Below are 964,304 nucleotides of genomic sequence, written 5' to 3'. Positions count from 1 at the left end.
CATAGGAGTGTAAGATTCTTGGAAGAAAAATATGTTGACTCTCGTGTCATTTAAGGGTTGAGGCATTTCCAGCTTTGCAATAATTGCCTAGCACTTTGCATTTGTGAGAAAATAGAATGAGATGCCTTAAAAGTGGGTTCTGTATATTGTAAAAGTTCAACTGTGACTCGGAGAAGCACCCATGAGACATTACTACCATTATAAGCTTAGAGTAATGTACACATATTTTTCTTTTTAGACCATGAGCACTTTATCCAACCCTCAGATGGAAATATATATATATATATATATAATATTGGGGTGTTTTTTTTCTTTCATTTCAATCTTCTTGGGTCAGACATGCCCCTTTGTGTCATCAGGTCAGCATAGCTGAAGGTGAAGGCTCCTGCTGCTGGTGGTGAGTCCCAGTCACCACACCACATGGCATCATGCACCACGGTGCCTTGGCCAAAGGCCCCAGTTTCACTGCTGGGGCTGGGATTTCCCAGCCAGCTTCCCGGCAGTAGGAAGGCTTTGCTCTGTCACAGGGAGGGGAGGGATCAAGGGCCCAAAGTAGCAGCTGCATGGGGGTGGTGGTGAGGGAAGAGATTTCATTCAAGCTGTAAAATTGGAAGCCTGGTGTCAGGATTTCCTGTGGGTTACCAGCACCTGGCCCAACAAATCTCCAGTCCTCACTGGGGCACTGTCAGTTTTGGCAATACAAAATAGTGAGCAGTGGTAGGATGCTTTATTAATGTAAATGCTCATAATTTGAAGCCCCTGAGATTTCATTCTCTTTATATGTTGGTTATTGTGCCTTGGCTTCAGAGGCAAACTAAGATAGTAGCACAGTCTTTGCTAAACACCTCAACAGCTTTGGTTCTCATTGTTTATTCATGGTATTTTGAACATCTTGGACCTACTTACTTTTTAATTTAAGTGGATATTGTTTGCCTTCTGTTCAAACTTCTTAACATGCCTCAGGTCAGACTTATAGGGAAGGCGCAAGTGTTTCCATTAAATCATAGCGAACAGGAAGACAAATACAGTGATGGCTGTAGCCGCTGAATAATTCAGAGGTTTTCACTTGCACACTAACTACTCTACAAAATCAGCAGCAAAAGCAGTTATGAAGCCTCTGTCAGTAAAGTCTTTCAAGGAGGTGATAGAATGGGATGTCACAGAAATCATTTGGTGTAACAGAGGCATGGCCAGAGGCAGAAATCTTCTCAGGGTCTTTACAGCTTCAGACTGGCCGATTCGACCCATAGTTATACTGCAGTTCGCACCCAAACTCTTGAAAAGTCCTTGGAATAAAAGACAAATATCATCCTTCCCATTTTCCTGGTATGCTGGGCACAGACAGACAGTAAGACCTGTTGAAAGTATCTCATATGGTCATTAATGTTGATGTCTGAATCATGGCTGATTCCCACCCAGTCTGATCCCTCTGCCACTGGGCTGTTCTGCCTTGCAAGGTTATTATTACAACATACTGACAAAGTATTGGAGTCGCAAAGTGGGGAAAAAGCAAAATTGCACATTGCTCTCCTGCTGCTCATCAATCCGTAGCTTTTCTCTCACTTTCTCTCAGTCCTCCACCCTCACAATTTTAGTAACGAGAGAACAACCTGTGCAATCTGTTCAGCAAGAGAACAACTCATTTGAGCACAATTTCCTCTTCCCTGTTGTTGAATATAACTTCCCTTGGGTAGGTGAAAATTTTGGCAGTCTGTACAAAGACTAGCAAAGACTGAAGCAGAAGCTGTAATAGAGCTGTTACAACTTGACAGCCCTGTTTTGTAATGCACAGGGGGATTTTATTACAAGTCAATTGTAGCTTCAAGAAATTTAGGAGTATGGCATCTGCTTGTATGTGTTTTTTTTTTTTTTAATGTTTAATAAATGAAATTACAATGGATTTTAAATGAAGACTATTGTTGGATGACAATATAAACTAAAATCAATCAAATGACTTGATTTTGTTGGCAAGTTTTTGCTCTGTAAGCGCAAATGAATTTGTTTGCAGCTCTAAAAATTTCACACACATTTCTTCAGGTACTGGCAAAGCACTGTATTTTCATACTGTTTGCTGAGTGCATTGCTTTTTGCTGACTTTCTGTTTAAAGAACATCCTGTTAAAGATTATTTAATGTAGCTTCATGAGGACCTGTGTCATTACAATGTGTATCGATGATAACCAGGAACTTGAAGGAGGACTCCCGCGGCTTGCAGAAAGACTCTCCACCTCCCCAGAGCCTTTCTTTTTCTTGAATTAACTAAGAGAGATGATAGGAGTTAGAGCTTCAAATCACTCTCTAATCTAGCTTATTTTTATTATAAAGTTCACAGTGGTGACAGGAAAAGGGACAATGTTTAAAAAAGGGGGGGGGACGGGGGGCGTAGGAGGAGGAGGCAGGGGCAGGAACAGGGACAGGTTCTGTGCTACCAGTATTTTCCAAATCTTAGGTCTCACTGTAGGTGAAATATAGGTTCTGGCATTCTGGCTCTGAAACCTTCTTTAGGCAGGACTGCTTTTGCCACCAGTACTGCGGTGATGTGGCATGAGCCAGACGAAGGGCAGAGAACACAACAAACCCTTGAGGCCCACGGTACCATTGCAGCACAAGCAAGGCCGGTACCAAGCCCATCAGCAGGGAGGCTGTGGGAGAGAAGTTGGGGGGGTGAGGGCCTGCAGCCAGGGCAAGGAAGGATCACCCTATGCCCCCACAAGAAAACTGGAAGATGGTGGGGAGCCTGCAGCTGGGAGTGTGACCGGAAGCCCTAGTGGTGGCTGCGCCCTCAGCTAGTCTAGGCCTGGGCCTGTTTGCTGTATTTTCAGCTGGAGGCCTATGGAAAGGTGCACGCTAGTGTAACTCAGCTTTCTGTGGGAAGTCCCCATTTAACATCACAGGAAGCATGGAGTTGAATAAAATTATACAAATTATATAAAATTACAAGCTTAAGTGTTTGCTCCTTGGCAGAGTGATGGAAGATAGCCCATGGCCTATCTTTGGAAAAGCGGTCGGCTTGTATCTACTCATAGCCCTTCACAGGCTGAGACATCACCTTTCACATGGGTACTTATAATCCCTGTTATCCTCTCGTTACAGCTCTGTAATGCTGGGACCTTCCCCTAGCACTTTGCCAAGTCCCTTAGTCCGGCTTAACACATATCTCTTCACAGGGTAACTCCTCTGACCTGTGCCAGAGACCCTACCCTTTTCTCTGAACGTTTGACATTTGCATGTAAAAAAAAGTTCTGAAGAAAAACAGACACACACGCACACACAGATATATATGTATTCATACACGTGTGTGTGTGTGTATATATATATATATACACACATACTGAAAACAACAGAAAAACATTGAGTCAGTCTGGTTGTCCCATCTTAATAGAAATGCTGCTGCCTGCATCTGGGAACTCAAAATAGATTTTATTGATAATTTAGACATCATAATGGCAATCCAGGGAGTACAAAATACATGATGTATTGGTTTTGTTTTGCCACTGATAGAACCAGAATCTCTATAGTGAATACAGCCTTAGAAAGTCTGTAATACCCTCTCTTGCAGTTATCAGTAGAGAAAATCTGATACATGGAATACCATCAATATACATCACTCAGGTACACGTGAATATTCTTAACATATGATTATTTACCACAATTTTAAGTAGCTCACGTTAAAGCAGCAGTTCAAAACCCATGAGGATTAGTGCTGACAGCATCTTCACAGCCTGAAACTTGCCATTCAGAAACATTTTAAGTGGTTGTTTTTTCAGAAGGGGGCCACACATCTCTCAGCTGTGAGTAGAAAGCAGAAGTCCTTCAGGGCAGGGCAGAGACAAGATAGGATTAGGGCACTGCAGGAAGCATGGCTGGAGGGCTCATATTCCCTGAGGCTGCTGCTAAAGCCAAAGGGCAAGGCACCACCACCCTCAAAGGAGTGAAAAGTCCAGCTGGGGGCCTGCCTACCACATCTCCAACAGCTAGGGGTCCACAGGTGCCAGCACCCTAATGTGATGTCTCTGCTAGCAGGTTAATAGGTTCATTGCAAACCCAAGACCTCAGTGGAAGTGGATGGGTTGTAAAGGAACAGCAATGAGAAAGCTGCTAGAAATGAACATGCATGCCAGAAAATAAAGTTTGGGGTTCATCACAGAGGAGCTTTACTTCCAGGCCATTGACTCCGTGAGTGCTGCCCACTCAGGTCCATCACTGGGTCTCAGAGAGGGATGACAGGCAAACATCTCATCTGGCTTGGACAGATCTCAGAGCCTGAAGAGTCAGAACAAACTGATCTCTGGAAAAACCTTTTATTCCAGACCAGAAAATAAATATGAATTAATGTCCATTTCCTGCAGAGGGGTGATGTTAAACATGGAAAATTGTCAGATTTATTCTCTGTTCAGTTTGTATGGAGTTTTTAAAAACATTTATCTCCATCTATCTCCCTCTCTTTCTTGTTGTTTGAACAAAAGAGCACATCTGCCTGTGGATTCCACAGCATTTTCCAGATCAACTCTGGAGGATTTGGGGGCAATACTGATTCTCAAGACCACAGGGAATTTCTGGTCCATGGGCAGAAAATAGTAAGAAGGCCAGAAAAATGGGATTTCCAGACCTGCTGAGGACTTGAAAAGCCCTGCTGACATGCTTGCCACTGTGCAGGACCCCCAGATGCTCAAAGGAGGAGAGCACAGGCATCCATGCCCACCTGCCAGGAAATTGGGATTTTCCAGGGGCCCAGGCTCAAGCCAGCTGCGTAGCTGGAGTTCATACAGCTTCCCGTGTTTCTTCAAATCCCTGGCTTTTAGCTCTGAGGAAGTCCTCATCGTGTAGAAGCTCTGAGGTGGGAACATCTGTAAACATTAGCTGCTTATCAGGTTACTGTTGGGAGAAACATTTTTATGTTTTACGTAGAATATTTGAATTTCTGCAAATTGGCATTTTCTAATGAAAAGGTGTTTTGTCAAGAGCATTGCAAGTGATCCTGCTGAAAACCATGCATCTGCAAGGTGGTGGGACAGGAAAATACAGACAGCACCAGCTATCCGAGTTCTATCCAGCGAAATACACTATGCTGAATCTTCATCTGTACCCATGTGAACATTTATGCCCTGCAATGTGGGAGCTGAAGAAAATGAGTAGATCTGTACTAGCGAGTCAGGAGTTCCGGCATTTTCTTCTTTGCTCATTGGGCCCTATGCATTGAGCAGTGCAGGTGCAGCCAGCAGAGGGATGACATGTTTAGAGAGGTTATTATTATGCCAGCTAACAAACACAGAAGAAGCAATCAGTATTTTTAGCTAGGTGTCATATGGAGCAGTCAAAAGCGAACCTCATGAGCTGCAAGCAGTATAAGATCTAACCAAAGGCAAAACTTTCCCCATATAGCCTTGAGCTCCTTTGTTCTTCAGGATTTTGCAGATAATGGGGATATGACTCCTTTATGACATGGTGGATCTAGGGTGGAAAGTGGCCTCTGAAACAGAGAGGTGAAAGCACATCAAAGACACTGCTGCATCAATCTAAACATGCACATATTTGCAGAGGTGTCTTCGAAGATGTCATGAAATCATTATTTTCAATCTCTGCTCTCTTGAGCTCCAATTCTACATTAGCTGCAGTTTTTCAGAAAAAGAAAAGAACAAAAAGAAAAAAAAAAGCGTCCTATTTCTTGCGTGTTCAGAGCTCGTGCACTACATTGCCTTTCAGGACACTGCATAGTGACAGGGATGGTGAAAGCATGAGCTTCTATTTATTAACTGAGTGATACCACATGTAGATTCACTGGATGTTTACAAAACTGCGTGGGTGGGTTGATCAAATGCACGGGACCTTCCCTATGGTTTAATTCCTGTTAACTGATGAGACTGGAAAAAAAACAACACCACCCAAATCATATCAAATAAAAACTAGTTGGGCTGTAGCCAAACAAAAATAAAAATGAAAGATGATCAGACAGTATTGTGTTTGTATCTTGCTTCTTCAGGCTTAGGTAAAAAGATGTCTGTCCATTTTCTTGCTTAGCCAAGCCTGGATGGAGCGCTGCCTTCCATCCTGGCACAGCTGGAGCCCCGTGTCCCCTTGAGATGCCTAATGTCTTGCAGATTTATTCCAAGGCAGTTAAGGGATTTACCTCCTTCCAGAAAATGCTTAGGAAATGATCATCTGATACAGAAGGGCTGATTTCATGTACTGACAAGTGAGAGAAAAATACGTCATATGCCCAGGGGCCCAAAACACATCTCCAAGACATCTAAATGGATATTCCCTAGTGCACAAACTGCTTAGGAGTCACTTGTCAGGGACTGTGTGGTAATAAGGGAGCAACTCTGGAGACCCAAGTAACCAGAAATTTGCCCTACTGTCACAGGAACCTCTGTTTTTGTTGTTATGAGATATGAGCTTAACATTTAACCTGTACAACTTCAACATTTTCCTTTTAGCATCTGCCTATATTTAGGGAAAGTTACGTAGCTGGGCTTTTAAATGGTATCAGTAGCCACTACCTACACCTGCATCCATCTGCAGTGAATAATAGAGAGCTTTCCCTTAGATATAAAAGCATACATTTTCCCATGCTGTAACATGATTGTCTTCCACAGTATTACACAAGGGAGAGATTTGTATAAAAGTAAAGCCAGTCCAAACTTTTACTCAGGGAAAAGCTTATATTGGAATTAATAGGTTACTCTGGCTTTCTATCCTGCAGAACAAAAACAGTTTAAAATAAAAAAATAATAATAATAATAATAAAAAGGAAAGAAAGAAAAAAGAACACCTAGTGTTAATGGGCCCCTTTTTTTACAACCTTTTATCATGTATAGTTTTCAGCACCTGTTTAAAATACTACATAATCTGAAGGCAGCTTCTTTGCAGGGGTGTAAATGGCAGTTCCTTGGTCACAACCGTGCACATTTAAAGCAAGGTTGTAGCAAGCACCCTAGTAGTCACCATGACTTCCTAAAGCCTGATCTGAGCTGGTTGGCAGCAGGTAAGATAACCTTTAATACCGTCCTAGTTTGTGCCCCCCAAATGTGGGGTGAGCCAGCTGGTGGCAGAGGGTGTGGGTTGGCATGTTGGCTATTACAGGTTAAAAGTTTGTGATGTGGTAGCTGAGAGGAGGGTTTACTGACATGGCTGCTGTGCTGTGAGTGATTTCGGAGCCCCTCTGAAATGGAGGGAATAGGGGGGTGAATAGGGGTTCCTGGCCCAGTAAGGCTGGATCTGGGAGTTGGGCTGCACCTGCCTTTGTTTTGGGGATGATATAGAGGCTGTGCAGAGGCTTCTTTGCAGCTTGAGAAGAATTTAGAAGCTGCTGAATTCAAACCAGGAGTGGTGGGAGCTGTCCTTTGTGCACTGCCCTTGTAGGTCCGGTCCCCTCCTGTCCCCTCCTGGGAGGGCAGCAGGCTTGTTAACAGATCCCCATGGCTTTGGTTTGTCCAGGTCTCTGCTTGCTGTATGTCTATATATGCAAAAAAATAAAAAATCATAGCTTATGTTTTAGTAGCATCTAGTGTTGGAGATTGAAAGGCTTGTTGCTGTGTTTGGCATGCTTATTTGAAGGAAGAAGTCTAGGGAGATACCTTTTAAAGCTTGGGATGACTGAGCCTCCTTAGGTGGTCTAATGCCCAGTATGTGCTATGGCTGCTGGAAACTGCAGCTTTGATGGATGGACCTAAAAACGTTGAGGATTTTCCCTGTGTTACCTTGCCTAGGCTCTTGTCACGGTAGTTGGAGACCTCTTGTGCTCCTGGTGTAAATCTTGTGCGCACCGGTGCTATGGGAGTGCTGATAAAATCATAATTTGGGTTTGCGGTGGTGGCTCCATGTTTGGCTTAAATGTGAAGCAGTGCAGGGGGCAGACTCTCCCTTCTGTTTCCTCCATTCTTTTACTGACTGTGAGCTCTCTCTGCCCTTCTTACCCTTCTGTCCTCAGCTTCTTTAGTGTCCCTGCCCTGTCCAGAGTTTGGTGAGCTTCTGGTGACCGACTTGCCATCCCCATGACTTTGGGAAGGTGGCCAAGAAAACCACTGCTTAATCTGGCTCTCTCCTTTGTCTCACTGTCACTCATTTAGTCCTTGCAGTGTTTCTCTTCCTGTACTGTTGGAGGGATTTAAACTTGCTTGCATTAGATCTGCTGTGCTTCTGTGAGCCCTCAACCTAGGGCTGGATATCTTAGTTTTAGCTAGATCTGATGGTTTCTGCATTAATGAAATACATTTTAATCCTGAAGGTTTACAGATATGATGGCTATGTCATTTTATCATACGAGTCCTTTTTAAGAGGTGATAAAATCCCCTGTGCTACATATTACTTGCTTTGTTGGAAATCGAGCTATATTTCCTCCTCCTCCAGGCTTCCTCTTCACACCCTTTCCTGGGCAGGTAGGTGCTGGACTAACATAATATGAAGGTGTTTCCCAAATCAAAGATGTATTTGGGGGTGAGGGGTGGTTTATGCTTAGGGACAGGTGGGGGATTAGAGTCACTGAAGTACTACCTTCAGCGTGGAGAGTGATTGTCTCAGCCTGCTTAGCAGCTACCTAGCAGTTGGAAATCCTTTGCTGAATTACAAGTTCTTTTTGTGTATTGTTAGAGGCAGTGTTTTGGTGTGTGTGTGTTTTCACTCTTTGAGCAGGGGAGAAGATGGCTAGTGGAAAAGCAATGACTCACGTTCTTTTAAAGCAACACCTTGCCCAAATCCCGCCTGTAAGCAGGGAGTGTTTTATGTTTTGTGCTGAATGCTCTGTATGTGACAGAGCTATGGATGCCAGACAGTGAAAAGTAAAAATAATAATAATAAATAAATATAAAAATCACACAACTAATTATCTTAGCAAAAAAGAAAGAGCAGCTTTGTGGTGCTGAGGCACAGAAGGCGCTCTGTGTTGAGGATGTGTGGGATAATAGCATTGCTGGCTTGGTGCACGCTTTAGAGTATTGCTTACCCAGCGTGCGGAAGGCACTAAAGCTGCCTCTTGTCGGGACACTGAATTGAATTACATCCCAGGCTTGAAGCTCAACCTCCCACCTTGACAAATTGTTTGCTAGCTGATCATGATTTGAGCCACTCCAGTGCAGTTTCATTTAGTGTCACCCCTTGGTACCCTATTAATAGAATGTGTTAGCATCAGACAGCTTGGCAAAATGGTAAATATTACAGAGCACATGGCTGTATTGTCTCCTTGACTGTAAATAGATTGTGAATAATTGAATAATGCTATAATAGTGAAGAGGATCTGCCTAACATAAGGCACGAATTATGCCTCTCTCTGCTCCAGCTCAAACATTTCAGACTCCTTTTCTTGTCCATAATTGGACATAATCAGTAACACAGTCAGCAACTAAAGATTGTCTGGTATCAATTCCCAAATACAGGAACCACAACATCTAGATTTCTGAGAGTTAATGCTCTCTATTAGCTGATTAGTTCAGTTAATTTGTTGTGTCCCATGGTGATTGTAAAGTAAATAAGAAAGAGTACTTTGTTTCAAATATCTTCCTGTAGGTCTGTGTGTGTTTTGTATATATGATCCACACGTGTACATCTACAAGTTTGCCTGGTAGTTCAAGGTGTTGAGAAACTGCAGTTTTCCTTGGCTTCAGAGGAAGCTGTTGGCTCAGGATCTCAAAGAAAAGCTGTCCAGGAGTATTTAGTCTGCTCCAAAATGAATGGCTTGTTCCAGAGAGTAATACACAAAGAGAAGTATGCATGACTTTAAGGGGGGGGGGGGGGGAGGGAAGAAAAAAACTTCAATTAATTTCTAGGTATTGTTTGTCTGCCTTGCTGGCTGATAGAAATGCTTTGGGTGGGCCTACTCTTCTGTTGGAGTGTGACCTTGCCTGCAACTAAATAATAAAATAAAGATAATACCAATCTTTTTATATCCTCCGTCCCTGGTTATGCTTACTGTGAATGTGCTAGTTTGCAATACCTAGATTTCAAAATGCATAGCTGCTATGGTGGAGGAAAAGGTAGCCTTTTTTTTAAGTATAGACCACCAAGGGATGGATTAGGCACATATTTTCTTGTGGCTTAGTTCATTAGTTATGGCTTTCTTAATTACCATTTTCTGCCTCCACCCATGAAAGACAGTGTGTGTTATTGGGCACATGTTTTTGCTATGCTTGGCTAATTGGAGATGCTGAAAACACCAGAACAAGTTTGTTTGCTCAACTCTGTGGATGTGGGATGGAGAGAGGTATCTTGTTGACAGATGACTTCCTGAAGTTGAACTTTGAGTCAAACCAAGCTTTGTCACAACTGGAAATATTACTTATGGCATATGTATTTGGGGTTTAACTCCCTAATCCGATTCTACTGATCCCTTAGCAGGGCTTTTCCACCTTCCAAGCTGAAACCTGCTGTGGGGAGATGCTCATGCTCCGGTTTTGTATGTCTGGGCTCCAGGGCTGTTTGCCTCCTCCATCATCCTGGTAGACACCAGCAACTTCCATTGACTTCTGTATTAATCTTTATGCTTGCAAACAGACAGCGACAGCATTTCCAGAGATGGCATTTTTCACTTGGTGACAGCTGCGGGGTGGCTGGTGACGATGGGCCAGAGCACAGGAGGTGCTCGCAGCCTGGTGGGGAACAGGGGCGTGTAGTGGTGCCGTGATTAAAGTGTCAAGTTACTGCTCTTCTGCCTTGTGTGTGGACTGTAAAAGATTAATGTAGGGTGATTTATCTTTGGCTGGATTCGCTTGACAGTGAATGCAACTGTGACCAATTTGCTGGGAGCAGGGGAGCTAAGAATAGGCCCTAGAGGTGTGGAGGGTGAGGCCTGCGGTGGCAAAAGCACCCTCGTGAGGGGGGTGGGCGGACAAATGGATGCCTTCATTAGGGTGCCCTGGGCAAGGCACTTCTGGAAATAGTAACAGACCATTTCATGGTCATCTTTAACTGTTGAACCTTAGTGCTTTGAAGCCTCAAATAACCTGCTCTATGAGGCTGACAGACAATGCTGTCTCGGACCAACAAGTCTGGCCAGACCAGGTAGCAATACTTGAGTTTGTCCAATTCAGCTCCCAAGCAGCCCGTGTCTTTTTTCCACTGAAAGCTTTCTAGATGAAAACTACCTGGGCTATGTTCTCTTTTGTTTCTCTGGTTGTTTTGTTTTCTTCTGTTTGTTCCTGATCTAAAACTTGCCTTTAACCCTATGAGGTGTAGGGCATCATGAAGTTTTATTTGCTTGTAATGCCAGTCCCTAGGAGCAGTAGGGAAGCATCCCGTGCCCTGATGGCAGCCACACTGTGTGTACTGCTGGCTGCCTGCTGTGAGCACCACGTGCCTGGTTTGTACTCCTGGTCGTTCAATGGAATATATAAACTCAGCAGCTGAGTAGGGAAACGCCACTGATTGGCAAGCAGCATTAGCCAAAGGTCAGTGCTAATTACTCTGCCTCATTTGCATGAAGGGTTTTGAAAGATGGAGAAGAAAGTGTCTGTGGCATTTTCTGCCAACAAATTACTTGGCTGACAGGAGGATGTCACAGCTCATCAGTGCTGATAGAGTGTAAGTTGGTACTTGTGCAATTAAGCGGGATAGAAATATTGCCTCAGAGAGTTAACTTTCTGGGAGTAATTACTGTAGGTGTCAACACATGGTGATGAAAAGGAAGAGGATATATTTACTATATATGTGAATCAAGGTTATGAATGATTAGACAGTTGTTCAAGATGATCACCTCTGTCCCTAGCCCATCCTTTCTTCCTCTTGTTTTAGCACATTTTACTGCTGATTATGCCAGGAAGAGAGAAAGGGCCACATTTCTGCTAATTAAGCTCTAATGATCAGTCTTGAATGTTTCTCACTTAATTGAAACTTGCGAGCTTCAGTGAAAGATCTGGGCTTTATTTTTCAGTCTTGCCATATATAGCTTCTTGTAAAGGTGTTGTAGAGCTCAAGTTGAAGCAACTGAAATGGTAAAAGGGAGGTCTGGAGCAGTTAGAGGAAAAACTGAGTTTTGGAAGAAGTCTGAAGGCAGGAGGCCTTTAATTAAGGCTAGTGGCTGTGAATGTTTCAGTTTCTGCACATCAATTTTCCATTACTGGAATTGCAGCGGGGGCTGGGAAACAGGGCTCTAGAAACAAAACCCCTTAGGAGTGTTTGCTGATTACCTAAAGGTGGAGATGATCAAGGCCATGTTTTGACAATGTGAAACCTGACTTCCAATGAGACCTTTTGTTCAGTAGCCCTGATGGGGGGGGCTTGGCTCCAGTGATTAACATATTCCTAGAGATGCACCCTGTGCAGTGCTAGGTCTGGTATCTGTGTCACCTTTGTGTACCCATGACTTATGGATAAACCTTCTCTGCTGAGCCTTTGACATTGAGGAGCTGAGTTTTCCTTTTGTGCAAATTGAGCAAATTTAGTTGTGTAAATCTGAACTTTTTTTTCCTGAATAAATCCAAGTAGAAGATAGCAGAAACTACTTGAATTTGTCAGTTGAGATGAAAAGTGAATTTTTCAACTGTCCCTTGCTTTTCTCTGTTATGTAGTTAAACTAGGTGCATGAGATTGCAAGCAGACTACTTATTTATTAAGTTACAGCTACTAAGGTGGAGCGGTGTCCAAGCTCTGCTGTCAGTGAATGACAGCTGAGTGCAAGTCCTCCATGCTCCTCTCAATGTCACCACCTTTGTGCTTGTCCTGTGCACAGGGAGTCTAAAATATACACTGAAACCCCACTCACTAAGCAAAGCAGTGGCTGTAGCCTCATATAAATCAGAGCTTTGACTTACCCTTTCCATAACAGAAAAAGCATATGAAATGCTTGGAAACTGTACCTGGAGACAAAGGGCTGCATGTCTTCCTCTGAGACAGTGCAATTTATCATACATATAGGATTGTGTGTGTGGCAAAAGGCACTGCTTACTGGAGGAGGGTGATGAATACTTCTCTTTTACTGCAGCATCCATACCCCTGTGTATTGGGAACTGGCCAGTGTCATCCTCCTCCTCCTGGATGTGGTGGGTCATGTCTGGCACATCCTTAAGCTGGGGGTGCTTTGGGATCCTACTCCAAGTCTCTGCCTGAGATCTAGGGAGAAAGGTAGAAGGAAAAGAGGAGGCTGAGGACAAATCTCATGGGGATTCAGCAAGCAGTAAGAAGCACTGAGGAAATCAAATGTCACAAAGAGCAGTGGGACTAGAGGTGGCCACCTTGACAGAGATGAGGAACTTCTTTATATCCAGAGTTTACATAGCATTTTTGGCTTTGACTGTGCTATATCTTGTTAAAGACTTCCAAAGTCCCCTGTTTATGCTTTGATCTCTGGTGTTCTGATAAAAAGAAAGGAGGGAGAGAAATTTACAGCAAATGATAATTTCCAGATGGAAAACCTTTCATTAATTTCTAACTCAACTGTATCAGAGCTGTGAGCATGTATGTGAGATTCTTATTTCAAGTCCCTTCATAAACTAAAAGGTGCTGCTGATGGCATGCTTATTTTCATATTTGATTAGTAAGCACACTAAAACCTCACTAAAGAGCAAGACACTGCAGGGGAGGGCATTCTTCTCTACCTCATGCTATCATTTGTCACTCAGTGCTGTTAGATTAAAAGCAGCATGGCTGCAGCTCAGCTATTATCTACAACCACTTAAAGGCCAGCAGTTTCAATTTTAAAACCTTTTACATTACTGTGCATTTCAGTAACACATCTTCATCCATGGCTGTGCATCTTTTTATTCACTCTGGACGAAGGAGAAATAGGAAAACGTCTTTACTCTGCCTTTGAACAGTTCTCAGCAAGAGAGGATAGTTGTGTGTTGCTTTGTGTGTATTGTTGATTTTTTTGATTACTTTTTTTTTTCCTTTGGAGTGAAAGTTGGACAAAAGCAGTGGTCTGGGACCCTCTGGTCACTGAGGGGCACATGGTGATGGAAGCAGTCTTAAATATCTATAGTACAAGTACTTGTATTATTATGAAACTACTTTCATTCCTTTACCTCTGCCTCTGTAAATGTGGTAGTAACTTTTATCAACCCAGTCAGTAGAAGTTGGAGTGGGGGGAGCCCTCTGGTGAAGGTAGACCTTTAGGAAGCTGATACCACTGTTTAGCTCAGCTTATCTTCTCAGGTTTTGGAGTAAATATCAGTTCATCTTAGATAGTAACAGCACAGGCATAGCTGATGGGGGGTCTAATGATATGGCTCTGTCTCCCCACGGTTTTGGGCCTCTGTATTTGAGAGGCCCTGGAGAGGGGGAAGAAGGATGTCAATCAGCTGAGTTAGGTTTTCCTGTAGTTCCCCATGTCCTTAGACAATGACAGCTCCCACTGAATGATGGCACCAACTCTTTCCCAAGAGCAAATATTTTGCTTCCCCACAGCACAGTTGGTGAATATCGATTGTACACGAGCTGCAGTTGGGCTTTCTCTAGCACTTCCTTTACCCACTGGGAAGGACCTCATCAGTCACAGAGCAAAGCTCAGTGAAGACAGAGGTCTCTGAAGGTGTTATGGGCATGTCCTTACCATTCCCTCACCTTAGGTTTCAGAGAGTGGATAAGCATTGTTTAAGATTGAAAACCAGTGAACACCAGACCAGGAGTGATAGTGCTGCTGAACAGGGAATTATTTAGTATGGGGCACCTTTTTTCTGCCACAGCTGGTGTCAAGCCCTGTAGATGTGATTTCTCAGCTGAAAAAGAAAGCAGTAGTGTATGTCACTTGGTTGCTGGATGTGTTGAGCAAAGACACAAGTGCTGAGTACAGTTACCCAGTAGAAACTGATAAAATAACTATTATTTCACCAGAGAGAAAAGAAATATTTTCCGTATAAAACCTCAGAGTGAAGTAAGCTGTCCCTGTTAACAGGCCCAGAATCATGATGGGGAGTTACAGAGCAAGTCTCCTCAAGTTCATTGTTTTAAAAAGAAAAACAAAAACCTGCATTGATAGTCACTCCGTTTTCCCTTCTGAGTGCAGAGTCCTGATGTCAGACTTGATGCCTTGGAGTGTGAGACATCAGATGACAGTGCTGAGCTGCTAGCAAGCCTGCCAGCACCAGGCTGGTCTTTTGGCAGAGAGCAGTGTGGGTTCCTCGGTGCTGGCTCTGCCTCCACCTTGTGCTGAAGAAGAGCTGGAGACTGGTCCAGCTTCACCTGGGTCTTCGGTGAGGGACTTGCTGAGTTCATGTGGAGGAGCTGTGGAGCACGTGCATGTGGATTTAGTCAAAATAGTGACTCTCTGAGGGCAGAGAGATGGAAGATGTGGGTTAAGTCGAGGGCTAAGTGGTTCATGTACTCAGGGAGAGAAAAGAAGAACAATAATTAACAAATAGTGACAAGGGCAGATGACTTCCTAAATCAATGACAAATCTGTGTGCTTGGCTATTGTGATGACTGGGAAATATACTTGTTAAAATAAGCTTGACTAATGGGGCCTTTACAGTGTTTGCTATTTCTACCTTGCATCAAGCTTTTCCTTCTAGAAAAAGCTCTGTGGCAGTGGTGTTAAGTTTCAGAAGAGGAGTGTTCTCAGTTTGGAAAATGAGATAAAGGACTTGCTACATCAGACTTGCAGAAGATTTGTGAATTGGGTTCTCTGTCTGCTGTGAGACTAATTTTTAATGAGCAGAAACAATTGCGAAGAATGTGGTGATTTGGATTTTAAACTCCAGAATCTCATGGTATGGACTGTTTTACTATGCTGCACAGAAACTCACAAAAAGTTCACTACATTGAGAGTTGAATGGTCCTAAAGAGGAAATACCTACCTATTGTTTTGCCTGGAACCCCACTGCCTGCCCTCCCTTCCAGCACCAATCCTACTTGTTAAACAGATTTTTCTCCTTAATGGAGTATTAGGAGAAAAGTATGCATCCTGAGCGGGAGAAAGGAGCTTTCTTTATGCTTTGGTAACTTTCTTTATGCTTTAGCAAATGGTCAGACTAAAATGAATGTTAATGTATTAAGACACATTAACTATGATAAAAGAAAAGGCCTACCTAGATGGTAGAGCTGTATTTGCAGAGGAAATGGAGTGGCTGAACTTATCAGAGATTTCTTTTGAAAATCCTTTGATTCATTTGAACTGCATTAGTATGTGTTCACTGGCTGCAAAGACGCCGAGCCTGCTAGGGAGATTTCTGCAGAATAGTGACATCTTCTGGAGTAACCGCAGCTCCTTGTTGGTACTGACTCCAGAGTCTGGAGTCACTCACTTAAACAGGGAGCGAAAATGTTAATTGGGAAAACACTCATTTGTATTTGAATGGTGAGGGAGGAAAGCTCAATATAGCTTGGATGCTGGTTCAGCATAACCTTAGCCATATTCCTATAAGTTAAATACATACTGCAAAATGTTAGAAATTAAGCTTTCAATCAAAAGCTGCTTGTTTGGAGAAAACGGAAGATGAGTGAAATCGAAACAAGGTAGTGAAAATGAAGCTTGGGGTACTATCTTATTTTCCTTTCTTCCCTTTATCCTCCTCTGAGGAAATGTTTGTTTGCCTTAGGTCCCTGGTATTGTTATTCTGAGTAGGTGTGCTGAGCTCTGTTTCTCCTGCCAGTCCTCACAGGAGGAGGTGAGGATGTTGCTATGAAATCCTGGCAAAATTGTTCTGCTGCTTGGGCTCTCTTTGCCAGGGAAGGGCTGTCCCTATTGTAGGAATGGGGGCTTTCCCTAACCTGAGGCAAGTCCTATCAGAAGTGATACATGGCATTGAATTTCCCCTAAAAAGTCATTCCAGGGCTGCATGGTCTAAAGTGGGGGGTGAGGGGGAAATGATCCCTGCTTGGGTTGGAGTTTCTTTTTTTCATGAAACCACTAGGATAACTACTTGGAAATGATTGCACTGAATCTTGAATTGCCTTTAAATTGGAATTTAATGTCAGTGCATTCAAAACAAACAACTCCCCATTTTTTTAGCCTCAGAATTTGATTTTCTGTATGGCTTTTGTATCAGCTTGAGCTGTTGTGCTTTTTAGCTTCATTGCTTCTGTGGCTACAGTAATCTTGTTTGCTGTGGGGGACATAAAGCCCTCACTATTGGGATGGGAGATAGCTCCCCTTCTGCTACCTCAACTGCCTTGGACTTGATGAGCCAAAAAAAAAAAAAATCTCTCTGGTGCTATAGGTAAATTCTGCAAACCAACATCCAAGCAATTCAGAAGCTGAAGTTAGCGAAGTGTTGGAGATGGCTATGGAGGGAGCCCATGTGAGTCAGACAGCTGTGTGCTGTTTGCTCCTGCCACCCCAGCCCCAAAGGACCCACAGCAACAGCCACCTCCTCAGCACTTCATCCTTTTGCGAGGTTTCTTTTTACTCACATAGACTTTACTGCAATATTCAGGCTAAAACTATGCCAGTCACTGTTTGAAAGTGCATTCAAGATTGTATCTGAAATGCAAGAGAGATCTAGCTCATTATCCTGTTTTAAAAATCACATGGAGTTGCACTGAAGCTATTGTGATATTTTTCTTTTTGTTAATATAGAACATGTAAATTTCAGATGTCAAAAATGTAATGTCTCCCTTTGCAGGGCAACAATCTGATGTTAACGTTTTAAATGTAGTAACTATAGGCACAAGTCGATTCTGCTGCTCTGCAGTGATGCAAGTGTTTTTAAGTACTTCCTTTCAGTTGTGTACCATATAAAACCCACAACATTTAGGAAAAAATCCTACCTACATCATTTAAAAAAAATAGTGATTGTACTTAAAAGCTAACTTTAGATATGGGGTTCTTCAGTGTCTCTCTATTCTATCCAAGCTCTTGGCATCTGTGGCCACAGCAAGAATCCCTGTGTGGTTTCACAGTGCAGGATACTGAGAGCAGCTTGTGTGGCACAAACCAGGAGTACTTGTGTTTGTCATTCTTGGAGGCTTCAGTCAAGGAGCCCCCTCCAGAAAAACCTCTGTGCACGCAGATAAGGACATGTGGTTCATGTTCAGAAGTAGCTAAACTCCAGATGAAAGTAATGAAATTTGGGATGGGGGGCAAGAGGGAGCATTTCTTAGTTGCATTTTTTTTGTAGATGTACTCTGAGCACAGGGACAGGGAGTCTAAATTTTATGTATGTGTACTTGCAACTATGTGAAGAAATTAAAGGCTGGTGTTAAATGTCTTTCTTGCAAGGCCTATTAGGACAATCCCCTTACAATAAATCTTACAATAAATGTACCTCTGACTTCCCTGGGGTTAAGCAAAAACCTGCTGATAAACTGTGGTGGCACAATGATGCTCCACAGAGGGGCTTGAAGACCCTCCTGCCTTCTTAGTTGGCCTTTGGTATAGACACCTGTAACATTGTACTTGTGTATTTATAGTGGATGAATTATGTGACACAGTCTTCTCAACTTCTGCTGAACAATAGACATGCATCATTCTACCCTATTTTTTCATATACTGAGTAAGGGTGGAATTTGAGATAGAAGTATGCTAGTGCTGTTATGAAAGCAGGTATGATGGGAATGTACGTGCTTCATCTTAGAGGAGTTGGGGGCCTTTTCTGAGGCAGCGACTCTCAGAATTACTTCACTAAAATTGTGCTTCTGTGTAATGGCAAGATTTTGAGTTATGTGAGAATGGTAACCAAAGATTAATAATAGTGGATGTTTATAATACTGCTGTCCTCAGCATAGCTACGGGAGGTTAATAAACATCAGATCTTATTGCTCAAAAATTGGATTTTTCATCTGTGTGATAGTACTGTAAGTAATGGATTGTTATCCTACACGACTTCAGTGTTTAATGTAACATTTTCATTAAGTTTAATAAAATGTGTTTGTGTGCTGTGTGACTGACAGCATCTAGTAGGCTGCAGTGAGATAAAAACAAAGGAATTTCACATTCAGGTGGGGATGTCAGAGGGCTCTTAATAACTAGATCCAACACCAGAGGGTCCAATTCACCTTGAAAGTATATCAGAGCCACCTATGAATTCTGTGTACTGCAGTCAAACTTGTCTTCTCTGGATAGAGAGTGGGAAGCATTTTAACAGTGTGTAAAGCAAAAACCAACAAACTTTGAAATGATATCATATATTTACAGTGCCTTCTTCAAAGCATCATTTTGTATTGGTGTCATACACCTGGAAAAGCTTTTGCTAGTATTCATTCAGTCTTTCCCAAGCACAAGGTCTTGATCCAAACCCTGCCAAGCAGGTATCTCACAGACCAGATCAAGCAACAAGCAGCAACCTCTTCCTCGTGAGCTCACAGTCACTTCAATTATGCTTCTTAGAGGCATGTGTTCAATAGGTATAGAACTCCATCAAATAGTTTAGCTTTTCAATCAGGTTGCAGATCTGAATAATTAGGATACTAGCCTCAAAACAGTAACATTTAAACATTTCATTTTTGAAGGATGACAGTGTGTAAGTGCCCTCCCTGAAGATTTTTTTTCCCCATGATTAATTTGCTTGCATTTGCTTTAATCCATTGCCATGTGCTGCAAAAAGACAAATTGTGTTTATGTTCCCCTGGTCCCTCCCTTCATTTCCAAAACAACTGCTTTTATGCACTTCAGGCAGCTTGAATCAGGCCTAATTACCAAGTCCTACATCTGCTTTCAATCTATGGGCTAGCACACAAGGTTGCTCTTGTATTTAGGCTTACACTGTGGTTTCACTTGTTGATGTTTTGCTTTAAAAATGTATACGTATAAACATCCACAAGGACAACAGTGTCCTAACATCTGACATCTGTCACACAACAGCTAGGAAGGATTTCCACTTCCATGCTTTTCTCCATCTTCCATGCTCCTCAGGACACATGAGCTCTGACAGAACAAGCTCAAAGCTCTAGCCTTAACCAAACTTGCTGAAGCCATACTGGGGCACGTGAATGCTCTGTTTGCTTCAATTTGCATCAGCTGTGCTTGGCTAACAAGGAGGAACCCAACTGCTTAAACACTTGAATAAAAGCTTCCCTTTCCAACTTTGGGGTTAATTTCCTTCATGCTGGGAAGAAAAAAAAGTTTAGCTGAAACAAAGCAAAATGCTATATAATGGACATGGGGAGGAATGGTATCAGTCTGCTGGTGTAAGCTTATGTCATGTATCAGGTGTGAAATAGTCATGCATCATTGAAGTTCCTGTCCCTTCTGCAGTTAGGAAGATGAAAGGCATCATGGTAAGAGCACTGGACGCACTTGACTGAAAGGGGTGACTAGAAAACTTAGGGGAGAAAAGGGGGAAAAAAAGATTTATTTCTGAGGAAGAAAAACATAAGATCGGGTATAAGAATACTGACGCAAGAGAATCTCACAAAGCTCTGGTTGCTTATTCTTTCTGCCCACCACCTGGTAACATCTTTATTCTGCTGAGCACTGCTCAGTCCTGCAGGTCAGCATTGAACTCTCTGCTTGGTGCCCTGTCCATCTGGCTCTGCTCATCTGCTGGTGGCCAACCAGACACCAAGGTGTGTGCCATGGCCTTGCAGCACTTTGGGAATTCAACAGGGAGGTGAGGGGGAGAGCTGGAGGAAATGAGAGCTTCACTTCCAAAAGTTGGTCTTACCTTTTAAGCCATGAGGGATAGTAACTTCCATGAATCAGTGCGGAGTTGTAAGATATGACTTCCTCGTTGTGTATTACACTTTTTCAGTTAATAGAGCTTGATTATCAATAAAGCAGCCTTCTTAAGCATGTGCTGAATCTCTTTATCCCATTCTATCAGTTCTTTATTCTTTTCTCATAAGCAGGGGGAATATATATTGATGAATGAGAGCATATAAAATGCATACACATTTAAGGACAGGATTACTTTGTGTCTTACAATAGCTCATAAAACTATTTTTTGGCTATGATGCTTGACAATGAAGATAATTCTTTACTGAGGCATAGAAAACATTAATAGACAGCTGTTCTTACAGACATTTGGTTTTCTTCAGCTATCATGGAATAATTCATGGAAGCATTGAGAACTTCCTCAGAATTTTTGTATTTAAGACACAACAGACGAATGGCAAAATTATCCTTAAAAAGAGAAACAGTTACTCAGCGGGACGTTCTTACTACAAGCAACATCATGTGGATCAGTGATAAGTCAGCTATGCATGAAGGAAAAATCTAAAACGTGTTTCTTAGAAAACTAAGATCATATGATATGCCTTGTAGAGTAGATGGTGGTGGGTGGTGGGGGAAGTCCAGGGGAAAGTGTTTTCTTTCAGGAAAATAGCAAAAATGAGAACCAACGCAATCTCCAGTTTCACATCTGGTCCAGATCAAGATGCAGAGCTATTGTTTATTTTTTAATACAAATATTACACCACAGATTCATCCTACCTAATTTCAGGGGCCAGAGTTGGCAAATAGTGCATCTGTCTCCATCTATGGCCAAAGGAGTAAGGGGTGTGTCTAAGGTGGGATTTCAGTCACAAAATGCTGCAAGCTTTCTGGGTGCTGCTGTTATTCAAACTAATTGTAGGATTAATGAAATGTGTATATATACTGTGTACAGGTGTGATATCAAGCTCCGAATAAAACACCGCTCTTTTCAGATGTTTTAATCTCTTTGTCTCTTCATTGTTGAAGGTGTACAGCCTTGTTTGAATGCTAGTCTTGTTCTTGTCTGGTTCCTTGATGGGTTTGTGAGTATTAGTGTTCCTTTGACTTTTTGAGCCATTTGTGGTTTTATGCATACAATTATTGCCATTATTAATATGTCAGAGTACATCTGCTATAGAATAGGTCTACTATACCTGTTTTGTGTGTGGGGGGGTATCCTTTACTGTGTAATAAGATTGCATAAAAATGAGAGGTCTCCTTTGCTACATTTAAATTACATTCTGTCTTAACATTGCATTTTTCATTTCCTTCATTTCCTCAGTGACTTAATAAGTACTTACATTAAACAACAAAAGTGTTCTAACACAGAAGTGAGGAAATCTAGAGTTAAAGCTGCTACTCTACTCTTAATTCACCCGGTGGTGCATAGGTACTCTATTAAGAAAGCCACAGAACAGCAGGTGAGCTTTTATCTTGTGTTTCTGCAATGTATATACCATATGTGCTACACAGTTCACTGCATATGCTATGTACGATCACCCACTGCTTTGGACCCCTGCTGTACCAAGGTACAACCAGGTGATGTAAGAGGATGAGGAATGACTGCCTGATTAATATATTCTTATTTTGCTTGATGATCTCTATGCTTGCAGCACATTCTTTTAATGGAATGGGACCTGAAATCAGCTTGTTCATTCTTTTTCTTCCCCCTCCTCTCCTTCCTCTGAAAAGCACTTCTGTTTTTTCATTTTTTTTTTCCCCTCTGTAATGTGTGGAATCTCTTGTTCTGGTCTTCTCCTCATTAGAAACGGAGGTCCTCTCCTTAAGCAGCAAAAATGCCCAAGCCTTTCAGGTTTCCCAAATTACTCTTACGGTTGGAAGGGAAAAAAAAAATAGTTTGGGGATATACCAGCTCTTGTGCTGCACAATGCCACTGTAGTGATTAAATGGGGAATTTCACTAACTGCCTTTCTTTGCATTTGGCGTAAAAGGAATATCAGTAACACTTTGCGTTATGCACTTGTGTGTGACCCTAATTGTTTTAATGCAATAGATCTATTAGCCATCTAATAGTTGATTAAAGTAGTTGTCTCTGAGGTGGCTTTCCAGGGTATAGGGTCTTACTCTCTAGTAATTCTTTCCTTAGAGTACTATTTAGACCACAGTAAATGTATGCAAGGCTGTTTTAGACAGATCTTCCAGCCTTGGCTCCCCATCAGCCTGGACCCTTTAAAAGAAATTGACCAAGTGTTTTTCCTTTTTTTTTTTTAATCCTGTTTGTTTGTTTTGTTTCCACTCTCCCCTGCTGTCCCATCCCCAAGGCTGCTAAATGCTATGAGGCACACAAGTGAAAGCTGCTTCCCTGCCACGTTCAGGGGACCAGCAAAGCTATTAAACATCAGTGGCGCTCAGTGCTGCTAATTCCTGAGTCTCTTTGACTCAGATTTTTATGCTAGCAAAAGAAAAGGAGAGCAGAGGGTGAAGTCCGAGTAATTCCTCTGGCTGTGCGCTTTGGGAGTTGGCTGTGAAATGTGTGCAGGCGTACTGTAAACTGCAGTTACCCTCATTTTGGAAATGCATTGATCAAAGGGACCCTGTCAGTATCTGATTAAGGGCCATGTAAGAGTACTGAAGACATTTCCTTCTGGTTAACAGCTCTGATTACAGGGGACTCCTGGAGTGAATTTCCCTGCAAGCAGACAGGCTTGTCTCTGGGCTCCACCTGACGCTATAGGGTTTCTCAATGGCATGGCTTCCTGTTGTTGAAGGCTACTATTCATTCACAGCTTGTAAATCAGTAGCTTGTAAATCAATGGATGAAAAAACTACTGTTAGAGAAATGTTCCTCAGCAAATTCCTCTCCCTCCCCCAGATGTTTGTTTTCCCAGGGCATATAGTCAATGATCATGGAAAAATATTTATAAAATTCAACATGTGTAACTAATGATAGAAGTGGAAATGAAGGACCATGCTTTCTTCTTTATCTGGGGGAAACTTGCTGTAACTACTTTAATGGAACTTTTTCTTTGGTTAGGCATGGGTTTGTTCTACAATGGAGCCAAATTAACATTTTCAATGCTAAAAAGCCATTGACTTGCATAGCATAAAACCAGAATGTCTGAAGGCTTAATTTAAGCAAGAAGAACTAGAGAGATTTGAGTTTGCTTAGTACTGATTTTTCCAGTGTGAATGATTGAAATGGTGTTAAAAAGCCCTGCCCTGATGTACGCATCCAGGTGACTATCAGCAGCTGCTACCACTGCAACGAGCCCAATATATCTAGCAAAAATATCTCAAAGGGACTAGAGAATGCTAGGAAGCTTTGATAATTAGAGCACAACATTTGCTATCCAAACACCAAGAAACACACCCATTTAGAAATATAACAAGCTCAAACTGAATTACTGCCAGACATGCTGCTTATCTTGCCTGACACTGAGAAATGTGCTATGCATGTCACTTGTATTATTAACTCTCTTTTTTGTGTGTAAGAAATCAGGAAGAACTGCATGCTATCTTGTGTGGTTCATGATGGGCTTGCAATATCCACTTGGAATAAGTTTTAAGTCATCTTGATAATTTAAGCCATTGACCTGAATGCAACCTACAGTGGCATGCATGGGCACCTCAGGGGAGCTCCCACCCTGCCAAAGGATACAGCAAGGTGCAACCGTAGCTCCCTGCCCCTCAGTCCAGATGTGTTCCTTCCCTTACACCAACAAAAGCTGGAGCTGCCATCTCCTGCTAACCTGTAGGAGATGCCTCATGTCAAAGGAAGTGAAACTGCATTACTCTTGCTTCAGTCAGTGATGCAAATGTGATCCTCTGTGGGATTTTAAACAAAATCTACCATTGGTGTTCACTTTCTTTGCACTTTTATGGCTAGAAGAGTCTGGTATAGTTTAAAATGATATTCTCGGTATCAATGTTGATTTAGTGTTCACCGTTGGTGTGATTCCTGTTGATTCTTTTAGTACTGAGACATGCTCCAGAGCAAGTGAATGACTGGAGAAAGGCCATTAGGCAGGGTTATGAGATACCACTAACCAAAGCTCTGAAGGACTTCATGTGACTTTGTAGGGGAAAGGAACAGACAAAAGGAGGCAGAGAGAGCTAATGAATAAGCTGAGGCGAGAGTTGAATGAGCAGATGAATGATGGTGAGGTTTTGTGTAAGTAGGAGAGAAAGGAGAAAAGTGTGAAAGTTCTTCATTCACTTAAAAGCCAAAATATATGTTTGTTGCTTAACTGTTCCTAAAGGAGGAGAGTGTGGTTGGGGCAAGGAAGAGTAAGTTCTATCACTTCTATTCTTCTCTTGGTTGCCAAAGTGTCTTGTAGAGGTATATTTGAAAACTCGGCGCCTCTGACAAAGGGAAAAAAATGTTTTGAAAATTAAATAAAACAAAACCTTCAGTGAGAAGTAGGTTACATCTTGAAAATAAGTTGATTTAGTTGAAATCACGTTGTCTGACAGACATCTACAGTTCCAGTATCCCACCCATTCTCAGCTATATGTGAATTTGTAGAGTTGTGGAAGGGTAACTTGAGACCGATTCCAATGGAATAACTTCTTTTAATTAAAGAAAAAACCTCAATGGTGTTAACAAGTGGAAAAGGTGGCCTGAGCATAAAATGGAAAGGTGTAATTACGTATAACGCTCTTCGCACAACTTCACTGGGAGTAGTTGCTGCTTGTGTAATGAATTTGAGCACCTTACTGCTCTCATTTTTCCACTAAGAAGGATATTGTTTTCACTCTTTTTGGTAAGCTGTACAAATGGAAAGAAACACATTGTTATTAATCATAAACGTTCCTCTCCTGCTGTGTCAAAAGAGGAGGTGATGTTTGCTTTCCTGTAAAAGGTAGTAGGTATGTTTGCATTATGGAATTGCAAGCAAGCTTTGTACAAACCAGGGTGATGATGCAGCCAAAGAAAAATATGACAAAGCAAAGGGCTGGAGTAAACTATGGAAGGGTAAAAAAATAAATTTGGGGGGGGGCTGACTGTAATTATGAAGCTATTAATTTTGAACTTAAAAATACTTGCTATATTATTAGTGTTGATTATTGAGTTACTTATATTGAGAGCTTTTTCCTCTATTACTTGTTCCCCTAAGAAAAATCTGTAAGTGTACTTTAAAGTAAGATATTCTGAGATGTGAGAAAATATGCTCCCTAAAATATATCGGCAGCTTTCAATAGAGACTTGAGCAGGAAGAAAGCCTTAATTTTGGGAAGACTAATGTGCTTAATTTTATTGTTCTTAGCTGTGTTGTCTCCAAAAACGCACTCTGTACACATGCATAATATATATAGTGAATGCATAAGTCTTTGGATTTGTATTCCTAATAAAAACAAGTCCAAATCTTTTTCTCAAGTGAAATCAAAATTTAACTTGACATATAAAATATTTGGAGGATATTTCTCTTTTCTTCATAACTTCTAATTTTCATGCTCCTCTCCATTTCTTGGTTGTAATAGATAATAAATATAAATATGCTGAAATGCCATGATGAAGGGGTGTATTTGCAATATTCCCATCAGTAAAGACTACAAATTTGGTGAAATCTCATCCAGTTTTGCATACTAAACAAGCTCAGGAGGGCACCTCAGCTTCTGGGTGTTCAGATAAACCAAAATCTCAGTTAGAGGTTTCCCAATAACTACAAATTGAGAGAAATTACTTGTCTAGGTTTCTCTCCTTAACCTCTCAAAACTTCTGAAAATTATTTTGACTGCTTTTATATTTTGGAGTAAAATTTCTCAAAGTTAGGTGTTTCAGGATACCTTCTTCTCATACAAATGTGTTAAGCACAAAGCCTGTGGAAAACCACTCAAGACCTGTGAATATCAGTCCTTCAAAATTTGATCATCCAACTGCAAATGCTGACCTGGAACCGTATCTCCCCCCCAACTCAGCTGTGTCCCACTGAAATCCAGTGTACTTTGTTCAACTTGGGAATACGAAGACCTACTGATTTCTGAAACTTCTCCTATTACTTCTCAAAATTGGACCTCTGGACATAAATTCATGTAAAAGTAATTTATTTCTAAGCCATTTTAATAGGCTTAGGTACTAATTAGTTTCGATTTCTTGATTACTGTCTTTAATCTTTTTGTGGCTGGTCACTTGACCCTAATGACTCAATCTTTCTAATTTGATTAGGAAGCTATGGGCACTGGTAAGACTAGTTGCCTGGATATAAACTGTTTCTGGAAGAACCTTTAACATAAATGTCAAAAGAATAGTTCCTTAGATCCATCATTTTCCTCTTATTTGTACTTAGTGCTTTCCCAATTTAGTAACTGGGGACTTTTTGGAGACCTGATGGGCACCCAATCCTTTTTGATGTTGTGCTAGACATACACCAAACTGAGTCTGGGCAAGGCTGGTACTTCATCACTGAGAAGAGGAAAGACCTGTATGCAATTACCGCATCCGTTCTCATGTTGAAACTGTTTTCCCTAGAAAGAGTCCTTAATATCAGTAAGTGACTCTAGTACGTCCGTGTTATTGCAAGGGTCATGTTACAAACTTCATTTCACTATATGTCATTGGATAGGAGTTGGGCATTTAATTTTCTCTTGGTTACTACTGCATCTAGTTTTCATGTAAACAAAAGTTCTATGAAAATACATTGCATAAAATATTTTGCATGAAGTGTTCCTGTTTTCTGCTTACTTTTCTCAGTAAGTGTATTTCTTACTGTATTCTCTTGTGTATTTTCCTTTTTTTACTTTTTTTGTCTCTACTTTTGCCTATTTGTCTTCTTTTCCCATTTGTGAAAGGGAGGGCATGACAAAGCTAAAAAGACCCTGTTATTTCAATCTGGAAGACTGGCATAAGAGAAGATCTGTAATATTAATGGAAAAAAAGTCATGGAACTTTATTGTGCTTTCACTTTCTTGAACTTCTGGAGGTTTTTACATGCAAGAAGGCATTTTGCCAAGAACGTCTTACTGACCTTGCAGGAATTTTATGGACTTCAATGTAGCATGAGTTGTGTATCGAGAAAACTGCTGAAGATACATGCCATCGGCACAAAGAATGCTACAGATTCAAAGCCTTTCAGACTTTCAGAAGTTGCATCTTGTTCTTATAATGCCTCTGGAATGTGGCTGCTTATGATCTCAATGATTATTTAACTAGTTGTTGGTTTTTTTTTTTTCCTGTCTTAAGTGGATGTGGTTGGTTTTCTGTTTTCAGGAAACATTGGCTGGCCCCGTTTTTGCAATAAGCTGTATTTAGAATGTTACCGAAGAATGGCAAAGCTACAAATAAAGAAGATTGCTTTGTGCTTCTAGCTGGTGTAGAGGACAATCTCTGACATTACAGAATTATTCAACAGTACAACTAAGTTTGATAACATCTCCAAGTTTTATCCCAGAAACGGTTACACCCATTAGCTGGCGAGTGATCTTCACTGTGAATTAATATTATGAGCAACTGGGAGGTGTAAAATATACCAGTTTTGTTGTTTTTTCTGTGAAGTAGACAAGGATGTTTGTTCAAGATGCATTTTCCCCACCCCCTTTTTTCCTCCCTGTCTAGAGCTAAAACAGAAATGGTGATAAGAAAATGAAAGAGGAAAATTGATCTTTTTTCATGGAATTGAGCTCACATGATTGAGATTCTGGCATGAGGTTTTGGTTATACGCAGCACCCAATAAAATAGACCTTTGGATGCTGTATGAAGCTTTAAGGAAAACTATCACAGAGCAATGTTTACTAAATGTACATTATCATAGCCCAATTATTATCTCCAAGAATCTCTGCTGCATGCTGAAAGTACAGGGACACTTTCACACATCTTAAATGTGTGAAATATCAATGCATGGAATATAAGAGCACTATAAATGTTGATAAGAATTCATGGAAGTAATAAGTTTTCCTTTTCTATCATAGTATCTCTAGAAAAAAAAAATTGTTAGACTGAAAACAGCATTTCCTATATAGCTTCTTCATATTCTTTTTGGCGCATAACATTTATCTTTGCGGTTGCTTGAGCAACAATCTCTTGGATGCATCATGCAGGGTTTTCCTCTCTCTGGAGTCTGCAAGTCAGTGCAGAGAAATATATGTTCTTCAGGTGCACCCTTTCACGCCACTCTTTCCTGTCTCCAAGGGTTTTTTGGTCTTCTTTTTTTCCTGACACCCTCCCCAGTATCCCCTCATGAGCCATATACCTCCCAATAATTAAGATTGATTTCTTTTTTCCTCTTTTTTTTTTTTTTTTAAGAGAGAACAGAAGTTCTATTCAACATATTTCTAATGATAGAACTAAATAAGATTCTCAGGGGGAGGTGAGGGGGATAATCTTGTATAGTTGTTTTGGACTTCCAGCTGGAACATACTGCACCAGCTACCTTTTCCAAGGTGAGTTTTTTGTTGTTGTTTTGTTTTCCCAAAGTTAAGTATTTTTCTGTAGGGGATTGCAGGAAATCTATTGTAAGATGGAAGCACTGCCTCTTGGGTTTAAAGCAAAGATTTAAAGTATGCTCTATCTATCACTTTGTTTCCCACAACTTGTTTTTATTCTGCTTTTTATTAATAAGTTGAAGCTCTTATGAAGAGACAGGGACTCAGTGGAGCAGGTCTTGGGAGCGTGGAATTTATTGGCCTAGCCATAGTCTCTTGCATGGCTTTTCACAAGACTGCGGCCCTGTGTACAATATCATTTCACAGTCCTTTGAGACTCCTTTCTCAAAGTGCTATAGGACAGCTACATATTGTTGTAAGAGAAAGGAAGGGATGACAAAGCTACAAAAGACCCTAAAATATCTACATCCCTCTGTAGAGGGATTCTCTTTGCAATTAGAATTCCTAAGCCCTCAAAATAATCACTATGGAATTGATGTCTTAAAATTATTTAATTAAAAATCCCAAAGTCCAAACTACCTACTAAAAGCTTTCCAGGTCAGACCATGGAACAGCTGAGTATTCTTGGCTGTCTCTATATTATCTAGGAGGAGGCTGTCCTAGCCCCCGCCCCCCCCCCCCCCCCCCCCCCCCAAAAAAAAAAAATGTGAAAGATAACAGAGAATCCCTTTATATAATTTCTAACAAGAGTTCATCATTCCTGGCCTGGTCCCTTTGGGTGAAAGAGAGCTGATCGGGATGAAGGAGAGTGACAGCGAGGTGGCCTCTCTGGTGGGAGCCCTGAGGTGCCTAGGTACGACTGCTTTCCTTTAGTGTTTCACTGTTTCTGACAGGATGCTGATGGGTGCACTGGGAGGGGGCAAGACTGGTAACCACCACCAGGAGCAGGGAGGTGAAAGAAATGTCTTCAGGCTGGGTACTACTAACCTGCACAGCCTTGGTTCTTAGGGATGACCAAAGTCTGTAGCTGGTGTGAGACAGACAGGCAGAAAGCAAAGGCTTGACTGGAAAAGGCAGGAGTTCCTCTTTCCCACACAGGCTTTAGAGATAAACTTCCATTTTCATTATTTTTTTTTTTAATTGTAAGGCTCATTTGTGATGTTGCTCTCCAGTTGGCTTCAGAGTGCTGAAAGTTTGCATGTGGTGTTCCACTACTGACTTTGTTGCAGGCTGTGTCTGGGCTTGCTTTTTTTTTTTTTTTTTTTCAATGGATACTTTAACAGAAGGTAAGGACCATGGGGACCATAAATGATGTCTGTTATGTAACCTTATAGTTGGGGATGAGAAACCTTCTGAGATGGGGGGAAGGCAGATCAACTTTTTTTTTTCCACAGAAGGCCAAGGCAGCTATTGCATATTTTTTTCCATTTTTCCTATGTGTATGTATGTATATATATTGCCCATTACATATTGTCAAATTTAAAATATAACTTCAGTGCTGCTTCTGAGTACATTGATAGCAGTGCTTTCTGTTGTGGTTTGTTTGTTTGACTTGTGGGTGAAACAACGGGGAACCCACAGATGGGAACCCACAGATGGCATCTAATATTTAGGCAGGAAGAAGTCAGCATCAATATCGCAGAGGAAAGTGTTATAAATAGAAAATGTGCCTGTGGAAGAGCTAATTAATTTACAGTGAAAACACTGAGCAAGACAACTGGTGCCAAATTCTCACAGGAATATTTTAAACTGACATTTTCTCAGTCTTTGGAATAGCTTCCATTCTGCTTGAGCGCAAGGAAAAGTAAAGAAGCCATGGAAAGTCTGATAGCGTTTCAGGCCTTTCTGAAAGTTGTTCTGCCAACTTCAACTCTGTCTTGGCTGTATGCTGTGTGCCGGAAAGGAGAAAATGCAATTGGTTATGTAGCCGCTTCTAGTTGCGTAAAGCTTTCCCCCTTACCTCTCCAGGAAGCTCAGGGATGCAGTCGGATCCACCCTGGTGAAAAGCTGCTTACAGCTGTGCAACACGCTGGAATTTTTCCCACCGTGAGGTGGGTCTTTATTTGAGTTACTCAACAACAACAGATGGGCTCGTTCACTTGTTTATTCCCTTGGCACATTTTAAGATTGGGATTTAACATTTCTTGTTAAAGGACGTTTCACCTTACCTCCTGCATCTGGCTCTTTCGTTTGAGCGCTGGATGCAAATGAAGAGTGTGTCTGCTGTACGCGCTCTGCCTTTCACTTGAGATCTGTGGCATAATTTGCTCCCAGCTTGATAAGATGTAGACAAGTATTCAATCTGCTGTAACGAAGTCTAGCCACTTATAAATATCTTTGCTGACATTTTAAACTATTTTTTTCCTTTCTGTGATGTATGAGATAGATCTGGTGTGAATGCCAGCTGATCCGCAGTATCGCATCTTGGGTTGTGTGCTTGGGGCACTGACCTGTGTGCTCACACCATCCCCCGTGTTTTTTGTATTGGTCTTCTGGCAAACTGGAAGCAATGTGAGGTACTAGCTCTGAGTGCTGAACAGTTTCTGCAGAAGTGGGTGATGGAGTCCATGGTGATATGGGTTAAAGTCTTCTTACCACCTTTCTTCTCTTTTTCCTTATCCTTCATGGCTAACAAGGAACAGATATTGCTTGCTGAGTTCTTTTGCATACCACCTATAGATATCTTTTTCATATTTAAGTTGAATAGACACAAATTTGTCTCTCATTTGGTGAACAAATTTTGTTTTTTAAGTAATTAGGTAATGATCCATCCCTGGATGTGTTCAAGGCTAGGTTGGATGAAGCTCTGAGCAACCTGGTCTGGTGGAAGGTGTCCCTGCCCATGGCAGGGGGTTGGAATTAAGTGGTCTTTAAGGTCTCTTCCAACCCAAACCATTCTATGATTCTGTGAATTAAACAGTTCTTTTTAATGACCATTTAAAGTTGACTTTAAATACCCAGAATTTTAAGTGTAATTTTTTGCAGTGGGAGGCTCTCAGCACTTGTTCAGGGTATGGACTACCTGAGATTGGAATAACTGGAAAAATCTTTGAGGGCGATAAAGCTCTTCCTTCTTTCATTAAGTTTACTTAGTGCTTTTTTCTGGGTTTTGCAGCACTACAATATTTAGTAGCTCATGAAGAACAGTGTGAAACATATACACAATGAGACTTTCAGGATTTCTTTATAGTTCAATTCACACTCTCATTTGATTTCTCCAGCCACTCTTGTGAGCATGGTAAATGCAGTACCAGATGTGTTCAAGTCCTACTCTCTCCATTCAGAGTGTTTGACAAACGTGCTGTCTGTGGGACTTATCTCTGGAAATAGCATTCAGGCCTCCCGAAGCAGTGCTCTCATTTGAATGTTCAGCAGCTCTCATAGCTTTTGGCCTCACTGAAACTTTCCCCTTTTCCCCCTTCCTTGGCCTCTCCCCCCTCCACCTCCAGTCTAAAGCCATATGGACTCCTTCACTCTGAGCACTAACCTTTGATGAATATGCCCTTTATTGCTGTTCACTCCCAGGGTCCACAAGAAGCGAGACTGATTTTGCAACTGGTTTATTTCATATCATAAAATCATCCTGGGTAAGTAAGGATCACAGAAGTTCTGCATCTGAAAGTTGTTTTTTACCCAATGAGCAAGTTCACCAAAGTTAATCTCTTTGCATAGCCCAAATCATTCCTTCTTAATATGAACCATGTGTACATCAAATAACCCAAGATTGGCTAAAATATTTTGATGCTACAAATACAGAACATCTTCGGGTTAAACAAGCCAGTGGACCCCAAAAATGAGTTGCTTGGTCCATTTGGCCCACGATGGGCTGTGGGCTGGATCCTTCACAGCGTCAGCTATCCTGCTGGTGTCTGCCCATGCTCTGTCAGCTCACAGCAGAGGCAGCTCGACGCTGGTGGGACACCCACCTTGCACAGCAGTCATGAATCCCTGCAGCACACCGGGGAGAGCTGGGAAGCATCCCCCTTGCTTTAAAAGTAGCTCCTTTGTGAAGGGTGGGAGAAAGTGGAGGTGCAGGAAGGAAATGGGATTCTGAAGGTGAACGTCAGCATCTTGTGTTGGGAGAAAGGAGCAGGTGGCAGGTTGGCTCGCAGTGTTTCAGTCCCCTTGCGTAGAGGGATTATGTCATGAACAGCTTCAAGCTATCGCTGGAGCTAAGATCGCCAGAGATCTCTTTCTCAAGTGCGTCATGTGCAGTTTATCTTTTCTAGCTAATACGTAGCAATCGGAGGCCGGGAAAGATGCTGTTGGTTTGGGAAATTGCTGAAGAAATGTTCAATACATAATCTAAATCTGAGTCTGTGTTAACTCTGATGTCATTGCTGCAGCATCACTCGGCTCTGTTTCCAGTGCGGAGCGTAAAGCAGAAACAAACTTGCTGTCAGGCTGGAATGATTGCTTGAGAGGGTTCGACCATCTATCTGTGTTTTATGGGAACTGGCTGGGGGAAAGATGGAGCAAAATCTGCCTAGACTGGGAGCATGGGGGAGGAGATCAGGACTGCAAACAGACCATATGCTGGGGCTGGCAGGTAAATGCGTGGGCTCTTTGTGCATTTATAACAAAGATTAATTATACCAGCATTATTACTTTCTGTGGTATTGCAACAAGCACACAGTTTTACAACAAGTTCACTGCTCATTCATTTTGGTGATTATGTGAAATGTTCTGACTTTATATCTTGGGCTAATTATTCTTTCACAGCTAAGCACAGCTCTGATGCTTATCTCTATGTAAAAAGACGCAGCCCAATTTTTTATCACTTCTAATAGTTAGACACAATAGTAAGTCTATACCAAATAGGTCCCTGAAAACTCATCTGTAGTTTCCTTGGCATTGCAGGGAATCACTTCTGAAGCTCCTTTTCTCAGACATCGGAGGCTAAAATAACTGTGTGGGTGAAAATGAAGGGTTGAATCCCCAGATGTGTTGTAGCAGAAGATGCGTTGAGGATTTTCAAGGTGTTTTTTGTGCTCAATAATTGAGAAGCCCTTAGCCTGTGCCTAAATTTCACTGATTGTTTTCTCTGCACTGCCACCCTAATGTCTCTTCCCATCAGACCAGCATTAATAGCACACAGTGCATTTGGCTCTGTTCACGTGCTCCGTGCTGCAAGGGGGTGGGTGCATGGGGGAGGAAGGGTGCAGCGCTGGATTTATACAAAATATGTTCAACTTAGAGTCACTTTTGCTGCTAAAAGTTCTATCCAGCCTCTCCCTTTCTCCCTGCTTCCTGCCACCTTCAGACCATCTAAAGTGAAGCAACCTGTCAGCTATGGGATCGTAACCAGGATCTGCACCCCTGCTGCATCACAGTTTTAGTTGTAATTATACCGTGTGCCTCTGTAGCTTTATTTTTATTTATTGTATTTTAAGTCCAAAAAAGAGCCATATTGTTCTCCCATGCTCCCTTGCCACGTGTGTTCTCCAGGGACTGGTGCAATCCGGCAGCTCTGCGAGCTTCACCTGGAAGCCATTCTGCCTCTGATCCCCCTGCCTGCTCTGCAGGGAGTAATAGCCTAATAGTTTACACGTGTATTTCAATTATCTCTTCCCAGCCTTCAAGCCACATTACCTACCATGCATCTATCATTATGCAATAGCAGATTCGGGTATAACATTGAGACTAGATTAAAGCCCTGCTTGATTGATTTCTTATAAAGACTAAGGTTGCCGACATTTTCCACCCTAACTCAAAAAGTGCATGCTGGCTTTGATTATTCTCTATTCCACACCAGTCTAAATCTGAAGTCACTGGACTTGTGCAGATGCAAGGAGAAAATCAGATGTGCCGGCGAGGCCTTTTGATGTCACCAGCTGCCTGCTCCGATTTGCATGTATTGCTGCAGAAGGAAAACAGGAGTTCTCTTTGTAACTAATCACTCCAATTCAATAATTAATCTAAGAGTGCACAATCTATGTCATAGCTGGAATTATTGTGCCAGGTTTCATCACTCTGCTTTCATTTGTATCTCCCTGGTAACTGGCTCCGACAGGCAAAACAATTGGTGGGTTTGCTTAACCTAAATGTTAGGATGGAAAACACATTTAACTTTAGGTGCTAGAAACTTTTTTTTTCTTTTTTTTGGGGGGGGGGGAGGGAAGGAAAGGAAGGGACATATGCAAACTTCGAACCAACGATGCTCACTTTGACCCCAGTATTTTTGTGTTAGCAAGCAAAGGCCTTCCAAGCTCATTCCAGTTTTTATTTTGATGGTAAGCAAGCAAAGCATGTCTTATTGAGTATCTTGGTTGAATCCCTCAGCAGCACTGTGCCACGAGTCTCATTTTCTTTCAACACCACACAGCCGTGTGGGTGTGCAGGCACCCCAGCTGCTGGGAAGAAGGGGAAGAGACAGCAGGCATTGATATTCACTCACACAGGAGCTTTAATGTGAGGTGTAATTATTAAATGAGGTGTTTTAATTATCTCTGATAGCTGATACAGGTAAGGGAGGTATTAAATCTCAGTGAAACTCTGCTTGTCCTATATTGTTACTACTATTTTATCAGTATTCTTCTATCACCATTTTTCTTCCTCTTTCAAGCTAGGGCTGATAAAGGAGATCATATTCCTTTTCTGGCACACAGGTGGTGTGGAGGAGCCAAAGATGGTGAGGATTCAAGGCACTGAACAGCTCTGGTGCTGCACCATCGACGCTCCTGGTGTAAGGTTTAGGGTGGCTGTGCAGCCCCTTGCAGGTGACAGTGCTGTGTGTCTCGGGGACTGGCAGAGCTAGGTGAAGCCTAGAGGAGTCTCGGGTCACCCTGTGAGGGATTTTGTCTGTAGGTTAACTGATTTTGTGAATGGGTGGCTAGATAGGCCCCCAAGGTCCCTGTTTAGCAACCTGCCCCCACCTACCCCCAGGGACAAATGTCTTTAATGAAACATCTTAATAGGGATGGTACTGTGAAGGGTTGGAGAGAAGATGTGGAGCTTAATGTTTCAGTGCCTACTAACTGGTAGGTCCTTCTCTGGGAGCCAGTATTTCTTGTGTTTGTTTTCTTTCTCTGGATTAAAACGCTTCACTCCACCTCTATAGGTTGTACTGAAGATTGCTATCCTGTCTGGCCTGGACAATAGTATCTCCATATTGCTTGTTGAACTTGAGGCTGAGAACCAAAGGGTAATTCCGCCAGAGGAAGTCAATCAGAGGAAATGCCCCTTCCAGAACCTCCTTCACACAAACTATAAACACAGACCACAGGAAAGTCTCTGGTGCTCAAACCTGGCTTGCTGCAGTTTGGCCTAGTGGAGGCATTTTATGTCCTAAGCAGAAATGGCAACTGGCAGCACGTCCTGAGCAGAGCCAACTTGCAGACTTGTGTCAGAGGCTTTCAAAGACTGCCTACTGAACTACTTCCCCATTTTATCCTTTTTTTCTTTCCAGGAGATTAAATGGAAAATATACATAATTTCTATATCCTGATTGCTTCTAAGAAAGGAGCAAGGGACCACCCTGTCAAGACTGGAGGCAACTCTGTACGTGTCCAACGGTATAGCCATAAGCCTTTGTTGGCCTTTTCACTCCAAAGATAAAACTAGAACAGCCCAAGAAGCTGGAATGTTTGCAGCTTGGACCATGGGTGGCCTACAGTTTTCAGACCCATGACTCAAGATTTGAGCTGCAGGTATCCAGAAGAAGACTTACTTTGAAACCTGGGCACTGAGGGTTGCACAAATGTATGATAAGGGGACTGATTTGCTGCTAGACTGGTCTGATTGCCTGCACAGTTCTTCTCCTAGCACACACCTTTCCTCCTTGTTTTTGTTTTCAGATTCGTATTTAAAACCACAAATCATACAGAAAGAGGCCCTCTAGAGGTCACTTTATGCAGTGGTGATTCACTGTCAAATGCTGCACGAAGTACTTTTCTCATTGTGTGTGGACTGTGCCTTACATCTTGTCCAGGCTGGAGCTGTGAGCCTGCAGCCTGTCCGTATCCCACAACAGGCAAGTCTGTGGGCTGTGATTATAAACCTGCATTACCATATTCAGTGTAATAGTTATTTTTCATTATCGTTTTGCAATTTTCTTGCCCTCTTCCCACCAAGAGAAAAATCAGGTCTTCATAAATTGTGAATAAGCTCCTGTCACTTGTGATCCATGGGCTTGTAGAAAACCATTAATTGTGATTCTTCCTCATTAAGTCTGACTATGAAGATCATGCAGAGACTAGTACTGCATTAAGTTTTTTTTTTGTTGTTGAGAGACAGCAGTAAGCCGTGACCTTATAAAACACAGCAGCCAGTATTTTTATTAGTGTGTAAGATATGATGCATTATACCTGCCAATTCTGTTATGTTCATGGATGGTGCATAGCTCTTAGAAACTTGGTACTTGACATTTAAGATTGATACAGCACCAATTAATGTAAAAATACAACCTAGTACAAAATTCCTAGTTAATCCAGTTATTGAATTAGCACAGTATTGTGAATTCCTTACGTCCTCTGTGTGAGAAACAATTCATAAGCCAGTCATCAGTGTTAATGCTATCTTAACCTTTTCTGGTTTGCTTAAGGATATAACATTTGTTGAGATGCTCGCATCTCCTGAAAAAGCTGCTAATTTCAGCGTAGTAAATTGACCTGAATATTGGTATCATCATGGGGAAAATATGCTTAGGATGTAGGTTGCAACCTAGACATTCTGGTCTTCCAACTCATTTAGAGAAAGCAGCCACATGGGTGGCAAGGCTGGTGTCAGTGGTAATGGGAAGACTGGGGTCACTGTAAATAAGGCATCTGGTATCAGCTATTTGTTCTTAAGAAAATTATTCTGCTGCTTATAGGCCGTCTTATATAGTATAGTGAAACCCTTCAACAGACCTGGCATGGCTCAGGTTTGCTAGTGCAGTCATCTTGACTAATTTTAATCTCTTTTTACCAATTTTGCTAAAATCTCTATAGGAGTCTGTTGGTGTTTCTACTCATGTCTAGCCATGCATGTGCAACAAAGGAAGCTCTTGGTGTTGTGTTATCCTCCATCAATAAGGAGAAGCAGCTGTACAAGATAGCAAGCAGCCAAGAATTTTTACCTTGAATGCTTTGTTTACGCTGCAAGAGGAAACAAACAAACAAACAAAAAAACAGTTTTGGCATACCAGAGATGAGAGGTGGGGGTTATTTTAATACCTGTATTTATCTGTGAGCCTGTAAGAGTGAAGATGGACTCGTAAAGATTAACTTTGTTCTGACTCTATCTGCAGTCCATGGAAAGTTAGCTCTGTGTTCTCATAGTGTGTCTTGCAGCTGCAAGCTTCATCTATGAAAGTGTTGTAGCTTTTTCCTTCTGTTTCTGCTGCTTGCTTATTTATTTTTTAAATTTCCATGGAAATGTATGTGGCCATTGGAGGGGATGCTGGGGCAGCATTCAGCAAACAGACCTCAACGGGTGCCCTCTGAGCCAAGTAGGTGTCTGGAATTAGAGTAACAGGGAAGTTTTCAAACCTGTAATTTGGCTGCATTTACTTGGCAGGATCCCTATCAGGAGTGGGACCCTTAAGAATGTTTCTCCTTTACCATTCTTTAAGATGACGCTTTCAGGGTCCGTGGTTTGAATACTCAGATGGAATAGTTGAAATTTGGATTACAAGAGCGCTAACTACCATGACAATTGCATTGCATATGCTGGTCAGAATACATCCACTCCTTAAAAAACTCAGTAAAGGTTAATAAAATGTAAAGCCTCTGAGCAGAAAGAACAATCGAAAACTGGTATTCAAATAGCTGATGTGCTGGAGAAACTGCTAATTGCATCCCCTGGGTAAACATGATGGGCTTTGGGCATAGGCAAAATAAGGTAGTTGCCTTAGGCCACAGAACTGCAGCCTTAAGCCAGATGAAGAAAGACCTTCAGGACTCCTCAGCAGCTGCTGTGTCTCTGGACGCAGAAGTGGTGGAAAAGTGACTTCCTTGGGCATCCTCTTCCTCAGCGGCTTGGGGCTGCACCCCTCAGGGCACTTTGCCAGCCGTGGATCAGCAATTCCTGCTCTCTGCACCTGCCCTGAGGTGGTGTGAAGGTAGAAGTCATCCCCTAAACAAGGAACAGGAGAAAAGCCGGGAGTTTTGCTGGGTGTCTCCTCATGGCCTCCTTTTACCCCTTCCCATGCATGTGGGTGCTGAGGGTGAACGTAGGGAGGTGAACATAGGTGCCCCAAAGAGAAGCAGTGTTGAAGACTTCTTGGAGGAGACAAACTGAGTTGTGCTGAGTTGCTAGGCCTGTCCTCATTAATGGTACCTGTGCTCGTGCTTCAGTACAGACCTGATATTCTGCAAGTCACAACCTAGGAACTCATTTGGTAGATATTAGCAAAAGCAATGGCCCAGACTAAATGGAATAAAATGCTAGCAGCTCTTTTTTGATCTGTTCTTTGCTGGATTGAAGTAACGAAGGGGGAAGACAAAATTCTAAGGGGTGTCAGGTTGGTTTTGTTATTAATCATCAGCAGCCAGCTGAGAAGGCCTTTTTGGGTCTGGCAGGGTGGTGCTGGCTGCATCCCTTTATGCTGGGTCAGTGAAAGCCCCACAAATGAGTTGGTACCATGTTCCCTCATTAGTTGAGAGTCATAAAGGGCCAATTTCCATGTCCTTAAATGAGAAACAGCTCAAGGGATCCTGCTCTTTGTTGGCAGATAGTTCCTTAAACTTGTCCAAAAAAAAAAAAAAAGGATTTAATCAGGCTAAAATGTAAGCTTTCTGTCATCTTCCATATCTCCAAAACATTTTCACTTTAAGTTAAAAGTAAACAAGGCAGGGGGAACGATGAACTTTTTAAGAAGACTGGCACCATCTGCTCTAATGAGCAATGTAATAATGTAACCTTATTAATACACCTTATTCTTATTTGCCTGGGTTTGTCTGATCTGTTATGTCAAGGCTGAACCATTTGGCCTGTTATATCTCTGCTTGCCTTTGAATTCAGCCTAGTCTGGAGTGATGTATTCCCTACCTCCCATATGAAAAATGAAGAATTTCTCTCTTTAGAGAGGCTTCACTCCTAAGCCAAAAGATCCATAAAGTGGTAGCTACTGTTTATTCACTTGCACAAAAACATCTATGATGTTTTACAATCTTTGGATTCAGTTGCAAAAAGTGCTATGAGCGCAATAACAAATCTTATTCCCAGAGATCTGCCTACATTATTGATGGTGCCTTTAGCAAACCGGAATACAAGTGAGAGGGCGGCAGTCTAGCCTCTGCTTTGATCTCCACATGCGGTGGGGAATGGTGTCTGCCAAACAGAGAAGGTATGCGTCAAAACAGAGGAATAAGGGAGGACATTGGCAGGACAGCTTCTAACCTCGTGTCCAAAGACTGCCAAGATTTCACAGTTTTTGTTGATAGATGGAAATAGCTTTTTAATACGCTGCTATTTCCATTCATTCCTCTTAGTGTTACTCCACACCAGACTCACAGTAGCTCGCAGGTGATTTCTGTCAAGCACAGAAGTGGAACTGTCCACTGACAGGGAAATCTCTGATTCATTCATTGTAATATTCAGTTGCATACCCTTCTGGTCCTCAGGATTTAAAAGGACACAGCTATCTCTACTGGCTCTTCTGCAGTAGGTTGTTGTGCTAATTTGTCTATCTAATTAGTTCCTTGGCTGTCTGCTGGAGATCAGCCTTGTTTAGGAAGGGGGAATGGAGCTGAGAAGTGATCTTGGGGTCAGGCACACCGGGAGCTCTTCCCGATGGCAGGAAACGAGCTTGGCTGCCTACATGTTATCATCAAGCCCTGTAAGCTGTATGTAAGGGACGTGGCTCATTTCAAGCAACTGAGCAGTTTTGGCTTTGAGAGCAGCAGGCACAATGGTTGTTACTTCTGGAAAATATTTCACAATCTAGAACCCTGATTGTATATACAAAGTAAAATCACAATAAAATCACTTCATCAAAAGTCTAGACATCAGGAAGCACTTCTTCATTGTACAGGTGATGGAGTGCTGGCACAGGTTGCCCAGAGAGGTTCTGGAGTCCTCCTTCTTGGATGTCTTCAAAAGATGCCTGGAGATGGTCCTGGACAGCCTGTTCTGGGTGGCTCAGCTTGAGCAGGGGAGTTGGACCAGGTGGCCCCAGAGGTCTCCGCCAACATAAACTGTTCTGAGAAACTATGCACATAGGTCTTGACGGTGGAATAATATCATGGTTTGCTTCCAGGTGCTGGGCTCCAGGATGATGGTGACTTTCTGTCTGTTTATTAAGCTTTAGATCTCACAGTGGCCTCTGTTATCAGGATTAAACCAAAACTTCCCGTTAAGTGTCCCCTAAACAAAAGGCTATGTCACAGCTTGGAGGTGGCCATTCAACAGGGAAAGGAGAAGGGGCTGCTGTTCTGCCTGTAGTACTGGGAAGGAGAACAAAACTGAAGCAATTGAAAACTCTGTTAGTCTTATAGCATCCAAGAAGCTAATGCCTGAGCTCCTGCGGGTTAATCAGTGGGTCAGTCTTCTTCAGGAGTTCCTTCACTGTAATGGCCTGGGTCTGTTTTGGTGCTGTGCTGTTACTGTCTTGGACCATTTGTGTGTGATATTTCTTGAAGCTTTTGATCTGGGAAGCATTGCGAAAGCTATAAACATATATAGTGCCTATAACAAGCTTCTGATTTCCTTCTTCTGTTCCAGTCAGTGCCAGCTCTGTGGTGCTTACCCAGAAATATTTGGATAGAAATGAACTGTATCTTCTATTTGTTGCAGCAATACAAATTTGAAAGGCTAAAATAAATGTAATATTCTCAAAATAAATCTGGGGAAAATCAACAGCCTATACTCAGCATTTTGGCAGCTAGTATTTATTTTTCTTTTCTCTGACTCAAACGGCGATGTTTTTCTTCTCTCAGCAGGAGAAAGCCAAAAGCATATTTTGGGGTGGTTCTGTGAATGGCTGGAACATTTATGGCATTGCAAGAAGTGCGTTTTACCCAGCTGTTTAGGAGAATATGCTGCGTAATTGGTGTAGCATAAACAAAGTGACTATTGGCGAGCACAGCTGTCATTTTTATAGTCAGGCTTTGATGGAGAATCTGGGAGTAACTTTTTATGGAAATCTGGTGGGTTTGTTTTCTCATTCCTAATTCAGAAGCTTCTAGAAGAATCTAGAAGACTTTTCAAACAAACATAACATGTTTGTCTCTGGCAGGGAGGGGAGCCATAATCACTTGACTCATTGAGATACAACGCTATTTCCTCCAGGCTTTATTTCCAATGTCGAAAATTCATTTCTAACGAATCTGCTGTCAGAATTCTGTGTGTAAAGGGAAGCAATGAAACCAAACTTAATCAGGGCTTTTGAGTGTGTTTTTTTTTTTTTTTCCAATTTAGCATAGAGGATGATTTCTAAAACAAGCATCTAACTTTTGTTTAAAAACCAGCTGTATTCAGTAATCAAATCCTAAAAGCGTAATGTGCTGAAAAGACCAGTAAATAACTTCTTGGATCACATCATCGCCAGATCTTCACAGTTTCAGGAAACTCGCTCAGAAATCATAAACTAGTTCAGAGCAGGAATCTCTCCAGTTGCACTAGTTCCCTAAATAGATACACTCCAGAAACTGCAAGTGTCTGCTTCCCTTGGTGTGATGATTTTCCAGCTAGGGAAAATGAGCATTTTGATAGACCTCTTCCACACCAAGGAAGGGGTAGGGAGGGACTCAGCGCCCTCATTACTGGTATGAGGGACCTTCTGAGTTCAACAAAGACAACATTAAGTCATGTGCCACTAAAACTTCTGGGCAGTGGGATTTCGGGTACTACAGCCACCTCTCCCCCTGTCTTACTTGCCAATTAACTGGATCACACAGGAGAATACAGGGCTGGAGTCAGATGACAGTGATGGAGAGGAGGAAAAGCGCTTTCCAGAAGGCTCTGCACCTTAAAGGAAGCCCTTTAGGAACCGGTATTGGATAGAAGCAGCTTGTCTTTCACATTTTCAATAGGCTTTCCAAATGAAGACTGCTATGGACTCAAAGTTAGCGTAATCTTGATTTTGTGGCCTCTTCAGGAGTTTTTGCATGCAAGTGTGATGGGACTCAAGGTATATTAGATGGTTGTGCCTGGATGCTCTCCTACTGCTAGCTCCACAAGGGAAGTGAAAGGCTTTGAAAACAGAAACGGAAAAGGTGGGGCTTAACACTTACTAGAAAACTCTAAAGTGAAGAAGTAAGCCAGAACATAAGTAAAAGGGGTTGTGCATCACTTTCCCACTCTATCTTTACAGATAAGTTCTCTTCTCTAGGTTTGATAGCGGATGCTCAGTGACTGAATTGCAGGAAATGCTCCATCCTAGGGAGTTTTTCTGGTGTCCTCTGAGGCTTATCTACCCGCTCACTGCTCCTTACTGTCATCTCTTTGCCTCTCTAGCTCTCACCTGTGATTGCTGGCACCAGAGGTCCCACTAAGTGCCCAGGGGAAAGATCCCTGTGTTTCTGTGACAAGGAGGTTGTAACACAAACGTGAGCAGAAGAACTTAAAACAAGCACCTTCCATCACATTAGGAAGTCCAGGGTGAGGATTAGCTTCAGCTTGGGAAGGTGGCTGTATTTTATTGTATCAAGATGAGAAGAATTTACAATATGAAGCCTAACTATAACATACTGTTATAAAAACAATAATAATAATAAAAAAAAAAAACTTTACAATTGGGAGGAATGGAACTGAGAGGTTTCTTTTGTGTACTACTGTCTTCCCTTAAAAGTCCATAGGCAGAATCCCAGGTAGCTATGGAAGAGACCTGATGAGAAACACGTGAGGTTAACCTTTTTGAATAATAATGCCATCTGCAGGAGTTTCCCAGCCATCAGCCCTTGTCCCAGAAGACCATTTGTACTTCACAGCATTAATATTCATTAGGTGTAACACCATATGTTGCACAGCAGGATGCATTGCCAGCAGACTGTTTGTCATAAAGCCAGATTTAATAAAGCATTGTAAAACAAACATTATGATGATAAATACAAAATGACAGGCTAATTAAGAGAATCTTAATTGCCATTTTTCCATAATAACATTTGTTTAGTATGTATCTGTCTTGTGCTAGTACCTTTCTTGTACAGCTTTTCACTTTGTATTGGCTCCATAAGGGAATCTGTGCCTTGTATGATTTAAGGCACTTAATGTTCTGTTGCAAGAAATATATTCAAGATTAATGAATTGTCGCTGTACTATGGATATGCATACTCATTGATCCCTAATCTTGATGAATACAGAAAAACCTGAAATACAGATTTGAGAGGGGTGTGAATTGGTTGGGGACAGCTTACTATGCTCTCTTGAGGGAATCTATTTGAAAATGCAGTGGTTGCAGTCCTTTGGACAGGTACTGTGCAAATCTTTTATAGCAGGAACACTTTTCAGTGAACAACTTAAATATAAATTGCAGTTTTCACATAGCAGTGCACAGACTGAAAGGCCTCTTTGTTCCTTCTTCACTAGAACAGAATTTCATTACTGCTCCATTCCCCTACACTGATGATTTCATGGGAGAGGAAGGGATTTAAAGAATGTGAAACAATATTGCAAATTAATGCAGAGAAGTGACACCTATTTTTCTTCTTGCTGTTACCTTTTTATCATAGTAGTTGCAGCTAGTGTCAGGAAAATAATGCATCTTTCTTTAAACCTGTCAAGGTGGTGAGCTACAAAACTTTCAGAAACTTTCATAGTATTTCTCTACGTTCCTTCTACATTACGTGAGATCTTTATTCTGATGGTTGCTTGACTCTCTATTTAAATGAGGAAGACACAGAAAAAATCATGACCTGAGAGAGGCCACAGCAAAAATTGAATGGGAGGTTTGCCCTCTTAACTAAGGTTTTAATCAGATATTAATCCTCATCTTGATGAGGTTTCCACTTCTGCAGGTACCAGTTGCTCCTGTAATCCATATTGTTTGGGTTTCGGTATCTGATTGCATTGTTTTTTAGAGATTGAGTGGTGACCATAACTAAAAGCAGGTAGGGAACTGGAAGATGGGAGGAAAAAACAATTTCCCTGGGCATTGTGACATGCTTTGAATTTTTCTACAGTGTCTTTCCATGTGGATACCCGATATCTGTTGTATGTTTCAGGAGAAAAAATATCCTTAGGGACAAAGCAGAGTGAAAAGAGGCCAAAAGATCATAATTCATGTTAAATATTTCTTCTGCTGTGGTACCTCAGTTGGGAGAGTATTATGGTACTTGCACTGTAAATTTTGAAATGGCAGTGTTTCAGAAAGTGGTGGGTTTTTTTCTAAATTGTAGCTCCATGCTTACACAGTAAATCCTAACAAATGCATTAAGTTTTCTGTGTTAAAATGAAGATACTGATTGCTTAAGGAATTAAACCTAAGGTCTCTGTTTTATTCACCTCTCACCCTGTCTCTGTCATCAGATTACTAATTGTGTGTGTGTGTGTGTGTATATCTATAAAATTTGTATATTCCAGTCTATTGTATGCCTCTCCCCATTATTTTATATGGCTTTTGGTAAAACTGCAGGTGAAACAGAATAAGCATGAGAAACCTCGAGTTGTAAAGGAGACTGCTGTAAGGTATAAGGATTATTGTTGTTATTATTTTTGATGGAAGTAAAGGTGAAAGACTTTTTTTTTCTTCTTTGAACATTTTCTGAACATAAATTTATAGTCCTTCCCAATCTCCCACCTGGATCATCTCCCCCTGATACCTTGCCTAGCATTTTGTTCTTGTTTCTCTCTCTGAATACTAGTTCTTTCTGTGCTCTTGGTTTTTGACCGTACTTCTCAGGTTTCAAGGTTCTCTTCTTAGCACACATAAATTACCAGTGCAGGATTTTCTAGCTTTATTCTGTTCTCTTTTATTTACTACTTTCACTCTAGGTTTTAGCCATATTACAACCATTATTCATTCTCTTTGCTTGCTGTGCTACCTCCAGATGACCATCAGGTGTTTGATGTTGCAGGTGATAATCAATTCCCTTAACATCATACAGAGCATGATGTGAGCAAAGTATCCATCTCTATCCCATCCAGTCTGAGCAGATGTCACCCCTCCAAAAAAAAAGAAGGTACCTCAAAACATTCACCATGGGTGGGAGGGAAATAAAAAAATAATTGTATTCCTTGATTAAAAAGCCCAAGGAAAAATGATTGAATGTTCCAGAAAAGGTACCTGAATTACTGAACCACCTATAACCTCAACTTGAGGTGAGACCTCAGTTTGAAAAGGCATTCTAGTTCTCCAACAGCACGGTGACTTTATCTGAAATCTCTGCTAGCACTTCATTGTCCTGGACAGAGTAATGGACCTGCCTTTGCCCAGAGAAGCTGTAGTTTACCTGATTGCCTGAACCCCAAAACACCTTCTGGGCACTCCCGGCATGTGACAGAGCATGTACGTAGAGCTAAAGGCTGTATTTGAAACTCCTGCAAGTGGCATTGAAAGTCATTGACAAGAATGGTGGTCTTGGTGGTATAATCAGTTGGGACTGAGAAGAGACATGAGATGATAGAGATGAATTGTGAACTAATGTGTATTTTGCCTGGATCGGTCATACTCTTGAGCAGGAAAGATGATGTATTTGTAGTAAGATATTGAAGTAGTTTTTTTTTTTTTTTTCTGGAAAGAAAGGAGATGTAATCTGAGGGAATTTAACAAGCCATCTGATTTGCTTGGGAATAGTCAATGCTATCTTTAAAATCAGTGTCTTCACCTAAGAACTACAAAAATTAAAATATTTCTTAGTTTTTTTTAACCATATACCTTTTCATTTTTTCAGACATAGGGAAATTTCCATGCCCTGAGTTTTGAGCTTGATCATTTAGTTAAAATTGAATAAACTTTTATCCTGTCTAATATTTCTTCCTCTTCCCCTTTTCCCATTGGTGTGAAAGGAGAATTTAGCTGCTTCTCCTTGTTTTATGTATCATATAGGAAATAGGTAAATGTGATGGGTCCTCATGGCTAGAATTTTGTCCTGGTCTTGCTGAAGTGACCACCCCTGTGAAACTACTGGGAATTGCTGTCATCCTGAGCAGAAACTAACTGCAAGCCTTTGACACCTGATCTACGTGTTACTTTAATGCAGTCTCTGCTGGCAGAATATATTCTTTGCTAGGTAGTAATATATAGCACGTTTAAGATGATTCTAATAGATAAAAATCATTTTGTCTGTCTGAGAAATAGAGCTTGGTGGGCTGAGCTGCTGTAGCTGATGTCAGACCAAGGGCCAGCACGGTGCTGCGGTGCCCTGTGCTGCCAGAAACCCATTGTTTTACGGTGACATGGAAAACAGAGATTTGGCTTTTTTAGTTAACGTGTGATCCCATAGCATGCTTCCTTCCCTTCCCACCTCCTTCAAGGTGGAGCTGCCAGGTGTCAGTAACAAATAGTTGAGGTAGTAATTGCGCCTGCCTTCTCCCTGCTCTTTCAGCAGGGCAAGGCAATACCTTGCTGATATCAGATGTGCCACCGTGCTGCTTTGCACTGGTAATGGCTGCTGTATAGCTCCCTGGAGGCAGCCTCGCCACAGGGCAGGCGGTGATTGATTCAGCAAACCTGGCTCGAGAAGGTATCGTGGGAGTGAACAAATCCACCCAGTTCCTCATGTGATTTATGCAGCTATGCTACTCTGATTTATTTCAAATAGCAACTATTTTCTTTGTCTTCACCCTTTCCTTCAGTGCTGTGATTAAAAACTGATAGGCAGATGTTGAGTTTAAGGGACTCTTCTGTCCCTATTGATATCAATGGGACTCTTTGTTTGGAAAAGGGAGTGTGAACTCAAACTTATCTGCGTTTGCAGTGCATTTGTGTTCTGCATGGTTTTTGTGTTTTCTCAGCATGAAACTACTGTGTGAAGTTCATCTACGTAGAAGGCTGTCTGTGACTGGTAACTCATCAGAAACACTATGAAGTCTGTCTTATTCTTAACAATTGCTGGTACTACATTACACACTAAGAAGAGGTCTACAGTATACACTAAGAAGGGATTTTTAGGAGCCCTTGTAAATGAAATATTTTCAATGCTCAGTGTTCCTTGAAATCTGCATTTGTTTTGACAGTTTTGTTTTCTTAATCACTTGAATGAGCAACAGCAAGTAGAACTGAATTTTTCAGACTTAAATGTACCAAAGCTTTCAAAACAGTAGAGACAAAAGAAAAAATGTATTTTTGTCTTTTCATAATAGGCAAGTAAATTTGTTTTCTGTTACTGAATACACCATTGAGAAATAGTTCTTTTGACAGACTTTTCAATAAGAGTCTGAGGGGAGTTTAAAAAAATTAAGCATTGAATGCTTGCAGTCTTATAGAGCCAAGGCAATAAATAACAATAAAGAAATCACAGAGTATCTTTGCAGCAGTGATTCTGTTCTTTGATTTGTGGCCTCTAGGTTAAATACATGGGATTTAAATAACAAATGAATAAAAACCTAGATAAAGATCAGAGCTGAATATTGCTGAGGCGCTGCACATCTTTCAAAAACAACTAACCTTATTTACTGCTTAATACTAATGCGTGTTTTCATTTGGGAAGCTCTGAAGATCATGAGAACTTCACCTGTCCATGCTGTTGTGATGCTCACAACATCCAGTCTTGACTTCAGCACAGTCTGCATTTAAAGATGCTGTACGAGCTAAATATCTGCATTTGTCAAAGTAAATAAAATAACTGATATCAAGCACAGTGTTATCAAGTCAGGCTCAGAAAGTTGGAGTCATAAATAACTGGAAGTTACAGGAATGTTTTGGGAGCTGGACCCTTATTCTGACTTGGTGTGGTGTTGACAAAAAGGTTAGTGTTTGAGAGCTGTTAGATGGCTGTGGCTGTCTGAGTTGGTGGTTCTCATGATAGAAGCTCGTTTGCCTCTTAATTTCACGTGGAGCGAACAGGGGAAGAGGGGTCCTTCCTGAGCAAGTCCTCAGCGATTAGCAAGGAGCTGTGCCCTGACCACTGCTCCTGGTGGATGTGCCTTGTTGGCCAAAGGGGGTAGCATTCATCTTTTATCACCAGTTTTCAATTCAGCACAGCCTCTAAAGCAAATGAATACACAGGTAAGCAGCTAGGTAGGGCAGTGAACCGTACACCAGCCTGTTATTTTCAAGGGCTCACAATATAAATCATTACAAAATGAGATCGAAATGAAACATGACAAAAGAGAAAAGGTATCTGAAGAGATTTTAAGGTGCTTTGGGTTATTTATTGTCAAGCCAGTTGAGGAGGCTAAGAGAATAAAACATCCTGAAGTCAGACTTAAGGTTCATAAACATTTTCTGCTGTAATGGCTTTAATCTATTTAAAAAAAAAAAAAAAAAAAAAAGGTGGAGTTATCTCGCAGTCCTCTTTCATGCTGCTCTTCAGTATGTTCCTAAAAATGGTCACTGTGAAGTCAGAAGGGAAGCTTTATTTAAACAGCATCTCCTAGTAAACAAAATAATGCAACAATGGCTTCTAAATCTTTCAGCTTCATTTACAGAATCACAGAATTGTAGGGGTTGGAAGGGACCTCAAGAGAGTATCGGGTCCAACCCCCCTGCCAAAGCAAGTTTGCTAGAGCAGGTTGCCCAGGTAGGTGTCCAGACAGGCCTTGAATATCTCCAGAGAAGGAGACTCCACAACCTCCCTGGGCAGCCTGTTCCAGTGCTCCATCACCCTCACCATGAAGAAGTTCTTTCGCATGTTAGTGCGGAACTTCCTGTGCTCCATGTTGTGGCCTTTGCCCCTTGTCCTGTCCCCATAAACTACTGAAAAGAGGCTGGCCAAATCCCTCTGTCTCCCACACTTAAGGAATTTGTAAACATTAATAAGATCCTCTTTCAGTCTTCTCAAGGCTGAACAAGTCTTCTCAAAGCTTCCTTCCCATACTGCCCTGATTGTGCATCCCTAGCTCAAAACAGATAGCAAAATGGTGAAAATATGTAACCTTATTGAATAACCTTTTATGCAGAGCTAAAGCAAGTATGAACAAGATGAGGTGGGACATAGGGGAAAGCTCAACTAACTGAGTATTATAGTTTGTGGTAACCATTTGCGGATAACCATTACTAAATGATGTGTCTATCTTACATTGGAGTCAAGATTTTCTTCTCTCTTTTTTATTTATTTTTTCCCTAGGATTAATAGTAAGAGAAGCTTTATGCTCTAACACCTAATAATGCATGTGCACTTTCAGTGGCAGGGATGTTGTTTTGTTACTTGGCATGTTTGCTGACTTACTATTTTTCATAATTCAAGCATGAGTGACAGTGCTGCATCCTAAAAAGAGGTAGTGCTGTTAAGACTAACAGGTATTAAAGGTCATAGTACTCAATGGAAAATTATTGGTATTGTATTTTAGAGAAGAAACAATGTAATTGACTGGAAGTTGTCTGTGCTGTTGAAACATACCTTTCAAATGTGTGTGTGGCACGTGTTGTATTTCTGTGTGCAATGTGGCCACTGAGCTATACTACAAAGCTTGTTAATACGGTAAAAAAAGGCCAGCAGTATGTGACTAGCTTTAAATTATTCAAGAACAGTCATGCTGATTTGGATTAAGGTTTATGCACAATGACATTATTGTGGTAAATTTCAGACTTGGAGGAACATGTTAAAACCACGTGCTGGGTTGGATGACTATAGGAAATGAAGGTACGTGATAGGAAATGAATGAGAACTACAAAGAATACAATTGTGACTAACTTTAGGAAATGCTGCAAGCTTCAACATCTGGATGCTGTGGAAGGACAAGGGAAAGTGCATAGGGTAGAGTAAAACTGTTCATAAGCAATTATAATTTGACACTAAATGAAAACAGGATCTGAAGTCATATCAGTAAGATCCACATTATCCTATTTCCTGAATCTGACATTACTTAGATTTTACACATTTAGACACTTGCATTTTTAAATCTTATCTGGTGTTTTTCTGCAGCAAGAAAGCAGTGTCTGCATTCTAATCAGATCAGCAAACAATAATCCATTACAATAAAAAAGTAAACTTAGAATAAAATAGCCTAAATGGATGTTATTCTTGAATTTAGCTGGGACTACTTGTGCTCTCAGCATCCTCTTGTGCATTTGCTGGAACATATCTGGCTAGGTGTTTTCACATCTGCCAGTAAAGCCCAACCCCTAAATGCAAAGTGCAGCACTTGGGAACACTTTGTGATAATCCCCAGAGGGCTTTGGGCCTGTGAAAAGCAGAAAAAGGATTAGAAATACCCAGGAATGTATTACTGTATGTTCATCTGCAAGAAGAACAATGTTGCTCCAGCTTGGTCCCACAGGTTACATCACTTTGGACAATGATCTTGCCAGACTGTAACTACTGCTGTGTTCAAGAGGTAAAAGTGTTAACTTTGGAAATCTTCAAGGCAAAATCAGGACTTGAGGAAATATTGTGAATTATTTTAGTAAATACCTATTTCCTTTGCTTTAATAAATGACAAAACAAATCCTCTGATGACTGACTTGCAAAAACTTGAAAGGAAACCCATAGAGCATGAGAAAATGAAAGTGACTGGTGGAAACTAGCAGAGACATGAGTCTTTGGAAGCTGAAATTCCCCAGATCTTCCAGCCATAGACCAAATGGCAGCAAGAGAAACCTATCTAGATCTTGAAAAAGACATGTTGTCTTCAAGAATATGTAATACCTCCTTACAGATTTTTTCAGGAAATACATAGTTGCACTGCAGGAGAGAGGCATGTTAGCATGGATGATGCTTCAGGTGGTGGAGAGATCCCTAACAGGACTGGAAAGTCAAGCCTTTAGGCCTCTAGGATATAAAACCCCAAAATAATTGTGGTGTGAATCAATACAGGGGAATTTACAGGAGTTATTTCTAATAATTTTGTCATTACCTATAGCTGATTGGGTGTTGCGTGAGAGAAGAGAACCTTACGCTGGAACTGTTTTCGTTGTTAAAATGTCAGGTGGCTTAGATTAGAATCGGATCCTCAGTAGGATATTGTATGTTTTGAGTTGAAAAACACCTATGTAATAAAGACAAAGAAGTCTTCAGACTTCACTTTGAGATTGATTCTCCCTTTTTGCTTTTCTTGATGACTCGAGACAGACAGACAAAAAAAAACAACCAACCAAACAAAAAAAAACACTAGTGTCCTGACTAGAGATTTTTTAAATTATGCTAATGATGAGGCTTTTTGAACGCTGCATGTCTGCTTGACTTATGTTAAAAATATGACGTGATTGTGTGATTTTTTTTTTTTTTAAACAGTTTGAAAGGAAAGCCTGGCAAAAATGTCATTAATGTGATGGTAGTAGCTGTGGTAAGCTTTTAACGTGCTGACCTTACAGTACTTATTTTTTATTTATTAATTTGTAGAAATATTGTATGTAAAGGCTATCACAGACTCTTCTTTGAAAACACTGGGTTAATTTGAAAAGAAATCAAAACACTTCCAAGCTCAGTGCACTTCATCCATGACCAATAGAATAGGAATTTATGCTTTCCTCAATTTATGATCGCTTGAAGAGGAACACCTCCGGACTAGGAAGCTATGCAGTCATTTGCCCTTGGGGGAATCCTCAGCAAGCTCACCCATCCCCTCCATACCTGAATTGTTGGCACTCAGTATGCAAAAGGAGAGTCCAACTGATTATCAGTTTTCTGTAAACACAGGACTGCCTAATTACTCTTATTTGATGTGATGTTGTGGATTCTTCATCTACTCACTTCCTCCAAAGCCAGCTGTGTCTTTTTATGAAGGCGTGAGAGCATCCCTTCAGCTAAAGGGAATTCTGGACTAGCTGTAGTAAGCACTTTCCTTTTTTTTTGAGGGAACAGAGCTATACTACTGAAAGATTATACTACTTAGAAGCACCCATGGTAATTATAAATTTCAGCCTTTTCCTCCCAGTTTCTGGCAAGAGTGAAATGGCAGTACATGGGTAATAAAAACTTGCCAATAGCTTATCAGTGCAGAACACTTAAATGGCTTTCACAGAATCACAGAACATTCACTTTCATTGCATATAAATTTTTTCAGTGGCTTGTAAACAATGACAAACATAATGGCTGAATAAATTCACCACTTCTGGGATGTATTGACTTGATTAGATAATTAGTTAGTTTCTCCTGTGTTAAACAGCATTTCACCTTCAGTCTTTAGCTACTTGTATCTGGGGAGAAATAAATGTCTGAACTTCTCCACCTGTGATTTTCTCCAAGTATTCATTGTGGTCCCTGACAAATTTTCTGGACCCCCTGTTTTTCCTACACATCCCTCTTTTCCCTCCACAAAAATCACCAAAGCAATTTTCTTGTGTAAAAGGAAAGGGAGAGGCAGGATGAGCAGCAAAAACATCGTTCATGGCCAAGGTGTTTCTGCATCATTTGAAGCTGAGATTTATTGCTCTTAGGGAGGTCTTTGGTATAACCAGTCATGAATTACCAGGGACAATGCTTGGAGGGATGCTTATCTAGAAATACTATTTGATGCCTGGGGAATAATGGAGGAAAGGAGGCAAGTTAGTTTCCACCCCCCCCCCACCCCCCCCCCCCCAAACATGCCCCTTTTGACCACAGCGTCCCATCTAAAGGGATTTTTAGCCCTTATATCTTGCCTTCAGACATTTGAAAGTCTGCCAGAGAAAAGAGGCAATTTTTTTTTTTGTGATAGCCATCTGGGAAACAGTCCTGTTCTCCAATTCCACTCTGCACCCCTCTGGGCAAAGCAAATCAGCATGGTATTAGGAGAGGAAGGGACTGCTCTGTGGATCAAAGCCTTCCTACTCACAGCTCATCCTGGAGCTGATTTTTTTTTTTTTCTCTTCCTTGGAAGAGGGCCAGAGAGTTTATTCCAATGTTTGAATTGGGAGCAGTGGATTGTGGCCCCTTTACATGTGCTGCTGGGGCTGGCTGCCATAGTGGGCCTAGGAAGATGGTGGTTTCCAAAAGATAGTAGGCTGGGAGGGGTGGGACAAGAGGGTCTGAAGGGAATGAGTCCCTCTGATGCCAGGGACTTGTAATTTTGGAGGCCTTTTGGACAGGGGAGGCTGAGAGAAGAGTGCAGGAGGTTGTGGGCTGCAAGACCTGGGCAAGGAGCGTGGGCAGCTTTGTGCCTGGCTTCCCCAGGGCAGCCATGTCATCTGCTTCCATCCGTGTGGGCTCCCTGTTGTCATGTTATTTAAATTACTTTTGCAGTTGAAATTGTGATTCCCCTGGGTTTGTTCTTTGGGATCACCTGCCCATGAAAACCTTTTCCCTAAAAATCCCCCAGCTGTTGGCTGAGACTCATCTGTCCCTTCTTCTGTCTGCAATGAGTTTGGCAAATAAATTCTATGCCTCCAGTACTACCTGATGTGGCGATAAATAATGATTTGTCCCTGAAGCCAGTTAAAATAAATACATCTTAAAATGTTTAATTAAAAATCAATCAAACAGCTCATATCTACATTTCTTTCCTTCAGAAATACCCAGGTTTAATTTCAAGAGCATAAATAATCTTTTCACTGATAACATTAGTGGAAGGTCATTATATATCTTTTTCCATGTAGGAATAAAAATAGCACATGAGTCCCCCTACCCCCCACAAATAAACAATGTGTGCTTGCATGATCAGTCAAGATAGCAGTATGTGAAGTTTCTATATTTAAAGAAATTAAGAAAAAACATTCAACTTTAATTCAGATAACTGAATATTACCAAAATGATTGGGTAATAGCTTCTGACAAATGGACACTGTTTTGCCATTAGTGTTTGGCTTCCATGGAGGCTCCCATGAACTTTCAAATGAAGTCAGTCTCTTGATTTCAGGTTTTGCAGGTGGAGAATCTGGGACCCAGTATGGGGAGGTGACTAGCCTAGGATTTCTCAAAAGCTGTTGAAACTAAAGCAGAGTCCCTGAGTTCCCACCTTGTCCATTTATTTTAGGCAGCTGTCTAATAGTGTATCCTTATTTGTGTTACCATAGCACTTAGCAACCTCAGCGAGGGTCAGGGCCAGGGTGTGTAACCGACAGTCAGCATCCATCCCCTGACTTGTGTGTCTTGCAGTTTAAACCAGCTCAGCGAGAAGAGGGTGGAGAAGTGTTGAAGTGGCATACATAACACCAGACCTCAGGGGAGCGAGCAACTTGTCTAGGAAACTCTTGAATTTCAGCCACTGGACAATGGCTTCTACTGTGGCATTACTGAGATGTGTAACCACCGCCGTGGGGTAAACCTGCAGCCCGCTGGCAGGAGGCTGGTGGAGGGAGAGCAGCCCATCAGCCAAACGCATTACATGCTGCCGGCAAGAGCATGCTTGGTCTGCTAACAAATGTACCACGTGCACCTCTGAAACCTGTGGTCATGTGGCAGTTTAACACAACACTTGGGTGGGTGGTGTGTGTGGGTTGCTCGTGCTTTCTTTTAATGACCATATTTATTGTTAATGCAAAGCCAAAAATGGTACCTTAGTTGTAGAAATGCAGCAATGGTTCGGCTATGTAACAGTTAACTGAAGATATCTGCTAGTAGGAAAAGAGGGAGTTCCTCTCTCTTGGTATTTCTAGCACCTCTTGTTTTCTTACAGCTGTTGCAAGACAATAACTTGAAAATGTATCTCTGCTCAGTGGTTACAATTCTGTTCTTGTAATTTTTAAACAGTAACTGTTCATTTGATAAAAGATCTCCATGTTCTAATTAGTTGAAAACAACAGTCCTCAACAGAGGTATTTTAGATAGCTCTAGTCACGAGCAACTTGGTTAGCTGCCTAGCTGCTAATTTAAACAAATAGAGTCATGCTCATTCAACATCAAAAATGCAGCAAGTCACTAAAAAGAAGAGGAAAAAAATCTGTTCTGAAAGCTTTGCAGTAAAAATAAAATAATGTGTCAGATTCTTCCCTTCTCTCATGGAGTCAGATGGCAAGAATCCCCTGCTCCACCATTCGATTTTTTTTTTTCCATTTTTTGTTTCATTTGTATCCATTTCCCTGAAATCAGCTGTAGTTGTGCTCTCTGCCAAACCAGAGATAACTAGCTGAAGTTCATTTAACATGAAAATCAATGTGTTCTGTAAGTTAGCTGTGCTAACTTGTGTCTATATTTGCAGTGTGTCGATATTTGCAGGGGTGGGTTTTATATGGTATCTCTGCTCAGGCATCTTTCCGTCACTTGATAGGAGTCTTTGCTTTATAGCTTTTAGGGGAAGGTAGGCTGCTTTAAAGGAGCAAAGAGGATTTAGCAGGAGAAGACTGATTCTAGGTGAAGAGCAAGCTGTACACATCTGCTCTGATGTGGTGTTTATGCAGTGATTACACATATATAACTAGGTGAGACTTGTTCCAACCACAAGTACTGCTTGGGCAGTAACAGTTGTCAGTCTCCCTGACGAGGAGGAAAGGGGGTGCTTTCAGCCTGTGTTTTCTAGGTCTGAGGACAGCCTGTCCTTTCCAGGCTTAACTCTCACCACCTGCATTCCCCTACAGCACTCAATTATCCATTAAGTTTTTTTTTTAAGAGAAACAGAACAGCAATTAAGCCTGGTACAGCAGTGCAAAAGCAGTGGAAGCCCTGGGCTTGCTGAGAAATCTATCCATAAATGAATTAACTACACAAATAATAAAATGTATACATTCCCCAAATAACTTGATTTTCTCATTTACTTAATTGAGTTGATGGTTGCTCTGGGATGGAATAGTAAGTCATTCAGTGGCTGTTAGAGTAAATATCACTTTGACTAAATATTTTCAAACTGTCTGTATTTTTTTTTTAAACTTGGAATTTACCACAGAATTAAAATAGTTTATTTATGTTTTTTTTTTTTTCCCTCAATATTTTAGGAGATGAAGGTAAACTAAATTTCTTTTACAATTCCCAAGTTCAGCTGAAATATAGGGGCTATAAATAAGTACTGTTGAGCAGTGAAGTAGGGTCCTTATTTCACACTTCAGAGAAATGCTGACAGGGTTGACAACTTTCAAAATGATGACACACATAAAACTGCTGTGCTTGGATAACAAACCCAGGTATTGCTCATGGTCTAAACACACTTGTTTTGAGTCTACGTGAGTTTAGGGCCCTAATATAGGGGAAAATTGAAGAGAACAAGCAAGCATTGCTGAGATGATTTCTCCCTAAATGATGTGAGAAAGTTAAAGACCTGAAGCAGCCTCTTTTTCTTTTTTTTTTTTTTCCTCCAGCTTATTTGAGCTTCTCCCTTCCTCCCTCTTTTTTTGTCACGTCATTCTTTTCTCCTCTTCCTCACTGTTTTCCAACAAGTTCTTCATGATAGAAACCCACACATACCAAATTGCTGGGCTGTTTTGTAACCTTCAGTCTTAAAAGTCTAACTTACCCTCACTTTAGGACAGAAAATTGACCCCTCAGTCAGTGTCCAACTTTGTTTCACATTCTAGTGACTCATGGACAGTTTCACACCAGCCACTGAGCACCAATAAAATATCTATCTTTCCCACTGCTGTATTTTCTTGTACTAAAGATGGATAAGTACAGTATTCTTATACTACTCAAGCATCTCTTTTTAAGAAGGCTAGATTCCTTTTTGTGTTAGGCCCAAGTGAGAGGAGATTTGACAAAGATTTCAGTTCTACTCCAGTCTCTAGAAGTTAGGTAATGCTTGATGATCAAAAATTTCCACATTGGGATTTAACAACTACAGACACTATTAAATGCTTTAAAAATAAATCAATAAATAATAAGTCATAGAAAGAAAAACAGGAGAGTAGCAAGGTTAAAAAACAGGTGGTAGATGCCTTTTTCTTTGAGAGAAATAAAATTAGAAAGGTGCTCTTGCTCTTTGTTTACTTGGAATCATTAATTGAACTGGTCCTTTCGTTAAGGAAATATTTCAAGCAAAAGGTAATAGCTGCAGTGCTGTTTGTCATTAGCTTGTACCTGCCAATAAACAAGAAAATCCATCTGTTATGTGGTCACTTTCCTCATGGACTCTCGAAGACATGTTCCACATGTCAGCATTCATAGGGAAAATCAGGAGACTGCCAGGCCACCCAAGTCCTTTGCAAATAGAAGATTTGTTTGAAGAAACCAAGAGCAGGTCCAAGCCAACAGTCCTATGCACAGCAGCACTTTTCAATTTCTTTCTGTTGTGTTATTAATTTACCAGCAGAACTTTTTCTCTGCTGTTTCCATTCTCACCCTTTCCTCGTATTACTTGGCACCCTTATAGAAATTCCATTTCTGCTCAGTCCTGTACTTACTTTTTTACCCCTTGTTGTTCTGCTGTTTGTTTTTCTTTTCACTGTTATATTTCCTATTGGCACTAGTGATGCAAATTAGTGGATGTGTTTGGAGCAGGACCATTTCAGATGCTTATGGACATGGGAACATTTGTCTTCAAGCGAAAGGGCAGGCTCCCTTATTTTGTGCGTTGTTGAGGCTTTAGTTATTTTTTTAATCTTTTTTTTATTGGATTTGATCTTCAGCAGATTCAGCAGATGTTGCAAAGCAAATAAACCATATGCAGTGGTTGTTAGACATTACTCATGGTGTAATCCCTTTATCCAAATGTAGAAGTTAAAACATATGAAACCATATCCTTAAATAACTGGAGAAGTTCAGTACATATTCAGAGAGCCACTGTGACTAATCCACTTCATTATCTGGTGTAGTCCACCGTCTCTTAAGGAAGGTAGGCAGACAGAAAGAAGATGGATTCATGACTACGCTTTTAAATAAATGTAAACTAACCACAAAGGGTCAAATTCACTGCTGATGTAACACTGCTGACTTCAGTGGATTTACACTAGGGATTTATGTAGTCCTTTCTCTGATATGTATTTTCAGGAGGGAGGAAGATGTTTTTTTATATAGATTCAGCACAAGGTCTGCTGGCACGTAAACAAACCAAACAAAGAATTGTTCCCTTCTCAAACATCTGTTAGCATGACTGTCCAAGTCTTGTGTATCTGCCATAGGTTGTTATAATATAGCTGTGTTACATTAACAAAAATGCAATAACCATTTGGTTTCTACTTTAAACAAGAACTTAAGAAAATGACTTTCAGGTGAAGGGAGTGGTGATTTGGCAGGGCTCTCTTGGCAGAGCTGTGGATTACACATGAGGGAAAGTTGTTTGGTGGTGGAGTAGACAAATTGCTTAACAATTAATAAAAACAAGGCCTTGTGTTTCTATATGACAAGGTGCTGTGTGGGAATCATCTTCTACCCAGCTGCTCTCCACCAATAAACTCTGATCAGTTCTGTAGGTTTTTTAATTACATGCAGTAAAGTAGAACGGAGCTTTAAAACGAGGGTAACATCTTGCTTGTTTGCACAAAGAAAATGATACTGCATTTACAAGGGTTACAAACTTGACTGGTTTACCTGGACTGCACAACCTTGCCTTTAAAAGCCTTGCAGTCTTTAGGGTCCAACATCAGTCTGAGCTGAGTTTTTGCTGAAGTAAAACTGGGTAAGCCATTTTAAACTATGTCAAGTCCTGCTCTAGGAAATTGCCTTGACTAAATCTGAAACCAAAACAAGAAAAAATGATGAGAAGAAAGGAAAAAACAAATGTAAAATAAATACTTGGGGGGGGGGGGGGGGGCGGACGACACGACACGGACTATGGTTTTTGCTTCATGCTCTCAAGTCTTAGAAGTTTCTTTAAAAAAAAAAGTTTATTTGGGGATGCTGATAACATTTCTACATCTACATAAGCTAGATGGAAGGCTCATTTTGTTTTGCAAGTCTGCGTGTGTGTAATTGAACTGTAATTACCATTTTTAATTTGTGTTTTTATGTAGTTCTTCAGTGGTTCCATTCACCTATCCACTGCCATGCTTCTTTACACTTACTGACTCTGTCAGAGTTGCTTCCTGCATAAGCTTGGTTTATGGCTAATAATTTCTCTATTTTCTTTTTTCTCTAAGTGCTTTTAATGTTTAACGTAGAAATCTATTATAAGATCAGCTGCATCTGTTTAGGACATGTATAGGGTCAATTTTCATCAGAATCAGAGCAGATTTAACATCTTGTTAATGTAAACAATTCTTGTTTTACAAAGTGACTGACACGCTACAGGCCAAAGTGTGATGTAAAGTAATAGAAGACTCAAGTAATTTCTTCAAGTCAGAGGTGTGTTTTGGTGTTTTGTTTTTTTTAACACGTTTTTCTTCTGATGAGCATATATGGGAACATAGTTCTGCAGCATGCTTCTTGCATAAGAGACCAACTTTGTCTTTGCAGCCAATCACTCAAGTGGGGAAAAATTTGTCTTGTTGCCCGTAAAACAGTGTATGGGTTTATTCTGCTGATAGTTGTGCAACCCAGCTTCCTTCTGCGAGAGTGTCGTATCATCTGCTCTGGTGCTGTTTGCTCTTTGTGTTATCAGTTACATTGTGCCTCTGAGATGTCCCTCCTGAAGTATAACCAACCAGTTTTGCTCTCTTCCTAAGAATGCTTTGGATGTCTCATTGAGTTCTGCAACTATTCCTTCCTGAAAGCAATTTTTCTAGCAAGGTTTGACAGTACGGACTGTTTCCCTTGGGTGGGGGAGGAATTTTCTTGGAATAGCTGTACTGTCAGCAGATGTCAGCTTTTTGAAAAAGAAATCGAGGTTCCTGGATGCATTTTTACTTCTTTATATAGCATATGCGATTCTCACAACATTGACAATGTTTTATCAGTGGCAATTGGAAGTAAGACACTGTAAGTATTTCCTTTTCTTGGAAAATATAATTGAATATATGCCCTAAAAAGCCAGCATTTCCCCTAAATTAATCCCTAGTTGTTTTGTGCTTGAGATCATGCTGTTCCTCTGTGAACAGCTACTTTCTACTTGAAATTTAAAGACGCAGGTTTGGGGCAAGACTTTAGCACTCTGAGAAAAATGGTACAGCTCTACAAATGAAAGTTCTGGAAACCTTGTGAAAGTTTTAGAGATTGGATTTGGCACAGAGCTGGAAGCTGATGTGATATTTACTTTGACCAAGGATGTTGTTTCTTCTGTAGCAGTCGGAATCAATAGGACTGGAATAAATACTCCCTGTTCTGCATCATCATAAAATAACCATTTTCAATTTACCTTCCCCATATTACTCTAGAATTATTATTTTAAAAAGGTTTCTCTTGGGCTTGATAAATTAACCGTTTTCTTAATGTTAAAAGCTGCTAAATTTGCACCTAAATTAGAGAAGACTGAACGCTTGTGTGTCACGTTTGGAGTTTACAGAACCTCCTAACTGTAGAGTTCTGTCTCATTATAGAGAAAATGTAGCAAGGCAGGTCTCGGCTGATGATCTACCTTAGTAAATCTCACATAAAAAAAAAAAACTGCTGAGAAAGGTTGAAGGAAAGTAAATAAAGAAAATCACTTCTGGGATGTAGATTAACGTAGGGATTGATATGTCTCCATTTAGTTAACACATTTGTATACAGAAAGGAATGACTTGTGCTGTGTTACAGTGATTTATTGCACTGATTTCAGGTAAGTTTATGCATTGGCTGTATGGATGTGTAGGAGGCCATGAGGCAGTGCAGCACCCTGCAGTATCCTGGCTCCAGATCTGGAAGGAGAAGGGTTGCTTAACCTAGCTCTGTAAGAGCTCTGCCACAGGAGAAGCCAGGACACACCAGTGAGTGTAACTAGCACCCTCCCAGATTGGTGTCCCGATGTCCAGGGTCCATGACAGTGTGGGTCCTCCTGGGGTGTGCCAATTCTTTGCAATTACAGCCTCTAAACAGGATCCCAAAGAAGGTTTTGCTGTTAATTAAATAGATGTTAAGCTGTTGAAGGCTTGTCTATAACCATCTGCTCTGCTTGCCTGCAGCAATAATGTCAAAAGTTTCCTTATTTTATGCGAACGCTTTCTTATCTTTCTAAGATGAACTTGATTTTTCTAATCAGCTTATTGTAATACAAATGGTTTTGAGATGAAAAGAAACAAACTACTCTTAACTGATACAAACCTTTAGGTTGTCTTTAAGTTAAATATATATGACTAAACACTACCTTTTGTTTTGTTGACTGTTCTGAATTATAGTAAGGTATATCAACTTTCATAAGACATTGAGATTTCAACCATAGACCTGAGAAGGTGGGAAGTTAGGCTGCTCCATCAGGATTTCAGATATCTCCTGGACTGTTGAATCCAGGTACTTACTCTCATATTTTTGATAAAACATCAAGCTGTCTCTTACAGGCAATTAAGTTTCTTCTTTCTTGTGCTCCTAGAATACTCCTAGGACTCCAGCCCCAAATTTTGTATATTAAACTTACTCAGAGTAAGTTGGCGCCCGTTTGCTCTCAAGTAAATGTTTTCTTTATCTCCTACCTACATACCTACCAGCAGGTTGGCTGGGGCTGATTTACACTGTCAAACTTCATGGTGAGTTGCTGGGCTGTCACTGCCGCATTTCTGTGCTGCTGCATTCCACCCTGGTGTGTCACCAAGATGAGACTCAAATAGATCCTCACAGGCACAGAACTTAATTACAAGTGGTATTTTACTTGAATTTATATGCCTGTATGTCCACCGAGACACTGAAGAAAGCAGTATACTACATATACTACATACTACTATATACTACAAGTAGTATAGCAATAAAAGTAGTTGGTGATAAGGATGTCTGTAGTAAGAAATAGTCAGTGTGGTCCTGATTCTCCCCTCCTAGGTTTAACCTGTTGTGTTCAGGTGGCTTGTAAAATATCTGGTTTGATTTGTTTTTTAAATTCTCCATGAAGTCTGGGTCTGCTATTAGCAAAATTTTTTTTTCTCGGATGCTTGCTTTCTTAGTTAAATTCTTGTAAATAAGAACATTTAGGAGTCTACTAATCACCAGCAGCAGCTAGTATATTTTTTCAATCAAATAAATCCGTTTAGATGTATTTGAAGGATGACTTTACGAGAATTTTCATTGATGCCTCTGCAAGCTTTCTGCAGTAAATTTTACTTGAACCCTTGTCAGTTCTCTTGGGCAAACAAGGCTTTCCTCCTCTGACTAATAACATATTGTATTGAGATATGTACATCACTCAGAAGCAGTGAACCTGCTAAATTTATTGTGTTCTGCTGAGTACAGGATTTGTGCCTTTACAGGGGAAGTTATGGGCCAATGCAGACTTCTCTAAACATTTTTTTTTCTTTAATGTAGATTGATCATGTGATATCAGCCCATGCCAATGTACTATAGAGCTAAGAACTTGCAATGCTACAGATTAAACTGGTGAAATGTGGTGGGAACAAAAGTTCATGACAAGTTCTGATTGCCTACTAACTTAGAAATAAATAATGCAGGGATTGCAATTCACAGAAACAGAGGAAAAAAATGTGGAATGACTGGAGAGAGTTGTCTGTATAATAATAATAATAATAAAGTATTTGTAAATCACTTTATGTGTTACAGGTGCACACTTCTCTGTTGTCATCTGATTTTGCAGAATGGATTTTACATCTCTGCATCAGTGTCTCCTAATTGTTAAGAGGGAAAAGACAAGAGGTTATGCAGGAGCACTACAAATCCAAATTCCTAAAAATATGAGGAGATACCCAAATCAAAAGCAGTATGCAAGGTACGTCAGTTATTCTCTAAATCAGTCCTTAACCAAAACAATGAAGTTGCTGAGCAGAGGCTTAACTAAAATACACCAAGTCTGTAGTCCCACTTTTTTTTTTTCTCTTAGAGAAAAAATTCTCTTGCATCCTTTCAAAAAAACACACCAATGAAATACACAACTGGAAACACAAGAAAACTTGGAAACAGTAGAAGACACTTCATGCATTTAAGAGGTGCCAAAGCAGCTCAGTTCTCAGAGGCTTCAGGCAGTTCTTGACTCAGACTTCCAAAGGCGACTTCTGCCCTGCCAGAATGGCAGGGGAAAGTCTCTCCTCATCCTGAATGTCTTCTTATTGTCCCAGGACTTAGAAATCTATATCGCTAAATCTTATGCTGATAGCCATCTTGGGAGTCTTCTTCCTCTTGTGCCAGTTCATGGCTCCTTGTCTGATCACCAAGAAATAAGTTGAATATAAGAGTTAGCTGAGTATCAAGAGGCAATCTGTAGACTTCGAACAGCCAAAAAGCAATTGTCCCCATATGTTTCAACTTTTATGCTGGGAGCACCACGCTGTTAATCTGTCACGGAGACATTTTGAATGATTTCTGCTGCTTTCTATCTCTGCATTTACACTGTGGTGGTGCTGTGAATGTTTTTGCTGTTCAGAAGTGCTGTGTTAATTCAGATTGCTTCAACAAGGATTTTGTGCGTTTGCTGGCTCTCTTCTGTTGCACTGAATATCTCTGATGTTTTATTCAGCAAAAAGTAATCTTCTCTTATGTCACTCCTTTGTTGAATTTGTAATAAGGGTCTATAGATGTAAGCAACTCTGAACTGAAAAATCTCTATAACAAAGTGAAAAATGCAGGATTACTATAAAAGGGAGGAATTTCCCACATCTTTCTGTCATGGGTATTCCCATAAGATGCTCCCTGTGCAATCTATATGTACTTTCTTCAGGCTATAAATCCTCAGAAGTATTTTTATGGTGATGTATTAGCTCTGACTTCTGGAGAGGACCTAAGTTTCATTTGCCTGGAAGCTTTTATTACAGGTGCCTTTGGAAGGGTGATGGCTGAAGATACAAATCAAAAATAGAGGTGGAAAAGAATTACTACTTGTCAGAGACCCTTATCTTTCCTGCCAGTCTACAGGAATCTGTAAAATGGCCTAGATTACAGATCAATAATAGAATGCTTGCACTCAGTTAAGAAAGACTAAAAACCCATAAACTTTAAAACAGTATTGATAGTGAACTGGTCAATTCCTGAGACCTGAGCTTTACTGCTCTGGTATTCCAGCTGAGATCTGTGGAATATTTACTTTCTTATAAATCTTCAGTAGATGGTGAGCTAGCTGGTCTGGTAGTCTTACCAACCTTCTACACTGGTATCTGTTAAAATGTTCTAAAAGACTCTGCAAATGCAGTACTTTCCTAATATATTTTATTGGTGACATCCATTGTTAGAGAGCTGCTAATGGACTGTGGAGCTATACGTGGGAGGATATTAATGGTGTCTTGAAAGGGAATAAATACTAGCACATCTGAGAATGTCTTTTTTTGATAACATTTGACTTGACTTTTAGATTGAGAGATGAGTCTATGTTATGTTGGTGAGATTAGCACAGTGCTTGGACAACTTTACACATTTGTTTTTAAAATTCTGCTTTGACTGAATTGAGTAGTTGTAAGTGTGGTGGAAGTTTCCAGTTCTGAGGCATGGCTGGATGTACAGGTTCAGAGGAGTTCATGTATGATATTTCTGCTAAAGGTGGAATGTTATTTTACTTTTTTGCAGCTCTTTGAGCTGTTTTGGATAATCTTTAGAAGGAATTTTACATAAAAGGTTGCTCAAAGAGGGGGGAAAAAACACATTTCTCAGCTTAGATAAACATGTTGTGTTCCTACACTTCTACGCTGGCCCATTGATGTTATTGCAGAAAGTTAAGTAAATTTAACAGATCTACTATTACGTGTTTTGAAAATATAGTCTGGTGTGATCATGGTGCCATAACTAAAGGTCTTAAGAGCTTTCAAAACATCATCCTCTGTTCCTTGATAATCGGTGCAGGAGAACCAAGTACCTTCAAATGTCAGGACTGTGCTCACTATGCTAGATGCTTTCTGACAACCAGTCCTGGCACTGGGAATGAGCTAGGGCTTGCCACATTTATTTATATTTACTGCCTAGAAAATCACAGTGGAAATTATAGGTGACTAGATGCTTCAGCTTCAGAAAAGCTGAAAAAAAAATCGTGTGGAATATTCAGGAAATCTGCATCCTAAAGGACACAGGAGTCGGACTGGCCTGTGACATGGGCCAAGCCAGAAGCTGGGGTGACCCAGCACAACCTGCGCTTACCCACCTAGCATGAGTGCCAAGTGGGCAGAGTAGGGTGGTGACGAAGTGGTCCAGAGGCAGCCCCAGACACTGCTGGGGATGAGGCAGGGCCAGGCTCCCTCGGGGAGCTGGAGACAAAGCTACAGCATGGGTCTGGTCTGAGATGAAATGGGCTCAGGGTGGGGGTGCCTGTGCATGGGTCCTGGCAAAGCCCAGTTGGGTAAACTAAGGCTTGCAGGTGCCCCAGAGGCCCAAGTGCTACATCAAATAGAAAGCATGCCTTAGGCAAAGTCTTCTGTAATATTTATTCTTTTCTGCATTGTCATTCATGGTACTGTGGATGTTGTATTTTCTGTGTGTTTACTAAGCATGAGTGAACATGACTAGATGAAGACTTACTGTTGTCTTATCTTTTTAAGTGCTTGCTTGTTCGTTTCTTTGATTATCCCTGCAGGCATATTAATACAGGACTTGTACCTTTATACTTTATCACTGTAAGGTGTATGTGAAACTCTTACAAGATAGCTGGTGATCTATTTTGCATAGCTACGTAGTGACAGCAGGACTTCAGAATTATAGGAGAAGCAGCAAGATTCTACTGTAATATTTATAATGCCCCTGTAAGAGCTCTGCAACATCTGGAAAAGTCACGAGAGGAATGTTTGTGGGGCAAACAGGTTTTTCATAAGCATTATAGGGAAATTCAGGTTGTAAGGGATCTCAGGAGGCCTCTAGTACAACTTCTTGCTCAAAGCAGGGTCAGCCACGGGATCAGACCAGGTTGCTCAGGACTTGTTCTAGCCATGTTTTGAAACCCTCAGGTGCTGGAGATTGCACTGAGCAACTGCTTCACTGCCCTATGGGGAAAAATTTCTCCTTAGTTCCAGTGTGAACTGCTGCTGTTTCTTCTCCCTACTGCCTCTCATACTCCCACCATGTGCCATTCTGAAGAGCTTGGCTCCATCTCCGTGACCTCCCTGTAGGCAGTGGAAGAAGCTGTTGGGTCCCCTCAAAGCCATCCCTTCTCCAGGTGGAAGAAGCCCCAGTCCCTCATCCTTTCCTCCCAGGATATATGCCGCAGCCCTTGATCATTCTGGAAGCTCAGGGTGCTGTTGGCTCTTTCATGTTTCACGTTTCCTTCCAAGCTTCAAAGTGCCTAGGAGGTGGCACACTCCTCTGTGTTTGTTGAAAAAGTGTCACCTCTACTTAGGTGCAATTTTCCCTCACACCAGATTAAAAACTGCCTGAGAGTTTTTGTTAGCTTTCACTAATAAGCACTAATAGCATCATACAGCATCTGGAACATAAATCCATTTAGGATCTGGGTAAAGTCAAAAGAAGAAAAAATAATACTGAAGATAAAAAATCAACAAAATTTCTAACATAACACCTGTGCAAAGTCTTAAATGGAGTAGAGCTAAAAGGGTTTATTATGCCAAAATAATTGCAGAATTGGTAGATAAAGTCCTAACTTTTTGACATGATGTTCATCAGTTCTAGTCTGAAAAAGACCACTAGAAAGAAGTCCTAAGACAGAGTAATGCAGACTCCCAAGTGAGAGCTAAAGCTGCAGATGATGTTTCAAGGGTTATAAATTAGATGGTTTCAGTTCATTCAGTTAAGGACATGATGTGTACACTGCAGATGAACTTTGGTAAGAAGACGTGAGCCAGCCAGAAACGGATTGAATTACTTGTAGTCTCACAGGAGGATCTTGTCTTTTCGTGGAGACTCCAGGCACTTGGGGGTCAGTGTGGAACAGTTTATGCAATGTCCTCTTGGCTGTGCACCAAACCATCAAACACTTTCCACTGATTTTCATTGCCATTGCTTGCTTAACCTTCACCAGCCCCAAGATGAGCAAAGCAAAATAAAAAAAGAGAGAGAAACAGCCCAGATGTAGAAAAGTGGCCAGATGTTTTGGTGAGACTGAGATGTTCTCAATAATAATGCTCTTTTGTTGCCACAAACATAAAAACTACTCTCGTGCATTGAAGTTTTCCTTGTCTCAGACCTTTGTTGTTCCCTTTCAGACATATATACACTTCTGAAATTGCATGCCACATTTCTTTGTCGTGGGCTTCTGCACCCAACTGTAGCAAAATAGTTTCTAAACAGTGAGCAGCAAGCCTTGTGAGTTACTGATGGCCTCTCTGGTTCAGATATTTTAGAGCTGCTCACAAGTTTTCAGAACTGCAGTTCTCACAGAACTTCATACGTATTCACAGATTCTCAGCAAATATTCATGTAAGCTGTTGTTTGTATTTATTAAAATAAAAACTACTTTAGCTAGATGATCTGTAGCCTCTGAACATTATTTTTTTTTAATCAATTTAGTGCCGTTAATGGGAGATATAGATCTCATTAATAAAAATGGGCATTTCAGGCTATGCAAATATGTATAGCCAAAGAACCTCCTGAAATAAGTTATTCCTTAGATGTCTTATAACCCTTGACTTCCTGCCTGTTAACAAATAACTCAATCTCACATCAGAAAAAAAAAATGCAATTTAGATAGACACTTATCCCTAATTGGCAAGCCTGCAAAGTACAAAGTTAAAAGTGTAACAAATAATTCAAGAACAACAGGCAGAATACACTTACATCCAGAGTATCCAATTTGATGTCAAAGAGCAAACTTGACACCAAAAAGCTTAAGTTAATTACAAATTAACTCCAAGTAAAAAGATCATTTGGTGAAATAAAATAATTTGGCTGCCTTGGGATTATTGTCTGGTTCCACTGATGTGGTTTGGTACCTTTCCCAATGTTGTAGAGATTGTACCTATTTAGCAATCATGTGAGAAAAGGCTAGTTCTTGAAATAGATGACCGACTGCAACTGTACCTTGGCTTTGCCATTCACCCCACACAGTATGTGTTGTGGGGTGAAACTTGCATGTGCTTAATGTATGTTTCTTGAACGGTGTGTTGGCTGTGGATCTTCTTTTCCTTTGGTAGGATTTGGCATGTACTGGACCTGGAGACTTCTCAGGTTCTTGAGAGTCACGTACCAAGCTGCAGTGTAAGGGTAGCAAAGTCATATCTTAATCTACCAACAACTAAAAGGCAGAGAGGTAAGTGTACAAGGGAAAGAATTGTGCTGAGCTGGGCTGGAGGTGATATTGCAGGTAGCCACATGGGTGGAAAGTTAAGTTTCGTCCTCAGAATCAGGACTGGAAGATAAAAGCAGGAGACAATGTCAGTACACCATGTCTTTCAAGGCAAAGCAGACTGCTCCTGACTGCCTCTTAGATCAGCTTCTATCCTCATAGCCCATGCAGATTTTACTGCTTTGAGTTCCTTCATAGAGAAGCATAGAGGGAAGAGGTGTAAGTTGCATCTCAGGGTATACAGGTGAATATAGAACAGTTTGTCAGGATGCAGTTTATATTTCAGCCTTTTCAGTTGATGAGCAACACCAGTTCAGCATCTCACATTTTTTGGCGCTCAGCTTGATCATTCTCTTGGTATTTGTCCCTCAAGTGAGTGTTTGTATAAGTTCACACAATTGGAATTTACTTCCTTTTCGTTACGTTTTAAATCTAAGCTGTATTGTTAAGTCTTTAGTTTTGCATTTTACCAAAAGCAGCTTTGCTTATCTTGACCTTTCCATGAATTTGTGGCTATTCTGTGCTATGAATCTCCAGCAAAAGCTCAGGTTAAATACGTTTGTACTTGTTTGAACAGGTTCACTGGCTTGTGTGAATCTGTGTGCGCGATTGCAGCTTACTTTTGTGCAGTTATCAGCTTACACGATGTTACAGTGTCTTGATGTACTGGTTCTTCTTCAAAGCTAAATGGCTGGAGCGTACTATGTGCTTTCAATCTGCTCTTGCTGAAGGTAAAACTGCCTTTGCTAAAGACAGCAGTCCTTTCCACGTATATTTGGAGGATGCCATAAGGCTACTCGTACCAGAAACAGTCTCTCTTCTGCATTGTCTTCTAAAGGAGCAGAAGATTCTCTTCTTCACAGAGAGAGCCATTCCTGTGTTCTCTAGCTATTTGGTGGGATGTTGCCCCTGGGACAGCTGTTAATTAGAATAGTAATAAATTATGATAATGAAGAGGGGCAGAACAGAATAGAAGAGCTGAAGTCCTGTGGGAAGAAACAGAATTACTGGGATAAGGGGTCAGGGAGATCCTGAGGAACAAAAATCTTCATAAGTGACAGACACAGAGATGGGAGAATAGGTAATATGAGTGGGTAGCAAGTATTTGCTGGTTAGAGAAGGCTCTAGGCAGGTGAAGAAATAGGTGAATAAGAGTGAGGGGATATGAAGATTTAAAAAATAAATAAAAAATCTTCCGTGCTTTGAGTTTAATAAGAGGAAGTGAAATATTTTATATTTGCCACACTCGTATTTAAGGTTACTCTGAACAGGAGCCTAGTGGCTTATTGATGCATCCACGTACAGCCAAAAAACCACCATCCTTCAGGGTGTAACAGATGCATTCAGTTTTTTGCCTTCAAGGATTGTTCTTGGAGTGCTTATGGTAGTTAATTTCAAATTGAATACATCAGTTGCTCACTGAAATAATTGCTCAGATGAATGTGTCTCTACTAAGCTAGCCCTGCAGAGGTCTACAAGGAGGGTTCCTGCAGAAACATAAATGAACAAGTTTTTAAAATACTGAACTGGTAAAAATTACAAAACTGTTGATTGTTGTAGCTTCTAAAAAACAGTAGTTATTTCCACCAGAAAACATATCTGTGCATCATCAAGACAGCAAAAACTGCAAACAGCAAATTAAACAGATAAAATACTTCCCCTTCCCTTGGGATTTTTTTTTAGATGTGCTTTAACATAATTTGATTTTCAAAAACTAAGTGAAATTTTGTTCTGATAGCAGGCTTGCAATAGTTCATTTTAAAGTCTAATTTAAACAAAGAATTGGCTGACTAAGAAGCTTAGACCGCATGTGTTTTGAAGACAACTAAGACACTATTATTATGATAAGATAAAGTGCCAGATGTGTGCAGAAAGATGTTCCTTGTTCCATTTCATTTTTTTTTAAATTGCTATTATATCATTGTCTGAAAGAAGTTTTTGAATAATTATATGTTATCTCTTGAAACAGAGAGAAGAGCTTTTCCCCCTTTATGCAGTCAGGGGTGTTTGAGTTGCACAGGTGCAATTCCCATTTTTTTTCAGTGATAGACTTCGGCCCTGTACATGCTTTCAACCAATCCAAATATAGCATTTCCCTCCTGGTTTTGAGATGTGAGTAACGTTATACATTTCCCATTTCTTGACTGCTTTGGCATCCCTCCCCGAAAGGGAGGAAAAGCTTTATAAAGTTTCCTGTGGCCCCCCAAAAGCAGAAACATCTGCTGCAGCCTTGAGCAGCTTGCTGGCCGTGCTCCATGGTGGGAAGCTGCATCTCGCTACCTGGGGAGCAATGTGGTCCCTGGGGTGGGTGCCAGTGTGTGTGATCCCTCGGGAGACAAGGAGGGAGAGGTTGGACAGAAGGCGCTTGTTGCTGGCCCCAAATTGTCTTGCTGACAATTTGCAGCTCTGTGGCTGGGTGTGACACTGCCTTATGGTTGGGAGGCACTGAAGTATTGTGGCCTCTGAGCCTACAGTCCCCTCCTACCTTTAAAAATGATGAAATGATGTGAATTTATTCTGACTCCAGCCTTATTGTCTTTTTTCCTTTTTTTTTTTTTTTGGTCTTGTCTTTTTTTCTTTAAGTTGCCTTCTTTAAGTTAAGACAACTAAAAGGCCTCCAAATGTTTTTAAGGCTCATGGAAACATATGAGAAAGCTACCTTTTCCAAAAAAAGCAAATATTGCATTACTGTATTCAAATTACAATGAAAATGAAACAGTGAAATGCTCGTGCGTGCTTTCTCTCTGTCTTGTCTCTGACTCCCAAACTAGTTATGGCAGCTCTGCAAATTACTGCATTTCAGTGTTCCCACCAACTGTCCGCGTGCATAGTTTCAGCTCATGGCCGATCCAAACAACGCATGCTCTTTTAACCTTCAAAGAAAAAGGATTAAGCATTAGCTTATGTTTGCTGAGAGCAAGCACGCAGACACCGAGGGTTCGTTTGACTTGTGGTAATTTGCTAAGCTACAAATGAATTAAGCTTAATTGAGAACCTGGATCCTCAGTCACACAGACACAGAGTACCATTTGCCTGCAAATCTGGAGGTAATGAAATGACATCTGTGACGAGAGGAAGATGCTCTGAAAGCACAAGGCTGTTTAGGGGCTGATAGGCTTAGTGTCTCCTCCTCTGCTGCAGGCTCTTTCCTGGTGGAGGGCATGAGACTGGTTGTCTTTGTCTCCATTCCACATCACGTAAAAGTGAGGATGATAAATGACAGTTTTGTGTTTCGCTTGGAGTGTTTGGGGGATAAATGCATTGAGGTCTGGAAATGCCTCGATGACTATAAACAGTAAGAATAAGCTGTCAAAGCCAGGTAACTTAAATAGTGTAAGCCTAGTCAAGCCTCCACTAATGAGTATCAAACCAGATTTAGACCAGATATTTATGTTCTTAGGGCAAGAAAAGGACAAAACAAAACCTCAACTTTCCTGAGATCACGAAGCCTGGACATTGTTCCTTTGCATGCACACAATATCATCTTATGTGTTCCCTCACAGAGATGACATGAGTATTAGGAAGAAAATATGAGCATTGTATATCTAGCATGTGAATATTGCCAATATGCGATGCATTAAGCTTCATCAAAGTGTTTGGGGTCCAAGAGACCATACTGATATGGAAGCCACATTAGATTTGATTACTAGGTGACTTGAAAGATAGATGTAGGTATTAACGTAGCACACCTGCAGTTCTTCTCTGTGCACTTTGATCTACCAGATGATAATTTGTAATGGCATCACCTTGACCCCGGTCCACCTGCAGTTTGTTAGGCCGGCAGCCAACGTGCATCACATCTCAGTTGCTGGCAACCAAGATGTCGGTCAACCAAGAAAAAAAGTCAATTGTTATTTATCAGCAACCCTTCATCCAGGAAGTGCTGCTTGTGAGGTACTGGTGCTGCCCACTTCCACATCTGCCTTGTAAATGTCTCCGATGCTTTCTTCCCTGTCCCCCCTCCCTGGCAGTTCCCATGTGTTTGGCTCTAACAATGCCAAGATTTGGCAGTGCTGCTAATGGCAGCGGATGCAGGAAGAGCTTCTCGCCTGGACGGGACAGGTGCCTGCTGTTCAGGAGTGGTACTCCACCGTGCTGCAGCTGCCAGGAGCTGCACTGTGGGACAGGTAGGAGGGCCACTTGTGTGTCCTGTCACCTGGCAGCCCAGCAGGAGGAGCAGCCGTAGTCATGCCAGCAAGGCAGCAATTTTAATTGAGAGAGAAGCCACTGCAGATCATTAAGCTGGTCTTAATTCATAGCTTAAAGGTAGCAGGCTTCCATTAGACTCAGAAATATTTCTATACTCCCAGTTTGACCTGCTAGGTACCTTGGGATTTTCTTTCCATCACAGACCTTCGTGAGGGCTGACCGTCCTCCCAAGGGAGCAGGCAAGGAGGGAGGGAAAATGAGAGTTAAACACTGCAGAATTTTCAGCAGACCACTTGATTTGGGCAAAGATTTTGCTTCCCTTCCCTTGGGAAAAGACAAAGCTCTGATGCCCCAGAGCCCTTCAGCTCCAAGACTTTCAGTGAAAGACTGCTGGTGAGCCCCTGGTCTCCTCCCTGCCCTCCTGTTGTTCTTTTGTTGCCAACATGTTGTTTTGAGAATATTTTCCCTCCTTTCTTTCTTATTGGTTTCTTGAGGCTGAAGATATTTGTTACCACAGTAGGAGCAAACAGGGCTTTCCGTCCTAGTCCCGGTACTGGGAGGAGAACTTTTTATACATCTGAATCCATCTGGCAACTTATCTAAGCTAAGGCAGAGGATACCGAGGTGAGCACTGTGCTGCCAGGTGTTTGGCAGAGCATGCTTCTTGCTGTGGATGAGATTTTATTGGCAGTGCCTGCTTCTTTTTAACATCTTCATTCTTGCTTTCTGGTAAAGAGACAGCATTACATACACAATTTCCAAATCACCATGTTACAAATCCCTCTCTTGGTAAAGGTCAGCATTTCTGTTTCTTCTCCATTTGCACAGATGATTTTTTGGGTGTGTTATTCAGATGTAAAACACAGGTGAGATCTTTCAGGCAGTGTCAGATACAGGCCATAAACATGCAAAGAATGGAAAAATGGTCCTCAAGTCAGCTGTTTATGTCATGTGCAATGCACCCACAGTATATGGTAGAAGAGAGTTTTATGTATTTGTGATGCATGTGGTATTATATGCTATAATAAATACACCTGCTACTACCCATAATGAATACACCTGCTTCTACACAGATAAAAGTACTGGTCTTTGTGCACTCCCCTCATCCTTGCCTTGCTTTCACCTTCCTTTTGTCTGTGCCCAGGGATTATCTCTGGTCAAGAAAACTGTCTGCAGACCAGGTAATTGACACCCTTAAAAGGTAAAATAGAGACTTAGCTGAAGGATAGGTTAACTAAGGTTGCAAAAGCAAGTGTTACATCAATGCAGTAGATCTTATGGGAAGTCCTGGAGGAAGTAATTTCCTGTATGTATAGCTAGAGTGCAGAGTAAATTCAAATTCAGGAAAGAGAGAGAGAAATGCCAGGCATATGATATCATGAAGGCATAAACAGATCCATATTCTAGGATGATGTCCAAACTTGTTTGAAGGTTCAGCCTTTCCAAATTGTTCCTCAGCTGGCTAAGATGTTGTTATGCTTCAAATCTGAGAAATAAGCTTAAAGACTCTTCTCTTTAGATGCATTACTAACATTGCATTAATATTGGTATGTATAGCTGCTGTTATATTAATAGGATGACAAGCTTAATGGCAAACACTTAACTTGGGGAAATGTTTTCAAATTTTCCTCCTTTCAGAATCAAGCTCTTCAGCACTCCTATGGTGCTGACTTGTTCCTGAGTGGAGCTTACATGGGAAAGACCTTGTTCTATTCCTCTGTTAAGATCTCTAAAATCCCACAGCTAATAAAAGAACAGTTTTAGAAATTTCAAACTAGAAATCCTGTAGCACAAAGACTTAGTTCCACACAGGCTCTGAGAAACTTCTGTGAAAGGTACAGCCTTTTCTCCTGTGAGGCACAGGGGCAGATCCACTAAACTTATTCATAAGCTACCAGCTATACTCCTGGTAGAGCACAGCAGAGCAGGAGTGGTAGGAGGGTATGGACTTAGGGGTAAGACCCTGACAGCTGTCAGCAACTTGAGTGTAAACACACATTTACTGGCAATTTTTATAGCATCTGAAGAACTAACTGTAGGAGGGATGAAACTACAAGGGCCTAGACCCACTGGTACCTCCCACAGCTGAGTGGGGCTGGGAAGATTTGCTTGCTACAGCAATGAGCAGAGCAACACTCATTGCAAATACTTTCCTTAGGAAACTTAATACTTGTTCTTGGAACAAGTACTGGTCTCACATAGCAAAATATAATCAGAGTGAAAGAACTTTCTTCACTGTTCTTTAAGCTGTTTACTATTCTTTCCAAGACTGTCCAAGCTGACAGTTGTAAACATATCTTAATAAGTTGCTCTTTAAAACAGTTGTAATTCTGTTTTGTGCAGTTAGGAGTGTAATTTTGTAATTTACTGCTCGTTTCAGAGACTAGTATTCAGAAAAAGAAGATATTTGTTCAATGATATTTAATAAGTTTATTTTAAAATAATAATAATAAAAAGAGTTTAAGGATCACTGGATTTGTAATTTCCCAGGTTTTGGAGCAACGTAGGTAAGAAATAGTAGGTACAGAATCTAAAACTTGCATAGACTTACAGTCAGGGAAACTGTAGCCAAATATTATGAGGACATCTCTGTCCTTCGGTCAGCATGTCTTAAAATAACAACAGTTGATAACGTCCTTCAGGAAGGACATCTCCATTCCCTGAAGCAATAAGATATATGACACCACTAGTGATGAATTCCTGGGGATGTGGAAGAACAGAATGCCCTTGGTTCCCCTGTTCTCCAACGTCCTCAGGCTCCCTGTGCATGTCATTATTGAGGCAAGCCTGAGGTTACCTCCTGGTTTTCTTTTCTTTAAGAATGTAAATGACAAAAAGAATCTAAAGCAATTCCCCAGCTTCAGACATGGATCTATATTTGACAGTGCAGAAGGTAATGAACTTAACTTGTGTAGGGCTGCATCCAGAACCGCATAGCCCCATAGCATAGTGGTGCCCGTTATCAAGAAATGCTGTTCAATCAAATAAAAATCTTAACTGATTCTGACAGCCACCTGGTGGTGTGGATGCCATTGCCAAAAATAACAAAATATCAAGTGAAAGTGCTGAGCACAGGCTGAGTCCTGCACAGAATTATGAGCTGATTATATCCCTTTGTAAAGTAAATGGTTTACTATTTACTGCTAAGCTGTAGTTTTCCAGGCCTTCTGCTACAATTAAAGCTGAGCAGATATCACCTGCCTGGCTTCATGTTTGCAGCATTCCTGAAGCATCTCCCATGCATGAAACTTCTCAGATAACCTCTCAAAATAGAAATAGCTTTTTCTCGGAGTTTTGGTGGGAATGAAGGATTCTGTGAAGTGATTTCATTTTAGCAGAATGTTTGGGCTACATCCGATGTACTTGTGGTTAAGTTTAAAGCAAATACAGTGGAGTGGCTGGGAGTCCCTGAAAGGCCACGTGCATCTGGGGTCACATCAACACCACTGCCAATAGCAGTGATAAAACAAGCACACAACTTTCAGTGAATGCTCCTGGAAATGGCAAGCCCAATCCAAATTCCTCTGTTCTAAAAAATAAGTAGAAACCTAGGGTTAAAAAAAATTTAAGAAGACTTTCTTAACATAGTTCCAGCAATTAGCAAGGTGTGCTAAAGGAGTTAAAACATTCAATTTCTAAGTCACAATTTTAACTGGAGAGATATTCAGTTCTTTGTGCATTTAATTTTATGGATTGCCTGCACCATTTTATTTGCAATGGCTTATCTGGCTTTAAGTAGTTTAATTACAGGTTGTTTCAATGTTATTTTATATATTCCTTATATGGCATTTTTAAGTACCTTCCATAGAGATGTTCAAGGCCTCTCAGATTGTATATTTATTCACATACAGCACAGCTATTTCATGTAGGAGACCAATTGAAAATGTACTTTTATTTCTAAGTGTACATTTATGACCTGTCTTATTTGACTAAATCACTTGTGATTTGTCAGGAGTGTGTGAGGGATATGTATCATAAGCAATTTTCTGACTTATCCTCCTTCAAAGACACAAAGCAGGAGCAAGTCCCATCTTAGATCTGTATTGAAAAGCAATCAAACTCTGCCTGCTAAAGAAGTTTAAAATGAAAATTCCTCTTTCAGTTTATAAGCAGCTTTATCTTATACCCAGTGAACTCAGTGCAAATGATTGAGTGTTTGCAGAAATGTCTGGGCTGAGGCCCAGATATCTAAGTCCTTTTGAAACATCAACCTGTCTTCTCTCATGCTTCAGCTCTGCAGCCCTGAATTAGGTGCATGGGGTCTTGATGTAATATGGGAGATTTTGGCATCTGGGGGAGAGGTCCTCTGGAAATTAAGCAGCAGCTGCCTCTGCTAGCCTGGAGTGAAGCCCTGGTCTTTTTTCTCTTCTCTGTTGAAGTCTGTAGGCATTCAGCTGTCCAAAAGCAGCAGGCTCCTCTTTCTGCTCACTCTTCTTTTTGTGGGGAAAGATGAGGCAGGGAAAGTTGGAGAGGTACCATACATGGCTGTTCACGCATTTGGGGATAAAGCACTGAAATCCATCCATCCTCATTCTTCAGGTGCACCTTCATATTCAGGATAAAGCTCTTCCAGCGTGGGTCCCTTTTCTTTAAAGCTAATTTGCTATGCAGCCAGAGATAGTTTTAATCTATAATCAGCTGACTGAAAGGCTCACCTAGGATGTGAGAGAAAGAGCTTGGGTCCCAGTGCTCTGACAAGGATGCTTGCACAAAACCTCTCTGCAGGCTCCCCTCTTCAGTCATCACTGTTATTTGAGGAGGGCTGGGGGAAGGGAAGTGGTGGGCAGCAAGTCAGTGCGGGATTCCTGCCTTTGGCATCTCTGAATTTTTAATTTGGGCTATGAAGGGCACTGAGGATGTGTGTCTGACAGCTCTGTAGAGGCTACATAGCAGCTACAGAGCAGTTTGTCCTAAGGATGGCAGTGAGTCTCAGAGGAGAAGCCCACTGTAAGCTTAAGCCTCACTAATTCACTTTTGACATTTCCAAAAACAAGAAAAATCATTAATTCAGTTTTTGAATGTTAGGTCTTTCTTCAGAAGAACGCAGTAAAGCAGCCTGTGCTATCTTCAATTTCCACAGACTTTCAAAGGTCATTGAGAAGTATTGAAGAGAGCTGTGTTGTTGGATTTATCTGGCAGGAAAAATAAACTAGTGGGAATTTAAAAATGGGCATGTTTATGGTAAAACAAAAGAAACAAAGAACAACAAACAGATCTTAGCAGACACAGGATCATTATTTGAAAACTAACTAGATCTTAATGAGTGTTTTCAACTGTGAACTGTTATGACAGACCTTTAATGGTATTACAAAGACGGTCTTTTTTCTTTGTCTGTATTTCTGCGTAGATCATGTGAGCTTGTTATCACCCATAACCCTGAAGTATAGCTGTGAGTTATCAGACAGTTCTTTGACATCTCGTAGATTATTGCTTCAATTTCAAAATCTCGTTGTAGAAGACAGTTGCAAAAGCTATGCTTCATGACTTCTCAGGTATCTGTAAATATTCTCCAAGATCTATAAGGTCTAAAATGTAATGTAAAATGTAATATATTCCTGGGGATATTTCTGCTGAATGGTAGAAGTATGCATATGGTAGAGGGAAGAATGTGTTGTCTGAGAAAGGGAAAAACACTGTATTTTTCTCCATCTGTGGATTGCAAAGTGTTGTAACAGTTACTCTGGCATTGTTCTCTTTTGGTGGCTCACATTGTGGCTCTGTCCTAGGGCTGAAATAAATGCCGTAAAATAGTGAAAGTGAGATGCTCATGCTTAAGGACACACAAATTATCAAAGCATGCAGATGTGTGTTTGAAGAGAAAATGATATGCTAGCTAGTGGGAAAAATGTCCTGAGCGATGAGGCGTGCTAGACCAGTGGTCCTGATATTGTGGCTTGGGGAAAATATGTCACTTGCAGATAGCTGATACTAACTTAGTTCAATTTTGCAGAGAAAAAAGTGAATATGGGCAGGGACACTGAACTCTTCTATGTGACTGCTACCAATTATGTCATTTCTTGAATAGCTTGAATAAAATTCCAGAAAATGCACTGTCAGGAACCCCTTTGACCAGGAGTAGCTGAAACCATTAATCAGTAAGAATCTCAGCCAGAAACCTCCATCTCATTTTATTTGATCATTTCAATGATTTAACATTTCCTTGATTGACATTTATGGCAACTTTGTCTTGGGTGTTAAATTTTTTCTAATTTAGGTTTTTAAATAATTTTACAAGTGTCAGTTACTATTTCCCTTTCAAAGGGAATCTGAATATGGGCTGCTTTTCCAAATGGTTGCTTCATCAAATCGGGAGAAGGTTTTTCATCAAGAGGTTTGTAACACACTGGAACAGGCTCCCCAGGGACATGGTCATGGCACCAAGCATGTCAGAGTTTAAGAAGGGTTTGGACTGTGCTGTTAGTCATATGGTCTGAATTTTTGGGTAGACCTGTGTGGTGCTAGGAGTTGGACTCGATGATTCTTGTGGGTCCCTTCCAACTCGGGATATTCTGTGATTCTATGAATCAACCAACACAACTGAACTAGGAGCTTCCTTCGGTAATTTATAATCATAGGATTATCTTCCTCCTGAGGAAGCCAATAGAAGAATGCTTATTGTTACTCGTTTCAACTCATGGGCATTGTTGAAAGTCACAGAGATGGCAAACGGTAGTAGCAAAGTGGCACCTGGGCTTTCTGGTTGGCCTTCTTTACCTGCCCCAGACTTCTAGGGGGCCCTACTATTCGCTTGCATTGTTCTTTGTCTTTTAACATTAACATTTTGATAACTAGTATATATTAGAATCTCTCTGTAGGTTTTGGGGGATTGGTTGTGTGTAAATAATATTGAGGATTTATTAGGAAAATTGTTATGTACCACAAAAGCAAAAGTTTACAAGTTCAGTGTTGCACATTGTCAGTAAAACTACAAAAACTAAAACATGGTTTTGGAAAATAATTGCATTAGATTTAAGGTTAAAAAGCAACTACTTATTGTCATCCAGCTTTGCATTTGGGAACTACAGAGACTGTTTTCTTATTTTTTTTTTTTTTGTCTGAATATTTCAAGATTATTTGAGCTGGGAGAAATAAAAGAAAGCTCACACTTTTCACACAGGTGTGGAGTCTATACTTTTGGAAGATCAAACTTCTTCAAGACTAAGCGATTGTTTTAAGCAACTCTTTAAAATTTTGGTTTATTAAATTTATATCCAGTAATTCAGGTTATGGGGCAGGAGGGGAAGCACGGTGACAAATTACTCTGGTAGTTTTGGTCACTGTGAGGGAGAAACCAGTGAAGGTTAGCGATGAATTGGGTCCTAAGGAAGGAGGAGTTCAAGACAGCATTCTGAGTATGGGGACAGGACAGGCAGCAAAACAGACTCCCCAGAAAACAAATGCAAAGGTGGATGAAAGACAGAAGACTTTGTACGGCAATGTGAAAGGTTTGAATTTTTTCCTACTCATAAAAAAATGCTGACTGCAATGTAGGAGCAGAGGCTGGAAAGAACAGGTGCAAAACTGAAATCTAGCTAGTGTGGGTACTCTTAGCAGAGGGCTTAGTCCCAATTTGCTTTCACAACCTTTCTGGCATGATGAGACAGTCAGACTTTGCCTTGATAATGCAGTATCTGTGCCTGGAGGGGTTAGGACCATGTGTCCATTTTGTATCACTGTTCATTTCATGTGTTGACAGGTTGCCATATGCCCTGAGGCTTTTTCTCCCATCTTTTCTCTCCCAGTTGAAGAATTTTCTTTCCCCATCTCTGTGTGAGAAATCACTTGTGCTCACCAAAATAAATAGTTTCAGTGAATTAAGGAAAATGGTTGGCAAATTTCTAAAGAGACCTTTCAGTTCCTGGTGTTGCATTAAATATTAAGATATCTTTTCTGCCCATAACTAAACTACTCTGTGTCTTTATTATTGGGTCCCATCTGATCAGTTATTCATATGATAAAATCTTGGTGGTGCTTGTCTATTTGCTTTGTAGCAACAGCTTACTCATGAAGGACCTTTTTGTGTGTCTAGTGTGTTAATATTTTTTTCCTTTTAATCTGACCTCTCAGTAGAGTCTAGGCTAGTTAACTCTGAAGGGGTGAATGAAATTGGAGGAACAAGACAGAGATGGAGAAGCAAAAGGAGGACAGGGAGAACTAGAGAAAACTAGAGAAAAAGCTATGAGTCTTAAGCCACACCAGGAACAGATTTTGTTCCAACTGTTAAGGAGGCAAATGCAGAAATCTGTGCAGCTGCTGAGCCTGTAAAGCAAAGAATTTCTGAGGAGGAAATTGATTATTCCTCTCAGCAGGACTATTTGGATGTTAATTTGTTTAGTGATGAATTTGACTATACAGCTGATGCCCAAGAAGGTATATGCGCTTCTGTTTCCTCAGAAACTGTTATGTCAACCGTTAGCTTATCCCTGGGAATTTATATCTGCATTGACCAAAAAGCAAAGCATCTTACAATAAAAAATTCAAGTATCCCTTAAAGGGGAGTCACTTACAGAAAGATAATAGATGTACTAAAACTATAAGAGTTTCTAGCAACAGAAGTCTTTATTAACTAGTTGAATTACCAGTCTGAAGTAATTCAGGTGGCTTGACAAATGTGATTTCTTTTAGCAGTTAAATAGTGGTTAAATACTACAACCCCCTAAATGCTACATGAAAATTTATTTCCTTGGCAAGTAAAGGACATTTTCATTGCTGACTCTGTTTCACTTTACAAAATTAACACTTCAGAAAGAGGTCGGGAAATTTTATTCTCACTGAGAGAGATAAAGAATGACTCAGTTTACTACTCTGACCTTTGTACAAGTGATAGCCCAAACTAAAGTTGATCCTAAGTCATAGAAACTACTGATTGTCATTGTCATATGAAAAAAAAAATATTACATGGAACACTTCATTGTTTATTAAATGATTATCAGCACAATAGACAGAAAATTTGAACATTTTGTCAGGATTTTATGTATCAAGGTACATTGATTCAAAACAAATTATCAGCCTTCTTCAAAACTAAGTCAGAAACTGCACTGGAAGGTGAAATACAGTTATTGCTGCAATGTATTTCCGAGTGTGATGCTTGATGATACAATTTCAGTGACACTTCTAATGTCAGGGATATGGGATTTCCTGCAGTCCCAGAACAGTGTTGAATTTGCTCTAAGATAACTGGAAGGGTGCCTGGAGCTAGATTGTCCTCAAGCTCAGGGCTCCTGAGCTGATTGCCTTTAGCAAGTAAAAATGTCCATGTAACTACATACAGCTTCGATCCTGAAACCAAATGACTGCCTTTGCAGGTCCCTAAGTGGCCTCAGAAAATGTAATTGGTACCAAATTGCATTGTATGTAATTTAGCTGACTTTTTGTGGTTTCTTCTTTTTCTTCTCTTTGTAATCTATTGCTGGACACCTGGCTTTCTTCTCTTGGAGTTTTTTTTTTTTTCTTTTCTGAAGTCTTGCAATATTCTAGATTAGACCAGGATGAATGATGCTTGTTTACCATATCAAGTCAGATCCTTTGCTTGCAAAATCAGTCATTTTCAAATCCAGAGCAATTTACACAAAATTTTACAGCTTTATTGGTCTCCAATGGCAAGATATAATTTCAGAAACAGAGAAGCCCTCAAGTAAATGAGAATTCTCTTATGTAGCTATCCCTAGGACTAAATAGTCAGTTGGGGAAGGGGGAAGGAAAGGAGGAAGTAAGCAGTTGATATTTATCTAAGTAGATGGTTTTGCCAAAACTACCCATGAGACATCAGCAACTCTTTCTTGAGAGTTGAAGCAATCTTTCACTGTGATATTTCAATGACTTCTTTTTCCCCCCCAAAGGAAATACGTTTCAGAATATAGAGTAGTTGGTGCCTTGAAAATAACATTTCACAACTCCTAAACAATAGGAAAATAGAGTAGAGAGATTGGGAAAAGCCAGTGTTTGTGTCCTTTTTAAGCAAGAGCTCAGAGCCATTAATTCTAAAAAAAATTTCCAAGACAAAGTCCAAATACAAAGAAACAGTGTCACATGCACCACCCTCTTGTTTTAGACAATCTTGTTGGAGAAACATACTGGAAAACAAGTTTTAAAAATACAAAACCTGTACAAACATAATAAGTGATCTATCTTTCTTTGTACCTTGAGTTAATGAAAGACATTTTAATTAGAAATAAGCAGGGAGCGTATCAGTTTGGTACAAACTGAAGCAGCAAGGGCATTGGAAAAAGAAAGATAATTTGTTACAGTGAGAAAGCAAGAACAGGAATGAACGATCTCACTGCACACAAAGGGGATATTTAGCTTTGTTAAAAAGTGTGAGGTGGCAATAGCTGGGAGTTGGATTAATCTGAAGAGACATTATGTAATGTGTTCAGTAGAAAGGAGTGAATAAGGGCCTCCAGCAACAGAAAGGGCAGAGTGGACACCTTTTGGCCCATTTAGAGGTAAGAGAGGAGATGATGTCTGAAATCTTTTGTTGTTGTTGTTGTTTTGTTTTGTTTTAAAAAAAAAAAGGGGGGGGGGGGAAGTAGTGGAGAAGCTGTGTTGAGAATCATCACCTAGAGACAGTGAAAAAAACCGGAACGGTAAGATTCAGTCACCCAAGGTGGTGTAAACAGCAGGGGGATTAACAAAAATAAATAAATAAATATGGGAACCTTCTTTGCTAGAGGATGAGGAAACGGAAAAACACCAAAACACATGATGCAAGGGCGTACCAAGGGGAAAATAAATGTGAATCAGCAATAAATTTGGTTGAGAGTTTTCTGACAAGACCATTTTAAGTCTCATGCTTTTAATGGAACCTGTCAGTATGGACAAACTGCTATCACAAAAATATCCTTTGCATTAAAACTAGAGAAACCTCAGAGACAAATCCCAAAATATCTTGCGTTGCTCCAGAGGACATGCAGACTTAAGATGTGGGAGGATAACAGAACAGGAAATCAGTATGATATTGGCTGTTCCAGTGTGTGAACCTCAAGTTCATTGTGAAAGCTTGTAAAAGTCTACAGAATTAGTAGTTCTGAAAGAACAAAAATGTTCAATAAGGGAATACTTCTGTCTAGTTGCATCCCCATTTGGGGCTCAGGAGTACCTCTCATTTGTGTGAGGAGCATCAAAAACTTTGCCTTAACCAAGTGGGTTTTGTTTCATTTCTATAGGTTGATTCACAGAGAATTGCATAGTATTTACTAGAGGATGCAAGATTTATGCTTATTCATCTTACCAAAAAATAAAAATAAAAAAAAATCATAATGTCCTATTCTTAATCAAAAAATAAATGTATTACTGAACATAAGTTAACTGCTGTTCATAGCATGGATAGTTGTATTCTGGAAAAAAAGCAATGGAATACAAAACCTTGATCAGTAATTTTAGTCTTTGGAATCAACATTTAGCACTTTTGTTTTGTTTTTGTAATATCTACCAAATGACTTGTCTGACACAATTTATCAATTCCACGTGTCGAGAATACTAAGAATTATAGTTGAAGCACATAACATTGTGGGGTTTTTAATTCTAAGTATGTCTTGCTGTCTCTATACTTGTATGTCTGTGCTGCCTGTGTATAGATGCTGGGACTGCTAGGGGAGTTTACTGTTATTATAAAAGAGGTCAATTTTTGATGTCAAGAAGTCTCACCTGAATCCTAAAGTTCAAACTCAACCTCGCTAAACAAATTCAATGGAAGTAGCTGAAAGAGGAGGATAGAAGATTAGGCTGGAGTGCCTAATCTCACTAAGATGGTCTGAGGGCCTAGTAGGTATAAAAAATACACTTGGATTTTATTATGAAACCTTGAAAAAATGAGGAGGCTACACCTTAAGAATATGAATTTGGTCAGATACCTCATTTTCTTCCTTCTTCCTTCTTTTTTCTTTTCTGCTTTATCTCCTATTGCTTGATGTAACTTGAAAGTCTTGCTCAGATAGGTGTAATGAAGGTAAAAAATTGTAATGCATTCAAATATTCTTTGCCTTTCTTCCATCCCAATAATTGTTTGGCATTGGTTCTTAAAGTCAATAGTGGAAGGGGAAAAAGTGTGGTAAATTTAATGATTTGCAGCATTTTTAGGTCTTTGAACGTAACTTGGATGTATAGAACAATTGTGCACATTTAAGTTGAAATCATGTATTCCATGCCAGAAGTACTCATGCCAGGCAGATAAAAGTAGAAAAACTAACTGGAATTACTTTTAGGAAGATCTCTTCTGTGGAGCTGTCCAGACACTCAATGAAAAAACTCTTATTTTGACATATCTTCAAAATCATCAGTGGACTGTTGCTACCTCCTTGAATTGAAAGAAGTTAATATCAGAAAGATCATGTTAGAATCTTAGAATCACCATATTTCAACAGGCTTGTTTTGTTTTGTTTTATTTTATTTTGTTTTATTTATTTTTTCTTGTTTTGTAATTGTGTACTGGGAAAAGAAGTAACGTAAGTTTGAAATATTTCTGCAAGTCATTTTAACATTCATATCATGACATGTTTAGAAACTTTAGCCTTACAAAAGGCTGTTATATCCCAAACATAATTGTTCATGACTCTGAACTAGTTCTGTAAATAAATAGCTTAAAATGTAAAATTCTTGGAATAAGTAAACTGAAAGAATGGAGTACTTTTGGAAACACAAGCTTGCAAATTTTTAATCCTTCTCTCTTTTCCCCTTCTGCAAATCTTTTAACAAAACTACATTAGATTTAGCTGCATCAAATATATTGAACATCCTTAATCTGAGGTATTATATTACATGGAAATAAAAATAAAATAAAATAAAAAACTGCATTTGAAGCAAAAGAGAAATAGAAGATCATTTTTATCAATTCCACTTTTGTTGTATAAATTAGAATTATTTTGCTGAAATCAGCAATTACTTTCAAATGTATAGCAGGGCACAGAAAATTCTATGCTTATTTTTTCCAGTGATGCACTTATGTGTTTTCATTCCCTTTCCTTTAATTGATAGTGCTGATGGTCTTTGTTATGGGTCACTGTAGAAGATAAGATGCATAGGGCATTTTTTTTCCCCTTCTGGTATCTGTTCAAATTTGATTGCCAGTCACAATTGCTTCATGATCTCATCATCCTTTTAGATGATTTCCTGTTTTTTTCCTGGTACATTTTCAGTATCTGGAACAGCAGGAAATAATGAACTGGTACAGGGAATTAAACTTAGTTTATTCTACTGGTCATACACTGCATCACGTCCTACTTTAGCAAGCTGATTGTGCAGTTACGTTTTCTGAATTGTGAACCTATATTTCTGCTCCTTAAAAATAATTCAAGATGAATTTTCTTTCTGTTAAATATTTTAGCAAGACCAATACCTGTACTCTTTTTAATCATTCCACCTACTCTACCACCCCTTTCACTTCATTCAGCTCTTGGATTTCCCAGGTTGTCTCACATCAGTTTGCTCAGTAGCTGGATTTTGTAATGACATATGCTGCTTTGTTGTGCCCAGGTTTGATGAGTACAACTCCAATAGCCTTGTTTTCTGAAATTCAGTAAGTGGTCTCACTTTCCTATTCTCATGACCGTAGCCAGTTTGCCCTTCCAGAGGTAAATAATAAAAGAAGGAAAGACAGCAGCTGGTACTAGGAAACAGACATTGTTGAACTTAAGCTATGTGAACTCCAGAAGCAGATCAGTCTTGTCTGAAAATACATTGTCATGCTCTAAATGTTACATAAATAATTGAATATTAGTTTAGCATCAGCAAGGTAGATAGTAACTATGAGAGAGAAACTCCTTAAATGGATGGTCTACTCTAAGCCGCAAATTAGAAATGGACATAGACATAAGTAAAAAAAAAAAAAAAAAAAGGATTCAGAGGTAGTTGCAGTGCCTGTATGAGCTTCCCTGATAACAAAAAAAAAAAAAAAAAAAAAGTAATATTCCGTTCCTCTTCCATCCCAAACTAATTTGCAGTGGTAGATAATTGTTTGTTGATATAATCACCAATTTCAGGCAGCATTTAGCACATCAGTACTCTCAGACCATAGACTCAATTCTTCCCCTTGTTCCTTTCAGCCAGTGTGTGAACATCAAATCCTTGGTATCACGTTAGGTACCTGAGATTGTTTGCTTTTAGTTCTCTGGGATCACAGTTACATTGCATGCACTGCTGACATTTAAATATCAGCCAGATGTTGTTGTGATTTTATTTTCAACTCTGCTAGCCAAACTGTATGTCACCCCTTGCTGATCAGGATCATGCAACTTGCTGGAAGAACCTTTCAGGCAAAAATTATCATCCTATTATGATCTTCTTCCTACCTCTCCCCAGTGGTTCCATTTTAATGCATTCTGCTTTACAAAGGAAATCAACTCTAACTCTGATTAATTGCAGTCCAAATTCTGCAATAAACTGCAGCAAGCTTAGATATATTGAAGCAAGAATCCATTCTCTAGTCTTGTAAATGCTAAAAATCTCAAATGAGCCTGTTACCATTCATTTTGATTTTTTTTCTCACAGCATTCAGAATCCCTGCTCTGAGGATGTCTTGTCATACTGGTTGCCATCTATGCTTCTTATCATGTCTGTGTTGAACTTGCCACAAGGTCTCTGTAACAGTTTTGCCACGCTAAGTTCTAAAAAAAAATAAATAAATAAATAAAAAATAATAATAAAAAAATCTATTGTATTCCCAGTTTGTAGGACTAGAAGAAAAGAGAAAATTATTTGCAGTCGCTGAAGGTGAAGTGCAAAACACTTGGTGTCTTCCCAGACACCCAAGAGCACAGAGTTGTGGAGCTGTTGAAGAGTGCTATTGAAGTAATGATTCTTGCCTGAATCCACAGTCCCAATGACCTTTTCTAGACCCCTTACTCTACTTAGAGCCCCCTGAACTGTGGTTAATCCCACCAGTCCATGCTGAGCGTTCTAGAGCTGCCCCTAGGCTGCCTCCTGTTGTCATGCTAGAATCCAGCTGAGCCAGTGTCACCTGTTCAGCTGTTAGGAAATCTGATTTTCTTTCCACCCACCTGGGTATCCTCAGTTTGGGCTCTGAAAAGCACCTGATGAAGTGCTGAACATGCTGACCCCAACTAGATTGATGTCAGAATGCCAAATAATTTGTGCGGAGCCAAGGTTTTACCCCTGCTGTGAAATGAATAGGATTTGGAGATTAAGTAAATGAGGAAGGGAAATTTTGTAGTTCTCTCCATCACTCATAAATGGTTTCACACCAAATGTAAGGCTTTGAATGAAATCGCTCTTCATCAATTCTTAGTTTGAAGTGATCAGACTGATACAAGTGCTCAAAGGGTATTATTTTTTTGAGGTGAGACAACTAGCAGCCTTTTGGAAAATAGGCCATATTTACACCTTTAAAAAAAATAATCATAATTTTACTGTGATTTCTATTTTACAGCATATTCTAATTTCACTCTGCTCTGATTTAGAGACATTTCATTGATATTTTGTGTATGCAGTTTAAAAATATTTCTGGTACTGAACAGTATGCCTTGAGGTCTTCATCTGTTAGTGAATGTTAGTGTCTATGCAGATTAGAAGAAATATAACTGTATAGGGTGACCAGTAAGTGACTCTTGCCTATTCTGGGCAGGTCAAAACCTCTATACCTCTACCTTACAGCACTGAGTTAACTGAGGTACTTTTTTACCTTACCCTTTTCCTGCTGCAGGTGAACAAAGAACTTGTATGCACATTTCTGAAATATGGAAACTCCTTTTTTTAATATACATTTTTATTTTTTCAATGAGCACTCAGCCAAAATGAGTTGAAAACCTTCAACCTTAATGAATCATATGTATTTTTCTGGATGTTATTGGGGAACTTTCTGAAGTGGGAGTATCTAAGCATAAAGGAAAAAAACAGTACCTTGATATACCTCAGTCTTCAAGACCTAATAACGAGAATCTTGGACCTTTATGCTTTCTGTGTGAGAGAGGGAGTCTTGGGCCAAACGAGTCTTCTCCTGTACCTATCACCATATGGAAGTGCTTTTCGAGAAACTGTTCCTTGAGGGTTTAGAAAGCAGAGGAAATGATTTTCATGATTGTTTTAGGACTTCATAAGGAAGGGGATAAATTCTTTGCTTCACCCACAACTGACAGCTATTGCAAGAGACCATGCCGACCGGAAATTCAAATTTTCTGCTGGATGTCAACGTCATCCCTGCTTAATTCTGGAAAGTGGGGTTAAAGGACAGGCTGTGGTTAAAGTCTGTGGCAACTAAAAGTGTTATTGCCCAAGATGCTATTGTGAAGAGCTGAGGGTTTCTAGGCACATAGCCAGTGTTTCTTCCCCCTTATTTAATAAACTGGACTCCAGAGATGTTAATAATTTCAAGTGGCAGATTATAGTACACAATGGTGGCGAGGATATTAGGTGGGTCTATTTTAAGTAGTCTGGGAGGGTGTTTTTTTCTTGCTAACATTTTTCAGGCCAGATTTAAATTCCCAGTGTTTTAATCCAAATGGGACTATTATATCAATTTGATTGAACTCCTGTTTGCCACGGGCCATTACACTTAACACAGTTAACTGCATGTTGAGTCTAGTAACTTGTGTTGGCCTAAAGCATAATTTCCAGAAAGGTATAAGCTTATGACTTGGGGTTATCATACTGTTTCACTTGGTGACGTATTCTAATGACTAACATGGTGTACTTTCAAATACATGGATCTGGTTGCTTCAAATTTGTTTTAATTGATAGCTATTGTCTCTATTATATTGTTGTTAACTGGATTAAGTAATTCTTAATGTTAAATTTCTTTATTTCCTTTAAAGCCTTTTGTTTATTCTCAAAGGACTTTATCAAGAATGCAGATCACCACACATTGTATCATCTGCAAATTTTATCAGCAGTAATCGAATTTAAGCCAATCCATTGAATAGGCAGTTGAATAGATTCAGCGTAAAAGCAATGCGTAAAAAATTTGTAATAAACTGTTCAGGAGTGATTCATTGCTGCAACTCTTTTTGAGACTTGAGAAGTAGTCAGATCTGAATTCATTTACCGTGTGCTTTGCTGTTATGCACTGCTAATTGGGAGCTCCGCAGAGCAAAGTCAAAAATATCACAAAAGCCTAATTTTCACAGATCACTTACTTTTAGTGACCTAACGTGTTATCTTACTACAGATGACATTGTGATTATCGGACACTACTTGTTTTTCATAGGATGTCATTCCTTAAAAACATGACTTTTTCCTCTGCTCAAATCCCTATTACGTTTTTCATTGTTTTGTCTTGAATTATCTGGCTTAGTGTTATCTGTATGATCTTGTGAGCCTTTCTTAGAAGCAGCTTATAGGCACTACTCTCCTTTCCTTTGAAATATCCCTGTTTTTTCAATTTTTAGAAATAAGTGAGACAGATCTCAAAAAAAAAAAAATGCTTCTAGGATTTTGAGTAAAAGTTAACATCACTCCTGGAGTTAAACTTTTTTAATGTCGAATTCCTTAGTGCATATTGTCTAATGACATCGTTGTCAATTACTAATGGACTGGAAAGTACTTCATCGCCTTCGAAGGATATGATTATGTCATCCCAGTTCCTTCTAAATAGAGAACTATAATATCCGTTAAATGTCTCTGCCCTAGTACTTATTGGAACTAAATAGATGTCGTGCAAGATGGAGCTGATCTGCCAGTTCTGAGCTAATTCTGCACTTAACTAATTTTAGGTGCCTAACAGTCTAGGATTCCCATTAATGAGTAGTTTTACAAGAGCAGTTTGACCTGTGTTGCATTTACTTGTTTTAAGCATGTATTGCTCCCATTGCAGCTTTCTTCTTCCACTTTTTTTTTTTTTAATAAGTAAAACAACCATTTTTCCCACCACCAAAATTACAGACATATTCTTCATAGACAGGCTCTTTTTTCTAAAAATTTTCAATGCTGCTAAAACATCATGTTGAAGAAGCAAATTCACAGCAGTTTTACTTAGTCACTGAAAACGTGACATAATTTCTTTGCAGTCTTCTCTGTGTTCCTTCAGCAGCACATCCCTGCTTGCAGGTTTGTACAGCAGCACATCACTGTCTGTGGATTTAGAGGAGCTGAAGGCAGATAAGCAGTGTTTCCTGTCTCAGAGGAATGGTTTGTTAGCGTGTGAGATGAGTCTGCAATTTGTACAAGTTGGGAACGATTCCGCCACTGCCAAGTCAAGGAGACTCATTTGCCTCTTATTTTCAGTCCATAGCAGATAGCTGAGATTGCTCAATAATTATCTAAGCTGTTTTCTTACCTACTTGTTTCAAAATGAAAATGGCAGCTGAAATTCTGGGGTCTGTAGCTTTCATTGTAAGTGTCCAAGGAGTGCAATTGGTTTGGGGTCTGCTGCCACTGGCACTTGCTCCATGCAGACCGCCTGTGAGTGGCCGAGCATGGTGGCACCTGCGTAGCTGAATCCACCTCCATGGGCAGAAGTGCCAGGGAGGGACTTGCAGTTACTGCATCTCTGTGAAAATTAGCTGGGCTCTTCTCTGTGAAGCATCTGCTTTGAGTGATGCTGCTGCAGCTGTGATGATCTAATAGCAAACGAAGCACTTTAGAATTCAATTGTACAAAAGGGGCTTTGAGGAGAATGATAGATGACCTAAATTAAGCCACAGTTTTCAAGTACCTAATTTGAGCCTTGCCCATAATGAATACTTTCCTCAAGCTTTCTTGCACCTGTCACTGTTGGAAAACAACTAGTATTTGACTGTCTGTTGTTTAAGGTTGTGTTCTCAACACATTATTTGTCAAATACCACCTGAAGTATTGGCAAAAGAAATCAGTACGTTGGCTTTTCAGTTCCCTTTTGGCCTGTCATGTCCTTGTATGCACCTGGCAGTAGCTCAGAGAATAACTTGTGTTTGGGTGAAAAAAAAGCTACCTTGGCTTAGAGTTCCTTTGATAAAAGAGATTTCCTTATTAATGTCTCTAAAATTATTTGGGGTTCTCTGTATCTCAAATTAGCAAGCAATGTTTTACCACTTTGCTGACATTATGAGTTTGGAAGATAGTAGATTGTTTATGAATTATATGGATACACTTTCCTCGGTTTCAGCATTTTTGCTGCTGGATTGGTCTAGCACGTTTTCTGTTTGAGAAAGGAGTAGGGGTCTAAGGGATGATGCACTGCACTGTCGTATTCCTAAATGTGCTTTTAAGAGGGACGGGACTCTGATAGGTGTTTGCTACAGTGTTCCTGCATGGGGGGGAAGCAATTAAAACAAATTATTTTCCAAATTCTTTGTGCACTGTGAAAAACCATCTGTAGTGTGACATTTAGAGGCTTAGAGAGGCAGATAGTAGCAATTAATAACAGAGCCTGGGAACTCTTAGATGGGTTTTGTCAGGTAACTCAAAGGATTTTTTTCATTACCGTCAATCTGGTCAAAGAGATTTCTCCAATGTATTTCTCCAGTGCTAGTACGATGATGACAAATCACATGGCACGGAGGAGAACTTGCTTAATTTGTCACTCTGTATACGTGCTTCACACCTTGAAATCAGTAAATACTGTACAATGCCACAAGACAGGGTTGAGAGGCACCTTGGTGTATGTGTGAAAGATCATCCCCCTGTAAAAAGGGCAAAATTTCTGCCAGAGGCTTTCTTACGGGAAAATTCTTTATTTTGCTGGTTTCCAGCTGAAAAATAATCCTGTGTTGAAATAATTTTTAGGACATTTTGACACTTCCTGTAATGCTGATAAGACGGCTTAGTTTTCCAATGCACTTAACCATGTCTTGAAACCAACTGAGGCTTACGCTCAGAGACAAGGCTGTGCTTCAACTGCCAGAGTCGTTAGGAATTGGCGATTCCCACTTGTATGGGTTTTGGGATGAAAATTTCCTATTTTACACATAGGACAGCAGGATCCAATCTGCTGCCTTGATGATGTTAATGACTGTTTAGTCGGTGTGGAGGCAAGGTACCAAATTCTCAGGCTTGAGCACACACAGCAGCACCGGTGTTTGACTCACATGGCATTTTCCATCTCAAAATCTCAGGGTTCTCTCAGTAGTACTATCTTACCATCTTCCTACAATATAAGAAGATAAGCAGGGAGGAAGTGAAATGGCTTGCCCACAGACATCCAGAAACCAGTGGTAAAGCAAACACGTGGGAAGTGGGCTGATGTCTGTCCTTAATCTCGGCATAAGAGTTTGCACTCACTGGGAGTAATTATGTGCAGTGTTTATGGCTGGTTTGGCTGCTTTGTGAGGTCTTACTCAGTGCAGTGGAGCAATTCCCGTATTGTGCAAGTAGGATAATCATTTACACATTTTTGGCAACCTTGAGAAAGAATTGCCTGTTTCCCACCCCATCACAACTGTGTACCATTGGCAAGACCAGTCTGGGGGTCTTCTGCTGCCACCCCACTCCCTGCCCAGTGCATGGCAGAGGATTTCAGCATGTAGGGCTGCTGCTTTAGCAACTCTCGTGGGGATGCAGCTGCCTGGGCAATGCTCTACTTCATTAGGTCAGGATCAGGTAGAGCCCAAGAAGGAAGCTCTCTTGCATCCCAGAGGAAAGCTTAATCTTGTCTTCACAGCTGTCAGTTGCAGCTCTTTTGAGACTCAGAGGAAAAGGCCAGCCTTGACCAGGCCAGGGAACAGGACTAGGATTAAAACCGAGCTGGCAGAAAACTGGATAATTTTAATTTGCCTCAGGTGATTGTTCCATTCTGCCAGGTGTTTACGGAAACATGTCACCATGAATCCTTCTCAGGCCTTTAACAGCTCTGGTTTGCAGCCACCAGGTTTGAAAATTGGCAGTGCTCTGGACTCTAGAGCTGTGTTATTACTCGATAGTTCATTTTGGGGGGTTGGGGTGGTTTTTTGTTTGTTTGTTTGTTTTTGGTTAAGTGTACGTTGGTCAAGTTCTAGTCCATAGGTTGTTTTCAAAGAGACAAAACTATAACTTTGGAAAATCAATTTCATTAGAATTATTTTTAAGTAATTTCTTCTATTACCTCATTAATACCTGTATCTTCCCCTACTCTTTTTCCTGCATACCATTTCAGTGAATTTAAAGATTAAGGTTGTTGGCAATAAAAGAAAAATGTGGGGTTATTAAATGAATTTCATCTTTCCCTCTCTAAATGATTTTCCATTTCTCTCTTTACTGAGTGACAGTGTGAGGACCCACTGGCACACCACTCTGAGTATGTCATGCTCCCTAAGCACTGGGGTTGCTTGTGGACATCCCACTGCTGTGGCAGTGAGATTGACAGGTCTATTAAAAAAAAAAAAAAAAAACAAAAAACAAAAAACTGAAAGATGAAGTTTAAAATCAAGTGCTGGACTACTTTTCCCTTTCTCCTATGGCTCTAAATCTCATAGAGGTTTCAGTGGCTCTTAAATTCCATCTTGAAACGGGGGGGGGGGGGGGGGGGTGGGGGAAGGAAACAATTTCTGTAAAATAGAAGTTAAAATTTCCACTTGCCATTCTGATTGAGGAGGTAAAATGCCAAATGTTGTAAGCTCACCACACTGACTTTGATTCTTACCAGAGGTCCAACAAAATTGTGCCATTTTGAAAATCAAAGTGGTTGGGAGCGTGATGTATGTTTGTGCAAACCAAATGTCAAATTTGTATGCTTGAGTATTCATGATCCACATTTCTGGATTTATAAACAAGTTTTTGAGCCAACAGTCCATAAGTATCAGTCTGATGGAGAACAGAAACACTGCTATTTACTTATCCAACTAATGTGAACTAATCAATACACCTCAAAAAGTGAGTATATGAAGAAAGAATTCACGCTTCGTCTGCAAAGTTGAAGGAATTAATTGAGCAATTTTTGATAATGAAAGCATTATAGGAAATTGCAGTCTGATTATGGAACAGGAAAAGAAACAAAATGTACTGGTTACCTTTCTCTTCATGAATTAGTTTCTCTGTTGCAATAAAGTCTGTTGTGAGTGGTCTAGCACATATAATGTATAGCAATTATCACTAACCTTCATGCACAACACCTATATAATACCACCTGCTGTTAAAGAGGTGTTTAGAGGGCTTGAATCGATTGTCAGTGGGTAAAATTCTTTAATTCATCAAATTCTTTCATTTTAATGCTCTAAATGTGCCATTTTCCAATCTGAATAGCTCCAAATTTCTAGAGCTTTGATTTGCATATTGGAATGCTCCCTTTGTCCTTCTCCCTTACCTCTCCTTCGAGCCCATGCTTGCTTTTTAAATCCGTGTTAACCATTGAAATCAGTCCATATAAATCATCATAACTGCTTGAAGAGTTTTCTCAAGACTTTCCAGCAGGGCAAGCGCAATTGGAACCTTGTGGCACCAAGGACAAGGACAATATTTCTGAGGAATAGGAACTGCAGCCAGCATGGGAATGTGTGGCTGCAGTCTTCCTTCTTGCCTCTGCAGTGGTTCTCTCTGTAGAAATCATCACCAACTCAACTCTTCCTTCAGTTTTCATAGAACCTCTTAATTTTCTTTGGTTCCGAATAAAAGTTGGAAGTATTGGTAAAGTGCTGAATGTAGTTCTGTGTTTGTGTTGCTATGCAGTCCTACACATGGAAAAGACCTGCTAAATTTCTAACAAACTCCTACCATGTTTCAAAAGTCTTACAAAAAGAAATAGCTTAAGGTGTTGGTTTACTTAAGCACTTTAATACCTTGGAAAAATTAGCTGGATAGCTCCAGGTTTGATTTTACATTCGATTTTATTTTGTGCTGTTTGTTAAAATTGTTGGTGCTTGTTTATGCACGTTGTTTATTAAAGACGAATTGATGTGATGCATTTTTTAGTTCACAGAAAAATGGCATGGCAAAAGCTTCAGGAAACAACTTCTTTTGGGAGACTCTCTCATTGTCACCATGTAATCATGTGGCACAAAGGTTTCTCCTTTACAGTAATTGCCATAAACTCTGTTCTCATTCCCTGGCATGTGGCATTCCTGAAAAAATCTCTGTAGTTTCCCTGGTTCCAAGCCATGAACTTCTTGTCACCTTTTTTTTAAGGTGGAAGCTGTCCCAGAAGTATGAATGGAAAAGTATAGGCAAGTTGTGTTAATATATAGTACTACTAGTTATAAGCCTTCAAAGCTCATAAATCAACATTAGCAGTCAATAGTTTTTAAATGAGAGTTTGATTGTAGTTCTTATCTTGATCGGAGTGATTCACGTTACCATTTTTTGAGTTTTTCTCAAGGAACAGCAGGGCTGGAAACCCCCAGCAAGAGCTGGTGCCAGGGATGCTCCCGTGGGCTCTGGCCTTGTGGGAACCTCTTCCATGGCCGGAGGAGCTGGAGGTCTGTGAGCTATCCTGGGATCTGCATTTCAAATTAAAGCACTGGAAATCCTATAAATAAACCAGAACATCTCTACAGAGGCAGAGGCATTTTCTGTCCTCAGCCTGTAACCCAGACACAGCTTCCACTGTTTTCTTTTTTTTTTTTCCACAGCTTTTTGGAAGGGATACTGAAAAGAAAGGGAAGGTGATGCCATGAATGTATCTACATGTTCCCTTTTACAGTACAGTTGAGAGCCCTTGCAGATGGGGACTATATCCAGATCCCCATAACATACATAATTACAACATCTCTGAAAGTTTATTTCATATGGTTAATTTCAACGGTAAATGCCCAAAGTGATCACATTACTGTTCCAGGCCTTGTTGGATAGGCAAAAAACACTGTGTCTTTGTCTTACTTTTGTTGATGACTTTGCAGAGAGCAGAATCCAGTAGTTCTACTGTTATTACTTTTTTTTTTCTTTCTGATTTCTATGCACCCTCTAAGGATGTTGATATTGTTCTTACAGTAATATATTAAACACAGTTTCTGTAGAAATAGGATTTCTCTATAATTTGTACAATATGAAATTTTATTAGTTTACATTATAAAAATAATGTGACTCTATTTCTACTGCCCTGGTTTTGCATATTCTTATTTCATTCACCATATATAAAAATTATTATTTTGCTATAAACCTCACATTATAATGCTAACTTTAATGATGCTCATTCCCTTCAATTGTATTTTAAGTATGTTGTTTGTTTCACTGATAAAAATGACTAAAAGATTTTCAAAAAAGAAAGCTAGGTGCAGACATTATTTTTTCTGTTTTCTATTTTGCAGTAATTTTTCAAAACCTGCCAGAAACTGAAATCCAGGAGGAACCTGATACCAGACCGCCATTACAGAACTCAGTGAAATTGTATTGTTCTAGAGAAGAAAACGTCATCACGTGCATTTTGAAGTGAATGTTATATCCTCATCTTAAAGGTAAAGTAACTCTTCTGCTGTCATTTCAACTAGCTGTAGTATATGGGTAGAAAATATATGCATCAATTTTGTAAGCAGGAGTGTTTCTGTATTATTGCTGGCCTACTTGCATACCACGTAAGGTCAAGACTTTTATCGTATTTCACGTCTGCCTTGCTATTGGAGTGATGTGCAAATTGTGGCTGAAGTGCTGAACTACACATGATGGCAATGGCTGCTCAGGCTCAGTGTACGTTGTTGCGTAAAGAAAGTGTTGTTGGGATAGACATTTTCCACCAGTTCTGGGTAAAAGATAGTAGGTTACATAGAGCCATCCTGGAGGTCACATTCTAGTTCGGTTTGTTCATTATAAATGCTAAGGTTAATAAAATCTCTTTTTATTCTAAAAATAAAGCAGAGAAATCAGCTAATGGCATTCCACTTCTTGGTGCCAACTGGGTGGTGCCAGAATGCACACAGTGACAGCAGAGAACTGAGCACAGACAGTGATTCAAAACAAAGAAAATTAGTCTTGTGTTTCAAAGGAATTCAAGCTGCTTATACGTTCAAAGAAATGAACCAACCAAAATCCTGCTGTAAGATCTGGGCACTAGTGTGTGAATGACGTCTTCGGCAGACCAATGCGTGTGGTATGACCAACAGTACCTCTCTGATGCCTTTTAACCTGTTCTCAATGTATATGTGGTTGCCAGATGAATGATCTGCAATATTAATTTTTATAAATGTATATAAAATGTACTTTTGTATATAGAAATATTTCCCTGTAACTACTTCCCATAAGAATATGCTTAGCTCAGGCTAATTTGTTTATGCCAAATGTCTAAGTTAAAATGGTTACTACCAATTAAGCCCTTTTACTCAGAACACATCTGTATCCTATAACGCCACAGACCAGGGTGCTGGCCCATATTAAAAGGGATTTACTCCTGGTAGCTTTCCCAAGCAGACTTGGAGTTTGAAAAAGCTATTTAAGAGATGAAGACACAAGAACTGGTTTACTTTAATGTTTACTTCCAGTGAATTTATATACAGGAGATTATTGTAGGAGGAAAAGCCTCCTACAGTAGGCTAATTGGAAAACATAGAAGCATCAGAATATTTTTCCAGTGCTGAGGAAAATATTTCCCTCTGCAGATGTTCACCTAGAAATAATACAATTTCAGGTCAGTTTGCCATTACCTCCAGTCTTTTTATGTCATTGTAGTGCTACCTCCCTACGTGCAAAAAAAAAAATCAATGTGAAATTGCCTCACTTCTGTGCTCAGAGGTCTCCAGAGATGAGCAGCTATGTTCGCCTAGCCACAGGTAGATGGCTGGCAATTGCAACTGGACATTTCTTTCTCTCGCTCCTGTTCTTTGCATGTTCAGATGTCTGGCTTGGCCTGGTGCATCAGGATAGCTCTGGTAGGCAGCTCTTCCAGTCACATTAGTATGCTTGGGTGGAGGAGAAAGAGCACCAAAGTACCCTAATTGAGGGAATATGGCACATCAAGCCTATAGTCAAGAGTAAGTCTTGAGGAAAGGCACTTTTTAAGATATTGTAGTCAGCCAGTCATGTAGTCAGACAGTCATCAAGTGCAAGCCTGTACAAGGGCAGCCTGCCTGGGGCTCCGGGGATTGCTAACTTCAGAAGCTACCAAATCTTTAGTATGGAAAACCTGCATGTATAAGGAAGAAAGGTGCTTTTGAGTGGCTTTCCTATACAAAGCAAACAAAAAAAAAATGCCAAAACCTGCTACTTCCACTCCTTCTAAATGGAGATGTCAGCTCTGTGACATCTCACTTATCCAGCCATAAAGGGGTTCCTAGATGAGGCATAGAAGTTCTAATGTATTGTTGCTTTTTATATATATATACTATACATATACATAAACAAACACACATTTGTACTGATTGGGTATGATATCTGGCACCATAATGTCAGGCTATTGAAAGGAGAGTAAAGTGTTTCATGTCCTCTGAAGCTTGAGTTTCTCACCTTGCTCTGCCAGGTAAGTGAGTAGATGTTTCCTAACAATAACTGAAGCTGCTCTTGACTCTTAGAAAAGGTTCGAAAATAAGTTATCCAGAATCTAAAATATTCATGAAAAGGGATTTAAAATACCATCCACTTCATATTATTTTAGCAGTAAATTAAAGCTGGTCACATCTAACAAAATTATGAAGATGGTTAGATTAGCAGGGAAAGAATTCAGCCCTATTTCAGCCTGCTGAAGCTACAAAATAGTTCTCTCTGGCCCCATTAAGAGGTTCAAGAATTGTAACAGGGCTCTCTAGATTTCTATTAAAATAGCATATACAGCATGATTACAATACATTATATCTTTATATAATATTTATTCATTTCCCTCTAGTCTTTTGAACTTCATGATCCTTTGGTCAATTATTTTCAGAAAAGGAAATTGAAATTTCTTCAGTGGCAACTTTGACAAATGTGCAGCATATATATTGTATAGTATTCTCATGGGAGAACTTCAGAAATAAAATTAGTTCCGTCAACATGCCATGAGTTCATCAGCTTGGGCCTTCCTGAACCTTTTGTCATGGCAAACATGCAAAGGACTCTTTCATCTTCATCCCTGCTTAGAAACATTGTCTAAGACGACTCTTATTACTCTTTCTAATTACCTTTTCCATCACCTACCCTTCCTCTCTGAACATGTATTTAATAAAAAGGTACAATTTCCCCATGGAAAAATAAGTAAGAAAATCTATATGCATGTATGTGTATAAATGTATACATATGCATGTGTGTACACACACACACACAATTTAGAGGAAGAATTACTATCTCGCCAGTTAATAGATGTCTTCCATTTAGCAGCAGGCCAAAGATGATGATAAAATCATTAATTCTGTCAATATAAATGCTAAATAGAAAGGGAAATTGGATCTCTGCCTTGTGTCACATTTTCTCTGGTAGGAAATTATAGCAGAGAAATTGAATCTGACGCACCTTTTGCTTTTATAGCCCCTCATCAAAGGTACGACACACAGTATACAATAAATAGCGTGACACCTCTTAATTAAACAGTGCTATTGTTTAGCCCAGAATAAATGCCTTTTTTTGCTTGGCCAGCGAGCAAGCTACAAGCTCCCACAGGGATCATAAAGTAAAGAATAAAATAAAAAGGCTATAAAGTTAACCAAAATCAAATTGACAAGCCTGCACTAATTATCTCTGGTACTATAGCACAGCAAAGGTGGCTATAGTTGACAGATAATAGAAGTGAGCTCATTAGTAAAACACCGAATGTTTTAATGTTTGGAAAGAGAGCATTTATTGCCTTTAGTCTAGCTATCATATACATTGCACAATTTTCCAAATTAGCGTATCAGGTTTGTAAGTTGAATTCATTACTAATAGAAAATGACTACATCATAACCAGGAAAGTCAATTTTAGACATACGTATGCTGTTTGAATTTCACACTGGATGATTGCAGGGGCTTGCAGAAAGAAAGGCGAGGAGAAGTAGAGGGATGGTGTGCGTGAAATAAATGAGTCTGATATTACAGTGGGAGCTCAGTCACAACAAGTATATTCAAAATCTTCCTTGTATACCTGTGATTTAAAAGTACTGCTTTTCTAAACACACAGAATACTTCTTGTTAGTCATGGATGTGATTCAGCTTTGACTAAAGACTGTACAAGTGAAACACCTTTTCAGCTGCTTCTCTGTCCTCTTTAATTAGTTTAAGAGATTTCTCCTCCTAGCAGGAAGAATGCTAAGCCCCCCACCTCATAGAAGGCCAGGGCATTAATAAGGATCTCTAAGCATAATCAGTTGTGTTTTTTTATTGTTGTTGGTTGGTTTTTTTTTGTTTTGTTTTTTTTTTTAAACGAAACTAATAAATCTTTCTGATAAACTGGATTCTTTTGTTCATGCACTCTTTGTAAATTATCTCCCTAAAAGCTCAGTCAAGAACCATTTGAGAAAGAGAAGTGCACTACTTTCTGGCATATGAGGTAGTTGGCACAAGCAGGACTTTGTTTTATTTAGATCTAATCACTGTGGTTCACAATGAACAACTCTGTAATGTGAATTACTCTCTTCACTATCACCAGTGGAGACTGAAGAAAAATGAAACTCTGTGTAGAGGGGGAGGGAACTTGAGAGCACCTCACTGTTGGGTTACAGAGGGGAAATCAAAGGTCCTTCCACAGCTGCCCGAAGAATTAGTCTCAACTAGAAGCTTCTGCAGAGAGCTCCTACCACAAGGCAGTGAGCTGCCCCTGCTTGTCCCTGGTATCTTCTGTCTGCCAGGCGGCAGGTCCCCTGAGACATGGCCAAACACATGTGTGCGTTACCTCTTTCTCTGCACTACTAAAATCCTAAAAATCCTTCCTAGCATGAGCTTCTAGGAAGCTCCAAGGAGCTGGAGGGCCTCTGGCTAACACAGAATTGGCTGGTGCCAGGTGCAGGGAAGAAAACTCCCCTGGGACAAGGGATGTTTGTGACCTGCAGGAACAATTATTGCCAGTCAAGCCAAGGTCACCATTCTTCAGCTTCTAGAGTTGCACAAACATGGCAGGTAGCGGGGATTTTGAATTTCTTTTCCCTTCATTTCAAGCACTGAAAAGAATCTGTATAGAGGACCACAGACACTCTTTCCATTTTGATGCTGATGAACGTAATTTGGTATTTTACTTAACTTTGAACAAATATGTATGCTCTTATTTCATGTCCAAGTTGCCTTCCAAGTCTTCATAAGAAAAGACAGCCAAATTGGTACGAATTGGCTTTGCAAGGAAAAGGTCTGGACTAAAAATCATCCTAAAAGCAGTTGTTTCTTATAACTCCTAAGTAACACTAAAAGATATTGTTGAACTCCCAGATGCACAGAGGCGTTTTAAATGATGCATGTTTCTTTTACTAGCTAACCTTTACTGATCTTTCGAGTCATGTTATCTTTAGAAATCAATAAACTACCAGCAAAAGAAACTAAAAAAACATGGAAGTCGCTCAAAGACCTTTCTGTGACTGAGTGCAAATGATGGAAAACTCTCAACTCAAGTTACTGTTTGAAATATCATTATTCATAAGGGCAAACAACCCTTTTACTATGCCCATTAGCCTGAATATGGACAACATTAAAAAAGCAGCACAGCTGAACTATGAAACCCATTGAAGATGAAGTGTATGTTATAACTGTGTTCACATGCAGTATTCTTGAGTGCGCTGTAGCGATGTGGCTGGAATACAGAGCAAGGCCGATTACTATCTGAAAAACAGAACTGGTAACTGACTTAGTGTCACAGATATTTGATGTGCTTTCAAAACTGAGGGATTGTTCAAAAATTCAATGTGCTGCATGGAATGTGAATGTGATTTTGGCTGTTTCATTTGACTAAGGTTTTGAATTGATAATATTTTTTACCGCATGTAGCATAATAAAACCTGTATCAAAAAGACAAAATAGTATGCATGTGGTAAATTTAGATGTGAAGTTAGTCTTTGGGGAGAAAACAAAAAGCAATGAGAGTGAGTAAACACAAAGAATTTTTTCAAAGCCTGTGTCAAATTCTCCACCTCTCAAAAGCCTTAATTCAAGCTTGGTGTTTTTGGAGGACATGTAAAATTAAAACTAATGTGAAGAAGGACAACTAGTAAAAGATTTAGTCAGCAGTAGGAAAATCTGATAAATTTCCAGTTCTGCGTTTGCTTCAGAAATTCTGGGCTAATGTGAGGATTGTCCCAGCTGCCAGCCCACCAAGGTTTTCTCAAGGATCTTCATGAGCATTGTAGGCACAGCCCTTCCTGGCAACCTGACATTATCAATTGACAGATTTTATTGGTTCTGGATTTACTTTTATGTTTGTGTCAGTAAGTTCTACAGTAACCCTTAGAAGCCATTATTTTTCATCTATACTGGTATTTTTTCCAGCCAGCTCTCTGAGATAACTGATAACTCCAGCAGTGTTTCCTAACCTACCACGCTCTCGGTGTCATCATCTAAAAGTAAGTCTGAAAATGATGTCTATCAGCAAAAAGGCTCAGGGATAGTACGCTTCACTATATATCATGCTGATTTTTATACCAGTTTAAACCTGCTGACTTCAGTATTTCTGTCTGTCTTTACTATGAACTTAGAAAATGGATTTCAATTGCCATTGAACAATTGAGTTGCTGTTGAGTTTTGGGAATCTGCAGTTTTCCTTCAGAGGCTAGGACTGGACTCCGAGCATTCATGAATCCATCAGAACTCCTTTTGGGTGCTTGACCTAGTAGTGGTATTGGGGTTGAAGGGATATTTGCATCGCTGTTTTGCGATTTTATGTGTACAAAGGATTATCAGTCTTTATTACACACACTAACATTCTCTGGAGTACAATTTCCTCAGGGGGAGGTGTTAGAAGTAAACCTTTTGAACTTCTTATCAGAGATGTGGAAATCTTCAGACATGATTTTCTTTTGGTTTACCTTCTAACCTCTTAGTTGGGAGTGCTAGTTTGCATTTTCTGGTGTGGTTTCACTGAGTTGAATATCTTGTAGGGCCTCTGTACTTTGAGATACCTGTTTCAGAGTTTGTGACTGTGGCAAGTTATTGGCTTTAAAAGTTCAGAGTATGTTGGACAGCAAGATCCCTGTGTTCTAGGTTCACCAGCTCTTGAGTAGTATTAGGTGTTCCTGCTCAGAGGGTGCAGGACACAGGATAAATATCCTAAGTTAGTAAACCACCCTAGATTAAGAAAGTTGAGCTTACTTTTATAACACCTTATGTCATGATTTCTGTATTTATTTTCAGTTGTTAATCAGTTTAAACTAAGTCTGTAGAAATCTAATGTTTTGTGAATTTATACAAAATACATAAATTAATGTAGAATAGGAAAGTAATGTCATATGGTGCCAGATACTAGAGACTGGTATTATAAACAAAGTTTTGTATTTTTATTTGTTTGATTTTTTGTTTTGTTTTGTTTTTCTTTGAAACTAGCTATTATGTTATGAAAATTGATTCATATATATATATATTTTTTTGCATTTCAGCCGAGTAGAAGAGTTTGTGCATACTGGTAGTATTTTCCTTTTGCATTCCTATTTAGCAGACCCATAAATTTTACCCTCTGTGCTCCCTTTTTCCATCCTTTTGGGGTTTAAGCTTCTGGGCATGTGTATGTCCAAGACTTATCCTGCAAAATACAGGCGCAAAAAGGAAGCTAAGTGTTCTTAAAGTAGTAGGACCTCAGGAAAAATACCAAATATTCCCACTAAAAGTATCAGTGTGTTTGCATTGCTCTTTGATTCTTCTGAAATGTCCCAAACTATTTTGCTGCTTGTAGATATTTAAAATGAAAAATACTGTGTGAGAAATCATCCATATTACAAATGTAAAGCAAGTCTGGAAATTTAGTAAGAGAGTGCCCATTAAGAGTATCATCTTGTGTGGGAGGCATTTTGCCCAGTCATTTTCTTTTTGTGTATCAAAAATACCTTAGGATTCTGCTCACTGGTGCCAAATATAAAACACAAAGAAATCCAGGCTCACTAGGAGACCACCTCTAGACTGAGAAGAAACATATGCTCCAGAAGCAGTGTTCTTTTTCATTTGTTCAGCCTAACATAATCCTCACATTCCCAGACTGACTCTTGTCAGGATTTAAAAATGTATGTGGGGGCAGCTGGAGTAGTTTCCATTCCACTTTATTTAAGCTGTGCCTCTTAGCCTGCCACAGACTTGGCAGACAGATGCCAACCTTCTTCAGCTCTGGTAGGGATGAGTGAACCAGAACACTTATATTGATTTTAGGATGATTTAGTACCCCTGTGTCAGGAAGAGGTCCATGGATTCTTTTATTCATGTCTCTACAGTAACAGTTTAAATTGGCAAAAATTCACAGTTCAGACTTCTATTGATATGGATTAGAGAAGATCATTGCTTTTCATTAGCTTTAGAGCTGTTAATGAATGATTTGGTATGGGTTATGTGCTTTGTAGATGACCTCAGACCACCTGGTCCTGTATTAATGGCATACCTTCTTTTCTCTATAGGTGAGACTTTCTTGACTTGTTTGCTCTGAAGCATTTAACTTACCTGAGCACTGAGTTTCATTATCAGTAGCGTAATTGTATTTCCAGGGTGCTCCCTTCAGGAACAAATTTACACAGACCTCTGGAAACATATCTGCAGTTGCCTAAAGGAAAAGGAAACGGCAAGAACTAGGCAGACAAAGCGATCCTGAGATCATGCAAGTAAGAACTAACAGTTCAAATCAGCCTTAATGCGGATAATCTGTGCATAATGTTTGGGGTTTCTTTTTCACTTAGGGGGAAGTTCGTGTGTGCAAAGAAGGCAGGACAGAAAATGCTCATCAGAATCCTAACTTACATGCGACGGCATTTCAGTTTAAAGGGAATGCTGCAAGACAATAGCCAACATAAATACCTGCATCATAGCAGCATTCAGAAATGACATTGCTATCTATGACTGTGTGGGACATAATGGAACAGATTTGTTTATGTGAGGAAATGTAGCCCTCAGGTTCCTGCCAGGTTGGAATGCAAGGAACAAGACAATTGTAAAACCAAATTTCATTTCCATTTGATCCTATTTGTGTTTGTGGACTGTAAGTACATTTAAGATCGCATGCATACAGTTGTAAATCCATCAGCCAGTGAACCTAAAACTAAATAATATTAAGTACAGTGAAAAATGTGATAACAAAATTGCACGTTGAAACATATTTTGAGAATGCTGTGATTCCAATAACAGCATTCACCTACCCTCGATGCCTAGGGCATGTGTACGTATGAATTTGCTGGTAGAGACAAATACTCCAATATGTGTAGAGTCAAAGGGTTATCTTTCTTTGGGAACTCCTGTATGCCACATCTTCTGACCTGACTGTAAACCTTAAGATAGTAAACACATTTCCTTGGTTTCTGGAAACAAGAAATAAGTGAGGTTTCTTTATTAGCTTTGTTTCTTCTCATTTTCCCCTGACTTTCTAATATTCAAGACTGAGAAAAACTTTGTCCCTTTATATATTCAGAAATTCATTCCTTCTGTCAATATTTCAGGTTTTTGGGGATGGATGTACTAATTTTGACTATTTTGAGTTTTTACTCTTGAAATCCTAACTCGTTATACTTCTATTGTTAACGTGTTATATTTCTACACATAAGGCATGTTTTCTGTTCAAAATGAGTGAAGGGTTCTGAATGTAGCCTGTTCCTTTTAAAACAAAATCAAGTAATAAAAAAGTGAAGATGGTGACCTTGTCTTCATATATGCAGTCTAAATGCATGCGTTTTCTAGCATTAATGTTTGGAACTTATAGCTCAGCAAGAAAAACTCTATTTGAGGAAATATAGGTCATAAGCACAGACTCTGCTGGAGTTTAGGATGCAGAGAATTGACACAGAGCCTTCCAGTTTCTAACAGTTAGTCAGCTTGTGTGTGTCAAATTTCTATATCGTTTGTGATAATAACCAATGCCGTGAAATACAGTTTAAGCATATGCCAAACAAAAAAAAGGTTGGTTAAACCTTAATATATTTTTATACTAGGCGAAACATTCAAGAGGGAAACCCAATTGCCTCTACATTTTTCACCACCAGTTCCTTGTGTTCTTTTCTTCATATCGTATCTGTTGAATTGCTCTATAAAGATATAATGACTGGTTTCATCTTTCCAGCTAATGCTTAAAATAGACAGCCAGCGCTAGATAGAAAACTGGTGGAAAAATAAATATATATATATATATCAACGGAATAAGAATCCTTAGAAAATAAAAAGAAGACACATTTACCCTTTTGTCTTCCCTCAGGTAAAATACTCAGGTCTCCCTGGTTGAGGATTCATGATGATGAGTAGATCGCATGTGTCTTATTTATCTCCACGTACATCTATGGTTAAAAATATAAATTCAAAGCAAAATATATTTCTATCACAGTAGGACTACAAAGTCAACAATTCATCTATCTCACCTTTTAGGAATCTTTAAATATACTCAAGTGTTTGTTCTACCTCACAAGACTGATGCACGGTAATGGTTATACTGGCAGGTGAACCGATGGGATTTTAGGGGCCATAACTTGTGTTGAGAGTTTTGTGTTTCTATTGTAAAATCTGACCACAGCAGCAGTAACAGTAAAAGCAAAGCTAGGAAAGGTTTTGCTCATTGAGCTGCAGGCACTCACAGTGTTATTAACTGTTGCGAGAGAAACACAATACCTGAACTTTTTCCAGGCACGGTAGAGAAGGAAATGACTTTCACAGTTAAGCTGGAAAAGGTGTCTGCTGGTGCTTTGAGTTTGAGGCATACCATGTAGAGACTGTTCTTGGGGGTGGTGGGCTGTGCCCAATGACTGGTGCAACAAGAGAGGGGTAGCCTAACCTTGCTTTCACCTATCACACCTAGATAGATGATTTTCTCCCCATGGAAGAAAGAGCTGAATCTGCTGTGCTTTTGTTAATTACAGACACTCTCTTGTCTTGTGCAAGGGTTGCCTTTCCATATACTTCCTCCCTGTAAGCCCCACACCTGCTGAATTTCAATTTAAGCAAGTTGGTTTTATTTCTCTGAATACTGAATCTTTAAAATCATTTTAGTAATGGCAAAAAATTAGTATGACATGTTGCCAGCAAAAATATATTAATCAATTTCAGAATAATAAAAAGTAATTCAATTCACAGAGAATACTGGTTTGGAAAACTGAAAGGGTGCACGTTTTCCAGCTCCACTTCTGTTCCGGATGCTATCAGTGAGTCATGTTAATGTTTGACTGTACCAAAGAATTTATTGGTCTGGGTTTCAAAAATAATTAGTGAGTACAGTTCCCTTAATCATACACAAAAAAAACAAGTCTTGAGGCCAGTTTGTAGTATTACAAGTATATCTGGACAGTTTTTTTTGTTTGTTTGTTGGTTGAAATTAAAAAAAAAAAAAGGAAATGTATTAATTCACTTAAAACCTAAACAAAAATAATTTTGGATGATGAGGGAAAGAGAGAGTTTTATGAAACAACATATGTAATTTTGTTTTCAATTTAGCCTAAAACTTTCCCGTTAGCTCAAAATAATTTCTTGGTTTTGTTCTGTTTTTCCAATTAGGGTTAGTTTCTAGATGTGAAATGATACTTCAAAATGCTTTTAATACTCCTCCCCTTCTCAAAAGTTTAAAAGGAAATACTTTAGCATTTTCAAATGTTTCCCACCTATTTCTTTCAACCAATACTATTTGCTGAATCCACATTTGGTTTCTTGATGGTTTTGGCTTTGGCACAGTTCAATTTCCTCTGATGTCTCCAGTCTGCTCAAAAAAGTACCCAACTGATCATGTCCCCTAGTAGAGAGTAGGTGCATCCATCTGGCAACAGCTAATACAGAAAATGAGAGATGTGTTACTGCAAGTAGTTAAATGAAATTCTTAGGGAATCAGGGTGCTAAGGAGAGAAGGAGGGAGCTGAGCTCAGGTTGAGACTCTAGTTTTATGTTCCTGTGATTTCTGAAATTATCCGGAGATGTGATCCTGACAGATTGTATCACAGGTAGTATTACCTTCTGTGATACTTATGGTGGAGAGAGTTTATATTGTCACGAATATTGAACCATTCTTTTATTTATTTATTATGTGTGATTTCTACAGATAATACGTAGAGAGTATTGAAGTCTGCTTCCCTGTACTAGAGCCCTGTAGGCTTTAAAGGTCTTTAAAGCAAGATTTTCTGGAGTGACTTGCAAAGCTAGGTACAAACTGATACCTTCAGAGGTTTAATACCTGCCTTTACATCATCCTCATCTCCTCGCTTCTTATTTCTTGAATTCAGCCATTAGAAAGGTTAATCATAAACATTTTGCAATAAGAAAAAAATGTGAATGAGCACTTAAAAATCCTCAGCATAATAGAAAGCCATGGAAAAGTAAGTGAGAAGAAAACTAAATAGCTGTTCTCATAATCACTCATCATTATTAATATTGTGTTTCACAACACCATATTGTATTTCAAATGGTGATTTAGCATAAAAATAGCAATACTGTGGATATTACTTCTGAAGAATCTTTCTTGTAGAGCAAGGATAAGATTATTTCATTTATTTCACAGGGTTCACGTTATTTCACAGGGTGCTTTTTTTATAGGCCCAGCAATGAGAACTGTAATTTTAACAGTGAAAAACCATGATAGGTTAATCGTACCTGAAAATCCTGCTATGAGATAACAGCTGGAGGAATTAATTGCTTATGTAGGCAGGTGGGGGCAATTGTCTCTGTGTACATTTGAAAGAGTATTGATTTTTCAGTTGTGTTAAGGATGTAGTGCTCTTTATTGGGCAATTTATTGTTTTGTGGTGTTGTTGTTGTTTTGTTTTGTCTTGTTTTTGCTGTTTTATATTTTAGTAAGAAAGGTTCCCATTTATCGAAGCTTCTACAGCAGTAATGAGATTGTCATTTAAACTAATGCTGTTTGTTCAACTGATAGAAATGTTGTAATACTGCCATATTGATTTTGTTTAAAGTAAAATTCTGCTTGTAACATCTCTGGCAGCTGCAAGAATGGGAGCTTATTTTCAGCCTAAGAAAAAAAATACTTATAAACTTGCTATTTTTCAGATCTAAAGTGGTGGAACAAAAACATAGGAGAGAAGCGAGCGCTTAGTTGTTTTAAGGGTGAGTGACTCTGGAGAAAAGAGTGGTGTTGAAATGGTGGGAGGGAAGAGGAGAAGTGTGTTTGATATCTGAGTGTTTCATGACATTTCTTTCTGTAAGTTTCCTTATTGTAGATGAAGCACAGTGGGAGGATAGCAAACTCCAGGTCTGTAGACTCTAAAAACTCAGCAAAGGTGATAGCTGACTGACTATTCTTTGTTGACAGCTGTCTCTATAGCCTCCTTGGCAAGTTCCTCCTTGGAAGCCTTTCACCAGAGACTGCAAGCTCTCTCCATTGAACAGCTAGCTAGCTTTCATGTTTTGTGAACTGCAAAATTTGAACTTTCTTCAGAGTATCTAAGAACAGAGCTTGTGTCTCAGAAAATTATTTCAAAAGTTCTGTCTCTCCTAACCATTAGATATATTTTGATTAAATCATGCCAAGTTTATTTGCCCAATGGAATATCTTGGTCCCTGACATATAAGATAATGAATATTGAACTGCTATTAAAATAATATCCAGGAACAGTATACTCTGTATGATCTAGTTAAACTTAATATTATTTGACATTAGAGAAGAATGTGTTACAGATAAAGGATGTCACCTGAGGTGCCTATAAAAGGGAAGGAAATGGGAATCTTTCAAGAAAATAAGTCACACTGACAGAAGAACAGCCTTCTTGAAAGTTTGCTGCATTGCGGTGTGCTCAGAAAAAGTTGACTTTGGCATACTATTCAAGAAAAGCATGTGCTTTCTACTGCCGGAGTCTCTCTTCTCCTGCAGGGCCGTACTGTTTTCTCAAGTATTGACACATGTTCTTCTCTGGCAGCCGGGGTGAAAATGGTGATATAGTCCAGGCAGTACTTGAATTTCTATATGAAAATATTTCAACTTGAATTATTCATACAGGACATATGAACCAGAGGCTTTATCTGCTCCAGTTGCAGCTGTTTGTCCCAGAGAAAGGACTATATTGTCCAAGTCTGTGTCTTCCGAAGTGCAAGAAGAGAAATACATCTCTTGTCTGGTCCAAGAAAATGTCTTCTAGAGAAAGAGAGGTGGGAGGGGGAGACAGGGGAAAGTCATTACAGATGTACCTTGTGCCTGAAGCAAACCTCGGAGTAGGATTTTGTCATTGATTTCTAAAAGGAAATTAAATTTAGTTAATAAACTATATTAGAAATTAACTGGGCTTTGACCAACTTTGTAGGAGTTGGTATTTGAAAGTATGATGGGGGTAAAATTTCCAGGTCCTCTAAGCACTTGATTGTGAAACAGCTACTATTGTCCTGTTGTCACGTATTGGTTGGCATTTGCAACACTTTGCCAAATCTGACCAACTCCTGTTGGAGCCAGCTCCTTCCTGGTTTCACCTGGGGCCCCAAAAACACCAGGTGGCTCTCCCACTCTTCCTCTGCTCCTTTAGGAGCCGAGCTGCCTGTGCTTGAGGCCAGCTTTGACAGAGACAGCGTTTGCCTTCCTCCTGCCGTGTATCTTGCTGAGGCAGACCTTAGTCAGCCTTGGTGACATGATATCCTGGCGTGACTCAAACGTGGTGATCACTGCTGACCAGCCCAGGGTGCTCTCAACAAAGCTGCCCTGCTCTCCTCACTGGGGTGCCAGGATGGGGCCCCAGCTGATGAGGGCTCCCCTTCCTGGCTGAGCACCTGGCCCTTGCCACACACTGACGTTTTAAGTGTAAGTTAGATACTTTGCTGAAAGATCTAGGAGCACCGCCCAAGTACATTTTTATTTTGGGAAGCTGAAGCTTCTTTCCACTTAATCTTTTAATGACCTTGTCAAGGCAAGAGCTTTAAAAACAGTCTTTCTCTGTAGACAGTCTCATTCTTTGTAAGTGTGTGTGCATGCACACATATATTAGACTCTGCTACCAAGTGAAGAGACTCACGGCATCAGAGGGTCAAGGTGGCTAGCACAGTGATGAGAAGAACGGGATATGAAGCCATGGGGGAAAAGAAATGGTTAGAAATTACTCAGGTAGTCTGGATACTTTCAAGTTGCCTAGGACTGACTGTAATCTGTGGACTGAAACAATCACAGAAACATTAGCAAAAATCTTTGTAAAAGCTAATGGAAGCTGCAAAATGCTAGCAAAGGACAAGCATTGGGACCAGCTACTTAAAAAGGGGAAAAGAGAAAGGGTCAAGTAATCACAGGCTGACCAACTTTATTTCAAATCCTGGAAAAAAAAATGATTTTGGGTACCTGGATGACAACAAGGAGAAATACATAACAATACATAACTATTTTTCTCAACCGCTAATAACAAATCAATTTCCTGCTATAACTTGAGAAAAAGAGGTGGCATTTAATAAAATTTTTGAAATTGCATCACAGCTTATAGGAAAGCTAGGGAAATAACAGACTAGCTGGTACTCTCATAAAAGAAAACATGACAAAAAAAAAAACAGTCCTCAGCTCTCTGTTTCATTCCTGCACTGACGGGCATAGACCAGCTGAACAACCACAACATCCAGTACTTTCTCCTTCACTTTTACCTGGGACAGAAGAAATCATCTGTCTTTTTCTATCAGCAATTAGGATTACTGTGTATCATTCTTCCCTTCAGTGTTCAAGGATCAATTCCTTGAACACTATAAACTGGTTGAAACTGAAATTGTGGTTAAGTTGTTAGAAGAGATGGTCACATATTTCCTTTTGCTATCTTTCACTCTGTTTTTCTCTCATTGTCCATCCTATCAGTTAATTTAAAAGGTTCAATTTAACCTGGATTAATTCCCAGATTAAGTTGACTGCATGGCTGCAAAAATGCTTGTTGTCAGCATGACGGCAGAGGGTGGTGAACAGGTAAAGATATAACATTGTCTTATATTACAGTTTATGTGAAACTGGGTTTAGCGTAACAAGTTTCCTGCCTGACGTGTCAGCTAAACACAACTAAATGATACGGTACTACAAGCGACTTTCTTATTGTCATTATCTCCCATCCCCTCTCCCCATATCACATATAATTAGTTTAAGCTCCCCATGCCTAATACATTTTTCCTGTTCTATATTTAACCACAATATCCTGTTTCTGCAGGTGCGCATCCTTCTTTGCAGCCATTGTTGTGGTGATGATAGGGAATATTTTCCAAAAGCCGTGGATGCACTCACTGTAACTTTTCTTCTGTGCCTACAATGACTGTTCAGTAGTGCTGCATGCATTTCTTTTCCATATCTATATAGGCTCTTTCCAGCATGTTAAGACTTAATTTTTCTTCCTGGCAAAATGACTGGTGCCTACTCTGATAGAATATTTCTCACTGAGCAATTCCTCAGCTCGGTACTTTTATCAGAACAACACGCCCTGTATATGCTAAAAAGAATCATACACAAGTGAAACCTAGAGCAGTGAAGTATGAAGTAACAGAGCAAGTCGACAGTTTGCAAAGAATTTCTTTCGTATGTTAGAATTTTGATGCTTGAGAAGTTCTTTCAGCTCTTGCTGTTTGTTATTTCCAGAAGGTGATATTAAAAGTTGAAAAGCTGAGTCATTAAAAAAAAAAAAGTCAAGTCCTGTTTCAGTGGTCTAAAAATGAATGGGTTGATGAACCTTCCAGACATGCATTCAGCCTTCAGGTATGCAGGAAATTGTACTGTTTTGATTCTTAATCTTCTGTTTGAATATGTGATTGATTTGGGCTGTTTTTTGTTTGTTTGTTTATTTTTTAAACTTGCTTGAGAAAAGTTTACCATGTTTCTTGTGTTTTGCCTCAGTCCTGATGAAATAACACTCAGAATCAATTGTGCTTGCCAGCTACTAACAGAAATTGTTCCCTCTTAAAAAGGGTAAACAGGTTTTGAATCAGCCTTCATATACCTAACTTCCAGATAAAACAGTCACTGGCAGGTATAAGGCCAGGAGAAATGTAGAAAAACTTATAGAACAGAATTATTTTAGTTAAGGTAACAATATCAGTCAAGAGGACTCAGAAAGTAAAAGAGAAAGATTTAGGGATTGAAGATGTCTGATGAGCACTAGCTAAGACAAAACCCTTCAGAAAGAAATATATTTTTGCTGCAGGCTTTTTACACTGTGTTTTTGCCAACATGGACTTTCCTTTGAGGATATATTGGAATGAATGTAAAGTACTGCGGGAATGCCATTTTCAGTACCAGAATCCATGTCTGAGATTTACAGCAAGCAACAATACCCACCACGGGGTTTTCCTTTCTTTTTCCTTTCCACTTTGAGGTTCCAAAGGAAAACCAAGTTATTTAGCTTTTATATGAGGGAAATACTATTTTTTTTAATTCATAGTTTTGGAAAAAATTTTGCTGAAAGCACCAGTGAAAGAAGTAGCAGAATGTCCATTTCTATCGCAGGTAGCAATTCATTATTGTCCCTGTCTATGGTGTGATTTAATCATACTTACGTTATTTAAGCTAGTTTATTCAAATGAAATATTAAATCCAGGCTGAGAGTTTTTGTCTCAAGTTTGTATATACTTGTTTAAAAACAAAGACATCGTGTATAGAAAAGACAATTGGCTTTTGAAGCACTGAGCTTAAATACAAACAAGTAAGAAAGCCACACCAGAGAAATGTTTATAGCCTAATGAAAAGAGCATAGACAACAAAACAGAGAAACTTGAATTACTAGTGCAGAATAGTGTCTATAGGGATAACATGCAACAATCTCAATCATGACTGATGGACATCTGTTAGTAGGGTATGTACTGATATAATTATATGAACAAAAGTACATTTGGCATCACGAGCTGGGCAGGAGGCAACATTCTACACTACTGATAGGAAAACCCTAAAAGAAATGAGTAAGAGATAAAGGAAAAACTTCATCAGGATAGGGTAATGAAAATTATTATTTCTTCTATTCTGATGAAACTGAAGTATTTTGAGAAACCATGTTTGATTTTGGCTAAAATTGTAAGCAGAGTCCCTGTAACCTCATTATCAAGCTAGATGTACTCAGCAGGGGTCATCACCACAGAAGACATAAGTTAGGTTCAGAAGTGTTGCACAAATGTTTCTAAATTAAGGTTATCTAGTTATTCCTGGATATGATAGCTGACCAATTACTTCAACAAATAATTCCATAATCAATTTGAGGTAAAACTACTTTGTACTTGGCCTCTGAAACAACAAGTATAGCATAGGAGGGTTAGTCATTTCAGGTAACCTTGGATAAAGTAACCCAGTTTAATAGAAAGATGAGAAAAGTCTGTGATATAGAGCCCTCTTTCAAAAGAAAAGAAAAAGTCTAGCTGATTTTATTATGGGGCAAATTGTTCACGCAGGGAATTTTGGAGGAGGTTTGGAGATATGGGTTTTGTTTTTTTCCATCTAAGATGATATAACTGCATAGAACTCCTTTGCAGAAAAAAAGAAGATAAAAATTTTAAAGGGCCTTAGCACTTAGCTAGATGAATGATCACCTCTGGAAGAATATTAATGGATAAACAAAGCTGAAAAATGAAAGACAGTAATAATAAATAACAATAATAAAGTAGTGGTATGTAGTAGAGATTAGTTGTTCATGAGCAAAATAGAATTCCAGAAAATAAAGCTGAGCTAGACATCAGAAAAGCTTTTAGATAGGGAAAACGATTCTTTGGCCTTGTAAAAAAAGATAAAGAAAAGAGAACAAGGAAAACAGTGAAATAACCATGTAATGAGAACCGTGAAGAGAAGAAAGATAATCTAAATGCAGCCCCAAAATTATATGAGCGTGTTACTTCAGTTTTCGTTGGAAATAGCGAATATGGGAACAAAAGCAGGAAGGCTAGCAGAGTCTGAGGGAATAGAGGCAATCATAGCTGAAACTGAAGTAAATTTTAAAGATATTGAGTCACTTAGTTTGAGGGAACCTGCTAATTTCCATTCAAGACTCCTTAAAGATCTAGCACATAACATTTTAAACTGAGTGTTTTATACCCTGAGGACACCAGTAGGCCATCATGGCTGTGAGTGGTCTTGCCTAGGACCTTCTCCCAGGAGCTCCCTTGCCCATGGGCCCAGGAGCTCCATTTCAGTTCAGGCCTTCAGGCCTTGTCTAAGCTACGTTATAAGTGTGCACATCTCTTGCCTTGCCTCCTGGATGGACCTTGCACCTATGCTAGCAGTAGCTTGTCCCCTGGATGAACCCCTCCTATGTTTATTGTAGGCCTGTCTTTAGTCCTGTATCTGACCCTATCTCCATTGTTCCTTCCTGAGCCTGTTTCACTGCTTGCTGTGCCTGTGGCTGCCGATAGACTGTGTTACCAGCACCCAGCTCTTCTTGCCACATTCAGACCTCATGGGCAGTGCCATGCCAGTGAGAGCACTGACTGGGCCAGGGTCACCCTTGCCTCTTGGCTTGCCTGCAGTTTGAGAGCTGCTGTTCTTTCCCGCTCCCTGACAGTACCAAGAGTTTCTGGCTTTATCAAGGTGGACATTGAAAGATGTTAGAATAGCTTTTCAACCTCATGCTGAAGATTCTTGACGTTATGGAGAATATCCTGATTCTTGTGGAAATAAGAAAGAAGAAAAAATGGGGAATGCAATCAGGAGAAACTAGGTTTTGCTTAGTTAGGATGAAGAGAATAGCCAAAGACATGTAATTGTATTAGGACTCTCTGATTTGCATTCCCATTTCTGATATCTGCTACTTTTTTAGCAAAGCAAGAAAACTTTATTTTGAAGATGCTGTTTTGATCAATGCAGATTTGGTCTTTAGTAGACATCTATGAGTCTTGCAACTGGCTGACATCACAGCCTGGTATCCAAAGAGACATAACCTAGAGTGGTGTTATAAAGTGGTCAAAGTTTAACTCAAAAGGGGAATGGAAATGTAGACTTGCCAGTTGAGAAGTTTATTTATGAGGCAATGGGACTATGATAGCATAAACTTTATTTTTGTTTTAAAAAGTGTTGTAAAGTAAAAGACCGTTTTCCAAATTTGCATCAATTGAATAATTCTGAAACACAAAATGTGGAATAGTGTTTCCTGAGCCTTTGGAAGATGAAACATGCTCGAGAAAGATGTAAGATGTCAGATATTCTGGAATGACTGGGAGTCTCTTACTAATCATTGTAAGACGAATGCAGCCTTCTTTATGCTTCTACAGTATAACACAGTCTCCACTTTTGCAGTCACATTACCTTTACCAGTTCAGTAGGCCTGAGTAATGGTTAAAGTGAAATGGATTTTTCATAGGGATAGATCTAACACTGATAATTGAGTTCAAGTAACACTTTAAATTAACTGTATAGATATATTGTATTTTTCTTCTCTTTCACTTCCAAATCTGTGGGTTTATGGAGGTCATTCGTATTGACCCTGACCACCCTTATGGAAGGGATTAACTCCACTGTGTATTGGGTGTCTCAAGGAATTCAGTTTCATTACTTTTTAAAAGGGATACATCAGGGCAGCTTGGATTATTGTGTTAAGGATTTCTGGGAGAGATTACACGGTATCTTCTTGCCCTGTGACTTAGGAATTCTCTGAAGGGTAGGTATACTGGTTTGGTCAGTATAAATGATTTCTTAATCACTGTTGATACTGTATTGCAGTACTCAAGCAATTTGTTAGGTAATATTGTCATTCAGGTTTAGTTTGCTTCAATCTCTGTCGCCTTTTGAGAAAGAGAAATAGGATTTTCTTTCTTTGAAACCAGTTTTCAGACAATGGAAGTATATTTTATTTCACATCATAGTAGGTGGGCTGCATCTCTAAATGGAGTTATCAGTTTGTAAATAGAATTTGGAAGGAAGAATGGAGGTTCAGTTAGAAAACGGAAGACACCAGGAAACATTTTTAGCACACATTATTAGACTGCAGCCCATTTCAGTATCTAGTTAACTCAGTTTGTAGAGATGGTCTTCATTTAGAGAAAAGTACCTCCCCAGGTGGGGCTGTCAGGTTGGTAAGACACAGAAGCGGTAAATCAGCAGTAGGACTGCATCATGTAAGCAGACAAACTGGAAAAGAAGAGGCAGGATGGGGTCAATGTGGTGTCTTGACCAGACTGTTTTAATGATTCCAGAAGAGTCAGCTTCCCTGGGGTCTACCTTATCATCAGTCAAATGTGAAGATCTGACCTCTTTTAGAACAAGCTTATCATTTCAGAAACCCATGGAATCTCCTGATTCCTCTGGTGCTATTAACCATTTCCCTCAAAATGACAGATCAGGTTCTCAAGAAATTAATTCCTAGAGCAACATTACTCAACATGAAACTAAGTTGTAAAAGATTTCCCTGAGGCTCAGAGTAGTTATTGTGTGTCCAGACTATGGTCTTTTAAAGGCATATATTGTTTTTAAAAGGTAGAGACAGGAAAAAAAAAGCAACATTATCTAAAAGTGGTTTGATACACCTACGATAAACTAAAAACTACTGTTTTATTCACCCATGTCTGACGATGTGGAGAGCATATATGCCAAAATGGTCTTGATATGATACATTAACTATAATGAAATTTAGGCTCTGTGATGAACGCTGTGCCCTTTTGAAGCTCAGGTGCCAGTAAAGGCATAATGTCATCACGCGGCACTTGCAGGGTAACCAGGCGATCAGGCCCAGTCAGCATGGGTTTATGAAGGGCAGGTCCTGCTTGACGAACCTGATCTCCTTCTATGACAAAGTGATGCGCTTACTGGATGAGGGAAAGGCTGTGGATGTGGTCTACCTTGACTTCAGTAAGGCTTTTGACACGTTTCCCACAACATTCTCCTCAAGAAACTGGCTGCTCGTGGCTTGGACTGGTGTACGCTTTGTTGGGTTAAAAACTGGCTGGATGGCCGGGCCCAAAGAGTTGTGGTGAATGGAGTCAAATCCAGTTGGAGGCCGGTTACTAGTGGCGTCCCCCAGGGCTCGGTACTGGGGCCGGTCCTCTTTAATATCTTTATCGATGATCTGGATGAGGGGATCGAGTGCACCCTCAGTAAGTTTGCAGACGACACCAAATTAGGTGCGTGTGTCGATCTGCTTGAGGGAAGGAAGGCTCTGCAGGAGGATCTGGATAGGCTGGACCGATGGGCTGAGGTCAACTGCATGAAGTTCAACAAGGCCAAGTGCCGGGTCCTGCACCTGGGGCGCAACAACCCCAAGCAGAGCTACATGCTGGGAGAGGAGTGGCTGGAAAGCTGCCTGGCCAAGAAGGACCTGGGAGTACTGGCTGATAGTCGGCTGAACATGAGCCAGCAGTGTGCTCAGGTGGCCAAGAAGGCCAACAGCATCCTGGCTGGCATAAGAAGCAGTGTGGCCAGCAGGTCTAGGGAGGTGATTGTCCCCCTGTACTCGGCTCTGGTGAGGCCACACCTCGAGTACTGTGTTCACTTTTGGGCCCCTCACTACAAGAAGGACATGGAGGTGCTCGAGAGAGTCCAGAGAAGGGCAACGAAGCTGGTGAGGGGTCTGGAGAGCAAGTCTTACGAGGAGCGGCTGAGAGAGCTGGGATTGTTCAGCCTGGAGAAGAGGAGGCTCAGGGGTGACCTTATCGCTCTCTACAGTTACCTTAAAGGAGGCTGTAGCGATGTGGGGGTTGGTCTATTCTCCCACATGCCTGGTGACAGGATGAGGGGGAATGGGCTAAAGTTGCGCCAGGGGAGGTTTAGGTTGGATATTAGGAGGAACTTCTTTACCGAAAGGGTTGTTAGGCATTGGAATAGGCTGGAAGTGGTTGAGTCACCATCCCTGGAGGTCTTTAAGAGACGTTTAGATGTTGAGCTTAGTGATATGGTTTAGTGGAGGACTTGTTAGTGTTAGGTCAGAGGTTGGACTGGGTGATCTTGGAGGTCTCTTCCAACCTAGACGATTCTGTGATTCTGTGATAATTGTACGGGAGTTTCTAGCAGTAAGGTCTGAGAACAGGTGGTAAGGTTTTAGGCTGTGTTTTTGTGTCCTGCCCTTACCCTAAGATGAACCAAAAGTCTCGCTGGCTTGCAATGGGGCTGCTGAGTGCTCCAGAGTTTTGTTTTCTCTTTAAAACTATTATACCAGCTCAGGGCATACCATCAGTACAGCTGACGGATTAAAATTGCCTCCTACCAGCTGATTTATTTCCTTTCTTAAATTGCTATACTTGGCAGAACCGGCAGGGCCCCGAGGGCACTACCAGGGCCTGACCCCCCTCCCTGGGCCTCCCGTCACTCCAGGACCCCATCTCAGCCCCCAGGGCCGTCAGCCCCTGCCCCAGCGAGGCCGCAGCAGGGACATGCCCCAGCTCCCCCAGCCCTGCCCGCCATAGGCCCTGCTATGCTGGGCCTGCCTGCAGGCCCACGTCCCAGCCAGGCCTCAGCCTGACCCCATCCACAGCAAGGTGAATGGTGTCCCCCCCACAAGGCAGAACCGAGTTACATCTTGGAGATTTTTGATTCTGTGGTGGTATTTTGGCTTATTCCTGGTCACAGTATTCACAAAGGCGTAGTTGTTGAAAAAATTATAAGCAAAAGACTCACCAGTCGAGTATTCAGATTGACAGCATTTGCAGTCTACATTTGGATGTAGATGAGAGGCCCAAAGTTTAGCTTGGGAAGATTTTTTTCTGCTGAAGCTGGTGATTGTATGTAAGCAGTGACTGAAAATCATCCCCCAGAAAGCCCCCCCCTGCCTCGGTATATCTGAAATCCAGATTAGGATCTGAATTTTAGCACGTTCAATGGCGGTGCTTTAGGACACACAAAAAAAAAACCAAAAAAAACACAACTGACACCTAACAGTTGATGTTGGTCTGGAAGCATTTTTAGATTCCTCCAGTTCTCTGTTGCTGTTTTTAAACTTTCGCAACAGGGGCATCATTTGTTTGGGTCTGAGAGTGCTCCTTCCCCAGATCAGATGTTGCTGATAAAGGCAAGAATTTGCTAATCTTCACCACAGTTGTTTGTTTAAAAAGGAAAGCCTTGAAAACAAATGATGTCATGACTGCCATTTGCTCCCTGCTGCTATTTGCTCATTTGTTTTCAGTGTGGAAAAAGTATCTAACTGTCTTCCTAATGAATGTAACTCATTCTTTCCATTCTGCAGGAGCTGTTAATTAAAGAGTATCTGCTGCATACAGAGGAAGACATCTGACAGACTTTCTACGTAAGTGGGCAAATTCTTTCATCGCCTCTTAGATTCTTTTTTTAGGTTCAGAGTGATTTTTTTATTATTTTTTCTTTTTTTTTTTTTTTAATAACTCCTCAGTTGCTTGAATGGTCTCTCCCTACTGCCTACTCAGTTTCACACAAGTAGATCAACACGCAATTCCCTCAGTGTTAGAACAATTCAACCATGTGTTAATATGGTTGGATATTAAAAGTTCATACGGCAGATTAATGTAATTAACATAAATACAGTTACAGTCCACAAGTACATGGAAACAGTGCATCAATCAAAACTAATGAAAGTAGCCATAAATGTAAATGGACCAGTGCTTGAGATGACCTAATGTTACACATGCATGTGCTTTCTAACAGAGCATGTCCAGCTTCTTTCACTGGTATTGACTTCAAATAATTTTAGCAATTTTGAAAGATGTTCATTTAAGTTCCTTCGACAGATGAATAATTACCATAGTATTCTGAGGTTAAGTGAGCATAGGGAACCTGATTTTTTTTAACTGAAAAAAGCAATATTTTCCATTAAGAGAAGGAGAAAAAGAGTTTAAGAAGATCTTAATGTTTTCTGTATCTATTCACATCATGAATGTTCTTGCTTTGGACCAATTGAAAATGACTAAATTTGGAGGAAAAATTGCAGAATATGTTCTCATATAAGATGAGAATTTTACCGTAAGGCCAAGTCTTCACTTGTGATGGTATACAAGGTTTTTCTCATCTTGTGAAACCAAAGATTTATGAAATGACTAGCAAAATCAGGGATAATAGGTTGGCATTATATTACATTTTCAAATCCCTAGTTTTGAAAAAGATGTGCAATGTTCTATTTTGTGTTCTTTTCAATAACCACACAGGAGTAACTGTCTTTTCTTTATAGCAGTCTGTTCTTTATGGAGATCTATTGTAAATTTGCATATTCATACAGTCTGGGATGAATATTGTAACAATTAGAGTTAGGAGACTTTTTCTCTTAATAGTTCCCTACAGGAATGTACTTAATCCACCTTTACTTATCGTTCCATGTAGAAGTCCTGTACAAAACTCTGTACACTTGATTTTTCTTTCAGATGTAGAAATACGTTCTCATACACAATTTCAAAGTGGGAGAGGAAAATGATAGCTTGTGAATGGGAAGAACCATCAGATAAGCAAAACGGTAGGATTATTGTTTCTCATACAGCATCACAATCATCTCTGTGGTGATGTGGCAGTTGGAAATTAGCTTATTGGTGACAGATACCTAAAATTAAGACATTCTTTAGATTTGTGATAAATGATACTTGGGCATCCACTGAACTCACCTTAATTACAGATGATGCTCTGTGGCTCTTGTCCCATACTAGATTATCCTGGCAGATTATGCTCTGATCAGAGTCTCTGGTGAGATGTCTGGGACTATTGATCATTCAGCTAATGATACTGGGAAATAAGGAAAGCATACAAAATAGCTTTACTTTGTGTAAGTAAAAATACAGGGTGTTTTTGACATGCAGTGGTTAAAACAGTGCCTCAGCTCTGTAGGTGTAAGGGTATGAGAAGAACGTTGGCAAGGTGATCATTTTGCTGAGGCAGAAGTGTATCTCAGGGTTATGCAGAATGTATGGGCAAGATAACTTTTACCAACAAAAAAAATTTGTGGATTTTTCCCAACCTTTCACTACTAGAAAGACCACCATTATTTAAAAGAACTAAAATAATAAGGGGGGGGGGGGGGGGGGCAGGAGGTTGCATTGAGTTATTGTGGAACATCCCGTGTTCTTCATGATTCAGTGGTTGAAATTCTGAAGATTAGAAAGAAGGTAACTGTCTTTACCAACAGCTGATCCTGGAAATGATAAGACACAGATTATATTGATTCCTAAGGTGCTTCCCACTAACTCTCCTTTCTTCTACTCTCTCTCTACCACCCCTCACCCTACCCCAACCAGTTACAGTGTTCACAAGATTAATACATTAGAGTGCTTGAACTTTCATTTTTCACATTCTGGCCTGGGTAGTAATGCCAGCTGTTTGAAAAAAGTTGTAACTCTTAGGAAATCACAGAGCAACCAAGTGAAACACCTAAACAGTGTAAAAGAAGTCAGAACATTTTACTCGTTTCACAAGTGGCTGGTTCTACAACAGGATGTTGTATGCAATTAAATCAGTATAATAATTGACTCCACTGAAGCTAATGGAACAATGAGTATAAATACAATGCAGGAACACAATCCAGCTAAGCAGTTATACTTACAGAAGGAATGATGTTGTCTCTAAAGTGAGTATCAGATACTTCTGCAATTTACAATAGGATGCTTGCTCTTTTAGTGATTGCTGCAGTTCTGAAAAATGCCTATACCTTACGTTGCTTCAGTTCTGCTCTTAGTGGACTGTTATTACTGTGTGCTCCCTATTATAAATGGGGTTTCCCTCCTGAGGATGAACTCTGTCCCCTGTGAGCAACTGAAGTGGAGCAGAGGCTGGAGCCAGGACTGGGTGAGGGACAAGTGCAAAGCTGTGGCTCACTAATGATGACCTTGTCATTAGGAATCTGTTGTGTTGTGAATTTATGAAGAGATCCTTTCAAAGCAGCCGTGCTAATTTCTTAGAACAAACAAAATGGATATTCCAGTAAGTTATTTACATTAGTGTGCTTCAAAGCAGATGGAGAGCTTTATATTCCATTATGAAAGGCATGCAAGTTACAGCGACATGTCTCCTAATTATGAACAACTTAAACTACACCATCTGCATTTAACAAAGCTCCATATGTATGGATGTGATCTAGTTTGGCTGCCTGTATTGTTAACAACACGTGCAAAATAGATACCAACATGCAGAATCTAAAGATATTTTGGCAGGCTTTGTGGGAGGAACTGGAAATGCTTGCAGTGCCCCTTACATCTTCACTGTCCAAATGCAAAAATAGGGGCAACAATCACCCCAGGACATAATTGTTGCCTCCTATTGAGAGGGGCATTGATACATACATTTGCCAAATTCAGCATATTGCTTACCCAGTTGTAGCCAATGCAAGTTCTCTCTCTCTCTCTCTCTCTCTCTTTTTTTTTTTTTTGGCAGAACACATCTTCTTCCCCTAGGCAATCTGGACAGACAGTATGTAATTTTAGAAGTCCATATTCAAAGCCCAATCCTTTTGCCATTGACACAATGCTCTGCTATGCAAATTTCAGCATAAAGGGTCTGTGGACTTCAGTTTAATGAAGAATAAGAAAATTAATCTTTTAGAAAATGAAGGTTCATTGAGCTAAACAGCCTTGGTTACCCGGGACACAAACCAACGTCCAAATGTTTAAGTCATAAGGGGGTTCTTCTATGCTCTGCAGTGGGAGGAATTGCTTAGCTGTTTCCTCAAAGAACATTAAACAGTGTGTAACTGAGAAGGGATTTAGCAAGGGAGTGCTTATTTTTCATCTGGTCTTAGCCGTTACTTCCGCTGGAGTAAACTCCAGGCCATGACATTCCCCAGGACCTGAGCTATGCTTAGTTGGTTCTTCCCTGAATTGTGAGTGCTTGAAATACTTGGGATTTCTTGATGGTGTGTGGAACTTCTTTGTTGAAAAAAGGGAAATTCTAGGTGATCAAAAAAAAAAAAAATTCTCTGTATTTGCATGCAGCAAAAGGTGGAGGTAGTCAGATAGATACATGGCTTTGGTTGTTACAGGTGACCTGCACAGAGTGGCTCTTCTGACTTTATCTCTTAATAGCTCTGGAAGGGCAGCACAGGACTAGCAGTCTCCTAGATCTAGCCCTCCCATGGTCAGACCCTCACCCCCACTTTCCCCATTCCACCCAACAAGTCTTTGATCTCAAGCAGAGTGAATTGCTGGTGAACTCTGAGGGTGACAGACATCTTGTGTTAGGAGGATTTTGTAATTCATCTTTATATGAGATATGACAGCTACAAAGCTAACTATTCTACTGGATTTATTTCATCTTCAGCCTAGACTGTGTATCATTACAAGATAAAAACAAAACACTCAATTAGGAAAGACAAAAATCAAGTAAGTGAAGTCTGTTTAAAAAAAAAAAGGCAGTAAATGGAGAACACAGCATGATTGAAAAGTGAGAGGGGATCATGTCTGTTTTCACAGAAATCTGGATGTGAGGGATTGGACTGACTGTAATAGATTCCCCCCACCCCTTTCTCTTCTTTCCATTCTGCTGTTTCTGATATGGAGATTTACACTGACCTTTGGGCTTTTACATTTTGTAATTTGCCAGCCCTTTGATAGAAAGCACATTCTCACAAGCGACTTAATTCCTTTCTGATCAGTATTACGTGACACCAGCAATCAGAGGGCCTTTGATTCATCAGGACAAAAGGGAGAATGGAAGTGTACTCCCTCCCCAACACAGCATTGCCATAGTCCCATAAGCTGAGTGTAATCCTGGTTTCATTTTTCCATTCTTGTTCTTTGGTGATGTTATAAATCCAGCTTTAAGGCTAAACAAGAACAAGATAAGGCAAGTTCTTTTACCATTTGAATACTGAGGGAATAAATCTTTTTATCTCTCTCTAACTTCAGGTGGAGGTAGTAAAAAAAAAAACCCTTTCTGTATTACCATTGAATGCAACTGGTTCATTCCGCTTTGCCTGAAGCATTAGTTTCGTTTCTAAAAGGACATGTATTTAACCATATAAAGCAGTAAGAAATGTAAGGGAGCAAATGTGCCTATTTTCAATAAGATGCTTAAGAGAAGAGACAGGAAGCACATTGAACATTTGATGCTGACGTCTCTAATGGCCTCCTTTATCAAACCAAGTCCTGAGGAACTGTGAGGGGTGAGTGGTAGAAGTCTCAGCATTCAGCTCTCTGTAGAGGAATTTAATTGAAGGCCCAGAGATAGGGCAGAGGCAGGCAGTGAAACTACCCATGATTAAAGTTGTGACTGGAGGACTCTGGAGAAACTCTGTTAAGTACTAGTTCATGATTCTGGGGCCTTTTTTGTTTTTTCTAGTGCAACTACTTTAGTATTTAATATGTAAACAATGAGGATTAAAAAAAAAAAAAGAAGGAGGGGGGTGGAATTTAGAAGTAAGGATGTCATGTAATATCATCTTTCATTTTACTGCGATACACCTAGTTTCTGCTAGGTGCTACTGAAGCATCAAAGGACTGCTCTTCTTTGTGTATCTATGTAATATACATACTCCTTTCCTGAGGACATCCCATAGTTTGGAGTTGGTGTTTAATCAGGTTTTGTACTATTGCTTTCACCTTGTTTACCAAATGATGGTACATAGTAAAAAGAAAATCCATCTCCTGTTCTTAATCAAAATGACATTGTAGATGGCTTAATTCAGCTTTATAAAAGTGATACATTAAAGTGTTTTAAAATCTGATATAAGACAACCTAAATGTTTTGGGACAGAGGGCTGAAATAGCTGGGAGAGTATGCAGCCACTATTAACATGAGATTTCTCAAGGAAAAGAATCAGCAGCAGCTACTGATGCTGGGAAACTTTAGGCAGATTTGGAAGATGCCCAGAACACTATCAAAGAGAGAAACTTTAGTCGCGTTGTACTATTTAATCATATTTCAAATCTTTCTTGGGTTGTTTGATCAAAGCTGCTATCAGCTTTGTATTTTTTGAAGTGAATGATTCAATCTAATTTTTATATAAGAGACATAAGAAAAATAAATAGAAATGAACTGATTGAAAGCATGGGATTTAAAATCTGATAAAAGTTGTTTTGACAAAATACACGTGAAGAAAACGTTCAGGACTTTTGGGTTTATATAGAAAAAAAATATTCTGATCTCAAAAAAGAAAAGTGTATTTAATCTAAAAGTATTTATCAGAAATGTACACGGTTTATTTAAATTTCTGTTTTCACCAGTTAACTTATGCAACTAACCAGAACGGTCTCTGTGTATGCTGCTTGTAAAAATCATCTGAACTAGAAAAAGCCTTGTCTAGCTGTGGACATGGTGGTTCAGGTGTGAAGTCATTGAACTCTTTATCAAAGGTCTTTTTTTTTAAAGGAGCTATGGGGTTCAGCTGTGATCCAAGTTGAACAGAATTAGGAATTTAAGGAATCATTATTTCTGCTACACTTGCATCTCCAGCTGCAATTAGATGTACTGGCGGTCTGCCCAAACATAGAGAGTGTTCCTTCCCAAGCATGGGAGAAGAAAACCCTGTATGCCTGGGGGAAGCTGAAGGAAGTAATAGGGGAATATTTTCTGGAAATCTTTAGTTATGAAGTGGAAAAAAAAAATCAAGATCGTAGTAACGGAAGTTATATATAAAGAAAAGGAAGTAATTAACTGAACACTTGAAGTGGTGTTAATTATTTATTTAGCCCTTCTGTTTAATGTAAACATACACTCTCATTACATGTTCTGCTCTGCCTTTGTGAAATGTGGTGCATCTGTGAACAAGTGCCTGAAGAGTGTGAGACTCGGTGAACGTTGCCTCACACTTCATTCCCAAGTTCACATCCTGATTGTCCAGTAGCGGAAAGAAAAATGCCCCAGAATGATGTGGAAGGTTGTCTTTGAGTTTCTGACCTGAGTAACCAGATACTTTCTTCTTCTGAGTGATATTGAGGCATTGGCTTTAAGATTCTTGATATCCCGGAATGAGAATTTGCCATGTCTAAAACCATTAAAATGTTATGAGCTTTCTCTCTCTCATTTTCTAACTTTTAAGGCAGTAAGTCCTACGGGACTCTGTTTTGACTTTTTAGTCATTTAGTTGGAAAGAATGTGATCCTCAGTCATTTTTTGTTTGGTTGGTTTTTCATGTTCTCCAATAGAGAAGAATGAAAACAAGCTGTCAGATGGTGTTTTTTTGCCGCTATACTGCCCAAAATTGGTGCTCATTTTGAATAACTCTTTTTTTTTTTTTTTTTTTTCATGCCCAGGCTGAGAAGCTCTATTTTGGGTATCCATTTGGGTGCAACAGCTAGAGATCATGTTGGAAATTTTGCATTGCAGGCATAGTGTTCAAGTTTGCATTCACTTAACTTAGGTGCTGTTCAGGAAGTTGGCTGAAGACTCCCTGTCAGACAACCTCCATTACAGATAGACTGAAAAAAAGTTAAATTAATTTTGAAATTTACAACTGACTATTGTCCATAAATGGTTATTTGATATAGATCAACATGTATTGGCCAATTTCTGTACTTTTCCATTCACTTTCCATGGTAATAAATAGAGAGAAAACCTATTTCAGCTTAGTTAATGGAATGTGTTAGTAAGTGTTGCTGAGTTTAGAAGGATTTTAGAAATATTTTAAATTTATGAATATAACAATATGAATACATACAACCGAGAAAAAGTTATGTTCTAGGTTGTTAAGAAGATATGAATCAAAATACTAGGAAAAGGAGAAACAGCTTGATTCACCTGTCTTTATTTTATTCATTCCAGGCTGGGTGCTAAATTAAATTTCTGCATATTATTAGTGAGAGTAAAAACCTTTATTGTTTTTAAGATTGTGCTAGTTTATGAAACGAATTCTATAACACAGGTCTGCATAATCAGGATCTAGCTGCAGTGACCCAGAAGACCATTTACAGTTCTGTGTCTGTAGAGCTAATATTTAAAAGGCAGAACCATAATGGAGACGAATGAATTTTTTTCAGACATCTAGAAAAAAATAGCTATACTTTGTAATCTGAATGCCCTTGCTAACTCTTTTGAAATGTGCTGAGGGTATTTACTCACAGTGGAAGATCCTTAACCTGGCACTGAATCCTCCATCCCTGAATACTCAATCTGATTAGAGAAGTCAAGATGATTTTCTCGGTGTCATCTAAGTAGGCAAGACTTAAGCATCTTGGATTTGACATACAATTCTCAACCACTCCCATGACCTTGTCTATGAACTTCTGGTCAATCAGATGAAGTTCCTCATATTTCCTACATGAAAAGCAGGGAAGAAAAATTGTTCTGTGAGTTTTGAAAGCGTTCATTTCCTATTATTGTGTTGCAACTGGGAGAATTTTGAACAAAAGTTGAATACTTGATGTACTCTGGAGATCACTCTGTATGGTCAATGAGAGGAACAGCACTAGGTATAGCTGTAAGGCTGAGAAAAGACATGTCGTTCTGGATTTTCTGCTGCACTTATCTTGGGTACAAAGATGAGGCAAACAGTCCAGCATACAAATAATTCATTGTCCTACAAGTGAGGACCAGAATCTTAAAGCATCACTGTTCATTTAACATAGAAGGCTGTGTTACTGTTGTTTTTTTTTTAATATGGTCTTATATGCTTTTTATCTTACCATTAGAGTCCATGGTCTGGTCATTACCAACAGATCAAACTTAAGAGATTTTCAGTTCACAGGAAATGCACTCTTACAGCTTGGGTTTTTATTCTGAATTTAAACTAAAACTCCTGTTTTTCATAAAATATTTCAGAAAATCATTTTTGGATAAATCGAATTACTGTACTCAAAGTAAACATTTTGTCTTTTGATTTTGAATTATGAGATATACATTAAACATTTCATGAGAGTTGAAAAACAAACTACAAACAAAAAACATTTAATTTGAAATTAACAACTGTCACAGGAAGTTGTGATTTTAAACAAATTAACATTTTCTTAGAAACATACCCTGCTAGACACTGTCTGACTGTTTCAGTTGTTATTAAGTAGAGTAAAACTGTTTTGATGAATGGTTGGATGTTGACAGAGGTATTTCGATCTCACTTCAAGGACTCAGGTACTGTGTTGCAAAGCAGTAGTTATGAAAACAAATCAAATTGCAGAGTCTGTGTAAAATAAAAAGAGCTATTTATTTTTTCTACCTTTTGGTTTGTATTTCTTCTGTTCTTTCCATATTTTATATGAAATCATGATGCAAATAGGAAATCTCTCAGAACAGTTATTTGTTTGCATACAGATATTGTGAAATAAATATAAACAAATCCCATTAATTAGAAAAGATTAAATTACATCCTTTTAACTATCCTTTGATTCATGAGCAGTGCTTAAATTAATCATAGATGTAGTTTATAAAAGGAATTGAGCCTAAAGCTGTTCTACCTGGTTCATTTCAGAACCAATTTGATGTGCTGTTCTTCCTGTGATCATTTGCTTTATGATTTGAGAAGTGTCTATGGCAGAAACAACAGACGTTGTCTGCAGTGGAAGCAGATCGCTGATGTCTTCCAGCTCAACATGCAGCTCCACCGGTGTGCCAGAGCATCCTTGCTAAGCAATGCTCCTGGAAAGGCTGTTAGGTGCTCCTGGGATGTGAGGTCTGGACCAGTTCCTACATAAAAGTTTGATTTCAGGCGTTATTCAGCATGTAGGAGCAGGCAGCCCCAGACCCTACCCTCCTTGAGACTTGCAGTGCAAACCATCTGTAGTGCTTCTCTTTGATGAGAGCCTAGGTGCAAATCCTCTTCCCTCCAAGCAGTCCTCCCACATGGGTGCCACATGGCAACCTCCCTCAAGGAAAGTAAATGGCTCCCAGTATCATTACTAGGGGGAAGAGGAGGCTGGGTGAAGCAGAGGACCTTCTTTTTGCGGGGGGCACTGGTGGATTTCCATACATTGTTCAGAGGTTAAAGCCTCAGATGGGAAAAGTCAGTATAAGGAATCATTTTTCTGGTTCTGGAAAGATAAGACAACTAAAATATCACATGAAGGCCCAGAGATCTTCAGCTGGTTGAAACTCTTCCTGCTAAGCTGTTGTCTAAGGAGCAGCACTAACTTACAGCAGCTGAGGCCCGGGGATAGGACAGGTAGGGACAGAGGGATAGAAAGTACAACTGAGCTCTAGGAATACAAACCGTAGTTTGCACTGATGTAGAACTCTATTTAATTTGTCAGTTTGGACTGAAAGTAGCTATCAGGTTTGTTTATAATGGTAAGGACAGAAATTCATCAAAGTGAGCTTTTCTCACAGTCTCTGCTTTATATCTGTAGCAGAAGTGAAAAATAACCAGTGTAAGTAAAATAAGTTGCTTGATGTGGCAGTAGCTTTATGTTAGTATATTCTATATAAACAACTTATAGGTTTCATTTTTGAGGGGGGTTATTAGTATCATATGTCACCTATAAAATTTATAATTGATTAATTAGCAAACAAAAGAGCAGCATGTTCTTTAGCAGCTGTTTCCTAGCCCACAGGAAGCAAACAGCCTGAGCTGCTAATACAGTATTCATCTGTGTTGAAATTAGAAAACTGGTGTCCCAGGTTTACTGAGAGTCAATTAGCCATTTCATATTGTAGCTGGAGATGATATATTTACCACTGCAGTATGACTGACAGGGATTTCTTGACATATTTCTTGTGGTGGCCTTCGAGCTGAGCTAAGTGCGCTGCCTCAGGACCACCTGCCTACACCTTGGGTGCCCCCATCCAACAGGCTGCCTGTCCTGAGTCCTTTAAAGCTGTGAGTATCTTCATCTTTTTATAGGGTATTACTCAATGGTTGCTCAGTTTGAGAGGAATCTCTAGGCATGTAACTCAGTTTCACATAGAAATGTGAGATCTTTCTTCAAGAATGATTTTTCAGGGGTATTTCTGATCAAATGGGAGAAGCCCATGTGCTGTTCATTGATGACATACCAGGTGACTAGGAGTACCGCACAAGAGTAGGCCAGCTGGGACCAAGCTACCCCTACCCTGCCCTAGATGCAGGAGGGCAACCAGACCAAGGTGTTCTGTGTCTCATCTGTGTGCCTGACCCAATTCTGTGCTTCTCGGAGAACTCAGCAGGTGTTACCCTGGCTCCTGAGGAGACTGATTATAGAGGTACCACCCAAAATGCTCTGAGGAAGATCTTTTAAATATGGGCATACGTACCAAACGCTTCCCAGCTCAGCATTGTGCAAGCAGCAAGCTCTTCGAGACCGTGGTTCTTCCTGCGCTGGTGGGGTTGTAAGTGATCCTTCATTTGTTTTCCTGTGTCAATGTGGTGTGTTTTGCTATGTTCAACCTAGCCGTATGGGATCTTGCTGAAAATCAGCATTTGGAATCGTGTAGGAGAAAGATGATTTGAAGCTAGGCAGTGTTCTTACATTTCCCCTTTGGGGATTTTTGGCAGCAACAAAGAAACTGGTTGTCCTAACTTCATCTAGATGCTGTAAAAGTTATCTAAATTGTCTCAGTGTAAGAATATAAAATACGTAACTTGTGAAATTTCAAAAATATTCTTAGGACAAGAAAAAAATCTCTGTGTGACTTTACTAACAATAATTTTATCTGTTGATGCTCTTTCATAGTTTTTCCTCTATTTACATGTGCATATATATATATATATACACAAACTTTGATAATAGAAAGATGATGGACTGAGGGTTACTTGTAAAATGTTTTTTGTCTTTCGTTGCTTGTAACAGTCATCAATTGTAATTGTGCAAATATAGGAAAATAGAGTAGATCTCTAAGGTGATTAAGATGGTCTTTAAAGCAGTATTAGGAAGACCTACCTTGTGAACAGTTGTATTTTTCTTGGATATTGTTTAGTGCAATTGTTTTAGTTTTACTCCTTAGGGTATGGGTTTATTTTTTTGTTTGTTTTTACAAATAGTAGAGAACTTGTCATGTATTTTAGGAGTAAAATGCAATTGTTTCAACCTGCTAAGATTTGACATTATCTTTTAAATAACCTCTTCTTCAACCTACTTCTTTTGACAGTTTGGCTTTCCTACTTTCACTAATAGGAGAAAAAAAATGTATTTATTTACAAAATGTAACACCACACAACTTTTGAAAATTCTACTGCACTTTGTCTTTATTGCTCTCTTTAAGGAGTGCTACTACAAAAGCAATATGTGCTTGCAGCTGTTAGGCTGCAAAATGTGCCTCTTGAATTAAAAACTTCAGACTTGCACAAAATAAAGTTAAAAGTTAATACTATGCTCAGTTGTGCATAGTGCGTATAAACTGAATGAGGGTGTTCATTTGCATTTTTTCATATAAATATTTTCTTTGTTGTGGATAGTGTTCAGTCAAAGCTTTTTGGTATTGGAGTATCATTGCTGTTTGAACAGTGGTTTATTTTTTTCCTTTTATATTTCTCTACTCTTCATGTTATTCATCTCAGAAGGTGATTGTTATATATGTTGTATTTTCAGTGAGGTTTGTTAATCTAGGATCCTAATGCTTCACAAACATTAATGAATTTGTTTTCATATCATTCATTTTCCCTGTATGTATAAAAAAAAAAGTGATAAAACAGTAAGCTAAAATTACTATCAAAATCTGTGGCTGAGGAGAAAGTGCTATTGGATTACAATTCTCTGGGCAAACTTACATATAAAATACTTGATTAGTATTTTCATCTGTTTTAATTACACTGGATTAGAGAAATATTAGTAGAAGTAACACATCCTCTTAGGGTAGATGTATTTATATGGCAGCAAGGTACTTGTAGTGTACAGTTTGCTCTGATACATTCACAACAAAAGGCTATGCTTCTAAAAGAACAATCATGCTAACATCACTATATCCTCCTTAGGATTATAACTGTATGTTTAATGCAATTTTATATTAGTACGGTTGTTTGTAATTTGATTTCCAGTGTTGAATCCTCACCTCCAACTAGTGATGTGGCTTCCCTTGGGGCTATATTTTCTCTGTCTTGTTTAAATTCTGGATTTAGTATGTGTATACTGTATTATTTTCATGTTTTTCAGCGGGATCGTTTCTGTTACTTGATCACTTCTTTTTAATCCTCGTGCTTTTCTCTCTCTAATCCTTGTGTTTTGCCATAAAACATAATGCTGTCATAGATGACTTTGTCCCTTATTATATGATGTGACTTTCCAAGTAAAATGGTGAATTTTTCTCGTGTGTTTTTTGTGATATTTTTGGCTGGTTTTGTCGTTTTGTTTTATCAAAATTGATATACGCTCTGACACTGTTAACCACTGACTGTTGGTATCACTTGTAAGATCTAGTAACAACTGATGTGGGCCTATCATTGATCACTGAAAACTATATTTTGTTTGCAGGCAGTGTTTCTCCAAAGTATTTGTGTGGTTCCATTAACTGGTGTAAGTGTAGCATATTTAGGGCAGTAATGCTATGGAAATACAAGTTTTTTGATGAAGCTGAAAAGTGAAGTTTTTTTCAGCTAGTGTGGCTGTGTATGAGGTTGTGCAGTTAGTGTTTTTTCTAAACTGGCCAGATTGGATCTAGCTCAGAAATGTTTGCGTTGCAACAGAAAGATAGTTGGCTCCATTTGCATGCATGTGGAGAGGAGCAGCTGCAGAGGAAGAAAATCTATTGCAGTTCAGAGAGTCTGAAGGAAAATGTGGGTGTTCCTTAATTAGAATAATACCATGATTTAAGGATAAAATGTATTCAGCTCTGGCAGCTCTTGGTCCCCCCTTGTTTTAGAGAGTGCTGGCACAAATCTCCGTATGACTACTGTAAACTGGATTCAGGTTTGTTTTTTTTTTTCCATCTCCTTTGTTTAGACTGTTTTTACGTATATATGATGAGATTCCCAGAATGCAAATGTAGAAGAATGACTTGGCTTGGAAAGTGTCAGCAGACCAGAAGGCAGCAACTTTGTGCATGCTCTTGGCAAATGCTTTGTGTTGCCAGTTTGCACGCTAAAGCGCATAAGCAGATCCTTTGTAAACCTGTGGATGCTGTCAAGCCTGAGGCACGTAATATTTTGGAAGTGATGAAGTTTAAAACAAGTACTTCAACTGAGCCTGAGCAGCGTTTGGCCTGTGCTGATGTTGTTGGATGGTTGGATTTTAGTGGCTGGAGTGGTGAGGGAGGGTGGCAGCCACTCAGCAGCAATTTCCTCAAAGGGGAACAGAGTTTTGTGCCATCCCTGTTTCTCCTTCCTGCAAGTACTTTCCAGTATCCAAATTGGACTCCAAAGCCCGCATTGGTGGTATTTTTGGTTTTGTTTTTTAATCGTATTGCTCCAGAAGCTAGGTAAAGGGATCAGTAAGATCTGTATACCCCAATACCAGGTACCAAGGGAATCCTGTTCTCTTATTTTTCTTTCTAAGCTACTTGTGGTACCTGCTGTTGAGGCTTGCCCTTTTGAAGAACTTATTCTGTCCTGCTTGTCATTTTCACAGGAAGGTCATAGCTTTCAAATTAGACTAGCATAGAAGTCTTTTGTGATGAGAAATCTTGTTATTTCCCTAAACAAGTTCATACTTCCAGAGCAGATCCTTCACTTTCCGTTTGGGGTTATTTTTAAGTGAAGATATATGATATTGAATCCCCATCATATTTCTTCCTGCTTTTGCCTTGCTTGACACTGAATTGGCCTTCTTCTAGGCTAAGGAAGCAAAATATTTTTAATTACTTTGAGCCTATTTTTCTCCCCAAGGTTTTGGTATTTCTGATGAGCTTTGAGGTTCCTGTCTGAATTGTTATTTGAAACTTTATGGATGTTTGGGAATATTTGCTGGATTAATTTTACTATGGCGTAGTTACATGGAATAACTGTGAATCAAGGCTTGTGCACTTAGCAGCCTGTCTTAGACCTGCACAAAGCAGCTCTGACACTGCTCTCAGCTCTCAGTTTCACAGTGAGGTAAGCATCCTTAGTGGAAGACCCAGTATGTAAATGGGTGGCAATCAGAGACTATCCTGAGCTGGAAAGGACCCACAAGTATCACTGAGCCCAACTCCTGGCTCTGCACAGGACCACCCCAAAATCATGCCGTGTGTCTGAGAGTGTTGTCCAAAGGCTTCTTGAGCTCCAGCAGGCTCGGTGCTGTGACCACTGCCCTGGGGAGCCTGTCCCAGTGCCCGACCACCCTCTTGGTGAACAACCTTTTCCTCACACCCAGCCTGACCTTCCCCTGTCCCAGCTCCATGCCGTTCCCTCGGGTCCTGTCGCTGTCCCCAGGGAGCAGAGCTCAGCGCCTGCCCCTCCGCTCCCCTCGTGAGGGAGCTGCAGGCCGCCATGAGGCCTCCCCTCAGCCTGCTCTGCTCTGGGCTGAACAAACCAAGGGACCTCCAATTCTCCTCATATATCTTGCCCTCCAGACCTTTGACCATCTTTGTAGCCTTCCTTTGGATGCTCTATAATAGCCTTATGGCCTTCTTATAATGTGGTGCCCCAAATTGCATACAGCACTTGAGGTGAGGCCACACCAGCGCAGAACAGAGTGTGACAATCCCTTCCCTCACCAGCTAGCAGTACTGTGCCTGATGCACCCCAGGGTAGGATAGGCCCTCCTGGCTGACAGGACACACTGCTGGCTCATATTTGACTTGCCACCAACCAGAACCCCCAGATCCCTTTTTGTGCGGCTGCTCTCCAGCCTCTCGTCCCCCAGTCTGTACCTATAGCCACCCTGAGTGCAGAGTCTGTCACTTGGCCTTGGTAAACTTGATGTTGTAGGTGATTGCCCAGCACTCTGATTTGCTAAGATTTCTCTGCAAGACGTCTCCACCCTTGAAGGAGTCAGCAGCTTCTCACAATTTAGTGTTGTCTACAAACTTAGTATACTTTCAAGTATACTTCCTTTCCTGCATCCAAATCATTTATGAAAATATTAAGGAGAACTGACCCTAAAATGGAGCTCTGCAGAACAACACTAGTGACTGGCCACCCACCTGTAAGTAAACTAAGCTGCAAGTCAGTTTAGAGTTAATATCTTCTAGTCTTTTGAGGGTAAAATTAATTCATGTAACCATATTCTAAAACTGTTCTTTCTGAAAATTTATGACTAATGCTTTTTTCAAGTTTTTTAGTTTGTATGTAACACAGTAAGCTTTACTACGTTGCTAGTCTGTTTCTTCTCCTTTGCAAATATCCTTTTTATTGTTAGCAGACTGTTCCGATGCTACACAATCCCCTTTGGATTGTGCTGAGCAGTATTAAATATCACAGCAGCATACTTTCTTGACTTTGCTGATGTTAAAATAGCAAATGTTTGTTCTAGCTTTTTTTCCCTCTATTTATTTCTGTGAGTGTTCTGCTTTAAGCATACCTCATATGTTTTCTGCCTGGAGCCTGCCAAGAACCAAAGCAGGTATTTCAGAGGTCAGCTGTGAACTGCTTGGTTACAAAGACAGTTCTGAAGTAAACTCCAGTAAATAAGCGAGGAAGGAAATGGCCTCTTGACAATGTGTATAACAACACTGAGGAATGCATTTTCCCAAAAGAAAATTCTGTGGGGAACTGTGGTCAGATGCTGAAAATGTTTTCCAAATTACAGTGTTACTCTCCTGCAGGGGGTGAGGAGGGAGCAACGCCAAATCTTAACTTTATTGCTTCCTTATTCTTCTGATATGATTTCCCTAATGTGAGACTCTGACACTTGCTTTTTCTTTGAAATACTAGTTCATTGCAATAGTACTGATGAAGACCAGTCATGAGCTGGGTCATAGTGGCACCACTAGGACTGTACAGATACAGCATAAAACCTGTCCTGGAGGGTTTATTCAGTAAGCAAGCACTTTTATCGTTCTCGTCTTCTCTTAGCTTTTGGGGCCATTGTCTTACATCTTGTCAAACATGCAGTTCTCTGAAGTAGTTTTCAGTCATTCCTCTTTGAAATACAGATTTATTTATTTTTTCAGGTGAAACTATAGTATAAATATGTAGAATTGAGCTTTAATATATATATAACAGGATAAAATCTCAGTATAGCTTTAATAAGTCTTCACTTGCAACACAGATTGAAATGGGGTCATGAATTGGAACAGCAGTAATCCATTTGTAAAACGAAAATGAGAAATGGTCTGTTTGTGACATTCTCATAACACAAGTGAAGATTATTATCTCACTTGGCTTGCGTTGATAGCAGGAGGGGAGGAGGTGTAATCTACCAGCTGAATAAGGATGACCTTGGTCTGCAAAAAGGCACTTTTGTTAATGAATTTGTAAGTGCTCCCAGTTTCCATTTTCATGCTTTCTCATTCCCATTCCTTTCCTCCAAATTGATCAACATGTTGTGTTAGGCAGACTGTGAACCTTGTCTGCAGTATGTCTCATCTCCTCAGGTGAGTCCTGCAGAGGGCCATTTTCCCAGACACCCCTCCCAGCCCACATGAAATTAAGTAGGCAATGTCTCTCTTTCTCTGGATGGTATAATCAGCTGCCCTGGTGTTCTTGTAACTTAGCGCTTATTTAAAAATCTTTAAACACAATACTGTATTTTTATTTTACAGGCACAGGAAGGTTGACTATGGGGTGGGGAGAAGCTGCTTAAAAATTAAATGATCATTGTATCATTGCTGAAATCAGTAGTATTATGTCAGCTTGCAGAATGTATCAGTCTCACGGTTTAAAAAAAGGTAGTGAGTAAATCATTCGAAAATAATTCAGTATCCGTTTGCCTTTATTTAAAGTCCATCTAAAAAAGGTTGTACTGCTCTAAACTGTCTACAGTGCTAGAATTCAAATATTAATTTGAATATTGTTGTTAAAACCACTTCCATCTGTATCTCATTATCATTCTGACTGCTAAAATGTCTTCATTTTTGAATGAATTGCTGTCTACATACTAATTTACAGCAAAATATTCCTTATTTTTAGCAATTATTAAGACAAAGGAGTACATTTGTGACATTATTAAAGCATCATCAACCTACAAATTAGTTACCTTATCTGTTCTCTATCTGCATAATCCTCATACCCCCGTCACCATGTTTACAAATCCAAATGAATATTATGCAGCCCAGATCTAATTAATTTTGGATTAGCCTTCCAGACACATGTAGTTCTGATCAAAACAATCTGTATTCTCTCTTTTCTGATTAGGATGAAGCCTGACCCCTGGAGTATTCTGTTTGTCAGGGGATGTGCTGGAACATGAATATCAACAAGCAGGTTAATCCTTAGGCTGTCACTTTCTCCCATGTACACAGCAGCATGTTTTTTGCTGCTAGAAACCTTGGGGATCTACGTAATGTCAGAGAGCAAATCAGTACCATGCAGGGCTCAGGTGAGATTGATATCTGACTAGACATTTAAGCAATCTAACGTGATGTATAATGAAAATAATCCACTGAAATGACTTTTCAGAAAGATCTGGCATTCTATTGTGCTCTTTTTGAAGTGAAAGAGCCAACTTGAAGATGCATTTGCAAAGAAAGCTGAGCTGCTATAAATTTAAACTAGGTAATGAGAAATTTAGATTGACTAATTTATTTGTTTATGTGCATCCTCTGATAGGGTAGCTATTGGCGACTTGTGTGCAATGTTCATAAAGCAATTTTTTTGATTGTCACAACATAATATAAACCTTAAGCACAGAATCCTATAGTCTTTGGGGTGTGTATTTATACTTTAAAGCAATTCAGTGGTTTGTTAGTGTATGATATTCGGCAGAGAGCATTGACAAGAGATCACAAGTGTCACTAGAGCATTTGGATGAAGATTTTGCCTGTGCAAAGCACATGTATAATTCACTATATACTGCTTGAATTTCAATTTATATCATGCTTCCTTTCCAGAAATGCACATTATTCCACATATAAGTACATTAGTAAGTAGTGCAACTCAGTAGAAGCAGTACTGAAGAGCAAAACAGTTGGTGCTGTGGACCTGAGGTCTATCATCTACCAGTTTCAGGAAGCTACCTCAGACAAGCTAGTCTGGCCTGATTGCCCATTTAAGTTGGATGACATTAGACAGGGTATTAAAATATACCTTCCGTTTTAATTTGCTCTGAAATGGATCCTGTTTATGGGCTCTGTTAATCAGAACTTGGTAAGTCCAGATGAATGGGAGATTTGGTTTGAAAGTGTATTCCTAAATCAACTAAAATGTTAAGGCAGACAGATGCAGCCTATAAAGATAGCTGTTTAGAAAAATAAACTTAATACATAATGGTCAGAGGCATGTAACTATAAAATTAAATGAATGAAAAACTAAAACCAGCTAAGCACTGTTAACTTGGAATTACTAAATTTTCACAGAAACAAGTAAATTTAAATAATCTACTATCTTTAACAGCAGAAACTAAGTCCTTAGCAACTAGTCAGGAATGTTCTGGAATAGGAAAAAATCAGGATGGGTAATATTTTAAAGCTTCTCTTCCTTCCAAGTTTGGAAGGTGCCTGGGAAATCAACAGTATTTGAAAAGTAAAAATACTGTGAATAGAAATATTCAGTAAATACGATAATGAATTTACGTTAGCATAAAGTTATCTTCCAATATCGTTGCTCTGCAAACAACTTTCCTTAAAAGGCTGTTATTCCAAACAGAATCTCAATTATTTTTTTCTCAACAGAAATGTTTGAAACAACAAGGTGGAATAGAATGGGTAGAGAATGAATGTTTCTGCATTTGAATGCAGGCTAAATCTTGCTGGTTTTCCTTTCCCATTTTCCATCAAACCAGTTTGATTATCAGTCAGCCATGCTCCCTCAGGTGCAGAGCTCATCCACTTTGACTTAGGGTCACAGCTACGGGCATGAGCTTCCTCCCAGATCACGGAGACAGTCAGTGTCAGTGATTAAATGGCTTTTCCCCTTTCTATGCCCTGAGGTACCACAGTTCTAGATCAATGTCAGGTTTTATACCATTTTCCCCGTTACACAGAATTTACCATGACAGGGCAGCTTTATTTATGTATCATTGAAAACACTATTGAGCTGCCTTCTCTTTTGTGCTTCTCTTTAATGAGTTATTCTCCAAGGTTGGAGACTAACTGATTAAGCTGGTGTTACAGATAGCTTTGATTGGCGATACATCAGTACATGTGTCAAGTGAGATACTGCAGATCTCTCTATACTTCAGTCAAGCTTAGCTTTTGTTAAATACACAAAGGCATTTGGTAGCTGAGGTGCTTTGTAATTCTGAAAAATCAGATACCTTTTCTGCAAGTATAGTTACAGTAGCTGCAGGCTGCAGTATGCTTTTGGTAAATGTATGCAAATCTGCATCTACTTGTATGCTGCCGAAAGTGATTAAGGAACAGAGATGCCTAAATACCTTTGGGGAAAGAATAGGCTCTAAGGCCCAGCTGCTGCAAATACTTAAGCATGGGCTTAATTCTGTGTGTGTGATCAGCATTGCTCTGAGTTTAATAGACGGGAATTGGTGAAAGTATTAATGTTGCTGAGATGGATGTGTACATGTGAACATCCTTGTAAATCTGATAAGCCTGGCAATATATAAAAGAATATGACCCTCAGAATTATTAGATGGTGGAAGTGGTTTTGGTTTCGTTGTGTTTTCCCCCTCTTCCTTCAAGTGGAATCTGGAATCTCTTGGAATAGTGGACATTGGAAGGGAGGGGGGAAGCAGATGTTTCAAAAAAAGTCTAAACATCAGAAGCTGCCAAAAATAAACCCACCCTAAACTGATCCATCGTGTTCATTTCTTACTTTCCTTTTGTTGTTGTCTGGGTTATCACTGGACAGAGCAGTTGAAAAATAGGACAGAACTGTTTGAGACTAGCATTGCAATAGGCATTGTCATAGTTGAAAAACGTCTTATAACAAGTGATTTCTTGTGATCTTTGCCTAAAAGCAAGGTCTGCAAATATTTGTATGGGCATGATTATATTTGGATATTTTCAGTGTTCAGCCTATCATTGTGGTCTTTAAGAACTCAACAAGAATTGATTCACTTGTGCTAGACACCGTGTAGTTGCTGTGTGATCATCAATTCCTTAGTTCAAAAAAAAACCACAATACCACGCGTGTATCTTTAACCCCTCTAAATTGACTGTCTTAATATGAGTATTTCCATTTGAAGGCTAACTTTAGACAGCAGACTAACGAGAGAATGAAATAAATTGAGAGGAATGAATACTAAGTGTAAACTATCAAATATGTAAAAAAGGACAGGAAGAAGAAAAATCAGCAACAGAAATTGATGCTGTAACAACTCTTTTATTTCAGGGTGGGGAGAGGAGGTGGTGTGTGGAACAAACAATAGAAAAGATTAATTACATCATTAAGCAGAGCAACTTCTAGTAGCTATAAAACCCAGAGGGGTTAATTTATCTTTGTATTTTGTCTTTAGAAGTGAGTGTTAAGTGATGATGCAAGATATGAAACACTGATGGATGGCCTTGAGTCCTATGTCTGAATGATTACAATGCAGTAAATCTGTACAGTTGTAATGACCTTCGTGTAATATCAGTTTATGGCAGCTGAGAATTTGGCCCCTTACTGAAGCTGAGGTTGTGTAATTTTTCTCATGAGAACAATCAACATTACTCTTTGTAGAAGGCTGAATCAAAAAAACTTGGATCCAAACTGGGAGGTTTTGTGGTGTGAATTAAACCTCTTGTATACAGAATGCTAAGGTAAACTAGTGTGTCGTGATGGACAGAAACATGTGCAACATGTACAAAAGAAGGGTCACGTTCCAGCTATTTACAGTTGACGGAATACATATTAACCCTACTTTAGGCTAAGGCTAACAGTAGAATTTATCCCAACAGTTTGATTTTACAGGAATGCACGTAAATCGGGTCCCAGTGACTTGGGTGATATTTGACCTGGGGTGGTGGTGATGTGGTGACCATTGTCCAGCTTAATTGCTGAATGGGATTGAGGCCTTAGATGTCAGAAAGAAGCACTTTGTAAGCATATAAAAAGCTTGTGCAGCCCCAAACAGGAGATGGAGCATAATTAGTTGTAGTGTAATCATAACTAAAGATTCAACTCACTCCTACTATCACTAGAAGCTGTACAACAATAAGAATTTAGTTTCAACAAGATGATAAATGCTATATTTTCTGTGAAGAACAAGAGCTTTTTTTTTTTTTTTTGGACTCCTGCTGTCTGGAGTCGTGGAGAAAATAAACAGCAAAAGTCAGCAAAAGTTTTCTTATAGATTGAATGTAGGCCTTAAACAGAGGTGTTATTCTCTGGATCCAGCCTCAAAATGAGCGAGGGTCGTGTGATGTGGTGGATATGAGAACCACTTCTGCTTTGGGGTTACTTGCAGGGCTTGTGTGCCTGGGGCACACTGCAGCAGAAGAAATAAGTGCCATGAGTGACAGCCCTGTGTCCTGTTAGCAAGAAAGCTGAAGCGTTTGCTACAGGTGTAGCACAAGGCTAGCAAGCCCTGAAAAGTGCGGAAGAGAGTCAAGATATTTAAGCCCCCATTCTTCTTTCCCTTCTGTACGTGATACAGTAGAGCATAGACAGGATCTAATTTCCTGTATTGATTTTGTCTTTTATACCTTTTTTTATTAAGTCAGCCATTTGAACAAGGAGTGAAGACTGTACGTGCCTTTGTCTTTGCGAGGCATAGTGATGTCACTGAGGCAGGATGCAGAGGAAGATGACAAGTCAAGATGAGTTGCAATAGAGAAGAACATCCAAATCAGAGGAAGAGGGCTGTTTGGGAGTGGGTTTATTTCATATTCTTACGTTAAATTTAAACTTAAATAACACCTTCTAATATTACAGGGAGTTCAACTAGTGATTCCCCATGGGGAAAGGCAAGTCTTTTTGAACAGTCCCATGAGAACATAGCTTGTTCTTGCAGTCTAACAAGAGAAGGATGAAACGACAGTAGCATCAAAATCTCCCAGTCCCCGATGGCTCTCTGTCATTCTAGTTATACCAGACAGACATTGACTTTTTTTCACTTTGTGCAGTCATAATAAAATGTGCTGGGATTGCAGAAGGCTTACAGCTGCTTTCTCATGAACAACTTTGTTAAATGTTCATTTGAAGCTGTTCATCATTGCACCAGAGGAGTTTCCTCCTCCCCTGCCATGCTGCGTTGCTATCACAATACTCTACAAAGACTGTTTCTCTCTCCTTCTTCTAAACTGTACAAGGACATTAGCATGAAAACGAGGACTTTGTTTCTTAAGTGTTCATCCATTCCTATAGCTTATCCTCCCACCTGAAGTTCTCATCTGTGGCATCAATGAGTTGCAGTGGAAATTGGTTTGATGAGGCTCTTTAAGTGCAACCCACTTATATATTATATGCAATAATCTCTCTATAATTATAGACCTCCCCTTATTATTATTATAACATCTTTTAACACTTTTGAAGTTCCCTCAGTCTCATAATTCAGCTTCATTGACCAGAGGACAAAGAAATCCACCAGCTGCAGAGTTAAAATCGTGATGCTGTTGGCTTTAATCTCTCTTTAATCATTAAAATATAAATTAGTGCTTGTATTCGTTACTTCTCAAACAGCTTTCTCTTTTGGGTGTCTCTCATCGTCTGTTCACAACTGCCACCTGCTTCTTCTGGTGGCCCGCGTTGCACCAGGGAGGAGATTCCTTCCCAGCGTTTGTCAAGAACAAGGGTGCAAGGCCTAAGCAGCAAGAAATCATAGTAGAAAAGAAGGTGTGAGTAAGTATGACTGAGCAGGTCAGAGAGTGAGGACAAACATCAAAGGGTGCTCTTGGTACATCAGCTTTTAACAGGGGTATCCTTTTAGGTAAGAACAAAGCGAAACCTCTTTAGAGCACGGCTGAAGATTCTAGCCAAAAGTGGATGCACCTTGCAAATATTTTATTTTCTTGCAGGAAGGGTAGCGTACACCTCTGGCAGTCCCTGAAAAGGACAGTTTTACCTCTGAGTCAGAGTCTCCTGTACATTATTGCAGCTATTTTTAGTTACTCTGTCAATGGCTTGGGTGATGTGCATATGTCCAGACTGATGGACATATGTTTCTTTGTTAACAGTTTTTTTTTGCATATCGTATTCTCAAGTGAAAACTGGCTCCGTTCCCAGAGTAGTAAAATATATGGATGCATATTGTTTGCCCATAGCTAGGTGCTGCCTGGGCTCCTGTGTCAGGGCTAGATCTGTTTACAGCTGCATTTGCAAGCCCAGCAAAGAACAGCTTTGAAGGGAAGAATTTATATCTTTTAATGGGATGGAGTATTTCAAACATCAGGATTTGGTACATGGTTCTTAAGGCTCACGTCTCTGTGAACTAAAGCCTACACAAGTCCATGGATCTAATGCTGTTTAGTGCCTTAGCACCTCTGAATGTAGAGAATACACCAGATAGGAAATTCCAAGTGCAGAGACTTAAGGTCGTACAAAACTGAAACTGGTGCTGGAGTCCAACAAAGCAAGCGTATGCTTAAGTAAATGCTTAACTTTAAGCACTTGAGGAGTCACAGTGAATCAACGGGACTTGTCACATACTTACGTATTGCTGCTAGATCAGGGTTTTAAAATTTTACTCCTGACAGTTTTGGCAACAGGAGAAAATAAATGTGTTCATAGTTCAGCTGTGTGAAGCAGAGAGGAAAACTCAGGGACTCAGGGCGATTGACACCTCTAGTAATGAAGAACAATGTGTGGAAGAGCTGCGGTGCTACGTACACAGCTAAAGAGAATGCTAGCAAGCAGTGAGAAAGGCTGAACTCATGGAAAAATTATGCAGCATGGTCATCTTAATTGTATCCCTTATGGAGCACCTAAATGATGTGGAAAGGGATGATCCTAATTAAGAAAAGCACAACCTGTTGGCTAAAAGCTTAGAAAACTGCTGTTCATAGGCTTGTTATCTGAGCTTTTCTCCACATTTCCTAAACACACAGGACAAATTTAAAGTTTAAATCAATGAAAGATATTCTGTCTGGATTGTGTGCATTTGATTTTTTTTTTTTCATACAAACTATGAACATGATACGGTTTGGTTCATGGTCAGGTCTTCAAACAAAGCTTTTTTATTATTAATAATAATTAAAAAAAAAAACCAACACAAGGGACAAACAGTGCTTACCTTCAATGATATTGCTCAGGCTACATGAATTAGATGTGAGGCTGTGGGTCCACTGAAAACAGATTTTTGTTCAAATAAATGCTGAGGAAGCAATTTTGTTCTCTGCCAGAATGAGTTAGTTATAACATTTTTAGAAATACTTTTCCTAATTTTGACAATATTAAAAAAAAAAAAAAAAGAGTCACTTTTCTGTGAAGGGAAGGAGAAGTATTGTCTCTGAAGGATATCCAGAACTTCCAGAGCTCTTTTTTTATTATTATTCTCCCTCCTTCTTTCAATAAGTACTGAATTGAAAAGGAACAATGGAAAGAAGAAATAGGAGGCACACTTGCGTACTTGAATGTAAGTAACTCCTGTGAGGAAGACTCTATGTACTCTGCTATGGTGGCTTATCAGATTTTGAGTTCTGTAAAGCAAAGCACCTGTGATTTTATAGGGAATCCAAAATATTTACTCTGATACAGCAGAACATCATACAAAGTGGCACCACAGTGTGTGCGTGGCAGCAAAGTAATTAAAACTTTTGCCAAAGGCAAGACAAAACATCAGGGAGTAGACGGAGGCAGAATGCCCTGGGCAAAGACTTGGCCTGGCTGTAGCATTGCACTTCTGAACAGTTGCTTTCTGACCACCCAGCACATTGCCCTGGCTCTGCTTGCTGCACGAAGTAGGTCAGCAGTGTCCCAACCACTCGTGTAGGCCCAGTGTTGCCCCCATCATCTGATTGTAGGTCTCCAACAACAGCTCTTTGCCACCAGGGCATGTCTTACCTGAGTCACCTGTGCAAAAGGTACATCAAAGAAGATGACAAAGAAGTTCATCTCAATTCTTATTTAAGGATAAGGCTTTGTTTATGATACTCCCTGTAAATGAAGTTTTGAGATGCTGCAGTATATATTCGAAAAGGGAGAGTACGACACTGTCTTCTGGAAGTGGGGGATGGGAACCACAAATCTGAGGAAAATTCAGTCCAAGCTTTGCATCCCCATGACCACTGGAGTCTCTCTCTGTGGAAGCCATATGAGTATCTGTGAGCTGATTGGGGCCACCAAAGGATGTGATATGGTATTGTGTCCTACATTCAACAGATGCCTATTTGGGCAAGTCTCCTTCTCCTGTATAATGGCAAGTTACCCCAAAACAAAGGATACTTCGTCGTTGCTGCATCCGTTCAATTATTGAGCTTTCTCTCCTCCCCACGGGGGCCCTGGCTTAGTTGTTAGAACATGGGGTTGGAAAGTGCTCTCTGTGCAGATGGGAATTTTAGCAACCAGTGATAAGGAGAAGTTCCTAATAGCACGTGCATGAAAAGGACATCAGAGTGGAAAGAACGTGCGAAAGAAGAAACTAGTGATCTGGGACAGCCCCAAACGAACATGTGTTTGAGAGGGTGGGCTGACTCCTTATAAAAGAAGAAGAAACTAATCTAGAAACTTTAGGATTACTGAGCTATGTGAAGGTACAATTTGTATGCATAGTCAGTCTTGGACGAATAGTATGAGGGAAGAGCTGCAAGTGTTTTCATAGTTAAGCTTTTCTTCAAGATTCCTCATGTGATCCAAAATTTTTACTGGATGGGTTTTAAGATTTAATAAATTGAAAAACATGTTAGTTCTTATAGCCCCTAGGATTTTTTATTTTGATAACTCTGCTTTTTTCCTGTTCCCGTTTTCCAGCTGAAGTGCAGCTCTTATGGAATTTCAGTAAGAGTAAGCAGAAATGTGCTTCATAATGAAGCGAGCTGGCAGCCCCAGCTTGGCAGGGTTGTGCCTGGAGTGGACAGAACTGTGCTGTGCAAGGTGTTTACTTCCAGAGTGGGAACAGTAATTTTTAAGATTGAATAAAATTTCAATTTTAAAATTTGGCTTTAGATTGTCATGAGAATTTTAACTGTTGTTGCCTTTTATTCCCATATTCCCTTCTCTGTTTTTCCCAGAGGTAATCCTTAATTTTTATTTTTTTTTGGACAAGTAAAAATTGGCTTGAAGAGAGAATGGATAGGGGAGGGAGATAAGAGTTTGTAGAAGGGAAGAAAAGGAGAAGAAAAAGCACAAAGACATTGAAAAATGGTAGTTTTAAAAACATCAGCGAAGCAATTTATCGAAGTACTATCATGCTTTTTGAGCCTTTTTTCACTGGACCATGCAAGGTTTCAGGACATCCAAGTGGGTATCGTCATTAACATACAAGAGAAGCTTCTTGCCTCTGCAGTGGAAGACTGCGTGAGAGCATTTTACTATTGAAGCAGATCCCCTCCCTCCCCCCCCCCCCCAAAAAAAAGTACCTGTAATGATTGTCTTCATTTTTTTACGTAATAAAAAAGGTGCTCTTGATTTTTTTTTTTTCCCCAAGCAGACCTTTTCTACAACAATCACCTTTTTTGCATGTTTGCACTTTAAATACTGTGGCATCATAAATATACCACCATAAATGGGTAATGGGTTTTTGTTTGTCAGTGCAGCACTAGGAGATGTCAGGCTGATTCTTTCAGTGAACGAAACTGTGACTTATACGTGGGGCAGATACAGCAGGATTAGTAATGGGAGAATATTTCAAATGCATTTCTGTCTAAGGTATTTTACAGAATCACAAATTAGTGGGGGCAGGAAAAGATCTCTGGAGGATGCTGAGCTCAGTGTCCTGCTCAAAGTAAGGTCAGATGCACTAGGTTTCTCAGGACCATGCTCAGTCAGATTTTGAAAATTTCCAAAGATTGAGACTACACAGTCCATCAGGGTAACCTGTGACACTGTCCAATCACCCTCAGGAAAAAAAAAATCTTAAATGATTTCTTTTCTCAGGGTGCCTGTTGCACAAATTTCACTGGGCACCACTGTGAAAAGCCTGGGGGTGTTTTATCTGCACCATCCTGTCAGACACTTATACACATTGATAAGGTCCCTGAGTCTTCCCAGAGCTAAACATTTCTAGGTGCCTTAGCCTCTCCTCATATGTCACATGCTTCTGTCCCTTAATCATCTTCAATGCCCTCTACTTGTCTCACTCCAGTAAGTCCATTTCACTTCCACTTTCCATTATGCAATCTCCCCCTATAATTGAAAGTTTAGCCCTGAAACTGCAAGTAAGGTTGCCGTTATCAGCCCTGGTGGCATCCCTATTATCAGTCCCCCATGCCTCCAAGGGAGCTACTGCCATTCAGCAGACCAATACCTTGGCATTATGAAAAGAAACATTCTTCTCCAAGAACAACACACCTGCTAGCCCTACTTGGAGGAAGATTTCTTCTTAAGGCGTTGCAGGCATTGCTTCATGCTCTAGGATGTTGGAATTCCTCCCAGTAACATCTAAAAATATTGAATGGCAAAAACTATACTTGTGCCTTTATTAGAAACAGGTGGGAATGGATTTGACTATTGCTAAGCAGTTAATTGATGCTTGATCAGGTGCTGGAAGGGTGTGGAATCCTATGCTCCAGGCATCTTTTGTGTTGATATATTAAGTAGCCTTAAGCAAAACAACAAAAATCAAGCTGAAGAGCAAATGCAATGAACTTGTATGCAGTCTCATATTTTATTTAAGCGTATTTTTATTCTTCCTTCCTTTTTAAGTGTCAGTTTTTCTTTGTCCTCAAAACAGTTTGTCTAGATATGTCAAATAAGAGGGATGCTGCCAGGTGTGGTAGTGTGACAGCTGCTTGAGTCAAATACAGTATTCTTGTACTGCATATATTGAGAGTAAATTAGGTGTCACCATGTTTTGTGTTCTTTGCATTTAACAAGAGCTGCATAATGCGAATTGGGAAGTCTTCATAAAATGGTAAAGATATAGGATGTTATTATTTGAAAATATCATTAGGGTATGTCTTGCATTTGCAGCTTAATACCACATTGAAAACCACTAAAGATAAATTGCTGGTTACATGTGGGGTGTTGAATTAACCTCACTATTTGTGAAGCTTTTCACCAGTCACTCACGATTCATTTAATAACTTGCTTATGTGTTCAGTCAGTTCTCTGTATTAAAATGAGGATGCAACAGAACAAATGAAGCACCGACTGCAGGTGGGCGGATATACTTCTCTGAATACAACATTGACTCCTACATAAAGAGATGTTCCTACGTTAGTTAAAGACTTTAAATGCTTCTACAGGGTTCTGATCAGTTTTGACAAGTGTTCATAAACCCATTCACTTCCCCAGAAATATAGAGGGGGGAATTAAGCTCTCAGTTCTTTTACTGTGAGAGAATTTTCAAGAACAGACAATCTTTTGAATTCTGAAAGGAAATATGAAGCGGGTGTATATGTTGTGCATGAATGTGATTTATACCTAAAATACAAACCCACACATATAGGTGTTGGTAAAATGGAGGTAATCTTCAAAGCACTATCGATATATTTTTAAAAGAATTTCTTATACCACTCTGCACTACTTCTGGCTGTCTGTAGTATGGTAATTTATGAGAAAGGATTGTTAGAATTTGATTTAGAGTAAAGCTAGGCACTGAAGTACATTCACGGCATGACAGATCTTTCCTGTTATCTTTGTGAAGACCTCTGCAATAACGTGTTTCCATACCCTACTAGATCTGTTAGAACCCGCTTAATGGCTCTCAGGTGAAGTCCCAGGCTCTGATTTCCTTTTGTGTTCTGCCTTCTGGGCCACGTGGGAGGGAAAATTAGGTACATGAGGGAGCAGGTGGTGCGGAACCCAGCAGCAAATGAGCTATAAACTTGGGGACAACAATGTAGATAGAAGCAATTAATTTTATAGTGAAGTCCGCTATTCCTTCCACTAATCACAGCTGCTCAGGTCTCACTGTGAAGGAGAAAGGAAGGATGATGGGCAGATATTTGCAATACAATGAAAAATCTCCACCTAGCCTCTGATTTAAAGGGTCTTGTGTTAAAAGCTAAAGCCATTTAAATTTCAGCTTTAGGGGAACATTAACTTTTCCTCCTTAGAAAAATCTATGTTAATAGAGGACTCGAGCACTGACTGTGGATGTGTTTGTCAGCCTAATGCTTCATCAAACCCATGACCTTTTTTTTTCTCTGTTCAACTCTTTCAGCTTTGACTAAGTTCTGACTAAATAAGATTTCTTGCTACTATATTTTGCATGCATCACATATATGGCTGTGAATTATTAAATCAGAGATGGAAAAAGGTACATTATATGTCATAATTTTCTCTGTTACGTCAATTAGATGAGGACCAGTTCTGCTATACTTGCCTCATTCCAGTAGCAAAAAGGTGAAGTTTTTCATTGTGTGCAGGACTGGCAGACGCCCTGTCTACCTATATGACTGTAACACCCAAAAAGCCTACTTCTGGATACTGTTGTGCTGTATCTTCACCAGCACTTAACTCAGGTGTCTGAAGCGGGGCCGGAAACAAAGCTTATACTTGAAAGGAGTCTCCTTATAGCATTAAAAAACTCACTGTTGTAACTAATGAGCAAAGCAAGTGGTGAAATACATACTATCTGGAGTATCTAGACCAAAACTGGGTGTCTCAGGGGAGAGCTGGGATGGAGAATAACTTCTAATTCAATCATAAGTTTATGGACTGGAAGCGGAAACTGCTGTGTGAAATCGTATGTCTAGAACGGGTGGGATTACAGAGGGATCTTTTTCAGTCTTTTAGGCTCTTAAAAATCAATGGGAGTTGGAGGCCCTCTGTAACGAGGGAGAATTTCACCTTAGATCGAGTGAGAGAGGAATGAGGTCATTCAGAGTCATGGGGCTCACAAATAGGCCACAAGACGAAATTCCAGATTATTATGGAAAATAAGTGTGTGATTGCTATGACTGTGTTTGTGGGGAAATCCTTTGCCTTAGTTTAAATGTTTCTCTTGGAACCATTTGACCCCAAGAGGCAGTCTTCAAGAAAAATGCTTGGAAGAGATGTATATGTTCGGCCCGCTAAAGCTAGTTGAGTCAGATGTTTGGATTTGTCACTCCCCTTTCTTATATAAGAAGTCTGGACTCAGTTGCTCAGGAGGGTTTGCTAGCCAGACCAAGGAGACTGGTTATTGTGAGCTACATTTCCTGCCTTGTCTATTCTGCTGGAGATCTGATGTTGTAGCTGTTGTGGTCATTGTTGTAAACTGCTTGGGGGTAAGTACAGGAGGCTTCAAGTGTCTAGCGGCTGTTCACAGAATGAGTTTGAACCCAAGCGGCAGCTGAAAGACAAATGGATAATGTCTCCAAATTCCCTCAAGGAAGAAGGCATTGAAGTTGAAGAATTAAACATTCGTTAACTTTGTCGACCAAGCCCAACAGGGAAAAAAAAAAAAAAGAAAGAAATATTGTTAAAATTTGGTGGAAAGTAGAATGACCCAACAGTGTTATTTATTTATTTATTTTTAACTAGCTAGTATAGTGTGAAACAGTGAGGTTTTCCACCAAAAGCAATGTACCAATTTCAGCCCAACAGATACCCAGCTACTACCAAGCAAGCAATAACATAGAAATCCAGGAAAACTTGAAATTAGTAAATGAAATATGAATCAAAATGGAGTCTTTATCCTTTTTCTGTGTTATGCAGTGTATTTTTTTCCCCTCATATCTGATCTGCTTTCCTTTCTCTCCAGTTTCTTCATGGATCTTGCTGTGTTTAACCTGCCTCGAGGAGGGTATTTTCTAATTAAAAAGGTCTATATGGAATATTGAATTCAGAGTTAAAGATTTCTAATTTTTCCACAGGAGAAATGCACTAATCTGGCCCAACTTGACTGGAAGATAACTGATGTAGCTTCTATGAATGACCCAAGTGAATCCAGCATTGGCTAATGAAGCATTTTAAAATCATGAATGAAGTATAAAGACTGGATTATTTGGTGTCCAAGAAAATGTTGATACTTGCTTTCTTGCCTTCTAGTGTCTGAGTATTTTGGACTGCGTTTGGGTCATGTCCCTGTACTCAGAAACTGAAAACGTACTTTTATTAAAACCCTTTTAAAAATTTTTTGCACTCCAGAAATAGTAGCTCTCAAATAATAGCTGACATCAGATGTAGCAATATTGTTACCCAAGTCAATGTTTACATAGCAATTACCATGACTTCTGTAATTAGCAGGTGTTTCTTCTCCTGATATCTTTTGTGTCTGTAGTGCTCTGCTTATATCTACAGGTTTTAGCAGGACTGAATATTCAGTTCTGCTAAATCTGTCCCTACAAACATGCCAAGTGGAGTGGTGCCCAGGGCCTCTCAGAACTGAACACAGCAGCAGGAGTATGTCACAGTCAGTGCTAAACCCCTCCTATCCACAGCCATTACATCTGCACCTAAGGTTACATGTGCAGTGCAACTTACTTTGAGTTTCCTCTTCCAAGTATGTAGAGTTGTGGACATTTGCATGCTTGTCTTTCAAGCTCTAGCATTTACATGGGTGTCTTCCAGTGCTTGCTAAGGCAGCAGGCACTTATCTGAGCGGTACTCTCCATGCAGGTTGTGCCCCTACCCCACACAAGTGACAAGCACTCCAGGAGCTGTCATGCAAGTGGTTACCCAAGCAATTGAGACTGGGTGCTCTAGGAGGCCATGCTGATTTTATCAAGAGGAGGGATAATGTGCTACTAGCTAAGCCCATAGCAGTGAATGTGTATAGCCTGCCTTCTGTTCCACCTTCCTTCCTCTCTTATGCGTAGTAATAATATATTATTGCTGCATTGGGCATTAGCTGCTACTATCAAATGAATGCTCTTCAGCTGGAGATGGTGTGGATTGTGACTTAGTCTTCACCCCTGTTTTAAGGCTGTAAGACTTCAAGCTCACTAACAGCTGCCTGACTAATCAGGCCTGCAGATATGTCTTAGTCTGGTGCTTATTTTGCACATATCCAGGAGGGTGCTTCTGGAAGCCGTGTGCTCTGTGCAAGCTGCACAGCTTTCCTTTGCGCTGACGGGAACCACCCAGTTAGTCTGAGACAGTTGGGTCTCAGCATTTTAATAGATCTGTGCTGTTAGACTTCATCACATTGTTATACCCAGGAGAAGGCAATTTTAATTTTCATAGTGAATAGTAATGCTCTAAACTAAACATATTGCTTTGAATCAAAGTAGCCCAAACTTGAAAGCACTCATAAAGTGGAAACAGGTGTAGTCAGCTGTTTAAATACTTTGCAAGTTGTTTGACACATTACCACAGTAGTTTGATTCACATTTTGAAAGTTAGGCATTTGCATACGCAGAGTGAGATCATAAATCATTTTGGACAGCATATTATTGTGTTAGTTCCTGCAGACTGATGGAAACAAGTAGCTGCAACAAAGCCATGCAAGTCTGTCCGGAACATATATACATGCTTATGATGGCTAAAGCAAACAATGTAATAGAAAGTCATTTTCCATAAATAATAATAATAATAAAAAGTCAGATGAGGTTTTTCTCCAACTGGGTTATTTTTGCCCTTCCTTTTAGTAAGCTTTGAGTCGCTAAGTTGAAGTGGCTCACATGGTTATTTAAATAAGAAGTCAATAGGGCACCTAAATTCCATGTAAAAGAGAACCCAGCACTGCATTTGCAGAAGTGAATTCCAGCTGCTGTAGAGCATTCTGAATCTGGATTTTTCTTGTTGTCTTTTAAATAATTGCTCTATGTCATGACCCATGATCTTTGTTTCCCTGGAAGTAAGTACTACTCTATATTTTATGACATGCTGCAAAATGGATGAAAATATTAATCTTAAAAAAGTTAATTTAATAGAGGAAGAAGGGAGAGAGCCAAGCATTATGTTATAGTTTTTTGATGAATGCTCTATATTTCATCTTTATGCACTTGAGCCAAGAGAGTAACTCATCTCTTTACATAAACATATGGTGGCTTTGTTTTTAGGCAGATTTGTGACAGTAGTGAGTGAGTGACTTTCCAGGCTCTGACAGTTGTCATATTCATGGGCAGCAGGACTGCCAAAGAACATATTAATATGGATATTCGAATTCTCCACAACACCAGTGTGCTGGATTCAGAAACTGTTTCTAAGATGTTGAATATTACTAGGTTTGCTTGCTTAGGGGATTTCTGTTTGCGTGTTTGGTTTTGTTTTTAATTTTCAGAGGTCTGAAATATATATGCAATAGGATTAGATTGCTTCTGATCCAAAGTAGTCAAAGATACTGTATTTCAGTTGACTGCAGTCTATTTCTGGGGAATTAATCTGTTTTTGCCATTTAATGATGGGAGCCGATTACTATATTTTCCTCAATATAGAATAAATTTGAGAAACTGACGAGTAAAACAAGAGAAATATCACCCCTTTCTTTTGCTTGACAAAGAGTTTCTGACAGATCCACTTTTGCCTCCTAATAGACAAAATAGATAAGAAAGGGGAAATAATGAAGAAAACAGTCTTGAATAACAAATCAAAATGTTAACTGTGCTATGGAAAAAGAGAAAATCTAGATAAAGGACCAAAATTACCATATCATGCTGACCTGGGAAACCTTTACTTAAACACTTAAACACGACAATGAGGAAGAGAATACTCTTTTATTAGACGGTTAGTGTTTTACAGCCAATAAAACAGGATTAAGACATAAATATCAAATATATAGAAAGCCAACCCCACCCGTTTCTAGAAAACACTCTTAGATTTTTTTAAAGGAAAAGACCAGTGAGAGCAAAACAGCTCCATTATACCAAAATGGAAGAAAAAGGCATCCGATCTTATATAGCCATTCTGTCTTCTCCAGTTCCTTGCTTGCATATTGGCAGTGCTGACAGCAACCAGCGTATAGTCTTGCTATGCTCAAACTTGATTCATCCCAAACTTGCTAGTTAGATTTCAAACTATAGGGTTTTCCAGGAGAGTGATGAGTAGAACAAAGAAAGCTTGAGCTCAAACACTGGTTCCCGCATCATTTCATAGGCAGTATTTTGTGTACCTCACTTTAAACAAATTAAGTGTTTGTAACCGCTATTTGCTGAAAAATTGATGCTCTCTATTCCAAAACATGGAATTTTGCACAGGAGTTTACAATTGGATTTGTGGTGGGCGAGGAATTCTCTGCTTCTGGTCTCTATGCTTCAGAGCTTATTTAAATGCAAATACCAACCTTAAATACTTTCTCCCAATTTACTTTTGCAATCTGAGAACCCAAAAGGTCTAAGTGAACCAATAAGCAGTTTCACAATAGAGATTTTCTCTCAGTTCATGACATTTTTAGAACCAGGACCAATTAAAATCTGTGTAATCAATGTTAAATTATACATTTAATGATATAAATATCATGAAATATATAATCAAGTTAGCATACAAGACAAGTACAGTAAATGGCAAAGATATCCAGTTCTATTGCATCATTTTGTATCCAACACAATGACGTTTCTGTAACACAAGGGTGTCAGTGAAGCTGTCTGAAGAAAATGTGCAAAAAAATTTTGCATTATGTAAGTATAGAGCTGCTGATTCAAAGTGAAGAGGAGCAGTCAGAAGCAAACTTTATTTCTGGATATTTGGGAGCACTTCTACAAACTATTAAAATCCTATTTAGAAAGCAGGAGACCACTGATAACTAATCTCTGAAAGAACAGATACTAAGTACAGTACGGAAAACAAAGCAAGAATATTATTTTTATATAACAAACCACTTAGATGTGCTACTTTTTATAATCTAGGTAAGCATTGAGGCATTAACTTGAGTTCTCCCAAAATACTACTTAAAAATGATTTTGACAAGCTTCTGAGTAATCTTGCTTGATCCAGTAAAATGTTCAAGAATGTGCAAAGTAATATAGTAAACTCCTGGTGTCACCTTTACTCTGCTAGATCTGTTACGGATTTTTACTGCATAAGCCTAATGTCCTAATCCACTCTTATGCATAAATTTACTCTCCTTGGCATTAGGGGATGGATTTTCTTTTGTATTAATTGCAACCTTTGTCCTAAGATATAGAATTAGACAATCACAAAGATCCACAACAGAATGGATAAAAGCAGCAGAAGTGATGAAGTCTTCATATCGGGTGAAATTTGAACTGCAATGAAGAATACTTCATGCAACAACTGAACTGGATAAAACACCGTGTGAGAGTGAGATGAGATAAACTGCACATTTTGTAGTTCTCATCTTAATACTACCATGTGTATATCTGTGTGGAGGAAGATCAAGCTGTAGGATAAAAGTGAAGCATATGGTTCTTGTAGGGTTGCCAGATTCTCAAGTTCTTGCATCAGTTTTTTCAAGTGTGAAAGTTTATAGCATATTGTCTCAGTTTTTCTCATGAGGAGATTGGGTTGAATACAAAGGCATCCACTAGATGAGTGGAATAGAGTGGTTATGATAGCACCTCCAATTTTATTTCCGATAAACAGAAGCTTGCTGAATGCAAATTAACTTCACTACAACAGGATATTTTAGAGACCAAAAATGTAAATGACATCATAAAAGGGGTTACGTAAATTTATAATGGAGTCGTGAACTATTAAACAAAATGGTTCACTGCTTCATTGGGAGGAGTCCCTAATTGCTGTTTGATGTAAGGTAAAGAACACTATATTTGCTTTGATTCTTAAGTATTCTCCTGAAAGATCCACTGTTGGTCGACCTGAGACACACAATGTTGGGTTCTATTTTAGATGTCTTCACAGTCAAACCAGGTAGAGCTTACCAGTAGAAGGACAACTTATCATCTATCCCACATGTGATTGTTTAGAAATAATTTGCTAGGGTCAAGATGATTGAGAAGTTTTCTAGAAGAGGCTGTACCTGTCCTACTGCGCAGAATGTTTTGGGTCCTGGTGCTTTCTTCTTGCTTGTCATTTTGCCCAGAACATTTCACTGAAATATTTGCAACATCTTTTGGACATTATCAAGCAGTGTCAGTTATCCAAAGTGGATCCCTGCTCTAGTAGAGTAATACCTCTACAGGGGATACCTGAAAGGGGTGATGTGTATGCCAACCTGTTTGCTCCTTTGGAGAAAACCATCTTGGACTTATTTATAGGCAAATATAATGCTTATTTTAATTAAACAAAAAAAACAATTCAGGAAAAAAAATCAGAAATTGACCACTAAATATATATTGACTGCTATAACCAAAGGTCAATTCTCTATCAGAGTCAAATTAGTTCACAGATACATCCTAAGCACCGTTACTGATGACTGAATTTCATGTTGGAAACTAACTTCTACTAATTTGCCTTTTAACCAAAAGGAAAATACACATGGTCCTTCTTATGAAGACATAACCAGACAAATGCACTCATTTATTCTACTCTTATTTTGGCTATTTTAAAATGACTTTTTTTTTCTTTAAATATATCCATAGTAGCTATGGTATCTGAAAGCTTACAATTTTTCAGAATGTGTGATGTGAAATCACTATTTCATCACTCTTCCAAACAATGAACAAATCAAACCTGTAGTTTGATGAAGTTTTTTCCTGTGACTGCCTTCATCCTTTGAGGCACACAAAGTGGATCTCTGTACCTCAAGTTCATTGATAATCCATACGGTTTTAATGATTTTTCTGAGTTCATATTGTGTCAGGACAGGTTGTAACTGAGATCAACAACAAGATACTGATGCTTCTCAGAAACAGAAAACAGACCAAGAAGAAACAAACTTCAATAAGTTAATGGTTGAGTGTACAATGAACTTAAATCTCAAATCAATATCTAACTGAAATTGTCCTGCAACATTACAAGATATCATCTTCCAGTTCCGTGAATAAAAGGGCAGCTGGTGTAGCTGTCACTGTAGAAATTATTTTAAATTTGAAACACACAAATTTGAAAATAACCTAAAAATACATGATAGATGTATTTGAAATAGTAATGTATCTTAATTGGACCTACAAGCAATAACTCCAAACAAAAGACAGCTAGACACAATTAGAAAAGCAATGAATTTTTGCTAATAAATCCTTCTGAGAAGCTCTAGTTTACCAGACAATTCCTTTTAAAACAGAGTACGTATTTTGTAGTTCAGGTTCTGATTTGTCTCTGGTAGGAACAGTGGCTACCATGATGATGTCTTGCTGTGGAATGAGGCAAAGTAACCAGATATATTTTTGTACTTTGTGCTTCTTCAGTGTTTCCAGAAAAAAACAGCTATCAGGTGATGAGCATGAAGAGTAATGGTGATTTGAGAAGTTAGGTACTTAGGAACCTGATTGAAGAAACAGCTCTTCAAACAACTTAAATTTGATTGGGCTATTGTTGCCCCTGCCCATTAAGGACTTTCTATTGCAAGAGTTATCTGCAGTGCTTTGAGGGAGAGAGTAGGTCTCTCTAAATGAACTCTTATAATCATCTCTAGTTTGTGGGCAGAGTTTTCGCTGTTCCTTTGAGAAGTTCAATTATGTGAAGATTATAGAAGTAGCTGTAGGAGATGTTCTCTAGTGCCTTTGGTATTAATACAAAGAGGAATGAGTCAAAAAATAATTTGAAGCCTGACATTAATCTTTGAATTTGTAGAAGAGCAATTGTTAGAAAATTCCCTACTGGTTTATTTTCCCAGTTTGATTCAGAACAGTGTTGAACAGTAGGTTATTCAGCACAGAGCTGCTATTTCTGTTCTGTATAGCTAACATAAAATATTGCTGTCAAGAGTCAATTTGGATCGGTAAATATTTTTCTCCTGCATTCTTCCAGTGCTTTTTTTTTTTAAAAAAAAAAAGGGGGTGGGGACAGAGTAGAGAACTGGTCTTGGAAAAAGAACTATTCTAAGTTTGATTAACTTCAGTTGGTTGATGGATCAAAACCAGAATCTGAAATCAAACCCTTTTTTTTAATATAGTGAAGCTAAGAGTTTAGTCTGTTTATAATACATTTTCTTTGAATTTAAGTCTGAGAATCTTAAACTCCATCTGTGTGTGCTCAAAACCTTATAAATGAAGCTCAGTTTACAACTAGTTTATGCTGTTCAAGGTCCTCACAAATTCTGTCTATATGTTCTGATCTCATCGGAATCATCATATTTTAGGTCAAAAATCTCTACAATAGCATTCAGAATTGGTGCCTACAAATCTGACTCAAAACTAAACTATATCCTTAGGCAATCTTGGATCCTGAACATTAAATCATTTCTAACTGCAAATTATATTTCCTTCATTAATTTCTGGAATTCCCCAATTTAGCAATTACACAAAGCCAAATGTTCAATATTGAAAATGCCCTGAAGAATTGTATTTTAATTTCTCTGAGCTCTTTATCATTGTTCAGAGATAGTATATGTGATTTACACATGCTTAAGAATCCCATGAAAGTACAAAATTATCATCATATTGGGAATCAATCTCCAATAATTTGCATGAAAGGCAAGGTGGACAATTAACATAGACAAGACCGAAGCAAGTGTATGTTTTCCTCCGGCCAAGAGGAGCAATAACAGCTCAGTATTGTGTCAAGCTTTATTCTCTTTGGTTTCCTAGCTTAGATGAAGTCTGTATGTATGAGCTGGGACCAAAAGGTCCCTTTAGTTCATCTGTTCTTAATGTTATGCAACTGCCATAGCATGCTGCACAGCAATGGGGAAAAACAGACTTCCATTTCGAGTTACGAATACTAGGTAAAAGAGCAAGGATGTATAAAGCCTAGCTAGGACAGAGGACTTAATATCAAATTCCTTGTTATCAAACCCTTGTTCTCAACCTTGTTCTCAAAAGGTTTATGTGATGCATCAAGATTTTCTCTTCTGGTAAGACAAAATATGTATAAATCCAACAACATGTTCTCATCATTCCCATCAGAACCAAGATCTCTTTGAAGACTTGGAATATTTCCTGTTAAGTTTGATGAAAAACAGATCTTTGCATGAGTTATTTTCACAAGAAGGATGTAGGGCACGAGTCAAATTGTTAGGCTCCCCTGGGGATTCTCAGACAATTGCGTTGCTGGATTGACTGGGTGTCCTGCAGCATACATGGAGAGATCAGACTGTGTTTGCTGATGACGCTGTCATGTCCCCATGGAGTTTTTGGCTTTTCTATCTGAGGACAAGCCAAGGGGAGAACACACTAATAAAACACAGTGTATTTACTACTTGATGTTTCAGCATAAAAACTTCACCGGAAATGCAGAGATATAATTTCCTCTGTTTTGGTGAAAATTTTGAACTTCATTCAGGGGAGAGAGAGAGAGAAAGTAAAAGCAGGTGGTGTGGTGGTCCCTCTGTACTTTCCCTGAGCTTAGGACCTTGTTAAGGTGGTGGTTTTGGAATAACAGAGAAGGCACAACACAAGATGGTGCTTCATACCATCATGAATAAATTAAAACAAAGGCCACACCCTGCCTTCAGGATGTTGTCCCTTACAATTTTCCATTTACATTTCACAAGTAACTGGTTTCGATTATTCCTCCTTTAGGAACAATTGTAGTATGCTTACTTGGAAGCCTTTTTCTGTCAGAAGGCATTTTACCAGGACTGCCCAAAGAGGTACTTTTAATAACATAGAAGGGATCTTTGCCAAGAACCATGCATACTTTCAGTTCTGCTATAGCATCGTGACAAACAAATACAAGGAATCTAAATAAAAACTTTTGTCATACTTCTGGAAAAAAAAAAAAAAGGGATTTATTCTGGGGTCTCAAGGAAAGATTGAAAGTCTATTTGTATCATTTAGTTTGGGCAGAGGGGCTGGGTTTTGCTTTTTATGTAGTGCTTGCAATTAGTTAAATACAAGTAACTAACAATGCTTGCATATTTTTATTTATTTTTTTTCAAATGGGTAAAATAGTATAGAATAGCTTATGATGTACTCATGCTAACTAGCATTTCATTCAACAAATGGTCCTACTGAACTGGGAGACGGGAAGTAGATTCAGTGTCAGGTCTTGGAATCCAACCATAAATAAATGTGGACTTTTTTATTGTTTCGAATTCCTTATCTCTGAAGTTTCCTGGGGTGGATTCAAGATGTCCAAAATTAAGATCATTGCTCCTTAGTGTAAATTAAAAGAAAAATTAAATGTCTGAATTTATTTCCCACAAGTTTAATGCTTTCAAGATGGTGTGCTCCATCTCATCCTAAGCTTCACCAAAGTCAGTGGAATCAAGCCAGTGGTAAATATTGTCTAAAATTCCAAGAAGGAAACTTCTTTCACAGAAGATGAATATTGCAGTTTTTAATTTAAACTGTAGTTTTTCAAGATAGAGAGATTTAGAGAGTCAAAAGCACATCTGGGAATATTTTATAAACTGGAGTATTTTCCTGCTGAAAATGCAAAGCTTGTCTTATATCCAAAATTTCATCTTAATTAGGGTTTGTTTTCCCTATAAGCAACTATATTTTATGTTTGTTTTGACATCAGAGACATGCTGTTAATTAAATGTCAAGAAAAGCAAAGGTGGTGGAGAAAAGGAATGACATAAAATATGTACATATGAAAGCGTGTGTGTGAATCTAAGTAGTTTCTTTTGCTCTTGGGGTCCACGCTGGGCTCATCATTGAGCTTCTTTGTCTCCTGGACTTCACTGGGAAAATTTACCTTGGGAGTTTAGCGGAAGGGTAAAGGAACTGAAGGGAGTCTTTGTGTACTCAGTCTTCAGTAAGCAACCCTTTAGTTTTCATTCTGAAGGTAAACCCTGATCAGCCATTCTTCTTTGCTTTCTAATACAAGGTTTATTGTGATGTCTTAGGGCTTGTTTGACTTGTTCTTTTATTATTATTTGTTTGTTTATTAACTTCAGTTCTCCTTAACCCAGCTGTCAGAAATGCTCCACTTTATGAACAAGATACAGTAGCTGTGACTTAAGCTCTCGTTCTGTCTTAAGTGGTCTGAACTTAACAGGTGCAAATACTCGATTTGGTCAGCTATAACTAAATCTGAGTTAGACATCTGAAATAGGAGTGATCATTAAGTCTTTTTGACTGGCCACTGAAATGGTTCATAATACTGATAGGATGTGACAGGTCAACACACACACAGTAGTCAGTCCTGCAAATATTTATCATATGCTTAGAAATAAATTTACTTCCTTACACAAAATGTTCATTATGAACTGAAGCATGCATGGGAATTGTGTATGTTAGTATGAAGGTGCTTCTAGATAGCTGTTGTCCTATAAAGGGACTCTTGAACATAGCAAGGATCATACAGATGGAGCCAAATAAATTTGCTAGTACGGGGCCTGAAGAAGATCGCTCTGCTGGAGATTGTCGTACTTTTAATCTGTCGTCTTGTTTTTCTTTATGTTGCCAGTGACTATAGGGCCAAACAATGCTTCAGTATGTGAATAGTATTATTTTCCACGTACCCTGGCATTATACAGTCCTCTGACAGTAAATCTACCCTGCCTCCCTCCACATATGCGTAAAGATTGTTTTCTTATACCAGCTCTTAGAGTTAAGGAAGCAATATTCCCTCCTGGACAAGGGAAACAGTACCCCCCCTTGTCCCATCAAGTTATCATCTGTTGAGTCGGTTAATACTCCGCACATTTATTTTACGACATTCAGCACTGAATCTGAATGATACACAGATTTCTAAGGTGGAAAAAATTCCAGGCAGAGTCAAATGATATTCTTTTTATAAAAAAATATATTTTTTTTCTGTCTCTGTTTATCTTCTGAAAAGGGAGACAGTCAAATCACAGTAGCGTATCAAATAATATGAGATTTAGAATGCAAAAATCAGAACAAGACATCCTATTCAGTACCAGATAAAACCTGAGTGAAAAATTAAATTAAAGAATTAGGTTCTGCTCCAAACCCTTCTGGAAACTAAATACCAGATACCTGAGGAGCTGCCTCCCTCTACAGGAACATGCCTGCCCATGACATATATGGAATAACAGAAATACCAGCTGTATAGTAGAAACTAATAGGCAGCATGAACAGAGCCTTTTTTGCAGATGGTTTGAGTGGTATGTTTACTCCTGGAATGTATTAGGATGCCATCAGTTCCACTGCAAAAGATAATAGATTCCTTTAATTGACTTAACTTTCCCTTAAATAAATAAACTTCATAGAGAAGGGGAGAAATGGGCAGAGTAGATATGGTACATCAGCTGTTCTTGCAAACATTTTTTGCACAATGGTGTTGACAAAAAAAAAAAAAGGGCAGCAGAATCCAGAAATTTTTCGCCAAGAAAACGTGTGTACTCTTCTTGCTGCAATATGGATGGTGTCTTGTATGTTTTGTTGATGTGCATAGATTGTGGCACCAAAATGCTGTGCTGAGATGGGTTTTGCCACTGTTAGTCTGCCTGGTTGCATGCATCCTTTATGACTTGTCTCTGTTTTCTTGTCCTGCAGCTCTCTGACTTGCCTCGTTCAAGGTGAAGGCTTACTGGGAAGGGGAAATTACATATGTCTCACTGTGTGTTTATACGGAGTTCATCACAATGAAACACTCATTTAAATTACAACACCTAGGGCATATATAAAGATTATATAAATAACCTTGTATTTGGAGGAATGCATTGTATGCAGTTTATATTGGTATTTCACAATTCTCTCTTGTTCCTTAGACACTTACCACACTCTAAGTCTCTGCTATCACCTGTGTATAAAGACGTGTGATACTCTGTTGAAAAACCTCTCTGTAACTTTTATAACTTTCCAACTAGAAGAAAATTTGCTTAGCTACTCACATTACCTTGCCTCCTGGTGGAACTAAACTGTAAAAGCACAGCTTCTCTCTTATTAAGTAGAGGATATGAAGTACTCCTTGGAATAAAGAGTATCTTGAGTTTAAAAATGGGGATAATCTCTATTTCACTGTCTAGAGAAAAGTGGAATGTCTATAACCTTCAAAGGACTTTGCCAAACAGTGCTCAAGTCATTAAAAGAGTTAGATGTGGAAAATAAATTTGGGTTAAATTATTGATAGTTGACTTCTGTTTAATTTAAATGGAAAATGTAATAGCAGATCACTCTTTTGTGAAAGGCAATCTTTATTAGGTTAATATATTTTATGTTTAAGTATTTAATATTAAGTATTCTAATATTGGGTGGACCCAGAATATCTGTAATTACCCCAATGTGGTGGTCCACACAGGGTTATAAGGATATGGAGAGACTCATCTCCAAAACCTTTGTAGGTGATATCACAAAATTTAAAGGTGAAGAAAAAGTTGCCAAAATCTAACTCAGGTAAGAAAAGGCTTTTCAGCTATACAAATAAGTAAATAAATGGACCAACTTTCCCACGGTGCTGAAAACACTGTTGTAGAAGTTGGTTTAGAAGTGGTATTAAAAAAAAAAAAAGTTCTGCCTTGACTTTCCTCGTGCACAAAATTAAAAGAGGTAATGATTTATCCCAGCAGTGTGAAACAACTGGAAAAGGAGACTAGACAAGTGCTGGTAGCATGGACTACATTGAATGAGACAGCTACATACATCTGGAAAATAGCAAATATAATACCTATATTTAAAATAGGAAAAGAAAAAAGATGCATGCATCTACATACATTAATAGTATGAATGGATCAAAAATGAATAAAATATTGAATGAACAGTTAAACAGATTGAAATGCATAGAAAATGTCTTTAATTATAGCACTGGCTTTAAGGTGTAGATCAGACCAGATTCGTCACTCAGATAACTTCATAGAGGTACTATATATCCTTTGTGTAGCATAGTGCATCAACTTGGTGTTCATAAAATTATCAGTCACGGAAAAAATAATAAAAAAAAAATGGAAAAGGCATGCTTAATAGGAGAATTGTAAGATAAATTTTAAGGTAAATGAAGCACAAACAGATGATAAATATTGTTGAAAGGTAGATTACAGTGCAGATTAAAGGTGAAGCAAAGGATTAGTTTTGGGATTAGACTTGTTTACCATTTTGACAGGAGTTATTCTTGCTGTTTAAAACCTTATTGGCTTTAAATCCATGAGAGAGAGAAAAAAAAACAAAATAAACAAAAAACTCTTTATGGTGAAAGATCAGTGCACAAAAAAAGAATGAATATAAACTGTCTATAATTATATTTTGACTGAAAGTTAGAAGAGTGCTGAAACTGTGCACTACCTTCCAGTAGAAGTAATGAGACCAAAACGGAGACATATTAGTGCTCAAATAAATATATACTTGCAACAGTAGTGGGACTAGCCTTACCTATGTTTTAATTCCTCTCTAGTAATATTTTCTAATGAACCACAGAACGATAGATTGGTTTGGGTTGGAAGGGATCTTAAAGACCATCCAGTTCCAAACCTATCGGCAGGGACACATCCCACCAGACCAGGTTGCTCAAAGCCCCATCCCGCCTTGCCTTGAACACCTCCAGGGATGGGGCATCTGCAGCTTCTCTGGGAAATCTGTGCCTCACCACCCTCTGAGCAAAGAATTTCTTCCTTATATCTAATCTAAATCTTCCCTCTTTTAGTTTAAAGTCATTATTCCTTGTCATAAGTCACTACGCTCCCTGATAGAGTCCCTCCCCAGCTTTCCCGTAGGCCCCCTTTAGGCACTGGAAGGAATTGAACAATTTGTACAATGTACAAAGATTTTTGAAATATATATATGAGTAGACTGAAAGCAGACTTTAAACTGTGTGGGTGAAAGCAACACAGGGCCATGTTTCAAATAGCGAGTGCACAGGGATATGTCAAATAGTCAGTCCTCAATGACACCTCTATCCTGTGTAATGAACATGGGCAGTATTCTGTTAGGGGAGAAAATGGAGTATGTAATTACGGACTGTATCATAATGCAAATATTACCAGTGGGACTGAGTCAACATTGTAAAGGGCAACGGTAATTCAGATACTTCCCTTTTAGTGTTAATGCTGTAGTAGCAGGTGATGGATTTTGTTTGTGTTTGGTTTTGTTCTTTTACATCCACGTGTGCATATAATTCCTATTTGCACTAAGTGAGAGTACCAAGAATATGTTTTGATTAAACAGTAAGTCATCCCTACAGGTTGAAAGTCTTAATTCTAGGAATATGTATCCAAAGCAGTAAAAGCAATATAATTTTCACTTTTTTCTTCCTTATTCTCTTCCTGACTTGGCAAATATTAGCTTTCTGAATAAAAACTTACCAAATTTCCAAGCACCTCCCCATCTTTCCATACTCATCAAGTTCCAAAAAACGGAAAGGCTGATAAAGCTGCTAGTAGCATTTGAAAATGTTGAAATACCTTTTAGTAGCTCAGAAGGATCTTGGTCCATAAGTAATCCACAGCAAATATGCAATCAGTATAAAAGTTATAGTTCCCTTAAAGGCCAAACTGGCAGTAAAACTTTCTAAATCTTTAAGAATGTGGAAAACATTCAATTCTATATAAAACAAAAGTATATGTCGTTGTGGTATAGATTTTCAAGAATAACTGAACAATGAATGCTCTAAGAAAGGTTTAACGTTAATTTTTGTAGCTTAACCTAGGATAGATTTTGATGATCGTGGAGCCAGTCAATGGCAGGATCTGCACTGCAGCAAAATCATCTTCAGTAAATCTAAAATAGGATAAATGATCAGTAAGTACTTGTCCTTTATTAAGTCACACAAAATAAATTAGGAAATACAAGCTTCAGAATTCATAAACATAAGGCATCTATCATGTTTTCTTATGCACATAGTAACATTTGGTATGTTTTTTTCTTTTTCTCCCCCCCCCCCCCCCCCCAATTCTGCTTTCATAAAATTGCTTCTGCAAAGTATTTGGAGATTATAGCAACCAGTTGTCATTTTATCACCCTACTTTCAAGTTGAACTTTAAAATTTGTTCATAATCTGCTCTGATTGTAGCTCCCCAGAAAATCTTTTGTAATTGAAAACAGAAGAAAACTGCATCTTTCAGTTAAAAAGATTGAGTTTATGATATTTTGTTGTTGGAAAGCCAGCAAAACAAATCTCTGAAGGGAAATCTTCACATGTGCTGGAAACTGAAATCAGGGTATGGTATAACAGAACCAGAAGAAAGTTCTTTATTCATTGCAATGATGACTTCACAAAATCGTCAGCTTCTCAGTAACTGAAAGACATCACTCAGTGCTTAAAAACTGTAGAAAGGTTACAAATAAACTGTTGAGTGCCCCTTGATTTTTCTTTACCTAGGGTTTTATATCGTATAAATTAATTTAGCAATGCCTCTGCTGTGCACAGATTAATTTCTTTTTTATTGCACTGTGAGCTTGGCAACTTTTTTAATTAATGTTTGAAAAAGAATAAAATTTACATCCCTCAATTTTTCAGTTTTCCTCTGAACACAGCTCCGTTATCCTGGACCAAGAGAAAACAAATGCTTCCTATCAGAAGAGATGTTCTTCAAGATGAAACAGAAAATGCCTTGCTCTATCTAATGAAATTGTATAGGACAGTTAGTAGAAGCCATAGTTTCTGGGACAGGCCCTATAATTTTCATTTTTACTTTGCATGCTCTTAACTTACATAAGAAAATATCCTCTGTGTATCTACCAATTAGGCATATGGGAGCCTTGCTGGTTGTGTAGGATATGTGATTTATGTGCGCAATCAGGCATTCTTGTATACGTAGGCATATTCCAGTACATGCTATGAGATGTGTGCAAATATGGCAATCCTTTCAGGGCCATTTCAGGGCTTCTGTATTTAAGTCCCAAGATAGAAATTTTGTCTAGGTAAAGGTATTTTGCTATTTGCTCTGGCCCATTTGCTAGACAGCCAGAAATTGTAGATAGATGGTCTCTGAATATTTAGGTTTACTCTGCCAGAAGCAAGAGTCAAAAATGGGGCTCAGTGTAAAGTAGCTGAAAATAAGGTCCTTGAAAGAGTTGTAGTTGAAGTAGTAATAATTTAAAAAATGTTGTTGTACAAGTGCGTGACTGAGTTAAATATTATTTTATTTAGTTAGAGACTTTTAAAGAAAATCAAATGGAATGAAAAGGGTATCGTGAGAAGAATTATTTTCCATAAATGCTTTGAGACTGGTAAAAGAAAATGCTAGAGGTATCACAATATTTTATCTATTTCCATAACTTATGCATAGAACTAATTATTCCATGAAGGTCCTAAGCCCAGGAATGTAGAAGGATCAAACTGTAGCAGTTTTTAAAGGAATTAAAAGTGGAGTAATTCATACAAGCTGAGAATGCCTTAGGAAGGTAGACTTGTCACAGGATGTGGTTCCATGGAAATTTTCTTTAATAATGAAGCTGGCTTATGGATTTCAAGTCCCATGGTGCAGTTTGCTGATTCTTGAACTGTGTTAGGACTTGTGGTGTGCTCTTCTGTGACACTACAGGCTAGAATGCTGAAAATATTCCTCTTTAGAAAAAAACTCCAAAACCATACATGTGTTTTAGAATGTGGAGCTGGGATGGGAGACACGATTGCTTAAACTCGTGTGAGTACAGAAAACTAATTTCATGGAGTCATGCATTCAGATGCCCTGATGACAAGCTTGAAGGTAACACAGACATTATCTTTTTCCTCTTGTTTGTTTGTTTGTTTGTTTTTTCCTCTTCCCACCCCTACCCCCTCAATGCAGATTAAGGTTAATTAAGAATTTTGGGGGGACCTCTGGGTGACTGAATTGCTAACATGGTCTTCAATGAAGTCTTTGGTTTAAACTTATTCTGTGACTGAGTCATGATTAGGCTCCTCTGCTGCACTGTTTTAAGCTGTAGGCTATTGTTGCATCCTTTCTCTTACTGAGGATGCTAATAATGTTTCTTGTCTATCTCACTATTTCATGAAGCTCACAGCTATAATGCGCACCTCTGGCACTACCTTTAGTTTTCCACATCTTTGGCACAGCTTGATGAAACCATCTGGTGGCTGCTAAAAGCAACCTGGGGACTCCAAGTACTCAGACGCTGAGTCACATAAGCCTTATAACTGCAGGAATTTAAGTTACAAACCAGAAAGTTTAATAAATGTTATTCAACACCAAATGAAATGCCTAAGAACCTCTGAGTTCATTTGAAACATCAAAAACAAATAAATAAATAAATCAGAGCAAAAACATTAGCTGCAGAGGAGCTTATTTTATTTCTCCCCTTTTGGCTTTTCAGTGCAGCCAGGAGCAGCAGGGCGAAAAGAAGCATGCGGTTTCTGGGTAGTTTGCTGTTTTCAAATCCCTTCCTTCCTCCCTCCACCTCTGTTATCCTTACTTGCGGCTACTACTATTACTGGCTTTTTAGCTGCCCCTTTCCAATTATCCTGGTACCTCTGGTCACAGATTGCCAGGGTAAAGGTACAGGACTCGGGGGTTCTGGGTGACCATAACCCAAGGAAGAGGGGCAGGAGGTTGCTGTTTGGGATGGGGCCGTGCCTCCAGGCAGACTTTTAGGGGAAAGTGCAGTGGGCTTATATGTAAGGTGTAAATTAGGCTGTACGCTGTAGTGCATAGCAAGTAGCAGGGTGATGTGGGTGTAGGAGATGGAGAGAAAAGAAGTTCTTTTTTTGTGCAGTAGGAGGTGTAGGGGAAGGTTACGCCCCACAGAAGCTGCTGGTGGTACAGGATGCTGTGCTGAGCTTAAGGCAATGGGTTAAAAGAGGCAGCAAGAGCCCCCCTGTGACAACCTATAACGCTGTTAGCTAAGCACATTCATGACAGTATTCCTCAGTTTAGGCATTTGCAATAATGTTTGTTTTTGAAAAGCTGAGGGGAATGTGGGTGAATGAAAGCATAATTCCTGAGTGAGTTCTGTATCATTTTCCATGTATGGCTGGAAATGTAAACATGCTGGGGATGGGGATTAAGTTCAAGCGACTAAGATGCGGAGGCATGAGGGATGTGTTTTAGCCTATTTACAAATCTGAAACAGTAAAAATTAATGCTGAATAAACTAGATCTATGTATAGTTGTTTAGTTTGGGGTTTTTGCTCTCCTGGCTGCAGAAGTTGCTGGTACGACTCCCTCCTTCTGGAAGAACAAGAAAGAGCAGCAAACTTTTCATCAGGCCACAGATCAAGCAGCAGATGGCAACTTTGGATAGCCTCCGATCAGGCTGGCTTGAATTAGAGATGAGCCCCATCCCCTTCCAAGTGAGCACAATGCTAGGCTGAATTGGGAATTGGATCGTGTCTAAACATTGTGTCTGGATTCAAAATGCACCAGAGTTTTGCTGTACCTGATCCAAGGACTTGACTGGAGCCAAGTTCTAATTAGGGCTAGTAACTTGACAGAGACATGCTCTGTGTGTTGCCAGCAGTATCTCTGTGTTACCTATCTCCTGTGCTGATATTTTAGATAAGATAAACTGTCTCCAGGGTACAGCTGGTCTCTAAGGGCTGCCTATAGCTTACTGTTTTAACGCCTGAAAAAAACAAACAAACAAACAAACAAAAAAAAAAACCACGCACTTTGGTTTGGTAATACATTTTTTGTCTCCTTATAACCAGCTGGATGTAGGATGCATTTACTGTGAACAATCTCCTGATAAGTTAAAGCAAGATAATCTTTGAAGCAATCAGTAGCTTTTATGTAGGTGTTTGCAAATCACATGCAACTTGTTGTGCAATACATTTCCCAGTGTATTGCACAGATGAAAGGGGACAACAACTTGACCATGGACGTGCTAGTGACAGAAGGACAATAGTGGAAAAACAATTTCAGAGATATTTGTTAAAGTAGATGACAAAAAACAGAGAAGCCTCTCTGATTTTCTGAGTCCCTCATTTGCAGGTGAACTGCCTGGAGTTTTGCTGCCTGGTGTTACTGTCCACATTTCATAATCCCTTGCAGTACGGTGGAGGGGAAAGTGTTGTGGGACTGCAGAAAATGCAGCTCTGTTTCCTGCTCCCTGATTTTCCATGTGTTCCTGTGATGATAGCTGAGGTTTATTACATAGGCCTAGTGCCTTCATCTTGCTGTTGGCTATCCCACTTAATGTGCTTCTTCACTATTAAGCTGAGCTTGGCTGCAAAAGGATCTCAGCACCTCATTCCTTTTTGAGTTTGCACTCCCAAACCCCTGCCTCAGGAGAGGAGATGTTCTCTCTGGTTAGCAAAATGCAGATGGGCACAGAAAGCCCAAGCAGCATGCTCTCAGATACCTGTTCATTTGAGTGTACCCTTATGTTGATCTTTTTTTGCCCCTCCCTAGAAACTGTTGTTTTATAGAAACATTGCTGTATTCTGCGCACATGCTCTTAATTTATACCACAGAAATATACCAAGCCCAGAGAACATGTACTTCTGAAGCTGCATATTGGCTTTTGCTTCGTGCTGTTGAATCTGCTTTGTGCAGAGGGCAGATCTCAGCCGTGCCGTATCGCAGAGCTGGCTTTCCTGCCCACCCTCAGAGGGGGAAGCAGTCCGCAGCCTCTCCCTGCTGCTTCCTCTTCCCTGCTGCTCACATTGCTCTGGGTGAAGCTAAAGGAGAGAAAAAAACTTCCCACTGGATATGGCGGGACAGAAGTTACCCCATGAGGGCTGTGGCCTTGATCGCTCTCCCCATGGGGGTGAAAGAACAATCTCCTCTCAGAGATCTCATCCTGTAGGCAATATAGGAGTCTGTGGGGTAAGGTATTGAAAGTCTGAGCTTAAGCGGAAGCAAACGCTGTGCAATACTTTAGGCTGTTTTCACATGCGTGGTGTCGGCATCTTGTTAACATGCCAACCTAATTCCACTCTTTTGCTTCACAGACAAGTACCACTTTATTAACCATGAATCTATTATCTTCCCGTTTGAAGGGCTCTGAATGGCCTTGCAGCAACATTCTGCTTTTGTAATCCAACAAGTCTTTTCACATTGATAAAAATACTTTAAGAAATGAAAAGTAAGGTTCAACAGTGACAAAAATTCCAGTCGCTCCTTTCATCCTCCCAGTGTGAGCCAGCAGGTGCAACTTGACATTATTTAAACAAACCTTCCCCCTGCTTTGTGGCAGAAGAAAGGCTTTGGCAAATGCTTATCCTTTGATATGATGTGTACTTGACAAAATTCACAGGGAGATCTGAACTGCTGCTTTGAAGCGAATGCTTATTAGAACACTGGAGCGCTAAAGTGCACTGTGATTTGGCTCAGTTGCAAGTAAGACATCAAGTAAAATGTGCCCATTATGTCAATTCAAAGTCGAGTCTAAACACGTTGACTTCTGAGACATCTGAAGAGAATCTGTGGCTGTGCAGCTCTGCTGCTTTGTTGCTCATCTAATTTGCATTTCCTTCTCTCTCTGTCCATTCCCCTCTGCATTGGCATAAGAGTGGTTGGTGAATCATCTGGATTTCATCAAATATTTTCCATTACTGTATGCTAATTCCCACTTTGAAACCTTCCTTGCTCCCCTTCTCCCCCAAAACGTGCTGCACTTCTAGCTGAACAGGAAAGGGGCTGGGGACCCATCTCTCTTTCTTAGTTTCGGTCTTTTTCCAGCATTGTGCTTGGTCTGTGCAGGTATTCACTGGGGAATATTTGATCTGGAATATTTGGAAAGATACCATGAAGAGTGAGCCAGCAGTGAGGGGGAGAGGTCTCACATTGTGGTCTGGAAAAGGCTTAGAGGTGAAATAAAGCAATATATTTCTTTTACCCTAAAAAGTCTGCCAGAATGCCTTTCATCTTTTGTCTCACATTGCATCTTGAACTTTCCCGTGAAACATTACAGTTCGGTGCAATGTCTTCTTTCTCTCCTGCACGTGAGCAGCCCCTTAGCCTGACGATTGTTTGCTTGTGCATGTCCAGCTGCTTCAGACACGATTCCCAGGGTCTGGAGGGTGATGGTAAGATGCCTGGCTGGCCTCATCCCCAGAAAGGGGGCAACGCCATGCTGTTTGTGGAGGATCTCTCTGATGCTACAGTGCTAAGCGAGCGGAGGCATTTCCACGTACAGCTTCTGGAAGCTGAAGAAATGTAAGTTCATATTTGAAACTTGGTATGAGTTTTTAATGCTGAATACCAGTAATTACCAGAACAATCTCCGTGGATCTTTCTTTTATTCACTTTCACTTGACGTCTTTAAATCAAGAGTTGATAACTTCCTAAAAGATTTGCTATAGTTTAATAAGAAATCATTGTCTTGAAAGAAAACTTTCTGGGGTGGTTGTTAGGGCCTAAGGTGGTATTCACAGGATTAGAGGAAACAACTGTAACAATCCATCCTGGCCTTAAAACGGGCGAGGCATTTTTCCATCCAGAAGTTCTCAACAGATGAAGAACTGCCTCTAGCTGGAGGTGGTGGCAGTTCTTCATTGGTGTGAATGGAGAGGTCATGCTGCTGGCCCAGCCTTGTGCTGCTGGTGCTCAGCAGGAGTGGGTGCATTCAGCCCCTGGCAGGCTCCAGTGCTGCAGGGGATTTCCTAACATGCCCTATCTACCACCTGCAAGCTGGAAGGCTTTCTCCCAGTGCAGTCTGAGTAAGTGAATACAGGGAATGTCATTGCATCAAACATCAGAAGCAAGCAAGTAACGAGAAAGGTGCTCTGAGTTCTTGTTTTCCTTGCTGTTGCAGGAAGCAAATTGCTTGGAAATGTTGATTGTTAAAATGCTCCGGAGAGAAATGACACTTGTTCCTGTTTCTGAAAACTAGCATACATAGCAAATGTTGCATTCTGCTTTGAACATGCAAGCTGCATCTTAAATATTACACCTTACAGCATGTGTAAAGGCACAGTTCTGGATGAAAGGCAGTCTGCTGTGAAGTTAGGAGCAGTCTCACACACAGTGGGGAAATAATATCCACCTGCAAGGCTAGCTGCCCTGGTGAGTGGGTTGGAAGGGCACTTGCAAGTACCTGTGCCCTGTGTGAGGAGGGTGGAGGGCTTTACATGTCTAGATTTGGTGGGTTGGGGCTGTTCAGATGTGGTATTGGACATGCCTCCAGTAGGCAGAGGTCCATCTGCTCCATCTCAAGTGGTATAAAGTCGCAGTTTGAGAAACTGTTTTAGGAGAGCCTTGTAGCTTTCAGGTAATCCTGCTGCCAGATGATCTAATCGCCTCACAGAGTGCACGGTTACAGGTTGCAGTTCATACTCAGGCTGTGTTTCAGACCAGGCTATTTTAAGAGCTAAATCCCTTAGAAGCAGAGCAGGTTACTTGCTTGAAAGCAAATCTGTTGTCAGTAACTCCTGCCCTCAGATGCTAAAGAAGGCATGCCAGTTGTGTCCGTGGACTTGTCAGGCTCCAGGAAGGGCTGGCTGAGCTGTCGAGGTTTGTTAACCTCTTGGCATCAAAACAGTAAACTACACGTGTTCAGCAAGAAACCGCAAGCACTTTGCCTTAACTCAGCGGGATGAGTGTGCTGAGCAAGGAGCCTGGGTATGATGCGTACGTGGACCTTATCTCAGCAAGCAGAAGTGCTGAGCCAATAACGACACGATGGCTTTGGCATCAGACTAATGAGCCAGACTTGCTGATGCTAGTGCTCTCGGGCTTCGGCTCCTGGACGCGGGGCCAGCGCACTGGAGACGCCGAGCCTGTAATAGCGCCGCACCTAATGATTTGGCATCACCTCCGCGAGCTAGAGCCGCCGTGCTAATAACCACAGGGGCTCAGCCTGCCACTTAGCCGAAGACCTGTTAATTAGTGGTGCTAAGCCAGGAGCAGCAGAGAGTCCTGCAAAATTCATATCCGTGACAGCCCTGAAAGATCTTTGCCTCTATTAAAGAGATTAATAGTCTTAGCGCAGAAAGTGAAAACCTGCTGTTACGTCTCTCAGTTTGGCTGTGCCTTGCACCCCTCAGTCTCCCATTTGATAGTGTTGGGTCTGTCATCCCATTTTCAGGAGCTGAAGGAGCCTGGTTTGCCCTTTTTTATATACCTTTTTGCCAGACAGTCTTTTCTTGCATCTAAAATTAGATGCAGCTTCTGAATTCACATCAGACAGAGGCAGAGCAGAGCAGCCGGGGAGGGAAAGTGTGTGTGAGGCTGAATCTAGAAGCCCTTAGAGAAATTCACTGTCAGAGTGGAGCAAAGAAAAACAGTTCTCGTTTCTGAGTTTGAGGCTTTTTTTTTTTTTTTTTTTAATCTACGTACACGAGGCTTCTCTAAGTGGGAAAAGCTGGAAAAAGTTGGGGGGGGGGAGGGGAACAAACAAACTCAAACCTGAATATACTTCTCAAACTAGTTCTTTGTAAAGTAAAATATATTTCATTTCCTCCAATAGAAACCAGGGGAGTAGGAAAGGCGATTTCTCTTTTCCTTATTTTCTACAAGTTTCAGTCTCTTCCGGTTCCTAGCAAATGTTTCTGTGAGTCTGTAAAAAGACGTCTGGGAGGCTCCCAGGCTATCAATATTCAATTAGCATTTAATACTACAGTCTTCTCTTTGCAAATTAAAAACTGTGCAGTTTCCATAGTGACCTAAACAAGATGAAAATCTGCATGAAGAGAAGCTGACATAAGTGAAGATAGCAATGTAGATATCTGTAATGTCTCTTTCTTTTTTTGTTTTTTGTCCCATGTCGTGTCGTTGTCTCCTTCCCCCCACCCCCAAGGTGCATTTTGAGGAACAAACTGTAATCCTGACTTGAAAGGTGTCAGACAATGCCTGGACAGATAGATCCTGGTGTGAAACTCCTTGGGGTGCTCTTCAGCGTTTTCTGCTAATGCTCTAGAGCAGTAAATAGCCAGGGAAAGGCACTTCTCATTTTCAGCTATCCATGTAGTTTCAACAACTTTTTCCTTCTGGCGTTGCTGCTTAAAATGAGGCACATCTATGCTCTACATCTTTCTCTGAAATTTCAGTGACAAATGAGGCTCCCTGCAATGCAGAAGGGGACTCGGTTACACAGCCCTCCATCCCACAGTGGTGCCACTGTCCCGTTAACTGGATGAGCTCATAGCAGAGACCCTGATTTGGGGCTGCATGTCATTTCTGTAGTAGAATCATGTTCTTTCACAAAATTTCTTGAATTCTGCTTTTAAACCAAATGCAGTTTAGACAGCGATAAGCGAATCTAGCCATCTTTATTTTTCCTTTTTTTTTTTTTTTTTTTAAATAATGTTCTTGGAGAGTGTGCCCAGAGATTTGGGGTGAGCGAAGAGTGCTTTGCTTTGGTAGGTGAGCAGATGTTTTCATGCAATGTGACATTTAAATCGCATAGTTTATAAGATGTTTGTGCAGTGCCCAGATCAATGGATATCCCTTTAGAAATAGGAAAATCCTGATTAACATTTGGTTGTTTGTGCAGATGGAGCATCAATGATGCAAAAGCACACGTTCTGTCTTGTGCAAGTCAGCCGTACTCTTCTCTGAGCGGTTCTTCCTGTGCACCTCCAAAATCTCAGTGAGGGGAGAAGTCTTGCCTAGTATTTCCCCTAAAGCACTGGTGCTGTGCTTTAAGCATTAGGCTGGCTGGGACACTGCAGCAGGGACATATCTGTAAGAGATGAATCTCTGCCCTGCAGCAGATGATAGCATGGGGCATTTTTTCCCTGTGACAACAAAGAAAGGCAGGCAAAATCTACTGGAATAGCTTCTGTACCTTTCTGTTGCTCTGATACACTCTTAATTGCATTCTGCATGAGATTCTGCATGGTGTGGATGGTAAAACAAATTAGATATTCCAGCTGCAAAAACACAGCGTACAGAGAACAGCGCACAGTTCAGCTGCGCAAATACAGCGTTGGTGTGACATTATGTTCAACCCGCCTCCCCCAAGGGGTCTCCCTTCTGGGCCAGTGTGGAAAAGGCAGCCGTTGCCAGCAAGGTGCAGTCTGCCGGCTTGGGAAGCAGGACGCTTGCCTTGCGATGGTGTCCAGTTGGGTGCACTTAGTGAATATCAAAATGAAATTAAAAGGAAAAATTAAAGCTGTCAAAATCCAAAAGAAAGTAATACAGAGAAATACAGCTTGATTTGCTTTTGTTGTGCGGGTTTGGTTTTTGGTTTTGAGTAAAAATAGATATCCTTTTCAAACTCATTTAGTTTCCATCAAAGGGGTACTTTCACAGCACAGAACAGCTAACGGGTCTTTCCGTTTTGATCCATTTCAAATTTCACCATATATTTTATTTGGCTTTGTGTATTTCTGTAATTATCATCGCCATCTTTATCTTTTGTCATGGTAGATCCACTGAATAACGCAGCTCCCTGTAAGAGAAGTTCATTTCTTCAACCATAGTTTGGCGTATGTATGTATATATACAACTGTGATGACATATTTGTATCATTCAGAGGTGAGCAGAGAATTAAAACTTCCTGCAAGAAGCGCCTTGGTGATTTCCTTTCCTTCTTATCACCACTGTTGGTAGATGGCTGTTTATAAAATCCTGACTCTGTGGTTTCCAACCCTGGCACTGCATATTGCTGAAGTTCTGGAGAATGCTTTAACCACTGCTTAAAAAGGTGTGTTCGTAAGTGACAGGAAAGTACCTAGGTCTGTGTTCAATCAAAGTTTATGAGATTTTTATTCTTATTATATAATAATAAAAAACAGCGTGAAGGACACAGAGAGTCTCAGTTGTTTGTATTAGAAAAAAAGAAAAGGTCCTCTTGCAGCAAATAGCTGAAAAAAAACCAGCTGAGATGATGTGTAATCCAAATTTTCCTTAATCCAATACATCCTGCATTCTAATCAAAGTGTGCCTTCACAGGATGATTCTCAGCTAGTGTGCATAATTAATTCACTAATGCAAATTGAACAGTCCAGGTGACAACTCCTGAAATAAATAAAAATACCCCTGCAGATAAACTCAGTTTGTTTGCTGTTTAGTTAAATGGTTGAAAGTTCACTCAGTTTCTGTGTGCACATCAAGTTATTGTCTGCTCCGAGGCAGGCCCCATCAGTTGTATTATCCCACAAAGTGGCAACCCACTTATGGTTCATGTTCTGACCATCGGGCTTGATTGATGTCGCTTGATCTTTTCTTTTCCTTTTTTTTTTTAAGCTATTATGCACTCACAGGTCCCATTTACCTCAGCTGCAGAGTAGCCAGGAAATTGCAAAACACAGTTATTAAAACTCTGAAATTAATATCCCATTGACAATACTAATGGAGGAGCCAGGGCCAGAATGGCTGTATAGACCGAACTGTGGTCTGATTTACTGCATCCAGAGAAGACGACTCTCACAGGTCGAAGGTAAGCTGCCTTTGAAGGAGAGTATGAGAGAAGTATGCGCTGTTGTGCTGCCTTTGTCCGCAGTGATCAGAGTTGTTTTATGACCCAAGGTCTAGGGGATTAGGGAAAATTTGAAACCAGATGAGAAGGAAACCAGATATGTTAACAGGTCCGTCAAGAGCATCATCTGATTTTGATTATGTAAAGTGTGCCAGTGGGGCAAGCGGAGTGCAGAAGGCTGTGGGCCATCCTGAAGTCTAAATTTTCAAGAAAACCAATTCACACTGATGGATTTGATACTGAAACTTGGAGAGATGAGAGAAGGTGGTGTCTTGCAGAATCTGATGTGGCTGTTAACTGGAAATGCCAGGGTGAAAACTGTGGTTTTAAGAGGCTTGAAAATGGCATGAAGATCTGTGCTCTCCTTAGGGATGGATGTGACAACTGGTGCAGTATCGGTGATGTCTGCTGTGTAAATAAACACGTTTCAGATAGCTTTGGGCTTATAGGACAGTATCTGCACCTCCCAATATTTCAAAAGAAAGCTCCGAGTGCTGCTTAGACCTCTAAGGGAGGTTACCCAGTGTCCCCTACTTGTGTGTGAGTACAGCCATCCCTGCTGACTGCGTGGCCAGGAGGGTCTCCTGCACCACTGAAGCCAGCACTAGGGGCTGAGCCCTGCATGGATCTACGCTTGCCTCGCTCCCCTGTGTCCCCAAGAGCTCTTTCACAGGGAAAGTGGAGAAGGGAGAGAAGAGCCACTGACTAAACCACCTCATAAAGCCTATAGTTCAGTTTGGGGGATTTTTTTTTTATTATTATTCCTTTCCCCCCGCTTAGTGATTCTGCTGCAGCTGCAATAGTTAATGACGTGCTGAAAATGGAGCTGTTATTCAGCATAGGGGGAAAAAAGCCTTCCCTCTCCTGGCTCCCCACTGGCTCCACGAGTCACTCGGAAGGGTTCGGGTGGGGAGGATATTTGGCTGTTAGCTCAAGCAGCCTGATGAGCAAAGCTTGGGAGTTTCATAAACAAATAGCTAGGCAGCTGCATCCCACCCAGGTTGGTGATGGGAGGACAAACTGTTAGCTCTGCGAGATGTGGCTGGATATCTCCTTAGTCGCTGTGCTCCTGGCTTTCCTCTGCAGTAAGTGGAACTGCAAGCATTCTCCTACATGCAAGCAGGGACTTTCTGTTTAGGATAAAGCCATTTGCTTTGCTTTGCATTTGGCAACCAAGGTGTTGACATTTGTCTTGTTTTGTTTTATTGCACTTCAGTCACAGCTGTAGACATTCTCCAAACCAGTTATTGCTCACAAATAAACATAGATGTGTAAGACATTTGCTAGCATATTTACTTTTCCAGTGTGAAACTAATACTAATGAGTGACATCATTCCTTAGCAGCTGTCTTGGTTGTGCAGCCCTTTCCTGCAAGGATCATGTCCCAAGACTGAAAAAGAACAGATCAAAAACCCATAGAATGATAGCAAACATATACATTTAGCTGAACAATTAATTGAAATAATAAATGACTCATTTCTGCAAGATCATGAGTAAATCTGAAGCCTGGACTTCCTGTCCTATGCAAAGAGCCCTGGGAATGTTTGTTTAAGTGGGAAACATGCTCTGCAAGGAAATGGGTAACCGGGGACCTCAGGAGTTCAAAGCTAAGGTCCTGCAGAAGAAATACCAAAGCCCAAGGGCCATGCCCTTAATTTGTGTACACCATCAGTTACAATTTATATACATCAAAGATCTGTCTCTCGATGCTTGTTCAAATTATTTGATCTTTTTGAGCTTGCAAAAATTGATCTTACTTGATTTTAATCTGTAAGAACTTCTGTCTCTTCAAGCTCCAATGGCAGGTAAAATAATGCGACAACAGTGGCCAGCTGCTTTTAGTTGTCTTGAAACAAAAAAGGTAGAGAGATGTCTAGACAGAGAAGAAATTATCAGAACATATTTAAATATATACATATTTAAGAATAAATCAAAATTGCTTGCCTCATATCACCAGAGGCTCTGGAGAAACAACCCTCCAGTGGTATTTTGTAGAAGCAGCAATCAGTGGAGGCTAACTCTGATCTGCCAATAACTTCAGCAGTGTTTTGGGGAATTAAGTAATAATTTTCTTCAACATGTGTGCTTCCTGAATATGAGAGATATAATCTGACCAAAAAATGACACAAGAAGGTATCTCCAGAATCCACTCATGCAGTATCACATCCCACAGCATGCTCCAGGGGCAACTTGTCGATGGAATCACTTCTTTCAGCAATGTCTAGTGGAGCTGCAGACAGAAAATCCCAAAGAAATGTCAGCGATGCCTGAAATAACAAGAAAAAAGTCATTTTTGAGCTATTTTTGAAGGAGATATCTACTTCTCCAATTGTACGACAATAAAGCTGTCACAGACTTGAGGAGCCAGTTAGCCCCAGGACGCAATGCTTCTGACCTGCATGTTTGCATGTCAGATGTCCAAGTTGTAGCACAATGATCTCCAAGAACACGAGAGCTGAGATGGTCAGCTGTGTTCATCAAAGATGGAGCAAATCTTTGTTTGTATCTACGTTTCTTGTAATTTATGGGAAGTACTAAATGCAGCAGGAAATACAACTTCCAAATTGTTCATGGTTGGGACCAACCTTTGTGGGGTTATCAGTCCTGACAGCACTCTGGGGTACAGCTAGAGGTTTTGGGAAAGCTGGGGGGATAACAGGGTCTATGCTTAAAGGCTATCTGCTGAAAAGGCTTGGCTTTAAACTCTGCAACAATATAGATAACTTCCAAGGACTTTTGGTTATTCATTTGTTGCAGCAGGAGCAGAATGAGCCCTTGAACAGCCCTTGGACCTGAGTGCATCTCAATTCCTCTCTTGGGTGCTCATGCTCGGCACCGCTGGTTAGCTGCCCTTCAAAATTATGTGCTCCCAAAACAGGGTAGAAAAAGTCATTGTTTGTTTGCACTTTTAACAGGGGAAGCCTTTTGTTCATCCATTTATGTGGAAGGATCTATGGTGGGAACGAGCCACCACGGAGACACCTTGAAATGCCTTCAACTTAATGAAAATTTGGTGTACCAGATTCTGTCTGGTCGTAATGGCTCCCAGGAAGATTTTCAACTGTAGTTTCTGTGGTTTAAATCCAATGCCCAATAACAATGTCCACAAAAGATTGCCTATCAGGAGGCTTGCATAAAATGATTTGGTGTTACAGTACAGTTTCTGGTAGACCTCATCACACAGGGGATGTGAACAGCATTTGTGTCCCAAAAGCCTTTTCACTTGTGTGGAGGGCTGACTCTATCTGGTCAACTGCTGTTAATTTCCTTGCTGTAAATGACCTCGTGTACAGCTACTCAAAATTACTGTGCATTTAGCGTGCTTAGTTGCCTATTCTCTGATGGGGCAAAATACCTATTTAAAAAAGAGAAGGGAAAAGCCTGTACTAGCAGTCTGATTCTTACACCAATATGAAAGTTATTTGCATGTTTCAGCAGTGCTCCATTCTGCAGTTTTGCAGCACTGGAACAATTGAAGCCCTCAATGAATTTACAGCTTTATAAGGAATACAGCCAATGTTAACCAAACTGGTTTTCCCCATGACTCCAGGATATTGATTTGAAACACAAGCTCTGCTAGGTTTTGGTTTTTCATTTTTAACCAGGAAGTTTATAATAAAGGAAAAAATACATGCTGCAGGAAAAGAGAGGGCTCTGGTACTTTCCAAGTCAGCATTTACGTGACTCGGGTTCATTTTGAGAAGAATAATTTATAGTGGTGTGAATAAATAATAGCAGTGAGTTCTAACTCTCCAAACACGATACATAATACCCTGGGAAAATTTCCTCTGCTGCGTGCTAATGACTGATTGTTGGCTTTTATGTTGTGAGCCACTGTAACAAGTAAATCATCTGAAAAAAACTGATGTGCTCAGGTTTGTTTAGGCAGCACGTGTCAAACTGCATCTTCAAGTCAGTGTGAGATATGAGTTCAGTTTGCTACAGTGTGGTCTCTTTGCCTGCCTTTGGAAGCAACCACACGAGATGAGCTGCTGAACTTAAAAAAATCAATGGTTTGGTGTGATTTGAGTAGCACAAATTTGCCATTGTGTCAACATTGCTTCTTGTGGAAATAAATACGTATGGACATCAGTTAGGAGCCTAACTCATCTGGGAAGATCATCCACATTCATTTTAAGAGCAACGGTGAAAATATATTCCCTCATCTATTCAATTTGTGTGGAGAAACGTTTTCAAGCTGTCATTAGTCATGCCTTGTTGACTGCTCCTCTAGCTGGATCTGTGGAGGGTAAAGAGCTTTCTTATTTCTCTTCTTGCAGCTTTACTGAAATTACACTTTTTTTCCTCTTTTTTAATCATCCAGGAGGAGGGTGTTATATGCTTCCCTCCTTGCCTACCACTGCTTCTTAGCTATAAGAGAAAAAATTTAAACTTTTTAATAAAAGGAAACTATATAAATTGTTGCCTAGCTTTTCAATTGCATCTTTTCATTGTTGCTAGCAAGCCATCTTTTGAAAGGTAAAGCCGTCTTTCTCTGTCACTTGCAAGGGACCTAAAACGCTCGAGCAAAGTGATAATTGGGCATTGTAAACTTTTCCCTGCCCAGAGGGGCCTAAGTTACTTGTGCTGACTCTCTATGCAAGCAGATTCTGAGTTGTTTTCAGAGAAAAATGAAACAAATATAGTTCAAAGCATAGCCACACAATTTACAGGAACAATGAAAATTTCTCTCCATTCTGATAATGTTCTTATCCCACGTGGCAGATGACACATTCGTCTTGAATTTCTCTTTGGTTGTCCTCATTGTAATACCCAGGCACTGAGGTCTTACTGCTAAACAGGGAGATGCAGGAAGAAAATTGTGGCACTATCAATTTCTGACTTGACAAAAGAACGATTCCTTTCAGTGTCACAAATGAGATTTTGTTTTGAACTGCTTGATGTGAACATCTGCTCTTAACTGGATTAAGAACCCAATCCTATTTTATGGAGGCTACCAAAATCTTTCCCAGTTATGATAATGGCTATGGGTCAATGCAGACCTGAGCCAGTCTTGAAGTGGTGACATGGATTTCAAAGGTTTCATCTCTTATTTCCACTTCTTTGAACCAGACAGTTCCTTTGCTTATCAGTCGTCTTAGTAGAATTGGCTTTTTTCATTTTTGTGTTTTTCCCCCCTTTCTTTTGCCTGTCTTCACAGAAAGATCAGCCTGTCCAGTGAACCAAAGAGAGAAGCTACCCCACTGATGGTAGATAAGTGATAGTATCACTGAATATGTTTTTTGCCTGCTTTAACATCTCACAAAATATTAGCATCATTTTAAACTTGGTATTGTTCTGAGGGGTGGTTTCCTGTCTGCTTTTGAGCTCAACCCTGATCACTGGAGGAGCCAACGCACTCATCTGAATTCAGTATTCAGTGAGCAATTCTATATGGCGGTCATATGCATAACTTCTTACCATCTGTCATCTCTATGGCTTCTCCTGGCCCAATGCAGTTTCCATGGTAGTCAATGGAAATTTTTGAGGCTGATTGCACAAAGCAGTACATCCAGCAGAGGAGAGAAACGATCACTGAAGAACACATTTTCTTTGCCTTTCTCTGTGTTGTATGGAACATGTCGTAATCCCCACCTAGCAGATGGGCACTACCGTCCCCAGATTTGTTCCATATTTTCAAAGGAATGGAGAATTTTAAAACTGGGTCTTCCAAACACAAGTTACTGAAGTCTAACTGGTGCTATTCTTGAGAATAAAGCTGTGGGATAAAAGCAAGGACAAAGCAGGGGGGAAATCAACTAACACAGCAGCATGTTCACAGATTTAGAAACAAAGGTACCTCAGTACCTCCCTTGACAGCTCTCTGCCTCTTTTTCCCATCTCTGAAATGAGCAGGCACATCCATGACCCTTTGCCAGAGCAGTTCCAAATCTCAAATCTCAGTGTTCATAAATCATTTAATTTCCAAAAAGCAAAGAGGAATAGTCTCAAGTTGGATACACAAAACCTACTAATAGGAAATATATATATATGTGTGTGTATGTATGTATGTATGTATATGTATCCCTCTAAATGCTTATATGGTTATGTTTGTTTTAAGAAAGGTATGTGTGTGTTTGATGTGTGATTAATACAAGTCCTCCACTGTTGCTATAGCTTTTCCAGGAATCGAAAAGTTAAAAGATCATGTTGAGCAAGGTTCTCAAATTATTTGAGTGATTATAATCAAGGGCAGAATTTGGCCAGGTACCTTGACTGTGTTGTTATCGTCTGCTTCTTGTACCTCTAATACAAAAGTAATATGAGAGCTAGCGCTTTCAGTCCCTTTGACCCTCTTAAGATTGAGACCGAAACTTCACCAGGAGAAAGAGAGCTGCAGTATTTTGAAGTGATTTTCATAGACTTTTTGACTATTATCTTTTTCTCCTTTCTTAAATTTATTCTTTTTCTGTGACATAAAAATTGCTTTCCCTCCTCTGGAGAGATTTTTCCTATCCCATGCCCTCTCTACTCTCAGCTTCCCTGACCCTCCTTTTACCTTTCTTTTCACACGATACACAATTTGGGTTGTTTTCAAACAAATCTGAACTTTTACTTTGTTCTGATTTTATTTGTGGCCTGAAAAACAAAGCGCATTAACTTGAAACAGATACTGAGCTGCCTATAGGGGTAACTTGTAAAGTACTGGTGCTTGGAAAGTTCCCAAAAGAAAACAAAGCCCAGCAGTCTTGCCTTGTTTGTAAAGCTGATGGAGATCATTGACTCCAAAACCTTTGCCATCTCCTTCCAACCAGCCCCCTAAAATAACAAATACATGGGCTATGTCAAACAGTTATGGTCTTCTGAATCATGAGCCAGACAGAAGAGTGACATTTAGACTGTTCATGCACATAAACACTGGTAGCTCCATTTTGGGGCAGCTCTGTCACGTATAGCAAAGCTGGGCAGATTTACTTCCACTATGAATCTGGCCTGATGTCCTGTAGTGAACAATGGAAGTGATGGATCTGGAAAACAAAGTTGACACCCTGTGGCATTAAGTACCTCTATTTTTATTTATTTATTTATTTATTTATTTTGGCTATTGCTTCCTGATGATATGCTAGGCAATGGTACAAGCAGGAAAGTAATTTTCACGTGCCTGAAGTTTAATTTAGAAAGTAAAGTTGAAGGAACATGTAACAGGCAATGGGACCTGAGACCAGGCTAGGGCAAAAAGTGTGATTTTGTAGTTGTGATGTACTCACAACTCAGTGGCTCAGATCACTTGTGATTTGAATCAGCTTATGGAGCATATATGTGTCAATCATGACACTTTAGCAGTCATTCAGCTAACAAAGTGGAGTAACAGGCTGTAAGTTAATTTTTTTTTTTATGTTCTTGCGTGAAAATAATGGTATTAGCACAGGCAGATCCTGCAGGGTAAGTGTTTCTAATGATAGCCTGGAACAAAGCAATTGCTTGCTCAGAACTGGAAATTTGTCAGTGAAATTTCACTTCACCATTAAAGAAGCTGTGAAATGTCATAGAAAAATGTCACTCTTCAATGATATCGCGCTGTAGATACAGTTTCAAAGTTAAAGCAGAGAAAATTTTGCAGCCTTAATAGGGGTCCCGAGCTCTAACTTGTGCACAGAGCCAGCGAAAGGCAAGGACATCTCTAAATATAGTGCTATCCAATGTTGACAGACACGGACTTTTTTTCCTGCTCAAATAGAGTGATACATAGGAACACTAACAGAAATGCCATTTATTTCTAATTCACTTTCAGATGTAGCAGTAGTGTTTCTGATGTTTCTGCTGGTAAAATCTGGAGATGTGGCTTATGCCTTCATTGTGTTTCCTATTAAAAAAAAAAAAGGAGTGGGGGGAGATAGATTCTTTCTGCTTTCGGTTGTATTTGTCATAGTCTGAATGTCTGTTTGCTAACAATTAAATTCAGGCTTGATTGCCTTACCTCAATCTGTCAAGAGCGATGCTTATCACAAAACACTGGGCAGCTCAGTGCAAGCAGCGTCCTCTCTGCCAGCAGTGCCAAACCTTCAAACAGCAAAAGTTCTTCTGCAAGGATTGATATGCGTTTGAAGGGCTGCATGCCAAAGATACATTGCATATTAGATTTGACTTGGAGCCTGTCATACAAATTAGTGGGGATCTCAATCACAGAATACTTTTTGTTGATTTCCCCTTTGTGCTTACCTCAGATGTGTTTCTTCTTTTTTTGTTTGGCTTTCCCTATCTTTCCTTCTTCCCCCCTCCCTTTTACTTTCTTTTCCTTTGGATACAATAAGAAATGTAGTTCACCTATACAGACATGAATACTCAACTAAAGAAAACAACATGTAATAGGTAGTCATACTCAAAGAAGTGTTTTATTATCTCTCACCTGCTGTACACAATAGATGACTTTGATAAGAAAAGGGATGCCAAGCACCTCATTTCTCTCTTGCGGTAGCGTAGCTCTTTGGAGTGACTCCAAAGCAGGCAATGGCTTTACACTGTTGTAAACACTGACAGGCGAAGCGAGACACCAGCCCTGCAAATTTCCTATCGCAGCACCCTCTGTTCCACTGCATTATGCAAATGTCTTGTGCACGTTCACTGCTCTCAGCATTTCTTTTTCAGGCCCCATCTATATGGAATTACTGAAGTCATCTAGGTAATAACTTGAAAGAAAATAGACTCATTCAATGAAAGATTTTGAAATTGCAATCAGCTCTTGAAAGAGGGAGTGAAATCAGGGATGAGTAACAGATGGTGATGGTGGCTAATCTTTCAGCCTATTATTTTACCATATGGGGGTCTATGCCACAGACTTTCACGCTGAAAATAAAACAGAAATTAATCATTGTGTGACAATATAATATTTAAATAACTATTGCAGTGATATTTGCCTCCATCTAGAAACCATATGCAAGAGCACAGGCTCCAAAACAAGATACAGCTGCATGTAGGCTGTTTTTGTGGTGACAGGCATCATACGACTTCAGAGGAAAAAGAGCTATGCCATTGAGTTTACACAGAGAAAATTAATTTTCTGGCTATGCTAAGAAGTCTGTGAAAGGAAACCTACACAGAAACATTTGATGGACTCTAACAGGAAATGATAACTTCTCTGTGGAGTTAAATAGAATTACATCACATGCACAGGAGTCTATAAGGATGGTTAAGAAGAGAAATGACTTCATTCTGTACTATGTGGGCTGTCGCTCAGCTGGCCTATGTCCACTGGAGAAAAAAGTGCTCTGATAGCTCTTATCAGCTGAGAAGTCTTCTCTGTGGGCCTTTATAACTCACCTCCATTCCACTGTCATAAACATCTCCAAATTTACATATTAAATTCCTGTTAAACTTCATATGGCTCATCTACAAGAAAATTCTCCAAAAGCAGTTGTATCTTTTTTGTTTCTCCTGTAAATATTTCTTCAAAATGCGATCAAGGTAAGACCATTTCTCCATTGGCAAAGCAGAACTAACATGCTAGATTTCCAGTTTATTTTCCTGCTGGCTCTCTTGTCTGTGGTTGAATGTGGTAAGGAGAAAGACCAGTTCCAAAACACTCCTGTCTCTGTCTGACTTACCAGAGTGCATTCCAGAACTCACTCAGGCTTAACTCAGTTGTATTATGCATGGTAAAATCAAATTTAAAAACAAATATTGGGCAATACAAGTTCAGGTGCTGTATGGTCATGACTAGAGAGAAAATAGGCTAAGAATGGATCATATATTCTATACCAAGTCCCATGACCCAAGCATGCAGAAAAAAACTCTTAAGAAGAGGTCAGGAATCAGCGTATCCATCCACTAAATGATCTGATCATTTAGTTGACTGAAGTAGAGAAAACTGTCCTCAAGACAGAAGATGACTAATTGACCAAATCCTATTAATTATTTATAGCAGTTCGATGTGAATTGCAGCCATGAAGTCTTCACTTTGTTTTTTGCTCCAGGCTCACTTGGTCCCTTATCCAGCTCTGCCCCTTACCTAACAAGATGTCAATTCATCCCTACGGTGCTTCACTCTTGGCATCATCATCCCAACATACAGTGAACAAAAGGACATACATGAATAAGAGAAAGAAAAGGCATTCTTGTTCTCCAGACCCAATTGCTATAATTGCTGAGAAGCATAATCTCCTTTGTGGTTTATTTGTATTCAGGTTACATTGGTATTGCATGCAAAAAGGAGATAGCTTTTGTACTGTATTCTTAAAACAGTACAAAACAGTACACTGTAGCAGGAGCCAGAACCACGACTATGCTGCATAAGAGTTTGAGCTCTCATTTTCCACAGTTTGGGCTCAGCCTAACCATGGCTAATGTGCTGAAATACCATGGTCTGTTTGTGAGATGTTGCCAACAGCTGACTCACAACCACGCTATAAACATAAGTAATTGTCATTAGTGGTTTGGAGGTGTATCCTTTGTATATGAGGAATATGAGCAACAAGAAAGCTAGAGTTCAAAAATTAGCCAAGAAATTTAGAGAGGCCGAAGAAAAGCGAAAGTAAAGGTTGCATCTCTGAAAAATCTGTTTCCCTGTGTATCTATTTGGTTCCTTCTATGCAAAAAGGGCATTATCCTGTGTGTGCATGGTAGGAAGGAAATATGTACAATCTGACTGTGTATTTCATGCACAAAGTGCTGACAAAATTAACATGGGGATCCATCACAACTTACAGTGCTGCAACTGGCATCAGTGAACTGGTTTCCTCTGAACTTCTCCTGTGCTGCTTTTTACCCTTTCTCTGCAGCTAGCCAGAAGACACTTTTTAACCTAAAATCCTGTGAGAAGAAAATGTGGGAGAGATCCCAATGAACAAGTCATTGTGTACAAAAAAGAATCAATTGTTATCAATCGTTAAAACATCCATGGCCATACCCTCTTTTCATTTAACTTTCTTTTAATGCTGATCCTTGTGTGACCCAGCATGTTTGATTGTATTTTACATTACTATTCAAAGTGTAAATGAGGCCTCTTATACTATCTTTCAAATTAAAGAGTGAAAGTGAGTTGAACCACAAAATGGTTCCAAATAAAATAGTTGGGGTTAGAAACTCTAAGATGACTCTAAAGTTTGTGTTATTTTTTTCTTGCATTCCCCAGATTCTGCAATGTATTCTTCACTTGGCATTTCTTGAACTTTTGTGTTACCTCTAGCCTTCCTTTCAAACATCAGTTATCATTTTACTCCATGAATTCAAGTAGAGGTTTAAGTATTTGTAATGTAATAATAATAATGATATGATATTATTTTATAATACAAGCATATGTATAATATAATAATAATAAAATTATAAGACAATAAACTTGAAAAATAAGCATAAAATAAAGCCTTACTTTCAATTTAGGAAGGGGGGAAAATTTGGTGTAAAAGAAATCATCTGTTTAGTACTGAGAATGTTTCCTGGATGGCCATGTTGAACTACTTTACAGCAGGGTGCCACGCAGTACCAAATTTTAAATTAGTGTGAATTAATTAAGTGGTTTGGTACCACAGTGCCAAATTTTAAACTAATGTGAATCTTTTCTTTCCTTTTTTTTCCTGAAGACCTTGATCATACAAACACTACTACAGTAAGGGCCTGTAGTGCTACACTAAACCTTTCTGCTGGTTCCTAGAAAACAGTAAGGAAGAAAAAAGAAATGTTTTCAGTTAACAGAAGAGAACCATTTTACTCACTTTTCAGTATAATCCTGCCTATTGTGTTTGTGAAACATACTTGAAAAGGCATAAGCTGAAATTACAGTCTTATCATCAAAACAGACTGATTCATGGTTTATGTGCAGCTAATTGCCTACTATTTAACCCACTTCTAGCTGCATCCCCATATGCAGCCTGTTTCAGTCTTTAAATGTTTTTGAGTTATTTGAGGAATATTAATTTGTTCCTCAACCCAGAAGGGTGCCCAATTGTTCGGTCAGCTGTTAAAAAAGGGAAAATAGTCATTTGCACCAGGCAGCTTTCTTTCTTCCATTTGATCAGATTACAAATGATTAATCAAAACTAAAGACTTCTCATGCACAGGCAGTTCTCCATATTTGAGGAGTCCACATTATTTAACTCAATATATGCATTTTGTGAAGTGTCATTTGCTATTATTATGCATTATTTATGCAGTAGCAACCCCTGAATCAACTAACTCATACACTGCTTTAGCTCATACCATCAGAGCTTGTAGTCTAAGCAGGAACACGTAAACCCTATATTATTCAGGTAAGGAAAGTTTATTACCTTTATGTTTATGAAGTCTTGGTTCTCCTGTGCACTGTAATCACAGGTGTCTTTTACTACCAGGACCAGGAAGTGAACTTGCATCCTTTTCCAAAGGACTTCAGACTCTTGCAGCCTGAACATGAAATTCTTAAAGAGCTGCAGAAGCTGTAATATATTGTGACTTTCATTCTGTTATGTTACAGTGTATTTTAAAGCAATTCAGGACAGGTTGGCAGCTGCTAGAAATCAGTGTATTGCTCTTAAAGCCAAATGAGCTTCATTTGTTAGCAGAGCTTGCTAAGGACTTGGCCTCCACTGATTCCTGCTGAGGAAGACGCTCAGTGTGCTACACGATTTTGTAACACTTCAGCTGTTTCAAATGTGGGTTCTGTGTTGCTTAGGCCATTTGAACCTCTCAACCTCGGAATAAAAAATGAATGAAGCAAATATGCCAGGTTGTACTTAATTGCTTGTCAGGACCAACTTAGAAGAATCCTGCTGCCAATATTAGTAGTTCCTCTGAATGGGCAATAAAGACATTTAGAGAACAAGCCCATCACAGGTGGTGATTTGGCTGTTCTCTGAAGCTGTTTGCTCATAAAAGCAAACAGGTTGTGATTGTCCTCGTGGGGGAATAATGCTTCTGTGTTTCAGGAAGTCTCTTTCCCTTTGGTGTCTGTTTCCCTCCAGCTTGATAGTGGCACCTGATTATGTCTCTCTGTGAAACTTGGTGAGTTAAGGGTTCAAACACCTCTGAAGAATTTGATCTGAAGAAGTCTTTGCTTGTTTTCATCCTTCTACTCAAAGTTTGTGTGAGCACCATTAGCATTTGTTCTTAATGAATCTATAGCTGCCCTGGAGCGAGCAAGGAGGTATTCTGGGTGGAAAGCCCAGCATCAGCACTCAAACTGAGCACTGAGTCTGGCTTTGTACACCATGACCCTTCGAAGAGCAACTGAAACGCAGTTTGAAAGTCCACGGTCCCTCAGGGATTCTGACCCATATGGTGCGAAAATGAAAGATGGCTTTTCTAAGTACAGGTTCATTCTCAAAGGAGCACGAGGGTCAGCTTCACAGTGCTGTATGCAGCTACTTCAGTAAATCACAGTGGTTTCCAAGAGCCTCCAGCTGTGTTACAGCTCTTCTGTTGCTACTCCTGGAATATTACTGGAGAGAAAGGAAGCGTCTTACACAAGGGATGTGATCCTATAAATGTCACTGCTCTGAAATTGTCTACAGGGAAGCACTTTTTTTGGGTGGAGAACTTTGGTTTCTACATCGGTAACCAAAATTTCTCTGTCTTTCTGTGTTGGCTTGGCCTGATGCAGTAGCAAGGAACAATGTGGGAAAGAACTTTTTTTTTGCCAAAATACAAGATTTTTGTTGTTCCCTGTCTGAAAAGTAATAAATGAAAATAGTTGCAAGACAATTTAGAGGGCTAATTCACCAATATGTTTCTCTTTGCTTACTTCACTGAGCCCTATCAATAGTGCCTCAGACCTAAAACTTTTGTGCTTTAATAAACAGAAGTTGCAAAAAAAGTGACATAAGACAAAAAAAACAGGCAATTATTTTTTTAAAGACAGTAGATGCACATTAGCTATAGCTTCCATCTATCCGTCTCTTATGTTAATGTACAATCTAATTTTCTAACCTTAAATTCATTTTGAATCCTGCCTCTTTAATCTCTGCAAAATTTCTGATGGTGACCTCTACTTCTTGCATAATTACTGCTAACGAAAATCTTACAATGCCTCACTGAATTGAAAAGCTATTTAAATACCTTTCATCCAGCCCCAGGTTTGAATTCCCCATTGTCTTTGGTGTGCTTTTTCTTATAGTGACAAGCTATGAGTGTTAACGAACTGGCTGCACTGGAGAATCAATTAAGCTATGTACTACAGGTGGAGGCTGAGTGAAAAACTTCATCCTAAATGCTACCCATATTCCCTTCATTTGTTATAGTAATATGCTTGCAAAGGCAAGAATTTTTGGAAAAGGGGAAGAAAATTGGAATTGATGTTTTACCCTCTTTCTCCTCTTTGCACAATTAGCGTAGCCTTTTTGTGCTTTATGTGATTCAGTCTTACTTGGGTGAGGGCTACGTCTGGGAGAGAAAAGAAAATAAGATGTGTAGGCAACTTTTTGGTCAAGCTGCCTTGGTTTGAATGATTTTGTGCAGGGCTAAATCAGTGGGAGATACTGCCCAAAATGTTTTCTTTAGCTGTTACTGCCTGGAATTGGAGCAAACTTTTGTGGAGAATTAAGGCATGAGTGAGTCTTGGGTCTGTATCCAAAAGCTTTAGCTGGTTTTGTTTTTATTAAAAGAGTGTCCAGACATTATTTCCTGGCTCCAAACCTGACTGAAGAAGTGGTCTGGTGGTTTAGGCACTCGTGTGTGGCCTTTGAGAGCCTGATCTGCTACCCCACATATGTCCTTTTTGACCTTTGGTGTTGCTGCTGTCTTTCAGTGCCTCAGTTTTCCATTTATTTTAAAGTTGCTCTTTCCTGCTTCTGGGAATACTGTAGGGACAGATAAGGTTAGAAAATTCTGTAGTGTCTGAGCCTTTCTGAATGGGGCTATTAGAGAGGTGAGAGCTGGTTAGTTGGAAGAGGCTGTTGTGACACAAAAGAAAAACCCTTACCACAGTTTTTGCCCAGTGAAGCTTTTGACAACGATACAATACGTCTGGGTTTTCAGCACAGCTACTGCTATTGCTAAAACATCCTAGTCTTGGCTCTGATCTCCCAAATGAGAAGCTGGAGACAGTGACCAGCAAGCCTTACTGATCCCATATTTAGTTGGAAACATGGATGGAGGACAACAGATTGGCTGAAGCTATGAGAACAGATTCCTGTAGCTTCTCCAAGAAAGGAGCAGGTGAAAGTGTATTCCTCTTCCTCCTCAGATAACAGAAATGAAAAATCAGGAGTGACTGTAGAAGTAAGGTGTCCTGTTTTTGAAGAGAAAAGGTACCACGATTTGCTGACGGACTTATTTTCATTTAACTGCATGACTAGACAACATCAAAGGAAATTGGCTGGGACAGGGGAGCGACAGACAGACTGTCTGACTGGCTCCATGATTCAGGGAAAAATAATAAATGTTAAGAGAAGAATTGAGGGACGTCTCTGAGGACTGTGCCTAAAGCCCAAGGATGCTCCACTTTACTGGGGAAACAGAAAGAGATGTGCTCATTTTCTTGATCCATAGACTGATATCTCATAGGCATGTAAGAGTCCTTTGTTGATGACCCCTTCACTGAGGTAGTTTGGGCCCCTCAACTCTCATTCTGTTGTTTGTAAGGCCTGGGGCACACCGAGGCGCAAGGTCTGGCCTTGGGGTGTGTAGACCTCAGGCTTGGGATGAGTCGCCACTGGGTGTTTGGGGCCACACATGGTGACTCTGCTCCTATTCCCATGAAGGTGGAGCTACCTATGAGAGACCCTGCACCCCCTGGGTGGGTGAGGACTACAGACACAGAGGAAAGATCACATTGATCCAAATGAGGGGAGTACTGTGTGTTGCGGTAGGCTGAGGCATGCACTCAGGGTTTGATGGCAGCAGTGGCCCTCTGTGTGTGTGGCAGGATGAAGGGGCACCTCGGGTCACGTCGACTACACAACAAACCCCTTGGCTAAGTTCAGTTTTGCCTGGCCTTATAGAAGAATCAGCCCCCGCTAACCCTGGCTGGCCACCCACCTCATGCTTTCATCTGACTGGAGTCTGCCCTCACCACTGCTGCGTACTCCAGCTTCATGAGTTTCACTGTATGGACTGCAATCTGTTTTTCCCCTGAGAATCACAATTTTTATTGGAAAAGACATACATTTTTGGCCTCTGTGGCTTTTGAAAAATCTTAAATATGTAAACTTTCCATAATGTGAAAGTGGGTGGGCAAATAAAAAGAGACTAGCATTTATTATTTTTAGTTCTACTTTTAAGCATACCTCAGAATTTTTGAGACTTGACTTTTAATTTCTTTTTTTTTTTTTTTTTAACACTTAGAAGTGATAGTGACACATCGTCGGAGGTCTTGATACAGCACTGTGGAAAAACAAGTGAAGTGAAGAGGATAAATCCTGCCCTCCGCATGTGTATGTGTATCTGGAGTCATATCATGGAAGAGAAGGAGATTACTTCTGGTAAACAGAAGGTGTGCGTCTGGCCTCTGGATTTGGAGAAAGTTTCTAATCTCAAATTTCCTTTATGTCAGCTCATGTAACCATAATTACCAGACACTGATCCCTCTTATCCCAGTCTTCTGGTTGACATCTGCACAGGATTCTGAAATCCCAAACATATTCATGTGAACCTGTGCAAGTCCTCTGGTTGTGGGAATTTTCTTTTTATTTGGGGGATTTTTATATATATATATGTTTTTTTCTCATCAGGTGCACAGCAGAAGCCTGGTTCCCACAACTGAGAGGAAGCAGTTTCTCCGTGTTCATTCTCCTGGGCAGTAATTACAATTTGTCAGGAATGCAGTTTATTTTGTAATTCAACATTTCCCCATAGCACAATTTTGTAACACCTATACAAATATTTGTTCCTGTTAAACTCTTGGAAAAAAATAAAACATAGCGGAGATCAAAACAGTTGCAGCCTAAGGTACTTACAGGAACAAAACCTTTTCTTCCCCTGTCCTTGAATCTAGTCCAACTTTCATTAAAATTGTCACTATGATTCCCGTTGACTTGTAGGAATAATTCCAGACCCTAAATATTTGTAGTTCCTGGCGGGCGCTATATTGACAGCCCTAATCTCTTTATATAATCAGGTGGCATAGCAGAGGTAAAGCAGGACTGTCATCATTGCTTAAGTACAAATCTTAAGGGACAACAGCTGGGCATCAAATGGACTTCAGTTCCTGTGCTTCTGCAATCACTGTTTTTTCTGATTACAGTGCTGTTAAAGGAACCAAAGTATTTTTTTTCTGATTAATTTTGTACAGAAGCCACTTCTTGTAGTGTCAGGCTAGGAAAATTATCACCATCTTGTATATACTGTCAAACAACTGTAAGGTAAGAAGAGGTTAAGCTGACAAATCCAGCAGCAGTGGGTATTTCTTTCTGGGTCTCGTTGAAGTCTTTAAGAGTAAGCATTTAGACCAGAACAAAAGATGTGAAATATGTTACTTGCAACCCAGGGACCCTTTAGGCCAGACAGATGAGATGAGGGGTCTTTGAGTAGCTTCTTTCTCTTTAAATTTGTAAGTGGCTGATCTTTGACAAGAAATGTGGAAGTTTTGGCTCAGAAGTGCTATTATTAGTTTTTAGGACCTTCTGAAAAGTAATGAGGACAAAATGTCCCAGGGAAAAAAAGTGTTGTTTGTTTTTTAAGAAAAGCACAGATAGGATTTCATGTGATCATTGGACAGTTGTAGTATTATGAAAAACAAACAAAAAAAAAAGTTAGAAAATGGGAATGTAGAGCAAGCAGCTATGACTTTTTCCCCACTTTCTTTTTAATTTCATTTGGAGGGAAAAGAAGACCAGGGTAAGAAATGCTGTAGGAAATATCGTTATTGAATATTCATGGCCTGCTGGTGAAAAATGAGGTGGCTATTAAAAAATATATGCTGTTCTCATATGGAAATTAGGTGATCATATGTCTATCCCCATCAGGAAGCAATGCAGTTGAAATGACTGTCAAACTATTTACACAGCGATGGCTCTTATTTAAGCTGCCACCACTACAGTACTCTCTGCATTATTACACTCTTCTGCCTGCCACATGGTACCTAAACAAAACAGGTGGAAATGCACACTCAAAAAAAAAAAAAAAGTTCATGAAGACTGTGAGATTTGGGTCTGTGTTTTGGATGGACTGTATGAAATATTTGAAATGTCATATTTTTGTAAGTGATATTTCAATGTAATTTAGCTAGAAAAAAAAAATCATGGCTTTATTTTTCGCAGCACCTACTCATCTGCATAAAGTTTTTATTTTTTAAGAGTGGCTCCTCCTTTTTTTCCCCGTGTAGAATGGGAAGTTGCTTCAGCTTTCCAGATTAAGTGATAAAAATGTTTTGTCTTCTTGTGGCCCACACATTCTGTAGTGTCTTCTGAGAGCCTGTAGAAATCTGATGTGCATAGCTTTCATGCTTTACAGAACACAGTACTGTCTTAACATTTTTATTTGTTTATATGTTGTTTCATTTTATTTTGTATTTAAGGAACTGATGCTTTTTGCAAGCATAGCATCTTTTCATGTCAAACAGAATTCCTGCAGATATGTGAGATTTTACGTGATCCAAATCAGCATCAAACCAAAATAGAAAACACATCCAATGGTGGAGCAGCCAACGTTCTTGATGTTAGGAGAAAGCAGAAAATTTTCAAGGAACTGAGAGCCAGAAGGCTAAACCTGGGAAGAATGCTCCAGGGAAGCTTTGCCAGGTGGGAGACACCAGCAGTGCTCTGAAGCAACCACCTACTTCTTGAAGGATGGGGATGAACCAGTGAACCAAGTCAATGCTCCCCATTAGATTGCTCCATCTTCTCACTGGTTATGGGGATTACTGCAAGGCTGCAACCACTGTGACACTGCTGCTGTGATGTGATATAGTCTGCATGCCTGGGCCACACCTAAATTCTTGGTGAACCAGAAGAAGCTCAAGAGCCTTGAATTTGTGATCCCTCATCCAGTTGATTTCTGTACCAAAATTTGCCCTTTGAGTTCCAAGCAAAATAAAATATTCACTTTAGCTTTGTAATTTAACAACAGGGCTGGAACCTTATCTTTTTATGTCAAAAATACTTCTAAAGGTAATGACATTTCAATTGTTCCTCTGAAGCACTTTGGGTCCATAAGAGCCAGCTGAAGCTATGATATTCTGTGCATGTGCATGTACACGTGTATGCACACAGCTTACAGCAATGAGAAGAAATTAGATATAGAGAGTTAGGTTTGAGTTACCCTTGAATGGAGAATGGGAGATAAAAACAACAGCAATGCTGCCATTCTCAAGTGTTTGCTATTCAAAAGCTAGGAAATCAACCCCGAGTCAAAAGTTTAAATAAAAAAGAGATTCTATCTATTTGGATTCCAGTTTTAAACTATGGAGTTGTACATTTCCAAGTTTTTTTCAGCAACATTGAGAGTGGTATGGCAAATACATATTTTGTTTTAAAAATAATTTTATTTCTGTGAAAGAAATTTCTTCTAGGATATCTGATGAACCCTAGCCAGGTCCTTGGTGGCAAATCCCTTGTCTTTTTTCTACATTGCACTTCTGGGTCATCGACCAACTTGTTTCTATATAAAAAAAATGTGACTGGAATTTGCAGGTATGTTCATTATAGGTTATTTCTCACTTGCTGTGAAGACAGAATTTGCTTATACTCAAAAAGTGGAGTTGTTTTATCCTCTACTGGAATAGTAAAACTACAGTTTTCAAATAAATTATAAAACTTAATTTGGTTACACTCAGGGAAAAAATATTCACAATGAAACTATTCATACAGTTTCATTCCATAACAGTGTTTTCTATTTAGCTCAGTTATTTAAAGGGCTGCCTAGGGAGGTGGTGGAGACCCCATCCCTGGAGGTATTTGAAATATGTGTGGATGCCACACTAAGGTTTAGTGATGGGACTCAATCAAGTTAATAGTTGGACTTGACAATCCTGAATGTCTTTTCCAGCCTAAATAATTCTGTGATTCTGTGATTTAACTACACTTTACCTGGTGTAAATGTTCAACAGAAGTGAAGCTGGGGTGAGGGTGTTTGATAGGATTATTTATTAAGGATGACCTTCACCTGGAGTTGCAGGGCTAATTTCAGTGAGTCTGCAGACAAAGATTGTACTATCTCAGAAACATTATTTGTCCTTTAGAGGAAAAAAAGAGTCAGTCCATACAATATTTCATAACCTACAATGTTGTAACCTCTGAGTAGTATTGTCTTATAGTACTCTACATGACAGTCACAAATGAGCTTCTGAACTGAAACAGTTACCTGGACATAGCCAGTAATGCCTCAGTTAACTGTATTCTTAAATTAAACTCGACTATGTACAAAATAACAGAAAAATCTTTAAAAAGTTAAATAACTACTACCATCTAATGTTTATATGTTGTTATAGTGGTTAATAATGCTTTACAATAATGTATGCGTATCTCTATCTTTTCAATAATAACTAGATTGCAAGAATGACAGATGTAGAGACTTTCATAAACTGATGAGTCCATTATGGAATTATATCGTTAACTCACGTGCAAAACTAATTGTATGAAGAATGTTTATGCTGCAGTCGTTTGAGAAGAACAATGGTGAGTTAAAAGCTTTTTGTCTTTTTTTTTTTAATCCAGTGATGCTTTATGCTATATGAACTCATCACTAGAGACATCAAAAATCTTTAAAAATTGAGTTACACAGGTAACATGACCAGGATGTGCCCAGAAATCTAATGTTTGATTTATTTATTTTTAATTAGTAAGTGCTTTGTGTAGTGCAGAGAAACAAACCGTGCTTGTCAGTGTTTCTCCATTTAATGTAGTTTATGAGAAAAGTCCAGCTTTTGAAGCATTTAAATCAATGTAATTGTCTTTGACATGTCTGCTGCTTTTCATATTTTTCTCTCCAAAATGTATTTCTCTTTTTGCTGTCTGGTTCTTCTTGTATGTCTGTTCTCTTTCATCTTCATATTATCTTTCTTAGTCCTTTCAGCTTCCTCTTCTTGTCATCAGTGAAGTTTCAATAGACAATATTATTTGAATCAGAAATGTAACACCACTGCACCATGAAGGGCCAAACACCATAAGGTTATAGGGATGTCTACACTGTAGTCATAGGACAATGATGCAGATACCAATGATAGCTTTAAACTGAGTAGCCTGGTTAACAGTACAGGTCCAACCCCTATATGAATCAACCTGAGCTCATGTGGCGTACTAAGAAAAGTCTGCAGAGTAGATGTATGTTAAGTCCTGCACGACCTTCTCTGGTGGGAAGTTGTACAGTAATTTTGAGAACTCCTGTTCAGATCAGGTTCCTCAGATTTGGAAGGTCATTGTTGGCTGGAAAAGTTATATCTTTAACATTTCACATGCACAAATATTTATACATCTTTAGGTGTGAATTGTCTTTCCATTGTGTCTGGAACCATGATGGCTGTCCTTCTCTTCTAGTTAGTTGAGTTTTTTTTGTGCTAGAGGAGATTTTGGTTGTGCTCTGAGTTCACAATTCATGTAAGTGTGGAGATTAATTAAGTGAAGAATAGGTACCCAAGACACTTATAATTGATGCCTTAAGTCAGGTATAGACCAGGGATCCACAGATGAAAGCTCACTGCTTGAATGATTTACTAAATCACACATTCCCTTTCAGCCACTGTTTTCAGGGCATGGTCTTTGCCAGCTCCATACACATGCTTTTTGAGAATTATTCACTTCAGAGCTTCTTGCCCGGTCAATTTTGCAGTATTTTTTCCCAAGTACTGTGGTACATGCTCATGTTAAATCTTTCAACTTGCATCACTTTGTAAGATCTGATTAAACCTTTTAGATCTCAAGGTAGACATTTTGCATATATAAAACAATTTCAAATCTAAATCCTTCTGTCTTCTGGGGTTCCCCACGTGAAAGTTATTTTCCATAATCTTTTCAGATGCTGCTATTTTCATTCAGGAAATCTATAATTAATTTAGGGGGGACCAAAGATGAGGCGAGTTACTTTCAGCTTGAGTCTTCTACTGTAGAGTGGGCATGCTTTTCAGTTTCAAATGTAATTCAAAAAAAAAAAAAAAAAAGGCAACTTTCAAGATGTCTCCCCTCCCCTCCCTTCTATTCTCCTTTTTGGAGGGAGTATTTGAAATCTGTTCCAATACTCCCAAAGTCTAAAAGAACTAAGGATGAGAAGGGAAGCCTATATAGCCAAAGACAAGCCAAGGAGGTGATTAGAAATTAAAACATATTTTTCAGTAAGTGGAAACCCAAATAAAGAACATAGAAAAGAGGATTTAACTTCTGGCAAGCTATATGTGAAACCATAATAAAGCTGAACAAAAAAGATTCTGAGGAGCTAGGGTGCAAAAAGTGATGATAAAAACTTTTTTCAAGTACATCAGGAGCAGGAACTTGCCAGCATAATGATGGGGCCAATATATTACTGAAATATAACACGACCACCTTAGAAGTACAGGGCTATATCAGAAAAAATTGCAAATATTAGATCTGTAAATGTTCATGATGGAGGGGCTCAAAGAAGTTTCCCTGTTGGAACCACACTTTGTTGTGGCCTGCCATGAGGAACTAGATATTCTTTGAAGTTCTTTCCAACCCAAAACGTTCTATGGTTCTGTTCTATGTAGCCTCATAGTAAAGGAGATGAGAATAAATCAAAGCAATTACAGGGACAGGGGCCACACTGGAAGAGTGCAACTCACACAAAAGCTCTAAGGAATCTCAAAGAGTAGTCAAACTCTTCTTGTATCTCAGCACTTAAGTGATTCTTGTTTTAGAGGTATATTGACATTCTGTATATGATGCTGCTTCTAGAAAAGGCTTCAGGACAACCAGGGAACTAAATATTTGCACGTGACTTCCATACTTCCAAATTTGTATAAACATCCTTTATTAAAGTAAAAACAAAACAACAAACAACAAACAACAAAAAGAAACAAACCTAAGCTTATCAGAGAGCAAAAAAAGATGAAGTTTGATCGCTGTTTCTTTTACATGGGTAATATAAATAAGGCAAATAATAAGTGAGACCTGTGAGGCTATTTATTGATGGACTCTTATTGTGATGCTGGATCTATATCCGCTTAACATATAAGAACTTCATCTGAAGTTATATGAAAATATTCTGAATAGTTATTTAGATGCCATTGAACTTAAATGTTTATCATTCTTTTTAACATAAAATTGTGTGCTATGGTGCAGTTATATTTCCTGTATGCTTCAAGGCAGTTTACTTGCAAATTGCAGTAGGCTCTCAACATGGAATTTAAGGTCATGAGGGAGGCAAGACTCTTACAGAAGATAAACTAATAAAACAGTTCTCAATAATTCAGTCAAGTTAAAATGTACACACAGCCATCTCCTTCCAAATAGCAAAGGATGAAATAAAAATAGCAAAACACTAATTTGGTCTGTCGCAGAATAAGCTAGTATTGTGGCTAGATTTTTATAACAAAACAACTATTTCTATGTAATTGTTCCAAATTCAGTTGAAAATTAATACTGGTTTTTATCATTACTTGACTTTTGACAGGAAACTGCCTTCTATTCTTTCTTGACACCAGACACTCAGTCTAAATAAGACTCATGCAGTGCACAGTTGAGATAAAGAGTGGAAAGGAGGAAGTAATACTACCTAAGAATTGTACAGGGACTGTAAGATGCTTGGTGGTTCATATGTCTGGGAGAAAAGCTGGTGTTCCCACTTCCCTGTAGTATTACTGTGGCTGATTTGAAAGACGGGCCTCGGCTCTGTTCCCCATCCCTAGTACTCAAGGGAAAAATAAGAATAAAGTTTATTGTAAGTGATATTTTTGGTTAAGACATACAAGGGCCACCTGGTCCCTGCCTGATCACCAGCACAAGCCAGAGCAGCCAGTTTATATCCCATTCCCCCTGGTCCCTTTGGAGCTCTGGAAAGCAACAAAAAAGCGTAGAGCCGTGTGCTTCATCTCCTCTTTTCTTCAACCCCTCTTCCATTCCTTGGTGCAAAATCTGCCATCTACATGGGGGTCTGAAGCATAATTGAAGAAAAATACACTTTTCTGCCTATCTTGTGTCTCCTAAGAAGCTTATCGTAGGACATAATTTCATGTGGCCCTTTTTGCCTTCTTTTTTATAGCCAGTGACATAAACAGACTGTATGTAAACAATCCTATGACCTATAACTAGGTAAGGTCTGTGTTGGCGGGGCTGTGTTCAATAATAGCACAGTCAAAGCCCTGACTACTGTGCAATAAAATTCCTTTTATCTGCGCAGTACAGGGCTGCGGCTTTAGCAACATTTTGAATGTGAAGATGTTGCCCAAGATGCCTGTTGATATAAAGCAGATGTGTTCATTTCATCCCAGCACATGTTGTCTACACAGGGTCTTGATGATGATTTTATGTGGACTTACTACTTTAGTTTTGAGTGAGGTTTTGCTTTTCATGCCTTGGTTTTGGTGTAGTTTTCAGAAATAGGGCAGTTGCTTCTAGTGATAACACTGTGACAGATCTATCTGAATATATAGGAGACCTTCATTAGAAAGGGTGAGCTGGCATCCAGCTGTATGTAGCAGAGTCTTAAGCCAAGTAACTGTAAATACTTCTTTAGAGCATGTCTGAGGGGTTCAGGTAAGTGGTTGTTGCTTTTGTAACAACTTGAACACCTGATTTCAGTTTCCTTTACGGTCAGATACAAAACCTTAATCTGGGTGCTCTATGTGTTAGAATTGCCTGAAAAGCCTTCATAAATGACCAGACCACTGGGAGACATTTGAAAATATAACTGGAGAGAGGATCCCTTGCTTATCCAAGGTTGCCATCAGAGTATATTTCTGATGCTTTTTTTATGAAACATTTTGGCTTCTTTAAAATAAAAACAAAAATAAAAATAAATAGTCTCTGTTCCACACACTGCAAATACTTCTTTTCATTTATGCATTTATGCAGACCATAGCTATCCAGAATAGTGATCTTTGCTCTTATCCTTATTTGCAATTTACTGTTGCTGTTTTTTTTTTTCCTGATTTTAATGTAAAATATTTTAGTTAAAACTCTGAGATAGAACCATCTTAATTTCCTTTAATTCAAACATAACACTGCTAGTGGAAGGGATGATATATTTACCCTGACCACTTCAAATGTTCCCCCACAAAATCTTCAAACACTATTTGAAATGCTCAGGCAAACCAAATGCCCTCCTTCTAACACATCGAGGTAGAAACCCTGTTTGCCCATAAATACAGAAACCTGTCACTGTGGCTTTACAGGGCCTCGCAAGTCTGAACATGTCAGGAGGTTTTATCATTGCTGTTGTTATTACTATTATTATTATTATTAAAATTGCGCTATAACTCTTCCAGAAGCTAAAACGCGATCGTTTTCTCCCGAAACCGATCGGGCAGCGCCACCGCGTGGCTCCCAGGCGCGCAGCCACCGCCTGCGGCTGCCCCTGCTCGGTTGCAAGGGCTGCAGCCCGGCAGCCCCCGCAGCATTCCCGTGTTCAGCCTGCTGGAAGCTGAGGAAAGAAACCTTTAAAATGCGCAACGAGCCTCTGCAGGGTGTTTGAACCGGGTCTGATAAAACCTGAAAGGGCGCGTCCCCATCTGAACAGCATCGCAACGCTGTCCGGACCCCCTCCCCGTTTCTCACATTTGCTTCACCCTAACACTTGCCTCTTGGTTTTTTTTGACCTGGAGTTTGCTGGCCAGGGAGCTGAGCATGGCACATTAATTTAATTGCAGGTTAATAATTAAGAAGATGCTGCCAATGCCTTGGTGCCTCCCAGGAGCCCCAGCTGCCGTCCTCTGGCCTGGAAGCCCGAACGCTGCCCCGCGGGGAGCACGGCTACTCCCCTCCTAGGCTGCTCTCCACCCAGGAGAATCATTTTTAAACACAGCACGGCATTTCCTCCCAAACTGAATTTCATGAAGTTTCCACTCCTCTGTAATCCTTTGGCATTCCTGGATTCCATTTGCAACACAAACCAAGAAGTTTGGAGGAACATCAAAGGGTTTTTTTTCAGAGATAGCAATGCATGCAGATGCACTTGCTCTGCGGCAGATCTTGCGTAGCCTTTAGAAAGTGAGTTTATTTCTGGAAACCTGATTTATGGAACAGCAGAGGGATGGATAGCTGATCCCCAGGGAAAATGTAAATCAGCACTGACAAGCACCTTGAAAGACCACCAAGTTCCAACCTGATGCTGCCAGGCTGATAACTGTATTAGCAAATATTTTATATAAGCCTAGCATGTGTGCTCCCCGATAACCATGTGGCTTTTAACAGCTTACGTAATGTATATGAGCACTTCTTTAAGATCCGGTGTATCACGCTATATTGAAGTGTTGGATGAGGAACTGGCAATAGGTCATCCAAAATTATGCAGTTTGACATGAAAGGATTTTGCCCTTATATGGCAAAGGTAGAAACTCTCCGGGTGGTGGTGGTGCGTGTTTTGTTCTTAAAATATCCGATTCTCCACACACATGTGCTCTGCTGACAGCACAGCTGTAATTATCCATGTGAGAAACACCTGTTTCTGATTGTTTTTAGTGTCTTAATTAAGCATATTTGGCCAATGGGGCAGAGTGGTTGAATGGGCACATGGCTGCAGCTGATATATGCAGGCAGAAGTGATACGTGGCAGGCAGCGTATCTTAATATGGGCCATCACTTTTTGTAATGTTGTAAGCAGAGAGTCCCCTGCCCCACAATACAGAGTGCTTTGCACAGGAAATATTTGTGCTGTCTCAGTCCATTATGTGCTCCTCTTCAGTTGAACTTTAATGCTGACCCCTCTCAGGGTGTGTTGCTTGTTTTGGAAATACTTGCGATATCCCTCAAATGTTTATTTTCCACCCCGACATGCTGCTACATTCTTGCAAGCTTTCTCTGGCTGCAATGCAATGTTTGGCCAGGAAACAGAGAATACAAATGAAAAACAGTGCCCCGGTCTTAGAGAAATGTAGCGAATCTACAACAGAAATTGTTTGATTGGAAACAAGGCTAAGATTTCCAGAGAAATAACAAACAAACAGCTGGTCAGCATCCCTGTAAGATCATCGACTTCAAATGTGTATTTCCTGGGCAGATCAAAATATTTTGTTTAGTTCTCCTCCTCTGCTCTCAGCAGGTAGGAGAAGCAGAGGGCAGGTCCAGTGATAATGTACTAAAGCAGATAATGGGATGGTTAATAACTGTGGCAAGAATTTGTAGCTACAATTTGCATGGCCAGTTAACTGTCTTCACGTTGCTTCCAGTAATGGATTCAGGCTGCCAGCTTTCTCCACCTATTTGTTGAAGTTGTTGGGTTAAGCGCTTAAACCAACAGCACACCTAGAGGCAGGCTCAAAGGGCCAGCAGCAGGAAAACACTTCTCCTGTGCAGTGTTTTGCAGGAACCTAACGTCAATGGTGACATTGGGGTCACTTTTGCCAGGTAGAGTATTGGGAGCATCAAGATTTGTGTTTTCTGAAGCAAGGGCTCAACCACTCAGCAAAGCAACAGAAGTTCCCAACATCTGTGTCAGAGAACACGAAAGCAGACCTCGGTGTCCATGAAGTCACAGCACTGTAGAGTCTCTGCATGTGAGCTAGATGTGAACATGGATAAGGCAACTGCAGGTACAGAGGCAGACCCAAATATCACCGTAGAGGGCTAGACAGAAGCCTGGCAGTACTGTCACTACCCAGAACGTGCTCAAAATTCAGGATCTCTGTAACAGCTTACACCTCTCCCTTCAAACTACATTGCAGCATGACATGTTACCTCAGAGCCACCCTGGGACCAGACCATCCCTTCTCCTAGACAACAGGATCGTCCAGGGGGACAGCAGGGGATCGGGTTATCCACAAGTACAGCTTGCCAAGCTATATAATCTGGTACATTAAAACTAAAATATTGTTGGATGACACCAAACATTTTGAATCCCACTTTGTGATCAACAATGGAGTCAGGGAAATGTGTGACAGATCAGAAAAGGAAGCTTGGGTAGGCATTTAATCATCTAGAGGCATGAGGAGTCCCATATGAGGTGGTATAGGGGGCTGGCCACAGTGGTTAGGGACCAGGAGGAGACCAGTGCCTTGTTTACGTGTTTGTATCCCAGAAATGCAGGGGCTTTGGAGCATAATGACCTTCTCTTCTCTGTGCTTCTCCTGAGGGAAAACTTCTCCTTACCTACATGACAATACACTAAGGGGTGCATAGCAGCAAAACAGCTGTGAGGGCCAGACAGTAATAGACCGAGTCCTGCCCAGCTGAAGAATGGCCCTGAAGAAGATGCAGTACAGGAACTCTGAAAGCACATGGGAGAGTGGGGGGACTGTGCTTGAGAAATCTCTAGTTCTTAACCAAAAATTCAACTTTTCATTGCGCTCAGAATAGTATGTGTGTGTGTGTTGTTTTGCTCAATTGACAGGGTGACTGAAACTCTGGTAGCACAACAAAGTCCAAATTTGTCTGTAAATCCCCATTTCAAAAGGTTTCCCAGACTTTTGTGAAAAAACAAAACAAAACAAAACAGAAAAAAAAAACAACCCAGTTTTAAGAAAGTGAAACAGATTCTTTCCTGGTTTATGAAGCAGCGAGGGAATTGGTAACTAAATACCAGTGGCAGGCGCTGCAGTGCAGATGGTGCCTGAGCCTGAAAGACGGCGGCATGCCTGTTACACTCCAAGTGAAGCTGCTGAGCTGGCAGCCACCACAGCCATTATTTTATTGCTAAGCTAAGCAGATCAGACATGTAAGTTCACTGGGACCTAAAAATGGTTCATTTGTACTAAGATAAACTTCAGTGTGAACATTCAGTGACTAGCAGCACGTCTGCAGTTCACCCCTTGCAGATGATGGATGGGAAACCAAATACTTAGGAGGAGGAGACTAACGCAGAACAGATAATTTGTCCTCGGTGTAGTGTTTGGAAAAACTTTTTTCTATTTATAAAGACAAAATAGAAGGGGGGGAGGATTGGCTTCTGCCTTGTAAGGTAAGGTAGCAAATCTGGCATTGTAGTCTGGTGAAAAGTCAACCTTGTGACCGGCAGCACAAGGCTGAAGTCCTTGAGCAGAGATTGGCAATACGAACACGCAGAGTTGCTGTATGTTCATGAATCAACCCATGCATGTTGCACTGTCTGTGGAGACCACAGTCAGGCAGTGAGACCAGCTGCAGTGCTACCTGGGCCTTCTCTCTCCATTACGAAGCAACGCAAATGAGCCTGTACCATGTTCCATGTGGGTACCAAATCTAGTTTGTGAAGTGAGCTGGCTTATTGTAATGGATCACAGCTTCCTGGAATGAAAATGAATCATCTGTAGGTGAGGATCTACATGTCCTCTGCTTTCTGCACCACACAATAGTTGAGCATCCGACCGTACCTCTAGACATCAGGCTTGTACAGCATCAGTTAAGCATAAGCCCCAAACAACCCAACATGAGCCATCTGTTCCTTCTCCTTTGCTCACTTTGCACAGCCAGCTTCTCCTTTCTGCTATCAGGATTGAGTGACAGCCAGCGAGCTCTCCTCCGAGGCTCAGGCATAGCCACACCAAGTGACTGGACCTTCACTGGTGGAACTGGTGTGGAGATGACTTCTGCTAGCATGCCAGAGTCCCAAACACACTCACTGGGGCTGTGTGGTGTAAAGGTAGCTGCTAAAAGGTATCAGTGCCATTGCAACTTCCTTTGTTACTAGGAAATTAAAGTCTGGATAGAAAGTTATTAGCAGGAGTTTAAACTTGCATTGCCGCATAAGCCAGGAAGGGTTTATGTTAAGCACTAACGACTTAAAAACACATTAAGCTATGGATTTATATAGTAACATGTACAACAGACATGGGAAACCATTAGATTTCTGATTGTCTGGGGAATGACTTTCTCACTCTCTGCATACATTGTACTTAACAGAAACAGGCTACAATGAGTGCCCCAGCACAGTACAGTCACAAGCATGTATAATTTTTATTTGTCACAGAATCATTGGACCTGTGGTATTTCTCCTCTGACTGCAAGCATAACACTCTGCATTTGTACCTAAGTAGATTCTTGTTCTGGTAAAGACTAGCACACAATTTAAAGTTGGGCTCTGGGACACAGCTCAGGTCCCTCTGCCTGTGTAACAGTAAGTTTAGGACAGATTTTCAGAGGCATGAAGGGGAGTGGAGTGGCAGGTGGATGCCTGGTGTCCCTTTGCACCCCTGGAGAGCATTCCTTAGTGTATTGTTCTGCCATCTGCCTACACACATTCTCTCTGCACGTTCAGAGTTAAACCCAGTATTAGCAGCAGAAAAAACATAATGACATAATGTGCACATAATGACAAAAAATAAAAAATGGTTCTGGACAAAGCACTTTGGGGGGCTGTTTAACATTCACTGTGAATATTGCTGAGGAGCTAATGTCCACTTTTAAAGTTTCAGTGGTTGGAATTTTTTGGGGGTGGAGGGTGGATTTTTTTATGTCAAGACCTACAACAGGCTGTAAGGTAAGACTAATTAAATCAATTTCGTAATTTGTTAGTGACAGTTTCTTTAGGCTTCTGGTAGTAGCAGGACACTAGAAATACTGGCAAAGCTTGTTCTTAGTTTCTTATGGATGCATTAAACTACATTTTCAGCCCTTGAGATCATAGGTCATAGCTCTGCTTCGCCAGCATCGGCTGATGACATCACTGACACCCAAACCAGAGCAAGGAACTGCTGAATGCACCAGCTGCTAATATCATCAGCGGCGGGGAACCTGTGACTCCTGCTGTCTTCATTTCTTGATAAAAGCCCAAAGTCAATTCAGAAGAAATGTTGCTAAAGAGTGTGAACAGGTGAGAGGGTAACCATTTAAGTTGCTTACTTTAAAACTGTAGTAGAAGATATCATGTTTTCTGCAGGAAGAAAAGGTGAAACGAAATCACATAATTTAAATCAATGCCTAGGCTTTTCAGTTATAAAGAACTTAGCAACACATCTTGCCCCAAATTATTGTGATTACATTGTGTGTGTTAGAAAAACATTTAGCCCACATTTCTAAAGTTTGTCAGGTTATTTATTCAAAGTATTTCTCTTGCAAATAAAATTTGGAAAACAACAGTGCAAGGCTCGTCTTGCTTTAAAAAGACTTTCAGTAACTTTGCTCTTCTTACTCAAAATGTTTGTTCTTATCCATCATTTATTTAATGAGACAATCTTTTTTATACGGACCGTTCTTGGAACTATTGTTCATTTATCTTTGTCTAAAAAGCTAAGTGCCTACAAAAGCAGCCTTCACTCGTGCAGACGGGACGTCAGCATCTCTCTTGACTGCTTGACCTGGACTAATCTCATTTCCCACACGGGGTGGAGCACCCCAAGGAGGCCGTGTTCTTGGCCCACCCCAGCGTGAGGAAGGACAGTTTGGGGCAGATCCTGATGTCATTCTGGTTCACATCTGTGGAAAATGGCAAATGCAGGGTAATGGCTTCACTATGAGGATTTTGTGAGGCTGCCAATGAACTACTTATGTGTCGTCTGGAAGACTCTGAAAGCCTGTATAATCCTTTACCAAGATACAAACTTCAGTTTGTCTGTGCAGCTTGCTTAATGCCTCTATTGACCAGTGTTTCAATATAAAGACATGAGTTACAAGGTGATAGGATTTTCCTGTTCCAGGCAAACAGGTTTGTTAAATCTACATGACCTTCAGTTCCAGAAAAAAACCTTTTAAACAAAAGGCTGGCTTCTGCCTAGGTTTAAAAGAGAAGACTGCTTTTGAATTGACTGAGTTAGCAGGAGTCTGTGACCAGCTGGTGGCAATGATCATACAGCCTGTGACAGGCTACAAAAGAGAAAGTCTTGCTCAAAGGAAACCTTTTGTTTTCCTTTCTCTGTCTCTCTTCTTTTTTTATTCATTCACTTATTTATTTATTTATTTATATTTTTCTATACAGAGTTTTGTTTTATGAAAATCATACCAGAACTTGATGAAAAGAGAATTTTCCTGGAAAGGTAAGGCACTGCTGAGTGGCAATCAAAATATTTGCTATTTTATACATGAACTGCTTTTTTCTTTGGGTTTATTTTAAGCAAAGGCAGTTCTATTCTCTGTCTTCTGTACTACCCCAAACTTGCAAAAATTACTAGCATGTGTCTTCTTGCATCCTATTAATGAAGACCTTATCTTTAATAAACTCATATTTCTGATATCATGCCTAAAACCCCTAGTAAATTCCAGAAATATTGTTCCGCAGTTCTGTGGCCCTCAGCACCTCCTCAGTTCACTTGTGCAGGGCATCAGCACCACTGTTAGCGTGAGCTTCCCACACAGGGCTGTGGTGGGCCTCCAGCAGAGAAGGCTTGTCCAAGTCAGAGAAGCTGATTCTGGGTCTGTATCTAGAAAAGCAAAATATATGGCTTTTTGTAACCGCAGAATTGCGTGCTGTGAAGTTGGTTTTTGTTTTTCCTGTAAGTGCGTGATGAGAGGAAAGGGAAGTACAGTTTATAGTGACAAAGAACAAAAGCAATGTTTTGCGTGGAGCTGTTAAGACTTGAAAAAGCAAAGCAGGATATTAGGGACTACTTCAAGGACCTATTTTGCTCCTGAGAGTACGTGGTCGAGGGACTTGATCTATAGTAGGTCTGGCATCATAAGTCAGTCTGGCACTTTGAGTGTCTTCAGTTAGTTTTCTAACGGTGGATACTCATAAACAACCTGAAGTCCTTATTTGAGTTTATGTGCAAGAATTCTTGTACAAATACCAATATTTGTAAGGCTGGCCACTGTGGGAGGGATGTACCCAGGGATGACTGTTGAACAAACTGTTGGCAATTTTACATCACATTGTATGTCAAGTAAGGTTAAAATGTTTTTAAATGGTGTTCTTGTTGTTGTTGTTTTTTTTTTTTTTATATACAGTGTTTGTGTTTGGAGAGAAAGGGAAGTGAAACTCTGTCAGATCAAATGGCTTGTGTTTTTTTATTGTTGTCTGGGGAGGCAATCAAAAAAATCTAGAGACCGAGGCAGAAAAAAAGCAACGTGGAATACTTTAATGTTATGCTTGTATAGAAAGTGCTAACCTATGCCAACAGTATGTATTTAAATGTATTTTTTGCATGTTTGTCTTTCCTAAAATGCACTTAACCTTGTTTTCCTGCTACTTGTTTTTTCCATTTCCCTAATTTCTGGAGATGCTACAAATTATTATTTTCTTTTAAAAGAAAGCAATACAATTAACTCCTGAATTACATACAACTGTGTAGTTTCTTAGCCACTTGGTTGATTCAATAAAAATGTCTGTAAGAAACATGATAAGAGCTCCCCTACCAGATGATGATTTAGCTGCTTATTCCCATATTCCTATTGAAATCTAACTATTCCATGTATGACCAGTGTAACAGCGGGGGTATATTCATTTGTGTACAGGAAGCATTGTTTTTAAAGCATGAACAGTAAACCCTATTCCTGTGAAGTTTCTGTAGGTAGTTCGGATGAAGGCTGCTGTAGATGCTCCTTTCGATTTCCAATGATGGCACATGTGATATAATAGCATGTAGCACAGTGATAGTGCTTCTGTCTTGTTGGCACTTTTGCACCAATGCGACAGGTAATAAGCTGTCTAAAATGACAGCAGCCAAGGTCATTTAGCTCTAAAGTGCTGCTGCAGGACTGTGGTCAGGAAAAGAGTGTGGGAGAAAATCAGAATCTCAGTGTCTCGGTTCTTCTTTTATTTACTAAGTCATGCCTTATTTATCCCTTTGGTAATAGTTTTTACAATTTTCCTGTTATCTAATTTTTTAGCACACAACTGTTGTTTCTGGCAGACAAAATGTGAAATGCTGCCACATCTGTGTATTTTTTTTTATCATGAGGTTGCTGAGGCAGCAAAATATTAAGCATATGCATATGACTAATGACACTGAAGGACCAACATCAGTGCGTTGTTGAGTGATAAGCAGGAGTGGAATGTCTGAGAAAGCTTGGCCTCTCTTTCTTTGAAGATGACAACCCTAGAGCTAATTTTAAACAACAGTAGTGAAGGTGTTCTCACCCAGTCTAGCTAGTTATCTTCACCAGGAGACATGCAGGTATTAAAGCACGTAAGCTAACCTTAGATCAGGCATATATGCAGAAATCTGCTTCAGTATAAATAAGAACCAATTTTATGGCTACATTTCATTTTCAGGGAAATCAGGACATGTAGATTTGTTGTAATACTTGGTGCACAGGAGCTGAAGAAGCCCAGAGCAGGTACCAGCTGTTCCCGCTGTATGAACACTGAAGAGCCCTTCCTGAAATGATTATGCCTAAAAATGAAATTAAACACATTTGATAAAGGAGAAAAGATAGGAATTAATAACTTAATTTTTTTTTTTTCCCCATGTGTGCTTTTAAGCTGAGCTAAATTTCTTCAGGTGATATTAAAAAATTAGTAAATTCAAACATTTTTCTAGAGAACATGGATTCCTATTTGGATAGCACATTAATTTGAGCACTTTTCTTTGATACTGAAGATTATCACAATCTCTTAAGTCAGTCATTTGACCGCTAGAACCAGCCCTGCACAGTGAAAATGAACAAAGATAAACAAATACAACTTAAAATGAGAAGAAAATTGCAAATGCTGCTTTATTTAATTCTTACAATAGGGAGGCACTTTTACATTAAAAAAACAAAAACAAAATACAGTGCAGAGGTTTCATTACAACTACAGTATCCTAAAGTATTCCTGCATGAAAATAAAAAGAAATGGTGTCTGTGTGGGAAATTTAAGTGATTTTTGATTTCTTTAATTCCAAGTCTATACCAATTATCCCCTTTGAAAAGGATGTGTTTTTTGTTTTTCTTCTGTTCACACAGATTGATGTAAGTGTTCATAGTATTGCTGACACCTTACTCTGTTTCCCCTCAAACTACTTCTGTGCGTACTTGTACAAGGCAAAGAAGCTGACTGAGGGCTTTGCAAAATTCAGTGGGTGCTGCTGAGATACCATAGATTAAGTAGTTAAAGGTGTATTTTATGTCAAAATTCCCAATTTGGCTTCACCTTGAACAAAACCTGCTTATTTCAGTAGAGTTACTCTTTGCCTTAGGCTCAAATGACATGTGTTTGTGGGGATGGGAAGAGAACAAGGAGGGATGCTTTCCTGTGGTCATTTCCCCTCCATGGAGTCTGGGTAAATGAATGTGGGTGTTTTTTTTTTTTTGTTGTTGTTTTTTTTTTCATGCCATCCTAGGAAACTGAAGTAGTTTGTTGGCAATTAGCCCCTGGGTGTCAGCTGTGTGGAACTCCTGCTGATAAGCAGCTAAATACAAACCCACGCTGGACAGACTTGGAGACCATTCTGATGCTGGCTGATGTGAAAGTCAGAGCAAACTCTGTGTTATATTAAAGGGCACAAGTGGGAAGTGAAGTTAGCAATAACCTCACGGCAATAACGTTGAAAGGTGGCCTCAGATTCTGCGGTATTGATGTACTAATGTTAGTACTCAACCATGAAAGAAACCTCGCTAATGTCACTAGGAGTATCTCTGGAGAAAGGCAATCCTCAAAATGACTATTGTCACAATCCATCCTTCTGTACATACATTTCCACTTGATTGTCTCGAGCAAAGAAAGCAAACCTCAGGTTGAAAATTCTGACAGATAGTGTCTCGCTGGTTGATGGATGGGGGTATATATTCATTGCTTACAGCAATTCTCTTGCTATTTATTTGTTTGGGGGTTATCAAAAGCACTAGGTGAGCTGCACAGGGAGGCTCCTGGTTGTGTGAAAATGAGGTTGGAAGTGGAAAGAATGCTCTAAGAATGATAAAGAAATACTAGAAATGCTTGAAATGAACACCAGAGGAGAAAAATACTCTTCTAATCACCTGTGCTTTTAAACTTGGCTGAGCAGAATATGGCTTTACGTGCTGATGTTACTAGCAAAACTTAGGCTTTCAAGTAAGTCAGAAATAACTGCAACAGGGTTTGCAAATAAATCTCTGCTGGGGGCTCTGTGAATATGAGGTTAACCTAAGTAAAGGGAATACAATTGAACATTAGAGGGTGCTCCTATTGGGGAGTGCCAAATTTGTCATAAATGGAATAAAAGTTTGCTGCAAGTTCTCAGCTTTATTTAGCAAATTCCAGTTTGATCTGCTGTGATGAAGACCAGAGCTCCTTCTGTCATGCAATTTTCTGTTTCCTAAAATTGCCTTGGCTATATTTTAATCCACTTTGGAAGTAAATTACCTGATCTGATCCAGAACTCTGTTAACGGTCTAAAGCTGGGTTTCTATGACAGAAGAATTAAAGTTGGTACAATATAACAAGAGCTATTTTCAAAAGTTGAACTACTTAAAAATATTTTAGTTTGGAAGTTGCTTTATCAGCATTGGTACAATATGTAAACATGTCCACAGAGAGCTTGGGCTCCGGATTCCAGGGCACCTTCCCCTTTACTGAAAGCACGTACTACAAAACCTGTAGAGATTTCTCTTTGTATATTACGTTTGGAAAAGTTTAAAGAGAATGGCTTTGTTTAGATTCAGATAGTCTGCCAAAATTTGCAACTTGTAACTCTGTGCTGACATATGAAAATAAGATGTAAAACTTCTCTCTCCAAACTAAATATATCAAGGGCATATTCTGAGTGTGGAAGATAATTCTGGCTTTAAGATTTATCACTGACATGGATAAAAGAACACTTTGTGGAATTTTGATCTTGATTATGTCTCTTTTCAGCTGAAAAGAGAGGAGACTTTTTCACCCACATTCTATATAAAAGGGATGAAAAACACGCCGTTGATTATTTTCCTGGCACATCTTGAACAAAATAGTACAGGCTTCATTATGGCATGAGACTAATTATGCAAATTATATCTGAAAGGAAAAAAAGTTAAATTAAGAATTGAATGGCTACTCCATAATCAGTGGGCATGAGTGAGATCTAATGGAATTGTGTTTAAAATCAGCTTCATCCAGATCCAGCTGTCTGCTGTTGACCTTCACCTCCATGCAGCCGTTATAAAAAGCAGTTACTAACGTTGCACCCAGAGGAACATCTGCACAGAAACACATTCAATTTATTAGGCCAAGGCATGCAACATCTTATATATTTTTCAGATTAGCAAAATCATGGGGAACACTCCATTCCCCCTGCATTAGTCGTCCATGGGAAAAAAGAGCAATTTGGCAGGAAACTTTTAACTAAGTTCTTCTCCCTTCTGTTAAGATTCTTTGAGATAAAGTCAGCAAAGTTGAGAAAGGTCGATAACATTTGAAATATGTATTATAAGTCTTCTCCCATCCAGAAACCAAAAAACTATACATAAGTGTTTCTCAGCATTTCCTGCTTTAACTATAGTGAACTAATACTGTGTTTCCTGGAGTGCACTGTTCTTCTCCTGACTTACAAACAGATGTTTATGGGTTTAGAGGTCACCGAAAGAACCGTGTTACTTCTGCCAGAAAGCTACTCTGGATTCAAATCTGTAAGTTCTCAAAAAGGGCACCCCTGGGAACTGCACACATTTTATTGCTTCCTTACTGCTTCTTCCAAGTGAAATGTCTGTGAGAGACCCCCTTTATCTGTTGCTCATTTAGCTATTCTTTAGGTCATGGTAACATCATATCATTGATGTGCTTCCAGCACACAATATGTTAAGCACAGAACCAAGCAGGCTTTGCTGCGAGGCCTTAGGGCACAACCATATTACAAAGCAGACTGAAGGGGATCCGAGTACCTTCAGCAACCAGAATGAGGATACCTAGAAGCTGATATCAAGTGCATCATCTTTTTGTCAGGTGTTAATCATTCTGTCTCTCCTAAAGATTGCCGTGATGGTCTGGGGAACATGAAATATTGCTTCCTTGTGTTTTTTGCTGTTGTTGCAAGCTGAGGTACTGCACAAACTGTCCTCTAGAACTGTGTCCTTCTGCTCTTTTGGCTTCAGGGATAACGTGTTGCTGTCACAGAACTGTGCAACACTCATTTAGCCTGCGCTGTGTTGAATTAATTAGCAAAAAGGAATACTTCCAGCATTGTTACAAGTTTGAAGAAATGTGTGTCAAAAACAGGCAGTTCTGTTTTTCATGAAAAACACATATTTTTGTTAGGTGCCTCTTAACCATACAGTTCTGTGCACTTAGCTCAGTGTGGGAATCCTTACCTACATTTTTATACTGCTCAATAATCCCAAAGACTTTTCAGAGATGAGTTATAACAAATAAATGAGTTGATGTAGTCTTAAAGTCGCTTTCCTATGTTACTTTTTTTCTCTTTGGCAACTGAGATTGTTGCAGAAGAGGCTCCTGTGGATAAGGTGTGTGTGTGTTTGTTTTGTGGAGTGTGTTGTTGTTGTGGGGATTTTTTTTTTTTTTACTTCTAAGTAGATACTGGATTTATATAGAGATCTGTTTTGTGAATTTGCAATGTCTTAACTCTTAAGGCATCGGTGTTAGCAAGGTACTAGGAAGAATGACAAATACCACAATGGTAATGAGGGCTAAGAAATGACCAGAGTCATAGTCAAGTTACTATGGCTCAATTAACCTACTGACTCACCTCTACTAAGTAAACATAGCCTTCAACTCTCTTTTAAAAGTGACCAGGCATTACAAAAATTGATACTTACCTGTATCTGACAGTACTGTACCATTAGCATATTCTCATTCTACTTATTCAATTTGAATTGAACTTACCTGGTTAGTTGGTTTACAAGACATTGCACATCCAGTCAAAAACAAAATCATAGGAGAAATTGGCATATTTAGGGACTGAATCTTTATATTCTTGACTATCACTATTTAAAGACTTGTAGAGAAGTCAATCTCAACATACGTGCCTGGATGCAGAGGCAAGTACCACTTCAGACTGAAGCTGTGGTACCTACTGTGCCACCCTAAACATCTTGCTTTTATTCTGACAAGCAACTCTAGAGGGTGGAATCACAATTCCAGCTTCCCCAGTGGATGCTACCTCGGAAGAAATGCTTAAAGAGACCATCTCCAAGGGATACATAGTTTTTCATCTTTCTGCTCCTGTGTGCTCTTCTCCTGCAGACTAAAGAAGACTGGCTTTATCTGGGGCAGTGCTATGACAATGCAGCCTAAAAGTAAAATGGATGTCAGTTCAAGACTGTTTCTGAAAATTTTAAGGGTTTCCCTAGGAATTTTGACTTAAAAAGCTCCGCTAGTAGGAACTTCACCTTGTAACCATGGTGTATTTTCTCTACTGATTTTCAAGTTTGGGGATCTCAGGCTTTGAAAAATCTTTGTGGCAATGCTGTTTTTCTGCATGGTTCACACTGAAGTCAAACTATTTTACAGATAAGTGTGTGTACGCTTCCTGTACAAAATTCCTGTTTGTACTTGTCTTAAGACTGGGTATTCGCTTGCAGCTTATTTTAAACAAAATATTATTTGCTGTTTTAACATATTTTCTCTCTCATGAAGGGTGTCAGTCATCTATTGCCCACAGTGTAATTGTTAAAACCGTGTTTTGGACTTTTCCTTCTCCAAATCTGACACTTAATTTACTCATAAATGTCAGTTTTCTTACATACTTGATAGTTTCTAAACTGTGCCAGCTGGTGGCATTTCAGAAAACACAATGGTCACTTGTCCCTAGCTCAATAAAGCAAAATATATTGCAAATCCAAACCTGTTGAGAGAGACTCATGCCTCTTAATAGGCTTAATGATATTCCTATTGAAAAGTGGGCTCGCTCAAAAGCTGCGTAGACTGGATGAAACAAGGAGCATTTGGGGAAAAGGTGTTTCTTATACAGTTGTAGGTTTTGTCGAACTCATGTAAGGCTCAATGTAATCAGGCTTCTATAAATGAACAAAAAGAAATGTAATTCACCTGGCAGGCCACCCAAGTAGGTAACAACATCTGTCATCATCGCTTGATGCAGGATAGACAGCTGCTCAGAATTGCTTTGGTCTGTACGTGAATCAACAGATAGTTCAAGCTGCTGCTTGATTACTACAAGTCCAACCAACACTTTTCTGGGTGTACATAACTTCTTTGATTCCAGACGTGCAACAGTGATATTTCCAATGGTCACAATGATTTCCTAAACAGAAGAATGTGGAGTCAAAAAAGATGCCGCGTGTAACTTTAACACAAAATTATACTTAATTTTGATGCATTTTATACTTGAAAGTAGAAAGAAAAGAAATGTTAGAGCTGTGTTTTAAAAATTGTTACCTTAAGTTGGAAAAGATATTGAAGTTGATAGTTGCTGTATAACCATCACCTTTGTAAACAAAGCCATTCATTTATATTCTGAAACTTATAAGCGAGAATACTCTCTGTGGGGGGAAAAAAAGTCTTTTGGCTATGGTTCTGAGGTGAAATCCTATTTCTTTTAAAGGGAGTACTGCTACAACTTCAAAGGTAACCCAGTTTTCACTGTGTGTTCTTATTTCAGGCAGAGGCGTGGATTAGCTATGATGTGCTGTCATGATCTATCTTGTTACAACTGATGTAAACATGTAAATAAGAACTTCAGGACAAAAACATCTGTTTATAAATTGAAACTAATGTTGCCATTGCTATAATATCATGACTACTTCTGTCATACTCCCTTTTCTGCTTTGTGCATTTGGAAGGAAAGGCTAGAGAGCCAAGACATAATGGATACTACCTAATGTAAGAGTGCTCAGTGGTTGGTCCCTGACATAGCAATCATTAATAGTAATATATTTTCTGCACATCACCATATGATCGAAGTGCCATGCAAAATATTAATTCAGCCTTCCAGCTCCACTGCATGTAAGTGTAAGTAACTTCTTTTCAGTTTGACTTCTTTTCAAAAGCAGAGTAGCGAGTTAAGTGAGACAAAGATGAGAGGTGTGATTTATGAGATGATGCTCCAGCCCTGAGCTGCTATAATTGTAAGATCACCTGTGAGTCAGAAGAGTTAGAGTCCACTATGGACAAAGCAAGAGGCACTGTTTCATTAGAAACCAGGGCAAACAAAACACCAGTGTCTGTGGATGGGCGAATAGTCATAGTCACATTTACTAGCCAATCTTCAGCACTGTCAAGATTATCTGTTTTAAAAGAAAAGATTGAAATTAATAAATCTATCTGCTAATGAAAAATTAATATGGTGTTAAAAAATTAGTACTTCATCTGCTCCTATTGTGGAAAAAATAGTACTCATCTCCAGGGGAAAAAAAAAAAAAAAAACACAGATTTTGGAACTTTAAGATTAGACTTATAGTTCTTTCTAAAAACACAACAAAAAATACCACTTAAATCTTGCATCTTCTCTAATCTTCTTTTCTTACTGAATGCTTTTTTTTTTGTTGCTTTCTCTGATCCAATGTGGAACAGGTGCCACATTCGTGAAAGGTCAGTTTAAGATTAAACCTGGAAAGACTACTTTACTCATAAATTGCTGCCATTGAGTAGAAGATTGGCAGTTCTGACACATTTTTACATTCCAAAGCAGTTCTACTGTCAAAACAGGAATACGCAGATGGGTAAAACAAATATGCAGATGGTGCAAATATAACTTCAGATGATGCATTCATAGTCAAGCTAATACAAAAATTACTGTTTCAAGTGCTGTTTGTCATCTTTTTAAATCTTTTCTTCCAGCATCTGCCCTTCCCTTCCCCACTCTCATCTAAATTGAGTTCTAGTAGTTTTTTTCAGGAAGCGGAAATCCCAGCACAAGAATTGAGGTCATATTCAGATTTGGGGTGGAGGATGGGATGGGGATGGGAACAGAAAGACGCAGGGGTGATGAAAGCATAGCAGCAGCCCCAAAGAAATAGGTCAGGAGGAGACATGGCAGCATGGTGTTAGTGAATGAATGGGAGGAAAGATGAGTAAACGTCAGTGGCATAGAAACCTCTCATATGAGTTTGTTGGAAACATAGGATATAAAAAGCCATAGAAATCTTTTGAAGTGGACTAGGGAAATTAAAGAAAAGGCCTTGGAAAGAATAGCAAATCCTGGGATGAAAAGGATTGAGGATCAGACAGGAATAGAAGGGTAGGATAGCATCTGGGATATTAAAGTATGTAATGACAACAAGATTTGATGCTCTAGAGATGCCTCGCTTTGGGCTCTCAAGTGTACAGAGGGGGATCCTGGACTGCAAAACTTGAAATTAGGGCAGAAAGTTCTGGGTTCAGGAAGAAGCAAGATATACACCCAAAACATCTAGATATGATGTTCATTTAGAAACAAAACTACATATATAAAACTATCAGTGACCCTTTTCCCCATCCCCAATGTTGTTTTTCTGTCAATAATACTATAGCTTTCTTCACTGATAAGCAAGGAGGAGAATTAGATCTTTTCACAGTGAACATGTTCAGTAGTCCCCATCTTTTTTTTTTGCAATTGAAGAATACTCTTCCTAACCTAAAGCACTTCAGAAAGTAAATGGACAACACCAATGGGATCAAAAATCCTCATGCAAGCAAATTTCTCTCAGAAGTTACGCTAAGCACTGCTGGATGAATTGGCATATAGCTTAGTTTTTTTTGATTTTTCTTTTCTTGACAATTCAACAACTCCATCACCATTGCAGCAAAAGGTATAGAAATAGACAGAAAAATACTTACTATAGTTTATTTGAAACTTTGCCATTCCAGTGCCGGGGTAGAAGGATCCTCTCTCAACTGTTACTAAACAGTGTTTGCTTTGTTTTTCTTGAATAACTTCTTTTACACCTGAGTGTCCTTGATTCATTAGGTTCCAGGCACGAATGCACCCATCTAGGCGAGGGTTAATCTGTAGAAGAATTAGAGTACTAGGTGTTTGAAGTCAAATTTGTTTTAAAACATATTAGCAATGAGGCGTTACTTTACATATCAACTTATAGCCAATAAAATAGCCCTATCAATGCTATAGGTTACCACATTACAGAACTGAGGCTAGGAAAAAACAAATGTCATGCATTTAGAACCCCAGCCTTCAAAAGGCACTCCTGATTTAACATTATTTCCATTTTGAAGTTAAAGATCTGTACAAAATAAATTGCTTCAATTTTAAAGCTCATGCTGTCCTTTCGTTTAGATCACTACAGCTTTCCTATGCCTGTAGGACAATGATTATTAGCGCTGATCCTTGTTCAAGGTTTTTGTCTTCTATTTGTATGAAAGCATAAAGAAATTCCTCAAATTACTCTCTATTAGGTAAGGGGATGTTGTTGTATTGCTTCATACTTTTTCCCTCTGCTTCACTTTTGAGCAAAAATTGAGCTTTTTATTTTTTTAAAAAGCACAGTCTCTAGTGTACAGTTACTTTTTGCTTCTCTGTTTAGAGCATCAGTTAGTTTGAGGGTTCCTGGACTGAGAAGCAGGTAGTTGGTTGTACTCATCCTCATCAAAAGACAGAGCTGCCGAGAATGGAAGACTGAGTGAATCATTGGCCTTGACTCGTCTCAGCTATTGAAAAACCTAGTAAAAATGAAAGCTTATTGTGCTGCCTGCACAGTGATTTCCATACCCATTCAGGGCATAGCGAAAGCTAGCACCAGACACGTGAATAGCTCTGAAATGCTCTTGCAGCAGAAGTGGTGGTGATTTAGGGAATCTTAAAGCTACCTTAAGAAACAAGCAACAGAATCCTGAAAGATTAGTCCTTAAGAACTGTGGGTTTGTAGCTGAAACCTAACTGAGGATAGTGTACAGAGCTTTCTGCATATTTACTTTCAAAACAGTGGTTAATAATGCCGTTTTCATTTTCTAAATGGATTCTAAGTTGCTACTATGTCCTGTGTGACTGCTAAAGAAAGAATACAAAAATACTACGCCTTAATCAACATTACATTTTAGCTACCTGTTTAATTAGAGTGTCGCCCACTTTGCGAGGTAATCCTGCAATGTACACCTTAGTTTCCAAGAAACCATGTGACTGTTTGAAGAGCGTTCCCGGGCTGTTAATGTTCATCACTGCTTCTTTAGCTATTTTTACACTGATGCTGTGCTCTAGTTCTTCAACTGATATCTAGAATTAAATAGAAATGTTTAAGTATACACATACACAAACAATTAGGATACTCTTAAATGCTAATTTTATATATCTGTATGAAAATATTACTTATGTACCCTTAAATATTTGACTTGTAAAATATTTTAATGTATTCAGTACTTATAGCACATTTAAATTTGCATCATAGCAACTGTCCATTTCCATGGACATCGCATAGGAGGATGACCTGGGTGTTTTTATTCCCACCCTACCCTCAGGAAAACACATGCAGCTGATTAGTCAGTCTACTTTATGCTCTACTGAGCTTGCAAGAAGTTCATTTCTACAACTGTTCTACATCCCATCTATGTCTGGCCATTCATGTTGCTGTAACCTGCTGCACAGGATTGAATCTCCAGATGGGACAAGGACAAAGTAGATTTAACGCCTGTTCCTGCTATTGTGAGGCACAGAAGTAGATTTTTAATCTCATGCAAGTTGTACTAAACTGAAGCAGTTCTATGCAGAATTCTAGCTTCTCTTGGCCTCCTTTAAAAACAAACTTACTGGTGTTAATAATACGGTATCATTTATAGATGGTATAACTGAGCAAGGCCTTTCACCTTAGGTATGCAAGCTTGAAGAACAAGCTGGGCTTCTGGTCCACCAAAAGTAAATCTTGCTTCCTAGGCAAAGTGTCTTATTGTTCAGCTCACCCTGCAATCATACTTGCTAATGATCTGCTGCTTCCCGTTTCATGACTACAAAGAATAATTCTTACGCTGCCAGGTAGTGCTAATTCTCATTATCAATGATGAACAAATGCCATGATTTCCCAGATGTAAGGCATCCTCATACATTCCTTGATTGATATTTAAATCTGGAATTTGAGGGCATCACTTTAAGCCCTTGGAATTATTGCTTAGTTTCTGCATACAGTACAGAATGTTCCCATAGGGGATTAAAGGAAGGAGAGGAGAGAGGTAAACCCAGCTTACTATATGCCACAGGCCATCATTAATGGCTTTTCCTCCACTGGTGACTTTTGTTCCAAATTCATTCCTGAATTGAATTTCAATCTTTCCATCACGAAGAGCAAGTAAGATCCATGCTGTGTTGTCAAGGGATTCTGCATACAGTATAACTCCCTCTGTGTCATATGTCCGGAAATCAAATTCTGCTGAAAATCTGAGTTGTGAAGAAGGGATCTTATTAATAAAGACAGGAAACCTAAGTCCTGAAGAGCCTGTGAAAACCTATTAGTAAGGTTTTAGGAAAAAAAAAAAAAGTTCATAGATATTAACCTTTTGGTAGCTCTGTTTCTGAGCAGTTGTGATATTTGCATGCTATTAGTCGAATGCAGAATCTAATGTTGTTCATACCAATCCAGGGAGAAGTTTTGAGATTTATGCCTGCAGCTGGGATTTGAAAGAGCCTTGGTTCAGTTCCCAAATCTGCTATGAGCTTTGCCTGTGAAGGATATCACATCCACTTCAGTAAGGGGACAGAGATAATAACCCTACTGCATTGCATGGAGATGTGATGTGGGGAAAAATATATGATCTATGGCGTGCTTTAGCACAATGGGGCTGCCAAATGCTGTCCTACAACAATTATGACCTAGCAATTTGTTACAGTTACTGATGCCTTTGATACAGCACTCTAATTTGAGGATTTGTTGTCTGGACCTCAACAGTTGGTTGAACATATACATAATTGATTTATTTACAGTACAGGCTACAGTAGTAGAGAGAGAGTATAAGTACAGTGAGAAACAGCTCTCCTCTCCTGGAACTTCTGGGCTAGATAAAACAGATTTAGCATGAAAGGAAAAAGCAAAGCACGCAAAAGTAAGGATTTGCTGAAGACAACAAAAGAAACAAGTAAGGGGGCTGTAATTGAGAACTTGATTAACTCCCAGTCTTGGTCTTTGTCCACTAGATGTCAGTCTCTCACACAGACATACAGAAAATCATTCAGTATTTACACAGAGACTATTAAGATAGTGTCAAACATTTATCATCTTCGAAAGGTCTTTCAGGAGAGCATTAATGCTAGGTCAACTTGGAAAAATGGCAGAGGAAAAAGTTCTCACTATTTATGTCTTTCTGTAAGGTTCTGAGGCTCTGGGGATCACCAGCTCAATGGCTGTTGCTGCTGTTACTCTTGAAATTGTTCAGTCAGTATGTCAAGGAATGCTGCAATTTCAGCTGCCACTGTGAAGAAGTCCAAGAGTAATAAAGAGGTCACTACCTTTGTCAATTGTTCTGACAGCTGTAAAGGAAATCACACAGATGGCACTGTAGACAAGGTACTGCACTTTATCAGTGTCCTTGGAACGCTGTGTGAAAGGAAGAACAGGATGGGGGGAGCCTTGGCCTGTTTTTGTTTCTCAGCAGTGTGTGTGTAGGAGGAGGCAGCTTCTACCAAAAGCAGAAAGGAAGTAGCACCACTAACAAACCTAAAGCCATACCCATAGATCAGAATGGAAGCTATACATTAACTTTTTCTTCTACCATATCTGAATTTCATGCTGAGAATTCTAAGTGTCTTCCTGTATCTGCATCACTGACTCCCACCTTTCCTAACCCCTGCTCTTTCTTTCATGAGTAAGGTTCTATCACAAAGATGCACCAATTTTGCTCTCCACAAACCAATGGGATCTACTGCCTATTATACTTACTGTCCTCAAACCTTTCTTTTTTTCCTACTCAAGTCTGGATCTCTCTGAACTCTTTCTCGCAGTCCATATACCTCTTCCCTACCAACAGCATCCATAACCAGGTCTGTAATGGCTGGAAGACTCCAACTTGTTTATTCGTATATATGATCACACCACGTGCCAGTGGTGCATGTCTGCCCCAGCTGTGCGCTATTTCCTGGCTGGGACACAGCTGCTAGTGGCTCCTACCTGCTTCTGAGGTGTCTGGAAGAAATCTGCTGACCTTTTAGTTTTGCCACATAAGAAAGTTGCTGTCTACACTGATGAGGTGTCTCAAGGACACAGTACAATCAATAAGAGATGCTGTAAACCAACTCCAGACACATTACTCTTCCTGTCCGCTTTCAAACGACACTGCACTCCCTTAAGTGATGGTGTATGTAGGAACCTGAGTTAATTCATTCTCCATATAAAAGTATCTTAACCCATGGGGAGATGGTGGTATAATTTATGCATGGAATGTACTTTACAGCCTCAGAAAACTAAGGGAAACAAATGTCCATGATTTCCAGGCATACTTTTTTCAATAGCAAATGCTTACCTGGTGACATTTGGCAATTTAAACTTCAAGTTCACAACAGGAATCCCTGTAAACTGTTCTGCCAGGTAAAGCAGTTCGTTATTCTTTTCTAGGTTCAGTGGGATACACAGAGGAATAGACTGAAAATAATAGAGAAGAAAAAAGTTGTTAACGTTGCATTGCGATATTCCATGATGCAACTTCTGTTGTTGCCTGTTAGTCTTTTTTTGTTGTTGTTTCCTTAAGCAATGGATGGCTTGCCTCGTTTTTTTAAATTTATTTTAACTTGAATATCTATGTACAAATGAAGTAGTGTTTGTCTGTTTATTTAAGTTGTTGAAGGATAATTGAGGTTGAAACACAGTCCTGGTGGATTGTAACTATTTAAATATTCAGTTTTTGAATCAAGAATTCTAATCTTCTATCACGTCCTTTTCTGTCACCAGAGACCTATGACACCCATCTGCTAGGGTCCTGCCTGGTTCCATTATTAAAGCTGTGTGGAATCTAAACCTGATCAGGTCTTAGAAGGGAATGGGGCCAGAGCAGTGTCTTTTTAATTAATTTTGTTAATTTAAAAATTAACAAAAATCACCTTTTCTTTATCATTACTGATGTACAGCTATTCATATCTGTACAGCTTTTAGTACTACTAGAATCATTTACCCAGAATAAAAAGAAGCAATTTACAAGTAGATTCAGTAACAGATCAATACAAAATCTTTGTCTGGCTGTTCATTGAATGTACTTGTCTTTCTTGAGCTCTGGAAAGGGATGTTGACGCAATCAACACTCCTCCTGCTGGAATAGCATTGAATTAGTATTTCTGAGAACTGTTAGTGGGGATATGAAGCTCTTAAAGCAGTGTATATTCAGGAAAAGTGTGAAAGAGAAGTTCTAAGTATTTGTGGCAACTGAAAGTCCTAAAACAGTATGTGAAACTGGAATTAATCATAATACTTGATCCAAAGTCAAATGTGAATAATCACAGTCAGCCAGCTGCAGTAGGGGGGAGGGGAATGGGGACACAATGGCTCTTAGTCTTTCAGTTACTCAGCTACCTGAAGATTTAAACAGACCTTGTATACAGGAATAAAGTGCAAATTTAAACTAGTAAAATATTCGTTCCAGAAATGTCAACCATCCCTTCTAAGATGTTGTTGATTTCGTCTTCTGAAACTGATGTTATAATTAATATCTACAGTTTTGTCTTGAAAGTAAAGCACTCAGATTTGCTTTAGATACAGGTACTTACGCTCTGCATAAGGTAGGAAGACTTGCAAAATATGCTTTAGATTACCTGTGTCCTTGACTAGTTGGAGCCTAAGAACATCTTTGATCTGAAATTATCCCTCAAAAGACCTCTTGTTTAATTTTTATATGATGGCAGTATAGCAGTCCTACAGAACAGAACCGAGAAGAATAGGTGTGGGGAGGGCTCTTCTGTTCTCAAAATATGCTTATTGTTAGTTTGGTAAACAGTTAAATACAGTTCCCAAACTCTGACTTGTGTATTCATGATGAAGCAGTTTTGTTAAACGTACAGGTGCTCCTGAATTTTATGGCTACTCCATTTTATGTCTGCCAACATGACTAGTCTTTGGATTGCATATATTTTAAAATGATAAAACTACTTTTTCCAGTTTAAAGGCCTGTAGCTAGCTTCTAAAACTAGCTTCTAGATAGATAGTTAATCACTTTTGAATAACGATGTTGAAAAAAATATGTAATGAAGCTAGAAGATGCTTTTCTTCTTTCAGGAAGAAGGAAAAGGAAATGTAATGAATACCAGTGTTGTTCAGATATTAAAAGTACAGAAAAGAAAAAAAAAGAAAGTACAAACAAGTTCTAATACACACATGCTAGCACTTGTACCAGACCTTGTTCAGGCTGGGTTTAAGCCCAGTTTTATTATACTGTGTTAGAGATCTTTCTTTTGTTGGCAGTTATCTGAGCTTACCTCGTAAAACAAGTCTCAGCCTGCCTGAACCTTTCAGAGCATACAGAGAACCATTCACAAGAAAATCCCTGTACTGGGATTCTCCGGAGTTCTAAATTTTCTGCTACTAATAAACAGAGCTTTAACAGCCTATTTTGGCTGTGAGGTGCTGTTCTATTGGAAAGTTTTACTAAGTGCTTTTTCTTAAGCTATTGCAGATGAAAACTGCGGAAAACAGTCCAGCTCCGTTTTTTTTTTAATCCAAACAGGCAAAGAATAGAGTAATTCTGAAAGAGCGAGTGAAAACTTTTGTGCAGTCTATGGAAAACCTAGGAACATATGGGCAAATTGGAGTATTTTGGCTCTGAGTAAGCTGAACAGGAATTATTTGTTTGATAGGAGAAAGCTGGAGCTTATTTTGGAAGCAGCAGGAAATAGAAGCTTGCCTAAGCCAGTCTTTCTTGACAGAATTCCTGTAAATGAGCATGCATGAACTGAGTGGCATCCAAATCCCTACTGGGTCTGCTTTGTGAGCCAAACCACAGCTCAAAGTCCCCAGCACTTTCTCAGCAATTTTGAATCCATTCTCAACTAGCTTCCTATTTTCTTGAATCTAACTCATCCTGTCATCAAGAGATATCCACCTTTGATTTTCCATATGGAGTATTACATAGTGCAGTTTTACCTCGCAATTCTTCATGTCCTTAGAGAGCTTGAACCCTTTCTTGCCATCACAATAGCAGCTATAACTTCCTGGAGAGTTTACACAAAGTTGAGCACAAATATCTTCAGTGCATTCATCAATATCTAGGAGAAATAGAAGCATACAGAAAGATTTATTAAGATTATTCGTGGCACAGACTGAAAACAAACACTTTAATGGAATAACAGACAAGATAGGTTCTACAGCATAAAATGAATCCAACAGGTGACTGCTGCTAAGCTAAAGTAATGCTAACAGATGTCTCCTATGTAAAATTTACAATCCAGAATTACCTGCTGGGTGTATAAGCCCTAGTAATCTGATAAGGGCCTTGTGTGCAGAGCAGGGGAAAAATTGGTCTGATCTGTGAGGCAGTAAGAAGCTGAGCTGCAAGTTGGTTGCATTAGTGCAAGAGACCTCAATAAATCACTACCATTTATGGCAGAAATGTCATTCTGGGTCAGACCTTTTCCTTTCCCAATGGATATCAACATAATTTAGAGTTATTAAGAATTTATATGGCAACTGTGTGGAAAAAGGACATGATTTTTTCACATAAGATCAAAATAATTTCAGGGCAAAATATGTGTTTAAAAAAAAGTGTTAAAACAACACACAATAATCTTACAAATAACTAAGTTTCAGATAGCATCTATTTGTGCAGACCAATCTTGATTGAAGCTGTAAGGAATCTACAGCAACTTCATTTTCTATATTGCAGGCTGTATATAATAGTTTAGAAATGAAAGGCTATGTAAAAAGCTAATGTAACTGTTACATTTCTAATACAGAAACGAGCAAAATCTCTCCTGGATAAAGGCTCTGAGGGTGGTTTGGGTCCTCAGATTAAAGAAACTGCAAGACTTGTTTTGAAACGAGTGGGAATAAGCAATTTTGTAATACCGTGTGAATTTTAAAAGTGTTTCATATTATGCTAATTTTTTCAAGATTAAAATACATTTTTTTCCTGTTGCTTGAGGGGAGGAGGAAAAAATAAGGGAAAGAAAAAAAAATTACTGTAAAATCTGCTACTTTGCAGCAACCATGCATAACCTCCTTCCAAAACAGTATACCACGTTTTGCAGTCTGTGGATGCTACTCTGATTTCTACTGTTGCTGCAGTTAACTGTCACTTGCACACTGCTTAGCCTCCAAGTGCTTGCAGCTTCTACCTTATTTAAATGGGCAACAATTCATGAAAAGGCTGAGGAAACTGACCTTGTAATTGGATGAAGAGTTCTTTATTACTAAAATGTCTCATCTTCCTCACCTTTTCCTTAAATGATCACTGCAAGGGAACTGTGCTCAGGCTTACACTCCCTCCTGCACATTCGTCTCAAAAGAAAAAGCTGTACTGTCCCTTATTACAGGTAATACAGCTAGAACTAGAGTTCTGGATATTCCTACTGAAAGGCATAGGATGCAATAAAGAAATCTGTTATTGTCTTTGTAGTATGTTCGAGCTGTGCAGAACTCCACACCCAATTCCACCACTTGCCTTGCTTCCATTTCACTAAGACAGTGCTCTCTCCTGGAAGGAGATGAGAAAAGAAACAAAGTACTTGTTGGGAGTTCTCTGCATTATAATCATGGTACTTCTAAAAACAGAGAGGTCAAATCAGTTGCTCTGCACATGGTTCCACTGCCTGTTCTGGGACAGTTCACTGAGGATATACTGGATGTACATAAGACCTTAAATCTTTGACCAGCAAGTGTTGCCGATGGTGTTTTCCTGTTCTGGTAAAAGGTTTCATGCATATCGAAAGACAGTTCCTAACATATAATTGGAGAGCTGATGACTGCAGCTTTCTGGATTGTTCAAATTCTAACTGATCTTAGGTACACAGCTGCAGAAAAGGTTACAGGGGAGATTTTCCTGCTTCTCTCTGATCCTTCAAATGCCTCATGAATTCAATATCTCAGCTAAGGGAATAAAATAAGTTGTTAATATAGAAATATACGAATGGATGTTGTAACAAGTTGATCTGACAGCATTTTGCAGATGGCTTTTGTGTTGCAACACCATAATTTGAATTATTTTAAAGTAACAAATGTATAAATTCAATTGTGACTGTGCCTGAAACTGCAGTCTTCAGAGGTGAATGTCTGTCAATGTTAAGAGTTTTTCTTTGCTCAGATTTGAGAAAACTGTCCTATTAAAACGTGTTACTTTGTATGTATGCACAAGCAAACTCCTGCAACTGGAAATTACCAACGCTCTGCTCATGGCTTGATTCCTTCTTCATTCATTTTGGCTTTTGTCACCTGTAGTACTACTTAGGTGAGTAAGATAAAAGGATGGGTTGCAATATCTAAGTGCTTATTTTAGAGTTTGAATCATACTTCTTTCCATATGCCTCAGAGATAATGCTCACAAATTAGTCATGCAGCAGGATTTGGTCAGTTGTTAAGAAATGTTTTGCTGGTGCATAATTGCAGCTGACCCTTCTATTTCCTCTGTCTGCAATTAGATCACCTCTCTTTCATTTGGCATGTGTACTCCTTTCCATTTGGAAGTCATTAAACTGTTTATGGTCTTGATGGGCATTACCTAACCCAATAGATTGCAAGATCAACTTGGTACAAGGGGTTCCGCTGTGAAAGTCATTTTCTAATAACTTCTGGTGACTGGTGGTGTGATGTCCATTTAAAACTAAGACTATAAAATGATGTGTTACAAGGTCAAGCTGGTTCTGTCACTGTTTTTTTGGCTTGGTTGGTTGTTTTTTTGTATTTTATCAAACATGCAAATGAGCCAAATTCCAAAACACAGCCTAGGGATAGTATGCAATGGGTGAGAAGAATGCTTTCTCTGTCCTTTCCTGTTCTGCCTGTTTTTGGAAAAATAAATTTCATTCTCAGTATGATCATTTAGGGATCTGAATAGGCTAGGAAATCCACTTAGGCCTGAGCACACAGAGAAGGAAAAAAAAAAAAAACCCCTATAGCTTGCTTCACTGTGGAGATGTAACAGTAAACCACAAAATTCAATGTCTCCCGAGAGCAGTGGAAGTAGAGAGACTCTCTGAGAAGCAACTCTTTTCCCAAGCCCTTCCCAGTGGAGCCTGATTCTGTACAGACATTTCAGGAAGCATTGCTCCCTGTGGAAGATTCTTTACCGCTTCTGGCACATGAATACCCAGCTACAGGACAAAAGTAAAACTATAAGCACTAGCTAACCTGTAGCAAGAGTAAAACAGAGTATTGAATTCTCTGAAAGCAGTAGTTCATTTTGAGCACGTTGCTCAGGCTCAGAGCCTGCAGAAAAACAGAAGCTTATGAAGTTGTTATGAAAGCTTATCACACACTGCCTGACAGATGAATTTCTATTATTAAATCAATTACTTGGAGACTTGCACCAGTCTTGGGGGAGTGAGAGGTGTAATTTCCATTGCCAAAATGAACCTAATGTTCAAGAGTAAGGTTTCCCTCCAGAGCGTATGATAGCTGCAGAATAGGCAAGCTTCTTGAGTAGTTATGAAAGTCTCCTTCCTCAGCAGTTGTTCTGCAATCCCTGATCAGTCCAAATGAATCTTCCCATGCAGAGCTAATTGTCCTGTTATAGAAATATTGACTTGCACAGGCTGGAGGGGACTAAGGTGTTTTGTTTTTAATTACACTAAAAATATCCTACTTTTTTTTGTTCCAAGTTGTATTCAACATCTTTGAATGCTTGTTTGAGCAATTTCAAAGGCTTCCCTCATATCTGTCCAAATGTCAGTCCCAGATCATAAAACAGTCAGCTGAAGCTTCTCATGTAAACCCATGAATTTGAGCAGCATCTTGGGTTCATACAGCTGCTTTCAGTGGAAGACTGAAATAACGTGCTTTGGATAAGTTGCGAAAATATGATAAAACTGACCATAAAGGAGCTGCAAACCATGTCCTAGAGGGGAGGTGTTCTACGTGCTGCTAGGGAAACAGTAATTTCCCCAGAGCACGGATGTAGGTAAGCAGTGTCTTGTGTGTGTTAAACAGTTCATGAGGGAAAGTTTTATTCCTTGTCTCAAATTTTCATACCAGGAGCTAGGGAGGACTAATACCTGGAATGCAGATATGCTCTGTTCTGCTTGATTAACTGGTTCAGTCACCTCTTTAGGAGGAGTTCCCTATCCAGAGAAGGAAGAAGAATATGGGGAGAGGCCTCCCAAAAATTTAGGTAATTCTTTAAAATATGTTTTTAGCATGCTTTATCTCCTATACACTGACTGAAAACCAAGCCCAACTAACACAATAAGCATACTTCTTCCTTCATTTTTTTGGCTGAATGTTCAAAATTGCAAAAGGTATGAGAAGATAAATTTGTATCTAAAGTTGTATGACTTCTATGGAACAAAGACTTTTTCCACCGATAGTGTCTTGTAAAAGGTATGGATGAAGAACTGCAGCCAATTGTTCCCAGGAATTCTTGGGGGAAAAATCTTTTCCATGCTATTGTAACTGTCATCATAGAGATGTATACATAATTATACGCAAACCTGATTTTCCTAGTAAGAGTAATTGAATTTTGCCACCTACGTGTAACATGGAAATGAAAAACTAATGTCATTTAGTCTTTCTGGAAGGCTATGTTCCTGTCTGTCTATACAATCCTTAGATAGGATTTGATGACTCATTTAATATGGTTCCAACCAGATCTGAAAGCTTAGCAGCGTTATGCTCCATCCAGGAGGTAAAACTTGCTGGTTTAAATGTCTTCATCTTGCAATCTTTTGGGATCCCAGTTTCAAAATAAAAAATAATACTTAAATTCAATTTGATGCAGCCCACGTATCTGCAGAGAGTAGTGAGAATTAGATTAATTATGGTGAGGTCTTTCCCATTCCAGTGCATGTCGTTCAAAATGGGACACAAAATTGTCAGTAAAATTTTAATCCTGTAGTAACGGGACAAAGAGCAGATGTCTGAATATGTAATCATTACCATTATACAAAGCTTTGTCACAGGAATGCTGCATGAAAAGCCATGGAGGAAAAGATTCATAGCCAGCAAGAAGCTGCTTTTGTGTCTGTTTGAACAATAACATAGAAGTAGCATTTAAAATAAAAACTAGTCACTAATGTACTTTTCTTAAAGGCAACATCAAAAAATTCCGTTCATAGCAAAACTCTAAAAGCTCATTCTCTCTTTTATGACTGAAATTTGATTTCTGATTTGTGTACTAAACCAACTTTTAAAGGTATAGCGAAGTATAAAGTACCCTGCAGGACAGCTATACAAATACTTCCAGTACTTGAAAAGGTTATTTTGTGATGGTCTTCGTCAGAATGGCTTCTTGCTACTTTACCACAAGTTATCAGTACTTTTCAACTTTGCCATAATCGTTACAGAACTTTGTTTTTTTTTTTCTTCCAGATTTTCATTTAAGAAAAAAATACTCTTGAGAAAATATTCTTCTGATGTAGCTCCTTTTTTTTTTTCCTCAATAGCTCTTTTTCTGGATAGAGAAGATTTTTTTCACTTTAAATGTGAGGTCTTTGAAAAAAATATATATATTTTATGCAATTGTTATGCTTTTACTTCCAGCCTAGAATGAAGATCAACTCAATCTAATGTTATTAGTTCCCAGCATAACGAGAGACCCCAAGGAAGGCTTAGACAATTGAATGGTATTTAAAATTTCACTAAATACAGTGAAAAACTCTTTCCAGCATCTTAAATCTAAGGACATACAAAGGACAGAGAGACTGAGTTCCTGGCCGTGAGAGCTAAATAAGCACCTAAACAACCTAAACAGTGGATATAGAGAAGCTTTTTAAATTTTTGAGACCAATAGATTAAGTATGGCTTTAATTTTTGGTGATTGTCTCCTTATAAGTATTTTTTAAGTGTCTCAGCTGGTTTGGAATTACTAAATAAGTACTTTTAATTGCTTTTCCTATAACGTATCTTGAGTTATGGGTATATATTAAACTGGCTGATGTCAAATATTCCATCCTTATAACTGTAATGATGCTTAAAAACAGGGTGTAAGACTCTCTACTAATGTCCAGATGCTTAACACATTGCTTCAAGTTATCTGAAAGAAATGTGCTTGATGGTTTGATAGCTAGGACAAAGTCCTTTCTACAGTGGGACAGGTGACATTGCTCGTATGAACTGATGAAGTTGCTTAGCATGCAGCAAACATTGGAATACATGGTAACCCCCGACTACCTGGGAGCAAGTCATTGCAACTGCACATACTGCACAGTATCACCTACTTGGGCCCTTGAAAGAACAAACAATTGAGTCATATCACAATAAACAATATGAAGATTAATCAATACACCACTAGAAGAGATGCTGGAGTTTGCTATAGCAGTAGAGTCAAAAATGAAAAGAGGAGGAAGAAAAAAAAGATAAGGAGGGAGGGAAGCATGGGGGAAAGACCTACCTTCACAGTTTTTGGATGTTGAATTATAAGTGTAGCCTTCCGCACATTCACATTCATATTTTCCCAGGGTATTCTTACAGATGGCTGTCCCACAGATGTTTGGATGTAATGCACATTCATTTATATCTAGAAATACAAACAAGTTACTAAAAACAAGTGAATCTCTTGCATACTATTTTTTCCTAACCCTAACCAAAACTGTAAGAACTTAGTGAGGCTGGCAAACTGGTTTCCTTGCTAGGTTTGTCACGATTTTATAGCAGACTATAACTATAACAGTAAAGACTTCCAGAGGTCTGTGAAAGGCATTTCTGTATGCCCTCAGTGAAAATGAATTCTCTGCCTGCCTACCTTTAACATTTTCTCGTGTTCTGTGGATAACAGGAAAAGAGATGCATATCTAGGAAAGCAATAAGAGAAAAAGAGTGCAGATTTCCTAGAAACTAAACCACAGTGCATAATAAAATCTTATTTTATAAAAAGACATACAGAAAGACAAGAAATAATTCCATCAGTTTCTTGCATGCTACAATCAATTCATGTCACAATCTTCTTTGAATTGGCTACGTTGACAGGTGTTCAAGTCACTCACTGTTTCTCCATCCTTTCAACCATTTTAGTGTTGTTTCCAATTTTTCAATGTTGTTTTCAAAATGCAGATGTGACAAGTGGATATAACATATATCAAACTAAATATTTTGTAGACAAAAAAATAACAGATCCCTGGTAGTACTTCAATTCCCACTTGCACGTGCAAGGATCATTCTAGTCTTCTCCATGGTTTTGTAGTAGTTGTTGAAACAGCACTGCATGGGGAGAACAGATTCTGTTACCTGCTTGTGAGGATTCAAAGTGTTTTTGAAGTCAAAGCTGTCCAGAATACAGTCTACTTTTTGACATTTGTCTTGTGCACTTCAAATTTCTTGGTGTATAATTTTATAGTTGGATGTAAGGAGATATGTAAATCCAGTTTATCAAATCATACTGGTACTCAGGCTGTTTAGTTCTTACTGTTATTTGTCAGTCTGAGAGTCTTTGAATGATCAGTAGTCAGATTTGTACTTACATCACTACCGAAAATAGTGTAAAGCTCTACTTCTCGGTGAAGACTTTTTTTTGTGTGTGTTGGCTGGTTATTTCACTTTGTCTGTTACTCATTGATTCTAGTGTTAACTAACTGAAAAGAACTAGCGCTTTTTTAGCCAAGCATTATGCTAAAAATTCTGCAAAGAATCAGAGTTATTTCTAAACTTGTGTCTCATTGATCCAAGTTATTAAACTGTTAGTGTATTTTTCTTTGATTTTTTTTAGACAACTTTTCCAACATCTTTCCAAGAACTGCAGAGATTCTAACCAGCTTATCTGCTTGCCCTATTTCACGCAACAGCCATCTTACGTTCTTCTGGAATTTCTTTTGAAAGTATTCATTCACAAAAATATAGAGACTAAAGGTAGAGACAGTGGCAGATGGCCCTCAGGTCTGGCTTCCTGAGTTATTTGACATTACCCAAAACTGTTGGAACAGTTCAGGGGGAAAAAAAATGTTAAAATGAAATGAGGTTACTTTTTTTTTTTTTCCCTGAGTGGGAATTGCTAGCTATGAGTTAATAATTTATTTTTTTTTCTGGAGTAGAATGCAGCACGTAGGTCATGGTCAATAATAATAAACACATTTAGGTACGGGGAAAAATTTATGCTGTGTGAATGAAAGAGAAATCTTTCTCTCCATAAAGAGCATTTGCAGATTCATTAATAATTTATTCTCCAATGAACTTCCAAACTCTGAAAAGAAGGGCATCACATATTAGGAGTGACTAAGCCTAAATCAGTGTTTATCAGAGAGGATTTCAGTGGTAACATTGTTAGCTGGTTGCACCACTCTATATTCTTGTTTCAGCATGCCTAAAGGATAAGTGAAACTGGTTAGTGTTTAAAACAACCTTTACAATACTCTAATAAGGAATTGGTATCTAGTATCATGGTATCAAGCTTTTTTCAATCTTTTTCCGTTTTTTTTTTTTTTAAACCCAGTGTCGTTTTAACCACCTCAGTTCCTTCATCTTTTTCACTATACAGTTGCACAAATGTTTGCAGTAGTGTAAGATAGGAGGTGGGATGAGGAGCCAGGCTGAAGAAGGCCTGCTTCTGTCAGGGGCAACGCAAGCTTCTGCAGACTTAGAACATTTGTGGAACTACTAGGCTACTTTCCTCTATAGCTGATAGGCAGTGTATTGTTATGTAATGAAATTCTCCTTAAGACTCACTTCCTACCTTTGCAGTCCCGTTTATTTGAAAGCATGAAGTAGCCATCTTCACATAAACAACGGTAGCTTCCGGGTAAATTAGAACAGCGTTGGCTACAACCTCCATTGAAGTCTTCACATTCATTTATATCTTGAAGAAAAGCAAAATAATCTCTGCTCAGGGGAAAGCATTCATTCACACCTCTGTGACTGTAGGTATACTTAAAGATCTGATAGTGTTCAGTGTTTTATATGTAACTGTGTTCCTGAGAACTGATATTGTAAGGAGGTTAGAGACTATACCTTCTTCACAATTCTCTCCTTGCCATCCTGGTTTACAGATACATGTGTATTTGGCTTGTCCATCTATGCAATCCTTATATCCATCTACATAGCATGGCAGAGGGCTACACTGGTTTGAAATTTCTGTGGGAGGAAAACATTAGAAATACTTGTTATTAGGGGTTGTTTTCCCTCAAGGATAGCTTTAGTCCTTCTTTCTGTCTTCCCGCAGGTACATTTCATAAAATAGGAAGGCACTTGATGCATAAGATCAAATATCCATATAAAAATCTTGCTAAAAAGCCACCAGCACGCCTCCTTTGTCCTGCAGAAAACAACTAAAAACCAAATGACTCACTAAGCCATGTTAATCCCTGCAAACTGAGAAAAAAGGAAGACGATACTATTTCACTAAATTTGAAGGACTTATTCCACTTTTTAAAGAACAGTGCTCTGCCTCATCAAGTTACCACAAAATTTCAGTAGAAATACCAAAGTTTCAGCACCAAAAATTTGAGAATACAATTCAAGTGATGACTTTCCCCATTCAAGGAGGATCGTGTTTAAGAACCTTATACCTCAGGTTGCCTTTGCTACTCAGGTTCTTTGGGTAGACTGGATATGTTAGTATCTAACGCTGTCACCTTTCACAGCTACTAACTTAAATGACAAACCAAAATTTGGATTGGAAAGAGCAATTGAAGACTCTTTATGCATACTGGCAAGATTTCAGAAAAGAAAGCTCAAAATACACAGTTTGGGGCAGAGAACAGAATTCACTGTCGTCTTGCTCTACCCAAAATACGTAAGGTCTTTTAACTTTTCTCACTATTTTCATAAATTTACATCAGCATGCTACACAAGGCATCTTCACATTTACTTTTCTTGAATATGCTGGTAGCTTTATGGATTATTTTTCTGCAGACCCCTCATAATTACAAATATATTGTTTCTACTTCAAAATTATGTTCTTGTACAGTTCTGGGATGTCATTTTGAGGCACACTTTCTAAAAAACCAAACAACAACAACAAAAAACCAACCTAACAAAAAAAAAACACTAAAAGAACAAATAAGAATAAAAAGGAAGGATTTTGTGATGTTCAGATTCAAGAAAGCAGCAGGAGCAAGTGTTCCTGGAGACTGAAAGTTGCTGTGATTCTGTTACTAAGGCCTCACTGGATTTCTTAGATGTTTCTTACTTTACTGAAAAGAACTAAAGAACTGATATCCATAGAATTATATGTTTAGCCTTCTGTGAGAAAGAAAGCTTAACAAAATCTGTGTTAGTATATTTGCCAATTAAATCTACTTGTAATTAAATTCTGCTGTAAGTAAATCTCAAACCTCGCAAGCCAGCTAAACTCCAGAACTAAACAGTATCTTTCGAATAGCTACTGCATGTTATTTAATATTCATGCTGCAGACCAAATGACTCATTACGGGTGAAGACTGACAGAACAAATTGTGAAGAAGAAATAAAAGGAATAAGCTTGATGTATGATTCTTGTCAGAATAATTTCCAATTGTAAGTTCTAGAACTGTTTTTTTTCTCTTTCTTGCTTATTTGCTGCTTTTGTAGGTCAAGAAACAAGTGTGTGAACTAGGTTTGGTATAAGCAAAGTATTTCATAAGGAATAGATGTAGAAGATACCCTTAGAGTATGCAACTGCAGAACACAATTGAGCGTAAATGTTTCTGAGCCAAAAGCAGTGATGGTTCGTGACAGTCTGAACTGAGAGAAGATGGATTAGGTTGTCAGTGCAAAGTATGTATAGATGGAATAAGGTGAATAAAGTATGTAGAAGGGAAGAGAACTGGGGAAAATGAGTTTAAAAAGGAGAACTGGTAAAATATGCTAGAGGAGGAAGACGAGACAGGATGAATAGGACTGGACAAAGAGTCCATGTCTGTGGACATCCATGTCCAAATGTCCATGGATGACTGATTTAGATGCCACAGAAGGGACAGTAGCGTTGCATCTGCTTTTTCCAAAAGTGGGCTTGGTGTTCCTCTTTTCCCAATCTGAGGCACCTTCTAACCCACAACCCAGCAACGCTTCTTGAGAAACGTTTGTGACAACAATTAAATGTCAGAAGATCTACTTAGTTTCCCGTGAAAAGGGTAGGTGGCAAGAAATGTATGCTCGTACCTGTATCTTCTACCACTCAGAGTCTTTGGTATCCAGGAGATGTGTCAAGGTAAGCTGATAGATGTAAATGTTGTTTTTTTTTTTAAGTGCTTATTTTCAAAATATGTTAAGTATGCAATTATGCGATGAGATGTTCAGGAACTTAATGATACAGCTTAGATACTTGTTTGGATTAGAAATGTTTAAGAAAGGGTCTTCTATCTGAACATAGTAAAATTATTTTTCAGTTCTGTTTGCACTGTTACTTTTTTCCCTTGATTTTCCATCTTGAGATTCAAACTAGTCATTGTATTACAAGCTGTTTGTTATAATCACTTTTTTCTCATTAGGAAAATTGGATTTTTCATTTTGACAGTATCAAAACAACTTGGATAAATAAGTTCTGAAAGACAAAACTTTTAAAATGAAAAAATGTTTGATATTCACTATCACTAAACATTTGCCTCAATGAATATACATTAAAAAAAAAGTTAGACTTAATGGGAATTTTATATCCATGGGAATTTTATATCCTGCTTTCTCGGCAGTAGTTCTTTTCCAGAAATGCTCTGCATAAAGTCCTCTGAATGCTCAGGCAAAAACACTTGACAAATTTATTCATCCTCTCTTAACTTGTCCATTTTCCTGGTGACTGACCAATAGCAACAGACTTTTTTTCTTTGATTTTGTTACGTGAACCCAAATGGAGAAATAAAATGACTATCAAGTAAACTGGTTTTCACTGGCTAATATGGAAACACTGCACATTCACACAACTCTGCTAGATTCTTTCCTCCCAGGACCTTTAATGAGTGAGAAAGAGTGATGTGAATGGGAGTACATTTTAGTTTGTGACAGCACGCACGTTGGCCAAGTGATCTGGAAAATATGTTCATCCATGACCATGTGCAGTGTCATTAAGGATTGTTTTGCCTTCTGTTGTTTTCAGTGAGAAAAACAGGGTCAGATGCCTAAGGATAAGAAGCCGTCTTTGATGTATCTAAGCTGTAAAGGTTTAAGAGGTTTAGAGAGATGTTTCTCCTGTGACAAGTAGGGAATACGGTATAGATGCTTCCTGTGAATTCACTAGAAAAAACAGTTCACACTGAAATCATGTATTGGCATAAAAACTACATATATGAGCAACATTGCACATTTCTTGCTTTGTAACCTTCTTGCCTCTGAGGTAAGTCATTGTATCTTCTAGCTACTCTGGATTTTTCAGCTGGTTATGTTACCCACAATGTGAAGGGCTACAGGGTAACCATGGGCCAAAACAAAGTACAACGATGAAATTTACCTGGTGGTCTCTTCCCTTAGCTGACAAAACAAGACCTACTAGACTGAAAGAGTTGGGCATAATTACTAAAGACATGGCAGTGCACAGAGGACATACGGGGGAACACTGGTGAGCTGAGGCAGCACACTGTTCTGTGATTCTGGAAGAATTCTGCCTTCCATTTTGCAGTTAATTATGTTTCTTCTCCACTATGCTTTATAAAATTAAAACCAGTCACTTACCCCTCTTACTCTGAAAACGCTACCACCTAAATTTTTCGTCAGTTTCTGTTCCAGGTAATTGCGTTTGCCTGAGTTAATATGGAGATTTGTCTCTCTTTCTACCAGCGAGAACTACTTTCTCACCAGGCACGTGTGTTTTTAGACGCGAGTGCGTTAGGTAAAGTATCTAGCAGCAGCGCTTACCATTGACGCAAGCCCTCAGGTCAGCTGGAGAATCTGGAGTAACTGCAGTAACCCTGAAAACCCCTGCTCGATGGGAGGCAAGGCAGCCTGCGAACGTAAACCCACACACGTGATACAAATGCTCACTTAGTCTGAAATTATAACAGCTTTGCATGGCATCTTCAAAGAGTCTGTTCTCACAGCTTGAATCAGAAAACTTGTCTGGGCATATTAAGGACAGCTGATCACAGACCAACCTTCTGAGTGCCTCTGCTGGGATCTAAGCACAGTAAACTGCCAAAGAGCTACCATGCATTATCATCAGCATGGAAATCATTCAAATGGTATGGGCAGAACAACAAAACTAGTATTATCCAAATAAGAAGGCCAGTGGAATGACATACTAGAGTTGTTCAGGTTTCTTGTACTTACTTAAATATTTGGGATAAAAATACTCCTGCACAAAGAAAAGAAAAACAACGAGTAAGAAAAAACAAAGGTAGATAGAATTAACAGCAAAATACACCAGATATGTTCTAAAATAAATTTGTATTATAACTATAAAAGAAGCAAGAAAGAAGATCACTTCGATTCTTAGAATACATACCAAGTTTTCTGTATCACTATTGGTTAGTTTAAAATAGCAGATTATTTCCTAATTCAGGACTCAGTGGAGAGAAGATTCTGCACTGAATTGGACACTTTCAAAGTATCAATGAAAAGTGGCAGTGAAAATGAATTGTAAGTCAAAATGACTTGAAACCTGTCTCTTAGAATGGAAGGATCTTGCCCAATATTACTACAGGATAGAGAGCAGTCTCCTTTATTTCAATTTTTAAACTCCCAAACAAACAAACAAATGGAGTAGATTGAATTTCACAAGCAATTCATTCCAAATGAAGTGAAAAGTGTTACTAAAACAAATTTTTTTTTTTAAAGACTGATTACTGAGATTACTTAATTTTTGTACTTAAATGTTAATAAACAGGATATCCAAATACATGCAACATTATCATGGACAGAAGACAGACCTGTTGCATAGTTTGCAAAACAAGAATTAATTTTAATCACATATATTTTGTATGTAATAACCCCTTTACAGTACAAAGCTATATAAAATATACTTAATGCTAAATAACGTCCAGTGGGAATGAACCATGGAACAGCGTCTTCCCCACTAGGAAAAAAGCTCCCAGTAATATGTTCCATTCCTTCATTAAAAGGGCTGCACTGCTATGCCTTCTCTGTGTAAAATTTTAATTGAAGCCAACAGAGTTTCCCCACATGGAATGCTTGAAGACAACTGTGGCCTAAAACTGGTGATCCGTAGTTGAATTTAAAATAATATCTACTCAAGTATTCTCTTTGCTCATACGGTCTTTGTTATTAATTGTGCAGGTTCTATAGACAAAAGACTTTCAAGACAGTTCTCGGTCTGCAAGTTCTTTTTCTTGCTGCTGTTAGCTTTACAGTGTGAATTCTATGTAATTCTAGCTTTCCCACTGCAAAGTACTACTATCTACCTCATAGATATTTATGAGGTACTTACAGTTTCAGGATTATTTTCAAAGATTTCCCTTGCTTCTTCTTTATTGCATAATTCTTCAATACACTCTCTTTCTAAATTTCCCTTCTTACTTTCTTCCATAAAAGAATTTGCTCGACGTTTCCTCACCAGGAACTCGGAGGCATACCGCTGGGACAAAACTTGGTAGAAACAAAGGAGCTTTGTTATTTATTTTTTAACTGCTGAAAGAAATGCTGTAAACAGGACTCTTATGGGGCTCTAATACAAATAAATAAATAAATAAATGCTTACTAATGAAGTGGCAGTTTCCTATGATATTGGAAAACATGAGAAAGAGCATTCCAGGACTCTGATTTTGGTATATATGCTAGCTGTTTCTGACCCCCCAAAAATGCCAAGTCACCATAACAAGTTCGTACAGTGCTATGCCTGAAGCACAGTTTAAATGTCTCATGCAGGACAATACATTTTTAACTACAGATATTGCGAAGAGAGAGATGTGACTGACTAATGGGAAAAATGCCCTTAAGCTTTTTATGTTACCTCTTTCAGTGACCTAGAAGTAAATTTTCTGATCCTGTTTAACTTATGTGAGACCAAAAATGTGTCCTATAAAATCAGGCTACCTGTTATATGTAATTAACATAACACCATTTTATTTTTCAGAACCATAAAGAACATGGCAAGTTAAAAGGTGAGAATGATATTCTGAGAAATATCAAGGCAGAGAACCTGCAAATACATTCACGTTTTACACCGGTAAAATAGAATCCTAGTTAACTTCTGTATTTCAGATCCATTGTGTTATGTGTCATTCCTAATTTTCACGTATCTTGTTATTGCTATTGTATTGATTCTTACACAACTGGTGAAGAAATGAGTTGGGAAATTGTATGAAATAGAAAGATGGGCAGAGGAGTCCAGGAAGGCTGGGCACTCCTCAAAAAGGAAATCTTAATGGCTCGGGAGCGGTCTGTCCCCACGTGCCCAAAGACAAGCCGACGCGGAACTAGACCGGCCTGGCTGAGCAGAGAGTTGTGGCTCGAGCTTAGGAGAAAAAGGAGGGTTTATAATCTTTGGAAAAGAGGGGGGGCTACTCAGGAGGACTATAAGGATGTTGCGAGACTGTGCAGGGACAAAATTAGAAAGGCCAAAGCTCATCTGGAGCTCAGTCTGGCTACTGCCGTTAAAGATAACAAAAAACGTTTTTACAAATACATCAACGCAAAAAGGAGGACTAAGGAGAATCTCCATCCTTTACTGGATGCGGGGGGAAACTTAGTTACAAAAGATGAGGAAAAGGCTGAGGTGCTCAATGCTTTCTTTGCCTCAGTCTTTAGCAGCAAGACCGGTTGTTCTCTGGATACCTGGTACCCTGAGCTGGTGGAAGGGGATGGGGAGCAGGATGTGGCCCTCACTATCCATGAGAAAATGGTTGGCAACCTGCTACAGCACTTGGATGTACGCAAGTCGATGGGGCCGGATGGGATCCACCCGAGGGTACTGAGCGAACTGGCGGAGGAGCTGGCCAAGCCGCTTTCCATCATTTATCGGCAGTCCTGGCTATCAGGGGAGGTCCCAGTCGACTGGCGGCTAGCAAACATGACGCCCATCTACAAGAAGGGCCGGAGGGTAGACCTGGGGAACTATAGGCCTGTCAGTTTGACCTCAGTGCCAGGGAAGCTCATGGAGCAGATTATCTTGAGTGTCATCATGCGGCACTTGCAGGGCAACCAGGCGATCAGGCCCAGTCAGCATGGGTTTATGAAAGGTAGGTCCTGCTTGATGAACCTGATCTCCTTCTATGACCAAGTGACGCGCTTGGTAGATGAGGGGAAGGCTGTGGATGTGGTCTACCTTGACTTCAGTAAGGCTTTTGACACCATTTCCCACAACATTCTCCTCAAGAAACTGGCTGCTCGTGGCTTGGACTGGTGTACGCTTTGTTGGGTTAAAAACTGGCTGGATGGCCGGGTCCAAAGAGTTGTGGTGAATGGAGCCAAATCCAGTTGGAGGCCGGTTACTAGTGGAGTCCCCCAGGGCTCAGTGCTGGGGCTGGTCCTCTTTAATATCTTTATCGATGATCTGGATGAGGGGATCGAGTGCACCCTCAGTAAGTTTGCAGATGACACCAAGTTGGGTGCATGTGTCGATCTGCTCGAGGGAAGGAAGGCTCTGCAGGAGGATCTGGATAGGCTGGAGCGATGGGCTGAGGTCAACTGCATGAAGTTCAACAAGGCCAAGTGCCGGGTCCTGCACCTGGGGCGCAACAACCCCAAGCAGAGCTACAGGCTGGGAGAAGAGTAGTTGGAAAGCTGCCTGGCAGAGAAGGACCTGGGAGTACTGGTTGATAGGCAGCTGAATATGAGCCAGCAGTGTGCTCAGGTGGCCAAGAAGGCCAACAGCATCCTGGCTGGCATAAGAAGCAGTGTGGCCAGCAGGTCTAGGGAAGTGATTGTCCCCCTGTACTCGGCTCTGGTGAGGCCGCACCTTGAGTACTGTGTTCAGTTTTGGGCCCCTTGCTACAAGAAGGACATGGACGTGCTCGAGAGAGTCCAGAGAAGGGCAACGAAGCTGGTGAGGGGTCTGGAGAACAAGTCTTACGAGGAGCAGCTGAGGGAGCTGGGGTTGTTCAGCCTGGAGAAGAGGAGGCTCAGGGGAGACCTTATCGCTCTCTGTAGGTACCTTAAAGGAGGCTGTAGAGAGGTGGGGGTTGGTCTATTCTCCCACGTGCCTGGTGACAGGATGAGGGGGAATGGGCTAAAGTTGCACCAGGGGAGGTTTAGGTTGGATGTTAGGAAGAACTTCTTTACTGAAAGGGTTGTTAGGCATTGGAATGGGCTGCCCAGGGAAGTGGTTGAGTCACCGTCCCTGGAGGTCTTTAAAAGACGTTTAGATGTAGCCCTTAGTGATACGGTTTAGTGTAGGACTTGTTAGTGTTAGGGCTGAGGTTGGACTAGGTGATCTTGGAGGTCTCTTCCAACCTAGATGATTCTGTGATGTCTGTTAGCTTCAATGTTCTTTGCAGAGCACACAATATTACAGGAACAGCAACTAAATTAGACTGCCTCGTTGCTTTTATTTTTGGACTTGTGGTGCGATTAAGAGAAAAATGGATGAGCATAATTGGAAGAAGTCCAGCTTGTAGGGTTAAAGAGCATGGCTGACATATGTTAACTAGAGAGCTTAGCACTTCTGCACCTGCCCTCCTTTCACCAGCTTTCACACAACGTAACCTCTCAGACCAGGGTAACTGTGAGAGGGTCACAGCACCTGCAGTGCACACCAGACACGGTGTACTTGCATATTCATCACCAGTCTGTGGAGATCGATTTAAGCAGACATAGTCAACTGAGAATTGTTTATGTTCATGTAATGCCTCAGACCCAAAGCACCCTTATGAGATACGCCAGCACACAACTGTCAGGAAACAGCCTCCCAGTGCACTAACAGGAAAGAAAAACATAAAAGGTTTATTAGAAGGAGCAGCTAATGACGTCCAAAACTTGAAGGCAGAATAGTTTTCAGGTGACAGGTACAGCTCAAAACCAAAGCACCCTACACCCTTTACTAAAGCTCTCTATCAAGTGATGATAAGAACTCTGGAGCGTTTCAACACTGGATGATGACGACCTGAAGAAACCTTTCTGTTACAGCATCCTAAAGGTATTTGATGCAGGATAAGATTGTAGTTTCAAACTGATTTATTTGCTTGGTGCATTTGACAAGACTAATCTTTACGGTAAGGCAGTAGGTAAGACCTTCTGAGGATAAGGCAGACCTCCTACAGCATACCTCTGAAGCTCGGAAGCACACCTTTATCTCAGAAAGCAACCAGCAAGGTACTCAGAAATGCAAGGAGAAGAGGTCAGCTTGTGTCCTTCCCCACTCCTCAGTATTTCAGCAGGCATCAGTCTGGAATTGGAGGATTCGTTCCTCCTGACAGACATTGTTCGTGTATGTGGGAGTCTTACCGGAGAGCGGAAAGAACTGTTGGGGGAAGACTGAGCCACAAGAAAACTGCCCAGGGAAAGAAAAGGCTCACCTTACTTTCTAAGCCCCCAGTCCCAGAGGTAAATTCTTGATGCAAAAGAAAAGGCTCAAGCTTGCTGTCCTCATCTGCTGCTTCCCGCTCTCACAAATTTTAAGGTATGGCGTAAGTACATCTTACAGGCTACTAACATGTTTCAAGAGACAGAGTTGGATTTTCGAGTTGTTGCTCATCCTTTACACAGCAGTTAGGAGGGGCAATGACTTGAAAACTGCTGTAGCTGTGGATTTCCTGAAACTTTTCTTTTAACCCACGAGACCACCACTAACATTGCCTGCTGCGAGACTGGCAAAAAGCATGGCAAGATCACAGGACAAGAAGGGCCCTACTGAGAACTCTTCTAAGCCTGAAGCTGCATGGGAAAGCACACCCAGAAAAACAATTTGGTAATTTGTTTTTCACCAACCGTTGCTAGTAGCATCATTTTAATTAATTGGGGTAGGTGTCCATAGTTGTCGTTACATACAAGCAGACTAACGAGAAGGATGAAGTTAATCCATCTGTTCTAAGTAATAGGAATGACAAAAAAAAAAAGGAAAATTTTGTGTAACAGTAGTAAGGCCTGGACTGCAGTACAAAGCTCTCTTGGAAGGTCTTAAAATGCACAAGATTCAAGTAGATGTGATTATGCTGGCAGAAAAGCGCTTTCACCACTTTATGCTGTTGTGAAAGACAGAACAAGCGTGCAAGCAGAAAAACTCTCCTGCTGACTGTGTTTACATTAGAGGTTATGACCACTGCAAGCATGCTGATAGAGCTTTGGGGCAGAGGCTCGGAGCTGAAGATGAGTCCTAATTCACAGCTGACTTTAAGCAATCTTATTTTGACCTTTTTGGCGACATCATTTTCATTTTGACATGCCTTTTCAATAAATAACATGCAAGAAAATTCCAAGCATGATGTGCTTGGGGATGTTGTGCCAGCTCTAACGCTACCTACCTGGTTTGAATACAGTAGAGTAATGGAAGCAGGTCTGTTCCTCTACAACACAGCAGTTTTGCCTCCTCTTAAGCTGATTTCTTACAACTTTTGAATGTAAATAAGATATGTAACTCACTGCAAATGCCATATTTTTACTGCAAATGCTTCAATTCACATGCACAGATTTAGTCTATTTACTCAACTGGTCTTTCCTTACAAGGATAATGATAGAACTTTTATTAGGAAAAAAACAACAACAACTGTCCTCATGGCTACTGCTGCCAGGTTGATTACAGGAAACTCCAGTGAACTTCTGCCCCTGCCAAACCAGTGGTTAACCCTTAATGATCTCGGTGTATTTCATTTAAATATCACTGAAGCTTCATGGAAAACCTGACTACAGTTTCAGCTGGTGCTGTACAGTCACAGTGCAGTAATTCGTTATCAAACACCTTTAAAAGGAATACTCTTGATAAAGAAAAAAAAAATGGGGCAGAGGATGAGACAGAGGGGTTCCTTACAGCTGTTTTGTAGTGTACACACAGCCAGCCATAAACCTGCACAGCTCAGAGCTGCTATCCAACACCCAAAGGCATCGCAGCCTGCTAGTGCCCTCTCACAGAAACTCTGAAGACTGAGCGAACTGGATAAAAATTAAATGGGATGCCATTCTAGATAGCAGGGTCACCTGATTTGTACAGCAGGTGTACTGCAATCAGCTCTGCAATTCCAGCAACCAGAGTCTTCTGAAATGTTCCTCAGTGACATAAGGTTTAGGTAACCAACAAAACAAAGCCAACTGTCTGCTAATGTTTGCCTGTACTACATCTTATCCAAAGCTTGTCCTTCACGGGATGTTGGCCCAAATACAGCTGCACTAGGTTGTATACCTGACATCAGAAGCCAACATAGTAATGGAAGATTTCCTAGCTGCAGACAATCACAAAGAAAGCCCTCATTTTTCCAAATCAAGTTCTTCCAACAACGGGAGCAAAAGTGTGCTATTTATATGCACATAGATGCACGTATCCAGGCATGTGCATGTATTTAGACCATGTACTATTGAGATCTTCACTTCCAAACACTATGCAAAACATCTCCCTGGAGGAGCAGCTACGATTAGTTTCTAAACTAGTCAACTGTTTATCCTGCTTTCTAAACATTTATAATAATTAACCAAGATGGCTCTTGCTCTCGGATTCTTGCAGACTAATACTGTGATCCTGCCATAGGGTGTATAGCAGACATGGATTTCACACTGAGGTCTGGATATTGACCGATCTGTCCAGAGGGATCAGGCACCATTCCTGCAGATGATTACAGGGTACAGGGATCACAGGCAGATGGTGTGGATTACAAGAACATCATGATAACACATATGTTTAGGACAACTGGTTGAAGTTCGCAAGGTTTGTATTTGAGTCTTTGATATTGTAGACTTCTTTTTATAAAAGCTTTTTAAGGTAAAAGAAAACCAATAAGTAGCACCTGTAGGACCGTAAAGAATCCCTTATTTACTTCTTCCTAACATATTAAAAGACTTTTCGTAAACTTAAACACAATTAAGCTGGCCAACAGAAACATTTATTAAGCTTGTAACTCATTCTGCGCTGTTCGCTGTAGCAAGTTACTACTGAGATGAGTTTAGTTTAAAATTGATCAGCCATTTAGATGAACAAGAACAGCCCAAGTAGCTTTTTCAGATGCAATAAACCCCGAAGATTTTTGCCCCTCTTTGTCCTTCTGGGACAAAGATTTGTCCCAGATTGATTTCTGTCTGTTCATGATAGAAAACTGCAGACAGGCAACTTTCCTTTATGATTATTGTATGGCACAAGCTGCAGTATTAAGATTTTTTCCCCCCATCACAGAAATGCCTGGCATTGTTCAGAGCTGCAGATGGGAAACTGGAGTACACGAACCGCAGATATTTCACAAGGCTACGACGGCTTCTCATTTCCCACTGTTCAGAGAAAAGAAAGCGGGCAAGGTATGCAGCGGAGAAGGTAAACGGAACAGAAAGCGTTATGAAACCAGGAGAAAGGGACGTGACGAGAAAGGTTTCTTTTTAGGACCCATGGGAAGCTCCCTTATAAAATGACCTCTTATCTTTCCATGCTGCTCCCTTCGCAGTCCGCATCCCGAGCACTCAAACAAAAGTCTGAATAGCAAACATCAGCTGTTTCTCCTGCCTGATTAATGATTAGTGAGGCGCGGCAGGAAGGGGCTGCTTTGCGCTGCGGGTCCGGGTGCCCCAGATACGCGCTGCCTCGGTGCCCAGCCCAAAGGCTTGGGCGGGGAAGAGCAGCACCCTGCAGAGGACCACTAGGGTTGGCGGAGACCACCGAGACCGTCAGGTCCAACCACCCCCTGCCACCACTGTCACCCACCACACCACGTCCCTAAGCACCACGTCCAACCTCTCCTTGAACACCCCCAGGGACGGTGACGCCACCACCCCCCTGGGCAACCCGTCCCAACGCCTGACCGCTCTTCCTGAGCAGAAACGTCTCCGAATTTCCAACCCGAGCCCCCCCCCCGGCTACCTGGGGCTATTCCCTCTGCTCCTGTCACCGGTTACCGGCGAGCAGCGGCCGCCCCCCGCCCCCGGGCCCCCGCCCCACTCACAGGTCGCGGCCTCCGCCAGGGCGGCGAGCAGCGCCAGGCGGGCGAGCAGCGGCGGGCAGCGGCCGCCCCGCGGCCTCATGGCTGCGGCGGGGAGCGGGGGGCGCCGGCAGCTCCGCGGGGCCGCCCGCTGAGGGAGGGAGGGGCCGGGGGCGGGCCGCACCGTAGCCCGGACCGGCCGCTGATTGGCTGACGCTCCGAGGGCGGAGCCGCTATTGGCCGGCTCGCCCCTCCTCCCAGCACCGCACCCGGAGCCTTTTTGTCCCTCTCCCCGCGCCGTGCGCGGTAACCAGGGGTTACCGGGGCCTGCTTACGCGGGCCCGCGGCCCCCGAGGGGGGCGGCCCGGCCCGGCCCGGTGTGACGGCGGGCACGTGACCGCGGGGCAGCCAGGGCCCGGGACGCCGGTACGGGGTGGGGGGGGGCGGCTGAGGGGGGCCGGGCTGGGGTCCGTTGGGTCCGTTGGGTCGCCTAACGGGTGGGCTGCGAACAGCCGTTACTCGGCAGCGGAGGTCTAGAGGAGGTCTTACTCCAGAGCGCTAGCAGTTAGCGCGGTTATCTCATGATTTTCTTTATCTTTGTAGGGCTTCTGTACGCGTTCTTCCTTAAAAATTGGGTTCTTGGCGTTCTTTGTCCTGATAATTGTGCTCGGTTGCTACCTGGACGTTATTCCCGTTTACCTGCGGCTTTACGTGCTTCTGAGCTGGGGGGCTTGGTGGTGGTGCTTCACCTCAGCAAGCAGAAGGAGTTCAAGGTGGCAGCTTTTATACCTGAAATGGTACGCGTATGTTGTCAGTAAACACACGCGGATGTACTGTTTGCATTTAATTTTGGAGATCAATAGCCGTTTGCTGTTGCTAGTTCAAAAAGTGCATGGTCTATGCGAAATATTGTAACCTAGTATCATGCGTTTGCCCATTTCGTGCATAGCATTGAACACCCTTGTCTCTTCAATGTGCCGTGTTTTGGGGATTTTGTTTTTTCTTTGCCATCGTTCTTCCCTCTTCGGGTTTTGTATTTAAACGAGATTCTTCTTCTGTGACATAGTCTTTAGTTGCTCTTCTCTCTTTAGCAGGTTTTGTTCATGAATCCTGTGTGGACGTTATGGACCTGTCAGTGCTTTAGAGCTATTTAGTTACAGGCTGTCCAGCTTTGCAGGTTGTGAACGTGGGATGGGATTTGTTCAGTGGTGATGCTCAGGCATTGAAAATATTGTATTTTTGTCAGTTACTCATTCATGGAGCCGTTACGTTTTGCTTTTCAGCAGAATTAGCTAAAAAGTGGTATAGCTATGTTGTCAAGGTTAGCGTTGGTGCTTGCTTGGGGGTCTAGGCAGTGTACTCTACTGCGTGTGTTTTTTCTTGTGGCTTTTTGGATTCTTCAGAGCACAGTTTTAATGCTTGGAATCCTTGTAATTATCTTGGCCTTCTCCTCAGGAGCTTCTCTATTCTTCATGCCCTAGATCTTCTTGTGGAGAAGCTATTCTCAGGTGCCCTTATACAACACAGCATAAATTTTTAAAGAATATCTGTTGTCTCTGCTTTAGAAGAAATCTGATCTGTTTCTGATATTGAATGATGTAGATCTGCACAAAAGCATCCTTGAATACAGCAGCTTCATAAGATCAGGAGTCCTCTGTTACTGCTTGTATAAATTATTTAAACCGTCATTGCTCAATAGGGACAAAATAAGTTTGTTAGGGGTAGTTCCTCAATTTTTTCCATACTTCTTAAACCTAGATTAGGAAGATGATGACATCAGGAAGGTATCTTTAATTATTCACTTTTCTGCTTCATTTGAACTTTGCTTGGTTTGAGGCTAGTTATTTTAAATGATGAGAAAGAAATGTATTTGTTTAAAAAATGAATTTTGATAAACAAGCTTCACAAAACTTTCCATGGTAATTAAAAATGTTACTGCCTTCAGTTAATCTGCTCATGAAGGCAAGTTAGCAGCAGGGAATATCTGTCTACATCTTGGCTACTCAGATATAAAAACAGTTGTTTTTCAGCTGAAGCTGCTGATCAGATTCTGATCTACGATGGGATGAGCCAATGAATTGAGGTGATCGCACACCTTCCTTCTGCAAGGTTTGTGATAGCCTCTGGAGGAGGGTTTGGCGTGTCCTCAGTCACTGTCCCTTGACAAGCGCACAGATAAGATTCCCCTATCCTGTATGTGCGTCCACTCCCCCAGGCGTTGGTGAGAAGAGTCAATGAGCTGGGCTTAATCCATGAAGGACCAGTGAAGTGGCGTGTTGGGTGCTGAGCGCACTCACCTGGTTCCCTGCAAAAGGCTTGTCCTGCATTGGTTTGAGTGGTTCCTGTAACATACAACTCAAATCATGGGTTGTTTTCCCCCTGCTTTTATTCTCCTTTAGATACAGAGTGGACTTCCTCATCCTTCTGCAGTATTCATCAAGTGCACCCGGGTACTTAAGCAAAGACAATCCCCAAAGTGGGTTTGCCTTTTGCCAGGGGAGAAGCAACCACACTGCCCTTCCCAGCCGCTAACAAGCACTGTACTGTAACATACACTGAAGTAAGGAGGCTCCGTGACCAGTACAGGAGCCTGCTAATAACTGTAATGCTCTCAGATTAAAACAGTCCTTATTTTGAGCACAGTGTTGGGCACCAAGGACTGTGGTGGGTTGATCACAGCCAACAGCAAAACCCCTACCCAGCAGCTTGCTCGCTCCCCTCTTAACCTGGGATGGGGAGAAAGTGAGAAGACATAGATGGAGATAATTACAATTTAACAGAGAAAGCAAAAGCTGCATACTTAAGCAGAGCAAAAAAAAACCACAACACAATTCATTCACTGCTTCCCATCAGCAGCCATTCCCTGTAAGGTGGGGCCTCGGCATACTTCTGGCTGCTTGGGAAAACAAGCACAATGATGATGAACAACCCCCCGTCCTCCTCCTTGCCCTCAGCCTTCTTGCTGAGTACAACATTGCAGCGTACGTGATGTCCCTTCAGTCAGTTTGATTCAGCAGTCCTGGCTGTGTCCCCTCCTAGCTTCTCGTGCACCCGAGCCAACTCGGGGTTGGCAGAGCGAGAAAGAGAAAGCCTTGATGCTGAGCAATCACCAAAGCATTGGTGTGTTACCTGCAGTGTTTTAGCCAAAAATACAAAACGTAGCACCATACAGGCTGCTGTGAAGGAAACAAACTTCATCCCAGCCCGACCCAATAGAGCACCCTGTCAGGGATGTAGTGGCTTTGAAATCGTGCACTAGAATTGACTAAAGCTCAGTGAAGGCCTTTACTTGAGCACACTTCTTTTGCTGTTATTTGCAGTAATACTGTTGTAGCTAAAGTAACTGAGGGTGTTTTATAGCTTTTGACTCTATGCATTTCACTGCATGATTTGTTTAAGTCTTACTGTTTCATGCTTGTGTGCACATGTAAAGAAACAAACATGCGCATGGTCAAGGAGTCATTCCCCATAGTTTATTCCACAAAGCAGTATCAGAAAGAGGAATATGTTCCCTGCTTCTTTCTTTCTCATGCTCGAAGAGTAGAAAATGGGATTGTAGAATGACAGGTGCTTGATTCTTCTATTTAACTTAGTGAAAATTATTAGTCTTTAAGTTGCCTGTTCCTCCAAGTACTCTCCAGAGAGACTGGTTTCCTTGATGTGTAAAAGAAACTGACAGTGAAGGAATGTACTTAGCGGGTATGACATTCTTTGTTTGCTTTTAATGTCTTATCCTGTTATGTTCTTAGGCCTCACCTGTGCTTCAAATTGGTCCTTATTTTCTGTCAGTCAGCAGAGCTGCGCGATGCGATAACTAGGCAAGCACTGGGATTTATTTCGTAGCTTGCTGTTGTACTGCCCTAATTTGCAGGTTTCCTGACGTGCGCTGGTCTCGCACTCCTATGTTTTGTGAGTACTCTGATGTTGCTGCCTAGATGCATAAAATGGGGGCAAGTGAAGTGTGAAAGGATGGAAGAGTGAAAGACACAACAAGACTGTCATGGGGCTGGCTGAAGATGGAGACGCTCTGAACAGACAAGCTGCTGCTCGGGAAACGGGTTGTCTTTGTCATGCTTTGGGTCTAACTGTTTTTGGTTTTCTTGCTAGTGGTGACAAGACAAGGCCTGGGCCGCTGCCGTCTCTCCAGTCTCACTGAACTGTTCTGGCCTGCCCCCATTTTTCCTGTAGCTTCTGAGGCTCTGGATGGCTAGTGAAGAGGGATGTTCAGTCTAATGGCCAATTGTTGCAACTGGTTAAAACGGTGGCAGGAGCCTGTCAGGTAAGCGTGTGAAAGCATTCATTTTCTACTTCTGTGCTGACCTTCTTCCCAAACTGTATCTCATGTCATCTCACCAATGTTTCACTTTATTTTGTTCTAGTATATTTTTTTAAACTTGAAGATAAAATCTGTTGTTCTTTTTTTCTCCAAGGGAATATCAATACATGTTCTGAACTTGAAAATAAAATGTTAATCACTTTTAGTTTAGGTACTTTGTTTCTGACTGAAAGAAAGTATAAAGTTCAAAATACTGTCCTTCACGCACTGTTTTCTCAAGTAGGGCATCTGGGGTAATGCTAGACTGTCTATGTAAAATTCAACCCCTTCTGTCTTTTTTTGATTTAGCTTCTGCATTTTGAGATTATGAAGTGTAGCGCATTAAAACACTGCCAGGAGTATAGTGTACTCCAGTATAATTCTATTTTATTGTTATTATTTAATTACCCTAATGCTGCATTTTGTGGGCAACCTGATGATCCATTTTCACTTCCAGAATCTTACTGTCTTCATTTGTTTCTGTTACTTTTATTTTAACATCCTGCATCCTTTTCCCTCTGATTAGCAGAGATGAGCAGACTTGTGTAAGCTATACTTCACAGGTGATACTGTTATAGTTTTAAGACTGGAAATAACAATGTTTTTACTGTTCCTTCATTTAAAGGAGCATAAAGGTGAGCAAATTTCTTTGACTTGTCTGAGTATTCATGAATTGGAGGAATGATTGAGTTACATACACAGATATATTTTTCCTGTGTTATTCTAAAATCCTATTCTAGTACAAGTTCTAGCCTCTACACCACTTTGAATTTATAAAATAAATAGCACTGTTTTGTATGTTTGCAGCTTTCACTACTCCTGCTTGAAACAAAAGCAAGATGAGTACCAGTGCCACTTAATTTATAGTGTATTATGTTGTCTACCCAAGGTTCTTTTTATTCTGTGTAGTGTTGTTCAGCTGCGCTGGTTGAGACAGAAATAAATTGCTGGTGTAAGCAAGACCACAGATTTGATTGAGATAGAGAGTAAAATACAGGAGAATGGAAATGAAATTAAAGAAACTGCTAAAGAGATCATGACTATACCATAAAACGTATAAAATTTACAGTACTGTGAAATGAAGCTTCAGCAGGCAAATGCAAGTTAAGAGCAAAGTCATTATCACACGTGAAACATTTAGTGTGATGCTAGACTTCTCATTTAATAGCTTGTTCTGCTGTTCTGTCTAATCAGATGGTCTGACACACTGAATGCCAGATACACAAATGGAATAATGCCTGCCACTTGATATTTTGATACTTATTCTTTCTACTACTTAGTCATATATTTGCCATGCATGTATTTTAAAAAAAAAAAAAGCTTAAAATAGCTTATGTCTAGGTAGAAGAAAAAAGACTTGAAATATCTTTCTTTTTTTTTATTCCTTATGGAGGAAGGTGACACTAATAATGGTGGGTCTTGATAATGCTGGTAAAACGGCTACAGTCCGAGGAATTCAAGGAGGTAAGCAATTAATTTGGTGATTTAATTGAAGCATTGAAAGAGCATAATTACTCACTTTACATCATTTTTGTCTAAAACATTACTTCATCTCTTAATTTATCTCTTCTTCCCATGTCATTTAAAGAAAATTTTGGTGATTGTGTTTTTCTTAAAGAGTTTGGTGACAAAAGCGAGCATGTCACAGGCTCACTGTGTGGAGAACTGCAGGTAAGGGGGGAAAAAAAGGGTCTTAGATGGAAACATAAAGATCCTGATTTTTGATGTCTGGCAGGTCATACTAGGGTGACTTAAAAAGTATGTTCCCCCAGACCTGTGCTTTATGCTCAGGAAAAGTAGCAGAGCAAGCTCTGCTTGTTGGCCAGTGCAGGTAAGATCATGTTGAACTAATGCAGAGTAAATCAGTGCTACTTTAACACACCAGCAGTGTGACAAGCAGCGTTGTTACTGCTCTACTGCATGTTTTTCCACAGGTAGTAATATGGCTTAGTGGCAAGGTGGATAATACGCAGACAACTATCTCTTAAGACATTGCACCATGCAGCCTAGAGCCATTGGTCTGCTTGGACAGTTAGTCCACAGAGTTGTTTTCAGTTATTTCGGAAATACCAGGTCAAAGCATTCATAGTACTTTGGTGCTTGTGGCTTAAGTTGACCACTGTATTGTTAATGAGCAAAATATAAATTTACAGCAAAATCTGTTTTGGATAAGGGTTCTTGTTTTGATTTCATGAGCATAGCATATTTTTGGACTGGAGGAACTTTTTCAGTATTTCACTAAATAGCTGAAGGAACATTGTAACTACAAGCAAGCTGTCTGTCTCTGTTGGTTGCTTAATTTAAGTGAAAGCAAGTGTAGGAAAAAATCTCAGAACTCTGTAGGCGGTGTTCTAATTCACAATTAGTTTGAATCAATGCAAAGAATCAGAATATTCTGGTTAATGAAGCGTTTCACATGTCGGCATACACTAGAGAAATCGGAGGACCAAATCCTTTGCGTGTTCACAGAATGATTGAGGTTGGAAGGGACCTCTGGAGATCATCTAGTCCAACCTCTGGTCAATCAGGGTCACTTAGAGGATGTTGCACTGGATCACGTCCAGACAGGTTTTCAGTCTCCAGAGGAGACTCTGCAACCTGTTCCAGTGCTCTGTCACCCTCACAGTAAGGAAGTTTTTCCTCATATTCAGATGGAACTTCCCGTGTTTCACTTTGTGCCCATTGCTACTCATCCTATCGCGGGGCACCACCAAAAAGAGCCTGGCCCTGTCATCTTTAAGCCCTGAAGATATTTATATACATTGATAAGATCCCCCTCTTAGCCTTCTCTTCTCTAGGCTAAACAGGCCCAGCTCCCTCAGACTTTCCTCATAAGGGAGGCGCTCCAATCCCCAAATTGTCTTCGTAGCCCTCTGCTGGACTCTCTCCAGGAGCTCCAGGCTCGTACTGGGGAGCCCGGAACTGGACCCAGTACTCCAGGTGTGGCCTTGCCAGGGCTGAGTGGAGGGGGAGTATCGCCTCCCTTGACCTGCTGGCAACATTCCTTCTAACACACCCCCTGATCCCACTGGCCTTCTCAGCTACAAGGGCACCTTGCTGGCTCATGGTTAGCTTGTCGCCCACCAGGACTCCCAGGTCCTTCTCTGCAGAGCTGCTGTCCAGCAGGTCAGCCCCCAGCCTGTACTGGTGCTTGGGGTTATTCCTCCCTAGGTGCAGGACCCTGTGCTTGACTTTGTTGAACTTTTCGAGGTTCCCCTCAGCCCAACTGTCCAGGTCCCTCTGAATGGCAGCACAGCCTTCTGGTCTGTCAGCTACTCCTCCCAGTGTTGTATCATCAGCAAACTTGCTGAGGGTGCACTCTGTCTCTTCTTCCAGGTCATTGATGAGTAAGTTGAACAGGACCAGAGCCAGTACTGACCCCTGGGGATACCGCTAGCTACAGGCCTCCAACTAGACCACAGCCCTCTGAGCTCTGCCATCCATCCAGTTCTCCATCTACCTCACTGACCACTCACCTAACCCACACTTCCTGTTCTTACCTATCAGGATGTCATGGGAGATGGTATCAAAAGCCTTGCTGAAGTCAAGGTAGACAACATTCACTGCTCTCCCTTCCTCTATCCAGCCACTGCTCTCCCTTCCTCTATCCAGCCAGTAATTCCATTGTAGAAGGCTATCAGATTGGTTAAGCATGTTTTCCTCTTGGTGAATCCCTGCTGACTCCTCCTCATCACTTCCTTCTCCACCTCTCTGCTTAGAGATGACATCTAGAATGAGCAGTTCCATCACCTTTCCGGGGATGGAGGTGAGGCTGACTGCCTTGTAGTTTCGGGGGTCCTCCTTCCTGCCCTTTCTGAAGACTGACATGACATACACTTTCTTCCAGTCCTTGCATACCTTCCCTGTTCTCCATGACCTTCTGAAAATGATGGAGAGTAGCTTAGCAATAACATCCACTAGGTGCCCCAGCACTCATGGGTGTATCCCATCTGGGTCCATGGATTTGCATGTATCAAGTTTGCTTAAGTGATCTCTAATCCTATCCTCCTTAGGCAAGGGAAAGTCTTCCTTTCTGTTGTGTGTGCAGAAGTAGCTTTCTGGTGACTGCACAGCAAATGTGCACATATCAGTAAGCTTTATATAAAATCTATGTCATACGCATGTATAACTAGGAAAAGGTTCCAAAAAAGGAAATTGAGTGTGTATGTATAACATATAAGCAATGGCTCTCGTGATACGTTTTACATCGTTATTTATCTCTAGAATAGCACTAGCAGTTTTCTAGGGACCTATCTAGGTAAGAGACCACTTGATTTTGGAGGGTACTTTGTGTTGTCCAATAATACTTGCAAACAGGATATAATTTGAGATAAAACTTGTGCTTATGAGAACAAATATTCTCTAAGTTATTTTTCCTTTTGCGATCGGCTTTCTAAATAACTTTCATCTTGTTTACATAGGAGACTACCAAGTAGTGTTTTTGACAGACTCAGAGGCTCCATGTCGGTTTTCTGTTTATGCTTGTTATGCAAGCTCACTGACTTGCTAAAATGTGGGAAAAAAAAAAAGTTAGGAACATAAATGAGAGGTTATTTGTGAATCTTTGCTCTGAAAACATTCATGCTCATGAAAACTTCATTATTTCGTCTTCCATTCTGTTTCAAGATCAACTTTAATACCTTTATCAGAGAAAAGTGACTATTATTTCTGAAAGTAAATTTGTTTATTGGAAAAAAAAAAAAGATATGGATCCTTGTGAAGAGGAACTCTTGGAAAGGATACTTCTGACTTCTGTGCCTGTTTCCCAAGGCTTGAATACTATTTGCCTTAGAAAACAATTTTTTTGTCCTTAACAGGGTTTGCAGAAATTAGAACCTTCACTTAGTTTTCAGGGTTAATTTAAAACATATATACATGTTCTTTTTTTTTGCCTGTGCAAGTCATGCAGCATATGGGAGGAGGTGACAGTTGCAATTGGTGGGTTTTAGTAGAAGCCTGTTGCAGATGTATTTCTGTTCTTAGGACTCTTAAACCTGGGCAAATTAACATAACCTCCAAAGTTGTATTTGCCAAAATGGGTCTACAGCTTATACAGCAGATGCTGTTTTTTTACATGAAGACTTTATTACTGGAGACCTTGCAGTACAACAGGACTACATGTTTCAGTGATATTACCTTAATTTCAGTATCATCAGTAACATTCACCCTTAACAAGCTCTCATGCCTGTACAAGAGAACAATATAGCTGACTGTCCAAACTACTTCTCAAAACAGAGTTTGAGGTTTGGAGTTGGAATTTGTCACAAACAGGTGTCCCCCTTCTGTAGCTGGAGTCTTGGCTTATGCTGCTCTGGCAGGGGGCTGTTCTGGATTACCATCTTGGGTGTGACAAGGATTTCTCTCTCTCTCAGAAAAGGAATGTGGGAGCAGCAGGCTGGTAGTAATTTAGCTTCTGTGCTGCTCTTCAGGTTGCTCTGTGCTGTTAACCATGACTTTGCTTCTTCCTCTCAACAAGCTGAATTTTACATCTGTTTTTCCCACCTTCTGCTACCAAGCTACATAAGACAGTTGCAGAAATCCAATTAACTCACCCCTGCAGAGTCAGCTTAGCGGTGTGAGGCAAGTGCAGGCTTTCTTTGCCATTGAGGGAGACAGCAAGTAAAAGTGCTACATATAAAGCTATAGCTTTTTAGCATATTGCGTGGCAAAATCAAAAGACGTAAAATAACAAAAAAAGCCAAACTACCCTTGAATAAAGGGAATGAACTAATTGAAGGAGAACCTGGCTTCATGCTTTTTAAAGGCTGATCAGGCAGCTGCTTTATCTCAGCCCTTGATTTGAGCTTTTGAAGCCATTTTGGCAATCATGAGGGATAAAGAAGAAATCTGGCAGAACACAAGGCTTCCCAGTTCATAATACATTAACTGTTTTGTTTTGCTTCTCAAATTTGGATTAATACCATACAAATGCTATATAACTGTTCAGAAGGGAGCACCTAGGGTAAGGTTGTGTGTAAAAGTAAAAACTACAATTCATTTTAAGTGTGGTGTTAAATATTAAAAATTGCCCTTTTTGCTTTTTTTTTTCTGGTGCTAAATCAATGTAAAATAATTGGTTGAGAGTAATGTGTTAATTTGAAATTATCTTAGGAAAAGGAAAATATTAGTGTAAAATATGTGGTTAGCAACATGGTGTCACTTAACAGTGAGGATTTGCTCCATGTGTTCAGAATACAGATTTTGCTACAGAAATCGAAATGTAAAATCCTCTTTAAATAGCTAAGGCAACCGTTTACTAAAGGCTTTCTCCTTTGATCTCTAACAGAGTCTCCTGAAGATGTAGCACCAACGGTTGGGTTTTCCAAGATTGACCTGAAACAGGGACGCTTTGAAGTCACCATCTTTGATTTAGGAGGTGGAAAACGAATTAGGAACATTTGGAGAAATTACTATGCTGAGTCTTACGGTGTAATATTTGTCGTGGATTCCAGTGACATTGCAAGAATGGAAGAAACAAAGCAAGCCATGACAGAAGTTTTAAACAGCCCTAAGATATCAGGGAAACCCGTGTTAGTGTAAGTATTATCTACAACATCTCAAATTATCATTAGAATAATATTTATTAATTTTTGACCTTGGGTATACCTTCTAAAGAAGTATTTGTGTATAGTATCAACATAATGTACACTGATAGTACTGTTGTTTTAGCACTGACCAATGCTACAGTTAGTTTTATGATCTTATCACAGTGTGTGTTTATGCCATCTTAATATTATAGCAGTTAAAAAACCCTTTTCTTTCTTTCTTCTCCTCATTTTTGCCGTCCCTCTCAAGTTGTACATGGTGACATGCTAAATTGATTCACTGCATCTGACATTAGATTTTTTTTTTATTTAGCCTTTTATTAGATCTTTATATTTGTTTCTCATCTCCTTCAGTAGCAGTGGAAAAATCCATAAGATTTGTTTAAACTCTTTCAGATTTTAGTATTACTTCATATGATAGGGCAGGTTAAAGGCTGTGCAAGTCTGACATGGTGACTTCTTGGAAAAATGTTGTTACTGTTTAGGTCTAGATCAATTCCATAAATTGTAAATGATTGTTTATATTCTGCAATACCAGTAAACATAAAAATGTCTTGTTCACCTAACACACGGTGGTGCTGCTGATGCATGATCAGCAAAATCTTGTTAAAGGAAGCTTACCTCAGTAGTACTTGGCATTTGCTTTCGCTTCAGTGCATGTGTTTTTAAAAAAAACAAGTTTCAAAGGTCTGGAAATTCATACACAGAACAGATAAAAACTAATAAATTTCTCTACTTAAAAACTAAGTTTTGTAAAACACTCTAACAGTTTTGTTAAATTCAGCAGTGGGAAAAAAAAAGAGAACAAATGCCATTTTAAAGTTACAAAATAAGGTATGAAAGTTGAAAATGGTTTCTCAGGACAGTATCTTTGGTGGGTGTAAGAACTCCATAATTCAGTGATTGTACATCACCTCCACAGTATCATAAAGAATCTGTGCTTAAAGCTGAGAAGAGATGCCTTTTATTTTTAAGGCGTAGTGATTCTCTGGTGGTTTGAGAGTGAAGCTGGCTAATCTGTTTTGATGAAACAGTGTATAGTTCAGCAAGCTAATAGTGTACGTTTTGAAAAATAGATTAGACTTTAAATTCCATTTCTGTCTGAATGTTTGTGGTATAGGAAAGGCAATAAAACCATTTTAATGCAGCTAGTTTAACTCAAATATGTTCTTCTGAAAATGAACCTGTGACAGTTGACAACTGTGGAGTGTTTCAAAATAAATATAACTTTATTTTTTCCATATAAATCTTTGTCGTGATCCTGTAATAGAGCTGATGTGGGTGGTTGGCTGTATCCGCACAGAGCCCACATGCCTTCCTGGGACTTGATCCTGGTTTTTGATCCATGTCAGTAGCTAATCAGAAGGCAGAGTCTATTAACTGAGTCTAATAGTAACTAAACAAAGTTTGTTAATGTTATTGTCTTCTAACTGATTGACCCTCAAGCCTTTGAACAGAATTTGCTCTGGCAGTGTCCCAGCTCTATGAAGATAAATGGTAGTTCATTGTCTTATGATCCCTGTACACGCCTGCATCTTGAGTTGCAAATTCTTTTCTGTATTGTCTGTGTTTTCTGTTCAGTGTCTGCTGCATGGAATAGTGATGCTGCTCAGATAAGCAAATTTAGATGTTATGCAATGGGTAAAATGCATGCTGAATCATGAAGTTTATTTATGTAAATGTATCTCCTTTTTAACTTGAAAACTTTAAAAAGGAAATAATGTAACCTAATTTAGATAAAAGATTTTTTTTTAACCTCGTAAAAAGTATCTGTAACTGCAGGGTCTGGTTCATTAGAGTAAAAAGGTATCTGTTAACAACATTGCATAAAACTATTCTCCAGGCATTTTTAAGCTGCTGCTATGTGATAGTAGATTTTTCCATTGCTCTACATATTCACTCATAGCTCTGTATATTCATTTTCAAGATGTACTCATCTGCACTGTAGAATTATTAAAAAAAAAAAAAAGCAACAATAACAAAAAAGGATCAAAGTTTAGATAACTTCAAATGGAAAACATTTAATGGTCACCAGGAAAGGCTTGGGAGTGTTCAACGAAGTCCTTCAATAAAGTAGACTAATTAAACTTTCTTTTCCCCTTTTTGAACAGTGCAGTAATCATGTGGTTTGTCTACACAGAGATGTAGTTGTTCGCTCCTTCCCCTTTCCTCCCACCCTTCTCTCCCCCGACCTTTTGTTTCTTGGGTGCTGGCACTACAGTGAGCTGAGGGTGGTAGCTGACTTGCTCGTTCCTTCTCAGAGGGAAACAGCTGCATGTCTCCCCACTCCTGAGCAGGGATGTGTGTCGAACTCTAGTTTACCCGGCTAGTAAGGGTGCGGAGTACACCAGCTCCTACTAATCAAGACAGATCTCCAGTGCTGCATCACCATGCCCCAAGGCCAGAGGGATGTCACCTGCAGCCCATGAGAGATTGGGGTCAAGCACTGTGTAGCGTGGATGTGAACAGTCATCTCCAGAAAGGGATCCCCAAAGGCTTTTCGCTCCAAGCAGCACATGCAGGAGCCAGTCCATGCCATTCACTTTATCCAGGGGCCACAGCTGGTGCTGTCCCCAAAGACAGCATAGTTATAACTAAGCAGCTAGGTGAGCATCTAAGATGGTGGGTATTTGGAGAAGGGAGTGGGGGGGGGCGGGGGGAAGGTGGTAAAGGTGGTAGAAGAATTCTGAATATTTTGTCTAATCATTTTTGAATATTTTAGGACTGTGCTGCATGCAATGAAAATGTTTAAATCTTAATGTGCAGGGAGGTGTGCAACTGGGGCCCACATTTTTTTCTTGAAATACATGAAAAGTTGTATCCACAAAAAATACTTTAAAATCGAGTAGAAGAGTAGGACCTTGAAAAATACATGTTTTTATTCTAAAAAGTCAGTTTTTCCTAAAGCTAACTTTTTTCTTTTAGTGCTAGCTTTTTCCAGTAATTAACTTCTTACTTCATCTTTGAATATTGGAGCACTTTATCCTAATTTGTTTTATATCAGAACAAACAACCATCCTTTCTGACAAGTGCTGGGAATTTATGGCAAGTTATGGCACCATATGTAGTCTTAGATGTCTGTTTCTCTTAATGCGTGCTGTGAGTAGTGCTAGCAAGACACCACTATGAACCACTGTTGGGTAGAAGAGTCTTCTTGTTTGATGAAGAACAAGATCCACTATTAGAGAGTTTGGGGTGTGATCTTTGTTACAGAGTGAAGTAGAGTTGGAGTCATTGGCCTATTCCACCTCTTGCTGTGTTTCTCCCATCCCAACAAACTGCATTATGGCATGCCCTAATCCCTAACAGTACACCTGTGTAGGTGTCAGCGCTGCTCTTTGCCAGAAGACAACACACTGCTGGCAGAAGAAGGGTGAAGGAGGAGACAGCTCTTGCTCCTCATCCTCCCTGTTATAGGGATGCACAGCAATCCTGATGCAGGGAGAAGTGGAGGCCCAGGAAGAGAATGCACTAAATTGTGCAGTGTGGGCATAAAACTGGTACTTGGTGCTCTGTATTATAGTACTGTGGGGATGTAAGAGTTCTGATACTGTTCAGTGCGATACTTGCATCACATTGAACTGGGACAGTGGCATCTTATCATCTATCAGTGTGTCACAATGTAACTTTAAGACCATTTTCCTAAAATGCTGATGGCTGTTATTGACTAAAAAAGGCTGTTATTGACTGTTGGTACAAATTACTTGAAGACATTAAACTTGGTGTTTAGCTTTTTTTTTACTGTACAGTGTTACCACTTTAATTTGTTTGCTTATGTGGGGTTTTTAAAATATTCAGGTGCTTATGTAGTTAATCAGTCCGGTAAGTATGGGGAAATTGACTTGCAGAGAGTAAGACCTGGTGGTTCTTGAGCTCATGGGTCAGTTCTTCTGTCAGTGTCCTCAAGATTTATATAGGTATGCAAGATTTTCTTCTTTTAAAACTTTATCCTGCATTTTATCAGAAAGGATCACCTGTATTTAATATTATGAATACAAATACTGTTGAAGTATTTGAAATAAACATACGAGAGGCAATATTGAACTCCATGTGTGGATGTTCTTGTATTAGAGAGATCACTGGGCAGTTTTTTTTTTTTTTAAGTAGAAAGCTACTTTCTACCTTTTATTTAGGTGATGAGGGATTATAATCTTCAATATTTCACGTTTCTTATTGGAATTATAGCCTCTCTGCTTCAGTTTCTTTTTGTCAGTTACACATAACTGTGTAACTATTGGAGGAAAAAAAACCACTGGAAAGTTCATTTTAATGATTACTTCAGCCTACATAATTTCAGCTCTTAATCATTCTGGATATTCAATATCAATTTCTCATGATGTCAGTGTAATAATAGCACTTTGTGTTTTAAGAAAAAAACACAACAAACTGCTCAAGTCTTGATGTCTTTCTTCTTGAAGATTCTTCAGCATGTTACTTAGATTTGTTTTGCAGTTTTCTAACAATATAAAGCTGAAAACTACTTGAATTATTTACTTGCATGTGCATAGGCAGTTGTCTTCCTGAGTATTACTGAAGATTGAATTTTCTTTCAGGATTTAAAGTATGGCTTACATTTATTTGAAATAACTATTGTCTGTTTGTCTGGTTAGACATCTTTGTCATGTGAAAAGGAAGGGCTAGCCCAGAAACACATTTCTCTCACAGATAAGGATGCTTGCGTGGACACTTCTGCCGTGGGGGATGCTGTGTCAGCAGGTGGAGTTTGTTGTATTTTGGTCTTCGCTTCTGTCAACTGTGCGTGAGATAATCCTTCACAGAACTACAGTAATGCTATCTGTTTTAAGGGCTGGGTAGGGAAAGATGGCTGCTACGTACCTTGTTTTCTAAAAGTAAGAACGGGAATGGGAGATGGTGTGGTGTTTCTGTGTATGCATACACATATACATACGTGTGTTTGTATTTATGTGTATATATATACATATACGTGTGTGTGTGAAAGAGCATGTTGGCCATAGCAAATTTTTCCCTGTATTGATTATGGGCTTGATTCTACTCTGCCTTTGGAACAAAAATGTGGCTCCATAAATGCAGCAGTTAGGGGAGATTATTTAATGGAATAGTATCAGTGGTGTCATTACCAGGTTTTATTTTTTTCTACTGTGTAAATCATCTTTTTTCACTTTAAAGTTCAGACCTCTGGTTGCACTTTAACAGTTAATCTCAGCAGTGATATTAAGCTGGGATGGAACAAATCCACCTATTTCTAAATCTAGCAATGTGAAAATAAGTTGGTAGTCCCTTTTGATAGATTAATTGCATCTGGTGGGGAAAAAAGTCAAAGGCATCTAGCTCAGTTAGTGTATTGCAGAATTGCAGCGCAATTCGGTCTGAGTGTATCCAGATATAGTGGCATTGATTGTCTTTGCACAGCATAAAGAAATGTATTTAGAAATACATTCCTGTGGTGGTTTTTGTTTTTTGAAATAACTTTTCCATTTCAGTTGCACTGTTATTTTCCATTTAGAATTGCATTAGAGCACTATTTCTCATTCAGTTCCCAAAGGGGTTGTGTACAGGGCAGATGGCACTCACTGGGACAAGCAAAAATAATCTCCATCTACTTGTTTCTCTTCTCTGCAGAAATAACTGCTGCTATAAAATAAAGCAGTGGTGTGCTTCCTGTCTTGCTAATTCAGCCATTTCATAGGAACATCTAAGTTATCTTCAGGGACTGGTTGAGTCAATGTCTAGCTGTTCTTAGCTCTTTCCCACATTTTGTAGCTCATAATATTGAGGGACACGTGAATGTAACTCATCAGAAGTTGGAAAAAGAACAAAACGGGCAATGTGCGTAAAACAGAAGGATAAGTAGCTCTGTGAACTGCTGAACTATTAAATCTGAAAAGTAGGTCCTTAGGTACCTTATACTGTTCTTGTACTGAAGATTTGCATTCAGTTAAGATGTTAAAAGGAAACTGCTTATTAATTTTTGTGAAACAATGGGAATTTAACCCAATCTCACTGTAAAGTGTGATTTTAATTGTGATTTTAAAAAAATATATGCATTTCCATGCACTTACGTGGGTAGGGAGGCATGTATGCCCACATTCATGCATGGAAATGGCATCACTATGAATGAAAATTTGACAAGATGGAATTAAAAAAAAAAAAAGTACAAAGGAAATACAAAGTAAATAGAGATGGAAGGATGATACAAGTGCTGTTGATAGGCTGGTGCAATTGAAGCCTGGAGGATGTGTAGCCAACAGTCTGACCTGAATTAAGCTGATACAAAAAGAAATAGGAGTTTGCCTCTTATCTAATCCTTGCTAGCATCTTTGGACTGGATTCCATTGCAAGTCCTCCAGGCATGAAGTGTTAGCAGCTGACACACTCAGTTTAGCTATCTGTAGATGTAGAGTATCTGGCATCCATAATCTATAAGGATTAAACTAGGCTGCAATTTAAAGCTTTAAAAGGAGAATTAATTAAAATGATGGTAGGTCTAAATCTTTCAAGGATGTTTCAGTCAATACACACTGTATTGCCGCCTTCTGTGTGTCCTGTATCCATTTTAGGTACTAAGGTAAAGTATTCCTATTTCCCTTTACTTATAATACTAATTTAGGCATCAATCTTGCACTCTTAAATGAGGATCCTAGGTTTCTATAAATAGCAGAATTTCATAGGACCATTTAGTGTTCTGGAAACCCCCAGCTGGTTCTTCTGGCCACTCCTGTAGCAGTGCAAATAAAGGTCTGGCCTCGCTACAGAAAAGACAGTGAAGACAAATGTTGATTACAGTGAGTCCAGGCTAGTCAGGGGCTGGAGCATGTGACATAAGGAGAGGCAAGAGAGCTGCAGTTGTTTCAGACTTCAGAAGAAAACAAGGAGGGGAAATCTTACCGCTGCCTACCAGTACTTATTAGGGAGGTGTGGAGAAAACAGAACAGTGGCTCTTCTCAGAGAGGTGCTGATAGGCTGAGAAGTGGTGGATGAGAGGTTCCACCAGGGAAATGCTCGTTCTGATAAGACCAAGAGGCTGAGCAAGATGTTGGTCTGGATGTTACCCAGAAATTCCTTCTGACGTAATTCTTTGGTTCCAGGTTATACAATTTTTTTGTAAGGATTAATTTTTTTCATTTATTTTCTAATTAATGAAAGTGAGACTGCAGAAGTAACTGCATATTTGTATAGGCCAGGCAGCAGTAAAAACACGTCTTATCACGGAGTAACAGAAGTATGATTTTCCCCCACCATCGCCTGGTAGGTGTCTACCTAGGTAGTTGAATAACTTAAGTATCTCCGTGTCAGTTTGTTAATAATTGGCTTCTCTGCAGGATGCTGACAAATGCCCTGTAGGTTTATGTGGTCTTCTGCTGCTAATGAGCTTTGATGTGCTCAGAAAATATCAACTCAAAACCTATTTGTAAGAAATACAAAAAGATGCTATTAAATAAATAACCAGATATGTTTTGCGTGCCCCAAAATGGTGCATGCTGTCCTACTACAATTTGAAAATTATTTCGTGATATCAGCATGGCCTGTGAGTAACCTCCTGTAGAAGCAGCGCTCAAATAGTCCTGATAACCAAACACAAAGTCAGAAAACAGTTTAGGTATCAGGTTCTACATTATTGTTGAGGATGTCTACTTTGTGTAGATTTTATTTGTAGAACTCCAGATTCTTGGGGAAAAAAAAATAAAATGAGTGCTAAAAACAAACAAAAAACAGCAAGGCAATTAAATAAATACTGAATATTATTTTATAAAAGGTAATTCAACCAGTCTTATGAATCTTTTCTGAGATTAACAATCCTTTTGATGTTTCCCAAAAGCACGGGAGACGTTGCCACGTTGTTTTGGCTTCTTATGAGCAGAAGAACAAGAAAGTGTCACTTGTCTCCTTTGATCCTTCCTTCTAGTTCATGTGTTTCTGTGAAAATCATAAAATTCAGGGACAGATGAAGATCTCCTTGCATTCTTCTAACTCAGTTTGGAAAAAACAGATGCAGTTTTTCCTGAGAGGTGTGTGGAAGGAGAAATAGGAAGAAAAATGAATCAATAGAAGGATTTTGAGGCTGCCTAATAAGGAACTTTTACTAAACAGGAACAGTTGCTGCTTCAAATGTTGTTTTTTTCATTTGTCATTTGCAGCATGGACAACACCAGCAGCATATCGCTTTGCAAGGGTTTCTTTTCCGATACTTGACTGCAAGTCCAAATTTTTCTCTAGATATTTGAGTGTATTCTTGAGTGTTGTTCATACTGATTTCAATGTTGTTGATCATCTCCCCTTGCTCCTCCACCAGAAGCGATATCTGGATAAAAAGTTCCTTCAAGTCTTTGATTTGGTTCTCCAGACTGACTAGTTCTTTGTGTCTCTGTTCAATCTCTGAAAGTTGAGCTTTCGTTATTTTGACTTCAGTGAGTAGGTTTTCATTGAAAATATCCCATTTTCCTTGCTGAAGCATGTCATTGACTTCTTCCTCAGATACCTCCTTACCAGCTACTTCAAGCTGACGAACGATAAATCTTCTGCATTTCTCTTGCTTGACTGTTATAGCTTCGTTGTAGGAGAGCATAGCATTTAGGTAACACCGGGATAGGAAAGCATGCTGGGAAGCTAGAATTCTTACTATGGCAGATGATAACCCATGTTCGCTTTCAGCTTTTTTCACTGTTTTTGACAGCTCGTCCAAACCCTTTCGTACATGTTCTGCTTGAACTTTGATTTCTCTTGCTATGTTAGATTCCTTTTTAAGAACACTGAACCTTCTCATTGAAGATACTAGGCTCTTTTGTTGTTGACTAAATTTATGAACTTCGTCCAACAAATTGTTGATTTCATTCTGAAGCTTCTGGATTTCATGGAAATGCCTTTCAGTTATGGGCTCCCTTTCGTAAATAATGGCCTGCTGTTCAAACTCTTCCTGCTCTTCTTGTACAGGTGCGTGGTTGTTTTCTCCAACTATCTGTAGTTCCTTAGCTCTCAGTTTAAGCTCTTGGAGGCGGTCTCTCATGGTTTTTGTACTCAGTTTTTCTTAGCTTGTTCTTTTCCTCTCTTGCAAGACAGGGAGTTAACTCCAATATCCAATATTTTCTTAGTTCGCTGTAATCAAAGTATAACAAAAATCCGTGTTAGCAGTTGTCCATATGCATCAAAAGTAGCTTTGGAGATCAGAGCTATTTCCCTCTGTACAGAGGTAAAATACAAGCAGCAGCAAATCAAAAGTGATTAGGCGTTATGATTAAATGTACAAGATAGGTATTGTCAGGGTATTCTGCCCTTTAACCCAGTTTTTGTAGGGCTTATTCTCATAACCAAGCGTTTTTTATTTATCTTCAGATGGGTACAGCTAAGTTTTCTCTCAGCTTCTTTGTTATCTAGTGCTTTTCCCACATACAGTGATTTCAAGCCTGGTCCCATTTTTGTGATAAATTTATAGTGTAGGATCCAGAACCTAGCATATCCAGGAATTTGGTATGTGGAGAGGACTTTTATTTGGGGGAGGAAGAGAGGGGTAACTCAAATTCTTATTTTACCATAATTAATCATTTGAAAGAAAAGTAATGTTTTTTTTTTGGGGGGGGGGGCGGGATTGTAAGTGAGTTCTTTATTCTTGGTTTCTCAGTTGGAAATGTACACCTCAGCCATAGAAGCTGAGATAGTCTAGGGAGTCAGTTTTGGCTTGAGTAAACATTTCAGGCTTTTAGTTTAGCCATGCTGAATTTTTCTTCTTTTTCTTTGGCTTCACTTGCCTGTGGAGTTAAAGTGATGGTAACTGAAGTAGTAAACTCTACAGCAAAACAGAACAACAGAACTCTAACTATGAAAATACGTATTTTTTTAATGTCTGAGTTTTTGTAGAAGTGGACCCAGTATCATTTATGTTGGGACTTGAAGATTTTCTAAGCCGCTTTTAAATTTTTCTATTCTTACTTTGTCATTTGTGATCTTTAATAAATTTTATACAAATGTACTCTGTACACCATATTAAGATACAATTCAGTAATGTTTCTTGTTTAACAGAAAGTGGACTTAGTGATGTTTTCTACCTTAGCTGTTGTGTGAGCTTCAGTAGAGATAGTTAAACTCCAGTTATGTTAACAGAGATCTTAGTGTGATATTGAAGTTGTTTTTTTTTTTTATGGCAAGTGATTTTTATAGAAAATCTTAAAAAAAAAAAAAAAAAAAAAAAACAAAAAACAAAAAACATACCTTTCAAATGACTGTGGGTATAACGCTCAGCCTGGCCTCTGTGGTTATTCTAAATTTCCCTTTTTGCTTTCAAATAAAGAAAAAAGTCCTGTAAATATTTCAGAAGCTTGCTTGAAGACATTTTCCATGTTTGAAAACAATCAATCAATCAAAAAAAAAGAGAAATTGTCAGCTTGATGTAGCTGTTCTATAACTGTATGTCCACAATAAAAATTAAAAAATAAAAATTAGACTGTTGAATGGCTGCCTGTGTTATTGAACACAGCAATATCCATGGAGGTACATCTGTAACGTGTTATGCACCTGGATGGAACATTGACCAAGGAGCCCTGAAAAACAGAAGTGATAAAAATGAATATTTTGGAATGCAAATACTTCTTTAAGTTTGGAGAAAGAAAGAACACTTGAACACTTTTATATTACAAGGAGCAAGAGCTTGGGAAGGGCTGTTTGTGGGTGTTTAAGTGAGAACGCACGGTTCTGGGATTTAAAGTTAATTGTGCCATGTCCTAGGCTTTGGACCAAAAGACTTTTCAGTAATTTTGACACATAAATGTGAATGTTGTAGTCATTTTTTCCTATGACTGTCATAAAATTAAGTCTTTTTGAAGAGTATTAGGGTTTATTTGTTTGAATTTGTATGTAGCACCTTCACTCAATTTTTAAATATTTCTTTTCTTTGTGAGCTTTTATGTAGCTAACTGAGGTGCCTGGAATGTTACAGGTGGTAAGGGCCTGGACAGGAGTTTTGAAAAGGACTAAAACATTTTTTTTCATCAAATAACTTAGGCAAAGCACTACTTTTTCATTGAAATACTCTTTTAACTTGGCCTTTCAAAATTCACATACTGAAGGAAGGGCATTTGGTAGTAAGACGTTTTATGTTGTACATTTTCATTACGTGGAGCATAACCTCTAAACCCTAGCAGGCAGCTTCCAGAAGTCTTCAAGTATGAATCATATTAATGAACTTCAGTTTAAGGAACAAATACTAAACACACACACCCTGCACCCTTTTGTGCAGCAACTGCAAAGCTTATCTTTTATTAAAATGCTTTTTGTCATGGTTGTTTTAGAGCTGCTACTGTTGATTGCTTTTTTCATCCTTTGCTCTGTATACAAAGGGGCTGCTTCTTTCTGTACAAATCAAACATATTGGCCATTACTGCTTTGAAGTAGACTGGCATTGGGTTTTTCTCTTTAGTTTAAAGGTTTGTATAAATATAATAAAGAGTTAGTTTGTAGCTAGCAGTTAGCTTGTGACTAGCTTGCATTCAGTGCTGTCCAAGTGAAGTCACAGATCTCTGTTCAGCACAAAACCTCAGCCAAAGGGGCTAACTAGTAATTTTCTGTTACAAAATGACTGTGAAACCTTTGAAATCAGATACTGGCTCTACTGGGCCTGAGATAGAAAATACAAAGCTGTAAGCTGGATGCGCAGCAATAAAATGAGCAGTTTGCTCTTTCAGGGTTGCGTGCTTAAGCTGTAACTGCCTTTTTAAAAGATATAACAATTCAGAAATTCTTCAAGGGTTGACACGTTTGTGTTAATCCCAAACTGTTCAGTGCATCTCAGTTACTCAGAGCAAGAATTGCTTCCTTTAGATACGTCTGCCTGATATGACAGCTCACCATGGTACCGAGGGTGGATCACCTCTGTTAAGCATTTCTGTTGATTTCCTTAGGAAGACTCCGCACCTTTGATGCGTGTATGCTTATGTTTAGTATTATGTAACTCAGCACAAAGTCTTTTGTTTTAATTGAGAGAGTTTCCATTGCGTAGGCTTCATGAAATTCAACTATTATAAAGTTCAACTATTTTTAATTGTAGGAAAGACAGTATTTTTTTCAAACTTCCCATGGTTGTTTTCCTTGGACTAAGATCAAGAATGGAAAAATCTTGGTAACAAGTGAAGTGTTCAGGTCCGTGAGATTTCTATTTAGGGTCTTCTGGACAAGTCAAACATCAGACGTGTTTCTTCCATAGGGTTATTCAGCCATTAATGCTAGACAGTGCAGTAGTATCTTCTGGCAGTTTTTAGAGGTTTCAAGGTAGTCTTCTGAAATAGTACTGTTTTAAAACTGAAATCCCAATTCTAAGGATTCTTTTTAGTAAGCAAATGCAGATTTCCATCTTATCCAAAAGGATGCATTTTGTAATAGATATAAAGAATCAATCCAGTAACCTGTCAACATGCAAACAATTTTGTTACATTTGAATAGCTTCAAATGCCACTGCTGGGGTTTCTCTGATCCCTTATGCGTATTTAAAGTCCCTAAATAGGTTTTTGCATAATCTAAGTCATGGAGCTGAACACTGTCAACATGTTTTCCACAGATTTAAATCTGGCTGTCTGCAGGAGGATTAGCTGAAAAACAAAACTTTAAATACTACAGAAATTGATCGTGAGAGAGAATGTTGATATTGTACCGTAGTATGGATTTCCCTTACTGTTTCTTTTGTTGTTGATGTCTCCCTCTCCTTCCCCCCATGCTTTAATATCTGAATTTAACATTTGTTGATTTGCTGCAAGAGAATTCCAAAAGCCTGGTAGCTATTAGAAGTTAGGTAACTGTACTGAGACTTACGATCAAGCGAGCTTGCAAGTAATTTTTTGGAAAGTACTACTTTGGGGTGGACAAAAATAAAAGTTGTATTTATCTTATTACAGTAATTCCTCTGAATTGCTTAACTTGCCACGGTGTATCTCCCCACAGCAGAAGAGAGGCAATTTCTTCAAGGTAACATTCTTTTGAAATGTTTCAGAACTGCTTGGCACCACCAAGGCTGCTGCAGAGAAAGTTCAGTGTGGGGCATGCGAAAGGAACCAGGAGTGCTAAACAAGGCTTCACAGAAGTGACCTGACAATGTGTTTTAGTACAGCCTAACACATCTGCTGACCCGTGTTAATTTAACGTGCCTCAGCAATCCTGTGCTTAAAAGCAAGTTCTAATGGCACCATTTAATGCTTATGTGAGCTGGCAAGACTTCTTGTATCTAAGGAAATTCAAGTAATTACTGAAAAGCTCTAAAACATACATGCAGTCATGCAGTTACTCCAACAGAACACAGTTCAAGTTCTCCAAAAGACCATTTTTTCATGTGCTCAGTCTGCTGTGACTTGAAAGTGAGTGAACCACAGGACCATAAGAAGTGAGCTTCATGTTCAATTTGTATGTCTATTAACAACTAATGTCTACTTTTTGATGTATTGGGTTCATTGGTCTTGAAATATTTGAATTCCTTTGGAAAAAAAAAAAAAGCAATAGAATTGTGTGACTGTTAGGGGACTCTTTGAAAGGTGTGAATCATACCACCACCAGTTATCTGCAGATGGAACAGTTTCTTCTCAAATATCAAACTTGTAAAGAAGTGAGCAGAAAACACTTCGGGTAGTTAATTGTGTTTTTTTTTTTTCTTGTTTAAACATCAGGCTCACTAAGAAGTGGAATGTAAACAATCAAACCCTAGTTTCATATCTTACATCCTATCTGGCTTGCCTTCAAAACCTGCCTCTGAATTTGCTTGCCAGTAAATGTGGTTGATTATACTGGCAGCTGAAACACATGCTGGTTTCAAATAAATAAGGATGTCTTCATGATGAAGATAACCTTGGAAATTGTCCGCTTGACTTTTTGAATGTTTCCTAACAAACTTTGTTCATATAGTGAGTCCTTGTTGTTGTCCTTTGTGTTTGTGTATATGTGTAGGGGCACATCTTGTTCTTTCAGTTGAGATGAAAGACATATTGTTGAAGTTTTGGCCAATACAGAGAGAATATGCCTACTCCTTTAGAGTCGAGAAAGGAAATAAGTGGATGGAAAGCACCTGAGTGACTCTGTGTCCCCTTCATCTAAATAAATAAATAAAAATACTTCATTGGTGATTAAAATATCACAGCACATCCTCAATGGCCTTATCAGGCATTTTCTTCACTGATGGTTGGAAAAGGGGTTAGAACAGCTTAAAGCAGTAAAGGTGAAACAAATCAGTAGGTGGGAGAGCATTAGCTTGCTAAACTGCAGCTTCACGTTGTTGGCTAAGTTCAGAAACGGCTCTGAATGCTCTTACATATACAAACCTGAAGAGCATCAGCGAGGTCTGTCCATGTTTCTGGCCATTCCTCAGACATAGCTGCTGCTGCATTTTCTTCTATTTGAGTTAACCCATGCTGAAACCTTGTTCGGAACCAGGATCTCAAGCTGCAGGCCAGTCTTTAAAAAAGATACTTTGTAGATATGGAGTCCCTCTTATATGGCTGTAGTAACTCAGGCAGTCATGTGTTGCTGTGCACTTTCTGGGTACAGTTAAAAGCTGTGTGATATTGAAAACATAGCCAAAGATCATACTGGGCTACAGGATGGATAAAGGGAGAAGGATGTAGGGAGTAGGATGGGAGTAAGGAAGGGAACAAGACAGTCTGTAGGAGTGAGAGAATCAGGCCCAGTTTTGTCTAGCACTAAGCTGTTTTCAGAGTTTAAGGATTATTGACCTGCTTTCATAAGCATATTCTATTCGGGGGAGGGAGGGAGGGAGGGAGGAGGAGGAATGCACATGCTGCATTTCATTTTGGTCATGCTGGCATACCTTATCTCCTAGAAGGGCTTTTGCCAACACCCCACTATTTTTATCATGCAGATCCACTGGTGATTAGGTTTGTATTTGTTTTGGTAGGCATCTTTATAGCTGACAGGTTTAGGAACACAGTTTTCACATCCTTGTCAAGTGTTCTAAGGGTATTGCAAGAATCTTTGACTTTTTATAACTTTAATTTGTTACTCATCAGGGAATCTCTCCAAACTGATGACATGTGGCTAGGCAAGTCTTGATAAAGACAATTACCTCTGCCTAGGAGAATAACAGATCCTGATTAATAGACCACCATTGTTAATTTGTCATGATGATAAAGTTTGTCCTAAGTTCTTTTCAATTCTTTTCAAAATGTTCATTTACATCAAATTCACTATCTCCTTTGTTTAATATATATATATATATTTAAAGATTCTTGTGCTTAATTGTGAAGCAGCCATTTAGAATATTCTTTCATCTGTCTACTTAGTCTATAGACCCATTTATCAGGGAGTGTATGTACAAAAATGATATTTGGTCTGCATTAAGTAAAAAGACATATGTGAAGTAGTTAAGCTGATCTTATGGAACTCTTGTTACCTTATGGAACTCTTGTTACTGGTTGTCATTAGATTCAATGGCTTCTTTTGGGGGTGTGGTGTGTTGTTTTTTGTGCTTTTTGTTTGTTTTTGTCTTTTTCCTGATTTACCAAAAACTCCTGTTTAGGTTCCATAGTTTTATTTGCTGTTTCTAGATTAGTGAGCACCTTCATTAAAATGTCTGATACAAAAGAAGACTCTGTATTTGATCTTTGATTTAATTTGTATGCTGCCAATGTTTTAGTATGCTGAGGTCCACTAGAAGAGGAAGACTTGCATACAAGCAAAGGACAGAATTCTCTCTTTAAAGCTCTGAGGTGTGTAATCTCTGTTCTACATCACACTCTATTCATTACCTCTGCTGAAACAGCTTTTTTTTTTTTTTTGACTGCAGAAAAAATAAGGGTCAGCTTGTTTTTCTGCCCTGCCCCTTAGTTATGAAGGGCACAGGGTAGAAAATGCTTTGAGGCAATGTGTCCCAAAGGAATTTCAGGTTAGAAGTAAATATTTTTTTGATCAATTTCCAGGCTGCAATTGTCTTACAACTCTGTCATATGGTGTATAACTGGTTTTTGACGGCAGTGTCTTTGAGTAACTGTGGTTTTGAATTGAAATTTCAGTTGGCTAAAAAGCCTATGCTCTTATATATTCTCCCAAGAAAAGAAGGAACCTGTTTGGGTTTGGTGTTCTGGAATATTGCATTATTGCCCCAAGATATATTTTAAGGAACTAAGAAATCTTGCTACAGGTTATGTCTATTTTCTCCTTTGTTTATTTGAAAAAAAAAAAAGAGGAAGAAAAAAGTTCCCATTAACTTGTCTTGCAAACAGACATGCTTAAGCCAAGGATTATCAGGAAGCAAGGTGGTTGGATGAAATTATCCTCATAAATCATCTTTGTCTTAAGATGATAATTCCTTGGAAAAACATACTTAAGAACAGTTCTAAATTCAAGTTTCTGTTTGTGGGAAGTGTGGGAGTTGTTCAACAGGAAAATATCAAGGGCAGAGAGCTTGCCCTGGCTATAAACATGAAAAAAGATGCCATTTATATGTGGAAGGTAGCTGATTAGTATCAGAGTATAGTATATGATAGTGTAAAATAAATAACATTTTCAGTGCAGGGGACTTAAATGTTAACAGATGTCTCATTCTTAAGAAATATTAATACGTAAAGGTCGTTTGCTTTCTTCAGTCTTTGTCTCTGGGAAATAGGCTGTAGTGTGTGGGCTATGCCAGAGGCAACAATGTGACGCTGAGGAAATGCATTCTTGCTTCTTGTCCCCTTGAGAGAGTATCATCCAACATAACTGCCACAAAGCTACCGGGTAAACCCAAAATGACCAATATGGAGGAGAACAGGAACAGCGCGTTTGAAGCTAAGGAGTTGGGGAGTTCTCTACCTAGTGTGACATAAGTCATGGGAAGGGAAGAAACATCGAAACAGTATGAATGCGTGGTTCAAATAGAATAAAGCAGGTCTGAATATTCAAGGAGTACACGAGTCAGGTAAAAATGAGTCCAGGATTGATGGAAAAGTGTCACAAAACCCTGCTGCTGGAGTAAGCGCTCCAAGAGAGATGGGGTTGGGGCTATGGAGTAGACCTTAGTTATTTAAAATAATTTAGATGTTCTTTAGCTGTTGGCCAAGAATTCATAACGTGCTCATGTTGTTGGAAACGTAGTTGTCTTATGTCGATTTTTATGGTGTTGCATGATATAGGAAAAGAATCCTAGGAGAGAAAAGGATAAACGAGTAATAGAAGTTATAGATCTTAGCATTAGTAGGATGGGAAAATATAGTAGGTTGTGAATCATCTATATTAAAAGCTTTTATACTTTCAAAATCTAGTCCATTCCAATTAGAAAAACTTGGTGATGTTGCATTTTTTTTAATGAAACATTTGGTTCAGAGATGCACAGTGAATAAGAGGCAAAACTAGGATTGTGCCTTGGAATTTAATAACATGTTATGAATGTGTGGAAGACTTGAGGAAAGGGATATACCACTCTTTCTATGTATGCAGGCAATGATTCTCATGTTCTCTATAGAAACTTTAGATAATGAAAGGTGGTAATGTCATGCTTTTGTACTGACGTAAGTCACAGTTTCAAGTGCAGTATGTATCATCAAGTCCTCACTGACAAAACAATGATCTCACTCTGCAAATCAATTAGTCTATATTCTTTCTAATTGGTAAGGGATTGGAGTATCCCTTGATTTAAAGTAAAAATTAATTTATTTAATATTCTTATGATATTTCACCCATAAACTAAAGATATACTGTCAGTAGTGCTCTTTAAGAGAGTTCAAAAAAACAGCAGTAAAAAGAAGTAAATGTATCATTGGAGATACCTGTTTTTTTATTTTCAGACAAGAATAATCCTAGAAATCAACACCATCGTTGGTTTAGATGGTACAAATATGATGGCCACGTACAAGTCACAGCAATCCAGATAGAAAATCATCATCTCTTGTGCCAAAAATGACATAATGAAGGTCCATATATATACCATATATATTGGTGTATTTTAAGGCAGAATTTGAAAGTAAATTAGCAACAGGAGAAGGGGCTGCAGCTGGATGGAGAACGGATAAAATTGTTTCCGTTTAATAGGATGTATATTTGATCTTCTAGTTAGCAGCTTTCTCTAAAACTAGAATTGCTATACATCTGTTCTAAGATTTTTTCATCCTGGTAGTTGCAGGCACAAAATTTGTACTGTGCAAAATCCCACCTAGTTTTCATTCCCATTTCATCTGTCAGACTATATAGCTAAGTACTGCAGCCTTGGAACTCATCCTTAATAAATGTAAGGATTTCTAGGCAGTTTTAATTCTATATATATATATTATTTTTTTTACAGGTAACTTGACCAAACAACTTGAGTTTTTGCCTTGGTATTGATATATCAATATCAAATACAGTGTAAGAAAATAATTCGTATTTGCAGGTTTTCTACATCTTATATGAAAATAGGTGGCAGTATAACTTACTGTCATTGCTTTTGGAGTTACATACCTGGAACTTGAACATAGTATTGTGGTTGTGAGCTTAGATCTCACTGGGCAAACCTATTTGATTAATAGGTAGGATTAAACTGATGGCAGAGCGTTGTGTCAGAGAAATGCACTTTTAGTAAATAGGAATGTGATTCAGACATAAGGTGGGAATGTGGCCACTTACCCAGAGTGAAACAAATGATAATTGTCATTCTTTTGACCACTTCAAAAGGTAGTATGAGAATAAAGTTTCTCTAGAGTTGCCTAGAGATCCTGTAAACAGGATGAGTTTAGAATCCTACATTTAGATAAATGTGAATAGTTAAAAGTGACCTGGAGGAACTGGTTAGGGAAAGGTTGAATTAGAGAAATTTATCTTGCAACTACATACACACAAACTCTTAACTGATGTTTATAGGCAGATAATCCTGGAGCTCCTCGTTCACTAGATTTTGAGTACAGTTTACCCTAATATTCAAAGTATTTTTTTATATAAGAATTGAAGGCGTGAAAAGCAGACTAGGGAAATGAAATATTCAGTGTATTTGAGAAAAAGCCTAGTATCAGTAAAAAGTTACTGATGAGTTTGTAACTGTTGTCAACGATCCAGAAGGTGCCTAAAATTAGGGCAGCTACTTAGAGTGCCAAAGAATATAGCTTAAGATCTGTTAAGAGCCACTATTTCTGTAGTTAAAAGTTGTTAAAGGCAATTGCAGAAAAAGAAGGAAACTCAATCTTAGAGTGCCTTACAGTTTCCATGGGAGGCCTGAAACTGTTTTCTAGTTCTCCTGTGTGCTTGTTTGTTAAAAGTAGCAAGAACTTTGTTTTCTGTGACTTCCTCAAAAAGCCAGTAAACCGCCAATAACTAGAGAGGAAAGAACAGACAAAATCTGACAAACTCGCATCTTTCTGCCTGTTTGTGGATCGGTTCAAGTTGCATGGATGTGAATGTAAGCAAAACAATGGCTAACAAACCTTTTCCTGCTGTAACTTCTCTAGTGTGTATTGTCCTAGTGATTGCTGTCCACAGGATCGTCCAAGAAAAATAAATGGAAGAGAAATGAAATTCTGAAGGAAATAGGTAGAACAGTATTTCTAACAGGTCAACTACAGAAGAAAAAAGATAGCATTGTTCTTTCCTTGTGTCGATTGCTGTGAAGTTCAAAGGTTCTTCCTCTTGCCTTTGTGTTTCAAGGAATCCTGGTTCAGTCAGTCTCAAAGCGATGGCTCCTTGAAGCAGCCTTAAAGCCTAATATTTTTGAGCTCACATAAATCATTCTCATAATGATACATTTTCTTTAAGTTACTTTTACTCAAGACTGACAGTTCTGACACTAATATTTTGACCTCAGGGGTACTTTGCTCCTGCTTCCTCGTAGATGTTTATGGCCAGCGCATATGTTTGACTGAAAATTTTGGATTTGTGATAACTGACTGTGATTAAACCCTAAAGCAGCATCTGAGACACTTAGAGATTGCTTCCTACAGCATGTCTCTACAGTACTTAGTTTTGTGTTGCTGCTGTGGGGGAGTCCCATACAAAATGCACAAGTTGGTAAGCAAGTGTTTAAAAAACAAACAAACAAAACCTCCAAGCTAACAAAACAAGAAAGCAAGCACATATGGGCACACTCATGCAAAACGCTATCACCCTGAATAAAGAAACCACTGCCCTTTCTCTAATGCTTGGATTTTTGATGAAAGCTGAGATACAAATGCTTTTCATATTGGATTTTTTCAACAAATCTGTTGGATTGTGAAGTAAATTTTAACGCTGATTTGTTTACTACTTGCTCAGTAACGTTTTAGAAATAAGTCAAGGAGTGCACATAGTTCACGTTCAGATATTGTTTTTCACTGGCATGTCCTCAGGCTTCTGAGGGAAATATTGTTATTGAACTGTAGATGTCAGTTGTGCCAATGCACACATACACTCCCTTTCCACACTGTTTCCCATGACTCCAAAAATAAAGTTCAAAGCTCTCTAGTTGCTTACAAAAAACCCTACTTGATATAAAAGCAGTTGGTGCCTTCCTTTCTTTATGAAAGAAATGGAGAAAAGTTTGTTGTTACACTGTGAGGGTTCCAAATATACTTTGTGAAATTGAAATAAGCGAAGCATGATTTTATATATGAAAGCTTTTCACTCAGCCACCTTAATGTGATAAGCTAACAGACGTGCTCTCCAGAGCTTTCAAGTGTGTTTTTGATATATACTTCCTATAGTTCTTAAACACAAAAGATTGCTGTATATGAAGTTCTACTGACTTGGAAAATTAGAATCAAGCTCTATCTATCCTTTAAGATAATTCTGACATATGCACCAAAGGAGGAGGTTTTATGCATAAAACTTGCCTCAAAACCTAGCATTCCTGTGCACGAGCAGTAGTGCTCTGAGGCTATATTCACCCAAAGAAATACCGAATTATTTTCAGGGTAGACATCCACTATTTGTGTGTTTTGACGTTTAGACGCATTTCTTTTCTAAACTACACAGACTTTTTCTGATATTTGCGGCCTTATAAACATTAAGTAAAAAAAAATCTTTACCTTTTAATCCTGTGCTGGTGGCAGTCTTTCTGTGTTATCCTTTACAAACGAACTCCTGAGGGTAAGCTCCAGCATAGTCTGAAAAACGTTGTTTTGAATATTTGCCTGAGTAACGTGTCTTGAGTGGCATTCCAGTAAGTATTTTCTGCATGCCTTCTGCTCCTAGTTCTTAAATAATTGTCCAAGGGCTCATCTTTGAGTGCGGCGGTGCGAGAGAGAGAGAGAAGCTGACTTCTGCAACTCCAGTAGACAGGCAAATTGATTACTTTCTACTTGGGGAATCTGGTTCTGCCTGTTTGCAACCCAGCCTAGCTGCGAGGCGGATCACTCTCCTGGAGTTGGCCAATAGTAGGAAGTGTCCAGGACCGGCTCCCTAGATAGAGACCTGGTGAGCTGCAAGCATAGCGCTGCCTACCTCTGAAGCACAAGAGCTAAGTGCACTAATTGCTTTCTTCTACACTGAAGCATGAAGGAAAAAGAAAGCAAGGTTGTGGGTCTGTACATACGCTTACTTAAAAGGGGGAAAAATCCAGCATTATAGTACCCTCTATAGCAGTAAGTATCTCAATAATATTTTAATTACTTTCACAAGTTTGCCTTGAAAAAGACAAAGGCTGAAGTGGAACAGGGAGTACACCGGGAAACACATGACCTGTGCTAAATCAGTTCTTGGGGAGCATAAGGTGGAGACTGCTATTTGGATATTTTGCTTACCCAGATAGAGCACTTCAGCTCTAGCTGTTGAAAACAGCCAGCACTGCAACATAAGTTCTATGGAGAAAATCGAAGATAATTGACCCAAAACCAAATTGTATGCTATTCAAGTTATTCGAGGTTGAAAATCAGCAGGTACTGCAAGTTATAGGGCATTAGTGTCACACTTGAACTGAGCTATGCAGCTTACCAACATTTCATTCTGCTTCAGCTGTGGTTTGTAGAATGTGCAGTTCAGTAACACAGTAAACTGCAGTTATTTAATCTCGAGATGAGAAAGGAATAGGCTGTGGCAACGAAGTCTGCAATCAGAAATATTTTCTTCAATCAGGTCAAGACAGGAACTGACAGCACTACTAAGGAACGCTTTTTGAGACTAGGGAAAGTCCAACAGGATTTTCAGACTGTGACAAAGATAGGTTAAATGAAAAAATAAAGTGGAAATAATTGGATAATTATGTCCAGTCCTTTAATTACTCTTCATGTCTTTCTTGAATTCCATTTCAGTTTTTCCCTAGTTTAGCCGTGTTTAATAGCCACATGCTGGGATGACGTTACTTATTTTCGCTGTTTGTTGAGAAGGAACAGTGCCAGAGTATCATATTTAACATGTCATTGGTTCTGTATATGAATTGCAGAACCGTTAGGAAATCTCTGCACTAAATCGTACAGAGTACAGTAGAATTAGTCTTTTTGTCAAGAAGTCAGAATGGATTATTTAAATAGGGTGGGGGCGAGGAGGGCATTGTGCTTTTTCTAGTTCTGTATGCAAGTCAGCAAAGTTTTGATCATTGGTATGATGTAGGAGATTTTATCCCCAAGCTGATAAGTATGTGAATCTTTTGGACTGCAAATCATTCTGAAGACTGATGAAAATCATGAGAAAATTGTTGCATCTGGACATTTAAAAAAACTGTCTTTCCCTGGTCTCCTTTGTACACAATCCTTGAAAGGAAAGACTGTGAAATTAGTGGTGACAAGCAATGTTTTTTAGAGCTGCAGATGTAACACAGATTTTTCTTTTTATATTTCTTGGAGGTTAAAAACTCTTAAGAGTAAAATGATTAAGAACTGAGGTTCTCATACTGCTATTCTGGAAAATGGGAAGGAATAAGTTCTTGGATCAAACTGAGTTGCTGACAAGTTCTGCTTAACAATAGAGTGAATTCCTACCACTTGTTCCCTCCCTGCAAGAAGTATGATAAATCCGAAGTATTAGCCTTGGTTGAACAGTCCCTAAAAGCCATTTGAGTTGGTGACAATGACTTGAGATTTCAGAAGAAAAACTATGAGGTCTGGTTCTAAAACAATCTTCCATTGCATTTATGGAAACCAAATGATTTGTGATTTTATCCTGAAATTTGAATCAGAGTTCTTTTGCAATGGAACAGTTGCTTAATTTCTGAACATGAGCTTACTTGAATTGCTTTACTAGAGAGAAGTCAGTGCAATCTTTAGGTTCCCTAATGCTATGCAATACTTCTCTTCACAACTTTTGCACTTAATTTGGATTATGACTATTGTAGAAAGTATTACAACTATTGTAGAAAGCAAAATCAGATTGCATTTTGTGCTTATATTCCAAAGTGGTCTACATTTGTTCGACACAAACAGTACTAGTTTACATGATGGCAAATAATAACTTTGAACAGGAATAGTATATTGTTGATGAAATATTATTTAATGCCTTTTCACGGTTCCTGGAGATTTACCATACTAGCTTTTAATTAAAAGCAGTTAATGAGAAAGGAACGACTATATATCCTGTTGTCACCAACTGTTTTTCTGAAGGATGGGATCAACACCTGGACTTGACTCCTTGTGTGAAGTTTTGTTTATTTCTTATAAAACTCTTAGCCTCCTCATGAACATAAAATATTTCGTATGTGTTTGTCTCTTTTTTGTTGCCTTTGTTTGTATAAAAGTATTCTTTTGATTTCTATCTAAACTTGCTGATTTGTTATTAACATCTGCTTACACGTGAACTCAGAAAATCATTCACCAATTGTGAGTGCAAGTTTGCTTTTTAAAATTTGTTCGAGGGGAATATGTCTGCTTGGCTAACATGTTCCTATATGCTTAGGTGAAGTTAGTTATCTTGTTAACATTTTTCTACACATTTTTTCATGTAGACTTGTCTTTTGCTTCTAACAACTTTATCCTTTTCTGTTGAATTTGAAACCTACAGGTATAGAATACATTTATTAGGATGAATGCATGTTGCTGGAGAATGACTGAGGAGATTTTAGCCTCTTTATTTTTCCTAAAGAAATGAGGCATACACAATCCTAATGCCTATAGTCCTTCGTACCTTCTTGGATGTTTACCGATTTTAGGCTATTGTAATCAAGGAATTGATTTCTTAGGGACTGTTGAGTCCTCTGTGTTTCATGAAAATTATTACTTGGACAGCTGAGAGAAATCCCCATCGGGGCAAGATTTCACTGTTCTGCGAGACACGGTTCTATAGAGGTTTTGGCAGTTGTACTTTTCCTTACATGTAGTTTGTGATGCACCTATTAGGGCGTTAGATCAGAAGCTTTACCAGTTTGATATCATACAAAGGAGTTGCCAGTGAAACATTCAAAAATTAGACTTGAGGAAGCAACTCAAGTTTTTATGGTTGTACTATGGTATCACCACAAGTTTACTGAGGTGAAGAATTTAAATATTGGGATGTTTATTACTCCGGACAGCACTCTTTTTAATAGTTATGGATAACAGTGTTGAAAGGAACATAATATCCTCTGTTTTCAGATCTATGTACGTATTTGAGTGTGAAATGATGAATAACACTCGTTTGGGTGATGAGGCAGATTGGTTTTGTACCATCTACAAAACACACGTTACTGGCAATAGTGTTGGATACAGTTATGGAGTATGTGGAAGACAAGTGTTATCTAGAACAATAATCTCCCCAAAATTAAGGAGATGTTTATATTCTGGAGTCCTCATTGCTACCATATTTCTAAGAAGTAAGACAATAATGTCACTTTATCATACAGAAGACTTATTTTACAAGCTATGTTTTTCATATACCTACCTTTTCTTCTCTCCATGCAATAATAAAGAATGTCTTTTAGAGCCATTCCTGCAAGTTCTGAGTTTTACTTATGAAGGGCACATTCGATGAAGGGCAGATTTAAAACACTACATACCAAACTGGCAGCAGAGAAAGATTCTAGAGAGTACACAGACCTGAGATGATCATGGAGCAGTGTTATGTAGGGAAATGCACATGGTTTGGGAAGCTATGATGTTCTGAACTTTGATCCATATACTCCACCAGGTTGTACTGGGTAGCTTTGGGTGTAGAGCAGTACAATCTTTTACCTCTGTCTTCTTAGCTGTAAAATAAAATTGCTTTGTCTACGGGTGCATAATAATTACTTGATATTAGTATCTCTGATGAAAATGGTATATGGACTAGCATATTGTTTATTAAGTTGAAAGAAAAGCTAAGAAATAAGGCTGGAGCAAGGCGTTTTCTCTTTATTTTCTTCATTTTCCTACTTCTGTCAAAAATACAGTTTTGGAGATCTGATCTCTTTATGTGTCAGGGTGCTAAGTGTTTCTTTTGATTTTTTTTTTTCTTTAGGCTGGCAAATAAGCAGGACAGAGAAGGAGCTCTGTCTGAAGCAGATGTAATCGAGTCCTTATCTCTGGAAAAGCTTGTCAATGAACACAAGTGTCTATGTCAAATTGTAAGTATTTTGTAAGATGTTTCATTTTCTTATACATACGTAACGCTTGCCAAGAGGTAGAGGATTATGCCATATAGCATAAAACCAATCTGGAACACTGCAATTCCAGCAAAGATGCAGTAGGTGCGTATGTTTTGCAAGTAGATCTACTGTTCACCTTGACACTTGGTTTCTGGATCTGTTAAAGAAATCTATATAATGGCCCTCAGAGTATACTTCCTGGTCCACTCTGAAACCACATACAAATAATTACGTACCAATGTGGATTAAAACTTTTTCAGCTAATACAGCAAGTTTAATATTCCACCTTTTTAAAAAAAAGTAGGAAATGAAATTTGCTGATGTCGACATTCAGGAAGAACCACTGTTCAGATAGGATATTTGTCTCCTTTCTGTTGATAGCTAGAACCACCATTTAGTCTGAGCTACCATCTGACAAAGAGTAGGTATTTAATCTAATTCCTAGTCCAGTAGTCACAGTAAGATCAGGTTAACATCTGTCTTAAAATAACCACATTTCAGGTGTAGTGGTCAGTGTCATGTTTAAAAAAAAAAAAATCCTTAAAATATTTATTTAAAAAGACGCCAAAAGACTCCATAAAGGATACTTAATATAGGTCAGAATTTTGGATAACTTATCCAAATCAACAGTGCTTCAAGTTTTCTTTCAGCCTTTGTTTTAATCAACAAGTCTGCTAATTTAACTATTTGTGGGCTTGAGCTTCATCATCTTTTTCTAATTGAAACAATAAATATTTTAAAAGATGATCTGAATTATGCTGAGACTATTAAACACCATTTGAAGACAATTTTGCAAAACTATTCCATCTGGTATTTGAGTTTTGAAGTTAAAAAAAAAAAAAAAAAAAAGCCTCTTAATTCCCAAGGGAGGGTTAGAAAACTCATAGGAAAATACAGAAAACATTTTCTCTAGAAAGTTGGGTTATAGCAGGGCCAGAGCTATATTCATTATGTTATGACTCTTTGAGGGCTTTTCTTCAGTCAGTGGACTTTGCAATAGGCATATACAGCAATCATTAAAAAAAAAAAAAGAGCTCACTTTTTTTTCATGAGGGATTTCTGTGGCAAAAATATTTTCTTGCAAAGCACTATCAATAAAAAAAAAAGGCCTGAACGATTCTAATGTTTTTTCAATACTTTAGAATTATGTAATTTATGATATTTCATCACAGTGCTGTTCTCATTCTCCATTTTTATCTCAATGTAGTCAACAAAGAAACTAGATTGCGTACTCTGGCATCTTAGCTGAAAGCAGTTGTTGAGAGTCTTGCATACTTCTTTACAAAGTATGAAGGGGAGGGTTTTTTTTTTTTTTTTAAAGATAAACCTGATCCCATGGTCTTTCAATATGATGACTTATGGGATGAATTTAAAGAGGAATTTTTAAAAGATATAAATAAAATTAGGCCATATTTTTGTTTGATCTTACTATTTTAATTGGTTTTCTTCTGTTTTTTTAATTCCCTGCAAAAATATTAAAACAAGTGGAATCATTTTCTCACTGTCACACAGTGTTAGTCAGAATGACCTTTATCTTTTCCTTTTTTAAAAATATTTATATACTTTCTATATTTCTAAACTTCTATATTTTATATCTGAACTACAGCAACAATAACCTTTGTGCAAACCTAGAATAAAATTGCCCCAGTGCTGTCCATTATCTTAGTTTTCTCAGATAAACAAGTTTAGTTTTCTCAGAGAAACAAGGTATTATTGCCTATACATCTTCTCCCTGATTAGGTTCTGCTAGAGAATACTGTAGGGTTGTAAGGTGAATAACACTGATGCTTGAACCTTAATTTAGACAGTGTTGGAATGTATTAAAATGCAAGCAATGTTTGGCACTCTAGGGGGGACACAACAGGTCAAAATTACTTTTTTTCTGTTTCAAATTGTCCATACCTTATCTGGCTATGGTGTAATTTAAGTGCTTGTAACTGAAGATAGAATACAGGGAATTTTTAGGTGGTATGAGTTGAGAAGGAAGAAAAATTAAAAAAAATAAATAAATCATGAACATAAATCCCAAATCAATCAAATCATACAATCAGTATGAAACGTTTGTTCTTCTTTTCAAATAAACAGCTTGAAATATGCAATAGCTTTTAATTGAGTTCAAGACCCATACAGGGTTCCAGAAGATTCTGGAAAACAGTTCGGAAGAGATCTAGAAAGGTCTGCTAGTCCTTTTCCATGCTCTAAACTTGAATCAAGCCATGTCTCTTTGGTTCCAATTAGAGCCCATTATACTTGTATTCCTGACTATGAACACGAAGAACAAATTACTCTTTTCCTATTTGCAATTAATCCCATTTCTTGAGGGTTATTATTATAAGTTTGAAGTTTTTTCTTCTCGAGGGAGAAACCACTCCTGTTTCTTTAGTGTTTTCTTACCAGATGTGTTTTCATAACCAGATTTTTTATTTTTCTGTTCGTCTTGATACCTTCCAGTCAAGCTACGCCTTCCTTCAAGTGTTTCATCCAAGCTAGATTAAGTATTCCAAACTAATTTAGCAATGTTTTGCACCCATCTTCCAACAGATTTGCCTAATGGTGTTTCTCTTGCTTGCTGATGAGAATATCGTAAAAAAAAAAAAGTTTCATTCTAGATGAGATGCATAATATTGTTATTTGGCTGAGTTGTTGTTTTTGGTTAAGTAATGTGATCAGAACTGCAAATAATTTTCCCCATTTCTCTTCCTTGTATTTACAGGAACCTTGCTCGGCTGTCATGGGCTGTGGGAAAAAAATTGATAAATCAATAAAAAAGGGTTTGTATTGGCTTCTACATATCATAGCAAAAGATTTTGATGCCTTAAATGAGCGCATCCAAAGAGACACTACAGAACAAAAAGCATATGAAGAACAAAAGAAACAAGAACGAGCTGAGCGAGTGAGAAGGATACGTGAAGAAAGGTATTCTCTCTGTAATTTCTCTTACCTCACTTTCCTCCTTCCCTCTCTCGCTAAGATGCTTGATTCATTCTTGTACATAAAGCTTGTGGGAACCCTGCTACGATTGATTTGGCTTACAAGCCAAGAGCCTTCATATTAGAAGTGGTGACCTGAATGCTAACGCTTTTCTTTAAGACCTACAAGTTTTTGCTTGGTTCACTCCCTTTATTATTATTATTTTTTTTAACTGTGCTGAAGATACACTATGAGTTTGTGAGTGACAATTGTAAGACAGTTGTGGAATAAATTTAGTCTTGCTGGTATAACTTCATAGGAGGCTAACCTAAAAAAAAAAACTTGTCGTTTATTTTTAATATTCCTTCAAGTGTGTCCTAAAATAAACTTTTATTAACTTAAATAAGACTTTGTAATCCACACGTGAATATCGAAGAGTAAATGTGAAAATTTACTCAATAGAATGCTTGATAAACCAGGTTATCCAGCAGGTGAGGTATGGAGGGACGGACTTACTTTGATGCAGGGGAACCAGGGACTTGTGATTGATTTAGAGCCCTTGTGGCTCTGCAACCTACAAGGGTTCCTATTAGAGACTGTTGTGAATCATTTTACTGGAGCATTATTACGAAATCTTCCAAGCACCCCTTTTTCACTGTCTGCCCTATACATGCAGAGACCTGCAAGTCTCAGTTACTGAGAAGTGATTGTGAAGTTACTGGGGAGTATCTTGGCTTGTACTCTTATTGATTTGTTATACTCCAGTAAAGTAAATAACTTAGACACTGCAATTGAGATGAATATGTTTTAAACACCTGGAGTTTGTCACAGTCTTAATATATGTTTTACAAACATATAAAAATGCACATGCTGTTAGCTTGCCAGATGTCTGCATAGACAAAGCCCTCTGACCATGTTGGCTTTATGCCATGTTGGGAGATAGAGGAGGGCTGACTGTGGAAAATGTCTCAAAGGGAGTGTGATAACATGGGCATTTTCCATATATTCTGTTACTGATCAGAGTGATCTTGACAGTGTTTGTTCACTGGAGGAATGGTTGGATCTGGATTAAAGGTTTAAATTGTTGCCTAACTCGTTGTGTCTTAGAAGGAAGCTAACTAGTAATTTCTGATGTTTTATCGTGTAGCTGAGGGATTGGCTCAGGTTTAAGAGATGGCATTTTGCTGTTTATATCAAATCAATTTCTTACTGTAAGAAACAGGCTATTCTTGATTCAAGTAGAATTCTGTTTCATTCTATGTTCTAATAATTCCCCAGACTGCTCTATTTTGTTCAGATTTGCTTCCATGAATATTTTCTCAAAGTGCATTTCCTCCACAATGTCCTACAGTGTTAGTAGCAATCATCTTGTTCGAAATGGAAAATGAGACATAAGTAGTGCAAGTAAATTTTAAAATAGCATTGGCCTTTTCTTCCAAGCTGCATCGTTTCATGGGTAGATCAGCTCAGTTCCATTCGCATCTGTGCCTCTGAACAACAGCATTACTTTCTTTCTCAGCATTTGCAGTTGTAAAATTTGTGTAACAGTGACTTCCTGTGTGTAAGTAACATTAGATCTATTGATGAAAAGTGTTTCAACGTAGTATATTAATAATATATTATTTAATCCATGGTAATCGAATATTCATTGCATAGAGATCTAGTGCATACAAAATAGCTGGTGCTGTTGCAATAACAGTGTACTGAGCAGCATGCATCTTTCTGAACATTTCTGAGTCATTGGAACAAGTAAGATTCCCTAACTGTTCCTATATATACTGAATAGCTTGTCACCTGTTCTTCCTTCCATGTATTAAGATGTATCTAGAATTACGAGAAATGGAGGTGTATTAAAAATTGAAGGTGATGTTTCAGATAGTATGGTTTCTGACAGTGTAGTTTCTTTTTAAAGTTGAATACCTAGAAATAATTGTTACAAAAGATTACCAGTGAGAATATTTCAGCACGCTGTTGAACAATCAATACCTTCCAGTTACAGAAGCATTCTGTCACATATCTGGTCCTTAGAAACTGCTTCCACTTTCTGTAATCTTTTGCCATAAAGAAGCATGTGTTTCTACCACTGACGTAACGTGTACTTGTGCTTTATTGAGGTCAGCCTGTTGTTGTGGTATTCGACAAAAGTCTTTCAAAATACAGAAGCATACTGTAAAAATCAGCTGGCATAAATTAGAGGATGAGCTAGATGAACTAATGACTGTTCTCTATTAAGTAAAATTTATAGTGTGTCTTATTCATAATTCTTTGTTCATCTTCCTCCCTCCACTCGCAAAACACGCTAAACAACAAAACTGTAAAAAAGGGAAAGAGAAGAAGGAAGAAGTGTACCTGATGATGAGGATCCTGAGCCTGGGAACTCTGAAAATCCCTTCCAGCCTATAGCAGCCGTAATCTCTGAGGTATGAGAATATGTGGAAATCTGGATCATTTTAGACCTACTACTAACAAATGTCTGAGAGGTAATAAGAAAAATGGTTCCTTTGAAAGAATTGTTTTAAGTCTGTACATACAATACTTTTTTTTAATCTTCAGTCTTGTTTTGTGTGCATTGAATCAGTGCTTTCATGTTATGAAAATCACCTGTCGTTGATTCAGGGGAAAAAATTGTAGACAAAGTAAAATAAAGGTATTATAACCAAATGATTGAAAATATTTGCCAGTTAAACTATTGGATATTCAGGAGTGGAAAATATTCATGGTCTACCAATATCTTCTAAAGTATTTGAGATCTATAGTGGGTCACACAAAATCTTCCTGCCTACATCAACTGTTTAGATTTGTGAGCATAACTTGTTGTTTTCTTTTCTGTTGAAAACTAGGATAGTAGAAAAGGTTTTGCTTAGGACTGTTCATGTTGTTTATATATCCAGCATGATTTTTTTCCTCGTATACCCCCCCCTCCCCTCGCCCCCCCCCCCCCCCCAAAAAAAAAAGGCAAAAAAGCAAGACTGTAAAGCTCTGTCAATCATATGTAAGTGAATGTCAATATATAAATCCAAAGATATTTCTTCTGCTGTTAATCTCTATATCTTTTTTTTTTCTTGTGCCCCACTGGACGGTATATTGGAAATGTTAGTTTCTTCATGTGAAACATTTAAAGAAAAAAAAAAGGATAGTAGGCATATAGGCATATTCTGATTTTAAAATAGCCTTTTATTAAAAAAAATCCTTTTATTATTAGTTTACTCCATTAGAAGTTGTAAAAAAAAAAAATAAAAACAAGCAAACAAACATAAACATATATTATTATTCTCATTAGAATGAAAAACAAATGGAAAAGAAGCGGCTAAGGTTGGAGACTGAAAAGGCTACTGTTGTCTCAAAATCTCAAACAGAGCAGGAACAAATGGATGCGCAGCAACTATCCAGTAGCAGTAGCCAAAAAACAAATGACAGTAGACTAGAAACATGCAATTCTACAGCTACAGAGCATTTGCAGCATGAAGAAAACGAGCAGCAAGCCTCAGAAAGGCATGACTCAGGTAATGCTGCTTCCTATTAATGTTTCATTTAATGTTACTTCTCATGTAATTCTTCCCTGTGTCTGCATAACTTTTCAGGACACCACATGGCAATTAAATCTGTTGAAAACATACAAATGCACCATTAGGTTATTGTATTGAAAAAAACCACTATTTTTAAGAACTGTGAATTTGTTGGTTTAGCTGAAATTGGATTTTTTTTTATTATAATCAAATATGTGATCAAATTGCCATCAGTACCAAGTTAAGTTGAACTTACTAAAATGTAAAGTTTCCATATATTTTATGCTTACATTTTGTTCTCTATAGCAAAGCATGCTGTGAACATTGTACGTTTCACAAGCTTTTGTTGTATTGTGCAAGTCTAGAGTGAAAATGCTGATGCATCTCACCCTACCAATTGTATTAAAAGATGATTTAACATATTCTTTGAATATCATTGTATGGTATGTAATGCTTTATTTCTGCTTGATATAGATAACAATAAGAAGAAAAATAGAAAAACAAAATTAAAAAGGGGCCACAGAGTGGAACCCATTAATGCAGAAGATACTGTTCCCAAAAATCCTACACCACCACCATCTCTTCCACCAGGTAAGTGTACTAACAAACAAAATAATTGATGTCTCAATTTGCGTTTTTTAAACATTTAAAATATTAATTTGTGAATGGCGAAACTAAAATGCCTTTATGCAGAGGTATGCTACTGAACCTTCCTCTCTGAGAAATCTTTGATGCAGTTTCGCACTTCATGGTCTGAACTTTCAGGAGTATTGATTTGATCCATTCCATGGGGGGAAGTTATTATTTTCACACGCACAAAAATGTCAGACACTAATCAATTTTTCATCAGTGAGTAGTCAAAATACCAGTATTTTTAAGGGTAGATTGGTTTATTTGAATACTATTTCATCAATATTCATCATATATGTATAATACATTACATACTTTTCCATTTCTAAATGCTTTGAATTTTCCCAAAAGGATATGGCTTCCATACATTTTCTCAGAATCAAGTGCAGTAGTGATGTGTCTTGACTGTCTTTTTTTCCCTTTAGTTGGCTGGGGAACTCCCAAACTTAATAGACTTCGAAAACTTGAGCCTCTTGGTGAAACACATCATGCTGGTAATTTAAAATTTTGGGTTTTGACCTTTTTTAAAGCTTTCTCCATAATTCATTCACTTTTATATTCATTTCATTCTTCATTCTTTTTTTTAGTTCTTAATGCCAGTGTTCTTTGACCAAAAGCAACTCTTTTGCTTAGTAAAAAGCATCTTTTTGATTTTTCAAGTCTTTCCTTTTTTTAACCAAAAGAATAAGTTCCCTCAGATTCCTGTGCAAAGTTTAAAGTGACATGGGATATAGAAAGCTATTTATTTGCTCAGCAGCATGCAACTAAAGTTGCATATGACAAAGAGTAACAGGATCAGTTACTTTAAGTGTGCAAACACATACTTCTTCCAAAATAGAGATGTCAAGGTATTTTTCTGCTGTCCACGTGTAGACAGCTCCTCATTATCTGATGCACTGAGGACAGGGTTTGGGTTACCTAGATTAGATATTGGAAAATCCCTAAGGTGTTAAGCAGAAAGAATACTGCAGAAACACTTCTGCAGGACTGCAGAGATCCAGCGGGGCTTATTGATTTGGTTCTGCACTGAGCTGTGTGATTGTTTCCACACTGATCTTACGATCTGATCGGGAACTGCTAATTACTTCACAATGATAAACCCAAATGGGCCCTGTGTATTTCTGTGGTTTTGTGAACTGTAGTTTACCTCCAGCTGAATTTGTGGTGTGTAATCTGACAGCTTATGTTGCCTCTTGAGACAGTCTACACATTCTTCTACCTACTGCTTCCATTTACATACAGTTTAAAAAGCATAGACTATAAGCTTTTTGTCAAGGATTTGGAGGTGTTTGTCTGTTTGTTTGTTTGTTTTTTTGTGAGGAGAGCTAAGGACATGTGGGCACCCATGCATTAATTGCATTACGTTAGCAATTCCAAATGAGGTACTGCAGTCCCAGCTCTGATGAAAAGTCCAACATAAATTTGATTGCAGAATTGAGACTTCCAATTTAAAACTTGCTTATTGGTTTGCCAGGAGAGATGTCAGGGGGAAAGCTTGGGATCTGTCTGGTGCTTTACTTTTGAAGAGCCATGACCCTGAAAGTTCACAAACCGGTAGGAGAAATAGGTTTAGTAACTTGAAATGTCAAGGTTCAGTAGGTAGAATCTTGATTTTTCTCTTTATTGACGATTGACTTTATTTTTCAAGGACCACAGGTGATGTTTTTTTTTTTAATATCACAGAGGCTGGAAGGGACAGAGGTCATTTGGTCAACTCCTACTGCTCTAGCAGGGCTGCCTAGAGCAGATTGCCCAGGACCATGTCCAGGCGGCTTTTGAATATCTCCAAGGACTGGGCAACCTGTGCATTCTCAGTTTTAGATGAGAAAGTCTTCATTTCTCCTTACATCTTTATTTCTCAAATTTTGAAAAGTCAAGTGAATATGGAGACATTTGGAATAGCACGAGGGGAGGGTAACCAAACTAAAGCTGTGGGCACGCTTATGCAAACTGAACAAAGAGAACGTTAATTCAGGAGTTTATAGAGAAAGCTCAATGTTGCTCTAGTGATCCTTGAATTAATCAAGACAGGGTTAAGTTCATGTAGGACAGCACCATGTGGACATTGTTGCTTCAGAAGTTCAGCAGGTGAGCTTCTCAGCCAAAGGATAATCAACTCACAAATAATCAAAAGCTGACTAAAGAGGAATTAAAGTATCTGAAATTATATATTTATTTTTCACAGGAATGTAATTCATGTGCGTAAAATGTATTTTGTAGTATGTCTTTCAGAAAATTTTAATCATTAAACTATCTTGTTTTTTTTAAGGAGTATAGAGAAAAGAAGGCAAGAAAGAAAATCGAGATAAAGAGGTAGGGAGGGGAAGAAAGGGAGCGGGTTTTATATATAGAGAGAGAGATTTTTTTTTTTTAATCTGATCTGATTTTGTAGTAAGAGCCTGGGTAGAAAAAGGAGGACAAAAAATCTTAAGCTAGATTCCATACTCAGAGGTGCGTAAGCTAGTAACCTGAGATCTGTGCTTATTTAGTTTATTTGTGAAATAGAGATAATAATTCAAGTATTTTGAAATCTAAAGACAGAGTAAATGTTGGCAGGGGAACGATCTCATGGCCAGAACAATTTGTTAACCAGAGATGTAACCACTGAGGTCAGAAGAAATTTAGAGTGCTCAGAGCTTTGCAGATGAATTCAAAACATTGCCTGCACTTTTCTCAGAGATTTGCTTTCTCAGGAATTTTGTTAACTGACAGAAACAGCGTAGAGCAGTAAAATACACTTATTGAGGTATTTCCATATTTCTTGTCACACTTTTTTTTGTGATAAAAACTAAAGAAAATTTTCAACAACCTGCCCATGTGGAGTTTGAATGGATTCTCTGTCCTGATTCTCTTCCAAAGACGCTTCAATTTTTTAATTAATTTATTTTTAACAAATGCTGTGGAGAATTCTTTACTTTCTGCTTACGTTTTCTTTTAAACAAAGAAAAAAGAAAAGTTCTTCATTAACCTCTCTTCTTCATCTTTTTCGAATATTGCCATTTCTGGGGGCATCCCCCCTCCTCTCCTGCCCTGCCCATCCTTTGTGAAGAGCCTGTAACCATCCGTCGTTTTAACACCCTAGTCACTGGCCTCTTCCCATCAGGTTTTGCTTATGCCAATGATGTTGTAGATCTGGGACTGAGCCAAGGCTTCTAGCTTGGTTTCATGTTAATTAACATGAGTGTCTTGAAGGCACAATTTGCAGTTAAAGCTTACAAGTTTTTTTATTTCCTTTATCTGGAGCTTTGGTAAAGCTTTCTTCTCTGTGATTCTCAGATTCCTTAAGACGGAAAAAGAAGTGAACCGTTTCATCCAGCAATATTGAATTCTGTTGACCTCTCTAGCTTTGTCCAACAGTTAACGGCTAAGTGTCTGTAAAGTCTTTGTGTATGGGGCAAATAAGCACCTACCTTCTTATAGACCAGGCTGAAAAAATGTAATTCCAGTGGGTGCTTGTGTCAGGGTTCCAACTAAGGTTGTTTGCCTCCGTAGGAGCAAGGAAAGAAAAAAGCTATTTACCCTTTCCAAGTATTTAACTAAAAGTTTGCTTTTAAAATTTTAAGGAGCCTTGTTTATGCATAGAGGTTATTTTCAGGAGTACTCTGAGTCCATATCTAAGAGTGCATCACTTAATCATTTGATAGCTCCTCAATGTAAGTCAAGAAAAAACCCTTATGCTTTAAAACAAATATGCATTTTCCTAATGTTGATTTCTACTAGTTCATGAAAAAACACAGGAAGAGGTATTTCTCAGAATTTATGTGCATTCTAATGCAAGTCTTTGTTAGTTTAGGAGAGCAGTTATTCCTCTGATTTTGTATTAACTTTTTTTTTTTTTTTTGGAAGTAGCACAGAGAGGTTGTACTGACATTGCTGCTGAAATACATAAAATTAGTGTGGTGTGAGGTTAAAACAACATGCAAAGGTCTGGTTTTTAATGCTAGATGTTCCTAGAGTTGTAAATCTGTCTTAATGATTTAATGTGCAAACTGAAAAATGTGTTAGTGATAGGGCTATTTAGTACATATATTGAGTCATTTTTGTGTCATTCTTAGCAGAGAACATTACGTTGGATGTTTAGGCAGAGTTAACAGGCTGTCAATTCTATAAATCTTTAATTACACAATTATTTTCACTAAAGACTGCAATTTTTTCAGTCATGGTAATGATTCTAGCACAACACTTGCTAGTAAGTGCCTATTTATTGTCACTGGAGAATACATTTGCAAGAATGATTAACTTCTCTTATTATAGGAGCTAAAATTGTATGCCAGTTGTAAAGCTGTCTGCCAGACCTCAAGAAGCTGACTAATAAAGCATCCATTGTACAGGTTTTCATTTACCCTAAAATCATTTGCTGCACTGTTGCTTTTTGCATGCTGCTGTAACATTGACCTAGCTTCATTGAAGTCAAAGGATTACAACAGTATAAAATTATTACTATTTTACTGATTAAACATTAAACCGTGATCCTACATTAAACCGTGATCCTACATATGTGTACACATATTCTTATAAGAGCAATGACATCCAACTTGCTTGCTTTTGTTAACTTTAGCTCAGAAATGCGGTTTCAATGCAAGTTATTCTCGATGTAGAATGAGTGTAATATAGCTTTTCTTGGAAAAATAGGATTTATTAAATGTGAATTTTGATGGCACATCGTCAAAGCTTTGCTGAGGAGGAGACTGTCCATGTAACGGAAATTGAGATTTGAATGCTTCAAAAAGCTGCTTTTAATTTTTCTTGATTTCTCTTCTTCCACTTACCATTTTTCTTGATATTCTTTTTTTTTTTTTTTTTGGTCTGTGTGTGTGTGAAATGCATTATGTGTACCACTCTGCATGTTTGTTTTCTTTTTTCTTTCATATCACTAGCAAATGTTTGAGGATAATACTTACTCTCTTCTGGTATGTGTAATAACTTTTCCTTGAAAATTTTTCCTATTTTGAATTCCTTTATTAGCAACAAGAGATGCTATACCTGTATCTAAAACTTCATAAACTTCATAGTGTAGTTATTCTAGAAAGTTAGTATGGCTTTCAAGGTAGATGTCGTGCAAAAATAATACCAAAATTTCAGATGCTGCCTAGTGTTACTATCACTTAAAAGCTTATTGCAATGTATTATTTACTACAGCAACATTCAAATTTTTATACTTCATTTTCTTAATTGTTATTTGTAAACTTTGGATGTTTCATATATTTTGTATGTTTGTATGTTTGTAGGTTATTCTGGACTTGATCTTGCAAATGCTGATGCATGTCTAACAAAATGTAATTAAATGCTGGTTTGGCCAATGTACCTCCAGACGGTAGCACTATGCTTGAAGGTTCCTTTGTAGGAATTAGCTCTAAACTTGTAGGCTACCTAGCTTCTATTAAGAAAATGAGAATTTACTTTATTTAAGCAGCCTATTAAGCAAGGAAGATGGTAAATTACAGTTTAATGTGTTTTTGTTTCTGGCATTTCTTATACAGATTTCTATGGAAAGCCTCTGCCCCCACTGACTATACGCCAAAGACCCAACAGTGATACCCACGACATCATCGCTTAACTGGATCATAGATAACATCTAAAACACATGGTCAAGAAATTGTATCAGAAATGGGTTTTGCCCTTAAAGGAAGATTAAAAATAATAATAAAAAAAATTCTATCAGCTTCTTGCAAAATAATAACTTGGTAACGACTAAATGTGGAGTTCATTCTATTGTACATGGTTGATCCTTTTACTTTTCACATCACCAGCTCTTCTTCAGGATTTAGAGTGAGTGCAAGAAAGGTCTGTGTGTCCGTGGAAGCTCTTATGAACATGGTATGGAATATGTGTTAGGTTTACTTGCGAAAATACATGAACTGGTGTATTTCTTCAGCTGTAAACCTGAAGAAAAATACCTTCAAGACCACGATATGGGATTGTATGTACTCATCAAGACCTTTCACCAGGTGCTGTGCAGTGATTGGTATTTTTGCAGCTACTAAATAGTTCTAAAGCATTTTATAAGATTCATGTATGTTAGGGTTAATATAGGCAGGTTATGCAACAAATACTGAGTATATTTTTCTAACTTTTTATATAACTATTTGAAAATTTGAGGGGACATGCATACCTACTACCAATAAGATGATACCTAGAAAGCATTGGAAAGCTGATAGCCAAATACATGCAAGTAGAACATGTTTGACTTTCACATATGTCTTGCAGTAGCAATACCTCTTAGTAGGGATTACATTACCAGAAGCATATTTCATATTTCTATCAATCTGAAGCGGGGGGGGGGGGGGGGGGGGTGAAGGTAGAAAGGAATTTTAAGGTAAATACATTTTATACAAAATTATGCTATTTGAATTGTCTGAAAGTTTTCTTATGCATTGTTTTCTTAGTTTTGTTAACTGAGTTGGGTGTAGGTAATAAATTCAGTTTGAAAAAGAGCTGAATGTTGTATTGTCTACTATGGCATATAATAAAATTGCACATAGTGAAAGTTTTGCACTAATTCAGTCATCAGTTCTGATGGAAAACTGAATCATCCAATATGCATATAAACTCCAGCACTTTTTAATCTCGTCAATACTAAAATGCCATCTTGAAATCAAAACAAAACCAATAGAATTTTAAGGAGTTATATAATACTTCTATGTAGTGTTTTAATTTTACATTAAAAATAAAATACAAGGGATAGGTAAAACGGGTTAGAATTAGATATATTCTTATTTATATATTATGTATATGATGTTTTTCCTCTTACATTGGAGACAATCATTGGTATATTGTGTAAAGGTATGTAGTTATGCCACTTAATTACAGCAAGGATGAAACCCCCATTCAAAGGTTTTTTGAAGAAGCGCTATTTGATTTTCTATTACACTGTCTTCCATAATGTGATATTAGCAAATTATTTTAGTAGAAGTTAAATTAATGCCATGGATATATTCATCACTTTGACATTAGAAGTCTTTGCCACATAACCCTTAGGTCAATGAGTTACACAAACATATACATATCAATTGAACATATTAATTGAAATGACAAGATTAAGATTTTATAAAGTGTGAGTGGAAAACATGATCAGACTTAAGAATATTAAGTTTGAAGTGGGTAGAGAGAAATATTCCAAGCTTGCAAATTTAGTATAAAGATTAAACAATTGTAACTGTCAGCATGAGAATACTTCTCTTGTATTCTAGTAGTGCAACGTGATTTGGTTTGATTATTCTTGGGATTTAGTCATTTTCACTTAAAACAAACATGATGATTGGGGGGGTGGGGATTGCATGTAAGTTTACATGTGCAATCCCAGTCTTACTATTTTTGACTGCATTACCACCTAATTGTTTTGGCTTAAAGGCTTCACTTTTGACTTTTTTTTTTTTTTTTTACAGCTTCAGTTTCTAGAAATGTATTACCCTTTTACTTTAACACTAATCCAAAATAAATTAATTAAAGTCTATTATAAATAAAGCTAAATACTGCTGTGGAAACAAAATTTGAGGAACTGAAATGTAAAATGTTGTTACTTATGTGTGAAATCTGTATTAAGCGTGTTGTGTGTGGACACATGTATCAGTTTTGTTTCTGCTTTTAAAATAAATTTGTACCAATATATGACCTAAGTACTAAAAATTTTTTCATACAAGTTTGTTTATGAATATGCTTTGTAATTATTTACTACAGTAGCTTTTTTAGTACTTTATATTATCTTGACTTTTTATTTGCTCAAGTTTACATTTATGTATTGAATAAAACTAATGCACAGCATCAATGTTTCCCATATTATTATAAATTTCCCTTTTTTAGGCAATTATTATCATAAATGGTTAATGTCTGCAAGTCTCACATTGCTATCATGTACAAAATAGATACCTTATAGATGGAATCTTTGCATATTTTCACAAATGCAGTGTGGTCAAATTGAGAATATCATGATAGATTGACATTAGGATACATGTATTAGGATACATTTAACATTCTTTGATAGCATACCTAACATATGAGAAGATAAAAAATTGAAATTTCACTATATTTTAATTGTCAGTGACCTCATTTTCAAAATGCAACAGTGCATGCAGCTAAGAATATTTTTACTTAATGAATGGTAAGCATACAGAAATATTCTGTGTAAGCAGAACATATTGCATTGTGTCTGTGCAACAATTTAAGTACCTTTTGAAATATTTTGTTCAAAGGGTAAGTTACATGTATCTTCTGAGATAAGGAACAATAACTTTCCTAAGCTGAATTAGTCTAAAAAGTAATCAGTGCTTCCAAGTAAGCTGTTCTCACCGTCATCTTCCTATTTAGCCAAAACCTAGAATGCACAGAAAGATCAAAATTTCAAGTTTTGAAGAAGGACCCTACTTAAAGTCTTAAAATAGAGAATAGTAACTGTACCTGACTGAAAAGGTAGGTATGTTTGATATCCGTTAGATTTAGCTTCGCGTCTGTGACGTGGTCTCTCTATGTAAATAATTCACAGTAAGTAAGGGGACATGCCTACTGAGGTGGGGCAAAAGTGCTGTGATTTTATTGCTTAGATAATCTTGCAAGATTTGTATTTCAGTTCTACAGTTCTGAATGCTTTAAAGGAATTGCCTGCAATAGAAGGCTGATGCATGCTTTCTAATGGCCCTCTTGTGAGCCCTAGTTGTGAGGATCAAGATGGAAGGAACACTTCTGCTATTCACCAAAGTGCCGATGAGTCAAATGTAGCCAGCAAACCTTAGGCACATAAATAGTCTCACTGGCTATCAACACGCCTTGGAAGCCCATCCTGTAGTAGGGTCGAAGCCCCTGTTAGATCACTTTCTAGGCTGTGACTTTTGCATGGGTTTTATAAAGGACATGGTCATTATTTTTTCTTTGAAACTCAAAGAACTCTCCGGATCCTCTGAAGACCTATCTGTCACTTAAAAATGGATTTCTTAGTTTTGCTGTGGTAGCCAGTGTTTATCCTGAGAGCAGTTATTTTCAGATACAGTGATACCGTATTAGAAAAGGTTGATGGACAGTAACAAAGCAAGTAGCATGTCTCCTTTTGTAAAATAACGTTCAGCCAGTATTTCTTTTTTCACTCACATATTGCAAAATTTAATTAAAAGCATAGTACTGTAATTTCAGGATGCTACCCACTTAACATAGCAGCACTGCCCATTAGCTTTCTAGCTTCTGGAACTGATCCAACTTAGAGTGCTTCTATTACTTTGAATAGAACAAGTCCCATGGTATTTCAACAGATGCATCCTTTAATGAAGAAGGTACTAAATTTTAAAAGTAAATGAAGTTTGGAGACAAGTTTATCCTAGGACAGAGGAATTCCTCCCCTTCCCCCCACTATTCAGACACACTGTTATTTTCTTTCCCAGGATTACTCTGGCAACTGCTAGTTGTAACAAAAGTAACAAAACCCACGCTTTTCACAAAATTTTAGGAAACTGATTAGCAATGTTAGTAAGTAAGTGTATATTCCTCAGTGAATATGAATTTAACATCAAGTTCTCTTCATGTTGGGCTAGCGGAAGGATTGAGACAGTGGAAAAAGTGGAGTGAGTGTGTAATAAGAAGTGAAGTCCTTACATCAAGACAAGTACGTGGGTTAGACTGGTGAAGACCAACAAAGCCAAGGGAGACCTGGGTAGGGTAGCCATACTACTGAAACAATGATTCACTGGTAAGCAACAAGATAATAGACTGAAGGACTGGGGAAGAGCAGCAGACTCAGACTTTTTAATTGTTTACATAAACTTAAAATTTCTTCAGAATGGGGTAATTTTTGTCCTCTATATTTAAGCACGGGTGGCTCTTTCAGCATTCTTTTTTTGTTTATTTTGTTAGCAAAATAAAATTAAATTACCTTATGTGTTTTCTTGTATGTGTTGTAGGACTTGGAAGAATTATAACCGCAGAGAACTATACTTTTATACCAGTTTTGTCCCATATCTGGTTGTACAATTCCTTTATCTAAAACCCTTCTGGTTTCCTTTCACATTTGTTGTGCAGGTCTACGTTTCACCTACTGGCTCCTTCTCAGGATGCTGATTGAAACATTTCAAATAATCTTAAAAGTTTGATGACGATAATTTGCATGAGGCTTGCATGAATGTTTTTAGTCTTCATTAATCAGTGCCTGAAACTCAAATATTTATTTATATGACAGCACTCTTGCCTTTACCTTTGCACCCTTTTCCATTCTGGATTTTAAAGGCCAGCGTAAGCACCCAGAAGCTGCCCAGGCAGCCATTAATAGAAATGTTCCCTCTTGTCTGGGAACGGCAACCAGCAATCTCAAACCTTAAAAACCTTAAGACATTCTTGTGCGTAATTTTTAAGTTTCCAATGATTTATTAGCAGTAACAGCAGATGAAACTAGAACCGACCTCTGACGTGGTTTGCAGGAGGTAGCTGAGTAGCTGTGTGGTAGTCACAACGTCTGTAAGTTTGGGCCAGCCGGGAGCTAAGGGCTGCAGACAAGCTATTAGCAGAGAGGTCTGATGCAGGGCTTGGATGGGGGCTGGCAGGGGCAGCTGGAGCAGGTTTTTATAAACTGATTAACCCAGGCCCACCATCACCCTGCGTAACGCCTTCCACTGTAACACCCGGAGCCCCGCTCCCGGGGCGGAGGAGGAGGGCGGTGCGCTCCGTAACCCCGCGATTTAACCACACCGCCACCACCTGACAGGCCCAGGGCCGCCCTCTTGCCGCGCCCCGCCCGGCTCCGGCCCCGGCCATGCGGCTGCCGCCCGCCGCGGCCCGGCTGCTGCCAGCACCGCTCCACGCCGGGGCCGGCCTGTGGCCGCGGCGAGGGGCCGCCCGGCCGTCGGAGCAGGTGAGGCACCGGGCAAGCAGCAGGGGCAGCGGGCATCTGGCAGCGCCCGGCCCCTTCCTGGGCGGCCTTCCGCGGCCCCCGGGCCGGGCCGGGCTTGGGAGGCGGCTCCCGCAGCGCTGCTGTCCCCGCCTGCCCGCCGGGGGGCGGGCGCCATGAAGGGCTGCGGGGAGAGCAGTGGATAATAGGGCCAGGGGCTGCCTTGGGGGTTTGTGCCGTCCCTTTGCTGCCCTGTTCCTTCTGCGAAGGCTGCCCGTGGTTAGGTGTACCCCTTTCTTCCTCGCTAGCGTCTGTTGGGGAGGGCCTTTGGGAGTCTGAGTTTTCTGATGAGGGGTGAGCCGTGGACGGCATGTCTGGAAACCAGCAATAACGATGGTACGGGCTCGCAGCAGGGAGGTGCTGTATGTCCCTAAACACGGAACTCCAGCAAAATGGAGGGTTTGCATTTGGAGTTGTTCTGAGCTGCACAAGTTTATGTAGAAACCACAAGCTCTAACACACACACACACACCCTTGTCAAGTGAAACAGAAAAGAATCGTTTGGAGCTCTCCTTCTGAATAGTACAAGTTTGTTCAGGAAACACAAGTTCTTCCTACCCTTCCTTGTCAAATGAAACATATTTTTTATGGGTTGAAAAAAAAATAAAGTGTAGCTAAAGTAATTTTTTTTCTTATTCCTTATCTTACTTCTTGCAGTATTTTCTAACTATATTCTAGCTGACTCGCACAGTGATTCAGGTGAATTTCTTTCTTTTAGTTAAGCACTTTGATACACCTTGGCAGAGGTGATCATGGTTCTAAGGAACAATCTCCATAATCATGCATTGCTTATTTTGCTCCTGATGTATCACAGCCCCAGGACCTGCTGTGTTATCTCAGTTGATGTGGAGACAGAGTGTTATCATCAAGCTTTGATTGACCTCCTCACACATAGGGAGCAAGAGAGTACACTAGCTTAACTTCATTCTCTAAAATCTGTAAGGTTTTGATTGCATGTGTGATATGACCTTCATATCACAGCATCTGAATATCAGTGAGAAATTGGTTTAAGCTGGAAAAATGTTCTTTTAGTAGTTCTTGTGATAACTTTTTTTCTTTTTTTAACTTTTCTATTCCTTTCTCTGAAGGTGGAAAATAAAACAAAAGGGAAACTTCAAAAGCAAATTTGTCAAGTTGTTCTGGATCATTTTGAGCAGCAGTACACAGCGGAACTGGGAGATAAGTGGACCAGTGTCAGGTCTGTTGTTTTGGGGAAATGGGGGAGGGAGGAGAGAGGTTCTGTTAGTTTTTAAGTGCTTCATAAAATAACTTCAAAAAGTGTCATAGGCTGTGGCAGCTGTTTCAGTTTATTTGCAGTTTAGAACTATAATAAAAGTGTGGAATAACCGAAGACTAAGATTTGATATTTTTTTTTCCTTGATAAAAAGGAAATAGGTTTCTTTATATGGTGATTAAGTTTCTGTTTGCCTACATGTGTATACACTGTAAGGACACTGCCATCTTCTGTGTTTCAGTTTGCTGTTTTGTAAAAGCATGGTCCAAAGTAACCCTTCATACCCAACAGATGCTGTTAGTATTTTTTTCTCTATAGCTTTTTAGTAGAGACTGGAGAAGAAATTGACTGCTGTCTGTTTACGTGTACAGAAAAACAATATCAGTTAATTTGGGTCTTGATCACACAGTAGCTAAAGAACTGGCGCTGAGAGAAGACATCTCTCCTCTGCTAGGTGGTGCTTGTCACTCATAGGAAAGCCAGCAGAAGAGCCCTTCTGGAGAAGTTCATTGCTTAGCTTACATACTTTCCAGCAGGAATGTGAACAAAAGCAGTTGATTTCAAGCTGAAGTACATGAGGAATGCTGATGTGATCTGTGCCACATTACTTTGAACGGAAAAGCATCTCACGTCATCAGAATCTTAGTAACCATGTGATTACTGAGTACCCTCTTGAAATGTGTAAATAAAATTTAAAAAGAAGTTTTAAGCGTAGATACATAACGTTAGTTTAACTGAATCAACTTAGAAACTCCTAGGTTGGATCAATGCATATTTCTCTTTTAGTCAACAAATATTACTGAGGAGTATTTTATAGTGCTGAAGGAAAAAATACCGAGAAGAATTCAAGTAGAAAATGATGAAAATCCTTGAAGAAAAGTCTGAGAAAGCAAACTGAAATACAAGCAGGCATATTCCTAGATGTAAATGCTGCTTTTTGGTTACTTTCAAGGAACGTTTATTGGTGTATGTTTTTCTAGCCCAATGATTGTAGAATGTAAATGGAAATCTAGCAAAGAACACTTGTAAAGACTACGTTTTATAGATGTATCGGTGTGTGTGTGTATATATGTGTGTATACATAGATATATGTATAGATGTGTATATATATATATATACACACATGTGTATGTATGTATAGATGTACATTTTACAGTGGCGGCTGGAACGACCACTGCAAAACCACTGTGATTTCTGGTAGCTAATTTTGCAGTCATTCTTTGCCCCAGGGAAGTTCCTTATAGTCAGAAAAAGCATTGTGCTTCATATTGGAAAGTTAATTTTATTTGTCAAGTTATTAAATAGCTTTTCCTTTTTCCAATCTAGAGATGTACTCACATGCCCGTCGTGCTGGCAGTATGCCATCCTGCTTAACAAATTCAGCCAGTCCGCTGAACTGGAGAATACGTTGCGTGTGAAGGGATATCATCTTGCCTTTCGAGGAACTTTGCCTTATCTTCCAAGATCATTGAAGTGTTACATCAGTAGAACTCCTAGGAGATTCCCTGCGCAAAAACATCAAACTGGTAAACTGAAAGAATATTATCTGCTGAATGCTGCTTCAGTGTTACCAGTGCTGGCATTAGAGGTGAAGGATGGGGAAGACGTTTTGGATCTCTGTGCTGCACCAGGGGGTAAATCAGTAACTATCCTACAGTGTGCCTATCCAGGTACTGTACTGAGGTGCTGTTAGTTGATTCCTCACTGTGTTCCTGGGCTATTTTAGTTGTGTCTGTATTCTGTACAGATTTGGATTGGGGGTGGGAAGAAAAAAATATATATATTCTAATTAGTTCTGTGCCTTTTAGTAGGATTTTTATTAGGTTTGTTTACCTACAAGAGCATGAAAATTGCATTAGTTATTTAAATATCTGTTACTGCATACTGACAGACAAAAGTGTAGTAGCTTTATGTTTTACTTCACTGATTTTCTTATTGTTACTTCTGAAGAAGCTAATTTAACTCCTTTGTGGATTTGTTGGCCCAGGAAGTTAAGTAATTTGCAGTCCTTGAATATTTGTACCTTTTTTTCTTTTACTCTGCTACCTGCCTGGCCAGTGCTATGCAAATAGTATAAGTAAATCTAAGTGTACCAATATCAAATGGAACATAAATTAAAAGTGCTAGATCTAGGCAGGGGGGAAGAGCTTATGATGAGGAATTGGTCTAAATCAGCATTTTAAAAGTTCTGTGTCTTGATCTACCTGGATTTAGCAGAATAAAGCACCAAGATAATCACAGCATGTTAGAAGGCAACAATAAACATCTGTTCCCAAGTTTATATGTTAAGTTGAGCAGAAATTGTCTCAAAATGTTTATAGCACCTTAGGTTCTTAAGGATGAGAATATTAATTGTAGCCACCTGTAAATGTTGATTACAGCTTGTTCTCACTCCCTCTTCTAGAGGAACCAGGTGCTGCCAATGAAGTGAATTGAATGACTTGCCCTTTCAAAAGGTTTGGGGAAAAATAAAATTAAAAATAAAAATAAAACCTTTTATCCCACATCTTCTTCTGAAGATATTAGTTTGTTGCTGAGAAAGTAAGGTGCAAGAAAGTTGATTCTGACTATATCTCAGTGAATGCTAAAGTATTTCCTATTATGTATGGCAGACAAAAGGTATGGGACAAGCCACAGGTGGGTGTCCAGAGACTCAAAAAGAGAAACTTTTTGAAAATAGTAAACAGGAATTAAGAGGAAAGTGCATTGCTGGCCTGGGTTGAGTTACAAGCAACAGTTTCTTCAGAAGAAATAACTACTCAGGCGTTGTTTCAAGTGCAACAACAGGCTTTTGTTAAAACACAGCTTAAATTTCAACTCAGTCAGGAATTGGACTGCTCAGTATAGGGTGCAGAAAGCTGAGGCTTTATTTAGTTAAAAGGCAATTAACCTGTAAGAGACGTACTTCATTGTCTAACGACAGTGGTAGAAGGAACATAGAAAAATACTCAGCACTGATTTGGGATGTGGCTTATGTTTAAAGTTGGTTTTACTGTGGAAGTGTATTGCTACCATAAGTATTTGCTAGTAAATATTTATGGATTGCTCTGTAGGAACATGTTGAAATTTACTAGGGTTTATAAAAATCTAGCAGTGTCATAAAATGTGCAATAGCATAAAAACATAGGGTGTAAAGTCTATGGCTGTCATAGGAAAAAAAAACAATTTCTGAATTTGTTACTCTTTGTATTCACAGAAAATACAGAGGACTGATTTTAGGGTGTTTACTTCATTTTTTAATTTTTTAAGGTCAATTTCACTATTTACTTCATTTTTTAATTTTTTAAGGTCAATTTCACTGTAACGAGTATGATGATTTGAGATCAAGATGGTTGAAACAGACAATGGAATCCTTCATCCCGGATCCGTTGGTTAACTTAATAACTGTCTCTAAACAAGACGGTAGACAGATTGGAGATTTTAAACCTGAATCGTATGACAAGGTAACATTATTAGTTATTAGTAAATGATATTTCTTCCTTCTGATTCTTTTCCCATGCTGCTTTATTTTTCATGTTTTTCCAGACTCCAAAAAAATATTTCGCTTATCAAGGGGAACCAAGGTCATATACACGATTTTTAAGGCCTCAGGAATCACTTTATGAAGCTTATTGTGCATTTGTTCACATGTTAGATGATGTTACCCATTTAGTTTTGGTAATGAATTCTGAAGACCTTGTAGCTTCCATGCATGATGTGTACTTAAGAACAGGGGATCAAGTGAGAAAGCTCTGTTCTCCAGGTAGAGGGTAGTTTTGAGGCATTTTTTTTTCTTCTTCCTCCTTGATGACTCCTTATAAGCATCTCAAAAGAGTAATTAGATCGTTTCTTCTCCTAAAATGGAAAATAAAAATGGCGTTCCAGCTTCTTGCAAAAATCAGTTGAGTGGATTTTGGTACAGATAATCACTTTCTGAAAACTGTATTGTGAATTGTCTTATTTGCTCCTATTTGCTGTACAGGTACTGGTTGATGCTCCTTGTTCAAATGACAGAAGCTGGTTATTCTCTTCTGATACTCAGCAAGCTAAGCTTAGGCTAATACAAAGAAAAGAATTATCTTCTCTACAATTCCAGCTGCTAAGGTGAGAAGAGCAAAGAAAAGCTATTAAAGGAGCTTTTTGTAGTTAATGAAAATGTGTTGGGGGTGTGGGGTGTGGACAAGATTTGTCATATTTAATATCCGAACCTAGGTTTCACCACATGAAAAAAATTCAAGAATATGTTGTTGCAATTGCTGTTCAAATTAAAAAAAAAAAAAAGTGAATATGGAAATTTGCATGGTATAACATAAATGGTGAGGTCTAGATCCTCTACTAATGCACTGTTGTACAGTCCCATTAATTCACTTATTAACATTTATGTCCATTTACAGGTGATTCAGAGCAGTCTGGTACCATAGCGAAATGTTTTTGGTTGACATAGCTAAAATGATTTCAGAACTACTCAGTTGAAGCAAAAACATGCGTAGAATGTTTAATGTTTTTTTTTTTTTTAATCTGTGAAAGTGGTCTATAAACATGCCAAGCTGGGTACTCATTCCCCAACACATTTTGTTGTTGTTCTGTTGCAGAATTATCTGTTACGGGTTTTTACAGCCTACATGATAACCAAACTGTCAGTCAACACTGGTTACCAACCATCATTTAGTTCATTAGTTAATGCTGCTTCAGAATTTGTTCCTTGCACTGTTTTTATGAAAAGTTTGAGTCTACCGTGGCACATTCTTAACTGTTGCTTGAATTTAATATCCACTTAACTACGTATGGCACACTTACTGTTCATCGTAACTGATAGGGTAAAAAAAAGTAAAAGAATGTTGGTTTGGGGCAAGTTGGAGAGGACTGTGTGGTTTTAAGGAACATCCATCCAATAATCCAAATCAAGGTTGTCCTGTATTACGCTTTCTAATGATACCAGCCATAGGCTAGCTAGCATTTGTGAAGACTTTGAAAATCCTTTTTCCCCAATGAGAAAAACTCTAATGTGACTTCCCAATAATACCTTTTAGACCTGAGTGTTTTTAACTAAGTAACAATCATGCCTGAAGTCCATCTGTCAAAGCAAATTGAGGGAAAAATAACATACTACAAAACAACAAAAAAAAAGTTTTTATGGAAAGTTCCAATTTACAGCAGTTCCAGATAGTTCTGCATGAGTTCCAGTTGAAAAAGACCTAACAGAACGGTATGATTTATAGCAGAAATATGAGTATCTTATTGCAGTAATGCATCATGTCACCCATTTCCTTTGAAGAAATCAATCACATTTAAAACACTGACCTGTTCCGGTTTTCTCTTTTCAATATTTGACATATAAAATCCAATTTGTGGGCCCCAACCAAAAGAAAGCATATATCATGCAGTGAAATTTTGGGAATTTGCATAAATCTCTTCAGATTGTAATCCTGAAGTGGAGAACTCATGACAGCAGGAATCTTGTTTTTAAAAAAGGAGATGCTCCTGTCAGCCCAAATCAGATTTAATTGAGTTATTCCTAAGTCAAGAAGAGAACTTTGCTTCTGTTGAAAGTACACTTTACTATAGCAACAGCAAGCAGAATTGGATTTGTAAGGACAGAACACTTTTTACATGTAAGTTGAAGTAAAAGGATTGTAATTTCTGTTTTGTTGTTCAACATACATCTGAGTAGTTCTATAGATTGAACAATCTATTGTTACATGCACTGGATTTTTATTTATTTATTGTCTTGTAAAAGATTTTAGAGCACATAAAATACATGGTTAGATTCAAGATGTAGATATTACAACCTTTATTCAGTAAAATATTTGGTGTACACTTGGTAAATGCTATAGATGTCCAGAGGATTTTTATTGTTCCTTCCATCTGATCATTTTAAAATGGATTCCCAAATATCAGTGACATGTCAGATTTGGTGTGAAAGGGAAAAAAGAAATCATAAAATGAGACCAGGAAAGGTTAAATGATTCTTGCAAGTGCATTAGAAGTTTGCAGAACTAAAATTGTAGAATGCTACCCTATTCAAGTCTTTATTTTATGGTTAGGGTGCATAATCATAAGTCAAAAATTGACACTGAATTCTGTCTCTGATACCTTCCATTAATATTCAGGAAGGTTGAAACTACACTAATTCTGCTGTACTCCACCTTGTTTGAATCAGTTCGTGCAGCACTAGCTCTGGCTTACCTATTCAGGTTACCTGCTGTCTTATGCTCAGGGATTTTTCTCACCTCAGTTGTTGTATCTGTAGAACAAAAATAAGTATAAAGCTGGATCCCTGCAATTTTGCTGGGAGTAGTGAAAGAAATGCTTTGTGATTTGAAGATGAAATATAAGGGCCAAGCAGTACTTCAGTTTAGCAATAGTAGTGAAGTATAAGGAAGAGAATAGAAGAAGGAACCCACAAATGAGAATTCTGAAATGCGAGAGAATTATGAATTGCCACTTCTATGAAGTGACTTTTGGCACAAAATTTGGGATTCTTTAAATTATGGAAGTGCTTCACTTGTCATCTTTTTCTGGGTTTTGTCATCTTGTGGGTTCTTTTTTTGATTTTTTTTTTTTTTTAAGCAGATGAGCCTGTGGGAGTAGGGGAAGCTGGGGAAATCAGAGAGGAACTGAGGGAAGAAAAAGTATTGTTGCATTATGATATATACTACAAGTACTTGGAGGCTTCTGAGAATGAAGATCTGAAAGAAACTTTGATGGAATGATCTTCCTATGTCAGTCTGAATCAAGTTTGCAATCTAAATGAACAGCATAAAAGCTGAAGAGCAAATTTTATAAGCAGCGAGGGTACTACTGATTTAAAGGAAATTGAGATTGTAATGATTGTTAATACCAAAACCAAAGCGTCCCTGCAGAGTGCTATAATCCGAGAACACACTGCAAATCTAGTTATTATTTGGGGTGTTCATGCAGAAAACAAATTGCAAAATAAGTAAGGAAAGTTCATTTCCTGACACTGAATGCTAGTGCAAAAGGCAGTGATTCCCACATGTGAATTTACCATTGTTATCAATTCTTAGATGGAAGTTAAACCTGGGGTTAAGGTCGAGTGCATAATAACTTAATGGTGAAACTGCTACAGATGTTGTAATTATTCCTAGACCAGTAATTGCAGCTGAAAGAAACGGTGTTAGGATTCAGCTGAAAATAAATCCAAACAGGATACAAATTGGAAAATGCAGAAAAGGCGTTTAGACTACTGTAATTCTTCTGTACACAACATCTCACAGTAATTAAATGGCTCTAGTTGGTGTTTAATAGAGTTCTGGTCCAGAGGAGCTCAAACCAACTTTAAAAGATACATTGTGGTTGACTTTTTCTGTTTTCAACTCTTTTTCTCCTTAGTAGTTAACTAGAAGGGAGATTGAATACACAAGACAAGCACGCACAAAACCAGCAGGTTTGAGGGAATTCTGAGTACGCGAGAGGTCTGAAGGGTCTTGAATGTTCTGCCCTTTTGATTACTGGTGCCAAATTAGCCATACAAAATGCTCATTTTTCTCGTTGATCTTTAGAGTTGTACGGATTCTCCTTTTTCAGAACTCAGAATGAAGCACTAAATTTGGGTTGAGAAAGCAGGAAAACACTTTATTCTCCCTAGTTAATGAAATGCTTCAATCCCTGTTTGTCATTACAAACACTATGATTTTTAAGGAACTGTGACTGATTCTCTGCAACATAATGCATCTCCTGTTACAAACCTTATGCAACTGGAATGCAATAGTGAGATAAAAGGAATGTTTCCCTCTGAACAAAGACCTTTTTTTTTTTCTTTGGATGCCAGTCATAACATGGTATTTGAAGTTGCTGATCTTTTCCAAGAAAAGGTTACCAGAAGTTGTGAGATGTTTTTGTTTGCTTGCTTGCTTTATTATTTCCTGCTGAATAGTTTAGAAAGTGGGAGGGTTGCACACTTGCTTTTACTCAGAAGGAAAAAAAAAGAAAGCCTACACCTAAATATTCTGTACTTATTTTTCTGAATGAAAGGGACCATAATTAATGTCAAATGTAAGTAACCAGGTATTGTGCAAACGGTTTCGTCAAGCTTCCAATCTGTGTTTGCCTTGCTGCTGCAGTCCCAGGCTCCACTGGAGCAGAGACTGCTGATCGTGCAGCCAGTTTGTACAGTGGTTTACCAATCTATACACGTGGAAAGTCAAGTGAGATTGACATTTTCCCTTAAGTCATCAGATAGAATTGGCAACCCAAGTCTCTAAAGGCTAACCTACATACCAGCAGACTAGCCTTATTTTCTCATGCTCAGACCTTCGCAAATTTGTCTTACTTAGAAAAAAATATTAAAACTTTTGGTGAAAACTTAAGACACATGTAATAGAATTTAAGTTGCAAGTTGCTCAGTTGTCTCTGAATATGTCAAAATTAGTGACATGGCTTCATAGAATACATATGTATTTTCATCCTAGATTTTTTTTGAGAGAGCCTTTTTTTTTTGCCTAGTGTGTAGTAAAAATTGAACTACTCAAAAAATCCCAATGTTCTTTCTCTGGCATTGTGTCACTTGCGCATTTTCACTGAAATGTAGGGTTTTCCTCATGTACTTAGAAGAGGAATTACAATCCCTCTATTACACTTTTGATGTGTGTCTAAGCTGTTAATCGTTTATTTTGTTGTAAAGTGATGGTCTTTTTTTTATGTACCATTGTGTACTGCCCAATATTGTACCAGCATATGGATACCGCCATGAGATTTCTGCTTTGATTAAGACAAGAGCCTTTATGGCACATGGGCATGTAATGATGATATTAAAAAGAATATACTCGTAATTAGCTTGTTGTTCTGTCGAAGCAGTGATTTAGTTTAGTCTGTGATTTGCTACTGATGAAAAAAATACCAGCCATGAGTGTTCTTGGCAAAGGCAGGGAGAGCCAGTGACTTGTGCCTTGAAAAAGAAATTACTATTGTAGAAGCTGCCCGACTTTATTTAGTGTGAGTCCTTAGAAGGATGGCAAGGCTGAATGTCATCTGGTAGCAGAAATAGAGAAGAGACCCTTCAGAAACATGGCAGTCTTCTTGTATAGTGCTCAACTCCTACATCGGACCTCTGTGGGTAAAGTTATGGGGCATTTTGAAATGACCTGAGGGAATTCTGAATGGAGGTACCGGGGTGGGGAGGTGAATAAGGAAAGGGAAAGGAAAGGAAAGCCATGTCCTGTGCAGAAGGGAAGAGAAGGCACGTGGGAAAGCATGGAAAGTTGTGCTGAGGATTGCTTCTCTGCGTCGTTCTTTGGCTCGTTCTTGGACTAACAGATTTTCCATGGATTGCGTGGATGGTTCTGTCTTTCAACTTCTCCAAGATGGAAGACAGTTAATAGTTTATATAGACTGCTGACCCAAGGCTTCATACCAGGTGTGCTGTTCGGGGCAAACAGTGTTCTCTCTCTGTGCCTCCTTGCTCCTCTGGTTGGAAATGGTTAGATAGCTGCTGACTGGTCAGTGAACCTTTTTGGTCTAATTACATATACCTACATGTACAATGTTCTGTGCCGTTCCCCAAAACACTGCTGGTTATGTTGCTGGAGGTTAAAGTCATTCTTACTTCTTCCTCTCAAGGTGGTGCCACCAGACAGAAAAGAAATAGAGATGAATTAAGGGGAGAGAGCACAATGTCTGAGCTTAGGGGAAAGAGTGAGGAGTCTTAGATTCTGGTCTGGTATTCCAGGGGCTATTTATCTACTTTGCATAAATAGCAGTTAACTAAAACACTGGAATACTCCTTGCAACCTGAATCTGAAGACTCTTACTCTTCCAAGTAAGTACCTGAGCTACCTCACTTGTGAGACACAGCCTTTATGCATTTAAGTAGTAAGTAATTTAGCTAGGGAATGTCTTTATTTTGGAATAGGCTCAAGTTATTTTTTAGACTCATGGTTGGTTTTGAATTTCCTCGCAAAGAGTGAGTTCTGTGGCTGTTGTTGTGGACCCATCTCATCTTCCATTAGAGATATTAAATAGTTTCTGATTTTAAGTTCTGCCTAGTTCCTTGAGCCTTTCGTAGTGCCCAGTGCATAACTTACGCATCGAGTCCCTTGTGATAGGTTGCAAAACGAAGTTTCTGGAATTAATAAGTAAATTAACAAATAGGCTATCCAGCAGCTAAGTAGTTGCCTAGGTAGTTGGGATCACAGATTTAATTAAGACACTAATTTTGCTTTAATTCCACCTTCAGTCCTTCCTGTGTATATGCATGGTTAGTAAGCTGTAATGAAAAACTCTACTTCTAAAGCTGTGTGGTAAAGTCTGTAGTGAGCTTCAAAGGTCTTTTGTTCTCCCTTTCCTAGCTGAGATGGTTCTGCTTGGGCTGTGTATGTTTATCTTTTTTTTTTTAAATAACAAATTGAGGTTGGGAAGAGGAGTGGGTCTCCGTAAGTGTGTAAGATAGAAGTTAATTCTGGGTTAAATAAAATGACAGAAGGGTTGCAATTTGTTTGGAATGAACTGCCTCTGGCTGCTGCAGGCTGTCCAGCTAAAACCAGTCTTGCTGTTAGTGATGCTGACTGTGTGGAAGAGAGCTGAAGCAAAATTCTTGGGCATTGCATTGTCATTTGTGGTTCTTACATCTGGGAACAGAATTAAGCTGACTTGTTGCCCTTAAAGGGTCACAGCAGTTCTGGTGTTGCAAGGGATATCCTATATATCTGTGTTAACAGGATGATTATTCCAGGACTCACCAGGCACTGGAGAAGAAAGCTTAATAATGTTAAACTGAAGGTCCAGTCTTTTTGTGAGAAGAATATAAAATTATTTGCTGTAGAAAATCTCTCCTGTACACCTTTGTAACTGCTCTTCACAAATTATTAAAAGTGGGTATTTTGACACGGGAGGGACTTCCTTATCAATTTGGCTTTATATGGGGAAAAAACAAAGCAAAACCTTCAATATGCAGTCCATGTTACAATGATGCATCTGGACTCTTGTAAGAGCAAGAAGGAAATAAATGATATCTTTTGTCAATAAAAAGAATAGAACCGAGGATAAAAGCAAAGGTATCTTGAGATGCTCTACCTCTTGAAGAGCTTGTAAAAGCAGGTGTTATTCTGATCAGACATTATCTCACACACTGAGCAGAAATATATCCCAGTTGCCAAAAGATGGCAGTATTGAAGTGTTGTATTATTTTTAAATTACCCTAAAATGTACGTAATCTTTTTACTTTAATACTGGAAAAGGTTAAATGAGTAATGTAATTAATGCTGACACTTCCAATGGCACAAAATGTATACCCAAGCATAGGAGGAGTGGGCTGGACGTACAGGTGCTAGCTGTAGTTTGAAATGCACGTTTATTGTCTGCCTGTTTTTAAAAGGATGTTTGAGATGCCAAGACTTTTAGAACAACTGAAATGTCAGTCTATCATGTTTAATTTTCTTTAAGTGTGAAAAATCTTTTGGGGTTTTGTCTAACTACGTTTTAGTTGCACATAGAAGTGCTTTGCTTTAAGAGGTGTATGGCTCTAGAGTGGTCCTTTTTTTTTTCTGTGAGATATTAAATAATCATACTGCTCTGTTTTCCCTAACTTATTGTGTTTTATCCATTCTTAGACTTTAAGTCTTATGAAGTAAACTAAATAAAAGTGCTTTAAAATAGTATATTCCTTTCCAAAAAAATCTTATCCAGTACTCCTGTAATATGAAGGGTTAGAAGAGACTAGTGCATCTTTTCTACCTCTGACTTCCATAGCTCAGTACGTGCTTTTGAACTAAATAGACATCCTGCAAAAATATAAAGTGAAGTAAAAAAAATAATTTAGAATGAGGAGAAGAGCAATCTGTATGTCTTTAACTGTCTTAAAGTACTTCCTGAACGGACTGGATACCAACCACCCTCATGTTTGGATTGCAATTGTGCTTTAGGCTTATGTGCTGGAAAGATTTAAGCGTGGATTCAGTTACTATGAAGTGATAATGTCAGTAGGTCAAAGCAGATGTCGAGAAGCATCAAGCACATTTCTAGAGAATGATGTGCCAGTTAATATCAGTCTATCCTGCGGTTTTCCAGCTGCTGTAATTGCAAGTTACTAATGATTTGAAAACACCATTACATTTGGGACTATTTGATATCACAGTGACCCTCCTAAATTGTGATACGCTGTTATCTCCTAAAGTTACATTCAGTACCTCAGAAAACGTTGTGGTTTTTTTGTTTGTTTAGCATGTATATTTCTTTGTAACAACCATGCATTAGTGCTTGCAGTTCTATCATGTAATTATTTCATTTTGCATACTGTTTTGTATTATTTCCTGGCAGAGCTAAACTTGGAGGTCTTGTATTCAGGCCTTGCATGGTGAAAAGGACGTGTTAATGGATGGTCTTGCATTTTACCAATTTTTGTCTTTTTTGTTCTGCCATGACTATCTTAGAGGTATAATTGGTATAATATGACAATATGCAACACAAGCTGAGTTATGCATGCCACATGCTGACAGTGGTGCTTCTTCTTCAGGGTCTTGATTGCAAGTGCTAAGGGTTTGTCACATTAGTAAAACAAAATTGAATGTATGGAAAAGTGGACATACTGTGAACTCCAGGAAAATTTCCCTGTGCTTTTAGTATATGTTCTCATTTTTCTCCATGGGAAGCTTGAAACTTTGCAATATTAGTGCCTGTAACATGTGAAATTCAGCATGGCAAATATATATACTTAGATTTAAAATTATGAAATTAATTATAACTAGATTTATATTTAAACTGAAGTTTTACTGCTTTAATAAATACAATGGAGGACATCTGTACCACTAAGAGAAAAATAACTCCAAATTAATAACCTTCAATATATTTTATCTTTAAGCTACACATTTTAATAAAAGAAAGGTGAAAAATATTATAGTGTCTTCTGCACTAGCATCCTTTTTAATCATTCTAGATTTGAAGCTTATTTTCAGAAGCTACAAAGTGCCTTATAACAAGCATGAGATTCCTTACTTAAAGCTCAACTCTTAGCTGAAGCATTTGGGGGTAATGCCTAATGTAAGAGGAATCATACATGCTCAGATTGTATGGTCACAGCAGTGGTGGTGGGTTCTGCTAGATGTCTGTAAATTAAACTCCAGTTTTGACATACTCCTTGAATGAGCTTGTTCCCCTCCGTTGATTACAGAATATGACTAGTTTCTGAAATTTATTTGTACAAACTTTTAAGAATGAATTCTCCCTCATGCCAATGACAAGGGGATCAGACCGCCTGAACCTGCTTATCCAGCGCGGTATCACCCTGTGACTTTGAGCCCAACACTTCTTCACTTTGCATTTTGCAGCTCTGTGCTGAAGGTTTTTCAAAAGCCGAGCACAGCTTAATTGGGGATGGCGGTCGGTTGACATTGAACACAGCCACGGAAACAACTGTTGCTGAACTTGACAAGATGGATAGATACATTGATTAACCTTGCAGTGTAAAGTAATCCCTCTTAGGTTTTTCAATTTGACTTACGTTCAGAGTAAAGATAACTTCTCATTCTCCAGGCTTTTTGGGTCATGGGCTAGTGAAAATTCCCAAACTAAGGAGGCTTATGGTTAATTAGGGTTTTTTTTTGTTGTGAGATTTTTCAGGATTTTGTTCAGAAGACTGTGTTGCTCCTTCCTCTGAATCAGTGCACCAGAGATTCAGTTGCAGGAGCACACTGCCTTTGAAAGTACTGTCTTGAATGGTTTTTACTTTATATATGGTAAGAGAAAGACACTTAGCAAGCGTCTGTGCTTTTCACTTGAGCTACATCTACTTTTTTAGTATTTACCTTTTACCTTTTCTGCAGTAAAAATATTTTCTCACTTGTATATATTCTCATAGTCTTTGCATTATAAGAAAACAGTTGTCTTTATCAACTCTTCGAGTGAAGTTATCAGGGGTACTAAAAGAATATCTTGATTGTTGTGCAAAAAAAAATATTCACATTTCAGCTAGTTGCCCTTTGATGACTTGGCATTCCTATATAGTTGGAAAAGGTGTAAAGAGGGGAAATTCTATAAAAATGAGAAGATTAGGTTGTTTCTTAGAATACTGTGAAGATTAGCTCCACTTTGAGCTAGTCTTAGAAAATTTAGCTCTGTTTTCTTTGAGTTCGCATAGTTGTTTGCTTTATAAATTTTCTATTACACTGGGGGATAAAAAGCTTTTATGATTTCCAGAACTGGTATGAGGCTAAGGAGGCTTGATCAGTGTGTGGTTCTCTTGCTGGTTTGTTCATCTTTGGAACGAGAAGATTGTATTTGCCTCTTCGACTTTTTCTTTTATTTATGTATTTAGTTTTGGGTTATGCTTAAACACAGCGGACTCTTCAGGAATGGTGTCACAATGTTTCAGTACAGTACTTAGGTACCCTAGCATAAGTGAAGCCTTCAGATACTGCTGTAGCACAAGTAAACAAGTTAAACCTTCTTTAAAAAAATTAATCCAACTTGCGTCAATAGTTTTTCTTTTCCTTTCTTGTAGTAGCAGAAACAACTCTGCCTGTGGCAAAACCCCACATCTCAGTGGCCTCTTGAGTTAAGTCTTGGTTATAACGTTCCATACATACATACATATATATATATATATGTGTGTGTGTATATATATATGTGTGTATATATATATGTTTTTTTTTTCTTACATGCAAAATTCAGGTATATAATCTACTTGGTATGAATGAGGAACTGCTTACTCGTGAACTGCATTCCCAACTTTTATCAGTGCTTGCATTTGTCAAAGTAATGGATGTGTTGGCATGCTTTGGGACACTGACTGTGACACTTAATGATCTTTGTATTGTTTTGTTCACATGTTTAAAAGTACAAAGTTTCCATTGTGCCCTACCATTTCTCACTAGCAAATACAAGCAAGTGACACTTGCACTGGGCTATTCCCTCCCAGCATACAGTGCAGTGGCATTGAGCGTTAGCCCAGAATTCCTGAGATGCTTTACTGCAAAACGTCTCTAAATTATAAAATGGTGCTAAAAATTGAGCCGTAACAAAATGATTTTGGAAAGATAGGTGTCAAATGCTGGTGTGAAAGCAAACAGGCAGTCAACACAAAACATTTAGAAACCGCTTTTGTCTGCCATAAGACAGAATGGAATGTTACTTAACTTACTGAATTTCTTGCAAATATTTTGTCAGACATGCACGCTGTAGCTTCCTACTGTGCTTTACAATAGCTATCTTCCGTATATCTGGGCCCATTTTGGTTGCCAGACAGAAGCAGCATAAACCCACCCCTTTTAAATGGACAGCTGTCACCAGGGAAGAGCTGCACTGTTGGGATGACACCCGCTCTGTTTTACTGTCTCAAGGTGAAGTTGTAAATGTCATCTGTATCAACCAGCGTCTCAAATATTCTTAAACGCTTTCACAGACTCTCAAAAACCTACTTGAAGTCTGAGATAAGCTTCCTATTTTGTGATAGCTTTAGCTAATTTTGGAAGTCCATTAGACCCAGTTAAATTGAAAATATTCAGACCTCCAAAGTCCTTTGTAACCTGTTCTTTACCTTTAACAGGCTGAACTTGAACTGCTCTATCGCTTATGCGAAATGTGCTAGCCATCTGCTCACTCCATCTTTTTATTGATCTGATACAACAAAGGCATTAAACACTGATTTTTTTAACATCATCTGTTAAGAGAGATCTGTTGCCTTATGCTAAGTAAAACTGGAGTAGTGTAGACACCAGTAAATTATGTATTTGGCTTGTTGATTAACCTAGCCAAGACCAATAGAAGAAATGAGCAAGATTTGCATACTCTCCCCAGGGAAAGAGATTGGGTGTAACAGAGGAGTTTTCACCTGGGAAGGTGAACAGAGTTGTATCATCTCTGTAGGAAACACCCATTTGTCCTAGTGTTTCCTTATTATTTTGGACAGGACTTTCAGATTTGCTTTGATCCTGCTTGTGATAAGGCTCTCCTTTATTGATTCTTTTCCTGAAAAGGCACAATTCTGTCATAAAGGACTTGCTTTTTCCCTTTTTTTCCCCCTTTGCTTTCTCAGCTGTTTTCATTCTGATATCACGCTTAGCAGCTCCTCAGCTTGTCTCTGGAGGAACTGCTGTTTCAATAGCATTGCATTTATTCATCTGGGCTTGGAACCAGGCTCACTGCTTTTCGGGTCTGCTCACCTGATTCAGGAGCTGGGGTTTTTCTTTTCCATGTAGTAGGGTTGGGGGGGGGGGGGGGGGGGGGGATATGTGTAGTGGGTGTGGGGTTTTGGGGTTTTCTTTTTGGTCAGTAGAGTGGTCTAAATAATATCTACCCATCTGTGATTTGAAGAATACTCTTCTGTGATCCAAGTTTTTTTTTTTTTTTTTAACTCTTTTAATTTGCTAGAAGTGAATATGGATTGCTTATTTCCTTACTTCCTTACTCTCACAGGCTATATTTTCTCTCTCTGAAAAGGACCTTGGGGATCTGCTTTAATGGAAAGTAAACAGTCTGTTTAAACTCAGTTTCAGTGGGAAAGTAAAAACAAAAAAACAAAACCTACCTCTCTTCTGTCCGCCAGTAGTCAAGTAGTCTTGAAGCTTTCAAGGAAACCTGAAATCTTAAACCACTTTTTTCAAAATTTGTCAACGGCTTAATAAGTGAAGCGCACATAAATAGACAATATGATGCTAGAAATCATATTTCCTTAGGAAATCAGGTTGAAAAGTATTGACTCAGTGAAACCCCCAGTCCTGTTATACACTAAATAAGTTGCTGAAATTGCAAAAATGATTGTAAAATTAATTACAGCCAAGTAATTAGTCCAGGCTATTACTACAACTCTACGTTCTGCTGTTTGTTCACACAGGGAGCCAGCTGAGTATCTAACTATCTAACTAGTACTTCTGATGTGGTGTTTACCCATTTTGTATGCACAGTTGCACCATTTTCACAGTAGTGCTGTGCATATAAATGTTCCAAAGTATGTTCTGTGACTCTGAATGGATGCTGCTATCTACTTGTCATTCTCATATTTAAAAAAAAAATACCCTTAGTTAACTGAGAATACATTAATAAATGAGAAAGCAAAAATGTGTTGCGGGTTGTTTCTTGAACTGTCAGTTATATTCTGTTAAGACTGTTCCATTATGTTATTTTTTTATATTTATACCTATTTGTAAATCTAGATGTAAAACTCTTGCACCTTTCTCCCTTCACCCCCCAGCCCCTTCTTTGAGCATGTCAATTCATATGTTGAATTATGGTTTTTTTCATTATTTGCAGGTCTGCTATTAAAGCATTGCGTCCTGGTGGATCATTGGTCTATTCTACTTGCACTCTCTCGAAGGCAGAAAACGGCGATGTAATAAATCTCATTCTAAAATCCTGCGCTAATGTAATGCCTGTAGATATAAGTGAAATGGCCAAAGCTGTTTCCCAGGAATTCACTTTTCTCTGTGATACACAACAGCATGAACTTCTGGTTCTGCCGGAGAAAGGGAAAGCCTGGGGCCCAATGTATGTAGCTAAATTAAAGAAAATATAGTCCGTGTGATGCCTGTTAGTTTCATTTATAAGTGGATAAAATTATATTTATTCCTAATATACTCTGTGTATGTGAACACACGTCCAAGTCAACTGAATTTAGAGCCTTGCAGTTTTGTATGTGCTGCTCCCTAATAAAATGGAAGCTAAAAATTTAGCTTAGCTAGAAATACAGAGTGTCTTCTAACGTGGACTTGGGGACTTCTGTGAAGTCCTTTTGAAGTAAAGAAAGCTTTGTGTTATTTTCAAGGTGATGCTCTGAACGGGATTTACATTCCAGAGTAGAAGCCTGCGTGGTGTTTTTTTGCACTTTTTAAAAAATTACTTCTAATTGTTTGGTTTAAATACAGCATATTTTAAAATAAATATTTTGAATGGTGCCTCCTTCTGAAGTCTTGGAAATCCTGCATTCATTCTCAAACGCTTCTAGTAATCTGTGTGCCTGTAAGAGCTGATTTGTATGCAGAGTCTGTCACCTTAAGCTCTGACTATTCCAAGCACTGGCAAAATAGGTTTCACACTTGCTGGGTTGTTCACTGGTTAAAAACTGCCTTATGTTTACAGTTGCAAAGGTCAGCAGCTATATCAACACCAGCTTTTTTGGGTTCTGTATCTTTGAGCTTACAAAATATAATTTGAAAGAGTAAATTTTGTTTAAAGGTCCTTAAAAGAGTAGGTTTAGATGTGTTTAGTTTTGATATCAGTTTGTGGCATAATGCAGTACATACAGCAGGCTATAAAGCATATAGAACCAGAATGATTAATGATTACAATATTGGTACAGCATTCAAAGAGTTTTGTTACATAATTGCGGTCATAATGAGCAAAACGGACAATCTGAAGTGATTTATCCACCAAGTTGAGAAACGTTGTGTGAATTTGTGATGTCACATCTGTGGTGTGTAAGGAAAGAGAGTCCCAGTGTACTAATGTTGCTCTCGGGTTCCCTCAATCCTACAACACAGTACTATGGATAAATACAGCTGTATAGGCATATATATATAGGTAATAAATATATATATAGGTATATCTATTAGGTTGACTCCCTCTATTGAAGCAGAATGGAGAGTGCAAGTTTTTCAGACATGTGCCACTCATCTACCAGAAGGTGTGTATGACTGTGTACACTTAGATATTTAGTATATTTTGCATATGCATCTCTGTGTGTATATCTATTTAGTAAGGTTTTCACAATCAAAAACGTGACTTACTAATGCAGGTTTGATTATTTTTTTTTCAGAATACAAAAGGGCATCAACTTGTAAATATTGGTAAATAAGCAAGTAATTATTGATCCTGCACCTCATTAACAAAGGCATAAAAAAAATCAGGCACTGACTGTGCGAGGTCTTTTATCAGAAGCTCCATGTAAGCACATTGTAAATGCAGTATTTCTACATTAGTTTCTCTAGTAATTCTGTTGGTGTAAGCTCAAAAATACTTGTTACAACTGTGACTAAACTGCCTCTTGTCTGTGGAAAAATTCAATTGACTTTTCATTGCCTTTATTCTTTGCTCACTTTGTTATACTGATGGGCCTCCACTGTATTTGTACCAGTCCTCAGCACATCCATGGTCAAGGAGCACTGAACATTTGTCCCCCCTCTGAGCATGATGTTTGCTGGGAACTTCCTGGCCATAGCATCTACAGCAGGGAGATGGCAGTGTTCAAAAGCATGGCACCTGACCTGAAGAAAATCTTAGTTGCCTAAAACCAGATGTTGATCTTAAGCAGTAGCTTTGGTTCTTCAGGCCCCTGTGACAGAGAAGAGGATGGTTTGGGCAGCTTGCCCTCAGAATGGTATCTCACTGCTGCGCCTTCTGCTGAAGGAAATAAATTCATAAAGTACTCTGCTCCTTTGGGTACGTGAGCTGCCACAGTTATCCTCTCCCCTACTTTGTGATGAAAAATACTTGAGGTGTCCCTATAGTATTAAATCATCAGCAGTGTCTGAAAACTGGAAAGAATATAAAGCATATGCAACTTGAGGCACAGAAGTTACTAATGTATGCAGATGATACTGTGTTCCTATGAAAAGACCTAACAGCATCTGTCCCAGAAACATTAAATGTAATATCTGAATTTGGAGTCATCTCAGGCTACTGGATGAAATAACAATACCCTTGTCAAAATGCTTTCCATCAGTTTTATTTGCCCTGTGGAAATTGAAATGGAAAGCCAAGAATATAACTTATTCAGGAATAGAATTAAAAATATGTGGTTAAACTGAATGGTTGAGGAGAACGTGGGCTAGGTAATCACATAAAGAACAAAGGAATCCTTGAAAACTGAACTTTGCTCAATCTCAGCATATGGGCAAGTCCCTGTGAACTGCATTGCATTAGACCTAAATTATGCAGCAAGGCCTCCTGATTTATGTAAAAGCTGCGCTGGGTTCTGTATAACCCTTTGCTGTTCTCCTGGAGTTTCTTTTCAACTAGTCTAAAAAGGCAGGAAAAAAAGAGGCCAACTAAGAATTGATATATATTTTGTTTTGTAGCAGATGAATGCTAGTCCCAAGTGCTGCGGAGAATTATTTTTTATTGTTATATTCTATCACTTCTGGCTGCCGATAGGGATTTGGTAAGCGTTTCTGGAGGGAGAGGGGAAAGGAAGGGAAAAGGGGAAAGGAAGGAAGGCATGCCAATGGAGGCAAGGGGATAAGTTTGCACAGATGAGAAAGCACCTTCCAAGTAAGGGTACTTCTTGGAAAGCTTTATTAGTCTGTTCAGATACTTCTTCAGTACTTCTGATGCTATAGGGCTTTCTCTGCTCACCTTCAGGACAAGGCTGCAACATTTTCCCCTTTTACAGCTTTTTCTCAGGGAACCGTAGTCGAAGTCCTTACTACATCCTGCTTCCTCTCTCATAAGCAGCATAGTTGGAAATGAGGAAGCAGATTACCCAGCCTCTCCATCGTGATGGAAATGGCAGCCCCAGGAAAAAGGCAGGTAAGCAAGCTGAGGGCGAGAAAGTGCCACCTTCTGTTGTGTGGTGGAGTAGCCAGAGAAATCTGCCTAATTTTTAAGGCAGGCATTTAAGAGAGTGCTTGTGTAACTACTCACAATTGAGTTATACATAGTTATACATATCAGTGCCTTTATAATTCAGAGGCAGTAGAGATAACTGAAACTCAAATGCTATCATGCTGTTCTGCCATTCCTCTTTCAAACATACAAAAAATAATTTATTTCTTTAGTTGTTTTTTGTTTTTTAAAAATATATGTATGGTACAATAAGAAATTAAGATTGTATATAAAAGAAACTTCGCTATTTGCCAAAACTTATCCTTTATCAATGATATCTGACACAGTTCAATTATGGCTTGTCAAAAGTATTCTCCACAGTAGAATAGAGTGGAAAAACAGATTATACACAAATGTCACTGGACTGTTGCAGTCAACTAGAGCTAACAACCTCTTGGCTTTCTTACTAAGGTATTCAAAAAGAGAGGGAAATACACTGAGAGAGGAGTAAAACAGAAAGAGCAAGACTATAGCAATGGAAGAAAAATGTGAAATGGTGGAGGAGAGGTACAATGGCTTTCCGCAGTGCTGAATTGAATGGAACAGCAGCAGTGCTGAATCCTGTGCAGGAGAAGATTTGCAAATGGGTGGAGGGGGAGAGGAGAATCCCTTTGGGGAAGAAGGGGTACCCAAGTTGTTTGGAACCCCAGTTGTGTGTGGGGGGGTGGAGGGGATCTGATTAGTTTGTTTTTCTATCTTCGTAGGAAAATACCTTTTGAGAATGTTGCCAGGAAGGCTGTGGGGTTTTGCTTTAAGTTTTCAAAGTATTTAAATTGGTTAGGAGCATTGAAATAAAACCTAGCTAGCTGTTTCTAGTAAAATGGATGACAATTGGTGCAGTGTTCTTGTCAGAAAAATTGCTTTGGTGGGAGAAAATTCTGAGAATTGGAAACGGGTTAAGTAGTCTGTTCTGTCAAAGAATATAGCCTGCTGGGAAACCTATGCGATATTGGCTATAAATGAGGCCCCAGAGGAAACTTGCACAGCACATATTAATAGTCAACTTCCAGGTAAAAACTTAGGTAAAAGTGAAACTCTCTTAAGTTTTCAGTTATGGTTTGTCAAACTTGGATCGGAGCTCACAGGGTATATGCAGTGACTAATCTTAGCTTTTAGATAGTGTTGCTGTGTCCCCGCATGATTTTAGAATAAAGATAGGATTTTATAAGACAGATCATAGCAATCAAGAAATATTTGTCAGAAAATGTTTTCATTGGCTGATCTTACTTGCTGCCTCCTAAGATTTGAGGTCAAGGTCTAGTGGCCTTGGAAGGGGTTGGATTTTTCTTAGCAGGGTACACAGTTTTCAAGAGAGGCAAGCATAACAGAGCTCCCATGGCTTCATTTTTTAAATGTTTCGGGTAGTATGAAAATCAAATCCCCTGTTCAAAAACAACAACAACAACAACAACAAAAACAAACAACTACTCTTGAAAGGAAGGGGTAGAACATAAATCTGGGTTTCATACCAGTCTATATATTTCACTGAAGAATTTCCACTCTCTACAGCTGTGCTTAAGTTGGTCACTTACGTAAGTGTTTCCTTGCTGTTTCACTTAGTGATGGTCCTATGGACATGGAAATTGTGGTCGCTTGCCAGTGTGCTGTGGTGATGTAACACGTCAGAGTCACAGAAGAAAAAAGAAATATGTCCTATCCTAAAACTATAGGTAATATTGAAATCTATAATAAGAGGTTCTCCAAAAGTTTCTGCAGAGCTAAGTCTTTTGTCAAAGAAGATAAAGTACAAGAAGGTAGCACAGCTACCCAGATTGTAATGAGACTAGTACTTCAGCTGGTAAAAGTAGTGATATTCTTACCTTGTTTTTTTCTAAAGTGATGCTTCCCTAACATATGTCTTTCATCTTTAATGACCATTAGTTTAGCCTGACCTTACTTCTGACAATGCAAATCTATCTGGTTGGCAAAATAAGGACTGCCTATATCAAGGGGTTTGGCATTAAGTGTGTCTTACGAATATATATGAGTGAAAAGGATCTCCCATACCACCAGTTGTAGCTCTCTGCTTTGGCAAGTCTCAGATATGCCTGCCATAAAGTGCTAAAGCTTTATCTCAAAGATTTCAGGTTTCTCATCTCCACTGAGGGACAGTTTTCAAGTCACATTACTCAAAATTTAGAAAACCAAATGAGCAGTTCACATCCCTGCCTGCATCTTGTGGTCTCTGTCACACCAGGAACAAATGAGCTGCTACTGCTGTGCCTTCATTTGGGCGTGGTGGGCTGTGAAAGGCACAGAAATATAGAGTTCTCAAGAAATATTTTTCTAATTGTCCTTAAGTGAAATAGGGTTATAAGAGTTTGGAGCAGTACATCGTGTGTTTTAGAGTTTTGTGGGTTTTTTTTTTTTTGCTTTGTTGATATATTTTCTGGGAAAAAACGAGGTCGAGTGTGTGATTAAGTAGCTGATGGAGTAATTCCTTACAGGAAGGAGGAGAGACCAGAACATTTGAGTAGTTTAAAACTAGACTGCACGGAGGATTAGAAAAGGTACAGGGAGGAATAATTTTGTGTTGGCAGGAAATAGACTTAATAGTACTTTTTTATCTGTAATTTTTATGATTCTGTGGCTAACCAGGGAAAAGTTTAATGTTCCTGATATAGCAACTGAAGGTAGAAGAAGGAAGATTGACATACCCAGCGCTGTTATAATTCATTTCATTACTTCACACGGGGCTTTTATATTGTCATGCCCATAAAGCACCAGTGTGTGTGCTTATAGCCAATTCATCTTTATATACTGCTGCTGATCCCATTGAAGTGAATGGCAAAACTCCCATCAATTTTAATGGCGGTGGGATATGGCCCATTTTGTAGATATACAATGTGTATTTCCTACACATACTACTTTCTGTGTATAACGTGCCTCTCATTTGAGGCTCTGAGAATGTTTTATAAAGTGGTTAACTCACAGCCATTGATGTAGTCTCCAGCTGATAACATGATCTGTCTTCAAAAGGAGATTTAAAGGTTGATATTTATTTATTTATGTTAGGCATAATGTGCACGTAGAAGGTCTCCATGTGTAAAGGGCTGTCTTTGGAAAATTTCCCCAAATAAATTGCAGGAGGTAACTAGATTAGAAATACACGTTACAGTTGCAAGGTTACCATTATGCTTCAGAACTGAAAAATAGGAAGCATCAAAGAAAATAGAAGGCAGCATGGATCAGTGGGTTAGTACCTTACATGGCAGTCTGCAGCCCCAGAGGCTTAGGGAAGGTCCCTTTCAGGTATCATCTGTGTGGATAGAGACTCACTGAACTAACAGTGTATGAACCAAATACATACATATATATATATATATTTATTATTATTTTTTCCGTTATTGATTCTTTGGATATTTTGGCTAGCGTTCTTATTGAGGAACATATTAGACAATGGTAGGGTGTCTGCTCCCTCCAGAACCCATCATCCTTAAGCCTGTTTGTTTATACAACATATGAACCATGTTTCAGTAACGATAAACCATTGCTGGCTGTGCTTTGAAAGATCTGGATTCATAGCAGCATTCAGCATGTGCATTCTGGAAATGGGGTTATCTGACAGGCCTATGTCTTTACTTGATAAACTTACATCATTCACAGTAATGTATGTTGGGCTGCATTCACATTCCTGGCTTAATAAGAGAATAGGGTTTGTAGAGAACCCAAATGGGAAGTTTGCAGTTTAACTTAGTCTTGCAGTGCCGTTGTGAGTTATGTACCAGTAGAGACTAAATAATTCAGCAGACTGCACTGCAGCTGACTGATCACCTAGCATTATAGTACAACACACTTGTTCTCTTGGTGCTTGCTGCAGTCACACGTTCTGGAATTGGATTATGCAAAGAATTATGAACTCATTCCTTGACTTGGATGTATGCAAGAGTATATCCAGCTTGCTGAAGTACACTTGCCTTTACCGAGGGCTGTAACATTGAAGAGTGTGTCTTTATAAATGTGTTTCAGTAGTTGTGCTGGGGCGGGGAATAACACAGTAATTGAATAGACATGTACCACCGTTCTGAAGCACATTAACATCATCTAACCATACCAGCAGTCCACTTGCATGCAGTCCATTACAGCCCCTCTTGTAAAACAGTGGTTATCTAAGACAAGCTCCAATTAACTGGGTTTGGTTCATTGGTTTTCACCATCTCAGTGTTGTCTAGGTACAAAGTTGACTGGAACTGTTAGGCTGTAATTAATATTCCTACCCAGTTCTCAAGAAAATTCTGAGCTTCATTTCAAGTGCTGAAAACACACAGTAAGTGCTGTAAGTGGAGTTTCACATAGAGCTATATCCCACCACGTGCTGAACTGTACACTGTAATGCCATGCATTGTAAAGCAACAATGGCTTTGTGGAGGAGGATAGTCTTGTGGTTATAGCACTAACCTGAAGTTCAGAAGATCCGAGTTCAGTTCCTAGTTTTTCTGTTGATTTCCTTTGGGCAATTTGCTTCTGTTTTGATTTTTAGAAGCATGTAATATTGGTCTAACTCTGCTAATTAAATATTCTTATCGGTTTGTCTGAAAAAGAGTTAAGTCACATTGAAGTGCATGTGCGATTTTGTCCTCCAGCTCCTCAGGCCTCATTTCTCCATCTGTCAGCAAGATCCAAGCTTCTAAGCTTGGTCGAGTAGCATTTATTTGCTTTATAAATGTTTGACTACTTATTCCACCAATTTCTGCAAGTTGACTAACCTGGAACTTTTTTTTTTTTTTTTTTAATTATGAGGCTACTTTTTAATGAGAGGTTTCATTATTTTTTTCTGAGATTATACAAAGCTTTAGTAACAGAAGGTGGGGAAGAGAAATGCTTTTCACCACAGTCTTTCTTCCACTGTCCACTCTTAAAAGACAGTTTTTGCAACTCACAGGAGCTGTCAGTAGCCTGAAAATTATTTCCGCCCTCCCTAGCAGATGTCAGTGTGACGGTTGGCAGTATACCATGAACTCCAGAGATGTCCAACATTAAAATTAGTGAGAGTGAAAGTTTATATGAAAAGTTCTTTCTTATGGGAAAAAAATATACATTTCTGGGCTTTTGACAAAAAGCCCTTACGTTTTCTTCTCATATTCTTGCAGAATACAACATGCTGTAACTTCCAAACTCAGCTTTGCTTTAGTCTGAAATATGCTGCTGCTTTTTAAAATTATCGATGCTTGACCCAAGAAACACAAAGGACGTTTTTTTTTTTTTGAAGTTGCGTCATACAAATTGACTTCCAATGCAGAAAAGAAAGTGTTTTGGAAAAGCATTTATAGTTTTACTTGGGTTGCAGGTGCTGGAGATGTCAAAAGGGGACATTACTGAAGTTAACCCTCTAAAGACTAATCCACTGCTTAAAGGAACACAACGTTTTGTGGCTTTTGGAGTTTGTCTGCAACAGAAGGGTGGGGTGGTTTTGTTTGGTTGGTTTTGTTTTTGTTTCGGAAGGGGAGGAATAGATAAAATTTCTGATGAGAAGGAATGTCAGAGGAAGAATGGGAGAATAGCTGGGTTGCACTAAAGAGAAAAATAAAATTACCAAACTTTAACAATTTAAATGAAATCTAGCACGAAGAAGTACAAAGAGACAATGATTAGAATGAGTATTACGCATACAGATAAGCAGACAAATAAACATAAGATGGATTTTGTTCCCCACATTTCCCATGCTGGAACCTAAATTCTGTAGAGTGTATGAAGCATTTGGAAAAGTGGGTAAAAAGAAAATGAAGACAATTATTGTAATGACTACAGTACCACTTTGTCAATTATTTCCAGGTGTTCTCAAGTGACAAAAAACTTGAATCAGTGGCTTAAAGTGAAGAAAAGAGTCTCAGGAACAAAACAACTCTACACTTCTAGTTTTGTCCCCCTTCCACGGTCTGATTAGCATAAATTTATAGATATGGAACTTAGCATGCTATACAAGCAGCAAAATTTTTAACATTAAATCTTTGCAAATTCCAAGTTCCAGAAGTTGAAACGTAATGCCTGCTTGAACTGGAAGCTGCTTTCCACAAGATGTTTCTGAGAATGAGGGTGTAATAAGCTGTGACTGAGAACACACAGAACTATCATTAGTGGGGCCCAGTTTTGGGAGAGCTGTTTTACTCTTATTCATTGGACAGCCTCTTGGAGATCATGGCATGGCATGGGACATGATTTCTTGTTGCCAACTCAAATGCATGGATCCACGCTTACTTCTGAAATGCTGTCTCTGAAAAGATTCTTTACACAGATTCAAGACCAGGTTTTATAGACTTTCCTTGATGATGACTGATGGAAACGTCTGTGTTCCTATGGAAAAAAGGCCTGAATATTTTTATTTTTTTTTTTAACAAGACCCCCCCCCCACACACACACACACATATACACAGAGAGGATCTTTTAGTTTAGACTCTTCTGCCTGAAAGGTACTTGCAGATAGAGTGTGATTAGGTTCATGGGATCACAGATAAGTAAACGAAGGCTGATTAAATGTACTGGGGTGTGATTGGTTATTTAATTGAACCTGATGTATTATTGATGTATACATTTTTGAATAAGCAGAACATTTGGAAGGAAAACAGAGCTATGGTATGTTAGATAGAAATGTCTCAACCTAAAGTTTCCCAAAGTTTTTTTTACTGAAAAAAAAGGGGGATTGCTTTTTTTGAAGCTACAAAAGGCTTTCTAAAATAGCACATCCACTGTTGAACTCTACATTAAAAGGAAAATTAGAACTCTGTTTTTCACTCTTTACACGATACCTTTAATCTGTCTGAAATGGAGTAAGGTTGACAGTAGCTAAGTGACCTAGGTGTCAAAGTCATATTTACTTCCTTGGAGACTTGGGCTTTCAAAATCATTTCAGCACTTTGAAAATGCTAACATAAAGGTCAAAATGGACTAGGTTTCAGTTAGTTCTGTAAGACTGCTCTTCTCCCTAGTGGTATCTTGGTTACTTCAGGTACACAACTGCTATTGCAGATAGTGAATGGGAAAGTGCAATTGATCTTTCATAGGGGATTTTAATCAAAACATTGTGTAGACTTGTTTTGGAAAGAGCAAGATAAATTTTTGTTGGAGTACCTGCAACTGATTTACACTGTTTAACTAATTATTGTCGTGATGAGTAAAGTAGGCCAGGCATGTGAAATGCATTTCACATTCTTGCATGTGAAATTTTGCAATAGCAACTGTGGTCTGAGCTTACAAATGCCATCATACTGGGTCATCTCTAAAAATCTGCATGGCTGTGTTTAACTCAAGTTACGTGATGGCGCATTACAAAGAGGATACCTACAGGAAGAGAGGGCAGCATGCAGATGCCCGATCTTGGAATGACAGAGGTCATTTCAGACTGCAAATCTTTGCTTGGGTTAAGTCTGCTTCAAAGATTCTTTTTTTTTTTTTTTTTTTCTCCAAAGGAGAACCATTCTGGTTCTTTCTGCCAAAACTTTTAGGGGAGGTAAAAGGAAAAACCTTTAAGAACTGTAGGAGCAGCAAAAGTTCTGGAAAAGGGGATGAGCAGGTTGGTTGTGTGGCAGGTGGGAAGAGAATGAGTGTTTAAGGCATCTAAATTAGTGTCCAAAACAATTTCAATCAGAAGCACTGGTAAGGCTTATATATATAAGTTTAGGGAATATGCTGGAAAGTGTATTTATTGGTTCTCTTGCACCCTCTCTTCCAGCAGTCATTATTGGATATATGGGGAGTAAGGTGTTCAAGTAGCAATGCATCTGGCTTCGTAGTGTATGGCTGGTTTTAGGAATTCTCACGCTGGCTCACTTTAAAAGTTTCTCTCCTCAGAGAAGGCAGCATTTAAAGAAAACTAAGTGATCCTTCAAAAAACTAGTCATGTTCTTGAATGCATGGCAATAACATGATTTCAGGCTGCTTTTGTTTTTCAAAATAAATAAAGTAAGAAGTAAACATGAAGATTTTCCTTCAAAAATGAAAACAGTACTTCCTAATCAGCAGAAATCTATCTCATCTCTGCTCTTCTTTGGTGTATTCCCTCTTTAAAATAATTGTTTTTCAGAACATTAATAAATGTGAAAAAGTCCTAAGCACAGCCAGTTCGTAGTGGCCTATTCTGTAGGAAAAAGTTAGCAAATGTTAAAACGAGTATTAGATTATAATTGTATTAAAGCTTCCTTATGTTTTATGCAGCTTGTTTGTTCAGTGAACCTAATGTAGTGAGAGTGAGATATGCTTTCCCTGTTTTTTTTCTTCAATTTATTCTGTAATGACAGGTCTGTGATGATTTTTTTGAACTTTTGGTCTTTTACTCAGATCGGGACGTGCATACCCGATGTCTCTCAGGGGCTTCAGGTGGACATACTTCTCTATTCAAAAGAGAGCAGTATCTAAACATTATTCAGCTGGGTAACTGATTTTATCCCCTCTTCCCAAAGATATGATTATGCTTACACTTAAATGCAAAGCAGTGTCTACTATGAATGCCAACTTTGTAAGTTTACTGGAGAAGGAGGGAAAACAGTAAATGTTAAGTGGCTGTTTTCTGTCAAGAATGCATGCAAACTGGACTAAAAGTGAAGTTTGTCATCAGTTCATTGGCTTAATTTTTATTGGATTTGAGCTACTGCAACCTCTCTTGTAGCATAAGTGTCTCAACTGTTGTCACACTTGGATATAGCGTCAGTTCTAATCTCACTTAGTTTCAATTCTGTATTTCTAGGATGGATGAATCTGTTGTGCCTCGCATACAGACCTGCCAACTCACGACAACTCATAGCTATTTCCCAGGACCCATATTATAACACATTTATCTCACAAACCTAATCCATTAAAGGATGTCAATACATATGTTAGACTTAAGGACTTCCTAACTGCTCTTACCTTGCAGTAGTCCCTGTTGTTCTGAAGCTGCACGCTGGAAACATTTTCTCCTGTCTGTGTCAGGAGGTCCTTTGCTCTGTATTTTTTCCCTGCAGACCCATTGTACTTTGCATGCCATATTTCTACTATCAAGGTTGGCAGGTATGCTTGCAGGCTTATAAATGATTTGTTAAGAAATTATCTGGAGACCATTATGTCTGATGAAAACATAAACATGTCAGCTGCAGTTTTGCTTTTACAAAGGAGATGGCATAAAGGCAGTGCTCAAAAAAATGAGGAAAATACGTAATTCATTTAATGTTATGCAAGACAAGCCTTCCTGGGATTGCAGCCACTGGGACTGTGACAGCAGAACTGTGGAGCAAATCTTTTACAGGTATAAAGTCTCTGTGGGAGAACAGGCTCCACTGGAGTAAATTTTGATAGTTTCAGCGGAACAGTGGTAGCTGATGCAAGCCAGGGATCCTGGTGCATCCTTCGAGAGGGAAGGGTTTTCTCTAAGGTCTTGCTCACAATCTCCGGGCTTTCACATTGCCTTGGTTTAGCCTCTGGTTTAGGACTATATTCCCTAGATATCTGGGTGTACAAGCCGAACCAAATATAAGCAGTGTGTTTAGAGCAGAAGATTCTGGTGGCCAATTCCATCTCAGAGGAAAGGGAGTGGGGTTCCTTGGACTCCCCACAACCATTTACTTTACACAAAAAGTAAGGACTCAAACAAGGGAACGGAGACATAAGACTACAATTAGCAAGCTGCTGACTTGTTGAACATAGTTCTCTTTAACTTATACTGTAGGCAAAACCGGTCCTATCCTACCTAAATTTTTCTGGCTCTGTTTTCAGCATAGAAGTGACTCATACTTGCTTCCTGGTGAAAAAAAATGTACATAGTTTACACAGGGCTTGCAAACAAAAGTTTTTCGTCTAGCCCTCTTTGGATTTGTGGGGTTGCCAATACGAGTTACTAAACTTTTAGTGTCTAGAATGGTAGTAGGTGGCATCTACCTATCTATCTATATGTATGTGTGTATACTGGTATCTATATTCATAGGAAGAGTATATTAAAATGTAGTGACACAAAATTAATTTTCACTTCAATTTCAGTGAATAGAGTGAATCCATCTTCTATTGGTCATACTTCTCCCACAGTGTCTGCCTCAGAGAATAAGATTTGAATTGTTCAAGTGAAATTAGATGTCATGGCCTTGACCTGAATAGAAACAGGAATAATATATATATATATATATTTATATAGAAGATGGCCATGTAATCTGTGGGGCTTCTAGTGCAGTTAATTTGTGAGCACTGTTAATTCAGTAGCAATAACCTCCTATATTAGTGCAGCTGAGTGTCAATATTAACACAGAGTATTATATGCATTAAAAACGCTCAGTTTGCCTCTTTTCTCTTTTTTATAAACATGCATGATCAGTTTCAGGTAAAGCACTCTAAAATTTCTATTATATTCAGCCAATCCAGATCTCATTACATTAGACAAATACTGTACAGGAAGGAAGTGGATCACGTAAATGCCACTAATATTATTCATGAATTTTCCTACTACAGTAGGTTGAAAATCTGCTACAAATATTCTCTTATAAATGACTTTGTTTAAGCTCTGGTATTGTATTTCTGTATTTTTTTTCATTGCTATTTAAGAGGGTTTGATTCATTTCTGTGGATAATATTCAATGCTCTACCATTGCTATTTGTTCTCTAGCAGTGATGACTATGTTGATCTCTCTTACCTGCTTTTCTTTGGATTACAGTTTGTATCACAGATGGCAACTTTCCAATTGCTTTAGCTTTTCAGCTTTTCACAGGATAGGGGTTCCTTTTTTTTTTTTTTTAATTAATTATTTTCCCTTTCCTTCCCCTTCCCCCCCACCCTTTCTTAGATAATACTTTGAATCAGATAAAATTTGGGATTACTCAACACTGTTTCAGCAACTATAGGAAACAGTTTATTAAACAGTTTATTAACAGTTGTCTTCCAATGTAAACCAGTTTGCATGCTGGTAATTGCTGTTGGATATGGTGTTATAAAGCAGCCCCAAACACGGAAATATATATGTATGTTATTGAGTGTGTACCAGTAATATAAAATCCATACAGATATATATGTAAAACATAAACAGGTAAATCATAAGTAATAATAATATTGCATATGGCATGCAGAGATCTAAGACAACTGCAAGTTAGTCTTCTGGAGGATGCTTGTTAAGGGAAAAGCTCCAATCTTAAATTGGGCCATGCTAAAATAAAAAATATTGTCTGTGATACTAATATCCATAGGATAATTTAACACAATTTTAAAAAAGTGATTCCAACAAATTCCACAGGTTTTCATAATAATTTTTTTATAAATCCATGGCATTTCAATGGGTTTTTACTGTTTCAATTATTCTTTTTTTAGGTTGCACAAAACTTACCCATAACATAATACAGTATCTTGTAGTTATGGTTTGTTAAGGTCTCAGAGCAACTTGTGGTACAAAATATAAAAACAATATGCTCTTTACAAGACTAGGTCTCTGTTTAATGAGCATTATTTTTTACTTGTAAAGATCAACTCTTGCATATTAATTCAAGAAAGCTTTTCTGTTGACTACAGCATGTGTATATTGTTGAATGCCTTCTTGGTCTGCTGCTAAAACATCAAGAGGGTAGTCGTGCAGACTGCTAACAGGTCTGAGCTTCAGAAAAGAAAACAACGGTGAAATGGAGTGATGGGAAAATCACTGAGAATGGTGACTTCTTTTTAGCTAGACTCCTGATTCACAAATCTTTGTTCCTCTTCTCTCGCTCTCCTGTCTGTTTTTTGAGGTCTGGGGGCCAGCAAGACTGTTGGCAGATCTCAGGTCACTAGGATGTCTCTGCTTTTTTCACTCCACTTCTGTTCTCACTAGGCTGGTACCCTTCTGGTATCCTTTGTAAGTAATATGGCCACAAGGTATTGAGGGCTTTTTCAAAGGCGGTGACATCGCTCACCACATTATGACTGTGAACACTGGCTTTAGAAGTTCCTGGCAAGAGAGCAGTTTTTCTGAAGAGTTGACCTCTTGTTTGACCATAAAATTTCAATACTGTTTCTTGATACGTGTTTTTTTTTTTTTTTTCTTCCTCCCTTCCATCTGCCATGAAAGAGAAAGTGAGCAATGGACTCTAGAGGGGACAGGATATCAGTTGACTTGCTCCTGGCTGTCTTCTTTGTTGGCCACAAGGTTTATTTGTTGATCAGGTCCATTTTTATGTATTCATTTGTTTATTCCAAATAGCTGAAAAGATTCATGATTCTGATTCACTTAGACAAACCAGATCCCTGGGACTGACAGCATGCTTTTAATAGATTTCTCCAGTGAATGATTAGCCCAATGTAATATGAGCAGTTCATGAATTAGCATTTACACTCACATATGAATATTCAGTGCTGTAGTATTTTTGGTGGTACAGGTTATTTTCTGTAATTAGTAGGCCTGCTTGTCAGGTAATAGCAATATATTGATTGGTACGAAACAGCACAATTAGAGAAATCCAGGGGGTCAGAGATGAGCTCCTTATTGTTGGTGTTTATTTCTTTTGATTAGAGTGAGATATATGAACTGGATTTTTTCTAACTTGGTGGTTAAGGCATAGCAGTCTTCATTTTAGTACAAAATTGCCATAAGTGCTGAATTTCTGTATTATGTTTTCTATACTCTCATGTTTGTTACTTGTTTTCACTAAAGTTAATAACTCCTGTGTGTTCTGGATATGAATAAAAAATAAAAATCATTATTAGTACATCCAGTTGTCACTACCAGAAATCTACAATTCTTTTTTTCACAGCAGATTGCTGCACAAAATATTTTGAGTTATAGCCTTATTTACCTTCATCCAAGAATTTTATAGCAAAGGGATCATTAATAAATCTAAGCCAAAAGGCAAGCAACAACCAAAATATGGAAATATATTCAGCCTCAGTCCCAGGTAAGCTTGGGTCAGGTTTAATGCAGGTTCTCTGACCTATGAACACGTAGCAGAAACATGGAGGAGAACTGAAGGTGATGGTGTAGGGGAAAACCCAAGCATTAATACATGGCTCACTCACCTTATTTCCTGAGCTGTAATGGCCACCAACAAAATGGCTATAGATTTCCATCTTCCTTCCTGTCTCAGGATTATCAGACACAATCCAAGCAGGGTAGGGGAGATGCATTCTGTAGCCTAGATCATGGCATCAGAGACACAGGACAAAGCTACAGGGCACAAAGTGAGGCCAGTTAAGCCCAAAGGAGAGTTAAACCCATCTGGATGGAGTGCCCTGTTCAGTGCCCAGTTCATTCTGTTTTCCCCATGCAAAGGGATAACTGGCTTTACTCTCCCATGGGAGGCTGTAGCAGCTGAGAACCTTCATACCTAGTAAAATCGCATACTCTGGTTATAAGCAAGCTGTTTTTAAGGTCAAGCCAATTACTTTATTTAAACATAGGGACGTCTGGAGCAATAGGTGTCTTGCCCTCCTTTCTTTGTGATTCTGCAGGGTCTAGCATCAGGTTCTGGCCCATAGATACTCCTAAATATATACTTTGAAATACACATATAGTGAAATGCACACAGTAGATTCATGTTAACATGGAGCTAGCTGAACATTGCTGTAATCAGCTTCATTTTTTTCTTATATCTGCAACCAAATAATCACATTGCTCAAATAAACTTGTGTAGAAAAATTTCTTTATACCTGTAGTTAAGAATGCAACATATCAAATGTCTGATATCAAGCCATTTGAATCAGATTTCAGTTAGGCAAGGCAATTTTTCATACCATGACAACCACCAGCCTAATATAAGATTTCCCGTTCCTTTCAAAGGCAGTGCTATTATTTTTACTGAAGGAAAGGAGAGCCTTACAGGATTTTATAGTCTGTCAGTATATGAAATAGGTTTTGGATCTCAAAGCAAAGTGTGATTTCATCAAGTTATTCTTTTGATGTGGTGTAAAATCATGCTTTCTCCGAGGCATATCTCATTCAGTACAGCCAGGAATTCAGCATGTTTAACACCAGCCCTTCTATATGTATAAGCTACTGATTGATGCTCTGCCTCCTAATTACATGGGTGAGTAGGAACGAACCAAGAGGTTTTTGTTATATTCAAAGGCCAGAAAGAGACCAATTATGGTAATCTGATCTGACTTTCTGCACAACAAAGGCCATTTGCCAGCACTTAAGGTAACACATATTTTCATGAATATTGGATTTCTTGTTTCCATTTTAAATGTTTTGTTTATGTCAAGCAAGTGCAAAAGGTGTTAGAGAAAGGAGCTTCATTCAGAAAAGACTAAAAAAAAAAAAGCAGGATAATTCTGAGACCATCCATTAGTATTGAGAAGAGGAAGAGATGACCTTGCTACTCTGAAAGTAGCTACAAAGCTGCAGTGAGAGTTAGGGAAAAGTTTTGAGCAGCAAGAGGATAAACAATGAAAGATGAGGGCTTCCATCTAAAAGAGCAGAGAGGAAGCAGAATTTTAATTTTGCAAGACAGATTTAATACAGACTATGACTCCAGAAATGGAGAAATGCAAACTGAGGTGCGTAATTGTTGTGCTTAAGAAATACTTTTTCTGCCTTTTGTTTTGGAGTTTGCTTCTCCCATGTCCAGTTATGCCTGTTTCAGACTTTAAATATCCTTCTCCTTTTTACAATTGTTAGCCATAAGCCAGAGCTGTTGTATAAAAAATTGTCACATTGTCATTGGGTTTGTTGTTGATTATCTAGGGCTTAACAGAAAAAGGCAGGTTTCAAACTGGTATCTCCTGCTCATTCCTAGGAATATCTTATTTTCTCCATCTTACCTTATCTACCCTACCCATCATCCATCCCTGCCCTGATTTCATTCAAATAGCCTGTCATAAGTATCATAAGACAAGACCATAAGCTAAAACTTTTTTGGAAAGGGGATGCTGGTTTAGGTGAGACTCAGGCAAATGACTGTTCTCCATTCACTTGAGGTAGTACCATGTCTTAGGCTTTTATGGTGTAGTGCAAGACTCCTACAGATCATAGAATCACTGAATACCCTGAGTTGGAAGGGATTCACAGGGATCATCAGGTCCAACTTCTGGCTCCACACAGGACCACCCAAAAATCAGACCCTGTGTTTGAGAGTGTTGTCCAAACACTTCTTGAGCTCTGGCAGGCTCGGTGCTGTGACCACTGCCCTGGGCAGCCTGTCCCAGTGCCCGACCACCCTCTGCGTGCAGAACCTTTCCCTAACACCCAGCCTGACCCTCCCCTGTCCCAGCTCCATGCCGTTCCCTCGGGTCCTGTCGCTGTCCCCAGAGAGCAGAGCTCAGCGCCTGCCCCTCCGCTCCCCTCGTGAGGGAGCTGCAGGCCGCCATGAGGCCTCCCCTCAGCCTGCTCTGCTCGGGGCTGAGCAAACCAAGGGACCTCAGCTGCTCCTCAGACATCTTGCCCTCTAGACCTTTCATCATCTTTGTTGCCTTTTTATGAGAACAGTTTTATATGTGACATTGGATGTGCTTTGATGTGTTGAAACTGTTTGAGCTCTAAGTACCTGACTCATGTCAGTTTAGAATGAAACTTCATTAAAAAAAATTTCTTACAAATAGGAAATTCCCAGAAAAAAAAAACAAAAAAAAAAACCAGGAAAACTTCCCAAACCTCATGCAGACAATTGCACAAGTTAAACGTGCTCTTCAGTATCACAGCAGCAGTTGTACTTCTGCAAAATACTTGGATTCTGCAACAGGGCATTTTCTGAAAAAATTAGTTGAATTTAGCCTACAGATTATCCTTGAAGTGTTCACTGACAAACTCATTCTTTCCTTCCCACAGTTGTTGTTCTCCTCTGGCTTGTGTAAGCCACAGCTGCTTTCTGATATAATCTCCAAAACGGGTATTGTCATGGTAAAATAGACGATCAGGTACATTTTGACGTCCAACTCAAAACACTACATTCATTAAAATCAGACTTTTTTGATAATATAATTGCTGCGCTGCTAACGTAAATACTATTGAATTCTTTTAAATTTATGGCATCTACAGAGCTGTTTTCAACTATGTCTTGTTTGAGGGCTGAGGGAGATTTCCTGAAAGCAACATGAATCATGCAAAAATTTCTGCTTATGATGGTCTCATGCTATTACATGATGCCGTGCAGCACTTCTGTGTGTCAGGGAACAGAAAACTTGAAAGGTTCTGGAAAACTAGAGCTCTCTGCTAAGACACAGGCTTTGAACCTTTGGCCTCATAAACAAGGTTGGTTGGGTGGCTGGATTCCAATCACCACCTGAAGCACCTAGGTATCAGTGAAGCAGGCTTCATGACTATGTCTGTATTACCAAATAGTACTGTTTAACAGAAAATGTGTGTAGTAGGGGCTGAGGACTCGGCACTTTGTATTTCAACAGTTTACTTGAATATTGGTTTCTTGGTGGACTTTCAGATCTTCAAAGTTCATGTTTTCAAGCTTTACAGTGTACATGGCCTAATACAAATTCCACTAGCATTCTCTGTGGAACTCTGATCCTTCAGATTTAAGATGAAAGTAATTAGTTAAATAGTTGGTCTCTGCTTATAGGGAAGCCTTTTAAGTAAGGTCAGAGAAAGAATTAACCTTTTTCCCTCACCACACACCACCTAGAGATTTGAACAATTGATTTTGCATAGGTAACAAATTAAAGTTTAATAGCAAGATGATGAATACACTTCAGTTTTGCAGCTTATTTCACGTGTTCTTGAAAACTGATGCTTAGGCATGTTATCAATAAGGAGTGGGTGACATTTCTGGTAATTGGCGTAAACATGGAGAATGGTTTACTTCTTTACTTTTTAACTTTTACTCCTAGGTTTTATTTGCTAGTTCTACATCAAGGTAATCCAACAGTTTATAGTGAATTGTTCCTGATCCGTCCTGATGTGGGAAGACAAAAAAGCCTCTTTGCCTCTATTTCATAACAAAAACTGTAGGAAATGGTGTTGTGTGATCTCTTAGAATCTTAAAATGCTTAGAATCACTTTTCTCTGAGGCTTCAGTTTTGCAAACTGCCCTAACAAGCCTATGAATACAGATTTGAATATAGTGCCCCTGGCATGAAATGGAAAGAGCATGGATATACACAGATATTCCCTGCATCAAATCTGTTCTCATGTTTTTTTCTATGGTATGCTGAACTAACCATGGGGAAAAAAAAAAAAAAAAAAAAGGAAAAATTATATTTAGTTTTGATGAAGAGTTGCTTACAGGCTTTTAGGTATTTTAGATCTGTCTGCTGTACTCAAGTGTGATAATGGATAATTTATTTGCTTAACTAGAGTAAGGTTTTACTACTAGAACTTCTTATCAGAAAAAATTTTGAATGGAAGAAGCTAAGAGGTCAAAAGAATGAAAGCAGTCATGTATGTCTAACAAAAGGTATGGATGCATCTCCTGCTTTTAAAACTCACAAAAAGGAGTCATCTTTTTAACATAGGAATTTGCAATACAAGTGATAGAATCTGAATTTATGCATCTTTATAGGTAGTTATTGTGTATAATTAACTATATTTTGAATGACTTGCACAAGATATATAGACCCCAATCTGAGATATTGCTTCTGTCTGGGCTGAAGTTTTTCACCTCATTTTTTAGATACATCTGCATATGCTTTATGTACAGTCTGTGATAAAGAGTATGTGCTTTGCCTTTCAGTAAATCAAACACATAATGTGGGATCCAGAAATGCCTGAATCGAGGAAATAACTACGCTGGCTTTAGGCATCTATTTTTGATATTAAAATATAGGGGTTGGCACTTCTGAAAAATAAAAGCTTGTTCTTTTTTCTTTCGGTACTCTATGATTTTCATTCCCTTCATCAAACCAATGAGTCTCTGCTAATTTGCTCTGGTGAATGAAAAAATCTGTATATTAATGAATTTTTGTGCAGTACCAAGTAAACCATTTTACAAGGATGGCTACTGTTTTAGCAAACTTAATTTGTTTCTCTTTTTCATCAGTGTTATCATATCTTTAATTGTTTATGATGCTTCATAGTTGTGGTGGTTTTACTCGGGTGGGCAGCCGAGCTCCACCACAACTGCTCTCTCACTCCCCTTCCTCAAAGAGGAACAGGGAGAAAATACGATGAAAAGGGCTCAAGAGTTGAGGTAAGGACGAGGAGATTGCACAGTAATTATCGTGACGGGCAAAACAGACTCAGCATAGGGAGATAGTAAGATTTATTGCCTATTACTAACAAGCTAGAGAAGTGAGAAACAAAGGAAAGAAACCAAAAGCACCTTCCCCCCCATCCACCCTCTTCCACGTCCTCCCCCCGAGCGGCACAGGGGAACGGGGGTTATGGTCAGTCACAGTCAGCGCTTCTTTGCCGCCGCTCCTTCTCAGTCACTCTCGTCCCCTGTGCTGTGGGGTCCCTCCCACGGGATGCAGTCCTTGCTGAACTGATCCGGCGTGGGCTGCCCACAGGCAGCAACTCTTCGAGAACTGCTCCAGATATGGGTCCGTACCACGGGGTCCGTCCCTCAGGAGCAAACTGCTCCAACCTGGATCCCCCACGGGCAGCAGCTCCTGCCAGGTCACCTGCTCCTGCGTGGGCTCCTCTCCACAGGCTACAGGTCCGGCCCGGAATCTGCTCCAGCAGGGGTCTTCCACAGGCCGCAGCCTCCCTCGGTGCAGGTCCACCGTGCTCCACCATGGTCTCCTCCACGGGCTGCAGCGTGGAACCCTGCTCCACCGTGGTACTCCATGGGCTGCAGGGGGACAGAGCCTGCTTCACCATGGTCCTCACCACAGGCCGCAGGGGACTTCTGCTCCGGCGCCTGGAGCACCTCTCCCCCTCCTTCTTCACTGACCTTGGCGCCTGCAAGGCTGTTCCTCACTCCTCTCACTCTCCCTGCTGTGTGTGGCGCAGCGTTTTTTTCTTTCCCTGTCTTTAATATGCTCTCACAGAGGCGCAAAACAACATCTTTTATTGGCTCAGCTCTGGTCAGCAGTGGGGCCCTTACCAAACATGGGGCAGCTTCTAGATCCTTCTCACAGAAGCCACCCCTATGGCCCCTGCTACCAAAACCTTGCCACGTAAACCCACTACAATAGTTTACTAGTCAATGTTGTACCTATGTCCACAGAAATAATGAAACCATAATAACAAGAATCTTGGCTATGGCATGTGCCCTGTCATTGAAAGGTGATAACAGTCCACAAATGCTATTTTTTTTTTCTTCCAAAAAATAAGGAGCCCTATTTAGGCAAGTGCTTATAAACGAATGTCTTACAGGACTCTTTTGCAGCATCATTTTAAAGGTTCTGCTTTTGTTAGAGAATTAAGCTAAAAACCATCTGCTTTCTGTCTTAGAAATGTTGGACTAAATCCAAATCAGAAGATAGTAGCCTCGCCTGCACTGAAATAGACTTGCTTTAATTCTGATTGGAATACCAAGTACCTGTAACTGCCTTGCAGAGCCTGTGAGAAGGAAGCAACGTGATGTCCTCCGCTCTTCCCCTGCTGTCTACAACTCTTCTGTCTTCCTGGTCTTTCCAGTGCTCTTCCTCTTCTTGCATGTATTCCCCGCTGCCTGTGACCTTGTTTTGTCTCATGGTCACCTGTGGAAAATTTAGCCTCTTCTCCTTCCAGCTCACGTGGCTTTATCCTTCCCAACACTTAGTGTTCTTTTGCAAATTGCATATTGCTTCTCTCCTGAACCTCATGTTCCCTGTCACTCTTATTTAGCCATTTCTTCCCATTGACATCCACTGTTTTTCCATGCTCCCTTGCTTTCCCTGTACAAAGTCTTCTTGTCGTGTGAGACCGCACACAGCTGCACTTGTCTCAAGCCCACAGGACAAAGCCGTCACCCCAGTGCTGACATGAAATCCCCAAACTGTTTTCAAGGGCAGAATGGGGAAATTGCTCTAAAAGGAATGAAAGACAGATGGCTGTAAGTACAGCAAGTACTTACTTGCTGGAGGGAAATAAAACCTGTGCCTATTGCACTCTGACAGATTGGTTTGAAAGAGTTCTGTGTGGTTTTTAATCTCCAATGTGGTAAAAAGAAACTTATTTAGCATCAATGACTCCCCCCATTTAATCCTAGATCTTTCAGTGGGAATAGAAGGTATAAGATTATAAGTAGTAGCTTGGCAGCTATAAGCAATTGCTTTAAGCATCTTAGATCAATTTATCTGTAGGCTATGTGGAAGTCACAGGATAAGAAAGTACTGGATGTGAGAGACAGTTGTACTTTTCCATGATCAAAAAGGTCAGAAGAAAGAGCTTGACAGCCAGGTAGCCAATAAACATAAATTTTGCCTTGTATGGATCAATATAAGGTTGTGTTTTTGTATCTCGTTACCTTAGATGGATTAAGATACTGGATATTATTAAGATAATAAAAGTCAGTTTTGGCATCATGATAGTTGTACTTTGTCCTTGAAACTCTGTAGTTGGAAAGGTTCCTATTTGTAGATAACAAATATTTCTTGAAACCTGGTTGCTGAAATGCATGAAGTCGTCTGCCCTATCAGGTATTTTTCCCATTAGGTTTTGTATGAATTTTCTTTACTCGTGATTTTTTCTATCTTTCTTCTTTTGTGTTGCTTTTATTTTCTGTCTATACCTACTCCCTCTCTTCATGTTTTGTTAATGACAATTATTATCACAGTAGAAATAAAGCTTCCCTAGCTTGGTTCTGATTTTTTATTTTTAATCAGACAACACATCTGGGTATGCTCAGTAACTGATATTTTTGCAGTAATCTTTCTGGAATTGGGCATATAAAAGTTGGGAGACGGATTTTGCAGAATGTCAGCTAAAGCATCCTCCTCTTCCATTCAAATATCTGCTTAGTGGTAGTGAAAAAAGTCTCTAATTGTCTCTTTCTAATTTAAATTGGCCTGTAGTTTATTTTCCTACTCTTCTCCCACTTAGAGCAGCTGTGGTCCATTAGGCTCTCATCCGTCCCTGCCTTTGCACTGGATAGCTCTGTTATGATGGGGGGCTTCCAAGAAGTAGCACTGCCTCCTTTTCGCAGCACCTGAAAAGAAATCCTGTTCTACGGGGCTCAGGCTTTGCCTCCATTTACGTGATAGTAAATGCAGAACAACTGCAAAGGAGTCAGTCCTGTTGCTGTATTTATGCTGGGGTAGGAAGGTGGTCGAAAAAAGAAGCCCAAGTTTGCCATTTAATCTCTTTAATCTCTATATACCGTGTAAATTTCATTGTCAGGGTGATACTCTCCTTCAGGTTGATTTTAGCCAATAATCTGAGGCCATTGCTGTTACAATCATTCCTGTTCTGTGACTTTAGTTTTTTATGCCTTGTTTCATCATTGAATATTTTTGTGGAGAGGATGTCTTTAGGATAAATTATTTTCATTTAATATAAAGTATACCCAGATCTTTGCTTTTTCAGTCTATATGCAGTCTGTATTTTGAATACTTTTTTCTTTCTTTGCTTTTTTTTTTTTTTTGCTTTATATTGCATCAACTAATGTCTTATTATAGGAATAAAGTTGTGTAGTTTAGCTTTGTCCCCTTCTGATTGAACCCCTGCTGTAGTATCTAGTGGGTTTCATACATCTCTTCTCAGCACTAGGCCTACATTTGCATAAAAAATATTTACCATTAAAATGTTAATATTAAATATTGATTAAAACACACTGTTGTCTGAAGTGTGTGTGTCCTGGCACAGCAATTCTCTAGTGCCTGCATGTAAGTACTTCTATTTTTATTTCACAGTCTTCTGCAATGAAATCCTGATGGTCACTTATGATGAATTATTTTAATTGCATCATGATTGGTAACACGATGTTGCTTTAAATCCCACATCCAAATAGAGGTCTCTTGCTTTGCAGAGTCTCTAATAGAAATGCAGGCATTTGTTCAACTGAGTAATGGGGTAAGATCAAAACATCCAGCACAAATCAATATTAGAGACAGTCCAACATCACCTGGAGATATGCTCTTCACTGGAAAAGTCGACGTGAAATGAGTCACTCTTTCTGTGGCTTTCTTTTCCCTTGTTTATTGATGTGCTCTGACCTCAGAGCTGCTGTTGTTGTTTGTTCACTTGTTTGTCTAACTTTGGGGTTGTTTTATCTATGATTAGAAGATGAAGCTTATCGTCATAAGCCCTAAATGGCTAAAGGTGAGTTACCTCTCAGGGTAGAATTTAGCAGGTTACAGTGGCTGGAGACAAGGAAGTTTGTCTTTTCCACAAAGGCATGCATGCAACCAGAGCAACGTGATACAGCACTTTCATTTGGGCTCTGGCTAAGAAATGAGAAGTGGTCATATTAGTTAGACAAAATGGCTTGAATCAATTTTAATGTAGCTTTCATCTTGTTTTGCTGCAGGCAGACCCTATAAGAGTGTTTCAGTTCCCAGCACCAATGCAGAACATGCACCTGTCTCCTCTTCCTGGAAAGCAAGAGGTCAGGCTGGGCTGCAGACATAAAAACTCCTCTTCTCTGCACCACTGCTCTCCAGAAAGAAGTTTGTTTTTCTTCTCATTTTACACATCCACATGAAAGTTTAGTTTAGACGTGTTTTTTTTTTTTTTTCTTGATCACTGTGTGTGTGCTGGTTTTTGTTTTAATAGCCGTGTCTAGTGATTTTTGCCTGAATCTAATTAATGCATTTGTAAGGTGCTAGTTATTGTAATAAATAGATGGCAACCAGCAGTGTTGCTGTAAGAGAAGAGATGGGGCTTGCTATTTCCACAAGCAGCTCTTGTTTGTTACTTCAGGCTATAAATTGAGCATAGGAATTAACATACAAGATGAGATCAGCATTTGAGATGCTCCACTATTCTGTCTCCTTACACCCTTGTAACCCTGGACACTTCATAGTCAATCCAAAGTGCTTATGTTGATGATAAAGTGATGTGGGCTTTAGTGTTTTTGTTGCTGTTGTTGTTTTGTTCCAACTGCAGCGATCAAGGTTGACTAATTATCTGAAAAACATATGGTTTATGGCCCATCAAACTTATGGAGATTGTGTTTTTATTTTCTTATTTATTATACTTATTTTTAGCGTCCTTTTGGATGTTCTTGAGAACCACACACGGAAATCTACTTTTAATACCCTCACTGGGTATTAAAGGTGTGTTTGGTGGAAGAAGTATTTTGCTTCCAAAAGCCTGCATGCTGTTATTTGTAACTGGAATATTAAAAACAACAGGCTTAGAAATATTTCAAAGTTCTCTAGAGAACGGAGCCTGGTTCTGGAGGCTGATGGCCAGATTTTGCTACCAGGTATGATATAAATCAAGAGTAATTCCATTGATTGCAGGGCCATTACTCCAGCATAACCAGGAGCAGAATGTGACCCTCAGTTTAATTCCTGAAATGGTGTCTGGATTTATTGCAGCTATGCATCTCTGCAGGACCTTTCCTGCCTTTGCTGCAGCAGCAGCTTGATGTAAATCAGATTTCCTTGCAGCTGAGAAGAGTGCTGATTATATATGAAGCTCTAATAATGTTTGCTGGAGTTTTGTGTTCCTGGGACCAGCTTAGGCGTTCAAACACCTTATCCTTCTGCCTGTGACCCGAAGTAAGAGAGAAGTGTTTTACAGTAGTAATAAAGAGATTATGTTAGATGAAGTTATTTTCAGTAGCTATATCAGGAAGATTGAGAGTCAATTATCCTGGTCAGGTTCATCTTTAGGACACAAGCAAAGAAGAGAGTTGAGTCATTACACAGTACTAGACAAAGAGATTTAAAGATACTGTGTTTGCACTGACTACTTGGGCCTTATCAGAGGGAATAACTCCTAGTTAGGTCACTGCTCATATTTTGGGAGCTGGAGTCAGTCTTTTTTGGAGCACTCCTTGATCTCTTGGTATGTCTTACTCAGCAGAGAAAAAACAGGCTGTGTGGCTTTCATCACCTGTGGCAGCGAATATTTGGTAGGGAAAACAGCACTGAGGCTCCCGATAGTATTCCTGGGCTATGTTTTGTAAATTTCTTCTCTGTTGTGAACTCTGCTTTGGCTGATTTCAGAAAACTTTCCAATGTACTCTGCTGACCCTGAAGGCACTCTCGCAGATGCATATAAGTTGTATATATACAATTTCCACAAGGGAAGATTATAACACTTTTTTTTTTCTTTTTTTTTTTTTTAAATAATAAGTACAAGGCTTAGAAGACTACCTTTCCAGAAGTAACTTTTGCTATTTAAGAGCCCTGGCTTTTTTCAGTGGAGGACAAATGTACTGCTATATCTCTTATCACTGTTTTTTTTCTGCAGAGAGAAATGTTGCATGAAGGGAGGCCATATGCAATGGCATGTCCATCTGCTACCTATTTTTAAATATTCACATAACCCCCGCTTATTGGAAAGAAAGATGTCTATTCTGAGAAAGTGACAGCTGAATCAGTAACCTCTGCCTCTCACAATTACAAGAAGCTGGTGATCAGCTGGTGGATGGGACTGCGCAGTTGGAAGGTAAGACTTGTGAAGCTCTGCTGATGTAAACTTGCTGAAGAGCTTCTCAGTATGTGCCCCAGTTAGTCTATCCACGAGACTTTGTCTGTGTTTTGGCACCCTTTAGTTATCTTGTCAAGCAGCTGCTTCCTTCTCTGCGTTCCTCTGTGCTTTTACTGCATTTTTTTGTGTTAAAATTTTGCCCTCTTTGGAGTACTGAACTGTTTTCAATCAAAGTGATGTTGAGCGTTTGATTTCTATTTGACAGAATGATAGAAATACAAATCCTTCCAGGATGCAGTGGCGTCAGGGAAGCATTATTATGTTTTCAGCAGCTTATGATGTGCCTGGAAACATACATTATTTTTCTTTTCTACTCCTTTTCCTTCCTTACTGGGGACAGTAAGGCACTTACAAATTTGGTTGCTTATAATGAGATTTCAGTCAAGTTTTACTTCCTCTCTGCCTTGCGTTAATTGGCAGGTGACTGCCTTTATATACTCTCTTCTGGCACAACTTAAAATGGTCTGATTATCCAAAGCATGAACCTAACAAGTGTAACCATCACTTGATCTGCCATTCTGAAGTGAGCATGTCTAATTACAACTCAGTATTTTATTCTGGTAGCATTGATTCACCAGAATTGATTGCATTTCGGTAAGCAGTACCTCTCTCTTCAGTCTTTCTACTCAACAACCACTTCGTCTTAGCGGTAGCTGTTGAACTCCTAAGGTAGCTGCCCTTGAAAAGCAGGCAGACAAAAGGAACTTAAGGGGGGGGAGCAACAACCCTCTAAAACTGTCACTAACTTTACTTGGGAGCAGCTCACTGGCATTAGTGAGACTCAGTGAAATTCATCTACAACTACACCTGATGGGGTAAAGTCATGGAGCGGATCAGGGTGTTTTTCTGTTGAGGTCCAGAACCTGAATGTGATTTACCCCTGCTTAGTGTCCATCCAGCCAAGCTGCTCTGTTAGCTGCACTTAGCGGTCAGTGTGGCATCCTGTTAATACGTTTGCCTGGTTCTGTTCCTAGATGTTGTAAATCAGAAGCTTTTTCGCTGAACTTCTTACTTGAGCTGTGCGATAACGGTGCAGATGAGGAAAGGATTCTGCCTATTACATGGTCTCATTGGCTGTCAGCAACAAATTCCTGTTTCTGTCGTATAAGACATTCCCAGAATCAAGCTGCAACTTGAGTGAGAATTTCTTTAAATAGCTTTACTGATTAACAAACGATATCGAGAAAGAGTGAAGATTCCCCCAAAGTTTTGGAGCTTCTCTGAAGATATTGTGAGGGAACAGGGGACGGAAAATGGTTTCTCCTGCCTTTGAAAGGGCTTTGGTGTGCCTGGGACAACTGGCTGCCCATAACTGGATGGCAGACCCACTACACTCCCAGCTAGTCTGAAAAAGCTGGGTGTCTCTGCAAGCTCATTTCTGGCAAGAGTTAAAAAGGTCTCACTCTTTTAAGTACCTGTCCTGTTGTCTACCACTGATTCGCAAGGCTGCCCTCACTTCTGTCCATTTTCTTCCGCTACTGAACCGTGGAGCCTTGTCTAGGGAATTTTCTTCCCTTTCTTCACCACTGAGTTGTTTAGCTGGCTGTCAGAGCAGAGCTGTTCCTCTGCTCAAGACAAATTGAATAGAGGTAAAACAGCAAAATTAGGAGACTGCTGTCTGACATTTGGGTGGTGACAGGGTGCTTCAAATACCTGGCATGACTATGCAGGGTTAAAAGAGCTTAAAAACAATGAAATGTGCATGCTTCAGAGGCTTTCTATCTCCTTATCTTGTCTGTGAGGAATTAATAAGTTAGAAGCATTCAGCTCAGAGTGGTGGCTTGGTTGCATGCCTTACGTAGCTGAGGCATGAGGAGACTGTAGGTTGATGTATTTGCATAGACATTTGTATTTGCTTATGGACAGGAAGACTTTTCTTTTTATGCACTTTCTTTAATCCTCTGCACTCCAACTCATCCAGCAGGTGATAAACTGTACTTGTCTGTTGCACTAAAAATATTATGCTTTTATGTGCTGACTTACCACTGAGATCTCCAAATGTTTTGTAAACCTTTTGACTACAATGTTGTGAAGTAAATGTCTTTATCCTTACTTCCTACTTAAAACAAATGGAGGAAGAAATGGATGAATTGATTTAGCCAAGGTCAGTGTGTGAGTTACAAGGTCTAGATCTGGGTCTGGCACCCATTTATAATTATACATAGCAGTAACTTTTTCAAAATGTTTTTGTTTGTTTAAAGAGATTATCACCAACTTCATTTTAATGCCAGTATATTTTTTTATTATTTATATATATATATATTTAAGGAAAGCAACAGGGAGATTTTCAAAGAACTTCCATGCACCTAATTTCCCAATTTCTTTATTCCATTCTTATGTCTTCTGACTTCCCTCGTTTCTCCATCGTTTTCCCCCCAGCCCTGATTTTTCACTCCTACCATCCAACCCATGTCTCATTCCTCTGTAGCTTACAGAAAACAAAAGGAGCAGGATATGTAACTATAATGCTTTAGTGCTTGTCCTTTCCTGGCTGTCTTTGCTCTCCTCCTGAGACTTCCTAGTGCATGTGGAAAAGAGGCCGAGGCAGGGAAGTAGGGCAACCTGCAGGCACAGCTTCCTTGCCAGCCGAGCCCAGTGATTCTGGATGACTGGAAGCCAATTACTGTTTATTCTCTCTTGGTTTGCCAGAGAGCTTTGGCTGAGTTTGAATATCTGTGTCGACTTCTAGTCCCAAATGGGAAGCATAACAGATTTAGAGAATCTGCATATTAAAAAATAAATAAAAATTAGAAGATATACACAGATAATTCATGAAGGTAATTTTAAAGCGCCATTGGCTTCTGCATTTATTGCCGACAATTCTGTAGCTGATGTTTCATGAATTTTTAGTGTTGGTGTAACAGTTTTCAAACTTAGAAGCAACTTTAGGAGCAAAATAGTATCTTAAACTACTACCAGTATACACGTCCAGTAATAAAATAAACAAAATTTTCACCTACAGAAGAGGAAAGTACTTTGTTCTTCCAGTATGGAATAGCTACAGTTTTTGGTGGAAGATGTTTTGCTACTCCTGTCACAGGCAGAAACGTAAAAAGGCAGAAATGAGTAGCTCCCTCAAAATGAAGGTGGCCTGCACAACACTGGTTCGATAAACTGCCCAACTGGTAAGAAGGAATTGATAGGTGCAGGGTATTTTATGACAGCAATGTTCTGGTGTGCCTGTAGTGAGAAATGTAAGCATCTTATACTCGAAGGTAATGTTGCTTAAATAATTTGTGTGTTTCTGCATGTATGTGTTTGCACAGCAGCAGCCGTTATTGGAACTGATGCTAGATATTTCTGGTGTTTTCATTTGGTGTGGGGTTTTGCTACTTGTAATTTTGTGATATGATAGCATTAGACGTTTCTCAAGCATGTGCCAAAACAAGCAACCTGATAATTGTTTTTTTGCTTTTCCATTGTTCTGTGCTATGGTAACTGCTTTAATGCCTTATGTGTTTGCACTGACTCATTTTTATCTGTAGTGTTTTTTAAAAGCATAAAAGGTACAACCAGCTGATAGAGCACACTTGCATCATCCAGCAAAGCTTTGCACCAGTATTTCTTGCACAGCATTTCTGAATCAATATTTATATAGCTGTGATCATCTAAAATAGTCTGTACCTATGTAATTTTGCTCAAAAAGATGCTAGAAGAACACTATTACAGTCAAGAAAAACAAACAACTTGGCATTCCTGGAAGTAAAATATTTATAGAGAAAAAGCAGGTGTGAAGTCCACTGACAATTCTTAAAGCAATGAATGAAACACATAAAGCAGATGAGTTTCACCACTATCTTTGGATGCCGTTCAGGGGTGCTGCAGACAGCAGTAATACTCAAAGTGCTCGTGTCTGTGTTTTGCCAGAAGGTGGGAGCTACCCATGTTCTGCTTGGTGTGCGCTCCCAGGCTGTGCAAGGTCCTCAGATCAGTCCCCTGCCAGAGCCCTCATGTACAGCTGGGCAGTTCTTCGGGAACTGAGGCTTCTAGGTGCAGAGTTCAGTGCTGCTACTTCCTCTTTGTCTTCTGTGTTCCCGGACAGGGTGCTCCTTTGGTCACAGGTTAGCTGAGCGGCCATCTCTGCACACGGGGAATCGTGGAAGCCATGGAGGTGTTGGCACACTGTTGCACGTGTGAAGCACAACCATTGGGAGGTGTGGGGGGCTGGCCTGAGCATCAGTTTTCATTCTTGAAATAGCAGTCTGGAGAGAGCCTCGGCTCTATGTCCTGAGGCCAAATTTTGTTCTGGCTGAATTCATGCAGCTTCATTGGCGTTAAAAGAGGTATGCTGATAGGTGCCAGAAAGGGATGTGATATCTACAGCCATATCACGTTAATATTAGATACGCGTTGTCTATTACAGTATGCTCAGAAGTCATTTCCCATCTAATTGACACCTTAGAAGATGCCAGATTTTGAATATTCTGTGATGGACTTAATAACACTTTATCATCAAATGTCTTCTCTCAAATGCTAATCAAGGCAGAAGAAACAGTAAAGCAAACCTCTCTTCAAATTAATCTGTATGAAGACATCTGTTCAATTAATAAAACTGGAAAAGAATCTAGGAATGTGGGATGAGTCAAGAGGAATGACAAGTTTTCACCTCCTCGTCACTGGTTTATATGTTGTTAAGGTCACAGGGAAGGTGGTTATTAGGTGAGATGCATACTTTGCTGCAACTTTCCCTGATCTTTGTTCTATGGAGAGATTTGGATCAGATCATTAGAAGAGATTTGGATCAGATCTGCTTATGAGGGAAGGAAGTGAAAATGGCGAAAGTACTTCAGGCAGTCTGGGAGTGCAACAACCAACAGATCTTCATCACTTCTGTCCCCTGACAACCAAAGCTAGTTCACCTAAAATAGAGAAGAGCAGCAGCTTGTGAGTTCAGCTTGTTAGGTGGTGAGTGATGCTCACACAGGAGGGCTGGGGAGCACCTGCCAGGCCTCCAGCCTCTACAACAGTGAACTGAAAGGATCCCATCCTCAGATAGCTGGAAAGGTGAGGAGAAAAGGTCTGCCCCTCCGGTCTGTGTTCTTGGCACAGGGTCTTGTTGGATACAGGCTTTGCGTTTATTTGGGTCATTGGCAGATTTCCCCCAGAGAGAGCAGATCGATCTTAAAAATCCACTTGAGAACAGCAAATGCGCGGCACTGAGCTCCCATCTGCTCCCTTACACAGCAATGTTCAGCTCTACAGCAATGTTCTGCGCTGCTGTATTAACACAGCTGAAAACTGTAATGGATGGGCCAATGACTACAGGGTGGTGGTAGCTGTTTTTAACAGGCACTTATGTTCTTAACGTGATGTAATTATTAACATAAGATGTCTAAACAGAAATAAATCCACTTATTAAAGTGTCTGGGAGAACTGGCCAAAAAAAGAAATAGAGAGGATTTTCAACAAAGCTGTTTTTTTTGTTGTTGTTGTCGTTTTTGTTTTTCAGAAAGCAGATGATCTGCTGCTTAGCAGACTCAAACCTCCTCAAAGAATAACTTAAAATAGTAAATGCCCTCCCCGTATAGACAAAATATCTCTACTAGAAGTCATTGACTGAACTAGCACCCGAGGGACATAAATTTGATGTACATTTATTTCTTTGTCATTTAAGAGCGTCTCCTTCTATGTTAAACGGGGTAGCTGATACAGAAATTACTCTGATCTTGTTTTCCAGCTCCATCTATCACTTCAGACATGACAAGGAGCTCAGGCTAGCAGTGCTTGGAGGAAGGGAAGTACAAGATTTGAAGATCATAACCCTGTCACATTACAGTTCATGGTGAGGTTGGCCATTTATACAAATTCATTCAGATGCTCCTTTCAAGATATATTTACTGTATCATACAAAACTGGGCTACAAAGTGCTTGCTCAGAGCAAGATTAGAAGATTATGTATATTTTCCCCTGGTATACTTACAGAAAACAATCCTATGGGCAAACAGAAGACTTGTTTTATGACTTATTGCAATATAAACAAAAAAAGCTACATATAATAAGTAAAAAATAAAAATAAACAATATATATTTGATGTAAAATTTGAAATGGTGTTTGCTACTCCAACAGAAAATTTCACTACCGCTCGCTTCAGACTTAAGTTTTGTTTAGTGGTGACGAAAAAATGATGTATGAAAATGGACAGTGTTTACTATAAAATCAGCAATGCCTTGCAGAGCATTTAATCCTATGCAAAAATAAGACACTAGTGAACTTAGCAAAATACATGATGAAAAGCGATGCATATATATACATTAAAATGTGCTTTCCAGTTGCAGAACTGACATTATTCAATTTCTGCCTCTGAGCTTAGGATCAGACCTTTAATCTTAAGCCAGAATTTGAGCCATGCAATTTGAATGAAATGAGGAATTACATTTTACTGGTAGTCATCAGAATCATCCAGTTAAAGGTGCCAGTGGAAGGGATTAGTATCACGGTGATGAAAGGTAATGATGGTGCTGTGTCTGGGTCCAGGTGCCTTCAGAGAAAGTTTTTTTTTTTTAAAAAAAAAAAGCCAGAAAAAACCAAAACAACAACAACAAAATCCTGTTGTTTCATATAGGTGAAATGTTGGCTGAGTTGAGCAAATCAAACATTGATTCTAAAGGCAACAGAACGTTGTCAATAGTAAACATGCTGGGAAATCCAATTCCAAAAATTTCATTACCAATAAAAGGTTGACATGGGTATAGCAGCTCCTGCTAAAATGTGTTATTTATCTTCAGTGGTTCCTTGCACGCTGGAAGGAAGCTCCAGTTCTTCTCTCTTTCTTCTGGCATAACTGCATTATTGTGAGAATTAACCTGTCTAGGATTTTGTATTATTTATGTGAATCAATTCACTGTATTTCTTAAAACCAGAGAGTGCAGCAGAGCTGGTTATAAACCTTATTAAAATTCTGACCATTGTCATCACTTGGCAATTCATAAAATGATCTGTTAAAAAATCATAACCTGTTGTGTCAAGAATGTTCCCCTGTTAGATCCGTACAGTTTCAGTACAGCTTTCTCTTTTGTCTGTTCATATGCAGGCATAACAGTTAACGAGTGATAATTTGTAAACAAGAATATGTATTGTGCAGATAAATAGACTCCCACTGTTGAACAAGTCCTTAGCAGTTTGCATTAAAAATAAATACAGATTGGAAACTAGAATACAATATTTATTTTAACAGCAGGACTTTATCACTGGTAGCGTTCCCTGATGTTTTCAGGATTAAATAAGCGGTTTTTAAAATAGATTCAGTAGTCCAGAAGTTTGAAACAGTTTAAAACTTTTGTTTGTAACAAAGGGAAAGATGATAACAATCAACAGTTCTTCACTATATCAGGAAATAGCATCTGCACTAACTGACCGAGAATTGCCAGTTACATGCAGCCACAAGTCTGTTTACCAACTGACAATTGTAGTCATAACAAGTGAAAGAAAGAAGTCACAAAGATTTCCACTAATCTCAGTACATTGAATAATACTGGGGAAAAGGTCTGTCTTCAAGGCACAAAACAGATCTGGAGTCCATACTGTTGTGGTTTAACCCGGCTGGCAGCTAAACACCACACAGCCATTCGCTCACCCTCCCCCCTCCCTCTCTGGGATGGGGGAGAGAAACGGGAAAGTGAAGCCTGTGAGTTGAGATAAAGACAGTTTATTAAGACAGGAATATAACAACAACAATAATAATAATAGTGATAATGATAATAGTATTAATAATAATAATGTGTATGAAACAAGTGATGCACAATGCAGTTGCTCACCACCCGCTGACCGATGCCCAGCCTATCCCCGAGCAGCCGGCCCCCCACCCCGGCCAGCCACCCCTATATATTGTTTAGCATGACGCCAGATGGTATGGAATACCCCTTTGGCCAGTTTGGGTCAGCTGTCCTGGGTCTGTCCCCTCCCAGCTCCTGCTGCACCCCCAGCCTGCTCGCTGGCAGGACAGAGCGAGAAGCCGAAAAGTCCTTGGCCTGGTGTAAGCACTGCTCTGCAACAATTAAAACATCAGCATGTTATCAGCGCTCTTCTCATCCTAATCCAAAACATAGCACCCTACCAGCTACTATGAGGAAAATTAACTCTGTCCTAACTGGAACCAGGACACATACTCTATAAAAAAAAAAAAAAAACAAACAGAGGAAAGAAGCATAGCTATCATTACGACGTTAAATATTTCCAGTATGTACTTTTTGTTAATTCAGTAGGTGCTTAAAAAAGTTTGTCACAAGTTCCAAAAATGTTGAAGTTTCCTTTACTTTCTAGTGCAGTTTCCTTTACTTTCCTGAGAGTATCACATCATTAAACTTGCCTTCAACAGCTAGTCTCAAATTCTAGACTCAGTCCTGTTTCCCCCACTGTTGTTGATGTGCATTAGGTGAGAGGAGTACATACGATGTTCAAGGGATCATTACTGGTGAACAAAACAGTTAAACTCCAAGTTCTAGATTTGAGCCAAGCTTAGACCACTAAAAGTGGTCTTGTGAAGAGCTATCAAATAGTAATGAGAAAAGCAAGAGGAACGGAGTGAGAAACGTTCACAAATATTCTTTTGAATAAAATTATAGATTTACTTTCCTGTTTGATCCACTTTTGCATTTAAAACATTATAGCAAAAAAAAAAAAAAAGTGAGAAAAATGAAAGCACTGGAAGCTCTTGGACAAAAACAAGTTTGACTATGTCCTGAGTTCACAGTGATTGTACACTTTGTCAGCCCACCTATTTAAGCATGCTTTGTCTTGCTCAGTCATCTAGTTAAGTCATTCCATGATTTGGGCTACTTGTCATACAGCGAGAATATTAAAGTCTGCATACCTCAAATATTTTTGAGGGAGGTCATGTATTGCAAAGGGTTTTTGAAATAGGTATGATCTGTAGTGCTGAACAGAGACAAAATTCAGGGCAACTGACCAACAGCAACATCAAAGCAGTAAATCCACTAAGTTCCCCGTTGCTGCATCCACGCCTGCATTAAGGAGATTGAGTCCATTTCTTTGCAAAAAAAAGTTTATGAAATTGCAGGTATTTCTTTTAACTCATATTCTACACAACCCCCTGTAACTCAGATATGGGAGTACTTTTAACTTGCACTGTCTGACCTTGTGAGGGAATAGGGTATAGCTCCTGTACTCCTGTACCTTTTTATACTTATCAAAAAGGCACTGCAACCTTTTATACCAGTCTTTGTTCTCTGACCAAAATTTTTCATTCTGGAAAGAAAAAAATAAGGGAAGCAGTTTTTAACCAGCTCACTTTACTGCAGTGCAAAGTGATGAGATATGCAGCTTGGAGTCTTGGAAGTTGTAGGACTAATGGAATTTAGCAACATGAGAATTGTTCAAATTTTGGCCATTCTTATCTGAACACACCTAATTGCAAACGTATGTCTTAGAAACAGGAGACATAACTTACTACAGAAATGAAGATTTTTCCTTGGAAACCTCCTGAAGAAATCTCTGCTGCTTCCCAGTTGAGAGCTATTCTACAACACCAAAATCATTCTAGAAGGTTAGAGTTGTAATTTGTCAGACAGCAGTTGTCCAACAGAAAAGGAATGAGTCAAGGTAAGTCAGAGCAGCTGACTGGGATCCCACATGCTTTGACCTTTCTTACTGTAAGGTGACTTCTGGAAGTAATAACACTGGAATGGGACTTTTCACATCCTGTTTGTATATAATTTCTCTAATTATTAGTTTGTCATTTATACATGCTACTAAGGACATGCGTATGTTTTACACACCTGCCTATGGCTTACAAAATCTCAATTAAGGTGAAAGCAGACTTCCCAGGCATCTTTTTATCTCCAGTTCACACTGAACATTCAGGCTAAATTCAGGCTTAACAAAATTTTAAGAGGGGCACTGACGTTAAAGATCTGCCCAGAAAACTTTGTTCTGGAGTGTAGCTGAGCAGTGAGAGCATTGAGTTGCCAACTGACCATGGGGTTGACCAGAAGCTTGCAGGAGGATAGGACAGAGAAACTGAGAAGTTCACTGTGGAAGAGATGGATTTGGAAGGACACCAAGTCCTTTGCACGAAGTGTGGGGAACCTAAAAGAGGGAATTGTGTTGAATTGTTCTGGTAGTCCTACCTGACTGTGGCTATTTCCTGAATTTTCTGAAGGAAGTGTAATTGAGCTACACTCAGGTGCAGAGCGTTAGGAGAGAGCTAGGCAAGGCATCAAAAGGGGCCTCCTAGCTTGTGAGCTGCATGTACCTTGCCTGGGCTATGCTGGAGGTAGGCCTGAGTCCAGCTGGGTACTTTGCTGATCCCCACCTTGCCTTGCTGACTTAACAGCCTGACCTCGGGCCTGCCTTATCACAACAGACTTACCTGTTGACTGGGTTCAGCAGATGCTGATTACAGTCGTTGGACCCACTCTGCTTGTCTTGTTTGGCTGCTGTGGCTTTCAGTGCTTGCTGGTTAGATCTCAGCACCAAACTGTGCGTTCCTGGTAGAGCAGCGGCTTTCACCACAGCCTGGTGAAGTGAATCACAGTGAGTAGGAGATACGTGTTTGAGGAAGAATGAGATCAGATTTTGAGGGGCTAGAAGCAGTTGTATTACAAAGCTATTTTGTGGAGAAACAGATTTTCTCTGCCCAAGAAATTTGCCAGAAAGGATGATAAAAACAGTCATAATGTGAAGCCTCGTAGGCTAACAGAACTTTAGAAGACCGGGTATCCATGGAGGCTGAGCCATCGTAACTGGGTGGGCTTGGATGCAAGGTATTGACTTGGGTTGTGACAAGGCAGGGCTTCATCTAAAACCAGCGGAAATGTTTCCGCTGACATAAGCAAGGGGAGGATTTTACCCTCTAGAATTCAGCAGATGCGTATGTTTTCAGGAGGCTTAACTATAAGGCTTTCTCTTTTGTTCTTACTATTGCCATAGTAAAGTGCAACATATGGTTAAATTTTCTGTTGAGTTGTGATCTGTTAATGAAGCAGACACTTGTGATAATTATGCTTCTTTATCCAAACTCCCTGATTTGGCATCTTGATCTATCAGTATTCTGGAGGATTGCAAAGATTTATTTATTTATCTTTTTTCTTTAGTGCTCATTGTATATGAAAAGCAGCATATTTTGATTGGTTGGCAGTTGAGAGTGCAATTAAACATTTCAGAGTCTGGGAGAACTTTTGAAGACATTCCTTTCCTTTTTTGTTGTTGCAGTTCTTTTTTTTGAGGGCTGTGTGTGCTCTCTTTATTTTATTTATTTAATGATAACACAAACAAGTTTAATGCTTCATTTAGATGATGCCAGCTGTCCATTGTGAATGTAAATGATGAGCCAGTGGAACTGTGTGGTTGCCTTGAACAAACATGTGAAAAAGAAATGTGTTGTTGCACATTGTGCAGGTGCCTCTGTTGTGGGAATCTCTTCACTCAGAGGGTATTTAGTTGATATGTTGTACAGCTGGTCAAAGAATGCCTTTAGGCGATTTAAAAGTTTCCACAGGAAATGAAATGCTTTGATGGAGTTTGCTGCAAAACGTTATTTTGTAAAATCCAGATAATTTTGACAGTCATCGTCTTAGACTGATAATGAGATCTCTGCCTCTTGTATTCAGTTTCCTCTTCTTTTCTTCTTTTTATGACATTTATACGGTACACTTCGGAGTTTTTTTTTAAAACAGGGATAGATTATTTTTTCCCCACATGGAAGGATGAATCTAGACAGTGTCTTTTAGTCTGTAGCTGGAAACTATACAGAGGGATACTAGGGAAAAGGTTGTGTGGACTCTCTATGGTATGATAGAGATAGTGAAGGCAAAAAAAAAAAAAAAGTGTTGTCAATTCTGCTCAAATTTATGGTTTAGGTGGACTTGTGACTACCTTGCTGCAGTCCAGTAATCTTTCCAGTTTATTGCTGCTGGTTGTGGAAGGCTTGCTCTTTTTCTTCTCCCTGTTTGTGATTACTTTTCAGTCCAGTTATGATTTATCTTTATCGCTACAGGACTATGGTACTGCTTAATGCTATCTGTCTAAGGAGAAGACTGGCCTAGTCCACAGAGCATAGACTGTGGACTTGGTCAATCTACCTGCACTTCATCTGTGGATTTTTTGTCTTAACACCAGTGATTTAGTCATCCATTCATTAAAGAGACAAAGAAGCTCTGGGTTTTTGTTTGTTTGTTTTCTCTGAGTGATACTGTGACAACTAGCTGTCAGCTTTGAATTACACCATTCCAGGGGCTGGTAAGAACCCATGAAATGGACAAAATGTAGGCCTTTGATCTTCTTGGGATGTGCAGTTTTCTTCTGCTGCTGCCAGCTCCCCTCTTTCTCTGTCCGTATTATCAAAAAGGCTGGAAATAATTTTCTCAAACTTTATGGAAATGTCAGGTTTTCAGCACAACCTAGTCCTAGGAAGAAAACACAAATTTGCGATAAGTTGTAAGTGACCAAGGACATGCTTTTAATGCAAAATCACTTTGTGAAGCTTGACTATATAGTCATTGCCAGTACTTAAGTAATAATGAAAATTAATTGCTTGCACTCTTACCCATAGCGTCTTTACAAAGTGAATGCTACTTCTTTCCATAAAGCTTTGTACTCAACAAAATACATTTTTTTTCCTAAAAGCCATTTCTAGATTTCAATTCCAAGGATACTTCATATACCATGCCAGTTTAAAAGACGTATAATACCAAATAGTAAGGGGGCTCTGCAGAGTAGGGTTTCTGTTCCTCTGGTGGGAAATGTACACTTGACTAATTACAAATGCACTTGGAGGACTGCAGATTAAAGTAACAGTATGTTCTTTCCAGCTCCAATTTCATCAGAATAATTAAATGCACCTTCAAATCCTTTTGTATTCAGCAAACTACTGAGTACTAAGTATGTTCTTAAGAGCCATTGAGTTCCTAGCATCTTAAATGCATTCTTGAAGTTAAATGTATTTAATAGGAAGAAATTTGAATAGAAGGAAATCTGAAATAAATGCCTGAGTTCCTCACAGTCAAAGCTCTCAAGCAACTTAATTGAGAGCAAGTTGTTTAATGAGACGAGTGCAAAGCATGAAATCTTAGTGACTGAGATGAAGAATTCCCCAAACAAGTAGCACTGTCAAAACTTTAAATACTAAAAAAACCTCTCTGTCCTTCCGTAGTCTAACTCTAGTGGCAAAACATGAGACGTTTGAAGAAACTGGAAGAGGAGAGAATGCTGATGTAAGGAAGAGGCAGTGACTGTGTCAGATTGCTTAACTTCTGATGTAAGAAAGCACAGGACTGCACAGAGATGTTTTCTTTATCATCATCATTCATTGTGTAATTTAATGGCATATGTTCTATGTTGGTGCCTTTTGACTGAAACCCAATGATTCACATCAAAATAGAGCAGCATTCAAAAGCTCACAAAATTAATATTCAAATTAAATACAAAAAAAGGTGAGGCATCCAGTTGGATGATATAGTTGACTTCCCACATAACCTCAGGTTTGGAATGCAGTATTTTTCTGTGAGTGATGACTACATAGAAAAGGAAAATCCCTACATTTGTGTGAAACCTAGGGAACTTTGACTAGAAATAGTGAGGTAAGATGGGGAAATGGGGAGAGTTTTGGGGAGCTGCGCTTAATTCCCAGAGGTGTAAAGGAGGAGAGGAAACATCAATATTTTTCTCCAGAGTGGTTCCAGTTCAGTATGAAAGCCCAGGTTGACCTTGCCTCTTGTGGGGAGATAAGATGACATAGGCAGGATTTTCAGTGTATTATTAGGCACTCAAATACTTGTGGAAGAGAAAGGTTATGCAAATTTTTTTTTTTTCCCTAGAATGCTGACACAAAACACTGATGAGATTTGTTGGGGGGGGTGTTTTAAATTAGAAACTTAGGAAGAGTTGACAGTTGATGAAGGGTACTGAGGTCACCCAAAGACATCTGGCAGGACTGTCAGTCACTAACAGAAAGGCAATTTCGCCAAGGTTAGGTTAGGACAGAAAATAGAGCTGCATTGGAGAAGGAATAGCTGGGGGTCAGAGTTGAATTCTTGAAAAGTAGCAAGGTTGCAGATGTGAACTACATCAAATTAGGCACAGGGCTAAAAGTACATGGTATAAATTCTGGATGCTCAAATGCACATGCTTACAAGTCTGTATAATTTCTGAGTTTAAGCATACACAACAAAATTTACAGGGGAAAAAGGTAGCAGTGACACAATTTGAAGGGTATGTTGATTAGAGGCTTCCAGCAGACAGTGAATGTAACTACCTCTGTTTATTGGGACCTTTGGTTTTAGGGTACTGATTTCCTTTATCCCCCTGCCTATTTTCTACGTTCAGGAACACTAAGTCCATGTGCGTGATTTCTTTAATTTCTTGCTATTTGTTGCTATCACCTTTCCTGACTGCTAGCACAGGCTTTGCTGATAGCTTGCTGGTGAGGGTTGGTTATAGACATTGAGAAAATACACAGAGAGGGTAGATGCATTTAGAAGTATAGGCAGTATTCTTGATTTTTTCATTGCTACACTGACTTCAGTGGTACAGTAGAATTTCTTCATACCAGCTGAGGACCTACCTGTGTAGGAACAGCTGGTCTGAAAAATGAGGCGGAAAGCATCTCAAGAACAGACCTTTGTGAAGTGTTGTATGAACACAAATAAACCAACCCTTTCCCTAGTACAACCTGACACAGAAAATGACATTCAGGAAGGTAAGAAAAAAAGAAAGCTGTGATCTAAACATAGGAGTGTATTCTTTGAGCAAAACTACAGATGCTTTTTTTCTTTTCTTTTTTTTTTTCCTATCTTGGTTCTCAGACTCTGTTTGAAATAGTCTTTAAAACTAAAATGGCATGATATGAATTAATTAATGACTGAACTAATTCCTGACTAATTAATCTTAGCCTGGTGATATGGTCAGTTGTTTATAGTACTGCAATTCATCACTGGAGAACTGTATGCAGCTCGAGACGGGCCTGACCTAAAACACAGATCTGAGCACCTGCACATTTCGGGGAAGCGAGGCATCTGGCACAGCCTTTTCAGAACTGAATGCCATCTTTATTGTGAGCTCAGGTAAACTTCAGATTCAAATACCCCAGTGCACTGGGGAAGCAGAATCTGGACTTCAAAAGGCTTGTCCCTTCAAAGTGTAATACTACAAATGCTGGGCCATGGCAGCAGAGGATGAATTGGATAAGGAAACCATGCTGATAATAAAGCCCTTTGCTTTTATACACAAACATCTTGGAATTTGATCTAGCTAAAAACTTTGACATGGCTACATACAATATTTCTGCAAAAGAACCCTTGCTGGGTGATTGTGCCTTGCCACTTCTTAGGGAAGCAGAATTCTTAGCTACGTGACAAACCTTGATATTCACAAGGGTAGTCCAAAAAATGTAGACTACAGTGTGGGCGGGGAATAGCTATAAAAGATTGGAGTGAGATCATAAGTGAGATTTTGTGGAATGTTCTCATTATGTCAGGACTAGTTATTCACTTTCTGGAGGAAATGCTTACCTCTTGGTTATATTATAGCAAGGTTTTAGTGGGTATTAGCATGTTACTCTGGAGACGGCCATGCTAGCTTTGTGAAGAGTTTGTTGAAATTTTAAGTGCTAAATATTATAAATAATCTGTGAAAACTACATGTGAGTACTCTTATAGAATTTGATGATCCTCCAACTTTATAAACCAAGGACAAAAACATGGAATTTGTTAATGCACAAGTGACTCAAGGGCTTAGTTCTCGCTGTTTTGTCATCAGAATAGCTGGCTTGTTTTGGCCACCTGATTGCAAGTGCAATTTCAGTTACCTCTGAAAAGCCTACTGAAGACACAGAGGACTGGATGAACCAAGAGCGGCTCTTGACCGTTATCATTTAGAACTTAGCAAATCCACAGGAAGTAAGTACTTGGTGAAAGTTTCATACACGCAGACAGTTACCTGCCAACGCGCCCATTCTCCAGATCTTTACCCTCACCACTTTATTGGGCTGTAGTTCAGTGGCAGTGACATAACACGGTGTTGGCAGGTCTTGTTGCCCTCTCAGGGATCCTGTCATAGCCTGTTATGGAGTTCCTCTTGCCTGGTCCTTCAAGCCTGTCCTACTGCCAATTCCTCTTCTGTTTCTAATATGAGCAAGTTATTTAGTAACGGTTATATATACGTAAATAAGGTGGACTGTTTGCACTTTTGCCTTATACATGAATTGGGCCTGGGTTCCTCAGTGATTTGCCCCAATATGACTTGACAGAGGGTTGTAGTTTTCTTTGTCTTTGTTGTCGTTATTTCAGCATTGTTTCTGCTGAAGAGAAGCAAATAAATGTCTACAGCAAAAAACTCAACCCCAGGCCAATTGGAGCTCATCAGTTTGTTTCCCTTTAGTCTCATAAGGAAGTCCAGACTAGTTTTTAGAGCTATGTTGCTCTGGAACTGCTAGATTTAGGCCCTATTTGTATATATATTGAGGTACCTTGAGTTAGATTATTAGCATAGACTAAGGAAGTCCAGCATTATTGAAGAGTCTTTCACTTGTGCTAGCTGGAATATTACTGCAGGCTTATCTCCACATGCATACATTTCACAATTCTGCAGCCATTCAGCGCTACTCCTAAAAAGAAGGAGTCTCTGTTAGGTCTTTAATTTTAGGTGAAATAAAAGTATAGGTGAAGTAGCAAGGATAAATTGATCGTTAGCTCTCAAAACACACTGGAAGCTAAGCCATCAAATGTGCAGTAATTCATTCCTAGAAAATGAATTTAGAAGTAAGAAGTTTCTGTGTCTCTCAAGCTCAGCTGTTGGTACTCAGACTGGTAGATGAGTTTGTAAGAAGTGAAAATACGTGTCAGTATGTATGTATATAATATTTATATTTTGTGTATGTATATATATTTAGTTTTATGTGGCACTTTTAATTGTCATCATTGATTAAACAATAAGACTTCATGGATTAATTTGGGGATTAATTTAGTAGCAAACATAAGAGGTTTTTTGTTCCCATGAATAAGTGGTTGACTGGCATTTGAAAGCATTCTTTTAAAGGTTTTGATGTTTTTGGGGTGCTATTCACAAAACACAGTTTTATGTTCTGAGGCATTTGTGCTTGCCTTTTCACTATATTGTAAGTGAAGAGAAAAGGCTCAAAACAGAATTGATTAACAGGAAGCCTTTTCAAGGTACAGTGCAACTCTTGCAAGGGATTTAGGCACTTCCGTAATTCATGTGCCGTAGCAAAAGCACACGAATTAAGTATGCTTTGCTAAGACTGCCTTAGCACAGTCACATAGAAACTCTAGGAAAGTACCTGACAGTGAACTAGGAAGACTTGAGTCTCACAGTAGAACATCCCTGCTTGTGTTTCACTGTGCAGTGACTTGTAATTACAGCTCATGTTGAACAAAAGCGCACAAGCAGTAGGTAGAAGCTCTCGTATCTTCCTAAGTTAAGGTGAGGCAACCTAAGGACCTCATTTCAGAAAGAGTAGTCTGCTTGATGATAGCTTGCCTTCTTTTTAGGTGACATGCCATTGCCTATGACATATCGTTTATAAACCTGTAAAGAATACATCTTAGTAGTATGGCTGGGTGCATTTTGAGTTATAAACATGACTGTGTACTGTATGGGAAGCTGTTTAGGAACCTTATGTGTGTTATCCCTATACGTAATGTGGAAGTGAGTCCATGGAAGTAAGGTTATTGGAAGTGGACAGTTGAAAAATCATGAAGAGAGGAAGAAATCAAATTTCTCTTGAGGTAATAGCAACCCTCAGCTTGCCTTAGAATTGGCAGTGCTTGCACTTCTAGTCCTTAGTGCTGAGCTGGGCTGCAGTGCTGCCTAATAAAGAATTAAAAAAGAAAAAAAGTTTTTTCCTATGACTTCCAGAATGTCAGCGTGTGCCCACAACTGTGTGAATGTTAAACCTGATGGATTAGGAATGTGGGTATGTGCGCCACTAGCCATGCATTGTATGAATGTTAATACTCCTTGTTTCTGTTTTTGACTTATATTGCAAAGTGCGTAAAGGAAGGAGCACGGTGTTCTTCCAGGTGCTGCACTAAGGTGTTGTTTTGTACACTGTGCCTGGTTAAGGCATAATTGGAAAGAGTAACCGATACAAGTCACTTGGGATTTGGCATTTATCTGGTACCATAACATGTCAGTGCCATAATAGGTCTAAAGCCTTATGAGCTGTAGAAGTGTTGAGATTTGTGAGACCAGAGTTCATTAATACTCTTTTTCTGTTTTGTTCCCATAGTCCAGTGATTTGTGATTCCCCCAAGAAGGTGTACAGACCAAATAGCTCCACGTACAGGAAAAGTCTTGTAAAAAGAAAAACCTGGACCTGAAGCTGCAAGGCTGTACGGTTTTGGGAGGAAAAGGTGGGGGGAGGCTGGTCCTGTTGCTGTTTTGCTCAACACAAAGGTTCAATTTCCTTGACAAATGATGGACACAGCCTCCAGAATTGGAACTCTGATCCCAAAGGGGCCCTGTGTTATTATAACATAAAGAATGGTTATTAAACTGTCAGAGGGTTAATAGTTTCATCTTAATAATCTTGATAGATGGTGCACATTTCACCAGTGCTCCAAAAGCCCACAATGAGCTTTAAAATATTTTACTATTGGCTTGCCCTTCATTTCCCAATGAAGTCTAAGGAGAACTCTTCTTGCTAATAAATTCTTTATCATAACTTAGCTGGTTTTCCCCTTATAGAAGGGAAATATATCCTTTGCTGTGCTTCCTGATTAATCGTTCTAATTTTATCAGGAAAATTAAATTCTCTTCTTTATCTTGGAAGTTATTTAAAGAGGTCTGAGCAAAATCCCAGCCCATGAGCCTGATGACTACTCTGCATAAGCATCTCTATGCTTTATTAACTTATTACTTTTAAAGTGATTTCTGTCTGAAGGATTCCCTTCAACTTTGTGGGCCATTTGTCTTCTATTCTCAGGATTTCAGGATGACAAATGGGATGTCAGATATGACTTACTCTGAGACGTTAAAGGATTCATATAGGATAGCTCTTACCCATACCTCAAAATGTTCTGCAGGACGTAACCTCTGAAGCTGGCCAATTTTGTTGACCAAAATACCTGAATAGCTTTACAACGGGAGAAGTAGCTATACTCTAAACTAAAGTAGTTCTTAAAATACGCTGATCATTCAATGAAAAAAACACTAATAAGACGTGTATGTAAATATGCATGGGAGTTGATCCTAGTCATGGAAATTCTAGCATTAAAAAAAAAAAAAAAAAAAGGATTAAAGTAAAGGAGTGTCTCAGCAATTTGAAACAATACAAGCCAGGGCTTTGCTTCTCTTCTCTTAGGCTTGTATCATGCCTCCGAGTGTGCAGAGCTAATGAAGACAGACGAACATCTCCATTTGTATATACTTATTGTAGTTTCCAAAACTAATGCATGCTGAATCCAGCAATCAGGTGGATAGTCTCCGCTAATTGACTTACTCTATTCTATCCTCATCATTGATGAAAAGGATGACAGTTTGCAGTGAGGTAGAACTATAAAGGATATAAAATTTCATGCTTTAGGTCATAAGCCAATTTGCAATTGTGTGTGTTAAGGAAGACATTTCCCATATGGTTATATTACTGTGAAATTATGCTTTTTTTTTTTTATGGAAACCATTGTGCCTTTTGGGAATTACTATCTTCAGAGATGAGGTATGGGTCTGATACGGCAGTTTTGGTACTAGGAAATTACTTTTTTTCCTGACAATAACGCTTACACGCAGCTCCTGAACAAGATGGGAGATACTGGTGAGGTGAATCAAACATTGTGCTTCTGGGCTTAGCTGGAAATGTTCTTGTTGTTGTTTTTTTCCTTCAATCTCTAGGCTTGTGTTCTTATTATTTCTATTACAGTTTCAACATCCACAACCTGCTGATGATTTCAGGGCAGTTTCTAGAGCTAGCAGCTTTCTGACGTTTTACACAGAATTGCCATGGTATTCTGAATAATTCAGCAGTAAGAGAACATTAGCTTAGGATGGCTGATACTGGAAGGTACTGCTGGGATTCATCTTGTCCAACCCCCCTGCTCAGATAGGACCACCTGCAGCAGGCTGCCCAGGACTGTGTCCAGATGGCTTTTGAGCTTCCCCAAGGACGGAGACTCCACAACCTCTGTGGGTAAGCTGTGCCATTGCTCAGTTACCCAGTAAAGAAGTCAACACAGTACAGAAGTGTTTCCTTATGTTCAGAGGGAATTTCCTGTATTCTCCTTGTGCCCATTACCTCTTGTCCTGTCACTGGATGCCACTGAAAAGAGCTTGGCACCATCATCATTACACCCTACCTCCAGGTGTTAATATCCATTGATAAGATCCACCTGAGCCTTCTTTCCTCCATGTTGGGCAGTCCAAGCTCTCTCAGTTTTTCTTCATAATGCTCCAGGCACTTCAGTCACTGAATCATCTTAGTGGCTGTCTCCAGTATGCCCCCAGAGCTGCTTTCCAGCTGGTCAGCCCCTAGCATGTCCTGGTGCCTGGGACTATTCCTCCACAGGAGCAGGAAATTCCTCCATAGGTGCATGAGTGCTACTCACTGGTAGTTGACCAGTTTTTTCTACTCATTGTGCAATGTATTCAAGAAAAATTTGCTTTCTACTAAAGCAGATTAGGTTATGACAATAATGCAGGTAACAACACACTGTAAGGTAATTTAAGCTATAAAGTTTGAAATGAGATATTAAAACACCTGTGAAAACCTTTTATTGATTGCCTCAAAGGGATCTCAGGATAAAACATAGCTACAGAAAAGAAAAACAGGAAATATGAATGCTACAGAGCTCTCTTCTTAGAGGCTCCTCATACATGGTTCACTGCTTACTTTTAAGTTTTAATACTTCACAATCAATTAAACACTCAATGTTTGTACATAACCGTTTGAAATGTATGCATTTATCAGACTAAATTTGTACTAAAGCACTCTCCATCTTTTTTATGAATAAGTTTGAATTAGATTCAGTAGTCAGGCATAGCTAGATATGGTATTAAAGTTGAGGAGAATATGGTGTGGGAATGGCCATGGTGCTGCCACCCTTATCTTTAAATGCATTGAAATATCTGAAACCTCACAAAGTCTGGAGCAGCATCTTACGGTAAAAGAGGAAACAAAATAACATGTCTTTTGTCCTTCACTGTCAACATGATGACTCATAAGCATTCTTTTTCTTTGCATCCTCTTCCTATTAAAATCATTCTGTCTGAGCAAAATGACCTGTGACAGATGACAAATACAGTATAGTTCATGGACAAAAATCACACTGTAAATTGAATATATTGTGAGAGCATTGTAACCTGCTATGCTGAAGCTTAACTGAAATGCAAAAGACATTTTTCTTCGTTCTGGCACATATTCTCTACGGCATGACTTTCCATGTAGTTGATTTAATTAAGTGCAGGATGAGTCTTCCTTGTATTCGACTCTTCTGGTTGAAAGGTTGGTTTCTGTGACTTTGTATGGAAAATAACAGCAGCAGGAACTGACTGGTTAAATGTGTGACTGCAGATCAGACTCAATACTGCAATACACGTAATGTAAACTTCCTGGCTTTGTTGTTTCAGTCCCTGAGGTTTTGGAGATGCTTCAAGCTTCCATCTTCAGTGTGGTAACTGGTTGCTTGCCTCTGCAAAGCCCAGGCTGCAGCAGCTTATTGATCTAGGACACAACAGAAATGCTTGAATGCTATCCTGTTGTGGAATGATGATAAGTTTCTTTAACATTAAGAAAGGGTAGGGACACATTAAGTCTTCAAATGTATAAAAAGCCTCTGTGAAGAGGGAAGTGGTAAGTCTGTTCTTTGTACTCAAGTTGGATAGTTCAGGAAAAGATAGGATTTATGCTGCTTCAAAAAAGCTTGGTTTACACACTAGGCAAAAGCTACACACTAACCTCCAAAGGGTTTTGGAGATGGTGTTTTTTCTAACGGTAAGGTTTGTGGAGCAAATTGTGCAAGAAGCTTTTGATTTTGCCATCGCAGGAGATATATAAAGAACATGCTGGAAACCCTGTAATGAATGGTTTAAATACAGTGGTCCTGTGTTGGGACTGTGAGACATGGAGTCACAGATTTCTTAAGGTCCCTTCTTGCTGTATTGTGCTATAAACTTGTACTGTGTTCTGAGTTGGGCACATACTAAAATTGCTGCCATTTGCATTTTAATTCATGTAAAGCAATATTTTGCTCCTTCACTGAGTAGATACCAAGTCCTTCCTTGTGAAGCCACTTTTTATTCTTTTATAGTATGTTAATTTGATGCCAATCTGCCATTTTTTTTTTGGAGCACTTTGACAAACCTATTGTTTTATCACGTCCTGTGTTAGTTTGAATCCCTGACTTTTGTAGCACTTCTTCTGTAGTTGGAGTGTTATTTATGGTACCTTTTAGTTATGAATAGATGTCAGGCATTCAGGGGTGGGGCATATCTCTCTGTTAGTGAGTTCTTATTTTCATATGGTAAAGGTCTCCATCTTTGAAATTCATTTTCTCTGAATCTCACTTTCTTTTCACCAAGACTATATTTGATGGCCAGTGCTGTACGGCTCACCGCTCTGTTGGTTAGTGGTTTGTGTAAATTTTATTTTTTTGTGTGTGAGGAAAATGTTTTATGTCCTAGGGGAGATAAATTCTCTGTTATGTTGGCATGGTCTCTATCCTCCAGTGGTTATCTCCTGCTTCAGAGGTTTGAGGGAGCTGTAAAGGCTGTCTAACTGCCTGGCTCAAGGTTCTCTCAGAGGCAGGAAACTTCAGGCATTAGAGTCCATGCAGCTATTTTGTGTCACTTGATCTCAGGACAGCATGGGCAGCAGAAAGAGACAATATACAAGCATAATTTAGGGCAGCTTCAAAGGTCTGAATATTGGAGAGGGTGCATAAACCATGCTCTGTCTCCCTCCTGGGACTGACTGCAGCTCTGCTAAATGCAAAGTGTTTTTGATTGAGTACTTTGATATTTGTGAGGATATAATAGCCTTAGACCTTGATGAACAGTTCGTAATATCATGGTTGCCTCAAGATGTAGCACTCCTCGGGTTTGTCACTGTGCCTTTAGTTTATTGGGAACTTGTCAGTTGTGGAAGTAGCAGTCAGTGGGGAAGCCATTCCTGAAAACAGGAGTGGCACTTCTGATACATCTTAGTGGCCCATCCTGTGCCAATGGTATTCAGCATTTATGGCCATCATCTGGAAATAATGCACCCTGTGGCTGATTAAAAGCTTGTAGGGTGACTCAAAGGCCATTACAATGTTAAATTATATATATATTTTTTTGAGTACAAATGGCAATCTTTCAGATCCTGATTGCTGGCTAGCTAAGTCCCATTCATACAATTCATATCCAAAGGATAGGGATTAATATCTACCAAGAGGGAAGAAACAAATTTAGAAACAGTGGATGGCAGTGATAGCTTTGAAATGGGGAGCCATATCTTCACAAGTGGAAAGCGTTTAAGTGTTTTCATAGGTCATCTCAAGTCTTCAGTGCAAGATTGTGTCCAAAGGCCTGCTGAGATCTAGAGTTGTTGAAAAAGGTATTGAGGAGAATGAGAGAAAAAAAACAGGATTTTATCTCTGTAGGGCATTGGCAAAGCCTCTGTTGATTGAAGTACTTAGTTCTGATAACTTTATTTTATGATTTAATGTTAAAAACTATGGCCAGTGTAGAAAACAGGCTCCAAAGTCATCCACAAGACTCTTAGCAATGTGAAATGGAAAACCAGTTAATTCTGTGTGGGTATCAAAAAGATGACTGAGATGATTTGATTGCAAAATGTAAGTGCCTTCAAGGAGAGAAAATACTGAGTACTAAGGGGCTCTTCAGACCGGCATAGAAAGACGCAGAAATCAGTGGCTGGAGGCTGATGCTGGGCAAACTGATATAGTCATGAGGCAGTTTTAAGTGTGCGTGTGCTACCTCTGGTGCTGGCTCCCTGAGGAAGAGCTTTTAGGTGCTGTTTTTCAAATCAAGACTCAGTGCCTCTCTGGAAGATACCCTTGAGTTGTGCAAAAGTTGTTTGGCTTGATTCATGGGTAACTGGGTAAAATGTAGTGGCATGTGGTATATAGGAGGTCTTGCAAAATGACTGTGGTGGTCTTGTGTGCATTTAAGCCCTGTCAGTAAACGTTTAAGTTAAACTCAGGCTCTGAACCTTCATTCTGTAGATTGATAGGTTGTTGGTATTTCATTTTATTCTCTAGTACAAGCCTTGCTTTACGGGCTCCAATATTTGTATATATGAATTGAGGAGAGGTGCCTCTGCAGTTGCTCATCACCGAACCACGTTACGGTTTGCATTTGTGATCAGGACAGCCTGACCTGTGACCACTTGCTCAAGGACTGATGTGTCCTTGTCGGGTTTTGCTCATACCCAGTGCTGTGGCTGTAAGTGCCGCGCAGTCCAGCCCACCGTGTTTGGGGCGAGTCAGCTCTGCCAGCTTTAATCACTCACTTTACCCTCGTGAAGAGAAAGGAGCAGAAAATGCCACTCAGCAAGGCGGTGAGGCCATGAAATTGTGTTAAGCCACACTCCCGAAAACGGCTGGATTTGCTATTTTAGTGTAAGTGTCTAAATGTTTTTGAAATTGTAATTTTCGTGTGCTGCTGTGTGTAAAGGTGACCGCTCTGTGTTGGGCCCCCGGCGGCCAGCTCCAGACAGCTAATCAGCTTGATTCATTTGGCAGGGTGGTCGCTCAGCACCTCCTCTGCAGCCATACAGCAGGATGGAGCTCCTCACTGATGTGCGAGGATATAATGGCATCTACTAGAAATGCAGAACTTCCTGAAGACGCATTAGGGTTTAATTTCTGTGGCAACAATATATTTAGCGGGGGTACAAAGATTGTAACCCTTATTTGACTTGCCAGTAGCCATTCAGGAATAGAAAGCATGTTGTCACTTGAGGAATTCTGAATTGCTGCTGGAGAGACAGGCCCGAATGAATGCATTTGTGCAGCCAAGTCTCTTTCTATTTCACTTTCATCTTGGTTTAAAATTGCAGCACTGAATGAAGTAAGGTTTGCGATGTTTGGGTGTTGCTGAGTTTGGCCACATGATGGCACACATCAGTCAAATGAACATTACAGCATCATCGGAGGAACTCCTGCGAAGGGAGAGGCTCATACTCAGGACTGTAGTGCTCAGGTTTTTGGTCCCTAGCATCCCTAGCAGCTGTTTTAATCCACAATTCACCAAAATCAGTGAGGGGCAGTGGTGGTGTCTCAGCCACAAGCTGATGAAATACTGTGGGGGGAGAACTAAAAGGGTGGGAAGCACAAGCAAAAAGCTTATCTGGAGGAGGGGGAAAGAAAAAAGAATAAAAAGGCACCAGGTAGAAAGAAAACTTTTTTTTTTTTTCCTGGCTGTGCCGTTTTATTTTGCCTTGTTTTGGTCTTCACTTCAAAGGATTGGTATGAACACCTACGAATTGGGAAAGGTTTATTTTTCCAACATATAGATGAGAAATAATGTATTGTACTTGCTTTATGAGATGTTAGATGTTTTTCCTAAGTGGTCTTCCGCTAAATAATGTTCTTTGCCTCCCTGATGATAGCCATTGCTGTGGAGATGGCTGGTAAATACATCTAAGAATACTGTATGATTGAAGTGGTCTAGCATGTTAGCAGTAAGTCAGATAGTGTTTAATGATAATCAGTCTCAAAACATTACTATGAAATTCATACTTAGTTTATTACAGCTTCAGTGGTGTTAGTTCCTGAATAATGCATTCATTGCTACTCTCTCTGTTTCTACTCTCTGTTGAGAGAGAGTTGCTACTCTCTTTTGAGAGTAGCAACACAAAAATTAATAAAACAGCACAACCTTCTTGGTATCATAGCTTTCAAGTCAGTTACTATATATATATGATATATATATATGTATAAATAAAAGTGTAATTTTCTTAAAGGAGAACTCTCAGTTGAATAGAAAATGCGTAAGTGCATTTCAGGTTAATTCTAAAGGTAACAGCTAAAGACCAGTAGCCTGTGTAGCAATGCTGCATAAACATAACAAAAATCACAGTCACAGTTCCAAGAAGCTTGGAGTTAAAGACCAAACAGCCATGGGGTTGTAGGAAATACATTCAAGGGCTGTAGCAAGCTCTGTGGGCTCTTGCATTTTGCTGTGCTGCAAATATTAGAGGACAACAACAGTGAGGTGAATATAGAAAATAGTTATCAGGATATTTGCAGAGGTGACTCAAAGGAAGCCCTCCATTTTCCATTCAGTTTCCGCACAGTATGTGCTACCTGGCTTGACAAGGATAAGGAAGGGCACCTGAACCCGAAGGAAGAATCAGACTGGGATTTTCAAAGGTTAGGCTAATTGCTGGGAGCTGGCTATCTTAATACTGCTGTTCTCCACCTCTCACCATCACCCAATAGCTTTAAAACCCTCCTCACCAGAAGGATCGAATCACTTCGTTTCCAGTTCACCTCCTGTAGTGGCAAGGGAGGGGGATATCCCAGCCCCAGTGACCATCTTGTGGGGGCCAGCTCCCTGTGTTGCCATCCAAAACATGCAGAGGTTGTGCGTGGCCATTGGGAGAATTCCTTTAGGCCTTTTTGAACAATGTTGTGCTTTTATTAATCACAGTTTCATGCATGTACTTCTGTTGTTAAGCACATCAGCAAAACGAAGGACAACAAAACAAACAAAAAAAAACCACAAAAACCCCACGCCCTCAGCAAGTTCCTCACTTATGTGAGTCAGATCCCTGAAGTGAGTATGAAAATTCCCAAGCTTCAAAAAAGCACTTGACATCCTAGTTAGTAAACAAACCCTGCATTCCTTGTGACGCCGAGTTATGGTATGCCATGTTCTGCCTTGCTCCTGCTCCCTTTCCCGGTGCTTTTCTCTCTTCTCCTCCTCCAGCTCCGTAGCTGGCAAGTGGATTCAGAGGCTGACACAGCAACACCCATGCCTCTTTCAAGTTAAGTGCATTTGTTAGGCATCTGAGAGGGTTGCTTTCCTGCCCTTGGGTACCCAGTCACGCAACGTGAGAGATGCAGGAGTTCACGGCCTGCTGAGTGCTTAGCTGCTGCACTTTCCTAAGTGAAGGCAACCAGCGAGCAAGTACAGCAATTAGAAATAAAAGAAAATATTTTTCTGTGGGGAATGTTTGTTGACCCCACAGCTGTTACTTAAAATGGGAAAGGAAAAAAAATGCTTCTGTAGAGAGAGGAGATTTTTTTTTTTTAAGAAGCAAATATGCTTTCCACCATCAAATTCATTGTATCATACAGAGAAAACACCCTGGTTTGAATTCATGCTTTTAAGTATGCCTTTTCTAAGTTTATTTTTTACAGTTAACTGTCATTAAAGAAGAGTTTTGAAAATGACATCCTAATTCCTTGTAGGTATCTCAGTCTGTGTTTATCATGCTTTTCCTTGTAAAGAATTTTGTAAAAAAAAAAAATAAATAAAATAAAATCCACCAGCTTTTGCATATATATGTGTGTGTGTGTGTATTTATATATATATGGCCTGGATTGCAGTTAAAATAGTTTTCCAACTGAGACGTACAGTGCAAATCACATGCTCAGGATTTTATCTAATTTGGCATTTGGACAAAACACGGGCCAAATGCTCAATCTTGCAAAAATCGCTTGGGATTTTTACTGAACACAGATGGTCAAGACCTTGGTTTTACATCTTAACCAATTAAATTGCCTTGGGTCCCTGGCTGCCATACGAAGATACTCCCATTAATTTGTATCCAAAGAAAAGATATATTCCTAATATGCCCCTCTCTAGTACCACTTCTGAAATAGTCATGAACAGGAACTAAGTTTCATTGTGGTATTTGTCATCAGGTAATCCATGCTGAGGTATGCACTGTGTTGCTTGATGAATATATAGATGAGACCTTGAGTGAAATTGGAGCCAGATCAAGTTCTGTGCTCTTGCTTAAGAATATCTGGAATCTGTAATTAGGTTTCAGATCTGGTATTTGCATAGGAGCTTAATGCAGTTTGATGCATTTGAGTTTGATGGTTGACACGTCACTTCAGATAGAAGTATGATGACTGGGTAAAGTAGAAGGACTTCCAGAAACATTACTCAAGCCGGAAATGATGGAAGGATGAAAAAGAACAGCTTAGTTATATTCAAGCTTGCAGGGAAGGACACGTAGTGCTGAGATCGGGAGAGCCCAGATGCTTTACTGTGAGACTAGAAATGGTGTCCAAACAGCAAAGGAAGTCTTCAGTCTCAGGGAAGTGTTCTTTGAGCTCTTTCAGTCTCAATCTGCAAGGTGGCTGTGGAATCAGCCAGTCCACTACTGAGCTCAGTATTTTATGTCTGAACTAGTTATTGTCTCCTGGTGTCCTGTCTGGCAAGGCAATGCTTCAGCTGCTGTGTTGGGTCTGCTGGCTGTTGCTGGATTGCAAAGCAGGAGGGTCTCTGGAGCAGCCTATGAAGAAACCAAAACCCAGCACTCCGAGACCTACTCCAAGTGGCCTACGAAACCTCAGTGACCGCTGTGGCAAGTGGCACTTCATGTGTGCCTTTGGGAATGACTCTCATCTTGTCTCTCTGGCTCCACTCCAGTGGCATCATGACTTAGGCACGTGGCAGTGGGTCCAGGAGCGTGTGGGGAGCTCTGTCCCTAGTGTTTTCCTCCTGGGAATGCCAAGCACATGTCCAATGCCAGCTTGAGAAGGGTCCTGCAGACAAGTTCCGTGGAGACTCCAGTCAAGTCACAGATGAAGCCCATAAGGTACAGTAATACGAATCAAGTTGTTGAGCTCCAGTTTGGCTTCAGTTATTAAGTGAACTTCCTTTATTTCAGATTGTTCCCAAGACTCCTTTTCCCTTCATACCCTTAAAAAGTGATCACATTATTCTTGGGTTGTTGCTTATGGGCTCGAATGGAATTTAAACTGCCTGGCTGACAATGATGAATGAATCAACTCCAAATCCCTTGATGTGGATCAGCTATATAGCATAACAATAATATTGTTGTTTAACATTTATATTGAAGTAATACCGTAAGGAATCTCAGCCATTCAGGGACCTATTTTGTTAAACACTGAATAAAGCACATAGCAAAATAACAAGTCTTGTTCTGAAGACAAGACTGTCTAAAAGACAAGATGTACCAGTAGAAAGAGACAAACAAAAGAAGACAAGGAGTGGAATGATATAAATGACAGTTGCATCTTTACAGAGCTTTACAGACCGTGTGTGCTGCTTAATTTTCTTGCATGGTTGATCTGCCATGTTGACTCTGGATCTTGCTCAGCTCTTTCCCCCTTCATCTTTTTTTTTTTTTTTTTAACTGGAAAAAATAAGAAAATATTGAAAAAATGAAGGAAATTCCCCACTGAACTTTACTATTACCTTTGGGCCATACTCTTTTAGTTGGCTTTCTGTACCTCAAATCCATATTCAGGCTTACTTGAACTAGTTCTTTTATGTAAGATGTTTGTGAAGCACCCTGTCAAATTCATTAATGAGATCGAACTGTATTGAAACCGCCATGTTCCCTTCCTCGCACACTTGGTAATGTTTTCAAAATTGTAATTAGGCTTGTCTGGAAAGATTCCTTTTTTTTCTTTTTTTTTTTCCCTCTTTTTTTTTGCCACCTTTTCAACTAAATCATCCATGCTGATGTTCATCGTTCCCTGTGTCCTGCAGGGGGAGGGCTTTTAAATCACTCAGCTAATGGGCCTAACCATTTTCTGTGCTAACCATTCAGTGCCACCAATCTTAATAAGAGCAGATGTAGAACTTTTGTTTCAACAGTAGAGTACTGTTGACTGCTTTTGAATGTTCCACCTCCCACCCTGGTTGTACAGTGATACAAAAATGTCTTAAAAACAAATACCACTTTAAAATACTGTTAACACTTTTTTTTTTTCTCTCTCTCCACATAGACAAACTTCATGCATACACTCCCATGAGCATGAAGATACTACAAGCATGTAAGAGGACGCTGGAGCTCTAAGACCATAATCCTGGAAATTCCTACATCGAGGTCCTGTATACAGGATTACTTTCTTTCCCTGTACCCCCTGTATGTTGTGACACAAAGCTCAGTTGGGTGGTCCCATGATGGTGTGTGCTGCGGTATCTCTGACTTGGGAACCTTGGGTCCTGTAGGAGCTCCTGGAGCTGAATGAGCTCTACTGGCACGTGCACTGCTCCTGGATCGGACAGCGTCTGACCTGCCTGTCGTATCGCCTGCAAGTCCTTCATGTCCCAGTCCTGTCTGTCTTGGAAGATGCAATGAGAACGTGCAGCCTCCAGACACCGAGGAGAACCACATCAGAGTTGGAAATTAAAATGTCCACAGTGAAAACCATCCACCTATGTAATTAGCTTTTTTTAAGGAAACTTGACTGGACTAAAAAATGTGCACAAGATGACTGGAAGACACGGGGAAAACAAAATGCAACCTCCTCCTGACCTGGAAACAGAGAAGATTTCCATCACTGGTATGACCAGGCCTTTGTGTAGGTGCTTTCTCACGAAGCAGTTAGATATGGTCTAGTCACAGGATACAAATGTTAATTTTTGGAATGCATTCTTCTACCCTGTATGGCTTGTACAATATTATTTAACATTATTTCTGTTACGCTGTGAGCCTGTACTAAGCTGTAAGCATTACTCGACTATTGTCAAATAGAAACAGTTTCGGGTGCTAAATGCCCAAGAAAAGTGAGTGAAATATATATACCTAAAATACATGAATAATTCCAAACAATAAATGATTTCTTTTTCTTTTTGTGTGGGTGTGTGAGGAAGATATAAAAATACCATACCTTGCCCTGAAATGACACAGTAATTGGGGTTACTGATGGATTACTGTGTATGTTCTGACATGACATTACATTAAGATTATCTAGTATTACTTGAAAACAGGGTAATACCTTGTCAAAGGCCTCAGACTACCCTTCTTGCACTGCACTGCCGTCTGTTTAGCTGCAGAATAGGTACAGGTTTGACCATTTTAGCATCTTCCAGCACCGGGGCTGTACCCATTTAAATGTGCTTCGGTTATTGATAATTTTCTGGAGGCAGACGTATTTCTGGATTAGCTAGGGAGAGCAGTGTGTCTCTATAAAGTAATTACAGGATTGCTGCTCAGCCAATTGGATTCTGGGGCAATTCAAACAGAAGTTGTATACGCATGTAAAGAAGGCTATTATGGGGCTGGATTGCATTAAAGGGAAAGCAAATATCAGTGGATAAAACTGAGCAGAGAAACATGAAGGAATAGTGAGAAAAACAAATATATATGCCAGTAAATTGCGAAAACTGGTTGCTGTGATTACCTTAGCAGTATGTCAAAACACATTTTGAAAAATGATGATATGCCATTCTTGTGAAGACTGCAGTATTGAAGAAAAATGAAATAATGGGAGAGAGGGATAAACTCCAAACACAATCTCATTTCTTAAAGCATATATCGTGTCCTGCATGTCCAAGTCCGACAGTGTAGTCTTCTCAGAGATGCCTTTTGGCCGCCATAGGCCTTAGTCAGGAAAACATGCAGTAGCGTTTGACAAAATGTGCAGGAAGGGGAAATCTTGTTGTAGTTTATTGAATGATTGATGGTAATTTAAATCCAGTTCAGAAAAGCAGTTATGTTCTTGAATCATTTCTTGGCTAGCGTGCTAATAAAAATGCATTGTATAGCGCTATTGCTGAATTTCAACCAATTTAATAACAAAAAGTTGCTTACTGAGGAACAAAAGGGATTCTTCCATGAGATGGATATATGATAGAAATTATGATGGCAAAGGATTGGGTCTTGCTTGTATTTGCTAAGTAGAGGGAAACGTTACAAAAGCTTTACTGATTTAAGAGGTGAGTGAAAGATGTGGGAGGCATTACTTCTTGACTTAAAGTGAGATTTAGGTATGGGGGCAATTAAATGTATTACCAGTCCTAAACAGCAATTGAAAACTCTAAAATAAAATAAAATTTCAAGATTGTCTCCTCACTGGAATATTGTAATCAACAGAACCTAGGCTTCGTGGTGCCTAAATTGCATCTAAGGATGCAAATGTAACCTCCAGTGTCACTCAGACTAGACAACGTGGTGTCTTGGTTTATGGAAAGGATCTTCAAGGGTCATGCCTTTGAAGCAGAACAGTCCTCTGCTATGGGCAGAAGGTCATCATGAATGAACAGGGAACTCCTCACCGAGTTCAAAGGCACAAAGCAAGCCCACAGAAGGTATAAATGGGCATGGGCTGCCTCGGAGGAAGCCTGGGAGAGACGCTGTCTGAAAGTGCAGAGATAAAGCTAGCAAAGCCCAAATTTAGCAGCAGCTGAAACTAGTGTGAGACTGGAAGGGCTGCTACATCTGCAGTGGCAGCAAGAGTTAGGTGAAGGAAAGGACACATGAAGCCACTGCTCTGTGGGGCAGGAGACCTAATGATGAAGAAAAGGAGGAAAAGATGAGGTACTTGATGCTTTTTTATTTGGCCTCCATTTTTACTGTTTTGTCCTCTGCTTTTTAAGGTCACTGAGCCTACTAGCATGTCGGAATGAAGCATTACATCCAGCATCAGACAGAGCTAGGAAACACAAGCCAACTGCATGTACATAAGTCCATACGACCAGACAGGTTGCATCTTAGGTAGTCAAAAGACCTGGCCAACGTCATTGGGAGGATGCTGTCTACTATGGTGGAAAGGCCATGGTGATTAGGGAAGGTTCCTGCTTGCTGGATGAATGTAAAATTCACACCTGTTATCAAGGAGGGCAGGACAGAAGGATCTGAGGAGCTCTGGGCTGGTCAGCTTCACTTCAGGAACTGTGAAGATGATGGAGCAAATCCTCCTGGAAGCCATTTCCAGGCACGCAAAGAATGAGGTGACTGGAAACAGCCAGTGAAGACTTACCAAGGGCAAATCATATCTGGCCCAAATACCTCCTACAATGAGATGAGCAGTTGTGTTGTTTACCTTGACATTAGCAAGGCCTTTGCCACAATTGTAAACAAACCAGTGAGATAGACTTTCACAAGCGAGTGATAAGGTGGTTGAAAGCTGGGTTGGCTCAAAATGTTGTGATCAATTACACAAATTGATCAAAAAATGACAGTGCTGATTGCTGGTGGCATCTCTCAGGCATTGATAATGATGCCAGTGCTGTTTCACCTCTCTATTTACAAACTGGAGGATGAGATACTGTGCACTATTAGTAAATGTATGGTAGTAAGTTGGGGTGAGTGTTTGCTGTGCTGGAGGGCCCAGAAACCTTTCAGAGGGACTTCAGCAGGCTGCATAAATGGTCTGGTTGGTACCTCCAGCAGTTCAGCACAAGTCGTTCCCACACCCAGCTCCCAGGCTGGGGTGACTCCATGCCACAATACAGGCTGGACCTAGAGCAGAGAAAACACCTTCAGAGAAAAAGCCCTAGGGTCCCTACGGGTAGCAGGTCGAACACGTTAGCTTCCCCTGATTAGCTGTTTGGCACCAGTGAGACAGCACGTGGAGCATCATGCCTGGTTTGGGGCTCCCCGGCACCAGAGATGCTGAGGTACAGGAGTGAGCCCAGCAGTGGGTCGCTGCTGGTCAGGGGCTGGAGCACACGGGGGCAGGAGGAGAAGCTGTGAGAGCAGGGCTTGTCCATCCTGGAGAAGGGTGGGCTGAGGGGAGGGAGCCCTTAGTGCTGCCTGCGTTGGGATGAGAGGCAACAGGCAGAAGTGGGAGCATGGAAAATTCAAACTTGATATTAAGAAATATATATATTTTTTTCACCTTAGAAGAAACACTGGAATAGGTTGCCTGGAGAGGTTGTTTTCTTCATGTCATGATTACCATATACTCCACGGCTCGTTTTAATGTACCCTTTGTCCTTGCAGAATACTTCAGCTTTATCCTTCTGAAATTTCTACAGGGAAGAGAGCATTTTGTTGTCATTAGCAGCACTATGAGAATGATAGGGTTCTGAACAGAAAATGCAATAGAATGGACAGGCAGGGAATGAGGCTGAACACTTTAATATCAGGATTTTCTAATGGATTGCCTGAAATGCTTTGCAACTGTAGAAAGGCACGTCCCTAAATAAAGAAAGCCGCTCCTTGGGGAGTAGAATTCACCTGGAAAACAGTTTTCAAATATTTCTGTTGCACAGAAATTCCCGTCCCCACTCCTTCCTCCCACCCCCAGCTGGAAATAATTTTTCTTTCTATTCAGAATTAGCTATAAAGTGTGAAATCCTGACCTCGTCAAAGCCACTTTTGATATCAGTATAGTGAGAACTTCACTCTGCCTTTAGGAAGTCTTGAAATATTTTTGAAAATGAGATGAAGCTATAAGTAGTGAAAACATGTACAGCAATTCCTGTTAGTGACTTCATGGTATAAGGCCATTCAGGTTAAAGACTGATAAAAATGTACACCTGGTATGTGTACAAAGATATGTTCTCACCCATGTGCACATGTACATAAACATATGTGTTCAAAAGGGCTGACCTAATAGATGGGACTCCAGCTTTGGTGAACTCTGGTCAGGATACAGCCCTACACAGGAGGAAGTACAAGAGAAGAACCTAGAAACTCAGGTAATATCACTTGGTTTTGATGGATGTGTTTTTTAAGGGCACTGTTGTACATATGGTAATTGTTTTTTCTTATCCTCTGACAATGAGTTTCTGCAACACAAATCTGTCATCTCTTCTGTCTGCTTAATTTTGCAGATGTGTTGAAGTACCTCAAATAAATAAGAGTAATCAGAGAACGACAGGATTTGCAAGATAAAGTGGGTGCTTACCTGTTTGGTTTGCCATCTGCTTTACTTTGGACCAAATACCAGCGTATTCAGTCCAAAACAACAGTGTGTATTTCTTTTATTATCTGTGCTGCCTGCCTCATATTTAATCAGATTTTTGTTATTTTATTACAGCTCTTTACTGATATGAATTAGGTAATTAAAAGTCCTCTAGAAAAAATTTAACACCTGTTCTGTGCCTTAAATATTGCTCACAAAACTCAGAAAGCTGTGAAACTTTATTTTACTGAACAGATCATTATTATTGTAATGTGAAGTGTTACACTTTCTTTGCACTTCTGTTTTCTGAGGAAGCTGTTGAAGTCTGAGGGAAAGCTGGCTGCTGCTGGCTCTAATTGTTACAAATTATGTCAAAATTATTGCAGCAACAGAGAGGATTTTTTTCAATTTTTATCTATCTATCTATCTATCTATCTATCTATCTATCTATCTATCTATCTATCTATCTATCTATCTATCTATCTATCTATCTATCTATCTATCTATCTATTTTGTGTATGAAAGTGATGTTTCCATGTTGAAACAAAGAGTTGTTAGTGACTAGTTTTTAAACTGATAATTTCAATTGGCTTTACTCCATCAACCACAAGGAAAACACCTGGTGACTGTTTAATCCCAGCCAACTCTTGTTAACCTTTTGGCCTTCACGGCAACTATCAGCAGGGACCAAGTCAGTAGTACTAATAAACTGGCATTAAAACTTCCACCTGCTAATAACATCTTATTGCTTTTCAGTATTAAATAAAAGGAAATGATCTGTTTAATTACAGTCAAAGAAATTTTGTAATGCTGCACTGCTTTGGATGGTGGTAATAATGATGAAATGAATTGAGGGCCATAGCTACCTGAACTGATGGCTATAAAGGTAAGCTAGAATGACAGCAGCTATAACATGGTGGCTCTTTGTCTGTAGCAAATGTGAATTACTCTTAAGAAAACATAAACTAGGGATATTTTCAAAAATATCCATAGGCAGTTGTAAGCAAAATTGTATCTAGTGATTGATTTTATCACTGATGCTTCCCTTAATCGTTTTACTCTACTGATATTTCTTAGCTTGGTGGTTTTGTTGTTGTTGTGTTTGTTGTTTTTTTTACCCTGTTTGCAAAAAGGCTGAGTATGAATCACTTATTCCACCCTAAATGAAGTTGCAGCAGTGAAACTTGGTTAAACTTTACAAAACCAGGGTCGGTTCAGCTGAAGTTCTGCTTTCTTGGACTTGTCAGCTCGTTTTCAGTATTCCTTCGCCCTCTCCCTCTGGCTGTTCACGAGGTCCTTTGAAGCCCAGGTCCCCTGGAACTAGCACATGCACACCTTTCCTTACGTTTTGTAATCCTTCATTGCAGTTACGTGTTATAGGCTGAAGAGGGTGTAAGAGGGCCTGTTACTCTCCTGGTTTCTTCACAGAAGAAGACCCCTCTTGAGAAAGGCACTGATGAACCGAGACCTCGGGGCGGGGGGGGAGTAAAGGAAGCTCTTGAGCCAATTGTGCTATCTACTTCAATATTTATTTCTCACTCCCATAGCTCCCTCACAAGCCGTTATAGTATTGCTTTTTCTCATGTCTGTGCTGTACTTTTTTTTTTTGTTTCCAATGGGTACAGTACAGACACTACTGACTTTAACACCTGCCTAAAAACTGCTCGTCTGGAGTTTTCCTTATATTTAAGGAAGTCTCACGTGGGATGTAGGCCGAGTTAGCAATCTAGTCTTTCCAGATGTGCATGCTTCTTTGCTTCATCTTCTAATTCCTACCCAGATACCTTAAATATTCTAGGATAAAATTACCTGGATGTTGAGTCACCAATAACACAGCTCTTTTTCCCTGGAGATCTGGTCTGCATTTTGAAATGGGGAATACACATACCGTTTCCTTTATCATATTGTAAGTGAAAGATGCTATGCCCTACTGATGGGTAGTCTTCTTACCTGTTCCAAAGTGGCCAGCTTTGCAATGTTCTTTTCAGCAGGAAATTATTTCATTTTGATATTACAACCTGTCCAAATTCCAATAATTCTAAAGCCTTGAAATATACAGAGATCATCAAAATTAAGAATACCCTTTTAAAAAGAGGTGTAATGCAACAGTACTTCACTCTTAATTGTCTGGTGGGATGTTTAATATGTGGGAGTGTTTGGACCAATAAGCTCATGAATGGCTAAATAAACGGAACACGAAGCATATAATATCCATTGCACTGGCCACAGACCAGCAAATTAATGGGTTACACAACATGTTCCATCGTCTCATGACTTCCAGAGAAAGAAGGACCCAGGTGGAGGAACTATAAAGTCAAGGCAATCTTGGTTCATGTCAACCCTGTTTCACAAACTTAACTCTTGTATTTATTTCTGCTGTGAGCTTTGGCTGGGTTGTCAGCATTATGCAACATTACTGTGGCAGACTGTTGAGAGACAATAACTTCAAAGACAGTAAATCTTTAAAAGGACAGAGGAAAACACTAATGCTATACATGCTGTTTGAGTGTTTATAGCTTTGCTTTTTTTTTTTTTTTAATTCTGTTTTGCAGAAAAACTGTTGGGAATACTTACACAACTGCCATCCTGCTTTTAAAAAGAAAACGGATTTCTTAGCTTCTCCTTTCTTGTTTTTCCCCTTTCTTGATCAAGAGGTAGACAAGTTATGTTTCTGTCAGGGGCCTGTTTTAAAAGCATCTGGTGAACTGTGTGGACAGGGGAATAAAAGGCCATGATAAACTACTTAATACAAAATAAAATGTATAATTTGCATGGGGATGATTTCCAGCGAGCAGAGTCATTGCATGATGCACATCTTGTTGCTAAAGATCATCAGGTTATGACAGGTAAGTCAATCAAACATTATGATTTACCGACATCTGCAAGTGTTCTAAGTAAGTTGTCTCAAATTTGCAGGGTAGGCTGTGTGCCTGTGGCTTAATGAAGTTTTTAATTGTTTCAGTCAATATCAGTGAACTAAGATATACTACTCTGAACGGTGCTTTGGTGTGTGGTCTCTCAGCCTGCTGATTTCAGTAAAAAAAAAAACAACTTTGCAGCTACAAAACTGCAAGTCTGTGCATTTTTGTGTGACTCATTTTAGGAAATCAGTTATACAGTTGTTATTTTGCATGACACATCCTCTCATATTAATGTTTCATTTGTGAGAAAACTTCTAGTTTGCCTCTATGGCCACATGCCCTCCTTCCTAGTCCTGATATTATAGGGCATTTCCAGTAACACAGACAAAACTTGAAATCAGACTTCGTAAGATTGTATCTGCTGTGCTTGACTCCACCTTGCTTTCTGGGTCTTGTATAGCTTTATCCTACTTAAAATCTTTTCAGTGTAGGGGCAACTTGTTTATTCCCTTTGGGTGCTTTTGCCCTGATGTTACCAAAGGTAGGAAAGACTTTGGAGAAAGTAATATGGTACAAATCTAAGTGGAGATGAAGGGAAATTAAGTGGCTGTCTGTCATTGGTAGTGACAAAAAATTGTAGAGGTGTAACTTCGGAGCATCACTCTCCACTTACATGAAGTATATCACTCTCAGCTTACATGTACCCGAACCTACCTTCCCAGGAGATAAAACCTCCAGTATAAACTTTGCCTATGAGCTAATATAGTTTTTCTTAATAAAAATAATAGGTTTGAAAAAAGGTAACTACAGTGATGTTTATAGCCAAGAGACACAGAAAAGAAAAACATTTCAGTGCTGGTATGATGGCTTGATGTTAGAGGGTCACTGAAATCAGAGTAGGAGTCAAATCTCAGAAAAGGGCAATGTTTTTGAACCTGCTGTTTGAACTGATATTTAGCAATAAACTTTCCCAAAGGAGAACTGTCTGCTTTGAAAGACTTGATTGTTTGGGAGACAATTGTTCCAACAATGTGGTTATAGATGGTTGCTTTCCTTTCTGAAAAGGAGGGGGCAAAAGCAGCACACTCAATGGATCAGGAAATGGGAAAAAGCATTTTGAGGACTTATGGTTGTAGGGTTTGTTTTGTATTTTTTGTTTTGTATTGTTTTTGCTAAGACTTATGACAAGAAGGCAGAGAGAATGGATGCCTGGTCACTGAAAGTGAACATAACTCCCGAGCTGGAAATGCAAAATCCTGGGTCAAGCAGATGGTTTCTTTGATGGGACGGAATACAGAACTAGTCTTGCAAAAGATTTGTTTTTTGGAATCGCAGCCAAAGGCATGAATATATGAGGAAATAGCTGGTTATATAGCAATGTGTTGGGGCATAGCAACAGACTGTACATGGAATAATAATTGGGTTGGTCAAATGCCTTTCGTGCCTGAGGCATGTACTCCAAAGCACTCAAAGAGCAGCTAGTTAAATGCCTGTAGCATAGCATCCAGGCGGTCAAACAAAACCTCTCTACAGAAAATTGTACAAAACACAACTTTGAGCAGTCACGCTACTCAAACCATCAAGCTATTCAATCTATCCACTGCTTTTTTCCAGAGAGTGTTGTAGGATCTTCTTCTAGCTGATGTGATGTGGCTGTTGCTCCTCCAGGCCAACGTGACACAGAACTTAGCTCTAGCTGTTGTCTAGCTGGAACTGAAGGATGGGTGGGTCTTTAGTTTTGTTTTGGTTTTGGATTGGTTTTGATTCTGCTACTAATTGACCTGTTGAGAGGGTTCAGTAAGTGACATAAAATCCTCTCTCCTTTCTGTAAGACAAGGTGCCTCCTATTTTCTGCTCCGAAACTCGGAAAACCTAAGAGCTGCTTGCCTCACCAGTTTCTGTCACAGTGGCTGTGGGAAGCTTGTCCTCCTCAGCTTCACCAAAAGCAGGATCCAGGGAAACAAAATCTGCACTTTCTTGCTGCAGCTGACTCCCGTGTTCAGGGTTTCCTGTAAGAATGATGACAGTGCTGGTGGTGCATGGGAACTGTTGTCAAAAATGTTTTACGGAGGGAGTGTCATATATTTTACCAAGCTCACACTCAGGTCACCCAGATAAACCCCAAGAAATCTCTGAACACCAGGACACCCTCCCACAGGCTGGGGAGCCATCAGAGAGGAGCAGGGTCAGGGCCAGGCCAGGCTGTGGCCCTGTGAGTGGCCTGTCTCTGTGAGGCCCATGGTGGGCAGGGCTGTGGGAGCTGGAGCCTGGCCTTGCTGGGGCAGAGGCTGACAGCTCTGGGGGTAAGATGGGGTCCTGGGCCCTGGGCATGGCGGCGAAAGGGGACAGCCAGTGCTGTTAGGGCCATGACAGGCATTTGTTATCCTCTGGTACAAAGATAGATCTGGTTCAGGATCCTCTGTGTTACTCTGCCCAGGAGGCCTCTCTCTATAAAATCTCAGTGGAAACCTTTTCTTAAGCTCTTCTTTAACACATATTTTTCTCCTTATCTATGGGCACTGTTGGTCAAAGGAACTGTCTGTCTCTGAGCTTTGAACTGCAGCTCTATTACTACAGGGCAGTGTTGATGGTTTCTTCAGGGTTGTGTTCCTCTCTGTGTGATGGCAGTTGCAAATGGCCTGTCATGATACTGATCTTAATCTTTTCAGGAATCATAGAATGGCTTGGGTTGGAAGAGACCTTAAAGATCACCTAATTCTACCCCCCTGCCATGGTAAGGGGCACCTCCCACCAGACAAGGTTGCTCAAAACCCCATCCAGCCTGGCCTTCAACACCTCCAGGGATGAGGCATCCACAGCTTCTCTGGGCAGCCTGTGCCAGTGCCTCACCACCCTCTGAGTGGAGAATTTCCTCCTAAACTCTAATCTAAATCTCCCCTGTTTAGTTTAGAGACATTGCCCCTTGTCCTGTCATTGTCTGCCCAAGCAAAAAGTTGCTCACTATCTTTTTTATAAGCCCCCTTTAAGTATTGAAAATCTACAATAAGGTCACCCCTGAGCCTTCTCCAGGCTGAACAGCCCCAGCTCTCTGTCTTTCTTATGAAAATGGTTCCTGTGCTGAAATGGTGGGGTGAACATCCTTATTTCCTCAAGGGCTCGGTGGGATGCACTGAAGAGAGAAAGGGAATATTTCTCATTTTTGACAGGGAGCTTAGCCATAACCGCAATGCCGTTATGTGCTGTATATTTGCCCTGGACATTAAATATAAACATTTCTAATAAGCACAGGTCATTTAAGGAGCCAGCCTGCTCTCAGAGATGTCCTCAGTTCTTACTGGTGTCATTAGCCTCTGTGAACATCTTGCTTTCTGTTAGACTTTCCAGTATTAGTCTTTTGCCAAACTGATCTTGTTTTATGTTAGTTTATAGTCTCAAGTCTGTGGAATTCTCAGTGCTTGTCTAAAACTGGTTTTCCTACTGATTATCTATCCATCTATCTCAATGCATAGTTATCATAGTGGACCATGTAGAGCAGGGGTTCTTGTACAAGGAATTAAATTTAGAAGCTGTGGTACCTCGGACTAAAGAAATACTAAAGAGTGATCTTCATTGACAGTCTCTGGAAAGCAACTGCAGTTCTGCTTTCTGTATGTTCTTTTGTTTGCACTGGCAAAGATAGATAGACATCAAGGTAGGAAGGCTACCACGAATTTGAAGTGAACATGTGTGAGCATGCTAATGGATTAATATGTATGAAAGACACGTGGCTTCTCTTGCAAAAGGAAACACTCCCTTTGCAGAGTGTGATAAACTGTCATTTTTTTTTTCCTCCTGCAACATTGCCTATAATTGCTGTGGGGAGAGAGGGGAGGAAGGCTTATATATAAAGTTCCTAGAGCACTGTTCAGTATCCACAGTGTGGATTTTCAACACAATTTTTACGCTATTTCTTGCTGAGTTAGAATGTGGATAGCTATGTGCACTTTGAAGCTGCACAAGTCCATAAGGACAGCAAATAGTCACATTCCTAGGGGGGAAATTGTGCTGTCCCTCTGCCTCTCCTCACGGAAGAGTTTTAGAATTTTTTCTCTTCATTGCTGCCCCACATTCAATCTATTTGTTTTCAACAATATTTGAAGTCACAGCGGACATGGACTTTTGGCTACTGCTGACAATTTTATATTGATGCAGTTAGATGCTCTCCTTGTAAACATTGGCCCATCCAAAGCAGAACTAATGCAAGCAGTTCTTCTGCTTGCCAATGTACAGATTGTTCCTCAAGTAAAGATCAGTCTTGAGTAGTGGGACAGAAATGTCATGCTGTGTTATAATGGCTGGGGAGTAGATCTGAAAATGAAATGCTATCTGAAATTATTTATCCAAAACAGCTAATTTTTCTGTTAATAATCTTGAGGAGCTACATAATGAATTTGCAAAATGAAAAACATAGTTTAAAAACATCAACATTGTTCTTTAGCACTTTATGCTCATCAGTATAGTTTTAGCAACCTTCTGTACCATGCATAGCAAAATTCTGTACTGAAGAGAGAGAGAGAGGTAAGATATTGCTTACATTTTCATTATGAGAAGATTATGATAGACTCCATCTTTACATTCAGTCCATCTTGTATATTTTAAGAGGGTTGAGAAGGTATGGGAAGGTTGCCTTACAGCTGTTCAGTCGCATAATCCTTGGCTGAGTTCATATGTTTAAACAAAGCAGGGCACTTACAAAATGTCCTTTTGTGCTCCTGATTTGCCTCCTGCCACAGATATTCCTGCTAGACCTAGAACAATGCTATGACTGCTTGATCTTGCTCAGAACTTAGCTACACCAAAAGACTCATTTCTCACACATTTACTCTCAAATTTGCTACCCTTTTGCCTTTGTTATGGCCTCGTTATTGCAAACAAGCTCTTAAATTTTCCAGGCTGAAATTATTCTGGGGAGAACAACTGGGAGTCAATGAAATTTAGAGGTAGCAATAGGAGAGCCTATAAACACTCTGCTGAGGACCTTAAAAGAGAATGGTGAGGCCTTGAGATACAAATGAAGTGGCTGTATTACATCCTGTATGCTGAAGTGCATCTACACATGCATCTGCTTCTTGATTTTTAAACTTCCGTCCATTAACCATTTGCTTCAGTTCTGTCCGACCCATCTTGGGTGTATGTCCCAGTACAAACACAGTGGGAAAGATTCTGTCTCAAGGGAGCCCAGCTTTACCTCTGAGCGGATAAAGGAGTGTGCGAGGAGAGCAGTGGCAAAAATTTAGGGTGTGTCGCTGATTTTTGTGGAAGCCTATCAATGTGCTCCTGATCTGGTACTGAAACATGAATTGCTTGTCACTGTTTCTGCTGCAGTTTTCACTTCCTTTGCAAGTGACGTGTAAGCATCATCTGAGAAGAAAAAATTGCTGTTGTTGTTTTGTTTCAGTTGTAAGACAAGAGTCAATTTCTATAGGAAAATTCCAACTCTTTGAAATTTATCAGCAGAGTGAGTGACAAGTCAGTCTTTGGGAGGAAAAAAGAATTATGCCCTAAAATGTACAGTAGTGACTGTAGGACATCCTATCACAGATGACTAGTATTGTGCACTCTTTCATAGCCTTTAAAGCATTGCTCGGCTTTGCAATGTGCACATATTTTCTAGGAGTCTAATTTTAAATAATTTTGTTCGTTTTGGTGCTTTAAGATCCTGTGAGCTCACTCTTTAAATAATATCTCCTCACCAACATTCCTGTGTGCATTGTGGCCACTGTACATATTCAGGTAACAAAAGTCTTTTGAATACGATTTTCAAAGTTTCCTGATTGCACTTTAAGAAACCACCCACCTTTCAGAACCTTTGAACTACGTGAAAAGAACAAATCTTTGACAAGTCATAATAGTGAAGGTTAATTTTGAAGCAGTATGTATGTTTACTGCTTCTTAAGGGAGTATCTCACTGCTTTGCATGCTACTTAGTTGTTTCTGGAGCTCAAGAAACACTGCTTAAAAGGATTAATTTGGCAGGCACTCCTGAGACTTTGGAAGGTAAACAACTGTTTCTTTACTGTCAATACGGCAATTAAGGTCCAGAAGATTAAAAAAAAGAAAGTAAATGCAGTTTTGGCTCCTACAGTACACCGATGGCTTAGTGATGCTTTGCATATTTAATGAGGTGCCTTAATGATTTTGGAGCAGCAAAATCCAGATCAGAAGTGAAAACTTAAATATTAGTGGACTGCAGAGTATGAGTCATGTGATGCCCAGAGTTAGGCTGGCAGGGTTTCTTACTCTCAAGATTGGTGTCAGATTGTTTTGGCAAATGACATTTCCTTCAAATGCAAGGGATGTGCTGCAGCTGTCCACCTGTCTGAAGGTTTTCTCCTTTGACCTCTTCTAACAACATCCTTACCAAGATTTCCTTCCAGTTCTGGTTTTGTGTACAAAGAGAATGAGGAGTCTTCCAGTGAAGTTATTAAAACTGCGTAAAGCAGCATTACCACAATTTAAATTGTGAGTTTCAGAGATACTGAGGCAATCCAGAGTGACATTAAAGAAAAATATGTCAATCCCTTCACAGCCATTAAGACAGATGGGCCATCTTCATTCTTAGCTGCTTTGTTCACTGCATAATGCACAAAGTAGCCTTAAGTTAGGGTTTAACATCCCTGCTGTTTTTCTCCTAGTCTCTTCTTTTGGGCAGCACATTTATCCTTAAGGGGGTGACTATCATGTCTCTTCAAATATAACTTCAGAGGATTAATTACATTGTTTTTTTCAAGTGGGTGGGCACTTAGGGGAGGTTTAATTTGAATTTGGAGATTAAAAATGTCTGAAATTAATTCAGAATGCTGTATATGTGATACTATAATTGATGAAGCTGGCAGTGTTACCTGCACATAGTGGGAGGACAGCTCTACTTTCACAATTTTCTTCCCCACCTATTCCACCACCCCAGTGCCGTTTCTGCTGTTTCTAATCCCAAGCCTGTTTTGCTTCAAAGTTGGAGTAGGAAAGAGGTCTTCCTTTGAAGAAGAAGAGCAATGGAGAAGCAGGTTTTGAACAAGATCCTAATATACACCTTAGGGAGCTCTTCATACCTTTATTTTGGCACACCACCGTTTCTAAAGTGGCAGTGTTAGTTTCAAGTCCTCTGGATTTTCTTCATGATAGGAAGAAATAAATACAATCGCTCTACTAGCTAAGTGAGGAATTTAATCCGTTCTGCCTTGTCTTCATTTACCTGTCCTGCTCTATCAATTTTACCACGTTGAAGCGCAATTTAAAGAAATGCTGCCATAGTGCCAGGACAGCTCAGTTGTTTTCCAGAATGGCTGATGGAAAACTAGCTCACACTGCAGAGCCCTCTTCCTGTGGAGGTGCAATCTCCTGTCCTAATAGTGATACCACCGGGAAGAAAGTTGGATGTACACAAGTTTATGGACACAAATCGGATGCATCCAGGGTTGCTGAGGGATGCCATTTATTGTCTTGGAAAGATCACGGTGACTGGGGGAGGCTCCTGTTAGCTGGATGAAAGCGAACTTCATGTTAGTTGTGAAAGAGCAAGAAGGAGGAGGATTTGGTGGGCTACAGGCTTGTCAGCCTCACCTTAAACCCCATCAAGATGGTGGAGCAAATCCTTTGCTGGAATGAGCCTGGCAGGGGCCTCCTGCAGCTCAGCAAGGGCAACTTTCAGCAGGGCAACACCAGCCCCATCCTGGGCTGTGTTAGCAGGAGTGAGGGCAGCAATCCTTCCCCTCTCTTTGGCACCAGTGAGACTGCAGCTGGAGCACGGTGCCCAGCTGGGGGCATCCCTTCAGAGATGCTGAGGTACAGGGGTGAGTCCAGTGATGAGTCGCTGCCGGTTGGGGTGGTGGAGATGGAGTCAGGCTCTGGTGTTACTGGGGTAGCACGCGAGAAATAGCACGTGTTGTAACATGGGAATTTCAACTGGGTATTAGGAAACATCCTAGCTGTGGCAGGGCTACATGCTCATTGTGTATCCTGGCTCTTAGTTCCTCTTTCACATTTGATTCTGCTTGTCAGAGCCAGCAACTGCATTAGAAATGCATTCCTCTTTGTTTGGATACTACTGGATATTCTATATATGCAGATTTATCTGTGCATTTCTGACTTTGCTTTTGTGACTTTTCCAATAAGGTCGAATTACACATCTGTTTCCTCTTCCCTGCTGAAACCCTCTTCCACCCAAATGTATGATTTTTTGTTCTACATCCTTTTGTTCTCTAAAATCCTGCAGAAACTGTGCAGGACGTTCTTTGAACAGTGTGTTTTTTTGAAGAATTTTTTTTGGCTTTAATTTCATTTCCAAAATGTTCCCTGGGAGGAGTGTTTTGGTTTGGAGCTTTAATCTTTATTTGTGTATGTGATTTCTACTGGTATAATTGTGTGAGGAGGGTAATCCTCTTCCCTCTTACCCATTCAACTTTTATCCACACAGTTAAACTGTTTTCGTAATAATTCCTAGGGGATATATTCTGCCATTCCTTTGTGAGGAACCTTTTATATGCAGTTTTGCATATTCTAACTGCAGTCACCCTTTTATGGATCCACCTTTATATTTTAACCTTACTGAATTGCTTGTGCTCTTCGGCTGTCATTTGTTGACAAGATCAAAAATGCGATTACTTTTCCAAATAGTGAAATTGCTTTTGAAGCAGCAACGTACAGCAACTCTCAATATATAAGAACAAAATGGCCACCTATCATCTTCCTTATATTCATCCATAGACATCTATATTTTATTTTTTTCTTCTTGAAAGTAAAAGCTTTGAAGCCAAACATACACCTATATTGTAACTGTTGGCTATATAAAAACATATTTATCCTGGACAAATGCTCTTGAAACTGAGATTTTAGTGACCATTAGGACAGGTGACTGAGGTTTACAGCCTTGCTTTATTAAGGTGTCACTCTACTGTCTAAAAACTCACTTATCTAAAATGTAAAAGACAAGCAGTTAATGAAAGAGGCTGTACCAAGTATGTTATTTCTTTGTGAAGGCACTTATAGAAAAGAAGGCAATTGATATTCAAGTGAAGGCACTTACAGAAATATTGTTTGGACTGCTCCGAAAAGACACGGACTTTGTTATTAAAAAAAAAAGTTATTGTGAAGCTTGTGTGCGTGAAATCATTTTTTCCTCATCTGAAGTTTCCTGGTTCACTTATTCTGGGTTCTTTCGACTTAATTGCTCTTCCCAGTGTATAAAGTCACAGTTTGCAATTACTACTCAAGACCCACGCAGAAACACAACATTCCTCACTTCCCCCGTGTGATCCCTGCACTTGGCTGTGTAAAAGCCACTGTGTTGGTTCTCTGAAATAGTAATGCTGAAGTGGAAAAGACAATGCAGCAGAGAAAAAGACAAGTCCACATTTGCCTCCAGTGAAGTGTTCAGAGTGCTTCATCCTGCCTTCTCGGTGTTGATATGCTTTGCCTTAACTACCTTTTCCGCTAGTGTTTTCTGCATTCCCTACTGGGAAACTACAGCAAAGAGAATCTTTCACATGGTGTGTGAAGATCCAGAAACTCATTATGGTAGCAGCCCCGCAAGGCAGTGCTGGGAATCAAACTGTGAAATTGCAATTCCTGAAGGGCAGTATACAGGGCGACATGTTACTGTAGTTTTCCAATGGACTGAGCCGCCCAGTCATCACAACAAATGATGCTAAATCCCAGCAGCTATCCTGTATTTATTCTGTAATTTATGCTCCAGGGGATATAATCATGGACAAAAATTCCTTAAGAGAAGTTTGCCTGCAAAGTTCAGCCTTAACAGAGCAACAACCTTTCCTTCTATGAGCAGTTAATACGAAGACAGGGTTGTGGGTTGTTGTTTGCATACGGTTTTCTTGTCCCCTCCTTCTTTCCCCCATGTCCTTTCGAGTCTTCCAGACCAATAAAGAAAGGAATTTAACTACATTGCAGTTCAGGAAATTGTTACTTGACATCAATACCTACAGAAACAGATCCTGCAAATAAACGTAGAGAATTGAAGGAGCTCCACACCTATGTATTCGGTGGTAATCCATGCAGGGTCATATAAGACATTGCAGATGTGTGAAGATGCGTCATGAGCACAACATGTAATGCATATATTTTAAATTTATTATGTTAATTTGAAAAAATGTGAAAAATGTGTTTCGTATGGGGGTCTCCACCAAACATTAGAAATATTTATAGACTCAAAGAATTCATTATCGAGGAGCTATAAATGATGAGGGGTAAATGTAAAGGTTCAATATCCCTTTTCCTTACAGAGTTTAACTAACATATAGATACTGTTCTTGTGGGTAAGTCCAGCTTCTTCATGTGTCACACAGTTCTTGCATGTAGTTTTGGCATGGCCCATTTATTAAGCTTTATGGTTTTAATAGTTAAAAACACATTCTCCTGTACAAACATTCATACAGAGCTGGCAAGGGTACAGTCAGTTCCTCTCCTGTAATGATATGTTTGTGCTCCCGTTGTACTAGGGCAGTGCGGGTTTCAAATAAACTGAGTCTCTGAATATTTTAGCTGATAAATTCTAGTGCATCCTTACTGGGGATGAATGATCCTTGAAATGTTTATAGTTTGGCCTAAGTTTGAATTAGATACTCCTGCAAAATGGCAAGTCTCTCTTCCATTTCAATGGCTACCTGAACCTTTCAAAGTGTTTTAGTTTGTATGGATGCCTGAAGAACAAGATTCTCTATAAAAGAAATGCAAGTAAGTTTAATAACAGGGACACGATACTAACACAGGCAACTTTAATTACTTGCGGTAGTAAAATATATATGTATATATGTATATATGTTCAGAAAATGATGACCTGACTTCCAGTTCATCCCGTGTGGCTTAGTCTTGGATCTGCACCTTACTTATGGATGGGTCTGCTGATTTCAGTGGTGTTGCTACAGAAAGCAAAGCTCAGTGTGGGTTTCTGGCACTATGTGGAGACTGTTACTGTAATTCTCTCTTCAGAAATTTTCTTATTTAAAGCCCTTGAAAGTAGCCTCCTTTAGTTAGTGTCCTAGCTTTGCTTTACTCCAGAGCTAAATTTATTTCAAAAGGCTGAAAGAAGAAGTTTTTAGTTACTGGCTAAACTTGTTCATAGCTTTTGGTCCTTTTCCTAACAATAAAATGCCCCAAATTGCATCCCAGGGGAAAAATGCTGAGGAGTGGACATAGGATATGAATAACTGCTATGGAAGATACATGATTTTTTTCTATTACATAAAAATGGGTCCAAAGCTTCTTCCTTTTGTAGTTTATGCCACTACAAGAAAAATGGACATATTTTAATTTGTTAATTCCCAAACCTTTATTAAAACTGTTTTCAGGGAAGGAAGAGTAAACGAAGTTGGTAAGGCTATGAAAAAAAGGTTGCATTTCTCTGGAGGCCTCTTGGATGACAAAGGTGTTACAGAATTCTGGGAATGCAATTAGGACAGTTAGAAAAATCAAAATAAAGAATGGACTTTTAATTGTACATGTAATTAACCACTGGAGCTATCCGTCTAGGGACGTGACAAATCTGTCGTCGTTTTTTTGTCTTTGAATTCAGCCATCTTGTGCAGAAAGACTATAGACTGTAATGAACTCTTCTGATCTAGTAATCTGTAAAAGTCCTAGCTCGATACCATTGAAACATGCTGTGAAGGTGACAGAAGACACCTGACAGACTGTGGTCAAAACTGCATTTTAAATGGTGAAATTTTAATAGGGAAAAAGCTTGTAAATGGAATGCATATTAGAGTGTGTGTGGTGAAAAATAAAGCTGTGAAATCTTCTAATTTAATTTAAAGGTTACTCCTTCCACGTATTTGAATTTATCTTGCAGATAGTATTAATATGGAAATTGTGTAGTTATTAGTTTTAGTATCATAAAACGCAACTGAATGTACTGTATGTTTCACTTGTAATTGGAAAGCATTATTTAGGATGTGTTGCTAGGGAATTATGTATCAGCTATTATGCCAAAACTCAGAGGTTGCAGGAGGAGCAGTGACACTGACTAGTTTGGGGAAAGGCTGTTTCATGAATTAGCCTGTAAGATGCAGGTATTTTGCTGCTGCTGTTTTCCAGCTGGAAATGAAGCAAATTGAAAGATTAATTAGAATTGAAGAAGATAGGGGGTTCTCTGCAGGCAGCACATGGCAGGCTTCCTTTTGGATATCAGGTGCTTTTGCAGTTTTTGATCGGAAGTAGATTTAAGCTTGTAATTGCTCATCTTTTGAGGAGTTCGTTGGTTCAAGATTTCCTGCATTTGGAGTGTTGTGGTATGAAGATATTTTGCCTCAGCTATTAGCACAGTTAGACTCTGCTTAGCAGTGATTGTCAGAGGTCTTCGTCTTTCAGAATATGCGCTGCAAGTGCTGAATAGTTAGGTTGCCTATGGTGTATCATATAATTGTGCTCTTGTAGCACTGATGAAAGTTAAGATTGCGGAAATAGTGAGGTATAATTAAAAGTATGGTATATTTTGTTATTTAGTTTAATTCCTGTGAAACTTCTCTTTCATCCCAGGAAAAGTCTCTCATTATGCTTGAGAAAGCTTCCGAGATTCTCATATGTTTATATGGACGTTTAGGTAAAATGTGCACCACAGCAGAAGGAATTAAATCTTTCAGTAGTGTTTTTTGCCTTTTTCACCAATTTCTCCTCCCATACAACCAAGTTTAAAATGGCAGGGTCCCAGCCACCTCTGTTTCTGGCTGTGATGAAGAGCAGCGGCATGGCAAGCATGAGCCAGTCCCTGAAGAAAGGAGCAAAACAAGTGTTAAGGTGTGAAGCCAATCATTCTTCTCAGATATGCAACTGATCTGAGTTTCTGTTTAATTTTGTTTGTTTGTTTTCATATCCACTTTGGAGACCTGCATGTTGTAAGGAAACTGTTAAGGAATAGTTTTTGGTTTTGGTTATTTATTTATTTATTTTATTTATTTATTTTTGCAAAAGTGGCCCGGTGGCTGACTTTCACCAGCTGCCAGGCACCCACCTGGCCACACTCTCACTCTCCCCCTCCCTGGCAGGACAGGGGGAGAACACAAGATGAACCAGCCTGCAGGACAAGATAAAGTTAATTTATTGCCAATTTTAATAGGTTTGGATAGTGAGAAACAAATGCAAGCCTACTGCCCCCTCCACTTCTCCCCAGGCTCAACTTCACCCCTTTCATCCAGCCTCCTCCGCCTCCTCCCCGCAAAGCTGTGCACAGGGACGAGAGGTTGCAGTCAGTCTTTGACAGCTCCTCTTTGCTGCTCCTTCTTCCAAATGCTTTTCCGCTGTTCCAGTGTGGGTCCTCCACCTGGGCTGCAGTCCTTCAGGAAAAACCTGCTCCAGCAGGGGCCCTTCATGAGGCACAGCTCCTTCAGGGTGCATCCACCTTCTCCACCATGGTCTCCTCCATGGCCTGCAGGGGAACCTCTGCTCCAGCACCTGGGGCACCTCCTCCCCTCCTCATCTTCTTTTCCCCTTGGTGTCTGCGAGGCCATTTCTCACACTGTTCCCCTCACTTCTTGTTGCTATGTGGGGCTGGAGCCATCTGGAACTAGCCATGTCTGGCAACAGGCAGGCCCTGCCTTGCCTCATGCAGCGGCCCTGCAGGCCCCTGCCACCACCTGGGCACCACGACGCCCTAACCTGGTGTTGCTGCAGGGCCTTTCCTGACTGTAAAGCCAGTTGTTTTTGTTTTTAAATGAAAACAATAATGGATATAAGGCACAGATGCTTTATTTTTTGCATGTCAAAACCATGTACCGCCATTTCCTGTCAAGTGTTGCTGCCAAACCCCTCACTGGGGTGAATTTTAACACTCATGGTGCCAGATCTGGGATTGGTCTCAGTCTCTTCAGTGCTTGTTCTCTGCATCATCCTGAAGGTCAGTGACACATCCCACATGGATACATGCCTTCCATGGTAGCTGCTCAGTGGCCAAAAGGTATTTCCATGCCCTTATCCCCACCACTGTCCCCGAGGTAGGTGCCAACAGTGGTTTCAGAACAGGAGAGTGTGACCAGTCTGTTCTCTTCGAATATGCAGATACTGTACTGCAAATGTTATTTTAGCCTTGTATATGTGTATGCCACAGATTTGCGTCTCACTTCTTGTGAATGACAGTGTTCAATGCACGGAGCTGAGGCACTTCTCTGGGAAAGAGTGGCATGAACATGCAAAGTCACCCAAGCTCCAGGATATATCTGTAAAAAGGGATAGGGCACTGGGGAGCGCTCTATTCATCAGCACTGAATTCCTGAAGGTGAAAGAACCATCCTTTAAATAAAATGAAGGAGCCTCACAACTAAAGGAACCGAAGAAAACACGCTAGTTGCCTGACAGTCCTAAATGTGATGAAAATCGTCCACTGTAGTGGATACTACTGTAAATCTTTGTCTACCTGACAGATTTACATCTACTAGCTTCCATAAAATTCACTGTTAATGGCACAACACCTATTAAGCTGAGGTATTTCTAGATATACTATATCATTGTATTTTACTGTAGAGTTTACATTATTCCTAGCATTTCAGTGCTTATATTATGAGGTGATTCAGACTGAAAATACAGTAACTTTTTCTGGCTTCTCAAGGACAAGCTTTTATTTTTGAGAAGCCATTCAGAAATGACAGGCAAAATATTGGAAATAATAAGGCTGAAAAATAGCATACTCTGGAATGGCTGAGATTTATTGAGATATGCATTTGGCTACTTTACGGAGGTATTAATACGGTGCCAACCAGATTCTTGTGCTTTGTTAGCTGCATTTCTGCCTTCTTTTGTGTGTGTGTGTGTGTGTGTGTGTTTATTCCCCTCCCATTTTTTTTTTATGTCCAAATAACAATTGGAGGACTTCATTGAGAAGGTTGTAAATGAAGTATGTGATGAATATTGACATGAAACTAATGTTAACAGTTTAGAAAGATACTTGTTCTTCAAGAATCCCTCCCTGCCTCAGTGTAAAATATGAGTTGATATAACTGAAAGCATGTGCTACCAGCCAGTATCCTGTGCTGCAAATTTCTGAGTGGATACTGGAAGATCCCGAGAGAGTACGAGTTCCCTCCCCTTAACTTCAGGATGATCAAGGGCATCCACTCTATATGTGAAAAGGAGCTGTGGCATCTGTTACCTAAAGAATTAGTGGCTAGCTTGATTCAGCTTTCATCTGAGTTTAGCAGAGCAAGTACCAGAAATGAAAGGATAACATCTCAAAAAGTAAGCTTGGTGTGCTGGAGACTGTTTCCCTGGTACTTGGACAGCATCAGTGCTACTGAAAATGAGAAGAGCCAGTCTCGCCCTTCAGAAGTTTCTAAAACCTATATGCTATTGTGAGTTTTTGGAAAAGCTTTTCTGTTTCTTTAGTTCAGACTCTTGTAATGTGGTATTGCTTTCTAAGATTGCCAATATGCTCTTAGCTTTTCTTATGAAACTAATCTTGCATTCTGTGTGCCATATTGTCCTACATACTTTACTAGAAAACTGTATTACATGAGAATGGATCAAAGACTTGAGCTGAAGGGACAAAATATGACACCTCTCTCCATCCCCTGCCAACAAAAAAAACAAGCCTAAGTTCAGCTGTTTCGTTCATAACAAACAGATGGAATTTTAGAAATTTACTTCATGTTTCCATGTTATTCTCCTTTGTAAAAATCTGTGATTTCCAAACAAAGTAGAAACGGGGAACATTTTTACTGTAGTAAAATTTCCAACTCAAAAGCTACAGTGAACATTCTTGACAAGGCCCTGTTGTGTTGCCTTTGTTCTTGAAGTTAAGTCCGGACAGTGACTAGTCCGTGCCTCAGTGTGGGTGTTTCCTTTGTGGTCCATGCTGTTGGGGCCCATGGCTTGTTCTGTTGACTGATTGCTGAGCTTCCTTTTTCTCTATGCTAATCATGCTTGTTTATTTATTTCTATTAAATAGTGTTATTCTAAGAATTAGCTTAAGGTTAAATGTAACTACTCACTTTTTGTCTGGATTACTAATTGTAAAGCAAAAGATACTAATGTCTATCATAATTTTGATTAATAGAAATCAGATCAAAGCCAGTTATTATTACCTGCTATTATTATTTTTAATTCCTTTCCATTCTTTTCAGTCTTGGAAATAGAAGTTCTTTTGTACCATTTTAGCTGATCAGCTGTTTTTCTGACCAAGCATCATTTGCTATTGCACCCCCCCCCCCCTTTTTATTTTTTATTTTATTTTATTTTTTACAAACACTGTTCAGCTATCCTTCCAGCAGAATGTGGGAACTGGAAAGAAGTCCCATAAGAAAATGAATGTGTATTGCAGGGCAGCAACAGCAAAACAGCAATTTTGGGCAAATGGAGTCTCATATTTAAAGAGTGTGACGGCTGTTTCCCGAGTGCAATGCTCCAATAAAAAAGTAAACGTTATGCTTTCTTCTCACAAAAGCTGGCATACATAGGCAACCTCTATCATAAGGTTTCACCTCTTAATTCAAAAGGAAAGCTCACTGAGCATAAAGAGTATGCATACTATAACAAGAGAAGCTTAAAGGTTAGAACAAAAATGAATGTAATAACTGTAGTATTCTCACCTATGCACGGACAGGCTTTTGCATGACTTAAGATAAAAATCACATCCCAAAGTGCTATGCAACAGTGGGGGGGAGTCTCCTGCTGGCCTCAGAGGATAGTCTGTGGGCAAAAGCAATGAAGAACTGACACCAAGATGCCACGTCAGGGCTAAGATTTGCCAAATTTGGGTCTGAATCGCTCACCTGGCAAAGTTGCATAAATCTGCAGACAGTTTGAAAATTGGAGCATATGGAGACAGGGAGCACATTCCATGGTGCCAGCTAATGAAAATATGCAGTGTGAAATGAGCTAACATGGTTGTCCCATATACTAGAGAGATTTATATTCTTCCCTTGGGGAGTTCAATCACTCTAACAAATTACAAGTTTAATTTGCTTGTAGCAATGACCTTGGGAAAGATTATTTGCTCTGCCCTTCTGATAAAACTAATCTAGACATCGTGGAGGTGTGGTTTAGGATTTCTTAATCTTTAAGTCTGTTATTGGTGCATTCCTCAATCTGTGAGCTATTTCAAAGACATTTACAAAAGGGGTCTAAGAAAGCAAGCCTGTTAGCAAGAAGTTTAAATCCACTATTCTGGTTTCATACCTCCACTGGAGAACTTTTGGAAGTCCAAATATTGGACTATGGCCAATTCTTTGACCACTTGCTTTGCTGATTACAGTAGCCTCAAAGCACTAAGCAGTGGCAGCTGAAGTAGTCCTGAAGAGGCCATTCCTCAAAGCCAGCTGACTGAGTGAACTTGTATTGTGGCTGCAGCCTGGTCAGTTTATGCCTAGGATGGGCAGAAGCAGGATGTTGAGCTAGTCCTGCAGCTGCTCTGCCGTGGGGCAGTGCTCAGAAACTCCCTCCCAAGGGAGGTTTGGTATAAAACCAGCACCTGGTGCTGCCGTGAAGGGTCCCACTAAGGTCCTGGTGTGCAAGGAATGCTAGCGAGAAGGAGCACTAATTAGGAAGCGTTAAAGAGGGAGTTGCTGGCTTCTTTCATTTTTTTAACTTGTCTTTTTCTTTGCCGTTAGAGTGAAATTTAAGATACTTAGAGGTATTCCTTCATAAGTAAAAATATTTAGCTTTTTTTTTTCTGGCAGAAATCCAAGAGCGCCACTGCATGGAGCTCCACAGCCATGTCGTCATTATTATTGTGCAATTACACTGATAATAATTGTGCTGTATTTTACAAGTGGGGAATTTGGAAAAGTGGAAAGGGAACAATGTGTTCAAATAGCTTAATGGGCATTGGCAAATGAGAACACAGTCTGTATCTCCTGAATTCAAATTGATGCTTTATTCAGTAACACCTCCCCTTTGCCCCCCTTACTCCCTTTGCACCCAGTTTTGTACAAGTTGCCAGTTCTTTATGGCAGTTACTGTGTGGATTATTTACTTGGCGTTGTCCGTTTCTCCCCATATCTGCTCTCCTTGTGCTTGCAGTGGGAGAACACGAGTCTGATTCTGTTCTGACCTTTCAGTAAATTAACTTACTTCTGCCTGTGTTTGCCTTCCTTGAGACACATACCTGGTTACCTTTTCAATTACCTTCTTTGCTATTCACATGATTTCTCTTAAAATGTATAACTCTGGTATCTGCCAGCATCCTCCTTTGAATCCATACTACTTTGTGAACAGAGATCCTTCTGAAGATGGGCTAGCTCTGAGCAAGGTGCATCTCAGCAGCTTTAGAGCCAGACTTAACTATTTGAACATGAAATATTTTTTTAGTCTGAGCTGCATCATTCTTAGAGAAATAGTAAAAATACCTTTACTTGCAATTAACTGGAAAACAGGTGTCTCTAACTTTGCTTATCTGCCTTAATGAAAGGAAGAAGAAAAGCAAGGAGAGGGAAGATGAAATATGCGTAAAGAGAAAAAGGAAAAGGAGAAAATACTTTCTCTCCAGTATGTGAGGCATACTGTGTTTTATCTCTTTTTTTATGCTGCATTGCTGTCATTGGGAAGAATATATTTTTGAAACAAGAAAATCCTGCCCCTATGAAGTACAGAAGTGATTTTTTCTTTTTTTTTTTTTTTATTTAGAGTCCTATATAGAACATCTCTGAGGTCAAATTCTTTTTCCTAGTTTATTTTTGATTTGTCTCGTGTCTAATTTCTTTTGAGACTACAAAGGAATAGTTTAAGACAATTACAAGGCAAATACTGAGTACCAGTGAGGAGACAACATAGGCAGACAGTCCTATCAGGTTGTGCTGTCAAAGGACTCAGCAAATCTGGGATTTAGTGCTTTTGTTGAAACACTTCCCTATGACCTTGGATAGGTCATTCAGTTTCTGTGTGCTTCAGATCCCCGCTTGTCAAACCGATAATAGTGCTTTACCATTTGCAAGGCTGTTGTGAGTATAAATGCAGTTAAATAATGTGGGATGCCATCAAAGTAGTGACATTAAAGAAAGTAAATGGAATTAAGCTCAGGGTTAGTTCTTCTCACGATTATATATTTATAAATCAAGAGTTGCCTTGCTGGTTAATAATGTGTGGCAAAAATCAGCACTTCAAGACCTGTTTGCCCCCAAACCTAGGTAAACTGCCTTGTTTTACCCCTCCTTTGTTTATTTACAGATACGATGCTGTATGTCTTCACCCTTCTGGATCAGCAATGTATTTGCACTGTGCAATGGGGGAAAAACAGCCAAAGCAGAGTCAGCTTTGGGGCTCTTAAGCCAAAACATACAACGTAGGCAATTCCCAGTGCTTGTCCCAGTGGAGTACTGCTGTAAGTATACACAAAGCACATTGAATATGTTTTTTTTTTTGGTTTGATTTTGTTTGTTCTCCCCCACGCACTTCCCCCCATTTCCCTATTCTTTCCTCCTGCACTATGCTATGGCATCCAACTAATGGGAAGCTACACCTTGGCACTGTTCGGTGGGACTTGACCATTGCTAGCTGACAGACCACTGGTTTTGATAGCACAATTTCCTGATTTTGGAGAAAAGGATTCCGGAGTGGGGCAAATTATTTATTTCTACCGTAGTATGTTTATTTGCATAGCATAGAACATAACAAGATTTATGTGTTGAGTTGAATCCCTCAGGTATAGTATAAATATAATTACAGGAACATATAAATATATATATACTGTGCTATTGGGCCTTTGGCGCCACAAATCTTATTTCCCTGACTGTGAAAATAAATGTTTTGGAAGAGAAATACATCATTAATTTCTACTGTTGACTCAAAACAGTAGGGAAAGAAATGTGTAGGCTGTTGGCCCAGAGGATGATCGATCCACTGACCTGGGACATCCCAGTGCAATTGGTCTATCCCAAATGGTATTTGCAGACAATTTTAGTTCTCACAAAAGGGTGGAGATACGACTTTTGACATTGTAAATGCAAAGTATCCTAAATGAATACTTTGCTAAATTAGTTCTGCTTCTTAAAATATTGGACCTTGGGTTTTCCAAACTGAGACTTAAGAATTCTAGGGCTTTCTTAAAAGGTGTGAGTGTTTTGTTTTGTATTTCTAATTGTCCAGTGAGTTAAGTGGATGCATGTAGCTTTCTTCATCATTGTCATATAAATTCTTCTGGAAGAAGAATTTCATGTCTGAAAATGATAGCTGTTGCAGTGTGAGCACTTTGGAAACGCTTCATCTACTAGCATAGCAACCAGGAATCTGAGATGAAGGGAATTCTTTCCATGTGTGTGCTGTATGCGATGGTTTCTTTTTTCTTTGACGTATAGGTAAGGCTTTGATACAAAAGGGCCATTGAAGGTTCTGTTGTCCTTGCACAGCTTTGTGGTCGACTGAATCAACCTAAGGTTGTCTGATTAGTTCTGATAAAAGAAGAGTTAATATGACACCAGCGTTAACAGTGAGTTGGTCCATATTATGGAACAGACTGCATCTTGGGAAAGCTGGGACTAACCTTGGTCAAAGTTGTCTCACTTCTTTGCATATTTACCTCCCTACAACATGAAACATTTTTGGAGACTGTATGTTGTTTGAAGCAGGGACTTTCTTCACCAAATGTATGCAAATTACCTGGTGTGGCTTAGATCTTTCTTGGTTTAGACCATCATGAGAAGAAATATACAGCCTGTGGATTGGTTTGTTTGTAAATGTTAAGGCCCAAATGTCCTCCCCGAACCAGCAGGTCTGACTTTGTGTGTAGCTTAGTAACTGTGTTGCAGAAGTCTTGTGGCCTGCTTTTGAGCATAGTAACTTGGCTAAATTAGGTGACCTTTAAAACTAGGACGACAACAACAACAAAAAAAAAAGAACAACCCCATTCCCACCCCCCCCCACCCCCCCCAACCGAAAAAAAAGAAAGGAAAAACCTGATATTGATTCAAAGTTTTGCAAAGAAAGAGAAACTGCTTTAAACAGTAATTTGTTGTGATTGATTGTGCTTGCAGCTTGAGATTTGAGCCTTATTTCTCATCTATGCTTATCTAGTTTGAACTTGAAGCCTTGAACATTGTTCATCCTTTTGTCTTTTAGACTGAAGAGGACTGTGCCATCAGATTAGATAATAGTAACATAAAAGTTACCACATTCATCTGCTTTTAACTTTCTCATTGAAAAGCAAAATAAATTGTATTACTCTAATCTCGTCTTTTTAATATATGTTTCTTTTTATGGCTCTCAGAACCTCCTCCAAATTTTCATTACCTGCCTTGAAGTCTTGGAGCCAGTTGACCTACTATTTAATCCCAACTCTTTCAGAAGGCTTGTATATAGAAGATTATATAGCAAGCAGTGAATGAGAACCATCAAGTATAGAATGCAAACATGACTAACCGTTTTAGCCATATATGAGTAACAGGGAGCATAGTTCAGTTTAGCTTTAGGCAAGCTGAGCAGAAGTTACGGAGAAGGAAATTTTGGAGATCAGAGACAGATGAGTCAAGGTTTTCTGTAGCTAAAAGGTCAGAAGAAACAGCCTCACAGCTACATAGGCAATGAATATAACTTTTACCTTTAGTGCAATCCTATTTCAATATAAATAAACTATCTTACTGATCACCTTATATTAAGGTATTTTATATTATAAATGAAGATAGTAGAAGAGAGGCCTCTGTAGACGACAAGCACTCCTTAAAATATTGTTGCTGAACTTGGGTAAACCAGATGAGAATTTTTAGAAAAAACATAGCTTTCCTATAAGAGTTTCTTCATAATGGTCTTTCCACCTCACTTAATTATGCATGTTCTTATTTTCATTCTGCACACAGAGAATCATAATTTGGACAGCTCCTATCCATCATGGTAATATACGTGTTTACTATTTTATAGCACTTTTGTATGTACTCATTGCAGTACATGACTAAGCTGTTAAGCAAAACTGTTTGTTTGCTACCGTGAAAGCCCACTTTCTTTAGAGTGGATGCCTACCACTCTCATTACTTCCCAGCTGCCATGTTAAGGATTAACAGGCAGAGATGGATACAGATCTTCAGATGCACTATTGCTCTTGGAGTTTTCCAGACTCTCTTTGGTCTTTGCTCTCTTAGGAACTTAGGTACTTGGGAAAGCTGACACCAGCTTATCTCCCTATTCTTCCACTGTAAGAAAAAGGAAGAGGGAAACTGGGATTGTGCCAGAAGGAAAATGAAAACGTCTGAAGTTATTTTGAATCCTCTGTGGAAGCATCTTCCTCCACAAGCTGTAGAAGTGTAGTGTGCATGAGTCTTCTAAGCTATAGGCATTCTTGAAGTGCCTTCTCTTAATACCCTGATATTTAAACCTGACGTTCTGCTGTACAGACCCCTTGGTTGTGTCCCGGTTTACAAAGCTATCTCAGTTGCTGTGAATCACTGTCTTCACCTTCTCATTATCTATTCCCAATCTTTCTCCTTTGCCAACTTTTGTTATCTGTGATCTGGAAGAAAATAAAGTCACTGCTGATAAAGTTAATTAGCAGTAGAACACTCCTTGCAGGGGTTTCTCTGGAAATGCAGCTGTTCAGTGTTGTTTCTACACTTACATGAACAGTCCTATCAAATAACTGTCAGCATGTTTCAAAAGTGCTTTTTTCCTTTCTGAGCAGGACAATTTGTGCCAGAAGAGCACGCTGGAACCTATTGCGTTGCTTTCTTTTCATATGACCAGCCCTTTAGTAATCAAAAGGAGGGAAAACAACTTAATTACAGAAACATAAGTGTATTTTATCAAAGCCTTTCTTAAGAAAACAAACACTGGTACTGTAACAGCATCTAATTTGTCTGCACTCGGACTTTACCTTGCCAGGTCAGATGGCATTCCCTGGAGCACAGACAGGCTGGTCTGTCCCTGGAGGAGACACTGAGCATGGGAAGGGCAGGAGTTTCCTGAGAACATCATGGAAGTGGGATATTGTCTTTCATAAGCCACAATAAAAAAGCTAAATATTCTAGGTGATATTGTAAAGAAACCTAGCTTTTGTTTTTAAAATGGTGCAGTTTTCTCTGGGCAATTCACAGTATGAGACAGTTTCTGTGGCCTCAAAACTTGTGCTGTTTCAATGTCCCATCACAAGTGCTTTCAAGAGTCCCTACATAGTTTATTCTCTTTCTCTCTATCTTCTCCCAGTGCTGTAATCTTGACTTTTGTGAGTATTTTTAAGGCTGAAATTTGAACAGACAATTTTGAAAACAAGTGGCAGTATACCTGGCCAGTGAAACGGGTCTTTATATAATAGAGGCCTCCAAACCTCTAAAGGCCCAGAAAATGCTAATCAGATTTCCTGGATTCTTTGCATCCATTATGCATATAAGGTCTGGGGCTTTTTGTTTAAGTTATTTAATCGGTAACTGCTGTATTGAGTGGCATATTATCTTAACTTGATAGAGCACTGTCTTATTTATTCATCAAGGTTTGTACTTTCTTCTTTGTTTGCTGTGTGTACCACTGACGAATTTTAAATGCAGAGTTACAAAAGCAGAAAGAAACAGCTCTGTTGTAAATAGCTGCAGCTTTTAATTTTTTAAAATGTGAGATAGTTTTGGAAACAGTTTCTAAACAATTACAGCCTGACATTCATACATAGTTAACATAAGCTAATGCCAAACTTTGACGACTGATACCAGTTCAAGCAGAATTCTATCAATAACGCTTCTTAATTGGTATAAGCCCATTCAGGCAGAGAAATTACATAAGGACATATGGGTAATGTACTCAGAAGACACTAGTAATAAATGCATGTGGTCTATGAGTGGAGAACAACTCAACTTATTTTGGAGTGGATACTTGCTTGTGTGTGTGTAGTGACTGCATCCAAAGTGTTCAGAGGTTTCCACAGTTGGAAGCTGACACGCTAATGTTGTGGCTCCAGAGTTTGCCTCTTCGCAAGAGTGAATCTTGGTTGTTTGCAATATATTCTGATGTTTGTGCAGACTTTAGCTTTCAAATACACTTGTCCAAGTTTATTAATCCAGTTGTATCTAGGTGAAGTGAGAACTGATCTGTCTACTGCTAAGCTTTGTGGCAGTTGGGAAATGTTTGATCATAATTCAGTCGTTAAATGCATGTCCAGGTATTACAACCTAGCAACAGGATAGATATAAGAGTAGATGCTTGTTTAATTTTCAGGAGTATGATTTCTCATTGCCAAGCACAATTTATATTTATCTAGATATAACAACTGGAAATTAATTGGTTGATATCTCTGTTTCTTACTGGTGTAAGGCTCAAATGTTATTATTATTCTATGTATTTAACATCCTGTTTGGCAAAAGGTATCAATGAATTCCTTGTTGTTCAAAGGTTCGGTTGATTAAAGTAGGTGCTTAAACCTCATCAATTTCAGATATTTCAGTGGGTTCTCAACATTGTCAAAAGTTCTCAACAGGAACACTCCCAGAAATCAGTTTTAAGAGTGCATTTATGTCTTTTTGTGTATGCCACAGTCCAAAGTATCTGCTGTTATAAATGAGTGAAAATAGTTAGATTAAGCACACTCAGACCAGCAGGAAATCTGATCTTGAATTTGCAGTGATGAGCAAATAGGGGTATTTGCTCAAGTTCATTTGACAAGACTGGTCTAGTGTTGCTGCCCAAGGGTAGGAAAGCATAAATACCTCAACAGTGGTAGAGATGCAATATTATTTGACCATGCTTGATTTTTTTTCAAAACAAGCCTCAAGAGTAAAGAGAGCAATTTGAACAAGCCTGTGTATTTTCGTGTGATGTACTCATTTTAGCGGGCAAATTAATCATCTAAGTAATTTTGAGGCTTGAGTGTCAACTAGCAAATACCAGTACACGATACCTTCTGCATAGTCACAGGTAAGACTGTTTGCTTGACATTTTCTTCACGTAATACCAAGAACATTCCCAAATAATAGGGATAGTTTGTGAATATTTCACCACACAAAAGCACGCCCAAATTTACTAGAGTCAGTATTTGGAGATACTGTTTGACCAGCTCTAACAAAAGTAATCAATGATATTATTTGAACAGAAGTGTGTTTTTAAGAAAAGATATCCTGTGTCAATAAGGGAGGCATTTAGATTTTGTATGTGCTCAGAATTAGGTATATTGTGTAGTTTTCCATTTATGCAGCTCTGGCTGGAATATTCTTTATCATGTTGATTGCATCAAAATACAGGCCAGCAAGCATGTATTTTGGTTCTGGCTCATCTGCCTATAAGCTCATTGAACTATTTCCAAAATAAAGAATAAGGATAAACAACATCTCAGTGATAACCACAATTGTATTATCAGCTGCAAATACTCAAAAGCAAGAGTTTTGCTGGATGTCTTTTTAGGAGATCCCTGTGGCTATATTGTATTAGATTTTGGCCAGTTTCCTAGAACTTCATCACGTATGAATTTTAAACCTCAGTCGTTGTTGGATTTGTCTGGTGCGTGTGTGAAAGAGAAATGCTTATGTCTTCAGTAGCATTTAATTTTTTACTTATACATTGTAAAATTTTATGAACCAGAGCTGTAATACAACACTGCAGTGCACAGCCCATTGGTATTGCTGTAATCATTCAATTGAGAGACCTGTGTGGGCATGATTCAATAGGTAATGGACTGTATCAGTTCAGCCTGACTGTTGGGATTTTATTTCTCTACCCACCTTTGTGACAGCTGCTTATTAGTGTGCAGTGCTTTAGAGAAGTCAGAATAGGAAATGAGCTCTCCAGTATTTCCACATTATACTGTGTGGATTGGTATTTTGGTAGATAGGGGAGGTCTTCACCCACCCTCCTTCCCCCTCCCTGCACTGTGAATTTCCAATTCTCAGGTTTGGGCAGGTTCTATCTGCCAGACCAAACATGTTAGAAAGCCCATCATCTTACTTTGATTAACGCTAATAGGATTTGTGACCGTAAAGCACCATGCAGCGAGTTGAGAGTTTATGCCAATGGGATTTTTTTTCCTTTCTTCTATTGCTTTATGTATTATCTTTCATCAGCAGGCAACAGATTTCTTTCCACGTAGTTGAAGGAATCAACATCAGCAGGGGGTAAGAAGGTGTCTTCATCAAATTAAATTCATTTACTTTCACATGCGTGTATAACCATTTCTCTGCACTGACCGTGAAATATGGTAATGGGTGCAGAGCCTGTCAGCTCTAGGCCATCCGTTTAAATTGGGCCCAAGCTGGCAAGGATCATCAGTCTTTATTCTCTGTTGGTCGTACAGGACACGGTGCGGAATTGACTTGGCAAGTGCAGCCCACTGTCTCTGGGAGTGTGGTCCATGTCACTGAAATAAATATGTCAGACCAGCTTGCTTCCCACACGTGTTGTCTTAATGGAGATAAAGATTTAAAGCCTGATCCCAAGCCCACTGAAATCACTTGGAGGATAATTTCTTTCAGTGGACATTAAAACAGGTGCAAGAAATGCAAGTAGTCTGAGTAATCCTGCAAGCTGTATCCAGAGGATGACTAACGTGATATTAGCGTTGATGCCATCATTCATGTTTTTCTGTCAAAAACACTGAGGCAATTTGAGTAGAAGATGATACCATCCTCAAAGCTCTGCTTTTACTGAGAATAAATACACAGCTTTTGTGCAGTACTGTTTTTCTGTGTCTTCATTAATAACAAGGCCTGCCCTTAAAGTATTTCTTACAAATATTTAAAACACTTAATTTGCTCTAGGCACGTGCTCAATTAAAAATCATTTATTATTTATTGCTAGAAAATGAGAAATTTCCAACAAGGAAGTTCCAACAAATTATTAAGCATTTCAAAAGTTCCTATCTACATTGAACTAACCTTACATTGTCTTTACGTGCAGGAAGGGTAAGTGGAAGCTAACAAATATCCTGCAGCCTTATTTTCATTACAAAGACTGGTCTTCCATGTCATGTGTGATGTGCTGCCATTATTACAAGAGGCAGATTAGGCAGTCATCTTAATGAAATGGGAATAAGATGAATGCAGAAATATCAGATGCTGTGGGGGCATACTCCACTAAGAAAAGTATTTGCAGTACCCATTAGGCAGGATGTAAGTCAATAGAGTACCTGAACAGAAGGTGCTATATATTGTTGTTCTTAGAAAATTTGGTGTAATTGCCTTTATTATTAAAATGGATGACTTCTTTTATATCTGAGTGCTTGCTTCTCTTCTGCCTTTCTCGTTCCCAGTAGTAAATGCGATCTGATTTATAGTTGCATATAAAAACTGCAAATCACGTGGCTGTCCACGATACAGTTACTATGAAGAGGTGTAAATGGTAGTAAAAAGGAGGAAATCAGACCTGTGAGCTGTATCAATGTAGATATGGACACTTATTTTTTTCCAGATATACCAAGTAATTGGGCATACTGTAATAGAGTCAGGGGGGCTAGCAAGATTTCCAGTACCCCACATTTCACTATGATTTTGGAAGTAAGCACATTAAATCACTCTTCCACACCAACTTCACTCACAACTGTTAATGGCTGTTGTGGTGACGTGAGGCAGCCTTAAATCCAGCATCTGCAGCCCTCAGCAGGGACTGCGATACATGGCTTCTGGCCTGAAACTTTCTTGGAGTCCTCAAGCTGGAGGTAAAGGTCCAAAATCTTGTGGTTTCCTGTGTCTGGAGAGAGAGAGCAACTCTTTCTAAGCAAAATACAACATCTCCTCACACGTGCACAGTACCCTCGGGTTAGATCCTCTGCCACCTGGTTAACAGACATGGGAAGTAAGACAGCTGTGTATTTAAAATGGCTTCAAGAACAGTGTGTGTTTCATGGATGTCTGGCTGAAGCCCCAGTTCAGTGCAGCTACCAGCCAAACGGGGGCGTCTGTATCAGATCAACCCCCAAATAACAGCAGTCAGGCAGACAACTAACTGCTTCGTGGCTGTTTTCATTCAGAGATACTATTCTCTGAAGGAAAGCCAAGGATTTTTTTTTCTCCCTTTCTTTATTTCAAGTCAGTAGAAAATGGGTGTTAAAAGATGTGGTTGACTCTACTTTTCTGTTGGATTTCCTAAGATTTCTTTTAACTTTAGTAAAATTTCTAAAAATGAGTTCAGTGTGACTGTTGTTACTGAGAATCATTGCATTAGGATGGGTTAGGCATTTCAGCCTTAGCCTTCTTATTTCCCTGTGTTGCTGACTTCTTTCTACCTGCTGGGTGGTGCTCTGCTCTTGTCTAGACCTTTCCATTAGCCTCCTTTAATTCCACCTGGACTGATCATCAGCTATCTCGTTTGAGCTAACTGGTGACTCCTGCACAAACACAGTATTTATAGGAACTTTGATGGCAAGCTTTTGACCATGTAGAAGTTTGAATAGAGGGAGTTCCTGATGTTCTTTTGGAGAGCTGACATCTTATATCCTACGTGCACCAGACAAAAAAGCTTTAACCGTAAGAATGTAGTCATCTTTCCACACGATTGCTCTGAATTTAACATACACATAGAGTAAACTTCTTCAAACATTTAAGAAGTCTTCAAGCAGCTTTCTTCCCTTCAGTGTTATTATGAGATCCTGTGTTGGATCCTGTGTTGGAGATTTATATTTGTTTAGCGTAACATTTCTTACACTCTGAAGCTGACCTCGCATCCCATCCAGCCCCTCCAAGTGCAGACACAAGCACTTCTGGGTGAGAATAAAAATTGTGATGGGTGAAAAAGGCAGCAGGCAGAATTCCTACCCTTTGTTCTGTTTGTACCTATCAAAGCAGGAGCCTCTCCCTTCATCCTCTTATTTCCCTCTAATTGAGTAAGTCTACAAGCTATGTTTTTACTTAAGAAAAAAATATCATATGACAAAGTTTGGCTCAATCTTATCTGTGTTGCTTCAGGGCTTATATGGCTGAAACTCTAAGGGTATGTGCTTTGCTCAGAGTAGAGAGATTTATCAATGGTGATACTAATGTAACCCCACCATTGCACTACTGTTTTGCTTCTCTGTTGTCAAAAAGACATAGATAAAGCGGTAGGGTATTTACAAAGCATTACTGCATCTCCAGAAATTATAATTCCTTAAGGTGTTCTGCCTTTCACTGTTCAACTGCTTTTTACTTTTGTTTATGTTCCCTTTTGTATCTTCCTAAACCTTTCAGCCTTTAGCAATGTTAGGAGTTAAGGAGTGTCACAAGGGAGCCTGACTACCTTTTGTTCCTAGTGGCAAATGAGTTGATATCCAAGGCAGACAGACTCTTCTTTTCTTCCCATTAATTGCAGAGTTGTCTTCTAAAGGATGGAGACAAGTCTGTCCCTGGTGCATGCAGATATATAAAAACCATTTTTTTTTTAATTTGAGGGTGTGTTTTGGAGCATAGGAAAAAGGGTTCTGATTCCACTTGCACCATCTGAAAATCCAGGGATCTCTAGAGTTCTCAAATGTTTTTTTTTTTTTTTTTCCTTTAATGCCAATACAAAAATAATATCTAAAACTTACTGAGAAACTATGTATTCATCTTGCTCAAGGTGACATCAGATGTTTTATATTTTTATATCAGGTAAGGTACTGCAAATATGTACTAATTCTCTCCTCTGCTTGGTTTCAGATTTATGCAACATGAAGTATCTTACCAAAATTGATGGATCAGGTGTGCCTAAATGACAGCCGATTGATACCAGGTGCTGCACCACACTTTTTAAACAGGAAAAAAAAGGCTCACTGGAGTTGTGACTGGGAAGGAACATGTCTGGGAAGAGAGCTGAGTCCACCTCAGAAGCAGAGAGATACAGATAATGATTCTCCTTCCAGAACTGGAGAGAGACAGAACAGTGTGGGACCCAAGGTAAGAGCAAAGATGCATCTAACAGAGGGTCAGGTGTGTGCTCTGCTTGGGAAGGTTAATGAAGTATGTGTACTGCATGGGCTTTCACTGTTTATGTTGAGCACAAGGAAGCTGTTCCATGGCTGTGTGATATCAGTCTTGAGGGAACTGGTGTCTGGCTACAGGTATCTGGCGCGGAAGGAATATGGTGGTTGAGTCTTAAGGGTACCTGTTGGAATGGATTAGGATTACAGGCAGGTTACGTCAAGAATTTAGAGGAACACAAGAAAAGCAAATGGTTGTAGAGGTGCTCCAGACATGAACTCTCATCCAGCTTTTAGAGCAGGCTGTACATTTCAATTTACTGCTAAATTATGCCAGCTGAAGCCCTGTTCTTACCAGGTGAACTGAATGTTGGCTTCTGTTTGCTTATCTGTGATGGTGTGCTGTTTTTTGGCTGGGATGAAGTTAACTTTCTTTATAAAAACTTGTATGGTGCTATATTTTGGATTCGTGATGAAAACAGTGTTGATAACGCACCAGTGTTTTAATTGCTACTGAGCAGTGCTTACACAGCATTAAGGTCTTTCCTTACGCTGTTCTGCTACCAAGGAGAATGGGGTGGGTGCAGAAGAAGCTGGGAGGCAATGCCACCAGGACAGCTGCCTCCCACTGACCACAGGGGTGCTCCGTACCGTATGACCTTGTGCTCGACAATAAATACAGGGAGAAGGTTACTAGACCTGCTTTGGCCTGGGGACTGGTTGGGCATCAGTCAGCTGGTGGTGCACAACTGCATTGTATGTGACTTGTTTTTCTTTTTTCTTGTTTCCCACTTTTTTTAATTTATTAAACTGTTTTTATCTCAACGCATGAGTTTTCTAAAATTTGCCTTTTGATTGTCTTCACTTATCCCATTGGTTGGAGTGAGTGAGTGGCTGTGTGGGTCTTGGCTGCCTGCTGAGTTTAACCCATGACAGGTGTTCTCTAGAGAATGATGTCACTGTGGCTTATGCAAGTCATTAGCTTATTTTGCTCTTAAATGTCTGCATTTTCATTGCTTTGGGTCTAAATTATGTCTCTTGCTTTCTGATACCCCCTAAAAACCTTCATTTAAGTTCAAGTGCGGAAAATCCTAAATACCTGAATTGTGTACTAGACTTCAGAGGAGTTGGATGTACTTAATGGTTGCCCTTCACTCTTTCGACTTGTTTAAAGATCTCCAGTCGGAGCCATAGGTGGTTGCATGGTGCACTGAGTAGTCAACCACCCCCTTTGGGAACAGATGTGGAGGGGAAAACTTAAAGTTGCAGAGGATGTTGTTAGCATGCTGCACTGTCTCAGAAGTTGGTTGAGAACAAAACCACCTGGCAGCTCTGAGGGATGTTCTGGATTTAGCTGCTGAGAGTTTTAGGGGGCTGGCTCTGCTGAGAACTGTGTGTAGCTAGCAGACTCCATCTGTGCTGCACAACTGTCAGGAGTCTGTTCAGACAATGACTGTACATTAGGGTTACTGACGAATCTCGCTCTAAAAGCAGTAGGCTGGAACTGAGCCACATACGGCTTAAGAAAATCTGCAGAAGCTGTAGAAAGATGGTTTGAAAACTGATAAACATTTAAGTATTGAATGTGTTCTTGAACCTATAGTTGCAATCTTCTGTACGTATCCACTTTCTAGCTGTTCTGTATATGAGAACATACCTTGTTATGATAATACATCCATTCCTATAACAAGATCAGCAACTAGAACCCTGCTGTTAATACTCTAGACAGCATATGCATGCTATGTTTTGTGTTGCGCTTATGTGTTAAGATGGCGGTCATCTTATTATTTTCCGTATATACTTATAGAAATTTAAATGGGAGAATTAAATGTCAAATCTATTTATTTGCCTCTTTCACTAACAATTACATTTATTATGTTGATTTTTATTAGCATCACATTATTAAATATGAATTGCTGAATTCTTGTAGGTAAATCTGAGATTTTAAAGGTTGGTGCCTTGAAATACAGTTAAATTGACTTTATGGCTGTTGCTTTTTCTGAGTAGTCTGGTATTGTGTGTCTCCTGTATTTAAACAAATCTCTTACTGAACCATGAAATTTGTATTAGACATAAAAGGCATAGATATTGATATATGGTGGTAATGCTGTTCCACTTAGTTAATCCATGGTCCAATTTAATATTGACAGTTATCACATATGTTATAAAAGGAATATACAATAGCTATTTTTTCTTGTTGGTATACAACGAATAGAATCTAAATTATAAACTTGAAATCTTTGTAGGTGTGAAATTGAGATTTGAACCAAAAGCAAGGGGATTCCAAATCCAAAGTGATTTGAAAAAAAAAGTTTGTGACTAATGAAAGCCTGTCAGGCTTCCCCACTTCCTCAGCCCCCAGAAATGAACAATAAAGGGGGAAACCCAGTCAGTAGTCAAAATGCTGCTTCTTATGGGCTTCAGTGGGAAAGGATGTATAGTATCTCTAATTCTTGCGAATTTCCACAGCAGGGAATTAATGTCTGAAGGTATATACAGACTTCTCTTTAGGGTGTTCAGAGCAGTATTTTAGGATGCACACATCAGTGAGCTGGTTTTCTTTTGTTTTTTTTTTTCCCTGTCTTTCTGTTTGTAGTTTGAAGTGGGAGAATGGCATATGCAATGAGGTGCTCCTTGTGCAGTAGGTGTGTAAACAGACACAACTTAGAAGTTTAACGTGTGAGAAGCTCCTCAATCGTATTGTTTTGTTTCATTGACACTTCTGCACATTGGTATTCATTTCTTAACTTTCTGCAGTAAAAAAGAGGCAGTGGTAGGTAGACATCTCTGGAGGTTCAAACTCTTGTTCAAGTATGGAAGAACAGATCCTACAAATTGTCAAATCCCCTTTTTTATCGACTTTATGAAGTCTTGAAAATATTGCAGACATGTTGCATGCTGGGCAGTCAGAATGCTTCCGTGTTGTAGACCCAGTGATATATGTTTCAAAACATGGTTTCACTTTTAAGTGTAGAAGATGGGCTGTGTAATATCAGTGAATATGCTGTATAAAGCCCTAATGAAGGGGGAGAAGGGGAAGGAAGTGACCTGGCAGTAACTTTTTTTTTTTTAAGAGTATGCAGAGACCAAATGAGGGAATCATATCTCACCATAACTGCTCTGTTGTTTGTGACTTGCATGTAGCACCTGAGGGTGAATTTCAGGATCTGATTTCTCTCTTCAGGAAAATTTTCAGTGTAGCTCGATTGCATGTGCCCTGACTCCACTCTTTTCTCCTCATGCTGCTTAAATCTGCTTTGTAATTGACTTTCTCTGTCAGGTTGAACAGCACAAACACTGAAAGTTGTATGAAATAGATTCCAGTAGGAGATCTTGGCTGCACAGCCATGGTCGAAAAACCTGACTGAGCTGTAGAAGGAAAATCACATAATAAATCATCACTAAAGGAAGAGGCTGTGCTTCATTGAAGCTGTATGTACTTCATGGTGGATCACTGTTTGGAACCACAGAAAATCTTGTACATCCTGTGAAGGCAAGCAAACTCATCAGGGTGCTTGTGTGATAGGAGCTTCCATTTGTGATCTAACAAGTGGTTAACTTCTTGAAGATGGTAGCTGGGGGTACTTGAAAGCATCTAAGGTTACTGCTGCTGCAGATTAGCATCTCTGCTAGGGGTGCCCACAAGTAAAGTACTGAGCAACATCCACGTTCTTTATTGTTTGCTCCATGCAGAGCATGGCACTACAGAGTTTATTCTGGAACAGTTATCCTGTTTTCTGGAATGCATAGTGTGGCTTTCTGACTTCCATGAGATCCTTGTTATGGGCATGATGTAGAAGCACAGAAGTTAGGACATCAGCTGTGGAAAGTGCAGTCCTCCCTTTCCCCAAAGCAGTTTTCTCTTATTGGTGTTGCTGTTTGCCACAGCTGGTGGTATTTGGAAAAGTTGAGTTGAAGTCTTTAAGCCATTTTTGCATGGGAGTGAAAAAGGATTCTTCCTCTATCTTGTTAGAGAATTTGTACAACTATTGTAATTGCATGTCTGTTAAGACCCCTGTATCTTGAAGCACGATATTGGAAGGCTGTGGAAGAAGAAATTCCTTTCCTTTCTTCAGCAAGGGAAAGGTGTGTCGTGTGGCAAGACGTTCTGTTTGCTTATTACTTAGCTTGCTGAATTCTGGAAGTGGTTCTCCCCTCTGTGCTGGTGGAGACTTCCTGGCACAAGCATGCTCACTTGCTAGCAGCTTATGTACAAGTACGTGCTGTTTTTAATTGGTCCTTGGCTTGGAAGCATGAATGCGAAAAGCTGGAGCAGCAAGGAGAAGATGGAATTGTACCGAGTGCTGTGGAAGTCATTGTAGTTATGGTAATGGCTTCACAGCATCCATACACACAGCCGTTCCCTGAAGAAGCCCTTCTTAACATAAACTACTTAAAGCTGGATTACAAAACGCCCTGTCTCTTTTCTCTAGTTAAACTTAAATTAAAAATGATCTCTGAAAGTTTTAGCTGCCCTTCATTAAATCTGTCTTGATATTTTATGTGCATGTATACAGCTGTTTTTTTCCCTATGTATTTAACCTCAATAAGTTTGCCTTCTAGAACAAGTGATGATAATCTTCCCTTTGCATTATTTTTTTCCTGAGAAGAAACTGTATGCAGAAAGGGAAACCATCTACGTTCAGGCTTGCTCTATTCAAGAGAGCTATGAAGGAACATCCCATTGTGATCTGTGATTACTGTTATTTTGTCTACTATTTTTCTTCAGAAGGAGAAGCTTAAATGTTTTTGTTTTTGTCTATTTACTCTTCCCATTGCTCTCCCTAGTAGCCATTGCTGTTATGGTGGGGAGGAAGGGATCTTGATGCGATGTTTCAGCTGCTGAGGGGATTTTTTTGAGTCCTGCTTGTTGCTTGCTAAAGTATACATTTGATGCCTAGTGTGTTTACATGAAGGTACTGTGTCCATGCTAGATTCAGGTCATAATTTACCTATAGATAGCTGTGATGACTGACTCATCCAGCTTTGATGAGAAGGTTACCAAATAGATATGCCAGAAAAAACTGACTTATATTCCAAGAGGATATCTGATAAGTGGTCAGGAACTATGGATTGTTATAGTTAAGGATCCTCCCCTCTGTTTTTACCAATTCCATCACTCTTCAGATGAAATTTAGTCTTGTGTACTTAGGCAAAACTCTTATATTGAACAACTCCCTAATTCTTATGCAATATAGGATTTAGAAAAGGTTTAATTTGTTTCTCATTTATTTGGCTTTCATTTATCTGCAAAAATGCAGTGTTACTGAACTTTTTATTGTGAGGCTGGTGCTTCATTGACCAAAATAGAGATAGTATCCTTGTTTTGACCCCTGGCGCCTGAAATAGAGGGCTCCCTTGTTCCCTTCACCCCCTCCATGTTTATGGCAGATGGGTCAATCTTCTGTTAGATGCTCATCTTTAGGATTTTTCTTTCACTTTTTTTATTTTTTTGCGGGGGGGGGGGGGGGGGGAGGCAATAAATATGTTACCACCTATTTACTCTACAGCATGTGCATCTGAGACCAATGACTTGATAAATGCAGCTGCCTGTGCAACAGCAGTCAGCACACTTAAGTTTTTTTTTTCCTGGGTTTGGTGAGCACTTACAGGTCTTCCTAAGAAACATGAACACGAGGGTATACTTTAAGATAGTGGAAGAAATAGAAAGAAAAATGTTGAGAGCCCCCAGTAGGGCAGTGTGGTAGGTCATGGAGTATGATATTACTGCGCCATAGTCCAGTCATGAATCAATTTCAGATTTGTCCCTTTGCTGCAGTGCATCTTACTGATAGCACTTGCTTGCCTCCTTCCTGTGTGTCTTCCCTCCCTCCTACTATCCTTTCAACGCAGCTCTGGTGACTGTAGGGCTGACAATGAGCAATATATTACTATGTGTCTTTGGTATCTGACCATTGACTGTCTTAAACCACTTGCATAGAACAAGTGTGGAGGGTTGAAATTTCCTTGTGTGTGTTTTTCTTATTTTTTTTTTGTGGGGTGTCTGTTAAATCTCTGAAGCCTCATAATCTATCTAAAGTCAAGCATGTGTCTCACTTTGAAAACTCTTATTCGCAGCTTTGTGCATCACTGTAACGCAGCTCAGCTACTGAAATGAGCTCAGCAGAGAGCCCCCAAAATGTCTGAGGGCTGGAGCACTTGCCCTGTAGGAGAGGCTGAGGTAACCGGACTTGTTCAGCATGGGGGAGGGATGGCTTTAGAGGTGTATAATGGCAACCTTGGAGGTTGACTCTTCATAGCAGTGTGTGGTAGGAAGATGAGAGGCGATGGACACAACTTAAGAAGTTTGGGGAAAAAAAGAAAGTTGAAGCGGATCTTGGCTGTCAGCCTTGGTTAGAAGAATGAAATCAGGAATTAGTTGATAGATGTTAAATATGCGAGTTTTATTATTTACATTGCTTTTTCTGTTACTGTTTGGAGAGTTCACAACTGCAACTGGCCATTGTAATAATGGTGAAATAAAACCTTTTGTAGGAAGTGTTGGCTTGACAGACCATGGAAAGTCTTTCTTGTTCTGTAGTCCCTGTAAATGTTCCACATCGCTTATGGACTTTCCTCCAGTGTTTCTATTTTCACCTCCTGCACCTTGCTCTGTGCCTTTGACACTTGAAGAATGGTACTCGCTTATTTGAACTCGGTGCAGCCTAGCACCAATAACTCCTCTGCCATGTGCAAGTTATGAAGGGTTACAGAGGGGTAGCAAGGGTACAGTACAACAGTAGGTGGCACAACAGTTTGTCGAACTTCCAGCTTTTGAACTTTGGTCCTCAAGGATTTCTTTTTTTTTTAACTTGCTAGCAAGACTTGGTTAAAAATGCTATTAATGTGTAGGAGAAATATGTTAATCTCAAGCTATTCTCGTTCCATCTCTCCCACTGGAGATGGGGAGAGGAATGCTGGATGAACAAGAAATACTTTAGATTCAGTTATGCAGGGAGATGGTAGATTATGCTTCTTCAAAATGGGGAATGCTTAAAAAGTTGTGTGCATGCTTCACTTTGGAAAGCAGCTTTCCTCTGCTTAACTAACCAAGCTAAAGCAGAACAGTACTACTGAACTCAGTATTAAAATGTTATTGCTGAAATTAATTTTAACGATAAATCAATAGAGAGCATTTACTAGAGTATTTAATGAATTTCATATAAGTAAGTGCTACTAATGACTTCTAACACTTCAAAGGGAAAAATGCTGTGTACTAAATTACATCCAATGGTCAAAATAAATAAGAAAGGAACTACTGTTTAAGAGGAAAACCATGCGTTATCTTCCATGAGGCAATCGCTTGGCTCAAATCTACCAAGTTGCATGGCTTCTTCCTCGTGAAGGGGGTTGATCTTTGCTTTTATGTACAACTTCTGATTTGGGTTGCTAACATTGAAGAGGTTTTGGGTTTTGCTCTGTAATAACACAAAGTGGTGGGTTCAATTCAGATGACTGACGTGTGCAGGAGAAAGGAAAAATACCAAAGCTATGTTGTCTGTTAGGTGTGTTTAATGCAGTATATCAAGATATTTAACTTCTGTGAGCACTTTTAATAGAGGAATTTTTAACTTTCAACCTGAACAGATCTAAAACAGCATAATGGGAAGATTTGTTTCCACAAGATTGTTTTCTGAAGAATTTAACACAACTTGGTGCTCAACAGGAGTGAGTGGCATACTTTTATTCTCTTTGTTTAATGGCAGCCTTGTTCAAGCCTGAGGTTTTTAAGTGCTACCACATAACAAATGATAAATAACAGGACCAAAGAGAAGGCACTAATATCAGCAAGAATATAGGCTGTCTCTCCTTTTGCAGTAGAGATACGTGCCTGTTCTTTATTGTAGTCTTCTGGCTGATTTTACTTCCTGGCTTATTTCAGAACTGTTTTTTTCTGCGTATCAGTTACTGAGGAACTGTTTGCTATCCCGTTTTTACCACCCAGTTATAATTCTTCTGAAAGGAGATTTCATTGTCACAGGGAGTGGAATGATTCTTGTTGAAACTCTCCCTAAAGCAGCATTGAGACTTGTGGGAACAATGATTTCTGTTGCTTCTAATTATTGTTCCTGTGAGAATGTCTTAGGAAGTTTCTTTGCACAAAGACAACATGCATGATAGACACAGCAGCACACCTTTGAGTTGTGCTCTCACTGACTTCACACTAGGACAGCTTTACTTAAGCCTCACTTATGTTGTCTCATGGTAGGACAGATAAAATCAGAATTACTCACAGGTGGCAGACATGTCTGGGCTCAACCAGATAATCAGTAAAAACCCCAAACCCCAGTACACTGGATGCTAAGTTCCTCTCTGTGCCCAGTGTTCCCATTGATGGTAATGTCTTCCAGAGGCAAGCTGTTATGCCATGAATGTGCATAGCCAGGGCTGTAACAATGACCAGAGCTGAGGAAGAAATATTTTTTCCTGAACTTTTCCACTTCAAAGTCTAAGGAGACAGCTGGATCTGTCCTGGCCCTTTCTTCTGTGAAGAAGGGTTTGGGATAGAATCTAGTTGTAAGGAACTGAACCCAGAATTGAAATGCAGGCTCTACAAAGCCCATCTGTCCCTGCTGCCTGTTCTCCTAGATACCCTTGAGTCAGAAGTGATAACACTCTAGCTGTCTCAAATCTAGCTCTTTTGTGTCCTTAACAACAACAACAAAACAGCTAGTTTTGGGTTTGAGGACAGAAGAACAACTACAACCACAAATTGCTGTGTTCTATCATGGTATTGCTCTGGTGATGCTTGTTTCCTACTGCAGGAGAAAATGTAAGTAGAAGATCCTGCTCCGTATAGATATATTTAGATAAATTTAGATTCTAGTTTTCCATCTAAGCACAACTGTGGTGTATCTGCATAGATCTTTCTCTCGTGGACTCTGTTCTGCAAAGGGAGGGCTTGCGTAAGTTCACTGTGCTCTCTTGCTATACTGAAATTGAAGCTATTTTTCCCAGGCTGGCACTTTTTTTTTTTTGAAGGTTCTTAAGGGATTTGCAGCCAGAAGATAGTCATCATCTTCCAGACCAGGGGAACGTAATAGCCACCACTGGAAGGGTATCAGTAATGTTTTAACTTTCCCAACACCTATAAAACTTTGAAGCAGATGTTAATTGCTAAGCAGTATAGCACAAAAGTGGAAAATAACTTCATTGCTGCTTTAAGTTTTGCTGATTGCCTGTCAGTGATTTTGCTGCTGCTTTGATGTCTGAATATTAAAATTACCTTGAGGCACACTGTCTTATCTACCTAACTGTTCTTGAATGATGATCTGGTATTTGTAATGGCAAGAAGCCAAATATTTCAGACTTGATTTGGTCTCCGCTTTTACTGCTGCAAACAGTAAGCAGTTCTGATGAAGTGTCATGTTTCTGAACCTTGAGTAAGTAGCCGAAGAATCAGATCCCATGCCTGTTCTTCTGAATAGACACAAGTGAAGTTCAACTTGTCATCCTTGTAGGGTAGGTTCAACTGAGGCAACCTGAAGATGTGACTCGGAAAAGGAAGCTGTCATGAAGCCTAGCTATCTGCAGTCCAGTGTCTTTCATTTAGTACTGGCTATTTCTGCAGGCTTCTGGAAAAACTGTGAGCTTCCTGTTGCAGGCAAGAGCCAGATATACTGATAAAAGAAGCTTGTACATCTAAGCACCGGTAGGTTATCTGCATTTGAAAGAAGTGATGTTTGATATTCACTATTTCTTTTTCCTCTTCCTGCTGCTGCCCCCCATTCAAAATTCAAGATTTCTGACTTACATTGAGACCAGACTCATAATGTAAATAGGGCAAGATTTTTTTTCCTGTGGAATGCATTAAATATACTTATGCTGCAGAGATTTAAAACAGGAACAAAAAGCCTAAAGCTTTAATTTTTCAATATGGACCTGCACCTTCTAGAGCTAGTTTGTCAGATTTAGCTTGCATAGAAATCCTAAGTCAGCAGGAGAGGGGGAAAAAAACCAACAGTGTAATGTCTTTCTGCTGCTTAGTTTCTGCAAGTACTTAATCTTTTAGGCATCTGCATTTGTAGACGTGATATTTTAGAAGTATTTTGTCTTGTGTGATTTCTGTGCTTTAGCCCCTTACTCCCTGAAACCTGAGAGAAATGATATGTAACACTTCTGTAGCAATGCAGCTGAGGAGTGCTATGCTGCTCTGAGAGCATGTAGAGCTCTGTTATAAATTCTGGCAGTGGCTACATCAGCAAAATGTGTTTTAAAACACCTCATTAATAATAGCTGGTGTCTTTTAAACCTTAGGTTAGTCAATTATGCTTGACATAGTAGTTGAATATCATTAAGTGATTTTAGAGAACCAGTCACCTAAGGAGAGAGGAGAGAGAATCAGTTTAATTTTTTGTAAGCAATTACCCTGTTTAAAAAAAAAAAAAAAAATAAAAATTGAGGAGAGGTGGGATGGAATGAGAGCTCTCAATCCACTGCTGTAAATCAATGGTAACTTTAAAGAAGCTGGAGTTGCAGGTTTATAGCTAAAACTTGTGGGCTAAAAATTCTGCTCTCAAAATCTATTTCAGCACTGTGGCTAGCTCTATTTCCATCTAAGAATAAAACATTTCAGTCCCCTTCACATGAATTTAGCTGTCTGGTGGATCTGCTCGGTGTGTGTTTCTGTGGTGTCCCTCACCCCATGCATCCCCTTTGTGTTTTCTCCTGTAGAAGCAGGGCAAGCTTACTTGGCGACATCAGAAGTAAGAACCACCCTCCATTCCCCCAAAAGAGCAACAAATATTGCTTTTCTGGAGCCTAGTACCATTAAATAAAATAGGAAGCAATTATACATCTTGGGGGGCAGCTTGTCTCAGCAACAAAAACAATATTGCAGCACTTGGTGACCCCAAGCCTATAATTTACGTACTAATAAAGGTGGGTACAACAGATGGAAAGCCATTTCTGTCCTATGACACCCATCACACCTGTGATGGTGCTGACCCCTCTGGTCGCATGTTGATGGGCACCACGGGGCATTGCTCTGCTTGCCTGGCTGGCACACGAGGTCGTGTCTGCAGACCCAGCCCTGACACCTTCCACTGCAGCCCAGACTTTCATAGTGTCAGGCACCTCAGTGAGCAATCCCCTTCCATCTGGCTCCCTGTCCCAAATGTGTTACAGTAGGAGTATGTTTTGTAACAGGTGCATAAGTTCATTTATTGCTCCCTTGTTCCCCAGCATATACTGTATTATCAAGAGACAGGCAGATGCAATAAAGATCTCATTTATTTGGGTGGTGCTTTTGGGTAAGCTTACCACTATGACACTTATATCTACAAAAATTTGAATGCAAATTATGGCTTTTTTTCTTTCTACTTGCTGACATACCAGGCACAGTTTTTGGCAGAGGGTGCTGCAGGAAAGCTTTCAGAGCAGGCAGGCCATCTGTGGGGATGGGAATCAGCTGCTGAGACAAGAGTGGGCAGAGATTTTAATATGATGCTCATTTTCTCAGGACTAAATCAACAGCTGTCTCTCCTTTACTTTTGAAGATTGCCTGATGACATTGTGAATCTAGTTTTTTCTTCCCGCCCCGCCCCCCCCCCCCCCCCCTTCTGTGGGTGCTTTCTAAGATAGGCTAAACAGTTTGCCTGTGCACCCTTTGTCAGATGAATTTGTGTCTCTTTAAATGATGGCCTTCATTTTTGAGGGCCCAAGGATAAAACCATGGTGCAAGGATAGCAAGTTTCTCTAAAATAAATTGAAGTGATATAAAATTACTGATGGATGTGGTATTTGCTGGCAAGAGATACACGTGAGTTTATATTCCGGTTTATACTGAAACATGACTAATGTTTCCAAGAGCACTAAGAATAAGCACTGATGTTCAAAATTGTATTTCATAAGCACATCTTCTTGTTTCCACTTCAGATTTTGAAGTTTTCCAAGTTTTAGTGGACTGTTGTTTTCTGGGTGAGACTATTTTTCATTTTTCAGTTCAGCAAGTGATGCACACATTTTATTCAGCGTTTTGTTTGTTTGAGAACTTAATCCTCCATCCTCCCCCAGCAGTTGCTATTTTTTATTCTTAGCCTTGTACATTTGTTGCCTTGGAGTAGTTATTTGTCTTGTAGTGCTGAATATTTGTGCTGGAAACTGTGCTGGGGAAAGATGGTGTGCTGACACCATTCTGATGCGATCCCTGTAGTGCTATGTGGTAGAAGGGCAAGCGTGCAGCTTAGGCTGGAAGAGTGCCAGAAGCAGTGTCCTTTCTGCGTATTGATTAGCAAGGGGAATAGTCAGGATACCAAGCACTTGAAACAGGCCTGCTATTTTTTTTCCTTGAAATGGGATTTGTTTTACATAAAAGCTGAAATTATTTTTAAGTTCTACAAAAGTCATCAAATCTTATTACCTGTTAGCTTTATGGTGTACTCTTGCTTTGCGTGTATGAACTTTAAAACAGCTCGAGCTGATTCCTGACTCCTGGATCCTTGTTTTGTCTTATGCTAACAGACAGAGGTTAAGATCTTTGGTCTATAAAGCCTTCCTTGGCGAGAGGAGTTAACTGCATCCCTGTAAAGCCTTAAAAATTCACGTGGCAGTGCGTTTTCTGTCCAGGTCATTCAGAGGAGAGGAGACTATTTAAAATGTACTGCCACTCGCCCAGGGATTTCACTGGGATGCTAAGCATGCTTTACAGAGCTTGCCTTTGAACCACAGGTGTTTGGTATGTGGCCTGTGTTATGGCAGGTCAGAGCCACGGGGATTTCTGAGTCTTCTGTTGCTGAGAATTAATGACCTAATGCCTGATTTTTAAATGGGTGGAATTTATGGTCTTGTCCAGGCAGGGGACAGGGCAAGGCAACTGCCCATGTGAGAGCATGGTGTGCCAAGCGTGGGATAAAAGGGAACTTGTGAACCTGATGGAGCATTTTGCTTGCCGGTGAGACCTGGGAGTTTCACTCCTGGAGAGTACCAGGCCCTCGCTGCAAGAGAAGGTAGCATCCTCTCGTTTTAGAAGTAACTGTTGCTTTCCTTTACTATCTGTTTGCTCCACCAGTGCTTGTCAGCAACAGAGGACATGCCCAATGTTGTTATCACCAATGTCTGATTAGACTAGACAAAAATCACTAGAGTAAGGTTGCCTTTCTGTAACAACCTGCGAAAAGATCCTGCTCCTTGCTCGCTCTGCAGCTCCCTCCAGGGGGGTCAGGTACATTCCCCATACCTCCTCAGTGGCTTTGGGGAGTGTCAGTCTCAACGAGTATCTAAATACATGTGTTATTTAAATGTAGAATGGTATTGGAAGTGTCACATATTGAGATGGTAACTAGAGATCAGAGTGGGAGGTAACTTGCTGCCTAAAGCTCTAAGAGTCAGCCAACTTTTGTTGTGGTTGTTCAGTGGGAAGTGACTGTGCTATTTGTAAGGGTTGTTTGTTAGCTGTCAGGGGAAGCCCTCTATTTTGTAATCTTGCCGCTGCCTTTTTTTTTAAAAAAAAAACAAACTCTTCATCTGAGCCACTGTAAAGTCTATAGTTATTTCTGGTGGAGTCTTGCATAATGTCTGTCTTGCGTAATGTTTTTATCTCTAGGTAACCTGGGCAGCGATGGCTGCTTCCCTATCCCATGATGAACTACAGTCTTCAGTAGAGCAAAACATCCTGACAATTTGTTTTCTGGGCCACTGGCTTTGTGTTACTATTCATGTCCTAGAACTGTTTTTCAGGAGAATTGTGAAAGAAATATAATGAAAATGTGTCCTAGTGACTGTATCTGTGGTGGCAAACCAGACCAGGACTGGAAGGCTGGGCTTGTTCAGCACGGAAAAGGGATGGCCTTACCAAACAGCAGGCTGTCCGCACATACCAAGCAGATGGGTCCCAGTTCTTTGTGGTGGGAGGATGAGAGATGGGCAGAATCTGAAACGAGTGGTTCAGGTGGGATATAAGGAAAAACAGACCCTGCCGTGAGGACCCTGCAGCAGCTGCGCAAGCTCCAGACTTGGAGGGCTTCAAGACCTGACTGGATCAAACCCTGAGCAACCTGATCGGATACCATGACTGACCCTGCACTGAGCAGGAGTTACACTAGATACCTCCTGAGGTCCCTTATAAGATGACAAGGGAATTCAGCTTGTTAGTCACAGGCCTTCCTCTGAGGACAACATGAGGCACCTGGCTTGCTAGCCTGTGGGGTTCAGTTTCCATGGTTCGTGAGGGAGTCCATGTGGCCCCCTTTGGGAAATCACACTGCCTAGGCCGCGTAGTGTGGCCTCCCAGCGGGATGCTGCCCGTCGTACCACCAGTGTGGGGTCGGGCAGCAGCAGGGCGGCCATGTTGCTGCTGCGCCGCCTGAGGTGGCCTGGGGAGGTGAGCCCCTGTAAGTCAGCTGGGGACAGCTGGTTACCAAAGGGTGCTTAAAAATGTAGAGGTGTGTGGTGACATTTGTACCTATCTAGTTTTGTGGTCTCTGTCGTGTTGTTGATATCGACCCTGGAACATATATTTCTCTGTTTCCCGCTTAATTACATGTAACTAATAAACCAGTAAGCCCATTTGATCCTGCTTTGATTTAATCATGTGAGCTGAGCAGGTTTTATTTTTTTTTTCATGAGACAATCACTTTCTTCCTTATTGCTGTGTTTTGACCAGTTTGGTCGCATGACTGTCAGAGCATTTAGGTGGTTCTGCTCACATGGTTTTCTTCAGTGAGCATCCCCAAAACAGTAGAAGGATGACAAATTCCAGAGGATAAACTAGACTATTGATCTTTTAAAGAAGTGAACAATTCTGCTGTTTAGGAAGAGCAAGTATCTGCAAGCAAAAACCCCCTTTATTCTACGTTGTGTCCTTGTAGGAGAGGGTCTGTCCACTGATTTCTCTCTGTCCAATTACTTGGTAGTGGCTCTTCAGCACTGCAGATGTTACAGCATGAAGATGCAAGGGGACTGGACTTTGTCTGCTTCTTGCAGGACTCTTCCAGTCTAGATTAATACAGTAGTGTCCAAGTGAATGAGTCTGAGTTTCTCCCTTCTCTCCCTGTGTCATCTGTGCTCTGGGAAAGTTTAATGCATCTCTTTACCTGACCCAATTTGCAAGTAAAGAGGAGGCCTTCTTCTGTAGTGACCAGCTGCATCTTTTTAGGGGAGTATGACATGGAGTAAATTAAAAGTATAAATCATACGCCATCTGTCAGTGCTATTTCATTTTTCTGTCTGAAATATATTTTTCTCAAATCATTTTTTGCCTTGTAGAGAGAGGGGAGAAAAATCTTGACCTACTTTAGAGGAATTGTGGAATGAACAAACTTGTTTATGCAGATGTCCCCCTTCATAAACAAGCAAATGTTGAAAAGTTGATTTTGCTATTATTCTTCCTAAAATGAGATTTTTCTGAGCTATTTCTAACTCTTCCACTGTAATTTTTATGTGGCATTTTTTCTATTGATTAGCGCAATGTGGCTTTACAGCTTCCAAAGTAACCAGACTTTTGCTGCAATCTGAAATGACTGATTTGTAGATGAAGCATAAACTAAAATCTTTCTTTCTATCGCAAAGTCTTTACAGTGTTGCAGGAGGAGCATTTCACAGAATCACGGAATCGTCTAGGTTTGAAGAGACCTCCAAGATCACCTAGTCCAACCTCAGCCCTAACACTAACAAGTCCTCCACTAAACCATATCACCAAGCTCAACATCTAAACGTCTCTTAAAGACCTCCAGGGATGGTGACTCAACCACTTCCCTGGGCAGCCCACTCCAATGCCTAACAACCCTTTCAGTAAAGAAGTTCTTCCTAATATCCAACCTAAACCTCCCCTGGCACAACTTTAGCCCATTCCCCCTCGTCCTGTCACCAGGCATGTGGGAGAATAGACCAGCCCCCACCTCCCTACAGCCTCCTTTTAATGTACCTATAGAGAGCATTTTAATTTGTTCTTCTGTGAGCTGTGGTTTTATATGGATATGCTGTTCTACACTTTTACTCAGAGTAATTCTTCAGTGTGTCAGAATTAACCTCATCTTTGGAATGGTGTGCTGAGGCATATTCAATAGTTGCGACACTTGCAAAATACTCTGATTCCAACGAAATGAGTAATATAACTTCCAGTTAATCAAGTTACTCTTTAAGTTTTAGCCCCAGTTAAGAGGCTTGTGTAAATATCATCTACGTAAAGTATTGTATTGCTCTATTTTATGGTTTCTTATTCTTAGATGAAATCAAAGAAAAAAGACTTACTAATTTTTTTAATGGTTGTTGACTTAAAGGTTTGAAAATTATGACTCTGAGGCTCACTTTTTTTTTTTAGAACAGATTTGTTATTTTTGTGACTTCCAATTTCTGCACCCTTAGGGCTTTGATTTTCCAGCTGTCTATAACTGAGGGCTAAAACCATTTCCATACTGAAACAGATTCTCGCATAGCTATGTAAGTCAGCACCTGAGGATGAAGAGAAATGCCAAATTTTGCAAGTCTTTCAGTGAGAGTCTGAGCTGGTAGCCTTCTATTCAGTGTAGATCATTTGTGCCAGTCTATTTAGCCTGAGGGTTGAACATATTATTTCAAAAAGGACACAGGGCTTAAAATCAATACCTTGGGGCCAACCTGCTGCCCTGCTATGCTCTCTGGGCTTGATCCTCCTCCCATTCAAGCTGCTGAGAAAATTCCCAGTGACTTGAATAGTGTGAGATCAAACCTTTTATGTGCAGTTCTTTCTCATTCTTGTGTAGAATTTTGCTGAGACGGATTGGTGTATCTAGCCTTTTTGAAGTTTCAAAAAGTTAATTTCTTTTTTTTAGTTCTAGCAAGCATGGGTTAGCATGATTTCTTAGACTCAGATATGTCAAAAGAGATTAACTTCTCCTCTGAGAGTGGAATCCAAGAAGTCTATTCTGAATGCATGAAGGACTATCACTTGTCATAAGAGGGGTAAAACTACCCTCAAAGTTGCCTTTAGCATAGACCACAGCTTTAGTGTCAGAATATTTCATATCAGCTCCTGTAAAATGTCCTTGGAGAAACTATAGCATATAGTCCGTCCTGGTGTTGTTAGTACACAAATCTGTATGCCGGTGATGGCAGGAGTAATAAATTAGGGAATCATTTTGTGCTCTGTATTAGTCAATCGTAATTTAGTTTAATAGGAGGAGGAAAATATTTTATTACTGTGAAACGGCTTGCTCAGTACCTCTGTCTATTCATGTAAGAAGATGCAATCTGGATCATTGTACGCGTGTAGGTGGAACAGCATTTACCAAAACACCAGCACTTGTGAACAGTAGTTGACGTAGATTGCTCCGGAAGCTTGCTGCCCGCCAAACTGGCATGTATGTGCCGGATTTTGCTGAGCTGTTTTTGTTCTTTCTGTTTGAAACTCTTGTGAACTACATAAGGAATGAAGCTCAGCTCTTGATAGGTGGTGGAGTAGAAGATCCAATTCTGAAACTGCCTGTGTGATAAATGTTGGCATCCTCCACCTGTCTGGGTGAAGACTGCAGCAATTTTATTCATGCCTTTCAACTAACATTTGTGTTAAACAAGATGTTGTGCCCTTGATTTCCTCCACATTCATCCATTCCCTGGCAATATTTGTATTCCGATCTCTATCTTAGAGCATTTCTTTAATACCCTTCTGTAATGCTCATCTATTCTTTCAGAGTGAACAGAATAAAATTCCGTAATGCTTGAGTTAATTAAATCACTGGCCAATTTTCTGCATGATAATGAAGGAGTAGTCCTTACATCATAGCTTTCAAATGCCAGTGTCTGCTGCTGGGGCTTATATAGCCAAACCATTTCTTGATACATAAAAAGCCTTCTGGGATGCAGTGAACTTTGCATTTGTAAATTGAAAAGGTTTTGGATTTGCATAGGACATCTTGCAAATAGTCTTCTATTCAAAATTGTTTGGAGACTAAACAAACAATAAAAGGCATTTGTATTAAGGTAGCTCAAATAAACTGGACCAAATTCCTTCATCACCTTATTTAGGACTTCTATTAGTGAAAAGAAAAAAGTTCTTTGGTCTACACATACTATTCAGAAACCTCTCATCTATGAAAAGAGAGAGGCTAGGTTCAACTGACTTTCCAATACTAGCTCATGGGATGTTACCAGATAACCCTATGCTCCATTTCATTTGTCCATAAACAAAGTGGTGAAAATATCTCAAAAGACATTTAGGGGACATGTATCCCTTTCTGATAGAAGGTGATGAGGAAAAATATTAAAACAAAGTCAACAAGACATCTTGACTGAGAGGGGATCTTATCAAAGTTTACAAATATCTTAATTGTGTGGGCGACAGAAGGATTGGCCAACCTCTTTTCAGTGGTTTGAGGGGACAGGACAAGGGGCAATGGCCACAAAATGGATCACAGGAAGTTCTGCACCAACATGCGAAAGAACTTCTTCATGGTGAGGGTGATGGAGCACTGGAACAGGCTGCCCAGGGAGGTTGTGGAGTCTCCTTCTCTGGAGATATTTAAGGCCTGTCTGGATGCCTACCTGGGCAACCTGCTCTAGGGAACCTGCTTTGTCAGGGGGGTTGGACCCGATGATCTCTTGAGGTCCCTCCCAACCACTACAATTCTGTGATCTCCTTTGCACTGCTTTTGCTTTTGTTGTCTGGATGTTTAGTTATGGGTACACGTTCGGGCTGGTGTACCTGACCATACCATGCTGCCCTACACTAAGTCTTCTTCATTGTCTAAGGAGGAGCACTGTCTAAACATATAGTGCCTATTTTAATTCCTGAATTAAGCTGCTACTTGCTCTTGGCTGCAGAGCTTTTAGTACGGGGGTGCTATAGTTACAATTAACAGGAAGAGAGTTTTCCACTGTCAGTTTGGCAATTTCCCATGTCCCTGCATCCTGACATCTTTGCGCAATTACTCCTTCCTCCTCCGTACGTTCTGCTTAGAAGTGTTTTTATTATTTGTCTCAATCCTTCGCTTTTCTTGCATATTATTGCAGACTGCCAACATGTAGCATGCTGCCAAATGAGCTAGCTGCAAAGAGAAGCATATGGAAAGCCTTGTGAAAACAGAGGGAATAATCTCAAGACCACAGTTTTAACAACTGTACTAACAGTATGTACTGCTACGAAGCTTTTGTGAAGTAGCTGTCTTCACCGGGGAGAGATCAGCCTTGGCTCTAGTGCTAGGAATAAATGAAATTCTTTGAGCAGTGTGACCAGGGTCTTAGCATGCAGAAGGCCATGTCTTGCTCTGTTGTTTAGCTGAACTCAGCAAAATGCCTGCCTACAGCTCACACCCAGAAAACAGCTTGCTTTACACATGGAAGGAATTTGAAGAATTTCTTATCAGAGCTTTTAAAATTGCAGTCCTATCTAATTGCTGCTCTTTCTACTTAGCAATGTGTTTCAGAAAACGTCCTTGGAAAATTCAGGTGATCTATCTTGAGATAAAACCAAAGTGATCACAGTTAAACAGAGGAATAAGAAAATGTAAAGACCACTGCAAAGTACTGATAGCTTTTTTTTTTTTTTGGGGGGGGGGGAGGTGAATGTGGTTTGGTGAGGTAACAAGTACTGCAATCACTGCTTTAGAAAGTCATGCATTCTGTAGGGTGTAGTAGACTGTTTAAATCAACCTGTTAGTCAAACTTAATGAGTTCCAGTTTCTTTTTTCTCTTCAACTGCTGTGGTCATCTAGAGATACTCAGGAAGTGTTGAGAATGTGTCAGGTTTTGTTGATTCTGTTGTCACTTTTTCATTTCATTCTCAAATTGGAACTGCAATGACTGGGATGTGAATTTTCCATAGTAGCCTCAAAAATGTCTTTTCCATGACTTCATCAATATCTGCGCCTCAAATATTTGATTACATGTTGATAATGAAATGTTAGTTCTGTTTTTTCTCCAACTATATGGCTTGTTTGACAGTTAGTGTTTCCTATTGCTACATTTACCTATTACATATATTCTGTCTGCAAGCTCTGTGTATTGGAAACTGCCCAGGGCTGTTCAACAGTCATTGTTTTTCAAATAATATTTAAATTATAATTATTTTTTTTACTGTGAAGATTTAAAAAAAAGACACTGGAGCAGGTACCCAAATGGATTTGAAACATCAGTTCTTGGAGGTGTTCAAAACTTGACTGGACAAAGCCCTGAGCAACCTGCTATAATTAGACATGCCTTGAGCTGGGGCACTGGCCTGGGTGATCTCCAGAGGACCCTTCCCAAGCGAGTTTATCTGTGACAACTGAGGGTCAGGGTAAGACCTCATAAGCTGCAACAGAGAGGGTAGGAAGTCCTTCAAAGCAAAAGTGCTGTCGTTGCATGTAACTTGTTCTACCAGGCTGCTCTTGTCTGAATAGAACTTTATGCTTTTCTGGTATCCCCACTTTTCAATATCTCAATAATAAACCAATTCTCCTTCTAGCTGGCTTTGTTTGGTTTCTCTTCTTTTTCTTCTTTGAAACAAACAAATGTGGACAGTGATAATTTTGATTTTTTTCACAACCTGATGTTCTTGGCAGCTCAGGAGTGAGGCAGTTTTAGTTGGCAGGTTGCTGTTCAAAGCGTGTGAAGTTCAGACATTAGAGAGTGCTGATAAAAACGAGTAAAATCCAATTAAACAATAGAAAACAGAGCAGGCATGTTTGGCTGGCAGTGAGAGTTCGACGGAGGTCGGCGCTCTGACCTCTTCTATTTCCAGCCAACTTCAATGACCTAGATGTGGGAAATAAACTAATTGAATTTGCTGATGCCATAAAATCAAAAATTGAGGTCACTGCTGAACAGCAGGTAAAATTCAGAAAGGATTTAGATCTGCTATTTAAGTAGTCTCAGAGAGAGCAAATGAAATTGTATGTCTACAAGTGGAAAGTAATACACATTTGGCTTCAAAATAAATTCATGAATACGAATTAATGGGATTGAACTAGAGTGGGAGAAAATTGAAAGCGACTTTGAAGTAATAGCTTACATGCGGCGCTGTCAGGCCACGCGACAAGGTGGTGTAGTGCGCCTTCGAATGTCAAAGAGAAGATCCCTTAAACTTCTTTAGTATTTAAAAAAGAGCCTCAAGGGAGCAAGTAAGCCTCAGCAGTGCAGTGATGAGTGCAATGCCATGAATAATGTTTCCTTCTTTGCCTGCTAGGAAGGTTCTAGGTTGCTATCACCCAATGGGGTGTCTGTAAGAACACAAAAAACAAGGAAAAAAACTGTACGTATTACTGTGGAGAGAGGAAAATGTCATCGGGGAATTGTATTGAGGACAGTTTCTTCGTGAGACAGTGTTGGAGGTGCTTCTGGAGGGATGGAGCAATTCTTATTTAAAAAAAAAAAAATCTGTAACAGTGGAAACTGCTGTAATTTGGAGCCTTTGTCTTTCGGGTCAAAGATAAACCACAGATTGCCAGAAACTCACTGTAAATCATCATCTTTGCATCTCTGAAAAATACTCTGTTTCTTGGACACCTGAATGCTGTAGCTTACCTGTTTGTATGCACCTAATACCTCTTTTGTCTCTATTTTGTTGTACAATATCGAAGCAAAGCAGAGCACTCAAGGTAAGCTCTATTCCTAACAAGCAAAACAAATGTTATTCTCCTAGGAGTTCTACTCTTGCTGTGTGCGCTCTGACAGCAACCTGTTTCCATCAGGGCTTGGCACAACACTGGCACTTCGTAATGGGTTCCTGAAGCCCCAGTCAATGGTCAATAGCATGTTAAAAGCCTGGTGCTCCTGACGTGCTTCCAAAGTGTTCCTGTATGGTTGTTTCTTGGTTTGGTTGTTTTTTGTTTGTTTTTGGTTTTGAAGTAATGTGTTACAGCTTATAAAAATTAAGCTACTTCCTTGGTTCCTCAGCACTATCTAATGCTCTCTGGCCGCCATATCATTACAATTGCAACCTTTACATTTGAATGAAGTTTCACATTAAAGTGATTTAGGTTTTTGTCCCTTCTGTCTTGACTGGAAATTTGTACCAGAGTATCATTGTTCTAGTAAGTAGGAAATATCTTCAGGTACTAGCGTAATTTTTGTTTTTATTCTGTTGTTGTAGATGCCTCAACCTAATCTACTGAGGTTAAATAATTCTCTTATTTTTTGTTTGCTTCTGTAGTGATGTTTACCTAAGCAATTGGTTTGTAAGAACAGTTATCCCCCCTCTGTTATATTATGAAGTTAAGTAAATGAGAGATTAAATCTTTTCATTCCTTCTTTGCATCTTTCTGGTTTCTTCTGGGAATGTGGGCAGCTGTAACTCCATGCACTTCTCCAGGTGAGGCTCACCAGCACTTCGGGCAGTAGGTTATTTCCAAGAAAAATGAGATCTTGGCAGTGATTTTGTAGTCGTCTCTGTCACTGCAATACATAGATAATTACTAGAAAAATGCATGAAGCAGTTTTTTGGGGGGTCCTCAACCTCAGTTTGTTCCACTTAAGTGCTTGCTGTTTTGCTGAAGTTTGTGGTCACAGTCATGAGTTTGCATTTTGAGGTTTCATAAAAATTAATTCCATTCCAGTCTTTGTGGTCGTTCGTCTGTTGCGTGCAGTGTTCTGCCCATGTCTGTTCATTGATTCCAGCTTCACGTCAAAATATTTTTTGTTTTTGTGCCCAGGTCAAGTGCTGGTGGAAACATTAAGCGACCTGTCCTTTCTTTCCATTTGTTTTTGATGATCGCCACCTCTTCCTAGACTGGTGTTTCCATTCAGCACAGGGTTTCTGAGCCCAGTGTTTTTCTAGGGCACATACACTTTTGTGGATAGGTTTACTCAGGATTGCTGTTCCGTGCGGTTTGCCAGACCTGAGGTAAAGCTGTTGACCATCTTTTGCTATTGTGTTGGAGAGAAGGATGCAGGTAAAATTCAAATGCCTGTTGAGCTTCAAGAAAGCAGGAAATTGATATCCATCATATTCCTTAGTATTTGTTGCTATAATAACAGCCAGTAATACACTTTACAAGCTGTCAGGTACTTCATCAAAGATTGTGATGTTGTGGAAGCTAGCTGTAAATTTTCTGTAGTTTTTTTTTCCGTGCAGAGTTTCAGTAGCTTATGTTTTGATCGGAGCTTTTAGCAGTGGAAGCATTGCATGCCATGCATTGAATTCCTCACATGCCTAAATTCTTCACATCTGAACAGTTCAGGTTCAGATTGCACATGCAATATTCATCTCGTATCATGGTGAAGAGAACAAAATGTTTGTGTTGCTGATGAACAACTCAAGCGTGTCTGTTTTGAAATAAATGCTGCAAATCAAGGACACAGAATAAGTAATAGGCTCTTGAATTATGATACTTTGTTAGCCCTTTAGGATACGGTAGGCCTGTCAGCAATTACCTGTGGAAATCCCAGACGATTGCATCTGTTGTTCTGAAGTCAACAACTGGACCCAAGGTTCAATTATGGGACTTGAGGTCTTCGCATAATTTTATATGTGGTAGACTAATACATTAGGTTTCTGAAGCCTTTGCAGAATATCCTTTCCAGATATTAATTGCCTGTTCTATTTTAATCTCTGCCATGGAAAGAGTTTAATTCCTATTTCCTTCGGTTTCATCGCTGTTTATATGATAGTTTTAGCCTTTAATTGAATTTTAAATGTCAGGGGCTTCATCTGACCTGATCTCCGGTAGTGTTTCTCAATCTTTGAAGTGTAATCCAATCTCACAGAAGTGAGGCAAAATTCTGATTTAAAAACAGATGAGTGTCCTTTTTGTGTAGGAGAATGAAACTCAGTTATGTAGAAGAGGTAATTAAACTCAAGAGCATCTCAGGGCACAGTTACTTGCTCTCTGTCCAGTCGGTCAAAAAAAAATTCTCAGATGTTCATGTGGTACTTCTGCTCCATCTCCAGGTATTTGTTATTAGTGGAGCAAATCTAGAGGCTAACTAGCTTTCTGTCTTCACAGCAAACAGTACATCACCTATCCAATTTGATGCGTGTAACTTGATAAGAATAATTCACCCATTCTCTGATACGTAATTAGTTGACTTTTTACTTGTCAGTCATTTTTTTTATTAATATTTACTTTGGATATGTCATTTTTGTCATGTGGACTAGTATGCCAGAAAAACCTTGCTCCTTAAAGAGAAGAGAAAGAGTGTGTGTGTATGTATATATTCATTCATATGTGTGTATCTAGGTATTTAGGAGATGTGAAACAGGCTGAAAACTCTAGTGTCCTAGTTGCAGTTGAGGGATGAAGGGCTTTAAGCTGTTTCATGTTGAATTGATATGTGGCATAAAAATGTGGCTATATAACCATCATGATAATGTCACTTTGATCAGAAGTGGACTCTGTATGCAATTATTTTACATGTGCCTTTCAATTACTGCATCCTCCTAAGTGCATTTTGTTGACATAATCAATGGGACCAAGCAGCCAGCTCCTACTTGTGCAACCTCTGTGCCTCAGGGCATAGTATTGCACCAGAAGAACTAAGTGGATTTTCTGCTCGTGTTCTTCAGGGTCGTTTGTGAGTTGGAAATGTTCTGCTAGAACAACAAAGTATGAGCATGCAATATAGTTTCCAAGTAGAAGAGTATTAGCTTTTCCAGGAATGTAGGAGCCGGTCTTTTTTAATTGAAAATACTCAGTTTGCCCAGTCTACCCTTCAGTTGCTAGCACTTCTGTGTTTACTGTATCCGTTAAGTACAAGGGGCAGCTCTGTGACTCTTCTAATATAATAAAGGGAAATAATACAAATAGGCTGATCCTTCATCCCTTCTTCTGAGACCGATCCACAGAGCATAAGTTAAAGCGATTGTTTCTGTCTTCCAGGTAATTATGCTCTAAAGTACCAGTCATATGCATCTTGCTGTAGCTCTTTGGATTATTATTTCTTCTTCGTGAAGTGTGTTGTGCCCAGAGATATGGTGTATATACAGTTTGAGAACAAATTAATACTTAAACAGCACGTTAACATTAATGTTCCTCTTACATTATGAAGTACTTTTAAATTCCCCTTGGAATAGTTGTGAATGCAGATTGTACGCAAATGCGTTTGGTTTTGCTGTAGAGCAAATCAGTGTAATTTTATTCCAAATGTGCTTGGGCTACTGCTAAAGTATGTAGCTTCTAAAGAATAAAATAGATGAGAGGTGATGGTTTATATGGTGTTTGTGTGTATTCATTCAGATTTGGGGCAGAAAGTAAATGGATTCCTCACTAGCCTCATGAGTACTGCATATATTCCCCTTAAAAAACACTGGTGTTGCAAGATGAAAGGTGTAAGCTGCTATAATATTACTTCTGGAAGAAGGCTCAAACCTTTCTGTTAAAGAGTAGGGTTTCTCAGGACCATACTCAATTCTGACTTTCTAGTCTGATATTATCAGATATAAACCCTTTTTCATCTACATGAAGGATACAAAAAGAAATCAAGACTTGTTCTGCACTGTTTTCCTAATGCTATATCTGTGACCAAAAAGGAGGCTCTGCAAATGCAAAGCTAGTCTAAAATCGCAAATGCTACTCACCTTTTTTTCCCCCTTTCTTCCTCCCAGAATAACTGCTAATAAGCAGTCGAAATAGTTTTATGTACCCAGTTCATTGGGAGTTGTGGAGGAGGGGAAGCTACAAGCAAATTTATTTTATGCTTCCCTTTTGTTTTAAGAGTTCAGTCATTTCAATCTGCTTGGGTCATCTGGAGAATTTTGCAATGCATGTATCTTTCTAAATTCCTCCATTCTGCGGTTTTTTGGAAGATAAGGATGTTGACCCACCACACTCGGCAAATTCTTTTTAGTTTTGATTTCGCACTCTTTCCTTCCCGCATGCAACCTGGCTGGATCTAATGTTGTGGCTCTGGTTTAGACTTGATTCATTTCCCTTTGCTGTGCGCAAACTGTGGAAAGCTTTGAGCTGCTAATTCTTTTGGTATCCCTTTTGATACTATGAACGGATTTTTGCATTTGCAATAAAGCTATAGTTGAGGGCAAACTCTGTGTGTTCCATGGTATGCTTTCCTTAAAGCTACTGCAATAAATTTGGGTATCACAGCTCTTAAAAAAAAAAAAAAAAAAAAAAAAAAAAAAAAAAAAAAAACCCTGCACTCTCCTCTTGTTGAAGCCCACTGAAAGGTTTGTATTCCAGCAGGCACAGGTGATCTAACGCTGGGTCTATACATGAGTACAGCCCTTTCTCTTTTTTCCTACCCCCCCCCCGCACTTACTTCCACTTATATTGCACTGTGAACCAGCATCTATCTCGGTTTCTAAATGATGCACCCTTAAATGTGGGTACAGATGTTTCAACTTCAGTTACTACTTGCAAATGCACTGTCCTGGGAAGGAGTTGTCTTACTGCTTGTGTTTGCTGTTTAAAGAAGGTAATTACAGATGTGTGTGCAGGGGCTTGTAACATTAGGTTTCTGGCAGCCTTGGATCACTTCAGCAGCAGATGACAGTAGCAAACAAACAGTAACAGGTAGTGTATTTACAGGTCATGCTTTTGGATTTTAATTTTTGGGCGGCGGTTCAGAACGCTTCTTAATAAGATCCTGCACTAGTTCTTGGTTATAAATGTTATTGCAACAAATTTGAGGCATCTAAAAACATCCCATTGCAATTGTGGTGTAAACAAACCAAGCATTTCATAATGCACTTTTGCGAACACTCCTCTTTCTGTGAAATTTTCTTAGATCTGACATTAAGTTACGACTTCATTGATTGGTATTAAAAATTCTGGGGTTAAATATGAAGAAATGTATTTTAAATTGATAAAATGATACACCTTGCCTTTAACACTTATAAATGCAAACATTATCTCCTGAGAGGGTGTCATCTTTGATTCTCTCTGAATCCCTGGAAGTCAAAGAATGTTACAAGGGCCAAGTATCTCTTGATCTCAAGTGCGCTAGAAAGATAGAACTTGAAAGTTGTATTGCATTTATTTTTCTGACAGCACTGTGAAGGAGGAAGTGTCTTTTTCCCTTCTCTTCTATTTTATTCCTTATATCTTGAAAACCACTGTATAGAATGAATGATAATTGTTGTGGTTCATGACGGGTTGATTTGGAGAACGGTAAATCTGGAATTCCTCAAGTTTATTCAATTTGTGGGAAATGCTGCAAAATACTCTTCTGGAGATAGCTGTGTTTGTTATCCCATTTGACTCTTTCCTCTTTCTAATTCAGTTACCAGATATATTTGTGTTGGAACAGACTTGATGTACAGGTGGTGTTCAGCAGTTCTTCTCACTGGGTTGTTTCTTAATCTGTTTGGTCCCAGTCCAGTCATCAGGAATGATACCTATTTGAGCTTTAGCAGATTCGTTCCTCAATCTTCATTGTTTTTGCATGCTTGCACCTCACCTCCTACCCACAGCTAATCTGTTGGTTGCTTTTCTCCTCCTTTTTCTTCCCCCCATCTCACCTCTGGAGGAGCTGTGAGTTGCAGGGTTCTTGCCCTTGCTTTGAAGGGGAATCCCTAGGCTTTCAGGAGCTGCTTCAGCATAGAGACGGGCAATTTAGAAAAGCAAAACAAAACTAGCTATGAACAGTTAATGTGGAAATTGTCCTTCTAACATCTGAAACTGTCAGTATTAACATCTGGAATGGAATAATTGGAGCGTATGTTCAGCTGTCTTCTGTTTCCTTTCTGCCTTTTAAGTAGTTACTTTGCTCTTGCTTGTCTACTCAGCTTTTACACGGGATTCATAGAATGATACAGATATGTTGGAAAAGACCTTCAAGATCAAGTCATAAATACTTGTATACACTGCGTGTATATCTCCATATATACATGTATTATATTTCATGATATGTATTCACGTTGCAGCAGAGAAACAAGGGAAATAGAGAAAACGAAGTATTGCACCCTTTTTCAAAAGGAGAAAACTTCCCATGTGAAGTGCATTCTTGCTTTTGAGTGTGTGAGATTCAGGCATTCATCTTTAGCCTTCTCCATTTTTTTTATTTTTTTTTTCTGGCCTTATGTAAATAAAATAAGAAAAAAGGGGAGGAGAGGGAAGATGTTGAGGCAGGACAAAGGTGAAAAGGATGGTTTCAACCACTGGCAGTAAGTAGTGTAACTTCTATGGTATATTTTGTGATATCTAGGAATGTAAATTTATACATTACTTGCTTTCTGAGACCACCTTTCAGCTCATCTGAACAGAGAATTTGTTTTGTTTATTTACTGGTTAATCCTTATCTTATGATACCTTGTTCTATCCCCGCTTTATGCAATAAACTGTCAACAGATTTTACATTTTTCCCTAACTTGTGTAGGCAAATGCATCCTGTTGTTGTGCTCCTTAAACTATTCTGTATGAGGTAAAGAATTTGTACGAAAACTTATATTGATTTCAAGAACAACAGTCCCTGTCTACCCTCACCCTACAAAAGACAAAGATGTCGTAGATGCCATGTAGAAAGTAGTGATCTCTTTTTTCTTCCTTGCTTTTATCCATCAGATACAAGTCAATTTTGGCAGAAATCATATTTATAAATCCAAGCAGTTATGCTGAAATGGTGAAATAGAGCAGTGGTTGCTAGTGTTGTGCAATGGCTGTGCTGTGTCTTACAGCTTATTCCACATGAGCTGTGCTGTTGCTGATACTCAGGAGTTTTCTGTGGGTATCAAAGAAAGTTGTTATATTTTAATCCCTGCTATTTTTACCATTGATTACATAGTAGGCCACCACTGCCAGGTTTATGCTGGGTGGGTGTTTTTTCTTTTTTTTTTTTGTGGTTGTACTTTTTTTAAGCCTATTTTTTTTATCCACTAAAAAGACTATAGGTGATTCTTCCTGTTTCAAGCCCTGTGTGTATGTTTTATTTCAAATGCAGCTGAGCATGGTATTTTTTTCTGAATCTGGACTGAGAAAGAACTTAGTTTTCACAGCTTTAGCAAAGAAAATGATGAGGCATTCATTCAAGAAGCAGAACATAAAATAGACTTACTTCATCTCAAGCCATTCTTCTTTCAAGCCTAATGTCAAAGTTGAAACAGTAGTTTCTCCTACAGCAAACCATGTTTTCTTTGCAGTCATAAATACTAGTGGTTTGGAACCTTTTCAATTCTCCAACACCATAAAAATGATTAAATGAGACAAGAGAAGAATTTTCCATTTAAACTGGTGCAGTATTGGTAAAATAAACATGAGTTGTAATGCTCCTGGGTTATCTTCTCAGTGATGTTTCTACTTGACACATTACCGAGTACCAAAATCTTCTGACTATGTTCAGATAGATGTGAAAATGTTTTCAGATAAATATAAAGGCCAATGTCAGATGTTCTTCTACAGGTTGTAAATAAAGATGAGTGAAAAACAATACCAGCAATCACTTGTATGTAAATTTTTCTTTTCAGCCTGCTTGACACAGTACTGTTGGGCAAGGGCTGATGGAGCAGAGCAGACTGAGGCTGAGTGCAGTGCAGTCGTGCTCAATTCCCTGCATCAATGCATGTGAATAAGTTTCTGCCTCTGTTGTGAAATAATTATAAACATTTGCTCCAAAGTCTTTGATTGTTACAATTGGTTTATGTGCTTTTTTCTTTTTTTCCCCTCCACTTAGTCAAGCCAATCCTTTGATAGTGGCTTTTAAAAATCAAATGATATTTGATTACAAAGAATAGCCTTTCATGTGCAATAACTACATCAAGGTTGGGGGCAGGGTTACATGTGCTGTTAAAAGGGATTGTGTTTATGGAATAGCAGTCTGGATAGGGAGATGCTAAACATCCATCATTTCTACTTCACACCGGGAAAAAGCAAGGGTGAGGACAAATGACATCTAGTTGCATAAGTCATCATTCTAGAAGCTCAACACACAGTGATGTGAGGCACCCTATCACTTGTATGGTAGTACTGGGTGTGCTCTTTTAAAGAGAATCAGTACTCCGATTTTATGGAGGAGGAACTGGTGCAGAAGAGAAAGCCTAGAAACACAGATTTGGCCAAGATCATCCAGGGGGCTGCTGATTAAACTGGCAGCAGACTCCATGTTGCCAGAAGTGCAGCACAGTGCTCTTAAAGAAAATACCTCCCCCTGCCCCCCCCCCCCCCCCCCCCCCCCCCCCCAAAAAACAAACAAGAACAAAAAACGACACATGCCTACCAGAGAAAAGCTATTTGATGCAGCTGATACTACAAAAATGTCATGGAGGGGTTCCCATAACAATTATTCAAATAACTGTGAGATACATAGCTGAAGTGGAACAGGGAGAGGGCTCTGAAGAACAGTACTCTGTGTTCAAGGGAGTACTAGGTGCTAGAGTTATTGGCAATCCTAGTGAAAGGGAATCGGTCAGGCTAGAGATTACCAGTCCTATGTAGGCTTGGAGCTAACAATTTTGAGTATTTGGCAAGGAAAAATGGATGGCAGTATTACCTGCCACTTGTAGAATTTTCTGGTGTAACTAATACATAAAATTAGTGATGGATAGTGTTTGTAATACTAGGTTTCCTTTGCTCTCCAAGCAATGTGAACTTGATGAACAAAGCTGAGGTAGGGCAATATAGTGTCTGCTAAAGTCTTTGTGTAGTATTATGGGTAGAACTATCCAAATGAAATTTTATAATTGAATCATTTGTGCCAATTTTTAATTCAGTATTCTAAATCTAATTTTCTCTGCTACCCGAAGGCATTCTTTCCAATGTTCAAGCCAATCCAGAGCCCAAGTGTGAAGGTGAGAGGTGTGAATTTTATGTAAAATTTTACTTCAGAATTTTAAGAAGGTTTTATTAGTTTTTCCATCAAACAAAAAAAATCTAATACTGTTTTGTAATTACATAATTACATCTTTGGTTGGAAATTACCTGTAGCCATTCATAAAGAGGATTTTTTATTTTACAGAAGTTGCAGCTGTTTAATCAGTTTGCCTTGTTTTAAGACCTCCGGTGGCAGAGAGGTGAAAAAAATGGGGATAGTGAATTTCTCTTCCTTCATTTATTTATTTTAAAATCTTTAAATACAATTTCAGTATCAGTCTCAAGTCTTACTGAACAATGAACATGCTTAATGCTTTTTTTTTCATTTCATATCCATTTTAATTTACTCTCCATTGACTTCTGAAAAATCAGCATAATTAAAAAAGCTGGAAATGCACATGTTAGGTCACTAGCCCGTACTTAAATATCACCTGCTGTGCTTTGTTCCTTACTGGAATTATAGGAAGTTGCTGTTTAATTAGGATGCTGGCTAAACAGTGCATCATAAATTAAGCTAATTGATTTCAGCAATGGTTTAAATCTCATGGAATTTCAGGTTTTGCAAACCTTGCAGGCTATTTTCAGAACTGAGAATTCATTAAAGTAAACTAAACTTGTGTATTGAGTTTTCTTTTTTGTTTGCACGCCTACCTGCTGGGTGCTAGGGACTGTGTTGTGCTCTGGTGATCCTGTCCCATCCTGTCTGTATGAGGATATGTTATGAAATGCACCTCGACCTAAGCTGTGCTACCCAATGGTAGGTGAAGTTGAGGGCTAGTACCATACTGTATGCTGTTCAATGTTTTAGCCCTTCTCGATTACTAATCTATCAATAAATGGACTAAAAAACTAAAGCATGATATATGGTGTGCCTTACCTAATCCTCAAACAAATTCTGTCGTCGTCCCCCCCCCGATACTCATTGTTTGCCATCATGTACCATGCTCCCATGACAGTGACAAAGCTATTTTACACTGGAGAAACACTAAGGCATGACTACCTGTCCCTATCTAACAATACTTAATGAAAAGCTCTGTTTCTGGCTGGATTCACAACATATTTCTATTTCTTGGTTCACTCTACGATGGGGAAGAAAACTTGCATTTACAGCTGACTTTTTCATTCTGTTTTTACAAAACTGTAAAACCGTAGCAGTCACGAGATTTGGGAAGCATGGGAGTTAGGAAGCCTGTTTTGATTTTTGTGGAACCCTAAGGACATAGGCTAGGATAGCTGCAACTTTTGATTGCTCCAAAGCAGTACCCCTATGCCCCTGCCATGTGGGAGACTGCGCTGTTGTGTGTGGCTTTTACCCGCCGTTAAGAGCAGACAAAGCAACCACTGCAGAATGCTCAGGGTTTCCTGGCCATGTCCTCTCCTCTGTGAGGGGAGGAGGAGAGAGTAGGTAGCAAAAGACAATCTGTGGTGGACAGTATTTTTAGCCAAGTGCCTCAGAAGATGCTCGTGACCAGATCCGTGAATGCTGTTGTGTGTGTTCAGTTCTTGGTTTGGATCTGTTTGCCTTTATTTATAAAAATTACTTATTTTGTTTCATAGTGGCTAATGAAAATGTATTACCCTGAAGAAGTATCTTCTATTTCATAGTGCATAGTGGTAAGAAGAGTCAAAGGAGTGTTTAAAGCCAATCCTTTTCGTCTAATTGCTAATGGTAGAAAAGCACTGGGAAGCCTTTCAAATGTGAACAACTTAAAACTTTTTATTTTCTTTTTAAATAAAATCAGTAACTACAAAACCTGTACTCAACATCAAGAATGTTGGTACACAGCAGGCATACTCTTCTATATTTCATTTTCTTCTGGAGTCCATACAGAAATAACTGCCTGCTATCACTGTAAGCCAAATCAGAACTGAACTGAAGCTGAGCGAGAGTTACCCAATTGGCAGATAACTGTTATCGCACCCGAGCAGGCTAAAGATGTCCCAGGACAAGAAGAGCCCAGACAATTTCTGAGCCCTAGCATGGTCAGGTCAGAAAAGAGCCTGCAACCTTTCAGCAATGGCAAAATAATATCCACTGTGCTACAACTTTTATATTTGCTTGTTTAAAGAAAACAGAGGAAAACTACAAGCATTATCTATCTATCTATATAAACATAAATATATATATATAAAGCTCTGTGAGATCTCTGGAGACGTAGAATCATAGTATTATGTTTCGTAATTAGAAATTCTTCTAAAATCTTACAATTGTTTTAAGGGGTTGTAGCAATACATTTTTGTGTGTTTCTTCACTCAGTGCTTTTGGGGTGATAATAAATAACCAGATTAATACCAAGCTGTAGTTGTAAACCTCATCTTTCAGTGCACCCACCTCCAGCTGAATGTAATCTTCTTATCACTGTGTCCGGATAGCGACAGAATGTTAAATGGGAATTGGTGTTCAAGGTTGCATTTGCCATCAACTTTTAATTTGAAGGGTTCTTAAATCTGCAAAAGTGAGCAGTTTTTCAAATTAATATGGATGAACCAGCTCCAAGTTAATAGTTGGAAAATATTTATTTAATAGTTTGGGCATTTTACCATCACATGCAATTTCATTTCCTGTTCCATCTTGCTGTGTTTCAAGTGCCTGCTTCTCCAGTTCAATTGCTATTGAAGCATTCAGAAAACTGGGTTGACTTGGAGAATGGGTTTGGTGCTTTTTTTTTTTTTCCTGCGCTATATTAGTTTCAGATTGTATTCTGTTGCCCTTAATAATACTTTAAATATTTTTTCACTCTTTTATACTATATTGGAGAATTGTTTTTTCCCCTTCTGTTGTACAGTCACAGTCAAGTTTGAGATTATATTTTTAAACATAGCTGTTTTCAGGGCAGAATAGTTTGAAGTACTCCTTCCTGTCACAGAATGCAGCCTTGTTTAATGATAAAAAAAGGTTATGTCAGGAAGTTTAAGAAATGCATAGAGTATGAGGTAATAGAACTGTGGCTCCTGTTATCATGCTTATATTAAGAATGTCTTCAAAATAGGCACTTCTGCTTTCGTATCAAAAGTAAAAGTTTGCTATCATTTATTCACTGAAACATTTTAGTTCTGTGGGTTGTTTTTTAAAGGTCTTTGAAGTTTACAAAATTTAAAGAGGTTTGAACATTACATGAATATTAACATTTTAGATGGAAAGAATCCTAAGTAACTATAATTCACAGAAAGAAATTCAGAAAGTTTAATTCTTAATGCTTCTAAGCGTCTTCAGCATCTGAAAAAGTAAATTATGTAATTAGATGGCTACATATATATTTAGATAATTAACCTGAGGAAACAGCTGGGGAGGGGGGAGCTGTGTTCAAAATCAGCAGAAAACTATATCTCACAATGAAGAATAGACTTATCTCAATTCAAAACCTGTACGGAGGCTGCAAGATTAGCCTTTCTGCCTTTGCATATACTTTCTCTTCCTGCCTTGAGAACAAACGTCAGGACTCTAAAATGGGTAGATGAATGCATATATTATGGAAGGGGCTTTCTTCTTATTACAGTGTGAAAATGCATCTCATCAACTGTTTACATCTTTAATAGCTTGAATTGCATTGGGTAGTGTGATCTCATTACAAAGTACTGCTCTTTTATTGTCCTTAAGAATATGCAATTGCACTGATAACGGGCTTTTTCTTATATTGTAGGCTTCTTCTGGCAATCTTTTGCCAATGTAGACTTTGGTTACCAAAATATTGAAGTGGATTTCTTCCTGAAATGTTGTTGGATAAACTTATTTAGCTGTATATAGATGAAATTTTTTTTTTCTGTGATGCATATTGTATACAGAATTAAGGTACTTGTATGAAGGGTGAATTTTAATCTTCTCTTTTCTAACATCTGTCCACTGATTGCCATTGTGAATAGTACATTCACATGGATGTGAGCAGAGTTTTGTTCTCACTCTGCTCTGACAGGATGTACTTTCCAGAACAAACCAAGCCCCAGGTGTGTGGGTCACCTTGCAGACTTGGGGAGAACATTGGGAATTTCATGCAGTCAGTGGCTAAGTCACATTACGCGTTTTTGATTCTTCATTTTGTAGTTTCCACAAAATCTCTTCTTTTTGTGTTATGACACAAAATGGCATCTTGGCTACCATTGTAATACTTGTTTTTCTTCCCTGTTATTAATGTAGAATATCTTCTACAGTAATAACTACATTAATATTCTATATTAATAATTCTCACATGCCTCCTTTAGTTACTAAGTACATCTGTCTTTGCTATCACAATAATAAAGAACTTCACTAAGTTCGCTTTATAGTTTCAATGTGATGTACAAGAGGACAGGGTTGCTTTTCAGCTCCCAGCAGGTGACAACCTGCTTTCACTATTCTTTTCTAATTTTGATGCAATCAGAAATTCAAGCCTTTCTGTGAACAACAGAACAGACCTTGGTTTGCTGTGACTCTTCTCTGCATGTATTTTCTACTGCCTACTAAAGAGGTTGAGCTTACCACTGTAGCTTCTCTGAGCACTTATTTTAGTCTTTTGTCTACTTCCAGTCTATATTTACCCAAAAAATAAAAATAAAAAAAAATCACGGAAATCTTTGCAGCGTTTCTGCCAAGTTTAGTTGAAAATGTACAAGGATTTCCAAAATATTTTAAGATAAATGGATTAAATGAATAACAGAGGATGCGTTGATTATATGAACATCTTTTATATGTGATAATTGCCTGGAGAAAAGTACTCTTGAGTACTCTGGTTATACTTTGTTGTTTGCTTTGCTGAGCTTCAGTTACCTGCACAGGTGTATTGAAGACTTGTTTATTCTGCTGTTTTGAGAGATCACTGCCTGCTTGTAATGAAGGCTTGTAATCATTTCTAGTTTTCTTTAGATAAAGTGAGACAAATATTGTCTTTGTTTTGTCATCTTTAAAGGTAAATCCACTGGTATTAGAGTGTTTCAGATGTTTAGGTAAGCCATAATTTGAGAGATGGTGAACACTTTGAACTCTGTCCTTATTCGCTGTTTCACTGGTATCCATTGTACAGCAGATTGAAGAGCTTCTGTAGACGTGTTGTCCTATAAATACAGTAGTCTGGTACCGAAAGAAAAAGCAAAATAGACTGTAGCAAGAGCTACAAGCAGAGCTTACAAAAGCCTCTTTGCTTCATTATTTCCAAGTGTGATTTGGTCTTATTTTTCACCGAAGTGTAAACGACGGTCTGTGTTAAACTCCCTTCTTGTTGGTAGTCTAAAGATGAACTGATCTTAAATGAACACTTTGGTTAGCGAAACATCTTGAAGTAGATTTGGCATAGACCATGGAGGCATACACATTGCTGAATTCAAAAATATCTGAATGTATTTGAATATTTTAATTTTTAATGTGTATATGATGCAAGGAATTTCTGGAACAAAATAAAATGATATTCTACGTGATACTACTTTTTTTTTTTTTTTCCTTCCAAAATGTTCTCCTGTAGATTTCATGGCATGATCCTTTGTTTTGTGTGAGAGGGATTAGTGTGAGCTGTGGAAAACTCACTAAAGCAAATCAAACTCACATTTTGGTGGGAAGAAGATTGTGGAGATAAGTTTCTGGCAGGATGGTAAAACAGAACATGGCATTTTGGTCTAGCAAAGATATTGCTTCCTTTCTCTGTCAGCTTCTTGTTTTCTTTCAATTAATTTATTTTTCTTTGAGCAGCAAATAACTCATTTCTATTATCCACCTATAAGTGGCCCTTTGGAATATGGTTGAATTACTCTTGGCTTGTAAAGAACAAGCTGTGTTTTGTCACTTTTACCATAAGCACTGACTGTTTCCTTCAGCCTTATTTTCATTCTAGCCTTATTACTACTTACAAGCATTCATCTGCACAGCTGTCATTTAACGGAAATGAAGAACTGAGGACTTGTTTGCTAGGGGCACATAAAGAAGACTCAGTCATAATTGGTGCATGTGTCTAATACACTGCATACACTTTACCACTTTTCTTTCTCCTGTATTACTGTGTGGGTTCATTGAGATCAACAGGGAAGAAACTAATTTCAAAAAATCATTTCAAACTGGGTGACTTTTTGATCCCGTGGTAGATTTTGGTTGAGAAATTTCTTAAGTGCCTAGCAAAATATTTTTAGTTTTGTTTGAGAAACTACAGTAAATTGAAGAAAAAAAAAAGTGGGTACAATGCATAATCCTAATGAATACTTTTGCTAATTATGTCCAATTACTCAAAACTGAAACATGTTAGATCTAGATAATTACTTTAATCTTGTAATTTCAACTATTTCCAAGTTCTATTCAAACTTAAAAGGAAAGTTTTCTATCGCACTTCAGTGTTTTACCAATCCTTCTTTACTTGTTTGTTCATCATTTCTCTGTTTGATTTCCCCACCCCTTCAGGCTTAATACACATAATATTTGGAAAGGAGGTCTGAAGATCACCCAATCTAACCCCGTTGCTTTTGCAGGGTCAGGTAGAGCAGATTGCCATGGGCTGTATCCAGTCAGGCTTTTGGGTATTTCCGATGACAGAGACTCCGCAGCCTCACTAGGTAGTCTGTTCCAGTGTTTAACCACCATCACAATAAATAAAGCTTTCTCATGTTCTGATTAAATTTCGTGTGTTTCAGTTTGTGCTGTTGAATCTTGTTCTGTCACTGGGCACTGATGAGAAGAGTGCTGACTCTTCTTCATTCCCTTTCCTCAGGTATTTGTTGATAACATCCCCTTCTGCCTCCCAGACTCCTCTTTACAGGCTGAACATCCCAGTTTTCTCAGCCTTTCATGACACAAAAAATGCTCTGGACACTATATCTGGAAAACAAAAAAAATAATTTTGTGGAGCAAAACATGCAGTTAATTTAGATACTTGTGATTTAAATTTTAATTTATTTTTTAATTATGCCTTCATGGGTGACGCTTACTAGTTGGAGCAGTAAAATAGGTATGCCCATAAGGTCTGAGTGTTTGAATATCACCCAGTCAGTAGCTCTCTAATAAAAAGGATTTGTGTTGAGAAAAATAATCTTGTGCTTCCGTGAGTTTTTGCCCTTTGTAAGGGCAACAAAGTTGGACAAATTATGATGACCTTAACTTACAGAACTAATGTCTGGAATCCAAGGTTACCTTACTTGCCCAAAAGCTGTTGAGATGTAAGTGTTGGAAGTATGAAGAGAACTGCTTGCAAATATATGTATTCACATATGGCAGCAGGAATTGTCTGTACTCAAAAGTCCCTGAGCCAGTTGAAAAGGAACAACTTTAATTGTAAACTTTGAATCAGCTTGACTGTGTGGTTAAAAAAAAAGTTTGAGCTGTATTTATTAGGGAGTGTGCTGTTTCTCAAGCAATGAAATTAGAGAAAAATTATTGTACTTCTATGTATCAGGTAATCTAGTTACTTTTGAGAATGTAACCAGCTGATCACAGATGTTATCTTTAGCTCACATTAGGATCCAGTTAAGGAAAATTGTCTGTTCAGACCATATTTCAGCCTTGTGGCATTCACTCCCGCATGAGGTCACACACACAAGTGCTTGTGCTTTTAAGAGGGCTGATAATACTATGATCGCTAACATTTCTTTTTAAGTGAGATAAAATCAGATGTTATGCTTTGGGATGAACTGATAATGAGGTTGAAATTCAATCCAGATAAGCAGGGAGTGTTTACTGTGTGGGGTTAATTGCAGGAAGTTCCCAGGTACAATATTTTCCTCTGTTTATGGGGGGCCAAAAAAATTTGAATTTGGGGGGGGGGGGGGGGGGGGGGGGGGAATTACTTTTGAGACCAGCATTGCATTTTCTTCATCAGGACCAAAATGGGGCTTTTTAAGTCTCTATGGGAAACTGGAGGGGTGTGGAGGGAGGGGGGGGGAGGGTTGGACTAGCTCAGGAAGCCACCCGAAATTTATTTAGCTTCCCCAAAGTTGATGGCACCTTCCAACAATATTTAAGAACTCTAGATTAAATTTTCAGAAATTAAAAAAAAAAAAAAAAGAAAAAAAGGTCTGCCTGTTGAAAAATTGTGATTTGAAAGAACAGATTGTTTTAAACTTATTCCTTAAGGAATCTTACCAACAAAAAATTATTCCTTCCAGGTTGGTGTTTCATGTAATGAAATGTTCATTCTCTCTCCTTTTTTCCCTCTCCCCCACTTCTTTCCTCTCTCTCTGCTACCCACTGATATTGTGACAGAGCTATGTCAGTAAATTGCATCAAATCATGACAAGGTGATATCTGAATGCAGAATAGCCTTTGTCAGAATTATTTCAGGTGGCTCTTTTAATCTCTGACTGTTGGCAGCATTTTATGATTGATAGTTGTTGCTTTGAGGTTTGTTGATGAGTTGAGTCACCCGAAAAGTTTGGTCTGCTCCTTGACCAGGTGACTGCTCACGTACTTCTGGCACAAATACTGACCCAAGCGGCTTGGAAATGAACTTTTGAGAGATCTGTGCCAGCAGACAGACTTATCACGGGGACCAAAGGAGCTAATTTCTCCCATCACCACCTCTAAGAGTGACAGGCACTCTCATGGCTTTGCGATTCATGTTGCAACTTCCTCTACCCTTGGTCAGGAAAGCACAGTTACTGCAGTGCTGTCGTGAAGTGTGCAGAAACGCATGTTGAGATTCAGTATGATGACTTAGTGAAGATGGTTTTTAACAGCAAAGGCTGTTCCAGCTTTGCCAATGACTATAAATATGAAGCCTATTTCTCTTATTTACAACATGTTGGCTTCCACTTAGGTTTTTAGATGTAATTAAATACATTGACTTTGATTTGTAATGCTTTATGGACTTTAAGTTCTGGCTGCCTGAGATGTAGGTTGATTCCATAAGGCACTGTCTGTACAGATGTGATCAATGTGCAGTGTCTCATGGCAATCCTGAAAACATAACAGGTGACAGGAGAGCCAGAGCTGGGAGGTTTGTCAACTACAGATTTATATCTTGTCTTTTGTTGTTTTAAAAGATGCTTGAGACGTCATCTGTGTTCTCTTCCCCTTCAAAAATGTAGGCAAAATAAGGCTTAGAATAAAAGACTATTTATTAAATAAGGTTTGGTCCCTTTTGATCCAAGCAACTAGCAACCACTGGCTGTCCTTTTCTTTTGCAGAGAAACTGATTCATCCACAGAAGCTAACAAATGCCAGGCTCAGAATAAAAAGTCAACCACTAACAGTGCTTTTTCAGCATGTGGAATGCCTTGCTTCAGGATCTGGGCCCTAAATGTTTTCAGGAGTTTAAGGACAGACTAGACAAATCCATAACTCAGGCATCCGCTGAGGTCTGTGAAAACGCCTAACCGCAAATTGGTAGAGGTGGACGAGTACTTTGAGGAAATAATGATAGGTTTTGTGTCCTTTCTTGGTGTTTCTCTAACCATCAACTTCTGCCTATTGTCAGAGGCAGGCTATTAGGTTATAAAGGTCTTTGTTTAACACACCGGTGCTCTTGTAATCCATCAAGACTTCAGCCTGCTCATTTTGCAGGCTATGTTAAAAATAGTGTGGTCTTGTAACCAGAACCATCACTTAAGGGAAAAAAAAAATAAAATAATATAGGGATCCACTCTTCAAACATGCCTCTATTGTATTGTTTTTTGTTTCAGCTATCCTATTCCATAATAAACAGATTTTGATTTATATCATGTGCCTGGCATGATGATTCCTTCATGAAACGTCCATTTTCAGTTGTCTTCAAATATCCATAAAACAAAAGCACATTTTGTTTTTATCTGTCAGTTTTCCCCAGCATAATGGTAAATACAGGACAGTCCTTGCAGTGTTGTTTTCTATCTATGGCATACCAGAAACAGTATGAAAAGAATTTTGGATTTCTCTTTTGGATGGGGTAAGCTACATCTTTTTTTTTGTGGGAGGTTGAAATGGAGAAAATAAGCGTATAAATTCCCACTCAGTTTACATCTCCTGATCACCTATTTGATGTTGGCCATTGCAGGAAAGCCAGAACAAATTATGCATGATTTAAAAACTAAATTCTTAGCTGTCTGTGAGCAGTTGTCATGACCTATGCGTGATATGATTAGCCGGGACTTTTTGTATTTAAAAGCTTTCTGATAGGCATTATTCAGGAATCTAAATATAGAAGCAAATAAAAATGATTGTCTATTTCCACTAGGAACAGTTTTCTAAACAGAAACATACCATTAGTGAAGCCAACACGTAATGTTTAAGTAGCAGATCAATTATAGTGAAATCGGACTTTTAAAGCAGTGTATTTTCAGCTAAACCACAGTATTTCTGTGTAGCCTTATTGCAAAGGCGTAGTCCCTTCCAGCACCGCCCTTCCCCTGCCCTCCTTCCCTCTTTGTAATGGGAAGGCTGCACCGTGCGGGAGTGATGTTCCCCCTCTGCCCTGTGTCTAGCTGTAAGTATTAATCTCTTGTGGGCGAGACAGCTGCTTTTAGCTTTGGTAAACTTAAAATTAGGACTCTCTGCTGAAGATTGTGGAGGTTTTGGTAAGTGACAGCAATCTCTCTCCTGAGAAGGCTTACAGCCAGAGGGAAGGGAGAGAAACTGCAGTGCCGCCCTGCTCGCTTGTGCCCTGTTGAGTACCCATGCTCCTGGTCAAAAATGCTGTTTGCCAAGTGTCTGAGGACCAGCAAGTCATCCAGCTGAGAAAGGGCTGAGAGGAGATGGGGGATGATGCCTGTCTCAGGTTGTCTGGCCACCACTTGGGCGGTCTGGTGTGGGCTCCCTTCATCAGCCAAGTGTCTGCTGCTCGCCCTCGGTGCAAGACAAAAAAATCAAAAGAGGTCTGTAGGCCTCTGCAATCCCATGCAGGGTTACACCAGTCTGCTTGTTTCCAGAGTGGTCTCTGCCTGACAGAGTTTGTTTTTGCTATGTGCTTTCATACTGTTTCGCGCATGTTTAGTTGCTTTTCCCTCCTTACAGTCCCTAGCAATCACTTTGGTATGACCTACACCTGCTGGCCAGGAAGCTAAATGCTGTATTTTCTTTAAGCTTGTTGCAGTGACTTAAAGGTTTATCACATAAATAAAGCATTGGTTTAGCTCAATTATTTGCTAGAGTGGTGTCTGCATAGCTAAGAAGAGGGAATTTATGTATATATACACATGTACATATATACATTTTTTAAAAATGAGATATTTGGAAGCAGCCATTAAGTTTTAGCATTTACCCCCTAGTATGAATGCATAGGGAGTTCATATCAGAAACTGCAATTCACTTCTTTTAATAACTGACTTGGTAATCTTAGGGTATTTCTCCTTCCTGGGAGGTGCATAGTATAACATTTCTGCAGAAAATAGCAGAACCTACTTTAACTTAACAAAAGACACACAAATTTTATCCAAAAATGGTATTAGAAAATTTCTGATGTAGTGACGAGCCAAGCAACCACTATCAGGAGGGAAAATGTTGCAGTGCATGCTGTACATGAAATAAAAATAGTTTTTTCAACATCTTGCAAAAAGCAGCTATGAGTGAGTAGGAAGCAACGGCGTGACCCAAAATAGGTGTATGGAGGTTTGATGCCCCTGGCTGGTATAATCAGATGCCAGAAACCTTCTTTGAAAAATGCTAAATTCCTAGTGTTTGAGATCAGTTAGTGCACAGAGTCTGGTGAACAGGTTTGAAATATTTCTACATCCATCTCCACATGCTACAAAGATGTTACTGCTTAACCAATTAAACTTTCGGGTCCACAGAAACAAAGTAGTGGCTGAAACAACCCCTGAGGGGTACGGCTCCAGGTGTTCTGACATCCTGCTACGTATGGTGAGCCGTGCTTCTTGGAGGTGAGAAGAAAATGGGCATTTTTCTAGCAAAATTATTCATCAGCCCCTTTCTTCTAGTTCTAAGAGAAAATTGGACTGAATTTAGAATAACCTGAATATTTACAGCAAAGCATTGCCTTACAGTTTCAGATTCCTGTCCAAATTTTTTCCAGTCTGAGGAAGATTGTGGTATTTGTCACCCTCTTGCTTTACTTGTCGATGTAAAAAAAATAAAATAAATAAATAAATCAGCATGCTCTGTAAAGGCAAAAATAGAAAGTCTGTTTTGCAGTTGGAAGAGACTTCCAACCAACTTCAGAAGAGACTTCCTCCAACTTCATATATTTGTAGTTTCAAAAATGTTATACGTACATTTTGAAAAAAAATAAAAAATTCAACCTTCTTTGGGAAGCGTGGAGCTTTGTACGGGGCTTATCTTAGATATCTCTGTCACAGTTCTTCAGGTAAAGTAAAGGCAAACTAAAATTCAAGCATTACATCAATGTAAAGCTAGAGTTTGGTGTCAAAAACGTTTTTATTTTTATTCTTACAGTTACACATGCAATAACAAAACACAAATTGGGGTTGCTGAAAAAATCTTTTTTTTTTCAGATGTTAGGAAGTGAAGTGAGATTCCTACACCAAACTTCACACAGTTGCACTTTCCTTCAGTTCCAGTCTCCCATCCAAATTTGATAGTACAAAACAGAAGGGTTATAAAAAGTAATTTCATGTATTGTCCAAGTTACTCTTCTCTGAGGAATTAAAATATTCTCAAACCTTCCCCATCTATTTATATGATGCTATTTTAATTGCATGTCAGTGGCTTGGAAAAGGGAGGGTGACGAATTGCGCCCACAGGAGCCTTTGGCACATAATTTTTTGGACTTTCACTTTGATGCAGCTCACTCGAGGCAATAAACATGACATTCCTGGAAAAGGAGTGTATTACAGTCAACTTGATGTCACGATTATTAATCCCCAGTCAATCACAGGACTTTCTGTGACAAACTAATTTTTATTTTTTTTTTAAAAAAGCAAGCAAGCATTTAGCCTCCCCACTCTTCTCCCATCCAGCCCCAAATCTCAAAACAGTACAGTGTACTTGCAGGTGTTAAACAATTTGAGCACAGACATTACAGGTATAATTACAGTTTATTGATCTCTTAAGGAGAAAGTAATGTGCTGTAAAAGACAATATTTATCTTTTTTTTTTTTTTTTCCAACCAAGGGAGAGTGAAATATTATGACTTAACTGACAGGAATGATCTTGCTGAACACAGGAGAGAGTAATGGAATAGTTAAAGCAAAGGATAAGGAATCCAAGACTTTTTGATCTGTCCTTGCTCCTTTAACTAATCCATTCTATTTTACAAGTCTTTTCTAAATAGTTGCCTTGTTTACCTTATGTCATTCTAATGTGTTTTGTAGTGATGAGCACGCTCATCGCCTTCATGCTGAACTCCAGAAGCATGTGCAAATCAATTGCTTTGGGGCTTGTAACTGAAATCCTGTACTGCCTTTGTTCAGAGCGTTTGTGCATTTAGCTGGTGAACTTGTTCACACCTGTCCAATTAAACTACAAGCACCTATAGGTAACCGTAAGAAGAGACTCTTGTGCAGAGGGTTATTTTAACTCATCAGCTTTACTCAGTCAGATGCAGCTTCCAGGGATCATGTTCCTCTACAGGGGAGACCAGACAGCAATACAACCTTACCTTCTCTGCAGGTAGATAAAGGAAGTTTTGTCTAGTGCTTTCCTATTCTTGTCTCCCTGTGAAATTTCTCAGGCTAATTTATCTGAAGATTGAACAGGTCTCAACTTAAACTGAGCAAATCTTCACTGGCAGCTGCAGTTGATGAAACTTTCTTTTTATATGGATATCTGTAACTTTAGGCATTTTCTCATTTTTTTCTTTATTTTTTTTTCCACTAAAAACAGTGTGTGTGTATTGAACATTTTCTTCTAACATTGCTGATTTCCCCTGCGAATTTATTAGAGTTAAAAAAAAAGGGCAAACAAAAACAAACAAACACCCTGATAATTATCAGTTTTCTAAAAATTCAGCATTTCATATACACATCCCAAGTTCTGCTTGCTGATCTGTATCCGACTCCTTTTGATAGTTGGCCTTCCTTTGTACACCCCTCTTTAAAGAGGGGGAGAGCAAGACAGGAAACTTTCCCTTCTGGGATGTATGAAGCCTTGATCAGTCAGTTCTTGATGTCTCCCTCTTTAAGGCAGAAGCCTTGGGTCTTGGATTTCTTAGGCTTCATTTGAGCTCTGGACCTGTTGATAAGGTTGTGAGCCTGCTCATTGCACAAGTGCCACTGCGTGGCTCAGTACAGCTACCCAAGCAGTTTACTGTTTTCCTTGATGGGAAGGACCAACTGACATTTATAATAATTTTCCTGCGAGTGACCCACAGCAGTCAGCTTTGAAGTGCAATAAAATAAATCAAATGCCCTACTTCCCGCATCCTTGGGTAGCGGGAGGATGGGCCAGATGAATCTTCGTTTGTTTTCATGAAGAGTGATCTCAGGAAAGGTAATTGACCTTTCTGATACAATTATTAAATGTCTGGTCAAACCTCAGTCTGATAAACAGGCACTAGACATACGGAGTTCATTGTACAGAAATGTGCTGAAGTGGAAGCCTTTCGGTTAGGGTACAAGGGTACTGTACTGATCCATGACTGTGTGCTTAATTCTCTTTTATCCAAAACATTAGTTTTGGTTAAGGGGTAAAAGAGTCACATTGAGTGAGTTTCAAGGCAGAACACGACAGATAATCCTTGCCTTGCACTGAGGGGGTGCAATATGCAGAAAGTGCAAGAGGAAGGAGTACATTTAATTCCAGGTAACCCAAAAGAGGAAATTGTCCTTCTCTTTTCTGTGCTTTGGTGCTGATACGTAAATGCTCTGGTGTGTTCCGTTTTGTTTAGTTTTGTTCTAGTGCTGTGACCCTGCTAGGTTCTCGCATGAAGGGAAGCTGCTTAAATGATTCCCAGCAGCTGGGATGGTCCTTTGCTTATTGCTTTTGGAAATGAAAAATATGGTCTGACTTTTCTCTAACTGCTGCCAGATATTAAGCTGTCATCTTCCCAGTGTTTATTCAGCACACGTTTTCAGCGAAGTGCAGAATGTCACAACTAACTGATGATCGATCCAGAATGCCACAAATGCCTTGACTGAATAACACCCTTACCAGTAAATATGGAGGGTCTTAATCTGACCTTCCTTACATTGATTTTATAGCTCTATTGCCTTCTGTGAGGGTACTTCTCATTTATATTGGGAGATCAGAATGAAACCAGATGCTTCTGTTTAGAAGATAATGCTATCAGTTTGGCAACTCTTTTAAAAATCAAACTAGCAAATGAACTCTTTTATATTCCTTGTTCCCCTTTAGGTTAAATTCAGTCTTGAAAGGTAAATATACTTTATGGCTGTATTAAAGAGGTTGCAACTGATCGCTAATATAATTCTTACAGGTCAGTGTTTGGACCTTTTTGCTTCTACCTTTTAGCAAATTTGGGAAACAGATGCACACAGTAGCTTGCTCTGACACGACGTGTGGAATTTAAATGTATTTAACTTTTAATTATATGTGGCACCTGACCAAAGCCTGGTCATGGAAGATCTGGTGGGGATACAGCCTTAGAAGGTGGCTTCTGTTCCAAGCAGTTCATGTCCTGAAGCTTGCTTGTCCATGTGTATTGATCAGGGTAAATCTAGTTCAGAAACCAATCGAATACTGTATTCTGCAGATGCACAGCCTGGAAAAAGTGTAATTTAGGATAAAATTTGATCACTTGAATTTGGAAGCAGAAGGTGGGAAAATTTTTCATAAGGAAAAAGGCAAAGTAGCTCCTCATGAGGGAGGAAATTATGGGAGTCGAATCTTATCTGTTCACATGTATTTCTGTGAAAGAAACTATGGAGATAAACGGGGCCAATTTTTATGGCTTTCTATGCAGACGGCTATCTTGATCTTGCCAGCCCTCTGCATGCCCTACATTGGGAGTTTCATGCAATCCTCAATTTTCTCTTACAATCCAAATGCTGCCAGAGAATAGCTGATATATTACTCTTGCCCTATGCTGGTCTTAAAACAATTTTCTTCTCCCTATGTGAATCTCTTCTGGTAATGTTTTATTCCATAAAGGCTTTTACTTACAGGCACAAATTGGTTGTGTAATCTTCCCTCATACACACACACATTGTTTTTCTTCCTGCTGTTTTTCTTATGACAAATCCCTTATTTGTGTGTCCGCTTGTAAATTGATAGCTGAAATGTCTTCGTCTGGGAACAGTATCCAGAAGATTTTAATTTCCACTAAATATTCTTACTAATCCTGCTGAAAGGGTAATTTTTCTGGCATTAGAAAACACCTCTCTGATCTCCAGTGATCAAAATCATTGTCATCTAAATACTCTTCTAATTTAATCGTATTCTTTGTTGGGAGGGGATCCTTATTCGATTTTGCTCAACAAATTCTTCAAATGCTATGAACAATAAATTGTGACTTCTGAAATCCGTAGCCTTCACCTACTATGTAAATTGTGCTATCAGATTGGACAGAACTGGTTAATTATCCAGATAAATGTTTGGCTAGTATCAGTATCCAATAAAAAGAAACTACTGTTGCTGATAGTTCTCAAAATGCTCTCTCCTTAGCAGAAACAAATGTTTTAATAGAGACTAAGACAGACACACCACAAAAAATGGTGCAGCTCTGTTTTATTAGAAGAAAAAATCCCTAATCAAGACCAATCAAAGCAGATACTTCTAAAAAGCTAGGGAATTTTGAGTTCTGTGACTGGCATGTCTGTGATTAACAATGGATGATCCTTATTTTATGATTGCCAAAGTTACTTGAAAGAGTTAACAAGAAAAATCAAAATGTAGGCTCTGAAGTACTTTTTGTAATCATTTCTCGAGAGTGATTATTACAGTGTCTTAAAGCAGCACCCTAACCTCTTTAGAGTTTGAAGAAGGATGGGCTCTCTGGTCTGCTCGTGCACTTCTGTAGCACGTTTAACTCTACAATACCTTGAGGGAGTACGGTACAACTTAGCATTGATTATGCACTATTGAAAGTATTCCATGGACTGTGAAGGAGGTACAATTTCATCCACAAAATTTAATGGAAGTTATAAAGTACTTATTCTCTCTAAGACAGCGATCTCTTTTCACTTCAATGACAAAAGCCTTCATTAACACACAATAAAGGTTGACTTCCTTCTTCCAGTCCTTCTAGGACTTCAACTTCAGCAAAATTCAATTATCTGCCAAGTCTCCATCTGAATTCAGTTTTCAGCTGAACCGGTAGTGCAAAATATACCTAGCTGCATTGTATGAAAGAGAGATCAAGTCGACTAAAAGCTCAGTTGGGTAGAAGCTTGTAAGGTGTTTAGAAACGCTAGGTGGCAGACTGGAGTATGGTCGAAGGGCTCATGACTACCCTGAGAGTATGTCTTATTGTAGTATTCTGTTGGAAGATAAAGTTGGGATGTAATTAGGCATGGTTTGTCAGTAGCGAGGTCAGGGATATGTATATACATGTAATGGAAAACCAAAAATGTTATGTGATATTGTTGCCTTATTTGTGAAATTAAGTCTTTTGTAGAGATGGGATTTTAAGGCAGGCTAAGAGTAGGTAATTATTGATGAGTGAAGTTCTGGATAATGACCTGTATATAATCATACTTCTACTGGAAAAGTATTCAAAGTAATGCTGCATTTTGATCTGGGATGTGTGGATCAGATAGTTCAGAAATTGAGTATGACTGTTAGTTTTACCCTTCTGCGGAATAATTAAGTCCTTTGGTTGCACTTGGTCATCTTTACTGAGTTGTAATTGCAGACTTGAAGCTGGACTATTATGTACAAATGAACAATGTGGTGTGATTTCCTAGTGATTCCCCCAACCTATTCGTATTGTCAAAGTGGAATATAGAGATTATGGTTATTTACTGAGTTATGATTGTACAAGTAAGAAAACGTCAGATATACTGATGTAGATATAGAACATCTATATACACTGCATTCCAAAGCATTCTATACTTTGCATTCAAAAGCATAGCTACTTGAGTATCTGGTCATTTTGGTAATTGTAGGCATGAGAAAAATGCTTTTTCTCCCCTCACCATCAGCTTTACATCTCGCACAATGTTTTCAGCTTCAATCTTTTCCAGTTTACCTTCTTTGCCCTGTAAACTTAGTTTTCTAGGAGTGACTGTCATGTGGAAAGTCTCCTTGCTGTCTGAAAAGTGACTGTTGCTGAAAAGAGGCACAGACCTGAAGCTGGTATTTCCTAGTTCCCGGGCAAATCAAGCTCAGCTCCAGAAGGTGTTCATCAGTATGCTGAGTCAGTAATGGGCTAAATTTTAGATGTTCCTCTCTGGCTGAGGGAACTGGGGTTGTTTAGACTGGAGAAGAGGAGGCTCAGGGAAGACCTTATTGCTCTCTACAACTACCTGAAAGGAAAGTGTGGGGAGCTAGGAGTTGGCCTCTTCTTGCAGATAACTAGTGATAAGACTAGAGGGAATGGCCTCAAGTGGCACCAGGGGAGGTTTAGGTTGGAAATTAGGAGACGTTTCTTCTCAGAAAAAGCAGTCAGGAGTTGGAACAGATTTCCCAGGGAGGTGGTGGCGTCACTGTCCCTGGGGGTGTTCAAGGAAAGGTTGGACGTGGTGCCTGGGGACATGGTTTAGTGGGTGACATTGGTAGTAGGTTGATGGTTGGACCAGATGACCTTGGAGATCTTTTCCAACCTTAATGATTCTATGATTCTGTTCCTCAGGTTTCTGTCAAACTACACAAAAGGGGCTCAGTCCAAAATGCAATTCACTTTTAGAGCATTGGAGCAGAGAGCTCCGATGTTGGTTTTAGCCAACAGGTCTGTAAGTTGTGCAAGTACATTTCCCAAATGCTACACATACACTGTTAGCAGGCTTTTGTTTAGAAGATGTTACCTCTGTTGATTGACCCAGAATTTGCCTTCATCTTTTTATGCATCGTTTAAAAACTCCAATATCCATATAGTGTAGTTATTTCACTGTAAATTTTGGCAAAAAAATCAGCATTCTGAAATGTTTTTTCAAGCCATCCCCAACTCTACTGTGTGTTATCAAATCCATTTTAATTAAAGCTCAGTTTCAGTTGATAGCCTCAAGCCATAAACTCCATAACTCAATTCTTCTCTTGACCGTGTTGAACAGATTCCAGCCAAATGTTGAGCTTAGTATAAATCTGCAGAGATTTTTCTGAAGCTGTTCAGAGGCTGTTTCTGTGTACTATTACTACTTTCTGGAAAAATGTAAAAGAAGAAGGTGTAATCATGTGTTTTTACACAACTGAAACAAACTTTGCTAAAAGAAAATAAAAAATTACTCTGAGCTACTTAAAATATTTATGTCCACATCAATATTGTACTTTTTCATAGAGCGAAACAGATAGTCCTTTGTTGAGTGAATAGATGGGACTGAGTTACTACTTATTAGTTTTGGAGGTAGTGGTCAAGTTTACTTATAGGGCTAGGCATTTTATATAGAACTTAAGATGAAAAAAAAAATCTGTCTTGCTGGAAATCAGAAAGCTAAATATCAAAGATATTCTTATTTTTTGAGAATAGTGAAGAAGTAGTTGATAACCATTTCCAGGAACACGAAGGGCAAGGTATTTGGGAAAACCCAGCTTGGATTCATCAAGGCATATCATGCCTAACCAACCTTGTTGCCTTCTGTAATGAGATGAGTGGTGGTGTTGACAAGGGAAGAACAATGTATGTTGTTTACGTTTCCTCTAGCAAGGCCTCTGGCAAGGGTTTCTCACCTTACTAGTGTAGACAAATTGGTGAGATAGGGGCTTGATAAGTAGATGAGAAAGTGAAGGGAAACTGGTCAGACTGCTACACTTCGGAGGTTGTGATCCGTGACACAAATGGACGGCTAATTGCTAGTGATATTCCTTGGGGTGTTGGATATACTGATGCTAATACCATATAATTACTTCATTAACAACCTGACAACCTGGATGATGAGATAGAGGTGCTCTCACAGCAAATCCGTGGTAGTTACTGAACTGGGGGGGATGTGCTTGATGTGCTGGAGAGCAGGGCTGCTCTTCAGAGGGACTTGGCCAGGCTGGAGAAACAGGCTGGCGTGTAACGACAGGATTTTGGCACAGGCAAGCACCACGTTAGGTCCCTGGGCTGGGGCGACCCTGCGCAGCACGGTGGACTGGGCTTGCAACAGAGAAAGTGGCTTTGGAGGAAAGGAGCTAGGGGTTCTCGGGGGAGCAACCCAAGTCAGCAGTGTGCCCTCGGGCAATGACAGCAACAGCATGCTGGGCTGCATTACTCTTTTTACACTCCCTTTGGCACTTAAGAGACGGCATGCAGTCTGGTAGATCTGTGGTCGCTTGTTCCCAATTGTTTTCTAGTCCTTCAAATGTTTGGAAATGGCTTTGAGGAGGATTTGCTCCATTACCACGACAGGCACAGGAGCTGGGCTTACACGAGATCCTCCTTTGAATGATGTGGGATGGGGTCAGCAGCTGTTATATAGTGTGTACAGGAAATCAGTAAAAGGTGTGGGTGACTTTCATTTGGTTTATGATAGACTTAAAGTGGGTGACATCTTATTGTGACACGATGCTATGCTGATTTACCCATTAACAATCTGTTTCCTTTGTACAGGAACTGTAAAGGTAACTCTTGTTCAATATGAATGTTGCCAGTGTAGTTCCAAAAAAACCCACCTCAAAAGCAAACTGACAAAATCACCCAAGCAAAAATCTCACTTGGAAGGCGAACTGAAATATAGGGGAAAAAACAAAATATCAATACTTTAATTTATGACCAAATAGAAATTACTGTTTTGCAATAGCTGTTAAAGTTACTTATGAAATATATCCAATTTCTGAGTATTTTTGAGATTATTTTTTTTTTAAATGGGTTTATGTATGCAAGTAGGTATTTTACAAATGATCCTGGCATGGAAATGTACTGTACTGGGACATAGGATAAGGATGTAATTAAGATCTTGTCTTTAAAATTTGTGAATATCCCTGCTCATCAATCTTAGGAAGAGATCTACAAAATCGTCTTGCGAGTGTTTAAAGCATATGCCAGAAAATGAAGTGAGAGGCAAGATATGGAATTAGATTTGATGTTTTCTTTTCTAGTCTGTGTTTTCCACAGATCTTGAGTTCTATGCATTCCACTGTGATTATAACTGTTACTTTAAAGGCTAGTCATTCTTCTGATTGTAATCTTTTCTTCCAAATGGTTGTTGGCCCACCAGTACTTGTGCTACTCTAATTCCAGACAAGTTCAACTTTTTGTTGCGCTTCCAGCAAAAACGTTCAGCATCTTATATCATGTTGCTGTCTTTGACTTCCCTTTGCATAGACTCTAAGCTAGCATAAGTTTGTTTTTGTTTGTTTGTTTGTTCCTGGAATACCGTGAAGCAACATATAGCTTTCTACCCTCTAGTGCCTTCAGTACTAGCATAATGGTATGCTAATATATTTGGGTCTATCATCCTCTCTGTGTAGGGGAAAAAAATAAAATAAAACTAGGCAAAGAAGTGGCAAATTCTTCTGGAAAACTCCATTTGGTTCCTGGCACCCTTGCATCTTCAGAGTTTTGTTTTCACTGTTAACCTTTTCAAGCACAAGTGTAGAGATATTAACAGATAATCAAATACTAACCTCTGTCTAAATAAATGAATTATCAGGATGGCAACCAGTAAAATAACTGTAAAACAGTTATTTAGTTTCTGGACTGGGGCAAGTTTCATGCTGCGAATAACTGTATATACATAGCCTGTGTCTGCCCAGATTACTCGCACACCAGTTTGCTGATTTGTGCTATGGAATAATTTTCAGCATGCCAGAACTTCAAGAAAAATGCATCGTTTTTCTTCAGTAACCAATTCAGAAGCTGATGAAGTGCATTTTTAAGCTGTTTTTATGGAATACTTTCAGGGACTAATTCTGCTAAGCAACTAAAGAACCCCTCATCGATGCACTTGTGAGTGCTAAAATTCGATATGTGCTGGTTAATTTTGATTAAGTGGATTAAAAAAAAAAAAGTTGAGCTATTACCTTACTAGGTTACAAAATATCTTAAACTTCATTTTGATATAAAACATTTGCATTTGTCATTAAGCATGTACATTCTATCAATACTTTTTAATACTTCTGTTAAACTTGTTGAATTAATCTTTGTCAATTAATATTTATTTTCTCAGAATATATGGAAAATCATTACATGCAAAGCAGCTGAAATAAATTATGCCAGCTCACATTCAGTGACAATTTTAGAAATGTTTTGCCAGTTCTACTGGTTACCCTGTCTCGAAAGAGGATCCTGGCCCGATTCATTCCTTGTAGCACCTTCCTGATGTCAGAGGAGTTGCCAGAGCAAGGAGCTGCCTCACGCTTTTGTATTGCTGTTACTCAAAGACCTGGTTATGGTTAATTCAAGTTTCCAGCGCTAGTGATGCGAAGCTCCCTATTGACCTAGGGGAAGTCAATCCACAAATCCACAGTCCTGTTGTCTGTCCTAAGAACAACTGACCTCACCTGTACCTTTTCCTCTTGGCTCTCACCAGAATAGAAGTGCCGTGGCTTTCCCCCATGTGGTGTAAGCAGGCATGCCTTCATTGAACCCGAGACTGGAGACTGAATGGTGCCAGGGCACGTCTGTCTTGTAATGGGGAGGTCTGTGTTTGTTAACTCAGTAGCCACTACCAATTGAGGTACGTGGCAGAAGAGAGGAGCTGTGGTATGAAGCTTTCAAGGGTCTTAATAAAAGGGTATGTAGCTTGCCCTGTCTTAAAGCTAGACATCATTGCTTTACTACTCCAGAGTTCATGGTACAGGTGCAGGGAGGCACTGGAAGTAATCCTTTCTGACAAGGTTATCCTATCTGTTGCACATGGAAAGTGTTTCACCAAAAAATAGATAGAGTCTGAAATTTCCATTTGATTACATTTGATTGATTATGCTTTCACTTGGCAATATTAGTCAATAAGTGCTGCCTTGCTAGAAAAGCATCACGTGCTCCAAAACAAGCAACACAAGCAAGTTTGTCTCTTCAAGTAATGATTTTGTGCTCTGTGAAAATGAACAGCTGCTCTCTGGACACCTGATCAACCAGCCCTGCATTGCATCATGCTGGCAGAAAGTTTCTTTTTTACTTTTCTGTTCTCCTACCAGTTCTCTTATTGTTTGCCTTGATGATGAATATCTGTGCTAAACAGGAAAGTGGTGTTGTGTGAGCAAGGCAGGAAGCCACACGCACTGTGGCTGCTGCATCATCCTCAGGTGGGCCGCACTCAGTTACCAAGATAATTTGGTTGTTGTTGTTTAAATAATAGCTTTCTCCCAACCTATCAGCAACCAGGATTTTCTAAAATTCAGTTAGCATACATAACACCTGCGTTTCCCTCAGTGAGCTCTAGTCAACGCTTGATGAAAGCTGAGACACATCTCTGGGTGTAGTCCAGGCAGTTTATGGCTCTATTTTGTGTATAAATATGCCAGTTTTTAACTATATGTTCCTGCATTTTCTCCCAGTCCCTTCTATTCAAGTACTTATAAACGTGATTTTAAAACTCACTTCTGACAGCGAGTAAGACTTATTTGCAAGCTGTTTCGTTTTATTTTCCTTGTGTTGGGACGCCTCCATCTGAAATGCTGCTGTTAGCAGAATTACAAGTAGCAGGACTAAATAGGCTTTAGTCTCGGAAGAGCTTTTGTGAATGAGGCAGTCTTAGGTTCTGTGAATTAACCGTATTTTACTGTCATGTGATCAGAGGCACCATCTTGACTGAACAAATGCTGTAGAAGTAGCAACCTCTTAATCATCCTCTTGTGAAGAGGATGCTCAGGAGAGGAGTCTCATAGAAAACCACAGTGCTTCTGTCTTTGGTGAGCTTCCGTGCTCTAAGCAGTGAAGCTGAAAGTTAGAAGGGGCTAAAAATTCAGCCCACCTGCTCTGGGAGTTCAGATATCTCATGCCTGAAACGTACATTCTTGGGAAATAAGGTAGCAGATAATATACCTATGTGCACATACAAAATGGTTTCATGAACTTAAATGTATTATCCAGTGTGTTATACCCAATGATTTTTCATCAATGAAAATACTTTATAAAGCAGATGACATGTATCTCAGATATTTGTGGATAGATTAATCTTTCATTATCAGATCAAGGTTCTTCATAAGTCTTCATATTTAGTTTGCTGTTACCATTGTCAGATGTTCTTGGGGGGGAAAAAAGGCCAGGTTACCCCAGATCATGAGATTTGAAACAAAAAACATCTGTTTTTTTTTTTTTTTCCCTACCTTGTTTAGCAAGGTAACTCATTTGAAAAGGAGTTTTACAGCAACGTTGAGACCAAGGAACTTGTTCTGCTAAATATGTTGCAGAGTCTTTTGGCAATAGCAGCTGAAATGTCAGGTAGGCAAGCTTTCTGAAGCTGAGACTGGCATTGCTGAATTGGTGATCCTAGTCTTTGTAACACACAGGAAGGAATTGCTGATTGAGAACTGTGTCCAATAAGGTTGCCCATTGTTAATTGTAACTTCTACCACATGTATTCTGCTCAGAACTTCTGCAATGAGCCAAAACCTGGGATTAATGATGTCCAAAATTACTTTTAAATCCCAGTCTTAGTATCCTGTGTCTGTAAGAATGTAAGAGGAGAAGGGAGATCGTTACTTTTTTTTTTTTTTTTTTTTCAGAATTAGGTCTAAGACACCATTCTAGTAGGATGAGCATTAATGCTATAGTTAAATAAAAAGCAACTTGCCTTGCATCCTTATGAGATTATCACAGTATTCATAAATGTTGGCCATGTCTAAGCAGGGGAATATTCAGGGGAGTTTAAGCTGCTAAAGGGGATTAAGTTATAGTGATTCAAGAACAATTTACTCTAAGTGGAAGCAATATGTAAAAGTTTAATGCTCTTTAACTAATGCTCCGATTGCCTTCACATCTTCAGATTATTTTTCCCTATCTCCATGTTTAACCATATAACTGCAGTTGTTAGGGTGAGCTTTTTGACAGCACTGACCCAGCCCAATCTTGCTGCTACCCACTGATTTCTGGCAGCACTGGGGCTGGCTTACCCAAGCACTTTCAGAGAGCTTACTTCCATACCATTACTGTACATTGTCAGTAACAGCAGAAGGGAGTCGGGGTTCCCAGTGCTCCTGTGTAGCATAGAGGTACTATACCTGTGGGTTGAAGGAGCTGGCTGTGTGGTTTTTGGGTTTGGGTTTTTTGTTTGTTTGTTTTTAAGTATGGCCATGGTTTATGTACTAGTTTAAAACCATCTGAGTCTGTCTATTCTCTAACACAATAATAGTACTTACCAGTGTGCGTACATTTATAGCCTTTCAAAATGTTTTCTCCCAAGCTTCTTCCATCAGTCTTCATCCATGCTGTGATCTCTTCTGGGTAATTTAGGGTATATCTCAAGGTATGTAGCTAGCAAGGGCTGGAGGACAGTGTTGGCACGTGATTACTCTGAATGAGTTAAGATTGCTAATGGGGGCAGGGGGAGGCATATTTTATCTATCCTAGTGGAAAAAATAATGAGAATCCACCTCTATTGTTTCTCATTTTTGTACAGTTGCACATCACATGATCTGAGCAATGCATCATTCTTCTATCTAGCACACCAATTTCTTGTAATCTGAATTTATGGAAAAAAAATGACTTCAGCTGTTGCCAGTTTGTAAAACAAAATGTTATGCCCTGAGATGAGGGAGACAAAAATGTTCTAATGACATTAACAAGGAAAGGCTGTTGTGTGTTATACTCTTTCTTAGTAAGATCTGTGGGGTAGTGAATGGTTACATATTGCATGTGCTGCGTCAGGGAGGACGAAGGTCACTGTTGGGCAGTGATTAGCCAATTCCAACTAAAATTGTCTTAATTTACTTCATTTGAGTTAATTGTTCTAAGGCCAAAAGTTTGAATAATTTTCACTTAGTAATCTGAATTACAGAAGAGGCAAATAAGTCTAAAGGTTTGCCAAGTATGATTTATTTTCACATTTGTGGTGCTTAATGGTTTTTGTAAATTTCAATTTGTGTTAGATAATTTATATCAGCTTCAATTTACATCAATTTTGCTAGTGCATGGGTGTCTCTTTATGGTTAAGGGAATTAATAATCTGAAATTGCCAGACACTCATATTAATCAAGTGTCTTATTACAAGGAGAATGACTCTTATTATCATACATATAAGACCAAAAGAAACACTAATTGCTTTGGTTTGGTGCAATTATTCAGTAGTTATCTAGACAATGACAGTCTAGGCAGGCCTTTTTCTGTTATACCTCTTTTATCATTCAGGTGATAACACTCATAGAAGTTGCCCTTCTTGTCTAAGGTTGGGCAGCTCTAATTAGTTTTGTACTACAAACATTTTAATAATTTTATTAATACCTATATGTGTGTGAATCTGAACACACAAATTGTGTACAGAATGTAAGCGACTATGAGTTTCTCTAACCTACTGAGCCAGAATTTTCTCTAAGATACTGCATGATCCAAATGGAAGTTATTTTTTTAGCTGGATAGTAAATTAGAAGAGAAACTAAGGCATTTTATTTGTTTTCACCTTTATTTTTATGTTTCTAAAACCATAGCAGTTCTCTATCATGTATTTCTCCTTTTTCATCAATAACGGAATACTATAGAGAAATGACAAAATACAGTTCAAATTAGATAGCCTAGTGCACGTTTACACTTCTAGATTCAAGTTTTCCATCCCACATGCACAGTGATTACTGCTTGCTTGATTTAGTTGTTTTCAAATAAAAGGACCTGGATTTTGTTACTAAGGATGCAACTTGCAAGGGTTGCCTATCTCTTCTAAAAACAGAATAATCCAATTTCCTATAAAGGATTCTGGTAATGTGGTATAGCAACCATTTGCTATGTTAAAACTGGCTATAAATGGAACCATTTACAGTGGTTTGCTGCATTAGCTGAAGAAGTGATAATGGAAGTACTTTGAGCATCAGTAGTTACAACGTGCACGTATAGCTGTGTTATGTGCACTGAGTGCTAATACAGGTGCTGCCTAGAACTCGCACTTCTTCTCACCACACTTAGTTGTTTGGAAAGCTTTTTCCTGGAAAAATAATTGGGGTGAGGGGAAGCGAAGGGGGAAGGCAAGCTTACTTTGTTTAATAGACATACCCTTTCCCAAAATGCAATGTACTTGTGCTGTTTTTAGATTAACACTTTTATTTAAATGGGACAGTTTTCTCTTTTATTCCCTCAAGAGAAGAGAAAAAGGAGACAATGAAAGGCAACAAATCCATTCCTCAATTCATGCAATTTATATCTTTAAACAAAAACTGAATATTCTTTTTCCAAAAATACATCTAGCAATTTCGATGAACCAATCTAATACCTATGCTTTTAAGGCCTTGTCTGGAGCACAACCATCTTCTGTGCTATGCTTCATGTTTTCAAGAAGGCATTTTACATGAAAATACATGAAGTGTTATTATTTTTTACTATTTTTTTCCCTACAAATTAATTTAGACCAATATATCTGTATATTAAAATAATCAATATGCAAAAGTAATTTGAAGACCTTTAATATTTAGATGTACATTTCTCTCTTCTTCTGCCATATCCCTGGGAAAACCAACTAACTGGGAAATCCTGAATCTATTGCATCAATCTATTTCCTAACTGTAGCAAGAAGCCTTAGGCCAACATACAAAAGAAAATATTAATGTTTATAATATTCACTTGTTTTAAAAATACTTGGTTTCAGTATTTTTTTTCGGTCCCAAAGTTAGTTTCTAACAGGTTGAATTAGTTCTTGATAACATGGTCGTGTTAGAAATCAGAACTTTATTACTTTTTTCCCCTCCACTTACCCCCATTTAATTATTATTATTTTTTAATTCTTCTTTTGTTTTAGAGCACATTTCATATACATGGTTCATTCTGACCCTGACTCTATGCATAGCACTTGGTTTTCATTTTCTGGGTCTTAATTCAGCCAAACTGGTTGCTGCTATTCTAATTCAAAATAGTATAGAGAGCTTCTGATTATTAGTGTTTTAATATGTTCTTGTATTGTTCTTAATGTCTTGGATTAGAATAAATCTAGATGACCCTAAAAAACCTAAAATAAGCTTGCTACTCATGGAAATATTAGATGAGAAATTATGCTCTCTTACTGAAACATAAGGCGAGTAACCTCCCGACTGATGTTTCTCTAGCTCATTACCAGATATATCCAACGTCACAATCTCCCTGAATAACTTAACTCTAACGGGTGACTATATATTGGAATATGTGGAATGTGTTTACTCTTTCTTTCTGAAAACTTCATGTCAATGTAATTGTTATTTATCGTTCCATTTGGGAACATCTTTCCAATTACAACTAAAGTACTTGGAGGAATCTTGCCAGTTATGCCTCCTCCCTGTTCTGCTGCATCTCCCCTTTTGCAGAAAAAATGAAGTCAGTTCTTCCAGCCTCCCTGCAGAGGTCATGTTTTCCAAACCTCTGTCTCTTGGTTCTCCTCCAAACGCAGTCACATTTATCCTTGTCCCCCTAGCAGCACTGTTCCCAGAGCTGGATACAGTGAATGCTCCAGGTGAGGTCAAACAGCCAGTTTTGTCCTATCACGCGTATCCAGAAGATGAAATAAAATCTGTGCTGTGTGCTGACAAGGTCCCTGTGTTATTACATGCTTTACTTAATCAACGACAATTTGTACATCTTTTTCGTATAATGCTGATCTAAAATAATAATGTTTAATTTTATGCTAGTGATATTTTTTTTCCTAGTATCTCGGGGATAGTGACCTGCAGAACCTAATTTAAAATGCCCCAGTTTGAGTGAAGTAGTGATGACTATTTGTTTTGCTGTATGTGCCTTACACCATACCTCTATAGGCACCAGTAGTTTTCAAACATACTAATTTGTAGATATTGCAAACCGCTAGCAAAGGAGCAAAAATATATATATACATACCTGGGGGAGATGTGAGCTGCTGTGCCCACATCTGCCTTTCAGCCTTGCAGTTTAGGGCAAGCAATCCTCATTTCCTTCCAGAAACTTTCTGGGTGTGTTCACTGGAGACTGCATGCCACCAGTTAACATACCTGGGACCTAGATAGTGGTGAAAGATTGTTAATGAGAATGCTATGCAATGCTTGTGTCAGAAGACCAGATGAAGTTGTTTCTGTCCTCTGAACTATTCAAGCTGTGTGTTCAAAAAAAGGAATTGGATTGATGTGTTATCCCTTGATTATTCATGTTTTCTTTTCCATTTTTTCTATCTTAAGGGGTTAGAAAACTCGCTTGAGTTTCTCTACAAATTCAGAAGTTAAACTTTCTTTTTCTTTCCCTTTTTTTTTTTTTTTGGTCTCACTTAAGGTTAGGTGTTTGTCCATCAATTCTTTGGGAGCTTAACCCTTTTCTATAGCTTCTCAGAGCAGCTCTTAGTGGTCCAAAGATCAGTTTCACCAGTTATCAACTTAGATATACCTAACCTGTCTAAATATTCTTTAGATTATTTCTTGCATTTTGGTTTGCATTTCTTGGTCCTTATTGTTAATAGTAATTGTGCCTTGCATTTGTTCACTGCTCAACTTTTAGTAAAAACTAAAGGAAAAAAGCTATTTAACACTTCAGCCTGTGTCATCCACTATGTGCTCACCTAACATGATAAGTAACGGAACTGAACTTTCTTTCATTTTTCTCTTATGTCTTAGGTATTTATAAAGCCTTTTCTTACCACCTTTCACGTCCTCTGCTAGTTGTGATTCATGCAAAGTCTGAGCCTTTCTGGTTGTGGCTGTGCAGTTGTATCATGGTCATTCTCATCATTAGCAACATGCCCTTCTTTCAACTCTTTGTACCATCAGCCTTGATCATTGGGAGAATCCTATTGCATTGACATGTTCAAAAAATTTAGGGGTGTTTTGGGGTTATGTACTTGCTTTCTAGCCCTGTCTGGGTGAAGCATTCTGTTGCTGCAGTTGTGGATTTTTGCATGTTCCTTATGTTTTGTGGTGTGAACAGAATCGTATCTATGTAAAAGCGCATGCTAGTTTTAGGTGGCTTATCAATATAAAGGTGGGATAAGCTGTGCAAGCACCAAGTAGTTTTATACCAGTCTGCATGCATTACAATTTGTATTGTTTTCCCTTTTTTGAAAGAATACAACTAATTTTAAACTGAACTAAAGTTTTCAAGTTAAACTGTGTCTTTGATTTTAAACAGTAAAGGACCCATTATTTTTCATGTATATCCACAAAATTGCTGTTGATATTGGTAAGAGACCGATGAGGACTTTTTTCTGCCAACAGAGCTGTTTAAGGCATCGAGGACAATATGGTCCTGAATTCTTTGGGCATCCCAATTCAAGGCTGACTTGGACCAAATCCAGAGAAATCCTACTATTTCTATAGCTTTCTTACAGTAAACATAATTTGCTGAAGTCTTAAGGCTTGCAGTAGTGTGGTCAAAAAGAGGTCATCTGGGTTGCAGAAATCTTCTGATGGTGTTCTGATCCTGTAGGAAAACAATGCCATCTAACAGCAGGTTAAGAGAGATGTTGCAGCCTTGCATTGATATGAGTATGTATTCACATGAAAAACTCAATTTGAGACAGTGCATGTCAACTTAGGTGTTGTGAGGGAGCTGATACTGTTGGAGGCAAAGTGCAAAATAGTCTCTAAAACTCTCACCTGTCTCTGATGTCCTTTGGTTTTCTGTTGCTAAAGGAGATAGGTTGCAAATGTTTTTCATGTTTTGAGTTTCACTGCACCAATATACATTAGCAATCCAGAGTTGCTGCTTTTCTCGCAGGTCACAAAGAATATTTTTCCCAGATTCTATAAATGATTTTTAAATCAACAAACAAGTCTTCAAAGCTTTTATTTTCCATTCCTGGCTTACTAAAACAGCTGACTGAATTTACAGAAGAATCATTATTAGAAGAACTGATATAAATGAAAACCTTTATGGGAAGGGGTAGAGCCTAAACTGGTTAGAGGACAAGAACTGCGCCCATCAGGCTGTGATACATGAGTCAGTAATGCTTGGCGATAGCCCCACAGTGCATACAGCTTACTGTCAACCCTTCTTTAAGGGTGGCTACATTTGCCATGCTTCATCTGACAAAATGTATTTGGTGTTTAATTTAAAGCTCTGCTCTAGTAATTGAAAAGGGCTCTTAATACTGCATTAGTGAGAAAGCACTGAGCATCTAGTTCAATAAAATAGATTTTTTTCCAACTTCACAAATAAGATGAGAAAGTAGATAATGTGCTATTTACAACTTTTGTTATATGAATAGAAAGTCTACCCTGGCAAATGCTTGCTCTACATTTCCTTTGTTAAATGAATGGAAGTTACCTAGAACTTTTCATTATTTTAAAGATTCATCTACAAATGGTCACGGTGAAGACTCTGCCAAGTTATTCTCAAGTTTTTCAAGTTCTTTTTGCTAACAAGCACTGCTAGTAATAAGAAAGATCATGGGATCAGAATGTAGTTGCAGCCAGTAATTCTTCTGATGCAAAAGGAGCAAATTATTTTGTAGTGCAGGATAACGAGGAAGGAAGGAAGGGCTTCAGAGTTGAGTACCTGTTTCCTGTGAAAGGAAAGCTGTTGAAAACAATGCTCACCTTTAACTGTGCAAGATACATGTTTGCTGTTAAACCTACAATGCTGCAACAGTAGTCAAGATATAACCTCCACCATGTTTCTGAGCCAAAACTATTGATAAGACTATATTCTGTTGACATCAACACAGACTTGTGTAGATCTTGATATAAAGAAGTGGCCTTTTAAATTGAAATTGAAGCACCCGGAAATACATTTCTGTGACACGTTCATGTAAAAGGGAAAGTGTTTTTTAATAAATGCATTTCTATCACGTGCTCATACACATGCAAGAACATGTGAGAATCTTGACCCCTACAAAAGAGTTAGAAGAGTTGTTTAAAAATTTATTTGGACTACCTGATGACAGGTTGCAACATCTCTTCAAATTGTCTGAGTTATTAGAGGAGCTGTTAATTTTATGGTCTTTATAGGTTCATTAGGGATTAAGACTTCAAGATATAATATTGGGTGGGTATCACCTCATGGGATGGTTTCTTTATAATCTCCACTTTGCAAAGCGTTCACTTTAATGCACTGCATGAAGGATCACTTTGATCAGAGATTCTTTTGTTACTGGTGCAAAGTGGAGAGTTGCGCTCTCTCCACTGTCAGGTTCCATAATCACAGAGAAATAATGCCATCGGTAGTAAAAATAGAGGACTTTTCACCTTCAGGTAAACACAAAGTATTAACATTTTCACACCCTTTATAAACTTCCTTGTGTAGGGGCCTACAGAACTGCTTTTGTCTGATTTAATAAGTCTTTGTCCAGGCTGTCTCTTGTGTATCTATACAGGTTTGTCTAAGTGATAAAAAGAAGTTGCAGCAATGTAGTAGAAGGTGTATGACTGAACTGCATAAATGTGCAGATACTTCATAAAGGCTTCAAATCCCTATTTCTAAATTCTTTTGTCTAGTGCTTGTAAGCAGGGCATACTTTTGGGATCGTGGGGGAGGTTGTGATTTCGAATCCCGTGTTTGTCTGTCCTGCCTTTATTTTAGTCTGTGTGTTCCTTTTGTCATTTCTTTCCTGCTGTTGCACATAAAAATGCATGCACGCTCATGCGTTTCTGTTGTTGTCTTGTGCCTGCAATTCATTTTAGTATTCTTTATAAGGAGCTTGGAATAGATCTTTTGCCTAAATTTTCCAGTGTCTGCTTCCCAAATAAAATGGCAGGTAAAGGCTTGTGATGCAGAAACTATAGGAGCTGCCTCTTTTAAGGGACCCATACAAGTAGGAATGACTTAGCACTGAATGTTCAAAATATCAAGGTATAAGTCAGAAGTGGGCAGAGAAGATGGGGCACAAAGTCCCAAGCACTGAAACGGAAGATGTAGATAGGTGCAAATCAAAATGGGTATGTTAGGCTTACAGGGTGACAACAACAGCCCTGTGTATTGATTCTGAGAGACACTGCACTGCTCAGGGAAGGGCAGCCAGCGCTGTATCCTAAGTGATGCTTCCTTTTGCTTTCTTGGAGTAGTCACAGTGGGGACATGGTACTGTGAGAGCAGTTGCTGGCGTAAGGACAGAGTTGTGTGCTACTGACCCTACAGCATAGATGATATTGAGAACTTTTTTACATGTCCTGCACAAAGTGTGTGGTTTGCTGAAGTCATCCTGTAAACTGAGCTGAAGTAAGCTTTCAGCCATCGCACTGTGCAAGCTTTGCAATTAGAGGGCGTGTGAATCTTTGTAATGTGCTCTGTTTTCTAGCCTTGGGCAGTGCTGGCTAGCCAAGCCAGTGCATCCACGTGAGGAAATATTGTTTTGCGCTTTGCAGTCAGTCCCAAATTCCATCTGTGGTCAGTGTCACAGTTCGGTCTTGTTGTGCTCCTCAACCTTTCTAGTAGGCACCAATTAAAATGGCTGGACAAGCACATACATTCACGGCAGAATCCTATGCTTGACCTGGCCCGGGTCCACATGGTGACCAGGATTTTGGATACCAGTAGGAGTAGGTTTTAACTGATCCTTAAGGTTTCAGCAACCAAACCTCACTCTTTGGGCATCATTAGCCATTGACCAGGAGCACAATACAACTGTAATTCCACAAAGACAATAGAGCTGAGATTTTAGAGAACAAAAAACCTTTGAACACTAGAAAAATGTTTGCTTGCACATCTTGGACTAATTACTTGCCTGCTAGCTTTTTTCCCTATTCCTGATAGCCACGGGAAATTAATCAACTCCATAGAGTTCCTTACTATTTTTTTCTCTCACTCCTTAGAAATCATGCTTTTATCCACTAAATGTTACGCATTTTCTCTCTTGAATTCCATTCTGTGTTTACAAGCCAAACATTACAGTTCAGGATAGCCTGAGGTATAACTTCCTAGCAAAAAAACAAAACAAACAAACAAAAAAACAAAACAAAAAAAAAACAACACCACACTTGCTTTGTCCTTTAAAGGTTGGTAAATGGTGCTATGCAATGCTATTGCCTGTCTTCCTGCCTTGATACCATAAAGCAAATGCATAAATATCACACAGATGGGACACAATTCTCATAAAATTAATATTGTACTGGGATTCCTCAGACTCACTGGGGGAGACAGCATGCCCTAAATTCTCTCTTGCTCTTTGTTTGAGGTGAAATTGATGTATATGCAGGGTGAAAAAGTTGTCCTTGTCAAAATAAGTTGAGGTACTTTACTATGGCTATACGTGGTTGCAACTTTTTCATACTCCATTGAGTGCAAGCCTATTCAATTTACATATAGCATTTTTCAACAAAACCTCTTCACACTTTCTTCCATGTGTCTATTTATTCCTTTATTTTATTTTCCTACTCTGCTAAAGAAATGATACCTGGAGGAGGTGACTGGAATACTTTATCTTTTCTTCACAGTGATGCAAGAATATTTAAATTATTTTTGCCCTTATATTCAGAAACAAAAAGGAAATAAAATAACAGAGAGAAAAAATGCTTAAACAGTTTTACTTACTTTAGTTCATGAAAATTTGGGGAAAAGTCTCAAAATCCTTGTCCCAGGAGGAGTCATCACTAGAGCTTTTTGTATAAAAGCAAGCAAATGGATTGGGGTAAAAAAAAAAAAAAAAAAGACTGCTAAATATTTTTAAAGAAAACTTTCAGGTGTGTGTCTGTGACAGAACAACCCACGGTTTGGATTTGCAGTGCAAAATGTCTGGCATAAGTAGGGCTCTTCAGGCACCTGGTGTCGTGGTACAAAGTGTGCCCCGATGCCCCAGGAGAGAGGGGTGCAGACCATTGCTGGTGATCCTCATGCTTGCTGTTGTAAAGTGTAGAAAGCTGCCACCAGAGGTTTTAGACGGGTCCCTGCCATGATGCATCATGTCTCCCTGCTGCCCCAGTACCTCACCGCTGGGCCTGGCTCGGCCTGCCTAGGCCTCGCGGCTGGCACTGGCCCCTACCCCAAGCATAGTGCTGCCCAGGCCGTCAACTCTGCCCCAGTGCCTTAGGGCCTGGCCAAAACCAGCTTCCAGTCCCTTTCTTCAGCAGTGCAAGGCCCTGTGGTTGCAGATTGTCCCCACGCTTGGGACCATAGAGGGAATTTCCTCTGGAGTCCTCCATCACCCCAGTATGCTGCCCTCAAACCTCTGACCTCCATGTCCAGGAGCCAGGTGTCTGGCTCTGAGAGCAGCACTGCAGACCCTTGATGTGGCTGAAAGGTTGTAGGGCCAAGGGCACTTGGCCATGGAGTACCTATGGGCAGGCTGAGTCCCTCCTTCTATTGCAGAGGGACCCTGAAGTCTCAGCAATGTTGTCCTGTGCAGGTTCATGTGAGAGAGATGGCCCCCTAAGGCCTCTCATCTCAGACAGATGGCAAAAGGAAGGGATTTTCTGGTTGATTGCTTCTTAATTTCCTCTCCGTTATTTCAGACCCAATTGCGCAGTTGCCTGTGGACCCAAGCATGCAGAGCCACTCCTGTTCAATTCCTCAGGATATGTTTTGCTTTTCACCTTGAGAGATGATGAGAGAGCACCCTGAGAGCTGCTGCCCCAAACCACCCCAGACTTATAAAAACTGAGACATCATCCAACTCACATTTTATTTTGTTTAAGGGGGGATGAAGCATAAATCAGAATGTCTTTCCTTAAGCCTTTGTAGCCATTTCCATGTGTCACTAAAGGTGATCCCATTGCTAATGGGCCTGCTCAGTCTTTTGAGGTGGTGTTGTGGAGGACTTGATTGTAAGTCTTGTACCACCTGGCAAGAGAAATCAGTGGGTTCTGCAAAGCCAGTACAGTCCGAAAATGATCCAAGTGATCCTAATGTACACCCAGTATCAACAGACTTCTGGTATTGATGGTATCTAGAATGAAGAAGCATTATTCAAATCCTGATTTGCAGTTGTTTGATTTGCTTGCTTGCCAAGTGTACGTGCCCTTGGGACTCCCATATTCCCTCCACGTTTACAATCTCTGTGAAAATCTCTGAAAATATTCTGTCTGCAGCTGGGATGACTTGAAGCAAGTGAGCAATATAGTTGCACGTTTGGGAAGTTTGTCTGATACATGGCTTATGGATTCTTTCCCTTTTCCTGCAGTTACTTTTCACATCTTTAATATATATATATATATATATATGTATATATAAAAACCTTTCTCATTCTCATGTTGAGTATAATTTTGTATAGTATGCTAATTAGTGCACTAAGTGGATTGGATTAGGTCAGGGCTGTATTCCCGTCTGTGCTGTTGTCATACAGTGTGATTTTGAACAAGGAACTTTTCCTTTGTTCCCATGTGTCCTTTTCCCTCATTTGCCCTTGTCAAGCTCACATGCAAGTTGACCAGGAGCTCTGCTGTAACTGGGAATACTCTTCAAAGTTCTGGTGCACCAGCTCAGCAAATAACATGGTAATGTGTGAATACTAAGGGCTTGTTAATTCCCCTTTTCATGTTCTGAAAGAAACTTATTTTTTGGTCATTTTTTTGCAGCACTCAGTGCATGATTTAATCAAGGCACTTGGTCAGAGTACAAGCCTGTTTTTTGGCAGTGCTAGATGTGGTACCCTGTCTTCTCTGTGGAGAGGTGTTATAAGAGAGGTGTGGTATAACTCCTATTATTTAAACAAACAAACAAAAAAAACCTTTACACGTTTCATATAACTGGGACTCCTTTATTGAGCCAGGCACAAAGTAGACTTTTTTTTAATTATTTCTATTTGCAGGACAGAAGGCTATTACAAATAGTGTATCATTGGGTTAAAACACATCAACACTTCCTAATATGTTTCGGGATGGGACAGAGGCGTGAGGATTGTCAATTGAAAGTCTTATTACAATATCACTGAAATTCCTTTTTTTTTTTTCCCCCTTTTTTAAAACAAACCATTGTCAAGTACCCTCTTCATTCCCTAACCATTCTATTCTAAGAGTGTCAGTCAAAATTAAAAAATTCTATTCCACCAAATCCAGTCAGTTCTTACAGAAAGCTTGTTTTCAAAGAAACCATTTTCCAGCAGAATAAATGCCTAATCGTAGGGTTTTCTTGAGCTTTATATACACCTTAGCTTTGTTGTGGTTTGTACTCAAGTTGCCCATGCTATTCAGCCATACAGCTGGAGCCAGCCTAACACAGAACCTGTGGACTTTTCACCTGGACTGTTGATTTCCCTTTTGAGCTTTTAAACAGGTCCAGTCAAAATGAAATTTTATGGAAGGGTGATTATGCAGAGAGATTTGCACCAGAGGCAGTCCAAAAGATCTTGGCTTTCTCATCTCTTCCAAAAGGGAAAAGTCTTCAAGAAGCAGGCTGTAGACAAATGAACTGCTAGAAGTGTAAATATCAGGATAGAAGGGCAGAACCACAACTGATATAAATCTATTTAAGCTTTATTGATTTCCACCCCACCTCCTCCTCCCAGCTGAGGATGTGGACCAATATACTTAACATCCATTAGTGGTAAGTTTAAACAAAACTAAATAAAAGCTCAGAAACACACTTACAGTTTCTAAAATTTCAACCCCCCAGCACTTTCTTATTTTTATGTATTTGATGCACCTCTGTTTTATTAATGTCCTTCCTGTGGTATTTTATGCACTTCGGGGTACTTCTGAAGAAGACAGCAACTGTCTCTTCAAAGTATTAAAGAAAATATAAAAATTAAAATCTGACCAGATGCAAGACTTCAATGGTGCATGTAACTGCAAATAACATTCCTGTTGTACAGGGATGGTTCAGACTCAAAGGTTCAGTTTTCTCAGAAGTATTATGATATTTGTTAACACTAAAATGATTTCTGTTCTTTGTTTAAGTTCATGTGTATGCACAGCAATAGTTGACAGGAAAGGTTAGATATCCCTTTTCTCTAGATCAGTTTAAATGTTGAAATACAATTTTTTTTTTTGCTATTACCCGGAATACATACATGTGGAATAGCTACGATTTACAAACCAGAGTGAATGCTAACACTGCAGTTTTCACTTTTAGTTGAACTACACTGTTGAAAATGGTACATAAATTTAGTTGCCAAATCCATACTTAGGCACCTGACATTCAGGATAGGAAGAGCTGACTGAAAATCAGATTATTTTTACATATATTATACAACTTAAGAATTTTGATTAGCTTATGTGGAATTACCTGTATACTGTTAGGTATAATTACAAGGCTGAGTTACATTTCTTCCAAGTCAGCCTTGTTAAACTACCATGGTTTTCAGTCTGTGGAAATGTTAAGAAATATGATCTGGATGCAGACTATGAAAAAGCTGTTTTTCTAGTCTCCTTGCACGATGCTTTGCAGACTGAAAGAATCTGTAAAGAAAAAAGAAGACTCTACTAGATACTAGCTTGCTAGCATAAGAAATGGTAAAAATGAAAAGGAAATAGAATGAGTGGTAGCAATGGACACATTACAGAATATAAAAAGGAATTCTTTTGTAGGAGGGGAAATGTAGCTGTAGCGCCATCTGAGGATGAAGGAGCTGTTTGCAGAAAAAACTGCAGCAGAGAAGAAACCATGCACTGAACAAAGAAAGCTGGACTATTAAGATAGGTTTGCTCTAAGTACAAAAACCAGTCAAGGTTGACAAAGAAATTGAGGCAGAGCACTGAAAACTTTTATTATTATTGTTTGCATTTCTTGTACTATGTATGTCAGTGACTGGAGTTTTGGAACCTTTAGAGCCTTTGCATCACTTTATGTCAAATATTATGTGCCTTCAAACAGGAGAACTATAAACCTAGCCTGCCAGCAGATCTGCATGTTTAAGGAAAAAATATGCTTAAATAACAGGGTGGACATGGTGTTCAGCAGAGATCCTGGAGCTCCTGACAGATGGGATTTCAGGTACATTTTCCAAAAACAATAAAGATTTGTGCTCGTAAAGTGAGCCAGAGAAATTAAGGTAGTGCTGTAGGTATTTTCTGGAGACCAAACCCAGCGGTGAGCTTCAGTTACAGAATGTGCATTTGAGCTATATAACCCAAGGTTTGTCTTTTAAAATTGTTTTTGCACTTAATAACTATCTATTTGTAGCTCTACAAGTTATGAGTTATTTGGAGATTTTTCAAATGAAAGTCAATAAAATCTCTGCATTTCTGAAGTACATATGTGCAAAATACATAAAAAATTCTTTAGGAAACACAGGGCAGATGCTCTGCATTGTGGATGACTGCAAAGCCAAGCCATGAGATTTGCACAAGCAAAGGGCCATTAGTTGCCCTGGTTTCTTCAGAGAGTTACTCTAGATTTCAGAGTATAATTTAATGGCAGATTCATCGTGTCCATTACAGAAGTACTTTCCTTTGCGTTTATTTGTTTACATAATTATTATGCAATTAGTCATTTAAAGATAATTTGTGAAGCTTAAAATATTAAAACAGCTAATTACTATATAAATTTTATTTCTGTACTGCTATGCCTTGCTTCAGGATGTATTCAGACTTAGGAAATGATAATATACAAACATATTTAAAAGCGGTAAGTACGTATGTGTGTATAATAGGCAAATAACTGGAATTATAACCATGAACATTATAATTTATTAAAGACTCTGTATGGACTTTTCCATCTTCCTCTTCTATCTCTTTCTTCTGGAGGGGAATTCTTTGTAAGGCTTGCGGTACTTGGAGAAATGACCAATAACTGTTCAGAAAAAAAATCCTACTTGACTGTTACTCTGGTGTATTAGTGACATTGTTTTGTGGTTGCTGACTCACAGAACAGTTATCCTGAAATGATATTGCTTTACTTACGGAACGTTTACCCCCCTGGGTGATCAGTTGCGATACAGCTGAAGTTACTTTGGAAAAAAGCATTCCCTCTGAAGATAATATGTATGAAACACCTGCTTTCTAATAGTTGCTGTGGAAGGCAGAGGTGGCCAGGGGTGGGTGTTTTCAGGGCAACCAGAGCACCAAGTTATTGTGCTTGATTTTATTTTGTACTGTTGTGTGATGTGGAGAGAGTGTTGGCAGTAATACTACATTAACATTGTAAATGAATGTAGACTGGAAGTCTTGCTCCAGGTGAAAGAAAAACTTCTACTTTCTATTGTCCAACTACCTACTGAAAATACCTGTCTCCCTTGTTAATCTAAAAATTCCAGTACTTTAATCTTTAACAACTAGATTGTTAACAACTACGTATTCTGATTTTTCAGTATGTTTGTTTCTCACTTCTCATGGCAGAATCCTAGCAGTTAAAGTCTAAACTGCAACACAACTGGGCAAGTGCTCCAAAATACCCTTTGGGAATATTCCACTTCTGAATATTTCTTCACTTTGAACACGTTTAATAATGGTAGTGCTTGCTTTTACATAAACGTACGTACCTAAATGGTGGTTGTGTGTACTGTCATTTTGTAACTTGCCTTTGTTCAAATGCATCTGGAAAGTTGTTCATTTATACAGCATTTTCTTGTCATTCGCACCTGAACTTAAAAACTTGCTTTTTATGATTTTTTTTTTGCTCGCTTTGCCTAAGGATAGGAACAGGAGTGCATACGCTGCATAGTCTTCCTGAAAAAGTATGTTTTGCTTCTTTCTTTTTTTTTTTTTTTTTTTCTTGTTTAAATGAAGGAGAGGTCTCATCACTACTAAAATCTGCACAACATCTCATGAGCTACCTTGGGAAATATTGTTTTTTCATTAAGTCTTGGAGACAACCCCAGAAGACTGTAGACTGTTCAATGTTTGTAGACTTCAGTGTTTGTAGCTGTAATTTGCTGAGCTGGGCAGTTTGTTTCCCTGCCTTGTATTGCATGAAGTCTTTTATGCAATAGCAAGGCATGGGTGAAGTATTGCCAGGATGATCTCCCAGGAATTACTTCACAAGGTTCAAGGCATGGGAGACTCAGGCCCATGCTTTGTATTTGTTCCTCACTAATTGCTTTCCTAATGCACCATTGTCTTCAGTTCTCAAGTTGTCTCTCTCTTTATACTGGCTAATTTGCCATTTTTCTTCCTGATCTTCCACTGCAGCAAAGAAGCAAGCTATTCACCGATGCATAATCATGGATGCTCTGTTGGCTTGTTACAAAACAAAATGTTATGTTAAAACGAGGGATGTCTGTGGTGAGTCTCGCGTATCTTTAAAGCACATCACGGACTCAGCAGCACTACTACCAGTGCCTGCTATGTTATTAATGCTACTCTAATTAGGCCAATCAGTTTTAATTAGTATACTGTCATGTAACAATCTCATAAAATACTTTGTGTAAGAAAATTGATCTGGCTCTAATGCTAATTAGTTCGCTAGACTCCCTGCCTTATAAATGGGAATTGATTGCTTCTCTTCAGCTCCTCCTCTCTTTTTCAGTAATTCTCCCATAAACTCTGTATTCTCTTCCTGTTTCTTTCATGATTTTTTTTGTGTCCCTGTGTCTCCCTCAATTAATTCTGCCCATTACTCCATCTCTAGTGCAACCTGAAAAGGACAGGGTTTTATCACTTGTCAGAGTGAACCTTCCTCAGTTAAATTTTTTCCTCTCAGGAATTTGCAAGATCAGAGACCCGTAAGCCTAAGTACTGTCTCAGAGCTAGAGCTGACAGGGTTAGGCCCAGGTCAGCCCACTAGTAAATCAAAGCCAGTGAGGAGCTAAGGCTGCGGCTGGAATCAGAGATTTATGAAGACAGTAACATTAACATTACAAAAGAAGTATTTTACTGTCTTTCACATGGGACTTGTTTACTGGTAGTAATGCACAGAAGACTGAAACAATAAGGTTAATAAATGGGTGAGTGAGCAACAGATAAGTCAAATACTCCTTGCTACTCTTTGAAATTAGGATTAATTTGGTTAATTGTGAACATAGCAATAGTGTGTAAAAAGTCTGAAAATTCTGACTCTGTACACTTACAGTGTTCTGGTTCAGTTATGCCGTCTGGATTTTAATATAAACTAAATTAGCAGGCAGAGACAAAGCTGACTGCTAAAGTTGTATCCTGTTTGGTGTTCTGTTTTCAAATAATCATGAAAATCACCTCTTTGGAATATTGGGGGGAGGAATGAAGAAATGAAGTGTGAGAAGAAATGAAAGAAATGTGGAAAAAATAAAAGAATGCTTTTTCTTTAAATTATTTTGATGTGTTTACTAAAACTAATACAGAGTTATGTGCCAAAGCATATCTCACTATCACGGGTAAAAATGGATCTAGAGTCAATGTAAATAGTCTGATTTGCCATGTTGGCATTTCATATGGGTATTCATGCCTGGATATCTCCAGGTTCTTCTCTTGTTATCAGTTGTCTTCTCTATGGGAACAGTATTAGTGATTTAATATTAAAGTCTGAAAATTACATGCCAGGTACTGTGCACTTGTGTGCAGGAAGGATGTCTTTGCAGCACATGCTTTCGCTGAAATTTGCTGAAAGTATGGCTGACTTGCTGTTAGTGTTTGCAAAGGCAATTATCTTAAACTTGGCTATGTGATCATATTATATCTGTGCATAAGTCTGTTGCAGAAGGACCTTCTTAGTGCATTAGACACATGCACACATAAGTTGTGTCTTTTCACGGCCAGCTTTATATCTGTGCTTCTGATGTTGCAGTACAGATGATGGGAATGAAGCAGGAGAAGAAACTCTGGTTATTGAGTGATCAGTCATTGTCCATTTTTGCTTATAGTGACATTTACCATGTTCAAAGGTGAAGTTTTCCACCTACTGTTTAATGAAATAAAAATCTAAAGGCTGATATAATTTGATGAATGTGTCTGTGACAGAGAAATACTCAGAGACATTATGTATGATGTCAGATTAAATTAGTAAATTGACCAAAAATATAGGGAATATATATTTTCTTGGCCTTCAACTTACTCTTTGTTCATTAGAAGTATATATATTTTTATATATCTCTTAACTTGCAGTTACCTGCTTAGAAATGTTGCTGCTTCGTGTAGCTCTCTGACAGTAATACAATAATAGATTTTTTTTTTTGGTGGATGCATGAATGTGCCTTTCCTCAACTGGCTTCCTGAAAGACTTTCAGTCATTTAGAAAGGAGGATTTCTTTAACACACGTTTTCGTCATGTTACATAGTTTCTTTAAGCATTGTATTTTCCTGTATTAGCAGAATATTGCAAATGATACTGGAGATGGTTTTTAAGGTGTGCATTCACTGAAAACTGAAAATAAATGAGTTATTTGAACTTGGCTAAAATAAATTTTTACAGTTTGTAACAACAGACTTGGCCATGACAGTCTTTCTCTCTCATTAAATAATTACTCTCTCATCAGCATCATGTTTCTTTTCAATTTCCAGCAGAGTTGCTGAAGGAGCAATTTGGAAAAACCTTTGCTAGCATGAAATGTCTAAAATAGTTGTTACTAAGTTGATTTGATTACATCAAGATCTTTATTTCCTCTCCATGAGGACACATCTCCGTTCCCTACAGGTTCTGAAGGGTGATTATCAATTCCCAGCATATACTACCTCAGAATATTCGAATACCTTTGAGGGCTATGTTGAAAATATGCTGATTTATATTAGTCTGCAAATTGTGAGATGACACTGGGCACAGGAGAGATAACATCTCTGGTCGTAAAAAGGAGCGGGCATAGTAAGACATTCCTTATTCATTGCCTTGTATAATGAAAGTTTCCCACACCCAGTTTGTCCAGGAGGAAAAGTTTGTTGTTGCACAAGTAGAAAAACAGTGCAGGAGGAAAAAGAGTGTTGCTGCATGCTGTCCTGACATGTTTCATCCCAGAGGTATTTCAGTGCTGCGACATATGACCAAGAAAGGTCAAATTTTGCCAACTATTGCTGAATGTGACTCTTACCTGTGTGAAAAGAAGTGTTAAACTTGGATATCACCATATAGTAACTGTCAGCAAATTTTGATTTTGACCACAGGATATCATTAAAAATATTTTCCCTGCTGTGCCATATGAGGCTTAATTAAATATTTGTTCAAACCCTCTGTGTTTCCCCAAATGAAAGGATGTAGTATGAATATATTAGTATAATTTGGATAAACCAGCCTCTGAAATTCTCCAGTGCTCAGAAGTAAAAATTGGCCTTTGAAAGCATTTTCATCAGGGCCTGCACTGAGATCACAGATGTCACCAGGGCATGCCTGGACTGCACAGAAGATGTAATAAGTGCACGTGGTCTTTGCAGCTGGCAAATATTTTCATGCTGGGGTTTTACCCAGGCTGACCTTTGGGCATCTTCTGAATCTTGGTTTGGGGCTCTGCTCTTAAGTCATGGGCCCACCTCCCATCGGGGCAAAGAATATTGTCCTTTTGATGGCCTTGTGCTCCATGTTGTCTTCCTGTCCTGTTTTCCTTGTGACGTCCTCCAGTTTCACTAACAAAACTGTTTCCACAGATAGATTGGTCTACCCAGGAGATCCATGTACTGTAGGAGTGAAGCCATAGATTCATGTAATCTCTCCTGCTAGTTAAAAACAGCAAAGGTAGAAAGTACTAAAGAAGGAAAGGCTAGCCTCCTGCCTACAGATGTGAAAAATACAGACAGAGACACACACACACTATTTGTATATGCACACTTTTTTTAATGAAAGCAAATCAGGAGGGGACAGAGAAACAAATCCTCTTTTTACTTGAAATAAGACAATGCTAAGGTGCTCAGAGCTTGTGAGGTTTTTTTGTTACTAGCTAAGTATGCTAATTTGCACAAGAGTTTGATTTTTCACAAATATTTGGAAATGTGTCTCATGGCAAAACATACTGGCTTCTCAGTTTGAATATTGTACACCTATGTTTTTTTTCTTAAAAACTCATTTACTTAAGACCTTTTTAAAATAAGGAATGAGCTCATGATGAAGTGAAATGGAGATTTTTATTGATCTACAGCATGTTTGCCCAGAACAGGTCAGAAGGAGGGAGGGGAAAAAAGAAACAAAAAAACCTTTGGGCTAATGTTCAACAATGCTGATGTGGTGACAAAGATACAGTGACTGAGTCTTTGAATACAGATGTTAGACTGCGGAGGATGCTAAATTCTGTTAGTGTGAAAATAACCTGTGCGTATCTTGTGCTTGAAGATCTCCTTAGCTCCAGATTGACTGCTGATACTATTTTCTATATATACTCTCCAATATCTGTCTAATCTTTCTGTCTAATGGATATAGCAAAAATTGCACTGCCAGCTAGCAAAAAAAAAAAAAAAAGTCGTATCTCCTTACTGCAATGTCATTAAAGGGTCATATTTAGAGTTATGATATAGCTGTGAACTGTGACTTTATCAAAATGTAAAGGGCTTGTGCAGAATGTTAAAAACAACAGAACAGCTGAATGCAAATGAATTTGCTGCCATTGTGATGTCTGGCTGGGTCATCGCTGATGTCATAATTCTGCCATTTGATGAAATATTCACAGGTTTCAAGTTCAGACAGAGAACCTGAGTGGAGCAGAACAATTCCTCATTTGGGCATCCAGATCGATCCTGGGATGTGTTAATGCTGGGGAGAGAAGGGGCAAGGAGTCTTCCGTGCTGTAGGGCTAATGTGCTGTCTGGGGGCTGAATCTGTCAGCTGCCTGCACTGGGGCTTGGATCTTGCCTCAAAGTGGGATGTGAATGCCAATCTTTTATAAAAGAGAAAGAGGAAACAGAAGAAAATTGGTTTAAAAACAGCATCTGAACAAATGGGAATAGGCGACTACTTCGTTTTGGAGAGAAGTAGGTTGTTGCTGCTCTGACAGCAGGAGGGAGCGGAGTTGCTCAAAAATGGAGGAGAATGGCTTACAAAAGAAAGGGGAGAATGGGATTGAATTGCTGCTTCAGAAAGTGCAAAACATTTGTATTGTTACAGCAGTGGGGAGGCCAGGGAGCAAACATGTTTCTCTATTCTGTTGCTGATTTTATTTCATCCTTTCTTCAGTAAGAAAGAATTGCTGTTAGGAGCAATATCAGTAGTTGCTCTAGCTGGCACATAAAATACCTTTACTTCTTTCAGTTTTGATTCCAGATGAGCTGGTTTAGAGGTAATACTGATATAGGCCTTGAGAAAAGTAAACCAGAAACTTTGGGGGCAGGTTGAGTCCATATCTAGCTGGGAACTGACCTCGAGGCTGCGGGGCAGATGCCCAGCACAGATGGCATTTTCCATCTGAAATCACCCGTTGCAGAACAAGGAGCCGGAGACACCTTCTGTAGCATCCAGCCTATGCCTTAATCTCCTTTTCTTGGTTTCCCAGAGAAGAGAGAATTTATATTTAGTAAGTGTAGACAGATACTGATTTAACAAGAAGGAGAATCTTAGGCTATAATTCTGCACTGCAGCAATATTTTTTGTAATTTTGGCATTAAATTGTTTCCTTCCTCTGGCTGCATACTGTGTTCCCTAGGATGCAGCATGCCTTCTGTCAGTTGAGTTAACTTCTTGTGGGCTGTCCTATTAAACACATCAAGAAAATGTTCTTTGATCAAAACAAACAAAAATCCTACCTAAAGAGATGTTTTTCAGCCTGGGTCATTTAATTAACCTGATTTAAAACAGGTTGTAGCAGCGCAATTCAAGGACTGATTCAGTGCTGAGTAGGTCCAGGAATGAGCAGCCAGGGCAAATTAGTCTTAATTAAGGCTAATTTAGGCTTAAAATTAATCTCATTACTGCAGCTTCCATATCAGGAAACTTCAGTCTCAAAGGTCACATTTCTGATCAGCTGAAAAAGGTCTGGTATAACAATTGGGGTTAGTATAGGTGATTGCATTGCTTCATAAAAATGCAAAACTGCTTGAAGAGGTAATTTGGAAATGATCATTAGTGCAAAGTGAAACTACCAAAATATTCAAGCTTACTTGGGTCACCCATAATTTAACTCGAGCTGACCCAATTAACAGATCTTGTTGACTGAAGTCTAATGGTGAAGAGCTTTTTGCACTCTAGCATGGGGTGCCATTAAATCACAGTTTTCTGTTAGTGGTAGAGAAACATGGAGAACAGATCACCGGCTGTTTCTGTAACTCTACCACGAGCTGAAGAAGACTTCATTGAGTCCTGCATGACCAGTGTCCTCCATGAACACCGTGCTTACTCAGTGTAAGGAAAGACAGCGAGCTCACAAGTACAGCTCAGTGCATCTTGGTCCAACAACATTCTCAGTATATTCAGAATTCTTTCTGTGTCTCTAATGAGACAAAGAAAGTGAATAGGGTGGCTATTTTTCTCTATGCTTGCATAATTTGCTCTCATTCAGAATGCTGTCTTTGTATTCCTATCCGCTTCATCATTTCTGTTCTGGATTTATTCAGTTCAATCTTTTATTTAATCAGGTACACTAATCCGTGGAGATTTTTCTTTTTATAACAAGATAGCCTCACTCACATTGCAATCAAACTTTCACCGAATTTGGCATTTTTAGAATGTTAAAAGCAAAGATGACTATAACCATAATATATTTTAAAAAATATTTTAGTTAGAAATTCAGATCCCCCCCCCCCTTTCTTTTTTTTACCATTATAGGCAAAACATGGAAGAATAACATAGCTTGATTCTTGTGTGTTTGTGTTTCATAATAGGGAAAAACAATGAAAGTTGAACGTATGTTGTGCAGCTCTTCTCCAATAAGCCTCATGCAAATAAATTTAAATGTTTATATGCAGGCCCTCTGACTGCCATTTGTCCGGAAAATGATAAATACGCAGAGTACTGGCAATAAAATGTCAAAGTTATAAAGGACATTACTCTTATGAAAACATGCATTTGGAAGAGGAGAATAAATTATGTCCTCATGGTCATAATTGGAAAAAGAGACTGCATCTATTACTATGTTAAAATAACATCTTTGTCTTAATATTCGCTAGACAATCTTTTTTTTATCTTTTTTTTCTTTTTTTCTCCTGTCTAGTAAGACAGAACATTAGAAGCAATTCTGTTTTCAGGGAGTGAAGCTATTACTAGTCTACATTTTCAGTTGCTCAGTGCTAGAATGTGATATATATATATATATGTATCACGTTCATATATATATGGTGTATATTGAACGAGAGAAAAAAGAGAGCCTAGTCTAGAACCTATGTAACTCAGAGGCTAATATCTTCAGCTGCATAAAGATGTAGATTTTGAACATGGTTTCACAACTTTTCTGACATCTAAATAATGTCACCACTTCACTGCTTTGTATATGGTTGTCATTAAATATGGAAATAATTCTGTGTACTTCACTGGCATCCTCCCTCTTTGTCTTGAATGACGTTGAGCCCCTTGCTGAAGTTCACGTATACGCGCTTGCGGTTCTTTTATACGTTTCTTTCTATGCAGTCTTGTAAAGATGAATCTCAGAGCCATGCTATGCCTGGGAAGGGGCCCCACTGCAGATGGTTGGTATTTAAGGCCAGAGAGAGAATGGAGCCTAAGCCAGGGACACAGCTTCAGTTTTTACAATGAACTTGATATGCATGAACATCCAAGCATACCTTACGCTCATCCCCAGATGAAATCATTCTCTGCCTCCCCGCAGAGAATGATTTGAGTGCTTTGGTTGCAGACCAATTGTGAATATGGATCTTCTCTGTAGATCAGATAAAATTAACGTCTTTGAGTGTCAACTCTCTCATGTTTGAGCAAAAGCTTAAACATCCTGTTGTTTGACACTGCACAGTAGTGCTTACCTCTTTCCTCATATGGCTGAGATCCCCCATTATTAAAATGTTTGCTTTGCTTTATTTCTGTCTTTGTTTCTTTTTCCAGCTTTAGATTTATGAGCCAGGGTAAGCTTTTCTGACTGTTTCTGAATGGGATTCATGTCTACCTCGTGCTCACAGCATCCAACAAATCACTCATTTCACAATTTTCATTACTTTCACTAGATGAGTATTCTTCTTTTTTTTTTGTACATCCCTCCTACTTTACTGCAGTAATTTGAAGGATTTTGCACACTATTTTCAAACAAGGGGAATTTATTTTTATTTGGTTTGAAATGTGGATTCAATCAGTTCTAATTCTTTTCTTTGCCACCACAGCATTAAAAGCTGTGAAAGCCACCTGCATGGTAAAGTGCAGGCCAGTTTTCAGGTTCTTTTTTTTTTTTTTTTTTTGAACAGTTGATTTTTGCCTTGTGGAAGGAAGATGGACTAACTGATCTAGTGATGTCCCTTCCAGCCCTATTTTCTTTGATTTCTGTGATTAGCTGAATGTTTGTGGGGGAAAAAATATATCTTATTTTCATATCAGATGCTTGGGATTCAGCAATGCTTTGTTTGCTTAGAATGATTTGCATTTTAGCTAAACAACTTGCATTTCATTTCATGGTGAAGCTCCTCCTTTGAATTCAGGCTCTGGTGGTGAGGCAGTGGTGGATGATAATGACAAATGGCTGCATTTAAAACATCACTTACGGAGAGAAAATGTGCACCAAAAAAACCCACCTATATATGTCATTCTTTTTTTTTCTTAGAGAAAGCAAAGCAGATCTTCAGCTTTTCCCTTGGGCACATCTCTGTCTAGATTTGGGAAGACCACAGCCTTTCCTGTGTCAATCTGTCTCCTTATGTGGGAGATGGGAGACCCCTAGAGAGATGAGCATCTCAAGACTCTTAACTATTTAATATTCCTTCTGATCTCTGAGTTGGTAGCCAGATAAACGTTAGCTTGCATTTTTTCTGAGGCACACTCGTGGCAATTTTTCTCTTCAGTCTCTGGGGTGTGACTTGATGGTTGAGTTTGGCATGTTCTCTCTCTAGGAGAAGGACATCTGTGGTGGTGTGTGAAAAAGCCTTCTAGCCCAATTTCCTGTCCCCGTCCTATGGCCCATGCCAGATGCCTAGAGAAGGATGCAGGAAACAAACTGTGTCTTTTTCCTGGCACGTCTCTTAATTTCCACCTATCAGCAGAAATGAATGTTACATCCCCATTTTCTTTCAACCACCCATGGTAAAAGTTAGAGCAGGTGTTTGTGTTTGTTTTACATATTTATGATGTTATGTTCCAAACACGCATTTAAGACATTTGTTTTTGTGATTCTAACTGCAGTGCTTGTGGGTGCTAGTTTGGTAGCATAAGTGCCAGAAGTTTGGGGAGGTCCCAGAAGTCAATGTGTAGTGTCTTACACCTGGCTCTGCCAGTATGCCCAAGAGAGCCCGTGAGTGCTGTACTCTCACGAAGAGACCTGGGGTGCTCAGGACTTGTCCACAGAGTGCAGATGTCTTTCTGGGAATTGTGTGAAGCAGGAAGCTCCTCCTATTTTTTTTTCTATTAATGACTGCTTAATTTGTTCTTAGCTACTGTCCTAGATCTTTATTTATTTTTAAAAATTTCTAGCAAAACTACCTTATTCTTGTGCTGTATACTTTAATTTTGTTTCAGATTTGCTTTCACAAACAACATTTTTTCAGAATCAGAATATATATATATAATGCTTTATTCTTCTATGTACAGTGTCTCATTTTTCAGCTACAAATCATGCTCAGAATATGCCCTAGTTCTTAGTATCACCTGGAAATGTAATTGATGTGATCTTGCACTCTTTCTACATCCTTCAAATGACATTATAAAGCTGTTTCTGCAGGGAGAGTCAGTGAGTATCTTCTCCTTGCAACCTGATATCTTACTGTTTAACAGTTATTTTGCACTTAGAGTTCTTCAAGCAGTTTGTAGTTTTGGGCTTAAGTTTGTTTGAAATAGTCTTTCAGTAAAGGTTTTGTGACTTCAGTCAGGGGGCAGAATAATTACATGCTCTTGACTTCTTTTTGAAGCCTCCACTGGCTCCTCCTTATTGTGTTCAGATGAACTTACCCTCAGGTGTTCAAAACCATCCCTAGCTTAGTCCCTGTGTCTCTGATCTGCACAGCCCTTGCTGCATGCCTCTGTGGCCTGCTGTAGGCAAAAGACAAAGATGAAGGAAAGGAGCAGCTGTCTAAGATGCAGCAATCCCAAGTTCTGTCACATCCATGAGAGCAGTGACCTTGTGAAGGCTGCCTGTACTTTTGTTTGGGAACAGGTATTGCAGCTGGGCGATGTTTTTGATACCATATGAGCCAGTAGGGTACCTTCCTTTCAGAGACACTTTGAAGAAAAAGTTTAAAGAAACCTTTTCCTCTGCATGCAGGTTTACCAATGAGGAATTTATTGTGTTTGGTGGCCACAGCTGTATTACATTTCTGTTATGGAGAAGTGGCTCTAAAACTGAATCTAGAACCAGCTCTGGAATGAGCTCTAGGATCTCTGGAGAGCCTTCCTGGGTGTATGGCCCAGTTGTAGTACCACTTGCTGCGAGAATTATGAAGGTGTTTCATACTTCATAGTATGAAACTCGGTGGAGGTGCTCTCAGCCAGAAAGCCCTGCAGGAGCTGGCAATGGCAGAAAGCAGGTGGGAAGTATGCCCTTGCTCATTACTGCTTGCTCGGGTCTTCATTGAACATTTTGTCCTCTGCTTTTGCTCCTGGCTGCCCTTGCTTCATACGTCAGGAACTGCTTACAGCTAAGGTGGAAGACCCGTTATCATCTTAGTAAAGGCAGACAAGTACTAGTAATGATCACTTTTTTGGTCTTTCTGATTAGTACTACAGCAAAACAGAGCCTGTTGCCATTGACTCGGATATGCTGTCTTGTCTTGCTACAGTTCCAAAGAACACATTTCTCCCTATGCTTCTAACACTTGTATTCCAACCACTCATATTCTAAATTGAGCACAAAACAACAACAACAAAAAAAACCTCTCCTTCCTATTGTTTTTTGATTAATGTATATTAAAAAAAAACTTATGTATTTCCATTCATTCCAGCAAAACATCTGAGTTTTCCCACCTAGAAAGGCCTTACAGGAAACATTTTTGTATTTTTTAATTTGATTAAGCTTATGCCATAATTAAAGAACTCTAACACTTTTCTTTGCAGCTATTACACTAATATTTGTGAGATGTTTCCTCGTTCTGTTACTGAATCACTTCTTTACATAAGTGCAACTCCCAGGTGGGCCACTACACTGGTTCTTTTAATTGCATTTTATTTACTTTTGCTACAGAATTATCATTTTGCTTTCATCAACACTTATGAGTAATTTAATACTTACAAACTAAATTCATTAAGATCAGAGCACTGACTGTAGTGCTCGTTCTGTGCCTTCATTTCTATGGCAGTTTTAGCCTTTAGGTTAAAAACACCTTCTAATTATATTCTCTGCAGGAAAATTATATATTGACCTTGTTGGTAGGTTTGCCATTTTGTGAGATCTCTTTACTTGTTCAGTAGAAAAAGACAATTTTATTCACTATTAGCACAGTGTAAAGATCACACGAGGTGGCTTTAGGAAGCAGCTATGGAGAAGTATCCTATCCCTTTGTTATCTAGTCTGAAAACCTGCTTGTGCTGAGTGCGGTGCACAGAGCTCATCAGCTGTGAGTGGTTCCTTGGAAGCAGTGATACTACTCGGAGAGTGACTTTTTACTTGGGCAGATGATGATAGGTTGACAGGGGAATGTTTTTAAACTAAAAGAGGAGATTTACATTAGATATTAAGAGGAAATTCTTCATTCAGAGGGTGGTGAGGCACTGGCGCAGGTTGCCCAGAGAAGCTGTGGATGCCCCATCCCTGGAAGTGTTCAAGGCCAGGCTGGATGGGGCTTTGGGCAACCTGGTCTGGTGGGAGGTGTCCCTGCCCATGGCAGGGGGGTGGAACTGGGTGGGCTTTAAAGTCCCTTCCAACCCAAATCATTTTATGATGATACTTAAGGTGGAAAGTACTGGAACAAGCAGAAAATATTGCAAAACTGGATAACTGGCACACTGATAAAACTTAGATGGGATGTAGCAAAAATCAATGCTCTTGTGCCAGTACTATAGTACTGAATATTTTAAGTGGTTCTGGTTTGCCCTACTGCTTACGTTGTTGGCTTTCAAATAAAGGTGAATAAAGCTCTACTGCATGAAGTCGTTCCTGTTCCCCAGCTATTTGTCGCATGCTTGCTGTAGATGTCCTTTGCTGAAGAAGTGGCTATTTGAAGGAAATGGTGGATTTGTTGAAACTAATCCAAGTGTTTGAAAGTCAGCACTTCGGGTTATGTGTGTACCAATGGGTATTTGAGGGTCTGTGGGCATATTGAAAATGATGTGCTTTTAGACATGCTGGAAATGAATTCGGTGAATGACAGATCCAGAGCAATGGCACTGTGTATGAGTATCCAATGGGAAAAGAAAGCCTAGTTAAATTATAAATGAGAATAACTGTTTGACTTGAGAACAAAATGAGCTGATAAAGCAGCCCAGAAATACATGGTCAGAAGTGAAGGGAATGAGCTTGTACTTGCTTATAGTTGTCTTCAGAAAACATTCTTTAGCACATACTCCCAAAGGATAAAATAACAAAAAAAAAAAAAAAAAAAAAAGGAAAATCTAAACTGAGGCAGCCATGGATCCATTTTGGATGGTAAGCCACCTGGAAAAGGAAGGAGAAAAAGCAGGTTTGGTATCTTGGCTGCCAAGGGAGAAACAGAACCAGCTATTCTGTTGGTACAGCAGAAGAGATTTTCATTGTATGTAGAAAAAATGAAACTAACAAAGACACAGAGGCCCATAGATAAGAGGGAGAGCTGCCAGGACAGTGAAAGAAGGTAGCTATTTGGCAGTGATACAGATTTTCTTTTGATTGTCACTGAAAAACATACTCTGACATGGAACATAAGTCCTTTCTGTGAAGACATTAACACGACATTTGCAGGGAAACTTAGAGGGCTGAATGCTATCCATACCTACCAGCTGTGTTGCAAAGGGAGCAATGCCATCTCTTTTACATAATGCAAATGAGGCACTGGGCAGCCTTAAAAGGGGAAATAATATGTCTTTGAGTGGTACTGAACAAGGTTTCACAGACCTTGGACAAATTGAACATTGCTTGAAGCCATGCATTCATCCGCTGGCTGCTGTTCCTCCTACCTGTTTCTCTTGTGTTCATTGAAGTCCGGCTTGGAAACTTCTTGCCAGTGGTCACAGCTAGCACTGTCCTGTTTGTTGCTATATCAGGCTGCAGCATTTGAATGCCTGTTGTGAGGTTTTCCCATTATTGCAATTAGCTGTGAGAACCATAACTTGGAGTGACCCTCTCAGTTGAAGCTCTTAGAAAATATTTTAATGCCATCGCATCTCTTTAGAAGTATGGGTACAAAGCAGCAGGTGACCTGCTGGCTGTAATGGAGTACTGCTTTGCTCAAGTCCCCAAGGACCTTCTGAAGTCCCTTCAAACCTGATTTATTGTGTGACCCAAAGTTTGTAGTCATACTCCTGTACCAGACACATTCTTCAGTGTGGTACCTTTGGAAAGGAATGGGTTGTCCTCATGGCCACTGAACAAGTGACAAGTTTCATCTTGAGTTCCCTTCATTGTGTGTTTGGCAACACAGTTGATCCCTTAATTTAAAAAAAAAATATGGAGGGGGGAATAAGATAAAAGTCTATCCATTTGGAGAATGTAGCTCTGTTAAAGGCATGACTCTGATTGCTACATACAGCAAAAGATCGGTTCCGTCTTCATCCATTGAAGGCTTGTTTTTATTGGGAAGCTGTTTGCTTCATGTCTGTGGCACAGGGCACATTTAGTGTTGCTCTGAAGTGAGGATTCTCTGGGACTAGGGGAGATTCACAGTGATGTAGACATGTCTCCTTGGCAGACCAGTTTCCTCAGTACAAGCCAGCATCAACTCTCAGTTGCAGCCTCAGGTCGATGCAAATGGATGGCAGCACCTTTGAAGGCAGAGGTTGGAACAGCGTTGCCAAAAACAGAGCTCTGTAGCTGCCAGGGCCAACTGCAGGGCTAAAGAATATCTGACCTTTTGGAACATCTTTTTAGGACCTAATTCTGATTTTCCGGTCTGTGACTGCTTTATTCTGGAAAGTTTTCATGTCACAACTGTGGTGGCTGGAAGACTTTTACTTATTTTTGTAACTGATGTAATTGGATTAATAGAAGCCCTAGTGTAACTGCAGTTAAACAATACAAAATGTGCATTATACGGTAATAGCTCACCTCAGTTTTCAGATCAACTTGTGTTGATCTAAGATTATTTACATCAATTTCAGTTTGCCCTCATGGAGGGTAAGAGAAGAGGGAAGACAGAATATTGCTTTAACTCTAAGGTCTAAGTTAAAGCAAATCCTTACCCTTCAAACTCTCTCATCTTCCTAAAAGCAATACCTTATGTACTGATTTAGAAACCCTATTAATGTATCAGCCACATTAAAAAACAAAACCAAACAGCTAAGCAATTGATTATTGTTTGGGGCATCTCCCAGCAGGCTGAGCAGCTCCCATAACTCATTCTGCTGACAGGTCTCATTGACTTTGTTTAGCAAATATAAAATGATTTCACCCGAGCACTTTGCCAAGCAACCCACCAGTCTAACCTGCTAATAGTGTCTGTCTGGATTTAAATGTAGGTATAAAGCCAAAAAAGCTGTAAGTATGCTACAAAAGCCTGGATGGCAAAAACAGTAGACAGCCTTTGCAGAATTGCTTCTGTGCTAGGCCTTTGTCTTTGAAAAAATGTTGAGCACACGTACTCGCAACAACACAAATAATCGCAGCCTTATCCAGGAGGATGACGTGAGCACAAAAGTCTCATAGAAACTGAGCCTCCATATGAGTGCAGTGCAGGTGAGGCTCATTGTAACAGCCCGGATGTCTGTGCTGCCTTCCTTTATGAAGAACACAAAGGCAATTCATTCATTTAGGCTGCTGATGGACACCATCAAGGAGAAAGGGTAACAGCATAATCTGTAGGGTGTTGGTTTGGCAGACAGTGGGTTGTGTTTTCATCTGGAGGCTGCCAAGTCCTGACAGAGCCTAGGTTTCAGGCTTTAGTCTGCCACTGGCAGCAAACAAGGATTCCTGTGAAGAGGTGCTTGCAAAGGGTCAAATGCTGTGCCAAGAGCATCTCTTTTATGTCCATCATTACAGCTTCTGTGTTTTATGAGATAAATGTTTCATGACAGATATGAAGGAAAGAAACATGTTTAAATTGTATTTCAAATACTTCCCTCTTCAGTCTCCCAAAACCAAACAAATGAAAAACTCTCAAACCCTCAAACCTTGTAAACTTCTTCCTGGAGAGAGAGATGCAGTTGCCAAACTAAGGCAAGACTGCATGAGGTACTGCAGGTATTACAAAGATGTGCTTGACTGGAAATGGGCCTCTTTCTTGGACCAAAGTGGGTGAACAAGGGAAGAAGTGAGGTAATTCAGTAGAGTTGTCCTTCTCTTTGAGAACCTGCCTTGCTGCATTGCCCTGGTAATTTGCTCTAGAAGTTGGATTCTGTTCTTGTTGACTAATATTTCTGCACTTACTATATTCTATGGTGCCTTTATGTGTCTGCTAAGAAACCTAGTGTCATGTGATGGCTCAGCCAGCGTCCCAGCTTTAACAGAATTACACCCAATTTGCTTGGAGGTTGTGGTCCTTACAGTCTTTTATTCTATAAAAGAGCCCACGCAGGAGTGAGCAGCCCTGTTTGTCAGTGAGCAGGCAGCAGAGCTGCCTCACCTGGGTCAGTCACTTGTACAGTCCAATAGGAAGAGCTGGGAACGGTTATACTGTTTTTTAAAAGATGTTAAAGGCAAACATTTATTGTCCAAGATTGCAGTTACGAACATTTTGTTTAACATTCCTGATTATTTACAATTGGAAGACCACATCATACATCATGTATTAGAGCCCGTCCTGGAGGAGGTCTGTATGACATTGCCACGTGGGGCTGCACCTTGACTTGTAGCTGTGCCACCTATGGCTGCGCTGGGGGGGGTGAACCTGGGTCTTATGTTTTGTTTTATAAAACCATCATGCTTGCAGGTAGCTTCATAATAACTGACTGGAAAATAAAATAGCAGTGGCATCTGAATATTGGCAGTTATGATGAGGGAGTTTTTCTTATAGTTGAACATTATAAAGGCATTAGAACTAAGTTTTATGCAACAATTCTACATACATTTATGGTGTATATATATATATTGTATCTAACTATTTACTCTTTGTTGGTCCTGCTTTGAGTCTACTTTAGTTAGCACTAAGGAAATGTATTAACTCAAACGTGTACCTCTCATGCAGTAATTAAAAAATCAAAGTTGCTCATGACTGCGTGAATCCAATGGGATTCGTATCACAAATAAACCCTTGATTTTAAATTTGACATTTACTGAACATGTGCAGCCACTTTTGCTTTCATTTATGTAATTTTCAAATATTGCGTTAATACGTTACTTAGTAGAAAACTATTTCCTATTGTTTTTGTGTTTCTTTATTTCTGCAATGTGAATGTGAGCGTGACTCTTGGATGTATGGCCTTAGTCTTCACAGAAGACAAAGTGCCTTTGAAATGGGAAGTACAAGTACACTACGGCTCCTGGGAGAACTACTCTTGCTTTCCATTTTTGAAAAGGTCGTTGCAAATTGGGAAGTTTCATTCACATCCTACATGTTTTGTGCCACCATCTACAGTCCCTAGTTGGTAAATAAAAAGAGAAAATTTTGTCTTGAAGAGAGAGAGCTGTACAGGTGAAGAGTATGAACTTACCCAGGTGCCTCCCAGGTGGAAGGTTCAGGCACATCTTTGGCTGCAGTATGGTTTTTTTTTTTTTTTGTCATCAATTTTGCAGTAGATGCATTTCTAAGCTATTCATGACTTGGGTACAAAGTATGACAAATAATATATTTGATGAGAGATCATAGGGATAATATAGGAAAAGGGAAACAAGATGCATGGTGACAATTTCTGGGTTGATGGATGACCTAAACATATAGGCTGCTAAATTTGGATATAGTGAGTCAAGTCGAGAACTAAAATTATGCTTGGCCAAAAGAAGCAAGTGAACCTGATTTATTTCTACAGCTTAAGTGCCATAATACTTTTTTATGCATTTAGAAAAAAATTGGTAATGTGTAATTACTATAAAGGATCTATGTTTGCAAGTCATCAGCTGAAAGAAAAGGAAGGAATAAGAGTCAGCATGTCTTTATAAAGAAAAAGGGCTTTTAGAAATCTCTACTGTACATGAGAAAGACATTTTCAGAAACTTTGTTCTGCATTCAATATTTTTTGCTCTCCAAGAAGAGCATCCAAGAAGTTGCTACAATGCCATTATGCAAGGGAACAAGAAATAAAGCATTATGTTTTTCTCTAGTGTTGCTCACACATTAATTTAAAGGGTAGCAGAGGCATTTTCTCTTTTTCACTTCCTCTTGTATGAACTACATGCATATTATACGTAGAAACACACATGAGCAAGAGGGTGCGTGAAGAGAGGAGGTAAGAATTTTTGTGCAATGATGTTTAGATATAGAAAGCTGCTTCTACTGTAAAATGGATTAACAGTTTTTCTTCCAATGATAGCAATTACACTTCCTTCTAACAAGACAAAAATCTGCCAGCTCAGGGTAGCAAGTCACCCCTCTCTGAATTTAGAAGCTCATCAGCTCTATTTTGTTTGTTACAGTGTTATTTTGGGATATATTTCTGAGTTGTAGCTCAACTATATTTGTCCTGTGGGAGTTATCTCACTGAGGGTAGTGTACCTGTTCTTTTCTTCTTTATGTTTAAGCTACAGAGATCAAAAAGTTTACTGGTTACTACCATGCCTTTGTCCTGGTGCCTTACAAACAGGGAAGGAGCATGAAAGGGATCTTTGCGACTTACAGAGAAACACAATAGGCTGAAGGAGGAGCTGAGTTAAAGCTGATATGCAGCAAGAATATTAGGAAAAAATACTAGGAAAAAAAGCATCATTCATCCTCTATTCTCTACTTTCCAATTTCTTGCTATTAGGCAGATGTCCTTCCTTTTTTTGTTTGTTTTTAAATTGAAAGCCAGGGCTCAAAATATATACTGGGTTGAAAGATGTAATAAGAACATGTTTGTAGATTCTACTAGCTTCTTTTCTTTATTAATGTCTGCTACTTAAAAGAAGTTATGGGTCAGTCTTGAAGAAGAAAGGGATGTTTTCTATGTAAAAAAGTTATTCCTTCCTCAATTACTATCTCCCCTGTTGTTTTGTGGGGCCAGCTCTTCAGGCACAGTGCTTTGTTTTAATGATAGTTTCCCAGAATGAGACCTCTCCACAACAACAGCGCTGTATCTGATGTTAGCTTCAACCTTAAAACAAATTCTTGTCTTAGCTGCTAAGCCAGAGATTCAAACAGGCACAAGCCTGAGCTTTTCAGGAAGATACTGAATGGAGGTAACGACCTCAAGCCTGTCAGGCTTTCCTCTGCCTTGCAGAGCCAAATCACTGTTTAGGCAGGCAGCTTTCGAAACCTGGCTCAGAAACCTTGTACAGGCTGGTAAGGAGCAGCCGTATCCCTGGCTCTGTTCTGAGCACCCTAAGCCTTGCTGCCTGTGCTTCCCCAAATCCTGCCCAGCAGGGGACAAACACATACTCAGGCTGGCAGGTCAGGGCTGAAGCAGTTCTGCTGCTGAAATCCCTTGCTCCCTGTCAGTTTTCCACCAGCTTTGCCCCATCCTTTGACAAGAGCTCCCTGGCCACCTCCTTGGCCACGGTGGGAGGAGGAGAGGGATGGGTGCTTTGCAGACATAGTGGTTCAGATATGGTTCAAATCTGACTTATCTGACTTGGTGGATTTGACTTAGGCTTTCTTCCAGGCAGATCTTTTATTTTGGTATCATCCTCTGAAAATAGAATTGGGAGTCCATCCCCTCATCACCTACAAAAATGGAAGTAATTTAACACAAGGAGAGCATGCAGGATCTAACCCTGTGGCTTTCATCTACATTATGCTCAAGTAGATGTACTACCTATTTAAGCATACGAGTCTATAAAACATGCACTTCCTTCCCTCAGCATGATGTATGGCAGCTCCCAGGACTACGTTCAGTGTGCAATCACAAATCAAATTTCTAGACAAACAGATCTGTTCCTACTTCACTTGGTTATGAGGCAATAATTCATTTTTCATTAACTTTCACACAGTTTATGCTTTCTTTAATATTAACGGGGGGGGGGGTGTAGAATCAAAACCTAATTCAGAATTCACAGCAAATAAAAATAACAGTTTTTTTCTCTTTCTTTCATCATTGATATTTTTAGTCAATACTACTCATAAAAATAAATATCTGAATAAGAATTTATCTCACACTTGAGGCATCTGTGGCAAATGTAGCTCTAGGCCAATTTCTCTCACCTTTCACCGCCTTGTTAGTGCCAAGAAACAAGCATTAGGAAACAACTCATCTTAACTTCTTTGGGCAACCGATTAGGTTGTAAGGGTGATGTGATGGACACGCAAATGCCTGTTTCTTTCCAGTGACCACAGTGGCAGTCCAAGCAGATAACCTCAGGCAGTGATAGGCACTTGGAAGAAAGCTCATCCAAACGCAGCTGCTCCTTTGCAACATGCACAGACCCGCTGGCACTGCAGCAGCCCTGAAAGTCACCTCCTGCACAGGACAAGGACCTAAATATGTATGCCTGCTGACACATCATTTACTTTACGTTTCTGATAACAATTGTTTAGATTCTTGGTTATTAGATATTTTTATCTGAGAAGGTAAAGAAGAAAAAATGCCAGCAAATAGGTTAAAAGTTCATCATTTGCTTGAAATATGTATTTTTTCTGTAACAAGAATAAGACTAGGAAATGTCTGCTAATTACATTTTATTTGTTTCAAAACAAACATAGAGTATAATTGAAGGATAATAGACTTTAAAATGTTTTGTTCAGGCACTATTATGATAAAATTCCTAGAGGGTAAATATGCTTTTGTTTTCTGAGGGTCTCAAATGTATTCCAGGAAAGACTTTATTCTTCAAAGAATAAAATTATTTCTCCATTCAACTAGGCTTAAAAGTGTTTCCCTCAGGAAGACAAACTTCTTCCCAGTTTTAAGACTTCTGTTCAAGACCCATTAGATCTGAATATGTTAGCATATCAATTTCCCATCTGTGAGTACTATAATTCACTGCTCACCGTTGCTTACTCGATTCCTTATATGTGTGATGTGATATTTTATTTGGATGGTGATTAATGACCCCTCATTGTTTTAATGAAATGTTTAAACCAATAACAAATGGCACTGAAACACTACTTGAATTTCAAGCTTATCTGTTCTAGCTCAGGCCTCAGGCTTCTACCTCACAAGATAAAATCATTATTTAGGGCATAGAGCTCTGCAGAAATACTGTTGCATGTACATGGCAGCTGCAGGCATATTTTGACTTAGGCTTTTGTTCTTAAATGCATTTGTTAAATGGGAATTTGGGTGCCTGTGTAGATTAGGATATACAAAATAAGGGATATCCTGTTTTTTCTTACTGAGAAAAAATTGTACAACAGCAGCACTGGCATGGTACCCACTGCAGAGTCTTGACGGGTTCTGAATTGCACAGAGTTAGAGCTTCCTACCATAGTGCTTGTAAGCCCTGCAAGCCCCTGCCTTCAGGTTTCAGTCCTTTGAAGCACTGCGAGACTAAACCTGAAGTCCCGTAGTCAGCAAAGCAGGAGATCCTTCGCAGCTCTGCTCCTGAAGTGGGTTGTTGGCGAGAGAGGATGTGTATATATGTTTATTCCATAACAAATTGAAGCTAATGTTGCAATCCGTTTGTGGTGGCAGAGGTGTGCACTTTTTGCTATGGTGTCAACAGTGTTAGTTTCATGCATCGTGACCGAGTTTGTATCAGAGAAGCCTGAATTCTTTGTGATTGAATTTAATGTGCTGCTTTTTTATAGGAAATAATTAAGCTAATTCAACCAGAGCAAATGGGTGTTTTCATTTGTACCCTGCAAAGTGAAACAGCTCAGGACAGTTGTAATGGGTTAGTTGCCTTCTGTATCACTGCAGAGACAGGTTCAGAATCTCCCTGGAAAGAGAGAGGACTTGAACCAATATCTCTGCTATTCTAAACCAATGTATGAATGGGCTGAGGGCAAGAATGACACTAGAAGTTGTGTTTGGGAGGAGAGAGAGTAAATTCAAAGCTCTGCTTTGGAGCTAAGGGCAAGGAACTCTGTAGCCTAGGTGCTGAAGAGAGGTAAATCTTTTTAAAGATTTGACTGAAGGATGTCCCCTTGCACAGCTGATGTGTAAATGTAAATTGCACAAACAAATAAAAAGAAGGATCATCCTTTGTTTTAGGAGCTGCTAGCAATAAGAACTAATTAATAATAAAAAACATGAATCAAGTGAAGTGAATATATATACTCATCAGTAGAACTTGCATTTAAAACAATGAACTAGACAAAGAGAAAATGTACTTAGGCATCAAGGTCACTTTTGTTCAAGAAGTTTGCTAAATTTGCTAGGTCGTTGGGGAAATAATTACAGTCAGTAGGAAGAAAAAACAAAGAAGCAAGTGCATGCAAGCCCAGATGGGCAGGCACTGAATGGCAGCATAGGGGCAAATAGCAGCAAGGTGTTTGCCAATAATGTAATGCAAAGCTCGTATCATACTGAACAAAGGTTGAGATTATTGGCATTTGAAACACATTCATCACCAGTATCCATTTGGGGGAAGATTGCATCAATAGTACTTGCCCTTGCTTTATTTCCAGTCTTTGGTGACTTGAGCTTGGCTGCTGAGCTCGACGGTGACTCCTCTGTGTCCCGGCAGAATTTGAGTCTTATATGCGGCTCAGTTATGAGATTCTGTGCAGTCTGTCCAACTTTATGAGGATCCTGCTGCAACTTGGAAAAAAGAAGTCTCTTTGGACCATGCTATATTATCAAAACTACACAGCTGAACATTTGCGTTGCTTCTCTGAATGCCCAGAGGATAAGGAAAGCTGAAAGTCTAGGCCAGTTCACTATGTATTTTGCCATTTTCCTTTTTAGAAATAAGTTTAGCCTTTGAAAGCAGGTAGGAGGAACAAGCACATTGATTTAATTTTAATGATGTCTGTGTATCTAAGTTGCCCAGGCAATTTTGAAAATACTAATGAGTATTCAGTGTAAGTGTAGGTCTGGGAGCAAGAGGGCAATGCTCATTGCCTTCCCGGGGCACACAGTGCCCCTTCATTAAACCATACCTGCTTCTGTCCTGTTTTTAATAAAAACTGCAGATTTTGCAGGTTCACAGCTGTTGGGCATCAGTGCTGCTACAGCTCTATTCCTGATGCTGTGTCCCGCACCAAACCCCTTTAGGTGTTCGCATCCAGCTGCTATCCATGAGAAGGGGATGTGCAGGCCAGGCTTACTGTGCGCAGGTGGTGAAGCGATCTTGAATAGGTTTCTGCAGCTTCTGCTTGTGCACACTGAGTCTTACTGAAATCCTGCTGCAGCACCTGGAAACCCTTCCCCTGAGTGATGACTGGACTGCGCCGTGCTGAGCAGAGCCGCCCAGCTCCGCAGGTGTCTGTCTCCCACCTATACCTGCCCACTCATTAAAATATCAAATGATCTGGTAACAACAATTGTGTGGCTCTTTGCTTCTCCTGAACATCTGCGGAGCATTTCTGGCACAGCATGGAAGAGCATTATCTTGGTTTACAGCTTATCTTGTTCTAACAACATCAGAAATACCAGCCATCAGTATGCTCCCTCTTGAGAGCAAACCAATCACAGGTGTGTCAGCTGGCTACGATTATATTCACAGGCTTGTACTCGTCTTGTGTCAGCTCATCATAACTGCAAAATCTGTGTATTTTTAAAATTATTTATTGCCATAAGGATGAGCCAGATGACCTAATCAGTCTGGGTTTTATGATTCATATGAAGTATAGTAACTGATGTTAGTCAGAAAAGAAACATCTGAGGCTTTGAACAAATTTCCATTAAAATGTTTTTCATATTATGACATTTATTTCATGAAACATTAACTTCATTTTCTGCAGACTATTTTAATATTTAGAGTTAAAGGTTTTTCTCTCATTTTCGCATTACTAGATAACTATAATAATGCAGAATATATCATAAAGTTTACAGAGGGATGTAAGTCTGAAACAATGTTACAGCTCAAAAATAGAAATGAAACAAAATCCAAAGAGCAAACTGTCAATGAAAATTGGTAGAAATTGGATATATATGTAAATTACAAAAACTAATCTACTGAGATTCGTAGGTCAAATAACTCCAGCTACTATTACTTGGCACCAAATAGAAACATTTCATTGAAAGTGCTGCTGCTGGAGAAATGAACTGATGAACATAAATTGAACATAAATGGCTGCAGGCAAACTGGAGTACCAAACAGAAAGAACAGAAAGAAAATAAGGGTGGGTGTTTGTATACGTGCGTATGTAAAAGTGTGTCTGTGCACATGGAGCTTTATATATATGCAAGGATCTGCAAGTCCCAGGAGAGGTTTGGATGTAACACCCTCACTAGGGATGGAGTTGCATACAGGCTACAGGTGGTGAAGCCCATCCAGTGCGGTGTCCTGATGCTGGTCAGGATGGGACATGGTGTGCTGTCGGAGATTAAAGGGTCTGAAAGATGAAATCAGGCTCTGAATTGCATACACTGCTAATTGATTGATTCATTATATTGGGTAGCTAAATAAGTTCTTATGCAAAGTCTTAGGCCAACATCTGGTATTATTTTTATTGCTTTAAATGTGAAATTTCCCAATTAATTCTAACAGTGGTGGGGAAAGCTGAGGTTTGTACCTTATCCCCCACTCCCCTCCCATTCTTTGCTCAGAGTTCTAGCTGTAGCTGCTTCTTTGAATGAGAGCCTTTCCCTGAGGATACCCAGTAGTAAACATTAACAATTTCATTTGTATATACATATGCACACATTAACAGCCCTCTTCCTCCCACATGCATAGATGACATAAATCGTTCCGTGCAGTTTCCTAGAAACCATACTACAGATGTGGTATTTAAGAGTGAATATGGCTAACGTTTATTAGACTTGAACTGTATTGTGGGTAATTGTCCAGTAATAACCTTTGGTAAATTATATGAAGACTTGACTTTACTTAACAGGGAACGCAGGCTCCCCAAACTCTAATATTATCATCATTCAAGATAATGAGCAACACAAACCATTCTATTACCAATCTAAAAGCAATAAATGTCAAAGTAAAGAACTATGCAATATTCCGGACTGGAAGAACAAAGGACAAAAGTAATGATAATGCCTTTTTATATTTGCAGTCTATTATATCATGCATAACAAATGACCCTGTAATTGTAGACTGTGTTATTTTAACAGGTTGTAAAGAGAAAATGGTGGGGGTGGGAAGGGAGTGTTTTGAATGGTGCCGTAACAAATGTAGAGCTGGTAAATTGAAAACCCTGGTGTTTTTTTTTTTTTATAATATATTTTTGTTTGTTTGTATTGTTGCTTTTTGAATTTCATTCTGGTGAGGATACTGCTTTATTCTGAGGCTGTTTTGTTTCTCACTGTGATCACTCCCAGCTCTGCAATATGATACCACGATCCTTGTCTGACAAGCTGATGGTTTTAATAACGACTTCATGATAGCCTAAATTTTGCCCCGAGACAAGCATAAGGAAGGACGAAAATACATTTTAAAACGTAGGTTATTGATTTTAAGGATATTCTTAATTTGGGCATTTGTAGAACATCCAGAGGTCACACAGCATTTGGACATTCATTACAGACTGGAGGGTTAGAAGTGAGCAATGGGTACTCTGTGTACTGCTGTGCACAGTGTGCTGGAGCTATAGATTTTCAGGTATATGTGGACTTGTACCGCAACTCTGCTTTGAGCTATCTCAGTCCAATTTATTTATTTACTTTTAAAATAAAAATAGAAGCTATTTGACCAGCATTTAGGGTCATTTTTGAATGTTTGGGGGTCAAGAAAAGTGCCTGAAACTCAGGCAGCCTCAGTTAGCCCTTCACAAAGGAGTGTAATTCTCACTTTCTCGCACTTCATCTCCAAGAACCAAGGAATGGAAACTTTTTGCAGAACAAACATTCCCTTAGTTTGCATGCACATCACATCAGCATGCTGAGGGCTGCAAAGCAAGGCCTTTATTAAAATAAATATTTAAATGGTAATATTCTCTGCGTGCTTGAAAAACTTTATTCATGCAGTTTGATACTAAGGATGCAATTAGCAGAAGTGGCGACGTTACTTTATATTTGCATGGTCAGATTCTGCTCCCAGGTAGACCTGAAGTAAATCCAGCCATCCCGCATTTTCTCTTGATCTGTGCTCATGGGCAGGACAGCAGGACTTACCTGTAGGGGGAAAAAGGAGAGTTCTTTGTCTGGAAAGGGACCCTTTGCTGACATGATGTTGCTTACAGCTTGTGTAATTCTTTATACCTTCCCTGAAGTGGTTATTTTACATCCTGCCTTGTACAACCAAAAAGATTCCATCAGATTTAAGGCTGTGTAGGGTCAAGCCCTGTGGGACTTCATTAGGTGAAATTCTGTTTTGACTTGCACTGGTGCTTTTTTATCAGCTGACATACAGACCACAAACAACAAATATGTTAAACTAATACAACCTTGCTTGTATTATCTTTACTGAGCTGGTTTAATAAGTTGTCTTCAGCGTGTGTTTGCTGTTCATAGGTCATGTTGCTTTGCCATCTCAAAAATTAATTCATGGAAGTACTTGTCAAATAGGAAACAAGCCCTCAGAACAAAGCTGTAAAATTTAAGTTTTTGCTCCTACCACTGCCTAACAGAAGTCATAGGAAAAAAAAAATAGCAAGCAGTTATTTTACATATCTCTTTCCTTCTCAGAGAAAACAAATGATTAAACTTCTCAATATTTGCATTTTCCCCATCAGTATACATCCCAACCTGTCAGCCGCATGGCAGGGGGTGGCAGTGCCTGTCGTCGCTCTGCTTTTGGAAAAGATCAGAACCTGAGCTTCCTGAACAGCACAACTAGGCTGCATTTCCCATAGCAGACCTGAAAAAGATGTTCCCCCTGAGAGCGAGTCTGGAACTTACCTGAAAATAGCTGTATAAATAATGAACACAGCTTGCTTTGTGTTTTATTTTTGTTCCTTCTTCCACATATCTAAATGTGTGTTATGCATGTATCTATATGCTCATCTGTTTCTGTTTGTCTGTAATTTTACGAGGCAGCATCTGTGGGTAGTACTTTTGTATAATAACATGGATATAAGTGAAATCAACAGTTGGGCTTAAGGACTGTGTTCAGTAGGCAGAGGAGTCTTGGATGACTGTAGTTGCTATGGATTGACTACTATGTAGCTGAGATGCACAGAGATTTAGCAAAAAGTTTGTCATTTGTCAAGATTACTGTCCTCTTTTCTTGGGTTATTACAGAAAAGAAATCGAGCTCATTTTGGTCTGAAAAAAATATTCACATATACAACAGAATTGCCTTTCAGCTCAGTACCGATTCCCCATCCCAAATGGCATTTGGTTGTTCATCAAACTGTCAGGCTCAGAAGCTGGTTCGGGAAGAACATATGTGGATACATCCTCAGACAAGAGCATAAATGCTCATGCTGCCACTGAGCTGCAAGCAAGTGAAGTGACTATGTTCAAGGCAGTCAGGGTGAAGTAATGACGGAAAACGTTTGGAATAGCTTATGTGTGTTGGGTTTTAGCCTCTGATGATATATTGTTGAAAGTGAAAGTGGGGAAGCTGTGTGAATGTTTCAAGCATCAGGCCTAAGGCAGGAGTGCGAGGCTTCAAACGGTACATCTGAGGCACTGGAAGATTTGGAAAGAAATGGAAATACCCAGAGTCTTCTCCTGTGGGAGGAGAAAAAACAACAACAACAACAGCAAACACAACACAAGAGTAGGCTATTGCTAATCCATCTTTCAGCCTATTTGACATGGCACAAATGAGATTAGCACATCACTAGTAAGACTATAACGTAAGGCTTTGCACAAAGTAATTTACAAATATGATTTACCCTTCTTGGAATACCTCTGCAAGGCTTAGGGGTTAGAGATTGCTTCCAAGTCACCAAACAAATTAATAGTAACATTATTGTAGCCTGGGAGAATTTTCCTATTTTCAGTCCTGTTCTGCATAGCAATGCTCACTCATTAAATCTCAGCCATTTTGTCCCAGACTTCAGTATGAGCAGGGAAGCAGTCATATCTGAACTGGAATATCCGTTCCACCAGTTGTGCTTGCAAATGTCTGATAAATCAGTGTTTCACCTCTCCAGCCTCCCACTGTACTCAGGAAATAGTGGAAAATCACTCTCAGTAGTTCCCCATGTTGATCATAAGCTGGTCCCAATAGTTATGCCTCTGACTAGCTGTCCTGAAATTAATGTAAGTTTATTCATGCAGACATGAGAGGCACTATTGGAATTTGTTTTTACGGAGGCAAATTGGTTGCTCCTAGTGCTTATCTTGTCGCAGCATGGTACACAACCCATCACCACAGAAAGTAACTACTCTTCTTAAAACTGTTTTCTGCAGTTTACTTTACCCACTTTTGAAAATCATTATGTAAGCATCTCTTACACGCATTTGTTTAACAGAATACAGGTTTGCCAAACTGAAGAAAAGTGGCACAACTTTAACTTGTACTTTTTGCCTAAAACAGGGTTAATTCTTCTAAACAATAAGATAGCTTCTATATATGAATATGCTATAGTTAAGTCCATTTATGCCAAGCAAACTTCCTAAGCTAACATTTTTCCTACCTTTACTCCTGCAAAGCTTAAAAACCTTCAGTAGTCAGCAGATATATACTAATTTTCTGCATGTAGTGCATAATTGTGATGAATAGTGCCTGAAGATGACAAATTCTGCCTAATTGCCTGTATCTGTTACTAAACGTTTCTAGTTATCTTCTTGCATTAGTAATAAGAAAGTGTTGGTGAAAAAAAACTTGTTTTTCATCAGCAGCAATACTAAGCAATAGAATATTCTTATTTTTCAGTTTCCTATATTTTCACTGTTATAGGGGAACATGCTTGGAGCTTTTTTTTGGTGAATTTTTCCTGAAATAAAATATTGTCATAGGAAAATAAAGAAAGTTCAGAAAAATTCTGATAAAAGTCATATAAGCAGACAGTACTGTACATTTTAGTACATTGGAGAAAGGTTGAATAAAGAGGCAACGCCAACAGGAGCACGTTCCTGTTTCTACCTGTAGCAGGTCCTAGCGAGTGTCAGGGAATATCAAGGAAGACAGTTCGAGTGATCTGTCTATAAAGTGTAATCTTTCTTTTGGCTTAGGCTGTTTCTACAGTAAGTAAAAAACCTGCAAGCCTAGAGGTACAGCTAATCAGGAAACTGAATCGTCTTCAGGGAGATGGCTGCATTTTGAAAAGTTGTTCTGATCTAGAATTCCTCTTCACCCATTTAATCTCCAAAAAATAACCTGTAAACAAAAATTCAGGATTGAAGACAGTTGAACTATTTTAATATGACAATGTTTTGCAAATTGTATCAAAGCAATATACTTGTGCATTATTTTGTGCCGTTGACACCTGTAAGTAGCCATCATAACACATGAAAGGTCAATATTTCATCCTGTATTGAAATAAGCATGCTGCTGTGCAGTGCTTACTTTACAGATAAGGCTGATTTTTGATCAAAGAGCCTACTTGATCAGTTTTCCAAATATGTCTCCCACACATAGGCCCGACACCAGGAGGTGAAAACCTTTTGGACTTAATTAGTTTTAGTGATTAGTATTCTGCCTGTTCTTACCTACGGAACAACTTTAAACTGTGTGCTACTGTTGTGTGACAGTGACCACCACTGGTTAACTGTGCTTTCTAATCTTTCTGTTATGGAAAAGGTAAAATACTACACATTCTGTCCAAATACATGGTTATTAATTAATTAGTAATGCATTAATTAAGAGATTTTGTAGTCAGTGCTAGTAAATTGCTAACAAGGACTGTTGGAAAGAAGTGAAAGAGAAAGAAGTGTCAGAAGCACATCCCATGCCTGTTGTATGCACCATAAAGCGCTGCTTCCTTGCACTGACTCCCAGGCGAGGTTTGCATCGTTGCTCTCAGCGGGACTTCCCCACCTCCAAGCTTCACCCTGGGTTTGCCTCCAGGCAAATTCTGGCAAAGTCTGAAGATCTGGAGTAATTAAACAAAGGCTTCCTAAGGTCAGGTCATCCAGGTGATCCTAAATCCAGAGCAAATGCTGTCCTATATATTGGGTGTATTAGAAGGATTTTTCTCTCTGGGAGGGATACTGCTGTAGTACTTAACCTGCATGAACCCCCGTTTTATTACCAGTCAAGTTGGCCAGGGGAAATTTTTGATGAAAAAATTTTCGGTGGTTGAGAAATTAGATTCATCTAAACCAGCCTAGACGCAGGCTGGCTAGTACACAAATAAGACTTCTAACATCTGTGAATGCTGCGTGTGCTGCAGTGCGGTCAGTGCTGCTCTGTGGGTGATCCTAGCTAGAAGGCTTTAAGAAAGCTCACACAAACCATCTAAAGAGCTGTTCTTCCTCTTATCCTCGTGCAACTGGCCATGCATTTTACACATTAATGGAGGAGTCCTGGTGTTGCTGATACATCGTGAGGGTGAAGGACTCACGTTGGCAAGGAATGGCACAGAATGCAATACAGTGCAGGGTCTTGTGGGACTTCCATGCTTTCAAATAATCCCGTCACATATACTTCAGAAGGAAGTGCTAATTAAAAGTAAAAAAGTGTGTGTGATATTTGCAAAGCTGTTATCCGAAGTTGTATTGCTGCAGCTGTTATACACAGCAATTAGTCATAGTTCAATGAGAAAATAAGATACCTGAGGCCTGCACTTCTAAAAGTACAACCGCCTCCCCCACGCTTCTCCTCCTCCAAAAAGCAGGCACTGAGTACCTGCAATGCAGTAGCAGAAAAAGTATTTATCATTTCAGCAGGTGCATGAGGACTTCGCTGTTGTAGTTCTGCTTTGATTCAAATTCATCATTGAACTGCTTTTCAAGCTTTTAAAAGTGGCAGTGACAGTAGAGCTTTTGGTGTGGAGTGGAGGGGGAAGGTGGGGTGAGATGTTATATATAGATGCTCTTTGCATGGCTCACATTAATATGTCTCTTCATATGACATACTGCCATAGGTTCCTACCCTACTGGGATTTTTGTCAGTAAAACTGAAGGAAGAGCATGAAAGGTGCATCTTGTGAATGTAATGTAATAATAGACGATCCTGCTGAGATAAGGAGCTAATTCACTGAATATTTTTGAGTTTTACCCCCCCCCCAAAAAAAAGCAAAAAACCACAACCAAAACATTTGCTTTTATAATGACGTTACCTAGCTTAAGAGGCCCATGACTTTTGTATGTATTTTATTAAACACTACCTAACAATTATAATTACTTTGGCTTTAGTCTGTAGTGACGGTTGTGTGTTTGTTTGTTTTTGTTTTGCTTTTATTCCCAGTATTTAGAGAGTTTAAATATCTTAAAAATGTGAAGTGTTAATTATCATAAGTACGATGTCAAATTTTATTGTTCAACCAAACCAAGATTTCCCCTGTAGTATTTCATACTTGCAGTCTGCAGTGCAGAGCTGTGATCAGACTCTGGATCAATAAAAGACTCTTGGCCATGAGCAGCCTGCAGGAATTCCTTCTGTTTCAATGTTACTAAAAATTACAATAAATCTATTTTAAAAGTAGCATTATTAGTGGAAAAAAAAATTGCTAATATTAGGAAAAACAAAATGAATGATATTTTTCAATATTGTTTTTGTGTTGTTACCTGTTTTAAAACTTGAACTATAACTTATAGTGCTGCAATGAATTTTTAGGGGCACTCAAGATCAGCACTCTCCACTGATCTTTCCACAGAAGACGCAGTAGTAGAAAGGGGGAGAAAAACAGCAATGGCACAGCAGTTCCTTAACAGCTGTTTCACAGTTTTGAAGTATAGAAGGAGAATGCACTTCGAGAAATGGTTTGAAACCCTGTGCTTGAAAATGACCTACCTTAGCAATGCTGATTTTTTTTAAACGTTACCTTTTATTTACTGTGTACTTACTATGGGCTTGGCAACATTTCTTGGTCCTTATTCTTGCCTGTTGGCTTCCCTCTTTCTTCGTGTTCTTCTCTTTCCTTTATGAAATATTTTGCTGTATAAGTAAATGAGACAGACAGTTCTTTCACAAACAGGGACCCAGGCCATAGGGAAAACAAGTGACCTCTCCAGAAAGACCCTGAATTTTCCATATCCCAGCACACTTTGCTGCTAGACAGTGTTCCATTTCCACATGCATAAAATGCATTGTAGAACTCCTACATAGACAGATAGATAAGGAAAGTACCTATGTGATACTGTTTTTATTAATGTAGGGTTTAGGACTAAATATACCAGATTTTTTATTTTTATTTTTTAAAGCTGTTATTAGAGGCTTATGGGATGCTGTTCATGAACACTATTTCAAAGCCCTATATGCATAATTAGAGCTGGGTGAATTATTCATCCCAAAGAATACTTACTGTGAATTTATGCTCCTCATTTCCTACAAGAGTTCTAGCTGTTGTTACGCTTACTGAATAGAGCGGGATGCTGGTTTCCAAGGCCTCTCTGTGTCTGGGTTACAGGGTTCATCTATGAAATTTGTACTCTGAATCTTTTGTTTTCCCTCCAAGATGATGGGGAACATCGTTCCCTTAGGCGCAACACCGAGGTTCCTCCTGCCTACTTGCTCTAACTGGCCAGCTGGAGCAGAGGAGAGGTTTCTGAAGGTGTGATCTTTCCCCACAGGCAAATATCTTCCACCAGAATAGTTCACAGGTGATCAGTTTGTCACTCATACACTTCAGCAGTTCACTGGTGCTGTTTTGATCTCGGCTAACTTTGGTTTTATGAGTATTACTTACTGTAATCTTAGCCTACTCTTGAGGGAAGCATTTTGTTGTTGTTGTTACTGGCTTCCAGTGTTTGCAAACTGACCTGACCTTATCTAGAGGTATTAATGTGCCTTTCTGTGGATGATTTGATTCATGCATGTACGTGGGTAGTGAGCTATGGCATGTTTCCTGCTGCACAGGCATTTAATTGTGTCTCTCTTCCAACAGCCAGGCTGTGGGACCACCGCTACCGGCTGCCCTGGGATCTGTCAGTGCTGCGCAGGGAAGGCGTTCTTCTCTACTTCTTGTTTTCTTGTTTTGCTCTGCAATGTTTGTTTCTCACACCGTGGGGTTACCTGTTTAAATAATTTGGCTTTGGCTTCACTCTTTTTTTTTTTTGGAAAGGCGGGTGTTTTACATGAGAAAGAATTGTTGACGTTGGTTCTGCTGTCACTGCAGGGAAGCGAGCTCTCACACTTGAATCATGCCTCTCGAGCTCTGTTACATGGAAATTCCTTTTCCTGGAAGAAATAAAAAGTTCCTGGCTTTCATGTTTGCAGAGATAAGTTTACAGTGCAAAGCGAGTATGATCTAAAAAGTCTAAATACAAAAAATATGGCAAAGAAAATAGAAATAAATTTATTTCAAGAGAATGATTATATAGTGGCTGTGGTCTGTATTTGTGAGACTTTTGAATATGCTTTTTCTTTCCCCTGTCTTCACAAAACATCACCAAGGAGGTCTGAACCATGTGTGGGTCTCAAGACACCAAGCTTGGGTGTTAATACAATGAGGATTATTCTCTTAAAAAAAAAGTTTATGCATTCCTTTTTTTTTTTTTTTTTTTTTTTAATACATTCGCTTGCAAAATTCATGAAAGTTTGGGGACTGGTACATCTTTACTAATGACCTGTTTCTTTTACCCAGACTCTGAAATGCCAAGGAGAAACAATTAAATGAAATCATTGGACTTGTTTATGTTTAAATTCTTCTTAATATTCAAACAGATCAATTTGCTACATGTAGTAATTATTTTATATGAACTTTAAAGGTCTGGATGTGGGTTTTGTTTGGCTGTTTTTTCCCCCTCAGCATTGCTCAGTCTACTAAAGATCTTGAATGGAATGTAAGCAGATCCTTAATATAAAAACTTAAAGCAAACAAAAACAAACAAAAAAAAGAGGACAGCTATAGTCGTGGTACTTTGAGTAAGACTAATAAATTGAACACAGATTGCCATCAAAGAAGGGAAAATTACTCTATGCTTAAACTTCGTATTCTCTAGGGAGTGGAAGCTACTTCATAGCATCAAAAAAAGCTATTTCTCACCCATATGATACACAATATTCAAATTGTCCCAGAAAATTTATGTATCTTTTAAAATTTATTTAGCTTCTTCATAATAAAGGTTTTATAACCTCTCTCTTGTAAGTAACAGCATCTCTGGAGATGTTGGCAGATGAACGTGGAGTATATATTCTCCCACAGACAAGGCAAATTTTGTACATGAGAATTTCAGCTATGTCTATGAGCCACTGTGGTTACAGTAATACTACTATGGCATTCTCTAGCCAAATCTGTACTTATGGGTACCATTTCTTGTAAGAACTGCAGTTCAATTGGGGAAAGAATGGGAAGGAATGACAGGAATTCCGGGGGCCAGGATGTAGAATAAAATCAATTTTACAGAAATCAAGTGACTTTTGAAAACCTGAAAGAATAGAAAAAGGCTTTCTATTGCTTTCAGTGGAAGACTGTGTGATAAGTTATAAAGGGGTATTCAGACAGCTAGCTGAAAAAGACCGTAGGTTCTATTCATCCTGTTCATCACCAAAAGTTAAAGCTGCAGCAGCAGGAAATCCACTTTTCTTTCTTGTTTTATCCTAGCAGAGATGACACCTGAGCTGCAATACTGGAGACATGAATTTTATTTCTGTCTTCTTCCCCTGGTCTACCACAGAGAGATCTTATGTGACCTGTTTCTCTACTTCTTCTGTCTTGTTAACTAATATCCAGGAAAATGTCATCTCCTATGGTATTTAATATAATATCATCTTACAAAGAGATTCTGATCTCAGTTGACGCCTGTACACATTGCTCTAATATAAACAATACAGAAAGTAAGGATAATCCCCAAATCATGAAGTCATCTGTCCTCTGACTCGCAATGATTCTGCGGAGCCCAGATCCCCTCACAGGTTTGATAAAACTGTGGGGACTGACACACAGGGAGTAATCTGTGGGCAGGAGGGAAGGAAAATGACAGAATGAAAGCAGGACTGAATGGCTTCATGTCACTGCAGGTATTTCAAATGAGGTAGCATGTTTCAGCAAATAAGTCTCTCTGACCATATTACTGTTAAAACTCCTGTAATAGGTACAGAAGAAAAAAATGTCTCTATTTATGTCTTTTTTCTTCTTTCTTAAATTAAAGCAATATCTCAATGTCTCTACCTACACACTGTAAAATTAACAAAATCACTTATGTGTCAGAATGCAAGCAAAATCAGCTGTATTCCTAACTCTTTTTCTCTTCTTCAGATAGTCTTCCTCGCCCCCCTCCAGTCATCCTCTCTCCTTTCGCTGCCTTAAGACCAGTCCTCTCAAGTGCTAAAGACCCTGTGTTGCCTCTGAAATTATAGATTTTCCTTAGTTTGGTCTTTCTGTTTTCCTTGTTAAACTATTTCAAATAACTATTTTATTTGAAATGAGGAATAAGAAACAGGGAGGATGTGGCCTAGTTTGCTTCTCATATAAGAAGATATTTTCAGTAATTCCTAACAGGTTTTCCTGAAATGTCCTTTCTAGTATTTCTCTCTTCCCTAAAATCTCTTTATATTTTATATTTGTGGAGAATTTGAAGTTGGCCTGAGATGTAGATTTGTCACTTCACTCCATAAAGTGATATGAACTCAGTGTGCGGAAATATATATGCTCAGAACACAGAAATGGAGTATGTGTGGGAGGGTTAAATGAGTGTTTCAGATAAGCTTTTACTGTCTCTAGGAAGACAAAAAATATTTGATATTGATATTGTGAAGCAGATGACTTAAAACTCAGATTTTTTTTTCCTGTTGTACTTCACAGTATATGGAAGCTATAAATGAGAGCAGACGTATTTTGTCTTGGAGGTAGTACTCTATTTAAAATAGCAGATAAGGTTAATCGCAGTGCATATGACAAGACAGGTTGTCTGATGGTTGTAATGCCCCCTTATCATCTTGCAACTTTATTGAAATAGTGCTAATAATTTATTTATTACTCAGACTGGAAGTTTGAAGCAAAGTCTGTAAAAACATGTTTACCGTTTTAACCAAGGTGCAGTGACTGAGTTAAAGCCAGGCCCCCACTTTAGAGTATACTCTTATCCGCAGGAAGATTGTACTGTACCAGGGACAGAAGTTTCATTTATTTTTTCACAGGGATTTTACTTTTTTTTAGGATCAAAATCTTAAAATATGGAGATTATCTATAAAATGCAAAACTATCTATGTGGAACTGTGGTACCATTTGCAAATGTTATGCTCATCTTATTCCCAAATGACTTTTTATATCCTCCAAAATCTTAAAATCTTAAGAAAGGTATCTTAAACTGCCTTATCTGAATCTAAGCCACAAGTTACAAAAGGAGAGATCTAAACCCCTTACAGTATTTTGTTTTATCTTTCACAGTAACAAGTACAATAACATTTAAGTGACAGTGACATTTCCAAGTTTGACTGATGACCTACACCTCTTCTCTTTTCCTTTTTTTTTTTTTAAATAGTTCCTTTATTAAAAATCCAGAATGTCATCATTCTCTTTTTCACTTTTCTCCTTCCCTTTTGCCTTTATCTGCTACAAAGCTCATTCTTCCTCCAGTCCCTGTGCTTTCTTCTTCAGCCCTCTCTTTCCTTCTGCACCCACAGCCTTTTATTTTTTTGTGGTGGCCATCTCCTGCCTTGCCTCTTGACACGTTTTTGGGTGATGAGGGTGCCATCCTTCCTCAGCACAGTGCCTAGCTTTACCTGCGTGTTGCTGCCACATATAGGGAGTCTCGCTGCTAAAAAGCAATTTTTCTGCCTCATGAGCAGCAAGTGGCTTTATCCCACCCTACAAAAAAAGGGTTATACAACTGAAAGCAGCCAGCCGGGTATGGGGACCTGAAAAAGTTGCTGGTCCCCTTGTGGGGACCAGTCTTGCTAGCAAAACAGTATAAATTCGGCAGGCCTGCAGACACTTGTATACTTGCTTTGCAAAGATATTTTTGTAGCTGCTGTTAAATTATAGGGAACTATTTTTTCCAAAATGAGATTGTTTGGACTGTGCTCTTAAATATAGGTCTCTGTTCTGAAGAAATAAGATGTAGTTTTTTTTATACCTAGAGTTGGAACAGAGATGAGAATAATAACTTTCAAGGTAGCATTTCTCACAAAGTGTTCCTCATTTCTTTTTTTCCTTGATGCATATGACAGGAGAAAATCCTAATGACACCATAGAACTTGGATGTAAGAAAAGCTAAATTTCAGAAGACAGCAAATATTTTATCAGAAATATTTGCTGTCTTCTGAAAATGTAGAATTCATATTTCTTTTGATTGTTTGTCTTTAAAAGAACATCAGTGAAAGGAATATGCCTATTTGCTAACTTGACTTAGAGTATAATGTAAATAATTATCTTAGCGTTGCCTTAGGAGATGTGCTTTAAAATGCAAGCAGAATGGGCGTGATGTAAGGATTTTGATCCTGTCCTAAAGCTTCTGCATGGTTCAGTTTCAAGCAGAGAAAGGCTGTTTCCTGCAGGCCTGATGCTCTCATCAGGAATGAGATCTGCTGACAAACCAAGCATCTCTCTGGAGAGTGACAAGCTCTGTTTAATGCCAGCAGCATTTTATTTTTAATACAAGTCCTGAAATTTACTGTATTGTTGAAGGGAGACACAAATGTTGGACTTCTGCCATTTGGAGGATTTGCTCTTAATCCACAGTCTCTGCCAAACTCTTACTGGAACAGGGCACTGAGTAGGAGTGGGTATGATAGCTGTCAAGGCTTAGTTTGCCACCAACACTGTTTTATAATGTGCGGTTAATGAGTGCAGTTGTTTGATAAAGAGATTTCTGAGTTAGCACACAGCCAGAGAAATTCACATTAAACTGAACTGCAACATAAGAACTGATTAATTCAGAAATCTCATGGACAGTATTCCTTGCATATGTCATCTTGATTGGGATTGGTTTTCCTGTAGAGCAAGAGCAGGTGTTTTTTCAGCGACGGTGTTATTTTCCAGGGAAGTGTCTGAGGTAAATGAAACTAGAAGTGATCAAACTCTTACGAAGAGGACTCTTATGCATCCTTCCAGAAATGAAAGAGAGTACGGTTATTCTGGGGACATTTCATCACATTATTTACAACTGGCAATTAATAATTAAATTTTTCAGAAGGACACACACAAAAGAAGATGCACCAGTGTCCCTTGCTATATGCCAAGTACAAAGAGCTCAGTTCTATGAGTGATAAACCAATGGTGTGTTTGAAATGTAAACATGCGAGGCAAAAAATGCTGACTTTGGTCTGAGATAGATAGGATGAATTAAATAGAAAAAGTTCAGCTCCATCTTACATAAAGTTTGCACTGTCTGCAACACCCTCTATTGCCTTGCAAGGTTTGTTTGTTGCTTTACTTTATTTCTGTAAAGGCCTCAATGTTATTATAAGATATACTAGTAATCGCCTTCACTGCATTTTTGAAAGGTTGTTGCAAACTTTTGTATTTTCAATTCAGTTCATACTTGTGTGTTTACGTGGTGGTTTACTGATTTTTGTTTCCGTTTGAGAGAGCCCTCCTTTTCTCCTCCAGATTATGGTTACTGTTTCCACATTTCTTCTCATGCCCCAGTGCAGGGGAGGAAAGGCAGTGACTTTGCAGCCCGGCAAGCTGCCAGCCAGGCAGGGAGATATCTGTCAGCTCAGCCCAGGCCTGTGAAGAAGGGCTAGGTAGGGTGGTAGCATTCAGCATGGAAAGCAGTAATTGCTGATTTCCAAATTTCAGACTGGAAGAAATGCTTGCGTCTGTGTAAACAATATATATGCATGTATGCAGGCATACATAGATATGTATGTATGCGTATATCCACCTATACAAATATATATACAGGGAAAACTAAAAAGACACCTGAGCAGGGCTTAAAGACCAAGTTCAGGCAATCTCTCCCCAGCTGGATCTGTAGCCCTGTCAGAGCAGTAGCCGCAGCACAAGCCCCTGCAGCACTGCTGCTCTGTCGGGGCATGGATGATCGCTCCTCAGACGTCGTTAGCTGGGATGCGTTTCTCACCCTGACGTTAACCAGGTCTCACCACTGGAGGCCTTGTCAGAGATGTCTAGCACTTAATGCTACTGCCTGCACTTGGGCTGTTTGTACATAGCTTAGCATACTTATTTTTGTATCTGGAGGAAACTGTGGCTGGGGGGAGAAGGCTTTTAAGTGAAAACGAATGTCTGTCTGGGGTAGGTCACTGGGGTCCACCCTGTGCCTCGCGGACTCCACCAGGGCATGGTGGCGTGGGCTGGCAGCCTGATCCAGTCCCTGCTTTGGGGCTGGGGAAATCCCCCACAGAAAGCACCCAGGGTTTGTCCTTGAGCTGGAAGGGGATGTCCCTGGCTTGTAGTCCCTAAAGCAGCAGCCCAGCCTTCAGCTTTGCAGGGCTGTGCTGTCCCAGCCCTAGGTGAGGCCTGATGGGAGGCCTGCCCCATGCAGAGCTATGAGCAGCAGTTTACAGTGATGGCTTTGCCTGTACGGTTGGCTTGTTACTAAGATCTCAGAGAATGAAACCCCAAAATAAATGTGTCTTAGTCTATTCTCAGATCCAGAACATAACACACCTTTTATAATGCTCTGGTGCTCGAAGCACCCAGCCAGCTCATCTGAATTCAGCTTGTGCTATGCCCATCAGTGGTCTGGCAGAAACATAGCTTTGTATTAGCTCTGCTCAGACTGAGGAGAATAATCTATTTCTGTTAGCACAGAAGAGCATGCAAACTATTGGGTGGTGATAGCCTTTGGTGTCGGACTTTTTCTGCAGTCCAGGCAGAGTTATACTTTATAAAATCAGCCCACTGGATATTATGGAATGTAAATGCACAAAAAGTGGAATGGTAACGAAGTTATAGTGACCAAATAATTCAGAATGTGAAACCTATGTTTCCATAGAAGCTTTGCCTTGCTGCCAGAATACCATATCTTGGCTACTGAGTTAGAAAAAGTGAATGGAAGATCACTAGGAACAGATAATAGTTGAGTAAATGTCATGCTTACCTTGACTTTGTATTTCCATTTAGGACCAGTATTAATATTCAAGGAAGATAACCATATCACTTAGGGTATTAATAAGCAATTAAAGTATAAAAAGGCTGAAAATGTTCATTGTTTTTAGTTTTACTCTGCACTAAGGACATGTTTTAGCAGTGGACTTGGTACTGTTAGGTGATGGTTGGACTTGATGATCTAGAAGATCTTTTCCAACCTTAGATGATTCTGTAATTCTAATAGCATAACAGCCTTTTTGTAATTCTGGTTCTTGTAGCTTTAACTGTGACTTTCTTGTACCCATAACGTATCAGTATTTTGCCTAGCTTTTGCCTCAATAGACAAGAAAACACAGGGGAAAGGGAGAGGATGCTCCCCTAAGAGTAGGGCTCTGGATCCTTCAGAAAATGACTCTGAAAGGATGGGAAGGCTCTAGAGCCCCTATTTTAAAACAAACAGCATTTTAAGCTTTCCTTCTGTGATATCTTTATTTCCATGAACCCTGAATTTAAGACAATAAGAAAAAAAAAAAAGAAAAAAGAACATTTAAAGAAATAGGGGAGGAAACATATACAAACAGCCACCGTGAATACAAGAGATGATGTTTACAGCAGTTGTGCATTTCACTGGGGTCTGGGAGGTTGTGAAGATAGCTAGGAATGTATTTATTCTATTCTGATATGGTTGAATAAAAGAAATAAAAATAGTTGTTCTGGGCCTACTTTCAGTCATAAACTAGTCATTTACATCAAACTCTATCCCACTGCATTAAAACAAAGCAGAAGAAAAACAAACAAACAAAAAACATAACATGCTGAATTTGATGATTCACAGAAGGAGAACAGAAGCAAGCCACTTCACAAAAAGCATAATCTGGGTCTCTACTGTAGATAGTATAGAGTTGTCTGGGCATGGTCCTAGGATACTAACTAGTTGATCCTGTCTGAGCAGAGGGCTCAACCAGCCTTGGCATGACCTCCAGACTGGATGACCTCCCTTCCAGCCTCCACCATGCTATGACTCTAATTATATCATCTTTCTTTTTTTTTTTTTCTTCCCCTCATTCAATTGATTAACACAATGATTCATTTTCTAGTGTGACAGATCACTCATTTTTTTTAGGAGATACCATGCAGCTACTGTTCCAATTGTCCCCAGTGAGGACAATTTCTCGTGGGGGAAAGGGGGAAGAAATGTACTTCCATACAAAGGCAGACTAGCAAAAGAAAATCTCACAGGAGGAGCTGGGCGAAGTGATCTGATAAAGCACAACAATCCTTTCTTTTCTATTTCATTTTTCTGGGTGTATTCAAAACAAAATCAAACTTTTCATATGCATCCATTTGCAACATATATGGTTCACTTTTTTATCTATACCTAAAGAAGTATGTACTTATACATAGACAGTTGGGTACATGCATACCTCAGATCTGTCCCTGTCCATCCAAAGCAGTTTAATGTTATCTAAAAAGAAGACACAACTTCTTAAACATCTGCCACAGTTGTACTTTCATATCACATGGCATTTGCCATATCACTTAAATGATGAATTTATTCTTAATGTTTAGTTTCAGACTGTTTATCAATTGAATTGCCTTTGGACTAATGAAATAATGATTACCTTCAGCAGTGCACCCCACATGAGGTTTAATGGTTCTCCTTTAACTAGTTACTTCTAGGTTTTTGCTTGAGAGTGTGGAAAAGTAGTATTTCAAATGCAGCTAATTTGACATTTCTAGAAGAGCAGCCTTTTGTGGGATGTTATAATTACATGGCAGAGCAGCATCTGTAAAGAGCTATTTGGCTAAGGAGAGCTTTTAAACTCCAAACAGGGAAAAAAAATACCAAATGACTACTTGAGTATAACAAGAACAAGAGAAATAGTCTTAACAAGCCCTGTGGGATACAGACCATTAGCTGAAATCCCCATGTCTGTGTACATATGTGCCACACAACTTCAACATCATTGATGTTGGGGGGTGGGAGGTGAAATAGGATATAAATATTGCCTAGTTCTTCTGCTCTTGATTTTTTGCCAGGGTTACACTTTCCTCTTGTAAAGTGTTACTTCTTAAGAATGATAAAAGAGGTGGCAGCTGTGGAGGTGTACAAGGGACACTTGTATACATTATGCATAACAACATATGTTTATGCATGTTTCTTTGTGGGCTTGTGCTCGCTCCTTCTATCAATCTTCATTTGCATAATCGTGATATGGAGGGGTGTCTGGTGTCTGTTGCTTGATTCACTGGTCACTACATTATCCTCCTCAGACTCTTTAAATTGCTGTGTCTGGTCTGTTTTCCATTTTAGAAAAGCATCTCTTTTTTTTTTACTAGAAGGTACATATTTAAGATGGCAGAAAGGTTCAGTATGTTTGGAGGAAGGAATATAGGGCTGTTGGTGATGCACATCTGTCTGAATTTTCTCCCTTTTCCAAATATTTTATTCATGCAGGTAGGGACAGGGATGAAAAGAGCACTGGAATGAATGATTTTTTTGAATGTAATTTGAGTTCTTTGTTTTTTATTTATTTATAGTCATCAACTTGAAAAATGAAATCTGATAAAATGTATCTAACTATTTTCAAATTACAGGAGCGGGTAAAGAGATACAGAAAGATGAAATCCTGCAACAACTAGAAGGTTTTTTTTTATCATTGCTAAAAGGAGGTGTTTTGGAGAAAATTAGTTGAAACCTTCTTAAATATAAGTAACTAGATTAATCTGAATGCACATCTGTAACTTTAGATATTGACGATATTAAAATATGTGTATTGCACACAGACAAACTAATTCTACCTCTATGAGTTCTCAGTATTTTCTTTTTCAGTTTGGAACTGGAAGAGAAACACAGGCTTTCAGTTTTGTAGTGCTTAAAATCAGTCTAAAACCATTAAAGAAAAAAGGCTCTTCTCATTAAGTCACATTAATGTTTTCTCAAATAAAACAACTCTTACTTCAGCATTCAGTTAACATTCCTGAATATTAAAAGGAATATATTAAAATGAATATCAGAAAGACCTTCTGTTCCAGCACCCTGTTTCTAGTAGGAGTCAAGAACAGATGCTAGGGGAAGAAGAAAAGAGTATGGTGATCAGTCAGTGATCTTTCCCTTGTATGCTTGCCCAGCCTTTGGCAGTATGCACCTGAGAACCCTTGATGACTTTTTCCAATATATTTGTCCCACTGCGTATTGAACCTACAGTTCAGATAGTATGTGAACTATCTTGTGTTCTAGAGTTGAACTCTGCGTTGCATACACAGTTGCGTAGCAACTCTTTGGTTTATTTTCAAGCTGCTACTTGCTCCCTTGATTGGGTGCACAGCTAGCTGTCACTCTAAACCAACCCATGGTTAAATGACCTCTTAATTCCCAAAGTCTTCCAAAAAATCTTTAAGTTCCTTGCAAGTGCAGTAGAAGTTAATGTCAAAATTACGTATTCATTTTTAAAACTATGCCTCTGAGGTATTGTCACATGTAGCAGAACTCAGACCCAGAATCATACATGTAAATACATGTATTCAAATACATATGTTTATATTTTTGTACATTTGCTTCAAAACCCAAAATTTCACATCTTTTACTCATATTATTCTCTAAGTTTTCTACAACTCTGCATCCTATTTTACTTCCTATTACACTATTGCAGTGTTTTTGCTCCTTTTGTCTGGGGCTCTGTTTCTGATCTCTCAAAATATTCAGAATAGAAAGAAGGGAAAGGGAGCTGAGAGTGAGCTGGTGAGATGAAGGAGGAGTCTACAGAAAATTAATTTCCTTTTCATTTTATCTTTTATGCTCTATGAAAAAAATGTCAGTGTTGTGCAGTAAAGCAGTGTTTGGGTCACAGTTTGCTTTTCATTTTGTGGATTTCTGCAGTAAGAGAATTCTTACTGCCAATATTCCTCATGCAGGATGACTGCTCTAAAATTTGACTATGAAAGCATCGTTGGCATTAAAATGTATCTTTATGGGATTTTTTTTTAAATGCATATTGCTGTTTGAAAAATTTGATCTGAGGCTGCCCCTTGGAAACTGAAATTCAGTTTTTTGATTTCATTTTTTAGCTGTTTTTTTGTTGTGTGTGTGTTTTTCCCCCTCTTCCCCCTCCCATTAGCAAATATAGGCCCGGCCCCTCAAGATAAAAGCAAAAGGTTAAATGACCTCCATTGGATATTCCAAATGTTATTTCCTGCTTATCTTTTAGATTATTTTTTTTGTGTGTGGTTAGAAAAAGTGATAAGTCGTAGGCACAAAGAATTAAATTTATGAGGAAAAGCCATATAGAAGATTCATATACAGAAAGCCTTACACAGCATTATAACATGCACGTCTGTGGAGCTATGATCAATAACAACCTATTTTCAAAGAATCTGGCTGTCCTTTGAAGTTATCATCAGATCTTTTTCCTCAATAGAATACCAAAAGGATAAAACAAAATGAGGAAATAGCCTCCCAGGTGCTGTTTTGATATCCCACTTGTGGGCATCTCCTTGGTAATACCATCCAAATTAGATAGGAACAACACAAATCTATATGAACTTGATAAATGCTGCAATTATGGATTGATTTCTTCAGCAGGCCTTTTACACATCGTTAATGGCTGTGGTCGAAAGAGGCTTACCTCACAATTTCTGGTCAACTGTAATTCATGTTCTGGCATTTCTTTAGAGTTGATTGACTCTTACCTGTAAGTATGACTTACGTACTTCTTTTACACCCCAGGTTTAATGTGTCTCTACGTGATCCAGTTACACAATGCAGGCAAGCTCACAGCAATAAATTTCACCTTTACAGCAGTGCAACTTTATGTGCCCCGTATGCACGTCCATAATTTGCTGGAAGTCTTGAAGTCTCACAGCGAGGCAGCACCGATTCTTTGAAAATAATGAATTCTGTCTTCTGAACTTGCTTAATGTAGTTAAGATATAGGATATAGGAGCAGAAATCTGAGGAAAGGGATTATTGCATTACTGCCTAGACTCACTTCACTGACTTCAGCATCCTAAAAATGTTCTGCATCTGCCCTAAGATAATGATATGTGTTTTTTTTTTTTTTCTCCTTCTCTATACAAGGGAAAGTGGTCAATGAAGGCACTTATTCTCCTTCAGCAGTGGAGGGATCCTAAATGAACAGCTTTCACCAGACTAACCCCTCTTCCGCCATCTTGGATAAATTTCTTGTAGAAAAATATCACTGGGAAGGAACTGGGAGACAACTGGATGGGGGGGGAAGTAGGAGAAAGGAGGAGCAAACATTTATGGTAAAATGTCTGTTCACCTATTCTCTTCATACATTAATATGATGAAGAGGAGCTTCCTCAGTGTCATTTTGTAAACATCTTGTGTCCCTTGAACTGGCTGGCTTGCTCTCAGCCTCAGTCAAATGAAAGATTTGCTTTTCTGTGTGTGCAGAACTGGAAGTCTTTTCTTTCTTTCTCCCTGGCAGAACCTGAAGCGTTGAACACCTCTCCACTACCACTGATGTACTTCTTCTAAAAATGATGCTTGAGAAGTCGTCCAAAACATACATCAGAATAGAGGAGTTCACCACTCACAAGGGACCCACACAAGGATAATACCGATGATAACCTGCATCCTCTTTATATGTGAAAATGTCACCTTACAAAGGGAGGTCAGAGATTTTGAGTAAATGAGCCCTGTAAATTCCTGACTCCTAGTTTGTGCAGAGCTGACATTTTGAGAGCACAGGGCATGGAGATTCTCAGGGCTTAAGAGTTCTCATCAGATTCTTGTTATTTTAAAGAACCTCGTAAAATGAGATTGATATTTTTGTCTTTTAATATAGAGTTAAACAACAAGAAGCTCAGTGTAATTGTGCCGTTTAAGATGAGTTGCTTCCTGGAAAAAAAATGCAGTTATACAAAGTGAGACACTATAAGTATCTTTAAAATGAATTATAAAATATAAATATAAATAAGTACAGAAACATTTAGGTGCTTAGCTTCTGGGATACTAGGGAATAAAGCAACAAGTGAAACATGAGCAGCTCCAGAATTCATGGATCATGTTCTTTCAGTTGATAGGATCCTTATGAAGAAAATAATAATAAAGAAGTATGGAAGTACAGTATTCAGCTGGCAGTAGCATACTGCTGTAATTTCCATTACAGAAATTAATCAAAAGGCCATGTGAGAATTACAAAGAGTAGGAAAAATATACACAAAACAACAACAACAAAAAATGAAAAACAACATACAGGATTGAGAAATTAGATGAAAATATATTGCACTTTGTATCACTAGTTATTGAAGGTTTGTGTCCATAAACTCATTACCTTGCTTTGCAGCAAAAACTGCACAAAGCACAACATTTGTTGAGTTTGAGTTTGTATCTGCTTGGTGAAGATTTCACCTATTTTGACAGGAGGATAGAAATTGTGTTTTCTTTTATTTGGGGATTTCAGTTTATTTTCTATTATGGAGTTTGATGCTGTTATTTTGATACTTTGAAGTGAGTGCAGGAGAGCCCATAGTTCAAACACCTATGGTTTAAATGATCAAGAAAAACATAAAGGAAATCTTAGTAAACCCCTTTTTTTATTTACAAACAGGGGTTTGCCAAATTGATTTGATGTTGCAGTGTAATATTTGGAAACTCCTAGTCATGTAATGAACCAAGACTGGGATTTCTTTGAGATGCATTCTTCAAAAATACATGTTTTTCATTCCATTTCTAGCATGTCTATCCTATACAGTTGGGGTCAGAGTCAGGTATCGATTTTATTTGTATTGGGAGTACATTTATACCTGGTGTGTCTTTCATCTTTGTAGACAACACAAAGGTTGTAACATTCCCTCTTTTCAACTAAAGGTGAGAATATAACCTCATCAGATATGGCAGGATACCATAATATAGAGAAGAAAAATGAGATCATGGAATATATGGGTAATACATAATAGAGAACTATAATTGCTGTATACATATATGAATTCCTTTATTTAGTGCACTCCTTACATGTGTACGTATATGTGTATATATATATATGTATTTTAGCAGCTCTAGAAGTGGCTTTCCGTGACATTGGTATTTAGTGTGTAATTAACAAAAGACTGAAGTACAGCTCTGTCAAAAGCATCCCCTAGTTTCGATGTGTCTACAATGAAAGGGTGTTTGGTAAAATACTTATTGATTTCCTTGGAGCAAATGTGCAATTGTCTGAAATGATAATTCTTTACAAGGAAGCTACTGGGAAACTGCTTGATTCTGTATCTGAGGTGTAGGTTCGATACCATCCATCTTACGACAGGGCTTGGAGCAGCCAAGGCTTGAAGTTGTAATGCATTGACCCTTCATTCTCTCAGCGATTGCTGCAAACAAATTGCAGGAGCTCTGATAGGTTTAGCTTGTTGCAGGTTAAAGATCAATGTTCAATGAACATATAAGGCAGGCAGGCTAGCTTCTCTCTTATTCCCATTAATTTTGAAAAAGGGTTGTCTGCAGGTGAATTGTTTGGCTTATGTGAGAATCCATAACAAGCTGGAGCAGAAGTCCAGGTGTAGTTAAGAGACATTTCAGTAATACAAAGAAGATCTATCATGAAGACAACTTTTTCTCCAGTCTACGTCAGTGTGGGATCAAAAGAGCTTTGCATAAGCGTAATTTGCAAATCACTTTCTAGTGGGCTTAATGTGAGAGAGAAGATTGAAAAGGGGTATTTTTGAGGAAATTAGCCTCTTAAGAATGACAGAGGGAAGAGAAGACTGTTTAGACAAACAGGGAGGGGTGAATTACTTTTGTAGTTTGTTTTTTTTAAGGTACTCTCAACCCATCTGAATTTGTTTAATTCAGTTCTATCAGCAAGCATTCATAACGCAACGCTATCTGCTGCTTTTCCCACTGCCCATATTCTCCACAGATCCATTGGGGTGCAAGGGTCTCAGACTTGCAGAACTGCTGTGTTCTGCAACACTTTTCTTCTGGCGTTGTCCAGTCATCCTACTACACAGCTAGAAGTTGCACCTTTCATCTACAAGAAGCCTGAAAAATCATAGCTGTAAGCGAAGAGAAAAACTTTCACTCATCTCTGACTTGTATGAATTGAAATGAATTCTGTCTCCTGTCTGCAGCTGTGATTCACCTTTCCATTCTCCTAGGTTTACTTCCCCCCTCCCCCTCTTACACAGTAGCTATCTTACTCATTTTCAGCCCTCTGGAAAGTTAAAGGCTTCATCTTCTATTTTCTTCTAAAACAATAGCTCCAGTTCCTCCGTGTATCCCCTTTTTGTATCCAATGTAAGTTTTCTTGCATTACTTTCTCAGAAGCCTTATTACATATATCTCGATCTGTTTTTGTTTTTAGCTTTTTTTTTTTTTAAACTGATCCAGCTCTATTGAAGCAAACCAGGTATTTCCTGTTAACCACTCTAAAAATGTAATTTACTTATTTTCAGTAATTACCAATAAGTAGGAAATTAAGTTCCATTATTCCGCAGGTGTTTTTGGTGGTGGTGGGCTAGTGGGTTTTTTTTTGTTTGTTTTTGGTTTATTTTATTTTTTTACCAGATTTAATTTAAGCAGAATTTGGTTCTCTAAGGGTAAAATAATAGCCCTGCATTTTGAGTGATTTACCTTGCAAGAGTCTCTCTTATTTCTAGTTATCTGCTTTAGTATATCTTATATGTAACTGCAAAGTTAGATGCGAAAGTTTGATTTGCTTTGGTTTTCTACAGCTGCCTTTAATGACAGGTAGGAAAAAAAGGTATCAGCCTTATTGTGAAAAGAGAAGAGCTACATTTTCTAACTATCATAGTGATAAAAGTTTGGTGATATACCATACAGTTATCCAAAATATTATTACCAGGAGAGACTGAGAGAGAAAGGTACAAACCAAGAGAGATGCTGGGTGAAACAAACCGGTCGGTTCACAGGTACTATCCTAAGTTGGTGAAACAAGTTTTTATCTACAATCATCTTAATTGTCTGAGAAATACAGAGCAGTAATGCTATTTCAGCTGCCTTGCAGTCCGCTGAATTGTCTCCAGCTTGCAGATTTACATTGAACAGAATTTGGTGCTATAAGAATGTTTCATAGCCCTATAGCACTGGTGTTTTCAGGTTACAATGTTTTTCTTCTTTCTATCTACCTTCTGTAATACCTGTTATGGTTATTTGTGAAGTTAGTTGGGGGGGGGGGGGGGGGGGGCAGGGAGAGGGATTGCACACATCTCAGCGCACTCAGGGTCGCTTATCTGTCTGCCCCAACACCCCACAAATTCATCTCTTAACACCTTCAGTTTATCTTAAGTCCACTGATATTTCAAGACATAGCTCAGTAATTACCTGCAATCCATCAAAAAAAGTTTTCATATGTGTTGAAAAAATGCTAACATTAGTTGAAAGCACTGGGAAAACTGCTTTCATGGAAGCAATCTGTTATGTAAATTTCTTTGTAAAAATCCAGCAAGGATCAATATTGGAAAATAACTTTTTTTGTCTTTTTAAATTTTGTTTTTTTTACTCCATCCCAACACCCTTCTTTCTCAAGTCTCAATCTCTTCCCTTTTCCAAGGTATGTTTTCCTGGCACTGACACTGTCTCCCTAAGAGGGTTGGGTAGCTTGCTTTATGGTGTCCGAAGTAACATGGAGAAGGAGATGAAGTATTGCGCTAGCTGGGTGTGCTGTAACGTGGTGATTTACACCTTCCTCTTCAAAGTGTTTCTCATATGCCAAGATCAGAGAGAGACTAGTTGAATTGCTGACATCTAGTGAATTAATAGCTGCAGGATAGCAGATGGCTGTTCAAGCCACTTCATGTTTGTGCTTCAGAGAGTTGTAAATGCACATGCCTGTGCTCATCATCTGTTGTAGGGTGGCCTTACTACAGAGCAATAGTAACATGTAGCCTGATAAGTAATAGTAAATAGTAACACGTACCCTGATAAGGGCCAATTTTACCCTTGACTTACTTTTTGATGCTTTATTAAAATCAATTTGTTCTGGTAGGACAGTTCTTAAAATAGATCCACAGTAGGTTCCACCTTTTTCAAGACATTTCTTATTGCTGGGGAACTCATAAATCCAAACTGGATTAGTTCAAACAGTGCATGAGCTGTGTGGGGTAGCCTCTGTGAACCGAATGCAAAATTTTGAAACAAATTTTTTGAAGAGAGAGCAATTTGCGTTGCTTTTCTGTCAAATACTTATGTACTAAACACGTAAAGAGGTTGTGCTGTTTTCTGTCTGGCAGATTAACATATGTCATTAGCACACAAATGTACTTTTTATGTCATTGTGTCACCTGGATGCGAGTGATGAACAGCACAGCTTAATGCAATGGCAAAGGGGTCAGTGTTACTGTATTGACCACCCAGCACAAACTTTTTTTTTTTTGTAACCAGGTACCTTTTATTACTTTTTAATAAACAAACAAAAGATTTCTGGGCATATGACACCTCCATTACTGGCTGATACTGCCTTCTTTTCTGAGAAGGTTTCAGAACAAGGCGTGTATTATAAATTCCCTACTACAGTCAGATTTGCTCCCTGCTCTTCTTCCCTGGCAGTGGGAATTCTTGCACGTAATTCTGGCCAGCAGACTGGGCTAGCAAAGTGTAGTCTTTTACAACACAGCAAATTAATTTTTGTGCTGCTGCATAGGTCAAGTCATATTGTTTTCAAAAGATGTTCTCAAAACTATGTATTTCACCTCTGTTAGGTGCCATTTTTCTCCTGTTGGCCTGGAGTGGAAACTACTGATTATGACAAAGTTGAAGTTTTGGTGGTTGTAAGGTGCTAACTGCAGTTTAGCTCCTATTGCTAATTTCACTTTCTTCAGCTCATCTCCCTAGTCTGTTCCTCTATGACATCAACTTGAGATATTTTTTGCTCCTAGGATGTTCCTCCCTTTCTATCTGACAGGGATCAGAATGAAAGGACATTCCTTCATCTGTTCGTTCATTACTTATTGCTTGTCTTAAAAGGTCAAAAGCCAGTGACCAACTCCAAAACAATAGAGTTGTAAGACCTTGAAAATAATAGTTTTGTTTTGAGCTGTCACATGATGTCTCTTAAAGCCCCTAACTCAGCATGATTGTACGGTCATATGATGGAAAACTGGCCCTTCAGTGCACAGAAGAGTGCAATTTTAATTGCTCAACACAAGGCTTCAATTATTTTCTCCTACTCAGCAGATGTCACCATCTCTTCTTCAGCTTGCAAACATCTGTCAGACTCGGGTCTCCCCCATTCATCACAGTTGCTCTCAGTTCCTCCAGACGTGGCCCTGCTCGCACACGCCTTGTCTGCAGCACAGCACCACTGTCACTGTTAGCAACATCCTGAACTGCCGAGGTAGCATGTGGTGGAAAGGGGAAGGTTTCACCGGTGTCCTTATGTCTTCTTTCAGAACAACACAAGTTAACTCAAGAGATTCCTGGTGGCTGAGCCTGACTCAGGGCTTCTGTTGATACAACGATGTTCATTAAAGGGCTAAGTTCTTCAGTAAAATTTTGGTATGTGTTTCTGGTCTCAGAGCTTCAGCCATGACTAACCTCCTTCCCGTCTCATGTGTGCTCTCCCCTTCTTCTCCATCATCCCCATTATTCCCAGCTGTTCCACTGAAGTGCTTGGGATATTTTTAAACCCACCTCTTACACTGTGAATTCCCTTCCCCTTTTTAACTCTCATCTCTCTTTACCTCATATTCATTTGTCCTCATCTTTCTCTCTTCTACGTCCAGCCTGCTTTACAACCTTACTTTCCTCCTTAGACTCCTCCTCTGCCCAGTTATGTCCCACACGGGTCTTAATGCAAACATTTCTTTCTCCTCCTCCTCCTTCTGTGTTGCTTCCCAGCATACACTCAGTCATGTCACATTTAATTTTGTACCTCAAAGCATTTGTGTTGGCTGAGGCACTCTGCTTTTAGGTACAATAGCAGATCCTGGCCTTCTTTACACACGGCAGGCACAGTGTTGCTTCTGTTTTCATCTTTGTCAATGTAATGTGGATGATTTTGAGATTTCCAGTAATATCAGCCATGGCTGCTTTTAAACCTCTTTCAGTGCTGGTTCACTTTTTGACTTTTTTTTCTAGTATTCTGCTCTTTTCATTCCTCTTACTCTTTTACTGTTTCTTCTTTCTTCTTTGCTCTGCCTGCCGGAACATTGTGTAATCATAATTGAAAAGATAAAGTAACCAAAATGTAGAAGTATAAATATTGTTCTAAAGAGAAAATTATCAAAGGCTTATGAAACATACAGATCTCCTGGTTTAATATTTTCAGCTTGTGTTCTTTGTTAGTTCGACAGCTTTTTCTTACCACCAGGAAAAGGAAACTAGTAACAATTAAGAAGGACAAAAAAAAAAAAAGCAAATCCTTATTCTTGACAATGAGCGTGTGAACACATGCACACATGTGCACAAATCTGGTTGATAAACTTCGGAAGTAATTTTGGTAATATTGAAGGTGTGTTTTACAGAAGAGATTTTTTTTTTAACCTGTAAGATTGATAGTACATTACTGCAGCCATGCAAAACTCTAAAAGAGAGAAAATTTTATTCCAACCTTTTTTTTTTTTAAATTTACTCAAAGACATTAAATTGCTTTATTATTTCTAAAACAGGCTAGCGTAGGTTAGAGAGAGAAATGGAGAATAAAGAGAGAAATCTACTCTAGATACTAAAAGACAAGGGCACGTTCTATATTGTAAGGACTTTTTATTGCGATTACACAATATCATTTTTACTAAGGTTATTTCTGACTTTCCTCTCATATAAGAGGTTTTACTTGGATTAGTAAACCAATGTTCTCATCCCATCTGCTGTTTTTATCTTTATTGTCTATGTTCCACTGACAGTTAAAACATCCCTCCCAGAGAAATATGCCAAATTATATCTAAGCTTTTGAATGTGTCATTCTGTCTTTGGCTTCTAGCCAAAGATATGTGTATAAATTTCATCAGTAGCTGAAACACCTTGATGATATCTTTTCTTGTTCTGCTTTATTTCTTTCAGCATTTCAAATGCAATCCAGCTCAATGCATCTTTCAGGAAAAATCATGACTTTTCTTTTTGGAAAAATACTCCTTTTGGGAACACAGACTTTCTAAATTCTTAGCCCTCTGGATTGGCATGTCACTCATTTGTTTAGTGTTAAAAAGTCCTTGAGGAACTTCCTGGGCTTTCTAAATTAAGATTGCAACATGTGTATTTTCACAGCTCTAATTAATCCATACATTTCATTACTTTAGAGAGCTATCAAGTAATTTTTTTAATAGCAGAATAATGATACAAATTTATATAAATATTATTATATGTAACAGACGTAATGATGGTCATAATAAGTACATATATATTTTGGATCATTTGTTTTCCATGCTGGTTGATTTCTTAGTAAATTCAAAATTCATGGGAACTTGGCAACTGAAATCCTGTAGTAAGCTATTAGTTCATCATTCTAGTGTCATCCTTTGTTGTCCTGCTGCCAGAGAGAGAGGCTTTGATAAAAACTGTAGCACTCCAGCAATGCGAAATCCCTTTCTACATGATGGAGTTGTCAGAGCCTTGTGTCCTAACATACAACTTAATAAGATTACAAAACCATATAATGTGATCTGCTCCAGCTGTGGAAGCAGACCAAGCATCATCATGTAAAAGTTACAGGAGGGTATTTCCTTGGAAGAATGGTGTTGGTATGAATGTACCTTGTGAAACACTCCCTCCCTCAAAACATTCTGTACTAAAATGCAAAGGCAAATCCAGATTCTCCAGTGACATAACCATTCAAATATTTTACTCTCATCTCTTCTAGAATTCGCCCCCAAAACCTTCACTTCAGTTTTCTGCATCGTGTCTGTAGAGTAAGTTGCTTTTTCGCTAAAAAATGCTCTCAGACCACCAACACCATGGTTCTGTCAGAACATCTTTCCATCTTAGTGTGTATGCTTTCCTTTGTAACTGTTTATATTTACATACACCATCAGATTATTTTTGCGTACTTATTTTTTACTCATCACGTATGGTTTAAAAGGTTGTTTTCTTCTGTCAATCTCACAAAGTCAAATTTTCATTTTAGAAAAGAAGAGTAAAGCCAACTTCTATGGCTTATACTAACAGTATATTACAGACTGCATATCTTTTGACTGTAATCTCAGAAAATCTTGAAGATTTTGGTGATATGGAATATAGCACATCCACTTCATAGCTATCAGATCTCATTTGCCTTTTAGCTCACCTAAAAGAGTTTCTTCCTGTTAAACACCTCTGCAGTGTTTAGGTGCTCATGGTTTGTAATAAAGTTGCACTTGAACCTTTGCTTTGATAAAGTGCACTTCGCAGCTTAAGCTTCTTATGGAACTGCAAGGCAGTGTGGGGTAGGGCTTTGCAGGCATTCCTAAGGATATTCCTTAAAACTTATTAAGTGATTTTCTACTCTTTTCTAAAGTCTTTTCAGTTATACTGTTCCCTGTCGTTTCACATTCCAGCTGTCTGCTCAACTAATATGCAGGAGAATATAGAAGATATTTCCCTGCCTTCTGGAGCATATGTTGTTGTCTGTTTATATATCATAGGATTCAGTAGTTTTCTGGTCAGCAGACAGAGGCTTGCAAACAAATACTAAGTGTTACCTTCGGGGATTATATCACCTCCAAAATTAGGTATGTTTTCACTCAGTGGGTTAAAAAAAATCACGATGAAATTTTGCTGCTTAGAAAATCGCAGTCCTATAACCTTATTACTGTAGTTTGAAGTCAGTACTTAAAGACAACATTAAAAGTTTTCCTAGAGGTAGAACTTTGCCAGTCTGTGTGCACAACTTCTCTGGCCTAATTTTTCAATGTTCAAACTTACGCTATCAATAGTTGTTTATAAGGGAAAGGTCAGCAATAGTTAAACAGTCCTAAAATGTAATGTTAAACAGAGAACATATGAATAGAGAAAGTACCCTTTAGATTTTAGAAGTTCTTTGGGGTGTTTTAGTAGTTCAATAACTGGTAACCTGTGCAGTATGAAGCACAACTCTTCTGTTTCCTCTTAAGATTAATTAGCTTTGTAGCATATTAATCAAACCAGGTTGGGAAGAAAAATCAGAATGCGTATTCCTGCGTGGTTCTCAGACATCTCATTTGTTTAATGGAGCCATTTGGATAATTAAGATCAGTACAGGTAATTTAGCTAAAGTGCAATCTACAGGAAAGATTATCTAGCAATTTACTTGTGTTTATCTCAGTTTTTTTGTCTTGTTTTTCTCCCTAGTTATTTATACACATAGCTCTGTAGTTTTAAAGGCTGCTTCTTTTCTGAAGTGCATGTATATGGAGCATGGGAAATATTCCTTTGTACTGACAAAACTATGCTAGGTTGTTTTCCTCTAGGAAAGTCCCCCCCCAAAGCTAGTAGCTAGGAGTGGATCCTATCTGTATCCCAGAAAAAAACTCTTCTCTTGACTTTCCTTTCATCTGAAAAAACAGAGTTCATCTCAGTGCGGGACTCATAGCTACGTGAGGTCCTACCCTCTCTGACACTTTTTTTTTTTCTTTTTTCTGTAAGAGGAGAGGTTTCAGACTGACAAATGATTATGCTGCTACTATCATTGATAAGCATGGGAGGAAGTTATTTTAATGGGCTATTTGGTTCTACACCTACAAAGAGCAAGGACAGGCTGCAGTTGAAATTTCAAGCACCCAGTTGGAATAAGACAGTCAAAGCAGCCCTTTATACGTGGCTTAGCTCTCTAATGGGCTCAGGTAAAATTGTTTTCTTTAAAAATATATATCTATGTATGTATATTTCTGTTGGATGAATTTTGGTTGCATACTACCTTAAACAGCCAACACAAGCAGTTAGTTTGGCTTTTGTTCACAGATTTTCCCTGTAATCAGTGGTGAGATACAAGCTCCTTTAGGGGTTAGCCTCGTTTGATGGTCTGAATTGGTCTCCAGAAAAGCATCTTTTCTTTTTCCTACTTAGATGGGAAATAAGCTAGTCTGCCATCTAATTTACATGTTAAATTGCTTGGTGTGAGTGTCTCCTTTTACATCGTATGCCCTTATTCCTAAGGAGAAGCTCTCCACATTAAGAGCATATCCATAAAATTCAGCAGCACTGGTCATTGGCTAAAATACACATCATGAGTATTAGTAGTAGCATCTGGCCCATGACAGATTTGAATTGCAAGAAACTCCCAGCAGCGAGCTGTATTTCATTAGAGGTAGACTCAGTCACTGTGCATTTTTTGCATTTGGGGGACAAAAAAAATAATGCTACAGCAGTGTGTGCAGTAAGGCAAAATTAATTTAATTACTTCTGGAAATGTAGTTTTATAAAGCTTGCCATTACCAACCAGCACGCTGTGGCTGACCAAATATTAGTAGCTTTGAAAATAGTATGAAAACATTGTGCATGAATTGGACATTAACGTTAAAATGAAATTGAATTGTGTGATTTGACTACTTGCTGAAATACGGATGCATCAATGGTCCAATAATTAACATCTTAGAACTGCTTGTACTAAGCATCTCTGACACTAAATGAGATGATCGAAAAAGCCACTGCATTTTGAAATATGGCATATTAATAAATTAGAGGAGAAATTAAAAAGCATTGCAGTCCGCAGACCACACCGTTCCGGCACACTCAGGTATTCCATTAGTAGCTTCATCTTTCAAAATTAGCATACGCACTTTGCAAGGCAGGGATTTCAGACAGTACATGCAAATCTGTTATTCCAGTTCAGAAACTCAAAACCTACTCAAGCTAATGGATCCATAAAAGCTATTAGCTCGAGGCTTGCTGCTGCAATTCTGACTATTTGAACAGAAATTTTTTTAATGGCCTGTTATTAAATGTATTGTACACAGCTGTTTGTTTCCCTTTCCAAGGTTCGGAAGTTGTTTACACTGCTACAAAGAAGAGAAAATTGCTCACATGGTACTGGCAGGCAAATTGTTTTGTTAAGTTGGAAGCTAATATTCCTAGATATGGTACCTGCTAAATATCTGCTTGTGTAATCTTTACCCCAATACTACTTAATAATGCAGTGATTTAGTGTAACAAGTGATGGCAGTGCATCTATGCTGGGTAGATTTCTGTGGGACTATTATTCATAGTAGTCAGTACTTACAGATGCAGCAGTAAGTACTGGCAAGATTCGCTCTTTATATTTTAAGTGTAATCGGAGTCAGATGGGATACTGGGCACCTCTTAGTGTTTCCAGAGTGCTGTTCATTTGATGCTTCTCAGAGAGGAGAGCTCAGCTGCCTAGAGCTCATATATCAAGCACTGCAAGCATGAGGCAATAACAGAAAATCCAACTAGTGGCTAGGGATGTGCATTTGGGCTGTTAAAAGAGGAAAAAAAAAACATCAAGCTTGGCACTGGGTGTGTATGTTTGGGCTGCAAAGCATCAGTCACTGTGGAAGTAATAAAGATATAACTGACAGCAGTTCTCTGTCTCTCTGTGCATGCATATATGCTTAAGCCTGGACGGTGACACAAGTGGGCTATGATTACAGCTGTGACATTCGTGCTGCCTTAGTAACAACGTCAGTACTTCCATTTAAAACGACTATATTCACAAGTTTTTAACTCAGCCAGATAAAACAGCTAGGAGCTTTGGAGCATTTTTTTTCTCCTCTTTAATAAAATTCAACCAAGGTTTTACAAGATAGGTGTAATTCACTTTCCCCACCCCCCAACTGCATTGTCCTTCAGCGCGTATTGAGTTGGATGCCTTGAGATCTACAAAATGCAAGTTTTAAAACATTTTATTTGGGTATTATGCTTTCAAGGCATATCACTGATGTTCTTTAGGCAAAAGTAAAAATGGGAAAAGGAATAGTAATAGTACATTTTAAGTCAAGATATTGGCTTGATATTATTTGCCTCAAAAAAGGTGTTGTCCAGCATTGGAGATATGTGTTCAGTGGAGTTACGAACTCTTTCTAATAGCCACACATTATTGCAGTATTAACTGCTGTGCAGTGACACTACATGATCCAGTATTCAAGCATAAGTTGAACATAATGTAATGTGATTTCAGATGCTAATCCCTATGAACGTGCCTTACCATCTTTGACTTTTATTTTAGTTAGATATGTAGCTGCACACAGATTGAAGTAAATGTTCCTTCTCTGAAGAACTTCCTCAGCTGATTGAAAGGTGTGGTGAAAACACACAAGATTGTAAGAGAAACATAAAGAATTCAGGTTTGTAGGATCTACTTAGTGTTATTAAGGTTTTAATAGGAAGTTGACTTTTTTTTTCTCAATAGTATTTATTTTTTATCAGATAACTGGAAATGTATGATATTTAATATCTGTAAGGTAAACAGTCAAAGACTGAGGAAGTGTGCAAAAGTCTGAATTAGGCAGGCTAATATGTGCCTTACTACAACCAGGTAAATATCAGACAAACATTTAAGTTCTGCCAGTAGAAGTTGGTTCTGAAACAAAAATGAGTTATGCTGATCATGCCAGCAGTCTTTTATGCCAGTATTGTTTTGGATACCCACTTCTGTTCCCAGCTGGAACTGGGAACTACAAAGACAGAGTAATTAAAAGTAATGAAGAAGCTGGAAAAATAAACTTCAGTGGATTGTCCCCTGGTTTAGGTTCTGCTTGGTGTTTTCTGTTTTTGTTTTGCTCTTTGGTCATGGTCCTCACATGTAAGGAGCATGCAATCTTTCTAAGAAGTGCTCCACTACAGAAGGCAATTCATGCATTGTGCTCTGAACTAACTCTTGCTAGCTTGGGAAAAGGACTGTCACACGTTACAGTAGGTAGATTGCTGAACATTTTTGGTTAATGCTCAGTAGTACTCAAAAGCCAAAATATGATAGTTGCCAAAAAATAAGCCTGGAGAAGCATGTGCTATAGAACTACATGTCAAGTACTGAGATGACTAGGGAGGATTTTCCAACATGGGAAAGAGACAGTGGTGTTTGTAGCAGTGATAGAAGCATATCAAATTATGATAAGCACTAAGAACTGGAATTAAGAAATAATTGTTCATTGTTTCTCACAATGATGGGGTAGAGACACTATGAATCAGTCAGCTGGAAGGCTCAAACACACAGCATGTGATACAAGAGAACCCAGCTGTCTCAGGGTGTGGAGGCTCAAAGTTTGCATAGGTTCAAATGCCTTCATGGAGAAGAAGGCAAGTTACGAGGGCAGTTAAACTCAGCCTTACCTCCACAGGCTTCAGGAAATTCTGAACAACAGATTGATAGATGCTGTGAAAGATGGGAGAAGTATCTTATGCCTTCCATCTTATGCTGTTCCCAAGGCATCTGGCATCCCTCTCCTTTTGTGTATGTTGGCCAGAAAGTAGTGCTCTTAAGTGGAGTCCCAGTGAGGACTGATGCTGGTTAATCGGTCACTTGGTTATGGCCAGCATTGATTTCACCAATGTCCAGAGGGAGAGGGATTTCAATGTGATTTAGTAGGAGTATGGACACTTGGTTTTGGCAAATACTTCAGCAGTTCTCATGCATGGCTTTGGCTGTTGCCCATACATTTCTACTTGGCAAGCAAATTATGTCCAGATATTCACCTGGGCAAAAATTACCCAGCACATAAATCATACTGCCGATCACGTTCTCCCCATCTCTCGAATACTTGCCGCTTGCCTTCTCAGGACTGAGGGCCTAGCGAGCTCCCTTTCTGTGACAATGCAAAGCTTTGCTGATGCCGTGACCCACAAAAACGTTTCTGTCTTAATCAATGTCTGTAATTCTGTCTGTCATTCATACCACTAGCAGATTTTCTCCTATTTTGGGGGCAGGGGGGAAAGTCTAGAGATGACAGCAATCACTGTGGCTTGCAAACATGTCAGTTACTGTGACAACTAGACCTTACTTATTCTGTATATTTTGATGCAGCACTAAGAAGTTTAAAATAGACTTTTTTTTTTTCCTCCCCTCTCAGCATAGACTTAAATTTGATCAATTTTGAAGCATTGTGTGTGATTGGAATGTGTGGCAAAAAGCAAGGAACATAATAGGTTGAGGGTTCATGCCATAAAGTGCTGCAGGTGTGTGAGTTATAGTGCAGGCATAACTAGAGAGGCTGAGCTGAGAAGAAATCCTAGTCAAGAAGGTGCTGGGAAATCAGAGAGATTGAGTTTATGTCATAGGAAGCCACGGACTCCACATCTGCTCTGAAAATGAATTTCCCACTTTTCTGGGGCCCAGCAGCACTCCCCGAAGCAAGTGGTGATACAAGGGGCAGCTCCACTCCCTGTCACCTAGCTGCTGACTTGCAGATTGCAAGCGAGTAAATAGGAAGTGCAGAACAGGTAATATAGAAAGAAAAGAAAGGGGAAAGCAGGAGCAGAGAAGTCAGGCTTACCTTTACAGCCTTTGAAAAGGCTTTCTGCAGAAAACAGTGGCTACAAGAGGAAGGAACAGCGGGGTAATTATCCTACAACAGAGGAAAAAGGGCCTTAAGGCAGACAGAAATCTGGGCTGGAGATGTCCATGCAGAATAAATGAAGTAAAACCATTGTTTTGCAAGGAAATGTTAGAATTTTCAAACTTAAGAGAACAATTCCAATTTGAAGAACAACCCAGTGCATCACATCACTGTTTCAACTCTGACTCAGTTTGAACTGTGTGACCAGAAATATATTGATGCAGTCCCTGTTTTGATCAAATTATTTTCTTGACTAAATATAGAGTAATTGGCTGGAGGTAAACAGCAAATATCATCTAAGAATGTTGTAGTGTGTGTAGCTGTAATTGCACTACTTGCTTTGGTGCTCCATGTTTTTCTTCTAAGACAGAGTACAGAAATCACACATGCAGGACTTCACCAACTGTCCCCAAAAATAATAATAACAAAAAAGTTAGAAATGGAAGCTGCATTAATAAAACTTAATCCTGGGCCAGTTTTCTAAATAAATAATTCAACTTGTTAGTTCTTGCCCACATTTTGCTACAATGATGCTGGTGACTCATGGCTGGAAAAAGCTTTGTAATTCATGCAGATAGAAAAGAGTCTAACACTAACTAGGTATAGAGATCAATTAGTTAAGTTTTAATAACAAACATGTTTAGTAAATTTGTACAATGATTTACAAGGAGACAGGAGAGCCAAGTGTCAGGCCCTCTCAGGGTGATAAGTAAGGTTTTACACACTTTTTTTGGCTGTACACCTATATGTATAATGTACACGTCTGAATTAAGTAATTGTGCTGCCCTGTAGCAGCTACTACCCTGAGATGTTGTCAGCCCTGTTACCGGTCATGATAGTTTCAGTACCTGTAACTTGTGGAAGAATATGCCATTTTATCTTCCACCATTGCTGATTTACTTCAGGCCCCTGCTCTCCTGGAGTTTGAAACTGGGTGGGTTACACCTGGATGTCTTTCTCCTTCCTCCACTCAAGTGCTGAACCCATTGCAGAGCTCAAATGACCCTGAGGCACATCCAAGTGGGATGTTTTTATTAACAATGAAAAAATAAGGGAACTATTCTGTACATAAAAACATGACCACCTGGATTTTTTCCAAGAGCAGCTCTCAGTCTCAGATTACTCTTTCATCTCAAATTCTTAAATAAAGCCAAAACACAAGTGGGTTTAGAGCCAAGTAGGCTTCGAAGGCTGAGAAGGGGTAATTAGGAAGGATGGACTTTGGTAAGTGAGGCAGATGTCCCTAGGCTTTCTGTCTGGACTGTGGAGGGAGCCTTGCCTCTCCTGAAGGAGGATTGAGAGCTGAAGCTGAAGTATCAGGGCTCTGAATTGTCCGGGGGAAGATGAAGGATTGGGATGTTGGAGGGAGTTTTCTCTTTTGACTGCACAAGAAAAGGAGCCCATAAGCTTTCTGGCTGCTTATAAGCGTCTTGAAGTTTTTCACTGGCCCTTGGAGCTGTTAATACCTGAAAGTCTTTGAGAATGATTGAATCTGGGGACCATCCTGATACCTCTCAGCTGAGAGAGAAATTGCTGTTACAGTCATTCTACTATAAACAGAGTGGAAAACCTGGTTTGTTAACTAAAGACAAGGTTTCTTTTCAGGTTGCATGTGAATATAAGTCAACATCCTTTCTGTGTTTAATCCATTTCGTATTGAAAGCATTATACTAGGTTAGTTTTGCACAAATCTCATTGTGTTTTCAATAGAAAGGCTTCATAGGGTTACCGTGAGAAAAATAAATGCAAATAAGAGTCTGTGTTTTGCTGATGGTTATAAATTCCTCTGCCTTTTAGTGGCATAGCTGGAGAATTGGGTTAAGCTTCTGGGCATGAGCACAGTAGGTTTCTGTGTTTATTCTGTATAATCTAGTTTTCTCTCTCTTTTTAATCTTTGCTTGCTTGCCAGGCTTTCCTTTGCGGCCTTCTTTCTACTGCTGCATGCTGGGTTTTGTTCTCTCATGTTTTCTGAAGCTTAGACATGAAAGGACAATGAAATGGACATTTTAATCAATTAACTGTAGCTTGATCAAAGTTTCATTCTTCCTTGTTGTTGTTTATAGTGTTTTTATTTACAACAGCTTCTAGTTGGGCTTCTGATTCATGTGGTGTGACAAAGTCGCTCTTGCAAGCTAAGAGTCTAAAAATTGTATTTGATCAAGGCCTTGCTTTAACCACAGATCATGTCAGAGCCCTGAGCAGGAGCTCGGCTTTCCTTGTGGTCTAATGCTGAAGGCAGAAGGGGAGTGTGCTGGCATAGCAAAATACACACCAAGCAGCAAATACACAGCACGTGCCTGAATGTCCACACTCTGGCCCTTTATTCAATTTTTTTTTTCTTTCAGAGGCCACCTGCTCTCTTTTATTCCTTTTAAAAGGGAATAGCAAACACCTTCAGTCTCTACGCTTGTCAAGAGTTTGTTTATCCTTTCTGACTTATGAGAAATAACTATCTAAATCTGTTAGAAGTGTATACAAAAAATAAGGTCTCGTTTTATATATGAGGCTGTTACAGCCTGTTTGTGGTTGCTTAGGTCTTTTGGCTGTTTTAAGTGCTGGGGTAACTTTTTTCCCTTTCCTCCTCACCTCTGTCTCTTTAAGGGTGCTATTTGCCTTAGGCGCCTTTTTTTTTTTCTGTTATTTGAGTGCTACCAATAATAATAATAATAAAAATAGAATCCTATAGCCTACCCAAACAATTCAGACTGCAAATCTTTATTTATATATATATATATTTTATTTTTTTTTTTAAAGTTCTGTGTATCTTTGATGTGCAGAAGGGATGTGAAATCTGGGAACAGAGATGTGTTTGGATCAGGTACATCCCTCGGGAAGTCTGACTGACTAAGGATAAGTTGTATATGTTTGGAAAACCTGCTGCTTGTACGTAGCCAGGAAAGCCTTTTGTATTCAATGGCTGATTCTAATTGAATTATATCTTCACCGATCATAGCCTGACCACGTTTGAGATCAAGCTGTGGGGAAAATATGGGCTTTCAACTGCTGGTGGAAGCTGATGCTGGTCATATCAGGTGTCTACGAACACCTGAGAGAAGACCAAGAGAGCTTTCCTGTTGCTACCTTGGTTCCTCTTTCCCATGCTGTGAGTTAGGCAATGTTAGGGAAGAAGTCAATTTGATTGCAAGGGTCAAGATTTTACTGCAACAGTTGGATATATGTCAAATCACTGGGGAGAGGGGAGAAGCACAGGGAAAGAAGTAGTGGCTTGTGTCAAAGTGAACTGGCAGTTTTGAGGAGAGGAATAAAAAGAAATTGGAAACATACCAGATAATCAGTGGATCTTACGGCTTCTGGTCCACAGGCAATTAGTGTGCACGTCTTGTTCAGTAGTGGTGTCATGCACGGGAGCTTACCATTTGAGCTCAAGAGCTTGTGTTTCTTGGAAGCGTCTCCAAAATGGTTGAAGGTCATGCTCTGAAATAAGACGCGAGTGAGGTTCAGGAATGGCTTTGCAATCAAAGTAGTGGAGTCAAAGCTCCTCGCTGCCCCTTCATTGCAGGCTCTCAAAGTTCAAGCAGAGATTCAGTCGGGGGCTTCATGGCTCATCTCAGAAGGACCTTTCTCTCCCATATCCCAGTGCTATTTAGGAAACTTGACCTGCACATGCAGCATTAGTGACAACCATGTATTCATACTGATCCCTTTATACAGGAAATAAATGATTAGTTTTGCTCTTCAGATTTCTACATATATATAAATACAAGCAAGGAAGAAATGTGTCTGTTTTGTTTTCTGCGTGTTTTTTTCCAATCCGTCTTCCCCAGTGGCAACGGTTAATGAAAAAGATCATTTTATTAATTAAACATTCAAAACAATGCAGTTTGTTGCTGCCAGCCACTTGTTTGGAATAATCTTCTATGCATCATAACCTTCTATCTCTGTGTTTAATTGCTTCCCCCCCCCCCCCCCCCTTCACTATCTCTTGAGCACTCTTTCAAAAATCTCTGCTGACCTTTCATGCTGCTTTTGCATTTCATGTAATTTCAGTTAAGAAATGTTTAATTACTAAAATAATCACTTTTTCTTTTAATCTGTTTATGCTTTTCTGCCTGGCTCTTGTTCTTCCCATGTAATTCCAACTGATTGCAATGATGCCTGTGTTAAGGTAAGATTTGATCTCTCCCACTTCTTAGGGAAGGACTCCTTCGTAATTATAGGTCATCCTTTAGTCTAACAGGCATTCTAATCAAGCACCCGCCAAGACAATTTCATCTTCTCATCATCAGATTTGGGCTTTTCTTTGGGCATTTCAATGATTCATCTTACGTTATTTTTTGCCATTCACTGACTCATCTCATGGAATCAGATTTGGGGCCATAAAAGGCTGATGTGCAGCCAGATACAAGAGCACTTGCCTAACTCTAAGTGAATGATCCCACTTATAACATCAATGGGGACATCACTTTGCTGTCAAGAGGAGCATTGCATGTGGAGCCAATAAGTTGGTAGAAATAAGCCGACCAAGTGTTAGCACTGTGCAGGTTGAAGGACCAATGCATGCCATCCTGTTCAGCTCATCTCACTAGGTTCCCTGTTTCATGAGTGAAGAGGCTCACCCAGAGAGTGACCAAGGCTGCCTAATATAGGCACTCTCCTCGTGAAGGGAACCTGGGGAAAGCAACTGCAGCTCCTTTAGCTTGGCTTGTAAATACTAATCCAGCCCTGCTTTTGCAGGCTTGCCTTGTTGTCTCTGAGAGCAGTCATTCACATGGAGCCTGATCCAAAACCTCTGCAGGCAAAGAGAGTCTTCCTACAGCCTCCTGTATGCATGGGGCTTGAGGCAGATTGACTGGGACAAATCCTACATGTCTTTACACTCATCTCTGATGAAGACACTTACCTCAGATTTACAGCTTTGTCACTGTCAGCAGAAAGTGGCTCCCTGACATTAACGTACTGGTGACAAAGGAGCTCACAGAGTCAAGTCCATCAGAGTAGATGGTTGTGAAGGAGATTAATTATACATGATAGAGTTGCCATATCTGGAATAAAACAGATATAAATTTCACTCCCCTGGATTTACTGTGGTTACGCTTTTAAGTAAGTGCTACTCCACGTGATCAACCAAAGTAAATAGTCAGGTTTTCAATTAGGGCTTCTTTTTCTTTTTTTTTTCCTCCCCAATCTGTGTGAATGCTTATATATGCTCATATGTTGGCTTTTTAAAGTACTAACAAGCATCTCAAGATGTGCAGTCTGGGTATCTTGGACCAACCAGAGATCAGTGTCAGAGAAGTCCGTTAGTAGTTAAGAAAAAATGGTGAGAATAACTGGGATGCCTTTCTCTCCACCTGCTCCTCTGCTCAAGAACCCAGCTGTTCCTACCCACATCAGTTATCTAGCAGTCTTTAAGCACTACCATTACATGGATTTCAGCATAATGCATGTTTTCTGCATTCATCTGCAGAAGCAAGGAAATATGTTCTCAGTGCAGGGCTGCAGTCTTAGAGCAATCTTGGATTTACTGACCAGTTGAATTTGCTCTCCCCCTTCCTCATACTGCTGCTGTTGTGGTGGCACTTGTATGACAACCTCTCCTTCTCTGCTCCCTCAGTAGGAGGAGGCGGTGGTTGCTGCTCCCCGCCTGGGACAGTGAAGATCTTGTGGGTTTTCCATGCTATGCTACCACTAAAGCCATGACAGCTGCCAGGGTTAAAGATAAATATGTATCAAAGCCAGTTCTTTACCTTTAAATAAGCTTCTTTTACATAACTGGTATCTCTCATCATCAACCCCACCCCTTTTAAAAGTGATTTTTTTGTTGTTGTTGTGACTTTACTGAGAGCCTAATATGTTATATTCAGCCAAGCACAGATTTTTAGCCCCAAGATCTCAACATTATACAAAAGTGAAAAAGAAGCATATTTAGACATCTAGCCCTGCATAATCAGCAAAGCCTTCAAATTCCTACACAGTACATAATTTGAATCAGTGAGTTTTCTGAAGAGGTGTATGTGTCTTCTGCATTTTGCTACCTTTCCTCCCACATAGGCACACTCTTTTTAACCTTCTGAGCTCTGGTCATTTTTTTCCTCTAAGAAAGAACCAAGTCTGTGAAATGAGCAATGTAGCTAATTTTGCATTCTTGTTAGTAGGAACAGCAAAGCTATGCGAGTTTTAAAAGATGAGAGCAGTCCTCAGTTATCTCCTTTCTCTCTGTGCCAAGAAGTAACAGCAGATACATGACTGAAAGTCCACAAAATTCTTGGCAGAAGATGAGGGACTGCAAAGAGGAGCAAGGTGCAACACCCAGCCTGGTATGAGGTGGGCAGCTGAGGAAGCAAGGGGGATTGTGTGAAGGTGCTGGGCTAGGTGCCAGTCTGAGAGAGAGAACCAATCCTGAATAAACACAGAAGTGGGGAAATTTGTTCCCACTCACTGTTTTGTTTTTTTTTGTTTGTTTGTTTTTTTAAACGTCTGTTTCATTCTGAGTTGCCTACAATTTTTAAGAAGCCAGACGTTACCCATATTCTTAAGAATTTTCTTAGCATCTTGTGACATAAGTCCCTGACTCATTGGAGAGAGAGTATGGAAGAGAACTACATGGACACTGACCTGCTCTGTACTGCTGATCTGACCCTGCTGTAGAGTGTGGTGAATCTTCTAATGAGCTTTAGCTAATTGATCACCTCTCGAGTATAACTGTGGAGCAATGTGGTAGGGTGCTCTGGGTCTCTCAGGGTAGACACTTCTTTATGCCTCTTGTCAAGGCTATGACTAAATGTGACAAATTAATTTTCAGTTTTGCAGCTTATTTACAGTTGAGCTTAATTAGAGCCAGAATTTTTGAGGAATTTCTATGTACCGGTACCTGAGATGTAATTTCAGTAGGCAGAATTGCTTGTAGCATATTATGCTTACTTGAGGTTATTTTCTCACAGTAAAAAAAAAAAAAAAAAAGTGTTTGAAAATTGAGTTTGTTAGGCAGCAAAAGAAAGTGGTTGGCCTTGGCAGAAAAGAAGACATGATCCCCTTGTGAAGTTATTAGCTTCCTGTAATTTAGCTTGTAGAAATGGATTTTCATAATGTGTAATGCTACTGTTCATTTAGTGCATCTTTGTTTACCACTGAGGTTGGTCTACATTTTGTTTTAGATCTCATCTTGGGCAGTCTAAAAGTGATTATGGAGTAGTAATACAGCAGCAGGCTGATGAAGCAGCGTTATTACTTCCGTGGTATGTAGAACCATGATGATCTTGGTCACACTTATTTCCCCGTGCGAAGAAAACAAAGATCTGCCTACCCTCAAGTACAACCTTAATTAAAATGATGTGTGTTGAAAATTGTTGTCAGCAGACAAAGAAGCACAAAAATGCTGGCGAAGGAAAATCCTCCTGGTCTGTGAACTTTTGTGTACCTCAGTGGTAGGTGCTCTGTGAGGTGTTTGTCAGATAGACGCGAAAGAGATGACTAGGGAACAGAGGGATCCATACTTGTCTTCTGTGTTCCCAGAGCTTTTCTAAGCCATCCTATAAAGTCCAACAGAGAGAAAAAAGTCATATGGGAGGTGCAGCAGAAACCCAACTCTTGACACCACAGTTGAGATAATGCATCTTATACAGCCCACTGCAGCAGTTCTTTGTTAAAAGGAAATGGTTTGAAGGTACAGTACCGCAAGTGACTGGACCAAGAGACAAATTCGTTTCCAAGTCTAGTCAAGTCCTTAAATTCTATCCTTTTTATATTTCATGCCAGTACATAAAGCACTGTGCTAAATGTGAATGTTTTGGTCAGAGAGAATGGCGTTAAATCTGAAGAGCTCCTTTTGTATGGGAAAAGATGCTTGTTTGCTACCCAATTAACTTAGTCATAGCTACTGTAGGACTGGATTGATTTTTTTTTCAAGTTTCTTTTTGTCATTCTCATTGGGACTGTTCAAAGAGAACATCTGATTTGCTGACATTTCTTTCTGATTTTGCATATCCCCATGACTTGTACCTCCCCAGAGGAAATGTCAGAAATCTTCTGAGTCCATCTAGCCTACTGAAGTATTCAGTAGAAGATGTGTCTGTCTATTTGTTGACAAACAATGTCACCAAGAAGCATGTAGGTCATAATGCAGCCTTTTTAAAATGTGGTCAGTTTAGATTCACTTGTATATATTGTTTATGGTTAGAACTGTCATGACTCTTCCATACAAGACAGCTAAGCATATGCATTGATGGTTAGTTGTTCATTTTTCTAGGTCACTGCCTGATTTTCATGTATGACTGCTATTGCAGTGAAGAAGTTAAATTAGATGTGTAAGGCACAATTTGAGCGTTCAATCGAATTTAGATAAAAAATGAGGCTATGCAGTCCCCAATGTGTTTATGTAAACCTCTCCTCTGTCCAATGTTGTCAAAAGGGAGAATACTTCCTACTAGGGGGAAAAAAAAGTCACTATCTCACTTAGTGGGATTTCCCAAGCTTTTGAAAATCCAGCACATCCAGTTTGTTAGCTAAGCACTCCTGTTCTGTTAGATTTACAGCGATTTATTTGCAGTGTCAGTAACAGCATCATCATTACTGGGAGATCCAACTGTACCGAATGTTACGTTAATAAATCATCAACCCCGAAAATCAATACTCCAATGAATTGAATCAAATGAAAGTGTTTCTGTTGCACAGTTTCACCCACAAAGTCGAAACCTCTGCTGTCCAAGTTCATAAAATTTCCATCAGCTGGTTAGGCCAGAGCCATCAGACCCCGCTCCCCAGACTCGATGTCAGACAAACCATATCAGCTGATGGATTATTTTTTTTCTCATGTCAACCCATCAATGTGTCTGTGATATTATGTTATGATATTTGCTTCCTCTGAAGTGATGTGAATTGCTACTTTATTTTATAGCCTGAAAAGATACTGGAGATTAGGTCTGACCTGCCTTTTCCTCTTTGTAGAACCCTAGCTTTTCTTTCCCAGAGGCATGTTTCCTCCTCCACCCCTTTCTAAACTTACCCATGCAGAAAAGCTAAGAACTTTATTTTCCCAAGTTTGCTTATCAATCACATATGGAGCATACTGAAATCTAAATACCTGTGGAAACATGCTTGCCATTTGTGACAGGGCTTTTACATGCTCACCTTTGAATAGGTAGAATATCTTTCCTCTCATGAAAAAAGTATGTGTTTTGTGGATGTTATATTTACCTGCTTAGTTCTCTTGTATTGAAGCCTGGTAGAATTGGTGGAACTGGATTTTCATGCTGGCATTATTCTTACATGTGATAAGAAAAAAATCTTTTGTGATAGAGAATTTTTCACTGTGGGTAGGTACGCCTTCTGCCACAAATATCAATAAAGATAAAGTTAGTTCCTTATGAAACTCAAGGATGGCTACTCCAAGTCTAGCACTAAGGCTGAATCCAAATAAACTAGCTAAGCAAGAATTAAAATGTTACTTTTCTGATGTGATAATGGAGAGTTTCCTTTCCTGCTTTCCATCATTATTAAAAGCAGTCTAAACCTTATAGCATGTTTGGATATGCTACTCAAGGAGTTCCTACAGCCATAGTAACTGGGAGCTCTTGTAAAATAAATCCAATGATTTCAACCATTTCTTAAAGTGAATATAAGTATTCATGTTGCATTGCCCTCAATGCAGTGATGCCATGACTTTATGAATCAAGGACTGTTTCACGTTATGAAGAAAATCCAGCCAGCATTTCTTTCTCTATACTCCATGTCTTTCTCCTTTCTTGTCTCTAAACATTTCATTTTATCTACTGTTGTTTTCAACAAGAGTACTAATCCAACCCTGAATCTAAAACCGTAGGCAGAGAAATGATTTTTTTTTTTTTTTGTTCTCCTGGGATCAATTTTCCAGCTTTGGTTTTAATTTGACAGGAAGTAACAAAACGTTTGGGGAATGGTTTTCACTAATTCAGCAGTGCTCAGAAATATAGATTTTCTGATCGACTTTGATCATAGGATCATAGAATCATAGAATATCCCGAGTTGGAAGGGACCCATAAGGTTCATCAAGTCCAACTCCTGGCACCGCGCAGGTCTACCCAAAATTTTAGACTAAGCACACAGTCCAATCGCTTCTTAAATTCAGACAGGCTTGATGCAGTGACTACTTCACTGGGGAGCCTGTTTCAGTGTGTGACCACCCTCTCAGTGAAGAACCTCTTCCTGATGTCCAGCCTAAACTTCCCCGCCTCAGCTTAACACCATTCCCACAGGTCCTGTCACTGGTGATTACGGAGAATATGCTTGCTTGCTTGCTTGCGGTCTGTCTCTATGCCCAGAACTCCTAACAATGCTCAAGTAGCTGAGAAGAGGCTGGATTCCTCAGCTAATGGCGCTTGTTTTATTTTAGTATCTCTGCTTTCTTGTAGTCATCTATCAACTCTTGCAATGTCTTTAAAGCATAAACTCTTGAATGCTCTGGCATTGCGTGAATGCGCTTGGTACAACTGAGGGAAAGTTGAGGAATCCTTCACTGTTTGTACTGTGGTGGTGTTAAAAATCATATATGGCATCTTTTTCTTCCACTTCCGTGTGTTTTGCCTCATGAGTTCTTTGTATCAGACCAACCACAGTAGCTTCAAATTTTAAGTTCACTTACATTTTCCTAATTGCTGCAGCATATTGAATTGAATTGTATCCTTTTATGTTATGTTTTTTATCCTGCTCATGGTGAATAGAGTGAGTGAACTCTTCCTGCCTTGAAGATAGGCAGCAAGAAGCACACAAACTCATATCCAAATAAGAATCTGATAGACTGTTTTGTACATGTGTCACAGACGATATCTCTGCTCACAGGGACAGGGATACCTACAGCATCTGCAGACTCCATAGGGGCAGGCACACCCGTTCTTCACCGCCTGCCCCATCCCCAGTGCCAAGCCTTCCCCATCTGATACCCTGAAGTCTTCCTCCCTCCATCATCCTGCTTGCTCCTACTGGCCATTTTGCCTTCTGGCCATGCTGTGATGGAGAAGGCTGCCCTTGGGCTATATGAACATTAAAGAGGTACCGTGAGGCACTGGAGCCTTGTAGGTTTATACAGTTGTCACTGGACATCAGAACTCTGTGAACTTGGTAGAGTTTGCCTTAGGGCTGTGTGGGTTTAAGGGCTCTGTAGGATTTTAGGATATAAAAATGCTTTTAATAACTAGGTAATTCACCTTCAGATCTTAACGGGGAAAAAAAAAGCCATGCAAAATCCAATAAAAATCTTCAAGTTGATCAGCTACGGTAGAATAACAGAAAATCATGTATTTCTTCCTAAAACTTTATTTGAAACATGATAAATCTGTCTGCACAACACTTCCTATCAACATGTAGATTTATTTGATTCAATGCAAATGCAGCAGTATAATTGAGAGGATAAAACTCTGTTTCTGTAACAGGGTAGTAGCAATCTATAATGAAAATTATTTTGGGAAAAAAAAAAGTGAAATCCTTATACCTTAAAAAAAAAATCGTGCAAAAGCAGAATGCCATGTTTATTTTCTTCTTAACCGACATCTGTAGTATGCATTTTGGCTTTGATATTTCCCAGGATAGCAACTATCACAGTTATTGTCCAGTGACGAGTTAGAGAAGAGATCATTAAATAATCTTTGGTACTAATTAAATTTAGAGGTTAGTTTAACCCAAGCTAAGAAGATGGAGATCATCAGTTGCTGATGTGTCTGAGGACCAGAGTACTCTTGCAAATTAACTCTGGTCAGGAGTGTTATGTTAGAATAAAGCTCAATGTGACCTACTGTGGCTGTTGAATCGCAGTACCATATCTGTATATCACAGCTGCTAGCATTTCTTGATCTGTACCCATACTGCTGTTACTTTCTTATTGGTAAAGGTTTGATTTAGAGAGGCATTATTTCCAAACACCATGAAGTTCAGGGTATGAAGGAACAGAGGTCATTTATGTTATTTAGACAGAGACTGTCTCAAGCTCATTACAAATAGAAGAAAATAAATGTGCCCCTTTCTCCTAGGTGTTTTGGGCAAGGGAACCAAGTATGATCAAAGAAAATCAACTATCAATGGTTAATTATAAGAATTGGGTTAAGATTGCATTGATTGATGAGCCTGGTGTCTGGGTACTCAGACAAAGCAGTGAGCTTTGTTACCTTGGACAATTAAATACAGGAAATGAGTTTCAGTTTTTAACAATAACACTTTCACATGTTCCAAGGGAAAAAGGGATCCTGCTTCAAAGCCATACAAGAAATATTTTGGTAATAAGGTTTTTTAATATCAACCTGAGGAGTTTTTGTTTGTTACCTCAGAAATGCCACAGAAAAAAATAACAAATCAAACAGTACATAAGATAATGTAAAAAATCCCCAGCATACTCTCACCTCAAAGAAACACTTCTGTGCTTTTTTTCCACATGCTGAAAAGGAAACCCTATAGTCAATTATGATCAAAGAGATCTTAGATCTTTAGCTCTCTCCAATAAGGAGCTGATTTTATTTACCTGCTCTTCCAGCGTAGGAGGTAGTAATGAAATAATGACAAAGCTGCACTTGAGGAATTCTGTCACACACAGCCTTCATCTCCTACTTTTTGAGCAGTTATAAATGCATTGCAGGCTTTCTTTATTGTCCAAGGCAGCTTGGTTTCTGTAAGAGCTTTGATGAGGGACTTTGTCAAAAATATATATATATATATATGCTGGCTGAAATAGAAATATACTTTTACCTATTACATTTGGATTTCAGTGCTTATATATATATATATATATATAAAGGTGCAATACAGACATTTCTATAATTCTAAATATGAATATGAAATTCAGGTTTTCTTTAGAGGGAGAGAAGAAGAGAGAAAAGCAAAAGGAAAGGTGACCTTAAAGGTTTTTTGACAAACCAGGTGCCATACAACAACTTTGTCTTTTGAAATTTTGGAGGTACGTGTTAAAGATGTCTTTCTTTGTAGGAGGCACAGAATTAATTGCTCTCTGAAGGAGCGCCACCACGGGGTGTTTGCTTTCAACCAATAGTTCTTAAGACTGCAGTCTCTTATAGCTTTGCACACAATTAGAAGTCAAAAAATACCATCAAGCAAAGAAATCATGAATATTCAAGTATTTCTAATGTCACATCAGATAAATGGTATGGGATATTACAGTAAAATTAACATTTATGCCACTCTGTTCCTCAATCTGCTAATGAAACCTGTAGGTAAGCACAGACTTACGGGAAGGAGAAAACTGCCTTGCACTGCCAGCGAAGCTGTGATAGGAAAAGGGTATAAATCTTCATGAACGAAGTATTCTGCTCCTGTCCCTGACTTTCTGAGGCCTTCCTCTCTTGGCACTCTGATCTCATCTCTTCTTGCTTCCTTCAGGCAGGCAAAATGGCAAGAATATGAAGAACCTAAGAGCCCTCTTACAGCACCAGAAACTCTTCCACCAGCATGGCCCTCCTCCTATCATCACTAGGACACTTCTGGCTAGTGGGGACAGGGTGTTTGTCAAAGTACTATCAAAAAATTGACTGTACGTCTTTCCAGTGATGCTACTGGTTAAATCATATGTGTATTTCCTGCTAAAACCCAAGACAATTTCAGGTACAGATTCCTAAAGGAAAAAAAAAAAGTGCTAATCTTGCAATAGGAGAAGTATGGGAAATTAAATTTGAATGCAGAGTTTTTAATATTCATTAATGTCCCCCACAAGACAACTCTTTTCATGGCGTCTTTTAAACACAGAAGATTGCTTGTCTGGTTAAGATTACGCACAACTGACTATTTGTGAATTCTTTGTATTAACCAGGATTAAAGCAGAGCACTTGACTTGTCTTTGGAAGAGTCACTTTGCACATTCACTGATTTTTATAAAGCTCTCTGAGTAGTTGAAGTAACTATTACTTTATTGTTTCCTCCTCTGCTGCCTTCCTCATTTCTGCACCGTTCTTTAACAGAGGTACATTTGTTATTCTGATACTTTTCATTTTAATTAAGGTTTCCTACAATATGGTCTGTAGCAAGTGTGGTTATGTTCCCCAGTAATTGCTTAAAAAGAAATAAATGTTAAAGTTTCGGTGACACTTCTTTATCTTATTATGCTGTACTTTTGTTTATTCATTTCAGAAATCAGCAGTAGCATTATTAGATCCCATATACTCTTTTCCCTATCTGATATGGCAAAGTATGTTTCTTCTCTCTTGAGGGAGTGGGTTAAACTGGACTCTAGACGTGGTAAGAGAAGGGGAGACGTGCAAGCTGGCATTGACTTAAGAGAATGCAAGTGGTTTGGAATGTCCAGAAAAAAGAAATTGATTTATTATTATTATTATTATTATTCCCCACAGCACCTCATTTAATATTACACTGACATATTTCTGAAGAGGACAATGTCATGCTAAATAAAGCAGATATATCTAGATGTAGTTTCCAAGCTACAAATGTGTGCAGACACAGCAGATCCAGAACTTAATGTGTCAAGGACTCATTTAGTAACATTGCCAGATGCAGTAGCTAAGGATCAACACTTGTTATGCAGGGCTTTTCTGCCGAGAGATGGCTTTTAGAGCTGGCTGGAAACCAGGTTCCTTTGGGTGCCTGGAGGACTACCATTCCCAACTTCTTTTCTCTCTCTTTTTTTTTTTTTTTTTTTTTAATTTTTTTTTTATTTTCTGGTGACCCATAGGAGTCCTGGATACTGCAGCTGCTCAGTGAAATTATTGCATTTGTCAGTCATTGCTTCTAGCAGCTGCAAAACTAAGGCTGTCAGCTGCAAAGACCAAATGGAGAGTTTTGTATCTACAGGGTTATAAGCAAGGGTATGTCTGTCCTTGGGTCATGGACTTCATAGTTTTCACTGTTTGGTGCTCTGGAGCAAATCCCTCGTGATTCCCTCCTGCCACTGATTTGAATGAAACATTTCAGTGATCTAGTGTTTTCTGTCAGATCTTTGTTTTGCCAGGGAATTGCAACCAGCTCTAGCAACTACATTACCGTCAATCCTGTGAAATGTTTATAATGCTTTTCTAAAATGTTTGTGACATCTAATCTCTGAAATACAAAGATAATAGAGGGGGAGGTCTCATATGCCATTGCAATTATTTGGCATACATAAAACAGAAAAGTTTTTCAACAGCTACTGCTTTTTTATATATATATATATATATATTCCTTCCACTTTTCAGAATGCTTCACTTTTTCTTCCTTCATGTTAAAGTTATAGTCAGAAAAGTTACCAAAGTTATGTTCAGAGAACTAGGTTTTGTGAAACTTTATTGAAACTGCAAAAAAGATACAGATTTTTATTTTCAGTTCACAAAAGCTACATAGTCAGGAAAGCAAGAAGTTGTGGGTGGCTTCTAAGTTAGCACTATGCAAACTCTCCTGCTATGTGGAAAATTATGGGAGTATATCTTAGAATAATTATCTGTATAGAAGCTTCATCCCCTTTCATTGGAAAAATGAGTTAGTTTGGGGTCTTTCACTTTTGAAGCAAATAAAGACAATTGAGTCTCAGGCCTTCCACAATCTTCTGTTTTTTTCTGCTAACCTAAATAGATTTTAATGTTTTTACACTGCTGAGTCTGTATGCAACGTGCACCACAGTGCGTACGATTTCCCACTTTCTAGATACTCAGTTGAAGACATTTCTTTCCACGTAGTCAAGGGCATTGATTCTGCAACTGGAAGAAAAGGAAGCTGTAGTTTGAGGATTAATTGTAGCTTTAGGGGGGGCTGTCTGAGGGTACATGAAGAATTCATACCTCTTTGAAACTATGGTTTTGTTTAATAATAAGATAAATGCAATGTCACAAGTAGTGACATATACAGTATTCCTGTTCGGGCAAGCAGAGAGAATTGTAAAAGTCACAAAAGTGTAAATATTCATTTATTTGGTACTAATAAGCAGTAGACTTGGACTGGAGGGTTTGTATCATGGAAGCAAGTTCAGGTAATTCATTTTTATAGCTCTTGTTGTTGGTAGGTGAGTTAATTTATGAGTTCTGATATACAAGTTTCAGCTCTGTATTATATTTTTACAGTGACAATGATTCACAAAGCTGTCTTTTTTGACCAAACATTTCTGACTAATTTGGAAAACTTTTCTCTGCACTTTATATGTATGAATTCATCTGCTGTCAGCTCCTGTCAAACTAAGGGGTTTACTTATCAAGTAATGAAGTCTCAGGAATAGATATAGTGACCAACTAGCCTATTAGAAAACCAGGCTGATGGCAGTGAATGAGGAAGAAGGTATTGGTACAGAAATCTTCAGGGAAAGGTGGCTGATTTGACAATACAGGGGATCACAGAAGGTCCTTCTCCTTTTCAGTTTCCATGCAAGGCTAAATACAGCCTCAGTCCTACCAGTTCCTGGGTGGCAGTGTTAAGAGCACTCTTGTGAGCACTGATTCTGAGTGGAAGAGACTTTAGCCCCTCTTCACTTTCTTCTGTGTTTCCACATTACCTCGGGATTTGAGAAATGTAATACATCTAGGCACACATCCTAGTCACAGTGTGGAGTGAAGGTGTACCATCCCTTTTCTATGGAGGCACAGTTGCTGTGATGTGTCAGGACCTTCTTTGCATAATTTCGCAGTGAAGAAAAAGCAGAAAATCTCCCACACTTCATCAAATCTGCCTCTCCCCATTTCTGATGTGCAGAGTATCGATGGGAGGATCCCATCTTCTAGAAACCATTTTTAATATTACTTGCGTACACACAGAAATTACATTTCAACTCTCACAGAACCTAACCTGTTGCACCAGCTTTAGTTAGTTCATTGCAGTAATGATATTCCTAATTTACAGGTTGGTGAGGTCCCGAATCAATTATCCTGTAGGAAGGAAGGTTTTGCAAACACAAAGAATTTTCAGTAACAGTGGTAACATTTTATGATAATTTGAAGAGGGAACTGGTTGGGTCTTTGTTACTGTTTATCTCTTTTAATTTTCAATAGCTCAAGAGATGCTACTCCGTTCACCTGGTAGCAGCTCACTTTTAACTTTAGGATGACAAAGATCTGCATGCAAGATGCAAAAAGTTAGCAACTCAGGCCCACTAGGTCTCAGAAAAGCCCTAAGAGAGCTATAGTATGCACACAGCTAATACAAACCTGTTTAAATAATGCTTTAATTATGTGTTAATTATTTATTCATTAAATTGTTTATCCTCATGTTTCATCAAGTCTCACGTGTCCCTGCCTAGAAGCCACAGTTCTTTCAGTGTCTGAGAAGTCTTCTGGCAGCGTTGCACTGTTGCATGACTACATTTAAGCCAAAGTTTGGTGAGATGACACTATTATCTAGAGGAGGAGGCCTTTGAAATTTCACTGCATCCAAATTTGTGAACTTTAAAGCTTATACCGTAGCTGCAAACTCAATGTATTATTGAAGAGCAAGTGCAGTTTGCTTGATCAGATTCTATTTAATTTTCAAGTAGTAGTAGATATGAAAAAGAAGGAGTCTCAGAGACGACTTCTTCCAGCAATGAAAGAGGCATCCTATCAAAGGTGCCGGTAACCTAAGAATGGTAGATGGCCTTTTAAGAGCTTTTTTTTTTTCTTTTCCCTAAACATGAACAGATTAAGCTCATCCTGAAGTTCCTTTAGAGTGTTAGTACCAATAGCTGTTGTGCCTCAGCATTGCATAATCAAACTAGTCTTGTTCTGAAATGTTGCTAATAATGAGGTATCACTGTGCCTTATAAACTGTGTACTGAACGCTTGTCTATAATCTGTAAATAAGTGGGTTTTGTACCACTGACCAAATCAAGCTTGTGTACCTCCCATTGTGTCCTTTTTTTTTATTCTTTCTTGTACTGCTTTCTCTTTTTAAAGTGTAATATGCAAAAGATGCTGGGACATTAGCGTAGTAGATTACCTTGTTTTTCTGTACCGTCAGCACCTGAAGCAGTATGTTTTGAAATACCATTAACTTCTGTGTGTTCAGAATTTAAAAGAATCTACTGCTCTTACTTTTTTTATGGTTAGCACACAATCTCCAGGCTACCATTTCTTTTAATACAGGTTATTAAAAAAGAAAGCCAGAGTAATATTTTGGAAACTGAGCTTTACTCAAAAAGCTGCTGTTTTGAATTTTCCCCCATTATTGCCTATATTTACGCCCTGCCACGTTAAATTTGGTACAAATCAGGAGTCCCAAAATGTAAAAATAATAATGCAGTTTAGTTTATAAACATCAGTTGAAATCCTCGAAAAGAGTTTGTTGTTTCAAGGTTTGTGAGTTTTTTTGTTTTTATATTATTATTATTATTATTATTATTATTATTTAAAGAACACCCTGGCAATCAGATCTATGTATTCTGTTCATTAATTAGCAAGCAAGGTTTTTCATGAACATGAAAACTTAATTTCTGGGCTAGCACAAAGTTGTTTATGTAGTCTGTAAAACTGCACCTGTCTCTTGCAGAGAGAGACCCAGTGGGTCCACGGTAAAACTCTTCATTTGTTCTCTACTGGGTCATCTTACAGATTTAATATTTCTTCTTCTTTACTACTGTAAGCTACTGTTTACTGCGATTTCCTGTGAGTATTTCCTCCTTCTCCTGAAAGAGGCACAGGAGTGATTGCTGCCATGATGTTAAGCAGGCAGATCTTTAAGGAGCAGAAACTGGTGCCAATGACATCCTGTCAGCATACACGCGACATCTGCGGGAACCCGCAGTGACATTCAGGGACATCTCCGAGTCCTGGGTAAGCTGGCCCACCAATTCTTGCGTGCTTTCTTACCAGAATGGGTTCGCAGGCATTCTCCTCACCCCTATTACATGATAGACAGATGGCTGTTTATGGAAGGTTCAGATTTGCTTCATTTCCTCTACCTTAAGTTTTATGAACGTCTGCAGCTTTTTAATTGCTTGACAAGCAGGATGTTGTAAACAACCCATATTTTATGCATATATGAAATGTAATCATGAGTTTAATGACTTTATTGATTGATGGCCTTGAAAAGTTGAACAGGGAGGATGAGAAGATATGAGACTTGGCAGGAATGGATGGCATATTTGTGATACTTGAAAAAATTTGGAGTCTTTGCAGTATGCTTTACGTGTCCAAAGGGATTCCTTGAAGTGAATCAGGTCCGTGACTGCTCCTTAATGAGCCCTAAGTTGTTGGTGAACACAGCAGCAGCCCCGCTTTCAACGACGGAGCTCCTAAGAGAGGTGTCAGAGGTGATGCTTGTTTTTTTTTTTTTTGTCATATCAACAGTGCCCTTTTGCCACGTTTTATCATATAATTATCATTCTCTTCAGTTTTCTTTGGAAGGCTACATAGTTGTCAAACTTTGGCTGACTGATATAGTCATGACCTGTCAGAGGGAAGTCTAGGAGAGCTCTAAGCCCTTTGCCTGTACCTCAGAGGATGGTAAAGTTTCAGTCCCAGGAGCACTAAGCACGCTCTATTTCCACAAAGAGTGAGAAGCAGATTAGCTTGTGTTGTAATTTACACTGCTTGTAAATCACAGGATTGTGGTTCATTTATAGACAATTCACAGGCTATGTATCTGAAAATATGAATGTCAGGGCTGGTCATATAAACAAGACATTTGTACTGTACAGCTGCTTAGAATGAGAGCTAGGTGGAAATGCTAGAAAATTACATCTATCAGTTTTGGCAAGTGTAGATGGAGGAAGTAACTAGGGTATTTTCATCTGCTCTTGAGCAAAGGACTCGGACATCTCTCTCAAATCTCCATAGAGAGACCTGTCTTTGCTGAAAACTGAGAACCAACTGAGAGCTCCTTTGAAAATGTCTTAAAATCCCAAGTAGGGTTTCTGAAGCTGTGTTCCCTAGATAGTCTGAAACACAAGAAGCATGATGGACTTGCATTGTAAACCTTTCAGTCCCTTCTGATGTTTTGGGTGGGGAAGAAGGGACTTGTTTGTTTTAACCAGTCCTATGTAAGAAGAATTGCTTAAGTTTGAATACAGATCGTTTCCTGAGGTCAGTCTATTTTTCAGGCTTTGGTGAGACTGCTTACAGGTATTGCAATTACGTGCCTCTTGGCAGTAAATAAACGACATTTTTCTGCCATTCAGGTGACCCTTCGTACTTGTATTAATGCATTTCAGTGCAGAGGGAAGCAACACTGAATTCACTTACGAAGGGGTAACTAAGAAGATGTGTTTAGGATGGCAGAGTGAGTACAACTTAGTACTGCAGTTAGATGTGAACATCTTATTCTTCTCTCAGCTGAAGTGTAAGAAAGCTGACTTTTTTTTTTTCCCTCCAGAATTACTTTCCTATATTTCATCATCCTGTAAACCCAGCAATTCTTCCTTTTCAGTTTCTAGGATGGTTTTGTTAGGACGGGGAGGGAGGGAAGGGAAAGGGAGAGGCAAAGAAAAAAAGGTGTAAGTTGGTTTAAGAGTATAGTATAATTGCATTCTCTAAAAGCCCTTTTATTCCATGACAGTCTGTTGTTTTGTCAGAGAACTTCACTAACTTTAAAGAGATCTGTGCTTAACTGCAGGTGTTTTTTTTTTTTTTCTTTTTTCATTGCTTAGAAGTATTATCTTTTCAAAGGAGATTTACCTACTATTAAGTTGCTTTAGTCTTTTTTTTTATTCACATTTAGTACAATTGGAAAAAAAAATAGGAGGATGAGTGCACCTTCATGCTTTAGGTGAACAAAACCCGTGTTCACTATTCCATTGAAAAATTGTCTTCAGCGGAGCACCTATTTGGCAATTTTGGAATGCAAATGTAGCAGATTAAAAACATTTGGTCCTAGTGCCCTTTTCATTCCATTAAGAGCTAATGTGCATAATTATAAGAGCAAATGTGCAGTAGGCAATCATGTAAATACCAATAAAGGTTTCTTAGTAGCAAAGCTGATTTCATGTAAATAACTCATCTTCGTCTGTTTTAATTAAAAAAAAGTCTAATTACAGACAGCAGATTACATTCATCGGCATGTTCAGATGAATGCTGGTATATGTCAGCCAGAAATAAATAAATAAGAGGGAAATAATCTATATAGAGAAATCCAAAAATAGTGTCAGATAACAAGAGTCAATTCAGAATACTGGCACTGAGAAGGTACTGCTTGGTTCGTCCCAGCCAGTTAGAGAGTGAAGGACAGCTGAAAACACTTCCAATTAAAAGAAGAAAGGAAAAGAAATCTACATTTGGAAGAGTATAAGAAATGCCAAATGCAAGCGCGTGTGACTGGCTGCCATCAGATCACATCGTGCAGCCTCGTCCCCGGGTTTGAGGAAGGTCACCACCAGGGAAGGGAAGGAGAAGGGCCCCTTCCTTCCTTCCTTCCTGGGACCCAGCTCAGCAAAAATCATGCATGCAACCACATACCTCTCAGTAGTGAGGACCTGAAGAAAAGGCTTACCCTGGGTAATGCAGATTTTCAGGTATTTAAAAGAAATAATAATGAACTAGCAGCAAAGAGCAATTTGATGATTTCAAAAAAAAAAAAAAAAAGGAAAAAAAAACCACAGGGATTTTCCAGTTATTCAAAGACAAGATATATTTCAAATAAGAATGGACTAAATATTTATTAAGCAGATTGTCTAATTCCTATTCTTATAAAACAATATGTAATGAATAGATCAAGACAATTTTCTTTTTTTTTTCCCATGGTGGATTAAGATACACTTAAGAACAGATAAGAATTGGCTTTTACATTTTAAATGGTGTATTTTCATGCTGTCCTTTGAAGATAAGATTTATGTGATCACGTTGTCTGTTCATCTCCTGCTCGAATAAACTTTTGACCTCACTAACCATTTTAATCCGAATTTGACAAAGGATTAGAGATTTCAAAGCCTTTACCATGTGCTTAAAAAAAAAAAATCAAACAAGGATGGCAAAGAAGAAGGGAGAAGATGGTGAGCTGTGAATTTGTTGCCATTGTTAAGCACGAAAGAATCTTAAGTGAATGAGCAGAGTGCTTCTGAAGTTCCAATGCTCTCTTATGATTATTGCTGGTCTTTTACTATACATACTATAAAGGAGAGGTGAAAATCCAACAACCTATTCCAAAAAATACCGTGAACGTGTATGTTTATGAGATTTTTTAAAAGGTGCACGTTTTTGCTGCAGCAGCTGTGGTTGATATTAGGTCACGTTCAACAGAACTTAGAGGCTGAAATCTTCTCAGTCCACCTCTAGCACTCTTCAAGGGGAAAGGTTGTGGAAGTGTCATGTTCAAATTCCTCTTTCATTTTGGTTCAAACCTGGTGCTTTCCCTACATATGTTAAGTTCCTTGGCTTTCTAGGCTGTAAAGTCTGTCTCATTAGCACTAATGAGCATTTAATTGTTCACTGGGGATAGAATAGTTGAAAGGTACAATATGCAACTGTCTCCCTAGCTCCATGGGTACAGCATCACAGGAAGCAGTCTGAAATTGCTGGCAGAATATCGCAAAAGAAATCTAGATTTTTTATTTTTATTTTTTTCTGAAGTGGTACAGGAGAAGTTTAGAATTCCACAGGAGAAGGAAACAATTACCAAAAAATGGTAACTCTAAATTCAGCTGTATCTCAAGAGCTACTACCTTTATCAAACATCAGAAAGGAAGAAACACCTATGCATTTGCACTCCCTGAGTGTCACACCTGAAGAGTGTGCATGTGTGCATGCATATGTGTTTGTGTGATGCAGCTGCCAATGAGAGGAAGTTGTTTTAGACTGCTTTAGGAGGCAAGAACAAATGCTGAACTAGCTAAGACGCAATTAAAGGTGTAAGTAGTAGTCTAGGGGGTGTAAGTTCTAATGGGGAGCTCCTTGGCACATCTGAGAGATAGTAGTAATTGGGGGAAATTACCGAAGGGGAAAATTTCAGATATCAAGAAAAAATGCATGATGATCAGACGGACAGCAGCCTCTCTGGAAGGCCATAGCCGAGGCTGTGTTGTTCAAATTATTATGCCAGACTGCAAAGAAAAAAGAAAAAAAAAAAGCTTTCAATTGGGGCCGTTTCTTCAGCAGCAGAAAATGGAACAGGTTACTCTTTTAAATCTTCTTCCCAGGTATTATTATCTTCAGCCATATGTCACCCTGCATTTTTTCCACACAAAACAATTGGTTTAACATTATTTAGGAGGTAGATGGTCGTTCAGTAGAGTGATTGCTCTGGTAGACTCATGGACTGTTCTTAGGAACTGTGGGAAAAGATACAACTTGCTAAACACATTGCAGGTTCACTCTCTTAGGTGGGTTTTTTGTTATCGGTGGCAAAGAGAAGCTGTGCTTTCTGATTTCAGTCACTGTCTTCTTTTAAAGTCATAACCCTTCTTCCCCCACCCAAATAGGTTCTGGTGCATTGAGATTTGTATTTGTTGTGAAGTGCAAGTGTACCTACAATACACTTGCATGCCTCCTTCCTTGCAAAGAAAAAGGGAAGTTTTCTTGTAGTGCACGTGAATCTGAGAGCCATTTCAGTGGGAGAGACTGAGAGTTACGCTCTACTGTGTAGTAAGATCAAGCGGTTTTATTTTTGAAAATGAAGTCATACAAAAGCACAGCAGTGTAGTTTTCTGTGCTTCATAGTTTTGCTTTACTTTCAGCAGAATCCTATTTACAGCAAGCAATGGATTGAAATGAGTATCTAGCTGAGATCAGCACCTTCAGTGCTTGCTTGCAGACTGGCCTTCTGGTTGATGGATAGAATACAAGTTTTCCTTAAAGGTTCAATAAGGAGGACTTAAATTGATGTCTTCACCCCTGTGGTACATTTTGGAACATTCAACTGAAAAAAATAAAATATGGCTTCCTATTCTAGAAAGCATACGAAGTACATACATCTGACCCAGATTTTAGAACTAACAGTTCATTGACACAGTGACAAAATACACTGTGTCTTTAAAGGCGTCATCTGGAAGAGAAGACACAAATGAAAATTGTTTAGACATCGCTGAAGAGTTAGAGCTAAGTGGTCAGAGTTGGGAGCAATGCTACCCTAAAATTCTGGACTCACCAGGCTTTCAATTTTGGCAAGAGGAGTCAACATTTCTTGAGGAGAGAAAGGAAGATAAGACAAGGTTTTAGCTTGCTGGCGGAATTTTCACATCAACATTGCCCTGAATTATTTGCTAGAAATATTAGGACTTTCTTTAAGGCTTGAGTTAGCAAGTCAGTATGCTGTAAGCACAAATGTATTGTGGATAGCAGTGAAATGAATATTTTGACTATGAGTTCTTACTTAAAATAGCATCATTGTCATTCCCTAGGAGGGGAAAAATAACAGCTGACTCTCAAAAAGAATAAAATAAAAATAAAAAAAAGCCATCAGCATGTTCTGCAAATATAGATGGGAAATGTCCAATATAATAACCATAAACATCCTGTGCAAATGTAGGGTTGCAATACTAGCAAAACAGCCTAAATGCTAAAACCATAGTACAGATGAAAAAAATCAATCTCCATTTTTCCCCACGAGTATACAGCTATAGTGAGTGCTGTCTCTCGGTACCTATCACCTTTCAGAGCTAGCTTGTGTGGGCAAGGGCGGATGAGGAATGTGCTTTGCCAGTAAGCTGCACATTACAGGCATTTAAAAACACCAAGGATGAGATTTATCTCATTCATCTGAGCTAGCTGTCAGTAAAAAGGCAGTTCTATTTTTATGTTTTACGAATCAGATCTTGGAAGAGCTGACAATCACTTACCTGCCTAAGGAACCTTATGGCATTTGGTTTGTTCTCAAGAGTACACAAAGAGCAAACAGCGAACAAAACACAGGGGAAGGTGCATTTAAGGGGAATGCCAGCATGGACCCTTCCAAAAAGCACCATTTTGCCTCAGCAGCATTTTGTTGTACCACATACCACCTCTAAGTGCGTGAACTGTGTCTAATGATGTAGTAGTTTACAGTTTGAGCAAATAGTCTTCCAGCAACTGGCGGACAAAAATTGAGCAAAACATATCAATATAACTCCTACGTAAACATCCCTCTACCCAAAGGGCTTTTTTATAGATCTCAGGCATTAAAAAGGCACCAACTATCGCCAAGCAGTAATGGGCTGTGAGTCCAGTACTAGCCCCTCAAACTTGTGACCCTACTGGATAGGTTTTCAGTCAAATCAGATTTAGTGTTTTTTGACTGCCTCTCATCTGTAGGTCTATCTTCTACTTCTAGGTGAGTTGAATCATGCATTTTAAACGCTAATTTCACCCCACTGAAGTTATATATATATATATATATTCTCTATACAAACAAAAATAAGGATGGTCTGTTCAAATGCAGATGTCTTCATTTGGACCAAATAGAGTTAAATAAACAGACTCCTATTCCCACATGCTACAAAACCAAAAAATATGCTCCTGTAGCTACGAATTCAAATGTATATTGTCCACAAATGTTAGATTTGCAAATCTTTTAATACAAGTCTGAGCTCAATTTGAATGTTAAGTCACTTATTTTATAGTCTGAATGGTAATGGCAGTCTTCCAAAAATCTTTCCCTCCCCGGGGATGCTGAGCCTATCAGAAAACTTAATTGTACTGATACATCTAAGTCTGCATAGCTTGAGAAAAGCACTAAATGCACGAAGGACAGAAGTACTAAATAAAATCTCATTTGATTGATTGCTATTGATTGTTGGAGATATATCTGAACAATTATCTCCTCTTAAGCAACACACTGATCAATACAAGCAGATAAATTTAATGCTGGCTAACTCCAGAAGAACTTTGAAGACACTAAAAAAATATTAAATAGACATGTCTGGAAGAAATGTGGCTCTTCCACAATACAAAGAACAACTTTAACAGAAACAGCCATGTTTGTGAAGTGCTATGCTTGCTCTTGCTTATGAAGGGACCAATGACATGGGAATGAATGCATCTTGCTGAGTCTGATAATAAAGCATCCATGTGTTAACTAGGATGGACAGTTCTGGCAAGGTTCACTTTCTCTGTTCATTTTCAAAACTTCAAGAGAGTTTCAGGCACATTCTCCATTGATCATCATTATACTATTGAAATCAATGGTTTGTCACCAGTGGCTCTCTGTTGATGCATTACTTTTTTTCCATCTCAGACAGAAGGTTTGATTTCTTCTTGTTCAAAATCATTTCAGAAAGGCTATATAATTTATCTGTTTTTATTACTTAAGCATTTTTCCTCTTTTCTTTGGAAAAGCCATACCAGAAAAAAATCTCTCTTCTTAAAGTGATCCTTCACATCCATCTATAAATCTGTTCCAGTCTTAGGACATGTTTTATATGGAGGCCTTTTTTAACTGGAGCATATATCACACAGTAGAATAAAAATCAAAGAGTGTGGGGGGAAGCAATGAATAAAACCACAAAGGACCTATACCCAAGCTAACAGGCAGAGGTGGGAATATCAAGATATGATAGTGAACTGGATCTGAAAGTTCATGATTGCTTGAGAATGCTCATTCTTAATCTCTTAACATTCATGTCTTTTTTCTTCTATTTTTTATTTTATTTTTTACTGTTATTATTATTTTTTCTTCAATTCTTGAGAAACTTTCAGGGTATAACATATCAAAAAGGCATTTTACATTACTTGAGTTATAAATTTCATCCAGATTTTTCTCTCAGGATGCCTGCACTTCATAAAGTCAAACAAATGAAGCATACCCCAACACCCATCAAATTCTGTCTAGATCAAATTGATGTCCAGACATAGGCTCAATAATTATTAAAATGGTTTTGCTTATTAGAAAATGGCACATAGTGTTTACACTTCTCTTTCTGCTCTTACTGACTTCAATTTATATTGAAGATTAAGGATATGCAAATATGAAATGTCCCCTCAGAAATGCTTTGTGTGTAATTTATTTACAGAGCAATGATAAACTAATACTGAAAGTCATTTGAACATTCATTAATATTGTATTGTTTTTTATTTACTCAGTAAACAAATTGTAGTGCCAGATTTGTAATTCTAGAGATCATAGTCTTCTGTCAAGATGCATCCACATTACCAACAATAGTATTCCTTTTCTCTAGGACATCTGCCTGTTTGTAGGATTTGTTTATTTGGTTAGTCATTTTTTCTCTCATCTCATCCAGAAATTCCCACAGGTAAAATAATTATTTTAAAATGAAGTCATTCCATGTAAATCTAAATAAAGGTCTCTCAGCTTCTCTACTGATAGATCAGTCTGTCCACATTTTTTTTTTTTGAGAAGTTTTGGTTATTCGTTTAGTTATTATTTGGTTCAGCCTGAAGAAGAGAAGTCTCTGGGTTGACATTATTGCAGCTTTTCAGTACTTAAAGGAGGCTTATAAAAAAGATGGAAAGCAACTTTTTGCTTGGGCAGATAATGATAGGATAAGGGGGAATGGTTTTAAACTTAAAAAAGAGAGTAGGTTTAGATTAGACATGAGGAAGAAATTCTTTACTGTGAGGATGGTGAGGCACTGGCACAGGTTGCCCAGAGAAGCTGTGGATGCTCCATCCCTGGAAGTGTTCAAGGCCAGGCTGGATGAGGCTTTGGGCAACCTGGTCTGTTGGAAGGTGTCCCTGCCCATGGCAGGTAGCTTGGAATTAGGTGATCTTTTAAGGTCCCTTCCAACCCAAGCCATTCTAGGATTAACCTGGATCTTGTCAGGTGCTGTTTTCTCTGAGTTATTTGTGTTTCCCCCAAGCAATCTTCGTGTCACTAGCTCCTTCCTGTTACCTTTTCAAAGCAGACAAAAGGTTCTCCTAGGACCCTAAAGGAAACACGACTAAGGAGGAAACCTCTAATTTTACGGTAGTCTAGAATAATTAAATGCTGCTAATGGTTACGCCTCCAAAAAATGAATATTAATGTGCTGCTAAGAATCTTAGGGGTCAGAGCCCTCCGCTGAAGTAAGCAGCATTCGATGTGCAAGTCCTTCCTGTAAGTCGTCCATTCTGCTTATATTTCCCTTTTTGGGGGGGCATCTTTAAGTTTATTGGAATTGGAAACATTTAATTCAAGTTGTAATAGAAAAAAAATGTATCTATTCTAATGACAACGAAAATTTTTCACAGTAGATATTTACACATAATTAATACAGCCTTTTGCAAACTTTCTCTCTAAAAATCAGGGAACTTTTCTTTTAAGTATCCAATGAGAAGCTAAAAAATTAAAATGTAGCTTAGATATGTGATCTTCCTTTTGTTTTATTTTAAAGTGTGGGCTACCCTGTTATGTCAATGGAATTAGTGGAAGTCTGTCCATAGACTTACTGGGACTAAATCACCAGGGCACATGTCTGTTGTCAAGATGGGCTTGTACAATGCCCCACTGAGGGCATTGTCAGGCATCTCCCCAACTCTTTGCTCCATTCAAAAGCCGGATGGTGGCTGGCTGGAGCACTGTGTGATTTATTATGCTTGTAAATGAGGTGAAATATAGCATACACTTTCACAAAATTATGTGAGCTTCTAATGGCTTAAAGCAGTACTACACTCAACATTAAAAACCGATTTCTGTCTGTGTTGCAGGAGCAAGTCAGGAGTACGTTTCATCTATCCTGACCTGTTTTCATAAATATGTTTTAAAGCACATTAAAGGTCTGCTATAGAGAGGAGTTACTACCTTCATCTGTACTTGACTAATCAAGGATACCCCCACTTCAGTCACAATGTAGCCAAATATAAATATTTACACCTAGTAAATTTTGCCTTCATTAGGAGTTTGTGAGATTTTTGAAGATATTCTACTGTGTTAAGTCATGCTTTTGCTAAGTATTGTCCCTGTATTCGGCGCAGACAAGGTTGCTTTGGTATTAAGTTAGAGACTGTTCCCACACACTCCTTTCTTTGGTACTTACTCCTATCAGTAATTTGTTTCTGATCTATTCTTATTTTATCGTTGTAAAGCGATAACACTGGCTTCACTGCCAGCGATTCCATTTGTGTATGAATTCTTTCACTTTGTAAGTTTGATTTATGACTTGCTGTTGAATCTATTCATTTTATCTTGTACTAACTGTGAATTTGAGATAGAGCTGTACTAATTTGTCATCTTTTGCTACATAAAGCCTTCTCCTCCACACTTCCCTTTCATTTGTTGTGAAATGCATAGCCTACAGACTGTCCACTGTGCCAACTAATGACAGTTAATGAAGCTAATGAATAAATCTGATGTTTGTGTGTGCAAATAAAAGTCTTCATCATAATGGCCATACTGAATTTAAACTTAGAGGGAATTCCTAAATGAGAGGAAATATAAAGGCACTTAATAAGCCATGTGCTTGCTGAGAGCACCATTTTCCAGTTTTGCCTGGCTGGAAAAATACCCAGCATTAAGAGAACAAATTCACCCTAAATTCCATTACATGTTTTTTTTTCTTTTAATATGTTTGATGTAAAACTGTATTCAGACTCTTTGAAAAGAAATAAAAATTTGGTCACCCTAAAACCTTTTCCTACATAATTAAGCTCAGTTGCTAAAAAATAATTAATACAAAAATATCCTGTTTTTTACAGTTCTACTTATTATCTGAATGTAAATGCAGTCAAAAGGAGTTAGGCAGTAGTTGCATTAAAAAGAAACCCAAACCTCTAAGCTGTGATTTAAAACACTGTTTATATCCTTATCGTCAGCTGTAGAGGCAGCATTACCTTTCTAAATTCGTTCTTTCAGAAGTGTGTTCGTGTTAACTTCTGTCTTTATCAATCCCAAGAAAATTAATTCCATGGTTTATTTTCTGATTACTTATTTGGATAGGTTTTACTATCAGCCTTGTTACTTAGATAATAAGATAGTAAATTTAGTCATAGACTTGCATGAGAGATTGAGTGTAAGGAATACTAGCCTAGAGCTACCTAGGATCATATTAGCTTCAATTTATTTAAATCAGTAAAGTTTAATAGCAACAGAAGTTTTAGCACTTTTTTTTTTTTTTTTTTTAATAAAAAGTATTGAGATGCCCTTACCTTGTCCCAGGGAAGGTCTTTGCTCAGGTGTTTACGTAAGGAGGTGTATTCCGGTTTGGATTGTGGACTTGAGTAATCATCAGATACATGTTGGGGAGTGGAGGTGGTATAGGATTGCCTACAAGCAGATAAGCAATGAAAAGTAAAAACCTGTGAGAGAAGAATATGAAGGAAAGTGGAAAGCAAGAAACTTTCCAGGACAGAAGGCAGTAGGAAAAAGATTAAAAGAAAAGAAATTAGTTCTTCTACCTTTTAAAGATTTTGTGCTAGGAAAAAAAAAAGTTGATGTAACTGAAAGCTACTGGAATTGAAGTGGCTTTGGTATTAGGATGTTCATGAGCAATTCCATAACCCTGGAGACCAGTGCTTTCAGAAGGACTCTGAACACCTTGCCACAGTTCTGCTCTGGGCAAAAATCATCTTCAATAGCAAGGATCGGACCACAAAAGGGTCAGGCAAACAGTTGTTTGTTACTGCTCCTTTCCTGCCGCTGCTTTCAGTGTTTCAAGAGCTTTAACATGGCATAAAGAATTGTTGGAATTGGCTAAAAGTTTTTCAAAGTTAGGCACTAGTCAGGAAAAGCAAGGCAGAACAAACAAAATGAAGAACAGAAGCATTGGTCCATTCATCTCAAAACCAGAAATAATTATCAATATTTTATAACTTTAAACTCTGTTATAAAACATTTTATAGAAATAGAAGTCCTTGAGAAAGCTTTGCTTGGTAAGCAGGTACGCAATTAAGGGAAACAGTTTGTTACAGTAACAGCTCATTATTGACCCTTTTATTGAACATACAAGTCTCAGAAATACTGTATATTTAATGGTGTTTTACAGAGTTATAAAGTGGGCAGAGGAAGTGATACATAAAATCTGCTTTTCATTTTTAGTTGGAAATACTACCCATTCAGTTTCTGAAAAGTCGTTTTCATTTGTGTTGTATTTAAGGTCTTTGCCCATTGTTGAACACCAGCAAATGTTAAGAAATAGGAAGGTATTTGCAGCTTTCCAGCTCTGTTCCAGATTCCCTCTTCACTGCATGCAGACAGTGAGCAGACTTCCCTGCTACTTGTCAAAAAAACAGATTGTGAAGGTCATAGGGTCCTTGCTGAATCCTTCTTGTGCTCTAAAAAGGGGCTGAAGGGAAAGCTCTTAACCCAGTGACAGCAGTAACTGGAAGAGGCATCAGAGAGCAAAAACCAGAGAGTGGAAAACTCTACATGGTGTCTTTAAAATCAGGTTGAGGCCATACTTGAAGAGTCTTGCCAGAAAGTTGCTGTGCCTTTTAACGTGCACCCCTTGTTACACACTAATGCAAAAGTCTGTACTTGACGAGCATGAAGCTCTTTAGCTCTGTACTCAACAGCCACGCACCATTATCAAACTACTGTTGAAAATCAAATGCTAAGAAAAGAAACAAGACCCAGAAAAACAGCCTTTCAGTGACTGGTTTCTGCAAAAGAGTTCAGCACATCATGATGACCTTCTCTAAAGCACAAAATGCATTTCTGTTCCCAGGCATCACACATTAGAAAAGCATTACAATCAGGGCTGGTTTAATTGTGTTAGGTTTTGCCTAGGTCTAACATAGACATGTTCACCATGTGTTTAGCTGAGACAGCCATGCTAGGTTTTTCAGTTGCATCAGTGAAGCCTCGGGGGAGCAAAGAGGCTTGTGCATGTTTGGACAGGATTTTCTGCAAGGTAAGGGAACAAGGCTGATCGGATCTGACAGTGCCCAGTGGGGACAGGGTAAACTCATGGACAGAAGTAGAATTTGAGGCTTAGTCACAGAATAAACAAAGACTGTGTCTTAAAGCACCTATCTGTCTTTCAGTGCGACAGGTCCCCAGAGATGCTTCCCTTCGCTTTTGTTAATCACATGCAAAGGATCAGAGTCAGACAAGCAGATAACTGATCTTTGCTGGCCACAAACTAATGCCTTCAAGGTCTGTGCTGTAGTTGCTTCTCCAGCAAATCTGTTAAGCTTATTCTCAGATTCCCTTTATTGGCATTTAGTTCATTGCTACTATCTGTTGGATTATCTGTTATTTTTTTCCCAATTAATGCAATCATTAACACTCTGTGTTGGGTTTGAAGGGCATTAGGATATGTTTGCATCCTGCACATTTCAGGACAATATTAACCACAAATGGTCTGGGTGCAGATGGAGATTTCTTTTTCCTGATTTAACTTTATCCTCCTTTTTTTTTTTAATTAGGGTCAGGTATCTTACACATCTTGTAAGTATTACAGAGAGGCTTTCTGTCTCTGTCAGTAGTGCTGGATCAGTACCACAGAAAAGAAGAGGAGCATCTAACATGCTAATGAGCAACACCACAAATAAGTCCTGATCTCTCTTTGAGTGTTGGCATGGGTCCCGCAGCCAGTCTGTCCAGAGCAGGTTGCAGAGTTTTCAGAGAAAAGATGTCAGTAGCCGATCCTGTTTTACCATTGCCCAAGTTTTCACTTTCATCATTGATGATGAGTAAAAAGAGGAGAGAGGTAGGATAAGGTGTAATTTGGGAAAGGAAGAAGGCTGCAACAAAAGCTGGCATCACGGCAGCACAAGAAAAATAATAGACAACATTTTACTGAAATCTTCCACCTTGTGGAGGCCTGCTTAGTCTCTCTCTATAATACTTAAATCTATTTTTCTATGGAGTCAAGTATCTCAGGTCTGATTTACCCTTCATGAACATATTATAGGATGGCACAGGCCTGTGTATGCACATGCCATAAGAACAATACAACAGTATAAGAAAGAGTCTGAAATGCCTATAATGTAAATTTTGTGCTGGATCCTTAATATTATTTTTTGTTGTTGTTGGACAAATTCCCTTTTCTTGCACTCTCCTTTCTTGATGGCAGTGTAAGATACGTCGAGTTTCTGCTTCCATTAATGTGCCAGGAGGTGACAAATAGGATATTACCAAGCAAGACCACACTTAAAGACCACATTAATGTAGAGTCTTCAGCTCAGCGTAATAGTATAATAAAATTTACTTCTTATCACTGCTGCCTTTCATTGTGACTGTAGTCCTGAACAGTAACCACTTACTGGCATGAGGTCCCACTGCCATGGGCTTCTTTGGGAACCTGATAATAGCAATGTGTCTCCTCCCAGACAACCACCAGCCTGTTCAGTATATTTGCCTCCCAAAGTGTAAAATTGTAGGATGGAAGGCACATGCAAGGTTTGTCTCCTGAGCTTCCAGGAGGTGAGCTACAGGTATAGCACAGGAGCCATAATGAGGTTAGCCTGTAAACAAACCTGGGCATCTCTGCTGTTCCGTATGGTTGCCAGGCAAGCTTGTGTCTAATGTGCGTGGTTGTAGTGGTTTTACCCAGCTGGGCAGCTGAGCTCCACCACAACCGTGCTCTCACTTCCCTTCCTCAAAGGGAAAGGGGGAGAAAATATGATGAAAAGGGCTCAAGGGTTGAGATAAGAACAGGAAGATCACTCAACAACTATCGTCACAGGCAAAACAGACGCAGCCTAGGGAGATTAATGAAATTTATTACCTATTACTATCAACCTAGAGCAGTGAGAAACTTAAAGCAAACTAAAAACACCTTCCCCCCCGATCTACCATCTTCTACCTCCTTTCCCCAAGCAGCGCAGGGGAACGGGGAATTGAGGCTGCGGTCAGTCCCAGACGCTTTGTCTCTGCTGCTCCTTCATGGCCACTCTCTTCTGCCCCTGCTCCACATGGGGTCCCTCCCATGGGATGCCGTCCTTCCCTAACTGATTCTGTGGGGGCCGTCCACAGGCAGCAGCTCTCCAGGAACTGCTCCCTCATGGCTCCATACCACAGGGTCCATCCCCCAGGAGCAAACTGCTCCAGCACGGGTCCCCCACGGGCGGCAGCTCCCCCCGGACCCCTGCTCCTGCGTGGGCTCCTCTCCACGGGCTGCAGCTCCGGCCCGGGGCCTGCTCCTGCGGGGGCTCTCCATGGGCCGCAGCCTCCTCCAGGCCACATCCACCTGCTCCATCGGGGGCTCCTCCACGGGCTGCACTGTGGAGATCTGCTCCGTGTGGGACCCATGGGCTGCCCCTTATCTAACATGGAGCAGCTTCTGGATTCTTCTCATAGAGGTCACCCCCGCAGCCCACCGCTACCAAAACCTTGCCACGTAAACCCAATACTGTGGTCTGGAAAGGTCTGACTGGGCTTACAAGTTCTGCTATGGTTCTAGCAGATTTGTGGATTTTGGTTTTCTGTCAGTGTGGAGAAAACTGCTATCCTCACTGGCATATTTTCCGTAGTCATAACAGCAGTTCTCCCTCCTTGACTCTTATTTTAGAAGATGAGTTAAGAAAGCATTTAAGAGTTTTAATGAGGACAATAAATGATCCCAATGGAACTGATATGCAAATCTTTTTTTTAGTACCTTGCTGAATCGTGTTCTCAAGTCTCATTTCTAACCACTGCGGTAGAAACACACTTTTCCTGCCGCTAACCACTTCCCTACACCAAAGAGATTTCATTTGGGAGCAGCTAATGCTCTCCCAGTTACCTACTGAGTACTCCAGCTGAACATTTCTGTGCTTAGTAAATATGCTAGTCAGTTGCTAAGAAGAGTAATGAATCCTTAAGTGTACATAAGAATGATTTATGGCATAATGTGAATTTACAGCCCATTACAGGAAATAATTACATTCCACTAATTACAAAATTTAATAGTCACTCCAGTCTAGGAAACAGCAGTATGAGCAAGCAGATTTGCAGCCACGCACTCAGAAGAGAGAACTACAGGAGAAGCAGTTAGCTGAAAATCAGTTTGCCATTTAACCCCAGCTCAACTCAAGAGATCTAATTCATGAGAAAGTTGTTACTGAATTATTTTTTTTTCCATTCAACTTTTCTAAAAACTTGGAGGAAATGGAGTCATTACGGAGACTGACTTGAAGTATATTAAGATACTTGCTTCATCAATCTTCATGTCCAGCATGTGTCTGATAAGAGTTCTTTAGGAGGAACAGCAAGACCTTTACCCACAGCATGGGTGGCTTTTGTAATGGTTATACAATAAAATACTATGGGGTGCAAAACTGTTCCTTTGCACACGTTATTGCTCACTCTGGGTGAGAAATGTAGAACTCCCTTCTTTGAACTGTAGGAAAGATTAGTAACTGTCAGAATCAATTTTTGTAAATGTGGAGAATAAAGCCCACCACGTCTGCTCTGAGATTCTCAGCTGAAAAGTAGACAGTCTTTGTTTTACTCTTTGATACCTGATTCACCTGTCAGGCTCTTGACAAGGCTTCACACAGTGGTGTGGTCTGCAGTCTACACATGTGAGATACAGAACCTAGGAGGCAGAGACTTTATGTTAGGATGTGTTTAATGAAACAGAAAAATCGACAACGCCAATTTTGGTTTGAGAGAATAGCATCTAATGTGAAGTGGAGCACATTAACTGAAATGAGGTATTTGATCGAGCTTGTGTTATATTTAGGGAACTGAAAGTGTCAGAACAAAAAAAGCCACCCACTGTACGTATGTGAAATGTTCTGTCTAACCTTCATAGTGACTCTCGTGGGTTTTAAGAATAGCCCTTTGATAAATTATTCATTCTGTATTGGACTCGGGAAAGTAAAACCATCTTTCACTGTCCCAAAAAAGTTCGAACTTAACAAGATTCAGATGGGAAGAGCAGATTGTAAGCAAATTGTCAGTCAGTGGGCATATAATGAAAGTGTGTGGCAAAACTGTTATTTTGGGATGTGTGCATGTTCCAGAAGAGATGTTAAATGATAATACTGTCCAGAGTTGATGAATTTTCTGGGAGAATGAGACAACTGCAGGAGCACAGTCAGTTAAGTAAGGGCTCATTTAAACATGCCTATAGCTTTTTTTTTTCTCTAACTTTACAAATTCACATCACTGTGAAACCAGAAATGCAATGCTTCAGCTAGTAGTGGATACCAGATGCTCCTCTCACGTTCACAGGGTTGAAAATGATGCTCTTGATCTCACCAAGACAGAACAGAAAAGAAGCATAGTTTCTTTCAAAAGCAAGAATATAAAAAATATTTCTATGTATTTGAAGTCATAAGCATAGTGTTAAATCATAAGCTCCTCAATTGTTTTTTCAAAGAGCTGATCTGGAATTAGCTGGTACCACTTTTGTTTCCCCCCAACTCCATTGCTCTGAATTTTTAACTTAGGTCTGTCTCCATTTTGAATTGTAAGATAAAGCTGAAGAAAAGTACAAGTGGAATCACCTTGATTTACTAAGGAGACAGTCCATAATAATTTGAGATATTTGTTTGGTTTATGGCTTTGTTTGTTTGTATTTGATGCTGCTTTCTTAAACCATATAAGGGTAGAAGTATATGTTTTCTTTGTCAGAAGGAGAGATATCGTCTTGGTATTTTTGTGAAAAGAATACCTACTTATCAAAAAAGTGAAACAATTTCTGTTTTGTTCTTGTCTATAAATGGCACGGGTCTAACTTCAGAGGAATTGCAAAGAGGTGAAAGTAGCATCAGGTCCACAGTGTGAGTATGTACTACCCTCCACGTCTGAATTGTCTTTTCAGAAGTTGGTGTATTCTTTGCTCTTGATTTGGCATTCTCTGTCACCTGCTGCTTGACTAACCTGTTTGTCATAAAGTTATCAGTTAAGCAGGGATGACAAAAATTAGTTAGTTATTCCTATACTGTCAGGTTTACAGGTTCTCTGTGAAAAATGCATTAACTTCCTTTTCTACCCGCTAATCCACATGCAGATTTAGAATGCTGCACTTTTCCTTTTGTGCTGTCTGGCTTTGTATATTTTGCATGTTGGTTGGTTAATTTTTTACTTTTTTTAAGGAGCCTTTAAAAAAATAGTAAAGTAAAAATGATGCATAGAAACCAGAAGCGTATTCAGTTATATGATGGCACTTGAACTTCTGTTTTGGAAATACCTTTTTTTAATACAAACATCTTTCCAGGATTAAAAAACACAAGCCAGAAGTTGTTTGGTTTCTACCTCTGTTTACAAAGAGGTAAATTTTTTTTTCCTGTTTGCAGCAAATTGCAATCTACTTGAAAAAACACATTTGTTGCTATTCATTTAAATAAATATTTGCAAAACAAGGGGGCTGAGCCTGAGTTTTTCGAAATAGCTGGAATGTAGTGAGTCTTGGTCTACATTCTGGCCTGAGATTAGCAGTTCGCAACTACTCAGCCTTTGAAATTCAGATTGTAATGACAGTATGAAAGGTCATATAAGAAGCTCGTTACAGTATCAGGTAACCTTGCCACTGAATTTCTTTCAAAACTTCATTTTGGCATGCCAAACTTTTGAGTGGTTGATATCGAACTCTTTATATTCCTTTTAGTGCTCTGTGCAATAAGCTCTACTTTCTCCTTTTGGCTTGTTGCGCAGTGGCTCTTACCAGTGTGGCTATTTAATCATACTCACAGCCAGACTTTCAGAAGACAAGCCTTTGCTGATAGCATACTATCAAGCTAGTGTTCAATATTACAGCAGTATGCACACATTATTATTAATCAAATATTAACTAGTTGCACTTATGAGAATTACTCTCTTGTTTATATGATCTTATTCCTAAACCTCTACCACAAATGTAATCATAGCCACAGGTCTTCAAGTACTATCATAATATATGTTACCAGCACATACTTCTAGTCAAGAATTGTTTGACATTAATCTCATATGTAGAAGTTCTTTGTGCTATTTTGTGGTGAGACTCAGAGTCTCTGAAGTTCCTTGCATACACATATTTGTGCATGCATACACACACAACAAAGAGAAGCACAGAAATATGTAAGTTTTTTGGGGGGATTATAGAGTTATATTAATTTGGGACAGAAATTTAGCTGATTTAGAGAGCTCCTTTTTCATTTTGTATTTACTGGAATGTATAAGGGTTTTGATGTGCAAGCAATCAGTATGGCAATTTACTGTAAATTTGCAACTTATTTCATATGTTTTCTGAGGTAATGGCACTTGGAAAAAAATGTCCTTACATAGCATGCATCCTTAAGTAATGAAGGTAAAAATGGAGTGTTGCTCCATGGGGTGAAGGCAGATGTATAATGGCTTAGAGAAGAATTTTAGAGGGGTTTGAAGTTAATCTTCTCTTTTGTTGCCCATAAAGTTGTATACCCCAAAAACCATCCTGTAAGGTCTCCTTATTTATGAAACATTAAATTATATATTTGAAAATATGCTACCTACACAGAAGCAGATTTGCTTTTACCCTTTCCTGAGGTCACTAATTCAACCAAACTGAACCTTCAGTAGACCTGAGAAAATTCATTCTTGGTGCTCATTCAACCTTACTTTAAGAATGGAAGTGAAATTATTAGCTAGTTTCATATATACTTCCAGGTAAGCAGTAGAGAGTCAGTATAACTGCACTCTACTGCTAAATAAAATGGGTCCAAGGACTGTTTTCTTGTGGATGGATCAATAATGTCAAAATAACTGCAGGTTCTCTAGCCCAAGTAGTGCATTATGTCCCTGATACAGTATTTGTATATACGTTTGTGTGATCATTTCTTTTCAGTCCAAAGTGATGTTTTCATGGCATGAAACTGAGACACTACATCTGTGCATAGATGTGTGTTTAGGCAACTAACTTCTGTCTCTGGGCAACAACAGTTTGGGCAACTTTTAGCATAAAGCAGATTCTGTGAGGAGCTGAATACAAAGCTATTTTTGTATTTATGAATGCACACAGTCGCTAAGTATGACTAATGAGCTACTAGGCTAAGCATTAATATGCTCATCATCGCCTGATGAAATGCCTGATGGGGCCTTACCAGCCAGGCGGTTGTCAGTCAGGTGGTGACAGGTCAGTCTCCTTTGCTTCTTAGAATGAGCTGATCCTCTGGTGTTGCTGAATTTATATCTTCTGAGGCTCTACGTTTTTGTTTTTGTTTTTTTTTTTCATTATAGCTCTATACATTTTTGTATATGTATTTTTCCTCTTGTATTCTTGAGCTGCTCACTGCTCCTATCTGAAAGATTAGGCAGTCTCTTTGTGGCTTTGTTTTTATCTCGTGCAGCCTTACCTTATGTACTTTTTCACACCTTTATATATTTTTCTCAGTAAAAGAGAACTAAGATCATGCAGCTGCCTTGCATGAAGGCGGGTGTTGAATCACAGACCCTGAACCACTAGTTGAAGATTTGGGGGTACAAAATATGTTGGGATACTGTTGAAGAGTGGTGTGTGGAGTACTGGGACTGGGAAGGACCTGGGAGTACTGGTTGATAGTCGGCTGAATATGAGCCAGCAGTGTGCTCAGGTGGCCAAGAAGGCCAACAGCATCCTGGCTTGTATAAGAAGCAGTGTGGCCAGCAGGGCTAGGGAAGTGATTGTCCCCCTGTACTCGGCTCTGGTGAGGCCGCACCTCGAGTACTGTGTTCAGTTTTGGGCCCCTCGCTACAAGAAGGACATGGAGGTGCTCGAGAAAGTCCAGAGAAGGGCGACGAAGCTGGTGAGGGGTCTGGAGAGCAAGTCTTACGAGGAGCGGCTGAGGGAGCTGCGATTGTTCAGCCTGGAGAAGAGGAGGCTCAGGGGAGACCTTATCGCTCTCTATAGGTACCTTAAAGGAGGCTGTAGAGAGGTGGGGGTTGGTCTGTTCTCCCACGTGCCTGGTGACAGGACGAGGGGGAATGGGCTAAAGTTGCGACAGGGGAGGTTTAGGTTGGATGTTAGGAGGAACTTCTTTACTGAAAGGGTTGTTAGGCATTGGAGTGGGCTGCCCAGGGAGGTGGTGGAGTCACCACCCCTGGAGGTCTTTAAGAGACGTTTAGATGTAGCCCTTAGTGATATGGTTTAGTGTAGGACTTGTTAGTGTTAGGTCAGAGGTTGGACTGGGTGATCTTGGAGGTCTCTTCCAACCTAGACAATTCTGTGATTCTGTGGTAAAGAGAGCTAACCCTGGTGCCATCTTGTCCACACGATGGGAGTTGTCTCTAGTGCATCTCTAGAAACCTGGCAGAAAGCATCTGAAGACCGGTGCACTTTGCAGGCTGTTAAAACAGTTCCAGTTTGGAGAAGCAGCATATTTCTTTTGTAAATTGAAGCCTTTATTCTCCAGGATGCAGTATGGAGCTGCAATTGCATGCTGCAATATCTGTCCTGTAATCTTTTAAAAATAGAAGATAGTTTATTTTACACCAAGAATTTCTGAGGGATATTTACTTCAATTTGAGAAATGCTAACCTGTGTGCTGTTAAATGTGTGTGCTGTAATTGGATTATTAGCTCATAACATTTTTAAATTCTCCCTCTTGTCAGTTGACGCATGCAGCAGGCCATTTTTTTCAGCTATCTTTTCTCAGATACCCTCCTCTTGCAACCTGAAATGTATGTATACAAGCTATCGATCGTCTCAAAAATCCATTATTACTAGGTAGATCTCAGTAGCATTACAGTTGTGGTTGACATGCAGATGATGGATTGTACTCATTAAACACTGCTCTTTTAAATGGTGTCCCAAGCTTTCGGGGATTAAAATTAGGATTCAAAGTGGGAGCAAAGGAAGACTGGAAAGAGTAAAGCTTTCCATGGCCCAGAACTACAGTGACTAAGGCATGAATTCTTCTCTAGTGTTTCTGAAGGTTTGGGGGCTCCTTTGCTTTCAGCTGCTCTGGCAGGGGAAAGCCACAGATCACTTTGTTATTCTACAGAGCGTGTCTTTCGCATATAGCAGCATGGAAGAAACTTCTGCAAGTCAGGTTAAAACTTGCAAGGGTGAATTAATTGAGTTCCCTACTGCTGCGTAGGGATTCTGCTCTAAATTTTCTTACTATTTAAGTATTTTTTTTATGTTAGAGTGGAACTTTCAGCGTAAATTTATTTTAAATGATTAACAGCACTTTCTTTAGTGTGGGGCAGGATTTTTAAATTATGATTTTTGCAGAAAGGAAAAAAAAAATGGTTCTAGCCCCGAATGGAGTTTTGAGGAATGAATTGTTATTTCCCCAAATCTTGTTCACGCTGGGTAGTGAATTGTGTCCTCATGAATCTGCCCGAACTGGCACAGTGCCCCGACACACTCTGGTAGTTCATGGGAGATGAAGTCTGGCTGGAGACCCCAGCTCCTTGGGGAGAGCTCGCACACAAGGCACTTAAACTGCAGTGCAGATGCACTGCAATGCCAGGCGTTGGATCATGTTAATGTCAAGTACCCTGGTTTTGACTGAAAAATGTCAGTATTGCATCCAGCACCAGAGTTTTTTTTTATAGTTGATAACCTGAGGGCTTTGGAAGGGCTAAACCGTTTTAAATTTAGTTTTATTCTACCACTGTGATGTGATACCACTTCCTTGCACAGTGTTGCTGCACTGTTCTTGAGGCACTTTTATAAGCCACTGCAGCTGGACTTCAGGCAGAGTAAGCTGTAATGAAAGCTTATTTTGGACACAATGCCAGCAGAGCAAAGGGAAAAAATGCAATTTTCTCTCAGTCTTTTAAAGGAAACCCACTGAGTGGGACTTTTTTCCTTCCTAATTTACTGCTATGTTTGGTTCTCTGTAAATCATGGTAGGCCGGCTCTGTTTCAAAACCAGGCACTCGCTGACCCTTCCTAGCTGGAGGGGCAGGTAAGGCTCCTGATGTGGAATGAGGGAGGCTGTGTGCTCCGCATGGCATGAACTGAGCATTTGTCATGGGCCAGGGTGGAAGGAGACCCTTGTAAACGATCCAGTGCTGCTGAGGTATGTGACATGTCCGTGAGGGGATGGCCGTCTGCACACAGACAGCTTTCAGTGCTTAGGGAGCACATGGGTGAAGGCTGGATATAACCAAGCCACACTCAGTAGCTTAAATCGTTGAAAAATTTTAGATTCAATCACTGGCTGAAGCTTTCCCTCGTGTAGGTATAAACACATCCTGATATTCTGGCTAATGGAGGAGTTGACAGCTCTGTGTTTAGACTCCAGTAAAATCTCTTTCTTTATTCTCCTGAATACACCTTATGAAAGCATCTTCATCTGTATACCGTTACCTGCCAGGCAAGATACTGTGACATTCCCTCTTTTTCCCTTGAGATGCATTTTCCCCTTAAAGGGACATGGTGGATGGGGCATCGGAGCTATGCTTAAAATGCTACACTTCATAAGCACAGTATGCTTTGATAACCTCTTTCCCAGCACCTTTCTCAATTGAATGGTCATCAATCCCTTGTCAGGAAGCCCCCCTTCAGCACAAGGCGTGCCTCCTCGCAGCAGGCACTCCAGCCCTGACATGGAGGAAATAACAGCTTGCCACCTATTCAGAGGTAGAGTCACCTTGGAGGATCTGTGCTACCTTCATTTTTCTTCCTTGAAAATACTGTCTTGTTGTACATAAGCCTATTATATATGTCTATGTATTTTTCTCTGAATGACTAGCAAGCCACAATTTGGTTTCACTTACCTTGCTGTCAGAAAGGGAAATACTTTGGATGCAAATCTTAACCGTAAACCACGTTGAAACAAAATGAAAGAGTACAGAACAGGAACAGCAAATAAAAAATAAAATAAAATAAAATAAGCTAAAAAAGTGACTGTCCTGTGCAGTAAAGTTATGAATGTATGTATTTATTTATATATATATTATCAAATGCTAACTTTATTTAGCTTTTGATTCCTTTCTACTTGTGAATTATATAAAGCTTTATCCAAAACTTTGAGTTTAAACAGGAAAGGCTAAAATAGAATTTAAATTTGTAATTCAAGCTTACAATTTAACAAGAGTCTAACCTTTTTGTAGGCATCATGTTTCTGGGTAAAGAAAAAAGCTCAATGCTTATTTTAAAAAAGGCAAGTGTTATTTTCAGTTAGTGAGTTGAGCTATCTTTATCCTGGATTATGGGACTACTACCTCCCACTCCCCATTGACAGCCATGCCATGTAATAGCAAAAGAGTTTTCCCACTTTCTCAACTCCTCAGACATTTCTCAACTTTAACTTACTCTCTGAACTGAAATACTTGAATGAACTGACACATAAAAAATCTACCTGTAAAGCAAGTATTTCTGCAAAGAGGCTGTGGCTGTAAAAAGTTGGTTCAGTTCTAACTGTTTAAGCTGCCTACTTGTATTAGAAAACATTGTCTCTAAGACTTTACAGGTTCAAAATTCTTTAAAGGTCAACAGGTGCTGAATTATTTAAATTTTAGAGAATAGAATTAGTAACAGATAAGGTAATAGAGGTTACAAAGGTTTTATAATTTTTGAAATTAGCCTGATAAATGTATGTCAAATGAAATCACTTGTTTTTAAACAAAGCAGTTTAAATTATAAATATTTTTTTGTATTAAAACTAAATGTTTCTTTAACAAAGCTTTCTTCAGAAATAGGTCCCATATTGCAATGGCATATCCATGTTATACTTTTACACCGTCACCCAAAAACATCATTATTTTCAGCCCAGAGGCATCCACTTTTGAAGAACTTGGAAAACCATCTTCTTCACACAAAGAAATTGGTTTATATATATATATATATATATATATATATAAAAAACAAAACAAACAAACCAGAAACCTACTGTTCTGTTTAAATTCATCTTACATGAAGATTAAAGTACACAAACACTACCTGAAAGGTGCTGAAGCTTTTATTTTAAATTTAGATGAACATTAGCACAGCAATAACGTTAAGGGATTAACATTGCATAACGAAGTAGTAGCATTTTACAGTGCAGCAGAGTCATAGCCTCTATAGTGAACGATCGCTACGGTTACTGAGGATGGTATGCACTGTATGTATGTTGGAGAGGTTATGACAGTAAAGCAAGAAGTCATAGGAATTAGTGAGCTCTTCATTATTATTATTGTAATGGCTCCCCAGTGGGCAATGTGCACTAGGAAAAAACTCAGACACTCTGAAAAGTACTTAGTGTGAGCACGCTGCTACCTCTTCCCCAAGGTTCATAATTCATCTATATACACGTGAAGTACCAGAAGGCCCTAATCTATACTAAACTAAGCAATTTCACTTTGTATCTTCTTTTCTGTATAGAAAAGCTTCTTGATAAAAACATGCTAGCTAAATTGCAGGCTACATTCTTTTTCTCTTTGAGTCACTGGCATGAGATAGGAAAGAAGAAAAAATCCTGGAAGACCTCCCTGAAGGAGAAAAATATTTAAAGTGAAAATGACAGTTGGAGAAGTAAAGTTTAGGAAAAACAAAAACAAACAAAAAAATGAAGCAAAAAAATAGCTTTCTTTGCCACCACTGACCACACAATTCATGCCATTCTGAACAACAGTGCTGGACCTTTCTGAGCTCTCCTGCAAGCTTGATGTTGCAGCTACTTTTGCAACTAAGGTGAAGTAAAAAGAGGTCATGTGCTAAGAAAATTCACTTGCATGAATTCAACAAATTTTGTCTAGTGAAACTCCTTTCAGCATTTTAGCCTCATCATCTCTGAGACCTGCAGGACACAGGACCAGGAGTAGGCTCAAAATAAATGGAATAATTCAGTATCCTCAAGCTTAACACTTCAAAGATCATGACTGATTCTCCCTCCCCCTCTATTCTCTGCATACTGCAACTTATTATTATTTTTTATGTAGTGGTGTTCTGTTTTTTTTTCCCAGCTAAATGTGTGGATTCCTGTATTTGCTTTCACAGCAATTTAGTTCCAAAATGTTTTCAGTTCATTGATCTGGAAACACTTTTTTTTTAATTAAATAATGTCAGCAGAGACCCTCACAAGCATGTGAGAAACAACTTTCAGGAGACGTAGAATAATCTACCTGTGAGACTGCCACATCACTCATGGAATGACTCCTTTGTATTTCCTACAACGTCTTGAAGCGGTAAAGGATTTGCCTTGCTTTTATTTTTCACTTTAAGTCTTAAACACCAGATCTGTTTATTCTTACACTGAATTGTTTGCCTTTTCCCAGTTATGGTGGATGTGTGTGTTTGTGAGGTGAAATCAAAGCAGGAGCAGCCATGATTTGAGATAGCAGGGTGTCCAGGCACAGTCCCTGGGCTAGCTGCTGTTGAGCTTTAGGAAGGACTTCACAAGGAAGATGTTTCTTTTACCAGGAAGTTTTAAAGCAGAAGGTTGGTTTAGCCAGCTAAGCTCAGAAGGGCACGATAACAACAGAGCAGTTGGTGGTTATTAAAGGATTTATAACAAGGTTAAGTAGCGGTAATAAATGTGTTAAGCACAAATTCCTGCTTCTCCTGCATCTGTTAGGTTTCTCTAGCTGCAGTAGCAAAAACAAAAGCAGCAGAAATATTTAGGATGAACCAGGGAAAATAATCTTATTATCTACCAAAAATGGTGGTACTTCTCCTGTAGCAAATATTGCATACATTTTTATCAGGCTATCCCTAATTACTTTGTTAGTACTGATTCCAAGTATATCAAAAGAGGACCCTCCCTCCCCCCCCCCCCCCCCCTTTTTTTTTAATGTTGAATTTTAAAAACACCCAAATCTTGATTTAAAGCAATCCAAATGGAACAATTCATTTTCAAAGGTAAAGCAGTCTGGGCAGTGTACTTTAGCAGGACTCATGTTGTTTTGTAGAGGTAGTGCATAGTAAATATAGCAAAACACAGAGGAAAATAATATATTATTGAAAGTCAAAAGATGTAGTTTGGGGTCTCCTATCAATCATCAGGACAGATACTTCAAGTTTGTTGGTGCTGAAGTTATGAGTTATAATAGAAAGCACCAACAACATAATAAAATCCCCCTCAGAGAATGGCCTCTTTCAACCCTGATAACCAGAGTGATTCCATTTTCATAAATGAGTGGTGGAAACTCTATAAAACATTTTGGTCATATCTTGCAGAGAAGCAGTCAGTGTTTTCTAACACAATCATTCAAGATGTCCTTGTCAGAAGTTAATGTCTGGGTTACCATATTATAAAAATCCTGAGATCAAAAATAAGCCATAGAAACAGGGATAATGTAAATGTTTCTCATACCATTTTTCTTCAAAAATCAGTCTTTCTTTCTCAGAAAAATACTGCAGTTTATAAAGGTAATAAATTATGGTTAAGGACTGACTTAATTCTGCAATGTCCTTTCTTTTGCTATTACTAAATCCCAAAAGACAATAACTTCTTTTCTAGCTAGATGTTGTCACTTGCCTTATTTCATACTGCTCATCACAGCTGCACTCACTCTGGAGTACAATAATCAGAAATACACGCAACTTCTTTGCCTAAGCTGGAAGTCAGTGCCAATCATCTCTGTCCAGGTTCTGTTGCAAGTTCAAAACTGAAGCAAATTCACAAGCTGCCAGGCAGAAATTTTGTGGCTTGAAGCCTCCTGCCCCTTCCTTGCTGCTGGTCTCGTTGGAAGCAGCAAGCTGTCCCTGCCTCCTTCCAGGGGCTTCTGCGTTCCTAGCAACTCGTGTCTGCTTCCCACAAATTCATCACTCTTCCCACCTTTTCTGTTAGGAAAGGCATAGGGTGGCAGTTCTTGAATTTTTAGATTTTTGTAGTGGTGGGATTCTGGTTGGTATGTGAGGAGAAGCACTGGACACGGTGCTTGGTGGAGACTGGTGGGAAGAGGCGGAGAGGCAGCCATGCAGCCTCCCAATGGAAGCTCTGCAGGGGTCTGTTTAACATCCCTTAAAGCATGTCTGTGGTAGCTGGGCTAATTACCTCTTATATACAAATCTGTCTAATTTCAGGCAAAGAGCATTTTGTAGAGGCCTAAGAAAAAAATTGCTGCTTGACTGCATGGGAGAAGTGTGACAAGGCAAGGCTGTCTACTAAAATTTAAACCTCGGATGTGAAGAGGAGGGCTTCCTCCAGACTGAACAAGAAGCTGTAAATAGAAAAATGGCACACTTTTAAAGAAGTATAATATTGCTGAATGCAGGAAAAGATCCGTGACAATGAGATTTATTATGCTGTGCGGCAGTCTCCTGGGGGAAGATGTGAAAGCCCTGATCTTTTAGTGCAATTTGAAGCACACTGAACAAAAGAAGATGTATTGCATGGAAAAGTCTTGCTTTGACAGGAAGATAAAACAGATGGACCGATAGATCCTTTACAACTGCAAATCTCTGATTCTCTGTCTTGGAGGTCCCTGTTGCTTAATTAGTTCCATTAGTTTCAGCTGAACTGTTATGATGTGATAGTTATTGTGCAAAGTTAAATCAATAGACACGTGTCTGTACCACACTGTAGTCTACATTGCATGGAGTATGAGACAGAGGAGGAATTAACTGTCTGTGTAAAATTTTCACCTTTGAAATTTAAGAACAAAAGGAAAAGTGCTAAAATTTAAAAAGTGGTAAACTATTTCGTATGCAGCAAGTTTATACTGGAGAACATAAAACCTTGCAGTTATGCTACCCAGTATCACTGGGTTCTCGTATCACTCCTTGGAGAGAAATTACAGTTAGCACAGTGGATATCGTAAATAGGATGCCAATTGCTGACCACCAGTTTCCAGGGAGGAAAACACGGCGAGTGTATAAAAAACTGTGATTTTAACACAGACTTAACTACTATATAGTGTTTGTAATATATACAAATTAAAGTATAGTGGCTGAGCAAGTTTATTAGTATGGCAATTGTAGTTCAGTAATCTAATGTGCAAGAGCTGTCTTTAGCCCCTGTTTTAATTTCCAGTGGAAAACTTAAGGGGAACTTAACGATCATATGTCACTGTAGTGAGATCTTTATGAAATACTGAGTTTCCGCTCAGTGCCAGCTCTCCATTTCATTGAGCTTCAGCTCAGGCCAGTGAGGACTCTACTGCTTACTACCTGGACAACGAAGGCAGGCACAAGCTCTGTTTCAGATTACAACAGGAAGACCACCATCAGTAGAAACTCTTTATCTCTTCCCCCCTCACCTTTCTTTTTTTTTTCTTTTTTTTTTCTTTTTTTTTTTCTTTTTTCTTCTTGTTTCTCACTGTGTGTAAAGAACAAAATGACCTCAACACACCTTTTTGATTCTGAGGCTCCTCAATCAACAGGGCTTTGCATCAGGAGAAGATGGTAACTGGTGGTAACAGTACCCAGGTCTTTTTGGTAGCTGGCTTCTCAGTTGGGATAACAAGTACAAGGATGGTTTTGATGATGTGAACACGTCTTCAAACTGATAATTGGATTTACTTCTATATATTTGGAGATTTCTTTAATATTCTAGACTACCTACTTCATTGAATAGTTCTGTTCTTTACAAGTACTGACAGAACAACTAAATTATTCTACTTCCATGGAAAGGAAAAGATAGAGAAAGCAGAGAGTATCCGTCTCAAATTTGGGTTGAGAGTTGGCTTCTTGTCTTGTTTGGTGCACATTTTTTATGGAACCCATGGTCAGCCTGTGTTAGGTCTTCTAATAAGGTATGTTTAATGGCTACTGCAGGGCTCTGTGTTTCTGAGACTCATTACTTGAAAAACACCTAGAGTACTTGCAAGTAAGAAACAGTATTGTATTATAAAGTTCTCTATCGGGTTTAGTCACATCACTTAGACCTTACACCGTTGTACAAATGTAGCTTGTCTGAATTACAGGTCATAGATTCTTACTGTCCTATAGAATTAGTTTATTGATGATTATGTTTTAAAAAGTGGCTTAGACGAATAATGCAGAAACTGAGCTTTCTTAAGGTCACCAGTTTTGCTGTTCTTGCTCTCAGAAAAGATTTATTTCATTTACCCATTTGTGAGTCAGGATAATCATTGTAAAAAACTTTCAATATTTAAAAAGTTTTTATTTAAAAATTTGGATTTTCAGCCTTGCATTCTCATCACATTTAACATGCCATGAGAATTCCGTATATCAGAGGATACAGATCTTTCATGAATGTAAGTTATTTTTCCTTATAACTTAATTGCCCAGATCATTTTGATGCTTCAAGGCAATGTTTGAGCAGCTGTGAAAAAAAAATTTACATATCCACAGAGTACGATATTGTACACAGTACAGGCATCTGCAGGGAAACCAGTCTGTCTGAATGCACTTACTGCCCTGCTCAATTAAATAAGGTGTGTATCTATTCTACAAAAATATGCTATTCCACAAATAACTTAAACAGCTTTCCAAGATGGATTGGTATGTAAAGAGATAACCTGCTTACATATCTTTGGGCTTCATGCCAAAGGGATCTGGATATTACAAACCATCTAATATCTTTTACAATGTTTGGAAGGTTAGAATGGCATCCAATTTGAGCAGTTGTTTGGAGAAAGATGCCAAATTTTGTCTTGGTGACATAAAATGCCTTAGCACGAAGAAAGAACAGTAATAAAACTGTAAGAAGAAGAGATAAACTGAGACCTCTATCAACAGAAAAAATGACATCTCTTTCCATTTACTGCAGGTGCTGTGTTTGACAACTCTTAGCCTCTGGAAGATGCTCTTTTTAAGGCAACCTGTTCCTAACTTTAATTAGGTAAGTAGCATATCCTGTTCTAGATAGGTTATTCATATCTAGTTCATATATTTGATTTGTGTCAGTATGTCAAGCAGAGGCCAGACACCTTTAATAGGAGACAGTAGAGAGATATAAAGTGAATCAAAGCTTTAGACTCTTACATCTGCTTCTAACAGGCTATCCTGCAAAAATGGAGGAGCCCTAGATTGAGCTGCTGAATGGTTTTAAGAATCAGTGCAGGTTTCTTGCCCAATTCTATTTAGCTGAGGTCATGGACACACATCCTCCCCCAGCCACAGATGTGTTTGCTGACAAGGCACCATAAGCTTTCTTTCAGCCTAGCAGCATTTCCCTGCATCTGGTTGACATTACAGCAGGTATAACAGGTCCTGTGAGCACTCTCTACTTCCCTTAATTGAAGATGAGCTGCATTACTTTAAATGGTCAAATAAGAAAGTTTTGCTGATATCAGCAAATTTTCATGTCTGCTTGGAAGGGAAGGGGAAGAGAGGGAGAGGGAAATTCCCCACTTTTTTCAGTAGTGTACATCCACAGTAAGCCGAATTGAGCTCCAGCAAGGGGCACTCCTAGAGACTGTAAATGGCAATAATCTCAGGTATTCTACGTGACAAGATTGAAGTATTCCCTGCACACAGCAGTCATCACTTGTTTTTCCTGTGCTGCTCCCTTCTCTACCGGTTCTATTCACAACGGCTGCAAAACTTTTGAGGATGGTAAAAAACAGTTCTAGAGCCAAATGGTAGAAGGAAATAAAGATAAAAGAGGTGAAATAACCAAAGTGGCATAAAAGGTACAGATAAAGATAGATATTACTTCTGCAATGTAAACAAATGTAACTTCCATTTGCACCAAATAGAACAATTGACTAGCCCAAGGAAACATAAATGACTTAACAAAAAGTATATCCTGTGTGAGGGACGGAATTTGTAGTAGGACAGTAAGCATTTCACCTTTGTTCATAACATTATTTTTGGTGACTACAAATTTCCTTAGGCTTCTGTAAATTATGATTTCTTCCAAACGCTTTGTAGAAAGGAAGATAAGTAACTTTATTTTATTCTTGTAGCTGAAAAAAATGGCTTACCTCCACTTGCAATATTTCCAGCTTTTTTCCATTTATATTACTTTCTGTTTCATATACTTCTGACCATATTTACCATAATTGCCCAACACCAGTACAATATATTAAATGAATCTGGAAAACCATTTATTTTTCTTTTGAGCTAACATTACAACTTTTGGCTCTGATAGTTCTTAAAATTACTCTGTTTTCGAAAGTGTAAGGAAATATTTTAAAGTACTATAGATACTTCATTTCTGTTGTTCTTTCAGTGAGTAGTATGTTTTTTAATATTTAATAATATTAAATTGATACTGGTTTTGATGACATGCAACATTTTCCAAATAGTGCTTTTTCTATTTATCCTTATAGCTTTTGAGAAAGCAAACAGAAATCAAGGCAAAATGGACTCCAGTTTTGGTGTCTACATTTTTTGAGACTCTTTTCAGATCCATGCTAAATAGGTTAATTCATTTTGTTTCAGAACACTATTGTGAACAATAGCATGCCATTAAATAATCTTACACATGAGAAACAGAATGAGAATAATGGTATTGCCTTTACAAACACTATTGTCTTGACACTTCACAGATTATATTTGCAGAGCTACTTGGGTTTTGGTGCCTTCAGAATGTTCTAAACAGAGTGTTAAATGAAGGCATTTCAATCCAATTCTCCTAAATAATTCTTCAGGTATTCTTCAGCAGTTAAAAAAATAAATTAAAACATTAATTTTGCTGTACGTTCGGCTATTATCTGTGCTGAAGAACAGAAGCTCTGCCTTTTGGCTTTGACTAGGCAGAGTGGGAGCTTTGTTTGCAGCAAGAGGGGTACAAAGCCAGAAAATAGATACAGCATAGCAAATAATAAAAACGAGTGAAAGTGTATGGAAGTAAAATTTAGAACTATCATCTAAGGTTATGTGAAAAACAATAGCGTAGCATGCTAATTATACAGGAAGTAGCAGTAAAAAGGTTACCTCTTTTTATTGTAAATGGCGTTTGTCTAGTCAAACATGCAAAAGAACAGATAAATCCACTTAGGAATACCAAACATATAACATTAACAAAGTGACATCTGCAGTACTGTAGAGTACAATATACATTTTAAGAAATATCTGCTAAATAAGAAAGGAGTGGAAAAAAAAGGGCGAAAATGGATGGCTGTCTGCTGAAGGATCTAATTAATAGCATAGCCAGTAGGAAAATATAAGCAAAAATAATGTGACCTAAGGAAGATTAAAAAAAAAAAAAAAAGAGATAAATGTTAATGATAAGCTTGCTCAACAAATAATTCTCCTTTGAAAACTGTTTTCTAGAGTGCTTAGTGAACACTGAATACTTAGCAGCTCTCTGAAACCTGCTGGTCAGAGTGTCATCAAGTCACTTTGGTGTGCACAGCAGATTGATTAAGTGATTGATCAAGCTGGGAGCTGAACTCTGGTGTCCAAAATCATATGTACTTTGTTATCAAGAAAATTATCTTGTATAAAGCTGTGTGCTACTGTGTCCAAAATGCTTTCAATGCTTATTCAATCATGCATGTCTTTATTCTACACTGCAATTTAAAAGACAGATCATCCTCCTGACCCATCTGAACAGGGTATGTTTATCATCCAGCACTCTGCAACTTACAGTCCTTTTTCTGAGACATTTCAGTGACACCATTATAAAGAAAACAGGAAATAAAGCATGTGCATTCATTAACTATTTGTCAGCTTACAAATGGAATTTCTGCCATTTGGAATTATGTGAAAAACAAAATAAAATTCAGGAATGCAGAGGAAATGAAGAACTCAATCTCATTTTGGCAAACACATGCTCCCGTTCATTTATTCTTCTTTACATAATGTAACAGGGATGTAGACAAAGCAGTGACATTTAATGCCTTCTTCGCCTCTACCTTCAACGCCGATGATGGGCCCTGGGACCTCAGAGCCCTGAGTTGGAGGACTGTGACTGAGGTAATGATGAACAGCCAGACAACCCAGAATTTGTCCAGGATTTGCTGCTCCAGCTGGATGCATGTAAGTCTATGGGGCCTGATCAGATTCATCCCAGGGTACTCAAAGAGCTGGCTGATGTTGTCGCAAGATCTCTCTCAATTATTTTTCAATGGTCTTGGGAATCTGGAGAGGTCTCAGTCAACTAGAAGCTGGCAAATGTCCCGGTTTTGAAGAAGGGCAAGAAAGAAGAACCTGGCAATTACAGGCCTGTCAGTCTCACTTCAGTGTGTGGTAAAATTATGGAGAAGATTATTCTGTGAGTTATTGAAAAACACCTGAAATACAATGCAGTCATTGGTCACAGCCAACATGGGTTCACAAGGGGAAATCCTTTTTAACAACATTAATTTCCTTTTATGACAAGGTTACCCACGTAGTTGACCAATGCAAGCCAGTAGATGTAATATTTTTGTTTTTCAGCAAAGCTTTCTATACTGTTTCTCAAAGTATCCGTCTGGACAAAATGTCCATCATATAGCTAGATAAATGTATAATGTGATGGGTGAACAATTGGCTGATGAGTCAAGGGTTATAGTAAATGGGATTACATCAGACTGGTGGCCAGTCAGTGCGGTTCCCCAGGGCTCCATTTTAAGGCTAGTTCTTTTTAATGTTTTCATAAATGACTTGGATGTAGGACTTGAAGGTATACTATGTTTGCAGTTGACACTAACTTGGGAGGAGCCATTGACTCTTGAGGGAGGAGAGGCCTTGTTGACAGATGAGAGGGCTGGGCAATCACCAACTGTATGAAGTTTAACAAGAACAAGTGCTGGGTCCTGCACCTGGGGTGGGGCAACCCTGGCTATATGTACAGACTGGGGGACCAGAGGCTGGAGAGCAGCCCCACAAAAAGGAGTCTGGGGGTTCTGTTTGGCAGCAAGTCGAATATGAGCCAGCAGTGTGCCTTGGCAGCCAGAAGGGCCAGCCCTACCCTGGGGTGCATCAGGCACAGCACTGCTAGCTGGTGAGGGAAGAGACTGTCCCACTCTGCTCTGCACTGGTGAGGCCTCACCTCGAATGCTGTGTGCAGTTTTGGGAGCTACAATATAAGAAAGATATAAAGCTATTAGAGAGTGTCTAAAGGAGGGCTACAAGGATGTCGAAGTGCATAGAGGGCAAGATGTATGAGGAGCAGCTGAAGTCCCTTGGTTTGTTCAGCCCGGAGAAGAGGCGGCTGAGGGGAGGCCTCATGGCGGCCTGCAGCTCCCTCACGAGGGGAGCGGAGGGGCAGGCGCTGAGCTCTGCTCCCTGGGGACAGCGACAGGACCCGAGGGAACGGCATGGGGCTGGGACAGGGGAAGGTCAGGCTGGGTGTTAGGGAAAGGTTCTGCACCCAGAGGGGGGTCAGGCACTGGGACAGGCTCCCCAGGGCAGTGATTATTTCACCGAGCCTCATGGAGTTCAGGAAGCGTTTGAACAATGTGCTCAGATACAGGGTTTGATTTTGGGGTGGTCCTGTGTGAAGCCAGGAGTTGGACTCAATGATCCTTGTGATCCCTTCCTGACCAGGATATTCAGTGATTCTAACAAAGGAACCACTGAAAACTCTTCTGTGCTTCCAATTACAGTCTATTTTTTTCTAACTTTGTAAGTTTCATAAAGCTCAAGCTATAAATTATAGACAGTAAATGATTCAAAGCAGTTCAGGTAATTATTGCTCACGTATCATAGAATGGTCAGTAGCATGCAACATTAAGCTGAGTATAATCATATATCATAATTGGCTAATTCCTTGTACTCTTTCCTTTCCTTCTTTAAATAAGCTACTCACACGTGTACTTCCTCATAAAATCTATCAGCTAATAATTAACATGCTATGGAAATACAGATCACATTTTGTATTAAAGTTTCATTTTCCATGAAATCTAATTTCTTATTTCTTATGAAGAAAACACAACTGTCTGCTTAGTGGGACATCACAATATATATTTTTATTCTAGCAAGCGTGACACCTTTGATTATAGGAAGTCAAACATGCTCTCTCTGTGCCAAAAATTAATAGACCCTTCTGTTTCATTTCTTCTTTGAGAAGCTATTTTACCTTTTAGTGCATGGGAACCTTGGATGTTTGTACAATGTGTAAGAAAAGGTGCAAAAAGAAAAATTTTCATATGCAGGTAAAATTTCTTGTATCCACCAGAGCTGCTTGAATGCCTCTTCTGCATTTACTTTTAACCAGAACAGATTGAAAATGTTAGCCTTGAAGTAAACAGATGGTGTCAATAATGACTGATACTCACTGGAGTTCTATAAACACACGCATATTAATAGCCCGTCAAGCAGCCCATATTGTAATACAAGTTACCTACAGGAATAAAAACCATGAGTAAGACCAAAGTGTTTTAGAGTCAAAGTGCCTAAAATTGGTCTTTTCATTGTGTACTCTTCTAATGTAGCTTGTTTGGGTTTGGTTTGGATTGTTTTCAATGTTTTTAATAATCATGTAACAGTAAGGTAATTTATTAACACGCCAACTGCTCTGAATGTTACTAAGTCTTTGAAGAGTACCACCCCCAAACCAATGTCATGTCCACGTTGACAGACACAGACTGTTGGACAAGCGGAACTTATGCATTAGCATCCCTGCCTAATAATGAGTCTATTCTAATAAACATTACGATATGGAAATAAGACCAATTCACATTCTATTTACAGCTTGTTCACCTCATACTCTAGATGTCAGATTTCCAAAAAGGAGTCAAACAATCTGTTTTTATGGAAACCTTTTAAGACAGTGCAATGAGAGAATCCATGGTAAGCCATTCCGTATCACAATTCTGTGGAGCCTAGTTCATGCATGTCACTGAAGTGGATGGACTTGCATGTGCTATTTGGTGAGGCACTAGTTACTGAGTCAGTAGTTACGTAAACAATGAAGTCTTTTGACAGTGTTTTAGGAAAGACAACTGCTGAATTAAATTAATTTATAAATTGATCCATGAGAATGTTTTAAAATATATCTCATTTAGGATTCTATTGTCTTGAATGATGTGACAAGTCCTGGTTGCTAAATGAGATCTCCTCCCCTCTCACAAGTATGGAAAAAACACTTGCTATTTTGATACAATTAAGATAATCATTGCATAAAAGCCTACATGAAAATATAGATTATGCTCAGTGATTTTCATTATTAACACAATTCTGTGTAACTAACATTTGCCTAGATTCCCAGCACCACAAACAGTCCTGCTGCTTACCATTCAGAAAAGCTAACCTATGTCAGCGGACAGACTCATTGTGCAGCACAAGATTATGTATGATATTCTAAGACAGGATATAGGAGAGCCACATTTTGGATGTGTTAAAGCTGCACTGCAGAGATGTAACTGAGTTTAGATTTTCATGCAGGATTAATACAGTAGGATATGTCTTGATAGCACAGTTGACAAAAGACAGAAAATTCTTTGCTGATACCTACTTACTTGCTGTCAAGTGCATTCTGTTTAATAAGTGCACAGACTGATAACCTGTGGACTAAATCTTTCAGTATTCTTTTTGTGAAAGTGTGAGGACCTGTGTAAAATGAGATGCTACCAAAACAGAACTCAATGCTTAAGTCTTAGTTCCCAATTTAAAAAGTCATAAATGACTTCACAAGAGGCCAGACAATGGAGTATTCCAGATATTCAGATCAAATGACTTCCATAGTGAATGCATGAAGTAGAAGAGCTTAATTTGATTCTTAGTGCTTTTATTCAAATGAACATAATCTCTATTTTGAGCAGTCTCAGTGGTTGTAGGTGCCGATTGCTAAAATAATCTGATTTATATAGAAAACAAGCACTGCCTGAAGCTTAACAACATCAAATCTTATTTCAAAAGACATCTTTGTACAAGCCCACAACACCATGCTCCTGTCTTTACTTTAACAACAGTTTTCTGAAGTTCAGAAATATAATCTTGTACTGCTAATTGGTTATATGCGCTTTTTACTACTTGAATTATATGAATTACCTCATCTTATTATTTTTTGACAGAACCCAGGATAGGTCAAAAACATTAAATCTTTAAAACTCCTTGAAAAGCATGATACACTGGGGGGGGGGGGGGGGGGGGGGGGGAATATTCATTAATGATCCTAGTACAAAAACAGAGTTTGGAAATGATCAGTCCTTCCAATTTTTAAGTATCTACCTCATGTGGTGCTTAGGGACATGGTTTAGTGGTAGACTTGGCAGTACTAGGTTAATGGTTGGACTTGATGGTATTAGAGGTCTTTTCCAACCTAAATGATACTATGATACTATGATTATATGATAATATGAATTAGCTTCTATATAGCAATGCATCTTCTTTGTTTTTATAGAAGTGATGACATGAATTAATAATAAGTACCTCTCTGTGTTCTTGTTCCTACATGTATGTAAACCCTATGATTTTTTGAGGATCTCAAATTCTTTTCAATATATTTCAGAGGTTTTGTTTATCCTTTTCTAAAACATTTCTCCAACTTTCTGGGCAAAGGCAAGTTGGGCAGGGAGGTTTACTTGTATTTATCCACTGGAAAGGCTGCACTACAATTTAAGCCCAGCCCTAAGAACATTAATTCTCAATATTCATTAAAAATTCCCTGCAGGTAATGAGTCAAATGTCTGCCAGCTAGGGTTTTTAATCCAGTGATAACATGATTTTTGCCTTTCTGTCTGAAACAGACTGTGCAGATTTGATTCAAAGACTGACAGTTCGCTATCAGACATCCACTGCAGTGATGAGTTCACTGAAGAACCTATATGGAAGAGCGAATACTGATGAAGTACTGGGTAAATCTAGGATATGAAGCTAAATGAACTCTTGTAACAGACATTGCTCATTTTAATTTCCCTTTCTTAAATTTGGTTTTAAAATTTCCCTTTATAATGTAGTAAAAGGGAGATATTTTCCAGATTTTATTTTATTTTATTACACATTTTCCATATTAGTAGGGCATTGGGTAAAACTAATTCCTTCATCTACTGTTTTTCCTTCATTTTCTTCTGATGCATAAATAAAAGAATTCAGAACATATGTAATTCCCACTTCTAAGTGTCAAATATTGTAAGTATTTACTAGTGTTTCATCTACTATTACTGTGTGCTTAGAACTATCGTGTATATTCTGCTTTTCTACTCCAGTTAAATCAATTACTCCAAAAAAGAAAAAGCTGTGTATGTTTCTGTGGATATCACTTAAGATTCAATATTTAAGAAAACATAATTTTTGTTCAATATGTATTAGGTAATGTAAGGATATATATTATACACGTCTCTTCAGTAATGGAATAGTCTTTGAGGAAAAAGGGGAATTATAATTTTCCAGTTAAAATAACATTAGATCAACACAGTGTTAAAGGACCGAGCAAAAGAAAAAGTATTTGAAGTTCCTGGGTGTATATATTACTGCATACGTAAACTGTAGACGTGGTATATTGATCTATATTGGCCTAAAGGCTGACAAGAAATTTTGGGAGCAAAACTAAAGGTCTTGGATATCAGCTAAGTTCAACTGACATACTAGAAATTGTCTGAAATGGTGGCTCAGCGATCTGGATAAACTTAGAGTCATCAGCACAAAATGTTTTTGGTTCAGAGTGAAATCGATGAGGAAGAACTTCCATACTGAGATCTTTTTTTCTATTTTTAGCAGGTGGTGCATATGAAATTTTTAAGCACAAGATTCATGTTTCCTTAAAACTAATTAAATATTAATTCTGGAAAAGTTGCATTACCTTTTACGTGCCTCTGACTGAGCTGGATCAATTCTAACTGTTTTTCTTCTTCGCCTTACCTCCAAGCAAAAGGTTGGCTTGGAATAAATATATCTACTTGGGTAAGACCCTTCTACCCACCACTTTCTTTCCCACCAACTTTTAATCTCTGAGACTGCCAAAACCTGTCCTGGAAGAGAGACTTGGGTAGCAAATGTTAAGCATGCCTCACTGTTCTTGCTCCTATGAGATTTTGACTGTTCCCTGTCTGCCACCTTCATTCCTGAAAGTGTTGTTGTCATTTGTAGTTGTACTCAGGCACAGCTATTTCGTTTCTGTCCCATCTTTCCTGGGGAACATCGGTTTTATATATGCCACTGTAAACGAGGTGAAGCTCACTGTAGTTATTAGATTATAGTTACTTTGTTAATGCATAGTAAAAACATTTTAAAGATTCAAAATAGCTCAATATCTCTGTACTAGGCAATGGTATCTGTCACTTTTTTTTTTTTTTTCCTCTGAATTATGCAAAGAGGTTCCAGTCAGGACTGGGAATCCATTGCATAAGTATTTTGGAAGCTTGTACGTGACCTGAAAAACCTAATTATAAAGTTTTGGGGCCATTTCCTGAGTTAAGGAAATAATTATCTGAGGCAAAAACCTCAGGGTATTTGTCCTACCTCAGTGTCACATTTCCCTGTATGTTCATTCAAAGTGTTCCTTACAGCTTTCTTCTTTTTAATGCTGGGGTTTGCTTTCTTTTATATTTTTTCTACAAACATTTCACTGTGCACATATTGTACTTACCTCAATCTAAGATTTTGAAGCATGGTACTTTCATGCTTTGTAAGAATTTCCAGAGGTTTATTTTGAACCTTGTTATTTTGATAGTTCTTTATTCTGTCAGCAGTGACTGGAATAGGATGGTACTCAAGGGAAACAGAGGTATGCACCACTACAAAGTCTGTGTATTTTCTGAGATCCCTTATGCTGGGGTTATGACTGTCTCTAAATAGACTTGTCTAACCTTACATTCTGTCAGTCATTCAAAATAAAAGATCTACATTCAGTCTTCGTTCAGTCCCTAGGAGAAACCAGACAAGACATCCTAACAAAATAAATGTGGGAAATTGCACTGTGTTGTGCCACTTAAGTCTGAAAAAGGATAGAAAATCCATAGCTTTCTATTGTTTTTCTTCTTTCTGTGCAGAGATGGGCCATCTGTATGCAGTACAATCAGCACTTGCAGCTTTCCAAAAATGCTGTTGGCCAAATTCATCCTTAGTGCAAGGCCACCAATTATTGAAGACACACTTTGGATTAATGTGACATCATACCTTTAAAAAAAATAATAATAAAAAAATGTTAGGGTCCCATAGTGAAGTCATACTGATTTCTCTGAGAAATCATGTGTAGATGGTAAAAGTTAGAACAGACTAAATTACATGACTAAATAGAAGAGGAACTGTCTTTGCCCCAGAGGACTGACAGCAAAAATGATTTTACCAAAAGCAAACATGAAGTCACTTTTGTTTTCCTTCTGTTCGTTATGCATTGACTATAGTAGGGACAGGGATTTTACTGTGTCTCCTTCAATGCAGTAGGTGCAAAGGAGGAACAAGGCCAAGATACTCCACGGATTGTTGCTCCAGCAAATCCAACAGATCTCAGAATTCGTCTCTATGTGTTTCAGCCCACGACAAATTAGTACCGTGTTGTGTTGCATGGGTACACATGCAGAGTACCCATTTCTTCCTCAAACATGGGCTACTGAGTAAAGACCATCTGCTATTAAATAATGCCACATCAAAATAAAATTTGAGCATATTTTAACTGTTCTCTCAAGACAGAAAAAGGGTAACAGTTCCCCAGGTGCCAGTGGCCTGACCCAAATCCAGCTGAGATGTCTTCAGATCTGATTGTCTTCACATCAGCTGGATAGAAGAGCTCCACCCTGTTCAGTGTCTGATGCAAGAAAGATTGAATTAAGGTGAGCAAAGATTTTGGGGAAAAAAGAATTTCCTGAAGGTGAGCAAACTGAGGGGAAAGGATATGGTTAGCTTGGTAAGCTTTTTAAAAGCTACCTCACAGTTGAATCCTCATCACAGTAACCATCAGTGAGCACAACAGAGAATATTACCATCATCATTTTCTGTGTACTGAACAGGTAATACCGTTTTAAAATGATCTCTGAATAGGCTTGTTGTTGCCAGATGACACTGGGAAGTTATTGCTTTGTTCGTGTTTGACTGGGAGTGTTTTTCTCTTTTAGTTTTGCTGGAGAGTCTCACTAGCTTATTATGTAAGAACATTTTCCTGCATGCCCTTCCAAGAAGTATGGGGGCCTTGTGCTTATTGTCTTCCTGTCTGTATGTCTCCTCTTAAAGGTTTCTCTCAGTGAAAAGCATATCAATAGCTGTCATATTATTTCTGTCTCATTCATTTCTGGCCCATACTTGTGAATCTATGCTTTCTCACTAGAAAATAAATTGTGAAATCACTGACCTAGCGAAACAGTCAGGAGCTGAATAAGGGGTAAAGCAGAAAGCAAAACCAAATAAAATAAAATAAAAAAAAAAATGCTAAGCTGCCTGAGATGAGTGACTTGTAAGTTAAGAAAAAGAAATAAAATGTACAGTTCCAGACTGTTATTAGGAACCAAAGTCTCTAGATTGTCGTATGGGTGTGGTGTTGCTCAGTTTACATGCTCAGCTTTACATTTAAATGCTTTACATTTATGTGCATGCTTTTGTATACCAAGCCAAACACATCCCAATTCCCTGTTGGCAGTTCAGGTCTCCATCACCTATATCTAAATACAGATTACAGCCCCACAGTAAAGCTTTGCACAAATGTGAAGCAACAAAGCTTCTAGAAGTGTTTTTCCTTCACCTGATGAACAGACCACTGACAGAATTTGGAAGACTTTTGGGCACAATGTGCAGTAACACTCAAACATCCTGTATCTTTGCTATTTTTAGCCCTTTATGGGCAGCTGTACAAGCTGCCTGCCCTGCTTACAGCTGGGCGAGCTCTTTGGCCTCCCACTTATGTCCACCTGGGCCTTCTCTGCTTGTTGGCTTCCAGGCAGCTTTTTGGGAGCTAATGGAAATCAAAGTTTTGAGAGAAGAGAGGGAAAAGAACAGAGAGCTGGTCTACTAAAGAAGAGCAGAAACCTGGGCAGCTGTAATCCTGAGGTAAGGGTCAATTCTGCTCCTCCCTCTTCTCTCCTAAGCTGTGTGTAAGGCACTGGCCTCACTCCTTTGCTGGCTGAAGGCTCCAAAATGAGTTTCTGTAAACAGAGAGGAACACAAGCTAAATACAAGGCTCCCAAAACTGCTAACTGGGAGCTTCCAGCTGACAGGTGTATCTGCATGATAGCAGGACTGGGCAGCCTGCACCAGTTGCAAGGCAACACCAGGGTATATGATCTGCCACAGCTGAGAGACCCACTGTGGAACAGCAAGTTCAAGCAAATACTTGCAATTTAGCTGCAGTCTAGAGACGTCAAACATGAATTGGGGAAAATGTCATTGTCTTTGAAATAGTCACATTTCAGTGAGTGAGAACGTTCACCCATCTCTCTCTATAAACAGAGGGTTAAGAGGCTAACCTTTTGAAATTCAGAGGCTAACCTTTTGAAATTCAGAGGATGCTAAATATTTTCTGCAAAGAGTGACAGATGTTTACATGTTTATTGTCCTGTCTTTTTAGCTTACTTGTTGACAAGCCTCAGAATACAAAAAAATCAAAACAAAACAACAAAAACACATTTTGTACGTTAGTCCACATTTAACAGATACTTGCTTTAGCCTCTGTTTTACTGTGTGTATGATCCTCATTTCACACAAGCTCAGTTTTCTTAGCTACTCCCTCCTCCAGAACTTCGAGCCTGTTTTAGCAGTATTGCTGCTAATCACTCCTTTCTGTAAAGACACCATCTCCCAGAGGATGTTGAATTATGGGAAGAAGTAAATACCACTACTTGGAAAACTGTTCAGAGAAAGCAGAGTGATTTTTAAAGTGATTACTGGTAATACTGAGTGTTGAGCAACTGTAGCATTTATCATCTAAATTACTTTTAACTTACATTCCAGGTCATTCACAAAGTCTAAATCTAATACTGCTTTGTCTTCTGTGTCTGAAACATGTTGTACAACTTAAAGCGTGTATTACTTTAATTTTGCTGGGTTAAGCTGGGTATTCTGCCTAGTGAAAGAATAGACTTTACCATGGGAAGGGAGCTTCTTAAACAGCAAAACAATGCTTTGGTTCTCAGACATTCTTACTGTCTTCAAACTGAAATGCTATGATGGCGTATGTGTTTGTAATTAGATGCTATTTCTAACCTGTTCTCTATCATTCTCAAAATTTCAATTCCTGAGATAGGACCTTCAGCGAGTTAAGTGTGAACTGCGAACAGCTTTTCTCTGTGCAGTGATTTTATCAAATATGCGTAAGTCTTCTGGTTGGTAGAGATATGGTACCCCACATACCTTCCTGTTCTAGTGAAGGTTACTCAGTCAACTAATTTTAATGCTATTTTGAAGTAGAAGAAACTACACTTTTTCCACTTGAAAGCTGTCTCAGATATTTTATGTTTGAAGTGATCAGTTCCTCTGAGTTCACTTTCCAGTATTTATGGTTGGTGTTTTCTTTTCCCTTCCTTTTAGGAACAATCAAAAGAGAACTGTTTTACTTTTACTCACAGTCAGTTTCTAATCAACAGCACTATCAAGTTCTCACAGAAGGCACCAATCAGGCATTTCTTCTGTATTGAAATTAGTTGCTAGCAGCAGTTTAATATCTTTTTAAGATAGTGGCTTAAAGCAGAAGAGACAGGCAGAGACAAAGAAATTGCAAAACACTGAAAGGACGTTTTGCCATGCAAAATAAACTCCACATGTAGTGAATATGGGAAATGTGGCTGCACAGTAGTGTGAAGGTTTTCTATTGTACTTGCAACATCAATGACTAGATAGAGATACAGAAGTAGATAACCGAAAGTGTATAATTTTTGAAGCACAGTATCTTTAATCTTAGCTTAACAGTGAGGCCTTTTATATTTTCAGACTAACTTAACTAAATGTGAGAAGGTAGAATAGAGAAAACAAGATGCCAATGAAGCTGAGAACAGACTGCATGGTGATTTAGACAAGTTCCCTAAGCAACATTAGCCAGTAGGTCTGTGGTGTTTTATTGGTAATAAGGATTCATAATAGATTGGATCCCACGATGTCACATGTGGTGTGTTTCAGGCACTACACAGTGTTGCAGTTGAGTACAAATAAAATCTAACAAAGTATGTGGGACTTGTGTACCTGGCTCTGCAGGATGTTGAAAGGCTGATCCATTCCTTCCATTACAGTGCAGATGTCAGGTGGGGTGACTGGGGGAGAGGTGAAAGTGGTATCTTGGTCAAGGGTGGGATCTCTGTTATGCATATCTGACAGGGTAATTTCATCTGTTTTCATGTGGTCTGATGTTTGGATCCTTTTTACCTCTCAATTATATATATATATATGCAGCATGGCACAGCTGTATGACCCAAGCCACAGTGCCAAGTGCCATTGAGACCATTACATAATTGTTATCCATAATGTGTAAAGAAGCCAGGTTTACACAATTAAACAAGGCTTTTGACACCATTTCATCAGCTTATATACTGTGTGCATACATTTAACGTGGTTGAATGCTCCCTCTGAGATGAATGTGCTACTTCTGTGCCTACACATGGAGGATAAACCTTGCTTGGATCATGGTTCTTAAAGGTGGATTATCAAAAATTTATTATAATTAGAGAAGTGGGCACTGGGCCTAGTGATTAAAAGTTCATTTTCTGTAAACTAAGAACTGCAGTCATCGACATGTACTCTGGCCATGCATTATTTTCTGTCATTTCTCCAAACACATTTTTAAAATAGTCTCCCTTTTTATAAACATGTATGTGTACACGATCTGTAACTCCAATTGCTCTAATTGCATCTTATCTAGTCAAATTCATTTTTATTAAGGTTCACACTGTGAGACTAATGAACCGAAAGCACTGGAATCATTCTCATTGCACATGGTTTGATATGTTTACTGAATCTGCATTGTCTCGTGCCCAGAAGAAAAAACAACAACAAAAACCACCATGATGCAAAACGCATCTTCTCAGTCACTTCCCCTGCAGGAAATAGTTTAAATTATTTGTGTTTTAACAGGGAAATGTAAGCAATGTTTCTGCTACAGAATTTTAATATGAAAGAACGGCTGACTAATGAAGAGTGTTTTAAAGGATTATGAAACGAGAAGGAGAAAAGATAGCAGAAGGTGATGGACAGCTAGGTGATACAGGCAGCTGACATACCTATAAAACTGATGTATCCGGAAGCTTAAGAAATGATCAGTGTCTGGATGACAGACACTAGTCATATTTTTTCCCAGTGGCCTGTAAACAGGAAACAATCTTCTAGAAACCATTCACGAGGTCACTCTTCCCTTGTTCACTCCCCTTCCAAACATAGTTTTATTTCAATCTCTGCTAGTCTGAACAACAAAATACACCTATTCTTTGAGGTACTGCCAGATATATAACAAAGTAAAGCAAAAGAAAACCATGCTTTTCCACTACATTCATCACGGACTCTTTGCTCAACAGCCCAAGGAAATAGATCTTGCTGTGTGATGGTGAACAAACTTTTTGAGGTTCAGGGAGATATTTGACTTCTCTCTCCAAAGAAGGTGACAGAAGACAAACTAGACTTAAAGACTGAAAATCACTGTCAAAACGTATCTTAGCCAGCCTTTTCCCCAATCAGGGGGATGCACACATATCACCGCTCTCTTTTGAAATGGGAGCACAGACAGTGTACACAAAGCCAGGATTTCCAAATGAAAGCTCATCCACGAGTAACAAAATAAATTTTATCACATAACCTATGTCCTTCTTGTGACAATGACATTGCTGTATCTGGCAGAACAAATAAAGACCTTTCCTAACTCTGTCCTCTTGGTGCCTCCAATACAATATATATATATTTTTTTTTTTTCTGTGGCTTTAAAATTGTGATAAAAGCTATCAAAATAGCTAATCTCTCCGCCTGCCCTAAGGGAATGGCTTTTATATCACATTTAGAGTTGGGCAAAATACAGAAACACTTTTCCATCACAATTTTCATTGACTTTTTCATGGTAGTTTTTCAGTCATTTTTAGCCACTGATAATTATGCATCATCTAACACAAATACGTCAATAAAGTTTTCCAGATAACTCCTCAGTAATGAGAATACATAAATCCCCCACTCAATAGGCTATGCAGTCAGTTCACCACTACCACCCCAAAAAAAACACCAACGTTTAAAATACTGCAGTCTCTATGACAATTCATTTAAAGTGGAATTTGTTAATATTGGATGAGATCCTCAACTGCAGTAAATCAACATTCCCTGAAATCAATGAAATAACTCTGAAATGCACAAGATGGGAGTTAGTCTGATGCTTTTTGTAAATAGGGGTTCCTTTTGAGTTTTGTTGTTGTAGTTACATCTATTGTAAGTTTATTTAAATAAGTTTCTTTCTTTATTCAACAAAATTTTACTTGTATAAAATATTTTAAATGGCAAAATATTACTTCTTTCTATTTTCAGGAGATAAAAGTGCAAAGGTTTTACTTATGTGGTTTGTGTTACTCAGTTCCCCTCTCATATTTGGGTAGGAATGGGTAAGAGAAGATTTAAAATACTGACTCTACTAAGGTAAAGAGGTATTCTTTTTAACCTCTGGTAGTCCTCTGATCTCCCTGACTGGGGACCTAGTCAACTGTGGTTCACAGTCAACTGTGGTGGAGTGGAAGAGGCAGGTCTTCTGCTGAGTGAGAACACTGATTTTAGTTCTGGAGCTGAGACTCCTTGCAGGTTGTACAGTTTAAGCATGGTCTTTATGTTCTATCTCATCTTTTTCCCCTACTGCCAGCTACCGTATTCAATCTCACTTCACTTTGTTGCAATGTTAACATTCTCTCTTTGGATAGCAAATGGCGATTTTTCAGTAGACTGTACATTTTTCTGGCACAGGCTGATTCACTGCTCACCTTTCAGAGCGGTAAGTCCAGGCAAAGACTTAATTTCATGAAGTCCTTAAACAAATGCTAAAACCGTGACAGTAAGATATGGCTTGAGAAGGACAAGGAAAAAGGTATCTTTGAGTGATGACCTTTTAATTTCTCATGTTCTGTGATTGAGCCTCAGAAAGAAGATGAACATTGGAAGAAGTTGGAAGAAAGAGTCTAGAGTGTTGTCACTTGGCATTCTGTATTTAGCATTTCCATCTACTGTGCTAATGAAGTGCATGTAACAAGAACCTCTATAGGTAAGTAAAAATAGCAGTGAAGGTTTGGTTTTGATATTTTTGACACATAGTCTGGTATCAGATCTAATATACATATCCCAAAATACATCGCAATATGTCCCACAGCATGTGAAATTAATAACATCCTGCTTTCTTTTGTTAGCCCTCTATGTACAGAGAGTTACAAAATTGCGTTGTGTATGTGGGTTTTCAAATAAAATTTCCAATTTCCAGATCCACTGCTTTGTCTCCACAAGTTCAAAAGACAGCCAAAAGCAGGGAGAAATGACTCCATGGAACTGAGCCTCTGTACTCATTATGATCTGGTTAGGAAGCACCTGCCATTCACCAGCTTAGAAAACAATTTGAAATTCAAGTAAGTCTCAGCAAGCACCTAACAAAGAACATCAGGAAGCTAGGTAGCTAGCCAGTTTCATATGCCTCATCTCTCAGGTTTTTGCTCTCATGCTCTCCCCCAGTACCACATACTGCTTTTTTTTCCCGCTTTTCCTTCTATATCTGAAGTAAGTGGAAAAATGCTACTGTTTAAAATGTCTCCTATATATTTTCTAGAATGGAGATTTTAATGCCTTTTAATGACAGAAATTACGTAGTAAGGCATGGCTTAGGAATAAAAGAATGTGCTAATATAGAAAGCCAAGCCAGATTTTCCTTTCAAAGGAGCAAACATGTAAGTATTAGTGAAAAATGTGCTTGGGCCAAATTAGGTTGGAAGCCTGGCACATGATATAAAGACTCAAAGCACATCATTTCCAGCTTTCCTAAGGTATTCATTGTAGCAACAATGTGAAAGTAACTTCAATTGTACACAATTTTGGAAATGCTTTATGATGATGATCCTTTCATCATTTCTAACTTCTTATAAGATATTTTTGCTATTTTACAATTTCCATTTTCTAATAATTGATCTCGACAGAGAGAAACGTTAAATCTGATGTAAATTCATACTTTTTGGCTATCACAATTATGGACATGTTAGCAGAAAGAGAGATGCTATCTGTGAGTTCATGAACGTTCACAAAAACTACACTCTGTACTGTTTTAAAAACAGTGTTGAAACAGGCTCAGGCTAAGCTTTCTGACATCCCTGGATCTATAAGGCAGGTTCATCTGAGCCTTTCATCATTCCTAAGGATTACATGCACAAAGTTTCAAACTTTGAGACCTGTCAAAGTGATTTGATTTTCACTTAGAGGTGGGAAGGCTACATTTTTGCAGCCAGTGTTTAGTTTTCACATCTCTAAATTTGAATCTTTCTTTGATTTCAAGCAGTATGGATGGATATGCTTGTAGTAGTGATGGTTTGAAAATTGTAACTTTTAACTCATCCTGAAAGTTCATGAAGAATTCTAGAGAATGAGAATACATTCACTTTTTTTTCTTTTTTTTTTTCTTTTTTTTCTGTATGTGTTGATTTACCGAAATGTTACAACTCCGTACCACTACCATGCAATGTCTACCACTTTGGCTTTCTCTTACCATTGCAGATCTGTGTGTGTGGTTCTGTTTTGATGAAATGCAGAAACAAAATTAAATTAAGCCAGTAATGGCAACTGCATGAATATCCATGAAAGAGAAGGTCTAAAGCAACCAACATACTGAAAACACATACAAGAAGAAAAATAAATCCAATACTCTGAGTGTTAACCGTAGATTGAAAGATGAAGTGAGAACGTTTGACTTCATGATGTGTACTGATGTGGGAAATTAAATTGGTCAGGGTAGCTCCAGGGAGCAAACAATATTTTTCCTTAAGGGTATATAAAATGTCATCTTTTCATCCAAAAAATGCTAATACATTGCTTCTCTGTTAGCATTTTGTATTTAATATTAACCTGCAACTTATTGCAGGCAAAAAAAAAAAAAGTATACTGCACTCTAACGTGCCTAGAAAGCCAAGGGTTGTGTCTATATCTGAATAAGCACAGGACTGAACTTCCTTATTAACTTAGCCAATCCAAATGATCTGCAGTGTTCAAGCACTACACTTGATTCCTTGTTACAGTGACAGAAGACAGCAAGTACAACCACACAGTAGTGCTGCACTCGCTACAATTGTGCATATGCCCATGTGGTGCACTGTTTCAGGAGAGGTCAAATGTAGTGATAGACTAGGAATATTTATTTATTTATTTATTTATTTAACCCAGTGACATACAGTTTGTAGTCTCAGGATGCAAGGCTTACCAGACCCTGGCACATCAGCTGTACTAATGGCAGAGTGTGCCACGTGGGCCATGAACTTACCTCAAGTATCTGATTAGTGTGCTGTGTTCAAGCAAGATTAAAATATATAACAGATTTGGGCTTGGCAGGGAATTTCAATTCTCTATCAGTCTATTAGCAAACGTTGGCTCTCCTGTGTAGTGGATTGTCTGGTCAGCTTCTTACAGACATTCAGGGTAGTTTTATTAACGTGCTTTCCCAGGAATATAGGATTCCTCATCCTTCCTCTTTTCCTGAGTCACATTACAGTTGAGATTTGGGTCTTTCACTATTGGTTGAATGAGTATTTGGAAGTGTTCTGTGACTTGCAATGTACATTAGTCTGTGAAGTTGCTTCTGAATTATATATATATAGCCCAGTTGTCCATGTCTGCAGGGGACAGGACTCAATGATCCAAGTAATTGTTTCCAATCCAGTGTTCTCTAGCATCCAAAAGTACAAAATAGACGGTAGATGAAGGATGGCATCTATCTGGCTGAAAGCAGTCATGCACACTGTAGGCGAGTGCCTACATTTTAGCTGATCAGCCCGTGATCTCTATGTGATGAACTAATATAAACAGGCAATTCTGAGGTACTGCTCAACTCACCTAAAGGATGATATATAGGTAAGGTACTTGTATGAGTCACACCCTGAAATCAGGACATTTACTCCACAGGAAGTTAAGGACACACAGGTCAGATGTAGATAGCTAGATAGCTACAACATGAAGTTAGATGAAATTATTTCAGCTAGTGATACTTGGTTGAAATAAAAATAAAACATGTAAAAATAACTCCTGTGCTGTTTACAGGCAAAATACCAACTGGAAGACTATATCTAGTTTTTTTTGTTGTTGTTGTTGGTTTTTTTTTTGATATTACACTTCAAGAAAGGTGTGGACTAATTGTAGAAAGTCTACAGATGAGTGAGAATGATTAAAGTCTTTAAAACCAAGAGCTATACAGAAGGACTAAGTGAAAGCTAAATACAGATTGAAGGACAAAAGGACAGGCAAAGTGAAACAGGAGAAAAAAAGACATTCATTTTCCTCAGGTATATGGCAAATCATTGTAGAGATTGCATTATACGTCCCTTACCCTGTTCTCTTACCACACCAAGTCCCATTTCTGCCTCTGTGCTCCATGTTGCTGAGCCACATCTCTGTCCCCTTCTGCTGCAGCAAAAGGCAAAAGTTTGGGGCATGAATAGAAGCAGTAAATGTGTTTGGGACTCTGCCAAGACCTCAGTCATGGCTTCACCATGCTGGGGCAACTGGAGGATGTATGGCCCAACCTACTAGTGGGACATCAGAAATGACTTGCATTCAGACTAAATCATTTTTTTGCTATTTTGCACACTTCTGTTAGCAAGCTCAAGGAATTATGAAACAGATTAATTTTGCTGCTGTTTCTCAGTCTTTTCAGGTGCTGCAGCAACTTCTTATGTTGAATATTTAACCACCTCACTTTTATAGATCCCAATTTACTGATTTCTGACAACTTTCCTTTCTCTCTCACCCTTTCATCACTCAAGATGTAAGACAGGTAAGACAAGTGTGGGGAAAAAAAATAAGTCAGCATGCATTAGGAGCCCACAGAAATGCAAAAAGAGAGAGTAGGAAAAATACACAAATAAGCATGTTTGACTCCATGCTGCTTGTATGCAAGCCAGAGTGAAAACAGCCTGAAGCTCCTCAAATTGAATAGGAGGATTTATTAGAGGACTGTGGCTGGGTAACTGAAAGGGGGACATTTAGTGAGGCCTGTAGCTAGCTAACCTTATTTTGTGAAAACATCTGCATATTTTTAAAGCCTATTTTAAGTAAGTCTGACGTTCTGAGTGTATAATTGCATAGTGTTTTTGTTGTTGTTGTTTCTATATCCTAAGGAAAGTGCTGTTAGACCATCCCTCCTTGAGCGTAATGTTGGAGACCTTTCAGACCCTACCCTGTGAGTTTTCTACCAGTCTGAGTGATGTGGAATCTGCCTTCCTATATCGTCTCCACTCCTAAATATGACACAATCTGTCCCACCCTTCCCTGTCCCTTCTTGAGCACAGGACCCAGAACCTCCTCCTGGTCTCATGGTGTCATTGGACCTGTGGTGTCTTCCCATTACTACCATGACACAGACATCAACAGCTCAGAAAATTCTGCTGTTGCTACGGGATTTGGCCTGACCTACAATGCCTCGGCTGGTACTGTGTGGGACCAGAAGTGACAGAAAGGTTATCATGCCCAGGTAAGTCTCTCCAAGCCTTCTCAGCTGAAGCTTCCAAATCATTTCATCTGATGGCAGTGTACTTTGTCATGCAACCAGTGAGGATGATTATGGGGATCATAGAAGAAGTCTGTTAAGAATTCTGGTCATCATGTGGGACTGCATATATGAATCCTAATAAAAACAACACTACAAAGTCTGTGCAGTTATCTGCAAATAAATTTATATTTGCACAAACAAAAGCTGGCTGAAGTTTTGAAGTGGGTTTCAGCAGATAGCTTTTTCCTTACCATGCTCATTTATCCTGAACAAGTCTATCACCTTTGCAGTTTAATTAGCCAGACACAAAATTTAAAACTTTTACCTCCTCAAAATTTAAAAGAGATTATTTGTAAGGATTTTTTTTTTGTTTGGTTGGTTTTTGTCATCATGTTTCTCCTCCCCCTTCTCCCCCCCCCCCACGTTCAGGTGGAAAGTGGTGTGGAAGCCCTAGAAAAGAGCTATGTCTCTGTATGGGAGGATATTGTTAGGGTAAAGGATCTCCTTCCCGTGTTTCATTAAAGTCAGCAGATATATAACTTAGTCCTCGTTTCTGTGGCTACAGTACAGGCATACCTTTCTAATTTCCAAAATCCTCTACCCATTTGCTTCAGGAATGTGTACCATAAGTCTTCAACCTTGTTTTAAGATTAAATAGGAAAGTTGCACTTTTTAAATTCACGTAGCATAAAGAATGAGAAAAGTTGCTTGTCATTCATTTTAATGAAGATTGAGATGGCTATAGCACACAATCACCAAATTTAATGAAGTAATTACTTTTCAAATTGATTTCTAATTCTCTAAAAAAAAAAAGTTCCGATTGTTATTAATGAGATAGTAAGAATTAACAGTACCTACAAATTAAAATTATTCTTCTCATGTTATATTACGTCCTTTGAGATGTTTTACAAATTTGCTGCATTTTTAATGTGGAAACTGATTCTGAGTTGAATAAAACTCAAACCATTCATTCCTTTCTGTTGATGTTATCATCTTCCAGTATTAGTTTATACTGTCTTCCCCCTATTCTTCTGTGTTCCTGCTGCTGCCACTCTGGAAAAAGCCCTCTCTGTCACTGTGGACAGCACAATGAAACCATCTGCTGACATGCACAATGATAAGAAAAGCAAGCAAAATATTAATCTCTGTAAGGCCTGAAAAGATTGCTGAAAATATTCAAGGATCACTAATCACTTCAGTGATATGTTGTCTAAACTGTCTTTAGTTCATTGTGTAAACACACGGCCGTCATATTGAGGATTTCTGTTGGACAGATATCACGCACTTCAAGATGCGGCCTGACTTTACCTATAAGTTCACATCTAAAAGTTGCTGTTTGAAGGAGTGATAATATCTCCACTTAAATCCACTGATAGAACTAGAAAGGTGAACATGTTCATGGGCAGGCAATCATCTGCAGTTGTAGGCTAAAAAAAGTTATAGGATGATGATATTGGCTGAGTATGGAAAGGCTTCCTCTTTCATGTTTGCACTTGAAGGTGAATAATAGAATATATGAATTAGTGGGTGCATTTTAAGCAACTTCTCTTATTTTGTCGTAAGTTTGTGCCTTCCTCTGGCATGTCTGATGCTGCTGGATGATCTAGGGGGACTGATGTGTGAGAGAAAGTCCTCTGAACTCCATTTCCATTGTGTGGTTTGTTTGAGCAAGTGTACCTGCAGCAGGCTGACTGGGTGTCAGCCTACACCATGGGAGCTGCGGTTCTGCCCAGGGAGTTTCTTCCAATCCAATCCAATCCAATCCAATCCAATCCAATCCAATCCAATCCAATCTCTGTGTACCATCAACCATGGGATCTTTTTGCCCATTCCTATTCTGCTTTTTCATACCACAGGAGCTCAGTTCAGTAGCAGTGATGGACATTTATTTTTCAGATTACGTTGCTGTGGAATGATGCTTATTCTGTGTTGAAAGTAAATTTAATCGATTTATAGTCTAAAGCACAGAAGGAAATTGTTGCTTTTTTCTTTGTTTTGTTTTGTTTGTTTTTCTCTCCTCTCTCTCAGGCACAATGTTACGCCGATTGCAGGTTGAATGAAATGCAGGATATAGGCACTACTGTCTCTTCAAGAGATACCAGGCTTTGTTTCAGCAGCTTTCCTTTCCCTGCAGTATTACACATTTGTGTTACCTCTCTGGCACTTCTCTCTGGGCAAAGACTTGACTTTTTGCAGTAGCTGATCTTGTCTGATATTCAGTCATCTGTGTCACAGTGTCCTTTCATGCTAGCTGAATTATACCTTCGAGTCTTTTTGTCAAATTATAACATCAAACGGACATAGGCTCTCCAGAAACCCGTCCTCTTCCCAAGGGAAGACATCTTCCTCAGTCATGTTGGAATCTTCCCAATATCCAGAACAACATGTTAATATGGCAGTCTCAGATTTACTTGAGACATGAGTTTTCTTTTAATCTGCATTGTCAAAATTCAAACTGAAGTCCAAAGATAGGCTAAAGGCTTAGATATTAAAAAATAACCCAATATACTTACTATTTTAAAATGTCAAGAATTTTCAAGACTAAGAACTTGATGCGTAAACACTTAGGTTTGGCAATACTAGGAAAAAAACAAATGGACTTCCACACAGATTTGTTAGAAAATAAATATTCTGAAGCCAGAGTATCCATTCTTTTTTTTTTTTTCCAGATGAAAAGAGTTAACGTGCCACTCTCCTTCATTAGCTTCAGAAGTTAGCATATCATATAATAACAGATCAATGAACTAAACACATTCCAATTAATCACTTCAGGGTTACTTGATTGCGCATGTAGTCAATTCCTTGAATAAATCAATGTCGGGTTAGAAAGCATTTCAAGTTAGGCTTTTGGAGAACTGCAGGCTGGAATTCAGGGAAAAGGAAAGCCAGTTGAAACCACTGCACTAGAAAGAGCAACTGCATTGCTCTTTTCCAACAAGTTGCATGTTTGGCATTGCAAACAGTTGCTACTTCTTGACTTTGGTGCTACTACTTTAGGAAAAATCACTTGGTTTGCAATAATTAATTTTGCCAGTTACGATATTTTCACCACAATGCCACATTAACTGTAATCTATACAACTGAGATTAGGAACCGTTTTGTAAACTGACAGAGAACCAGGTTCTGCTGCAGTCTTAGCTTTATGGGCACAATCGGATCACAGAGGCTCACGCTGAAATCCTGCCAGCACAGGCAGCTGTGTGGGCTGCTGAGATTGTGGCCCTAGCTCTTTAGCTAGCCAATGCACTAGTTGGGTTGGGTTGTGGTTTCTTTGCTCAGCACACTAACCTGAACAAAGGACTCAGCCCTGAGACCAGCCCCAGGGGAGATGCTCTGTGGAGGAGAAGCTTGGTCACCTTCGGACACTGCAATTTATGGGGAAGCTTGGGTTTGTATTAAATAAGGGAATCACAGTGAACTCCTGCTTAGCTACTTTTATCTCCTACTCTGAGGTAGACTACTGTGAACCAGTGCAGAGACTAGCTCTAGTTTGTGAGGAAAAAAGGATGTTTAGTTATCATGGTGCCTTAGAGCTTCAAATCAAGAAGGAAAAGTGGCATATAATGGAGGTGTACTTGCCCTCCTTTCAGCTTCACAGCAGCTTCTGAGACAAAGGAAAGTGACTAAAGTGGCAGCTTTAAAGCGTGTCACTTCATTTAAAGGTGTTATTATGCAAGTAACCTTTTTCTGAAATCAGCGAGTATGTGCATGACTCTCAAGTCAGCCGTTATGGTGTTGGCTGTTCTCTAGGTAACTCCGAAGGGGTGCTGATGTGCACAAATCTGCCTGGCACCACGTTTCCAATGCTGACAGAAGTCCAGGTGTGTGGTGAGAGCTGCTGATGGACAAAGCTGGTCATTCCCCTCCCACCAGCACGAGGAGAACCTGTGAGAGCCACAACTGTGCAGCCTGCAGGAGAGAAGGCTTGGGGGGGGGATCATACCTGTGGGTGTAAGCACCTGATGGGGCAGTAAAGAAGATGGAGCCAGGCTCTTCTCTTGTCAACGGCACACAGTGAACGTACAAGAGGCAATGGGTACAAGCTGAAATACAATAAATTTCATTTAAATGTAAGTTTTTTAAATTAATTTTTATTTTTTAGAGTGAGAGTGATCAAGCAGAAGAACATGTTGTCCAGATGGTTTGCAGAGTTTTCAGCCTTGGAAATTGTCAAAATGTTACTGGACATTGTCCTGGCCAATCTGCTCTGAGTGACCCTGCTTGAGCCAGGGAGGTAGACTTAGATGATCTCCAGAGGTCTCTTCCTACCTCAGCTCTTCTCTAATTCTGTGATACTGTGAAATATATTAAAATAATAATGATAATTTTAAAAGTAAATGGCTATTTAGAAGCCTTAAAAAAAGAATGGTAGCAGGTAAATTTCTTAAGGATAGTTAAAAAGATTTTATTTTTGTTTCCCCTTTTCTACCTACCTTTTAACATCAACAAGGACAAAACACAAAAGAAAGAAAAAGGAAAAAGGAAAGAAGAAGTCAACAGTTTGTGGTGTTTTTTTGAATATATATATATTTTGCTAATTACAGGATTTTTTTTTTTTTAAACTGAAAGAATAATTAGCAATTGCTTTTTTCTTTCCTTTCCTCCTTTCCTTTCCTTTTTTTTTTTTTTTGGTAAATTTGGAGAAACTGAAGAAGCATGATTCCAGATTAGGACATCTTTTTTTTTCAGAGATTCTCTGAAGGTGATTTCTGTCAAAGGGATGGAGAACCCACAGCCCACAGACCTAAATTAATCCCCCAGAATAAATCTGACATGCCTCTTCCCATTACATGGCCTGTAAGCCCCTTGGTGATCCACAAGAAACAGACTGCTTTCTCTTGCACACAATGAAGCTGACATTCCTGCATCACATCGCCAGACAAAATATTTGCTATTTAATGAAACTATAGGTTTTTCCTATAATGTAGTCAGTACCCAGATGGGAATTTCTTGGGCACTACACCACACGAGCACACCATGGATTGGATTAGGCAAAATTTGCTGTGCTCTGGTATAGTACAAAGTACATCAAACCTTAACCTGTGGTCATATGTGCCTTTCTCTTATTCAGACCTTCATTAAACTGACAAGAAGTAAGGTGGAGACAAACAAGGTCGCAGAGACGTGAGGTCCTCTACATGCTGCTGCCTGCCACTTTTTGCATCCTGGTTCCACAGGACACCAGGGGGCTTGAAGGATCAAATTCATCTGACCAAATGCAAACGTGCTAAATTTACTTTGATGACACTGATGTGTGTGTTACAACTCTAGATGTAAAAATACCTCCAGTTTGAATATCTTAAGTCAGCTTTCTTGATTTTTAAAGTTGGTAGAAGGAAATACAGGATTTGTGGAGTATGATTCCTCTCATCTTGAGATGGATCAGATGACCGTCTCCCCGCCACTAACTATTTCTTTGCAAATGGAGAGTAGCATAAAGAGTTCACAAGTTGTTGTCTGCTTTATGGACAGATGTCCTGACACATTTGGTTAGGTGAATCCCAGTAAAAAAGAAAACTGTAAATGGCATTGAATTTATAAGCAAGTGTTTGCCTAGTACATAAAGCATTCCAAGGAGAAAGAGAATACACCTCTGGTACTACTGGAGAGGACTAAAACATGTAGATATTGGGGATGCTGGGAACATGTGTCTCACCAATTCCTTGAGATCTCCTGCTCACTTTCACCTTCTGTGTCACTGACCTCATTCATCAGATGTGAGTACATTTTGCTAATTCAAGAGAAAGGAAATGGCAGAGTCTTACAGTTAAATTTACCCTGCTTGTAGGCCTTCCAAGGCATGGAAACATCGTGACATATATTACTGGTACTGCAGATTAAAGTGTCTGTGAGGGAGCTATACTATTGTTCTTCTGTACAAAAGTGCGTCTGCAGAGCTGTGCAAGAAAGCATAAAGGGTTAGAGAATGATCAGTCTCTTGGGTAAGAAGATAAATATTCAGTCTTTTTCCTTTCTTAATTGCACTTAGCATCTGTATTTATTTATTCAAGAATGGCTCTTTGGGAGCTTGTTCTAGCCCCTTTGATAAACAAATGGGGTTCTGTTTCCTTTTTTAGAAACTAATTATGCATTTTGGGAAACTAGGAGAATGCATCTTAAAAGAAAACATCTTAAAAGAGCAAAGAGATCATGATGGAAAGTGCATACTTAAAAACACTAGTGTCTGTTTTTCAGATTTGTAAAAACTATGAAAAATAAAGGCTGACCAAACCATTTTGTGTTTCTGCCTTCCATTCCATTAGTTTCTGGGCTACATGGCCTTCCCTTGGGTACCTCATGTTCAAGGCACAGGAAAAGACACCTCCAGTCAGCTTCCTGTAGTCAGAAGAGAGTTCCTGTGCTATTATTTCAGCGTCCAGCTACCGAGAACTGCAGAGAAGCTGCAGCCAAGCACACTCCAGGAACCTCCAGCAATTTTCAGCTTTCTTGGTCTCTTGATCATTTTCCCAAGAGGTATTGTATCAGTTATTTTTAAAAACAGAAGTACTTTTTGAGAATGTGTAGGGGAAAAAACATCTGGGGAAGAACACAGATTTAGTAAGAAAGAGAAAGACAAATGGCTAAAAAAGAATTTAAGAAGTGATATTCATGAACCAGGGTTCATCTTCAAGCAGTCTCTGAAGTCTATGTAATTATTGAGGACTCGGTGTTAACTTACCTACTCTCCATTCATTTCCACTGCTTCTGCCCACTTAGAGGCCAGGCTGGAAGACAAGTAGCTAAACGTGCCTAAGGGAAAGTGCCCATGGAAATTGCTCTTTCAAGTAGGTGGAGGTGGGGAGGGGCAAAGGAGAAGTGTAAGGTTATCACATGAAACTGCTAGTGAAACCATGTGGGATTTTTTCAAGTCATCTTTCAGAGTGGATACCAAATAATTTAAATCAAGATCAGAATGCAAAATGTGCACATTAAAAAATAAAAATTTAAAAATAGAGAGACCCTACAGTTATTTCTGAATGATATATCCATATATGTGTGTATATGTATAAATTAGTTTATGTATGTGCTTATTATATATTAGTGTGGGCATATAAGCACGTAAACAGCTAGAAAACTAAGAGGACCACCATCAGATGGCAAAAGAAATGCCTAGCCTTGAAGCTGCGAGAGAGCAGCAGTTGCTGTTGCAGCAGTCCCACAGCAGCATCCGCAGGGCGAAATCCCAGGCCCTTGCTGAGGACAGACACAGGCTGGCTGTCCGTGATCTCTGGCAGCTTTCCATTGCTCGAGTGTTTCCACTAGCGTGAGTCTTACTAGAAAACATGCAGTTTTTCTGCTCAGCCAAGAAGATGCCCAATATGAAGTCAGGTCCTTGGCGGGTGTATGTTACAGCTATTGACTTTACACCATCACAGTGAATTTTCAACCCCTGAGGACAAAAACTTTTGCTTCTTTGCTATACAAATTAAGTAGTTTTATATAATATCTTGTAGAAAATGTATGTATAGTGGGCAATATCTGCAGTTCTTATGGAACGATCTGAATTAGAGTAATTCAGCTATTTCAGGCATCTTTATTCTGCAGTATAAAGAAGATTTCTGCAGCTGCAAGACATTGGATAGAAAGAGAAAAATATTCCTATGCCTTGGTAAGAGGGGAAAACATTGGCTAAAAAATCATTGAACTTGTCAGTCGTCTCCCCAGTTACACACACAGCAGAGAAAAGGCATTTCTAAGAGGAGCTTAAAATAAGAGCTCTTCAGTGATAAATTATTAAAGTGCAGATTGTTAGGCTGGAATTCTAATAACTATAATTTGAAGTCATCTGTCTGACACAGTTCATCCTATCATTAAATTCTTTCTAAAAATTGTTATGTTCTTCAAAAACCAGATAAAGTGCTAAACGGATGGGATGGAAGGAAAGGAATGTGTAATGAAATCTGTCGTTCAGATGTGCTCAGCCCCAGGGCTGCCTGGGCTACGTGTGTGCAGCGTGCAAGCTAACCAAACCCGCGGAGGAACCGACAAGCCCTGCGTGCAGCACGCTGTGTGTCACTGCCGCCACCGTCGCTGGAGGAAGGCAGGAGGCAGCAGCCTTCAAGACAGCGGAGGACTGGACAGCAGGTGGAAAGAAAAGTAGACGGAAGGAGGCAACTATGTGAAGGCATTAGGCAAGCAGAATGTGCTTTTTAATTAAGGTGTAATAAAGGATGTGACGCACTTAGTATCTCCGGCGGTAGGAAATGCTGCCACCTAATAAGATATTACTGTAGAGATTGTACTAATTGATGTTATAAGGGATCAAGAGAGTGACTTCGTTTCTTGCTTCTAGGTGACTTTTGACAGCGTTCATTAACGCTGAGATACTACTGCAGTCATGTTTCAGAATGAAAATTATAATTAGCCCAAGGAACAGTATGAGTGAAAACAAAGGAATTTATAGAGCCATATACACATGGGCATATGTACACTCCAACACATGTTGTGCATACAAATAGTTTTGTGCGATGGTTTTTAATGTATCCCACTTTGTTTCAGCTCTTTTCAGTCATGGGGAATGTGTTTTTTTCCTGCTCAGCTAATCACACAATTCACGTACTCACACTCAAACTATACATGCTATGACAATAAAATACAGATCTGCTATGTTTTTTGGAAATATTTTACCTACATTTTAAACGTTCTCAGACAAGTAAACCAGAGAACAGGTATAATTTCGCATAAAAACTTTGTGCAACTGGAATCACAATAATAAAGACAGTTTGTTGGCTATAAATCATTTAAATACTGTGTTTGTTTATGTATCACAAACAAAGGCACTCAGAAATAATAAATCAAATGCAGAACAAGAAAAGCTTTTGTGATAACAATTATAATAGGAACAGAAGGTCAATTCCAAGCAATTTCTGCCCTGGTGAAATACTAAAGCCTTCAGAAATCAGTTCATATCTGATGCTGGAGGCAGGTGTCTTGCAAAGATTGTGAGATGAGTAGGTCTGCCAACAAGTGTAGAAACAAACCGTACAAATGTTACTTTATCAAATGCCTCATTTACAGAAAGTTTAAAACATCAGCAAGGCAATTAACCCCTTTGAAAACAAAACCTTTGAAAGTAAGAAAAGTTTTTGCTTATAGAAAAGTTGGTGACATAAGGAATACATGCTGCCTATTATATGTAAAATATGTAACAGGTAATGAATTTATAGTAGTTTGAGTTATATGAGCTTTTGATACAGCAGGACTGCACGTTTTTATGTATTTTGGTTTTAGATCTGGAATCTAAACACAGATTGCCTCTGAGTGCAACCTCTGAAATGCTGGACGCAATAACCTTGTATTCCTGAAAAAGAAACAAATGCCTTTGAAGCTTCTCTAGGTCAGGTCCTATGCCATTTCTGTCCTGGGACACATTCAAGTCACGTGCTTTGAATATGAAAGTGTTAGAAGTCCATCAGTGGTAGCCTTCTAAATTATTTGTCCAGTGAGAGTTATAAAATCCAGAGGGCAATTTGGACTGCATTTAGGGATGACTGGTAAATCAAACCAAAATTGAGCAATTCAGATGCAAACTGAAGGATATTTCTGCCCTAATTGAAGTGAAGATCAAAATAATAAAACTTACTCTCATGCCTAAACCTTGGTGAGTGTCTAAATTGAAGAATTAAGGCATTTTGTTTTCTCTGTAGGCTATTTTTCACCATCAGAAGCAACTCCCTAAATCTTTTAGACCAGAACGAAAACATGCATTTTAAGGTGTCTGGCCGTTGTTGTTTTCAAGAGCTTGTATTCCAGAATGTTATTTTCAAAGCAATGTGAGTAGGAGTCTAGCCTAGGCCAACTGCACTCACAGATGCATCTCGTGTACAATAAGCTTTACTTTCACCTTATTGATGCTATTGAATATACATCTAAAGACTCGTTGTATACCTGTTGACTACCATTAAAGTTTGCAATTATGAAAGATGTGCATTTTCTGATTTGTTTATATTTCTAAGAAACTGTGCTTTTCACACTGTTAATGTGAAAATCACACCTATTAATATGGCCTCCTACACTAAAAATAGAACTTAAAGTTGTGGTCAGATTAATAATATATGATCATTAGCTCCTTTCTGATTGTGACCCTACGCAGAAACAGGATTTTCACACTGCATAGATAGCAATCTGAAATTCACAGTGGCATTGAGGTTTCCAGTTTCTTTCCTGTTTGAGCTGAGATGTTTTAGTATGGGTAAGACTAAAAAGAACGTGGAAGTACATGACTGGCCCTCCTCTCAGCTGCACTCCAGTGTTGCAGAAGCCAGCAGTCATGGTCAGCAGAGACCACGCTGGGGAGAAAACAGCCAAACGAAAAAATACAGTCATAAATTGAAAAACAACAGCCCAAACATAGGACGAAAGCAGAGCAGGGTAAAATCATGAGCTGGACTTAGCTGGATGGAGCTTTGCCAGGTGGGGAATTGGACTGCAGACCTACATGGTGGCTTTGAGAACAGGCAAAGCTGTATCAGCTTGCTAGAGCAAGGCCTGCATCATCTTCAAGAGGGTGGAAATGTTACTGCTCCTGGAGATTGCTAGGAAGGTGTTAAAAACCTTTTGGCCTGCATAACAACTAAGTTGTGTGGCTGGCAGCAGGATCTGCGGCTCAGCTCACTGACCGTGTTTGTCATTCTTAATTGGAAAACTCCCGTGGGTTTCAAGTGTGCTAAACCATTTCTCTCTGTGAGCCTCGGTCAAAAAAGCTTCATGCTTCTTCTCTCCCATATAACATAAAAGCCAAGCTGGAGATGCTACTGAGTCTTATTTTCCATTGCACTGTACACGGTGAATATGCCAATTTTTGTTTTGTGACTTGTTGCATAAGCATTTTCCATGCCTTCCTCCTGCTATCACTTGGAGTCTTTCACGTTCTTTCTTTTTAAAGCTTTACTACAAAGAGATCGCCTAATTGGCACTAAGATATTTCAGCCAACTGACAATTTGGACTACTGTGAACACAAGCTTCTCACTGGCTTGGAGCACCATCGGCTCCTCTTCTGTGCCCCTTTATTTTGCATTGCTGGTGCAAAATGAAGTCACAGAAGGGGCTCTAGTTTTCCTTTGTGGGCCGTATGTAACAGACTACACAAAAGGTATAGGGAGCTCATGGGACAGTATGCGGGGGCCTTTCATGGCCAAGGAATACAAAGAATTGCTCTGCCTCACTGATTTCTGGTAGATTTGCACGTAATAAGCATAGGATCCACAAGGGCAAAAGGGAGATGCTAGAGCATGTAAGAATCAATAGCTGAAGCACTGAAAATAGAGTGGCAAGGAGTTATTTTTAGCTCATTGGTCTTGTTTCTGTTTTTCTTTATTAGGGGAAGTGAATAGGGAATTAGATCTGGCAGTGTAAGGTTGACTGAACATTACTGTTTTCCTGTAACTATTGTATTTTGTTTGGGAAATCCCCCCAAAGAGTGCAATTAGTACTGTACAGTGCTTCCTCTAGACTGAAGGGTGGCTTTTTGTTGTTGTTTTTCTTGCTTATATTTGGGATTTGACTAGGGAGCTCTTCTAACGCTTACTGTTTTCTCCTTTTCAGAAAGTGTCCTAATGATGCTTCAGAGATATAGCTCTCATTCGTATTAAAGCCACTTTGGTACCTTGGTAATGAATGAGATTCTGAACCTTGTTGTTTTTCTCACGGGTAGCAAATTGTGGGCAAGGTTGCAAGGATGATGACATGGGCAGCATCCAATTTGTCGGGTTCCCTTTCCAGGGTCCTTGCTCAATTCCATTAATACTTATGTAATCACAGCTTCCAATACCATTGTACCATTTTTTTCGTTGTAAGTATTTTAACCCAAAAAGGCTGTTTGATAATGGAAGGCTCTTAGATGTGCTTAATGATGTGTGCATGATCTCAGTATTTGCTTATATGCTTATGTAAGTATATGCATAAAATATTTGCAGGAGTAGCACTGAAAGCATATGCAAGGTATATGTAAATGTTATGTATGCATATACATGTAAACAAATGTAAATACTTATGAATGTCATTAATGTACAAATCACATGGAAAAAATACATAGACTTTCAGCATTATTCTTGATTTTTCTTGGGCCAGAAAATTCTCTCATAATTTTCATTTAATATAACACTGATGAAGTCTTATATAACACTACAAAGTCTTCAATAACTAACATATATAAGACCTGCATGTTCCTCACCTGTAGGGGGCTGACTTGGGCCAAATTTTATTTCTTCCACAATTTTTATGCCAACGAAACTTGTGGGACCAAATCTTTAAAAAATAATACCAGAGTTTTGGGAGCCATGACAGCTGGAGAGATAAAAGAGAAATAGTGCTAGTAGAAAAAGCTGTTTTTGTTTTTGTTTTTGTTTTTGTTTTTGTTTTTAAATCAGATTATTGACACAGGAAAAGGACTTTGCAGCCATCATGTCTTTGAATTTCTGTCTTTGTGGATGCTATTGAGCCACAGAGTTAATTATTAGTGCCAGCAAAGATATGTGTACTCAGAATACCTGACAATAATTTAATTTAGGTAATTTTATTTAACTTTGTTCATATTATTTTGATACTTCGGGGCTGGAGGATGCTGTCTCTGCTTTCTCATTTCAAGATTTCTTTTCTATGTTACCCAAGAATATGAAATGACTCATTTCCACATTAAGCACTAAAAGTAACAGCACTGGTTTGGCGTATGCATAAAAGTTAAATTATTCCGGCTTTGGTGGAAACTGTCATAAGACATCCACCTTAGTCATTGCTGAAATGTCTTTCAAATGCAGTCTCCTAGAGGGTGCACTACATCGTTAGCAAACAGGACAAAAATGCAGAACATCTGAGTAGCTGCCAAGTACAAACTCACATAGATCTTCACAGTTATTTGTCAAGCCAGGTTGCTGAAGTTATTGTAGCTAGTTTTTATTACAGCTGATGGTATCCTTTGAGGGATTTTTATTTCCTGGTGGTTTTGCTGGAGTTGTAATAGACCTCTGGCTACTTGGAGTTTTCAAAGTTTGAAAAACTTTATTTTCCTATTCAAACCTTGATAATGACATATGGCACTGTTCTGTTCTTTTCCAATGGCCATATCTGTAATATCTCACTCGTAAACCAGAAGACCACCTTAAGCATGTGCATTTCTAATATTAGCAGGCTTTGCACTGCATGATTACAGGCAAGCTGTGGCAGGTTTTAAACATTTGAGCTGTGATTTGAATTGCTGTTTTTTGGGGTGTTACTTGTATCCGTCAGAAGGGTGGACATCAAATGTATGAAATACCACTTTCAGCCCTGCTGAAGATCTCTTGTAGTGTAGAAGACACGGTCATTGTAACCAATCCCACAAAAACAAACACAAAGTGATGCTTGAGTTGCAAGGAATGTAAATTTTCTTTTATGCTGCTCCCAAATATGATCCTGTAACCACTTCATTGCTGAAGCCTGTGATGAAGTTTTGAATTGACTGCAGCACCTAATGCCATCTGTTTTTAAGTCACCTTTCAAATCATGCTGGAGAATATTTTATTTGCAACAAAAAGTCTCTTAAAAGAAACATTTTATAGAATACATTAGACTACTTACCTGTAAAAGCATTCTGTTTAGTGTGAAAACCAAATCAGACTTTAAAAAAATAAATAAATTGACAATGAGTGTAACTCAAGAGAAATTAAGTGGTGAATGCTTAGCAAGACACATGAAAATACCTGAACAAATCCTGCAAAAAGAATGTTCATGCATTAGGAACTTGATGCATTAAAATTTTATTTCTACAATTCAAAATGTGACACTTCAGGATGTTCCCCAAGGATGCATGTAATTCTGTGATCAGTTTTTAAAACTGATGATTTCCACCTACTCTAGCAAATAATTCAGCCTTCTTTTTTTTTTTTTTTGTATTGCTAATAATAGCTCTATCTCTAAGTTCTCCAAAATCCATCTCAAACAAGATCATTGTATCCTGTGAGCCATGAAAAGTTGATATGGGAAGAAAGAGAGATGGGAGAAGGTATTTTATTTTTTTGTATTGGTTTGGGATTTTTTAATAAAGAGGTTCACTTATTTCCTGGTATATCGAAGATGAAAACAGGCTCAAAGAAGAGACAGCTTTATAACAGAAATTTTTTCTGCCTATAACTTTTGCAATTATATATAAAATAAATCTTTCTAATAGCCTTTCAGGAATTAAAATCAGTTTACATTTTAAGTATCTTTCAAATGCATAATTATAACACGTTAATCTTTTTGTATGCTATTTTACATCTACTTGTTGGTATTCTGGAATGCTAATTTTGATATGCCAGAAATAGTCCGTGGTTTTTTTTTTCTTTTTAAATGATCAAAGTTTACATATTCAATTAAAACGTCTAACCTTTCAGGGTTGCTCTTTTTTTTTTTTTTTCTCCCCAATTTAATAGGAAAAGGACTGCTATCAGAATGCTTACTGCGTAATGACCTCACTCATTAGACACAAGAAGAAACAGGAACGAGAAAGGACAGTGAATGAATGGGCCAGGACCACTGGCACTGGCCATGCCATGTTTAAGAGACATCACGCCCCTCTCCCAAGGCGCTCTGTGGAGGTGCTTCTCTGGAAGACGTGGCTCCTGCTGCCACCACCATGCACTCTTGTCCTTAAATAAAGTTGATTTCTAAAAGAGAAAAACAGTCATGTGAACTGAGCACCTAAATATCTATACAAAAGAACAATCTTGGCCCTACATTCATTTCCCGTGTACAAGGTTTACTGCTTCTATGAATATTTCTGCTGTATTTGTATGCTATAGGCATGCCTCACCCCTTGGTTTTGTTATCAAAAATTTAAGCAAGCAGTGAAAATTCAAAAGTCATTACAGGGATTATACTGTTCACAACAATGGATGAGGAGTGCTGTAAAACTTAAGAGATGAAGCTGTAGAAGAACCAGTAAATTTATCAGAACAGGGTGAAGGGATTTTGGATGTTTACCACATTGTCTTCCATCAGGTGATGTGGTCGTACCGTGCACTCCCACAGTCCCCATCAGGGTGTGACTGTGCTCCACGATGGGAGGCCAACACAGCTGTCACTGTTATTCAGCTTCTATATTGCTGAAAACTGTATTTATACTGATGGAATCGCATGCTACACAGACATCGAATGGGGCTCTGAGGAAGGTGCTTAAAGCAGAGTACATGTATATAGTAACAACAAAACTGGTTTGATGCTATATATATACAATCAAAAGTATTTGTTCTTGTTTGGGGGGATAAAGAGAGCCTGTGGGCTGAAAAAGAGGTTTTCAGTTGTCACACTATTGCCACTCTTTTTTTGTTGCTCCTGAAAGCCATCCCAGTAGGACATCCTAGGGTGCATCCCTGTTGCAGGTCCTGGGATGTCAAAAATGCCAGATTGCATGCAGTTTGAGTACCTTATCTCATGAGGCTTGGCAACACCTCCTGACAAAGCCCCATTGGCATTCACCCAGACCATGTATCGTTTCCATGACTAAGTGATGTGAATTAAAATCCTTGGTGAACAATCTGTAGCGCTCATCTTCCACGTGATTTCTGGCGATTAATAGTCTGAAGAACACCCTGGAGGTGGTTCCGAAGTCTCTATCCTACCATAACAACTGGGGCACCTTTTGGGCAGCCCAAAGGTTTGCCAAAGCGTGGGTAGTTTGGAAGGACAGGGTTTTGGTCCCGAGGCACTGTAAAAGGCTAGTGCAGCGAGGCAGCATCAGTAGGAGTGGTGACACTGCTCTGTTACCAGACCTGCCTCAGAGTAATTCTGTATTTTTATTTCCAAACTTCTAATATGCAATGGAGAAAGAAAAGAAGTTCAGTTATGTTCAAATGTCAGCACAGCAATATGTTGGTGACCAAGCATGGTGCATGACCAAATTTCATGCTTTGCTGAATCACAAATAATTTACAGAGCTATCAGGCCACTGGTTTAATTCTCCTTTTAAATTGGCAGTCATTTGACACAGGAATTTACCATTTAGCATGTTGGGGGAAAAAAATAATCCCTTCATTACAGGATTTCATAATTATTTGCATTTATCCAAAACAATCAAATGGTGCAATGAATTATCACTTTTAAATTGAGAGCTTTATGGCATTCATTATATCTGAATTTTTTTCATTGCAGGACCCAGGACTCATACTTGAAGATGCATTATACATAAATAGAAAATAGCATTATACTTGTCCACCTTTGATTAGGTGTAAAGCAGCTTGTTCTCCTTACCCAACCAACCAACCATAGTTTGTGAAGAAAAATGCCACCTTACCTGTACTACAAACACAATAGTCTAAAGAGTTGCTGACCAACACTGTAGTAAATGCACAAAATTTAGTGATTTGTGTAAAAGTTTTTAGCTTATATTTGTTCTAATTTAGATAACCAAAGAGCACCTTTAGCACCTAAGTCAGACTCACAATGTCCCAGGGGGTTGTAGAGATCTCCCCATGATCTTCCCTTCCACATGGCAAGAGCAACAAATCATATAGAATCACAGAATCATTCAGGTTGGAAACGACCTCTAAGATCATCTAGTCCAACCTATAACCTAGCACTAAAGTCCACCACTAAACCATGCTACTAAATTCCAAATCTACACGTTTCTTAAAAGCCTCCAGGGATGGTGACTCAACCAGTTCTCTAGGCAGCCTGTTCCAATGCTGCACAACCCTTTTAGGGAAGCCATTTCTCCTACTATCCAACCTATGAAAAAAAAAAAAAAAGAAAGAACAAAACAAAACAAAACAAAACAAAATGACAAAACATAATTCTTGACAGACCTGATGCTGTTTTGCTCTTAAATACCTCTATGGATAGAGACTCTACAAGCTCCCTGGACAATTTAATCTGCTTTTCCTTATTTTTACTACTGGAAAACATTTTTCTTCCTTCTTCTGAATCTCCCTTGCTGCCATTTAATTTTATTCTGTCACCTATGATTATGGAGAACACATTTTTGTCTCCTTTTCAGTAGCACCTGCTACGTATTCAAAAACAAACAGAATGGTCTGATTTTGCAGAAGTGCAAGAGGAAGCACCAAACACTGGCATTTCTCTTTGGATTGAGAGGAGTCTGAAAGTGCTTTGCTGTTTACCTCAAGCCACTTTTTCCAATGGTATAACCAGAACTTTAGCTTTGCACTTTAACTTTTTAAAAGTTCATCAGGAACCCTCTTTATTGGTATAAACTTTCAATCAGAAACCCTGCAGCTTTCAAAACATTCCTTAACACTTTACTTCCTCACCAACACCCATCCTTTCCAAGCCACATCCCCAAAAGCATCCTGAAACACCTTAACCTAGAAAGCCTACAGAAATACTTAAAGGAAACCACACACAGAGACCTCTCATGCCCTAAGGCAGCAAAGTAAGGAAATAATCGAAAGGTGGCAAAGCCTTCTTGATATCTATTTGGGCCTTTGCTAGTAATATAAAAAAACCTGAGGTCTGTCCAAGAGTCCACATAATCTCGTATCATGCCCAGCAGCTGCTGCAGCAGACCTGTTTCAGGATATGGCATCCACTTAGTGATACCTCCTTTGGCCACTCACTCTCTCAGTCTGCAACAGTTTGGAAAATACTGTGTATGGAAATTATGTGAGCTCACCCATGGGATGGAGAGATATTTAAGGGGTAGAATGGCGATTTAGAAGTTGATCTGTCTACAGGCAAATCCAGAATAAAATTATTAAAGTAATGTATTGAACCTAGTCTCTTGCTGGAGACTTACTTGTGAATGAGTAATTTGTAACTTGTTTCACTGGACTTTAGTATAGCATTGAACATATGTTCAGGGGGTTTCTTCTTCTGAGAAATGGCAGTAACAAGGTTCACAATTTGCCTTGCTGAATCAGGCCAGGCAAGGTGGATCCTTTCAGTACAAATTCTTTGAAGTACAGAGGAGAAAATAAAGTCCCGCCATAATCTTCTGGCTGGAATTAGGATGCATTGCAGCCCTTCCTGATTCCCCAAGGTGCACTCAGGTCCTCAGAGAGGGAGAAAAAGGGACTGAGATGAGGGAGAGTCTTGGTTCTGCTGTGCCTTTGATGGGAGGAAAGAGGCTCCTTACTTAAGCTGCTAAATTTACATGAAGACTACAGCTGATTTTAAAGAGATGTGGTGCAGGGCCCTACAGGGCTGGCCAGCTGAGCAAGGGTTAGTTTGTTTCTGTGCCACTAAAGGAGATACTGCATTGTTGCTCCATTAAACCAAGTGTTCCCCATTCTAGATGGACTTCTGTCCAGATGGACAGTGGTGCCTGTGCTATAGCCTTGAAAGCAGGGCAATGTCTAAGTAGCACAAACCAGTCCTACGATTTTTTTTTTTTTTTGCGTTCTCAAATGCAAAAAAACAGAAACAAAAACTATATATTTTTTATTCTCCTTTGCTCAATGCCAAACATCAAGGAATCAGACCACTTTAGGTCATTGGGAAAACAATCAGCAAACATTAAACACTCTCAGAATTAGTCTCCCCATAGCCTTTTCTCTTTCAATATGGGTGCAATGCCTCATAGGTCTGTTTGTCCCAATACCTGGGGGCAAAAGGTTATTCAAAGGAAGGTCTCCCTGCTGTAAGCTCTCAGTACTCACGAATTCACCAAGCATCAAGTAAACTCCTCTCTGCTCCGAGCTCCTTTAGATTAAGGATGACTTCACATGATGAGTAGGAGATGTTTTATTTTTATCTTATTTTTGTATCGTGTCAATCCTGAATGCAAATTCACACTCCCAAACATATCTGAGGAGAAGCCAGAGGAAAAAAAAACATTATCTACATTATTCTACTGGTGATACACAGGACAGAAGCATTAAATGATGATTGACTGGAATGTGCCAGTAATAAAACGTCTAGAAATATACATCAGATGGGTAGCCACTAAAAGAAGTGGCATAAAGGGTGATACCTCTTTCACATTCATTCTGTATTCATATTATCATCAGTTTTATTCTGGTGATCATGCCTACAGTGGCATGCAATACCCTGAAAGTCATTGGGAGCACCAAATTCAATTAGAGAGACATTTTACAGCAGATTACATTTTTGTAGGCTGGAGTATTGTAAATTTTTATTCTACCATAAAACATTTTAAAATTAAGTAAACAGGGCTCAAGAGTCTCAAAGAGAGTTGTCTGCTGCATGTATTTAATTGTGCAATGGTATAACACATATTGAAATAACGGAAACAAAAGGCAAGGAAGCCTGCCTGCAACAATTACATGTAATATATAAGGGGATTAATACGGTTCAATTATTATGTCATTGACTTTGTACAAATTCATGGAAAACTGCCACAGTAAGTAGTGATTACTGCTAGTACAGTGCAACATTAAACAGTGGTCAAGGAAAAGAATTTTTTGACATGGAAGTAGTCTGCATAATGCAGGCCTTCACTGACAGGGTTTCATTCAGCAGCCTGTTTTTCATTATATGAAATAGGACGATATAATGAAATATAACAGAATTGGCTAACAATTTGTTAGTAGGTGCACAAGGACCAATAAATAAATAAATAAAATAATAACAATAATAAAGACAAATTAATAGCAGAGCAGGTCAAATAATACATCGCCTTCTTAGTGCCATTAGTGGTTTGTCAGGCTGAACTGGTGGTCGTTTGCATTCTCATCAGATTGTAGATTAATGCATTTAAAGGAGATAGAGGAATATTGAATTAACTCCTAATTGGTGGGCTGCAATGCACCTGCTAAGTTTGCCCACGTGGATAAAAGAATGTTTTTCATATCATACTTCCCAGGCTGAGACCACAAGGAGACTATGCTAACAGACCCAAGATGAACTCATAGCAGGAAGGACAAAAATGTCATGCAGGGACTGACCGTCACTGAAAAATTGTCAAATCTGCAAAAAAGTGGTCCTGCCTTCAGTTCGGACCTAATGAAAGAGAGTGCTTGCTCCTGGCATCATGGTCACTGCAAATTTGGGCTGATGAGGCCGCATGAGGTCCAACTGTGCAAGTGTAAGTCTGTGATGAAGTCAAGGACCCTGGAAGAAGGACAGTGGAAGGCCTCCTCACTACACCATGGCAATCTGTTGGAGCTGCATGAAAGAGACACTTCCATTTCTCAATGGATGTTTTGAACTTTTTATGCCTGCATCTGAGACGTGAGGCCCACAGCAGAGCTCATCTTAGTGCATATGTTTAAGCAGAAGCATGGAAAGGCTCGAGCACAGAGGACTTGCTAGCAATGCCTCTTTGGAAGGCAATGTGGCATTTCCTGGAAGGCCAGGGTGAGCCACAGGCTGGGTGTAAGGATGCATCTGTTGCTCAGGCTGAGGCAGAGACTTCCACCCAGCAACAAGCAAGCCTTTTGCATCCTGAGAATATCACCTACCTTATCTGCAAGGCATGGCTTTTTCACATTCAACTTCCTTGTCTGCCTAGCAGTTTTTGTTGTTAGAGGATGGACTCCAGGGCTGGCACATCTACAGTCAAATTGAAGTTCATGCTCCCAGAGTACAGACACTCCCTTGATGCTGCTTCTTCCTGGAAATAATAATTTCACTTAACACGGTATAATTGCACATTATAAAATCACAGCTGGGCATCTAGTAGAGTAATGTGAGAACAATTTGCTAGTAACATGAGACTAATTCTTCCAGCTATCTCTTGTGTTAATGGCTGTAGGTCACAGTGGTATGGGTACTCAGTTACGGCTCCTTCAAAGGCCAGCATTATCCAACGAGGGCACTTGGGTTGATCAGGGCTTCCCGGAACAAGCTTTGCAAAGAGAGTCTCTTTTACAAGCAGTTCCCCTTGCTTGCCTTTGTAATATGGTGCCTGGAAGTGCTTTGAAGAGAGCAAAGAGGATACAATTTCTCTCTTTCAAGGCTTTTTGACATTTCAGTTGTTCATTCATTCATTTCTTTGTTACTGAGAACACATTTTTCATGTGGTACTGAAGGGCCTATCAAGTGGGGCACCAACAGGTAGACAATATTTTATATACACGAAGCATCTGGGTGCAAGCTTTGTAAAGATCAACACTGGTCTGAAAATGATTACTGTACTTTGTAGTTATGAAAGGGAGGGAAAGGGAAGGGAAGGGAAGGGAAGGGAAGGGAAGGGAAGGGAAGGGAAGGCAAGGCAAGGCAAGGCAAGGCAAGGCAAGGCAAGGCAAGGCAAGGCAAGGCAAGGCAAGGCAAGGCAAGGCAAGGCAAGGCAAGGGAGGGAAAGGGAGGGAAAGGGAGGGAAAGGGAGGGAAAGGCAAGGAAAAGAAGCTGGTTAAAGAATATCTGATTTGCAGTTATCAAGATGCAAATGCCAATTTCAACCAGAGAGTTCCAAGTTTTAATTACAAGTCTTCTCCAGATCACTATTAAATCACAAAGTAGAAACCCTTTGATTGTAATAGGGATGGGATTAGATTTTTAACTCACTTTTGCAGCATTGTGTACTCACTTGTAGGGCCTCACTGCATTCTGCAGGTTAGGAGCCAGATTTTCCACAAACTGACATCATCATAATTTTTCAGTGCTCTTGCTGTTGTTCAATGCAGGCAGTCTGCTCTGCAATACCTACAGCAGTAACAGAACAAATTTCCTGAAAGATCAAACCTCCTCTGGTAAGCCTCCTCCTGTGCTATATGGTCCTAAGATCACAAATCTTAATTTAGCCCTCCAGAGTGCCTTTTCCCTGAGATGCATATATGTGTACATATTTGTATAAGAATGTCTTTCTCTAGGAAGGTACAGCTTTCCAGCCAAGCACGGCTGAAATCAGAGAGGAAGAAGAATCTAATGTGTATGGCCCAAATCTGTCTGCTTAAGAGTGATGGAGGGCAGCAAGAGAAATCATTGAGGCAATATTTCTTTTTCCCCAGCCTTTTTGCACCAGGATGGCTCAATCAGGTGTGCTCTTACAATGCAGTATCATTTCCAAGAATCCAAGCAATAAAACGAGGGGAAATGGCCTCAAGTTGCACCAAGGGATGTTCAGGTTGGATATTGGGAGAAATTTCTTTACTGAAAGGGCTGCACAGCACTGGAAAAGGCTGCCCAGGGACGTGGCTATCCCAAGAGATATTAAAGAAATGTGTAGATTTTGAACTTTAAACAAACAACTAAAATAACATGTAAAGCAGCAGTAGCTTTCTTCAAGTTCCTTCCGTAGACTCCCTTTGTTTCATGGAGTAGTATGAACAGCAGGCCTCATAACTTTAGGACATTGCCTGGAAACCGCTTAGGCTTAACCTATAAATCAGTGATGATGTTCTCAATTCCTGTTTCATTCTCTAGAACACATGAACATGAGCTGGCTCTGGTGTGCCATGGTCACAAAATATAAGTAGAGGTAGTTACTACAAAAGATTTTTTCCAAACCCGCTCTGAATTTGTGTTATTTTCCAGCAAGAAACATAATTCAATTCCCGGAAAGAAACACATTGAAAGGCATAATAAAGTGCAAGAATGACAGCATTGGTATCTGATACAGACTGAAACAAATTTGAGGTTAACAAACGAAAGAATTAATGGAAATGGAATATGACTACGTTGGTTCTCCTATGTGCTTTATTTCCCTAGGGCTGAATTTGCATTCAAACTATGTTAGATATCTCCCTGAAAAGATTATAGCGTGGAGGACAAATAACTAATTTAATAGAAAATGAATCACACTGTGAGGTATGTCTTTAAAGATCTAGTTCTGACAAATCTGCTACAATCAGCTTTCTACTTAATTCTTAATATACAGTAGGAAGTTCATACTGGAATCAGGTATCTGACTTGATTTTACTGCACTCAGAAAACATAAAACACTTTACTGCAAACTCTTCTGAAATAAAAATCAACAGTAGAAGAAAATAAAGCTTACCATTTTAGCAATGAAATGAAGAAATAGCATGTATTCCATCATGGGAATTAAATGCATGTGTGATATAGCTTGTAATCGTAGCTCATGGGCTATATGTCTGCTTTGGGAAAAATCATAAATGACCAGGAAGCTATACGCAAAAGCTGCAGCCTTGTTTTAGCAGTCAGGCAATCCCAACTAATGACAATTTTGACTCAGATTTTGTTTTTTATTTCCATTGTGTTGGTGTATGCATTTTAAAATAGACAAACATGATTTTTACTTTAAGAAAATTAATTGAAAATGCAGACCCTATCAGCTCTTGCTGCATTGTGCAACCATATAAATGTAACAATGAAATATGTACAAAAATGGCATTCAGGGTTGGGGAACAGGATGCTGCCTCAGGATTAATACAAGAGGACACTTGAGGAGGAATATATACCGCTGTAACTCTTCCAGAATAAGCAGGCTCCTTTCCCTTGCAAGATACCCCTTGACTAGCTATGTGCATATAAAGACCCAAATCCACAAAACCGCATTTTCCAAGACAGATCAGCCCTCTGATCCTGGATTACAAAGTACTATAATGTACTGTGCTGGCCCAGCCAAGGGCCTCACACGCTGTGTTTGGGTATCAGGTTGGCTTGGCCAGGACTTCTCTGCCACCAAGCATGCCGCGTCAAGAGTCTGCGGCTGCAGAAACTCGTACTCATTCACTGCAGCTGGTTCGTCTCATGCTCCCTTGCTGGGCAGCAAAGGCAGAAAAACACGTAGCACCAGCTCTTCTGACCTTTTAGTCTTCTTTCAGTGTCTTCTTTATCACTGCAAGCTGGTCTTTAGCAAGTGAAAGGAGAGCAAATCCATGTCCCACTGTACCTCTTGAGGACTCCTCCTTGATCAGTTTTCAGCAGAGCCCATTGTCAAGGGGTAAACAGAGGGGATCAGCATCGCTCCGTCACAGCGCTGCAATGTGGGGGGACTTGCACAATACAAGTGGTAAACGATTTAATTTGTGGGGATTTTTTCTTCTCTTTTTGAGTTTTGAATTATCAGCATCTCTCACAGCTGAAGACACCAGCTACATCTATTACTACTCAGTATAGAGGTAGAGGTTTGTTTGTTTTCTTCCTGCAGAGACAACACCACTTAACATCAGAACCTGCATAAACTGCATGAAAAATCCTACTTCCTTTGAACTGAGATTATCTGAGATAATATGATACGGTTGTCCAGAAATATGGATTCTGAAAATGCCAGAAATGCAGAAATTTGATGACAAAAAAAAAAAAGGAACATGTCTCTTTCACATTCTGTAGCACATTACACAAGCAGTTCTTCAGATACATAGAATTCCACAAAAAAATCTCAACAAGAAATTCATTTGTGAGGCTTTTGGCAGACAGGACAAGGCAAGCTTAGAAACCTTAGACAAAGCTCACCACCTAGGACAAGTGGATCACACTGTGTGCAGTGTGTCTGTGGGCAAATTGGCCTTCCTAATGCCAATGCACTGCCCTGAAAGTGTAATTGGGATGTGAGTGATGCAGTAAGCCTTGCACTGTTGCTGTGTGCAGGGACCAATTTCACTCATTGTACACAATTTGATCATAAGAGCATGGGGAAGGACTATTTTGTGCCTTAATAAGAATCTTCCAGTATATCTGATACAGTAAAATGCGCTTTTCTTTTTAATGGAAGGCAGTTCAAAGAAATGGCTTAGCAAACAGACAAGCCAGCTTGCTTGAAAAAAGGCATTCATTGTTCTTGAGGCAGCAAGAGATCACAGGCAAGCAAAACTGCAGTGACTTTCTGCACCCTCTCACTGATCTCTCAAACATAGTAGAGACCCTGAGACTTAAAAATAAATTCCCCTAGAAAAGGGTTTTGCTCTGTTTTTTTCACCTTAGAAGTCACAGCTGAACTAAAGGCTCTGGAACATGTCTCAGTGTGCTAATTGAATTTAAACGTACTAAGAGAAGGGTACAGTGTCATGGAGAAATCTTCACTCCTGGACTTTCATCAGTGGATTTTTTTGTTTGTTTATTTTCCACGTTCCAGTACTCAGGATGTTGCCAAGTCTTGTTCCCTTTTTATAGGATCTGGCAATACGATACATTATATTCGTAAGCAGGCTCTTTGGCTATTACTGCATTTAATTCACTCACAAAACAGTGGAGAAAAAAAATAAATAAAAATGCTGGCTCAACTAGAGTCGAGAAATGAATTTTCTGACATCTTAGCAAATGCAGAAATTCAGGGCACGGGAAGGTGGAGAGGGTATGGGAAAGAAAATCTTTTGTGGACAGGAGCAGCAGTTACCAGAGCCCAGAACACCCCACTGCAATATATGGCTGGTATGGGGAAAATCTCCTCAGTTCAGGTGGTTTAAATCAGAGCAAGATCAAATGGCTTATTGATTTATTAACAGCACATAAATAACAGGCAATCTGTGACCTGTGCATTTAGGATCAATACCAGCAATAGGGGAGATCCATCACAATGCTAGACACTCACAAAATGGTAACAGACACTTACGAGCATCTCGCATCCTTCTGTGCGTATTCCCAAGAGCCTGCTCCCTGGGGCGCCCAGCCCTGCACACACTTTGGGCTGCTTCATTACTCATTTCTATTGGGCTCCTCTTTTTTTCTAAAGCCCCCCTGTAATTCCCAGGCTACTGTTAAATGTAGCTGATGGTTGTCTTCCTCAGCTACTCCATCAGTGTGGGGCAAAGACCCTCTAGGTCAGTTTTGGGGTATTTAAGTGAGGCGGTTTCTGCTCACTCTTTCTTCCATTCAGCTGTGGTTATCCAGACCATCTGACCAAGAGGAGGGGTTGTGAAGACTGCCAGCATTCACCCCTTGGCCACTGGCTGCACTACATAAGTTTCAGCATCTTCATAATCAGTGTACACTCATTTTGTATGTATGATTGTTTTGTTGCTGTAACCCTTTTATACAGCATAACAGATACCACAACCTATACCTGAGGGTTTAATGGTACTTGCAAAATTGCCATTAAGTCTAAACCCCATTCCATACCCCAGCCAAAATAAAATTGGGTGATCTTTTCTGTCCAATTTGAACAGTTCTCTCTCCTCGGTGGTTCATCTCTACTAAAACAGCATTTATCTGGGTGGCTTTTGTAACACTGCCCTCAAAAACTTTCTGTAAGATTGAGCATCTTAGCAGCAGCTGCTATCCAGAACATATGAGCAAGACGAGAGACCACGTAGGCACCCTTATGTAACTGGTTTCACAAGACAAACGACTATATCATGAGGTGTTTTTTTGGCTTGAATTTCTGTGAATTCAACTGCTTTGACATGAAATGCTTTCAAATGCTCGTGAAACCTTGGCACCATTGAAGAGAAGATTGCTAGGAGGGTAGTTTGTGCATGGGGTTAAGAAATGCGGAGGGTACTGTCACAACAACGTGGACTTTGCAGCGTTCAGTGGTGTTTCCACTCAGACTTGAGATATTCAGCCCTCTGCACATACAAAAGTAAGATCCACAGCATTCATGTACATTCAGACATCAGGCCTCTCTTGTAAAGCCCTTGGAGACTCCTTGGCACTGTTCAGCTCCTCTTGGGAATGGGGCGCCTGTATTTGTAATGGAGCCCATTGCCAGGGTTGTGTTTCACTGGCCTCTTTTGCGGAGGCCCCACGTCAAAGCCTTGGAATAAACCTAATGAGAATTGCCCTCGCCTTTCCTCAGCCCAGCAGGATGGCTTCCTCTTTGCATGCTAGGAGGAGAAATAGCATCATCTGCAGTTAAAGCTGGATGAGGCAGGAGATAGAGGAGAGAGCCCAGGAGACAGAGGCATGGAGCCAGGCTGCCTGGGGAGGCCGCGCCATCCAAAGTACCTCCCGTGCAGCTCACAGGCACACAGGTGTTTCAGAAAGATGAAATGACAAAATTTAGGGAGAAGCACACCACCATTTAGCACTCAGAAAATAGTTTCAACTACACAGTCAAGTTTAGCTCGGCAACCAGAGGCACCTCAGGTTTCCATTTATGTCTGTCACAGGCTCCCTGAAACAAGCAAAACCCATTTACGACTAGACTCATAACTATCTCGGAGGCCAGATCATATGACTTTGTGTACTTGTTCCAGAATGCATTTTCTGTACATCAGAATGAGTAATAATCCTGACAGAGACAATTTATGCTTTAAATATATAACCTGATATAAATGCAGCTACAAACATGTTTATCATTTACACAAAAATAGGAGTTAAATAGGAGCTGTAATATAAAAAGAAATGAGTGCATGACACAAATAATTACTTTTACAATTAGATTTTGAGTTTTCTAATATGTGCTATCACTTAACGATAGTGCAATTTTAAAATTACTTCAGTGAGAAGGGAAATGCATGCAGTTTATTTATTAAAATTTTTTATCACTAGTCATTTCATTTTGTTAGTCAAAACATCTCATCTAGCTACACTGAGCATTGTATTTCAGTTAAAGCATTTAGACTGTGCTGAAATTTATTTTAAAACCCCTCCCAATATTCAGTGTTTACTTTTCAAAATATCTGTTGTCTTTCTAAGATTTCACGTCATGTTCATTGAACCAAATTGCACGCTTTTTTTTTTTTTAAGGATTTAGATGACTTAATACTTTTATAAATTTCATGTTTCAGTTTGAGAAAAATGAAGTATCTTACTATAAATGTTAGTGTAACCAAATAGTGGCTGTCAATACATTCACATTATAAAAAAAAGATTTTTTTTTTTTTTCGGCCCTAATTCTCTCAAAGTTGCTTTTCTCTTAAAGTCAGTTTTCATATTAGACCTGTACCAAAATTATTGAATATAGCAGAAAAGCTGAGATTGGACACTTTTTCCTCACCTCATCTATGATACCCTATCAATCATGCAACAAAGCCAATGTAGTTGCATTCCTGACCACCTGGAAGTGCTTATAGCATTATGAGTTAAATACTTTCAAAAGCTCCTGTAAAATGACATTTAGTGATTGCTTTTTCTGACTCTTTACAAAGTGTCATGCACTGATTGGCTTTCTCTTTTTTTTTTAAGGTAACAAAATGAAGTATTTGCCTGTAACCATCTCCTCTTTACCAGTATATCCAGATGCATCTCAGATCAAATGTTTAAAGGCCTAGTCTGAGTTACAGTAGCAATGACTAAAGTAATTTTGGCTCAACTGCATCCTTTCTAAAATATCAAATGTAATAATAGCATCTAAGCATATGTTGGCATTAAAATGAAATGAAAAGATAAAACAAAGCTTTCTCAGCAAAAGCTTTAACTAGACCTATAAAAGGAGTATCCTGACTTGGGCCCTAGACTGCTCATCACATTTTCTTAGATAACAGGATACGTAGTCTGGGTCACTGCGTTAATGTTGAATGATCTTTGGGCAGGGGTGACTAATGACTACATCTCAGCAAGGAAACACATCCTCATCTCAGCTGTATTTCTGTTATACATTGTTGTTGTTGTGCTAATGATTCCTTCCTCTTTGTTCTTTTTTTTTTTTTTTTTCAATTATTTTTATTTTTAGCAAACTTGATTCAGATAGAAGATATCTGATAGGCAATAGGAACCAGAGCACTCCATATTTATCTTTGCTTTCACTAATCCTTATTAAAGGATTATTTTTCTCCTACAGACTATCCAGAGGGACTGAGTGATCTTTGGAATTTGGGCTTTACCTTTAGTAAAAGGAAAAAATGCATGTAGGATCTTGCTTCTGCTCACATTAACATTTATAGATGCACTAATTCCCTTCACCTGAGTACAATTAAGAGCTTACGTATGCATTTGTAGAGTTGGGACCAAAATAATTATAGTTTACACAGGAGTGTAAGAGGAAAGTATTTCATTACCACAATTAATCCTTTAGAGCATTAGGAAATGGCCAATTTCTCAGTTAGAATAGACCAGATTACGTGTTACTAATCATAGGTAAATTTTATGTAATAGGAATAGAAAATATTTAATATCATAGGAATATATAATATTTAGCAACTCCATAATTCATGGTTGTTTTTATCTCACTAATGTTTATTGCAAATGAAAGAGAGGGAATGAGAAAGTCTTTCCTTTCTTTGAGACACTTGGGTAACAATTTTACATTAGGTGGCACTAATTCCCTATTAACTGATATTAACGTAATATGCAAGAACACTGCAGTTTCACAGAGCTAATGTATAACTTTAGTGCTGTTACACTTGGCAAAGCATACAGTGCAGTAGTAACCGCAGGCCTGCCTGTACCTTATACAGGTTATAATAACCTTCAGATGTTCTTTAGCACCAAGTCAGATATCTCTGTTAACTGCCATAGCAAGGGATTGGTGCTAAATCGGATAAATTGCTATTCTTCAATGGGATAGATATTAGAGAACATTTGCTAAGGGTACCAAGCAGTTGTATTTGGTTACAAAGTCACTTTTTATTACACACCAGAAGACTTTTCTGTCAATGAAAAGATGTAAAACAATGTGCTCTACTTTAGAGAGTGATGTGGCACACACAAACGGCAATTCAGATCTAATTTCTCAGCATGGTTTATTACTGAGTTCACCGTTTCAGGGTCTGATTCCCTTTTTCATTGCATCACATGCCCTGCCAAGCCTAGGAACAGATCTTGGTGAACCATAGGTAGCTGTCTGATTTCACATAAGTCACATTGGGGTGGGAGGAAGGAAGAGGGAAATATTTCAAAGTGGAATAAGCCATGGCTATCGATCCACAGCAACCCTATGTGGGCAGGGGCCGTACTGCATTGCTGAATGCTCGTGGGACCAGCTCCTGCACGGTGAACTGGCAAAGTGGTGTGATACCATGGCATGTTGCAGGCAGGCTTACAGAGAAAAGCCCAGCATGGGCTTAGTAGTGAGGACTCGGCAGAAAACCAGTGAGCCTGCTCACATGAAATGGAGCACAAACATTCTGGGTAGGTATTTCTACAGAGTAACTGCAGTTTGTTGTCTGAGCTGGAGTTAAAAGCACCCCATTTCCATCAACTGATCCACATAATTAAAGAACCCCAGTTACAAAGAATAGCGCTGGTGCTATAGAATTTAAATATACAGATACACCTGTATATGCATATGTGCATTACTGCTTCTCTGCGGGGCTTAGCACGCAGGAACACCAGGAGAGTGAGCTTTCTCAATGCATTACCTAAGCATGTCGTCTGCCAAAAGTTCAGGGAAGTCAGACGGGCTAACCATTTTACAATTACATTTTCCATTAGCTGTATTGTACAATTCATCGCCTTATGGCTCCTAACTCGGCAGCGTTTTGTTACAGTGCATGGTGTTTGCTATTGATAACTGTCAGGTTAATTGCTCGGGAGAGTCAGAAGTCCTACTTGCCAGCACTAACGCGGGGAAATAATTGACATGGTGGTGGGGGGCACTTTTCAAAGGAAAGCCTTTTAATGGATTCATGAATCAGAAGTGAGAAATCTCGAGAAGGAGCAGCAAATGAACAATTGATAGAAATCAGAGAAAATGGCTTTTCTAGAAGGTAGAAGCACGTTTTGGAGAATGTGCAAAATTAATTAGAAGATAGGGGGAGAATTATCAGGGAAATAATGTGTGGAACACTCTTTTTAGCAAATTCCATGCCAATGTAGTCCTAAAGAAAAACACCCATAAAAAATAAAAATAAAATAAAATAAAAATAAAAAATTATTTCCACATTTTAAAATATCTGTCATTAATTTAACGTCAAACGAACCAGAAGAGGATTTGGCTACTGATTTTACTAAGCAACAAGCATCCCCAGCCAAGCCTCACTCCCTGCTGGAGGTGGCAGTAGGACCCGTTCCCCCAGTCCACCCACCCCAGTGTGTTACTGCCCAGCCAACATTCGCGGGTCGCTGGGGCCCATCTTTGCACCCACCAAAACTCCCCTTCCAGACCTACCACCCTGCAAACAGCCTGGGGAACCGGCTGGCAGGGAGCCAGCAGGCAGCACAGCAGAGATGCACGCAGGGCTTCCAAAAATCCAAATCAGCATTTGTCTGCAGTGTTTTTTATTTGTTTCCCTGTTTATTTTTATTAATTTATTTATTTATTTTAAGAGGGTCAGCATTTTGGAAGGGTTGACCCCATTGCTTTCCACAGGATCAATCTTATTTCATGATTTCATAAGTTTCTCATCAATCACCTATGCTGTTTTAAATGATTTTTATTTTGCTGACAGGTAGGCATTCGATGAGCGATTAATACAGTGTATTATAAACTGTACTGGAGGGAATCACATTTACAGAGTTATAACGTTTGTATATTTACAGCAATTTCCATCTCAAACATCTCCCAGCCAGAGAGAATTACCAAGTCTTATTTCCAAGAGTGGATCTTCCCCATGCTATATCTACTCCAATATTTGGATCTTCAGATAACTTCAAAAACAAACAAAACCAACAAGAAACCAAGTGGTATCTGCTCGAGCAGCACTCACCTCAGAGGCAAGCTGCTCCTTGGAGGGAGGCAACCAGGGATGGCACTCGGTAGCCAGGGCATAGGCACCATCCCATGGGTGCTGCCAATGTGCCCGTCACCACTGCAAAGCTGTTGTGAACTTATGTTAGTGCCTGGTTATCCCAACAGGATATTCTTTGTGCAAAACTAATGGGAGTGAGAGCAAGATCCAAGATGAAAGACTATTTTATTTTATTTTATTTTATTTTATTTTATTTTATTTTATTTTATTATTTTATTTTATTTTATTTTATTTTATTTTATTTTATTTATTTTTTAATTTCTTGTTCTCTTCTTTAATATCATTAATAATATTAATTTCATAGTTATAATAGATCGTTGTAAATCCTTAGTTCAATAAAAGGGTATCCTGTTGCCACCATTGGTATTTTTTAGTGAATGGTTTATTTCCATGGAAGCAGATTATATAGCTAGTCTAAGGAAAGGAAAATGTAGACAACATTGGAAGGAGGCTGGGAGAAGACCCGTTATTCACAGCTCCATGCAAACTGGAGATAAACATAAACCAAAAGTCTAGATCTGGATTTTATGATCTCTTTAAATTCCAGAGCTTTCAAGTATACCTACAAATCTCTAGATAAACCATCCTAAACTGTCCCCAAAGTGTTCCAGAACATGATTTGAAATTTTGCAGCTTAAGACTGCCTTTGCTATGAATGCTTTGAGAACCACCTGCAACCGGCACTGAAGTGTTTTGCACAAATCTGTGGCAGGCCTCTATGCACAAGCACCCTGCCCTTCCCAATATAGGAGCTGCGAGAGCTCCCTGTGCTTTTTTTTAAATCAGGTTTCCCACTGCTGGGTATCCAGTAAAACCAAAATGTGAATTTTGTAACCCACTACAAAGTCAAGGAGATTGTCTTCTGCCCTTGTTTTCGATGGCTGCAAGTGATTTTTGAAAGCAACAGCAGTTTTGTGCACCACATTCAACAAAATGAAGTGAGAGTGGAGCTCCATCCCTGCCCTCTGTGGGCATAAAAGGATCCATGAGATGCATGAGAGGGCAGCAGGATAGGCAGATGAATGAGGAACACTGGAGGGTGCACGAAGAGCCTCTGAAATTAAATTGAAGTTTGACCAATGGCTTGAAGTGAAGACAGACATATTGCACATTAGTAACAGTATGCACATGGTGAAACTCCTGGGACAGTCTACCAAGAGTCCTCATGTCAAGACTGGACACTTGTCTAAAAGATAAAACTTTGACAAACACCAAGCAGGTTTTCATCAAACCAAGTATTTCTCCTTACAGAAGACTGAAATATTACAGGTCACGAAAGATGAGAATTAAGACAAATGCTTTCTTCACAAAACTTGTGATTTGTGAGTATATACATGTGAAGACCCAAAGATCCAAAGCCTTTATTATTATTATTATTATTATTATTATTACTATTATTATTATTATTATTATTATTTCTGATGGCATAGTAGTTTGGAGATTAGAACATTTTATTATGGAGGATCACCTAACATGCATGAGAAACTGTACTGTAACCAGTGAAAATATCCAGAATAACTGCACATCACAGTTGGGAATTAATGTATGTTGCATTTCAATATGTGAACCGTCCTGTGACACAGGAACCAGAATGGTAATAAATCTTTTTTTCTCTCTCGTGCCATACCTCCCCTAATACCCATTTCCATCAAGAGCTAGAGGAAATATCTTCAGCCCCATTTGTCTGGTTTAGATTTTCGCATAAAAGCTATTTTGGGGTCTTCTGTGAGGTTTCTTACAGAGAAAAACAAAAAATGATGGGGCTGGAAACAGTCCTTTAAGATGTTTTTTAAAAGCCTGTTAGATGGCTATCCCATCCAGACCTGCAGTTATCATGGCAGTATCAGAGCACTGAGCCAAAAAATGAAAGGGTATGTTCCACACACTGGTAAAGGGATGGCAAGATTTGTGCTGCCCCAAAGATATGGATCCTCAGGTTCTTGGCTGATCCATGCAGATAGGACCAGACTGCAGCAAGAGTGCAAGAAATGCAGCTGAACTATGGGGTGCTCGGTACTGCTGAGCCAGACAAATGTCTCAGCAAACGAAGTATTACCAGAATCACTGTTCTGGGCACACCACTTTAAAAAGTGCTGGGTTCAGTTTCTGTAACTTCCTGTGATATTTAATCCACAAAAAAAAAAAAAAAAAAAGAGGAACCAGGATTCAATGGAGCCTCTCTGTAGCAGCAACCTTAATAAATGCTCAGAGTAAAGCCTACAGTGTTAAAAAATGTTCTCAAATCAAGGGAAAAGCAACAATACTCTAGAGGTAACAATATTCTATTTACTTGGACTTCATTTTTACTGGAAAGCAGAAAAGCACACCATCATAATGATTAAGACACTAGCCCTCACCTCACAAAACTCTCTGAGATACCTACTTCCCTGCTAGTGCACCTTTCTCTCACCATTTCAGCAGCATAAAAGGGCAGAGAAGTAGATGATAATGTACCAGCAGAATGACATTAAGGAAAATTAGGTTTTGTATAGTGGAAAAAGCAAGAATTAAACGTGGCCAGTGACCAGTCATTTTGCACAAATGGCGGGTGTGATATTTGCAGTATGCTCTTTCAGAGAGGAACAAAATCCCTTACACAGAAACATTCAGCATTGTTGTGTCCACACTTCTTTATTAGTGTCTGCACGAACAAGTGTTGTAGGTTGGCTTGTTACACATTTATACCCTAAATCAGAAATTCTCAGGTTGCTGCCTACTAATGCTTGTACTGCCAAGCCTCCAAAGTGCTGGAAGAGCTGTCCTCAGCACATGAATGTTGGCCATGGTGGAATGACACTGAAAAATAACAGAGGAAGGAAGAGATGGAGTATGACTGTAGTCTCACATTCAGTCACTAATGGCAGCCATTAACAGCACTGCCATGGATATAAAGTGCATTCAAAGAATTAATGTTTTACATATCCCCAAGAGTAAGTGGCTGCTAACGGTGCAAGGCAGCTGGAAAATCAGACTCCCTTCTACTTCTGAGCAGTTTCCCTACTCCGAGATAGAGCTGATTAGACTCTGAACAGCAGCAAGGCAAACGGAAGTGTCCTGCTTCCTAGCCCATCTCACGGTCTCTATAAAGTTTTTGCAGACAGTGAGATACTGTCAGGAGCAGGGCTAGATAACTAGTGATGTTAAGAGGCTATGGATACTCCCATTCCAACTCTTTTACTGCTTAATTCTGCCAGCTGAGGGGAGAATAGGGCAAAGAAGGAAGTATTGCAAACATTAAATGTAACATTAATCATTTCACTGGACCTAAATACACAGATACATAAGGACTCACATCAGACCCAAGTTTTGTGCTGTGTCTCTGTTGAAAGAAAGTTTGGATGTGAATGCTATTCCAGATATGGAAATGTATTTTATAGTCCAAGCTCCATTTAGTATCCAAACTCCATTTAGATTCTCAGCAGTGGTCACCTCACAGCAGCATCTGAGGTATCCATACAAGCAAACTTGAACAGACAGAAGTCCAAAAGTTTGGATAAAAAGCTAGCAATGCTTGGGTAAAAAGCAGAGAAGCAACACACTCCCATGGTATATGTGTTAAAAATCTAAGTGGACAAAATAACTCATTCTCTAACTTCTCCTGCTGTGGACTTTTCCAGTGGGAAACAGCAGCCTTCAATATTGATTCACTGTTTGTGTTTGTGTTTGTGTTTGTGTTGACTGGAACATCGTTGAGAAGTACAACTTCACCTTATTACTGTTACCGTAAATGCAAGAACCCCCACCTTTTGCCTGAGTTAGTAGCACTGAATCAATATTCCTAAGGTACAGATCTCAGCAATAGGCTTGGTTACAACATTTTTTTATTATTTCTTCTTTTTAACCTTTCCAAGAGATGGAAATTACATCAGTGTAACATCCTGCATCAGTATGCCTTGCATCAAATCTTTCTGTTCTCTACCTTCATTAAATGTGCAAAGGTTTTTTGGGCTGTTTGAAATTTTTGTCCATGTTTCTGCTTGGTGCTGGTGACCTAAGTTACCGGTTCAACTTATTTTTTGGAGTAATAGCGAAGAAATGGCTGAGAGCTATGCCAGCTAAAAGCTGCGTTGCATCCCAGAACAAAATCTTTAGGGCTTGCAAACTCTCTTATCCCAGTGGTTTCCTGCCCTCCACACACTAGCTTTGCTGGTGACATGGAAAATCTCCAAACTGAAGGATGTTCTCCAAGTCTCTGGGTCTTCTGTGCTAAGGGCAATGCCCCCATAAATGATGCGCCTTTTATGTATTTGCAAATGCATAAAAAATGCAGGCATATTTATCTTAAAGTAGTGGTGAAGGACAAATGTAAGGATGTGTCATGAAGTACTGTTGTATCTGCAAGGAGAGAGATGATAGTCATCAGTTCCTAGAGCATCCAGGAGGGCTTTACAAATGTTATCCAGGGCAGAATTATCATGGTTCATATACAACTGTATCTGAGTGGACACATGTATGAGAGCAAGGAAGTATTGAACACCATTTCAGGAAATCATGTGTATTAACAGAAAAGGGGCAAAAAAAGCTGTACAGTAATTAAAACTACAAAGGGAATGTAGGCAGAGAAAATTTAATTACTCAATCTGAAATGTGAGCAGGGCATCACTGCTTAATAGGCCTTTTTGGTGAGACATGCTGAGGGATATTTAAGTGTCAGGAGCCATGATCTCATTGGCACGTCATCCTCTGGCAGCCCAGAAGCCACAGGCAGAACAGTGGGGGCAAGATGCAGCACTGATTTGGGCCATGGAGGGGTGGGGAATGGCAGCATGGGCCCATAAACCATCCAAAACTACCATGTCCTACAAATGAGAGGGGTTTCTCTCACCGGCTCTCCTATCAAGCTGCTAACAAGGTAAAGCCTGATTTAGCTTGAAAATTGTGATGAGATCATAACTTGAGGAGATGTGACAGTAAGTATTATTTTAGACTACTTCACATAGCTTTGAGTCCTTGTTCAGCCTGTGCACATCATTGCCAGCACAACTCTGTTGCTGAAACAATGAAATAGTGTCCCTTTATAAGGTTTGCTTTTTTTCCTTCATTACACCTTTGTGCCAGTTCCTGAGCTTTGGAGATATATATATATATATATATATATATATATATATATACACTTAAGTAGAAGTGTAAGAAACCTTTAAACCACACAACAGACAAACAGCCTTGAAATATTTCCCCCAAACTCCTCAGTGAAACTGATAAGCATTCCCCCCTTCCCCTTTTCTTCTCTCTGCTGAGCTGCTACCATTAAGATTTAATACGCCAGTAGGAATGCCACATAGGAAATTTCTCAATTTTGAAGGGAGGGAGAACAGCTAGATTTGTTCCCTCCAAATAAGCAGATGAAAAATGGAAGTTCAAATGAAATGGAAATCTGTTGGCTCTTTCTCATCAGGACTGCTGAGATGCTGTGCTCTCTTCCAGCGCCCTGAGCACCCACTTGTGGGAAGAGCAGCGATAAAAGCTGGTTTCCCTTCAGGACATGAGGGCCTTGGCTGGGTAATAGCTGCTAACATTCCTGCAGCTGAGCATCCCAAAAAGGGGCCGCTTTGAAAGAAAAAAGCACCTCCCCAAGGCTGAACCTGAAATAGGAGCACTATATCCTCCTGATATAGATGCACAATTTCCTGCAGCAGGGAGAGCCTGAAAAAAAAAAAAAAAAAGCCGTAAAGCCCAAAACACACACACAAAGCCTCAGCTCATTTTCCATGAAGGACATGGGAACTTTCTTAGTGACATCATCAGGGAAGACTGCTAAGAAATGAGGTTAGGCTGACATCCTGGTAAGGAGGGCTGGGGCAGCGTGAAAGACAAGAATCCTGAGGAAGGAAGGGTCTGCTCTGGAGTCCCAGGCAATGGACAGCATCTGCTTTAAAACAGTCCCCAGCCTCGATAAAATACAGCAATATCTTAAGCACAAACTCTTTACACTTGAAGCCATTATCTAGAACTTAAATGTTGACTTTTGTGTGCCTGAATTTCATCTCAGAGAAAGCACAGGTGGGCTTTCCCGGGAAAACACTGGCCAGACCCAGCATCAGCTTCATGGCTCAGACATTTGCAGAAGAACACACGCTGAAGCAGAGGGAAGCAGCTGCGTGGGCTGGCAAATGGAAGGAAAAAGCAGAATAAAAAAGGCTTCATGACCGCAGAGCCAAATATAAGCAGGTCCTCTGCCCTGGTGGGGAGAGGGCTCGCCCCCCGTCCATCACCAAGGAGCGAGCAGCTTCGGGGCCAGTCACAGGGACTGGGGGGCCACGGGAGCCCTCTGCCTCCCACAACAACCTGGCTTCCCAGCCAGATGAAGGCTCCCAGGTGTTGCCAGGGAAATGTCATCTCTGGCATATGTACACGGGACAGTTTTGTGCGGTAAGCACAAACTTTTCTGACTTTTTCCCCAGAATGAGCTGAATGAATGTTTTCATGCAGATTTTCCGTCAGTCTGTGAGGTCAGCATGCCAGCTGCTAGCTGCCAGCGAAAGGCTGTCACTGTAGCTCTGCTGCTGACTTCGCAAATATATATTGTACACAGACCACATTTTTTCTCACTTCTATACAAGACCCCGTGAACAAAACAATTAATGAGGAAATAAGCTCAGAAGTATAACCCTTTCATATTCTTTACTTAAAACATAAATGGCATGTGTTGTTCCACCAGGCTTAAAGTTAGGAGTCTTTTATTCAGTATACCCAGTAATATCGATACCATGAGAAACACCTTTCATTTTCTCCCTATGTTATAGTTCACATACGTCTACAATCCAGTGGTAGATTATTGCTGGAGGAAATGGAGTGAGAAATGCCCTCTCGGTTCCTTTGATGTTATAAAACACATTTGGGAAGGAGCCTAAGGAAAAAAAATATATATATATATATATTTCCTTCTACAAAAATATTTGTTTGTTGGAAAATCTGTCAGGAAGATAGTGTATGCTAAGAAAATATTTACTTAATTGTTTATTCCAATAAAAAGTCTTGGTATGAAAAAATGCTAATTTGAAATTTGTCGTATGACCATTTTAGAAACTTAGGCACATTATTTGTGGCATTTGTTCATGAATGTAATGTAATAAGCTAGTAGCATATTAGGAAAAGAAAAATGCAAACATTTCTGAGATGTTTTTTTCTTGTCACTTTAAACTACTTTTGCTTTTCCATAAAGTATATTAAAAACAAAATCACAAGCTGGATTGCTTGAGGGAATGGGCTGTGAAAATAGATTGGAAAAACTCAGGTAGGTTATAACTTTGGTTTTTGCATATATGCCCAACATATGCTGGTGTTAAAAATGAGAGGATACGGATAACTGAAGAGAATTCTGCAGGCAAACAGAGCTAAGTGCCGAAAATCCAGGGTAAAACTGAAAAGTTTTAAATCCCAATCTTCACAAAGTTTAAATTCACTACTCTTGGGAATGTACCATTCAGTCTTCCATCTCCACTCCTTTTGTTTGGAATAAACCAAAGTGCTTTAATTAACGTGCGGCACTGTTTGCTGTTTTAGATTAAGAGATTTTAGGCAACCTTTAGGCAACCTTTAGTTCACCCTCCTCCTCAGCTCTGTGTGATATTGCTATTTGTCTGCATGGTGGAATTATCTAAACCCCAGCTGTGCACAAGCTGCAGTCTTTTTGGATAAAACTAACCCAGAAGATACACCCCAATAGCATACATAATGCACTCCAACTGAAAATGGGCACTCAGGACATGCACATGCAACCAGAAGAGAGCCTGAAATGTGGCATCCTTGGTACCATTTTGCTCTACAAATGCATTCCTCTTGGTCCAGGCTTCTAGACAATGTAGCCATTGTACCCATTTTGGAAATATTCACCACAAACTGTAAGAATTGTTATCTGAGGGAAGCAAAATTCACAAAGAATTATTTCTGTAAAAAGAGAAATTTATTGCAAGTTTACTGGATAATCACCACCAATGTTGCAGCTGCTTCCAGACCATGGGACAAAAGTTATTCTGAAGGCAGAAGCAAGTACCACAGTCAGGGATACATTGAGCTGTATCTACAAATGACTGGAGGACTGCAGTATAGGGAGTCAGCACCACATTGCCTCTGAACTAGGTTAACTCAGACGGCCGTAGTGGTGTGGATGTAGCATCACAAAATTGGGGGCAAATCTACCAGAGATCCTGGGTATGCAGGGTAGCCAGACTGACACTTATGATATTGCCTCTTCACTTTTCTGTGTTTTTTCAGGTTAGTTAGTAACTGCTAACAGGGTATAATCTTACCAATTAAGTACTTTGCTGGCACCCCCAGATACGAGAGGACGGCAAAGACAGTTAAAAAAAAAGGCATGAGGACAGTACTGCCAGTAAAGAGAGATATCAGGGGGATGATACAGAGGTTGTCTTCATCATGTTTTAACCTTTGCCATAAGAACATGTCAATTAGACCAATTTGCATACAAAGACTGCAAATTCAGTTTTACTTGCAAAGTCAACTAATTTTAAGTCTTCTAACTGACAGCCTTGGGACCAGCGCTCACCTGGCTTGCCAGCAATCTTTTATGCCTATACAAAGAGTGGAAAGGACTGCCTAAAGCAACAGCTGCTGTGATGCTGCTTCACCAAATAATGTGAACATTTTCTTGCCCAGTGTATCTGCAAGTGTGAAAGAGTTCCCTGCACCATATAGTCTAATGAGGAAGCACCAGGTTTTACATCAGTGGCCTGGAAAATATTTGCTGTGAAAACAGTCACCCTATTTTCCCCTTGCCTTGCAACTGAAGTGTACGTCTGTACACAGCCATTCAGGGCACAGCTGCAAAGAACGTTTTCCTGGTGCAGCTCTCTCTCCTTGGCACAGATTCTCTCTTTGCCTTGAATGGAAGAATAGGAGTGGGTAGGATATATTGCCCTCCCACTCATGGGTATAATCCAAGGGTATGGTCCAAAACCCATTCCCACTTAACAGTCAACTGCTGTTTGAGAACCAAAGCAGAATACACTGTTGAAGACTAAACTAGTTGGAAAGTGTTTAAATACAGTATACACTCTCATGAGCAGATAGGCTGTATGCCCCATGCCTCCCGCTCTGTGGGCCTCCTCCTGACTGCCCTCTGAACTGAGCATCATGGGAAATAAAGATTTTAGCCTTGGTCCTAGGAATTATGCCAATGAGCATAATGCAGAAATATGCAGTTCTGCTGATTTTCAAAAGTTTCCCATCACTACAGCATGAGTCCCATCATGGAGGCACAAAGTAGACTCACAGCCCTGCTACCAGAGGAGGTTTTTTTTTTTTTTTTTGGTTTTTTTTTTTTTTTTTTTTACAGGAAAGCTAACTAAGCTGGAGCTGAAGTTGCAACTGCAATGACAGTAATGAACATTCATGATTCAACTGGCAAGAAATTCCAGTTGTAGTTTTAATAGCGTTTGAATGAGTGTTCTTTTTTCTTGAAGAAAAACGTATCTCTACCAGCCTCCTGTTTTTCCACTGATCTCTGACAGCAGAAAAACATTGCCCTGCCAAGTCACTTCCCTGGAATGAGATCTTTTATGTAACTAGGGTGACACTGTTGTGAAGTTAAAGAACAAATGTAAATATAAAAACCACTGAGTGACCTGAATTTTTAATGAGCATTAAAAATTGTAAAAATACTAGTAGCAAACTGCTAACATATCTGCAGACAATGTCTTCCTCTGAAGTCAGTGGGAGCTTTGCATGCCTTGACTTCTTTCTGAGGTGCTATGATTTCTTTACATTTAAAAGAAATTTCATATTCATATCATTTTAATAAAAAAGTTTCATTCCAAAAGCAATTTTATTTGCTACCATATTGAACTGTAATTAAAGATTTATGATCCTATTAAAAGACAATGTTGAGTTAATCCTTAATAATAAAACACTTCATAAAAGTTCAGTGTTACACGCAAAGCTGTGAGCAGTTGACACATCCTGCAAAATATTCACTGTATTTTCTAAGTGTCAGCAAAGACTGCACTGTTACAACTCTCCGTCAAATCATAATCTATACAACTGTGGAAGCAACTGGCCAAACTCAAAAACTGTTTATGTTATGACCTATCTACCTATACTGATGTCTAAGAGACAAGTTTTTCCATCTTGATTTAGCAGGATTAGTATACAGATAATCCCACTTTATTTCCTACAGCTTAGTTTGGATGATAGTGGTAGAACTGGGGGCTAGATTCAGCCTGCAGCACAGCATCAGTAATTACCCCATTCTGACCAGTTATTTGTGGAATGAGTCATTATTCAAAGTAAACATGAGATAACCTCAATTCTTCTATGATACATAAACTAGGAAAAAAGTACCAGCTTGCAAAAATAAGATGTTGTGGTGGTTTTACTCAGCTGCACAGCTGAGCTTTGCCACAACTGCTGTCTTACTAGGGAGAGCAGTTTCCCTCTTACAGAGGGAAAGGGGGAAAGGGGGAGATAATATGATGAAAGGGGCTCAAGGGCTGAGATAAGGACAGGGAGATCACCCACCACTTATTGTCACAGGCAAAACAGACCCAGCATAGGGAGATTAATGAAATTTATTACCTATTACTAACAACCTAGAGCAGGCAGAAATTTAAAGCAAACTAAAAACACCTTTCCCCCCATCCACCATCTTCTACATCCTTCCCCCAAGTGGCGCAGGGGAATGGGGAATGGGGGCTGCGGTCAGTCCCTGACACTTCGTCTCCGCCACTCCCTCACGGTCACTCTCTGCCCCTGCTCCACGTGGGGTCCCTCCCACGGGATGCCGTCCTTCCTGAACTGAGCCTGCGGGGGCTGCCCACAGGCAGCAGCTCTTCAGGAACTGCTCCCGCATGGCTCCGTACCACGGGGTCCATCCCCCAGGAGCAAACTGCTCCAGCACGGGTCCCCCACGGGCGGCAGCTCCCCCCAGACCCCTGCTCCTGCGTGGGCTCCTCTCCACGGGCTGCAGCTCCGGCCCGGGGCCTGCTCCTGCGGGGGCTCTCCATGGGCCGCAGCCTCCTCCAGGCCACATCCACCTGCTCCACCGGGGGCTCCTCCACGGGCTGCAGCATGGAGATCTGCTCCGTGTGGGACCCATGGGCTGCAGGGGGACAGCCTGCTCCACCAGGGGCCTCTCCACAGGCCATAGGGGAACTGCTGCTCCATGCCTGGAGCACCTCCTGCCCTCCTGCTGCACTGACCCTGGGGACTGGAGGGCTGGTTCTCACTCCTAGCTGCTGTTGCGTAGCAGGTTTCTTTCCCCTTTCTTAAATCTGCTCGTACAGAGATACAAACGATATCGCTTATTGGCTTGGTCTGGCTAGCAGTGGGTCCCTCTGGAGCTGGCTAAATCTGGCCTTTATCTAACATGTGGCAGCTGCTGGGCTTTGCTCACAGAGGCCACCCCTGCAGCCCCCCACTACCAAAACCTTGCCACATAAACCCAATACAGATGTGTAAGTTTAAATAAGAGAATCAAGTCTATCACAAACTTTAACCCTGAACAGCAATATTAGCTTGGTTGTTCTTCTGTTATCATATTGTACACAGTTGAAATTGTGAGATATTCTGTGATTTAAGACAAATGAGATATATGATTGATTTTTTTTGAATGATCTTTCTACATATATATATATTATTTTTTTCTTAAGAAAAAACAAATAGTTCTATGCTATGAATTCAAATATGCTTCATAAAGGAATTCAAAGTGTTTTTTATTTTTCATTTTATTTTCTTTTCCCTCAGTTGGTGTAATGTTGGTTCATAACATCTTTAAAAGCTTGTCTTGAAATTCAGCGAAAATTTTGTGATCCAGGTAGGAGCCAAAATGTTTCACGTAAGTAGTTGATACAAACACTGCAAATGATTTTCAGCTGTAACCAGTTATGCAAACCTGTTGTGACCATTATTCCACCAACAATAAGCGCTGTCTTATTATGCCCTTAAGATACATAAAAGGAACTAGTCATTGCATTTTGTTCAGCTCCAGAAAAATTGTCAATGAAAAACAGTGCTAAGTTGTCAAACTGGAAAAAGAGTTGTTGAACTTACGTAACAAGTTTGTTGAACATTTACTGCACTTTAAGACAGATCATACACATCAAGTAATTCATAAACCACTTCTGTTCCTTTTCATTTTTGCTTTAATAGCAGAATTCAGTGTGACTTTTGTGTCTGCACTACTCCCAGTTGCTGGTTTTAGGCAGGTATGGAAAGCTTGTGCCACTACCAATGACAGCCAAAACATTCACGAGTTGATGAGCCTTTGAACTGTTTTTCTCCCCTCTTTGCACAGCTGAAAAGCTAAAACCATCCCTGTATCCCTCCCTTTAGGATTTTGAGCTCCAAGTTTCAGGATTAGACAATGGCAAAAGAACTGCTGTGACCATGCCATCATCAGCACTTCCCTGCATGGGGCAGTGATGTTACAAGCAATATCAGAAGACTTTTCCAAGAAAATTGGTAGGGGGTTGTGTTACACGATTTGGATCATGCCCTCAGTTTCCACTGTATTTTATCCACACATGCACAGGCATAGCAAAATGTGCTACTTGTTTCATTTTCCCCTGAGACTCAGTCTGCAGCAGCATCAGCAATTTTGCCCTAAGGTAAGAGAAAGGAGTGATTACTCCGTTGCTGTGTTTTATCTCACACGGTAGGACATAGGGTCTGCGTGTCAGGTGAAAATGAATGGACATTGCTGGTGGTATACCATAAATGCAATATAAATAAGGCCTTGCCTACATATTCAAATATGCTTTTTTTTTTTTTTTTTTCCCCAACTTATATTTATTATTTGTTATCCCTTTGGAGCAACTGTGAAGTTAAAATGGTGTCTTAACAGCTGTTCAAAAGAAGCCACTTGAATAGTGAAGAATGTCACTGACAATCTCAACATGTTATTTCCTTTACCCCATGGAATATGACTTCGAGAGAGATGAAATGCTACTTTGAAGCAGGAAAAGCTGCAGCAGTTGCTGTTTGTGTGAGGATTGTGCTCTGCTACCTGCTGTACCCAGCTGAAGCATTCCTGCAACAATGGAGCTCCCCCCCCATAGTCCTTCAACAGCAAGCAGAGATTCATGAAATAGGTGGTACAAGAAGTGAACAAGCACAGGCTTTGTGCAGATAAATCAACGTATAATTCAGTGTTGCAACAAGTATATGTCTTAAGGAAAAAATTGCAAATATTTTTATCTCTCTAGTTTTCTCAGTAACTGGATTTGTTTTCTTATCTGAAGCAATCTTTCAGCCATTTTACATTTTCTTCCTCCTTAGCTTTGGAAAGCAGCATGTTTCTCCAGAGTTGTTCAAGCATTACTTTGATGATATTCTCAAGAACCACTTGGATAGGCAAACAAGTCCTTTCTAGCATTTTAGCTGAAGATATTGGTTCAGAGCAAAGTCCTTGCAGGACAGTTGGCAGTTTAATGAGTGTTAGACCTCCAAAAGCCTCTTAGAAGTGTCCTTCCCTCTGAAAATTGATTTATCAACTGGGTAAAAATTATCTCAGAATTCAGGTATATACTTGCATGGATGAAACAGCATCTAAAATACGACATCTTACTTACAACACTATACATAAGATTTGCATTTATAGCTATGTAAGAACTGATGTGGTGATTGACTAAATCTAGAACCGTGTCCTCAGCAATGGCTTGTAACATGTCTTCAGAGGGAGATGCAAGAAATACTATCCATCTCAAACATTTTTTTTTCATTTTTATTTTCATTTTAATTATCAAATCAATTCTACAGGTATGTGACCAGAGCTTCACTCTTTATTACAAGATCTACCATAACATTAGAATATGATACACAACATATACTGAATATCAGACTATCCAATCAACTGCTTTTGTAGGAATATTTCAAAATCCTACTCAGTATTCTCTTTTATGTAATTTTCAAACCTAATACTTGCCACATTTTCCATACCCCATAAATTTTACAACATTGCTGGGTGTCACTTCCTGTACAGAAATTATTTGCCATGATGAAATGTTGATGATTCCTGTTTAGATCACTTTTTAACACAAAGTCTTGGTATTAAAATCTCATTAACCTTGACATGAATAGAATGTCTCAAAACTCTAGGCTTTCAAAAATTACACCTCTGCAAAATGAAAAAAACACCAGGTCACTCCTTTGCTACTAAAAAGCAAAATATGGTCTATACATACACTTATTGTAAACCCTAGCTGTGGATGCACTTTTATTTCAGTGTGCCTGCAGCAAGAGAGTCAGAAAAAAATCCACAATTGAAATATTAGTTTCCTAAACTAATTAAATAAAGTGGCTTTATAAATCACCCAGAACTACTGAACAAGTGATGTTTGAAATGCTCTCTTGAAATGTTTCAAGTCCTTAGAAGAGCTCATGCTCTTTAATAAGTGAGAGATTACCTACTGTAAGTAGAAACCACGGTTTTGCTTGTTCTGGTTGAGGGTAGAAAACGGCTGGCTCTACTTTCTCATTAGCAGGCAATTCAGTTATTCAGGTAAAAGATTCAGCAAAGGTTAAATGTTTAACCCCCAAATTAAAGTAATTTTTCTGAAAAAGTCTGTTTCTTTAAGAAGTTTCAATTTCTGCTTTTTCTTCCTTTATTTTTATTTATTTATTTATTTATTTCTCTCTGTATTCTCAGCACCTAAAACACTTCAAGGCAAAACAAAAGGAAGAAACAGTGATACCTTCTGTTTTGATGGCTCAATTTGAATGGAAATTCCTTATGTCTATAATGAGATTATCAAAAATATTAGTAAAATCATAATAAATACAAAAATAAAGTAAACTACAGTAACTCTAATAGTAGATCTATTCATAATTATAAGCTTATGAATAGCATAGATAGTATTAGCTTATGGTCCTAGCTCTCTCCTGATATTGGATGTTACTTAATGCATGTTACTGGACTGTTAATGGACCTGGATTATGCACAAGCATTTAATAGAGAGACGATGTTGTCTGCCCTACAGAAATTGCAGTGCACAGATCTGTAAAAGGACAAGCAGCAGCTACAGACAAGAGAACAAAAGGTAACAAGACAGGATTCGGCAGCACAATGTACAATAGTCAATAGCCTGCCAGCTTGTTGATAGACAGGACCTGATAAGAGTTTGCTTTCCATGTTTGTTTGAGAAAAGGGGGGGGGGGGGGGAACCTTGTTTAATTCCAGCTGTGTTAACAGCTGCCCTACTGAAGCTGGTAATTTAACTCTACCATTTTCTAAAAGTACCTGTGTACCAGTATACTACATTATAAATCAAATAGCAGCATTTTCCAGAAAATATAGTCTTAGGCCCTTAATTTCCCAATATGTACTTACTTGAGTATTTCTGTGTACATGAATAGTTACAAACACTGGGATTACTCAGCTGAATAAAAATTCAGATACATATATATGTATGTATGTACATATCTGCAATTTAGCATCTTTGGTTGGATCAATTGCACTGAAATGAAATGATCAATCCTCTATTCTATCAGTAATTACAATCTTCTAGTTTATCAGACTTTTTTTTTGCATGCTTATAAATTGTGACCTTTTCTTATCCTTTAGCACCTTCAGAACAGGTGCAGATAGAAAAAAAAAATCACCTAAGTTTTATAGAGGCAGAGTTCATTTAAATAAAATTCAGTCAAGTCTTTTAAATCTTTCTGAAACAGGTGGTTAATTTATTAACACAGAGCACTAGGAACCTATGTTCAGATCTAAAAAGCTTGTCTGTCCGCGTATGTATGTAATAGGAAAAACCCTTATCTTCTAAATGTTGCCTGCCAGTTTTTTAAAGACAACTCTGAGTGGCAGATGGTTAGAATCATATTTATTTTGAACAGAAATAATTTTCCCTACCTATACAACATAATATTCTCAGGTTATGAGTAGGAAGCTTCTATTTGAATTAAGCAGTTTAAAGCTACGGGGAAAATACTGAAATGAAAGAATATGTAGGGGTTGTTTATTTGTTTTTAATTTGCAAAGTAGAGCAAGGTCTAACATAAATCTGATTTAGTACACTGCATACACTGACAAGCTTCACAGACCTGGTCAGAGACATCAAACTCACTCAAAGCATAAAGATTCTCAATCCCTCAGGCAGCTTAAAAATCTTATTATTGATCGTTTTTAGGAAAAACAAGTCAAGAAGCCTGCACTGACTTCTATCTAAAATGAATAATCATTTTACAACTAGTCCTGAAACAACAGATTTTAAAGTTGATTCAAAATGACATGTTATCATGTTTAATGTCCCTCTTCATTCTATTGATAAGGTGATAAATACATCACTGCTTAAGGATATTCTGAAAAGTCCTGGCCTAAACTCCAAAACAGCAGCAAGAGGGAAAGTCAGTGTGGAATGTTTCTTTTCCCATTGTGCTGGGGATAACTTCACTATCTTCTTGCCTAGTAAGTAAATCAAGGATCAGAGGCCAGGAAGCACCCCAAACACCTCTCCAAAACCTTGTGACACAAAAGTGTCATTCACATCGTCTGAGTCACGAGGGTATCATCAGTAAATAGTGGCTCATCTGCAGCTAGTGCTTCCAGCAGCACTGACAGAATGCCAGTGTCCTAAAATAAGAAAAGGTTTTGAATGCTCGGCTCAACATGCTGTAGAAATTTCTGATTTTCAGAAAATGCCAGGCAGAGGGTCCCTGTGAACCAAGCCCCTAATGCTCACACCCCAGAACAGTGGTGTCAGAAAGCCCCTGGGGAGTTGAGGCAGAGAGCCAAAGCCTAAATGAATTCGTTATGCCTAAGTAGATGATCCTTTTGTCCCACAGATGCTGGTTCCCTCAAGAACACCCCTTCTGGATGCATGAAATGTGCAGGGTAGCCTTTTATCTATTTTGACATTTCCACACAGCTCCACAAATAATCTTCTATCTGCACAGGATGAGTAGCAGAACAATTGGTGTGCTGTCAGCCAGGGTCAGATATTCACTGAGATAGATCCATTTGGATTCCTCCATCATTGCACAGAAATGTTTTCCCCCAGAAAGTCAAGAACCAATGCATTGCTCTCGGCTTTAGTTTCCCAATTATAGTATAAATTAAAATATGGTTATTAATATTTAATTAAAAGCAACCGTGCATCCGAAAGACAGGAAAAAAAAAAAGTAAAAAGAAACCAAACAGAATTAGATAGGATGCAAGGTAGAATTTATAATGTACAAATAAGAAGTAAAATGAATTTCCCATAAGGAATTAGAAGTTTGAAAATAAGGTCTATAATTCTGGTTCAATAATGTTAAATGAAAATTATTATACTTGATGAAATTGACCATCATGTCAACCAGTTATTCCTAGATAATTATACTTTCTTCAGCAAGCCTCTTTCCCATTTTACCTTTAAGCTTTCAAACCTCCTGGCAGAGTTGAGCCATGCAGCTAAATTTATGTCCAGCTTGTGAGCTCCATGTAGGTGCCACCACGCTGCTGAGGTTACAGCACCTTGTCTGGGAGCCAGCAAGACCTGACTCACTCTTGCAGGTTTACTTCAGAAGGGGTTAAGCTGGAGGTGAAGAAAGCCTTCAGGGTTTTAGCTGTAAACTAAACACAGTGCATAACACTGTGCAATGTTAAAAACTGTATTTTCAAGGTGAACAGCCCCCCTTCATCATAACACAGGAAGGTGGAAGAAGTGTGTTGACCTGCATTGGCCAGGTTTGGAGAGAAAAAGGAAAGTTCAGTGCTAATTCCCACCATGCCTGGGAACAACAGAGGTCAGCACCGTCCTTTGGTGGCCATACAGTACGCATGGCTGCTAGCTTGCCTCTCTGATGTAGTATCGTTTCTAAATAAAATACATTCCCCACAGACTACTTCAGTATTTTATGCAAAAGCAAACTACATATAAAATAATAATGAATACAAAACGCCCTAAATATCTCAACAACCTCTAGTTGTTTTATTTTAATAAATATATTATGACTCTAAACCTTCCTGATTTTATTTATATTTAATGCAATTCTTCACTTCATTTTCATCAGACTTTATAATAGAACACAATTTTCATAAGACACAGAGACAGTTTGCCAACATAGAGGGGAAAACACAATAATAATAATAACAACAATAAAAATCTTTGTTTTCTGGAGCTTAAAGCCATTCAACTGAACTGAGCTAATCAGATTTACCTGTGCTTTAAATGTTCAGTGCTAGAAGACAAACCGTTTCTTACGACAGAGGTACTGGGCAAAATTAAAAGGCTGAGAGAATGAAGTGAGATACCCGAGAGGTGTTGCGGGGGCAGCCCTGAGACAACATGAAAGTCTTTGAAGTGGGAGGGTGGGCAGTCTGGAGGAGTCCCAGCCTGGCAGAATCATCTCAAAGTTATCTCCCCTTTTCCTTCTCCCCCAGGCATGGGGCTCTGTATCCGTCTGTTTCTCTATTTCGTAGAGCTTGCTGCAGATGTTTCTTTTATACTTTTCTTTCTCCTTTTACCCATCCCAGCGGTCTCAGATCTTTGACAGTTTGTCTTTTGTACATATAACACTTGTGCCTGGTTTCCAGTTTCATACTTCAGAACAGCACAGCACCAGCTTGTACATTCAAAATATAGTGGCAGCCAGCAACTGTAATCAAATGAATATTTTTACTAGCAGTGTGGATTTGAAGAGAATACATTACAATTCAGCTCTAGAACATGTTTACTCTTTTTGAACTTAAGAATTGCTATGAGTTGAATCTATGAAGCTGTTAAAAGCCCATTTAAAGAAAACATCGGCAAGGGGCCCAAGCCAAAGCCCAGGGATGTCAATGAGAGACATTTGCCTGGCTTCAGTGCACTGCATGGCTGGCTTTAGAGAAACAGAGGTTTTCTAGCTATATGAAAGCAATTCTGGGACAGTCGTTTGGTTTTCAATAAAATCAGTCTTGCAAGACTGGTAACTTAGCTCAAAGAAAGCTACCAGGTGAGTGTATGACCACCCACAGGTTGCTAGAGAAAATAGAGGCCACATGGCAGGCTAATAATGAGCAAAACATAAAGCACGCATCACAATTCATTAAAGACTCATTACTTAGGAAGGAAAAAAAGAAAAAAAGAAAAGAAAAACAAACAGTAAAAAGACAATGTGTTAAAATAGTTTTTAGGGTATATTTTAAATATGACAACTACAGAAGATGCTTATATGGAAATATTGGAAAAAATATGCATTTTTAAACTTTGTTGAATTTGTGCAGCCACGAATTAAGAGACGAATGACAAAACAGGTCTGTCTTTATTGTTCCTCAGTTATTCCTGGTGACTTGCATGGTGCAAACTGATATGGGAAGTATTATAAATAAATTGGGGCTACTGGGTGTGTCTTTAAGGCTATTACATACTAATTCTTGCAAAGGTTGATGAATCTTGGTGGCTCACCCTATCAGCATAGCTATACTTCTGTTTGCTTTTTACAGTGGCACTAAATTAGAACACTCATATATTATATTAATATTCTGGTTAAAAAAGGAGAAGTTTGTGGCAAACCTGGATGGAAAATCTTAACATCCTGAAGGCTTGTGACTCACTTATGCTGCAGATAACAGCACTTTTAACAAGCAGATTGTTAAGACAGCTGTGAAGAAATCACCTGGTGTGGATCAGTTGTGTCAATTGATTAATGCAACCTATGCTCATGGACTTTATAGACTTTGGTGGATAGTTTGATCTGCAGAATAAACTCATGTGCTCAGGGAGATGAAATTACTTAACTTTGTTATACAAGTTAAGTTACAGGTTTCAGTCCATTCAGCCACTGCACTACACTGCACTCACTGCACTACACTGCACAGCTTTGTAGTAAGGCCTGTCTATGAATATCTGGTCACAAGTAATAATGGTACTAAATGTTATCACCTGTTTCTACTCATGTGAAAAGAATAAATGTAAAAGTTATTGTATTTCTGGTACTCTTTGCAATAGAGTTTACATTGCACATGCAGAAACAAAAAGAAAAAAAAACCAACCACCCCCCCAAAAACACGCCCCCCCCAAAAAACAAAACAAAACAAAACAAAAACACACACACAGACACAAAAAAACAACAACACACAACACAACTACACAACAGACCTTTGCTGGTTATATTACAAGCTGAGGTATTTTTTATTTTTTCTCATTGCCTTCTGGTGAGAAGACTGTGATTAGAATGAAAAAGAACAACCCCAGTGCTTGTCCAAAAAGGCTGTGTTGCCTCAATGTTAGTTTTTCTGACATCTACTCAATGTTTCAAACTTATCAGACGTGAAGGTGAAAGCCTTTTCATTACAGCACCTTATGAGCTTAGCAGGCAAATTTATTCTGCACCATCATACCTGACAAGTATTTGTCGACATATTTTTTTTGTTGTTGTTCCTGAGATAACAACATCCCAAAGGGACATTACTGTGAAACCTACAAATATTTGGACTGCTTAGTAATTAACGTTAGTATTACTTCACTTGTATGGTATACTTCACTGCGAAGGTATTTCATACGTTTTGGGCATGTATTTTCAAAGTGCCTTTCTAGGTTTTTCATCCATGGACTTTGGCAAGTGTTTTGCAGCTGGAATCCTACCTACAGCTCTTTTCACATGTGCACAGAAATGTCTGTTGGTTTGGGCTATAGGACCCTACAGTGGCACCAAAATTAAATTCTCACCCCTCAGGGGTGACCAGAATCATGGCTTGAAGAAAAACAGGCTGATAAATAGGCATTGAGAAAATACTTCATGGAAGGTATTTACAGAGGATGGGTTCTGTTTCATTTTCAAATGTTAAAATTACCCAGAATTTCCCACAATATTTCCTGTACCAACTTCCATGGGAGGATGTGCAGGGACAACACCACCCCCGTTGGCAGGTGGCACCATCTGCACCTTGGGGACCTCCGGAGGGGCTACGTGACAGTAGTGAGTGACAGTGGCTATCTTAAATGTTTTCCCTGAAGCACCCCAGGGTGGCTGTGGGGCCTGGCCATGCCCTGCAGTGGGGCTGTTGGAGCTGCCTGGAACCGGCTGTGTCCAGCATGGGGCAGCCCCGGCCTCGCCTCACGCAGCGGCTCTGCAGGTCGTGCTGCCAACACCTCAACACCTGCACCCTGTAAGCCCTGCATCTGGGGAAGAAACCCACAGCACCACTAGAGGCTGGAAAATGGCTGTACAGAAGAGGGGCTGGGGGTTCAGGTGGACACCAAGTTGACCATGAGCCAGCGAAGGCACCCTCAGGGCAAAGACGACCAACAGCCTCCTGGGCTGCACTGGGAGAAGTGATCGCAGCAGGCTGAGGGAGTTCATCCTTCTCTTCTGCTCCACACTGCCTGCTGGCTCCAGTGCTCCCCAGTGCAGGAAAGACATGGGCATACTGGAGTGAGTCATGGTCCACCAACATAATAAAGGGACTGAAGCATCAGTCATACAGGGAAAGGCTGAGATAGCTGGGACTGTCCAGCCTGAAAAGGAGAAGGCTCAGGGCGGTCTCATCCACATGTATAAACACCTGAGAGGGAGGAATGAGAAAGTCAGAGTCAGACCCTCCTCAGCAATGGCTAGTGAACAGACAAAAGGCAAGGGGCACAAACTGAAATACAGCAAATTCCATTTAAGCAAAAACAAAAACAAAAACAAAACAAAACAACAACATCAAACAAAAACAAACAAAAAGAAACTTTCTTTACTGTGAGGATGGTCAAACACTGCCACAGGCTGCCCATAGAGACTGCGGAGTCTACATCCTTACAGCTATTCAAAGCCTTCTGGATATGGTCCTGGACAAGCAGTTCTAGGTGGCCCTACCTGAGCAGGGGTTTGGACCAGATGACCTCCAGAAGTCCCTCCTTGCTTCAACCATTCTGTGTTTCTGTAGTACAGAACGTCTCTAGAAGTCCTATTTTAGATTTTTTTTTCCTCAAGCATCCACAGAGAGTCTTTAAATGGTTTCTAGGTCATCATGCTTTTTCCTGCTAAATGAATGCAAGTCACCCATGCAGCAAAAGAGAAATGGGAAAGCTTTCCAGACCAGCAGTGAAGCTCCTATACAAAATCTGGCTGCATAACAACAGGCCAGGACAGAGATTCAGTAAAGCTAAAAATCACTCATAGTCACAACAATGCTGGTGTATGAACTGCCTGTGAGTGAAGTTATTCTGGAAACTTGAAGGTGATCATTATCACAAAAGGAAGGATGCTCACTTTGCCAGCTGGGTAAGTGAGGCAAAACTCCCTAATCATTTTGGAAACGAAGCCCACTGAGCTAATGAAGGGAATCAGAAAAGCCATTTAGTACCATACCAAGGGGTTAGGTTTCACAAGCCCAAGGGATGCTTTTGAGCCCTCTGTTTCTGTTACACATGAAAACATATAAACGAATATATAACAAAGTTGTAGAGCCACATGATGATTTGATAATGTCTTTTTAATGGTCTTTGCCGTCTGTATAAAATCAAATCTTCACAAGGCTTCAAGCAATCTATCACTTTCATGTAAACCAGTCTGCCACAGAAATGCTAGCACTTCTCTTTTAATTTGTATGTTTTTTTACCTCTCTGTCTAACATAGTCCTTCCTCAAAGACAGTCAGAAATGTAATAGGAAGAGCGAAAAAGGACTTGTGCCTTATAACTTCTATTAGTTGAGAAAGTTGTTTTACTCTTGGCTTTAATGTTCCTGAGTATCGCAGCCACCCCGCACTTGCTATGCTAATTTTTTTGCACCATGCTACAAACTGTATGCACATTACTTACATACGCAGTATTAATTTCCTCATCCCCAACATTTAGTCACCTCAGGGGAAAGAAAGTGGCAGCTGTGTTACACTGCACATAATGAAACTGCACATGCAGATTACAACAGAGATTCCAGTTTCAATATAAAGAGATTTCAATTTGCTTCTTTAGCACCTCTTGATGAGCTATAAGAACAACAGAAGACCTCTTCTCCTTCCCCTTGGCTGATTGCCCAAGAAATTTTGCTCACTCACAGCCCTGAAGACAGCTCTTGATTGTGTTTTGATGTTTTTGCCGACCTATTATTGTATTGACTGTATGGCAGCCAAAACATACATTTGTGTTCTCATTTTTCCCCTGCACTCCTTCCACTCAATCAAACAGGCACACACACTTCCACCGAACAGGAGAATGCTTTTAAGCCATGGTGGTGCTCCTGGGAACTGTGTCATAAGAAATCTCTGTTCTCTTTAAAAAAAAAAAAAAAAAAAAAAAAAACCAAGATTAAGTGACTGCTAAGACTTGCCATTTTTTTCCTTTTGCTTTGTTTTGCTTTTCCTCTCCCCACCCTCACAATATAACACCCATATTCACTTTGGCTTGGAAATGACTATTGTCAAAAATATTTCCTGTGTGGCAGCTCCTTCCATTCTATGAAATATTTAGTGGGAATGGTGTCTTCTGTGATGCGAAGTACTGGATTTTTAATTTGGAGTAGATTGCCAGGGATGATTTTTTTATAAGGTGCAACTGTCCATTTAAATTACCATCGGGTGACATTTCTTGCTGCAGACACGGAAGACCCAAATATGTCTCCAAAGCATTTCTCGACCTGTGGGGGGCATAAAAAATTAGACTTAGGCTTACTCTAGGTCCCTTACATAGCATTATAATACCCTAGGTCCTAATACAATCCCACACTCCCTTACATTTTTAGCACCACAAGGTTTCAGTTATGAAACTGGAGATCCTGAAAGCTGCTGTACATCAGCAGAATTACTTCCACTTTGTAAAGACAACTTCATTGTTTTGCCCTTGCTTTAGCCAGTTTCCCTCTCCATATTTAGAATCATTTGCAGTATACCTCTGGCTAGATGAAAAATCCTCTCAGTGCTTGACTTTTTTTTTTTTTCTTTTCTTTTTTTTTTTTTTTCTGGTGGTCATATTGCAGCACCAGAGAGTACCTCTGGTGACATCTCCATTTGGATGCAGGGTCTCTTCTGGAGGTGGGCTGGAGCTGCGGCATCTGTGCCAAACATTGGCATCTCAGTTCAATTTCAGCTCTGCTATTGTTTTGCAGGGTGACCTTTACCAAGAGAATTTAGTCCTTAGACTCCTCTGTTCCCTAATTGGACAACACAGAAAAATTCCGATCTCTCTGATTCACTATTTTAATAACGATGTTTTGAGGCAGGTGGAATACGCTGACAACCAGTCCCAGCTGGCAGGGTCTTTATTACTTTGGTACTGCCAACTTTCTTCGCAAAATCAGATTTTTCCTCTGACTTACATCAATATTGGAAGCAGAATTGGAAGCATTTATTCTATCCAAAACCATTACAATTCTGCAGTCTGTTCATCAGTAGGCATTTATCCATGGGTCATTACTAGAAAGACTGTTAGACACATCTGCATACATAATGCTTCTAATAGGCATTTACTCAGTGTTTCCTAATGGCTCTTTACTGAAATAGATAGATCTGATTGTACACTTTCATATGTTAGACATAGCTGGAGGCATGGAGCATTGAAGCAAGCACTGTTAAACAGTTCAGCGCTGACACCTAATACCACAGTACAAGCTGGTTGTCAGTATATAGGGACATGTTGTAACATTAGTTTTTTAAGATATTCCCATAGAAAATCAAGACTGGTATGGCTGGTGGAGAGCCACTGATACCACAGCATGAACCCTAATTTTATCTGCCTTTAAATGGTTCCTAATTGATGCTCATCATTTAAAGATAATGGCAAATATGGAGCTTCTCACTTCCTTTGGAACTAAAACATTAAAAAATAAAGAAAGAAAGAAACTGGTAACAAGTGTGGGACACTTGGGGAAAATGCACTTTGTGATAAATCTTGGGACAGATCCTTCTTTACCATGGACTTCCTTTTGCAGATCATCCAAGCCCAGAATGAGCATGCTCTGACATTTGTATAGACTTCCCTTCATAAGTGAAAGTTGTATTTTGTTAGTGAGTATCTTTAGTTAAAGCACTCAGTGATAAAATAAGCACATAGTTGTGTCTGCTGTACCTGCCAAGGTCAACATATTATTCATTCAGTTCCTGTAGGCTCCTTGAAACACCCAGCTACTTTCTTCTCAGCATTTTGTTAGTCCTTGCTATATACCTTGCTAGTTCTGTGGGACAAGGCCTTGGCATAGTGTCTAGCACAACCAAGTTTCTATGCAAGATAGGTGCTCTTCAGTGCTACTGCAGTGCAAACAGTAGCAACTCTCTACCTAGCAGAGAATTAAGCTTCCTAGATTTTCATTGACAACATATTTGAGCTTCTCATTCACAGTATTAAGGATCATTCTCTCGTAATCTGTGCTTCTATGTCAGTTGTTTTAAGGTCACTTCTGTTTGGTGAGCTTTGTCATCATCGATGCTGGTTTTGTTCAAACTCCAAAAACAGCAATCACACAACAAAGTCTACTTGTGTGGGGCTAGTCACTTCCTTTAGTGGATGGCTTTCTCCAGGTTGACTTCTTCTTGCTGTTACTTTTTAACATTGACTTTTTTTTAAGACTAGGCTCTTTTAAATCTTACAGCATAGACCTCAAAGTCAGGAGTGCGATGAACTCCATCCACAAATTTGTGGTCTAAAAAAGTGTGTGCTTTCAGAGGGGTTCTTATGAACATTTGAAAGAACTTTTTTTTTTTTTTTTACACTTTATTATCAACTGGTCATAACAGGAAGCAATGCCTATAAATGCCTCTGAGTTATGGCTCTTGTCCATATTGTGTTTATTTAATCAAAAATAATAAAATCTATTAATATATATACATATATATATATATATATGTTAACAGTTTGGAGAAAAATGCTCAGGAAAGAAAGAAGCATGAACTTTTTGCTGCTTGGCAACTGCTAAGTACCTGAAGGCTAAAGCAATAAATTCTTTAGAGTATTCATCTGTTTATCCAGGAAGGTAAATAATTTGTTTTTATTAATTTTATCAGAAAACATGGATACACCAGATCTTTTCTCCTAACTTTTGAATTATACGCAACATGTGATATGACTTATGCCATGCCTAATCTTTTTGGAGCTGCTGAAATAGTCTCAAATTATACGGGCTGCAGTAAAATTTTGGGGCTGTTATCCTTCTACGTGTAAGCCCCGGGTGAGGTGCACAAAATCAACACTGTGTTAGGGAAAAAAAAAAAAAAAATTGTTAAAAATACAATCTTTTGGAAATCAGCATGTGTAAGAGTTAAGATTGCTTATGAGTCCCTGACTGTTTGAATTATGGTACAAATACTGAATGATGTAGTGCTATTTCCCTATAGACAATTTCATGACAGGCAGCTGGACTTTTAGCCCTACTGAGGTGGTGGTGGTTGGACAGAGCCCAGAAGCCCACAAATCAGGGGATAAAATATGCTAAATACAGCAGAAACTCCAGGTAATCCAGGTTCAAATCTGCAAACTGCTGCTGAGTGTTTTTCTCAGGGACATCCGTCACAGTCAAATTTGCATGGCAAGGCAACAGGTAGCTTCCCAATGATAGAATGGCTTTAAATAAAAAACAAAGTAGACCAGATCTCTTCAAGAAAGTTTTTTTGTTGTTGTTTTGTTTTGTTTTTATTAATCAGTTTTAAAAGGTGCTAATGTATATGTGGCAGGTCTTATTTAGAGGATATTTTTGCCCCCATTTTATATATATACTTATATAGAGAGAGAGGTCCTCATATTATGTAACCTAATTCAATGCACTTTATCAGTGCTGGCTTAAAGATTGGATTCAAGGTTCAACTAGATGATCTTAGGGTTTTTTTCAAACCTAAATGATTGTATGATTCTACTTGGAAGTCCCTCAAACAGCTCTACCTTGAGCAGATGCTCTGCATGGCAGATTTCCCCCACATGTGCTACAGTGTGGGAAAATTAAAAGCAACTTAAAGCTGTCAGATATAATAAGAATTAGATAGTAAGTAAAACAATCAACACTACTTTTATAAGACTAAAGACAACAATAACTTGTTGGTGAAAAGCTAAAGCAGCTGCACCCAGTTTGACTAGAGACAGAGACACTTTGTGTTTACAAAGCCTGATGTTACCACATTTAAAAATCCCGCTGATTAAACAATTTCTAAAAATTAGATTGATTTTCCACCAGAATTCAACAAGTTTAAAACATTACAATTGTCTACTTTTTAATAGAAGTATTTATTTGCTTATTATGATATTTTGTTATTATGAATAGCTCTTTTTTTTTTCTTTCAATCCAATGAACTGTAATATTAGCAAACATAATGCTTAAGCAGTAATTACATTCATAATGCCAAGATGGAGGAACGTAAGTGTTCAAGCCATTGAGTTTTGTATTAAACCATACAATCTAGAATATCCTGAGCTGGAAAGGACCCAAAGGGCCCATAAGGGTCATCTAGGCCAACTCCTAGACAATAGTTATTTTCCAAGCTTTTGAGTTATTGAATAGAGGAACCCAAAATAAACCAAATAATAAAATACCATGTCCCTATTTCAACAGTTTTGACACTAATATTGGGAAGTCAATTTCTACCCAGTGCCATTTAGATACTTTAGCATAGGCTGATGGCATGATTGGACAGAAAACTCTATAGCTACAGAGAAAAATGTTTTTTTTAATGTTTAAGATTTGTGGTCCTGATTCAGAGCAGCACTTCCAGGAATGAATAAAGCACGAGTTTATGTCCCCTTCAGGGCTTGTCAGCATGTGTTCAAAGTTACTGCACTGGAGCCGAGGTGTACCTGTCACACACAGACCACACAGCACCATCAGGTCTGAGGCCAGTGTCACTTATAATGGGATCATGAGCCTGAAACACTGCAAAAAAGACTCCAAGAAAATTTGCATGGTTCACTGAGGTCCCTGTGCTTAAGCAGACTGATTTGAAATACTGTCAATGTAAATGCAGACCTAGTATTATTGCCTGAGAAATAGGTTCCTTGGCACTCATAAGATTTAAGAAATCTGGGAAAATATTAGCCCATAATTATATAGCTGACAACCTTTTATTTTAATTTGGGTTTTTACTCTCACAACTACAAACTTCTCCCTGCTACAGCACAACCACAATAGCTGGTATTATTTTGCAATACCCAGGTGACAAATAAAAAAGCAAACCTAATAATTTTCATGCAATTAGAGGAGACTACAATATTTAGGACAGTGAAATTATGTCCTTACCACAAAAAGAGTGCAGATATGATTCTTTTTTTTATGTCCTCAAGCTTGCTAGAAACAGAGTTGAGATTCTAAAGTCATATTTCAATGGAAAAGAAAAAAAAAAAAGGAAAAAAAAAGAATAAAGGAAAAAAGAAAAATAAAAGAGAACAAGAAGAGAAAAAATAGAAAAAAAAAACCAAGCATACTTTCAATTGCAGCTACAAATCTTTGAGAAAAAACAGTTTGAATTTTTAAAAATTGAATTAAATATATTTTGATTACTAAACTGCAGATTGCTATACTCAAGTACTACAAACTATGTTTTCACCAAAATCAGAAAAAACTATGCTGTAAATAATTAAGCAGTGATGATAACATAAAAATATGAAATCTCATATCACTCCTATTGTACACATTGAAAGCATTTTCCAAAGAAACTTTCTAAGTAATTTTTTTATAGTACTATTTCAATATATATATTTTGAGAGAGAGAGAGAGAGATTTAGCATCAAATAATGAGTTTTATGATATACATAGAAAAATCTGTAGCAGTCCTTCTGGTTTGGAGCAGTTGTTGTGAGTACACTACAGAAATTGTAAAGACAGAAGGTATTTGATCAGCAGCCAACAAATAAAAACAGTCTCCTCTACATAAGACACAGTGTACAGAAGAAATTGATTTAATACCAAATAATGTTTTATTCTAAGAAAGCATACTTGTGGAACATTTATTTTCTGGAATAAGTCCAAACTTCAGGTTTTCCTCTGCAGGCCCAAAGGAACAAGATAAGATGTGAGCAGAACTGCATGCTAAACTGTAAACTTAGCCTTCCTCTCCCCCTCTTTTCAAGAAACAACCAAAACTTAAACCTTTTTTCACATTGACTGCAAGACTCTGTTCTTCTATATCTAGTCTAAAGCCTTTCATACTCTCAGAAACATGCTGAGAGCTAAAAAAGAGCTACTACTAGTAGCTTCCTCCTGTTTTCCTTTGGTCTTGTGAGTCATGATTGATCCTTAAAGCCATATAACAACTCACCTTTTGTTTGTCTGCTTGTTTGTTATGCAGACCTTAGGATGGCTTCAGTCACTGCTCATCATTTCTTTATTTACGGATGCCATACCAAATCAGACTCATAAGCTTGACAGAGAGTCAGCAACCCTACAGCAAAACTCTGCATTTTATCATTGATAATGCAAGTATTTCAGAGACAGGAGTATCACAGAGTAGCAGTGTAGTCACAGTAACAGAAAAATACTTGTACTTACTGGGATTAGACACCACGGTGTTCCTCTGGCATGTGACTGAATTAGTGGCAGTTCTGCCACTGAACTGGTTTTACAGAGAGACTTTACAATTTGTCCTACATTTTGTGCTTCTTTTGACTACCCATTTTCAGTAACATTGGGATTAAATTACTTGGCATTCATTAGTTTTCCTTCAGGCATCTCACACATTTAAAGTGACTCATATGCTTAAACACTGTGTTATGCAAAGAGCATAATCAGTGCTTTCTTTTTTACACATAAAAGGGAGGCAATATTCCCAACTCCCACATTAATATAGCCCAGTATGGTTAATATCTCCTGCTAGAAATGCACTCTAATGTAAGTAAGTGTTTTTAAAATATAATGTTTAGTCAATAAATAAATAAATAAATAAATAATAATAAAAATGTGCCATTGTAAAGATTTTGGATCATTTTTTTTTCCTTTTTTTTTTTTTTTTTTTTTTCTATTCAGAGTCCTTAAATCTTTCCCAGACACAGAGTGGCATTCCAGCAAAGCAAGAAACAATTCCTTTCCTTCTGAGAGTCCTCCATTTTGCCATCTGTCTTCATCAGACTTCTCCTGGCCAGAAGCATTTCGAATAATTTATCTAATAAAGTCTCTTGGGGAAGCCCTCTCTTGGTGTATATTTGGCTTTGAAGCCAGTTTATTGGTGGCATATAGTGAGCCAAATTAGCAGATGATACCTGGAGGGAAATTCTGCTTGTTTCCACAAAGGTCAGTTCAGTAAAGATGGCAATATCTCCCATCAGGCACGTGACTTGGGTACTCAAAGGCACTGCAGTGACAACTTCACTGTTGCCATATGCTCTAGCCATCTGGATTGATCGTATGTGATGGATGTTGTAAAGCACTTTTTTCACTTAGGATTGCTAACTAGAACCGTGCATCTTTTGTAAAGAAATTGTCATTACTGGAAAATAATGTTTAAAGTAGTAACATAAAACCATTTACAGTAAAAAGAGATATGAAAGACTTTTGGGGCGTGTCATTACAATCACCAATTTTTCAGCAGGCTTTTAAGCAGAAAAAAATAGAAGGCAGTTTAGTTTGGGGTTTGTCCTAGAGACTTTGGAGAATGTCAACTGATTTGCCTTACATATTTGCATAATTGTGTTTTATAGCTATAAAACACAGATTTTTTTTATTTTTTTTAAGGAAGTATTTTTAAAAGGATGTAATTTCTGCATTTTTTAAGAGCACCTGCTTCCTACACATGACAGCTGGATTTATGAGAGACTTCAGGTTTAATAAAGTAATTGAAGAGTTCTTTTAAATATAACTGCACCGTGCATAATCTAAGCTGTTTTTAAAATAAGCATTTGCATGTTTGACAGGTCATCAGTCTATGATTCTGATCCTGGTACTATGTATGCTGAGTTCCGTAGATCTCTCTTGAGTGTTTTTGACTCTGTTAAGATTGAATAGGGAATAGGACCCAAAAGTAAAGGTAAGAAATAACAATGCAAAGTATACAAATCTAATGACTTGAACGCAAATACTAATGGAACTGTGAGACTCATAAAATTCAAATCCTTCTTCCACATCATTTGAACAATTAATCAGTCCTCACAGAAAATTTAGAATATTTCCCGGTAGGCCAGTTTTAGTACTTTGGACTTCAAATTGTTGTGTTCACTAACATTTTCCTCTATTTTCTTCTCTTCCCCCTCCTCCCCACCTCCCCCCCCCCCGAAGATTTACCCATCTGATTTCCTCTGTACTTTTAAGAGAGTGCCTTGATAATCTAACATGAAAAGGCTAGAAAAAAATGGTTGAACAGTAAAGCTAGAGTTTAGAACTTGGCACCATTAATTTAGCATTAGTGAAGCATGCATGTATCTCAAAGACGAAATAGAGTATGGTGGTCTGGATAAATCATACTCACCAAGTTAAAGTATCAATTAATCCACTTTGTGTTTGAAAATAACTAATACTACATGGAAATCTATTACATTCAGAGTATCTGAAATTGACATCTATAGGTTTATACTAAGTCACTTAAACCAAAAAATGAATACATGCATCAAAGGAGTTCATGATCAAGCTCAGTCACAACTATCACACAGGTGATTAGCATTTTCAAATTATTACTTAAAATTCTGATGCATAGGGAATAATTATTCACTATCTTTTACAATGAAAGAACCAAGGAACATCAAGAGAAACTTGAAGGTGATAGGGTCAAAATAAACAAAACCAGTGTCTTCTTCATACTGTTACGCTTCTTTGTACAATTAAGCTGTTGAAGTCCTTGTCAGAAGATATTCTGCATGCTTTACATTTCTAGAGGTTGAAAAGAAACTGAGCAAGTTGATAGAGAAAGAAAGAATCCATTGAAGGCTGCTGAATACGAAAGGATATCCCAGTGTTTTCAGAAGTACCTGAGTTACTAAGTATTGAAGCTTTGGGAAGTATTTCTAGGTTTCCAAGAAAGAGTACATTAACTGTTATCCTGTACTTCCACAGGAGTCTGCAATAACCACTGTTTGAGGAAAGCCTTTAAACATACAGACACTCTTATGAGATGTCTGTCTCATAATATTTTGAAATAACTTGAAACATACTTTAAGGTGGTGTCACAAAAGCCAGTTTATGCACCATAGGCTCCTAGACTTAGGTTTACTAAACCTGAGATGATTTTTGTTAGATTCAAAGCTGCAAAGGCAAAGCCTGTTTTCACAGTGACCAGTCACTTATATAGGGCAGCAGCCAAACCATCAAGAATTGTGTTTATGTCAGAAAGAAGATCCTTGGGCTTATAAAATAATAAACTCTATAGCAGCCCAATTAGCCTCAGTACCACCAGGCAGTGACACTGTTCTTTCCAGGACTGCGATTTTAAGTACCTTTCCTTCTCAAATGATAGTCTTTCACACACAAAATGTCCCCCATCCCTTCAAACTGTGTTGTGAACAGCCAAGAGATGAATTGATGAATCCAGGAAATCTAAGAGAACACAAACTGTCAATAGCTGGAAGACAAAATTTAAACTACCTTTAAATTTTCAGATCATCAGAAACTGCTCTTAATTCACTGAATGCTGCTTTGGAGGGATGCGAGAAGTAGGTTTAATATATGTTAAAGTCTTTGCTATTTCCAAATAAGCATCTGTTTGGAAGAACTGCTAATGCCAAAAATTGCAATCACTCTCTCCTGAAACAATATAAAATGGTCAAATAAGGTTCATTAAAACAGTTAAATATTTTTTTCTATACCAAATGCACAATTAAACCTCTGGAAAACAAAAGGTAAGCATTATATATTGGTTTAATAACTTATTTGTTATCTAGAGAACTGAATATATATACAGGTTTTATTCTGAGAAATGAAACATTTTCTAAAGTAAGTAATCCCTTATAACTGTGTAATACTTGGCCCTCTATGAATATTTATTTTTAAAATGTATAATACAGTGTAATTTGTAAGTCTAGACAATCTGAACATTCTGGGCCTTGATTTAACAAACTGCTTTAAAATTAAGGATCTCCTTAAGCAAAAACGAATTTAAGTAGAGAGTGGGAAGAGGCAGGAACTGTAGCAGTACCTGATGTGGTGTGGAAGTCTGAATCACACAGCTCTTCTTCTGGCCTGCCTTCAGCCTTGGCTTTCATATTTGTTATGTATAGGGGCTTGATCAAGAAGCTAGCAGTAACTCAGATTTGTCAAGTCTGCTGCAAGTAACTAGCTTATTACCGCAATATCTTTGAGAGAAAAATTAATCAACACCCATGTTAGTAAACATTTTTATCTCTCATGGGCATCATTACAGTACTAAGACCCTGGTTTTACAAAGACGTGCTTTCCAAGTCACAGCTTCCCATGGTGGTGTGCTGCTTGCAAACAAAACCTTTGGTGCTATTAATGAATAGCTTCCTAGGTGGCAGCAGCAACACAACATCTGCTCATGTGCTAAGAAACATGCCTCCAGCTTTACATCTCTCTTTCTTCCAGGGCTTCAGTAGCAGTTTCAGCTTTTTGTATTATTTCTTTTTATAAGTGTTAAAAGATGCATTTTGGTTCAAGGGCCAAAGATGTCCATGAGAAAGGACATTTTGGCTGTAAATATCTCCATTCCTATTCCACAAAAGAGCCGTGGAGAGCAGATGAACCACTATAAATTGTCTTCTGTATTTCTGCTTGCATGAGGTGGTTTCAAAACTCTTGTTTTAAAAACATAAATATATGTAGAATACTATTTGGCTTGAATGATCTGCTGTCAATCTTATAAGATGCTATGTGCAGAAATACTTCTAGGAACATGGCATTAGTTCTAATGTCACAACAGTGAAAATTACAGTGAAATATGTAAATATATATCAGCAAACAGTAACCTAATTTAGATGTAGTTGAAGCTGGAGGAAGAAACAAATTAAAACTAAAAACTATAAACCGACAACAGAAGAAAATAAGAAGAAATTGTATTTCTTCAATTTTGTACATCCAATTTTGACAACACTTTTCTACACTCCGTAGAGCTTTCACTTCAATTGCCAACAGATATCATCTGACAATGTGCATCTCATCTTTACAATTTAATCTCACAGAGAACTTTCATGTGGATACTGCATGCTTTTATCCCACTACATGTGCTTATCCAACTGCCACAATTCTTTAATTTGAGAAGCTATTCTGCTTAATTTATCTTCTCTGAAGACAGCTGTAATACAATCTTAACTTCAAAGCAGTTTTAAACACATTGTATTTCTCAGAATCACAATTAATGTTGAAATTTGATGGCCCAGGAATCAACAAAGAAAATATACTCAGCCATTACCAAACTAGCTGGTAAAATAAGTATATGCTTTTCCCTTCCAACATATATGCCACACCCACGTTATTTTTTCTCTGTGTATTACACCAACATAATTGAATATCACGAACCCTCTATATTCACAACCCTCATAAAGGCTCTTGATTCCTTAGAAGAGAAATGTTATGTAGTCTGTCTTAGGATTTAGCTAGCTGAGCTATGGAGTAAAGCAGAATTCAGAGCGTTAGGGCTGATTAGCTTCTGGCTGCTTCTCCTGGCGTCTTTGAAGAATCCACAGAAACCCACAGAAACCCAAAGACAAAGGGAGAAAGCAGGCTGTGCTGAAAAGGGGAAGCATGCTCAAAACACTGGAAAGTAAATCAAAACAGAACTTCAGAAATAAAAAGGAACACTTTTTTTTTTTATTATTCAAAAGTAGTCAATAAACAGCCCTATATATATAGATATATTGATAAAAGGAAATAAATTTAAATGCTTGGTTACACAGTCCTAGGAGATGATGTCCATACATTTGTTCAGCTCTTCCATTTTCAAACACCTGAAACAAAGTTGCTATTGGATTTTATGACACACTGGACCATTCACAAACATCATAGAGTTTCCTCAAATCAGTTTGCATATTGCAGTTCTTTTGGCTAAAATATCATGTCAAGTATTCCAGACTTGCACTGTGAGGGAGTTGTACTTCATTGTTATTGCCATCAAAAGATGTGCTATAGAACTTTCCATTGTCTTCACTGACACAAAACAAGACTTCTAAGATGTCTCTCAAATCAACTCTATAGTAGGCAGCTGCATATGCACACAGGTATGATATTTATTAATTATGAAGTCAGCTCTGCTGGCCACAGATTTAAAAAAGCCTGCCAGTGAAAGGCAAATTCATTTTTTTGAGAGAAATCATGTTCAGCCTGCATAAGAAAAGCCTTTAATCCGATGCCCAATCATTTTGTTCATCTCTTTGTTTCATTTCAAATATGACTATATCAATCAAATATGATTGCTCTCCTGAACTGCTTCATGTTTGGGAGCCTCAGGAAAGCATCACATAATGTTGAATGGCTCTCCTCACTAATATGTCGCATTCTTCTTTAGTCTGATTTGCTGGAGCCATAAAAATTTTCATTGACTAAAATAGCCAGTTTATATAGATTGAGTAGCACCAGGGAACAGAAAAGCCTATTTCATGAAAAATAAATCTGATATGAACATAACAGGATCTCAATAGGTTTTATAAAGATTCATTTTAACCAGATGATTTAACAGAGTGAGTGGGAAACAGGTGGAGAAAGGGGAAAGAGATAAGAAAAAAGACGGGAAATAAAGTATTTAGCTGACTAAATGGTAACACGAAAGAAATTCAAGAAGCCTTGGAAAGCAGATCAGGACACATGGGCTTATTGAACACAAGAGATCGATCAGCAGGCATAACTTCCTTCCAAGAAGCCTTAGAACTGGTGAAAGTACTCACTTGCACACAGTCATACTCTTCAGGAACTGTTCCCAATGACGTATTGCTCATTGCTTGCTCATTTAATATATTTCCCTTGCTTTATAAGCCATGTTCAGCTACCAGCACTATATGTATATAATTACCTTGATAGTTTCTCTTCTTTCCCTCATCTGAAATGAAGCAAGATGATGGTCTAGTTGCACTAATTCATAATTGATTGTGATATACAGAAAATAAATAAAACCCAGGTTTTTGTCTGGAATGTATCCCTAGAGTCTATGCTTTTACAGACTCTGCCATAACTGCCATAGCATCGTGAGTCCTGTTGGCCTCTAGATCCTGACATCTTCACACTAAAACCAGCATTTTCCTATCATATTTGGTATCAGGAAGTGGCTTTTCCTGTCACCCCAAAGTAACACAGATTGTCAATAAGCCTATTATTGTCAATAAGTGTGTTTAATTGCCAAAATTCATTGGCAGAAGCAAATATATTCAGAGTAGTTCCCTTCAACCCCTTCCATTACTGTTTTATTCAAAAGGAAATACCTGAACTCTGAATACCAGTTGTGGTGCTTTTGATAAGGAGCTAGAAAAATGGTCAGTACACTGCTCTTCAAAGACACACACTTTCTGTTTTAAGGGTTGCTGCTTAATATAAATAAAATAAATTCTATTTTATTACTTTAAACAGAAGTAAAAATAAATTCTATTTTATTACTTTAAACAGAAGTATGTATATCATGAATTTTTTAAAAAATGAGCTCACTTTAGAAAGCTCTTTTCAGGTTACTTCACTAATTTATTATGGTCCTTAAGGAAAAAGAATGAATTCCTAATCCTGCAAATTCTGATATAGGCACCAGATTTTATGCCAATAATTAGTATCATCAGGATAGATGGAATTGCACATAAACAGATGATGAATTATTTGGATTTATTTTTTTCAGGACTAACAACAGAGAGAAATACAGATCTTCATATCTGAATTCTGAATTTGATGTGTAAAAAAATGAAGGTGACTACAGATCGAGACGAGTAGAGCTGAAACTGAATGGTACGGATTTTTTTATTTATCTTTGTTAACCAAAGTCCTAAACTTAGAATCTTCTCCCTCTTTCTTCCTTTCCTTCACCCTTGTTGTTTTTCTTCCTCTCCTCTCCTCTCCTCTCCTCTCCTCTCCTCTCCTCTCCTCTCCTCTCCTCTCCTCTCCTCTCCTCTCCTCTCCTCTCCTCTCCTCTCCTCTCCTCTCCTCTCCTCTCCTCTCCTCTCCTCTCCTCTCCTCTCCTCTCCTCTCCTCTCCTCTCCTCTCCTCTCCTCTCCTCTCCTCTCCTCTCCTCTCCTCTCCTCTCCTCTCCTCTCCTCTCCTCTCCTCTCCTCTCCTCTCCTCTCCTCTCCTCTCCTCTCCTCTCCTCTCCTCTCCTCTCCTCTCCTCTCCTCTCTCCTCATCTTTAATCTCTAAACAACTTTTCCTTCACCATACATGCATTTGCTGACATGTAAGCAAAAGCATGTGGGGGGTTGAATAAGAGTATTTTCTGTAAATTATACATATGACATCAATACTGAGGTTGCCTAAAAAAAAAAAATCCCCTTTGTTATCTTTGAAGCAGGGCAAGAACGATTAATATGAACAAGACAATATAACTTAACAAAAGAGTCGCAGAGTGGAGAAGTAAAATATGTCATGCTTTCATTTAACAGAAGTCCAAGATCACAGATAAGTTTGTACCATGTTGTCAATGTCATGGATTCTGAAGTTTTACAAAAATAATCCTGATTTATCTGAAATCTATTCTCTTTGAGGGGAAAAAAATACCATTTTCCCTGTTTGAAAGATAAACAGATCTAGAGAAAAATCAAGGGAGCTTAAGTTACTCATGCAAAGCCACAGAGGAAATTAATGTCAGAGTGAAACTAATATCTAGATGGTGCCAAAACACTATTTAAGCATGTACTCTTAGCTTAAAATTTCCATCTTCCAGAGAATGACAAGATATGCTATCCATTGTGAAATGCATCCAGCTCACAGACTTTCATTTAATGTTAGTTTGAAGTGTTAGCTGCAGTATTATGATAGCTCTTACAAAAACACTGCTGTGCACAAGGAATCCCAGATATGACATTTGATCAAAGCTGACTGTCACAATGAAGATCTGTTCATTTTTGCACAGTGGAAAGGCATTTGTAACAAGATTTTTGATGGCCACCTGGAGGTTTAACTAAATGATTTCTTTTGAGTCTTCTGTCATGATTTTCACCCTCAGTATCTCCATTACTTGGAGAAAAAGAAATATGTAAAATAGATTAGTAGAATGCCAGAGGATAAATGGAGAGCATCCTTAAGGAAAGAAAGGTTCTTGGAGAAACTTAGGTGCTCTAGTCTGCAAGAGGAGTCTGTTGATTAAAAAAAAAAAAATGTAGTTATATAAACATAACTCTACCTATAGATATTCACAAAATCTATGCATCTGACAGTGACTGATGTTATCTTTCAGAGAAAACAATGCATTGTTATTTGTGGTATTGACAGAAAGCCACAGAACATTTAAATATTTGCCATAGCTGCTGTAATTAACCCCAAACCCAAACTTCCATCAGCAACAGAATTAAAATATTTATTACTGCATAATGATACTTCCTGCTCATTTAGAGTAGCCTAAAGCTATCAGAACATTTTAGACCTATTCCTCATAGCTTTCAAGACTCCTTCCTTTAAAATATTCCATTAAGCTAAACCTGAGCTAGTAACTCAAGGCCCATAGACAACCCATTTACAGGCAGGTAATGAACATTCAAGCTCAAGTTTCAAGATAAGCCAGGAAAGAACATATTCAAATAAATGAAAGCTAGTGACTCTAGAGCAACCATTTTCAATATCCTGCTCTGCTGCAGTTATTTTGTGTTATCAGCATAGTTACCTTACTCCAGCTCTGCAAGGTATTTAGGCCCATCGAAATCATGATGGAACCAGCAGCAGTTAGGCAGCTTCATGTGTTAGTTCTCCTTATTGATACCATGAGAATAACAACACCTGTGCACTTGTGGATAAATAAATCTTGGAAAGTTCAGCTGGTCAGATATTAGAGCTACAGAAAGAAAACAAGGCCACGAAACAGATGATGCCATTATCAGCCACTTGGGCCGTTTCCAACAAAGTCCAGCAATATCAGTATGAACCATGGAGTACATAGCTTCTTGACAGCCAAGTGCCATTTGTTCAGTGTGACCTTGTCCATATCTTCATGGAGTGTAGAGGGGCTACAGTGGAACACCAGAGGGACACAGGTGAGGTGAGTAAGACTACTACAAAGTCAGGGATGTCACTGTTTAGAATTGCTCAGTAGCACAACCTCTTTCCTATCACATGGTTAGAGAGTCCGGTATAGGTGGACACTAAGTGAAAATAAATATTGTGACAGAATTTAAAGCACAAATTTTACTTGAGAACTGTGTTGTTGATAGCTGAAATTTTCCATCGTGATGATGACATGAATTATTCATGTCCCCAACAGTGAAAGAACATAGCTTTCATAGAGAATCTTTAGGGCATGTGGAAGAACAAACAGAATTTTCAACATCTATCAACCTCCCACAGTTATAAGATGCAGAAGGGAGAAGGGTGGTTTAATGGATGATTGTGTATTTTGATCAGCAAAGGAAAATGTATATTCACTTTCTTACAATATGTATATATTACTATACACCTCTAAAAATAATGTCAGTACTTAGAATATGTCATTTTCAAACAGGTTTGTGGAGTCACTGATCTTCCTACTCTGAAGTTTGTGTTATGCAATGTTATTCTGCTCAGTTTGTACAGAATTCGTAAGCTGTGAAAAAACCTTCAGTGCAAAAAAACATGTTAGCCAAGACCTTGAGTCCAAAATAAGCTATTGAACCTGTTTGGACTGATGGTCAATTCAGACATATCAATTATGCACTGGACCTTGTCAGCAGTAGTGAGAACGTGCACTACCTTTAATATAGGGCAAAAAGATGAGTTTGTGAATGCTGGTCTTACCATGTGCACCAGCTTGCCATTCAGTGTTGTTAGTATCACAGAGAAATTAAACACTGTAGAGAGAAATCAGTGATGGACAAGTGATACAAGCACCTTACAGACATCTTTGTACTACACTATTCCAAGACTCACCAATCCTCCTCTCTACTGAAGAGGAATCAGTCTGTTCATCAGCATTACATCCAAAAAGAAATTTAGGATAACTAGAGGACATACATGAAACCAGGTCCTCATTATGCAGTGACATAAGATATGTTTTTATACAGCAATATTTCTTTCTTCTAGATAAATATTTAATAATTTCAACTCTCTGATTCATCTTTCTCCAGACATCTGGACCTAAGGGGAAAATGGTTCATATTCTCTTGTTCCCAACTGGAAAGAGTAGACCAAAAGTGATCCTGCACCCCATGACTTGAAAAGGACAAAGTTTTGCTGGTTTTCAAAGGAAAACCAGTTTAGCTTGAAACTGTTGAGCTATGTTTGGAAAAGAAAGAGCACCAATCTGACCGTAGTAAGCGAAAACGACACATTTAAGGAAACATAGGGCATAGCAATTTTATTTATTTATTTATTTGTTTATTTTACTTTTTCAAAAGCTACAGTAAGAGACAAATGCCTTAAGAAAAAAGTTCTATAAAAGGAAGACCTCTTTTCCCACATTAGAGTGCAAATTAAACTTTGCCCTGCAGTGGCACTTTTTAGAAAGGTGTAAGAAATGTCCAACCAAGTAGGCAGTGAACTGAACATTACCAAGGGCTTTAAATATGTTTCACAAGTCCCATATGGTGAGAAAAGCTTTTCTGACAACACTTGTAAGAGCCAGATGCTGAAAGAAAGAAGTACAGATAGGATGTCTGATCCTGCAGTCCTCACATGGGGAAAACTCCCTTTGAAGTCCATAGGAATGTAAGCAAGGATTGCAATTTTTATCACTATTCTGACATCCTCTATCATACATCTAAGTTATAAGCAAATTTTCCATTTGAGAGGCTAATTCTCATCTCTCTCCCTCTTTATAGCACTTTCCCCTTCACTAGCTGTTTTTAGCCCAATTCAGCTGCCTATGTGATGCAACCCCAGATCATTCAGCACCTGTCATTTCATTATAAAAGGGAAATCTATGCAGAGAGATGTGTTACAATTTAAAGGTAGCATTTGTACTTCAGAAGGCAAAAGACTCAGATTCACGCTCATCTGAGAAGTTGCTCTTGAAATCCTGTCAGTCTACACCCCAAAAGACATGATGGCAAACTGAATGCAGCACTCACAATTTTGATTTCAAGGGCTAAAAATTAATAGAAGACTTTTAATTTTCTATCTTTAAAAAGATTTAGAAAGATTTAAATAGATTTACTTTCTTAAAGTAGAAAGATTTCACTTTATCCAGAATACTGTGCACAGAAGTTTGCACAAAGCAAACTGCAAAAAAAAATGAGGAAAACAATGTCTTAGTTTTCCTATCGCTTCTGCCTTTCCTCCCATTTCAGTTTCTGACTCTTGCCCCTTGAAGAAAATCCTCTCTCTATTCAGGATTTGCAGAGCTGAATTTTCCCAAATAATAGTTTTTTGTTTGTTTGTTTGTTTCCTTTTTTTCCTTTTTTCCCTCTGAAAACTGCTGCCATGGGAGGGGTTGTAGAAGGGGAAGAGGAAGAAGACAAAGGAGACAGTAATGGTTCAGGCACTGATTCTTTTCTTCTTTAAGTCAGTGATTAGAGATCTCATCCTGGATGCAGATGAGCTGAGCCCAGTTGACATGTCTGCCTAAGGGGATCTTAACAGGTACCTGCCATGTGACATGAGAGGACTTGAACCAGGAGAACATATGTTTGTGCAGTGACTACTACAGTGGGAAGGTTCTGAGGATCCCTATCAGATCAGGTCCTCTGACAATACAGAAAAAGGAACATCAAGTTTACAGATCTTGACAGATTCAGAGATTAACTTGGTACTGAGTTTCCCAGCCTAATCAGGAGCTGTGGGATCATGGACTTTACTCTCACCTTTTCTGGCCAGAAGTGGATTTTTTAGTCTTAGAAAATAACATTAAACTCTGAAAACTGCAGTCTATTGTCTTGGAGTAGGTGGTGGTAGCAAAGCAGGAATTTTTAACACGATGGACATGGAATTTTGGCTTTTGTGAATCTATGCTCTCATAAAGTAAAGGGTCTCAGGAAACATTAGATTCATTCTACTCTGATTAGCTTCTGTAATGAAGTCCAAGGTCCCCAACTTGATTATCTCTAGATATCAGGGTAGAGTTAATAGAATATTTTTAATCCAAATGCTGATATAGTGTTGATTATGTTTAATCAATAAACAAATAAAAGAACACTCTTTATTGAATAAAATAATGCATATAGAAATATTTATGCTTATTTAAAAAGCCATTCATTTTCCACTGTCAATATTAAAAATAACACTGAAAAGCGAATGCATCCTTATGATTCCTTACAATTAACATTTTAAAGGACATTCCCAGAACTACAAGATCAGGATGGCTACATCCCATTTTCCTACAAAACTAGGATTGTGGAGGAGTGTTTTGCTTTTTGTTATTGTTGTTGGGGTTGGTACCATAACTATTACTATCGCTGTTGCTACTATTACTATTCCAATTACTTTTATGATTATAATATATTTATTTAGTTTAAGAGAGTCTTACTCTGGTAAAATATCTTCCCTGAATTTATCTATTTTTGTTTGAACAGTATCTACCTTTAAAATACTATAATCATGATAATAACCATCCCTCTTCTATTGTTTATAGCTCTCCCCTTATACTAAGGGGAAATATGCCAAATCAGAATTTTCTTTTTTCTTTTTTTTTCCTGAAAAAAAAACCAGATTTTTCCAGGAAAGGAGAAAACGTATGTGGATCGAGTGAGTATCTGTTATTTTTTTGCTCATACTCAGAATTTCTTTCCCATTAAAATGCACTCTTTCCAGATTTATGGATGAAATAAAACACACAGCAATTGTATTCTGAGTTTCAAGTGCTTGATAAAATGGGGACTTTGGAGTGATACTTTATAAATTCTTTTTCTAGTATAGATGTAATTATTAGAAGTTCTGAAGATGTTGTTGAGCTAGTTTCAGTTCAAGCTGATTTGAAATGCCTCTCCAAATGACTAGGTTCTCTATTATATCAAAAACACACTAAAGAATATGAGGTAAATTTAGCAATTCTGCTAAAATGCCAATTAAACGTGTTAATTTTGCTAGGTTATTGGTCTACTATAGACTATAAATATGAATTAGAATCAGGCTGGTCAGTCTTACATGCAGATTCCTACTGAGGGGAAAAAAGAAAAAAAAAGAAAAAAAAAAAGGATGTCCTTGCTCCTTGACAAACAGTTGGGATTGACTTCCTAATATTCACAATGGGCAAGAAAATAAATTAGCTAATATTGAATTCAACTTAAATGACGTTTCAGTGCAAGGTACAAACAGCATGAGGCCTCAATAAGTCAGAAATATTCAGAATTGATATAATTTTCTTTTTCAGTAAAAGTTATTTTTTTCTTTGATGGCTGTTGAGTTATCATAAGCTACAAAAATAATTCTAAGATCCATTTTCTAACACGTAGTCTTGTTTGAAGATTGTTACGTTTGAGTGTAGGGAAAACTACTTTAAACTGAGAAAATAACCAAAATGTTTTGAACACATTAATACTGTGCTGATTATGGAAAGCTGAAAAATACTTCTCAAAATTTGACAAGAAACACAAGCTTTAAAGTGCTGAAAACTTTTCCTATCTGAGTTAGCCATTGTCTATTCTGTAATTTCAGTGTTCTCTTAGAACAGCACCCTCAGCTCACCCTATACTGGGACAAAAATTATACGAGACACTTGCTGAGTGTTTCCTGCAAGATAAATGAGTCAGGTAAGTACTACATTTGCTGTAAGTGGATGATTCTGTCCAGTTTCTCTCTTCAATAAAATTAACATGCCTTGTCCATCACCACATTCTAGTTTAGCTAGGAGAATATTCAGTGTATGCTACATATTGTTCAATAAAAGCAAACAAAAAGTACAACCAAACAGAAGCCTTTTACCTTCAGGGCTCCCACATAACTTTTTAGTAAAATTACATAAAGCATAACCTTACAGGAAACAATGTATGCATTTTGCCAACTTTCTTCCAGAAAACATATGGTATTTGTAACATGTCACAGTTGGTGAAAGATTAAACTTTCTAGTAGTTCTTGTTAAGAGAAATGATCTGACACAGCCAGATGTTATGCTGATATTGGCTTAGAAAAGGAGATTCAGTTTTAGAGGAGATGGTTCTATTTTGGTTCATTAGGTAGAACTGATGGCCATTGGATCAGAAAAGACCTGGTCCACACAAATAGTATCTGCTAAGTAATTATTAATCTATCATTTATTAATTATTAATAATTAATTCTAAATTCATTTCTTCAGGTGGCAGAGAAAAATTTGTACCAGTTTTGCTTTTGTATCAGACTTTGGAGGTGCATGTGTGGGAAAGTCACATGCCAAGTCATAAGTTTGCCTTTGATTCTAGTCCTTGGTTATAAAAAAAGCTTTCTTTGGTTTCATCTCATTCATCAATCTCAAAAGTCACATTTCAAACAAAACAATGTTCAGGGTGCACATTCAGAATGCCTAGACACCAAATGAAGAACATTTTTGAATAAATCATTCCAGCAAATATTTGGAAGTTAAAATGTAAAAAATTCACCAAATAAGTCCTCATCCAATGTCTTCAGCAATAAAAAAGTGACTTAGATTTTAGCAAAACATTTTTCTTGTTTGTCCAACAAGTCATGTTCCTAATTCATTACTGATCCAATAAGTCATTTTACAGTTTACACCTTGGCAGGATGCGTGTGTTACCAGCAGATTGCTACAAGAGTACATAGAAACCTAAAAGAATTATTTTGTGTGTGTTTTTTTTTTCCTGTTTGGAAAATGAAATAGTAATGTGGAGGATGTGCTACAGACCACTGCGGCTTGTGTGAAACTCAAGGTACATGTTGCACTGCTGAGGCACGTGAGGACATGTGAAGGGGTTAAAGACTGTGGGGATAGTGTTAGAGGTCTAGGTAGGGCAGAAGAAACGAACGTCCATGCTATCTGTTGAATGTGGTCTCCTTTCTCAGGACTGTGTGGGCTTTGTTTAAAAAAAAAAAAAAAGAAAGACCCCAAAGATCCCTCAGACTCCAAGGAGTGGATAAGATTTTTTGAGTCATGGAATAAGGATCCCAAAACAAAATGGAGAGACGTTATTTGAAATCAGTAAATATCCCTTAAATACACAAACCTAAAAAATAGCTTTCTTTCTTTCAGAGTTGGCAGGTCACTTTATCTGGATCACAGTACTTCCTTACCCTCACCCTTGAGATATTGTGATACCATGCCAAGACTGGAGCACTGCAATGTCCCCAGTGTGACATAAAGGATACGTGAATTCAACAATATTTCCTTGATTAAAGAGGTTAGAAAACACTTGGTCAATGTTTTTGAAGCTTGTAAAAACAAAACAAAACAAAATATTTTCACTGTGTAGTTTCAAAAAACTGTGAAATTTAAACAGTGGTTTTGACTAATTTCATGTAAAAGAGGTGTTTGTGGCAGAGCTCCAGACATCTGATTCCAAGGTACAGTCCCTTTTGAACACAACATTATGTTTTATGACTAGTATTTATACTAAAATCAGGAGACTCGTTGCTTAGGGTTTGGTCAGATGAATCTTTTCTTACCAACTTCTTGACTTCCATGAAAATGTAAAAGGAGAAATAATGACTCATCCTTTGGAAGCATCTGTGTTGTGGTCTTTTCATTATGGTTGGAGTAAATAACTGCAAAAATAAAACAGTAGCAAGAAGGTCAGACAAAGTCAGCCATCAGATTTATCTTCACTAACTATATTAGTGATGGGATTTAAGACTTGAATCTTTTTTTATAAACACATGACTTACTTCAAGTAATAGAATATAGATATGATTTTGAAGCTTGGTGGGAAATAAGAATGCCATATCACCAGTTTCTGGAACATGCTTTTAAGAACTCGGAATTTAATTGTTCTAGTTTTCACTGAGTGACTGAAATCTTGAAGAAAAAAATAATTGTTTTCCTTTCATAAAATAGTACCTGTGAGCTCTGTCAATTTTAGCGCACCTGTCTTGGTCTCTGGCAGCTGAAAACACTCCATATAAAGTCATCCTTTTGTTATCATTGCTTTTAAACTCAAGAAAAATCCTGTAGTATTTCTCCATTATCTGTCGAAGTATATCTTTTTTTTTTTTTTTTTTAAATTGGAAGATTGTAATTGCATTTTCATTTATTCTACTTTTAAAAACTGTAAGATTTGTTTCAGATATCTATTATCAAAAAGCTAATTACATGTGCCATTTTTTACATTCAGAACTCTTTTTTTTCTACTATAGGTCTATTTTTATAAACTGTAAACTGTCTTCCTATAGCAATGACGTTTGTGAGAGATTAACTCTGGGGAAAATATATACTCAGTTGTGGCTGTCATCTTAGGTAGTGGACACTGATATGTTACTTCTGATTTACAGAAGTAACAGAAGTAGCTAATTATGTAATAATAGGAACCTAAGAATCTCCTATTCTTCCCTTTTGTCTTTTGTTTAGGAATTCTATTCAAATAAAACCAAGTGGAGACTGATAGTATGCTTACTATGAAACTTCTCTGAGCAGCCGTAAGATAAAATGCATTTTAAATATATGTTAAGTAGGTACATAGGACCAATGAAAAAAAAGCAAAGGGAGCATTTGTTTTTTACATCACTAATGCAAGAGATTTTTTTTTTTCCATTAGTGAATGGTTATTCACTCTTCATATTTTATTCCTTACAGAAGGATAAGAAATGATGCAGAAAGTAATCTGGACATTCTTTTACTATCAGTACTGTTGATCTAGAGCAGACAGCAGTAATAGTGGTATTTATTTCTTAAATCATATTAGTATTCCAATGGCTTTACAGGTATTTCCTCTACAGAATGCACATTATTGGTAAATTACTTCTAAATAATGGTATACTTAATGTGTAGGTGTGCAATTATGTAGTAAAACAGACTTAAGTACATTGGTAGCCAGCGTAACCAAGAAGTACATTGACAAATAACCCTGTTAGCCTCCCAAGGATCAGCCTGGAGATTCTGATGAGAATTACACTGACTGTTTAGAGGCATGATACATCATTCTTTCAAGGGAGTGTTTCTCTACAACTCTTTTCTTTCTCCATAACCAATTGGCACATAAAATCTCGTGCAGACCTTCCATAGCACTCTGCGTGGAGACAATATACATCTGGAGAGAGAGACAGATGAAAGGCCAAGCCCTGTCCACATGCAATTTGTGCCTTCAGGTTAAGATTTTCCCTGGAAGAAAGGGGAATGTATTCCTTGCGAATGTGCACTTAATGCAGTTCATCATTAATGAATCATGGCTGAACATCACACATAGAATAGACTTGCTTTATAATTTTCTAATGACAAAATCTCTGAAACATGTAACAATGTATATAACTATAACAGCCATTTAGTTTTCATCTTGCTGAGTACGGATACACTCCTGTTTTTTATTTTTATTTTTTTTTAAATAAAAGTACATGTAGATAGTTCAAAATCAGTATCAAATAGTATCAAACATCTTCCTAATCTTATGACCTATATTTGCATTTCTGATACAGGGAGCTTGAACTAAATTGTCTAATAACATTGTAGTAATTTAATACGGTACACTACAATATTAATAAAGTGCACATCATACTATTATAATGATTAACTTAAATTCCAATACAGTTGTGTCATTAAGGAGGGTGTACTACATTATGTAATTGGTTCTTCCTCTGTTACAAAAATTATCTTTTCAAATACACAGATTTATACTAAAAAGAAAGCTCCAATTTAATGAATGCATGAAGCAAAGTCTTTAACTTTCAAATATATTCTGTGAAGGGCTAATTTCTCAACAGTAATCTAAAACTGATGAAGAATCTGTTTCAACTTTGCTGTCAGAAGACAAGGGGAAGTCAGGGTTTATATTCTTGACACCGTTCTGATTTCAGAAAAGCAGAGAACGTTTATCCTGCTACATGAATACTGGTTGCATATATTAATAATGACTCCATAGGATGTTGCAATAAATGTTGATTTTATGTACTCAGGTATATTTCCAGTGCTTTCAAGAAGGGACTGTTGATAATAGCCTATTGCCTCTCACGTTTTTTTTATGTGCTTTTGTATTTATATGTTATATACATACATATACATACACAATCGCATAAACTTCTGCATGAAGACATGAGCTGTGGATTGGCATTCATCATTTGGTTTCCTTGAATTTGAAACAGGTGTAACCAAGATTTCTGAGAACATAGAGAAGAGAGTACTTAACAGCACCACATACTATGATGTCTGAAAGCACCATAACTGCTGTACAGCAGTAACTATTCTCTCTACAGTATGTTGGGGTGGTTCTTAGTGAACACAGCAAGAAGTAACAATCCTGACAGAAAGGGGAAACACCGGTGTCCAGATTCGTGGAACAATGACTGCAGCATCAGCTAGGGCAGGTTGTTGTAGTAGCTCTGGCCATGCCCTGCTGTGTTTTGAGTACCTCCAAGAATGGATACCCCACTGTCTCTTTGGGCAAGCTGTTTCACTGTTTGACCACCTTTACAGAAAAAAAAAAGAAGAAAAAAAAAAGTTTTTTCCTTATGGTAATTTCATGATAGGCTTACAGCTTCATCAAACAAGGTAACTGCATGTCATTGAGTGAGCCTGAACCAGAACAAAAATATTTTAGATCCCTATTTAGGCATCTTCTGAGTAAGAAAGAAAACAGTATCCTCTTACAGGAACAAAAGAGGGACACAGATCACCTAGGTGCTTTCATTAGAAACAAAAATAGGAAGAAAACTATATTCCCTGCAAGCTGTATATACTCTATTGCAGACACCACATTAAGAAGTAGGGATCTATATCATTTGTTAGTCTGACTTGTGAGGCTAGAACTGGTTTATATTATGAATGAGAAATTAATATTTATATATAAATATTTAATTTTTATTTCAGACTAGCATTCTGGCTAGCATCTTAGTTGAATCAGGGTATGTATGTGCACACCCAAACAAATTTTAACTGACTTCAAATTGCAAGGAGATTCTAAGTCCACCTGCAATGTCAGTGTGGAAAGCAGTTCAAACTAATGAAAGCAGTTCAAACTCAAGCAAGAAAAGAATGTGAATTAGAAGAAAGTTACAGAACACAGGTATTTTTCATCTGCTCACTAAGTATAGAACTAAAACTCATTGGGAAAATGTGTAATAATATTAATATTAACAATAATAATACATTAAATGCATTGTGTATCAGTTGATTGCTCACTTTGAAAGTAATGAATAAAACCAAGCCAGTACGGTTTGTAAAAGACAACTGTAACGATAGACCATACTTTTCAACTGTTGTGAGGATGGCTGGTTCATTTACTCTGTTTAAATGACTTAATTTCTGATGAAGCCTGCAGCTATTTAGGGTTAATAGACTTTCATCATTTCATTATGCTTCTGTGAACTGAAAAGTTTTCAATATAAGTAGGCTAAGAATTATTCACAGATGTTCTCAGCTGAGAATGACTTCCTCATCTCTTTCCTCACCATTTTTCCGCAACAAATAAAATGATAAGATATAGAACCGTGCCCTGCAGTTTTCAGCAGTTTTCTCATTGATCTTCTCACAGTCCAAGCAAAGGTTGTCTGCACAAGCCTATGGTCTCCCTTTTGGGATTCACTGGCCAATGAGAGACACTTTGGGCTTCTCATTAATGAAGTTTTGCTTTTCTTTAAAGCATGAAGTAGTTGCATACAAAATCTAAAAACCTACTCCTTTCCCTCAAAAGAAAGCAGAAGTGACTGAATATACCATTTATTTTCCCATGTTGAGAAAAAAAAAAAAAATCAACAAATGATTCTTGCATTTTAATCCAAATTGAACAAGATCCAACATTTTGTTCAATGTTGTTTTGCAGGTGGTGACATTGTAGGATTTGGTGTATTTATAGGTAGGATTATCCAGAACTTTTGAGATATATGATGGTTTTCTTCAGAAACTATAAAGCCTTTTCAATATAACACATTTGTTAATGAACTATACTACTCACGGAAGTCAACTGTTTCTTCCTTATTCAGAATTACTTGTTTTATGTTTTTTATTCAGTGTGAAGTGGAATTTTTTCAGCATGTATGCAATGCTTAAATATCCATAATTTACATGCATTAGCCGAAAAAACTATATCAAAAAATAATGAAAATTATCAGGTGCCAATGCAGCCACTCTCTCACTACTGCTTCTTAGGAGGTCATGGGTAGAACATAAGACAAAAAACCTCCTGAGTGAAAATAAGGGCAGACAGATTTTTTACTAATTACTATGGGCAAAACATACTTGACTTGGGGAAGATGAATTTAATTTCTTGCCATTTCATTACAAAATAGAATAGTGAGAAAAAGAACAAAACTAAAACCATCTTCCCGTCACCATTTTTCTTACAGTGGAGAAAAATTAAACAATTTTGTGTATTGCAAAAGCAAACAAAAAAGTAAATAGAATGAAGCAGTATGAATCAAAAAAATATATATTATTTTTTTTCTTAGTAATCCCCTCTCAACTACTTGCTTTGCTCATGAGATCTGTACCCACATCATGCCTGGGAGCTGCCTGAGCACCAGGCTGCTGAGCAGGGCAGCCTGTGATGGCACCTCCTGCATCTCTTCTGTCAGGACTTGTCCACTCTGCACAGAATACTTAATTATGCACTGGAGCAGAGGCCAAAGCTCATGTGTTTCATTACTAAGAGAAGTGTCCTAAGTGCTAGGTTACAACACCATTCTCACTTTCAATCTGTGTTGTTTAACAGTACTCTAAAACATTGTGCTCATAATGGAAAAAATGTCAGCTGAAGGAACTCCACGAGATGGAGTGTTTTCCCCAGCAAATGGCAGTCCTAAAATAGTTTAGAAGCTGTGCAGGAAACCAAGTTTGGTTTTCCATAATCTTACATGAGTACATTTGCCAAAGCTACTGAGTGAGGTAAAAATAGCAGCAGGGTTTTAGAAGTCTAGTCCAATCTCATTTTTTTTTCTGACCACAATAATTTGGTAGGTTTTTGGCCAACCAGAAAAAAAGCACTGTGCATTTTAGTAAACAATGTATTACACTATTATTTTTACATCATCAATTTTTGTTCTGGGGCAATATTATAGTACCTTTGTGTAACTAACATGGTGTAAATATTAACCAACTGTTTTTACCAGTAATAATATGTTTTTCTAAAAAAATCTGGTAACGATACTTGATCTTGTAAACAATTTTATTTTTATTCTAGGGAAACAATAAAGGAATACTCCTTATCCTGAAGTCTAAATAATACTGCCTTCACAAAGTGGTGTTTGGAAGATGGTGAATTTTTTTTTGCACTGGATCAAACTTTCTCAAAGATATGACCACTTCTGCCATACAATTATATCTGAATTTTAGCCTCAGGATGTAAGAGACAAGACTAAGAACTTAAACCTCAAGATCTTAAAAAATAAGTAAAAAGCCACTCAAAATTATTACTTTTATCTTTTCCCATGTGTCTGACTCATGTTTGCAGATTGGTACTACTGAGAAAACTTGAAGGACAAACGAAGCAAAGATAATGCCTAGTCTAGTTTGTACAACCAAAAAACTGTACAATTTCACTTAGTAACTCCTGCATTTAATTCCCATTCCAAAAGCCTGAAATTCCTGCCTTCTACATAAAATGAAAAATCCTGCATTTGTTTAGGCGTTTAGAAGAAAAAAGCAAGCAAAACCCACCCCTCCATGGCTATACAGGAGGGGTGAGGGTAACACAAACTCACCTGCAATAACTGCAACTTGAAATGTAAGTGAATGCAATTAGAAAATGTGTTTTCTCTTTGCACAGTTTTGGACTACTGCGTTCAAATTACAAGTCTGTGATCTTGTTTTGGAATCTTTAATCTGACAGCACAGAGGACGCTGAATGAGAGGAGCATATTGAAGAGAAGGCTGTTCTGTTAAAGAGCTGAATTACACACACCTTCTATGAAACTTATCTGCATAAGTAGGAGGCAGATTTGATTGAGCATAACTGGAAAAAAACAAAAGACCTAAGCTGAACATCAGCACATATGCTAGTGTGGGCTAGCTATGGACAGATATGCATGAAGAGTTCAAATGGGCCTGAAAAAGTACTCATTAGAAACCTTATATGAGAAAAGTCTTATTAAAGATTTTTTGGTTACAGCTCATTGACCCTGAAGTAATTAGCATTAAATATCACTTAGGGAAATTGCTAATCTATGGTATCTGACATGGTAAAAGAATAAAAGAGGAACTCACTCTGACTCACATGGCTTTGAACTTTCCTTTCTAAATACCGTTTAGCTTTTCAATCTGACACTAAGTAACCCATGAGGTGAACTCTAGCCTAAGGGATAATAGAGTGAGGGACAGGGCTTCTGCCTTCTTAGCAAACAAGGCTACAAAAAAAAAAAAAAGTCACTGTGTAATTATTTCTTTCATTCTGGTCTGGCTGAATGGCACTGTTCTCCTACTTGGCTGTACCAGTTTTGGTTGGGCTAGGTGTAATTTTCTTTATAGTAGCCTGTATGGTGCTATGTTTTGGTTTTCTGACAAAAACAGCATTGATAAACACACTGATATTATAGCTGTTGCTGAACAGTGCTTGCACAGCATCAAGGCTTTCACCATTTCTCACTCTGTCCCTACCACAGTCCAGCAAGTAGCTTGGGGTGGACAAGGCATTGCAACCAGGACAGCAGACTCATCGTGAGGACTACCTCATAATATCCTTATCAACTTAAGTCATTCCTTCTGACAACTCAAAAGGCCAAGACCTGTGATATACACTAGCAAGTAGAGTAACAGAAGAAGCTGAGGAAGCAACCAGAAGAGGCCGACATTGATAAGCATGTGCTCTCTCTGTCACTGCATGTATTAAGGGGTTCATACTTCTCACACTAAGTGATTTGTGATTCATTATGTATGACAGCACAGACCTCTGCATTTCACCTATGAAAGTCGAGTTCTTGGATACGATAAATGGATGTCAAAGAGAATGTTTGTAACTTTGTATTTGTAACAGCTATATAGCAAAGATATGTATTTTGGTTGTAGAGGAAGAAGGCTGACTTTAAACTAGCTATCAACTGTTCATAGACCGCAGAGTTTAGTACCTGAGCAATTTTTGCCCCATGGGTTTGTTTTGCTTCTTCATAGTATATAAACAAACAAAACAAAACAACCAAAATCCAGCATAGCTCTTCTACTATACCATGTTCATGGATGGCAATTTCCTGGAGATCTAAGCTGCAGTGTATGTTTCTAAGATACTAAAAACTCACTGTTGCTGCTATTTAGGTATGGACATACTTCTGGCTGGTGACACTTTTGTCAATATTGCATAACCTGGGAAATACCATTTTATTCTAGAATCACGGAAGTTAAAAACTACTGGAGTGTCTTTCTTACTTACTATCACAAACAGGCTTCAACAGACTCCTTTAAAGCATGTCTTAGCTTCAACAGGAAACAAAACCAGCTTACTCTGCTTTGAGCCAGAGGGCTTGACAAAAGAAATGCATCTGGTCTATGAAACAGACAGTAACAAGAAAATAGGAAGTTCTTTAAAACACAGAAAAATTGTTTTCTACCAGAAAAGGCTCATGTGATCTACAACTGACTTGTATGGCTTTATATTCAGAGTACTTTGGGCAGTTTTTTTTTTTTTTTTTTTTTTTTAGTTTTCTCTTCAACACAATGCTGCATTCCCAGGGTCTTTACAGAGTGGCTCCTACCTAGCTCCTTTAGCTATCCCTGCCAAGTAAAGAAATCTGTGCTATACAGCCCTATCTCTCCCCATTGTAATCCCCACTTAATGGGAGAAATTTTCCCTGCTTCCTAGCTGGAATCTGTTCCTCAGTCAATGGCATATTTTTTTGAGCTCTATATTCAGATTTTTCTTGTTTAAAAAGTCCAGGAAGAAGAGATTTCTAATACTCTATGCTCTCTTTTTACAAGGGTTTGTGACTAGGCTTCTAAAAAATATCTATGAACACAACATAGACTTCTTGAAGTCATGAGCTCTTTTTTAACCTTAGCTGTGGTACTTTTTTTTTTTTTTTCCAAGTTGCCTACCTCATTTCAGTGGTTTCAGTGTAATCCAAGTTAACTCTTCAGAAGTCAAGGGAATCATCAAGCATAAAACCACATACATGAGTGGAATAAACCCCTCTGATTCACTGGTATAATTCTTTAGCTGTTTGACTGTACTTCTTTCAACTAACAACAGAGTAATAAAATTGTTCTTTGCTGTGAGATTCAATGTGTTAGAGCTTTTCTTTCTCAAATCCCATATAACATGAATAGATAGCTTTTTACTTTTCTGTGGTGCATTTCATCTCTTGCTCAGTGTGGATTTTTAGATGTTAGATCTTTGCACAGTCTGATGACAGTTTAGACATCGGACAAGTCAAAGCTTTCTGTCCATTCAGTACAATAGATCTCTGTTGCTGTCATGCTGGATAGACATTTTCCTGAGATGGCTTTTTGTATGTGATATACTGATGTGTGTGTCTCTATTTATATGCTACTATTTGTAAGCTGTTCACCTCTCATGTTGACACTAAACATAATTTGTCATTATTATCACTTTCTTTTCACACATTGGTTATTTTTTAGAAATTTTTTTTTTAGACTCCTTTCTGTTTTAGGCTACATTCTGCTAAAATACATCAAAATTGACTGGTAAATATAGTTAGGCCTGACACACTCATGCAATATTTTTCATGGAAGATTGTGGGCAGGAAGTAGGCTGATGGAATTCCTTTTTTGCACCAATGGAAGTCATATTGCTTGCCTACTGTGGTATGTACCACATTGCAAGCTATTTCTCACAGCTATGCTTTCTCTTTTATATCATTTATGCTTGGTTGATATGAATGTATAACATAGAAATGTCATCTTTGTACATTATAATGACACTGAATCTATAGATGCTTATCCTTAAATGAGGGTTTCTATGGATATTTTGAAGGGGGAAGTCTACTTGGCCCAACTTGGCTCTTTCAACCAAAAGTCAGCTTTTTGAAATACTTCAGTGTGGCTTGACAAAGATCTGAAGATTATTCATTCCAGAGAAAAAAAATACACTTTCTAACCAGTTCATTTCTGTTCTGTTCAGTTCAGTTCAGTAAGGTATTCATTTCTCCTTATAATACTTTCTTGCCTTTAAAGCTTTATATGCATTTGTTTCATTTTTTGTGGCGTTTCCTGTACTGATGAGCTCAGTGTTTTGGGAAGAAGAATTCTGTCTCTCTACCCACACTGTCTATTTGTGACTTAATGAGTATAAGTTACTAGTTAAAAAAAAAAAAAAAAAGGAAAAAAAAAGGAAGTCAAAGTGAGCAACTCATTTGGTTAAGACAAACCAGAGATGGACTGCTTTATAAATTCTATAAATACCTCTGTATATGAGAATATTGCAGCTGGGAGTATATAAATATATATGTATATATGTATATAGTTATATATACTCTCTGTGTGGAAAGCATAAATACCTTTGGGTCCAACTGTTATAAGCATCCTTTCCACTTAACTGTGAAATGCAGAGCTATGTCACAGGAGTTGTAATGACTTTCACTACACATAAAATTCTTTATGAACATAAATGTCGGGCCTGATTCTTGGGCTAAAACTGTGCTCTTCTCCTGATATGACTTAAGGGGGATTTATTGATGGAGTTTACAGCAGAATAATGCCTTAAACTTCATTCTCGAGGGAAAAAAAACGTGACGGGGCCATTCCCTGCCCTTCTCTTCCCCTGCCTGTCCACATCAGGCTCTGTACCCTGATTACCACAAGAAGTTCTAAAACTTCTTGGTTTGAATCCTGGTTTACCTTTAGACTTGCTCCTCTGGCAGGGTCTAACTCATGTCTTTTTTTTTCTGCAAGATACCATATTCTCATTACTTAGCCAGGGTGTAGCTTTGCTTTTCAGAAATATATGGCTGAAAATGCACCTGCTAAAGCAATTGATGTAACATCAGACATGGAAGAAGAGTCTCAGTTCCTCTAACAGAGCTGATGCAGATTTGCGGAATAAGGTAAAAACAAACAAACAAACACATAAAAGCACTGTGGCTTTCCAGTGAATCCTTAGCTAAAATTAGTTTCAAATGGCAAGAAAAATAAAAAGAGGCTGCAGCTCCTTGACATTTTATGCCTTTAAAGGTAATGTTTTGATTAACAGCACAGTACAGGAAATCTGATTCACGCATTCAAAAAGATAACCCCAGATGGAAACACATGCTGTATACAAAACAAGAAGATGCATTGGCTCTGGATCTTTTTTTTTGCAAGTTACAGTATTACCTCTTCTTATCTGAAACCTCACTGCCTTCAATGCAGATTCACTTCTCACTGATTTGCAAGAACTCACTGTTAACCAACAAACTCTTAAGAAAGTTCCTCCCCATTACAAACTTCTGAAAGGCTTAATGATTTGAATAGCAATTATACTTAAACATGCTATATGAAAAATACTCCTATATTTGAATATACTATATTTGAAACATTTTGTGAACAATCTAAAATACTGAAAGTTCAAATTATGGTTTGGAAAGAGAAATGTTTGGATTTTTTTGTAGGTGTTGTATGAATCTCTTTTCAATACAGGCTATACTTTGGTTTTCTCAAGAAAAAAAGAAAAGGCAAAATTTGCTTCTAGTCTCATTATGAAAGTCAACTGATTTTCTCATTAGGAATGGCTGTAGCCATCACTGTGTAATTTTGTCTTGGTTGGGGAAAACCGAGATCAATCTGATGGGTTTTGCTATTATTTTATTTTATTTTTCTAATGAGACAAATGAAGTAGTGTAGATCTCCTCTGTTCTTGTGAAACTGTAGAAGCTATACTGCACATTTCAAAAAGACTTTCCAGCACTACATTTTTCTGCTCCAAAATTACCTAATGTTACATTTCTTGCCATTGTCAGGAGAAAAATGTGACCTTTCCATTCCCATTTTTATGCTTATCTTGAGGCTACACAATACTTACTCTTTTTTGGCCAGACATAAAATTTACAGACGGCCTTAATGAGATCTGTTTATATTTAAGAGAATCTGACTTGTTTCAACCATACATCTTCGAGTTCTGCAATTTGTTGACATGTAATTTGTCGTGAGTTTGGGTGATGTCCTGGGAGAAATATGACGATTGAAATGTATAGGCTGTATCAGAATTTTGCCTCATGCTCTCTTTCTGTGAAAGTTCATTTCAGACGCACAGCACACTTGCTGTTGGCCATACATCCACCCACACACATGCACAAATGGAGGGGAGATGTTCCCTGCCATATCTTTGTGCCACCACAATGATGTGATGGGGAGCTTTCTGCTAATTCTGCACTGTTTGCCATTTAAATTATTGGGGCCCATCCGGTGCTACACAAACATGGGCGTCCTATCATCTAAAGAGATATATCTAATCATTTAATCACTGTCACTAAACATTTAATCACTATCCATTATTCTCTTTTATTATCTATTATTGAAACAGCTACTTCATTCTGACAATTGTTGTTGGGCCTTTCTTACTGAAATCTAGAAAGAAACCTGTACCATCCCTCCCTCTCTCTCTCTTTCTCACACCACACCCCTCAGTGCATGACAGAAGCTGAATTCAAGGCTAAGTTTTTGGGAAAATAGCTGGCTTTTTTTCCTCCCTTCCGCATCCCTCATCAGAGTGAGAAATCTACAGATAGTATTCAAAGTTGCCTGAAGTTAATTTGCCCCGAAAATATTGTTATGCTGAAAGGCTTTATCCTGGACATAGCTGTACAAAACACTTGCTGATATGCACATGGACAATTATTCTCAATTCCTTCTGTCTTAATCCACTATTTCGAAATTTTCTGTTTTTCACTTCAGCAGTTTCTGTGCAATGTTTTAAAGCTGATTATTTACCAGCTAATCTTCTCTGTTCTGAATAAGAAAGCTTGGATTTGTTGTTGCAAAGAGTTTCATACATAACATAGCATTATGCTAATTAAGTTTTACAGCCTGGCCATCTAATAAACTTGAATTCCATGACACAGTTGTCACCTAAGTGCTTCATTAAAGTCCTCAAAAGGCTTTACAAAAGTTAGGTGAGCGTTAAATGATCTGCTTTCAAAATATTTTTCCAAGTAATTTAGAAACTGATTTACATCACAACTATAGTACTGCATCTCAAGGAATCAACAATTTTGTGACACCCAAATGATATGATATTCAGGAAGATTTATGACAATGGCATCATTCCAATATGTCTCAATTAGGCAGCTAAAAACCATTGGTCACTTGGAACATTTAAATTTAAGTGATTTCATTAAACCTAGCATAAAAAGAGCTTGCCAAATTAATCTTTTTTTTGATGCCAAAATTGAATGTTTTAGGAATAATATTTTTAAATATAGATGATTATGCTTAAAATCATTAATCTCATGGTTCACTCATTTTAAAGACCATTAAATCATTCCAGTCTTGAATCTAATTTCAAACATGTAATTATTATTAAATGGACTTGAAGTGTATAATCCAATACATATGGGATGGTAATGTTGCTAACCTCCCCAGGGCTAAACTGAAAACAAATGGGTTTTCGCATTTGCTGCCAGTGAGAACAGTACTTCCTCCTAATAACTAAAAAGCAGAGCAGTTTCAGAAGGCTGTTACTACTTTTGTTAAGGTATTTCTGAAATTTACAATGAGCTTCTACAACAAATCTCTGTTACTCTACTACCATATTTCCCTATCAGTGTTAATTTAAAAAACACCTACTTTCACCCAATGATCTTAAGAACTTCAAAGGAAATGGCATAAGCTATACAACAGGGCACAAACAAACCAGCTTTCAAGAGATTATCTGTGCACATCCATGTTCACAAATCCACCCTATTATTTTTTATTCAGTTTCATCAAAAACTATCTTGTAGCTATATTATCAATCACACATTTTCAGATGAATCACTATGGTTTATTTTCACTTGCTAAGTGGTCTTTAATTTCTGTAAATGTAAGGGATGAGCATTTGACAACAAGAAGCTCTTCAGCCCTAAAACATTGCTAAGTTTAAGACTGAAGACCACCTCACTCATGTTTCTGTGTTGAGCTTTCTTGTTCAGTGATCATAATGTATGCATTTTGCATATGTATGTGTTTCCACCTTCCTGTCACTACTTCAAAGTATCTGTGATCACAGCTGTACATTAAATAAAAAATAGCTATCTTGTACCTACTGGTCTATTGATCAACACTTATAACTATTTGGCATTATTGATCATCACTGAGGTAGGATTTCCTAGCATAGATAAGCAAGCTTTTGTCGCTCTGCCACAGGCGCCATCCTTGAATGCCTGCTACAGCCCACACCATGCAATATGCAGGAAGATGCACAGCTGAAGTAGCCCCTGGGGTTGCCCTTTCTTTCATCCTATGCAATAAATTCCTTGAGTAGATATTTACTCTTGCCACTGTTATAGATCAGGGCTGCTTGCCAAATTATTCCTTCCTGCAAGCAAGAAAGCAAGGAAAAGAGGCAGGAAAGAGGTTGAACTAAGCAAGAAGAGAACTTAAACTTGTCCTGTTCTCAGTTACAGTAGCCAACCAGGCATATAAACAGGGATGAGGAGAGATAACAGACTGCCTATTTCAAGCACTTTCATTTATCTTCATCCTTCTTTCCAAGAGACCATAGACTGGTGAAGGGAATGGTTCTATGTCAAATTTCAGCTTCTAATCTGCTCTTGCAACTACCTTCATTATTGTAAAGACAGATGATACATAAACAATGTACCCATATACAATTTCCATAAGGCCAGAGGTCCCCAGTTCTTCCCATCTTCAAAAGTTCTTTCTGAAAAAGCTCTTAGTCTGTCCCTGCGTTTGAGTGCCACGCCATCCACCAGCTGTGCATCAAAAATGGGTCACTTTGTGCATCCTTCAGATTTCTATCCAGAAAAATTATAAGAAATGCAAAGAACTGAGTTATCAAAAGAGCTTCAGACAAACCTTTTGATAGTATTAGATTCCTCTCAATATTTCTCATATGCTTCTGCATAAAATGTTCAGGTTTAATTTTACATTTGAAATAGTACTGTTTGCTATAATCAAAGTAACAAGCTGTGATTTGTTTTTTCCTCCCATCCCCAAATCATTATAACATGCCTGGGATCTGAACATTTTCCTGTAATTACAAAGATCACAGACTACACACCATTGTAAGACAAATTGCTTCTGATCCTGACCTAATATGTAACTTAGACCTGTCTTCATTTTTGAATTGTTTCACATGGGTGTGAATTACCTCTCACTATATCAGTTACAGCCTTGAATTTAATATAACACTAACACCCAGGAACAATCCCCAGTATTTCGCTTACTGCTGATTGTAGATAATATGCTATTTTATTAGAAGGCATGGTATTTAAATTTTTCTGAAAAACAATTTATTGCTGTCAGAATTTAGATGAAAATAATTTCCTAATGTATTTTGTCTCCAGAAGCATAGCAGAGTTGGCTGATATTTAAAATTTAACTCTTTTTTTTTTTCTTTTCTATTTTTACAGCTTTCAAGTGGGATTTGAACAATGCCAAAGCATCATAAAACTTCTCTAGGAAAGTTATGACTGAAAGAAAGCATTTTGAAACAAACCTAATGGAGTGTGGTTTGCTGTTTAGTTTTGTACTTACTAATGAGAAAAAGAACTCAATTTCTGCTGTAAGCGGATAAGAGACAGCCTCTGCTGCCTCATCGCTTTCAGACAACAAACAGAACCCAGGGGATGCAGAGCTTAAGTAGGAGTCATATTGTAACCGTTCTAAGTGCTTGTGAAACCATTAGTATCAGTGCTTTAGTTGTACTGATTTTTTTTGCTTTCACAGTTAAGAAGCCTGTGATGGGTAGAGTCTGAAACTTGCATAGGCTAAGTAGTTTAATCGCCTATGTTCTGTTTTCCAGCTAAAGTAAACTTGCATCTTTGTTAGCAAACAGAAATGGGCTACTACATGGCTACTATTACAAAATAGATTACCAAAAATATAAGCACTGTTAACTCTATAATTCAGATTTACTTATCACAACTACTGTCCTAACCTAGGAAAACCTGCTGTATCATACTGGGTTCCCTGTTGTTTTCATAATGGTTCTTTGTATGTTCATTCAGAAACACCTGTTCATGACATTATCCAATGAGGCTAGACCATTTTTTTGGTCTGAGCATTTCCAGTTTTTCAAAACTTTTGTCATTTTACTTTATACATTATAAACTTATTTAATCAGTCTTTCCCTGCTCCATATAATTATACCAGAGCATTCATCTTCTTACACATTTCACAAGGTTGCCTTGAAAATATTAACTTCAAGTTTACTTTTAGTGTATAACTATTCCATCTGTTTCTTTTTTCTACAATATAATATCGTCTATTACTAGAAAGCTGTTACTTACTAACGTGAACTAAAGTTTAACTTTTTACTATTCAGTACTGTAAAACTGTTACATCTTTGTGATAGACTTAGAACAACCAAATTACTCATTCAATTGGTCCCAGTCTTCCAAGACAAGTCATTACTATCAGAAATATACAACAGGTGGATTTCTAACTCGTTATGATAAAGTTACATCAAAACATTTAAACAAGCTTTGTCTCACAGCATTATAGCTCTCTACTGATGCAGATTTGTTATCTTTGTTAATTCTGTGAATCTGTTGCAATAAACACCTCCTTCTTTGGCTTGTGCACATCTTCAACTCTGCAGAGAAGGAACGTGTCAATAATCAATTTAAAACAGTTCATGGAATAAGAAGTTTTTCCCTACAGAAATGAAGAATTTGTCATTTGGAAAGCTGTATGCTCTTAAGAAAATCCACTCTTGATGAACACTGGTGGAAAAATGGCTTTCTGTAAGCTTGTTGTGATTGAATCACAGCCTCTATAAAGCACACTGGATATGAATTATTAATGCAATAAGCCAGAAGGCTTAAGAATAAAAGCTCACTGCTCCCCCTCTTGAAGAGAAAAGGTAGCGTGGGAAGGTTTCATTTACATACATTATTATTCAGTCCCAAGTGCATTTTTTTCACTCAGCATTTTGTTGTATTAAGAGTCTGTGTTCTGAGACTAGTAATACCATGTGATTCCTATGAACTTGCAGACAGGGGGAAAGGATTGGGGAAGGCATAGCCTAGGTAAAGCACTTGCCCTGAGCAAACTCCTAGGTAGGGAAATCAAAGCCAATAAGCAGATCATCTGATGTGCTGCTTGGAGGGGTCCTATTTTGCTCACAGATGCCAAATGCTCCACAAAGAAGACATTGCAGGACAAGATTAGTGGTGTCAGCTTTGAGTCTGAACCTGAGCATGGAGAAAGAGCAAACCCTGTCCTGAGAGGATCCGACGTTGACTGTGAATTTGAGAAAGGGGATTTAAGAAGGTGATGGTGAGAATCTCATGAATGAGATGCTATATTTTGGAAAGCCAATCAATTAGTAATTGGAGCAATACAGTATCAGCCACAACTCTGTCAAATTCTTTGAATTATATATTAATTCAAATGGAAATAAGACGCCCTTCCCCCCTTAACATAAAATTAGTTGCTGCTACCCGCTCCCAAGAATTATTGAGAGACTGAAAATGGTGAGGGAGAGGCTTATAAGCACAAGCAGAAGATTCAAAACTTGAATTTCTAAACTCTCAAAATTCAAAATGGAGCTGGAGTTGGATCTTTATCTTTACTATGTCTTTCTAGCTCTGTTTTTCTGTTTTTCAATGTAATCCTGCATACTGCCCTTAGCATCTAGAAAAGGTGCATGTTAACCTGCATTTATTCATGTTTTTATACACGTTACAGTTAGAAGACTTTACTATAGCTCATTTTTCCAGTTGTCAGCCAAATATTGGTAGACCTTAATTCCTCTTACTTCTTGCCTACAACATAACTCACAGCTAGGAAACGAGTTCTAGCTTTCAAATAGCAGCTGTGGCTTGTAAAATACTCTAGGCATGAGATAATCTGGACTCTAGTGTTTTCCTTATGGAAAGGAATACAGATTCTGGTTCTTTTCAAGAAGGGCAATTACAGGATGTCACTTGGTGCTGAACATTCACCCTTCCTGACTAGACGCTGCAGCAGCCCTGCCCCCTTTTGCAGCAAATCCTACTGCTATGACTGGCCAGTTAGTGAAGGCAGGTTTTATTTAGATTCCAATCCTGCACCTACAGTGACTTGAAGTGAAGTTATGTATCCCAGTTTTCACTTATTTTCAGTGTACTAGTTATGGGCGACTTCCGGCTGTCAATTTTTCTTCTTTGCCAAGTCATTCCTGGGTGCTCCCAAAATTGTGCTTTGTTTTGATTGTATATTTTGTTGGACTCAGAAATGACAGACATTCATTCCACGTGTAAATCTCCATTCTTTCCTAATGTTCAAATTCAAGCACGGCATTGTCAGCTCTTTAACAAAGATTACAGTGTTTTTTTTTCTTTTTAATGACTTTTTCGTTTCTTTTCTTCTTCCTTTTTTTTTTTTTTAAGCTGACTTTACTGTACATGAAATAGAACAGATGCATTTTAAAATTATCCATTTGTTTCCAACTGTTGTTTCTGTTTCCAGTAAGTAAATCTGAGTATTTTCAGAATTCATTATACTTCCCTACAGGTTCTGCAAATGTTAAAGCAGCATTATTTAATTATGTAAAGCAGCAGGAAAGCTTTTGTGTCTTGATATTCATAATAGCATAAGTCAATATTCATGCTAATACTAATTGAAAAATTAATACCATTTTATTATTGTTGTCAGAAATAATAACTGTAAAACCCTGAGTAAGTGGATAGATACAACCCAGCTTCCCCACTTTGTAAGATTATTTTCAGTGTTTTATACTGACACCAGCCATGGGTCAAAATCCACTATGCTAGGCAATCTGCATTTAAATATGAAAAAATGGGCTATAAGCTTACCTTTGGTCTACCATCTCAGGAAGAAAGTACAGTGGGCTCTTCTTCATATGCAGAACTCCACTTGTACTTTAACATACCTCTTCTTCTTTAGAGCTGCCTATTTAGCTCTTAGGATACATATCCTAACTGGCATTAAAATCCATAGACTGTATCAAAGATATTTCCTAGAGACTTAAGGTATTGTCCTTTCTGGTAATCAAGTTTCAAATGCAAACACTTCTATCATTCAGACTCTTGCCTGATGTGGATTTAGTTAAAGTGAATATAAATACACACATAAATCTGAGAACACCAAAGGAACATTGTGGATAGAATTTAGGCTCTTGAAGTTTCAGTTAACTAAGCTCTAACTCATTAAAATTAGTTTTAGCTATGTACGTTTAGAGAAGTAGTAAATAATTAATGGACATATCCACAGCCATCCCCATACTGATTTAAACACAAGTGTGTTCTGTTTAATCCTCAAATTATAAAATGAAAGCTAGGGATTGGTTACTCTTCACAAGGGAGCTGAGGGCTTGCCTTCCTATTACCCTCATAGAATTTGACTGACTGGTGCAATGTTCCTAATTTTCATTATTAAAGCAGACTCAAGGTCAGCGAATGAGGTTAAAGTTATATCTTGGAAAAGGGTGTCAAATGGTGACATTTTGCTTTTTAATAAAGATTTTAATCTTTATCTCTCCATCTTTTTTTGTAATTCAGTATTACAAAAATTGAGTATTCATAAGGGCTATTAAAAAACATATATGAGAATAGAGCAGGTTTATTTCATATTCCTACAATCTTGTATTTACAACAAAGGATTATTCAGAACACAGTTTCTGCAAAAGAAAAATATATGAAACATATCATCATGTATATGCATGCACTTTTTATCTTTCCTTCCTTCAATTTCAGCTGCACATGTATAATGCTAAAATTGTTCAGTATCTTGGTGATTTTTAACTGCAGCATTACAGATATGCCCTTAATACATGAGAACATAAGAATATATGAACTCTTCTAAGAGCAGCTATATGACGGGTTATATTCTACGGAAAATGCATTCTGTGACCTGAGGAGGGACGGGGGGGAAACGACAGTATTTTAAAATTACGTGCTAAGTAAAAGAACATAGTAATTGGCCAAGTAACACCTACTTATTATAGATAATACAGACTAAATTATATAAGGGATGAGTTATTCAGTGGGCATCATGAGATTTGGGACATCTTCCTTCTCTCAAGAGCCAATGGTGACGTGCTGTGTGCATTTGGACAGGTCTTTTCAATAGTAGTCTCTTTGTTTTGTTTCCCACTTCCTATTATCCTTTCTGTATAAAAGATATTATCCTGTTGGAATACCCCTTTGCATGTGGTAGAGCACTTAGTCCTAAGGTACTAAGTCTAAGTCTAAACTAGAAAGTATCGCTTTGGTAGTATGGTTTTGGGTTGGTCATGTTTTTTCTTCACAGTTATTGCACTGAAAATGAAAAACAAATAAAAAGAAAAATCCTCCAGAACACTAGAAATTAGTGTGGATGATTGCTAGGTGATATCACTTCCCCATTAAAGGTCACCCATGGTATAAGCAGGATGTTATAGGAAACAGCACAGTTAAGGAAGATGTCTTTCAGAAAAGACTGAAATCCAATGTTCCTAAAGGCATTAAATTTACAGTTATGGTTGGACAAAAGAGGACCAACCAGAGCCTAAAACTGAGTAATTCCTTTTGTCTGAATCCCTTTGTCATTGTCATCTGGATAAGCAGGTAACGGTTTCTGCAGTAAATGTGTTACATGGTGTCTTGAGTCATTAATCAGTTTGTGGCTACAGTGGAGCTGCCTTTCAGCATTATGTCCTATTTATAAACTAGGTTTGCAATAACAGTATGCAGGAACAATGCTAAGGAACAAAACTGCAACACATCCATTTTGAACCCCAGGCAGACCCCACTGTACACCCAGGCTGGTGTCCAGGCAGCCTATATTTCAGAGCATATCACACGGTTAATGCTTCCAGCAGACACTTCGTGCCCTCCACAGAAGCAGTGCGATTCAGCAGCTGGCAGGCATTCTGCAGAAGTCCTAGGGCCTGGTGGCTTCAAATGCAACCCAGGTAACCTTCTTCCCTTCTGCCTACATAACCTGCCTCATGCAGGTGTCTGTAAGGAGGACTCTGCCAGAAGAAATCCATGGAATCTCCTGTCTTTTACATGGGACAAAACCACTGAGGAGATGCTTGTCCAAAATTTGCAAGTTTGCAGAGGTCTCTAATAATGGACTTCTACATTACTATGGAGTTCTATGCTAAATAAACTTCACATTATTAAGAACTCAACTTTGGATACACTTGGCTAATTCCAGCTAAGTCCTAACAAATAAAAATTACTTATGTTCTATTAACTGAGATGGAAAGCTTACAATACATTTTAGTCCAAGGCAGCCAAGATTTAAATACTTAACTACTGAGGTTGCATAAGCTCCAGGAAGCTCTTATTCATTACGGTTATAAGGAAACTCACCCTCTGTAATTAACATACTTCAGCGAAGACTGTATTCTTCATCACCATGAATTGCGAGAGAACGTTGCATAAAAGCAAATGTCAGCTTTTTGTGACTCAGGACACATTAATATTTCCCCAGCCTTTTATATATCACCAATTTAAAACAGGAATTTTATCTTTCTTGATGTTACCTTAGATGGAAAATAAACTAAATGAGAAATCTACTCGGCTTTATTTATTGGTCTGTGAAAGTGTTAAATTTTCTTTCACTATATCCTTAGAAGACACAAAATGGCAAGACCTAAATTGGTTTATAATAATCAGAGATTTCACTTTTTATTCACTTCTGTCAATGAAATTAAGAAAAAAAAATGTATAATGGAGATTTTGTTAATCTCATTGCATATATTTATTCTTTATGATGACTGAATTGCAATTCTGACACAAATTTCTCCTATAACGTGATTAATCCAACCCAAAATAATATTAATGATTAGAAACTGCATTTGGATCAGACACATGAACTGGACAGGCTCAGTTCAGCCAACTCTTGAACTTTAATAAAGCTCAGCTCAGCTTCCCTGTGCATCTGCACTACCAAAATCTTAGCTCCTTGGTTCACTGCTGCGCCCTGTCTCCTTGACCTTCCATGATGTATATAGGTTTACTCCTAGCTTCTCTTTTGGTGCTGAGCAAACAGTTCCTTCTAAAATGAAATTTAGATTATTTTTTTTTTCTGGGAATAGTTAAGAAGCTGTATGAGCAGTGTGGTTTTTAGTGGGAAAGCAAAAGAAAAAAAAAAATAGGCAGAGTTCTAATGCCAGAAACAACCCCACACATGGTCCTATGCCACATTGCTAGGCATGCAGTGCCTTTCCCAAACAGGCTATTAAGAAAAAGAATTGCTGTGTAAGACTGTGATACAGCCTTAACATTATTTCAGTCATTTTACATTGAAAAATGACAAAACAAAGTATTTTAGGATACCAGGGTATTGCAGAGGTCCCAGAAAGGCTTGGTCTGGGCACCCTGCAGGAGGAATGCAGCTGAAGTATTGGAAGGGACTAGCTGTGAGCAATGGGAACACAAGCCACTCTGTACTAACTGGCCTGGAGATGGGAGAAGAATGGGTAGGCATCAAGTATAAATGCAGCAACTTACTCATTTGCTCCACTGAGAAACCTTTTGATTGCCCACTGAGAAAATTTTGATTGGTAGCTGTTTTTCACATTTCCCAGAATAACAGGATGTTGCTCTGTATTATTCATTCTTAAATCAGGGACAACTTCTCTAAAGTAAGACAATGCACTAAAACAATCAAAAAAACTAAATAAAGTTCCAAAGGGAAAACTAATGCCTCACACACTTTTTTTCTTCAAGGGTACAATTAATATATAGTTGAAGCTTACAGGAGAGTTTAATGGACTGCAGTTTCCAGAAGGTGTTAATAGAGTGCTACGGAAGCATATTCTGATATCAAAAAGAGACCTTAACTTCATAAGAAAAACAAGGTTGTATGCATTTCAAAAATGTTTTGAGCTTGTTTGAAAGAAGGCCCACATTGAACTAGGTTTCTGAGCTTCCAGAAGTAGTCAGAAAAAGAAATCAGGTCAAAGGACAGTAAAAGGTGAAAGAACATACCTGCGGTGAGGATTGAGCAGTGAATATAGATAAGCAAGAAATTCATCCAGGAACCAAAGATGAGGTAACATAAAATATGCTCTTTAAACTGAATTAGAGACCAAAATAGTCTCCCTCTAGACTTTATCGAGAGTCAATCACTTACTACTATGTGAGCCAAACTCCTACCTATCAGCTGTAAATTTGATTAAGTGAGAGTAAGCCTTCTTAACTTTTATGCCAAGGGAATTAAGAAGATCGGAGTAAAGCTAAAGAAGCTCTTGTCAAAGTCTATTACAATATATAAATTAAATAGGTCAAACCCCACTCTGACCTTCCTTCATTTCTGGCACATCTTGTCCACTAAGTTAATATTTCTTTGCATTAATTTTCTACATAGTATTTGAGCATACCAACTACTGGAACCAGAGAAAATTTGAGAGAGCTTGAGCCTGTGTACATCACATCACTTCTCACACTGGTCTCCATTTCATAGAGCCTGCAAGGTCACTGCTGAAGCAGACAGGTTGTCTCAGCTGTTGGCAAATTTCAGTTTTAGGTATTCTCCTTGACTCTTGCTTTTTCAACAAGTTAACATGAGATCTAGGAGGAACCTCAGTTAGAAGGGGTTAACTGCAAGAGTAGAAGGAACAAGCAGAGGAAAAAAGAGTTTGAGTTGAACAGGATTGAGGAGAATCAAGACACTTGTGAAAACTGAAGCCTCAGGTAACATAGTGATGGATGCATGATGGGAAACTGGATATTTTTACAGGAGGCAACTACTTGATTAAGGAAAAAGCTGAGCATAGATGTTTGATAACTACTACTAGATTCAAAGGAAGGAGAAGGATATAGCAATAGTTTATTCATAGGTTTGTTTCCAAGAGTCAGATAGAACCAAACTACACTCATAAGGAAAACAGTATGAGCTACCTGACAGTATGTTATCAGAAACTTTGACAAAATTACCATTTTTTCTATTGTTATCTAATACCAGACCTCCATACCAAGTAGGAACTGACACAGTAGAGCCCAGAAGATTAGTGAGACAATGCACAGAAGTGAGGCATAGGGATAATGGTTTTAGATAGCAAAAGTCTATCTTCAGTTCTCCTCTCTACTGTGCTAGTGCTGTTTCACCTATGTGAAATCCAGCAAGCCGTTCTGCCAGGTTTTGTAAAAGCATTTCCCAGCTTCTGTGATCCTTTCTGTTGTCAGCTTAAAACATTCAGTAGTCAAACAGATGATCTGTTGGCTAAACTATCACCATCTTGTTCTGAGAGAATTCAGAATAGGTTTTCCAGCAGCAAATGTAGCTTAAAAACATCATCTGTGTGTGTAACTCAACCTGGAAGCTCAGGCTGCTGGTACTGCTGAGAGAAGGAACATGTGGAGACTGTTACTGTGAATGGGGATGGATGAGCCTTTTACAGAAAGAACTCCTGCCTTCAACTCCATATACTAACAAAAAGCAGATTTCAGGTGTTACCACCTTTTCCCAGGTCAATTCCAAGCCCCAGCACAACCTGCTCCTCCTGCTTAGCATACCAGTAGATATACACTAATTTTTCCAGAGAAGGAGTCCTGTCACCATAGATGGGGTATTTGTGTAGGCAGGGATGTCTGCTTTTAGAGTGAACAAGAAGTAAGATCAGCCTATTGGAAGGTTACAGAATCCAGATCCAGGCACCACAGCTAACAAATGGGGACTGTTCTATCAGATGAAACTGGTTTCACCCATTTTCAAGAGGCTTCCAGCCAGTCTAGTTTCTCTGGGTGGCGTGGATGAATTGTGAATTATCACCTCATCTTCTGTAATTAACCATAGCAAACTTCTGCACTTTTTAACATTCATCCATTATTGCTTTCACTATGACACCTTGTAATGGACATACTAAATGGCAGGAAGCTGCTTCAGATTTCCCACTTCCACAAAGAGACAAGAAAATTAACAATCGGAAATGAAATGACTTATAATATGTATTTCTCATGAATCACTGACAAAATATCTTATGACCTCCTGTGAGATAAAAGGCAAGACAAAGGGGAAATTAGTAGATTTGTTAAAAAGGAGGACAGTTTTGGCAGAGTATCATTCTTTTCTGTTTCAGAAGTACTTACAGAGAAAAAAAGTTTCCCTAGAAAAGAGATGGTGCAATTCACCGTAGCCTTTTATCCAGTGTAAAATGATTACCATGTTCATTTAAGGGCTCTGAGTACAAATATGGTCTTCAGAATGGTACTTCAGTATCAGATCTGAAAATTCTGTTGCACTAAGATAGATGCTAATTCTGACTTTCTCAAAATTATTTCCTTTTGCTTTTCCTTTGTATTTAGCTTTCCAGAGTAGCATTGTTTATTTATAGTAACAGCAACGGAATACAAAACCTAAAGAAGACAATTGCTTGTGTTGGAAACAGGATTTACCAAAGATTGGTCAGGGGATGGGGTGGGATGACCATTAAGTCACAACAGAAGGTATTTTTGTATTTCTTTTGTTAGAAATGAATTCAGCAAAAGCAGGATCTGTTTATGAATGCCATTGATTATTCTATTATTACAGAATACTGCAACTGAAGACTTTTGTCTCATTTTGATTTCTGAAAATGCAAAGGTTATTAAACAGTAGAATATCTTATTATTCTCTCTGATATATTTTCTTTCTTACCTTTCTTCAGGTAAAGAAGTTCTGTGACTTCGGGTAAGAAAAAGAAACTGTGTGAAATGGCATTGACCGTAGACTGATATGGAGAGACAAAGATACTGACTTGAATATGACTGGCTTTTTTTACACAGAAGTGGTGGTGATGATGATGGTGATGATGATGGTATGAAGAAGATTAAAAAATATGAATTTTTAAAACACATTAAAATTCTGGGGAAAAAAAAATAAGATGCCCTTTTCAAAAGCTGCATTATGAGTATAAAACAAACAAACAAACAAACAAACAAAAACAGCTTAAAATCCCTCTTTAATCAATCAACTTTAAATTTAAAAGATGAAAATATTTTTGTTGGCTGCCTTATGTCACTTACACTGAAAAAAGCTGGTTGGAGATTTCTATTCAGTTGGCTCAAGATTTCTTTCTGCAATGAATCTGTAATGAATTGTTAAAAGCCTTAGGCTTCAGGAAATAATTCCATTTTCGAAGTAGCCAGAAAATACCAATGTGACACCTGTTCTATAACTATACCTTGGACTGACGTATGCAAGTCAAAAGAACTACCAAAGCAAGCCAGTGAACTGACGCAGTATGATAAATACTACTTTATCATTTTGCAAATGGGTAACACAAACACAGGAATGACATTTTGAGAAGCATAAATGATTATTTTGGCAGTAGATAATATGATTTTTTTTCTAATGTTAATTTTTGGTCAGTGTCTATTTAGGAAAGAGTTTTCACTGGAATTAGGAAACACATTACTTCTTTTTTGATCACCTGTTTTTCTCAGCATTGGTAGTGAATGTTTGTGAGTCAATATATGGCCCAGCTCTAAGCAGTCATTTCTACATAAATAGGAATTTGAGTAGGCAAGTTATCTGACAAAGATAAGTAATTTCTCCAACATGTCTGGGCACAAGCAGGTGGTTATCTTCAACTCATACGTACATCAAAGAAAATTATCCCTTAGCATCACGAGAAAACTATTTGAAAAGTGACTGTTTAAGATTAGTGTTTAAAAGCCAGCTAACTTAGGGTTTTTAAAGATAGAGGGTCCTAATATGTGAATGGGCAACAGGCACTTAAGTCTCACAAAACTGAATTTGAATTGAGGATGTGAATGGCAGCAGAACTGAGAACAAAACTAATGTGCATTGTTCACATCAGGAATTTAGCAAAGCTTATTGTGTTATTAGCTTTGAACTGAAGACAGGTAATGGTAAATATGACCCATAAATCATAACATGTTAAAATAACAATTAAAAAACAATCAGCCCAGAAGGGAACTTGCCTAGTCCTTTATTTACTGCTACTAACAAGGACTGCCATTGTTGCTATTCCACTCTCCAGCTTTTATGGGCAATTAGCTTAGTACAGATTACATCCATGTGGCTAACTTCACTTCTTCCCCAGATGACAGCACTACCTACTGGGAAAATCTTTGTATTAACCTTAGACCTTGTTCTGGGGTTTGTCTTCAGAAATCACAAAATTATGCCAACTAAGGGTCAATAATTAAGCAAAATGGGCAACCACCATGATATGTCTCTCTTTATTTACTAGTACTGATGTAGTCAACATGCCCAAAGCTGCATCAGGTGTAAGCTCTCAAAATCTTCAAGAACAGGTCCCACATGAAATTCTACAGGTCTTGTAATAATAAGCAAGGTACTATTTGCCTAATATTTGCCTTATCCCCATCTCCCAGAAAAATCTAGCTTCATTAATTTCCAAGTTGTGTTCTGTGTTAACCACGACAATCTTCTGCAAACACAACAGATTCACGTTAATAGCAGACTGTAAGACATGGTATAGTTTGTTCATCTCTTCCTACATCTTTCTGCTAGTAAATGATCAGCTCTGGTCACATCTGAATGGTCAATGACATCTCTCTGGCTGGTGAATAACTTTTCTAAAACAACACCTGTCTTGTGGTAGTTTGATAGAAGAGGTAGACAACAGCTTTTGAAAAGGCGGGAAAGGAGGACTGAAAGAAGGGGTGCTTCCTGTGGGGGAAGACTAGAGATAACCAGTTCTCTGAGATGAGAGCATGGTTGGTGGAGGGCTAGGAGAAGCTCCACGAAGATAACTTGTCATCATCTGTAACAAAATATACAAAATATATTCTGTAATCTCCAAAAATCCACTGAGTTTAATCTTTCACATAGTGAAAGTCTGATGCAGACCTCATAGGTCTCTGCCATACCTTGTTTTCCCACTTCGCTCTTGCACCTGCTATGACATTATCAGAACAGATTTTCATCTATTCTGGTTAGCAACCTTTGCTCAATCCTGTCTTGAGTTGCTCTGTGACAGCTCCCTTAAGTAACAGTCACAACACTTAGAGAAACCCAACAGAAACCTTACAGAAAAAAAAGTACTGACACCTGACATGCCACCAATGCCTTTCTAATGCAGCAACATGGCTTCTGCCAGAAGGAATGCCATCTGTGACTCACCCCATCTGCCAGGTTGCAAGTTTCATGGACAGCATTAGCTGTATTCAAGCTAGGGGAATGATAGTACTTTCCTCATACAGGTTTGGCTCTAGCTGCTTCCTGGCTCCATTCTAGACCATGAATGATGATGCCTCAGGAAGGAAACCCGGGCATGTGGTGTCATGAAAGACGTGGTGATGTGATGCAGTTGGGTTCCTGGTGAGCATCTCAAGGACAGCCATAGTGTTCTCCTGACACTCAGTCAACCAGCTGCTGCAACAACCACACAAATTCAGAGGTGGAATACTACACCAGCTTGTGAAAACAAACCTGTGCCTGGTTTCTACCTGGCTGTTTCACTGAGGAACTTTTAATGAGGCTGTACACAATCCTAATAATGCCTATTTGTCTCATCTGTACTGAGTTGCACTCTATTGCTAATTAGCTGCTGAGGTGGCCTCTGCCCAAATACTGTTAGAAATGGAGAGTCCCATGATTATCTGTGACTTCATAACTACTAGGGAAGAGAGAGACAAAACAATTGTGCTGCCATTTTTATTGTAGGGAAGGCAGCCTAATGAGACAGAGATGGGCACAAACAAGTAGGCAAAGAGCTCTGACTGCTGATGCATGACTTTCCCTGTCCACCAGGACTGAAGAGGATGACCTCAAATGGCTCTCTGACGACAAGAGATCTCCCTCACTTCCACCCCTGATGGCTCCACAGTTGCAAGCAGATCGTAAAATCACCTGGAATGTTGCAGTGACAGCAGTTTCACTCAATTTTGTTATTTTGTTACCACAATGATGATTATGGCAAGTGCAAAAGGTAATATGGCTCCACAGCTCTTTGACAACAAAACAAGGGAAGAACAAAAACAGAGCAAAACCTGAAACCTTTTAAAACACCAAATCTTTTAACGGATCCAAAACAAAAATGCTGATACCTCTAAATACAAGTTTTAACATAGGAGCTGAACTTTACCTCCCCTTGCTTCCTTGTGGTAGACAAAGTGTTTAGATTATTGTAACAGTCCAAAGGGCAAGGGCAATTTAGCCATGTTACTACCCTATTCTTTGTTCAAACTTGACACCAATGTCTATTTTCAGTTTTGCTATTCTCTTTTGCAGCTGAACTCATGCTTGAGGGTGGAAACTTCCTTATAATCATTTATGAAAGTAGTGACAGATGTGATTTTCAGGATGTCTGCCCCATGCATTTTCGGTTTGTAGCATTATGAGACAAAACCAAGCGCAAAGCAAAATACAGCTGAAAATTAATTAGCCTTGTTCACATTAAGTAACAATGCTCAAAGTTTAGCTCTGAATGTTTTATTTCCTGAAGAAACCACACACCAAATTATGTCCAGGGGAAAAAAAAAAAAAAAAAAGTCCAGGGATGCAGCAGAAAAAGAGTAATTAGAATATGATTATGCTTTCAAGTGTGATTTTAAGGGTGACACACACTAAGAAATAGCCAACTGTGGAAGGCATATAATGAACTCAGGCTTGTTTGACTTACCATCCAGGAACAGCAAACTTCCTTTATGCTAGTTTTAAGACTCCTTTCAACAATGTACTTTGTTCCTTCTGTTAAAGAGTACAAAACTTTGGTTTAAGGAGAGGGGCTGCATGATTGTAATTACAGTGTAATCAGTACCTGAGCTGTCTGTAAGGCTAGCTCAGTTAGATCTGTATAGGCTATATTCAAAGGACAGAACAGACATCCTCCAGGACAAACGAATCCTTTAAGTGACACCTAAATGAAGTCTGAGATGGAGTAAAGAAAAAGGAAATCATCATCCATGTAGAGATACTGAGAAAAAAGCAAAAGGTGTAGTCAGCCCTGCAGCTGTGTCAGACACATTCTGGCAGATGTATAGATGAGTAAGACTGTTTACTGAGTGAGTTCTCAGCCTTGCATACATAAATACTGTGGACAAGAGAGTATGAATCTTTTTTCTTTGATATCAGAAGATGAAAGCGTTTTCACAGACACATTGGTTTGTCATATTGATATGATGGGACAGCTAGCTTGTGCATAAAGTTTTGTGCATAATGAGACTTAATAAGCTTAAAGAGCTACCCCTGCATTTCATTATTTGACCATATCTGCTGATTTCATTTTCCTGATGGCAGAAAGCTATGGATGATAGAACTGCAGGAGGCTGGACTATTCCAGCGCTCTGATCTTTTCATCACATCATTACAACAGAATTGTGTGAAACATGGCTCACAGGGGAAAAGTATTGATAAAAGATTCACTCTGTCTGATTTCTTTCTTGCTATATTATTGAGTCATCATCCTTTAAGCTGCTCACTATTTATGATGTGCACAAAATACATAATTAATTGTCCAATTCAACACTACTAGCACTGTGGCCTCTGACAGACTTTCATTTATCTAAATGTGTTTTTCTTTCTTTGGATTTATGATCTTGCTTATGAAAATTAATTTGGCCAAATTCCCCCAGAGGTTCAAGGAGGCAAGCCACTCTTTCTTTTCCACGGAAACTATTGTTATTGGATCTAAGATTGTCTTTTTAACAAAGAATTAATTTACACACATTAGAAGCTAGCCAGTTCTAAAAATCAAGCAGCTGGAAAAATGCTCTGCTAAATATTCCAATGTATTTGTATGTTTCTCTGCATTTCAAATGAGGTCCAGATACCCATTGCCTAAACTTTGATGTGATTACCCTTCCCTTTCCTGCAGAAGAGATGTAGAAAAACATGATGATCCAGACAGGGTGGATGGATGCTATTGCTTTACTGGAAGCGGTATCTGCCTGCACAATAGAATGCTGTCTTACACTTTGAAAGAATATTTTATTTTTACACAGAGCACAGCACACACTAGAACAGGTTTCCCAGAGACAGAAAATATTATAAATGTGCAGAATTTACAGCTAATATATATATATATGTTGAAAGTATATCATGTGTGACACTGAGGACATAAATATTTCTATCAGTTAAGCAAATTGGCCTGAAATGATCTAAAAGACTTGCTATTTGGCTAAAAAAGCCTGCCAACAGAAAACAGGTTCTCCTAGCTTTAGAGAGGAAAATGCAAAAACAGAAATTATTGTTTATATTTGCCCGTGGAAGGTGAGGAAAAGGCACATGCAGATGGAACTGTGACGTTGCAAATGGTAAGAAGGTACAGGTTCAGGACTACAACATACAAAAATATAATTTCAGTGCTTTTAGAGACAAGCCAGATATATTTTTGGTTTCAGAGAGAATTTCAAAATAACAGCAGACACTGTGGAGAAGAGTATGACACTACAAGTAATAGTAAATGGATATAGACAGATATTAAACACAGCTGCATTAATATCTCAAGTCCTTCAGTGCATCCCCTTTAATTAAATAATCATTTCAGGTGTTTTCTGACACTTTTATTTACTTCCCTTGAATAATTCAGTGATATGGATGAATAAATGTCAAAATTTAATTTCACAATTTCATACTTCTATTGTTCTAACAAATCCTCTACTGTCTAAAGTATTCAAATGATCATCTGCAAATCCTAGGTACTTAAAAATGTGGAAAAAAATAGAATCCATTTGCTGCAATGACCAAAGAGAAGAGTAAAAGTATCATAATAATTTGTTCTTGATGATTTTCCTGACAAAGAATGAAATGCAGATAGCTCTTAACACATGAAAATCAACAAAAGAATCCAGGTGTGAAGGACCTTTCTCAGTGCAGGAACATAAAAAGAATGGGATGTGTGCATCTAGGTACAGTATTCTGATTAAATCTAGCTGGTGAAAACGGTAGAGAGGTCAAAATTAGTTGCTAGCTAATAAGGCTATTTGGGTGGCAGAGAGATTCTACATCTGTAAAGGATGTTTGTTTTTTTTACATCTCTTGTTCTGTACTTGGTTTTCAGAAACTGCATGACTAACTGCAGGTACAGCAGGGAGTGTTTAATAAAAGGCAAGGAACCAATAAAAGAAGTGTGCAGATGATGGAGTATTATGTACTGATATACTCCGCTTGTAAGCTTGCAGCAGGATTACTGCTATCTGCTAAACCTTCATTTTAGTGAAATCCTACAGTCTTGACACAGCCACACCAAACTGACAATAGTCAAAATTAACCTTACACTAAACAAAGTGAAGTCTTCTCTTGTTACATTTTGGAGCCTGCAGTTAAATAAATAAGTAAATAAATAAATTATGCAAGTATCAAAAAGCATTAGTGAAAATAGAGTACTAACAGGTTATTTAAACTTTTACTGGAATAGTGACAGACAGTACTAAATTCTGCTCTTGATGAAGTTAATAACAAAATCAAGTGGGGACATGGAATGGGGACATTGGAATGGTTTCCTTAGTTTTCTGAGAGCTACTTATACCATCTGCTTATTAATTCATACCCTCGGGACTTATTGTCAGACTACAGCTGTGAGCAGCTTTAAAAGAGTGACATTTTATGGCAAAAAGTCAACCTAGTAGAGAATATGATTCTTGTTATTCCCTCCAAAATCTGAGCCCAAGATTCACTTGAACTCATCAGAACAGGTTATGGCCCTTTTCTTTTTAACAGAAAAATATAATACCGTATGTTATATATACCACTTCCCATGCTGTGTGTGATTCTAGCCTTATTCAACTTTGCTTGAAAAGTAGTTCAAGCCTATCTATAAAATGATAGTACCAGTGATATGTAGTTATAGCAGAGTATCATTCAGATTCAATCGGTCTCATTTTGTATCACAAAAGGGTGACAGTCAGAAAACAGGTTCCCAAGATGTTTTTATCTTTGTTTTCAATACACTGGCACTGCCAGTCAAAACACAGTAAAAGGGCACCAACATAGAGGCACAATGTCCTTACAAGGCTTTATTTGCATTCTGACACTATAATAATAATGATGAATTTAAGGAGGCTACAATCCATTTGTAATAGCCACTGTCAGAGGACTGGAGAAATGAGGTGGGACTCAACCACCGTCCATATAAAACATTAGTCTGAAACATGGGGCACTTTGTTCCCATAATGACAGTGCTTGTCAGATAACGCTGATGAAGCTTTAACATCATTGTGCCCTGAATTACATTTCATCGTAGCTAGGGAGTTTAAGATGAACAAAGGTCTCGTCTTGTTTTTAAAGAAACATTCAGAATTGCTTGAAACACCAAACTTTTAGCAAGTGATTACTATACCAAAATCAGACTATGGTGTCCGGTCAGACTAAGTCATTATGAACCTCCTAAAACAGCAGCTCCTGTGCTGGCTCAAGAATATGCTCTTCAGGTTTGGGTAGGTTCATTTGTACCCATTCTCTACCCTTTGCACCAACCGAATTCAGTGGTTAGAAAAGGTAACAGATAAAGCTGCAGATGAGAGCTTCTGTTTTATCTGTTTAGAGCAGAGCCAGAGAGCCAGTCACATCACTAATGCAACGTCAAAATACGGTAAAACGTGGAAGGAATGATTTAATTGTATACAGTCTCTTCAAGATTTCTCCTGGAGTAGGGTTGTTTCAAATTTTGGGCTTCTCAGCAGTACGCTGCTTTAAACTGTTACAACAAATGCTACAACTGACTAGGAAAAATGAAGAGAAAAATAAATAAATGAACCATTAAAAACTAAACACTTTTATCTTCTGTGTTCTGTAACATGTAACATTTTGATGTCAAAGCAGTATATCTTGCCTTGTTTCACCACAACAGCACTGCAGACTATGTCATCAACTATTGAGATGGACATCACAGACCATAGTTTATTTTTATTCCTGTTCAAGCTAACAGTAAATTGAAGACTGTTAAGTAGATGCATGACAAGAAAGCAAGGTCTTGATTTTTGCACAGTGATAAGAATAAAGACCCAAGCAATGGCCACGCAGGTATCCAGAAGGTGTTCTTAAGGGCTACAAAGATGGTGAAGGGCCTAGAGGGGAAGATATATGAGGAACGGCTGAGGTCACTTGCCCTGTTCAGCCTGGAAAAGAGGAGACTGAGGGGAGACCTCATCACAGTCTGCAGCTTCCTCACGAGGGGGAGTGGAGGGGAAAGCGCCAATCTATTCTCCTTAGTCACCAGTGATAGGACCTGCAGGAATGGTGTCAAGCTGTGGCAGGGGAGGTTTAGGCTAGACATCAGGAAGAGGTTCTTCACTGAGAGGGTTGTCGCACACTGGAACAGGCTCCCCAGGGAAGTAGTCACTGCACCAAGCCTGTTGGAGTTTAAGAAGCACTTAGTCACGTGGTCTGAATTTTTGGGTAGACCGGTGTGGTGCCAGGAGCTGGACTCGATGATCCTTATGGGTCCCTTCCAACTCAGGATATTCTATGATTCTATGATTCTTGCAGTCACTAGTGAGAAAGAACTCATAGAAAGTCGAGAAAAAGCTTGTCAGTACCAAGAATTTGTGCCATATACTTCAGGGAATTAAGGTGTTCTAACATCTCAGAAAGGACCAAATACAAGCTGATTGACATAAATAAAAAAAAAAAAAATCCTCCAAAAGACTCAGTATGTTTTGGGTCAGACTCCAAGGAAGAAAAGCTTTCTCTTCTTAGAATTTAAACTGAGACAGAACATGCCAAACCTGAACTCCTACCATGAGCTGGATCCTAAGGAAGCTTATTTTTTAATCACATCTTCAATACAGAAATAACTGCCTGAGAATAATTACCCATCTGCCTTGCTGGTACAAATGCAAATAATGAGTTCTGACTCTCATGTCCAACTGCTATGGAAACTGTAAACTTTTCAGAGTTCTAAGTCTCATTTGCATTATTCAGAAGTTTCTCAATATATTCATACATCCACATTTGAATGGGCCACAGCTATTTATTGAAATGATCAAATAAATATTTACTTTAAAATTCAGTCTTGCACTTGATTTATTGTATTCATTAAATGCTGTCTGCTTTACAAGCACAGCAACAAAATCAACACACATCAGTATTATTTTTCTTTGTGTGTATGTGTTGACTCTGACCACTGCCAATTTATCTGAAGGTGAATAAGCTAATTCATACTGATATATGACCTTATTTATGTTTTTGATGTTGTCTACCTGCCTAGATAGAGGTGGATTTTATATTAATTCATTATATTCTGCCTAAAGTATGAAATAAAATCTCACAAGGCTGCTAAAACAGTGTTACATTAAATAGAAGAGTAAAAATTACTTAGTGTGGCTTAACCTTGACTGAACTGTATCTTACTGACTATACATGCATACTCTAAAATGCACTAAGGCCTCTACCAGGTGTAATTAGTTCTTAAATTAAAAATAAAAATAAAAATAAAAATAAAAATAAAAATAAAAATAAAAATAAAAATAAAAATAAAAATAAAAATAAAAATAAAAATAAAAATAAAAATAAAAATAAAAATAAAAATAAAAATAAAAATAAAAATAAAAATAAAAAATAAAATAAAAATAAATTAAAGAAACTTACTGACATATACAGCTTACCTTACCTTTTTACAGCAACTTATACTCACTATTCTCAACCAATGTGTCTGTAAATTATTTTATCTGAGTCTTATGGTTAAAGGAGCATTCATTATATCACAGTAGATTTTAATACTGACAAGAAATCAGAAACTTTCTGTCCTCAAAACAGAAGTTCGAAAATCAAATTTATGGTGAACATTGAGAAATGTGTTTTCATGAGTAACTGAATTCATGCTGGTCTTGCACTGTTTTAAATGAGTGACAGATGACTAATAAAATTAAAATCATGGTAATGAATTATTTCCCTCATTGATTTCTACTTGCACATCTACACCTGGATATGCCTTTCATTTTCAGAAAACAAACATGCAGGCACAATTCAGGATTCCCTTAGTCTTAGAATATTTCCTTAGTCTAGAATTTTTCATCACTATTTTTAAATGCAAAACTTAGCTGCAAAGAAAATACACACCTAGACTGGAATCCCTTTATTTTCCATATGAATGGTTGCTCACCAAAGCTAAGGTACAGACCTCTGCTTTTGGCAAATTTTAGTCCATTCGATGTTCACTAATTAATTCCAGTCTGTATTCCTATTCCTTTAGCTTGCATGACAAATTGACTTTCTTTTTTGCTGAAAGCACCTGTGTTTTACTGTTTCTAACATACATGCTGCCTGTGTTTTATATGGCTATATGTTCATTAAGACAAGAGGAATTCCAAGGAATGGCTATATTACTTTCTGTGGCAACTGTCCAAATTTCATAAGAAATGAACCTGGAGGAAGTCAGAGCCACAGAACTTAGGAGACCCAACAAGTTGGCTGCCCATATCAGAGTGCTAGGGGTTAGTGATAGCAAAAATGATGAGTAGAGCTTTGATACTGACAAGAGTAGGCTTAAAACTTAGAAATGCTGCACCCAGTCAAGATACAATGCTAGCTAAACTGAATAACTAATGTGCAGAAAAGAAACCTAAATAGTAGGCTGCTATGGAAAAAAAAAAAAAAAAAAAAAAAGACCAAACAAAAATGCTGTCAGATTTCTCTTGCACCCTTAAATCAATTCTTGTCTTTACAGGAAAGAAAAATCTTTTAAGTTTAAAATACAAATGCTCTATGGAGGACTAAGTTTAAATAAGATATTTAGTCTCTATGCTTATACTCTGAAATCTTTGGTGTTTATTGTATATAGCAGCTATGCTCCTCTGGTTCTAAAGAAATTCAGTTAAAGCTTATTGGCATCTTTAATCATATCAATGCTCATTTCTATCTATTTATATAGTAACTCTAAAAAAGTTTACAGAAAGAAAATGGTCTTTGATAGTGCAATAAAAAACAAATGAGGACACTGGAGATTTCCAAAGGATAAAAGCCTGTCACTAATTGATTGTAAACTGATGACAGAGTGCAAACTAGAAGATTTGTTTGAACCAGCTGTTTGTTGCTGTTCAACCCTCAAAAAAAAAAAAAAAAAAAAAAAAAGCCTCCTGAATATTTACCAGATTAGGATTGATGAAAGAATACTAAAGCTACACTACATCTTTTACCTCGCTGCTTGTAAAGAGAGCTGCCATTGAACCCATTGAATCAAGATTTGACTGCAGGCATGGGTGTACACATTAGGGAAGGGTAGAGTATGATCTCCAAAAACCATGCTTGGAAGCTCTTGGGAATTCACAACCTTCACAGGGCAAAGGTTTAGAAAGCAACTAATTTGTAATTCAAATTTTGGAACAAAACCTGTGTATTGGAAACACAATCTGAAGTGATCTTCCAAGGCTCACATTCAGGGAAGCATCAAAATCCTCTGAAGTGTTACAAATGGTATGCTACTTTTAAGTCACTAAAACTGGCCGACAATTGCATAGGGAAAGACTGCATCTCAGTTTCATGCAAGCAAAGGTTTAGAGGGGTGAAATGGGACTGTTATCGCTTTCAATTTATGTTTAATGCCGAGAGATTTGGGGGATGTGGAAGACAGTCTCTGAAATAGAAAACAAAAGCAAACTGGGACATCATTTTTAGGAAGTCCCCTGATAGTCTCAATTCAAAAGTCAATTGCAATTAACAGAACACACAGTGTCAAACCTAGAAACAGTCATATGAAACTGAGGTTATAAGAAAACACTGGTAACTAAAGTAAACAAAAAAAAAACTCCAAAGCGCATAGTTTTGGAGCCTATACTTTCTTAACTCTCCCTTTTAATGCTGTTATGGGATGCTTTTATGCATAACTCTTCAGTAACAGATATACCAAGGGTAGAAAACTTTCATTTTTAAATCCTTGTTAACCTAATTTACCCTAAATTTATGCTATTGCTCAGAAAAGTAAGGACACATTTCCTTTTTTCTCAGGAAATCTCCCAACAGTAAATATATATATATATATATATAAGTATATATATATATATATATAAAATTATGATCCCGATAACCTGATGGGCTGAAATCCATTTGGCAAGACAAGGAGAACCCCATGTGTGCCCATGTGAAGAACTCAGAACCTTGTTCCCTTTCTGCTGTTCTTCTCCGCAGCTCATGTGCTTGCTCCTACACCTTAGTCTTTGCTGATTCATTAAAACCTCAAAAATGTTGAGACCAGATGTTATTCTATATAGGGCCACAAACAATTTCAATAAATGTTTCATGACAGATGCTGTGTCGTATTGGACAGTCTTTTTATCTGCTATTTTAATTTTTAATAGCATAAGACAAATTGTCTGTAGGTCCAGTAATAGTTGGTGTTAAGCTTGAGAGAGAAACAAACATTTCTAAGGAGGCCAAAAATCTGAAAGTATTATTGTTTCCAATAAAAATCTGAAAAAAAAGCTTCTCTGGTGAAATCTTTTCCTTAAGACTGGCCATGAATGAGCGACTTCTGCAGTTTCTAAACCAAAGCCTATTCCTCCAGCTTCTGGAAAGTCTATATGCCTACTTCCCAGCAATTAAGAACAGGGATGGCCGTCAGAGTAACTGCAGTTTTGAGAGAACTGCTGAAGTGCTTTACCTGACATGGATGAAAGGCAGAATCCAGCCACTGCAGCAGACTACAGCCAAATTTCAGGGACATTAGTCTACTAAGGGCACACAAATGTATGTTACAATTCAGAATTTAGTCAGTATAACCTACATGGATTTCACTTTGAATAGAAATGCATTTTCAAAGGTAATCTTAAAATGTTGTCTTGGGTATAGATTTGAATGTCAAACATAGCCTAAGCACATTATTCATTAGCAATCAGATATTCTATTGCTTCACTATCTTTTCTTTTTATTTAATTCTTTACCTAGCATAATGCATTACAGCATAAACTTTGAGATTTAACTGTCAGTGAGATTCTGCTGTCAGATTTCTATACATGACTTATTACCAGTTACTATTTATTCACATAGTGGTGTTCAAGGTAATTATACAAAGAAACAACTGTAAGTATGTGACATGTTAGTAAATGCAAGATTATAGAACTGAGTGTTTTAAAGTCGATACATATATTAAGAACATTTGTGATGCCAGACAGTATTTGCATAGTTAGCATGACGAGCTTATTTGCCACAAGGAAGACACACAGGCAGGGTGACATGCCATGCTGCATAGGTCTAGAATTTTTCATTCATTTGTTCAGCAAAGGGCCCTATTCTGCAAGTCCTGCAGCTGCTGAGTGACACATTGTTCTGTACCACTTCCCAGTAAACAGGGCACAGAAGGCACCCCGAGTAGCAGCTGAGTTTCAATTTATAACTTCGAGAGTACTGTTCAAGTAGAAATGCAGGGGCTAGCTTGTGAGCAAGAAAGTAAAGCTCTCCACTGTTCAGTTCTTCCAGATTTTTATCCTTAGCATTTTTTAACCTACATTTCCATTTTTCCTTATGACAAAATATGTCAAGAGGACCTTTGCAAAGGTTCTCTTCAGGGTGAATAAACAACAGCTCTATAACTAGAAGGTGGTAACTGGCCACCTTGACTCAGTGTCTCACAACACCTGAAAATACAGCTTTCAAATTAACTTGGTTTGTTCTCCATCTGGGATGTGTCCAGCAACCAGCAGGTCACATAAATATGTTCTAGATATGTCAATTGCTCAGTCAGGGTAGAGATGTGCTCACAATAACTTCCCATTCTGGGAAGGGAAAATTGCCAAACTTGATCAAAAGCCCAAGTCATAGAAGAGCTGTAAGTATTCTCTTAGGATGGTTGTAATAATTATGTTAGAACAGTTAGACCTGCAGAAAAGTAAGCGAGTCTTGCTTCAAGGACTCTGCACTAGAGGTAACATGGAAAGTACCTACTGCACATCTTTGGTCAGTGAAAAAAAGGAGACTTGCAGGAATTTAAATACTAGCATTAAGAGAGTAGATGAAACAAATCAGAAACTTTAACAATGTCGTAAATGTCTTCTTGTATCATGCTTAAGTATATCCCATTTACATATTTTAATTGGCTGTGTAGTCTTTCTCTTTCTCTTTCTCTTTCTCTTTCTCTTTCTCTTTCTCTTTCTCTTTCTCTTTCTCTTTCTCTTTCTCTTTCTCTTTCTCTTTCTCTTTCTCTTTCTCTTTCTCTTTCTCTTTCTCTTTCTCTTTCTCTTTCTTTCTCTTTCTCTTTCTCTTTTTTCTCCTTCTCTTTCTCCTTCTCTTTCTCTTTCTTTTTCTTTTTCTTTTTCTTTTTCTTTTTTTCCCATTAAACAGGATATTTCATTTTGACATTTATACACGGGAGCAGAAAGGATGTGACTAGTGAATCAAGAGAAGGGCAGAATCTTTTTTTGTTTGTTTTAGTGTTTGTTTTTTTTTTTAATCTTAAATACCCCAAGTCTCATAGTTTACTTGCTGACTCTAAACTGATGTATAAAAAGCAGTATAATTGAAGTTAAGGGTTTGCATAATCCTTTTTCTAAAGATGTAAGATATGAACATGCTGCTTGCTTGTAATACCTGCTGTGATATGCAGTCTAGCGGTAGCCTGACCACAGGATGAACACAAGACGGAGTTATGTATCTATTTGTGCATGACAGCTGTGAAAAGAAGATTATGAACCTCTCCTTAGCCACCAGTTTTATGTAGTGGAAGCTTTAAATGATACAGAAAAGATAATACTAAAAAGAGATTTTTGTCACAAAGAAATAGTCCAACATCGTACCTTGTCTAATTTCTCATAAGTATGCATATTGCCTTGAAACTTTTCAAAGACTTGACATTTTTATGGTTTCATGTTCATTGACCAGATTAAGCCTAATCTCATTCCATTACATATTTAAAGTGGGATTTGTGGCTTTGGCTGCATGACTCCCATTGAAGTTAATGGGAGTCAGTAAGCCAAATCCTCACATACTATTTTGATAGTTTTCTCCTTGTGTGTTTTAATCTTCTAAAATGAATCTCAGACTAATAAATAATAAACAAAATCCACTTTGCTATTTGACTAATAAATTATGCTTCCAGTGACACCTGATGAGATTTCTAAAACCTTTGAAACAAGATCAGTAAAAAATAAAAATGCTAATTTTAAGATTGCATTGGCTCTCAAAGATTAATAAAGCAATTCCCCTGACTTACAAGTTCATTGCAGCTAGCTTAAATATGTGAATGGTAGTGCTGATCAGGAATCTTTTGCTATTTTTTTTTCTTTTTGCTAAGAAACAGCAACTTTTTTAAAATTTGTATTTTTCTTTCCTAAGAACATTTTAATTTTGACCAAAAATATCATTAAATATTCAGTATGCGATTTCTAAAGGAACAGGATAAAATTTGGAAACATCTATGCTCTTCACAAAACACAACAGCAGATGGCTTGGTGATTAGGTGATGGACAAAATTTCTGATCTGCTATGTAAAAAATAAGTCAAGCATCCTAATGAAACTAAAATGTCAGGAAAAAAAGACATGGTGATAATGGTGGTCTTTCATAGTTGTTTTGGTTGAAAAACTTCGTAAAATTAAGAATAAACAGATTGTGAGAACAAACTATTGTCACCCCCTTATCCCACTGACAATATTCCAAAGCAAACTAAAGGGTTTAGCAAACACCTCTGAGAGCAACAAAATGCTTCTTATCTTGTGTGTCAACTTGGCTTCATCCCTGGCCAAAATTCAGAAATTCTGTCCAGCCTTCTGCATATCATGCCACTGGAAGTTGAGTATTTCTCCTTCCTGACTTCGCAAATAAACACTCAATGACTACAGGAGTATGCATCAAGGGGGTAAGGAAGGGAGAGAGGAAAGCACTATGTTGTATATCCTAGAAAATCTTCTAATTGTCCAGCAACTCTGTTATCTCCCATTGTGACATGGCATGTAGTACCCTCAACAGAGTAAGGTTTGTGGAAGAAATAGTGAAGAAAAATATTCAGTATTAGAGCTTCTCAAAATCAGACCTTTCAGTGGCACACAACAAATCAAATAGTAGCATCCTTACAAAGGAATGGCAAAAGTCCACTAGGAAATGGGACGAACATTATTTGTGAGGTTTATAGTAAAACCTCACAACATCTTTCAAGAAGCCCTAAATGAGTTCACCATGGAAATCAGTACAGTTTAATGAAGATGGCTAAGGGTTGGATTTGCTTATTCTATCATGTCAGTCACTTTGATAACTAGGAACCAGCTGGCATATTCTCCAGATCTAGAGTTGTACATCATCAGAAGTATACACTGAGAGACAATGGTACATACAATGGGCTACCTAAGGCAAATTGCACATGACAACTCTCTAGTGTTCTGGCATTTATTTTGGCATGAGGAGTGAAGGAACAGCTCACTACAGTATGTAAAAATGGCTGTCTTGGTTAATATATTTGATTTTGTCTGCATTATGCTAGTTTATTATAATTTTATGTATGTTACACATTTTCCATTCTTCTCAATACAGTGCCTAGGCCATTATGAATGATTTGTGTTGATTTGGTATTAATGCGTACTGTATGTGATCATTGTGCTGCCTCTGGGATTAAAGGTGTAAAGTGCTGCTTAACATTTTTTCAAACCTTTATCATTGCTGCTTCACTGTGCATAATCTTTACTGACCCCCACACTAATTTCATTTTAGAATCTGCCTGAAGGGAATAGCTAGAGGTGTGAAATAGCTGGAGAAGGATATACGACACATTATTATGAGGCAGCCATTTGAAACTTGTCAGCTTGGTCCTTGGTTTAAAAAATACAGCATCATGAGATAGCTGTATTTTGAACAGATGGACCTAGTTAGAGTATGAAACTGAGAGGCAACCCCAGACAGATATAATAAATATGATCCCTGTTCAGTCCTATGCATATTATTATTGTTTTCATTGCCATTTGTATTATATTACTATGGTAGATAGCAGTCCCAGACATAAACTAGATCTTCATCACAAGAACCAGTCCCGAAGCATTCACAATCTATGAATGAAATGAAAAAAAAAAAAAAAACATCACACCAGAAGGCTATAGACAGAAGAGTAAAGAGAAGCACAAATACAGTATTGATCACCCTGACCAAACAGTTGGTGGTTGATGTACCCACAGCCTGAGTGTGTACTCAATTCCTTCTGGACAACTAATACACTGATGTTAATCAATTGCTGCACAAAACCACATTAAAGGCCAAATCTCTTTTGTGGCCAAATATTTCTGAATGAATATGTTCAATTTCCACTGTCAATACTTGGAGATCTGCAGACCATCTAAATAAAAGAAGTTTGCTATGGACACTTTGCATAGGCATTTGTCTTTGCCATGTGAAGAAGATGAATCCCACAAGATACAGCTGAAATAAAGATCTGCAAAATCCTGTTCAAGACCAGTGACTGTCAGCTCATGTCAGCACCTTGACTGAAAATCACAGTTCCATCTCCTTCCTTCTGTTCTTCCCTCCCTCCCTCTCTTCCAAGTTCTTTTCTTCCTTCCCTCCCCTCCCTTCCCCTCATTCCCTCTTACATTATTAAAGATTTATCATTTTTATAATTCTTAATAGTAACCTCCAAGAAACTACATGAAGGGCAAGACTGGATTAGCAGTAGTCTTGGCCATGAACAGTTATGTCATCGCAATTTTTCCATGATGCTTTGTTAACCTGGTAGCCAGAGAGTGGTTTATGGTGTGAGATGGCAATTTATTGGACGACGACAAGCAGCACAAATGGCAGATATTTTGTCTCTTTAGCATTGAAACATTTTTAAGCCATTTTCCCACAGTGCACAGAGTCTACAGGGCATATGATCCACTTGAGGATAAAACACAAAAAGTGACTCTTCACCCGGAATGTAACAGTTTACCAGCCTCCAGATTCTCCAATCTTAACACCTAACACTGTTTGAAAGAATTGTAGCACAGTAGCTCAGAAACTTTATTTCTGCCTATTTTATAATAATTTCAACAGTTAAAACAGCAGCTTTTGGGATGCATCTCTTATGCCCCACTCAAAGCATCATTGTGAGCTATTCTTAACATTGGCTTTGAAAAGTTAAAAGAGAACTGTAACCCTTGTCCTCCAAAGGTGAACCCAACCATCACCCTTTACCCCACTTTTTGGAGCAGGGATGCAATTTGCCAATTACTGTATTCATCACTGTTGCATCCTGGTACAGAAGAGCAATTTGTATTTCTTTTTTTCACAGAAATAACATTTGACAAAACCTGAAAGTTAAGGAATAAAATCCTTAACTAGAAAAGATCCCTGAGGTCTTGTAGGAGGAAATAGAAAAACACATAACACAAGCACAAATATGGAACAGTAAAAAGGCAATCCAGAGAGGGACTGATTTATTTGATTAAGACCTCATGAAAACCAACACAGACAGTGAGCTGAATAATAAAGTATTCAGAAGGAAAGCACTTAAGCAAATTATTTCTATTAATGGCAATAGGGATGTGTTATGAGATACAAAGTCAGGAAAATCCTGGCATAGATAGGATGAAACAATTAGATGGCAAGAGATTTATTCTTGCCATTTAAAACACAATGGATAAGTTACTTCTAAACCCAAGTTATCTGTGCAGCCTCCATTCTTTTCTGAATGATAGATTATATATAAATCATGTTTTACTGTACCCATCACTGCAGCATATGACTTAAATTGGAAGAAGGATCCCTTGCCACTGAGGAAGAAAAAGTAAAGAATCACTGAAAATTAACAAGGCTTCTACAGCTTGGGTGTGCAGCTGGTATAAAATGGATGCCTATTGACTTCACTAGAACTACACCAGGAGATGTGACCCCTTCTAGTCCAGAGCTTCAGAATAAGTTGCTTACAAAGAAATTGCCATTTTGCATGACCTAAGCTTGAGCTAAGCTTCTCTAATGCCCCAAAGGCCTGAACAGTAGAAAAGCATATAGTGTTCCTTCATCTGCCTCAGTTTGCACCAACTTTCTTCAGGCATCTCATCAATGCTCTCTGGAAAAACAAACAAACAAAAAAACACAACCAACCAAACCAAACCAAACCAAACCAAACAAAAAACAAACAAACAAAAACCTTGCCTATTACCTGAACTATAAAGTATTTCTTTCAAACACTGGGACAAAAGGAGTACTTGAAACCAATGATGCACACACTCAACCTGACGAGTGGAAAAGGCCTTTCATATTGAATTTAAAAGACATTTACAGAACTCCAATTGAACAGAAATGTTATTTTTTCACAAATCCCACTTCTGTTTCATAATTAAATACCCCTTTGTTTGTGTGCAGGAAATCACCATTCAGATGCGCCAGCCACAGATTAATACAAGTAATTAACCATGATAATAAGGTAATACTGAAGTAGCCACACACTTCTGTTACCTGAAAACCTATGAATGGGAGACTGTCCAGAATTTCACATATTGGATCAACAAGACTAAAATGAGCAAGCAACACAGGTAGTTTCTGATGGCTTGTAACAGTTCCAGTATAAACCTGGCTCATGTTTGCCATCACTCGATATGAAAGGGAAAAAAAATGTCAAACAGATCTTTCCAGAACAAAATCCTACAAATCTTGTAGGGGCACAGGCATGATTTATGCTTGTTATGTGGACTGGAGACTATGCAGATGCTGCCCAAAGACCATGTATCTACTACTCCACACTCCTGCATGTCACAGAGGTAAGTCTGAAGAGTCATACTTTCTGACTTCAGCAATAGGACAGCCTCACAAATAAGTTAAAAAATAGTGTTCAGTTCTGTATCTGGCATGAACTTGTGTTAGCGTAAGAAAGGGCCTTCTCATTTCCCAGTTTTTGCCTGAGCTGTATGGCACATAAGCTGCCCCAAGCCTTCACCCTCTGCTATGGCTGATGGCTTGACCTCAGACTTGCCTCAGCTGTCACAGGGCATCTGCTGTCAGCAGACCTACTCTGATCTTCTTCTTTACGTCCCATGTAGCCACTGGCATGGTCTGTCTTGTACCCTTGGCTCCTCTTCCTTTGGCTCGTGCCCTTGCTGCTCTGTCATAGCCAGCTCAGTCAAGGACCCTACCCCAGACAGAGACTCTAGGCCCATGGGTGGAAGGTGTGTGTGTGAGGCTGGTCAAGGCAGCCAGTGCTTATAGGTAGGTGTACTCCGTCCTGATGGTTTTTAACAATGACATTCTATCTGCTCTCTCTCCTGGCTTCTTCCTGGTACTATGCTTCTGCTGTTTTAGTTCCAGAGTAGGGAATACACGTCACTTATTAAGATCTCTAAGGAAATCCTATGTGCAAACCATTCTAATAATTTAGTACATCCATCATCTGGCTACATTTCAGCTCTTTCTTAACTTTACCTTGCAAACCCAAATAAATACAGTATTCAGAAAGGCAGAGACAAGACTGGAGTTCATGCAAAACAACCTTCTGTGCTGCTTCACATACTGCGAATTCAAAATGTCCTCAACAAGTGAACTCTCCAGAAATATTATTAGTTGAAAATCAAGATTTTTGTTGTTGTTGCTGTTTAAAGCTACATCCCTGTAATTTCTTTTGTTTTGTTTACTTTCAGCCATGCTGGAGAGGAAAGGAGTTTCATCCAGCTGGAGGTCTATGCAAAATACTAACCTACATAAAATAGCAGAGATGTTCTTTTCAAAGCTGATGACTTGACATTAGAAAAATAACTGGTATCAGAGAAAGAATCAAAGTGAACATGATCACAGAAAATCGTCATTTATATGTTGTGCTATTGAGTTGATTTTTTTTTTTTTTTTTATTTAGCATGGAATGAGGTTCTGCTTAAATTTTGCACTGAAATCATGACCCAAACTCATAACACACTGATTTTCCTAAATGGGCAAGCACCCTGGAGCAAGACTTTGTTTTTCTGTACTTTCTTCTCATATCCCATCTGAATTTGCTTGTGACTGGTTCATACGTACTCCTTGTGACAACATTTTTCTTTCAAATTAAACAGCTATTCTTCCTTCTATTTACTTGGTGCATCTATAGAGGGAAAGCTTTCCTCCCTTTATTAGGTTATGCTAAACAAGACGTTCAGGTATTCTTCTAATGCAGAATTTCCCTTTCCTCAAACCTTGTCTTCCTTCTCTTTGCCAGTAACACCTTCTTATATAGTTTGCTGCAATTTATGCAGAGCTGTAGCAAATTCAATTTGCAATTTGCAATTAATAAGCATTAATAAAATTAATTCTGATTTCAGTTTGTCCCCCACCTTATTTCTATTAGTTTCAGTGAACCTTCAGTTAGTCAGAAATCTTCTAGGACTTTTTTTTTTTTTTAACTTATACTAGTCATCATTTCTTTCCAAAACATTCAAAAATTATTCTGGCACTAACAAAATTTCTTTACTGGGAATATGGAATACTTATGTGACTTGAACTTGGTTATTGTTATATTTTGATAGCTGAAGACAAACAGGGTCTAGCATCTCCAACTGGGATAGGAAAATGTTGTAGTACCATATATGCTCTTCGAAAACAGCAAATTTAGGGCTACCAATAAATACGTCGTTAATACTTAAGATTGAGGAAGGAAAATTCTTCTCAGTTACAGACACAGATCCTCAGGAATAAACATTCAGATCACACATTCCCACAGAACTCCTGTATGTTTCTAAGCACATTGTTCAAATATATATATATATATATTGTCCTGGTTTCAGTTAGGACAGAGTTAATTTTCCTCATAGTAGCTGGTAGGGTGCTATGTTTTGGATTAGGATGAGAAGAGCGCTGATAACATGTTGATGTTTTAATTGTTGCAGAGCAGTGTTTACACCAAGCCAACAACTTTTCAGTTTCTCGCTCTGTCCTGCCAGTGAGCAGGCTAGGGGTGCAGCAGGAGCTGGGAGGGGACAGACCCAGGACAGCTGACCCAAAGTGGCCTAAGGGGTATTCCATACCATCTGACGTCATGCTAAACAATATATAGGGGTGGCTGGCCGGGGTGGGGGGGCCGGCTGCTCGGGAATAGGCTGGGCATCGGTCAGCGGGTGGTGAGCAACTGCGTTGTGCATCACTTTTTTCATACACATTATTAGTAGTAGTACTATTATTATTATTATTGTTATTATTATTTTCCTGTCTCAATAAACTGTCTTTATCTCAGCTCACAGGCTTCACTTTCCTGTTTCTCTCCCCCATCCCAGAGAGGGAGGGGGGAGGGTGAGCAAACGGCTGTGTGGTGTTTAGCTGCCGGCCAGGTTAAACCACAACATATATTTCACCCCAAATAAAGCTGCTTTTCTGACATCTTGTGCCTTTTTTTTTAATCACAATTTAAGCCTTTAGGGATATCAATCTTCTTTCAGTAGGTATTATTGTAATAAGTATTAAGGAGCACATAAAAGGACAATAATGCCAAAAGGTCCAGTTGGGCATTTAATTTTGTCAGCAGGGAAAGATTTTGCTAGTTATCATAGCAGCAGGCTACAGGTACAAACCCTCTGTGACAATTCTCTTAGTTCTTTTTTATTATTATTATTATTTTAAAGAAAAAATAAACAGATTTATGGTTTTAAAAACTTAAAAAAATGTTTTTACTGACATAATTGTACTGGTCCAAGATCATACAAAGAGTTATGTAAAGAAAAATGTCCATTGTAGACCGGCTTTTGCAAATTTGAAATCCAGTCATGCAGATGTAGCAGAAAGACGGAAGTAAGGCATTGAAATAATGTCTCTTTCTTTATGCTGTCCCTTTGTAACAGTTATCCTCTTTACTTATTACCTAGATATTTCTAAATCCTGACATTTCACATGCATAGACATTGATTTGCTCTCATGAATCATGAGACAGGTTGCCTTCAAGCAGTTATGTTTCTTCTTTCTCAGACTAGTAATAGAATAGACACTTTTTCAGTTACTGCTACCTTTACCAGCAATCTTGCTAATGATATCCCAAGCATCAAAAATCAATAACATTAAATTATTAGAACTGACACTGTAGTTAAGAATAACAAGGTGGAAAACATCTAACCAGGAAGACTTATCAGGAAGGTGATGTGATACTTAGCATAGCCAAGGAAAGAAATATACTTAAAGTCGTGGTGAATTAGAAAGAGAAATATGCTGTGTTGCTTCTCTGTATCAAGGTGCAATGTCTTATAATATACATGCTGCAAATACTTACATCTTCATCTATACATACAAGTGGCTTATTTTGTTGTTGTTGTTTTGTTTTTGTTTTTCCTCAAAACTTTTAGATTTTTTTACTTCATGTTAAAGAAAAATAAAAGAATGAAGAACGTGATCAAACCTAAGCTTACTGTTTATATTATTTACTCATCAAATTTCATTTTCAGGCATCTTAGGGGCAGGAAAGTTCACTTATCATCCAATTTGATCTTCTGTTTACAAGGAGCATGTGATTAAAGAATAATGTGTGCCTGACAAATGCATTTGCAGGAAAGGCACCCACCCCTGAAGAACTGATTTTCAGTACACATACATTTACTCCACCCAGAAGACGTTTTTACAACTTTTTTCCAGTACCATCTTCAACTGTCCAACAATCTTTGAAAAATATGTAGACATTTGATTTGTGCTTCCAAACAGCATTTTGCCATTACTTGGCCTAGGGTTTTGCATGTTGTTACTGGATCCATGTGTCTTTGCAACTGGCCATGCTAAAAGTATTGGACATTTCATATGACTGAAACCATCTTACTGATATATACAGCTCTGTAAGACTCTGGCCTCATCACTACTAACACTTCATAAATCTGTGCAATGCACAAACTTGATTGATAGGGTTTTTGTATTTACTTTTAGATTGATGTTAGGGTTTAGTAAGTGGTAGGCCAATTATTTTCTCACGTAGCATTAGATTTTCCTCTCATTTCAATAAACCTTCTTCATTGTCAACTACTTTAGGATCAGCCAATTAGCCAGTTCTTTAGTAAAAAAATTCATTCCTTATGTCAGATCTAAGTATAGTAACTGTAGGAGGTTATTTTTCTCAGCCAGTTTAATAATCAAATCAACAAATAAAATCCTATTTATTTATCTCTCAAGAATTATTTTCATACCGCCATCCTTATGTCAAAATATGCTAGCAGGGAATATCGTCATTCACTGGCAATCAAAGGGAGGCTGCAGGTAGAGAAGCACTACAATCTGATCACCCTTACTTTACTGAGCTAGTGACAAATTAATGTATGTATCTGGAGGACAGCTAGCCATATAGCAAGAATATTTGCCAACCTATGAGCATGACTGCACAGTTTTAAAGTAAGCTACAGGCCTGGTGTTTTAGAGAAACATCTTGGGAAACCAGTGGAAAGAACTTTGTCAACACATTCAGTAGTGACTATCTGTATAAACAAATACACTTTAAAGCAGATCAATGAAAAGGCGACTGCTACTGCATGTAGTATTCACATCTCAAGTCATAACATTAATAAACTAAAACTTGAGAGTTAAAAGGGCATAATGGTTGGGCTTAATTAAACAATTAAACTCAGGACTCAACATGCATCTCATGATGTATTAGAAGCTTTGTTGCAGATATTTAAAGACTAGTAATTTGTGGGAGGATTCTCATGGAGATTTTATAGAACAGGTTTTACAGGGTCTTTGACACAATGGTATGGTGAAGTAGACCACACAGTGAATTAGTGAACAAAATCACATTCATTTGAACTAAACCACATCTTCAGTGTAGAGCTGTATATTTCTGTTATTTTTGACAAAGAAGCATATCTATCTGACTATTTCATGATATTAATGATAGCTCTTAAAACAATTTCAAAGAAGATAGATGAGTACTCTGAAAACATATCAATTAAAGCTTCTGAAAAAAATTAAAACCAAGGACAATTTATTCTCCTCTGAGTCACTGAACTATGCCATTTTCTTCAGCAGAGCTAGACATGAATAAAATCAATGCACTGCAGAGGAAAGTCTGGTGGCGCCTATGTAGTTTGCTGGTGTAAAGTATCACAAACTTTCGTGTGTAATCTATAAATTCAACCTGTCAAACTACCACCTGCCACAGCCAATCATAATTTGGTTCTACATTCACATGTTTTCTAGGGTAAATCTTTAAATTTAAACTCCTGTGGATGACATCACGACTGCTTGAATATTAAATGCAACAAAAATAGACAGGGACAGCAGAGAATAGCAAATCAGTTTTGTTAGGAATCGCATGTATTTAAAATTTAATATCGTTTAGAAAAAGAGTAAACTATGTAAAGTAAACTGTGCAACTTTTGAAAAAAAAAATCTGTCTCTCTCTCCAACCTTTATGGATATCTTAGAAGGGATGTAGAGGAAGGAGCTGGAAGACACTGGGAAGTTAGAAAGGTAAGAAAGAACAAGCCTGGAAATCTGCACTTCTAAGCAACTCACCAGACACTGCCAAGAAGCCGGGTATGTAAGGTGATTAGAAATCTCAGAAGGCAAAGTCCTCAGCTCCATTTGGACAACATGGTGATTCTCATCATATTTTACATCATCCTATGTAATGTTTGGATTTTAATAGAATGGTAAATTTTAAGTCCCGCCCCCCCCCCCTTTTTTTTTCCTTACATTTATATATTATTTGGTGGTATCTCTATAAACTGTAACTTAGATGTACTTTTTCAGTGTACTTTTTAAACAACTGGACATCACACTAATCTAAAAGCAAATAAGGTGGTTATGGTTTTGCACGGACTTTAAGGCATAAAGATCACATAATCAAAAAAATCACAGATCAGCCTTTCAAAGTTAAAATACTGTCTTTTACCATTAACTCCCTTATTAGACATCAAATAAGCAAAGTAAAAAATATGTTTAAAAACTTTTCCTTTTGAAAGATCCATTTGTAATTCATCTATATTGTTGAATAACTGTTTAAACAACTCTGAAAGTTACTAATGGTTCTCACATCTAGAGGATGACTGTCGCTTTTATTAATACTCTGTCAACTGCTTTTGTCAGTTTGTTATAGCAGTGTTGACTCAGAGAACATTCTTTAATCACATCATGGACATTGTATTCTTGAGCAACTTTATTTGTTGGTTTCCACTGGATCTTAAATAAAGAACTACCTATATTATACAAATATGTAATGAGATAAAAAATGCAGACTGCAGTCATTTGTTGTTAGCATGAATCCAGTTTAAATTAAGTGGCTACACTAACAGTGTTATAATGAAATTGTTCAGAATGGAATTATATCCTAGTGTATTGAAAAAGTGTTTGTCTCTCCCCGTTTCCTTGTGGCTCAAATTCCTGTATCTAAATATTTAATGGGGAAATTTATAGAGGTGGTCTGTAAAATCTAACAACCTTTTAAATCTTTTCAGCACGTACAAAGAAAGTTTTGGTGCAGATAGACAATAGCATTCCTCATTAGATGACACTAGTATGGGGTTTAATTTTTGTATTACACAAATATGCATATACAAGGATGTAAAGTTTTAGTACTGATATAGGGTTAATTACAGTGTGGTGTGGGCCCAGCCCAACTCTGTTGAAATGAAGTACAACACTGATTTTTATGATTCTTCTCAGACTAATATAATCAAAGCATGAACTGAGAAAGGACCAGAGAGTGGGTTTGAGGGAAGGAAGAAAACAGTTTAGCAGATTTTCAGCATCAGCAACATCTATTCACCTCTAGTTCACCCCTACTTTGCCATGACATATATGTTTTTAACTTTTCTGACATAAAATAATTAATACTACTCATATGGGTATAATATTGCATTAGTCTACTCATATTAGTATTGAATTAACTTTATGAGGCATTACATATCAGATAGAGAGTCTGAATTAAAATTCAGATTCTCCTGCAATAGCAGAAAACAGACTCCTCTAAAAATGGGCAACAATCTGGCTGTCAGTGGAATGCATGTGATAGACTCTCTTACACATGCACACTTGTGAGGACACTTTTCCACCTATTACCAACAAAGGGAATTTGCACTGCATTGCAAGGACTATTTGATTTTACTTCCATTTGGAAGAAATGATGTGGCAACTACAGAAGAATATACTTCTTTTAGATGATTATGAGTTATCTATTTCTACAGTATTAAATATATATATATATATATATGGTGCTACCAATTATACTTAAATTGGAAGAAGAAAGCATGAAGAAACAGGGTGGAAGAAAAATCTCAAATTGTGAAGGTAGTGGGGTAGAAAGAAAAATGTCTGTGATGTAAAGCAGATATAAACACTACTGCTCCAGGTCAGCATTAGAAATAATCAGAGCATTTTACTACCCTTGTGTCTAAAACAAAGTAAAGGAGAAGGGAGAAAAAAAAGACCATATGTTCATAGATGACAAGAAATGTATAACAACATGTTTTACTTTATGCTTACTGATTGAGGATAAGTTTGAAATTAAAGGCCATCAAAACATGAAAACAGACTATACTTACACTGACTGTGAGTAGAAGACCTAATAATTATTGTTCAGTTACTATAAGGAGAAAGTAAGTCATAGGCTTACTATGCCAGAGGGCCAAACAGCTTTCTGTCTGTCTTAGTGTTCATAGGAAACAATCGGTCTGTTAGCTGCTGTGAAAGGGCAGCAGGAAATAATTACAAGGCTAGGGTTGGATTATAGGATAGGGTTGCTGCCACCAAAAGAGGGCATCCTCCTCTTCCAGTCCCCTTGCAACCTTCTTCCCTCTACTGCTCCCAGACATGAAGTTCTGCAGCCACACTCTCCCACTCCCTCCTGGGACACTATCTTCAGGAACGTTTGTCTGGGCACAAAGAGACTCTGAAAGCAGGATGTACACAACTTGAAAGCATAAAGCAATGATTTATTTGTAAACCCACAAAAGATAGCTAAGACATAAAAGAAAAAAAAATTAATTATCCTCTCCCCTCGATAAAACAATGGAATGGTGTTTTGTGAGGCAGACATCATTCAAGAGGGGAAAAATGGACGTGTAATGCTCACTGGGAAAAATCTGTAATATTGCTAATTGCTGTCTCCTATCATAGCCACACTGCCAACCACACACACTTTTTTTGTTTGTTTGTTTTGTTTTTATTTCCAGTAGGATTTTACACCTCTCTACATTGCTGTTTTTTCTTCCTGAATACCTGAGTTGTTCAATAATCGTAACTTTTACAGGTGAAGCCTCAGGGTAGTGAGGAAAGATTACAGAGAAAGTTACAGACTGTAGTCTCTGGTATTTGTTGGACATCTTAGAGGTTTGATTTACCTCACTGATAAGCTAAAAGAGATGCAGGGCTTTTTCCCTTCCCTTCCCTTCCCTTCCCTTCCCTTCCCTTCCCTTCCCTTCCCTTCCCTTCCCTTCCCTTCCCTTCCCTTCCCTTCCCTTCCCTTCCCTTCCCTTCCCTTCCCTTCCCTTCCCTTCCCTTCCCTTCCCTTCCCTTCCCTTCCCTTCCCTTCCCTTCCCTTCCCTTCCCTTCCCTTCCCTTCCCTTCCCTTCCCTTCCCTTCCCTTCCCTTCCCTTCCCTTCCCTTCCCTTCCCTTCCCTTCCCTTCCCTCCCCTCCCCTCCCCTCCCCTCCCCTCCCCTCCTCTCCCCTCCCCTCTCCTCTTTCTTCTTCTTTTTTTTTTTTTTTTTCCCCCTGGGTTTGTTTTCTTGTCATATAATGGGTTAAGACAGTTTACAAGATGTCTCAGAAGTACTGTCAGAAGTGTTTTCCTGGTGCAAGGTTATTGGGGAGAAAGGGGAATAGGCAGTGGGAACTCCTTCTTGTGGTAGCAGTACACCATAAAGTCAGCTCACATGTCACAAAGCCAGATTTGCAATAAAGAATGTTCAAACTGATGGAGTCCTAACTCCCTTTATGCTTAGGGAACTGTGTGAAGGAAATTCAAAGACATTCAATTATCATGATAATCTGTGGGAGATTAGTAAAATTCCCGAAGACCAAGAAAGGCAAAAATACTACCTACTTTTAGGAAAGGGAATAAGGATAAACGGGAATTACAGACCAGTCTGTTTAACTTTAGTTCCTGCAAAAATACTGGGATATATCAGACAAGTGAATCATAAGAACCTTGAAGAAAACAAGGCTAATAACAGCTAACATGCATTTGTCAAGAATAAACAGTATTAAAACCATTTATTTTCTTTCTTTGAAAGAGTTCATAGAGAACTATTAGGACTTTCGTGTATCTTCTGATTAGTAAGGTTTTCCTCACTCAACATTCATACAATCTAAATACAATCCAGACAAAATCTACTGCAAGAGTGAAAACATGATTAGAAATGGCCCTTCAGTGTCCAAATTAAAGAACATTTTATGCAGTTATCTTCGCCCAGTATTAGTCAGTATTTTTATTAATGGCCCTACTGAGAGTATGTTTATTAAAGGCCTGCATAAACCAGCCAGTAAAAACCACAAATGTGTTAAATTCAGTAAATGAGGGAATGATTTTTAAAAACTGGAAAAATATCCTGCAAAACATAGAAATAAATAAGCATTAGGTTCTACACTTTAGCAGAAAAAATAAGCTGTACAAATTCAAAATGACTAATAACTGGTTAGGTAGCAGTTTTCCAAGAGAGATCTAGAGGTTTTAGAGGATCATAAACTGAACATGTGTCAAGAGTGTTAGCCATTATGAAAAAGTATACCAGGAGGTATAAACACAGCCTTCAAAATATGCAGCACAATCCTTTCCTCTCAACATTGGTAAGACCGCACTGTGTGAAAGATGTGGGCCAACTGGACACCAGAGGAGAGCAATGAAAAGGAGAAAATGTGATTCGGCAGAGATGTTTTGTCTAGTAAAGAGATGACAGTGCTGATACTGAACAGCTTTCAAGTAGTAAAAAGCTGCTGCAAAATTCTCCATGCCCATGGCAATAGGACAAATAGTAATGAGCTTAAGCTGCATTAAAAAAGATTCTGGTGAGACGATGATAAATTGTCTATCACTGGGACAATGAAGACCACTAGAATAAAATGCCTAGGGAGTCAGTGCAATCTCTAGCATTAGCAATTTTTTAAGAACACATTTAAATAGATAATTATCAGGAATTACACATGTTGGGCAAGGGAAGGCATTAGATGTCCTACAGATGCCCCTTCATCCCTGTCATTTGTGATTCTATCAAATTTCAAAGGACCATATTCCAAAGTAAGTATGGTTGTAAACATAATATTAGAGTACTGGTTGGTCTTAACTGTTCACTCCAAGACTGCAATACACTTTGATTTCTGATTAAGTAACCTTGACATTTCTGGGATCTAGTAGGTTGAAGTGGGGATTAACATCTGTGTGTAGTATATTTCATCTGTCAGTCAGTAAAAGGTACCATCAATTACTTCATCATAATGCAAATGGGAATGAAAGCACTGAGATTTTTCTTTAACTAAAAGGTGTTTGTTCAAGACATATCACTGCACCATGAAGACTGTGCCATGTGTTTATTCGGTGGAATGAATGTTCAGAAAAGTGTGTCAGGAGTAAAGAAAAAGAGAACTAGATAATTCATTAAAAGCTCTTTTGCTAAAACAAATCATTAATGAGATCTGTTAAGTGTTTCATGATTTCAGCCGCGAAAGTTACTATTGAAAAAAAAGTATTCCACACTGAGAAATATCCATGTGTCATTGACTGAGAGGTTGATAACTGCAACAAAAGCAGATGTTTCAATTTTTTATTTATTTATTTTTTATTTTTTGCTTTGTGTAGAAGAATTCTTTGAGGCTGAATCTGATGCTGTAAACTGTTATTTGTTAAATTTGGACTAAAGTAGTCATATCAGCTTTACAGTGCATTAAGTCCCTATCTTTCCAGCATAAAAGGGCCACAGCATCTAGGCAGGGTGGCCATTTGCCACCTCCAATGGAAGGAAGAAGTTGGATGGATAGTGAAGAGTCTGTGAAAAGGCACAGAGTCATAACGAACAGTCAGGCTGTAAATGTTGATGAGGATACATTTAAGACACTGTAAGAGTTTTGTTATGAACTACCTTTGGTACACTGGGAAAAATATGTATTTATTCACAAATGCTAGGTATATAATATAATCATTTTCCTACTGGGCAACTGGGTATCCAGTTCTCTGAACTTAGCTATACAAATTACAGATTACTTATTATATCCTTTTAAAGCAGCAGACTGGGGGCCAGGCTTCTTGCTTCATTAAGTTTATATTTGGCAAATGAAAAAGGGAGAAGCAGTCAGAGAAAACTGTGAGAGTTTCCTGATCCACTGTCCAAGCCTTTAAACTGGCCCAGGACAAAGAAGGTGCCCTTCAGGTAACCACCCTGCAGCTCAGCACTGCTGGCAGAATGCCTGCTGCCTGCAGCCACTCTCGTTGATCCCTTCCATTCTCACAATAGAAGCTCAGGAAAATGGTGTATGATCTAATTGTGCTAGCTAGATCAATGTGGTAGTTAGATCTCCACCTTCTGGGAACTGGTCTACGTCTTCTTCCGACTTGCTATTGTCAGAGAAGAAGAAATTCAGTCTTGAAAACAGATTTCACCAATTGGGTGAAAATGCTAGGAAGAAATCTGCTGAAGAATCAAACAAGTGCAGTACCCTGGACAGATCCTGCTTTTCAAACTTTTTTGTCTGAAAGATTCTGGGAGATTCCCACAGTTTTGCAGTGCAAAACGGAACTTATCTTTGTTATTTAAACTCAACAGAGTCTTGTTAACTATATTCTACTTCTACAAATTCATGGTGTTAAAACTACCTATATACAAAGAAATACATGAGAATACTGCAAGTAGGCACACAAAGAAAATGACTAATTGGTAAAAAAGAAAATGTCACGATTTTTGACACACACTTCCAATTGATATTACCTAAAATGTCCTAAACTCTTATTTTTCTTTCTCTAATTAATCAAAAATTATCTCATTGTCAATAGATATTTCAGATATTAGAACACAGTATTTTAGTGTTTCACCAGTAATCGCTGCAGTTTAATTTACCACTTAGCATCATTAGAGAAGGCACAATGTCTCCTTGTAAACAAGTGTGCTTCTAAATTTAACCTTTTAACTATGCTTTGTGAAATGTTTCACACTGTGATTGTCTGCAAACTATTTACTGAAGTTGAAAATTTGAAGTTCCCTGTTTGACCTATTTGATAAGTCACCTAATCTGACTTTGTTTCTTTTGTGAGTTTCTGTTCTGAAAAGCTTAAATTTTTAGACAGAGGAAGAAGAGGAAAAATCACAATGCCTTTGATTTTTCAGTAAGAATGTGGTTCAGGGAAGAATTGTTTTGGATGAAGCACACCTAGGTTTCTTTGTGATATCAGAAACGTCTTCCTGGATTTGGGTATGCATATTGTTCCAAGATATAAAATATTTTGGCTAACAACTGCAAGTATCAGACTGACAATGTGTCACTCTGCTATTTTCCTAAAGTACCAAAGCTGCGGCGGAACCTTCAAGTTCAATACAAAATGAGAAAGTGAGATCTTTTCTCCTCTACCTTGCTCAATTACTTGAATTTTAAGGCTTGGAAAATTGCTTCAAAAACATGAGTAAAATAAGCTGTCTTGCATAAAGACACAATGGTTTTGTGCAATCAATTCCTAACTTTTATTCTGGGAGATACCAGTGCATATCCCCTCAACCATAAATACATATAAATGAAGGAGAAGATGATGAAGAAGATGACAATGAAGAAGTAAAAGAAAACGAAGAAGATGATGAAGAAGAAGACAAAGAAGACGATGAAGAAGAAGTAGACAACGAAGAAGATGATGAAGATGAGAAAAAAATAAAAGAGGAAAAAAAAAGAAAGGAAAAAAAAAAAGAACACCAAAGGATTTTTCTGAAATGTCAATGCAGTGTGTAAATAGAGCAGGAGAAAGAATACCCATTATTGTTATCATTTGAAATGATAAGGCACTGCAGGTCACGAAGTGCTGAGCAAATAGAGAATATTTTGAAATTGTATGATTAGACCAACATGGCTTTCTACCTTTTAACCCATTAGATTATCTTTGGAATAAAACTTGCAAAATAAACATTGAACATTCATATTAGAAGTAAACACGGACTAGTTTTTACATTCAATTATTCCCTAACATGTGTTCTTCCAATTGACATTTTATGAAGGACAAAATGTGGTTTTACATTCTTTCTGCACCAGGGTTCCCAGGGAGAGGCAAAACACTCAGGCTAAAACTATTCAGAAACGATATAGTTGCACACAGTTCAGAAAAAGGAAGAATCGGTGATGATTATTACCTTACATTTGCCTCGGTTGTGGAGGCTAACCATGGCCCTCAGAGATTTAAAAAAATATGTCAATCAAAAAACTTATAGGATAAATTCAGCCTGCAAATGAGGATCGTTTTATAAACGATCTGGATGTAGGAATAGAAGGTATTTTGAGCAAGTTTGCTGATGACACCAAACTTGGAGGAGTTGTGGACTCGAATGAGGGTGGAAAGGCCTTGCAGAGGGATCTGGATAGGTTGGAGAGCTGGGCGATCACCAACCGCATGAAGTTCAATAAGAGCAAGTGCCGGGTCCTGCACCCGGGACGGGGAAACCCTGGCTGCACGTACAGACTGGGCGATGAGACGCTAGAGAGCAGCCTAGAAGAGAGGGATCTGGGGGTCGTGGTTGACAGCAAGTTGAATATGAGCCAGCAGTGTGCCCTGGCGGCCAGGAGGGCCAACCGTGTCCTGGGGTGCATCAAGCACGGCATCGCTAGTAGGTCAAGGGAGGTGATTGTCCCGCTCTACTCTGCGCTGGTGCGGCCTCACCTCGAGTACTGTGTGCAGTTCTGGGCACCACAGTATAAAAAGGACATGAAACTGTTGGAGAGTGTACAGAGGAGGGCTACGAAGATGGTGAAAGGCCTGGAGGGGAAGACGTACGAGGAACGGCTGAGGTCACTGGGCCTGTTCAGCCTGGAGAAGAGGAGGCTGAGGGGAGACCTCATCACAGTCTACAACTTCCTCGTAAGGGGGTGTCGAGAGGCAGGAGACCTTTTCTCCATTAACACCAGTGACAGGACCCGCGGGAACGGGGTTAAGCTGAGGCAGGGGAAATTTAGGCTCGACATCAGGAGGGAGTTCTTCACGGAGAGGGTGGTTGCACACTGGAACAGGCTCCCCAGGGAAGTGGTCACTGCACCGAGCCTGTCTGAATTTAAGAAGAGATTGGACTGTGCACTTAGTCACATGGTCTGAACTTTTGGGTAGACCTGTGCGGTATCAAGAGTTGGACTTGATGATCCTTAAGGGTCCCTTCCAACTCAGGATATTCTATGATTCTATGATTCTATGATACATTTTCTGACAGCAACAACAAAGAGTTTCTTTAATAGGGTGTTCAGTTTGAGATTACATGAGAACATAAGAAATATTTTATAGTTCTTTGATGCAATGAAAGAGAAGCTAGAGAACCAAAGCTAGAGAACCAAGGGAACCAAAACTAAAGATCTGTATTACCTCAGTCATATAATATACGACTGACCTGAATTTATGCTGATCTTGGATATTGTGTTGTGCATACATGTATCTTCCTCATTCACCACAAAAATAGAAATCCCAGATACTTAGCTTTTGCTCCTAATTGTTTATTGTCTTGTAACAAACACATGCCTCACTGCACTATACACTGTTGAGAAAATGCAAAAGAAAACTCTCTTCAACACAAACAGAAGAAAAATTAATAAGGTTCATAACACTGTAATAAACAGTGAGTTTTGTTGGCATTAAAACGTACCAAATATGATGTCTTTCTGAGAGAGATTCACGATAAAAGATCAAAGACAGAAAGAAGAAATACATATGAAACATAAGAAAATTAAATAAAAGAGTACCACTGATAAAGGAAAAGATAAACTGCTAACATACACAAATACTAAGAAAAAAAAAAAGTAAAATATAAGCTATAAACTATTACACTGTTACATATATATACTTTTTAGAAAAGAGACCAGTGAGACCAGAACTGTAGAAATTATATGTGTAAATACATATAGGGACAACAGAGCAACAGAACCCAGCCGACACATCTGTTTCCAAGAAGACAGCCTGCTGGGGGTTTGAGACTTTTTGGCTTATGGTATTGGTCATATGCTTATGGCATAATGCGTATGGCATTGAAACAGAACAAACTGCAGCTCACCCAATGTGTGAGACAATATTAAATGGGATGAATCAATGCTAAATGAGATTTAAAAGCCAAAAGAGACCTGTTGGTAACTGTCAGAAAAGAGATGTTTTAAGTACTGTAGGCTTCCAGTCTTTTAATTCCTGTGCTGAAACGTGACGCGTGACGTCTTTGGAACACCCAACTTGTACTACCTAGCATCTGATGCAACCTGAAGATGTACTTCTCTTTCCACCTCTCAAATTCATTCTTTAATATTTGCTATATTTCAGCTGACATGCTAATGACTCAAGTGGCCAAACTGACTTCTCATTAATCATCACATAGTAATATCAGAAGGTGAAACTTTGTTCAGTATAAACACTGCTATTATTGCTAAAGTACAGACAGATTTCAACATAACATAAAAGCACACAACTGTGAAAAGTATTCGGATTGTCTCACTTTAATGCTTCTGTAAACAAGTTACACTGATTCTTAATATGGGGGAAATGCATTGATTTTTGTAATTATGCTAGCATTAGATTAACCGAAAATAGTACCATCAAAAATGAAAAAGATAGCAGTTATATAACTTTTCCCCTTCCTTTCTTTAGAATAATATACAAATTTCTAGATAAATGTTTTTGAGAAGTAATATTGTCAACTCTAATTTAACCTAAATTTGAAATAATACTTTAAATCCTACTAAAGTAAAGGAATGTCATTAATAAGTAATACCCTTGATGTCAGTTCTTAAAGAAAAAGCTAATGATAAAAATTTGCTCCAGTAAAAACTAGGTTAGAGTTAAGGATCAACCTTCCCTCTCACCAGGACTACACTGCTCTTGTGACTTAAGGCTCTTAAATTAGAGGATGTAGGAGAGCTGTCATTACTCATAGTTTCTATATTCTGCATGAGGTTTTGCAAATTTCAATTTTTGTCTCAATTTTCTCACTGTTCTATTTTTCCTTTGCATTATGTCATTGTAAAACTATTCCCCTATAACAGTACTTCTACTTGTGTAGCAGGATCTTCCTGCTTTTCTTCTCCTGCAGGCAGATATGCAAAATGCCTAGATGAAATGGACCAAAACTTGCTTAAAGCTAGGAGAGGCTATATATTGTAATAGAAAATTCACCCCTGTACTAGGAAAAAAAAAAAAAAAGAGAGAGTTTTATTTTTTAGTTGTTGTTTTGCTTGTTTGTTTTGTAGGCCTGAGAAATTTGAAAATTTGTTTGTTTGCTTGCCTGGGGGGAATACAAAGGTTCCTTCAATTTTTTTGACTGCAAGATAATGGACTCCAAAACAATTTATGAATTCTTTAAACTTGAAGCCATCTCCTGCTGAATTTCAAATCCAGCAAATATGCTTTAATGGGCCAATGAATTCAGTATTCATAAACTAGGAAAACAAACAAACAAAAAAATAAAAACAACACCAAAAAAAAATCAAGCTAAACCAAACCAAAACCATAATGCCCTGCACATTTTAATACAAAGTGTAAAAACACACATCAGAACAACTAACCAAACCTAGTAACACAGTGCATTTTCTGTTACCTAGTCTCTACATCAAGATCAGTGTCATTTAAAAACATGAATATGTAGATTTAAATTCAAGCTGTGGTCTTGCAGCACAAATTAATTGAATCAGGTACTTAGTGCAGCTAATGCAGGAAGTCAGACTTAATAATCAGCATGCTCCTGCCTGCCCTTAAAATCTATAAAATGACAAATAAATACTTTAACAAGAGATCTACTACACATGATGTTCCCAGGAGAAAAATCTGGCCTTTGATTTTATGTATCTATCAATACCTTAAAGAAATAAGTCTTTAATATATGGTTGTGGTCAAACTAAAGCAAATCTCAGGCGTATAGAATGCAAAGGTCAAATGACACTTAATAAAAATTCCAACACTGGAAAGTACAAAAATTAAGGTTGCTTTATAACTGGCTTTCTCCTGTCTGAAAGAACAGTTGGATTCTACACACTAAATCTGCGTATTAAATGGCTTTGCCTTAGGAGCTATGACAGACCACAAATTTTCCATTTCACTGGGCTGGACACCCCAGTAAAGTAAACTTATAAAGACCCAGAAGAGTTACATGTTCTGCAATGACAGGGAATTTTATTTCCAACATACTAACTCAACAAAGTTGGCCACAAAATTCAAGAGTAAGTTTTTAAGGTCGAGATCAGTTAAACATACTGTAGCATTTAATTTAGGAATATGGGATGGTCTTGTCATACCTCTTTAAAGTGTAAAGATACAGGAATAGTATTAACTGCAGATTCTTTTCCTCACAAATAGGTGACCTCCCAAACTCATTTCTCTTGTCAAGACAGCACTCTTTGAATTGTCTTTCTGATGTTAAACTACACAGGACTTCTACACCTTCTATCTCAAGGGAATAGCAGAGTACTGTTTTCATTTATATGTAGAAGGTGAAAATAACCAAACAATTTTTTTTTTCTAAGCGTATTTTTAGAAAGAAGGAAGGGAGGCAGTAAGAGGGGCCAAGATCCCAAACACTCACAAATCCATCCACGCTTCATTCCTAGTATAAGCCTATTGGTTGAGGATTAATCTAAAGGAAAACTTCCACATCCTTTCATCCCTTCCCTCCACCTTGGGCAGGAAACTCAAAGAAAAAGGGCAAAATATTTTCACTTTCCTCATGGACCAAAGGGGAGATAGATGGAAAGGACTAAAAGACGAAAAGGGCTTAGAAGTTGTTTTTTTCCAATGAGAGGCAAGGCTGTGAAAGCAGAGAGATAAACGCAAAATGAAGGAAAGTATGTAGTTGAATTGGTGCAAAAAGCCAAGTCAACTAACTATGCCTGAGAAGAGTGGACACTTGAAGCATAAACAGGCAAGATTTCACCATTATAAAGCAAAGGCTACAGCGTGTAGAAAGACATAAAGCTTTGTATGTGCATCTCATGTATGCCTGACAGAATAAGCTGCTAAAGAGTCTCCTATCAGCTCATAGACTGTGTCCAGACCTCCATCATAGGCACTCTTCCAAGCGCTGAGATGATGCAGCTGTTGGCAAACCTGAAACCAGAATGGCTAAGGTATAAGGAGCAGCATGATGCAGAGCTAGTGAAAATGGCAAAATGGCAAGTATAGCAAAGGTTGAATCATGGAGAGGACGTCAAAGTTTTATTTTATTTTTATTTTTTTTGGTAGAAAAGTGACTAGTAGAGCAAGGAGACCTGCAAGGTGTGGCCAGAAGAAGTGGAAGCAGGTAATGGCAGCAGTTAGTGAAGAGAGGCTAACAGAAACAAGCCATAGTAACAGATCAGGTCAGTTTAAACTAGACCTTGGTACTCAGCAAGCCTTAAAAATATTTGAACTGTAAATAAGTTATTGAAGCAATCTGATAAAAAATAGCTGGTCTCACCAAAGGAAAAGCTGTGAAATTGTTTTAATTAATCTTTAGAAATATTAATTGCTACTGCTTAGTTGCCTTGCATGATTTTCTTTCCTTCCTTAATAAAAATTTTGGTTTTAGTCATTTGACTCATGATTCCAAGTGGAGAAAATTAACTCACAGAGTGATAGAAAAGTTTAACATAATTTTCCCTGTGGTAATCGGTATTTTGGGTAAATCTTCTTAAACAAGCCCTGGTAGAAAGGTCAGAGCAGTAACAGGTATAAGAGGGAGAAAAGATGCCTGTATGTCATACTCCTTTCTGAATGCAGTAAACCTCTAATGACTAGGCAGGCAGTATGAAGAACCTGCTTACCTGCATACCAGCAACGGGAAAGAAAACGGAGCTTACAGAAATTGGTCACTTTCTTTTCAGTCAACTCATACAAGTTTCAAGACAATCAATATGCAGCATTACAGCATATGCCAAGTGAAGATGTTTATGGAAAAACCAAACCAAGCTAAACCACAAAACCTACCATAACTCTTTTCCTTACTGAAGTTTGGTTTTTGAATAGCTGAAATAAAGGACCTCTTTTTCATCGTGGTAATAGGACCATCTCTCTTTCAGGAACGTTTCAGAAGAGGGCAATTCACAAACTGCCCATTATATGACAGATTAGAAATTAACTACCCTCTCATGGCTTTAGCCAATAAAGGAGCAGAAGAAAGTATGTGATAGCTTTTCTGCGCTGCCAGCTCATGACAACGTGACAAACATGATAACTTCTTGAAAATGCCAGTCCCAGCTTTCTCTCTACCACTGATAACATTAAATGTTGGCTGATGTCACTCTTAGTGGACAGCTGCCTGCTTGGAGAATAATAATACCATATAATCTGTGCTGATACACTGCACATATACACACACATCTTGTTAGAAATATAATCACATAGTGTATTTCATGTTTAAAATAGTGTAAAGTAAATGTGATTATTAGAGTATGATTGCAGGTGATAACATTTTCTAAATGTTTTGTTAGACTGTATAGATAGATACATTACTCAAACGTTTCTGGAAAACCTTAAAGAGGAAAAGAGAAGAAAAAAATCATTATTTGAGGACAAATTCAAAGAGGAAAAGATGGGAGAGAGGAGCCAATTAGAGCTAATGTGGATTTAGAAAACTCATTTTGTGATTAGGAGAATGACCTGTAAGTTAAAAAAAAAAAAACAAACACCTGTAACCATGTGATCAGATGAAAGTTAATGTTTCTGAACTGAATTTTAATAGGAAATTGTATTTACTAAGTGCAAAGAAAAGTCCTTGTTTAAAAAAAAATGAACTTTTTACAGCTTTCCAGCCCTCTAATGTTGCCCTCATCTTTCCACATTCCCTCATCTTTACTGAAATACATAAGGTGCCTGCATCTACAGGGTAACCATTAGGAACACACTGACTCTGTGCAGTTAAGACATCCTATTTTATTGTTTGAGTACTTCTAATAAGTTTAGAAAAAAAAAAAGCACTTAATTGATTGAACATACCAAGAGATATTTAATGACTATATAAGTAAAAGGACAGTCAAAACCAGTGACCCACCCTTTCTATCATCACTCCTAAAATGGGCAGCAGTTCCTAAAGTTTGTCATAATTTATGAAACAGAATGAAGCAGTTTGATTTCATATGTGACCTTAACCATGAAGTGCTGTTTGTTGGAGAGGTGTTTATGACATTAATTTGATATGGAATCAGGGATGGCAAATAACCAATGAACAGAAAGATGTCATTTTTCAGCATGAGCTGACCAACGTTTTGCATGACTGATCTTCCTTTCATCATATCAAGACTGAATCAGGTAAAATGTACCAGTCCCTTCAATGAAAGTAGTAGCATGTTCTCTACCTTAATCTAAGGAGTCTCAAAAAAGAAATGGATTTCATTGTGCTCAGTGGTGTCTTTCAAGCTGGACAAAAGCTAGCAGGCTTAGTTTGAAGAGTAAATGCTTCATTTGTGTACATTGATAGGATCATTACCAATAATATGCCTGTAGTTCCACAGACTACAGTATTAGGTGCTTGCTCATTATCTTAAAAAATACTATAATAAACATAAGGGTATCATTCCCTTTAATTAATTAGAAGAAGGTTTCATTTATTATATAATAACACACTGGCAAGCTTTCATGTAACATTTAATGCCCTGCAAAATATATGTTAAGCTACATATATGAGCTGAATAATACTATAACTGCATAACTTCAAATATATTTTATGCCTTCGAAAAGAAGTGGTAAAATATGCACGTTCTTTGATTATTTACAAAGATTATTTCATGTGCTTTGTGATGGAGTAACAAAGATTTTTTACTCACTTTATATGGCCTTGGTAAACTTAAAAAGTGGTACTTTTGAAGAAATGGGAAGAACTACATCTCTATGTCGCTACACAGAGGGCTCATAAACAGTGTGGGTGTCACTTATAACATCTATAGCTACACTTGCTGCCTGTTTGGTCTATTCAGCCCAGTTCCACACTAGAGCTGAGGGATCCCTGAGGAGCATGGAAAGTCTGCTGGGAGATCCTTCTGTGATCTGCTATAGGCAACATATGGCTCTTGGATGCATGAAAAATACTATGTAGCTGGTAAGACCTGGAATATTTTCCTGCCTCACCTTATCAATTATTGGCATTTCAAAGCAAAGCTGCAGTGCTCCAACCAGAAAAGCAAGTATGCAGTCAGAAGTAATTAAGACCTCAGGAGGTTGTCTCTTTCCCATAGGAACCCCACTAGCCCCCCCTGGTAGGTAGCACAATTAATACAGGCTATACTTAACTGACAGTCAATGGTGAAATCCATTTTCTTGCACCAGTGTGAAAATGACAAGTTCACAGGGATATACATCTTTCATTGCCTTTGGTGCATAATATGGGATTAATCGTGGAATTGATTAACTGGGGATGAAATGACAAAAAAGGGTACCATTACAATTTCAAGGCAAGATGTGTATTCTTTCTGATTCTTCCTCAGCCTTCATTTATGAATGACAGTTTAATTCTCAGATTCCATTTAAACTCATTATTAGAATGCAGTTATTTGTACAATGCATGCCATTCAAACTCGGATATATTTTCCCACAAAATACTGCCTGACACAAGACTGACCTGAATCTAGAGATCAAAATAAAGAGGGTCATTATTTTTTCTAACATTTTGCTGATAAGAATATTCAACCTGATTAAAGAAGTCTTTGAGCAAGCTAGCTAAAATTTCTTCCTCAGATGTTTGAAAAAAATGCAATTTCCTTTTACAGTGGTAATCTATTTAGTCCTCGATTAAACCAACTTCACTGAGATTTTCATTATGGAAAAATCATCATTTCATATTTCTGAATCAGTATATAAAGTGACCGACTTTAGGCAAGCAAGGAGAGCATGATTATTGAGAACGGCTGAGATCAGCAAATTCTGAAAGGGGGCCACCTACTCTCTGCAGCTGTATATGGCTGAATTTGTTTTTGTTAAGGAGCTTAAATATTGACTTAGTTATATAAGCGCCTAAATTGGAAATGGTTGGTATACATAAAAATAAAAAACTCTGAAGTGAAACACCAAGCAATGGGTTAAATGTAAGCGTGTGCATTTTGAGGACAATCTGTTAAGATCCTAAATAAAGAAGAAGAAAACCTTCTTTACATTCATATTTAACTGCTCTAGGAAGCAACTGTTTTTTTTCACATCCGTTTTACATGTGTCAAATTCCATTTGCATAGGACGTCATTGTGGCAAAATCCAGAAATCTGGTTAAACTATATAGCCAGCAGTATTTCTAACACATTAATTCTGCAGAGTTCTTAAATATTGCTCTCTTTGTAGAGCAGTATTTTACAGAATACATAAATAAATCAGCATACAACCATTTGTTTAATAACTGCTTTAGGATATTAATATAGAGTGCACAAATACTATGTAGCCTTACATTTTATTTCAGTAGTGGCCTAGATTTTCGTGATGATAAATTTCTTACTTTTTGTGATGAAAAATTCATGTTGCCATACAATTTATAGAAAAAACTTCCCATGGATTCTGTTGACAGCCTTGCAATCTGGCTACATCTGGCATTTCAGAACTGTACAAACACAAAGTCCCACTTCAGGAAGTTAGACAGTGAGAGTAATCAACACGTAAAGGACACACAGGTATATTTTCCTTCTTTCACTTCCAAATGGCTCATTTATGGTTGACATCTCTGGCACTAATCCACGAGTATGTGACGTGGCAGTTTAGGGTATTGAATTCACCCCTTTTCTGTTCTATGTTGACGGATACTGCATCCAGCAATCATCTTATTTAATGTTGGTTGGTATCCTGCTAACACACCAGAGGCTGTGATTTCCAGTTCATATTTTGCTTTGCTCAGGTCAGGCAGTGGCTCTACATTTAAATGGAGTTTTTTGATAATCTGAGATACTAGATTTAAAGGGAAATGTGAAATCTTCTGATGCCACAGGGATAATAGGTGTGATTCTTCATCACTACTGTTAATTATCACAGTCTCTGAAGCGCCAGATTTCAAAATGTTTAGAGTAATATCCAGTTTCCCTATGGATTGTCACTGCACAGTGCAGAATTCCTGTGCTGTGCTTCATAGCAAAGGACAGAGAGGGTGGCACATACTGTCAAAATACTTTGTAAGTGCTCTAGGCATATGTTATATTTAAAGATGAGAATATATATATATTAAATGTCATTCCAAGAACAAAAATGGAGCAAGCGATAGCTTATATCAGAAAACGACTGCTTCAAGGGAATGACAGCCCCCTCTCTCCCCAACCCCCCCTCCCCCTCCCCCAGTGTCACTGGGATCTTCTGGGATCTTCCTTGCAATCATCAAGAGAGTATGTGTTGCCTTGGTTTATGTTGGATCATATTGAGGAAGATGTACAGGTCTTCTGATTTAGTATTATTTTCCCCCATTTTGAGATTCCCACAGGAGTCTACCCCTGCAGGGTGCTCAAGTAGCTCCTGGGCAGTAAATGCAACTGCTGGGACTTTATATGGGATCAACCTCTTGCTAATGGCTGAGCTGCGTGCCACTGGAAGAGAACCTGAATATCACTGGATGCTTCCTTTTGTGCCTACGTATGAGACACAAGAACAGACTGTGCAGTTTTTCTGTGCATTGCCCATACAAAATGGTTCAATGACTGATACAATGATACAGTGCAATCCAAAGCATACCAATAATACAGTTGCATTTCCAACAGTTATCACAGGCCTTGGAGCACCTCTTACAGTGACCTCTTTCAGAAGTCAAGCTCTACTTAATTTTGCATACAACGGTTTTTGTGAAACTAGGGTCTCTTTCTATAAGCTAGGAAAGGAGCAGGCTGGAGAGATCTGCAGACAACGAAAAAAAAAGAATGTGGGGAGACAGCAGTCTAAAGTTCTTTACCAGCTTAAACAGTGAGACTTACTTTGAAAGGCAATTTTCTTCATTGTATATAGCTTCTCTTGCCCCTTTCCTTATCTGGCTACAGAAGCTGCTCAGAAATGAAACAGAGAGTTGCACAGCAATCTTTCAAACAGTTCTCAAGCAAGACTACATGGAGTCCAGCTTCACAGAGGCATAAGTAGACACTTGGCTGGGAGCAGCATAATTCTAATGAAACTGAGGGATACTGTAAGATACAGAGGATTCAGGGAGGAATAGAGGGGCAGACACAAGAGCTAGAGAAGTGACTGCATCACATATCTGGCATGAGGTCAGCCATGTCCACGCTAAATTAAAACAAATTAGGAAGCATACTGAAGTCATGCTGAACAATGATCAACAACTGAAAAATTCTTTATGTATAAGAGTGTCCCACTGTATACAACTGCATTCACTCTTGCCAGATATTTTAAAAAACAACTCCCATTGGAAGCGGATGGTAAGAGAAAGATAATTGCATATGGCCTTAATTACATAGCACACATTAAAGATAAATGGCACTCTCATTTTCCAAAGAAAATAATCATAATTACTATACAGATTCAGAATCTTTAATTGCCTTTGAGTAATTATCCATTTCTCTTTCCACTATGTTCAATTTAATTTGTACAATAATTAGTAGAAATAAAATACAAAAGTAAAAATAGTCAGATTTTCTCTTTATTTAAAATTGGGAAGATAAATAATCCTAGATTTTAAAAGCTGTTTTCATCATCCTAGTTATTCATTTCCTGATCTTTATTAGTATTTACTGTCATCAATACAGAATCACCTTGCAAGTTCACATATTAACAAAGATAGCTATAACCATTTTAATGGCTTTATGAATTAGTAAGGTAATAAATATTAAATAAAGGTATTCTGCATCAGTGTGTTCCTCATTCATTTTTCTTCTGCTGACACAAGTTTAGTTTTTAATTATGATACTATGTTGTGACACACTGGTACCATCATTGGAAGAAATAATGAAGTTTTCATAACGGTGACTTCGCTATGGTGCTGCACTATTGAACAGTCTCCAAGAAGCAAGAAAGAAACTGCCACTTATGTCTGAGAGTGATGAAGCATATGGTTAACAAAGTGTAGACTAGCTACAGTTTTGTGTGGATTTTATTTTATTTATTTATTTTTTAATATGGAGCATATTTCACAAAATCAGTTTGAGCTTTATGTGTCTTTTCCTTTCTCCATAGACTAAACCTATTTCCTTTTGTGGAAAGTGACTTTAATGAACATCGTTTTCTACTGTCTTAAAGAGCAAATTTTATTCAGCAGCAGGGACAGAGCCAATAAAAGTGTATTTTTCTCTATCCTTTTGAGAGCATACTACAAAGACTTTTATATAGAATCAATTTGTTGTTTTCTTTTTTAGTTCTGGGGGTTCAAACAAGATTGAAAATTCTTTTCAGTTACATCCCTTGTTCATTTTGCACATATTCTCAAATTATCATTGTCTGTTATCAATATACTTATTATATGCTTAGAGTCAATATGCCTCTATGTAGCAATAGATGCTTTAAAATCAGGCAGCTGCTGGATGTGGATCTGGTGACTCAGGCAACACAGGGTTGAGACATTCTTGCTCATTACAGTAGAGCAGAAGGTAGGTGCAAGAGCAAGCTGCTCCCTATCTCCAGGCCCTTCACAGATATCTGTGAGGATAGAAGAGACACTTCTGTATATTTTGACCTTGTTAATGAAGTTTAAAAATTTCCAAAAAGTGAATGTAGTTTAGACACAGCTCTTCCTCAAAGATTAGTTAACCAGAGTTTGTGCAGTGTAGATTCTGTGCACGTGGAAACAGCAAGGATTTCTTTTGTAGGTCTGACATGTTAAGTGGGTCTAGTAGGAAGCACTGATGGCCAGCATCAGACTTGCAGTAAGTCTCCACATACCTATAAAGATACAAATATAATCTTTTCTCAAATTCACCTCTTCTAGTAGTTTCGTATATTTGCCATATACATTTGATGATCTTTTAAATAGGCAGAATATTATGATTACCACAAAATTGCTATGCTGAATCTTAAGCTGTGTAAATGATTTGCATTCTGTCAGAATTTGGTGAAACTTTGTGTTAATAAAACCTTTACATAACTTTTCTTCTTACATAGGCTTTGCTTATTTGAACTAATCTGGATTAGGTTTACAATGGCTGAGCAAAACTGTTTATATTCTGAGTACAGATCAACAAGGCATAACACAGGTCTACTCTGAAATAACCCAAAAAACAAAAATGGTAAAAACAACAACAAAACAAAACAAAGAAAAACTAGTTATTTGATCTGAAACTGACAGCAGCCAGTTAGTTTCAGGGCCAAAGAAAGCATTTGCACGTTTTGCACACTTGCAAAACTGTCTGCAAAACAGGTCATGAATAAAACATAGAAATAAGTTACGGAACAATAGGAACGTATATAGTTAAACATAAATACAATACAAGTGAATATCATGCAGTCAGTTCCTCATCTCAGGAGGCACATCCATACATATTAGCAAAAGCTCAGTTTCAAAGCTGTATATTTCAGAAGTGAAGGTAATTGAATAAAGTCCCTTTACCTCACTATAGAGCTAATTTAAATGACCTAAGTCTGTAATTTCATTTTGTGAGAGAACTTTATTTATCCTCTAAGGCCTGTTAGTACTGACTTATCAAATTCTGTTGAACAGTCTAAGTATCTGGCAGGAAAATCCATCACAGTGTTTGTTTAGTTTTTTTTCATGTTCTGCAAAAGCATCCAGTGTTTATAAGATCTACTAGCATTGCTTAGAGTGGTAAATTGCAGAGATCATGAAATATGGAACCAAGACAGGCTTCTTACCCTACTTTTAAGACAGAGTATCTGAAAATATTTCTAGTGCAATTAAAGGGTTCGATTGTACCCCAAGGCACAGCCCCAAGCAAGAGCTAATGTTTAAACCAGTCCACCTCTGTCCTTGAGATGTCTGTACACTGAAACTCCTGCCAGAAACCGTTTTTCCCCTCTTGCCACAGATTTGCAGCTGATAGTATATGAGATGGAAGTTAGGGTAAAATCAGAGAGGAAGTGAGAGCCTGCAGATGTTACTAATTACACAATCCTGTTGGACCTTTCTCCCAGTTTTCTATGTTTTCCTGATTTTGGATAGATAGAACCATCCTATTATGAACTGAGATTAGCACTCACAGTTTTGTTTCTTGAAAACCTTTAACATCTGTGCTAAATGTGCAAGATCTGTCATTTGAACTACAGAAAATGTTCATTATCTATTAAAAGGACATTGCCCTATCACACAGTAGAGGATTTCTGATTTAAACAACCATTTACATTTTACGTCCTGTCCAGATAGCACTATGTACATACTAACTGCTAAACTACCACAATAAGGATGGTACAGATGTTTTCCACAAGGAAAGCAGAAATAAACAAGTATGTTTGAAAGAAATTCTTCAGTAAACATAGCCAGTAATCAATCATAAATGCAACCTTATGTAAACTTTGAAATAACAACATTCAGTAATCTAAACAGCAATCACCTTCAGCAGAATCCTGCTCACGCTGCTGTATTTATCTGGATCTCCTTTAAAAATATTTTACTCAACTAATATTTCTTATAGATCAAAAGACTGAAATACGAGTGAGCAAAAGAAGTGGTTGTGCTGACAAAACCAGTGTTCCTTGTCTGACTTTAATTCCAGCTAATTTACTGCTCAGATTTTGATTTTATCAAAATAATGTCATTTATCAAACATTTCTTCCTGCATTACACAAAAAGAGAAAGACAAAAAAGTGCCACAGCAGATGGTATTGTAATAGACCATTTACTTGTCTCTGCAAAGAGCACAATGGCCACAGAACCAAGTCCTAAGAAGCCATCAAAGATGCTCTTTCCATGGAAGAAATAAATAACCTTTCCTCCCTTATGTATGAAATTGCTCTTGATACATCACTCAATAAATTCATGAAACATTTCTACGTACTAATGACAACCCCGTGATATGCTAAACTTCTTAATTACTCCAAAGCAAGAGAAATTAAAGGAAGGCTAATGATCCGTGTCGTTAAAATGATCTTCTAAGGGAGATCATGCATTGCACTTCTGTTATGTCTCAAAATAAGAAGGACCACTATTGTGACTGCTGGAGGGAGAAGCGATGGCTGTTCTGCCCACGACTCCTGTCCAACAGCCCGACATGCTGTGCCATTGTGAGATCCCACCAGGCTTGCTCCTCAGAGAGGGGGAGTCTCTCAGGGAGAAAAGCAAGGCCTGAAAATACTCCATGCTAGACAAACTTCCCAGTAAAGCAGCACAGCTGCCTTGGGAGAAAAGTCATGGTTCAGGGAACCTGTGTTATCTATTACCAGTTCTTGATAAATTCCAGAAGTGTGAAGCCTGGAATTGGAGGAAAAATCTCATTTCCATATGCATGCATTCATTGCCTGCAACACGGTGCTCCAGTGTCTGCTTTCTTTTATGTATTTATGTAATAAAAATAGTATCTGCAAATGCCCATGAATATAGGCATGCTGTTTTTTGATGCAAAGCGTTACTTTAGCTTTTCAGATGAAAGTTAACAGATCTTAACCAAGTACAGCTTATTTTCCTCTGATTTACAAAGTAAGGTAGAAAAATGATTTAGCCCCCCTTGTTTAGTAAAATCACACAGTATAGTGGTAGAATGAATATAAGTAGCACAGAGATCAATGAGCAGAAATTGTCAGAGACCTCTTCAGAAAATGGCATGAATAAAAATGAAAGTCAAGGAACTGAATTCTGAATTTTTAGATATCTTATCAAGAAAGAAGTCACAGATGGCCTGTTGAAGAATCAGTTATGGATGTAAGGTCCGTGATCCAAAAGCTTTGTGCCAGTGAGATGAATATTAAAGGTGTGATAAATGATGATAATATTAGGACGGAGATATGTAGCCCAGGAGAAAAGATAAAGTGAAAATGGCCTGTAGGATGGAGCCTCATTCATTTGTCACAGCTGCTACAGAAGCCACAAAAATTGTCTGCTTATCCCCCTCCCCACCCCACCTACCTGCCCCAGCTGGATCCAGATACTTCTGTATTCTGGAGCTCTACCTCAAGGGGAAGTAACTTTAATATGTTGTTGGATAACAAACATCATCATTTTTAGTAGCCTGTATTTCACAGTGAAATTTAATCATGCCCACATGGGGAAGTGAAGAAATGCACTCCAACATATGTGCTCAGTTTTCCTGCATTTTAATATAGCTGAAACTGGAAAAGCTTTATATTCCACGTTATTGAACTTGCTTAAAATTCTCTTTTTTTGAAATGTGTTCTATTTGCCATCTGAGCTTCTGGTTGAGTCACAAAAGGAAAACAAAAGCTCACGCAGACTATATAGAGTATTGAGGGAGAAGATTACGACAGAGTCACCCCTTGCAAAACTCTATCTTCCCGTATTGATGGGACATGAATACATCTAATTTGCATTGTTGATGATAATAGAATAGCATCCATCCTACCACTAATCTGAGTAACCAAGTGCATGCTGTTGGGACATCTATGTCCTATCCCTCTCCTGGTGATTTCTTTCTGTAAAATTGGTGGGTTCCTGTAACACAGACTATTTGTCAAGCGTTACCAGAGAATGACAGCAACTTAGAAAAGATGCAATTTTCCATTACTGGTAATATATGGACGGAAACTGTGGAAGAAATCTGAAAGTGCTAACATTAGGAAAATATCTTTGGAAATAAGCAGAATTGACAAGGAGGAAACATATGAGTCACTTCTCCAAAACGGCAAAAAATTTCCTTTAAGAGGGCTATTCTATTCTTATTCATCCTGCTTCCTTTGTGCATTTGTAAACTTCTAAATAAAGACAGGTAATTTAAAAAAAAAATAATCAATTTCACCTCTGTTCCTATATAAATCACGTTCCATTGTGTTTCCATTGACTAGAACAGTTTCAGTTTTGCAAGTTGCACTTTACAAAAAGGTATAGTCCTTATTGCAAATCTTGATTGCAATTTTCTGCAAGTTTGCACTTTTAACTTTTAAACAGTATGACAGATAACAGAGGGTTGACATTTATAACTAGAACGTGGCCAAGAACAGTAACATTACCTTTGACATAAGGGAAAACGCTCGTTATTTTCTCCTGTTCATTAACACCAGTTACACACTGACTATTCTTTTCAGTGAAATGTCTTGGGGTCTTCTGGTACAAAACAAAACAAGTAGTGTCAAGTAATCAGGACATATTCCAGAAATAGACAGAAGACTTTCATTCAAATTCCCCTTCACAAGGTTAGCATGGGGTTACACTGGCTCAGTAAGTACCTACATAGTCTATGCAGTAGGGAAAAGGATCCTTAGGTAAGAATGAGAACAACCCTCAACAGTCCAAATGTGAATGGAGGATAAAAAATGAGAGGCATGAGCAATCCCAGACATAGTAGTTCTTGTTTCTTTGATTATAAATTTATATGAACACAAGGTAACATTTCATAAATGTTGGTAATGTACTTAACGGAAGCTTCCAGTTAATCTCAGCATTTGCCATGTTGCTAAACCATTTTTTCCATTTCTAAAATGCTTCATTTATATTCTACCTAAAACTTGAAACTTCTCTGTAAATTTTGCCTGGACTCATTATCAATTCTGAAATAAGTTTTTCAAGAAATAATTTATTTGCCTGCACAGCACTAGGTATATAGCTTTACTGGTGGTGATTGTCAATGGGGAATGGGGTGGGAATGGACAGAACTGGAAGATAACAGAAAATAGAACATTTTTTTAGGAGGCAAACTTCCTTATACAGTGAAACCTGAGTTGGATTTTTTTTCTAACAATATTGTCTAAACACCATAACGCTTGTTTTAATCTTCTCTGTCAAAGATAAACATGGTTGTTTACACCTTATGAATATCAACAGACCATCATAAAATATTTCAAAGTCTGTGCAACTAATTTCTTTTCAACTAGAAACCTGATGTACTGTAAAACCTCAACATCTGCTGCCATTCAACATGGGGGCAACTATACATTATTTCTGCTACTGCTCAGTAAGAAGAAAAATATATAATTTCTGCAGTCTTGCAAGTGCTATTCCTTTCTGAGTCTTGTTTCTTCTACCACAGAAATCCCACCTGTTCTGCAACTGGAAATTCTCCAGTATTAAGAACTGAGAATATGTGACAGCATGGAACAGACACCTTCTGAAAATTACTTCTCTTTCATCGCTACAAGCCAGAAAAACTTTTAGTGAAAAGGTTTCTGAAGCCTCAAGTGAGTGCAACAGACAGTTAGCCCCTGGAGCTTGTAGGAGTCATGAAGGCTGATGGCTGCATTCAGCCACTGGCTCCACCTTCTCTTTTGTGCAAAGATTAACTGAATGACTCAGTTAGATTCAGTAGGAAGACTTACAATTCAGCAGATGCTAAGACAGTTAATAAAAATAGGAATAACAAATAATAGCAGATATGTGGGAAAGCACCGAGAGAGGTTTAGTCTGCCTGTACAACAAACAGCACCTATGTAGAGGGGGTGTAGGAAGTCTGAAATCACAGGCTGCAAGGGAGCAGGCAACATATTTTCCATTTAAAATATCTTGTTAACTCACAGCTGCCTTTGAAGAACTGATTCAGAGGACAAAATAAGAACAATTCATTTCAAAATGTATTACAAGTAATATGGAGGTAGGAGTTCTAGGCAGGAGTTCAGGCATAACCTTAAGCACACGTTTTTTCCCCCCCAGTTATATTATGAGACAAAATCTCAAAGTCACAGGGCTCTGCTAAGGTATGCATCCTGAATTCAATTTATAGGAACACAGTATGAGGCAAGCCCACAGAATGGACGATGTCAGATGTTAACCTGCTTGTAAATAAAATACAAAGCATCCAAACAGCTTCCCATATAGGAGTTTAACAATGTGATATAAACAGCTTCACTCCATGAGGATGAATCTTAAAACAAAAATATTCAATCAATACTTCTGCAGGATCTGATAAATTGTAGATGGTTTCTTGCATCGAATAATGCCAGCTGTATTAGAAAAAAAAATAAAGTTAAAAAACACCTTCAATGCATATTTGTGTTTTGATCTAATTTTAGTTTTGGAAGCTGATTTCATGTTATCTTGTGAAAAATGCTTTTAAAATTACATATGAGCCAATCTGTTCTTTTAAACCTTTTCATTATTGTATGATTATTTTCAGCTCCCTTAGGGAATGATTTATTATGAACTTGTGTAAAAGGGGTATAGAGTTTACCATCTCTGTTCTTACTCTTCTTCACCCCTCCCTTCTGCTCTCACTGAACACCTTCTTGTTCTTCTCAACTTCTAGCACTCATTGAAAAAAAATATACTTTCATTCCTGGAAGTAAGCCCTCAACAGCCTAGAAATCCTCTTGGCTAGCATGGGGGAAAATAGTATTTAACTACTCGTATGCAGAAGGACAAACTACGTTGCACAGATTGCAGCCATATGCCAATCGTGCAGCCACCATGATAGGAGATGTGAGGGTTCATCACCACACTGTTCAGGGATAGCTCCATTTAGATCAGAGAACTTGCGCTCACACAGTGTAGCACTTCATCCAGGTGTCCTCTTGGCTCTCTATGGTGAACCCCTGTCTCTAGTAATTATGATTTCTTTGTATTTCTTGAATTCATAGTAATGTGAGGGCTGTGTTGCTGCTCACTGGAACAGCACTTTTCCTTTCCAACGTGACACCAAGGATATGTGTTACACGCCATGGGGAACAAGCGTGGCACAGGAACTTTCTAGAAATAAACAGAACAGGTTTATCTGAGGGTACAAGGCCCCATGGGAGAGTGTTGGAGTGTTGTGCAGGCACAGGCTTCCACCCTGACATTGCTTTCCCACAGGGTCTGTCAGATGCTGTCCCTCATGCTAACCAGCTCCCAAAATTCAGTCTCAGAGGGACAAAAAGTATCAGTCCAAAAGAGATCTCTGAAAGAGAGATATACCTGAAGTATGGACAACCAAGGAACCTGGAGTAAAACAGGGAATTATGTTATTTGATAGTATGGATGCATAAACACTCTAAAATGTATTATCTTTTCAATTCTGAGTTTTTCTTGCAGATTTTTTGATATTTATAAAGCATATACATGTACTCTATAGCCTAGCTTGTTAAGAGAGCTGTGATATTTACTACCCCCTTGCTGAACATGTTAGAATGCTTTGCTTCCTTCCTTGTTCATTTCCAGAAAATCCTGTTAAACACCACTCATTGCTAAATAGTTTCTCTTAGCCCTGCCATTCTTCTCTGAGCTTCGTATGTGCATCTAACTTATGTCTTAGTCAGTGACACTGGCAGAGCTTCAGTATCTAAAAAATAACAGAGCTCAGCATTGGAACAACAGAGTCTCATGGAGCAGACCACTAAACTTCTATGTACTATCTTGTCCCAGCTGGGGTTCACAAGAACAAAGAAGTGTGCAAAGAAGCTTTATTCACACACTGCCTGTGGCATGCTGTAAAGGTACCATCCTTGTCAGTGGCTACCAAAAAGCCCCAAGAAGCACATTGGCCAGGCTTGGATGACAGGGCCATGCAGCACTCCACATCAGGAGTAGGGCTATTGCCCTTAATGGATTTATGGAACAGGAGTGCAGCTAGGACTTTATAAAATTGGTTATTGATTTAATTGTGCAGTCAGCATTAGTTCCCTCCATATAGTAGAGACAACATATATTTTCTGAGTAGGAAGTTCAGCCTTATAAACTTGCTTGTTTCTTCTATTTTGTATCTGTCATTTGGTCCTTTACATGTAGTAATATTCTCTTTAGATTAATCTCACAGTGTTGTCACCCCTGCTGTGGCCTGATTTATCTTTCCTAGATACTCTAAACATATTACACTCTTTAATATATAAGTGGAGCTGCATCAATGGCCATAAATCTTGATAAAGAAGGCTTGTTGCATATACTGGAAATTATCATGGTACAGAGCAAATAAGGGACTGGCTACAGGAATGGCTATATGAAATAACTTGATGAGTTATCAAGAAGAAGCTAGGCTGTAATTTTACAGCATGTCAGATACTCTGCTACAAGCAGTCTCAGTGTGTGTTCTTTCTCTGTTGTGTAGAAGGGCTTCCCTACCCTAATTTCACTGAGCTACCTTGAATTTACCATGGGATAAGAGCACCCACAAAAAGTACTGTTGAGCATCTATGTGCTATAAGCTATAGATCAAAATAACTCACAATAATTTGTTTCAGCAGCAATACTCAAAATATTTTGTTTTGTTTCATCTGGGACAATGTGAAGACAATAAAATAAAGTAAAAAGACAATAAAATAAAAAGCTTCTGGAAAGTCAACAGTGCAATACTGCACTTATTTTTTCTTTGGGGTCATTTAAAAAAGTTTCACAGGGTAATCCCCCAGTATTGGCAAGCAGTTCTACATTTTTTCCTTCCACACACAAAGAAGCTGTCATCCCTTCTGTTTTACTACTACGTGCAATAGAAAATTAACTTTTTATAGAATGGAAAGTCACAGTAAAATGAATGTTCAAACATTACTCCCCATAACATCAAATACCTCTTGAAGATGAAATCTAGTATATTGCTGCATAGGAACATTTATTTACTATCACCTATTAAAAAATATTAAGTGACAATAATCCTTTTTAATGAAAAAAACATTTCATCCAGTAGGGGAAGAATCTCAAAAGCAATGATGCTGAAGGAGACCGTAGGGCTAGGGAATAGCGTGCAAATAATGAGGCAGAAAACAACAGATGTAGTGTTGTGCTGCTTAGATGTCAAGAAGAAAAAATACTCAATTTTCTGCAACTTTAGTATATTAAATATACCTAGTCATGTATACTTCTGGGAAAGAAAAAAGTGACTCCTCAGATACTTCTTGGGTATTTGCCAATTTCAATCAGATTTTTACTAAGAAAAACTTTTTCAGGTACAGATACTATGACTTATGACTTACTGAGTGGGGAAACTTCACAAGGAAAGCTTTCCTAGTGCTGTGTTCCATAATATAAAGAGTAGGCAGGACACTGACTTTGCTCTCTTCTGCAAAAATCTCAGAACAGAAAACTGGGGAGTGAGGTTGGGGGGGGGGGGGGGGGGGGATGGAGGGGAGGAAATGATCCCTGTCCTACCTGAACTCATGCTAGCATTAAGATATTAAATACCTACAGATTAATGTATGAGTAATTAGAGGATTGCCAAGTACTTGGTATGGTCTTTCAGACAAAACATCACTATAACAACAAAGTTGAGAAGCAGGCAACTAAATCATGATTAACTTCAGATGGGAGAACACTTACACAGGTTAAATGTATTGGTGATCATGAACCATTTTCAGTAATATTAAACGCAAAGTCTCTCTTTCTTGATAAAACTACATTTTGAAGGACATCATGAATTCAAACATTTAATTAATATTCTTTTTCTTCAGTACTTTTACTGTGTTAGTAAACTTAAAATATTCTTCCATTACGTAAGAAAGGTTAAGCCAACAAGCAGCTTCTCTGCCAAGAAACCAACTTTGTTAACTAACTTCTACAGCTCTTCAAAGAAAGTGTCCATGAACAACACCTAGGCTTTCCATAAGGTACATGATTATTTCATGATTATTTCTACCAAACACCCTGATAAAAATGACTTGCAGCACAGAATGCAGTATGGATTGCAGTGCTGAGACCTGTAGTGACTGAAGACTTGCCTGGCAGTATCCAGCATTTGTGTTGATTTGAAGGTAGCACAGCCTGTGATTGAACTAGGTATTTTAGAGCTAGCCTGTGCAGCTCACCTAGAGGACTGCTACATGATCTACCAGATGCTACAGGTACGACTTACGATTTCTTATGATGTTGATGAGTGTAGTACACAATCAAAATAGAAATAATTGCCCATTAAGCTGCTTCCAGACTATTCTTCAGTTTTAGAACACACTTGTATGGATGCATTTCAAGAGAGATCAGGCCAATGGATGCAACAGTACTGGCTGACTTTTTGTTCCTGAAAGAAAACTGAAGATAGAAATTTTTTCAAGTGCCATTTCAGAGTTGGGAATACAAATATTTTCTATTTTCTCACTGAACACTGCTGGCATAGTATCCTATTAAATATATATATATTTTATAATAGCATCTGCAGGGTCAACTTTGAGTTACCATGCATCAGACATTACACAAAAGAATAGGCTGCTTGAATATTTTATAGACTACATGAGTAATACAGACAGGAGATACAACTGTCACACAAAGGAATGGAGTGTCTGGACTATGGCAAGCCTTTAAATAGCAGGGCAGTGTGATCATTATGTCATACCCTGGGGGAAGCAGCATTGCCAGATATATTTCAATTACGATTTAAAATTTTTTGTTTGTTTGTTTTTTTATTACACTGTAGAAATGAAGTTTCCAGAATTACCCAAGTGATTTCAGAATTCAGGTCCACTGAAAATCAGTGACATTTGTTTTCCCAAATCAATGAAGACAAGATTTTTAAAGTACAAGTACAATAAAACAAATTCTTCCTATGGAGTCCTAGCATTTTAGACATACCATTTGTCCCTGCTGCAGGACTAAATCCAGAAACCCAGCCAAATCCCCTTCACTAAAACATCACGTTACTGTGCCTGCAGGAAACTGAAACAAACTGCATCTCAGTAACAAATACAGCCAGAAATATTCATAAATTGTTTTTAGGTCTCTGATTCCTCACATATCCCATATTGCAGATGATTATGAACAAATAGACTGAATAAAATCCTTTTAGTCATTGACAACTGTCAAGCAACAAGAAAGACAATAGTCTTAGAATGAATTAATAGAAAAAATAAATATTTAGCCATCATGTTGTACTTAGTAGTTATCAGAGCAGTATCACTATGATTAATTACCTAACCTCAACCCACCCTTTTTTCTTTTCTGATAAGAAAACTCAGAAACAGAGAGATTATATGATTTTAGCTAAGACAGAAAATGATAAACAGTCTCAGGTGCATGGCCAGTACCTATCCACAAGGACAAAGCCTCATTGTTCCTTTGTGAGAAGGCTTGAAATCCTGAAGAAAAAGCATGGTACCTTGCATACTTTTTGTACTACGAACTGCAGAAGACACTGCATAGAAATTACTGTCTTTTCCCCCTTGTACCTAAGCTTTAAATATTACATTATTTATTAAAATGATTTATTAAAATTTACTTTAAAACTTCAGAAGTATTTGTACATTCATCTTTTTTCCTAGGAAGATTTTTAACAAAAAATGTTGGCAAGATTGTAAGTACAGATAAAAGTGTATGAGTCATACTCCCATGACAGAAGAAATACTTTAAGTTACTTCTCTCGTATCTTCTTCTGAGTTTGCAGCTGTCTCAGAGCAACGAATGAACTAACTTATCACTAGCTATAGGAGAATCTGGAAATCATTCAAGTCTCCTGTGATGAGTAATGAAGGTTTAAAATAATAAATTAACATATAAAGTACTTCATTGTCTTTTACAAAACACAAAAGCCACAAACCTCCTTCCTTGGAGGAAACAATAGTGTCCTCCTTCCTCATCAGCCATAGGGCCCAGGGAAAGTGCATAAGCACAAGAACAGAAGACAGCAGTGGAAGGTCAATCTGAGACCTTCTAGAAAGTGGAGGAGGTTTGGTAAACAGAAAATATATTAAAAACCACACTGCAATCCCCAACTTCAGTCTTCCCCGTGCTTGAGGCAGTAGGATAAGAACAGAGACTGCTTTAACACATTCAAACAATGGATGAGTGGCTGAGAGACTACCCATCCCATGTGCAGCTACTGAAACACTTTCCAAGGGGAAATAAAAGGCTGTCAGCACAGAGAGAGAAGCTAGCAACTGCATAACACTGTGAAGCAGGTGTAAAATCAGTGGTTGTATATAGCCACGTTTCTGGAATTTGTATTAAATAATTTTATGGTCCAAACCTTGCTTTATTCAAACCTAAGTCAAAGGTATTAATAAGGCTAGGATAATGTATATCTCAGGTCAGATTTGAAGTAAGACTTCTTAAAAAAACAATCTTGTGTTCTTTGGATTTTGTGCAAGATGTTCGAAGAAAGAAAATCCAAGACTTGACAAAGACCTTACAAGCATTATTTCACTTTCAGTCCTCATTCATCCACACCATCAGTAAAGGACATACTCACTGATCTTTTATGTATTTTTAGTATGAAAGGTACACATAAGAGAGAAGCATGCAATTAGCTTCAGACAGCCAGGACCAAAGGCAGTTCCACTGGTTACTTGAGTGATTTTGAAAGTGATGTCTGCAAGCAGCCTTTAACAGCTTGGCTTCTATTGCTTCTTCACTTGACATATATTTCTTTCAGCAACTAAAGAAGATACTCTGGAAAGGGGAAAATTGATTCCACCGATCTGGCAATACAGGGAATCTGCCTTGTGTTTTTTAATTGTTCTGTCTGCTCTGACTGCATTTCTTGCTCTGTTTATGCACATTACAGTAGGCAAATGGCTTTATCAACCATTTTATACCACTTTATAGCAAACTTCAATATTGGAATAAAAATAAACAAAATAGTCCAGTCAATCTGGAGAAGCAAATTATGTTATTTAATCTATTTTCAAATGCCTATTTTGGGAACTTCTCTACATTTCTTCTATGTACAGGGAGGTAACAGCCTTCCCTAATGTAATATATTTACAATTTTTGATGGAATTATTTGCATAAGATTTGAAAAATGCACAAATACTATTGTCTGCTTAAAGTGGAGAAATGACATTAATCCAAATTTACCAATGGTGGCCTGAGGTTAAATAATATACTCCAAATCATACAGTAAATTGGTAAAATAGTCACTTTAGCAACAGTGATTCACAACACTTTTTTTTTTCTCCAATTTTATTTTAAGACAATTGAAAACTTGAAATCAAATGTTTGGTTCACAATGAAAACTACTTCATGGGGCTTAGGAAGATTATTGGTTTTGAATTTGATAAAAATAATTGGGCAATAATAATTTTGGATTTCCTGTTATTTAAATTGTTTACATTTGCTATTGATCAAAAAAAGAGTTATTTGCACACTTCTTCTATAAGCCTCTGAACACAATTCCAGTTCTGAGAGATAAACTTCTGCTATTCTGGTCTGTTTTGATGACTTTCTGTACTGCCAACCAAACTACCAGAAGGCTTCCGTTTCCACTAGCAGAAATATTGATCTCAAGATAGTTGTTTGAAATAACTTCATACCAAACTTCTCCAGAAGACCTTTTGATCTCTTTAAGATCTTACTTCTAGTTCCTTCACTATATTAAAGAGGGGAGCTGAAGGGTGTTACATATAGACAATATCTGTTGTGTGATTCCTCAGTACCTAGAGGTGTCTCACTAGACAGCAGGGATTTGTACACATGGGCTTTCAAAATAACTGTATCAGTCTCAGCAGCACACTGTGTTAAGTTAGCAACTAACTTTTAAATGCAAATACTTTTAAAAGCAAAACTTACAGATTCTTTTAGAGCTTGAAGTAAAGACCCCTGAAGTATATGGAAGAGAGAATTTATTGCAATGAATTTGAAGGAGACTTACAATTCACTAGAATATTTTTCAGAGAATAATCTTTGTTAATTTCTGAATCCTTGTCCTGTCTAAAAATCTGCCTCAACTTAAAAATACCATTAATTTCCTTCCATGATATTAAGACTTCATTGGCAGCTGAACCATGATACTTTTGAATTAGTAAGATCATGTGGCACTCATGGCTGAACTGAGAGTTGAAATTCCTCCAGTCATTCTCTTGCTCAGCCTGTTTCTGAAGTCGTGAAAGTTGTGTACTTGCTTCCCCTCTCTTCTTTACCAGCTGGAAAGCAGCCAAACAATGAGCATTAACTTATTTCTGGCTTCTTAAGAGCAACTAAGTCCCAGGTACAGCACAAGTCCTAAGGCTGCCCAGGCAGACCTGACCAACAGGGTAAATGCACCCTTACTGTAAGGCAATAATAGTAATAATAATAATAGAGTTAGGGTTACAGTAGGCCTAGAAATATTACCAGGTTTAATATCAATTTGTTTCAGTAAGTTTGTATATATTTTTTAGCGTAGCTTTTTGTGTCACTATTTCCATTTCAAAGCCTACTGCAAGCCATTATTTTTCCCCATTTCAGTAGTCCTGTTTCTGTATTCTGTATACTAATTCAAAGCTTAATTCTTTCTTCTGCTGTTGAGGATGGTTGTTCTGTGTTAGCCTGGTGTTAACATAATAAATTTGAGGAGTCTGGTGTGGCTTTCTTTTCACACTAGCTATTCTACAAAGAAGAACAAGGGACATAAAATATACGTATCAATAATGGACAAGAAATTTAATTATATGTACAGTATCTTTGGAAATCCAAGTTGCTTTTAGGTATTGTTGCATTCCTTTTTTACGTTATTCTGGAAAAACATCTAAAATAAGATGATGGCTATCTCACACTAGACTTGATCTCCTCTGCTTAAGGAGCTGGTAGTTAAGTTTTTCAGCAACTCTCATATCTGTATTAGGCATTTTGCTCTACCTAGGCTTGTGAATACTAAGACATATATATGTTATCCCTTTTCAAACATGCACAGATTTTACGGGGAAGAGAAGACGCTAACAATTTTTAATGGCTGGATATTCTGGATTTCTTTACTAGCTCCTGTATCACTCCAGCATTATAAACAGCAAATTATATACATTTTATATGTTATAAAAATATATAAATTACATATTGCAATTTCTATACACTAGATGCATGGAATGAGAGAAAAAGAGTGAGGCTTAGACTTTCAGCTGCACTGATTTGCTTTGAGTTCTGTTGCTTTTTGTTGGAGTTTAGAGACACACAAAGCTGTTGAACCACTCATAAGTCCTGTTAACCTGAATAATGGAGTGTTACGAATGCTTAATCCTCAGTAAAAGGAAGGCATTAGAACCTTAACTTTTAGAAGCAACCACTGATATTGAGGTATCTCAGTGCCTCAAAAGTAGGCAAGTCTTCAGACTCTCAGTCTTAAGATTCTTCTTTAATTCTGACCAAAAGCTAACGTAGCTTTGGTTGTCAACTTCTGACTGAAGTAAGCTTGCCTTTATGGTCTGTTCAGTTACACACCTTACACCTTACTTATTATTATGCAATGCTGGCAACAGATGTCCAAAGTGGACCGGCAAAATTTGAGTCACCTAGCATTTTTAGGAATGTGAGCAAAATTATTTCTACAAGGTCACCGGAACACAAACAAATGAAATAAAACAGATCTAAACTCACTATCTAGTTCTGAACAGCTGTGTGTCATACGTGCATTCCCTAGCCACTCCAGATGATGTCTTGGTAGCTCATTCCTAATTATAAGTACATTCGCCAAACTTCAGAGCTCTGAAAAGGGATAGCCTCTAAAAATTATGGAAGTTGAAAGAACAGTGCCTTTGTTTTAAAAATACAGAGCTGTCCTCACAGAGAAAACCATTAGGTTACCTCTCCTGAAGGGAGGTAAATGCCAAATCTATAATATCAGGCAAATCAAAGCAATTAATATTAATTTAAAGTTATTTAATAATGTATTGTTTGGGTCCTTCTCTGGGTTGTCTCTGTGCAATGCATGGGACTGCATGGTGGCAGCTATTCAGCAGAGAGAGAGGCAGCACGGTTTCCCTGACAACAGAACTCCAGCTTGATGCATGAGATGTAATTAAAAGGGCCAGAACATCTCCCTTGCAAGCCAGGTCTCTTCTCATTATAATGCTTCACATCATAGATCACATGGGTGACCAGGCACCTGTGCTCTGTTTACTTTTTGCTTTCCCTAGCCATGCTGAAGAGCAGCAAGTAGAAATTGTGTTTCCCTAATTAGGGAGTTCGCTCACCTTTCAAATAGTAGCCAAGCTGCTGAGGCAGAATCTGTTGTTACAGAACTGCCTCTACACAGGGAAGGGGGAAAAAAACTAAAAGACAGAGAACAAGCTGTCATCAAATATTTTCTTAACTGGACTGGCTTTGTGGAAACGTGGTCTTTGAAATATTTTCCTTGATTTTGGAAGCTGAAAAAATACATGACTTTTTCCATCTGCCTCATCGGCTTCTCTTCTTTGCGTGAAAAAGGTTAGGTGGTGTAAGTTCTGCAGAGCTGCAGCTAGTGCAGCTTGATCAGTAACACATCCCTTTCAAAGTCATAGCTAAAGAATTTGTCTGGGTCCTGACACCAAAGTTACTATCCACACAACATCACACCACAAAGATGGCAGAATCCGAGACACTTTTTTTATGCTTCATGGAATATTATACTGCTATTTCTTAATTGCACGGACTCTTGCATTCACTTGCATTTGTTAAAATTACCAGAACATTATCTTGGTCTGTTACCAAAAATGACTTATTATTAAACATAAAGCTCTCGCTTCAATTTAACTCTTATTTTTTTTTTTATTATTTTTAATTTTCCCCCCAGGGGAATTTTCGGACAGAGTCAACTATAGACTATCCAGATGTAAACCCCAGTGTGGGGTGGAAGGTGAATGCTAATATTGCAACCACATGACAAAATCTCTGGGAAGCTTTACCACAAAAGCAGCACACTGCAAGAATTAAGACGGGCTTCTCTGTGTACCTTGGGAAATACTGCAAACCATCCGTGCTCATGATATTTGAAGAAAGTAGTACTTAAAACATGATCCCTTTACACTTTATTGGTTGAAGATGCAGTTAAAAGTCTCACCTTGCACTAGAAGTTGAGATTTTCGTTTGGATATTTGATATTTTGGCATTATTGGTCATCTGCCACTTTTCATAGCCTTATGCTGTTATTTCCTGTAAAAATTGCATAATTTATATGCATAAAAATGATATTTGAGTATTTCATATCTGTAATTCACGTTCCAAAAATAGTGGGAAGCCAATTATGTGCATGCATATGAAAGAACATTAAGAGAACAAAAAAGTTCAAAAAATTTAAATAATTATTTTTAAAATGTACTATTAGAACATTTTATTGTATTCTGTGTGCTCTAAACATGCAGCTAAAGCCCTTGAAATCCAAGTCACTTATAAATTTAAAAATAATGTGGCTATTTCTGACTAAGTTGTGTCCAGAAGAATTTTAAAGAATCTGGAAAGTATGTTTTTATCTCCTTTGTGGAAAAGGTATTTCCTCCTTTTTCCTCCAATTTCTCACAATCTATGAAGACCAACAATTTGCACTGACACTGGATTGCCTTTTGCTGAGTTGTATAATCAAATGAACTCTGAATTTTTCTGTCTGAGTGGCAGTAGTTGAAGTTTTTGAAGTTAGTCTTCCATTACCACTTATAAGTAAAGAAAAACACATCCAAAGTTCATCAAATTCACACAAAAATGGTTAGTTTAGATTCCACTCTAAGATTTTTATCTTTTTTCAAAACTGCAAGCTCTCAGAATCAAGGAACAATTTTGCTGGAATGGTCCCTGTCTTTCATTTACTGGAGTTGGCATTGTAACTCATTTAAACAAAAATAATCTCATGACAATCACTTCCTCAAGATCCTAACAAACTTAAATAATTTTTTAGAACTCCTGTAAAAACATTTCATGATCAAATGCAAACATAATTTGGAAAAAGAATGAAAAAAGGGCTTCCATAATGCTAGTGACCCCTAGATTTTCAGAACTGACCCACTAGGTTCTAATTATAAATATTTTAAATCCCTGCACATACTTGAATATTACACACAATTGTTCCAATCACTGCTGTTGTTTTTTTTTAATGGCTTTGTTGTGAAAATGCTTGAGGTCTTCTTGATATTGTCATTTAACACAGTATTCTACTTTTTAAAATATATATAGGAAAATAAACAAGCTACAACACTGGATGTATACAGTAGCTATACCGTTGATGTGTATATTTGTTTGGGTAGAGTTGTGATCTTCAAATTAGGCTCTAGATTTGCCAAATGCCAGGTCAGTAATCAGGAGCATAACTCCATAAACAAGATGCTATACTGAAGGAAATTATTTTTGTTAAATAAAAAATTGAAAGATACCAGAACTATTAGTGCTACAGGTAATGGACTAATTACTGTGAATGGAAAGCAGGAGAGAGTGGGTGCTTTCTCTGCCTGCTGCCTTCTAACTCTAGCAGAAGCAACAGCCTCTCTGCTGCTTCTCTGAAGATAGGAGAAAACTTGGTCTTTCAAAAGTGCCTCCCCAAACAGACTGGATGTCCTCTACCTAATAGCATAAGTATTTTGCAAACACTGCATGGATTAATATTCTTCAAAGAAAAGGTCACATGAATCCTTTCTAATGGGAAAAGAATTAAGTAACTTAGCTGCCCCAGTTGATAAACACCAACTCCCATAATATTCGTCAGCAGCGGTTTCACCTTGGTTATTAACAATACTAAAATATTCAGTGGTATTTATACTGTGCTTTGACCTAGTGCTAAGTAGGGATACTATGATTCCTTAACTGGAAGCTGCACACAGACTTTTACCCTTTTTAAGTCATCTTAGGCCTTAGAGGGTGAATGATGTGTACTGGATCCGTAAACATCATTTAATATCATGTTTTCAGCTTAGTGGAAAGCTGTCACTTTCAGTTTTTAAATAACGATTCCTGACGTTTCTACTTTAACACACTGTAGCTCCAAGTTACATTTGTCCTCGTTTCCTATTCATTACAAACTTTTTCCTTTATATTCACTTCCCAAAAATCAAAAGGACGTATTCTGTTCCCGATTTATCTCTGTCACTGTTAACACGAAAGTATGTAAGTAACCAAGGAGAAAATCTGAGTATGTATGCAGTAAACCCCTTAAGTTACATCTTGGAAAAGCATCATCACAAAAAGTATCTACAGACCAGTCTGATCTATAAGTCTACAGACTGGTCTAAAAAGTACAGGTGATGGCAGAAACTAGAGTGAAGTCTCATTAGTAAGACTTCATTATCTTGACAATAGATTACCAACATTTATTAGTAGAATGAAACATTGTTATAGCTAAAATTATACCTTTCAGGATAAAGAAACACTGTGATGCAGTAACTTTAACTTTTCATTATGCCTGCTCATTTATTTGCTAATTCACAAAATTCTGTAAACCTCTGTAATTCTCCAAGTGGGTTGTGAGAATTAGTGAGAGTCTAATGTATTGTAGTGATAGCATTGTTCGCTGTGTAATAAAGAATACAGTAATTAAGTAGTACTTAAAATATACGGTCAAGCCCACCTATCAGCTCTCTTAATGAAACAGTCCTTTTAAATGAATAGTGTTTTTTTTTTCCATGCACCAAAACATCTTGCATTAGCTCAGTGTAAAAGCGCTCATTTAATATCACTAGTAATAATAGGATTTCCATTTTTAATGTCAAGAGAAAAACACTAGTTTCTTGCTCCACAGAGAACTTTATGTCCATTATTGCACATGGCACAAGCGGATTAGCAAATTTAAACAGACTTTTCAGCAACAGTTATTGACTTCAGTGTAGTTGGACAGTGTGGGTATGGTAAGAAGTATTATATATTTAGTTATATGCATAAAAGGATTTGAAAATCTTTAAGATACCAAAAGTCTTTAAGTTTTTAAGAGATTCTTTTTAGAATAACAGGGTCATACAAAAGTGAAAATTCCCTCTATGTACTGTACTTCAACTGCCATAAATAAGGTTTCTTGATGGTGACTCCTTACCCACAATAACGTGTCTATTTCTTCCCTGAGACTATCAAAGAAGGGATAGAGCATCACAGGGTTGATGATAAAACCAGTACAGCCAAAAGTGACTTACATGGATCAAGGAAAAAAGGCTTCCAAGATTTATGAAGTCTGTAGGTATACATGTCTCGAAAAACCTCAAGCACGCAAAGCTATTATCATGCAAACTTAGAAAATGCTTAAAGAAAAGTATGAATAGTAAGTGCTACATCAAGAATGTATATAAGAACAGGCAAAAATACTGTTGACACATACTCTGCTCTTAATCTTATTAAAATACCAAAAAAAAAAAAAAGTAAAAAATGGGTTTGAGAACTGAGGAGCAGCCAGTAGCCTTACCACAGTATCGCTTTGTACTCTTATTCTATGTAATTCTCAGTACTGGCTTCTCTGGACATTTGTGGTAATTTCTTACACTCAAACATCTTGGTACCCCCACTGTATAGCAGAAACCTGAGATGCTGAATGTCTGGTAAAAAAACTTTGGGTAGAGCTAGAAGCAATGATGATAAAAAGCTTAGCATGTGAATACTGTCTCACAAAACAAACTGGGCTATTTTATCAGTCCAAGAGTTCGCATGAAATTTGCTGGTACTAAATCTCTGATCCAATAGGTACTGTGTAGTACTCTCCAATTGTAGAATAATTTCTGCTTTCTGGTATGGGGAATTGTGTTGTATTCAAATCACTGGAGATGCAATCCATTTGGAGCTGCCTGTACCCAAGCCAGCTACCCACGCTGCCTTCACACAGGGACAGAAACAGAAATTTCTGGGGCAGCATTCATCTCGCTCTAAAGCAGACGTTGAAAACAGGGTGGATGACTCGCCCCACTGTTTCTTCTTTATGTGTCAGCACTATAAACAACTTAAGTGACCACATATACAAACATGTTACTTTCTCTTCTTGATCTTTCTGAGGGTTATCCTCTGAATGTGTAAAATGTTAATGGAACTACTGTCTCAACTACAGACAAACTTGCCTTCAAGGTTACCCTGAAATTATTTCTGCAGTCTAAAGCCCTCTGTATGCCAGCAACAATCATACCATTTGGGGCATTTTGCCACTTGCATTGTACTCCATTGCTTTATTCCTTGTGCTCCTTATATTATATATATAGTTCATATTATATAACTATATATATATAGTTATATATATATAGTTCATTATATATAGTCCATATTATATATATAGTTCTTTGATTAGTGATGGTCCTTGTGTTGTAACAGATGTAGACCACTGAACACCAAGTTATAGAGGTCAAATCAATGTTATGTAGCATAATGCCCTATTGTGACCATGTAAGGTTCAGTCCCTCACTTATACTTCCATGGTTGTTTATGTTTATGATGCAATCCTCAAATGAACAGGAAATCTATACCTCAAATAATATTACCTCTGGACAATCAAAAGAGAAAACTACATACAGATAGAGAGAGTTGCTGGCAATCATGTATGGAGAAACCATAATGGCGCCCTGTGGCTTCATCTCAGTTGGTCATGCTGCATTTCCTTCTGGCAATCAAAAACTTTATATTTTCAACACATTGAGAACACCATCCCTACATTATGTTTTTTAGACTTAGAACCTCTTTGTATCATCTAACAAATGTTGGTTTACAGATCTGTTTTTATATAATCCTCCACTGCCAATTTAAGGTTGTGAGCAGTATTTTTCTGTACTCTTCTTGTGGAGTCTGACTTTCCCAGAACTTTTTGTTTTGTTCTGATTTCTCATTTATTCCTGCACAATAATGGATTTAATTTAAATTTAACATTATTGGGTCAATATTACTTTCCCAGAGAGCTTTCCACTTGATCTTTTCAGCAGTCTTAGCAAAGCTGCATTTCTGCAAACTTCTGATGAAGTTTGGTGTTGTTTTTACAGTGCTATTATGTTCTCTATACATGAAATATTAAGCTTATGACAGGTTGCCAGTCTGGAGGCAACAGGCTGGTTTAAATGCCTCAGGGGTGTCATGCCAATCAATTCTCTTGTCTCTTTTTACCAGCCATAGAAATATGTATCAATGAAGGGTGAATAATTAAAGTGAGAGGAAGAATTATAAGGGACAAGAAAATGTCACAAGAGTGGGAATTCAATAGAAAAGAGTTAAGAGAAATCCAGTCTGCATAATCTAGTTCTCCAAACCACAGTAATTGCAGTGTGCCATTTATAAATTGCCACACATTTTTTCCTCACTTGCCTCATTTTGGAACTTCAAAATATCTAGTTTGATCTGAAGATATCAAAAGCTGATGTGAAGGGCTGCAGAAATGAAAACTATCCCTCCATGACAGTCCTGTAGTATTCAGGAATTATTTTGATTGCTGTTACTGAAATCACATCACAGCAGCCTTCCTAGTTCCTTCAGAAACATCAGACAGGAAAGGAGTAAACGTTCTCCAACTTCTTAGACTGAAGATTCTAAAGAACACAAATTTCAGGTATGTCAGAGGAGAGTATCCTCCACCAGTTAAGTTGCTTTAAACATACAGAATTCCTCACATCTCTAAGGAACATTGGAGAGGAAGGAAAAGACAAAGAAATATTGTCAGGCAGTTTTTGCTTTCAGAGAAGACCAACTTCTACCTACTCAGCAGGGTCCCTCTCTATTTGTTTTTTATGTATTTTTAGAACCACGTGGATCTACCTAGAGCATGAACCTGGAAAGGACAATTATCATCTCTCTGACAGTTAGCATCCTCAATCAACCTCAGCTTTATCTGCTATTCAATTTATCTAACCACTTCTTTCATCTGATCTCCTTTCTGTCTTTCCCTTCTTATCCTCTGAATTGCACAGTGAAAGGCTAAACAAATTCTGTAATGAGTTCCCCATATTTATCGCCATGTTCAGGTCTGTATTTCTACCACACTCTCAGGTAATCAGGAAAGCATAACAACCACTTCTCAGAACAGGTACTGGATTTTCTTATCTCATTTTGAACATAGAAACATCTGTGGCAAAGTTCACAGAGGCTCAGCCAGAGCCACTGTAGTGGTCACTTTAACATTACCATTAAGCACAACTCTTTCCATACTCACATATCCATATTCACATTCACATCCATATTCATATTCCAAATTAGATACTCACTTATATGTAGTTGCAAGGTAATTTTTTCTCCAAGAGTACAGCAAGTAAAGAATAAAGTCATGGACAACTCAAAATCATGACAAGGACAGATGACGATCAGATATTAAAAGCAGCTTAATAAGCAAAGTTGAAACAGCTTGCACTCTGAATAAATTCTATATAAGGTTTGTACACAGGTCCTATAGGGTTTTGTCCTAGCAATTGTCAAGTTAAGTAAATCCAGATTTGTGTGAAATACCGATTAAAATAATAAATTTGTTTATCCAGTTGACAGCCAGAATTCTTTTTTTTTTTTTTTAATAGTATGAAAACAAAACCAGCTTGACATTATACATATACCTTAAGAAAAATTACATTTTTCATGTTTTTGTTGGTCACAAAGGTTTATGCTAAGGAGATATCTCCTAAGGTATTGCACTCTGGCACAATGCAAACCTAACTTTACTTATTCCTAAAAACAATAACATTTATTTCCAAGCAGTTCCTTAATTTCCAGCCATTTTTATGTCACCTCACTTGCTAAAAGGCTAACAGTGTTCTCAAATATTATTGCAAGAGCTCAGCTGCATACAGAAAACCTTAGCTATGTCCAGATGCTCATTTGTATGTCCAGTTTTAAACATAAGTTACTTGCAATAATTTCAGATAATAGATTATTTCATTCATGGCCAGATAGAAGCCAGTAATCTTCTGTAATGGATATTATTTCGCTATAGTCTGTTTATAAGCATTTATTTACAATTATGTAATAGTTAGCACTGAAGTTACAATAACTTCTACAGAATTGAATTTATCAATAACTGAAGTCTTGGAGCACTCAAAGGCAGTCAGTTGTGGAGTACAGTGCCGTTAAACAATCTCCCTCTTTTTTTTGTTGAAATTCAGCTCATATAAAAAACTTCAATACCTGGAAATTATATATCAGCAATTTTACTTTGAACCTTAATATATGGAGTATTTTTTTGCTTCAATTTCACCTACATTTGCAGCAGAGGCTCAGTGGCAAGATTTGTTAGATTAGTTAGCCAAACTTTTAATTGCAATCCCAAAAGGATAAGCAGTAGGATTCAAAACCTTGCTTGCCAGCACTCTAACTGCTAGAGAGCAGTTTCCTGAAGATCTAGTAATTATTTATAAATTGCATTTAGGTCCCAGATACTTTGTACTCCAAATTAACATACACAAAATATGCTCAAATTCTAAGTTAAAAGAAAAAAAAAATAAGATTATAATAGCTACATGTAGATTTTCCTCAGTTTGCCCAAAAAGTTTTCTTCCTTTCCTTATCTCTTTCTTGGATGGGTAGTATGTAAAGTATTCAGTGTCATCTGAAGGGGTATCAACAGGCTTTCTACAAGGGTATCAAACACAGTGAGTATAAATTCATAATAGGAAATGAAGCATAAAGACTAAAATCCCATTACAAGCGCTGTCAGAGATTTTGTAAGCATTTAGAGATTAAACTCAAAATATTATAGACCAGCAGAATTACCATAACCATGGGACTGGACTGTAATCTGATGTAAAGGATCATTATTTTTCACTTACCAAGCTTCAGAGTACTTTGGAGATATGTGGTCAGAAGTGCTGTCCTGAGCAAACAATGCTTCTGGCTGTATTATTTGAAGACTCTGAATCCTGGTCACCCACACATTCTGATCTCCTTTGGATTTCTGAATTTGAAAAACAAAACAAAACAAAACAAAAACACATTTGGTTATAATTACCTTCAGGTTATCTATTTACTTTTGCCTTCTGAATTTCCTCATATCCCACTGTTCATAAATACCTATATCTATATGGATCTATCTTTTTAATCTCCCCAGATACAACTTAATACTAAACTGAGAGTTTAGTATTTCATTTTTCAATCTTTTTTTCATTTTTTCCCCTTATAACTTAGAATATCTGTTAAACTTGTAATTAATTTTAATTAGCTACAGGCTATCAGTGCTAAAGATCTGTAATTTATACCTCTTCTTCATGCCTGTGGAAAAATAACTCTAAAATTGACCTATTTAAAAAAGGTTATAATCAAACTGCTTTGCTTAATAGTGAGCTTGTTCTGAAGGAATACTAAAGCTGAAGCAGAGGGTAAATGTATTTGGAAAGGGTAGTTTTATTCCCTCCACAGGAAAAAAAAAAAAAAAAAAAAAAAAAAAGGAGGACACTGATGTGTTATCAAAGATGATATTCTTACATACTGAAAAATATCTGAGAGGATAACGGTGTGTAACTGGTTTATGATTTTACTATTGACTCTAAAATACACAGGAAAAATATAAAACCCTACCAGTGTAGCATAAAGTTAATCCCTGTAAGAAGGTAATGAAGCTGCTAATGTTTGACTAAGTATCATCCTTAGTTAACACACTGCTACGCAGACATAGAAGAACAAATGACTTAGCTCAGTGTCTCACACAAGTGAACATTTATTACAGTAGGGCAGCAAAGGCCAGTAAGAATATCAGTCAAATTACTCTGATGAGGGTTGTCGTTACACGAGACATAGCACAGCTGAAACCCAAAAAAATACTTCTAATTATAAGCAGAGGAGACACCTACACTTACAACAAAATCCCTACAAGAGGTTTTCTTCCTGCTTGACCTTAACTCCACTTAGCCACTTAAAGTGATTTTCCTTACTCACTTGATTATTCATCATCTTATGCCTAGGCTTGGCAGTTGAATCAATGTTTCCAATAAGTTGTCATAAAAAACAAAAAAAAAAAAAAGAAAAACAAGACACAAAAATACATACAGTGATTCTCTTTTGATTGCTATTTACTGCTATTGCACATTTTATAGAGATTACCTTGCGTACCTTGCAGTATTACAAGACAGCAGGGGGCCACATAATGTAAGACATCGGGAAAATGTCTGAACTCAAAATGGATCATAAAAGGTAGTCACAAGTACAGAAGACAGCAATAAAATTTTTGAAGGTAAAAATGTGAAAGAATGATAGTGGCAAGGCAGTTAAAATTTTAATATTTACAATAACATAATTTGAAGTGCCTAGAAAAGCAAATATTCTTCAAAACCTTTAAAGTCTGGTAGTCCCATAAAATTAAATACTACAGCAAAAGAATCTTAGAAGACACTATTGTGGAATAGCGATTAGATTATTTGTTGCAAGTAAAAGTCTTTTAGACAACCTCCTGCAGTCGTTTAGAAGGGAATCTCATCCAACTATTTTTTTGCAAGTTAGATATTTTTTTTCCCAAATAAATATTTGTTCATGTCACAAGTTGGTCCAAAATGACCACCACTAATAATGAAGTATCTCCTGAAATATTTGAACATCATAAATGAGAAAGAGCGACTAACTGACAATTTTCTTAAGCTGCTAAGGAAACTCTTAAGTTTGATAGACTGCAATCACTACCATGAAATCAGTAAATGTAGACACAACTACCATTGTTTTCAAGAGTTTACATGTTCACAGAATCACAGAATCACAGAATCGTCTAGGTTGGAAGAGACCTCCAAGATCACCTAGTCCAACCTCAGCCCTAACACTAACAAGTCCTACACTAAACCATATCACTAAGGGCTACATCTAAACGTCTTTTAAAGACCTCCAGCGATGGCAACTCAACCACTGCCCTGGGCAGCCCATTCCAATGCCTAACAACCCTTTCGGTAAAGAAGTTCTTCCTAACATCCAACCTAAACCTCCCCTGGCACAACTTTAGCCCATTCCCCCTCGTCCTGTCACCAGGCATGTGGGAGAACAGACCAACCCCCACCTCTCTACAGCCTCCTTTAAGGTACCTATAGAGAGCGATGAGGTCGCCCCTGAGCCTCCTCTTCTCCAGGCTAAACAACCCCAGCTCCCTCAGCCGCTCCTCGTAAGACTTGTTCTCCAGACCCTTCACCAGCTTCGTTGCCCTTCTCTGGACTCTCTCAAGCACCTCCATGTCCTTCCTGTAGCGAGGGGCCCAAAACTGAACACAGTACTCGAGGTGCGGCCTCACCAGAGCTGAGTACAGGGGGACAATCACCTCCCTAGACCTGCTGGCCACACTGCTTCTTATGCAAGCCAGGATGCTGTTGGCCTTCTTGGCCACCTGAGCACACTGCTGGCTCATATTCAGCTGCCTATCAAGCAGTACTGCCAGGTCCTTCTCCGCCAGGCAGCTTTCCAACCACTCTTCTCCCAGCCTGTAGCGCTGCTTAGGGTTGTTACACCCCAGGTGCAGGACCCGGCACTTGGCCTTGTTGAACTTCATACAGTTGACCTCAGCCCATCGGTCCAGCCTATCCGGATCCTCCTGCAGAGCCTTCCTTCCCTCGAGCAGATCGACACACGCACCTAACTTGGTGTCATCTGCAAACTTACTGAGGGTGCACTCAATCCCCTCATCCAGGTCATTGATAAAGATATTAAAGAGGACCGGCCCCAGCACTGAGCCCTGGGGGACTCCACTAGTGACCGGCCTCCAACTGGATTTGGCTCCATTCACCACAACTCTTTGGGCCCGGCCATCCAGCCAGTTTTTAACCCAACAAAGCGTATGCCAGTCCAAGCCACGAGCAGCCAGTTCCTTGAGGATGTTAGAACCCCTCACTGAGAAAACCCCACTCTGGAATAATAAAATCTCCTACAAAAAATATGCACCTCTCAAGAGTCATTTGTTAGTAAGTATGAGGACTCTAATGAAAAAATACATCTTCACTTGTTGAATCCTCCAACCTATCTCATAGAATCATAGAATTGTTTAGGTTGGAAAAGACCTATAAAATCATAGTCCATAATCCTATTCCAATTGTTAAATTAACCTAGCACTGCTAAACCTACCACTAAACCATGTCTCTAAGCACCACATCCACACATCTTTTAAACACCTCTAGGGATGGTCACTCAACTGCTTCCCTGGGTAGCCTGTTGCACAGCCTCACAACCCTTTCAGTGAAGACTTTTTTTTTTTTTTCTGAATATCCAACCTAAACCTCCCCCGGTGCAACCTGAGACCATTTCATCTTGTTCTATAGCTTGTTGCTTAGGAGAAGAGACCAACCATCACCTCTCTACAACCTCTTTAACAACAGTTTATACAAAAATTTCAAGAACTGAACAGAATTAGCATACATTTCTCCATCATACTCAAATCTTACACGAGGTGATGTAAGCTCTACTTGATATTTGCTGTGGGACTGGTATCAGTACAAAGGATTTATCTGCTTTTCAGAATGTGGCTCCAATACAGTGATTTTCTTAGATGAAGTCAACCAAATATACACCTAATATTGGAAATACATTATCTTTTTACTTATTTTAGGGAAAAAAAAAAAAAGGTAAGGATATGTTAAAAATTGATGCAACTTAAACACTGGCTACAAATAGAAAAAATCAAAACAAACCACAAAAACTCTATGTCCTTTCTTGGAATCTTGAGAAAATGCTGAATATACCCCCAAAAAATAATAAAAAAATAAAAAAATCTGAGCTATTACTGTACACTATGGTGGATAAGCCTCATGATAAATTGTCCAGAGTCATGGGGAAAAAATAATTGCTGTATGTTGGAACAACTTAAAAAACATATCATCTAAGAGATATGAGATATTGCAAGTAGTAATGAATAACAATGCATTTGAGAAGTGTGATGTATACAGAGATATAAAGGTTACAAAATTTGTTGGGTAACAGGTTTCTAAACAAAGAACTGAATAAGTTTTTGAAAAATCAGATATCAAAAGACTTGGAGTCATACAGAATACTACTGTTGGTGTTTTGATATAATCCTCATAAAAATGAAAGTGATTTAATGCTCTACTTGATAAACTTATACTCAAAAAAATAAGATAACAATGCTAAGTTATTAGAAAACTGAACAGCAATTATTTTCTGTGTTCAGTAGCCTGACAGTACATGTGCTATTTCTGCCTGTAACATCTGTAACTGACGAGCATCTGTATAGTTTATTCTGGAAAGCTGAAGAAAATATGAATCTGGCTATCTACTCCATTCTACTGCAGCTGCAAAATCAACACTTTAGACAATAAAAGAGAAGGTGTTTGATTTTAAAATTTTCTGGATTCCAAATATTTACTTTCTTCATAAGTATCATAAAAAAAAAAAAAAAAAGAAAGAAAGAAAGAAAAGACGGTGGTCATTTTATTTATTTTCCTCCAGTTGCAAATGTTGGTTATAGGTAACTATGTGCATTTTATAATAATAATTTTATAATAAAATTTAATAATATTCACCTCAAATGTTTTTAAAATATATCTATATGATATATTGACTGCATTTTCACTGGATAAGTATTAAATATACAATATGTTTTCACATGAATATTCAAAATACATGAATTTTAGCAATCAATTTTCATTACAAATGCTAAATTCTAACACCTCTATCTTTGCTGCTAGAGTTCTAAGTTATTGTTGCTCCTCTCAGAATATACCAGGATAATACTGTTTAATAATAATCCTATATATAGATGGGGGACATCAAAATGGAAACACAAAGAGACGTAAAATGCTCAGCAAGTCAAATTTGCAAATATAAACCAGATCTGAACCCGAGTACCTTCCAAATTCTGAACTTAGACTAGCACTCTAATGAACAAACAATGGAAAATATTTTAAGAGAAAGTTGATCTTATACTTCCATTTGTGGCTGAAAATCAATTCTGTGGTTATACAAAATCAAAAAGCACATGCAAGTTGTTTGATACATAATGTTTTCGACTTCTCAGTTTCAATAAAAAAATGCAACTGAGCTTCAAAATAAAAAAAAAAAGTCTTCATACACTTCAGTAAGAAATACAATGACAGAGTAAGGTGAAACATTTAACACAGAGATGGGAAAATATAGCATTCATAGTAGCAAACAGGGACAGCAGAATATCTTTCCTAGAGATTAACATAATCTTCAGGAGTTAGAAAGCCAAAATATTGTGGAGGAAATGTGGTAGGTTAGTGAAATGTAAAAGAAAAACTAAAAAATCCCTGATAAAATAAAAGTGTAAAACCACTTTTATTTTAAAAAGACACTTGGCAATCTTTAGATCACTGAAGAGGAACAAATACTATTTTCGATTTCCATTGTACTGTATGTTTTCTATATATTTAATCTGATGAATGAAAGAAAACAGGTGTCAGAGGAATCTGATATGATGGCATTGCATCTGAGTCTGTAATTACAGATTCATGTCTAATGACTTTCCCTGTTCTCTGATATGGAAGAGAAAAAAAAAAAGACTGTTTATTATCATTCCTTGTACGAATCGGTATGACTCGACAAATCTCTTGAACTTCTACAAACATACTACATGCTTTAGGGAAAGCAAATTCCAAGTGGAAATATTTCACAAATGATCTATTTTTATTGTATGTATCGAGCATTGTGTATATCCCATCAACATTCAAAAAGGCTTGATAGCTGTGATTATATTTTCACAGTTGAGAGCGCAGTGTTTCAATACCAACAATTCACATCAACACAGAGTGAATACTCATATTTCCTAACATAGTCAAAGGTCACGTAGTAATTGTGCAAGAGGAAAAGACACAGAACTAGATAGATGGACAAATAAAATTCTCATGCTGCCACAACTACAAAATCAATCAATACAGGTCAGTTTGAATGATTCAGTGAGACAGTTGATAAAGTATCGAGAATTTTTACTCCTTATTAGGTATAAGAAGAATAAAACTAATAAAATAACAAAAAATATGTAAATATTACCTGTGGATAAGAAAATTCCTTGCCAAAAGCCTTCCTTTCAAAAATGTATATATGAATGATTTGAATGATTCAATGTACTGCAATTAGATGAGAAGCACCAGCTAGTCTGTATTTTGACACATGAAGTGAAGGCACCTACTGGCTTGTAGAATATTAGAAAGTTCATCTATTTATCTGTCAAAAGTAGCAATGAGGTCACAGTAGTGTTTTTCTCCCTACTCCTGTCTTTGACTTTGAAGTCACTATCACAGTAAAAAATAATGTAGACATCACATTTAACTACCATTTTTTTTCCTTTCCCAAGAAACAGGATAATTTTTGTTCAAAATAGACAGGGATTCATTTGACATTCACATTGCAGGACAATGGGCCACACATAGAAGTTCCAACACAGGAAAGTACAATAAGTTATTAGGGAAATAAATCACTGTGAGGGTATTCAAACACTGGAACAGATTGCCCAAAGATGTTATCAAATCTTTATAAATTGTACTATTCAAAACTTGATTAATCAAACAATCTGATTCATCCTCGAGTCTCTGACCCCAGATGACCTTCAGAGGTTTCTTCTAATCTATAGGAAAGAAGTGGGCACTGATGGGTTAGGGAAACAATGAAAAAGGTGACAGTGATTCTGTTTGTCTCTTGGAAGAAACTTTCAATTTCCAGGAACAGGTGGCTCAGAAATCTCTACTTCGTCTCTATTAGTTTTCCTCAAGAAGTGGACAATGCCAAGGAACTAAGAGGAGGGGAAGAGACATATTCACACAAAAACAAGTTTTCATATTCTCTTGTATTGTAAACTTTATATGCAAAGCCTGCTTTAGATTAAATGTTACGTGGGGAGCTAGTGAACAGAACAGGGCAGCACCAGGGGCACTACTGTTTTCTTGTCAACTGTGTTTTTAGCATCCATTGTCCAGTAGATGAATTCTCTGAGGAAATAAAAGTAATACCCCTTGAGGCAGAAGAGCAAAAAGTCATCACCAGTCTCAAACAGACTAACCAAAGTTATTTAATTTATTGAGTGTACTGGTCCTTCTGTGTCTCCAAGCAGAAAAGTCATGTGCCAGGAATAAATATTAAAAATCAGAGCCAGCTTCCAACACTGTCTTTTTAGTGTCTGAAAACAAAACTTCTTTCTTTAAAAGAACAGGCTCCTAGCACCTTACTAAATACACTTACTTTATCATGAAGAAACAAAATAGTATCAAGGTTGAGTGTATGTAGAGAAATTAAGGAAATGTACACATTATGGCCACAAATATGATTATCTCTGAGAAGATACTTAGTATTCAAATAATATTCTGAAACTAGTATTGATTTTAAACCTAAGTATAGCAGGACAAGTCATTTTGTCATGGCCCTTCAGGCTCATATATCTGCATTGTTTCCAAAATTTAGTATTTACCTTGAAGTTCAATGAACACTATCAAAAATTACCTGCCAACATGCTCATAATGAAAAATGACTGACACTGGTGGTTATGATTCTAAGTTTTATAACAAATATTTGAAAGTGTGTGCACTCCTGCTAGTATTCACACAACACTTAAAATTCAGTCACCTCTTCGGAAGTTGGCATAAGATACACCCTTTTTAATTATTGAAATTGTTTAAGGCATCTATTCAGGCATCAGAAGCATCAACATACATATTAGATCTATAAACATACAAGCTGCATCAACAAAGTACATGTAAACTTCTGTCCTGATTTGATTGTCTAAATAATTTTAATCTAAATTATGATATTACATATAGAGTGCAATCTAAGGAAATCACAGAAGTATCTAGGAAGCATTTCTTATTCAAAGGACACGCTAAATTTACAAGGCTATTTTTTATAAATAGTTCTGCCTTATTAATCACCTTCATTTGAAGTAATATTTAAGAAAGTGAGATTACTGTTTAGCTAGTTTTAGTCCAGAATCTGAAAATCTATCTGACTTGCTTGTTTGAGAGATAAAACTTTCTGAAATTTTAAAATCTGAAAAACTTCCAGAATTGACAAAGAAAAAAAAATCAAGGAGTCTGAGGATAACTGGCAGTTCCTTTCATCTCGTCTCCACTGAGCAAAATCATTTAGGGGCCCTGATGGGAAGCACAGGGTGTTGACTGCTTTGAAAGTCTGTGTTTCAGGGCCCCCTCTTCTGTAGCAACAGTTCTAGTCCAAGATCCTAATCTTCAGGTGTAAAGCATGATTGACTGACTGACCAGAATGGGGATTATCTATAGAGGCAGTGGGGGCAGAGGTGAAAACCAGAGCTTGGAGAGCCTTGTAAGCTCCTGTTTCATTCCTGGAAGGAAGTGACCATAGAATTCTCCTCAATACTGAAGAAGTTACCCAGGCCACAAGTCTTCTTCCACCAGTCTTCCTCAGGCCACAAGTAAACAGGCCACTTCAGACCTTCACCTTAGGCGTAATTCAATAGTAAATGCTATTTTCCATCTTATTGCCACTTCTGAAATACGTGTGCAATAGGAATGCTATGACAACACTGACAATTTATTTCAATGTAATGGATGTATGATGTCATTGGTACTTCCTTCTTAATTCCAATTATTGACACTAACACTAGTTTCCACTCCTGTTATGCCACTTTGATATTTATTCTATCTCGGCATGGCTTATACTCTGCTCATTGCTGCAACCTGGCTGCACTGCATTACCTGGCAGGCCATGGCCTTGCCCTCCAAGTTTGGAACAAAGACTGATGTGTTCCAAGGGTCAAGATTTTATTCATTTGTTTTGTGTCTCTAAGGAGAAGGATTTATCCACTGAAATGTTGTTTTTGAGTATCAACCTGGGATTGTAGAACCCATCCTTACAGCTGCTTTCTGTTGCAAAATCTGCTCCTTCAATCTTTTACTGGCTAATAAAATTCTAAGGTACAGCAAATAAAAACAAAACAAGTCTGTCAACATGACACCGCATCACATTGTGAATCACATACAATTGCTCTGTCATGAGTTCAAAGGATTTGTTATATCACCTTGATATCGTATCATGTCTTGACTCTAACTCTCAATAACAGAGTGCGTTTCAGTGCTGTTTCTTTTATATCACGGTGTAAAATAGGTAAAATAAAGCCTTTATTCTTCCTAGTTCATCTGTTTGTTTTCCTGAATTAGCAATAAAACTACCATGAGTGGTAAATAACTTAGAATGAAATTTAAGGCACATTAATTTTTAATGATTTTCCCACACTTCATTTTAATTTGGCTATATGCATTGTTTGCCTTCTTAATTTTTCTGTTTAGTGAACTTATTCCCATATAAATCTATAATGCTTCTTTTATAGGGAAAAGATACTGAGCAAGTCCTTTCTTGCATGGAAATCATTGATCATTTATTTACAAGTTAAGTAGTAGATAGTGGAAGAAGATTAACACAGAATGCACCCTGTTACATGTAAATACGTGATTATTTTTGTCTTCTACAACCTCTCTTCTTGTTGAAGGTAATTACTTTTGGGTCTACTATATTAACCATAATTATCAACTAATGTGGAGGAACATGCATTTAATTTGTAATTAAGTGGTATTTGCTAAGTCAAACCTATCAGTAGCTAGTGTTTAAAGGAACAGGTCGTCTACTAAATCTGTGATTATAAATTTTAAGTTTCATCTAGTATTTCTGGTACAACACTGCACCAGTTTTCCAAACCTTTTCTCATAATAAATTCATGCCAGAGTAAGCAAGTTTACAGTGGCAGAGTGAAAAGTTTTGAGGGGAAAAAAATAAATAAAATAAAATAAAGATGAAAATTTCTTAAATGTCCTTTTTCCTGTCTAGTGTAAGATAAAAAAAAAAAAAAATAAAAAAAATCAAGACATCAACAGCGTTTATCTTGTCTATAACTTAAAAGAAAACTTCATTTCATTTCCGCCTATTCTTACAAAATTGCACCTGGCCCTCAGCTACAAGAACTCCTATTTTGACATATTGAAAGTATATTGGTAATGCTGGATCAGCTACACACTGAATGATACCTGAACAGTTCCTTTAGAGTTTTTGTTTGTTTGTTTGTTTGTTTTTGGCCAATGTTATTTTTCTTAACACATAAAAGTTTAATCCCTCAAAACAAAGCCCAGATCATTTATTCTGTTACCTTTTCTGTTCCTCTTCATAAATTATGAAGTGTAACAGACCATGAAAACAGAGAAATTGTTCAAAACAGTAGTTTGAGCTTGTAGCTGATATTTGTCAAGCACTTTGAGGCTCATGTACGTCTGATTTCCCCTCTCTTATTCACGAGTTTCAGTGAAATAATTTTTTGAAGTGTGATCTTGACAAAATGTAGTACAAGCTTCCTCTTTTACTTTTCATTATTCGTGCTTTCATCATTTCTTCCTTAGTCTACATACATGATGCATTCCTTAAGACAAATCTTTCTGCACTTTCTGCACTGAGAGTACACTACCAGGCAACTTGTCATCTGTTACCTCTGCTTGGAATCAAGTTTCAGGCTTTAAGATTCTTCTTCAAAGATCCTTGTGCTCCTAGTTCAAGTGATTTGAAAAGCTACTTAAAGGTCAAGATTATGATTCAAATTGTCATGCTGTTCTCTGGTGCAAGGGAACTCCTTCAGGATGGCTAAACTCATCTGTGTGACAGTTTAGCTTTTTTTGGACTGGAAGGACAAGCTTCCTTATTTTCTACTTACCACTCAGGATTCTTTTGAATAACCCTGCTTTCTATATCAAATACTTTGAAATAAATTTTAAAAACCAGAGCTATTTCTAAGAGATCAAAAATCTCTTCCTCTGTTGTAGATCTTATAGGACAGGAAAAGAACATAAAGCCATCACAGATGTTAAACATGCTCTCCAGAACAATAACTCAAAGCAATATTGAACAGTGATTACTGTGTATGACCTTGTACCAAAGATAAAATTAAGTATGCTTGATAGGCCACTTACCTAGGTAGGTATCCTGTTTTCTGTTGCTGATATTTAACCAAACTTGGATGTTTCCAATGGAATATAACTGGAAAATTACAAAGGTATGTGGGAAATGTGAAAAAGAAAGTCTGCACAATAGAGAACAGTAAAAAGGAGACACTTTTGAGAACTAAGAATAAAACATAATTCTGTTTCTATTAGGAAAATGCTCAGCTAATTCTAAAATGTTTGTATTTTACTACATATTACCTTGAACTTCACAATAAGATTCTGAACAGATATTTTATTTCTAAGTCTGCTAGAGTGAGAAAATTGCAGCTTCTATACTTTTTGATATTTTTTCCTAAAGGCGGAACATTTGTTAAAGCTGACCTTTTCTTGAGAAAGGTGTTGATTTTGATGAACTAGCTTTTCTTCAACAGAAAAGTATCTCATCAAAAACAAACAAAGAAACAAACAAACAAACAACCTTAACCTGCTCAAAAATATAAGCTATCAAAGCCAGTATCTCTCCTGTATGAATACAGCACAGTTCTGTAACCAGGCAGAGAACGGCAGAACATGTTCCTCGCCAGCACTCCTATGTGGAAGTTCAGCACCACTGAACACTTTGGGATTATATCTAACCTGCAGATTGATTTGTCATGTTCTGCAGCAGCACCTTTGAGCTCAGAAGACTGAAAGGAAGGATAAAACATAATATTCACATAAATCTTGAAGGTTACTACCTTAAAATTTTTCCACTGTGTACTCAAAATTCTCTGAATGAAAACACTGAAGAACATGGCACTGAACTTTACTGATCCAATCTGCTCTGCATGGATAGTCACACAACACTCATTAAAACAAATTCTCTAAAGTATTCTTCAAGCATGCAATTCCCAGATTGGTTGTACACCAAAGAATTCAGCTAAGCTTAACTTTCTGATGTTTACCAAACTCAGACTTTAAAACCTTTAAGGACTTTTTATAAACAACTTTAAACCCTAAAAAAACATCCAGCCTAAGTTATTTCCAAAACCAGCTTTACTGTACAGTTTAGCAGAGCCTAAACTTGCCATTCACTTAGTGTCAGTACCACTTCTTTCACTATGTCCATTAGCAATATTTTTAATCTGTGTTTTAAGCCAACATAAATTAATTGATTTCATGACCACCAAATGACGTACAATAGGTAAGGCCTGGCCAAAGTCCTATGCCCCATCTAGAAAAAGAAAGTGATACATGACTGAACCTCTTTAAAAGTCATACTAACCACTGTATGCTTTAGAATTAAGAATAGCTATATTAGTTAAAATGTGGAGTAGTTTCAGAAAGATCAGAAATCACTGATGCATTTTTGAGTGTCTCTGCACACAAATTGGTATCTTTCACCCATAGCTGCATATGTGTATGCATGTGTGTACAGATGTAATATATATGCATATACACACATGTATCAATGTGTGTGGCACTATCCTGCAGGATCTAATCAACTTCCCATTATTTCCGTTTTCATCTCCTTGTCGTCCAACCAACATCACACTACTGTTATCACCACATCACACTGCCTAGTGATTTTATGACTCCTTTAGAGCCCCGAAATTTTCCTAGACAGCATATTTCTATTGCTTTTGTCTCCTCGAAAATGGCATAAGCTACATGATGTAAATAGAGAGCAAAGGTAAAATGCATTACTTCCAGAGCTATCATACTCACAGCAGAAAGCACTCTTGGTATAGAGTGAATGGTTTGGTTATTAACATCTAAAAATTAGGCTGGGTTATAAAAATATTTTTTCATAACACATTTAAAAAACAAATCTGTATTGAATCATATACTGATTGACATAATTTATAAATGGCTGCAAAGTAGCTATTATAAAATATTCCATCGAGTCACTTATTAATCTCTAAATAGTACAGCACAAAATGTGTTAATGATCTATTAAAGAAAAATTCGCAATGTAGTTCTACCAACAAACTCATGGAGTATTTAAACAGTTTGATAATGTAATGATGTAGGATGACAGCATGTTGTAAGTTACTGACGTGTATCAGGAAGGAGCAGAATTATGAGCCCCAGTATGATCTGATGTACTTTAAGAGATTTCAATTATGGATTCAGTCCTGCAGACACTTACAGCTTTGCTTACTGGTGTCTATACTGCTGCTGAAATCAAGAGATCCGAACAAGAGGTAGGCATCTACAGGATCACCATTTGAACCTCAAGCTTTCCAGGACAGGCTAGTATGTAAGTTGTAATTAAGCAGACTCATGAATTTTTCTCCAGCTTGGATGCTTAAATTTGGTTCCTACATCTATACAAATGACCTAATTTTTAACTATGCTGACTGCCTGCAATTCCCCAAAATTTATGCAATCAATCATCATTAAATTGCATGAAAATACTGATGAAACCAAAGCTGCATGCAGGCCTGTATTTCTGCCCATTGTTATTACTAAAGCAATACCATTTACTCTCAGAAACACTCCTGAAAAACTAAGAAACAAAATAGATTTTTAAAATGTTCAAAAGTTGAATACCAATGTTAACTTTGTTTTGGGTGGGAGACAATCCTTATGCTACTTGATTGCAGCGTATCACTGAATAATGAAATTAATCCTATATTCCAAATTAAAAATGGTGAAAATATACAGGGGCTTTGGAGGATTCTTGAAACAAGGTATTTTTGGTTTGTCCTGCTTGGACTGAGAGAGACATATGTGGAACAACAGGACAGACAGCAGCTCAGGTCTCTTAAAACCTACAATCACCTTCTCTCCCTGGCATCTTAAGAACACTAGATTTCCCTTCTTCAGTCAGCAATAGCAACTAGATAGTAGAAATGTGATCATGGAAATATCCAGGTAGTCAGTTTATGGACTATTAAGCTTTGATTACAATAGAGGCATACTCTGAAACTTGAAACATTCAAATGAGGTTCTGGCCAGTAAAAACATCCTCTAAAGGGTAAGGAATATAGGTACCTATAAAATAATTTCTATATTAAAGCAAACGGTGTTATTTCTTCATTTTCAATTTCTTCTCTATATATATTTGAAGAAATAGAAAATTGAAAGTGGACTTTTTCAGGTCCCTGGGAGAGCAGTTCTTCAGAACATGGCACAAATACATGCAGTGCATGCAGTTTTTGTGGTAAGACAACATGCATACTCATACTGTACAGGCCCGTTAAGAACCTATTTCCTTGATAATGTGGGAGGCTGCCGTCACTGAGGCGGCCTGAGCAAAACTAGGAGAATTAATCAGTGGTTTGAATGCTCTCTTTTCAGATGTCTGAATACCAGCACATCTTGGTCCTTGTGGATATATTCTGAATGTAAAAACAAAGTTAATGACATTTATTTACACCTATGCTGACATTTTTCTGTATGCAGAGGAAAATCATCAACATATTTTCTTAAAGGTCAAAAGCCTTTGCATAATATATTTCACTGCATGGAATGGATATCCTCTGATGTAATTCAATTGCTGTGTTTACCATGTCTTACCCCTAAAAAAAACAAGTCTTTAACCTTTTTAGTATACTGAAATAGTTTTCTTTTTTATTTTCCATTTTTTATAGACAATAGAGGAATCATATTCTTTATTATCTCCACCATGTAGCGTATGTTTACTGCTCAGTTTGAGTGGACTGATTTTAATTTTCATTCCCCTACCCACTTTCTCCATCATAATTCATTCTACTGTGATGAATATTGGAAGTAATGTATATTTGTTTCTCACATGTTTTCAAACACATAAGTATTCTAGATTCTACCTGCAAATTTCCGTATACTTTCATATCCTTAGAAGTTAAAGCCAACACCATTTTTTCCATTCATATGGATGTAGGTAGCATTAAGGATTTTTTTAGTTCAAACAGTGTTTTCTTCAGGGACCTCACTTGCGTGCTTTTGTTTCTGAAAAAGCAGACTGCAGTGAAATATTCAGTAGTAAGAAGAACATTGGGGAAAAGACTTGACTGGGTATGAGTACAAGGCTGGCATTAGATATTTTTATTTTAATCAGTTATGCAGTGCAGGATGATATTTCCAAACCTGCTGTGATATCTGTTGTTCAATCAGAAAGTCTATCTTAATCATCTCTTGCATACAAAACAACAAGGACAAGCTTATTCTGGATGTCTCAGAAACAGAATTTAACTGAGATCAGAATTCAACAGAGGGAAAAGGAAAAATGTAGTAGAAATTACACCGTGTAAAAAAAAAAAAAAAAAAGCCTGTCACCCTCACCAATTTTACCTTAAATACAAAGGATCAGTGTAACTTTAAACTCCACATTTACTCTTTTGCATTATTAGCCTTCATCTTTAATTAGCTTCTTTTTTTAGTTCACTTTTTTTTTTTTTTTTTTTTACATTTTTTTAAAGTGTTTTATAAGATACACAGATAGAGTATTATTTGATAAGGAGTATATATTAAATAAAGCCCTTCAAAGCCCTTCATCTGAAGTGCACTGAAAAGCTTGTGACATAGACAGCCCTCCTTTCTTAAATGTAAATCTAATCAAGCTACATTTTTGCATTTTTGTGAAAGCAAAACAATGGTTAATTTATTCTGCCAATGACATAATTCTGGAGAGACCATACTCTAATGGAAACAGTAAGCACATCAACTCAGTTGCGACTGAAGGCTTTATTTAGGCCAAAAATGATGCAGAGCTTTCTCAAAACGTATGAGCTAACACCATCCACTTCTTCTATCACCCACTATCTATTGCTGCAAAGATAATTTCTGTGATTATTTTCAGTGACAAAGTTAAAGGTTTTTGAGGTTAAATAAAGCTTGTTCTTTTCACTAATCTGTACTTCTACTTGCACGTGTGGCAGTTACTGCAGTAATTATTTTGGTATTAAGTAACAGTGACAGCACCTGCATTAAACACGATACTGTTTGTAAGTAAGTGGCTAAGTTTCCTAGGTCCTGATGGTGGTTAAGCAAGTGGTGACATTTGGACAACATTTATTGTCTTGAATGAATAAATGAATGCAGTATATTAAGTGACTTCTTGTCTGATTTCTCATCTAACACAGTGTTCCTTGCTAAGGAACCACCTATGACTCACTTCCTCTGCCAGAGGTGGGGAGAAAAAAAAAAAAAAAAAAGATGTAAAGTCATAATAAGGCAGTTTTGCTCCGGGATTGAGTTTACAAACTTTGTATAAACACATACTAATTCCCTTCAAACCTGAATCAGCAGAGAAAGAGCTAAGGATTTGAATTCCTACATGTCAATACAGAATTAATTGTACAGACAGAGTAGCAGAGATAATTTCTTCAGAGAACATGCAACTTTCTCCTCACAGACACTAATTACATAGAGCATGCTTCTGCAACTGAGAGAATATTAAGTTAGGGTTACAGGGAGGCACATGAAAGCACTACTATGTAACCACACTTTTTCAGGTAGAGATGAAAGGGGATCTTGGCCTGAGCCATCCTTCAGGCTTTTATTTTATTTCTCTGAACAGTGGTTTGGGCCAACTGAGACTTTTAAATATAAAGAAGGATCATAGAGAGGTGATACAGTCAAAATCTAGCTATGGGCTAAAAGCACACCTTACATATAAAGTCAAGTATTTACCATTTTTATGCCTGAAATGTTAATAGTTCAATCTGGTAGCATTAATTCACATCTAATTATTACAAAAACAGGGAAAAAAAAAGAATACTATTACAGAAAAAGTCTTAAGAATAGAGTTAAAATTGTTGTATGCACATGCCTAGTATCTATAACTATTTTCTTCAGACCTTCACTGCCTTCTCTGGATCCTAAAATCAATTGCTTTAACGTGTGGGGTGGGAGGTGTACCGTGACTCCTCAGCATCCTCAGTCCCACTGTCTGGGAGGAGTATGATGTCCACAATTTCTTCTTCCTCCTCCCTCTAGAATCTGCTTGGGGAAATTTCTGATTATTTATTTACACATTTTTTTCCTCCTTCGTCACAGGCCTGCAAGCAGACATTGCATCCAAATGTTTGATAAGGCATGCTTTACATATGTAGGATGCTGCTCTTTCTTTTCTGTACTGTCCTAAAACTGTCTGTACTCAGTTCCAGGTCTGTGTATCTTTAACTGACCATTAGTATCTTCAGTGCCAGCCTCTTACCCTTTTTCCTGCCATCTCATGTCTGTACTCCTCTACACTGTATTCTATATCCCCACATTTAAGGACTTGGCTAAATGACCAGGAATGTATTTCTCCACACTACATCATTATGATAAAACCACAAACATTTCAGTCTAGACAGAATAACTACTTCTTGCTACTGCCTGTGTTAAAATCAAGGTTATACCACAAGGCAAAAGAAAATGTGAAGTCCTGCACCTTGGGAAGAAAAACCTCAGGGACCAGTACACACAGTGGGCTGACCAGCTAGAAAGCAGCTCTGCAGATGAGGACCTGGTGGTGCTGGTGGACACCAAGCTGACCACGAGCCAGCCATACATCCTCGCAGCAAAGGCAGCTGACAGCCTCCTGGGCTGCACCAGGAAGAGCGCTGCTAGCACCGAGGGAGGAGGTCCTTCCCCTCTGCTCAGCTCTGGTGAGATCGTATCTAGAGTGCTGTGCCAGGTCTAGCGCTCAGTGACCCATTACAGGAGACACATGGACACACTGGAGTGAGACAAGGCTCATAAAGATGATAAGGAGACTGGAGCATCTGTCATATGAGGAGAAGCTGGGAGAGCTGTGACTGTCCAGCCTAGAGAAGAAAAGCTCAGGGAGAACCTTAACAATGACTATGAATTTCTACTAAGAGGAGTAAATAAGTCAGAGCCAAACTCTTCTCAGAGGTATCCAGTGAATGGACAAGAGAAAGTGGAAAGAAAAACAAAATATAGGAAATTCCATTTAAGCATACAACTTTTTGTTTGTTTGTTTGTTTTCCCCCCAACACTGCCACAGGCTTCCCAGACAGGTTGAGGAGTCTCCATCCTTGGAGATATACAGAACTTGACTGGACATGATCCTGGCTAACCTACCCTAGCTGACCCTGTTTGAGCAGAGGGTTGGACCAGATGATCTCCAGAGCTCCTTCCAACCTCCATGAGTCTGTAATTCTGTGAAAAGCAAACTAGGCATAGCCAACTGATTTTTAGGAAAATTACTATTACACCTAAGCAAGCTATAACAAAGCTCCAAGGCAATAAAAGACGAATTCAGGCAAAATAAGGTTGACAAACTCCAGTTTGGAGGGCCTGCAAATTCACTACTAAGCCTAAAGTCCATTATTAGTACAGGCAATTCTTATTTACTGGCCTACAGAGGTGTTCTTTTCCATTCATAAAAAAAAAATTAAAAAAATGCAGCTATAATAACTAATATACGAACCCCACCTCACAAATTTAATTTCCTGTATTTATCTTCACTGTACCCATAGGGATGCTATGGAGAATGACCTTTGCTTCTTTTTAATTAATTTTGTTTAGTGGCACATGTTTATGCTATAACTTATCCATTGATCAGGAATTATCTGTCTGCCTTGAATAAACCATCCTTGGAACATCAAGAGGAATATAAAAGATTTGTACGTTACCATATCGGTATTTCTGTGTTTATAGTTGCTATTTAGTATTCATGCACTCTTCTAGGGCTTTTTACCCCCTTACTCCAAATCAAAAACAAATCCATCTTTTAAGAACTGATGGGCTGATGGTCCTTCTGTGCTCTAGGGCAGTATTTTTACACCTATTTTACAGAAGAAACCTAACACTGAGATATGTTAAAAGGTAGAAGAAATACCTGTACTACAACAGAGTTGGAAGCAGAATTTGAACCAGCATTATCTCAGTAATACTGGTGCAAAAACACCCCATTTTTTCCTCTGTTACCTTCTGCATAACTTGTACACTACTACTACAAAGCAGAGAGAGAGAGACAGACATTATTGAGACCGACATGTATGGAGCAGACACTTGCCTACGACCATGGTAATAATCTTCAGAATGACTTTAACAGGGTTTGGCCAGCCGTAGGGGGCCTCCTTTGTCATTGTTTTTAAGCAAACCTCTTCTTTGCACTGCAGGAGGTCAGAGATCATTTACAGTAACTTAGCCAAAGCAAAGGTTACTAAAAAGCACATGTTAATGCAATCAAAGGGATCATCTGACCACACCATTAGGAAATTCTCCTGTATGGATATCATAATCCTCTGAGTATTACATTTTGATAAAGGTATGCCTGCTGTAAGATTTTTTTTTTATACACTGTTTTACAATCAAAATAATGAATTATCTTAAAATCATTTAAAATTAAAGAAAATATTGACCCCATAGCTCTGAGTTTCACAGTCCTCAAGAATTTGAATTTTACTGTGGTTTGCATTTCATTTAATTCTGGAAGGTTAGCATTTCTTCCAGTGAATTTAAGCTCTGTTTCACTATACGTAAAAGTGTAATCCTACACTGTCTTTTAATGTCTACCATCTAAACAGGAAATGGTCTAATTAATTCTTCACTCCCAAGTACCCCTTAAATAGATTTTTAAAATCTTCATGTATCCCTAAGCAACTTTAAGTAAATAATACTGAAGTGTGTGGAGCAAGTTAACTACAATTTCTGTCTGTGGTTAGAAGTAAAACAATGAAAAGATGTAATGATATTCACCAATTTGCTTTTTCTTCCCATCATTTCGAGGTAAGGTGATCCGAACTGGCAGATAATGAAAAGAACACTTGCAATTTATCATTGTTAATGGAACCAACATTCTAAACAGTTATTATTAAAATTTGTTGATCCTGCATCAACCTTAATTTCCCTTATTATTTTTTTCATTTTTCAGTTTAACCTACACATTTCCATTAGCTGTTGCACATACTATCGATCTAAAATTTGTCTTTTCTGTTTTTTTGTTTTTTTTTTTACAGTACTTAGTTTACATATGTGATTAAAAAAAAGTAGAAGTCTATGAACGTGTGCCTGCCAAATCTGTTTGGAAAAAAAATGCTTGCATCTCTCTTATGACAATGAAAAATATATATATATATATGTATAGTTTTGGATGAATACTGTACACATCTTATAAGGAGTGTATCACAGAAGCTCATGCCTTTTACTAAAACAGTATGACACCATGAGCATAACAGACTTCACGAAGTCTACATTCTTGACTTAAGGGTAGGAGTTGCTGGAGGTCATTTAATATTTTTCCAATGCAAACTTGTATCCTCTACAAGAGAACGTGACATATATAATATGTGCCCTATCTAAATATTCACAGTCACTTTCTAATTATTTTCAGGATCTTCTCTGGCATGACAGATCATGCTAATAGCTTCATTAACTCTGCTATGCAGTACCACTGTATAGATAATATTCATAGCCTAATATATTCAAGAAAAACTATACAACTTTCCAACTTCCCCAGAATAACTACTTTTCTCTTGCAGTACGTTACTGAGATTGGAAAACGGTTTCAAGCAAAGCTATCAGAACACTAGCATGAGCTGTACTGGTTCTCTGTAGTTTTTTTTTTTTTTTTCTTTTAGAGATTGTGCTTGTGCACAGTACTGCTGTTTAATTAAAGATGACAGGCAATTATATCCCTGATAGAGTTCCTTCCTTTACAGATTACACAATAATGGAGCTTGGTCTCTGCTGGTAGTCATAAAGACTTCATTCAGTTCATTGTGGCTACAAAATATCTGATATTTGAAATAAAATTTTACCTAAATGTTCACTGTAACATGTAATAGATGGCACAAAGATAGCATATTGTTTTCTTCCAGGAATTTCTTCAGGAATTTCAAGTAAGTTCATTCATGTAGTGACAACTTTCTAAAGCTTCCATAGCTATGAACTTCCATAGCTATGGATTATCACACAGGTAACATAACTCAGAAGGAGGCACAGTTAATTCCCAAGTCTAAAAAAAGCTTTATCAACACTTGTAGAAGGTAACGGAAAGACTCCCTGTGATGAAAAACACTGGGTCTTGGATAACAGCCAAACTGGATTTGGAAAACATGAAAAAGGCTTGCCAGCAGCAAAAGAAAACAGAAATCCTCAACTCCAAATACTTCTTGCACCTTAAAAGTCACAGGGGATTCTTAATTTCCTCCAGACTCTCAGAGAAATTTATACTGCAAATAAATTCTAAGTATCTTCACTGAAATCTTAAAACATGCATTTCCATTTTCACAGTATATATATGAAAATATATATCTAAATTATATCTGGCCTAGAAAGAAAAGGGAAAAAATAACTCAAATCCTGATCAAATTGTAGAGGTGAGCACAAGGGATTCTCTTTTAAGGACACTCAGGTGTCAATAATCACTTCAAATGAAGGTTTGGAACAACACACCTACTACAGCATAGGGTCAGTTCCTTCACTCAGTCTTCCTGAGTCATTAAACCTGCTAGCGATTTTATACTGGATTGAAGATAAATATGTGTTTCAGGACTACTTTCATTTTTATCCATCTTTGAGTATAGGGAAAAAAAACGATGATAATCATGGCACTCTACATCTCACAAAAACAGCTTTGCAAACACTGTGCAAATAATTCAATTAAAAAAATCATCAATTTCTTGGGAAAGTTATAAAAGTTATAAAATTATGTGATATTCTTTAATGCTAAACACAGAAAATTTGCTTGTTATGTTTATAAATTTAATATTTAGCACAGAATAGCATTCCTTACTGAACTACTAGTATATTTTCCTTCTCCCTATCCAGGTTAGATTTGGGAATAAGATTTCAAGTTTGAAGAGTTTTCTTTTTCCCTAATTTGAATGGAGATTATTGTATCTACATTGGAGCTCCTTACCTGTTTATACAGATATTCCCTTAGGGAATGGGGTGGGCAAGTTTAGTATACATATAATCTTCCCAGTAGTACTTCTATGTGGGGAGATGGAGGGAGAAAGAAGAGATCTGCATTCAGCGGATGACAATAACTCCAGAAAAGCTTCTTTAACCTTTAAGCTGAACTCAAGAATACACAGAGAGTTCTTCTAAGAGAAGTTGTTAAGAATTTCTCTTTACAGGAGGCCAAAATGAGCATCAGAAGCTTGTATTAATTTGTAACTCCTCAGCTATGATAAACTAAGCGTTGGACCTTCTTATGTATCAACACTGTCTAAGAGTCAATCCAGTGTGGGGTACTGCTGTTCCATGTGGAATGGCCAGAAGTCTAACACATACTTCTGCTGTTTATAGCTGCAAAACACAGGACACGTAGGCAAGATAGTTGGTCAAAAATTGGAAACATCGTTTACAATAATCGGTTGATAAAACATCAACTTCTCTGAATACATCAGTGCCAGTCAACTTAGCTTGTACAGCAGACTGTCTGTCCTTCCCTCACCTCCACTTTTCCCTTATTACATGACCAAAATTAATTTACCTGGAATTGTTTTGTTTGTAGAATGATAATAAATGGTGTCCTATTTAAGGGTGGCAATCTATGTTTTGTGTTTTAATATCAGCACTGGGTGCCCATCAGTATTACAGTATTTTAGCCCAAATGATGAGTTGTTAAACATTCAATAAAGTTAGCAATTTAACAATATTAAAAAAAAAAAAAAAGTAATGATAAACTACTTAATAATACTATGGAAAAAAGCAACACAAGACAAAGCCACCCTTTCCATGAAAAAACAGACAAGACTGACCTAAAATATTTATTTCATTTATTCTGGTTATATGCAGACACATTTTTAGAATCCAGTTGATATCTGAGCTGATCTTTGCTCTAAAGATGTTTTTGCCAGCTGCTGGCAAAAAGCTGTGTCAGACTTCCTCATCTAGTAAAGTTTACAAGACTTCGGCTTGACTCAGTTCATTTTCTGTGCAGTTTATGTATTCATGCATAGCATAATCAGACTGGCATTGTTGTGGCAACATCAAAGGGGAATCACCTTCTGGCCAAGCCTGTGAGATCTCTCTTCAGTTGTCTCCATCTGAAATCACTGAACCAAAATATGTTCTGGGAGAAACAGGCATAGCTTCACTAAATCAGTATGATAATCAAAGTTTTATAATTAGATCAATGTAAAGAATAGCAGCAAGCTCTGGCAAAAATCTGCAATGGACTTGAGCCCAGATATATCCAGAACCTAATTTGTCCTAGGAATTTTTCATACCTCTGAACAGCTGCACTGAACCAGCAATTCAAAGGTTCTATGGATCCTGGTGATCCTAGCCAAAGAGCATCAGCAGAGGCTGGAATATACGTAAAGGAACATATTTCAGTGTTTCTTGATACTTCAGCATTCTGTGTCTAATTGGACGAATCACAACAACCATGCAACCATTGTGGTTGCTCTGCCCACTCTGATGGGCAGATAAACTCCACCACAACTTCTTTTTCACTCCCCCTCCTCAAAGGAGGAGGGGAAGAAAATATGATAAAAAGGGCTCAAGGGTTGAGATAAGGACAGGGAGATCACCCACCAATTATCATCATGGGCAAAACAGACTAAGTGTAGGGAGATTAAAATAATTTATTGCCTATCACTAGCAGACTAGAACAGTGAGAAACTGCAAGCAAGCTACAAACACCTCCCCCCCCCCCCCCCCCCAAGCATCCTCTTCTATGTTCTCCCCATGAGTAGCACAGGGGAATGTAGGCTGCGGACAGTCCCTAACACTTCATCTCCGCTGCTCCTTCACGGTCACTCCCTGCCCCTGCTCCCCGTGGGGTCCCTCCCACGGGATGCCGTCCTTCCCGAACTGAGCCTGCAGGGGCTGCCCAGAGGCAGCAGCTCTTCCAGAACTGCTCCCACATGGCTCCGTACCACCACGGGGTCCATCCCCCAGGAGCAAACTGCTCCAGCACGGGTCCCCCACGGGCGGCAGCTCCCCCCAGACCCCCTGCTCCTGCGTGGGCTCCTCTCCACGGGCTGCAGCTCCGGCCCGGGGCCTGCTCCTGCGGGGGCTCTCCACGGGCCACAGCCTCCTCCAGGCCACATCCACCTGCTCCCCCGGGGGCAAATTTTATTTGCAGAGAGGTAGTAATTGCTCGAAATTCAGTGTGTTGAGACATATACTTAAGACGGCGCCCAATGTTTGCAGGTTGGAAAATACCGTATAGCTCAGCCACAGTTTCTGAATTTTAAGTTATTCTACAGAAATTCTGAAACCTTTACAGAGGATTGTAAGTTGTTTAGATTTCTGTTTCTTTTGAAGACTGGGAGAGGAGAATAGTGACAATATTAAGCATGTTGCTTTGGTTCCAATCTAATTCCACCAGGAAAAAGAGTCTGATTTCAGAGAAGCCTTCATCAGAAAAGGTAGGAAATTGTATACAGAGCTGTATATTCTGCTGTATATTCTGTATATACACTCCTGCTTTCCCTCACTTTCAGGAAAGATTCTTTGATTCTCAAAGGCATCTTCTTCAGAAGCAGAATCCCATCATGCCAGTATTTATGGAAATGTGTACTTTCATTGACAGACAGAAGTGTGTACAAGACAACAAACTTTCAGAATCGTGAAACAATCCACTGTCCTGTGCAAAGATCCGTGGCTGTTCCACCTGCTATAACCAAATATAAATTTGATACTGCAAATCTCACCTGTGCCATGGCAGAGTAAGTGCATTGGGAGCCTTGAAGAAGGCACTGCTTTTGAGGAGTCATTGATCTTGAACTGGCCACACCTGCCATACCGTGCCTCTTACTTGGAGTTGAGAAACCAGTATGTTATTACTATAATCTGTAATTTATAATGTATTTGGGAATGGTGAACTCTATGTGTACCACAGAGCATTGATTCTGACTGAGAAAGCACTGCAAATTAGGGCGTTTGTGCTCCACAATACATTTAATCTGAGTACATGCAGGCCTGTGCTGTACAAATCCCTCGGTAGCAGAATAACCTCAGCCAGCTCCTTGCAACTGAGGACCCTGCAGGCAGCTCCTGCCATGTACAAGGCCTTGCCTTTATCAAACAGTGCAGCAAGACATTCTCATGTGAACATCCTTTAGCAACAGAGTTGGTTTCTTGTAAGAAAATTATTTAATAGCTTGAATGAGCATAAGGGAGGAGCTTCTCTCCATGGACGGAGTTTGCACAGCGTGCCCCCTTGGGAGAGATCCAGCCAGGGTTCATCCAATGTTGTGCAAATGCAGGGTTTCTGAAATCTGAAGGGAAGTAAGATTGACTCTCATTCTGTCTTATTAAGACAGCTATTTTAAAACTATTTTTGTTGTTTTTTTCTTATTGAGATCCAGAAAGAATCCTGCACCATCTCTCTTCTCTTGCCCCCCTCCCAGATGCCCCCCAACAAGGAACAGTAAGTTCTTCTCCAATGTATATATACTGCTTAGCTCTCTATATACATATGTATATATTTGAGTTCTAGATATGGCTACATAAAAATACGATATCAAGACAAGTACTTGATTAATTTTTCTAGAATTTGCTTGAAGTATTTAATGAATTATAATGCTCTCTGGCATCTGTATCGGTAGCAAAATGCTGAAAGGGAGACTTTTATCAGAAAATTTCTGCAGGCTCAAAACAACACCCTAATCGATATAATCCAAAATCTCATTGCAAGTAAAACATTTCACTGTATAATATTACTTAAGTTTTATTTCAGCTATCAAGAGAATACTTATTACTAAGGAAACAAACACCAGCAAGTATTATGTTGATCACCTTATCTGACAGTTGTTGTAAGCATGTTGATTATTCAGCTCAAATTTCCTCAAAATAAAGAGTGTTATGTGCTCACTGGATTTTATATGCCCAACCAGTGAAAAGTACTCTATTAATAGAATTAAAAGTACTATGTCTATTGGGAATCTTGTTGATAGGAGCTGGAATTCTCAAATCACGTTACATTTTAGTTATTCATACCACAATGTGCCATTGTATCTAAAAGCAAGAGAGAAAGCCATTTTCCTGCTTTTCAGGTGTGAAATACCAATGCTTCTAATGTACTTCTACTCTAGTATCAGGAAGAGACAAGACAGAAAATCAGTCACCTTGCGTGCACACCAGAATAAGCCAAAGGTATATGATTTTGCTGTGGTACAGTAGAATTTGCTGCTTTCAAGGTTTGGCTTAAGAACTGTTGGTTGAAGGAAATTGAGACAAATGGGTTGCTCTGCCAATGCCATTAAGATAAAAGAAGGCTTGTATTAAACAGGAGTGTTCCACTTAAATCAGGCATCCAGCTAAAGTGGGTCATCTTAACCTACCCATCTCGCATAAAGGCCACCCTTATCCTTTCCTCGGAAGCCTGGCTGATTTGAGCTGTAGCAATTTCTGTACTACAAATGCTCGGAGTTGATTTGGGCCAGCTGCCCTGTAATCGAAGTTAAGAGGCATTAACTACTTCACTGCTGCTTCACTGACGTCTGACACTGTGCACAATTTGTCTCAAGTACGCCACCTCTTGTGACAAGATACAGTAGACCTGAAGTGCTACTGTTCCAGTGGAAATTGGCATAATTTGCCATTATACAGAAACAACAGTAAAAGCCATCAAAAGTAAGGGCTAATAAGCAGAAGAAAAAAAGCAACTGCATGTATTATTTTTCCCCTTTGAACAGAAAGTAGTGTTTGCAGCTGTTTTAAAGTGCTGTGTTACATACTGAGACATATCAAGATAAGCCTTTTAATTTAGGAAACGTAAGTGATGATACACAGGGTCACAGTGAGCAGCAGCAATTCAGTTCAGTGGGGTTTCTCACATGATTAGGAACTAATCAGCGGGCTCAGCTCTGATCCCTATTTCAAGTTTCAGCCAAAGGAATCAAGAGGTCAGGAGATCACTTTGGCATGAGATACTTGCATAGCTAGACGCTGCTCAGCATGACAGGTCACCTGCTGCGAGGAATACGCGTCCCCAGCAGAGTGGGCAATAGCAATGAGACACAGAGAGAGAAAAGGAAAAAGCAAGAATGTTTCTTCAGCAAACCTATGAGGGGCAGGATGAGAAACAAGACTGCTCACTTAGCTTGATAATGTGTTATTAAAATGACACAGAGTTTAAGTTTTTATGAAGGTCTCTACGTGTCCAATCAAAATACATTTTCAATGTGTAGTGTTGGCTCATTCCCTCCCACACCCCAACAAGCCCTATTTCTGCTGCCAACCCTGTGTATAATAATATCCCCAGCACATATCTGGAACATGAAGAAAGAGCCTCACACGCATATGCATCAGAAAACAGAGCATTCAAATATTTTTGCCTTCTGAAAAAAAATCTGTTTTCTTCTAAATTTTATCAGTGGTAAAGGAAACAGGATGCATGAAGACTGCCTGAGGAATTTAAAACTTCTAAGAAAAAGCTGCAAAGATATCAGCCAATGCATTAATCTCACAGAATTTTGTTCTTCTCAGTTATGTGTGTGTTTGCAGTTAGGTATCACAGATTGCCTATTAATAGATGTACAGTAAAGCCAGAGAATACAGTAGATTTTTCAAGATATGTGGTTATCCTTAACTACATGTCAGAGAGAAAAATCAATTCCCTTTTTGTATTAACCTTCCTTTCCTAAGCTTCCTTTTTGCTCTCTTTCCTACATAGTTAAAAAAGACTGAAGGAGTAACTGTTTATTTTAGTACCTTCAGTCATTTTATAATATACATCCAGTTCTTGCTAATAATCCCGTGAAAAAATATAATGATGGACAGAAACAAAAAAATGCATGCCAAAGCATTGCAATTTTCTCTCTTGAATTAAAACCCACAAGCACGTGTGGTCAGTGGTCACTGCAGCTTGAGCAAGCCTGCAGAAATGCCTCTTGCCTTGTGTGAGAAACAAGGGAGGGACATGCAGTAAGTGCCGTATAAATGTGTATACCCACTACCATTTCTGAGTTGGGATTGTTTTCCGGACTTTAGCTCCCTTTAACACGTAGCAGGTAGTTCTGAGAGCAGTTGTTGAACTCAAGTTTCTGTGCCCTAAACAGACCTTGTCAGACAAAGCAATGTCTGCTGTCTCCCATATACATTGATGTTTGTTACAGAGCATCCACTGAGGTTTTTCAGCAGCATAATTTAACATTTTCAGGTTACTGATAACCTTATTAAGTTTTGCTAGCCAGCAGATTCAAAGCCTAAGCCTTTTGCAACAACTGGCACAAGATATCGGCACATTTATTTAAAGACATATATTGCATGTATTAAAAAGAAAAGTAGAAAAGATAAAAATACTGTCCCTCCTCTAGAGCAGATTGGTTGCAACAAGAATTTAAAATCTTGTTAAGAGGAATTTATGCACGCACAAAATACTCCTGTTATGTGCAGTTTAATTAATCACCTACATAAAACTCAAGGCCATCTGTTCAATACACAGGGAATGAAACAGGATAAGATGAGATAGCAGAGGACTATTACTGCAATAGCACTTAAGCTTAATACTTACTGTGACTGGCCATTGCAACACAAAGACACTGCTAGTACTGCTTGGCAGAACGCCAAGAAGAATATCCCCACACCTAACAAGAAGCCTCACAGAGAACATGCACATTTCTAGGGAAGCAAATTCCTGAAGCAATAGTAGTCTCTGATGCAACTATAACCAAACTATAGATCTATTTGACACACTGATAAAACTTTGAGTCCTAAATTTAGCTGTGATGGTGGTCAGCTAGCCACTGAACCCATGAGTACGTTCTGGGACTGTGCAATGGGTGGGTTCTGCCAGCAACTCTCACTTTAAGCCTTTATTTTCTTCCAGTTTGACAAATTCCTTACAGGCAAGCACAAAAGTGCAAAAATCTGTCATGGTAAATACAAAGTACAAAATGATATGAGGTCAGAGTCCTCACTCTCACCTGAAGTAGTAGATTACATGCATTTCATGGAGTGGTAATATTTGGATAATACAGCTGCAACCACTGCTGAATGTTACTGGTCCCAGCAGCATGCACAGGCTTATTATCTTAGATTTGTTTTTTCTGTTGTTGTTTGGTTGGTTTTTGAGCAACAGAGCTATACAAAACAGGAAGCAGTTGAGAATCCAGGCTTATTTTACCTTCTCCCAAACTAGTTAATTCATACCCTGAATAAAGCTTATCATAATAAATTATTCATCCACCAAAAATATGTTTAGAGACTTCTTACCTAATACACAGTTGCTTAAAAACAGTATTCAACCAAACTGCTATTCTCATTACATAATTCGATATTTCAAAGCACATATTATCCTTTTTTTTTTTTTTTTTAAATCTTCCACAAAAAAGACTGCTCTAACTGCCTTTGCTGGCAAAATTGTTACTCAGTGTAAATATTAATGTAATTGACATGTTGAATTGATACTTGAAACAGCTCACAGCTGGTAGCTTGCCTAATGATTTTATTATTGTTATTATTTTGCATATCACAAAATGCCTTCTCAGAATTTTTTTCTTTGAATGTACACTTTTGTTGTCAAAAAACTAACTGGAAGGGTTTGTTGTTGTTGTTGTTTGTTTGTTTTTGTTTGTTTGTTTGTTTTTAATTTTTCCATGATAATTAAAAACGTTGATTTACACATCTACAGCAGATTACACAGACACATGTCAGACTGTAATGCTGCTGAGCGCTTAAAAGCTATGATTCTCCCATCATTTGTACTGGGTCTGCACACCACAGATACCAGCTGTAAAAAAATTTACCCATCTCAGTCATGGCAAGCAACATGATGGACTTTTTACCAAAATAACCTCTGCACATGATACGCAGTCAGCCAACTTACTGCTGGTAGTGGGAAGTCAGATATCACCTGATGCATTTTTAGAAGAACACCAAACTGACAGGGTGCTCAGTGCAGATCAACACTTCTGTGCAGTGTGGGTGCAATATCTGTCACTTGGTATCAGGAGCTAGGCCTAATGCCAAATTCCCTATATCACTGAACCACAGCCTGGCTTCATTTTGACAAAGTGCTCCAAGACCAAATATCTCACACCTACTTCAGTTTTGAGGTAATGCCACAACTGCACAGAGTTTACTTTTATTCCTTCCTATTTTACTGTTTTGTTTGTGCTTGGTTGTTTTTTGTTTGTTTGTTTGTTTGTTTTTCCAAGTCCTTCCTTATATCTGACCTTTGTTCCTTTCTCTTTTCTAAATAAAGGGAACAAACTTGAGACTTACCAAACAAGCTTGCCAGTTTTCTTTTTCCTTATGACATTTCCATCTTGCAGCAAATTCATCCCAGTTTGCAGTAGTCCCAATTCTTTATTCATCTTTATTTTGTAAGATATTAATACCTTTTACCTGAGAACAAAATAGGATGAAGGTATGAAAATGGGGCAGTCATCTTCTATCTCATGTTTTAGAAACAGCAATCAGAACTTGTGGGATTTCTGTTATCCCTTCCCATTTCTTTTTTTTGCCTAAGCAACAGCTCAGGAAGAACAGAATATACTGGGTAAACTAGGTAAATGACCTCTGCAGTCTTACAGTTCTTCCATCAACCTACTTAGCCCAGATGCCTTCTAGGAAGACATTTTATAATCTGTACCATTAACGACATTTTAGATTATTGAAAGTGGGGAAAAAAATAATAGTTCTAGTACACTTATTGTTCCTTTTCTTTTGGGCAAACAGAACCAAAACTAGGCTACTAATGTTCAATACCTTTCCTACTTTCAGGAAGAAAAGAAAAATATTTGGGTTGCCAATGCTACAGTGAAATGCTCTTTTTTTTTTTTTTTTGAGAAATATATTTTACAATTAAATTTGAAGAAAATCAAACATTCTAAATACAACATTTCAAGCAAGGATTTTTCCAGAAGATATTTGCCATTTCACAAATAAAACAATATCTCTAAAGGCACGCAAACTAAATCTGGTGGGTGAGTCACATAAAGCTTGTAAAAGTGTGTTTTTAGTGGCTTATATTTAGGACCAAATTAAACCTGACAGTTTCTTTTAAATCAAATTACTAAGTTAGAGGTCATAGTATAAGTTGTGCTTCATCAAAAAATAGCCTTCTTTTCCTCTAGAAGTGTTCAAAATTAGGGAAAAAAGATTTTACTCTGCAGCTGAATAAAATAAATCTATCAACATACTTCTTCTACCTCTATCACTCCAATGTCACATGGAGTAGAGCACTTGACTGAGTTTGTCTCCCATGCTCATGTCCAAATAACTCTAAATATGTAGTTATTTATTTATTTTATTTATTTATTTTACTAGAACAGGGAGGAAAGTCCAAGTTGATGCAATGTGAAAATACAGCTACATGTATATTTACTTGCTGCTTTCTAGGAAGTAAAAAGACTTTTCACATGGGGCCAGATACTATGCATTTGTGAGCAAAGCTGTGTTCTACACACTCAGGGCCGGATGAAGTGATCTGAGGGCACAAGGGCAGGTGGTCCAAAGGCAGCCAGATTATCTCTTACTCTGTGGTCAGACACCCCCATGGGATCATAAAAGCCAGCTGAAGCCTTGTTTCTGGTCTGCCAGAACGATTCCTTGGCACATGTTGGGGCTGCAATGAAAGAGCAGCCTTGGGACCGGGCAGGTCATGATCCACTGAACCACAGGGGCATTGCTTCACAGAGAGCCCTCCTGCCTATTTGACTTTCCCTTGACTTTCCCTCATGCTGCACATGCCAGTGCTAAGGCTCTTTCTCATGGTTGTGCTACGTGTTGTAATTTATGGTTTTGTTGTTGTTGTGTTGCTTCTTTTGGGGGGGGGGAGGGGGAAGGAAAAAAGGAAGGAAGAAAGACATACTCAGGAAAAAAAGAGGATCAAAAAGTCCTACTAGATCCATACTGCTCTAGAAAGAAGGACAAGAAGCAAATTATTGACATCATAGCAGGAGGATTTCTCACAATCTTTTCCTAAGTAAACACCTGCATGAACTCATTGCTTAAAGCAAAATCAATTGAGTTGTGCTTATCTCTCAACACAGTTATCAATTAATGAGTTCTCTGTATTTATAAGCTTCATTATTAGAGTGATATTCTTCATTGTATTAACTTCTTGCCTAATAATTAAATGTTTGCGTGCGTCCCCAGGGCTATTAAAAAGATATCCACAAAAGTAATTATGAGGACATTCACAGTCCTTTTTACCTCAGAAGAGATAAGAGATTTTCAAGGAAGTGTCTTTTAGTTCACAGTTTCATTGCTCGTAGTCATTCAATTAAAAAATAAATAAAAAAATTACAGTTAAATGGGCATTCCAGTCCTGGAAGTTTCAAGATTTAAAAAAATAAAAAATAAATAAAATGGGAGAGAGCAAGGTTCCTAAAATGTCATGATTACAAAAATACTGAATAAGAGATTTTTATTTATTTATTTATTTTTATTTTTTTAAGCTAGGTGCCCTGATGACAGGAAGGCGAAACCAATGGTAAAACGTTGTAATGGGATGGAGAGAAGTTTTGGACCTCAGTGGTCGATCATGAACAAGAGCAGAGTAACTCTTACGGGGAGCTCCTTTAACCATGATCTGTATCAATACCTGATGCAGATGGATAATATTGATATTGTTCTAGAAAGTCTGCCTATTAAAATGTCAAGAGGCCTAATTTCAGCTTTGTGATATAAAATGGGATTTGAATTTTTCTGACTTTGGCATAACATTATCCTGAACTTGTTTATTGTCAGTCTGTTAGCAGTCTGTTTCCAAGACACTGCTGGAAGCTGGGATGCAGTAGGGGAGACCATCAACCATCCAGGATTATTGTTATGGTTGGGCTGGGGATTTTGTTTTTCCTCTCTACATGTTTAATACATTACTGACTCCATTAGCTCCAGAAGATATATTAGTTGCCATCAGTCAATATTAGTGTTTTTGTTATAGGCCTGCCCATCAGATCTGCAGAGCCCTGGGGACAAGGTCTCCCCTCCCAGTGCTTGGTCTTACAGGAATCCTGGGAGTGGTCACTTCTCTCACCGACTAGACCTTCTGCTATTTAGTTTCAGTAAAAGCAGTGCAAGTATCTTGGCAGTCCAGTGACAATACAGTAGCTGACAGGCTGAAGATAGCTTTTGGGAATGGGATTTGGACTTGCTCCTCTGTAAGACTGATTAATATGGGAAGTGAAGGAGAAAATGAATCCATTTTCAACAACTTCCATAGTTCTAACTCACCTGTCTGACACTGGAAACTGCAGTGTGTATTTTTGGCACTGGAAATCTCCTTTTGTCATAAATTGAGGGGAAGGTGGACAGCTCTGGAAGTGTGATCAATGACTTAACTAATCTTTGCTGTCCTACAAATCCCAAGGGATGTGTGATATCGGAAACAGATTTTACTGGCTACCTCTAGGAGACAAATCCTATTTAGCTTAGAAAACACCCAGGCAGCACATCGGCCAGAGGAGGGTTCACAAGCTGTAGTGATGAGTGAGTGGTTCCATTCAGTTGTCTCGTTACCCTTAACTGGTTCTGATGGTATCTGTGACTTTCCCGTTTCCTTTCCCTGTCATGTCAGTCATTTGGGGGCATATTATCTTCTCAGTCATTTTTAAGAAGCCATAGCTTACCTCCTTGAAATTAGCATTGAAGCCGACCCCCCAAAATGTGTACTGATTTTGAAAATACATCACTCTCAGTTTTGTCCCCCAAATTCTCTTAGCCAACATGTGTTTACACTGTATATTCTTACATTCTAGAGTCTTTTCCATAACAAAGTGAGTTATTTAGGACTCATAGTACAGTATATATAATGTGTTAAATCAAATATAATTTGAATCAAAATAGGGAAGTAGACACAAACCTTTTATTAACGGTCTAACCATCGGGATTATGATGTTCTCCCTCTCCACATCATCTATACCTGAAGGTCAACCTTCCAGTATGGAATGACCTTGTGGGATCTTATTTCATCTTCTTACTTCTTCCTACCAAATATTCTTATCAAAACATTTATCTGATTATTTCTCCTTTCATCTACTTTAAGTATAAATAACACACAAAACTTTTTTTTCTCCAAAATTATGAAACAACAAAAGTATGTTATTCCAAAGCAAATATATTCCCTGATTAAAAGCAAAGCAACTCCATCTGCTCCATCTATGTGTAGTTACAGCATTCACATAGAATATATGTAAGAAACCTGTCAACACTCAGAAAGAGTGGGAGGCATATGGTTTTATCACACAATTTCACTAAATTTCAAAACTAACCATACACAACTGAGTCTAATGCTGATAGTAAAGACAACATTATACTTTTATTGGGTATTCTTTTTCAGTATAGAAGCACCCACAACAGGAAGCACAGCTGAACAGCAGGAAATAAATTAAGATGAGTAGGCTATAAAGGTGCCGTATCTCACTGAAATATCAGATGCCCCAAAGGGCCAGAATATCAGACCTGTTTAAAGCTGTGCACACTTGTCAATAAGCTACTTCTGCAGCCATCACTTTCGAACTACATAGACCAGAGTCTACTCTTCTACTGCATCAATTCTATCTTAAAGAAAGTGTCCTTATAAACCCAGGAGGGGTCACACAGAACTCCTAAGCCAACCAATCCAGGAGGACAACAAATACTAGCTGGACAAGGGCAGTGGAAGGTACATCAAGCTGCTAAACACTGGTGATTTGGTAATTAGACAAAAAGGTGAAATTAAGCAGCAGGAATTCCCACACTGAGCTACTCTCTTTCATTAGGACTTGAAATGCCTTTAAAATAAGATTATCACCAGATTACCACAGTCTTTAAATTTCCGTTTCTTCTGAAAGAAAAGCCAAATGAGAATCAAGCAGTAGTCTACTTGGTAGCCCTTGAGCCAAGTATGCTTTTATACTTAATGCTGAAAAAAATATGTCTTGTTCTATGTACGGTAACACTGTATATCTGTCTGAATGTGAGTGTGAATGAGACAGATGCTAAAACTCCACCTTTTGTCACATGAGAAAAACACAAACAACGAGACATTTGCCTTGCTGTTGTTTGTTTTACATTACACACACAAGATATCTGCTGAAAAAATGTGAGGGAACCAAAGGAGATGATGCAACAGTAACCAATGCTTGGGTTATTACAGCAGAAATGAGTAATTCTTGAGTATGAAAATTCTCTCCTGTGTTTAGCTGCTGGTTGAATGGCTCCACGAACCCTGGTATTCTCTACATTTTTCTCGTGATTTTTTAGGATGGTGAATGTTTCAATTGATATAAACTTCTTGATCTCAAGTCATCCTTACAAAAATTAGGATTATAGCATCAGGTACTCTGATTTTCAGTAGTTCTCACTGCCTAAAGCCCTCTCTTCACTTATTTGTATAAATAGTTACAGATCATTACATTTTCACAGTATTTTCACAGTATAGTTTAATTATGGACATCCTTCATTCTGTAATTCTTGTGATTGGAGGTATCTTAAAATAGACTAACCGGCACATTAAACTACACTAACTTCCTTCACAGCAAGAAAGAAACTATGTTGTACATCACCAGCCTTCAAGGACAAATCTTCAAGGCTTCTCTCTGTCCTGCTTTGAGCTCACAACTTATCATTCATAATGAACCTTTTGCCATCAGGCACAACTGTCAACAGGTGACAAATCATTGTTTCGAGTGGCAGTTTTTCACTTTTTGTTGCTCCAATTCCCTTTCTGACATCCTCTTATAGGTTATATATTTTCTATAGAAACAAACACATTATGCTTTACCAGCCTTTCATTTCCCAAACTCACTCTCTAAATCACAAAATAAGGAATAGCAAAAATCCAAAGTTTAACTACCTTTTAACCATAGATAATAGTGTCTTCCAGATCAGAGAAATATAGTGGGCATATATTGTGCAGGCAGAAAACTAGCTAATTCAAGAGCTCAAAAAAAAAAAAAAAAGTGCACACATTTTGAAAGGCAAGGTGTTCTTTTCTTCAGGAGAAAGAAACTTCAAGAAGTCTGTGAGTTAGGATAGGAGAAGGGGAAATATGGTATTCCTTACAGAAAGGTCACTGAGATTGTCTACCAGAATGATCACAGATGATATCCCAGGAAATAATGCATGCTATTTCCTTAAATTTGTGTTATTTCTCTATTTTTGAAACAATGCTATCAATCTTAGCATGGTTGTTGCATCCCTGGACGAATAAATTTTTTGGATTCTCTTGTAAGCCTTGGGCCTGCTGGTGCAGCTGCAGGAATGAAGAAGTGCACAGGTTGCAGCTGTGAACCACTGATCCGGGGCCTGACTCCACAAAGCCCAAATGTTTTAAAAAGGAAGGCTGAGCACAGTTGCTCAAGATCAGTATGTCAACCCCAAAGAATTCAAAAGGTAACTATGTCCAGGCCACATATCCAGCAAGTCCTTAGTACAAAACGACAAGGTGCACATGTGCTTGGCAGTGATACCAGTTGGTTCCTGATGCTTTTGTTGGCTTTATTAGACCATACAAATTATGCAATTGCTTACCTACAACTGGGTCTTCAAACATGGGTAACAAAAGTAGATAGGCTTCTTTTGCTACAATTTTTATGCACGTTTCTTGCTTTCCCCCCCAGTCCTCTCCTTTGATGCTTCCCAGGACCCCTCCAAGACAGTACTCTCCAGTCGCTTTGAATTCTTGTATCCTAGGACCTGCTATACTCCCAGTCTTCCCCATATTATACTGGAGAAATTCCCCACAGCACTGAACTGTACTAATACCAACTGGCCTCCACCCAGCCACTAACTACTATGAAACGTCATACCTTCTAACCCTCTACTTTTGTGGAGATAGTAATCTGTCAACAGTTTCAGCCTGTATTAGAAACATAGGAGTGGCAGACAGATGGACAAAGACAGCACATTCATATACCACTAATCTCCTTAGAAACCAAGCTAAAAATATTTGTCTTAAATCTAGAATGAAATTCCTATTTAGGAGCAAATGGAAGTGCTGTAATAATTCTCAATCAATTCCTCCAATCACTTCATCCTACATGCTTTAATTTTCCTTAGTAATTTGTGAGGATACCTAGTACATGCAGAAAGTCTTTCAAATTCTCTTGGTTACTTTATTCTTAGACACCTACTTCGCAAACCCGTACAAAAGTTTTTGCTGCTACAGTGACCTGCAGACTGACAACACTTAGAAGGATCATTTAAAGACCTAACTCCTCCATGTGAATTAGAAAGTTTAGAGGGATAAGCATAACGCAATAGGATGCTCTCCCATTTACCCAAGCCATGTCATTTCCAACCCTTTAGAAATACAAGGGTAGCTTCAAATGCCTTCCCAGAGAAGTAGAAACAGCATAGCAGTGCCACAAAACCTGAGAGGTGCACGTTTAGCAGTTCTATTGACCATTCATTCCTCTTCCCATATGTAGCTGAACTGTGGGAAAACAGCAAGCATATAGCTAAAATGTGCACTTTGTTCCCCAGAAGGGAACAAAGAAAAGCATACAAGGATTGGCTGAGTACATACCTTGTAATACCTTCCCTTTCTATTAAATCCTCATTATCAAAACAAAGCAACCTACCTGATCCATCCACTTCCCTCACAATTTCTGCCACTTCCTCTGGTCATACTACCAACACAATTTAAGGAAGCAAAACTAAAAGGTACCCAACATCATTGTGAGAGAAAGAGGACAAGAAATGCTGTTAGCCTGGCATGTGAATAAAGACCACATCTAGCACTACCTGTATCTACTGATGCAGAACAACCTGTCTGCATGGACAGTTGCAGTTGCACAGGTCTTAGACCACCATGAACAAATAAGTCCTGTGGTGCTACTTCCTTGTGCTTAGTTTTCAGGTACTGATACTTTAAGGAGGACTTTGTTGTTGTTGTAAAGATTAATAAGTCAATAAATATAGGTAAGCAATACTAAAACATCTTTCAACACGTTGGGCCCTTATGCTTCCTGAAAAGACTAAAAGGCCAAGAGTTTCAGTGGAACGAAATAATGACTTTTCCAAACTAAAAGATTTGCTGCTACTTTGCAATGGAGAGGAGCAAGAGAGGGATGGTGGAGTGAATCAGAAGATAATTCCACATATAATTTGCTAACTTATTAACATTCAATTTGCAGCCGTTAAGGCAATCCTTCCTCCCCAGGTACTCAAGAGATTACTCTTAATGCTTCCACTGGGATTCTCAAGAATGAATCCCTGCAGTTTCACAGGACTGCTATGCTTCGACTGTTTTGTCTGCTCCCTCTTCTGTGCACAAATGTAACACTCATTACAGCTAAAGCGGTCGCGTGGAAGCTGCCCAAGGAGAGAAATATCGCAGAACGCTGGTCATATAAAGTTAACTGTTTACTCTATGTTATGCAAAGTTTCATAATTTACAATTACTTTGTTGCTCAGAATTGTGAATTTCAGTAACACCTAAGAAATATCAGCTGTGACCACATGAAGCTGATGTTCGTATTTGGTACTGAAAAAGGTGAGAAAAATGCAACTGGTTAGCAGGCCCAGCCACTGCTCTTCCAGTGCCACCACTGACACAGGAGCCGAGTCCATGGACTTCCTCAAAGCCAGCTACAGCCACAAGGGATGTGGTGACAGAATTGTCACATGCTTTGCGTGACCTCAGTCATTCCTCCACATCCCCAACATCACATCAGCCTTCATCACTGAATGACATGGAACTACCATACAGTTGTTGAGGGAAACATCACAGTGTTTATAATGGTCTTGCTGTTATATTTCTGGATCCAGAGGTTCCTGACACGAAGTTTAATGTTAGGTGAACAGAGGAAATGGCACAATGACTGCCCTGCATAGAGGGGCTGGCTCACACTTTGGTTCTCCAGATTCTCACACACAAACATACTTTATAGTTCAAATAGATAACTACCTGATTATTACAAAAGCAGCGGAAACACTATTATTATTATTATTTTGAAAAAAACGTCCAGATTGATCAAATAAAATGGTAGTAGAAGAAATATGCTTACTCACAAGTATGCTTTTCAAAGACAGGCTGAAGTACAAGCTGAGAGTTAGGGCACATATTCCTCTAGCCAGTGAAAAATGAAATTCGGGACTAATAAAAGAAAAGCAAATTACTCATTTCTCCCAACTCAAACTCAAAGCCTTTATTTTCCAGGAAAGACAAAGAGTGTACATGGTTCACAAATGAGTTAGTTGTATACACAGAAGTCCTTTTTTTTTTTTTATGGAAAGCACATTATAAAAAAAAGATAAGAAAAAACTAGAAGTATAAAGCAGGACTTATTAGTGAAAGATCATCATTGGTCATTGTATGTTGTATTCATTTAGAAACTGCCTTGGGCTTGCTGAATTATATTATAAGGCTAACAAGGGGTGAAATATGTGAAAAACACAGGTGATTTTTATCCTTAGAAGCTGATTTTTTTTTTTTCTCCACAGCCCAGAAAACCAAATGTGCCATTAATATGGACTGAGTAGTTACAATGGATGGTAGGCATTACCACCTATAAAAGAGCAGTGTGTACTTTACAAAAAAGTGGGTGAATAACAGTTTTCATCCTCCCTTGGCTTGACAGAATCAGAGCCAGACATCTTTTAGAGTATGTTGTAAAACATTATGAGTCCAGCTTTAGCCCTTTCTCTTTCTCATATACACACACGCACACAGAGGTCAAAAAGTTGAGGTGGCTTGAGTGGCAGTCAGTCAGGAGATATTACCTAGGGACATAACTATCAGTTATGGATACTAATCAAAAATAATTGACAGGCACATAGATTAAAAAAAATGTTTAAAAGTCACAGAATACTCTTTGATAGATCAGTAATACTGATGTAAATAAATTAGAGTAATTACTAATGTAACACTGGTGTAAATAATACTTGGGCAGGAATTTTATTTTCTGAGTTCCAGATTGACATTTACATCATATGGAGAGGTTTTGTGTGTTTTTATTATTGTTCTTCACGTCCCAGGGGGTGATATGAGAAATGCATCTTAGAAGACATGAATTGAATACTTGTGCTTGTTTGGCAGGAGTAGCTGATTACCAGATATTGAGCCTTTCACTTTTTGGTCACTGGTAAAAATTAAGCGCAGTCAAAAGTGAAGCAAGTCCCTGCCACCCATCAGTTTTTCAGTGATCTTTGTGAAGCAAAGTAGTGCCTTCAATTCTGTTTATAATAACCAAATCTCCATGGTTCAAAGGAAAACAAAGAAAAACAAACAAAAAACCCGAAGACATTATTATTGCCAGTTTTAAGAGAGAGTCTAGAGAAATTCCTGACCCTGCACATCAGAGTTGTGCCGCATTTCGAGAGCTGCCTTTCTATATACTTTCTCAGCTCTATGGATACAGAAACTACACGTGGCTACAGCTTAATCCACATGACAGCCTACAGTTTAAAAGAAAAGAAGAATGTTTCTAAGCTTAAGAGTAATGCACTTCAGTCATTTATCAGTAAAACCTAGCATTGTCAGAAAGTCATCATACCCAGGGAGAGGAGTTGCAGATATTCTGTGTAAAAAAATGGGGGGGGGGGGGGGGGAGGGGCATGACTTTCACCATCAATACAGTCTGAAGGGATTACAGAGAGCCACAGATGATTTCTTTAGAAATAAATGCCAAAATAAAATAGAAGTGACAGAACAGAAAGACTTCCCACCAGCAGTGTGCACAAAAAGGACTCCACACCATCTCTTCAAAGCGTATAAACCCAGACATTGCAGGCAGAGAGTTACGGTGCTGTTGGTAGCATGAGCCCAGGCAGAAAGTGCTCGGCGTTGGCTGCCACACGGACAGACACAACCCCTTTCCCTGGCGTCCAGCACGAGCAGTGCAACGCTAGGCACCTGGCTGGTTACAAACTAGTAGCAAGCACTTATGATCCCCAGCAAAATCAAAAGGAGCTGCTCGGATCAGCAGGAGCTTCTGTAATCGATCAATCAATCTTTTCTTAGTGAATTGTGAATTTCACAGATATTGCAAAGCTACTCTGAGTTTGCGTAAGCAGCCCGAGATTTTCTCCTCTTTTTGTTTGTTTGTTATTGCACCTACTTTTTGAGAGAGTTTAAGTAGTTTATATGCTCTCTTGAGAGCGACATTGAGAAACCTGCAATGCAATTAAACATTAAATCTCGTCCACAACACAAAGCATATGGATCATGCTTTAATTTCAGCAAGCTCTAAATAAGACTTTGCTTCTGTGCTCATTTAAACCAAAAAGCAGACCAAATGCACTTCCCCAGCAGCACCCTGCATTGAACAAGAAATCTGCACCATCCAGTTGCTTATGCTGGCACCTGCTACTTGTTTAGCTGCCACTACTCAGAAACTCAAGCTCCTGGAAAGTTTGTGCACAAAATGCTTGGCATTGATCATTTTCTCCTCAATTTAGACTTCACCCTTGTATCCTCAAGCTGCACCATGTAGTGAAGTTCGTACTCCTCCACTTCTAAAATACCTTGACTTGAAATTTTCAACATGGAGGAATTCCCTAAAGGAATAATAAGGAACGGTGTTGTAGAAATTCTTTCCCATTTGGGAAAAATGACATACACATTTCTCAAGACATAAAAAGTATTTTTTACTCTGATCAAATGCATTTCAATTACATTAAAATGTTTTAACATACTACACTGTTGTATATATATATATTCCAAAGTAACTTTATAATATATTATTATGCAAGGAGATTAAATTATTCTACTGGATGCCTGAAATGTTTTGGAGTAGAATAAATTCCATCACTGCCTCTGCTCACCTTTTTTTTTTTTTTTCCAGCACCTGTCAGACTGCAATTGTTTTGAAGCAGTTGTTTTGGAAAAGTATTTTCCAAAGGTTAGAAGAGATTCAGCTGTGATCCCATTTCATATTAACTGTGGCTGATGTAAGATATTTCTGAAGTTTCACAACATGTGAAGTGCCGCTGCATTTATTTGGGCATGCTAGTAGCAAAAAGTCTTGCACTGGGGAAACAAAATTTGAAGTGATCCTAAACAAATTATTAAACTTGTTCCTGCAGAATGAAAGATAATGTTTATAATTTTAAAAGCCAATCTACTCTACTTTTGAAAAAATACAAGCCTTCATCAATTAAGACGGTTGCACACAGACACATGGAACAAGGATGACAAAATGTTTGGTTAATCAACAGTATTTTTAGATTGCGCTGCATTGCTTGCCAAGACCAGGGGAACTGATTATTGAACAAAAATGATTACACTGATACGGACACTTTCATTCCTGTTTTGTTAGTGGCAAAGTATTATTATTATTATTATTATTTTTAAATCAACTCAACGTTTATGCCTTTTTATCAGCACATAGAGTCTAGCCTGGGCTAGTAGGTGCTTTACAGATTGCTCTTTTGTAGATGTGCAGGAATGCAATTTTGCAGAGGTAGTTTTATTAATTTCTAATATTAGTATTTTTCAGTTTCTGAAGACAGTGTGGAAGGAAAGCTGTAAAAGAGATAAGTTATTAGTGCTACTGTAGTATAAACATCATTTTAGAGAAAAAAAATAATAATCAAAAACTTCAAACATTTTGTTGCTGATAGGAGACCAAATTATGTTTCTGGCTACACCACTGTAAACTTCAGAAGAAACTAGATTAGATGTAGTTTAGACATAGTTTAAGTAGGTGTCTGCCTCCATGAATAAGGCTAAGCATGGCAATACAGAGATTCAAGTAATATTCTTTTATTATTATTTTTCTGATCTTTCATGCTGGAAAAATATACTCACAAGATGCAGATCGAAACATTATATATATAGCCACTACTGTGAAAAGTAGTTTTATTTTGATATTAAAAGTTACATTAACATTTTAAATTTCCAGTAAAATCTCTTTTGTGGATAGTAGTGCAATTATCCATGTTACAAAGATGACTTTTATAATTCTCTTATTTTTCCAAATGAAAATATGTAATAAATTTTGCATCGCGTGTAAAATAAAGAAATTTTGTCAAAGATTTTCAGCACAAGCAGGCAAATTTAACTTCAATACTAACTTCTAACTTTGGAAAAGGATTTCAACCTCAGCCTTAAGCATGGTTTAGCTTCATATAATATGCTACTTTCTATTACATAAGATGTCTTTAAAAAGTGAGCCCTTAGTCCTGAACAAAGCATAGGAGTATTTTAAGGATCTGGAGAGCCACAGCTGATCTGTGGGCAAACTGTGAGCAAGAGCTGTGATTCAGCTAAGGATCACAGTTCCTATCTGAAGGACTTCCCGAGGCAGTCAGCCCTGAGGGGGTGAAAAACAGGAGTAAGCTCTTCTGGATGAAGATGCAGAGAAAATAACAGCTCAAGTATGGTCTCAACCCCAGAAAATATCTTTCCTGCCCCTATGGAAGAAAGGAAGAAACTCTCTTAAAGGCAAATGGAAGACAGGAAAAATAATAATAGTGTTCTCACTTCTCACCAGAAAATAAATTCACATTTTTGGTGACTTTTTGGTGACTTCAAGAGGTACTAGAGGGACCTAATTTTAATGGGCATTTCCTTGGTTCTTAAAGGCTCCTGAGGCAGCTTTTGAGAGATCATTTTTTCAATATGAGCAGTTGTGTTAGTCAGTGCAGCACATCCATTTGTCCAAACACATCACTTTAACCAGTCAAAAAAAAGACAGCCAATTAAGTAAGTAAAAGTCTGATCTATTCTGGAGATATTTAAATTTCATTTTCCATTCAGAAAATTATCATTTCATCATTGCTCAACTAGAAACCAATCCTTCTTCTCTTCTCTTAGCAATAGACAGCTGGGACAGGAGGAAGACTGGAGGCCAGGATCCTCCCTCCCCTTTACCTGCCATCTGAGCTCCAGTCAGTCACTTCACACCTCCCAGCTTCACTTTCAAAGACAAAATATTCAACCCACCCAACTCTGACCCTCGAGGTCAATCAGATCAAGGATCTAGCTCACCACACATGGCTGTTCCATCAGGTCTACAGCAATGCTAAGTGAAGAGTAAGGGAAACGCTATCTCACCCACCACGGAAGGCGAAGGCAGTCTCACCACCACCAGGGGACAAGTCCCAAGGTACGTGTAATACAGCTTCTGTGGGCTTAGCTGTAGGGACCAGGACTTGAGGTTAAGCTTCTGGGGGACTCTGTGTACGGACCCCGAGCACATCACCCCCACTGGGGCTTGGCTGTGGGGGCTCGGGGGCCCTGCGGCTCCCTGACACGCTTATGTGCTTGCACAAAGTGCAGTTGCAAACATGGCCAAAACCTGTCATCACTTTCATATTTAAATAACGTTTCCATGGGACATTCACATTTGAGGTGACTACAGGGAACTCAGAAAATTCAAAGGATTTTAGGCTCTCTCAACCTAATCAGTGTTCAGCTACTGGTTCACAACACTTTTAAACCATTTATTGCCAGCAGACAATATTACAAAAGACAATGGAATTGATAACTTACTGATTGCATTACTTTACTTCATCTTCACTCACAAATTCCTGTTTATTTTCATCTCATTTTCTCTAAAGCGATCTAAATTCTTTCCTATTCTCTCTGAAAGTAATTTCAATAAAGCACTGGTTCTCCAGTCACTGCTTCTGCACCACCACTTCTCCTTTCTGTGGCTGAATGATCACTGACCTTTTGAATGCAGCCATCAGCTCGTCAACTGAAGCACAGAAACAACACATTTTTTTTCTACCAGAACATGGGTAGTGCATATCATGTAGCTGTGAAGTTTCTTTGTAAATGTCTTTGAGTCTGCTACACACATCTTGTACGTGAATGCCAAGTATCCACAACTGCAATGACATTTTGGATAGAAAACATCCATGTTAGCAGACTCAGCAGGGCTCTGATCTGGATCACATGTACAGCATCAACCTACTCGCAGCTATTTTGGGTATGGCCATCTGCTGTCCATAGCGTGCAAACACGGGGAATTCTGCCCCTCTGAGGAAACATCTGTCCCAGAAATGAACAGCACACACTGAACCAGCTTGTGAAACTGAAGGAGAAGGCACAGCAGGCACCTGGTCTGCACAGAATACTGTCTCAGCTCTGAGTGCTGATATAAAGACAAGGGCTACAATCAATGCATTTCTTTATTTTTGTTTTTTAAGAATTAGTCCAACTTCCCAAATGCTAGTTGGTTGCAAAAATTAGTGCACACAGTGTGCAGAAGGGTGTCATCAAGCAAATGGTAAGACTCTAAGAATGATTAAAACAAAAGATGTAGATATCTACCAGTTACACCTCATAACAAGAGCTATTTCATACCAATAATCCTCGCAGTTTAAAGATGAGGAAAAGGATGGTGAAAGAAGTTCATATCCAGAAAAATGCATTCATGTGAACACACACTAATAAACAAGCAGAAATAGTAGTGAATTTAAACTAATGAATAAAATTTGGTGGCCTCTAACGTCAAGGCTTACAGATTTGCCCAGGGCAAATCACAATAAGCTTTCACAGCATGACTTCAGAGTGTATCTTAAATTGAACAGTAAGAGAAGTCCTTACTTCTTCTGGTAAGGATTCTGGTTGCTAGGATTATGTAGCACTTGTGTAGCCACTTCCCAGTACTGTACAAAGGAACCAGCTTGGGAGCACAAGCAAGGGAACACATCCCCATTTACCTGTCCAGTATTAAACAACAGCATACTAGTCACAAGACCACAGTTGATTTTACAGAGCTGCTCACAACAATTATAGCACCAAGAAATTTTAGGAATTGTTTAAATCGAAGACAATGAATTGGCTCAGAGAGCATCCATATGGAACTTCCCACCCAGAAGGGCCACACTGAAGAAAGCATGGCATTTATTCCAGTAGAAATCAAGATGAGCAGAATACTAAAGCATATATTCACTAAAGCATGCAGAAACAGGGCAGCAAGGAACCATTCTACTTAGCTGAGCATTACAGGGGAACAGTTTCTTGGAGAAAACAAGTTGTAATGACAGCACAGTTTGTGCATAAGGAATTCTGTAATCTTTTTAGTGGATGAATAATAGTTGTTTCAACTTACTCAGAACCCAGGGACTGAAACGGACGCCAGACTACTGACTGTATTAGATACTAGAAACTTCATTTCTTGCTCTGGATAGCTATTTAGCACTATGACAGAATAAGAAATAGGAAAGAAGTAAGAGAGTTTCACTGAAATGGACCAAATTGGAGCACACATCACTAATCCAAGTAATGAATGACATGGGCTCACTCTGCAAGGCTCCATTTGTTTAAAGAGATTCATCATAACCTGAGTGACTGACAAAGTTCCCTGTAAGCAGAAGAAGGGCATAAATATCTAAGCAGGTCTTAAGAATTCATAAATAAATTCAAGAAAATCAGTGACCTTTCTTCTTCCCACCAAAAACAAACAAAACAACAATAACAAAAAGACATAAGAAGAAGGCACCGACAATAAGATAGAGGATTAGATAGTCAGAAAATCTTTCCACATTATTTCTGCTCCTTCTCCCACAAAACCTTGACACATCCATCTTTCTTCATCCCTCTCCTTTGGCATAAAAGTTGTGATTGTGATCATCTGCCCACATATTTGGCAGGAGGGTTTGGGGAAAAGAAAGTGAGAAAACCTGACTTTAGCATATGTACAATGCCATAGAGTTGTTTTTAGAAGTAAGGTTCTGCACGTGGAAGGAGGAAGCAGAAGCTTAGCTGAGACACCAAAAGAAACTAAACATTTTGTGGATTTGAATTCAAACCAAAGCAAAAAAAAAAAAAAAAAAAAGCCTCGGAAAGAAGAAAAACTTGCAATGGAATATCAGAGAATCAAAAAATAACGTAAGCATGTAAGCAGATTTAAAGAACATATCAGCAGAAGACAAAAACAGGTCATCTTCAGAACCATTTGAGGTCTTACCCAGCATCCTCTGTGCATGTTAGCCCATGGAAACCCACCAGCCTTCCAGATCCCTCAGAGGCAGAGTCTGTCCTTGGTGATCAATGGTAATACCCCCAAGCATCCCAGCCCTCCCCATACATGCACACAGTTGCAATGTAACACCAGCCTCATCTTGCGAAATATCTGTGCTGAAGATGGAAGAGTCTTTTTGCAGGGCAGAGTCATACAGCTGGACTCCAGGGAATGTTCTGAGGATGCTCCATTACATGCGCTGTAATGCTGTACCCATTACACTCATTTTCTTCTTCTCATTCCTAAAGAAATAATTAGATGAACTATGAAGAATCACATCTCTGACTAAGTGCATCTAGTGCCTCCTCCAGATAAGCTTAAAATAAAATCCAAAGTGCAGTTTGTATAGAGAAAATTCCAGTCCCTTCTGAGGAGGCACTACAGAGACTCAGTTCCCAGGGACTGAGAGGATAAGCCTAGGTCTGCTTATCTAGAAAACACGCAGGGCTTCCCCTTTCTTAAGACTGCTACTCTCCCATGCACATCCGTTAGGTGCCTACTCTGCTTTCATGACCACGAAGATCCTGTTTGTCTCAGCCCTGCAAGTAGCTCGGGCAACTCTGTGCTGACAACAGTTGGAGAGTCAATCCCAAAGAGGAGACCTCTTCCTTTGCGCAGATTTCCAAGACTTTCCATACTTCAATGCAGAAACAGGAGCCAGGGAGAATCTTTTTCTCTTCCAATCCTTTGACCTGACACAAATCACCCCTCTAACCTTTGATAAACACGGCAGCAGCAACTTGACTGGCTCTTTTTCAGCCTAGCTGAGAGCTATTAAGGAATTGGCCACTTACTTTGCTTCCTCTGTTGAAGCTATCACATTTTTGCAAAAGAAGGCAAACGTTAACCAGCTTTCCAGTAGAGCAGGAGGTCAACTCTGCAGTTGGTGAATTAGTTTTTGTTTTGTTTTTCTCTCCAAAATGATCAAATAAATTAATGGGTAAGGGATAACTTGCTACTAACACTTATCTTGGAACCATCCATACCTTAAAGCCAGGTTAAGGTAAAACATCAATGCAGCTATCAGCATCCAAAAGAGAGAACTCAAATTACAAGTGTTACGTTATTATTAAATCTGAGACACTCTCTCTCTCTGTATCTGGCTCATTTGCTGATATGAGATGTTTTCCTGACATACACTTCCAGAGGGATTCTGTCTTCCTCTACAGTCTGTGGCTCAGGCTGTATTCACCAGGAGCAGCCCATTGCTGGGAGACATGTTAGCTTTTATAACTAAACTCCTCCTGGGAGTCCTCCAGGTATTGTAGATAGAATTAATCTCCCCTTCCTGCTTTCCCTGCTAAGAGTAACTTGCTTCTAATTTGTTAATGAGACATGCCTAGCACAACTCCAACTAAAGGACTGTAGAAATGAAAACATCACTTTGCCAGATAAGATACCATTTTCAATACATAATTTGCTAATTAACAAAGTAAAACTCCTTTGCCACCCATCTTAAGACTCCAGTGGATGAGTACGCAACATGCAGGACAATGAGTTGGAATAGCTAATCCCCATATACTTATTGTTGGTTGGTTGTTTTTCTCCTAGGGATTCCATTAAAGCCAACAAAAACAACTTTGGAGCTATCTTGTCAAAAATAAAAGTAAAAAAAGGCTCTTCAGAGCCATTCACAGCTGGACAGCTGCCTTAGGGAACATAGCACACAATCTCTGTCCAGGAAAGCATCTAAGATTTTCTTGATATCTAATTCCTTTAAAATAAGAACAGCCATGTAAAGCTTCCTTATAACACTCGTTAAGCCGGACAGTTCCAAAGACTTTCTGCAAATCTATTTATTTAAGAAAGGGAAAAGGAAAAACCCTATATTAACTCTCCAAACCTACTAAGGAAACAAAGCTAACCTTCTTAAATATTCAATGGCAATGACACTGACTCTCAAAACATATTCAAAGTAGCAGCTTAATTTCCTGAATCTAGCTATTATCATACCATACAAATTTTACTCCAGTTTTAAGAAAATGCATTTTTTCCTCTCTTTATTAATAGCATTATTATAAATTAAAAACGATGTTGTGGTCAGAGGTTAAAAATATTAGGTACTGATTTTGAAGCGGAAAGCAAGATTATTATTTTCAGCCAACTATAGGCTTTTTATGACTTAGCAAGTTAATTAAAAAGCAAACAATAAGAACCCTTCAGCTTTTTCTTTTCACCCTTTGGTTTATTAATACCTACTAAGCTTTTGAGGCCAGAAAACATATCTTATTAATTCTCCATGGAGAACTTGATATGACAGGCATTCCATCCACTGTGCTGTACACAATACCTCATACTGCTTCAGTAATGACAAATACAGTAGCAATAGGAAAAATAACCTAAAAAGCTGTATGCAGGACAGAACCAGGAAAATTCAGAAAAGTAAATAGGAGGATCATTTAAAAGTATGCCGTTAAGTACATTTATCATTGATACTTATGAAAGTTGCTAATTTTAAATAGAAAAATAAAGAAAACATGATGATTGATCATTCAATTACTGTTTGCACCAGATAGCTGCAAACAGCCCTTCTTTGTTAAAGGCATGAAAGAATATCAACCACATGGTTTTGACTTCAGATGCATCGTAGGCAAGGGAGTTACAAGGGAGTCTGGTTGACACATCTAGCCAGGACAATTTAACATGCAGAAGCACTGTTCTTGGCTAGAACAAAGTACAGATGGGCCTGGAAGTGGGAGATGTTTACTTGGAAATTGTACGTAAAGGGTATGCAAAATGATGTGGTGTGTCTGTTAGAATAATGAACCGTGACTCTGAAAAGTGTAAACAGTGCCGGAAGGCATCTACTTACAGATCAGAGCCTGGCACTGTAAGACACTGTTTGGCTAAAGAAATAAACTTAATAAAATAAAAGAGCTACACAGAGGGGGGAAAAAAATAATAATGATTTCAGAAGCATAATATTTTCTTTCCTCCATTGTAGCTATACGTAAATGTATCTACAGTCCTCCCGTTTAGGTGGAAGTGTCCCCTTAGTAGTTTTGTCAGCATCAGACTTTTAAATTCTGTTTAAGAATTTCACACTGTTGGGAAGTTAAGCGACTATGAATTGAGAAGCAATGAAAGAACATCTCTCATGCCAAAGACACTAGGTAAATAATAGAGATGATAGGATCTATTCTATGAAACGTGGTAGGAGTGTAATCTTCACACTCACTCACATGGGATATGGATCAGAAACATAAACCTAAATATTTTCTCATCATGTGATGTTCAGATCAGCTGCAATACAATTGCAAAGAAAAAATTGAAATGACTGTTGCAAGCACTGCTGGAAAAAATTATTTGCAAAGAGGGAATCTCAACTTTAAACTATTCATTGACCGTTCAACAGCTAGCATTTTTAAGGAAATCCTATGCACTTCCTAGTTATACCTTCACACCTGTTGAGTTCAGGCCATATTAATTTCTTCTGTCTTGTAGAGTCCTCTTTAAAAGAAAAAAAGACACAGTGACATTTTATTGCTAGACTATCTTGAACTTACTACTAATCAGTACTAACAGCTTCACAATAAAAGGAAAAAAACTATTTTCTAGAAGGCTTATAAAAATGCATACATTCACCAGCTGTGCAGTGCTGACATTGAATTATCATCTCTGCACCACTTGTTTTACAGTAAAACAATAGAAAACTCTTCTAAATGTACTTTATCAGATAGTTGAATAGCAAAATTTTGTCTTAAGACAGCAGACAAAGTCTGTATTAACTGGACATGATTGGTGCAGTTCAGATCATTAGAAATTAGATTCTTGGCAGTTTTTCCATCTGTCATCCAGAACACTGAAAAAAAGTAGTATAACCACTGAAGGAGTGGGATTTGGGCCATATAGATAGTAAAAAATAAATAAGTAAATAAATAAAATTAAGAAAATAATCAGAAAATAAAAGTATTATTTCTAATATATTTCAGAACAATGTACTCATGACAAATTTTCATAAAGAAAAATCCTGACCTTTTCTGTAGCCTGCTCACATCCCTTCTTTTCCAGAACAGCGGGCACCACAGAAATGACTCCTGAAGAGGTGTAATTTAAAAAGGCCTGAGAGAAATCACAAAGGAGCCGACTGCTGCTTCTTTTCCACCTGCAGGCACAAGAGAAGCACTCCTGGAAGGGGGCTGAGAGCGTTTCTGTACATTATGGGCTTCTCTTGAGCATAGTTAGCAGTGGAAACTCTTCTCACTGGGTCATTATTCTTCCAGAATTGAAACAAAACATATCTGCTGTTCCCATTGCATCTGGGAGGCAACAACTCTACCTTGCTGTCACTTTCTATTCTTGCTGGGTCCTTCTGTTTAAAAATGGCTTCTCCTCACCCTCTTGACAGACCAGCATAGCTTTGACTCCAACAAATAGCAGAGGAAATTAAATGAGACACTTGTCTAACATGTGCAAGAATACAGTCATCTTCAGAATGGTAAAAACAGGACAAAGTGGTTTCTCAAAAAAGTGTATTCACCAGAACTACAACAAGGGGTGGGGTAATACATGACCACCACGACAACAAAAAACATAGAAAACAAAACCTACAGGGAATAAATACCTGCCAGATAATTCTGACTTTCCCAAGCAACCAAATTTTGATGAGTCAGTATTTGCTTTGACTGTTCCCCCTTTCAGAATCATTATATATCACATTAAATCTACTTATAATTTTAGTCACAAATGTAATAAGGAAAAATAACCTCATCACCTTAATCAACGGCAGGTTATTTCCACAATCTAAAGCTAATCCAAAAGCAGACAGATGGCTCTAAGAAACGTTGCTTTTATCACACAACAGACAGATGTTTCTGAATTGTTTTTTGGTAATTGTCTGATAACCTTGCATGTCTTGTACACCTGCATGTGAGCTCTCTCCTAGTTTCTAGCTTTAACCATTGCCATTTAAGCCTTGAAAAAAAATGAAGCTGACAGTGTGAAGATGGCAATGCCTTCGCACCGTGGAAGTTTCAGCACAGCAGTGAGAAGGAAAAGCAGCTTCCACAAAGGGACCGTGCAACTGCCTGAAGTCAAGAAGGCTGTGCTGGAGCTTCAGGTAATACAAAGAAGATCAGACATCGTCACGGTTCCCAAGTCTGCAAACGCTCACTGGAAATACATCCCTAAAAAAGCTCTGAGCCTTTATTTATTTATATTTTTATTACCACTGTAGTACTAGTCCCAACTTGAGACTTTAAGTACAAATAGAAGATTAAAATTACAAAGTTAAAAATGCAGCAGACCCTTAGGAAAACAGACAGACACATATGCGTCTCTTGCAGAAATGTGAAAACTGGCAGTAGAAATACATTCAGATGCTGCAAATCCAGAAGCATAGCAAAAAATTATCCAAGTAGGAAAAACCATAGTGCATTGCTTCAAGGACCGAAATGTAACAATTTACTTCTAAAGATCATGCAGGCTTTGAAGATCATACTGATGAGATAAATTGGAAAGGAAAAATGATACGACGGCTTATTTATAAAAATGCTAGGAGATTCTGTGAACTACTAAATCACAGAAAAGAATATAGACTTCTTTAGATGAAGACTTCATTTAACTCTACAGTTCACTTAACTCTAGTCACATATGAGTTTTGGAAACATTCAGTATGACTATACATTATTTATTATGCATCATAATGTGCTTTTAAGTATTTGCTTAGCACACCTCCCATCATAGTCTTTATTCTCTGTATATATTCAATGTAATACTGTAAAACTATTTAATCTGCTGTACATATATATTTAGCAGTCATTTCTCATAAAGCTGTGAACTTTGAAATTTTGAAATTACAGTTGCTGTTCAAAAGTCGTCATTTAATAACTGAAGTCTCTCAGATACAAGAATTTTCCTGGTTATTTTACTGCACAGTGAAATCATACTGCCATTACAGTTGTTGGCAAATATTATATATATATCTTAGATTGTCCCAGCCAGATACCTTCACGATAAAACTCTGCCTTAAACTGAAATCAGTATATTCTTACAGAAGTATAAAATCAACTCTACTTTTCCCGGGTGAGAAAACAGGCAATCTCCGTTTTTTTTCAATATTTCAGCCAAGTCTCTGACAATGCAAACTGGCAGACATTCAACGTAGAGCCCTACTCTGAATTATGCCAACTGAGATTCTAGACTACTGACAACTATCATAGACTTAATTTATAGTGATGCTTTAACTTATTTTTTTTTCCTCAAAACAGCTCCAAATTAAAGAGGAGTTTCAATCACAATTGGAAAAGAATAGTGTAGCAATATGCTCCTTATTTAAACAGATGAAGTAATAGATGCTTAATAAAAACAGCAAATAGGTTTAAATTAAGATTTGCCATATCTTGGTAAAGAAAAGTACACATACATATACACATTCATTCTCTCCTCCAAATACATCTTCTCATGATGTTGAATGCTCTAAATCCAACTCAATATAAAAATTATCTCTGAACTCCCAAGCTCTATTTACCTTTGCAATTGTAGCATGCAGTGTGATGAACAGACACAGTTTGAAACCGTGGTTTTCCTTTCATTTAGCATCCATTTTAAGCTTTAAATACAGTCAAATGAAAATGGCTGTATCTCTAAAGGATTTTGAGAGCATATATAAAAATTAGTTAGATTTATAATGAAAAGTACTCAACCACCACTGTAATGATTTTGCTCAGGCACACCAACAGCAGAACATGTGAGGGCCCCTGTCAGAGCAGCTGAGCTTTGCAACATCATGTACATGGGAGGATGTACAAAAAACTGTCACGGGGATCCTTCTGTGTCTATTGCTGTTCAATATTCTCAGCAGCAGCCCAGATAATGGAGTAGAAGCCAGGTTTATTAAACTTACAAATTACACCAAGTTGGGGAGGCCAGGATATAGCGTTTGCAGGAAAAGATCAGAATTCAAGATGGTTTTGAAGAACTGGAGATTTGTTTGGGGGAGGGGAAGAGGGAACTTCAGAAGCTCTGCTACATGCAACTGGAAAAATACTGAAGCTGAGTAACTGGTCAGATGGCAGTTATATGTTAAAAAGAAAAAAAAAGAGAAAACCAAGGAATTGGGGGCTGTAATGAACTGAATGCAAAAGATGGGGCTTTAATGCTACACTAGTTAAAATAAATATAAGTATAGCCTACAGGACACATGAAATAACTTTCTATTCATTATTTGTAAGGCCTCAGCCAAAATAGTCTTGTTCTGACAGCACATCAGGAAAGATATTGGGCAATGGTGAACAGCACAGACAGTGAAACACTCAAGCTGTAAGAGGGATTGATTTGGAGTTGTTTAACCTTAAGAAGAAAATACTGATGAGGAAGAGAATGCCTCTGACTGCACACCATCACCACCACCAAGAAGGAGCCAATTCCATGGTGGATAAGACAAGAATTTCTTGATATTAATTACAGCAATAAAGATTCAAGTTAGATATCAGAAATACTTCCTATGATAGCAAAGCACCAGACTATGTTGCCAGTGGAGAGTCTCAAGGTAAAGTCAGTAAGAAAACAAACTGGTCAAGAACAACATGAGTTTAGGTTATTCTGCCTTATGTCCAGGGAACAAATCAATGTTTCTTGAGATGCCTGTCAGCAATATAATGCCATGATGATGCCTGGGTGCTGGAATACTCCAGTTCAATAACTGCTATATGCTGCTGCTGAACCCACAGCTCCTCAAGAGCAATTGTTGCCGCATGCCATCTCCCAGCAATAAGGTAATAGTAATTTGGGGAGGGAAAAAACACAGCAATTATTTCCTATGAGGAGCAGTTAACTGAATACTGGGGGAGTGCAGTAATTGCAGTGAAATCAGACATTTGAAGATTATACCAAGTAGCAAGAATAGTTCGTAAAACCCTTCTGTGGAGAGCCCTTTCTAGACCTGCCTGCAATAACAAGTCCAAGAGCATTTGCTTTGCTCAGCTACTGTTTCAGGCAGTGCATTTCTTTCCATTCTTAAAGAGTCAAAGGTCTCAATCTTCTTTAAGGTAAACAGTGGCAATTCAAATTCTCCATTAGCCATGGCAGCCTTACTCCACCTGCAAGTAACCCACTGTTGAGCTGCAGAGCATGCTCGGGACCACCAGAGTTCATCATCTTGAGCATGCTGCTCTTTTGCTCCCAGCTGAGGAAAGAGGGATGCTCACAGCAGTTCATAAGCCAGCAGCTACAGCTCTGCCAGGCCAAGCTGACCCAGCCTACAGCCAGACCAAGCATTTTTGCCCACAAAACCAGGGACACCCCTCTGAGCCAGGCCTCAGCATCCCCAGAGACCTCACAGCCATGATGGCAAGGAGCTGTCACAGCATGGCACAGAAGCACATCCACTACCAGGGAGCGCCGTCTCCATAAATAACCTAATGGAAAGTGGATACCTGTGAAATATGTCCCTTCCATGGACTTATCTCCAAAATCTTAACGCTCAATTCACAAGATTTACACGATTAGTACAATTAGGTATTTAATTTCTTTTGACAACCAATGAAAACCAATCCCTTAATTAACTGCTACACATTGGAAATTCTACCTCAGACAATCATATCCGTAGCTGTGCAAACATAAAAGTGTAATGTAGGATGAGGACCTACAATTTCTTGAACAAAATGGTTGTACACGCTACCTCTTTCCTTAATGCAGACATGTACATTTAAGTTAATTATGTACATTTATGTTAAGACAGTGATATGACAGAATATGGAATAGCATTTTTAATAACTAGACCAGACAAAAGTTCTAAAAGCAAGTTTTTTTTTCCTCATAAGAATATTTGTCCTTTATTTTTTCAAAATAATACCAGTCCCTGTATCATTGTCCTTCTTAATCAAATGTAGAAATTAAATCAAATGCACTGATGAGGAAAATATCATCAGAAATACACTTAAGATTATTGCATAATACGTTCTGATTAGAGCCCCAGCAACACTTCATAAATTGAGAAACATGATTATATTTTCAATTTGGGATGACTGATTTTTTTTTATTTTTATTTTTTTCATTTCAATAAATGAATTTCCTATCTAAAAATCAGAATGTAAATCAGAGTTGAACCACAGTCCTAGGACTGCAGTTTTATAGAAAGATATACATGTACAGTGCTAAATCTTCACATTGGTGTGTTTCCTATTCAAAAAATAAGTTGGTTTTTTTTCTTGAAAAACCTGAGAAGAGTTTGACAATTCATGGATAGAGGAAAAAATGCAGATTATTAAGATAGTGGCAGACCGCTTTTAGGAATAAAGAACATCCTTGAAAATTACAGGATCTGCTGTTTTGCTCCACTCACTACGAAGAAAAATCTAATTTTTAAACACACAAAATAGTACAGTATAGTGCTTTACCTTATTTTGCATTTGATATCCTTCTGTAGCTCTATTTGCACCTTATTTTTGAACATCCGAAGAGATTATCTATGAACATTAGAAAAAACAGCTCCTATATTTGAAATATTTATTTTTACATTTTCCAGAAAATGTCAATCATAAAACAGTTTTCTTTATGTAAAAACTGTTCTACATTTACAAGGAAAAACAATGGAAATTAGAGATAGCTGTGTGCAGTATGTATAGAAATAAATATACTTCCACTGTGAACTATGGCTTATAAATCCATACCGTTATGACTTCCTTATTAATCAGTTATTCTAAATGCATTCTCCTAAGTGCATCATCATATCATTGTGATGTGATATAGATACAGAAAAAATATTAATTTTAATATAAACTATAAAATAATTAACCAGCTCTTAATTTTTACTATGTTTTGCCACAAGATTGACCTCTAGCATTTCATATGTAAGATGTCTTAGAAGAACCTCTACTATACTGTCTTGATCATTTGTCTTCCAGTGAAAATGTAAATACTTTAGCCATGATGTAAGTAAAATGACAGTTCTTGAATTGCAGAACGCTTGTCTTTTAATGCTGCAGCTGAAAGGACAATACTCTAGGTGAAAATGCTAGACAAAGCAGATCCTCTACAATGATGCAACCTACATTGATATGGGAAGAAAATATAGCCTGCTGCTTTTATGCTAGAAAAAAAAATAATTCTAAAGACATGACACAAACTTGCAAAAACACCATCATAATGAATCTCCACTAAAAAGAAGATCATAGAATATACTTGGGGAATGGAAACCTTCACTCTCCTAAACTCCCTCTCAGCACTCAGAGCACTGCATGCCAAGAGCTGGCGCACTAAGCAGACCCTCGTGCCTCCCACGTGCGTTGCACAGATTTATCCGGCTCAGCAGGCAGAGGATGCGGAGTTTTGGATTCCAAGTAACAGGCTCCAGGTAATAGCCATTTGTTTGTTATTGCACTTGTCCCTCACTTGTTCCTTTTCTGTTTTTTTAATTCCACGCCTTGCCTGGTGAAAACCTTTCTGGCCCTCTCTTCCTCCAAAAGGCTTAGCACCAGACACTGAGAGGGGACCAAGAGGGATGCACACTGCCTTATGGTGGCCTCATGTTTGGTTCCAGGATGTGGCTCTCAGCTGAATGGCCACACATTAGGCAAACAATGTGAAAGGAGTACACAAGTGGAAAGTTAAAATACTCTCTTTGCAGGAGGATTACCAGCTAACTCCAGCTAACATTCCAGCCATGTACCCACAGACTGATTTCAGTGCAACACGTTCTTCCCACAACTTTCACACTTCTCCACAACTCGCATGCACAGTGCCTTAACTGGCACTTCCTCACCTCGTTCTTCGCCCAAGATTTTTCTTTCAAAGCCAAATCAGTGGGTGCTCATGTACTTGACAGCTGGTCCACATGTCTGTTGTCACAGTAAGCCAAAACTGCCTTTTCAACAAATCTTTCCAAGTAAACAAATGAGAGCAACAATAAATCCTCTGGCATTGATATCTGTTGGATCCAATTGAATTATGATGAGAAAGACATGTCATCTTTCCCAAACAGGACATTATATTTACCTGTGCATCTCTTACATTCACAGGGTGAAACACCAAGCACAGTACCAGGATTCCTTTCTTTCTCCCAAGTGAGGATTTCTGTGTACAACACTAAGTATCAAACTTACATAAAACTCACACTACAAAAATATATCCCAGCATGGCTGTTTCTCTAACTACTTCAGATACAGCTCCCCTAGACCAAATGATTTTAAATGGCTTCTGCATAAATTCGTAGGTACATCCTCATAAAGAGACAATAATGGAACTGGAAGAAATTACCTGCAATCAGGCTGAGATGAAATCAGGCCTCGTCTGTGACCCTGAAAAGAATGACTCGTGTGTCATTAAACATTATAATTCCATTCCAGGCTATGGTACCTTTCAAAGACTACAGCACCTTTGCAAGTCAAGGAATTAAAGTGTACAGATAAAAGCAAAAAGGACTTACTTGCTGCCACCTCAGTAAGAGTTTAAAAAAAAAAAAAGTCAGGAGAAAAATATTGTATGAGGAGGTGAAATTGTCCAATCCATTAAATAAGAAATTGGGCTTGAAGTGTTTTGAATGGTGAATCACATACTACATGCAGCTCTGATTGTTACATTCTTTTCCATCAAAGTGGCTGACCTCTGAAGGTGACCCTTAACATGACAAAGAAATCTATCGCTTCCACAGTGAAGGACTACACATGAAGTAGTAGTCAACTGAAGCTGCAAGGTGATCGCTACCCTTTGCAACTCAGCTGCTTATATAAACGTCTACATGTGGAAACAGAAGCAAAAACCACTTTTTGCACCTACTTTGTAAAAAGAAGAAAACAGCTTGGCTAGAAAATGAAGCTCCTAAGAAAAAATCTGCCATGAAATTCCCAGGTGTCAGATTTTAAGTGAGAAAGGTGTCACATGTAGCAATTATGATGGACTGAAACTGTCTGGGGAAGATGGCAAGGAAAGGGAGAAGAACTCATGCACCCACTGCCATGTGTGCCATAAGAGCCACTATCTGACATGCTCTGGGGGTGGCAACACACACCTTTGGGGGGGGGGGGGGGAATGTCCTCTCCCTTCTCCCAGTTCTTGCTCTGAAATGCTGGGATGTGATCCAACAGAAGGGACACCTTCGAGATACGAGCATAACTAACACTGCCACCTATGATGAACAATTTTTTTTTTTTTGTAATGATTTTTATGCCAGACCATTAAACTCCTCAAACGACATGGTAGAGGGAGTCAGAGCCTGGAGAACAGGAGCAGAACTGGAGCTAGAGGGAACCAGAGCTGCACCTAAGCAGAAACAGGCTGCAGGATAAGAGGGGCTCCTGGAGAAGCCAGAAATGCAGCAGTAACTATGCGAACAATATTCTCTGGGCTATGTAAAGCAAGAGTTATGGGATGTTGCTGAAATTATTCCTGCTTACCTCTTGGCCTGCAGAAAAGCTGGAAGGAGGTAAGACACGCTTTCAAGGGAACACACACAGCGTGTGCTAAGTGCTCTATCCAGCAGCATATACATGCAATGCTACACATAGAAGTAGAGGGCACTGTACTCACACATGGCTGGCAAAAACATGTCTTTAGGCATACCTAATGGCAACAATTCCAGCTGAGGAAATAACGCAGATAAGGTTCCATGTCTCATTTTCTTGCTGGCTTTTGCTTTTGTAAAATATACTCTTCCCTCTCATTATGCTAGAAATACTACTTTATTTGAGCCATATTGTATATTCTTATCAGCAGATTGCCATAGTTTAGAAGCCTAGCTTACCCCTCTAATACCGTTTGAGTCAGGAAACTAAAGTTTTATGAGGCTGTCTCTAAAGAACAGCACAGTAATATTAGTCTGAATAATGAAAGAGTAGATTGCATTCTTTTTGTCCATTGAAGCTGTTTTATACGCAATACAGATACTGCCAATACAATGTCTAACTGCAATGACTGAAACATAGCTAAGGATGTTTTCTGATGCTTGGATAGTATTTGTTTTCTTCATAATGCTCCCTGAAAGAAACTTCATAAATGACAGACTCTTCTGATTCCAATCAAAGGGGGAAAAATCCCTATATTAGCATAGGTATAATTTGGAAATCATTCTGTGTTTTCCCATGGTTCAGTGATAATACCATTTCATACATCCTGCATTTTAACTCCTTTCCAAATGTCATTACCTATTTACTGCCTAGGGCATCAGAATACATGGTTAAATGAAAACAAACAAAAAAAGGCCAGGGTAATAAGCTTCAAAAAGCAAGTATTTTTAACCTAGTATTACTAGAACTGGATCCAGATTTTCTGATAAAATAAGATATAAAGTTAAAAAAAATGAAAACAAACAAACAAAAAACAGCCTTAACACTTCATATACAAAATATCCCTTGACTCATGGGAAGACAAGATTTAGATTGTATTTGATTTCATCTAAGTTCTGAAAAAGAAATAACTCACCCCAAAACATTTTTGGCTATAGAACTGATCGGTAACATGAAGAGATTATAGGAATATCAGAGCCAAGTTTAAGTCCATGCTTGAAAAGATGCTTGAAAAATGCTGTAAAGGATAGCTTTATAGTAGGTTAGCCATCACTAAGTAGACCAAGATAAAGCTGTGATTCTGTTTTTGATGTTCTGCAATAAAAGATAACACATAAAAGAAAATAAAGACTACTTTGTGGAGTGCAGCAGGAAGTAAGAGGCTGTAGGATGGCTAGAATATTCTGTCCTGGAGTGACTGAAATAAGAATAAAAGGAGTCCTACCTAATGAAAGAAAAAAAAAAAAGAAAAAATGGGTTTTCATACTAGAATAAACTGATGACATTAACTGATGCAACTGTGCAAAATCTCACAAAACAAGAGAGGCTTGGAAACAAAACTCAGAAAATCTTTGATTAGCTTCTCCATGTTCTTTCTAAACCATGACCCATTTAGTCTAAGAAGTTCAATCCAGACCATACTACCATTTTCAATCTACAATAAAATTTCAGTTTTACAAAAAGTTTTTTTTTTTATTATTTTTTTTTCCTTCTTTCTCTCTTCCTTGAAGGAGTTTTTTGGTTCCTTTAACCTGTTCAATTCTCATCAGTTTCATCTTCCTCATTTTTAGAATTCAAACAGAAGCAGTATTATCTACGCCTTCGTAAGGTGAAGGGGGAGGCTGACAAAGAGCAACTGCATGATGTAAAACCATGTAGATCTGCAGATTCTGCAAGAAAGAGAAGGGCAGCAAGAGAAGCCATCAGGACTGAGGCGGTCACAAAACCAGAAAAATATAGTATTTTTGTTGAAACGTTGATAGCCTTTATCCTAAAAGATCGGTTGAGACTTTTTTTTTTTTTTAATTGAAAACTCCCTTTTCTTCAAGGAAAAAAAATAAGTAATGCGTCAACTACCAGCTAAAGTTAAGACCAACTCTGTGACCTACCCTATCAAATATGCCAGTGGCACACTGATGCTGGCATTTCTTAACTCGATTCTTGACTTAAATGCCCTTTTAACGTGCTCATTAGTGAAATTTTCTAATGGAAAAATGCAACAGCAAAAAAAAAGAAGCCCTCTCCCACACAAGTCACATGGAACCAACCCGAACACCTACACAGTTCATTAGCTGAATTAGCAATTTCAGATCCCAGAGCAGTTCTCTACCACTTCCACTAACTGAATAAATTGTTAACAGAAGTAGGTTACCTTTTTTTATACAACTGTGACAAAAGGCAGAACATAATTTATTCTATGGAAATAAAGTTTTTGCTACATAGAAAACCCCAGGAATCCAGCAGTCTAGAATAATTTGGTCATTTTTAAGAACTGTGGAGGAAAGTGTTGTAGCAAGATTACTTGTTTGCCTCTTCAAAACACTTTCTGCCGCCTCCAACTTTCACCCTTTAACTTCACTGCCTGCCATGGTCCTCTGCGTAGTTAGCGTTATCACTTGGTTTCATATCCTCTTTTGTCTCACTTTTCTTTTGCCATGCTCTCACCTCTTTTAATTCACCCCTTTTCTTTTCCTTGTCCTTCCCTTTCTGATCAGCAATGTCAGGATCTTTCAGATACCACTCCCATTCCCACATGTAAGTTATTATATGTGATCTGCAAGACTGATCTACTTTTAATCACATCTGCATCACCACCTGATTCACACATTATTTCTACAATATGCCTGGTACTGCTGTGTAGTTTTCCTTTTTGTTGTTAAGTTTGTAGCAGTTTCTAAAGTACGTTCTCATCTTCTTTTTTTTTTTAAATGATCTAGTCCCCACATGACCTCCAATACCTTTAGAACAAACTAGATACTGTTAACAGCACCTTCTACTGTGCCTTTCCATACACTTCTGCATGTTAGCAGCTCCAGATTTCTTCCCCAGACTTCTTGCAGCTGTAGAGAGCTGGGTATCTGATGAACCATCACACTCATACCCTGTCATCTGCTGCAAAGGTAACCTTAGGCTGCTGCCCATTTCAAAAGACTGCCCCACACTGCGAGGCAACATCAAGTCATTCACTCTTTTGTGATAACAGTAATAAAAAAGTTGTAGCAAAGCACAGACAAAAACCACTAAACATTAAAAAAACTATATTCATTTTGCATTCACCTCCTACCTGAGCTTGTGCCATGGCAATTGTTCAGCCCTTGTGGTCAGGCATCGACTTTTCCCTCTTAATAGCTTCAGGAAACTAAAGTATTTCTTGCATCTCTCAGTGCCCTCTTCAGGAACAGGTCACATCACATTTAGTGATTTCCTACCAACAGGCTCAGCAATACCTTTAAAGTTCAAGCCACAAATTGCTCTTCATTCAAATATTATAGTACAAAAACCTAAACTGTGAGGTAAGTAATTGTGCTAGGCGTTATACATGGTTGCACCTGTGCTTCCTGCCTTGGGTGCTGGGAACATAAAAAGACAATTAAGAGTGCTTTATGAAGATTTTCAAAACAGCAACTACACATCGTTTTTTAAAAGGACATCTATTAACTTATTCTAGCTGCTTTCAGTGAGAATTAAAATGTACCTAACTGTACCAGGCTCAGGGGCCCAGGCGGTGGCAGGGGCCTGCAGGGCCGCTGTGTGAGGAGAGGCCAGGGCTGTGCCGTGCCGGACACAGCTGTCTCCAGACAGCTCCAGTGGCACCCCACAGGGCTTGGCCAGGCCCCACAGCCACCCTGTGGGCGGCTCTGGCGAAGTGTGTTCAGTAAAGGAGACAAAACATGGGAGCACCGACTGAGGAAAAAAACTGAGAGAAATGCCCCTGTGAACACCACAGTCAGAGAAGGAGGTGCTGTAGGTGCTGGAGCAGAGGTTCCCCTGAAGCCTGTGGAAGAGCCCTGCTGGAGGGACAGGGCTGTCCTGAACTCAGGACAGCAGCCCGTGATGGAGCAGGGCATGAAGGACTTCAGCCTGTGGAGAGGACTCATGCTGGAGCAGTGAGCATGAGAAGAAAGAACATCAAAGAAGAACTGCTGTGGACTGACCATAACCCACCCATTTCCCATTCCCCTGCATTGGTTGTGATTTTAAATCCCCCCTTGTGAGTTAAAATTTAAAACATTATCGAGGTATTTCTATTTTACAATAAAGTTTCTTAGCCAATGGAATTAGGAAAAAAACCTCCCCCTATGCTACAATTGGGTGCTACTTCATCAGTCCCCGTTTGATCAAGATCTCTTCCTGCAGGCACCGAAACCACATTTTAAAATCGATGTGGACTCTCTGTTCATACCAATATGCATTTGCTGTGTGGCCTAATGACAATATCAACATTTACCACTAACAACTATGGAAGAATCATCATCTTACTCAAGTTGTGTGAGGTACTTAAATGTCAGCTTTTTTTTTTTTCCCCTCTGCTAAAAATAAAGCACTTACCAGATGTATAAAAAGGTAAGCTCTCAGAAAGCACTTCAAATGCCTAAGTATCCATTATTTCTGTTCCCATACTTAATGGTGCAGATATAATTTGTCCCAATAAAAAACTTCCAGTATGTACAAAGCTGGTGCCATGACATCTAGATTTCAGGTACAGAGCAGCCTAAAGCTCATTAGCAGCAGATATTCTCTATGCAGGATATGAAGGGATTAAGCAATTCAAAAAAGCTTCTCTCTCAGACACATAGACAACTATGCAGCTATGAAAAAACTTAGCAAGCACAGGGAAAGTCCTGAAATCCTGCCACTCTCTACAGCCAAATGTAGAAACAGGGCTTCAGGAAAGAGAAAATTGCCCACTCAGTAGCCAGAGTCGAAATTATGGACGACTCTTTTTTTTTATTATTATTTTCTGTAACCTGAAAAAAAGAAATTATTCACTATATAAATAATACCTACCAATAGAAGGCATTTGCCCAAGCACTAGAAGACTGAGACCTAACACCTTTCCCAGCCTTAAGGAGCCTAAGCCAACATTTCTAAGCCTCCTATGAGAACACTGATCATAAGGCAATGCACAAAGTTGAAAGAGCTTCCTACACTTCTCCCAGTGAAGCTATGACACATTGCTGAACACTACTGAAGATCTCCTTGCTCCCAAGGCTTTTTCTCTGCTTTGTATTTGAGAGTAAAACACAGCAAACCTCTCCTCTCCTTCTGCAGCTGCAGTTTCATACAAAACAATCACAACTGCACAGTAGTGTTTGTGCACATTCAACTCACTCTGAAGCTATCTTGCCCATTAGGACTTGTCAAGGACCCCTACAGAGGAGCACATAACTTCAGATTTCTGATTGGGCTTAAGTAGGATTTAGGTGCTGAGATGATCAGATGGAAGCAATTACAGCCATAAAAATGTGTAAGTGTAGCCATTTTGAAAACTCTCACATCAAACAGAGCTGCTAATGAACTGAGACTGATTCACAGTTCAGTGACAACTGATAGGAGGCTTTCAGGATGCAAAGATTCAATTAAGAGGTTTCTATTTTGTCAAATTGAACAACTAGATCTTAAGCTAAATCCATGAGTGTGACATGAAAAATCCTAGCTGCAGAGTCACATATTCCCTGATGGCCACATAACTCCTTCAAGTATTAAAAGTTATCAACAATGACAAGAACTTGACTGCCTACGTACACTCACAGCATTTCTACTACTGTTCCTTTTAGTGATTTACGATCAGAACCTACTGCAGTAATTTCAGTACTCCTCCTGGTCTTTCTGGAGTGAAATATGTATCCTCTGTGACAATGACAGTGTATCCAGTTAGTTTGATGCATTCTGTGTGCTTTCTCCAGAGAATAAAATGACATATTCTAAGCCGGACAACACAACACGGCTTAGATTAGAAAATCATAATAACTCTTCTTTGCATTATCGTTGGGTTTAAAAGGTTTATTTCATATGCAATGGGATATTTTTAAAAGTCCATTGGAAAAGGATTTTCTAAGGATTCCAAGTATTTTGACCTTAGTTGCATTTTGGTCCCATTCTTTTTCCATACTTCAGAAACAAGATGAGTGACCAACAAAATAGGGAAGCTAAAATCAGTCATATAGGACTCCCTATCGCTTTACCTCAAATCTATTGAAAATATGTACTTGCGTGCTCATCAGAAATATGACATTATTCTTCGACATGATCAGGATGAACAACTGTCCAACTGTAGAGCTGACTGAACTACCAGCAAGACAGAAAAAATATTTTATTCCTATTACTTAACAAAAGTTTTTCTAAGATTAAAATATTATTAAGAAAAATATGTCTACTGTTCTGAAAATAGCCTAGAGGCTTCATAAATTAAGAGGACACTGAGTGTAAAAGTCAGTAAAGGGTTTAAAAACAACCATAGCTTTCACCACAGTCACCACTTAATTTGAACCACCTGGAAAAGAAACTTTGCTTTTAACACATCTTCCTACACTTTGTTCAGCTGTATTCTGAAAATAAATTCTACTCCCTGATGCAAATTTCCCTTGCCCATTCAGCATTTCAAATCTACATAACAATCTATACACTAATGGACTCCTAATTTTCTAGGGTAGTCAACCACACAAAACACTAACGCAGGTCATTAAAAGAAGTGGAAAATCTAAACAAAGACATAACAATTAATTCAATACAAGCAATAGCTTTACCACAAACCTTTGAAAAAATATTTATAGCGCTGTTTTTCCAAGCTGGGTCTAATTTAAATAGCTAATTCTTCCATCAGCTTATTTTATGACTGTTACATCTTTAATGTTTTAAAGAAACAGTATCTAAAAATTGTCTGTCCAGCTTCCAACATTTTTGTTTTCTTTCTCTTATAATTTAGGCAGATTATTCAATCAGTTGTTTGGCTTCGCTTCATTCCTGGTTAGTGCTTCTGAAATTAATTCCCCATGGTGCTTTATTTATCCTCTGAGATTGAATTCATTACAATATTCCACGCTGCTAAGGGGTTGGGATAAAGAGACTTCATCTAAGCACCACACCAAACTTAACAGGAAAAATGAAACATTGCGTTATAGCATTTCAGTCCACTCTTTGTTCAAGTTTTTTATTAAATAGCAAATTTAGCAGTGACTTAGTGCTCTCTGTGCCTAGTTTTGCAGTGCAATTTATCTGCTCATCTATGGTATACATTAAAAGATATTTTTAGTGGCAATAGTTATTTGTGGAATCATGCATTCCAGAAGTATTTTATTTCATGCTAGACTTTGTATTTTAAATATCATAACTTATTCATTCCTGCAGAGAACTAGTTTCACAGTAAAAGGAAATTTATTTAATTATCACTTATTTACCTGCACAGCATCAGAAACTCAGAGGACAATTGACTGGTTCCTCAACTGCTTATTTATTCAAATTTCATGGGGATACTTCTCTGGTAACCTGGGCACAGGGTGCTCATGTATGCTGATGGAGCAATCAGTGAAGAGACTAGGTGGGTCAGGTGATCTACTGCCATGATCTAAAACCCATTTATCAAAGAGCTGTGAATGATCTAAGTAAGTACTATTTAATGTACTATAGATATTTTTCACCTAAACGATAATGAAAATGCTGCCATATGAGTGACGCTAAGGGAGGCTTCACTGGTGTACATGCTACCACTGTAGCTTGTTTCCTAGAACTACTGCTAGGGTCACATTTGCAACAAACGTGTCTTTAATCTGAGAATTGTCAACAAAATTGGCCTCTAAATTTGTTTCATGACTTCTGCAAACTGCTATTATTGGCTTCTCTGTTAATTGAAGCTGCACTTTGTCTGGAGCCAATTAGTCCAGGAATAAATGTCTGTCTTTTCTTAGCCACACTAGCACAAAAAATATAGCATAAGAGTAGGAGCCTTGTTTATGACATCACCTATACAACACAAAAGGCATCAGTAGGACTATTCCTTTTAACTTTTTATATTGGAGGGCATAAAGGAACACAGTTACAATATTATGTGAATAAGATTGCTGTCATATCTAAGGCTCAGTGGAAAAATCACGGCTTGAAGCTACTACTAAAACTAAGCTACTACTACTAGAACAACGAATAATCCATAACGGCAGCAATATGTATAAAATTTAACTTGGAACAGAAAAAGTGGTTTTGATTAATTTTAAAAATTTAGAATACAGAAAACAAAAGTCAAGAGACTTCCATTTACCAACTAAAATACTGAAAACCTAAAGCATTTCCACTTTTTTATTTTTATTTTTTTAATACAAATGTGTCGATTTATCAATCTTTACTGCTCTATAACATTCATGTTGTCCAAAAAATAGCACAGTATCTAGTAATCAAGGTTCTTTCTTTTTGATAAGCAATTCTAGATAACTCATAAAATGGGATCTCTAGCAAAAGAATTAAATATTTTCTTTTTTATTGCATTGCTTTGAGGTTGTCATGGTCTAGAAAACACCATTAAGGCAGACGTAAGACTTAGAGTCAAGGAATCTGAATTGCTTTGTTTTCACTCACACTAGCTCAACGTATGTCCTAGATATTTACAGAGCTAGAGATTATTTGTCACCAAACACATCATTGATTTAATCAATGCAGGACTTCCAATACAAGCAGATTACTCCACTGAATTTTAAATTTATATGATAAAGTATGTTTCCTCAAAAAAATTTTCCAGAGTATTTACTTCTTCCTGAGGACACACTTTATTTAATCAAAGCAATATATATATGTGGTACCTTCCAATTACTTTGTACAGCATTCTTATTTATTATGCATGTTTTAACTGATTTTTTTGTTACCAATATCATCAAAAAAATAAAAAAATGGGGACAAAACCCTAAATATAAATATTAGATTTCTTTAAACAAGACTTTTTTTGGTACAAAATTAATTCTAGTGAAGTTATTGGGAATTAATACCCTTTTTTCCAGTTTGCCCAGATTGTCCAAGAATCTCTTAAAAATACACGTTTCTCCTATGAATACACAGTATGCTTTTAATTACTTTGCCTGCTGCAAGAACTAATATATTTGAAGTGAATGAACTAGTGAAAATAATTATTTATAGATGATCCATCTTAGAGAAAACTGTATACACAATAGACTGTGGAAGGGAAATAAGATGTTGATCTTAAAGATATTTGTCTACATGTTGAATTATAAATAATGCACCTTTCCAATTACTTCAATATCCAAGGTGAGGAAAACTTACCTTGAATATAAAACATTTTCTGAATTATGCTCCGGATCTTTATACTGAAAAAATACGTGTTTATATTTAATAACTGTTCTAAACTCACTGGTAGTCAGCATACTTTGAAATTTGGCCAAGAAAACAAGAATTAAACTGTGAAAAGTGGTTTTGAGAAAATCATGTTCTGTAAATTTCTGGTAAGACTGTCTACCAGTTGCCACTAATTGGCAGCTCTACAAACGGGCAAAAGTTTGACTGTTCCCAAGAAATACCCATCTGAGTTTTGATTTAGGAAGCAAGTTTATACAGTTGGTATAACTGAGCTGGATCATAATTACAGAAAAACTGACATTAATGACACACTGTTGAATCTGACATGATTCAAACAAGGTTAAAAAACACGTTCACATTTCCTTCCCTCTGGTTACAAGCCTCACCTATACATCTTGAGGACAGATCTGAATTGCCTCATTCTTAATGGATACTTGGCTCTGTGTATATCTGTATAGAAAACAGCTTTCTCACCAAATGAAAATCTTTTGGATTTCAAAGGAAGTCAGGCTGACATGTCAAAATATGTCTCAGCCAACAAACCATTTAAAATTCATTGGAATATTGTTTCATTCTTAGCAGACGACATAAAATAAACAAAAAACTAGCCTATATCAGAGAAAATGAAATAAAGACAATCGAGAATCTTGAAAAAAAATACTGTTTTTCATTTAGAAAATGTTGCCACAAAAAAAAAAACACACATATTTCTGTATGAAGCAATCTGCCAAAAGGCATTACCACAACAAACTTTCTTTTTGTCAGGAAGTGGACTTGCCAGTTTTGACAATAGAATTCATTTCTATTTTGTATTGTGAGGTCTGTACCTTGGTGAACTAGAAACTGCAAGCAAAAGCTGTTTTTGTTTTGTTTTTTCTTTTTATACTAACTAGTCTGTGGCCCTCATGGGATGAATTTCCAGGTCTCAGCTGAGTTCCCAGCAGGGTGAGAATCAGAAATACCACCACCAGTCAGAATTAGCAGGCAGGCTGGTTGACATGCTCTTGGGAGAAACACCTGAAAGTGAATGAGCCTTGTAACTAAGCAACATTTTATTTATAAAAAAAAAATTACTTATAAAAATCTTTATAAAGATTTTATTGTTAAATGGGTGTAGTTTGGCGAAGTTACTTTAACAGTAAGGGTGACAGCACTGTTGATTGCCTTTAAATGTGATTGTGTGATTCAGCAGATACCTCCTGGACTAAGTACAGACATATGTTGCAAAAAAAAAAATTAATTGAATTTTAAAAGTGTATAATTGAGTTATACAATTACACACTAACATCCAGGCTTTAAATCTATATTAAAAGTCTATTTAAATCAAAGACTTGGTCTTAACATATTATTGCAGGATTTCATCAAAAATATAGTCTCCTAACAGTACTAGGAAAAAGAATGGGCTGAAATGTAAAATAAGTATCTCCTCTTCTCTTTAGAGTCCTTTCACTCATCTCCTTTGTTAAAGTTCTCTCAGTGCCTGTTAATTAATTGCTGTGATTGAGGTCAAGTTTGAAGATGATATGAGGTTAATTTTAGACTCTCTCGAGTGCAGGCTAAGAAACTCATTACTGTTACTGACGCTCAAGTCTCAAGTTAGATAGGCCTATGGTATCTTAGCCTCTCAATGATATTGACCTTTCCATAAGGAAGTACTGCTGTGGCCTGTGTCATAAAGGTCTGTTCTTAGTACCTTTTTAATTTCTTTGGTTCTGCTGCCAGATTATAAATTACAAGTGGGAGCTCAGGGTTTCTAATTAGCCTGATGTTCTCCAAGGAGGGTAATGAATATAACGTAGTAACACATGTAACTTCAACCACCACTGAAAGTGCTTTTCACAGAAAAACAATTAAAAAGAAAATGAAGAAAGAAAAATTGCTCTGTGCTTACTCCTTGCTCACTTCCAACTGGCTCACTAGAAATCACATTACTAGTCTGACTGTTGGCCTTTAAGTATCTTACAGATTATAAGGTAAATTTATACTTGGTAAATTTAATAAAAGATAAGTTTATACTTAAACTCTAATCCATGTTTACATTACAAATATTTCATAGCAAGTCTGAAATGATTACACATCTACTACATCTACTGGTTACAAAGTGACAAACAATAAGAACAAGCACTTCTGACTTTTTTTTTTTTTTCACCAGAGTTAGAAAGCAAAGGAAAAATATGCAGGATGGTGGTCAATGATTAAAGGTTTTGGTTCTTTTGGAAATCATAGCCCATTCCTAAGCTATGCTTATTAAAATAAATACTTACCTGTATTTCCTCTAGAAGAATGAGCTGAAATATAGGCACCTCCCACTAGACCAGGTTGCCCAGGGCCTTGTCCAAACTCGTCTTGAACACCTCTAGGGATGGCGCATCCACAGCTTCTCTGGACAGCCTGTGCCAGTGCCTCACCATCCTCAGAGTAAAAAATTTCTACCTTACATCTAATCTAAACCTGCACTCTTTAGGGTTAAAGCCATTACTCCTTGTCCTATCGCTACACTCCCTGACAGTCCCTCTCCAGCTTTCCTGTAGGCCCCCCTTAGGCACAGGAAGGGCACTATAAGGTCCAACTCTCTCAGACTGCCTTCATAGGGGAGGTGCTCCAGCTCTAAAACACTACCAAAAACCAATTCTAAAAGAAAATAAAGTTGCAGCAATGCAAATGGCAGATTATGCTCTGTTCATGATTGATATTTCCACATAGTGCATTTGTGGGTCAAGTCCTCTGTGGCTTGTATAAAGACAGTGTCTCTATCAACAGGTATTTTCAGTTAGCAATAACTAATGGTCCTTAAAAATGTACGAGACATTCCCTCTTTAACCTGGATTTTGTTTCCCTCTGAGTGTCAGAATTGAAGGTTATAGATGCAGGCCCTCTGTATTTTCCAGTGAAGTCATTTGAAATAGAAGTTTAATCCCATGAAATTCATGTAGGCAGGCTCAACAAAATAGCAAAGAGCACGTGCTCAACAAGGAACATGTTTTATTCTCACTGAAAAGACGTTGACATAAGCAGCATATCTGAAGATAAGAAAATCCTTGAATACTTTGTTAAATAGGAGTCCATTTTCCTCAATGAATGCAAATTCCAGCCATAAACAGCACAAGAAAATAATTCAGATTTTCCATTCTGAGATAATGAGATTCTAAAACACAGGGTTATACACAGAGAATGATTTATGATCTGGTCAGAATATAAACATTCAAGAGAAAAACTAAGCCTGATTCCAGAAAGACTGAAGGGTGGATGTGAAATATAAAATATCCCAAGCTCTTCTAGGTTTTCTTTGTTTGTTTCAAAATGAATTTAATTCACAACCTCCTGGTTTCTGTAATTTATCTTGAAGCTACTTTGAAAACTAAGTAAATTAATGGTTTTGGCAGTGCTTTTACATTCCCATTTCTTCTTTTCTCCCATATGGTAGTTTGGTCTGACAAGCTTGTCTTAAGGTTGTGAGTGTCAGGACCAGATCTGTCTTTGAGTTTGCTGGCTTTTAAAATTGCTACCTTTTCTGATATGCCAGGACATTCAGTTAGAAGCCACTGTAATGATCATTTTCTTGAGCATTAGTGGTTTGATATCACTAGATGATTAAAAAATAGTGGAATGGTATGAAAAGCTGTTCACAGAAATTCTTTTGGAACACTTGACTGAAAAATGTTTTAAGAAAATAAAAGCTTTCATGCACGTACTGTATACATACAACTATATAACATAACCAACAAAAGCACCAATGAATAAATAAGTTTAGCCCAAGTTTGAATACCTTGTCATTACTAAGCTTATGCTACAACTTCATAGATAGGTTTCTTTTAAATATTCATGTTGGCTACAAACAAGAAATTTGAATGTTTATAAAATATCAAAAGAAAACTGAGTGATATTTAAGATCTCAATCACTGTTCACCTTCTTGGTGATCTTGGAGGTCCTTTTCAGGTCTTCACCTAATGATCTTAGAGGTCTTTTTCAACCTAAATGATTCTGTGATTCTGTGATACTTAACTTTTGATTTAGAAATGCCACTATGTATTAGAGGATCTCTTAATTTTCCTTTTCAAATACGCACATTTAAAGAGAAAAAGTAAAGAGAAAACTTTTTTAAAAGAAGGAAAGAATGCAGGCCATCCTAAAATGGGACAACTTGCTCCAGCATCACTAAGGTTTTTATTTGCTGTATGAATAAATGGGAACCTGGATGCCTGTGACTGTTCCTGGAGAAAGATTTTTGAAAAAGCCTTTCTGCTCCTTACTACTTAGGATTTGTTTCTAAAGGCATGAATTTGTTTGTTGTTGAGAATAAAAGATTTTTTTTTTTTAACGAGGTTGCCTTAAACTGGCTTCAAACATGTGTCTTTGTATTTAAATCAATATATTTTTCCTAATATTTATCTGCCTTAATGAGGACTCACATTAGAGGGGATCCAAACTGAACTACCTTAGTGAGAGGGAAATTGACTGGCTTAGCAACATCTACAATACATCAATAGAAAAAAAAAAAATATCTAATACTATTAATACTAGGGAAAGCAAAAAGAAATTAAACTTGATTCTTTCAAGTCTGCCTTGCATCAGCAAAGCATCCACAGGATAACAAGGCTTTTTTTAATAACTTGTTATTAAGTATTCAGACACAGAGAAATTATTTATAATTAATGTAGTATTGGTAGCCACCCTAATGGAGTTTAATGGAGTTCCATTATCTTCTCATTTGTTTCAGCTGTTGACATAGTAGGTACATATACTACAGTGAAGACAGCAAGAGGTATTTACCACTAGAAAACCAAAACATGGAAAGATTCAGTATTTACAAACCAAAGTAATTTAAAGTCACTCTGCCCCCAACATAAACTACTTACCTCCCAGCAAGCAGATCTGGAGCAAGCTGTCAATCTGAGATGCAACAAAAGACAAAGATTTTCTCTAACTTGATCTCAGCTGAATTGACAGACACCCACATCAGTGCTCCCTCACTCCCCAACCTGTCCATTTATTAATGCCATATAGGGAATGGGGCTTTCACTATTGCAGTCAAAACAAGATGCTTAATAGTTTTATTTCTATTGTGTGGCAGGCAGACAATATTTCTTTCAGAGTTAATCCACCAGGACATTGCTTCCCTACTCCCAACACCGTTTTTCTTCTCTGCCCACGCAAACCCTGCTCTGCTGGCTGTATTTACATTTGTAATGTGGCTTGGAGCAGCTGTGTGGTTTTGAAGTCAATTCCTTCATTGTCCTTGCTAACCACATGTTGCTTCAGTTTATCAGGTGGTTTTGGAGTGTAAACTGGTAAACACTGGGTGCACTCTGATTCCAGAGAAACAAACAAAACTTACTCTAATGTGAATTCCCTGAATTGCACAAGACTGAGCACAAACCACTCCAATCTGCTGACCTTCATCTACTGCATTTAATTAATTGTTAACATGGACACAGACATACAGCATTGAATTGCTATCAGAAGTCTTTCAAAGGAATCATAACAATTACTTTCTATGCATAATCTCAGCAGAGCTACGGAGATACAACTTATACTATACAGAAAAAGTAAAAGTACCATTTGGTTTTCCTGCCCTGAAACATTAAGGTATACGTGTAGACAAGGTTTTGTTAATGCATGTTCAGGGCCCCATTACAAAACCTTTATTCACAAAAGCAATCCTTATCCCTTCCCTATAAGCATCAGGGAGGTCACAAGATTCTTTTTTAAGAAGGATTTCTTATATAAATTAAATGACTTGATCTTACTATAGCTAGCATTTATAAAGCTTACTTTTTTTTTTTAACTACTTTTAAAAATGTTAATTAGCTTCACTATACAAAGTCACTAGAGAATGAAAAATTCTCATAGAAGCACTTCTACAGTAAGACCAACCAATTTGGATCCCACTGGCTACCATTTCAGAAGTGATTACACTGCAGCTTTACTGCAAATGGATACTTTGCAACAACAAAGCTGAACATTTGCACTTTTTTTGAAGTGCAATTGTGAAAACAGAACTGAAGAGATATTTTGCATATCTCGCTCAGAGCCTTTTTTTTGGTTAAATTTTATTTATTTTTGGTTTACCATTTTGAGAGGCAGGTAGAAGTAAAGGAGACAATGTAACACGCTGAAGGATGGGAACGATGGAAGAGGAAGTTCAATTCTGCAGGCCAACATTTGTGAAAGCCCTGGCCTACATGCATGTCCTTATGGCTGCTATACTGCCCCTGAAGGGTAATGCAGCAACAGCATTTATGCCACTGCCCTGCTGTCTGACTTCATGTCCAGCTAGCGCTGCATAAATAAGCAAATTTCTGTCATCTAGCAAACATACTCCAGCTATCTCAAGGAAGCCTTAGACTGTCTAAATTAACAAATGAGTACTTCTTAGGCTAGCGTTTTAAATGTGCCGTTGCAGGCACATTTTGCAGGTACCTCTTAGCTCCAGCCATGCCTCCTGTGCAAACCAGAGAACACTTTACCAACTCTAATGGTGATGGCAACAGCCTCTTCCATATGAACCTGCTTCCCATCTCTAATAACAAGGTAGAAGAAGGCAGTGCTCATTTATTCCTTATTCTCCTTTCCGACTCCTCCTCTTCCTAAGAAAGTTTTATAAAAAACTCTTCCTAAAAGCAAAATGTTGCCTTCAGCAGCATTTTTGTATGTTAAACACAAACAAAACTGCCCCTTTCAGGATTCACATCCAAAATCCTACCTGTATAAAGCCATGGTTTTGCAGAATACAAAGCTAGATCCTATTACCTGAATGATTCACTATTAAGATGGTTTCTAAAAGAAATCATATGTATCCAGGCTGTAATTCTGCAGCTGAGTCACACTACTAGACAGCATCCCTCTGGCTAGAGCATCACCTGCCATCCTGGAAATATTCCCATGCAGAACAAGCAGTAAGATGACAATCCTAAGTATGGCTTTGACGTTTTCTTCATTTTTTACCCTGAATATCATGGTCTCCAATAGTAACACAGGCCACCTTGCTTATGTTTCAGTGGAAGAAGTCAGAAAGCTTACTGTATGATTAATTTTTCTTGTAACATGAGCAGATTCCCCGTCAATGTCTTTACCTGTGATCATTTCCCTCTTGCTGATAGCTTCCAAGATTTAACTGATGCTGCTACCAAAATGTGTCATCAAGCCCTCAACCTGCTCTCTACCATAAGGGTCAATGAAAAAGGTTGCAAACCAGAAAAACTGTCCTGCCACATATCGCCTAGGATGGGTATCTCTGCTCAAGAGCAACTGCTACACTAAAGAAGTTTGAAAGGTGGAGTTGGAGGATCTGAATCTTACAAGGCATGAGTAGAAAAGGCTCTTTTGTAACACATTAAAATTACTTGATTAGATTACTTGATTTTTTTTTGTGTGAACTATTTTACAAATTGCCTTAAATATACTCATGATTGGCAATATATCTACACAAGAATGAATCATTTATTTAGAGAAGACAACATTAAACCAAAAAAATACTACAGCTATAAAAGTCTATATCTCAACTCTGAAAACCTAAAAATGTATTTTTAAAATATCCGTAATTTGGTAGAAACTCCAAAGAATCATGCTACATCATCATTAAGGTCTAAACGGGAATGTGAGTCGCAGAGAATTGCAGCAAAACCAGCAGAGGTTTCAGAATAAGAATAGCAATAATATACATTGTCCGCAGTCCAATCACGCAGAAGCACAGTGTGAGGAGAACCCTGCCCTATGATACTTCCAACAGTCAGCGATCAGGGTCTAAGAAGAATAAACCTGCTTGGAACAGGTTGCCCAGAGGGGTTGCGGAATCTCTGTGCTTTGAGATGCTCAGAAGCTCTCTGGACATGGTCTTAGGACACCTGCTGTATGTGAGCCTGCTGGAGTTGGACAAGATGACCTCCAGAGTTCCCTTCCAACCTCAACCATTCTGTGATTCTGTGGAATATGTAGGAGGTGGAGGCCTTAGTTTTAACATTTACACATATGCAGATTACATACTATTATGTTGTGTCAGATTATATCCATTGACTTTTCCAATCTGCTTGATAAACTTCATCTTGTTAGTTTGATGGATTTTTAGAGAAACCCAAGAAGGGAAGAAAAAAAAAAAAAAGATGAAAAATAATTAACCTCAACTATAGCAGAAAACATGGGTAATTCTGAGTGTTATTTTCTACCACTACAGCAATCTTTCTGATTTCTAGATCCTGCAGTAGATCTAACTGTACCAGTTTCAGAGTGTTGCAGAATGGCTGCCATACTATGTTTTTATACTGATAAAGGTATCCAAAAGGAGAGGACTCAATAAAAACTGTGAGAAAAACATTTTCCTAAAATTATGGTATTTGGGAAATGTAGAAAATGTGATCATTAATCAGCAAGATGTCTAATGAATGTGTATATTCTTTTGAAAGTTTTATTATAAATAAATTAATTATCCAGACATATCCTCTTTGAGGTTAGTGTAAATTGGAAGACAAAGATGCTTTTAATTATGCTGTATTAGATGTCATGTTGTACAATGCTTCCTTGGAATCATATTGTTAAGTTTTGGTCACCTTCTCTATTACATTTCTTCTAAGATAAAAAGGGTTCACTGATGGATGACAAAAACGATTAGAGGCATGAGAAAACTTCCCTCATACAAAATTAGCATGTTAAGATTGAGATGTTTATAGATGAGACAAATAAGAGAAGACACAATAGAACTTTACAGAGTAACAAATGTTATAAAAAAAGACAAATGGAGTGGAGATGCTCATATCTGTCACATTTCATAATAGAGGAAGAATGGTGCTCAAAGGCACCAAATGCAACAAATTGAACAGATGAAGGGTAACTTTTCCCCCACCTTGTACAACATAGCAGACTAAGGATTAAAAATACATATAATTTCATTAAGGAGTTTTAAATATAAGATTTAAAGTTGAAAATGAAAAAGATGAACCTTCTGAAACAATAACTGAAAAAATTATTCTTCAAATGATTTGAAAATTTGGCTTCCATTTTCATTTAGCAAAAAGCAGATTAACTGAACTCATTTCTGAATAAAAAATTAAACATTTCACCGAGAAGGAATTTAAATTTTTCCATGAAAAAAAAATGTTTGCTCAGATTTATCTCCTAGACAAAATTTAACTTAAACTGTTACATCATAAAACATATGAAATCTGATGGAACTAAGTAATAGTTAAAAACTAGTTCTGTCAACATTTTTTTCTTCTAACAAGAAGAAAAAAACTGTTTCCACTATGCATTACTGTGATCAAAATGAGAAACATAAATAAGAATTAGATATTTTTGTGGTTAGTACTAAAACCAGCGGCTTTAGGTAAGAAAAAAACGAGCCTTCTTTAATCTTACTTAGCTTTGTCTAGTAATCAGATTAATTAGAATATGTAACTAATAGTGGTAGTTCTTATTTTAACTTATACACATCTGAATGTTGTGCTATTGTTATTTGTTTTCCAGAGAATTAGAATTTGTTTTGTAGTAAGAAAAAGGACACAGGACAGAGCACAGTGTATTAGCTAGTGAGAAGAAAGGTAAGATATCTAAGGGTTGTTAAAATTCAACCTCAGTCACTAACTTGATGTAAGTATGTGAAAGTAGGTTAACTATAAAAATGAGAAAGTAACCTTCAAGAGAGAAAATGCAAAATGAGCTATAGCTTTTTTTTTTTTTTTACTTCTTGAGAATCCTCTGTGAAGAATGCAGATTTACAAGAAAAAACATCTTTCTTTTCATTAATAGAAAAACTAAACTTACTTAAAATTGACTAAGTGAAATGACTCATTTTTTCAATATGAACAATTTACCAAGTTCATTAAAGATTATTCTGAAATGGTCAAAACCAACAGAATTGTTTTATTTAGCGTAAAAGGGAAAACATTAACTTGGCTAATAAATAATTTTTACCAACTGTTCCAGCTGACAACCAAACACAGAAGCAAGCACTAAGCACCCAAGACTCCAATTTTCTTCCACTACAAATTTCTAATGCTCTCTAGCCCCTTTTTAATGTTGTCATTAACAGCATGTTATGCCTTTAACTGAGCGTGGTTCCACTTTGTTTTGACTATCCTGTCATTATTAATTCATTTGGAATCTGCTGGAGTAATACTGATCATAATGAATTCATTTTATATTAATGTACATGCCATATTCATTATCATGGGGATTTCCACTATAATTTTGCCTGAATGAAAACAAAACTAATTGCAAAAACAATTTGTTTGGTGTGATAATATATTAGAAGGAAATAACCTGCTTTTTTTTTTTTTTCTTCCCAGCACAAAGTGACATTTAGGCACCATGTTCCTCTGCAGATTCCTTCAAAAACATTTTTCTTAACCACGTTTGAGCAACCCTAGTAATCTACACATTAAGGCTTGCTTCATCAGAGAGACCCAGTACAAACATCCAGTCCTTCATGTAGTCCTTTTGACTTCAGTGGGGCAACTCTCATACATAGAATTCCAGTGAAGTTTCTTTCCTTACCTAGTCAATATGGATTTTTTTCTACAGACTGAGTCACGGACTTCTGATTATTGCTGGTACATAGACTGTGGTCTTGCCTACTTACCTGCTTTCCCTTGTGCTTCCTCACCTTGCACTAGTGACAAAGAAAGAAGCAAACATTGCTGAAATCATGGCATATATTACAGAGAAGTTAACCTCGCACCTTGCGAGCCCACTGCCGCAACTAAGCATGGGACACACACTCACCTAATAACTGACATTGCTTTCTCTGAATATTGTTCTTTGAACAAAGAACATTTCTTTGCTCCCTCTCCTTCACACAGAAATCCAGAGAACTTTTGGCTGGGTGGAATGCCTGAAGGTCTCTAGTCTGATAACCTGCTCAAAGCAGGGCTACCTTCAAAGACAGGTCACGTTGCTCAGCATCTTGCACTGTTACTTCTGAGTTTCTCCACGTAGGGAGAAATCCATATCCCTGGGCATCCGCTCCAGGGCTTAAACACTTGTGCTCCTCTAGGAGAGAAGCCCTGTTACAAACAGGACAGTCATTAGACTTTCAGCTGCTTTTATTCAATACTACGGTTCAGCATGAAAATGCAGAAAGGCCCATCTCGCTTTGTGCCCCAACTGTCCTTTTCAGGTTTTTTTGTTTGTTTTTTCAGAAAGAAACTCAGCAGAAAGTTTCCCTACAGTTTAACCGTCAGGCCACTGCCTATCTCTGCTGGTGTGGAGTTCCACTTCTTCACTAAAAACTTCTTTTAACTAGTAATGAGCAAGCTTGATATCGTCTAGATTTTCCATTCAGATAAAAAGTACTAAAAAGTATGACCTTGTCTGATCTGTGTAGGTGAGCTCAAAAACTTGCAGGAACAGCATTTTGTACACAGCTTTTTGCACAGAGGAAGGATAGATCTCCCACTGATTCTATCTTACAAATATGAAATGGAGAAGTGAGAGAAATAAGTGTTCCAAAAATAATATCTCCCTGCCACCCCCAACCCCCCAGTTTATTATGTTAATTTTAAAACTAGTTTGACTTATGGCAAAGCACAAGATGCTCATTGCTCAGCATTCCCCACTTACACTGGATCAAACACACCACTACTACACAATTGAAATGCTATTAAATTAAAACTGTTGCAGCACTAGTGCTTACAGAAAACTCAAAAAACAACAAAAACCAACCTAAAACTGAACCAAATACCATTTGCTGAACTACTATCCATGATTTATTTCTAAAAGCTAAAATGCATTTCTGCAACTGCTCAATATGTGGATCACAGCACATGGTATGTGCCCTTTTAAGACTGCAAAGATCTCTGCAATCTTCTCTTGTTAGACTTCATTATGCCATTTCTTTCCCACCAGCCCTTTACTTGGATTGACATGAACAGATCTGCTTATGCCTGCCTCTACCATCAGTTTACACTTTGCACTGCAGGGCATGAGTGGTATGACACTTTTCCCTGAGAAATTTTTGATTTTCATCTCCATCATATGATTTTCTGTGCACATGACTTGCCTGGTTCCAACTGCTACAGTTTCAGCTGTCAGCATCATGGCCATCATGGGTAACAGTAGGCATTTGTCATGTTAAAAAGACTTTTCCAAAAAATGTGGGGTCCTTGAGGATGACATCTCCTTTAGCTACTTACTGTATAGGATTTCTCTGAACTAACCAACCATGTTATGAAAATGCTTAAGGTTCCCATACTTTAACATCATTTGCTATTTAACTGAAGTAATCCCACTGAGGTCATGGGTGGCTTCACCGAGAAACTCTGTCTGAGTGGAGGCAGCATGAACTCTGCTTGTTAACACAAAGAATTAACATATTTTCCGATGAGAAGTTAACAACTTAAGTATTCAGGAAGACTTTGGATCTTAGTTAGGTTCACGAAAATAAGCAATTTTAAATGATGAGGATGAAGTGCTTACACTCGTTAAAAAAAGAGAGAAAGATGAAGTACATGTTCTATCTCCACTTGGTCTTTATTTAAAATGACTGTGTTTTAACAACAGCTGTCCTTCATAAGTAATTTTAGTGCCAGCTATTTTTGCCATCATTTAAAAAAATGATGTGGATTGCTGCAGTTATTGATCCCCTACAGAGCTACCATTAGGATGTAGCCTCTTTTATATAAAGTTGTTGCAACACGTAAGCACTGGGAGGATGAATTTACAGATAAATAGATACCATTAACATTGAAAAACTTCCTTTGAGACAAAAAGGCTCACAAGCGGCTATGCAAAATTTAACTATTAACCAGCAGAGAATTAAAGCACATTTCAGAATCAAATCCCTAGCAAAGCTGTAGAAATTTCCCATCACAAGCAGCATGAAAATGACAGCAGTGGCTGGCTAATGCCTATGAAAAACTAGGTCTTGTTGCCCTGGTTATATATATATATAAATATATATATATATATATGTATAACTTTATAACTAATATATACTTTTAAATCAGGAGTTTTGAGTATCAGTCAATCTTGATTTACACCATAAACAGATCACTGGGAATTTTGAAGTTAACTTTAACAGAGACCAGACAGATGTATTTATAACAAAAATGTAAAATAAAATAAAATCAAGGGCTTTACAATACAAACCTTAAATCTGTCTTTGCTTTACAGTCTGCCCTTAGTTTAGGCACATTGCTACAAAGTAATTTCACCCAGAATGAAAAATCTCTGCCTCTTTCCACATGTGGATACTTCCACGTAAAGCTAATTCTAATCTAAACTTTGGCAAACAAGCCTATTTACTATTAATGCAACCCCCAAAAGTTAAATGAAGACAACCAAGGAGATGAACACGTTGGTATCCACACCTAAAGCCATATCCAATGATGCATTTCATGCACAGCCTAACATGCCATTGACAAGCTCTCAGTCTCCACCATTCTACAGCAAAGTCATTCTTAATCCCAACGTAAACCAGCCCATACTGCGTATAAGCAATTACTCAAATTCAAAGGCCCGACCTCTACTGTGTCAGATCATGAATCTTTGAATGCAATTATCTTAACTGGCTTAGAGAAACCTTAGTATTCAGAAAGCATGAACTAGGGTTGTGCGGAGATAGCAGTTTGTTGTTGTTTGATGAGGATAGGTTTAGATTAGATATTAGAAAGAAATTTTTTACTCTGAGGGTGGTGAGGCACTGCAACAGGCTGCCCAGAGAAGCTGTGGATGCCCCATCCCTGGAGGTGTTCAAGGCCAGGTCGGATGGGGCTTTGGGCAACCTGGTCTAGTAGGAGGTGTCCCTGACCATGGCAGGAGGCTGGAATTAGATGGCCTTCAAGGTCCCTTCCAACCCAAACCATTCTATGACTTTGTGGTTTTAATTCAGGAAGTTGGGCCCAAGCTTCTCCCACCCAGCCTCCTTGTTCAGAGTAGGCAGCATTGAAATATACAGCTCAAGAAATGGCCAAAGGTTATAAATATTAAAAACCTCCATTCAGAAAATCCTAACTCTGCTAGAGTACATACTGCAAGAAATTGAAGCCACCCAATAAAGGATTTGGGCTGCTTCTTGATCCCTGGTGTTACTCAAAATCCTTCAGCTGAGACTATTTGTTGATCAATTTACCAGTAAAAACAAGCAAACAAAAAAAAACAAGTACCCCTACAGTGAGTTACAGCAACAAGTCCATTTCTTCAGTTCTCTCCTAAATTAATTGCTCCCTCCCAGCCTTCAGCTGTTGCATAGTTTGGAGATAGCATATCCACCATCCATATCAGAAAGGGCAGCTCACTCCTGCTCATTGAGTTGGTGTCCTGCTTTTCAGTTTCAGGTGGCCCACACAGCAAGCTCTTCCACAGCTACAGATTCTGCAGTGCTGGGGTTGTTCATTGAGACATCTGCCTTGTATGGCTGAGGAGTTGCAAAGAGGACCAGAGGGACATCAGTCAAGTTTATGACAGGAGCTCACGCTCCTGGTATGCTTCCTTCAGATCTATCTGTATGCTGTCCAGGTTGTGATGAACCAAAAGCTTTCTGAGAATGACATCCAGGTTAAACAACCATCTCTTCATGCTTTTCCTAACAAGTACTTAAGAGAGCACTTGCGCTTTAGATCCAGAAGAGAACTCCTAAGGTAGGGCCCTAAAAATGCACAGCTGAAGGCACAATGCTTCATTCAAATCAGGGCTTGATCCAAATTCCTAAATAGTAAGCATTGTCATCAGATGAGCTTATCAAAGGAAGTAGTACCTTAATTAGCACCTTGCTACTTTTATGTTTTGATTTTTTTTTTCAAAACAATAAATGAATGCATTTTTAAAGGATAAACTGAAGTTTTACTACAGGTAGCTCAGTCCAGTAGAAAGGATGATTGCTCATTTCACATGGTGAAGTTATACGACTTACATTATGCAGAAGGTCAGACCAAATCTTCAATGAGGTTTCTTTCTCTACAAAAATCAATAATTCTATTGGCCTCTGAGGCAAATAATAAAAGTGCATGGGAAAGGCAAACACCTCTTTAACTTTTGAATAATTTATTTAAAAATTATTCCATCTTCAGGTGAATGCCTTTGTGAAGCTTAAAATGTGCAATTTCTGTAGATGTGCGTTAGAAACAGGGAGAGAACCAGAATGAATTTACGGAAAACAGTAATTTTGAGATCTTTAACAAGAAAGTCCTTAAAAAAAAAACTATGAAAGTGCTTGCATTTTTTTTCAATGAACTAAGAGACTCAGATATTCCCCAAAAAACTGTCAAATTTTTCAAAGACAATGAAAAATAAATGAAAAAAAATCAAAGAATGCTATAATACCAATGAAAAATTTTTTGTCACGTTAATACCTAAAAGCACAGGTCAAAGAAAGATATGTTGGATTAATTATCCTAATCAACAGAACATTTCTATTGCACGTTTAAAGTATTTTTGTTTACATAAGATACTCAATGCTTTCAATTTTTCTATCAAAGAATTACAGAATTTCTTTGAGTGCTATACAACTTGCAATTCAATTTAGATCTAGCTTGTAAAGAAATTCATAGAGGCATAATTATACTGTACTATTCGCTATTGCTTTCTGTGTTGTAATTGATGTTTCCTGGATAAATTCATGTCATACAACATGTAGAAAACCCAATTAACATTCAAAAGATATAAAAAGAATGTTTAGTCATCAAACGCATTGAGAAAATAATCCAGTGCACTAGCTGTGTATTTTAATGCTAAAATTCCTTTGTTGCCTGCTCGTGTTCTCCTCTCTTATCACTGCATTTACCAAGCCTATAAGGAAAACGTGGCATAGTCAGATAAATTCTAAAGTGTTAAATATAAAAAATTACTGTTGTCAGCTATATTTCCTAAGTCTTACATGGCAAAGAATGAACACAGCCCCACAGCAATCCTTTCTGGTGACTAAAGCCGCAGAGATGAGCATACAGCACCACGCTTTGTACTCAACCCTTCTTTCAGCAGTTATAAGTGATAGAACTGTGATCTGTATTTGTGATGTTTTGAAGACAAGGTCCTAAGAGATTTTCATGGATAGAGTGCATGAACTCCAGCTGATCTCAATCTGAATCCCAAGCTGATCTCAGTCTCATCTCACTCTGATATCAAGACCTTAGGGTTTCTCTCAATATACAGATTTCATTGGAATTGATTTAAAACATTGGAATTTCATTTATTTGTTAATGAGTTCAAGACACATTAAGAATGCCAATTCCAGCTTAGTGAAAGTTCAGTTTTAATTTAGTCAGTAACTTTGTTTTTTGTAAAAACAAACACAAAACACGTTAAATTGAACCTTAGTCCTGTCACAGACTTGCATTTTGACTTTTATTTTCAACAGATTCATTTTTCTGTCTGCATGCAGCCTTGCCTTAACTCCATGTCTTCCATGGTGATTGGTGATGCTTGCTAATGAGATCAAGAAAACAAATGCTGGGGAGCTGGAATCCAGATGGTATCTCAGTTCAACCTCATAATGCTCCGCTGCTGTATTTGGGATATTACTCCAGCATTCTTTAATTTTCGTTGTGACTGTGAGTTCTAATTCAGGCTCCCTGTACTCAGCTGTGCTTTTTCTTTCCTCATATTGACCAAAAAGTGTGTGTGTGTGTGGGGGGGGGGGGGGGGGGGGGTAAGCAAAGGAAAAAAAAAAAACAACAAAATAAGGGCTTGACCCCTCTACAAACTGCATTGGTGGACAACTCTGATGAATACATGCAATGTATTCTCCAACACTAGGTTTGTGATTTTCTGCATTCATCTGTACAAAACTGCAGAAGGAGTTCGGCAATAGGTGCTGATATCTTCAGGTATTATACACATCAGTTTGTAAAAGCAACTGGAAGCTGATTAATATTTGTGGTGTTGTGCGGCCATTAAAACAAATCTGACTCGCTTCCACAGTTGTGTTAGTTTGCTATAGTGACAGTAGTTGCAAGCCTTAGGAACATTACAGACATAGTCATTACAGTCATAGTCATTACAGACAGTCAGACATGAATATAGGAGCCACAGTTCTGCACAATTTGGTAACAAGGTATCATTTGTCCATAATACTCTAATAGACAAGAGTTTCACTAGAAATTCTGTATGCATTTATCTAAAATTGGGAAAAAAAATTCAAAACAGATTTGAACATTTAACTGGAATAAAACTTTTACAGATTTGGACCAAACTCAAGACCAATCAATATAATCATTAGCCGATTTATTCAAATGGGCATGCAGTGCCCAGTGTATATATTTCTACAGATCAAGAATGGGCTTCAGAATAAAACTAGAAGTAAATATATAATGGGGATAAAAAACAGTTGAAGAGAAACAGAGAGGTGAAGGTAAATGGTGAAGAGTCATGAAATGGAGATTGTCAAAACAGTCTTGGCTCTGAGGGGATAACTGAAATATTCGATGGTAGAAGACCTTTTAGCTTGCACAATGAATACTTATGCTTGTCTAAAGGTCTCAGTGGTATGCAACCCACAGCGAACAAGATGGTGATAGTGAAGTCCTCCTTTTTTTTGGAAATCAAACAATATGAAGAATTATTGGTCTCCCAGAGTCCTATATATTTTTTTTAATTAACATATTGCCAGAGACTCCCTGATTTTGTCCATTTCATATTTTTAAAAGACAACACAAATATTATGCTAATATACATCATGGATATCCATGTAAGAGAAACAGATACTGGATAGCTCAGTTTATGGAGAAGTTGGATTGTACAGGCATTCCTGTAAGAGCATTCTAAATCCAGGCTCAACCGTTTATTACATCATATGCATTTTCATGCTCTTTGCAAGGGTGTTGTCAAGATATAGTCATTAACAATTTAAGGTATCAAATGTTATGGTAAAGACAGCTATAGGAAGCACTAAAAGCAGATAGTAACTTGGGACTTGAAGTCCAAAGATGCTGAGCATGTTCACATCTCTGAAAATAATAAACAGTGTTTGGAGTGTTCAAAAGCTGGCCAGCAGCTGTCTTAAATTACTGATCCAAAAATTGAAATATGCAGAATAAATATGCATTTTAGAAGAAAAGTTCCTGGTCTAAAATGAGCTATGTGAAATCAATCACATTTTATTCATCTTTGATGATAACATCTTATGGTTCCAAATTTCAGCCTATGCTATTAAATTAAAAAAGTTATTAGAGCTGTGGAAAAATTACAACCAAACCATGTGAAATTATATAAGCAACCACAACATGGGGCTGCAGTCAACCTCTGCAGCCAGTTTAAGAAAGCCAAATTAAACCTATTTTATTTCAAACCATTTCTTGTTTGTTGTATATCACAGACCACACCAAACGCACAGAACCCTGTCATTTTAACACAGTCTTTTCTTCTTTTTAGTTAAAGAAACTTGCTCTCTATTTCCCCCCAAATTGCCCTGTGAGTGTGCTACACGGTGAACTACCCATTTTCCAGCATGCTCAAAGATGACAATGTGATGTGTCACTCCAAGTCAAGGGAAGATAATGAGCTTACTCATCCTCCCAAGAATGCAGTATGCCATTCATGTCTGCTATTTGGGGAAAAACTACTGCTTTTCTACCTTCTGATTATAGTTACCCCTACAACATGATCTAGGTTGACAATACGTAATATCAGTGCATTGAGGTTTGAATCACAGACAGTCTTGACCTCCCCCTCCAAGACCCAAGTTCGTTGCAGCAGTGAGGCCATGAGGCTTTTTTTTTTTTTTGTGGCTTAGACAAATAGCACTAAGGTGAGTGGTGACAGATTGCAACTTCAAGTTTTATTTCTAACGAAGAAAATTGTGATTTTTATTTTCGAGACTAGGGAAAAAAAAATTGATGCACTTGTATATCTCAGGTCTATGGCCCTAAATGCATGTATACTGAGCCTCCATTTTAATTTAACCCTAGGAGTTCATCTGAATCCAACTGCCTCAAAGCTAAGACTCAAGAACTGGGATAAGCTTGTATGGTAGTACAATAGATCTCTGAAAGCATTCAGTAAGTAGTTTCTCCTTTGTCCTGGTTTCAGTTCGGATAGAGTTGATTTTCCTCCTAGTCCTTTTAGGACTTGAGTTCATAGAGCTTGTCTTCTGGGTGGAATTTGAGTGAAAATTGTGTATTTTTCCGTTTCAACCTCTTATTTCCTGTAACAGAAGGTTTGTCCTAAAACTATTTTCCAGTGACTAAGGAACTGAAGTCACATACAAAGTGAAACCTTTTGTAATTTGTTCCCCTGACAAGTAATATATATATAATTTTTTACTACCTTCCATTTCAGTCCACAAACAAGTGGTTCATCCTTTTACTTTGTACTACAGTCTGAATTTTGTGGCATAAGAACATACGTAGCAGGAAAGTAAATTGAAAAGGAACATCTTTTAGGCATTGCTGAGGTATTCTAATATGATAATGTGATAACCTAATAACCTTCAACCTAATAATATTAGGTTGAAGTGACTGACTAGGTCAAACAGTACAGTTTATTTTCTATTTCTGCCATAACGATGGAATGGGCTGAGCAAACCATAAAGAGGAAAAACTCACCATGTTAATCACCAAAGCATTACAGTAATCCCTAGGGCTGATTAGCTTTCAGTCACTTTTCAAATCACTTGACGACCTCTAATAAGATTAAACCAGGCTTCTTTTCTTCTCATCATCATTCAAAAGGTCACATTGACTATTCACCTCTTTAACATTATAATTCACAGTGACTTTAAATGAGTTGTGGAACCAGCTTTAGATAAATCTCACCAACATCTGAGCCATGTGTAGTCAGTGAATTATCACAGACTACGTGAGTGGTCATATTAGTGCCACTTATTAGGACCTGATTATAATCTCTTACCCACATGAAATCACCGCTTATCCAACTCCCAGGACTGAACACTTATTACTAACGAGAACTGAGTCCCAAATATTATAAGTATGTGAATGCTAACTATTATTGTTTCTCTTATCAGCATCATAGTAAAAATAGCATTATTTATTTCCAGCATACTCAAATATAACACCTTACATGACAGTGACTAAAACTGAAATAGTTTGCCTTCCTGAAAATTGTACAAGTTCTGTGGATCCTGATCTTTATGACAAAGAAAGTTCTACTGAGCATAACTTTTCACAACTCAGTGACTGACATTTCTGTAAACGTGCCTCTAACTATTGTCAAAAAAGTCACTTCATTTATTGATGTTCATGACCTTTTGGGTGCAGGACATACCTTTTTTCTTTGCTTAAAGCAGGTATGCATGTCAGTGGAAAGCTATTTAAAACATTTAAAACTTTTTTTTTTTATATATTTCTTAATAACAATAAATAGGCAGATATTACCTAATACTATTCAAGTATGGTCTTGAACAGCAATATATGACTTCCAGTACTAAAACAGTAACTCACTGAATAATGTTTCCAAATCAGGGTGTATCACATACCAAAATCATTATAGGATCAAGCCCAGCTCTTCTGTATGTTACCAAACAGGGCTTAAAAAAGCACTTGGAGAAATATTTGAAAGATATAAGAGAGAATCATAAACATCACATTTCAAACCTGTCCCAGCAGCAGTCACTTAAGCCAGAAGTACCCACAACTGCACAAATACTGTAGAGTTAGCCTTAACTAAGAAGCATGCACTACTATATCTAATCGTTATATTGTAATGACAATTGGCATCTTCCATGTTAATTTAAATGCATTTATTTAAATATATATATATTTTAAATCACAATCAAAACTTTTATCTATCTGTTTGGCTAAAATATCTGAGCAGCAAAGCAACATCCTCAGGAAAAAATGTCTCCACAGGGTATCAGACCCATTAATCCTTGAACATAAATAAAGCTTTCAGGGCACACGATGAACAGTTGTATCAAACAAACAGTTGGACCCCTGTATATCAGCTAAGAAGAATTTCGTGTCTTCTCTTAATCTTGCCAAGCTATTACTAGATAAGCACAGGGTGTTAGATTCACCTCTTACTATTTCTGTAATTCATGATGTTATCAAAATTGTTTTCTCCTAGGAAAGCACCTGGATGAGACAGCTTTATATCCCATTTCTGCAGGCTTTTTGTTGTTTTATTTGTTTTGTCCTGAATATCTGCTTAGGATATTCATTCACTCTCACAAAATTAGTAACTAACATTGTTTTGAGTTTGAACATCATTCTTAAGAACAGAAAAGGCAATTTATAGTCTCATTATATCTGATATTAATACTCTTACTAGGCATAAAAGAGAAGTGAGCACATTTAGTTTATCACAAATCCATCCTCGAGAAAATAGCTTTGACCTAATGGTGGCTGTTCCCATTTAGTTAACTGAAAAAGGAAAACACTGAATAGATATACATAGGCTGCATTTCTACCACTGCCTGACTGCTTTGTAGTGGTGGGCATCACCTACCACCTATTTTGATGACACCAATGACCAGAAAAAAATATTGTTACAATATGCTGCACACAACACAGAGAAGTTTCATTGTAACGGGATTTTAATGGGTCAGGATATATTAGTTTAATTCCAGGGTTTGTTAGCAGCTGCAGGTGTAACACATGATGAAGACCAGATGACAGCTGTGCTTACTGTAGAAGTTGATTCATGGTTCATTTTCAGGTTTTTATAACTAACAGCTTTCCCCTGAAAGATACTCCTTGACTATAAGGAAAGCGATTTTGTCCCATTCATTACAGGACTGTAAAGAAGAGATCAGCAGAGAACTATTAAAAGATTATTTTTGCCCTGGGTTGTTATGAATGAAATCAGTGGAGTTAAGACACTGATGGCAATCAGGTCGCTTGAGTTAAAACGTCAGTAATAATTTACATTTTTCTGAACTATAATAATAAATACAACTTATAGTTTTCAGCTACGGTCTGTCGGAAAGCATCATTGTCCTGTTGGGTACCAGCACTATTATTTTTAAAGCATATTAAACTTTTTAAAGGTTTAAATTTGATAGTTATTTTGGTTCCATATTAAGAAGTGTTGTAGTTGATTAGTCATTAAAAGATTTAGGAACATTACCAAATGCAAAGCAGTCTCAGCCTACACTTGTTTCTCATTCGTACAACAGGTGATCTAGAGCTGTACACCGTGACTGACAGCACACCATCCACTTGGCAACTTCCATCATCCCTCAGGCACAGTGCAGAGAACAAGCAGAAACTGCTCGACTTCTTACCCATTCAGGCTGCATGTTCACTTACTCCCAGCATATGAGCAGCCGTATCTGTGTAAGCGTTCAGCCCTGTGTATCCCCCACTGGCAGATCCGAGTAAGCTCAGCCGGCTGCACAGATTTAGGACGAAATGACCCTACACAGCTGGAAGGACAAACAGCTGCCAGCTGTGGTGACAACACACAACATGAGCAACTCCATGACACCTCTGTCTGCAGAGGATCATGCCAGCAGTGGACAGAGTAATGTTACACATAGCATGAAAGGGAGCAACTCCTGGGATTTTATTAGAAGAATTATACAAAGCCGTGGAGACTCTAGCACCCACTGCAGGAAATATATACTTATATACATATAGATATATAAAATTACACCAGATCCCTGTGATTATTCTTTGGATGAAAATCTAATCACGTGTTTTCTATTTTAAGCCAGCAGAAAATTTGCAGTCAGTCTGTAGCACCATTCTTTTGCTTCACTTTGCGAGACAAAAATGGTCTTCCTAATTTCATATTCTAATACTGTTCTGCAGTAGCTGTACTCCCCACCCCAGCAGGTATGTATTCAACATTATATTGTGTACTTGAAAGTGCAAGCATTTGTGTGCTTAAGAGTATCACTGCACTATTGCTTTACACAGACATGTAAAAATCTTGAGACTTTTGTTACTCAAAAGCATTTACATTATGCTGCCTTTAGAAATATATGGACTGATTTTTCATTGTTCTTTCTTTTCCACTGTTTCTGAGTGAAATTTCTAGAGTCCAGAAGCTTTACATCCAGTGTGGAAGCTATAGTGTGACAGAGAGCATAGCACACCATCAGTTAGTTAAAAATAAAAGTACAAAATTGTATTTAGCAAAAGCACAGCACCCTCTTTCCTTACCAGTGTCCCCTCCTTTCTCTCCCCTCCCTCCCGAGTGGCAATTCAGCTGCTAACCGCTCCCTAATGACCACAATGGGAAGAAGCAAGGAAGAGATTTATGCAGAGCCTTGCAGAAAGATTATGACAGAAATGGTGATTACTCCTACTGATATCAGTGCTGCCCAAGGATCATTTAGCTCTGGGGTCACCACTCCTGATGTAGACACTGTGACTTCAGAGCCAGAAGCTATTGGTAGTTTGGAAAACATTAGTTATGGTGGGGGGACACACAAGGATATAAATTAATGATTTAACGTTATTACCAGCTGGGGATTATACATAAGTAGAACTCAGCGACTGGAAATGTGGTGCAATTACTGCAGCATTAACTTTCATGGATACCGCACAATATTCTCTGTTCAGGAGAACATAATATGCAACCACAATAAAATGCTACTGCAATGGTAGAGCTTTCCGAATAAGGTCAAACCTTCTACCTGACACATTCATTTTTAATTATTGCTCCTTCTCCTGTGTTAAATATTTAAAAAAATACAGAGCCTGTGAAAATTATCTTACTGTCTGTGGGTTTTGTTTGTTTGTTTTTATACCAGAAAGGTAGTACAGCTTTAAAGTAGCAATAAATGCTAACACTTGTAACTGCTTCTGGCAAAATATCGTATTTTTGCCTTTGAGACAATCAAAGGCATTGAAGTTTACAAAATTCTGCTTTTAGCTGCATTTTTTGCTGTTCCTTCTCATTCCAGCAACAGTTTCCCATCTTGAGCACTCAGCAGAGCATTTCCTTGCCCAGGGGAAGACTTGTCACGCAAAGACATAAAAAAGATATGTATTTCTCTTCAGACAACAATACCACGTCCATTCACTTGAATTAGGAATGCAAAATAAAGGTGTGATCAGTGCCCTGTCAAATAGCCAAGGATGCATAGAGCTTCATCTCAGGATGTTGTTAGATAAGTGGTCATTACCCGTGTCTGATCGAAGGCTTTGTGCACAGCACTTCTTCAACACTGGACTCTGCCAAAGGCTCACCACATCTAACTGCAGCTCTCTGGAAAGAAGCACATGCACAGCTCTCCCCTTGGGAACTAAGGTGATAAATAATGATAAAGATGAACTAAGATGAAACAACATATATCACTAGTCAGCTACATCATGAAGCTACATCTCTAGAAGTTTGCCCGATGCCGCAAGCAGGGATGAATATAATGATCTCCACGGTATAATGTCCACAGGCCCACACAGCAAGAAAGTGAGGAATTTAAAGCCAGAATAGCTTTGTATAATTTAGGGAGGATACCAACTAAAGTCTAACAGTTCGGGAACATAGCCTAAGATGAAAAACTTTCCTTCCTCAGCAGGTGTCACACCTAAGGAGCACATTTTAGTACATCTGCATGTCCCAAGACATTGTGGGATCTTTCTATTTATAAAATAGAAATGTTAATAACAACCTACAGTGTTTTGAGTGGTGCAGAGTTAAAGACATTCAGAAAAAAAATACTTTTTTTCCTCTTTTCTAAGTCTCCTCTGCCTCCAATGTGGACAGAGTGCCTTTTTTCTGCAAGGCTGAGAACTGTTCCCAAACCTGCTGCACCCTCCTCCCAATCAGTACACACCAAAAATGATGATCACAGCATTGCTCTAAGCATACGCTACATTACTATGGGAACATGAATACCTAAGCATAATTTTAACTTCCAAATGAGAGAATATAAAGTTCTGCAAAAATAATTGGTGACAATAGTGATCATGAAGAAGTCACTATGAAACTCAGTGTTAGACGCAAAAACACAGATCTGAAGAATATCAAAGTGGAAACCAATACAATTGTTTTACTACCTTTAGTGGCATTTTATTATGGTAAAGAGAGATCCCAAAGCTGCAGACCTTCTCTATTAAGGGATTTTTAAAACAGTTTTTATCCATTAAATACAGGAAATAAAACAAATGCCACAGTAAGAGGAAACAAGGAAACAAGCATGTTTTTTAGCAAGACCCCATTCAAGACAGAACCTTTGTTATGTTAAAAAGCCTTGAGACATTAATCACATTCTGCCAACTTTGATGAAAGTCTTGCTTAATCATTTACTTGGGAAAGGAACTGCAATCTTCCAGGCACCACTGTATTCCAGAGTGAAAGCTTGGTACTGTCAGGAAGAAAACAGTTGCTAAAAATCACAACTCCAGACAGAGTTATCACAAAGCTTAAATCTTGCCTGTGGCTAAAGAGACACTGTAACTACTGTAAAGTAAACAAAAACAACTTTTAAGACATAAAAGTTAACATGGGTATAAAAGTTAATATATTTACAAAGGGAGATGCACAGAGATATAAAGGAAAATCAAAAAAAGTACCTAAAAAATTACACTTCAAATTTTATCCTGTGTGCTATCAGTTACAATAAAACTTTATTTAAAACCCTAAATACAGCTGTCATTTCAAATTGCCCTGGCAAATTCAGATTACATTCAATAAATTTTTTTCAGTGTCTGAATATTTCAGTTTAAGTATGCAGTGACAGTTACAATGGTAGAACAAGCTGCTCTTTGTCTATGCATGGTTTACCTCACTGCAGATTTCTGCTATAATGCAGTGTAACGATTTCCCAAACACATTGGTAATACATATTCCAAAAAGGGATGGAATTAATACAGAAAATACTTGGTTTCAGATTGTTAGGAAAAAAAAAAAAAAGAAAAAGTTGATTTGAAAAAGACACTTATCTAAGCCAGCATGAACAAAAGAATTCAACACAATAAGGCCATTAGAAATTAGAAGAAAAGAATAAGGTAGAGGGTCATTGACACATTTATTTGAAGAGTACCTTTGAAAGAATCCATGTCTGAACAGTTGGCAAGATACTTTGGTTTAATTACCAGTTTTAATTTTAGATGAGCAGAAAACCATCAGAAGCTATTCATTTTGAACAGGATAAAACACAAGGCATCAACTGATCAATTTTCAAGGAGTTTTGAATTTCGGAACTTAGTTCTTCAGTTGACATGACAATTGGAAAAGGATACAGTTTAAGATATGGAAAAATAACATGACTGGCAGAGTAGCATGATTTTTTTCAAATTATCCAATATCAGAATTATAGAAAAGAGAGCACTTAGGAGGTCTGTGTTTTTTTTCTCCTCCTGCTGCACAATTTATCGCTACATTAATGTTAGTTTAAACATAACAAATAGACATTTCCCATACATTTTTTTTTCCTCTTATTTTCCAAGGTAGTTATTTGGTAGACATTTCTAGTACTGTTAAAAAATGCACCTGGAAGAAAGTTTCAGCTGCAGAAATTCCTTAGGCAGCACTGAAACACCAGAGTCTACCAACCATGAACCAGGAAACAGTATGATTTCCCTTACTCCAATATCTGCAAAAGTAACTCATTTATTACTTCCGATCTATATATATCAATATAGATACTAATAGTATTGCCAGCAAGAATTTTAAGAATATTAAATACTTGTCCTCTGAGACTGACATGTTCCTTTCTAAGCAACTGCAACTGCTAGCCTGGAAGATGCTTATTAAAAATTAGATGCCATAAGATTCGTCAGATATTTCATCATAAGACAAGTGATTCAGGGTGTAGTTTTGATGGTTTTACTAAGAACAACAGATGAGTTCCAGATTTTTAATATTCTCTATAGAGAAGGCTGAGAAAGTTTTGTTGTTGTTGTTAGTTTTTCTAACAAAGCCATAGAACAGAAACAGACCCAAACTCTGTATTTTTTCATATTAAGTGAGAGTTCAATCATTAAAGACAATAGCAGAAACATTACTGTCTGTTACACATACTTTTTTCACTAGAGTAGTTGACTTTTCTGGTATTTTGATTAGAAATACAAAAAATTCTCTTAAATCTTCTACCTTCTAGCAAAGAAACTCACACTATCCTATGAATGTTGGCAGTGACTAAAACCTCCTAGCAGTAAATTGCCTATATGACCTAAATAGCTTAGTTAGTCATTGCTCTAATAATTAAGATTCTAAACCTTCACTTTGCACAGCAATGTTTTACCCATTTTACTGAAGCCTCTGTTCCCAGAGGGCCAGATCCCATGCAGTAAAGGCACTAACTTTGGGGTATAGTCCAAAAGGTTAATTACTTGAGACCTAAAGTTCCTACAAGGATACAGGTGCTTACACCATACTATCTTAATTATTTTCAGATGGAGGACTGTCTGTGTCTGTCATAGCAAACACTGTGCCAACCTGGGTTGTTCTAGCTGCTCTGATTAAGTAAACTTCAGTGTATATTAATATACATATTTCCAAATTAGCTTCCTACTTACTTTATGGCTTCAGAATTAAAATCACATCCCAGCTGATGGTAAGTGACAGCATCTGCTTTTGACACTTCTTGCTAAATTAGGAGTTATGCAAGTTACTTACCATTCACAGTTTTAGTTGATTTTTTGATTTTAGTTTAGTCTTAACCACACTAATATTTCCTCCAGATTTTAATTGATGGTCCTATTTTCTAATTACCTTACTTTAATAGTGTCTGGTTGGAACCTGTAATATCACTTTAATATTTGCATTTAATTAGGACAATTATTGGCAATTGACCTCCACTTAAGAGCGTTTAGATTTAATATAGTTGTTTCGGTTGTCAGGATTATTAGGCAAGCAGGCAATTCTCTCGCTGTTTCCCTCTACCCATGCACAGCATTTCCCTCTTCAAGGGGCATTTGATTAATTCTCCCCATGTGGCTGCCACAGTAAGCTCCCCAGGAAAGGACTTGAGCACTTGTTGGGCAGATCCCTTTTCCACTGGAACTATTCCTTGTGGCAAATCAATTTGTCAGAGTAGAGGCCTGTCTTTTGTGAGAGTCCCTCTGAACTGCAGCTGGCAGGGTTAGGCCAGGGGCAGCTGCCTTATAAATCAAAGGCGAAGACAAGTTAAAGCACCATAAAGGAGAAGGATTAGTGGAGATGGCATTATCTGCTGGTTGACATTGAGCAAAAATGTGCTTGATACAATCTTCTTCCAGGTTTTTCCATTCATTCCCTCCTCCCCCCAACAGTTAGGTTAATTACAAAACTTAAAATTAAAAAAAAAAAAAAAGATAGAGGGAGAATAAATGGGTTTATAAACCATTTAACTAGAAGGATATAAGACTGACAAGTTAAATTGTGTTGGTCTTCAACAGGCAAAAGCTTAGGAAAGATTAAAAGCTATCAATCTCTGCTGTTAGATATCAATACTGATAGACCTAAAATTGCATTAAGGACAGAAAGACCTGAATTGTACTATTACATGGTTTGAATACCTCATCTTCAATGAGCCAAATAACCCCCACACCAATGTAAAGACACAATTTTGGGGATATTAAACTATTTGACAATTGTGAAGCCAAGTCTTACTGTGCTTAATCCCCTTACACTAGACACTTAAAATTTTGACCTTACCCTTATGAAAAACTTGAAAAGATTCAGTGTATTCTTCTATACTGCCAGCACTCTTCTAAGGCAGTTGATAATGTGAACCTATGAATTCAACAAATGTACAGGAAAAAAGCAACGCTTTATTGACTGGCTAGAAGCACAGGACCACAAATGTAAATTAAGGCTTGACCTAACGCTTGTTCATATTGATAAAGTCATTCTTTTGAATGTGTTGGATTTTGATTACTCACATGAGAGAACAGAAGTCAGAACAGACTACCGTTTTTCTGTAGGTACTTGTCATTGTGCCCTGTTAATATACAGGAACTACACTGGCCCTTGAATTTCTCTCTGGGAGACAAGAAATTGCTCGGGTATTTTCCCCACAACTTCTTCCTTTATAGGAAGTTTTTTACAGCAACGTCAGTCCTGGAGATGTTTCTCCTACTGTATTACTAATATGCCATTCTCACAGCCCCATCACACATCTACGATGAACCTTCTGAAGAACACGCTTTGCCAACCTCAAATTGTACTCTATTACCTAACATAGAAAAAGCTGGCAAAAAATGCCAGCTCTTGTACATCAGAGGAAAGCAAACATCAGGTCAGGGAGAAGCAGGGGAGTCCAAAGAAGCCTCTGGCTGATCATCTCACATGATTTAAACCAGTTGTTCTCCGGATACCCAGCACCCTGAGCTGGTGGAAGGGGATGGGGAGCAGAATGTGGCCCTCACTATCCACGAGGAAATGGTTGGCGACCTGCTACAGCACTTGGATGTAGGCAAGTCGATGGGGCTGGATGGGATCCACCCGAGGGTACTGAGCGAACTGGCGGAGGAGCTGGCCAACCCACTTTCCATCATTTATCGGTAGTCCTGGCTACCAGGGGAGATCCCAGTCGACTGGCGGCTAGCAAACGTGGTGCCCATCTACAAGAAGGGCCGGAGGGTAGACCCGGGGAACTATAGGCCTGTTAGCTTGACCTCAGTGCCAGGGAAGCTCATGGAGCAGATTATCTTGAGTGTCATCACGTGGCACTTACAGGGCAACCAGGCAATCAGGCCCAGTCAGCATGGGTTTATGAAAGGTAGGTCCTGCTTGACGAACCTGATCTCCTTCTATGACCAAGTGACATGCTTAGTGGATGAGGGAAACACTGTGGATGTGGTCTACCTTGACTTCAGTAAGGCTTTTGACACCGTTTCCCACAACATTCTCCCCAAGAAACTGGCTGCTTGTGGCTTGGACTGGCATATGTTTTGTTGGGTTAAAAACTGGCTGGATAGCCGGGCCCAAAGAGTTGTGGTGAATGGAGTCAAATCCAGTTGGAGGCCGGTCACTAGTGGAGTCCCCCAGGGCTCAGTGCTGGGGCCAGTCCTCTTTAATATCTTTATCGATGATCTGGATGAGGGGATTGAGTGCACCCTCAGTAAGTTTGCAGATGACACCAAGTTAGGTGCGTGTGTCGATCTGCTCAAGGGTAGGAAGGCTCTGCAGGAGGATCTGGATAGGCTGGACCGATGGGCTGAGGCCAACTGTATGAAGTTCAACAAGGCCAAGTGCCGGGTCCTGCATCTGGGGCATAACAACCCCAAGCAGAGCTACAGGCTGGGAGAAGAGTGGTTGGAAAGCTGGCTGGCAGAGAAGGACCTGGGAGTACTGGTTGATAGGCAGCTGAATATGAGCCAGCAGTGTGCTCAGGTGGCCAAGAAGGCCAACAGCATCCTGGCCTGCATAAGAAGCAGTGTGGCCAGCAGGTCTAGGGAGGTGATTGTCCCCCTGTACTCGGCTCTGGTGAGGCTGCACCTCGAGTACTGTGTTCAGTTTTGGGCCTCTCGCTACAAGAAGGACATGGAGGTGCTCGAGAGAGTCCAGACAAGGGCAACGAAGCTGGTGAGGGGTCTGGAGAACAAGTCTTACGAGGAGCGGCTGAGGGAGCTGGGATTGTTCAGCCTGGAGAAGAGGAGGCTCAGGGGCGACCTTATCGCTCTCTATAGGTACCTTAAAGGAGGCTGTAGCGAGGTGGGGATTGGTCTATTCTCCCACGTGCCTGGTGACAGGACGAGGGGGAATGGGCTAAAGTTGTGCCAGGGGAGGTTTCGGTTGGATATTAGGAAAAACTTCTTTACTGAAAGGGTTGTTAGGCATTGGAATGGGCTGCCCAGGGAAGTGGTTGAGTCACCATCCCTGGAGGTCTTTAAGAGACATTTAGATGTTGAACTTAGTGATATGGTTTAGTGTAGGACTTGTTAGTGTTAGGGCTGAGGTTGGACTAGGTGATCTTGGAGGTCTCTTCCAACCTAGATTCTGTGATTCGGGAAATGTGAACGGGAAACATCTTCAAGAACTTTTCAAAGCTCAGGTCTGCATGGAGGCAACTGAGAAGACATTTCCATGTGGCTCACTGCCTAGTACACACAAACATAATTTGTTCTGCTGAACTGAGTCCTTACTTGTGGTTAGCCAGCATCCTCTCATAGTTAACTGGGCAACCTAACCCAATGGCCTGGAATTAAAATCAGTTAAAAGCAGCACAAGAGGCTACATCTGTGTTGTGAAAAGCAACTTTTCACAATCCATTCAGTGACAGAAAGCAAAGGCAGAAATAATCAAAGGATAGTGAGGAAAGGGACATCTAACTTCTCAGGCTGTAACATGTAAAATAGCTGAGGCCAAATTACTTTGCCTGTTTATAATGCAGGTATCCCAATACACTTCAGGTTCCACTGTAATATAAACTGCAAAGATACAGAAGAAAACTCTCCACGCATATGGAGATTTAATAAAAGACAAAACACATTGGAAATATCCCAGACTGAAACTGCTACTTTATGTATACTATAAGTATACTATATGTACCAATGCACACAAAAATAAATACATGCATACTTTTAGCTAGCTACGTAAAGTAGACATCCTAATAATTCTAATAGCAAGGAAGTACATATTTGATCAATCCTTATGCTGCTAAACATTTCTGCCCAAATATTACCACTAGTACAAAATATAACCAATGGGAGGCCGCTTGTGAAGCTCATCTCCAACATAACATAAAAATGGCCACTTACTACAGGTTTTGTAATGGAAAACTGTTAATTGTAATAGCATGAGATACATGGCATGCAGCTGAGAACTGAAAACACCCACTTTTTGTTTCACTGATGGAAATGTTGGGTAGTAAAGCACACACATGCTTCAGAATGACCATCAAGATTGAGGAATACACCCCCATATATCTTTGTGAAATTAACCAAACACTTTCTGGCACAGCAAACTTGAATATGAAATCTTTCTTCAAGTTCTAAATTCTTGCCTAGCTGGCAACAGTGGGAGGTACACAAGCTCGTAAGCCCAGCCAAAATACACAGATTTGTATTACTTCACAAAATAACTATTTTAGAATTACATGACTCCAAATATTTTCTATTTGTACCAGGTGAAACAAAGAAAAAGAAATGCAGAAACTCAGCATCCCTAGACGCCAGAGCACAATGTACCAAATTTGTTCAAGATCTACTAAGGCTTTTCTAAAGAGGGGCTGGAGACTTTTATACATTTGATATTCTGAGAATCACTGGTACAGTAACACATCACATACAACCACAACACCACTTGAATCACTGAAAATTTCTGTGTAAACAGAAGTACTTGGATGGCCATCACACTCAGTTTCTTAGTGATCAAAGTTAACATTTCAAATGCTGTGCACCCTTCTACAACATGCATTTACAAAGAGAGTTTCAAGGAGAAAAGTGGTTAAATTCTGTGATTTCATTAGCTACTATCAATTGTACTTTGATTATTTAGTTTTTATTTGTGAAGGGCACAGGGGGAGGGAGGTCATCTGGTTCTCAAAATCCTGAGGTCTTTTTGGCCAAGTTTAAATGGCTAATAACTGAAGGGTATCTTTGTAGTCTTTAACCATACTAACATGAAAAGAGCTCATCCTTACCGCTCCTTCATGACTCACAATCAAAAAGATTTTACCAAATTTATCTGCTGAATATGTTCTACAAGACATCAACACTATGCAAAAGCATGTAGGTAATGCTTGTCATTTTATAGGCAAAATAATACCTTGCAACATATAGAAACATGTCACTTCAGAGAAAAACAAACAGTGAAAGAAACTGCTATTATCCAGAGCTGACTGAAAATGCGTAACTAAGATATTTCATCCGTGAACATTTCTGTGTCTGGACATTCTATTTTCACAATGCTTTTTCCTCAAGCATAAAAGGGAAAAAAAACCCACATACTTGCTCAAAAGCAAAAAGATTGGGGAAAAAATATTCAGAAATCTGAATATTTTCATGTGTGGTGGAGTGGTTGGATTTTTTTTTTTTTTTCTCCCCCGGTCACTTCTGTAAAGAAAGTTCTTGTTGGTTGTTTTACTTGCTTTATCTACTTAGAAAGGGGTTTCCCAGCCAGGTCCGATACTGACTTATTTCTATAGCATTCTAATTCACAAAGTAGAGGAAATATTGGCCAGTAACTATAAATGACATGGTTTGTTTAAACATAGTAGGACCCAAAGGAAGCAACTAACATACCAGACTACATTTAACAGCTGGTAAATATGAGCTATTACACAACAACATTCTCTTTGGCAAAGTACTAAAAATTCCTATTCAAACAGTATAGTTAATGCATGTACTTACAAGCAAGCATATGAGTAGCTTGTTTCTTTTCAACTAGAACAATCAACTGCTTAAAACCTAGTGCATACAAAATTGGGACACTTACAAAAAGAAAATGTATCCATGATACTTTATTACTTGAGCTGCTCATCTGTAAAACCAAGGGTTTTTACTACAACAGGATTTCTGACCTTACAAAATTGATAACAAGCCCAAACACCAAAGTAAATGTAAAGCACAAATAAAATTGATATCACACATGCATAGAACTAGAATGTCCTGCTGAGCTACAGACTTGCCTGTTGTTAAAAATGGGAAATGTAAGGAATCCATCTAAAAACATTTCTGGGACTACACTACAACACATTAGTCAATTCTACAATACCACAACATGAAATCATAGTACTCTTATGACAAAATATATTTTATATGAAATATATTTCATTTTTGTAGCTTCTGGAAGAAAAACAGAAAAGTCCTCTTAAATAACCTCCTCCCTTCCTTTCCCTGAAAAACAACCAACCAACCTCCCCAAAACATCACTCATTACCAGGGAGCAAGTTCCTATCCAAATCTCTCTTTAAGAAGATTAAGAAATCTCTTAAGAAACTTTTGTTCTGATATGTAGTAACCCTTTTACTGAAAAGGATGAGTAATAAAGACAGATTTCAATAATTGGTTACTGGTGGCTGCTCAGCAGATGTGACCAATCCTCCCTCTCTCGCCCCAACACATACACTCAATATGATCTATGCAATAGAAGCCAGCATGGACAGTGCATTCACTTTCTTATACAACATGCTTAGATATTGGTGGTAGAGCATGTAACTGATACAAAAAGAAAATTGCTGTGTGAAAACCATCATTTCAAAACTTGATTCAAGAACTAACATAAGTACATGCTTAAGACCCACCAACAAAGGGAATTTCAGAAAGTACTAGGGGCAAGCTTGCAGAAGGATGGACCCGGGTTTGTCTCTAAAACACTTACCATTGCATTATGTTGCCCTAGACTATTTTTATTATAACATCTTCAACATTATATCTGTGTCCTTTTCCAGCATATATTAAACAATAATTAAATTTGGCACAAACAGTTTTTTCTCTTCATCTCTGCAATAGGTGGAGTTCATCTTTTTAGAGGGATGAATTTAGATCAACAGCAATACAAGAGAAACAAATAATAACTGGGCTCATTCTGAGCATAATCCTGCAAAATAACACAAAAAAGTTGTTCAACAATTTAGTTCACTGGCTGTGAACAGGGGATAAGGCACACAAATAAATGTCAAATTCCTGTTACTTTCAATGGGGGTTTAATGCAGACTTCTATACATGCCTTTGTAAAACTTTTCCTCTAGATAATTTACCAAATGATGCTAGATTAATTTGGTAATTGGAAATTAATGCCATCCATGATTTCTCTAACACTTAATATATTAGATCAACAATAATACAGCCATCTCTACAGACATCATATAACAGAAGAAAATAGCTCACTCAGCATCATTATTTTCAACATATTATAGTCCAACAATATTTGTATTCTTGTTTTTAAAAAGCTTGTTCCCTTCCAATGCACAGTTCAAACAAAATGCCAGGGAAAATTAAAGACCTCATAGAGCTCGTGAACATACGAACAGTTGCACTGCCAGGCATAATTGTTTTCTGATGCATAGCTGGCTGGCATTTAGCACATGCCCTGGTGGAAAAGGTCACTTAAAAAAATTTCCTCATATCTTCCATTAAAGCAAGCAGCTTGCATGCTAGTCATTATAACATATTAATATTCTACCATGTTGCTGTGCTATTTTCTGAAGCAAGTTGCCTTCAGTTTCATCACACACAGTTCTTAAAATTTGAAGATTTAATTTACCAGATCATATGTGAAAAGAAAAACAAATACCACAATGAATAGTTGTAAATTATTCCTGACCATTAATCAACAACCTCCTTTCTCTGTTCTACTCCTAGCTCACCATGTAAAAACGTCAATTTAAAAATCACCATCCCAACATGTAACTTTGTCTCATTTTAAAATACAGAATAGGGAAGACTTTGTTCTACTGGATAACCTTGAAAAGAGGTGATTTTAAACTGAAAGCGATTAAAAAATGCAAACCGTAACAAATTTTACACAAGTTTGGGAACAGTTATAGCTTAATAAAGGAAGAGAAAACAGGCACTCCAAGCCTGTTGTCACTCCAACCATCTTGTCCAAAACTCAGCAATAAGCTATGTACAACTAGTGCTCATATATTCTAGTGCTTGTATCACAAAGGCTTTTAACGTACAGACTGAAATAAAATGTAAGGTTCATAGAAAAAAAGAAATATTCACTGAGGGAAGAAAGGAGAGTTTTCACCTTGTTGAAGCAAAAAGTTATTTTACTAACCAGATAAGTGGAAGATATGACTCCTATTATAATAAACAAACAGTCACACAATCATAGAAGGGAAACAACCTGTACTCTAGGAAAGAGAAATTCACACCATCTTGTTTCTGTGAGGACAGAATTTGATGGACTCTGGGATAAAAAGTCAACCTGAAAAGTATCCAGGTCTGCCTATACTTTGTATACTATACTAAGTACTTTGTTTCATATCAGTTGTTCTGGATACTGTTTATCTGAAAAACATGGAATGCTGGAGTTACCATTGGACAGGAGTGCGTATTGTGTCAAAGATGAATCCTTTGCTGTTGCAGTAAAGGACTGCTGAAGCCACATGCAAATACCCCTGTCTCAAGACCACTTTCTGAACTTCATGTAGTACTCATGTTGGCACCAAGACTACAGTTTAACAAGATATCTAAACATAAATACAGAGCTAATAAACTCTTATGTACGTAGAAGTAGGAGGGACAATTTATGACAAAAATTGAAAAAAGGACAACATGACAGGGACTGAAAAGTGATAGGAATTGGAAAAGGGAAACTAGAAGGGAGTGCTGTAGTTGGAAAGAGACAAATTATATGGGCAAAGTGACTTGCACTGAGAACTGACAGGGGACGGGGAAGACAGCAGGGCGGGTGAAAAGTCACTGCAGGAAGACACCACTGAAACAGCCTTGCCAAAAAGCCTGGGTTAAGAAGCTCATGTAAGCTGGGAAAGAAGAGTTGGGTATAAGAAGAAAGCATTAACAACTAGAGAAAAAAAAAATGAGTATAAGACTTATGGAGAGCTAGGACATGAAGGTAACTAAACAGACTAGGACTGGAAACTGAATTCTGGACTTTGAGAAGTCTAGTAACCTACTTTGCAATAGCATTTGCCTACCAGAGCATACTCTTCCCTACAACTCAGTTTAGCCCATACGACAGACTTATCACTCCTGTCAACAGATAGCTGATTAATTGACAATGCGTTTTTATGTCTAATATTTCTTAAATAATCCCAAATTCTAGTACAATCTCAAGGTCAAGGGCATATATTTGCTCTCCTGTTAAATACCATATGTAATAAACTTTTGAGACTATTCTAAAAATTCAACATAAGTAATCCACTTACAAAACGTTTTCCAAAAAAAGCTTGGAGCTATTTCAGTTCCTCTTTTGTTTTTATTCCCCTTCCCTTTATTTTCTGTGACCTTTTCTGAAGTCTTCCGAAATTCATTCTCAATCCACACTTCTGACACCACGTGATGTTCTTCAGTTTCCTTAATGACCAAACAGAGATGAGAAGAATAGCAATGTGCTTAATGTTCAACAGGAATTTATAACTACACCATCAAGTCAGTCATGACCTTACAAATTTCCATCAGTAGCTCTCTGGGGCTAGTACCAAAGTATAACAGTAAAAGAATTCATATTCAAAGAAATTATCTGTAAAGCCCTCTCCTTCAAACATTATTGCTACACTTGCTATTATATAGGCTATTATAGTTTACTGTTATTTAAATAGTAAGTAAAAGACTATGAAGTTCAATGCTGACTCAAAAAGCAGAAGTTGAAGTAGTAAAATTGCCATAGCATGTGGACACTGTATAGTAATGCCAAAGCCTTCAAATACTACATCATTTTCATTTCAATATGGCATTTCTGTACAACAGAAACTCTCAATTACTTTATTCAGAGAATCATAGAATTACTTAGCTGAACAGAGGTGAACAGGATGAACTTTTTTTTACCCTCCTTTAAGTACCAGTAGAAGACCCTGGGATAAAGCAGAGCAGTTCTGGGCCCAGCAGAACTGGTAAACAACCAAAGGACAGCTCATTTCAGCCAGTCACAACACAGTGGTCCTCCTGATCCTTCTTGCCATATCACCCTGACAGATGCTCTAACTCAAGGACTCCAAAGACAATTTCCAATTCTCTGAGAAAACAACATCAATGCATTCATGGATGCCATCTCCCTTCCCTTTACAAATCCCATGAATAGTCCACTTTAAACATCTGCCACTGTATGTATCATACCTGACAGTTTCATTAGATTTGTGAGTTAAATCCAGTTACAGAAAAGTTCTGATTTATGAATGGATAAATGTGTTCTTAAGGGACTATTGCTGAATGAAAATTGAGCAAGTCATTCTGCTAAAACAAACAACAAAAGGGGAAAAAAAAAAAGGCAGGTACAGTTACACCAGCTCTGAGTTTAACCTCTTCCTCTCAAATCCCTAACTCATCTCACCTGGCCAAAAACGTAACAGGCTCATTAGCAGTCCATCACTGTCACCCTGCCTAATTGGTTTGTTTCCAGCCTCATTCCTCCCAACGAAGATGCCAGCTTAGTTTAACCAGTTTAACTGTCATGCTGTGTGCTGAAGGGACTGAACCCTTTCACTCCTTTGCCTTGGGTGACCCTGCACCTACAGCTCAGTCCGAAACATTTCTCCTTCTAAAGCTTTCAGGACATATTTCTTCATTCATTAAAACGTGTTAGGCTCCAGTCTGCCAGGAGAACGACTACCTTTACTTTGCTTCCTCTAACTCACAGTCATCATTAAAAAAAAACCTGTTTTCTCTGTCAGCAGCTGTGGATTCCTACTCTGTGAGAAGCCAGTCAGCCCCTCTCCCTTCCTATGTCGCAGACCAGTCCGGGGGGACACTGGTGCTGTGGAAAGCCACAAGGTGGCCGCCAAGGGACATCACCCAACATCCCAGTGCTATGGGGTGGCAGCATAGGTCTCTGGCATTTCTACCCCAAGCCTCTGTACTTGGATTTTCAAAGTGGTTTACGGTGTCTCTTCCTGAAGAAACCCTGCAGTGAGTGATCTGCAATTAGGTACGGGTAGTTAAACAAAGCTCATTTCGTATCAGTGGAACTCCCCTGAGTCTATTCTGTCAGACCAGAGATTATGAAATTAAAGATGCACTCCAACAACTGTAGGCATATAGCCTCATTTAGGGGCCGTGCACGTTATGCGGTCACTGGGATGAAAACATGTCACCGGGGGAACTACAACACTCACTTCGGAAGTACCACTCACCTGCCAGAGGAGCTGTCTGCCTGCAGGTAGCCATGACAGTCTCTGTGGGCCTAGTGTGGCCTTCTCGTGAGAAGCGTGTTATTAACAATTTCCCTTTGTCAAGAAGAAACGCATGTGGTTTTGCCAACTGCAATTGTTACAAAACAATAAAACATACTCCTAACACCATCTGGAATAACTCACCAACTAACCCCCTTCCTCTCTCACTGAGTAGGCAGGGCATATCTAATTTGTCTGTTCTCTGCTTTTATGCCACATTTCAGTAGGAAGTGGAGGAAGGAGACCGCTTCTTCCATGGAGGAAGGAGGCAGCAGAGGATACCTGGGGAAGCAAAGCCATCTGATGGCAGGATGTGGTGGGCTGAGGAAGAGAGAACTTACTGCAGTTCAGAAAGGAGCAAACTGTTTTTCACCAAACTGAAAACGAGAAGGGATGCAAGGGTACAGCTGCAAGGATTTTTACATGTGGGGCAGGAGTTGTTCCCAGAAGTGTTCTGTTTGAGCTAAAAACTGTTTTCTCTTTCTCCAACAACCCCCACACCCAAAACAACAACAACAACAACAAATCAATTATTTTAAATTTAGATTTTTGTATTTAAAAGCTTTCTGATCTTTTGGGGGAGCTCATTATCAAAAGTCTATGTCTTATCTTGAAGATCTGTCCAGGTAAGAGTCCTGTTTCTCCTTAGTTTTTAAAGGGGAGAGAACAAGAGAGCTTCCCTTGCTACTGTTATTCAAGTAGGTCTTAAAATTGAATTTCTGGTATTTTGCAATAACAATAGGTTCATACACTTCACAGACTCCAGATAGTTTCTATCAGTGTCCTTAAGAATACACATAAGAAAAAGTCAATTCTCTGTTAATAAGCGAAAGGACACCTTTCTCACCTTTCTCCCCCATCTTTGTGATCTTAGGAGTACATTGTCATGACAAGCAGCACATCCAGCCCCGTGTTTTCTTTTTCCCCTCCTGTTCCAAGTCATCCTGACATGATAATATGAAATTTACAAATACCTTCTATCGTAATAATCCATGATTGCACATTCATTTTAGTAACATGATGGGAAAAAAACAACCCTTTTTCTTACCAATATGTAGAGTCTAAAATGCTGCAATATAAACAAAGTGCAAATTTCAGGAAGAGCTCTCTTTGCTGAGTGGCATTACCCACATTTAGCAGCAGGAAATCTGTTCGGGTCATCCCATCAACTTTCTGTCACTATACCATCAGGCCACAATAATAGAGCACCTTAACTCATATACCTTGGCCTCATAAGAGAATACACTATAATCTGCATAACGGCCATCTGGAACAAAAAAAAAAAAGTATTAATACACATTCCTTACCAAAATAAGACTTTTCTGAACCCTGTCTATAAAAAGACAATTCTAAAAAATGTCCTTTTTCATGGCAGACATGATTTGGAAATGATATTTCATTGAAGGTCTTGGTCAAACTTAACCATTGAAGCGGTTTTTTTTTTTTTTTTTTTTTAAATGAAGTATCATTATATGAAAGCATATTGTCAAAGATATACAGCTACTGAATGTCATCTTTTCCATGTTTTCATCTCGACAGAAAGGTACTTTGATTTTCACTTTTCCCCCCCCCAAGGGAAAATTCTTGTGCCCATAATGTCATTGCTGAAGAAAACAAGCAGAAGAACTAATTTCTATATTCCACAGAAAAATAGAGAAACTTTTGAGAGTTAACTTCCTGTTGCTGTTTTAAGTTATTCTCTTGCAGAAGTTGCATTTACCTCTGTGCCAACAATTTAATTACAGAGTTTGCCATGCACACTGAGTGACATCCTTCCACTGAAGATTCACAAGAAGAGAGAGAGGTGATAACAGAACAGGAGTCACACAGTGTCTGGGAGACAGGTAATGGTTTTGTGAACAACAAGGTCGTTCATGGATGTTTTTCCATACTGTTACAGCTATCAATTTATAACGCAATGCTGAAGAAAAAAAAAAGTGCTAATTCAAAAGTTTGCTAGCAATGGATGTGCAGTGCCATTTTGCAGTAGCAGCAGACCAGCATAAGCTGTGCGGTGGTTTACTGAGGTACATGGAAAAGGCTGGAAGGGAAAAGATACAAATGAGATTGACAGCAGGGATTTCCCCTTCTCTCCTTCCCCAAAGTCTTTGCTACTCCTATGGACTACAGCAGCCATCCCCAGTCTACCCCATCCCCAGATCCAGTGCAGCTCTCTATATCCTTCTCATCTTCCAAATTCCCCTTGCCTGGTTTTAGAAAAATATGATAATCCTGACAAAAATTATCCAATCAAGTTTCAATATTTTGAATAATTCTTTCTTAATACTCATCAGAGATGTCCAACTAAATAATTTTTAATCAAACATGTTGAGGGGAATACAGTTTCTAGACTTCAGCATCAAATAACTCAGAACAGAGTTTAGTATTTAGCCTAGATCCAAAAATTACAAAGAAGTGTTCGGAACCATAGCTTTAACTTTTTCCAGTTTTCATTTAAAGTATCACATTTGGCTTATTTCTGATATAAGCAACCAGATCTATATTATGCCATTACTGTCTGCTGGCAGCGTACAAAAGGGGTAATCTCCGATTTCATTTCACTGCAACCAGTTTGCAGAGTCAGTTGTGAAAACATAATTGGAAGGTGGATTAGAAAATCCTACTGGATTTCAGGTCCTGCTGAAATATTGATAAACATTCATGGATTTAGGCTTAGAAAGGCATCTGTTTAAATCACTCAGGACTTCAAACTCTACTCTCCCACCTTATAAACCTAGATTTCTCAGCAGATGTTACTGTATTTTTCATAGAATTCGTGGTTTCCATCAATGTCAGCTACCTCGTACAATTTAGTTTGAAGACACATTTAGGGGACTAAGTTTTATTACTTATTATTTATTAGAGCATAAGAAAAAATTGAAACAAACAAGAAAAACTGGATATTTCCTCTGCAGTAATTGATTCCTTGTGCTGGGCCAACGAGAATGGCACATTGACTGTAAAGAGCATAGTTGTATTTGCTCTCTGCTGGCACTGCAGACTTGGCATCATTTTCAAAGAGCACAATACCCATGTTTCCACTCCTGTCATTCTTCTTAAAGTTTTTCTAACTTTTCCAAATCGGATGACAGGGTTGCCTTTAGGCACACAACTCCTTAATGGGAGGGGGGAGCAGAAAGTAGCATACTAATTTTTGCTGTTACTTTAAACAAATTTGAATTTAAGCATGCATGACTGAAGCAGCCATGCACATGTTACACTATCACCTAACTTCTTCCACAATGTCTGTTTTTCCTGTTATTTTTCATACTACTGAGCTGCAATTTTACAGTATACTTGACTTCATGGCATTGCAAACAAATTGAGTTTCAGCACCTTGAAAACGAAGTGGCGTTGATACAATGATGTATTACTCAAGACCTGTAGCCTGCTGAGGGAATCAACAGGGAACCTGTACTTTTTAAATTAGTTTTTTCAGCTTATATAGATTGACAGTAGCAAAGTTCATTGGCCTTATCACTGGTGGTAGGCTCAGTGTACTTTACTAACAAATTGAATGTTATTTCCAGAATCAGTGCTATGGTGACAGGCTAAGCCTGAGGTATCCAGTCACCTTCTCCTGTGCTCTACATTCATTCCCTCTTTTAATTAGCTACAGATATTTGATAACACTGCAGATTTATTGTTTCTTTTATGCACCTCCATCAATGATATGCATTAATAAAGGGACTCGTTAGGAAGTAAACAAATTATAAATATAAGCATTACAATAGTCTGAACTCTGAAGCATCCAGACCATTCCACTGACAATAGAATGACAAATATTGAACCTCACAAATTTTTTATCTGTTAGGGTTGAAACACTCCAAACATTTGGATATTGTTTAATTCAAATAAACTGATAACTATTCAATATCAAATCTATGAGAAAGATTTGGAAGTCACTGACTGTGCTCAAGAAATGCACTCAACAAAAGAACAAGTATCTGCCCCCAGTGTTGGATTAATTTTATGAAATACACTTTAACTAAGATGCTGGAAGAAACACTTGAACTTGTATACAATGATGGAGAGAAAGGTTGTCTGGGCAGCCACAGAAGTTCATTTTGGCTTTCAAAGCTTATCCATTCTCCCTTGTTCAGACCTATCCCTCTGAGACCACCAGAAAGTTAGGGTTATCTTAATACCCATAAGAAGGTAGTTCCTACAGCTGTGTATTACAAGACTATCACTGAAAAAAAATTCCTTAAGAGCAGATTCCAGTTACAAAGTTTGAGAGTGTTCCACAACACACAGAACAAATTCTATTGAATTTGGTTTTAATTCCTCCTCTACCGTCTGTGGTAGACCATGGGCTAGAAAGGGTAAGGTGTTACATGAAAAACAGTTTTGTTTGTTTGTTTTTGACATAATCATTATCTTGCTCTTATTCTCAGGCCAAATGGGCAAACGGGTCATCTGAGAATTTCCAGACTGCAATGGGCATAGGAGGTTTTGTTGTTGTTTGGTTTCTGTTGTTTTGCTGTTGCTTGTTCCTCAGCAACACAAGGTACAGCTGGCCTACAAGGTTTATCTGGGTTCCCCTTACTTCTTAGGCCCCTACTGGCAGACATGTAGGTCTGGCTTTTTTATCTCACATGCCCAGGAGATTAATCTGTACAAATTCAAACAAAACATTTTGGATTTTTGAGTTTTGTTTGTTTGTTTGTTGTTGTTTTTCAAATTTAATTTTATTTCTTCCACACAGTAGACTATTAAAACACTTAATGTTGTTTTGGACATCAAGTGTAATGCAAACTTCCTTAAATACCTCTCTTATTCCTTTCCCTGGATGTGATTCAGTTTTGTATAGGCCTCTATTTTAAGACATACCCTAACTGAATACAGTCTATCAGTCATCTGTTTAAAAAGATCAAGATGGATCTTAATTTGAATATAAGCAATATGTATCACATGCACACCTACATAGTGCAAGAATGAAATCCTATTTGTAAAACCCAAAGCCAGATTGTCAGCTAAAGGCAGAGCAGCTCCCTCAACCACTCTGTCTCCTAGACAGAATCACGGGGCGACAGGAGGAAATGTTTCTCCCAGTGTGACTACAGAACTAATGAACTATGTTTCAAATCTTTAAGAAAATAAAAAGTATTATTTATATTCTGAACACTATAATTGTAAGGATGATTAGTGCACCATCTGCCTGGGCCACAAACAGGCATAATAGAGACAACCTCCTAATTAAAACCTCATTTCTTTTAAGCATAGAGTAGAAAACTGCTATTCTTTCTGGACATGCAGACCTCCAGACTCCTCATTAATCTACATCAGTCATTAGATATAGATAGCCTGGCCAGAAGTGAAGTTATTTAAGTGCATCACTGAGATAAAATATAATACGGCAAAGCCACAAATGCTCAGTTCTGTATCCTCCACAAAACTGTAGTGGAAATAGAATCTAGTTGGGGCAGAGTGACAGCATTAATCATGAGCTCTGAAGTAAGTCTAATTTTTTACCTTTACAAGACTATGAATAATACTTGAATTTAAGTGTGGATGCCTACATCTGAGCTAGTCACCACAGGTTCTTCTGTAGTTTCGCAGAGATCTCATCCAAAGAGAGTCAACAGTGTCTCAGGTGCAGTTGGTCAACATTAATGTCTAAAACAGATAAATGAATTGCAGCCTAAATAGGATTACTTTTTTCCAGAGAATACAAAGGCACTTAGATCACTCAGTCCAGAAATAAACATCACACTTTTGAGACCCAAGTTAGAAGCAATGAATTTTACAATCCCTGCTTAAAGTATGCTTGCAAAGGGCTAAGGTTACATGGAATCCATGATTTGTATTGAACTGTGTGTATTGAGTAATAATGGATATTATTACTAAAGACCAGTGACTTCATTTAAATTCAGTTTTCTGTCATAATTACTAACCACGCCTTCACATTTACGTATTCACTACTCCTTAACTTCATTTTTTGCACTGATCAAATGTTTACAAGTATTTTTGTTTTCTCCTTCCCTTATGCATGCACTGATGTCCTTTTTATGATGCTCGTGCACAATTACGTAATGAGTGTCATTTAATTCAGTTGGGCCCACTGCCATCATTTAGCTGGACAGTACAACTACTACCTAGTTCTTTTAATTTGCTTTCATAAATCAGTCCCTCCAGGTCTGCTTTCAAAATCCTTTCCAATCTGTCAGTATTCTTACCACCATAGTAGTGAGGAAATGCCTGCTGCATCCAAACTCACTTGCACCAGGTGGTCTTTATAACTCTCACAAGATATCATCTGCTATATACAACTTTTTTGCCTCTATGTGAAATGTGGCTGATGTGTGTAAAACTCATCTGACTATTTGCCGCTTTTGTAATAATGGAGTGTGCCATAGCAATTACACCTACACTTATGTGCCATCTGGACAAGTGCTGTCAGTGAAAAATAAATTGGCCATTACTTTTAAAATAACTATTTTCAATTCACATTAAGAGCAAGTGTCTTACTAAACTCCAAATGCACACTCAGTCCTGCAGTTTGTTAAATAAACTGATATTTAAGCAAAAAAATACCAAGACTTACATTTGCAGAGCATTATAAAAATTTGCTCATGGTAGAGACATGACTCCAGAATTTGCTCAACCTGGAACTCAGTTGTTTGTTTTCTTTTTTTCCCCCTCTCTCTCCTATTTCTAAAAAATCCTTGGTACGCCAGTATCAGAATATATGTTGCAACAGACCCTAAATCACACATGCTCATTACCATCCTCACTTTTGCAGTGCAAACTAATGGCAATTTTGGTCAGTAATTCACACATGAAACACTGAGATTTTCTGTCCAGAAAAGAGATGAATCTGTCATTACCATATTCACATATTAGTAAAAATGGAAAAAAACACTACATACATCCGTGTAGTGAATGAAAATAGCCTTTAGAGAAAACATGGAACTAATATATTTTCTTATAGGATTCCAAAGCATTTGACAAACACTGATTAAATCCGAGTTCTCTTTGGGTAAGATTTATGTGCAGAATAATTTTCAGACTGATAATCTGAGGCATAAACTACGGTGAAAACAGCACCAAGTCACTCAGCGACAAATGCAGAGAACATAGGAATCCTGGTGCTGAGGCTTAGCTACTACTGTAAGCCTCCTTCAGCTGTCCACAGGAGAAAGCCTGCTAATTGATAGACGTATAATTTAGGTTGGAAAGGACCTCTGCTCAAATCGGTAAACTTGGATCAGGCTGCTCACAGTTCCTTCCAGCAAGTTTTCAATATCATCAAGAACAAACACTCCACAACATCTCTGGTCAACCTGTTCCAGTTCCACATCTGGGTATTCACCTACAGCACAGATACTCTCCTACTCGTTTAAGGAAAGGTTGGACACGGTACTTATGGACGTGGTTTAGTGAGTGATACTGATGAAAGGGGGATAGTTGAACCAGATGATCTTGGAGGTCTTTTCCAACCTTAATGATTCTACGTACCCAAGACCTTCCCCCTCACTGAGACAGGCGAGAACAACCCCATTCCCTCCACCTTCACCCCAGAGCCCTGTACACACAGCCAATATTGTCAAGGTTTTCCAAGGTAGTATTGCTGTGCTCAGCAGCAAGAGGCAAGAATCTGAGAGCAAGACTATCATGACAGAGATATCCATTATTTGAATGCAATACTTGGCACAAGATCCTGTACTTTTTATGAAGTTCTGCCTCTGTGTACAAGTTTAGTTTAAGATTCTGAGTTTTAGCTGTAAGTCTTTCAGCATCAGAAATGCGTTGTCGATTTGCTGGAAATAACTTGGGCATTAGAATTAAGATGACACTTGGTTTGAGAAATAGCTACCAGAGGTTTCTCACTCTGTCCTGGTCAGGCTGGCTGAAGAATGGAATCAAAGGTTTTACTACTGACTGATGAAAGCACAGACTGCATTATCACTGTACCTTACCCCAGTTATTCTAAGCTATATCCAGTTCCTCTTCTTTCTGTCACTGTCCATATCTCCTTATTCACCCATACAACATTTTTTTTGACTAATTTACAGAGGATAGAAACATAATATGTCATTGAGTTGAAAACTGAGTATAAACATTGCTAGATTCATCATTACAAGCACTTTAGACAGTAACATCCTACAGTAACTGCACAGTTGTCAAAAGAATTCAGTGGATGTTACCAAATGTTCAGCTCCAAGGGACACTTTTCCAAGAATCTACAGATTATTTTTATCTTGAGTTCAAGAGTTATGGAAAAGTTACAAATATTTCCTAAGTCCAAGTATACAGATTCAAATCCTCTGGTTCCTTCAGGGCATTACCAAGTTTCAGGCACCCAAAAGTTTGAAGAAGATTCTATATCAAATGTACTAACAAATGTCCTGTGCCTCAATTTTATGAGTCACTGGGAATCAACCATTCCACAAACATCAGCAGAAGGGAGCTGTGAAAAGCATACTTTAAAGTTAAGCACAACTACCTGAGCTGATACAGACTAAAATGAGATGACTTAATTGGTATTAATGTTTTCACCACCTCTTATTCTTCCTACTAGATGTAGTAGCTACTTACTCTTTGCTAGTTTCATTCCAGTAGAGGTCTAGAGGTCCTTACCCATCAAGAGAAATTACATATACTTCTTCCTACAGTGAACCTTATTCTTCTATCAACAGAGGTTATTTTGCTACAATAGAACTGTCTGTAGCACTGTGCTTTCATTACACACTTTATTGCTGCACGCTCATTAAATACTCATTAAAAGAATCTAAACTATTAATATTTTCTAGAAAAATACACAATTGACATAATTGCAAATGGTAACAGCTTTTAATGCTGGCACTCTAGGGAATATCTGAAACCATCAGGTTAAATTGCACAACAACATAACATTCATAAAACAGTATCATAAACATAAACACACACACACCCCATGTATTAGGATATGCAGCTCTAGTTAACGTGCATACTGGCACTCAGAAAAAAAACAAGGTAATACACAAAGAAGTGGAAACACGAATAGAAAACTAAAATGCCCAATTGGTGGGAAAAGAATGAAATTCTATACTTAAAAAAAACTGAACACAGTAACTACTCTGATTAAAGAACCATTCTTTGAACTTACAGTAGGACAAAAAAATAAAATGGCTTGAAGTGATTTTTTTTCCCCCTCCCTCATGGAAATCAGTGTTTTAGCATTTCCAAAGCTGTAGAACAGAACTGCACACAGTATCACAATGGCTGCTTAGCACATTATTAACTACTGAAAGAATTGCCCATAGAATTGTGCCTTATTTGAAATAATGATTTTTTTAAAAAAAGAAATCATGACTACAGCAACCAGAAGATTTAGTGCATTAAGTGTCTTCCTGGTAGGGCTTGCAGGGACATTTGGCAGAGATGTATGCTCTAATGTAGACAGAAATCTGTGCCATGATTCAGAATGTTTTATTTAATTACTGAGCTACTGTAAAACCTTAGACATCAACTAATACCCATGTCTGTTCTCTTTCCATCCTCCGCTGGTCAGGACTGCAAAGGAAGAAATGCTTCCTACAGAAGGACCTAAACCAAGGAGATAGACCTGCTACCTTAACTGAAACCAGTATTCTATTAAAACTAAACCCAGCAATGTACTTATTAATGTTGGATAGTTACTAGAGCTAAATTGGAAAAACTTTGATAGAACTAATCTAAAAGAAAAAAAAGTATTTTCACCTCTTTGTTTCACAAAATAATTGGAAACTACTCAGTATCAGTCTCCCAAGCTTGACATTGCTGAACAAATACTTTAATTATGAATAATCTTTTTCTTAAAAAGAAAGGGAAATACTGAAAAAATATTCTAATTCATCCTAAATAAAATGTTGTAGAATTTTTTTCAGCTTGTAGTTTTCTATCTGAAAGAAGTCAAATTCTCCAAAGTTTCCGCCCTCTGTGCGTCTCTAGCTACACCACTGACCATTCAGCTCAACTCTTTCCATCACAGACTACATCCCTGCATCTGAAAAGCAGTCATTTCTCATTCCACTTTTAAAAAACACTGCAGCATGTTGTAACACAGTAAGAGATCTCTTGCAGCTCAGTGTTGGTCACATTATATAAACATTCAGTATTATGCAGCAATGTTGTGGCAGAGAAAACTGCAGAACTTGCTTTTTTATTTCTATTTGTTTTCTGAGTTCTGTGTCTTGTTGAAGTCCCATCCCCACAGCCCTCAGTCAAAAGCATCTTAATTATATGAAAGCTCAATGGGGTCTCAGCAGCAAATTACAAGTAAAGAGGAGGGAAATATCACAGAGATGGATGTTAAAGGGCACAGTCACTCAGGGGTCTCACCCTCACCAGAAGCTCAAATTCGAGACTATCAATCAAAGCCCCATTAGAAAACTTGTACATGGCTGACACTTTCCAGGGCCGTTGCTACTGGGAGCTGCTGCGGAATCATCCAGACAAAATCCACCTCCCAGAGGCACTGCGCGAGAGCCCAGGCAAAGCAGCAATGCCGTCCATGTCATGGAGGCAAAATGGTTTTTCCTTCCTTCTTGAGCATGCATGGCAAAACGTAGGAGAAAGCAACTCCTGCAAGCCAAGTAATGATAATTTAGGCATCACAGCAACACAAGCTATACAGGAGGGGACCACCTGTTTGGATGCATATATCTATTTATGTGTAGTTTTACACACATATTCTATGTAGGTATAGTCCCACTCTCAGGAAAGGAAGTCAAATATTTTAGCATGTCAATAAGCTACAGTGCAAACTCCATGCTTCAAGTCACATTGAACGTATCACTAAGATGAAGAAAATTGACCCTTAACTGAAGTTAAGAATATTCCTATTATGCTTTCTAGATTTTTTGGATTAGTCACAAATAAATAAATAAATAAATAAAAACGTGATCCATAACATACTTTTCTTGTTCACGTAAGCCTATTTGTGTTGCACTCTTTTCTCAAAGCTAGGGTATTTAACATTTTTACTCCTCCTGTCTCTGAATTATCAGGATAATGTGTGGAAACTTTATTTTTAGAAAAGACAGCTTCTTCCAAATGTCACCAGTATATTTATGATTGTTGTATGTTTTATACCATAAAGAAAAAGAGTTTTCCTAAGAAGATCTAGAGGATCCAGGAAAAGGAAAAAAGCAGACAATTTAAATACAGAAAATTTAAATACACAAAACCAATAAACATAATCTGTGTAATTGTAATATAGCAAAGATCTTTTAAATAAAAAAATTACACATTCACTCAACGCTGCACTTACAATTTCTGGTAGAAATAGAAATAAAAATCAAGCTTCATAAATCTTTAACTATTGATTAAGTTGTAGAGTTATAAAATCATTAAGGTTAGAAAAGACCTTCAAGATCATCTGGTCCAACCCTCACTCTACTACCAATATCACCCACTAAACAATGTCCCTAAGCACCATATCCAACCCTTATAAGGCTAAACTCTCTTAAAAAAGGGAAGGGGGGACAACAGAAGAGAGAAAAAGAAAAAAGTTAACTTCTCTTTGACTTATGTGAAGACTTATGAGTACCTAATTTCAGGCTGTTTCTAATACAGTGAAAACATTCTTACTCAAATATCAATTTTTTACATTAATCTGGATGGACTTGGACTTAAAATACTTAAACAAATGGAGTATTGTTTAAGTATTTGCTTACCTTTTCAAACCCATCACATTTTCTCACATAGCATAATCAAAGAGCCATATGAAAAAATATATTGCTTATTATTTTGTATTCTACTACATTTGGATTTCTTATTTGTACCATATGAGCTATTAAACCCCAAGTATTTGATATATTTCAATGATTTTGATATTGTTGTGAACATGCTAGCCCCCCATATGAACATGAAGCCCCCCATAGCTGGGGTCTTCAAAGTTTAATAAACATTTCTACAGCAATTGGAATTGTTTTATGAAGTACTACTGAAGTCAAATAAAATATTGTCTTATTAATAAACTGTCTCAGTTGGAGATATATACACCATCTTCTAGAAGAAAGAAAAACAGCAGTCACTATGTAATAATAATTGAGAAGTCAAACTCTAGAAGGTATTTGAAATTTGGACAGCACCAAGCAAATAAAAAAATTTGCTTTCAATGTTTCCATTCTCACTTCCACCTCAAATCTCCTCTCGCATGAAAATGGTGCAATATAAAATTTAAGATGCCGGTCAGTTTTTCCTCCATCATTCTTAGATTTTAGCAGACAATATTTATTTGTCACAGGAGTAGAGGACAAACCATTCCCCCACTACATCTTTCAAAAAGTAACACTGATTTGACCTACTAGGATGTTCCTCATATGCTAATATGAATTCAGTGCTTTGTGGAAAAGCACCTTTGATACATTTCAGGCAGGACCATCTTCCCATTTCATATACAGATTGCATAGCATTGTGTCATTGTCAGGTGATTGTCAATCTTTCACATGATTGATTGGGACTTCCCAGCATTATGACAGAATAAACACAAGTTTCAACACAGGTATTGCATGAGGTTGCTTCAACACTTTTGTTTTATAAATATCATTTTCAAACAGAGCATAATGAGTACTGATGATAAAGTAGAAAAACAGTATGCAAAAAACTTGGTGCGCCATGGTCAACTAAAAATTCTATTGCTCTTTATGGATATAAGCTAGTACTACGTGCAGTATACAGGTGATGTTTCAATTAGTTTACATACAAATCTGAAAACAAAATTTAGAAAACCTATATGCTTCAGGTACTCAAAAACAAACAAAAAAACACAATGAAGGGAGGAGGGAAGAATACAGAGCTGAAACAATCCCTCCCTCCCCAACCTGCCTTAAGAAAAGAAATTTGTTCTTCAACTGGTTTAATCAAAATGTCTTATCGTTTCCCTGAAGAGTTCTCTCTTGCTGCTTCAGCAGAATTTCCATTCTCCCTTTGCCCTTCAATATGATGCTGTCTCACAAGAGACCGTGGCCACTTCTATACTTTATCACCATCAGAATCCTTGGACGGTTTGTTTCTGGGACATTTGAAGGTTTTCTTGTCTGCTAAATTAGAAAATGATTCAGCACTATAATTCTCAAATGTATCGTAAACTCATTGAAGGTACAGACCCCACATGAGTATTTTCATTTCCAGAAAGGGTAGCCCTATTTAATTAAATAAAACTTACCAGGTAAGCAAGGATTTGCAAGATTGAGCCCTTAATCTCTTCAAAAAAATATCTTGAATTTTAACACATAAATAACTACTACACTTAACGAGCATTAAAAACAACGCACTCCATTAAAAGAAAAAATCCAGCATAACCATCATGGAAATGTAGAATGGCAGCAAATAGTTTCCAACTGAGTGGAACTACTATAGTAAGGGATAAAATGAAAGAAGTTTACATAAACTGTGAATGGGTGCTCTACAATTTTTATTCAACTTTAATATGTATTGATATAATTGATATTAATTATTGATATAATATTATATATTGATGAATATCTAACATCAATTTCACAACTGTTTTGCACTGTTACCCATGTGAAATCTAGTACAAACTTGCAACACAACCAACTTTACCAACTAAGCAACACCTAGGCAATCCAGATTTAATCTGCGTTTTACAGGGTACATTTTTAAGTTGAAAAAGGACAAAGTCATTTGATATATTATCTCCAAGGAAAAAAGTTCTACTGGAAGACAGTTTTAAATGTTTGAGGTGCAAAGATGACTGCAGGGATAAGCAAGAGGTTAGCAGCTCTTCAGCTCAACTTGATTGTTAAAAACCCCACTGCAGACAGAAGCGACTGCCGCACTTGGCTGCTTGTCATCTCAGTGCCATCTTAGTTCTCACACTGAACAAGAAGCTACATGCGCAATTGCCACTCTCCCCATTCCATTCCCCACCTGAATTAATGCACCTCAGAGGTGCATTAATGCACCTACAGAGCCAGAGTGAAAGGAAAAGACTTTGCGAGCTCTTCCCAAGCTATTGCTCAGGAAGTGCCTTGAGGTAGTCCTGCCTTAAGGTAAGTGATCCAGGCAGGTTTCACAGGCCAGTTCAGAGAGTTCTGCTCTGTAAGTGAGCCCTTTCCTTTTTATTTTTCCTTTCCATTTCCCATCTAAGCAAGAATGCTACTAAATCATCATCACTTGTGCACATCTGAGAACCACAGCACGGATCTGATTTTGATTTTCTTTACTCAAAAAGTAGACAGTACTCACAGCTGTACTGGAGTTTGGGAAGGGTATTAGAAATGCATACCAATGCCTGTTTTAATGAATTCCCTCCACAGATTAGTCTTTAATGAACAAAAGAGGCACCATTCACACAGCTTCTTAGACAAAAACACAAATACTTCCTTGGCAGCTTTCCCGTGCTGAAGTTCTGATGGCAGGTTAAAGGCTGACTTCCTTTTTTCATAACGTTCAACCATGCACCCATTTTGAATGCTTTGTATTCTTAGCTATGTCATTCCTGGAGACCATATTTCATGCAATTACCTTAGTTTTAAAGTTACAAATCTATTGCAACTGCAGGCAGACTCTGAAAGCGGGAAGCATGAAAATTCAGAAACCCAGAAGGCAAACTAAAGATAACAGGACTTAAAACTAGTTTTCTGGGACTAGTTAGTTTTAGCTGTAGTAAAACATTTTCAAGGGAATAAGTATCAAAATTTTACTTTGACCTTGTATGTCAACTGCCTACTTCAGAAAAGTATCTCAGCCTTTTCTCTAACTTTTTTAAAATATACGGATAGCTTCATAGCAAGGCCATGAAGTAGGTGAGGCATCACATCCTTCATACTAACTGGGAAGTCAGTTAGTGGTAATATGTGGTAGTCAAGGATGCACTTACAAAGAATACTGATGTCCTCAATGAATCTGTACTCCCAGTAGACTTTTCACAGGCAAGAAAGTTTCCACAATCTGCCAGAATTCCAACAAAACTTTTCTGGATGAAAACAGGGTTTCAATTTAAAGAAAATAAAGACTTTTGAAATGATGACAAACTTGAATACATTTCATTGCAAAAATCTGAAGTATCTCAGGAGAAAAACATAGCAAGTTTCAACTTTTTTTTTTTAATTAAAGACTCAAATCTCATTATCGCTGTTGTATCTGAACTTTTAATTCTTCGTGAACAGCAATAAAGAAAGGGGTTGCATCATTTATGGATCAAAGACTTTTTTTCCTTCCCGCTTCCAAGGTAAAGAAGCACTGGAAAATGCCAAAGCTCATAAAATGAACCACAAGAGTTTACAAGAGAAGGAATCTCTTAAAATTCGGCTGGTTCCTGCAGAACAATATCAAAGACAAGAGAGCAAACAAAACCAGACTTCTTTAAAGACCAGCAGCCCCACTGGAAAAGTTCAACTGTTTTCCTTGTTCTAAATCTTTTAAATGGATTTTTCCCCACATAAGTCAAACATTTTCCCACTTCAACTCCTTCCATCAATGAATCAAAACCATTGGCTTTTTAAACAAGAAAAATACATGTTTTACAGCGATAGTCATCGCAGGGAGGAACATTCCAGCAACTACATCTGTTTTATTAGCTACTGTGAGAATACGTGCTTTTCATCTTGCTAATGTTCTAAAATACAGTGGGTACTTCAGGCTGCAGATGTTCCTGTCTAACATGCAAAAGAGCCATAAAATCTGTTTATAAATAATGATGAAGACACAGACCATTAAGGAAAACGCAGTAGGAATGCAGCGCTGTGCAGAGCCCCCACTACCCCCATTTTGTGCTGTTCTGAGGCAGCTCCTTTCTCCTCCTCTCATTCCCATTCCCCGGCACTGCCTGGCCCTGCTGCACCATGAGTTAATCTTTGTGCAAGATTACCTCATTCCAACTCATTTTGCCTGTATGAGTTCCTTCAAACAAGAAGTACACTGGCAAAATTTACTCAGCATAATATAGTTTCCTTACAGTATCTGACAAGTCTGCATTAAAATCTAAATGTTGCAATTTCTTTAAGTCTTTGCAGCTATCCAATAAAAAGTAATGGTAGGCATACCAATTGTGTCATTTTTATTGCAGTATTAATATTTACTGCCCTGACTCTAGGATCTTACATTATACTCTTGCATACTGTGCAAGAGTAAAAATAAAAAGAAGTTGTGGCAGTATATTAGACCTGGACATTTATTTATTTTCCTTTTTTTTTTTTTTTTTGTCTTTCCCATGCAGTCTATAAGCTCACTGGGACACTCTACTAGTAAAAGAATGTTTGTTTTTTTTTTTATCTTCTTTTAAATAACAGATAAATTCAGCAGGATTAATGCTTAATTCGGTATGTACTGGGTATACCTCATTTTGGATTCTTCATAGAAATTATGGATTCAAATACATTACACTCGTTAGAATTTTTACCCCCTTATTCTATTTGTTCCTTAGTTCAGGATATGCCAACATGCAATAGAATTCTGAATAACAGCATTCTTATATGCCTTCTGTAGCTACCTCAAGATCTAGAAAAGAAACACACGAGGTGACAGTTTAACATAGTAATGCAGACTTGAGCACTGAAGATTCCTACATTTTCCAGTGTCCAACTGGAAATTAAACATTCACAGGCCATCAAGTACTGTTAGAAGTTACACACCTGGACAATATAATCACAAAAACAGAACGGTGGAAAGACTCAAAATGCTTATAAATCTTACAAATGTTATATTGTTATATATATATATATAAAAAAAAGTTACCTATTATTTAGAAACATTATAAATATTATATATTCTTCAGTCAAAAGTTAAGACATACTGGGACTTGGAATTTGTACAAAACTACCACAATAAGTAAATGTTATCTACCTTGGTAAAACGAAGCACATTTCTGTTATTTGCAGTGATGCAGTTAAACATTCTCCTGCATATCAAGCTGCTTTTACCTTGCCTCTGACTACCCAACTTGCTGCAACCTTATCAATCCATATCACATCAAGCCATGTGAGTTCTGCTGCCCACAGAACTTATTTGAGAAACCAAAACTTGTTTTACGCTCACAAGATCAAGCACGCAGATGCTCTTCAGAGCACCAGAGGATGAAGAGACCCTCTCTGTGTTTGCCACAGGGTGAGGGTACCCAGTCTGGCCTCTTGCCCGTGTATGCAGCACACTGCAGCTGGTTGTGGCACCTACCTGAGAGCTACTCTACCTGTGCAGCTAACCAGACCTACATATTAGGGCTGGCTAACCCCCTACCAACCTGCTTGCAAATGCAGCTGAAATGCAAAGCTGTAAAGAAAACTTTTTGGAGGATGTCTTGTCTGTGAAAAAAGACTGTCAACATTATGGTGGCTGCTATCATATCTCAATCCCAGCAGTCCATACATGCAGCAAAAGTAGAAGCATAGTGAGAGAAAGACACGATAGACTACCACATCTTCACCTTCTTTTTGAATACTTATATCAGAGAAATGGGGAAAAAAATAATGTCACATACATTAGGATATCAAAGGAATAATTTACTGTACCCCTGAATTGTACACTTAAGATATTTCTGCTACAGATAGGCATCATTTTTACTTGCTTCCAAAGTATTATTCTGTAAATGATTCTTTTAAACGTACAGTGCTCTTTCAAGTTGAATGCATTTATTTAAACTTTCTTCAGGTAAAGGAAGGAGAAACCTTGAGAACAACAACCTATATGTTTCTAAGGAAAAAACATCAGAAGACAGCTGTTGATTGGAGGTAAAAAAGGAAATAAGAAATCACGTTATATGTTCTAACATTTTGTCCTTTTTTTCCCCTCTTGACTACCATATTTAGTAGTACCTGGAGAAATTTTCATTGTTTAATCAGATAAGACTACTTTGCTAGGAGATGGGACAAGATACCAGAAAGTACAAAAGTACAACAGGTCTCCATTTTCTCTTGACTATCATTCATCTGTAACACAGGAAACTGTAGGGATGACATTACTTACAATGAGTGCTGCTCCTCTTTCTAAAGAACCTATATTGTTTGCAGCTATAATTGCATTAATTTACTGCTAGTAACAACAATCTGACCATGCTCACAAACCTAGTATGAAAATCACATTTGTACTTGTAATTAACGGTAGACACAGCAAATTAGATATAAAGATCTGCAGAAGAAAAGTCACATTCAAATAAGTGGGACCGATTATGTATCATCTAAAAGCCATACCCAGGATAGTGCCAGCTTTCTTATTCACGTGGAACGAAGCAAGGACTACCTCTGTTATCCTATCTGCACTTTGATACTTCTCCACCTTAGCTACAATATGCAACTGTTTCTCCCTTCACTCTGCATCTCCAGATTTATTTTCACATGTCCAAAAATGAATTAATACTGCCTTATAAACTAGACTATTTTCTTCGCTGCCACTGCAGCAAATTGTTATTTTTTAATATCACTTAGCTTGGTAACAGTTCTGCCACCTTCCAGTCTTCCCTCTTCTCTATCCTGCTCATCCAGTATTCTCCAAATGTCATGCATAGTTGCAACAGAACCCATCTAGCTTTAAATTAACCAGGTCTGATAGTTGACCTTCAATATCCTTGATTTCTTCTTTGAAAAAGTAAAAACTCTTATACAGAACTTGCCCTCCTAATATAACTGTTCCACTTGGCTTTCACACCAGGACACTACACATTCAATTTCTCACTGGTCACACAGTATTATGTTCGGAAAGACCCATCTAAGCCAAGTAAAAATGTTATTTCTGGGAAGTTTTTTTTTGTTTGTTTTTAAAATGTGAATAGGTAGTGATGGAACTACATTGTTATTGCATTCGTCCTTGCCAAAAGTGAGTAAATGTCACCTAATACAGATGAAAAGGCATTTGCTTCTGAACTGCTGGGTTACTGTTCACTTCTGGCAGAGTAATTGAGTAACCTCACTTCATTATCTACAGCAATAATGACAAAGACCTCACACACTCAACAAACCATGAGCCAATACAGAACTTATTTACCACTTGTTTTATCTTTTTAAATATGTTTGTCTTATGTTTGATGTTCCTGGGCTTACTTAAAAACAAGCAAACAAAAAAAAACTTGTTTTTCAGCAAATGAGACTGTGTACATAAACATGTTTTGCAAGAACTACTAACTGTAATATTCTGTCCCCCCCCCTTTTGTCTTATAAATAGCTACAAACAGAGGGAAATAAATTCTCTTTCTTTCTTCTAAGAGCTTTTTTTGCCTGGGTACAACAGATGTTGTTTCCACAAATTAGTTTATAATTTCTTTCATAACTCAGTCAGAACAACCCTTCAATTTATAGTCAGGGAAAAGATTTAGTGCTGCACATAATTCTTGTAATTATGTAACAAAACTGCACTTTGCTAGATGAAAGCCTTGGCTATCAATCACTCAGTTTAGTGTATGAGCAACTTAATCTTCTGTTACACCAGCTGTGCACAGATCAGCAATATACACTCAGGATTTGTTAGATTTCCATAGTATGAAGTGTAAATGACTACTGTGATAGGTAACAGATAGGCAGGCAGCAAGCAGGCCAGCTAGAGAGTGTTAAACTGCAAAAGCAAAATAATTAGGGATGCCACACACAGCAACTCCTGCCCCCATACCAACTGGCAAGATGACTGGAAAACATGTAGATACTGCTCATCAAAATATTGTCAGCAGCAATAAAGCGTATATAGTTCCTCTCCTTAAAATATCCAGAACTTCACTAGTTTGAAAAACAGAAGATAAAATAATGAAACTGCTTGCACAGCTCAGGTCAGTGACTCGGAGACTGGTGGATCCTGAGCTTTGAAGTTCAGCATGAAAAGTGCAAATGTCACACCATAAAATAAAAATTAACAGGTAGTAAGCAAGCAACATGGCTAGTAACGCTACTGAAAATATTGTTCATGTAGTTGTAGCAGCAGGATATTTTTATTTATATTTTAAATAAGAATATGATTTAGGTAAGTGAAAAATCAATTTTCACTGTTACATAAAGGGGTTACACCGTCAACCACTATGGCTGAAGTTGCTGACACACGAACAGGTACAGAATACAAAACACACTGAAGTTTCTCCATGAGGTCACTTACATGTGCCTGAAGACAAGTGAAACTCCAGGGGTTACCGCATGTTTTTAAGAAAACTGATTAGTGAGCCCCATAAAATAGGCTTACTGCATGCCTTCAATAATCCATCTGGAATCATTATGCAGTGTCTGGATACACTTAATGCATCTTTCATACTAAAATTCTGCAGGGATAAATGGATTAGAAATTCTGACAGACCAAGTATTTCAGAAGGAGTAGCACAATGAAGTCAGTCACAAGATGGGGAACTCCTTCCCCCACCTCCTTTTTAAAATGGATCTTAGATGGTATTGGGGCACTAAAGTTGTTTGTTCAAATTCTGAAACAGCTGGATTCGCGCAAACTTCAGAGATGTTCTTCAGATTTGTAACTTCTCCAATGCTGGATGGCACAAGCCCTTTCTACCTCACACAGCCTCTTTTTTTGTTGTTGTTGTTGAGGGAGACAGGCTGCCCTCAGCAGTGCCCAGCGAATGAACAGGTAAGAGGCAACAGGCACAAATTAAAAACAACAAAGGAAACTCCATCTGAACAAAAGAAGTCACATTTTTACTATGAGGGTGGCCAAACACCGAAACAGGTTGTCCAGAGAGGTTGTTGAGTGTCCATACTTTGAGATGGAAAGCAGTCCTGGGCTACCTTCTTGGAGCAGAGGAGTTGGACTCAACTATTTTGTGATTCTCCTTTGACTTAGAGAAACAAGAAACACAGGAAGATGGTTTTCCACTCACATGAGTTACAACCTACATTGCTGACGAATAATTCGAGTCCTTTGGCTCATATCCACTCTCTGAAATAACAGAACTGACTGTCTCTTCTCTTCAAATTCCCATTTGATAGACCAGGAAAAAGCTATGCAATTTTGATAGCATCAAGCCCCAAGACTAGCTGAATCCTAAACTGCATGTAGGCTATCTGGATAAAACTTCCTCAAAGTTGTGAACTGATGAGTGCTGAAAGTCCCCAGGAAGAATCAAAAGAATTAAATCCAGTTAATAGTTACTAGAGACAAAACCAAAAACCAACAAAAAACCTCACACAAACACGAGTTAAGCTCCATAACGTAAATGATAGAAATCCTAAATGCTGTTGGATATCCTCATATATTCAGTTTTTCAAGAGACAATCACAGTTAGCCTAGACAGAGACTAAGCTGTAGAAGTAGGTTCTGATCCACATCCTTGACCCTCCTGAAGATAGAAAATTTAAATTTGAATATTGTCAACTCTTACTCAGCACAAAAGACCTTTAACTTTTCTTATATAACCTGTATATTAAAAGCCCATTATTCATTACTTTCAGCTTTTTTAATATTAGTGAACTACCTTTTCATTTTACAACCCTGTTCATTACACACAAAAAAAAATCAGAATTGCAAAATACATGAAACCTGCACTTCACATTATTACCCTGAAGTCATAAAGGATGAACTGATAATGACTTTATTAAGACTGCTGTCAGTATTTTTCCTATCGCCTGGAAATAATGATTCAATAAATATTATGTTAATATTAAGTTAGAAACACTCCATGAGATTAAAAAGAATAAAGCTACCCTGCCCACTCTCAAACTGCAGTTTTTCCACACATGCAGCAGGTATGAGTCAGTCTTTATATAACAATTTACCTCACTGCAACAAAATTGCTCTCTTTGATGTGAGGGAAAGGGTACCTCAGTAAAAATTATTTATCACAAATAGAAGACAATTTTCCCCGGTCTTTCAAAAGACGGGAGGAGGAGGAGTATACTTCTAACCAGGCAGGGAAGCTCACTGAAGAATTCATGTGATGGGTGACTGCTGTACATAGGAAAGGAATAAGAAATACCAAGACATCCTGTGGTCACGACTAGATTCTCATGATGCTGACATGAAAAGTCAAGACTCTCACAAATATCAGGAAGATGGAAGTTGGAAGAAAACACACACATCCAAACACACACACACAAAGAAAAAAATAATATCTAGGCTACGTAGAAAAAGTAGAAAGCCTACTCCTGTGAACATAATTGAAAAAGATGCATAATTTGAATATAGTATGCAGCTTAGCAATACCAGATTCAAACAGCAATCTCAGAAGTAGCAATATAAGCTGTAATTTATCTTTATTCACAAGATAAAGAAGAATCATGGATAAATCAAAGGTGATAACCCATTCTTACAAAGTTTAGCACAGCTGGGAAGATATCAATACTTATAACAAAAAAAAACCCACAAGATTTCAATTTTGGTAGAAAGTCCTACTTATATTTCACTTATAACATGAAAGGAAAATAAGAGCTCACCAGGGAAATTCCATGCTGCTTCTCATGCATTTCTGGAAAATTCACTTCTGAGTTTTTTGACTCCCAAATACATTTAGAGCAACGATTGCCCTCACTCTCCTCACATACTACACTGCTTTTCATTATTCCCTTTATTTTTAATAGAAGTCAATCACAAGGAGAAAGGTCAGGTATTAAGGAAAAAAGTTGCACATGCAAAAACATACTATGCTGATGCGTGCACTTTGATCATATAGGTTTGACTTGTGTGTACTGAAAGCTGAAGGAACAAGAGGATTTGAATTAAGTCCAAGAGCAAGAGAGGACTTTGCATAGCAAAATGCATTTCAGTCCATTCACTGAATGAGGTGCTAAATGGTTGCCTTTCATATCTTCTCAGTCCTGTGACCTCCATGAGTTACTACTTTGAAAACAAATCTCCTTTGAAACGCATTTTACTGAAATCAGCATGACTGTTACTGTGGTTCCATTCAAAATTAATTTTATTCTACTGCTTGCTTCTGCGCAAATGTTTTGTAAACAATTATTTCATCACAGACTATCTTTGGATTTCCAGATGTTTAATTACACACAATAGTTTACAAAAACAACTAAACAACCTTAATACATAATCTGAAAAATAAATCTTTGTTTTCAAACTAGCACTCACAGCACCCAAAACATTCAGTATTCAATAGCAGTTAATAAATTTATCTTTTGAATTATCATTGATGTACTAGTAAGCTTTCAAGAACAGGTTTCAAAAAGTAGTACTTCGAACTGATAATTTTATTAACCTTATTCTTAATCCATAATTTATCAAAAGTTAAAAATAAAAAAACATTGTACGGAATAGCTACAGCTGGAGCGATTACAATCTTATCCAATTAAAATCAACAGAAGTATAAGAGTGGTTGCTATCATGAGCCACTGGGCTCACTGCCCTCAAAAGGGCAAACTCAGATAAAGGAAGAAAAAGCGTTCTGTGTGGATTGAGGAATTCAGAACAAAGAGGAAAATTTAATTAAGACAAAAGAGCATAAGTACTGGGTGGAAAGGGTGTCCCAAAACACCACCACTGACAAAATACTGAGAGTATTTTGATATGCAAAGGTCTTATAAAGAAATACAGAAAAGGACTCACAAAAGAAAAGCATGTCTTAAAGATTAAAAAATGCACAAATATAACAAGAAACACATGGAGACTGATTTAGACATTGCAATTTTAAAAAATGTAAAAAAATACAAGATGATGAAATAGAATAAATTAAAGACTATATATCCAAGCTGCACAATAAAATACTCTGCAACATTCAGTACAGCACATCATGTTGAACAGAGGAAGAAATGGAAGGGATAGGGAAAGTATAAATAATTCCAAAACTGATGTGCAATCACAGCTTTAAACACTGTGCACAATACCACATAAAACTGTAGGCCAAATAGTAATTTACAATAAATTTAGTGAAACATGACATCACACTGAAAAAGCACCATTAATGCAGGAAAAGAAGGATGGAGCAGGAAAAGGAGAGATTCAGGCCAATCTGCTTTCAGTAGCCCAGAATGCTTTAAAAATGAGTACTGAAGAAAAACACAGATTAAATTTAAAAGTGAGAAAGATGAAAGTAAGAATAGAATGATATCTAAACAGCTGGTTTTTTTTTGAGAAAAAAAGTCAGCAGTTCAGACTTTCTTAGAAAATGTTCTCAAAAAAAAAAGTTATACTTCATTAACATTCTCTACTTAGAATTAAATGAAACATCACATCTCTAGTGCTATGCAGTAAATCGTCAAAACTTAGAGGATAAATATTAGTACAAGCTTCTTAAAGTGAGTTATTTAAAGGACGATATTATGACATTCTCCTTTGAAGGTTCATAATGCTGGGAGAAACCACCTCATGAAGTTCCTGAAGTACTGGACGTTATTTAGTATATTCATGAATCAAGGCAAATGGGACAAGAGCTACAGAGAAATTTCTTGGAAAACAAAATTGTGAGGAACAGTTAAAGGACTGGAATTAAATGTGAAAGAGATGAAAATTGGAGTAATAAATTATTATATTTCCAAGTTGTAAATCTAACAGACTACTTGGAGACTAAAAACGTTCATCTCTATTATAAAATCAGAGTTGGAGAAAGGTCTGCGTTTTACTCAAAAGCAGGGTAACTGCATGCCATAAACATACCATGTCTGTGAAAAGGCCAATGGCATCATATGATGCACAATGTAAATAACTTTCAGAAAATAATAATAATACAGTAGAAATCAATTTCCTTATGCATTGATGTGAACAGTCTTCATACAAGCACTCAATTTCAGTCACCTATGCAGAAAGATGACGTATTCCAGTGCGAAGAGATAGATCTGCTAGAACTGCAAGACAACAAGCCTACTTTACAAGACAGCACAAGAATACAACTGGTTTTCAAATAAAGGCTGAGATGTTGCATTTAAATATGAATGATAAGTTAATTAAAATGGATACCACATAGTGGACAGCAAAAGTGATTTCTGGGTAGTGTTGACATGAAAGGAAATAAATATAAGTTTACCACTGATGTTTAATCTGGAAATTAGACCACTGTTTCTAATCATTATCTGAATTTCTGAGCAACAAGAAGTGCAAAAAATTAATTTTAAGCTAGAATATGGTAATGATCCCATGATATAATGAAAAGTATTATAAAACAAAACAGCATGTGAATTTTATGACTCAATAGGCACTTTCACTTCCATTCTTCTAAGCAATAATGGCTATTTCAGATCACTTCCTAAAGTACCTGTTCTGCTCACAGCTCAGTGTCAAACTACTACATTTGAAAAACACAGCAAAGAAAATAGCAGTTTCTAAAAGCGTGTATGGGACACACGCACCACAAACCCAAAACTTTAAGAAAACCTGGCATAGAAAATGGTTTCTAAAAGTGGGGGGGAGAAAAAACAAAAAAAAAAACAAAAACAAAACCAAAAAAAACCACACACACACACTGTGACCCAAAACTCTAAGAAAACCTGGAAACAATATCACGGGAAGGGGTGGAAGCTACAAAAACTATGTGATCCGGCATTTAGAGGAAGCACATCCCTATTTCTTAACAGATAAGTGCATGGGCATCTTGTTCAGAATACTGTTTCTGGCTGTGGTCAGAACCAGATGTGTCTGAAGCAACAAAAAGCATCCACAGTCAAGGATAAAAATTTCCAGATGCTTGCCAGTTACACTGGCATGCTTCAAACTAAAACTGTAAGACTTTTTTAATGGAAAAAAGTTTCTTTCCCAATATAAATGTACGTGGTTTAATTACACATAAAAGAATCATCTTTGATTCACACAATGCTTTTACGTTTAGAAGTATTAAGCAACACTAAGCTGATGTGGACACTTGTTAGAATTGGCACTGAGCCGATCTGTATTTAAACAAAATAGTTTCACATTTTTTGTTTTATGAATTCTAGTATGGAATCCAATAAATGCAGCCTAAGCATATAAATTTTATGAAATACACTGAAGTATGTGATCCATTTCTCCCCACCAGTTTTGTTTTCCCATTTTGCACTGCGTGTGTTCCAGCTTAACACATATCTCCAGTCTTTTGATTAAAAGTAATGATCCAGGCAATTGTCAAAGTACGTCTTGAACTCAGTGACCCCCAAATATCACAACAGATATAGTATAAAACTGTTCTGATGACGTTTCAGTTGCCTACCTCTGAAGTAAATTCTTTAGGGAAAATCTCTATAAAAACATTACTTCCATTTGCCTCATTAGAATGACTTTTCTGATGAATTTCAATCACGTCTCATCTGAGCCTTAATTTAGTTTTCATACTAGTGCTCTGGAGCAGTAGGATTTGATATTACAACTTCCCACTCAATACAGAAAGCTGATTGAAACTGATGAAAGGTAGTCCCAGCCTCACAGACAGTAGAAACAAAGTCTTTGCCTTTCAGCTTGGTAATCATACCATAGATAACACTAAATTACTGACAAACATACCTAACTACACTCTGGTTTTGTTTTTACATTGTATATGTGTCAGGTATTAGATTTTAAAAGAGCATGCTAATAAAGAAGCGAGGCAGAGCCTAGTGTGGTGCCCCCACCAGGCACCACAGGGTTGTTTTCAGCACTACCCAATCTTCAGTGAAAGACGATTTGTCTTCTTCAGACTGATGAAAAGGCCCAAGTGCTTTGCGCCATGTGAGAACAGTCAGCTGGCTGAGCACGTGAGCTTGAGCACTCACGAGATCATAAGGTATTTGTGTGCATGAAGTGCAACCGATGAGTAAAAGTAAGCCATAGGACAATATGTAAAGTGCAAACTGCTGTTGTACATATCTGCAGACAATGGGAGTTCTCAGCACACTATTAGTCGCTAGTACATCACACCAAGCTGCCCACTTGACACACTGCATGAAAGTGGCATCTACAACAACATGGTGGGAAGTCCACCAGTCAGACAGATGCATGGCTTGCTAGAAAAGCAGGTTCTGTGAAATTCCACACAAAAATTAGCCTACGTACAAACATTGTAGTGAAGCAGGGTCTTGTATCAGGAGACAAAGAAACTAGGCAGAGGACCTCATGTGTCCCTTTACTTTCATCCATAGCCACAAAAGCTATAAACAAATACTGCTGAAGTGGCAAACCTTTCTGACAGAAGGGTTTCATGATACTGACACATATGAGGACAGCTAAAATTATGTAAAACCATCAACAAATTAAGACTAATAAAAACCAGCCACATGGAATATTATTTCCTTTTAATAAATCACCTTCATCATCTCCGCACCAATGGCTCTCTGATACTATTCTGGGGACAGGGCCTCCAAAGCATAACAGATGGGAAGCGTAACCATTTATATTAAGAGCAACTTACAAATTATATTCCACAGTTCTGCTGCATCTCCGCTTTGCCCTCTTTAAAATGTTCCCCCCAAAATTTTCTTTCTTCCCCACTGGGAAAAAAAGAAAGAAAGAGTTCAGTTAAAAAAAAAAAACACATTTGATTCTTATTGATTGTACACGTCACTGAAAGTTTTGATTTTGATTCCTCCTATCAACATTTCCAACTCAACTTTCTTAGATCATGGGCGAAAGCTATCCTGTTAGATTTGCAATCTGACCAGGTACACTGCTCACACACGTGGAAGGGTAGGGTCAGGGAGAGCACGGACAGAGATCGAGTGCATGTACAAATCAGGATACATGCCTGAGGCAGTAGCTACAATTCCCATCGGGCATCAACCTTGTATTTGTGTCTAAATATTTCAATTTTGCAGAAAAAGTCAATTTTTTTTTTTTGTTCCCATGGCAAAACAACAATGAAAAATGCCTTTGTAGGAGTCTTTGAAAAACATATTTACAGCAGGGAAGTATTCATTCAGGTTTTATTTATTTATTTTCCACTATAAATGAGTTTCTTGAACAAACATTTTCACTGAAATGTCACCAGTGACACGCAGGTCATTTTCCTGCATGGCTGAAATCAGCTGAGAACAAGAAACAAGCACAAATACTCATTGTACTAGCCATTAGAATTGTATTTCAGTATTTTTCATATTCAATCACATTGCCTTTCCTAGAGCTTGTGCACATTTCTTTGTAATTCTAGTTTCTGCGTTCGAACCCCCTACCAAGAACACACCATCTTACTGTTCTCCCTTTTCTCCATGATAATCTTATAATGGAAACATAACGTTTATATTTATTTATATACATATATGTATACACACATGTATATATATACATATATATATATGCTGGAAGTTATCAAGAGGTATCACAACTTTTCGTGCCTTCTGAAGTGTGGAAGGTTAAGGAGACAAGCTGTCTACTGTCTAGGCTAGATTAGCATCTCAGGTTTGACACTGTGAATATTACCTTAGAGATTTAGGTTTTTCAGCATCTGTAAGATCACGGACTCCATGTTCTACCAATAGCCCGGACAGAAAGTCCCATTCTTCAGCCATTTACAGAAAAAAGTGTGAATTTGACAGCAAGTTTTACTTCACAGTTTACAATCTAGGAAATTATTTTAATTTAGAAAACAATTATGACAACTTCTGAACTGCTACAAGAAATAGTAAAAACCCACCCCACAAATAATTTTATTTCAAGCTTTAGTCAACCTGCCACAAATATGAGGTATGTATTTAACTAAGCATTTCACCAAGTCAGACAAAAAGACTTGTCTGACAAGAGTTAGTTTTCCTAAGGAAAAAAAAAATAATTAATTCAAGGTAGCTTTATGAAAATTACAGGAAATTTTACATCCAACCTATTTTTATTTAACACTTTAAAAAACATTAGAAGATTACCACAGAGACAAGGTCTCATCTGCCTGCTCAGATTACACTGTACTTACATTGAACCGTACAGCATACACGATTAGCCCTAAAAGGTCTCTTTGGTGATTTTCACTTTTAATGAACTGGCTCGAATTCATTATACAATAATTGTATGGAGGTTTCACAGATAAGCCTCTGTCTTTAGGGTGCACAGGACAGATAGACTTCAATTTTACTGTAAAGAAAAAAAAAAACACCAAAAAACACCACACACCATATTTGCTAAATGAACCATAGATATTAATCTGAAATCTTCCAGGAACAACGAAAGAAACAAACAACAGAAAAATTACAGGTCCAATTGGGTAATGGGCTTCATTCAGCTACCAGTTTACACCAGTTTATAGCACAGGTGAAATCACACTGATTTTCACCACTGTCAAAATGCAAAAGCTTTCTTTTGACAAATGCATTTTTTGATTTTTGCATTGCAACCTTTCCAAAGGTGGAGAAAAACCACCCAACCAACCAAAAAAAACCAAACAAACAAACCAAAAAAAACCCCACAAGCCAAGCATTTACATGGTGGATAACAGCTAGTCAGGCTGTCCTACTGCCTGGATGGGTACAAGACTTGACAATCAGTCAGGTTTGGGACTTTCAGCTTCAATGCAAAGAGTCAAGCTGTCACCAGAAAGAGCAATCTCTAGTTCTTGCCAATGTTGCCTACTCATTCAGGTGTTGTGAAGGCCTCTCAACTGTCTGGTTTGTTAGTAATCCTAGGACAACAGTGTGTCACTGAGTTACTTCATTATTTGGGAATTAAAATCAAACTTCCATTTCCCATAGACAGATCTTCCTCTTATATTTTCCAGACTATATACAACTTGCCATTACTGGGGTGAAACCAAAACCCAGAAAAGTGCAACTACCGCTACATTAGACTTGTATACAAGAATAAAAGAACAGTTGCACTGAGTCAGAACAAAAATAACCCAGCCTAACATCCTGTGTCTCCTGGTAGCCAACAGCAAATGTTTAAAAAATATATATATATATAGATACTAATATCATTTTATATTTGTCCTGACTGAGTAATCCATACTTAAAGGTCTTTGTCAATCATATGTCATATTTGCACTTGTGTCAACTAACCCTAGATGGATTCTTCATCCATGAGTTTGTCTTACCACCTCTCACATTCTACTATATTTAACACATTTAAATCTACCAGAAGAATTGAAACTGACCTATTGGTACGGAAACCTACCAGAGCACTTCTCTTAGAGAAGAGTCAGCTGAAAACCACCAGATAAAGACTCTGGGGCTTTTGCAGTTGCAGATCAGATGCCCTTAGACACTGCAGTTTGGAGAAATCGATCCCTCAAGCTGCCCACTGTTTATCTGGAAATGCTTAAAACCCATTCCTGCTGCAGGGTGGGCCCTCTGCATAAACTAAGTATCCTAGGAACTGCCTGCCTTTGTGTGCAAAGCCAAGCTGCTCCTTTCCAGTAAAAAGGATTGCTTTTTGTTAAGAAATGTGAACAGACTGGAAAGGCAATCAAATACCAGGTACTGCAGGTGCTCTAGAACTTCTGATGGCAGTAAGGGAATTGAAGTTCATTATTTCCTTGTGACACCTTTGCTGAAGGATTCAGGATGTACAGGACTATGCTGTACTAGATTGCTCCCTCATCATCATCACATCAGTAAAACGCTGCTAAACTTAGGAACAGCTAGGCTACCTCCAGGGAATATCACTTGAGGTGGACAACAAAGCACTTCTTGCTACTACTTGAAGGCCCTTCTTTTGTCTCACAGCTTGAGAGTTGGCATCACCTCTGCTCTGTCTCCTGTCACCCTCCACCCACTGGCCACAGGCAGCCTGGTAAGGAGCCAAATCATGGACCTTACAGACCCACAGCCTTGGGCCAGACACCATGGACAGGAGCTGTACCTAGACCTCTGAAGTGCAACCAGAAGTTGAACATGCAATGACCTGCTATGAGACTGAGTTAAAAAAGAAAACAACTACAGCTAAACCGTAGTAAACACACACCGCTCCATCGAGCAGGCACCCAGATTCAACCTTTGTGCCCATGTTTCCAGTCCTATTTCAGGGGCAGCTGCTTTCTCACAGGCAGAAAGCCTGGAGTATGGAAATATGCCAAAGGTGTGATGGAGCTCAACCTGATCAAAAAGAGAGTTTCAGGGCAAGAGGGAGATGATGGCAATTTCTTACCCCGCAGCTGTAAAAACCTTAGTAAGTTGTATACTACCTAAAGGAAGACCTCCTTTGCTCACACAGCAGGGCAAAGATCAAATCAGCAAACAGCAGTCAAGGGGTTCAACATGGTGGGCCAAGAACTTAGTGAGCCAGGCTCTTACTCCCTTCATCAACAAGCCTGTTTCACCAGAGGCACAGCAGACTGTCCCACACTCAGAACCAGCCCTCCTGGTGGGCTGCGTAGCAGAGGAAAGCCCACTGCCTCCAAGCTTCCTGTCCCTGAACTGAATGCTGGTGGGGGACACAGTAGCCAAGGACTCCTCTGGTGTGGCATCAGGCCTCCATCTGCTTCCCATTCCTACTTGCCTTTCCTTAGCAATAACAGCATTATGAATCTGGGGAAAACAGCTCCCGGGTACCACGTTACATGCACTCTACTCCATCAGTTTCTGAGGTAAATACAATTAACAAACCACAAATACATATATACACACACACACACCATAAATATACGGATATAAAAAAAGCATCTGGTAGCTTCTAGATGTTATTCATTTTTGCATAAATAAATTAATCTAGTCAACCTCTTCTGGGGAAAAGAAGAATTGATACACTTGATGTGAAAGATACAGCAACCCATTTGACAGATTTCACTTGCAAAATCAGTTTCATTTACTTTTTCCTCACCAAAGGTGAAATTTCGTTTACTACTTAAAGTTCTGAAATAAACCCCTGTAGCTGTTATACTAACTAACAAAAGAACATTTCATCACATGACATCTGACTAAGGCTTTTTGTTTGTTTGTTGGGGAGGAAAACCCTTCACACTTCTACAGTATTTATCACTGTTCTTGCCTTATTGCCTTGAAGTAATGCCCATCTGTACTGCCTATTTCTATCCTCATTATTATGCACCTGTACTTTTTGAGCTTTTTATTTAATGTTTGAGTTCTATTGCTTTTATATGGTTTAACTGGTATTTTTCATGTCAAATATAGCATACCAGAAACACTGATTGCAATAACTTGTCCAAAAATAAGTGTGTGTGTGTGGGGTAGAGGTGGTGGTGGTATGCGTGGGGTGGTCATGTTCTATTATTCATACAGAAATGTGGAAGAAGAGAGAAGATAAAGGAAGATTTCAATCATCTGCACATAGGCAGAGCAAAAGGCACAATGAAGACTGAAGGAGATCAGGTTGAAACAACATAAACAATTGCTTTTAAAAGCAGTTTTTCAGAGAATTTAGAAGAAAAAAAATAAAACGCAACTCTTGATTTAGCCCCAAGTATTGCACAGAAATTATCATAGCCCCTCTATAAGACTGGCAAAAATAGTCACATTATCTCTGCAGTATGAAACAGGCAGAACAGTACTGCAAATCAGTAGAGTAATACTATATAGAGTTTAGTGTAAAATAAACTATAAATATAAGCTATATATAATTTGCATATAAAAGACATGGTAAAACTAAACAGATCACCTAAAAGAATAAAATGTAAAATGGACAATCCAAATATACTCTCTTCAATGTTTAGGATAAGTAGCACTCAAAAAACACTGAAGGAAAGAGATGGCATAATTAAGCAGCCACATAAAGGAGGCAGTTAATACTTAACACGGCAATCTTTCATATGAAGAAAGGAAAAAAAAAAAAGCCTGGTTAAGTGATACTAAAGTAGATCAGAAAAGCTCTTGAGCTGCAACAATGGCAAGAAGCTATCGACTCAACTGGGCAAAAAGATCACCAAAAAGATGTTGAAATTGTTGCAGAAAGTCTAACAAAATTCTTTGTGTTTATGTTTAATACGGAAGGCCCATACTCCAAGCCAAACTTCTTGGAGCTAATTTTAAGAAATTTACTCAAAATGAAGTTCAAATAACTGAAATGCAACAGACTTCCTGAAGCAGATGATAATTCAATGAGTAATTAGAACTAAAACATCAAGGTGTTAAAATTAATAACAGTTATGTCTCCCACCACTTGCATCAGGTTCTACAAAAAAAAAAAAAGGAACAACATACCTAATTCAATGCTAATCTTTATAAAGGTTGATACACAAAGTAATTCACAAAACTACATAGAAATCTAGTTTGTTCTGGGAAAACAGAGAACAATTATACTACAAGAATTACCAAATATATCGGGAAACAAACACATGACTTCTGTTTAAAGAAACTACTTCACAAGTCTACTTCAGTTCTTTAAAAAAGAACAGTAGTTTAGATGAACAGGTGATCAAATAACAGTAGTTTACTTGCACTTTTAAAAATAAAGCCAAACAACAAGAAGCAGAAAAGCCTTTTAGTTGTGACCCAAGCCTGTGTAGGAAGCCTCAGTCCCCCTCTTAGGAAAGCAACAAGACAAAATGCTGTGCTAAGTCACTGTCAGTCTAAACTGGTGTGTGGCTGTCAGTAGGATGCATCAGTATTCTAAAGAAATATCTGTGGCTGGAAAAGGAAGGGATGGTAAGGTGTCAATTGGAATATTGTACCAAATACTTTGCAGTAGTCAAATCTACAGCTAACTACAAAGCATAGAAATATCTTAAGCTATTGAATGAGTGTCAAATAAAACTCAATAAATGAAAATGAGGAAATATGTACAATGAACAATTTGAAATTGGCTATTAGCATTCCGGAAAGATGTACAGGAGCTACCAAGGGAGAGGGGTTTTGTTAAGAGTGTTTTGTGGTTGTTTATTTTTGAAAACATCAACTTAAAACCTAGCATGGCAAAGAACAAGAAAGAAAAAAGCACATACAGTGTTAGGAGCTACTAGATGCTTTGCCTGAAAGCTCGGGTGTTTTTTCCCATTAAAAATGAATTTTCTTTTCCATGAAAATCTACACTTCTGACATCCTTAAACAGGAAAGCAGAAAACAAATAGCAATCCACAGAGCAACTGTATCTCTTACATTTTACTGTACCTTCCTCAAAGAGCAGAATTTCTGAAAAATAAGAACAGGGTGATCAGAGGCACCTGTATGAGCTGAATTTCTACCTGTGCATTCTGGCAGGCACAAGCCAGGTTCACAACAGAGGGCAAATAGATTGCTCTTGCTGGAATACCACACAACACAATCCTAGTGAAGACACAGCTTCAAAATTAAAGCTCATTAGCTTTAATTAGAAGTAAGGGCAGAGTAATTTCATCCCTGTTAAGACTTTATACTTCAAAACATGTCAGGATTAGAATTCTTTCATAGTAGATACAATCTAATGCCAGAAAAGCAGGTTAAAATTATTACTTTTACAACACCAGGCTGTATTCCAGTTTTCTGTTATATCCCTAAAAAGCCTTCCATTTACTTATTATCCCAAATCTAACTGGATTCTTTCCTCAGAGCAATATGATTGGTTCCAGACTCTTCAGTAACAAGTTACACTATTTGATGCAGTTGTAATATAAATAGCCATCCATGTATTTGCACGGTTTTGTTTGTTTTTTGTTTGTTTGCTTTTTCTTCCTACTTACTAAGGATATCAGTTACTTGGTAGGGTTGACTTTGGGGTGGAGAAGGCAGCCTGGAGGTATGAGAAGACTTATTAGAATACTCATCTATGGTACGGGCTGTGCTTTTCAGAGGACAGAGACTCACAATTAAGGATTTCCAGTTTTAAAATCCTTCCCGAGAATTTCTTTTACAGAACCACAGAAGTAACCCCCCTTTCACCTCTTTCATTACAGATCACAGTTCATTACCCAGTTCTTCCCACTTCATCTTGTCCCTCCTTCAGCCTTAGGTTTTATTAAATCAGACTTCTTGGTCAAACGTTTGATATATTCAGGGCTTTTCCATCTGTTATTCCTGCACTTTCATGCTTTCTTTGTTATTGAACACTTGACAGAGATACAACCTATTGATTTTGTGATGTCTGATAAGATTTTTTAAAAATTCAGTAACATCAAGGTTCCCCGGATTTACACTAAATTGCAAACAAGTCTTTCGCTCCCCTTCTTCTTTCTCCCCTCTTCAGTTTGATATTTTCTCTGCATGGAATTTTTGAAAATTGTTGCTAAGTCTTCCAAAGGGCTTAAGTTCCTCCTGACTAAACCTTCCCTTATTGGCTCTGTCTAGTCTGCTTTCATATCTTGGATTTCTGGAGGTCCACAGCTTCAGTTGCATTACTGGAAAGCCAGAAACCATAAACAGCCACTATACTTATATTACCAAATATTCAAGCACCTTTTAGTTAAAGTGGCACAACTACTGCAGAGAGGAAAAGGACTACAGTATATTTCCCAACTTTCCTCACCTGCTTTGGATTTATTTCTTCTTTCTCCTCTAGACATTCATTGAATAGTCTCAAAGTGTTAATTTGGAAGGATATTTATATTTTTTATTTCTATTTTATTTTTTAAATCAAAATACTGCTGTAACTAACTTTTCCAAGAGTACATCAGATCAGAGGAGAATGTCAGCATTACATTTTAGAAACTGGGAAACATTTTGCTTTTTATTGTTTGTAAAACTCAAAATACATACTATTATCAAATTTTGTCCCTGTAACACTAATGTGTGGCTATTACACATGTAGATACAGATGCCAATATAGGTTAATGAGCTTTTTTTTGTTTGTTAGTTTTTTAAATCAGCACCTCAGATTTATTGACAGCTTGTAGCCAAGAGTAGACTAAAATCCTTTTACAAATTATATGCATCTGTTCACATTAAACTGACCAAAAAAAAAAAAAACTTTCCAGAATGATCTAGGCTCAGTCATTGTAAACTTCAAGTTAAATCTTTTTTATTCTCAAAACGAAATCATCATCTTCTAAGTAAAAGTGACCCTCAGATTTGTGAGTTTGGAGAGAGGTTTTTTTGGCCAGGAGGAAAATACACCAAATCATAAAACCACTGCTAACGTGGGTGGTAGCATCAGCCCTGCTCCTGTGAATGCTAGTCTTGGTTCTTTCACTCCTCAAACAACATCACTTGCTAAAATATCCTTGGCATTTCTTCACTATTCCATAGAATAACCCAAAATTTAGATCCTTTGCATTTTAAGTTGTGATAAATTAATGCTACTGTTTTAGGACTGCTGTTTAATTAATCCTTTAAGTAAATAAACCACCTCCAGTAGCCCAAATACTACCCAGAAAAATAAAGCTAGACACAGTCAAATCAGAGAGAAGGACAGTGATAGGAGCTGTGATAAGACATGAACAGAAATTTTCACCACACCATACTTATTAAATATAAGAGATTCAAATATATCCACTCACTGATTCCACATTAGAAACTCTTATGAGGGACTCAACCCTGTTTGCAAGTAAGTTGTAAGTAGAAAAGTTTTCTAAATACTTTTAAGTACCTGAAGATTTGTTCTGTGGAAGTCGAAATCTACACACTATTCTCATAAGTGCGAGGGTAACTGGAGTTCAAGTTAATTTTTAGTCTGAAGATATAACATCTTCATTAAGAAGTTCTAGTAAAAAAAGGTTTATCTGTCTATTTAAAAAGTGTCCTTAAAACCCCTGCAGATTCTCCACATGCTAGTAATGTGCAAAAATTTTCACTTGTCACACATCTTTAAAATTTTAATCAAAGCATGTCAATGCTCAGATAATGAGAGATTTTTTTCCCCTGTGGTGAAATTGTCATAATGAAAGTTGCACGGTACTATATATTTTCAGATGAACTGAAAACTGCCTCTCTTAGCTGTTGCATATCACAGTATTTTTTACCCTTAAGCCCAGATATTTGACTGCTTTCTAAAAGATGAATGTCAGTAGTTTTCATCCTCAGTCACTTCCACCGCAGCATACAGCATGTTTATCTATAACTACTGTTCTCAATTTCCAATTTCTTTGATCCTAATTCCCATTTTCTTGCAACATGCCCAAGATTCTCTCAGCACCATGAATCTGAGGATTACCAAAAAGTAGCTAATTAAGTTAAATATTTATAGAGGTTACATAACCACATGCTTCACCTTTCCAAGTAGTGACCTATCCTGTATTCTGGGAAGGGAAAAAAAAAAATCCACTCTCCTCCTTACTCTTTGAATTATTCTTTAGAAGCATGACAGGTGATAGAGATTTGGAGAAGGTAACTAAGGCAGGAGAACATGAAAAAGGACAGTGTATTTATCATGAAATGTCTTGTATTGTAAATATCCAGATGGAAAGCAGCATTTACATGGTGACCTCCAGATATCTTGGATTAGCCCTATTGACTGATAATCATATAAAGGAATAGTCCCAAAGGAAAAGAAGTCCATCCTTGCTTTGCATAATAATGCAAACTGCCCACTTATTTGAGTTGTACAGTAAAAAATGATGCACGTACTCCACTGAATAAATCAAGTCAATTTCATACATTTTGCATTCACTTTTCACTGGACTTTCACCTAAAAACTGCTGCTCAGTAGAAGACAACCTTACAGATGTCTCTTTTCAGTTTATATTCAGAAGTACTTTTAAGACATGCCTCATTTATGACTAAAAATTACCCTCAAAGAGTGAGAAAAATCTGCAACTTCCAAACTGAATTTTTCTGAAGTCCCAAACAAATTGCTGAATAACATGGAAAGAAAGAAGACTTCAAACAAATACGTTAAATCAAAACTGCTATCTTCTATTTTCAACTACCCCACTAACAGAAAGAGCAGTTAAACTGATAGCAAGGTATTTGTTTATACTGAAAATACCCTTTTCTGACCTAGCATTTATGTACATGAAAGAACATTTACTTTCTAATCATGAAACCACTATGACTTTATGTACCAGAACGTGCTACAGGAACAAGAAAGGAAATTACTCTGCAGAGGGAAGCAGAAAGACATGCACCTAACATGCACAACACCACAAGGGGAAAAAAAAAAAAAGTCATTCAAAAAGTTTCTGAGAGGACTAACAAAGGATCACTTACTGCACAATCACATAACAGTATAATAATTGTGCACCTTGTTCTCCCCTACTAAATATAAAAGAATGTTTCTTTGGATGTCTTAAATGAAAAACACAAATGCACTGAGGAGAAATAAAAGCATGGTTAAAAAATTAGCACGCTTCCTGCAGTTGTGACAAACCTATTTAGGAATACTACACCATGCCCTACTTTATCACACTGCTTTTAAGCAATCAGTAAGTTAAAAAAAAAAAAAAAAACACATTTCAGAAAGAAATTGTTTATAGATAAGTGCTTTAGTAAAGCCTTGTTTTATTCTTTGAATCCACTTGAAAGCCACTTAGATGAAATAAATCTGTGTAAAACAAAAGCAAATGACCAATAAAAAGCTTAATTATTCTGCTTTATGTCTGTAATGTGAAAAGGGTGTAGGATAAAAAAAATTCTTATTTCAATGCTTAACTTTATACTAATCGATGAGGAGAGGTTTGGGTTGGAGGACATGATAGCTGGGCCTAAATCCAGGTTTTAAATGATATCTCAGGCTTTCTTTCCTTCTGTACACTTCACTTTTTAAAAATCAACAAGACCATTGTTTTGAACCAAAATGCGTGTGTTTTCATATATCACAAAACACCCTTGCTGTTGCATAGCTCTAAACTCATCTGTTTCTTTGCAAGGGTGATACTCTGGACCATTCCTAAAAATAATTCTGAATCCAGAACTTGGGGAACAGGCAGAGACAAGCAGGAAAGCAAACCCAACCCCTACAAACCCACCACCTGCTTTCTGAAGCCTACAAGAAGCTCTCCAATGGCCCACAGGGTTAACATCTGAGAATCACTTCTCATGTCATTCTTGTATTAGGTGTGATAAGTTAGTATCAAAACTGAAAGAGAGGAGTATGAATCAATCCAATACACACCACAGACCTGGAGACATTTTGTGCAGTTCCAGTAACCTGCCCCAGGCTTTACTGGTCACTTCACTAACACACACACTCCCACTGCTTTTGGGTCACTTGATTTCACCCTGTAAGTATGATAAAGGTGTGGCGTGAATTTACACCTTGCCTCTATGTTCATTACTCTTCACCTACTGTAAGTACTTCTGTATGACGTAAGGACATATCTATTACTAAGTCAATTAATGTAATTGGAGAAAAAACATAAACAACAACAACAAAAAAAAAGGATTCAGAAGCTTTCTAGTTGTGAAACAGAAGCAGTATATTCCAGCTGAGAACAGCTGCTGTAAGTTTAATTTTATTAAATTAAACAGTCAAACCATCTGAGAGAAAAAGCAGCTGGTATCATAAAGAGCAGAACAATACTGAAAACAGGGGAAAGGAGATGTGCAGTTTTCTGCATTTTCATTCTAAGGGGATCTTCCTCACTCTAGGCCTAAAAGTTAGTTTTACAGACATAAACATCTGTTTTTGTGTTTGAATCTTCGGCATTGATAATTTTGAATAATAGTCATACATATGCAATATACAGTTCTAATACAAGCATTGATTTTGCCTGTTAAATTATCCAACACTCCATGTTCTATCTGGTGTTGCCTGTATTTTGTGATAAGGCTGCTATAGATAAGCTTCCTTTCAATATTTAACACATTTACAAATAAGATTAATAGATTAGCAACCAGACAGCTAAACAAGATTAGCACACATCCCCAAGGACAATAAGGATTTTAGGAGAAGTCTAAATGAATACCTTTGGTCCTGCCTGAATTCCAGGGAGGAGGACATGCTCATGCCATCATCCAAAAAATGATGGATCTAGGCAGTCCGTGACACAGGTCTCATGCATTTGCTCTTAAACAAGCCTCCAATTTCATAGACCAGCAGTAACCAAAACCCTCTTGAAGCTTAAAAGATTGTACATGCCCTATTAGGTTGGGGGACAATACCCTTACGGTGCTCCAAGAATATACATATGGGATGAAGTCATGAGTACGCTATAAATTCACCCTCCAGGTTTTATTTTACTTTATCTTTTAACTCTTACATTACTTTGCAAGAATGTTTCTGTATTGATAAAGCTTGACTTCGCAGTAATGCCATTTGGTGTTCACAACACTTTAAAATGAATCAACTGCAAAATATTATCAAGTGCTATAGCTTAAGATATTAAAACAACTAAAGAAGGAGTCTACCAAATAGCGACATGTATAGCCTCTTGCCATTCATGACAAGATTTATAGACAAAAACAAGATACCTCACACCAAAAACAAACAAACAAAATACTCTACACACACACAAACAGATTTATACCATGGATGGTTCTGTGTTGTTTGTTCCCCCCCACCTGTCCTCCAACAATCAAACTCTTTGAATGTGTTTTTCTTTTGACTTCAGGGTACCTGAATTAAATACTAGAAACATCTTATCCTTTTTATGTACCTTCCCATAAACAGAGATTTGTTATAGCCACTATTAATTGTGTCTGACACATGCTATGCAATTTACTATGTGTATTTGTTACAACGAAACCTCATTATAACAAGCTGTAACTATAAAGTACATCCCCAGAAGTATCCCATACTGAATGCTGCGCAGACCTAGCTCATACCTGACTCTTACTTTTTACTCCCTTTCAGAATAAGCATGGGCTACGTGTACAAAATTTCATATTCACAAATACAATTTATGAGAAATGTCATCTGTCAGTTTGCCTTCAGTAGCAGCATCTCACATACTCTAAGTTAAATTATGTTCAGTCACGTTAGACAAGGGAACATATCTAACTCAAATACTTACACTTAACGGATAATTGAGAACTGATCCACTAAATGAGCACTTCTAATTACACAGTTGCTAGGTGGGGGAGGGAGTTTCTTATCTCCACATCTCTAATTTCCTGTATGCCACACATTGTCCTTCATGAATTGAACTGATGAATATACATAATTATAAAATTCTTCTTGCAAATTAATATAGTTAGGCCTGAAAATCCAGTAATCAGACCATAATAATATCTAGCAATCTGGCATTATAGGAGCATTTATAGCAGCTAAAAAGAAGTAAAAGATAATGATATAAGTTTACAACTGTGCTTTTTGTGTTTTATTTTTTCCCCCCCTTTTTTTTTTCAATATTTTTAAATGTAATCAGAACTATTCTCCTATTCCAAGGGGTGCAAAATGCCATCTAAAATTTACAAGCGTTTGTAATAATAATTATTATTTTTATGTTCTGTTACCCTACTAGACCTGGGGAAAGAAAAAAAAAAAAAAAGGAAAAGAAAGAAAGAAAGAAAGAAAGAAAGAAAAGAAACAAAGTTAAGCCTTCCCACATTGTATTTCAGACCAGAGCTGCAACATCCAGAGAGGAGAAGGAAGGTACACTAGCTATTGCCAGGACAGAGAAAAGACAGTACCTTCCAGTCAAGAGCAGCCCAGGCATACGCCTCCGTGAAGGCCAACAACCAAGATGGCTGGCACGGCCACCAAGGAACAGCCTCACTGACAGGGCCAGCCCTTGTGTCCCCAAGCAGGAGGAGGAAGCAGATTCAGCAGTGGCAGTCAGGTCTGGCCAGCAGCCCAGGCATCAACAGGGAGGCCCTTGGTGACAAGGTGGGCCTGAGGCACCCAGCCCTGCCAGCTGCTTGGCCCATGTTTTGGTGAAGCTGGTGAGGCCAGAGGAGGAGATTCCTCACAGGGCAGCACAAAGGCTTCTCCCCACTCGCTCTCCCACACCTGGATCTGACCTGCAGACCCACACCTGTACTGCATCAGAGCTCCTACAACCCTGCCTCCCCATATGTTCCCCAGAAAGGGAATGAGTACAGCTTAGTTTGCTTCTCCACAAGAACATGCAAAACTATGAAACGTTAAAATCCAAACACTGAACGTGGCCCATGGAGGTTTTGGTAAAGTACTCCCTAGTTTATTTAAACAAGAGAACAAGCAGACATAACAGGGTCTGCCACAGTTTTTACTATTTTTTTTTCACAAATATATTTCCCCCACTTTTAAAAGACATTAAATTGGAAACACAAAAATTGTGTTTTGTATTGGTATAGATTCAGATGTTTTTAAATTATTTGCTGTCTTCAATTTTTCTCAGATATTCTGAAAAGTCGTATCACACTGATGGACAGAGTACAGAAATCGTGCATATCAAAAAGGTGGGCACCAGCATACGCTAAACACAAAATGGAACATAGATGATACCAGAAACTTTTCTCATTTTCCATTTTAAAGGGGAGAAAACATTTTCCAACGTAGGCGCCTGATGCCCCAAATTCTGCTCTTCAGTGAAGAAGGCGGCAAGTCACTGTATCCCCTTTTCTCTGGAGTTATCTGACTTGCAGAATTAATCCTCTTATTTGACCCATGATCACATTTTGAATCTAAAAGCACCTTATCTAGACCACCAAATTATATACATTTTTTTTTTTTTTGTATATATTTTTCAGGGGAAGCTGCTTTACTTCACTGAGGTAATGCATTACTGAATTATAAGCTCTATGCAGCTGTCACTCTTTGCCAAACATTCAGAAACATAAATGAACTCTGACAAGTCATTTATCTGGTAATTCAGTGTCAAAGTGTAATAATATCACTGGGCTTTGTGCATTATCAGTGTTAAAGCAGAACTGGAGTTAAAATGCAAATTGAAAGCACCTTTTGTATATTGGAATAGAAATTCCTACAGTTGGCTCCTACCCTGTTAATCCTTTAGGTTCCCAATTACGTACGAATAAAACTGTGTGGATAAAACTGATTGTTACATTCATTAAAATTGGAATTAAATTCTTAGCAAATTCAGTGACACCTATGGTGACTGCACTGGCTTTAGCTCTCTAAAAAGCATTATCTGAAGTTTGACACACTAACTCAAATTCCCAGTAAGCACATATTCACATCATAAGAGCAGACAGTGCAACAGAAGAAAGTACAGTATGCAGCAGAATAGAAATCCCAGGCACAACCATTAAGTTTTCTAATATTACTAAGTTAAGGCCACCCCATGAGAACTGTCACAATTCCTTCCTCAGTCAGTCCTTTCTCGGACACTTGTTCATGAGACACATTGTCAGTTGTGGGAAAATAATAGTTTCTCTTCTGAACGTTTATTCAAAGAGTTTGCTTTTTAATTTAGATTTTGCTGTTATAACTAAACCTTAGAAGGTGGATTTTTTACTTTTCTGGATTGAAAATGAATGGCAAGGATTTTTCCTTTCCTTCTCTCCCAAATGGGTTATTAATTTGAAGAACATAACCAACTCTTCCTTATTTTCCTCTCCTGTCTTGTCTCTTACTAATTGATCCAGGTCAATTTGATCCAAAAAGACCAAGCAGAAGCTTGCTTTGATCACCGTGGCATAGTTTAGTACAATGGGGTAGTATCACTACAATAGGTCATTTAATAACAAATATTTGCAAGCAAATGATAGCAAATATTACAAAATATTACTATTAGTCTCTCTCTTTAACAACTTGGCCTCCCAGTTTTACGATATAAGGTCAGGGTTTTCAAAACTGTTTGTTTCCTTACATGTTTAAGTCAGGACAGAGATAAGCATCAATGAAAAAGGCCAGCAATACACTGGAAAAGAGCCGGCACTAAATTTAACTGGGTATAAGCCAGACAGACTAAACCTTAAACAACAGGAAGAAAGAAAAAAAAAAAAAAAAAAAGAAGAACAGTGATATGATGTATTTTTTCTGCTTTTAGTTTTTCTGTAAGTACCAAGTTGAGTGAGAGGTCATGTAAGAGAGCAACAGTCTTATCAGGGGAAACATGAGCTAGAAAGAATTAGAAAAGGAACTATAAACTAGCAGATTTATACACTACAGATAAGTCATCTAGTCTGCAGACAGAGTATCTCCTCGACCCATCCCAACTGCTCTGTTATGTATTAGACTTAGATATTAAAATAATCAAGATTTATACTTTTTTTTTAAACAGAATCCAGCACAGATATTTTGATTTGTAATCATATAAAAAAATTCTGCATGTTAAATCTTGCAATTGCTACTAATGTCAACAGCTGATAGAGGATTATCTTGAGAAGGTAGAGAGAATCTCACAGAAAGGGGGCATGAAAACAAATTAGAATGGTTTATTTTAGAAGTAACCAAACAGGTATCTTATATGAAATGACATGTATAGAGGATGTAAACCAAAGGAGTTCTTTCTCTTATATCTTGACACCAGAAACATCTGCCTCTATCCTGATGACATCTCAAAATTGATACAGCAAGAAGCCCAAGTGAAAAATGAAAGGCAGTACTAGGGAGCAACAAGGGCCAGCTGGTCCAGTGATGGTTAGTGGTGTCAGCCATGGCCCTGTGACATGGCAGGTCTGAAGTCCACTGGGGCCTCAGATGAGCAGGGCAGAGTGCAGACCAACAGGGTGCAAGGCCAAGCACAGGCATGGCTGCAAAACAGCCCTGGCAGACTCCAAAAATGAGAGCCCAACCTTGAAATCATCTCATCAGTAAGCTTCAATAGCAATCACTTAAAGCACTTTACCAGCCCCTAGTATTTAATCACATTCTTAAAGTGTTAATGGAAATATTCTTTTTTTTCCCCAACTTCCTAGCAGCTCCACTCTCCCTCCAGTTGAGTTCATCCTTAGATGTTGCCAGAACTGCATGAAGTAGCAAATGAGAATATCCAATGATGCTCATCAGCCTGGCCATGACACCTGCTGTCTTCCCTGCCCAAAAGAAACGTGTTCAACACACCCTAGGATTATATCTAGCTTTATCATCACCACATCATATGTAGCAGTTAGGTATCAACTAATATTCCCAAGCCTTTTTCTTCTGTTACTTCCAGCTGAGGAATTTCCAGATTATTAATTGCATGACCATTAACAATGTACTGTTCAATTACATCTTTTTTTTTTTTTTACTCTGATCTTATTATCAGTTTCATTCTATACTTTATTTTGTTCCCTTTCCAGTTTCAAAATGCCTTCTAACTGTATGCCACAGTTTAGAAACTCCCCAGTACCCCACAGTAAGTCTCATGTGAACCTTGTTATTCTCGAATCTTTAAGTTAAAGTCAGTTTCTATTGTAGCAAATTATTTTAAATCACTGCACTAATTCACTAATACTTAAATGCTGATTAAGTGATGTTAAAAATCATACAATCTGATCTTGTTATTTACCATAAGAGTATATAATAAATCCCTAATTACTGTTACGTTGAAGTTGTGTAAAATTGATTCCAATTCAGTCACCACACACTTGTTTTGTGTTTTTTTTTTTTTTTTTGTGTGTGTGCCAAAGTCTTAAATGCAAAAATTAAACAATTTTCATCCAATCCTACTTTTTCATTTTACATAGGGCAGTGATGACATTCCTTTAGCCAGTTCTTTACCATCTCCAATCAATATCAACCACCAATTTCTTCAGAGTTCAGCTAATGACCATCTATGCAGTACTTAGCTCCAGGCAGTCTCAGATCCCTGAGATTTCCCACATCTCAGAAAGAGTGCTTATCAAAGACAGTTTTCAGGATCATCTACGGAGATTTATGTTTAATAAACTCAAGCTGCTTTTTATATATTTTTTTCACTCTTTTTTTTCAGGGGCAGTTCAGGCTGGATATCAGGAAAATTAGATGATCTTTCAAGTTCCCTTCCAATCCCTAATATTCTGTGATTCTGTGTGTGAAAAGTTTCTTTATGGAGAGAGTGGTCTGGCACTGGAACAGGCTCCCTAGGGCAGTGGTCATGGCACCAAGCCTGCTGGAGTTCAAGAAGTGTTTAGACAATGCTCTCAGACACATGATCTGATTTTTTATTTTATTATTTTTTTTGGTCATTTTGTAACCAAGGAGTTAGACTCGATGATCCTTACAGGTTCCTTCCAACTTGGATATTTTATGATTCTATGATGTTATGATTTGCTACAGTTGACTAATGGCTATAATCATCCAAGGCAATTTCCCAGACACATTTAAAACAAAAAATAAATAAATAAAGTTATAGCCTCTATATTTTCTGTTCTTCAGTTTAAAAAAATACTAAAAAATGATCAAAAAAAGTTTAAAATACACTAAATACCCACTTACTTATTTCATGACCCAGAAATGTCCACAACCTAAATAAGAAAACCTATCCTCACACAAGATTTCTAATACATTTCACCACCGCACCTGCCTTACAGTAAGCTGAGCTTGAGAAGTTGGGTATGTAGGAGACATTAAGGGCTATGTTATGTGAAGAGCAATAAGGCTGCTGTTATTGTTTAGCTTAGATCAGAAAGAGAAGTGAGTCATAAGTATGATGCAAAAAAAAATGAAGCAACAACTGGTCCATGTAATCACTTGGAAAGCATCCTTTCCTTGCTGCTTTCTCTTGGTTGCTGCCATCACATCATGGCAAATAAAAATTTCAGCCTCGGAAAATATTAGCAAGTAGTGAAAATAAGCCTCAAATATGTTTTCAGCAAAGACACATACATAGACTGCTATACAGGTTTTGGCTGGGATAGAGCTAGATGTCTTCATAGTAGCCCTTATGATGCTATGTTCTGGATTTGTAACTAAAACAGTGTTGATAACACACCGATGTTTCAGTTCTTGCTGAGCAGTGCTTGCACAGCATCAAGACTTTCTCTGTTTCTCACACTGCCCCACCAGCTGGGGATATACAGGAAGATGGGAGGGGCACAGCCAAGATAGTGGACCCCAACTGGCCAAAGGGATGTCCCATACCATATTTACATCACACTTAGCAATAAAATCTGGGGAAAGAAAGGAGGAGCGGGACATTTGGAGTTATGGCATTTGTCTTCCCAGGTAATCGTTTTAAGCATGATGAAGCCCTGCTTTCCTGAAAATGGCCAAACATATGCCTGCTGATGGAACTGAATGAATTACTTATTTTGCTTTGTTTGCACCTGCAGCTTTTGCCTTTAGCTTTACCTTTTGAACTGTCTTTATTTCAAACCACAACTTTTCTCTCTTTTGCATTTCTGACTGTCTCCCCCATCCCACTGCAGGGAAGTGAGCAAGAGGCTCTGTGGGGCTTGGCTGCCCACCAGGGTTTACTCACAACAGCAACTTTTAAAGTAATCTGAAACGGTGAATGGCCATGTAAAATCAGTGTGTGTGGGGCGGGGGGGGGCACGACACAGGACTTTCACTCAAAGGCAGTTCCTTTTGGAAATCCATTGTGTCTTGATCTGGCCTTACTTTAGAGGCCTATTATCTGCCCTTTTAACCATCTGATTGGTATTAGATATTTAGCAAGTGTCTTTATCACAGGGACACTAAAAATTATCCACCAGAAATGAAGGGTTGGAAGTAGACAAACCACATAGGGGAAAAAAATAAAAAAGAATAAAATCTAAGGAAGAAAAACAAAGAAGAGATTTTGAGAACAAGAGACTCAGAGAAACAATTCTGAGAGGAAAAAAGGTAATGTTAACAGGAACACAATCAGGTGCAGACACAGGCTCCAGAAAAGAAGACAGAATAAAAATGCATTTTTTATCTAGAAATCAGAAAGTGATCTTCAGTAATCATATTAGAAAAGATGTATCAGAATTATACACAGAACAAGAAATATGTGTTTCTCTTTCAGAAATGAAAGGGATATTAATCATTAAACCACTAAAGAACTTAAGAACTAAAGAACACTTAATACAGAAGCAAGCTGCCAAGTGAGTTTGTCCATCAACAATAATTAAATTATTTCCGGAATACAGGTGGCTAAAACAAGCAAGCACACACACAGAAAAGAAAAGAAAAAGAAAAAGAAAAAGAAAAAAAAAAAGAAAAAGAAAAAGAAAAAGAAAAAGAAAAAGAAAAGAAAAGAAAAGAAAAGAAAAGAAAAGAAAAGAAAAGAAAAGAAAAGAAAAGAAAAGAAAAGAAAAGAAAAGAAAAGAAAAGAAAAGAAAGAAAAGAAAAGAAAAGAAAAGAAAAGAAAAGAAAAGAAAAGAAAAGAAAAGAAAAGAAAAGAAAAGAAAAGAAAAGAAAAGAAAAGAAAAGAAAAGAAAAGAAAAGAAAAGAAAAGAAAAGAAAAGAAAAGAAAAGAAAAGAAAAGAAAAGAAAAGAAAAGAAAAGAAAAGAAAAGAAAAGAAAAGAAAAGAAAAGAAAAGAAAAGAAAAGAAAAGAAAAGAAAAGAAAAGAAAAGAAAAGAAAAGAAAAGAAAAGAAAAGAAAAGAAAAGAAAAGAAAAAAGAAAAGAAAAGAAAAAAGACCACCCTTATATTCAAATAGTTCTCTACCTGTATAATTGAAACACAATACTGAATCACATAAGGAGATTCTGAGAACCTAATCACATGTTCTGGTATTTAGGCACTTCTTTGAAGAATATATTAACAGAATCTGCATTTAACTGGTAGTAAAGTGGATATGAAATATACTTAAGGAAAGCTAGAATGCTTAGCAGAAAAAATATTTTCTCTCTTTTTAACCACCTCATGTTCATTAGTACATATTCCTCTTGGAAACATTATATTCTATTAAAACATGTATATGAATTGACAGATCCAAATTCTTCCTTAAAATATTCATCTTTAATCTCTTTCTCCTCTTCTATTTTCCCCTCACGTCTAGTTGTCATTTTTGTTAGTTACAAATGGACCTTTTTTTTACCCAACATACCAAAGCAAAAATAAATGTACATCCAAAATTTCTATACATTTACTATCATGAATGAGTTCTGCAACACACACACAAAACCAACATCCAGTATGTTTTCTGCCCAAATCATATAAAAAGGTCATATTTCAGACCTTGGAGACATTTTCATTTATACTAATGATATTTTCTCTACTTTTAGATCTTAGTGGTGTGTTTTCAAAGCATAAATTTAGAATATCAATCCCATTCAGTGATTAATATACAGTGGAGGTAAAGATGCTGTATAAAGAGCAAGGTGCTAAAGCCCAAAACAATGCACAGAACTACACAGCTGATGTGTAATTAACAGACAATTTTTTCAATAGAATATATATTAACAGTTTGCAGAGAAGAATTGATAGTCATTAGTCTAAACAATCTAACATGGCAACTTCTTTTGACACAAAAAAGCAGAAAAAAATAGAAAAAAATGCCATAAAATGGAATCATATATGCATTACTGGATGCCAAATAAAACTGTTATATCACTATGCCCCTTAAATGCAACCTTTCTTCAAAGCTTTGACCTCATACCTTTAACTACCTCAAAATGAAACTTCCCGATAACCCTACTGCTAGATTGACTGGGTTTGGGGTTAAAAATAAGAATGTATGTACCTAGAAACAGTTGTTCAGGTTGATATGACTTTTTCAAACACCACAAAGAGTTCTTCAAGTGCTTTCTACAACCACACATTTATTCAATTCAGTTTTCCTTTCAAAATTTTTTAATTTTTCTGTATTCAGAGACCACTTTTTCTCCAGTTAAAGTCAGTTTTTATGAAGTGTTGAAAGATGAGTCAGACTCCTCATTTATAGTTGGAATGTTATGATAACAACTTCAAATTGTTTACCAACAGATCACCTATCCAGGAACCACCTCTTTTCTTGCTGCTTCTTCATACCTGTCCAGTTTCTGTCACTAACCTCAAACCATTATATTCACACACACACACACCAAAAGAGAAAAAGAAAGAAAAAAAAAGAGAAAAAAGAAACAGAAGCAGACAAAGATTAAAGAGAATTGGATTGCATTTGGAAACTGTTCAAACTAGTACTAATTCCACCACAGGAACTTTTTTTCCTTTATTTGGATTAGCCAGACACATTCCAATTTATCTTTATTGAAAAAATAAATAAAAAAAAAATCCTTACATACCCAGAACGCTATGGAACATTTACTACACTATCTTGTGGATGTATTATATGCAGAAAAAAAAAAAAAGACAGTAAAGAAGGAACTCTAGTGAAGGGTTGAAGGGTTTGTTTCATGGTTTCATCTTTATAACCTCTGGCACAAGGACCTCACCTAGCAGATTTCACCAGAAACCACACAGATTCCATTTTCCATTGAAATTTTCACCTTTGTAATGTGGAGCACCACTAGTGCACACAGCAATTCACTGCAACATTTTAATTTACTGTAATAAAATACATCTCTAGACTCACCTACTGTCCCTGTTCTTTCTGTTATTCACAGGAATGATGTCTGGTTGTACCACCAAAGCTCAAGGGTCCATTATACTAGACATCATACAGATGATACATCATACAGTCTCTGCCCCAAAGAACACAAAAATTGCTCTATAGTTGAAAAGCAGAACCAGTGAGGTAACACCTCTATTAGTATTCATAATTCAGTGTTCAGATCAACATCAAGTCCTGCAATGAGTGTGCTGCACGTGCTGGGAACTGCTCCCAGGATGTATTATAAAATACATATTTGAGACTCTCAGCGCTGAGATTTGTTTATTTCCTGGGCAGCACAAGGCACCAAAAAAACAGCTGAAAAGACAGGTTTTAATTTTCAAACATACTGATTCCTTAAGGAATGAGAGCACAGAGTATGTTATTTAGAGAAAGCATACCTGAAGGGCACACCTTCGTGTTTATGCCATCATTCTACTACCAAGAAAAAGGACTGAAAACCACCCCAATTACGAAAAGTTATTGCAGCTTTGTTTCCAGTGGATTAAATAGCACTATGTATTTTGTCCCACTCTAGCATTACCTTCACAGAAATCTTTAGAGTACAGCGTAAAACTGTCCCTTTGGGTTTACATTAAAACTGATAGTGCAGAAGAAGAAGCTTCTATTGTTCACCTTTTCATAAAATATTTTATGGGGGGAAAGAGCCTGAAGTGTTTTTAATTCAGTGCCTAAATAAAAAATAAATAATAATAATAAAAATCATGCTAAATAAAGAGCTAACTTCTCTGGAAACAGAAGGGTCAGTGACTTAGCAACAGGAAATAGCCTAAATTTACAACAGTTAGACTATAAACCTTGTGATCCATAGCTTTCCCTAGGTAGGGTATTGAATACTTTATTGAAATATTTACACATGAATACTGCTCTTAATAATGTCCCTCACTAACACTAAAAAGAAGCAAAAGTGGTTTTCATTATCTCTCTCTTACAAGGCAGAAAGTGTTAATATAATTCCATAAGCAAAGAACTGATTTAGGACTAGAAGCAATAACTTTGCATTTCCTAAAAATGTTAGTTTTCACTTATCTTTACATCAAAAACAGACATAACATCTCTTACAATGACAGATATTCCTCTTCAGCAACAACACCACAATCCACCAAGACAAGTGGAAAGAACACAATGGCCATTCCTCCTAGCAGCACCTCACCTGTGTAAGAGGTGGGTGGACTATATGTAACTGGTGAGGAAGGCTGCAGGGCTCTCCGAAATGGGACATCAAGAGGAAGGTCAGATAATGGATGGATTCCTATGGCACAGCAATGTCTCCTGTGTCTTGGAGTGAGGCTGATGAACAAACCAATGGGCTACGTTAGCTCTGCTTAGTATACAGATGGTTTTAGGCTTAAAGTTGTACCTATAGTCTCCCCAAATTCAGGTAATTCAGATATTAACAGAAATGCAAGATGATGTCAAGTCTCCATCTCTTTACCTTTCTGAATCTTCATTGATTTTTCAGCTTCCTCTCAGAATAAATTGAAATGAATGGAAAAGCTTCTCTGATTAAAGTCATCCGTTTCTGTCAAAAAAATTGAACCAAAAAATGGTTCCCAAATCAGACAAAATTTCATACACTACACAGACTTTTTTTTTTTTTTTTAAGTATGTATTTCATCCCAAGAGGACAGAGATGTGTGGTGTGCTTTTACTAACAGCAACAATATTGTAATATTTCAGGACACACGGCAAAAAGTGTTGATGATCATTCCACAATAGACAAAAAGCACAAATAAGCTGTGGAAAGTTTCCTGGACACATCAATAGTACAGCTCTGTGTGGCTGGTTGTTTATAACACAGGAGACAAAAAGGAACTTTAAATTATTTCCTCATGGAATTTTGCCTCTAGGTCTAGCCTGTGTGTTTTAAAGGCCCATGCTGACTTCCCGAGATCCTTTTCTCCAGCTCATGTATTCCACAGTAGTATCCTCAAACTGATGATAAATTTGCTCTTGAAATAAATGATTTCAAGTTTCCTGTTAGGGATACTGGCTTTTTTTATTATTTATTACCATCTCAAGAAATTTTATTCCTTCCTCCCAAAAGACAACATTTTTCTGAACTTTCCTGAAAGGTATTTTCCTCATAGTTTGAAGATACTGCACCCTGGAGGAATAAAAATTATCCTCCAAGCAGTATTTTTTTGTACAGTTTTTCTAAACTTGCCTTTCTGAAGCTCTACACACATCCATCCAGCACTTGAAGCATATGCTGGGAGTTCTCAGTCCAAGATGCTAGCTGATACAGGTGACATGCCTGACTGTTGCTTCAGAAACAGAGAGAGTGAAAAATTACAAGCCATATTTATTTTTAACATGATATTTTATAAGAGTTAATACTGCTGAAAAAAAATTTTGAATTCTATGCTCATAATCACTCTGGAGACACAATGGAAGATAAAAAGTAGGTAGAGACAAATCTCTATAAATTATCCCAGAAAGTTTTCATTCAATCAGTTTATATAATTAATGCAATTTTAAAATTAGAGAGAGAAGAGAACATTCTGACATTCAGATGTGAAGACATGAACTATCTTCAAGTAAATCTCTCTGTTACTCTAAAGGTATGCTTAAATGTTCAATAGATAAACTGGAAAACACTTTAGCCAGCTAACAAGTGTATCTGCAGCCACATAGAAGGCCAAAGAATGAACCTCAGTATGGTCCACAAAGCCCTGATTAAACTATCTGACATAAGCTCCATGCTGTTTAAGATCCAGTACTGATCTCTGAGGTAGGCAGTTCAAAGGAAATATCAAGAAAGCTCATTCTCAACTTATGACTTCAGTTTTGGTTCACAATGAAAACACCTTTCAAAGATTTAGTTGAAATCCCACAAATTAATTTTGCCATTTTTATTTTATTTCTGATTAAATGTACACTGCTACAATTAATTGCTGTTTTTAAAACAGCCACTTTTCAAAAGCTGTCAGAAAAGTATGGTGAAAAAGGATTAAGTATCAAGTTTTAATCAAAAAAGCATTTACTGATTTCATTTCTTCAGGGGGTCTAGTATATATACAAATCTTCCCCCTGAATCACACCAGAAGAAGAATTCTTCACTCAGAGGGTGGTGAGGCACTGGCACAGGCTGCCCAGAGAAGCTGTGGATGCCTCATCCCTGGAGGTGTTCAAGGCCAGGCTGGACAGGGCTTTGGGCAGCCTGGTCTGGTTGGAGGTGTCCCTGCCCATGGCAGGGGGGTAGTAGAACAAGGTGGTCTTTAAGGTCCTTTCTAACCTAAACCATTCTGTGGTTCTACAATTCTATGATCTCCATCAGCAGATTTATATTTGTATAGATACAGTGAAATACCAAGCTTCCTGATCATGTAAGTGCAATAACCTGCAATAGAATTTCATAGGACAGCACAATAAAGGTTCAAATGACTGTATTTTGGAAATGTATTCACACATTTCAGAACAACAACAGCAAAGATTTTTGCTTTAGATATTAACTGTCATTGCAGAGTAATGTATTACCATAATGCAAAACACAGTATTGCAATTAACACGTCTAGACAAATGATTGCAAGAAATGTGGAACAAACTGTAGCTCAAATGAGACGAACCAAATTGAATTTGGATGAAAGATTAGCCTTAAGTTATGCAGGTAATATATAGCGACCTAAAAATCTAACACACTTTGTCTTAAAAAATAAAATAAAAATGCTAATGATTAGCATACTGAAGCGATGCTGGATGTTATGGCTGTGAGACTGTACTGCCCCCGTTCAGGTAGACTACACTGGAATTTACATTCTCTATTTCACTTCTGACAACTGTAAAAAAGCCTTTAACATCCTATTTGAGACCCATCTCCTGAAAGATCAAGCCCCCCACCCCCTGCCCTCAGCCCTGACACAAACGACAGGTCCAAACAGAAAGTACAAGCAGAGCACAGCTGGCAAGGAGCTTCACTCAATACTATCTAGTGGAACTGCCTATGTATCTGCATCAAAGGGAGGAAAAGAGATTAAAGGCAAAATACAAGGAGGCAGCCAGAGCAAGCACTGAGAAAAGTCTTTCTACCTTTCTCCCTCCTCCAATGGCTTCCCTGAGGGAGCGCTTTGAACAAAAATACTGACAAGAAAAGAGTTTGGAGCTCCTGTTTGATGGTGGTTATGCTCAGGGATACCACATGAATTCTCTGCACATCCACCACTGGTAAGGCTCTGCGCTTCCAAAGGCTTTGCACTTTGTACATTCATTACAGAAAATGCCATGACTGCAACATTAATCTTCTCCCCCAGCTGAAACAGCCTAGTAAACAATTATTTCTGGCTAATACTTCAATCAAAATGCATGCATGTATAATGCTGAAAAAGTTCTTCACCATCGGTCAAAATAGAAAAGCCACTTCCATAAAGCAAGGCATTTAAAAGCTGTGGTCTCCAAAATGGCACGCCAGAGAATATTTTCTTCTTTCAACATATTTAACTCCTATTAATAGTAATAGGAGCTTGAAATGCATCAAAGGATAATATGCCTTCCAGATTTAATATATATTTGCCATTATGGTTAAAGATACCCGTAAGTATTATATGAAATAACTGTCAGTTCCTAGATTTGTTCCAGAGTATAAATCTTTTCTATTAGTATGTATAAGGCATAGCTTAATGTGACTGCTTAAATGGAAAAGAATATGCCTAATCAGAGAAACTATGATGGTTTCTCATAAAATGCAAGGGACATCTTCTGTTTGAATTTTGCTTTCTATCTCAGATTCATGATTTTTCTACAACCGAGAAGATATAGCTTTGTTGTGGAGATCACATGTAATTATTATCTTGGTTTCTTTTCATTGAATTAAATTTAAGTAAAATGCTTTTTTAAAAAAAAATCTTCATAGTACTTCTAAAAATAATAAGAGAAACATACTATTTTATCTCCTAAATATTTTTGTTAAAGAAATAAGAGTATGAGGATATCCTCTTATGCATGAAAAACGGTTAGGGAATATGAATATATTTACAAAAATACTTTTAAAACATCACAGGAATTCTGAAACCCGTGGAAACTCAACTGTAATGTAATTCCCATTATCCTTTCCTTTGGAGAATGATGCCTAGGTATTAGAAAATGAAATGAGGGCAGAGTTTTACCCCAACAGGTCACAAACAGGTTGCTGTGCCCTCACAATTCCTGTGTTCATCTCTGGGATCGAATACATCATATGGCTTTTATTGGCTGAGATGCTTTGGGATTTTTTTCTCAGTAATTTATGTTACTTGAGAGAAAACATGCCTTTCAAGAGAATTCACAGCATCCCAATCATTTGCAAACCAGGCTGAGGACACAGCAGAGGGAGGAGCTGTCTACCTGACAGTATAGAGAGCTCAGCTTCATCTACTTTGTCTTATAGTTTCACCTTTCAATCTGGGCCATTCTATGATAGCCAGGAGAAGGAAAGTTGGTCTTAGATCTGGGTTACCTCTGCATTAAGTGTAGGCTATGTGGATGTCAGATTCTTTGTGTTTTTCTCAGGATGAAAAGTTACAGATTTTCCTCACAGGGAACCTGTTCTTTACCTCTGATCAGCCTGTTACTTTGTCCACACTCTTTCTAGTTATGCTGTGCGATTTCTGACATGAATTTGTATCTTCATTCCTTAAAAATATTTGTTTCTAATTTTCTTTGGTTTCTGTAACTTCTTCCTCCGTCTTATTTATGTCTCTGTGATCCTTCCAGATGTGCTTAGGACACACATCTTTCACTTAATCCCCAGTGCTGAAATCTAAATTTCACATCATTTCTTTTAAAGCAACTTATTGTTTCTTTGCATATAGTCTCCTCAGTAGAAACTGACTGCTAGATGCAGTTATTTTAATCATCTGAAGACTTGGGTCTCAGTGTTCTTATATTGCACCATGTGAACTGAGGAGATGGACTGTAATCCATCAACTGGACTTTATTTTGAAGAACATATTCATATCTGGGGAAGGCTTTTGAAAATATCTAAATGTATTATAATGGAGGTATAGAGACGGCAAACTGGGAACCAGTGTATATCATTTTTTTCCCAATACAACAGTTAGGAAGCAGAATATGAATATCAAGAAGTTAAAACGGAATTTCACTTCTTCCTTCACCCCAACCTAATGTAAGCAGACAAACCCAACAGCCATTTGATAGTTACATTATAGTTAGCCTATTAGATTACAATTAATCAATTAAAAACTTCCAGTAAAACAGATAAAAAAAAAAAGACAAGTGTTCTTTAAAAAATATATTTAAAAAAAAGTTACAAACTTGAGCATATTGACCAAAAATTGTAGCAACAACAACAACAACAAAAACTTTCAGGAAGTGAAAGTTTAAGTCATTAACACGGGGGCTTTTTACTCAAGTCATGCTATCTCAAGGACTATGTTGGCACTATACTTCAGGCCAACACGACCTGAAATGGCTGTGAAAAATAATTAGACAGTATAATGAAAATGACAATTAACCTTGCTTTTGAACAACTTGGGAATTACATTTTGACAAAGAGTCACACAGTAGATCTCTACCTCTTTTTTACATCAAGGAGACCATGCAATGACTCTTGAAATTTTTAATAACCTGGCCCTGGCTGTTTAGAAGTGTCTGTCTACTGCTACAATCCTACAACTTCAACATGAGAATAGAAGTCTAGATCTGGGCACTGAACTCAGCAGATATATCTATATAGCAGATATTCAATGTTTTAAAGCAGATCAAATATGAAAAAAAAAATCCAAGCCACACAGATCCATGCTATTTTTGCTAATTTCATTGGTTCACAGAAACCTAAACAAGCACCACCTGTGAAAATTTTCAGCAGACAATGAAAAAGACCACACACAGGGTCTACGCTATTATTATTATTATTATTTTGTAGCTTATGGTTACAGAGTCATTCTGTGAGAGTAGAGCTGTGCCTTAGCGTTTAACTGAATGTTCAGAAGAACTCAACCACATTCTGCAAATGGAACAAAAACACTAATGTGGTGGTTATTTGCAAATTAATCCATGGATCTTCATAGTGAATAAAAAAAAAAAAAAGAAAGCACAAGAGAACAAAAGAGAGATCAGGTCTTAAAACGTTCTCCAAACAAATTAGGTGACAAGAACACAATGACTTTACCAGGTTGGAAGAAACTTTTGACTCTTTTCTATATGGTGAAACTTTACAAACTGGAAATGTTACACAATACAACTATTGTATAACAAATGTTATACAATACAACTTTATAATTAAGTTTTGATTTCATTTCAAACAGAAAAAAATATCTAACATGCATGGCAAGTACCCATTTGGGGGGACAGGACTTACCTGTTAATAATGAGGACAACTAAGCTATGTGAAAGCTGGTATGCCTTATTGTGAAAGCTCTTCCTATTTCAACTGTGTTATGAAATTGCCTTATTTTGCTATGCCATGTAACGATGGTAGTAAGAGCCAACAAAAAATGCACCCAGATCAGAACTGGTTATCAGTACAGAGGCTCTAGCAATGGAAAAGCCAGTGGGTGAGGAATATTAGTTATAGTTTGAACTTCTGGTCGTTATCTCTGAATCTGTTTACAGAGAGGGACTCATAATGGAGCTTTTATACGTGACGGGAAAGACTGGTGAGACAGCGAGCTTATGACAGGTACCCAAACTACTTTTGGAAGTTTTACATCAACTTTTTATTTCACTGGCATAATACACTGTAGAGAACTTTAAAAGACAGAAACAAGGAGTCTTTTCACTCTCCTGTCCCTCCTTCATCTCACACTATCCACAAAAGAAGTTTGTCTTCCACTTAATCCAAAAATATCTTGGCCACCTTAAAAGATGTACTAATAATAACAGTAAACTTCAGAAGAGCCTCCAGTCACTTGCAGGCCAAAAGTTTCCTCTGCAAAACATCAGATTTACCTGGAACACTGTAGCAGAGTTCAATGATTTGAGACTTACAAGGTGCATAGCGTGCCAGCAACCACTGTCAAGAGTTGATGCAGGAGAAAGCTTGTTCCAGAGAACTCCTAAGAGTCTGAAAAGCCAAAGTGCAGCCTAAGGTTATCACAGAGGAACAGTGTGTTGCACAGAGCAGCAGCTATAAATAACACACAAAGAAAACAGTTTTGCATTTGTTTGTGTCTGAGCACATATACCAGAGATGGATTAAAGCTTTTTTTTTTTTTTTTTTTTTTTTTGAGCAACACATCAGATTAATTCAACAACCTCTCCACCACAGAATGCTCTCATGGGACAGCATGTTCCTCTTCTTCCAGGAATCCAATTTTCCTTGTTCAAAATAAGACTACCTAACAAATGTCCAACTTCTGAGATCATGGCCTTTTCTTTTGAAAGGACTCTAGCTGCTCCCTCCTGCACTGTTCAGTCTCAAAACCAAGCCAATCCTCTCTTTACTCCCTCCTCCTCCCTATCATGTAGGACTTCACAAACCACCAGCTCTGGTGCCCAGCACACAACATGTTCTACTCCTGTCACCCAAAAGCCTTCTCAGTCTCAGCAGCTCACTCCCCGGTGCTGTCCTCCATGAAGACCAGGTAATCCTAATCCACCACTTGAGTTTTAGCATCACAGCAACTGTCATGAGACACTGAGCATAACAGTTTCTAGAGCAGAAAAAACACAACTCCCACTGCAAAGAGAGCCATTTAAAAGCAGCCCATTGAAAATGCAGCCTTGGCTGGCTGGCAAATAAATGGGGACCAAACCAATACCATTTTTCAGAAGGAAGTGGAAGCAGAAGCCTGCCTACTGACTGTGTTGAACCTGCACCCAGCCACCACTTCTGCTCCTCACCAGAAACCCATGATGTAGAAGTCCTGTGGATTAATCTCAAGAAAACTCCATCATTACACAAATCACTATGCACTGGTGCACTGTCTGAAGTTAGTAATATGAAAATGACGTTCCTAGTCCTTTCACAGCATTAGGAGTTTATCAGTTTAATAGTCTCTGGCCTTTAAGATGAGAAGTTAATTGTATTTCACCGCTTCCTTGGTAAACCATTACCAAGTTTAAGGTAATGTACCATTGTTAGTACATATCTGGGCTGGTAATAAGAGCAAATCCATAATAAAGCTTCACAGAGCAAAGAAATATGTAAAAGTAAAACCTAATGGTAAGGATGGAGAAGCCTGGCAGCAGAAAGCATGTGTCAGCAATTTCACAAGAAATGGCAACAGCTTTCCATTTTACTTTTCTATCTGATATCTAGGAGTCTGAATGATAGAACTGAAGAAAATAGGTTCCCTCCTCACCCCACCCTTTTTTCAAATAATCCAGTATTCATTACCATGAGGCTTTAAACTGGCAGATTGTCTTTGAACCTGAAAGAATTTTTTATCTAGCTTACAGATCATTTCCCAACAACTGTTATTACAATTATTCATTGTATTTTGAAATATCATCAGTGAAATACAATGAATAGGAAAAAATAATGAATTCGTGAAGTGCTCTAATCTTTCTTGTCCCACCTGTTCTGAAAGTGAGCCATTTACTCTCTTCAAAGTTATTCAGATGGCATGAAAAGATACAAACCTGGATCTTTAAACTGCTGGGGTAGGATAGGCTTTACGATTATCTAAGAATTTAATGACAAAGCTGAATGATAAGATTTTTGTCTTTAAAGAACGTGAAGTCTTCATCCATATGCTATAAGAAACTTCAAGAATTAGAAACATTTTATAAAAGTGGTATTTATCAAAAAACAGATCTTTACTGTAACAGAGCAGTAGTGACAAAAGTATTTTACCTACACAACTGCCAAAAATAATTAAAAAAACACACACAGCAAAGTTTACTCAAGCGTAACTAAGATGTTTTCCACAGTGCAGCAAATGACAAGTGTAATTACTAGGCTATGAAGAAAATTATCACCATGGAATCATCATAAAATTGGATTAAAATTTGGATTACATAAGAATATGTACTCTGTAGACTGCTGGACTTAGCAGCCCTATTCAAAGTTGCTGTACAAGGCAAATTTTTAGGGTTGTTAGAAAGGCCAAGTTCAAAGCCTTTGTAAAAATACCTAAACTTTGTCCATGCTTTCAGATAGCAGCTATTATATTTGTAAATATTAAACTATAATATGTTCCATCTTACAGACAGCCATATGACTGTGTCTTTTCATAGAGAGAGAAAAAAAAAAGACATTTCCATATGTATATATGTTATCTGGACACTAACTTCTTGTTATCCCAGCTGTCGATATAAGGAGTGGGAATCCTGACCAGCTCATAACTGGCACGTGTGAATTTTACGCACTTCTGATCAGAAATCTGCTGAGGTGCCAATGTTCTCAATAGCCAGGGGGCCTGCATGACCTGACCATATGCTCCCTCTTAACACAACAGATTCGTGTCAAAGCAAAGCAGTTCAAATGTTTTCAGTGCTCATTCATCATGGCCTGCAATCTGTAAACAATTTGAAATCACTTTACCTAGCCATACACTAGAAGCACTGATTTCAGCATGAAACATAAGCTTCCCATTTGGACATGGGCTTGAAGTGCCTCTGCAGACCTGACCATCTTCCATGCTTTGAGGAAATGTGGATTGGAATCCAGGTTTCAACTTGTCAGGATTAAGGACATAAACTACCAGTAACATGACTGCTTAACAAGAAAACAACTGACAATTAGCTTTTATTGAGGGAAGATACTCAATAAATATGCCTAGAATCATGGCAAGAAAGGATTGAACAGATACTGTTCTGAAGACCAAAAAAAAAAAATACTGGAAACTGGATTTCTTGAAAGCCCAGTATGGCTAGTCCTGACTTCTTGAAAGTCCAGCAGTTACTGTAAAGGCCATAATCAAATGCCAGGCACTCTTCAAAATCAAACCCCATTTATGGGTAGAAAACACTGCAGTAGAAAGGACCCAACTGCAATAAAATAAAAATCAGTAGTTGCAGAAGAAGAAGATCTCAAAAAGAAATACTTCAAACTTAATAACCTGACCCAGCACCTTACTTTTCTTTGTCTGAAAACTACTAAAATGTTTCTCAGGCAAAGGAAGACTTCCTTTACTTAAGCTGTGGTTTCCTTGTAGTTCAGAGGGCTTTATCACAGGTGTCAATACAGGAAACATCTCAGTCTGTGCTTTTCCTTGAACAGACTTCATTTCAAACTTACTAATATTTGCAAAACTAGGATCTTCTAGGAACTAGAAACTCATTCTAAACAGTAGACAGGTAAGTGAAGTCAGTCAGACTGCTTGAAAAATTGGAAAATCCACTTGCCAATAATCACTTCTTTTTTCTTTTTGTCCCTGTGCATAATCTTAGCAAAGAATTACAGAAATGAAAACCTGAAATAAGATTAGTTTATTGGAGCAATACAAATTTATGAGGACCTTATAAATAGATGAAATCTCCCCAATAAAAAAAAACACTGCTTGCAGAAATGAGTGGTGACAAAAATAAAACAGACAACCTAATTAATGTCAGTTATAATGTCTTTAAATGCTCTTACATCCTTATTATTTTGGCCATATTTTGCTCAGCATGGAAACAACCACTGATTTTAATCTCCTTTTACCACGGCTCATCTGGGTTCATGCATATATGAACAAGCACTGTTACAGTTCTACTCCCACTGTGAAGCTCAGAAATCCTACTAGGAATAGAAATCCCTCTTGCAGGTAGCTTGGCATTGCTCCCAACTACCAGAAGTATGCTGGCGTGAGACTCAAACATACAGTCTGAACTGAAGAGATATTCAGAAAGGAGATGGTCTTACTCTTCCCTTACCTGCATACAACAATGTATTTCTTTGCTGGAGAAATAATGAAGTGCCTGGAGGAAGACCTCTACAGCAAAAACCATAGCCTCATTAGCAGGAGTTTCTTCATTTCTTCCCAAGCACTCTAATTATGCCTTGGTCAGTTCTTACTCTGAACAACAAACACAACTCAAAGCACACCACACTTAACAGGTTTCTTTGGGATTAAAAAAAAGAAAAAAAAAAAAAAAGGTGTTTCCAACTTGCATTTGAGCTTTTTTCTGCAGTAACATTTTGCTGCAGCTATACTTTGACAATGTCATGTTATGCAAAAAAGTTATTTTTCTGCTTAAAATGAAAAAGTCATTATTGATCATTTGGCAAATATTCAGAATTCCTTAGTGCTATACTATGTCATTTAGTGGCCCACAGCAAATGGCTTCTTCCTTTTAGAAGGCATTTTCTTTTATTGAGGTCAAAGCTAGAAAAATTCTACATGAGGCAAGAATGTTCTACCCAAATCAGAGCGGCCATTTCTATGAGCAACACTTACTGAAAGATTCTCTAGAATCTGACTGAGAGGAAGCCAAGATGAAAATTATTTACATTTTAATAGGTTATGGTACAAACAAAATTACTGAAAATTAACAAAGGGTAATAGTTTTATTTGTCTTGCAAAAGCAGTATGGTGTTCTACATTACAGCACATTTTTCCACAGGTGTTCTGGCAACGACACTCAAACTGCAAAATTAAATGTAACTGATTGCAGAGACATGTATGTCGACTTTTACAGGAATTTTCCATACAAGTCCTTCTGAAAACTTTTTGCTCCTGGAGAGTTCACATCGTAATTAAGAATCAGCAATGAAATCCAAAACAATATAAAGAATAACAGCAGTAATTAATGTCATTGCTTTCAAGCTGAAAAAAAAAGTAATTTGTTAATGAAAATCACTACTGGATAACTGTAGCTGTTAACAGAAAGAATTGTTATAACAAATCACACTTCGTAAATGAATATTTATAGAAGCCCTCCTAATCCACACGTGTCACATTTTATCAGCAAAATGAACACAGTAGTTTAGCCAAGATGTCCAATAGTCCAGTCTCTACTATCCACACACAAACAAGCCTTTATGTGACATAATCACAAATAATCACAACATACCTGGGAAACGTGGGTTGGAAATGCTCTAGGACAAAATCCTCTCTGGGAGAGGCCTGCAGTTGCTCTAGGGTTCCCAGCAGTCTGCTGCTGAGAGGAGAGGGCTGGGCATGCTGTCAGGTCTCAGGACAGCTTGGGATCCATTTGTCTTGCAACTGCACATTAGATTATACAGCATTATCACAGCACCAGGGTAAGTGGCATAACAGTTCCGTAGAGCAGTTCACGTCTAACTTCCCAAGAATGGCACACAGCTCAGACACCACCAACTGGGCAATCCCAAACCAAATCAGTGGCTTAGTCTCTCACACGGAGAGTACTCTTCAGATGTACCCCTTGCCTACTGCTGCACAGCCCAGGCACAAAACTGTGACAGTCGTCATTAAAACTCCGCAGGAGCTGGCACACCGCAGACCTCTGAGAGCAGAGGGAAGGAGCGGTGCGGCTGCTAGAGACACTACAGGCTCCCCTATTTCATGTTGTGGCCCAGGTGCTCAATTCAAAATTTGTACAAAGAAGGTGGGGGGGCTGAAGAAGGGATAGGAATGACCTTGTGCAGTACAGAAGTTCAGCTGCAAAAGGAACCACAGCAAGAAACTGAACAAACTACAGAAATGCCTCGTTTGTGGAAACCCAGACCACTCTTGCAGGTGTGCATTGTGGGAAGGTTATTGGCCTGCTAGGTTATTGACCTAGCTAACCAAAAGACTATCCTACTGAATGCATCTGGAAAAGCTTTCTTACAAAAGATATTTACCAGTGAGTTACATGAAAAAAGGGGAGCTCCGGCGCTAACAAATCCTGGGAAGTACTTTTGCCAAAATTGAAAATACCACCTGAGAAAAAAAAAAAAAATCTGGCAAGAAGAATAAAAAAGTTAAACCACAGCCTTAGTCATTTCAAAGCTGATTGGTAATGTGATAGACGAACTAATACCTTGTTTTCATTGTATACTTTGATTTATATGCGAATTGTATCATTAGTCACGGTGTTTGTGAAGCTTTCCTTGGCACCATATTTCATACAACTCCATTCAGAAGCATTTTGAGGTTTCCCCAATGACTCTAGTACAGACCCACAGTACAACCCCATTAGACTAGGAAAAATAGAAAAGGGCAGACAGAAATGACAGACACAACCAATGATACAGGCATGACAAATAATACTGAGTAACATACCAAAACAGAGATAAAAAGATTTTTCAAAAGTATATTCCTTGCTTAGCTCCAAAAAAGTAAGAACCATTGTTATTTAGATATTAATGGCTAACAATGTAGTCCTTGGCATGGCAAAAAACAATCTCTACAAAATTTCATGCATTAAGTCTGTGACACACACAAACAAACAAACAAACAAAAAACCAGTCTATTCCTTAGCAACACTGTACAAAGCAGGCAACAGTAACAGGATATAGGGATTTCAAAATCAAAAAAAAAGTCAGACTAGTTACTGAATGTGTCAGCATGCATACATAGTGACTTGTATCTTCTGGACATTAGCTAAAGGTGACATGTTAACTGTCTAATATCCCATACAGCACAGGACATTAACATACAAACAATATGAGTACAACATATAATGAGGTGCAAGAAAATAAATGCTTCAACTGTATAATTGCATTTAGTGGGCATCTATCTAGCTACATATTGCAAAACCTTCATGAAAAGAAAAGCAATCACAAAGGTAACAAAACCAAAAATCTACCAAACAAACAAACAAAAAAAAACATACCTCATTCAGCAGGATAAGATATATTCTTTTTGTAACTAAAAGCCACCTCAAAATCCTTAGGTGCAGCTTCATTTTCTGCTCCATAGAGGTCTTTTCTTTTCTGCTCTTGGTTTTGGCATGTGTTGAGGTAATGCATGTTCTGTGGAGAGCAAGAGATTTGCAACATACATTGAAGCACAAAATACAGTTTAAAACATATTCACTTACACAATAAAAGTGCACAAATATTCAGACTGTTTCAGCTGCAGAACGTTTCTGTAGTTCAGTCTTGATCTTGACCTTTATTCAAGCATGAGCACGCACTGCTTTGATTACTTGCATTCACCAATTGTGTATTTATTTTAATTTTAGCACTACCTTTTGTCTTCAACTTGAAAAGCAAAAATACAAGTTTCTAGAGATCTAACTCTTGTTCAGCCAGGTGCTCTTCTGCATACTTACCTTCATGCACTATTATTACATTCAGAGTTTCAGAAGAGGACTGTTCTTCTAGCCCTGTGAGGCTTTACCCAATTACAAATTGAAAATTGCTATGGAGGACTGTCACTGTTTTCATCAGCTATGCATTTCATTCTATATTTTAAAATGAATTCAGTTGTCTTGAATGCTTATCAACTGTTATTCCCTCAAAAACACATGCAACAGACCTCAGAGACAAGATTCATGATACTGATTAGAGCATATTGTTTACAGTCCATAAACACTTTTTTATGATGGTTTCATCATAAGGTAATTCCATTCTATGAGTGTAATTAACATATTTTCCAGGGCTCATTAATCTTTATTTATTCATTCAATGAACATGAACCATATCTATTAAAAGAAAAATCAAGACATGAACTTTAATTTAATCCACTATTTTACTAATTGTGTTTAACTTTAGGAAAACCTAATACATAATCCTAAAATCAGTTTTCCCGTTCTTTATATTTAATTTACTAAAAAGCCTTTGAATAAAAACCATCCTCTATAGGCCCTAGTCTCCTCCCCTTACCTTGACTGCAGTTAGTACCAGTGAATTTTTCCAAGTCAAAGTAGGCTTTCTTTATGTCCAACAAGTTTGTTTTCTTATGAAACCACCACAGTGAATCAGCTAACAATGTGGTGGGTTTTATTGTTGTCGTTTTTTGTTTCATTGTTGAAGCACCCATGACATAAACAGGGCTTCTTTGTATAAGTTTGTTGTAGTATTATGGAAAATTTGCAGTAAGATCTTCCAAAACACCAAAGAGATATCAGGCAGTTGCAGATTGATACAAAAGAAGCTCCACAAAGTAACATGTCGGTGGAGTTCACCAAGACAGCATAAAAATGTCATAACCACTGTCATGTTTTTCAGGCATCAAAAGGAAGGATTCTTAAGAGAAGAGGAAGAGCAAGCATGGGAATAGAGCAACTCGAGAGGTGACCTGAAGCACAGCACCTGAACAGCTCAACAGGCAGACACTGTTTTTGGTTTACAAAGTTGTACATTTTTCACTCTTATCTTTCCTTAAGGCACTAGGATAAATTCATAATAATTTTGAAGTCAGCTGTCCCCAAAACCTAACCAAATGTAATGCCCCCTCTAATTTAAGAGAAAACTTAAGAGTTCAATTGTACTGAATTGCCTGGGGCTCACATACCACCTTCCATGAGCTTTGTCCAACCTTCTGCTATCACAATTTCACTCTAAACTTCTTTTCATACTTGAAGTTGAAATCTTAACAAGAAAGAATAAAGCGGCAAACAAGAAATACAAGTGGTATGGAACTTGAATGGAGTACTAAAAAAGAAATGGCATGTATTCAGGGACAGACGTCCAAATGCTTCCAGTATTTCCCAAGGTAGATAAACCATTCCTGTTGAGATCTGAATGAGGAGCACACAGAAATATTGAGACTTTATTTCAGTTGTAAAGCTTTCCTTTCATCTATGGAAGTGGAAGAGATTCTTCAAGGTCTCCCTCAGTTATCCAAATGCCTTAGCAAATGTCTGTCAACCATCCCATTAGTTTCAAACAGCACCAACTTAAAGAACACTGATGATACTTCAGGTGTCACAAAACATGTACAAATGAAAGTGTATTAAATGTCTATTCTGAGTAGCTGCCTATTCTGATAGTTCAGCAGCATCTCAAACACTGAGAGAATTGAGAGAATTGGAGAGTTAAAAGTGCAAGAACTCATGGATTGAGATGAAGACAGTTTACTAGGTCAAGCAAAAGCCATGCACATGAGCAAAGCAAAACCTCACTGAGTACCAAAGTCAAAAAGGACATGGAATTTACAGCTGGGTTTACAGCTGGATGGGAAGGAGGATGAATTAAAAAGGCAGAGTGGTCTACTTCCTTATGCATTCATGCACTTCATTCAATCTTGTGTCTGTGTAAGAAATTAGTTGGAGGAATTCATTTGCTACTTCCCACCAGCAGGCAGGTGCTCAGCCACTCCCAGGACAGCACGGCTCATCATGCAGAACAGTTTCTTTGGAAGACAAATGCCATCACTCTGCACATCCCCCACTTCCTCCTCCTTTCCCCCAACTTACATTGCTGAGCATAACTCCACAAGACATGGGACATCCCTTTGGGCAGCCTGGGCCAGCTGTCCTGGCTGTGTCCCCTCTCAGCTCCTTGTATGCCCCCAGCATCCTCACCAGAACACAAAAGCCCTTGGTTCTGTGTAAGCACTGCCTTGCAACAACTACAGACATCGATGTACTATCA

The 964,304-nt window shown here is 38.5% G+C and overlaps 6 protein-coding genes and 10 long non-coding RNA genes across 59 annotated transcripts; 10 read left to right on the top strand and 6 right to left on the bottom strand.

Moving 5' to 3' along the window:
- Nucleotides 1–19,916: 19,916 nt before the first annotated feature.
- Nucleotides 19,917–120,857, top strand: LOC308188158 (uncharacterized protein). 5 transcript variants are annotated; one of them, XR_013945190.1, is made up of 6 exons: nt 19,917–20,078; nt 63,069–63,234; nt 96,900–97,046; nt 105,126–105,239; nt 109,600–109,656; nt 120,627–120,857. XR_013945190.1 is itself a non-coding variant. In XM_080576896.1 (5 exons), the coding sequence occupies exons 2-4, from the start codon at nt 63,104–63,106 to the stop codon at nt 97,022–97,024; spliced, it is 372 nt and encodes a 123-aa protein (XP_080433022.1). In that variant the 5' UTR covers nt 19,917–20,078; nt 63,069–63,103; the 3' UTR covers nt 97,025–97,046; nt 105,315–106,253. The 5 variants fall into 5 exon arrangements, 1 of the variants encoding a protein (XP_080433022.1); XM_080576896.1 differs by lacking the exons at nt 105,126–105,239; nt 109,600–109,656; nt 120,627–120,857 and adding exons at nt 68,522–68,637; nt 105,315–106,253; XR_013945192.1 differs by lacking the exons at nt 96,900–97,046; nt 105,126–105,239; nt 109,600–109,656; nt 120,627–120,857 and adding an exon at nt 63,346–66,606.
- Nucleotides 120,858–131,117: 10,260 nt separating this feature from the next.
- On the top strand, nt 131,118–243,747 carry LOC308188157 (uncharacterized protein). 7 transcript variants are annotated; one of them, XR_013945185.1, is made up of 6 exons: nt 131,122–131,557; nt 194,321–194,468; nt 194,707–198,588; nt 208,601–208,801; nt 209,903–209,960; nt 242,672–243,747. XR_013945185.1 is itself a non-coding variant. In XM_080576895.1 (6 exons), the coding sequence occupies exons 1-4, from the start codon at nt 131,469–131,471 to the stop codon at nt 194,776–194,778; spliced, it is 477 nt and encodes a 158-aa protein (XP_080433021.1). In that variant the 5' UTR covers nt 131,139–131,468; the 3' UTR covers nt 194,779–198,588; nt 203,727–207,645; nt 208,601–209,804. The 7 variants fall into 7 exon arrangements, 1 of the variants encoding a protein (XP_080433021.1); XR_013945187.1 differs by lacking the exon at nt 242,672–243,747 and adding an exon at nt 218,373–218,842; XR_013945189.1 differs by lacking the exon at nt 242,672–243,747 and adding an exon at nt 216,866–217,795.
- LOC308188159 lies at nt 177,903–190,692 on the bottom strand. Of its 2 annotated transcripts, XR_013945194.1 has the most exons (5): nt 190,330–190,692; nt 188,774–188,878; nt 186,480–186,759; nt 186,051–186,182; nt 177,903–185,936 (listed from the first exon to the last, which is right to left on the bottom strand). It is a non-coding gene; the product is annotated as an uncharacterized lncRNA (long non-coding RNA). The 2 variants fall into 2 exon arrangements; XR_013945195.1 differs by lacking the exon at nt 186,480–186,759.
- On the bottom strand, nt 212,553–249,764 carry PROS1 (protein S). The gene is made up of 15 exons (XM_080576882.1): nt 249,606–249,764; nt 242,027–242,184; nt 240,910–240,934; nt 240,499–240,585; nt 236,686–236,808; nt 236,411–236,533; nt 234,140–234,265; nt 227,746–227,867; nt 225,143–225,261; nt 222,878–223,067; nt 221,748–221,915; nt 220,529–220,697; nt 218,849–218,997; nt 217,802–218,015; nt 212,553–214,998 (listed from the first exon to the last, which is right to left on the bottom strand). Exons 1-15 carry the CDS (start codon nt 249,682–249,684, stop codon nt 214,853–214,855), a joined length of 1,998 nt encoding a protein of 665 aa, XP_080433008.1. The 5' UTR covers nt 249,685–249,764; the 3' UTR covers nt 212,553–214,852.
- A 91-nt stretch (nt 249,765–249,855) lies between these two features.
- On the top strand, nt 249,856–300,590 carry ARL13B (ARF like GTPase 13B). 5 transcript variants are annotated; one of them, XM_080576885.1, is made up of 12 exons: nt 249,856–250,007; nt 253,689–253,860; nt 255,290–255,360; nt 260,183–260,432; nt 285,657–285,762; nt 288,497–288,699; nt 291,017–291,113; nt 291,974–292,196; nt 292,674–292,790; nt 293,255–293,323; nt 295,099–295,142; nt 298,310–300,590. In XM_080576885.1, the coding sequence occupies exons 2-11, from the start codon at nt 253,802–253,804 to the stop codon at nt 295,104–295,106; spliced, it is 1,203 nt and encodes a 400-aa protein (XP_080433011.1). In that variant the 5' UTR covers nt 249,856–250,007; nt 253,689–253,801; the 3' UTR covers nt 295,107–295,142; nt 298,310–300,590. The 5 variants fall into 5 exon arrangements, with proteins under 5 accessions (XP_080433011.1, XP_080433012.1, XP_080433009.1 ...); XM_080576884.1 differs by lacking the exon at nt 295,099–295,142 and adding an exon at nt 250,185–250,378 and having other exon boundaries at nt 249,888–250,007; XM_080576883.1 differs by lacking the exon at nt 295,099–295,142 and having other exon boundaries at nt 249,857–250,007.
- On the bottom strand, nt 268,039–281,939 carry STX19 (syntaxin 19). 3 transcript variants are annotated; one of them, XM_080576894.1, is made up of 5 exons: nt 281,345–281,891; nt 279,770–280,043; nt 274,706–274,938; nt 270,624–270,952; nt 268,039–269,513 (listed from the first exon to the last, which is right to left on the bottom strand). In XM_080576894.1, exon 5 carries the CDS (start codon nt 269,422–269,424, stop codon nt 268,549–268,551), a length of 876 nt encoding a protein of 291 aa, XP_080433020.1. In that variant the 5' UTR covers nt 269,425–269,513; nt 270,624–270,952; nt 274,706–274,938; nt 279,770–280,043; nt 281,345–281,891; the 3' UTR covers nt 268,039–268,548. The 3 variants fall into 3 exon arrangements, with proteins under 3 accessions (XP_080433020.1, XP_080433019.1, XP_080433018.1); XM_080576893.1 differs by lacking the exon at nt 279,770–280,043; XM_080576892.1 differs by lacking the exons at nt 274,706–274,938; nt 279,770–280,043 and having other exon boundaries at nt 281,345–281,939.
- Nucleotides 270,961–274,248, top strand: LOC308188160. Its single transcript, XR_013945196.1, has 2 exons — nt 270,961–273,141; nt 273,427–274,248. It is a non-coding gene; the product is annotated as an uncharacterized lncRNA (long non-coding RNA).
- A 2,853-nt stretch (nt 300,591–303,443) lies between the features above and the next one.
- On the top strand, nt 303,444–322,367 carry NSUN3 (NOP2/Sun RNA methyltransferase 3). 4 transcript variants are annotated; one of them, XM_080576891.1, is made up of 7 exons: nt 303,444–303,654; nt 304,779–304,888; nt 306,251–306,450; nt 308,213–308,367; nt 308,886–309,007; nt 319,356–319,409; nt 322,103–322,367. In XM_080576891.1, exons 1-7 carry the CDS (start codon nt 303,556–303,558, stop codon nt 322,362–322,364), a joined length of 1,002 nt encoding a protein of 333 aa, XP_080433017.1. In that variant the 5' UTR covers nt 303,444–303,555; the 3' UTR covers nt 322,365–322,367. The 4 variants fall into 4 exon arrangements, with proteins under 4 accessions (XP_080433017.1, XP_080433014.1, XP_080433015.1 ...); XM_080576888.1 differs by having other exon boundaries at nt 303,486–303,654; nt 306,251–306,594; XM_080576890.1 differs by lacking the exon at nt 303,444–303,654 and adding an exon at nt 303,815–304,026 and having other exon boundaries at nt 306,251–306,594.
- A 23,196-nt stretch (nt 322,368–345,563) lies between these two features.
- LOC308197331 lies at nt 345,564–356,900 on the top strand. 3 transcript variants are annotated; one of them, XR_013952821.1, is made up of 5 exons: nt 345,564–346,937; nt 347,582–347,659; nt 349,477–349,674; nt 353,759–354,720; nt 355,394–356,900. It is a non-coding gene; the product is annotated as an uncharacterized lncRNA (long non-coding RNA). The 3 variants fall into 3 exon arrangements; XR_013952822.1 differs by having other exon boundaries at nt 347,582–347,720; XR_013952820.1 differs by lacking the exon at nt 347,582–347,659.
- A 2,601-nt stretch (nt 356,901–359,501) lies between these two features.
- On the top strand, nt 359,502–381,784 carry LOC308197315. Of its 4 annotated transcripts, none has more exons than XR_013952798.1 (3): nt 359,502–359,947; nt 378,235–378,403; nt 379,563–381,784. It is a non-coding gene; the product is annotated as an uncharacterized lncRNA (long non-coding RNA). The 4 variants fall into 4 exon arrangements; XR_013952799.1 differs by lacking the exon at nt 359,502–359,947 and adding an exon at nt 360,014–360,207 and having other exon boundaries at nt 377,995–378,403; XR_013952800.1 differs by lacking the exon at nt 359,502–359,947 and adding an exon at nt 360,028–360,207.
- A 901-nt stretch (nt 381,785–382,685) lies between these two features.
- Nucleotides 382,686–384,843, top strand: LOC308197356. Its single transcript, XR_013952872.1, has 3 exons — nt 382,686–383,181; nt 384,112–384,207; nt 384,343–384,843. It is a non-coding gene; the product is annotated as an uncharacterized lncRNA (long non-coding RNA).
- A 256-nt stretch (nt 384,844–385,099) lies between these two features.
- LOC308197272 lies at nt 385,100–632,805 on the top strand. 16 transcript variants are annotated; one of them, XR_013952712.1, is made up of 14 exons: nt 385,100–385,299; nt 405,618–405,694; nt 406,373–406,526; nt 416,707–416,943; nt 532,715–532,900; nt 596,714–596,785; nt 599,706–602,610; nt 604,509–607,529; nt 608,627–608,736; nt 613,765–613,891; nt 617,988–618,049; nt 618,159–618,340; nt 622,109–624,832; nt 626,211–632,805. It is a non-coding gene; the product is annotated as an uncharacterized lncRNA (long non-coding RNA). The 16 variants fall into 16 exon arrangements; XR_013952708.1 differs by having other exon boundaries at nt 599,706–599,874; nt 602,512–602,610; nt 613,765–618,340; XR_013952709.1 differs by having other exon boundaries at nt 604,509–605,661; nt 607,386–607,529; nt 613,765–618,340.
- On the bottom strand, nt 619,063–679,496 carry LOC308197329. The gene is made up of 7 exons (XR_013952818.1): nt 678,952–679,496; nt 639,760–639,875; nt 638,693–638,844; nt 636,871–637,076; nt 632,774–632,980; nt 622,302–622,401; nt 619,063–620,721 (listed from the first exon to the last, which is right to left on the bottom strand). It is a non-coding gene; the product is annotated as an uncharacterized lncRNA (long non-coding RNA).
- Nucleotides 679,497–692,032: 12,536 nt separating this feature from the next.
- LOC308197334 lies at nt 692,033–938,984 on the bottom strand. Of its 4 annotated transcripts, XR_013952825.1 has the most exons (8): nt 938,288–938,984; nt 820,623–820,745; nt 801,594–801,660; nt 790,518–790,642; nt 782,900–782,991; nt 776,746–776,829; nt 776,036–776,208; nt 771,703–772,226 (listed from the first exon to the last, which is right to left on the bottom strand). It is a non-coding gene; the product is annotated as an uncharacterized lncRNA (long non-coding RNA). The 4 variants fall into 4 exon arrangements; XR_013952826.1 differs by lacking the exon at nt 782,900–782,991; XR_013952823.1 differs by lacking the exons at nt 771,703–772,226; nt 776,036–776,208; nt 776,746–776,829; nt 782,900–782,991 and adding an exon at nt 692,033–695,052.
- On the top strand, nt 814,155–823,348 carry LOC308197354. The gene is made up of 3 exons (XR_013952854.1): nt 814,155–814,819; nt 814,895–815,823; nt 822,803–823,348. It is a non-coding gene; the product is annotated as an uncharacterized lncRNA (long non-coding RNA).
- Nucleotides 833,245–863,990, bottom strand: LOC308197360. The gene is made up of 4 exons (XR_013952874.1): nt 863,623–863,990; nt 841,226–841,355; nt 840,647–840,700; nt 833,245–837,492 (listed from the first exon to the last, which is right to left on the bottom strand). It is a non-coding gene; the product is annotated as an uncharacterized lncRNA (long non-coding RNA).
- Nucleotides 938,985–964,304: the final 25,320 nt, after the last annotated feature.

This window comes from Anser brachyrhynchus (assembly GCF_964034855.1).
Source record: "Anser brachyrhynchus genome assembly, chromosome: 1".
Classification (NCBI taxonomy): Eukaryota; Metazoa; Chordata; class Aves; order Anseriformes; family Anatidae; genus Anser; species Anser brachyrhynchus.
This window is presented reverse-complemented; position numbering and strand designations above follow the sequence as displayed.

Excerpts from the sequence above, each read along its gene's own strand:
- LOC308188158 (XM_080576896.1), top strand. The coding sequence starts at position 63,104 with ATGGATTTTACATCTCTGCATCAGTGTCTCCTAATTGTTAAGAGGGAA. Across the intron at positions 63,235-68,521 it reads AATCAAAAGCAGTATGCAAG|GATTTGGCATGTACTGGACC; the intron begins GTACGTCAGTTA and ends TTCCTTTGGTAG. Across the intron at positions 68,638-96,899 it reads AACAACTAAAAGGCAGAGAG|TAATTTTTCAAAACCTGCCA; the intron begins GTAAGTGTACAA and ends TCTATTTTGCAG.
- LOC308188157 (XM_080576895.1), top strand. The coding sequence starts at position 131,469 with ATGGGCATACGTACCAAACGCTTCCCAGCTCAGCATTGTGCAAGCAGC. Across the intron at positions 131,558-172,758 it reads CTTCCTGCGCTGGTGGGGTT|CTGCTTCAGACACGATTCCC; the intron begins GTAAGTGATCCT and ends GTGCATGTCCAG. Across the intron at positions 172,927-194,320 it reads CTTCTGGAAGCTGAAGAAAT|AAGTGATAGTGACACATCGT; the intron begins GTAAGTTCATAT and ends TTTAACACTTAG.
- PROS1 (XM_080576882.1), bottom strand. The coding sequence starts at position 249,684 with ATGAGGCCGCGGGGCGGCCGCTGCCCGCCGCTGCTCGCCCGCCTGGCG. Across the intron at positions 240,935-242,026 it reads TTGAAAATAATCCTGAAACT|GAGTATTTTTATCCCAAATA; the intron begins GTAAGTACCTCA and ends TTCTTTGTGCAG. Across the intron at positions 225,262-227,745 it reads AGGACATGAAGAATTGCGAG|TCTATTCCTCTGTGTATCCC; the intron begins GTAAAACTGCAC and ends TATTATTTTCAG.
- ARL13B (XM_080576883.1), top strand. The coding sequence starts at position 253,802 with ATGTTCAGTCTAATGGCCAATTGTTGCAACTGGTTAAAACGGTGGCAG. Across the intron at positions 288,700-291,016 it reads AGAAGGATACGTGAAGAAAG|GGAAAGAGAAGAAGGAAGAA; the intron begins GTATTCTCTCTG and ends ACTGTAAAAAAG. Across the intron at positions 293,324-298,309 it reads TGGTGAAACACATCATGCTG|ATTTCTATGGAAAGCCTCTG; the intron begins GTAATTTAAAAT and ends TTTCTTATACAG.
- STX19 (XM_080576892.1), bottom strand. The coding sequence starts at position 269,424 with ATGAGAGACCGCCTCCAAGAGCTTAAACTGAGAGCTAAGGAACTACAG.
- NSUN3 (XM_080576888.1), top strand. The coding sequence starts at position 303,556 with ATGCGGCTGCCGCCCGCCGCGGCCCGGCTGCTGCCAGCACCGCTCCAC. Across the intron at positions 303,655-304,778 it reads CCGCCCGGCCGTCGGAGCAG|GTGGAAAATAAAACAAAAGG; the intron begins GTGAGGCACCGG and ends CTTTCTCTGAAG. Across the intron at positions 309,008-319,355 it reads CTACAATTCCAGCTGCTAAG|TAGCAGAAACAACTCTGCCT; the intron begins GTGAGAAGAGCA and ends CCTTTCTTGTAG.